Source organism: Lissotriton vulgaris, chromosome 4_1, assembly GCF_964263255.1.
Source record: "Lissotriton vulgaris chromosome 4_1, aLisVul1.2, whole genome shotgun sequence".
NCBI classification, from domain to species: Eukaryota; Metazoa; Chordata; class Amphibia; order Caudata; family Salamandridae; genus Lissotriton; species Lissotriton vulgaris.
Window position 1 is genome coordinate 1135226427 of NC_141691.1, and position 1153433 is coordinate 1136379859.

Sequence of the window (1153433 nt, forward strand, 5' to 3'; positions counted from 1 at the left end):
GAATGATGGATGCAGGATGGATGGGTGGGTGGATGGATGGGTGGATGCATGAATGAATGATGGATGCAGGATGGATGGATGGATGGATGAATGGATGCAGGATGGATGATGGATGGGTGGATGGATGGATGGATGCATGAATGCATGATGGGTGCAGGATAGATGCAGGATGGATGGGTGGATGGGTGCATGAATGAATGATGGATGCAGGATGGATGGGTGGATGGATGGATGGGTGGATGCATGAATGATGGGTGGATGCATGAATGAATGATGGATGGAGGATGGATGCAGGATGGATGGCTGGATGGATGGGTGGATGCATGAATGAATGATGGATGCAGGATGGATGGGTGGGTGGATGGATGGGTGGATGCATGAATGAATGATGGATGCAGGATGGATGGATGGATGGATGCAGGATGGATGATGGATGGGTGGATGGATGGGTGGATGGATGGATGGATGCATGAATGCATGATGGGTGCAGGATGAATGCAGGATGGATGGGTGGATGGGTGCATGAATGAATGATGGATGCAGGATGGATGGGTGGATGGATGGATGGGTGGATGGATGGGTGGATGGATGGATGGGTGGATGCATGAATGAATGATGGATGCAGGATGGATGGGTGGATGGATGAATAAATGAAGGATGCAGGATGGATGCAGGATGGATGGGTGGATGGATGGGTGGATGCATGAATGAATGATGGATGTAGAATTGGTGGATGGATGGGTGGATGGATGGATGGGTGGATGCATGAATGAATGATGGATGCAGGATGGATGGGTGGGTGGATGCATGAATGAATGATGGATGCAGGATGGATGGGTGGATGGATGGATGGGTGGATGCATGAATGAATGATGTATGGATGCAGGATGGGTGGGTGGATGGATGGGTGGATGCATGAATGATGTATGGATGGATGCAAGGTGGTTCGGGCTCGCTCGCTCGCTGCGGTGCAATATGCAAATTAGTTTACGCCACACCACTTTCAAATGTCACCAGCCGCCCCTGCTGTTCCAGCTTGCACAATCATTTTTTCAGGAACTTCTTTCACTGCACGCACTTATCCTATCTCTCTTCTCCTCGCTTCATCCATGCCCTGGTCCGCCGCGGCTTCCTGCTGATTGAGCGGAGGGTGGGACCCAGCCATTTTTCCCTGACTTCCGCTGCACCGCCCCCCTTCTGGTGGTCTTTCATGCTGTTGTAGCTCCTGAGCCATATAAATCATACATGCAGAAGCGGACGCGCACGCGTGCCACTAGCGTGCCATAGGAAAGCCTGTTTGCGCCTGTCCATGCCTGAACGGGCCCAGGGGTCGGAACCCCTGCCGGTTTGAACCACGGCCAACTGATTAAATATAGGTGGAAGAAATGATAAAACTGGTACTGCCAATTTCGAAGGCATGTAAACATAAGGTAGATGTTGATAAAGGCATGTTATCATGCAAGAACTGCCATAAGAATCTGAGACTGCTCGAAGTTGATATACAGCAGGGGGAAAAGCTGTCTTTTATTCTGATGAACTGTCAGTCTCTAGCTAAACATATATTTGAGATCGCTGAAGTACTGAAGGATAAAAGGCCTGATGCTATGTTTCTTACTGAAACATGGCTTAATGACAGTTCAACCCCTGCCATACTAGACGCACTTCCGAGGGCTATGGGACAGCAAGACAGGACCAACTAGGTCAAAGAGGGAGAGGAATAGAAATACTTTACAAAATGTTGTATAAATGAAGCTAACCTTGAACAGTGCGAGGGGCTCTCCTTTTCTCTCTCAGTAACTGACAATTGCATTATAGCTGGCTTTCTGATCTATCGCCCACCTGGCCCAACAACTCAGTTCACAGTGAGCCTGGGGGAAAGAGTGATACACACAGCAAAACACCACAACAAAGTCCTTGTATGAGGTGACCTTAATATACACTTTGATGAAACTGAAAATCCTGAGGCACAAACCGTGTGCAAAGACCTCAGGATGTTTAACTTAGCACAAAAGGTTAGTACGCAAACACATCAAGCTGGCACATCTTAGACCCAATCTTTAACAATATAACAGATCTCGAAGTTGGCCTACCCTTGCCAGTCCCATGGTCTGACCACCATATAATCCCTTTCCTCATTCCGACTCAGAGTCCCACGGCTGAGAAATCCTAAAAAGATAGTCACCCGTAGGAAATGGGTCCATTTTAACACTATGTTCACACAGGCGCTAAAAAAATGTACCTGATATGGATAAGGATATACATGTAGCTAATGAACAAATGGGAGCATGGATAACAGAAGTTCTAAACGAAGCAGCACCATGGACCACAACTAATACCAAGAGGGCAAAGGCGTCGGCTCCTTGGTTTAATGAGACATTAAGGAAAGCGAAACAAAAGTGCAAACAGCTAGAACATAGATGGCGTAAAAGGTACAGCACCAAAACCAAGGAGGACTATAAAATAGAACTCAAATTATACCACACATTAATTAAAGAAGTTCAGAGTGCGTTTGTTGGAAAGTGGGTTATTGGTAGGGGCAAATGTAGGTCTGCCACTGGCAATAAGGCCACTAACACATGATAGGACTCAGCATAGGTCTTAGAAAAGTATTCCTTTGCTCAACCCTTGGTAACGTGGCTGCGAGCAGACAGGCTTAACTTCAAAGACAGGTATGTAAATCATTTAAAAACACCATTTCAGTAAATAATGAAGACACCACACAACATAAAAATCCAACACCAATTTATAAAAATAGGTAATATTTGTATCTTTTAAATGACACCAAAACGAAAATAATCCACTGTAGGGAACCAGAGATATGAATTTTTAAAGATTAGTCACTTTCTATTGCTTAGAAACCAACAGTGCCCCTTTAAGTCATTTCGTTTTCTCTGTCAGGGACACACCTTTATAAATTGTTCTGAAGAATTCTCACCACTGTAGTGGGCCGCCTTCTTCAGCAAGCGGGGTCCAGTTAGAACACCTTCCTGGCGTTCTGCTTGCAGGTCCCAAAGTATCAAACACACAATCCAAAGTTCTGGAATCTCCAAGAGGGTCCTGGAAAGTGTGAAACTTCAATTCCGCAATCCACTTGAACAAAACCCTTACAAATCCACTGGTACTCCAGGCTTTGAATTCTTTGTGGGGCTGTTCAGGTGAGCTCTGTTAACCTGTAGCTTGCAGGGAGTTTCCACTCTTGAGTCTTTTGGCAGCAAGGTAATCCACAGGACTGTAGTTTCAGAGGGTGCAGTCTTCATAGGTCATGCCTTAGAGTTCCTTGCACACAGCAAAATCTTCAGCAGGGCACTTCTTGCTTCATTCAGTTTCAAGCAGCAGATCTGGAGGGCTCTGCCCCTCTCAGATACTTATTCAAAATTCTCTGAGTCAAGCACCAGGTCACTGCTGATCAATGAGAGCAGGGCAACTCCTCCTAGTTTTGACCACATCCGGTGCAGTGTGGCATTAGTTTTCCCAGAGTGCATCATCCTTCCAAATCCATAATGGCTGATTTTCCAGCAAGGAGGTAAGAGCTGGCTAAACACACCCCCTGGGATATCTAATTTCCATGGACCATCCCAGTAACATCTGCAAATACCTTTCTTAAGCCTAGTCCTGACTCTAGGTCACTACTGTCAAAGTGGACTAAAACCCAGGCCTCCCCTCTTGCCTTTGAAGAGCATAGTTTACGGCGCCACCTCCTGGCCTGGCATTCTTATAGAACATATCACTGCTCTCCCAGCAGCCTGGCTAATCCACTTAACTCTGACCAATCCGGGCAGACCACTGAAGGGCTGAATTTGGACTTACAAACAAGAAAGCCTCATAACTTCTTGTATGTACACTTTAGGAGAAATTCAACAATATAATATCGTTGGATTTAATACGACCATTCTGGGAAGTCTTTGAATGGTCCGGCTAGTCCTCTCCTATCAATATTTATTAATCAATCACTTACTACCATGTTAACGTATGGGCCATGGGGTTTGCAATGGGGAAAATGACTTGAGCCACTTTTCTAGCACCAGGGCTTATGAAACCATATTTTATAAGTATTTCCCTAATTTCAACCGGACCCCCACCCCCTGTGCAACTAGGGGAGACTTCAGGGGTTCTGAATCTGCAGCAATATTTCAGATCACCCTTACCCAATTCTTCCAGCATCAAAGTCGAATTTGAGCACCTCTTTAAGACAATGTGGGGAGTGAAAAGTAAAATTTCACTTTACCCAGGCTTCTAAAAACTCATTTTATAAGGGCGCTCCTTATAGATAACTGACCCCCCACCCCTGGGATACCTAGGGGTGACCCTGGGGGTCCCTAATATGCAAAAACATGGTAGGTTTTTAATTTTTAAGGGCCCTACCCCCAAAGTCGAGTTTGGGCACAATTTAAGGTTAAAAAACTGTCCTGGCCACCAGTGCAGCTTTTAAATTGACCTCAGGCTTCAGCACTGCACGCATGCTGGTGCAGAGAATCTGCTGGCCCCTAAACTGCCATGCCCCAGGATACTGGAGACTTCTAGGTAGTTTCAATCCCCTGCCCTATTACATACTAGGGGCTTAGCTGGTAGGTCATGCCAACTACAGGGGTACCCCACCATACTAAAGTGTACCCTAGTGTAGGTTGGGTGTCTTAACTGTGTTCTAATGTGTTCCTTTTGGCTTGGCACTGGCCCTGGGCCTGGTTAAACAGAGCCCAGGGTCAGTCAGAGTCCGTTACCACCAGTTCCAGTCAGCAAAAAGTTGGGGGGTGCCCAGGGCACAGGATGACTTTGCAACATAGTTCTATTCAGGGAAGATACAAAAGGCTAAAAACTTGTCTAAAGAAATGTTTATCATTTTAAAATCCCTACAGTCAGCTGAAAATCTAACCAAATCTCCTATTTCCACAGAGGAGTCCTGCAATAAAATCACTCAGTAATAGAGAACCTGTGCCCTATCTCCCTGATAAAATTTTTTGCAAAAATAGCAGAAAAAGCTGTTGACCAATAATTTTGACAGAAATAACCTAATGCACCACTCACAATCAGGTTTTCGTGCTGCACATTCAATAGAAACAGCCCTCCTCTTGGCTACAGAAACCCTAAGACAGCACACAGATGAAGGCCACACAGCTGCTCTGATATTTCTGGACCTCAGTGCAGCTTTTGACACCGTATCCCATTGCCTCCTCCTCCAAAGATTAGAGACAAGTGGAGTTAGGGGCATGGCCCTGCGCTGGATGATGTCCTTCCTGTTGTCGTGAGGTTTCCAGGTCACACAAGACGCCCATATGTTTAAGAACTTTCCCCTGTACCAGGGAGTTCCCAGGTCTCAATCTTAAGCCCCACGTTCTTTAACTTATACATGGGACTGCTTGCCACTATTGTGGAAGGTCACATGGTGTTCATCGTGTCCTATGCTGACGACACTCAGCTTATCATCTTAGCGCAGACTGATTTTCCTGATGCATGGAGGAGGTAACAACATGGATTTTTAGCCATTGTCTGCAATTGAATGGAAGCAAAATGGAGGTGATCATAGTGGGAAAAGATCCATCTATCTGGTTGTCAGCATGGTGGCCTGAGACACACGGCCAACTTCCAACTCCTAAAACGGAAGTTACAAATCTTGGAGTCTGGCTCAACTCCAACCTGACATTTGAGAGTCAGATCCGGAAAGTCACAGGTAAATGTGTTCGGCACTAATGGTTCTGAGGAAGGTCCTCGACCTATTACCTGTCAACGCCAGGAAATCTATAGTACATGCCGTGGTCACCTCTCAGATTGACTACAGAAATGTCCTATATTTAGACGCATCTAAAAAAGAATAATGAAACTGCAATCAATACAAAACGCAGCAGACCTCCTAGTGCTAATTCTACCAAATAGAGCATCCATTTCAAAACCCCTAGCCAGACTGCACTGGCTACCAGTCCAAAAGAGAATACTGTTCAAGACAATGTGCCATTGCCACTGTATTCTGGCAAATAAAGGAGCATGATACCTTCAAACAATGATAGCAGCCTACACACCCAGCAGAAACCTGAGATCCGAAGGCAAAGCATTAGTAGAGATTCCTAGAATCAGAAAGGCTAGGATGGGCGTTCTTTCCTTTAGATTCCTGGCAGCTAAACACTTGAATACACTGCCAGTTGAAATAAGAACAGAGCCCAGTGAAACGACCTTCCGGAGAAAGTTGAAGTCATGGCTATTTCCCACCAGTTAGTCAGTATTTCTCCCATGAACTCCTGTTACAGGCCTAGGGGTGGAGTGTCGATCCTGCCTGACTCTCAACCCCTACTGTCAGCTACTTTTCGGCTACTAGCGCGGGGACACACTGGCGGTGTAACCATGCGCTCTATAAATGTATAAATAAATAAATAAATAAAGTGAGATCTTCCTTGTGTATGCTTACATTTTGAAAGGTTTAATCCCTTCTTTTAATCTTAAACTTTGACAAAAAGGCTATATGTAAAGATCAAATAAAATTGGGGAAAGAAGACAGTCATGTCTTGTCCCCCTCTCTATTCTTACGGGAGATGACAAACTATCATTCACCAAGATCCTTGCTGTTAGCGCGTTGTAGATCTTTTTTAACATTGTATCTATCATGTTTTTACTTAGACCAAAATGTTCTAGTGTAGTCCTAAAATACCTTTAATTAAAATGGTCAAATGTTTTTGCTGCATCCACTGTGACAATCGTGAGGGGAGCCTCCAGCGTTGTAGCTAGGTTTATTGAGCCTATCGAGATATGGTTGATCTCTCTCCTATTCCTCCCTGGTAGCAAACTGTTTTGATCTTGATGTATCAGTTGCCCTACCATCTTATTCAGACGGGCCACAAGGTTACTAGTGAAGATCCTATAGTCACATTTGAATAAGGAGATTGGGCAGAATGATTGACAATATACTGGATTCTTCATTGGCTTCAGGATTAGGGAAATTAATGTCTCATTCCATGATAAGGAAATTGACCCAACTCTTATCAGTATAGAGTTAAATAGCTTAACCTAAACAGGGATGATCTCCTCCCGTAATACAGAGTATAATTCACTGGGAATCCCATCTGAGCCTGCAGCTTTCCCTTTTTTTTGCTTTTTCAATATGTCCAAAATCTCACTGCCGCTAATTTCTTGTCCTAGATATTGTGATTGAATATCTGTAAGTTTGGGGAACTGTTTTCCTAGGACCCAGTCTTGTATTTCTTCCTCTGTAACCTCTAGATCTTCTGAGTATAGCTCCTGAAAGAAGTTGGAAAATGCGGCTCTGCTTTTGTTGCTCTCTTCCAACATCAACCCTGTCTTCCCATTTATGATCTTCCCTATGTAGTTTTAGGTCCTTTCCAGCCTTGATTTCCGGGCCAGAAGCTTCCCACAACATTCCCCTTGTAAAATATCTCTAGCTCTAGTAACCTCCCATTGTTGTGCCACTTTCTCATCCATTTTGGTTCCAAACTGCAAATCATCCAGCTTATCTGACCAGTCCTTTCTTTCTACTTTCTGTCTAACATTGTCTTTTAATAAACTGTCCGTTTTAACTATCTCCTCCTCTAGACTGGTAAGATTTGTTTTCTCTTCTCTTGCCCAATTCACTGTCAAGTTTTTAATAATTCCCCTTAACCAGGCCTTGTATGCATCCCATACCGAGGGCAGGAGGTCTGACCCCAAATTCCAAGAAAAAATTCCTGTTTTTACAGCGTATCTGTGCCATTATCTCTGTCTGCAATATTATCCTTTTTTTAACTGTCCACCTCCCAACACTACAAGAATCCCTCCTCTTTATTTTTAGAAGTAATGCTGCATGATCTGACAGACGTATGGGCAGAAGGTCTATCCCCACGACCTTCTCCACTTCTTTCCTATCCATGAACAGGTAATCTATTCTAGAATTCTAGAAAAGTGCCCATTCTTCTTACTATGGTAGGTAAAATCTCTGCAGTTCCACTTCACTCTAAGAAAAACATCACTGGCGTTGAAATGCTCCACCATATCCAATATGTACACCCTCATCTTGGGGGAGGTGATCTGGGTGCTCACTGAGGATCTATCAAGGTCATTATTCAATAAAACATTGAAATCCCCGCCTAAAATAATAGGGGCTTGAAAGTCTGCCAGGTTACAGAAGAGATGGGTCAGAGGGGTTACATCATCTGTGTTTGGGCCATAATAGCTTACTAATGTATGTACTGTAGGATAACTTTTAATTTCAGTGATTATCCAGCACCCTCATCTGCTCTGTACCTAAGTAACTCTATCGCTGCTTCTGCTTTTAATAGTATAGCTATCGCTTTGGTACAGTGCCTTTGATCTGTGGAGACCCAATTTCCAATCCATTGTTTGTTATGAGAAGAACTCTTTACATTCTTGTCTAAGGAGATTTGTCTCCTGAAGCATAATTATTCGGGCATTTTTTTTTATTGTTCTATTACTTTCTGCCTTTTTTTAACCTGTAACCCATTCACGTTCCAACATAAAATTGCCAATTCTTTCTTATTCATATTCTTACATATTCCTCTTTTCCGCACCTCATTATTTTGACCTTCTTAATTGGTGATTTCTGTCTAGTTTTCAGTCCCTTACTTGAGGACAAGGTATTTTTTCCCCATGCTCTCAACCACTAGTGCACCCTCCCGTGGAAACTCTCCCTTTTGATTTATTAGGCATCACTGCTGCCTACTGAGCTCATGTCGAGGAGTGCCTATACCGCCTTTCCGCCTCCGTTTGTCAGCTGTTACTCGAAGATCCTTGTTTTGCCTCTGTAATAAATGTATCCACATCTTCTGGATCTGAAAAGTGATGCATCTTGTTCTGCCACATCACCTTTAGAAACGCTGTGAATCTTATTTGTATAGATGGTCCCAGTTTTTTTAGCTTTAGCTCATCCATTCTGTTTCCGAGCTCTCACTGTCTATCAGCCATTTCTTTGGATATATCCGATTTAATTCTGTATTTGGCTCCCAGTATTGCAGAGATTTTTCTTTGAGAGCTAACCCCAGAACGTTTTCTTTCACTGAGTACGATAAAAAGTTTACCAGGATCATTCGTGGTTTTTTCCGACCGGGAGGTAATTTAAAGGGGTCTCTGTGTATTGGTTGTCGTTGGATTTCTGTATCTAGGTTTAACAGAGAGACCTCCTGCAGAAGGGAATTTTTCAGCATACTTATCACAAACGTTTTAATGTCAGAACCTTCCAGCCCCTCAGCCACACCCAGGATTCTAGTATTATTCCTCCTGGAATTATTTTCCAGCCTTTCAAGTCTTTCCGTTAGTACCCTTTCTCTCTGTTTCAGCCGTACCACCTCTTGAGTATTCGTTTGAGCTTTAGCCTATATATCCTGTACTCCACGCTCCAACTCCTGCGTTCGCAGGGTAAGACCTTCTATTTTCCCTTACAAGTTCAAATATGTTTCCTGAATTTCTTTTTGATTTGCCTCATAGGTGTTAAAACGTTCTTTGATTTCTTGGGTTAGATGGCTCAGCATCTCCTGCACCACATCCCTATTGTTTGAGTTACTGGTGCCCATGCTCGCACCCTCAAAACTTGGCGATCCATCGACCTCTGTATGCAGGACCGAAAATCTATTTTGTGTTGTAACCGCTGGGTGGACTAGGGAAGTACCAGGGTCTCCAAGGTCCGCAGTTTTCACTTCAGTCCCTACGTTTGCTTCACTCTCTGTACATCTCTGCTCAGGGTGAGCCTTTTACCTTTAATACTTTCCTCACTACTTCTCACGTCGGTCCTGACCTTGAAGTATGATCTGAGTGAAGGGGACATTTTCTGGGCTTTTAGACCCAAACTACTTTGTTTCCCCTTTAACAATATTAAATTTGCCAATTTTTATTATGGTCTTTTTTTTAGGTGGATCTCTAACAGCACCGGTATTTCCCCTAGTTTCTTTCTGTTTAGCCTGCAATTTCACTTGTGCCTGGGGGGGATTTTTTATCCCCAAAACCTCCAAACTCTTCTAGCACCCAGGGAGACCAGTTATGGGATCTTAACATGTAACGCTTATCAGGTCGGGTCTGTATTCTTCCTATATTTTTAGCTCTAAGTTGCTTGCACCCCTCTCGACTATCCTACTGTGAACCTAACTGCTGGCTGTTAGGTTCCATCTGAGCACTGTAACCACCATCCTCTTCATGGCTCAGCTCTTTAACAAACCAAACCTACTGCTCAACAATGGCCATTATTCTTGGTTCCTCCAGCTCATCCAGTCTTGCCATATCTTTCTCTGGGCGCAAGCTGCTTGTGCTGACTCTGCCCCCTCAATTCACGTCTCCACCTCGCAGCGGCAGTACTTGCTGGGCAGCACAGAGCTCATGCAGTGCCCCCACTGCCGCGACCCAGGGTGGTGTTCCTGGAGGCACCATTCACTAGGCAAGGGCTAGACTCATCCACATTGGGCAAAAAGAAAAACAGGAACCGTGGAGGAAAACGGGGAGTATATTTGCGTGTTTGACGGCACTCCCCTGCTGAGCTCCCGACCGGCGTATTCAGCCGGCCGCCATGTTTCCTCTTCTCTGGCATATTCAATCTTACTTGCGGGATTTAGAGAACACACACATCAGAACGTGAGCATTAAAGGTTAGATTGGGGCAAGTACCAGCTTGTTCCATCAACATGCGATGGAGAAAGCTATGTGTCCCTTTTCACTAAGGGGACTACTGATGTTTTTGTATTTACTTATAATTTGTCCCATTTTTGTAGCTAGAAGAATGTTGTTGCTACCGACCTTTAGATTGAACCAGCTTCGCATACAAAGGGTCTCCTTCAATTAATTTTAGGAAGTGATAATATATCTGTGTGTTATGCAGTAGGGAAATGTTTGGCCGTTGTTCAGGATCAGTTAATTATTCATTCATAAGTGCGTATTTTTTGTATAAAACATGTTTCGGTCTCTTTTGTTCAAGGGTATATGGTTTAGAGAGGCCTGTTGAATTATAATGTCCTAATACCATGTCATTATTTTTGTAACATAAGAAAGTGTTCTTTGTACTTGGTGATTCCTTGATTTAATGCTTTTGATTACTTGTCCAAGAGATAAAAAATATTGCGCCCATGAAATTATTGCATTAGTTTGCACCGAACTGGACTGTATTCTACACAGAGATAATGTTAACCCTGTATGGAAATATTATTGAGGAAATGTTCCCATTCTAGGGGGTTAAGGTCTGTCCTTTTATTGTGGAAAAAGTTGCTATTTTAAGGTTTTTTGACATAGAAGGGTCAGGGTTAAAACCAGATCTTGTTGAATTTAAATGCCTGTATGTGGGTGGGTAAAAGTATATTAGTACCCCAAAAATTATCTCAGTTGTAAAAGTTTACGTTCTTTAAATATGAATTGAGTTATGTGTGTATATGAACTGTTTGTATGGCTTTTTAGGCATGCCATCAAACTGTTAATAAACTGAAACCAATTCGAAATACACTTTTGGGTGTTAAACATGTCCACTAAGGCCTCAGGGTCTTGCGCATTACCGAGTCATTACACTAGCACAAATTCCAGCAACAGTCGGGCAAAAAGTGGGAGAGAGCCTCCTAAAAACATATCTCCTCCCATACATAATGTATGTATATGTATGGTATTTCTATAAAGTTAACCTAGCCAAAAAGCAGCAGAATGTTGTACATGGTCAAAGCCAGGCATAAGGCCAACGGGTAATATGAGAGGAAGCTGGGTTGTGGATAGTTAATACATTGTGATGCAGTGTTCTTCAAAAAGGTGAGTAAACTGTGCTAAATTTAAGCAGGTTTGGAACAATGAACAAGCATTTACAATGCAACGGTTTCGCCTTTGTAAAAGTTAGAGCTATTGTCATTGTAAATGACAATTTTTTTTATTTATGTGTTGGTTTTGAAAACAGATAAATAAATGGCATTGTCATTTACAATGCCAATAGCTTAATCTTTCGCAAATGTGAGACCTATTGCATTTGCACCCACACGCACACACACACACACACAGAGCCACCCACACAGAGCCACCCACACACACACAGAGCCACCCACACAGGAGTGAGGGCGGAGGGATGGAGGGAGAGAGCAGCGTGAATCTCTCCGAATCTAATGAAAGCCCTTCCTAAGCCTGATGTATTGCACCTGGCAGTCACTTGGTCTGCTCTAGCTATTGAATAATTGAAAGGGTCTGATCGGGGGGAGGGGGGACCTTCCCGAGGAAGTGTCTCTACACATGTACATTTCCAGGCGGACCTGCTCGGCTCCCCCTCTCTGGAGCAGCTTTAAGTGTTCCACTCTTGGTTGTGTGTCTTTCCTTCCCTTGTTTATTCGTTTCCTGTCCCTTGCGCTCTTTCTATGGCGGGCGTTTTTGCGGCGGTGGGAGGCGCTGTCTCTTCTGGTGACCAGAGAGAGCAGACACGAGGGGCACAGATTGAGCGAGGAAAGAGGAGGGGTGAGAGGAAAAGAGACGGCAGGAGGGGAGAGAGAGTGAGAGAACGAGAGAAACCGAAACTGTAAGAGGGAAGAAAGAAAGCTGAGAGGGAAAGATGTGGAGAAAGCACAAGAGAGAGGGAGAGAGAGAGAGAGAGAGAGGGAAAGGGGACGGAGTAAAGGGGTAGCGGCGGGTCATGGAATGAGCCGAGAGGGCAAGAGGTACATTTGGAAGAGGAAAGCAAAAGAAAGATAGGGCGAGTACAATGTATCAATGGAGGATGTGAGAGGATGGGAGGGAGAAAGGAAAGGAGGGGGCATCCGAAATGGAGAGGAGTGTGTGAGGACAACGGTGAGCGGGCAGGAGGGACGGCGAATGGAGGAGGTTGAGCTGTGTAGGGTGCGAGGAGAAGAAAGAGAGGGAAAGGCAGAGCGGGGAACCAACAAGGAAATATAGGGGAAACGCGAGAGGGGACGGCTGGGGCAGAGGGGTGAGTGAGGGCAGAAGAGAGGGAAGGTAGGGGGACATTTAAAAAAGTGTGAACGGGACTGATGAATTGGGAGGAGCTGGGGAGGGAGTCTTATGGGTGAAAAAGACGCGAGGGACAGATAGGAAAGAGGACGAGAGAAGAGAGCCAACGACGGGCAGAGGATGGGGATGGAGTGAAGACAGGCAGGAAAGGATCACCAGGGAAAGAAGAGAGGACCTCGTGACCCGTGATCATTTCCTTATTTCCCCGCACCAGAATTACCATGACCTGCCTGGGATCCTGGTTATTAGGGGACAGGAAAGTAACAGCAATTCGGAGTTTTGGAGAAACAACATACGGAAATCGGATTTACTGTGCCGATTTTACGCTTTTGCCCAGGTGCTGCATTGAGACTCTGCGCGCGAGCAGGAGGTGAAACACCGTGGAACTCCAGTGTTGCCTCACACTTCTAATTTCACTGGGGTAAGTAACGGCTGTTAACAGCCTCAACAGAATTACCGGGCCGCTCACAATTTGAATCCACCACAAACTGAGACCACACAGGTAAGTATTTTATAAAAATAGAAATAACTTTTATCTGGTTGCAGCAATGTAAATAAGCAGTTGCACGATAATCACTTCAGTATAGCAATGATGAACTTAATCTTAATTGGTGTTTCTAAATTTCAGGAAGTTCTTGAAGCAAATGTCTCTAGTCTCTTTAATCAGCACACGATATGCCAATATTATGTGATTGAAAACGCTCTTCAAAATGAGCCAAGAACCATGCCAATGTTTTATGCTAGAAACGCTCCCAAAATGAGCCAAGAATCATGCCAATGTTTTATACCGCTAACGGGACCCGGCCCCTAGCGTCAGGGACCCTTCGCGCCTCTAGCGCGTCTCACCGCAATGCTGTTGGGAGGGGGGATTCCCTTCCAGGCGCACCCCGCGGCGAGCGCTCACTAGCGCTCCAGCCCGGCCGGTCCCAGGACGCTCCTCCGCCCGCTCTCGGTTCTCCAGGGAGCAGCGGGGGGCAGAGACGGCAGGCCGGGGGCTGGAGCACTCTTTCAGGTCCCTCGGCGAGGTCAGGTCAGTCTTCCCCGGGCCCGGCGGTGATCGCGGTGGATTCTCGGCTCCTCCAGTCGAGCGGGCCAATCCAGACACGGCAGAACGGGCGAGCCTCCAAAGCACCCGGGAGTCAGCCTATGGCAGTGCGGCTCCCGGGTCAAGCCTGCGATGACGCTCCTCGCCCTAGCCAATCACCACACGGCAACAGTGGTGATGCTGCGCCGCACGGGCCAATCCCGTCGCGGCGTTTGGTGAGGGGGCTTGGCTCTCCCGTCCAATCGGAGAGCAGCGGGCTCGTTTTCGGTCGCGTTGGTATCAGCAAGGTACGGGGCCCTTCGTCGGGGGTTTACTGATCCCGGGTCGCGGTGGTGAAGCTGCACACAGGTTATTTTAGTGCGCTCTGCTCGGGGAAGGCTCACAAACCTTCAGTCTGCACCAAACACGTGTCGATGAACACGGCGACCTCACAGCACGGCACAGCAGCCGGTAGGCGGGGATCTGCTGTGGGAGGGGAGAGGGAGGCGGGGAGAGCGGATCGGGATCAGCTGCGGCTCGGGAGGCGGGGGAGAGGAACGGACGGCGGGAAACATGCACAGGACAGCGAGGAGGGGGGAGGGGGGACGGCGGGAGGAGGGACACGGAAGAAGGCAGGACAGCAGCAAGCACGGCCCGGCCGGAACAGATTCGGGGGCGTTCCCGGCGTCGCGTGACGTCGCCAAAAGCCAAAGAATCTCGGGAACGCCCCCGAGTCTCCTCCGGCCATGACGGACGCCTCTCTGTTCCAATGGCTAGCCTCCATTTATGGAGCTAGCCAATGGGACAGGGGGGCGTATTCCAGAGTCCTTACTGTAATCAAGAGATTTCTCTGGAGGCGGAGCCTAAAGGCTCCGTTCCCCAGCGAAACCTAAAAAGGACTTCTGTCTTGTTTTTTTTCTTCTAACTTAACAATTCTTAGCCTCCTGGGTGTTGGTCAGGGCCGGACTGGGAACCAAAACCGGCCCTGGCAAAGTGCTCGGCCGGCCCCCAGTGGCCCAAAACCGGCCCCCAACCCTGGCGGCCCACCGGGGAAATGCCCTGTGCCCGCTATGGCCAGTCCGGCCCTGGTGATGGTCTCCTGGCTGCGAGAGTTCTGAGAATCACCACACATGGTCAGCTTGTATGCACGATAAACAGGGATGCTGCCTGTAATGTCTTTGTAAATGGTACAGCTGGTTTAGAAGATGGGACGGACCAGCAAAGAAAGTCATTGGATTTCCATCAGGATGGGGATGAACTGATATTTCATGAGGCCTTAGGTGAGATGTGCTGAATTTGTAGGATAGCCTTAAGGGGTACCAGCGTGGAGTCTGGGAGGCCATGAAGCAGGGCACCATTTCCACCATCAAATTGCAAGAGTACGAGGGCCTGAACAGCAGAACATACTATTATTTCAGAACAATTCAGTGTGTGGTTCAATTATTATTTAATGGCAATAATCACAGTACTTTTTTATAACAAATACTGTGATTATCCCCATTCGCAAAGGCCAAAGTTTGGAAGTGGTGATTCTGAATTTTAAACAGAAATTAGTTCTTGATTGTTTTAAACTTATTTGGCTGTGTTTTAATTATTGTTCTTACTGTTCACCGTATCCAAGTATGTACTGTACTGAAACAAATGCAAATACAAATTGACACAGGTCCCTTCTGTGATGGCTCTTCGCGTACTTTGGCGCTAAAAATTTCTGGATTATCCACCTGTAAAAATGGCACAGAGCTGCTGACTTTAGACCCTTGATGATGACGCATTAATCTACTGGCACTATTCAAAAGCTGATTACTAGGGTGTTGGAATGTCAAGGCCAAGAAGTACTATTTTGCCAGCTTTCCCGGACGTGTGGTAGTTGTGATTATTTGTTTTAGTCCATCCGCTTCTCCTTGTTTGCTGTTACTCAAAAGTCGCATGTTATGGGTTACCAAGAGAAATTTCCCCTGAATGTTTTCCTCGTAAATTGTTATAACTATTTCTGCTGTGCAGGCAAATCTAAAAAAAAGAGGGAGATACCCTAATATTGAAATAGGGACAGGGTGAGTTCAATCCAAAATTCAAGGAGTGTCCCAAATGAGAGGCACAAATTTACCAAGGCTATATCACAGAACTCATCGATAGTAACCCATTGACAATAGATAATATTATAAGGTACGTCAACACAACAAAGTTCTTTGATATAGACTTGGTAAATCTGTGCCTCTCAATTGGGACACTCCTTGAATTTTGGATGTAACTATTTCTGCACCAAACGCCTACCAACGTTCACCATGAATACCGCGTTTTGAAAAATTGGAGTTCGTGACTTATTGATCCAATATAGCTCCACCAGTTGCGGGATATTTCGCGTTTAAATACAGATTTTAAAAGAAAGTTTCTAATTTACATATGACTAATATTAAACGTGGCACTATGTTCAACCTGCGGGCATATGGAGCTTGAGTTCCCTTGAAGCAGCTCTGCTTGACCACATACCAGTGGCGTAGCCCGTGTGTCATGGGCCTAATGCAAGGAAGGAAGTGGGGCCCTGGCTCCTGTTTGAACTGTGAAATAAACAAACTAATAATCATGATTCAGAGGGCCCCTCTGCCTCTGGGTCCCGGTGCTACTGCGCCCGCTGCACTAAGGGAAGCTGCGCCCCAGCCTTACTTCACCTGCACCCAGTCACGTAATGGCCGCTGTCACTCGCGACAAGGAGTTAACGTGGCACGCAGCAGCTCCCACCTCCTCCCCGCGGCCGACAAGACTCTGCCACCCTCCTCACATCAGAGCGGCGCCCGGCCCAGCCACGGCACGGGGCATCCCGTGGGCGGCGCTGACGCAGCGACAGACGGCGTGCGCGAGTCACCGGGCAGGAGAGGAGGGTGCGGCTCGTGCGTGCGGAGAGGGGCGGGGAGCCCCGGGCAGCAGTAGGTGACCATGCAGGACCGCGGGGAGACGGAGGAGGCGCGGGAGCCTGGCAATGACAAGGATGGGCAGCCGTTCCAGGGGGTTCCCGCGGCGACTGACGGGCCGCCCTGGCTCCCGGGCTCCGGCTGGCGCTGGCGTAGGCCTCTGTGCACCCTGGCCACCTTCATATGCGCCAACGCGGTCTTCTGGTGAGTGCAGCAATGTGCATGTTGTGGACCGAGACCTGCAATGTTTACATAGATTCTGACAGCCATGCGGCACATATGTCAATATGCATACATTAGATCAGCAAAATACGTAGTCTGACATCTTCTATACATGCCTATATATTTCCCACTTCTATACAAAGCTACTCGGGCGTTGCTTCCATTGGTTCAGCAGGTGCAGTGGCACCGGGCACAGAAGCCCGAAAGGGCTCAATGAACCCTGGCTGTAGCTGTATTTCACAGTTCAAATAGTGGCCAGGGGGCTGATTTCCTTCCTTGACCTAGGACCTATGACACACTGGAAACGTCACAGGACATACACCTACCCGACATGCACCTAGCTATACTGAAACATTTTTGCTCACATGCCTTTGTATAAACATTTACAGAGTGACTTGCATAACTGCATCCCTACAGCAACACATACGTGCATGTATACAAATGCTCGCATTTACTTGCATATATACACTTGCACACGTATACCCACTCAATCTCAAGCTTCTTAACATAGACACAAATAAATGCACAGCCATGCATTCACCAGACTTCATGAATAAAGCATACACGCGCAGAAAAACATACCCAACTTGGAGACAGCCACTCCGAATAAAAGTATGGATATATACATGTGTGTGTATGCACTTTTATCTAGTACATACTTTGTATGGCTGATGGACGTGCGTGAAACATTGTACATGATTACATATTTAATTATCATACTCATTAAGCACTTATTCTAATTACTATGCTGATGCGCATCGTCTTTTGCCGTTTTGTGTGACCACTCCTTTCGCTGAAATATATGCACATATGTTGTCTATGTTCTAGCCTCAAATGAGGTAACGTGGGTGACTGAAACATAGAATAATGACTTGAGTTCCAAAAATAATTTTGTTGGGGGCGCAGCGTCAAGGCTAATGCTTATTCACGACTGTCTGCCGTCATTGTAGAAACAACAAAGCTGTTTTCATTGGCATGCATTCAAAACACGATGCACGCCAGTTGTGTGGAACTGACAGTTCGCAGAGGGTCGGCTTTGTGTGCAAGCTTTGGACATTACCAGTATCTCCACCGTCCTCAGGAACGCCACCTACACCTGTTCTCGAAAATAAAAAAAACACATTTATTACAACATTTAGATAATTTTCTCCACTGCATTGATAAATGTTCTAGTTAATCCAAAAGATTATCAGAGTTTTATTTAATTCTGTGTAATCACATTCACAGCCTTGTTATAAAGTCCGTGATTACTAGTCGGCTGGAGTTTTGGGATTTAAAAAAAAATATATTTTTATTGAACAGTTAAACAAAGTAAACTGCAGTGATATTAGACATTGCAGCTCAGTAAAGAAACACAGCAGCAGCCACCAACAAAGAGCGAAAGACAGCCACATTGCGACATTGAAACATTACAGCAGTGCTCCACAGGTCTGTGGTAAAAGCAACAGCATCGTTATTACTAGACATCATCAGTCCCATCTAGAGGTTCACAGATGCCTCCCCTATACTCATTCCACTGACCCCATATTTTAGTCCATTTATTTGGGCATTCTTCACTCATATACCACCTCCTTCACTGCCAGCATGCACCAATCCATGTCGTTCTTCTAGTCCCCCAAACTCGAACTCAATTCAGATTTTCATATGTGAGCTTATGTGAGCTATATTCTGCTTGGTCACCATCATTCCCGAGGTGACCCAGAGACGGTCCATACGATTGAGGTCTGTTTCAGTCCACACATTGAGAAGGCATTATTTGGCAGACAGTGCCAGATCACTTCCCACCACTTTTTTGAGGCAGGTCCTCTCCCAATATTGTTGAAGCACGGGGCGACTCCACAGCATATGGGAAAAAAGAGACATCCTGACCACACCCACTAGGGCACCCAGCATGATCCGATTTGCCTGTTTTAATCAGAGTAGTACATGCATAATAGCTGTGATGGAGTATTTTCAGCTGCACCAGTCGAAATCTGGATCGTATGGCCACTTCTCTAGGGGAGGCCAGGGCTTCAGGCCACTCCTGATCTTCCAGATCTCGGTCCCAACTGGTCCCCTGCCTGGTCAGAGGAGTTATTAATTAATTTGCGGTAGGTGAGCAAGATTGCCTGTCTTGAAATGTACTCATCTAGCAGCCCATCCTCAAGTGGAGAGGACTCTGGGAGGTCCGTCCCCCTGGGAATTGCCTTCCAAAGGGCGTTTCTAACCTGTAAATATTGGAAGATCTTGGCTGGCGCCAACTAGTACTCCCCCTGCAGCTCTGGGAATGAAAGCACGTCTCCCTGCTTCCACAGATCACCCACTTTGACAGATCTATCAAATTCTATTTGTTAAATCCTCTGTGTGTGGTCAGGATGCCTAACTTCGCCATTTCCCACAAGGGGGCGGCCTGTATGATTTTGTCCTTCCACTCCGTGTTGTGAACTGCGGTATGCCAAAGACCCACTTTATTAGCCATAGGGCTATGTGTAGGTGCAGCCTCATGACCCTCATAAATGGCTCTAAGATAGCCACCTTGCCTCATGTCATCGATGTCCATCCTATATGTCAGTTCCTCCTCTGGGAGATGGACCCAGTGGTTTACAGCCATGAGCTGTGCTGCAGAGTAGTACTTTTTGTGTTAGGAAGGGCTAGATCACCCTCAAACCAACTCCAAGTCAGGTTATGGAGGGCAATACGTGGGGGACCCGCATCCCAGAGAAGGCTGTGCACCTAACTATCAATGGTCTGGAAAATTGTCGCAGGAACTGGATATGGCGTGTTATGGAGCACGTACAAGAATCGGGGCAGGGTCGTCATCTTGAAGAGGGCCACCCTCCTCAAAAGAGACAAAGGGAAGACACTCTAATGTCAGACATCCACTCTCAGCCTATATAAGGGCTGTTCCAGATTACCGGTGTAGAAAAACCCAGGATCACATGTGATGAAAATCCCCAAGTATCTGAAATCACCCGAAACCACTTGGGCCTCACAAGCAGTTGGCAACACCGGAGTTTTACTGCTAAGTACTTATATTAGTGATTTGTTCCTATTGATAGTATGGCCCGAGTACCTCCAGTACACTGTAAATACTTGCATGATTCTTTAAAGGAAGTCGGTGGGGTGAGCAACATACAGCAGAATATCATCCGTGTGAAAGGAGATTCTATCTTCCCACTCCGCGGTGCATCTCAGTCCTTTGGCTCCAGCACCAAGGCAAAGATCAAGGGGAAAAGATGACAGCCCTGCCTCGTGCCCTGTTGCAGTGAAAACAAAGCAGACGTGCCCCCATTCACCGCCACCTGGGCAAGTGGATCAGAATACAGGAGCAGAATCCAGGACAGGACACAAGGGCCAAATCCTAACTTTTCCAACACCGCATGAATAAAGGGCCACTCTTTTGTGTCGAAAGCCATACATGCATCAAGGGATAGTATGATTGCACCCTCCTGGATCCGGTCTGCTAAGCCCAAGACACTATGCAAGTGACGTAGGTTAAGCTCGGTGCTCCTTTTTGGCATAAGACCGAACTGATCTGGATGGAGCAGCAGGCTAATCACTTGAATCAAACATGTGGTCAAAAGTTTAGTAAGTATTTTAAGTTCTGTGTTCAATAACAAAATGGGCCTGTATGAGGCACATTTCTCAGACAGCTTGCCGTTCTTGTGGTTAATCACTACTATAGTAGCCACTCTGATCTCTCGGCAGCAAACCCGCCTCTTGGCTTTCAAGGAACATGTGCAGGAGGCGGGGCACCAATTCTGGGGCTGCAAGTATTTATAACTCTATGAGGAGTCCATTGGGCCCCACTGCTTTAACGGAATTGAGAGTGACGATGGCGTCTGCCACCTCCTTCTCCATCAAATCTCTGTCCATCGTTTCCCTATCTGATTGCGACAGTCCCAGCATTTGGATATCTGCTAGGGTCTCTCGAGATTCCTCATGAGTGGCCGTGTCAGCCAAAGCATAGATGCAGGTATAGTAGTCCTCAAACGCTGAGACCACTCTTGACTGTCTCGCACACGCCCCAGGAATCATTCAAGATTTCAAGAACCTATCAGGACCACGTCTTCCTCCTGTCCAACCAAGCAAGGAGTTTCTTGGCCTGATCACCCACTTCATATAGGCAATGTTGATTAGCACTGAAGGAGGAGGAGCCTCTGTTGCCACCTCTCTATATTCCCTCTGTTTTAAGGGCCAGGTTGTGGTTAAGGTCTCCTCGGTCCCCGCGAGAAGCTGGGACTCCATCTCACTTTTGATTCTCTCTAGACTAGCTCTCTTCTCCTTATTATATCCCGCAATCAAGGCTATACCCTGACCTCTTATCAATGTTTTGTAAGACTCCCACAGCGTCTGGGCCGAAGTCACAGAGCCCTCATTTTCTTTACAGTAAGTCTCTGTGGTTTCAAGAAGAGTTTTGCAGATACGATAAACTTTAAGGTACCATGGATTTAGCACCACCCGACGACTGCTGCCACCATCTGTCAGTCCATAGGTTGCACAGACTGGGGAGTGATCAGGGATACCCCTGGCCAGGTGTGAGATTTGTTTAAAACAAAGCTGTTGATGGGCTGAGGTTAATATGTAGTCAATGCTTGAAAGATTCCCATGGGCTCCAGACTGGAATGTTGTGCTGTGGAATTAAGGGCTCGCCACCTATCAATTAGCCCATGTGTCCCATGAATTCCACTAAACACCTACGTTGCGATGTCGACTGGCGAGAAGGAAAGTGGCCCGCCTCCTCATTGTGAACCACTTTAAAATGTCCTTCCAAGAGACACCTAACATAAGGGAGTGTGTGCAAAAGCATGCCAAATTCTGATAGGGCATCATCATGTAGTCGGGGGGAATGTAAAGGGAAACAATGTTAATCGTGGTGCCTTCCCATTGTCCCATCACTTTTGTAAATCTCCTGTGGGGATCAGGCCATGTCTTCTATATGGTAAGCGTGAGTGTTTTACGCATGAGGATGCCCACACCTCTTGATCCCCTTGTATATCTCACATGAGCGACCATCTTGTAACCTCCTCTGTGTAATGCGTGGTGAGCAGTCAAAATATCGGAAATTAAATATCGACCTACACTAATATTGTGGTGACAATATCGAAGGGACAGAAAATCGATGTTAAGAATATCGATAGAGAGAATATCGACCCTAAGGTAAGTAATATCGATTTTTTTATAACGATGTAAGTAATATCGAAGTTAGTAATAACGATATTAAATATATCGATGTTACTAATATCGATGTTACCTATATCAATATATATAATATTGTTATGTATTTTATGTATTTAATATGTATGTGTTATATGTGTTTTGTTAAGTGTTCTACTTGTTTTAAAATATATGTATACAATTTTTATATGTTAATAATGTTTTTTAAAGTTATTTTTGTTTTTTAGTACCGTAGCGAGTTGTGGGTTTATAGGGTAATAGGGTGGGAAGTAATTTAATTGTAATTAAGTAATAATATATTTTAATTAATTGGTATTGTTAATTATATTATTGTTAATTATGTATTAATTGGTAATTAATTTTTATTAATTCTAAATTAATTTTTATTCATTGATTAATTGATAATCATGTTAAGTATATATTATTTTATTATTGGAGTGTGTTGGGCTTTTATAGGGGACTAGTGTTGGAAGTAATTGAAAGCTAATTAAGTAATTATTAAATGTATTGTTGGGTATTGATAATTAATTTATTGGACATTAATTATTAATTGGTAATTATTGTAAATTATAATTTTCTGCTAATGAAAATTAACTAATTGCCGTTTTATCATTAATTGGTTTATTAAATATTATTACATATTATTTATTGATACATTTAATTAATATATCAATACATACTTATTAATTGGTAATTAATGTTTAATAGTTATTTTTGGTATAAAAATCATTTAATTGTTCAATATTTGTTAATTGGTAATTAAGTTGTAATAATTAATATGTTTCTTGGTTTTAAAAATATGTTATGGTTCAATATTTATTATTTGGTAATTCATATTTATTAATTAAAATGTATTGGTATTTATTATTAATGTATTGTTAAATAATTATTTGTTGGTAATTATGTTTTTAATAATTATGTATTGGTATTTGTAAATAGTTTAGAGGTATATAAGAATTAATTTATTAATTATTTTAAAAAAAAGTATATATAAGTATGTTATTTTTAACTTGTATGCTATCCAACTTTTTCCCTACTGTTGCACTCTCTGGAGTTGGAATAGTAATTTTTACCCCTACGTTATCCAACCCTTTCCCTACTGTTATACTCACTGGAGTGGGAATAGTAATTTTTATCCCTACGCTATCTAACGCTTTCCTTACTGTTTCACTCTCTGGAGTGGGAATAGTAATTTTTACCCCTGCTCTATCCAACGCTTTACCTACTGTTCCACTCTCTGGAGTGGGAATAGTAATTTTTACCCCTGCACTATCCAACGCTTTATCTACTGTTCCACTCTCTGGAGTTGGAATAGTAATTTTTACCCCTACGCTATCCAACGCTTTCCCTACTGCTCCACTCTCTGGAGTTGTAATAGTAATTTTTACCCCTACGCTATCCAACGCTTTCCCTACTGTTCCACTCTCTGGAGTTGGAATTGTAATTTTACCCCCTACACTAGACAACACTTGCCCTACTGTTACACTCTCTGGAGTGGGAATAGTAATGTTTACCCCTACGCTATCCAACACTTTCCCTACTGTTGCACTCTCTGGAGGGGGAATAGTAATTTATACCCCTATGCTATCCCACACTTTCCCTACTGTTGCACTCTCTGGAGTGGGAATAGTAATTTATACCCCTACGCTATCCAACGCTTTCGCTACTGTTGCACTTCCTGGAGTGGGAATAGTAATTTTTACCCCTACGCTATCCAACACTTTCTCTACTGTTGCACTCTCTGGAGTGGGAATAGTAATTTCAAGCCCTACGCTATCCAGCAATTTCCTTACTGTTGTTTTTTTGGGAGTTGGAATAGTAGTTTTATTCCCTGCGCTATATAATATTTGTTGTATTATTTTAGTTAATGTAGTATATAATTAATTTAAAAAATATTAAAAGTAAATTTAATTTTATTAATTTGTTATACATAAAACTGTAATTTTTATTTATATGATTGTTTTATGTGTATAGATGTATTTGTAATTTATAATATTTTTAAATAATTTATAAGTTATTCAAATAATTATTAAAACTGATTATTAAGTAAGTATATATATATATATTATATTATATGTACATGTTTAATTAATGTTTTATTACATTATATATATCACTTGTTAATTTTAAACATCATAAAATATTTTTAACTAGGTTTATTTTATGTATAAGTATTATTTAGTTTATTTTACATATTTTTTAACAAAAAAACCCAATATTTTTACTAACGATATTTTTGATGTCAATATTTTTTTTCCGATATTTTTGTACTTACCAAGTTGTAAATAGGATATCAATATTCTTGACATCGATATTCTTGCTCCGATATTTTTGTAGGTCGATTTTATGACCTTCGATATTTTGTCAGTGATCCGTAATGCATGGAAAGCACTACGACCGTGCCCGATCCGGGGTATTTTCCGACCGATCTGGTCTCCTGCAGTCCGACCAAGCGAGTACGATGCGGCCGTATGCTGTTAGACTCGGTTCAGTTCGGTCGGACTCCCATAGAAGTCAATGGGAGCAGGTAATATGACGCGTACATGGGCTCCCATTGACTGAACAGGTACGTCGCGGACAAGTGCGCCCCCTACAGTGGGTACGCATCAGTGCCATCCGCACTGTACATGCCTGTGTTCGGGAGACTGGTATGAGTCGTAAGGCTGTGGGTAACAGGAATTCCGATGGGACCCCCAAAGCCTAACTCCGGGAGCTATTGCAAGCCGGACGCTCTGACTCGATCTTGGTGTCCAAATTGAGCATCGTACTAGCTCGGTCGTGAAACGTCTCCATTGCGTGCCACGGTTTGCTTGTGACCGAGTGGTTCAGAGCGGTTCGGATCCAGAATTGATTTGGATGGAGATTTAGCCCATGTTCCCATTGTTCTTAGACGTCCGGACCTGTGTACAACTCGGATGGAAATTCAGCCTCCGAATCGGATCTGCTAATGCCGAACCCGATTCGGTGCCCTACCGACCGAGATCGGAATCGGCCTCCAAGTGTCTTTCCTGGAGGAGGACTACATCAGGGGCATGTCTCCTAAGTTATTGTAGCACTACACCCCATTTAATATTTCTTCTCCCAGGCAGCTGACATTCCAGAAAAGGGCGCAGACAGCAGCAAAGTTCAATCTCCGTTCCACCGATAAGAACCCCGCTCAAAAAAGAAGACCCAAAAAGTCCAGCCCAGTTCCCTATTCCCTAGGGGAAGCCCGTGCCCTGGATGAATCTGTCTGTGGCCATTACAGAAAGCAACAATGGCACAAACAGAAAAGCATCCAGTCTAGTTTGCCACTGCAAAAAAGAAGGGATGTCACCAAAGTCAATACGAAACAACATAACAAAAAATGCATCATAGCTAAAGCCTCAGAGCTTTTGGAATCTTGATCTGCCTTATCACGACTGGCCCAGTGTTCCCGCACCTTGCCCATTTTTTCTAGCCGTAAATCCGGCCAGTAAAAATCGATTGAGGATTCGGCTGCAAGAGCAGTCGACCTTTACCAGTAGCCCCGCTATGGTAAAGGAGGAGCATGAAGTGCACTTTTTCTCCCTTCCCTCGCCTGTATTCCCAACTCAAAGCACTCCACCCCTGCCCTCAGAGTAGCCACTTCTCCTGCTCAATGCAAGTGATAAATCAAAGCATTAAACCCCCTTGGTATAGGGTAATCTTGGGGGTTCTGGTGACATTATAAACCACACCACACCACAGAAAACCAGGTGGTTTGTGATATAAAAAAGACCACAACATGGCATTGAAGTACCATATTATGTTACCCTTTATGTATTTTTAGGTCTCGCCTATGCCGCTGCGTAGGAGGACCTTTTCGTCGTCGCTCTTGTCATTTTCAAGCACACACTCGTGCTTGTGGCGGCATCCACCTTGGGAGAGCGAGCAGGGGCGTGGCACAAGCCCAAGTGCAATGCTTGAAATTGAGCAGACTGCCCACTGCCCACGCAGGCACTCACCCCGGGTACCGGGCTGTGCCACGCTCCCTCACTCTTGTTCTGTATCTCCTCTGCCATTATCTATCTGTAGCTCTCTGTCTCCCCCTCTGGCTATCCTCCGCCAATGGATCTGTCTCTAGATATCTGTCCCTCTTTCTCTGTCTGACCCATTCTCTCTCTGCTGTTCCATCCATTTCTGTGTGCTTCTTTCCTTATAGATCTATCTCTTGCTCGTGAGCTATTTCTTTTTCTGTCCTTTTTTCTGTGTACCTCTATCTACTTCTGTCTCCTCTCTACATATCTGTGTCATGCCTCTGTCTATCTATCTGTTTGGCTTTGGCTTCCTCTATTTGACTCTCCCTCTCTCTCCATCCCTGTCCCTTCATCTATATAGCTCTGACTATAATCTGTTTGTCTCCAGGTGTCTGTGCCTCTGTCGATCGCACTACCTATCGTTCCTGTCTGTCTCGTTCTGTTTCGCCTGTCTCATTGCCACATATGCCTCTGTAGCTGTATTTAACTCACATCTATCGGACCAAAACATTTCAAAGTTTATCTTGCAACATCGTTCTTTGTTTTTGTATTTTGAAGCAATATAATAAACTTTAAAAAATATATATGGATACTTCCTTATTTGCCATTTTAATGTTGAAACAATTATGAAATTCAAACCTTTGTAAACATTCAAACTTTGATAGAAATGTAATTCTTCATTTCACAAAATTTGCAGAACAATACACAAACATGACGCACTGTCAGGGTCAGATCCATCCCTTTGCCAATATTCTTCATTCTTATCTCACTGCATTTCCCTGTCCAACATTTTAAAAGGAAAAAATCGTAAATATTTTCAGATTTTTTTTTGTTTCGTTTTTGGTTTTCTTTAGTTTAAAGTTTTACACTCACGTCCCTCACAAGAAAATCACAGTCCTCGTGCCCATTTTAAAGTCCATAAAGAAGGAAAATCGTTTAGGCCAGAGAAACCACAGATTAATCACTTTCCTGCAGGCGAGGCTTTACTCATCACTTTCATAATCTATTTTGGTTTCAAGAGATAATCTTTTAGATTTTGGGATTAACAATGATTGCATCCCGTGCATATGCACAACCCATGTTCTCATGTAAAACGCTCCGCATCTCTGGTGGGGTTGGATTGCTTTATACAGAACTGTAGGAATAACATCTGTAAACAAGCATTGGCATAGCCAATAGGTCTCGCCTTTGGGACCTTATAAGTGTTTAGCCATGCAACAGTTGATATTGTTGGACCAAGGATATTGTGCTGCACAACTAAATACTTATAAGGTCCCAAAAGCGAGACCTATTGGCTATGCCAATGCTTGTTTTATATGCCCTATTTATTTTGGGGGAAGTAACAAGCAGGCATATGCATCAAGCAAAGAAATAGAGAATCCTTATTTGGGATTATTAAGGAATCGCAAATAAGGACTCATATTAGCTATTACCTATGCATGATGCAGAATGCAAAAAAATAAAGAATCGCTAAAAATCGCTAAATACATTAGCGATTCCATGATAAAGAATCGCAAATGTGTAAAACCTGTATTCTCGCAATTTGAGATCTCGCAATTTGCGATCTCGCAATTTGCGATCTCGCTATTTGCGAGATCACAAATTGCGAGATCGCAAATTGCGAGATCGGAAAAACTAGAGTCACATTGGGAGCAGGCTGATGACCTCACAACCAGGAAGTCAATCAGCCCATGCTGCTTCCTGTGCACAGAGGAACTGAGAGGCAGAAGCAGAGTACTGGGGTAGAGAGCAGAAAATACAAATTGTTGTTTGCTGACAGGTGAAGACAGTCAAATGTCCCAAACACCAACAGAAGAGGGTGCAGTGGCCAGGAAGAGAAAGTTAAAGTTCAGTGAGAGAGAACTAGAGAACCTTGACAAACAGCCATGATAAGCTTTTTGGGAAGCTCTCACTGAAAGTACCTGAAGCAGAAAAAAGAAGGATATGGAACATGATCAAGAACAAAGTAAATGCTGTGGGGGTGACACACCGCAGCATAGTTGATTTAAAGAAAAGATGGTACGACCTGCGTAGCCGTGCCAAGGAGCGGATAGCGCAAAGGCTGAAGGAGGCTAAGGGGACCGGAGGAGGAACCTCAACAGTCCCAGACAACACAGCCCTGGAGGATCTGGTTGAGGGCACTATCCAGCCTGAAGCAGTGGTGGGAGTAACGCAGCTGGATACATCTGGGGCGGCCAGTAGCACACAAGGTGAGATGCATGAAAATCAACATATCAATGTACATACTAATTGTGCCCAATCTGTAATTAACCACCAAAATCACAGTAAAAAAGTCCAGTCCACATTTCACATAGGGACCCAAATGCAGTATGGGACCTGTAGACTGCAGAACTAAATTGCTAGTCATAATACAACATTGTAAGCCTAAATGCTACAAAAATGCAGCACAGTCGGTGATGAGAGAGAGTGAGAGCTTAAATGTAAAGTAATTTAATGTTGCACAACATTAGCAACAACACAAAATAATTTTGCACTGTTTCACATCACAGATGCAGCAGAAGTAGACACTGATGACAGTGAATGTGGAGACAGCACACAGGTCATTGAAGAGGCTGCCGTGTCGAAATCTGTGACACCACCACCCAAACCCAAGGCACTGACAAAACGCAGGGCGACAGTCACACCACTGCAGCCAATGGAGACAGATCAGGAACATGAAACTGCTCCTGAGACAAGCCGTCCAAGTGTGAGCTCCACAGCTACACCTTAGGCACATGTCCGGATGAGTAGAAGACGCAGCCCAAAGACCCTTATCGGGGCACAGGAGGTAGGAACTCCCAATGTGTGGGGTGGCGTGGAGTCACAGATGCGGGTGCAGCGCCTGCAAGCGAGGCTATGGGAGCCATTAATCTGCAGATGACAAAAATGAATAAGAACATATCAGTCATGGCCGAGAGTGTGAGGGAACGGACTACAGCAGTTGTGGAAGCAAACAGACAGTCAAACAACACACTGCAGGAGGTGGCTCGTGTGATGCAGGAGGGACACAGCACACAGAGGAGGAGACATCACCAGTTTTTGATGTGCATGGCTGGCTATACCAGGTCTAACAACAAGATATGCAACAGCATTGCACTGCTGTCACGTAGATCGGTGGAAATGCAAATAGATATGGGCCATTGTTGTGGGGATGTGTCCTAAGCACTTGGCCAAATTTCCACTGCCGTTGAACTGATGCAGTCTAGTACTGGTGAGCACAGCAATGTTACAGGGGAAGAGGGTAGTTTGGCATCCAGCCTTAGCAGCATCTCTGCGCAAGTCAGCACTGGCAGGAGGTGCAGTACCCGTAGACCAACATCTCCCGCTGCATCCAGTAGTGATGATGCAGATGCAGGTGAAAGACGTTTGGGTGTGAGAGGGAGAAAACGATAAACAAAATTAGATTACTGGAATTTTCTATGGTGACGTAACCATGTCCAAGACATTTTGTGTGACTGAGTATCAAGTCCTTTGTGTGTCTCATTTGTCCTTTAGTGCATGCAGTTAATGTGCTAATGGCCACCAGCTATGTTTAAATAAACACCCCTACTGCTTCACGTGCTAATAAATACATTTCATTTCCTGAAATTAAGTGTTGTGTCTCATCATTACATATCTCAGAAATAATGCTGGGTGATGTCTGTACGTTTCCTTTGCCCCTCCTCTGAACTGGCTAAATGGGCCCGTTGTGGGTGTGCTGGGGGCTGGTTGTCCTCAGTGTCAGATTCCTCTATGGGGATACCTCTCCTTGTTGCTATATTATGCAACATTGCACATGCAGCCACTAAACTACAGCATGTTTCCGGCTGGTACAGCATTGCTCCTCGAGTTTTATGCAGGATGCAGAAGTGACTTTTGAGCAATCTGAATGTCCGTTCAATGACATTCCGTGTCCTGATGTGGGCTGCGTTGTACCTCTGTTGTGGTGGGCTGGCTGGGTTCAAGTATGGAGTCATGATGAAATCCCTCACGGCGTATGCACTGTCACCTACAGGGTATTAAGCAAAGTGTTAGTGTAAGGTATGTATTGCCATTTCATACTTCAGTGATGAGTATATGTATTTAATTTACCTATCAGGTGTCCTTCGCCAAAATCGCCCCTGAGCAGACGTGTGTGAATGCCACTATGTCGAAAGATGTATGAATCATGGGTGCTCCCAGGGTATTGCCCTACAATGTCGGTTATGATGTTTTTCGCATTGCACACTGCTTGAACATTTATGGAGGGATACGATTTCCGGTTACTGAAGATATACTCATTTTCTGCTGGGGGACATTTGGATACGTGGGTGCAATCTATGCATCCAATCACGTGTGGAAACTGGGCAACTTGGTAGAAGTAGAGTTTAGTTTGGGTCAATTCCTGTTGGGTTGTGGGGAAGGTGATGTGGTTGTGGATCATAGCCATCATGGCGGCCAGGAAGGATTTGAAGAACCGCGAAAGTGAGCTTTGTGATACCCCTCCAGCTTCTGCCACTACACCCTGTAAACTGCCTGACGCAAGCAGGTGCAGGCAACATAGCACCTGGACATGAGTTGGGATGGCATGGGTCCTTAGGGTCTGGCGTTGCATTAGTGGTTCCAATTCATCTATTAAGTAGTGAATCATTGCAGCATTCAGCCTGTTCTTATCGTTTATTTGCTCAGCAGTTTGTCCGAACAAAGTGATGCGCAGGCGGAAGATTCGCTCGTTGATTCTCCTTCTGGCCTGGCCTGCTGCAAGGATCCTCCTCGCAAACACGTAGAGTGCTGCCATTGTAAAAGGCCACTATGGGCTCATGGGTCAGTTTAAATAGCCTTTTGATGATTTGCAGTAGGATTTTTTTTTTAACACCTGATTGTGATTCCCCTTGATCTGCACTTGCTAAATAGCAATTTTCGATTAAATCGCTGTTTGCGATTTTTCATGCATAGTATCGCGATTTTTTTTGCAATTCCTTATTTGCTATCGCATTTTTGATTTCTCGCTAATATGGAATCGCAATATCTCTTTTCGCTATTTTACCGATTCGGTATTTTGCGAGATTGTAATTTTTGGTTGATGCATTGGAAAATGCTAAAAAGCGCTCACAAATAGCTAATCGCTATTTTTGCAAGCACTTTTTGGTTTGATGCTTCTGGCTGTTAAAATGGTGCTTTTTTAAAATAGGGAAATTTCATGATTTCATGTTGTGAGCAAGGCTCTTTGCTGAAAGGTGACATGGCTGCTCCAGGTGCTTGTGTCTTTGAGATTTTTTTTTTTTTTTTTGAAAACCTTTATTTTCTTGAACACAGTACACAGCGTCAGCCTACAACCACTGCGGGCCGGCCGCTATGACAACATACAACCATTCCGGGGAACCTTGCGCAGCAACAAATAAAAGGTAAAAACACTACGATGGATTTGCAAGGAGTCACAGGAAAAGGATAAAGAGGGTTTCATTTTATGTTTTTGACGAATCATCCTAAAGTCAGACAGGGTAGCTGAGTGGGCGAGCCACATGAAGGAGATCTACAAGTTATAAATCGCTAACAAAGGATTGGCGTGAATCTTTTACAATAAGGACACACAAGCACAGGAATAGATGTCGCCCCAATTGGCGCCCGCCCAATCAATATATCACTTCAGGAGTTACAATCTAGGTTGTCTGCAGTGTGAAAGGATATGGAAGGGTTCATTATATAGCAACAATAAAGGATCCAATGACACATAAGAAGGACACTCGTTACATGGGAAAAGTCATGACAGGATATGCGCCCTCAAACGATAATGGAAAAAGGAAGGAAAAGCAAGTTCTGTAAGCATTCAATGAATATGCGGTAAATCAAAATCTTAACAATGGAATCAATAAACCATGTGATACAGACTTAGACGCAAACCACAAAGAACGTCCCGTGAGGAACCAAACCCAACCTCCCGTCTGACCCGAGATATATAGAAAGAGAGAGAAAATAAGAATGAAGATAAGAAGAAGGCCATAGAAACAAAAAGAGAGAGTAAAGACCCAAACCCCCCACCCTGCACGTCGAAGAGGCTACGGCCCACCCCCCCCTACTAACGTGCCTGTCGCCCCAAGAGTACCCACATAAGGAATTAGAGAGTAAGAAAAGACTAATCTAATCTAAGACTCTCATAGAGAAAGAAAAAGGGAAGGGAAAGTGGGGAGGAGCCCACCAAATACCAAGTCTCCCGAACTCCGCCAGCCGAAGGACATCTCCCTCCCCATACACAGTATCAAGGATAGATTCATGATTACCGGAGGGGGGCCAAATCAAATGTCCCCAAAACTCCCCAACCAACATTGCACTATTTCACCCCATACATGAATAATCACAGTAAGCTTGAATCACAAATCGAGATGGGAAGGGATATTACTGTAGCACGTGCAGAGGAAGCGCCAAAGTCCGAGACTCCACCAGACAGTCCAACACAGTGCAGAATATAGAGACTCCTAGCCCTGGCCCGATCGCAAATGCCCGCCCAGCCATGGGTCCCGGCCAGAGCCCACCGCAGATAAAACAAAGGAGCAAGATGGCCGCCCTCGGCAGAATCGAGTTATCGAAGGGCAAAATGGATTCCGCCAAGCACATTCAGTCTCACTGTCCCAAGAGAGTGGCAAATTCAGGGCAGCCAGGCATTCCAGAGTGAGATACAAAAGTAACGGAGCCTGCGGGTAACAAATCTGCAGGAAAGACAGTCGCTGCACTGACGGCTCTGTGAACAATAGTTGCACTGCCCCGGTTGAAATCTTGGTATCCAGCAAGGAGGGAAACAGTGTAGCGTCACCAAAAGAAACATCTCCCATGTGTTCGGGCGGTAACATCGTAGCACAGTTGGAGCCGAATGAAAGCAGATCAGTACTGCGTGGGGAAGAAGTCGGTGGTATAAGCGCCATTGATAGTAACACATCGTCAAGCCTCCTGCCCAGCAAATAGGAACTTTCACACCACGCAGCCCTCAGGTCGGCGAGCGCTAACATAACAGAGCCGCAGGTCGGCTCAGGCGAAGGTTCCACTTCATCCACAGCGTAATGTGCGGCTCGCGCCCCGGCACACCGAGCAAAAGCCCCCCCGACTGCACATTTGTGGGTCATAGCAGAGCCTTCCCGCGCTACAACAGCGCCATCCATTTCCATCCCTCTGCTGGGAAAGCACGGGATTAAGTCGGCAAGGTCCGCAAAACGAAACAGGGTGTCAGGTCACCGATACAGTGCAGGGCAGCCGGTAACGGAGGCACAGCAGGATGAGACACCCTCGATCGACCCAGAGCGAGGACGGGTCCGAGGCAGGCACCGTCAGCTGACCACAGCCCAATGCAGGGAGTGCGCGGCGTTCCTCACCTAAGCATCCTCCACAGCAGATCGGCGGGGTAAATTCCAGGCAGCCAAAGGAAAGCCCTGTGAGAGGGGCCGATGGTTAAAGGCATTTGCGTGTTGCAAGGCAGGTCGTCAGCATTGCCCCGTCCCGACCGAGTCACGGAGCTCCAGCAGGCGCCATCTTAGCGGGTCAGCCCGGGTCTCAGCTCAATGTCCAGGAGCGGCCGCCGAAGCAGCTCGGCGATATCTCCAGTTGGGGGGCTGGCAGGGTCCTCGGAGAAACGGCAACAGCCTCCGTTTACTTTCGCCGTTCTCCCGCAGCCACTCAGTGACAGGATGGATGGCAAAATTTACCTGCGGGAGACAAAGGCTCGCGGAGCCGGGAGACTACACGTCTGTCTCCTCCGCCATCTTGGCTCCTCCCCCTCTTTGAGATTTTATATATAAATATCACCTACTGGTGGTCGTCAGTAGGTAGTTATGGCTCAGACCCAGTTTCCAAAAGAAAAGTATTTTTTGTTTTGCTAATAACTTTGGCGCTGTTTGACGAATCTTCACAAACTTTTCAAAACTAGTGTGCCAGTCACTTCAGCTGCTGTCTGGAACATTTTGGGGTGATTCGTTAAGCAGGACAGAGAAAAGGGGGTGTCCAAAATTACATAGGGATTTTACACATGACTATACCCTGAACTGCTGAACGGAATTACACCAAATTTGTCAAAAAGCTAGATCTTGGTCCAGAAAGAGGGCGTCCTGGGACTTGGACTCATCAGAGTCTCAAGAAAAAAGGCAAAAAATCCACAAGGGGGCAGGGTAGGAATACCCTGACCCTGTAGGCCTGGTGGTGTGGTCCCACCCCACTCCACCGGGGCAAATTTTTAATTTTTTTTTAAATGGGAGCACATTTGCTGAGGATCCGCAGAAAATTATAAAATATTTTAAAAAGCAGTCTCCCATGGTAGTTTTTCTTTATGGCCCCCCTCGTGAGCCAGGTCCCAGGTAGAGGGGGGGCACAATAGTAGGTATCTTTGGGGGAGGGGGGTGTGTGGGGCCTTCTTCCCAGGCTAGTTTCAGCCCTCGGGTCCCTGCCCACAGGGGCCCTGCCAATTGTAAAAAAGAGGAATGGGGGGCCACAAAGCCCCCCTCCCGAGCTGATTTCAGCCCCAGGGGACCCCATTCGCCGGGCCCGGTCTGGAATCAAAAAGGCGGAGGGGGCATGCAGCCCCCTTCCCCAGGCCAATTTAAATCCTGGGGAGCCCATCCTGTACATAGAGTGTGAGGGGGGAAGCGCGGCTCCCTTCCTGAGCCATTAATAGACCTGAGGACTACATCCTCCAGGGCCGGCTCATATGCTATGTCCCGGTGTGCCTACCCTAGGGACATAGCAGTTTCCCTGCTCACACTGTCGCAGGCAGGTAAAACAGTGTTTGCTTTACCTTGGCCAGAGCAATTTTAAAACTCCTGCCAAGTGGGAGCAAACATCAAGTCCACTCCTAGCGGAGGGGAGCATGGAAAATGTTTCGGCCCTCTGGGAGCAGACTTTTCATTTGTTTCCCTGTCCACACTGAAGCGGGTAGGGAAACAGTTGAAGAGATTGCTCCTGCCCGCAGGGTGCAATATTTTTAGCTGTGCCCAGCGTGTGGGAGCAATGCATGGCCCCACCCTTTGTTGGCCAGGCCCCGGGGAATGGGATCCCTAGGGCTGATATAGGCCTGGGAGGGGGGCTGCATGCCCCTTCTCCCTTTTTGTAGTATGACTGGTTCTCCGGAGAGGGGGTCCCTGGGACCTAAATCGGTCTCAGGAGTAGTACTCCTGAAATATGACTAATAAGGCTTGGCGAAGAGCACCACTTGGCCCCACTCCCCTAAAAAATAAACATAAGGTACTGGAGAATGGAATCCCCAGGGCATAATGGACTTGGGGAGGGGCACCATGTGCCCCCCCTTAAAAAAACATAACACCCTTCCTGTGGCCAACCCTGGCGGGGGTTAGGCTTTAGGTATGATAATTAAATCATTCTTTATGTTAAAAATCTCTAGAAATCTACTGAAGAAAACAAAGGTTAAAGTAATGTTATAGTTAGGTGAATATGTCAGTGACAAGATTAGCGCTTCGAAAAAATCCACAAAAATTCACCAGTTCTGGCAGAGCTAACTATAACTCTCTTGAAACATACAACACAGAGTATGAACAATGATCTACTAAGAGCAGCAGAACCCCCAGGATATTGAGGCATGGATTAGCAAATTTTGCAGCAGCACTGAGGAAATTTTGCGGAACAAATTTGGGAATTTTGTTGCATTTCTGAGGCACTTCATTTCACTATTCTGCATACAATAATTTCCCCCTGAAATGTTGTAGCTCAAATTCCTTCCTATTTAAAAAGTACAATCTACTGTTCACCTTTGAACTTTACAATGGAGATCATTTGAAAATGGTTTCAATCCTCTGCCACAAGATGTCCTTGTCCATAACGTGTTTCTGATACCTCCCCGAAATTTAGCCAAATATAATCACTTGTTGCGTACTCCCTTTTTGTTTCTCATTTTTTTGTCCAGATGTTGAAATTGCCCTCCCTTCCCCATTCGTTCATCTTTTCTTTCAGTTCCCTTTTTTTACATACATTTTTGTAAAAAAAATGGCACTTGAAACTTTCCATAGAACCTTAACTCATTGTTAGTTTTGGGTATTTCCTGTACTTTTGCAAGTATACTGTAGCACTCTCTTTCTGGTACAATAATCTGCATACAACAAAAAGAAACTTTAGGGGCCCAGGAAAACTCACTGTAGACCGAGATCATCACACAAGAAATGACTGCTGAAGCCCATCAATCACAAATGCTTTCACAAAATACTAATACCGTCATACAAATAAAAAAATATTTTAATGCTGTGTTACTCAGAGGCTTAATCACAATTTAGTACAAATTCTTACACACATCCATATACTTAATTAGCCTCTCATTCACATCTCACTTCTACTTCCCAAGACTGATGGGAGACACAGGAGATACAGTTAATAGAGTATGGTAGAGTGGGAGCTAATGGTAACTTACTACCTAACTTGTGAATCTTTGGTCTTTTTAGGTTATCTGTTGTAGTCAGTAATGCTCCTCCATCAACCTTAACTTTCATTTAATTTAACATTTTCAGGTCATTTTCAGAGATATGTTTGCAAAGTGACATTCAAATAATGTTTATGGCCGGACAGGATTGGTGATACATTTGTTGTCTAACCTGAGAACAAGATGAAGCAGAACCTGCTGCTATTTCACCAGTCTCCAACTTTTGTCACGGTACGAAGCACATTTTTGCTGTGCAGAGAGTTAGCAATAAAGGAGCCCAGGAATACACAGGCGCTTTTTGACTGCCCCTGTGATTCACCGTATCTGGCACTAGTCATGGAACAGATTTCCTTGCATGAGATTTCTTACTTTTAAGCTGCGCACAACCAGAGGTTGAAAGAGAGCGAAAGATAAATAGTAAAATAGCCAGCTAAGAATAGGAACACAACTCACTTTCCATTCCAGGCCACAAGATGTTATCTTTTCCACTAAGTTGGGGATTGAGAGTCAAAAACATCTGTAAATTCTCCTCATTTCGTGCACTTTTGTAAAAAAGCACAGCCTTTTTACTAAACTGCCGATTTTGTGTAAACATTGCGATATCCTGGAGGGTCTGAACAGTGTACACTACATAGAAAGCTTGTCCAAAAAACGACTATCTACTCAAAATACCTATGGTCTGAAAGTGCTAAAGATTATACTACCTGCAACCTTCATACTGTGGTAAAAAGTTTACAGATAAACAATCTTCTGAAGCAAAACAAGCACATGTACATAGGTTGGTACCTGGTGTACACAGTCTTCTTTTTACATTTTTTTTTATTTTATTTTTATTTTACAACAATTATCGTACACAGCCATTGCCTACAACCCGGAGGCCGGCAGCGTTAGGTTCCCCTCCAGGAGCACCCACTTTCTCTAGTTACACAGCCTTGTAGCCGACAGCCCGTAGGCCCGGCGGCGAGTCGGTTACGTACATTCCAATAGTTAATAACATATATTGTTAGGCTGAGTGCATCAACACCTTCACGTTGGTTGGGCTGTTGGACTCCAACAATACTTCTAGGGCGCTGCCTCAGAAGATATCCATACAGCTGTATACTCCCTGTATTATGTGAATCAACTTGAGTAAACAAACTCCCAACTCCCCCCCACCCTTTCTCCTATGCACACTACCGTTTCTGTTCCTAGGGCCTCGAGACTGTGTATGCTTGCCAGGTTGTTAGCTCTCATTCTTGCCTAAGTACCATTAGCTGAACCAGTAGCCATTCCAAGTGTGACTGACTCTGTGTCTCAGAACCCCGCTGTCCTGTCCAGAGAGGTCCCCGGAGGGGTATGTCATGTGTCTATATAGTGTCTTCTCGTGTCCCCCCCAACCTTTCCCATCTGCGCCCTGGTACTAGCTCCTATACCACTTGTCAATCTATTATGTTCCTCTGCTTATTCCTCCTCTGTGGGTTCATGAATGTCTGGCATTGCGTCTACTTCACCCTCCATTCCAGTAGCGCCACTCCCGCCATCACCGGTTCAAAGGTGCGTTTGGTATAGACCCCAGAAGTTCTTCGGGCGACTCTTGGGGGGCAGCAATTCGCTGTAGTGTTCTGACTGCGTACAGCAGTATAGCATATCATGCACCTATCGCTTTGCTGTCGGCAGTGGGCCTTTCATCCAGCATAGAGCCACCACCCGTCGTGCAATTAGCAATCCCATGTCTGCAAGTCGTCGTATCGCCTTTGGTAGTCCACGTGAATGACCTAGTAGCGCCAGCGCCGGATCGGGGGTCAGTTCAATCTCCAGTATTTCGCTCAGTTTCGAGAATATGTTGACCCAGAATCTCTGTACGCCCCGGCACAGCCACGCGAGGTGTATGAAGTCCGCTGTTGGCTCGTGACAGCGATCACACTCAGCTGACTGTCGCAGACCGTATCGTAGTAGTCTCTCCGGAGTATAGTATACTCTGCAAATATTTAAAGTGTATCAACCTATGGTTCCCATTTAATGACAATTTCTAAGGGCTCCATTAGGATATCGGGCGGATTGCCACCGCCACCCAGGCGGAGGCAATCCGCCCGACAACCACTCTCGTTTTCCCCTCCGCCTGATTAGGAAGGCGGAGGGGACAATGGCGGATGGAAAGACCGCCCGCCGCTTTACCGCCGCGGTCGCCTTGCGACCGCGGCGGTAATAGATTAATATGGTGGCGGTGTCCAAAGGACACCGCCAGCCATATTACGATGGCAACATGTGTGGGCCTTTCCACGGCGGCAATGCCGCCACGAAAAGGCATGCGGTGATTGCTGCGGGGGCCCCCTGCAGGGCCCCCAGGTTGGCGCCACTGTCTGGGGGGCACATGGGGGATACCTATGGTACCCCCTACATTTGCATATGCAAAGCGGCAGGCACCGCGCGGTGCCTGCCGCATTGCATATGCAAATGCAAAAAAGCATTTTTAACATTGTGGCGGGCGGTGCAGAGTGCACCGCCCGCCACAATGCTAAAACTACAGGATGGGCCCGCCACTGTGGCGGGCACATCCTAATTCCCCCCACGGGACCCCCGCCCTTATGGCGGGCGGTCCCGTTCTACGATAGGGTGGCGGGCGGACAATGTCGGCCCGTCATCCTAATGGGGCCCTTAGTGTTTGTGCAGCAGTAACGCCACATACCATCATCTATTGTTATCTGCAAGTTCCTCTGCCAGGCTATTCTGGCAGCAGAGAGTTGCTGCTGTCTGTGCGATATAGCTAACTTGTACAATATCGTGATCAATTTCCGTGGGGAGGTCGTTTTAATCACGTGTGTGAGTTCTCTAATCTCAGGTGGCTCCGCCATTTCCGGACCAAGTAGCTCCAGTAGTGCACTGCGCACTCTATGGAATTGGAATCGGGTAAGTAGCGGGGTGGCGTCTGTTGTCACCTTGTCCCAGGATTTCACTTTGCCCTCCTCAAACAGGTCACCAGCGTGGGCGATGCCCACCTTGTGTAATGCCTGTGTGACGCCCCGTTCTGCAAGCGGCGACAGCCATATCATCCATTCAAGAGGCATGTTAGGGGAGTATAATAAATCATAATCCTGGGCGCCTAAGAGGTGGTGCCATGCATGGTTTGTTGTGGTGAAGGAGTCCAGGATGCCCGTCCTGCGATCCACAGGTCCGAAGACTATAGCTGGGAGCGGGAGAGGATCGGCAAAGAGGCGTTCCATACGTATATGTGGGATCATTGCATCACCATGTATCCACGTATGCAGGTGGGCAGCCTGGGCCACTCTGTAGTACAACTCCAGATCAGGTGCACCCAATCCACCCAGCTTGTAAGGAAGCGTAAGGGTGGCCCATTTCACTCTGGGTTGTTTGCTTCCCCATGCCAGTCTGAGTAGGAGTTGTGTTAGGGTTTTGAAGAAGGTTTTGGATAGGACCATCGGAATGGCACTAAACAAGACTAAGAACCTAGGCAGCACCACCATTTTCATGATTGCTATGCGCCCCATGAGGGATAAAGGCAATTTACACCATTTCTCCACCTCGTCCTCAAGCCTGCTGCAAGCCACTCCGTAGTTCTCCCTTAGGAGGATTTCAGGCTCTGTATGAAGCTGAATCTCCAAATACCGCACCGACTCTTGTGTCCATTGTAGCGGGTATTCCATGTCGAACTGACATGTCGCTGGAGTCAGAGGAAAGGCAACCGACTTCGCCCAATTGATTTTCAGGCCTGACAGCGCCCCAAAGCGCACCACCTCTCTGAGTACCGATGTTAGATTAACCTCTGGGTTACGCACATAGAGCAGATTGTCATCCGCATATGTTGATATTATGGTCTTATACGTGGGGAAGCTGATGCCCTCAGCGCAGTGGTATTCACTTAACGCACACGCCAGGGGTTCTGCTACGAGCGCATAAAGCAGAGGTGAGAGCGGGCAGCCCTGTCTCGTTCCTCTACAGATCGGGAAGGGGTCAGATACTAAATTGCTCAGCCTGAGACGAGCCGTCGGCTGGTGATATAAGGCGCCAATCATTTGTAGAAATGGTTCACCCAGTCCAAATCTCTGCAATACTCGTACCATGAAAGGCCACTGCACTGCGTCGGAGGCCTTCTCCATGTCGAGAAATACCGCTATCGCTTTCATGTCTTGTCTCACATGTTGTATTGTGCCCAGTACCGTTCGGATGTTATAAGTGAGATTTCTGCTGGGAATGAAGCCCGCCTGTTTCGGGGCTACCAGCTGTGGCACAAGTAACGCAAGGCGGGTTGCCAACACCTTCGCGTACAGTTTCGCATCAACATTAAGAAGCGATAAAGGCCTGTATGAACCACATTCATTGCGGGACTTGCCAGGTTTAGGTATGGTAGCAATCAGCGCCTCCCACATGGTTTGGGGCATACTTCCCTTGACACAGACGTCCTCAAAAAGTGCGGACAAGTGCAGGACCAATTTATCCTGGAACGCTTTATAGAATCCCACTGTGAGCCCATCTGTTCCGGGAGCACTACCTGAGCGCATACTCGAAAGCGCTTCTATGATTTCATCTTTGTGAATGGGTTTCATTAAGAATTCGCGGTCTGCGTTCGTGAGCATAGGTAATTTTATATGCTCCACATAGTCTGTCTGCGGTCTGCGTTCGTGAGCATAGGTAATTTTATATGCTCCACATAGTCTGCTATTTCATCTGCACAGCCTTCAGGACCCGCAGAATACAGAGCCGAGTAATACCTCTTGAACTCTTGCGCAATCTCATCCTCAGCCGTGACCTTTTCGCCCGTGACCGTTTGTATCTCGGGAATATGCGCTTGCTCTCTAGGTCCCTTCAGTATCCTAGCTAGTAGTGAACTCGATCGTTCTCCCTCACCATAAGTTCGAGCTGTCTCATATTTCCCCATGTGCTGTACTTCCCTGCCTGCCTCTTTGTTGTATTCTGCCACCAGTCTCTTAATGTTCTCCTCTATTGCAGTGGTAGGACTAGCCCGTTGGCTCCTTTCGAGTTCAGCTAGCTGTTTTTCTAAGTGCTGCAATCTCTGTCGAATAGCTTTGAGGACGCTTGAGTGTTTAGACAGAGCCACACCTCTAATAAAGACCTTAAACGCCTCCCAGCTCTGTTTGGAAACTGTCAACCGAGCCTAAGTTGGCCTCGAAGAAGACATCGATCTCCTCCGCGAGTTCCCCCCGAAAGCTTTCGTCCAGCAGAGAGTATGGAGGAAAGCGCCATGTAAATGGCGGGATTTTTTAAATTGGTGTCTTTAGCACCAGTAGTAACGTCGAGTGGTCTGAGAGGGTACGCAGGAGTACTGAGCAAGCCTTGATACATCTCAAAAATCGAGGTAGACGCAAGCCAGTAGTCTATTCAGGTGTGTATATTGTGGTATGTGTGTACCCTCCCTGTTCTGCATATCTATGTCTCCATAGTTAAGAGCTCTGTCTGTAGTCCTAGTGCCGCCGCTGACGACTTGCGTGGTGGGCCCGCTGATCTATCTAACGCCGGATTCAGCACTAGATTAAGGTCACCTCCCCAGATCATCTGTGTTGTTGGGTACGTGCGGGCAATGTGAGCTAGGTTGCTATAAAAGGACGGTGAGTCAAAATTGGGGCGGTAAACATTAATAACAATCAGATCATGTCCCCTCCCGGTGCATCTGGATATCACCAAGCGGCAATCAGGATCTGCTAGGAGCAGCGATAGCATTAGTTTCAATCTGGGGTTAACCCACGTGAGGACCCCTCTGGAGTGTGTCGTAAACCCAGCTGCTGTGGTGTTACCCAATAGGTTCCTGCTGCGGAACATACTGCTCGTAAGTGGCAGATGTGTTTCCTGCAAGAGTGCCAAATCTACCTTTTGGCGCTGTAAGTAGCTGAAGACCTTCCTAAGTTTACGGTGGCCATTTAATCCCCGAACATTCCATGTGAGGGCCCTGAGTACCTCAGTCTCTGGCGTAATTATTCCTTGGTTAGAGCTAGTTAGATCTTAAGGCAAGTCCCGTTTCAAGTCCCCCGCGAACAGTATGTGCATGCAGTGCCCTAGAACCATCTCCCCCGCTTCTGTGTAGGAAAACATAAATACAATTGAACAGCCCCTTCCCCCACCCATAGCAGACCTTCCCCAACCTGGCCTTGCAGCGCCCCATCCCTCCCCTCCCACCCCTTCCCAGAACTTCCAACGTGGACAGTGTGAACTGCGGTGTGCGTTGCGTTGAGATGTCATCAGTTATGTCATCAGTGATGTCATTTGAGATGTCATCAGTGATGTCATCAGTGATGTCACTGACCATGTCATGAATGATGTAATATGTGACATCATCAGCAGTGGATTGCGGGCGCGCAAGTTATAGTGAGTCCAACTAACTATAACGTTGGAATTTCAATGGTTTTGTATGAGTAAAATGTTCAGCTAACTATAACTGGTGTGAAACCTATGTTTTTTTCAGTGAATTTCAAAGGTTTTTTAAATGCTAATTCCTAACTATAACAAGTGTTAAACCTATGGGTTTTTCAGTGAATTTCAAAGGTTTTTTAAAAGCTAATTCCTTACTGTAACAAGTTTGTAACCTACGGTTTTTAAAGTGAATTATTAAGTTTTTTTAATAGCTATTTTTTATAGCTATTAATTATTATAATTTTTATACAATTATTTAACTAATGTCTAAAATTAATTCCTAAAATTAATTTTTCAATATATTTTTCCTGTGTTTTTTAAAAATAATTTTATCCCGGAGCGCTCAGGGTAAGCACACCGGTAAACGCACCCGTAAACGTAGCAAGAGCGCTATTCCCGCGTGCGAAAAAATATATCATTATGTATTTAAAGTAAATAATAATGCAAGACATTCAGTGGCATATTCATAAAAGTACTAATTTTCATTTTAAATATCCATATTTCACCTTTAAACGCATTTAATAAAATCTAGCAAAACGTCATTCTGATGCGCCGCGTAAGCGCCCCCGAAGCGCCTACGTACGTGCCGCGTAAGCGCCCGCGTAAGCGCCCCGGGGCGCATAGCGTAAGCGCGCGTCAAGCCATGTGACCTTAAAACAACAATTTTGATTGGTTAATAACAGGTTTTTTTTCACAAGTAAGGAAACACCCCACCCATTTACCTCACAACCTCTTTGCTTTTGCTGAGACAACACCTCTTGTCTGTTCCTGCAAAAACAAAACTTATACCATCATGTCTGATTCCCAGAACCCTTCCCAGGACCAGTCCTCAGATTCTTCGAATGGATTCCTGCCTGAAGTCCCCCACAGAGAAAAGTGAAGGACCACTTCATTTGGAAGTTTTTCTCTTTTCCAGAGTTGGAGAAAAAATGCAATGCAGCAAAAGTCACGTGTAAAATTTGTGACACTGTACTTTCACGTGGAGAATATAGTTTTGGAAATGCAACATTAATCAGGCATGTTGAGAGGAGGCACCCGATTAATTATGCACGGGAGAGCACCAGAGCACTATCTCGCAATCTACCACAAGAAGGCTCCTCCACTTCCACCGGAGCTTCCACATCATCAGTGAGAGGAAGACCAGAACTGATGATTCCAAATATTCAACCTGTTTTTGGTGACATTACAATTCGTTGTAAGCAGTGTGACCAACTGCTCTGTTATGGGGAGCAGAGCATTCAAATAATTGTGAGAACCAGGGAAGAACACCGCTGCGCCCCTCGGCCCTAATTTTTCCCCTTTTTTTTGCTCCTGTTGAGCAGTTTGGCATTCCCTAGTTTTGTTTTTGTTCTCAAAAAAATACAAAATTTTTTTTAAAGCGTTCGGAAAAACTAAAAAAAAAAAAAACCTAAAGAAGAAGAAAAAAACTGTTAATTTTAGAACTACCTCCAATTCTCCAAAAATAGCTATATTCTTTACATATTCTCAAGGAGTTAGTGAAGTGGAGTACTGTGAGAGAGGAAAGGAAAATGAGTGAGGGAGCGAAGGAAGGGAAGAGAGGGGAAGAGAAGTGAAGCAGGGGGACTGAAAGAAGGTGAGTGTGGGAGGTGAGTGAGGGGAAGGGGAGTGAACATGGGGAATGAGGATAAGTGAGGAAAGCGGAGTAAGGGAACGGGGGTGAGGAAGGGTAAGAGAAGAACAGTGAGGTTGAAGAAAGAGTGGTGATAGAGGGTGGATAAAGGCAAGTGAGCGTGAGACAAGGGGAGTGAGGGAGTGAGGAGACAGAGGGAGTGAAGGAAAGAGTGAGAGAAGGGGACTGAGTGGGGAAGCATAGAAAGGTAAGTGAGGGAGTCTGGGAGAGTTAAAGGGAGTAAGCATGAGGGAAGGGGACTGAGAGAGTGAGGGACAGAGGTAGTGAGGCTAAGAGAGAGGGAGTGAGGGAAGGACAATGAGGATGTGACAGGACAGTGGCAGTGGGAGAAGGAGTGAGTGAAGCGGAGTAAGGTGAGTGAAGGAAGGGGAGTGAGTGAGGGAGTGAAGGAAGAGAAGAGAGGGGAAGAGAAGTGAAGCAGGGGGACTGAAAGAAGGTGAGTGTGGGAGGGAGTGAGGGAAAGGGGAGTAAACATGGGGAAGGAGAATAAATGAGGGAAGTGGACTAAGGGAATGGGGTGAGGGAAGAGTAGTGAGGTTAAGGAAAAGAGTAATGAGAAACTAAATTTTGTTTGTCAAACTTACCTTATAAGTAATGTAAACTTAATTACATATTTTTACTAAATTTAATATGTGTGGAAGATGAAAAAGATATTACTTATAATTTTTATAATATATATATTTAAAAATACAAGAGACAAGGCAGGAGATTAAAAGTCAAAAAAGGGTACTAAGAGATAAAGTAGGAGTGAAGGACACAGAAAGGGAAACAAGGGAATGGTGAATGACAGAGAGAGGGAAAAATAAATAGAGGGTGAGCAAATTACTAAGAGGATAATGAGGTGGATAGAATCAGTGACAGAGAGGAAGAGAGGGAGAGAGAAATGAACTGAAGGTGAATAAGATAGTAAAGGGATGTGAGTTAGTAAAACTAAATGAGGAAAGGGGAGTAAGGAAAGGGGAGTGAGTGAGAGAGAAGGGGGTGTGAGTGAGGGTGCATTCACGACAATGAGGGATGGAAGGTGAGTGAGAGTGAGTGAAGGGGTGTGAGAGAGTGAGGGGACAATGGGAGTGAAGGTAACAGAGAGGGAGTGAGGGAAGAGGAGTGAAGAAGTGAGAGGACAGAGGGAGTGAGAGAAGGAGTGAGTAAAGTGGAGTATTTTCTAATATATGCAAAAGGCAAAAATGGAACTGGTCCAACCAATTTTGTCCACAGATTGAGAAAGCAAGGAAACATGTGAATAAATCTGTTTCTGCTTTCCTCAGAGACTATGGTATGGGTTCCATATACCACAACAACTTGCGTTACAACATGCAAGATATCTACAGTGGAGACGGTGTACATTTCGCAGATGAGTGGAAGAGAGTCTTTCTCTTGAATTTTAGACTCTGCATCGGTACCTACTTGTAGGTACTTAAATCACCCACATAACACAACAGCTCTTTTTAGAGCTACACTACCTCTAAGCGATCCAAATTCTTATTTTACACTATTTTCTTTCACTGTTTTCCCCTGTGGTACGCTCTGGGTACGCGTACCTGGAAGCATACATGGAAACGCACCCAGCGCTTACCCCGCAAAATTTAAAAAAAAAACAAAAAAAGTTTTTTTGCATCACAGGGTCCTTCTAGGCCCCCCTCAGAAAACCTAGGAGGTCAGGGGGTGTCTACCCTGCCCCCTTATAATCATTTCCCCCTTTTTTTCACCTCTTGTGTCTCGATTCTACAGAGACACAAGATGGCGGACTCTCCAGACTGTTTGGAATGTTGACAGACACCCGAGAGCCAATCAGCTTTCTGCTTACGCTCTTCCGTGTCGCTCCCCGGTACGCGTACCTATAAGCGCTCGAAGCGCGCATATAGATATATATGTGTTTTTGAAGTTAATTTTCGTAAAAACCACTGGAGCAAGTTTCACCAAATATAGAAAAGGCACTTCTGCGTACCAGTCCCTACAATTTTGCCAAGTTTGGTGTAATTCCGTTCAGCCGTTCGGGCTGTAGCCGTGTCTAATCGTCCTATGGAAATTAACATGGGGAAAACACGTTTTGGGACCCCCCTTTTTTCTTGGCTCCCGCATGACGAATCCCCCCAAAACTTCCAGGGAAGGAGCGGAGTCGAGCTGGCCTAAATTTTGGAAAATTACACGCAAATTCCTCAACCGGCGCCAAAGTTATTCCCAATAGAATGTTGCAGATTTTCTATGGTAGCTAGGTCCTAACTATAACTACTTACTGGCGACCACCAGGAGGTAATTACCTACTGGCGGTCGCCAGTAGGTAGTTAAAGTTAGGACCTAGTTTCCATAGGAAATCCACAACATTCTATTTGGAATAACTTTGGCGCTGGTTGACGAATCTTCGCGAAATTCTCCAAGAAAATGGCCTGCTCTGCTCCTCTCCTTCCCCGAAAGTTTGTGGGTGATTCGTCAAGTGGGGGCTGAGAAAAAAAGGGATCCCAAAACGTGTTTTCCCCATGCAATTTTTCATAGGACCTTTAGCCAGGGCTTCAGCCTAAAAAATGTAAAAATGTAAATTGATACTTGTATAGCGTAAGGGTCTCAAGGCGCTTGTACGAATACCGCTGTGGAACCCATCCTGGCTTTCCCTGTGAGGCGTCCACTCCTGGACACCCCCATGGTGGAGGCCAGGCATCCTTAGCGTTATGGGGTCGTTGTGGAGATTAAGCAAGCTATTGCCCAGAGTTGCAGAGTGGGACTCCATGATAGGAATAGGCACCGAGGCGAGAATTATCAGGTCCGTGGAATTTTGAGCCCAAGACCCGCCGAGGCGTGGAATTGAACCCTGTCATGAGTGATGTCACTGAACATGTCATGAGTGATGTAATATGTGACGTTATCAGCAGTGCATTGCGGGCACGCGAGTTATAGTTAGCTGAACTAACTATAACGGGGGAATTTCAATCGTTTTGTATGAGTGAAATGTCCAGCTAACTATAACATGTGTGATTGCTATGGTTTTTTCAGTGAAAAAAAAAAAATATATATATATATATATATTTATATTTTTTTTTTTTTCCGCAAACAAGGCCAACCCATTGGTAGCCCAAATGAAGAGCACACTCGGAAAGTTATTAAAACTTAATGCTTTATTGTGCAGACCCCCCTGATAGACGCGTTTCGCCTTTCGGCTTCCTCAATGTCAGTTTCACTTTACCTCATGGAAGTATTTGAAACCGGCAATACATCACATGTTTTTGCTAGGCATAGAAGACGGACTTACGCAGCATTGGATGTACAATTCATGGTGGCCATCTTAGAAGGTGCTATTTACATAGTGATATTACAAAAAAAGTGTGCTTAAGTGACATTTGCAGAGTATTAAAAAACATGATTACAATTTTCAGGGGTTAAGAAAATTCATGTATACATATTTTTAGATATTTATCCAATTTCATGAATATTTAGCGATTGTAGAATCAAAATTCCTATGCTAAAAAGTAGAGTTATTTGCTTTTGTATGTATACAATAAATATCTGTTTAGTTCTTGTGTACATATCAGTGGATGCTTTCCAATAATTAATCGTTCAGCATTCTATAAATACAAAAGTAATATATTACAAAGAAAATATTTTTTTCTTTTTTTAAGTACACAGAACGATCGTCATAGCCCCTTTGTCTTCAAAATTGAACCCTGAATGGGCAATCAAAATGTCAGGTCTGTGAGAGTGGTGTCTCTGACTGGGATATTCCATATTTCAGTTTGTGGTGGCATTACTTATGTGCTCCTCTTCTCTTCTAATCTAAGTGCACCCACATCTCCTCATCATTGTTGAGCCCTATCGGTGCTCTTGTTTGGAGGTCGATAATATATCTCAACTCCAAAATCCGAAGCTTTCGCACCCTGTCCCCACCTCTCTCATGTCTTTCTACCTGATCTATACAGTAAAATTTGAGGAGGTCTCGATTGCTTTGGTGACATTTTTCAAAATGTCTGGCAGCAGCATATGTTGCATCTTTGTTCACAATAGCACTCATATGCTCAAGAGAAAAAAACAATTATATATATATATATGTAAAGAAAGGGTTGCCCCATGTTGAGCCGCATTTGCAGTGGATCTTTCAAATTTCAGGGAGAGTACAGCTGCGCCCGCGTCTCAGCCATTCCTGACGCGTTTCGAGTGAAAACAGTGTGGGTCAACATGGGGCAACCCTTTCTTTACACACACATATATATATATATATATATATATATATATATATATATATATTTCTGCCACTCCACTTCGCAAGCAGGACGCAGGCGCTCTCTTCTCCCGAAGAGACACATGGAGCACAGACCCAAGTAAGTGGAAAAATTGTCGGTTTATTGAGCTGTTACTCAGTCGGCCATTACGCGTTTCGGTACTGACGTACCTTGATCACATGACACAGTAAATGGTCACCTGGTTTCTTATATACCAACATTTGCATTTTTTTCTCTTTTGTTAGTGATGCAATTTAAAGTGACAGTGCTCTAATAATGACAAATCTGTACATTGGTTGTTATAACAATCTTGGGCTCCATGTTGCATTTTAGCACGCATTTCATGTCGGTATAAATACCATAAGATACATTTACATAGTAATATATACATGTTCAATTCATATTTACATGTGTTCCTGTGCAAATTTTGCAATAAAGTGCATTTGATCACGGTATAAATACCCTAGAGCAGATTTCTAAAGAGTGTTATAAATATATAAATAAATAAATATATATACATTTGTTTAAAAAACTCATTTTCTTTACAGCTCTATCACATTTTATACAGAGCGTGCAAATTCGCATGTGCAAAATAATGCTTCTTCAGATTTTCATATTACATATGTGTAGTATCTTTGAAATTGATTTGTCGGAGCCACTTATATACTCAGGACAGATTATAATGTGGTTTAAAAGGTCCTATTCAGAAGCCTCTGATAAGGATGGTTTTATATAAAAAAAAAGAAAAAGTGTTGTTGTGTAAACCCTGATGACAGAAAAAAGAAAACTCCCTAAAAAGTGTTGCAACATACAATTCATAATTTTTTATGTCTATGAATTGTTTTATTAAAAAAACAGTTACTAATAAAAGCTTTTTATTTTCTATTTCTTGTTTGGCTATGTTTGTCTTGATACACTAAATTTCATTTGGGTTTACCAGGGGAGTTGTTTATGGGTATATGTTTTTATTCTGTTTGTTTTAATATACTCCGTTTTAACAGTATCATTACTACCTACTTCTTGACTGTTCTTATAGGCTTGTGTACAGATCTTCAGTTATATTAAGCCCATACGGTTGTTTAGAATCTAGCTTTAATATATAGCTAGTTTCCAATCTTCTTAATTTTTCATCCCGATCTCCCCCTCTCTTGCTTGGGGGTATTGTGTCAATGAGGTAGTATTTAAGTAATTTAACATCTCCCTGGTGTTTTTCATTAAAATGACGGGCAACTGGGTAACTCGGGTCTTTGTTTTTAATTGCACGTATATGTTGCAGTATTCTTTTATGTCCCTGCAGTTTTGTGCTTCCCACATATCTTAAATTGCAGGGACACTCGAGGATATAGACCACATATTCCGTTTTACACGTTAGCATATGTTTGATTTGTTGGTCACTTTTCCCAAATGCTAGTGTAAAACTCTTTTTGTTCACACCATTTAAGCAAGCTTTACACGTTTGACATTTATAGAAACCTTGTCTCTGGTTAAACCAGTTCTTTTTGGGGATTTCTATTGGATTGTTCACTACTAATCTGTCTCTCATATTTGGTGCTCTTCTATGAGTGACTGTTGGTTTGTTTGGTAAATATGGACCTAGTATTGGGTCATTCTTTACCAATGGCCAATTTTTTCGAATAATTCGACCAATTTCTTTATTTTGTTTGTTGTAGCTTACAATCATTCTGAAATCGTCATCTTGTGGTATCTCTGTTTTTGATACTTTCGTGTTTGTCTTAGCTAAGGCTGTTTCTAAAAGGGAACTTCTGTCTACCTCGTTGCTTTTTGTTATTGCCTTTTCAATGCATGTTTTTGAATACCCTCGTTCTAAAAATCTGTTCTTGCTTGATTCTTGTGCTTTAGATAGTTCTTCTGGTGTGCTACATATGCGTTTAATTCGTAACATTTCACCGTATGGAATGCTTTCTATAAGATGTTTCGGGTGATGGCTGGTTGCATGTAAAATGGAGTTTACAGCTGTTGGCTTTCTGTGTATTCTTGTCTCCAGATTGCCATTCTCTATGTAGACCTCAGCATCTAGGAATGTTACTTTTGTAGGGCTAATATCTGCAGTAAAGTTCAAGTTGGTGTCATTTTGGTTAAGCTTATCAATGAATGTTTCAGCCTCTAATTTAGTGCCTCGCCATATAATAAACAAATCATCGATATATCTCCACCAACATTTTACATGGTCACTCAGTATGTTAATGAAGTTACGATGGAGAATCAATTCCTCCCACCACCCCATATGGAGACAGGCGTAGCTAGGGGAGAAACTAGCTCCCATAGCTACGCCTCTTATCTGTTGGTACAGGCTATGCTGGAAGAGAAAGATGTTGTTGTATAAACAAAATTCCATCATATCTAATAACATTTTGCTGTGTTCAGCATAAACAATGTCCCTTTGATTTAGATAGAATTCTGTAGCCCGCAAGCCATCTCTGTGACTGATGCTCGTATATAACGAGGTGATGTCCATTGTTATCAGCAGGAAATCTGATTGCCACTTTATATCTTTTATTTTGGCCAAAAAATCTCCTGTGTCTCTCAGATATGAGGGTAAATGTTGGACATGTTCTTGTAGAAAGTGGTCGATATATTGCGACATGTGTTCTGTTAGGCTGTTTATTGCAGAAATGATCGGCCTGCCAGGTGGATTCAGATTGTTCTTATGAAGCTTTGGTATGAAATATAGCACCGGTGTTGTTGGGGTGTTATTTTTCAAAAATAGAAATTCCTCTTTATTTATCAAACCTTTGCTTTTCCACGCAAGTAGCTTGGCATACAGTTTTTCATTTGTCAGTTTCAGAATACTTTGGTCACATCTGCGGTAACAGTCCTGATCCATCAGTTGCTTCTGGGCTTCTAGTAAATAGTCTGTTTTTTTCCAGATAACTAGATTGCCTCCTTTATCAGCATTTCTTATCACCACTTGTCTATTTTTAGATAGTTTGCTCATTAGTTGTTTATATCTTTTTTCCATCTTTCTTTTCTTCCTGTTTTTTGGTTTGTTTATAGCCATGTTAAGGTCTTTCAGTTCTTTCGTGATTTGTTCATGATAGATGTCTATCCCATCTCTTGGCATTATTGGGACAAACTTTGATCGAGGTTTGAAATTGGTAGTACAAGTTCTATTTATTTCTGTTACATTTTCTGACTCAGTATGTGATTCACCGTCTTGTGTTTGTGTCATTTCCATTTCCGCCAATTCCTCAATGAAATGTCTTTCTTGAGTATTAAACATTTGATCTCTTTCATTTTGTTCATTTGTCAAAGGTGTTTCGGGTATTGGTATTTCTTTTCCGCTTTTTATTAGGTGGTGTTTTCGCAGTTTTAATTTCCTGATCCCTTTGTAAATATCCATTCGCGTTTTTGCGTAGTCAAAGGTACTTTCAGGGGCAAAGGACAGACCCAAAGACAGGAGTTGTAATTCAGCCGTGTTCAAAGTTATGTCCGATAGGTTCGTGACTGTGATGTTATTCATTGCTGTTGACGCTGTCGTTGCATTGGGGGATTCTATTTTCGATTCCACCTGCGCGTTTGATATCTCCTTGTCGGTTCTCCTTTTCCTTGCCCGTCTCCTTTCTCTTTGTTTGCGGCTTTGGCTTTTGATTTTCCCGGCGGTTTTGATGTTTGGCGCTTTGGCCGAAGGATTTGTTTTTGTTCCTCGACTAAAAAATCAAGCTCTTCCACCATTGTTATGTTAGTTGGTACTCGTCCGGATCTTATGTCGTCAGAGTCACTTTCGATTGCTGAGCTTAAGCTAGAGGTTGATGATCCTCCCTGAATGTCTTGTCGGGAGTCTTTATTCGCCCCTCTTATGCCACTGAACTTTGAGATTTTCATGTTTTCATACTTTTTGGCAAAAGTGAAAATTCTGCCACACTCATAATCGTTTTTATCTCGGTGATACTTGTACGTTTTACGCTCTCTTATTTTTTCTTCCTCTTTTTGAAGCCTGTTAGTCATTTCTTGTCTTAGTTTAGTTGCTTCGTCTGTTTGTCCCATATTTTTTATTTCTTCATTCAATTCATCTATTTTTTCTTGTAGTTTTGCGCGGTCCAGTTCCGCGTACTTTACCAAAATGATCATCAACTTTCTCGATGACTCCAGATTGGCTTCCGCCCATTCTCTGAGCATATTTGGGTCGGGGGTCTCATAACTAGGTGCCAGGAGGATACGCAGACCCCTTGGTACTCGTTTTACATCCAAATATCTTTGTAATGACCTTCCCTCCCACCATTTACTTTGCTCCTGTTTGCACATTTTCTCCAGTGCCCGAAATGTATCCTTTAGTGTGTCACTTTTAGCGTTTGATGTCCCAGGTGCATTCTGGGATTTGGTGTTCAATCGCGGCGTTACAGCTTCATCAAACATTTCCACCGCTTTAGCCTCTCGATCTTTTAACGTGTCTGACGACATTGTAACAGCTCTTGTAATTTACCGATAGTTTGGCGTTTGATCACTACCGTTTCTGAGTGTTCGCTGTGTCCAAACACTACGGTCGCGTGACAAAGCTCACTTTCCTCGTCACCCAACTTGTTGATGCCGTGCTTTGTTTGTTCTTACCTTCAGCTTTTCGCCGGCACGTCTCGCGTCCTCCGACCCGGGACTTCCGCTACTCCGCTTACTCCGTAAGAAACTTGCTGCACGTGTAGCACCATTGGGGGGCCCTCCGTAGATTTATAATCCTCCAGGATAACTTGTGGTTTTTTCTGTCCGTTGCCAGATGCCTCCTCTGTACTCGGAAAAAGCCCTTTCTGTCTCAGGCGAGGGGTCTGTGTAATACCGGTAAAGGAAGGACAACGGTCATCAATATTTCTGCCACTCCACTTCGCAAGCAGGACGCAGGCGCTCTCTTCTCCCGAAGAGACACATGGAGCACAGACCCAAGTAAGTGGAAAAATTGTCGGTTTATTGAGCTGTTACTCAGTCGGCCATTACGCGTTTCGGTACTGACGTACCTTGATCACATGACACAGTAAATGGTCACCTGGTTTCTTATATACCAACATTTGCATTTTTTTCTCTTTTGTTAGTGACCAAGCCGTAATGGCGAAACGCGTTGTGGAACTTTGTTCATCTGCCGAATAAACCTTTTGTACACTGCAGCTCTGGGTGTCCCGTTTTTCATCAAGAATCTTGGTGTGTTGTGGAGCGAATTGAACAGCCAGCTGGTGGCTGCAACGGGACCGCCCACGCCAGCTCTTCTCCCTAACCAGCGGTGGTGGGGTGAATATATATATATATATATATATATATATATATATATATATATATATATATATATATATATATCCTACTGGCAGTAGCCAGTAGGTAGATATAGTTAGGATATAGTTTCCATAGGAAATCCCCAACATTCTATTGGGAATAACTTTGGCGCTGGTTGATGAATCTTCGCAAATTTCTCAAAGAAGATGGCCCGCTCCGCTCCTCTCCTTCCCTGAAAGTTTTGGGGATTAGTCAAGTGGGGGTTGAGAAAAAAGGGGGGTCCCAAAACGTGTTTTCCCCATGTTAATTTCCATAGGACCTTTAGACACGGCTACAGCTTGAACCGCTGATCGGAATTACACCAAACTTGTCAAAATGGTAGTGTCTGGTACGCAGATCATGCTTTTGGTTAAATAGTGTAAATCCCTCCAGTAGTTCCTGAGAAAATTAAAAGAGAAAAAAATTATATATCTGTAAGCGCGCACCGTGCGGGCACCCCGCGATTTTTCAGAAAACAAATTGGGTGGGGGGGCCTTGGGGGGCTTCTCTCTTTTATTTTTATCTTTTTATTTTATTATCGAGGGTGCCCACTCCTCGTTTTGCCCCCCGAGATCACCGCCGCGGCCCGAGCCGCCTCAAGATGGCCGCCGCCTGGTTGTGGGCGGGAGGACGTGGTTTCCGCTTCCCCCTGCCTGGGGGGAGCCTTCGATGTCCGGTCTCACGTGCCGAGGGGGAGACCGGGTTGTGAACACGAGAGAAGGAAGGTAGGTAGGTGAGCCCCCTTCTACCAAGGCTCACCTCCCTCTCACCACTGCTGCTCACCTGGGGGCTCACATGCCCTCTGTGCTGCGGCACTCAGGGGAGCACCTGCTGCCGCCTGACCCAGATCCTGGTCCCGAGCTCTGGCAGCTTCACAGCGACAGGACAGGTGGACAGGGCCGGGAGGCGGTGTGGGCTGGGCCGGGCAGAGAGGCAGGGCACTGGGACGGGCTCAGAGGCTTCCCCAAGCGACCCGGAAGCTGCACACAGCCTCCCTCCCTCCCTCTTGTTTATTTACGATTTGTATATTTTCCTGACGTGCCAACAAATCTGGTGTCTGAGCGCTTTGAAAGCCAGGCAGTAAAGGTATCATAAAATACAGCCTGTCGCATGCCTTGGTTGCTGACAATAATAGCTGGGGCAAAAGTAAGCCGCGCCCTCCCTGTGAATGAAAGGAAAGAAAGGGACCGTGCGTGTTCACAACGAAGAAAGAAACAGCCAGGTGCCTGCAAACACAGCTCTCCGCAACCAAAGAGAAACAAATGCACCGGCAGATGTCAGATGGATCAACAGATATCCCGCATCCAACTGTACAAGACTTAGAAAGCACAACAGGGGCGTTTAGGCAAATACAAGAGAAACCTAAAGAGGCGTAAAGAGGTCCATGGCAACAGAGGCACACACAATCCTCCTCGTACCTAGAAGGAAACAAGTACCGGATTCTTGAGCAACAAGCAGCCACCACATAACACATTGAAACTGATCACCAGCGGCACATGCAAAGGATAGCACCCACGTATTATATATTCATATGCACACAGAGAGAGAAATGACTTCACGTAACTGGAGACAAAATAATCAATTTGTAGGGGTACATTTAACTTCCAAGGCTATAAATAAACAAAGGACATTCCTTGTTGGATAATGAGACATGCTGCACAAAAATATAACAAGCACTGGCAAAGATAATCGGTCTCGCCTATGAGAGCTATTAGCTTTGGCAATATGTTTTGTAGCTATGCTGTAAAGCAGCTTAGATGCTTTGCAGTGTGTCCAAAACACATTTTAGAGGAGTTATGAGATTGCCAGGACAAATACTTTTTTTTAAAGTGCATCAGCACTGGATGCATCATAGTCCTTTTTCTAATAATTATTTTTAGCCACGCTGCACCACATTATTATATTTAGAAAAAGTCATTTTAAGATGTCGACCATGTGTCCACACAATGCATACACACTTATATGCATCATGAAATGTTTTGTTTTCAAAGCATAATATAAGTTGTTCCAAAATAGTGGACGATTCATGCACATGCACAATGATGCAAAGTGGTCCTCTTGGAATGATTTTTTTCTGTTATACTCTATTAATTTACCGTTCCGAGATAGTAAATGGCTAATTTTGGACCGCAAATCAAGAAGTAAAGTATTCACGTGGATTTAGACCAAACACAGGGCAGCCTGATAGTAGTGTGCAGCTACTTGCAATAATAATTAAAAAAAAAAAAAATATATATATATATATATATATATATATTCACTGAAAAAAACATAGGTTTTAGGCCTTATATAGTTAGGAATTAGCATTTGAAAAATCTTTGAAATTCACTGAAAAAACCATAGGTTTTAGGCCTTATATAGTTAGGAATTAGCATTTAAAAAACCTTGAAAATTCACTGACAAAACCATAGGTTTCAGGCCTTATCTAGTTAGGAATTAACATATAAAAAACCATTGAAATTGCTCCTATATAGTTGGACTAACTATATTTGGCGCACTTGCAAACCACTGCTGATGATGTCACATATTACATCATTCATGACATGGTCAGTGACATCACTGATGACATCACTGATGACATCTCAAATGACATCACTGATGACATCACTGATGACATCTCATTTGACATCACTGATGACATCACTGATTACATCATTCATGTGATAATACGATGCACCGGGCCCCCATTCTTACTAGAGTGTGTACAGCGGCTGCAAACGTGGGACTGTTAAAATCTTGGACCAATTCCATCATGGTCCCCATTTTTAAACAAGCATTTGCAATGCAATAGGTCTCGCATTAGGAAAGTTTGAGCTATTGGTATTGTAAATGACAATTTTTTTATTTTTGTGTTGGTTTATTTGTTTTTAGAGTTCAAGGTACATTTTCGTACATCACAAAGATTCTTCCACACAAAAAATACTTTTGATCCAACTGGGTCAGAAAAGAGTTTAGCAATGCCCATCGCTAGCGAGGGCCGCCGGCTGCGGTACAGGGTCTATGCGGCAACCGTACACATGGTGGCACCTGGGAAGGTGGCGTCTGGAAACAGCCCCGGCCTTTTAGACATCCTTCGCCCTTACTGGGGCCAGCTACGGCAGGGATCTCGGGTGTCCCTTCAGTACAATCTGGGTAGGGACCGTCCCGCCAGAGGGGGCCACCTCGGAACAACTATTATACCAATAGGACAATCCTATTAAACGTGGTGGGCAAGGGGAGTACTGGAGCAGCGCGTGCCCCACAGAGAGACAGACGCTGGGGCCTGTGAGAAAAACCCCCAGCTCAACAAATGACAGCCGGGGTGAGGGTCTGTGGACAAAGACCCGCTCCCTAGAGGGCGGCCTGTGAGGACCATCCCTGTAAAGTGACAGCTAGGGTGGGCAGCGGGGGCTCTGGCACGGCTCTGGCCGCTGTTCCTGGTGCGCCAGCAACTGTGACCAGGCTGTGGAAATAAATACACGTCTGCCTTATGCGCGGCTGGCATTCCTGGACGTGCACCGCCTCTCAGCTCCCCACACTCAGTCAGTCAGGCACGCAAGAAAACCCAGCCCCGTGCACAACCTGATGCCCAACATCCAATAGAGCAAACAATATATTGAGCATTTTATAACAGCGCATGCAGTGCTGTGTTTAAATAGCCGGCATGACAGGCTGAGTCTTGCTTTCCGGGATTCGTGATGTGCTGATTACCCAGGAGTCTGCTGCACGCTCTTCAAAGCACATGGTTCGACGCGTGCACCCCAGACAAAATGAACAGATGACTTCCATGTCACAAACAGACTTCGCTACAGGGGCACTAACACCTCAAGCTATCACAACTGGCCTGGGAGCCGTGTCCTGAAGTTTACACTGTGATCTCCGGCGGAAGCGCTCAACCCAATGAGCTACCTTGACTGCTGTTAACATTGTTATATGATCGTAGTTGTTACATCAGATGGGCAGCGTGAGCGCTCAAATGCACCCGCTGACAGCCCTTAGTGTGTATGAGATGCCTCCGACCCCACCCCATCTGCATTCAAAAACCGACACCTCTGCAGTCCAGCAGCACCTCACCCGCGCCAGCTGTTCTGCAGAATGACGAAGAAATTAACTTCTTAGCGGTCAGTACAGCTTGGGAAAACTGAGCCCCAGTCTCTAGAACACCGAAACCTCTAAAATGCTCCCCACGTCTCTGGATCAGGACAGTTTGAAAGAAAACTTCAAATACCAGGAAATTAAGCAAATTCCACCTTGTAACGAGACGGAAATGCGGAGCAGTAGCCCTCTCCCGAAGGACGGTGACGGTTACCTTGCAGGGGTCTGGTCTCAGGCCGTAGCTCGGGAGCACGTCTGCCTCTGTCTCTCCCTCTGCACGCAGGTCTCGCCTCACACTCGGATCTCGCTTATTTACCGATCTCCCAAATATGTCAAAATGCTGCAAGAAAAAGCAGCACTGAAAGTGATCGCTTACGCGATATCTATTGTAATGAAGCTGAACAGGCAGGGACAAAAGCATAGTCATAAGAATCGATTTAAAAAATAAATAAATAAAACACTCACTAAAGTCTATGCTTTTGATTCTGTGACTGTCCGCTAACCAAAAACAAGCTGCACCAGGCATAGAGAGCGAGTATGACGCCCTCCAGGTAAGAAACGAGAGTGCCGCCGCGCTGCCGCCGCGACCCGGAAGCTCTTGGCCGGCCGGCCAATCCGCTCGCGGCCGACCGGAAGTCCCGCCTCCTGAGGTCCGCGAGCTGCCGGCGCATGGAGAGCCCTGCCGTCCGGTGTAGCCCGGGTCCCCAGGAGGGGGCCGGGGAGAAGGAGGAGTGTGGCGCCTGTTGTGGGGCTCCTCTGACCTGAGGGAGCCCCGATTTAGATGAGGAGACGCGCCGTGAGGAGCCCCGCCGGAAGAGCGCAGTTGGTGAGTGGGGCCCAGGGCTGATGTAAAGTGCGTGCGTGCCTGTGTGTATGCCTGAGGGGGTGGGGGGGTGGTGGGGGGGGAGTGTGTGCGCGCGTGTGTGCGCGAGGGAACGTGTGTGCGCGCATGCGTGACTGTGTGATTGAGAGAGAATGCGAGGTAGGGGATAGTGTGCCTGTATGTGTGCCTGTATGGGTGCCGTATGCCTGCGTGTGCATGCGCGCGCCTGTGTGTGTGTGTGTGCGTGCGTGCATGCAGAGGGGTGGGGGCTGCCTGTGTCTGTGTGTGAGAAAGGGCTTTGCGCATGCGCAGCTACCAGACGCTCGCTCCCGAGGTGAAATCTGACCTCGTCAAAGCGCGCGTCTGGTAGCTGTCCACATTCCTAAATACGGGCCACAAAAGGTCTGAAGCAGACACTCTCAATGCTCACGCATTGAGAGTTAGGTCTGCTCGACCTAAAAAGGGGACCGTCAAGACGTGAAATGCTACCGCCCCATCTCATTGCTGGACTCTCTCGGTAAGGTCATTGGCAGAGTAATACTTGAGCGACTCCAGCAATGGGCGGAGGAGGGAGGCATTATTTTCGATCTCCAGTTCGGCTTCGAGAGGGGTTTGGAACGGTAGAGCAGGCCCTTAATCTTAACCTCATATAGGGCAAATACTCCCAGGCAAAGAAGGATATGGTGTACATGGTCTATGTAGACCTGTCCGCCGCTTTTGATTGCGTCTCACACGCAAAACTCTGGACTTAAGACAAAAGGGAGTGGATCCCCCTCTCCTAGATTTTCTGAGAGAGCTTTATTCTAAAGCATCGGCGCGGGTGCGCTTTGGCGTAAATGGAGAGCTGACAGCGTCTTTCGGGGTAGAGCGTGGAGTCAGGCAGGGGTGTGTCCTGGCCCCCTTTCTCTTCTCACTGTATACTAACGGCTTGGAGCTAGAGATGCTGAAGGGGGGACAGGATCCCCCACGGGTAAAACAGCGCCTGATTCCCGCTCTGCTTTACGCAGATCATGCTGTCATTCTGGCGCGCACTCCGCGAGAATTACAGAAATCCCTTAATAGATATAAGGACTTTATGGGTGGATTGGACCTTCACGTGAACGTTAAAAAAACGTTTGTTATGATAGCAGGTAGAGGCAAAAAACGAGTAAAGGACATCTATCTCGACAACCAAAAACTGGAGGTAACCGCCCAGTATCCATATTTAGGAATCATGATCGACGATAGATTGACTTGGAGGCCAGCAGTAGAGGCAAGGTGCCACCTGTTCAAAAGATCTATAAAGGCCCTGATGAGCTTCTCCCAGAGACTGGGGAGGAGGGCTCCAGTGGAGCTATTAAAAATGTATAGTGCCAAGTGTCAGGCTATTGCCTTGTATGGAGCGGGCGTTTGGGGACATGCAGATTTTAGCGCTCTTCAGGTAGCAGAAAACACCTTCCTAAGATTCCTTTTAGCTACTCCGAGATGCACCTCAATCTATGCATCCCATTTAGAACTCGGAATCCCCTACCTAGAGGATCTGCTAAAGATCCAACCACTGATGCTATGGCGGCGCATTTGGACCTCGGACAAAAATGAGCTGACACAGGCAATCGTGGTAGATACAATGGCTCTTGATCAATCCGCTAAAGTAAAGTGGCTCCGCTATATCAGAAACTTCCTTAATGACCTTGGTATCGCGAAATATTATTTCCAACCTGAAGCTATCATTGACCTTCCTAAGGGAGTTTTAAAACAACTGGCCCTCAGGCATCTAGAGTCCCTGAGATTGACCTCTGAGTCATCAAAATCCTCGGTCCTTCACGCGAATCTGATTCAGGCTACACATTCCATATAGCCGTATCTTACATTGCAGATTAGTACACATGAGAGAATGCTTATGACAAGATTCAGATTGGATCTTTTTCATAGATTAGTAGCATTCCCTGAGAGTAACAGATGGGACCTAATCCCCCCTCCCTGTCCCTGTGATGAGGAATCTAAACAGTCCAACATACATACAATATTGTTCTGTAAATTCCATCATACACACAGGAAAATTTGGCTACTACTGCTACTAAGGCGTTGGGGATTGAGACAGTGTCGTCCTGCAATGCTACGTCTCCAAATGCTAGAATCTGAATCTGTTTGTTATTTGGTCCTCAATTTCCTAAAATGTGTCATGAAGCACAGGAAAAATCTGTAAAAAGTATCCTGGACCTAGCCCAGTTGATGAAATGAAATAATTCGACACTCTGTTTTAAAATTTATTAATTTGTTTCTGTATGAATTTTATTATATATATATTTTTTCTTGTTTTTTCTTCAATATGTTTATTCGTTTATATATGTAAGTGTATTTTTAAATGTTGCTTTTATGGTTTTCCTTTGTGCAAAGCCGAATAAAGAAATTTATATTATTATTACGATGCACCTCTTCACACTCTAATATAACCTTTGAAACACAGTTACTGGATGATGTCATCAGTGATGTCATCAGTGATGTCAAATGAGATGTCATCAGTGATGTCATTTGAGATGTCATCAGTGATGTCATCAATGATGTCACTGACCATGTCATGAATGTTGTAATATGTGACATCATCAGCAGTGGATTGCGAGTGCGCCAAATATAGTTAGTCCAACTAACTATATAGGAGCAATTTCAATGTTTTTTTATATCTTAATTCCTAACTATATAAGGCCTGAAACCTATGGTTTTTTCAGTGAATATATATATATATATATATATATATATATATATATATATATATATATATATATATATATATATATATATATATATATATATATATATATATATATATATATATATTCCGAACGGTCCACTCCAATTGCGGCTAGACAGACGACCAGCACACCATGCCTTCGGTATCAGCAAAAAAGTTTATTCACGCCCCTACCCCCACAACAGACGCGTTTCGCCCGGAGGCTTCGTCAGTGTAAAAAAAAAAAAATATATATATATATACATATATATATATATCCCAGCTCGTAAGTCCCTTACTCAGTAAAGAACGGACCGCACTCAGTTGTATTTTCAGAAATTGAAATCAACGATTTTATTTCGTCAGCTTGCAAAACAGGACACGTTTCTGCATCTCGCCTTTGTCAACTGTTTACTAGTTTGTCATTTTCACACACATTTAAATAAAGTTGCACTGTGATGTCACGTCCTCTCAGATAATTAACATAGAAAAAGTACAACAATTCATTCTTGTTGCAACAGCGGCCATCTTATAACGTATTTCACATTGATTAGTTTCATACACTTTTTACAGTGAGCACCTTTAAACAGAAAGTTATTAAGCCCTGGATGGGCATTGATTTGCCAAGCATTTTGCTGTAATCATTTGCACATATATACATGTAATTCATCCAAGTTGATATTCTATACAATCCATTGTTTAAACCTGAATATAACTGAACAGAAGTATATACTAGTTCTATGGCTTCAGATAACAGTTCATTGAGGGAAAACATCATATGAAATCTCCTAATGATTAATTAAGATAAGTCCCTTTGAGATAAAACCATTGTGATGTCAGATTACTGACCAAGATGGCTGGCTAATTCTTCTTCAGTATTCAGCCCACGTGGAGACTTAGTTTGGAGATCTAAAATAAACCTAGACTCCAGTCTCCGCAACTGCATCTCTCTGCCCCCTCCCTGATCTTTTAGGGGGCCTTGTCCAAGCATAAAAATTTCAAAAGATTACGATCACTATCGTGTACTATATATATATATATATCCCCCACCAAAGTGATCCTTCAACTCCGTGCGCTCGACTGTGGGTGCTCTGCATAGGGGCCGGATCCTGGCCCAATTCACAATATTTCCACAAAAGATGCGGCACTCAGGGTTTGAGTTTTAACAATTAAGGTTTATTTACTTCTCCAGCTCGGACCAACCCGTCTCAGCCTTACACAGGATTTGTTCAGGGTAAGTGAGCTTTCCTCTATGTCTACTATTTATCCCAGTTAGCAATTGAGGTGCATTATGGGATTAGTAGTTGTTACATTGTACATTTAATTCTCTCCATGTTTAACATGCAATGTTTAAACGCATTAATTTGTATTAGTTATTTCATAATCTTATGCATCAGTCTACTTGCGTGTCATTCTTACGCACCTAAAGCAGTATCTTGCTATTGTCCTTTATATATACAATTCCGTGGGTTAGTACCCATCGGTCTTTTACGGATGCACTCTTAGTGTATTTTATGTGTATTTGGGTATAGTACCCCATTATTCCATAGTTTCATCAGTGTATCATGTTTAGCCAAGTTTTACAGTCATTAATCTAGATGTATGTGAAGCTCTTCATCAAAGTTCATCCCACGTGGCATTTTTGTCTTAAGTCTGATTATGAATTTCGATTCAATTTGTCTCAATTTGCGCAGTCTGTTACCTCCTCGTTCATCCAATTTGACCATATATATCCCATAATAGGACATCGCTCTCCAATCACTTTTTTGGCACATTGACATATGTTTAGCTGTGGCATATGACATATCCTTGTTTTTCACAGCCCTGATGTGTTCCAATATACGTTTTTTCAAGGCACAGATTGTGCTCCCAACGTAACATGACCCACATTTGCATTGTATGATGTAAACAACATATGTGGAGGAGCAAGTGATTTTTCCTCCAATGATTAATTTTTTCCCATCAGGTTCTTCAAAGTTGATTTTATTTTGGCCAATCTTGCATGCCTTACGGACATTGCATTTTATGAATCCATTTTGCTGGTCAGTGAGCCAGTTGCTTTTGTTTTCTGGTGTTATTGACTTGAAGTGGCTTTTGACAAGATGATCCTTTAGTGACGATGGTTTTTTGTAACGTATCAATGTTGCTTCGCCTACTATTTTTCCTATGTCGGGATCCCCGATATTAGATGCCAGTATTTTTTTATCTTACTTTTTATAATGCCACTCTCTTTGCTAAATGTTGTCACAAATCGTGGTGGCCCATGTGAATCTTCTTTTTGTGTTTGCGTTGTTAGTATCATGGATCTAGTTTTGAGTTCCACTCTTTTTTTTGCTTTTTTCCAATATTATTTCACTGCATTCCCGGGACCTTAGTCTTTCCGTTGTTTCCATGATTTTGGTTTCTGCATCTCTTTCATTCGAACAATTTCTTTTCATGCGAATGAATTTGCCATATGGTATACTTGCAAGTAACGGCTGAGGATGGAAGCTGGTCCCATGTAATATACTGTTTGTGGATGTCTTTTTCCTGAAAAGCGTGGTTTGTATTTGATTATTTTCGACATATACTTTCAAGTCCAGGAAATCAATTTCTTGTTTGCTAGTAGTGTATGTGAACTGTAGTCCAACCTCATTGTCACACAGTATAGAATAGTACATGTTGAAATCAGTTTCAGTGCCATTCCAAATTAAAAACAGATCGTCGATATAACGGACCCATAGTATTATCCTGTCTAGCTCCATTTGGTTCATGAGGTTCCATGCAATGGTTTTTTCCCACCATCCCATTGTGATATTAGCATAGTTCGGTGAGAACCAAATCCCCATAGCCGTTCCGCATTCTTGCTTGTATAATTGGTTGTTAAATAGGAATACGTTGGTGGTGAGACATAACCTGATCATGTTCATGAGCATTTCTGTATGTTTTCATTCCCCAATGTTGCGCTGTTTCAAAAAGTAGTGACATGCCTTTAAGCCTATTTCATGTTTTATTGATGTATACAGTGAAACTGCATCGATTGTCACCAGTAGGTAGTCCTCACTCCACGTGATGTCCTTGAGGATTCGTAAAAAATCTCCAGTGTCTTTAATATAAGAGCTCATGCTCTTTGCAATGGGTGCCAGGAACAGATCTACATACTGAGAGATGTTTTCGTATAGGCTTTGGCATGATGACACAATTGATCTGCCAGGTGGACCAATGAGAGTCTTATGTATTTTTGGCAGGAAGTAAATTGTGGGGATTACTGGGTATTAATTCACTAGAAATTTCTTCTCATCTTCATCCAGTAATCCTTCCCTTTGCCAATCATGTAATAATCCTTTTAATTGCAGCGTCATTTGATTTATTGAGGTTGTTTGTAGTTTACTGTAATTCACTAGGTTCTCCAGTTGTCGTTTGGCTTCTTTCACATAGTTCTGTGTGTCCATCAGGACAATATTGCCCCCCTTGTCTACCGGTTTTATAGTTAGATTGATATCGTCATTCAATGTTTTTATGGCATGTCTTTCTCCCTTTGTCAGATTCTCTCTGTTGTTTCCTTTTCTTGTGTTTGAGAGTTTCTCTATCTCCTCCACTATGGCTTCTGAGAACATATCAATTCTGTTGCCTGGTGACAAGGTGGGGCAAAATCTAGATTTTTTCTTCAGGCCACTTTTATCCCTTCGGTCAGTTCTGATATTCAGATCCTCCAACAGCTGGGTTCCCGAGATTTCAGTGGTCTCTTGGTCATACAGTAGTCCGAATATATTCTGGAGATCAGGTATTTCTTCAATCTGCCAGTTTGGTCTATTGTCTGGTGGCTCTCCGCCTTCTGTTTCCAACATTTGTTTTGGTTGTCGTGCATGAACTTTTGCTAATTTAAGCTTCCGTATATATTTATACAAGTCACTTCTGGCTTCAGTTGGGTTGAAATGTTTTTCAGGGCAGAAGGAGAGTCCTTTATTTAATAGCCATCTTTCTTCTTCTGTTAAAACATGTTTTGATAAATTGATTATCAAGTTTTGTACTTTCGATTTCTGAGGGGGTACGACTTTTTTTCTTTTGGCTCTTATGGTTTTCCTTGTACTCCGACAGTGTTGCTTGATCCTCTTCCTGGGGTCTGAAATGATCCTCTTCCGCGGCCCCTCCTCTGGACAGGGTTTTGTCCAGGTTCCAGAGCCGCACTTCGTCTAAAAAAATCAAGACCTGTGTTGCTGGCTCCACTGTCTGATCCTTCAGTCTCACTTCTCTCTGATCCACTTGTGCTTATCGGTGTACCTAATGCAGTTTGTGGTGGAAAGTTCTTTTTAAGATGGTCAAACCGTCTGGCAAATGTCAAGATCCTGCCTACTGCGTAATCTCTTTCATCCCTTTTGAATTTTCGCTCCTTTCGTTCTTCTATTTCAGTCTCGTATTTCTCAAGTCTGTCATCCATCTCTTTTCTCATTTTTGATGCCTCATCTTTATTGATTTGTTGTCTCATGATTTCTTCTATTTCATTGATTTTGGTCGTAATATCAGCTATATCGATTTTTGCATGTTTTTATTAGGATGCGCATCATGTTTAGTGAGCATTCTGTATTGTTTTCCACCCAGTCCTCAATTAATTCTTTCTTCGTTTCTGGGTGAGTTGGCATTGTAAAAATCCTAAGCCCTCTCGGTATTCTTTTCACTTCGATGTATTTTTGTAATGCAATAACTTCCCAACTTTTGTTTATTTCTTTTTTGTATAATTTCTCAGCTTGATTAAACATTTGTTTTCCAACATTTACCTGTGATGTATTCGCACTATTTGTGCTGGGCAGTTATTTTCCCCTGCTTGTAGCACTTTTGAATATGGTCTTGTGCCTCGGTAGAACCGAGGCACAAGAAACCAGGGGAACCAGGGAAACAAACGCGCAAAACAAGATAAGGGGGCAGTGTAGAAACAGCCTGCGAAAATAAAAAAAACGAAGTGCAGGCTCCCGCGCTTCGTTATTAATTAGCCCCCGGGTGGGCCAAGTCCAGATGGCCTGTAAAAAAATATTTGTGGGGGGCCAGGGGGACCTTGCAGCCCCAGGATATGCCATCCCCTGGGGCTTTCTTTAAATATTTACAGGTGGGCACACAGCCCAGCCCCACAGCCCCGGGGACCGCCACCGGGCCTTCTTTCTTTAATGTATTGTGGGCATCAAAGGCCCCCCAAGCCCCGGGGACCGCCACCCCTGGGGCTTTCATTAATTATTGTGCAGGGGCACACAGCCCCCCGCTGCCCCGGGGACCGCCACCACCCGGGGCTTCTTTAAAAAAAATATATATATATATACCTGTGTGGGGGGGCTTGAGCCCCCCCACACAGCCCAGTGACCGCCACCTCTCCGGGGCACTCATTTGTAAATTTGTGGGGGCCGTTAAGGACACCCGAGCCCCGTGGATCACCACTTCCCCGGGCCTGTGTACACATTGGGAGGGGGGTCACGCGGCCCCCTTCCTGGAGCCTGTGATGGCCTTTGGGGACCGCCACCCACCCAGGCCCTGCTCCTGCAGTGTCCTGGGATGCCCACCCCTGGGACACTGCTGTTTGCTATGACAGGGCGGGAACTCTGTCATAGAAAACACTGGTTTGGATTTTGGAAGAAAGAGCAGGAAACCTGCTCTCGCTTCCAAAATCCAAACCAGATTGCTTTTCCACACAGGGAGCTGCATGTCAGCAGCTCCCCATGTGGAAAAGCAATGCCGGCTCCCGCAGGATGCGGGGAGCCGACAGGGACCGTGGGGGAATTGGGTCTCCCCCCACGGTCCCCAACGAGTGGCCAGACCCAGGGGCCAGAAGTGGCCCGGGATGGCCCCCATCCCCCTCAAATAAATAATAATTAAAGGCGGGCCCTGGGGGATGGGGTCCCCAGGGCCAATAGAGGCCTTATGAGGGGTACCATGCAGCCCCCCTTCCTTTACAAAAACAGTGTTTGGCCATGCCCCGGGGGATGGGGTCCCCGGCGCCGGAAATGGCCACGGGAGGGGGGCCCACGCGGCCCCCTTCCCATTCATTTTTTTTTTTTAAAGGGATCAGACCCTGGGGTATGGGGTCCCCAGGGCCCAAAAAAAGGGGAAGAAGGGGGGCCACACAGCCCCCCGTCTAACAAAAAAAAGAGCAATCGCTCCTGAGGCTCTGCCCCCTCCCAGAAACACTCTGCAAAAGCGCCCTGTGGCGCGTTTTCAATTGGTGAATTAATTCCCCTTCAATACTGGGGGTCCCTGGGAGCCAACTAGCCCACCAAGTACCTCCAGTAAGCACCACAGGGCTGAGTTGCAGAGAGATGGTCCCGGCCACGCCCCTTTTTACACCTCTCTGCAACGGAGCTCTGTGGCGCTTACAGGAGGTACCTGGTGGGCTAGTTGGACCCCAGGGACCCTTGGGATTCAAGGGGACTTAATCCCCAAATTAAAACGCGCCACTGGGTGCGTGTGCACAGTGGTGAAGGGAGGGGCCAGGGCCTGAGGTGAAGTGGCGCGTTTTTAGAGGTAGTTTTAATTCTCCTGCCCTATTATGTACTAGGTCCTTACAGAGGAGATCATGCTAATCACTGGGGTACCCCAACGCATAGTGTTCCCTAGTGTATGTAAGAGTTTTCACTGTATTCTAAGTGTCTTTTAGCATAGCACCGGCTCTAGGCCTGAGTAGTCAGAGTCCGTTACCTGTCTGAAAAAGTTGTGGGTACAGGATGATTTTGCAACAAGGCTTTTTCTGCTCCTCTGTTGGTTCTTTCTACACAAGTCTTGCGTCTTCCTGCACTTTTCTTCGTCTTTGTGGACTTCTGGTGCCTCTTTCTGCATTTCTTTTGTTTCTTTCTGTGTGTTTTTTCTTCTTTCTTCACATGTCCAACCTATGTAAGCATAGTTAGAAATTAGCATTTAAAAAACCTTTGAAATTCACTGAAAAAAACCATAGGTTTCAGGCACATTATAGTTAGAAATTACCATTTAAAAATCCTGAGAAATTCACTGAAAAAACCTTAGGTTTCAGGGGCGTTATAGTTAGTTGGACATTTCACTTGTACAAAACCATAGAAATTCCCCCTTTATAGTTAGTTCAGCTAACTATAACTCGCGCGCCCGCAATGCACTGCTGATGACCTCACATATTACATCACTCATGACATGGTCAGTGACATCCCTCATGACATCACTGATGACATCTCAAATGACTTCACTGATGACATCATCCTTGTGATAGAGTGGCAAACCTCTTCTCACCCTAATATAACCCTTGATACACACACTCAAAATTACAAATTAACATTTTCAAAACAATGGACATACCAATACCAGTTACAACACACCTATTCAGTAATTCCAAGATCTACACACACATCCACTCATTCACCAACAGTCATATACAGTCACTCATACATGTACTCACTCATCATATCTACTCATACACCCATACATCCTGTTACACACCGCCACTCATCCATAGAGTTACTTACGCACATAGTCACACATGCAAACAAAGTATCAAACATTCATTTACTTGCATATACAGTTATACACACACCACCACAGTTACTTCTACAGAAACGTACACATAATTACTATCTTAAACCATCACTTGTAAAACACATACTTATTTATATAGCAATTCGTCCAAACTCTCACTCTCATATATACTCACTTATATACACAAATACTGACATATACTAGTTTAAAACATATGTAATTACTCATAAAGACACTATTGAGACAGTCATTCACTCACCAACATACCCATACACACACTCATCACCCTATACAGTCCTGCACACATACTGTCTTCAACACATACAAACCGAGACTCATTCATTCATGTCTGTATGCACTAAGTAATACCCCCAGCGAACCACACAAACACTCAAGCACTCATACTGATACTCAAAAAACCAACTAATAACCCATAAAGAAACTTATGTATTCACTAAGATACACTTAGTCAGTTATACAATCAATTTTACAAAAAAGAACATTTAGACACTATATACCCATTTATTCTTCCATCGACCTTGAGATATACATATATAAAAAATATTTAATTTTCAGAAAAACACACATTCACTGGATGATGTCATCAGCGATGTCATTTGAGATGTCATTAGTGATGTCATGAGTGATGGCACTGACCATGTCATGAGTGATGTAATATGTGACGTCATCAGCAGTGCATTGCGGGCGCACGAGTTATAGCAACAGTGTCGAAATAGAGAGAGACACTGGCGGAAGGACTACACTCCCGAAACCAAATTCCTATACAAGGAGTCTGTAGCAAAATACAAACATCTTATCTTGGATGCAAAAAAAAAGTACTATTGCAACAAAATAGAAACCGCACAAAACTCCAATAAATGCCTATATGAGACCACTAAACAATTAGCAGGCCTCTCTGTGGATCTCACACCTCCCCCGTCCCAAACTCTCTGTGACGCTCTATCAAAGTTCTTCTTCAGTAAAGTTGACGACATTTACAGGGTCTTCGCCAATAACGTAACCCTCTCCCACAGGCCATCAATTCAATTTGAAGGACCAATTCTCTCGCAGTTCAGCGAGGTTACGTGTCCGCAGGTGCTAAAAACTATATCCACCATTAAATCCGGCTCGGCCCTTGACCCTTGTCCCCTGAAGGTCTTGAGACCAATCATGGATGCAGTTCTACCGACAATAACCAATATCTGCAATTCCATGTTTAGCACTGGTATCTATCTAGAGACACTAAAGAAAACCCTAATAAAGCCGCTGCTCAAAAAACCTACCCTTGATAAAGAAGAACTCAGAAGTTACCGCCCCATCGCCAGTCTCCCACTATTAGCAAAAATAGTGGAAAAAATCATGAATGCCCAACTCTCTTCCTTTATCGAGGACAACAAATGCCTTGATGAATCACAGTTTGGCTTCCGTCGCTTCCACGGAACTGAGACGGCCTTGGTCAAAGCGGCGGACGACATCAGATCCATCCGGGATGCGGGAGGCACTGCCGTCCTGATATTACTGGATCTATCGGCGGCCTTTGACACGGTCGACCATACCACCTTGGTCGACCGTGTCGAGAGCATAGGCATTCAAGGCAATGCTAAAAATCTTCTTGCCTCCTTCCTGGCTAATAGGACCCAGGTCGTCACTGTGGGACCTTTTGAATCCTCTCCCCTGTCACTACCATGTGGAGTCCCCCAAGGCTCATCCCTTAGTCCGACACTATTTAACATTTATGTGTCGGACCTTGCCAATGTCATCAGGGCACACGGGATGAGCCTCACTTCATACGCTGATGACACTCAACTGGTCCTTGCCGTCAAAAATGACGGGCTTCAGAAAGCCAACTTGTTCAACCAGGGCATGTCGGCAATCGGGAACTGGATGTCACACAATTGTCTGAAGCTAAACTCCGACAAATCGGAGGTTGTAATTTTTGGCAATCTCTCCCCGGAGTGGTTCCCCCTTTGGTGGCCGTCACCCATGGGCCAGCCCCCAGACCCAGTTGACAAGGTGAGGAACCTGGGAGTCATGTTCGACAACCCCGTCTGAACTTCTTACCACATGCCAACCAGATATCCTCCTCAGCCTTTCATAAACTAAGGCTCATCAAAAAAACTCTGCCCTTTCTACCGGAAAACACCGCGAAAACGTTGGTAAGCTCCCTGGTGCCCGCCACCCTAGACTATTGTAACGCTCTGTTTCTAGGGGCCCAGGAATCTTTATGTCCAGCCGCTGGCTGATGTCGCCATGCGTGGGAACCTCTCCATCGTGTCCTACGCAGACGACACGCAGCTTGCGGTTGCGATTAGTGGGGCTTCCGATCTCGAGGCAGCCAAGTTCCGTGAGGGACTCATATCTGTGGCCCACTGGATGAATGATAATTTCCTACAATTGAATGCTAAAAAAACCGAGGTGCTCATTGTGGGGAAACAAATTCATCTGTGGGGTGACAGCTGGTGGCCACGCGAGCTCGGTCCTACCCCTACCCCTGTCACTGAAGTCAAAAACCTCGGGGTATGGTTTGACTCCCAACTGAGCTTTTCCACTCACACTAAAAAGACCGCGGCATCTTGCTTTGGAATCTTGCGTCAGCTTCGGTCCACCTTCAAATACTTTGACGCTCCTACACGTCAACTCAATGTGCAAGCTTTGATTCTGTCTAAATTAGACTATGCCAGCTCTCTTTTTCTTGGAGTCAATCAGGCTGAGCTCTCCCGTCTCCAACGCGTCCAGAACGCTGCCGCCAGGGCTCTGGTTGGTTTGCCTAAATTTTGTTCAGCTAGGAGAACCATTTTTAATCTCCATTGGCTCCCGGTGGCACAGAGAATAAAGTTTAAATCTTTGATTTTGACATTCAAAATCCTTAAGCTTTCCTCTCCTCAGATTCTGCAGCAACTCATTTCTCCTTATGTTCCAGCTCGTTCTCTGCGGTCTTCTGTTCTCCACCTTGCCACTGTTCCCCGTTTCAAGAGATCCAGGATTGGCGGCCGCTCCTTCCGAGTCCTTGACGCCAAACTGTGGAATTCCTTGCCCGTCCACATCCGTGCCATCGATGAGCTCCTGGCTTTTAGGAAGGCGGTTAAAACTTTTCTTTTCCCCTTAGCCCCTTAGTTCTTGTTGCCGTCGTGTTGTGTTTCCCACCTCCTGTCCGGTTTTGTTCTGCACTAGCGCCAGGACGCCCCTTTGCTGGGGCAGCTGTGCGCTCAATAAATCAGGATAACATAACATAACATAACAGGAGAGAGTGTTAACGAAAATGCAGTCTATACAGAATGCGGCCGCCTGGCTCCTAGGGCGAATTCCAACCGGTTTCACCCACCTTAAGACAGCTTCATTGGCTTCCGGTGAGGAAGAGGATTAAGTTCAAATCCCTGTGCTTGGTATACAAGGCTTTACACAATGCCGGACCAGTGTTCTTCACTCAGAACCTAACCCCCTACTGCCCGCCTAGAACACTGCGCTCCTCCAGCTCCTTGGAACTGGTGATCCCCCAAACTTAATCTGTCAACTGGGGTGACAGAAGATTCCTTGTGGCCGCTCCAAAACTATGGAACACATTGCCTCATTCGATCAAGACCAGCACGTCCCTTTGGTCTTTCCGCAAAAACTTTAAAACCTGGCTTTTTAATCAATGAACTCCCAGTCCCCTTGTTGGTTAAACATTGCAGTTACTTAGCGCCGAGATGCCCACGGGCCTTCGTTTCGCGCTTTACAAATGTTTCTATAAATAAATAAATAAATAAAATAGTTAGCTGAACTAACTATACCAGGGGAATTTCTATGGTTTCGTATGAGTGAAATATATATATATATATATATATATGAGGAAATGAGAGATCATAACAAGACAACAGGTGGCTGCTGGCTGCCTGCCTTCCCATCTCAAGACATCCTGCTCTAGCATTCTCTTCATGAGGCATTATTTTGTTTACAGAATCACAGACTTTTCTTGCTGATAAAAATATTTGATTTCACTTTTTGTTTATTAGTACTTTAACACTACCTTTTTATGTTTGTGATTTTTATAGTGTAAACGTAGCTACAAAGTAAGGGAATGATGTACAGGAGGAGTCCAGGAGAGCAGCTGGAAGTCAACATGGATTTGAAGGACATATGATATAGTGAGGAAAGGAGAGGGTTGCAATACGCATAATACCTTGTGTACCCCAGAATTAGCTGAATATAGAGTTGCTTTAGTGATGTAAAGAATATGGACCATGTCTTGGAGATACCCTGGTTAAGGTTTGTTTGCGACTGATGTCAAAAATTGGGTTTGAGCAGAGTGTGGGACTTGCCCGAGCTACTGTGCAAGGCGGACAAGCAGGTCTTAGAATCAACCAACAGGTCACTAGTGTGGCTAGAAATAACAACCAGGGGCACTATGGGCCATCTTACCGAGCAGTTCCTGGCATTTAAACCTACTCCTGTAAATGGAAAATATAACACCATCGCTGGCCAAGAGCTTGTTTATTAGATTCAGAACAGGCTGTTTGCTCCTTCGATTGTTCAGTAAAAACTGGAATAATAATCCCTCACTTGATTCATGTCCAGCTTGTGGCATGAATTCTGTGACTCTTGAACATATTATGTTTGTCTCTCCTGAATACAGTGATGTATACAGAAAATAGTTGCTCTTAATCTGCTTGTCCTTCGAGGTACCACATTTTGACACTGACATATCTGGCCCTGTTGTTTTTTCAGTGAGCCGGTTTTTGTTCAATATCTGGATAAAGCAGGAGAAGCTACTGAAATTATCATACATTTTAGTATTTTAGTGCACGGGTTGTCCTGTGGAAACCATCTTTAATATATATGTATTGGGTATAAATTGCGCTTTATATAGTTAATACTGGTTGGACAGCCGATTGTAAAGTACAACTTTGTATTTGATAAAATATAATTAATTTTATATATTTCTGACACTTGGGATTCATTCATTTTAATTACTAGTCTAGACATGCAGAGATAGGACTATTAATTTGAGGGACTATATTAATATTCCAACAGAAACAGCTGTAATGAAATTATACTCCAAGTGGTCTGCTGGGATTAAGTTTTATAATTACATTTTAATGTTTTACTACATTATATTTATACATTAACGATATTGCATGAAGCAAAATTTGTTGTATGTACTACATAGATGTTCTGTACCTTTATTAGTTATGTAGCTGATTAACAGATCTTTGATGATTACCCTGTGTTTTTATACATCGCTAGATTAGCGCACATTCTTGAACTTTGAGTGTCTTTAAGTAATAGGGGTTGCTACACGACACTGATATGTGCTGTAGAAATTGACGAATTGAAAATAAACTGTGTAAATCTCACTAAGTGTGGGGCTGCTGGATAGAATACTATGGATTGGACCTGATAGTTAGGATTGAGGAATTTGTAGCCAGTACAGAACCCTGTACACCTCATAAGAACTCAAAGGTTATCGAGAAAGCCGTCAACAAACAGCTGACCCGCTACCTCGAGGAGAACAACATCCTGGACCCGTCCCAGTCCGGATTGAGCAGCAACCACAACACCGAAACCTCCCTCATCGCTGCCCCGACGCCATCAGGGCCCTGCTGGACAGGGGCAAAACCGCGGCCCTCATCCTTCTAGACCTTTCAGCCACCTTCGACACAATATGCCACCGCACCCTACGCAAACGCCTCCACAATGCAGGGATCTGAGACAAGGCTCTGGAATGGACCACCTCCTTCCTCTCTGGCAGAACCCAGAGCGTCCGCCTCCCCCCTTTCCGGTCCGAGGCCTCCAATATCATCTGCGGCGTACCCTAAGGATCATCCCTCAGCTCAACATTGTTCAACATCTACATGGCCACGCTCGCCTGTGTCCCCAGACCGCATGACCTCAATATCATCTCCTACGCCGATGATACACAGCGGATCCTCTCCCTCACCAAGGACCCATCACCGCCAAAACCAACCTCCACGAAGGAATGAAAGCCATTGCCGAATGGATGAAGAACAGCCGTCTGAAGCTGAACTCGGACAAGGCAGAGGTCCTCATCCTCGGCTCAACCCCCTCAGCCTGGGACGACTCCTGGTGGCCAACTGCCCTGGAAGCAACTCCAACACCCACCGACCACGCACACAACCTGGGATTCATCCTCGACCCAACACTCTCCATGACCAAGCAAGTCAACACCGTCTCATCCTCCTGCTTCAACACCCTCTGCATGCTTCGGAAGATGCTTAGTTGGATCCCAACCGTCACAGGAACACCGGTAACCCAGGCCCTTGTCAGCAGCAGGCTGGACTATGGAAACGCCTTCTACGCGGGAGCCCCGGGCAAACTGCTGAAACAACTGCAAGGCATACAGAACGCCTCTGCCCGCCTGATCCTCGACATCCCTCGACACATCCACATCACACTTCACCTGAGAGACCTGCACTGGCTGCCCGTCAACAAGGGGATCACCTTCAAACTCCTCATCCACGCACACAAGGCACTCCACGACACCAACCAGCATACCTCAACAGACGACTCTCCTTCTACACCCCTAACCGCCAGCTCCACTCCGTCGACCACACCCTCGCTACCATCCCCGCATCCGAAGAGCTACCGCCGGCGGCAGATCATTCTCCTACCTCGCTGCCAAGACCTGGAACTCCCTCTCCATCCTCCTACGGCAGACCCAAGACCTACTTACCTTCAGGAGACTACTCAAGACCTGGCTTTTCGAGCAGTAGCAGCACCCCCCCTAGCGTACAAATTTGATTGATTGATAAGTCACATCAATTATATGGCCAACTATCCCATTTTTTAGGTATAATGGTATTTCATGGCCTGATTTCGTAATATATCAAAACTGTTTTCTAACCTCCATATAATATGAGAAATGTGGAGGACAAGATATCAAAACTGAAACATTGAAAGGTAAGTATAGATTTTCTATACCTAACTCTACCTCTGCTAAAAGGTCTTACCCTTCTCTATTTTGATCTTCAATATTTTGTCCATGATATTCTTATGACCATATTTCTGTGTTTGACGTTCAGTAGTACAGTCACAAAATTTGACCTTAGCATTAGAAGTGGCAAGCCTGCCTGGTTGATGGCCTTGGGTCCAGCGACCATGTTGAAGGTGGAGTGCATCTCCTATAAAGCCATAGGAGGAAGTTGTTCTTTGTCAGCTTTCCAACTTCCTTTTTTTAGGATTGTGTCTTTTCTCTTAGTTGTCGGCATTTGCAGTGGTTCCTGCCGGCGTCTCAAGGCTGGGTGGGTGGGGTTGCCTTACAGAAAGCTATTTGCATTGGAATCCTGTAAATAAAACAAAGAAAAAGACAGTGAAACCACATCTGTTGGGTAATGAACTGCATTCGCAAGTTCACAATACTTATCCTGTTTTCCTGAATTCCTTTATTGCTTGGAGTCTTCTATTTTGAGGGATATCGCCAGAACATTGAGGGAGCTAAAGTTTGTGGTATATAGCTTTGTAGCATATAAACTAACATAACATAAGCTCACCCTAATTTGTGATGAGTCCAGCAGGAATAAGGGATTCCCAGGTTCTTGGTCTATGCTGCGAGCGCTTAGAGACCTCTTGGTGATTTGGCACTCTATAAATATAAACTAACATAACATAACGTAGTTTGGACATTTTAGTCATGTTTCTGAGGGCATTCCTCTCATCTAAAAAGGACGCTAGTATACAAGAAACTAGAATACAAAGTCATGTTTAAATCAATGTTTGATCCTAAATTGTCCTTCGAGGCTCAAATTCGAAAAGTAGTGGGCAAATGCTTTGGAATCCTTAAAATCCTGAGGAAAACTTTCGACCTCCTACCACCAAATGCAAGGAAAACCATAGTGCATGCCTTGGTAACATCACAATTGGACTATGGAAATGTACTGTATTTGAGAGCTCCCAAAAGGGGGCTAACCAAATTACAGGTGGTGCAAAATGCGGCTGAACAGCTTATATTGAATCTCCCTAGAAGAGCATCCACAAGGAAAGCTCTGGCTGCCGGTGGAAGAAATGATCATTTTTAAGCCTATATGCTATTGCCATAAAATACTTGCAAAAAAAGGACCCCGTTACCTGCACCCTCTAATCTCTCAGTATATCCCAGGTCGCAATCTGCGATCAAAAGGAAGATCACTAGTGAAAGTTCCGAGAGTTCAGAGCGCGAAAAAGGGGGCGCGGTCCTTCAGCTATCTTGCAGCAAAATACTGGAATGGGCTCCCAGAATCCATAATAATGGAATCATGCGAAGGTCAATTTAGGAGGAAGCTACAAACTTGGCTATTCTCCTCTGCGTACTAAAGTATAGGAGAATCGCAAGAATGCATTAGTTGGTAAATTCTATCTGAAGTGCCTAAAGTTGGTCCCATTTAGCAAGTCTGCTTAGCGCTGGGATAAGCAAGTTAGCGTAACCATGCGCTTTAGAAATGCTAAAATAAATAAATAAATGATGTAATGTTATGTTTCAGTTGTCACCACGTGTCATATTTATGCTTATGATTGGGACTCACTAGTTACTTTCCAGGGAATTTACTTCAAGCCTTTCTGGAACCAGCTGGGGAGGTAGGCATGCAAGTGTTATTTATATACACTAAGAAGGAATAGTGCAGGGCTGTTCCCTCTGCTTGTTATTTATACCCACAAATGCACATGATCAATTCCAGAAGTCTCATCTCCTGCATTAAGAGTTTACACATATTCTTCATCACCTACAACACTCCTTAGACGTGAGAGGGGAAACATCAGGTAGATATTTGTAGTTAACTAGGCAGTGGTGGCTGGTGACATTTGAAAGTGTTGAGGCATAACATCGCGGGATGAGTACCCTGTGGCAGGCGACCGTAGCAAGCGAGGCCGACCGTCATAAGGGGAGTTGAGGTGTCTCTCCCTGGAAATGTTTTAGAAAAAAAGAGTGGTCAAGTGGCGCATTTTCAAGCAAATTTGAGAAAACAAGAATGTCAATGAAGCAAATGTGAAAGTGTAGTTGTGACCTTAATAAAGAGATTTCATATGATAATTTCGTAAGTAGCTGCTTATTCAGAATAAACAGAGAACTTCACTTTACAACCCTCAAACACAAAACGCACTGATTCACCTGTAAGCACTATATTTTCATTTTCATTTACTTTTGCCTTCTCAATATTTTGGCAACTGTGTACCTCCTTCACACACTTTTGCACAATATCACAATTGCAAGTGGAATAAGTGACTGTTGCTCTTTTTGTTCAGCAGACAGGCCAAGGATTGGTTGACCAAGTATTCTGAACACCATTTTGACCCACTAACAGGCACGGTGAGAAATTTGCGCTGCCTTCAGCCTTTTTTGTAAAGCTCTCAATGTTGGCCTGGTAAAAAATGCCTAAAGGCGACTCCGTTCAAAGTATGCTCTGTACAAGAAAATTATACTAACCAAAAATATACAGAAATATAACATTCTGGAAATAGTGAGCACGCTTAAGGAATGCAAGATTAAATAAAACATGTGAACTATAAAGAGTAACTATCACTGACATGGCGTACCGTAATGTTTTATACATTCATTGTTCAGAAATCGATCAGTGTTATTTGCCACTAGTGGATGGGTGGACGGTGGATTAATGCATGCAGGTATGTATGTATAGATTGAAAACTGGTGATGTTAATGAATGGGTGGGTGAGTGGATGAATGTGTTTGGGAGGATGGATGTGTTGTGTAGTTCCTATATCCCTATAGGCTCTACGCATTGTAATAATATACACTATAGATTTGACATAGGACTGAGGTCAGTATGTCTCTATCGAGTACATTAAACCTAATTACTTGTGTGTGCCAGCTAACTCAGAGGTCACTAGAAACGTTCTCGAATGAACAAGAAGTACTTAGTCTCTGACAATCGCATAAACATGACAACTTTGTTTCCCTTAGAGTCGGAACAATATCTTCAGACTGGTGGAAACAATAGATAGCCATTTCACTCAGTCAATTGTACATGCTTCGTTTCTACAGAGTTGCACAGAAATAGAGAGATGGGCTTTTCAATAAAAAGGGTTTATTGAACAGTCTTATTTCTCATGTAAGAACTGCTACAATCGTAACAGAATGCAAAGTATAAAATGTACAGCGTTAGCAGTGAGATAAAATAATACTGTAATAGCATGTTGTGTAGCTATGAAATATATTAGTTTAAATACATACATAAATAACACAGGTTAAAATACTCATCTGGTGCTTCTAAATAATCCTACCCCAGTGTACATAACCTAAGTCTAGTATGAGGGAAGAAGTAGGTGCTGTCTTAGTCTGGTTTAGTTATGCCAAGAGTTGCCAAAAGTTTCTCTAGGTTCTAATAATCTCCTAGGAATGAGAGAGATTGGTATCTCTTTCCCAGGACTCGATTCTCTCTAACACCCCACAAGGGGAGTGAGAAACGCTGGAGCTGGATTGTTGGCAAGGAGGAATACAGCGTCTTGTCAGTGCGTCAGTTGGGGAGATGACTTCCTTCGGGACATGCTGTGGCGAGCTGCATCGTGCAACTAGGTAGTCGAACCGCACCCTGCCTTGCCATAGCACGTGAAAACATATTTATACCTTGAAGGTGTTTTGGAATGCCAGTATTGGCGTGAAAGTTGGGCAAATGAACGTCATGAATGAACCCCCACGGAATAGATATTCATGCATAATAAATGAGTTCTTAGAGAAATCAATATCCAGGCAAGGGGAAGTCCCTAAAGCTTAACAGTCTGGTTTTCCAAGAATTCATTTTGACGTAGATGAACGGATGTAAGTAGCCATGCCTGTATTTGGTTAGCATGAGCTATGCCTAAATAAGCACTGGATTTCTATGCCTATATAAGGGCAATGTAAATTGTACCTATGTAAGGGCATGAATCGGGAAATGCATACGGAATCTAAATCAATACACAACAGATGGATGAATGGGAAAATGTGCTGATGGGCCAATGAAATGAATGTGTGGGTTATGTATGGATGGGTGAATTGATGAGGTTGTGGGGCGAATAGACTGATGCAAGAAGGAAGGAGTGGATGGATGGATGAATTGGATAGAAAAACAGATGGTGTTGAGGAATGATGAATAACTTGGTGAATGGAAAGACATATTGATTGATGAGTGAATGGATGGTCAAACGAATAGTTTTGGTGACAAGATTAATGGACAGAATGATAGAAGAGGTGGATTCATGGACAGATCCCTAATGGAAGGGTGGATAGATTCTTGATGGAAGGTTGAGTGGATGCATATATGTATGATAGGATGGGTGCATAAAGCCCTTCTTAAGAACACTGCACAGTGCGAACAGTCGTGGACAGAGATTGTGAAAACTTTTGACATGTATCTAGCTATAATCGTCTTAAAACTGATTGTTTGTTAAAACAATTATATACGCATATTGCACTTTGCGATACTAAGAGCTACTGCCTATTGATAATCAAGACTTCTCTACCAAAGTGCTATATCTATTGCATGGAACGCTGAGTTCTGCAACTGACAATTTCTGGCCACAGAAATGCAATGTTTTTTAATCTGCTTAATACCCCCTTACTATATATGTGTGCTGACATGTATTGAGGGAGCTGGGATGAGACATAATATTTGCCCTTGATATTACTAACAGGCGGTGCATTATACTGGTGCACAGTGGTATGAATAGGAAACACATATTTGAGACGTTTCTAGGATGTTATGGCCATCTGAGTCTCGATGTAGAGGCTAGAGGAATGTTGTGCATAGTTAGGTAGCATCTGTCTCTTACTGGCACCTGTGATGTGTGCAGATACATTGCTTTAAACCCTGTACTGAGTACGCCTCTGGAGCCAACCTGCACTGAAACTTAATTTACAAGCTCGGGAACTCAACTCACCCTGTCTCATGGATGCTCATTTTATAACAATTCAGTTGGCAGTTACTATTTTATGTCTATATCAGTGCTGGTTTTCCTTTGAAAGAGCCTTCAATCCTAGAAATTGGTCTGCTCTGAAGGATATGGCATTTAAAACACAGCTTTATGGTGCCTACATCTTGACACACTGAACCGTGCTTATTGAAGCTCACAGTAGAATAAAATGGTTGGTGCTTTCTTTGGGCAGTTACAAAGAAAGCGTTTGACTCTAAGCCCCGCTCCTATATCCTCTGCCTCTAAGCAACACAAGCAACCAACCAACACAAAGATCACATGTCACTGGTTCCTGGAAACAATCCTTACTGTATCCAGTTGTGCTTTGCCGCCCTCATTTGTCAGCATTGCAGCAGCTTCTGGAATTCTTGTACAATTTTATTACCATTATTAGGCAGTTTCGCTCAAGTAAACACTTTGCATTCCCGCAATCAAATGTTATTTTCAGAAACACATGCTGAACATCAGGATCAGCCTCAGACTGTATGGAACACAAAATAAGCTCCAGCACGGGCACCAGGAGGGTCCAGCATTGTGGAGGGCCTTGTAGGCGTGGGTCAGCAGCTTGCACTAGCATCTCTTCCAGATGGGAAGCCAGTGGAGGTTTCTGAAGTGGGGGGTGTTATGTTATGTTATTTTAATTTATAAAGCGCACATATACCCGGAGGTGTCTTGGCGTTATGGACAGCGGGGGTCTGCACTAACAACTAGTTCTGGAGCAGCCAGGTTTTCAGGCCCTTTCTGAAGGAGATGAGGGTGGAGGCGCTTCTGAGCTTGAACAGAAGAGAGTTCCAGAGCTTAGTGGTGTAGAAGTGGAAGCTGCGACCGCCCCATTGTAAGGTGCAGATTTTTGGCACCCGCAGAAGTTTGTGCCGGAGGAGCAAAGATGTCTGGTAGGTTCGTACCAGGTTAGCAGATTCTGCAGAAAGACCAGACCTTTTTGGCTCAGAGCTTTGTAGGCTAGAGAGAGTGCCTCAAATTAAATCGGTTGTTCCACTGGAAGCCAATGCAACCTTCGAATTTCAGCGGTGACCGAGTTGTTCCTAGGGATGTTAGATAGTAGCCGTGCCGCTGAATTCTGTACACTTTGAAGTTTTTTCAAGCATTGCTTCTGTACGTTTCCTAGTAGTCCGTTACAGTAGTCAAGTTTTGACTGGATTAAGGATGTCACTACTGTTTTTCTCGTTTCTACCGGAAGGTGATCCTGGTCCGTTTGGGGAGGTCGAGTAGGAGTCTTGCTGAGGTGTAAAGTCTCTAGCCATTTGAGGAGATGGGAGGTTGTTCCGGTGTAGAGAGCATTTCCGTAGTCTAGTCGGCTGGTGACGAGGGCTTGAATCACTGTTATCCTGGCATTGACGGGGCACCATCTGAAAGTCTTACGAAGCATCCTGAGGGAGTGGAAGCAGGAGGAGGCTACTGTGCTGACCTAGCACTTCATGAAGAGATCAATGTCCAGGAAGATGCCGAAGTTGCGAGTGTGGCTGGTAGTGGTAGGTGAGGGTAGGTGAGAGTACAATAGGCCAAGTGCAGTGTGCCACCAAGTCTCATGGGGAGGTGTTCTACCCAAAGATGAGCACTTCCATCTTGTCCGTCTTCAGCTTCAGGCAGTTGGATCTCATCCAGTCGGCGACGTTGGTCATGGTGTGCTGAAAGTTTATTCTGGTGGTAGGGGTGTCTTCTGTGTGAGAGAGGATTAGTTGGGTGTCACCTGCGTATGAGATGATGTGAGTCTGTGGGTGCAGACAATGTCTGCCAGTGGAGTCATGGAGGCTTTGAAAAGGGTGTGGATGAGGGAGTATCCTTGGGGGACTCCGCAGATGATGCACTTGGGTTCAGAGGCGAAAGGCGGTAGGTGGATTTTCTGTGTTCCTCCTCTGTGAAAGGAGGATCAGGGCTGCAGTCTCGCCATGGTTGAGGATGGATCTGATGTCGTCGGTTGCAGCTATTAAGATGGTCTCCGTGCTGTGGTTGGGGCAGAAGCCGGACTGGGTGGCGTCAAGAAGGTTGTGTCTTTCCAGGTGGTCTGTGAGCTGGCTGTGGATGGCTTTCTTCAGGACCTTGTCCAGGTGGTAATTCTTGAGCTCTTTGCGGTCGGCGGAGGGTTTCTTCAGGAGGGGTTTCACCTCCTCATGTTTCCAGGCGTCAGGAAAGGTGAGTGGCATGATGGATGAGTTAAGGAGGTTGGTGAGGGAGCTGCTGATTTTCTTCTGTCCCAGGTTGAAGGTGTTTTGGGGCAGGCGTCTGTCGGTGCTCCAAAATGGATGGAGGCCATGATTACTGTGGTGATTTGCGTATTGAGCAGGTGGGCGAGGTCAGTTGGCTGCTGGTCAAAGTTGCCATCAGGGAGTCGCAGAGTCTTGAGAAGGGCAAATTGTGTTCTTAGTGGCTGACGGGTAGGAGACTTTTCTGATGATGCTGAAGAGTTCTTTTGTGTGATTGGCGCTGGCTTCGATGCAGGTGGCTAGGGCGTCCTTTTTGGGTTCCTTCAGGTGGTGGTGGTATTTTGCTGAGGGCGAATTTGAAGGCGGTGAGGTCTGAGAGGTTCCAACTTTCTCTCCAGTCACTTATACTCACGTTTGGAGGTGCAGTAATTGGGGGTGAACTAACTGGTACTCTTGGAGGGTTTCCTGGAGCTGTTTGTTTTTATGGGTGCGATGGTGTCAGCGTAGCTGGAGATCTAATCAGAGTAGTTGTCGACGACTTTCTCCAGGTTGCTGGTGGTGAGGGGTCTGGTGGTGTTGATGGTGGTAGTCCATTGGGTCTCAGTGATTTTTCTCCATTTGGGGAGGACACATGTTTGGGAGTGGGTCATGGTGAACCTGCGATGGAGAATGGTATGATGCTGTGGTCTGTCCAGGTGAGTTCGTAGGCGAGCTGAATTTGATTCTGTCGCTGGTCGTAAATTGGATCCAAGGTGTGTCCTGCGCAGTTTGTGGGGCTGGTGACCAGTTGCGTGAGTCCGATGTTGCTTATGCTTTCCAAGAGGTTGGCAGAGTTGGTGTCATTGGGTCGTCGAGGTAGAAGTGAGGCCGCCAAGGAAGATGTAGTGCTTGGAGTCGATTGCCAAGGGGGCGATGAGTTTGGCGATGGCGTTGCAGAAGCTCGGGCGGGGGCCTGGGGGTGTGTAGACAAGGGTTCCTCTGATGGTAGTGTTCATGTCAATTCGAATTTGAAACTTGATGTGTTCCATGATAGATGCAATGTCGTCCTTGGTTGTGGTGCATTAGAGGGTCTTCCCGTGAATGATGACGAAGCCTCCTTCGTATTTGTTGGCCCGGTCTCTGTGTATCATCTTGTATGTGTTGCGGTTGGGTTGTCGAGTTCTTAGGATGGTGTGAGCCAGGTCTTGGTGACTGAACATTACGTTGGGACTGTAGGTGGTGATAGTGTCACAGATTTCGGTGACGTGCGTGCAGAGGGAACAGGCATAGAGAAGCATGCCCTGGAGGTGTTCCGTAGGGTTGGAGGTTGGATGTGGAAGTGCAACAGGGTTTTCGGTGCTGCAGGTGCATCAGCAGCTGTGGCAGGCAAAGTCTCCTTCCGTGCATCTTGGGGAGGCAGTACAGCAGTTGTTGTCGCGGGCTCCAAGATCCAGGTATGGGAGCTCAGGGGTGGTGTAGCAGTGGATGCCTTGAGAGCCAGGGTTCCTGGCGCTAGACGTGGTCCAGGCACAGACTGGCTTGCCTTTGGTGCACCTTCAGCGAGTCAGCAGCGTGACTGCACAGTGGCCTCCATAAGTACTCCTGGGAGGTGGAAGCTAATGGCTGGGGGGCGCAAGTGTGAGAAACCAGTGGGGCAAGGGGGCAGGACAACGACGGCTGCAGAAATGTAAAAAAAACAAATAACAGTGAGGCAAACAATGGAGCAACAGTAGCACAGCAGTACAAGGCAAAACAACAACAACGGCGGCAGATATCCTAAAACAAATAACAGTGGCACAACAAAAGTGGCAAACAGTAGCATAGCAATCCAAGGCACAAAAGATAGAAAATAAGGAGTAGAAAATAAGGGCTAAAGCAGGTGATGCTGGGGAAAAATGGCGATGGGAATCGCACTTCCGATGGCTTTGAGGGGCTGGAGCTGAGGAAAAGTCCTCAGTCAAGGCTCTTAAGCAGTGGACCACGGGGGCGCACAAGACCGGGGTCAAAGGGCTACTCTACTGTAATAATTGTGTGCATGCTTGCCCGCCCCCGGTTAAAAACCTGGCCATGTTTTTATTGCTGAAAAAAGTATTGAGACTCTGTTGGCTGTCTGCGGGCCACAAAGGGGACCCTCCTAAGAGGGCGGCTGCCTTTGTGCCACATGAGAGCACACAAGACAGCCCAGTGTTGAGGGCACCCCTTAGTGGTCTCCGCACCCGCGTCATATCCGGGCAGGAGTGGGCGGGGGAGAGATATAAGTACCTCTCCTGCCCACCTAGCGTCCTCTTTCCCACTACCCTTGACACCATTTAGATGTGCCCTACGATCCTTCGGAACTGAGAAGCGGTGAGTGCTTTGACCCTGGGCCCCCCCCACCCCATTAGGTCCTCTGGTGGCAGAGTCACCTCCTAGGACCGGCCACTGCTGAGGGTTGCCGCTAGGTGAGGGGGGCTGGTCAGCTCCATGGAGTCAGGGCACCGGGGCGCTCACCCCTTCCCGTTGGGGTGGCTAGGGGTGGGTCTCAGCTGTGGGTTGGACTCACCACGCAATTACCAAGCTGTGAGCGATGGGGGTTTGCGGGTCCGCAAGGTTTCCTCAGCGGGTACTGGTGGGGGTGGCGCACCATGCGGCCGGGGTCTGTCCCTGGGCCGCTTGTGTGCCTCAGCGACCGTAAGTGCCGTGGCACACTAGGGCTTACTGGTGCTACCATATGGGCACGATACGTATCCATGGCTGAGGCTATGGGGGGGCGCAGGCGGTGCTCCTGCCGGTCCCTGCCGCTTTAGGTCCCCGGGCCTCCGGTTTTGCGCTGGGGGGAGGGTCCGCTGTGGGGACTCGCCGCTACCCCCCTTTTCATGCGCTTAACAAGTCCTGAGCGTGCAGGTGATAGTCCGCTCGGCAGATTCCATCGCCACCACCATGAAACTGCTCGGTATGGGACCAATTAGACCCAGAAACACATGCAGGCAGGCGTTTTGACTCGCAACTTTCGGCACTTTTGAAGCACTTGGTTCGTCGCAGGGTAGGCACAACCATCATCAGATACCCGCTGCCACAGCCTAACGGCACTGGCCCCTCGCTATTCGTAGCAGCTTTGTTTGTTCTGATTTGTATAGAGGGGGGGCCTGACTGTCGTGAGGTTGCCATGGGTACCAGAGCGGGGCATACGCAGACGTCCCTCGCCCTTCACCTGGCCTGCCAGTGGGTTCTGGCTCATGTCCCAGCCCATGTCTGCTCTAGCGGGAGTAAGGAGTGCAGCCTGTAAAGGGGTGAGTTACCATGTGCTACGCAAAGTGTAAATAACTGCGACACATACACACACTATGGAGAGTTGGTCGGACCGGAAGTTCCGAGCGACCTCCGACCATTTATTTATACCCTTCTGGCCACGCCTGGCCAGAAGGTGAAACATTTTGCATACGTAGTTCCGGCCGAGGCCGGAGCTACCAAAACACTAGAGCGCTACATTCCTTCCCAAGTTAGTCCTTGAAACAAATTAGCTTAGCATACAAAGTCTGCGAGTCTTTGACTGGGCCTAGGGTTAGGCCTGAGACTGTACTGCCTTCTTCCTCTTACCGGAGTGTTCTCGGGGCAGGTTCTCGAGGACCGCGTCTGTGATTCAGGGATCAAGGTGGGGTAAGTGGATACCGGACTGCCCAGCGTAGATCCCGGCGGCTCACTGATGGTGTCCTGCCTCTCCGGTGTATCGATCTGACGTTCTGTGTTGGCAGGTGTTGATGGAATTCGCTTAAACCACGATACGTTTCTTGTCACCTCTTCACCTTCGCGTCGGGCTGTCACTGCCGTGCCTCTGCTTGCTCTGACGGTCCATGGTTCAACCTCATACGGTGTTCTGAACTTTCCCCCATTTCTTCGGGCCCGAATGAGCACACGATCCCCGGGGACCAGTGCTCGGTCTTGGGCGCCTCTTTTCTTGCTTGATTTGTCATTGGTCCTTTTCCGCCGGGCTTGGGCGCTCTCCGGATGATATGGCTCGGGCCTCCAGCCTTCTGCCATGGGCAGCAAATCATGTCGGGGTCCTGAGAACATGAGAGACCAAGGAGATCTCTGTGTAGTGCTGTGGGGAGTGCTTCTGTACTCCCGTAGGAAGCTTTGAAGAGCGTCTTCAGGGTTGGTTCCTTCTACTGCGGATATCCTCAGTACCTTGTTTATAGTTCTCATGAATCTTTCTACTTCGCCGTTGGCTTGAGGCCATTGTGGCGTTATGCGGCGATGGTGAATTCCTAGTCTTTGCATGAACTCCTTGAACTCACACCCTGAAAGGGAGGCCCGTTGTCTGTTTTCAGTTGTTGAGGAATCCCAAACATGGCAAATGCTTTGCTCATGATCGGTTGTACGTTCGTGAAACTTGTAGACTGGGCTACCTCTTCTATTGGATACTTCGTGTAGCTGTCAACTAGTACAACTGTGATTCTCCCATCCGGAAAAATGCCAAAGTCCAGACTAACCCATGACCACGGTGCTGGCGCGTGTTCCTCTGTGATGATCGGTGCAGGTGCTTCAGTTCTCCCTGTTAGCTGGCACGCTCGACAGTTTTGCACTATTGCGTCAACAGTGTTCTCCAGGTTCGGGAACCAAACTTTCTCCTGCATTCGGGCCTTCATTCTCCTGGTGCCTTGGTGGCCTTCATGGGCTAACACTGTGGCTTGTTCCTGCAGAGTTATTGGGATTATTACTCTTGAGCCTCTCAGTATGAGACCATTTTCCGCAATGCTGATCTCGTTGTGTATCTTCCAGAACTGGTTTAACCGTATGCGGTCATCTTCACTCCATCCGTGTACATCTCGCAGGAAGCCTTCCCATGATCCAGTGTGTACAGCATTCTCCCCTCTCTTCAAGACTACATCGTTGGCATATTGTTCTATGATTTTGTCTGCTGACATGGCTTGGGGGCATGCTCCTTGTGACACCATGTTCACGAACTCTTTGGTTTGTCTTTCAGGCTCTTCCTCAGGTGCCTCTTCCTTGGCTGGGTGTCGCGACAAGAAGTCTGCCGGGTTTTTAGCTCCTGGTCTGTACACAAGGTCCATTTGGTACTGTTGAATTTGGATTGCCCACCTCTCAATTCGCGGTGGCGGGTGTGGTGCTGTGCCTTTGAACAGTGGAATGAGTGGTTGGTGATCAGTCACCATTCTAAATGGGTGTCCAGTTATGTAGAGGTGAAAGTGGTTACACGCCCATTTTACAGCTAGAGCTTCCCTTTCAATCTGAGAGTATCTCGCTTCAGTGGCGGTGAGAGCTTTGCTCGCGAACGCTAATGGCGCCCATACCCCTGGTTCTGTTTCCTGAGTGAGGAGGGCTCCTAATCCGACTGGGCTGGCATCTACCAGTATCTCGGTGGGCTTGGACATGTTGAAATAGGTCATGGTTGTTCCATCTAGTAGTGCATTTTTGATCTTCTTGAACGCTTCTTCCTCGGTTTCCGTCCACTTCCACGGACTCTCTTTTTTGGTTAGGTTTCGTAGAGGTTGGGCAATGGTGGCCATGTTCGGTATGAATCTTGTACAGTATTGTGCCATGCCCATGAAGCTTCTCACTTCTGAGGCTGTGGTCGGCGCTGGGGCATGCTTTATGGCTTGTGACTTCCTGGGATCGACTTGAACTCCACCGAATTTAAACACGTAGCCAAAGAATTCTATTGATTTTTGAAAGAACTTGCATTTATCCTTGTGCAATGTTACTCCATGTTCGGCTAATCTCTTGAGTGTGGACCTCAAACGCTGGTGATGATCCTCACTGGTCTTGGAGTGTATCAGGATGTCATCGCTTACGTTTAATACTCCTTGTAGGCCAGATAGTATTTCCCGGATGGTATTTTGAAATATTTCCGCCGCTGAGGAAATTCCGAAGTTTAGTCTCTTATACCTTCTAAGGCCGAGGTGGGTTGAGAATGTCGTTATGTACCTGCTTTCTTCAGCTAGTCGGAGCTGGTGGTATCCAGCGTTTAGGTCTAACTTGGAGAACCACTGGGCGCCATTCAGGTCTGTGAGTATGTCATCTACAGTAGGTGTTATATGTCTTTCTCTCTTTATTGCCTTGTTGGGCATCCGCATGTTGATGCAAATCCTGATTTTCCCTTTTTTTCGGGGTTTCTCCGCTATCACCATGGGCGACACCCATGGCGTCGTTCCAGTGACTTTCTCTATTACTCCTTGTTTCTCAAGTTGTGTCAGTTCTTGTTCAACTGCGGCTCGTAGGTGAAACGGAACCCGCCGGTGTTTCAGAGCTATTGGCTGGATGGCTTTGTCAATATGTAGCTTGACAGGTTGTCGTTTGATTGTGCCTAGGCCTTTGAATAGTGATGGATACAGTTGTAGTATATCTTCTGTTTGGAGTGTATTGACGGCGTTGGCGAATGCGACCAGGTTAAGGTCTTCTGCCGTGTGACTCCCTACTAGAAGGTCTGCTTCCTTATCGATCACGTGATATGTCGTTGTTACTTCACGGTCTTCCGCCTTAACTTGTACTTGCATTTTTCCTCGTAGAGGGAGCGGAGTTTGGCTGCCATATGTCATTATCTTAATTTTAGATGGTGTTAACTGTGGTCCAGGGTTGAGGCTATTGTAGTGCTGTATACCCATCACATTCACTGTTGCACCGGTATCTATGACCCCGGTGACTTCCGACCCGTCAATTTGGATTTGGCACTTCGGTTGTGGTCTTCGCCTTCTCTTCAGGTCTTTCGTGAAGGACACGAAGTAGCACTCGCCTTCGTCATCTGTAGAGGAGTCATCCAGCCGTGTGTGGCGGTGTTGTCTGGACGTCCTGGGTCTTGGTTGCTGAGTTTCTTCCAGACTAAGCTGTCTGACTGCCCCTGTTGTGGTTCGTCTTCCTGCTGTGTTTCTTCCGCGGAATCCTCCTCTGCATACGCTGGCAAAATGGTTCGGTATTCCGCAATTAGAACATGTCTTTCCTCTCGCAGGACAGCCATCTTGGCTATGTTCGTCACGTCCGCAGTAGCTGCAGAGTGTTCGTCTCGGTGTTCTGGTCAGCCATCTTCCTCGTCCACCCCTCTTGAGGTGCGGACGGCATCCACCCTTTCTGTTTTTACGATGGCACCTGCTGCTGCTTGAGGGGTCATGGTGGCCTCCATTGCTGTAGACCGAACGTCAGATAGTTCGTGTGACCGTGCGAGCATGAGTATTTCTTCTAGTGTGATGTTGGGTTGGCGCAGTATCAGTGTTCTTAGAGTCTTATTCCGGCATCTTTGAATGATCTGCGCCGTGACTTCTTTTGTGTGATCATCTTCGGTACATGTGCTCACAAGTTCTCTTAGTAGGGCATGGAAGGCATCCATCGTCTCACCTTCTCTTTGTCTAGATTGTCTAAATTTGAACCGATCATAGTGTGGGTTAAGCTGGGGGTCAAAGTGCGCATTGAGTGCTCGCACTGCGGCATCATAGTCATTAGCATTGCCGTTGTCTGGAAGGTGAGAGAAGAGTTTGTAGATCTCAGTACCCCCGAAGTGCAGTAGCATAGAACGTTTGACTGTGTTATCGGTTTCACGTGTAGCTACGAAGTAGTTGTTCAGGTTTCCTATCCAAACTGCCCATCTCGGTGCCGCTGTGGATGGGTCGATCAGCTCACTGAATGGTGGGAGTGCTTGAATCTGTGAGTGAGCTGATGGGTGTGTTGGCTGGACTGGGGGTACTGCTTGCTGTTGTGCTTCTGGTTGTTGTACTACCTGCTGTGGCGCTGCTTGCTGTGGTGCTGGCTGTTGTGGTGCTGCTTGCTGGTTCTGATTGCCTCCTACATTGCCCGGTGGGTTTGACATTGTGCTTGCGTAAATGCACCACTTCCTGTGCGTCTGGGCTGTTGGTGAACTTCTGTGTGTTTGTTGCACTTGTTCCCAATTTGTTGCACAGTATTTGGTGTTATGGTGTCTTTATTTTCTTTCTTTTTTTTTTCTTTCTTGAATGTGACAATGCTTGTTTTTTTCTTTTTCACTGCTTGTGTCCCCCACTTCTCTGGCGGCCTGCCGCGTCTTCAGCGTTTGATGCACACTGTTCCCGGCCGGCGCAGGGTCGATTTGGCGTGTAGCACTGCTTTGTGCAGCTCTCGCGCTCACACGCGTCTGTCCTCGACGCTCTTGCCGGGCCTTCCACTCCTGCGCATGCACGCTCGACGCGCCTGGGCCTCTTCGCACGCACGTGTGCCGACGGTGCTTCTGGCCTTCTCTCACTCGCGTCTCGCCTCGCCGGTGCCCCTATGCAGCTCAGGGCTCACGCTGCTCACCGGTGTGGTTGGAGACGTCGCCGGACCTCTGGATCCTGCCTGGCTTTCCCGTCGGGCGATTTTCTCGGCGCTGGTCTCTCTTGTTTTTTCGTGTAGCGCTCCGCTACGCCTGGTGCTTCTTTGGACGGCGTCTTGACTGCGATGGCGTCGTTGGCTGTATCCCCCGCTCGTCGCCAGTGTAAAGGGGTGAGTTACCATGTGCTACGCAAAGTGTAAATAACTGCGACACATACACACACTATGGAGAGTAGGTCGGACCGAAAGTCCCGAGCGACCTCCGACCATTTATTTATACCCTTCTGGCCACGCCTGGCCAGAAGGTGATACATTTTGCATACGTAGTTCCGGCCGAGGCCGGAGCTACCAAAACACTAGAGCGCTACACAGCCTATCTCGAGTACTGTTAATTATCTTATGCAACTAACGACCATTGACAAAGCCTCAGATTACTGACTTGTATTGCGAGTGCTGCTTATTTGTCCTGACTTGCTGTAGGCATGTTACTTTTTATATCATATATCTGGATGCAATGAAGGAAACAGACATATATAAGTCGGGCGGCTCACTAGTCTAAACACAGATTCTTAGCGTACGTGTGTTAAGCCACGCCCTTATTTACATTGGCCAAGCCCTCTTTTCTCATCCCACTTAAAGCCCAGGGCGGCACATCATACATACTTTGACATTGCACGCTTTTGGCTGCTGAGTTTGCAGAGCGGATACTGTTAACTGTGGCCTCGAGCGGGCCTGCTCCGGGGTTGCACGTCTCGTCGAGCTGCGAGTGCAGGTTCGAGCCTGACGAGGGCTCAGCAGCCTGTGATACAAAAAATGAAGATGTGCATGAGTAATTAACAGAACTGGTGCTCATGTAAGGCGCATCAATATCTTCGGCCTATTTTGCGCTATACACCGCCAATAAAGTAAAATACATAAAATAATTATATAGTTTAGTTACATGCAGTTTTGCCGCCCACCTCGCATCAGAAATGCTGCACCTTGGCTTGGGGAAAATTAGTGGGAGCTGGGTCTCATCGAACTCCTATCGGAGCGGCTAGGCTTGTACTGCTGTGGCAGTGGGTGTGTCTGCAATGATAATTTCTGGGTTCTGGACAGACAGGGCGATCTTTTGCCTCGGCGTAGCACACCAATACCTCTGGGGCGAGATAAGTTACACAATGCTCTAGAAGGTATGGCATGGGCTGACCTCCAAATGTAAGGAAGGAGGGTTCTCTGACTATTTGGCTAACAAGTATTCTCTTATATATCGAGGCGGTTGTGAGTTTGGGAAACAGCATCAGTTGTTCCACTCCTGCAGTAGTGGGGAATGGAGAGAGAGCATGGCACAGCGAAATCCTGTTGCTCTGAACCCGGGGAATGCACAGAGGATGCATTGCCATGGTCTGAGTGGCATCCCCTTCTCACATGAGTCACTTTGCAGTGTGCAGGGGAAAGCTGTTTTTTGTCAGTGGCGCAAGTTCTGTCACAAGGCAGGGGGTAATCTATTGGAAGGGTAAAACTCTAGGAAAACCTCAAAGTAATTAATGAATGTAAAGGTACAGAATTCAACAATTGTCACCTATCCCATAGATGGATTAACATTGTGATGTACAATGATGACTTTTACATTGGGTCCTCCACAGACTATCATATTTTATATACAATTGGGAACTGAATACTGCAGAGGGACACGTACGTTTTTCACCCTGCCACCAAAGTCTGTGACACACACTTTACATAGTTGAAGCAGTCATTGAATTTACAGCCTCTCATGCTTAAATCCACAATGTAGAAAGTCACTCCTGGACTTTCAAAAAGTGCTGCAATGGACTACTAACGGTAAACTACAGCATCAAGTTTACCTGTGCTAAATTTGACCGTGTGGTTTCCGGTGCTCGGCACGTCACTTAAATGTCGACGCCGGCGATGGTGACAGTTCGCCACAACTTGGCGCTCTCTATTTTAGAGATGACCACAACAACAGACAATTATTAATTCCATATACATTAAAATTACTATTGCCTGCTGCCCATGCCATTCTTATAACAATGGGGGCCTGGAATAGTCTGAATTGTCACATGTGCACTATTGTTTTGGTTAGCAGTTGTGATGTTACTAGGATTGGCAGCAGGGCAGGAGCAATGTTTGGTGCAAACTGGAGTGGCCTCCTGCCATGAGGAGGGCCAACTTGTGCTGTGGGGGTGATTTTTCAGACATAGGACAAGGCATGCATCCTTGGTGCCATTCGACTAAAGGGACAATGCAGGAAGAGTAGGGTTTCTATTTATTGCATTGAGCGGAGACTTCGCTGCTTGGCCAACAAGGTCCTTGGGCCACCTGGAGGCCACCTGGAGTGATGCATGCTGCCCTCGTCTTATTGGATGAATGCTGCTACTTATGACAGATGAAAAAATGGGTTGGCTATGGCCGGACTCAGCGAGTATGGGTTCATCTTTCTCACTTCTGGGTTGAGACATGTGGTCAGGACATGTGAATTGGTGTTTGGACATTTATTTTAATTGCACATAACATCATTGTCTGAGTTATCAAGAGTGTCGTTAGTTTAAGTACTCTGTGTCTTACACCTGTACTTCCTCCTCAACCTGCCAGTGCAGATAATTCTGATTCAGTAGGTTGTAGCGCAGCTCGCTTGGACATTCCCTGCTTTAGGAATACCTAAGCATTAGTTCCCTGTTTTTGAATGCAGACGTGGGGCTATTGGCTAGTGCCTGCCCCCGTTTTGTGTGCTTATGATAAATGTGTCTCTCTGGGGCTCCTCCAGTTTCGCCTACCCTCCCACTCTTACCATGGAGCGCAAAGGCACTCACACACACAATATCATTTACCCCCCTGACCTTTAAAAAAAATCGGCCAAACGGTTCAAACACAACATCATCAAATCACATCCTGAAACCCTCTTCGCAGATCCCTACTTCTCACCACGCAACGGACACTCTAGCACTGACATCATTTTTCATACTAAACGGAGAGCACAATGGAGGAAAGTATTCCTAGCCACTTTTTCTATCTCCTCCACCAGGAAATCGGCACACGGTTTAGCTATTTATATTGCTCCTTCCCAACTCTTCCAAGCTACAGCAACAATCACTATCTATAACAACCGTACCATCCTCTTACAAGCCTCTGACTGTAGTTTAAACCTCCTAGACAATATCTTCCCTATCATCAAAGAACTAGTGGATAAACCGCAAATAGCACCACTTCCCACCTACTATCTCACCAAGACTAGTATGGATGACACAGCCATAACCCTCCCTCCTCCCCCCAACTCTCGTCCACCACAGGCTTCTGATTCCTTTGACCTGTCGGCTGCCACGCCCCCAATTTCCTCGACGTCCACATCCAACTATACAACCAGCAGTACCACACCTATTCAGCGCACGCTCCCCCTACCCATCATGACGGAGGACGAGACCTCTCTTGCACACCACACTCCTACAGATATTACTCTAGGTCGGACCATAGCTCCCCACCCTCACTCATCACCTATCCGCCCCATTTCTGAACCCTCTCATTCACCTGCTTCCGTGACCCCAGTTACCTGGACGTCCACCCCCACCCCCACCTACACTACTAACCTCTCCTCATCGATACATCTCAAGCTCCCCCTACACATCATGTTCTGAGACCACCCTTGCACCTCACACCTCTATGGTTACCTCTCTCTCTCCGTGCAAGGCACGCCACAGTCCATCTCCTGAATTCACAGACACCAGCTCACCCTCTGAACAACATAAGCATCCTTCCACACCTCCCACCTCTGCCCACTGGCCTGACAAATCCTCTACCGAACCAGCCTCATCCATATCCCTACCACACACGCACACAGCTACACAGTTGATCGCAAGCTCCCCGGCACTACCACTCTCACCCACCCTGATGACACCCCAGTCACATACACTCATCGCTTCTCCCTCCACCAAAATAACCCCTGAAGACACCAGACTGGATGAGATCATCTCCACACTTCATCTAATCAAAGAAGACCTCCACGCCTTTAAAATCATGCTTTCGAATCATCCTTGTCTCCCAAGATCCAACATTCTTAACAAGTCCCTCTCACACACCCAGAGCACCAAACACATGGCCCCTAGATGGTTATCAATACCCTCCCGCAACCTACCCTCTCGCCCATTGCGTACTAACAATCATCTCTCCAAGACCGATCGTCTCTCTCTTCTGCTCTCCTACAAACCGCCCGCTACTACCACCGACCCTCTCACACATAAGTTCATCCATTCTATACTAGCAAACCCCCACAGGCCCTCAACTCACAACAACAGAGGAGTCATCGTCAATAATCTTTGTAATGTCCCACTCACCCTGGAACACACCTCATCCCTTGCCACCCCCGTCTTAAATGCTCACTACTGAATTGTAGATCGGCATCGAAACACGCAACTGACATAGCGGACCTCATTACCTCGGCTAACCTTGCCCTCATCATTCTCACTGAAACATGGCTTACAGAGTCTTCCTCACCCCTCATCGACATCCTAGTTCCCCCTATCTATGACATTATCAGACTAGACAGGGAAGGGGGCAAGAGTGGAGGGGGTATGGCATGTATACACCGGAGCAACATCTCCATAAACAGAGCTATACCCTTGTTACTCCCTTCCTGTGAATACTTCAGCCTCGACCTCAATAGTAATGGTAAACCTATCTGCTCGCTCCACATCATATACCACCCACCTGGAGATAACCTACTATTCACCGAACACCTCATGAACCTGATCACATCACTCACTGGTCGACAAAATACACAAATTTTCCTTGGGGACTTTAACCTTCACTGGAACGACCCTAGTGACACAGTGGTCAACAGCCTTAAAAACTTCCTCAACGCCTTAGACCTCATCCAACTATGCAATAGTCCTACACACAACAAAGGCGCAACATTGGACTTAATAATCTCTAAGATTGATTCCATCCATCTTGAATCGATTCTACCTTGCGACTGGTCTGATCATCACATCATCACCTTCTTCATCAATGAATCAATTAAGTTGACCTCTGCCCAAGCTACTAAACCTAAGGTCTGGGAAAGGGATTGGAGAAAGCTCAACACAAGCACTTTACCCGACTCTAGCAAGGATCTACTTCTACCCCCTGCTGGAACTTCTAACTTAACCGACCTCACCAACCACTACCTAAACTCCATGACCACGATAATTAACGAATTTGCGCCTCTGCAACTAAAGAGAGTCTCCACGAAAGACTCTAAACCGTGGTTCAACGGTCTCCTTAACGAGGACAGACGTTCCCTCAGAACTGCCGAAATCAACTGGAGATCAGTTCCAACCGCCAAGCACCTCCTGACTCTAAAAAAGAAAGAGAAATGCTTATTTTCGTAAAGTCAAACGCACAAAAGCAGACTTCTTTACCCAACAACTTGACCAGACAAGAAATCATCCCAAATTTGTTTTGATTTAATCAAATCACAATCGAAGGACCAACCTCACCGACCTCTTGATCTAACTCTCCCACAACCATCTTGTGATGACTTTTCTAGCCACTTTAACCTAAAGACAGAGAACATCAAGAAAGATCTCCTCAAGGACCTGATTTCTCATTCTTACCCCCTCAGCAACCCCCCCCTAACCCCAAACGCTTCTCAACAAATCCTATCCAAGTTTACAGTGAAAAATGATGCAACATGGTCATATTTTCACTCCTACTCGGAAGAAGCTATAGGCACATTTCTCAGTATCTTGAAACCATCTAATCACCTCACTGACCCTCTCCCCGCAAATGTGGTTAAAGATTTTACACCGATGGTACTACCTTTACGGACCAAGATCATCAACAGCTCTCTTCAACAAGGCTGCATCCCTGACTCAGTAAAGACTGGACAAGTGTCTCCCATCCTTAAGAAAGCCACAGCTGACCCCATGGACCTCAACAACTACCGCCCTATTTCCAATATTTCCACCCTGTCCAAACTTCTGGAAAAATGTGTTCACCACCAACTTACAAAACATATCGACCATTTCAACCTCCTAAACAAACACCAATCCGGCTTCCGTGCAAATCACAGCAATGAATCAGCTATGACACACATCATTGATGATGCGCTTCAACTCCTTGATCACAATGAAGCATGTCTCCTCATTCTATTAGACCTCTCATCAGCGTTCGACACGGTCAAACACAAACACTTAATTGATCTGTTGAAACACAGAATGGGTCTTTCAGGTCCAGTGCTCGATTGGTTATCCTCCTTTTTACAAAACCGGACTCAAAAATTCAAGATCAACAACACACTGTCCAAATCAGTTCCGGTCACGCTAGGAGTCCCTCAAGGCTCCTCATTATCCCCTACACTCTTCAACCTATTCATGGAACCTCTTACTGATCTGCTACTAACATCCAATGTGCAATTCCACATGCATGCAGACAATACCCAACTCTACCTCAAGATCAATGCCTTGGACGACATTACTTTGCTCAACAATACTCTTAAGATCACCCAATCCTGGCTGGCTGTGAATCACCTCAAATTGAATGCCTCAAAAACTGAATTCTGCCTCATTGCTCCCCCCGCCAAAGTCCCCACTATGCACAATCTTATAAAACACCTCACAGCACTAGATGTTCAACCAACCATTGTTGACTCGGCGAAATCACTAGGTATAACCCTGGATTGTAACCTCAATATTCAGAAGCATATTAGTAATGCAACAAAAGGAGAAAACTTTCGGATCATAACACTAAGGAAGCTTAAGCCCTTCCTACCCCCAACTGACTCCAAGTTAGCGGTGCAGGCCTTAGTTCTACCGAGGCTTGACTATGACAGTGTCTCGTTATGCGGTCTTCCCAAAACCTCCACAGCTCCTCTTAGAGCCTCCACCAACGCCGCAGCGAGACTCATCACTGGCTCGAAAAAAAGGGCCCACATCTCCCCAGATCTGAAATCTATAAATTGGCTGCCATTTGAAGCCAGAATTCAACTGAAAATAGCTTGCATGACGCACAAGGCCCTACATCATAGTGCTCCAAGCTATCTCACACAAAAACTCACAATTTCTGGAGGATCAATATCAACAAGAAGTGCGGAAAACTTCCTTCTGAACCCACAAAAATTCATGAAGAAAAAAACGTATAATTGTTCCTTCTCAGGAATGGCACCCAGGATATGGAATGCCCTGCCACCAGAAATTAGACGAAACCCTTCCATCCCTTCCTTCAAACTGGAAGTAAAAGGCATTCTTATGGCAAAATTTACATAAACATTACTTAACTTGTCAGGGGAGAACCCTCATTCCTTTAACTGTGACCCTCCGTGTAATCTCTGGACGCCGTGGGGATACTCTGCTTGCTTTGCCCCTTACCTGCAACTTCTCGCCGCTCCCGCTCCGCGGGAGCCGCTTCGTGGGAGGACTGCCCACCAACGCTGTCTGCTGCCTGTTTGCCCGTGTTTATTTACCATCTGTGGTGCAGAGAGGCTGCAGGGGAGTAGCGCGGCAGGGACTCACTCTCCCAGGAGTCCCTGCGCGACCAAGCAACATCCGGTCAGCGCCCCCTGCGTGCCCCGCCCACAACCGGCAAACGGGTGAAAAGGAACTTGGTGCACCAGACCTGTGTCACCCTCCGTGTAATCTCTGGATGCCGTGGGGATACTCTGCTTGCTTTGCCCCTTACCTGCAACTTCTCGCCGCTCCCGCTCCGCGGGAGCCGCTTCGAGGAAGGACTGCCCAACCAACGCTGTCTGCTGCCTGTTTGCCTGTGTTTGTTGACCATCTGTGGTGCAGAGAGGCTGCAGGGGAGTAGCGCGGCAGGGACTCACTCTCCCAGGAGTCCCTGCGCGACCAAGCAACATCCGGTCAGCGCCCCCTGCGTGCCCCGCCCACAACCGGCAAACGGGTGAAAAGGAACTTGGTGCACCAGACCTGTGTGACCCTCCGTGTAATCTCTGGACGCCGTGGGGATACTCTGCTTGCTTTGCCCCTTACCTGCAACTTCTCGCCGCTCCCGCTCCGCGGGAGCCGCTTCGTGGGAGGACTGCCCACCAACGCTGTCTGCTGCCTGTTTGCCCGTGTTTGTTGATCATCTGTGGTGCAGAGAGGCTTCAGGGGAGTAGCGCGGCAGGGACTCACTCTCCCAGGAGTCCCTGCGCGACCAAGCAACATCCGGTCAGCGCCCCCTGCGTGCCCCGCCCACAACCGGCAAACGGGTGAAAAGGAACTTGGTGCACCAGACCTGTGTGACCCTCCGTGTAATCTCTGGATGCCGTGGGGATACTCTGCTTGCTTTGCCCCTTACCTGCAACTTCTCGCCGCTCCCGCTCCGCGGGAGCCGCTTCGTGGGAGGACTGCCCACCAACGCTGTCTGCTACCTGTTTGCCCGTGTTTGTTGACCATCTGTGGTGCAGAGAGGCTGCAGGGGAGTAGCGCGGCAGGGACTCACTCTCCCAGGAGTCCCTGCGCGACCAAGCAACATCCGGTCAGCGCCCCCTGCGTGCCCCGCCCACAACCGCCCTCTCATCTACATTAACAGGCGAGGGCCCGTCTTGCGGGACGCCGGGCGAAGCCCGGGCAAAGGGCGGGCCGTCTGTGGCCCGTCCGGGGCCAGCAGGGGCCGGGACGGGCCACCCCCCTAAAGAACTACACCAGGTAAAACACAGACCTCTCTTGATATAGAAACTGAGCAATCTGCTGCCATTCATTCATGTCTACTTATACACCTATGTCTACCCGATCCGGAAGATGTACGAGGCGAGGGGGAAATTCCACAATAGGCACTATGGACCAGTTCATAACCCGTGCTGTTTCTGTCGTGGAGAAGGAAATTATCTTAGCTGAGCGAAGACTATCGCGGGAATATCTCGCACACAAGCGCTCCTCTTTGGGAGCACTGGTACGGGCAACATCTCCTACTAACACTAACCCAGTAGAACCTTTACTTATCACAACACCAGGCAATACGCAGCCCTGTATAGCCAAATCAGGGGAAGGTAATGGAAACCTTGACATTCTCCCTGACCCGGAGATAGCAAACAGGAGCCCAAGTAGTGCTGTTGTAGTACCGATTCACCCAGTTACACCAGCAGCAGATCCACCTACCCTGCCCATGATAACGATCCATGAAGCACTGACACGACAAGATTTACTGGCCTCTCCGGTAAAAGCAAGTTGTGCAGCATTAAAAAGGAAGTAAAAGGCATTCTTATGGCAAAATTTACATAAACATTACTTAACTTGTCAGGGGAGAACCCTCATTCCTTTAACTGTGACCCTCCGTGTAATCTCTGGACGCCGTGGGGATACTCTGCTTGCTTTGCCCCTTACCTGCAACTTCTCGCCGCTCCCGCTCCGCGGGAGCCGCTTCGTGGGAGGACTGCCCACCAACGCTGTCTGCTGCCTGTTTGCCCGTGTTTATTTACCATCTGTGGTGCAGAGAGGCTGCAGGGGAGTAGCGCGGCAGGGACTCACTCTCCCAGGAGTCCCTGCGCGACCAAGCAACATCCGGTCAGCGCCCCCTGCGTGCCCCGCCCACAACCGGCAAACGGGTGAAAAGGAACTTGGTGCACCAGACCTGTGTCACCCTCCGTGTAATCTCTGGACGCCGTGGGGATACTCTGCTTGCTTTGCCCCTTACCTGCAACTTCTCGCCGCTCCCGCTCCGCGGGAGCCGCTTCGTGGAAGGACTGCCCAACCAACGCTGTCTGCTGCCTGTTTGCCTGTGTTTGTTGACCATCTGTGGTGCAGAGAGGCTGCAGGGGAGTAGCGCGGCAGGGACTCACTCTCCCAGGAGTCCCTGCGCGACCAAGCAACATCCGGTCAGCGCCCCCTGCGTGCCCCGCCCACAACCGGCAAACGGGTGAAAAGGAACTTGGTGCACCAGACCTGTGTGACCCTCCGTGTAATCTCTGGACGCCGTGGGGATACTCTGCTTGCTTTGCCCCTTACCTGCAACTTCTCGCCGCTCCCGCTCCGCGGGAGCCGCTTCGTGGGAGGACTGCCCACCAACGCTGTCTGCTGCCTGTTTGCCCGTGTTTGTTGATCATCTGTGGTGCAGAGAGGCTTCAGGGGAGTAGCGCGGCAGGGACTCACTCTCCCAGGAGTCCCTGCGCGACCAAGCAACATCCGGTCAGCGCCCCCTGCGTGCCCCGCCCACAACCGGCAAACGGGTGAAAAGGAACTTGGTGCACCAGACCTGTGTGACCCTCCGTGTAATCTCTGGATGCCGTGGGGATACTCTGCTTGCTTTGCCCCTTACCTGCAACTTCTTGCCGCTCCCGCTCCGCGGGAGCCGCTTCGTGGGAGGACTGCCCACCAACGCTGTCTGCTACCTGTTTGCCCGTGTTTGTTGACCATCTGTGGTGCAGAGAGGCTGCAGGGGAGTAGCGCGGCAGGGACTCACTCTCCCAGGAGTCCCTGCGCGACCAAGCAACATCCGGTCAGCGCCCCCTGCGTGCCCCGCCCACAACCGCCCTCTCATCTACATTAACAGGCGAGGGCCCGTCTTGCGGGACGCAAGCGGGACGCCGGGCGAAGCCCGGGCAAAGGGCGGGCCGTCCGTGGCCCGTCCGGGGCCAGCAGGGGCCGGGACGGGCCACCCCCCTAAAGAACTACACCAGGTAAAACACAGACCTCTCTTGATATAGAAACTGAGCAATCTGCTGCCATTCATTCATGTCTACTTATACACCTATGTCTACCCGATCCGGAAGATGTACGAGGCGAGGGGGAAATTCCACAATAGGCACTATGGACCAGTTCATAACCCGTGCTGTTTCTGTCGTGGAGAAGGAAATTATCTTAGCTGAGCGAAGACTATCGCGGGAATATCTCGCACACAAGCGCTCCTCTTTGGGAGCACTGGTACGGGCAACATCTCCTACTAACACTAACCCAGTAGAACCTTTACTTATCACAACACCAGGCAATACGCAGCCCTGTATAGCCAAATCAGGGGAAGGTAATGGAAACCTTGACATTCTCCCTGACCCGGAGATAGCAAACAGGAGCCCAAGTAGTGCTGTTGTAGTACCGATTCACCCAGTTACACCAGCAGCAGATCCACCTACCCTGCCCATGATAACGATCCATGAAGCACTGACACGACAAGATTTACTGGCCTCTCCGGTAAAAGCAAGTTGTGCAGCATTAAAAAGGAAAAGATTAGTCACCCTGCGCAAGGGCTACAGATCAAAGGCCTTCAAAAGAATACGAAGAAACCATACGAATGGGGGTGTCCTTTGCAAATTTACAGGGTTTGAGACCAAGAAAGTAGGTGCAGGAGTAGGTGACCGACAAGAGGTGGATCCTGCAAATGTCTCAACCAGTCCCCAACCTGATATTGCACAGGATAATTGCCCAAAGGACCCATCCGTAGACAAACCCTTGATGAAACAGATCCAACATTTAATGTCAACCTTGATTTTACCTGTGATCGAAAGATTGAAAGGGCTCTCGGATCGTTTGGACAAATTTGAACAAGCTTCACTCGACAATTTTTTTGCATTAAAATCGTTAGTTAAATTACACTCAAAAATCGGAGCTGATATACCAAGGGGAGAACCAAGCCCGACAACTCCCAAACCACCCGAACTAACCCGACCACCAAGAAAAGATAAGACGTTGGCCCAGAAAAAGGATACTGCTGTACAGGGGGGATTGCAATCAGCCCCTTCTGGGGCTTCGTTAAATAACGTAGGAATACAAACTGCTGTGCCTCCAAAACCAGCGCCACGTAAAGGAAAACAGGATGTACCAACAACCAAGACAGTGTCTATCACCACTGAAACGTTAGGGCCACTGAGAACTGAAGAAGGGATAGGAACCTCCATTTGCACTGCAAATTGTGCTACTAACGCTAAAGATCCAGTACCCGATTGTAATCTAGGCAAATCAGTGCCAAAACAAGTTCCAAATGCTGACCTTCCACCCGGATGCCAACCGTACGTGGTAGTTCTCACAGGGGTCCCTCCCCTGAAACCTGATAGGAGGGAGTCCTATGATGAACTCAAAAACAAGACCTTATACTGGTTAAGAGAAAATAGGCCTCTCCCATATACTATTAACTGCCAGGTTATACACGATCGAAGAGTTAATTGGTTGGGCACCAGACCAAAGGACATAAGGGGGGACTGCATCTTGGTGAACTTTGAAGACCCTTTGGTAGCCCACCTTGTGTATGGACAAAACCAACGAAGAGGATTCTCAGGAATTGGAACTTGTGACCTTAGCTACTTTTATCCAAAGCAATCAATATCAAGTAATAGAGGTCCACCCTGTGTGGGTACGATGAGTAGTAGGTACTCGTTCTTTGATCCCCCAACACCAGGGGGCGGAATGCCATTACAGAACATTGGTGTGGATACAAACTGGTCATGGTGGGGCCGCTGACAAGAAGGAGAGTTCGAAGTCGGGGAAAATCCCTCTCCTCTGCTTAGTGAAGCTCCACGGGGCAGATGTGTAAGATTGTGTATAATGTCTCCTGTAACTGAATCAGCCAAAAACCAACGGGTTGGTTTACCGTCTGCTAGTATTGCTGGAGAACGCTTAAAGAGGGCACCTGTAGATGTTCTTACTGTCTTGGATAAAAATGTGTCATTACCAGCATGCACAGAAGCCCAAGAGCTAGTGTCTAGTAATGGGCTCTTGGTTGGACCAAAGAGGGGGGAAACACCAAATGTACATATGATCACGAATGACTCCCCTAGTAGCTCAGCACAATGCAAAACGATGCGAGAGATAAAAATGTTGTCATGGAACATTGCAGGGGTAACAAGAAATCTTTGTGATAGGGTTTGGAGTTCTTTCATGGAAGAGCATGATATCATACTCTTACAAGAAACTTGGGCAATTAATATGATTCATAGACCTGGGTACAAAGCTTTTCATTGTGGGGCAATCGCGTCTACAAGAGGTAGACCGTCTGGGGGTTTAATAATTTGGATAAGAATAACCCTAAATGTTGTTGTCTTACCTCTTTACCTCTGTTCCAATGATCTGCTTGGGGTAAAAGTGACTACGAAGGAAATGGGGGACGTATACATTATAAATATCTACAACAGGCCCAATCCTCACAACAAGGAATCCATGGTTGTAGAACAGTTAAGTTCGTATCTGGGTACATTAGAACTAAATCCCCAAGTTATTATAGGCGGGGATCTCAACTGTCAATTCGAACCTGTATTGGGGCTTGAAAACTTACTAGAAAACGAAGACAGGGCCCATAACATCACCACTCTAGATAGTGTGAAACCAGTCAAAAGTTCAGTGGCAGCCATACAGATTTTTGAACTAACTGTGTCTAATGACTTAAGGGCCTGTAATGGTCGTCTTGATTCCGACAAACCTGCAAATTATACATACAGCAAGGGGATTTCTAAATCACTCATTGATTTTATGCTGGTTACTACTAACCTGTGGCACTTATTGTTGGATTTTAGAGTTGTGAATAGGCCTGAAAGTGACCACTTCCCTCTACAACTGGGGTTACCTTCTAATTTATTTTTGACATCGCTTGTGGAAACAGAGTCTATAAGGGAGGTGGGAAAGGTCGAGGTCTCTAATAACAGAAGAGCCATAAAGTGGCCACACATTCTAGCAAAAAAAGACATACTTGCTGGTATTTATAATACCTTTTCAGACACGATCCCTTTATATAATAATTTGTGCCTGGGTTCCCGGGAAGTTCTTAACATGCACTACCACTTGGTAGAATTATGAATCCCCCTCCTGAGCAAAACATGTAGTAACGATAAAAGCAATATAAGCAGGCAACTCGAACTAGAAACACCATGGTATAACAAACAGTGTCGCCTAGCGAGAAACAACTTAATCAAAGCTGTTAAGTCCAAGGATCAGAGGATGGTAAGAGAGTGTAGACAAGAATACAAAACACTTCTCAACTGGGCAAAAAAAGAATGGGACAATTCGGTCTGGGAAGATCTCCTAAACGCAGCTAGGAAGCATGACCAAAGTACTTTCTGGAGTCTGATATCAAAAAATAACAAAACAGGTCACTCCAACAGGGACTTTTACCTTGATGAGAAAATATGGTATGACCATTTCCTTAAGTTGTATGATTCGGTAGATGTGTGCCTAGGCCCAAACGATCCAGGAATTGATTTGTCCTCGTGTACTAGCTTACCCCAATTCAGTGAAGAGCAGACAATACGTGCAATAAATGCAATTAAGGCGGGTAAGGCACTAGGACCTGATAAACTGCCTGGGGACTTATTTACCCACAATACTGAAGTATGGTGCCCATATATAAATTTCTTGTGTAACTCGATATTGGCAGGGACTCCAATCCCTGAGACGTGGAAGGGGGCGGAAATAGTTACCATTTACAAAAAAGGGGATCGCTACAACCCAGCCAATTACAGACCGATTAGTTTAATCGATATTTTACAGAAAATCTTTGCCAGGCACATTTTAAATCGACTTTTAGACTGGATGGAGGAATCTAAAATCCTCTCTAAATATCAAGCGGGGTTTAGAGTTAAGACAAGTACTGTGGACCAGGTGTACAGGTTTATGTGCATCTGTTGGAAATATGTACAAATAAAGAAGGGTAGCCTTTATGTAGCATTTATGGATCTACGTGCAGCGTTTGATCTTGTTCCACGCTCCCTTCTTTGGGATACTTTGAGGAAAATGGGTGTTCCGGGTGAATTGCTAACAAACCTTATAAAGCTACATACAGACAATTTTGCCAAAGTAAGGTGGGGAAGAAATGGTGAACTTACCAAGGCCATACCAGTAAAAAGGGGGGTACGGCAAGGGTGCGTGCTGGCCCCTACCCTTTTTTCTTTATTTGTGAATGATATCCCTCCCTACCTGGCACAATGTAACCACGGTTCCCCGAAATTGGGCAATGAGGCAATTACAGCATTGTTATTTGCCGATGACACCATCCTAATATCCCAAACCCCGAAAGGATTACAAAACTTAGTAAATCAATTCTATAGTTATTGTGAAGTAAAGGGGCTAGAACTCAATTCAACAAAAACTAAGTACATGGCCATTAATCCTCCAAAAACCTTTAAGAAGAATTTAGCCCTAAAAAACATCAAATTAGCATACGTGGAGTCTTTTGACTACCTGGGCATTAGGCTAGATAGTAAAATGTCCTGGAAAAACCAATTGGAAAAAAGCAGGCTGACATTTAAACATAGTTCACTTCCTATCCTAAAGATTCATGGAGGGAGTGCTTCCAAAGCCATAACTCCGGCGATGGAAGTATTCAAAGCCAAAGCTCAATCCGCAGCCCTATATGGGGCAGAGATATGGGGGCCACACTCAAATAAGACCTTTGACATCGATGAGAACGCGTTCTTTAGGTGCTTATTGAGATTAACCTTAAGAACGCCCTTAATGCCTGTTTACCTGGACATTAATGTAAAACGTACAGACTTATTATGTTGCTTAAGGCCACTCCTTTATTGGGTAAGATTATGGTCTACCCCGGAACTCGTTGATTATAGACGTGGATTACTAGAAATCATGGAACTGGATATATTTAATTCAATCAAATGGCTGAGACATATATCCACTTGGTTCACAAAAATAGGTCTTTCACACTTTTGGAATAACCCACTTGTACTGTCAACTAATTGTAAAGAACATGCAAAAGCTGCTTTTTGGTCCTATGTCAACAATGCATACTTACATGAATGTGGTACTGGCTCCCTAACTCTGAAGTTTCTGCAATTTAAGGACATACCCATGTTTGAGCAGTTTATGGATAAAATTGAGCCACTTTTGCCAAAACTGTATACTTACAATATAGGTATGGTGTTTTACAAATAAATGTAAATACCTGCAGATGGGGACAAAGCACGGGAAACGAGTTGTATAATTGTAAATTGTGTGAACTCAAACATAAAGAAGATGAGGCCCATATTCTCTTCTTTTGTCCGGTGTACAAACACCCACGTATGAAATGGATCAAACCACTTTGTAAAAATGTGGGCATAAGATCTTACAAAGAGGCAGAGAGGATACTTAAATCTACAACCTCTCAGTTGGTAGCTTTTGGAGTCAGTAGGTATCTCCTCAGTGTCTGCTTGATTAGGAAGAAACTTGGGGTTAAAACATAGGGCTCGATACCCCATAGCCCTGATCTCCATAAGGAATTTCTTAAATTTACAATTAAGTAAAAATATGCTTTTAATTTCTGGCATTTTAATTATTTATACAATGTAGATAGGCTTTTAAATTCGGTTCTGTAACTGACTATTAAATTGTAGCAAATTGTATTTTGTATGCAAATACTTATAATGAATTAGTAATGTATTTCTACACAAATTGTATATATCCCTTGATGACGCTGTTTTTGGTGCACCATAGATGTAGTCATTGTACTTTTTGGTAATTATGCTTTCTTCTACTTTTTTGTAAGTGAATTTATTTTAAAAAATTTTTTATGGCTTTATGACAAATATGTCGAAATAAAAGCTTTACAACAACTTTAACTTAACTACCAATCAAATGCTTAATTTTTATATGTACAGCTTTATTCCACTCATTGTGACTTTTGAGCATCAATGTGCTACCCTGATCCTTCATTATTGAACGGTTTGGTCTTGCACACTATCTGACCTGCCCCTTATCTATGTTTGTCATTGTGGCCAATCATTATTATCTTGCTTTATCCATAATATCCACAATGTCTGATCTATCCTATGTTCATGTATTCAGCATCTTGACTCTACTCTTACGGTCCTGCTTATGTCTATTGTTTTTGGTATGTCTATAACCTTTTGTTGTAATGCGCTCTACTTTACTCATAATGTTCGTCCTGTGCTTCGTGCCTTATCGTTTTGCTTATTCTTTTTTGATTTGTTATACCAATACATATTTATTGTATAGCGCTCTGATACCCGTAAGGGTCTTGTTCGCGCTATATAAAACTTTCAAAATAAATAAATAAATAAATCCTCCTGGTACATCATACCTCCCTGGTTTATGCTCAGCAGTTCTTGGAGAGGCAGCTATTGTTACTTTGCCGATCGGTGATGGTTCTTTTATTTACTTAATATAAATATTAAACACACGGGTCCGCGCCTACGAGCGTACAAAGGATATGGATCACAGTGGTCTGCAGGACTGGATCGCAGTATTGGGTTTGTGTCCGGGGTCATAGGTTCGACCCCTACGCTATCCAACGCTTTCCCTATTGTTGCACTCTCTGGAGCGGGAATAGTAATTTTTACCACTACGCTATCCAACGCTTTCCCTACTGTTGCACTCACTGGAGTGGGAATAGTAATTTTTACCCCTACGCTATCCAACGCTTTCCCTACTGTTGAACTCACTGGAGTAGGAATAGTAATTTTTACCCCTACGCTATCCAACGTTTTCCTACTGTTGCACTCTCTGGAGTGAGATTAGTAATGTTTACCCCTACGCTATCCAACGCTTTCCCTACTGTTGCACTCACTGGAGTGGAAATAGTCATTTTTACCCCTACGCTATCCAGCGCTTTCCCTACTGTTGCACTCACTGGAGTGGGAATAGTAATTTTTACCCCTACGCTATCCAACGCTTTCCCTACTGTTGCACTCTCTGGAGTGGAAATAGTGATTTTTACCCCTACTCTATCCAACGTTTTCCCTACTGTTGCAATCACTGGAGTGGTAATAGTAAATTTTACCCTCCCGCTATCCTACCGTAAAAATATTGTATTTTTTTATTAATAATATGTTAATATATATGTTTTGAAAAATAAAATTGTCTTTTTTTTGTATAACTTAAATTAATTAATAATGTTAAGGTTATTTAAGTATTTTTAAGTATATTTTAGTTAATTATTTTTATATTTCATTAATTTTAAATTATTTTTAAGACATTTAAAAAAAATCGATATTTTGACTATATTTCTTTTTAACTATATTTTTGAGTCGATATTTTTGTACCTACCTGTTTGTAGATAAGAATTCAATATTTTTGTATATTCGATATTTTATGTTCGATATTTGTGTAATTCTATATTAGTGTAATCGATATTATGTCAGTGATTCATTCTGGGCAGCCTTGGGAGTTTTTCGCCAACGCCTTTGTGCCAGCTATGGGCTTGGCAGCGAAGCTTCAGGCACAACATTCTTTTTCAACTTGACCACTGACAGACTAGTAGAGGCTGGCGGTAACTGGTTATCCACTGATACCACTACGGCTAACATGACTGATTTTTGTTGGCTGCTGTTGAATGTAATGGATACCCAATTTTGCAATAAATGGTAGCTCACCTGTGGAATCATTTGGTTTGTCATTTAAAGTCAGCTTCTAGCAAGTTTGAAGGCCAGAGATTCAATGGGCCTTTTCATATGTCCTTTTGCCTTCTAAATAAGTAAACCTTCATTAGCAGGGCCCACTGCTGTAATCAGCACTTGAATTAGAGGTAGGTTTAGTGAGAACAAAAACACTACTTGGACCTACAAAATACAGCCCAACCTCTAGCCTTGCTGTAGGGGAAGGCTATGGGTGGATTATATTCATGGCGGCAATGACAGAAGAGGCTGAACTATGCAGCTCCCACTTCATGGGGTGGGCTCAGCTTGGCATGCTACCCTGCATTGGTTACTGACTTTTGGTTTGCAGGAAGCTGTGCCTGGCATCGTAGTACACGCAGGCCATATGGGGTAGGTTGCACAGACATGGGGTTGCTCAGGGGAATGGGTTCTCCCCCAGTCAGGAGCCGAAAGCAACGCGGGGAGACATAGCCCATAGGTTGACACAGAACCTACTTTCTGTTAGCTTGGCTAGCCTCCCCTCCCCATCCAAATGGCGGAGGGGCATACAGTTTCTCATTTGTTGTCTATGCCGAGGAAAGATCTGGTGGGACACCCTTTCCAGACTCCTACTTGTAATTTTCCATGATGGGCCGGCAACTATGTTATGTCATCTAGATCTATTAGTTTGGGGCAGCTACATCGCACCAAACTTTCTGTTAGGCGCAATTTGATTTCATCAACCGAGGCCATTTTTGACTCCTGGGTGTGGAGATCCCCTGAATATTCACCCCTTGGCTAGATGTAGGGATTGCACAGTGGGTACGGGATTCACCTAGGAGTGCTGGCCACCAGCCGTGCCCCAGGAAACTCTTGCAGTACTCTAGTAACCAGTAATTGATAGTGGTACCATTAACACGTTCTGGGAACAGCGCTTTTCAGGATTAACATCTGACGGTGGAAAGTGTTTGTATGTGGTGTGAGAGGATACCTCGGGGGTTTGCAGCTACCACTAATTGATTTATGCATGGTGCAGGCCATGAGGTATGTCACAAGTAACTGATAGATCTTCAGTAGAGCGTTGGTATGTGTCATGCAGTATTTGGTACCAACCAGTAAAAGGAAAGACCACAGGGGCCCCTAAAGTGGTCCGCACATTCAGACGGCAGCTAAGTTTTTGACCTGTCTTGGTAGGCCCAATCTCTTTAGCCACCCTAATACAATTTGCAAGGGGGACGTGAAATGGATTAAGGATAATTTCCTGAGGAGGGCAGCGTTAAAGCGGGAGAGTGAGGAGCTGACTAAACCCAGAGCCAGAGCAAACTTCCTCCTCTTGACTACACCCTCGATTGAACCTTATCTAACAATTGTAAGCCGTCCATACCATCGACACCTTCTTGTTAGATTTAGGTTCAACATCATACAGTATTCACTGGGAGTCTTCCCTGTATGGGGGGTGCCAGATGAGTCAATTCCTTGTAGCTGCGATAACTTCTCAGAGCAGTCCCTTATACATTTTGTAATGTTTTGTGAGCACTTTAAGAAGAGTAGAAAATTATACTTGGTCCCTATCTTAAGGGAAGCAGGCTTTATGCAGGTGCACCCAGCGTTACTTCATTTACAGTTACTAGGGAGTAACAAGATAATCTTCGGGGTTGCTAGCTTTCTGGTCGCAGCTATGCGCACAAAAACCAGGAAGCTATCCCCGAAGGACTTGGAAGGGCGCCCTCATTACACTGCAGACTTAGCTAATATTTTTTAAATTAACTATTCTTCCTATGACTTCACTGCGAATGTATTGCTTTTTGTATTAACATCTAAACTATTGACCGGACCTACATATCACTTTGATTGATTTTTTAACTGTTTTAAACATATGAAATATACGATATGTAAAATAATTTTTTAACAATTGTTTTTATAAATTGCATTGTATTGTTGCTTTTATGATTTTAACTAATCGAATAAAGCTGGCTTTTGACTTTGACTTTGACCTGTCATATGAACGGTGTAAGAAGGTGGCTACCTGACTATGGTTACCCCAGATTTTTTGCCTTGTGTTTAGCTGGTTTTGGACTTAGTTAGCCTGGTTCCCTGCTAATCAGGGCCCCAGGCTATCTGCTCTCTCTGTAAAATGGATTCCATGTACCCTAGGTGCACAACTAGAATGGCTTGGATGACCTTATCAGCCCCTGTACAGAGCACTAAAGGTGCCCAGGGCATAGGTGCATCCAAGGCCTACCAGGGGCAGCAGAATATCTTTTGCCAGCCCTGACTGGCTATCTAAAATTGACACAACTGGATGATCACTCAGCTGGGGCAAGGTGGTGTAATCACCCCTTGCTTAGATATAGTATACCTATATGTAAACCTATATCTGGACACATATAAACCTGTGAGCCACTCCTATGGAAGGCCTTATCAATCCTGAAGGTAGAGTGCGTGGTTTAATGTGAGATGGAGCTCTAGCATGAGCTGAGCCTGTCTGCAGCTGTCGGGAACAACTCCCTAAACTGTTCCGGGATAATGCCATACCATATACTATTAAGTGCATTATAATCCTCGCGGTTATATAGCAACTTTGGTTTGGCTTTATCAAAACATGTCGTGTAAGGTGTTATACGATTTGGAATACTATCCCCTCGACAGTTCTGTCGACGGGGATAGCATTCCACCCCTCTAGAGGGAGAAGACATGTTACTTTACTGAAACGCGGTTGATTTTTAAAAGAGCCTCAGATCCACAAAATGGATGCTTCTGCCACAGACACAAGTCTGACCTCCTGCTGCTGACCGAAACTCAGCAGAGGAGGCCTGGACAAAGGCTTTCCTGTCGCAGGGAGGTGTTACACCACCCCAGACAGGAGATAGTGGATTGTAGCAGGGAGGTTTGAAAGAAACCAGACACTGCCTGGGGAGCACAGGGCTTCGCCTTGCATAATCCGGCAAAACCGGTTCTGGGGCAGACCAGCCCCAGTCCCAGCACGGCTTGGATCAAAGGGAAAGGGGTGTATTCACCCCCTTCCTGGGTCCCACCCATAGGAGGAGACCTAGCAGGTAATCCAGCCCCCTAGATTGGTATAAGAATGGGAGCAGTGCCAACACACTCAGATTATCCTGATGAAACATTTAAAACGAAACTCTGGACCCTTCGACATCCTACTCAACGTAGAAGACTGAAGAATCTCCCTTGTGGTCAAGGAGTGACCGCCCTGTGCAAACAGGCACCATCCAGCACCTCGACGTCTGCTTTGTTGCAGTTCCCGCCGGAACTCGAGTGACAGAGATCGACGAGATCAAGCTTGCCTGCCTTCTTACAGCCCGATTCACAGTCCCTGCAGAGCTGGGACCCGTGGAGGCGACCGGAAGCGTGGGGCACGCCATCTTGAAAAGACCACGAGACGCTGACTGTGCAGCCCACAAGTGACCCTCGAAGCTGTACACCGGGGTTTTAGAAGCCCCAACCCTGAGCCACGTTTGCACCGAAGCTCACCCCTCTACACTCGACGAGTGCTGCGTGGGGCCCTTCTGCTTTCTTTGGCTCAACGCGTTGGCCCGGTCACTTGCCAGCTGGCTTGTGGCCCCTGTGCCGGCGAAAACCTAAATACGACTTGTGATTCTGGTTGCTTTAGACTTGCACCCGCTCCTCTGAAAAGGAGCCCCCGCTCTGACCCTCCTGGTCCGAGTGAGAAGCAATCTTCCAACCCCGCGTGGATTGCTCTTGCCAAGTGTTGTTTGCTCCGATCTTGAAGCCGACAGCGCCGACGGTGAGAGCCTGCAAGGGACAGCTCGTGACCCGCTCCAGGACATCGCAGATGCCCCAGAGCCCACGTGGCAGCGGAGAGAAGCTCCTCGACAACCACCTGATTGCGCCCGACATTGCCTGGTTCCGTCCTGGTTCCACCCTGGTCACTGCTGAGTGACCCAGACTCTGTCCCCTCTGCTTTCAGGTACTTTACTACTCTGATCCACCCTTGGATCACACCGGACACTTCTCCTTCACATCGCCTGCAGCATCTTCAGCTTCAAGCACCAACAACCTGCGTGAAGAAGCCCGACGCCACTTCGACCCTATGCACCCGCTTCTTGTGGGTGAGGTAACTCAGCAACGCCGGTTTTCCCACACTGGTACACACCTCTAGGGTCTGTGTCTAAAGTTTTGTCCTTCTAGGTTCAGCTGAAGTATCCTTAAACTCTATTTGTGTAACTTTTACGCACCATTGACTTTGCATTGGTGCATGCGTGTGCTTTAAGCGCTGCACCCGAATCCCGCTGGCTTTTCCCGACTTCAGAATTGCTTGTCCCGACTGCTCCCAGCGATTCCCTAGGCCCTAGGCCTAACCACTGTTCGAGTGGTATCTCTTATCACCATCGATGCTAGTGTTATTTTCCTCCTGTGCTGGCTCCTCTTCATTCCCATTGTTCATGACGAGCTCAGCTCGTCATGAGTGTATGGAGGTGTACATCATGACGAACTGAGCTCGTCATGAGCGTCCAAGGAGTTAAACCACTTTCTTAATATATGGTTTGAGTGGCCACCCGCCCTCATCCATAATTGTGCAACTTTCATATGTTATACTGTGCTTTTGATTTAACGCTTGTGCCCCTTTGCTCATAAAGAGTACTGGGGATTATTTTAGAAATAAACACATATATTTTTATAATATATACTTGTGTGGTGTCTTTTCATTTGATATTACAGGATTGTGATTGGTAAAACCGCTCGCTTAACACGACCTCTTGAGTTTAGCCTTTAAGGCTGCTTAGTCTATACTACCATTAAGATAGCTTGTCTATAAGGTTGACTTACAACCAAACACCATAAGGGATTGTTTGTACTGATACAAGGTGGTTCCAGAATTGGAAACATCATATATCAGGCCAACTTCTCACAAACGGTCCCCTATTAGCCTACAGGAAGTAAAGGTCAAGGTCCTATCTAGGGGGGCAGGCGCAGTAGGAGCAATGCAGTGCTTAGCAATAGGCTCGGCCAGAAGCAGTACGTCCAGTTGGGGCTGGTGTATTGACTCATAGGCAGGCCGCCAAGCAAGGTGGACCAGGTACCTAGGTCACACACATTAGGCAGAGGTGTCCAGTGGAATCACATAATTGGGGACTGCACTAGGACATGAAACTGCACCGGTTGGATTTCAACTTAATGTTTCTGCACCACTGATATTGTTAACTGCAACAGGCATTTCCCTAAGGCCTCTTGTTTAGACGCACCAGTAGCTGGGCAGGCGCATGCCTTGGGGAGGATGGTCACAAAGGTATATAGCCTGTTGCGGCCAAGTTAAAAAGACATTTTCACACTCTTCTCTAACGACAGCCCCTTTGGGGAAACAGTAGGTGATGCTTGCCATTAGGGCAGAGGACAGGAGGTTCAAATAGCTTTCCAGGGTCCCCATGGCTTAGCCAAATGATGAATGCACATAAGGATGGAGGGTGATTACAATGGCCTTGCTGTCGGCATCATTGAATAACTACAAGGTGCTACAGATAGGGAGCATATCAGCTACCCAGCGGATGTGTATCACAAGAGGATCTGATAAACATGATTGTAAGGCCTTATCGTGTCTTGTCGTAACAGCTGAGAGCACTACACAGGGGGTGAAGAATAGGCCAAAGTACCTTGTCAATTTATGCTTCCTTTTATTCGCCCGGGATGGTGCTTGCAATGTCATTCAAATTTGGCAGCCAGAAACGGAAAAGACAAAGAAATACCTGTGATTGTGCGTGGGTCACTCAGAAGCGAAGTAAGATAAGATTCAGCATAATCCTGGTACACCTTCGGGAAAAACTCAGGGTTATGGGATACACATGAATAGGCACTATTCAGTTAGCTGGGGCGTGAGTTTGTCAGTCCTCAAAGGGTGCTGTTACCTCAATAGGCTGAAATAGAGGGGTTGGATCACAAATACGGACCACTACCAGAGCAGAGTTTGCATTCATAGTTAGAAGGGTGGAGGTACACTGACTGCTCATAGGTTTTACTCCAGATCACACACAAGACCGGGGTCAAAGGGCTACCCTACTGTAATAATTGTGTGCATGCTCATCCGACCCTCGCTTAAAAACCGGGCCATGTTTTAATTGCTGAACAAAATATCGAGACTCTGAGACGGTCCTTGAAAAACTGGGACTGTCAAATGGGACATCTGACAACCCTACCTAGACCTCTAAAATAGTCCCTACTACTCACTGGTTGCCCCTCTAGGTTTAATGAAAATGACATTTGCCAGCATGCACTCAGGTCGTGCATATCTGCTATCCTCTTTGGAGTACTGCAAATGTCTGAAAAACAAACTTCCAACCTGTCATATTAAAACAAAAGCATGCGGGGCACCTTCTCCAAACCAAAGGCGATAGTAAAGTCTTTCCTCGATGTTTATGCTTTCGTCCAGTAGCTATAAACAGGCCCACATTTGCAAATGAGGGCAAATTTAAACCTGTAAAGACATGATGGTGTAAAGTTATCTTATGGTATAGTAGACCGCATGCATTTGTGCTTTTGCAGTAGTCAATGTTTGCAGTAATATGATCAGAGAAAACAACAGTAAACACAAACCCAGGCAGCAGCAGAACACAATGCAGGCCAACATACAGCCCCAAAAACGGCCCACACACTGACCTGTCGGACCAGCCCATCAGGCACTGCCAGATTGCCCTATAGCCTTAGGCCAGTCCGACTCTGCAGAAAAAAAAACGAGCAGGCCATTCTCCCCTAGAAAATTCACACACAAGCTCCCAGACATACGCCCCAATACAGAAACCGGAACTGCCATAATTATGCAGCACACACTGCAGAATGACACAGTTCGTGGTCCTGCTAATAGCAAAAAAAATAACGTCAGATGCAAACTGATTATACGACTGGTAACACATAAGCAGAGTTGTACTCAAAAACCTGCCGCTGGATTGATATCACCCACAGTGGAAAATCATTAGGTGAGGATTCATGCAAATACGATCAGCACAAATTATTCCATGTCAAATACAAAGATATTACACACTCCCCAGCAGTAAGCAACGCAAATCTATTGTGTCGCTTTGTCATTACCAACCCACCTACTTTAAAAAATGTTTTAGCTTTATTTATTAATTTTACAACTACTAAAGTACTGTACAGGTATAACCATGAATAGTACATAGTTTTCAATGATGGTCCATTTTCCATGTACAACAAATCCAATAGATATCTGCAACAGTGTTACTCCTGTTTTACCTAGGAGCAGGTCCTTAAACATTTGTATACAACATTGACTACGAAGAAATAGAAAGCTGTGTCATCTGGCCCAGTGAGTTGTGAGGATATAGCATGCCTTGTTTGAGAGCCTGCAGTGGTTTGTAGCTCAAGCAAATATGAACGAAGCGGTTGCCAGATATCGCGTGGCCTGGAAGCTGGAGGTTGCAATTGAGCATATAGAATACTGTTCATATTGCCGTGTGTCATGCTATACAACCAGGCTTTTAGAGTTGGTGGATATTTGCTACCCCAGTGTATAGCTTTTTGCAGGTAGTAGAGCAATGGGAACAAAGCACTGTGCCGATTTCAGTGTCATGCACTTACCCCACGAGGGCCTGTAATGGTGTGGGCGTGAGTTCCAATTGCAAGCAGAAGAGCAAGGAATAAGAGACACCAACCTTAAAATGTGCTTAATAGCACAAAATCGTAGGAGGCCAAGGATTTACATGACTCCCAAAATACACAAGGATCCGATTGATCCGCCTTTTAGACCAACAGTATCGGCTTGCAATTCCATCTTTGAGCCTTTGGGGAAATATCTAGACTATTTTTTGCAACAATTTGTCCAAAGCTGGTGTACATATGTGAAAGATACCACAGACTTCCTCACCAAACTACGTACGATTGAATATCTGGTTCAACAAGATTGGTTATTATGCACAATCGACGTGACAGCTTTGTACACTTCTATAGCGCATGCACAAGGAATGGAAGCCGTAGAATGGGCACTACTGAAGATGGACTCAACACAAGAACACAACATTTTTTTGTTGCAGCTTCTGTTTTTCTGTTTGCATATCAGTTATTTTCAGTGGAAGGAAGATTTTTTTGGTCAACTTACAGGTACCTCTAAGGGTTTTCTGGGGCACCTGCCTATGCTAACATTTACATGGCGAAGTTTGAGAATGATTATATTCTTACACACAAGGAATGGACAAAAGGTATAGCACAATATTGTCGATACATCGACGATATTTTCTTGATTTGGACTCGTCCTAAAGAAATGTTAATACAACTTATTGAGGAACTCAATAACAGAGACCCTAGAATCAAGTTTACCTTTTCTATCAGCCAAGATAAAATCATCTATTTGGACGTCCTGATTAAGAAGGAGAAAAACAAATTGAGTACTGAAATTTTCACCAAACCAACTGACCGCAACAGCACGTTGATGCATTCAAGCTTTCATCCTAGGAGTCTTGTGGAAAATCTTCCGTTCTCACAGTTCACCAGGATAAAAAGAATATGTTCGGATCCTGAAGTTGCAGAACAAAAAATCAGAGAATTCAAGGAGAGATTTGTCAATAGGGGTTATCCAGAAACAATATTACAGAAAAATATGGCTAGAATTCATATGAAGGAGAGGGATGAACTTTTTGTGAAAAAAGCAACGAGATGCTCTAACACCCTGACGTTTGTCTCAAAATTCTCCAACAAATCTATTCAAGTTAAGAAAATCATAAAGAAAAGATGGGAGTTGTTGGTCAACGAACCTAAGTTTAACGGTATCTTCCAAGAACCACCAACATTTGCATACACGAGGGCTAGAAATCTCCAAGAACTCATACAGACAGGATCCAGTAAGGTTAAAAATGTAGAGTAGAAAGGTACTCAAAAATGTTACAACTGCGTACACTGCAATAACATTATTACTGGCAAAATTCTCACACATCCCATCACAGGAGCTAAGATTAAATTACGCCACACTTCAGACTGTAACACAACCAACATATTATACAGTTTAAAATGCCCATGTGGAAAAGCCTAAATAGGTAAAACGGAGAGAAAATTCAAATTAAGACTAACGGAACATAAAAGTACCATAAGACACAAAAACTCAGCATCAGGGGTAGCCACACATTGGGCAGAAGAGAATCACACAATAGCTCAACTACGGGCTCAAATAGTGGAAGTGGTAACTAAATCAGATGGAATTGATAATACCCAAAAACTGTTGCAGCGAGAGGTGTTCTGGATAGAGTTTTTACAAACTATGCAGCCAAAAGGTCTTAATGATAAGATTGATATGAGTTGTTTTCTGTGAACGATGGGAGTTCAGTGATAATCGCAGAGTGATCAAGCAGCAATAGTAGCATTAACTGTATGGTATAATGTTTGCAACATCACCATTTAAAAGTATGCATAATCATGGTATTGATCGTATAGAGCTCAGTAACAACGGTAACATTGACTGTATGTCAGAATGTTTGTAACATTATCATGTATTAGCAAGCGACAACATTTTATTATGTTAACGTGTAGAATATTGTTTCACCGTTAATATTTGATTCGTTTAAAAAAACATCTCATGAATTGAGTGTTTCATAAGGGATATTATGGAAGATGTTTGACTATTGACATTGTGAACTTTAAGTGTAAACCTGTAGTTTCCTGGTTACAGAGTCACCAGTAATGACATTTTTGGATGTAGAAATGTCTGTACGTTATTGGTTTCGATTTGAGAATATTTACATTGTGTATTATTTTACATGATAATTGTATACTGACAACATTTAGCACATGAAATGTTAACTGTATGGTAGAATAGAGTACGCATTTAAGATTAGGTAGCCCCTAGGATGACATTACGGGAAATTTCTTTTTATGACAATACATTTCCGCCGAAACTAAAAACAAAGTATAGATAGAACTATAAATAAAACGCATTATAAAGTTCATTAGGGTGATTACAACAGGTGCCTTGTACATGTTTAATACACATGTTTCAATCACGCCATAGAACATATAGAAAGGGTTCACACTAGTGACATTGTGATAAACTACATATCCCAGGATCCCTGGAGTCACATGACATCAATTAACTTAGTCCGCGTCAAATACGTTTGGCGCGAACAGCTATCAACAGGAGAGTCTTCCCGTCGATGTCGGACGGTATGGATGAGGTTGAAAACTAGCGATAGTCTAAAAGTAAGTGCGAACAGCCATGAGAACGGTAGATAGTTTATTTAATACCGCGCATTGCAAGTTTAGTAACATTAGTATCCGTCTATTTGCTCAGAGCGTTTAAGAGGACCAGAACCTGATTACACGCCTTTTCATTTGCGTTGATGCGGAGCGTTAATAACAAGCCGAGACGTATACTCCACACTAAGTGACAGCTTACAAGTAAGTGTGTACTGTAATGAGGGTGATAGATAGTTCACCAATACCACTAATTGCAGTATCCAGCAATAATAGTATTACGTTTATTTGCTTAGAACGCAAAGAGGTGCAGCATCTGATGAAAAGCCTTTCCACTCGGGCTGCTGCGGGGCTTTAACTACGAGCTGAGTTCCACACACTAGAGTAAGTTTAAAACTCCAGTGATATTTTTTTCTTTCGACAAACGATATAGGCACAATATTTATGTAGATAATACATTTAGTTGCAGGGAAGGTAGACAGCTGTGCTTGAAGATCCTTCGAGGCAACAGTCATAGGAAGAATTTTTCCTTTGTATTATCGAAGTAAGCTCTACCACCAGATAACAGATATTTGTGTAAACCAATAGGTGGAATAGGCATTCTCCTCACTCGACTGAGAATAAAAAGCATTTATATTTAATATGTTACGGTGGCAATATAAATCGAGGAGATGGATACACGCTGTGGATGAAAAGTTGCGCAATAGGGCATATGTCTTTGAATTCACGTAACACTAGTATGAGTATAGAGACACTCCTTAGTTGTTCAACATTTTCTGGACAGGCACTGGCAGTACAACGTGTTTTCACTCAAAGCGATGTTGTTTATTAAGTTGGCTACTTATGATGGTATACCTTCATTTGCGCCCTTTATGATATAATCCAGTCAACAGGTGATTAGACAGACAATGTCTAGAGAGAAGAATTCAAATCCATATAAAATATGAATAGCACAAATGGATTTTTGATAATTGCATTGTTAGACCCCGCACATTCTAAAAATTTATGAAATGTATATTCTAATGTTTTGACATGTGTAGAGTAATTTGAAATTTCTTAATTTACAGAACACAGCCCCTGAGGAAGGAACCTCTGTTCCGAAATGCATTGGGCCAGAAACTAATCATGGTTCAGGAGCAAAACTATCATTATAGAAAAATTCAATGAGTGAATCTGTATAAGCATAAATAATATGGACAATCACTGCAAACAATGAAAACAGCATTTGTATGTTGAATAATTAAGAAATTGTATGTGCAAAAGTCATATGATTATGTTTTGAAAAAAAGTAAATAACAGTACAAAACAAACTGATGTTGTGGTATAACTAAAATGAGTATGATTTGAAATTGAAATTGATTTACGTTTGAAATTGTGAACAGTCAGTTCATTAGGAACAGTGCACACTAGAGCAGGTTAATCCTGTTCCGGGTCTTATGTGAGTTCCAATTGTGTCATACGAGACAACTTCCCAGATATTGCCCTCTAATACTTGGCGCTCTTATCACAAGTCTACGTCATATGTGCAAAGTCCGCCAATGGGGAGCTGCACTTGGGGCATGTGTGTGGGCGAGACAAGTCCAGCCGGAGTAGCTTAACAGAGGTAATATATATATGCGCGCCACAACATTTTTAAATGTAACACTTTATGCTTATGATTGAATGATACCCCACTCGTCTGTTCACAACAGTATTGCCATTGAAAGTCGGAAATTGGGTGACCCAGGTCCCGTTCCCATGCAGCTCCGACCCCTCCATCTCTATTGGGCAATAGGGCCATGGGCGATTTACACATTTTAGACATCAGGTGTTCCCCACCTGTATCTTTGATGAGTAGCGTTAGATGTGGGAATTCGGGTGGTTCAAGGGGTTAACCAGAGGTTACCTGACAATGGTATAGCAGGGGAATAGAGAAGGTGGTTCCCAGTTGCCCGGACAAAACCTTTCCAGGCCCAGCTAGTCATGGAGATTGTCTAAATGCCGTGTGGGTCATGCGGCAGCCCTGTTGGTCGTATTGCTGCTCCAGGGTGGGGTGTATGAGATCCGCTTCTGGCTTGATATAGGGAATCCCAGCATCAGAGTGTTACCAGTGGCTTTTAAAACTGCACTGAGCCCCCAGATAATATATGTGAAAGTTCGGGACCCCAAACCCACTGCGTTCGTATGGTAATGTTAATGTGTTCCATCTGATCTGAGGTTGCTTACCACCCCACACAAGCCTCAATAAGTGTGTACGCAGTGTTGTAAAAAACTGTCAGTCAACGGAATAGGAATATTTTGGAATAAGTATAAAAATTGGGGCAGTACAACCATTTTAATTATCGCAATTCGACCTGCCATGGTCAGAGGTAATTTCAACCAGCATTCGATTTTAGCACTCAGTTTGTCGATTGCCGGTCCTTACTTAAGCAGTAGTATATGATCCTGTGGTCTGTGTACATGTATACCCAAATATTTAACTGAATACTCGCACCACGTTAATGGTTATTCAGTATTTCTGTCCCTCCTGAATGCTTATTCAGCTTTATGTGTTGAGTGTTGCTGTTGAAGTTGTTCTGGCTTTACTGTCTAGCTTCCTGTGTTGTGAATACACTTTCTTTGCCTTTCTCTATGACTACTTATATCGCTACAGCTTTTTGCTCAACTATTTTTGCTGTATCTAGTCCTGTTTGTGACCATTCATGCATACAGCAGCTTTCCGCCACAGTTTCAATAGGAGAGAGTGGATTTCTCGAGGGTGCAAACCTTCTCTCTATGCATGTTTGCTTCTGTTCTGTTTTCTTGGCAGTGTTTCCCTTCTCTTCTTCCTTGCAGAGTTCCTCAGTGGCCAGCTACCTGTCTGTTAGACCCATCAGCCCTAGGGTGGTCTTCCTCAAAACTTTTTGCCTTCCTCCTCCACTTTTTGCTGATCTTGTTTTTGTTGGTATTAGGACTCTGTGCACTTTAGGACTGCTAACCATAGCTAAAGTGCATGTGCTGGGGCGTGGCCAAGATGGCGGCGTGAGCGGATAGAAAGCTCCGTAGCTCCCGCCGACGGCCGCATTAGCACCGGCTTTTAGGCCGTTTTAGCCAACATCGGCGACAGCAGCAGTCCGGATTTGGTCTGGGGGGGTCTGCCGAGCCCACGGAGCGGTAGCGACGGCTGTGGCGGAACAAGTAGGGCTTGGGTACGAGTGGTGCCTGACTCCTGGCCCGGGGCTGAGATTGGAAGCGGAGAAGAGGCGGCGGAACACGCATCGGAAAGCGGTGCCTGGCTGGTGACTGGTGCGGGAGTGCCTGGCGGCCCGGCACCGGGGGAGCGGGCCTGGTGTGTTGCGGCATCGAGGACTTGGCCGCTGGGACCCTGACGGCCGGGCGCCTTAATATTACCGCCGCCATATTGAGGTAGCCGCGGATTGCGGCCTGTGACACCGGAGCGGTGTGGAGCCGCGAGCACCTTGCACGTCGTGAGGCAGGCAGCGACTGGCATCGGGACGCCCGGGGGGGCCCCCGGCTCCCGGATTGGGGGAGAGGCGGCACACAGGTGATGGCGTGGCGGAGCCCCTGTTTGGTGCAGACCCACGGCGCATAGACCCAGGAGACGAGGGCTGGCACAGAACAATGTGAGCCCGGAGGCCTGGGGCGCAGGCGAACGATGGACTGCAGGCGGCGCAGCACCGGCGATTTGAGGTGAGGGCCCAGGGATGAGATTTGGAGGACGGGAGTGACGGCTGCTTCCCCCAGGGGGTGTGTGCCTTGGCCCCCCAGGACTGTGCTCTCTGGCCTCACCGAACTTGGCGTGATGCACGGGAGCGGAGCAACGGGCCAGCCGACGGTGGAGGAGAACCGGTGAACCTGGACGGAGGCGTCTGTAGCCGAAGGGCTCGAGGTCTGACATATTCCCCTGACGGGAAGGCCCTTGAGACTGTGCTCTTTGTGTGAACGGGGGCCCGGAGGCGCAGAGTGATGGACCTGAAGCACAGCGCCAGGGAGGGGTGGTGTTGAGGCGCTACTGCGGAGGCCCTGAGATCGGTTGTGCAGCTCTGGCCCTCTGATTGTGATACGACCCCTGTGGGCAGGAGGACAGAAGCAGTGAAGCGGTGTGGCCTGAGACCCAGTTGACGGACACTACAGGAGGCACACTGGACGTGTCGGGGGGGGGGCGGGGGGGATTGAGATTGGTGGCCGGCCCCACGCTAGCGGACTGCCACGTGCTGGCTCGGGGAGCGGGCTGTGGGACGGAGAGCCTGACCTGGCACGGAGCGGGGAATAGCGGGATCACACTGCCCAACGTGGCGTGCTGGTCCTCCGTGGCCCGACACGCGGCATGTGGAGCTGGGTCATCAGAGGAGCGTCATCGCCGGGTGAAGGGGCCGGTCGCCTGGACCCTCTGCGGCCGGTGAGAGACTCAGGAAGGGAGACCCCGGCCCTCATTGCACATACCATGTCCGGCTCGAGGGTTCGTAAGGACAAGACGGTGAAGGATCTGTTCATCAAGGCCCAGGCATCCCAATCGCCTAAAGACATGGCCGCGACTGCCGCCCGCCGGGCCACGGTCCCTACGGATGGCTCCGAACCCATCTACAGAGCCTTCTTGGAGTCCCTATTCGCCACACTACGAGACGACATTCACACTTTCAAAAGGGAATTCTCAGAAGGGCTCAAGGAGGTCCGCAGGGATGTTGACAGTGTCGGGGAGCGAGTAGCGGAGCTCGAGACTAAGAATGATGGGCATGCTACCGAAATGGAGGCCCTACAGCAGGAAATACTGCGGCTCCACGACCAGCAGGTGGACCTGCAGATGCACATGGAAGACTTAGAAAACCGTTCTCGCCACCATACCGTACGAATCAGAGGGGTCACCTTGACATAAGATACCAAGGATCTGTTTGGATTTACCAGATCACTATTCAATCACATTTTTGGTCGCCCGCTGGAGTCGGAACTCCGACTGGACAGAGCCCATCGGGTGGGTCCCCTACGTGCAAGTTCGGCCTAACCATCGGATATCCTGGTGTGTGTGCAAGATTACCGCACAAAGGAGGATATTCTTCAGAGAGCCAGACAGCTGCACCCACTGTCCTTCAGGAACCAATCACCGGTCCTATTCCAAGACCTGTCAGCACTTAGACTACAGAAACGAAGGACATTCAAGCCTATCACAGCGTACCTCCAAGAGCACAATATTCCCTACAGCTCGGGCCAACCGTTTCGCATAGTGTTCAAGCTTGACAACAAACTCTACCAACTCCGCTCGCTGAATGAAGAATGTCACTTGTTAGGGATAGACCTACCAGCGGAGGATTAGGATCCGGCAGGACGCTCTGGGAGTGCTGAAGCTTCGCGATCCCAATGGCGCCAGCAGGGCAGGCGACGACGTGTTAAAAAACCTCCTCCGACCGACATCAAGGATGGCCAGCGAGCCGTAGTGGAAGCAGTCGCCTCGGAACTGACCTCACCTCATCCCAGCTGACTTTCTTGATTTCCTCCTCTGGGGCTGTTGGTTGTTCGGTTTACTTTCCGGGTCGTCGGCGGGAGGGGGAAGTGTTCAGATTTGATTGTATTACCCCGTGATAATTCATTCCTGATTACCTCTGAAGGTGATGGACAATGGACTTTTGAACTTTGAGTTTTTGGTTGGGGGAGGAGGGGAGGTTTGGGGGAGTTTCCAGTGCTCCACGTTCGATTTCGGCCCACGACCAGCATGACCACACGCACCTGAGTGCCTTCAACCCACTTTGCACATGCCTACACCATTACAAGTGCCTACAAGACTTTTAGCCCTCCTTTAACTCGGTTACCTGCCAGTCATGCCTCCAGCCACACTTAAGATTCTAACCCTCAATGTGAGGGGACTCAACAACCCAGTAAAGCGACGGGCGATTTTGTCCTGTTTAGAAAGCACACACGCCGACATATGCCTACTCCAGGAGACACACTTGCTGGCGCGAGATTGTCATAGGCTGCGCTCCCGTAAATTCCCCACCCAGTTCTTCTCCTCAGGCACTACCAAGACGGCGGGGTTGGCGATTCTGGTGGCACAGCGGTTTAGGGGGGAGGTACTACATAAAATTGCAGAACTTAAGGGGAGTCTTCTGATATACCGTTTTGCTTTAGGTGGCCTCACATTTACCATCGGTTCCCTCTACGCCCGTATGAAGGTCAGGAAAAGTTCTTACAGTCGGCCCTGACAGAGGCTACTGCCACACCAGACAGTCATATTATCCTTGGGGGCGATTTAAACCTAGTATTATTAGTGATAATCACCTGGACAGATCCAGTCAGTGCTCCCACCAGGAAGGCGCAGTGTCTACAGACGGACTTGAGCGTTTGCGTGATTTAGATTTGCATGACTTCTGGCGTAGGTTCCATCCCCAAGACAGAGAATATTCCTACTATTCTAATGCCCACAAAACCTATGCTAGTCTAGACCATTTGCTAGTTTCAGGCCCGGTATGTACACTTACGACCACAACTGAGATAGGGGTTGCAACGCTTTCGGATCATGCTCCAGTCCTCGCCACTCTTACCCTCCCACATGCATCTCGACCCCCCTGAGTTTGGCGACTTAGAGACACGCTATTACATAGGGCGGACGTCGTGAAACACATTCAGGGCACCATCGGGGATTATCTTTCTCATAATGCAAACCCAGACACTGCTACACAGTGGGCCGCCCTGAAGGCGGTAGTTTGAGGGGAATTTATTGCCCTCTCAACAGCGGACAATAAGGAGCGGCAGCGCAAACGCGACAAACTTACACAACGAGTTTGTTAGTTGGAACACATGCACCAAATGACAGGGGCACCGAGAGTGTGGAGACAGCTTAAGACCATGAGACACCAACTGACGGCACTTGATCAGGACCGCGCAGAGTTTGCGGCCCTGAGACTAAGACATGCTTATTACACTGGGGGGGATAGGTGTGGCCGCTTATTAGCCAACAGGCTACGAGAGGCGCGTCAACAACAGAGGTTTAAAGAGATTGTCCGGCCCAATGGGACTCATGTCTCAGAAGATGCTGATATAGCGGAGGCCTTCCGCACCTTTTATGCCACTCTTTATACAGGCAATCACTTGGATGGCTCCCATTGCGCCTCCTTTTTGGACTCAGTTACGCTACCCTCTCTGACTGAATCCAAGGCAGAACACCTAGAGGGAGCCGTTCAAACAGAGGAGGTCATCACCGCCATTTCCGGCCTTAAACCGGGGAAAGCACCTGTATCGGATGGCTTCTCCGCAATTTTCTATAAGAAGTTCTGCACAGTACTCACCCCGGTCCTTACCCGACTGTTTAATACATTTGCGGAACGGGGAGCGATTCCGTCTGACCTCCTAGGGGACTCTATCGCAGTCATCCCAAAACCCGGGAAAGACAAGACTAAATGTGGGGCCTACCGCCTGATATCTCTCTTGAACGTTGACTTTAAACTATACACCGGGATCCTGGCGGCCCGACTGGCCCCCCACTTACCCGGACTTATAGATCAGGATCAGGCAGGTTTTATCCCCGAACGCCAGACAATAGATAACACTAAACGCATCCTTCACCTGATAGAGAAAGCCACCCGAATGCCCGGGGAATATATGATGCTGGCGATAGATGCCAAAAAGGCCCTCGACCGTGTTCGCTGGCCTTACCTAGAGCAGGTCCTGGAGAGAGTGGGGATTAGGGAAAAATTCTGCACCTTTAGATTTAACTGTTACAGGTTCCCTACGGCTGTGGTCAGGGTGAATGGCTACCATTGGTACCCCCCAACATTCGCATGCACAAGGTGGCAGGCACCGTGCGGCACAACATGCAAATATTGCATTGTTGCGGGTGCTGCTTACAGCACCGCCCGTCACAATGTAATATATACAGGATGCCACCGCCACCGTGGTGGTGGCATCCTAATTGGCGGTGCAGGACCGCCGCACCACTGGTGGCCGGTCCCAGCACCGCTAGGGTGGCAGGCGGACTGGAGTCTTTCCGCCATCCTAATACACTACTAAGTCTCAAAATATGCGATGTGCAAAAAAGAATTATTTTTTGTACAGCGTATGTGATCCTGGCCTTATGTATTTTAAGGCACTCTCATGACCTCACTAGCCCTTGAAACAGTCAACCTTTGGATGGGAGGTGTAAAAAAAAGTAAAGCTTTTTTTGTACAACACACATCTAAAACTTGCCTATTTCAAAACTCTCTCCAATCTTCTAACGAGGTAATTAAAGCATAGGAGCACTGCTGCACATTATCATGTGATGAGTGAGTAGCTGGTGACACTCAAGACTCGGGACAGTCCCCACTCCCCTGGCCCTTGCCTGCATTAACACTACCCCCACCCACTGACTTTGACTGAAAGCCTACAAACTGCACATTTAAGTTACATTAATCATACATAGGAGGCGTGGCGGGACCTTATCTGTTTGAAGAAATTGTGTGATCTTGGGCGAGTATTATACTACACCAAGAATAATTTTTTCTTCATTATCACATTTGAGGTGGCCTTTAAATTAGATTTTTAATGCAGAAAAAGCGACATTGCAATATATTTAAAAAAAATAAAAAAGGTTTTGTACATCGGGTGTGTATCTAAAACCTCTTGTTTTTTGTTCAGTAGGCAGCAGTGTCGCTCCGTCTGCAATAAAAATCTACACTACAAAGATTTGGGTACACATGACCGTGTCTTTAAATATGTCTTTATAAAACAAGATAATTTTTTGTTCAATTCACATCCTGAACTCGGTATTTCAAGGCGCTGTCATGTGCTAATAATGCCCTCACTAAAAACATATGAGAGCTCTTTTAAATACTTAAGCTCAGAACGTGCGCTGTGCAAAAGTGGATATTTTTTGTATAGATCACACAAACAGGGGGCATCAATTAGTGCTCAATTTAAGTGCCAGGGCCCTCGTCCGGAGGCCATTGCCTCTGCCCATGACATTTCTTATACAACTACTGACCGGCACACTGCTACAAGTGAGACAATTCAGACTGTTTGAGGCCCGGAAAACTATAGGAAAGTCTTGAGCGGCAGGTATTAGTTGTTTTTAAAGTGTATTGAATGATAAGCTACCGTTATTGTGCTCATCTCTAAATTACGTAAACAGCACCACCATGTGGCAGCTGTCATAAGTACCAGTATTGACATTTTCAATGTGTTTACCCACACAATTCACCATCACTTCCTTATCCAGTTCATTCATTATTCTATGCAATTCAATGTTATTCATATCCAATTTCATTGATGCACATATTCATTTCGCGAACCATGTTATTTACATCACTGTTAATTATATCCGTTTCCAGATGTGTCATATTTAAACCATTCTGTAATGTTAATTTATTTTTTTAAGTAGTTTTATATGTTACCTCTGTACAAAACAGTACACTTGCCTGCAGTAAATGTCTGTACCTTAACACATAGGGCAGCATATCGTTTGATACAATAAAAGTCCAGCAGTATTCCTCTTTTGCCAGAACATTTTTTTCGCACATCAGGATGGCACCTTCAAAGCACAGTGGCATTAATCACAGCCAAAATGGGGCCAAGATGGCGCTTTAGGTACTATTGCATTTGGAGCTCTAGTCCAGGAATTGGTGCGTATACACATTCCCATCATGCCCCTATCCCACCCCCATTTCTCATCTCTAACCACCGTTTTTGATGCCGTTGATATCATTAGTTAACAAGTATACTTGCAATGAGCCGCAGATGTTCTTGGGCCAGAAACTCTGGATAATAGTGTAATAGTAGAGTTCTAGTTGGCCATTGTAGTATATCATATCATGCAACTAGGTCCTCACTGTAGGTATGCGAGGCCTAGCGTTCACTCATGCCAAACACCTCTGCCAACTTTAGTGCATCAATGTGAACCATAACAAAGTAAATAAGTATAGCCTCCAGAACATAAAATACGTTGCCCCAGTACCTAGCGGTTCGTGGGCATGTTGAGGTCAGGTGCAGGAAGCCCACTTCTAGTGCGTTACTTCCTACACACCATGAGTGGAGGCGTAATTTGTGTGTAAGCAGCTTGAGGAGAGTATGGTGTGTCTGGTGTAAATATACCTCTAGGAGATAGCTCCCCAATTTAGCAAGAACAGTATAACTACTCTTTATCTGTAATTACATGTCTCAGGGCTGCATCCCACAGCACCTTGGTACTAGGCCTTAATGCTCAGGCCTCAGCTTGTATGGATGAATAGAGCTTGTTTACCAGTTGTCTAGCCAACTGTGCATTTAAGAACATTGTTAATGTCTTGGCTTCAGCAGCTCCTCATGAATCATAGGGCAGTTCTCCCTGCACAATGCCCGAAGGCAAAAGTATGCAAATGTGTCCATCTGAGAAAAATCTGCTGTGTTTGCTTGTGTTGGGCTAACCAAAAATTGGCTGGTAGGGAATAGCTCATTCAGCAAGTTGATCCCCCATTTAGTCAACCTCTGCTGGTCTACTTTATCTTTTGTCAGCAGTATTAAAGAGAAGTATTGCAAGGAATGTTAAGGGGAATAGAGTATTGGGCAACCCAGCCATTTATGGATCTCCTCTCATGCCAATTGTGAACATGCCACAGATTCTCTCTGCTTGGCAACGGTGTGGGACCTGCCCAGGAGGATCCCAAATGAATTGGGGTGTGCTATGTCATGTTCATTTGATATGTGTCAATAAGTCAGAAACAATTTCCCTTTGGGTTGTTTAGAGGCATTCAATCATAATACATCCATACGCATACACACCTAAATCACGAACGAGTGTCACAGAAACCCAAAGCTAAAATATAAAAAATCTTTTATTCAAACGATTCTTATTCAAATATAAAAACTTTTAAAAATTCCATTTAAACAAATAATTAATTATCACATAAATCAATAACAATAAGAATACACACAGCACCATGTCATCAGGTAATTTCAAAGTCAACACATCAGAGTGTACTGCTGTTGTCAATGCGTTTCGGTGGAGTAAGCTCGTCCGACCACCTTCTTCAGGAACAATAAATCGATATCTCCCAACACTTCATCTATTAAAAATATTATATAAAATCAAGTTTCAGAATTCATAATTATAATACATATTAAAAACAGCAAAATCTGATCTTTATTAATCTTACATTGTATGTTCACAATACAACTTATTTGTATACACACAAAGGATGTATATATTAGGCTTTGGTTCACAATCAACCCCTGGTGATTGACAGAACACACTCAAAACCATATAACCATTTAAAATGCAAATAATTCGACTAATAGCATCCAAATAATGTTGCACATCGATAATCGAATACCCACCAAACTTGGTGTTGAAATGGTGATAAACAATATAGGGGGCAAAAATGGAAACTGCCTCCTCCTGGACACTGTATCTTCTCTCACACGTGTATTCCACAATTGTTGATTAAAAAACAGGAGAGAGAAAACTCTTAACCTACGGTGGGTAATAAAGGAAGGAAAAAAAACAAAATATATAGATACGTTAAGCTGCACGCCGCCGCTTTGACTGGCACCCGCTCGGACTGAGTGCGGATTCTAATTGGCGTAATCGGAGCATTGAAAACGAGCAGAAGGAACCCGCACCGCCACGAAGGGTCGGCAAAACCGGCATCTGTCCCGAGGAGCACGGGCTCAAATAGAGGAGCGCGACACACAGTGACGGACAGAAGAAGGTAGGAGATATCCAACACCTTCTTTATCTACGGGCACGAGCGAAGTAGGAGGCACATCAGATCCAAAAAGAACTTTTACGATATTAAATGTTTAGCGACACAGCGCGCCGGGAGGTGGCGAGTGGTATCTTTAAAGGGCGCCCTGGAACACAAACACAGGACGCAACTCAGGCACCAGACACAGCTCAGACCAATGTGAAAAAGAAATATCAGCAGCTTGAAAGACTCTACGAGCGCGAAACAAGGAAGTGGTGGGAGGCCACTTCCCTACAACATTATGTGGAAGTAAAAAGGGTCCCTCGCGGTCTTCGTATATATACGATTCCTGCATATGAAAACCCGGACCCGGATCTACTAACTGAGTGGGCGGAATACACAGCACACTCATCTGAGGGGATGCTGAGGCTTCTAATCAAATTTGCCTGGAAAGATAGAGAAAAGGCATTGAAAGACATCGGAGCTTTGGAGCTGGAGATCCTCGAGCTGGTAGATCAAGGGCAATTGGACAATGAGAAGGAATCCATGAAGAAACAGCTTATTGTTTATGAGAAGAGAATACATCAGAGAAAACAACAAAAATTCGAACGCGATGCTCGTGATTATGAGCAAGGAAGAGTACTAACTTTTGCGCGGAAGTACGACGCACCACGCCGTGACCTGAGGGCTAAGAAACAGAAGCTGCAGGTGCCTGCAGAGACCTCGGAATCGGAGGTAACAAGCACAGAGCAGCTAGAAGACGAAAATGCAGGCAGTGAACGCCCGACGGGAACAAGATGCCAACCTTCTTTTCACGAGGAGTTCGACTTATTATAACCATACAACAAGAGCAGACAAGGTCTGGAAAATGGTGTGTAGCTATACTAGCCAGGGTGCAATACCAGGATACGTAGAATAAAACATGATGGTGAAAATCACTGACTATATGAATCCCATCAGACCACCTTTGTGGTGGAGTTTGCGTCATGTGGGATGTTTACTGATCATTCCAAGACGCAACCGACCTTATAGTGCCGATGCAGAAATGGATGTCAGGAGGATAGTCGTGATAATCATCATAGGGTGATATTTGACTAAAGTGCAGTGCCTAGAAAAAAGTAGTGAAAGATAAAATCGACTACATAGGCGTTGTAAAATATTCAAAACGCACTCAATGTGTCAGAGATTAAAAACACGCCGGGTAACAAGATTACCCTATGGCGCTGTGAAGAACGGTCGACATGTTTCAGCTCTAGGGGCTTTCCCCCAGCTTTCTTCAGGACCATAAAGGAAGGCTACTACAACCCAGAGTGAGATGTTAAATCAAAACCTAACTATGTACTAAAGAATAGGTACATATCTACCAGGAACCATCACAGTCGAATGTCCACTGGAAGAAAAGGAGATCGTCTTCTTCCTAGAAAATGGAGTTTGATTTACATCAACATCATGTATCAAGTACGCATCCAAATACATACACACAAGCCGCACAGGCAAAACACACTTGCAAGAATAATTGACATTCTGCATATTTAGAAAAAAGCTTAATAGCTCAAACAACATGAGGCATTTCCGCATGATGCTACTCACCCAGCTTTATGTGGGTGAAGACCTCACCTCACCCGGCAACCGCTCGGGAGTGTGAGACCCCGCTCTATAGTGTAGATAAAAGGAAACAATGAGTAACAACCCTATAGTTTCCAAGCCAATCGCTCTACACAGAAACCCAACATACGTGTGAAAGTGACCCCACTGTTAAAACCCCACAGAACTTACTTCGATGTGCGATTTCATATGCAATGGACCCAACTAATGCAATACCCCTAATACCGTCGGGCACAAGAACATACTCATGTTCAACTAAGTGGGTGTTTACAGTGGGTTATAGCGCATATATACCTATAAGGCACAATATGTGATTATGTGTGACTTAGAACTAGTAATTGAAGATTGCCATATAGTGCGAGATAACTGTTCCTATTCTCTATTATCTCGCACTATGAAGGCTTGATAGTTGAGGAACTCGGTGTTGTCTAGTCATGACGGCCTGTTAAGCCTAAGAATCTTCAGGTCATTACCAGGGGCTTTGAAGTTTAAGGTCGTTGGGCAAATGTTATATTCTGGATCATGGCAATCTTCAATTACTAGTTCTAAGTCACACATAATCACATATTGTGCCTTATAGGTATATATGCGCTATAACCCACTGTAAACACCCACTTAGTTGAACATGAGTATGTTCTTGTGCCCGACGGTATTAGGGGTATTGCATTAGTTGGGTCCATTGCATATGAAATCGCACATCGAAGTAAGTTCTGTGGGGTTTTAACAGTGGGGTCACTTTCACACGTATGTTGGGTTTCTGTGTAGAGCGATTGGCTTGGAAACTATAGGGTTGTTACTCATTGTTTCCTTTTATCTACACTATAGAGCGGGGTCTCACACTCCCGAGCGGTTGCCGGGTGAGGTGAGGTCTTCACCCACATAAAGCTGGGTGAGTAGCATCATGCGGAAATGCCTCATGTTGTTTGAGCTATTAAGCTTTTTTCTAAATATGCAGAATGTCAATTATTCTTGCAAGTGTGTTTTGCCTGTGCGGCTTGTGTGTATGTATTTGGATGCGTACTTGATACATGATGTTGATGTAAATCAAACTCCATTTTCTAGGAAGAAGACGATCTCCTTTTCTTCCAGTGGACATTCGACTGTGATGGTTCCTGGTAGATATGTACCTATTCTTTAGTACATAGTTAGGTTTTGATTTAACATCTCACTCTGGGTTGTAGTAGCCTTCCTTTATGGTCCTGAAGAAAGCTGGGGGAAAGCCCCTAGAGCTGAAACATGTCGACCGTTCTTCACAGCGCCATAGGGTAATCTTGTTACCCGGCGTGTTTTTAATCTCTGACACATTGAGTGCGTTTTGAATATTTTACAACGCCTATGTAGTCGATTTTATCTTTCACTACTTTTTTCTAGGCACTGCACTTTAGTCAAATATCACCCTATGATGATTATCACGACTATCCTCCTGACATCCATTTCTGCATCGGCACTATAAGGTCGGTTGCGTCTTGGAATGATCAGTAAACATCCCACATGACGCAAACTCCACCACAAAGGTGGTCTGATGGGATTCATATAGTCAGTGATTTTCACCATCATGTTTTATTCTACGTATCCTGGTATTGCACCCTGGCTAGTATAGCTACACACCATTTTCCAGACCTTGTCTGCTCTTGTTGTATGGTTATGTATTGTAGTAAGGGGTATGAGCAGAAAGGTCATTAAATATCCCCTTGACCCTCCACACACCTGTTTTGTTTTTTTGTTCGACTTATTATGCCAAAGCTGGCTGAGGGATTGGAAGAAGCGCCCACCAGAACAGTCAACAAATACAAGCGGAGGCGCGTCATGAGGAGAGGAGGGAGGAAACACAGGGAGAGGCAACAGACAACTGAGAATTCGACAGGCCAGGAACAAGAGGAATTGATGGAAAATCTAACATAATCAACCTCTCCACAAGAGTCCTGACTGCAAGTGAAGAAAGCGTGCTAAAGTTGGGACTAACATTCTGTCCAACAAGTTGCTACGAATACACACAAACACGCATTGATGTATTTTTATTTATTCGAAAGCTCAAGCTCTGGAAATTTTTCAAGCAAAAAGCCCACAGAGAGAACACACAGAGGCAAACTATAGAGGGACAAGTTGACCTGCAGGATCCTTTTGACATCAACATCAGGGATCTGGAAAACATGGCCGTACTTGAGGAGCTACTAGAGGAAAGTGGATCACACGCAGTGCCACCAGTGGATGTAGTCAGCAGAGGCGGCTCCATTGGAATTGCCCAGATTGGAGATCAAAGTAACTTTAAACCATCCTCACGTTTCCTCCCCCAGACACCAATGGACGCTGTTGACATCTTCTCAGAAAAAGTCAATAAAGAACTGCAAAAATTATCTAAAGAAGAAGAAATCAATAAGCATAAAACAAAATGGAACCTATCATCGAACCAAAGGGATGCTATCTGCAGCCTTGAGAAAAACGACTCGATCGTGATAAAGCCTTCAGATAAAGGCGGAAATATTGTGATCCAGAGTCGTCAGAACTATTGCAAAGAAGCCCTACACCAGCTTCAAGACCGCAAAAACTATTTACCCACAAAAGAACAGGAATATCAACGCAGCATACGTAAATACTATACCCTGATCAATCACTGGTATGGCAAGGGAATCCTGGCCAGAGAAGAGTACCTATACTTGCAGAATAAACAACCTAGGCTACCCAGCTTTTATCATCTGCCCAAAATACATAAAGACCCCACTAGACCACCAGGGAGACCCATCGTATTGTCGATTGTAGGACTGACAGAAAATATGTCAAAGTTTGTCGACTCGATCCTTGCCCCATGGGTAACCCAATTAAGTTCGTATACCAAGGACACCAAAGATTTCCTGAGGCAAATACAAGATGTGGAGTGGGAGGACGATCTGATAATGATAACTTTAGACATTTCCAGCCTCTAAACGAGCATCAGGCACAACGATGGGACGAGAGCGGTGAAAACTTTCCTGGACTTAAGATCTGCTAGATACCTGGAACATAGCAGAATGATTATGGACTTTATATCCTTCTGTCTAAACAACAATATTTTTATTTTCCAGGATCAAAGGTACAGGCAGATCAGGGAGGCTGCTATGGGCACCTGCTTCACCCCCAGCTACGCAAATCTATTCGTGGGCTGGTGGGAGAAGCAGGTGGCCTGGGCGGACGACAAGGCCGAATGGGTGGACAGGGTGATTTGTTGGAGGAGATACATCGATGATCTCTTCCATATTTGGAAGGGATCAGAATCCTCAGTGGAAGAATACATAGCAGCCCTAAATTAGAATAATTTGAACTTAAATTTCACCTACAGCATGAGCAAGAGTGAGGTAAATTTTCTGGATCTGAGGGTCTTCGTGGAATCAGGCGCAATTCAAACTGCGCTTTACAGAAAGGAGACAGCGGGGAACTCCGTCCTTCACGGATGTAGTAGTCACCCCGGAAGCCTTGTGAAGAGCATCCCCTACGGGGAACTGTTAAGAATAAAACGTAACAGTTCTCTAGATAAAGACTTTGAGGAGGCAGCCGAAAAGAGCATAAAACGCTTCAAATCATGCGGCTACTCCCAAACGGTGCTTCAGCAAGCAAAATGGAAAGTGTCAATCACTGATAGACAGACACTTCTAATTGAGAGGCAGAGCAGGGAAAAGAAGGGTGGCAATGGCATGATAAGACTAATCACTAACTATTCAGTGGCAGCGAATAGGGTGAGAGCCATAATGCTTAAGAACTGGGGTATCCTCAAATCAGATGTGGTCATTGGAAAAGATCTATCGGATCATCCAATGATAACTTTCAGGAAAACCAAGTCACTGAAAGACAAGCTGGTACAAAGTCATCTGTCCAAAGAAAAATGTAAAGGAGAACTACGGGCCATGCATGGGTCATACCCATGTGGGAAATGCAAGGCCTGCAGTACAAGTCAGAGGGTGCTATCCTATCAGGTACCCCACAAGGAAGCTAAGATAAGAATCCCTAAATTCATAACTTGCTCCACCACGTTTGTGGTATACTGCCTGAAGTGTTCTTGTGGACATTGTTACGTGGGAAGCACCACTAAAGCAGTGAAGCTAAGGCTATTAGAACACCAACGGGCCATCGCTAATAAGGACGAGAACTATCTGATGGCCCGCCATTTCGCTACACGCCATAATAGCGATAGAACTCTCCTTAGCTTCTTTAGCCTAGACTGCATCCCACAAGATCCAAGAGGGGGTGACTACAAACGGAAACTAAGACGTTTGTAGTCAAGGTATATCATTGAACTCCAAACAAAGTCAGCGGGAGGTCTAAATGCAGGGGAAGAATTAATATCACATCTGTATTCACTGATATACGAAATTAACTATGAGCTGTGTCTATGCCAGAGTATTTTTTAAAAAGGAATTAAAGAAACCGATGTAGCAAAGTGTCAAGGGATTGTATGATAAAGGCTATACAGTACATTCCTATCTAGAATGGATAGTGAGTGCAAAACGAACTAAGAATATCCAAAGAGTAATGAAGAGAAAAATCCTTTTGAAAACAAGCCCATCCAGGGCTGCATGGTTACTGTATATTCTAACATAATCAACTTTCCCTTTAACACATCATGTAATGTAGTAACAATTCAGGTTGAAACCGTAAATGTGGGACTGTGTAAATCTAGCAATGCACATGACATCGAATTAATTGTCTTATCATGATTGCCCATCCAGGGCTTTAAAATGAGGTTGTATAATTTTACCTGTATATAGCATCAATAGACATGAATTCAATTTGTCCGGCATGTAACTCGTACGGATATACCTGAATGAATTTAATTATGATTTGGTTTTGGTTTTGCCATTACAAGATGGCGCTTATGATTTGGACAGCAGTCCGCTTTCTATGTTTATTATAATGCCTTTATTAATCTCCGCCTCGCCGCCGCCAGATGACACTGACAAAGGCAAGTGCTGAAACGCATCTGTTTTATTAATTTTCTTTGTGCAATAAACCTAACTAGGTTTAACCTACTGGGAGTGCTGGTGTGTCGACTTTGTTTGGCAGTGGAGCATTAAATATATATATATATATATATATATATATATATATATATATATATATATATATATATATATATATATATATATATATATATATATATATATATATATATATATCAACGAGCAAATGTCCCAAGATGAGAGGAGCATCCGTAGCTGGTGCCGGCGGCAAGGTTCAGGACACCCTCGCTGTAATTACTTTCAGCAATAACTTCTCAAAAGAGAAAAACGCCGCACACTACTTCGTTAGTTGAATTATTGGTTTATTTTCTGTAGGTTCCCCACCTACGCGTTTCGGACATGAATCTGTCCCTGATCACGGTAACAAACAATAGTCCATCATTACTGTTTACATTAAATACCTGTAGACACCACATGGCTGTTAGGATGCATTGTGGGCTCAGTAGTTTATGGATCAGTGTGATTCCAAACAATGCGCTGTGAGTTCCCGGATCGCGGCATTTACGCGACACAATTAGAGCTCTTAAGTGATTTTGGGGAGTGATTGCCAATGCGCAGAATATTTGTCCCAGGGACTAATATAATCATGTGGCTGGTTTCGCTCACGATGGATTGCGCAAATTATCACTGCTGAGGGAATAACGGACTGAGTGTCCATGTTATCCATAAACTACTGAGCTCACAATGCATCCTAACAGCCATGTGGTGTCTACAGGTATTTAATGTAAACAGTAATGATGGACTATTGTTTGTTACCGTGATCAGGGACAGATTCATGTCCGAAACGCGTAGGTGGGGAACCTACAGAAAAGAAACCAATAATTCAACTAACGAAGTAGTGTGCGGCGTTTTTCTCTTTTGAGAAGTTATTGCTGAAAATATATATATATATATATATATATAGTAATAATATAATGTGCCCTCAACATGCCGGTATACTGCCCAATGTTACCTTTAAAGTAGTAATTCAAGTGCAGTGCAGGTATATATGTCCCTGCTTTGGATTAAACTGCGGGGCAAACTCCTGTAGAGTACATTCTCCTAATGGTTCACCTTCTTTTTTGTATAGAGACAATCACCTTTTTATAAAAAACTCAGTGTAAGCCAATGCTTCAGACCGTAATCTTATGGCCATCATTACTAACAACCATATTATTCCATATGTGAGCCCTTCCAGTATGTATTATAAACTTGTATTGATAAATGAAACTAGGACAGCTGTCGTTCCCTCATATGCACCGTTACTCTGAAAGGAATATATAAAAGGTGTAACAACCCTCTTATTTCCCAGGAACTCTGCCTACACCCCATGCATGCACTTACTTAAAACGCATCAGAGGGAGTTCCATCGTGCTAAAAGGTGTGACAACATTCTTATTTTCCTTGAATTCTACCTACACCCTGTGCATGCTCTTGCTTAAAACGCATCCAAGGGAGTTCCATCAGGCTAATCCCGGGGATGGCAAGAATCAAAATGGAAATCAATAAAGCCAAACAACCCGTTGCTGTTGGCACACCGTATACTGGCCCCATCGTAACCTAGAATCCAAATGCCAAAACGCCCCTTATATTTGCTGGTATCCTTATCCAATTAAAAAACCTTTGCAACCATCGACCTCATTGATGCATACTGTTATAGCAGTCCTACCGGGGATAGCACCCACCCGAGATTTTAAAGTACAGGTATTGACTATGGCTGCGGTTCATGGCCGCAAGCACTCCCCACCAACTGCAGGCCGGAATGGTCCCTGATACACACTCCATATGCGTGCATCAATCAATAGAAGGGCTTGACTACATAATCAAATAAAGCCTATTCATGTTTCAAAACTCACCGGGACTTAACAGCCCCTAGACGCCCTCCGGTTACCGTAGGTTGCACGTAAACGACCGGTCAGGATAAGACCCTCTATAAATACGTCCATCCCATCAGGATTTAAAAAATGGAAAAGGGACTAGTTGCAGGACGTTTGATATGTGTGCCATGTAGATGGGGTGGCCAGATGCAGTTGTCTGCTAAGTCTGCCTGAGCGCAATGGTAATTAAAGTTAAAGTCTGGCGCTACCAGCCCACCCTATTCGCAAGATAAGGTCAGGGTCTCTAACCAAACCTGAGTTCAGGCCAGAGTGCTCATGTGTGATTTTAATGTTTGAAAAAAAACGTTGATTTAATAGTATATTGAAGGAAGTTGTACTACAAAGGAAGGGAAAATCACATTTTCAAGGCAGTGCACTATGGGGGAATTATGGATGTATTCCAATTATTTGCAATACAAAACAATGCTTCAAATAAGGTGGACTCTCAGGTGAACGGGGTGATGCTTTGTTTTGGGTTAGATAGGTATAGTGTGATATCATCAGCAGGAGTCAATCTCTACTTTTATATACTGGTTACTCATGCCATGATTAACAAGCATTTGCAATGCAATTTGTCTCGCATTATTAAAGTTTGAGCTATTGGCATTGCTAAATAATGCAACACGAATAGCTCAAACTTTTATAATGCGAGACCTATTGCATTGCAAATGCTTGATTTAAATTTAGTTTTGTGATACTGTTTGGTTAGTCTTATCGGACTCTCAAGTGTCTCAAGAATAGAGCTATCCCAGACAGACCACTGCACGCATGACCAGGGTCCCTGAAAAATGCTCTGGCAACAACCAGCACAACTGGCTGCACATGCAATAGCATCATCAGGATGAATGCATAGATCTATCATTGAGTGGATGGATGGATGGATCGGTGAGTGGACGGATGGATCTGTGAGTGGATGGATGTACCAGTGAGTGGATGGATGCATGGATGGATGGATGGATGGATGGATCAGTGAGTGGATGGATGGATGGATCCGTGAGTGGTTGGATGGATCCTTGAGTGGATGGATAGATCCGTGAGTGGATGGTTGGATCTGTGAGTGGATGGATGGATCAGTGAGTGGATGGATGGATCCGTGAGTGGATTGATGGATCCGTGAGTGGATGGATGGATCCGTGAGTGAATGGATAGATCAGTGAGTGGATGGATAAGTGAGTGGATGGATGCATGGATGGATAGATGAATCAGTGAGGGGATGGATGGATGGATCCGTGACTGGAAGGGTCTGTGAACAGATGGATGGATGGATGAATGGATCAGTGAGTGGATGGATGCTGGATCTGTGAGTGTATGGATAGATCAGTAAGTGAATGGATGGATGGATCCGTGAGTGGATGGATGGATCCGTGAATGGATGGATGGATCCATAACTGGATGGATGGATGGATTTGTAAGTGGATGGATCCGTGAGTGAATGGAGGGATCCATGAGTGGATGTATGGATCCGTGAGTGGATGGATGTATGGACGGATGGATGGATGGATCGATGGATCAGAGAATGGATGGATAGTCTCTGAGTGGATGGATGGATTAGGGAGGGGATGGATGGGTCAGTGAGTGGATGGATGCATGGATGAATAGATGGATGGATGAATGGATGAATGGATCTGTCAGTGAGTGGATGGATGATGAATGGATGGATCAGTGAGTGGATGGAAGCATGTACGAATGGATGGATGGATGGATGGATGGACGGTCATATGGATGGGTGGGTGGAGGAATGGATGGATTGAAGGCTCAGTGAGTGGATGGATAGATGGGTGGTAGGAAGAATGGATGCATGGATGAGTGAGTGGATACACTGATGGATGTATAGATGAATGGTAGTCACAGAGACAACTCAGAGCACAAAGTACGCAATCAGTGCTTGCTTCTATGCTAGCCTCATGCATACCTGCGATTATGCAGGATCTGGGTTCTGCAATTATACTATTTGCAGGGCTCAGCCGCCCTGGCTCTCCCTGCTCCCTCTCTCCCCCTTTGTGCAGCAGGAGCAGCTGTGCAAATAAATAAGCCTTGAATGAAAGCACTTTATGTTGCCCCCGCCGCCGCGAGTCTGCTGAAGTGGCTGAAATCGGCCTCTGTACAATGGGAGCCGCTCTGCAAGAGTAAGACAAGAAGTTAGGCAATATCGCGATGTAGATTTAAGAGGCATCAGGGAATCAAGGCTAGGCAGACATTGTTTTGGCATGTCGAGATTTAATTGCGATGGCTGCGAAGTTCCGGACTATTTTTATGTTAATTTCACTACTTGACAATAGAATGAGTTTCAACCTCTCGATGACAATGACAAAATAGCAAAACTAAGAAGTCATGGATTCCCGAGTCCTACTGGCTATGAAAAGAGAGAGTTTTCCCAACTGAACCCAGAAAGGACCGGGAAATATCACAATCAAAAAAGAATTCCTTTCTGTGTGTTTTAATTTAGGAACTAGCGTATATTTAGCACAACATCATTAGTTTAGACCAATTTCAATCTCATAACCCCATACAATATATTTAAATCAAAACATAAAATTGTATGTCTCTAAGTCGTTTTTTTATTAAAAAGATTTTCATGTAGTGAATATAAGCAATTCATTAAAAACAAAATCATACATGTTTTTCAAAACAACATATTAAACACATTTCCTAAAATACACAATAAATCAATACATGTTTATCAATACAGCATTGGAAAACAACCAAAATTATACATTTAAAAATCTGTTTGTCGACGCGTTTCGGTGCTTCGTTTTTTTAGAACACCTTCCTCAGGACAGGTTTAAAAACTTCTTCTTTCTAAAATAAATGCATACAATTAATTCACTTGTATTATATGGGGAGGTTATTTTTACTAATGAACTATTCGAATAAAAGGTCTAGAACTTATCTTACATTCGTAATAATTTGTGTTATAGGTACCAGATATATCCCGGGGGTTATAATGAATGTAGAACCTCCACTTCGACTCTGTATTTCATCAGATGATCTATATAAGATAACATTGTTTTAGATTTAAACACACAAATACTAAATTTGATGTCAGGTGGATATGGACATTTTTTTCTCTGTTGTCACTTACTTATTAATTGCATTGGGGCACTGCGCTCCGTAGTCGGGACTGCGTTTCAACAGACTTTTGGAATTTGTTTGTTCTGTATTTAATTTGCCCGTTGGAGTTCCTTTCTTTTGCTCCTCCTGGGGTAGCTCACTGATCCTTCCTCTTTACTATTTGAGGGGACATTCAGAGTCTAAATATACAAAGTATTGTGTCAGGAGAGCTGTTTGGTGATACATACTGATTACTTCTTATTGACACTTTTGAGTCTGGAGTCTTCTTAACATTTATATCCTCCCCACCAAGTCGTTAAGCTGGGGGACCAGATTCCCTGCTCAATCCCTTATACTCTTTTTTATCAATAGCTAGTGGGTCTTGTATTGTGGCTTAGTTACACAGTTTTTATATTATCGCCCATTCAGCAACCCCTGATTGAGTTTATTTAAATTATTCAGGCTTCCACTTATGGTGTAAAGTGCCCAGGGAGATTTGAACCAGATTCGGGGTGATGAAAGATTTTTTTTTTAACGAGTTAACCTTCCTCGTAGGGTCCCTGACAGAGTTTGCCTTACCTCTAGTCAAAAGCGTAGCGGTCCGCCTGCCCGGTCTCCCTGGTTGCCCGTGTCAGATAAATTGCTTGACCGAGCCTTCTCAATTTTTATACCTAGTAGGCTTGTAATTCTTTAGCAATACCAAACAGCTGAGTCCCCGTACGCGGTAATCGCTGGTTTTAGCCGCCATTACTGTAGTTTCTATGTGTAGTTTTCGGATCTACAATAGAAAACGGACTCCCAACCTCAACATCGCGCACACGCGGACCTTCAGGGATTACTATTCCCTTGTCTATGTCGTATTAAGGCAATTTATAGATACATATTCAAACAGACGAATAAAACCGATTTAGTAATTTGTCTGAACAATGCTAAATGTAATTTCATAAGATTGTTCTCGGTGGCCACTCGAACCGGAAAAAAGCTGTCCACCATTTTAGTAGTTTTTTAGTTGAACTGTAGTTCAGAAGTTTTTGAACTAACGGGAAATAGAGATGGAAGAAGGACTCCCGTATCCATGCTCATACATGCAATTTATTTAGTTTATGCAGGATATTAACCTTTTATGATATGGATTTTAGGACTACCTCCAGCTAGTCCAAGTTATTAACAAGGTGTTGCATTTCTGTTACTTTGTATACAACCTATACCTTGAATGTGCGGTCTCTTTATGCAAACAGGGTGTTTTATTTCTATTACTTAATATACAGCCTATGTATAAAATGTTCGATATCTTTATATAAAATGGAGAATGTTTATTCAAAATTAACAAATCATTTTCCCCAGTCCAGACATTCAACATAGAGTCAGAACAACACAATTTAATCTTCTTATAATAACATAGTTCTAAATGAAACAATTCCATTTCAACTTATGGATACCATATTATTGACAAATTGACATACTGCCTAGCATTTTTTTTGGAATTATCAATTTCCTGTATTCATCATATCACATAATCATCATTTTATGCATGGATTTCAATTTATTCACAAATGTGTAATAGATCTCTGAATAAATGCTTGTATCAACCTATATCACACATCACTCTATTATACATATAAATTTTTTGTATAAGTAGACAATATTACATTTTATTTGCCACTACCAGGGCTTACATATTTCTATATTCTATATTCTTCGTCTATACATAAGAATGGTAACATCGCTATTTTATGAAACAATTATCCATTCCTACATATTATCCCCCAGTCCTACCCCAATCAAGAGTTTGCTCCTCAGGTTACAGTGTTTCAAGAAGAATTATGCCATGTGCAGCATGCCTTCGGATAATATGGTCGCCACTGTTTCATCCTCGGATTTCTCTACAAAATTTGAGTATTGTCCCTTGCACCACAGCAGTCCAAAATCAGGGAGAGTAAAATATTCCCTACTCATCCAATTCCCATGCTAAGGAAAGTGGGCTTCTTGCTATCCTGGGGCCCCTGTGCTATTCCAACTGCTGCACTATAGTTCGCTAAGCCAAAGCAATTCCCACAAAAATATAGAGAACAGCTCAGCAAAAATAGAACATGGGTCTCGAATGGACTGATTTGCTGAGCGCTATCTTCGTGGAGGTAACAAAACAACCGGTTTGAGTTTTTATATTGTATTGTACTATAATGTATCTTTGTACAGCAGGTGCAACTCCTATATAGGGTGCTAAGCAGCTTACCCACACTGATAGCAAGCTACACAATGTATGGCATGGGGTTACTGTCTGTCCCAAGCCCCCTATCCACTTCCCTGGATAATTACCCATACCCTCAACAGTAAAATGGCAGCAAATGTTTTCATTCAGGAACTAGCTAAAACCACTAAAGCTCCCCCCCCCCAACTCATTGGTCTTACACCTCCTTGTCTTTTAACATCCTTACCTACTAGGCCCTTCATCAACACCACCAATCTGGTGCCAGTTGCCCTCGTCTCCCAACGCAGTGCCACTGCTAACCACACATTTAATACCCCTCACTCCCCACCCAAACCCAAACCCAGCAACCAGAGCCCGAGTGCACGTGACCGTCGTGAAGGCGATAATGAGTACCTCCACTACACTCCGTGGCAGAGTACGTGCACCCACCTCGCGCGCTCGTTCTTTCTACTACAAACGTATGAATTCAAACATGAAAGTGCCACATTGATTAAGGCCATCAAATATAAATACAATTCATAAATACATATATACCGTCCACTCTGAGAAGATTTGTTGGCTTAAGTTACTGCTGAACGATCATGCACGTGCAACATCATGTTCCATTCAAGGAGACTTGCATTGAATAACGCTGACTCTGTACCTCTTGAAAGGTTCAACTGTGTCAGAAACATAATTTTTGTTGCCCTGTCGACAACCCCCCACCCTCTTGAACGACTCTGCATAGTCTGGGCGTAGCTTTGGGATTGGATATCTTGAGGAAACCTCGTATCTGTTCTGGTGAATTCTGAAGGCGCTGAAATACAGAACAGTGCTCCTCACTACAAATGGCGGCTCAGACGATGGGTCCGTGTATTCGGAGCAGTACACAGCAAAGGAGCCAAGCACTGGGAAACAAGTGCCACAAAACCACCCCATATAATATTAATATGTTTTATTTTACAAAGCGTTTGCTGTCAGTTTTGCAGGGCTCTATCATTGTAGGAAACCTACAACGTCAGGATAAACTTGCCAGTAATAGTGCGCTTTACAAATATATCATTGCGTAACATAGCATAGCATAACTGTAGAGGTCATGTTGCTATCATTTCCCATCTCCATGGGCCTAATTGTATCTGCCATTGAATGAGAATTGTTGTCTATCCTGAATAAATTCTGTGCGGTCTCTGAAGCAGGAGCCTTAACCCACTCGGCTATCTTACCCGCCTGCACGCAGCCGTCCTCGCTTTGGCTGAACAGTTACTTCATCTATGGAGACGCCAGTGCCCAGCTACATGTCCGCAGCGGGTCCCTCTGAAGCGGCAGGCTGAAGGGGAGTGAGAAGGCAGCCGCATCCTCATCCTCTCCCCAGCCAGCGCCTGATAAACATCAGAAGTGAGTCTTTTTCCTCTGAATGCGAACACACAGTGTGACATGGGTTTCCTGAAAGACTCGCAGCTCTCGGCGTGTCCGTCCATCCTGTTTGGCGCTGGATAGCTTCCAGCAAGAAGGCGACAAATATCTCTTCCTCGGAAGGGTGGGCCTCTGCGGTGCCCTTCCTGGCCCGATGGTTCAAGAGGAGAGCCCACTGACCCCGGACACAAGCCAGGTACCACCCAATGACTAGGATGGGCTGAACCTTTGCAACGAACAAAAAACACAGACCGGTTATCTTCGGTTAACCTAGTACACAGTACACGTGTCACTGACTGATACAACCCAACAGCCACCAGTGAACCGAAACATGATGCGAGTACGAGTACTAACAGCTGATTCAGGTACAATACAACACAGATAATGATCACTGACCCAGGATACTGATCAAGTACCGCACAAGGCCTCAGGACATTACAGCAAGACTGCGAGCTTAGCGCCGGTAGTACAAATTAAAACAAGCGGCACTGGAAAAAACACTTGCGAGTGGGGCGCGCGCGCTGCGAGGCATATGGTTTTAATTATCGCGCCCGTGTCGGCACGATAATTGAAGACATATGGGCTTTGGTGCTCGTATCAGACACCAATAGGCCATGGGCCGAGCAATGCGCCCGCCTTTGGCCTATTGCGTGCTCTGTTAATAAAAACACACGTGCACAAAGCCCAATAGCGGAACCCTAAAGGAAAAGCACACGCACAAGCATGTGCCATTCCAGGGTCCGTTTCTAAACCCCCTACAAAACGGCTCGCCTGCGTGAGCACTGCTGCGCAGTGCATCACGAGGGGCGAGCCCTAAAAATCAATGGTTGGAATGTTTTCTGAAAATTCAGTGCTTTCAACCTTTTATATTGCTGATATCTTTCAGATGAAAAAGTCTGCCCTTATGGGTAATTCGGCTTTCAAACCGGCTTCTCTACCTTCCTGCCTAGGGGTAAATATCCAGGGAGTTCCAATAACCATTTTTATCTCTGGATCCCTGCGACTGCCCAGAAAAAGATCATCTAGAGCTCTCACTTAGTTGATTGAGCATTAGGGGTAGAAAGTAAGGAAGAGAAAGAGCTGAAGTCTCTTAAATTCCCAGGAGCAAGAAGTCATGACAAGGACGCATCATGGCCTAGAGTAGTGCTTTCCCATCCCTCAAGCCTGGGATCTGGCTGGGGAGCGCCATCTCAATATTAGTAGTCCTGGGGCAAACAAGCTGGAGGCCATCAGGTAAAATTGTCAAGTGGCAGCCTCAATCAAACAGTATTTAATGTAGAGACAGTACTTCAAATGTGTAAACTTGTAGGGCAAATATTGGTTCGCTCAGTCTACATCGCTTATACCCTCCTCTGGGACAGGCGACCCATGCGATTAAATAGACAGCCTTTGAGTTTTTGATGTTTTTCAGCACGAGAAGAGTAGTGCTTTGAGGAGTCAGGAATAAGTAGGGCCTGTTGTGATGCATGATCTTAAGGCGCCCCAGGTACAGCATTGCATTGTGTATTCCAGCTTGGCACAGTTTCACTTGATGTCAAATACTTACACCTGGCCATTTGGACTGTTGGCGTGAAATTCAGAAAGTTGGAGAGAGTGGAGTCTTCGTGAACCAGTGTCTGCTGTTCTCAGGCCAAGCACAGGGCTGCATTCTGAACACTAAAGTTGAGAATTCTAGAGATAATCGTGCCCCAGGTGAGAGTCTAGGACCCAGGTATCGGCGAGCCATTTTCACAGCGAACTATGTTAAAAGCTCTCCAAAGAGGGATTTGAGATGCCATATTGCCTGTGTTTGTTGCCACAGGCATACCTATTATTCACAGGTTGTGCATAATGTTGTGGATCCAAGTGCTCGTTCTTCACTTTTGTGGCATTTAGCACTTTACTGACGTTTACTATTTTTTCATTATAGCGTGCTCTATTGCCCTCGAGACTGGAAATTCGATTTTCAGCTGTAATAATCCGTTTTTCTTGCATGATGAGTGCAGTGGTTAGCTTGTCCACTCGGGGTAAAGCATTTTAATCTTGTTATCTATTGAAGTATGGCTTTACTGGATATGCACGAGGTCTGACATCATGTCATAGTCACCCTTTTCCACGGTGGCTACCTGAGAGGATAATGCTTGTTCCTATGAGTGAGCTATGCCTGTCTTCTTGGCTTGAAAGTTAACATTAGTTTGCATGGCGTCACCCTTCCTTATCACGCATACAGGGGTGTAGGCATTTGAGCCCTGCCTGGACCCCCCGTTCCCACTACGATGAAGATGTAGGATCGTTGGCGAGGCTGTGGCTGCTGCTCGAGCCCAGCTATGAGTAAAGGCTGCACGCCCTAGAGTATATATGCCACAGATATCACCATTCTCAATGCGGTCCACTCCTCTCCAGCTCACCCCCATGTTGTAAGGGCGAGGGACTGGACATCCATCATAATGTTACACAATGAAGGCATTGGGGTCCATGTCCACTTTTGCTGCAGGCCCTGGAGGTCCAACGGGCTCCCCCTGAGGTAAGTCCCAGTAGTCCCTCATACTCTTTCACACTCACTCCTAACTCCTAATCATTTATTCTTCCTTCCTCACTCCTGACTTCTTATTTGTCATCATTTCATATATAAATGAGGACCTTAATGCCCTTCTTCTGGTTTTAACTTTTTATCCTTACCTCTCCCTCCTTTACCCTCACTCCTCATCATCAGCCATTCTCCATTCCCCATAAATAAGTCATCTCTCACCTCTTGTCCCTTCACATCTTTCACTCTGCATCACTCAACCTATTTTTTAATGTTTCATCCCTCACCCCTTATCCCGCAGTTGTCCCTCCTTATCCCTTATTCCATCTATTTCCCACTCTTCCCTCACTCTTCATCACTTATTTGTCACACTTGTATCCTCACCTCTCCTTATTTTTCTTTCCTCATCCCTCACTGTTCACACCTTCCCCTATATGTGTACCCCATTGTCTGTTATGGGACATGCTTATCCCTTACATCTCATGCCTCAGTTCTCTTTCCTCATTCCATACTCTCTTACCCTCTCTACTCTTTCTTCGCTTCTCATACTTTTTTTAATCAACAATCATTCCTCGTAATTGTCCACCAGTCCTCAATGCACAGCCCTTATATCTTACTCCTTATCCTTTATTTCTCATTTGTTAACTCTCATCCCTCACATTTAGTTACTCCTTCCTCCAGTCTCACTCCTCAACCCTCACTTCTCATCTTTTATCACATCCCTTTCTCGCCTTCTCCTTCTCCCTCACTCTTCATCCCTTATTCCTCTTTTCTAATTCCTCAGTAATTCACTAACTTCCCTCACTCTTTATCCCTCATTCTACACTCTTGCCCCTGATTTCATACTCTGTAGCCCTCAACTATCACTGCTCACTTCTCCTCTCTTGAAACAGTGGCACAGACGCTGTACAAATTATTTTTTGCTAAAATGTTCGCCACCCTGACCATTTTAGGAGATCTTTATCCTTTCCTCCTCATGACACAATTCTCAGTATTACCCCATATTTCTCACTTCTCATGCCTCACTTTTCCCTCATTCTTCATCCTTTACTGAAGCCTCGCCAATCACCCTTCAGTCCTTAGCCTTCTCACTTTACCTCTCACTCTTTACTTCTCATCTCTCACTCCTCATCCATCATTACTCTCTCATCATCCTTCAAACGTGCAGTACCTAAACACTTTTGTGACATCCTCATTGCTCACTCCTCATCCTTCAGCCATTACCCCTCATACTTTAACCCTCATTTCTTAAACCTTACCTGTCATGCATCACACCTTACTCCTCAGGCCTCATCTGTCACTCCTATTCCTCCTAACTCATCTACCATGTCTCACCTACATCAGTAGTCACTCCTTATCCCTTGCACCGCATCCCTCACACTCCCTTCATTCTTCCACACCTCTTACCGCAACCCCCTATTATTCATTTCAATTGATGTCATGTTCACATTAACACTTGACATATTAATTTAAACATGGGTCATGTACATTTCAACATACGTTATTATTATTTCAGTACATGCCATTTTATTTTGATGTGCAATATATTAATTTCAGAGCATGTCCTATTCATTTTAACAAGTGTCATTCTAATTTTAGCATTCGTCTTATGTATTTTAACGAATGTTGAATTAATTTCAATGGGGCGCATATTACTTTCCACGCATGTCATACTCATCTTAGCATCTGTCATATTCCTTTCAATGGATTTACATTCATATTAAAATTCCTTATAATAATTTTAACAAAAGTCACACCCAGCTCAACACATAATAATCATTCCAATGTGTTTCAAACAATTTCCATTGCAAGCCGTATTCATTTTGATAAAGATCATGTTAATTTCAAGGTTACTCATATTCATTCTAAATTAAGATTAAATTCATTTCAATGAAGCTCATATTCATATTAGCACATCTCATATTCATATTAACATGTGTCATATTCCTTTCAATCAATGTTATATTTGTTTCAAAGGATGTCATAATCGTATCAACACTTGTCATATTCATTTTACTATGCGTCATATCAATTTAAACTGTTGCCATATCAATTTCAGTATGTATCATATTAATTAATGTGTGCCAAATTTATTTTGACGAACTTCAGTGTCAAGGTTGGTCACATTCATTTTAACCTATGCCAAATGAATTTCAATTGGGCCTACATTAATTTTGACACAAGTCATAGGCATTTTAAATCACCTCATAATCATTTCTGTGTACCTCAAATTAATTACAATCTGGAAACTGTTCATCTCAGCACAATTCATAGTCATTGCAACATGTGAAACGTTCATTTTAAGGTATGTGTTATTATTTACAGTGTACAATATATTGTTTTCAAGATATAATCTATTCACTGCAGTAACTGATATTCATTTTAATCTGTCATATTAATTTCCATGTATGTCATATTTCTCTTGGCATATGTCGGTCATTTCAAGAAATGTCCAATACTTTTTGATGTATATTATATTCATTTCAGTGCTTGCTATATTGTTTACAGTGAGGGTCATATTCATTTCAGTATGAATGATATACATTTTAAGATACCTCATATTCAATTCAGGCTATGTGTTATTCATATTATTCTCTAAGTAGCCTATTCACTCTGCCATTTTTCATATTGGTTCTGGTACAAGTCCGATTTATTCTTCCAGGTATCATATTTATTTTGAAACATATTACATTCATTCTTATATGTGTCATATTCATTTTGCACCCCGCTTTGAATTTCAGGAGCTATCCTATATGGCAATCTGTAATTTTGACATTAACTGCTTCCCATAAAGCACACTATCCCCCCTACAGGCTTAGACACGGGCTTGAAATCAGCATTCTTTTGTGAACATTTTGATTCCGCCTACCACACCATTTCTAAGCGCTGTGTAAATCTTTCCTGCCTCATCAGGGTCTGGTGTTGTTTTCCCCTTGAGACTGTGCAGACACATAGGCTGCTGAAGTGTTAAAGCTATGGCACTCCAACCATGAACCATTGACATTTAATCACACTCCTTTCCTGTGCTTCGTACACAGAAAGGACCTGCAGCGGCCGCAGAGGTGGAGGCAGGAAGAGCGGATGCCATTGCCATGTGTGTAAAATAACACATGCAATCTAAAAGCCTTTGAGTGTCAGCTGTTACAAGCGCAGCTTTGTGTGTAAAAGTATTACATTTCTCATCATGTGATGGGCACTCCCGGGTATGTACAGTGATGGAATTACACTGTCAGATTTTACCATCTGAATTGTACATTTTGATAGCCTGTTAAGTGGTGCAGAGTGTGCATTTTGTCCTTGTTTCACTCGATTGGAAGGGTCTCATACATTTCATTTTTAGGCAGACATCTTTTATGTCCTGTTAAACGACTTTCCTTGCATTGGTATATTATTACCATTGTTATTTACAACATTATAAATGCTATTATATTAACAACTGCAGTGTGGCAGAAGAAGAATGAGTTAATTTTAGTGCAACAAATAGATGCACGTTTTTTTCCCTTTGCAGTACTTTTACAAATGAGACCCCCCAGCTTCAACATTCCCTGTGTTTATGATTAATTAAAGGAAAATCTAGTTTTGACGGCAATGTAAGGATGTATGAAATAATAATGAACATATTAATGTGATGTATTTTAAACATGGAGAAGGTTCTTCCCTAAGGTTGAAAGTTCACTTTTCAGTTTCATATTGCCGTATTTCGGTACTGGTACTTATAAGATGAAACCTTTGCCTAGACAGGTTAACATATGTGGAATTGAAAAAATAATAAACTTATGCTATCACAAAATGTGCTGCATTATGCAGTATCATTTTTGTTTACCCTGCCACATATTTTACGTACCTCATTATCATATGAAATATCTTTATTGATGTCATTGCTATACGTTCACAATTATCTTGTTAACGTTCTTGCTTTCTCAAATTTGCTTGAAAATTCACCATTTGCCCACTCTTTTTTCAAACTTTCTCAAGGGGAGAACCACCCTGAACGTCCCTTATGGCAGTCGGGCTTGCTCACTAGGCTTTGTCGCCACAGATCACTCATTCTGAATTTCCGCACCGCACCACTTTCAAATTTCACCAGCCGCCACTGCCCAATTGGCATATTTAAATTACTTCTAAGTCGCTAGTAAAGTGGCACTACCTGTGCCAAGGGTATGTAAATTAAATGCTACTAGTGGGCTTGCAGCATTGATTGTGCCACCCACTTAAGTAAACCTTTAAACATGTTTAAGGCCTGCCATTGCAGCATGTGTGTGCAGTTTAAAACTGCCAAATCGATCAGTCAAAATAAACCTTTTTCCAAGCCCACACCTTCCTTATTAGGTCTCGACCTACAGCATTGCTTTAGCAATACTTCTTTGCTTTAGCAATGCTTGTTTGTCGAGATTCAAGGAAGGCGTCCGAAAAGTCTCCCCAAGCTGCGGATTAGACCCATTTCATGTGAGCCAGGCACGTGCATATCACCAGCCACATCGCACATTGCACTCCATACACCATTTGTCTGCAACTTCAAAGCAAGCCGCTCCCCCGCCCCCCCATCAAACTTCATAGCAAGCCGCTCTCCCGCCCCCTCCCCATCAGACTTCAAAGGAAGCCGCTCCCCCGCCACTTTTGTCGCAGAGCGATTGTTTCTTGTATCGACTGTTACTAGAAGCTGGCTTCAGTAACAGCTGTGTCCCCTGGCCGGATGTGTCCGCACAGACCAGCTGCTACTCCCCTCTGTCTGGTGTCTCTCAGCTGAGTAACAGTCTCTTATCACAAAGGACGTAGCTCACACAGAGAGTCTGCTTTAAACATCCCATTCCGTAATACACACTGCTACAAACGCCAGATCGTTTTCTGTTTTGCCATGACATGCTGCCAAGGGACAGTCATTGCGATGGTTGTCTCCTGCTATGAAATGGGGGCCGGACTGGAAAGAAACAGACTTCTGTGGCGAATAGAAAGGACCAGCAGAATGCGGCAGCAGTATGGAAGTCTGTGCACTTTCAAGCATGCAACGCAGATATTCGGTCCTTTAGACCTGCGTATTGCACCAGCCAAAACCTTGCTGTCACATTTCGGTCTTCACATAATTTTTGGGGAGCAACTCGCGGGTTTAAAAAAAAATATATTTATTTTCGGCCAGGCCGCGCGGCCAATGCTTATTTTTAAAAGGGCACCCATGCCTCACTTTCAGTTTAATGGCGCAGGTGCCGTGAATTATTTGAGGTGTCATGCGCAGCCCCTCTCTGGCACGCTCAATGCTGCGGTTCGCTGTATTTACATTGATAATGTCTTTTTTAAGGGGCACCCATGCCGCACTTTCGGTTTAACGGCGCGGGTTCCGTAATTGCTTTGAGGTGTCATGCGCAGCCCTTCTTTGGCACTGGCAATGCTGCTGCTGTTCGCCATATTTACATTACAATTATTTTTTTAAAGGGCACCCATGCCGCGCTTACAGTTTAAGGACGTGGGTGCCGCAATTGCATAGAGGTGTCATGCGCAGCCCTTCACTGGCACGGTTCGCCGTATTTACATTAACAATGTTTTCTTTTTTTAAGCCGCACCAATGCCGCATTTTCAGTTTAATGGATCAGGTGTTGTGATTGCATAGCGGTGTCATGTGCAGCCCTTCATTGGCCTGGGCAATGCCACTGTTCACCGTATTCACATGAACAATTTTTTGTGCCTCCAACCTAACCTGAGGAATTGCACTTTATTTCACGAGCGTTTATTGTGCTTACCTTCCCGCTGTCCGTTCTTCGAGGTAAGGCTCCCCTGACATTGCATTCTTTTACTATTTAACTATTATTTATCTCTCGCATGCAGCGGCGGGCATAAGCGCCCGCGTGCGCACCAGTCCCAGGCTTGTTTTTAAAGGGCACCCATGCCGCACTTTCATTTTAATGGCGCGGGTGCCGTGATTGCTTTGAGGTGTCCTGCGCAGCCCTTCTCTCGCACACGCAATGCTACAGTTCGTCTTATTTAAATTGACAATGTATTTTTTAAAGCGCACCCGTGCCGCCCTTCCTTAGGGCCCCTGCATCTCCACTCTGCCTTTTTTTATAGCCCCCCCCCTCTGAAATTTGGCTCTAGTTGCGCCTCTGTACCCCACTGCACAGCATCCATGCCCCCCTCCTTCGGTGAGTGCCAGTTGTGCTGCTCAGAGAATGGGATTCATGAAAGCTGCAGGGGACGCCTGCACTCCTTGTGGTACTCTGTTTGTGTCAATCTAGAAGAGGATGCTCTTTGTGGGTGGTGTGCGTGGCTTGCTTCTTGTTGCGTGGATACAGGATGACGCCTGTTAACGTTTCTGAGTCTTGTTTTCCGGCATTGGTGGGTGCATTTGTTTTACTTATGCACCTGTTTCGCAGCGCTACAAACCCCATTTAGGATTGCTTTCTGGTGTAAACCCTTGTTCCCCACGCCTAGAAGTCTCTGTACTGCGAGCCCAATCATGCACTCATAATTACACACCACATAATTACAGAGCACTCAATGAAAAATACACCAAATACCACTCAGTGTCACATAATTACACGCCACATAATTACACAGCACTCAATGCAACATACACTCCAAATACCACTCAAAGCCACATAATTACACTACGCTCAATGCAACATACACTCCAAATACCACTCAGTGCCCTATAATTACACACCACATAATTATACTGCGCTCAATGCAACATACACTCCAAATACCACTCAGTGCCACATAATTACATGCCACACTATTAAACTCTACTGCATACAACATACACTCCAAATCCCACTCAGTGCCACATAAGTACACAGCACTCAATGCAACATACACTACAAATACCACTCAGTGCCACATAATTACATGCTACATAATTACACTACGCTCAATGCAACATACACTCTGAATACCACTCAGTGCCATATAATTACACACCACATAATTACACTGCGCTCAATGCAACATGCACTCCAAATACCACTCAGTGCCACATAATTACATGCCACACAATTACACTTTACTGAATACAACATGCACTCCAAATCCCACTCAGTGCCACATAAGTACACGCCACATAATTACACTGCACTCAATGCAACATACACTCCAAATACCACTCAGTGCCACATAATTACACGCCACATAAATACACTACGCTCAATTCAACATACACTCCAAATACCACTCAGTGCCATATAATTACACACCACATATTTACACTGCGCTCAATGCAACATGCACTCCAAATACCACTCAGTGCCACATAATTACACGCCACATAATTACACTCTGCCGAATACAACATACACTCCAAATCCCACTCGGTGCCACATAATTACACAGCACTCAATGCAACATACACTCCAAATACCACTCAGTGCCACATAATTACACTACACATAATTACACAACACTCAATGCAACATACACTCCAAGTCCCACTCATTACCACATAATTACACGCCACATAATTACACAGCACTCAACGCAACATACACTCCAAATACCACTCAGTGCCACATAATTACACGCCACATAATTACACAGCACTCAATGCAACATACACTCCAAATCCCACTCAGTGCCAGATAAGCACATGCCACATAATTACACTGCACTCAATGCAACATACATTCCAAATCCCACTCAGTGCCACATAATTACACAGCACATAATTACACAGCACTCAATGCAACATACACTCCAAATACCACTCACTGCCTTCTCAGGTTCGACAGTTTCCATCCACGTCAACTAAGAGAAAATTTACCATACGGGCAGTTCCTACGTCTACGCCGCAATTGTAGCGACGTGGCAAAATACAAATCCCAAGACCTGAGTGAAAAACTTAAACAGAGGCGATATCCGGACAGAGTCGTAAGAAGTGCAATGAAAAGGGCACGGAATAACAACGTGAAGCTCTTCTGGAAGATAGAACTCCGAGAGAAAACACAGCCAACAGAACAGTCTGTGTTACAACATATAGTTCAATCTCGAATCAGGTCTCCAAGTTGGTGAATAAACACTGGCGCATTCTGACGAGTGGCACTCTTGAGTTAGAAAAACCTCTTTTTGCCCACAGGAGAGGAAACAATCTTAAAGACATTCTTGTGTATACTAGACCCCCACCAAAATGTGATTCAACAAACAAGACTACAAGGGCTACATGGACACCACCCATGTGGAAACTGCAATAGTTGCCACCTAACAGAGAAGAGTCTGACCCTCACTTTTCAGAATGGCACCAAATAGGAACAACAAGCGTTTACTAACTGCAACAGCAGGAACGTGGTCTACCTCATCACGTGCCCATGCAATAAGGAGTACGTGGGCATGACCACACGAGCTGTAAAGACTAGGATAAACGAGCATAAAAGCAATGTAAGATGCAAAAAATCAACTACAAAGATGGCAGCACATTTTCTGGAGGCACAGCATTGTGTAAATGAGCTACACTGGACTGTGATTGAACAGCTGCCATCTGATGTTGGTTTATTTGAGAAGGAGCAGAGGTGGGTGTTTCGTCTGGGCACGGACACCACCGGATTAAATGACTCCATCCCTTGGAGCCAACTGCGATGATTTACTCTATCTGTTAACTATAACATGTTTCCTTGTAGCAGAATATTGGTTCAAACCTCAGATAACCCAGGTCTCAGGCACTGACAAAAAACCTTATGTAACCCGAATTTTCAGTACTGAATCACCCAGTATTTGTGTCAGTTGTATCCTTCTTAAACAATATTTTGCATTGTAAGGATGGTCAATCTGCCATCTATATAGTACCCCACTTTCCCCGAAAAATGCCCGTGATCCGATCCAACTCTCGAAGGTCTTCTTCGGCGCATGCGCGGGTAACTAGTGGGACTCCCCGCGCATGCTCATTGTGGATTGGGATCGCCAAGCAAAGACGCTACCTCTCCACGCATGCGCGGCTCAATCCGACACTCCCCCCACACGCGCGCGGGACCGGACTTGATTCCGAAGGACTAGGTCCTTCTTTGGGCATATTCCGCTTTCAATTGGGCACCAATTAAGGCTATTACGAGCATTATATAAAGTACTGGGTTAATACGACTCGACATACCGTCGGAGCCGCGTTGAGGGGAAGACAGCCTACCGGGCTTTGCAGTAACCGTGAGTTGGTCCAAGGAGTATAGAGGCATCTATTACTCTCTTGAAAAACAGCATCTTAGATTCTAAAACCTAGCTGTTTTTTGACATTCTATAAGTTGCTACATTGAGCAGGAAGAAAAGAACCCCCAATACTACGCTTTGGCTCATGAGGCCATTTAGGCTTTGTCCATAAGTAAGCACTGTATATATGCAAATTATGTGTTTCCTTCCATTATTCCATCCTAGGGAATCTCATGGCGATTATATTCAATCTATGTGTGTCTTTGTCTATGTGTATGTCTATTTCTTTTTCTTTTACAGGGTTCTTGGACCTCATTTTGGGTTCTTCATCACCCTCCTATGTATTAGCATAGGTTTCTCTAATGTCATACTGTGATGTTATGTTTCATGATGTTATTTTCATTCACAGGTTCTGTACTAATAACGCCAATTGGGCGCAACAGACTTCATTTAAAACACGATTAGGTACATTTCACCTTATCTGTTTTTGTAGAGCACACTTTGACATCTACATTTTCATGTGAGTAAGGTGAGGATAATCGTGCATATCCTCGTCCTGAAGAAGGAGTCTTGATACTCCGAAACATGTCGACGCACTTTCGAGGATGACATACCGTAACTAGTAACAAACAACCTCCACCTGCACTTTTTTAACGATACCAGCCGAGCGCTTAATAAAAATGTTTTTATAATTTTTTCTCCTACGAGCCAGGTATCTTTTAACCATCACTTTCTATCACCTCACCACTCACACTTATTTCCTTCACACACATCAACACATAGTCCGCCTTCAGTGCTCCTGCGTAGTCGTGAGTCGTAGCGCGCCGCATCCCGTAGAGGGGTGCGAAGACCCCGATGATGAAGCATGACACCAAGGGGCCTGTTGGTGTGTGAGGGGTATTTAAAACAACACTGTGTGCTCCCCACCATTGTTGGGATCACTACCACTACCAGAGTGGATTCCTTTTTGTTTAAATAACATAATTACACAGCACATAATTACACAGCACTCAATGCAACATACACTCCAAATACCACTCACTGCCACATAATTACACGCCACATAATTACACTGCACTCAATGGAACATACACTCCAAATACCACTCAGTGTCACGTAATTACACGCCACATAATTACACAGCACTCAATGCAACCTATACTCCAAATACCACTCAGTGCCACATAGTTATATGCAACATAATTACACTGCACTCAATGCAACATACACTCCAAATACCACTCAGTCCCACATAATTACACACCACATAATTACACTCTACTGAATGCAACACACACTCCACACAATACCACTCTATCTATCTATCGCCCTCACTCTATCTATCTATCTATCGGCCTCACTCTATATATCGGCCTCACTCTATCTAACGGCCTCACTCTATCTATCTATCGGCCTCACTCTATCTATCTATCAGCCTCACTCTATCTATCGGCCTCACTCTATCTATCCATTGGCCTCACTCTATCTATCTGTCGGCCTCACTCTATCTATTTATCGGCCTCACTCTATCTATCTTTCGGCCTCACTCTATCTATCGGCCTCACTCTATCTATCTATCGCCCTCACTCTATCTATCTACCGCCCTCACTCTATCTATCTATCGCCCTCACTCTATCAATGTATCGCCTTCACTCTACCTATCTATGTATCGCCCTCACTATATCTATCTATGTATCGCCCTCACTCTATCTATCTATGTATCTCCCTCACTCTATCTATCTATGTATCGCCCTCAGTCTATCGCCCTCCCTCTAGCTATCTATCGCACTCACTCTATCTATCTATCGCATCACCACAGCATCACTCAGCACCACCACAGCATCACTCAGGGGCACCACAACATCACTCAGGGGCACCACAACATCACTATGCGCAACCACAGCATCACTGAACGCGACAGCATCACTCGTCGCCACCACAACATCACTCAGCGCCACCACAGTATCAATCTGTGCAATCATTCAACAACAACTGGTTCAAATATGTTCTCTCAAGGTTTCAAGCTTCATTACAAAGGTCACAAAAAGATGTTAATATTTCACTTCTGTTCTTGGATTTTCTTCATAATAAAATACAATGAACATAATCTTCACAAAAGTTATTTACATAAATGTAAGCTATTGCCATTATAAATTACAATAACTTTTTTTAAGTATAAATTATTTAAAAAATACAAGCCATTGTTATTTGTAATATCAATACATCTAAGTCATGTAAATGCAACACATATTGCGTTACAAATGCTATAGGTGTCATATTTGCGAAAGTTAAAACTATTGGCATTGTAAATGACAAAGCTATTAATTTAGCTATTTTCAAAACCAACACATAACTAAAAAAATTGTCATTTACAATACCAATAGATCAAACTTTCCTAATGCGAGACCTATTGCATTGCAAATGCTTGTTAATACATATAAGTCATCCGTAGGTGCCACAGAGCGCACAAATACACTAAAGCCAGGTTGGCATGGCAACGAGATCTACTAATTACAATAGACGATTCAATATGGACCTACTGCTGCACTAATACGAAGCACATATCATTATATGGCAGACACAGACTCATACACTTCAAATTCGTGAATAGAGTGTACTACACTCCATAGAGATTGCACAGGTACAGTTTGAGGGAGGATTCTACCTGCGATAGGTGCCGGGCCCCTGTAGCGGATTTTATGCACCTTGCATGGCACTGTCCGGGAATATTTAATTATTGGGAGGCTATATTCTTGGAATTGGGGAACAATGTAGATATGGAGCTTACTCTCGACCCCGTGATAGCGCTCCTGGGATACTCGAAGCAGCTGCTGAATGCAATACGTAGAATAGTAGACATGGGTTTACTCAAGGCAAGGCGCAGGGTTGCAATGTGTTGGATGAGATGCCCTGTCCCCACAGTGTCCCAGTGGTCACATGATATGCTTTATTGGCGTACACAATCGGAAAATCTCAGCGAATTACTCCCACCTCGTAGTAGGCCTGAGAACATCTGGGGGCTCTACACAGCATATCTGCTTAACAGGCATGTAGAGCCAGATGACGAATCTACGGCGGACCCTGAGGTAAATGTCAGAGCCTTAGCCCTATAATTGGCCGCAGAGGTGCTCTCCCCATGGTGAACTTGGAAAGTGCTTACAATTACGGATGATGTTTTTGGCTTGGATGAATGTGCAGACGGGACTAGAGCAGATTGTGTGGAGGGATACTACATATGTTGATACGTTCAGTTATGCTATAAGTAGGGTAAAAATTCCCACCTGTAGTACACTAAGAAGTTGTTTATATTTCAAGTAGTCTGTGTGACAATGATACAATGCTTGCATGGTCTTTAGCATGATTCGGATTAGAGACGCTGCCTGCCCTTTGGGATGTTGGCCTTATAGCTGTATAAAATGCTCTGTAATACATGCCGCTGACCCCTGGGTTGTAGGCGTGAAGCTGTGTATAACTGCAGAATTTTCTTTCAATAAACAACCAAAACCTTAAAGAAAAAAAGTCACCCGTAGGTGAGGCCCTAGGCAACCAAGAAGGCAGGGTGCAGTGCTTTTACAAAATTGGACATGCACTTTTAAGTTTTACGTGTCCCGGTAGTGAAAAATACTACAAGACCTACCTCTCCCACAGAATTACATTGGAGTTACCTGCTTACATTTAATAAGCTCCAAATGGGAGCAGGTAAATAATACATTTTTGGTGTCTTTGGAATTATAATTAAAAATCCTATCTTATGGTGAAGTCGAATTTTAAATTACAGTTATGAAAATGCCACTTTTAAAAAGTTGGCATTTTCCTGCGTCAGGCCTTTAATGTCTGTACCTTGGTCATATGATTGGGTGTAACTGGTAGTTAAGCTTTCTGTATTTCTCTTAGACAGCCACACACAATAGTTCAAGTTCAAGTTCAGGCATTTATATAGCGCGCTACTCACCCAGAGGGTCTCAAGGCGCTAGAGGGAGGGTTCATTACTTGTCGAATAGCCAGGTTTTCAGTTCTTTTCTGAAGGAGATGTGGTTCTGAGTAAGGCGGAGGTGGGTGGGGAGTGAGTTCCATGTCTTGGAAGCCAGGAAGGAGAACGATCTGCCGCCCATGGTGGATTTTCGGATGCGCGGGACTGCGGCGAGGGCTTGATTGGATGATCTTAGTTGGCGGGTGGGTTTGTAGAAGGACAATCGAGTGTTGAGGCATTCGGGTCCTAGATTATGAAGGGCCTTGTGTGCGTGGGTGAGAAGGCGGAGAGCTTAGGTGTGCTTGGATGGGCCAACACTGTCAGAATGCGAGTGAGGAGCTGGGCACAGCCCCACTTACACTTGAATGGCTGTGTCTAGCCTTCACACAAATTGCTGCATATTCCCTATAGTAATCTGGGGCCTGGGATGCCTGTAGACATCAAAGGGAAACTTATAGAAGCTTTTCCTCCACTTCAAAGCCACAACTGGGTATAATAACTAGATCTTGAACACCAACTCTCACTACACTTATTTTTATTTTTCAAAAACCTTTATTGACAAAGTTGCATAGACAAATTACATTCTTGTACTGAATCAAAGCACCCTGCAGAAGAGGACAATTGAAGATCGCAAAGGAGACCAATAGCTCAAAACATCATAAAACGACAGCATTGTGAGTGTTATACAGGCACATTTGAACAATAAACAGTCATTGGTGTGAGGCGCACAAGTCTCGGGGGAGGGGCTAGCCCTGCTGGGAAAGAGAAGAGACAAGGAAGGGAGGACAGTTACTATCCTACACCGGTGGCTGCTGCGGGCGGGGTGCCGCCGGGTAGCGCGGGAGAGGAAGCCAGGCGCTGGGGAGAGCGAGCAAGGAGGTATGACACAAGGGGCCCCCATATGTCGAGTACGCAAGATCTAGCTGGCATAAGGTCCCAGAATTCAGACAATATGGTCTGGCAGTGCAATGTATCCTCGAGCCATTGAGCGAATTTAGGTGCAGGTTTGCGACCCCAGCACATGTAAACCCTGCGCCGTGCAAGGATTAGCAGCATGGCGATTAGGGGGCGGAAGGCGTCCGGGCAGAATTTAACAAAGCAGAGAAGGCAGAGCGGGGGCCAGGCTGGACCGACGAGGAGGTGATCTCTGACACAGCAGAGCAGACCTCGCGCCAGTAATCGGCAAGCTTGGGGCACAACAAGGCAAGATGAGCGAAATCCCCCACAACTCTCAGTACACTTTTGGACCTGTGGACAGTCTCCCATGAAAAAGGACTGCTGTAATGCTGAAGGACTTATTTATATATTTATTTTATATAGCCAGACTCGAAGGTATCGGAGCGCTTTACTGCATTATCAATCATAAAATACATTAATATAATAATATGCACAATGGTTTCTTACGCATCGTGTAATATCTTTGCAACAAGCACAGAGTCGCTTGTGAGGTATGTTAGCACAGTTGAATGTGCAATGTCTCAAGACGTTTTGGGTGGTGTTGTTGTAGAAAGCATCATGTCTCTTGACAGGATTTGGTCAGGGATGTGGGGTATGATATTGTTGTAAGTACTGAGTTGCTTGTAAGAGATGTTAAAACAGTTGTGTGGACAGTGACTCAGGTCGCTCTGTATGATCACGTCGTAGCTAGCACCCTGTCTCCTGCCGGGGTTTGATCCGGGATGTGGGGGATCATTGAGGTAGTCCTGGGGAGAGTGAGACAGAGGTCTTAATCTCAAAGTGACAGTGTGCTGATGTAGGCAGGCTTCGGTGTTAGGTTGTAGCTAACCCTTCGGGAGAGGTCTGTTGAGGAGGAGGTCTTTGAGCTGTCTTTTGATTTTTAAGTAGGAGGAGTTAGTCCTGATGTGTACTGGGATGAAGTTCCAGATTTTGGGTGCACTACCTGCGAAGGATCGAGATCCGGTTTTTTGTTTGCGAGTTTTAGGAGGCATAAGGAGTAGAGTGTTGGTGCTCCTTAGGTTTCTTGTCTGACCTGCCTTCTGGAGTTTGGAGGCCAGGTAGGCAGGTTTCCTGTATGCAGCGCTTTATCTGTGAGGCATGCAGTTCTGAGGTTGGTGCGCATTTCGACTGGGAGCCATTTAAGTTCTCTGAGTGCCGGCGAGATGTGTTCATATTTCTTTACCCCTGTGACCATTCTGGCTGCAGCGTTGAAGGTTCATCTGAGGGGAGCTAGGTTTGATTTTGTTGGCCCTGTGAGGTTGCACTTCCGTAGTCCAGTCTTGACAGCACCAGGGATTGCGTGGCTTGTTTGAGGTCGTTCTGCAGGATGAAGGGTTTTATTTTATTGAGTAGTTTGAGGTTGAGGAAGGCACTCTTTGCTGTGTTCTTGATGTGTTTGCTCATGTCTAATTTAGGGTCCAGAGTGATTCCCAGCGATTTTACTGAATCGGCTAGGGTGGGGTTATAGTTGTGAGCATCAATGGCTTTAAGCCATTCTGTGAATTGGAAGTTCTTCTCCTTGTTGGATATGAGGAGGATTTCCACCTTGTCTTGGTTTAGTTTCAGGTGTTTGTGTGATAACCAGTGTTGAACTTCTCTAAGAGTGTTGTTCAGTCTCTGAATGTCTTTAATGGAGAAGGTTTCCAGATAGATCTGGGTATCCTCTGCATAGAGGTGGAAGGAAACTTTTTTTTTTTAGTATGGTGGTAAGGGGTTCCATATAGATGCTGATGAGTTGTGGCAAGAGTACTGATCCTTGGGGGACACCTCTGCCAATGGGTAGTTGGTCCGATGAGAAGTTTTTGATTTTTATTCTTTGGGTGTGGTTCTGTAGGAAGGAGGTGAACCACTGTAAGACCACCTCTTCCGCTCCAACCCTTTCTTGAAGTGCCTTAATGAGTAGTTTGTGTTTGACTGTGTCGAAGGCTGCTTATAGGTCTAGGAGTACGAGTAGGCAACATTGGCCTGTGTTGAGAGATTTGTACATGTCGTCAATAACATTTAGGATTGCTGTCTCTATGCTGTAGCCTTTTCTGAAACCCGATTGGTGAGGGTCATGAAGGTTGATGTTGTCCAGGTGTTGAGTGAGTTGGAGGAGAACACATCTTTCCAGGATTTTTCCTAGGAGAGGGAGGTTGGAGACGGGTCTGAAGTTGTTCAGATCGCTTGAGTCGGAACCTGGTTTTTTGAGTAGAGGTGTGACTTGGCCGATTTTGAGGCAGTCAGGCATAACTCCAGTGCTTAGGGAACTGTTTGTAATCTTGGTCCAGAGTGGGGCTAGGGAGAGTTTTAGCTTTTTAGCCAGTTGGGTAGGTATGGGATCCAGGGCGTGTGCTGAAGGTTTAGAGCTGAAGATCATTATATTTATTTATTTATTTATTTATTGAGTTTTATATAGCGCTGGCTAGACCCGGAGGTATCAGAGCGCTTTACATGAAGACAGCATTAAATCAGTTTCAGTTACATTTGTTGCTAGTGCATTAATAACATTGAACTGATGATGACCTTTGCTTCCGAGATGGGATTGAAGGATTTCCATAGGTTTAGGGGGTGCTTGGGTGAGGTATCTTCTGACCCAGTGGGCGGTTTATTGTCTGGGAAACTGCACTGCGTGTCCAGAGAGAGTTCTATCTTGGTGACTTTGTCATTGAAGAAATTGGCAAAGTTATCGCACAGGTCTTTGGAGGCCACAACTGTTGACGATGGGGGAGAGGTTGTTGTTGCTTAGGAGATCATTTAAGGTTTTGCTTAGCGAGTTGCTCTCCTCATTCCAGTGTAGATTGAGGTCTCCTAGAATTATGTTGTTGGATTCGCGGAGTGAGCATTGAGTTATCAGGTCAGAGAGGTGTTCTCGGAATGAGGCGGTGTTTCCTTGTGGACGGTAGAGGAGATGGCAGAGTAAGGTTTTGTTGTCCCTTGTCTTAATGGTGACAGTAAGGCATTCGGAAGAGTTATATTTGAGGGCATCAGTTTCCGTCACGGAGATGTAGTTCTTGTGTATGATTGTGATACCTCCTCCACGCTGGATTTTTCTGTCGTTGTGGATGATTGTCAAGCCCGGGAGCACAAGCATGAACGCGGTGTCTATGTCGTGGGTGAGGATGGTCTCTGCCAATTCTGTTCCATGTTTGGTGGCCAATCTACAGTTAATGAGCTTGCAGTTCGTATTGGATACCTCATTTTTGTTATTTTTTGTTGAGAGGGCCCTGGGGAGGTTAGCGAGGAAGGCAGGGGGTCTTGAGGGTCTGAGGAGGGGGTGTCTCTTCCAATTCCAGTGATGATCTGTATCTTGGAGCTAGGGTTTGTTGCCTAATGAGATGAAATAGTTCTATTTGCCTGTACTTTGCATTACCAAGGGCATTGCAGAAGAAGGAAGTTTTTTTGTTCTTTATGTGTTTTTTATATTTTACGTGTGCTGATTTTAGTCTAACTCGTAGAGCTGTGGATGGGTTGTTTCTCCAGAGTCTTTCTTCCGCTCTTAGTTCTCTTCTTTCTGCATTTATGGCTGTGTTGAAGCACGATCTGGATGGTATGGCCCTTACTCTTTTCAGTTTCAGGGGGGCTATTTGGTCCATAATGGAAGTCATAGTGGTGTTGTAGTGAGAGGTGAGATCTGTAGTTGAGAGCTCACCAGTGTGGATTGGGAGGATGGAGTTTACCCTTTCCTTCAGGTCAGCGAGCGGAATATGACTTGGGTTTCTTGCCCAGCGGGAAGGCTCTTTTATATGGGGCTGATGTTGGATTGTTTGGTTGATGTGGAATAGAATGATGTGGTGATCAGACCAGTAAACAGGCAAGGTGTGGTTGATGGAGACTGTGTCAGCTTGAACGATGATGGCATCTAGGATTGAACCTTGGTTGTGAGTTTTCTCTGTACAATGCTGGGAGAGGTTGTTGTTGCTTAGGAGATCATTTAAGGTTTTGCTTAGCGAGTTGCTCTCCTCATTCCAGTGTACATTGAGGTCTCCTAGAATTATGTTGTTGGATTCGCGGAGTGAGCATTGAGTTATCAGGTCAGAGAGGTGTTCTCGGAATGAGGCGGTGTTTCCTTGTGGACGGTAGAGGAGATGGCAGAGTAAGGTTTTGTTGTACCTTGTCTTAATGGTGACAGTAAGGCATTCAAAAGAGTTATATTTGAGGGCATCAGTTTCCGTCACGGAGATGTAGTTCTTGTGTATGATTGTGGTACCTCCTCCACGCTGGATTTTTCTGTTGTTGTGGATGATTGTCAAGCCCGGGAGCACAAGCATGAACGTGATGTCTATGTCGTGGGTGAGAATGGTCTCTGCCAATTTTGTTCCATGTTTGGTGGCCGATCTACAGTTAATGAGCATGCAGTTCCTATTGGATACCACATTTTTGTTATTTTTTTGTTGAGAGGGCCCTGGGGTGGTTAGCGAGGAAGGCAGGGGCTATTGAGGGTCTGGGGAGGGGGTGTCTCTTCCAATTCCAGTGATGACCTGGATCTTGGAGCTAGGGTCGATAGTGGTAGAAGCATCATACGAGGTGGCAAGATCTATCGCTTCACTTCCGGACATTGCAGCTCTTGTTCTTTTTGGTCTCTGTGTCTGATTCGGGAGAGGGGTTGTGGTCCAGCTGTGCCGTTGGGTCTTACGAGGCCTTGTGTGATTGGTGTTGGTGGATGAGGGTGGCGGAAGTGGGTGTTGGTTTTGCTAACAGGGAGTGGAGAGGTTCAGTAGAGTTTCTGTGAGGCCCCGTAATACCGTTTCCAGCTGGCTTTCCAGCAAGGCGACACACAGCTGGACTACTGCGCTGCTGGACTACTGTCTTGCTGTGCTGACCTGCTGCCTGCTGCCCTCTTGTCTGGGTGAGAAGGACCAGACCTGTATCCCTTTAACCCAAAACCCCAGAGTGACACCAAGGGTAAGTTTGATGGCTCCCTGATTTGAGCTGCAGGGACAGAAGGCTCCCACAACTTTGCTCCTGCACATGGACTCTGTCATCTGTGAATCTACCTTGCCAAGTAGTGCCAACCCACTTCTGGACCTTTGGAAGTGGGCCTAAGGTGCTCTGCCAGCGTTTTTGGATCCAGTGGAACCAACATGTCTCCTCTGTTGCACGGCCCACCTCCAAGCAAACTGGATGCATTGCTGCTACTGCATGGATCGAACCTGCCGCAAAGACCCGTTGTGCATACGCAGCCTGTCGCTGCATTGGAACCGCCACTGCATGGCGCATCCTTTGTGCAGGCCCTCATACCCCTCATCAACGGCTGCTTCGACAGCGACGCTGGACTCTGCATCGCAGCCTCACAGCTCCTCAGAACTGACACATTGCCCCGACTGTTCGACCTCTCGACTTCGGTCTTTGCATTGCAAGCTTTCATTGACAGGATCTTCAACAAAGATATAGCAGGACCTTGCACAGCAGCCACGCCATATCTCAGAACCAACGCATCGCCTTAATTGGATGACACTTCTTCGACACGGATCTTCGCAACTCTGTGCAAGCCAGGATTTAACATACTCTGTTCAGCTGGCTTAACTGAGTGTATTTAGCCAGCACTCACTGTATTTTTGCTGATCTTTCATATTCAAGTTAATACATATATACGTGTATCGGACAGTATTTGCACGTGTATGTGTGTATGTGAGACCAGAGAGAAAAATAATTATTGAATTCTGGTTGACGCCCTAGAGAATACTGACTTGTCTATTTATAGTGCCATGAGGTTCCAGAATATGACTAAAAGTACTTTTACTATGCAACTCAATTATATTACACACAGTAAGAAATGTGTCACTCAAAGTGTCACATACTTGGCTGTAGTCACTTGCAAGTCAAAAGAAGTCAAGTAAAATTTTATTTTGGTTATCAAGGTAACCATAAAAGTGCATCACAGAGAAAAAACACAGTATTAAAACATCTCAAGACAAGGCTGTGCATGAAGACACAATCATCATAAACAACAATGCACCAGTACAATACAGGATAAAAAAAATTCTGGAGTCACCAGCATAACACACAGGTGTTATATTGGCCCATCGTTTAAATACCCTTAACTCCAATATGATAAAATCAAGTCAAGTGTATGTGCCAAATTATAAAAAAGAATGTAGTTACAAAGTGACAATTACTACAGTATATAAAAATTAGGCATTAGTAAAATATGTAGTGCAGATTGGGATAATATTTTAGGCGTTATATAGACCACACAGAAGGAGAATCCACATCAATTAAAACAACATTAATTTCCTTCTGTTAACAGTGCATTTTAGAAAGGACCATATATTATCACAATTAGATGGGGAATCCAGCAGCTACAAAATATTCCAGGGCCATTTCCAGGCCTTTGATGATGCCCTATTGCCTAATATTCGCGATTAAAAACTGTTTACTAAAATCAAGATAACATTTACAGAAAATGGTAAAATGTAACAAAGTCTGGGGTTAGGATTCATCGCATGGACACGGCAAAAGCTTAGAGGGGTCAAAGTGCGCCATGGGAAAGCCCAAGTGCCATCTTCCAAAGCCCATTCTAAAGCGGGTGAGTAACCGTCTATCCCACGAACTGTCAATCCACTTCCAGGGTGGGTGTACTGCATAATGACGCATATTCCCTAACAGATGTTTTGGTAAGCTCATGGGCCTTCCCAAGATGATATTTATTTTACTTAAAGGATGTTTTTACCCTGACCATATCATGTTTAATCAAGGTCTCCGGCTCGTGGTATAAATGCGGCTCACCCAAGTCTGTCAGGGCAGTCTTAATATAGTTAAACCAGGGGATGTTCAGGCCACTTTCACAGGACAAACAATCTTTGATAATTTCCCTGTTGAAAGAGGAGTGTGGATTAATATATATCGAGCATCAAAGAAGAAGGGGGGTGAATTTAATAGAATCTTCTGCATAATTCACCCCAAGCTCCTGGTGCAAGATAAAGGTAGAACACACAGGTGGAATACCCAGTAGACTCCTCAACACTCTGTTTTGTTCACCCTGTAAGGAATTTAATATATCCCCAGATACCTGACCCATACATAAAAATAGGGAGATACTTTCTTCTTTAAATCTCCAACAATGGGCCCACTGTTTTTTTACCAATATAGCTGGCAAAATTAAACACATATCCAGCCGAGTTAGCAAATTTCTGACAGACTTTAACATTACAAGAACCGCAGTTGCCTTTCACATCAAAGATGACACCCAGGTAGGAAAACTCCTGAGTGAGAGTCACTGGATGGGATGACCTTGTAGTGAGATACCCCACATCTTGGCTTGCATGGGATTACATGCGATTATAAAAGGTTTTTTTGAGTGGTGGCCATACTAAGAGAGCCCATAAAGGTGACAAATTCTTGAACCAAGGCTGATAGTGGTTCTCAAGAGTAAAACTGCCTCGTCCGCATATTGTAGACCTTGCACCTTTTTTACTAGGGGCATCAGAAGCTTTAGCAGACAGAGTGGTCCCTAGGCTGTTAATACACAGAAGGTATAGCAATGGGGCTAGGACGCCCCCTGCCGTACCCTTCTCCCTATTGAAAAACTATCTATCCTCTCTCCTAAGGGGCCAAACCTAACTGATGCGGAGAGGTCATTATGCAGGGCTCTCGGAAACCAATTCACTCTCGACCTTCATGTCGATCAAGATCTCCCAGAGTTTGGACCTCTCCACACTGCTCAAGGCGCAGGAGAGGTCCATAAAGGCCTGGCAGATGGAGCCCTGCTTTGCCATGTTGTATTTGCTGATCATCATAGGCGTAAATTAAGGCATTGCTCCATCGTGCCAAGGCCCTCAAGGAACCCACACTGCGCCTCTGACAGATTGCCGGTCTCCCTAACCTAAAAGGTGTTCCAGCACTACTCTACCCACCAGCTTAACCGCGGAGTCCAATAAGGATATTGGCCAGTAGCTCTCTGGGTATTGTGAGTTGCCCTTTTTGAATATTGGGACAATAACAGCTGTATGCCATGAATGAGATAGGCATTCAAACAGTTACCCAACAGCGGGGCCCACAGATCCGGCAAAGATTTGTACAAATCCTTGGGAACCCTGTCAAGACCTGGAGCCTTCTTTAGTGGACTTTTGTTGATTGGTTCTCGCACCTTATCTAGGTTGAATTTCAGAGCAAGGGGAACATGCCACTTTCTCCTCATGAGATGAAGCAGCGCTTGTGGACCTATAAACATCTTTAAAGTGGTTGACTCAAGCTTCTTGGCTGATGAAAGTAATTACAGAATTGGAATTTTTATCGACAGGTTCCATATTTTGGTGCAGTGGCCGAGAAGGCTCTTGTGTCTTTCGACCTAAAAGCCATGACCAGCTTGCCCCAGGATTCGTTTTGGAGATCCTTGCATATTTTCCTTTGGGCAGCCTTTTCATTCATTTTACATTGGTGCACTTTATAGGTGTCCCTAGGTGTTTCCTTCAGGGCCTCATGAAGTCGCATTGAGGCCTTTCTACAAAATTGGTCAAACCTCTTACACGCGTCTTGCCCTGGTCTCAGGGCTGGCTTTAGGGCTGTGCGACTGGTGCGGCTGCACTGGGCGCTGACCTGTGGAGGGGGGCGCTGTAACCTCAGGGGGGTGCTGTGTTTAGCAATATCTTATGATATGAGGGATGAGGAGCACTTTTGTCTGGTGGCAGTGAGAGAGTCCGAGAAGGTGGTCAGGGGATGTGGGGGCACCAAAAGCAATTGTCGGACCGGGCACCAACAGCTCTAAAGCCGGCCATGCCTTGGCTGCTGGGTTGACCACTGAACCCAGCTCAACAAATTGGGTGGACACAATCTGGTGACTCTGAGTCATGTTAATATGATCAAATACCACTGGAAAGTGGTTAGTGCAATACTTTTCTAAAAGGATGCTCATGTCGACATTTCTGCATGCAAGGCATAATACTTGGGTCTTGACTGATAGGGACTGGGAAGCCATGAACTTGGGGCTTCCCTCCTCCTAAAAATACATAGACCAAGACTTAGGGAATTATGGTCACTGTAAGAACGTTCGTTAATGGCAACCCTGGATACCCTGACACACAAGTTATGACTATCAAAAATATAATCTATAAGTGAGGAGCACTCCCCCCTCTCCAAGGTAACTTTAGCCATGTAGAGTGGATCACAAAGCTTAGTAACATTTAGACGATCGAACATTTTAATAATTTGGCAGAGAACCTGGCCATCCTTCTCCGAATGCTAAGGCAGTCAAGAATGGTTTGCTCATATCCTAGCTGAGTTGGCCCTGATTTAACATTGAAATCCATACCTAGAATAATTTGAAATCCTTTGTGCAAAAAGCAAACTGTGAATGGAGACCTATAATAAAATCAGACAACATATTAAGATTAGCAGTATGGTCTGTATCAAAATACCCATTCTAAAAATTAATTAACACAATACTCAAACCAATGCACCATGTAGATAAGGCTTAACATAAAAGATTAACAGAGGAGATTGGGGTATCACTACAATCCAGGATAACTTTGAACCAGGTCATTATGCACACCCTGCCCCTGCCTGAAGAAGAAGAAGGGACAGCAGGGACTGAGTTAACATAACCACCAGTGGCCCAAGTTTGCTGGAAAAAGATGATATCATACTTGGGCATGTACTGCCCATTCTTCACAGCCTGATTTTCTGGCAAAGCCAGCAATATTCCATGAAAGAATATTCACATCATGGACTGGGTCCACAAGGGTAGTTGGGTTTATCTGATTAGGTGACCTGAATATCTTTTTGCACCTGGGGTTAATCATGACTGAGCAGGACTGCAGGGTATACGATGCACTAAGATGGACAAGTGAACAGCCCAGACCACAGCTAATCTCCCAATGGGGTAGGATTTATCTTGTTGCAGAATCTAAGTCTGCAGAAACGTCACCCAGAGGGTAGAAATGGTTATGAATAGGAATAACGAAAGGAGATATTTGGGGTGGTGTTGGACGGAGGATTTTATCCAGATCTCTGTTAAAAAAAACAAGGCGCAGGATCTTGATCTTACCGCTTTTGAGGTGGCCTAGTTGAGAGTCCCACATTAGGTCCCTACCCATCAAGGGGTCCCTAAAGGTAACAATAACGCAATCCTCCCGGAATTCCTTGTGCATTTTCTCAATCCATCCCACCCTCCTGGCCATGACGACCTCCGGAAATAGGCAACCATGGAGCCTGGAATCCCCCTTGATCCAGGGTACAATTGTGTTAATAAGTTCCAAAGTTGACTCACTCGCTTCGGCTTCAGGGCACAACATTGGGACATTTGCCATGATGATAATGTAAGGACATGTGGCCGGAGGAAGGCCACATCTAGAGGTACACCCGGAAGTTAACCCCATGGGTTTAGCGGGATCTATATGGTTTCCTACTTAGCGGTGGCCCCCAACTAGTGTGTTGGGCGGTTCAGATTACCTCGAACTTGGGGGAAATGAAATAGCTGGGCCGGGTACCGAGGCCTCACTGGGCAAATTGGAGAACATTCGTCCCCTCCCCTCATCCTGGAGCTGGTGCTGCTGAGCAGAGCTAGGATGCCTCTGCCCGGAGATGTTGTCCCCCCTCAAGCCACACCATAGTCCGGTCTAGTGTCCATATTTTCTAATTTGGCCTCAATGCACCCAGGCGATCATACAGCCCTGACAACTTAGATTGAGATCTACAATGTCCTTGCCAGTTTGCTTTCTCAAAGCCCCAGTGACCTCTTTACAATTGAAATTATCATTCTGTTTGGGAGACACCAAAGATACAGGGCTGGTTGAATTGGCAACATTTTTGAGTATAGACCCTCTTTTTCGTTTTGGCAGCTATGCACAGTTGAGGTTGTGAATATTGTTGCTCAAAATGTGAATTCCTGTACAGAGAACATGTGGCAGAGCAGATAAGAGCCTGAAGTTTATCCTCTGGCCACTTTCAGTCTCTTCTTTATAGCTTCTGTGAGTAAAGGCCAGCAATTGTGTTGCTGGCACTCACAAAACTTTTGTGGTAGTTATTGCTAAAGGAATAAGGCACCAAGTGATGATTGGCTTAAGGCGCTGCAGGATGGAGGAAGGAAGACGGCGGAGACTGGGTTGGAAGGAAGCGACGAGTAAAACATGCTGAGCAGGGGAGAGTGAAAGCAAAGATGCAATGACCAGGGTAAACAGACTTTTTTTGTTGTCTGCAATCTCAAATAAGATACAGGGCAAGATGCAGTCACTCAAGAAAAATGTGAGTGACGATAACAGACCAATGGGAGAAGAGTGCTGGCTGAAAGCTCCTATGTGTAAGTATATTGCATATATTATTTTTACTAAAACAAAAAAAAGTCTTGGCTAACACCAGACCTAAAACGAACATTTACTACTATGGCCCACCTGATGTCTCAAAACTCTACTAGTCCCCCCCATTATATATTATTATGGTGGATGCCAAGCTGTTGCATTTCAAGGTCGCCATAAGAGAAACATTTCGGACAGCACTAGAAAGTTTAAGAATGAGACTGTTTAGGATACAAACAAGCACCCTGCCTAACGGCCCTACTACTGCTCTCAAGAGGGCATTTCTCACTACATAAAAAAATCCATAGAACAAAACACTTCTTAAAAGAGATGAGCCTGGTAGATTCTAGAGGTGCAAGGGTGCAGCTATCCATTGGGCGATGGTTGCGGTGCTACCAAGACTTAAGGGGCTCACTGCCACGGGTGTAGGAGACTCTAAATTTCTGGGGGGTGGGGACAAGGACAGCCTTGGGGAATTTCATAGACCCTATAAAAAGTGTCTGTTGTATGAGAGCCTCAAGCTTCAATACATGTATACAGTTGCTTAGTTCTGAAGTGAAATAGCAAGAAAGGAGGGGCATGTCATCACAATCTGTAATTATGACTACTGTTAATTACAATCTGTAAACTAATTAGAAAATATGTGCAAAAACATGAACCTTGCATCTTCATTCACCATCCAACAAGGGTGGGAGAGAAAAAAGGAAGAATTAACAAAAGTTTTTTAGCGCCATTCATAAAACTCAAAATGCAACTGGATTGATCAGAAATTAATCCTATTGATGCATGTAGTTATAATAAAATCTTGAACTTTTGTTTGGCAAACCAAATATTTTCACGCGCCTTTCAGTGTGGAGAACAAATTATTTTGCTATTATATGTATGTCAATTTATTCCATCATCTCTTAATAAATGTTGCAAATGACACGATTCAGTCTTTCCTTGGACATGGTTGACCCTAACCATGTGTTCGAGGCATATGAGCTGCAGATTACGCACTGTGCATGGATGGCCACCTAATGTTGGGCCCGGATGTTTGCAGTTTGTTTTGTTGTAGAAAAGTCACGAGATAGGTGCCTCCTCCTTTGGATGATACTGCGCATGGGCATCGGCTCCATCCCCAGATTGTTTTTTTCCGCCACCAGGCTCGGATGGGTTTCCAGCGCTCCGTGTTGGAACCGATTTCCTTCGGTGCGCAATCCTCACCGGCTTCTAGAATCTAGTTTTCAAACGCTTTTCCAGTCGACACTACTTCTCCAAATCGAGAACTTCGTTTCTGGTCGTCGCCGATGGCCTTCGGGCCTAACTAGGCCTCAACTCCAGCTCATGGAAAGGACGCCATTTAAAAAGTGTCCTCAATGTGGGTCGAAGTTTCCCCAAACCGACCTTCATGAGGTGTGTAACCTCTGCCTCTCCCCGGAGCATGAGGCTAAAGACGGTTCCGCGGTGCCTCTTTCCGCTCCAAAAAGACGATCTGGAACCGAAGAGCCAGGAGAACAATGGCTCGATCTTCAGCTCCAATTCCAGACGACATCTTCGAGGAGGGCTTCGAGGTCCCAGAACAACATGGCGTCGAGAGCAACTCCGAGGCAGAAGATTCCGATGTCGAAGAAGTTACTCAAGCTCAACGGGTCGTAAGTAAGACCGTCGACCCCAACCCTTCCTCGACACACCCAAAAAAGAGTCTGGTCACACCCTCGCCCTCGGGTGCACACCAAAACACTGCTTCTACTGCCCCACCTTCGGGCCCGGCTATCGAAGCCTCAGGCGACTCTGGCTCGAGTTGACCTCCCCAAGGTGCCGACGCACACCCATTGGCACCAAAAAAGACAACATCAGCTTCCACGTCGACATCTAAACAATCGACACAGAAGCCTGCCTCCGCTACCTCGGCACCAAAACCCAGGTCGGAACCAAGCAAACATGCTTCGGATTCGAAAAAACTACCAGATCCGAAAAGACCATCGGATCCAAAAACCATACCGGAACCGAAAAAATCCTCGGAACCGAAAAAAGCTTCGGAGCCGAAAAAGACTCCTGCTTCCCCAATAAAAGACATTGTCAAGAAACCAAAACAAACCGCTTTGGAGCCGAAACCTTCACCTGCACCAAAAGATCGACCTCCTGCAGAGGATTTCCCTTCTCCAGGCCCTGCTCAAAAGACTCTAGCTAAAGATCCAATTACTGGACAGTTAATTGTGGCTTCAAAAAAGCGACCACTGGACACACCAGCTCCAGCTCCGCATTCAAAGAAGAAGGACATGGCTACCTCTCCCTTAAGACTGCCTTCCCCTTCTCTTTCACCTGTACCATCACCACATCCTCCCATACCACAGCATTCCCCAGCATCCTCTATCATACCACACAATGACAACAGGGATGAAAGCGCTGATGATATGGGGGGGTCATATACCTGATCCAGCCACGCTTACAGGATCACCTGACCCGTGGGATGATTATACCACCCCAGATGTTCCAAATGTCCCTCAGGATGACTTATACCCCTCAAAGCCTTCCCCACCAGAAGACACTATAAGGTTTAATGAATTAATTCACAGGGCTTCACAATATCATGGGGTACACATACACACAGACCCTGTAGAGGAAGACTTCCTCATGGATACCTTTGATATTGTACAAAGGTCCTCGTTCATTTTACCAATGCTTAAAGGAGTTATTAAGCATGCTCCTGAAGTCTTCAAAGACCCAGTCAGAACTCTGGTCATTAATCCTTGTATAGAGAAAAAATATAAAGCTGCCCCCTCAGACCCAGCATATATTAAAGGTCCAGTACCACTAGTCTCACTTGTAGTTTCCAATGCACGCAAGAGAGCAAACTCATAAACATCGGGTGATGCTCCACTGCCAGATAAGGAGTCTAAGCTACTTGACGCATCAGGGAAAAGAACAGCGTCTCAAGCAGCAAACATGTGGCGTATCGCGAATACACAGGCATTATTAGCCAGATACAACAGGACACATTATGATGAGTTAGAGTCATTAATGAGACAACTCCCTAAAAGGTACAAGGATAGAGCAAACAAGCTTATCCAAGAGGGGAAAAACATCACAAACACCTCTATTCGGTGTGCACTCGATGCAATAGATGCTACCTCTAGGGCAGTTAACACCAGCGTTTTACTACGCAGACACGGCTGACTACGTATATCAGGATTCAAACTTGAGGTACAAAGTGCCATTCTTAATCAACCCTTTGATGAGCAACACCTATTTGGACCTAACGTGGATGTATCACTTGAAAAAATGAAAAAATATACAGACACAGCTAAATCTATGGGAGCCCTGCAGTCGCAGGCTCCCAGACGTTCATTTTGTCGCTCATCCTATAGAGGTGCCACCAGGGGATACTCGTCAGACACAGCTTCTACCTCATACAAAGCCCCTACACAGTCCACTTCCAACAAAGGCTACCAAAGGGGTGGTTACAGGGGTAACAATAACAAAGGCAGAGGTAAAAATAACAACTCCCGCTCTGCCTCTACCCCTGCCCAATGACTCCCTTCCCCTTCCCCCGTCCCATTCCACTCCTGTCGGGGGAAGACTTCAACAATACCTGCCAGCCTGGAAAAACATCACATCAGACAGGTGGGTGCTTCAAATAATTCAATCAGGTTACTGTCTGGAACTAACATCTACCCCCCCCAAACATACCACCCAAGCAGCGTCCAATGTCACAAGAACATTTAACATTGCTCAGACAGGAGGTAATATCACTCCTGCAGAAAAATGAAATAGAAATAGTTCCAGAGCATCAGAAAAACAAAGTATACTCCCTATATTTCCTAATACCAAAGAAGTACGGATCTCTAGGACCCATCCTAGACCTCAGACCTCTAAACATTTACATACAGTCGGATCATTTCCATATGGTCACACTCCAACAGGTCCTTCCACTTCTGGTTCTAAACGACTTCCTCATCACTCTATATCTCAAGGATGCCTACTTCCATATTCCCATCCACACAGCGCACAGAAAATATCTCAGATTTGTGCTAGATGGGCAGGACTACCAGTTCAAACTGCTCCCATTCGGAGTTACAACAGCACCAAGGGAGTTTACCAAATGCCTAGCAGTAGTAGCAGCACACTTAAGAAGACAACATATTCATGTCTTCCCATATCTAGACGACTGGCTCATAAAAGCCAGCTCATACAGCCAGTATGTGCAACACACTCACGCTACTATTCAACTGCTTCACGATTTGGGATTCACAGAAAATCACACCAAATTACATCTACAACCCTCGCACATGCAACAGAATCTCGGTGCTACAATAAACACCCAACCAACTCTAGCTTATCCCTCTCCAGCCAGGATAACAAGTGTACAAACTCTCCTAACAAAATTCAAACCGCAACACTCGCTACCAGCTCGAGTGTTCATGCAGCTCATAGGAATGATGGCATCTTGCATATCTGTAGTACCTCACGCAAGACTGCAAATGCGTCCACTTCAAGAGTGCCTAGCACGCCAATGGAACCAGGCTCAAGGTCAATTAACAGACCTAGTGTTGGTAGACGGTCGGACTTATTGTTCTCTGCAATGGTGGAACACCAAAAACCTTTCCAGAGGACGACCGTTTCTAGAGCCAGTTCCTCAAATAGTCATGACAGCGGACGCATCGCTCTCCGGCTTGGGAGCTCATCTACTGCATCACACCATGCAAGGCAGGTGGACGCCGCAACAAAAGCTACTCCACATCAACCACCTAGAGCTACTAGCTGTGTTTCTAGCCCTAAAAGCGTTTCAAACTCAAGTGTCAGGCAAAGCTGTCTTAGTCCGCACAGACAATATGACAGCTATGTACTACATAAACAAACAAAGGGGGACACACTCTCTGCAGCTCTCTCAGTTAGCACAGCAGATATGGAGATGGGCTATACCACTAAAGATCTTCCTCTTAGCCCAACACGTCCCAGGAATACAAAATACTATGGCAGATCTGCTAAGTCGACAAACACAGTAGATCCACAAGTGGGAACTTCATCCACAAGTTCTTCATTCGTTCTTTCAAATGTGGTGACTACCTCAAATAGACCTCTTTGCCACCCACAAAAACGCAAAATGCCCAAACTCTGCCGCCAGATACCCACACCCATTGTCCAAAGGCAATGCGATATGGATGAATTGGTCAGAATTATTTGCGTACGCTTTTCATCCTCTCCCACTACTTCCGTTAGTGGTACGCAAACTACAGCAACATTCCCTAACGCTCATCATAGTCGCTCCAACTTGGGCCAGACAGCCGTGGTACACCACGCTGTTGCAAATGTCTGTATTACCACACCAAAAACTAAACCTATCTCCATGCCTATTAACATAGAACCATGGAGAGATTAGACACCCGGACCCAGCTCAGCTCAACATAGCGATCTGGCTCCTGAGGTCATAGAGTTTGGCTACCTCAACCTTCCCCCAGAATGTATGAACATTATCAAAGAAGCTAGACGCCCTACTACTAGAGCATGTTATGCTGCTAAGTGGAAAGGGTTTCTCATATACTGCCAAAACAACCAAATTAATCCTTTAGAGGTGTCTATTCAACACATCATAGGATACCTATTACACCTTCAAAAGTGTAACTTAGCCTATAGATCTATTAGGCTACACCTCACTACCATTGCAGCATACTTACAAAATAGATAACATCTATCTCTTTTCAGAGTACCAGCTATTAAAGCTTTCATGGAAGGACTCAAAAGAATAATTCCTCCCAGAACGCCACCAGCACTAGTGTGGAACTTAAACGTGGTTCTCACAGGGTTAATGGGATCTCCCTTTGAACAACCATTATGTAAATGTGAATTGCAATTCCTAATCTGGAAAGTAACTTTCCTAGTAGCAATTACTTCTCTCAGAAGGGTTAGTGAACTACAAGCATTTACTATTCAAGAACACTTTCTGCAAATGCATCATAACAAAGTGGTTCTTCGTACTAATCCTAAATTCCTTCCTGAAGTCATTTCACCATTCCATCTAAATCAATCTGTAGAGCTGCCCGTATTTTTCTCGCAGCCTCAGACAGTCGCAGAAAGAGCTCTACAAACCTTAGATGTCCAAAGAGCATTACTGTACTATATCGAAAGGACACAAGCTTTTCGCAAAACAAAACAACTTTTTGTGCCTTTCTCACCGCCACATAAAGGCAATACGATATCAAAATCAGGGACCGCCAGGTGGATTGTTAAATGCATACAAATATGTTATCACAAAGCCAAATGTACATTAACAATTCCTCCAAAAGCCCAGTCTACAAGGAAAATAGGGGCTTCAATGGCATTCTTAGGGAACATTCCCATAGATGATATATGCAAAGCAGCTACATGGTCTACACCGTACACATTCACAAAACATTATTGTGTGAATGTGCAAACTAAACAACAAGCCACTGTGGGCCAGGCTGTACTAAAAAATCTGTTTCAAACAACTGCAACCGATACTGGTGGTTGCCGCTAGGTGTGGGTACTGCTACATAATCTATGCACAGAGTGTAATGTGCAGCTCATATGCCTCGAACGGAAAATGCTACTTACCAGTATGCATCTGTTCTTGGCATGTAGAGCTGCAGAGTTACACACGCCCACCCTCCTCCCCGGCTACCTTTATCTGTTCCAGTATTATCTTAATTAGATACAAATCACATGGACATCACTACCTCTTGTACAGCTCCATCACTTCCCTAATGGCGAAAAACAATCTGGGGATGGAGCCGATGCCCATGCGCAGTATCATCCATAGGAGGAGTGAATGAATGAATGAATGAGGGGTTTCTTGTAACGCGCATACTTAGCCCCGTGGGCGTCAAGGCGCCTAAATCAAATACAGAAGCTTACATCCTACCTGGTCCTATTTTATCATAAGTAGGCCTTCTTAAAGAAATAGGTTTTTAGAGCCTTTTTGAAAGACTCGATGGAGGGGAGGGTTTTTATTTCTGTGGGGATGGAGTTCCACAGCTGCGGAGCGACTGCGGAAAAGGCTCTGGCTCCCCATCTTACAAGTTTAACACGGGGGACAACTAGTTGACAAAGTCCCGCAGAGCGAAGGCTTCTTGTGGGGACGTAACGCGAAAGAAGGGAACCAATGGCACTAGCAGGACCATCCATCAATGCTCTGTGGGTAAGACAGAGGGTTTTGAAGGCGATTCTGTGCTGTACCGGAAGCCAATGAAGCTCCTTCCTGGCTGAGGTGGCAGAGGAGACTTTAGGAAGATCAAGTACAAAACGCGCAGCAGAGTTCTGAAGAATCTGCAGACGGTGGATCAGCCCTTTGTTGGCTTCCATATACAGGGAGTTGCAGTAATCCAGTCTCGAGCCTACCAGGGCGACTGCAACCTGTTTACGCGCCTGGGGGGAGAGGTACCCACGGATTTTATTGAGTACCCGGATCACACCACAGCAAGTGGCCACGGTCCTGTTGACTTGCAGGGACATAGAGAGGGAGGTGTCAAAAACCACTCCAAGATTTCTGGCAGATAGGGAGGGAGTGGGGCAGGTGCCAAGGGAAGTGGGCCACCACTCGCTCGACCACAGATTTTGGTTCTTCCCAAAGATCAACACCTCGGTTTTTTCACCATTTAGTTTCAGGGAGTTTATAGTCATCCAGTCTGCCACACACTGCATGCATACCCTGAAACTAGCGGCAGATGTACTAACCGAGGTGTGAGCAAGAGAGACCATAATCTGTGTATCATCTGCATAGGATACCACCTCCATCCCCTGAGATTTAATAAGTCTTGCAAGGGGGGCCACATAGATGTTGAAGAGGGTCGGGCTTAAAGCCGACCCTTGTGGCACCCCACATTGCAAAGACTTGGCGGGGGAGAGGTGGTTCCCAAGCATCACTCTCTGTTCCCTTTCGGACAAAAAGGAGTTAAGGAGGCTCAGGGCTGGTCCAGTGACACCCGCTTCCCTCAGCCGAGATGACAGAATGGCGGGGGAGAGGGTGTCGAACGCGGCCGTGAGGTCCAACCTAGTCACCTATCTCCTGACTTCCAAAGACTTTTCTACAACAAAACAAACTGCAAACATCCGGGCCCAACACTAGGTGGCCATCTATGCTCAGTTTGTAACTCTGCAGCTCTACATGCCAAGAACAGATGCATACTGGTAAGTAGCATTTTCCTTTCAGTTGGTGGAGACCATTGATGTTTCTCTCAGCTTGGGTCTGACTTGGCTCGCCCTGTTAATTTGTCGGCTCGCCCACCTCAATATTAACCAACTAAGCTTTACTCTCAGAATAAGGATTACCCATAGATCAGGGAGGACCAAAATATGTGACAGCATTGACAAAATTATGCAGCAGTAAAAATCACATTGTACTGCATAACGTGACACTTTTTGTGATGGCACTATTTCATTATATTGACATTTTTACAAATCCTAACAATATATGGGCAGAGGTTTCACCTCATTAGTACCTGTTTAACGCCCATAGGTTGCATATATGTTGTATGTGGTGATCAGAGTTTTACACCTACCATGTAGTTTTGCTGCTCCTATTCATGAATTTGAGGTGAAAAGGAGGAGGAGATAGGTTGCTCTAGACTTATTCTAATGTATGGATGGCTAGAAGTGTTTGAGTGCCTCCTAGTGGCCTATGTTTGGACTAGTTTGATGTGAAATGGAGGGTACCAACATTCACAGGTGCAAACCAAATGCTTCAAGTACTTAAAAGGCCCATACTTTCACCCAATTGTCAAAGCAAGTTCTGTAGAAAGAGAAAGAGACATGCTCTTTCAGTGCAACAGGGCCCACATCATAGTGCTAGCTTATTAGGGGAAAGTGGTATCTGCTTTAAAAGCTGATAGACATGTTGGAAGGCAAACGTTTACTAGTTAGTACAATGGCATTTTTAAAAGTAAAAAAAGTTGTGTTATCAAGGAGGTAATTTAAATATTGTTAAACATATGGGTAAATCAGTTTTAACATCAAGATGCATAACAACTCTTTCAAAACCGGGGGTGTTGCCAAGCAGCCAAAAATGGTGCACACACTTGCCTAGAACTCTCATTAGCCTTGTCCTATATCTGTCAAAGTGGCCCGAATTGCCAGCCATCCCACTTCTATCCTCTATGGGGAATGTCCAGAAATTTGCCAGCATGGACTCTCTGGTGGCAGCAGGTTTTCCATCCCTCGACATCCTGCCCGCCACCTCCCTCTGCATTGAGCCGGGTTGGCAGTCCTGACACTGCCTACCAGAGTCTGTTTGGCCCTGGCACACTTTTGTGGTGTCACACATCTGAGGGAGGGACTTGGAGACCTGTCAGTGATCTCTGTCTCCGCAGAAACACTACCCATCGGATAACAATTTCAGAGAGAGCAGAGTTGTCTGGCTAGCCAGGACCGCTGTGCTGGCCCCGGTCGCTTCCGACATTAGCAATTGGATCATTGAGGAAAACCCATGCCCTTGCAGCAGCTGCTGAGGTGCCAACGCCTGTGTGTTCTCCATTAACCCCTGGCCAAAACTGGCAGCCATCACAGGATGATCAAACTAAGGGAGAGTAACGGTTTTGCACCAGGCCTGGGACACTGCAACCTTAATCCAGCTGAAGAGATGCCTGGCAGCCCAGACGCCAGGCCCAAACTGGCCTGCTCTGGGTGAGAACCTCTGCTGGCCGTAGGTGATCAGGGGTCCTACAGAGATGAAACCCACTGCCACTGGAGAGCCTTTACTCTGACAGGGATCAGATTAGAGAAGCAGAGAGGGATGCTGCCTTATGGACAATGCCTTTGCCTTTTCCTTGGGTGATTAACAAGGCCCCTTGATGGGGTAGAGGTCCTCTTGGGTAGTATATAGGCCACAAGCGTAGGGCAGGAGGACTTTTACCACCTTTGTAAACTGAACTAGAACACTGCCAGCTCCCCAAAGAGCTTGGCTGAGGATCACAATGGAGCTGAAGACATGGATTTAGGCTGGTCGCGTCCGCCCCTGAACTTAGCCACTAGTAGGAATAGTCAGGGCCCTTAGGGCCTGACCGGAGCATTGAGTCCTTTCAGATGCCTGGCGCCACAGATCTAGTTGAATACTTTTATTCCCCCATCCACAATTTACATATGCGCATAGATAAAATATACCGCAGCAACTCCCTACTACCCCAGATAACTGGTGCTGAATATTTGGGTAGGACATACTGCGACCACAATACTTTACCTATACGGGTAACACGGGACGCCGGCAACCTTTGATTCCCACTTCCAAACTTCAATCTGCTGCTTTGGAGGACACCGCTTAGAGAGGCACAATTAACAATCACATAGACCAATATATTAGGGAAAGTGAGGGCTCGGCAGAGACACCCACAATTAAATGAGACTCTTTCAAAGCAGTCATATGTAAAACATCCATTCAATTGACTTACGGTATCAGATCAACTATAGGGACCAAACAACCAGCAACAGAGGCTAAATTGCAGCTATTGGGGCAACTGAAATGGCAGCTGGTGACATTTAAAAGTGGTGATAGGTAAACGTCGGGCATGACTTTTATATAGCAAGCGATGTGAACAAGTTCAATGGACAAACCTAGGGTCCAGGGTGAGTCCCTCTCCTGAGAAAGGAATTAAAAAAAGATTGGCAAATGGTGCATTTCAAAGAAAATGAATGTAGCGATAAAGCAAGTCTTATAAAGCAGTGGTAACGTATAGACTTGAAATATTAAACACATTAAAAACTGCCCTTATCTTCTTGCATCAATATGTTCAACAGTTACTGTAATGTTTACATTGTACAGCATGACAACGTTAGCCCTTTAAAATGTATGCATGCCCAGTGTCTTGCAGTGCATGAAGCATTAACTTTGGGAAAAATATGCTCTAACCAGACTTCGAGAAGCACCCACAGATGCTGGCTGTAACCAGTCATATAGAAATATGTGTAGACAGGTCTTTAAGTGGGATGAAAAAGTGGGGGCTCTCTATAAAGGAACATGTCAAATACATTTCTGTGATTCCCATAGTGTGCCACTTGACTGGTATTTTGGTTTCTCTCTGAGATATAATTGTGTCCAGATAAATGACACAACAACTGATATTACTGCCATTATATCTATACACTTGGTGGCAAAAAATCAATCAATTATATCTATACACTTGGTGGCAAAAAATCAATCGACGCGCGTTTCGGCGTATACAACGCCTTCTTCAGGAGCCACACATACACCTGTAAATAACAATAAATAACATTCAATATCAGTATACACAGTTTACATAATTAAAATACAACATCTAGATCTCTTCTCATTTTTAACAGATTTTATCACAACACTAATCCGCTGAGATGCCACCATTGGGAGTCGGTGTTCCACAGGGCTCTGTGTTGAGCCCGACTCTCTTTAACATCTTTATGACCCCGTTGGCGGCACTGGTGGAGTCTTTTGGGGCCCAGATCGTTTCTTACGCTGATGACACCCAGCTCCTCTTCACGTGTGGGAAAGGTGAGGATTTCGATGGAGAGAGGATTCGGGAATGTCTCGGGCTGTCTTCAACTGGTTTCAGCAGAATAGCCTTAAATGTAACTCTGACAAGTCGGAGGTGCTGTTCTTTGGCTGTACCTCAGACCCTGACTGGCAGGCATGGTGGCCGATTGACATGTTCCCCCCAGCACAGGCATCCCAGCTGGCAAAAAATCTGGGAGTCAAGATCGACAATGGTCTGACACTGAGATCCCAGATCTTCGGTCTTATGGGCACATGTTTCGGCATCCTTAAGATGCTCCGGAAGTTTCTTCCTCTGCTCACAGAAGAGCACAGGAGGATCACGATACAAGCCTTGATTGGCTCCAGATTGGACTACGCCAACGTCCTTTATCTGGGCCTTCCGGACTATCTTGTACAACGGCTGCAGGTCGTGCAGAATTCTGCTGCACGCGCAATTTTTGGCCTACGCAGGCGAGCCAGAGTGTCCGGCCTTCTGCAGTCGCTCCACTGGCTGCCTATCCGGAAGCGGATAGTTTTCAAGGCGCTGACCCTGGCTCACAAAGCGCTTTTTGGCTCGGGAGCAAAATATCTTCAGCGTAGGCTTGCTTTTTACCGACCGGCCAGATCTCTGCGATCTGAATCTCTGTCTCTCGCGGTGGTTCCCCGAGTGAAGAGGGCACGTATTGGGGGGCGCTCCTTTAGTCTGAGGGCACCACAGCTCTGGAACACTCTGCCTCTGGCCTTACGGAGTACTGCTAATCTTCTGCTGTTCAGGAAGGGCCTTAAAACTTGGCTTTTTACCCTTTAGTTTATGTCACTCTGCTTTTTAGGATTGTTTTTAGTTGTTATGTTTTTCTGTCTTATGAGCTGCCAATATAAAGCGCCGGGACACTCCAGTGGAGTAGCCGTGCGCTATAGAAATCAAATGTAACATAACATAACATAACATAAATACATTAACATTTCATCAGATTCCCTTAATACTAAATCATGTTTCCATTTGGAATGATATTTATCATCTGAGTACTCATATTATTCATGGAGATGCTTGTATAGATTTACCAAGCTCTCTAGTGGTAGTGCCTTGCACGGATAACCTCAGTATTCGAACACTCACTTGCATTATAATAGTGACTCCTAAAATGAATCGCTATTCTCTATAAAAGTGTGCACCACCTACAGAACACCCATGGAGCTATAGAGGATCACATATTCATTAAAGGGAACAGCAGATCGTCCTCCTATTGGATATATGAACATGCATGAAGGGACCGATATTATTAGTCGTCATCAGGACAGTGCAGTATAAATAAACACTTACATAATTTATTTCTTCTCTAAATGTTTCCTTTTCTTTTTAAAAAAAAAAATATTTTATTGATCAAAAGCAGAGGTAGTATTTATCAAAGTAATCACAGTTACAATCTTGACACAGAGCACGTTCATTACAGCAGTAAATTACAATCATAGTTACAGGATGACATTAGGCCTGGTCATTTTCATGTCTGCTGAGGGGGAAGTACACAATTCGCCTCTATAAGCATTCCATCTTCCCCATTTCTTATCCCAAACTCCAGGGCACCCTCTGACCTTATAAATGGTTTTCTCGGACAGCATGCACACATCCATAGCGGCCACCCATCTAATCAGGAGCGGTTTAGAAGGTGAGCCCCATTGCATGGCTATCTCCCGCTTCAATAAGAGGAAGCCCAGAGCCCCCATTGCATGGCTATCTCACGCTTCAATAAGAGGAAGCCCAGAGCCGTCCATTGTTGCTCTATTGCAGTTAGGTCTGTGGGGTCCCACACATTGAGAAGTGCACATTTGGGGACCAGGGGAACAGGTTTCCCTATTGCATCAGTCATTTTTTGAATGGCGCGTTTCCAGAGGTCCTGGACCGCCGGTCATTCCCACAGAATGTGGTAGAAGGTACCAGTTAGACCACAGTTGCGGAGACAGAGATCAGATGAGCGTCTGCCTATTTTGGCCAGAAGAGGACCAGACATGTATGTTCTGTGTGATATCTTTAGCTGTATTAATCGGAATCTATGATTGATAGCTGATTCGCGCGGGGACATCAATGCTGATTGCCACTCAACCTCATCCAAGACTCCGATGTCGATCTGCCATTTATCTTGCAGAAGGTGGAAAGTGTTTGGCATGTTGTTGCATAATTTGCGGTAAGTGCTGGATATCGCTTTGGCTTGAAGGGGTTCTGACAGGAGTCTGTCTTTGAGGGGCGAGGATTGTGGGAGTGAGGAGAGGTCCGGGACGTTGGTGAGTATAGCGTGTTTAATTTGGAGGTATCAGAAAGTCTCAGAGTGTGCCAGGTCATATGTGCTTTGTAGTTCTTCAAATGTCAGCAATTTGCCCTTGCGCAGCATGTCGCCAATAGTAGATATGCCAATTGTGTCCCATTTATCGAAGCCTCGATAATGACATAGGGTGCCTAGCTTGTATGAGGTCCAAAGTGGGGTGGACAGCGTGAGGCTGTTGGTCCATCCGAGTCGCTTATTCGCACGGTGCCAAATTGATAATGTATGGGACATCGGGCCTATATATCGGGTTCGGGAATGCTTGCCGTATAGAGCCTCGAGGTAACCACTGCGGCCCGTCTGGTATCTCTCTAAATGAAAAGTAGGGTTTCTGGGCGAACCGTAGATCCATAAATTGGTGGCAACCAATTGAGTGGCCCAATAGTAGAGGTCGGACAATGGGGAGGGCGATACCTCCATCGTACCACCCCTGCGTGAGTGAGATGAGAGCAATGTGTGGAGAACCGCCATCCCATAGGAGGAGGCGGAGGTCTCCTTCGAGTGAGTTGAAATAGGAGTCAGCTACGGGAAATGGGCAATTTTTTAGGGCATACAAGAATCGAGGGAGTGCTAGCATTTTAAAAAGGGCTGCCCTGCCCGGGAGAGAGAGGGGGAGTGTTCTCCAATGCGAGATGTCGTTATGGAGTCTCTGGAGTGGGCCTTTTAGGTTGCGGTCATAAAATATTTGGGGTCCGGGGTGACAAAGATTCCCAGATATTGAAATCCGTCTCGAGCGATTTCAATCGAATAGCCTCGTGGGAGGGATGGGGGTGAGCCATGTAAAACATAGAGTACCGATTTAGACCAATTAATAGAAAAGCCCGAGTATTTGCCAAAGTTGGTGATAACATGTAGCAGACTATTGAGGGAGGACCAGGGGGAGGAGACATATACAAGGATGTCGTCTGCGTACAACGAGATCTTGTCGATCGTGTCAGCATTCCATTGAAGGCCTCGGATAGAATTGTCGGTTCTAATCCAATGGGCCAGGGGTTCAAGGGTAAGTGCAAACAACAGAGGGGACAGAGGGCACCCTTGTCTTGTGCCTCTGTGTAAGGGAAAGCGTCTGGACGTGTGTCCATTGACGTAGACCTGACCCCAGAGATCGGTGTATAGTAGTCGAACCCATTGTATGAATTTGGGACCAAATCCATAGCGGAGTAGCACCTCAAATAGGTATGACCATTCGATAGAGTCGAAGGCAAGTGTTGCGTCTAGGGAGAGGATAACTGCGTCCTCCTGAAGGTGTGGGATCCTGCTCATGACATTGTGTACTGGACGGAGGTTAAGCGCAGTATTGCGGCCTGGTAGGAAGCCCGACTGATCTTCGTGTATCAAGGCGGGGAGGACTGTCATGAGCCTGGTGGCGAGGATCTTAGCGAGGACTTTTACTTCGGCGTTGATAAGAGAGATTGGTCGGTAGGAGCTGCAGTCAGCAGCCGGTTTATTGGGTTTGCGAATGACAACTATTGCTGCCAACCGTTGGTCTAGCGGTAGGCATCCAATATTGCGGCTCTCTTCAAACATTGCTTTGAGGTGTGGGAGGATCTCCACCGCCATGCCCTTCAGGAACTCAATTGGGACACCACTAGGGCCCATAGCTTTGCCCGATTGGATGGCAAACAAGGCATTCCCAACTTCCTCCGCTGTGAAGTCTGCTTCCAACTCCTGCACGTCAGGCTCGGAAAGAGTGGGAAGTCTCATTTCGGCTAGGAGTAACTTTGATTCTTCGGCATTGTAGTGAGCTCTGGCTGTATAAACCCCTTCTAGGTGAGTGGCAAAGGCCTCCGCTATATCGCCCGGATCCGTGACAGTAGACTGATCCGGCAGGGTCAGCTCTGGGATCCAACGAGATCCCTGTTCACGCTTTTCGAGCCATGCGAGCATTTTACCAGCTCTGTCCCCCAGTTCGTAAATGCGATGGCGGGTTTTCAAGAGCTTGGCTTGCGCTTTTTCAAGAGCCAATGCTTTATATTCTAGTTGTTTCGCGCGGAGGCAGGCCGCTGTCTCGTCCGTGGGGCTTGTGTTGTGGAGAGATTCTAGGTTGATAAGGTCTGTTTCTACTTGTATCAGGTGTTCATTTTGTTTGCGGATGTAGCCAGATTTGAGGGCTAGAGCCTTACCTTTGATCACTGCCTTGTATGCTTCCCATAATGTTATGGCCGAAGTGACGGAGCCCACATTTTTGGCGAAATAGTATTCGGTATGCTCTAGCAGGCAATCTTTTATGTCAGGGATTTTTAAGAGCCAGGGCGTAATGATTATGGGGCCACGTGTCTTTTGACGGTGGTGTGTGAACTTTACAGTGAGTGGGGAGTGGTCGGAGATCCCTCTGGGGAGCCCTTCTGGGTGTCGAAAAAACTCCATATCAGTAGTGGGAGAGAATAAATAGTCTATACGAGAGCTGCTGTTATGGGCATTGGAGTAGTGTGTAAAGTATGAGGTAGTCCGGTGGGACAGGCGCATAGGTCTTCGAGCCCCATTGTTTGTGGGAAGTCAGATAGGTCCAAGCACGACTTGTGTGAGGGACGTTAGGGGTGCCGATCTTGGGCATCATTCATCATCATATTGAAATCGCCTCCAATAAGCAAGGTCCCTATGGTAGATCGAGCATTAGGCGCTGTAGGGTTTGTAGCGCGGCTGTGCCAAGAGCTGGTGGAATGTAGACTGAAATGATATTTAGTGGTTTGCCTTCCCAGTTGGCTTCCAACACAGCGAAGGGACCTAGGGGGTCGGCCAATGTTTTTGTGCACGTCAGGGCCACATTCCTCCGAACCAGGATACCGGTCCCTATAGACCAAATGTTGCCTTTTCTAAGCACCTAATGCGTCGGATGACCTGTTAGCGGTGGTATATTCACAAAGATCTGTTCCTTAGATAAAGTAAAAACAAGATATCAGTTGATATCAGTTGATGCCAAACTGTAGACTGTTATCTAGAATTAGCACCTAATCGAAAAGTCCCAGTGTAACTGGTCTATCTAAATCTGAACAATAGCTCAGATCCTAAAAAATGGGCAACTAAAGTTACACGCTGTAGAAACTAATACCTTCAAATTGATACGGTGGAGAGGGTCCAATGACGTTTCCACTCCCGATATTCTGAGGGGGGTAACCACACCTATCTATCGGTCTATGATAAAGACCTACGAGAAAGCAAACTATGTATAAACAGTCGAGTGATACAAAAACCATCTCAACTTCAAAATTATATGTTTATTTGCACACAAAAAAATCTTTAGTTTCAATAACTTGAATGGTACCTGATAACACAAAGTCCTCCAGTCGGGAGAATATAGTATATTAAAAACGGGAACAAGATACCGCGTTCTTCCTAATGAAAGACAACCATATAAATTTGAAATAACACTTCTAAGTGCTTCGTTAGTCAAAGGAATTATATATAAAAAGGCCATGTCCTCACATTACCTTTTATATTAAAAAAGCCAGCCGAAGCCGTAAGGTCCACGTTATCGACAGGCTAAAAATGTGAAAATGCATCCGATGTATGAGTCTAAAATATAAAGGAAAAAGAACAAGAAAAACGAATGTTACGAAGCTAGCAATAGTTTCTTGTTCACGTTTTTTTTTACCTTTACAACGCATTCCACTACAATGCATACTACCTTTACAATGCATGCCATTACAACGCATAACATTACATTGCATGTAAGGTAAGGTAAGTGTTGGATAGTGTAGGGGTTAAAATTACTATTCTAACTCCAGGGGGTGCAACAGTAGGGCAAGTGTTGGATAGTGTAGGTGTAAAAATTACTATTCTAACTCCAGGGGGTGCAACAGTAGGGTAAGTGTTGGATAGTGTAAGGGTACTATGTGTTGTAATGCTATGCGTTTTGTAATGGTATGCGTTGTAATGACTGCGTTGTAATGGCATGCGTTGTAGTGGTGTGCGTTGTAGTGTCATGCGTTGTAATAGTCGCGTTGTAAATGCATGCGTTGTAATGGATGTTGCGTTGTAAAAGTTTTGTTGTAATGGTAGTGCGGTGTAAAAGTTGCGTTGTGAAGGTTGTTTCCCCCCCTATGACATCCTTAACAGAAATAATCTTATCCGTCTATTCAACTGTGTTCCAGCGCTGTCTGGGGTCACCTCCTCAGACCTTACATCGGTCAAGTTCTCCTCAATACCAGGGAAAGGGGGCTCAGAGGCCACCACTACAGCAGGGTCCCAAGAATCCATCAAGAATGCAATTCTCAGGGAAGCCAGCCTATTTGAAAACTCGGGCATCGAAATGTGGGTTCCTTCTCAACAAAAATATCCCCATGTTCTCCTCCTGCAGGCCCCAGTGAAGCAGCTTATTAGCGTACTGAAGGGGTCTCGGGGTGCAACCCATGCCTGGCTTCCAGAAGCGTCGAAAGTGGATAATCTCATAAACATCGCATGCCATAATAATCAACGCCTGATAAGTTGCAAACTCAATTGCCCTGTCTCCCATGCCAATGACAGCCGCCATGGGTATCCTGCCCCAGAGCCTCCAACTAACTCTGCCCAGCAGCGCCCTTCCTAATAAGGAAGCCAACCGGTCTGACTCTAAACTAACTATCACGTCCTGGAACGTGGCCGGGCTAAAGTCAACTTTTGCCTCAAAATCAGCCGTTGAATTCCTGAACAAAAGTGACATCATCTGCTTCAGGAGACCTGGTTTCTAACTCCATCGCCTCTGCTCGGCTATTACGAAGTCTTTCAATCAGCCGCCCAGGCCAACTCACACGGAAGACCCTCTGGGTGCCTTTCTATTTTCATCAAGCACAGGTGTAAGATAACGGCCACACCTATTCTTCGGAACTTGACGACAGGGCAGACTGTACTAATCACCGGCCTCTCATCCTCAGGCAGGGCCTTCTCCATGCTCCTAATTAACTGTTACCATAATACAGCGAAAGCCACAAAATCAACTGCAACACATCTATTGATAAAACACCTGGAAGATCTTTTACTGGAATTTGCGTCCACGGAGGTACTGTTATTAGGGGACTTCAACATCAAAGACCTCGCAACCAACGCCCTTCCAGCAATGAAAACCAAAGAGCAAGAAGCGATGACCAACTTTTTAATAATTCACAACCTCCGCTCTGCTCAGCAAATTACCCTGGAACAGTACCCGGGTGCTCATTTATTGCCAACGTTTAGGAACATCTCGACTATTGATTACATCTTTCTATCACCACTCTTGGGAAATAAACTGGTCAGGATGGAAATTCCCTATCACTCGGAGAGCGACCACAAACCCCTAACGGTAACAATGCACTTGCAAACCCCAGTCGCCGCAGAAACAACAGAAGTGGGGCACTCAATGCAGGTCGAACTCCACACCTTGGCTAGAAGAATCAAATGGGACTCATTGGGTTCTGTCAAGGTTGGAACTTGGCTTAAGGGCGAAACTCCTAACTTCAGGCACAATGCTCCCACAGACTTACATCACTGGTGGGACAACGCCATCATTAAACTACAAGATCTCCTAACAGGCCCTGTGGCTCACCATAGATCACTCGGGCTATGCCCGAAGCAAACCTATGACCCAGCACTAGCCACTCAAAGAAAGACCCTTAGGAGGTCTGTCCGTCGGCACAAATTGTTCGGAACTGTAAACACTGCCAATAATGTGGCCGCACTGTGAAAGGCCTTCAAGAAATCCTCATGGGAGGCTAAGACGCTAAAAGAACAGAATGAGTGGCTAAAAATATTAGCCCTGCTAAGGGGCAATAATCAGTCCAAGTTTTGGAGTTACATGAATAAGCTCTGTTCCACGAACAAGATGAGAGGAAACGTGGTTCGTGAAGAAGATTGGGCCCTGCACGTGACCCAACTATATCGTAGTGATTCCTCGAACCCTGTGGTGATCGAACTAAGAGACCGTGCTGATTCCACCCAAATAGAAATTCATGAGCTGACCACTGTAGCCGAGGTCTCCAAGTATCTGCGAGCCATGAAAACGACAGTGCTCCGGGGCCCAACGGCCTTCCTGCCGGGGTATTCAAATGCGCCCTGGAAGAGTGGGCGGAACTTTTGACTCCCCTATATAACAACGTGTTTATGACATGTCAGCTACCAGACTCATGGTTAGGATCGACTCTCTGCCCCATATTTAAGAAAGGAGACTCCACGCTACCGACCAACGATCGACTTATCGCCTTATTAGATCTTGAGGCAAAGGCATATGCCCGGTGTCTTCTTAGGTCGCTTGAAAAATGGGTAGCAGAAAATAACATCATACCCTACTACCAAACAGGGTTTCGGGCATCGGCCTTCACAATAGACAACATCACAACTCTAGCCATTCCGAGTCAACAAGCAGCACCAAAAAACATCTTCCACTTTACTGCTGCTTCATAGACAGCGCGGCCTTCGATAAAGTGCCTCGGAATATCTTATGGAGGAAGCTGAATAAGTGGGGGATTCCACAGAGCCTTCTAGGAGCACTCATTTCTCAGCATAAGAACACGTGGGTGCGAATTAAAACCGGCCCAAAGACAGTTTCTTCAAAAATCGCTGTTGAAGACGGGCTAAAGCAAGGCTGCGTTCTTGCCCCTCTCTTGTTCAATCTTTACACAGCTGACCTTGGAACATTCCTGGAGAATAGCAATCTTCTTCCGCCAAAACTGGGCCCTGCTAAAAGGACTCTGCACATATTACAATACGCTGATGACATTGTAATAATGGACCAAGCTAAATCGGGTCTTCAACGAGCTTTAAGCATGCTCCGTATATACAATACCGCCAACGCCCTAAAAATCAACCAGGAAAAGACCAAGGTATTGATATTTGGCGGATGTAAGAACAGGAAAAGTTTAAAGTGGAACATTGGGCCTGCCAGGATCAATACAACTTTAAAATATAATTACCTGGGAGTCTGGTTCAACGAGACGTCTAGACCAGCAGCTCATCTAGCCGCATTGAAAAAGAGAGCAGGAGCAATAACATACTCCTGACCTGACTGAACCTGTCCCTGAGCAGCCCCTCCGCAGAACCCATTCTGAAGATGACCAAAGCCACTCTACTCCCTGCCTTAACCTACGGGCATCAGGCCTTCCCCGGCGCATGCTCCGTTAGTTTTGATCTCGCCCAAATTTCCATCTTTAAAAAAATATTCCATCTCCCAAGTTTCATCCAGCGGGCAAGACTACGTTTAGAGCTGGGCCTACAAAGACAATCAATCTATTGCGAGGCAGACACCCTGAAATATTTTATAAGGACACTAAAAGCTGGAGATAACACCTTAAAATCCAAGCTAAAAGAAACTCTTTCTAGTCCTGGTAACCCTTGGAACACTCAGATTGTAAAGGTCATAAGAGTGCTAGAGATTGACAACTTATCACTTCTTTCAGACACTATTCCATACTCAGTCTGGAAAAAAGTTATCAATAAGCAGGTCAAACTAATCTCCCATCGTATGGACCTCCAGGCCGTAAAAACATCTACCATTTTGCTCCCCTTGAATTTCTCGTATCTTCCCGGGAAACCGCAATCTTCTCTCCAGGAAAATTTAAATGCAGCGACATGGAAGAACATAATGTTCATGCGACTTCTAGGCCTGCGTTCGACGGCCTTTAACAGATGGGCCCCAACAAGTGAGGGAGGGGCCTGTAGGCTGTGCAACTACCACTCCGAATAATGGCTGCATCTCCTGTGCTGTTGCCCCGCCCTGGCTGCCCCTAGAAGGTCTCTTCTAAAACCTTTATATTTAAAATGGGGCATTAGGACATGCTGGGAGGCTTCGGCCCTGTGTTTTACGTCCACAGACACAGAAGTGCATGCAAGGTCTGGAAAATTTGTGAGACTCTTGTACAATCTTTATTCTCCTTTTTGACTCCCGTGCTACCCCCCCCCCCCCCCCCCCCCCCCAGAAACTCATTACAGACTTTTTCTGTCCCTTGGTTTAGTACCCTTTGTCTTAATCTATGGTTTACTTTAGGTCTAGCACAGTAATATGATTACATTGGCAACTATAAGACTATTTCTTTTATAAGTGCAATGGACATTAAGCCTGGACAGTTGTTTTCTTAGCTTTGTCTTTTCAATACGATAAATGTGCTACGCTGTTTTTTATAGCAATGGTTTTAAGTAACTGTGCTAAATTAATAAAACCTTCAAACTTCAAACTTCATACTTCAGTCTTCCCCGAATGCACTTCCTCTCATCTATGTCATCACCACCCCCAAACATGCGCGGCCCTCACTCAAATTTTTGCACTTTAATTTCTCGTACTTACTCTTATGATTGTATCTCTAATTAAATCGATCTATTTAATATTTTTTAAGTGAATGTGTAGGAATTTAAGAGGGGCGCAGCCCCTGAGCCCTAATGGAGAAATGGCCCCATGGCAAATGATCCTTGAAACCCACAATAATAGCTTGCGCTACACACAGCTGACCTTGAGCCATGCTGAAATCTCCCACTAATTACAAAGCCACAACTACAAAACGTTCTCGACTGCATGCCACGTAGAAGGAATGATGTCACTTAGGAGGATGGCTAGCTGCCCCATCCTCACTCAGCTGAGAATTAATAACTCTTTCCACAACTATTATGGATACCTCTACCCTAGCCCCCCCAATCCACCACCAGATGCCATAGAGGAGTACCTAGGTGCTATCTGGTTAAGGATTCAAGCAAGCCGGGCCGAAGACGGCTGTAATGCCAGAAACCGGTCCCCGGAAGCTTGTTTCCTTTCCAGTAAAAGAATTGGCTTGGTAGTTTGGTCTGCCCTGTTCCCATGATGCACTGGGCCAGGGACAGACTAATTTGCATGTAGCCAGGTTCTGAGCTGGGATGGTGCAGTGAGCTAAAAAACGGTGATGGATTAAGCCCTGATCTGCTGACTGGATAGTAGTATTCTGTTTAATTCAGATACTCTGTCCATCACCACCCCCTTTTCTGAATCGTTTTGCCCACCACAAGCGTGGAAGGGTATGCTCAGATGTGAGTCCCTTGCTCGCTGCACCATCAGGATTCAAGCAAGCCGGGCCGAAGACGGCTGTAATGCCAGAAACCGGTCCCCGGAAGCTTGTTTCCTTTCCAGTAAAAGAATTGGCTTGGTAGTTTGGTCTGCCCTGTTCCCATGATGCACTGGGCCAGGGACAGACTAATTTGCATGTAGCCAGGTTCTGAGCTGGGATGGTGCAGTGAGCTAAAAAACGGTGATGGATTAAGCCCTGATCTGCTGACTGGGTAGTAGTATTCTGTTTATCGATGGAAACCCGGTGGCAGAGGAGCAGGGAGGCCGTAATTTTAAACCCAGAAAGAAAAAATCTCCAAACAAGTCACCCCTAGAGCAACTAATTGAAGAGGGTACTGAACGGAGTAATAAATTGCTTCCTCTCTGATTCTAATTGATAAAAGGAATCAGAGAAATGCCGCAATAGTGAATATTCTACTATATCAAGTATCGGTGGCTCCTCTGCACCAATTGAAAAAGGAATAAGCAAGTAATTGAAGGTCCTGCTCCAATTTTTTAACGGAAGCTTATCGGAACAAAGCATTATTATCACAGAGCGTCTTGGCAACATCGATATCTTTGATCTAAAGGTACACAAAATTTTGGTGTAACCCTAGTCAAAAAACGTCCTGAAGAAGGTGAAAACTATTGTAACAATCACCGAAACGCCGCGTCGACCTTTGTCTTTTTGACTTTTTGATTATGTATATTATGGTATTTGCAAATTGTAAAAGCACTGTTTTTATTGTTTTTAACGTTTTTAATTTTAGAGTGTAACCCTGTATGGGAGGTACCCAATAAATTTGTCTATATATTTTTACAAGACATTTTAGTTTTATTCGTTTCTTCCTGTGCCATTGAAGATCATGAAGCTTAGAATCATTGCATAGATACCCCTGTCTCCTTTAAGAGTTTACCTCGAACCTTTATGTACTATACTGTAACAAACACTCAATCTAAGGGTCAAATCATGTTGACCATTTAACACACAGGGTTTTGTCAGACTTTTTTAGTATTCTGTTTAATTCAGATACTCTGTCCATCACCACCCCCTTTTTCTGAATCCTACTAAACCCCAGCGTCTCCAGCCGACAGCAACCTCGAAAACCCCGGAGGACCTGCCTGCCTTGCTCATCTAAAGACTGGGACTCCCACGAGCAGTGGTTCTGCTCAAACAAGCAGCACCCCTGGTGCCTGCCAGGAACTGCGAATCCAGCACACTCTGCACCTGCCGAGCCCGGCCTGTGCCTGAGTGAACACAGACCACGAGGACGTCCCTCCGGCGATTGTGACCTGAAATTCAGTGCCCAAGGACCCTCCTTGACGCTCCTTGCGACACCTGCAGCCTCACAACAAGGGACCCCCCCAACCGCGACCAGCTGAGGGTAATATTTCCAGACGCCAAAAGACACCCCTGAACCCGGTGCCCCACAGCCCCCTGTGCCCAACTCCTGGGTGCCTACCTATCCTCCAAGATCCCAACTTACTTCTTGAAGTGGTGGTCACACCTGAAGAATCTCCGTCCCCGAGCCTGCAGCCTTTGTTCAACTTCCAGCTTTCCCATTGAATAACATTGGGCGTCCGAAGGCCCAAAAGCCCCCTGCAACCAGCCGCCCGAGTGCCACTGGGAGTGCAGCATCCATCCTACACTACTTCCCCACTTGCCCTGTGTAAGTGACCAGGAGCTCAGCTCCCACAGCCGCGTGGCCTGCCTGCTAGCAGCCACCAACCGAAGGCCCCCTATCCTCCGTAGGATAACATTGGGCCTACTCACTCTGCACCCGGCTGCCCCTGTGCCACTGAGGGTGTAACAAATGTACTTACCTGACCCTGGGGGGCCCCTGAGTCTACCCCTAGAACCTTACCTCTGCCAGCCGAGTACTTACCCAAAGACCGATAACTTGATTTTCTCCATAGGGTAACATTGGCTGGTTTCACTTGGAAATTCTTCTAAGTGTCGAATTTTGCAACTTTGAAATATTCCTTAAAAATCGTCAGAACATCAAAAACAAAATTACTCACCTTCTATCAGGAGAGATCACAATGCTGTATCTTTGAGCCCAGCACTGAACCTGAAAAGTAATTATAACCGTGATTTACTGTTAACCCAATTTTCTCCCATAGGAATACATTGCCTGGTTTTTGCCAGAAATTCTTCTGTCGATTTTCAAAACTTACAAATATTCCTTAAAAATCGCCTGTGTAACAAAAACGATTTCTTCCAACTGTTTACAGGAAACACACCAGGGCTGAATCCAGGATCCAGCCCTGAGTAAGAAAAACATTTGTAAAGTGATTTTATTGCATTTACTTAAAACTTCCCATTGAGCTCAATGTTATTTTGTGTTTAACTTGTGTTGCATATTGCAACAACTGTATCTATTGCATTTAAAATTCAACTGCTATTTGAAAGTATTCAATTGCAACATCTCATTCTGAGAAAGTATTTATACCTACTGTGGTTCTAAAGTGAAGTAACTATATATTTTTATATACAAAACAATTGGCCTAGAGTTCAGTTCTTGAGTATGTGAGGCCATTTGCTGACTGAATGTGTACAACAAATGCTGTACACTGTCCTCTGATACTGCCTTACTGCTCGACCAAGCTACCACTTTAGAGAGTAAGGTTATATCTAACTTTAGCCTCTGTCAAACCTCTGGGGACTGTGGACTCTGTGCACACTGTACCTTACTTTGGTCCTGTATATGCAGAGCCACTTTCTTACAGCCATCAGATGAGACCAAGTGGGCACGGCTGGGCAGAAGCCCAGAAGATTTACTGGGGCTTTTCGGCGCACAAGTATAAGTACATCATAAGAAGAATGTCCTCCCTGTCCTTATAGCAGCTATACAGCAGAGCTGGAGTGGAAGTCGCCTGGGCCGCCATGCTCACCAAAGATATTCCTTGAGAATATAGCTGTGACTACTACTGGAAATTCCAACTTACAGAATCACAAACTGGGAACAGTAGGGGCCAATAACCTGTGGGAACCTGTACGATAATGGCCAACTAATGTCATGCAAGGATATAATGGCCACATATGGGTCCCTTCCTGCTTCTTCCTAGCATACAGGAATTTCATGAGCATGATACACACTCTTGGGGCATCAAAAGCAATTGCTGAACCCTGCAGTAGATCCACACTGACTGCACTGCTTACTTTGGGGACTGAGTAGAAAGCCATTACTCTTCTATATAGGGTCCTGCATGAGGAACTTGATGGGGATAAGGGATAAGTGGTCCCGGATGTAGGACAAGACATCACTAACAAAGAATGCACATCTTCATTAGACTACCACATGCAAGTCTCTAGAAATCTGAGGCTTTGTATTCAACAATTCAATTTTTTACACAGAGCTTATCTCACCCCGAAGAGACTAGACCTAATTCTCCACTATCCCACTTTGGCATGCCCCTGATGTGGCACTAACAATTCAGGCTTTCCCCACATGGTCTGGGCAGTGGTAACACCTCATCACGAAGAAACCACAGGCTGCACCAATTTACTTCACTCTACGAGCCAATTCCCCCACCCCCAAGGGAAGGACCGGAAACCGGTAACCGGACTTGGCTTTCATCCTGGCCTTAAGGTCCATAGCCACCAACTGGAAATCACCAAGGGTATCTAGCATCCTACAATGGACCGGCTTAGTGAAGTACTGGACACAGCTAGAAATAGGAGCCTGGGAAAGCACAAACACACACAAAGTTGGGAGGATTACCTCACTTGCTTCCGACGCAGTCGGGGGCATCAGCCCCGGGGTGACCCTATCTGCATCTTGCAGTGCTATAATAGGGGAGGTCCTGGAATGGGCCAGGGCTCCATTGCCTTCCCTTCTGGAACTTAATTCCTGGGCATTCCAATAGATCCGAACCTCACAACAGGAAAAAGGTCTTGTCTCATCGTTATAGTCATATCCACAAGGGGCTGAAGCAACACTCTGTGCAATCGATCCCTATTGCGCCCCTGCCCCTCCCCGTCTTCCACCCAACCTTGCACATTTATCTCAAATATTTTTACCACCCTCCTAGCTTGAGGATGTTGCAACTCCTATCTGTTTGTCTGAGTTTCAATGCTTACTGTTTACCTTTTTAAGTCTTCCACTTTATATGGAACAATTTGTGACAAAAAACAATTTATGTTCCCGCTTTTTTTCTTACTCGGTAATCTTATCTGGTGCAATTTTCCCCCTTTCTGGCGCTTCGATTCTGGTTCATTGGGTATAGCCCCTTTCCTCCAATTTATTATACATATGAACCCATCTACTTCTGCTAATTTTCATTTTTTAGTTGAAAGTTGGAAGAATTTGTTGGAAATGGCCCTTTTTGCAGGGTTATCCCCAAACGTTTTGCTTCTTCCTCCTATGTTTTCCTGACCTGTTTTTGTTGATTTTAGGACTGTGGGCACTTTACCACTGCTGATCAGTGCTAAAGTGCATATGCTCTCTGTGTAAATTGTGTTATGGATTGGTGTTTCCATGATTGTCATCTTTGATTTAATGGTACGCCCCTAGTAATGTGTACTGAGTGTGCCAGGGCCTGTAAATCAAATGCTACTAGTGGGCCTGCAGCACTAATTGTGTCACCCACATGAGTAGCCCTGAAAAGGTATTTCAGACCTGCGACTGCAATGTCTGTGCACAGTTTGTACCTTCCATGTTTACCTGGCAGGTGCACCCACTTGCCAGGCCCTAACCTTCCCTTTTCTTACATATAAGTCACCCCTAGGGTAGGCCCAAGGTACCCCTGTGAGCAGGGTGCTGTGTATGTTAAAGGTAGGCCATGTACTGGTGTTTGTGACATGTCTTGGTTGTGAATTACAGTGTATTTTGGTTTTCACCACTGTAAGGCTATCTGTCCCATAGGAAAAAATGGGAGTTTTACATATAACATGTTATAAACATTACTTCCCATTGGGACAAGATAGAGAAATTGAGTTCAGTATGCCTGAACTCCGAATGTAAAAATGCATCTTTTAGTAAGGATGATTTTTATGTTCTGGGTTTGAAAATACCACTTTGTTTCTTTCTTAGCCATCCTGTGTGCCTCCGCTGGGTTTGTGGATTGACTGTCTAGCTTTGGAGGGACCGGGGCTGGGGATGTACAGTGGCTCCAGAGTCAGGACTGGGCTGAATAGAACTGGGCTGCATTTAGAGTAGTGGAAGGAGATTTCCTTGCACCTGAATGGGCCTGGTCTTGCTTGAGCAAAGCTGTCTCGACCTCCTGCGGTGAAGCTGGGCCAGAGAGGACCAAACTGGTTTGGACTAAGCCCAGACACTCGCTGCCTGAGAGAACAAAGGGATAGTATGTATAAATATTGGGGCCCAGACCCCAGAATTGTAGAACTCGATGCAATCAAGAAACCTGCCAAGAAGAAGAGCTGGAAGAGCTGCCAGGAGGAGTACTGCCCCTTTGCTGTGTTGTTGCTTTGTTGGGTTGGCCTGCAGTTGCTGCTTCTGTTTTGGGCAGTCCAAGGACTGGACTGAACTTTCTTTACTTGTGCTGAGTATCTCCAAGGGCTTGAAGTGGCTCGTGCCTCCTGTTCTGAAGTCTCAGGGACTGTAAAGACTTCACTAACCTCTGGGTGCAGCTTCTGGAACCGTTGTTTCAGTTACCACAGAGAAGGGAAATGCAACCGACTCTGTAGTTGCCTCTGTGACCTGACGACACCACAGAAGGCACCGTCTGCATCTTGCACCGCAAACCTGGTCTCACCGATGACAATGACAGCCGCCGCTGCCACCGAACCGCTGCTTGCACCGTGACCTGTGGGCTCTGCACTCCGCACCATCTCGCTTCACTACGCCGTCCTGGTCTCACCAACGCCGTCGCTGCTGCTGACTTCGACACCCGTGACCACATCATGGCTGACGGAACTGCTCGTAAGTTTCACGACGCACCGCCTCGTCCCACACAGCCGTCTGGACCGACTGAAGCCAGCTCCCACTAATCGGCTCTGGTGCTTGCATCACAACCTGCCAGACCTGCATCGAGCCCTGCCTCGCCTGCACCGTAAGCCTTGGTCTCACCAATGCCATCTGGACAATTGTCACTGAGCCACTGCCTGCAGAGCATCGAGAGGGCACCGCACCCTGCACCGCTTCCATTTTTCAATTCAACCACATCGGTTGCCACGACCGGCTCGCACCAACGGGCCATCCATAATGAGAAAGGTACTGTTACCGAGTCTGTCCACGCTTTCGCTGACCCATACAGATGCGGTCGTCTGGAACTGTTAGACTCTGTTGTTTTCAGCATCGAGGTAGCCCTGGATGGAGCTACTGACTCTTATGAACTGTGTGTTAAAGGCATATGTGCTGCAGAGTGTACACTTAGCATTAGATAGCCACCTGGTGTTGGGCTTGGATGATTGCAGGTTGTTGTCTTCTTGGAAGAAGTCTTTGTAGTCACGAGATAGGTGACTCCTCCCTTGGACAATACTGCGCATGGTCATCGACTCCATCCTCAGATTGTTTTTTTCCGCCACTGGGTTCGGATGAAACTTTTCCGCTCCGGCTAGAAAAACTTTTCCAGCAACTTCGAAGCGTAAAAACTTATACAAACAATATCGACATCGACAAAGACAGTCAGGCCTTTAGGGAATGGATCAACACACTTAGTAAAAGCCAGGAGCCCATCCCTCCCCATTTGAAGACCAGAAGAAAACAGAGACCCACCACCCCGTGGTTCTCTCCCACCCTTAAAGAGGAACAAAGGAAGGTTAGGGCGCTCGAACGGAAATGGCGACTTAACTATGCAGACCTTGACCAAGACATGTATAAAATCGCACGTCACAAATACCATGGTTCGATTAAAACAGCCAAAAGGGAATACTATACGGAAGCCATTAATAAAAGCAATAACAAACAAAAAGAAATCATTGTAAACACATTTACCAACCCTAAAACCATGCAGAAAGACATCCCCCCTCACAGACCCTCTGCAATTCTATCGCAGACTTCTTTGAGGGTAAAATCTTAACAGTAACCAAAGACTTCCCGCTACCAAATAACAATGAGGAGAGCAAAGCAATCAACTCCAGCTTAAAAACTCATACCCTTACCACTTTTCAACCTGTAAGCCAAGAAGAAACTCAGATAGAAATCCTCAAAATCAAATCAGGATCCCCCTTTGACCCCTGCCCCCCGCTGGTGCTCCATTCACTAATAGAGATTGCCAACCCACTCATTAATAGCATCATAAATTCCTCACTCAACCATGGTCTGGTTCCCGAAGAATGGAAACTCGCAGCAGTCAAACCCTTGCAAAAAAAACACTACTGGACCCTACTACCCTTACAAACCTTCGTCCCATTCCTCTACTTCCAGCTTTCTGCAAACTTACTGAGAAAGCTGTTAACAAACAACTCACTGCCTTCTTGGAAGCCAACAACATCTGGCATCCCAACCAAGCAGGTTTCAGATCCCAACATTCTACAGAATCAGCTCTAATCTTCTCGTCTGAAACCCTCCATGCAGCACTAGATCAGGGAAAGAAAGCAGTCCTGGTTCTGCTAGACCTGTCCGCGGCGTTTGACACGGTGTCCCATACCATTCTGTTGGACTGTCTAGCCGCAGCAGGAATTGTCGGAACCGCACTGAGTTGGATAAAAAGTTTCCTTGCAAATAGGAGACAAGTGGTGGTTTTAGGACAGTACAGGTCGGAAGAAAAGTTAGTAGGCTCCGGAGTCCCTCAAGGCTCTTGCCTGAGCCCCACACTTTTCAATATATATATGGCCCCACTAATCACCCTCATCTCATCTTTTGGTATAGATACCATTGCATACGCAGATGACACGCAGCTCATTCTGATGCTGGAGAATGACACCTGTGAAGCCGAAACTAAGCTCCAAAACTGCCTCACCGCCACGTTCAGATGGATGAACCTAAATCATCTCAAGTGCAATACTGAGAAAACTGAAATTCTACCTGTCAGAAAAGGAAATACCTTCAACCCCTCATCGTGGTGGCCTGAGGATGCGATTGCCCCCCCAAGTACTGCCTCCTCAGTCCGTAACCTAGGGATCAAATTTGACCCCTCCCTAAGTTTCAAACAGCAAGCCACAGCCGTAGCAGGGACCTGCTTCGGTATTATTAAAGGGCTCAGGAAATTCTTCGACCTAATTCCCATCTCCGCAAGAAAAACGGTCGCAGTAGCCCTCATCACCTCCCGCATCGACTACTGTAACAGTCTATATGCAGGGACCAACAGAGAAGTCTGCCACAAATTACAAATGGTACAGCATGCCGCAGCCAGACTAGTGTTGGGATGGAAAAAGAGAACCTCAGCTACAGCAGCAATGAACATCCTACACTGGCTGCCCATCTACAAAAGGGTGCTCTTTAAAATTCTACTGATCACTTTCAGGGCTTTCAATGGAAAGGGACCCAACTATATACTGAAAATGTTCAAACACTACTGCCCCACACGATGCCTCAGGTCCCAAGGGGCCAATCTTCTCATCATTCCCAAATTCAGACTCAAGACTAAAGGAGGAAAATCCCTGGCGGTACTAGGCTCCAGGGCCTGGAACCTTCTTCCCTCTCATCTCCGTCAAATCCCTATAGAAACTATTTTCAGAAAGGCCCTCAAAACTTGGATCTTCACTCTCTCCTAACAGCAATGTAAAAACCTAATCTAGATACCCCCCCCTTCCCTTCCAAATCCACTAGGGTTCTTAAAATCTCTTTCTACAGCGCAAAGATGCTCCTTGGAGTGCAACCTGCGCTTTATAAAAACCCCATCTCATCACATCACATCGAATAGACTACTTTCGACACCATCAGCTACATTCGGGTGCGTCGACGTGGGCCGTTCGGCCTATCGGTGCCGTACGGCCTACGCCTCATGGACAGAACTCCATTCAAGAGATGCCCGGTATGTCGAGCAAAATTCCCTCCTAGCGACCACCACAAGGTCTGCAACCTCTGTCTATCGCCAGACCACGACGAGTCGACCTGCACAGCTTGTGCATCCTTCCGATCGAAGAAGACCATTCTGGATCGGAGGGCCCATCGACACGAGATGAGGAGATCAGCCCCAGCACCGGAGGCCATCTTCGAGGAGGAGATCGTCGATGAAGACATCTCCGAAGGCGATGATCCACTAGAAGACATCTCCGAGGACGAGGCTCCACTCGTCACCGAGAAAGTCTTGTCTGATCTCCAGATCATATCAGAGGCAGAAGACACAGATGACTCGATTCCATCTCGTCAACCCGTGAGTACTCTTGCCCCTGCACAACAGACACAGCCCAAGCCAAAGGCAACGGTCGGCACTCCGCCCATGGGGTCCAGTCTAGACCGAAATATCCCCTCAAACACCCCTCCTTCGTGCTCAGCTCCGAGGAAAACAACTACACCTTCCGGTGCCTCGGCACCGACCAAGCCACACGTGCCAATTCCACCTCTTCCATCGGCTCCGAAGCACACACATCATTCGACACCGAAGGATTCTTCGACACCGAAGCCAAAACGCCCTTCGGTGCCCAAAGACAAAGATCCTTCGGCACCGAAACCTAAAGATGCACCGGTGCCGAAGCCAAAAACTGTACCGGATCCGCAAAAAGCTCCGGGTCCAAAACCTTCCGGTTCCAAAAATAAAGATGAAAAGCCAGCGTCCGACACCTCAAAGCCAACGAGACCTGCTTCCATTCCAGAAACTACAACCTCGGTACTAAAGACTCCAATGCCTGATTCAGAGACACTTAAACCCTCTAACAAGCCTGCCAAGCCAAAACCACCTTCGGCACCGAAAAATTTGCCACGGGACTCTGTAACGCCTCCTACAGCAAAAAACACAAAACAACCCCTATCGGCACCGAAAAAATCAACGCAGAAGAAGGTTGTAAAGGGAGAAGAACTGTTTAGACCAGATCCTAAACAAAAGAAGGTCCATATCAACCCAAACACTGGACATGTCGAAGCTATTCCTTACAAAAAGAGACCAGCAGACACACCACTTCTACCTGTGGTTCCTGCCAAAAGGAAGGATTGTGCAACTTCGCCAATACACCCTTCCTCTCCTTTACCTTCTTCCTCCCCTATCCCTCCTTACTTTTCACCAAGAGTTTCTCCTGTTCAATCTCCTGCATCATCACACCACACTGATGATGAGTATGATATAGGTGGTGGGAATGACACACCAGACCCACACACATACCCTGTAGATGAAGGTATCAACCCAGATACATATCCTACAGATGAAGATATATATGAGTACCCAGCAAATAATGTGCCTGACATTCGTGATCCTCAGTCCTACCCAACGAAACCTTCCCCTCCAGAAGATAGCATTGGGTTTAATCACCTTTTAAATAGAGCTGCCCTTTACCACGGGGTTAAAATGCACTCTGATGCCATTGAGGAGGATTTTTTATTAGACACATTTGAGCAGTCACAAAGGTCTACACAAATACTACCCATGATCAAAGGAGTCAATAAACATGCTCCGGAAATATTTAAAGACCCTGTGCGTTGTAGAGTGTTAAATCCAAGAATAGAAAAGAAATATAGACCAGCACCATCTGATCCAGTCTATATTAAGGGACATCTGCCACTAGACTCACTAGTAGTGTCCAATGCACGGAAGAGAGCTAATTCCCAGACTTCTGGTGACACGCCCCCTCCTGACAAAGAATCCAAGGTTATTGATGCGTCAGGTAAACGGATTGCTGCGCAGGCTACAAATATATGGTGCATAGCAAATACACAAGCCCTGCTCTCACGCTATGACAGGGCTCACTACGATCAATTAGAAAAACTATTAGAGCACCTCCCAGATCAATACAAAGATCAGGCAACAGAGCTCATACAAGAAGGCAAATTAATATCCATGGCCTCTATTAAATGTGCACTAGATGTAGCTGACACAGCATCCAGAGCAGCCAATACTAGTGTTATACTCAGACGACATACGTGGTTACGCATTGCAGGGTTTAAGACGGAGGTGCAGACTACCATCTTGAACCAGCCCTTCAATCAAAACCAATTGTTTGGGCCGGAAGTAGACACTACACTAGAAAAAATGAAAAAAGACACAGACACAGCTAAGTCTATGGGAGCATTACAATCCACACAGACTAGAAGTTCTTTTCGCCGCTCCTTTTATAGAGGAGGCTCCAAGCAAACCGGTGCAGATACAACATCATCTTTCAAAATGCACACACAGACCACCTCTAACAAAGGCTACTTTAGAGGAGGATACAGATGCAATAATAATAAGGGAAGAGGTAGAGGTAATAACAACAACCGCTCCTCTTCTACTCCCAAACAGTGACGTCCCTTTGCTTCCCCTACAGCATTTTACTCCTGTGGGGGGCAGATTATCACAGTTCCTACCTGTCTGGAATTCCATCACAACAGACAGGTGGGAGAGACAGATTATCCAGCATAGCTACTGCCTAGAACTCACAGCAACCCCCCCAAATATACGACCCAGGCAGCGTCCAATGTCTACAGACCATTTGACTCTGCTTCAACAGGAAGTTCTAGCACTTCTACAAAAGGATGCTATTCAATTAGTTCCTTTAGAAGAACAGGGAACCGGAGTTTACTCCCTGTACTTTCTAATCCCCAAGAAGGATGGGACACCACGGCCAATTCTCGACCTCAGGCCTCTCAACCATTACATACAATCGGATCATTTTAACATGATCACTCTGCAACAAGTACTCCCACTACTACAACAAGGCGACTTACTTTCAACACTAGACCTAAAGGACGCCTACTTTCACATTCCTATACATCCTGCTCACAGGAAGTATTTAAGGTTTGTCATACAAGGACAGCACTATCAGTTCAAAGTCCTTCCATTCGGGGTCACAACAGCACCACGAGTGTTCACAAAGTGCTTAGCAGTAGTAGCAGCACATCTCAGAAGACAACAGATACATGTCTTCCCTTACCTCGACGATTGGCTCATAAAAGCCAAATCATTCCACCAATGTGTACAACACACTCAGCAGATAAATCAACTGTTGCACGACTTAGGGTTTACGATCAACTACACAAAGTCGCACCTAGAGCCTTTGCACGTGCATCAGTATCTAGGAGCTACCATAGACACATCTACAGCTCTAGCGTATCCCAGTCCAGCCAGGATACAGAGCATTCAGGCCTTAGTCTTCATTTTTCAACACCAGCAGTCTCTCCAAGCCAGAGTGTTCATGAGCCTAATAGGCATGATGGCATCTTGCATCTTCATAGTTCCACGTGCAAGACTGCAAATGCGCCCATTACAAGAATGTCTAGCACAACAGTGGAATCAGGCTCAAGGTCAGCTCACAGACCTGGTGTTGGTAGACAGCCGTACATATGGCTCTCTGCAATGGTGGAACACCAAAAACTTGGCAAGAGGACGGCCATTCCTAGAGCCTGTTCCACAGATAGTGCTCACAACAGACGCATCCCTCACGCATCCCTCACAGGATGGGGAGCCCATCTCTTACACTATACCACACAAGGCCAATGGAACAACCAACAAAGAATGTTCCATATCAACCATCTAGAGCTGCTAGCAATTTTCCTAGCACTCAAGACGTACAAAACAAAGCTGTCTTAATCCGGACGGACAATATGACTGCCATGTACTATATACAAAAACAGGGGGGGACACACTCCCTACAACAGTCCCAGCTCGCGCTGAACATTTGGAGATGGGCCATTCCTCAAAACATACACCTGACAGTAGAACCCCTTTCAGGAATTCACAATCAGATAGCAGATCTGTTGAGTCAACAGTCACAACAGATTCACGAATGGGAAATACATCCACAAGTTCTTCAACCATTCTTCCAAATGTGGGGGCATCCACAGATAGATCTGTTTGCCACCCACGAAAATGCAAAATGCCCAACCTTCGCCGCCAGGTTTCCACACCCACGGTCGGAAGGGAATGCGATATGGGTGAACTGGTCAGGCAGATTTGCATACGCTTTTCCGCCTCTCCCACTTATTCCACTAGTAGTGCGCAAACTCAGATAACAGTCTCTCAAACTAATACTAGTAGCTCCCACATGGGCACGTCAACCGTGGTTCACCACACTACTAGATCTCTCACTGGTTACACATCAAAAGTTACAGCTCACACCCTCCCAGAACCATGGAGAAATAAGACACCCAGAACCAAGCCAACTAAATTTGGCGATCTGGCTCCTGAAGTCTTAGAGTTTGGTTACTTAAACCTGCCACCAGACTGTATGAATATAATTAAAGAAGCCAGAAAACCCACTACCAGAGCGTGTTATGCCGCTAAGTGGAAAAGATTTGCAATATATTGAAACAATAATCACACTGATCCACTGGATGCTTCCATCCAAAATATCATTTGTTACCTTTTACATCTTCAAAGGTCCAATTTGGCTTATTCTTCCATACGCCTGCATCTGGCAGAAATTGCAGCCTATTTACAGAATAGGCAACATCTATCTCTCTTCAGAGTACCTGCAATCAAAGCATTCATGGAAGGATTAAAACTAATAATCCCACCTAGGTTACCACATGCTCCGGTATGGAACCTGAACATTGTCCTTACAAGACTCATGGGACCCCCTTTCGAGCCTTTAACCAAGTGTGAATTGCAATTCCTAACATGGAAAACTGCTTTCCTTGTTGCCATCACCTCTCTCAGGAGAGTTAGTGAAATACAAGCATTCACAATACAAGAACAATTTTTTCAAATACATCCTAATAAAGTGGTTCCTAGGCCAAATCCAAAATTTCTGCCAAAGGTTATCACTCCTTTTCACCTTAACCAATCGGTAGAGCTACCTGTGTTTTTCCAAAACCCAGACTCTGTTGCAGAAAGGGCTTTACACACCTTAGATGTTAGAAGAGCTCTGTTATAGTACACAGATAGGACTAAATCCTTTAGAAAGACAAAACAATTATTTGTATCTTTCTCTCCCCACACAAAGGCAACCCCATCTCTAAAGGGGGGATCGCCAGGTGGATTGTAAAGTGTATACAAATATGCTATCAAAAAGCTAAACGTACACTGACAGTTCCTCCTAGAGCGCACTCCACTCGCAAACTAGGAGCCTCTATGGCTTTCTTAGGAAATATACCACTAGAGGACATATGCAAGGCTGGCAACATGGTCTACACTACACACCTTCACTAAACACTATTGTGTTGATGCGCAGGCCAAGCAGCAAGCCGTAGTGGGCCAAGCTGTCCTTAGAACACTGTTTCAAAATAGTGCAACGGATACAAGCGACCACCGCTAGGGGAGACACTGCTGCACAATCCATGCTAAGTGTACACTCTGCAGCTCATATGCCTCGAACGGAAAATGCTACTTACCAGTATGCATCTGTTCTTGGCATGTAGAGCTGCAGAGTCGTACACGCCCTCCCACCTTCCCCGGGACTTGTATCGGTTCCAGTTATCATCTTACTTAGATGCACACGCATGGACATCCTTTCTCTTTACTTCTATAACTCCATCATTTCCCATCATGGCGAAAAACAATCTGAGGATGGAGTCGATGACCATGAGCAATATTGTCCAAAGGAGGAGTCACCTATCTTGTGACTACAAAGACTTCTTCCAAGAAGACAACAACCTGCAATCATCGGAGCCCAACACCAGATGGCGAACTAATGCTACATGTACAACTCTGCAGCTCTACATGCCAAGAACAGATGCATACTGGTAAGTAGCATTTTCCTTTTGAAGTATTTCTGCAATTATAAGGATTTCTTGCAAAGTATATATTGTTAAGTGCTGTATGTTGGATTCTTATCGTTTTGGTCTTGTTTTGGATACATAAAAATATTGGATATTTTTCTAAACTGATGTGTTGTCCTGTTGTAGTGTTTTCACTGTATTACTGTTGGTTATGTGAAAATACTTTACACACTGCCTCTGAGATATGCCTGACTGCTCGTGCCAAGCTACCAAGGGGGTGAGCCGGGGTTATTTTAGGAGTGTAACTCCCTTACCCTGACTAGGAAGAAGGGTCCCAACTTGGACAAAGGTACTCACCTCTGCCAACTAGAGACCCATGTTTCTAATATACATAGTTTTAATGGTTTCAGGAAACATCCTTTACCTGGCAGTCTTTACAATGACCAGCCTTTACAACAAAGTCAGTACCCTGCGTGCGACATTACCACGCGTTACTTTACCATGCAAGTTAATACAGCGACTTGCTGTAGGGGGTGCGTTGTTGGACTGGTGTTAGATTTTTAAGACCAATACCTTCCGTACTGTTGCTTAGACTGGGGTTGAAATAGTAATTTATACTATATCACAGTCCAGCACCCCTCTAAAGCAAGTCGTTGTAATGACTTATGTGCTAAAAATCTGCATGGTAATGTCGCAGGTGGGATAGTGACTGCGTTGTAAATGCGTGCTGGGAAAATGCCTGCGATGTTCCGTCATACAACCGTGGTTTTAGTTGGAAAGTTTAAATTGTACAATAAATTGATTTTAACTGTTGTTTTGTTTTACATAGTCATCCATTTGCTCTCTTGATATTTAATTCTAATGTGTAAAAAATAAACAGTACTCTCTTGATATTTAATTGTCTAAAAAAGCAATTACATTGTAACTAATAGTGTCCGAATGATAATCTCAAATCTCGACATAAAGATTTGAGCCCATTGATGTACCAGAAAGTTGGAGGTAAACTTTTTGCTGCGCATGAAAGGAAAGAGGACATGGGGCAGAATTACTGCATGGCTTCAAGTGAAAAACTCTGCTCCGTTCAATTATAAATTTGTAGGATCACACCAAAATATGACATATTCGTAGATTAAAAATGTCATAACAAACAAAACAATCTTACAGTCATCATACACACTAACCCACACATTCATCACAGTACCCCATACCTCAAATAGTAACTAACAACCATATACTTAGGTGCCTCCAACAACTTCCTTCACACACCCCCAGGCAGTACCATGAAGTAAGTACATGTCTTGGGTCACTCCAAGATGCCGGAACTACTATACCTGCACACATAGTGGCAGGTAAAACAGCAGCATGATGACCTACAGCAAAGGGAAACAACGAAGGGATTGGCGGATCCGAACGTGCCTATACCCATTAAACATGTCTAGAAATAAAATTAGGACAACATATTACCTGGACATGTACACCGCCATCAAACTCAGAGACTCAACAAGGAATAACAGCAAGGAAATAACAACAAGGAATAAATTGCAGCCCAACATTGAAATTCAAACTGCCACCCCTTATTAAAATACTGCCTGTGCTACCTTTGTGTCTACTGTGGGATTCAAAGCCACATTGGACAGTCTGCATTCCTTGTTTCCACATTTTCAAAATCGTGGAATTTCCTAATGTGTGCCCTACTTTGTCTTATCAGTTTAGTATGTCATATTTCCTTAAAAACCCTGTGCTGTCAATGGCTTCTAATCAAAATGTAATGTTATTAGGGAATTTTGGAACCACATGGGGGCATTAGATTGCACACGTTGTGCCTGTCCCTGTCAGGGCAGGAAACATGCATCAGGGATAGACATTGTGGTATGCAGGCCTGTGCAACCGAGAATTAAGCTGGATATAAAAGTTGCCTATCAGAGGACTTTGATGTAGTCGTAGTATTGAAGTCAAAGCCTTTTAATATGTAGATTAACTCTATCTCATAGTAGTACATACAGTTGTACTGGCAAATCATGTGAATACAGCAAGCAAAAGTAAATTTTCCATGAACAGTCAATCGAAACACCACCCTGTACTTTCTCAGGAACACACACACTGATTGAGGGAGCACGTTAACATAGTAATACAGGACTTTTCACAGATGTGCGCCTTCTGTAATGCTTTCTTAAGTAAAGGCCAAAAATGTAGTGATAGATGTTTGCCCTTCATCTAACATTTTATAATCAATTAGCATTCAACATAACATAATGAGTAACTCCCTGTAAATACTACCCATGTCATGGAGTCATTCAGACCACTCCAATCGAAAGAGTAGCCACAGGGAGATCGTTTGTAGCTGACGTGTAAAACTGATTTTAGACATTAAGCATTTAGCACAAGCCATTACATTTGTGTGAGGTTAGTATGGGCAATGAGCAAACTTCTCATTTTTACATGTTCACGTTTCAAGTTGACAACTTTTTAGACAATGACTTTTAGCAGATTTTGCTTGTGTGCTGCATGCAATAGTGTACCCAGAAAGTGTTTTGCTTACAAATACAACTGGTAGAATCAACAATGACAGACAAATCTGAACTCAGGAACATTGTGAATGGGTACAGTTTTTATTATATATACTGCCCCAAGCCTTTGTTCGGAAGAAGAGCATTTCCATGTATTATCGTGATCGCCCTGTGCTTGAGTTCTAGCTCAACTGAATCTCATCACTATTCTGAGAGGTACAGTGGCCTGCTCTGCATCAGACTGGCTTCCAGATGAAATACTCACACAGGTAAATGGGGAGTTATACCACCCCAAGGTACCTTGTAGAACAACATTAACCCTATGCTCTCAATAATAGGGGGTGCTAGGTAGGAGTACAATCATATGTATTCATATAATTTGTGCAATAATTATAAAGGTTGAACTATTTATCTGTTTCTATATTCTTGTAATGCTCGTTACAATACTCTGTTTCCTTCTACTAATCATTTAGTGCACATATTTTACACATGAATCCGGTTGCTTCAATAAAAGCTTGAAATGCCAATTTGTGTATTTCTTGTGCTCCCTTTGAGCATGCCTGAGTTACCAACAAAAGGGTAGATCTGTTTCCATGGGTTGTATGGCACAACCATGCTTTCCTTTCCCTTGCGTTCCTTAACGTGGTGGAACAACTAATGCATCGGACCACATATTCCATTTGCAATGCAAGTTGTTACAGCTACTTACCTTAGGGGGCACTGGATTTTGGAATAGTATAATTTACTATTCCAACTCTAGTCCCTGCAACAGTAGCTTTACTGAAAGCATGTTATTGTAACGACTTGTGTTGTAAATGGAATGCGTGGTTCATTGTTCCACCCGCGTTGCAAAGGCAACGCGTTGTTCGGCGGTCGTGGTATTTGCTGTTTCCCATTTCCACAATTTCCTTGTGGGAAATAGGGTTGTCCTGCTCTGAGGTTGCAGACACCAGGGGTTTTACGGGTCTTACTGATTGTATGAGTGGACTCAGTCCCATAGTTTTGACACTTATGTTGCCTAAAATCTCAGTCTTTCTGAATTAGTAGGGATCGTACAACAACTTAGGAAAGAAGCAAACTCCAGACACACAATATCACCGAGAATGCCTTTAGGACTGTACTAATGGTGCACCTGATGCCTTCACCGCATTGATGAGGCCCTTACACCTGCGCCTGACACAGTGTGTAGCATTACACTGCTTTGCAGTATGCTCCATAAGTAGTATTGAGGCTTTTTGTGCTCCACGACGGGGAAAGGGAAAAACAAAAGCCAGTTGAGGATGATGAATGTTCCAAATATTTGATTTCATCATACTTAAGGATTACAAAACAAATGTGTTTCATTTTTCCTTTCCTCTCTGCTGAATGTGTACAGTTAATTTACAGGTATTTATATTTTGTTGAGTGTTAAATCAAATTACATCCTAAAGCCTTTCTTTTCACGTCTCTCTACCCTAGCAAGATTGTCACTTAATTCACTTTACTTTTCTTTGTCTGAGTACACAATTAGAGCTGTTTGTAAACAGCAAACCCCATGTTAAAAAAAAGTAAGAATTTCTCAGAAGACAGCAAGTATGACAAGATAAATACAGAATTTAAAGACCCCTTTATTTATTGCTTTGGCTTTTGGTACTAACCAAATATTGGCTTGAGACCCACCAAAGGGGGCCGCAACCCACAGTTTGGGAAACACGGCTTTATACCATCAATACCACAGTAAACCTGACCCCAAAAAATAATTTTCAAACTTTTATTGTGCATATATTATAACTCCCCCATCTTGTAGCCTGTCTCCCACCCCAACCAAGCCATGAAACGCACAAGCACATTACACTAACATTACCTATAACAAGTCCGGTATCTAGATGATTTCTGTACAGCTATATAGTGTGAACCCAGTGTGGATTTTGCTTTCCATGGGTTTGGGCTGTCTCAGACGACTGTGCAGCACAGGCTGACTTCCTTTGACATGGGGCACCTACTTGGAGGATTGGGAGGTGGTAAGTGGTGGCGGATGCTGCAGGTACTGTTGGCCCTTGGAGTGGGCTGTGGTTTGCACCGTCACTAAGTTATTTATGGAGTGTTAAATCTTTAGCTGAACACTGTGTCTGGCACAGTGACACACTCAGCTCATGGCTGTAGTACATTGGGCTGCCTCCTAAACTCACTACTGTTATGTGTGAAGGGGCATCACGGATCTGTTTTCCTGTATGTCAGCAAAAACAAATCATTTTGCAACTCCCTAATGTCACAGAGGATCTTGGACTTCGTGTATGTCTGATATAGTTCTGCTTTGTGTGCTTCTTTTTCACTAAGCCAATGGCCAATGTCCGACCAAAGTCTGAATAATGTCTCCCACGTGCACAATAAGTGCTGCTTCTTGGCCCACATCTCCATTTGCATTTGTCATCTGCTTTCGAGCACTCTGGCCCAGGCCTCGTGGTCTGCAGAGGCCTCAAAAAACTTTTAGTCAATTGCAGCCCGAGTCAGTCATCCCAGAGTCGTCCATGCAGCAGATGATATGTCAGCTGTACTGCTAGTGGAGGTGGCTGTGGTACCAGATGTAAACTCAGAAGAGGTGGTGGAGACAGTTGGCGCTAATACTGCAGTGGCAGGGGTTTCTGCAAATGTGGGAGTGAAAGCATAATTTGTGCATGCCTGCTCCCCCTCTTCAGGCTACGTATGGCTGTAGTACCTGTGAAGTGCTGCATCAGTGGTTTGTTTGATAGGTACATGTGACCGACGAATTTAGAGTATGTGCATTGTTATGTCAACATCACCACTGAACTAGTTCAAATTTGGTGAATTTCTTCTCGGGGTCCCCTCCCTCCCCAAGATTTACCATTACCATGGGCATTAGTAAGTCCGATAGGCATATTACCGGCTAAGAATCAAGGGTATTTGTAATAACACCCATGTCTGGAGTGTCCCCACATGCCTTGTAAGTCCAGTTTCTGTCACTGGTCCCATCACCAGTTTGGTGATGGGACCAGTGGTTTGGTGGTTAACACCACCAAACCATTTTGTGACTGCTTAGTGTGTTAATGTTGCCTTGTGTGATGTACCAAGTGTCCAAAATGTATGGACAGTTGGTACATCACACAAGGCAAAATTAACACCTGTCAAACATTTTGCAAACGGTGAAGCACTTTACTAAATGTTTGTACATAAGGCCTCAGCCCGTTAACAGCCGTTGATTATACTTGAAGGCATCATCACAGAAGGCTTTTAGTATAACCAGTGAGTGGGCAAATAACCCCTCACACTGATCTAGTGTGTAAAGAATTATCTCACCAACAGTCATTGTGGAACTGTAGAATGCACAGCTGGATTCAGCTCTCGATGACTGCCAGCGAGTACCACATTTCTTGAATAAAAACTCATAGAAGACAATTGACTTCCAGGAAAAAAAGGAAACATTAGCTGATCATCAGTACTCAAATTCAGAGGTGTCCAGTTCACACTAGTTACACCGCAGCTTCTTCCTCTGGCAAACGTGACCACCAAGTGGGCCTGGTTATGTATGGCTGACATCTGTGCACTTGGAGGTTTCACCTAGGATTGTGCAAAGGCACACCCGTTTCAAGCAGAGCTTCAGGTGTCAGGTTAATGGGCACTTCTGGTTGAGTGTGACTTTAATATCTTGTTTATTTGAGAAATGCCACTCAAGAGAGGTAAGGTTGGTGGCAAATCTGTTTGGTCATTGTATTAGGTGCTAGGATATTACTTTTGGCTGATTGTCTTTGCCTTACTACACATTTTAGTACCGTTCAGTCAGTTCTACTGCTTGCCCCGTGAAGAAATGTTATATTACAAGAATCATGTGGCCAGTCCACTAACACCTCTTGATGAAATGCTGCCCACTGTATTATATTAGACTTACATGTCGGGCAGCAATATACCTGTTTTACTTCCATTTTTTGGTACTGTGTTATTTTTAGAAGTAAAGTTTATAACCTTTAACCAAATTCACCGATTTACAATCCATTTGTGATTTTCTTTTGTCTCTCAGGTTCTTGGCGCTGAGTACCATGAGAGTGTACAATCTCCTCTCTGTCTTCATCATTGTACTCCTCGTGCTGCAGCTCACAGTGGACATGGTGGTGTCGACAATGAGACGTAAGACCAAGCTTTCTGCAGAATTTGTTGCTTATATTTTTGCTCTTGGTTGTCGCCATCTGTGTTATATTGACATCGCTGCCATGTTTCCCCGTTTGTAAGGTGCTGTCGTTAACATTCAAGGAGGTGATTTAGGTGGACTTCCTTTAAATGATGTAATTATCAAAATGGTACAGGTAAGGTAGCCACCATATTGCCCAATGCCATGTGTGATTGCAAGGTTCGCCTGAAAGACAGTACTTTTTGCCAAGACAGTTATGGATGACCCTGAAAAATGCTGCAGGCAAAAGAACACTAACCCTTTGGTCAAAATTTTAACTTTAGTTATCTCCAAAACTTATTATAAGTTACTTCTCCTGCATTCTATTTACAATTGACTGTTTCTTCAAATGCAGTTTGGGCTTCCAGTACGGTTATCCTTGATTAGGAGGGGGGACGTGATTCTTAGTAATCACAAATGTAATCATCAGATCAAGGGAGCAATCACATTATATCACATATGGCTTCTGTGCCTAAATTTTAGAATTTGCCATTCATTTTCCTCTGCCTGTTTTTTTAAAGCAGCATGGTTAGTATATTGAAAACATCAATGAACATTCTTTGTGATTTGAAATGTTCTTAAGTCGCACTGGCCTGTTTTTGTAAATAATATTAGAATCTGTAATTGGTGTTGAAGGAAAGAAAGTCTTCTACCTGTTGTAGGTAGTTTTAATTTATATATTATGGAATACATTATTAGTATGAATCTTTTAAATGTTTTCAAGGGCCTTACGTTCTACAAAACTTGATTTTTAGGTCTCGGCCTGATCCAGCGCATGTGCTGGTCTGCCCGAGACATTTAGTTAGGTGCTCTGAGAACTGCTTCTTTGCCGGCGATCAGCTTACTATCATGCACACAAGCGCGTTTGTGACGTGCACAGCTGCCATCGGGTGCTCTCACTTTCGCCGCACAAGCGCACGCTGTTCCTGAGCCCTTGATCGCGATCACTTACACTTTCGCTGCTGTGCGGCTGTGTGCCTTTTTTAACGGCCGCGCGGCCAATGCTTGTTTTTTCTTTTCCTCACCTCGTTTTATCAAACTACAGTTGGGAAGTTCACAGCAGTTTCTCACTCGATCTGTGATAAAATGAACCGTTTTTAGTGGTACTGTATTAGTACTGAGGTGGAGAGAAATAAGCTAAATGCAAGAACGTTACTGTTTATTCTCTGGAGGTGAAGAAGACGAATTCTAATAGTGTCCTGAGGTAAGCAGATGCTCCAGCGATCTATGTGTAACATGCGGGTCACGGACAGCGCTGAACCTTTGTAGGAGAAGAAATCGTTTCTTGGAGCTTTGAATACTTAATCTTGCTCAAGTCAGTGGTACTTACTTTATCGACTTCAGAAGCCTTGAAGGCAGAGTCATCTTTTTGAGGAGAGCGACCTATCTGCGGAACACAAATATAGCGCTTCATTGTTGTGGAGTTCTCGCTGAGATTTTTCATCAGCACACATTAGGCATGAGTGTGGCAGTGCCCTGCCCCTTCCTTTCGAGGCAAGGACTTGTCGACAAACTGCGACATGCAGCAGGCCTGCGCTTCGAAATCCAGCAGACGAGACCAGGAGCTACATTCAGCTCGCTGCAGTTCTGTATTCGTCGGATACTGATGCAGCGTCACCATTGGCCTTGTTGCAGTGCTGCCATGGGCGTAGCTGCATTGTTGCGGTGGTGGATGTCATCCCAGCAGCACACCGGAGCTCTTTGAAGTGGTAGCGGGATCCCGCTACAGCACTTCGCGGAGAGGAAACGGCCCCCAGAGGTCGACTATAGCAAAAGCATCAAGGATTTATAAAAATGAGGGTCGTACTCAACCAGCAACACCAAGTATTTCGAGTGCTGAGGTAATAACATTGCCAGACTTTGATTTTACAGCTCTGGGGGGTCACTGTACAAACCCTAATGAGGACATGTGGAGAAGGCTGGAGAATCTCTTATCAACTTTATCATCCCCTATTACTTACAGACTGACTCGGATTGAAGAACGACTTGTTAATGTCGAAGCTCAGGTCACATCAAACCTCTCGGCCATTGAGGGCCTTGCAGTCCATCTAAAATCCACATTGGAGACCTCTATAAATCATTTAGCGAACTCCTTTCCAGTCCCGGTTATAGTTGATTCCGTGCACTCTAATTGTCAGCCTCTGTCTGAATCTGCCACTAATCTACCTATAAGACCAACAGTATCAATTGAGAGGAACTTAACTTCTAAGAATAATTGTGAAGTTTCAGTAGGGAATCTGTCGAGTGAGTATGCCCAGATAATCATGAGCCCGCCTGTGGATGGCAGAACACATATGAGAACAGTGTCACCAAAGGCTACCAGTTGTGATACTTGACCTCCACTAAGGCAATCAACCCATCCTATAGACAACCAATGACTAGGAGATGGGGGTCACATTGCCGCATTTTCTGGGACTTCGACCTTCCATCTCCCTCCAGCAGCCACCCCTTTAGTGGTTGTTCTAGCAAATGTTCCACCAATACAGGCTAGGCAGACTGAAACCACTGAGCAATTAATGGTAAAAGTGTTGCATTGGCTTACAAACAGTCTAAAGGATGTTGGGATTTGGGAGGGGAATTTGGATAGATATATGATAATGGCGAGACGCACATCGTGGATTGGCCACTTGAGGAAAGAAGGAAACGGTGATTGTGTAATTGTTAATTTAAACAGCTTTTACATGCCTAGATTTTTATTGAAAATTCTGGGTGGGGTGGACGGGAGATATACGGAGAAGGTGTTTATTTTACCCTTAGGGTTTTTTTCTATAGACCTGGGCTGTATCCTCCAAGTGCTTGGAGCTTTTGTGGGGAGGGCAGGCATTCCCAAGTTTTTAAAAATTATGTACCTGGACTATTAGAGGTGCCTCTGACTAACAGATTTACCCCTTTATCTGGCTTAGATCGATGTGATTGACTGCCCTTGACCATCTCCGAAAGGAGTACTGCTAGAGGGAGCATTAGCAGCCCCCATAGCTGCACCCTCGTTGATGGTGTACTAACTCTGATTGATATTTCCAAAAATTGTTCATTTGTAGTGCCTACTCCTAAAGATGATGTTGGAAAATTAAAGGTGTTATCTCATTCACCCCCTGTAGCCCCTTATAATCAGAACTTGTCAACCTGTTAAAAATTAAGGGTCCTATCATGGAATATTGTGGGTCTGCATAATAAGATAGATGACCCGGATTGGGAATCTTTTATTAGTCAATTCGAGATCTGCATGTTTCAGGAAACCTGGGCTCGAGGGGATGCTTACAAGTCAGACTTTGCATCATTTAGTACTCCACCAACATTCGGGGGTAAAGGGAGACCTTCTGGTGGTCTTATGATATGGGTGAGAGTTCATTTAGGTTGTACTGCCGAAAAGATCGACACAGGTTCCAATGACATACTAGGTGCAGTGCCAGACTGGGAACTGAAAGCAGCCCTGGCAGGTTCCAATGACATACTAGGTGCAGGGCCAGACTGGGAACTGAAAGCAGCCCTGGCAAATTTTTCCAGACCAGCCCCCGTCCGGCGCGTAGCGAGCGAGTGCAGCGAGCGAACCCTACCACTTCTAGGGGGGTTTTTGGGAAATTTTGGAAAAAGACAGACCAAAATGGTGAATGTTACAGCACATTTTTCATTACATATTCAATTGTATCAACTTTCAAAGCACAGTAAATAGTAGATGATGACATTAAAGAGCACCAGTTCTAAATAGTGATGAGGCACCCTGACCCCTCTCCTCTAACCCCCAGGCGGATCCGCTGAGAGGTCTGAACACTCATGAAAAATAAATTAAGACATCTGCATAATACATTCATTGAAACAAAATATTATATAGAAACGCCGGGAGCATGAACAAGCACTGACCACGGCAATAGGTCTGGCTATATTTTACGTGGGGAAGAGAGATGGGAGGAGTTAGAGGGAAGGAAGGAATGGGGGAGAGAGAGAGGGAGGGGAGGAAGGGGGGAGAGTTAGAGGGAGACAGAGGAAGAGAAAGGGGAAAAAAGAGGAGAAAAAGAGGAAGAGAATGAGAGCTAAAGGAAGGAGAGGACTGAGAGAAGGAGAGGGATGGAAAGAGAGAGGGAGGGATGGAGAGAGAATGAGAGACAGAGGGAGAGAGAGGGAGAGAGAGAGGGATAGTGAAAGAGCGGAGAAGAGAGAGGGTGCAGAGACCGAGAGAGGGATAGGGAGAGATAGAGAGAGGGGGAGAGAGAGGGAGGGAGGGAGAGAGAGAGATGGGGAGAGAGAGAGGTGGAGAGAGAGAGAGGGGGAGAGAGAGAGAAGGAGGGAGTGAGAGAGAGAGAAGGAGCGAGTAAGAGAAAGAGAGAGAGAAAGGGATAGAGTGTGAGAGTGAGAGAGGAAGTCAGAGAGATATGGGGATATAGAGAGGGAGGTAGAGAGAGAGAGTAAGAGAGCAAGAGAACGATGGGTATAGAGAGAGAGACTGAGGGGGAGAGAGGGATAAATAAAGAGCGAGTGAGAGGGAGCGAGAGAGAGAGGATAGTGAAATAGAGAAAGGGAGAGGGATAGAGAGAGAGGGAGGGAGGGAGCAAGAGAGGGAGAGAGAGAGAGAAAGGGAGAGGGAGCTAGAGGGGGCAAGAGAAAGAAAGAGAGAGAGGGAGGGAGAAAGAGGGGGAGAGAGAAGTAGGGGGAGAGAGAGGAGGCGCAAGAGAGAAAGAGACAGAGAGAGAGTGGGGGAGCGAGAGAAGGATAGAAAAAGAGAGAGGGATAGAGACAGGGAGAGAGAGGGATACAGCTAGAGAGGAGGAGAGATGGAAGGAGAGAGAGGGAGAACAAGAGTGATTTCCATCATTTCACTACAGAACATACCACTAATTTACTTATAATTTTACCCTCACTACACTCTACACCAAAGCGCCATCGTTGTTCCACATAATGCAATATTGTTTCACTACAGAATAAGGGGAACTAGATAAAATAGATATTATTGTATAACAAAACGGGTATCAACGTACTGAATAACATGTCATTAGGGTACAGCAGTATATGCCCATTAATGTAGTACAGAGTGTCCCCTTGGCTGTACTTTTGAATGTAGCCATCTTTGTACCAAATATGACCATCTCTGTGTGTCTGTACTACAAAATATACAATGATTGTAGAACAGAATATGCAATAAGGGTATTATAGTATGTCATTGCTACCCTACCGATTGAGGTTATTGTACAACAGAATGAAGAATAAGGCTATTATTGCACTGTAGAATTGGCATTAATGTAATGACGTTTCGTACTATGGTATATGTTCATTATTTTACTACAGAATGGTACCATGATTGTACTACAGAATTAATGCAATCACTCTCCTACAGGACTGAGGCCACAACTGTCCTAGAGACTATGTCATCATTTCACTACAGAGAATGGCTATTATTGTCCTACAGAATAGGCATTAATGCATGGCAAAATATGCTATTATCCTACTGTAGTAAATGTGCATTATTGTACCACAGAATGTTCCCATGGCAGTATTGAAGAAGGTGACCATAGCTGTATAGAACATGAGTATTGGCTAATACTATCAATCAAATATTCTTTATCTATACTATCATCCCACTCAAATGTCCTTAAACAATCAGAGACGGCAGCACCAGACAGATACACAAAAATAACCACACATGCAGAAAGGCAAACAAGAGGCAATCAGACATTTAATTACACAAGGAAACTCTGTCAGACAAGTATTTAGACACTGACACAGAGGCAGACACAGTCATGGTGCCACTTTAGCACACAATGTAGCTAGGCACAAAGATCCAGATGGATGCAATCACACAGAGACAGACATTGTACACATACACGTCACAGCCAGAAAAACAGTGATACAGCTATATCCCAAGAAATATATTAATATGTAAGTAAGTAAAATGTTAGCTACCCAAGAGAACAACTCTCCTCATGGCTATTAAGTAGTTTGGAAACTACTGCAATTGTCTTTTTTGTATAGCTCTTTTTATATTAATGACGTAGTATTTATTTATTTATTTCTAAAGTTTTATGTAGCGCGAACTTGATCCAAAATGTATTTTTATTTTTGTATAGTAATTTTGAAATTAATGATGCTGTAAAATGTTTCTGTTAGATTTGTATTTTTGCGAGTATATTTTTAATTGGTGATGTAAACGATCATAAATTGATCTAATAAATTACTTTCTATTAATATGTATAAACACAATGGCACAGTGGAATACAAGTCAAACACATGCTGTCAATCATACGTACATACAGCAGGGAAACAAAGTGACACACAGCAAAGACACAGTGTCACACAATACATACACAATGACATAAAACACGCACACAGTGACACTGCAGCATACAGCACATATACAGTGAAACACAGATCAAAAGCACAATGACACATAGCACAGAAAACAGTCACACAGCACACAGTACAGGCTTATAGTGATACAAAGCCCATAAGTCATGACATGTGCAGCACGGACAATGATAGACACCACACAGTACAGGGATGCAGCAGAGACCACATCACAGCAAAACACACATCTGTGGCATGCACACCCCCGTTGCTGCCAAATACACCACTGTCACAACATCTAACATACCCAGACTTAACATAGTCAGACACATACACAGACTCAAATATCAGGCACAAGTCACAGTCACAGTCACAATGACGACTAACACAACTGCATTTGCTATATCAAGCTACACATGTACCACAGCCACAACTTTACCACTACAGCCAAGCCAAGAAAGGACCATGAGCCAAACTCATAAGAGACTGTGGAGGTGGCGGTAAGGAATGTCCCCAAAGTTACCTTGAAACTGTAGAACTGGTACCAGAGAAGAACATCTCTCCACCAACCTAGTTTGCTACTCACCATGGAAGTTATCCACGTCACGAGAACACATGTCTTCAGCCCTGGCTTGTTCCTGCCTGTGAAAATGATTCCTGTTCTGGGAACATCACTCCACAGCCATGACCTGGTCCTGTCTGTGGAAATGATTCATCCCGGTTCTGCGCTGCGCAGTGGAGTCAGAGAGAGTGAGTCTCTTGAGACGAGACTGACCGCACCAGAGCCTCCAGTTTGTGAGTGAGAGGCTGGGGGGCCGCCCAAGCCCCAAATAATGTTTGCTCCATTTTGTTTTTTTGCCCTTCCATCAGATTAGGCCCCAATCTGATGGTATGTGCCAACAAATTCATTGGGCCTGTATTACTTTAGTTGGCCACCCCAGGCAGCCCACCGAAAGGCCTAGCAATCACAGTAGGCCGCGATTAAAGTAGGAGATCGAACGAAGCAGCCAGCCTGCATTACCTTTGTTCTCCTACTTTAATCGCAGCCCGGACGCCAGCACCATGCACATGAAATCAAAAATTTTAATCATGATGATGATTATTTGTCAGGGTCTCTGACGGTGACATTCATCATGGATTCATCATGATTATAATTTTTGATTTATTGCCTGCAGCCACAGCCCGCAACGGACCTGTGAGCACGCAACTCAGGCAACCTCGATCCGCACTGCCTACGCCCTGCTCACAACACCAATCAAATCCACCACTGTGCGCGATACCCGCCCAGTGCCACCTCTGCCCACCATGAATGATCATTCATTGCCGACGACTGAAGTGGATGGAAAAACTCACCTGCTGCTGGTGGCAGACGGGGGGGGGGGCTAGAAATATATTTATTTATTTATTTATAAAGTTTTATATAGCTCAAACTTGATCCTGAAGGATATCAGAGCGCTTTACAATTTGAGGCAAACGTAACAAATCAGAACATTAGTCTAACATGGGGAATTAGATAGATAAATAGAGTGAGGGCTATAGATAGAGTGAGGGCGATTTAATTATGGCCGCACGGTCAGGCCTGCGCATGGTGCCTCTGCCTCTCTGTCTCTGTCGTCTGGGATGCAGGCAGTCACGCGCACTTTTAATTGCGTGAGGCCCAATGCGCATGCGGCATGACAATTGGTCACCCATCAGCCCCACCCTAAGGGTGTACTGAAGAGTGGAGCGCAAACACGCGGAGGAGGAGACAATGCATCTGCGCGCAGGCACCTCCTCCTGATTATTAAATCCACCTAGCAGCAGGCTGCCTGCATGGTCTGCACCGGATCAATGCAGTTGTGCTTTTTTCCCTTCAGGCTGCACTGCGGAGTGGAGACACGGATGGAGAGGAGTAGTAGTCTCAGTCTGTCAGACTCAGACAGACAGTCATACTACTGTGACTCTCTCTGAAGCATAGATGCCAAGGTTTGAGATTGCTTATGTGTGACATTTTCAAAGTTTCAGTGTAGCTATGAGTGATATTCAATGACCAATGTGCAGGCAATGTGTGACACTTAAAAATGGCACGTTCTCGCAAGTAAAATCAAGCAATGAAGTCCATTGAGACAGATAAACATCAGAAGTTACATCCACATGAGCACCGAGAAACTGTAAGAGCATCTTGAAACTGCTACATAGCACCTGAAATGGAAGGCATTAATCGCTTTTTCTTGTTTTTCATTTATTTTATAGTGCTCCTCGTACTAGTGTAGGGTGTCAGAGCACTTTACATCATGCACACATTATAGATAGACAATCATATGTGTGTAAATCAGTCTAAATGAAATGTTACATAAAACAGTAAGGATTACAAGTTGTAGAATCACATTTCATCCATACTAGTAAGCAATATATTTTAAGAATGTTTGGTCTGGAGAAGCACAAACACATGATTTAAAAGGTACCACTGTGGTTTGTTTTACTTAAAACAATATATTTCTATCCAAACTAAACATTTTAGCAACATTAGGATAATGAAAGTCTGAGGGAAAACATATCGCTGGGTTCTAACCTTTAAAACACACTTTTTGAATACAGACCGTTTAGTGTCGTTCACAAGTAATTGTGCTATATTAGGATTGTAATTTAGGATTGTAACTTATGAAGTGTGACAAAATCGGTAACCCACTGACCTACTCACATAAAATGCACTTTAGTGATCTACATGTACACGTTCTTTGCCACAGGAATATTAACCTTTTGTTCTGCTTCAGGATGGGTGAAAACTGCTACTACACAAAACGCCGATCTTGTTCCAGCAGCAGCATTATTCTAAAAATACGCTGTTATTTCCTTAACTATGGAGACTAGAAACAGCGAGCTGTTAGGCAGACTCAGTCAGGGCTGTAAAATAAATTATATTTTCAAGTCCAGTGCTAAAAACATAACAGAGCTCGGCCCTCCGCGGCACGAGCCTGACGTGAGCAGCAGCCAATAGCAAAGCTTTTAAAGGGTTAGTCAGGCTGTACATTTGAATGTTATTTACAAGTTGTACAAGTACCTGATTGAGTCACGGCCATGACGAGCATGAAGAGTCTCCGGCTGTCTCTTTGAAATGAAAATTGTATGTACAGGGCCAGCAGTCTCTCTGAGATGAAGACTGTGCGAAAGCTCTGACTTCGGTCTGGGCGCTGCCTGCAGCATAACGAGGCTTGCACCAATTAACGGGCGGCACAGGCAGCAATGTGAGCAGTGGACGCCTCACGCAGGCACGCACGCCCGCTTCACGAGTGATGACTTCCTGTATCCAGACTCTCCACTATCAAATAAAATGTATATTGTTGCAGCGACGTGAAAACATGTCAAGTGCGCTATAAATGCAATTACAATTCAGCCGCCGATGAGTGTGGTCCACGTTATTTCACTGACTGAAAATCGGCCCCAGCCACAAAACCGGCCCCCTGGCAAAAAAACAGCCCCCACCCCCTCCAGCTTACCGGGGGATTGCCCGCTGCCCGCAATTATCAGTCCGGCCCTGACTAGGTATCATATTGAAATTTCCATCTCCGATCTCGGTAGTCCTGCTAAATGTTTACTCTAGACCAACACCCCAGGGCAAAGAATCTACCACGCTGGAGGAATTAACATCATTATTAGGCACTATAGCTGTCAACCACATGGTGATCCTAGGTGGAGACTTTAACTGCCAGTTTGAACCTCTAGAGGGCATGCTCCGGGATAGTCTAGATGATGAGGACAACTTTAAGGCAATCCCGGAGACAAGGTACCCTCCAGTTAAAAAATGGTCCCCGCTGGTGATTCAGTTGAATTCCCTTGTCCTGAAATATTCACTAAGAGCGTGTAATGGGAGAACCCCTTCAGATACATCCAATGGTTTTACGTTTCACAGAAAAGATCGTGGTTCCCTATTGGATTATATTATAATCGACTCCAAATAACGGGGAAGATTGATTGATTTTAAAATCGCGCCACGACTGGATAGCGACCACCACGCGCTTGTACTTGAACTAAAACCGTTCAGCCCAGGGAGTTTGTCCACTGCGGACAACCTTATAGATCCCAGGTTGACAACCTCCAATTCCAGGCGGCGAATATGATGGACTGACTTCAGTCAATCAGAAGATACATTGAGCACCTTATATGAAGCTATATTGCCAGTGCTTTTGACGGCCTCCACCACAATAACTCACAATGGAGATGGCATAGACTTACATACGGTTGAGATGAATCACGCTAGATTAGGTGAAGTTGCATTGAACTTCTTTTATCCAAAAAAAAACAATCGGCCCAGTAGGACTCCCCCCCCACCCTTAGTATAACGATCTTTGCCGTAAGGCTAAAAGATCATTAGTAGCCTCTATCAAAGCCAATGATCACCTACAAATAGGATCTGCAAGGAAGGCATATAATGTGGCTATCTTAGAAGCTAAAAAAGGATGGGAAATGGAAAAATTGAATACATTGAGAATTGCCCTGGGAGATAGGGACATGAGGACTTTTTGAGTTGTGGTCAATACCGGCAGCTCCATCCCCAATACACTGGTAGTCCCGAACCTGGACGAAGAGGTCTGGCGGGATCACTTCGAATCTCTCTATACCGAGGCAGAGATGACGAATGGTGTCTCGCCTGATGGAAGTTTTGCGGGGTCTGATGCTCCCCTCTCCCAAGGGAAACTTATTTTCCCTGAGGAAGATAGCTTCAGTAAAGGTATAAGTTTAAATGAAGTAAAGGGAGCTCTAGCAAAAATAAACCCAGGTAAAGCTCCAGGCCTGGATAAGATTCCCAGGGATCTCTTTTGAAGTGAACCATCTGTCTGGGCTCCCTATTTTTGGGTGTTATTCAATGCAATTTTCCAGGGTATGAAGATTCCCGCCAGCTGGGTTGGCGCGGAAATAATTCCGATTTTTAAAAAAGGTTCACCGCTCCTACCAACTAATTATAGACCAATTAGCGTGATAGACATGTCACACAAAAATGTTGCACGTATTTTGCTACTCAGGCTACAAACCTGGATGGAAGAAAAGGGGATACTTTCCCACCTGCAGGCAGGGTTCAGGGAGAAGATGTCCACCCTGGACCAAGTACTTAGGCTACAAATGTTGTACTGGAAGACCGTGAGCCTGGAGGGGGGTAGTCTCTACTTAGTGTTTGTAGATCTGAGGTCAGCCTTTGACTTGGTCCCGAGGGAAAAATTATGGTTAGTATTGTGCGAGATGGGGGTTCCGGCATACTTAATCAATTTGATTAAACGGCTCCATGAGAACAACTTCGCGCAGATCAGGTATGGCAGGGATGGGAAGTTAAATGCACCCATCGCAATCAAGCGTGGCGTGCACCAGGTTTGTGTGCTGGCCCCCACTCTATTCAGCCTATACATCAATGGTTTGATAGATTCCTTGTTAGCAGAGAAAGACCTTGATGCCCCTAAGCTAGCGTCCAGTTTAATCCCGGCAATGATGTTTGCTGACAATACTTTATTAGTTTCCAAATCTCCTATGGGGATACAAAAGGTTCTTAATAAATTTGAAGTTTTCTGTAGAAATAGAGGTTTAGAAATTAATCTACAGAAAACCAAATGTATGGCATTGTCCAAAAAGTACACGGTCGAACCCTTCATTATAATGGTAAACTTCTTGAAAGAGTATCCTCTTTTATTTACCTCGGCATCACCATCACTGAATCCATGGATTGGGGGGGCTCACATTATTAATTCATCCTTAAAACTGGCACAATTGTCAGGTGGCATCATGAGAGTCTTCTGTAAGTCCAGTCAGAAACCGGTCAGCCCAGCAATTGAAATATACAGGGCTCAAGCACGGGGAGGTGCGCTTTATGGTACCGAATTATGGAGCCACTCCAAACTTGAGAATTTATCGCAGGTCGAGAGTCATTTTCTTAGACAGTTGTTTAGATTCCCACGGAGCATTCCACTAATTCTGCTCCGATTAGATCTGGGGATAACAGCGTTTGCAGACGAACTAAATTTTAAACCTTTAATGTATTGACGTCGCCTGTGGACTACCCCTGATCTTCTATCATGTAGGGAGGAACTGCTAGAAGTATTGAACCTGCGGGGGGCTGTTAAATTGCCGTGGTTGGCTCACATCAAATTAATGCTAACCAGTATGGGGTTGAGAGATTGTTGGGATGCTCCTGAGTCTGCATGTCTATCAATCACAAGAAAAGAACTGAAGGCAAATTTTGCGGAGTATAGGTTGGCTCAGCTTCATAGCTGCCTCCATACAGGCAAATTAACCTTAGTTTTTCTAGAAATTAAAGATATATCATGTTTCAAGCAGGCTCTAGATGTTATCAAACCTGTAGTTGCCAGAAAGCTTTACCTACAGTTCAGGCATGGGGCCCTCCCTCTACGTTGTTTTACATCTAAATGGAAGGGTTTGCAAGTAGTAAATTGCCCGGCATGCGACTGCCCCGAGGACTCTGCTCTCCACGTCTTTTTTAGCTGGCCTGGTTATGATAAAGCGAGGAGACGTTGGTTGAAGCAGATTTGTAGGAACCTTGGCAGCAGGCGGTGCTTTGAGGCATTCAGGATACTGAAGTATTACACCAGTATACCGATTGTCTATTCAGTTGCAGGCTTCCTATTTTCTATGTAGTGTACTCGCAGGATCTTTATGAAATTAACTCAAGATGCTACAGTACCCCGTTGAGGGGGTATAACATTATGTGTATTTAAAACAGCTGGGAATATTATCACCCGGCGGCTGGCCCTGATTGCTAGGAAATGGTACATTGTTAGTTGAGGTTATTAAAACCCACTAAAAACCTTTGTATAGGAGTGATTTGTAGATCTGGGGTACCCAGCGCAAGTACAAATAATTTTTTATTGGATAAATGGGTTGGACATTTTGATTATGATCTTATTTTTATCTATTTATTTATTTACTTATTTATACCATGCACCTTGAAGTGTCCTTTGTCTCCCGTTCAGAATTAATTATTGAGACTTTTATATTGTGTTTCTTTTAAACATTTGTAACTGTTTCTTTTTTGAAGCATTTTTTTTAAACTATATTGAATGTACTGAGTTGTACTTTTTAGGTCACACTCACTGAATCAAGTTGTTTTGAACTTGAACTTGGAATAGTGCAAAATACACTGTAAACAAAAAAATAAGACAATGGGAGAGGGAAAATTAACATAAAATAAAGTATATATATGCTTCCCCTGGTGGCCTTCCTTTGTCGAATTAGGAGGAAACATATATTGCATCTTGTTCTGTTATTTGACAGACTTTATTTTGTGTTAATTTTCCCCTCTGCCATTGTCTTTTTTGTTTACACTGTATTTTGCACTATTCAACTATGTATGTTTTGTATAACTTCCTGAGCACTAGTTAAATGTTGAATATATGCTTTGTGTTTTTGAATTATTTTTTAATATAAATGTCTTTCCTTATAGTTAGTGTGGGTATCTTATTTTATTGGGTTTTATTTTTTGGCATATGTATGGGTTGTGCTTTGATAATCTTTCTTTGTTAATTATCTATCTGAACCATGGTTCCGTTAATACTGTTGATTAAACCCAGGTTCTAGAGAATTGGGCTGCCCCTGTCTGTTGTACTTATCGTATCGAAGGTTGTATGACGTTACAACGCGGGCTTTTACCCCACATGCCATTACAACGCGGGGATTACAACGAAAGTCGTTACAACGACTTTCGCTGGAGAGCGCTGGATAGTGGAATAGTTTAATTTTCTATTCCAACTCCAGCCCACGTTGACAGTAGGGAAGGTGTTGGATAGAAAATTAAACTATTCCCTTTCCAACAGCGCCTTCCTGCTGATCCAGCGCTCCTAATGAAAAACTGTCTCACAAACACTACTCATCTCCACAATACTCACCATTAATTATGAATCACTACCTAGGTTCATAAACTAATGAGACAATTTTTGAGCAACTGAATCATGTGACCTAATTAATCAGATCTATTCACAAACTATTTACAAAATGATATACAACTGCAGTTTATCATTTCTACCATGTTTTTTTAATCATATGACATTTAATTAAGTCACTAAGGCGAATGGATCAACTAATGATAACTAGACCATCAATAAACAAGACCAGCTTGTAATTTCAAAAATCTAATTTTATTAGCTTTATTTATTCAAGAAAGAGCATTTTTATTCAAAAATTATTATTTTATTAGCAACTTGAAAGCATCATTCAAAGGAAAAGCTTATTAGACTAACATTTTAAAAGGCGAATCAAACAGCATGAATTAAAGCAAAATATAAATTTCGATTCCCTAAATTCTATCTCCCTGTCTAAAAACTCTCTTCACCTAAAGAAAATTCATTAAAGACTGCTGTCCTTACGTGCGCCAAAGAGTCCAACAGCACGTCACGCCCTTCAGGAATCAGAAAACGAGGAGAGATTCCCTCCTTTCCGTGAGCCAGGTTTTATACCTTTCTAACTAGCTAAAGTAACTAAATTCTGCATTTTTCTCCATAAATCCAAACTTTTCATTGGCTGAGCCGTGTCAGCCCACCAACATGTTGTAATCATCTCCAAACCAAAAACAAGCTTTTCTTTAGCCCTATTGTCCTTTCGTGTCATTTCGCTTCCTCGAAAATGTTACCAAGTTCGGGCTACAGTTCATGACTTCCTTGCCTTGGCAATCCTGCCGCTTCCTGTCCTTGGACAAACTGCATGAGCACATTATGCACAACTTATTTAACAGTATTTTCTGACAAATTGTCAACGTGGTAAAACTTCCCACTTCTAGTGTGTGCAAGGCTCCTCTCTGGACAGGTTTCAAAAATGCCATATTTTGTAGGCCTGAAGGCCTCTCACGAAAACTAGTATTTAAACAAACACAAAACAGTAATTAATTAGAGAATTGAGACCCATTCTGTTACCCACCCCCTTTGCTAAAAATTACCCCATTAATTTATGTTACCTAGCTGAGCACAAAAAGCAGCATTTATATTAACCTTCTTCATTTAGGCCATAAGGATTCTCCACAAGCTTTTGCCACAGAAAAGACATAACATAAGCACACAAAATAGCACATGCCATTAATTAAACAGCCGCATTTAATACTGACAAAGACAATAGACAAGGTTAGTTTATTATTTTTCCACACACTTGCGATTGCAACAAAAAGCATAAAATTAGTCCCACGTGTTTTTCTGTGTATATGCATTTTAAAACTAATGTTGATTAATATATTCAACACATGCTATTAGTACTATTACATTTGTTATGGAAGTTTAACTTTGTGAGCATGAACAAAAACGTATTCAACAGCTCGCTCCATCACTGCGAAAGTCGTTGTAACGACTTTCGTTGTAATCTCTGCATTGTTATTGCATTGCGGGGTAATCCCCGCGTTGTCATGGCTGTTCCCCGTATCGAACAGCTGCAAGGGATCCAAACACTGATTCAACTGTCTTTAGCTGTGTCGCCCTCCTGCAATATCATTTTACAAGTTTGTATGCTCTTTGCTATGACAAGCAGCAGTTAGACCCATTATTGCATCATGTTTTCCCTTTGAGCTACAATTGTTTACAGTTATTAAAATACTGGTGGATTTGTCATTAACTATTTTACTTTTCAATATTACAGGTTTGCCTGTATGGCGAAGTGTCAGTTTCAGGTAGGAAGGAATATTTATTAGAATACTTTTATGCTTATTGGTTTGCAAAGTGTTTGAGTGCGGAAAGGGTATCCACATGTGTTCTGCCAGTGAATGTTGTTGGTTTCTTGAATTATTTTGGGACGGTTCAGTAGGAAAGTTAATCAGTTCTCGAGTAACCTTCATCTGAATTTGATAAAGTTGCATTAGAGGTTGGTTCCTCTGTGATGGTAACCAGTATACCTTCCTTGAAATAGACTTAGGTGCCCATCTGTATATTCTGGAGATGATTCTCTCTCTTAGGAAGTCAGGATTTTCTTTATTCTCTCCGTGTTTTTTTCTCTGCTCCAACTAACTTTGAGTTACTGAAATCCAACGCATTACTGATTACTGCTTGGCGAAGACTGACTACTTGCCTTTTGTAGGTAAATTGATGTAGGAAGTACAGCAGTGTTATGTGGTAGTTACCTGGTGTTCATATTATCATTTAAGAATAGCTCTCAACTCATAAATGTGCAAAACACATCTCTTAGTTTTAAACTCTCTGCAGTGAGGTATATATTTCTGATATTGAGATATTTTCCCCTTAGTTCGCATATAACTGGTAATTGTTGCTTCTTATCAACATTACTCCAGCCTTTACGTCATTTAAGTACAATCAGTCTACAAACATCTGCTCCTGAATAATTTAAAAAACATGTTCTTATCACAACTACTAATAACTTTATATGAATCTGGGTCTCAGTGGCATGGGTATGAAAAACTATCATGTGATCATTTAACAAATTAAGAAGGTGGAATGAGTAAATATTAAAGTATCTGACACATTGTTAGCCCTTGTGGGGATCAAAAAGTAAGAGAAATCTGCCAGTAGCAAAGGCATATTATGTAAATAAAAAAAATAACAAAAAAGTAATGGGAGGAATGCTTGAATTAATCTCGACTGCTGTTAATCTCTCGAGCGGCATCCCAGGCCATTGTGAATCTGCACAGCATGCCACCTCAGTTTACTCCCAGCCATATGTGAATCTATCTTGACCCTGTTCCAATGGTAACAGTCCATCCTGAAATGCCAGGCCAGGTCCTTCCTAAACCGGAAATCAAGCAACCCAGAACTGGTGTCGCCCTACTAAGGACTCACCTGCTAGGAACAGATTGGTTCCAGTAGCACACTTTGCATGGGGCACACTTCCCAAAACACCTGTCCCACTTAGGCAACACATTAAGCATACAAAAAAGTGATGCATGGAATCCTTGTATTAATCTCAGCCGTTGGTAATCACTCAGGTCAGCATCCCAGTCTATCTTTATTCTTCACACCATACTACCCAGCCATATGCAAATCATTCTTGACCGTGCTCCAATGGGAAATTCAAGCCTGAACTGCCAGGCCAGGTCCCTCCTGAACTGGAAAACAAGCAACCCAGGGCCAGTTGCTTCCTAGTTACGGCTCATAAGCCATGATAGTTCGGTTCCAGTGACACAGTGTGCATGGGACCCACGTCTGGGCATACCCGTTCTACTTAGGGAGAGGCACTAAAGTATACAAAAAAGTGATAGATGAAATTGTGATTATTATTATTTAAACATGGGATGGTATTATCTGGAAAGTCGGAAGTAGTGCTGTCATTATTAACAAAAGCTGGTCTTGAGACTCTGAGCGCTCTGAAAATGGACAGCTACTGGGAGATAATCTGTAGCTCTCGCTTAAGCATGCATGGATTGGTAAGAAAAACAGTCAGCACGATCCAGGTGGGCCATGACCACTGTATTTGGGGTCAAGTTAAAGTTGCAAGCTATGGTGCGTATAGAGCATAGATCCTGCTATGTACACTAGTCTTTCCTGACCTTTTCCAGAACTGCTCTCCATCCCTTGTGTCTGTGACCTAGAGAATTTGTCATGTACTGTCCCGTAGGAGATATTCTTCTCTCTATACCACTACCAGAATTATAAGCTTGGGTGTGTTACCTGTTATCAATGATGCAGTCCCATTCTTTGCTACTCTCTGAGTTTTAGGCAATTCTTCTGGGCCTCTGTGGCTTACATCTCTCTTAAAAACTATCTCTAGAAGTAAGAAGGGAGGAATTCCAGGCTCCAATCGCTCAATTATTATAGGTCACCTGAGCCATTGCAGACAGGAAGCTGGGACAGGAAGCTGGGACAACGTATGGATCTTAGAGACTTGTAGGTGATAGTGCGCTCTACAAATAACAATTACAAATCCAAATACAAATCTTTGCATAATTCACATACTCCATATGATGGTTCCTAGAGTCAGTGCTTAGTAGAAATAGATCTAACCACCAACCTTTAGTCAAGCGAGATTCTTCTGCTCACTCGATGACCACTGCGCGTGGTGCCCCTTCCCCTGCGGCCAGTGTCACACCAGTGCTACTGAACCTCTGGCTTTTTCATCACTAAAAATGCTTTCTTTAGGCTTATGTCTATTACAAAATATATACTTAAGCACAGAAAATGTATACCCATGTGTTTATTGGATTTAGAAGTAATATTCAGTGACTCATTGGTAAACTGTCTGGAATTTTTTGATGCAGTGATTTGTTGATAACATGGCCGGAAGGAGTTATGGTTCAGTTCTGATTCTTTTTCTTGGGTGACTGACAGACAGCAGTGCGCTTTTAATACATGTAAAGCAGTACATTTGCGTTTCCGTCACTGTTTACGCGCTGCCATTAGTTCGATTTATTGATTAACGTACAAAAAGACTTTCACATTCAGTATATAAAAATTCTGAATCGGTATTGTCTTATCCTAGTTTCAACTATGCAAAATCTATTGACTTTGTCAGTTTTTTACATGTAGTACAACAGTTGAGCTTCTGTGCAACAAGGTTTAAGTGAAAAAAAGCACAATGATGCAGTCAATGTTGGTCACATCATAGTGATTTTTTCACTTTAAGCCACATGTATTGTTTGTATTTTGTATTTATATAGCGCCTTCTACCCAGAGGTCTCGTAACACTGTATTCATACCGCTGTGGAACCCTTCCTGGCTTTCCTCCTGGGCACCCCCAAGGTGAAGCCAGGCATCCAAGCGCTGCTGGGGCCGTTGTGGAGATTAAGTAAGCTATTGCCCTGAGTCACAGAGTGGGACCCATGATTATACTAGGCACCGAGAAGAGAATTATCAGGTCCGGGGAGATTGAGTCCAAGAGCCGCCGAGGCGGGAATTGAACCCTGGTCCCGGGCCAGACCTCTGCCTCAGGGTCTGCCGCTCCAACCATTGAGCCACGCTTCTCCACATAAAAAAACATTGAATAAGCCAATAGATTTTGCATAGGCACAACCTGTTGGCTTTGCCAATGTTTGTTATGTATTTCATTCCGTAAAGTTACTTTGACTTTGTGCCGATGTGCGCGTCAGCTCATGTTACACTAAAACTAGAGCCTGTCCAGGGTGTGCAAACAAATTGGCCAAGTAATAGTGAGGAATACAGTGGCGGGCAGCCCCTCTTCTTGCAGAGCGAAGAGACCGCTGCGAACGAACACATATTGTTATACTATAAGATTATTATCTAAAAATACTTTATAAATAGCATGCTTTTTGCTATTCATATAAATGTATGATGTAAAAATACCCTATACACAATAAGTACTCGTGGCAAAGGCCAATGGCTGCTTCAGCTCAGGAGCCTTGCAAGCTGCACACCATAGCAAGAAGCTAGGTGGCCAAACCTTGCTTGGTGGAACATTGAGTAAATGAAATGGCTTTGTCCATGTTTCTGATGTGCAAACTTGTTGTGGTCGAACTAAAGACAGGTAGATGTACATGTAGATGTGCATGGCTGCCAGGGTCAATATGGAATGCCAGCGCAACTTTGCAGCTGTAGCCATTGGCAAAGGAGAGAAAAAACAGTCAGCAGTCTCTCTTGATTCAATGTAATGTTTCACTGCCATAGCCTCTTATAAAGCAGTAACATTTTATGGTGAATTCCGTATAAACCTCTGGGAGCCAGAGAGTGGAAGGAGGGCAGGGGACGGTGGCTTAAGAACAACAGAGATCTGGAGGAGGACTGGGAAGGGGATTAAAAACAACGTCAAGGATTTGAGTCTCAGCGGGAGTCTCAACATTGTGTAATTCTGGGCAAATCACGTAGTATCTCTGTGCCTAAAAATGAATGTGTGTCCATGTGTAATGCAACTGGCTCGTTATGCAGTGATGGCCGCTATTTAGAGGGGGTGGCGAGGCAGGGGTAGGGGGGTTGTAAATGAAAATAAAAAAACACCTTCAAGCCGGCCACTCGGCTGGCCTCTGGCTCTCAGTTCGCTCGCCGCTGCCTCTCGCTCCTTGGAAGCTGGAAACAGGAAGCACCAGGCTCCTTACTCCCCTAGCCAATCACAACGCTGCAATGCAGTACTTTGATTGGTCCGAGCCCAGTGGTTCGGTGCTCAGAATGGAAATGGGGGCCTGGGCATGTTCTGCACCCAGGCTGTAATGCAGCCGAGGCGCAGGACATGCAAAGTGCGCATGACTGTTTGGCAGGCCGAGACGGCAGTCCAAACAATTATGCACACTTTAGAGTGGAGCAACCACTCTTTCTGACCCCTGCTCTGGCATTACAACCCAGCCCTGGGAAACAGAAAATTTAAATAATAATAACGTGGGTTATTATCATTTTAGTTTTTCTTTCTTCTGCTCTTGGAGTAGTGGGGCGACACTTCTCCGCCTTAGTGTAGGAGCTGCCACTGTCGTCATTTAAAGCACTACGATACCTTTGGAGTTGGTGGACAAAAGTAAAAACAAATGTACACTGGCCACCAGCTGGAAACAGCACTTGGTCCAAGCTCCAGGGTACAGCAGAGGAAAGAGGAAGTGAATCCTGATGACTTGACCCTGATGCTGCTGACCAGTGAGAAGCCAGAATATGAGAGTGACCACGAAGTCTATGAATGTTAATGTAATTGGCGAGCTGTAAGCCTCTTTTACGATTTTTTTGGGGGATTAATTCCCAGAGATTTCGCTAGCACACCACAGGTGCTGTGCAGGCGAAACCTAAAAAGGGTTCCTTGTATGCCAGTGCAAATAGAGCCCTTTAGCACCATTATGCCACTGGAGGGCCTCGGAACTCCTGCTCGATACTCATTGGTTTTTTTACTGACTTTCATCCACAACTGTAGTGCACCTGTGTTCATTACCTTTAAAACATGGAACCTGAGCTGCAAAGTTGTCAGGTTGCTTATGTGTTACATTTCTGTGTGCTTATGTTCGACATTTCTATTACAGATGTGGGATGATTTTGAGTGACACTTTATCGCAAGCGAAATAACTACCAGTTATGTCCGTGTAAATAATATTTTCTGCAAGGTAATGCAAAGCTCTCCACCGAGCACAGGTTAGTCTGCCACAGAACGTCTGCTCAAATTATTGACCCGTGACTTGAAGTATTAATTTCCACGATGCATTTTCTCAGTGATGGCTGAATAATTGCACCAGATTCTGCAGCCATTATTTTAATAGGAGGCCTTATGTTTGACAGTGTCTGACCCCAGTAGTGCTTAAATGCGCAGGGATGGGTTTGAAGGCCTTTGTAAATGAAACTGTATTTCGCTGTTCATCGCTCATTCTGTCCCACTCATGTCAATGTCACTCCCTCCATTTCCGCTCTCCTTCTCTTTCCTCCCTCCCTGATTTTGCTACAATCCATTTGCACGCTCATTCCTCTGCCCCTTTCTCTCTTTTTCTAAAAACCGTTCTCTTCCTCCTTCCTTCCCCTATATTTTACCTTTCGTCATTTCTATTTCCGCGTTGCTTCTCTCCGTCCTTCTAGATCACCCTCCCAACCCCTCCACTCCCCTCCCCATCCCATCTTTCTATCTCTCCTCCACATTTTTATTCAATCTTGCTCTCGGTGGTAGCGTGCGTTAAAAATAAAATGCAATTGATCCACTTCTATGACATTTTATGCAGTGATCAGTCAATCTCACCTGCTGTACACACTAAGTACTCCAGCTGATTTTTATGTATTAACCTTGCATGGCTGGATGATCACGTGGTCCGCCGAGGGACAGTGTACAGGGTTGGCGCACATCATAGAAGAGGCCTTGAGTAAAACTCTATAAACAGCACCATATGTTTTTTACACTTGGCTGTTCTGGGTGACAGTGAGACAATAAATAAAACTCTGGGAAGCGAGCAGCAGCCAGGTCAAGCCCATTGCTCTGATTGCTTTTGGTATGTGGCCTCATTGAGCACCGCCTACTCGGTCCCAGGAGCTATTATGCGCGACTACCGCTTTTTGAAGGGGCGATGCAAGCACTAAAATGCGTTAGTATAACCCTTGATGCGTGGTATTTGGCAGGGTTGAGTAACTTCAGTTCACACCTAAAATGTGAGCACTAGGTATTTTCCAAATAATGGGGCAGCAGTCAGTTCCTGTCGGCCCTATCCTCCACGGTGTTCAGGATTGCACCAGCAAGTCAGATTTGTGTCAATGCATTTTCCGAACATCCCGAAGACGTGTCCTTGAACATTTTTCAGATGTTACGATCTATGAATTAAAGAACTGTTTAAGTATAATTTTGAAACCTGTGGCAGTGCTTTGATGAGAAACTGACCCATTCATTTCTCATTATAAAATCCACAAATTATGTGGGAGCTGCTTGCCCTTTTTGTGCTTTGCCAGCACATGTTACATTTGCTGTAGTGTACTGTTCTTCGTCACGCAGTTGCCCACTCACTCACTGTTCAAATCTACCCATTTCAGAAATCACATTTGTTATGTACGGTTCTTAGAAATTGTGGGGACGGTTTTAGGTGCTCTTTAGAAAACGCAAAAGATTTCCAAATATCAGTACTGTTTGTTAGATCTGTGCATATTTAGAGTACGTTTTTGTTCAGTGCTAAGAAAGGACACACCACAGGCCCTAAGTACATAGGGGCATATTATCAAGCCTGTGCGCTAAAATTATCGCCGCTTTATCGGCCGAAAACGGCCGATAAAGCGGCGATAATGGGGTTGATAATATGCTCTGTGGAATTCCAATCGAAGCCCATGTTAGATGTCTTCACATCTAACATGTGCTTCGATTGGAATTCCATAGAGCATATTATCAAGCCCATTATCGCCGCTTTATCGGCCGTTTTCGGCCGATAAAGCGGCGATAATTTTAGCGCACAGGCTTGATAATATGCCCCTTAATGATCTGAGACCTGAGAGTGTGTGTGTGACAGCATGTGTGTGAGAGTATGTATGTGTGAGTGGAAGTCAGTGGGTGACAGGCGGTTTGATTGAGAAAGAGTGAGTGATTTTGAGTAAGTCAGAGGGAGAATGAATGGTTGACAGTAAGAGTGACGGCACGAGTGAGAATGAGTGAGAATCAATGAGTAAATATAAGTGTGAGAGAGTGAGAGTGTAGGAAGGTGAGTGAGTAGGAATGAGTGACCATGAGTGACTATAACTGAGTGAGAATATGTGAGATTCAGAGAATAAGTGAACAAGAGTGATTGCAAGTATGAGTGAGCAAAAATGAATGAGTCAGATGGATTGAGAATAAGTAAGACTAAGTGAGAAAAAGCGAGTAAGAGTGTGTGCAAGTGAGTGAGTGGGATTGTAAGAGTGAATGAAAGAAAGAGTGCATGTGAGTGAGTGCAAATAAGTGAGAGCAAGCTAGTGAGTGTAAGAGTAAGGATAAGAGAATGAGTGAGAAAGAATAGAAGTGAGTGAGAATTAATGAGTCTGATAAGTGTGTGAGTGAGCGAGAATGAGTGTGCATGAGTGAGAATGTGATGTTATGCTTGGAAGACTGCTGTTGGGCCTGGCATAGTGATGATTATCACTTGGCTTATAGAGGCATCCATGGCAAAATTATGGCACTGGCACATTGGAAGTAACCCAGACTTATGGGAGGGGGCACCCATTACAAAATTCTAGCCCTGACATAGTAGAGGTAATTTCTGAAACACAGATCACCCATGATACATGGATGGCATCACTGTCAAAATTCCGACCTTTGCATATTTTATGTAATTTTGGTGAAGTGGGCAACCATTGCATATGAGGGGCACATATGACAAAATGCTGACCCTAACGCATTTGAAATAATTTGTATGGACTGGCTTGACAGCACAGCTGTCACCAGACAATTACATGAAAATCACCAGGAGAGGGGCTTAGCTTTGCTCACATTTTGGGAGCTAGGAGTACAGGATTTGCCTGGGCAGCACTTATATGCTTGCTCCTTATAAAGTGCTTTTTGTTATATTTGATGACTTACAGGAAGCATCTCTTCAAAGTCTAGGTTCACTGTGCATGTATTGAACTTTTGGCCCCCACTGTGTCTTTGTTTCTCGTAGCAAAAGCACACCATATTCAACTCAATAAACAGTGTAGGCTATCATATGAAGCAGAAGGAGCTGTGGGAGTAGTAGTCTTCACAGGGCATGGAGCTGTCCGGCTGCGCCTGTGCAGTACTATGTATTCGGTGGCGGATATAGAGGGTTTAATTCAGGCTGTGTTGTTCTTAGATGTGGGAAAAAGGACACAACAGAATCACCTTCCTCCCTCAGTCTCATCAGACCGGAGCTAGTCACAACCACCAGGGCCCAGCGTTGATGTCAAAAAGTACTTTCCATGGGGCAAGAATGTTTTGGGGAGTTTTATATAGAGTGACTCAGAGTGTTTTATATGAACACCAGTTACATTACCCAAGGTCAGTTTAATATTTGTTTTCAGGCACAGTGAGATTTAGGGACTGATTTAGATCTTGGCAAGACTCTTGTCATCCCTCCACGGCAGATTATCCAAGTACTCCACCAAGCTGATGGTATCGTTGAGGCGGCGGACTCCTCTACTGGCTAACAGTACTCCGTCGCCTTCAGGTCAGCAGGCTTGTGCTTAGCCTACTTAGATGGCCCGATTGTGCTGGCATTGTCCTAGTAGCAGTTTGTTGACTAAGTGAGTCCCTGGTTGAGTGGAGACTAGTAAGTGCTACTGATTAATGTGTAAATACGCTTATATGTTGTGTTTGCTTCTAAAATATATGTAGGTAACATGTTACCGCTATCGTAATCAGGCCCTAAGCGATTTACCCAGAATCACAGGATTTTTAACCGACACCAGGACTCGGACCTGGCTCCTCAGTTCCAAGTCAGCAGCTCTGGCTGTAACACAGCATCCTCTCCTAACTGCAAGTAAGGGCATTGGAATGGGTGAAGTAAATGGGAGGGATCTCAGATATGATGATCAAAAACAAAGAGTGGGCTGATCCCATAATGCAGAAACCCCATTGTTTCCCCAAAATGGCAGTCATATTGGAGGGAGGAGTGGTTCTCTCACTTCAAACATGCACTTTGTCAAATATAAATAGTCTGAGCGTTGGTATACTATTATTCAGAACCCTTCCAATAGCATGACTATATACAGTCTCCTCGGTCTGGCAAAAATCGCCTCTTGCCCTGTATGCGAGAGCCAGTGTTGCTGAACCCGGCTCACCCACCCCCCCATAAGAAAATGTCAAAGCTGGCAAAGCGATGTTGGTTGCCACAAAGGGATTGACAGGGAGAATATTTGCCAAGGAATGTTGTGTAATCAGTCACTGAGAACATCAACACAGAAAATCAATCTGGTATCTCTCAAAAAAATGATTTTTAAAACTAAGGCCCAGATTTATCAATCTTTTATGCGGCATAATGCAGCAGGACACCTTGCTGTGCTGTGTGAAAGGGTGAGAGCAGGAATGCGCCTTATTTACTAATATATGGTGTATTTCTGCTCTCTGCCTGCACTGGTGCAGTCTGCTGCCTATCACCAGCGCAGGCACCCTTACACCATGGTGCAGCTCCCTGCTCCCTGAATGCGGCACATTAAAAAAGAGTAAACCACGAGGAAGCCCAGGGAAGGCGTAGCATTTTGACATTTTCCCCGGTTTATCAGTCTTGGTAAATGTGGGAATGCCCCAAAATCCAAGAGTGGGCGTATGGGAACACCCACATTCCACCCAGGGAATGGCTGCCCAGGGCAGAGAAACCCCAGGCAGGGACTTGCGCTGCCTTGTATTGCTCTGGATTTACGAAGCAACTCATGGCTGCGCTGGGTGGCCTTGCGTTGCTTGGTAAATCTGACTTAAGTACTGCGTTGCCCTTGTGGCACCATGCGGGACGCAAGGGCAACACACACAATACTATGATAAGTCCTGCTCTGGGTCTCCAAACGTTACCTGGCTACTGTGAGAACAGAGACTGAATGCTGCTCACACTACAGTGTGCCTGAGACCACGACCTGCTATGAACCTGCTGTGCTCGGCGGTGTAAGTTGCATCAAGGGAATGAGGCAATTATCTCTGTCAAATCAGTGCTGTCACATTCACAAATAGGCTGGCACACTCTGTCAGGGGTGCATGGCATTCTGACTACTGTTTGTTTTGAAATGTGTAAAGGAGTTCTTTTAGCTGTCCCTGTACTTCAGAGGGTACACGCTGAGCCTTCTTGACACAGCAAGCGAAGTGTGTAGAGATCTCTCAATCTCTTTTTACTGGGAACCTGCTTTTGGAACCATGTGTCTCTTTCCTGAATGAGTGAACACGCTGATTGATGAAAGTCTGCCGACTATGGAAAAGTCACTGTCAAATGTCCACCGCATTCTGCAATAAAAACAACTTTAAACGGTAGACAACTCTCTTGATATGTTAACTAGCTTCATTGATCCAGGAGTATCATTTGCAAAAACAATATTTCTATAAGTAGTTCTAACACAACAGGTGAATATCGCTAACATTGCTTCCAGGGAGCTAGTAATATGTATGGAAGTGAAGCAGAAAGGTACAATATTGACCTTCCATTCAATTAGTGCGCATGTTCAATTCTCTGAAACAACAATGCTAGCTTAATTTTTTTTTAATTGTCATGTTATTTATTTTTTTGCTTGTTTCATTTTTATGTCAGGCTTGGTAGAGCAGCTGTCTGCCTAATGTATTTGTACCAACTCGTACATAGAGTGGGTTTTGGCTCCACCGGGAAGAGCATTACCCTCTCATCCTTATTACGCACTGCTACTCATGAGGAATTATTTTACATCTCGAAAGTACTCCAACTGGTTACAAATCAAATTCTATACTGAACTCAAAGTATTTCGTTTTTAGGTCGAGCAGACCTAACCCTCAATGCGTGAGCATTGAGGTGTCTGCTTCAGACCTATTGTGGCCCGTTAGTGAGAATGCTGAAAAACGGTACACCAATCTGTTACGAGCTCGCAGTTTTCACCGCGGGAGCGCGCGTCAGATCCGCGCATGCGCTGAGTCCCCGCGCATGCGCAGAGTAACTCACAGCCCTTGCACGCAGGCAGGCAGCCCCCACCCCTCTGCATGCATGCACACACAGGCGAGCGCATACACACGCAGGCACACAGACACTCGCTCACACACACCCCCCTCCCCCACAGTCACACGCACGCACACAAAGCCCGCATGCCCGCACTCGCATATGCTTTCCCCCGCCTCCCCCCTCCGCCCTTGCACGCAGGCAGGCAGCCCCCACCCCTCTGCATGCATGCACACACAGGCGAGCGCATACACACGCAGGCACACAGACACTCGCTCACACACACATACACACACCCCCCTCCCCCACAGTCACACGCACGCACACAAAGCCCGCCCGCACTCGCGCGCGCACATGCTTTCCCCCGCCTCCCCCTCCCCCGCTCAGCAACCCACTCACCGGCTTCCTTCGTGCGGCGGCTCTCCTCAGCTGCAGGGCCCGGCAGCAGGACTCTTCTTCCCTCCTTCGGCACCGGGGCGCAGGGTAGGCTCCTGCCTGCTCCGGTGCTCCAAACACGGCGGCTCCATCCAATCGCGGCTCTTCCGTGGGAGGCGGGGTAGGCTCCCGCCCTCCTACTTCCTGTTTCCTGTTGTCGCGCCGGCCTGCCTGACTTCCTGGTCGCAGGCCGGCAGAGTGACGGAAGGCGGTGACTTGCGGTATTTATTTACCGTACTGGATGCAGGGTTGTCTGAGAAATGTTGCCTCAAAGCACGTCTTGTTTAATCTATAGGAGTGCATATATAGTAAAATGACGGCCACAGTGGACATGTATGGGGTTTGATTTTAAGCGAAGTACGTGAAGGGGAATTTACGTTGACCATGTCAATGCCTTAGTGCTAAAATTAATTGCGGCGGGAATGTTCAAATGTGCTTTATTTTTTCCTGCCTGTAATGTTTTACATCTCAGCTATGCAAACAGATAATCTTTCCATCTTTTCTCTATACTTCTCCCTTCTAGTCTTTTCTCTCCGATGTTTACCTATGCCCTCTTCACCATCCTTTGTCTACCGTGTCTCCTCACTCCTTTTTGCTGCATTTTGTGATGTTACTTGCTGGTTTGCTGCTGTTCTCCTGTTACGTGCATTTCTTGAGACGCTGTTTTTCCCTTGTTAAATGTGTTTCTCCAGACTAGGGTTTCTCGGTTTGCTTATTTAGTGCTCTGACATCCCCTTGGGTAGAGTAGCACTATAAAAATGTTTAAAAAACGTAGAAATCTAGCCACAATGTGTAGTTGGAGCGAGATGTAGTCTTTACATGGTAGTTTATGGAACCAGCAGGTGTGTTTGTGTGAACAGCATGGCTAGAGTGACAGTGAGTGCAGAGTGACAGTGAGTGCAGAGTGACAGTGAGTGCAGAGTGACAGTGAGTGCAGAGTGACAGTGAGTGCAGAGTGACAGTGAGTGCAGAGTGCGTGCAGAAACAGTGAGTGCAGAGTGACAGTGAGTGCAGAGTGAGTGCAGTGACAGTGAGTGCAGAGTGACAGTGAGTGCAGAGTGACAGTGAGTGCAGAGTGACAGTGAGTGCAGAGTGACAGTGAGTGCAGAGTGACAGTGAGTGCAGAGTGACAGTGCGTGCAGAGTGCGTGCAGAGTGACAGTAAGTGCAGAGTGCGTGCAGAGTGACAGTGAGTGCACAGTGAGTGCAGAGTGACAGTGAGTGCAGAGTGAGTGCAGTGACAGTGAGTGCAGAGTGACAGTGAGTGCAGAGTGACAGTGAGTGCAGAGTGACAGTGAGTGCAGAGTGACAGTGCGTGCAGAGTGACAGTGAGTGCAGAGTGCGTGCAGAGTGACAGTAAGTGCAGAGTGACAGTGAGTGCAGAGTGCGTGCAGAGTGACAGTGCGTGCAGAGTGACAGTGCGTGCAGAGTGACAGTGCGTGCAGAGTGACAGTGCGTGCAGAGTGACAGTGAGTGCAGAGTGACAGTGAGTGCAGAGTGCGTGCAGAAACAGTGAGTGCAGAGTCAGAGTGAGTGCAGAGTGACAGTGAGTACAGAGTGAATTCAGTGACAGTGCGTGCAGAGTGACAGTGCGTGCAGAGTGACAGTAAGTGCAGAGTGACAGTGAGTGCAGAGTGACAGTGAGTGCAGAGTGACAGTGAGTGCAGAGTGACAGTGAGTGCAGAGTGCGTGCAGAGTGACAGTGCGTGCAGAGTGACAGTGCGTGCAGAGTGACAGTGAGTGCAGAGTGACAGTGAGTGCAGAGTGACAGTGAGTGCAGAGTGCGTGCAGAGTGACAGTGAGTGCAGAGTGCGTGCAGAGTGACAGTGAGTGCAGAGTGCGTGCATAGTGACAGTGAGTGCAGAGTGCGTGCATAGTGACAGTGAGTGCAGAGTGAGTGCAGAGTGACAGTGAGTGCAGAATGACAGTGAGTGCAGAGTGACAGTGAGTGCAGAGTGCGTGCAGAGTGACAGTGAGTGCAGGGTGAGTGCAGAGTGAGTGCAGAGTGACAGTGAGTGCAGAGTGACAGTGAGTGCAGAGTGACAGTGAGTGCAGAATGACAGTGAGTGCAGAGTGACAGTGAGTGCAGAGTGCGTGCAGAGTGACAGTGAGTGCAGGGTGAGTGCAGAGTGAGTGCAGAGTGACAGTGAGTGCAGAGTGACAGTGAGTGCAGAGTGACAGTGAGTGCAGAGTGACAGTGAGTGCAGAGTGACAGTGAGTGCAGAGTGCGTGCAGAAACAGTGAGTGCAGAGTGCATGCAGAGTGACACTGAGTGCAGGGTGAGTGCAGAGTGAGTGCAGTGACAGTGAGTGCAGTGACAGTGAGTGCAGAGTGACAGTGCGTGCAGAATGACAGTGAGTGCAGAGTGACAGTGCGTGCAGAGTGCGTGCAGAGTGACAGTGCGTGCAGAGTGACAGTGAGTGCAGAGTGCGTGCAGAGTGACAGTGCGTGCAGAGTGACAGTGCGTGCAGAAACAGTGAGTGCAGAGTGCGTGCAGAGTCAGAGTGCAGAGTGACAGTGAGTATAGAGTGAGTGCAGTGACAGTGAGTGCAGAGTGACAGTGAGTGCAGAGTGACAGTGAGTGCAGAGTGACAGTGAGTGCAGAGTGACAGTGAGTGCAGAGTGACAGTGAGTGCAGAGTGACAGTGCGTGCAGAGTGACAGTGCGTGCAGAGTGACAGTGAGTGCAGAGTGACAGTGAGTGCAGAGTGACAGTGAGTGCAGAGTGACAGTGAGTGCAGAGTGACAGTGAGTGCAGAGTGACAGTGCGTGCAGAGTGACAGTGCGTGCAGAGTGACAGTGAGTGCAGAGTGACAGTGTGTGCAGAGTGAGTGCAGAGTGACAGTGAGTGCAGAGTGACAGTGAGTGCAGAGTGACAGTGAGTGCAGAGTGACAGTGCGTGCAGAGTGACAGTGCGTGCAGAGTGCGTGCAGAGTGCGTGCAGAGTGACAGTGCGTGCAGAGTGCAGTGCGTGCAGAGTGAAAGTGCGTGCAGAGTGACAGTGAGTGCAGAGTGACAGTGAGTGCAGAGTGACAGTGAGTGCAGAGTGACAGTGAGTGCAGAGTGACAGTGAGTGCAGAGTGACAGTGAGTACAGTCACTCAGCACCACCACATTATCACTCAGAACCACCACAGCACAAATATGTTCTCTCAATGTTTCAAGCTTTATTACAAATGTCACAAAAAGATGTTCATATTTCACTTCTGTTCTTGGATTTCGTTACAATAAAATACACTGAACATAATCTTCACAAAAGTTATTTACAAAAGTTTAAGCTATTGCCATTATAAATTACAATCACTTTTATTAAGTATTAAAAAAAATTAAAAGCCATTGTTATTTGTAATATCAATACATCTAAGTCACGTAAATACAAATGTTGCATTACAAATGCTATAGGTGTCACATTTGCGAAAGTTATAACTATTGGCATTGTAAATGACAAAGCTATTAATTTAGCTATTTTCAAAACCAACACATAAATGAACATTTGGTGAATTTCCATTAAAATATTTGACTTTTTTACTAAGATATTATTATACTTTTTTTATGCAAAGAAAATTTAGATACTGCATAAATAACTTTAATAAAAGATATTTTATATGTAGCTTTTTATGTAAAAACATAACTATAGCATAAAGCAAAAAACAATTGCCATTTACAATGCTAATAGCTCAAACTTAAATAATGCGAGACCTATTGCATTGCAAATGCTTGTTTTCACTGCAATACGCTGTTTTCAATGTTTTACTCATGGTTCAAATGCAAGCCAGGTCTTTTGGCTTTGCCAGTCCTTTTAAACATATGAGGTCACCTATAGCACAATTGTTAAGAATCGCGCTATATCCTGGGAGGGTCTTTTTTCATTTGGCTTGGCGCACCATGAAAGGATTATGACATTTTTGCAAATTTCCGTGAATATCCTCCTTTAAAATGCACAGTTTGACTAGTGATTTAAAAATGCTCTCGTCTGTAGAATCTTCCCAAATTCCACTAGTGGTTGAGCTCACTGAGTTCACTCAGTTGCCGCAATTTGGGCCAATCATTACGTTCCACCACTTTCAAATATAACCATCCACCACTTGACATGGAGTTATGTAACAATGGGGCAACCCAAGAAGCCACTGGGCCCGGGTAGATAATGGTACAGTAAGATAATGTCCCAGTGGAGAGCAATTAAGACAGATAGATACGTGCAAGAGTTAATCTATTGTATCTAAACAAAGTCAAGCACCACCAAGTTAATCCGTTTATCTACAGTACAAAACGATTCTTTAGTGGATATTTTTTAGAACAGGTGCAAAGAAGGGTGAGGTGGTAAGTGCATGGGAGGGATTGTGAGAAAGGACAGTATTGCGCATATATATATACGTCAGTAAATTGATAGTGAACAATCCAGACAGTTTCCAGCCAAATACAATAAATGTCAAATCATAACATAATTACAGATATATATTCTCTGTCATATATGTCTAACAATATAGTAAAGAAATGTCGACGTTTATTGTTTCTTTTTAACTAAACTTGAGGTTGGTATACAATTTGTGACACATTGTATCACCTTCTTCAGCCACAGGTTACTGATCAACCTGGGCCTTTCATTTTGTTTACCACGAACATAAATGAAGACATCGGAGCACGTTCTTTCTGTGGATTCAATGCTTTAATGTATTTCTACTCAGTAGCCATAGGAGTAGCGGTCCTGGTGCCTTGTCTCCTCTCTCTTTCGCAGGAGCCTACGCAGCCTGCTTTTATATCCACAGCCAGCAGCAATATTGCTGTTTTTCTGGTAATTCATATCTTATTGATCTTTTGATGAATTTCTCTATCTTCACTCACCACCCGAATAACCTCATTCTATTGTCCCCAGGTGCCCACTCTCCTACCTTCACCGTGGTCCTGATGAAGACCACGCCCACAATGCGCAAAATTGGCTGATCCGTTTAGGGGTCTAAACGTCGACATTTCTTTTCTATATTGTCAGACATATTTGACAGAGAATATATGTCTGTAACTATGTTATGATTTGACATTTATTGCATTTGGCAGGAAACTGTCTGGATAGTTCATTATCAATTTACTGATGTATATATATGCGCAATACTATCCTTTCTCACAATCCCTCGGATTGCACTTACCACCTCACCCTTCTGTGCATATGTTGTTCTAAAATTCCCCACTTAGGAATTGTTTTGTACTTAATATAAACGGATTAACTTCAATGTTGTGATGACATAAAATCACATTCATTTGGTTGTTAAACTATATGGTGGTGCTTGACTTTGTTTAGATACAATAGATTAACTCTTGCACGTATCTATCTGTCTTAATTGCTCTCCACTGGGACATTATTTTACTGTACCACCACTTGACGTTGGTCACCTGTACAACTCTCCAACCTGACGTTCTTTTCTAGCCTTTCAGTAGATGGGCTGACAGTTTTTGAATTGTGTTACTCTGTTATGACGACGTTGTGGTGCCGAAACTCACTTGAGTCTTTTGGGAATAAGCACATTTATTGGTAGACGTCTCACTGCTTTTCCAACTACATTACTTTATAAAATACTGTAGCTTAAATAAACTAGTATGCAGTTCCTAAGGGAGGGGATGCGAGGGTCAAGGGAAGCGAACGCCAGGTGGAAGAAGGACCACAGGAGGGGAAGGGGAGAGCTCTAAAAGGAGCAAGGGCCCTCACACACCACGAGGGGTGTCATGTTTTATCATAGGGCAGCTCCTCGTTGGGCTGCAAACTGTAGCATCAGTGTTCAGCCATTAAAGTACCCACGGACACTCATAGCTATTTTTATCACACCATTGACACCATTCTACTCACTACACATCTGTCTCACTGCTTCTTCACATAGGGCCTATCGATTTACCAACATAGAAGATCTCCGGCAAAGAGCCCCCCTGCGGGACCCGTTGGGCATTGCAGCGCCGGCACAACGAGGAGCTGCCCTATGATGAAGCATGACACCCCTCGGTGTGTGTGAGGACCCTTGCTCCTTTTGGAGCGCTCCCCTCCCGTGGTCCTTCTCCCACCTTGCGTTCCGCTGCCCTTGATCCTGGGATCACCTCCCTTAGGAACTGCATACTAGTTTATTTAAGCTATACGTATTATGGCATGTATGCTGGACCTAGATTGTAAAAGCCCTTGTCCCTTTGTTTGTACATATTTACAAAATACTGCTCAGAGTGGCTGCAAAGAAATTAGCAGTTGACACCATCCCTCTGCATAGAAATACCATCAGAGGTGTGACATTTATTTACCTGATTGTCTTCTTGTCTCCTTATAAGAATTTCTCATTTGCGTTATAGGTTTGGACAATTCACACTAATTGTTAAAAATCTATCTTCTGCCTTGACCGTTTTTATATTGTAGAATATTATGTGATAGTTGCATTGATTACTTCTTTGACCCAAGACAGACAGATTTTGTCCCTAATGATAGCGCATGAACAAACACTTAGATTTTCACTACTGTCCTAAACTAAATATTGTAGCAAATCTTCATTTATCCTTTTGAGAGTCAGCATGTAGTGTTCCTTTTCTTTATTTTTTTTATTTTTTATAAAATCGTTTTAATATATTTTTTGTCTCTTGGTCCGTCAGGTAGCAGGTAGCCCTCTCTAAAGAACAACAAGAGCACCCTAAGGCATGTTAGATCCATCAGAGTACAGGTGTTCTTGCAAGTAGTCCATTCCTTCAGCCAAGTGACCCTCTCCTAGAAGCAGCCAAAGCTGATACAGATGGAGGAAGTCGAGACCATCAGTAATTTTCAAGTGACAGCTAGTTGTGTCCACTTCAAAATAGTGACTTAACATAATCTCAAGTCACCTCATCTGGACTGCATGTCACCGGTTACAGCTTTAACTTTGTTGTGTCTTGGCCAGCACCAAGTACATATAGAATTATAGGTAGGTAATTAGTAATATTTTTTACCAAAGGGTTCTGAGTAATATGAAATAAGCAATGAGCGCAAAGTTTGAGTTGTCTATAATACCACTCAAAACCCTGAGATGAAAAATATCTTCTTTATTCACAGTAAACCATCTACAATTTGGTATTTTGAAGATAGAAATAAATGTGCTGAAGGTGGCAGGCTTCCACGCCAGGTCTGAGCACTGTTGTGTCACAGCAATGGAAAACAAGATGTGTTTACCTCTAATGTGTTGTGATTGCAGGGAATAGCAGTATTTTGAAAAACCTGTTTACAATAGTGGATCGGCATGGGATCCTTAAGTACCATATTAAATTACAGGTGGATAACCATAAATTACAGAGATGTTTGCCACCTAGGGGATCTGATTGACATCAGGAAGATAAAAGTGAAGCTCCAGTTGTCTATGGCTTCACTCCGAAGCTAGAAGTGAAAAACGGGAAACAGCCATTACAACGCAACTAAAACAACGCACTACTATTACAACAAAACTTTTACAACGCAGGATCCATTACAACGCATGCCATTACAACGCAGCTGCTATTACAACACGTGCCATTACAATGTAAGTATGGGTAAGTATTTAATTAAATTTTAACCCCTACACCATCCAACACTTACCCTACTATTACGCCCCCCTGGAGTTAGAATAGTAATTTTAACCCCTACACTATCCAACACTTACACTACTATTACATTCCCATTAATTAAAATAATACTTACTCATACTTACGTTGTAATGGCATGCGTTGTAATAGCAGCTGCATTGTAATGGCATGCGTTATAATGGCATGCGTTGTAATGGATCCTGCGTTGTAATGGATCCTGCGTTGTAAAAGTTTTGTTGTAATGGTATGCGTTGTGAATGTATGCGTTGTAACGTCATACATCCGTGAAAAACATCTGCTTTATTCAATGTCACCCTGTGGTATGTTGATGGAATTGGTATGATTTCACAGTTTGGAACCTTAGGATGGAATGTGAACATAGGATGAAGGAAGATTCTAAGAGTGTCAGTTGGCCCAGGTTTTTCTCCTGAGTAGAAGCTTATCTATGTAGAGACAATAAAGCTTCTTTATCTGAACCTTAACGTGTTGTGCTATATATATAAAGAGAAGACTCCATATTATCTGGAAAAGAAGCTCAGAGCCCTGTGGTACACGTGCCTGCGAACCAGTGAAGGAAGCACACAGATTAGTATGAAGGTTTGAACCAAGAGTGACCACTGTGGAATAACATGCACTGACGGTACCATGCTTGGTTGTGTGACTGAAAAGATAGTGAAACATTGGCACCCTTGCTCCGAGATCCAGTGCAGGAGGGGTGCACGAGGCTGAAAGCAAAGCATTCAGCACGAGGTGAATTAACTGCACAGCCTTCAGCGTGAGACATACCAAGCGTGAGGTTTATCAAGCGCAATGAACCCAGTATGTAACATGCAGAGCGAGTGTGGTTTCGAGAGCAATGTGGACTAACCTATTGGAATACAGTGAAAGGCTCAGACCATGTTTGGGGATGGTATTTAGAGCGTGGCAGACTAAACATGCTCAAGGGATGAACAACAACGCTGGCATGCGACCACTGCGTGTAATTTGACGGCCATATTGAGTGAGCTTAGCGGATCGGATTCATTGATTCACACACCCTGGTAAATATTTTAACTGACATACAATGTGGGAGTGGATTATCGATGATTCAGACATATTGTACAGCCAGGCAGAGATAATTATAAATGTGCAGATCAACAATGATGATTTAAATATTGTCCCTCACAGGAAAGACAGCCAATGGTTGAAGTGGGCTGACCATTTGCCCCATGCTCTATGCTTTAGTGATCGCAAGAGCAATATGAATGATACAATAACAGACCAATGGATGAAGAGGGCTGGGGGAAAGCCCTTATAACTAAGGGTATATCACGTATGATTTAGCAAAATCAAAATGTCTTTGTCTACACCAGATCTAAAAAATTATGATTTCTGTAAAGCATTCAAATAGTTGTTGTCCCTGTTTTAGAGTGCTAATCCTCTGCTGAGCAAGGAACAATCTTGTGTTCTAGAGGTGTGGGAGTGAATATCGAAGCAGGAATATTGAGTGGTCATAATATAGTGCCGAGAATGTCAAAAGCCAATATATTGACAGGTAAATATGTATAGCTCTTATATACCTAACCTACATATATATACTTTTACAATATATAAATATTCAATGAACAAAAAACAAAGATTGAGTATACGTTATAGTTAGGAAAACTTTAATAATAATTTATATCCAAAATCAACTTCAACTAGGCAAACATTAGAAATTCTAAAATAATAGTTTTAACTTAAAGTTAGAATGTGTACCCCACCCAAAATCGTGCTATGACTCATTCACCTCTGTACAGTGTTGTGAACTTGCTAGACAGTCTACATGAACTATAAGTCATCCCTCTACCATGCACAGTCTTCACATAAATAATGTTATTTCAAATGTCATGAGTGTTCTTATGAATGCTATGATTAACCATGCTACAAGAGATATAATACGAAAGGGTATAAGCTGTACATGGGAAAGGCACAAGTTATAGTTCATGTAGACTTGCTATGTGATTGGGTGTAAATCTATTCAGTAGTTTTTAAGAAATTAAGCCTCAAAAACGTTGTTTATTTCGCTCTGCAGAGTATCTGCAGATTCAGCAGATATCGAAAAGAGATCTTTATGTCTACCACCACATCAACAACAATGTGGCAGCAGACATCTAGGACTTGGGACTCAATCCAGAGTCCTACTAAAAAGGTACAAATTTAAATAAGGCGCAGGGAAGGGCTATTCCAACCCCCTAGTTCTGGTGAGGGTTCTCAATGGGCCCCCCCCCCCCGGAACAAAAACAATGTATTTCTAACTCGTGCCCTAAGGTAACTCTAACATGCATCCTCACCATGCACTGCTAATTACCCCTTATATTAAATTGCTCATGACATGATCTATGACATCATCAAATCTGGTGGAGGACCGGGTAGGTCCCAGGTTTATCAGCTACTGCTGAACTGATGCTAATAATTATAGCGTTTGCCTCCGCCAATTTTCGAAGGAGCCAGGTATTCGCCCTAATTGGGTTGGTCTACATACAAAAGGTAACTCATTGTTAGGTTTCTTTTGATCGCAGATGATACTAATAGTGGACCATCCATTGTGTAGATAGTATGTATAGATTGGTCCTGAAGAAATGCCACGTGATCTCACAGACACACTAGGCAAGAAACATGTCGCCCTTCAACTCGTAGCGACTACTGGACATTATCCCAGTGGTGGCCCGCACTTTTTGTTTTTAACTGGGACCAGTGAGCTCTTTGGTTAAATTTAATTTGGAGCACCACTGTACTCCCCCTTTTAACCACCTCACACTATTGTTGCACATTATTTCACCCACATCTACACCACAAGGCCCTTTACTCACATTCACCCAACGGCTTGGGATAAAAAGAGCTCAGAAAAAGAGCCCCTCATAGGAGGCCCGTCAGGCATTGCAGAGCCGGCCTGACGAGGTGCATGCCCTATGATGAAGCATGACACCTAGCCGGGTGTGTGAGGGATCTATTTCCCAAATTTGGAGACACCCTTTCTCCACCATAGAGTCAGGGTAACAGACCTACCTAGCCTCCTCGCGTTCCTCTGTTCTTCACCTTAGGAAATGCATACTTTGTTAGCTTACTTGACAATCTGGGGGCATGTATGCGGTCCTTTAAGCACGCTCTGTCCCTCCTTTTGTTGAAATATCATTGATACCATGACTGCAACAACTGAAATAATTGACTACAAGCCTTGACGTAATTAATGACTGCCTTAATCTGGAAGGGGAGTCACGTATACCATGGCTCAATTATGTTAAACATTTTGTGACCAAACTGGGTTGCCCTGATTACTTCTTTAACCCGTCTAGTATTGCGATTGTCCGAGGAAAGTATTAAAGACCACCTGCATGGAATTCCTGGGGAATAATAGATTATCCCAAGAAATAGGTAAATCGCCTGTTGGAGAAAAACAACTGTTATATGTCAACAAAGGGAGAGGTAGGGAGAATCGAGGACACTCTCTTAATCCCCGGTTACATGTATTTCAACAAAAGAAGAGAGGTCTGGTCAGTCACAGGACTGCCACGGATATGGAGCAAATGATAGAAGGGTTTAACACAATCACTCTAATTGAGTAGGAAGGCCCTCACACACCGACCTGGTCAGTGTCATGCTTCATCATCGGGCCCCACCGAAGAGACCGAGTGCCTCTTCGGTGTGCTACGACGCCAGAAAGACTGCGGAGCTGGTCGTGTGGGGAGGACGTGATGTGAAAGAATAATAATTAAAAGTGCCTAAGAGGGTATCAAAAAAACTTTTAATGAGTGATCCCTAAGACACGGATAAGTGGTATAATGTGTCTGAATTTACGTGCCAAGGTTGTTAGGATTTGGTTAAATTCAGCTAAATACCACGCGGTTAAATTAATCAGTCAACATGTTTCTGCCGTACTAGTGGTATAGATTCACCAAGGCATTCTTCAGGACTATACCCCGGCGGTATGGACACTCTAATAGTCCACCCTAACCTGGGGACGTGAAAGTGAAAAAAGAAAGGTGAAAAAAGTGCTTAAAAATTAGAAGAGCAAAATGCTCATTCTAAAAAAAAACCAAATTCAAGGGTGTCCCAGCACTTTAAAATAGGGCGCTACTAGCACCATGGGTCTCGGGAGGAGGATTGGAGCGCGCCTGGCACATCGCCCTCAGCGCTCTCAACCCGCTTCTTAACCTGCAAGAATCCTCAAAACCGGACCTTTCTTTTTTCACTTTCACGTCCCCAGGTTAGGGTGGACTATTAGAGTGTCCATACCGCCGGGGTATAGTCCTGAAGAATGCCTTGGTGAATCTATACCACTAGTACGGCAGAAACATGTTGACTGATTAATTTAACCGCATGGTATTTAGCTGAATTTAACCAAATCCTAACAACCTTGGCACGTAAATTCAGACACATATACCACTTATCCGTGTCTTAGGGATCACTCATTAAAAGTTTTTTTGATACCCTCTTAGGCACTTTTAATTATTATTCTTTCACATCACGTCCTCCCCACACGACCAGCTCCGCAGTCTTTCTGGCGTCGTAGCACACCGAAGAGGCACTCGGTCTCTTCCGTGGGGCCCGATGATGAAGCATGACACTGACCAGGTCGGTGTGTGAGGGCCTTCCTACTCAATTAGAGTGATTGTGTTAAACCCTCCTATCATTTGCTCCATATCCGTGGCAGTCCTGTGACTGACCAGACCTCTCTTCTTTTGTTGAAAAACAACTGTTACTATCACAACCTTGGATTCAACCCTATCTTGCAAGTGTGAAGGGGAGTTACGATAAGATGTTGTTAACTTGTTTCCGTTTTGGCAGTTTTTATAGATTAATTGCGTTTCCTAATATGAATGACTAGTCCCGGCTTTTAGACCCATGTCCTTGTGACGACATTTCCTCTCAGTCCACTATACATGTTTTGTTCTTCTGCAAATGTTATGACACAGAAGCACAAGTCAAGTCAAGTCAAAAGATTTGTATAGCGCGCTACATACCCAGAGGGTCTCAAGGCGCTTGTAGAACGGTGGGGAGTTACTTGTCGAATATCCACGTTTTGAGTTGCTTTCTGAATGCTAGGTGGTTCTGAGTAAGGTGAAGGTGAGTGGGAAGTGAGTTCCAGGTTTTAGCCGCTAGGTAGGAGAAGGATCTACCTCCCATGGTGGTTTTGTTGATGCGAGGTACATTAGCAAGGGCTTGGTTGGAGGATCGTAGCTGGCGGTAGGGGTTTTAGAAGGATAGTCGTGTGTTGAGGCATTCGGGTCCGATTTTGTAGAGTGCTTTGTGTGCGTGGGTTAAGAGCCGGAAAGTGATCCTCTTATTGACGGGGAGCCAGTGGAGGTTTTTCAGGTGATCAGAGATGTGTTCTTTACGCGGGATGTCTAGTATGAGCCTGGCTGAGGCGTTCTGGATGCGTTGTAGTTTTTTCTGGAGTTTTGCGGTGGTGCCGGCGTAGAGGGTGTTTCCGTAGTCCAGTCGGCTCGTGACCAGAGCGTGGGTGACTGTTTTTCTAGTTTCGGTAGGGATCCAGCGAAATGTTTTTTTGAGTATGCGAAGAATGTTGAAGCAAGATGAAGAAACGGCGTTGACTTGTCTGTTCATCGAGAGTGAGGAATCCAGGATGATGCCCAGATTCCGTGCGTGGTCCGTCGGGATGGGTGCTTTTCCAAGGGCCTCTGGCCACCAAGAGTCGTCCCAGGCGGAGGGGGAGGTGCCTAAGATGAGGACTTCTGTTTTGTCTGAGTTCAGTTTCAGACGGCTGTGCTTCATCCATTCGGCTACTTCTTTCATTCCTTCGTGTAGGTTGGTTTTGGCCGTGTTAGGGTCTCTGGTGAGTGATAGGATCAGTTGAGTGTCGTCGGCGTAGGAGATGATGTTGAGGTTGTGTTGGCGTGCGATGGCCGCGAGGGGGCTCATGTAAACGTTGAAGAGGGTGGGACTGAGTGAGGACCCTTGAGGTACGCCGCAGATGACTTCAGTGGCCTCTGACTTGAATGGTGGGAGGCGGACTCTCTGGGTTCTTCCGGAGAGGAACGAGGTGATCCATTCCAGTGCTTTTCCTTGGATTCCAATGTTTTTGAGGCGCTGTAGAAGGGTGCTATGGCAGACTGTGTCGAAGGCTGCGGAGAGGTCGAGGAGGATGAGGGCGACTGTGTCTCCATTGTCCAGTAGAGTTTGAATGTCGTCTGTTGCTGCGATGAGGGCGGTTTCGGTGCTGTGCTTGGCTCGGAAGCTGGACTGTGAGGAGTCGAGGGATTTGTTGGTTTCGAGGAATGCGGCGAGCTGGTTGTTGACAGCTTTCTCGATGACTTTGGCCGGGAATGGGAGGAGTGAGATAGGGCGATAGTTTTTGAGTTCGGTGGGGTCAGCTGTGGGTTTCTTCAGGAGGGCGCTGAGTTCGGCATGTTTCCAGCTTTCCGGGAAGGTTGCGGAGTTGAGGGAGCAGTTGATGACGTCTCGGAGGTGCGGTGCAATAATGGAGTCTGCTTTGTTAAAGATGTAGTGAGGGCAGGGGTCTGTGGGGGATCCTGAGTGGATAGAGTTCATCAGACGGATGGTGTCTTCAGTGGAGATTGGCTTCCAGTCATTGAGGATGTTCAGGGGGGGTGGGGGTCTGCAGGGGATTGGGAGGCTTGGTCTTCTGGTTGGATGTCGAAGCTGTTGTGGATGTCTGCAATTTTGTTGTGGAAGAATGAGGCTAGGGAGTTGCAGAGGGCTTGAGAGGGGGTGATGTCGTTGGAGTTGGCTGAGGGGTTGGTAAATTCCTTGACGATGTTGAATAGTTCCTTGCTGTTGTAGGCGTTGTTATCTAGACGGTCCTTGAAGGCTGCTTTTTTGGCATTTCGGATTAGTTGGTGGTGAATGCGGGTGGCGTTTTTGAAGGCGTCCTTGGTGCTGGTGTTTGGGTCTTTTTTCCAGGCCTTCTCGAGGGAGCGACAGAGTTTCTTGGATTTCTTAAGATCATCGTTGAACGAGGAGGCCTTCTTGCTGCCTAGTTTGGTTTGTCGTTTTTTCAGTGGTGCTAGGATGTCGGCGCTGTTGGATAACCATTGGGTGATGAAGATGAAGATGGATTCTGCCAATACTAAAGAGGTTGGAACTAAGACAATGTTGGCCTGCTTTTCTCAGATTACAACTTTTGGATGAAGAAATGTTTATTGAATGTCTAGCAAAATACTTGAAAGGTGTGATTAGAACTCAAAAATCCATTTTATCACCTTAGTTTCAATTGTTATCTGAATTTGTATATCTCCTGTGTACGTACAGCTTTTTGAGAGAATTTATTAAGATGTATTAAAATTAATAACTTACGAATGCGTTATATAATTGATATTCTGAATCTTGTAAACTAATGGACATCCAACACATGATCTTATTCTTTTATGTACTATGCTTTCATGATTTAAGTGTTTAAATCAAATAAAGCTTGTTTTGACCTTGACTTTGACTACAAGACTATGCATGGCGGGGGCATGAGTAATAGTTACCTTAGGGCATGAGTTATAGTTACTTGAGATCATTTTAACTGGTGGATTTCAGTGGTTTTATTAGTGTAAAATGGTATGTTTTAACTGGCATTTTCACCTAACTATAGCATCCCTTTAACCTTTATTTTTTCTCAGTCAATTTATCTGTCTATCGATATGCACACGCACACACATGCACACACACAAACACACACAAATATATGATTTAGTGTTGGTCGCCACTAGGTAGTTATAGTTAGGTCTGCTATTCCAATAACGGAGGGCCTTTTGCTAATAAGCCGTTTGACCAATCTTCACAGACGCTTCCCCACTAAAAAGTTAATCCTCCTCAGCTCCTTCCTGGAAAGCTTTGGGGTGATCCGTCAGCTGAGAGCGTGAAAAAAGGGGTTCTCAAAACGAAAAATCCCCTGCATTTTCCATAAACTTATTTAGACAAGGCTACAGCAAAACTGCTTGATTAAATTGCACCAAATCCGTCAGGAAGCTAGATTTTTAGATATTAAGGGTATATTTTGGCTCTTGGGCAGGCTTGAGTCCTGCAGGTTTATCTCAAGAGTGATTTGTGGAGAGGCCCGTTTTCCCCTGAGGCTTCATGCTCTTGCAGGATTGAGAGGCTCCCGCGAGTCCCTCGAACACTCGAAAGGTGTAGACAAGTTCTCAATAAACTCTATTAATAGGAATGCATATTGTGGTCCTTGTTTTTGAGAGGAAGTGTTTAAGAGATAAGTACTGTGATGATTAAAATGTTAATTCTTTTTTTAAAATGTTACTATCACGCAAGACTCTTGCAGAATCATGAAATGTAGAAAGGAGTAGGTGATCTTTGAATACCCTGTAGTATAAACACTTGTTACTGTAGGAAGGTGTCAGTGGAGAGGCCAGTCTCCCTAAAGGTGACCGTCCTGAACTCTCAGAAGCGGTCGCTCCTCTCCACGCTACTCCCTAACTACACGCCAGACGGGTATCGTTACTTGTAGACCACCGCAGATAAGAAGCATAATATATATATTTATCTATTTATCTATATTTATTTATAATTCACCCTCGTGCGCTTTAATCTAATTTGCATAGCGCTAGTGTCCCATAACGTGCTGCAACGCTCCTTTACTGCTTCTGCCTGCATTAATTGAACTATGCCTGATATTCATTGTGCCTGATTGTATCTTTATCTTTACCGCGTTCCTTCTCACTCTCTGTGCCCCCAACCCGGATCGCTGTTGGCTTACTGCCATTTTGCGCAGATTGTTGTTGTTGTCCTGCCTTCCCTCCCCGGCTCTCCACCCCGCCTCCCGCCTCCCTGCTGCTCCTCCCTCCCACAGATCGTCAGGCTCCACTCTCCCGATAGCTCTCTGTGACCGTCCTGAACTCTCAGAAGCGGTCGCTCCTCTCCACGCTGCTCCCTAACTACACGCCAGACGGGTATCGTTACTTGTAGACCACCGCAGCTAAGAAGCATAATATATATATTAAGCTATTTATCTATATTTATTTATAATTCACCCTCGTGCGCTTTAATCTAATTTGCATAGCGCTAGTGTCCCATAACGCGCTGCAACGTTCCTCTACTGCTGCTGCCTGCATTAATTGAACTGTGCCTGATATTCATTGTGCCTGATTGTATCTTTATCTTTACCGCGTTCTTTCTCACTCTCTGTGCCCCCAACCCGGATCGCTGTTGACTTACTGCCATTTTGCGCAGATTGTTGTTGTTGTCCTGCCTTCCCTCCCCGACTCTCCACCCCGCCTCCCGCCTCCCTGCTGCTCCTCCCTCGCCCCTCCCCACTCCACTGTCCACATATGACAGATGCCTTTACGTGCAGCGTTCACGCGCAGCGGTCGCGCCCCATGCGCGCCGAAGGTGCGCCAAAGGTAAGCCCGTCTACGCCCGTCCGCGCCTGGACCGCGCCCAGCGCCATACCCCCTGGCCCCCGCAAACCGCACTCCGGCCGCATTAAGTATGACGCAGCCACCCTCCTAGCCCTTAACCCCGGACGCACACCCCAATGCTACGAAGCTGCCCCGGGACGTACTCACGGGCCCTTCACCTGCCACTCCTGCAAATATACCAGCGTCAAGACCCTTACCACATCCACTAACCCCAAACACAGCTCCGACTCTAACCACCTGAAGTGTATCCTGCTGAATACCCGCTCGGTCCACAGACACGCCACCGAACTCTGGGATCTACTTGACGCCATATCCCCAGACGTCGCCTTCCTCACTGAAACATGGATGAATGCATCATCAACACCCGACATCGCCATAGCCATCCCGAACAATTACAAGATCATCCAAAAAGACCGCTCCATTCAAACTGGAGGAGGCATCGCCATCGTCCATAAGAACACCATCAAAATCACGACCAGCTCTGACGATAACCTTACCACCACCGAACACCTCCACTTCCAGATCCACACGGACCCCAGAACCACACTCAGAGGCACCCTCCTCTACAGGCCTCCAGGAACACGTAAACAATTCACCGAGGACATCATTGACTTCATCAGTCCTCATGCCCTCGCCTCCGAGAACTACATTCTACTAGGAGACCTCAACTTCCACCTAGAAAAGAAAAACGACAGCAACACCACCACCCTTCTGGACAACCTGGCCAATCTCGGACTCAAACAACTTGTTGACACCCCCACCCATGTAGCCGGGAATACGCTAGACCCAATCTTCACTTCCAGCAAACACATCTCCTTCGATCGCACCACAGCTCTCCACTGGACGGACCACAGTTGTGTTCACTTCAGCTACAAAACTACCTCGACCCACAACCCTCCACAACCTATTCCCCGAAGAAAATGGAATAAAATCACCACCGACCAACTCCTCACATCGCTCAATCAAAAACCACCGCCCTCTCATCGGAACCAAACCAAGCTGCCATCAAATTCAAACAATGGATCACTCACAGCGCTGACGAATTAGCACCCTTGAAAAACAATCACACCAAACAAGACAGCAAAAAGCCCCCCTGGTTCAATGATGACCTTAAGAAATCCAAGAAACTATGCCGTACTCTCGAGAAAACATGGAGAAAAAACCCAACCGCCGACAACATGACCACCTTCAAGACAGCCACCCGCAAACACCACCAGCTGATTCGATCCACCAAGAAATCAGCACTCAAGAATCGACTCGACAACAATGCCCATAACAGCAAGGAACTATTCAACATCGTCAAAGAATTTACCAACCCCACCGCAGCCTCAAACGACATCACTCCCTCCCAAGACCTCTGCGATTCGTTATCCTCCTTCTTCTACACAAAATTGCCTACATACATAACAGCTTCGAAAACAGTTCCAACGAACAATCCTCCCCACCCCCCTCAGAACCTAAACCGCCCTCTAACAATCTCAGCGCCTGGAACCCAATCACCACCGAAGACACCATCCGCCTAATGAATTCCTTCCACTCTGGCTCGCCAACCGACCCATGTCCCCACCACATCTTCAACAAAGCAGACTCCATCATCGCACCCCATCTCCGTGATGTTATCAACTGCTCCTTCAACTCTGCTACCTTCCCAAAAAGCTGGAAACATGCCGAAGTCAGCGCCCTCCTGAAGAAACCCACAGCAGACCCCTCTGAACTCAAAAACTACCGCCCAATATCCCTCCTCCCTTTCCCGGCAAAAGTCATCGAGAAAGCCGTCAATAGCCAACTCGCCGCCTTCCTCGAATCCAACAACTCCCTCGATCCCTCACAGAACGGCTTTCGAGCCAAACACAGCCCCGAACCGCCCTCATCGCAGCCACAGACGATATCCGAACACTACTGGACAACGAAGAAACAGTGGCTCTCATTCTACTCGACCTCTCCGCCGCCTTCGACACAGTCTGTCATAGCACCCTCATACAACGCCTCAACAACATCGGAATACAAGGAAAAGCACTGGACTGGATCATCTTGTTCCTCGCCGGAAGAACCCAGAGAGTAAGACTTCCGCCATTCAAATCAGAGGCTACCGAAGTCATCTGCGGTGTACCACAAGGATCATCACTCAGTCCCACCCTCTTCAACGTTTACATGAGTCCACTCGCATCCATCGCGCGTCATCACAACCTTAACATCATCTCCTACGCTGACGACACCCAGCTGATCCTTTCCCTCACCAAAGACCCTAGCACCGCCAAAACCAACCTTCACGAAGGCATGAAAGAAGTAGCCGAATAGATGAAAAACAGCCGCCTAAAACTTAACTCAGACATAACGGAGGTGCTCATCCTAGGATCATTCCCCTCTGCCTGGGACGACTCATGGTGGCCTTCAGCTCTGGGCACAGCACCCATACCCACAGATCACGCACGCAACCTGGGCTTCATCCTAGATTCCTCACTCTCGATGACCAGACAAGTCAACGCCATCTCATCCTCCTGCTTCAACGTACTTCGTATGCTCAAAAAAATCTTCCGTTGGATCCCCTCCGAGACAAGAAAGACTATCACCCACGCACTAGTCACGAGTCGACTGGACTACGGAAACACCCTCTACGCCGGAATTACAGCCAAATTACAGAAAAAACTCCAACGCATCCAAAACGCATCAGCGAGACTCATCTTGGACATCCCTCGCCAAAATCACATTACCGGCCACCTGAAAGACCTCCACTGGCTCCCCGTCAACAAGAGAATAACATTACGTCTCCTCACCCACGCACACAAGGCCCTCTACAAACTAGGGCCCGAATGCCTCAACTCTCGACTATCCTTCTACACACCCACCCGCCAACTAAGATCCTCCAATCAAGGCCTCGCCGCAGTTCTGCGTATCCAAAGATCCACCATGGGAGGTAGATCCTTCTCCTACTTGGCGGCCAAGACCTGGAACTCACTCCCCACCCACCTCCGCCTTACACAGAACCACATCTCCTTCAGAAAAGAACTTAAAACCTGGCTATTCGATAAATAATGAACCCATCCCCAAACGCCTTGAGACCCTCTGGGTGAGTAGTGCGCTATATAAATTCTTGAACTTGAACTTAAATACACACTACTATGTGCACCCGTCATCTGAGAGAGGCGTCTGACAGGAGAGGCAAGTCCTTCCATAATCACTACTACGCACACCAGTCATCTGAGAGAGAGGTCTGAAAGGACAGGCCTCCCAATCTCCACACACTACTATGAACACGCATATCTGAGACAGTGGTCTGAAAGAAAAGGCTAGTCTATCCACGTACTCTACTATTTATACCTGCCATTCAAGACAGCGGTCTCAGTGGAGAAGCCTGTCTTTCCCAACATACCCTACTACACAAACTTGTCATTTGAGAGAGAGGTCTGAAATGAGGGGCCAGTCCCTCCCCACACCCGACTACGCACACCAGTCATCTAAGAGAAAAGTCAATTCAAGTTAAGAAAATCTTTATTCAGTTAGTGGAAAACCATAAAAGAATGCATACAAATTGCAATTCAGACTACATAGTAAAATCACATGAATAAAATAATTTCAATTAAACACATTCCCAAACAGTTTGTGGTCATATATTACATTTGGCACCAGCAGATGAAATCATAAAAGCAGAAGACATATTAAAATCACATCCAAACCCTTCGCAGACAATGCTAACATTAGAGGACTAAATGCATTAATATACAATAAAAAACCACATCAAAAAAATAAAACAAATAGAATATATATAAAAACAGTTCTAAAATAGTTAGTCCATCTAAACTTATTTCGACATTTGGAACTGTGCAAACGGATCACTCGGGCCAAATCACAATTCACTTCCCAACCAATCTGCGCTAACAGCTGCAATAAATCTATACACTGTGTAGCGGACCACATCAGTTTGTAGCAACTGGAGGTATTCCAGCACCGCCTTGCACTCTCTGATGTTAAGGTTCGTCAGTAAAGGTCTTAGAATGTTCTTCCTTGAGTCCTTATATAAATCACACAAAAATAACAAATGTAGCTGGGACTGAGGGATTACTGAAATACACTGGCAAAGTAGCAGATCCCTACTATGGTAAACATCTGATGGATACAATGTCAGAAAATTAACCATACCAAAGCTGAATCTTGTCAAATATATTGTCCGATGTCTTGGCACCGTATATCGGTATGGTTCCTTTTTAATGGTCGTAATCAGTGAATGATACACTTTGACGGACTTTTTCTTCTTCTTAACTTTTTTTCGTCTCCTAGCTAAAATACCCAGTAATTCCTGATTTACTGAAGCGTTAGTTGACTGGTTAATACTCTACGGGCTATCATACAGATCAAGACCTTCCAATCGCCAGCAAATCTTCTTTCACACTGGCAGGCCCCCAGACCAAGTAGTGGCGATGATCCGCACTGGGTTGTGCCCTACAAGCAAAAGATTGCCAGAAAACAACTGTTGGACTAAGCTAGTTCGTAATCGGCATTCCAAGATGGTTGCCGATTCCGAAATCCGAGTTGCGGTCTAGTATATTAGACCACAGCTGCCGGGTGATTAGGTACTGCGCGAGCACAAAGGTATAAGAAATAAATGCGCACTGCACCAGAAGATTTGACGGGAAGCAGCCTTCATCGTGTCCTCATAGTTTTAGTCAGAGAATAATAAGATGGTTGCCGATTCCGAAATCCGAGTTGCGGTCTAGTATATTAGACCACAGCTGCCGGGTGATTAGGTACTGCGCGAGCACAAAGGTATAAGAAATAAATGCGCACTGCACCAGAAGATTTGACGGTAAGCAGCCTTCATCGTGTCCTCATAGTTTTAGTCAGAGAATAATAAGATTAAGTACGCTGGAGTGTAAGAAATACAATTCGGCAATTACGAGGCATCGTACAGAGCTTACCTGAGAGGAGCGTCTTTTGAGTAAATCGGCACTTCCATTCCACCTGAGACTCGCAAGGGTTCTGGAACGGCGAAGTCTCGAATTACGGTTCTGACGACCTGAGAGAAATTACAGAAGTGAAGAAAAGAGCTAAGTGACATCGCAAATTAAAGAATATAGAAAATACAGTAAAGGTAATCTAAATAAGAGCAATAGATGTTGTGAATAGCTTACCAACCATTGTAGTGCGATAAACGTTTTCTGTTCCTGCAAATAAAGAAAAGATAAATCAGTAACCTGAAGAAAAGGAAAAGTTAGGGAATGTATTGATAGAACAAGAGAACAAGATACTTAAAAGGAAAATTAACGAGACAAGACATAAGCACATATACAAGAAGTAAGTGACATAAGAATAGATAAATATATAAGTTTAAGTTTAGATAAGAAACTAATAGAGATTTTTGTGATTTAGAAATAGAAGTATAGTTAACAAGAATGTACAAAGAATCACTCGAAAACAGAAAAGATAGAATTAGCAAGAGCACACCTAATAGAGAAGTAAGTAAACATATTTAGATTAGAAATAAGGAAATAGATAAGCAGGCATTAAGATAAATAGGATAAACTTGGGATTTCAGGTACAACAATTAACAGGTGTGAACAGTAGCTGAGAATACAACATGAAGAGTAGAAGAGAGGCACTGATCTTGGAAGATACAGGTAGGTAAAAGTAGTTTAAGAAAAGAGTAGAATAGGGTAGAATAGATTAGTAGCTAATTGTGTTTACGTTTGCAGGTTCCAATAGAAGAATAGAAGTCTGCAGGTCGGGCTAGAAAATAGAGGAACCAGTCTAGGACCAGTCTCTTCTTTGTTTGTTATTTTATCCATTCCCCCTTCTCCCGTGGGAATAGTCTGGAGACTCAGCTGTAGTTCATCTCGGAGTAGTCTGTAGAGGGATTCGGGATCTAGCATCTCTGTTCCCGTGCAAGTGTATGGTAAGAAATGTTATAGTCTTTAGACAAGATTGTACAGAGTCTGACACACACATACCAGCCATTTGATATTTTGGACTTTTGTTAAGTTTAGACAGTCGTCTATTATCATTTGACTGAGTATGGCTTCGGACCTAGCCCAAACCGAGAGCCACAACAGGTTGGTGCTATCCTTGTGAGGTCTCCCAAGTACTGAATTCCTAGTTCCTCGTGGGATATTAGGGTCAGGACACTTCTTGGTAGTGACAGTAATCTACAGAAGAAGTTGTTTTCAGTGACCTGCACCGGGATTGCTATACCCCCATGCACCTGCACCATTGGAAGCAGTCGATATAGATCAAGCATTATAAATTTTAATTATAGCCTCAATAGGCGAGCACCTCAATTTGGAAGCAAACTTGAACTGAGAAGCAATAGCCTGTTCAAGTTGCAAGGACCTCACACTCAGCAAATGTTTCCATGTGCTTATATTGTCAAAAGGACCTCCAGGTAAGTAAAGGTAGGTACATGTTGCAATTTGGTGACACCAATATGTAAGAGAGCAATCTTACTCAAATGGCGACCACAGACCATGGAGAACAACTTTGTTTTATTAGTTTATAATCTAGGTCAGATATAAATGTAACAAATCTGTCTAACAGTCTCTGGAGTCCCAACCCTGTCCTGCAAATAAGTGTCAAGACCATTTATGTAGAGACTAAAAATAAAGTGAGCCTAACACACCCTTCCATAATGCCCTCCTGATCTTTATTGGTGGTGTACATTCCCCGTTGGGGCCAAATATAACACAGCCTTCCACGTCTTCATGGAGTTGAGAGAGTGCATGGACAATTTTGGGGTCAGCTCCCTTTTTTTACCAACAATCTCCATAACCTGCTTTAAATGACCTTATTGAAGGCTGCGCTGCAGGCCATAAATGCCAGGTAGACACCCCCCTTTAACAGACACATATTTACTTATAAGTAGATGAATATTCATGCACTGGTCTATTGTCCCCAGTCCTTGTCTTAAACCTTATTGTACAGTAGTAAGGATACCTTCCTCAGTGGCCCAGTTCTCCAGGCACAAAAAACAACAATATAGAAACTCATATATAATATATTTAATGGAGGAAAATTAACAAGAGATCAGGCTTGATATACAGTGATGAGTGATGTGACACCGTGTGGAGATGGCGCTCAGTCTTTACGGATGTGTCCAAACCAAGTATATTCAGGTATGGTGCACCATGGGAGGGGGAACCACCCAAACCCCTTCAATACGATCCAAAGGGATCGGTTTTATTCAACAAGTTGCCCGAGCACACACAGAGGACAGTATAATAGCCTATTGCAATCATATCATGGCACACAAATCCAAAACCATTTATATTTTCCGTCTTTATTTTCTTCTGTTTAGTCGTCCAGCCAACACGTGTTTCGTCATCTGGGCCAATAACCCACAACTTCCTCAGGGCTGTATTGCTATGTGAAAAAGCCCTGAACCTCTGTACCGGTTGTACTTCCGTAACGGCCAGTAGAGTAGTAGAAATAAGAATCCAAGTTACACGAAAATTTCGGATGCTGCCAGACAATTTTGTCACCACATATCAATTGACCTCATATGCGGTAAATCTCCAAACAGTAATCTAGCACCGTGTGTCCGTAAATACTCACGATCTGACATTTACGCCGATCCGCATTTTGTGGTCAGTAATAAGAATGGGAAGGGCACGGAGTACAGCCCAAACAATATAACCCTTTTAAACGGATGCCTGTCCACGTCCCGTCATCTTGAAATCTCCCGCTGTGTAGTACTGCAGCGCAGTACTACACGGCGGGAGATATGATTGCAACAGGCTGTTATACTGTCCTGTGTGTGTTCTCAGGCAACGTGTTGATTTAGGCTCGATATACCCATGCTAATCATAGAAGTCATTAAAATGATTGCGGCGGCGACACCGCCACATGTAACCTCAGACAATGGATCGAAAACTGAACCAACATCCTCGCCCCACTCAAGACACCTTCCAACAGCCACACCAGCAAGAAAGACACCTGGTTCACCGAAGACCTCCAGGCCTCCAAACGAACATGCCGAAAACTGGAGAAGAACTGGCTCTGCGAGCGAACACCAGACAGCTACGCAGCCCACAAGAATGCCGCCTGCAGACACCATCAACTCATCAGAACCGCCAAGAGGGCCTCATTCAAAGACCGCCTAGATAACAACGCACAGAACAGCAAAGAGCTCTTCAACATTGTGAAGGAACTCTCCAACCCCAGCTCTAACACCAACGACATCTCGCTCTCGCAAGATCTGTGCGACTCACTGTCCACCTTCTTCCACCGCAAGATCACCGACATCCACAACAGCTTCAACGCCATGACCGCCCGACAACTACCGCCCCCACGACCACCACCTGCACCACCCACCTGCTCTCCTGGACCAGCATCAACAACGAGGACACCAGCGCGATCATGAACACCATCCACTCCGGATCTCCATTAGACCACCCCAACTCCGGAAAGTAATCTACATCTCCTTCGAGACAGCAACCTTCCCTGAGAGCTGGAAGCACGCCGAGATCAACGCCTTACTCAAGAAACCCAAGGCGGAGCCCAAGGACCTCAAGAACTTCCGGCCCATCTCCCTGCTACCATACCCGGCGAAGGTCACCGAGAAAATCATCAATAAACAACTGACCCGTTACCTCGAGGAAAATGGCATCCTGGCCCATCCCAGTCCGGGTTCCGCAGCAACCACAGCACCGAAACCGCCCTCATTTCCGCCACCGATGACATCAGGACCCTGCTTGACAATAGAGAAACAGCGGCCCTCATTCTCCTGGACCTGTCAGGTGCCTTCGACACTGTCTGCCACCGCACACTATGAACACGCCTACACAACGCCGGGGTTCAAGAGAAGGCCCTGGACTGGACCACATCCTTCCTCTCCGGCAGTACTCAGAGCTTCGGCCTCCCTCCCTTACGATCCAATGCCACCTATATCATCTGCAACGTACCACAGGGCTCCTCCCTCAGCCCGACGCTGTTCAATATCTACATGGCACCCCTCGGCGCGGCACCCGACAAAACTACCTTAGCATCATCTCCTACACCGACGACACCCAGCTGATCCTCTACCTCACCAAAGACCCTCACACTGCCAAAGCCAACCTCCACAAAGGAATGAAGACCGCCACCGAATGGATGAGGAACAGCCGACTGAAGCTAAACTCGGACAAGATGGAGGTCCTCATCCTCAGTTCCTCCCCTTCAGCCTGGGACGACTCCAGGTGGCCGACAACACTAGGAACAGCCCCGACACCCACCGACCACGCACACAACCTAGGGGTCATCCTCGACTCCACCCTCTCCATGACCAAGCAGATCAACTCCGTCTCCTCATCCTGCTTCAACACCCTCCGAATGCTCCGCAGGATCTTCAAGTGGATCCCCACCGAAACGAGGACAGTCACCCAGGCCCTCGTTACTAGCAGGCTGGACTACGGAAACGCCCTCTACGCAGGATCGTTGGCCAAACTCCTAAGACGACTGCAACGCATTCAGCATGCCTCGGCACGTCTGATCCTCGCCATCCCCGCTGCAGCCACATTGCACCCCGCCTATGAGACCTGCACGGGCCCCCATCAACAAGAGGATAACCTTCGGGCTCCTCATCCATGCACACAAAGCTCTCCACAATACCGGCCCAGCATACTTCAACAGACGACTCAGCTTCTGCACCCCCACTCGCCAGCTCCACTGGCCTCTCCCTCGCCACAGTCCCCCGCATCCGAAGAACGACCGTCGGTGGCAGATCTTTCTCCCACCTCGCCGCCAAGATCTGGAGCACCCTCCTGACCAACCTACGGCAGACCCAAGACCTACTGGTCTTCAGAAGACTCCTCAAGACCTGGCACTTCGATCAGTAGCAGTCCCCCCCCCCCCCCCCCCCCCCCCCAGCACCTTGAGACCCGCACGGGTATGTAGTGTGCTTTACAAATGTATTGATTGATTGATATGATGTGTCTGTGAAACGTTTTTCCATAGCAGCCAGATAATTGGACCATTAAGACACATGTTTGTTTATGTCTGGTCTTTCCAAAGATGTAACATTGGTCTTTTGAACATTTTGTAAGGATCATTTTAGCTTGAAGTCTGGTGTGTTGCCTGTACACTGCAAACTGAAGAGACAGTCTGATGTGCTTAGCTTATCGTGTCCTTTAGACTGCTGACTGAGTGTAAGAATGGGTTTCCTTGTGAATCATGCTCATGTCCAACATTTAGGAAATAAGAATATCGAGTTCCAAACTCAATTTTTTCATCCTTGTAGATATCAGTTGATCAAAACTTTTATATGCGTCTATTTTAATTTGACGTTAATGCGTCTGATTTAAACTGCGATTGAAAAGGTTAAAGGTTCTTAAAGAGAAGCGATTTCGCTGATACCGTCCTAAATTACGGCTTAAAAAGTTCATTCTAAGACCAAACATCTGTTTGCAGATTTACTATTCTATCATGCAACGCAGCAAGGCAGCTTACTGCACTACGTTGCATGAAAAGAGAGAACCGAAATGAGCCATATCTTATAAGATATGGTGCACTTCTGCTCGCCCCCAGCGCTGCTGCACAGTGGGCTGCCTAGTGCCAACGCATGCATCCTTACACCATAGTGCAAGGGTGCCTGCGTTGCAGGAAGGATTGTTTTGTGCAGTAAGGTATGCCTTCCTGCATAAGAACGTCCTTAGAGGCATATTCCTCTCTTTATGTGCAGAATGCAGCACACATAGCGCAAGGAAGTAATAAGGAGAAATAAAGATATTTGCTTTATTAAGCCTCTGTCAGGTAGTTGCACCATTTTATTGCAAACCCAGGCTTACAAGTCTGTGAATCTGGGTTTGCATCAAAATACATGGGTAGATGCATGGGAAAGCCTATGCTCCATCCATGCAGTGCCTACCTAGCACACTGTAACGCTAGGAAGCGCTATATGCGGTGTTGCGTTATTTTGTATTTTCTAAACTGCGCAAAGCCACGTAAATAGACGTTTCATGGCTAAGTAAATGCCAACACGGATTTTGCGCCGTAACACAACCCAGATGCAACATCTTAGTAAATCTGGGCCACAACATATCGTTTATGGGATGATTTAAAGAATGATTTAAGGAGCCCAAAAAGTTATGTAGAATGTAATATTTTGAATGATTGGCCATTATATTTAGTATCAGTGATCAAGATGTCCCCCGTTCATTTTATTTGGCATTCTTGTCCTATGCATCTTGAGTATCAGTTGGTCGTGGAGTAAACATTGAATGGATGTGCTTGTAGGCAAATTGAAAATTCCTAATACTTTATTGCCATTTTAAATTTCGGTATTATACATTTGCAAATGGTGTCCAGGAGACTGTTGGAACAAAGAATGACAAAAAAAAGTGTGTGTAATGCCTAGGCAGACAGAGTATTGATGACAGAGCAAACGTTGGTGAACCTCACATAGGCTAATCCAAATAACAAAAGCACCCAAGTTCGTTTTTTTCAGCTCTTCAACTTCCAAACCATACTCATTTTTTCTTGCCTGCTCTTGCTTTTCTTGCTCAAAGTTTTAGCTGTGATCTGCGGCCTATAATTCTTAGTGGCTTCCCTAGCTCAGAGGCCTAGTTCTGGTCTGCGGCCTGGTTCCCAGAGGCCTGCTGGTTTTGCGTTGCCTGCAAAATATATGTCCCCACTGTTAAAACTAAGCGACGTGACCCGCCTTTGGTTACTTCCAGGAAGAATCTCTGCTCTGACCCTGAATACCCCCTGCCTTCCTCTGCCTTAAAATACCAGCTCAGTAACTCGGTGCTATGTGGAAGCTTTTCGAGTGTGTGTGGACGGGGAGCCAGGAAAAGGAACTATTTCACGGGTTACTTGGCAAGTGTTCAGAACGACACAGCCTTGTTCCTAGAAATCCCCTGGGGGTGGACCAGATTTCCAGCAGGATACTTTTTCATGGTGTTTATTCTCCAGGAGCACTATTTTACTCAATCAATATTTGTTTTTGTTTGCTGAATTAGTGGACATCGGTTACATACATTTCTTACCTTTAAGTGCTGTGTTCATTTGAGTTTGTGTAATTACCTTGAACTAAGCCAAGACTTCTTAGACAGTCACATTTCTAGTTATATTTGCTACAGCTGCTACAGAACAGAAACGCCTAAAACAGTTTGAATTGGAAATATAACAAGCAATGGTAAAGCCAGTAGGTTTTGCCTCTGCTAAATCTATTGGTTTTGTCTATTCGTTTTTATAAATAATGCTCATACTGCTATGCAATATATGTAAAAACAGCACAGAGGGAGGAGAGGGTTACGCAACATTAGGGCAACGACTTAAAGCTACAGAAAAGGTGCTGTGACACGACTAGTGTGCACCGCGTCATAGCATTTACTTTCTTTTAAAGCATGGTGCACAGCAGCTCCTGCTGCTGCGCAATATGCATAGAAACGGCACAGGGGTTGTTAAGCAGCATGAAGGCGGGGGAACAAAACCGACGGGTGGTGTAAAAACAGACAAGTTAAGTTTATTATGCATAGTTAATTAAAACCAGTGCAAAGCGTATTACAAACAGTAAACATAAGATAAAAAGTAAAAAAATAGACATTAAAAAATCATTAAGATTTGTGCATTATTATCGTTGTTAAAAAGCATACACAGAAAAACCCAGTCTGATTAGCAAGGAGCAATTGTCTTTAAGGCGGGGCAGCGTATTCCTGTGAATCCTGTGGGCCGCCTACATGTTGTCTGTGTCAATGTTTGGAAATTTTTTTGTTTTGACAAAATTTGCTCGATTATTGCAAGGAACTTAACGTATCTGCAATTCAGTTTCGTGTTCGAAGGGTTCAGGCAGGCGAGAACCGCTTGCCTTCTTGTGCGAGTTCCTAGCTGCTTAAGCTGGGCCTTTAAGAGCTGTTGACGGGCTGGCCGAAGCTCTTCGCAAAGGCAGGTCAGATGAAGTATATCGCCCTTGTCTGTTTTGCAAAACGGACAAACTTCGTGGCCATTTCTCCTGAGCCATGGTGGAAGATACTCTCCGCTGGGCAGAACCCCTAGTCTATGTTTCAAGAACTTCAGTTTTATTGTCTTAGGATAACCCTGGCTGAAGTAGGGTTGTGGTGTCAGCGTTTCAGAAGAGTTTAATGACATCCAGGCATGGTTTCTTTTGGCGAATGTGGCCTTGTCCTCTAGTAAGGATAGTGTTTTAACAGTTTTCCAGACTAGTTTTTTAAATGAGTTGTGCCCGAGTTGCATGTCCCAAATCACAGTTAGATTAGTGGCCACCAGAGCAGTCTTCAGGTAGGATTTGCCTGAGATGTATCCCTATTTTGGATGTCTTGCCATAGCAGCGAGTTTAGAGTGTTGGTGGGGGCCGAGCGGAGTTTGTGGCAGCAGTTGATGTACGCTCCCTGTCTGGCAAGGGCTTGCTTTTGCAATCCAAATTCCAGCCTAAGTTGGGCCGGCGATGTGTAGGACGGAAGGGAAAACATTGTTCTGTAGGCTTTTGTCTGGATTGTGTCCAGGTTCTTGGAGTCTCTCCCACGCAGCGCCTCGTTGCCATAGCAGATAGAGGGGAGTAGCTTGGCCTGGATAACTCTCAGATAGGGGGTTAGAATTGGCCCCATCAGTTGATTGGCTATGTTTTTTAGTGTGACGGCGATGCACGCCCCTCTCCTTTTTGCTTCCTGCTTTTGTTGTGCAAAGGTGCCATCTCTGTTGAAGAGAACTCCCAGGTATTTATAAACAAGTGCCGACTCTATTTTTTGACCGCCTAATGCCCATGTCTTCTGAGACTTCTGAGACTTCTTCTTGGTGTTGATCGACATGGTGCGTGTCTTGCTCAGATTTATTTTAAGCTTGTTTTCCGTGGCATAGCTGTGCATTTGAATCAGAAGCTGCTGGAGGCCGATGTAGGTGTGGCTAAGTAGCACAACGTCGTCCGCATACAGCAGGTTGCTCAAAGTTTCCCCCCCCCAGCCTCGGGGAGTCGGAGTTGCATATGTTGAGTGTGTCTGATAAGTCTGCCATAAACAGATTGAATAATATTGGGGCAAGCACGCACCCTTGCTTCAGGCCTTTGGTGGTACGAACTTTAGATGACAGGTGTGTGCCGCCTCCTAGCTTCACCTGCACCCAAGTATCAGAGTGTAGAAGCTTCAAAATGCTTAGAATCGGCTGCGGTATTCCCCATTGTGTCAGTTTCCCCCAAAGTCTGCCTCTCTCGATGTTATCAAACGCTGCACTGAAATCGATGTAGCACATGTGCAGCGGCAGTTTTTTTGTTTTTGCTGCATCGATCATTAGAGAGATGGCCAGAATATTGGCAGCTGTTCCAGTATTTTTCCGGAAACCGGTCTGGTTCAATGGTATTATCTGATTTGTATCCGCCCATTGCGCAATTTCCTCTAAGAGAGTTCCCGCAAAGTATTTTGCCTCGTTATCGAGGAGGGCTACTAGTCGGTAGTTATTAGGGTCCGTTTTGTCGCCTTTTTTGAATATGGGGACAATCGTCGACCCTCTCCAAGATTCTGGGATTTTGTTTAAGAGTCTTACTTACGCAAATAGCGGTTGCATATTGGTAGCCCATTCTGTGATTTTTTCCTTAAATAGGGCTGGCGGAATACCGTTTGGACCCGGAGCGCCTTCCTTCCTGCCCTTGCGAATCAGTTTTTTTATGATTGCTGTTTGCTGGTCGGCTGTTGTATCCAAGATGTTTTTGGGTGGGCTTTGCTCTCTCATGATCAGAGCCTTCAGCACGAACGTTGTGGAGTTAGGCTCTGTGGTGTTCGTTATTTGCGCGCGTGCGTGTTCCGGCTGGTCATTAAAGTGGCTAGAGAGGTAAGTGATCCATGACTCTTCCAGAATATGCAAGCCTAGTTCTTTATGCTGTGGTCGTAGGATCCTGTTTGCTGATTGCCAGAAGCGTGCGCTGTTGCTACTTTTGCTGTCGTGTAGTAATTTTGCCCATGTCTCATTTTCAGCATCTTTCTTTATGTTCCATTTTATGCTTTTGAGCTCAGTTCTTTGTTTCTTCAACACTGTCCGAAGCTGAGCATTCGTAAGGTCGAATTTACTAATCTTTTATGCTGCCTTAATTCCATTCTTGGTCCTTTTTTTGAGTTGGTTTACTGCTCACATTGTGCAAGTTAGTTTTTGCTGGGGTCTTGGTTGCCAGTTCTTTTAGCAAAGATCCTGTGTATTGCTCCCAGTGTGGGATATTCCCAGCCGAAATTGGTTTGTGTATAATATATCGTTGAAGGGCAGTATCGGCCAGAGTTGTTAGGTTAGATGGTGTGCATTTGATCCTTTTTCGATTGATGGTGTAGATCGCCCCTAGCATTTTGTCTGGCCTATTTGTAATAGGCAGCTTTATTGTCAGGTGGCATTCCTGGGGACGATGGTCACTTTCTCCCTTGTCCCCCATTCTAAATTCCAAGATGTGGGGGAAGAGTGCCAGACTGGCAAATGTATAGTCCAAGATGGAGCTGGCTGTATGTGAGTAGAATGTTTCTACTGGAGGAGGATCTGTCATGAATCTGCCATTTAATGCCCGGAGATTTAAATATTCTAAGTCTTTGAGAAAGGGATTATGTTGGTGCTTTCTCCTGTTTTGCGGGGAGTTTTGTGGTGGTATGGTGTAAGTGTTATTCAGAGCCAGAACCTCTTCCTCTGCTGATGAACCAAGGAGATTTTGGTTGAAGTCCCCTGACAGGAGAAAGAGTTGCTTTTCCATCTGGGAGATATACTCCGTGAGTTGATTGGAAATTGTGTTGGAGTCTTTACCTCTGTGTTTAGGGTGGACGTATGCATTGACAAGGCATATCTCTTCTGTGTTACCGAGCTTCAGTTTTATTTTTACTGTTAAGGTTGAGGATGTGGACGAGTTCATGAGAACTGCCGACGATATTGTTGTGTTGGATATGTATGTAGCCAGGCCTCCTGACTGGTGGCCAAATCTATTGGTTCTAACTGCTGCTGTTGAAAAGCCAGTGAAGCCTGTGGATTGTTGTGTGGATGTGAGCCAGGTTTCCTGCAGCATTACTATATCAAATAGAGAGATGTACTTTTGGAAGTCTGGGTCATCCATTTTTGAAGTTAGGCCGTTTACATTCCAAGAACAGATGCCTATGGATGGTGCACTGCCCTTTATTCCATCTCTCATTTGTTGATGGCATCAGGCCTCTTCGGGGCGTATGAAGATCGTTCGAGAGAGAGTTTCTCTTGTTAGTGCTCGGTTTTGATGTAGCGCCCCCCCTGTGCTCGCTTCTGTCCATCCCCGAGGGCTACGTGTATTTTTAATTGGCGGACTTCCTCTCAGGGGCTTAGTCATGATAGGAGTGCGGATCTGATGGTGCTTTTGAGCTGGGCTTCTCCCGCTTGATGTGAGTGCTAGTTCAGAGCCCATTAAAGCCCTCGGCCTATCTTCCGGACGCTGCCAGTGTATGTTCTCTCTTTTCTTGGGCGAGCTTCCCAAGGCGCCTTTAAGGACGCTAAGAGTATTTGCCTGTCTTGCCTCCAGATTTGAGCTTGTCCTCTTCTGAAAGGGTGACGGGTAGGCTGGTTTTAGTATGGGTTCTAGCTTGGTGCCCCAGGTCTTAAATTGCTCTGCTTCCGCTGCGATGGACTCCGCAACATTATTGCAAGACCAGGTGGTCTTGGTCCCCTCCGGGCTATTTGGATTGGCGGCGGGCAAGAATTCAACCGAGATTAAGTCCTTGGTGCTTATCCCCTCCAGGCTGGGAATATGTCCCATTAGTTTCAGAATGTTGCCACGGTTGAGCGTGTCATGCTGCCCTTGTGACTTATATTCTGGAAAAAAGACCAACATCTCTGTTGTTTGTTTGGTGCTTCCTCCCTCCTTGTATTGTGAATGATGTACTTGAGCTAATGATGCGTGGCCTGTGTGAGTTTCGCGAGGTACAGAGGTTGAACCTTCCCCTGGCATGTCGGCAGTGATTGTTGATGCTTTAAGTGAAGTCATTTGCTTTGTTATTATTCGTGTTTCAGATGGACGTTTTGCTTGGGAAAGCTCAGTTTGATTAGAAGCGGAGTGATTGATGAAGTCCGATGTATCTGTGGCATGGGCTCCGTGAATTTGGCTTAGCGATGGTCCAAGTTTTCCTTTCCTATCCCCCACCTCAACATTTAGCCTGTGAGGGTGGTTGTTAACATTTGTTGTTGACGAGTCTTGATTGGTAGTTAGTTTTGATGTTCCCCTTTCCATTTGGTGAGGAGACTCATTGCTTTGCAGTGTTGAGACTCCCGCTTGTTCCTCAGAGACCCTTGCTGTCTTGTTCTTGGCACAGTTTGGTGGTGTGAGGTGGTTGATCTTTACTGCCGCCTCTCTTCCTCCGGCTATTTGTTCCGACTGGTCTCTTACCCGTGGTCCTTGGGACCCTTGCCCTTCTTGTTTCGGCTGACTACTGTTTGTTTGGTGCTGCTGCTGATTTGTGCCTAGGGGCGAGTGGTATTCGCTATCTGTTGGGTTGGCATTGTTTGCGTTATCCCAAGATCTCTCCTTTGTGTCATAGAAGATGGGAAGATATTTAGACGTGGATGTTTCAGTTTTTTGCTTGCGCCCTTTTCTTTTTTGTTGACGACGCTGTTTGGCGTTGAGTTTTTGCGAGGGCTCCTGTCCCGTTAGGGTTGTCTCTTCGTTTGCGGGTGCGGAGTGGGTGGTTGGCTCTGCTGCGATTCTGGATGCTTCACTCCTGATGTCTCCTGCTTCAGGGTTAGTGGTGCCCATTTCTTTAATTGCGTTTCCTCTGTGTAGAGACTTTATATCTCCTATTAGGTCAGTTAGCATTGAGGGCAGTGAGGCTACTTTGTCTAATGCCTGGCTGCAATTGCAGCTCAGGTAGGTGTTTGATTGTGCTCTCAGAATCAGGTTGTTTAGGTTGCCTAGCTTATCGTCGATGCCAGCTGTAAAGACTGCCAGTGTATTGAGAAGATTGAGTTGAAGCTCCATTTTCTCTGTTTGGTATTGCAGGGTATCTACTGCTAGTTGGATTGTATTTAGCAGTGAATTCCACGTTCCGATGTTTTGTTCCTTTCTCCGCTCATTCTCTTTAGAGTCATTGCCAGGCATGTTTGGGTTTTAGCTGCCAAAGGTAGGTCAGGGGCATGAGTCCCTTTGGGATCAGGTGTATAAGTGGCTAGCCTATCTTCCCATTCTTGTGTGTTGAGATGGGACGCTAGTGCTCTTGCTTCGGCTTTGCTAATGGAGTCGTGAGAACTTACAGCCTCCCCACCAGAGGCTCTTTTTGCTGCATTTTGGGTTTCCTGATCTGTGGTTGATAGAGCGCGCTCAGCCGTTAGATAAGACTTGATGGCTGTACTATGGGTAAGGCTCTTCAATTGCAAGTCCAGCTCCGAACATGGTGCAGTTTCTTTTGCTAGAACCGATGCTGATGTCTGTAGGCCTGCCCCAGGAGCCCTTTCAGTGGGACAGCTGTCTAGTTTGTCAGCGGGTATTTGGGCTAAAATGAGTTTCTCATTCAGGTTGACTTTGAGGTCATCTAGTGGGGATGGTAAAATGTTTTCCTGACTGCAAAGGACCAAACCAGCTGGATATACGTACGGAGTCTTCTGGTTGTAGGCAGCGGAGTTAGATGACTTCCTCCTTTCGCTTAAGGTCCCCAGAGCAGTGCTAGCACTCCCGTGCCCCGCGGTGCTGCCCTGCGCAGGATCCGACGAAGGGCCACCTTGTGTCAACGGGCCTTCGGGTGCAAGCAGTGGTGGCGAAGGGCATGCTGATCCCAAGACAGCCAGAAGCAGTGGTGTTTGCAGACCGGACAGGTGCCTTTTGCTCGAGAATATTGCTGCACCCGCATCCTTTAGGAATTCAAACTTTGTGAATATTTTGGGTTGATAAAGTTTTTTGGCGGTTTGAGATGTGCTTGCTGCAGTCTCTGGTATCAAGGCCGTTGCGGATCCTTGCTCTGTTGTATTATAGCTCAGTTCCAGTGCCTGATCTGATGCGGAGAGATTCAGCACTGTGCTGGTAGTCGAGTTTGCGCTCATTTTCCTTTTCTTTTTCTTATGCCCCTTCCCATTTCCCTGTTTTTCGTTCGTTTTTGCTGTAGGCTTTGGTTTGACTACCAGAGACCCCCTGGCCTTGCCTGACCTCATGTCGTTAGTGGCGATGATGGTTGACTCGCTAGTTTTCTGTCCGTGGGTAGGCTGGATGTGAGCTGGCTGCGTTTAGGGTTGAGCGGAGCGGAGCGCGCAAAGGGGCCGCAGGTCAGTCAGACCTAGTCAGACTGCCTGTCAGACCCCCTGGGCTCTTACTTAGCGGCCGCCTCTACCGGCAGCCGCGCTCACGCTTGTAGGTTCGCCCTATTGACTTGGGCAATTTTAGTCCCAATGTTTACTCCTTGTGTCCTCTGCACATAGGCCTTCCCAGCCGAGCCAACCACAGCAGCCTGGGCTTCGCTGTCACGCCTGACCAAGCCCTCGCACAGGCAGGTTGCCAATACGACTCTATGCACCCCAAGGATTCCCCCGGAGCTCGCGACAGTACTGCTCTCTGATACCAGGCGGAAAGGACAGTGCCTGTTGCTGTCGCTGCTGTTGCTTTAACTAGGCTTTGCGCTTTGCGCTTCTGCTTTTTCACTGCTTCCTTCTGCGGGGGGGGGGTGGACTGCTGGACTTATGTCTAGCCCAGTGCCCAATGCCGTTGATACGGTACCTGGTAAGTGCCGGGCTCCTCTTACTCCACTTGCAGCGTCTCCCTCATTTCGCTGTCTCAGGTCGTGCCTCCCACTGCACCACCTCCTTGTCGTGGCTCGGAAGCTGTTCCCGATGCTGCCGGTCTCTCCCGCTCTCATGCACTCTCGCACTCCGCCGGCCACCCACGGGTGCAAAAGCAGTCCGATGCAGGGCGGAGGGGGGAGGGGTCACGCTACCCGATTTTGCCTTTGCGGCGTGCCGTGGAGCGATTCTTGAAGCTCACGTTGGTGTGCCCCTTACAGCTTCGGGGCACATCTCGCGGATATTAGGGAACCAGCAGCGGAGGAATGTGTAATCAGCTGGGGCTGGGGCAGTCCGGGCGGTTCGTAGAGGAGCGATTTCTTCAGCGTCCCCGCTCCCACCCCTGCTCTGCTTCTGCTACCACTGAGGCTCGTCAGGTTCGTGCAAAAAGCAGGACTGGAATCTCTCACTAGCAGGTTCTCGCCACAGATACAGACAAGGGTTGGGGTGAAAATAGATGATGGTGGATTTAAAACGGCTTGCGTTGTGAAATGGACAGTGGTGAGGGGGTGAGGCGGCAAACGGACAGCAGAGGGGCTGAATGAAAGGCGGGGGAGTTGTGCTGGGTAGCCCGTACAGTGCCATGCACTCCTATTGAGTGCTTGGACAAAAGTTTTTTAAAAAGTACCTTCAGGAGAGTACGGCCAAAGGAATAACACTGGGTGAAATCAGGAAGCTGTGCTAGGCCCAGGCTAAACAAAATGGACAGAAGCCCGGAACACACTACAGAAGGAGGTGAGCAGACAGTAAGAAGCAGGAGGAGTGACCAGTGAGAAGCAAAGAAGTAAGAGTGAAATGGAAGCCAACCAGTGGTAAGTATTGGCAAATAAAAGGGTGACTCTTAGCCCTTTTTTAAGCTTTAAAAAAATTAACAATAGCTTTTGTTGACATTGCCTGCGCACTATTGGTGAAATCTAAAAATGCAGGTACTGGCTCTTCCAGAGCACTTGTTTCTACTGAGAGGTGAATGTAACTGCTCATTAAAAATATTGCACTCATGCTGAGACCCTCTGGAACTCTGCCTGTTCATATTGAAGAAGTGCTGCTGCCTAGTACCTGACTGAACCTGTCCATTTAAAGATGAGTAAAAGAATTCTTGTTTTGCTAAGTGTGGGGTCTTTATTCTGTAACTTTGAGGTGTCCAAATACATTATATCCGTTTGTAATGAAACAGTAGACAGTAAACACATAAATATATTGCCGTTTAATAACTAACTGCCAGTGCCTAGGCCAGTGATGGTCGGCATGGCTCGCGGGTGGCGGGGTGGTCACGGGGGATAAAGAAAAAAAAAAAACTTACCTTGAGGCCAGTCCAGCGTTGCTGCTTCTGCTCTCCTGCGTCCGACTACAGAAACAGGAAGCAAGTAGCCAGGCTCCCTCCCCTAAGCTAATCACAACGCTGCAGTGCAGCATTATGATTGGTCTGAGTGCCGTGACACAGCGCTCTGCCAGGGGCTGGAGGGGTGGGCATGTTCTCCATGCAGGCCTTAATGCAGCCTGCATGGAGAACAGGGAAATGGCCACAACTGTTGTGGGTGGCCTGAGACGGCCGATAACAGTCATTGCCCACTCCTCCCCTGCTCCCAGAGCAGCACCGCCCACCCCACACAGCAGCCGGCGACGCAGACAGACGCGAACGATAAAATGATAATAACAGTTATTATGATTTTATGTTTCTAAAGTTAGCACTGCTGTGAAGCAGTAGGGCGACGCTCTTCCATCATAGCGGAGGAGCTGCTACTAAGCTAGGTGCTAGTCACAAGATGGGGCTACTAATACAATTTTTTAAAAGTATTTTATTGATTTGCAACACACACAGATCCCCAACATATGAGGCACATTTTCAGTGGGGGCACATTGCTTAGTACAGTGCATGAATAGTCACTTTCCTCAGTTGTGCTAGTATTCTCATCCTAATCAGTACTACAGTAAATTTCCCAACTTCCTCTCTTTCTGTCAGTATCGACATCAGTACATGCATTCAGTAACATCCCACAACATATTGGTTTCCGAGCTTGGTGCCCCGCATATGCTTGTCCCTCCCTCGCCATGGTCATCTGCGTAAAGCGATATGTAATGCACTTCCCCGCGCATCTCCAACCCAGCATAAATGCCTCCCTGATCTAGCTTGCATCGCCAGTGGTTCAATCGCCGGTGCAAACAGGAGCGGAGACAGCGAACAACTCTGGCGCGTCCCTCATCCCACTGAGCAGGGTGGTGACACCGTCCCCCCCGTTCTTACCCGGGCCGTCGCTGATTTATATAGTATTTGAGTCCATCTCACGAACGCCTCCCCCAAACCCAGCTTACTCATAACCTGGAAGAGATACGGCCATTCCGGGCTATCGAATGCCTTCTTTATGTCCACTGAAAGAATCAAGGCAGTCGACGTCAGATCTTGGCAGCCCTCCAAAATTCGCAATAGCCATCTCACATTAATAGACGTGTTACGCCTAGGTATAAAACCCGATTGATCCCGATGTACCAACTGCGACATTTATGGGAGTAGACGGGATGCTAGGATCCTGCTCAGGATTTTGTAGTCTGTTGTCAACATTGAGAGTGGGCGATATGCCTTCATATCTGTAGCTTCCCTTCCAGGTTTAAAGAGGGGGATGATAATAGCCTCACTAGTAGTCTCAGGCAGCCTCCCTGCTTTATGCGCCTCCTGATAAACCACTTGTAGGCGCGGTGCTAGACATTCCGCGTATCTGGAATAGAATTCTATGGGAAGGCCATCCACCCCAGACGTCTTGTTATGGGCCATATGCTTTTTTTTGAAAATTCTTTATTGTCAGGAGATTAGAAGAGATATTCATATCGGCATTTTGTAGTTGCAGCGACATAACAGCATTATGATCCCCCGGTGGGGAAAGGATTTAACACAGATTGTATCAACATTTATCATTTCCATGTAAGGCCCAGTAGTTAAGAAGTGAATAAACAGACATATGTATCACAAGGCCCAATTTCACCCCTTCTTCTTAACGCCCATCCCGCCCATACTTTTTCGATTCAGTAGGCTGACTTCCCCCATACATGGTATTAGCGGGGACATAGAAGAATAAAGAAAACAAGTCTAAAAAACCCAACAACGGTCATCATTTTACCAATACTTGTGTACGTTCATATATACTATCCCACAGGCTTACACATTCAGCATTCCGTCTGCTGTAGCGGTGCATGCCCTCCGCCTCCCGGCCCCTCCCCTGTTTATGCTAGCACATCCATAGCCACTAGTCCTCATCTTCCTCCGATTCTGAGTCCTCACCCTCCGGCAATGCCTCACATGGGTCACCCCTATATGCGTTCCATGGCATCCACACCCGATTCCATTTGCGGGGGCAGGCTCTCAGTACATATACTGCTCTCTCCTTTACCATGAGAAGGTCCATGTTTCTTATCCACCCTGCCACCGTCGGCAATTCTGGAGCGCCCCACCTCTGTGCAATGTCTCGTTTGGCCACTGTCACTGCTAGGGTGACCCACAGTTGTCCATACCTGTTTAAGTCCGTAGGGTCCCAAATGTTCAACAGGCATTTACGAGGTTCCGGTAGGACAGAAACATTGATGGCCTGAGAGACCGTGCGCATAATCTGACGCCATAGTTCCCTGATTTGTGGACATTCCCATAACGTGTGTAGGAGAGTCCCTTCCTCCCCGCATCCCCTGAGGCAGTATGGGTGTGGCGCTCTCTGTATTTTGTGGAGCAATGTGCGAGTGTAGTAGGTGCGGTGTAGCACCTTGAGCTGCACCAAGCGGAATCTGGCTGATATGCCCACTTCCCTCGGCGAGGCCAATGCCTCATTCCACTCCGTTTCATCCATGTCGCCCAGTTCGTCCACCCATTTCTCTTTAAGTTTGTGTGTGGGATCTGGCATGTTGTTAATCAATTTTTTGTACGTGAGTGAGGTCGCTTTTTGCTCCATGAATTCGGTGAGCAGCCTATCCTCAAGTGGCGATTATTCTGGGAGTGTGGTGTCTGGTGGGATCGCTTGCAGTAGTGCATGCCGGATTTGTACATAGCGGTACGTTTCAGTGGGCCCCAGGCCGTATTGTTGCTGGAGGTGCTGGAAGGGAATAACCGTGCCCTTGTCCTAGAGGTCCCCCACTACCGAGATCCCTATGTCGTCCCACCTCGCAAATCCCTTACAGGTCCGTAGGTTACCCAGTGTTTTAGTGTCCCATAGCGGTGTTAGCCTGGTGATTTTACCCTTCCACCCTAGGCGTGATTGTGCTGTATGCCAGATTGTCGCTGTGTGGAATGTTGGGCCTAGCAGGGTCTTTACCTGCGGGTAGTTGTACAGCACCGAGAGCATGCCATCAGTCCCCAGTTGCGACCAGTCCGATGGGCCATATGCTTAATCGCGCTCCTGATCTCTTCCACCGTAATCTCATTTCCCAGCTTGTCTCCCTGCTCCTTACTCAAGATCTGCAGGGCCGCCTCCTCCAGAAACTCCCCTATGCCATCGGCATCCTGAGTCAGTTGTTACTGTAGAGCCCAGTATAATATTCTAGAAACAAGCTGTTGATCCCTGATTGCGTGCTCACCATCTCCCCTGTGGGTGCTATCAGGCCCAATATCGGTGCTCCCCTGGCAATCGTGTTAGCCAACCACACCAGCAGAGCACTCAATTTGTCCCCCTCTGCAGGCATCCTTGCTCTGTAACACTTATAATCAAAGGAGCGCAGTCTGTTCACCACCTTGCTAATGCAAATACCCCTGACCACATCTTTAAACACCTCCCACTCAATTGCCGCGGACGTCGCCGTCCCCTGGTTCTTCTCAAAGTATTGGTCAATGCTCTCCCCCAGCTCCTCACTAAAGACTGGGTCTTCCAGCACCTCCGGTCAGAGCCGCCAGGTCGGTTTGACCGCCCTCTCTCTGCCCCATCTTATTCGCACTAGTAACGGGTTGTGGTCCGAGATCATTCTCGCTAAATACTCGCTACCTATCACCTTGGAGTGAACATCAGAGGTGCATAATATTGTGTCTAATCGCACATGCAAGTCGTGGAGGCCAGAGTAATAAGAATAATCCCTCTCCTCCAAGTGCTGGGCACGCCACGTGTCGACCAGCCCCCGATTAGTTTGCCATGCGCTCCTCGCCATGGAGATCCTATGTGCTGGGGCACCGGGAGAGCGGGGGATGGGACCTGTCTCTTTCCACATCTGCTATTAAGTTAAAATCTCCCCCCATTATTGTCGCGTTAGTTAAGTATGGCGGCAGGCTCCCCGATAAACTCTCAAAAAAGCAGGGTTGGTCCACATTGGGAGCTACACACTTCATAGAGTTACATCCACCCCATTTAGCCGTCCCAACACCGCTACAAACCTTCCCTCTGGGTCAATCAATTGCTGCGTTGGCTGAAAAGGGACACCTGCTCTAACCCACACTAAGGCGCCCCTGGCAAAGTTGTGTAAAATAGTTGCCCCTCCATCTCTTCCTCAATGCTACTCCCTCAGACCGGTTAATATGTGTTTCTTGAAGGATCGCCACATGCACCCCTGGTCGTACCAGGTAAGCATGCACCTTGTGACACCTTTGCATTGTATGAAGTCCCCTTACATTCCAGGTAATACATTTCAAATCATGTAACGTCCCCATTTGTCAAACAGACCCTCCCCTGCGCACATCCCTCTTCTAAGAGCACACCGGTGGCACTAACTTCACCTGACCTCCCCCCAAACCGTCCCCAACTCCCTCCCCCCAGAACTGGCGCTACAACATTAGAACCCATCCAAACTATTGCTCAGATGCTCCCACGATGCCCTTAGGGAGCTACACCTACACAAACTTATGGGAGGTAAGCCCTAAGCTTCAGAGAGTCGGACACCTAGTAAGCCTCCAACCTGCGCTCAACCCACTTAATTTTTAACTAGCCCCTTCCGGGCCGCATATCAGCAAGACCTCCTTCACATGTTTTCCACAGCCCCGTGTACTCCCAGGCCCTCAATAATCAAATCCTAGCTAACCAGGTCCATAGCTAGCCCCCTCCTTATATCCATCCCCTCACTTATTGCACTACCCATGTCCAGCCTGAGTCTACATCACTCATCCACAATCTCGTCCACCGTCCCGGCCGTCACATGAGGCAATTTCAAGCTTCCGGCATCCGACTGTTCATTGTCCTCTTCCAAGGAAACCCTTCTGATTCCGTCCTCGCCGGAGACGTGCCCCCTTCCACTTGAGAAGTAGCCGTGACGGCCTGTAAAGCGGCCGCTCGCTCATTCTCCGTCTGTGTCTCTGTTGGCTTCGGGGCCGCTGGTTGACGTCGCCGGTTGCGCCTCAGTCTGCGCCGTCTTGGCCCCTCTGCGCCTCCAATATCCCCTTTATACATCTCCAGCCAGTCCCAGGCCTCCTCAGGGCTGTCATGAAAAGACATCTTGTCATCCACAGTTATCTTCAAACGCACCGGAAACATCAGAGAGTATTGAATACCCTCATCCCGAAGTGCCCTCTTGACAGCCACAGAACGGAACGATATTCTGCGGCGTTGGACCTCAAGCATATAATCCGGGAACAATGCCACCTTACTGTTGTCCACTGTGTACGGCCCCGCCATCCTGGCCTTGTTCAGCAGGAGATCCCTATATTTGTAATGAAGCAGCCTGGCCATCACCGGCCTTGGCGGTCTCCCAGGGGCCAATGGCCTGGCTGGTACTCTGTGGGCTCTCTCTAAAGTAAAGAAAGATGACAAACCTTCAGGCGTGACGGTCCCTTTTAGCCACTCCTCCAGATAGTCCACCATGTTGGAGCCTTCCACCCCTACAAGTAGCCCCACCACACAGATGTTGTTTCTTCGATTCCTCCCTTTGGCATCCTCTGCTCACCGCTCCAGGTTCTGCAGCCTATTTCGAAAGTCAGTCATCTGCGCTGCTATCGACATTTGAGCCAGTTCCAGGACCTCTATGGCTGTCTCCGTTTGTTTTACCCTATCGGCCAATTTGGCGTGGTCCGCTCGGAGCAGTCCTAAGCCCTGCGCCACGTGCGCAATGTCCAGCTGCAGGGCCTCCCTGGTCTCGGTTATGGCTTTCAGTATTTGATCGACCTGTTGATGGAGCATCCCCTCTGGGCGTTGTTGGAAACCCTCTCGCGCCTCCATAGTGGCCGTGTCCTCTTCCTGCTCTGCTGGTGCTCCCGCCTGCTTCCCTCTTGGCTTCCCCATGTTCCCTCGGGTCTCGAGATCCGCAAAGCCGCCGGGTGTTCTTCTGTAAATCGCAGCCTTTCAGCAGGTTCCCACTGTACTGCCATGCCTCGGGTGATTTAGCCACTCTCGCTTCACCGCTCTGCACCCTCTGTCAGAATCACGCACCTCGAGAGGGTCGTCCTCCAAGCACAGCCAGGCCCCGCTACTCCACAGTCTCAGCCCTCCAAGTGGACTTCTCTCCAGCTGAGTACCGAAGGCTCTCTTTCAACAATGGGACCCACTCCAAGCCAGGGGTCAACAGCTGCGACGTCTCTTTCGTCATCGCCTTCCACGGACCCCCCATGCATAATCACTTATCTGTGCCAGCTGCTTGAATGTTCCACCTGCCACTTCCGCCAGCCCTGCTTCTTCTCCAGTATCCCTGCCCTGCCCACCTCTTGCCGAGGTCACCCACGGGTGGCTCTGCACGTTTCTTCTGCCAGCCGATTGTTTGCTCTTCACCCTGCCAGGCCTCGCCAACTGGTCAAGTGCCCTCTCTTCCTCGGTCCTCCAGGTTCAGTTGCTCCGGCTGTTGGCTCCCCAAGAGGGGGGGACACCAATAGTCTCATCTGGCTGCTCTTGGTTCTCAGGTCCCTCCCGCCACGAGGGCACCCCCCGCCATGGACATGTCATCCTCAGAAGATCATCTGCCCCACAATTAGTCTTCAAATGCAGGCAGTCTGCCTATTTCACAATTTCTACTGCGAGGCTGGTGCCACACAGACAGCTCTCTTCCAGGACTGTCGCACTGCCCCAGCTCTCCTCAGCTTCTTTCATCCACCGCCATTGTGAGTGCATGCGGCCCCAGTGCCCCAGGTCCCGTCCAGTCCCGCTGGGCTCTGCCACCTATTTCTACAACAGCAGCCCTTTGTGTCCGGCAGTCCCCTGGCCGCTCTGTTGCACAGCGAGCAGGTCACTCCCGCAAGCGGCTCTGGCTATCATTCCAACGCCTGCTTTTCCCTCCTCCTCAGGGGCGGCCTCAGTTCAGCCAGGCAGTTGGGGCGTCCTCAGCGTCTCCAGTGCTGCGATCTGACCGCCGGCAGGACCAATCCGCCCCCCACAGCCCCATTGCGTTCTTCTAAGCCTTCATGAGGCTGCCGATTCCGCTATCGGGGGGGGCTCCCGCCGCTATGTGTACCTTGTTCCTAGCCGTGTTGTAGCTCAACCTGCCTCCACAGACCTCCAGCAGGTGTCCCGGTCTCTTCAGCAGCAATGCTGTCCCCAGGTCCCGCTCGCGGCTTCAGCCCTCCTCCGCTACGAAGTCCTATCGGGTCGATCAGGCCGTCATTTTGTGTCCCCACGGCTGCCGGAGTCGTCAGTGTGCTAGGCACTTAACGGGCTGATAGCCCCCGTCTCCCTCATTAACGCTCGCCCGAAACTTTGAGGGTGGCGTCCTTCTTCACCGGCTGGATCGCAGAGTGCTCACACTGCCATTTTGGGTCTGGGACTCGGCTCCCTCTTCATCCTGCAGTATCCCCGACCGCGTCGCCTCCAGATTCGCCTTCCTGGCTGCTGGCGCCTCAAGGCCCTTTCCTCCTTCGCCCCATTGGTTCGGGGGCTTCTTACGATGTCCCTAAGCAGGATAAAAGACGGGGTCGGCACGGAGCTCTGTGCTCACACGTCCGTTCCCATCCGCCTCGTCATGGGGCTACTAATACCATATATACTCGTCCTCATTTTGCGACCCTCAAAATTATTACATGGATTGTGCTGGCGACTTGTGACTTAATTTTGCACCAACAAAAAAACTGAAAAGTAATTTTCATTTTGTGCAAATGTCATTCTTAAACTGGTGGTCAGAAACAAAAGCAGTGAGATATTGTTCAGACCACGGTGTAAAATCTTCTCCACCCCTTGTGCAGTGCATGTGACCTGGCCCAATGGTCGTGCAACAAAAGGTGACGTTTGTGATTGGAGCTGTAAATAGACTCACAACCCATTGGTTTAAATTGATCAGGTAAATAATCATTCAAGAGCTGTATTGTGCAAATCATTGCACCTTCTTTGTTCTTCCTCTGCATTTAAAGAATAACATGTCATTAATACTGTACAGAGGCCGATACTCTCTCTCTTTATGTTGTAGGTGAATAAAGGCTGACAGCGTCTGACCAATTTGTGTAACTTCAGCCAAAGGTCCACAATGCTGTCTCACTTAAATGTTTTGTGGTCACAGCAAAGCTTGGTATGACTTCATAATTTAAGAGATGGCTCACTTCACGTCAAACTGGTTTACAATATTATAGATGGTACACAGTCAAAATATTGAATCTTTAATTTCGACCTACACTTATATCAAGTTGCTAATATTGAAGGGACAGAATATCGATGTCCAGAATATCGTTGGACAGAATATCGACCCTAAGGTAAGTAATATCGAAATTACTTATATCGATTGCATATATATCGATGTAAGTAATATCGAAATTACTTATATCGATAGCATATATATCGATGTAAGTAATTTCGATTTACTAATATGTGTTATAAATTTTAGTTAAGTATTTAAAATAATTGTTATAATATGTGTTTAATTTTTTTATATAAATAAATATATATAAAAGCAAATTATATGTTTTACTACCAGAGCGGGTTGTGGGTTTTTAGGGGAATAGGGTGGGAAGTAATTTAATTGTAATTAATTAAATATTTATTAATGTATAATTTATTTTGTAATTAAATATTAATTGGCAATGAATTATTTTAATTGAATAATTAATTATTTAATTGATAATTAATGTATATTTATAAGTAAATTATATGTTTTACTACCAGAGCGGGTTGTGGGTTTTTAGGGGAATAGGGTGGGAAGTAATTTAATTGTAATTAATGAAATATTTTTTAATTTATCATTTATTTTGTAATTAAATGTTAATTGGTAATGAATTATTTTAATTCTAACTCTAAAGCACTAACTCTAAAGCACTCTAAAGCTTCCCACTACGATACTCTAATAAAAGAATCCTCCAATTCAGCCAGGGAATCTTTCCTAATCGTAAAAGAGCTACTGAAAGTACCAACCACTCCTTCCTCCAACACCCCCCCCTGTGGACCGAAGCAATGAATTAGCCACCTATTTCAATGACAAAGTTGCCCGCATCTTAGCATCCCTTCCCCCTCCCTGTCCCTCTAGCCACATGGACAATAACTCACCCCCCAGCCAGACTGGAAGCAGCAGCCAGACTGGAAGCAGCATACGCCCCCAACTTGCGACATTTAGGCCAGTAACCTGCAACGAGGTAGAAGTAACCATGGCCAAAATGAAAAGCGGATCACCTCTGGACCCTGCACCCATTAGATTCCTTAAAACCGTAGCCCCCGTCATCGTTCCCACGCTCACGGAGCTCATTAACAGCTCACTTCCCCAGGGATTTGTTCCCGCTAGCTGGAAGAGCGCGGTGGTGAAAGCACTCCTTAAAAAACCCCAGCTCGACCCAGCAGATATGGCAAACTACCGGCCAATCTCACTCCTCCCTGGCATTAGCAAGGTAGCCGAGAAATTGGTCAACGGACAATTGTCTCAGTTTCTCGAGGCAAATAACATCTTACGGCAATCCCAAACTGGGTTTCGCCCGGGTCACGGCACAGATACCGCCCTTCTTGCCGTCATCGAGGAGGCAAGGCGCATTTTGGATTCAGGAGGGTCAGTGGCAGTGATCCTCCTGGATCTTAGCGCAGCCTTCGACACAGTCAACCATCGTGTCCTTCTCCATCGGCTGGCGGCAGCAGGGCTCACCGGGACGGCACTCAGTTGGATAGAGTCCTTCCTTGCCGGGCGCACGTTCCAGGTATGGGACGGCAATCACCACTCGTCAACCCTCCCCCTCACAAGCGGGGTCCCTCAGGGATCGTCCCTGAGCCCTACGCTTTTTAATGCATATATGGCCCCCCTTGAAGACGTGGTGACACCATTCGGTATAAAAATAGTAAGCTACGCCGATGACACACAACTGGTCGTCTCCCTATCCCAACTAGACGACCACCCAGACAACCTGGCAAACTGCCTTACGGAAATCCACGGTTGGATGTGTGAATCATCACTAAAATTAAATGGGTCAAAGACCGAAGTGATGCTCTTGGGAAAGCAATGGGTGACCATCCCCCCAGCGGTCTGGCCAGATGTGTTCGGGGAAATTCCCACCCCGAAACACGAAATTAAGACCCTTGGAGTCTGGCTAGAACCCGAGCTCTCAATGAAGACGCAAGCGTCCAAAACTGTAGGAACCTGTTTTGGGCTTATGCGCACTACCCGCAGGATTCTTCCCTTACTCCCACCCGTGTCCAGGAAACTACTAGTCCAAGGGCTCATACTGTCACGGTTGGACTACAGTAACATGGTCTACCTGGGAGCCCCTGAGGCCACCCTGGCGAGACTGCAACGAACACAGAATGCAGCAGCCCGTCTACTCATGAACCTTCCCTCCAGAGTGTCAGCAAAACCTGCCATCAAGGCCCTGCACTGGCTCCCTGTGCGCCAAAGGGTGGAATTCAAAGCCATGTGCACGGCATACAAACTGATCAATGGATCTGGCCCTGCGATCCTCAGCGGCCTGGTTACTCCTTACAAAGCACCCAGATCCCTACGGTCTGAGAATGAGCACCTAGCCAACATCCCCAAATTCAAAAAGACACGCACTGGAGGCCGACGCTTCTCTGTAAAAGCGTCTACTGGAAGTAACTCCCTCCCACGTACCCTTAGACTGGAACCCAGTTATTTGATTTTCAGAAAAAAACTGAAAACACTTCTATTCCCTAAATAATGTCCTTCCCCTCTTCCCTCCCTCTCATCTGGATAACAAATCTTTATAGCACGGGGATGCCCTTGGGTCACCAGGCGCTTTACAAGTTGTTAAATAATAATAAATAATAATAATTGAATAATTAATTATTTAATTGATAATTAATGTATATTTATAAGTAAATTATATGTTTTACTACTGGAGCGGGTTGTGGGTTTATAGGGGAATAGGGTGGGAAGTAATTTAATTGTGATTAATTAAATATTTGTTAAGCACATTTAATTTTGTAATTAAATATTAATTGGTAATTAATATTTTTAATTGATAAATTAATTCTTTAATTGGTAATTAATTTAATTTTTAATTAAATGTTATGTGTTACTACTGGAGCGGGTTGTGGGTTTATAGGGGAATAGGGTGGGAACTGATTTAATTACAAATGTATTATATTTGTATGTATATATTAATTTTTAATAAAAGAATTATTGGCAATTAATTATTTTAATTGATAAAGTAATTATTTAATTGATAATTAATTTTCAATTAAATGTTATGTGTTAGTACTGGAGCGGGTTGTGTGTTTATAGGGGAATAGGGTGGGGTGGGAATAGTAATTTTTACCCTTACGCTATCCAACACTTTCCCTACAGTTGCACCCTCTGGAGTGGGAATAGTAATTTTTACCCCTACGCTATCCAACACTTTCCCTACTGTTGCACCCTCTGGAGTGAGAATAGTAATTTTTACCCACCCGCTATCCAACGCTTTCCCTACTGTTGCACCCTCTGGAGTGGGAATAGTAATTTTTACCCCTACGCTATCCTACACTTTCCCTACTGTTGCACCCTCTGGAGTTGGAATAGTAATTTTTACCCCTATGCTATCCAACACTTTCCCTACTGTTGCACCCTCTGGAGTGAGAATAGTAATTTTTACCCACCCGCTATCCAACGCTTTCCCTACTGTTGCACCCTCTGGAGTGGGAATAGTAATTTTTACCCCTACGCTATCCTACATTTTCCCTACTGTTGCACCCTCTGGAGTTGGAATAGTAATTTTTACCCCTATGCTATCCAACACTTTTCCTACTGTTGCACCCTCTGGAGTGAGAATAGTAATTTTTACCCACTTGCTATCCAACGCTTTCCCTACTGTTGCACCCTCTGGAGTGGGAATAGTAATTTTTACCCCTACGCTATCCAACACTTTCCCTACTATTGCACCCTCTGGAGTGAGAATAGTAATTTTTACCCACCAGCTATCCTACGCTTTCCCTTCTGTTGCACCCTCTGGAGTGGGAATAGTAATTTATACCCCTACGCTATCCAACACTTTCCCTACTCTTGCACCCTCTGGAGTGAGAATAGTAATTTTTACCCACCCGCTATCCAACGCTTTCCCTACTGTTGCATCCTCTGGAGTGGGAATAGTAATTTTTACCCCTACGCTATCCAACACTTTCCCTACTGTTGCACCCTCTGGAGTTGGAATAGTAATTTTTACCCCTGCACTATCCAACACTTTCCCTACTGTTGCACCCTCTGGAGTGGAAATACTAATTTTTAACCACCCGCTATCCAACACTTTCCCTACTGTTGCACCCTCTGGAGTGGGAATAGTAATTTTTACCCCTACGCTATCCAACACTTTCCCTACTGTTGCGCCCTCTGGAGTGAGAATAGTAATTTTTACCCACCTGTAATCCTACGCTTTCCCTACTGTTGCACCCTCTGGAGTGGGAATAGTAATTTTTACCCCTACGCTATCCAACACTTTCACTACTGTTGCACCCTCTGGAGTTGGAATAGTAATTTTTACCCCTATGCTATCCAACACTTTCCCTACTGTTGCACCCTCTGGAGTGAGAATAGTAATTTTTAACCACTTGCTATCCAACGCTTTCCCTACTGTTGCACCCTCTGGAGTGGGAATAGTAGTCAAAGTCAAAGTCAAAAAGTAACTTTATTTCGATTGAGTTTACAATCATAAAAAGTACGTTTAAAAACAAATATTTACAATAGTATAAAAAATTTCCATTTGTTCTTTAATTACTAAAAGAAGCAAAGCACTATTACTCGGAACTTTGAGAGATCATTCAAATTCAACTAAACACTGGCACTCTATACACAGATATATTATCATGGTAGTCATTTGCCCGGAAATGGGTCTTAACGGGCAGTGGCCAGTATTTGGGAATGAATTTTCAAACAGGCTTTGAGGTAGCAGGCTACAGTTTTGGCAACATACGGAGTGTCTAAGTATTGAAGTGCCAAAAGAGCCGGTCTGCATCTTCTCAATCCTAACTGCCGGAGAAGAGGGACCAGCCAACGTTTACGCGGGGTCTCGTAAAAGCTGCAGAAGAAGGTTACATGCAGGGATGACTGGCGAGTGTGACCATCGCATGAACAGTTAGCTAGTTCACGTGACCAAACAGAGGGCACAGGCAGTGAGACAAGACGGTAAAATACATCAAACCGAAATCTGGTTAAAACAAATCTCTCATTATTGGACAGAAAAAAAGACAAATAAGGTTGAATGCCATAGGAGGATTGAATCATCAGTAAATGTACATTTGACTTTTTGCCCAGTTCTGAACACAAACGTAAGTCGCTTAAATGGGCGACACATAGTTTTTTCAAAGTTTTTCTTGGAATAGCCAGTAGTGATACAGGGTCAGTGAAATATGCAGGGCAATTCAAATCATTCAAAAATTTAAAGACATATAACAGCCAGGGGATCTTTTTCCAGTAGGTCAGTGTAAGACAGTCAGATATTAGTGACCTAGTAAGATGACATTGCTCCTGGGTCCATATGCGATGCCAGAGGAGAATCGGCTGGTATCTAATGATGTCAGTTAGATACTCCCAGCCGAGCTCCATGTGGATGCCGTAAGTAGGAGCACTTCGGGGAAGGGCTAATATGTATTTCAGAAAATCATTTTCGATAGTTTGAAGCTCATCTGCGGGCGTATAGCCCCATACACCAGCCCCGTAAGTGGCCACGCTCATGCATTTGGCTTGGTAGATCTTCAAAATTACAGCAGGGGCGGGCTTGCCCAGTTTCCTTGAAAATGAAGTCAACACCGATGTTGTGCGTTGAAACTGCAATTTCTTGCTGGAGATGGCAGGTTTCCAGGACAGCTGTTTATCAATAAGAATCCCTAGATATGGGTAGGTATTAGCAGTTTCTAACCTGGTCTTCCCAATAAAAGGAGATTTACATTTTTGGGCTTTCTTGCCAATATTCATAACAAAAGTCTTGGACTTATTAACTTTAAGTCCAAGAGAAAGCATGAATTGGCAGTATTTATCTAGTTGAATCTGGAGTTGGTTGGGTGTCCTTGCTAAAATGACAGAATCGTCTGCATATAGTAGTGCAGGAATTGGGCGGGTGTTTATGCAGGGGAGATCTTTGCTGTCAACTAGCATCGCTTGCTCCAGTCCATTAGTGTAGATGTTAAATAGGAATGGAGCAAGGACGCATCCCTGCCTAACGCCTTTTACGATGTCAAAAGATTCAGAGAGCTCCCCTTTGATGCCATATCTCACGCAAGCTTTTGCATCCGAGTATAACTCTCGGAGGAAATTCAGCAGTGCATGATCTATGCCCAGATTACTCAAGATCGCCCACAGCTTGGAATGAATTACGCAGTCAAATCCGGAACTCAAGTCCACATAGACTAGGTAAAGATTACCGCCTTTGGCCCAGGCGTATTTACCCATAAGCAAAGTCAGGTTTAAGGCCTGTTCCACAGTGCCCAGTCCCTCCTGGAAACCAAACTGTAAGTCGGTTAAGATCTTATTCTCTGAGGCCCAGTCCCGTAGTCGCTCCAGAATTAGTCTACCAGCGACCTTGCCCAGAGAATCCAAGAGGGAGATGGGCCTGTAGCAGGCTGGATTGTCACGTTTTCCCTTTTTAAATATGGGTAGAAGCACAGAAGTGGACCAAGAATCAATAAGGCCGATCTGTGTCACTGCGGACATGACCGGCGTAACAATTGGGGACCATAGGTCTATATTGCTCACAAAGATGTCTAAGGGGACCCCATCAGGACCGGGCGCTTTACCGGTCTTTGAGGAGGTCAGCGCAGCGGTCACCTCCACTAGATCGAAGTGGAGGTCAATAGGATAGATATTGTTACTGGTGACAGCTGCCACCTCTAGTCTAGGGGCCTCAGATGTCAAGGATGGGTCCCCGAAGATCTGAGAGTAGTGTGCTACCCATTTTTCAGCGGGTACTGCAACATCAAGATGCCGTACAGCAGTCGCATCAGCTAAAAAAGGGGCCTTAACTGTTCTCCAAAACAGGGTACAGTCCTTACTTAGTGTGCTCTGGTGTAGTTGGGCCCAGAGTTTATTTTTTATTTCCCGTTTACGGGATTTTTGTGCCATCTTATATTTTTTCCTTAGGGAGGCAATTAGGGGCAGGTCCCTGACTTGATTGTGTAGAGCGTTTTTTAGTGCACGCTGGGCTTTACGGCAGTGAGAATCAAACCACCCTCTGGAGTCCTTATCATTATCGTGAGTCTTATGTTGGCGAGTAAGCTCTTGTCTGATAGCTTCTAAGATTTTAACAAAGCTAGAGAGGATCAACTGAGGGGATGATGACTTCTCCAAACAGTGGAAGATTGAGGGAAGGGTTTTTTGGATAATCTTGCTGGTGACCTCTGAGGGATTGATCTTCGACCATTTAACAGTATAGCCATTAATTTTACTCATCTCCAGGGAATGCTGCGTTAAAAGACTTGTTTTCGAACAGGCTGAGGATGGGGAATTTAGTACTATGGTAATGCTGTTGGAGTAGTGGTCACTTGAGGGATCGGTACCAGTTATAAAATGTTTCAAGCAGTTGTTTAGAGATTGGGAGCATAAAATAAAATCAATAATTGTGGAAAAACCTCTACCGTGAAAAGTCGTCTTAAACTCAACAGCAGGGCTCACTAGAACGTTCGCGAATTCAAGTTCTAAAGCAAAAATACAGTTGTTTAAAGCGTCGCCAACACTACTATGGGCGAAGTGGGCTAGGAGGACATTGTGCTCGTCTTGGAGCCCACAAATACCTTTGTTATAGTTGTTGCACAAATAAACATTGAAATCGCCACCCCACACAACATGGCATTGTAGGTCCTGATTCTTGGCTTTCTGGTCCTGTAAATATAAAGTAATTTCCGACAAAGATTTTACACAGTCGCCAGGCGTGGAGTTATTATACATATTGATGAAGTAATAACAAGAATTATTGTCTGGAACTAATTTGAGGATTTGAAAGATTGGAGAAACTAACGGGACTTCCGTGGTCGTAAATGGAATTAAGTTGGAAGTGTAAATAGCTAAGCCACCCTTGGGTCTTCCATGAGCAGACGATATGGCCGGAAGGTGGAATGTTTTGAAGCCCTGGATGTGAATAGGGTCAATTGCCCAGGATTCCTGAAGGCAGATTAACTTATAATTATTGGTCACTTCTAGCCAGGACTGGAGGTGGATTTTGGATCTAAGGCCAGCTACGTTCCAGTATATGACTGGAAGATCCTGAGTTGATGACAAAATGGGGTTTGATAACTGTGGTTCATCAGAGGAATGTGGGGGTTGGGACAAGGACTGAGTGGTTGGGACTGAAAGGGAGAAGGTACGTCTTGGATCACTGAGTTGAGGAATGATAAGTTGTTGGCACAGAGGTGAGTCAACTGGGGTAGCTGACAAGGTGTGACACGGATCCTGGTGAAAAGAAGGGGACGACTGTTGAGTCAAGGATGGCTGGGAAGGACAAGACTCGGGATGAATACCAGACAGGGATGGCAAAATAAAGCCAGCCGTCCGAGTGCTCTTACAGAAGTGTTTGGGGTTGGGCGGAACATTGTTGAGGCCATTGTCTGGGATGGGTAGAGTTGGTGGTCAGTCTACCAAATCCAAACAATCATATCTATTGGATAATGGTGGGCCTCTCCAGTTGTTAAAGTGGCCTGGTGGTGGATTGCTAAAACCATACCCTGACCACTGGTCTCGATCTCTAATCCCACCCCAGTTCCCTACCCTTGTCCAGGACCACGGAGGACCAGCATTACGTCGTGTGGTCGGGGGATAAAAATGCGACAGATTGTGAGTGGCTATCCCTTCAGTAGAGGTATGATCACCCCAGGAGCAGATGTGCTTGACTGTGTTGGGATCTGCAAAGTTTACTATAACGCAGTTGCCCTGAATGTTTTTCGGTTCATTACCTAGCCAGGGCACCCTGCGCACAGTAGTAACTCTGTTGTCCATAAAGATTGGAAGAGGTCTGTTGCTAGACAACCAGTATATTACTTTATTTTTTTTAGTGACCAAACCGGTTCATCTTGGTTTGGGGAGAGTTCCGGAACACCTGTCAGTATTACTACATATGGAGAAGCCTCGGGTGGAAAATGAATAGGGGGGCTCCTTCTCTTGCGGTTTTTCGGAATGGTGTTAAATCCAGTAGAGTTTTTGGGATGGGTGGGGGCAGGAGTGGGGACAGCGGGGGTAGGAAGGGAAGAAAGAGGATTTAATTGGGTAGATGATGTTGGATTGAGGTTGGTTGCAGAATGGGACGGTAAGGGATTAGAGGATTTGGGAAGTGATTGAGGCTTATTTGTAGATGCTGAAGAATGTTTTTGAATAGGCTTCTCTGGGGCTTTTTGTTTGTTGGTGTTGGGATTCAGCGCAGAGGTTACAGGCTTTGATGTTTTTGTGTTAGAAGTGGTGGGCCTACCTTGCGCCAAGTTTGAGTCCTTCTTGTTTCCCTTACTTTGGTTTAGTCCTAGAGAGAGTTGAGTTAATTGGGACTGAACCAAGTGTAGAGCCTTTTCTATTGGTTCTAAATAGGATTTAAATAGGTCTCCAATTCTGGTAAGCAGTAAGCTATTGTTGCTACATGTATTAGTTGTGAGGTTACTGTTTTCCATATCTCCTCCACTTTCATAGCTACTAGAGCTAGTACAGCTGACATTCAGGTTAACAGAAGTGGGATCCACTATTTGTACACTTGAAAGTGAGGGAGAATGGTGGGGGGATGTGGGGTTAAGGATTTGCGGGGGAAGATCAGAGACAGAAGGAGTTTCAAGGATAGTTGTAGACGAAGGAATGGTGGAATGGTGGGACTTAGTAGTTGCCTTTTCTTCAGTTTTTTGGGAATTGCTCCTTCTCGGATACCCCTGGTTATTGAGGAAGAGGGGGTATTGGCTGATTGGGTAACAAAAATAACTGGAGATTTTTCAAGAGAAAGATGGGATTCGGAAAGATCTAGGGATGCAGAAAGGTCCACTGTACGAGGGACGGTGTGCATTTCTGCAAGTACTGTCACTGGAGGGGGTAATTCAACTGGACGTTGTTTTTTTTTTGCAGTTGCCAGTAAGCCCATTGAAGAGCGTCTGGCAATCATCAGGTCCTGTGAAACCCTCTGTTCCAGTAGGATGATACCCTGCTCAATGGCATCGTTAGCTTTGGTTATAAATTGGTCTATTGGTCCAATGACCTCAGCAGCAGATTGAGCCTGCTTCTTAACGGTGTTCCTGGTGGTTCTCGGAGACATTGTACCATAAGAATCGTAACAGTGGTAAGGTACAATGAGACAACTAAGGCCAATAGCAAAACTGGCGGGACCTGAATAGATGTAATATCAGTAACAAAATATCGATGCAAAATGAAATAGGGTGGCCCAGTCCAGTCCTGCCCGGTCTTGAACGGGCTTCGCCTCGCGCTTCTCCCCGCGCGCGTCCCGCGTTGCGTGAGGGACTGTTCAATTTAAGGGGAGGATCGTGCAGGGGGGCGTTGCCGCCGGGGGAAGAGGCACCAGCTGGAAGATGAAAAGGCTTCTGGTCCTCGCAGTCCCCCGGTACAGGCAGCCAATAGTTAGGTGGTCAAGCGCTCGCTGGGAGCAAGTAGACAATCCGCCGACTGCGGAAAAGCTCCCACCAGCGGCGCGACCTCCCAAGTAGCTGATCGTAGCAGAGCAAGATTAAGATGAAAAGCACCCTCCGTTTGGCAGCAGAAATTCTTTCCTCGTGAAAACGAGAGTCAGAGCTATGTGAGCGGCACCAGCCAAGCGGGTGTCGCGAAAAGTAAATAGGCAGCAGGTGGGGGGCGTTGCCGCCGGGGGAAGAGGCACCAGCTGGAAGATGAAAAGGCTTCTGGTCCTCGCAGTCCCCCGGTACAGGCAGCCAATAGTTAGGTGGTCAAGCGCTCGCTGGGAGCAAGTAGACAATCCGCCGACTGCGGAAAAGCTCCCACCAGCGGGGCGACCTCCCAAGTAGCTGATCGTAGCAGAGCAAGATTAAGATGAAAAGCACCCTCCGTTTGGCAGCAGAAGTCCTTTCCTCGTGAAAACGAGAGTCAGAGCTATGTGAGCGGCACCCGCGAAGCGGGTGTCGCGAAAAGTAAATAGGCAGCAGGTGGGGGGCGTTGCCGCCGGGGGAAGAGGCACCAGCTGGAAGATGAAAAGGCTTCTGGTCCTCGCAGTCCCCCGGTACAGGCAGCCAATAGTTAGGTGGTCAAGCGCTCGCTGGGAGCAAGTAGACAATCCGCCGACTGCGGAAAAGCTCCCACCAGCGGCGCGACCTCCCAAGTAGCTGATCGTAGCAGAGCAAGATTAAGATGAAAAGCACCCTCCGTTTGGCAGCAGAAATCCTTTCCTTGTGAAAACGAGAGTCAGAGCTATGTGAGCGGCACCCGCGAAGCGGGTGTCGCGAAAAGTAAATAGGCAGCAGGTGGGGGGCGTTGCCGCCGGGGGAAGAGGCACCAGCTGGAAGATGAAAAGGCTTCTGGTCCTCGCAGTCCCCCGGTACAGGCAGCCAATAGTTAGGTGGTCAAGCGCTCGCTGGGAGCAAGTAGACAATCCGCTGACTGCGGAAAAGCTCCCACCACCGGCGCGACCTCCCAAGTAGCTGATCGTAGCAGAGCAAGATTAAGATGAAAAGCACCCTCCGTTTGGCAGCAGAAATCCTTTCCTCGTGAAAACGAGAGTCAGAGCTATGTGAGCGGCCGTCAGAGCTATGTGAGGGAATAGTAATTTTTACCCACCCCCTATCCAACGCTTTCCCTACTGTTGCACTCACTGGAGTGGTAATAGTAATTTTGACCCTTACACTATTTAACGTTTTCACTACTATTTAATTTTCTTAATTGGGAATAGAAATGTTACAATCTACTCTATCCATTGTTTTTATTACTGTAGTTATTTTTATACTTTAAATAGTAGTTTTATTTATTTAAGTATTTTATATATTTTGTAGTAATTTAGATAATGTTGTATTTAATTAACTTTAAAAATATAGAATTATTTCATTATTATGTTTTAAATATATATTTTTGTATATATTATATTAATTTATGTATGTAAATCCATTAGTAATTAATATTATTTTTTTTTAAATTATAAATAATGGAAATATTAACAAAAAATATTGTTAAGTAAGTATATATTATATATGTTTTGTTAATTTGTACTTATTTTTTTATTAAATATGTATTATTTATTTATTTTTTACATTATTAAATATGTTTAAATATGTTTAATTAATTTATAAGTATTATTTACATTATTTCACATGTTTTTTTAAACAGAAAAAAAACCGATATATTTAACAACGATATTTTTAACATCGATATTATTTTTTCGATATGTTGGTACTTACTATGTTGTAGATAGGGCATCGATATTCTTGCCATCGATATAATTGCGTCGATATATGTGTAGGTCGAAATTCTGTCTGTCGAAATTCTGTCATAGATCCATTATAGATAATGGCAGTATCACTGAGGTTGTGCTGTGAGATGGGTCAGGTAGGTAGGAAGGAAGGAGCTAAAACAAACACTTAGGCCCTCATTACAAGTGGCACGGAATAGTTATCATTATTTTCCTCCAGCGGAATTACTGTTAATGGGGATCTTGGTAATTCTCGGAGGGAAGAAATAATGGGGATTACAAGTTTTCAGGGAATTTCATGGGGGGAATCAGATTTACCTCAAGTGTTTTCCCCATTATTTGGACTTTGCTTGCTTGCGGCAGCTGGCAGGTGACATTTTTCAGAGGAACACTAGGGAGCTGTGGTAGTCACACAAATCGTACATTTCAGATTGACCCGTAGTTCATATTACCAGCCCCATCAGAATCATCAGGCCATTTGTAGTGAAGGCCTGAGTGATGTTTGTGACAGAAACTCTGGTACCTGATGGACTCATTGATGTAGTATTGACATTGATTTTCTGTATTTTCTTTTAGGAAGCCTCATTATATATTTTTTTCATTTCTCGCATTAACCGTTTGCAAAAAGTACAATAAAGCTTTTTTGGGATAACTGATTCACAGCTTACAATCTCACATACTTTATTAAAAGATAAAACCAGGGTTTTGTGGAGCCTTGACACGGACCAAGATGGCCACGTTGTGAAGCTGCTTCAAGGATGCTGTTGAGGGTAGTGATTCGTATACCCCATTGTAAAGAGGGGGTCGTGAAACACAATGTGCTGTTAGAGGAGCAACTGAAGCACAGTGGGCTGCGCCGGGGACCACAGTGAGGTCTAGTCTTCTAATACAGGAGATGGATGTTCAGCTTGAAGACTGTAGCACCCTCAGATCTCTTGTCGCCAAAAGCAAAGGCAGAACAAGCAGGGGAGAGTGAATGGTTATGAACCCAGCTAGAACGATCAGGAAATGGAAAAGTATAGAAGGTGAGGCCCTCGAGAGCCTACTGAGATCCTCAATGACGCCCCCCCCCCCAGGAACTGTTGAGGAAGCGGCAACGATCTATACAAACTGGCTAGACTCTGCATGCATGCAATTAGCACCCCCAAAAACCTACCACTCTACGCGCTCAAACCCATCGGCCCCCTGGTTTTCTGAACAAATCAGGGATCACAAAGTTATATGTAAAAAACTGGAAAGAAATTGGCGGAAAATTATAGGGAGGCTGATAAAAAGCTACTCAATGCAGAGTTGGGAGTCTACAAAGAGATGATCAGAACGGCCAAACGGGCCTTCTTTACCAATCGCATCAAGGAAGCTAGTAATTCCTCTAAAGAACTATTCCGTACAGTGTCATCCCTAGCAGCCCCCAAACCAGTGGAGGTCCCTCCGAGTCGGGAAATATGTGAGGAGACCTGGCCAAATTCTTTCAGGGTAAGGTCGAGAAGATTTTCTATTCTCTGGCTCACTTAGTTAAGGTCAATCCCCCAGAGACTAATCCAGAGATTTCAGAGACCGACAGGCATACGGAAAGGTTACTTAACTTCTCCCAAATTACCGAGAAGGAGGTCAGGAACCGGCTACAGAGGATTAAATCAGGCTCCCCTCGTGACCCCTGCCCAGCCACCATTGCAAAAGCAGCCCCATCTATCATAGCATTGGGACTCACCCCACTCTTTAATAACATGCTGGAAAGTGGTGAGTTCCCCATACGATGGAAACAAGCATCCATTCTACCCCTTCTAAAAAACCTAATCTAGATGTGGCCGATTTGAACAACTATCGGCCCATTGCCAGGTTACCTTTACCAGCCAAGATTATAGAGGGTATAATGAACACTCAGCTGAGCGCTTTTCTAGGGACAGGACAACGCCTGGATCCATCTCAGCATGGATTCCGGGCAGGGCACAGTGCAGAATCGGCCTGATAAAATCAGCCGAAGATATAAGATCAGTGATGGATGCAGGAGGCAGAGCCGCCCTGATCATGTTAGACCTGTCCGCGGCCTTTGATACGGTCCACCACAGGTTGTTAATGGACCGGCTGGGGGCCTGTGGGATTCAAGGAAAAGCCCTCAAGATCTTGCGAAACCTTTCTCTCCAGTAGGACCCAGGTGGTGGCCCTGGGAGACTTTGAATCGGACCCTTTTGTACTCCCCTGTGGAGTCCCTCAGGGCTCATCCCTGAGTCCGACTCTTTTTAATGTGTATTTCTCCACCCTGGCCCCAGTTATTAGATCTTTCGGCTTTAACTTAACATCGTACGCAGACGACACGCAGATTGTAGTGTCGCTGCTACCGGGTGGAGTGGAAGACAGAGCCGACAGGTTTAAGGACTGCATGCGCGAGGTCAGTAACTGGATGGCAGAAAACTGTCTTAAGCTAAACTCGGCAAAGACTGAAGTCTTGCTGTTCGGGGCCAAATATAACTTTTGGTCCCCAAGATGGTGGCCTGAGGAAATGGGGATACCCCCCTCTCCAGTTACGAAGGTTAAAAACCTGGGGTTACTGATGGACGATACACTCTCCTTTAGACCGCAAGTAAACGCCCTGTCCTCATCAACCCACTATGTCTTAAAAACATTACGAAAAGTTCTGCCTTTTCTCCCTGATAAGCATAGAAAGACAGTGGTAACGGGATTAGTGATGTCCCAGCTAGACTACTGTAACAGCCTGCTGCTGAATGTCCAACAGGGGCTGCTAAACAAACTTCAAATCCTACAGAATGCAGCTGCCCGCCTGATCACGGGCATACCTAAATTTACTTCGGTAGCACAGGACCTGGTAAAGCTACACTGGCTACCAGTACGCAAAAGAATAGCTTTTAAGACACTCTGTGTAGTTTTCAAAGCATTTAAAGGGCTGGGCCCCCACTGCATGACCCCGCTCTTCCAGTGGTATGAACCTACAAGATCACTAAGGTCGGCCGATCAAGGACTGATTGTAGTCCCTAGAGTCAGGAAGGCTCGCTGGGGGGGGGGGAAGGAGTTTCTCCCTAGCAGCAGCTAAAGCCTGGAACGCTCTGCCATTGGCCCTCAGGCAGACTTCAGACCTGCTGCCCTTTAAGAGGGCCCTGAAAACATGGCTTTTCACAAAATAATCTTCCTGTCATGCACACCAGTGCTCACGCAGCGCCAGGACACCGTTTGGTAACAGTGCGCTTTACAAATGTGAAAATAAAAAAATAAATAATGGTGATTGCCGAACCCACTGAGACATTGAAGAGCACAACTTAACAAGGGGTCCAGAGATGAAACCTGAAGAGACTATGAAGACAGGCCCATTGGGACATCATTTGGGGTTAGTGGGGAACGTAGATGACTTTAAAGCTTGACTTCCTGCAGGCTTATCGCCTGCCATTCAGTGATCGGCTCACAAAGGCCCCTGGGTTCAAAATGGTTCTTTCGGTAATCTTGTCTTTGCTGTTTTGTGAATTCTCCACTCTGGTGGTCTAATTGGTGCCTCATGATACAATGGAGGCTTCCGCAGCACTGTTAGAAACGCAGGTTTACATGTTTTCTATGCTTTGTTACGAATATTCGCAGAAATGGGTGTAAGACTTGGGCCTTTATAGTACACACATGTGATAACACTGCCAGAGGGATCCTCGAAGTGGGGGATGGTCATAGGCCCTTTGGGCAACCATAACTCTCCTAGAGAGCACAGAGGCATAAATAGGGCCATCAGTATGTAATACATAAGTTACTCAAAATACGATCACTGAATATAAAAAGAGTAAACGCCTCAAGCACATGCGCCATGATATGCCGCTATATAGGAGAGAAAATATGATGTAGCAGCTGTCCAAGAAATGCATGATCACAGCAGGTGAGACTCAGACACAAACAGTACCCGGGAGCATTCTACCCCCTCAATCCTCTCTAGGCATAATGGCTTGGCCTTCTTTCTCTCATAAGCACTTTATTAAAGTAATGTTATGAAAGACAAGGAAGGCAGATAATGCATAGTCAAGAGATTGTTGGAAGGGAAAAAGGTGAAAAGGCAGTTACTTATAGCTCTAAATTGGGGCAAGACACTGGTTAATGTAACCTGTTAGATACATTAATAGGGATCGCAGAGGGAATCATTATAACCATAGGTGACTTAAATGCAGTGTGTGGGACCTTAGAAAGTATAGAATCAATGTTGGGACCCAACACTCAGGGGTATTTTCAAAGAAACTGAAGAGCAAATGTGGAGCTCTAGGTCTCTGTGACATTTCGTGAGAACACCATGATACACATAAATATACGTTCTTCTAAATGAATATCACATTATGCCTCTATTACGATTGACATCGACTGAGGAGGGAGAGCGAGAGACCGATGAGGGGTGGATAATAGATCTTTCATCCATCACTATTGACGGACAGAGTGTTACGATGGGAACTACATGAGCACATTAAGCACGTTTGTGAAAATAATGATACTCAAAGCATCTCACTAGCGGGCCTTTTGGGATGCCTTCAAAGCGCACCTTTAAGGAAACTGCACCAGTAAAATGGCCAATCTGAGACTAGTTGGGAGTCTGCAGAGAGATACATTTTAAGAGAATCTAAAATTAGCAGAAATATATTTCATGGCATCCTGACTTTCCCTTTTATAGACAGTCGTAAACACACTAAGGCTCAGTGGGGACCAGAGGAATGCCAGGGGGTACTAATCCCTCAACAGAACACTTATTATCACACAGAGTACAACCAGCTATATGTGAGGAAGAGGGAAATAGAGGTAGGAATTGTGTAATGTCAGAAGAAGAAAGATGAGGAGAAGAAATGTCCTTCTGGACAAGAACCCTCAATCACCGTTAGGTGACATGCTTCATCATATGGGTTTTCTTTAGTTGTTGATTCTAGTGTTGGGTTTCCAATTAGAGGTTATGTTTTGTGGTCGGTTTTGTCTGTTGCGGGGCAATATGTCAGTTTTCCCTTTGTTTTTATACATTTTTGCTGCCACTTGGCTTATCAGGTTTTTCTCCCTGATGCTTGATACATGCTTGATTAGTAGTACACAGGGACCATTCAGGAGCTATGCTGTACAGTTGCATGAAACATAACCTTATGCATCTGTGTTGATGCATGAATATACAGAAGGGTGGCAAAGCCAATGGCAGATTGTTCATTTTGCGCATCAAAGCCCTTCGGCTCGGTCGAATGGGCCTATATGCAAAGAATCCTCACAATAATGGATTTTGGCCTGTACTTCTTGTCCGGTCTTAAACTACTTTGTGCCAACCACATACTTAGGATGTGAATGAACAGCAGGGCTGGACTGGCCATAGAGGGCATTGGGTGTTTGTCTGGGAGGCCCGAAGTGTGGGGGCCAGTTTTACAGCGATGGGGGGCGGTTTTGTTACTGGGGGTTGCATTTGCAGTGATGCTGCAATATCGGCCCCCAGTAACAAAGGCAGCAGTGCTGAGGGCCGGATTTGTTAAGCATAGCACGCTCTCCCCCACAAACACCCATGACGGGCCGGTCCAACAAAATATCCAGGGCTGCATTGGGTTCCAAGTCCAGCCCTAGTTTACAGTGATATGCCAGAACCACTTATCCTTGAAAGGGGTACAAGAAAGGACTGTCCTCCCTCCCCATTTCATTTTTTCATTTAATGTTAGAATCATGGGTGGGATGGATGTAACAAGACGTCCTGAGTAGGTGTTTAAATGGAATTCACAATGTGATGAACTATTGTCTTATTATGCAAATGGCATTCTCCCGTACTTCGTGGATCCAGTTGCTTTGGTTAATAGGACCGTGCATAGATTTAACATTTTCATTACTTAGCAATTGGCATAAATGAGTTCTGTACCTCTTGTTGGCCTGGGAACTGATGTTAGGCTATTCATCCCCATTTAGAGTACAGCAGTAGGCTGTGAGGTATCTGGGAGATTACGTTATAAGAGTTCAGGAGAGGTTTCACAAGGGTAACATACACTAGTAGTACAATTTCAGAGTGATGTCCACCACTGGAGATCAATATCATATTCAATATTGGATAGGGTGGTAATATATAAAATAATAGTTATCCTGAAATATTTGTACCTGCTCCAGAACTCTCCCTATATGCTCCTATGTACTTATTTCAAGAAAGTGAAGACAATACGTTATGCTCCCCGGGGAGTGCGGCCTAATTCACTGAGGCCTTGTTGGTGTCCTGTGGGAGAGAGATGCTGTGTCCTGGACCCCGAGCTTCCAGGGACCCACATAGGAAGGAGAGTGAGGTGAGACCCAAGCGGGGCACTAACACCCATAGTAGTGGTGAGGTGTGGAGGTAAGACCCTGTGACTGTGTGCAGAGGCCCCGGGCCCAGATTAAGTAAATTAAGAGGCACCGACTCCGGGCCTCGAGATTTATAGTGCTATCTGACATTGTCTTTTTTTTTGTAAACAAGTTTTTTATTGGCAATCGTAACAAAAATAAACATAATTTCGTATATTACTCCAGGTCATGTCAGTGACAGTATTCATCACATCCAGTGGTACTCATGCCTTTTATAAAATTAAGCGAAAAAGTCCCCTAGTCCCATCCCCCTTCAGTCCCTCCCACCCCATCGGTGCGCCTACTACCAACATAAAGAAATTCAGTATCATCAGGTACCCTCCATCTATCAGTGATTCTCGTCGTGCCAAGTAGCTTTAGGGGGACATCTTCCCTAAATCTCACCTTTCCCGTGCACCACTATCGGTTCTCCCATTGGCAGTAGTCTACCCACCGTGCTATCTGACATTGTCACGCCTACATCAGACTGTGTGCTTTGGGGAGGTGGGGGGGGGGGATTGTTGGCAGTGCTCTGGTTGCTCATACTGAAGCAAGCTGGGTGAAATAGATCGGGGGACTGCTACCCTGCCTGTGTGGATGGCACAAAATAAAGCATAACTCTTCCCCACTCGTCTCCCCAGCTCTCATTGTGCTTGAAGGAGACTGGTGGAGCACTAGGGGACCTACCATGTGAGGGGGATCTTATATATACAACATCTATACTCCCTATATTGATAACCCTGAATGCAACCTACAACATCTGCAACACAAGACAAAAGAAATAAAGAGCGACTTGAAGGAAAGAGGGTAGGGACACACGAGCCCCAGGGACATTTCATTAGCCGCACTCATCTGCTACAATGATGGGGAAACCCCAAACTTCCACAATGCAAAATCAAAACAAAATCGATAAATGTGCTAAAACCACTGCAAAGACTCCCGAGAGAGCTGCCTTGTCAGAGGACACTACAGAAACACGAATTACTCAGGAGCATATTTTCCTAGCCATTTGGGATCTACCCACAAATATGGGGATACAGACTAGTGGGGATGGCGAGGAGGTTGGACTACTCCACCAAGATGTAAGAAAAACAGCAGACAGAGTCACAGATACTGAAAAACAAATATCCACTGCATAAGATGCAACACAGACTCTGTCCGCGGATGTGAACAACTTAAGAGCGAGAGTGGCCCATTTAGAATGCAGAGTGGTAAATGCGGAGGGCAGATTTCGAAGGATAAGTGTTTGTCTGCATCACGGAGGGAGTGGAAGGATCAAACCCTGAGGCCTTCCAAACTACATGGCTCAAATCATGGATACCTGTGGAGACCCTGTCACCTTTCTTTGCTGTAGAGAGGGCCCTCAGGTCCCTCACGGCAAAGCTGTCACCCAGGACTGCCCAAGGCCGATGATTCCCGGTTTATAAATCATGCAGGTAGAGAAACTATTCTGCATCACCCGTCTACATGTCACCCTGCAGCTAGACTCTACAGAAATCAGTATCTACCTGGACTACACCATTCAAGTGCAGCAGCAGAGGAGATCCTACCTAGTAGTCAAACAAAAGCTGAAAGCAATGCATCTGACTTAGATGTTTATGTTCCCTGCAAACTTAAACCTATTGTACAATGGAAAAACGCATATCTTTGAAACAACTCAATCAGTTTGTGACTGGCTGGAGCTGTGGAACTCAAGATAATGCGGTGGACCCATGGACCCCCCCTTAACTGGAACCAAGGGGACACAAGGGGGAGACTCTGCACCCATTGGGCTGGAAATGATCAAGGAGATTACGATGGAGACTGTGCCACCGGAAAAGAGACCGCTGGGAGCCGTCTCTTTGACACCACAACTCCAATGAGAAGGCCACTGGCAGCGAGTGCTGCTCCAATGCTAAAGTAGATGCCTAAGAAGATCCCCAAGTTCATCAGGCCACGTAACTAACTGATATCTGTACATCCTTATACTAAAGATACCTGTTTGGGGGGTGTTGGGGTGCCATGAACTTGAGGGAACACTGGGACATGCAACGACTGAACATTATTCACACTTAGAATCAGCTGGGTTGGCTGTGCAGAGAGATATACATACCCATGCTCAATGCTCAAAGTTTTGCAAAGGCTACACCCCTTCTAGACTATATGCACAAGAGTTGGAAATGGGCGATGGATACTTCGGGCCGATTCACAGAACTAATCTTAGATATAATCCAAAACGTACTACTTTTGGTATTCACAGAAGGCATTTAGTAGTAGTATCGTTAGGACTCCTAACTTTACTACTACTAAACTGAGACAAAATCTTAACTTTAAAACTACTACTAAATGCCTTTTGTGGGGCCCGATTCACAGAACTAACTTAAGACAAAATCCTAAACTTACTACCATTTTGGTATTCATAGAAGGCACTTACTCATTTTGGTATTCTCAGAAGGCACTTACTCATTTCGGTATTCACAGGAGTCATTTAGGAGTCTCAAAGTTAGGAGTCCTAACTTTACTAATCCTAAACTGAGAAAAATCCTAACTTTAAAACTTTCAGTATTCACAGAAGGCATTTAGGAGGCTTTTAGGAGTCCTCTCAGTTCTCAGTTTAGGTGTGGTAAAGTTAGGACTCCTAACTTTAGGACTTCTAAATGCCTTCTGTGAATACCGAAATGAGTAAGTGCCTTCGGTGAATACCAAAAGGAGTAAGTGCCTTCTGTGAATACCAAAAAGTTAGTAAGTTTAGGATTTTGTCTTAAGTTCGTTCTGTGAATCGGGCCCGACAATACCAAAAGTCGTAAAGTTAGGAGTTTGTCTCAGTTTAGTAGTAGTAAAGTAAGGAGTCCTAACTTTACTACTCTAAACGCCTTCTGTATATACCAAAAGTAGTAAGTAGTAGTAAGTATAGGATTAGTTCTGTGAATCGGCCCCTTCATGTTTAGAAGTGTAGGGAGGAGGGGAGTTGAGACACTGTTTAGTTTAGTTAGTTTGAGTTTTTGTTCACACTTCACACCAAGGCACAAAGCTCCAACAATCCCCACTTTTAGAACACTACAATCCACTATGACAGAATCCCAAGACTCATTCTGAATACTTTTGTGGAATGTCAGTTGGTTGAACAGCAAAATTAAGAGGGGCACAGTCTTTCAAAACCTCAAAAGACACTCACCACCCATTGTACTACTACAGGAGAATCACCTAATGGGAAATAGATGCCCCATTCTATGCTAAGAATGCTATACAGTGGCCACACCAATGCCTCCATAGAGACAGCTATTCTCCTACACAAACAATTCCCGCTGTAAATCACAAAAACACCTGGACAGATATACAGTAATAAAAGGAAGCATGAACTACAGCCAATGAACCCTTTTCTTTGTGTCCGCCCCCATCCCCTCAGTAGAGTACACACTGCAATCACTCACACCTGTACTGTTACAAACCCCGGCAGGATGTACAGAGGAAGGTAGGGACTACAATGCCGTTATGAACCCAACCGTCAACACAAACAGGAGAACAGGACTCAGTCTCACATAACCTCATCGTAGGCACCTGGGCCAGTTTCATAGTCCTTACAGACGTATGCCGCATGTTTCACCTTGGCATTAACCCCTTCGCTGCGGGGATAATTCCCCCACGGTGCGGGGGATGAGCACGGCGCTGCGGTGCTCGTGACGAGCTGGGCTCGTCACAACCCCGCCCACTGAATAATTCTCCCGCACAGGCAGGGAACTAATCACGAGTGGGCGGCACGCAGCCGGTATGACGAGCCCAGCTCGTCATGAGCACAGCTCCACTCTGACATGATGAGCTGGGCTCATTATGAGCGTCGAAGAGGTTAGAGAATATACTTTCTAATTACATCCACACAGCTCCTCCTTCAGAATGGAATATTTCTTCATACCCTCTGTACATACCACGACGGTAAGACAGGCACAAATCCTGCCCTGCGCACTGAATGAACATGCCTCTATAATGAGAACATTAATATTTCTTAATGTTCGGTGATCTGGACTCCGGTACCTGAGTACCTGACGGTTTCAGGGCGCCTCCTTTGCTGATTTTATCAGACAACAGATCACTGAGTATGTAGAACTTTGGGCTCCGTGAACTCTCAGATAATGATTTGGGAATTACTGAGGCAGTGTTATGGGGACCGCCAATGTCTTATCAAACAGCAATAAAACAATGGAAATATTGTGAACTTGCAAACATTGAGGAAGTGATACGCCACGCTGAAGGGGGAGGTGATGGGTCCTGGAATTCATGTGTCTAGCACAGGATAGAAATGATGCAGCTGTCACTCTGTTAAAAAACTGTGGATTCTGCATCCCTCTGTCACACAGCAGTGCAATATAATATACGAGATGGGGGACTGTTTTGGCCTTTCGAACACAGACATCTTTCTGTATAGTTCCTAGTATATCTATGTTGATGGACAATATGATAACAGACGCTGTACTGATAGCTCGAGAATTAGCATTTTGCTATTCATGACTTCATGCGGAGCAACCCCTAACTGCAGCCGAAAGTGACCATCCAATAGTGAGAATGTCCAATATAGGCAGGCTGGGTTTGGAAGAAACACTGACTAAAGAGGGACTCCGGATTGCCGTTTATTCCCTCCCCACCGAGAATACTACTGGCCTAATGGGCACCAACTTGAACTGTTCAAGAAATACGAATCACACCTGATACCACTGCTGTTGGCAATGTACGCTGAGGCTCTCACTTCTGGGGAGTTATTGCACGACTTTACGCCATTCTCTCTCTCTGCTTCTGAAACATGGGAAACCAGCTCACCACTGTACATCATACTGACCCATCTCACTAGTTTACCCAGAAAAAGTATTTGCAAATAGATTTCTGAAGGTAATCAGAATGGTGGTACACCCAAATCAAAATGGGCTTATGCCAGAGTGCAGCACCCAACACTGCTTAAGGCAGCTTCACCCAGCACTTGCACTGTCTGCCTAGACGAGGGACCGCAGGGCCTAGGTGTCCATAGACTTTGAGAACGTTTTCAACTCTGTACAATGGGACTTTATGTTTCAAATGTTAGAATGCATGAACTTTGGCCCTCCCTTTAGACCAAATATAGCAATACTTGACCGCAAACTGTGGGCGAAAGTTAAGGTGAATGGAGAATTGTCTTCCTGGTTTGTCATCAAACAAGGAACAATATAGGAATGCTTCCTCTTCTCCATTCTCTGTCCATAGACTTTGAGAACGTTTTCAACTCTGTACAATGGGACTTTATTTCTTTATTTATTTATTACAGAGTTTTGTATAGCGCGAACAAGACCCGTGGGTATCAGAGCGCTTCACAGTATGAGGTCGGTTATAGATCACATAGTTAGTAACACTTTTAAAATAGTCCATAACTGAGGTAGATACTTGTGTGAAATACTGAGGTAGAACCTTATATGCCATTGGGGGTTGGGAGTATATACAAATTTAAATAGCATGGGCGTCTACATTAAGAGTTAGATTAGTGATTAGGATATATAGCATATGGGTCACTTGTTGAATAACTATGAGGTAGGTAGTTATAATACATATCTGAGGTAGATTAGGTAAATATGCGTATACATAATAGCAGGATGTACTAGGAGGATACAACCTATGCGTATAGGTATTAGCAATAAGTGATAGTAAGGATACAACTAGGTCTCGGGAGAGACTCCTGACCCGAGTCAGTGTTCTGCATTATCTTTGGTCAAGTCAGCATCTTTCCCTTATAGTCACGTTGATGCTGTGAATTAGGATAAACAATAGTTCCAGTTAGTGGTCATCAGCCTCCACTATGTAAGTTATTTACTCATCAAGATGCTTTTCACTTCCTTCTTAAATGTTCCTGTATTCCGAATGTTCCTAATGTTTGGAGGTAATGAGTTCCAGATTCTGGGGGCTGCGCCCGAGAATGCTCGATCGTACGTTTTTTTCTTCCGGAAAGAGGCTGGTCGCAGCAGCAGCTCCTTGGCACTCCTGGCTGGTCTCTTTCCCCCTGATATCTCAATTTTCCCTGCTAGGTAACTGGGAGTGTTGTAGTGGAGCGCTTTATGGGTGATACATGCTATTTTTAATTGAATTCTTGCTTCATATGGTAGCCAGTTTAATGCTTTCAGGTGAGGCGAAATATGATCAAATTTCCTCGATCCAGTGATAAGTCTTGCCGCTGCGTTGAGACATGCTTTTAGCTGTGCTGTGGACAATTTTGGTAGACCGGCCAAGGTGGAGCACCCATATTCAATTCTTGAAACAGCTAATGATTGGACTGCCAGTTTAAGATCCGCCTCTGATATGTATGGTTTCAGTTTCCTCAAGTAGTTCAGGTGGAAACGCGCATTTCTAGCCATTGACTTAATTTGCATGTGGAGGTTCTCATCTAAAGTGATTCCTAGCGATTTCGCTGAGTTGGCTAGGGTTGGGGTGCAGTTTAGCGCAGTCACCAGCTTGGTCCATTCCTTCATTTCTGTGTGGTTTCTTGGTGGTGCGATTAATAGGAACTCAGTTTTGGTCGCATTTAGCTTCAGATGATTGGTTGTTAGCCATTCCAATGTCATTTTTAATGTCTCGTTCATTCGTTCAATGTCTTCCAAGGACACGATCTTTATGTATATTTGCGTGTCATCCGCTTACATGTTATAGGATATCTGTGAATTACGGAGGATTTCTGTAAGAGGTTCAACATACAAGTTAAATAGATCTGGGGATAAAGTCGATCCTTGAGTGACTCCGATAGAGTTAGGGCATGGTGGTGAGAGTGCTTGGTTGACCAGGAATCTTTGTGTTCGGTTATGCAGGAATGATTCAAACCATTTCAACACAATTCCAGATATTCCCATCCTCTCTTGCAGCCTGGTCAGTAATGCTTCATGATTTACAGTGTCAAACGCGGAAGATAAGTCCAGGAGAATCAGTAGGCATGCTTGGTTTTGATCTAGGGCATGTAGGGCGTCGTCAACAATATGGAGGATCGCTGTTTCTGTACTATGACCTGCTCTGAAATCTGATTGGTAATTGTCCAGCAGGGAAAAGTTGGTAATGTGTTGACTCAGTTGGCCTTGCACGCATTTCTCAATTAGTTTGACGAGTAGAGGGATGTTGGTCACTGGACGGAAATTATTCGGATCTGTTGCATCCGCAGTCGGTTTTTTGATTATGGGTACGACTTGTCCTGTTTTCAGGCAATCCGGGAGGATCCCTTGTGTTAGAGATGCATTTATAATTTTGGTCCACATTGGTACCACAACATGTCTGATTTCTTTTACGCATTTCGCCGCTAGCGGGTCTTGATAGTGGTTGTTAGGTTTGATATCTGAGAGCGTTTTGGCGACGGTATTCTGGTCATATAACTCGAAGGTGTCCCAATGTGCCTTATTTTTGGCCTTCTTACAGTTTGTTTTCAGGCTGGTATCTTTTGTCGATATTGGTTGAGTAGGTAGGTTATTTGCAGCGCTCTTGAGCTCTCTCTCTAGAGTTTTGGCCTTCTCCATGAAAAATGATGAGAATTCTTCGCAGTCAAGTAGTATATTTGTGTTCTCTTGGGCAGATTTTGCTAGTTTATTTGTTTGTTGCTTTAAGATTTCGAATAGTTTCTTCGGTCTGTTTTTGGCATTATCAAGTTCTGATCTTATAAATTCTTTTTTGGAGTTGATGACCTTTTTGTTATATTGGTTCCTGATATTCCTGAGGGCTTTCAACTCCGGAGACGATGGGTGTTGTCTCCATTTTCTTTCGGCCATTCTCAGTTTTCGCCTTTCTTCGTTTAGCAGTCCATTAAACCATGGATTTTTTATCTTCTCTGTGGTTCTTTTCAATTTTAGTGGCATGGTGTTATTGATAATTTTCTCTATTGACGTAGTGTAGTGGTCTGTCAGATCATTTACCTTCTGCAAGTTGCTTGGTGGCTGTAGGTCTCTCTCACAGCATTCTACTAGTAGCTCAATATTCTTCTCTTTAGTCTCTCGAATCCACCTTTGGTGCCTGGTGGGTTGAGATGTCTTGCTTTTTTTAAAAGTGGGAATCACGAATGTTATGGCATGATGGTCAGGCCAGTCACACGGGTCTATTGAGAGGATTGATGTGCCTTCGTTTCTAGATATAATCCAGTCTAACGTTGCACCTTTCGCATGTGTAGGTTGCGTGCATACTTGTGTGAGGTTTAGTTCCGGGAGGAAGCACTTGAGCGCGTTGACCAGTTTGTTATTGCAGTCATCCCAGTGTAGATTGAGATCGCCAAGGAAAATGTTATTGATGTCAGAATTAGAGTTGGCCGTTATGATCTCCATTAACTGATCAAAGAACCTGGCGTTTTCTCCTGGTGGGTGGTAAAGCTCGTGTAAGTTGCATCTTTGGTTGTCTGTTGATCTTATATTAAGATCTAGGTATTCACACGATTCTATAGGGTCGGAATGCAATTGGTTGATCTCAATATCCGATCGGTGGATGCAGGCCAGACCTCCTCCTATCTTTTTCGGTCTGTCCAGCCTTATAATGTTGTACCGAGGTGGTACTAAGAGATCCATGTATGGAGATGAAGATTCCGAGAGCCATGTTTCTGTAAGAATAGCTATATCAATTTCCTTGTTGATGATGAGATCTGCTATGTCTGATGCATGTTTGGTTGCAGAACGGACGTTGAGTAGAAGGCATTTTATAGGTTTCCCTGAGATTCTGGAGTTCGGGTCATTCACTTCGGCAGTTAGCTTAATTTGTTGTAGATTATTAAGGTCGGCTTTTCTTTCTGTCCGTCTGATTGATCTATTGGGATCAATCAGTACTGTATTGATTCTCTCCCCTTGTGGCTTGGGTCTGTTGTCCTCCGATTTGATTGCCATCTCTGTGGATAGTATTGTAATTATCAGAGGTGCCTTCTTGTGTGGCCTGGTTTTGTTGACATCTTGTGCCCTCAAGAGCTTCCTTTAAGGACGGAAATATCTTGTCGAATTTGTTTAGCTCGCTGTCGGCTGCTTGAACCAGCACTATTCCGGTTTTATATATGGTGATGCATAGTTCCGCTTTGCATCTTTTTGACGGTGCGATCATCATTTTTGTTACATGTGGGATATTTTTTACAGCCTTAGTGTTAAGCAGTCTTGTAAAGGCATTGCGCCATTTAGCTGTTTTATTCGTGAAGAATATCAGGTCATTCATAACAGTGCCTCTATCTATGCTAAGGTAGGGGTCAGATATCAGCGTGTCTGGGTTGCTTCTCAGGAAGTTATGTTTGAATTTTTTTGCTGCATTTTTGGATAGGTTAGTTGGATATTTTATGGTCTGGGCATTCCGGCCATTAGACTCCATATAACTTCCGTCCATGTTGGTTCCTCTTCGTTGGTCTTGTGTAGGCTCTTCTCTAAAGACTACGTGAATTCCTTTCCAGTTGGTGTTATAGTTCTCTTACCTAAGTTACTAGGAGCAGAACTTGTTGTTGCGTTTCCTATTAAGACACTAGTATTATATAAGTAGACCAATATTGGTGTACTAGTAATAGGTAGTCATGGTGATTGTGATATTCCATAATATATTCCAGTTGTATATTATTTCCATTAGTTTGCTCAATATACCTTGGAGTATGCTCTTAGCATATTGTGTTAAACAATAGGCTACATTCCAAGATGTCTGACGTACTTGGGTGTTCTTTCGAGTCCTACACCCTATCTTTCTTTCTCCTCCAGTCTTAGTCCCTTTTTCCTTTCTCTCTCTTTAAGGGTTGGTGGGTTAAGTTGGGTCAGGGATGACTCCTTCCTTCCTGCCTCAGGAGAAATTCGCTAGTCCTCCTTCTCTGTCTTAGCTTTCCCTGCCTCAAGAGAGATTTGTTGGTCCTCCTTCACTGTCTTTGCTTTCCTTTTACATCGACATTCGTCTTACGCGGCCGCCATTTTAAGGTCAGGCGCGCCGGTTGTGGGATTTCTTTTTACTTCATTAAAGGACTGCTGCATGTTACGCGCACTGAGTACGATCCCTCCAGACCTATTACTCCGCGATCGTCGGACGCCTGTCACGTTGTGTGCCTTCCCCCGACTCAGCTCCTGTCCCCCGTCTCTGCTCGAAGCCACCTCAGGGCTCTGTGATCCCCTCACGGCTCGGATGGTCGTCGCCGCACTCCCGAGGTCTGCTCTCTCACGCGACCTGCGTGTTGCTGCGAGGTTTCGTCCCGCAGCACCTCTGCGTCCTCAGCAATCCTCGTCTCCTCATCACCTCGTCTCCTCCGATAATCGCCATCTGGATGTCCAGCGAGGGGCCGCAAGCTGCACAGTGGTCGCTCTCCTCTCCTGTAAGTCCTAGGAGAGTTATTCTTCTTCCTTTTTGTCACGACTTTGTTTAGTCGATGGCCGGTCGGTGTGGGGGGGGGGGGGGGGGGGTTATTCAGGGATTTAAACTCATAAGTTATCCCGAACCCCGGCAGCTCCAGTTAGTGGGCGGCCATCTTGACTTGCGCTTACTTTATTTACTTTATGTTTCAAATGCTAGAATGCATGAACTTCGGCCCTCCCTTTAGACCATATATAGCAATACTTTACCGCAAACTGTGGGCGAAGGTTAAGGTGAATGGAGAATTGTCTTACTCGTTTGCCATCAAACAAGGAACAATATAGGAATGCTCCCTCTTGTCCATTCTCTTTGCACTGGTCTTGGAACCATTGGCTAAATGGGTTGGGCAGGATGCCCAGTTAAGTGACTTCAGATGGCCTGGGAGAACTATGGACAGAATAGGGTCTAGACAAATGATGGCATAGTCAACATTAGTGACCCCGAAACCTCTCTGCCCATCTGATGCAAATGCTACATATATATGAGGACAAATCAGGTTTTACAGTATATTGGTCAAATTCTACCTACATTCCTTTAACTGGATTACAAGATTACATTTATATGGCCACCAATAACTTATGGGCAGATGAGCACTTTAATATCTTTGTATGCACATGACCCTCACCTGACAGAGAGCATGGGCAATATATGCCAACCCTCTAATCTTTTTTTTTAAACACATTTTTTTTGGCATTTTTAATTTAAGGCATATATATACACACTTTTCTCAGTTATTCACTTTACATTGCTTAATCATTATTATATAGGCATTTCCATACACATTTCATGCCTTCTCATCCTGCTAGACCTATCCTCAGCCTTTGATAGGTCAAACACGAGAATCTGATAGATCTTCTGAAACATAGAATGGGGCTATCAGGGTCAGTACTAAACTGGTTTGCCTCTTTCCTCCATTACCAAACGCAAAAATTCAAGGTCAAAAACACTCTTTCCGAACCTGTACCTGTAAAGTTGGGAGTCCCGCAAGGGTCATCACTATCTCCGACATTGTTTAACCTGTTCATGGAACCACTCACCGAAATACTACATGAGTCTAACGTGCAATGTCATATGTACACTGACGATACACAACTTTATCTTAAGATCAACACCCTAGAAGACATTAAAACGCTTAACACAACGCTCAGGAACACCCAGACCCGGCTGGCAGAGAACCACCTCAAATTGATCGCTCTTAAAACAGAATTTCTCCCTCTAGCCCCACCCGCCAAAGTCCCCATAATGCAAGATTGAATCAAACATCTTACGGCACTCAACATTCAACCAACCATTTCGTTCTCAATTCAACCAACCATTTAGTTCTCAGCAAAATCATTGGGAACAACTCTCGACAGCAACCTCACTATGCAGAATCACATCAGCAACGCGTACAGGGAGCAAACTTCCAGATAAACAGTCTGAGGAAGATGAAACCCTTCCTGCCAACAAATGACTTCAATCTGGCAGGACAAGCTTTAGTTATCCCTCGTGTGGAGTGCGGAAGTGTCTCTCTGTGTGGCCTTCCAAAAGCCACAACAGCTCCCCTCAGAGCTTCAATAAATGCAGCAGCAAGACTCATCACTGGTTCGAAAAGAAGTTCCCACATTTCCCCAGACTTAAAATTCTTGAATTGGCTACCGCTTGAAGCCAGAATTCATCTAAAAATAGTGTGCATGACGCATAAGGCAATACATCACAATGCACCCAGCTACCTCGCACAGAAACTGACGATCTCTGGTGGGACTAGATCTTCAAGAAGTGCGGAAAACCTTCTACTGAAACCTCAAAGATTCAAAAAGAAGAAAACTCATAAACAAACCTTGTCTGGGATGGCGCCCAGGATATGGAATACACTTCCCCCAGTAACCAGACTGAAGGCTTCTACCGCATCCTTCAAAAAGGAAGTTAAAGCGATTCTCATGGCAAAATACACCTGATCATAGTCTAAAGAAATTCTGAGATCATTTGTACCCTTACTAGTAATCCTTACTATTACAAGAGTCCAACTTGACATCCTAGTCACTTTATCTGCCCTCGACCTGATTCAACGGGTATGTCCTGTTTTGGACCCTAATGCTCTCCTTTTTAAAAAAAAAATGTTATTCAGCAAGATCAAAATACATATGTCAGTATAAACAGAGCAATCAGTTCATATATATTAAATCACAGTAATAGTTATTGCCCATAAGAGACATCATACAATTTAAAAAAAGGTAACACCAAAAAAAGATCAAATCAAAAGAGCAATATCATATCATGGTAAAAATATGCAATTCATAGTTCTATCAAACAAGGAGCATGAGGACCTCTTTTATTTTCATACCAATTAGTAATAGGAGCCCAGATCTGGGCGCCGAGAGTTCTAGATTTTCTTCCTTTAGTTTTATAAATCGCTAGCTCCTGTTTGTAAATCCCCAAAAGCCGGCTTAACCACATTTGGAAGGTAGGTACCTCAGATTCTTTCCAACGAGCAGCCAGTATAATTCGAAGCACTGCCATGCCTATAAAAACAGACATTGATTCTTCATTATTGTACCCCAGAGATTCGTCATGACCTAAAATATATACAGTCAATGAGGCTCTTAATCTGTGCCCAAAAATTTCCGCCCAATATTCGAAGATTATCTTCTTTATTAAGTCTAATTTTGGGCATTCAGCAAACATATGCGTTAGATTCGCTAGAGGCTGATCACATCTTGGGCATTGATCGTTAGGCCGTAGGCCCCAAGTATATAATTTTGAAGGTGTAAAATAGAGATCATAAATTGTTCTGTAAAACTGGGCCTTGAGGTTAGACGCTAAAAATAATTTGGAGGACATGATCAGAGAAGTGTCAATATCTACGTTTGGGTTATCTAATTTTGTTGCCCATCTTCTCTCAACACGCTCCAGATCATCACTAAGATTTTTAATCAGCATCTCATATAAAGTCCCTATCCTAGTGGCCCGTCTATCAATGATTTCAAAAAAGGGGATAGTTTCTAATTTGATTTTTGATGAGCAGTGTCGAATACTGGTATACACTTGGATATATTTTAGGTAATCGGTAGAGGGGATCGCAAATTTTTGCTGTAAACCCTCAAATGTGGCAGTTAGTCCCTGGCCAACAAGACCACTCAGGGTAACAATCCCTGATTTCTCCCATTTTCGAGAGGTGCTATCGTTAAGATATACTGGTAGGATCGAGCTATTCCAGCGAGGGGTGTATTTGGTAAATTTTGGTATTGCTAGGTATTTAGAAGCATATTTCCAGGTCTTCCATGCACCAATAATAACCTTAAATTTGATTTTTTTAAAGTAAGGCAGTTCTACCTGCCTTAATAGCAACCCTCTGGCTCATCCTCTAATATCAGTTCATAAATGGAAGGTATATATTGTTCTATTATGGGACCAATATTAGGGGGGTCATTAGGATCGCGGACGGACTTGAGTCCGTCCGCGACCCCAGAGCATGAGGGAACGTCCGCATGGGCTGCGGCGTTCCCTCTGTGCAGATTAGGATGTGACCGCCAGGGTGGCGGTCACATCCTCTATTTTTAACATTGCTGCGGGTGGAGCTTCAAGCTGCACCCGCAGCAATGTTAAAAATGCATGCACAGCATTTGCGTGCACAAAGCGGCAGGCACCGCGCGGTGCCTGCTGCATTGTGCACGCAAATGCAGGGGGGTACCATAGGTACCCCCCATGTGCACCCCCCACCCCCCACTACACCTAGGGGGCCCGCAAGGGGCCCCTGCAGTGCAGTTACACATGCTTTTCCACGGCGGAAAAGCCGCCGCGGAAAAGCATGTTTCCATGCACATCCTAATCTGGCTGAAGGTGTCTAAGAGACACCTTCACCATTTTAGTGCTTTTCCGCCGCGGTTGTAAGCCAGCCGCGGCGGAAAAGCTGCGGACCTACACCATGACCCACCAGCCATCCTAATGTGGCGGTGGGTCCTGGTGGGTCCGCAGAGGATTTTCCGCATCCTCCGGGCCGGCGGTGGCTTCCGCCGGCCCGGAGGATGCGGAAAATCCTCCATCCTAATGACCCCCTATGTTTGGTGTTAAATAAGTGGGCCATTTGCTGAAGGAGAGTTGCCCATAAATATAATGCCAAATTTGGAATGGCTAACCCTCCTCTATGTTGTGGTAATGTCAGAAGTGGCAACGCTCTCCTGATCTTCCCATAGTTCCATATAAATTTACACATGGAGGAATCTAAAGCTTTAATATTATTGTCCTCAACCATTAGCGGGATCGCTCGAAATAAATATAGAATTTTTGGGAATATATTCATTTTAAGATAATTCCCCTTACCTATTATTGACAAATGCAGGTTATTTACTCTAATGAGATCCTTTTTAATGCTCTTAACCAGGGGATCATAATTAAGTTGGTTGATTTCTTTAACCTCGGGTGATATACACACCCCTAGGTATGTAGCCTGTTTCACTCTATAAGGGCTCTCAAATAAGGTATTTCCTGTACATATCACCATAGTTTTATCCCTATTCATTGAATACCCTGAATAAGAGCCAAAAATCTGGGTGGTTTGCTCTATCTCCTGAATTGCCTCAGCGGGGTTAGATGTTAATACCGCCACGTCATTGGCATAGGCTAGAATTTTAGTGTTAAATTTACCCACTTTCTCTGGTTCTATTAGAGTGGTGGTAAGTAGTTTTAATATCAAAGGGTTAATGTAGAGGGCGAACAATATTGGGGAGCACGGGCACCCCTGTCTCGTGCCCCGTTGGATATTAATGAACTCTGATTCGATACCGCCTATGGTGAGTTTGGCCTTAGGGTCTATATAGAGTGCTTTGATAGATTTAATAAGACCCTCTCCAAAGTTATTTAATTAAAAAAAAAACACAGGAACTGCCAAGACACTCGATCAAAGGCCTTCTCGGCATCGAGCAGGATCATCGACATCGTGCCCCTCGTGGCTCCCATGTTGTCGAAAAGGGAAATGGCTCTCCGGGTATGATCGGTCGTACCCTTACCGGGAATAAAGCCATGTTGCCACGGGGAGACCAGATGTTCAATGACCCTGCTGAGCCGGTTAGCGAGAATCTTGGCATAAAGTTTTTAATCAGAGTTTATAAGCGATATAGAGCGGTATGAAGATGGAAGCTCAGGAGGCTTTTCTTTTTTGGGCAAAATGGCTATATTTGTGCTTTTCCATGATTCAGGTGGTATGCCATGATATTGAACTCCAAGAAACAGATCCAATAAATAGGGCAGTATCTGCTTCCCAAGTATTTTATAAAGGTCCAACGGGATTTTATCTGGGCCGGCAGCTTTCCCATTACCTAGCTCTAAAAGTGCCAGTTCAACTTCGGTAATTGAGATTTCCTTATCAAGGTCTTCCTTAACTAAATCATCAATCATCCTAGTTAACTCCAAATGTAATAGCCAGTCAGTTAGAAAAATTTTCATGTCTGCTACCAGCTGTTGATCTTTATTTAAATAAAGTTTTTGATAATAACGTTGGAAGGCCCCTGCAATATCCGCAGATGAGGTATATTTCTGCCCCTCAGACTCAATAGTTTGTATAGTATTATGAGATTGTTTCTGTCGTGTTCGAAGAGCAGTTGTTTCCCAACATTTTCCCCACTCTCATAGATGTTTCTTTGATTTACCTGGAAAGTCTCAGCTGCTTTTTAGGTCGAGTTTACTCGAACCTTTTGCTGTCCATCCAAAAGCTGACTTTTTACGCGGAGGATTCTCAACAGTTCACGTGAAATCACGTGACCACAAGCTCCTTCGTGCACGAGCTTGCATTTCCCCACAGGCTTCCCCCTGCCAGCAGCATTTGCCACATCAAAGGCTTCAGCTGCCCTGCCCCCCGCCGTCACTTATTCACGCCGTGCCTCGCATTTCCCCACAGGCTTCCCCCTGCCAGCAGCATTTGCCACATCAAAGGCTTCAGCTGCCCCGCCCCCCGTCGTCACTTATTCACAGCTGCAGGCCGTGCCTTGTTTAAGCAGGGAGGTAGTGCTTTTTTTTTTCCGGCCGTCAATGCTTGTTTAGTGTGGGTAATAAGCTGCATTGACAACACTATCTATCCCGAATGCACCAGTGCACGCAGTGGCAAAGAAGCTATTTTCTCCCAGAAGCTGTTCCTCACAGAGAGAGCGCTTGTGCGGATTCTACGAGTGAGATTTTCTTGCGCTGCAAGCAAGCGATGGGTGCGTTGTAGAGCGGGCGCTCTGATCACACTAAAAGGGAGCAACGTCAATCATGCTTATTTATTCTGCTATATAGCAGCTCCTTGTGGCTCTGTGTCCCTGACTGCAGTGAACTTCGTATTTCTAGAAACCCATCAAAAATTGCAAAATAAGGATGACGTTCTAGAAAACAGAGGAATTACAAGCGAAGCCAAGTCTTTTTTCACCTCCCAGCTTGACAAAGGTAGCAGAGCAAACATCCCTAACGCCTCAAGATGCTTGGAAGCTATTATGCTTTCACCAATGGCGTTCATTTCGCGGCCACTTTTAATTTCATTTTGCGGCCGCTTTTAATTTTTTAATAATAGATCTTCACACCTGCCTGCTCTGGAGTCCTTTGGAGTTGATGATTACCTAGCTATTTTTAAACTGGCGCCTCAGGTTGGCTCTGAAGGCAGCATTCTCCATTGTGTGCCCACGCCGCGGAGTCCTCGTACTGCTGCGTGGCTGGCACGGTGGCACGGCCTCCCTTCTGGTGTGCACCCTGCACAGTCTCGAGGTCCTCTCGCCACTGGATGGGCAACACTCTGATCCTGAACCTACAGATGGCCCCACCCTGGACCCCTGACCTGCTGTGGGAGGGGCTCTCCCTGCCCTGGCACACTGCATGCAGGGTGCTCACCACACACGGGCATCCTGAAACTAGGGCCTGCTGCTGAGCCGCACCCTGCTTCCGGGAGAGACTTTGTTATTTAGGGCACTCTAACATTTTATAAGAAGCAAGCTCGGGCACAAGTTATCAGAGGAATCCAACGAGCGAGCCTCTCTCGCGGCCGGAGAAGCCCCGGGCCTGATTCAGCAAAGCATTCTGGACAGGGGCCTCCAGGGTTTATTAATAAGAGCAGCTTATGTTCGATGAAAATCAGCACGAGCTAATGATATCACGTGCTCTGTAATAGTGACCACCTCAGACAAGATTACATCTGCGGGCAGCTCGTTCAAGATTACCAGCAGTGACCCCCTCAGCAAGTGGCCTGATTTGTAGTTTTTCAGTAGACCTTTTCCATGTAGTATGGCGTCTGCTTCTTTAAAGCAGTTGAACAAACGTCTGTAGTGAAGCCATCATTCATAGTCCATCTCATTAAGGTCACTAAGGGTTACTGCTGTGTGACCAAAGGGAGTGAGAGGATGATTTTTTTTTTAAACATTTTGTTTATCGGTCCCATCTTTTCTAGCATACGTTGGACATATTGCAGGTTTGTACGTTGTAGATGATGTAGTGTAGTGTACAGGGTACGTTTCCTAAACAATGGTTGCAGATTGATTAGAATGGAAAGATTATAGAAAAGGGTCAGAGAGTGATTTCTAAAGATTTCTTTTGCTTAAAATATTTGCCTTGGTGTTTTGCCTATACGGCACAAATTCCGATTTGATAGCAGCAGCCTACGCCTAGGGTTGGGGTAAATGTTTGAACTGGTGCTCAGACTGACTCCCACAAGTGAGTTTGTTTGTCAAAAACTTAGATTTACTTTTTGTTCTAGTGTTGGCCTTGAAATCCAACAGTAACTGCTGTAAAGGGTGACCTGTTCTTCAACGGCACATTAAGATTTCATCCCAACGTCAAAAAAGTTCCTTTTGGTTTATTCCAAATTGTCCGTGAGTAGCCTGAAATACCCGTAGGATGTGACGAGCCATGCAACAGTGATAACAGCCTTGCAAACACTAAGCCACAGCCCCCTTTAAAAAAACATATTTCATGTGAGGAAATAAGCTGTTGTGTGAGATTATTTTAAACATAAGGCAAGTAAAATCTCACTGACTACTGTTTTTGCTCTGAAAAGTCGTTTTTGAGCTCTGACCCTAATATTGGTGTACTGGCCTTTGCACTATTGTACTAGTGCTGATATATTCTTGAGATTGCACCGTGGAAATGTGCTACACTTTCGCCTTGCTTAATCAAACTCTCCCTGATGAAAGCAATTCAAGGTTCAGCGGAATGGCTCATTCAAGATGCCTGCCATTTTGACCACATAGCACCAGTCTTCCTCTCTCTACACTTGTTCTGCATTGACTCGAGCATCTTTTGAAAAAGCCTGAATAAAGTACATACAAAGTAGTCCACCATAATGCAATGCACCCAAGTACCTTACTGACAAGCTTGTGTCTTGTTTATTAAAGCGTTTCATTTTGTAATGATCGTTTAAGATGGCTGTAGGTTATATAATAATGTTTTGACCACTTCTACTTGCCATTGTGCTTTCAATCTACTATTTCTTATTTCCAGTTTAAAAACGATTTGCTTTATTTAAAATAAATAAAGACATATTAACACATTTATTTCCGGTTTAAAAACGATTTGCTTTATTTAAAATAAATAAATATAAACACACTTGATAAAACACAGGTCCCCACAAGGCAATTTTTCAAAAAGTTGGCACAGATGTCCCTGGAGCCATTTTTTATCATTTAAAAGACATTGCCTTGTGGGGACTTGGGATCAGGTCCCCACAGTGAAATCAAGTCCCCCACAGCGTGAGTGTGTTATCACACCCAAGTCCCCCCAAGGATAGTAACACAAACCCAACCACACACACAACCCCACACAAACACACAACCACACACACAAACACACACAACCACATACAACCACACAACCACACACAACCACACCCCCACACAACCACAACCACACACACAACCACACACACACAACCACACAAACACATACAACCACACATACAACCACACACAACCACAACCACACACACTCCACACAATACCACTCAGTGCCACATATTTATATGCTACATAATTACAATGCAACATACACTCCAAACAATACCACTCAGTGCCACATAATCACACACCACACAATTACACTCTACTGAATACAACATACACTCCTCATAATACCACTCAGTGCCACATAATTATATGCTACAAAATTACACTGCGCTCAACACAAAATACACTCCAAATACCACTCAGTGCCACATAATTACACGCTACATAATTAGACTGCACTCAATGCAACATACACTCCAAATGCCACTCAGTGCCACATAATTATATGCTACATATTTATACTGCGCTCAACGCAACATACACTCCAAATACAACTGAGTGCCACATAATTACATGCCGCATAATTACACTGCGCTCAACGCTGCATACACTCCAAATACCACTCAGTGCCACATAATTACACGCCACATAATTACACTGCACTCCATGCAACATACACTCCAAATACCACTCAGTACCACATAGTTACACGCCACATAATTACACTGCACTCAATTCAACATACACTCCAAATACCACTCAGTGCCACATAATTACACGCCACATAATTAAACTATCTATCTCCCTCACTCCATCGCCCTCACTCTATCTATCGCCTCTCACTCTGTCTATCTATCACCCTCACTCTATCTATCGCCCTCACTCTATCTATCGCCCTCACTCTATCTATCTCCCTCTATCTACCTATCGCCCTCACTCTATCTATCGCCATAATTCTATCTATCTATCGATCGCCCTCACTCTATCTGTCTATCTAACTATCGCCCTCACTCTATCTATTGATCGCCCTCCCTCTATCTATTGATCGCTCTCCCTCTATCTATCACCCTCCCTTTATCGATCGCCCTCCCTTTATCAATCGCCCTCACTCTATCTATCGCCCTCACTCAATCGATCACCCTCACTCAATCGATCGCCCTCACTCTATCTATCGGCCCCACTCTATCTATCGCACTCACTCTATCTATCGCACTCACTCTATCTATCGCACTCTATCTATCTAGCGCATCACCACAGCATCACTCAGCACCACGACAGCATCACTCAGGGGCACCACAACATCACTATGCGCTACCACAGCATCACTGAATGCCACAGCATCACCCGTCGCCACCACAACATCACTCAGCGCCACCACAGCATCAATCTGTGCAACCATTCAACAACAACTGGTTCAAATATGTTCTCTCAATGTTTCAACCTTTATTACAAATGTCACAAAAAGATGTTAATATTTCACTTATGTTCTTGGATTTTCGTCACTATAAAATACACTGAACATAATAGTCACAAAAGTTATTTACAAAAGTTTAAGCTATTACCATTATAAATTACAATAACTTTTATTTAAGTATTCATTATTAAACAAAAATTAAAAGCCATTGTTATTTGTAATATCAATACATCTAAGTCACGTAAATAGAACACATTGCATTACAAATGCTATAGGTGTCACATTTGCAAAACTTATAACTATTGGCATTGTAAATGACAAAGCTATTAATTTAGCTATTTTCAAAACCAACACCTAAATAAAAAATATGTCATTTACAATACCAATAGCTCAAACTTTCCTAATGCGAGACCTATTGCATTGCAAATGCTTGTTGTGTTAGGGCACTGTTAATCTCTGTCCTAATTCTCCCCTGTGCACTTGATGTTATGTATACGTGTTTTACCTGCATTTATTTGTTTCTTTAATTTATCTGCATCTAATGTAAAGCGCTCTGATATCCGCAAGGATCTTGTCCGCACTCTATAAAACCCTCAAATAAATAAATAATGAATAAATGATAACCCATCGTAGAACCATTTCTAATTTCTGCGGGTCTATCTTTACTCTTCCTAGATCTTGTTCACCAGTCAATGATTCGTTGTAACCACCTTTTCCCTGGAATTGGAAAATCGTCACTGGTATTGGGATGGTGCCATGTATTATCCATTCAATAACAGGCTTCTTAGAAACTGTCAATGGTAATCTTTCTAGTTTTTCAATGCTCAGCACCGTATAGTCTGCTCCTTTTTGTGCCAAAGAGATTTGTTTATCTGTAAGGTTAAATACAGCAAACAATGACGTGGTGTTGATTAGACGCCATGGCACGTAGCCTGAACAGAGATTTTGTAACGTCCAGCCTAGCTGCATTATAGAACGTAATTGGGACTGGCTATGTTGTAACATTAGCAAGTCCTGCTCTATTATGTCAATGGCAGATGATACAATGCTGTCCAAAGAATAGATTCTGGAGGACAGAGTCGTTAACCCATTGTTTACTACAGAGAGTGCTTCCTCTAAATTAATAAATCAATTTCTCGTATCTTTTCTGCAGTTTCCATTTGCGTGATTTTCCAAGCTTCATTGTAAGCAGCGTATATACCGGCGTATATGAAACGTTTTTGACGTGGTTGCGAGGCCCCATTAAGAAATCTCGCAAATCATTGCTTTATTTAAGTAAAGATAAGTGTTGTTTGATTTCTGGAAGTGTGGATTTCTGATGCCATTCAAGGCATAGTTTTCCTACACTGTAAGTAGTTACTATCCCTGGATGTTGTCTCTGGGAGTATCTTGGATCTAGCCTATTCACTGTGAACCCTTGTGTTTTGTTCAGGAATCTATCTTGACAGTTATTTGTGTCTGTGGGCCAGATTAACCATTTTTTCCAATCAGGATTAGTTCTGTTTTGTTTTAAAATATAGGGTACGTCTACCTCCTAATGTGTAGTATCATTACTGTCAGATCTGGGCTTAGGTACAGAAGGTTTATTTAAATCTTTTATCTTAGCCAGGCCAAGACAAGAAGTTTGTTGAACAGTGTCATTTAAAAACATTATTTGTTCTGGTATAATGCAGGCTCTGAATAAGGCTTCAAAACCTTGCACCTGCCCGTCTTTTATGCCCCAGACAGATTTTGTCTCAATGTTGTCTTTCCAAAAGTCAAAACCTAATGTAGAAAGCTGTGCATAAAAGTTTGCAGAATAAATTTGTTTAGTAGTGGTCAACATTGTTTTCATTCCTGTTTTATTCATATTTTTTAAATAAAACGTTTCTGGACTCGTTATATTATACCCTGAGAAGTACGAAAAGTTGTCATTAAATGATTTTGAGCTACCCTTTGGTGGCGTTGGACAATGTTCCCATTGATTATAAGTAAAAACATTGCTAGGGCTTGCAGATTTATGCAAATAATGGTGACCATAACGATTAAAACAATACATTTGTTCATAATCTGATAAACCTTCTAGGTGTTCATGATTTGTAATTTAGCTGACAATTTTAAATATGTCATCATGTTATTAACAGTTTCAAAGTCCCAATCATCAGAAAATGTGCTGGGTGAGACAAAGTCACTTAAAGAAACCTTAAACTGGTGTGGAATATTCAACAGCTCCACCGGGCCATAAATGTCATAATCAGTTCTGTCCCATGCTATACCACCAGGTATAGGAACTGCTGTGATGTTCACTGATGACAGGTCTCTTCGTTCACGATGAGATGATTTGTAAGGTTGTAGGAGTAAGTTGATGTTCTTACTTGCTGTGTCCATTGTACTATATTTTCCATCTATCATTTTTCCCAAACTTAACACAAGTGTGAGCCAAAGCAGGAGGAAAAGTACACCTAACACAATCCGAAATTCAACCCATGGTGAAACCAAATATGTTTTCCCAAGTTGATGAAAGAGTTCTGTTATTTTTTCTTTGAAAGTTTTATTTGCTGGCTTTGTTTCAGGGTCACTGGGATCCTCAGAAAATGTATCAAAGTTAATGAAGTAGCCAGAGGCAGTTCTGTCAGTTGTTGGAATTGCATCCAGATTTTTCTGATTCACTGGAGTTACTTCTTCCTTTGTCATGTTTGTATAGTCAGATGCTACATCATTGTAGACCGGTGTTTCTTGACAAACTGTTATTTGGGTATCCAGAGGCACAAGTTCCATGGCTTTGTTGCATAGTCCTTCTTTTCTTACTGTAGGTTTATCAAACGTGATAAGTCTTTCAGTTTGAACCTCTTGGATTGTAGCAAGATTTGGTCGTCTGCTACATCTTGGGAGTCCACTGGGCCTACGACTTATTATTGGCCACATGATGTGGTTTGACCAGGTCGATGGACACAACTCTGTTCTCACTTTTACCAGCAAGGGGCGGTAGTAACACTGATCTTGTACCGAGGGTTGCTAAGACAGGTACTGCTTTTCTGTAAGAAGGCCCAAATTCCTTCTTTACGGCAATATTTCCCTGACTAGATCCCCAATCTTTGGAATCCAGACAGGTCTTGCTGGGACAGGTGATTTTTCTTCAGAGGTTGTTGGTTTTTGTGTTGTGTTACTCAGACTTCTTCTTGTTTCATTTAAGTCCTGTAAAACAGCCAAACTATCTTTGACATCAAAAGGTTTTTGTTCCACCACTGAAGTTTGACAATCAAGGTCTTCGATTAACATTCTAGTACCAAACATTAGTTCGTATGGAGTGATTCCACCCAGAGAATTTCTTGGCAGATTTTCAAGACTACGTTGGACACTTATTAGATGTTTGACCCACCCATCACCCGAACCTAATACCCTAACTGTTATAGATTGCTTTATGTCACTGTGTTTTCTTTCCAATACCGCATTACCCTCAGGATGGAAGGGACTAGAATACCGCAATGCAACGCCCAAGCTAACCATGGCCTCCTTGTAAGCTCGGGAGCTAAACGCAGGACCCTGGTCAGAATGTAGCGTGCCGATTGTGTATGTGCCAATAAAGACTTGCAAATCTTTTATAATAGTTCTGGCGTCAGCCGAGCGCTGGGGCCATATCCAAATAAATCTTGTGCAGGAATCCACTGCGACCATGATATATTTATAGTTACCATCCCTTTGTAAGGGACCACAGTGGTCCAGGTAAACACATGCTAGTGGTTTATCTGAAATCAGAAGGGGCGTCTGTGCAGGTCGTTTTACTGTTTAAACTTTCATTTTCTGGCAGAATTCACATTCTTGAACATAGTTTCTAGTTTGTTTCCTCATGCGTGGCCACTACTATCTTTGTTTTAAAAATGATACTGTGGCAGAAATTCCTGCATGTGCAGATGCGAGTCCTTTGTGTGCTGCTAAGATCAGTCCTGACCTATGTTCCATGTTTGGAATTGCCCTATCCCCCACTCCAGGGATTCGAGCAAAAGGAATATTATTTGCATCAGTTATCTATGAGTACTTTGCTGGAAACCCTTTCGGGAGTGTTTTACCACTGTCTTTTACTGAAGTTGTCACTGCCTGCATTATTTCGCTGTCTGTTTTCCTTTTTGAACGAGTTATTGCAGCTACGGTAGCCGTTTGCACAGCTGCCTTTGCGGCTTCAACAGCCAATGAATTCCCTGCAACGTGAACGCCATCACGCTGATGACTCTGTGTATGAATCACGTGAGTCTTTTGTAGTTCTTTCTGTAAAAGAACTATTTGTTCCCAAAGCATTTTGTACTTAATTATGGCACCTTTTGTGTCTTTGAAATCATTTTGAACCCAGTTTGGCAGGTTTTCGTTGTAAGACTGGACGCAGTAATATGAATCGCACACTATGAGTGTGGGGAATTCATGATCTGTATTTTCATGCGCCATTTTGAAAGCCTGTAGTTCAGCTCGCTGAGCTGCACAGTCTCCGAGTGATTGAGTTTTAGTGACCATTGGTCGGAATTTACCTTTGTGCCAGCGACCTTTAACAATCGCACACGCAGCACTCTAGGCTTGTTTGCCCCCAATTGCGGCCTTGCTGATCCGTCGGTATAGTTATACATCCGTAATGTTCTAGAGGCAGAATTTCGGTCGGCAGAGGACATTCGTGTTCGTATTGTAGGAATTCTTGTGTATTCAAGTAGGGAATCAAACACGTATTCCTCGTCTGTAGCAGCAAGAGAGTTAACCCATTGTATCCATCTCGGATGTAAAGTCTTAGCATTGGGAATGCTTGCTTTCATCACTGCCTTTAAGGCAGGTACAGGTGTAACGATCATGTGCGTTTTCCCTGCGCGAGAGCTCTCTCCTTTGCTACTGCAGTTTGAACCACTGTCAGAATTTTTTCTGTTGAAGTGAATTTTATTTCAGCTTGTGTGTACAAGTGTGATTTGTATGCTATTGGTACCTTTTCCCCTTCATTAAAGGTCAGGTACGTGTATCCGCATCTCCCTGGGATGATTTGGATCACACGATTACGCGCATTGTCGCGTGTTTCTAACTGTGTTTTTGCTAACAGGTCTGTTTGCACTGAACGCAAAATTTCTGTGTGAGTTTGAGTCTAATTTGTTGGTTTGAAATCATGTTCTATTAATTCGTAGAGAGGTTTAACCCTTTCTGCGTAATTTAGAACATAAGTTCTTCCAAAATTCAGGAAACCTAGAATTGACTGTAAGTTTTTCAGCGTTTTTGGAGGTTAGAGCAGCGCACATTTCTCTAGGAAGTTTGCGGCCAGGCTTTTGCCTTCACTTGATAACTCTTAGCCTAAGAATAGGACATTGAGGTGGGCAATTCGTGATTTCTTAAAATTGAATTAATACCCTTCAGACGCGAACCCAAGTATTATGGTGTTCACTCTTTTCAAGTTTACGTCCAAATCATCGTCTGTAAAATAGATGTCATCGACATAATATAATGCCTCATCATCATACGTTTGTAATAGCTCTGTTACTCTGGCTGAAAATAACCCTGGACTATTCTTGTATCCCTGGGGGAGAAGGCAAAATTGTCGCTGTGTCCCCATTATTGAGAAAGTGGTCAAATGCCTGCTTTCAGGTGCAATGTTTTGACAGAAAAACCCATTTGAAATATCTAATGTGGTTTTATATTTTTTCCGCACAATGGTATTCATCAATGCTGCGCTGTGTGCATTTTGGACTGCAAATGTTATGCAACAAGAGTTTAAGTGTCTGTAGTTCAAAACTAGACGATATGAATTGTCTGGTTTGGAGACAGGAAACAAAGGATTGTTCATTGATGAGGTGCATGTTTCAATCACCCCTTGGTATTCAAGTTGATTTCAAATCTCCTGACCTGTTTTTTAGCTTCTTGCTTAACTGGATACCTTTGTGCAGTAGGTTGATTTTTTAACTGGATTTTATGCCATCCTACATGATTTTTATATAATGCTGGAGCCTGCGCTACTGCCCATTTTTTGGCGTATGTGTATCTTTTATGAATTGGAATGTGATTTGAGAAGGCTGGCATAATTATCTCTTCGCCATGTGGGCACTCCCTGAAAAATTCAGGTGGCCAGTCTTGTTCAGCTAGAAGAATGTCATAACCCTTTGATAGCTTTTCCCAAAAGAGTGCTTTTATTTTTCTAGGTATGTCCCCCTCCATCCGGAGTGTTATCTCATATAACTTGTGGGGTACCCTAACCATGGTGTCGGCAGTTACAACTTGGATGGATTCATTCAAGTCCACTGTCTCCAGATGATCCTTCAGGATCTTGCGAGCTATTTTCACTTCTGCTGCACTGTCTAGCATTGTCTGGGCCCACTCCCCGTTCTTGAGTTGTGTCCTCAGGATCTTCGGCATTTCTGATTTTTATGCTCGCTACCTTCTTCTTGGTGAATTAAGTTTTCTTATTTTTTGGAACGTGCTGTTCGTCTTTGGACTTTACACGTTCTTCTTTTTATTCTGATCATCCTCTTCTTTCTGATTTCTACTTGGAAGTCTGAAAGGTACGAGAGGTACGTGTATCAGTATCTTGATATCTATCAGGTTTTCTCAAATTATCCCTAGTCCTGAGGTTATACCTCTTTTCAGAGGGCTCCCGCTCGAGAGACCTACCTCCCTGTTGGGGAGATCTTCCTCTGGATTGAGAACGCTTCTCTTTCGGAAGTGTCTGTTTAGCATTTTCCCACTTCTTTTTAGGAGTGGTGAGATTATTTTAAATAAAAAAAAATTCAGGATTTTCTGTTAGTTGGGGTTTTAATGGTTTCCCACCCAAACTATCTCTACCTAGTTGTATGATTTTTCAATAATTCTGGCAAGCTCATACGGTTGCTCAGTAATATCTGTTTCTTTTAGTTTTTGGCGGATTGCCACAGATGCTGCTTCACCTTTAATGTTGGCTAATAATATAGCTTAGACCTGTTTGAAATCTTTCAGTAATTTCATACCAAGATTTAGGGCAGGTTCTGGTCCGTATTAATTTTGAATCTTTCTTAGGACGTCTGGTATTCCCGCCATAGACGGAACACCATGTGTTTTTGTGTAGATTGAAGCAAAGACTGTACCCCAAGTGTCACAGTCCTCCACATGTGGTGCGATCCCCATTGGTAAACAGATTGTCAGAATTCTGTGTTTCTCATGAGGTATACTATCAGGAAATACTACCTCTATCTGAGTAATTTTTTGGGCTAACCAAATCGGAATTTGTTCCCTTTTTGCGGGCAATTTACCAATGACTGATTGAATAGTCTGTGGTGTGATTTTGTTTGTGTTCCCCTGGTGAGGGGTGTGCTGTGGAATCCTTACAGTAGGTTGGACTGTTAAGGTCCGCATGACATATTGAACCAATTGTCTATGTATTTTAATTAACTGTTTTAGCTGTACTAACAGTTCTGGACCTGTCATGGTTTCAATGTCAGGATGTGGTGTATAGCTGGCTAGTACCGGCCATGTTGCTCCTGGTCTACCTAGAGGACCGAGGCTGGTTATGTGATTTTCATGTTGTAGGGCGCCTTTAAACCAGAGCTGATGCTCTTGGTAAGTTAATGGAATTTCAAGGTCCTCGTAAGGAACGTATTCCGCTGGAGGTTCCTCTACTTTGAAGTAGTGGAACTCATGTGTTCCTGCATCTGCTGGAGGAAAATGAATCCATGAATAGAATACTTCTTTCTGCCGATATTCATGTGCCTCTATAACAAAGATTACTTTCCCACCTCTCGATGATACCCCATTATTTATGAGTTTGTAAGTTATAGTTTTTCTTACATTTACCGGGATGATTATAACATCCAGGTCATTCTGTATGAGATTTCTGTCATCTAAAACTGTTGAGCTGCAGCTCTAGCTAATTCGTCGTCACTATTCGACATTTTTTTGCAGAACAAGTTTCAAGGAAACAAAGATTAGGTGCACAATATTTTGGAACACTGTATCCTTCAACGTTGAACAAACCAAAAACTAATTCATAGGATTTTTTGTCCTACTCAGTTTTGGCGGATATTTATCCTTTTACCCACTCCAGACGTCTATTGGAGTTTTTACGGGAAAAAGGGGTCTGTGTGAAAAGCACGACTGAGTTACTCTAGTATCTAGCGTTAAATTATCGCCTTACCAAACTTTGGGTGCCATGTAGTGTAGTTCCTATATTCCCAATAGGCTCTGCGCATTGTAATAACATATACTATAGTTTAGACGTAGGACTGAGGTCGACTAGGTCTCTATTGCATATATTAGACTTAATTGTGAGTGCCAGCTAGCTCAGAGGTCACTAGAAACTTTCTCGAATTCACAAGAAGGGATTGGTTTCTGACAACTGCATAAACATTGACAACTTTGTTTCCCAAGAATAAGAAATCAATCTCTAGAGTCGCGGAAACAATAGATGGCTATTTTACTCAGCCAATCGTGCATGCTTCGTTTCACCAGAGGTGCTGAGAAAATAGAGAGACGGGCATTTTCAATAAAAAGTATTTATTGAACAGTCTTCTTTCTCAGACATAAGAAATGTACTGCCACAATCGTAATACTGGTTATAAAGTATAATGCGTACAGTATAAATAGTATTATAAAATAATACTGTAAAAGCATGGTATGGTTTCTAAGACATATAAAATAACATAAGATACATACATTAATAAATAATGACTAAAAGTACTCAACTGGTGCTTCTAAAATATGCCTACCCCGGTGTACCTAACCTAGGTCTAGTACGAGGGAAGAAGAAAGTGAGGTGTAGCTTAAGTTTAGTATTCTTTTGCCAAGAATCTTTTCCAAGAATTCTCTATGGGTCTAATCAGCTCCGTACCTTGGTTTTAGAATGAAGGAGGTCTTGTATCTCTCTCTCACGACTCGATTACCCAGCAACCCGCAAGGGTAACCTGAAAACACTGGAGCTGGATTTCTCGGCAGGAGAAAAAACAGCGTCTCTCAGTGCGTCAGGTGGAGGGTCGGCTTCCTTTGGTACTTGCTGCTGCAGAGCGCGTCGGGCAAGTAGATAGTCGAACTGCTCCAAACCACTGTGTGTTTGTCTGGGCAAATGTAGGCATATTTATACCTTGAAGGTGCCGAGTTTGACGTAAGGTTGGACATAATAACGTCATCAAAGACTCAGTTCTTTGAAAACTCCATGGTTTCCTAGATAAATTAGTATTCAGGCAAGAGGAAGTCCCTAGCTGCTGAAGGCGGGTTTTTCCAAGAAATCGTTGTGGATACTCAGAACTTAGTGGAAGCAGCCATGCCGTATTTGGGCTGCAAAGGCTCAGTCTAAATAAGGGTATGATTTCTATGCCTATATAAGGATCGGGTGATTTATACCTATATATGGGCATGAATCAGGAAAATTACACTAGGGTCCCAGATTCGTACATAACAAGCCTAAGTCCCATTTCCTCTCCACCCTCTTGGAAAAGTTCCGCCAGGGGTTCAATCACTAGGGCAAGGGTCTTCAAAGTGTGGGCGCGACCCCCAGGGGGGCCGTGGAGTGATTTAATGGGGGTCGCGCATTCCCGACCACACTTCTGCCCATGGATAACAAGGGATTCAGCCCCCCTCCTCCCCCGTAGTGTGTCCCAGCTCGAGCTGCTGTGGGCTCCGCTGGGCTGTGTCTGCAGTCTTATCTCCAGCACAGCCTGGCACGCCAGAGTTTTTCACAGGTCGTTAAAGACCATTTATATATTTACATATGTGCTGTAAAAGTGTAAGCACTGTCCGCTGAGCTATCTTTTGACTAGTGGTTATTCTGAAATGCGGCTTTAGAGCCCCACATTCCCAAAGTTCCTTAATGGAAAACCTGAACTGCATATCGGCAACAAAAAAAATAAAAACACAACCAAGTTGAAGATCTTTTTTCCTCTCGAAGATGCATGATTAGAATGCAAGACATTACACCACTTAATATATAATATTTACATTATAATTACCAGGCAGAGACTAAGGGTTTATGCCACAATGGATGAGTTTTTGCCGTATGTACGTCTTACCTCCTCTCTCTCCCCTTCAGCCTCGCCCCTGCGCTGCCCCTCCAAGGCTCTCTCTAATCTCCATACACTCCCCCTTCCTCCTGCCCCAGCTCTTTCTCTGCTCTCTGAAAAATACTTCTCTCTTGCTCCTTTCCCTGCTCTCCCTTCTCTCTCGAACTCCCTCCGTCGTTCTCTCATCTCCTTGTCCCCCCTTTTTCTCTTCCATTTATCTCCATCTGCGTGCCACCTCTCGCCTTTTCCTTGCACCCCCTTCCACCCTCCTGCCTCAAAGAGAGGGGGCGAGGATTGGGAGCTGGGGTGGGGGGATTACCAGCAATGAATAATCGGCCCCCTTTCCTCGGCTAATTACCCCCTGCCTGTCTTCTTCTCACAGGGGCTGCCTCCCTCCAGCCCCCTACCCTCACTTCCCACTCCCTGAGAAGCTCATTCAGGCAGCATTAACATGATAATAAAGTAGGGGGTCCTTCAATTCCCCATCAACTGCCTCTGATGACCTCCCTAACCCCCTCAGCCCCACTGTAAGCCACAGGTTGGCTCAGCGGGAGTGAAACCTGTAAGAATACTTTGGGACAACGTGTGACCCGATTACATAAAGAATGTTGCACGCTCTTCTACAGTACAGTGTGAATGCTGCAACAGGCTCGTAAGTCTGCAGCTCTGTCACTAGTGGGTGTTTCACTCCGCGTAAAAACACTCCTTTTGTAGGCCTCGGAATGATGATAAGCCGAGCTGGAGATGAGCAGGTCTCTGCTTAGACTGCATTCGTGAGCACCAGGGCACTAGGAATAGGTAGCGCTTTTTGCGCATTGAATAGCTAGCGCTTTTAGTGCATTGAATAGCAGGTGTTTTGTTATGCATTACACCCCCCCCCCCCCCGCCCCCCTGCCCACCCCCGTTCAGAGCTCTTTAACACAGAGAGATAGGGAAATTCCACACTTGCGGAATACCACTTCACAGATTATCCTTAGGGAGGTGTTTCACAAGGGAGAGATGCATTCTAGCGCCTAGAGCTGTGGGCTGTGGTACTAAGGAACCAATTTCGAGACTTGCCTTGGGCTGGCCAACATCCAGTGATTATGGGCAAATCACTTATCAGGTATAGGTTAAAACAAGCATTGGCATAGTCAATAGGTCTCGCTTTTGGGACCTTATAAGTATTTAGTTATGTAGCACAATATCCTTGGTGCAATAACATCAACTTTTGCATGGCTAAAAACTTATAAGGTCCCAAAGGCGAGACCTATTGGCTATGCAAATGCTCGTTTTTCTAGTTCCAGTACCCCCTGGCCCCAACTCTGCCTATTCCTTACATTTGAATTTTACATTTACTGCAGTAGCGTGAGAATGCATTACATGAAAAGAAATATAAAGTAGGGATGCCAGAAGAAAAATACCAGCCATTTGATGGTTAAAGAGCCTGCAAAGGCCTCCTCTTGACGCTAAATAGGATTGTAAATAAAATCATATGCATTCATTCGTAATGTGACTTTTCTGTCTTTATTCCCTTTAATTATCAGTCATGGATCATTGAACACAATTAAAAGTGCTTTCTATTTATATTTGTTGTTCCAAGTACGCGCAGATGAGTGCTGAAATATACAGCTTTAGGTAACTGCCTATTTTTGTACCGTCTGGGACATCAAAATAATGAGCAGGCAACCCTAACCATAGGACTGGAAATGTGTTGCAGGATCAGCATAATATTTATTTCCTCCACCCGCAACCCCTGAATAATGTCATAATAGCAATAGTTTAACTTATATCTTAAACCCTACGCCGCCGTCAATAATATGCTGAGTTACTTCAAGTGTCTGGGAATGCACCCTATATTCAGAGAACTCACTTCTCATTCTCGCACTTCACTTTCACGCTCACCCTGCACTCACAGCGATCACAATGCACTCACACTGATCACACTGATCACCATGCACTCATATCATTCACCCTCTCACCCTGCACTCACAGTGATCACTCTGCACTCTAAATGCACTTGCGTTTTTCACCCTGTACCTCAGCCTTACTGATCTGCACTCACCCTGCACTCATGTGACACCTCATTCACCTGCCCTCTCACTGCTCAATTTGCAACTCGCTCAAACAAGCCCATCACTAACCATGCATTCATTCGTCCCACTCTGCACTTATATCCGCACCCAAATTCATATGTTCCCCTCACTCACCATGCAGTCACTCCTCTTTCCCTACTCTCACACTGTTGCATCGCTCACCGCGCACTCACATGGTCACTCTTGTTATTCACAGAGCGCAGAGGGTTAATGTGCCTGCTACAAAGAACATATACTATGCAGATCACAGAACTGAGTGTGAGTAAACTATGAGTAGCACTATAAAAAAAAAGTTTGTCCGAAAGGTGCTACAGAGAGATGAGGTGCATTGTTGGTGAGTGGTAGTGAGGGAATTTATGGAGAAGGAGGAAACGGGGGATGGGGCACCAAAAAAGACTTGCGCTGTGTGTGATCAGTGCTAGGGCCAGCCCTGCCTGGGAGTGTAGGCCCCCGCGAAGTTGTGGTCTAGTGGCTTCCCTGCTTCTGCCTATTACTATTATTATTTACATTTGTAGTGTGCTACTGTTACCAAAAGGTGTCCTGGGGCTAATAGCCATCTTCTGCCTGAAGGCAAATGAGAAACATACAGAAGGGGAAGGAGAACCAGCCAAATGTGGTGACCTACAGAGCATAGAGCCGGATTTTTATATCTTCCTAAAGGATAACGGATTCTTGGTGGAGCGAAGCAAAGGAGGGTGCACGTTCCATATCTGTGTAGCCTGCACCAAAACAGCAAGACAGACAATTTGTGCCTTCCTGAATTAAGGAACAATAAGCAGAGTGGCACCGGCCAAGAGGAGCATACAGGTCTAACCCTTGTGCTCAGTGAGGAGAGATGATAGGATGAGAAAGGACAGCAAGGGAGTGAGAGAATTTGATTGAAGAGGTCAGGGATGAGGAGAAATGTGAAGTGCCGAAGGGAAGTGCAGACACGCAAGAAGTGAGTGTGATGGAAAGTTGAGGGCACAGAAGAGGGATACTGTCAGACTTTGAGAGAAGATAGCTGAGAGATGATCTAAAAAGTAATTTGATGCAACATGGGTCAGGGACAGCAGCGATAGGGGAAGAGAGGGAGTACTGGTGTGGGTGCTGAGCAGTGATTAATTTGTAATAAAACATGTGCCAGGGACCTCACCAGTAGGCCACTGCAACTTTAACCACCCACCCATTGCCTTGCCTGTGCGGCCAATGACAATACCTATGCAACTTAGCCATAACACTGTGCAAGTGTGACTATTTTAAGCCCCCACAGCTATAAGAATGGCATGGGTGTCAGGAGTTTATCATTTTTAATGTATATTGAATTAATAAACAGCTGTTCTGCTAATCTCTAAATTACACAGACAGAGCCACAATGTGGCAGACGGTCATAGTGCCAATGTGCACAAGTAGGTGCCAGTGCGGAGCACCGGAAACCACCTGCTCAAATTAAGCACTGGTGCTGAGGTAACAAGGGAGAGGGACATTGGCTCAAGAATGTGTGAAAGAACAAAGGAGAGATGTGAAAGACAAATGGGGGGACTGGAGAGGTGTAAGATACAAATAAACAACAATTTGAATGGAGAGACTTGAGGTGAATGAGAAGTGCAGATGGGCACGGGAAGTGAACGGGCCAGAGGGACCATGAGATAAATGCGAGAAACTGTTAGAGATGAGGGCAGTGAAAAGACAGAATGGCAAGAGGTGATTAAGGGTGAAATGAGAAGTTGAATGGGGAGAGTTCAGAAGTTGTAAAAAGGGGTGAAAGAAAATGGCCTGCAAAGTGAGAGAAGGATCCGGGATTGGGAGAGGAGAGGAGAGAGGGATGGAAGGGAGGCATGAGAGGAAAGCGGCATGAGTAAATTGCTTAACTTTGCACAAGACAGCCAGGGTTTTAAGGGACCCCTTCTTCGCTCGGCCAGGGCAAGGTGAGCTTCTTATGTGGCAGCACTTATTCCTGCAGATTGGAAGGCCCATCACAAAGGTTGACTAGACATCTTTCTGATGTTAATTGCTGTATTTTGGTTATAAACTGGTACTGATGGGGTGAAATCTTTCCTCAGTTTTACAGAGTGCAGAAAATGTCAAAATAACGAAGTAATTCTATCATAAAATAACGCGGCATCACATAACATTATTAAAATTTTCTTCCCACACAATTTAGTCAAGCCTGTCGTATAATTTGGTCCTCACCTGCCTCAGAATTCCAAGAGCCCTGCCTACAGGTTTAGAAATGTTTGTCAGGAGGGGGGTCCTTACAACTGAAAATGTTGACAGGGGGGTCTCGGCACCCAAAAGTTTGAAGACCTCTGCACTAGGGCAAACAATAAAGGCGAGAGGGGCACCCTTGTCCGGTTCCTCGCAGTAAAGAGTATTGGGAGGACACAGTCTTTCCCGTCTGAACCCTCGCGTCGGGGATGAATAAAGAAGTTGTACCCATTTCACCCAACCTTCTCCTAAGCTCAGCCATATCACTACCTCAAAAAAGTAGTCCCAGCCGACCGTATCAAAGGCTTTCTCTAGGTCTCAACCCACTTATCTTCTGCGTGAAATGAGACATCCTTCCAATCTCTGCAGGCTGCCATAGTGAAATTCTTATAGAAGGGGGCCAACCGTAAATTGCATTTAGCAAAGGTGTTCTGGGACCATACAATGGCTGTCTCAGAATCTCAGATGAAAAAAATATAATATTGTGTTACTCACATCACCTAGATTAATGACCGACTTTTTGTGTATTGAGCAGATCCCTGTAAAGTCGACTCATGCAGCAATTCAATTAAAACCTTCTTTACTGGCAACTCCGCTCATCACATCACCAATGATGTCAACAAGCCCTCATTCCCCCATCAACTGTCCCTCCCTGGAACCCCACACAAACGCTCCTAATTTAAGAACACTTCTACGTTCTAAGAACACTTCTACGTTCTTAATAAGAATACTACAACACAACAATCCCACAAGGGCTGTAGAAGTTCAGGCCCTCGAATGACATAATATGTTCCATCTCCTCTATGGGCCCCATAAACACGTTAACACCCCATCAGCAAGGGAAACGCCATTAGGAACTGGAAACTGACTGAACCACACGGTGGTTTTAAAAGGCTTCTGAATCTGGGACATTATTGGAATCTCAAAACTGGGAGGGCAAATGAATACACACATTTGAATATCTAAAAGACGTATGAAATGCACAAGTAACAATTTTACTATCACTACAAATTCGACCTACCCTCAAGCAATCCAGAGAAAGCCTGCAATCCCTCCAGGATCATAACCCCATAGAGGCACACATCAGGCACACATCAAATAGGCCCTCTAGGGGAGGAAAGGGATCTCAAAAATATACCGAACACTAGAAAATAGCATCCTAGACCCCATGAAAATACTGAGAGTGTTCTGCAAATTTGACATGGGAGCCTTTGGGGAGGAGTACTGGGTAGAAGTGAAAATGGCCTCCAGAGTGCTAATGGTCTCTATGAGACTGAGACTGATTCAACTCAGATATCTCCTCCAGGTGTACTACAGCCCTTCGTGATTAAATAAAATGCCCCACGACCTAGACCCACACTTCCTAAGGTGTAACGGACATAGGAACTTTTATCCACACTGTCTGCGAATGCCAAGTGATACAAAGGTACTGGTGTAGAGTATGCAATGACCTGTCCTCAGTAATGGGGAGGCGGGTGATACTGGAGCCCAAAATGAAACTTCTGGGTCTGATAGAAAAAGGTAGTCATACAGACCCTGTCTCTTCTTCTGTCCTGCCCAGGGTTAGTATTATAAGCTCAACTGGGAAGAGGTTGCCACAGGGTATCTGTGCCGGCTATATTGAGTTGGATGGCTCGAACCAGGGGAGCCCATTGTTGACAAATCCTGGAAGGAATCAATCCTTGTTTAGACAAGTGGGAGCTCCACCTGAGTCAGTTATCGCCTGGGACCCAAACCCTCCAATCATCAATCTACCACTGGCTTCCTGGCCCTATGTTGTGATTTTATCATGAGTTCCAGAATTGAAAATGGGACTGAGGGAGTGACAGGAAGATCTAGCTAACAAATAGATGCACTGGCTCACAAGAAATAGGAATTTTCTCCCTCCCAAATCCAAGCCTTTTAACCTGCAGGGTGAGCTAGATAGGGCAGGGCCCCATTGATCAGCCCTATTAGAGGCAGTAAAAACCACTGATAGCAATCGGATCCGAAACGTGAGAATTGCATATAAATATATCACCAACTCTGCTAAAAAAAAGAATGGGAACTAGCTAAATGAGAATCTTTACTATGCGCTACCAAGTAGATCGCCCCTCGCAAGACACCTGGCATCAATAAAATAGCAGGGAATCTCTACTTCTCAGCATATTGAATACAGCTTTATATCTTGAGTACTCTGTACCTATCAGACTGTATATTAGCCTCCCAAACGGGACTCTAAAGGGGCATTGCTGCACATCCAAATGGATTTAAAGTCTGCTGACACTCACAGATATCTCGATCCGTGGCTAGAGCTGTTCTATTTTGAAGGCACCAAAACACAGCTGTCCATACCACCAGAACTAGGAGGACCCTTGCCTCAATCATCTTCCTATCATATCATGGTGGGAACAGAACACAGGTGGGTCTTGTTTCAATCCTCATCTGTCTTGCATCTCGTGTGTTACCTCTCTCTTTTGGCCAGCAACATTCCAGTAGGTCCACCGCTTATGCCCCTGACTCCTTCATGGTGACCACAATGTTAGCACATTTCACAGCTTCTCTGTAAGGACCCCTGACAGGAACAGGTCGGTGAAGGGTACAGATCCTGTAGCATTTACATGCAGGCTCCCCTCCTGAATAGCAGTGCTAGGTGCATAGACGTACACGCCCATGTTGGTAAAGGGGTCACAAGTTGTTGATTGTGTGATGGGTAACCTTTTCCTTTTTTTGTTCAGTGCCAGTTCTACGCCGTCTTCATAAGTAATCCTCAATTTGCCCTCTCAAAGTGTTCCTTGAAATATTTTTGGATTCACTTTTAGCTGAATCTGTGTTTCTCTGTTCGGAGAGGTTACCACCGGAGGATTGAACATATAGAACTGCTTTACCTAGCTTTTTGTGTTCCCGAAGGTTCCATGTTCAGCAGTCTGACGATAACGTTCACTTTGTCACAGCCCAGTAAAATCACGTGAAGTCATGTGACGAAACACAACATTTGAGGCCTTCGGAGTTCGGAGTTGGATGCTGGCTGCCTCGTGCAGCCACACGGAGAAGACACCTGTTGTTACATGTCACAATCAGGCGTTAGTCTCTGGTTATTACCCTTTCCGGTTTCGACTGCCTGGGCTGTTCGTGTCTACACATGGTTTGCGCCCGCTTTTTCCTCGAAATGAGAACAGGTGGGTTGCTGTATCATATGACTTGTCTGTAAACAAATTGCAGCAAGAACAGCTGAGAAATTAACTTGGTGAAGGTACTAAAATACACAACACGACGCTGCTTTCCTGTTTTCTCCAGTGCCAGGAAATATAAGGACCTTGTTCACGTGCAACTAATGTTTTATTTTTCACAATGTTTCTCGTAAATTCGTTCCAACCGAGAGGACAACGGAACTATTTGATCAAATGTAAAATACTGTCACCGACAGCACAAAATGCATTTGAGTGGAAAAAAGTAAATGATGGAATTAGTGAATTGGTCTCAGGGACTGTTTATCGCCCAAAGCCTCATTAAAATCCATTTTATTTTCTGCTCAAAGTGCCACTGACCGCAATCTAGGACCAACCATGTGCATCCACGAGCCAGCTGTTCGGGCTTGACTGTTCCATACTGCAGCATGTCTGGAATGGCATATGCTTGCTACCTAGCTCTCGCGAGACAGAGACAAAAATGGTAGCCTAGAATGAGGCCCTGAGACACATGGAACTATGGCGGTATGCACTTAGACTTTCAGGCTGTGGACACCTACAAACCTTTTTTTACTTTTTTTGTAGACACGTTATTTGATTTTGAGCAGGTTACAGTAATACTGTCATTTTCATAACATTTTATTTATATATAATGTTTGCAGTCACGAACACCACCACATGAATTAACCGAGTCTTCATTTTTTGTCATTGTTTACATCGTGGACACTATTGGGTAACATACATACTACAACATTCTCTGTGTTTCTGTTGCCCATTCTTTAAGTGCATCCAACCTTGCCTCTTTTGTTATAGACTATGAGAAATCACTACACTTTTAATGTATTTCAAAGAGAGAAATAGCAAAAACTTCAACATAACAAGAGGTGCCAATGGGAGTTACTCAGGTTATCCTGGAATCTCCATACATATGTGGTGGGCAGTGGCAATTCTGTTAGTGGTGTACCTTACTTCGGATCAGACTCAGTTCCAGCAATTTTCTTTTGGATGAACCAAGGATACGTTCAGGTGGGCCAAGGTGGGCTTTTGGAGGTCCCTGTTACCACGCTTAAGCCTTGACATTATCCCATTAGCTAGATTGACTATTTACTCCTTGCGATTTGCCCAACCCTTATTTCGTTGCACACTGTGAACTTTAAATATATATGAAGGGTTTTTAGTGACTCAGGAGGAAAAAGGCACTCTGCTATATCTACGGTTGTGTAAAATGGTTGTAAGTGTACGGTGCCACCAGGGAAGGGGATAATTCCCTAAAACCCCTAAGTGTGTGTAAGGAAACCCTACACAAAGTCAATAGCAAGTAAGTCCCGGGCACACGCGAACAAGGTGTAAATCAAATGATAATTATAAAAAGTTCCAAAAAATTCTCAAAGTTCAATCTTCAGTATATTCTTGTTATTATTTATTCAAAGCTACACATGAAAACCAGCCGACACGTGTTTCGTCGCCAATGGGAGTTATCCCGCGACTTCCTCAGGGCTGGGAAAGATACAAACAATACTATCAATTTAGGAAGACAGTAACAGTTTATACGTTCAGGTAAGTTAAGTGCCTTAAGATAAGTGACTTTCACCTTAAAGTGGAAACCCTAAAATGCCAATTTAATCCAAAAAACCACACATAGCTCAAATGATGACTATCTGTTACAGGAAGGAAAACACACAAAAAAGAGAGAATAAAAAACATGCACAGTTTGTGACTACCTTGTGTCTTAAAAAACACTGTGATTTTGTGAACTCATTCCTGAATAACCATCTGTGACTCTCACACATTAAGGATATGTAACGGGAAAGTTGCGCCTCAAATTCTATTTATAAAAGCCTCCCAAAGGGCAAGATCATAAGAGCCCTAAAATATAAAGAAAAATTAAACATACACCATGAAAAAATCATATATAATTCTTAGGCCAACTCTAATTGGGCGTAAATACCTTAGAGAAAGTGGTGATAGTCTGGTATAAACTGTGAGGGTGAAAAAATATATAATATATGTATCAGTAACTGTAAGTTGGGAGACAGAAGCTAGGTGTATTTAAAAAAATAGAGGAGCTCTTATTAACTTATTTGCCCACCTCTGCCAGATCCTAGGATGTTTCTGAGGACAACCTCTTGCTTGAAAGACATCAGCCTCAAACCCTGTGCAGAAGTCCACCCCCCTTTTCCATGCTCCCTCTAGTGGTGGTGCATATACCTTCCATTTCTGTGTAATGTCGCGCTTCTAAAGTGTGAAGCCTAGAAAAAATAGGTGGTGTTTATATCTATTGCTGCCTATACCAACTTTGCTATGCAGAATCATCAATCCCGGGGTAATGGGACATCCCACACCAATACTGCTGCTAAGCAGGATACCACCCCTCTCCAAAACCGGGTTAGCCTACTACATTCCCAAACTGTACGGAGAAATGTGCCCTCTGTGGCTCCACATCTCAGACACATAGAATCTATGATTCCCGAGCTCCATAAGCGGCTTCTTGTGAAGTACATCCTGTGAAGGTATTTGAATTTAATTAGTCCAAATCTGGAGGAAATTGCCACACTACATGGAGACTCAAGGGCTTCCGCCAAGTCCTCATTTTCAGAATCCCCTACATCTGCCTGCTATGCCCTCCGGAGGGTGGCTAATGTAGTAGAGCTATTGGTAACCAGTATTTGGTAGATCTGGAAGGTTCTGTGGTGTTCTAAGTCACCTATTAGGAGTTTTCCCTCTAACGGGTTGAAATCAGGAAAATTTGTGAGGGATCGAAGGGACGGTAAAACCGCATGACGTAATTGTAAGTATTTATAACATTGACTCCTATGCAACCCATATTCAGACTGGAGATCCTTAAAGGATTTAAGAGTAGTGCCCTGTATGATTTCCCCCAGCGTAAAGATCCCTATGTGGTCCCATTCCCTAAAACCCTTCAGCCCTGCCACCTGCGGAAGAAAGTCACCCCTTCAGAGTGGTGTCTCCTTTGCCAAGCGTTTCCACCATCCCATTTTCCGACGGGTTTGTTGCAATACCTGTACCACTATTCGAGTGTGGGGGAAGGGTGTCAATATTAGAAGTACTATATAATATGTCAGGTAGGGACATCTCACCCATCAACCATTGCTCCACCGCATAGACAGGATCGCTGTGTGAGCTGTACCATCAGTCATTAAGTACTTGTAGTTGGGATGCAGCATACTAAGATTGAACGTCTGCAGCTCGATGCCACCGCAGTACGTTGACTGAAAGCATACTCTAAGGGACAATCAGGAAGCGCCTCCCCACAGGAACTGGCCTAGAAGTGCATTCATCTTTTTGAACCATGCCAGAGGGATAGGTCTAGGATAATTTTATATCTTACACAGAAGACGTGGAAGGGTGACAATCTTAAAAATCATCGATCTGCCATAAAGGGATAGCGGTAGCTGTGACCAAGAACTGACCTCCGACTTAACCTGCTCGAGCAGTGGGGCCAAATGATGATTCCATGATATATTCGGATCAGGCACCAAAACACCCCAGATATTTGATCCCTTCTATAGCCATAGAAAGACCTGATTGCCAGGTCATATCCACTCGCAATTTCCTGAGAGGCAGAAATGTAAACTTGCCTATGTTCCTATATAGCCCTGCGGTCTCACCAAAGATTTATGTGATGCGCAGAATGCAGGGTCCTGTGGTCGCAGGGTCTGTCATGAAAAACAAGACGTCTTCAGCGCATAAAGCTAATATATCTGACAGACTGGAAGACCATTCCAAGCGAATGACCTGAGCATCTACTCTAACCCATGCAGCTAATGGCTCTATCGCCAGCATGAGTAACGGGACAGTGGGCAGCCCTGTCTGTTTCCACGTCCTATGGGAATGGGGCAGAAGCTAAGACCATCAATTTGGTGTGTATCAGCTGAATATATGATAGAAATCTAGCCCCTATATTGAGGTGACGAAGAAGGGTGAACAAGTAGGTCCAGCTTTTGGAATCAAAAGCTTTGTTGTTGTCTGCTAACAATAGCGCCACGGTTTGACCCAGTCGATCTGCAAGAGCCAAGGCATAATAGACACAGCATATGTTAGCAATGCAGCATAAACCCAGCCTGATCTGGATGCACTAGGTCTGGCATATGTGCCAATCGCGCCACAAACCCAGTCTGATGTGGATGTACTAGGTCTGGCATATGTGCCACTAGGTGATTTGCCAGGGCCTTCACAAGAAGTTTGACTTCAATATTTCTAAGCGAGATCGGGTAATAGGAGTAATGAGCCTCCGGCAGATGCCCTGGCTTGGGAAACACGACAATTTCTGCATACCACCAGACCGAGGGCATACGACCCTCCTTAAGTGCGGTCTGGATCGCCATCTTGAAGGAGGATGGTGCAGATCCATATGGAGGCGCAATGCCACTGGGGAGTGCTCTGACAGTCCTCTAGGTAATATGTCTGTATCTGCTACCCTGTGTATGGAACCAGTAGGCACCATCAGGTAATCGAGTCGAGAAAATAAGACCCGTGCTGTGGAGTAATATGTGTACCCAGCTTCCTCAGGGTGATAAGCCCTTCAGATGTCCACCCCACTGCCTCCACCAATGACCCCAAGCAAGATAGGCGTGTGCCCATACTGCACCCCTCCGCCTGCCATTTATCTTTCCCCAGGTGGATTACGTCATTTGAGTCGCCACCTATGACCGCCATGCCAGCTGGTAAGTCCCCCCAGAGGCCAATAATGGGATTATGAGGGGTTGGCTAAGAGGCAGAGGGGCATACACACAGCCCACTAATAGCAGTTCCCCATGTACCATCCCTGCCACAAAAACATACCTGCCGTTTGTATCAACCCATGTCGTTCGGTGTTGGAAAGGAACCCTGTGATGAATGAGTATGGTGGTACCCTGTGAACCCTTAACTAACCCAGAGTGGAATACTTGAGTGAACCCAAACCGAGTCAGACATCAAACCCAGGATCCCAAAAGGTGTGTCTCCTGCAACAGGAGGACATCAGCCTGCATTCATTTGGCCTGTCTGAGTACCGCCCCACTTTAACCTTGTCTAACATTCCTCGTATATTCCATGTTATTACACGGAATCGTCCGGTAGATACATTGGGGTCTGTATCAGCCATCTGGACTCAGGGTATACCTAGCCAAGATGAACATTGGCGGAGTCATAAGCGACTGTGTGTATTGTATTGTATTGTAATTGCATTTATATAGCGCTTACTACCCCTGACGAGGCGTTAAAGCGCTTTTTCGGGCAGTAGCATGGTACTCCGGGACCCATAGAGGATTAGTGTTGAATTAGTATAGTGAAACATGCAAGTACATTTTAAGTGGTGGATAGGTTAGTAAGTTAATTGGATTTGGAATGATAGCAGAAGGATAGAGGAGGACAAAGATTTATATTTATATAGCGCTTGTTGACGTACGCTATTCAGGAAGCCTACAAAGGATTAGTGGTGAATTAATATGGCGAAATATTAAGTAATTTCAGTGGTGGATATTAGTCAGTTACTTGGAGTGAGAAGGATAGCGGAGGGATAAATGGGGAAGAAAGATTTGTATTCATATAGCACTTGTTACCTCTGATGGGTGTTGAAGCGCTTTTCTGGCGAGTAGCATGCCACTCCGGAACCCATAACGGTTTACTGTTGAAAATTAGTATATTAAAAAAAAATGAAGTAATTAGAGTAGTAGATATGTTTTTCAGTTATTTTGGTTGTATTTTAGTATAGTTTAATATGGAATTTGAGAAGTGAACATGTTAGTCTGTTAATTTCGATTGAAAAGGATAGGCGAGGGATAAAAGAGTGAATTAATTTTTTTTAGGTCTTAGCAGTAGGAGGAGGCTTTTGGATGAGTAAAAAGGAGTTTTGGAGGGGAGGACTCCGGGGGAAGAGTTTAGAAAGGTTTGTTTTAGGGGATTGGTATAGTAAAAGAGGCGTCAGATGATGCAAGGAGGGGTAGAGTAGGAGAGAGCCTAGAAAGGGTTATTTTGGCAATCATAGTAGTGGTATGGGGTTTGGGATAAATGAGAGAGTGGATGTAGGGGATATATTGATAGATGTATAGGATGAGAGATAGGGTAGTGCATTGGAAGGAGTAGTAGAAGAAGTTTGAGAAGAGTCAGAAGGTTGGGCTAGAAGATATATTGAGCGAAGTATAGGCTGAGAAATAGGGTAGTGCATTGGAAATGCTAAATTAGAAGAAAGTGATAAATATATAGATCCATAATTACATTGAAAGTATATAGATACATAAAGGAGGTAAGCATATGTAGATTAAAGATATTGATAGAGGCACAGGATGAGTAATAGAGTAGTGCATTGGATATGCTTTTTCAGGAGAAAAGTAACAGACACACAGATCCAAGTACATGGAAGGTACATAGATGTACAATGGAAGTATGTACATGTAGACCAAAGATGATTTTTATTTATTTATTATTATTTTTTTTTTCTCTCAACAGCATAATTATTTTACATGTTTATACAAAGTAATACACAAAGATAGGTACATATCTATAGTGAAAAAAATGCTTGTATACAGAGGGATATGCTGTACATTTCTGTTTACGTATGGTGCTTATGTGGGGAAGAGCCAAATCTTGAATAGTTTTCTGAAGATAAGGTGTTTGTCGGTGGACCGTATGTTGGGGGGTAAAGAGTTCCATAGTTTGGCTGCTTGAACAGAGAAGGATGTGCCACCCATGGTTTTTTTCTTGTATGGTGGGATTTTGAGGCAAGATGCTCCTTTCAGAGCGGAGAATCCTTTGTTGAATGTGTTTGATGATTTTATTCCTGATGAAGAGTGGTCCCATTCCATGTATTGCTATTTGGGTGATACAAAGCAGCTTGAACGTGGATCTTCTGGCAACCCGTAACCAATGCAGGGCTTTCAAGGCAGGGGAGATGTTGTCTCGCGGTTTGATATGCAAGAGTAGTCTGGCAGCTGAGTTTTGAATCCGTTGTAGTCTTTTCATGGTCGTTAAAGGTGATCCGTGGTAGTGGCTATTGGCGTAATCGAGTTTAGACAGAACAAGGGGGATGGTAGCTTGGACCTTGTGTGGAAATCCCAAATGAGGGAAAATTCATTGCAGCGTTTTTATAGTAGCAAAGCTTGATCTTGCTAGTTTATCCACTTGGGCATTCAGTGACAGCTTGGAGTCCATGGTCATTCCGAGGTTTCTTACTTCCTTCGATACTTTAGGCAGTGATCCCAGTTCATCAGGCCATGCGGCAAGCGGGTTGTAATGTTTCCAATCGCCACACATGAGTATTTCAGTTTTTGAAGCATTCGATTAAAGATGGCTCAAGGTCATCCACTGATCCACGACTGAGACAGCTGAAACTTGGTGATTTTCCTATGTCTTTGGGGTATTCCAGTTGAAGGAGTATTTGCATGTCATCTGCATAGTTATAGCACATAAGATGAAATGTATTGATCAGTACTGGTAATGACTTCATGTAGATGTTAAAAAGCATGGGCGAGATGATAGTGGAGTACGGTTTGGACGAGAAAGGGGGGTATGGTTGACATTAGTTCTGTTTCGAAGGTAGGACGTGATCCAGTGTAGAGCAGTTCCCTCTATGCCGGTTTCATAGAGTCTCTGTTTCAGAGTGTCATGGTCAACCGTGTCAAAGGCAGCTGAGAGGTCAATGAGGAGTAGCGCAGCAACCCCGTTGCGGTCGTCTGTATTCTTTAGGTCATCCCAGATGGCAAGGAGGGCAGATTCAGTGCCTCTTACCTGACGGAATCCTGTTTGGAAGTCTGAAAGTTTGTCATTCTCTTCAATGAATTGTGACATCTGGGCGAACGCTGCTCTTTCTAACAGTTTGCCCAGGAACGGTCCATTTGTAATGGGTTTGTAGTTGTCAGGGTTCAGCGGGTCCAAGTTTGTTTTCTTCAGTAAAGGGCATATGTATGACTTTTTGAGTTCTTCTGGAAATATTCCAGTAGTTAAGGAATCATTGATGATTCTTCTTACTGGAGTGGCAGCGGAGGTTGTTAAAAGAATTGTCTTGAAAGTTTGTGCCGGACAGGGGTCAGAAGGGCTGCCGGCAGGCCTGCTTGCTTTGACCAGATCCATAAATTCATCGTGTGAGTTGTGTTGGAAGGAACGGAGAGGCTTGATTAGAGCATTCTTGGATTGTTGTTTTGTACAAGGGTTAGTGCTGTTGCTTTTTTTCAGTTTTAAGTATGATTCCAATGAGTCTGCTTTGTCCGTGTAATGATTTTCCACTTTGTCTGTGAAATCTTGAGTTACAGGATGAAACTAAAAGTATCCATGGTGGGATAAGACCAACCTCAACCCCAACAGGGGGCAGGAGCTGCCTCACTCCCATGGATTACCATATACCCGGCAGCAAGTGTTTGCCTGTGGAGGACTGTTATCCAAAGCAATTCACATATGCAGCCTCAACTGTGTGCCGTTCCCCAATCTTAGAGAAAAGTATTGGGGTGGCCTTGTAGGAGCAGCAGCGGCGACACATCTCCTGGCCAAGCCAAGATCCAGTCTCTGTCACATGGGGTACTTTCATTGTTCCTTATCCCGGTGCTTGGATCTCCACGACAAGCGTGAACTGTGCTGGTGTTTCCCCTTGGGCTTGGCCTGCCGCGAGTGGAGATCATTTAACAATGATTCCGAGTCGAAGTGTGGTGGAATATGAGGCTTCGCATTAACTGTCTCATTTGCCCATGCAAATATTTGTTCTGGGGTGTCAAAGAAGAGTGTTTGAGAGTTATACACCACACCCATGCGGCAAGTGAAAAGAAGCATGTATTGGATCTTATGGTCTTTGAGACATTTTTAGCTTCGTTGAAGGACTGACATTGTTGCTTTACCATTTTGGTATAGTCCGGAAAAATCATGATGTGGTGGGACGAATAGAGCCGTTTGTCTTGGGTCTGGGCGAATTTCAGGATAACGTCTCTATTGTGAAAATTAAGCGTTTTGGCGATGACAGGTCGTGGTTGGGCTCCTGGAGAAGGCTTCTTGATCCCAGCCCTATGAGCGCGCTCTACGATGAATATAGAAGAGAGGGAGTCTGAAGGCATAAGTGTGGTGATTCACTGGGCTAGGAACCATCCCATATTCTGTCCTTCACAGCCCTCCGGAAAGCCCAGAAACCTTAAGTTGTTTAATCGGGCCCCCCCTTCCACATCTTCGACGCGGGCCCCTAATTCTTTAGTCACGGACATAAGTGTGGTGACTTGATGCTGTAGAAAGACGACTTTATTTTCAACAATAGATACCCTTGTTTCAGCTTCCGTGATGCTTTCTACAGCCATCTCCAGGTGGTCCTGGAGTAGCAATGTCACTTCCAAGCCCACTGCCCCATTCTTGGCATCTAGCATGTCTCTTCACTGATTAATAGCCGCCTTGTCTGGTATGGCCCAGGGGTCTTCCCGGGGTCCGCCACCCCAGCCCCAGTGAACTTGTCCATGGTACTCTGTCTGGCCTCCGAACCAACTGGTTTATCCTTGGTAATGACGTGAATCTCTCAACGTTGCAGTTGTCAAATGTTCACTTCCTAGTGTATTTGGGGCAGGGGACCCACCAGATCCCTCCATCTATGGCACCAGAAGGGTGGTCCAAGCAGTCAGGACAAGCAGGGGGCCCAACAACATGAGAGCCACAGCAGCCGTTCCACGCTGGTCTTACTGGGTGTGTGAGTAAGAGTTCATTCATGCAGGCTGACTTCGAGTCGCTGATTGCACTGGGAACTGCCGCTGTATTTCAAGGATCCCCTTGCATCACTCTCCTGTATCCAAAGAGTCGATTCCCGGCTGTGTCTATGCAGTCTTAAACCACGGACAGGTCAGTGCCCAAACAGCTCTGGCACATACACCTCAAGCCCGGAGCCTTGGACAGTCCACTGCCATCCCGCTCTTGCACTAAAACTTCCCACATGTGGTAATCGCACTCACCGGGCCTCAGCGGTCAGATCTCATCCATGACAAACAGTTCAGTTTCTGCCACCTCTTCACCGCCAGTTACGGGCTTCCCTGCCAGCTCACCTGTTGAGCTTCTCAAGCATGTTTGCACCATACTAGCTCCTGCCGAGCTTCTCATTTGGTTTGCGCTACCCCCGTGGAGCTCCCTGCACTCCCCAGCCCATTAGGCGTTAATGAGCGGCAAATTGTTGGTGGAGTCGGGCAGGATAATGGAGGATATAAACTGGGCAGTTGGAGTTTGCCTAGAGCGCGTTTGCCAAGTTGGACTGCTAAGCCACACCCCCTCCAGTGGCCATTTGAAATTTTTACATTAGTATGCTGACATGGTCAATAGCCATGCCAGAATGCTAAAATAAAAACAAGAAAATAGTGCTTGAGAAAGATTTAAAGTGAAATGAGCAGCCAAAATATTCACCTAACTGGGCCTCATGGGGAAAAAAAGAAGTGTTAAACACAAAACGTGGGAAGCACAGGAGCGTGATGGGGCCTGGACCATTAAAAAACAAATAATAATATTAAAATATATTTAAAAAAATAAAGCCATTGTGTGTGAATTTCCATTTTAGAGTGTTTATGTTTGTGAAATGCTTTCGGCTGATAATGATGATGAACAGCCCTTTTAGTCAGTTGCCACAGCTTGCTTAGTAACAGTAGGCAATGGCTAGAAGAGACTGTCCAAAAGTCACTTTCTATATATTTATGTATGTGTATGTTGTGTATGTTTGGTGAATGACGACATGAGTTCTTGTGAGACAGCTAAAGCTGTATGTGAGACCTAAAATATGTATTTCGTTTACAGCAATGGTTCTTAACCTGGCCTGCTCTGACACTTTAAGGGCCACTGCGTCTACTCAAAGACTCTGAGACTGTTGAGAAAATCAAATTATATTAGCATCTTATGTTATGTTATGTTAAGTGCAGTGAGCTGTCCAGGCACTTAACCCGTTCTGTGCTAGTGATGGAACCACTCAGTCACGAGCCACGGTGCGCTGTGCTCATGACGGAGTAATTCCGTCACGCCACGGCCGCCCCGCCCACACGGCAATGATTCCCCGCCTGTGCGGACGAATTAGTGAGTGGGCGGAGCCGTGACGGAACCACTCCGTCATAAGCACAGCGCGCCCGTGGCTCGTGATGGAGGGGTTCCATCACATGCATGGCGGTGCCGCGCGACCCCCCCCCAATTACCGCTGCGTCCAAGGGGTTAAACATGCTGCGTATACACTGGCCTGTAGTGTTAGTCAATGTACCAGGTCTTCAGCTTCTTTAGGAATTCAAAAAGCGATGCGGAGGCTCTGATGTGTTGAGGGAGGTCATTCCAGATTTTGGGTGCGATATAGGAAAATGAGCGGCCTCCCGTTCTGCTTTTGTGGATGCTGGGTGTGTGCGTGAGTGAGAGTGAGGTTGAATGTATGTGTCTGGTCGGCTGGTGAAAGTGTATGCGGTTGTTCAAGTATGCTAATTCGATGTTGTGCAAAGGTTTGTATGCTTAAATGAGGAGTTTCAATTGGCTCTGCTTGTGTACAAGGAACCAGTGGAGTTATCTGAAGCATAGAGAGAGGTGGGTTCTAGGAGAGAGGCTTTGGATGAGTCTTACTGCGGCATTCTGCCTGGTCTTGAGTTTGTGTAGGAACTGTTTGTAAATCCTGGCATAAGAGTGCATTGCCATAGTCTGGTCTGCTTGTGATCAGTACTTGAGTGAGGTTACGTCAGGTGTTCTGGGGCACCCATTTGAAGATCCTGCATAGCATCCTCAGGATGTGTAAGGAGGAGGAGCTAACTCTGTTTACTTGCACTGTCATGTTGAGTTTATCATTCAGGATGATGCCCAGGTTTTCGGCTTGGTCAATGGGTTTTGGGTTATGCCGTAGGTCTGATGGCTGCCAGGTAGGGTCCCAGGTTGAGTTCTTGTTTCTGAAGTCCAGCAGTTCCGTCTTGTCGGAGTTGAGCTTCAGGCAGTTGGTTCTCATCCAATCTTCTACCTTGATCAAGCAGTTGGTGAAGTTGGATCTGGTGATTGTTGTCATGTCGGTCAAGGATAGGATGAGTTAGGTGGCGTCGGTGTAGGATATGATAGTTATGTCTTTGGATCTGATAATGGTAGTGAGCAACGCTATGTAGATGTTGAACCGGGTGGGACAAAGGGATGAGCCCTGAGGGATCCATAGATCCGGTTCTTGAATTCCGATATGTAGGCTGGTATTCTGCCACTCTGTGTTCTTCCTGTGAGGAAAGAGCCTATCCAGTTGAGGGCCAGATCTTATATGCCGATGTGTGAAGTCTTTTAATGAGTGTGTGGTAAGAGATTGTGACAAAGGCTGTGGAGAGGATTAGAAGGATGAGGGATGCAGTCTCTCCTTGATCCAGTTTGGGTCGTATGTCACCTGTGGCAGCTATGACTGCAGTTTCGGTGCTTTGGTTAGTTGTGAATCCATACTTGGGGTGGGCCAGAAGGTAGTACTTTTTAAGGTAGCTGGTAAGTTGTTTGTTGATGTCTTTCTCCGTCACTTTGGCTGGGTAGGTGATCAGTGAGATGAGACAGCAGTTGCTCAGCTTGTTTGGGTCAGCCAGTGTTTTTTTGAGGTGGGCTTTGACTGCAGCATGTTTCCATTCTTCCTGGATACTGGCAAATCTGATGGAGGTGTTGATGGCGTGGGTGCTGGTGTTGCTGAGTTAAGATCCTCCCCTGTTGTAGATGTTGTGGGTAAAAGGATCTGTTGGGGCACCAGAGTGTTTGTCTGTATGATCGCTGCTGGCTTCTCTGGTAAGGTTTTTCTATTTAGCGAAGTGTTTGTCTTGGTTGGTGGTGGGAAGTTTGGAAATGAGATCTTTGTGGCCTGGTTGTTTAAAGTGACTGTAGATGTTTGCTATTTTGCTGTGGAGGAAGTTTGATAAGTAGTTGCAGAGTTCCTGTGAGGGGGTGATGCTGTTGACTGCAGCTTCGTGGGTCATGAATTTTTTGACAATGGAGAACATTTCCTGACAGTTGTGGTGCTTTCTGTGATGTGTTCCACTAGTGCTCTTTTTTTGGTGTTTTATAGTTGCTGGTGGTAACATCTCAGTGCGGCTGTGAATGTGATTCTTGCGGGGTATTGTTGGTTCTTCATTTAATTTCCAGCTGCTTGTAGTGACGTTTGGATTCTCTGAGGTCGTCTGTGTACCAGCTGGCTTGTTTGTATCCTTGTTGAGGTTGTTGGTGATGTTTGATTGGTCCATGTTGAGGGCATTGAACCTGTCAGCTTCTGAAATTTCTCTCTAGCTGCAGCTTAAGAAAAGCGTACATTAAAAACTAAATATAAACTTGAACATTTTAAAACACCCTGTAAATGTAAAGGAATTTGAAACTGGAGGCGAAAAACTAAGCTGGTATACGTGACTTGATGCGTGAAAGCAGCCAAGTACAGCAAATAGAACAGTGTGAGTGATTGGTGGTATCAATTAAAGCAATGGTATATGCCAACAAAAAGAAACATGCACTAGGAAAAAGAAGGAGCAAGGGGTATGCCATAATATAGCATCCTGCGTTGTCTTTTAAAAATCAATCAAAATTTTGAATAGCTCCATTATTCCCATTAAAATTTACATTTTTGTATTTTTTGTGGATTAAATAAACTATTTCATAATTTGTGTATTGATATATACTTGTTTATTATTATTTGTGTGCATTGTTTTGTCGGTCCATTTGTGGAAATTGGTTAGACTGCAGACTCTGGCTTACAATAGTGAGTTAGTGGGTGTCCATGCTTTGGTCTTTGAGCAAGTATCTATCTAAATGCTTTATATCACGGTGATGTTTTTTCTGGAAACATATGTTGATTAAAAGTCACTGTCTATTTAATTTTCCTGCAAAAACTACAGCAAAAAGAAAAAAGCAAATCATGTATATGGCGTCGCTTGAATATTTTGCTCATTTTTGACACTGTGCAGAAAAATATCCGCCAAAGAAACTGTTTCCAGGGAGCACAATGCCCTGGAGTAAGCCTGCCCTTGGACAGTGAGAGTAAACATCCGGGGTGTGATGACGTCTAGGGGTGTGCTGCTCAGCGGAGCATCTGATTTGTTACAATTTCGAGGGCTTGTGAGCTGACATAATCTCAGCGATCAGAACATATCTCCAGAATAACATGTTTATAAGGCTCTTTCATCTAGGATCTTCTCTTGGGACGTGTGTACTCGTCGACAATGAAGTCACGTGTTTGAAACGCGAGTAATAGTGTACCGAGGCATAATTATAGAGTTTTAAGGCGCACAGAAGGATCAGTGAAAGGAAACTCCCCGCGCCGGTTTACCACCGGAAGTAAATTCTACCTGAAGAATAGTAAAATAGTTGCCGTATTCGAGTATTTCAAAACTTCTTTCCAGAGGAAGCAGTTGTGATGGTCCCGTGCTTGTTCGTTTTCATCGGTCTCATGACTTGTTAATGCCCTGGATTTACGCGCGCTGACTGCCAGGAGGCAGGAGAAGGGCAGAGAGCAGGCAGCGCCCAGTGCTGAATCACCGGGGCTGACATGGCAGCTGCTGCAGCACGATTCCCACTGACATTTGGCTTCACAAACCCTGTGACGTTAGTAGCTAAGGTGCGCCTGTGTTCCTAAAGGTTTCCCCGCATTAGAAGGACACAGCGTTTGCGATCCTTTTTCAAGTCTGAAAAAGTTTAAAGAAACAAGGGGTAACCCTGTGTCCCTCAGAACCTGGGTAGTTAGTGGTTTATGAAGAGATGGTTCTGTTGGCTAAAACAAAAAGATTTAACCATGCTAATAATGCAATCCAAGACTAAGGTACTCCCCAAAAGCACAGCTCTAGACGTAGATACTTAACAAATAAGTCATGAAGTCAAGGGATTGTGCTATGTATTTATAGTAGAATTACTTCATTCAGTGTTCACATACATAGCATTGATAGACTGTCGCAATCAATATTAAAGTGCAGTTCAGTGACATCTGTGAAGAAAGTGCTCAATGAGTGATGAATATATACAGTGCGAACAATATCCCATATACAGATATATACACAAGTGTTTTTCTGATGGCAAGACAAAGATTTGAAGCCAAATATTCCTATTTTTCTTAATGGAATCCTGGTGGTACTGACCTATGAATAGCATCGACGTTTCGACCCTGATGAGCCCCAATGGGTGGTCATGGCGGGTCTTTCTCAAGACAAAGACGTAATGTGGCTGGACAGTAGAAGCTTCCATTATTCCTTGGAAGACGGATGGGACTTTGAACCACCGCCTGCTCCGCTAATCGGATTGACAAAAATCGCAGATACTCTGGCCGTTGTGCCCTGCAGTTTAAGGCTGAGGTTTGCCCGGCCACCATTATACTGTCCAGCCACATTACGTCTTTGTGGCCAGCTTCAAGGGGAGATGTTAGACGGACCTTTTTGCTGTCCCAACTGTGGCTTCAAATCCTGCCCTTCTCCTCCTCCTACTTCCCCCAAACCCACTATGAAAATTTTCCATCTTAACGTCCGGTCTCTAGTCAAACATTATATGGAGATCCATGATCTCATTGCGGACGAATCCCCTGATATATTTTTTATAACTGAAACCTGGCTGACTAATGCCACGGTGGCTTAGCCGGGCCTCGCTCTCCCCCCAGGGTTCTTCATTCTTAATAGGGTATCTAGAGGCGGGGGTATAGCTGTAATTTCTAAAACTTGTTACCACTGTTCACTGGTAAGGTAGGATGTGGCAGGGTGCGAATGCGCTCGTTTTGCCATCTCGTTTAATGCCCACTCCTCTTTCTCAGGTCTTTTAGTATATCGCCCCCCCGGACCTATATTGGAGTTTAAGTCAGCCATCATTGAGGCTGTAAGCTCAATGGCATTGACAGCTAAGAATTTCAGCCTCAATGGAGATCTTAATTTCCACTTTGATTGTCCAAATAACCCTTAAGTTGGCAGTTTGCTTGCAGACTTTACTGCTTGTTAACTTAGCCAGTTGGTGGTGGGCCACACCCACTCTGCAGGGCATTTACTTGACCCAGTTTTCTCAAACATCTCCTCTCTTCTGGTCAAGTCACCCAGCCCAGTGTGTTGGACCGACCACTTCTTAGTTACTATCCTTTTTGTGCTCTCCGAGCCTACATTTAGAACTCATCCCAAGGCTACTTTTAGGCGCTGCTGGCACAAACTTAAAATAGAGGATCTGCTCTCTATCCTGGCTTCTTCTTCCCCTCTCCTAGGCACAGACCCTGAGCAAGAGTACAAATCATTCTGTGACTGGATATCACAGGCCTTGGACAGTCTGATCACTGCCAAATGGTCCATAGGTCGCTGCCCCAATTCTAACCCCTGGTATGACGATTCATTGGCAGCCCTGAAAACCTCCAGAAGCCCCACACAGTCACAGGTACTCCTGGCAGGTCAGAACTCCCAGCAAAGAAGTTCAGGGGAGCTGGGGTCAAGTCTTTGAGTTCCTTAGACTTCAAAACAGGAGGCAAGCTCTACACAAGCCCTTGAGGACTTTCCTCAAGCAGGGGACACAGCATACAGCAAAGTCCTTCTCCTTTCTTTGGCAGAAACAGCAACTGCAGGCCAACCCCAGACACACAGCAAGGGCAGTACTTCTCCTCAGTTTCTCCAGCTGTTCTCCTCAACAAAGGTTCTTCTTGATTCCAGAAGTAGTCTAAAGTTCAGGGGTTTTATGTCTAATACTTATACCCCAAATGTATTTGTTCTCTTTATGTAGGCGGCTCTGGGCCCAGTTCAAACCAGTTCTGGGGTGCACTTTGCAAGTGCACAAAACCTCCATTGTCAGTGTGAGCCCTGGCTCCAGACATACCACAGGGTGGCAGAGCTATCATTGTGGAAGGCAGACACAGCCCTTTTCAGGTGCAGGTGCTACTCATCCCACCACTCCAAATGCAGTTCAGGCCTATTCAGCCCAGCCCTGACTCCTCAGACTCTCTTGAGCCACTGCATTTCCCCAGACACTGACACTCCAAACCCAGAGAGTCAATCCACAAACAGGCAGAGGTAGACAGGATGGTTTAACAAGAAAATAGCCACTTTCTAAAACTGCTATTTTCCAAACACACAATTTGAAAACCATCTTTACTAAAATGTGTGTCATTAACGCCTGAGTTCAGGGATACCAAACTTAATTTTTCCACCTCATCCATATGGGAAGACATGCTTGTAAAATGTTACAAAGCATTTCCCGTTCTGTCCTATGAAGCAAGATAGCCTTTCAGTAGTGAAAAACTAAATTGGCAGTATTTCACTATCAGGACATGTTACACACACCAGTACATGTCCTACCTTTCACATACACTGCCCCCTGCCCCGGGGGGTACATTAGGCCTACAATAGGGGTGCCCTATATTTAAGAAAAGGGAAGGTTAGGTCCTGGCAAGTAGGTGCACCTGCCAAGTCGACATGGCAGTTAACAAACTGTGCACAGGCACCGCAGTGGCAGGCCTGAGACATCTTTCCAGGACTACTGATATGGCTGGCACAATCAGTGCTCCAGGCCCACTTGTAGCATTTGATTTACCAGCCCTGGTGCACTCAGTGCACTTTACTAGGGACCTACTAGTAAATCAATTATGCCAATCATCGATAACCAATCACAATAACAATGTACACAGAGAGCATATGCACTTTAGCACTGATTAGCAGTGGTAAAGTGCCCAGAGTCCTAAAGCCAACAACAGTAGGTCAGGAAAAAATAGGAGGAAGAAGGAAAAAGTTTGGTGATAACCCTGCAAAAAGGCCCATTTCCAACACCTGGTCTAAACTATGTGCTCCCCGTACGTTGTACAGGGGTTAGACTACATAGACCTACCCTACGGGACTAAGTCTTTCTCACCCAGCACCCAGTTCCTTAGAGCGTGGTGGTTCAAGCTTACTCAAACAAGGTACATGCACATGTGTTACATACTACACTTCTAGACAGAGATTGTAGGCACATTGATGCATTTGAGAAAAGAGTATTTTCCTCTACCAGTTTGGCACTGATGTCCTTGAACACAATCTGCCTTCTTTGATGTTACACGCATGACTTGTGGAATATTACCAGTGAGATCTTACCAATCATCCCAGACAAATTAAGGAGCGCTTTCACTCAGAGAATCCAAAATGGACAGAATTCTGCTAGATATGTTTTTAGGGCCAGCCTGAACACAATATAATTTTGTTGGTTGTTCAGTGGACAGCGTTGTCGGCATTAGGCATCAAGATTTGATGTGCACCACAGGTTTTTCTAAATGCTTAATGGATGTGCGGTTTTACATTTTCAGTCTTATTGGGGAAAAAAGTTGGCTTTACGTTGGAGTGCTTTAAAGACAGCATTGCTGTGGCCTGTTTTTTGGGCTTGCTTTTTTGCCCCATCAATTACATCTTCTGCTTCCACCTTGGGTTAGGGCTTACTAACTAGACGTCTGGAGAAAAACTCATTTTGTCAATATTTTCATTCTGGGAATGAGGTTTTTCTATGGTGTATGAATGAACATTCTGCTTTTTTGTATAAATAGCTGACTGACTAACAGTGACTAAGACTTAGGGATCAATAAGTCCTGATGAATGCCGTCGACCCTGAGTGGCATATGATGATTAGCCAACACATGTTGACTGGAATTTGAGAGATGGGAGGATGATCAAGCCTAGTGACCATCTATTAAGACATTTATTAATCCTGTCTGTAGAAAACTTGAAAAAGAATCAGAATTTATGGTGTTTTCCCAAGGCAGTTTTAATCATATATCTATAAAATCTTTGATCCCACTACAAATCATTCAAACCCAAAAAGTATTTTGCTCCACCCCTGTTAAGAGCAACACTGGGAGTGTTGAAGCAGTCCGATGATGAAGCATGCCACAAATAGTGGGTGAGGGCACTCTGGCAGAGTATGCCCAGACGTGGGTCCCTTGCTCAATTTAAATCAAACAGAATGATTCCCTTGGGTCGTGTACAGGAGAAGCTTGGAATTAGCTATAACCACAATCTAATATAAACACACTAACTAAAGAAATTAATCAAAAATGAAGTTACATAACAATTTATTGAAACAATAAAAAGACAATTTACAATTACACTGGAAAAAATGTTAAAAAACAATTAAAATACTATATAATTTTGTGACCAGCACAAAAATGAAGGACAGACAAAACTCAATTGTAAAACATACAAATTAGAAATTACAAAGCGTACATTCACAATTAAAATTTCAACGTCCCCTGGTTTTATAACCTTACAATCTTATATACACCGGGGGGAAAAAAGATGAATTGTACAGAAAATTGCGTCGACGCGTTTCGGTGGTTTGCGTATTATTATGTGCCACCTTTATCAAGACTATTGATTTGTTGTCTGTCGTGTTACTGGATCCTTATGGTTGTCCTGTTTGGTCAGGTGGGATTCCTTATTATGTAGGAGATAAAAATTCTTTCAGGATGTGAGGAGATATTCTTATTGGGCGGTAACTATCTGGAGGTTACTAATGATTCTCCTATCCGATAAGGATTAGAAAACTTTTCAAAGTCTGTAAATCTTCAGATACTTCTATGTCACTACTCTTTAGTTGTTCTTGACTTGTAGCGGGGATGAATATCAAGATCAATGGCGGTTGGCTTCAATGACCAGAACGGGTCTCTCTATAATGGTCAAAAAGAGATCTCGCAGTAGAAGGAATAATAGAGGCGCGGTGAGCAGCCTTTACTTTTGTGAGCGTTGGGGTAGTTTCTTAAAAAATGGTATTATCGTATCCCCTGCTACAGCAAAAGCGTCTGTTCGTATCGGGTCTTCGTTTCAATTTTCTTTCATTTTGAAAACGAAGACCCAATACGAACAGACGCTTTTGCTGTAGCAGGGGATACGATAATACCATTTTTTAAGAAACTACCCCAACGCTCACAAAAGTAAAGGCAGCTCACCGCGCCTCTATTATTCCTTCTACTGCGAGATCTCTTTTTGACCATTATAGAGAGACCCGTTCTGGTCATTGAAGCCAACCGCCATTGATCTTGATATTCATCCCCGCTACAAGTCAAGAACAACTAAAGAGTAGTGACATAGAAGTGTCTGAAGATTTACAGACTTTGAAAAGTTTTCTAATCCTTATCGGATAGGAGAATCATTAGTAACCTCCAGATAGTTACCGCCCAATAAGAATATCTCCTCACATCCTGAAAGAATTTTTATCTCCTACATAATAAGGAATCCCACCTGACCAAACAGGACAACCATAAGGATCTAGTAACACGACAGACAACAAATCAATAGTCTTGATAAAGGTGGCACATAATAATACGCAAACCACCGAAACGCGTCGACGCAATTTTCTGTACAATTCATCTTTTTTCCCCCCCGGTGTATATAAGATTGTAAGGTTATAAAACCAGGGGACGTTGAAATTTTAATTGTGAATGTACGCTTTGTAATTTCTAATTTGTATGTTTTACAATTGAGTTTTGTCTTTCCTTCATTTTTGTGCTGGTCACAAAATTATATAGTATTTTAATTGTTTTTTAACATTTTTTCCAGTGTAATTGTAAATTGTCTTTTTATTGTTTCAATAAATTGTTATGTAACTTCATTTTTGATTAATTTCTTTAGTTAGTGTGTTTATATTAGATTGTGGTTATAGCTAATTCCAAGCTTCTCCTGTACACGACCCAAGGGAATCATTCTGTTTGATTTAGGTTTAACACCCCAATTCCCTTGTTTACTTCAAGGGGTTCCTCTCTCTTTTCATAATACCCTTGCTCAATTTGCCATTGGATTCAAGCTAGCCCGGCTGATGAAGACTGTGTTACCCTGACACCGGTCCCAGGATGCTTGTTTCCGGTTCAGGGAAGACCTGGATTGGCGGTTCGGGCTGGACTGTTCCCATGAGGCACAGGGTCAAGACTGATAAGCATATAGCTGGGTCTGAACTGAGGTGGGAAAGTGAGCTCAAGAATGATGATGGATTCAACCCAGATCTGTGACTGGTGGTGAGTGTCTGAAAAGTTTCAGTGCTCCATCCATCATCACCTTGTGTTTTCTTAGTTTGCCTTAAGTTGGCAGGGTATGCCCAGTCGTGGGTCCCTTGTACACTTTGTCACTGGATTCAAGCTAGCCTGGCTGATGAAGACTGTGTTACCCTGACACCGGTCCCAGGATGCTTGTTTCCGGTTCAGGGAAGACCTGGATTGGTGGTTCATGCTGGACTGTTCCCATGAGGCACAGGGTCAAGACTGATAAGCATATAGCTGGGTCTGAACTGAGGTGGGAAAGTGAGCTCAAGAATGATGATGGATCCAACCCAGATCTGTGACTGGGGGTGAGTGTCTGAAAAGTTTCAGCGCTCCGTCCATCATCTCCTTGGGTTTGCTCTGAGGGCACTCCTATCCCATAAGGAATACCGTAGAAATTGTTTTGTAGCCTTTTTGGTTTTGATTTCACTTTCATCAACCTTTAGGTGCGTGACCATCGATTCCATCAGCAATCCTGGAAATTCAGAGTACATCCTCTAGGTCTTACCTGTTGCCAAAAGCCACCCAAACAACCCATTTAGGAGCTAGCATAACCCATTCGTCGTGGCTGAATAGGGTGTGGTGACAGTACAGACCATGGGCACCACCATGAACCCAAGTCCTCTTCCTCCTCCTTCCCCACTGCTCCTGCAACCGAGCCACATAGATTTCCCCTCCTATGGTCACATGTGGGTGATAGGGGACAGAATTGTTTTGTTTTAGGTGGCATGATAAAACATCAGTTTGTGCTGCAGATAATTTAGTTCGGTTATTCCCTTCCCTTTTTATCCTCCCTCCGAATTTTACACCTGTTTCTGTTCAGACTTTGACAGATCATGCCTACATTCTGGCAAAGGAAGTTCAGACTCTGTTGGCCAAAGAGCCCATAGATAAGACCCCAGAGAAAGGCAGAGGGTGTTACTCTTGCTATTTTGTGGTGCCCAAAGAGGACAGAGTACTCTGGTCAATTTTAGACCTTTGACTTCTGAACACCTTCCTTCAGAAGAACAAGTCCAAGCTGTTGATCTGGACTGAGGTTATTTTTGCCCTGGATCCAGTCCTTGGAGTTGCAAGACACATACCGAGTAATAAAGTGGTGGCCTCCCGAAATTATGCGATGAGATTGCTTTGCATTTTCTGGATAAATTGGGGAAGATCGTCGGCTCCTTTGTGGAGAACAATACTGCCGCCCAGATTTATGATTTACAGGAGATGGAAGGGGCTTTAGGTCAGTTGTGTACCCTGGATAGCTTTCAGGTTTTTACTGACCCTACTTTTAACATTGTGGTGCAAAGCATATCTTCAGGATCCCCACTTGACCCTCTGCCTCAGAAAGTGTGGAAGACCTATGGCCAAACAACTTTTCCCTGGCTTCGACAGATATGCAATCAGTCCCTGAAAGAAGGCACCGTCCCGGAGGGATGGAAGCAGGCGGTGGTAACACCCCTGATTCAGAAGCCCACCTTGGACCCGACAAACCTGCTTAATTTTCGACCAATCTCCCTGCTTCCCTTTCCAATTAAAATATTGGAAAAGGCTGTAAGCAGACCTTTATCCGGCTTTTTGGAGGAACATCATCTGTTGGATAAGGATCAGTTCAGATTTCGGCCCGGGCATGGGACGGAGTCAGCTCTGTCCACCATAGTGGACAATTTACGAATGCGGGCCGACAACGGGAAAGGCACAGTTTTAGTGCTTCTCGATATGTCAGCCGCGTTCGACACAGTGAGCCATTCAATCCTTTTGGAGAGACTGGAGAGAATAGGAGTGAAGGGACGGGCCTTGGAATGGTTACAGTCCTACTTGACAGGGAGACAACAGACAGTAACCTTGGCACCATTTACATCTCGCAAATCACCTATTGCCTATGGGGTTCCGCAGGGCTCTGCCATCAGCCCTATTCTTTTTTATATTTATCTGCAGCCGCTTTTTCCCATCATGAAATCACTTGGGGTTGAGTTGGTCAACTACGCGGAAGACACGCAGCTGGCATTCTCCTTGGAAGGAAAACAGGCAGTCTCTATGGATCTTTTCCAAGAGTGCATGCGTCAGATCGCACATTGGCTGCGGAGGAACTCTCTGCAGTTCAATGGAGGGAGAGACTGAGGTGCTATACTGTTCTTTCATCCCTTCTTTCAAACCGGTGATTGAATGAATGCAAAGTCCCACCTGCAGCCCACACAGAAGATTATGTTCGTAGGGGCTATCCTGAATGTGATGGCATGCAAATATTTTTCACCTTCGCAAATGAGTCAATTATGCAACTGAAGCTGATGTTTTGGACTAACTCCTGGGTTCTGGTACAGACAGTTCTGAAGCTTCTTGGCCTCATGCATCCAGCTGGACTGACGGCCCAGTAGAACCTTCACCTGCAGTGAGCTTATCACTGGGGTTGCCTTTCGCACAAGATCCACATTGCTTAGGAGGACCTTCAGTGGTGGCAGTCAGACTCCAACTGTCACCTAAGGCAGGCCATCCTTCCGCACCTAGATCAGTAGTGATGGATGCAGTGTCTCTGGGTTGGGGCTGTCATTTGAAAGAGGTGAACATCAATGGCTTTGGTCCCCGGTGGAAGAGAAGCACAACATCATCCTGTTGTAGCTTTGCACCAGTCAGGTGGCTGAAGGCATTTCTTCCGTTCACCAAAGGGAAGCCAGTTCATGCCCATGGAAGTCATGTGGTACTGCAACAGATAGGGCAGTGTGAGTTCTCAAGCACTGTTCCAGGAGGTGTTACAGCTCTGGAAGTTGGAGCCCTCTGTTTGATGGGTTCTCAGAATGCTAGGGTGGAAAAAGCTCAACAAACATTATGTGGCGGACTATGAATCGCATGTTCTCCCAGAGATGGTAAATGGTGCCCTCACACGTGGCTAGATCTTTTCTCTAATGCTGTGAATGCACAATTTCATGACTATCACATGTTGGAGTTTCTGCCAAGACCTTACTGGGCACTTTGGTCTCCTGTATGCCTTCCCACCTTTACATCTCCTATCCCAAATTCTGGGGAACGTCAGAATACACCCCTCAGGTGATTCAGATAGCCCAAGGTTTGGCCAGGAGTTTGTGTTTCTCTGACCTCAGTTGGAGCATTTTCCCTCCAATACTCCTACTTCTTTTGGAGGACTTCCTGTCCCAGCTACAAGGCAGGTGCCTTCCTGAATCCCCATAACCTACATCTCCATGCTTGGGCGTTGAGTGGCACATACTGAAAAGGTTTGATCTGCCCATGGATATAATCAATGATATTCTGAAAGCATGGTATCTATCCATCAAATCTGTTTACTCTGTTTGCTAGGTGAAGGTTGTGGTCTGTTACCTACAGAAACCATTAATTTGACCCTGTCAAGGCCAAACTGTCTGATGTTTTAATTTTTAAGTGAACAGGGTGAGCCAACGTTGCCATGGAAGAAATGGAAACCTATTTTTGACTCCTATTTACTAGCTAAAGTTGGTGAAAAGTTTTCGGCAGTGAGGAAGCAGGCAGTATTATTGAACAATTTGGGTATTGAAGGTAGAAACATTTACGACAGTTTGGATCCTATACCTGTTGGGAGAGGAGCAGGTGAACCCAGTGATGTTTATGAAATGAGCGTTATGCTTCTAAAGAATCACTTTGATGCACGCATTAATGTTGTAATGGAGAGGCATACATTTTTAATGCGTGTACAGGGAAAAGCTGAACGTGTTGAAAATTATATAGCTGTGCTTAAGTCCCTTGCACAAACTTGTGATTTTGAACAACTAACTGATTCTCTCATCCGTGATCAGCTTGTGCGTTGCACGAATGATCAAACATTCAAAAGAAATTACTATCAAAAAACCCCAGTTTGAAAGAAGCTATACTCATTGTTGAAAGCGAAGAACATACCTCCACTTGGGTGAAAGAAATAAGGAAGGTCCCCAACCAAACTGATCTTGTTTCGTGCATTAATGATGAGAATAAGGATATTTTTCAACCTGAAATAAATGTTGCTGCCGTTAGTAAAGTTCCTTCAAAACAAGAATTTTGTTTTGTGAAAAGTGATAAACAAAAACAAAGTTTGAACTTTAACAGAGACAGTAGATTCAGGTGTAACAGATGTGGAAGTGAAAGACATGGTCCGAATTATCCTAATTGTTTTGCAAGAACTACCGTCTGTAGAAATTGTGGAAAAAGGGGGCATTACGCAAGGATGTGCAAAAACGCAAAAGTCAATTTTATAGATGAAGAAGAAACGTCTACTCAGAATGCAATTCATTGTATCACTGACTTGTCCTCAGTTAACGATGTTAAGGCAGAAGATTCTGATGTGGTGACCATGCCAACTTGTAACATTTATGTTGCAAATAAGGTTGTACCGGTTTTGGCCGATTCTGGTTCTTTATTCACTTTAATTAGCGACGAATTTTCGTTTTCGACATTTGCGATGGACAAAATTGAAATTTTGCCTCCTTATATCAATCCTGTTGGCTATGGACGTAAAAAGATCGATTTATTGGGCTACTCTATTCAAACCATTGTCTTTAAAGATAGAGAAACAGTGGGGAAAGTTTATGTTGCAAAGAGAGGGGATAATCTTCTGGGTTGGCGGCACCAAAGGGACCTTGGCATCACTTTAAATCCGAATGCTCCTGAACAGGTTATGTTAGTTTCTCAAGGTAGTGATGCGCTTGATATTTTTGAGAAGTTTCCAATGGTTTTCAGTGGAAAGCTTGGTCTTTTAAAACATTTTAAACATAAAATACTTCTGAAAAACAATGCAAAGGCTGTGGGGCATAAAGTAAGGCATGTTCCTAACCTCATGTTGAAACCACTTCAGGAGGAGATTGAGAGATTGTTAAAACTAGAGGTGATAGAAGAAATAGAATCTTCAGAATGGCTCACACCGATTGTTTTGGTGCCCAAGGACAAAGGAAGCAAAATTAGGATGTGTGTAGACCTCAGGAGTTTAAAACAATTTTATATGGGTGGATAGGCAACCGCTAGCCAATATCAATGAAATTCTGACAAAAGTGGGTGGTGCTAATGTGTTTCGTGTCATGGACTTATCTGTCGCATATCATCAGATAATGCTTCATGAGGATTGTAGGCACCTTACATCATTTGTTACCCCGATAGGTGCTTACAGATTCATCAGAATGCCCTTTGGTTTAGCAAGTGCTGCTTCTTGTTTCCAGAGGGTTATGAAAAATGTATTATCAGGTATTGATTCCGTCCTTTTTTTCAGGATGACATTTTAGTGCATGGTAAAGATGGGAGCGAGCATGATGAGATTTTATTCAAAGTGTTATCAACGTTAGATGAATGTGGTTTAACCCTGAGTCGTGAGAAGTGCAAGTTCAGACTCAACTCTGTGTCATATCTTGGTCATTCAATTTCCGGGGAGGGTATTACCCCCAAAGTTGATTTGGTCGAGGCAATTTTACAGGCCCCAACTCCATGTAATAAAGACCAAGTAAAATCTTTTAATGGATTGGCTGAATACTATTCAAAATTTATTTGTAATTTTGCGAGTGTTATGCAACCTATTAGACTTCTTTTAAAAAAGGGTGTCATCTTTAAATGGGACTGTGAGTGTGCCAAGGCATTTGGTTTTGTAAAATCAGAAATTGCGAAGATGCCAACTTTAGGACATTTCGATGTTAGTAAGAAGACAATTTTGACTACGGATGCAAGCTTGAGGGGATTGGGTGCCGTCCTTTCCCAAATTATTGATGGTAGTGAATGAGTAATAGGTTTTGCTTCTAGGGCACTTAAGGGGGCTGAAGAGCGTTACTCAGTGATAGAGAGAGAGGCTCTTGCTTGTTATTGGGCCATTAATCACTTTAGGTTTTACTTATGGTGTTTAACTTTTATTGTAAGGTCTGATCATAAGCCTCTTGTACATTTGTTTGCGTGTCGGAATGTTGAGTGCCTAACTCCCAGGATCAAGAAGTGGGTTGAGGGACTAATGGAATACAATTTTTGTGTAGAATACTTACCAGGCCTTAGGAATGTTCCTGCTGATTTTCTTTCAAGGTTACCGTTGGAAAAGATCTTAGTACATGATTCAGATTTAGTGCAGCATAGTGTCTCGTGGGTGAAAGAATCAGCGATAAATGAAGAAGAGTGGAAGAATTGTTTTTCAAATGATTTAGCTAGAGTGGAAGTCATGGATTTTACCATAAATGGTTGCCCAGTGTTAAAAGATGTTAGTGATGTGGCTAAAGGTTATTGGAATGTTAGGGACGAATTGCACATTACACAAGGTGAGTTGTTTCGTGGTGATAGATTGGTTCCTCCTTTGATGAAGAGAGAGAAGATAATAAATTTGGCACATGAGGGACATCTTGGACGCAGCCTTACCAAAGCTAGAGTTAGAGAGTCAAATTGGTGGCTGGAATTAGACCGTGAAGTGGAGACTATTGTCAAAGATTGCAACCTTTGTGCAGGAAATGATAAGTCAAGGAAAGTGAGAGTCACCCCACTTTCACCTGTTGCAATTCCAGAACGTCCTTGGTCGAAATTAGCAGTGGACATTGTTGGTCCTTTTGATAATTTAACGCCTTCTGAGAGATTTGTTGTAGTTTTAGTGGACCATACGTCCAAATGGTTATCTGCGTGCTGTATGAGTTCTGTTCTGAGCAAAAATGTTATTCAGTTTTTGAAAGATGCTTTTACATGTGAAGGGGTTTCTGACATCCTAGTGTCTGACAACGGGGTACAATTTACATCGCAGGAGATTACCAATTTTTTGAAAGATGTGTCTATTACCCATCACAAAACTGCACTTTATGCTCCCCAGGCCAATGGCCTTGTTGAGAGCATGAATAGGTTAATTAGAGCTTGTGCTCAGAATGCTTTTGAATCAAAGGTTGCCCTCAAACCCATTCTTAGAGAAAAACTTTGGGCGCACAGGAACACTCCTAACAGTGTGACGGGCATCTCACCTTTTAAAAGTTTGAAGGGGAGGATGGCTGGTTCAAAGTTGAATCCTTTATGGTTGAGTGTGAAAGACAGAGGTTGTGTTGTAAATAATGGAAGAGTAAAAAATTACCAAAATAATTACAAAAGGAGATTTGATTTTAAAAAAGGTGCGAAAAAAGTATTTTGGAAGGTGGGTGATTCTGTTTTTGTAAAGAAAGCAGTGTGGTCACCAAAAGGTGAATCAAAATATTTTGGACCAAAAAGAATTGTTGAAGTTATGAGAAATGTTGTTGGGCTTGAAGAGGGTGATGTATGGAGCATGTCTCGTTTATCGCATTGTGCGAGGGAGGATGGTAGGAGGGTTTGTTCTGACACTTTTGTTTAAAAAAAATTGTTTTTATAGCTTGATGCAGAACATCTCTTCACGCAGCACTAGAATTAGAAGACCTCCTTTGTATTTACAAGATTATTGTGTTAAATGATTATTTGTTCCATTATCATACACATGGTCATGTTTTCTTGCTTATATTTTTTTGTTGTTTTTTGTTGCATTGCCTTTTAGTTTAGTTTAGTTACTTTTGTTTTTGTTTTTATCTGTTTTATTATAATCAGGGAGATGTGTTGTAATTTCTCCTTTAAATGCAGAATTGTTCTAAAGAATGTTGGGTTGGGGTTTGGGAATGTTTGTGTTGAAGCCAGGCAGTTGTATACTGGACTGGCTGCTGGAAGACTTGCCTCCTTGGTGGGATTATAATAACGCATGTTCCTGCTCAACCAATCTGGTTATTGACTTTGCATTAGAATTGTTGAGAGGGAGACTGGTCACAACCAAACTTCAACCATTTTAGTTAGTAGGTTGTCTTTGCGTCTTGAAAATGGTCATTCGATGAAAGGTTCACCTGCTATTGTTCTGTTGTTGTCGCCTCGGGTGGTGATGGATCGTTAACGAATGCTGATTGTGGGGTTGTGTAGACCCAAATTAAATAGCTCTAGGATTGATAGTTCAAGTGAGTCAGAGTGAATGATCTGAAAAGGATTTTCGAGTTGATAATGAATTTGAAACTGAGAAATAAAAAAATTATGCTGAAAAGGAAGAACGGATGGGCTCGTTTGTCAAAAAAACCAATTCAATGGTGGTTCAGCGGATTGAACTCCTTCCATAAGAAGGAGAGATAATGTACCTTTAGCTCTTATCAGGGTCATGCCAAAAATACATGCTGTATGTCAGCCCTTGCTGGTCTTTCCATCCTTCTCTCTTCCCTCTCCAGTGTGTGCAAGCTGCCTGGTGCATGCAGGGTTGGAAGGTTTCGGGCAGAGGGATATAGGCTCGCAGAAAATCAGCTAAATCTATGATAACTGCAGGCCCCACTACTCTTGCTAGTTTGCGCAGCAAGATCATGTACGTGAGAGGGTTCTCCTCCATTTATTTCAGTTACTAACTACTTTATTTCTGTTTAGGCCGAGAGTCGTTTGTACCAAATTGATCACGAACCCTAAGATGGCCATGAATTGATTAGATGTTAGATCGGATTTCTCCCTGTTGAAAGCGAAACCAAGATTCTCCAAAAAGTGCACTTAGTTTCATGTAGCTTAACAGCTGATCCAAAGATTGTTCCCTGTGAAGAAGGTCGTCTAGATAAATCTACCTGATTGAAGATTAGTTTAACTGAGTACAAAGAGTAGTAAAAGGGCAACGTGGGCATAGCTCTTTCTGTTGGTAATAATTGTATATGACTATTCCCTGAACATTACAACTGTATTCCCATTTTTTGGGAGGGGTGCGGGGGCAATTCTCAAAGCCAGGTAAGTGTATATAAAAGATTACTAAAGGAAATCGACTCTAAGTGTTATTCCAGAATAAGACCCACTTTCTGTAAAATGCGACTAACGTGCAAATTGCCGAGAGACGAGTTCATCCTTTCATTGTCAAACTGTATAATCAGATGTGACATCCCATATAAGGCCTGCCAGCAGCATGCTCGCGCTGACAGGCGAATCCATTGCTGCCTCGCCGCGGCACCTGCTTCCTCGGCCCCCGTCTCGTGCCGCTGTCAGGTGGACACTTGGCCCATTGCTATTTATGTTCAGAGGTTGCTTTGGCTCGTGGCGGTGCTTGAAATGGCGGGCGTGTCCAGCGCTTCACAGACTTCCCGTTACCCTCATCGAAAGGTCTTCTCTGCACCGTTAAACTCACACGGAGGAGATGTGCTCGCTGTTTGGCAGCAGCCGGCGCAGTTCCTGCCTGCAGCATGCCTGTCTGTGCAGGAAGCCTGCTCTGATTTGGTGACAGTGTGAGGTAGGAACATGGGCGTCTCCTACTCACATGACAGCGGAAGAATGCTTGGCAGTCTGTCAGTCGCCAACCTCAACTGCACTTATCAGGCGCCTGAGTAGGATGTGACCTTTTTTATTTATATTTATAGAAGCAGCCAATCAGAGTATCTCAGTGCGGGATCCATTCAAGCCCAGAAGCCTCTGTGGAGTTTTGTAAACACAGACAGGGGTGCCGGCGGCCGTGCACTGCACACACAGGCGGCGTGCAGATCTGGGCACATAACACGCACTTTTTCAGTTGCGGCTGTAATTTCTGGATTATTTTGCGCACCGGTGTGTTTCACTCGCACTAAAGGCTGACATGCCTGACAGTGAAGATTTCGGGCGAGGAGAAAGGTAGGGCATGTTTGTTATTGCGTGTTAGTGTTGCTAGCATTAAGAGTAGTTGAAGAAAAAGCAAAGAGTCTTAAGCAGAAAGTTGAGCTCCATCACTTTATAGACTGCGGAACTAGGAGATCGGGTTTGTAATCCCGGCTACAACTTTATCAGAAGGTTTGTTCTGGGCCTCCTGAGTGTACCTCGTTTAACTCATCAGACAAATGTGGCAATTTCTAAGTATTTCAGTTTGTAATGTACGCTAGGTAGAACGCACTTTTATGTAGAAATCACTCTTATTTGTATACATTTCTTTATTACCGATTGAACTGAGTGGGTGTTATGAAGTTTGTGACTAAAGCAAGCTCACACTCCACACTCATTAACTTTGGTTACAATCGATTTCCGCTTTAGGCTAAAACCTCGCAGCATGTCAGCACACTGTGTGCTTCCCTGGGTAAACCCGCATTCCTCCTGCCACTCCAGTCTGTGTTCCTCGTGTCCACATGAGTAATGACTAAGGGATTTGGGCAAGTTTAACATCATGATGAGTGCGAGCCTAGTGGGGTCTGAGTGCCCATGGATGCCGGGCAAGCGTGACACTGCTCCAGTGTGCGATATCGACACCAGCGTATTGATAGAAAGGGTTTCTGTGATAGCGGTGTGCGCCTTCTATTTGTTTATTTTGCATTGTAAATTCAACATTTCGCAAATGACCACAATTTACTACCGGAGACGCCACTCAGAATCTGTTTTTGCGAATGTCTTGTGTTGATTTCCATTTTTTCAAGTTTTTTGTGTAAAGTGCTGTAGGAGGGTGCTAGTGTAAAATGCCAGAAGCAGCGCTCCGAGCCCGGTCTGGAGACATGCAGCGCTTTAATAAGCACTATAAATATGTTTGCGTAACATTTACATTTAAGAGAGAACTCTGTTTATTACTCATGCTATGCATGCACCGATGGCTGTTTGGAAGTGATTCAGCACTTTCCTACACTAGGCCTAGTGACAAGCAAGATTTCGCATTCCATCGAGCTTGCCCACCATTCAGTAGACTCTCTCTCTCTCTCTAGCCTCCCACACGTGGAATCAGTAATCAGATGAATCTATGCGAAGGTGAATTCTCTGCTCCAGAATCTCAGGCAACTCCCTCTGTTCCAAAGGGACTTACATAAAAAAAGATATATTCCAACCTATCCCTTTTTGCTACATTATTATTTATTCTCATGCACCCACCCCTTCTATTTCTTTTCATTGTTGCCCTACTAAACGTTAGTGGGCACTTACCATCTCTGACGATTTTACTGTTGTGGTTCTGATATCACACATATTTGTACACCCAGCATGTTGTCAATCAACATTGACTGATGTGTTAATGAAAAGATTTTAACACAAAAAGAAAGATGTAACTAGATTTGATATCTGTTTATATTGGCAACACAAATATATGTAATAGTCAACTCTAAAAAATGTCAGAAATCTAAATTTAGTCGAAATTATTAAATCATTTCAGATTATATTTATTTATTTATTTATAGCATTTGTAGAGCGCTTCTGCAACCCTACGGGCATCCTGGCGCTGTGTACATATTGCTGAAAATACTGTGCATCAGAGGAGGGGGATAGTATAAAGTTCTGGTGAGATTAAACTTTGGGGAAGAGCCATGTTTTCACCTTTTTACGGAAAGCCATCAGTTTGTCTGTTTTCCTGATGTCGATAGGCAATTTGTTCCACAGATGGGCTGCGGCTATGCTGAAAGCTCTGCCACCATAAGTGGCTTTCCTGATCCTGGGTATGCTTATCAGGTTGGAAGATGAGGAACGGAGGGACCGTGTGGGTATATACCATTTGAATTTCTTTTGAAGTTGTCGGGGGCCCATTCCGTGTACTGCCCTAAAGACAATGCAGAGGGATTTAAAACAGATCCTTTGATGTACAGGTAGCCAGTGAAGATCGGCTAGAGCGAGGGTGGTAGAGGATCTTCGCTCTCGGGAGAGTGCCAGCTTCGCTGCTGCCGCCTGGATGCTTTGCAGTCTGGAGATCAAATAGGCCGGGGATTCCAGAAGCAGAGCATTACAGCAGTGGCGTCACTAGGGGTGGTGTCACCCGGTGCGGGTAACTCATGGTGTCACCCCCTCACAACTTACCGGATGGACCAACTCACCCTCTGCCTGCACCATGTCCCCTCTGCCTGCACCATCTCTCCTTCTGCCTGCACCATCTCCCCTCCGCCTGCATCCCGGGGCCCTGCGAAACACAGCCGATATTACAGAAAGCGATTTCTTTTAACTACAGTATTACTTGGAATTTGTCATCTGTTTTTGTCTGTGGGAATTTCAATCTTGGGAGCTTTCTGGGCAATTTCAGTCCATTGCCTGCCTGAATTCAGTGACTAGCAATACCGAACCCTCTCATTTCAAGTAACCTCTTCCCTTCCCAGAAAACTGTTTTTATACCCGAGAAGTGTTTCCCTTTGACTTATATATGCCCAATCAGTTTAGCACTTCGATCTCTGCACTGCGATGATTTTTTTTTGTGCTTGCTTGTGGTGTTTTTCACGTGATGGTTGGAAAGTGAATTGCTTTCATTTACATCATTAAGCTTCTGCCGGCCGCAGACTGAGCTGTGTTACATACACAGCGTAACTGATTGATTGATGGTGTCACCCCATGTCAGGGGTGTCACCCGGTGCGGTCCGCACCCCCCGCACCCCCCTAGTGACGCCACTGCATTACAGTAATCCAGGCGGCTGAGAATGGTGCTCCTAACTATGGTGGTTCTGACCTGCGCTGGTAAGAGGGGTAGCAGCTTTCGCAGTCCTCTCATTAAAGCAAAGCAGCTACTCATCTGCTTGTTGACATTGGTCTCTAAGCTCAGGCAGTCGTTAAAGCTGACTCCGAGATTCTTCACTGATTTCACTGGGGTTAAAGACTCCCCCGAGTCCAAGGGCCAGAAATCGGTGGGTAGACTTCTGGTAATTCTGCCAACTGCGCAGTGCATTATTTCCGTTTTATCACTATTAAATTGTAGTGAGTTCTGGTTTAGCCAGAGTGTAATTTCTGCCATGCAGGTATGGAAAGCCGTGAGTGAGTTGGCCTGGGCACCATCAAGGGAAATCATCAGCTGCGTGTCGTCCGCATAGTTGATCACGCTAATACCGTGGGCCTTGATAATGCCCAACAGGGGTTGCATATATATATTAAAAAGTATCGGACTGATTGCGGACCCTTGTGGGACGCCATGTGGGACTTTAACAAATTCCGACTGATATGGGGGGATGGCTACTGCCTGCCATCTGTCTTTTAAATAGGAGTGAAACCAATCGAGCGCCACTCCGCCGAGTCCAATGTTTTTTAGTCTTGTCAGCAGGATGTTGTGGCTCACCGTATCGAATGCGGCGGACAGGTCCAGCAGAATTAGGATTGCTGATTCCCCCCTGTCCTCCCTCATTCGCAGGTCATCCAGAACTGTCAGCAGAGCTGACTCGGTTCCGTGAGCTGGTCTGAAACCGAATTGCTCCTCTTCCAGGATGTTGTTGGTTTCTAGGAAGAGGGCAAGGGATCTGCTGACCCACCGCTCTATGATCTTTATAGGGTATGGCAGGAGCGATATAGGGCGGTAGTTTTTTTTGCAGTTCGGGTCTAGATTAGGTTTCTTTAATAGGGGGGTAACAACCGCCAATTTCCATTCTTTTGGTACTGTGCCAGAAATGAGGGATTGATTGCAAAGCTGTTGCAATACTGGGAAAAGGTCATCCCTGAACTCCTTTACTATTTTGTGAGGCAATGGGTCCAGAGGGGACCCTGAGGTTGTATTAAGAGCAGTTTTTGTGAAGTCTTGTTCTGTAAGGACTTTAAAATTTTCTAAGGTAGCCTTTGGGTTGGGTCGTCCTGCGTTGTCTTCGCTCTTCTCCCTATTCTCGGGGTTACTATTATCCTGCTCAGAGGAGATGGAAGCACCCTTCATTCACTCAATGATTTTAGTGATTTTTTCCTGAAAGAAGGAAGCTAAGTCATCGCATAATTCTTGTGAGGGCTTAATTTGACTGTTCGCACAATCCGGATTGGATAACTCTCTGATTATCCTGAAAGTGTCACGGGACTTATTAGAGCTGTGGAGTAGTAAGTCGGCGAAATAGTTTGTTTTGGCTGCGATGATATCTTTTTTATATCTTACAATGGTTTGTCTCCATATCAGTTTCTCCGGCTCCGAGTAATTTTTTCTCCACATCCTTTCGGCGTTTTTACAGGCTCTTTTCAGTGCCTTCAGGTTATCCGTGTACCAGGGCGCGGAGGGTCTTCCTCTTTTCCTGATTACTTTCAGGGGTACAGTATCGTCGAGCTTTTTGGTTACTTCTTTACACAACGTGAGATAGTTAGTGGTGATGTCGTTCTCTGGGTTGAACGAATTCCCAATGTGATGGAGATTGAACTTTCCTTTCTCTTTCCTTTTTAGCAGGCCTTTCCAATCGCGTCCAATAAAGGATCTGCTCTGTGTATTAGTAGGTCCTGTATTAGTCAAGGTGTGAATGTTAAAAAGTAGGAGGTGATGGTCTGACCAATCTACTGGGAGCGTTGTTCTCATTGTAATAAGATCCTCTGCTGCAAATATTAGATCCAGTGTATTTCCCTGTTTATGTGTTGGGGTAGTTATCCACTGTTTCAGCCCTAAGTTTTCCCAAGAGTGGGTGATATTGTGGAAGGCCGTGTGTAGTTGGTCATTATCCCAAAGATTGAAATCTCCTAGTACCAGTAGTTTGCTGTGTGAGATTGATATGTTGTTGATGACGGCAATCAATTCCTGCTGTTGTGTTGCGTTGATATGTCCCGGAGTCCTATAGCAGATTAGGCTCGTGAGGCAGTGGCCTGAGTCATGTCTGATCGATATCCCAAGTATTTCAGCACATGAAACCGTGTTGACATCTAAGGTAGCAATATTTAGCTCCTCTTTAAAGATGATCCCACGTTGATACTGTCGAAATGGTTACAAGGAACATGTGATGGCTTTTACATAAAATTATGATTTTATGCTTTGGTAAATTTCTCTCTTTCAGATTAGGGGCCAGATGTAGGAGAGAAAATACCGGTCGGTAACGGCCGAGTTCGGCCGTTACCGACCGGTATTTAGGATTTGGCATGTAGGGGACATCATTTTGCAGAATCGGTAAATTTACTGATTCAGTAAATTTACCGATTCTGTAAAATACTGAATCGGTAATTTTACCGATTCGGTAAATCCACATGTAGGTGACACTCCTAAGAATGTCACAGGCCCTTAAGAATCCGTAGTTTACCACCCAATCCAAATGGGTGGTAAAATACCGAATTCAGGTGTGCATGCACATCTGTGCATGCACACCTGTGCAATGTGACACACAGGCATGCCCTTAGGGCATGTCTGTGTGCCACATGGCACAAAAGTCCAGAATTGGGGTGCTAGAGGGTGTCAAAGTGACACCCCCTGCACCATTGCAGGATTCGGTATTTACCGATTCGGGAAAATTCCGAATCGGTATTGCCCATTGATTCCTATGGGCTTCATGGCCCATAGGAATCAATGGGCAATACCGATTCGGTATTTACCGAATCGGTAAATACCGAACCCTACCGATTCGGTAATTCTTAAATTCGAATTACCTACATCTCCCCCCTTCATATTTACCGACTCTTAAACACTGAATCGGTAAAATTCGGTATTTAAGAGTCGGTAAACATGAATTACCTACATCTGGCCCTAAGTGTGGACACATTTGTTTTAGAGAACCTAGGGCTAGATGTAGTTAATTGTAAATGACCGATTTGAAAATACCGAATTTTACCGATTCTGTATTTTCGATTCGATAATTGCCATGTAGATAAAAAATCGGTAAAAATTACCGAACCGTTAAGATTCGGTAATTACCGAATCGGTATTTACCAATTCGGTAATTGCCATTCATTCCTATGGGCCTGGAGGCCCATAGGAATGAATGGCAATTACCGAATCGGTAAATACTGATTCGGTAAAATAGGGAAAGAGTCAAGGGTGGCAGGGTGTCACTTTGACACTCTGTTGCACCCCTGATTAGTGCTTGTGTGCACATGTGGCACACATACATGCCCTAAGGGGATGTATGTCTGCCACATGGCAAAGTTGAAAATGCATTGATGTGCATTTGCAAAGGTATTCCTTATTTACCACCAATTAATAGTTGGTGGTAAATAAGGAATCCTTAAAGCACATGAGCACTGTTTAAAGTGCTTCCTACATGTCATTTACCGATTCAGTAAATACCGAATTGGTAAATGATGATTCGGTAAATACCGAATCGGTAAATACCGATTCGGTATTTACCGAATCTGTAAATTGACCCCCTACATCACAAAAGCCTATTACCGGTCGGTAACGGCCGATTTCGGCCGTTACCGACCGGTAATACCCTTCCTACATCTGGCCCCTTATTCCTTAAAATAGTGAACTTGTTTCTTCTGCTACTTAGGCATAGTCACAAACAATATATTTAATTGTGTTTGCGGGGACAATTTGATAGCGATATTATTATTAGCAACTTACAGCCAGATGCATCAACAGATGGAATTGCGATTCCTAAATAGCGATTTTTAAGGAATCGTTTTTAGGAATCACAAAAGCCAATGCATGTAGGAATCGCTAAAAAAATAGCGATTCCTACTCATTTCATAATTGCGACTCGCAAATTGCGAGTCGCAATTAAGGAATACCTCCCCATTCATTCCTATGGGCCTAGAGGCCCATAGGAATGAATGGGAAGACATTCTCAATTTGCGATTCTCAATTAGAGAATCGCAAATTGAGAATGCAATTTCAAGGGTGCCAGGGTGTCAAAAGGACACCCTGTTGCACCCCTGAAATTGATCTGTGCACATATGTTGTGCACACACATGCCCTAAGGGCATGTGTGTGCGCAACATGAAACTTTGAAAAATGCACAAAAGTGTATTTTTCAAAGTTTTTGCAAATTACCATGAAGTGTAACTTCATAGTAATTTGCTACTCATATTAGCGAAATCGCTAATTTTTTGACTTTGATGCATTGCATTTAAGGAATCTCAATTTGGGATTCCTTAAATGCAATCGCAATTTAAGGAATCTCAATTTGGAGATTCCTTAAATTGCGATTTTTGCATTTGGGATGATGCATCCCAAATGCTTAAAATACCGGTCGCAAAGGGGCAGATTCTGAGAATCTGCCCGTTTGCGACCGGTTTTTAGGTTGATGCATCTGACTGGTTATTTGTTAAATCTGCCTTACCCAGTCTCGATATTGGGTAGTAGTCACTTTCCAGTACACTGGTGGCGCATTGGTAACCAAACAGAGGCTGATATTGTTGTTCCATGTCACCAGAAGACCACTTTTCCAATTCACAGTTTTTATACCACTAACAAAGCTTTCAGGGAAATGTAGTCTTCATTAACACATAAAGTACCTGGATTACTCGAATAAGACTACAAAATTATGTAGAAGATAAATTCAACTTTGGAAACACACCACTACCAGGGATTAATATGATCACCATACCAAGCTGTGATGAGCTAAGAGGGGCTAATCTTGGCATATACTCCAGTTTCTTCATGGAACCTATGAGAGTTCTCTTTGTTGACTACTGGGTCCTGGTCCACCAGTATGCTGATGATTTGCAATTTTACCTAACAGTATTGTTAGAGATCACATCCTCCTCTAAAGTTACACCTTTGTCTCGTCCATTGACTGGCTCACAGTTACCAGAAACTCAATGCTGTCGTACAACCTCCCTCACCCACACATTTGTGAATATCTCAGTGCCATATACCTCAATGGACTGACCTCACAGTCACCCTGTGCAAGAAACTGCTCGGCGTTTACATCCACAGTCACTTAGTCGTCCTGCAAAAACAAGTTAACACTACTTCCTGTCCACTAAAACCCTTTTCTTTCTTTAGCACAGTCCTGCAAAAACAACAAGGTGGTGGATGGAATGCTTGAATTAGGCTCAGCCACTGGCAATCACTCCGGGCCACATTCCAGTCAATTGTTTCTCGACAACCATGCCTTTCTAGAGAGAGGCTCGCTTTATGCAAATCACTACAGAGCTGTAATCATCTCTGAATTAGCTGGAGAGCGACACCTTGTGGCAGGCTGTCACAAGCGCCAGTGTTGACAATTAAGTACCGGTGCTGAGCACTGGAAAACACCGGCTCAAATTAAGCACTGGCAACGACCCTGCTCTTCGTGGAAAGAGTTCAGTCCAAATTGCCACGTGAGGCCCTCTCCCGTACGGACCACAAGTAACCCCAGACCAGTTTCACCTTATTTGGGGTTCATTGTTAGGGTATAGAGTTCGACACAGTCGGCCATAACATCTTGTTGAACCGTGTCGAGCAGGCTGGCCTGAGAGAACCCGCCCTCAGATGGATATAATCTTTCCTGCCCGACTGGACTCAATCAGTCAGGCTCGGAACTTTCACTGCTCCCAAACTTACTTACACCTGTGGGGTTCCTCAGGGCTCTTCTCTATCTCTGCTACTGTTTAATTTATATCTTGGACCCTTGATTCATTCTTTAAAAAACAGGAAGATCACCATTTTTAATTACACAGATGATCTTCCGCTTATAATCCCACTAGGTTCCCCGGACTCTGTGGCGGAGTTCCAGGCGACCTTGTCTCACATCCAGCGTTGGATGGACTTGAACCACCTGAAACTCAACCCAGGCAAGACGGAATTAGTGCTGCCTGGGAAGAGCGAGATCAGCTGGGGCCCGCAATACACGCCGGCGGACCTGGGGTCTCCCCCCACTCCCTCCCCCTCGGTTAAAAGCCTAGGGGTTATTCTTAATGCCAATCTCTCGCTCAAAGGGCAGGTAGGAGCAGTGATCTCTTGCAGTTTTTTTTTCAACTATGGAAAATCAAGAAAATTGCCCACCTGCTGACACAGTTAGCCCTCATACAGGTGGTGATAGCCCTGGTACTTTCACGGCTCGATTTCTCAAACGCAATTTACCTCGGCCTGCCAGCGGGCCTATTAAAACGATTATAGATTGTTCAGAACCAGGCAGCAAGACTCATTTTTAAAGAGCCTAAATGGCAGTCAGCTAGATCGGGACTATCGAAACTCCACTGGTTACCGATGGCCCGACGGGCAGCCTTTAAGACGGGATGCCTAGCCTTTAAGGCCCTGCACGGCAACAGCCCTAGATTTATCAAAAGTATGATCACTAAACACAAATCCCCACGTAATCTTCGTTCAGCCCACCTCCATCTGGTAACAATCCCCTCATTCAAACGGAAACGGCAAAGAGGATGCTATTTCTCTTACCTGGCCCCCAGTTTCTGGAACTCTCTTCCCCTGACACTCAGGAGCTGTGATAATCTCCTGGTCTTCAGGAAGACCCTGAAGACTTGGCTGTTTGAGTAAGCCTATGCATAGGAACTTTTGGCATCTTCCCTCAGACTTAGCGCCATGAAACCTACTGGTGTCCGTGCACTCTATAAGTTGTTATTAACATAACATATTAATATAACATAACATAGAGTCCTATGGCACGGTGAGCACAGAATCCACCTCTAAACATACCTGGCACACATAGGGCATCAGCAACAACAACAAGGTGAAGAATAGAATGATTGAAATAATCTCAGCCACTAGCAATCTCTCAGGGTCGCATTCTAGTCCATTATTTTTCACCCACTATGCCATTCTAGACAAAGGCCTTTCTTATGTATTTCAGTATAAACCTTGCTCCTTATAGGAACAGTCTGTACCAAACTGGTTGATTAGGCTTATTCTTCCAGGTGTATGTTGCAAATAAGCAGTAGGCTGGTTCCTGCTTCTACCTGCCAACTCTCACTTTCAGTAAACTGTTGTGGCTGTTTCTCTTCACACATGGATGGTCAGCAATACCCTGCGGTGGTACCCAAGAAAGGTATCCTTCATACTATTGCACTACTCATGACATTTTAACACAACTTGGATCTCACCCCCCAACCCTAAAAATATTTAATTTGCTTCCATTCTTTAAGTTCTGCTACAAGACTGTGATAGCAGAATATCTGCTGGCTAACAGAGACAATTGCTATATATGGCAGTCGCCTAAATGCCAGGATCCAGGCCTTCCCAGATGGGAACTACACCATTTCAAAAAAGGGAAGTCTCATAATCAAGCCTTCTTAAGCTATGCCCCAGGACTGGAACAATATTCCCACCAAAGCAGATCTCTCTTGAAACCTGCTGCAAGTCCCCAACAAATCTCAAGCCTCAATTGTTAAGAGCCACCTCAAAGAATGGATTTAGATAATTTGAGCAACTTGGACAGAATGCATTCACCAGTCTGGGCAAAATACCTCACGTGTGTGAGTACGGTGCTTTGAGCAGCCCGTGTTTATTGCATCAAGAAGACTGAGTGGAATGCATTGAATTGGCCATCAGAATGCATTTGGTGGTCCCAGTGGAAGGCCTCTGCCATCAAGAGGATTGAGAAGGGTGTATCAAGCAGCCCTGGTATGATATGCCAAGCAGCCTAGGCAAGATGCATTGCGGACCCTGAAGCGGCCCAACCTGGATCACCGTTACTTGGCCTGCCCTTGAGCTGTATGCCTAAGTGGCTAAGTGCCTAAGTGGCCAGGAGTTGTTAGCCTCAGACATTTGGAAGGAGAGGCTGAAGCAAAGAAAGTGTAAAAACTCAACACAGCTTTAGACTTAGGATTATCTTAAGTGATGCTCATAAGACAAATGTGATCACATGCAGTGAAGCAGCCCTAAACCTGTAGGTGGCAGTGGCAGTGGCAGTTGTACTGGGTTCAAGAGATTATTCAGAGGACATAGCCCTTGGTAAAGTGCTCTGCATAGACAACTTGACATTCTAGCTTGGCAACTCGATCATGTTCTTCTGTTTTTGAAACAAGGGTCCTCTTAAACCAGTCTCTGTTTAGAAATGGGACTGAAGGTTCCGTTCACTCTATTTGATCAACAAACATGCCTATATTTTTAAGTGTAGGAAGGCAGAGCACGTTTGTTGGACTTGGCCCTCTCTGCTGGGTCACCCCCAGACCTTTTGAATTCACTCCTCCTGTTCTGCTGCATGTTAAAATTTACCTACAAATATTTGGCATATTTAATCTACTTATAAGCCCCTGGTAAAGTGGTTACCATATACCAAGGGCCTGTAAATTAAATGCTTCTAGTGGCTCTGCGGGGTAGTTTAGGGAAAACAACGGTACCCTGTTAAGCGAACCTGGGTATATAGTATATGTAAGAAAGACAATGGTTCGGGGGTGGCCTAATTAGGTCCAAGGACAAGCAGGGAGTTATTTTGTCTAGAAACTAAATCAATAAGGAGCAGAGTAAGTAGGGCAGCATGTGTATTTTTAATTACATTTAGCAAAATCAAATTACAAAAATACGTTCAGGTGCTCACATAAGTGACAAAGGTGTGTAACGTGACTGAGTGAAAGTGAAAATATACGAAATATCACTTGGACTACAAAAAGAAATCCACTAAAAAATATATACAATGAGGGGATTTTCATTGGGGGGTGACGACCACATTTCGATCTTTATTGAGTCAAGATCATCATCAGGACAGGGTGAGCAGTCTGAAATATTTTAGAAAAGCAGGTAAATGCATAGGAGGAGTGTCCGTAGTACTCACAGTTGGTTTCAAGGGGTGTTGATTGCTTCACTCGAAGATGGAGAGGATTTTGTAGTTACATTTTAATTCATGCGTTCCAGGTGATCGTGTGAGCTAGGTTTGGGTCAGAGTTGAAAGGGGTAATTGGGGTTGGAAACGGGGTCAGTCGTCTAAATCGGGTCCATTTGAATCATGGATATGCGCCTCGGTCGTGATTTAATCCTCGAATTCCGTGGCAACTATGGCCTTCCTGGTCCTTGCTGTGAACTCTCCGAACGCTGTCACTGCGTGGACCTGCAGCACTTATTATGCCACCCACTTAAGTAGCCCCTTAAACATGTTCCAGGCCTGCCGTTGCAGTCTGTGTGCACTGTTAAAGTGCCAGTTGGACGTGGCAAAATAAACCTGTTGCCTAGCCTAAAACACTCTTTGTAATGCATATATGTCACTCCTAGGTAGGCTCTAGACAGATCATAGGGCAAGGTGCATTGTATTTAAAAAGCTGGATGTGTGCAATTAAGTTTTACATGCCCTGGTAGGGAAAAACTCACAAACTTATTTTCCACTACTGTGAGGCCTACCTCTCCCATGGGGTAAAATTGGATTATCTTATTACATTTAATAAGCCATAACTTTTTAGGGGGAGCAGGTAGAAATATCCTACTTAGTGTCTAAGTAATTGTAATTTAAAATACTTTATAATGGTAATGTTAGATTTTAATTCACATTTTTGGAATTGCCGGTTTTAGAAAGTTGGCATGTTCTTGTCCTAACGATTTGTTTCCTGCAGCCTGTTTCCTGGGTTACATGGCTAGGTGTAGTTGGCCTTTATGTATTCCTCCCAGACAGTCACACAATAGAGAGATGGAAGCAGCACAACCCCCATCTGCACTTCAAAATCACTGCCTTAGCTCACACACAAAGGATTTCACATGAACCTTTTGTGACTCCAGACATCCTGGGGCAAGGGCAGGGAGGCAGAGAATAGCAGAGCCCTTGTGTGGGGGAGGCAGATGGTAACTTCAGAGATTTCTTCCGCTTCAAACTTCCCATCAGGTATAAAATTAAGAGCCTCAGAACTACTCTTGAGTACACTCCTGGACCTGTGGATACTACAGAAGTACTGCCCTGCTGCCAGAGGACTGTCCTGCTGCTTGTGGCCTGTCTTGCACTCTGAGAAGGAAGACTGGACTCAATACCTTCCTCCCAGGTAGAGAGACTCCTGTTCTGAGCTACAGAAACATAACAAGCTCTAGAGGCCTCCCTGCACCTGCCCAACTGACCTGCTACAACTGGACATGCTTGGACCTGCAGCTGAACGTGCCTGAGCCCTGCTGGCCTCTGCTAGAGTGAGTCCCTGTTCTCCAAGATGAACCTTCCCAGGTCCTGGGCCCCTTTGTTGGCATGAGAGTGTAGTTCTCAGAAGAAAAAGGGTGAACTCCTGACCTTCTGTGCTCTTCATGACTGCAAACATGCCTGTTCGCTCCGAGATCTTGCACCCCGCAACCTCCACCAACAGAAAGCTCCGGTGGACCCCATTCTTTGTGCTACAGCGACTGCCAGTGACTGTGTGAGATCTGCACTTCGTGCTACAGCAAAGGCAGCCTGTGATGACCATCAACGGGAAGTTCGAGCAACAACCATCTGTGGCACCCTACAGTATCTTCGTAATATGACTATGACCATCCATGATGCCCAGCCCGCTCTTGGCGCTCCAGTGGCGACCATCCATGACGCTTTTCACATTGGGCATTGAGAGTTTAACCTTTTCACCTGGTCCCTATAGACCGAGGAAGGGTTGCAAGTTGAGGCCAACTGCTTTTCCATGGTCGGCCTGAACTTGTAACCTTCCCCTGTTCTAGCACAACCAGATGGCCATGGATGTTAAACATACCCTAAGTCTTTAAAATTGCATATCTCCTGTGCAACTGATAGGATTTGTTTTTTTTGGTGTCAAATAGTTTATTATATGTTATTATATTTTTCTAACTTGGTGTTGGATTTTTCTTGTGTTGAGTTTTCACTTTATTACTGTTTAAGTACTGCATAAATACTTTACACATGACCTCTAAGTTAAGCCTTACTGCTTCTGTGCCAAGTCACCACAGGGTTAAGCACAGGTTAATTTAGTGACTTTTTGTGGTTTACCTTGACAAGCATTGTGGCTAGTTTGAAAAGGGCTCACACACCCCTCAACCAACAATTTAATTTCTCACGTCGATCTACTCAAACATATTTTAAGCTGCTATTGCATTAAATGTGTGGAAGATGGATCACAACTCTCTACTCTCAGTAATAGTAAAAAAGATTAAATGTTGATAATTGGTAACATCTATTCTCTCTGCCCATTTCACTGCTCATAGCTCTATTGAAAGTATGTATTAGGGATTGATAATTTGTCAAGGATGTATTCTGCATACATTATCCTCCATTAGACAAACATATTTAGACTCCAGCCTGTCGACAAAAGTGAAGCTTACATTCTTAAACTTAAGGCTGTTTATATTCCATTCTTGCAGTTTGTTAGTGCCTGGCACCACAGTTCTTTTTATGTTTAACAAAGAAATGTGATGTAAAAATATGGAACCAAAAATTTTGTAATAATAATTCATATAGAAATTTGAAATAATCAGTATGTTGAAGTGAGACAAATCACTGTTTTTACCCTGTTTTTATTAATAAACATAGAACTTAAGAAACGAAAAAAGGGGTATGGGAAAATGGAGCAAAAGGGAAGGAAGGGAGGGAAAGAGTACCAAATTCATTAGAAAATTACTACCAATTAAATTCCAAATGCTTCATACCATAATTCAAAGGAATGCAATTTAATAATAATACAAACAAATGCATTTCATAAGAGATAACATAATAAATAACAGTTTGCTGCTTACTATCTGAAGAAGGTTTACGAACGTTTGAATTATTAAACAAAAGACTAGAATAATTAGATAGAAAGGAAGCCAAGCGTAATCAAAACCTATCTCTTTTAACAGCTGAGTCAACCAACATTGTGCTAACTCTTTCTAGTCTATTATTGTGACATTCCACACTACACCATGATTTGAAAGAAACATCAAGTTAGTAGTGATAATTAACATGGCCGAAGCTAACTGTACATTTGAAGACATTTCTTTCATATACGAATTTAACCAAAATGCATGTGTGCTTCCCAAAACTACACAAGTGACAGGGCAGCATATTATAGAACAGTAAATCTCATTCATTGTCTCGTACACTTAAATCCAGAAAGATTGATCATGTGGGCAAAGAAAAAAGAAATAAGTGATATATCCTGTATCATAGGTCCAACAGTTCTCATGACTGAAAATGTTAATTTTACCTAAAGTAACTAGTGTAAAATATCATCTGCTATAGAAAAAAAGCTTGTGTGGTACAAACCGATCAGCTAGGTAGAGTAAATGATGAACCATAGTGGATTCCATAAAGTAAGTGACCACATTTCCTTTAAATACGACTTCCATCGAACCTTGACTGCTGACTTCAGTCTCTCAAAATAATGAGATCTTAGATGTATAAAAATAAGGGCCTTTTCCCCAAAGTTCTTTCTGATAAAACACAAGAAGAATTTTGAAACTCTGTCATTAATCTTTATTAACTGTTTAATATGTATTGAGAGTTTGTCATAGTGACTTTTTAAATCTCATGGAGATCATACAGCTATTTTAATTCTTTGAAAGGAACCAATGATTTGTCACAATCTAGTTGATAAACTCAACAAAATTCCCTCTACCTCCATCTTTTCCAATAAATTACTGTACTCCCAAGTGTTAAAAAAGTATTGTAACATTTAGAGGCTGATTACGATGTCAGGCGGAAAGTCTCATCCCTACAGTCGGAATCTCCTCAACCTTGTTGGAAATCTTACAACAGACTCAGTTGATTTACAATCCGCCCGACCGATTACGATGTTCGCGGTTGGAATGTAAACTCGGCGGTCATTCCGAATCGGTACCAACTGTCTCTCGGAGAATTCTTGTTGATCAGAACCGCATCATACACCTCCATGAACAGCGTTTTTGACCTTGTGATTACGATGCCAGTTTCCAACAGCCTTTCTGAGTCGACCTGTCAGACACGGAAAGGCTGTCAGAAAATGACTTTGAGGGCCCCTAGCAGGGCCCCTTCCTCTTGAGGCCTCTGATTGGGGGCCAAGGGGGTACCAAAGGGACTCCCCCTGTAAAACCCTGCACTGTGTGGCAGGCACCGTGGGGAGCTCGTGACAGGGTGCAGGGTTTTACACACACCCCATTTACCCATATTAGCCTGTGTTGTCGGGTGGAACACAAGCTCCTATAGGAAACAATGGGAATCCGACCAAACAGTAATCGGTAGCATCAGAGGCGGAATTGCCGACTGCATGTTGCCCCGTCCCAATTCCGAGATAGTGCACACGAAATCGTATTGGGCCCCAAAGTGTAGTTCAAAAACCGTTGTCTCTTTGACAGAATATCAGCTCTAAAAGTTTAATCAAACACAGGAATACCTTAGTATTGGAGACACAAACTTCTACATCTTTGTGACATATGAACAGTATCCCTAAGAGAAAATATGAGATGGTAAGCCAATCTATATCTTTACATATTGTCTTAGGGCCTTATTATGAGTTTGGTGGTGCTGGAGCGGGACAGCCTCGCTCTTGCATGGCCAAATCCATGTAAGAACCACCTGCACAATGCAGAGTTTTCTCCTCGTCTGGCGGTCAGTTCTTTTGCATTCCTAGGGCGGCAACGAGAACGTCGAAGGCAGTACCTGCATGGCTCTGCTTCAGCCGGAAAGCAGAATGATATGATGCTAAATTTGGAAAATTAACAACACTACTTGTCTGTGGTCTCTTGCACTTTTCTAAAGATGTACTTGTTCTTTTCCAAATGCATAAGAATCTGGATAAATACTGTCAATCTTCCTAGAGAATAGTGTAGAGATCAAGACCGGTAACTAAAAGTAATCAGAGGCAAAATCATCATCTTAATAGTATCTAATTTACCCCACCAGTATACCAACAGAGAGAACAACATTTCAGTCAGTGTCTTAACCCTAGATACAATTTCCATCATATACAGTTTTAATGTGGCTTGAATGGAATTGTCTCAAAAAGGACTCCTAAATATTTAATTTTATTCCTGTTCAGCTCTAACCCACAATCTAGAAATAATTCCTTCTGGTGAATTTTTTTTAAAGGTAACACAGAAACTGTAGAAAATCTATGTAATTCCTTGATAAAAACAAGTAATTTAGGTCTGTTTTGGATATGTAAAATGACATGTCAGTATAAGGTAATAATGTAGCCACCCTTTCTGCATATTGAAAATCTAAATTAAAGACAGAATGTCTCATTCTTTCGAAAAATGTCAATCAGGCTAAAATAATTAACCAGGGAAAAAGTGGTCCTCTTTGCTTTTAGCCACTAGTAAGTGAAAAATACAGTGACTGGATTCCATTTACAAAAACAGATGTCCTAGGGGAACTATATAATAATGTAATGAATTTAACCATTTCCAGACCAAACCTACGCTTCTATCAAAGGTCCTCTCAGCATCTAAGGCTATAGTTGCTATTAAAAGATTATTATTGGAGGTCACAGCAATAATATTTAAGACAGTCCCAAAATTGTCAAATATATACTGAGCTTTGACAGACCCCGACTACTCCCTACCCAATTCTAATATGAAACATTCTAGATGGATGGCCGATATTTTTGTGAAAATCTTGCGATGCAAATTATTATGCAAAATAATGAGAGTTCTTCTTTTTTTAGGATTAAGCGCAACATGGTCTCTAAAAATGACACCAGTTTTATCAACGGATACAAAATAGTTCGAGAGTGGTAGTGATTTAGAAGAATGTAAGAAAACTGTTAGTAAAATTCCCCTGAAAATGCATCAGGATCAGCTGTTTTTCTCCTATGTAGTTTTTTAAAAGTTTAAAAAAATTCTTCTCTAACTCACTATCCATCTCATTTGACTGCAAGTTTACTGTCATCTCTAGGATAAGACTTAAAATAACAGTCTAATAAACAATGTAATGAAAAAGCCACAGAAAAGGATTCCAGATTATAAAGTTGTTAATAGAAATTGGCAACACTGTTATCTATATAAGTATCTTTAGAAAGTACTCTTTTATCTGGGTCATTAATGTTTTCAACATTAGAAATTTATTTTCCAAGTTTGAGATATTTTGCCAGTAATTTACCCAATCTATTCCTCTCCCCATGAGTTCTCACGTTTACTTTGAGAGGCAACCCACGCTCACTTTTAGTGGGTCTCCTGTTTAAATTCAGTTTTAAATTGATAAGACAATCCATGCAATGCTTATTATTAGAATGTTGATGCTCTAATTTTTTTTTAATATTCAGTGTAACTTGAGATTCGTTTTCCTCATTCTCTTTTTTAGAGGAATAATAATTAGCAATAAATCCCCTCACTACTTCTTTCAAAGAATCCCAAATTGTGGTGACTGAAATATCTTGTACTGGATTAAGATCAAATTACTCATTAGCAAACTTCTCAAACTGTCTTTGAAGAAATAATGTTTAAAGATACATCCTTTCTGCTTTACATTATCCGGTACAATATCAAAAACAGTGACTAATAGGAGTGATTGGTAATGAAAGTGGCCTAAATCTCAACATTTAGTAAGCTTTGAAGGACACCATAACTCCATTTATTTTAAATAAAATCACTTCTTGATTGAGAGTTGTAAATCGTAGAATAAAAAGTAAACTTTTTTAACTTGAGAATTATACATTCTCCATGAGCCAATCAGTGCCTTTTATGAGAGAATACTCTTCTGACTCGCATTTGGAACATGTTACACTTTCAAAGATCTGTCACAATAGGGTCCATAATTGGTGGCAGTCACCTCCAACAATAAGTTGATCATGAGAGCAGTTCACAAGTTTAAAAGGAAACAAATGTTAACATTATTTGGGCAGTACACATTCACTATAGCCATGGGTCCTCCATCCTGCCTCAAATCCAACAAAAAATAACCTCCCTTCAGTATCTGCCTCTATTTTACCAGTTGCCAAATTTAGGGATTTATGGCATAGATCCACTGCTGATGAATTAAATGCAACCCTTACTCAAGGCATATGTTACTTATGTATGTCATCACTTGATAAGCAGGACTTTTGTTAAACTGCAATTTGATAGTATCATTTAGCTAAATGATTAAATATCCTTCGCTATTTTATTGGATTAGGTAGATCATTGGCGTGCCAAGTGATTACTCATAACCTATGCATAAGTGAGATAAAACCTTAACCTGAAAACCTACAGTATGTCATATAAAGAAATCAAAAACAATAAAGTTGAAAATTGGAACATCATAGGAGCACGTAGAGATGGGACAACAAAATGAAAAAAAAAACAACAAAAACAATAGTTAGATGGAAATTAGGGAATTATAAACAATTCACAGTAAATATAAATTAAAGCACGGTAAGAGCCCATAGGACCATTAACCATAAAAGCAATGTCCAACAAGTAGAATATAAAAAAAAGCTCTTCTTCGGTGATATGATTTCAAGAAAAAAAACATTGGAATAAGCACAGACTCATTACAGTAGAAGAAAACACTCATAAGTTAGGAAATCAAACAGATTTCTAATATACTGGGCCTTTATTTCAAATAAATGAATGTTGATAAAAGATAACATTACAATGCTAAAGATATAACTATAAACAAAGAAGAATGTAGAAAAATGCAACCATAAAGAAAAAATATATGAAGAATAAAATGACAAATCCAACAGTCAAACGTTCAAGCAAAAATATCAAGACAACAGGAAAATAATAGGCATCCTGAAAAATATAGAAACGCACAGAGTATAATTAAAGGATTAGAAGATATAAACCCGCAATGGTCTACAATATATCACATGATAATAAAAGCAGAATCAAACTACGTCGAATTCACAAGGTACATACTGAACACGACATCTGTGAGTCACCATTTCTACCATTATCCATAACTTTCCCTTTGTGGAGCTGAATACATTCTTTGAATTTTACAAGATCTTCAGATGTGCATGATGTGTCCTTATAAGTCATTCTAAACAGACCTGGATGAAGCAATCCATATCTGGTATTTATGGATAGTAGTGCTGGGCGTAGTGCGAGATATTATTTCACCCTGAACGCATGTTCGTTCGGAACATATGAAATGCTAATATACATAATAAGCACAAAAATAAAATGGCACAATGGTGCGAAATGAATTATTTAATGCATGTTTATTTATTTATTTTTAGAGTTTTCTATAGCGACAACCAGACCCAGGTTAGGATATTAAAGCGCTTTACATAGAAACAGAGTGCGAATAGAACATTTAGCAAAGCATAGCATACAGAGTATCAACATATTATTAACAAAGTTTGGCATGTTGCAGCAGTGATGGTTGATCTGAGCAATAAGAACTTGTTCGAGATCGCGTAAGTCATAGAGTCGAAGGTATCATTAATGGGAGAGTAGAGGCTAGTCAGAGGTTGTAGAACTGGTACGGTGCCTGTGCGGATTTAAGGGAGCAATTTGCTAATCAGGAATGATTTTGCTTCCCTTTTGAATAGAGGTGTATAGGAGATTTTTCATGTATGATATCTATTAAAATTAATTAAAAAAGAAATATCATGTGAAAAGAAAACTTTGTTTCCTGATCATGGCATTTGTTTCTGTTGTTTTGCTGCAAAAAGAACCATCCTTAAGTCAGTATGCTGAGGTAAAAGAATAATGATTCCTCTTGATCTAGAGCTTTCATTATGCAAACCTTTTTCCGTCCTGTTCAATATCCTCTTTGTGTGCGAAGGTCATGGGGGTAAACCCTGGCAACAGTTTAGGGCTATTATTTTTCAAAAAGGCAATTATGTCTTTGAATCTCAAATCCTTCAGGAATACCATGCAATGGAAGATTATTCCATCTAGCTTGTGTTCCAAAACCTCTGTCTGACGCTTCAGTTGTTCAGTCTCTTTATCCATCCTCCTAACTATCTCCCCAACATTCTAAACTTTATAAATCCTTTGCTCCAAATTAATACTCTTTTTTTCCAGAGAGAACCATTTTTCCTTGATTCTTTGTTTGTTGGTATAGTGTGCACTATAAACGGTTTCAGAGTTTTCATTTCTTTTGGTAAGACCTCGAAAGGTAAGAGAAGAGAAACTTAGACAGTAATGTAGAATACTTTTTTGGTTGACTTTTTATTAGGGGTAGACAAGTTGATCTTTCGAGACGCGGCACCTGAAAACTGTTAGCTACAGGGCATAGGGCCCCATGCTTTGTGTGCAACTCACTTAAAAGATTTAGCTGCAGTGCCTTCCATATCTACAGCACCAGAAATCTCTGTGTTTGTTGCATTAAAGCAGGGGACTTGAAACTAAAGAATTCATTTTTATCCTCAAACTTTTATTCTTCTACATCTTCCCATATAAATGTCACTTAGCCTTTAGAAAATTAAAACTACTGCGCATGCATAGCTATGTAAAGCCTAGCAGTATTGGACAAAAAAGAACCAATTTTTCTGCGTAAAAAAGTCATTATTTTTGGGAAATTTTCTTAAAACAACAACAAGTTCCTTTAATGGAGAACACCAGGACAGCTTCCTTTAATAGCAATAGCAGAAGATTGACGAAATTGAAGCATTGCTGTAGAGCTCAACATTTTATCTTTATTTGCTTCATGCAGTTTCTTCCTCTGAGGTAACAAGCATCTCCTGAATATGGTGGGCGCGGTCTGGCGGCACTATGGAAGCATGATGTGCCTCCATAGCGCGAACACTCATCCAGACTTAAAAAACAATATATTTGACATATTCTTGCCACCTCCTCAGTCATTTACCATTGACACCAGCACCTTAACGCTTTGTTTATCTTCCATAACAGCATCGTTCCTTGGAAACTGGCGAATCACAAATTAGAAAAAACACTAGACAGTCACCAGCATAAGACTTCAAACTCTGCCTCCTGGCAGTGCAGTGCTGACACACTCATGATTCAGTGCTAAATTTGCCTATGTCCTCTTCTGTACTTACAGAGAGAGAGAGAGAGAGAGAGAGAGAGACAGAGACAGAGAGACAGACTCATCTTTAACATACCAGGCATTAGCACAGTAAAGTCAGTAATATTCTTACCGTTCCATTAGGAGAAATGTATGCAGCATGTGACAGATGAACTACTCAAGCTGATAAACAGCATTGTAATTAACATTTTTAGCGTTACCGTATTGTTCTGGGCAACACATTAAACCAGCTTATTTTTAATATGTATCTTAAAGAAGGCGTGTGTTTGGGAAAATCTAGGAAGATTGAAACCAACTGTTTTTTATTGTTTTATTTTGTAATTAGTGTGCACGTTGTTCGTACCTGTTCAAAGAAAATCAAGGGCAATGGATGGCACCTAACAACTGTTCTTTTAAGTTATATTTTATATAATAAATATTTTATAAACAATATTCTTTCAGTATTACTATATTGTATGGTCAATAATATATTTCAGCTGTGTTTTTTCGTCTACAACCAAGTTTCAGGATCTCACCTCACTTTTGCTCAGTTACATACCTGTAAATGGCACGAAACTGCAATAAATCTGCTCAAAACCGATAAAGCAGAAACTAGATTGGAGGTTATACTTAACCCCTTCACTGCAGCGGCTATTCCGCCGCAGTGCTAAGGGGGCAGGGCGGCCGCGCGGCGGCCGCATGCTGGTGACGGAACCGCTCCGTCACCAGCCTCAGTTCAGCTGTGCTCATGACGGAGCGGTTCCGTCTTGGCCCGCCCCGCTCAATAGAACGTTCAGCGCAGGCGCGGAATCCGCGCCCGCAGGCGTTCCGAGCGGGCCATGACGGAACCGCTCCGTCATCAGCACAGCACACCCGCAGCTGATGATGGAGCGATTCCGTCATCAGTGTCCAAGGGGTTAAAAAATGACACTTGTCCTTTGAACCAAAACGACACTGTCATAATGTGAACTTAATCAAATCTGTCACAAAATGAAGCTAATTTATAGTGCTGCTACATGCATCTTGTTTTTCATTGCTGGTTTTGGCTAGCCTAGAATAACCCCACTGCTAGAATATACTGTTCTGTCATAGTAATGTTTTATTTTAGTATGCTCAGCATATTCTTCTCTGAACAAAGTGAGATACTGCCAGGAAAAAGGCAACTGCAATATCAACTCTTTTGCCCTGCAAGCCTCTTTTGATGTTGTAGTTATCTGCTGTTTCCTATATAGTCCCCAAGCAGACACCTATGATCTAATAACTCACCTGCATTGCCATGATCTTATATCACAGAAAATAGACTGTCTAAGTCTTATGCAGTAGCAGTCTTGCCTTCTCTAGTCACTGTGCTATATTGTTTCCTTTTAAAGTTTGACTAAACCTCTAATATTTATCCTGCACTTTTTTCAGTCATTATCTTACATGCCTACTAGAAATTACAGCGATGTGTTCCATGTGACAGCTGTTTGACTCTGACCATTCACCATTCTCTTGTAGGGAGCACCAATGTTCTGTTCCTGCAGAGTCCTGCAGTGATTGGAGATGACGATAAAAATAAAAAACAATCATTGATAAACCCAGTAATTATCGCTTTTTAATGTAAGTGCAACACTCCAGTTTATGGCCGAAAAGCATTCCAAGATGGTCGAGTATGCGTGTTCATGAGTATGGATGCATTCTTGGACATCTTGGAATGGTTTTGGTGAAAGTATAGAAATAAATGATTTTAAGATGGGTGCCACATATGAGCTCACATTCTCACGCGTGGCAGCTATTTCATGATTCATTTCATATACGCTTTATTCTTAATTTACCTTTTCAAGATGGTGGACATTTCAGATCAGTAAATTTAAAAAAATTACGTATGTATGGGACACTTTACAAATGGGGACAAGCAAGTGACCTGTTAGGAGTGAGCAGCTGATAGGCCCTCACAAAAATAATAAACAAAGAAAAAGTAAACAAATAATTAAAAAGTTGGGGGGTAGTTTACGTTGCTGTAGTAAATGGCCAAAAGTGAATGGCCCAGTAACAGGGTGCAGCTGCTAGGTTCTCAAAATCAACAAACTAATGAATACATCAAAAATAAAGTAGGGCAGAAAAGAGAGCAAAGAAAGCGGAAGATACATAAAAAAAACAATCCTTTCATATCAGCTGTGGATGGATACAAGTCATCCAGTCAGAAATGATGCACAGAAGGAATGCTCTAGAGGCAGAACAAACAGTGAGGAAAGCCAGTGAATAGAGTATGGAACTCAAACAAGACAAATGCATTCCAATTCCAGTAAGGGGAACGAGGCTGACCCAAAGCCCACTCTTTGTATTTAGTGTTGCAGTCAAATGTCTTCATCAACATGTGGAAATGTACCTTTTTTAGGGGTACACTGGTGCAGGGGTCACCCTTTTGTCCACGGGTCCAGAGACCAACAAAATAAAGATCAGCACTGGAGTTGGAATAAATAACAAGTTTATTAATCACTCATGAGTGGGACCATGTCCACACAGCACTCTTAAGTGCTGCAAGGAGGTAGTACACTTAAATCACAGAACACAGGTCTTTTATACAGGTTTTCTGCACTGTAAGCATGTGAACAGAAATAGGAAGAACACGTTTTGGAAATAGTTATCAGCAAACAAGGGCAGATGAATAACCACTTGGTCAGCAAAGTGGGAGGGGGAGCAGAAATGCTTATGGCAGCAGTAAATGATTGACAGTTAACATGTATGACCAGGTGCACTGGCAGCTACAAGCACGTACATTGCTTTGGCTGAGCCAGGAAGTCAACAAAAATAGATAACACAAGCAGAGTGAAAAGAACAAAGAATTATGAAGGAAACTTAAATGGACACCCTAGCCAAAATGGCTGTTCCTTATGCTAAATAAAATATTACATCTTTTCCACAAACAAACATCTAAAACTCTGTAGCTGTGACATACCGAATTATTATCTGATGATCTGACGCATTTTGCATGCTCTGTAAACACTATCATCACACAACTATATTTGTATTGGAATCCAGATCATCATGCAGCCACTGTACTATTTTGATCTAATTTATATAGTTAACTGCTCGTCCCTGACACAGTTAAAGCCAGGAAGAATTTACCCAAAAATGGAAACAGAACAAATAGTTCACTTGAATGATCAGGCTCCATGGTCTTACAAGTGCCTCATTATCTCCATGTTACGTCTGCCCCCGAAGTTACAATTTCTTAGGGTAATGTAACTTAATTCCTGTTTCCCAAGCTCCTTCCTCAATTCTTATCTGTACTTCACCCAATGATGATGTGGGCTGGGTGAAATGCTCAGGAGTGGAGTGTTTCTGTGGATCTTGTGAGTCCTAATGAGGTCTTTATCTCTTGCTATTGGCCCTTTAGAGATGACAGGGATCTCCTAATGGGACTCCATCATGCCCTTTGTTGCTTCTTTATTTCCACCCTACCTCCTACCATAGATCCTCCATCTGCCAAGAGTTCTCATTGGGTTCTTAAAATACTTCTTGCTTTTTGTAAGAAAGATGCTTCCGTTCCTATGCATTGGGTTGGACTGTCCCTCCATTTCCGAACCTATATTTCTGCTATTCTTTAGCTAGGAACAAATGAAAGAGTTACTTTCTGCCACAAGCAAAACAATATCTTCAAATTCTTTACTTGCAATGCTTGATGGCAGATTTAACTATTGTGGCTCGGGCAACATGTGCATCAGTGAATACTGAAACCAGCAACTGTGTATCTGTTTTACCAGGGCCCACTTTCATCTGCAACTTTAGTGGTTTCAGACAGTGAGGTACAAAGTGCAATAACAGATAAATGATCAGACATATTCGGAAAAAAAGGCAATAATATACTGTTCTCAGTGGTGTTATGTGCTTAGCGCTGCATGCCTGTAGTAGGATCCCTCTCTCAACATGAACCTATCTTGCAGCTTTTGATGGCACACGAAACACCATCGTTTAAAGACGGACAGTGTTACAATGATCTTTCTTTTCCAGGCTCAGTTGAGCCTTTTTGCCTCAACGGCAGAATCTCTTCTGTGCTTCCTACAAGTAAAGGATTTTGTTCAAAGAGCTGCACCACTTTATTGAGCCGCATTATGAGTGGGCTATTCTGAAGGCCCCATTCTCGAATTTCTCACAGATTTTTGAGTACCCTAACAAATTTCAAATGGTAAAGAGGCACTTAATGCTTTGTTTCATTATGTTAATACCTTGCTGGGCCAGACTGGGAACCGAAACCGGCACTGGCACCTCCAGGGTGGTTGAGGTGGTGTGGCCGAACTCTTTGCAAGGGTTGGTTTTGGACGATTTTGTTATAGAGGGACGATATTACAGGCCCTGGTAACAAAAACTGCCTCCCTGGGACCCAAAACCAGCCCCTACCCTGGCGGCCCACTGGGGAAACGCCCGGTGCCCGCCATGGCCAGTCTGGCACTGATACCTTGGGATGAGTACTCCGCATAAAGTAACAAAGCATTGTGTGCCTCATTTCCACTTGCAATGTGTCAGACAGTAGCAAGAAGGAACAAAGATGACTGTTGCCAATGGTTAACATTTAACTCTTAAAATTGAGAAAAGTGAGAGAACTTGAATTGGCAAAAATAAAATAACTGGATGAGTCTGGGATTTTACACTGTGGTTCATTTAGTAGGCAAAACGTATTTGGTAGAATGTGGCCTTTAATGTGAAGCACTCAAACTGGACAACTAATAATGCTTTTCTGTGAATCAATGAAACGTCTTACTCTGAAAGGACTGCAAAATATTTAAGGGCTTGTAAAAAGTTGTTTAGTAACACTGTAATTCTCAACAACACATAAATTGCTACATTTTCAGAGTAATATGTATATACCCTTATGGGCACTGCACAAAGTACTTTTAGGTCAAGCTTCCCAGACAGTGCCAGTTTACCAGTATCGTACAGAACTCGGGTGGTGGAGTGAGCTAAAGAATGATGATAGATTAAACCAAGATCAGTTGACTGGGAGTGAGTGTTGGATTTGCGCAAACGCTCTGTGCATCATCCCCTTTGGTATCGCTTTGTTCGCCCTAAGTTGGAAGGGTATGCCCAGACGTGGGTCCCTTGCTCGCTTTGCCACTGGATTCAAGCTAGCCTGACTGATGGCAGCTGATTAGCCAGAAACCGGTCCCAGGATGCTTGTTTCTGGTCCAGGGAAGACATGGCTTGGCAGTTCGGGCTGGACTGTTCCCATGAGGCACAGAGTCAGACTGATTTGCATATGGCCATGTCTGAACTGGGGTGGTGGAGTGAGCTAAAGAATGATGATGGATTGAACCCAGATCAGTTGACTGGGAGTGAGTGTTTGATTTGCTCAAACGCTCCGTCCATCATCCCCCTTTGATATCGCTTTGTTCGCCTTAAGTTGGCAGGGTATGCCCAGACGTGGGTCCCTTTCTCACTTTGCCGCTGGATTCAAGCTAGCCTGGCTGATGACGGCTGATTAGCCAGAAACCGGTCCCAGGATGCTTGTTTCCGGTCCAGGGAAGACATGGCTTGGCAGTTCGGGCTGGACTGTTCCCATGAAGCACAGGGTCAGACTGGATTGCATATGGCCATGTCTGAACTGGGGTGGTGGAGTGAGCTAAAGAATGATGATGGATTAAACCCTGATCAGTTGACTGGGAGTGAGTGTTTGATTTGCTCAAATGCTCTGCCCATCATCCCCTTTGGTATAGTATCATACAGAGGGCATCAAGCCTGCCCCTTGCTTGCCATTGGTTGATTTTATTGTCATTGTCAATTGCTTGCTTCTTATTTAATGGCTTGCCTCGTACATCTTGTGTTCGACCCTGCCTGAAGCGTTGCCTTCTTATTGTGCAATTCCACTGCTCAGATTTAGAGAACTACATTTTTCTTTTTGCTTAAGCACTCCACAAGAGTGCATGTGTTATCCAGCTGTCACTCGTGTGTTTCTTCCACCCATATAGTATTGTTCTCTCTTGTCTGTCGGCTTTGCTCCCCACCTGCAGTCTCCCATCCATGTGCTGGGCTCCCACCAACCCGTGCTCTGTGTTGTTCTTTTTTTACCATGTGCTCCTGTGGTGTTCTCTCCTCTATGTGCTTCTCCCCCCCCCCCCCCCCCCCCACCGGTTTTCCTGTGCTGCTTGCCCCTTCCTTTTCCTACCTGCTCCTCCATTATATTCTGCCCCAGCACCAGCAGTTTAAAAAAATTATTTGTGCTTTTGCAAAGAAAAATCTTACTTTTTTATTTGCAGTTCCAAGGGGCGTCGGTCATCTTGAATTAGTAAATACAAAGTAAAACAAATGGCACCCATGCAATTCTAATGGTACGCTCATGCATTCTGATGCGTGTGCGCATCAGTGAAATGACGGAACCACCAAAATGCCTTTTTTTAATTTGACAATGCTGCACAGCCCTGCAAAAAGCAATTTGCATAACTTTGATAACACTTGTTACTGCATAGAATACTAACCACTTTGATGACTGAGTTGGTGCCATAGTTGTAATCTCCATGACCTGACATGGTGACTACTGAAAAGTGATGTTTCTAGGTGCTTTGATGGTTAATCTATTAAGGAGAACAGGATGCTTTAAATTCCTGTATTTGAACAGTTACAAAGTGTGGTTGCCTGCATTGTGTGATTAAATGACACAATTCAGTCGAATTTTAAGTAGACTGGAATTAGCCAATGGTTGGCGCATGTGCAGTGTTTGAAGCTGAGTGTTGCTGTAATTGAAGTGTTGAAAGTGAATGTTAGCTACATCTAAAATATAGTACAGAAACAACAGTGCAGGAAATTCTCATTATCTAGGTACGACATAGTATGATAGTCAACCCACATGTTTTTTTCTAATCATCTCCACTCTTACCGACAGTCATATCCCCTCAAAGTTCCACCATAGTTTCAACCTATCCTCTCACGAAAATGTAACTTGCGTAACACAATTCCATCATCTCCTTTGTTCTGCACAACAAAAACAACAGATGAAGGACACTTTTAGCAGCAAGATAAATCAGTTACTAAATAAACCCAGAGTAAAGACAACACAAACTAAAGCAATTCACCCAGTGGACTGTGTTGCACTCACCACTTCTATAATAGAGAAATTAAATAATACAAAGCTCCACTATATGTGCAAACCAAAGCCCAACACCAACAATTTACCACATTAGAATTGTTCGTGTTGCACACAATTGTTTTTGTCACTGCCAGCGCAACAGAATATGAAATTGACACTTTGACGTTCTGATCTTCAACACCATATGATCTGCTTTCATTTCTTTTCTCCTCCTCTCAACATCCTAAATACATCCCATATTGATCCCTACATTCTCAATCAATCTGTCTATCTCTTTTTTTCACCCAAAAAAGTTACCTTGAATATATTCAGTTTCTGCTTACTACAAATCACAATTAAACGTCCCATGTATTTCTCCGTTATCATTGCTGCTAAAACATGAATAAAGGTACTTTGCAACAAACTTGCAATTTCAATTTGATGACTTATGTTGATATCTCCTTAAACACATTTTCTTTCCTAATGCTCCTGAACATTCTTCACTCGGCCAATAAAACCCCTTTCCTGTTCCCCACTTCTCATCCACTGTTCTGTCATATCCAACCACCCGTGAACACTATATTAATTTCATATTTTATGCTTGTGATCATGCTCAATGTTCACTGCACTTGTCCATTCTAATAACAATAGGCATCTAAATTGCTTCTATTATTTACTTATTTATACCTTCTACTTGCCCTTACTTGTGGGTGAAAGGGTGCTGCTCTGTTGTAAGTTCTTTTCATGCATTCTCAAGAATACCTAAATCTTCTTCGACGAGAATTGCGCAGCATTATCAGTTATGACTTCCACTGGCAACCCCTCTTTGCCAGAAAGTTTACTCAACCCCTTCAGTAATCATGCCCATAAAAGTTATTTCGACTCATTTGGTTAGATAATCAACTATTATAAATACATAGTATCTCCAACAGGTCAATTCAAACTTAGGCCCAAAATACTATAGAAAACCCTTTTACCAAACTACACTTTTTGCACTTTGTTTACCTCTATCTACAAAGTGGCCCACTTCAGTACCAAAGATGGTGGATTAAACTTTACTTTTATTTCTGTTTCCATTTAGTGTTTTACGAATTGTCATATTGCTATTACTTATTTTTTTCTGCAAACATGTGCACACCATCATTTGATGACAGTACTGTCTGTTGTGAGACATACTTTTGTATCTTACAGTGGCTTAGAGCCCACCAATTGCTTACCATTGAGTGGCTTCATTGTAACTCTCATTTGCTTGCCTCTTATTCACTACCGATGTGCCTTTCGTTTCTCGTCTTGTGTTTGTCCCGCCCCTGGGACATGGACAAATTACTATGTCCTTCCATTGCTTGCTTTTTTTCAGGTGCGAATTTGTTTGTTTTGTTTAAGCACTCTACGAGAGTGCATGTGTTTTTCTACTCTATCACTTGTGTGTTTCTCCCCACCACTCCGCCACACAGTCAGTTTTTCTCTCTGTCGTCCATGTGCTTCTCCCCCACTATCCCTGAGTTGCCATTTCGCCATGTGCTTTCTCCTCACCAGCTCGACCTTCTCCACTTCGCACTCTTTTACTCATGTGACTCCCTGATCTGTGCCCCTGTGTTACTTTCCCCCACCTGCGCCCCTGTGTTACGTTTCTCCACCTGCGCCCCTGTGTTGCTTAGTGCTCCAACTTGGATAGGTAACTAAAAAGAAAAAAAAAGCACCTGTGTCATTTTGTGGGCACGCACATGCATGATGCGCGCACCTACCAAATGACTCTGTTACCCACGTCTAAAGCTTTTTTTTCTTTTAATTCTTTAGCCATGTGGCAATGTGGCCCAGAATTGGGGATGCTGTTTCGCATGGCTATAACCATTGGCCAAACCAGTAGGTCTCAAAACAAGGCTGATTGGTTTAGCCAATACTTGTTACTTTTTATTACTTTTAAATGTTTAATGCTTATGTTTGGAAGAGATAACTAAATTAGTAGTAGGTTTACCAAGGCAAGATCAATTTGGCTTTGCAGGGTTTGTTTCAAAATGTATGTAACATTTTCTTTCAATTACTTTTAGTCTTTCTTCCATTTTTCTTTACCACTCTGTCCCATCCAGGTAGCTGCTTAGGCATATGGTATGCCTGAAATGTACTTAAAAACTGTAAAATGGAAAATTTAAGATACACAGAACTGACAACCTCGGGCCATAGCCAGCAAAGTTACGCAGACCTTGGTGGTTCATTTAGCAGGGCTATCAAGCAGATTACCTCACTGGGTCAGGCAGCAGAAAGGTTATACCAGTCTTGCAAGCTCTTACAGCATTAGTCATAATGTCATAAAAAGCTTGGATGGTAAAATGTTATGAAATAACTTCCATAGCAGTCATAACTTCGATGGAAGTCAGTGCCCAGAGGTAGCAAGAAGTCATCAGCAATACGTTTGAATCATATTTTCCAAAATCAGTATTTTTTGTACAAACATTAGCTAATCATTTTCTGGATATGAACACATTTTGCTATAATATTTAAAAAACATTTTTTGATAAGTACACTGAATTTGATAAGCAATTGCTTTTAGTCATTTTCACGAACATTAAATTTCCATTTTAATCAATAACGTTTAGTTCCATTATGCCAGCTCAAGTACTATGCCAGTGGTGAGTACCAGCCTGAATACACAAATACTAAGGGCGTGTCACAGCAGAAGCACTCACACTCTCTTTTATACACACACACACACATGAAGACACATAAAAAAACGTACCCCGTGCCCCTTCCACTATGTCTTCCAGAACTGTAACCCGGCTAGCTAACACAGCAATCTCCCGCACTGTCCCTGGCTACTCTTCTGGTAAGATTACATGGTTATTAACCGTTTTTCTGGCCTATTGATATGTCACACTGTGTGTGACTACTTGACTTCGTCATTAAAAGCTTGCTTTCCCTGGCCTGCAGGCATCCGTACCAGGAAAGGCCACCACAGCAACCTTCCCTGGTGGTGCCCCTTACTACCTTCACAAAGTGTTGGGAATTGGTGCAGCCAACTACCACGTGGGCTCAGTGTATTGACAGACTCGGTGCCAGTCCTTGATTATGATAAAACATCCAAGTATTGATCAACTCAGAATGAACTTCATGCAATAACCCAATGGATTGTCCGATAACCTGAAAAAACTAGGAGAAACAAGTGGTCACTAATGCTGTAATGTAAAGTATTTATGGAGTGTCTACTGCCAAGATTGTTATATATTCTTTATGAATATCCCGATTTGGCTTAAACAAAAGCTATTTTCTAAATTACTGTCAGCTATACAGAGACTAACATGGGCTGGGAAACAGGCGAGAGTGGGATGGATAACTTTAACTAAATCATACCATCAAAGGGGCTGTGGAGCACCGGACCTTCAATCATATTTTTACTGTGCACAGGCACAGCGTGCCCAATACTGGTTACAGCCGCATGCACACATCCCACATATAGCAGTGGAACATGAAAGCATGCTACCGTCTCAGCTGATTGCTTACATGTCAGACCCAAAGAAATACACCCCGGGAGACGCAATACACCCTGTGAACTGCATATCGTGAGCCTGGTACACGCTAGCACATTGAGCACAAAAACTTTCAATATATGCAAGTTCATAAAGCTTTATTCGATTTGTGCAATCATAAAAGCAATGCGCAAAAACGACAGATACATCAAAATTCCACTTTAAAAACATGTATCAAGTATAAAATTTATGCACATACCCTTGAGTAAAATACAAGCAATAAAACCATTAAAACAACAGGTTAAAAAGATAAAACATTAAGATATGTGCACATACCACATCGTAAAAAGTTATTATTTATAATATCAAAGACACTGTGCAATTAAGCGAGCCCTCAAGATCCATGCCCAACCTAGAAATGTCGCCATAGCTAATGCAATGGGTAGTGAGGTGTCAGTACGCAGAATGCGTTCAGCCTCCGCCGCCACCCTTGTGCCCAGGAGTCTACAGATTGGTGTCAACCAGGCCCGACGCGGGGCAGTGTAGGCATCACAAACAAAGAGAATATGTACCGTAGACTCAATAATGGCACTGCACCCTGGACACCTAATTAGCGGTTAAGATGACCATTTCATCGTAAAAGATCTTACTGGGAGTGTCCCCACCCTGTACTGAAAGTACAACTTACGATCCTTGGGTTTGGTAATTGCATCCCAGTATGATTCCAACCTCGGGGCGACTTTATGATCCATAAACCGGCTGGCAAGGGAAGTAGACACTTGTTGCCTTGTAATTTGTTCGCGAAACAAATCCCAATACTTAGTCTTCAGCACAGCTTTTGATGGGAAGATGGAATTTACAGGATCAGTCCACAATGCAATCAACCCTAGCTCTCCTAAAAGGTTTCAGACTGCCCCTAGCCATTTGATGTGATGCAATGTGTCAGCCTTAATAATATCTAAGAAACCCTGTGCATAGCCTGCAAGTTCAGGAGTAGACCATAGTCTCCTCCAATACAGGAGAGTGCGCAACTTAGCTACAGCTGCAATGGGTTTCCTACCCAGGTCCAATAACAGCGGACACATAGGGGTACTCTGGGGAAGTCCGGTGATATTTCTTAAGAACCTATTTTCAGAGATAGTAAGAGCTACAAGGTTCTCACAGCCCCACACTTCCGAACCATATAATGCTGACCTAACAGCTTTCAAATTATACATTTCAAGGGCTAGGCTAATAGGCTTGAAATGGGAGCGATTATACTCCTGACAAAGAGCCCCCGAAATCTATCTAAGTTTAAGTGAGGCTAAGTCAATTTGCCAATCCCACTTAATGCTACCAATGAAGTTTACTCCTAGATACGTTAACTCGTTAACTACTTCTAAAGGTCCATCCTTCATGTTAAAACCCCTCATATTTTCCTTCCGTGCATTAAACGCCATTAACTTTGTCTTAAACACGTTGACCTCCAAGCCCCTCTCGCAACAAAAATCTTCAAAGATTTTTAGGGCCTTTTTTAGTCCACTAGGGGTCTTGGAGAGAATCAACGTGTCATCGGCAAACATCAGGATGGGTACTTTTTCTCCTGCTAATGTTGGGGCATCAGTTGGTGTTCTACTCATGCAATCAGCTATTCCGTTAATGTATAATGTGAATAGCGTAGGGGCCGTCACACATCCCTGTCTAACGCCACGTTCCACCGGGAATGATTCCGTGACTTCCCCGTGCCCCCCCCATCTAATTTGGGCCTTGTTATCTTCATGAAGCCTACAAATCAAAGTTAGAAGGTCCAGCGGAAGCCCAAGCTGTTTCAGGACAAGCCATAATTTCCAACGGGGGACTAAACCAAATGCTGCCCTGAGATCTACAAAGGCGGCATAAAGGCTACCTTTGCCTAAAGTTACTTGCTTCCAGTAAATTAAAATAGATCGGAAAACCTGGCCGATGGTGCTTGTGGCTGCTCTGAATCCAGCTTGTAATGGAGATAAAACTCCAAACTCCTCAATCCACCCCTGAAGTCTATTTAGCACCATCCTACCAAATAATTTCTGGGAGCAGTCGATTAGGCTAATTGGCCTATAGTTCCCCGGGCAGTCTTTGTCCCCTATTTTTATAGACCGGGATGATTTCTGCATTTTTCCATGATGTAGTAATCGAGGCCTCTTGTGCAATTGCATTGGAAAGCAAAAAAATATATCTGCTCCAATTAGGTTTGTCATGTAACAAAGTTTCGCCCAGGATACCATCGGGCCCAGGAGCTTTCCCCGGTAAAATCGAGTCCAATGCTACCTCAACTTCCCTCATGGTGAAGGTTTTACCCAAATACATCAAATTTGTAAATTTGACTTCCCCCACTAAAGGGGTCGAAGCATATTGGGGCTTGAAGTGATTGACCCAGGCTGTTACTGAAACATGATTCTGGGGCGCTCAGCTTGATATTTGATATTTGTGGGGTATTTGTAGAGCGCGACGTTTGCTCCGGAGGGAGCATCTTGGCGCTGGTGAACTTAGATGAGCCGGTCCAGGAGGAATTAGATGGAAGCCCTAAAGTAGTCATCCGGGAGATTAAAAATCCATGTTTTCAAGAGCTTTCTAAAGGGTTTTTCCTGGGTTTGTTGTCTGAGGGCTTTGGGCAGTTTGTTCCAAGCTTTAGTTGCGAGGAAGCTGAGGGTCTTCGCACCCTTCGTTTTCAGGTTATATTTCGGAAGAATGATAAGATTGTCGTCGGTTGAACGAAGGTGACGGCTGGGCACGTAGTGGAGAAAACGTCTTGTGAGGTATTTAGGGCCTGTCTTATTGTAGGCACGAAATGCCATAATCAGGATTTTAAAAATAATCCTTTTGTGGAGGGGGAGCCAATGAAGCGAACGGAGCGCTGCAGAGATAGAGGACCTGCGGGGCAGACCTAGGACTAGACGGGCGGCTGTGTGAAGTACGCTCTGCAGTTTAAGGATGGTGCTCTTTTTGACTCCTGCGAGCAAGCCGTTGCAGTAATCCAATCGCGAGATTGTGAGTGCGACTGTCACCGTCTTTCTGGCATCGATGGGGAGAAAGTCAAAGAACTTTCTCAAGGATCTGATCGTTCCAAAGCATTTGCCAGCGATGGTTCTGGCATGCTGATCGAAGGAGAGTTCGGAGTCAAAGATTACACCAAGATTCCTAGCTGACGACACTGTCTGGGGGGGGGGGGGGGCAGCAGAATTATCTGGCCACCAAAGTGCTGGACAGAAGGTAATATTGGTGCCAATCGGGAGGATCTCCGTTTTACTTGAATTACATTTCAAGTGGTTATTGTCCATCCATAAAAATACTTCGGTCAAACAGAGTTTCAGGTTGAGTTCAGCTTTGGTAGATAGTTTGTCCAGGGGTACAATGAGTTGTGTATCATCGGCATACGAGGTGACAGGTATGCCGAATGATTCTATCAGATTAAGGAGAGGAATGAGATAGATGTTGAAAAGGAGAGGGCTTAGGATAGATCCTTGCGGGACACCTGAGGAGACAAGTTTGTCTTTAGAGTGGAATGGGCCCAGAGTAATGGTTTGGGAACGGTCGGACAGGAAAGGCGTAATCCAGGAAAGGGCGGAGTCGGAGATACCAATGTCCCTGAGTCTACTGATGAGGATGGTGTGGGAGACGGTGTCAAACGCCGCAGTTAGGTCGAGAAGGATTAGGATGGAGTTTTTTCTCTGGTCTTGTAGAGTTTTTATGGTATCAGAGAGTTCAATGAGGGCAGTTTCTGTCGAATGCTTAGGGCGGAAACCAGATTGTTGAGGGTGAAGAAGGTTGTAATCATCAAGATAGCGTTTCAGCTCGCAATGGACTAGATGTTCCGTGATTTTTCCCAGAGCCGGGAGCAACGAAATAGGGCGGAGATTGGTAAGATCCGTCGGGGGTTTATTTGCCTTCTTCATAAGGGGCTTGACAATACCTTTTTTCCAACGGCTGGGTTCTGTACCTGAACTAAGCGAGGAATTGATTAAGTAGTTAATGGTAGGGTTAACCTCATCGATTAATTGGTGAAGAATCTTGGGGGGACAAGGGTCGGAAGGAGCGCCAGATTTGCAGGCCAGGATGGCTTTTTTCGACTGCTCAAGAGTGACAGAGGAAAAGCAACTGAGCGTGCAGTCTAGGGGGGCCAGTGAGGGGGGCGCTGGGGAAGTAACGGGGGAAGGAAAATTACTTTGGATCGAGGCAATTTTTTCCTCGAAGTAATCAGAAATTTGATCGCAAAATTTCTGGGAAGGGGGGATTTCAGGCTCGAGTGCTTTTGGTTGCGTGAATGATTTAACAATCGTGAACAGGACCTTCTGTTTTTGGCCTGCATTTTTTATAGCATTGACGTAGTAGTTTTTTTTAGCCAGTTTGATTTTTGAAAGGTAGTTTTTCCTTGTCGCGATATAGGAGGTGCGATTAGTGACCTCATATGTCTTCCGCCATTTTCTTTCTGCCTTTTTACATAGCAGATGCGCGTTTGCAAGATCTGGTGTGAACCAGGGGGCATTGGTTTTGGTTTTGCCTCGGGAGGTGCGGGGACGTGCGGGCGGGATTCTGGATTTGATTTCTTGAGTAATCCAATTGTGAAAAAGATCGGCGTCGGTATCGACGTTGCCGGAAAGGATGGGGGCTTGAGTTTGCATTGTAGGGTTAAGAGTGATGTTATCCTGAACCTTTTTCCAATTAATGTGATTGTCGAGGTTTGAAACAGCTTTATTTCGCCTGGATAGGTTTTTGCTCGGAATGTGAAATGGGATCAGGGAGTGGTCAGACCAGATCTGAGGTAAGGGGGATAGTGTGATCAGGAGGGGGGAATTTGTGCAGACTCCATCGAGGGTATGACCAAGGGAGTGGGTGGGTGAAGAGACGAGTTGCCTAAAGTTGAACATCTCGAGGGTTTGTGTGAAGTTAATGGTATGAGTGTCTGTTTTCGATTCTAAATGAAGGTTAAAATCGCCGAGGAGGGTGAAGAATGGATATCTAAGTGAGAGTTGGCCTAAAGAATCGTACAGTGAGTCGAGGAACTCAGATGCGTTACCAGGTGGGCGGTAAATAAGTCCGCCTGAGAATGAAGTGTGCTCGCTCAATTTAATGGAGAAGCCTAATCCTTCAGTCTTTTTTAGAGGCTCAAGGCTAAAAGTGTGACAAGGGAAGGAGTCTTTAAGGATGATTGCCACACCTCCGCCTCGGCCCTTGGCTCTATCTGCCCTGAAAAGGGAGTAGCCCGGGGGAAGAGCAACAGCAATATCAGGGTTACTATCTGTTGTTAGCCATGTCTCAGTTATCATGAGACAGTCGAAGTCGGACTCCAAGATAAGATCGTGTATATCTTGGTTGTGCTTGCACATGGAGCGTGCGTTGATCAGGCCACCTTTAAAGAAAGGCAGAGGGGCCAGAGGTGTATTGGCCGAAGGGGCAGCAGAGTGGAGTTCAGTGGACCAGTGGCATAGTTTGCAACTGACTGGGCCTGAAATTACGGTTAGGTCGAGTGTACATGGACAGTGCTTGGTGACTTGTAGCTGGCGGAGGTCGTTGGGCTGGTAGGAAATGCGGGGGGTAAATTGGGCAGAGTATCCTGCGCCTGTCGCGGTCTTGTCGCGGACGGGCGCAGACGGGCTTGCCTTAGGCGCTCCCGCTGCGCTCGTCCGCTGCGCTTCCGGTGGCAACACATGATGTGGCTGAAGAAGGGGGTGTGGCCTGCAGTGTGGGCGTGGCCAAGGTCTCGCCGGAATGGCGTCTATGTGGTCGTTGCAGCCGGCGCTTAGGAGCGTTCTCGGCTGTTTAGAGGAGGGCTTAGGTAAGCTTTTGTTTCTACAAGAGTACACAGAAATAAACAATTTTTAAAAATATCAGCTCTAAAAGCTCCCGGCGTGTGCCTGCGGAGTCCGTTCAGTTCTAAGGCGGCGCTCGGTTTGGCGCTTTTTTATCTGGTTCCAGGCAGAGGGGGCGTGGCCTGCAGTTTGGGCGTGGCCCAAGGTCTCGCCGGAATGGCGTCTATGTGGTCGTTGCAGCCGGCGCTTAGGAGCGTTCTCGGCTGTTTAGAGGAGGGCTTAGGTAAGCTTTTGTTTCTACAAGAGTACACAGAAATAAACAATTTTTAAAAATATCAGCTCTAAAAGCTCCCGGCGTGTGCCTGCGGAGTCCGTTCAGTTCTGGCTTGGCTCCCAATGGGCCATTTATAGATATTCCAAATCAGTTTAGGGTCTTTTGAAACGCATGCATCCCTCAAATCCTGCCATCTTTTGACTTCCCAGGCTTTCTTGGCCTTTAGTTGAGTAACCTTATAGAGTGTTCGCATTTCCCGAACCTTAGATGGAACGCCCCCCTTAATAGCTTTCCCTAGGGCCTCACGTGCCGTCCGGCATTCATCATTATACCATTGACCCTCTATCTGGGCAAGCGGTTTGGGCTTCTTTCCCTCCTTTTCAAAGTATGTGCGTAAAAGATTTAAAAAAGCGGTAGGGTACTCACTATTCTGTCATGGACTCCTATCTGTAATATACAGCCCTCAAGCTCTCTAGTAGCGAGTTCCAGACTTTGCGCTATATTATCTAGCAGAGTTGGGGATTCTTTTACCTGTAACCACTTAAGTCTCCTTAAGTCATTGGTGGGGACAACCTCCCCAATGTGATTACTATCCGTTAAATGCTCGTCTGACGTAAGGCAAGTCAAGAACATAGAACAACAAAGCGGGTTGTGATCACTTTCCAAACTATCAGTGATCCTCATGTCCTCCACCAAAGACCAGAGACTCTGACTTACCAAGACGTAATCAATTCTACTCGCAAAGTACCCGTTATTGAATGTTGATGCTCCTACCCTGTCTGATTTACTGTGCCCATTCAGAGCCCTATGGCCTTGTTCCATACAGATGCTGTTTAGCTGGATGGCCACATCGGACCACTTCCTAATAGGCAACAACTCGAGCGATGGAACACACCAATTCCTGTCTTCTACCTCAATCCAAATGGCATCCTCTACGGTAAGGGGTTCAAATGTTGTATTAAAATCACCCATAATTATTACCTTAGAGGAGTCAGGTAATGTATCCAGAAGCTCTTCAGAGCCGCTAAAATTCCTGATCTCTTTCTCCTTGTACCTCTGACATAGATGGTAAATAACACAATAGATAGATGAGCATTGGTGGTTAGTTTAATCGCTTGGATGTCCTTATTCTGGGTTGAAAGAACTTGGATGTTCACTTTAAGCTCTTGTCAAACCCAGATTGTCAACCCCCCCCCCCCGAGTCCCTACCCTTCCCTTCCCTTTCAGCTGCTACGGAATATATGCTCCGGCACTGCCCATAGCTCACCATCCATGAATCACAGTTACACAAGAAAAAAAAAACATGCTAACTTTACTGAGTGAAATGGGCTTCACTGATATGAGCAAGGTCTTCCAGCACATTAGATTTATCCCGCAGGATGAGCCGTCCCTCAGCGTGCACCGCAGGCCACTAAAGATTTTTGCCTATTTGCAGTTGCGCTTGGCAGTCAGGGAACTATACTCATTGTTCCCGGATGAACCACCACAGCTCAATGCACTACAAATCCTACTAAAAGCACCCACGTGACAGGGCCTGGTAACACGCCTGTATAATGCATCACAGGGAGAACAGTATCAGAACAAATCGATCCAGAGGTAGGAGGAGGCAATAGGTCACCCTATAGACATGGGAGATTGGGATTATAGTTGCACACAAATGCAACTGCTGACATCAAATTGCAATCTGCAAATTATTCATTTTAACTTTCTGCATCAACTATATTATACTCCGGCAAAATTATACAAATACGAAGTTACACTGGATGATAAAGGCCACAGATGCGGCGCTCCTCGTGCAGACTTCCTGCATAGGGCATGGTCATTCCCCACCGCTTTAAGCATACTGGCAGGAAGTTACTAGTGCTCTTACGGCTATGTTGTCTGAACTGATACCAAATGCACCGCTAATCTGTCTGTTGGGAACCCACAAGCTTCGGCTGGCTAGGAGAAGAAAGCTTTTGGCTGTGGCGTTACTGCTGACCAAGCGCCATTGCGATGGGGTAGCAAGCGCCCACCGCGCTTTAAAGAATGGGTCACTGATATGACATACTGTAAAGAGAAATTGGAGACATACGCAGAAGAAATGCTGGAGGCCTCCAGACCTAAGGACTTCTGGGAACCTTTTGTCCAATATCTTAGATCCATTCTGGAAGATGTTGAAGTGCCCCAAAATGCACCAAATAGTAACAGTTCTGTGAGATTCTCCAGAACAGCCCTGAAAAGTCCTGTGGCATGTTGGAAGTGACGACACCGGTCAGCTGTGGATAATATACCGTATGGCAAATGTGATAAGTAATGGTATTGTTGGTGGATAAATAAGACACACTGTAGACCTGTATGTACTATGCATGTACATGACTGTAAGACCTTTGAGATAAGCAGATGTGTGCATAACATGAGGCTGTGCTGTGCACCTTTGTTTTTGTATTCTCTCTGCTGACCAGGAAAAAAAACATAACACAATAAAAAAAGTATTTGTGGAGTGTCAGAGTAGATTTATTAATTAGAAGTCTAATGTATATTTGCGTGTGTTTGAACTAGCGAAAACAGGGCCGCAAAACTTAGGGCCTGATTTACAGTTCGCCGCACAAATTTGACTTATATCCTGTTTGCCATATTACAAGTACTATTGTATATAATGCTTTGTACTACGTCGGATGAGGTATCTGTCACTTTTGTTTTGGGGTACCTTGTTTGCCGAACTCTAAATCAGGCTTCAAATCTGATAGGCCTTTCTCATTTTGCATTGACGTCTGAAGACAACATTGCTCTTAAAAGTGCAATGGAAGTTTTCTTACATGCATATTATTCTCTCTCCTTTGTTTATTTTCCATAAAATGGTCAGAATGGGTGCAGCTTCTGTACCATATCTAACTTTTGCTTCAAAGGAGGCCATTCCAGAAATGCTCCCCTAGGGTTGCAAATTATCAAGGCTGTTACTATTCGCAAAGAAAGGTCGCAGGCGGTGCTGAAGGTTACCTGAATGAAGAACATGTGTCAAATTATCTAGTCTGCAGATGAATCTGTGTTTCATTCAAAAAAATGTATGCCAGTGAATCAAATACCAAAACTAAAAAAGCACCATCTACGTAATTACACTCACATTTTGAAATCAAATTAATCGTGGGAGAGCTTTATTTCCATGCAGTTCCTTCAGCGTCTCCTAGCCTCCTCCTCTCTGCCCTGAGAATTTTGTGTTGCGTTTTTAAGGTCGAGCCTGGGCAGCGCATGCACTGCTCTACAAGCCATGCTGTATTGGAGTATGGAATAGAAGGCCCGCCCATTCTCCGCCCATATTTGTCATTGGCTTGGGTCATTGTCCTTCGTAAATGCTGGCTTCTGATTTGTTAATAGGCTTGTTAGTCCCTCCTTAGTACCGTCTTGTCTTCATTTGCAACCTCCCATGAGGACTGCCCCTTTTACCATGGTTGTTACATGGTATATCTTTTTAAGTCTGTAAGCACTATTTTCTTTAATGAGTTTCTCCTACTGCATGACATGCTTTGCTGCAACATACTTCACAGCATGCATGCTTTCACTTTCCGAGCAGCCTGGGACAATGTCAACCTCTCTTTTGAATACATCCCACATTTACAAGAGTTTGAGCTATTGCATTGTAAATGACAATGCCTTTCATTAATGTGTTAGTTAGCAAAACAGATAAATAAAAGTGTAGGAAAGTAGGATCTGCTTCTTATGGTTTCCCCAAGCTTTTTGCACCCACAGTTTTGACTAGTCTGGCTGGGATCCTGCCATTCAGGACCCCAGCCTATCTGCTTTCTCCCTAAAATTGATATGTATGTACTTTGGTACAACTCCAGATTGGGTACTGGGTATCCTTATCAGTTCCTAGTGTATGGTACACATGTACCCAGGGTATAGGTACCCCAGAGGCCTCCCCTGGGCTGCAGCATGCATTATCGATTTACAAAAGGGGGTGGTGATGAACAGAGTGTCTGAATTGAGCAGACCACTCTTACCCAGTCCAAAGATCAGGGCTTGATCCATCACCGTTATTTATCTCACTGCCCCATTCCAGCTCAGAACCTGGCTATATGCAAATCAGTCTGTCCCTGGCCCAGTGCATCATGGGAACAGGGCAGACTAAACTACCAAGCCAATTCTTTACCAGAAAGGAGACAAGCTACCGGGGACCGGTTTCTGGCATTTCAGCCTCTTCGGCCCGGCTTGCTTGAATCCTGATGGAGCAGTGAGAAAGGGACTCATGTCTGAGTATACCCTGCCACACCTATAGTGGCCAAAATCGATTTACAAAAGGGGGTGGTGATGAACAGAGTGTCTGAATTGAGCAGACCACTCTTACCCAGTCCAAAGATCAGGGCTTGATCCATCACCGTTATTTATCTCACTGCCCCATCCCAGCTCAGAACCTGGCTATATGCAAATCAGTCTGTCCCTGGCCCAGTGCATCATGGGAACAGGGCAGACTAAACCACCAAGCCAATTCTTTACCAGAAAGGAGACAAGCTACCGGGGACCGGTTTCTGGTATTTCAGCCTCTTCGGCCCGGCTTGCTTGAATCCTGATGGAGCAGTGAGAAAGGGACTCATGTCTGAGTATACCCTGCCACACCTATAGTGGCCAAAATCGATTTACAAAAGGGGGTGGTGATGAACAGAGTGTCTGAATTGAGCAGACCACTCTTATTGCACCATCAGGATTCAAGCAAACCGGGCCGAAGACGGCTGTAATGCCAGAAACCGGTCCCCGGGAGCTTGTTTCCTTCCCAGTGTAAGAATTGGCTTTTGTAGTTTGGTTTGCCCTGTTCCCATCATGCACTGGGACAGGAACAGACTAATTTGCATACAGCCAGGTTCTGAAACTGGGATGGTGCAGTGAGCTAAAAAACGGTGTTGGATCTAGCCCTGATCTCTTGACTGGGTGAGAGCTTTCTGCTTAATTCAGAGACTCTGTCCCTCACCACCCCTTGTTGTAATTATTTTTGTCCACCCTAAGCGTGGAAGGGTATTCTCAGATGTGAGACCCTTGCTCATTGCACCATCAGGATTCAAGCAAACCGGGCCGAAGACGGCTGTAATGCCAGAAACCGGTCCCCGGGAGCTTGTTTCCTTCCCAGTGTAAGAATTGGCTTTTGTAGTTTGGTTTGCCCTGTTCCCATCATGCACTGGGACAGGAACAGACTAATTTGCATACAGCCAGGTTCTGAAACTGGGATGGTGCAGTGAGCTAAAAAACGGTGTTGGATCTAGCCCTGATCTCTTGACTGGGTGAGAGCTTTCTGCTTAATTCAGAGACTCTGTCCCTCACCACCCCTTGTTGTAATTATTTTTGTCCACCCTAAGCGTGGAAGGGTATTCTCAGATGTGAGACCCTTGCTCATTGCACCATCAGGATTCAAGCAAACCGGGCCGAAGACGGCTGTAATGCCAGAAACCGGTCCCCGGGAGCTTGTTTCCTTCCCAGTGTAAGAATTGGCTTTTGTAGTTTAGTTTGCCCTGTTCCCATCATGCACTGGGACAGGAACAGACTAATTTGCATACAGCCAGGTTCTGAAACTGGGATGGTGCAGTGAGCTAAAAAACGGTGTTGGATCTAGCCCTGATCTCTTGACTGGGTGAGAGCTTTCTGCTTAATTCAGAGACTCTGTCCCTCACCACCCCTTGTTGTAATTATTTTTGTCCACCCTAAGCGTGGAAGGGTATTCTCAGATGTGAGACCCTTGCTCATTGCACCATCAGGATTCAAGCAAACCGGGCCGAAGACGGCTGTAATGCCAGAAACCGGTCCCCGGGAGCTTGTTTCCTTCCCAGTGTAAGAATTGGCTTTTGTAGTTTGGTTTGCCCTGTTCCCATCATGCACTGGGACAGGAACAGACTAATTTGCATACAGCCAGGTTCTGAAACTGGGATGGTGCAGTGAGCTAAAAAACGGTGTTGGATCTAGCCCTGATCTCTTGACTGGGTGAGAGCTTTCTGCTTAATTCAGAGACTCTGTCCCTCACCACCCCTTGTTGTAATTATTTTTGTCCACCCTAAGCGTGGAAGGGTATTCTCAGATGTGAGACCCTTGCTCATTGCACCATCAGGATTCAAGCAAACCGGGCCGAAGACGGCTGTAATGCCAGAAACCGGTCCCCGGGAGCTTGTTTCCTTCCCAGTGTAAGAATTGGCTTTTGTAGTTTGGTTTGCCCTGTTCCCATCATGCACTGGGACAGGAACAGACTAATTTGCATACAGCCAGGTTCTGAAACTGGGATGGTGCAGTGAGCTAAAAAACGGTGTTGGATCTAGCCCTGATCTCTTGACTGGGTGAGAGCTTTCTGCTTAATTCAGAGACTCTGTCCTTCACCACCCCTTGTTGTAATTATTTTTGTCCACCCTAAGCGTGGAAGGGTATTCTCAGATGTGAGACCCTTGCTCATTGCACCATCAGGATTCAAGCAAACCGGGCCGAAGACGGCTGTAATGCCAGAAACCGGTCCCCGGGAGCTTGTTTCCTTCCCAGTGTAAGAATTGGCTTTTGTAGTTTGGTTTGCCCTGTTCCCATCATGCACTGGGACAGGAACAGACTAATTTGCATACAGCCAGGTTCTGAAACTGGGATGGTGCAGTGAGCTAAAAAACGGTGTTGGATCTAGCCCTGATCTCTTGACTGGGTGAGAGCTTTCTGCTTAATTCAGAGACTCTGTCCCTCACCACCCCTTGTTGTAATTATTTTTGTCCACCCTAAGCGTGGAAGGGTATTCTCAGATGTGAGACCCTTGCTCATTGCACCATCAGGATTCAAGCAAACCGGGCCGAAGACGGCTGTAATGCCAGAAACCGGTCCCTGGGAGCTTGTTTCCTTCCCAGTGTAAGAATTGGCTTTTGTAGTTTGGTTTGCCCTGTTCCCATCATGCACTGGGACAGGAACAGACTAATTTGCATACAGCCAGGTTCTGAAACTGGGATGGTGCAGTGAGCTAAAAAACGGTGTTGGATCTAGCCCTGATCTCTTGACTGGGTGAGAGCTTTCTGCTTAATTCAGAGACTCTGTCCCTCACCACCCCTTGTTGTAATTATTTTTGTCCACCCTAAGCGTGGAAGGGTATTCTCAGATGTGAGACCCTTGCTCATTGCACCATCAGGATTCAAGCAAACCGGGCCGAAGACGGCTGTAATGCCAGAAACCGGTCCCCGGGAGCTTGTTTCCTTCCCAGTGTAAGAATTGGCTTTTGTAGTTTGGTTTGCCCTGTTCCCATCATGCACTGGGACAGGAACAGACTAATTTGCATACAGCCAGGTTCTGAAACTGGGATGGTGCAGTGAGCTAAAAAACGGTGTTGGATCTAGCCCTGATCTCTTGACTGGGTGAGAGCTTTCTGCTTAATTCAGAGACTCTGTCCCTCACCACCCCTTGTTGTAATTATTTTTGTCCACCCTAAGCGTGGAAGGGTATTCTCAGATGTGAGACCCTTGCTCATTGCACCATCAGGATTCAAGCAAACCGGGCCGAAGACGGCTGTAATGCCAGAAACCGGTCCCCGGGAGCTTGTTTCCTTCCCAGTGTAAGAATTGGCTTTTGTAGTTTGGTTTGCCCTGTTCCCATCATGCACTGGGACAGGAACAGACTAATTTGCATACAGCCAGGTTCTGAAACTGGGATGGTGCAGTGAGCTAAAAAACGGTGTTGGATCTAGCCCTGATCTCTTGACTGGGTGAGAGCTTTCTGCTTAATTCAGAGACTCTGTCCCTCACCACCCCTTGTTGTAATTATTTTTGTCCACCCTAAGCGTGGAAGGGTATTCTCAGATGTGAGACCCTTGCTCATTGCACCATCAGGATTCAAGCAAACCGGGCCGAAGACGGCTGTAATGCCAGAAACCGGTCCCCGGGAGCTTGTTTCCTTCCCAGTGTAAGAATTGGCTTTTGTAGTTTGGTTTGCCCTGTTCCCATCATGTGTAGAAAAAGGTAGGGCTAGGACCTTTCTCAAGATTTGCCCGGCGCTAACCGCCCTTGTACCATTCAAATTTACCAAGCAATGAGGCAGGCGCCGGAGACCAGAAGGCAGGAAACAGAAGTTTATTCCGACGGAGCAGAACACATCAGATCAGACAACAAGGTATCGTCTCGAGGTGCTCTAACAGCCTCTCAGAGGCCTGGCCTCTTATACACCGGTTTATGGCATGTGACCTTCCTTTATTACAATCACAACTTTGTAAGGCAAGGAAAAGGCATCCCCGTAATCCTCGTGTTAATCCCACCCCCATATACCTTCACAATAGAGGTCCTCAACCTGCTGATAAGAGGAGGGGGTCATCACGCAGCTGTGTGTTCCGTCGAGTCTTAGGATGTGTGCGCCTGATCATATCACAGGGGGTGGGGAGGCCTGGATCAATAGAGGGTCCTTTGAAGGAGAGCGACCTCATACAATAAGGGGCAGTAAATGATATCTCCCGGCTTAGGCTGTGTCCTCGGACCTGTGTGGACAGTCGGACACGGGGTGAGGGGCCATCAATGGAGTGGTATTCATGCCGCGTGGATAATCCAGCGCAGAGGGGAGGTTTATCAACAGAGGGGCATTCATGGGAGGAGAGGAGGTGTCGGTCAGGCGCTGGCGTGACTCCCAAGGACAGGGTCATGCAGAAGGGTCATGCTCATAAGGAGGAGGGAGGGGGAGCCAGGGTGCGCGGAGGATGCCTGCTGGGTCAGAGGGGTGCACTGGCGATCGATCGTGGACAGGGAGACCATGATATCTAAAATGGCTGCCGTGCATGTGGTGCATAGGTGACAAGCTGGCGCAGATAATGTTCAGATCGCAAACTAAAATTCCACAGTCCTCCCTTTTAACATGTCTCGCCAACTTGTCAGTTTGGATTTATCCCCATAAGGCCACGTATTTCTACTTCATAGAGGGGGCTCATGTGCTCATTTCGGAAGTCCAAAGTCTTTGGGCACATACAGTTAGAAGCAAGGCCGAGCAAAGGTGGCAGACATTGGATACCTAAGCAACACCCACATAATATTACAATAGGTATCAGTACGAAGGAAAACAACTTCCAACCCCAATTTTTCAAAGTGTCCCAAAACCAGCTCCCAAGCGACCATCCTTCCTGCTCTTGGTGGACCTCTGAGGACAGTCTGTGGAGGTGTTCAATGGCTTTGTAGACTGAAGGCGAGTTGTCAGGCACGTAGGTGCAGCAGCTGGATCCGATGATGCGGCATGCTCCTCCTCGGTCGGCTAGGACCACGTCTAAGACAAGACGATTTTGGAGGGTCACGAGGCGGACCGCCTGAAGCTCCGCAGTATTGTTGGCGAGGATGCCAGCCGTGATATTGATCGTTGTTTCTACTGCCTGGGTCAGGTGTCGGATAGCACGGCTGTTAGCCATTGGGCCCCACAGAGGAACAAGTCCCTTTGCTGCATCCAGGAACTGTGCTCCAGTGGAGTCGGCTTGCCCAAGGTCGTCTGCACGCCTCTGCCGGTGGTGGTTGGCAGGGGCTACATATGTGGGTGGAAGAACGAAGGCAATATAACAGGTGCCCTTCCATCCTTTCGGGAGCCAGGTGTAAGCCTTGGTGCCACACACAAAGTACATATTCGGAGAAGCAACAAAAGAAGGGGGTTCAGCTGAGTCCAATGTTCTGGTGACTCGGCAGGCGCTGTAACCCACCAGCTGCGTTCCTTGGCCTTCTAGGCACACAAGGCCGGTGACATTGATCACGGACAGAGCCACAGTCAGGGTGGCGGTAGTTTGTTTCTGCAGATGAGAGAAGGTGGTTCTGGCTGGATTGTGGAGCACCTGTACTTCGACTCGTTCTTTGGCTGGAATGTCTTTGATGAAGGTGGTGCCTGCGAGTGCTGGACACAGGGCAGCTGGAGTCTTTCCTGTTTTGTTCAGCCAGAACCCAGAGTAGAAGAGTGACACTGTCCGGCTGGAGGTGGCGTTGTCCCTGTGGCTCTCTTGCATGAGGATCAACCAGGCGAGGCAAGAGCCGTGAACTGAGAAGGGTGAAGGGATGAAGGGGATGGAGTGTCCAGTGGCATGTGGGAGCAACCCACAGATCCAACAGTTCGTAGCATTTGCAGCAAGGTTATGTTGGTGCAACAGTTGCACAAAGGAATTGTTCCAGAATTCCCTGCGCCTTTCTCGGAGCTGAGGCGACAGAGAGATTAGGTGATGCTCTTTCAGGGGTGTTGGCTGTGCAGTAGGTAGCAATGTCTCATGAGCCGGTGTGCTCTCTTCCAGAATCCAGAGGGAGGTCATGAGAAGGAGGCAGAAGAGGAAGACAATGAAGAGTGCAATTGTCTTCGATTTGTGCAGGTTGTCAGTCTTTGGATTCCTATACTGGGTATTTCCCGTTGCTTCCATCATCTTCTTATCTGGCGCTTCCATCATCTTCTTATTTGGCGCTTCCATCACCTTCAAGGGGCTCGGTAGTGGGCAGAACCACAGACTTTGTTTAGCTTCTCTCCCGGCAACCCTTGATTGTGTGTAGGTCACCGTTCTGAGATTTTAACTTAGTCCGTGGCCTACTTAGCCGAGACTCCCTCCTTTCGACGCAGGAAATACCCTTCTCTGGATGGCACAGTAGGATCAGAGAATTTTGCAAGTTCGAGTGCCCCAGTATCTGGATAACAGTCCAATATCGGTCGGTCTTTGGTCAGGAGCTCTTCTTGGGTGCTGACGTTTTCTGTCGTGGCCAGGTTTGCAGGGACCTTCCGACAATGATGCGCGTGCAGCCAGTGCTTCTTCCCCTCCACTCGGAGTGCTGTTCGGGTGGTGATCAGCACTTGCCAGGGGCCCGTCCACCGAGGTTCCAGACTCTTGGTTCGCTGGAAATTTCGTATCAATACAAAATTTCCCGGTTGGATGTCGTGACCGGGGCCCCTGGAAGCATCGGGGATGGCCTGCTGCACCTGTTGATGAATGACAGACAACGTTTTAGTCAACTTGCACAAATAATCAGATAGTAGGACGTCTGGGACGTCATGAATGGAGGCCGGTTTGGGAGCAGTCCAGAGGTTCATAGGCCGCCCAAACACGACCTCATAGGGGGTCAAATGGTGCTTGGTGGGAGTGGAGCGCATTGATAACAAAGCCAATGGGAGGGCATCCGGCCAGTTAAGTCCAGTGGTGGCCACTATTTTTGCCAGTTTCAGCTTGAGTGTGGCATTGTGGCGTTCCACTAGACCAGCGGATTGGGGGTGGAAGACCGCATGGAATCGTTGCTTCACCCCCAACCCTTTCAGGATTAGCTGGATAACCTCAGCTATGAAGTGGGGGCCATTGTCACTCCATAAAATTCGGCAAAGGCCATAGCGAGGGAAGAATTCCTTCAGTAGTACTTTGGCAGTAGTCATGGCAGTGTTGTCACGGGTTGGATAGGCTTCTACCCATTTGCTGAAGGCACATACGATGACTAGTACATACTTCAGGCTTTGGCATCTCTCTAGTTGGATGTAATCCATCTGAAGGACCTCAAAGGGGTGATTGGGGGTCCCAAACCCTCCCCGGGGCACTACAGTTCCTTTCCCGGGGTTGTGTTGCAGACAGATGAGGCACTGCTGAACTAGGCGTCTGGCTGAGTCAGGGATTTTGTCATTGTGCCAGACTTTGGAAATGAGTTCGATCATGGGTGCAGATCCTATGTGTGCGGGGGAGTGAGCCATTGTCAGTATGGGGATCAGGTATGAGTCGGGCAGCAACCATTTGCTTGCATCCTTCGTTCGCCAACAGCCCTCCTCATCCTTCAAACCCATCCTTGCCCACTTAGTCAGCTCGTGAGGGGTGCTGGCCGATTGTATGTCTCTAATCATTATCCTTGTGTCACTCCATGTTTCTGCTTGTGACCTGGTCATGTACATGCGCGTCACCGTCCTATTCTCAGCTGTGGTTCGTGCAGTGACGTCGGCCAATGCATTCCCTTGCCCAACTAAGTCTGTCACCCTTTTGTGTGCTTGACATTTGATCACCGCTAGTCGTTTGGGGAGGAGAACTGCTTCAATCAGAGCGGAAACTAGATCTCCGTGGAGGATCGGGGTGCCGTGGGATGTCAGGAATCCCCTCTCCCTCCACAGGAGCCCAAAATGGTGGACCACTCCGAAGGCATACTGGCTGTCCGTATATACGTTCGTGGTGGTCCCTGCGGCTATGATGCATGCTCGGGTGAGGGCTATCAGTTCTGCTGCCTGGGCAGATCGTTGTGTGATGCAGGCTGTCTCAACTACTGTTCGGGCTGTCGTTACTGCATAGGCAGCTGAAGTGGTGCCATCTGGGAGTTTGATGCAAGAGCCGTCTACCCATAGCTCTCCATCGGGGTCGGGAAAAGCAGTGTCTCGGAGGTCAACCCTACTCCTAGTTTGTTCGTCCGTGAGGGTCACACAGTCGTGTATGGGAGGCACGTCGGGGTCATTTTCAGGCAGAGGCAGTAATGTGGCAGGATTCAAAGTCGTGCATCTCTTCAGTGTGATGTGGGGTGCAAGTAGAGTCAACTCGTACCCTGTCAGTCGTGCGCTAGTCAGGTGCTGGGTCTTTGTCTGATTCAAGAGGGTGTCGACTGCATGGGGTACTAGCACTGTGAGGGAGTTGGCGTACAGTTATGTGAATAGGATCAATCATCATTCGCCCCACATCAGAGTCATTTTTGGCCCACAGGTACGGGGGTAGGGTGTCAAGCAGGGACAGGTCAGCGTCAGTTACGGAGCACATGTGTCGTGGGGGAGGGGATCTGGGCATGTCTGGGTTGTCGTACAGGATGACTCGTATTCCATCTGGGGAACACCTAATGGTAGCTCGAAAATGTTTCAGTAAGTCAATACCCATAATGGCGTCAGGGGAGTTGGAGGAGAGTAGAAATGTCGCGTCAGTAGTGTTGTTTTCTAGGTCAAAGGTAATAGGTACGGACAGGGGGTTAGTGGAGGGCGTCCCATCGAAACCTATCGACGTTATGTGTGAGCCAGACAAGGGTGCCCTTGGAATCAGTCGTTTTGATAACACACTACGTGTCGCCCCAGTGTCTACCAAGAATGGAGACTCTGTACCCAAGACCTTAGCGGTGACATAAGGACCTTGCTGGTCAACACAGAGCTCGACTGGATCCCTCCCTTGCCCCTGGCAGTCCTATGCAAAGTCGGGGGCATGTTCACCTTCAGATAGCTGATATTGGTTCTGTCGGGGACGGTCAAATGTGTTCGGTCTTCCTGATCTGTCATTATTGGTGTCGTTGGGGCTCCCTCGTCCCTGTACTCTATTCCTCGGACCACCCGCCACATCCCTGGAATCCCTATTCCTATTCATTTCTAGCAGAACTGGACACTGGAATTTCCAATGGCCGAGCCCTTTGCAGAAGGCGCATTGGTCATTGCTAACGTCTCTACGTCCAGTGTGGGGTGCTGGGGTGTGATCTTTAGGAGGTAGATCTCTGGGGGTGGTTGATTGGTAGTTCCCCCTTTGGTGTTCCCGTCCAAGCGCTATACCTTGTATCTGGGCTATCATTACCCTTTCCTTTAAATCTTTCTTCTTTTTCTCGGACGCCCTATCATTCTCATTCTTTTGGTGCTCGTAATACTGAGCCATCTGAAGGATAGCTGCGGGTTTGGAGGCCCCCCAACTACTCTCGCTCGTCTGCAGTTTTTGGGAGACTTCTTGTGTTAGTCCCTTTACATAATTTTGCACAAACAGGTGCTGTCCGGTTGCGGTGGTCATGTCTTGGCCACTGTAGTCGGAGAACACTGTCTCAAATCGGGAGAAGTATTCTGACACATCTTCCTGGGGTTTCTGTCGACAGGCTGTGACTATCGACCAGTCTACTTTTCTTTCCGGGACCAGGGTTTTCAACTTCTGGACCAGTTTGTCTGGGAGTTCCAGTATGTCCTTCACTGGTTTACTCCCCGGCTCTCGCTGTCTATCTAGTTTACCGAGTTGGTCCCAGGTATGTCCAAACAGATCTGTGTGGTCAACCTTCCGGATTTGCTTCCACACATCAGCTGGCAGGCATAACCCAAAGAACAAGTCAATATCTGCTAAAGTCATTATTGTCGAACCCAAGGCTGTGCCTAATTCGGTATAAAATGCCGTTGGGTTCTTTCTTAAGTCGGGCAGGGTTTGTTTGAAGGTTAGGATATCTTGTCGGTCCCATGGTTGGTAAACCCAATTGTACACAACCCTTCCCTTTGCATGTTCATTATTAATATCATCGCTCGTCCCCTGGCCCCGTGGCGGGATCCAGTAAGGAGCCGCTTCTCTGATAGGCATCATAGTATTGACTACTTCTGCCGAGGTTGTTTCAGGGACCGTAACCTTGGCTTCTGGCTTCTGTTCCGCGAGGTGGCGGAAGACCTCAAGCATTTGCATGAAGAGCTCCGTCGCCTCACGTTCAGTCCCATCTCCAACATCAACCTTCCTATACAGTGTTGTTAGTTTAGCGGGACCCTTACTCTGATACCTATCTTCATACGCGTTCAGGGTGTGGTAGCTGAATCGCAAAATGAAATGCCGTCTGTGGCTGTCGGCGTGTGAATTATATACGCTCATTGTGTATTCTTCGCTCTCCCTTCGGTCTACCAATGTCTTTGCTATTTCGTTGATCCCATCCCGCTCATCTTTGCTTAACCTACTTAACCTGGCTGATGATTGTTTGCTAGCCTCGGGGTCGTCTGACGAAGTTGTTAATGTGGCTGGTGCGGAGGCCGTGAGGGCCGGTGCACTAGCACTAGGGTCACTTTCACTCACACTCGGGGCTTGCAGGTTTTGTTGGCTGGGAGCGTATGGAGGGGGCATGTAGATGATTGGGGGACCTAGCAGTAACTCATTGTTTGCCCGTTGTTTGGAGGGCAGTTCAGGGTAGAGCGCAGAGGGGGTCCTAACAGGACATTGGCCTGTTGACCCTGATTCTTGGTTTCGTGTAGCTTCTTTTCTTTCTTTTATTTCTTCTTCTAGTTGTTTTGCGGCTAGGTGGGCTGCCTTTCGTAGTTCTTTCCCTACTTTTGCTTCTTCTCTTTTCTTTCGTTGTTCCGTTTCTTTGCGCCACATGCCGATACTGTCGAGCATAGTGGGCGTGGTCTTATTCTTCTGGAGCGCTATTTCTAATGTTTTTATTTTATTTTCGTTAAAGGAACCTATCAGTGGCCACTGACTTTCAGGGTTCTTTTTCGTATATTTATGCCATAGTCTAGTGTAAGCTATAGCGACTAGTCCATACTTAGTGAACATGTCCTTATTAGGGGTGCCCTCCAGTGGAGCTGGATGGTTCATCTCTAATAAGCGGTCCGGGCTAAACAGGCTACCAACCAGTGGGGAGAAGATAGGCATGACGGTTTACACCGGGGACAAAAGTCTGCACTACCTATCTTATCACGGCGGGCAAAGACTAGACAGAATATTTCTATTCTCCGTTGTTTGCCGGCGATGAATACCTCAAACGAACCAATACCGAATAATCGGCCAATCAAACAATTCAGTGGGGAGAATAAGTGGGCACGAAAAGTTATCGCTACCCACTCTTTCTCTACCTGCAAAGAGAGACCTTGTTCTTCTCTGTTTGCAGACAAAGAATCTCCAGACAATAATCCACGAACGACAGTTCGGGAAACAGTGGGGGAGGAAGATAGGTACGACGGATTACAACAGGGGCAAAGGTCTGCGTTACCTATCCTTCAATGTTTGCAAAGAGAGAGCCTGTTTGTTTTTCCCCGTTTGCAGACAGCGAATCTCCAGAGGTTTCAACAAATCGTAATACTAGTATTATCCAAACAAAAACAATTTTCCTCAATTCGTCGTGTTTACACGACCTTACCCGGACCGCATGGACGGTTTCCTGTCCTCTGGATCCAGCGCCCGATCGTCCTCTCTCCTTCGTGATGTTCGCGGCACTCCTGATGGTTCCCAGTCAGGACCGTAGATCACTCGAGAGAGGTCTGTTCAGAACTAGTGAAGGTCGGATGATCGGCTGTCAGACGAGGGTCTATCGGACATGAGCTCTTCCCGATCGTTGCAGTCGTTCACTCTGTCATCGGGACCTCTCCCACTGGATCCACGTGTCGCTGATGGGCCCCACGCTTTGGGACGCCAAATTGTAGAAAAAGGTAGGGCTAGGACCTTTCTCAAGATTTGCCCGGCGCTAACCGCCCTTGTACCATTCAAATTTACCAAGCAATGAGGCAGGCGCCGGAGACCAGAAGGCAGGAAACAGAAGTTTATTCCGACGGAGCAGAACACATCAGATCAGACAACAAGGTATCGTCTCGAGGTGCTCTAACAGCCTCTCAGAGGCCTGGCCTCTTATACACCGGTTTATGGCATGTGACCTTCCTTTATTACAATCACAACTTTGTAAGGCAAGGAAAAGGCATCCCCGTAATCCTCGTGTTAATCCCACCCCCATATACCTTCACAATAGAGGTCCTCAACCTGCTGATAAGAGGAGGGGGTCATCACGCAGCTGTGTGTTCCGTCGAGTCTTAGGATGTGTGCGCCTGATCATATCACAGGGGGTGGGGAGGCCTGGATCAATAGAGGGTCCTTTGAAGGAGAGCGACCTCATACAATAAGGGGCAGTAAATGATATCTCCCGGCTTAGGCAGTGGCCTCGGACCTGTGTGGACAGTCGGACACGGGGTGAGGGGCCATCAATGGAGTGGTATTCATGCCGCGTGGATAATCCAGCGCAGAGGGGAGGTTTATCAACAGAGGGGCATTCATGGGAGGAGAGGAGGTGTCGGTCAGGCGCTGGCGTGACTCCCAAGGACAGGGTCATGCAGAAGGGTCATGCTCATAAGGAGGAGGGAGGGGGAGCCAGGGTGCGCGGAGGATGCCTGCTGGGTCAGAGGGGTGCACTGGCGATCGATCGTGGACAGGGAGACCATGATATCTAAAATGGCTGCCGTGCATGTGGTGCATAGGTGACAAGCTGGCGCAGATAATGTTCAGATCGCAAACTAAAATTCCACACATGCACTGGGACAGGAACAGACTAATTTGCATACAGCCAGGTTCTGAAACTGGGATGGTGCAGTGAGCTAAAAAACGGTGTTGGATCTAGCCCTGATCTCTTGACTGGGTGAGAGCTTTCTGCTTAATTCAGAGACTCTGTCCCTCACCACCCCTTGTTGTAATTATGCAGCATGCATTATGACACCCATGAAAGGCCACGCAAGAAGGAACCTCAGGTCTGCTACTGCAGCCTGTGTAAGCTGGTGCTTGCACCACTTACGAGAGATAAAGGTTCACTATATCTATATATATCACTACACTTAAAACCTTATGTCACCTCTATAGCAGGCCTTATCAATCGTGAAGGCAGGGTGCTGGGATTTACCTGAGAGGGTGCTCCTGCATGAGCAGGGCCCCTCTGCAGCCTTCGGAGACCATTTTCCCGGGCTGTGTGTGATACCACCAGACATATAGGTAGAGATGCATTATAACCTTGTGGTAAATGCTATCTCGAAAACGACTGAAATGAAGTATGTCGTGTTTGGTGTCAAACACCTTGGAATCATACCACCACACCAGTATCTGGTGTGGTAGGTATGATTTCTCCCCTCAGAACCGAAGTTCAGGGGGTACCTAAGTCTACCAGTACCAACTTTCTCAAGTCTTACAGCACAAAATGGATGCTGCCAGCCACAGACACAAGACTGCCCTTCTGCTGCTGAGCCAAGCTTGGGCAGGGGAGGGCAGCACAATAGGCATCCTGTCACAGGGAGGTGTGACCACCTCCCAGACAGGATTTAGTGTATTGGGGCTAGGTGTGTGCACTGTCACAGTCCCAAAAAGTCTGTCTCTGGGACACATTTGGTGTCCCTGTGCATATTCCAGCTCAAACCAGTTCTGGGAGCCATTTGCTCCTGCCCTGGCTTGAAACTAGACAAAGGACATGTATCCTCCCCCCTGCCCTGTCCCCGTCCAGAGGAGGGTCCCTAGAATCTGTCCAACCCTCTCCCATGGGCATAAAATGGGTTACCTGGCTGCAGGACATTAGATTTTATGTTGACAAGATTCTGCAAGAAGATACTACTACACTTCAACCGTCTGGACACGCTGGATTTCGCTGGACCTCCCTTGGGCTCGACTTTGTCTTCCCTGACTGCTTAGTGTCACTGATATCTAAAGACAAATCTACCTACCCATTCTGGGACATGTGCCCGGCCGACTGTACTGCTCAGGCATGGCGCTCGATGGCGAGACGCACTGGTATGCAACTAGTATACTCCCCAGCTTTGCCATTAGCACATCACCCCAAACTCTCGGTAAGGGGGAGGATCCCGGGTTACGGTTCTTACTTTTACCGAGCGAGGGACGAACTATAGGAGACAGAATAAAGGAAAGCACGTCACGGAGGTTAGCCACATCCACCTCTCGTGTTTTCCCACAGTGAGGCAAGAGGGCAGAGAAAGGCAGAACTGACCCCGGAACCAGTGGTTCACAACCACTGAAAAGAGACCTTGCCCAGGAAGGAGGAGGAGACAGGAGCCAAGCGGAGAGAAGGGCGGAACGAGGAGACGAAGACGGGAGCGGAGCTGAGGTGGAGGAAACCGAAGACCACTGGAGCGAAAAGTGGTGGTATCCACCGGAGGAGGCTGGAGAGCGGCCGCAACTCAGGAGAGTTGCGGCGGAGTTGGTGAGTGACGGGGTGCCTGGGAAGGTGGGGTGGATACTAGGGAGGAGGGAGGTAGGAAGACGACGGCCGCGGGCCGGTGGAAGGGATCCCGCTAGTCTAAAAGGTACGAGTCTTCCTTTTTCCTGGCACGTATTTCACTATACGTCCTTGGCCTTTGGTTCTTTTCCTTTTATTTTCATTCCCCCTGACGCTGTAAATAGACCACCACCCAGAGATTCCATGATCGTATACGTGGTGATACCTTGGTCACGCTGTAAAACAGACCGCCATCCACAGATTCCCTGACAGTATGCTGGTGAACACGTGGGTCTATGAATCACTAGCAGACACACAATACCACTGTCTATGGTGGAGGTGACGGGTAGCATTATTCCTGCCTAGCTAACAACCCTATCACTGACGTCCTCCATTTCTCTCATTCTCCTTCTATGAGCCTCCAGGAGGAATCAACCCTGATGGACGACCTGAAGCTAACACCGCTTAGCACCAGCTCTGAGGAGGAAGAAGAGGATCAGACCCTCTACAGTCCCCATCCTAGGAAGGAGGAAGTGAAACCGGAAGAGGAGAGAGAAACCATTCCTGTAGTAAAACGCAAGAGTGTACCTCCTGAAAAAAACCTCTATTGTTTAGAAAATATATTCAGCCTCCGCGTCTGTATATCCGACCTGCCCTCCTACAGGTGGTGTCAGAAGTGAGATCCGGCGGAGACATGGAGGCTGCACTAGCCAAGATGGCTGAAAACCAGGAACACCTGGGAAAGGTGATGGAATAATTATTTACAGTGGTGGAAGAGGATCAAGGCAAGATACAGCAGGTACTGGCAGGGCAAAGTCAGTCGCACGGGGCAGCCATGGACAAAATTACTGAGGTCCTGGGTCATCAGAGGGGACCCACCACTCTTCCATCCATGGTTCTCCAATGATATGTAAGCGTAGAAGACCTGTATTTTTTCTTTAATAACTTTGAACGTATAGCTACGGCGGCAGCCTGGCCCGCAGACAAGTGGGGTCAATATCTGGGGCCCCTCCTTTCAGGTGACCTCCAAGCGGCATACCAAGCTGCCATGGTACAAGGAGTAGTGCCCTATGCTGATATCAAACAATGTATTATGGAGCAGTTAGGAGTGGATGACGAGTCCTATAGGATAAAGTTGCGACAAATAAAAGAAGGACCACACAATACCCCTAGGGCTATGTATTTTAGGGTGAAAGACATGACCGACCGTTGGCTGAAACCTGCCACTACTGATCAGGATGGTAGAATGGCCAAGATATATTTGGAACAATATCTGTCCTCTCTACACTCTCCTATACAGAGGTGGGTATGACAGCAGGCCCACCTCACCTTTGAAACAGCAGTGGAAATAGCCAGCAACTGCAGTCATGCCCAAATAATACAGAAAGAGAGAGACGACCTCACCTGCAAATCAGGAGGGTCTGGAACCCATAGACCACCCCGTCCTCCTGTTGTCAAGAAACTTGAGCCCGTTACCATCATCCCCGGGACCCCGGCATTCCGACCTCCCGTTCCAGGGCCTCAGTGTTTCAATTGTGGTGGAATGGGACACATCGCAGGTTCTGCCCCCAAAAGAAAGAACCCATGGAGATAGGGATGGCTCGCAATTACTATTGTTCCCACTCTGAGAAGAGACTACCCCCGTACCACTGCAGAGCGATTGTGAATGGACAATCAGCCATGGCCTTGGCTGATACAGGTTGTCGCCAGAGTGTTGTCCGACCCCAGGATCTGGAACCTTGGATAGGACCTATAGATGGGACCGTGTCTATTCGATGTGTCCACGGAGATACTAAGCAATACCCTACTGCCAATGTACCTATACAACACCAGAACGACCCTGGAACTTCTCTAAAGGTGGGACTTATCCCCAATTTGCCAGAGCAAGTAATCCTTGGGAATGATTATCCGAACGTACACCAAATATTAAAAAATACCCCGGCAAAAGACGAAGAATGGTGGGCCACGGCTCCTTTTTCTAAAGAAGAAGATCTGGAGTGGCCAACCTCAAAAGTCCGGAAAAGTAGAAGTCAAAGAAGAGCAGAAAAAGGGAAATCAGTCTTGCAGTAAGAAAATCCATGGGAAACTGACAGAGGTTTTCATGCCACACAAAGAGAGGATCCTGTTTTACAGGAGGCATGGAACACAGCCTTAGAGAACGAAAATCCCCAAAATGTAGGTCCCTATTCTTTTGTTTAAAAAGGGTTGTTATACCAAAAGGGAGGCCCCACACAAAATCCCCAGTTGTTGATCCCCGGACCCTTTTGTGAAAAGGTGTTCTTTTTGGCCCATAGCCACCTATTGGGGGGACATTTTGGAACCGATAAAACTGAGAAGCAGATTACAGAACGCTTTTATTGGCCTGGTATTTACCAACGGGTGAAAAGGTATTGCAGAGAATGCCCCGTATGTCAGAAGAATAGTAGCTATCGACCTCCACCTGTTCCCCTTCGTCCTTTATCCATCATAGACTAGCCCTTCTGTAGAGTAGGAATGGATATTATAGGCCCTCTATTACCGCCCCGAAGTGGGTGTCGCTATGTGCTTGTCCTTGTTGATTATGCCACACGGTTTCCGGAGGCTATAGCCTTACGTCGCCCAGATGCTACCAATATTGCTAAGGCCATGATAAGTGTGTTTTCCCGAGTGGGGTTCCCAAAAGAGATCTTAACCGATCAAGGGACACCGTTTGTGTCCAAAGTCATGAAACAAGTGTGTGCTCAGTTGGGGATCAACTAAATAAAGACCGCAGCATACAATCCCCAGACAGATGGACTGGTCGAGCGGTACAATGCCACCCTCAAAACCACTCTTAAAAAACTTTTTGACTTGGAAACAAGAAAATAGGAGGATGTGTTACCCTTGGCCTTGTTCGCTGTGTGGTGTAAAGTGCAGAAAGCACAGGTAATTCCCCATTTGAGCTCCTATATGGGCGTCAGCCAAGGACATTGCTGGAAATGGCACAAGAGAAATGGGAATCGGAACTAGACAATACTAAGCCCCTGGTGAACTATGTGTCTAATTTAAAAACACATATAGGTCAGATTCGTACTATTGTCCGTAACAACCTAGAAGAAGCCCAAGGGGACCAAAAGGGGCAATATGATAAAAAAGCTAAAGCGAGATCCTTCAAGCTAGGAGACCCAGTACTGCTAATGATGGCTTCCTCCGACCATAAACTACTGGGACAACGGCAGCGACCATACATGGTGATGGAAAGAGTAACGCCTGTGACTTATTTTTTTTTTCCTTTACAAACAAATGACATTACAATACATCCCCCACAACACAAAAAACATATGACACTACTATAAATTTAAAAAATAATAATAATAATTAAAAATAAATAATTTGAATACATCAATGTCCATGTAGACATATTAATACCTAACCAAAATGGAACACAATAAAAAAGAAAAATACATCCTCACAATCATTCTAATCAGAAACAACCCAGTCTAGTTGGAAGAATGCAGCATCACCTAATCATCGTGTCGTCCCCTCCCGTCCTCCAGTATCCATCCACTCAGTTCTCAATGTTCATCCCGCTACTCAGCGTCACCCACTCTGTTCAAGAGAAACAGCTGTAATGGTTACCAAATGTCTCTTGGTCACGAGCTCGTTGGCAATTCCTCCGCATACGTTTGCAAATTTTCTTTACAATACGCCAGGTCCTTCAGCCAATATTCTACTTTCGGCCAATACCTTCCACCCCATGTTACCGCCACTCTTAGTGCAGCCGTCAAGAGTGCCTATCTTACTAATCTCCCATTCACTCCCTTTATGTGCGGCACACAGCAAAGCAGGCAGACCAGCGGAGTACACCGGAGTTCCATAGCCACCATAGTCTTTAAATTACTCACCACCACTTCCGAAAATTCATACACCTTTCTGCATCCCACGCTAAATGCAAAATGCCCGCATTCCCCTGTCCGCACCGCACACAGGCGTCAGAATCACGTAGGCCAAAGGTATGCAATTGAGCAGGGGTGTAATACACCTGGTGTATATATTTAAAGTGTATGATGCGCAAGTTCCCATTCATACTAAGTGTCCCTGTCAATTTGCACACATACTTCCAGTCTTTCGCCAAGATCGGGTCCGATCGACAGGCATTCCATCGCTTCCAACTTCTGTCCGGTCCATGTACACTTTCCTCCTTAATCAGCCTATATAATCTGGATACCAATTTTTTGTTAGTAGGTGTGTTGAGAGCAAACTGCAGAGATAACAGCGCGGGGGTTCCAGAGTGTAAGTAGGGTAGGGCACCTTGGCTGCATGCCGAAGTCTGTGCATTGCAAACCTGAACAATAATGACTGATTGCTAATGTAATGAAGAGTCCGGTGTGACAAATGACCCCTCTGGATATATGTCTTGCATCTGTTGAAAGCCCGCCTCCCAAAGTAGACGCATCAACGGCACCTCGTGAGTTACCGACATCGCAGCGTGGTGTTCTATGTGCATGGCTGGCGCGTATATCAGCAGCTTTTGCTCCAATCGCCCGATCGCCTGCCAAGCAGCTATGGTTGCGTCCACTGCATTTATTTCGGTTCTCTGGGTCCCGTGCGCCCGATGAGTAATCATGCTATGCAGCAGAACCGGAGAAGCAACCCATTCCTCCACCGCAACATGTGGCGTATACGCATGTGGCCTCATCCAGTAATATACGTATTGGGCCTGTGCACTTAGATAATAAGCCTACAAGTCCGGCGCCCGACAGCCTCTCTGGTCATAACCACTTGTAAGCACCGACCATTTCACACAAGCGTTTTTGCCCCCCAAACCAGCAGTAGTAGAGCCCGTTGAACGTTCTGAAAGAATGCTATTGTTAGTACCACCGGGATATTAATAAACAGGTACAAAAACCATGGCAAGACCACCATTTTAATTAAGGCAATGCGATGTGCCAGCGACATTGGTAGCGAAACCCACACATCTACTTGCTGTTCCAGCCTTGCGTATGCTGTCCCATAATTTTCCCATATTACTATGTTTGGATCCCTGTGAATCCACACTCCCAAGATATTTAACCCGGTTTGTGGACCATACCAGCGGGAAGTCCATATCAGGCTGCACAGTAGACTCCGTAGCGGAATGATGATAGATTTGTGCCAGTTGACAGAGTGGCCCGATTGGCTGCCAAATCGAATATACTCCCGGAGCAGTTGCGCCAGATAACGAGATGGATCAAGAACAAAAAGCACCATGTGGTCCGCGTAACATGAAATAGCTACTGGACGATAGTTAAAGTTTAGCGCTGTCTCTCTGTGACTCTGCCGAATGACACATGCCAATGGCTCCAATATGATCGCAAAGAGCAGTGTAGACAGCGGACAACCCTGGTGCGTACCTCTCTCTATGTTAAAGGGTTCTGAAGTCAACCCACCCAAGCGCACTCTGGCAGTCGGATCAGTATAAAGCACCGCTATCCATTGTAAATATAAGGGTGGAAATCCCATCCGCCGCAGAACAAAGTGCATATACTTCCACTCCACTGAATAAAACGCTTTTGCAGCATCCAGCAGTACAGCCGCAGCTGACATGCTCGGTTCAAGTATGTGGAACATGGAAAAAACAGTCCGGAGGTTATGCGACGTGGACCTCTCAGGAATAAAGCCTGACTGATCAGGTAATACCAGGCAAGACATCAGAGGTTGCAACCTAGTCGCTAAGATTATGGCCAATATTGTCGCATCTACATTGATCAGAGACAGAGGACGATAGGAGTCACACCTATCAGGCGGCTTATCCTTTTTGAGCAGTTATTATCAACGCTTGTCGTATAGTCGGTGGTAGTTTCCCAGTCTCATGTGCCTCAGCGTACATCTCTAATAAGTAGGGGATGAGTAGGTCTGCGTACATCTTATAAAATTCCACCGTAAGGCCGTCCAGCCCCGGTGCCTTGCCATTAGAGAGCGCAAAATCGCTATCCTAACATCTTGCTCATCTATGTGCACACACATTTCCTGTGTGTATCCGACAGCCAGGTGCACGCCACATCTTCCAAATAGTTCTCCATCTCGGCCTCCGTCGCTCTCCCCTTGGAGGTGTAGAGATCCGCGTAAAAGCTCCTAAACTGTTCTGTTATGGCAAGTAAGTGATAATGTTCCCCCCATGTGTATCTGTTATCATGTCAATATGCGAATTCTCCATTCGCTAGTGTGCACCCCGGCCGTCCTCCCTCGCCATAGCGACGAGCCGTGTGTCTAGGTACTTTATTTCCGTTTCAGCTAGTTTATCATAGTCTTTAACCAACTCATGGATGCGGGCCAAGGTCTCCGCCGCAGGAGTCTCAACATACCTTCGCTCCAGTTCTCGCAGGGCGTCCTCAGTGTTTTGTAGCTGCGTCCTTATGTCCCTAAATATGCTTGCCGCCGTGCCTATGCATACCCCCTGATTGTGACCTTAAATGTTCCCAAAACGTTGAGGCCTCATCCACCGTGCCCTTGTTTATTTCAAAATATTGTCCAATAGCTGCCCTCACTGTGTTCTTATATATTGGATCAAGTAGAGCCTCAGATCGTAGTCGCCATGTGAAGGGGCAGTGCTGAGCTGTTGGGATTTCCAAGTCTAGCTGCACGGGATTATGATCCGATAATGTGCGTGGTAGGTTCGCACCTCCCGCACCCAGTCCATGGCCTCCCCTCCCACCAGCCAGTAATCTAACCGCGATCAGTTGTTATATAAGGCTGCTGCATGCGTCCCTTCCTTAGCCAGGGGATTCCTTACTCTCCACACATCGCACAACCCAAATTCCTCCATGGCACACAGGACACTTCTAGCCACTTTGTGTGTTCGATGAGACATTGGGTTAGACTTATCCAGATCAGGATTCAAGTAGGTATTCAAATCTCCCCCCGCCCCCCCCACAGGACAGTGGCCTCCGGCCAAGCTCTCAGTGCACCATACATTCGAGAAAGGCACACTGGGTCATCCATAATGGGTTCATAGACATTGATAATAGGAACCAATGATCCGCCAGCACCATTGCACATCTGCCCTCATCATCCACATACATACGTGCTGGCTGAAATGCTACACCTCTTTTAACCAATATAATTGTATCTCTTGCATACGACGAGAATGAAGCTGCCAACCTGAAGCCTGCCCATCTCCCCCCAATGCCCCGCTCAGTGTGCTTAGTCGAGTGTGTTTCCTGTAACAGGGCTATGTGTATTGTGTGCCGATTCAGTTAAGCTGAAGACGGCTGTAATGCCAGAAACCGGTCCTGGGAAGCTTGATTCCGGTCCAGGGAAGACATGGCTTGGTAGTTCTGGCTGGATTGTTCCCATGAGGCACAGGGTCAGACTAATTTGCAAATGGCTATGTCTGAACTGGGGTGGCGGAGTGAGCTAAAGAACGGTGATGGATTAAACCCAGATCAGTTGACTGGGGGTGAGTGTTTGTATTGTCAACGCTCCGTCCATCACCACCTTTGTTTTTTCTTTGTTCGCCCTAAGTTAGCAGGGTATGCTCAGACGTGAGTCCCTTGCTCACTTTGCCACCGAAGTCAAGCGAGCCCGGCTGAAGACGGCTGTAATGCCAGAAACCGGTCCTGGGAAGCTTGATTCCGGTCCAGGGAAGACATGGCTTGGTAGTTCGGGCTGGACTGTTCCCAAGAGGCACGGGGTCAGACTGATTTGCATATGGCCATGTCTGAACTGGGGTGGTGGAGTGAGCTAAAGAACAGTGATGGATTAAACCCAGATCAGTTGACTGGGGGTGAGTGTTTTATTGTCAACGCTCCGTCCATCACCACCTTTGGTTTTTCTTTGTTCGCCCTAAGTTGGCAGGGTATGCTCAGACGTGAGTCCCTTGCTCACTTTGCCACCGGAGTCAAGCAAGCCCGGCTGAAGACGACTGTAATGCCAGAAACCGGTCCTGGGAAGCTTGATTCCGGTCCAGGGAAGACATGGCATGGTAGTTCGTGCTGGACTGTTCCCATGAGGCACAGGGTCAGACTGATTTGCATATGGCCATGTCTGAACTGGGGTGGCGGAGTGAGCTAAAGAACGGTGATGGATTAAACCCAGATCAGTTGACTGGGGGTGAGTGTTTGTATTGTCAACGCTTCGTCCATCCCCACCTTTGTTTTTTCTTTGTTCGCCCTAAGTTGGCAGGGTATGCTCAGACGTGAGTCCCTTGCTCACTTTGCCACCGAAGTCAAGCGAGCCCGGCTGAAGACGGCTGTAATGCCAGAAACCAGTCCTGGGAAGCCTGATTCCGGTCCAGGGAAGACATGGCTTGGTAGTTCGGGCTGGACTGTTCCCATGAGGCACAGGGTCAGACTGATTTGCATATGGCCATGTCTGAACTGGGGTGGTGGAGTGAGCTAAAGAACGGTGATGGATTATACCCAGATCAGTTGACTGGGGGTGAGTGTTTCATTGTCAATGCTCCGTCCATCACCACCTTTGTTTTTTCTTTGTTCGCCCTAAGTTGGCAGGGTATGCTCAGACGTGAGTCCCTTGCTCACTTTGCCACCGGAGTCAAGCAAGCCCGGCTGAAGACGGCTGTAATGCCAGAAACCGGTCCTGGGAAGCTTGATTCCGGTCCAGGGAAGACATGGCTTGGTAGTTCTAAGCGTGGGCGGAAAATCCGTTCCGCTCGCGGATTTTGCGGATTTTCGGGAAATCCGCAATCCGCGAGATTTGCGGATTTCCCGCAAAATCCGCAAATTCGCACGCAGCGGATTTTTTTGGCGGCGCGCGGCGTTGGTGATACAATTTTTGCGGCGCGCGGCGTTTATCATCGTTTGCCGAGTTGTTTTTTTCGATAGTTTGCGAGTGCTGCGCCATTTTGGATCTTGCTGTGTGATCCCGCGGGAATTGGCGAGCGCGATTACGTCATCGCGGCTTGCCAGCGAGAGTTTGTCAACGCGAGTACGGCGAGATCACGTCTCGCGGTACTTCGCAAATTGCGAGATTTGAGATGCGGCGCGCGAAAATATAAATTTGCAATTCTGCACAAGAAATCCACCAGCAAGCAGCATAAACCTTCTAGAAATGATGATTTTTATGTGAATAACTCCTTAGTTTGACATTTGCCTGCACTTTTTTAGCGAGGAGTCCATTTTGGGGAGGGGGGCAGGGGGGTGGGAGGAAGGAAGTGCCCCATAGTCTTCAACTTCCTGTTCCTGTTCAGCAGGCTCCTCCCAGTGCTTTGTCCATCTCCTGGTCACTTTTCATTCGGATGTGGACCTGGAAGGATTACCTTTTGTGGATGCTGCTGGATCTTTGGATTTGAGGCCTTTTTGACTTTCTTTGGATCACTGTTGGATTAGAAATTTTACAAGTAAGTTTGTTTGGGGCATTACAGTTGCTGCAACTAAAATTTTGGGATTTTCGATTTTTTTGCTGTTTTGGGGCCTTTTCCCAGGGGTACTCAGTGGTGGGTGGACTGATTCTTTCTGTGGGTTGTCTTGAATTTAAACATCATGGAGGCCATAGATGAATTGGGATTGTGCTGATTTTTCTGTGTTTTTCGATTTTTTTTTTTTGTAAAATTTTGTGTTTTTCGATTTTTGACCTGTTGTTGGGGCCTTGACCAGGGGTAGTGAGTGGTGCATGGGGCCTAGTCTTTCTGTGGGCTGTCTTGAATTTAAACATCATGGATGGAATGGGATTGTGCTGATTTTGCAGTGTTTTTCGATTTTTGGGGGTGTTCATGGGGAGGGACATGCCATGTGGCTGGTGGCCATTTTGAGTGCAGCTACAGGCACTGGCCATGTGCTGGCAGGCAAGTGGCCATTTTAAATGCAGGCTTTGTTGTTAGGCCTCCAACCATTTTGCCTACTTTTCAACCTTTATTTATGCCAGGGGTAGTGAGTCTTGCATGGGCCTAGTATTTCTGTGGGTTGTCTTGAATTTAAACATCATGGAGGCCATAGATGAATTGGGATTGTGCTGATTTTTCTGTGTTTTTCGATTTTTTTTTTTTGTAAAATTTTGTGTTTTTCGATTTTTGACCTGTTGTTGGGGCCTTGACCAGGGGTAGTGAGTGGTGCATGGGGCCTAGTCTTTCTGTGGGCTGTCTTGAATTTAAACATCATGGATGGAATGGGATTGTGCTGATTTTGCAGTGTTTTTCGATTTTTGGGGGTGTTCATGGGGAGGGACATGCCATGTGGCTGGTGGCCATTTTGAGTGCAGCTACAGGCACTTGCCATGTGCTGGCAGGCAAGTGGCCATTTTGAATGCAGGCTTTGTTGTTAGGCCTCCAACCATTTTGCCTACTTTTCAACCTTTATTTATGCCAGGGGTAGTGAGTCTTGCATGGGCCTAGTATTTCTGTGGGTTGTCTTGAATTTAAACATCATGGAGGCCATAGATGAATTGGGATTGTGCTGATTTTTCTGTGTTTTTCGATTTTTTTTTTTGTACAATTTTGTGTTTTTCGATTTTTGACCTGTTGTTGGGGCCTTGACCAGGGGTAGTGAGTGGTGCATGGGGCCTAGTCTTTCTGTGGGCTGTCTTGAATTTAAACATCATGGATGGAATGGGATTGTGCTGATTTTGCAGTGTTTTTCGATTTTTGGGGGTGTTCATGGGGAGGGACATGCCATGTGGCTGGTGGCCATTTTGAGTGCAGCTACAGGCACTGGCCATGTGCTGGCAGGCAAGTGGCCATTTTGAATGCAGGCTTTGTTGTTAGGCCTCCAACCATTTTGCCTACTTTTCAACCTTTATTTATGCCAGGGGTAGTGAGTCTTGCATGGGCCTAGTATTTCTGTGGGTTGTCTTGAATTTAAACATCATGGAGGCCATAGATGAATTGGGATTGTGCTGATTTTTCTGTGTTTTTCGATTTTTTTTTGTGTAAAATTTTGTGTTTTTCGATTTTTGACCTGTTGTTGGGGCCTTGACCAGGGGTAGTGAGTGGTGCATGGGGCCTAGTCTTTCTGTGGGCTGTCTTGAATTTAAACATCATGGATGGAATGGGATTGTGCTGATTTTGCAGTGTTTTTCGATTTTTGGGGGTGTTCATGGGGAGGGACATGCCATGTGGCTGGTGGCCATTTTGAGTGCAGCTACAGGCACTGGCCATGTGCTGGCAGGCAAGTGGCCATTTTGAATGCAGGCTTTGTTGTTAGGCCTCCAACCATTTTGCCTACTTTTCAACCTTTATTTATGCCAGGGGTAGTGAGTCTTGCATGGGCCTAGTATTTCTGTGGGTTGTCTTGAATTTAAACATCATGGAGGCCATAGATGAATTGGGATTGTGCTGATTTTTCTGTGTTTTTCGATTTTTTTTTGTGTAAAATTTTGTGTTTTTCGATTTTTGACCTGTTGTTGGGGCCTTGACCAGGGGTAGTGAGTGGTGCATGGGGCCTAGTCTTTCTGTGGGCTGTCTTGAATTTAAACATCATGGATGGAATGGGATTGTGCTGATTTTGCAGTGTTTTTCGATTTTTGGGGGTGTTCATGGGGAGGGACATGCCATGTGGCTGGTGGCCATTTTGAGTGCAGCTACAGGCACTGGCCATGTGCTGGCAGGCAAGTGGCCATTTTGAATGCAGGCTTTGTTGTTAGGCCTCCAACCATTTTGCCTACTTTTCAACCTTTATTTATGCCAGGGGTAGTGAGTCTTGCATGGGCCTAGTATTTCTGTGGGTTGTCTTGAATTTAAACATCATGGAGGCCATAGATGAATTGGGATTGTGCTGATTTTTCTGTGTTTTTCGAATTTTTTTTTTTGTACAATTTTGTGTTTTTCGATTTTTGACCTGTTGTTGGGGCCTTTTCACCAGGGGTATTTGAGTCTAGCATGGGCCTAGTCTTTCTGTGGGCTGTCTTGAATTTAAACATCATGGAGGCCATGGATGGAATAGGATTGTGCTGATTTAGCAGTGTTTTTCGATTTTTGGGGGTGTTCATGGGGAGGGACATGCCATGAGGCTGGTGGCCATTTTGAGTGCAGCTACAGGCACTGGCCATGTGCTTGGCAGGCAAGTGGCCATTTTGAATGCAGGCTTTGTTGTTAGGCCTCCAACCATTTTGCCTACTTTTCAACCTTTATTTATGCCCAGGGGTAGTGAGTCTTGCATGGGCCTAGTCTTTCTGTGGGTTGTCTTGAATTTAAACATTATGGAGGGCATGGATGGATTGGGATTGTGCTGATTTTGCAGTGTTTTTCGATTTTTTTGTGCTCTATAACTGAACTGATGTTCCTCTGTCTTCCATTTTTTTTAGGTGCACAAGACTCAAGAGAACCACCAGTGCCAGGAAGAAGTCCTGCAGCGGTGTGTGTGTGCAGCATAACGTCACGCGACGTCACGTCTGGCCTCAGACAACTCTACAATTCGTGCAACTGCGGCCTGCTGTCTGACCTGCTCTGAAGAAGATGGCCCCGCCCCCAAAGAAAGTTCTCCGTAGCTCCTCTAGCAAGAAAGTTGCTAGTAAGGAGCAGAAGAAGCAAGTTACCAAGGAGGCTGGTGTGTCACCCGCCACTTTTTTTGGGAGCAAAAGAAAAAGTACGCCTGCAGCAGCAGGATCTGCTGGGGACCAACCTGAGAGCAGCACCCCTGCTCCATTGGGTTCAGTGCCTCCACCACCACGCCAACTTAAGTCAAAGCCCTTGAGTGCTTCAGAGGCAGTCAGTGTACTTCTCCAATCACCATCGACCAGTGATGTTGGCTCATCGCAAGAAAGTAGCAGCAATGTCCCTGAATCAACACAGGTTGTTGTAACTCATCTGACAAGTGTTGAACAACCACAGCCGCAACAACAACACCATGTGCAAGTACACGCCCAAGTACATGTGGAAGGAGAGGCAGCAAAAGGAGATGCGCAAGCAAAGGTGCATGGACGTTCACAAGTGCCCACAATAGTTGTTCCTCCCGAAGTAGGGGCACATTTGGAAATCGACAATGAAGCTGAGGTATCATTGGAAGCCACTCCTCCTGATGATCATTCATTGTCTTCCACATCCCTAGCAAGGAAAAGATCAAGGGGGGTGTCTACATCTTCTTCAAGCCCACCTCGTTCTGGTGCAAGTGATCTGTCTTGGGAACCACGACAACTGCGGTCTGACAGTGAGGCAGAGGCACACCATGATCTGCCACCGGTACCTAAGCGTAAAAGGAAGGTCGTCCAAAAACTCAAACCTATGGAGTGTGATGAGGCTCAACAAGAAGTGACAGATACTGCTGGTGATGAAGCCTCTCACGATGACGACGAGGCAGTCATCACAAAGGTCACTGCAGCCCCACCGGGCATGCAGCAAAGAGACATTTTGACCCTATCCCGAGAAGCTGCTGAGCGTGATGATGATGTCGGCGAGGAGGCAATGGAAATGGAATCATTAGATTTGGAGTTAAGTAGTACACCAAAACCTACCGCTTCCATATTTCTTCCTCGCAAGAAGGTACCCACCTCGTCCTCGACCTCAATTCGTGGTGGTGAAAGTGCAAAACGTACTGAAGTTCGGCAATCCACATCCTCCACTTCATCTGTCATTAGCAGCAGGACCACCACCACCAGTATCGACGCCTCCTCCGGCGGCGGCCCCCGAAGACATTTCAAGTCTCCAGTTTGGGACTTCTTTAGTGTTTGCCCAAAAAAGGCAAACGTAGCCATTTGTAGCCTTTGTAAGCTTCGATATAGTCGTGGTAAGCTTGGTTCTAACTATGGTACCGGAGGCCAGAGAGGTCATCTTGAGAGAAGGCACCCTCTCGAATGGTTTCCGCACCTAGAGGCGGTCAAGAAAGCCGGAATTGCACGTAATGAAAACGTTGATTTGTCATCTGCTGATGACGAGGAGGTAGAAGAAGACGATCCAAACACTTCACTTACACCCAGTTCCCATGTCAGCAGCACACCCCATGGGAGCCACACTAAGAGTGTGGGAGAGAGTGAGACATCAATGCGGAAAAGTTCATCAGCGAGCGTAACTGGGTCGAAGAGATCATCATCCCGTAAATCATTGGTCCAGGGCAACATTAAAAAGATGTTGTTTACAGAAGCGCAATATGAACGCAACCACCCAATGACCCGTCTGTATAACACTAAGCTGGCTAAAATGCTAGCTCTGGACCTTCTCCCTTTTTCTTTTGTCGAAGGGGTTGGTTTTCTAGAATTAGTGGCAGTGCTCTGCCCTAAATGGAAGGTTCCTAGCCGGTTCTATTTTGCCCGAGTTGCGGTTCCAGCACTACATGAAGATGTTCTGAAGGCGATTGGGGCAGCTTTGCAGAAGAGTGCTGTTCACACTATACATCTGACAACAGACATGTGGACCAGTGGCGCAGGCGCTGATTACATGTGCATCACTGCACACTGGGTCTCTTTTTCAGGGGCTAAAGCAAAGCTAAACTCAGGTGTTGACACTAACACTGTTTTTAAAGGTGCTCGGAAACATGCAACACTAGCCATGTTTGGTTTGGAGAAACGTCACACAGCAGAAAACATTTTGGATGTCTTTAACACAAAGGTCCTTAACTGTCTGTCCCCACTAAAACGCAAGGTTGGTTATGTTTCCACGGACAATGGCTCCAATATAGTTAAGGCCATGAGGGACGGTTACTATTTCAGAGTGCCGTGTTTGGCGCACTGTATAAACCTGGTTGTCCAAAAATTCTTGGGTAATAAAGACAGTGCAGCGTGCAGTGTATTGGAGAACTGCCGAAAAATTTGCAAGCATTTCAGGCATTCTTTTAAGGCCCGCAAGCAGCTGAGGAGCATGCTATATCAATGTCAAATGCCAGTGAAAGCACTCATCCAGGAGGTGGTAACACGTTGGAACTCAACCTTCTACATGCTTGAGCGTCTGTATGAGCAGTATACGCAACTCGATCAATATTTCTTGAAAGAGGGTATAGAGGAGCTGAGGATGGGTGGGCCGCAATGGAACATAGTTGAAAGCCTAACACGCATGCTTCGTCCTTTTGAGGTCTTCACGCGTGCAGTCAGCAAGGAGGACTCTAATTTGGGAAAAGCTATCCCATTGTTGTACATGCTGGAGGACCAACTGAAGGAGGTGTGTTCTGTGTTTCGAAAAGATGACAAAAAGAAAGGCTCTTCTTTGCTTCTGGCTGAGCAATTATTAGAGCTCCTACAAGGTGATGAACGTCTTCAAAAGATCCACTCAGAACAGCATTACATTTGTGCTACTATTCTGGATCCACGCTACAAAAAGGCGCTGGCAGGCAGAGCATTCTTTGCTTTTGCTGATGAAGATGTTACAAAGTACAAACGTTGGCTAGCCTTGTCAGCCAAGAAGTTTGAAACAGAACGGCTGGAAATTGAAGGAAATGGCAGTACATCAGCAGGCCATCCCCAGTCAAAACAATCCACTTCTGCACCTGTGGCTGTGGCACAAGTGACCTCTCAGCCGTTAAAGACACCGGCAACCGCATCATCTGCACGAAAGACAGCAGAAACATTGGAGGCTGAAGAGGATTGGCTAGCTCTGCGTGGGTTTGGTTCTCAAAAGGCCAGAGGCACAGCAAGAGCTACGCAAAGTGGAGGAACCTTGGAGGAGGACCTTGAGTCGATGGTGAAGGACTATCTGAATGACTCCACAGAGGTCTATGTTAATTCTGACCCATTGGCGTATTGGCATGGGAAAAAAGAATTGTGGCCACAGCTCACCAACCTGGCTTTAAACTACTTGTCTTGCCCACTCGCAAGTGTGTCTTCTGAACGGGTTTTCAGTGCGGCTGGTGGGATTGTAACTCCCAAACGGAGCCGCCTCTCGCCCAAAAATGTGGAGAGGTTAACAATGATCAAGATGAATCAGCACCTCATACCACCAGATATAAGAGTACGAGAGAGCGTGCCGGATGAAGAGGAGGTGGCCAGCACCATAGATGAGGGAATTTCTACTCTGTCAGGTGGCACTGACCTCACCCGGGCTGAATTCGCAGAGTATGATGACGAAGCCTTATTCTTATTCCTGGACCGTGATTCCGACTTCGAGCCCTGAAAATGAGACAACGAATCAATAACTTTCTTTTTCATCCTTATTCACTTTTATTCCTGTGTGTCTGTCTTTCTTTGTTGTGCACAGTTAATATAATTCAAACTTTAATCAGATTATCACAAAGACAAGCCCATCAGCAGAACTGTCTTCACTTGTTTGCTAATTTATTTGAAGGTGCCGCAGTCTGCATTCCTCAGGTTCACAAGTTCAGAAGAACATGCTCCTCTATCCTCCTCCTCCAGACTCCTATTTCCATCAAAGCAGAGGGCTGGTTTACGCCCAATGAAGAAAGACTCAGCACTTGTGGGGGTGTTGTTCTACCTCTTTGCAGGTGAGTTGACGGGTCTGGGGCCATTGCTGGGAAGCACTAAAAGTGGTTTGTGCCAAATCCGAGGCGGAAATTTTTTTGTGTTTTTGATGACTTGCTTGCCTTTGAGGTGCTCTTAGGGGGGGTTCCGTCTGTTTGTGGGTGAGTTTCATGGTCTGAGAGCATTGCTGGGACACTCTAATCTTGATTGCATTTGCTTTTCAGGAAATCCGTCGTGCCAACCCCGACTTATGGCCTAGCTACGCAGCGCGTTTGGACCGAAGGCCCAGAAATATTGCAAGTATGAGATTTTGCTTTTGGCCTGTTTGGGGGTGTTATGCTTCTTGGCGGGTGGGTTGCCGGGTCTTGGGGCATTCCTGGGAAGGTCTAATACCGGGTAGAAGTGGTTGGGACAAAATCCAGGCCGATTTTTTTTTGGGCTATTTCAGACATTTTGCTCTATGTAGCGTTTTCGGGGGCCTGTTTGGGGGGCTTGCTGGTGTTTGCGGGTGAGTTTCGTGGTCTGGGAGCACTGCTGGGACACTCTAATCTTGATTGCATTTGCTTTTCAGGAAATCCGTCGTGCCAACCCCGACTTATGGCCTAGCTACGCAGCGCGTTTGGACCGAAGGCCCAGAAATATTGCAAGTATGAGATTTTGCTTTTGGCCTGTTTGGGGGTGTTATGCTTCTTGGCGGGTGGGTTGCCGGGTCTTGGGGCATTCCTGGGAAGGTCTAATACCGGGTAGAAGTGGTTGGGACAAAATCCAGGCCGATTTTTTTTTGGGCTATTTCAGACATTTTGCTCTATGTAGCGTTTTCGGGGGCCTGTTTGGGGGGCTTGCTGGTGTTTGCGGGTGAGTTTCGTGGTCTGGGAGCACTGCTGGGACACTCTAATCTTGATTGCATTTGCTTTTCAGGAAATCCGTCGTGCCAACCCCGACTTATGGCCTAGCTACGCAGCGCGTTTGGACCGAAGGCCCAGAAATATTGCAAGTATGAGATTTTGCTTTTGGCCTGTTTGGGGGTGTTATGCTTCTTGGCGGGTGGGTTGCCGGGTCTTGGGGCATTCCTGGGAAGGTCTAATACCGGGTAGAAGTGGTTGGGACAAAATCCAGGCCGATTTTTTTTTGGGCTATTTCAGACATTTTGCTCTATGTAGCGTTTTCGGGGGCCTGTTTGGGGGGCTTGCTGGTGTTTGCGGGTGAGTTTCGTGGTCTGGGAGCACTGCTGGGACACTCTAATCTTGATTGCATTTGCTTTTCAGGAAATCCGTCGTGCCAACCCCGACTTATGGCCTAGCTACGCAGCGCGTTTGGACCGAAGGCCCAGAAATATTGCAAGTATGAGATTTTGCTTTTGGCCTGTTTGGGGGTGTTATGCTTCTTGGCGGGTGGGTTGCCGGGTCTTGGGGCATTCCTGGGAAGGTCTAATACCGGGTAGAAGTGGTTGGGACAAAATCCAGGCCGATTTTTTTTTGGGCTATTTCAGACATTTTGCTCTATGTAGCGTTTTCGGGGGCCTGTTTGGGGGGCTTGCTGGTGTTTGCGGGTGAGTTTCGTGGTCTGGGAGCACTGCTGGGACACTCTAATCTTGATTGCATTTGCTTTTCAGGAAATCCGTCGTGCCAACCCCGACTTATGGCCTAGCTACGCAGCGCGTTTGGACCGAAGGCCCAGAAATATTGCAAGTATGAGATTTTGCTTTTGGCCTGTTTGGGGGTGTTATGCTTCTTGGCGGGTGGGTTGCCGGGTCTTGGGGCATTCCTGGGAAGGTCTAATACCGGGTAGAAGTGGTTGGGACAAAATCCAGGCCGATTTTTTTTTTGGGCTATTTCAGACATTTTGCTCTATGTAGCGTTTTCGGGGGCCTGTTTGGGGGGCTTGCTGGTGTTTGCGGGTGAGTTTCGTGGTCTGGGAGCACTGCTGGCTATATATACTTTACTTTGCAAGAGGTTTGAAGCAAATCCATGGTGGCTGAGGGGACTTAGGGCCTAGCTGCAGAGCGCGCGCGGAGTGATTTGGGAAATTTGTGAAAAAGTGACTAAGTCCCCATTTTTGTACTTTTGCTCTTTGGCTGTTTGGGGGTCTTCTACTCGTTTTCTCCTGGGTTGACGGCTCTGGGGCCATTGCTGGGAAGCTCTAATACCGGATAAAAGTGTTTTGGACCAAATCCCAGGCGGAATTTTTTTTGTGTTTTTGATGACTTGCTTGCCTTTGAGGTGCTCTTAGGGGGGGTTCCGTCTGTTTGCGGGTGAGTTTCGTGGTCTGGGAGCACTGCTGGGACACTCTAATCTTGATTGCATTTGCTTTTCAGGAAATCCGTCGTGCCAACCCCGACTTATGGCCTAGCTACGCAGCGCGTTTGGACCGAAGGCCCAGAAATATTGCAAGTATGAGATTTTTCTTTTGGCCTGTTTGGGGGTGTTATGCTTCTTGGCGGGTGGGTTGCCGGGTCTTGGGGCATTCCTGGGAAGGTCTAATACCGGGTAGAAGTGGTTGGGACAAAATCCGCGCGGAAAAGCCTTTAGTTTTGGCACTTTTTGTAACTTAGGGTTCGTTAGGGTTAGCCCTAGCACCAGGATTGCATGTGTATCGGGGTGTTCTAGATTTTTCAAACTGAGTTCTGGGGTCTTAGAGCACTCGTGAGAATGTGTAATTTTGGTTGCAAGTCATTTGAAGAAAATCCATGGTGGGAAAGGGGGGATTTGGCATAGTTAAAGAAAGCCTTTGCCACTATTCTTAACTTAGGGTTCGTTAGGGTTAGCAGTATTTCTATTGCATGTGTTTGAGTGGGGGGGATTTCGAGTCTTGGAGCGATGCTGGCTATGGCTACTTTTGCTTGGTTGCTTGCAAGTGGTTTGAATACAATCCACGGGGGGTAATGGGTAATTAGGGTACTTCGGCCTACTTTTACTTTCAAAGTAAGTTTTGTCTCCAGTTTTCTGCTAGGCCTCGTTTTTTGGGTGGGAGCACTGCTAGGAAGATCTATTTTTGTTCTAAAACACAGTTTACAGTACACCTAGCTTGAGGGGCAAGATCCGCTACATTAATTTGCCCATACTTACTTATCCTTCAAAAGGTGACTCAGAGTACGCACTTTCAAAAACATTGTACTGTCTGTCTACTAGGAAAAACAAATTGTGACTTTTTGCACTCCACAGCCTACATACCTTATATTTATTTATCAGTGGTGTTGTAATATTATATCACTTCCTGTTTTTCGTTGAATAATTACAGGCCGGGTTTCAGTCTCTGCAATGGGGAAAAAAGGATGGAGTCAGGCTTCACAGTAGCGAGCCACAATTCAGCATCAGGCAGGCAGTGGACAGGGTGTCTTCTGGTGACCAACATCGGTGGACGAAGCGTCGGCTGCAATGGAGGAGTGCCGCTAATAGGAGGATTTTTTTTCTGCGGGCAACTTACTTACCACTTCCAACAGGACCACTACAACCACACATAGATACAGTATCCCTTGCCTTTTTCTCTGACTGTGACTGCATTTCTTTGCTCTCTCTCGGCTTCTACATTGATCCCTTAACACATCACTTAGTCCACTCCACTATCTGCACCACACATAGTCATTTGTAAGTGCTCCTACGTAATTCGCAAGTCGCAGCACGCCCCAGGCCGTAGAGGACTGGGATGGCCCCAATGATGAAGCATGTCACCAAGGGGCAACCCTGGTGAGTGAGGGGACACCTAGAAAAAAAGCAATTTCTCCTTTTCTATCTACTATACCTTCTGTCAGGTTACGCAGCCCCTAAGCGCCTACCGTACTATGAAACTACATTTCCCATGAGTAGGCGGGAGACTTGCAGACTATTTAGTGAGACTATATGAGAGTACCCTTGTATGTTAGGACATCACTTCACTGATGCCTGTCTTGTCTTCTCTTACAGGTATCCTTTCCCTGCTGACCCTACCTTTACCCATCCCACATTTTTTATTTTAGTTTGTTATTTTTCTCCCTCGCCTAATGCCTCGAACACCCTGTGTTTACACTTCTGGGTGTTGGTGACATTTGGAGGTGGAACCATATTTGCATCGACTGGATCACGGGGAGTAAACGTGACACCTTCCAGACCAACCCCATTGAGTGTTGTTGTGAATGGATTTATAGTGACCAGCAAGGCTCTCGGGTATCTGGCTACAGAGACCTTATGTTGAATATAGTTATCAATAATTCCACACAGGCCCTGTACTGTCGCATTCTTTCTTTCCACAGTTGTCGATGATATATTCTTACTCTGCTTGACAAAGAACCATTGCTAATGTGAAAGAACTTCAACCGAATTAGTAGTTATACTTTACCATTTGTTAGGCTACAATGTGGCACTGCTCTACTGTACTTCTGTCACCTGCTATATTCTCAGTTGTACCGTTGAATTGCTCAGGAGGACAAACCAGATTTCATTTTCTTTTTTTTCATAGGCATGCAACTGCCACTGTGGCACACCACTACTACCACCGCTATGAGGAAATTTTATCCGACCAAGATTGCCAACGTTATTCGGTGTTTCCCGTGGAGCCAGCCCTGGGCCTAGCCCTACTTTCAAACACAAATTACAGGTAAGATAAGCGTTTGGTGGTTTGGGGGTATAATGGAGTATTAGTACGAGAGACGAGAGCCTGAAGGTAGTACTACTAAAGTCCTAGGACTCTTGGATTCACTTCACTTAGTCTGTGAGAGGCACTTAGTGTTGAAAACATTTGGGCATTTACACTTAAAGGAAGAAAATGGAACTAAACTTTCAGGAAAACAGTCAACGTTAAACCCCCACCCACCAGGCAAGCAGTAAAAAACAGGTATGCTCAGATAAAGTTTGAAAAAGTATATTTATATCCCTAACAAAATAATCTCCCGCAAGACCCTCCCTAACCCCAACGATTGTCCTTCAAAAGTCCCCAAAAACCCAACTCCCAATTCCCACCCCCCAAAAGTCTCTAAAAAAGGGGCAAGGGACACTAGGGGTGGATGCTGTTCACTTTTTGGGCCAGGGCATCATGCTCCTCGCGGAGCAAGGCGAGCTCCTGCTGAAGGCGGGACACCATCAGGGTGGTGCGGCGCAGGCGTGCCTTCACTGCCTTGCAGGTGCAAGGCCTGTGAGAAGCAGCTGTTGGCCTTGCTGCTCGGCGGTGGCGTTTGCCTTTGGCAGCCCGGCTCAGTCTCGGTGGACCACTGTGCTGGGTCACGGTGGCAGCCGGTGAGGCCACGGAGGACGACGTTGTCGTTGTTGTCGACCGCACACTTTCCACGTCCTCCAGGGCCACCAGCCGCCGATATTCCGCAACAGTGGCCTCGATTCTCCGTTGCCGGGCCGCTCTAGCCAGCTCCTTCCTCCTTGTTCGTTTGGAAGGAGAACCTATATGAAGAAAGAAAGACATAGTCTGTAACCAATGCTCTTTAAGATTAACTCAATCATTCAGCAGAAATGTGTGCTGCAGTACAACTAGCAACTTGCAAGCGCATTACATAACTATTGAGGCCAGTATCTATCTAACCTCACACTTCTTCATCCTTGCTCTAACATTAGTGGGAGTTTAAGGAACAAATTCTATGAGCACTGTGGACTTCCATTGGAGTCGACTATGAAAGTACACCAGTCTTATTCTTCTTCTTGTCTCTTGTTTTGGAAAATTGGTACGTTATTTTCTGCAAGCCGGCATAATGCCAGCGCGGTAAACTTGCACCCGAGAAAAAGAGACGCACGCCATGAGGAGTGACCTAGACTTGCGTTGCCGTTGCGTTACTGTACCCGTCCAGTACATGCAGGTGGTGAATCTCTTACTTTTCTATTACGGGTGGCACTGAGAATACTCTGTTACAACTCAAGGGCTACTGCTTAATTAATTTAACTTTCACCCTACAGTGGAAATGAGTACTAGAAATGGAAAATTGAAGAAGATAAATAATCTGATTATCTATCACTTCACATGGGATGTTTTTGCTTATATATGGGATGACTTTAGGTGCTTTGCTTTTTATTGAGTGACAGGCAGTGATACATCCACACATGAATGACTGAGTACTACTAAACTTATTAAGAGAGGTAGGGAGTGGCCACCATAATAACCGGATCTATGCAGTGCTTGCAATACAAACTACTGCTACTATTTATGGTAGTATTTGGACAAAATTAAAAGTTCTTTTCCTTGCCTTTCCTACACTGGAACGGACGTGCGGGTGCAGTGTTAGTGTTACATGCTCTTCAAAGTTACACTTACTTCATCCACTGACCGTCTACTCTCTCTAGATCATGGGTACTCACAAACTTTCTCTCAGGGGCTACATTTACAGTGTAGTTTGGGGCCGAGGGCCGCACTGGTGGGGGCGGAGTCAGAGGGGGCGGGGCTAAAGCAAAACGATAACTTGTGACCATGAGGTTGCACACAGGTCCCTGCAGCAGATGCCCTCATCCACTGAGCCACCAGACCCAGCATTTACATACATCTCTCTCCCTCCTGCTGTCCCTCCTGCCCTCCCTCCATCTCTCTCTCCCTCCTGCCCTCCCTCTCCCTCTGTCATCTCACTGTGTGTGTGTCTATCTGTGTCAGCCTTCAGCCCGGGTTGAGACCGCTTCCTCAACGCGCACACACAGACAACAACACCAAAGTACTTAACAGGTCTTTAAAAGACCATTAACATATTATTGAGGCTTTGTTTGTTTTAGCGCCCCTGCTTCTCCACCCTGACAATCACTGCTTGCCCGGCCCCACAGAGCAGAGGCTTAGTTCTATTTCACCTCTTTGTGGCCTTGCATCTCCACTCTGCTCTGTGGGGGCCGGGGGAGCAGTGATTGTCAGAGTGGAGATGCAGGGGCGCTAACAGGTGAAATACAAAAAAGCCTCTGCTCTGTGGGGGCCGGGGGAGCAGTGATTGTCTGCAAGGTCAGCGCACCGCCAACGAAGGCTTGCCGGGCCACCACCGGCCCGCGGGCCGTACTAGGAGTACCCCTGCTCTAGATACACATATGCTATCTAAGAGTCAGATAGTAGCATGATCCAGGTATATGGACACATACAGTTTCTGTGTCACCCACCCAGGCTGTTGTCCTTCCACCCATCATTGCTTCATCATTCACCCAGCCATGCATCTCATATTCTTGCCTTCCCAGCTAGTCTTCAATCTCAATAAGTAAGGAATATATAAGAGCTTACCTCTGGCCGCCACCACCACCGTCTCAACTCTCACAGCTGCCGCCGCCGCCTCCTCCCCTGAAGCATCGCCCGATTCGCCCTCCGCCTCGGTGTCGAGCACCACCACCTCCACACTGGCCCCGCCACCAGATGTTCCACCTACAAAGTACATTTAAGAATGTTAGAATAAAGCAGTCACTAGTATTTGGTCTAGGAATGAAGACATGTGAAAACAATGTAATTTGTGACTGTCGTTAAAGTTAAAAAAAAAATGTCCCTTTTTCCAGGGAAGGTTGTCTTGCTGCACTTTTTGGCACAACTGATGAAGGCTGTTTTTTTAACACGCACCATTTTTCTCCACACAGACAGAAGATGGACTTCTAACAACAAGATCAAGTTGAAACCAGGTGAGAGCTCGGCTCGACCACAAGAAATGTCTTCAATTAATCGTCAGCACTAACCACTTTTCCATTATCAGTTAAACGTTTAGTTTTATTATGACTTCATTTTAATAAATGTGTTTACTTTTAATAAAGCTTTTAAACTTAAATACAATCTGTGTTTTTTGGTCCAGACTAGAGTGACTGAGCGAAAGGTTTTGCAATTTTTGCAAGCATGAGTCCAGATAGAACACTTCAAAAGACATTATGGACAATCCCAGAGGACTGCACTAAGTTGATAGAGCTATTGCTGACTAGAATCATGGGAGTTTCGCCAACCGTGCAATCTTAGTTAGCTACACAGACAGACTAATAAGAATAATCTAGTAATACCACAGGGAGTCATAGTAGAGGCAGGATAAGAATTTAGATACAGTCTACAAGAAGAGCAAAGACAATTTTGAAAAAAGTCAAATGAGGAACGCTAGGAAAAATAGGTACTAGTCTAAAATGAAAACTTACTGGGGCCAGCAGAGGAGCCCTCGCCTGCCCGATCCTGGCCCTGTTGATGAACAGCATCCGCCGCCTGCTGCTCCTGTGTCCTCCTCTCGCCCCTGGGGGGAGCTGACGTACAACATGAAAGAAAGAACAGAAAACATGGATGATTGTTGCTTGTCAATGTCAACCAAATCAAACATTTCAAAAGAACAATAACAAAATATTTCTGCGAAATTATATTGATTATGGTTACTTTTCATTTATATGCGGACCTGTGACTTCGAAAGTCACGTAACTCACTAAACAAAGTACTGAAACGTTCACCTAGGACTGGCAGGCAGCAGTCCGCAGGCAAGACGCAAAGTGACAGACAAACTCCATTGTGATTTCAGTCAGATCAGTGACAACACTAACAGTTGCCTGCTACATTACCAGTCATTTAAATATTCAAACTATCAATCCACCGCCACTATTTTTCTTATTGTCAGGGTTACAAAGGAAGGGGCAGATTTAAGCCCTTGCGGCTCTTTTGCGCCGTTCTTGCGTGACTTTTGTGACGCAGCAGCTAAACAAAAAAGGGCGCCATGGTGCGGCGTATAATATTATAACAACGTGACGCATTTGGGAGATGCATCCCGTTATAAAGCCCTGCGCCATCAGGGGGCGTTCCGGCGCAAGGGAGGGCATTCCTGCGCTGGAACACATCCTAATAGTGGCTGAGGGAAATCTACAAAATATCAATCAGTCACCTTTAGGACAATGATGCGTCACACAAACCCTGCACCTGCTTGAAGCAGACGTACGGCTTGACCCAGCATTGGGGAGATAGGGTACCCCAGAGCATTGATGGAGCTGCGCCATCGTTGCGACGCAACTCCAGCAGTAAAGCTTCGGTGACGTTTTGGGCCCATGGGGCGCCGCCGCCGCATTGCAAATACGGCGCACCATGTTTGGTGGTGGTAGCGGGCCGCACAATTAATGGCGCATCCCTGCTACTTTGCAGGGATGCGACGGTAATTGCAATTCTGCCCCTTAGGGGCATACTTACTTACGCGTTCTGGCGCATCTCCAGAGATGCGCCAGATCAAATGCGTCACGCAAAACTACCCTTGCGACACGGCAGATGTGCCTCATTTACAATGCGGCGCGCCCTGGCGCAAGGGTAGGCACTTGCGTGACGCATCTCGTCACGTAAGAGCGGCGCATCGCTGGAGTCACGTCGCCAACGCAATGCAACTCCAGTAATGCTCAGGGCCACCCAATACTTTACATGCTGTGTCAGTCCTTTCGCCTGCTTCGAGCAGACATAAGGAATTGAATTGACGTAGCAGCGGCGCAGAAGTGCCTGCGTTAAATCTTGTAGATTTCACGCAGGCAATTTTGCGAGGCGCACAGCCGCTGGACCGCCCACCCTGCGTACTAGGAACGCACCCATTGTGGTGCAGGCCCATGGCTTTATAACGTGACGCATCTCCCTAGATGCGTCATGCTGTAAATGACTTGCAGGGATGCGGCACGTTTACGCCGCTGTTGCGTCACGCAAGGCAACGTAAACGTGGCGCAAGGGGCTTGTAAATGTAATCTGCCCCCTAGTGTCTAGCATTACGCAGTTCTGTTAAGTACACTCATACATAATAGTTACTCAGGCCAATGAGACCACGAAATAGAAAACAAATAAGCATAGTAGCAACCCCACTGAGAAGGAGAGCAGTGCACCTGAAATGCACAGAAGATTTTGAAATATAATTTAACTACAATGTAATCGTCATCAGCGGCATTATTGGCTTGCTCCATGTAAAAAACAAATATTTGCAATACAACAACACAGAGCAGGAGAAAACATCATAGTAGTGAGTGATTAAATGCCAATGGCTACTACTACTCACCAAGGCCGGGGATCTCCAAGCCGAGCTGGTCCAGCAGGTCGCGCTCGCGGTCCAGGAGGTCCGTCCAGCGATGGGTGACCTGGCTGTAGGTGCGCTGGACCCCGTAGAGGTGGGATATGGCCCAGCACACCTTCTCCCACCGCTTCCGGCGCTCCCGCATGTTATAGCCGCCGGCCGCGATCCTGCCGCCTCCCGCGATGGTCCTGGGCAGGCGGCGCTGGACAAAGTACACCAGCGCGCCCACTTCCTCCGGGCTGAATATCTCCCGGCGCGTCACCTGCTCCCCCCTCGATCTCACGCCTGCTGTCCTGCCACTGGGTCCAGCACTACTCCCCGCCGCCGCTGCGGCCCTCAAGTGCCTGGGCAGCTTCACGGCGCCTGGCTTGACCATGGTCTGGGCAGGTAAGGTAGGAAGAAGTAGAAAATTAAGAAAGAATAGGATAGGGAAGAAGAAAAGAAAAGAGTTTACAAAAGTAGTTTAAAAGTAAAGAAAAATAGCAGAAAAGACAAAAATATACAGCTAGGAAAAGAGAGGGATAGATAAGAAGCAAAATCGTAAAAAAAAAACTGAAAACAAGCAAAGGATGGGAAAGATATCAAGAGGATTAAACACCATGCCCAGACACAGGAAATGAATGAAAAACAAGATGGCCGGCGCCCGTTTCCGAGCGCGAAAGTCAGTTCGCGCGAGATTTTCCTCGCGATCTCGTGCGAACCTCTAGATTTCCCGCGCGATCTCGTGCGAACCTCTACTCGCAATGCGCTTACTGCGCGAGATTATACATAGCGGGCGGAAACGGAAATACGTCACGCAAACAAAATGGCCGCGCCCGTACTCGACCTTGGGGTAAATTCGCGTGTTGCGCTGCAAGCGGCTCGCGAATACTGCAAAAAAACTCGCGAAACAACAAGCCGCAAAAAAATAAAATGCTCATTCGCACGAATTGGCGGCTTCCGCGGTCGGTTTCGCACGACGCCGCGCCCCGCGAATAGCGCGAAAAAAACCGCAAAACGATTTCAGCAAAAGCAAAAGCAATGAGCAGGTGCAAAAGGTCAACCTCATGATTTGTAACGATTCTTTGTATTGCTTCCTGAGGGGGCCCTCCAGAATTCGGTTGCCTGCTTGCAACTATTGTGTGACCCTGCTCTGACCTTAACTGTATGCCACAAAGGTCCTGATTTACAGCTAAAGGAGCAGACAAGCAGGTGCCAGGCTGGAACTTTAAATTCTTTCAGTGACACATTAATTAGCCCCTAATTCATTATTGTCAGTTGGGGCAGGGCAGGTGTTGTAACTAATTTTGCAACAATGAAAGCACTTAGCAAGTGCAAAAGATCACTAATCAGGGCGCACTAAGGAAGCAGGTGCCAGCTAAAAAAATATTCTGTGACACATTAATCAGCCCCAAATTAATTCAGGTCACTTGAGGCAGGGAAGGTGTGCTTTGCTTTGCCGAAAATAATGTACACTGGACAACCAGAGGGTGTGGTGATGAAACAGAGGGTGGCATGGGTGGGCCAGAGGGTGGCATGAGTAGTCAGAGAGTGGCAGTGGTGACAGAGAGTGGCAGTGATGAAGAAGAGTGTCCCAAACAGGCTGGACATGTAGAAACAACAAGTTCGCAAAACTTGCGACCCGACAGGTAAGTTCGCAAATTGCGAAATTGTAAAAACCCTCGCGAACTGGCAGAAACACGGGCGAACACAAAAAAAAAAAAAAATCCGCAAATTCGCGGGAATTCGCGGATTTTGCGGATTGCGAATCCGCAAATCCGCAAAATTCGCGAACGCGAGATCCGCAAAATTCGCCCATGCTTAGGTAGTTCGTGCTGGACTGTTCCCATGAGGCACAGGGTCAGACTGATTTGCATATGGCCATGTCTGAACTGGGGTGGCGGAGTGAGCTAAAGAACGGTGATGGATTAAACCCCGATCAGTTGACTGGGGGTGAGTGTTTGTATTGTCAACGCTTCGTCCATCCCCACCTTTGGATTTTCTTTGTTCGCCCTAAGTTGGCATGGAATGCTCAGACGTGAGTCCCTTGCTCACTTTGCCACCTGAGTCAAGCGAGCCCGGCTCAAGACGGCTGTAATGCCAGAAACCGGTCCTTGGAAGCTTGATTCCGGTCCAGGGAAGACATGGCTTAGTAGTTCGGCTGGACTGTTCCCATGAGGCACCGGGTCAGACTGATTGCATATGGCCATGTCTGAACTGGGGTGGCGGAGTGAGCTAAAGAACGGTGATGGATTAAACCCAGATCGGTTGACTGGGGGTGAGTGTTTGTATTGTCAACGCTCCGTCCATCACCACCTTTGGTTTTTCTTTGTTCGCCCTAAGTCGGCAGGGTATGCTCAGACGTGAGTCCCTTGCTCACTTTGCCACCGGAGTCAAGCAAGCCCGGCTGAAGACGGCTGTAATGCCAGAAACCGGTCCTGGGAAGCTTGATTCCGTTCCAGGGAAGACATGGCTTGTTAGTTCGGGCTGGACTGTTCCCATGAGGCACAGGGTCAGACTGTTTTGCATATGGCCATGTCTGAACTGGGGTGGAGGAGTGAGCTAAAGAACGGTGATGGATTAAACCCATATCAGTTGACTGGGGGTGAGTGTTTGTATTGTCAACGCTCCGTCCATCACCACCTTTGGTTTTTCTTTGATTCAGGAAAGCTAGCACTTGTCTAACTTTTTTTAGGTGAGTTGAGGCCTCTCACATTCCAGGTCAACATTCCGAGTCTATCACCCATCACACCTCAGAGCAACACTTAGCAAGCACAGTGTTGACACAAACGGCCATGGGGGGGTGCCAACTACCTCATATCCAGTTAAACCAGCATAATGCACATCCCTTGTTCCAACCAACTCCAACACATCAGGTACATGACAGAAAAAGAAAAAATACAATACACACCCCACCTTACCCACACTCCACCCTCCGCTAACTCCAACTTCCCAATTAGGTTGAGACCATGGCCTGCTCCCCACCCTCACATCACCCCCATCAACCTTATAACCCAACATATGAGGAATACACACTTTGGGGAGAGGGTCGGCAATGAATACGCACACTGAGGTGTGGTCGCCAGATTTGGACAATGTGATCCACCTATGCACGTGAACAAGAAATGTAACCAGTGCCGGACACACTGATCAATAATAAGTGACTGTAACCATATAACACTGTTAACACATGTTTAGGAGATCTATTTCCGCCCACTACCCGCTTAGCAGATATCTTCAGATCAACATTTAAATATAAAGACTACCAACATTTAGAGAAGCAAAGGCCCCTACTTATCCATCAGATTAAATACAATATTGCCAAAATCAGTCAGTTTCCTCCAAGCCTACACCTTGGGCACCTTCCGTTCCATCGCACTGCGGTCTCAACTTGCAAATGTGTTTCGTGAACCTCAGGGCCGACTTTGAGTCCATAAAGAAGCGTGCCTGCCCCTCATGCGATATTTTCAGCTTAGCTGGGTAGAGCATGGCCTAAGGCATAGATGCAGCCTGCAACAACTTCTTCACTGGTACAAACTCCCTCCTAGCTGCCAGCACCCCTGGGGTGTAGTCCGGTAAAAAGGATAACGTGTCACCCTTATAAGTAACAGAGTCCTTAGTCCTAGCCTCCTGCAGGATAGCGTCTCTGTCAACATAGTTCAGAAGGCGCACAATTATCGGGCGAGGCGGCGCACCCGGCTGAGGCCTGGGACCCAACGAACGGTGCGCCCTTTCTACTATCATCAATGGGGATAGCACCGAGACAAACAGATCACAAAGCATCCCGTCTTTGAATGTCTCCATCTTGGAAATAGCAGTGGACTCCGGCACAGGCCAATGATGCGGAGGTTGTTGCGTCTAGAGCGCGCTTCCAAATCCTCATTCTTCGCACATATAATTTCCAAAACCTCCTCCATCTGCAATACTTGGGTCAGCTTGCGAATCCTGCGTGTCGGATAATCTATTTTCCAGAACCTCCAACATGTGCTCGTGTTTATCCACCTTCTTCTTTACGACATCCAGACCAGTCGCCAGCGCGTCTATTTTACTATTTTACTATGCCAGCTCGCAACTCCAGCAAGATGGTTCTGGTGTCGTCTTCCATGTCTTCCGCCATCCCAGAGGCACCCTGCGATACGGTCTGATCTCCCGCCAGGCACCACCACGAATGAATCCTGGGGCATCCAGCTAGGGCTGCACCATCCAGCCAACACCAAGCCCAGAACGCGCCCTCACCCCACTTACTGATTCATCTCTCCGCCACCAGCAGCCCCAGGCTCTTTGACGCGCCCGTCCGCCAAATCCTGGCCAGCTACGCACCGTTGTCCTCAGCCGCCCCGGTCCTTCAAAGCACTCTCATTCCCTGTCACCGATGGCCCAGTTCCGTGTGCCACCAGACTGTGACAGCACCCGCACTCCGCAACCTCCCAGCTTCTGCGGCAATAGTTGTACCGGTGCACTGGAACCCTCGTCACTCAGGTCCGTGCTCCGCACCTAGCGCCAGCTTACTTTTACAGCGGAGCTACACAGCGCCTCCAGGTCAGGCTGGCGCGCCACACCGCCGCGGCCCCAGGCTCTCCGATCTACCCCGCCTTCAATCACCACCGCGACAGCCCGGGTACGGTGCAATCCTCCGATGCCCAGACTCGTCGCCGCATGTTACTTATTCCCCGCGGCCGGTCCTCCGCTCCAACCTCGATGTTTCAGGGGCTCAGCATCAGCAGATATCTGCTGCAGCAAAGTCTCTCGACAGACAGTCTTCAGACAGGCACCATTTTCTTCCCGGGGCGTGAATACAAACTCTGCTCCTTAGGGAAGTTTAGCATCGGTCATAGGGACAGAATCTTCCCCACTGTTGCGCTTCAATCCGTGTTACCCATTAGTTATAATGGGGTTACCCAGTGACCCTCAGAACCTGGGTATTGCGTGGTATGCAAAAAGTGGTTCTGTCGGATTGTATACAATTTCTTTTGATTCAACAATTACTTATGGCATAGGTTTACTCATATGCATGTTTTCATGAAAAAACATTGAAAGGAAAACGCAAAAAGCACACACCAAACAATATTTTTCTGGTTCACAAAGTTGTAATTATTCAATCACTTTGCAGAACACTTGTTTTCTTTTAGTATTTTAAAAGCCGGTTGTCCATATACAATGAGAACGTGAAATAAATAAGTGCAGCAGTGAATAATTGTGAACTGTGACTTGTGGTGACTATTATGGTGATACAGTTTCGTGACAGATGCAATTTAGATACACTGGTCCAACAATAACTTCAATTCACTCAAACAGTATTGCAAATCATATTTTTTCTGTTGAGACGTAGTGAGGACCAATTGGTGGATTAGCGTCGACGTTTCGACCCAGCGGTATGGTGCCAGTTTATTTGCAACCGTATCGGGTCTTCATCAGGACAAGAAGCGGGACAACCTGAAAGAAGGAGGTGTCTTATTCTTAACCTCTATACGATGATTGTTCTTCTATTGGATCTTGGTATCTCTGGAAATGAATTCATCACCGTCCGGTGACGAATTCGGGTTTGAAGTGCTGCAGCCGCGATCACTTGAGGAGTATGACAGCAAACGTCTGTATCTCTCTCCCGCTCTCGAGTCAATCCGTGTTACAGCCCCATGTCGTTCTGGCGGTGCACAGGCGATTTTGTAGGATGGTAATTGCCAGATTGGAAATCTGGCTAGTGGAGCTCCCACAAGAGGCAGCCATTCCGCCTCGCGCCAAAGCCACCCCCCCACGCCTGTGACTTATCGCATGGAAACAGACCCAGCACGGGGCATCTCGCAGATCTTCCACATTAATCTGTTGAAGAGATGGGAGGGTCCCTTACCGGCGGTTGTTGCCAAAGCGGAAGTCCTGGTTCCTTTATTTGTTCAGGGTATGGATCTGGCCCTTCCTCCTGAACTGCGGCAGGAGCTCTCAGACGTGCTTTTTCCCCTCCAAGGCGACTTCTCCCTGTCTCCAGGTAGAACAACCTTGTTGGAACATGCCATCAAGACCCCCCCCCTGGCAAAAGAGTACGTCTCAGGCCATATAGGGTGCCCGAGGCTCGTCGAATCACTATTAGAGAGGAAATCCAAAAGATGTTTCAAATGAACATCATTGAACCGTTCATAAGCGAATGGAATTCACCTATTGTTCTGGTGCCGAAGCCGGATGGCTTGGTACGCTTTTGTATTGATTTCAGGGAAGTGAATAAAATATCCGAATTCAACACATATCCCCTTCCAAGAGTAGACAAGATGGTCAAAAGGATAGGACGAGCAAAGTACATCAGCACCCTTGACCTCTGTAAAGGGTATTGGCAGATACCCTTACGAGAACAAGATAAAGAAAAAACAGCATTTTCCACTCCCGATGGTCTATATCAATTCAAAGTGTTACCCTTCAGGTTGCATGGGGCTCCGGCTACTTTTCAAAGAGCTATGAATCTAATCTTATGACCTCACGAGACATACGCCGGAGTATACATTGACAACATTGTCATTTATAGTAACACTTGGGAACAACATATGTACCATTTGTCTCAATGGCTTTAGGCTTTAGGATCCCATGGACTCAAGATCAATCCCACCAAGAGCCATCTTGCGGCTCAAATAGTACGGTACCTAGGCTACCTATTGGGCAAGGGAGTCATTAGACCCCCGGATACCAAACTGTCTGCCATCTCCCAAATTCCGTTACCCCAAACAAAAGGAAAGATCTTCGTGCCTTTTTGGGGTTACTCGGTTATAACCGATGCTTCATTCCCAACTTTTCAAAGTAGCTGCTCCCCAAACTAACCTTTTACAGAAAACCGTGAACACTGAGTCTAGATTGAGAAACCCTTCTCCTGATGTTTTACAGGCCTTTGAGACCCTAAAGAAATCCCTCACTTCTGATACTGTACTGGGCAGTCCCGATTACTCTCTTCTATTCATTTTACAAACCGATGCATCCGAACAGGGACTAGGAGCTATATTATCGTTGGTATCTAAGGAAGGTGATGAGAAACCTATACAGTACATTAGTAGGAAACTGTTTCCTAGGGAACAGAATTATGCCGTTATAGAAAAAGAGGCTCTCGCGATTAAATGGGCAATAGAAACCCTGCGATAATACCTCGAGGGGAGAGGATTCACCTTATATACTGACCATGCCCCCTTGGAGTAGCTTTCACTGAATAAGTGTAACAATGAAAGGGTGATGAGATGATTTCTAGCCTTACAACCCTATAGATTTCAGACTAAACATCGCAAGGAAATGTGGACTTCCTGTCAAGATATCCCCAAAAACCGACCCTTAGAAGTAAGGCAGCAAGGGAAAGGGGATGTAAGGGGGAGGATCCCGGGTTACGGTTCTTACATCTTGTTAGGAAAAGACTGCCACCGACCAAGGGACGAACTACAGGAGACAAAGTAAAGGAAAGCACTTCAGGGAGATCAGCCACATCCACCTCTCGTGTTTTCCCACAGCGAGGCGAGAAGGCGGAGAAAGGCGGAGCTGACCCCGGAACCAGTGGTTCACAACCACTGAAAAGAGACTTTGCCCAGGAAGGAGGGTCGGTGACCGGAGAAGGAGACAGGAGTCAAGCGGAGAAAAGAGCAGAATGAGGAGACAAAGACAGGAGCGGAGCTGAGGTGGAGGAAACCGAAGACCGCTGGAGTGAAAAGTGGTGGTGTCCACCGAAGGAGGCTGGAGAGCGGCCACAACTCAGGAGAGTTGCGGCGGAGCCGGTGAGTGACGGGGTTCCAGGGAAGGCGGGGTGGATACTAGGGAGGAGGGAGGTGGGTAGAGGACGGCCGCAGGGCGGGTGAAAGGGATTCTTCTAGTCTAACGGGCACAAGTCTTCCATTTTCCTGGCACATATTTCACTATACGTACTTGCCGTCTTGTTCTTTTCTTTTCATTTTCTTTCCCCCTCACGCTGTAAATAGACTGCCACCCAGAGATTCCCTGATTGTATACGTGGTGATACCTTGGTCACGCTGTAAAACAGACCACCATCCACAGATTCCCTGACAGTGTGCTGGTGAACATGTGGGTCCATGCATCACTAGAGAACACACAATACCACTATCTATGGTGAAGGTGACGGGTAGCGTTATTCCTGCCTAGCTAACAACCCTATCACTGACGTCCTCCATTTCTCTCATTCTCCTTCTATGAGCCTCCAGGAGGAATCAACCCTGATGGACGACCTGAAGCTAACACCGCTTAGCACCAGCTCTGAGGAGGAAGAAGAGGATCAGACCCTCTACAGTCCCCATCCTAGGAAGGAGGAAGTGAAACCGGAAGAGGAGAGAGAAACCATTCCTGTAGTAAAACGCAAGAGTGTACCTCCTGAAAAAAAACCTCTATTGTTTAGAAAATATATTCAGCCTCCGCGTCTGTATATCCGACCTGCCCTCCTACAGGTGGTGTCAGAAGTGAGATCCGGGGGAGACATGGAGGCTGCACTAGCCAAGATGGCTGAAAACCAGGAACACCTGGGAAAGGTGATGGAATAATTATTTACAGTGGTGGAAGAGGATCAAGGCAAGATACAGCAGGTACTGGCAGGGCAAAGTCAGTCGCACGGGGCAGCCATGGACAAAATTACTGAGGTCCTGGGTCATCAGAGGGGACCCACTACTCTTCCATCCATGGTTCTCCAATGATATGTAAGCGTAGAAGACCTGTATTTTTTCTTTAATAACTTTGAACGTATAGCTACGGCGGCAGCCTGGCCCGCAGACAAGTGGGGTCAATATCTGGGGCCCCTCCTTTCAGGTGACCTCCAAGCGGCATACCAAGCTGCCATGGTACAAGGAGTAGTGCCCTATGCTGATATCAAACAATGTATTATGGAGCAGTTAGGAGTGGATGACGAGTCCTATAGGATAAAGTTGCGACAAATAAAAGAAGGACCACACAATACCCCTAGGGCTATGTATTTTAGGGTGAAAGACATGACCGACCGTTGGCTGAAACCTGCCACTACTGATCAGGATGGTAGAATGGCCAAGATATATTTGGAACAATATCTGTCCTCTCTACACTCTCCTATACAGAGGTGGGTATGACAGCAGGCCCACCTCACCTTTGAAACAGCAGTGGAAATAGCCAGCACCTGCAGTCATGCCCAAATAATACAGAAAGAGAGAGACAACCTCACCTGGAAATCAGGAGGGTCTGGAACCCATAGACCACCCCGTCCTCCTGTTGTCAAGAAACTTGAGCCCGTTACCATCATCCCCGGGACCCCGGCATTCCGACCTCCCGTTCCAGGGCCTCAGTGTTTCAATTGTGGGGGAATGGGACACATCTCAGGTTCTGCCCCCAAAAGAAAGAACCCATGGAGATAGGGATGGCTCGCAATTACTATTGTTCCCACTCTGAGAAGAGACTACCCCCGTACCACTGCAGAGCGATTGTGAATGGGCAATCAGCCATGGCCTTGGCTGATACAGGTTGTCGCCAGAGTGTTGTCCGACCCCAGGATCTGGAACCTTGGATAGGACCTATAGATGGGACCGTGTCTATTCGATGTGTCCACGGAGATACTAAGCAATACCCTACTGCCAATGTACCTATACAACACCAGAACGACCCTGGAACTTCTCTAAAGGTGGGACTTATCCCCAATTTGCCAGAGCAAGTAATCCTTGGGAATGACTATCCGAACGTACACCAAATATTAAAAAATACCCCGGCAAAAGACGAAGAATGGTGGGCCACGGCTCCTTTTTCTAAAGAAGAAGATCTGGAGTGGCCAACCTCAAAAGTCCGGAAAAGTAGAAGTCAAAGAAGAGCAGAAAAAGGGAAATCCCCCACAGTGTTGCCAGTCTTGCAGTAAGAAAATCCATGGGAAACTGACAGAGGTTTTCATGCCACACAAAGAGAGGATCCTGTTTTACAGGAGGCATGGAACACAGCCTTAGAGAACGAAGATCCCCAAAATGTAGGTCCCTATTCTTTTGTTAAAAAAGGGTTGTTATACCAAAAGGGAGGCCCCACACAAAATCCCCAGTTGTTGATCCCCGGACCCTTTTGTGAAAAGGTGTTCTTTTTGGCCCATAGCCACCTATTGGGGGGACATTTTGGAACCGATAAAACTGAGAAGCAGATTACAGAACGCTTTTATTGGCCTGGTATTTACCAACGGGTGAAAAGGTATTGCAGAGAATGCCCCATATGTCAGAAGAATAGTAGCTATCGACCTCCACCTGTTCCCCTTCGTCCTTTATCCATCATAGACTAGCCCTTCTGTAGAGTAGGAATGGATATTATAGGCCCTCTATTACCGCCCCGAAGTGGGTGTCGCTATGTGCTTGTCCTTGTTGATTATGCCACACGGTTTCCGGAGGCTATAGCCTTACGTCGCCCAGATGTTACCAATATTGCTAAGGCCATGATTTTTTTTTTTTTTTTTTTTTTTTTTTTTGAAGACGTTTATTAATGTTCAAAGGTACAGTACACATAGCAAAGCCTACAACCCTGCGGGCCGGCTGCAAATGAACGGTAAATCGTGGGTGTGTGGGCCATCACAAAAAGGGCATGTCATTGCGTCCCTTGTGTCCCCGGTGTGCTAGGACATGGAGAAGATAATCACAATTTCTTAGGTCAAGAAAGGGAAAGTCCATAAATGACGCCTCATTTTTCATTTTTCCTAGAACTGAGCCATAAAATTGGCAAACTAAACAAAACAGTTCGTATCGGTGCGTCCCAATGTTCCTATCGCGGCTTCCCCACTCGAAGTCTGTCCCACAGGCACGGTGTTAGTAGGTGCCACCTCTGTACGGTGTGTTGTTTGCCGATGCTGTTACAGTGCAACTGGAGGTCAGAGGTGTGCGCGCGCAAGTGTGCCTGAACTTGGAGTGGGATAGCCCCTGCGGGCCATGATGTGCCATCGGTCGCCGGCCTTGTTAGTGGAGCATGTGGCATTCAGGTGGAGGAGCCTCGCTGCCGGTGTGGCTATCAGCGTCCACGCCTGCAGTCGCCATCCGTAGTGCCGTCAGCGGCTCCTGCCCACTTCAACACGAGGGGGCAGAGAGGCCACCGTCCGTGAGCAGGGGTCCGATACTACAAACATGTAAACATATATGTGATAGTGGGTGGGGGGGGGGTGGAGTGTGCTTGCGGGGGCGATGTCAGCAGTTTTATGCTTGGGGCGCGCTGCTGGGCAATGGCCGCTGACGGGCGCCTGCGTGGGCGTTGGGTCGTATCCGAGGTTTACGCGCTGGCTGTTTCTTGTCTGCGTCAGGGGGGGGGGGTAGGGTGGGGGGGGGGTGGCGCCGCTTGCGATGATTCCTGCGATACAGCATTAGCCCCTGTGACCCACCTCCGGCTTCACCTAGTCTACGTGAGCCCTCTGACAGTGCCCTCCCCCTTCAGGGACCCCAGGATGCCATCCCAGAGCTGAGCTATCGGGAACTGCCGCAGGCCCGCTATTTCTTCCCGGCGGAGCGCCGTGCCTTCCGCCCCGGCCCAGTTGGTAAAGGATGCGAACCAGTGTTTTGGGGTGGGTGGTTCCCGTCGCTTCCAGTGTCGCGTAATCAGCCGTTTGGCCGTAACGAGGCCCAGATCCCAGAACCGTGCCTGCGTTTTGTTTAGCTTGGTTCTTTTATAGAGGCCGAGGATGCACGCCTCCCACGTGTCCGGCAGGCCCGGGCCCGTGCTGTGATTCAGGAGTGAGGTCACCTCCCCCCAGTACGCGGTCAGGGTTGGGCAGTGCCAAAGCATGTGCAGGATGTCTGCGCCTAACAGGTCACATCTGGGACAAGCAGCAGTGTCGACTGCGAAGTATCTGTTTATTCTGTCTGGCGTTAGGTATGCCTGGTGCAAGATGTATAGTTGGATGACACGGAAGCGGGAATTGCGGGGGATGTTCACGGGGCTAGCCAGTACTAGGTTCCACTCCTTGTCCGTCCAGTCCCTCCCACGGTGCGCCGCCCATTTAGCCCTAATCTGCTGCGTGGGTTTCTGCGTGTGGATAAGAAGCGCCTGCGCCAACCAATGCGTGATGTGCGAGCCTCTGCCCATTACATGTAGATATTGGACCAGGTGGTGCATTGGCGGTTCATCCTGGATGTCACCCCAGGAGTCAGTGTATGCCCGCAGTACCGATGCATGGAGTAGGAACTGCCCGGCCGGGAGTCCCGTGGTGTCAGATAACTCCGCAAATGAGAGCAGGACTCCGTCGGAATACAGGTCACCCATGGTCTCTACACCAGCCGTGACCCAGTGGTCCAGTTTGCGCTGCGTAACCATCCCGCTCCTCCTGGGGGTGCCCAGCAGGGGGAGGGCAGGAGCATATGGCCTGGTATTGTGCGTCAGCTTCAGGCTGCGGAGAAAGCATTTGCGGGCCACGGCCACATGCATGGGCAGGGGACGGGGTCCCTTGGTCAATGGGTGAAACAGGGCGCAGGTCTGGGGATGTGTCCACTGGTAGTCCGCAGTGGCCGTATCGTCCAGATGTGCATCGCTGAGCCAGTACGTCACCCATTGGAGCTGCGCGGCCAGGTAATACAGCTCCATGTTGGGGACAGCCAGTCCGCCCTCCGCGGTCGGGGAGTACAGTTTAGCCAGCGCCACTCGAGGTCGCCCCGTGTTCCAGATCAAGCCACGGAGCATTGATTCCAGATCGCGGAATATCCGCGTGGGGACATACGTGGGGATATTCGCGAAGTAGTATAGCAGCCTAGGGAGCGCTATCATTTTAGTAAGAGCGATGCGGCTGGGCACGTTCAGCGGAAGGGTTTTCCAGAAGGACATCTGGGCTCGCAGAGAAGAAATGGCGCGCACCAGGTTGCCCTCTAGTAAATCCTGTGGGTCTCTGTAGATGTGCAGTCCTAGGTATTTAAACGTGGTCGGGTACCAAGCGAGCCTGGCCCCTCCAAGATGCACATCGCATTCCTCCTGATCACGGTTAAACGAGTATGCCCCGGACTTGGCCCAGTTGACCCTGAGGCCCGAGACCTCTGCGAAGTTCTGGAAGACGTCCGATAGCTCGGCTGGCACCGCGGTGAGGTCCCGCACATAAAGCAGCAGGTCGTCTGCGTAGAGTGAGACTATGTGCGTTCCGTCAGCCAATGGGATCCCCCATTCCGCTCCTCTGTCCCGTAGCAGAGCTGCTAGTGGTTCGATGGCTAAGGAGAAGAGGAGGGGGGACAGGGGGCAGCCTTGCCTGGTGCCTCTGCGCACCTCGATCTTCTCCGACAGCAGCCTTCCCGTCCGCACTCGGACACTGGGTCTCTGGTAGAGCAGACCGACCATGTCGGCAAATGCATCTCCCACCTCAAATCTGTCCAGCACGGCTCCCAGGTATGGCCACTCTACCGAATCGAAGGCCTTCTCCAGGTCCAGGACCAGGCACCCCGATCTAGGCCAATGCGTCAGAGCCGCTTCCTGAATCCGGAAGAGGCGGCGTAGATTACGAGACGTGCTCCGCGCCGGCATGAAGCCATTTTGATCGGCGTGTATCAGAGTAGGTGCCTCCAGGGCCAGGCGGCGGGCCAGGAGTGAGGTGAAAATTTTATAATCGGTATTTAGCATGGCCAACGGTCTGTAGGACCCCATGAGTGCGCCATCCCTGCCTGGCTTCAGCAGCGAGACCAAGTTTGCCTCGTTAAGCGAGTCTGGGAGTGTTGATTCTTCCATTGCTGTGTTGTACAACTTGAGCAACTCCGGAACCAGCGTGTCTGAACACGCCTTAAAAAATTCGGCGGGCAGTCCATCCGGGCCAGGTGATTTGCCGTTGGACAGTGCGAAGATGGCCTCGCGTATTTCATCCGCGGAGAATGGCGCTCCCAGGGCGTCCTGTTGTGAGCCTATAAGGGAGGGCAGCGGGATGTCCGACAGGTATTCTGCTATGTAGGCCGCAGTTACTCTCAGTTGCGACTTGTATAGGGCCCGGTAGTGTCCCACAAACGCTTGGTGTATCCTATTTTGGGTGTACACTAGGTCTCCCTCAGCTGTGCGGATGACGGAGACCGGCTCCGTGCGTTCCTCCTGCCTGACTAACCAGGCCAATAGCCTGCCGGGCTTGTCACCGTGCTGGTGTACCCGCGCCGAATGGGCCGCAAAGTTGACGTGCCGCAGCCGTTCCAGTAGCGTTTCGTGCTCCGCCCGGGCCGCCTGCAGCCGGTCACCTGCACCCTCCACCGCCGCCTGCTCCCCGCCGAGTAGGTCCGCCTCCACCCTGCGCAAGTCCTCCTCCAACTTCCACCGTATGCTCCCCTGAGTGCTCAGGCAATGTCCCCGTACCACCACCTTGAATGCGTCCCACTCTACTCTCGGGGAGGATGCTGTATCTGAGTTATCTTCGAAGTATTGCGCTACGCTGGCCTGTAGGGAATCTCTAAAGGGGGCGTCTAGCAGTAATGCAGGTTGCAGTCGCCACGTGGGGATTGGCGGGCGCGGGCGTTCCCAGGCCATGTGCAGTGTATGGGGGTTGTGGTCGGAGTGTGTCCTACCCAGGTATTGTGAGTCAGTGATATGGGGCAACATGTCCGCTGACACCATGTATCTGTCGAGGCGGACATGTAATGCATGTGCTCCTGAGAAGTACGAGTACACCCTAGTGTTCGGATTGTGCGCACGCCATGCATCTTTCAGACCCCACTGGGTCGCCCACTGTGTGAGTGCCCTCGTGGCCCCCTGGGGTGTCGCCTCTGGCCTCGGCGGGACCGAACGGTCCAGCACTGGGTCTAGTACCGCGTTATAGTCGCCCCCCAGGATCCATGGGACGCCGTGCCAGGGCGCTAATTTCCCTGAGATATGCACCAGGAAGGTGCCCTGATCCGTGTTTGGGGCGTAAATGGACGCCAGGACCACTGGTTGCCCGTCTATGCGACCCTTCACCAGGACATACCTCCCCTCCGCGTCTATGTGTACGTCCGACATCACGAAGGGGGTTCCCGGTTTTACCCATAGCAGCGCCCCGCGGGCGTACGAGGAGTATTCAGTGGCATACAGTTGTCCCCTCCATCTCCGCCTCAGCGCTGTCACCTCCGCCCCACTCAGGTGTGTTTCCTGCAATAGCGCGACCTGCACGTTCTGCCTCTTCAAGTAGGAGTAGATTTGGTACCTGCGCGCGGGTGTGTGCATACCTCTAATGTTCCACGTGCATATTTTTATGGCAGACATTGCAGCAATATACATTCCCCCCTGACCCTCCCAATAGCAGCGGCATCACCAAAGGCCCCAGCAGTGGCTCCCCCAGCTCTTCCGTTCCCACCCCCCACATTACACTCAGCAAAGTTTGGGTAAACATAAGGACAGGGAAAAAAAACAGTAAAGAACAACAACCAACAGCGGGCTAACCCCACTAAAATACCAAAAGGGCAGTGGCGGAACGGGCCACCGTCCATACTCTCAAGAGAGAGGAACAGTCTCGCTTTGTTCAAGGGGCAGTGTGTGCTAAGCACAAGTTCGGCAGGATGTATGTATAGTCAGTTTTAGGGGAAGCAGGCCGCTTCCCTGAGCCATACAATGCAGGACAATAGTGGCCGCCCACTGCGGTCCAATGCTCCAAATCGCCCATCCTGTATGCGACCAGGCGCAGATGCGCGCTAAAGGACCACCCCTTCAACGCCCTCCCAGCCTACCACTAGTGCCATAAGGGCATTACTCACTGTTCCAGGTGTCCACAGTTCGATCAGCTGGCAGGGGGGGGGGGGGGGGGGGGGCGGCCCCAGCAGTGGCGGGCGCCGATTGCGCACCATCGTCCAGGCGACCACTGCCAACCCCTCCCTCGTCATGGCAAGGCCAATGCAGACATCCCCCGTAGGGTCAGTGGATCAGGTCTGAGGTTTGCGGCGTGACGATGGGCAGTTCCATCGAGATCTGTGAGTTCGGGATCCCGTATATGGCCTCGTCGTCGTCGCTGGGTACCGGCTGTCGGCCGTCCTCCTGGGCCGTCTCATGGGAGGATGAGTTACTTATTTGGGAGACCTTCTGCAGTGCATCGCGCTGTTCTCGGAGCATCTGGTCCAGTGTGGGGGAGAGTCCCGCCCCCTCCTCCGCGCGTTGGGACTGTTGGGTCCTGTGCCTGCGGCGTCGTCGTGGTGCTCGTGGCCTGGTCCTCGTCTCGCCTCCGTGAGAGTGTTTCGGTGCCGTGTCCGTGCCTCCGTCCAGCCACTCGTCGGCCTCCTCGGGTGTGTTGAAGAAGTAAGTGCTAGCTCCCGCCACCACTCTCAGCTTGGCAGGGAATAGTAGGGAGTACTTGAGGCCCGCGGTGCGCAGTCTCCTCTTCACTGCCATGAAGTCGTGCCTCTGGCGCTGCACCTGGATGGTGTAGTCGGGGAAGAACATGATCGACGCGTTATCAATGCGCACCTCGCCCAGTCGCCGTGCCTCACGCAGCACCGTGTCTCTGTCCCTATAGTTCAGTATCCTGAAGAGCAGCGGCCTCGGGTTGGTGCCGGTGGTGTAGGGTCTCGTTGGCACCCGATGTGCGCGCTCCACGACGAAGTGCGGTGACAGCGAGCCTTCGGGCAAAAGTGTCCGTAGCCATTCTTCCACATGTTCAGCCGGGCGGTTCCCTTCCCATTTCTCCGGAACCCCCACAAGTCTAATGTTGTTGCGTCTCGCCCTCCCTTCCGCGTCCTCAGCCCTGTCCTCCAGGAACTCCACTCTGTTCAGGAGGTCCTGTACGTGTCTGTCAGTCTGGGTGACCTTGGGCTCGATCTCCTTCACTGCGCCTTCCAGGGTCTTGGTTCGGTCGGACAATTTCCTATGGTCATCACGCAGGAGGGTCAGGTCCACTGCGACCCCATCAATTTTGGACTCCAGGGAGGTTCTAGTTTGCTGGAGTGACTGCTCCATCCGTTCCACCGCTGCCAGCACGCTGTCAAGCCTCGCAGCCAGTTGCTCGGCGGCCATTTTGTGTGCCCGCTTGTCCGTCTTCCCCTTCGGCAGGGCCCCTCCGGTCCCGGTGCGGGTCCGCACTCCCCCGGACATGTGCGGGTGGCGCCTGTCCTGCGGGGTCGGCCCCTGGCGCTGCTCCAGTGACGGTGTCCCCTGAGGCGCTACGTCCCTGGGTTGGGGCCCCGCGAGCGCTGGCAGGTCCCTTTGGTTAGGCCGTCATTGTTGTCCCCTAGGGGGGGGGGTCCTCCAGCGGGCGGCCTTGCGCGGGGCCTCGGCGCAGGCGGGGGTGCCCTGTCCCCTCCTTCGCCCGTGCTCGTCCCCGGCGGTCCGCGGCCGCGCCGACTGCTCCCCGGATTGCTAGCGGGTCGTGGCCCAGTCACTCCGCCCCAGTTGTAGTGGGGGCCGGGGGGGCCGGCACTGTGCGTGAGTCCGAGGGGTCCAGGCGTCGCGAACGGGTCCGACCACCGGTTCCGGCCTGGGTCACAGCCTCTCGTGTGCCTCGCCGACCCTCAGGCAGTGAGTGTCCCCGTGGGGGGGCCCCGCAGGCGGGCCCGGCGTGAGGCACACCGTCGCGTGTCTCCACCTCAGGGGGGGGCGGTCAGCCTGTCTCCGGCAGTGGTGTGGCGTCCAGGCGAGGGGAGGGACGGTCTGCTGTGCTGCGGGTCTTGGGGCCGCAATGCCCGGGCCGTCGCTCCGCGTGGGCTCCTCTATGCTGGCGGGCGCAGGAGGGACTCACCGGGTGGCTCCGATGGCTGCACTGCGTCTCGTAGAGGGGCCCCCGCTGGTCGGGGCCGCCACGTCACCGGCGCCTCTCCGGGGGAGATCTCCACGCCTCGCCTGCCCCAGATGTGCCCCAGGTGTGTCCTCCGGAGGTCCAAGGAGCAGGGCAGCAGTCGCGCGACGGCCGCGATGTGGGGGCTGGGGGCCCACTTCCCGCTTGGTCCGGGCCCCCCGCTGGAGTCCTGCTGCAGGTCAAGGTGATCGCCGGGCCACCGGAGGTTGCTCTCAGCGCGGCAGCAGCCGGCCAGGGGGCCACGGACAGTGTGGCGTGGCCTACCAGTTGGGGCCTGTGAGCTGGGCCCAAGCCTCGGACTCCCGCAGTTGCCCCGCCGGCCAGGTGTCAGCGGATCCCGCAGGGGGTCCGCAGGATAGGTCGGGGTCAGCCTCGTCGGAGCCCCGAAATGAAAGTCGGCCAGATTGCCGAGGAGAGCTCCGGGAGGGTCCGCCAGCAGTTTCGGGCGGCTAGGATTTAATTTGGCGGAGAAACGGCTCAGGGAAGGGGAGCTTGGCACGGAGCTCTACCCTAACGCGTCCTCCGCCATTGCGTGCTTAGCCACGCCCCCCTTGCTAAGGCCATGATAAGTGTGTTTTCCCGAGTGGGGTTCCCAAAAGAGATCTTAACCGATCAAGGGACACCGTTTGTGTCCAAAGTCATGAAACAAGTGTGTGCCCAGTTGGGGATCAACTAAATAAAGACCGCAGCATACAATTCCCAGACAGATGGACTGGTCGAGCGGTACAATGCCACCCTCAAAACCACTCTTAAAAAACTCTTTGACTTGGAAACAAGAAAATAGGAGGATGTGTTACCCTTGGCCTTGTTCGCTGTGTGGTGTAAAGTGCAGAAAGCACAGGTAATTCCCCATTTGAGCTCCTATATGGGCGTCAGCCAAGGACATAATGGCACAAGAGAAATGGGATTCGGAACTAGACAATACTAAGCCCCTGGTGAACTATGTGTCTAATTTAAAAACACATATAGGTCAGATTCGTACTATTGTCCGTAACAACCTAGAAGAAGCCCAAGGGGACCAAAAGGGGCAATATGATAAAAAAGCTAAAGAGAGATCCTTCAAGCTAGGAGACCCAGTACTGCTAATGATGGCTTCCTCCGACCATAAACTACTGGGACAACGGCAGCGACCATACATGGTGATGGAAAGAGTAACGCCTGTGACTTATTTTTTTTTTCCTTTACAAACAAATGACATTACAATACATCCCCCACAACACAAAAAACATATGACACTACTATAAATTTAAAAAATAATAATAATAATTAAAAATAAATAATTTGAATACATCAATGTCCATGTAGACATATTAATACCTAACCAAAATGGAACACAATAAAAAAGAAAAATACATCCTCACAATCATTCTAATCAGAAACCACCCAGTCTAGTTGGAAGAATGCAGCATCACCTAATCATCGTGTCGTCCCCTCCCGTCCTCCAGTATCCATCCACTCAGTTCTCAATGTTCATCCCGCTACTCAGCGTCACCCACTCTGTTCAAGAGAAACAGCTGTAATGGTTACCAAATGTCTCTTGGTCACGAGCTCGTTGGCAATTCCTCCGCATACGTTTGCAAATTTTCTTTACAATACGCCAGGTCCTTCAGCCAATATTCTACTTTCGGCCAATACCTTCCACCCCATGTTACCGCCACTCTTCGTGCAGCCGTCAACAGTGCCAATCTTACAAATCTCCCATTCACTCCCTTTATGTGCGGCACACAGCAAAGCAGGCAGACCAGCGGAGTACACTGAGTTCCATAGCCACCATAGTCTTTAAATTACTCACCACCACTTCCGAAAATTCATACACCTTTCTGCATCCCACGCTAAATGCAAAATGTCCGCATTCCCCTGTCCGCACCGCACACAGGCGTCAGAATCACGTAGGCCAAAGGTATGCAATTGAGCAGGGGTGTAATACACCTGGTGTATATATTTAAAGTGTATGATGCGCAAGTTCCCATTCATACTAAGTGTCCCTGTCAATTTGCACACATACTTCCAGTCTTTCGCCAAGATCGGGTCCGATCGACAGGCATTCCATCGCTTCCAACTTCTGTCCGGTCCATGTACACTTTCCTCCTTAATCAGCCTATATAATCTGGATACCAATTTTTTTTGTTAGTAGGTGTGTTGAGAGCAAACTGCAGAGATAACAGCGCGGGGGTTCTAGAGTGTAAGTAGGGTAGGGCACCTTGGCTGCATGCCGAAGTCTGTGCATTGCAAACCTGAACAATAATGACTGATTGCTAATGTAATGAAGAGTCCGGTGTGACAAATGACCCCTCTGGATATATGTCTTGCATCTGTTGAAAGCCCGCCTCCCAAAGTAGACGCATCAACGGCACCTCGTGAGTTACCGACATCGCAGCGTGGTGTTCTATGTGCATGGCTGGCGTGTATATCAGCAGCTTTTGCTCCAATCGCCCGATCGCCTGCCAAGCAGCTATGGTTGCGTCCACTGCATTTATTTCGGTTCTCTGGGTCCCATGCGCCCGATGAGTAATCATGCTATGCAGCAGAACCGGAGAAGCAACCCATTCCTCCACCGCAACATGTGGCGTATACGCATGTGGCCTCATCCAGTAATATACGTATTGGGCCTGTGCACTTAGATAATAAGCCTACAAGTCCGGCGCCCGACAGCCTCTCTGGTCATAACCACTTGTAAGCACCGACCATTTCACACAAGCGTTTTTGCCCCCCAAACCAGCAGTAGTAGAGCCCGTTGAACGTTCTGAAAGAATCCTATTGTTAGTACCACCGGGATATTAATAAACAGGTACAAAAACCATGGCAAGACCACCATTTTAATTAAGGCAATGCGATGTGCCAGCGACATTGGTAGCGAAACCCACACATCTACTTGCTGTTCCAGCCTTGCGTATGCTGTCCCATAATTTTCCCATATTACTATGTTTGGATCCCTGTGAATCCACACTCCCAAGATATTTAACCCGGTTTGTGGACCATACCAGCGGGAAGTCCATATCAGGCTGCACAGTAGACTCCGTAGCGGAATGATGATAGATTTGTGCCAGTTGACAGAGTGGCCCGATTGGCTGCCAAATCGAATATACTCCCGGAGCAGTTGCGCCAGATAACGAGATGGATCAAGAACAAAAAGCACCATGTGGTCCGCGTAACATGAAATAGCTACTGGACGATAGTTAAAGTTTAGCGCTGTCTCTCTGTGACTCTGCCGAATGACACATGCCAATGGCTCCAATATGATCGCAAAGAGCAGTGGAGACAGCGGACAACCCTGGTGCGTACCTCTCTCTATGTTAAAGGGTTCTGAAGTCAACCCACCCAAGCGCACTCTGGCAGTCGGATCAGTATAAAGCATCGCTATCCATTGTAAATATAAGGGTGGAAATCCCATCCGCCGCAGAACAAAGTGCATATACTTCCACTCCACTGAATAAAACGCTTTTGCAGCATCCAGCAGTACAGCCGCAGCTGACATGCTCGGTTCAAGTATGTGGAACATGGAAAAAACAGTCCGGAGGTTATGCGACGTGGACCTCTCAGGAATAAAGCCTGACTGATCAGGTAATACCAGGCACGACATCAGAGGTTGCAACCTAGTCGCTAAGATTATGGCCAATATTGTCGCATCTACATTGATCAGAGACAGAGGACGATAGGAGTCACACCTATCAGGCGGCTTATCCTTTTTGAGCAGTTATTATCAACGCTTGTCGTATAGTCGGTGGTAGTTTCCCAGTCTCATGTGCCTCAGCGTACATCTCTAATAAGTAGGGGATGAGTAGGTCTGCGTACATCTTATAAAATTCCACCGTAAGGCCGTCCAGCCCCGGTGCCTTGCCATTAGAGAGCGCAAAATCGCTATCCTAACATCTTGCTCATCTATATGCACACACATTTCCTGTGTGTATCCGACAGCCAGGTGCACGCCACATCTTCCAAATAGTTCTCCATCTCGGCCTCCGTCGCTCTCCCCTTGGAGGTGTAGAGATCCGCGTAAAAGCTCCTAAACTGTTCTGTTATGGCAAGTAAGTGATAATGTTCCCCCCATGTGTATCTGTTATCATGTCAATATGCGAATTCTCCATGCGCTCTTTAATCTTATTCGCTAGTGTGCACCCCGGCCGTCCTCCCTCGCCATAGCGACGAGCCGTGTGTCTAGGTACTTTATTTCCGTTTCAGCTAGTTTATCATAGTCTTTAACCAACTCATGGATGCGGGCCAAGGTCTCCGCCGCAGGAGTCTCAACATACCTTCGCTCCAGTTCTCGCAGGGCGTCCTCAGTGTTTTGTAGCTGCGTCCTTATGTCCCTAAATATGCCTGCCGCCGTGCCTATGCATACCCCCTGATTGTGACCTTAAATGTTCCCAAAACGTTGAGGCCTCATCCACCGTGCCCTTGTTTATTTCAAAATATTGTCCAATAGCTGCCCTCACTGTGTTCTTATATATTGGATCAAGTAGAGCCTCAGATCGTAGTCGCCATGTGAAGGGGCAGTGCTGAGCTGTTGGGATTTCCAAGTCTAGCTGCACGGGATTATGATCCAATAATGTGCGTGGTAGGTTTGCCACCTCCCGCACCCAGTCCATGGCCTCCTCTCCCACCAGCCAGTAATCTAACCGCGACCAGTTGTTATATGAGGCTGCTGCATGCGTCCCTTCCTTAGCCAGGGGATTCCTTACTCTCCACACATCGCACAACCCAAATTCCTCCATGGCACACAGGACACTTCTAGCCACTTTGTGTGTTCGATGAGACTTTGGGTTAGACTTATCCAGATCAGGATTCAAGTAGGTATTCAAATCTCCCCCCCGCCCCCCCACAGGACAGTGGCCTCCGGCCAAGCTCTCAGTGCACCATACATTCGAGAAAGGCACACTGGGTCATCCATAATGGGTTCATAGACATTGATAATAGGAACCAATGATCCCCCAGCACCATTGCACATCTGCCCTCATCATCCACATACATACGTGCTGGCTGAAATGCTACACCTCTTTTAACCAATATAATTGTATCTCATGCATACGACGAGAATGAAGCTGCCAACCTGAAGCCTGCCCATCTCCCCCCAATGCCCCGCTCAGTGTGCTTAGTCGAGTGTGTTTCCTGTAACAGGGCTATGTGTATTGTGTGCCGATTCAGTTAAGCTGAAGACGGCTGTAATGCCAGAAACCGGTCCTGGGAAGCTTGATTCCGGTCCAGGGAAGACATGGCTTGGTAGTTCTGGCTGGATTGTTCCCATGAGGCACAGGGTCAGACTGATTTGCATATGGCTATGTCTGAACTGGGGTGGCGGAGTGAGCTAAAGAACGGTGATGGATTAAACCCAGATCAGTTGACTGGGGGTGAGCGTTTGTATTGTCAACGCTCCGTCCATCACCACCTTTGTTTTTTCTTTGTTCGCCCTAAGTTGGCAGGGTATGCTCAGACGTGAGTCCCTTGCTCACTTTGCCACCGAAGTCAAGCGAGCCCGGCTGAAGACGGCTGTAATGCCAGAAACCGGTCCTGGGAAGCTTGATTCCGGTCCAGGGAAGACATGGCTTGGTAGTTCGGGCTGGACTGTTCCCATGAGGCACAGGGTCAGACTGATTTGCATATGGCCATGTCGGAACTGGGGTGGTGGAGTGAGCTAAAGAACGGTGATGGATTAAACCCAGATCAGTTGACTGGGGGTGAGTGTTTTATTGTCAACGCTCCGTCCATCACCACCTTTGGTTTTTCTTTGTTCGCCCTAAGTTGGCAGGGTATGCTCAGACGTGAGTCCCTTGCTCACTTTGCCACCGGAGTCAAGCAAGCCCGGCTGAAGACGACTGTAATGCCAGAAACCGGTCCTGGGAAGCTTGATTCCGGTCCAGGGAAGACATGGCTTGGTAGTTCGTGCTGGACTGTTCCCATGAGGCACAGGGTCAGACTGATTTGCATATGGCCATGTCTGAACTGGGGTGGCGGAGTGAGCTAAAGAACGGTGATGGATTAAACCCAGATCAGTTGACTGGGGGTGAGTGTTTGTATTGTCAACGCTTCGTCCATCCCCACCTTTGTTTTTTCTTTGTTCGCCCTAAGTTGGCAGGGTATGCTCAGACGTGAGTCCCTTGCTCACTTTGCCACCGAAGTCAAGCGAGCCCGGCTGAAGACGGCTGTAATGCCAGAAACCAGTCCTGGGAAGCCTGATTCCGGTCCAGGGAAGACATGGCTTGGTAGTTCGGGCTGGACTGTTCCCATGAGGCACAGGGTCAGACTGATTTGCATATGGCCATGTCTGAACTGGGGTGGTGGAGTGAGCTAAAGAACGGTGATGGATTATACCCAGATCAGTTGACTGGGGGGGAGTGTTTTATTGTCAATGCTCCGTCCATCACCACCTTTGGTTTTTCTTTGTTCGCCCTAAGTTGGCAGGGTATGCTCAGACGTGAGTCCCTTGCTCACTTTGCCACCGGAGTCAAGCAAGCCCGGCTGAAGAAGGCTGTAATGCCAGAAACCGGTCCTGGGAAGCTTGATTCCGGTCCAGGGAAGACATGGCTTGGTAGTTTGTGCTGGACTGTTCCCATGAGGCACAGGGTCAGACTGATTTGCATATGGCCATGTCTGAACTGGGGTGGCGGAGTGAGCTAAAGAACGGTGATGGATTAAACCCAGATCAGTTGACTGGGGGTGAGTGTTTGTATTGTCAACGCTTCGTCCATCCCCACCTTTGGATTTTCTTTGTTCGCCCTAAGTTGGCAGGGAATGCTCAGACGTGAGTCCCTTGCTCACTTTGCCACCGGAGTCAAGCGAGCCCGGCTCAAGACGGCTGTAATGCCAGAAACCGGTCCTTGGAAGCTTGATTCCGGTCCAGGGAAGACATGGCTTAGTAGTTCGGGCTGGACTGTTCCCATGAGGCACCGGGTCAGACTGATTGCATATGGCCATGTCTGAACTGGGGTGGCGGAGTGAGCTAAAGAACGGTGATGGATTAAACCCAGATCGGTTGACTGGGGGTGAGTGTTTGTATTGTCAACGCTCCGTCCATCACCACCTTTGGTTTTTCTTTGTTCGCCCTAAGTCGGCAGGGTATGCTCAGACGTGAGTCCCTTGCTCACTTTGCCACCGGAGTCAAGCAAGCCCGGCTGAAGACGGCTGTAATGCCAGAAACCGGTCCTGGGAAGCTTGATTCCGTTCCAGGGAAGACATGGCTTGTTAGTTCGGGCTGGACTGTTCCCATGAGGCACAGGGTCAGACTGTTTTGCATATGGCCATGTCTGAACTGGGGTGGAGGAGTGAGCTAAAGAACAGTGATGGATTAAACCCATATCAGTTGACTGGGGGTGAGTGTTTGTATTGTCAACGCTCCGTCCATCACCACCTTTGGTTTTTCTTTGATTCAGGTAAGCTAGCACTTGTCTAACTTTTTTTAGGTGAGTTGAGGCCTCTCACATTCCAGGTCAACATTCCGAGTCTATCACCCATCACACCTCAGAGCAACACTTAGCAAGCACAGTGTTGACACAAACGGCCATGGGGAGGTGCCAACTACCTCATATCCAGTTAAACCAGCATAATGCACATCCCTTGTTCCAACCAACTCCAACACATCAGGTACATGACAGAAAAAGAAAAAATACAATACACACCCCACCTTACCCACACTCCACCCTCCGCTAACTCCAACTTCCCAATTAGGTCGAGACCATGGCCTGCTCCCCACCCTCACATCACCCCCATCAACCTTATAACCCAACATATGAGGAATACCCACTTTGGGGAGAGGGTCGGCAATGAATACGCACACTGAGGTGTGGTCGCCAGATTTGGACAATGTGATCCACCTATGCACGTGAACAAGAAATGTAACCAGTGCCGGACACACTGATCAATAATAAGTGACTGTAACCATATAACACTGTTAACACATGTTTAGGAGATCTATTTCCGCCCACTACCCGCTTAGCAGATATCTTCAGATCAACATTTAAATATAAAGACTACCAACATTTAGAGAAGCAAAGGCCCCTACTTATCCATCAGATTAAATACAATATTGCCAAAATCAGTCCGTTTCCTCCAAGCCTACACCTTGGGCACCTTCCGTTCCATCGCACTGCGGTTTCAACTTGCAAATGTGTTTCGTGAACTTCAGGGCCGACTTTGAGTCCATAAAGAAGCGTGCCTGCCCCTCATGCGATATTTTCAGCTTAGCTGGGTAGAGCATGGCCTAAGGCACAGATGCAGCCTGCAACAACTTCTTCACTGGTACAAACTCCCTCCTAGCTGCCAGCACCCCTGGGGTGTAGTCCGGGAAAAAGGATAACGTGTCACCCTTATAAGTAACAGAGTCCCTAGTCCTAGCCTCCTGCAGGATAGCGTCTCTGTCAACATAGTTCAGAAGGCGCACAATTATCGGGCGAGGCGGCGCACCCGGCTGAGGCCTGGGACCCAACGAACGGTGCACCCTTTCCACTATCATCAATGGGGATAGCACCGAACCAAACAGATCACAAAGCATCCCGTCTTTGAATGTCTCCATCTTGGAAATAGCAGTGGACTCCGGCACAGGCCAATGATGCGGAGGTTGTTGCGCCTAGAGCGCGCTTCCAAATCCTCATTCTTCGCACATATAATTTCCAAAACCTCCTCTAACTGCAATACTTGGGTCAGCTTGCGAATCCTGCGTGTCGGATAATCTATTTTCCAGAACCTCCAACATGTGCTCGTGTTTATCCACCTTCTTCTTTACGACCTCCAGACCAGTCGCCAGCGCGTCTATTTTACTATTTTACTATGCCAGCTCGCAACTCCAGCAAGATGGTTCTGGTGTCGTCTTCCATGTCTTCCGCCATCCCAGAGGCACCCTGCGATACGGTCTGATCTCCCGCCAGGCACCACCACGAATGAATCCTGGGGCATCCAGCTAGGGCTGCACCACCCAGCCAACACCAAGCCCAGAACGCGCCCTCACCCCACTTACTGATTCATCTCTCCGCCACCAGCAGCACCAGGCTCTTTGACGCGCCCGTCCGCCAAATCCCGGCCAGCTACGCACCGTTGTCCTCAGCCGCCCCGGTCCTTCAAAGCACTCTCATTCCCTGTCACCGATGGCCCAGTTCCGTGTGCCACCAGACTGTGACAGCACCCGCACTCCGCAACCTCCCAGCTTCTGCGGCGATAGTTGTACCGGTGCACTGGCACCCTCGTCACTCAGGTCCGTGCTCCGCACCTAGCGCCAGCTTACTTTTACAGCGGAGCTACACAGCGCCTCCAGGTCAGGCTGGCGCGCCACACCGCCGCGGCCCCAGGCTCTCCGATCTACCCCGCCTTCAATCACCACCGCGACAGCCCGGGTACGGTGCAATCCTCCGATGCCCAGACTCGTCGCCGCATGTTACTTATTCCCCGCGGCCGGTCCTCCGCTCCAACCTCGATGTTTCAGGGGCTCAGCATCAGCAGATATCTGCTGCAGCAAAGTCTCTCGACAGACAGTCTTCAGACAGGCACCATTTTCTTCCCGGGGCGTGAATACAAACTCTGCTCCTTAGGGCAGTTTAGCATCGGTCATAGGGACAGAATCTTCCCCATTGTTGCGCTTCAATCCGTGTTACCCATTAGTTATAATGGGGTTACCCAGTGACCCTCAGAACCTGGGTATTGCGTGGTATGCAAAAAGTGGTTCTGTCGGATTGTATACAATTTCTTTTGATTCAACAATTACTTATGGCATAGGTTTACTCATATGCATGTTTTCATGAAAAAACATTGAAAGGAAAACGCAAAAAGCACACACCAAACGATATTTTTCTGGTTCACAAAGTTGTAATTATTCAATCACTTTGCAGAACACTTGTTTTCTTTTAGTATTTTAAAAGCCGGTTGTCCATATACAATGAGAACGTGAAATAAATAAGTGCAGCAGTGAATAATTGTGATCTGTGACTTGTGGTGACTATTATGGTGATACAGTTTCGTGACAGATGCAATTTAGATACACTGGTCCAACAATAACTTCAATTCACTCAAACAGTATTGCAAATCATATTTTTTCTGTTGAGACGTAGTGAGGACCAATTGGTGGATTAGCGTTGACGTTTCGACCCAGCGGTATGGTGCCAGTTTATTTGCAACCGTATCGGGTCTTCATCAGGACAAGAAGCGGGACAACCTGAAAGAAGGAGGTGTCTTATTCTTAACCTCTATACGATGATTGTTCTTCTATTGGATCTTGGTATCTCTGGAAATGAATTTATCACCGTCCGGTGACGAATTTGGGTTTGAAGTGCTGCAGCCACGATCACTTGAGGAGTATGACAGCAAACGTCTGTATCTCTCTCCCGCTCTCGAGTCAATCCGTGTTACAGCCCCATGTCGTTCTGGCGGTGCACAGGCGATTTTGTAGGATGGTAATTGCCAGATTGGAAATCTGGCTAGTGGAGCTCCCACAAGAGGCAGCCATTCCGCCTCGCGCCAAAGCCACCCCCCCAACGCCTGTGACTTATCGCATGGAAACAGACCCAGCACGGGGCATCTCGCAGATCTTCCACATTAATCTGTTGAAGAGATGGGAGGGTCCCTTACCGGCGGTTGTTGCCAAAGCGGAAGTCCTGGTTCCTTTATTTGTTCAGGGTATGGATCTGGCCCTTCCTCCTGAACTGCGGCAGGAGCTCTCAGACGTGCTTTTTCCCCTCCAAGGTGACTTCTCCCTGTCTCCAGGTAGAACAACCTTGTTGGAACATGCCATCAAGACCCCCCCCCCCTGGCAAAAGAGTACGTCTCAGGCCATATAGGGTGCCCGAGGCTCGTCGAATCACTATTAGAGAGGAAATCCAAAAGATGTTTCAAGTGAACATCATTGAACCGTTCATAAGCGAATGGAATTCACCTATTGTTCTGGTGCCGAAGCCGGATGGCTTGGTACGCTTTTGTATTGATTTCAGGGAAGTGAATAAAATATCCGAATTCAACACATATCCCCTTCCAAGAGTAGACAAGATGGTCAAAAGGATAGGACGAGCAAAGTACATCAGCACCCTTGACCTCTGTAAAGGGTATTGGCAGATACCCTTACGAGAACAAGATAAAGAAAAAACAGCATTTTCCACTCCCGATGGTCTATATCAATTCAAAGTGTTACCCTTCAGGTTGCATGGGGCTCCGGCTACTTTTCAAAGAGCTATGAATCTAATCTTATGACCTCACGAGACATACGCCGGAGTATACATTGACAACATTGTCATTTATAGTAACACTTGGGAACAACATATGTCCCATTTGTCTCAATGGCTTTAGGCTTTAGGATCCCATGGACTCAAGATCAATCCCACCAAGAGCCATCTTGCGGCTCAAATAGTACGGTACCTAGGCTACCTATTGGGCAAGGGAGTCATTAGACCCCCGGATACCAAACTGTCTGACATCTCCCAAATTCCGTTACCCCAAACAAAAGGAAAGATCTTCGTGCCTTTTTGGGGTTACTCGGTTATAACCGATGCTTCATTCCCAACTTTTCAAAGTAGCTGCTCCCCAAACTAACCTTTTACAGAAAACCGTGAACACTGAGTCTAGATTGAGAAACCCTTCTCCTGATGTTTTACAGGCCTTTGAGACCCTAAAGAAATCCCTCACTTCTGATACTGTACTGGGCAGTCCCGATTACTCTCTTCTATTCATTTTACAAACCGATGCATCGGAACAGGGACTAGGAGCTATATTATCGTTGGTATCTAAGGAAGGTGATGAGAAACCTATACAGTACATTAGTAGGAAACTGTTTCCTAGGGAACAGAATTATGCCGTTATAGAAAAAGAGGCTCTCGCGATTAAATGGGCAATAGAAACCCTGCGATATTACCTCGAGGGGAGAGAATTCACCTTATATACTGACCATGCCCCCTTGGAGTAGCTTTCACTGAATAAGTGTAACAATGAAAGGGTGATGAGATGATTTCTAGCCTTACAACCCTATAGATTTCAGACTAAACATCGCAAGGAAATGTGGACTTCCTGTCAAGATATCCCCAAAAACCGACCCTTAGAAGTAAGGCAGCAAGGGAAAGGGGATGTAAGGGGGAGGATCCCGGGTTACGGTTCTTACATCTTGTTAGGAAAAGACTGCCACCGACCAAGGGACGAACTACAGGAGACAAAGTAAAGGAAAGCACGTCAGGGAGATCAGCCACATCCACCTCTCGTGTTTTCCCAGAGCGAGGCGAGAAGGCGGAGAAAGGCGGAGCTGACCCCGGAACCAGTGGTTCACAACCACTGAAAAGAGACTTTGCCCAGGAAGGAGGGTCGTTGACCGGAGAAGGAGACAGGAGTCAAGCGGAGAAAAGAGCAGAATGAGGAGACAAAGACAGGAGAGGAGCTGAGGTGGAGGAAACCGAAGACCGCTGGAGTGAAAAGTGGTGGTGTCCACCGAAGGAGGCTGGAGAGCGGTCACAACTCAGGAGAGTTGCGGCGGAGCCGGTGAGTGACGGGGTTCCAGGGAAGGCGGGGTGGATACTAGGGAGGAGGGAGGTGGGTAGAGGACGGCCGCAGGGCGGGTGAAAGGGATCCTTCTAGTCTAACGGGCACGAGTCTTCCATTTTCCTGGCACATATTTCACTATACGTACTTGCCGTCTTGTTCTTTTCTTTTCATTTTCTTTCCCCCTCACGCTGTAAATAGACTGCCACCCAGAGATTCCCTGATTGTATACGTGGTGATACCTTGGTCATGCTGTAAAACAGACCACCATCCACAGATTCCCTGACAGTGTGCTGGTGAACATGTGGGTCCATGCATCACTAGAGAACACACAATACCACTATCTATGGTGAAGGTGACGGGTAGCGGTATTCCTGCCTAGCTAACAACCCTATCACTGACGGCCTCCATTTCTCTCATTCTCCCTCTATGAGCCTACGGGAGGAATCAACCACGACGGACGACCCAAAGCAAACACCGCTTAGCACCAGCTCTGAGGACGAAGAAGAGGATCAGGCCCTTAACAGTCCCCATCCTAGGACAGAGGAAGCGAAACCGAAAGAGGAGAGAGAAACCATCCCTGTAGTAAAACCCAAGAGTGTACTTCCTGACAATAAAACTCTATCGTTTGGAAAGTATATTCAGCCTCCGCGTCAGTATATCCGACCTGCCCTCCCACAGTGACTCAGGAAAAAAGGACGCTGGACGCACTGGCGGACTTGGGGTTGAGCACAATGGGAGATGTATACCTGGAAGACACCTTCATCCTAATGGTGGAGTTACAAGAACGACGTCCATGTGACTTAATGTCAGTCTTTGCCTATTACGGATTATGTGGGGCACTTAGGGTTTTTAACTCTAGTCATCCTATTGAACCGGTTACCCTATGGCCCCTACAAGAAGTACTGTCTGGCCCATCTCGGGGCAAGTTGGATACGCGACTTTATAACACTTTACAATTGGACATGGCGCCAACCTCCAGCCCTGCACCCTGAGAACAGACGCTTGGGAAAACTATTAGCGAAGAGGACTGGGAGTTCTGTTGCTGCACAACTAGGCGACTAACAGCTAACTGTAATCACCGCATAATACACTTCAAGTTTCTCCAACAGCTATATTACACGCTGTTACAATTACACAAATATGGTCCGAGAGAGACACCTAGCTGTACAAGATGCAGGGCACTGGAGACTGACTTCAGCACCTTGCTTGGGATTGCTCCAAAGTTCATGAGTTTTGGGCGATGGTTACACAAGTATTGTCAACCATGTGCTGGTGCAGGTAGATTGCTTGCCTCTGTGCTCCTTGCTAGGAATGGTGAAACCCTTACGGTCCCAAAATAGGAAGCTGGTTTTACTTGCTGTATTGTTAGCTAAGAGAAAAGTGGCCCAAACCTGGGATAGTACACGCTCACCGAAACTGGAGCACTAGATTAAGGACTTAATGTTCTGCAGAGACCAACTGTGATGTTATGCTGAAGAACTTCCCGCACCATCCAGGCCCAAAGATATTTGGGAGCCTCTACCCGCATATCTTTTATCTAACAACTCTGAAGCGGCAGGAGATTTGGACTCGCCAGTGAATGTAAATATGGTGCTATAAGCTGCTATGGGTCACCGACCGGGGTGATGTATGTTTGTCTCTTGGACGTTACTATGTCTATTGTCACCGGGGGTGGGGGGGGGGGTAAGTTGTGGCTTCCATGAATGAGTTGTATATATTTTTCTTGAAAATGCAAAAATAAAATAAGAAAAAGACAACAACAAAAAAACTCCGGTACAGAGGTATCCACGGGTGGGGTGGCTCTCCAAACTCTTATGTTCCAAGGGTTGTCTTCGTAATCTGCTGGGAAGGGTCCTTAATCTCTTTCCCGACTTTCCCATTTAATCGTACGGAGCACACGGTTGTGTTCTCACTCTGCATCCGTCCTCCGTGGGGTCCCGACTCACTCACCTTGGGTGGTTCCTTGTGGTCCCAGCGATTCTACACCTTCTAGACTAGGTCTAGTCCTGAGTCGTGGTTCTTATTCCATTTATATAGTATATGGTTTAGTCTTCCCCAGGAGCCCACTCTTTATTGTGCTACTTACGTTTGATTCTTTGCAACTGTATTATTTGATTTTTGTTATATCCTGAGGTAGAGGATACTTGAGAGAGTTATATATAATAAATACACATTTGTATAACTACTGTGTGGTTTCCCTTTCATTTAACCAATACTATACAGTTGCATTCTGGTAAAACAAGGTGCTTAACTTTCCTTCAAGACTCAGCCTGAAGGCTGCTCTCCATAGCAACCACTAGGATAGCTTTCTATAAAGGTTATCTTTGACCTAATCACCATAAGGGCTGTTTGGACTGGTACAAGGTGCCCACTTTAATTAGTGGACAGCATATACCAGGCCAACTTCGAACAAAAAGGCATTGTCATTTACAATGCCAATAGCTTAAACAGTCGCAAAGGCGAGACCTATTCCATTGCATATGCTTGTTTGTATAAGTTATCGATGCCTTAAGATATGTTCTCTTCTGATGAATGATGCAACGGCAAATGTTGTTGTAAAGAAGCTTTCATCAAAATGTTGTACCTCATTATTATTACTGCCATAAATGGAAATGTATATGAGGAAAACATTTTTTATTTCTAATTTGTCCTCAGCTCTGAAGTGACTGCCACCCGCAGAAAGTTGTTTTTCGCATCCCACGCTGTCGGTCCTCCACTCACAGCTTCAAGTTTCAATTCAAAAGTATTTTAAGAAAGTCGCGGTGGCGATAAGGTGCCTGAGACGGCTGGTTCATTTACAAAGAGGCGTTGGTTTTTAGCTTCACACATACACATATCAAGCTTGTGAAGAGGCTGAGCAAGTTAAGCACTCCCGGTTCAGACCAGAATCCTAACTTTCTCACTAACTCTCAATTACAGTGCACTGTTGCTCATACAAACAAACACACACACAAACACATGTACATTTCAAAGGGATTTTTTTGTATTTACTTACCTTCAGCTGCCTGCGGTGTTCCGCGTCATCTGCTGATGCTAGGTAAACTCATAGGGCAGGAATACAGCTTGTTTCCTCCTTGAGAACTGAAGCAGAAAACTGAAAGCTGGAGTCTACGCAATGATGCATAGGCTCCAGTGGTAAATTCACTGTGTTTTGACCTCACCTTCTCACATCTTTTCATAAGGTGGGATGAAGTCAATGAGGCTCTTGACCTCGCCGCCCCCACTCCCCGATGGTGAAATGGGCGAGGGTGGGGTGACAGCTTGTTTTGGTAGATAGCCCTGATCACTGCGGGGATTCAGGAAAAAGCCCCCAGAGCTACCTTCACCAGTGATGCTACAGCCCTTCACTGATGGGGAGCCCTGAGGCATGGCACAACCTTGGGGCCACGGCTCGGACTTCACCAGCTCAGGTCAGTATCCCTGATGCTTAGTGCAACTGCCTGAGTGAGCCTGCACCAGCCATCAGACACATTTACTGCTTCAGGCTGCAACAAAGGTGGACATTTTTTTGTTATACCACTAGTGAATAATAGGTCATTATACATGACTAGTGGTATACTAAACAAGCATTTGCAATTCAATAGGTCTTGCATTCATGCGAGTTTGAGCTATTGCCATTGTAAATGACAATACCTTTCATTTACGTTTTGGGTTTTAAAACATAAATAAAAGGCATTGTCATCTACAATCCTAATAGCTTAAACTCTCGCAAATGTGAGACCTATTGCTTTGCAATAAAGGGCCTTCTCGATCGCTTGTTAGATTGTAAATATCAGAGAAAGAGACCGACCTGTGACGTCTTCAAAGTTGTGATAAATAGTGCAGTGAAGAAGATGTTTAAGTGTTGTAAATTACACAGACACAAAGTGTGAAGTGAGAGTTACATATGAGCTGAGCTATAAACACTAACAAAGCGCTCCAACATCTTTCGCACTGTGATTAGGCTGTCGTGGCTGAGGAGGAAGAGCGGGAGGTGGGGGCTATTTCCTGCCCTCTCCTTGATTTGAGTGTTCAGTGTGGCATTGCTTAGTGTTATTGCTATCTTTGGCCTAATAAACACTCTAGCTGTAGTGGGGCCTTGGCTTCACCTCCTGGTGCAGGGGGGGCTGTTCTTCAGGGCAAGCATACCGGGAGGGAGGGATGGTCTCAGATGCAGCTCTGGCCTCGTACAGTGCCCCTGCCATTATTAGTGAACGAGAGGCGCTGAGATATTGGTGGTGGTGGTATTGGTGGTGGTGGTGGTACTGGTAGTGGTTTTGGTGGTGGTGGTGGTACTGGTGGTAATAGTAATGTTGGTACTGGTGGTGGTTGTATTGGTGGTGGTGGTATTGGTATTGGTGGTGGTACTTGTGGTATTGGTGGGGGTAAAACACCTTCACAATGCAACTTTCATTCCGCATACCTTCACTCCGCATACCATTACAACGAAAGTACCATTACTCCGCAAAATATTACAACGCATGCCATTACATCTTATATGCTTTTACCACGCTTGCTTTTACAACAAAATTCGTTGTAAAAGCATGAATGGTAAAAGCATATGTTTTTAATATTTAAGTGTAAGGTAAGAATATGGTTTTAGTTTGGGGGTGTTGGGGTATATATTTTTTAGGGGTTCAGGAGTATTTTAAGGGTGTGTTTGGGGGTTTTGGAGTATATGTTTTATGGGTTCAGGAGTATTTTAAGGGTTTTGGGGTACAGGGGTATTTTTAGGGTTCAGGGATAGGTTTGGGTTTTGGGGTACAGGGGTTTTTTAAGGGTTCAGGGCTAGGTTTGGGTTTTGGGGTACAGGGGTATTTTTAGGGTTCAGGGATAGGTTTGGGTTTTGGGGTACAGGGGTATTTTTAGGGTTCAGGGATAGGTTTGGGTTTTGGGGTACAGGTTTTTTGAGGGTTCAGGGGTAGGTTTGGTTTTTGGGGTACAGGGGTATTTTTAGGGTTCAGGGATAGGTTTGGGTTTTGGGGTACAGGGGTATTTTTTTAAGGTTCAGGGATAGGTTTGGGTTTTGGGGTACAGGGGTATTTTTAGGATTCAGGGCTAGGTTTGGGTTTTGGGGTCCAGGGGTATTTTTAGGGTTCAGGGTTAGGTTTGGGTTTTGGGGTGCAGGGGTATTTTTAGGGTTAATGAATAGGTTTGGGTTTTGGGGTACAGGGGTATTTTTAGGGTTCAGGGATAGGTTTGGGTTTTGGGGTACAGGGGTATTTTTAGGGTTCAGTGATAGGTTTGGGTTTTGGGGTACAGGGGGGTTTTAAGGGTTCAGGGCTAGATTTGAGTTTTGGGTTACAGGGGTATTTTTAGGGTTCAGGGATAGGTTTGCGTTTTGGGGTACAGGGGTATTTTTAGGGTTGAGGGCTAGGTTTTGGTTTTGGGGTACAGGGGTATTTCTAGGGTCAGGAAGGGTTAGTGTTGAAGGTTTGTTGGAGTATTTTAAGGAGTAAGGGTGGGTTAGGATTTTGGGGTGCTGGGGTATTTAAAGGGATAAGAGTGGAATTAGTTTTTAGGGTGAAAAGAGTGATTTAAAAAAAAAAAAAATATATATATATATATATATATATATATATTCAACAAAAAGGTGCCCCCAGGTGAGGACGCACTTGACACATCAGGCGGAGGCTGCAGATTCAAAAACAGCGTCCTTTATTTTCATTTCTGCAATCCGATTTCACTTCGCTTTTTACAATGCAGCCCAACGCGTTTCGGAGCTCCTGCTCCTTGATATCGGGCACTGGGTAATGTCAGCTGGGTGGGGGAGAGGAGCCAACCCGGTCTCTCCGCTTTTTCAAACGATGACAACCACTGATTGGGACACACCCTCCGGTGGGCTCAGTCAGCGTCGACAGGTTTCTGGGACCTGTAGTTCACTCCTACACGCTGCTTGCATTTTTAAATCCTTAAGTGGAGTTCCCCTCCAGACTGTACATTCTTTAATGCTCCCTTTTAAACCTCTCTAATGAGGAGCACCCTTCGGATTTCATTCTTTTCCACTCCCATTCAAAGTGACAGTGGGCTGCGCGCACAGACTGCCTGGTAGCGCATTGCAGGCTGACATCAGCTTCATTTGAGAACTCTGGAAAAGAATGAAATCCGAAGGGTGCTCCTCATTAGAGAGGTTTAAAAGGGAGCATTAAAGAATGTACAGTCTGGAGGGGAACTCCACTTAAGGATTTATAAATGCAAGCAGCATGTAGGAGTGAACTACAGGTCCCAGAAACCTGCTGACGCTGACTGAGCCCACCGGAGGGCGTGTCCCAATCAGTGGTTGTCATCGTTTGAAAAAGCGGAGAGACCGGGTTGGCTCCTCTCCCCCACCCAGCTGACATTACCCAGTGCCCGAGATCAAGGAGCAGGAGCTCCGAAACGCGTAGGGCTGCATTGTAAAAAGCGCTGTGAAATCGGATTGCAGAAATGAAAATAAAGGACGCTGTTTTTGAATCTGCAGCCTCCGCCTGATGTGTCAAGTGCGTCCTCACCTGGGGGCACCTTTTTGTTGGATAATATTTCGGCCCGCCCTGGCCGAGAGGATCGCACTCCCATTCAAAGTGACAGTGGGCTGCGTGCACAGACTGCCTGGTAGCGCATTGCAGGCTGACATCAGCTTCATTTGAGAACTCTGGAAAAGAATGAAATCCGAAGGGTGCTCCTCATTAGAGAGGTTTAAAAGGGAGCATTAAAGAATGTACAGTCTGGAGGGGAACTCCACTTAAGGATTTAAAAATGCAAGCAGCATGTAGGAGTGAACTACAGGTCCCAGAAACCTGTCGACGCTGATTGAGCCCACAGGAGGGCGTGTCCCAATCAGTGGTTGTCATCGTTTGAAAAAGCGGAGAGACCGGGTTGGCTCCTCTCCCCCACCCAGCTGACATTACCCAGTGCCCGAGATCAAGGAGCAGGAGCTCCGAAACGCGTAGGGCTGCATTGTAAAAAGCGCTGTGAAATCGGATTGCAGAAATGAAAATAAAGGACGCTGTTTTTGAATCTGCAGCCTCCGCCTGATGTGTCAAGTGCATCCTCACCTGGGGGCACCTTTTTGTTGGATATATATATATATATATACATATTTAAAAAAATATTTCTTAAAAAATAAATTAAAAAAATATATATATATATTTATAAACATATGCATTATTAAGGATATATATATATATATGTATATATATATATATGGTAAGTGCATTTACGTAGTTTATAACTTCACCACACATGCCTTTGTGTTGTAAAGGCATGCGTGGTAAAGTTATAGTCAGGGTAAAAGAATGCAGAGTAATGGTACTGAGGAGTAATGGCTCATGCGTTGCAATAAATGCGGAATCGGTGTATGCAGGAATAAAGTTTGCGGAATAACGTCATATATTCATTGGTGGGTGGTACTAGTGCTCGTGGTATTGAAACTGGTATTGACTGTGGTACTGGTACTGGTGGTATTGGTGGTACTAGAACTGGTGGTATTGGTGGTGGTACTGGTGATACTGGTGCTGGTAGTATTGGTAATGGTGGTGGTGGTACAGGTGGTGGTGGTACGGGTGGTGGTGGTACGGGTGGTGGTACGGGTGGTGGTAGTACTGATGGTGGAGGTGGTACTGGTGGTGGTAATGGTACAGGTGGTGGTGGTACTGGTACTGGTGGTGGTACTTGTGGTGGTGGTGGTACTGGTCCTGGTGGTGGTGGTACTGATACTGGTGGTGGTACTGGTGGTGGTGGTACAGCTGGTACTGGTGGTGGTGGTGGTACTGTTGGTGGTGGTGGTACTGGTGTTACTGGTGGTACTAGTGGTGATGCTAGTGGTGGTGGTGGTACTGGTGGTGGTGTTACTGGTGGTACTAGTGGTGGTGGTACTGGTGGTGGTGGTACTGGTGGTGGCGGTGGTACTGGTGGTGGTGGTGGTGGTGGTGGTACTGGTACTAGTGGTGGTGGTACTGGTGGTGGTGGTACTGGTAGTGGTGGTGGTACTGGTGGGGGTGGTACTGGTGGTGGTATTGGTGGCACTGGTACTGGTGGTGGTGCTACTAGTGGTGTGGTACTGGTGGTGGTTCTACTGGTGGTACTGATAGTGGTAGTGGTACTGGGGTGGTGGGGGTACTGGTTGTGTTACTAGTGCTGGTGGTGGTAGTGGTACTTGTGGTGGTACTTGTGGTGGTGGTACTGGTGGTGGTAGTACTGGTGGTACCGGTACTGGTGGTGGAACTGCTGATAGTACTAGTTGTGGTGGTGGTACTGGTAGTGTTGGTGGTACTGGTGATCGTACTGGTGGTACTGGTGCTGGCTGTGGTGGTAGTGATAGTGGTACTGGTAGTACTGGTGGTACCGGTGGTGTGGTACTTGTGGTGGTACTGGTACTGGTGGTGGTGGTGTTAGTACTGGTGGTACTGGTGGTGGTGGTAGTGGTGGTGGTGGTACTGGTGGTGTTAGTACTGGTGGTGGTAGTGGTACTGGTGGTGGGTACTGGTGGTGGTGGTACTGTTGGTGGTATTGGTGGTGGTGATGGTACTGGTGGTGGTATTGGTGCTGGTTGTGGTGGTGGTACTGGTGGTGGTATTGGTGGTGGTGGTATGGGTGGTGGTACTGGTGGTATTGGTGTTGGTACTGGTACTGGTGGTATTGGTGGTGGTCTCGTCTGAACAAAGGTACACGGACGCTATTAAAGTGAAAGAGCAGAATGGGGCGCTTTTACAAATAAAAGCATTTGTTTCTCAAGTCGACAAACAAATGCTTTTTTTATAAAAGCGTCCCATTCCCTGCTTACACTTTAATAGCAGCTGTGCACCTTTGTTTAGACAAGCCCAGTCTAAAGAAAGTGGCGTGCCACCATTAAAGATAAAGCGCAGAATGGGGCGCTTGTTAAAAAAAATAATGTAGTCCATGAATAACTAGATAAAGGTGTAATGAAACTGTAGTTGGCCGGTGCTCCTGGCTTTCAAACGGAAGTGATGTATCTGGAGCACCGGCCAACAAGGAGCCAGTAAACAAAAGCAAAGGAGGTATGAACCAATAGCAGGCAGCAGCTGAAATTACACTCTGTAGAGTATTTACAGGAGGTCTTGCAGCCAGCACATGCACGCTGATGCTCGACCTAAAAAAGGGCAGAAACTAGGGCAAGCTACCACTTAAAATTACAGGTTATATTCTCTTAACCCCCTCTAAAGTGAATGGTCAAGAGGAAGAATTTGAGCTGCCTTTTCTCTCGTTTTGTCATTGTATGTTCAATTCCCAGTCATCCTGACCAACTCCTCCCCCACCCCGCCTTGACTTTGTACTAGATTTCTGATTTGTATGATATTCAGGGTCGAGAACATTGTGTCTGACCTTACAGGCCTTAAAATTCCTAATTTACCACACTTTCCTTAAAAAAAAAACTCTTGATACTAACCAAGCACTGTTTTGTTCTGCAAATGAGGGCCTATTTTTGGTCCCAATCTGACCCTGGTATCAGGACCTGAATATATAGATGGAAGAGGCTGGTATTGCAGTGCATAAGCCCTTTGATGCAATGTTCTAACATACTTTGAGTGCACCGCTTCCAGATGAGTATAATTTCTGAACAGCAATACGGTTGCACCAGAAATCTTTTCTAATGGAACCCAGAGCATTCCAAACTCTTTTCTCATTAAACCAACATGCAGCTATCGAAAAGCCATACTTCTGTGCTTTACTGTTTACTGTTAAATGTTATAGAGTCAGGTGACCTGACCTGACCTCGTTAGAGCCGGTCGCTCCACCCGCCGCGTGGCTCCCCCAGAGTGCACCGGTGTCCCCGCTGCTGTCTCCTGTCCGCCGCTGCCCCCAGGGCTCAGGTGTCCCTGATTATGCTTTTCTATGATTCTTCCCGTTTTTTTGTGCCTCGCTGCCGCCTGTTGTGCTGTGTTTTTTCACTGCCGTGTTTTTTCTTTTACTACTATTGTGCCCACTATTGTGCTCACTGTGTGATCGTCGTGCCCTGTATTTTCCAGTCTTGTGCCTCTCTGCCGCCTGTTTTCCCACTGTTCTCCCCGCTCCCTGCCGCTGCTCCCCCGTGGCCCCGCCACCCTTCTTCGTTCTGTATCATCGCCTCCTCCTTGCCGCCACCCCGCTCCCGCCTCCCAGCTGCTCCTCCCTCCCTCTACGCCATATATGGCGGAGCCCATGGGTACGCGCAGCGGGCGCGTCGATTGTGCGCAGAATGCGCACCAAAGGCAAGCCCGTCTGCACCCGTCCGCGACCGGACCGCTCCCAGCGCCAAGACCCCTGGCCCTCGCCGACGCCAGACCACACGTCGAACCTACGACGCTGCCACCCTCCACGCACTCAACGACGGCCAGTACCCCGCCTGCTACCAAGCCACCCCGAAACGCACCCACGGACCCTTCGCCTGCCAAGCCTGCCGTTTCACCTGCCTCCGGACCTGCACCACACCCGCCAAGCCGATCACAAGCAGCAACCCCCTCAAGTGCATCCTGCTCAACACCCGCTCCTTCCACAGACACGCCGTGAAACTCTGGAACCTGCTCGACACAACATCACCGGACGTCGCCTTCCTCACGGAAACCTGGATGAACGCCTCATCAGCGCCCGACATCACCATCGCGGACGGATACAAGATCACCCGGAGGGACCGCGTCAACCAGACCGGAGGAGGCATCGCCATCGTACACAAGAACACCATCCGCATCACGACCAACTACGACGACACCCTCACCGCCGCCGAACACCTCCACTTCCAGATACACACCGACCTCAAGACGACCCTCATCTACACACCCCCGAGACCGCGCGCACAATTCAGCAAAAACATCGCAGACTTCATCAGCCCGCACGCCCTCGCCTCCTCGGACTACATCATCCTAGGGGACCTCAACTTCCACCTGGAGAACAACTACGACAGCAACACCACTACCCTGCTGGACAACCTCGCCAACCTTGGACTCAAGAAACTGGTGAACACCCCCACCCACTACGCCGGCCACACGCTTGACCCAGTCTTCTCCTCCAGCAACTACATCGCCTTCAGCCACTCCACCGGACTTCACTGGACTGACCACAGCTGCGTCCACTTCAGCTTCAGAAGGACCACGACCCACCACCACCCGCAACAGGCTCCTCGCAGGAGCTGGAACAAGATCACCACCGACCAGCTCACTACCTCCCTCAGCCAGAACCCGCCCGCCAGCACAACGAACTCCAACGAAGCAGCCAGCAACCTCACACAGTGGATCACCAACTGCGCAGACGGCCTCGCACCACTGAAGACCCCTCACAGCAGACCCGGCAGCAAGAAAGCCTCCTGGTTCACTGACGAACTTACGAACTCCAAGAAGAACTTCTGCACCCTCGAGAAAGCCTGCTGCATCAACCAGACCACAGACAACATGACAGCCCTGAAGCACGCCACCCGCAAACACCACCAGCTGATCCGCACCACCACGAAGACAGCATTCAGAGAACTACTGTACAACAACGCCCACAACAGCAAGGAACTCTTCGGCATCGCCAATGAGCTCTCCAACCCCAGTGCCGGGAACAACGACATCACTCCCTCGCAAGACCTCTGCGACTCACTCGCCTCGTTCTTCCACCACCAGATCGCCGAGATACACAACAGTTTCAGCGCACCAACCACGCACCCAGCCACCGAACCAACGCCCCCCACCACCACCCTCTGCGCCTGGACTCCAGTCAGCACCGAAGACACCACCCGCACGATGAACACCATCCACTCCAGATCCCCAACCGACCCCTGCCCCCACCACGTCTTCAACAAGGCCGACTCCATCATCGCACCCCAACTCCGGGACATCATCAACGCCTCCTTCCTCCTTCAACACCGCCACCTTCCCGGAGGAAGCACGCCGAGATCAGCGCCCTCCTGAAGAAACCCACAGCGGATCCCACCGACCTCAAGAACTTCCGCCCCATCACGCTCCTCCCTTTTCCTGCCAAAGTCATCGAGAAGACCGTCAATAGACAGCTAGCCGCCTTCCTCAAGGCAAATTGATCCCTCGACCACTCGCAGTCTAGCACCGAGACCACCCTCATCGCAGCCACTGACGACATCAGATCCCTGCTCGACAACGGGGAAACAGCGGCCTTCATCCTCCTGGACCTCTCCGCAGCGTTCAACATGGTCTGCCACCGCACCCTAGTGCAGCGCCTCAGCAACATCGGAATCCAAGAGAAGGCACTGGAGTGGATCATCTCGTTCCTCGCCGGAGGAACCCAGAGAGTCCGCCTCCCCCCGTTCGGATCCAAGGCCACAGAAGTCATCTGCGGCGTACCACAGGGATCATCACTCAGCCCCACCGTCTTCAACGTCTGCATGAGCCCCCTCGCAGCCATCGCACGCCAACACAAACTCAACATCATCTCCTACGCCGACGACACCCAGCTGATCCTCTCCCTCACCAACGACCCAGCCACCGCCAGAACCAGCCTACACGAAGGGATGAGAGACGTCGCCGAGTGGATGAAGAACAGCCGCCTGAAACTGAACTCAGACAAGACGGAAGTCCTCATCCTGGGATCATCTCCCTCCACCTGGGACGACTCCTGGTGGCCTCCGGCCCTGGGCACCGCACCCAAGCCAACGGACCATGCACGCAACCTGGGCTTCATCCTGGACTCCACCCTCACGATGACCAAACAAGTCAACGCCGTCTCATCATCGTGCTTCAACACCCTGTGCATGCTCCAAAATATCTTCCGATGGATCCCTACCGAAACCAGGAAGACGGTCACCCAGGCACTCGTCACCAGCCGACTGGACTACGGCAACTCCCTCTACGCCGGAACCACAGCCAAACTCATCCTGGACATCCCCCGACACAACCACATCTCCGGCCACCTGAGAGACCTGCACTGGCTCCCCGTCAGCAAGAGGATCAGGTTCAGACTCCTCACCCACGCACACAAGGCCCTCCACGACCAAGGCCCCAAGTACCTCAACAACCGCCTGACTTTCTACACGCCCACCCGCCAGCTGCGGTCGACCAGCCACGCCCTCGCCGCCGTCGCACGCATCCGCAGAGCCACCGCCGGAGGAAGATCCTTCTCGTACCTGGCAGCCAAGACATGGAACTCCCTCCCCATCCACCTTCGGCGAACCCAGGACCATCTCTCCTTCAGGAAGCTACTCAAGACCTGGCTTTTCGAGCAGTAGCGGACCCCTTCCCCCAGCGCCTTGAGACCCTACCGGGTGAGTAGCGCGCTATACAAATGTCATGATTGATTGATTGAGTCAAATGATTAAGTTGTTGCTCTGTAATGCTCATAATTGAAGGATTAAGGGGCTATCGACCACCACAAGGAAAAGGTTACACTGGAGGTCACCATTAATTAAATGTCGCATTATGGCAAACCGCATTTAAATCTGGACTTCTTGATATGAAGTTAATGTTAGGTTTTGAAAATCACCAAAGTCACTCACCTGTAGCAGGTTAGTTTGAAGAAAGAGTCAGTAACATGGAAATCTCAGCAATTACGTCTACTTATTCTTTAAAAAAATAACTTAGATGTTCAGAAGTGTGGCTGCTAAACATTTGGGATAACTAAGCTAAAGAACATCAATAATATCTGCCACCCACGAAGAGGTCACATTCGGTAAGGTTGTGCATTTAGCAACAAAATGTTGCAATTTTACTACATAATTGGTCAGAGAAGTTGCCTCTTTTGTGTTCGAAGTGAATGTGCCTCGTTTTAGTAGAATTTCATTTTAATCTTGTACAGTCAAAATGTTTACTGCGTTTTAATGAACTAAAAAGTCTCTGTGCCTTCAAGGGTTAGACTTTCATTTGCCACGAAACAGACAACAGATGACTAAGAACCATTGTTAGAACTCTACAGATTCATCGTGTAACGTGCAAACAGGTTATGTAGCTGTTGGCCCATAGTAACCAAAGACTTTAAGTATCTGTGGGAGATCTTTTTCTGTGCTCTTAAAACGCGGTGTACCATTTGAAAGGGCTCGTGTACACTTTTTTGTTTATTGTGTTCTTTAGGAACGAGAATGTGATGAGCAGCCGGGGGTGATTGAAAGCTTGTTTACGGTATGCTAGCTTCCTCGGAGTCCCACACACTGCCCTAAACACTCGAAGCAGGTATTGGGAAATCGGCGAGGGATTATGGACCGCGCCTCGCCGCCTCGTCTTTGTTTTCGTGACCGCGCAGCTGCCGCATTCTGTGCATCCCGTTCTGCTTTGTCACGCCAGTTGCTGGCCGGTGTTTACGAGCTCCTCACGTCGCCGAATTTTAGAACCTCCCCGTGACACATTTTGAAATCTGTAAGGGGAAACTGGGTGACCTTTTCCAAGTGGGAGGGGAGAAGGGGCGGTGGCTGCTTGCGACGGGCGACTTGAGTGCAAGGAGTGACTCGCAGGCTCCTTCGAGAACACTGGGGGCCTGGCTGGCTTGGGGCCTGGTATGGCTGTGATGGGGCTGAGCATCTGTGTGTCTGTGCGGCTGCCAGGTGACGGGTGATCATCTCCGTTTCACATTTGCGGATGTTAGCCAAGAAAGGCATGCGCGTGCACTATATCACGGTTTATCACCCCACAAACAGGCGGCTTTGACGAAGACCCCAAACGATTCCTGTTGCAGCCCACGTGTAAAAATAAAGGGCAACATCGTCATATGTGGCAATGAAGTGCACTACACATCAATGTTTGTTCAGGGTTGGTCAGTGCTTTAAGTGGGATGAAAAAACTAAGGCCCCCCATTAGGATGGCGAACGGACTGCCCGCCATCCTCGCGAAAAACGTGACGGCCCGCGATCTGAGCGGGGGATCCCGCTATGCCCATTATGATGCGCCCGCATGCGCCCGCCAGTGGATTCATAACATTGCGGCGGGCGGTGTTCACACCAGTACCCGCTGCAATATTATGAATGTGAAAGACTAATACAGGTTTACAAAAACACAGATACATAAAAGTTACAATTATTTAAGGTTATCAACTGTCAACACAATAGTCATTAGGCAAAATGATTTCTTTTGATCCTATCAGACTTTGTACAGTTAGATCTATAGCATGGTATCGTTCCATTTCACGTTGTATAGCACTATATAAATCTTTTTATATTGTGGACAGCACAATTAATTCTTGATGTAGTTAAAAGTATTGAGAAAGTATATCACTAAAGATTTACTTTCTCAGCCATTGGGGTCAGTGTTCCATGATTTGTACTACTACGTCTGTACCCCAACAGGGACACAGGAGTTAGATCACAGTTTGAAATACCTTGTTGGAGTGTACTTTGTCCTCCCAACAGAACCAATATTGTTTGCCTTTCCGTGGCGGCGAAAGACATCTGATTTAGCCCATCATAATATGGCTGGCGGTGTCTGATAGACAGTGCCACCATATGAACCCGTTGCGACCGGGGTGGAAAAGCGGCGGACGGTGTTTCCGTCCGCCGCGGCGGTCCCCCGCCATAGTAATATGGTGCGACGGAAATGGGTGGCGGGCGGAGAAGGATGTCGGGCGGATCGCCACCGCCCGCATGGCGGCGGTGATCTGCACAACATCCTAATGGGCCCCTAAGGGTTCTCTCAAAGGGGCGTGACTGATGTAATTAAGGGCGTGGCTTAAAAACACAGAAGCAAAAAATCTGTGCTTAACATTTATTTTGTTTTATTTAATGAAGTTTTATATAGCGCAGACTTTACCCAAAGGTGTCAGAGCGCTTTCCAATAGTACCAATTATGCCCTTCCTTCCTGGTACGTCCGAAACAAGCCTAGGCACTATGGTGTTAGCTAAAGATTGTGCCTTAAACACGGCAAGTTTGGTAGCATCAATGGCAGCTTAACCGAAACAAGTAACTCCCGGGTCTGAGTTTGAAATGTAAATCAAGGAAAGCATGACTTATTAAACGCTTTAGAAATGTCAGCCCAAAAGTCTCGAGTTGTTTAAATTGTTAACTATTGACTTAAGATATTTTATCCATGGCAGTAACCACATGCTTCTTGTATTGGTATGCCAATGAGGCTCTTTTGCATTTAATTTGGCGAACGTATATCTTTTTAACTCCAGCCTTCAAACGAACGACATATTCTGGAGATGCTGCTAACTGCAGTTAAACGTCTTAATTGTGCCGTAGATACCTAGGACCGAAATGGACAATTTTGTAACACATCTTGTAAGGGCTATTGCTCAGTGACATCTATAATCAAGCTAATAGGCGTTTGCACTAACAAGAGGCATGTACACTAGGCCTTAGCTGGTGTCTTCTCTTGGAGCCCCATTATAAGTATAAAATGCCCTGGAAGGTATAAGGAGACACTTTTTATCTGCAGACCATGCATTGATGCGCCGTATCTGCACCAGTTTTTAATGAATAACGTCAGCCCCTGAATGAACTTGAGCTAAGTAGGATGAAAACTTGAGAGGTCCCCCTAAAGGGTGCGGCCGATGCCATAAGGGCGTGGTTTAACGACAAGCACATCGATAAGTGTTGAATAATACTTGAAAGGTATCCTCAAAATTTAGTAAGTAATTGCAATAAGTTCCAGGCGTCCACCCTGAGGCGCAAAACCACATTCCCTGGTACCAAACGAGCACCTATTAGGAGCAGAAAGCGACACTCACAAGAGGGACTGCCCCAACATTTTTCCTGCACATACGTACAGACCTGCTGCAATTAATGCACTGAGTGGCACTAGGCGCAAAACATAGAACCACAATACTGTGATTGCAGTATTCCAAAGTAGAATAGTTGCCGTGTGCACCCCAAACACTTAATGAACTCACTGAATATAACCCGTAAGCTTCACGCCTAACTCTGCAGCAAGCGCACTAGCCTGTAATAGATCGTAGTGATTCCGAAGCAAGTTACCTAAAGGTCACACACTGGTCGCTGCAGTGGATGCGGTAACCCACTGATATAGCTTACGCCTGTGACTCAATTAGATGTCGAGCAGGAGATAAAACTACCACCATCCTATCCTTTGCGTGACCTCCCATACCTTTAACCTTGATTGCATCACCCTCAAAGGATGTAGGCGCTGTAAACTTAATATATCAAAACTAGGGCGAAAGAGACAACATTTATAAAATAGCGCAGTATATCACAACCTAGTCAATTGACGAGGGTGACAGCATGCACAGAACTTACTTGAATTGTGTCGTGGACTCCCGTTCTCCCCAGCTTAGCCCCGACAAAGAGTGCAGAGAGCCCTAAGGACAGCCTCCTACAGGGCCAGGCCCCTGGTGCGGCCTTGCTCCCATGCAGAATTCAAGTGAAGGCCGCCCTTTGAGCATTGCGTGTAACCAAATGCCGCAGACTCGTCTTCCCTAACGGAATGCCACAGGATCTCTGCCATACACTTGTGCGGCTTCGCAAACAAATTGGACCACCTGAAGACACCTACAGGTGATAGACTTTTTTTTTAATGTGTTTATTGAATATAACAGCAGCAGCCATGACAATAAACACATAATCAGGTTACATTTGAATCATAAAATTCAGGCAATCAAATAAACTGCAAAACAGCGTGTAGTTTTGATCATGAAAACTTAGGCAATGCAACAATTCTCAAGACAGCAGTTACAGCAACGATTCTCGTCTAGCTAAACATGTCTTTCTATGCGCCGCAACACTACACCTCTCCATCTTCGTCATCTGAACTATCAACATCTTCCTCTGGCAGCAATTCCCATAAGTCCCCTCTGAAAGTGTTCCAAGGTGCCCAGATCTTGTTCCATTTACACGGATTTCCCCTGGCCGCATATACTGTGCGTTCCGATACCATGATCATGTCCATATTCCTACACCACAACGCTAACGTAGGGGGGTCTGCCATGCCCCATCTCTGCGCTATGTCTCTCTTTGCAACCATGAGGCCGAGTGTACCCCAGGTTTGACCATGGCGAGTGAGATCCGTGGGGCCTTATATATTCAGAAGACATTTTCGTGGTTCAGGCAAGAGGGAAACCTCCAGTGTCTGTCAAATAGTGCGCAGGACCTGTCGCCAGTATTCTATTATACTTGGACAGTCCCACAGGGTATGGAAAAGTGTGCCTTTCTCCCCACACCACCTGAGGCAGAAGGGATGCACCGCGCGTTTTATCTTGTGTAAGGTGGTTCTGGTGTAGTATATGCGATGTATTATTTTGAGTTGCACCAGCCGGAACTTGGCCGATATGCCCACCTCCCTAGGGCTGCCAGGGCCTCCAACCAATCCGTATCGTCCATATCCCTCACTTCTGCCACCCACTTGTCCCGGAGTCCAAGTGTAGGGTCGGGCATATTGTTAAGGAGCTTCCGATACGTGAGGGACGTTGCGCGTTGATGCATGAAGTCTGTGAGTAGACGGTCCTCCAATGGCGAGGCCTCTGGGATGTCAGTGTCGGCTGGGAGTGCCGTTAGCAAAGCATGTCTAATTTGTACATATCTGTATATTGTTGTTGGAGTTGTGCAAAGGGAATCACCGTCCCTTTATCCCACATGTCACCCACCGTGGAGATCCCGATATTGTCCCATTGCGTAAAGCCCTTGCTATTCCTTAAATGTCCCAATGCCTTGGTGTCCCAGAGCAGGGTGAGTTTGGTGATAGTACCTTTCCAACCCAATTTCGCCTGTGCGGCATACCACAACGCGACTGTCTGTTTTGTGGGTCCTATTAGTTTTGCGGCCAGACTTCTATTATATAGCACCGCCATCATGTTGTTCGTACCTAATTGCAACCTGTCTGCTCTGTATGCCGGATCGCCTTGGGGTGCATGAATCCAGTTATTGATGGTTTTGAGTTGCGTCGCCCAATAGTATAACTGTAGGTTCGGCAATGCAATCCCACCATCATATCAGCTCCTATTTAATTTGATTTGGGCTATTCGCGCCGGCAGGTTGCCCCACTGAAGGGTCGAGACCTGCGCTGCGACTGGTTTAAAGTATTGTGGCGGTATCGGGTATTGTGTGTTATCAAGAGCATAAAGGAACCTCGGCAAGGCCATCATTTTATACAGCGCTGCTCGCCCCAGCAGCGTTAGGGGCAAGGACGCCCAGTGTTTGACATCGCGCTTCAGTCGCTCTAGAGGGGGTGCCAGGTTTTTACTAAAGAAGTCTGCCATATCTCTAGTGAAGTGTATACCTAAATACTTAAAGGAGCCTCTAGCTAGTACGATCGGGCAGTCGGCGGGGAGTGATGGATGTGGACCTTTTAGAATGTATAGAACCGATTTGGACCAGTTTATCGTGTAACCGGATGTTTTCCCGTGTGAATTGCAATCTCAAAGAGCTCAGGTATACTATGGTCAGGGTCCGTAAGGTATAGCAACATGTCGTCAGCGTAGAGTGAGATGTGATGTACTTCCCACCCCGCCGTCCAGCTAATGCCTTTTAGCAACGGGGTCGCCCTAATTAAGGTCGCCAAGGTTCCAGCGCCAACGCAAACAACAACGGCGACAGCGGACAACCCTGGCGTGTCCCCCTTGCCAGTTGTATAGTATGTGATATGTGGCCATTGGCTGTTACCTGAGCCACTGGAATAGTGTATAGGAGTCGTATCCAGGCCTGGAATTTAGGGCCAAAGCCCATATTGCTGAGGACTGCGAAGAGGTATTGCCATTCAACCAAGTCGAAAGCCATTTTTGCGTCCAGTGACATTATCACTGTTGGTTCTGAAAGTGTCGGAGCTGGTGCCAGTACTCCATAAGCCCGCCTGAGGTTAAGAGCAGTGTTTCGGTGTGTGTGGCATGAAGCCTGATTGGTCCGGGTGGATCAGCTGAGGGAGGTGGGGCATTAGTCTATTTGCTAGTACTTTTGCCAAGATTTTGGCTTCCGCATTTAGGAGTGATATCGGGTGGTAAGAGGTGTATTCTGTTGGGGGTTTACCTGGCTTAGGAATTGCCACGATTGTCGCTGTGCGTTGATCCAGCGGGAGTATAGCTGTCACTAGGCTGTCGTTATACATTGCCAGCAGCGGAGCGCTTAGCGTATCGGACATGAGCTTGTACCTTTCTATGGGGATCCTGTTGGGGCCCAGCTCTTTTCCAGATTGCACCGCTCCTATGGCCGACTGTAGATCGTTGGTCGTGAGGTCTGCCTCCAGTCCCACTACCGCCCAGGGTGGGAGGGTACAGGTTTCTATGTTGCTAAGCGAGTTGCGCGCTTTGGATTCTAGTACTTCCCGATCTGAAGTGTAAACTTCTTTGAAGTGGTCAGCCAGTGTGTGTACTATTTCCTCAGGATGTGTCTGTAGTATGCCTGCCTTCGAGTGTAACTGTTGTATCCCTCTGGGTCCTTTCCCCTTATTATCCAACCATGCCAACATTTTCCCTGCCTTATCCCCTATGTCATAAACTTTGTGTGTCGTCGCGGTGATGTAGTATATGGCTCGGTGCTTCAAGTGGTCCCTGTAGGGCTGTTGTTGCAGCTGTAAGGCATGTGCCGAGTTTGAGGAGGGATCTGCCATGTGGACTATGCTTGCTGTGTGTAAGGTGAACTCCAATTCAGCCAGTTCTTTTTGTTGTGACCGTTTATGCCCTGTGATAGAGGCTATAGCCTGTCCCCGGAGGACTGTCTTGTAAGCCTCCCAAATTCTACAGAGGTAGTATTTTCATCAAAAAATTGTTTAGTAGTGTATTTGAGTTCTTTCCGTATGCTGGGGATTTTCAGATAATTAGGGTAAATGGGGTATATTCTCCTGCGAGTTTTCTCCATGCAAGAGAGTCAACAACACAGGCGAGTGATCTGAGATGCCCCTGGGTTTGATTTCCACATCCTCGACATTCTGTAACCTCGATCCCACCATTAGAAAATAGTCTATTCTTGACAGACTATTGTGTACCGTGGAGTGGTATGTGTATTGGGTTCCTGCTGGGTGCGTATGTCGCCAGACGTCTATCAGCCCCATCGCCTCTAGAAAGCCCTGGAATCGGGAGGGACCCGATGTTTGTGGCTGCGCCGTGTTTACAGTTGTGTTAAAGTCACCTCCTATAATGAGGTCTCCTTCCGGTAGGGTTAAGAGAAATGTCCTAATGCAGGCATTGCCACTGATTGCAGAGCCGGAGGCACGTATACTGATACTATGTTTAGAAGTTTGCCCTCCCATTGGCCTTGAATTGCTGCGAAGCGCCCTTGGTCATCTATCTTGGTCTGCAGCAGTATAAACAATGAGGTATTTTTGATCAGGATACCTGTTCCTCTCGAACCTGAAGTAAACTCAGCGTGTACCGCCATCTTGTACCCTCGTCTATCTAGCGCTTGGCAAGCCTTCCCTGTGAGATGTGTCTCTTGCAGAAGGACTACTGTTGGGCTATGCCTCTTTAAGGCCTGTAATAACAGACCCCTCTTAATTTTATCGCCCAAACCTCTCACATTCCATGTTAGTATCCTCAGGGGTGGCACTGGGGTCTCTTGTGTCGTGTCTTAATGGACGTCACCCTGTGTACTGCGCATCAGGAAGGGCCTACCGGATTCTGTGGAGTCGCTTTTGTGTAATGACATCAATGCATCTGTGGTGTAGTCGCGGGCCCGCAATGTGTTTCCCTTTTGTCTTAATTGTGATGCAACCGTCATCTCTTCGTGCTCTCAGTATGTGCCTGTTGTCAATTCCTGCCATAATAGTTAAACATAGAAAAACCAAAACTAAACAAAGCTTGAGAGTACACACTTAGTTCCTCTCTCCTTGTTCCTTGGCAAAAATAAAGAAGCAACTGCAGGATTCCCCCCAGCAAACAGCACACTGGCAGAAGGGGCAGGCAAGTCCTTGGATCAGCAGGCTTCTTGTCCTTGGTGTAGGTTTCCTTGTCAGAAGTGATCTAAATTCCTGGGTTCAAGGGTCCTTCTCTTATACCCCTTTTCTGATTTTATCCCTTTGTCCATGCAGGGGGATTTCCCCCCAACCTGGGTTTGTTGTGTGTGTTGCCAGGCCGAGGCACCTGGCCTATTCACTGTGCAGGGCAGGGTCTTCAGCCGCCCAGCAGGAGGTGGAGCCAGTATTGTCACTGGCAGGGGCATGGCCATCAGTCGCCCGGCAGGAGGTGGAGCCAGTATTGTGTCAGGCAGGGTAGGCTATCAGGAACTACTCTTCCCCCACTCTAACCGCAAATGCCTCACACTGTCTCACCCCACACTGACTCATTCAGACCTCTGGAGCCACCCAGCTCCTGTCACACACACAAAAAACCAGCAGAGACCGGTAGACAGTTAGACAACTAGTCACTTTCTAAAAGTGCTAGTTTCAAACTCAGAATCTAAAAACCATCCATCCTAAAGGATGTGTTATTAAATTCTGAGTTCAGGGATACTAAACTCGACTTTCCATCATGCTCTCTGAGTCTGTTAGGATTATACAGTGTAATAATTCCAGCAGCCCAGTCTGGCCTAAGGAGAGCAGGTAGCCTTACAATAGTGAAAAACGAAAATGGCTGTAATTCACTATTAGGACATGCCACACACATCAGGGCTTGTCCTACCTTATGCTTACAATGCGCCCTGCCCTTGGGCCTACCATAGGGGTGACTAACATGAAGTTAAGGGAATGTTTTAGGGACTCGCATGTAGGTGTACTTGGGCAGTCAGCATGGCAGTACCAGACTGCACACAGGTTCTGCAATGGCAGACCTTAGAAATATTTTTCTAAGCCGCTTCTGTGGGTGGCACAACCAGTGCTGCAAGCCCACCAGCAGCATTTGTATTTACAAGCCCTGGCACTCCTGGTGCACTAGACTAGGGACTGACAGTACACCAAATAAGCCAAACATGGAATCCAAATAATGTATCAATTTAACATAGGGATCACTTGCACTGTGGCACTGATCAGCAGTGGCACAGTGCCCAAAGCAATATTGCCAAAGCAATATTCCAGCAAAACATCGTAAACAGAGGAGGCAATAGACAAAAAATGGAGGAGAGACTCATGCCAGGTCTAGCAGTCATCCTCCTGTTGATGCCAGTGATTCTTGTTGGTGCGCCACTGCTCTCCTACTTGCCGCCAACCTTCCAACCAATTGTATGCCGCTTCTGGCGTGTCGAAGAACCATGTTTTACCGTCGGCTATTACTCGGAGCCGGGCTGGGAATAGCATGGAGTAGGGCAGTTCACGCGCCCTTATCTCCTTTTTGACCTCCATGAAACTTCTCCTGCGACGGGCCACCTCTGCTGTGTAGTCTGGAAAGAAGGTAAGCATGGAGTTATGTACACAGATCGGCTGGGATGTTCTTGCCGCTTGTAGGATTGTGTCCCTATCTCTAAAGTTGAACAATCTGTCCAGTACCGGTCTTGGGGGCGCCCCCGTCTTTGGTTTGCCACCCGGGACTCTATGAACCCTTTCAACTGAGAAGAAATGGGATAGACCCTTAGGTTGCAGTTTGGTTTTGATCAAGTGCTCTACGTACAGGTGCAAAGCCTGGGTCCCTTCTGTTTCAGGAAGTACAAGAATTCGTACATTGTTCCGTCGTGGTCATCCAGCTTCTCCTTCAGGTGTTTATTTTCTGTCTCGATCCGCGCGACTGCTCTCTGTAATTCTGACGTGTCCTCCACCAGTGACTTCGTAACTATTTCTACTTCCTTGATCCGTTCAGTCATCTTGTGGAAGTCTGCCCGCAGTAGAGAAACGTCCGTTGAGATCGTCCCCACCGTTGTCTGAACTGCCGATAATGCTTTCTGCTTTCATGATGTCTTCCAATGTGACCTTTTTTTGCACCATCGCCTTCAGGTGTTTTCCCCGTGGATGGACGTCCCTCCGTTAATTGCGAGCTACATTTCTCATACGCATATTTGTCCAACTTAGCCTGTGTTGATTGGTTCCTCGGGCCTTTGCCCGCCATGGTGCCTCTTCCAAGAGTTCTGCTGAGGCAAGGCCGGCGTGGGGGGGAGATAAACAACCAGGCCGAATCCTTATGTGTAATGGTATGGAGCGGTGATCACAGTATTGGTCTCCCTGTAGCATCCGGTGGGTGGTCGTGCTCACTTGAGGGTGCGTTATGCCCCAGTGTCTCGCTCCAAGCGCCGGCCTGGACACACAATGTAGCGGCGATGGTGATTTTGTGTGCAATAATGGAGATTAATCTGCCTGCGATGCAGTATCCGCTGGGTCTCCCTGCTCCTTAGTACATACGGGGCGTAAGGCAGGAGGAGGGAGGCCCTAGATCTCACCTCCACCACATCCACCGTTAGCCGGCCGGCCTGTCTCTGTGGGAGCTACTGGACCCTCTGATGGGTGGTTCCCCTGCCTGCGATGTTCTCACTGTGTCTTTGCCCCCTGTATGGGCAAGTATGTTTCTTCCTTCCGCTGTTGTGTGGAGCTGCCGGTGTTCGTAGCCCGCGCGCCGCTGCCCCTTACTCTCCCAACCTGAATCCTCCTGTCTGTGTGCAGCCATGGTTGCGTTCGCCGTGCGGGGGGGCCGGCAAGTACTAAAGTCACCGCTGTGTCCCCCACTGGTGCCACTTCGCTGCAGGGGGGTAAGGGGGTCAAAGTAGTAGAGAGGCGCTGGGCATATCTTCGCAGCAACCGGAGGTCGCAACTTACGTAGTGCCCAATGTCACTGTTTGCGGTTTCGGGACTGTCGAGTCTCACTGCGACATCCGGGAGCACCGAGAGCACTGCTACTGTGTGCGTTCCGCTGCTGAAGGTACTTTTAGCTGCCGCCTCCCGTCCCGGTCGAGACAGGGGGTCCTTCCGGTTTCGTGATGTCCAGCTTTCTCCCACTTCCGCCCGGCTCCGGAAATGCGGCAGGTCGCGGCTTGCGGCCGTTGTATAGACCCTCAGAGTCCGCCACCCGCCACCTCCGGATCACAGCTTCGGAGCGCCTCCCGACTCCACCGGTCTGGCCAGCTCCGTTCTGGACCTCAGCTATCACCCCGGTGGCCTCGTTGCAGAACGGATTAATGAGCGGATTGATAGTAAAGGGCGCCTCACCCACGGAGCTCAGCAACTACGCCGCCATCACTATCGGCTGCTAGCCATGTCCCCCAGGTGATAGACGTTTAATTCACACTGCCAAGATGTGCTCGGCCCTTGCGCGAAAGTTCACATCAGAATGGCACGGACCGCCCGAAGTCCGGGGTCCCGAGGCCCCCCTTCTCTCACGGCGGCCTCGGAATTCTGAGCAATCAAGCTTTCTTAGCAGTCAAGCTTTCTGAGCAATCAAGCTAGCGAGCAAATGCGATAACTTCCAGGCGCCCACCATGTTGCATGAACCGAATTCCACAAAACTAAAACAAGCGCTCTGCCCACCAGGCCACGCCCCCTCCACACTCTGGCGCGGCCTTGTTCCCACGCGGAATTAAATTGAAGGCTCCCCTTAAGCAATGCGCTCCACCAAATGCCTTCGAATTGCCTGCAAAACGAAATACCACAGGAGCTCAGCTAAACACTTGCACGGCGAATTAAACAACCCATATATGTACAGGTAAGTGACTTTCATTTCACTGCAAAATCTTGCCCATCAACTGCATGGAGCGGCCACCAGTACTTTAAATCACCACCACACCGAGCCCCTCAACATTTAATCAGGCATCGCGTTCTCCCGAAATTCATTAACAATAATATAGTAATAAAGAAATTAGCGGCGGCGTGCATTATGCGGCAAAGCTAAAATTGCGTAACTACCCTTGCCTACCACCTACACGCCTCCTACTGACGACCCTCACCGTACAACGAGAAACAAGGTGCCTCACCTGCATATGGCAGCGGGACGCCTCGCATCACGAGCCGTATCTCTCTGTCACGGCGCGGCCCCCACTCCGGCCCCTGAAACCTTGACTGCACTACAATCGACCCTCTTGTCTTAATAATTGTAAGAAGAATTGCTATTTTACCGAAACAACTACGCCTAGGCCCCCTCAAAATCTCCTGTGCCACACTCAGCACACCACCACCTGGAACTCTCTCCTCATCGACGACGCGCCTCTGCAGTTTGCCGGAGGTCTGAGGGGACAAAGAGGCAGACTATTCCAGGGCACAGCCTTAAATAACTCTCCCTGCACGCCCTTATGACGTCACGTCCCTCCTCACGATACACCACCTTCTTACCCAACCCGGGCTCAGTCATGTGGCGCCACTAAGAGCGCCCTTCCCCTAGGCATGGGGAAAGCCTGTTCAGGAGAATTACACACTAACAAGTAACAAATACAATCAGGCTAATTAAAAAGGTAATAATAAAATAAGAGGTGCAAGAAATAGGTCAATACAGGCATAGGAGACATATTTACAGCACTGCGTTCAAATGAATACCAAGTAGTCTTGAGGAACATGAGAGAGAGTTGAATTAAGCCTGGAAGTGTCTTAAGAAGGGAAGATATTTAAGATCTGTTTTGAAGGCAGCAGTCCCAAGCCTCTTGGAACGTCTGAGACAAGGCTGGCTGCAGGTAATAGTATTTTTTCTTTTAAATTAATGTTTGGTGCATGTGTGTATGTATAAATATTTGGTAAAGAGTGTTGTGAATGGATGTGTTTGTGTGGGTGTGAATGAATAGCCGTGAGTGTTGTGTATGTGTGCGTGTGTGTGTACCGCTTTCCACCCTTCCTCCAAAACGTAGCGGCCGCCACTGGTTTATACGCACCCTCAATTGCATACTTTGGCTTGTCACATGCTGGAACTTAGGCAGAGGAAGGTTTCAAACGAGTGTGGCTTGAAACAGTCTCATCTGGGATATTCTCATGACTCAGCCAAAGCTTCTACCTCCCTCTTCATGGGTTGGATTATCAGTTGCTTGTGTTTCATGGCCCTGCTTTACTTGCAACCTTAGGTGTGGGCCTGGTCATCAGTGTGTTAACACATTCTGTCTGTGGTTATGGGATATCCTCTCCTGGGTCCTCTTTCAGGTTGATTTATTGGGCCTGCTTCAAGTCCTTGGGCATGCTTCAAGCTGTTGGTGCTCTTAATCAACACCACATGGTTTCCTGTGATTTAGATGACCCTGCCAGGCTATGTTTTACCTGCTTCTTCCTCATCTTCTCAGGTCAGGTAGCAAATGCACTCATGCACTTTTGGGATGCAGAGTAAGGTGAAAAAATATTTGCACTTCTTATTCACCCTTATTCAGGAGCAGGTTTTAAGGCAGCTTCTAATCTTAGCTGCCAGCTCTATATTTAATTCAACTCCATGGAATGCACAACACCACACCAGCCCTGGGCACTTTTAACTGTCTCAGAGGCCTTCCCTAAATTGCATGAGCAGACTTTAGAAGCACAGATGTTCATTACTAATAATGAAAAACCAATGCAGTTTGTTAGGAATGAAGTCTCTAATTGGCAGAGATATGCACCCTCTCCAAGTAGGGACCACAATCCTAGTCAGGGTAAGTCACAACACAACCTAAATTATCCTGTGCTCACTGTCTGGTAGCTTGGCACAGAGCAGGCAGGCATAACTAAGAAGGCAATGTGTAAAGTATTTGTGCAATAACTCATATAGTAACATAGTGAAAACACCACAAAAGACTCCACAACAGTTTAGAAAAATAAAGTATGACTTTCTAAATAAAATAAGACCAAAAAGCCAATCTGTAGAATATGAGCTATTGAATTTTCAATAAATAAATGCAGTAAGGTGCTTGCAAGCAAGTAGCACTAAAAAGGTTACTTTAGGACTCGTTGGACAGGGCCAAAGTGAAAGTTTGGGCCAACCGTGATGGTGCACCTCATTTTTAAGTTTTCTCCCTCTTCTTTCTTCTGTTTGGAACCCTGACCACCTTTGTGAACGAGATACCTTTTTAGACACTCTGGTGCTAGACTAGAGGTCCGCCTCCTCAGAAAGCTTTCTAGGGTGAGTCAAGGTACTGTCAACTAGGTGCTGGAGCACCTCTGTAAAGCAAATACTGAGCTTGTGCTCTCTCGATCAAATGGTAAAACCCGAAATAATAATGTACTTTGCTGCGCCCCACCCAGCCATTCAGTGCCTTACTGGAGTAATCAACAAAATCTACTTAGAACTAGTTGGGGAGCTTCTGGCTGTCCCTTTAACTTTGGCAACACTTCTCAAGAGTCAGCCAAATTTGGCATTTAAAATGGATTTCATGGGAGTGTACTGGTTTGGTCCTTGGGTATACGAACCTTCCTGCCTCCATTAGCTTCTGTATGAATGCTGCCACTTTTACTGCTGGAATCGGACTGCATGATCTTGCTTTTAAGCTCCTTTACACTCAATTCATCAGCCAACAAAAGTTTCTTCTTAGCTAAGGCTCTTTCAGATTCAGCCTTCTTCTCCTCAGTTTTCATCTTTAATTTTTGCCAACTGCAGCTTTAATTCTCTCTCCTCTTATCCAGTTTCTCTGGAGATTGGCCATGGGAAGAGACACTGCTTTCTGCTCTGCCAAAGAGAATCAAGACAGGGGTGTCAACCTCAGCCACTGCATGTGGTTCCTCAGAAGAGCCCTTCCCAGACTTTCCAAATCCATAATTCTCCTTGGAGTGGACATCTTCCCAGGCCCTAAGTGCCATTTGAAACTCCCCTTTAAAAGTGGCTTCTCTGGCAGGTACTCCCATTCCTTGCAGAGGATTTTCAACGGGTCAACTGTATAATCCTCCAGCTTGGCCAGCTCAAATTCCATGGCTCCACTTGCAGAACCAACCAGAGAAATGATGTATAGGATCAATGAAAGATGCAAATCAGGGAAAAATTAAGAAAAATCGAAATGGTCTTTGATGTGAATTGTAGTGTACACTGTTAAACGGGGACCCGGAGGGTCGGCCGAGTACAGGGGGAGAGGCCTCCGGTGAGGACCGTCTCCGGCGATCGTACAGACAAGTACCTTCCCCCCCACAAATGGACACCACACAAGGATGCGATCTGCACACTTTATATAGGATTCTTGAGGCAAGGTTATCAACGATACAGTGGGGGCAGGACACAAGGATCCTCCCAATTCTAGTCTCTGTAGGGTAAGGGGTAGCGGGACAGTCTTGGTACCGGTCCGGTACAAGGGCGGCCAGAAGGAGCTCACAATCCTCTAGCTCGGAGGTCTGAAAGGTCGGGCCGCGGCAACGCCAGCAGGCTAGGATGAAAAGTCTCGACAAGGAAGGCCGCGGCAGCGCCAGCAGGCTGGGATGATGGTTCTCGGTAAGGAGGGCCGCGGCAGCACCAGCAGGCTACAATGATGACTTCTTTGCAGAGGGGCCGCGGCAGCGCCAGCAGGTCCAGACGAAGATGCACATTGCAGAGGGCCGCGGCAGCGCCAGCAGGCTAGGATGAGGGTTCACGTTGCAGAGGGGCCGCGGCAGCGCCAGCAGGCAGGAGCGATGGTTCACAAGGATGGGCCGCGGCAGCGCCAGCAGGTCCAGACGAAGATGCACGTTGCAGAGGGCCGCGGCAGCGCCAGCAGGCTTCGGAGGTGGTTCACAAGGCAAGGCTGCGGCAGCGCCAGCAGTCCGTCAGGGATGAGTTCTTCAAGGTGTCTCTCGACTCCAGGATACAACTGCCTTCCTGCTCTGGAGCTGCCCCAGTTTTAGGTCTGGTCTTCTTTGATGTCCAGACCCTCGCGCTTGGAGGTCGGGAGGTCCGGGATGAGGGAGTCCAGACACCCAGCAGGGGGGTGGAGCCAGCGCCCGGGGAGACCGGGGGCGATCGGCACCTGGCGGGGGAGAGCCATTGACACTCCTCCCTCCTATTGACCTGCCAAGTGGTCTCTTCACCTCCTGGGTGGATGGTGGTGCCTCGATGTCGGGGCCTGGCCAGGCCCAGGGTTGGGGTCGAGCTGAGGCCACGCAGCCTCGTGGTGTAGTGTCCAAGATGGCGGCTGGGCCGGGGCAAGGGTGCTGACGGGGGCCCGGGACAGCCGATGCTGGGATGTTCGGAAGCAGGCGTCCCGTTGGGGACGGGTTGCGGGTGGCTTCGGTGGGTTGCCAGGGTGGTTCTTCGGGGGACACCGGGAGAGCCGGTGTTTGGGCCTTATCATGCGGGGAGGGAGCGGCCCTTTCACGAGGCCTGTCCAACATACACCAAATTACTTTTGGGTACTTCACAAACATAAGTCCTAGCCTCACCGCTCATCACCAATCTTAGAAATTGGGTCTCTAACTGGCAGAGGTATGCACCCTGTTCAAGTAGGTACCACAGTCGTAGTCAGTGTAAGTCATAACACAACCTAAATTATCCTGTGCTCACCCTCTGGTAGCTTGGCACAGAGCAGGCAGGCTTAACTTAGAAGGCAATGTGTAAAGTATTTGTGCAATACCTAATGCAGCAACAGAGTGAAAATATTATAAAAAGGCTCCACAACAGGTTAGAAAAATAAAGTATGACTTTATTAATAAAATGAAACCAAATCGACTAAAATCCAATGTGTAGAGGTTGAGATATTGTATTTTGAAGAAATAAATGCAGAAAAGCGCTTAGAAGCAAGTAGCGCTAAAAAGGTTTCTTTAGTTCGAGCTGGTTGTGAAAAGTCAAATTTCAGGCCGACCATGATAGAGCGCCGATAGGCTACAGGTCCCACGCAACCCGCCAAACAGCTACATGAGCTACGCAGGCCCTAATGATCAAGGTACCTTTCCTGGTCGCAAAGCAGCGAGATGCGTCAATCTTCTCCACGCAGTGAAGACAATGCATCAGTTCCAGAGACAGGTGCCGGAGTTTAGCGCTGCACTAGTTTCTGCCATGCAGTCATGGAGACGTGTTGATCTCACCAAGCTGCGGCAGTTCGATGTGCCAATCTCTGGAAGCAAAGCTCTGGTTCTGAAGCAATATTCTGATTTTACTTAATGCACAAAGTATAACTTTCACCCGGCCCAGACGTGTATTGGAGACAGACTCAAAGCCATACAGAGCAGTAAGAGCGGAGAAATGCAAGCCCACTTTTAAAAAGTGCATTTCTAAAATAGTAATGTTAAATCCGACTTTACCAGTAAAGAGGATTTATCATTACCATTCCAAAAATATGAAAAATTATGTAGGAACTCCTTTCTAATCAGGAATTAAAGCTAACAAGTATTTTAAGGAATTCCCGATGTTAGCCTATGAGAGGAGTAGGACTCAAAGTAATGAAAAACAAATTTAGCTGTTTGTCACTACCAGGACATGTAAAACATAAAAGTACATGTCCTACCTTTTAGTTACAGAGCACCTTACCTTTCCGGCTTCCTAGGGCCTACCTTAGAGGTGACTTAAATGTAATAAAAGGTGAGTGTAAGGCGTGGCAAATAATTTTAAATGGCAAGTCAAAGTGGCAGGAAGCTGCACACACAGGCCCTGCAGTGGCAGGCCCGATACATGGTTAAAGGGCTACTTAGGTGGGTGGCACAAGCAGTGCTGCGGACCACTAGTAGTATTTCATTTACAGGCCCTGGGCACATATAGGGCACTTTACTAGGGACTTATGTGTAAACTAAATATTACAATTGGGTATAAGCCAATGTTACCATGTTTTAGGGAGAGAGCACATGCGCTTTAGCATTGGTTAGCAGTGGTAAAGTGCACAGCGTCCTAAAGCCAGCAAAAACGAGTACAGAAAAAGGAGGGAGGCAGGCAAAACTTTGGGGGAAAACCACTCTAAGGCTGTCAGGTCGAACACCCTTGTTCTAAAAAGACCTTTGGCACCGAACATAAGGCATAAATCTATGACAGTGATATTAAGAACCACATAGTTAAGTGGTCATGTTAGTCCACAAAGACTCCGACATGAAGTAAGAGGCAGTAGGGGGTGTTATGAAACCCTAGAAAAATGGTCTCACTCATTGCCTTCCCCACCACCCAAATGTGTTACCTCTTACCTTGACACTACAAGTTATTTGGTAACCTGAGGACAAAATTCTCTGCATTCCAATGGAGTGAGGTGAGGGTCTGTCAGCAGTGATGCCAGTACCTGTCCAATCTAATGTTAATGGCAGTGCTAGGTGCCATTCCAAAGTAGCAGGCCAAACCAAAATTGTGGGGACTGATTCCAAATAAGGGTCTCTACCAGGGAAATAATCAAAATCGGACCGAGATAGAGTAAAGGTGTTGTATTTGTAGGTAAAAGGTTCAAGATGAATAATATCCTCTCAGATTCAGGTTCAGTGATCACAGAAATTGTGATGCAATGACTAAGAGAATCAAACTAAAAACAAGTCATTTACCAACTTCTGTTTGCCAACTTATGAGTCTGGTTAAATTCATATTTAGACTTTAACTGTATGATTGATCGTTAACAGTCTCCTTTGCAGCAAAAAAAACAGAATATAAAATGTTGAGTTGTGGCATACAATATGCTTGAGTCCCCATGCCTCAGACGACACTGCCTATGAAATGTTCTAATTGACGTTAAATGTGTGTGAGTGATATGGCAACATTTAATAAATTACTAATCGTAAAGAATTGTTTCATAAAAGTTGAATACATAACTGAAAATGTCTGATTATGTGCTTTTCTCTTAAGTCTTTCATTTACTAATAAATGTGTCCTAGGCCATTTACGCGAAGGCTGGTTTCCATTAAATGGTAAAAACAGACAAAAGTACCTTTTTGACACTCACTCTAGTCCCCCATTGTATAACACAATATTTTCACTGTGATTCTTGTTATGAAGCAAACACATGAATCCATATATATGACAAATAAACCTAATTCATCAATAAAATTAACTATACATATCATGAAATAAGTTAAAAACAGATATCATAAGTTTCACTAGTCTGTTACAACTTACAATTGTAAAATGTAACTGTCTAGCGAGTCTTATGATATATGGATTAGTGTATTTGCTTCATAACAAGAATCACAGTGAACATATTTTGTATGAGAAAATCATTTTAATAAAGAAGGCATTTTTACCTATAACTATGTTCAGTGTTTAGATAACAGAAGGACTAGGAGTAAGGATATTTTGAGCCTGAATGAGATTCTATAAAATTATCTTATAGAAAGGAGAACTAGAGTGAGGGACAAAAAAAGGGACATTTTCTGTTTTTACCATATATTGACCCTGTTCCTTTGGTAGGAAGGGCATTTCCCAGTTTGTGGTTTCCATTGAAGACAATTATGCCTGCTGCCCTGGTTGCAGGAAACGATGCTGATGCTCATCTCGGGGTTGACTGTGCATGAGCATGTTTGATAGGCCATTCTCTGACAGGTTTTGAGTTTGAGTTTAAAACATGTATAAAGCGCACGTTCACCTGGAGGTTTCATAATGCTGTGGTGTACTGAACCTCAGAGAACAGGAGGGTTGGGAGGGGCAGAGAATAGGGTGGTTATAGTGGGAAGGCTTGTAAAAAAAGAAAGGTTTTTAGCGCCTTTCGGAAGTGAGAGTATTGAGTAGAAGATCTGAGGTGGGCGGGAAGAGAGTTCCAGAAGGTAGGGGCAAGTGTGGGGAATTTCGAGCCCCCCCACTTTTTGCGCCTGAAGCGGGGAACTGTCAACAGATGTTGGGAGGATGAGCGCAGTTGCCTGGCGGGGGTGTGGGCTTTAATTTCCGAGGAGATGAAGGCAGGGGCTGCTCCGACCCGGGCCTGAAAAGTGATACATCCCATCTTGAACTGGGATCATTCTCGAATAGGGAGCCAGTGCAAGGACTTGAGGAGCGGGGTAGCATGATGGAATTTGGCCAGGTTATATACTAGGCTGGTTTTGGAACAGCTGTAATCGCTGCATACTGTAAGCGGGCATGCCACAGTATAGGGCGTTGCCATAGTCTAGGCGAGAAATAACCATTGCCAGGACGATGAGTTTTAGGGTAGAGAAAGAAAAGAAACGAGAAACCCTACGGATGGTACAGAGTGAAAGAAAAGAAGAGGACACCGCTAAACTAACCTGGGAGTGCAGAGTGAGTTGGTCGTTCAGCTTGATCCCGAGCGTTTTCACAGAGGAAGATGGGGAGGGGGGGCGGACCTAGGGAAGGGGGCCAAAAAAGAGGGGTCCAGGGACTTTAGCAACCACCTGTCAAAACCAGCTCAGTTTTATCTGGGTTTAACTTCAGGTGGTTGTAGTTCATCCAGTCCCGGATGAAGATCATAATAGATTGGAATTTGGCCATGGACTCGGGGGATGGGGACAAAGAGAAAATAAGCTGGAGGTCATCTGCATAGATATAGACGGAGACCTCCATTTGCTGAAGGGCAAAGATGAGGGGGGCAATGTCGGATTACATAGAAGAGGGGAAAGGGAGGAGCCCTGAGGAACCCCGCATTGTACTTTCCGGAGGTCCGCCGAGAAGTCACCCAGGCGCACTGCCTGGGTGCCGTCCCTAAGGAAGGAGGACAGCCAGACCAGGGCCGAGCCTCCAACCCCCGCCGCCCTGACACGGGAGAGTAAGATGGAATGATCAACCGTGTCAAAGGCGGCGGAGAGGTCGAGGAGGACCAGGGCCTGGGGAGGTTGGTGTCCATGCCCTCTCTGAGGTTGTTGAGGACCGATAACTCCACGGACTCCGTGGAGTGTGCGGGGCGGAAACCAGCCTGACGGGGGGCTAACACCCCGTTCTCCTCCACGAAGGTAGTGAGTGCTCTGGTCACATGTTGCTCCAATACCTTCCCCAGAAAGGGCAATAATGAGATGGGGCGATAGTTGACAAGAGCGGAGGGGTCAGCGCCAGGTTTTTTGAGGATGGGGACAATGATGGCTGATTTTAGAGATTGAGTAATAATGCCCTGAGACAGTAAGCTGTTGAGAAAAGTAAGAAGGGGTTGCACGCAGACCGAGTAGATGTGCCTGAGGATGTGGGACAGGGGTCTAGGGGGGAGCCTGATTTGACCATGGGAAGGAGGGAGAGAAAAGCCTCTTCTGTCAGAAGGGGGAATGAGTCAAGGCGTGCCTCGACTGAAGGACACCGGGGGTCAATAAAAGAAGGGGGGGAGGTTTTGTCACAATGCTCTGATAAACATGGTCAAAGAAGCCAATGTGGCCAAGTGTTCAGCAATATGTTTAATTCAATTGTTGTTCGGGTACCCTTAAGCACTTTATTGGTAAGTTACAATCTATTGATAAAGCCCCTGTGATAAAGTCAAAACTACACAGTATTTTGACCCTTGCGCACACCGGACAACCTTATAATCAAACCCTAAGACTCGTGGTTTATAAACAAGAGGATCAGAACAACCATTAAAATATACACCTTTAGGTGCAATGGTAGCCATTGATTCCCACATACAAGAACCGCCCTAAACACTCTAGCAATCCCAATTTGAGAAAATAAATAGATGGAAAGTAAAGGGACTATTGTACACGGGGCATCTAGCATAGAATCCAGATTATTCTTTGACAGTTATCTAAATGTACTTTTCGTAAACCTCAAGAATGCCTTGTCCGAATTGGAGCAAATACTAACACTCCCACGTGTATCCTTTTCTCTAAGCCCACTAATTTGTAAAGGGCACTCACTGTCCTTCATTCATAGTTTTATAAATGTATTAGCTTGCCTCATACTTCCATTGTGTATAGGCTTGAAAAGGAAAGTGAGGTTGCTAAACAACCTAACCAAGGTGCACTTTTTGAGTCAAACCAGTAGCCTGCAGTTGACTGCTTTGATCCTGGTTGACTTTTTGTTCCAAATCTGCTGAGTGTGCAGAGCTGTAAAATGGTAGCTTCCGTCGACAGTCATCCACCCAAGCTTTCGAAACACTGGCGTACATAGCAGTTAAGGACTCTGGATTTCGCCAGGAAAAAAAAATTCACTTTCTATTGATAGAGCTCGCAACGGTGTGAGCTGTATTCTGTGCAGGATGTCTGAACATAAAAGGTTAATTGTGGTTGCAGGAGTACGGAAGAGCAAAGAAACAGTAACAACAAACAGAACCTCTTCAAGCTATCTGCATTATGAAACATAAACAAGCATTGGAAATGCAATAGGTCTCGCATCATTAGAGTTAGTGCTTTTAGAATTGTTTATGGTTTTTTTGTTGTAAATCTTTAGCATTTTTGTTTCCTGTAGCCAATGCTAAAGAATTACAAATAAAAAAAGCCATAAACATTTCTAAAAGCTCTAACTCAAATGCTCCGAGACCTATTGCACTGTGTGACGGTGAGGGGTTGAGGGTGAGTGAGGGTGAGGGTGAGGGTGGGTGAGGGTGAGTGAGGGTGAGGGGTTGAGGGTGAGTGAGGGTGAGTGAGGGTGAGGGGTTGAGGGTGAGTGAGAGTGAGGGTGAGTGAGGGTGAGTGAGGGTGAGGGTGAGTGAGAGTGAGGGGTTGAGGTTGAGGGTGAGGGGTTGAGGGTGAGTGAGGGTGAGGGTGAGTGAGGGGTTGAGGGTGAGGGTGAGTTAGGGTGAGGGGTTGAGGGTGAGTGAGGGTGAGGGTGAGGGGTTGAGGGTGAGTGAGGATGAGTGAGAGTGAGGGTGAGTGAGGGGTTGAGGGTGAGAGGGTGAGGGTGAGTGAGGGTGAGGGTGAGGGTGAGTGAGGGTGAGGGTGAGTGAGGGTGAGGGTGAGTGAGGGTGAGGGTGAGTGAGGGTGAGGGTGGGTGAGGGTGAGTGAGGGTGAGGGTGAGGGGTTGAGGGTGGTGAGGGTGAGGGTGAGTGAGGGTGAGGTGTTGAGGGTGGAGGCTAAAGGGCGAAAGAAGTGTGCGAGAAAGAGAGGGGAGGAAGGGGGCCGTCTGAGGCGAGGTGGCGTCGGTGCGGTGAGAGGCGGATGTGGGGCGACACAACAACAAAGAAGCAGCGAAAACAAAGCAACATATGGCTGGGGAGTTGCAAAGACCGTAACACGGCGGGCAGGGGAGGGGGTGGAGAGGGGAGAGGTGCGACACGGCAGGCAGGGGAGGAGAGTAGGAGGAGGAGGGGGGAGGAGAGTCACTCAGGATTACGGTTTCCATACTTTTTTATGCACTTCAACTTTTCAAGACAAGTGAAAAATAAATGTATCTTAAAATCGACCAGCCATTAAGCACTACATTTAGAATGCCCTTTGAACTGAATAAACAAAATAAGAGTCCTGAAACTGTAAACACTGCTAAATGTTTCTTTAGCGCAGCATACAATACACGTAGAAGTGCATGACCATAGTTACATGTATGGTTTGCAAAAAGGTCAGCCCTGTCCATCGCGGTCTACTAGTTCCTCGACAAAGAGGCTGGCGGGATGCACTGGCACAAAGGTAGACCTCGAAATCACGGCAAATTAAGAAACACAATCGCCCCCAAGCCTGAGACTGTGTCCAGCGAAGGCATGAGCCAAACACAGCGCCTTGAACCCAGAGCACAGCGCACTGGCGGGAACTGGCTGGAATGCCCAAGAACTGCAATCACTTACAGAGCTACGAGCAAATGTCAGGAGCTCGATTTTATAAAATAGTCTATCGCACCTTTTTTGCAGAGTGTCAGTTTCACAAAATATAATACGAATCTATTAAAAAGAAATCAAGCACAATGTAGTTTATATATTAAAAGTATCAGCAGCATGTATTGTGCAATGAAATTAGGTGATATTTTGCATCTAAGTGCATATACACAGTCGTGCTCATATCAGCCAAACAAAATAAGAGTGCTGAAACTGCAAACCCTGCTAAATGTTTCTTTAGCGCAGCATACAACACACGTTAGGGGAGGGCGTAGAAATACATGACCATTTTTATATTTATGCATCTGGGCAGAAGTAAGTGCGTTAGAATATCAAACAAGAAATGTAATGAGCAAGTAATGGGTTGTGAGGGAAGGGAGGATTCGGGAGAGAACAGCGTGTTAGCGGAAGGAGAGATGTAAACAAGGGAGGAAGGGTGATGACGAGACGCATGGGGAGCAGCAGCCTTTGAATAATTAGGGGAGGAGAAATGCCGGCCTGAGGCCGAGCGCAAAGCAACAGATGGCATTTCTCCTCACTGCATGGCCGGCCGGCACATCAAAGGCTGCTGCTCCCCATGACACTGAAGTCATTGTGACCCTTTCTCTAGAACACAATTGGGCGAGAAAAAACGAGAAGAGGACAAGGCAAAAGAAAAGGAGAAGGAACAATCAAAGAAACAGGGACTACGGAGCCAGAGCAAAACATAGTCATCAACATTTCCAAATATAAGTTATCCAAATTCGAAATCCAACTACTAAATAAAGGGCCTACCTTTGTAAGTACATACCGAACAAACGAATTGGAAACGGAGATAGCCTTCTTTAAATTCATGAGGATACTACGTTTAAAATATTTTTTCACTATTCTTAATCCCATCGAATCGCCAGATAATGTAGCCGAACAATTCAAACCGAAAAGCACCTTCATGGCACCAGTTTCCCACAAAAGCTTGGATTTATTTGAAACATTGGTGAAGGTAGACATGGCAAAAATCCAGTACAAAAGTAAATTGAAAAATCGAACACGTGCGGAACAAAGTGCTCTACGCAACCTAAGTAACAACAAGGACATTATCATTCAAAAGGCGGACAAAGGGGGAGGTCTTGTGATTATGGACACTGAATTCTATATCAAAAAAGGAGACGAACACGTGCAAGATATTGATATCTACCAAAGACTCTCTCAAGATCCAACAAATGAAATATGCCAAAGTTTGGATTTGATTCTTGATAAAACTGAGGAATTAGGTTGGATCACACTGACAACTAAAAAGTACCTCAGACAAATCTACCCAAGGAGACCGAGAATTTATTTCTTACCTAAGGTGCACAAACAACTACTAAATCCACCTATCAGGCCTATTGTATCTGGCTGCTCGTCAATTTTTGAAAATTTGGGCATTTTTATCGATGCACATATGCAAACATTCATGTACAATTGGCCTACATATTTGGAGGACACATCGCACTTTCTAAGAAGTTTGACCTCAATCAATCTGGAAGGACATGAGAATCTAACGCTTTGCACAATTGATGTTGTTTCATTGTATACATCAATTCCTCACAAAATGGGCCTGGAGGCCATGGAATGGGCATTGTTGAGGTTGGATAAACCCACGGAGACTAAATATTTGATTATGCAATTACTGGAGTTTTGCCTAAATAACAGCTATTTCAGTTGGCAAAACGAATACTATACCCAGTTAAGTGGAACAGCCATGGGTTTCCCAGGAGCCTGTATTTACGCAAATATATTCATGGCTAAACTTGAATTGGAATACATACTGGAGGACAGAACTTGGAGTGAAGGCATCTTATACTACAAAAGGTATATAGATGATATTTTCCTAATTTGGAAGAAACCAACTAAAGATCTACAAAGGAACTTGGACAGCTTGAATCTAGTGAACCCAAGAGTCAAGTTTACCAGCCACATAAGTAACACGACAATTCCATTTCTGGATGTTTTAGTGGGGATAAAGGATAATGTCATCATCACAGAACTATATAAAAAACCCACTGACAAGAATACATCGCTGCAATATGGGAGTTTCCACCCGATGACTTTAAGGGATAATCTTCCAATATCTCAATTCATGAGAATAAAAAGAATCTCATCTGATCAAGCAGAGTGTACAAAAAACTTTGAATACCAAAAACAATGCTACCTAGATAGAGGATATCCCGAAAAACTTATCACCAAGCAAATGGAAAGAGTGAAGGTTATACCAAGAGGAGAGTTACTGCGGAAAAAGACCAAAGTTGAAAATAAGCGAATGGTATTCACGTCTAAATACTCGACTGCCTCAAGAGACATTAAAAGAACCATAAATAAAAGATGGGACATCCTACAGATGGAAAGTGATTTTGGAATATTATACGCACAAAAGCCCCTATTTGCCTACAAAAGATCACAAAATCTAAAAGAACTCCTGAATAAATCAGAAAAAATGGAATCTTGTGTTGAAACTTTTAAAGGCACAACAAAATGCTTCAACTGCAAGAACTGCAACAATGCAATCATTGGAAGTACTTTGCAACACCCACGAACAGGAGAGAAGATTACATTGAGGCACTCGGCCAACTGTAATGCAGAACATGTTGTGTACTCAATTAAATGCCCCTGCGGGCTATTATATGTTGGCAAAACGGATAGAAAATTAAAAATCCGTTTAACAGAGCATAAGAGTTGAATCCGAAACAAAAACATGACATCACCGCTCGCAAAACACTGGGCTGAAAAGAATCACACCATAGCTCAACTACGTTTTCAAATAATAGAACAAGTTCCACAACGATTGGGACAAGACAATGCAAAAATCCTACTGAGAAGAGAAATTTTTTGGATTCGAAAACTAAAGACTGTGGCCCCGGATGGGCTCAATGATAAACTGGACATGATATGTTTTCTTTGATTTCCAAATTATATATGGTTATGAGAAATGCAAGTCTCATAAGTACAATACTAACATAGAGCCGATTGAAGCGGTCTATAACATCATGCCACCGTACATATTAGCATTATTAGATAAATTTTCAAAGGAGAAACTAAGACAGTGTTATACCTAACACCAATAGCTAAATTCTCAAAGGAGAAACTAACGCAGTGTTATACTAAAACAATAGTTATAATAACACACATTATGAAAACATTTTTCTAATATTTTTCTCTGATACTGTAAATATCACCATGTGAAAAGATCATAGGAGCTCTCATAAGCATTTCATTTTCTTGATATGTAACCAGTATTCCAAATGTATTCAAGATGATGACAGTGATGAGATGTAATCTCGTTTTGATCTATTATTTATTTCTAATTCCGTCTTCTTTAATTTCCCTCTATCTTTCTTAATTTCATTCAATCACTGTTTCTCTGTTCCTGTATAAACAGCTTTCTGCATTTATTCATGCAGCTATAGTTTTCCGTTCAGCACGTTTTATAAGTGGCTATTTGCATCAATAGGGAACAATGCGCTATGTATAACCTTCTAAATAGCCCACATAATAGCTAGAAGCGATCCCATTTAGCCATGGCCGCCAATATTATCACCCGAAGTCCTTTCTCAGTGTTGAGTGATCCAACTCGACACGGTAAAAGGACTATATACGCTACTGTGTTACTAACATCAACACAGAAAGAACGCCAGCACAAAGCCTGTCACTTCGCCGCCCGGTAAGCCTTTTAAAACCAACCCGCGTGAAGCGGGAGCAACTATTTCATTTTTTGTAGACCAACAGTCCACCATAACAATCGTTTTTCTAATTTTTTTAGCGTGGCAAGAAAAAGACACGAGCGAGTTGTTGACTCTACACTCGCCCTTCGGTAAGCCCCTTTAAAATTATCCCGCGCAATGCAAAAGTAAGCATATTTCTTTGTCTATTAAGCAGTTTGTTAAAACGAATATTACCTCACTTCTTTCAGAAAAAGAAGATGAAGAAGTAAGCGAGTCACTAAACACATATTCATATACTCGCAGGTAAATCGCCATTCCATATTATATAATTTTTTATAAACAAACTGTGTGTCAATGAGTTAATGACACTTTTTTCATTTCACTTAAACCCAAATAGAACCCACAAGTTTGGCTACGTGCATAAGATTAAACAGGTGAGCCATATGCTTTGGATCTAAACAGACTAAATAGGCTCTGGAAGTATCGTATTCTGATATAAATGTTTTCGGTTATTTGCAGATAAACTGCCTTTAATCCTGAAAACTCAGGTAATCATAGCGAATATTACCACAAAATAGCATTAAATATCATACTAAATAATGAAACTTATTTGCCATTATTTTCCATTTTTTCTATTTTTCTAACTTTATAGATTTTTATTTAACAACACGTATGCACCAAAATCAACCAATTACCAGGGTAAGGTGATTTGATATACCAATTAAAATCCTAAACAGCAGATTATTTTTAAGATACTAAAACTAATTGAGCTTCCTACTCTTTTGTTTCCTTTTTCTTTTCCTTTTTCTTTAGACCCCTGACGAAGGGGTGTAGACCCCGAAATGCATTGGGTTACACGTGTAATTGTGTTGTACAGAACTGTTATTTTATAAGTGTACATGAAGTCTTGATTTTTGATTTCTAATGAAATGTTCATAAAATGACAAAAATGAATTTTATTGACTAAACTTGTGTTGACTTAAGAACATGGATGACATTGATTAATGGTTTCAATTTGTAAAACAAATAACCGTTGTGCGCACTAGAGTCCTGGAGATCTAGCGATCCCAGGCCATATTCACAGATTATTAAAGGTTCAGCAGGCACCAATCTGGTGCTGCACACATATCGGATTAATGATTAAAAATTGAAGAATTCGAGTGCATTACCCTCGCCCTCATACACCTTCCTCTAGAACAGCATTCAGCCTGCTATACATGATAGACTGTTATTTTATTTATTTATGACATTTATAGAGAACGATTGTCACCAATACTGGTATCCTGGTGCTGGCGGACAAGGAACGTGACATGTCATGTTAAGGATACAAATTCATTTATTCAAGTGTTTTGGCATCATGTGTACCCCCACAAAGGGAAAGATTACGGCTGGATTGAATGGCGCGGGAGTCGGGGACAGACACACCAGTCACAGTTCACCCAGAGGACAGGCTCAGCTCTCTGTGGGCCGTAAGCTGTGCAAGGAGTTTCTGGAGGGTGATGGCAGCGGATAAGAAAAGAAACAAGGCAGTGTGGACTAGATGCACCAGAGGCACAGGTCGAAGGGTAGAGTCATCACAAGGCGGTGCTGAACAGAGGGTGGTTGGCGTAGGGAAGTGCAGTGGAGGAAGCTGTTGCCACTGACGGGCTCGGACTTCTCAGGGTCATGAGTCAGATTGCAGACGGGCTGGAGGGGGGAGGAGAGTAGGGGAGGCACGGCCGCTATGAGTCAGATTGCAGACGGGCTGGAGGGGGGAGGAGAGTAGGGGAGGCACGGCCTAGCGGCCGTGCAATCAGGAAATGAGGGGGCGGAGCTGGGGGAGGCTGTAAGAGAGAGAGTAGGCAAGGCAGGCGGCTGGGGGCATGTGCACGCGCTTTTAAGCTCAATGCGCATGCGCATTGAGCTTAAATTTCTCGTGCACTGCAAGGAATCGCCACGATTCCTTGCAAGTTGGGTAAAGAGTGGATAAGCCCCCATAGTCTTGCAAGCTCGATGCGCATGCGCATGGACAGGCGAGACCTAAAAAGCCGGTCCAGTTTCCTGTTAGAGTGGATTTCACAGAGGAGGTCAAACGACTTAGGTCACCGGGAAGACAACATACATGTAACACAGCAAACTGAAATGCCAGGTAGAAACTTTTCCCATGGGGTGTGAAATTTACTTGTGGTAATTCGTAATCCTATTTTGTGCTAAAATTTGATGTTGCCCTAGGTGACGTCTACTTTCTCTAATTAGCCGTGCGCATGTTTTAACAAGCCTAGCTACTGAAATGTCTACGGATTCTACAGTTCTGTTTTGCCACCTTCGTTGAGCAGGGGCGGCTGGTGACATTTGAAAGTGGTGGGGGTGTAAACTAATTTGCATATTGCACCGCAGCGAGCGAGCGAGCCCGAACCACCTTGCATCCATCCATACATCATTCATGCATCCATACATCATTCATTCATGCATCCACTCATCCATCCATCTACCCATCCATCCATCCATCATCCATCCATCATTCATGTATTTTTATGACCATATAACTTGCACACAGCTTGTCAGTGTTCAATACCAGTCTCGAACCTTGTACTCCAGCACCAATGATACATGATTAATATTAATTGTTTTTAAAACATGTATTTATTCAACACCAATTTCACACCTTAGTCGGAACATCATTTTTATTTGTTTTTTAAAATATCTATTTATTTAACACAAAAGTAAGTCATGTATACATTTTTATGGCTCGATAAGAGGCTCAAACCTGGTTTCCCAACACCAAAGTCGGCCGCGCCGCTAACCGTCAGACCACATCCTCTCCCTTTTGGTGTGGCCCTGCAGTTTTGATGGTACATATTCACACCAAAGTCATGTATACATTTTTACAACTTCACACCAAAATCGGAACATACATATTGAGCCCAAAGTCATGTATACATTTCTACAACTGAACTACACACCAAAATGGGAATCCCCGCTTTCTCCCATGCGAGCTCATTTTGTACTGCGTTGATAGTCACTAAAGAGGGCAGCGTCTGATGCTGCTTGGGAGGCAGAAGCGAACCCCCCTCCCCCTCCCCCTCCCCCCCCCACACACACACGCACACTCTCAATACATCCTGCTATGCACATGCTGCCCCATAAGCAGATGTGGTACCCAGGCACACCCGAAGCAACCAAGTACCTCATTGTCAATGACTTAACAGACACAGGCATGAACCACTTGCCCCCAACCAGTAGCAGAAAAAAGGCTTGCCCTCCAGCTTACAATTCAGCACTGCAGCAATTGTTAACTTATGGACATCCAGTGAGCAGTCAGCAGACAGTGGTCACGCTTGAAATGGAAAGTGCACATGGAATAGGCCCACACAAGAGGCAGGAGCACCATAGTGCACATTCATTATTTATGTGGCGGTGATGGGGTTCGGCGGGGCCGTATCCTAGCACTCTGAATTCGGATCATACCTGAGTTGAGTGTGAACGCCGGGTCTCCCTGGCCGAGCGGTTCCTTCGGGACTTGTCGTATTCCTGGGTCCGGTCAGGTCAGAGGTCAAGTCTTCAATCAAACCCCATACAAACAGAGGCCGCAGTACGAGGGAGGGAGAGAGAGCTCTGCCCCCCCCCAGACAGGGGGTTATGTACCCGGGCTATTTATTGACCAGCCAATCCTGGCGCTGTATGCAGCACCAGGATTGGCTGGGGGGCACCATAACGCCTCGCCCAGTCGCCCTGTGTAACCCCGGGGGCTGCGGCACGCCCCCTGGTCCTCTCTCTAAGGGGGAATTCACAGGAAAACGATCTGCGCATGCGCGGGCATGCTTGTGCCCAAAAATACACTTGCGCAGCTGCAGCAAAAGGTGTTTAACAATAAGGAGAACCCACCAAGGGACGAAAGTGTAAAACGAGAAAGAAATCTGCACAAGAACCTGGTCAGCATGCCAGTATGCCCAAGGAAAGGACAGACAACGGTGGAAGTAAAGAAACCATTCATAATGGATTTTTTGCATGAAAAACTGACATAGACAGAAAATGTGGTACTAGAAAGATGTCTACCTTTCTCTCCAAACGTCATTTTGAAATAAAACAACAGATTGATTCATTCCAACAGTTTGCGAGTTAAATTTAGCAGTCCCTGAAAAGAATGCCACGGATAGAGAGAAGACTATATTTCAGGAACAGATTTAACCATTAGGAAATATGTGACGCTGGAGTATTTGATGCAGCTGGAATCGAAACATCAAGGAGCAGAAAACAGAGTGAAACCGGCGATTGAGTTAACTAAAGGCTAAAATTAGCCTATTGCGGCTAGAAACGAACAATGCTATAACTGCTTTGTAGAGATCGATATTAAAGGACATCAACAGATTGAGAATAAAAACCATGAAGGTAGTTTGGAATCTTTTGAAAACTAAGTTGGCTGTGGTGCGTTACGAGCCCTGGCAAAGCCTAGGCCAAGCTTGGGCAAAGTGCAAACCCATACACAGCCGGTCAGACTGGAGGAAACTTGGCTGGGGCACCACTCTTGTCTAGACACCGTCGATGCTGGCCCTCTTTTACTCGAATCTTTTCCTGGGCTCCTCAGTTGGAAAAAATAGAAAGATTAGAGGGCTTAGACTCAGATCATGCATGCCAAGTGGGCGAGCCAACACCTCCCTAACTCACTCTCTAACTCTCTTTACCCCTCCCCCCTATGTTTATTTGTTTCTTCTTGATTCATTTTATGTTTTTTACATATCATAACCAGGTTAATAATTCTACTTGGATGGTTTCACAAGTTCTTGGATAGCTGTTCTGACCATGGTAAGTACAAAAGGGAATCTTCCGCAGGGGGTGAAAATTAAGTGGCCATAGGAGTACAGACACCCACTTGTCAAAGCTGACTAGCATACTGGAAGAGGTGGAATCACAGCATGAGGATGTTTCTCTGGAAGCCCAAAATATAAATGTTAGTTCCTAAAGAAATAATCAGGGCTCTGTTATTCTGCTATTTCCTGCAGACCAGTATTAGAGATGGTGCTATTCCAAAGATAAATCTAAGAAGACATCTCTTAGTTCATAAAGCACACACAAACAAACCAAAATATTTTTAATGCAACCGTGCATGATAACATGCTTTGGAATTGTAAGCAGTTGCCCTTGACACTAACAGTAATTCTGTGACTCCTAAAGGTCTATCTCAGATTGAGGACCCACAGCTGTCCATCAGCACCCCATGCCCAAATTATTATCAACCCTACCCACTGCTGGCAGAGAGTTGTGCCTAATTACATGAAGAGGAAGCATTTCCAAGAGACAAAGAAACTGAATCCGAGCAGCTGAAATAACTCCCAATGAGACGTGCTGAGTACACCTCAGTTACTCATGCCTCCCCTTAATTACTGTATTAACTCGAATTTTTTCTCCACACCCTTGAGTGTACCAAATACTGTGACTAATATTATTGTATTATTCATTTGATGAATTTAGAAACGGTAATTGATGGATTCTGATAGGGTGGCTGTATTTTAGGCGACATTAGAATCTATAAACTGACTGTGCAACAGTTGTATAATGGTAACATTACTAAATCATCAAAACATTAATAGCAATAAACGTTGACAACTAGCAAAGCTCTACCTGAGATAACTACCGGAGATAGTTGTTGCCAGTTGATTAAAGTAATGAATTGCCTCAATGAGACCTACCCAGCCGTGAAGGTTCAATCTGCAGATAACTAAGGCCAGGGGAGTGTAAGGAACTAAGCTGTAGCACTAGGTAGGGTCGTCATCATAAGATCACATGTTGCTAAAGGTGACTTAGTGAATTGAAATAAGCACGTTTTTAAAATGTCAATGATCCACCTCTGAGAGAAGATATATTCCTCTGCATAATGATTCACTGTTAGTTTATATGGCAGGCGTACAAAAACTAGCCTGAGGAGCTCATTCTGATAATCGTGAATCAATGATCAACAAAGTCATACATTAGATTGGGAAATGAGGCATTGTTAATCATACATAATGATATCGTTGGAGCCAAAAGACATAGCAAAAAGTGATTTAAATCCAATTTTATCAGATTAGAAATTATTAATAAAAATCGTGTTGATGGTTTGCTTTCTATTGCTTTGTATTAATGGTAGGACTCAACCTCCCAAATCTGAAACTAAGATGCACCCTAATTAGCAAAGATGAACAAGTTAGTAATCCTGCGTTGCCCTAGGTCCCCCATATGAGCCCTCAGGCGATTATGCTGGACTTTCACTAAGACACACACATCAACTTTTCTTAGTGGAGGGCAAATCTTGGCTTGAGATTCGAGAGAATTCAGAATCCATAGCTGAAAATAATACATCTTTTTTTTTGCTTTTGAACAGTAATGATTCTGCACTATCTCAGAGGTTAAATGTCAGCCTCTAGTTGCATATGCATATAAAAATCACATGTTAAATATTGCTCTGTTGGGGGAGGAGCTTCGCGAGCATCCGAGATGGCCGCGTGAGCACAGGGCTCCCGAGACCCTTGCCGCCCTTCGCACATATCCTGGAAGATATCCTGATTCTGAATACGGGTTATTTGAGATGAACTTCGGCTGACACTTTTGCTTTTTAAAAAATTTAATTTGGACTTCGGGACCCGCAGCTACGTTGATCTGAACTTTTGAGGCCCACCCCATGGCGAAGCCGGGGGCTTGACTAGCTAGGACGCCGGGAACTAGTTGAACAACAACGGCTGAGGGGCTCCTCCTAGCAGCCTTGAACCAACTTTCAGTTTCGTTTTTGGGCCCTGGCACTATCAGATCGCACAACGGTTCCGGTCTTCCCGAAGTCCAGCCTGGCTCTGCCTCTTCATCGTGTGCCTGCAGTCGTGAGTGCTTTTGTATTGAGCTAATTTGTTACCTATGCCACTTGAGCCCACTTTTGAAGACTCTGGTGATCTGCTCGCGAACGGCCATTTTCACCAGGTCTCGTGGGCCCCTTCGGGGCACACTTTCCAAGATGGCTAACAGGGCCGACAACGAGAAGCGGAAAACCAAGACGCCTCTACGCGGGGGACCGATCCAAACCAACGTCATGGACCGCTATACCTATCCTAAGGGGTCCCCCGGTGGTACCAGCCGTACTCTGGAAGATGCCAAGGAAGACCCGGCTGCGTCGACTGAATTGACTCTCCAGGATGTCATGGGCGCCATTGCCAGCATGAAGGCTTCCATTGGCCAGCAATATGAAGCTCTCGCTCTTAAAATCGACACGGTAGCCATTGATATTACCCTGATCAGAGCTGACTTGTCTAAGACCAATGAACGGGTCAAGTCGCTGGATTTAAAGACCTCTAGCCTCACGACCGATGTGTCAGACCTACAGACTGAAATCGGTAATCTCCGATCCTCCAACGACCTCATGGCTCACCGACTGGAGGACTTTGAAAACAGGGCCCGACGTAACAACATACGCATCATTGGTGTCCCTGAAACCCCCGAAAATCCCGCAACGGATCTCCTGGTGGAAGACCTCGTCCTAAATCATCTTGCCCCTACAGGTCTGAGCAAATTCTTCGCAGTGGAGCGTGACCATCGAGTGCCGGGTGGGAAACCAAAGCCGGGTGCCCCTCCGAGGCCTATCATTGCCAGGCTTTTTCATTTCAGAGACAGAGACGCTATCCTGCAGGCCTCGAGGGTGAGCGGCCCTGTAAAGTTCGAAAGCACAACAGTGAGCTTCTACCCGGACTTCACCCAGCTTGTTCAAAGGCAAAGGATGGGATTTCAGGGAGTGAAGCGAAGATTGCGAGACGTGGGCCTGAAATATGCGATGCTATTTCCAACTAGGCTTCGAGTCGAATACGAGGACCAGACGTTTTTCTTTGACCGTCCTGAAAGTGTTAGTGACTGGCTGGATGCTCTATCTACGCAGAACGATCGAACTGAGCACCCTGGTGGAGCCGAGGGTGATGTGCCGGAGTAGGAGTGTGACACTGTGGTTCCCGACTTCTGAACATTTGACTTATCATGCAGCTGGGTTCGATGACTCTAATACTATTGTGTTTCACTGATGTATGCCCGAGGGTGGCGGGGGGGAATGAGACTCTTTCCTCCTCCGGGTTTCTTTTTGGAGACTAGTTTAATGTCAGGGCGACAGGCACACTGCAAGTTGGGGTGGCTTTTGAGTCTAACGCAGGGGTGCAGGGTTGGGGTGTTGTAACAGGTCCAAGTTGGGGGGTGGAGGGGGGAGTTTGTGTGTTTGTTATTTTCTCTCAAGGCAACGTATTGTTTTCTTCTTTGATCCGGTCATTGTGTTCTTTGTGGGGTGGATTCTGCATTCCTTGCCGGGACGGTGGTAGTGGATTGAGGCTAATGTCTTGGAATGTCAATGGGTTGGGTGATAGGATAAAACGGGGAGTGGTGCTACAGTTCTTGCGACACCTTTCCCTCGATGTCTTTCTCCTGCAGGAAACACATTTGATTGGGAACACGTGTCAAGCCATGAACAGGCGAGGGTATCGTCTTGCTGCACACTCGGGATTAACTTCTGGTTCTTGGGGCGTGGGCCTCCTTGTCCGGTCCTCTTCCTTTGGAAATAGATGATGTAATCCTTGACGATAGGGGGCGCTACGCCACTCTCACTGGCAGATGGGAGGAAAGGACTGTTTCACTCATTACCGTATATGTCCCGCCAGGTCTACAGACCTCCACTTTTGCTGATATTGGGCGTGTAGTGCTGGGGCTTCCTGATGGTATCCTGGTGATGGGTGGAGACTTCAACTCGGTTGTCTCAGGCAGCGTAGATCACCACCCCCCCAGAGATCTTACCAAGTCTCAATCATGGCTGAGTGGGTTTTTGGAGACTTTTGGTCTGGTAGACTGTTGGAGGTTGATGCATCCTGAGCAAATACCATATACTTTCCATTCTGGGGCCCACAGCAGTCTTTCCAGACTTGACTACGTTCTGATGCCGGTGGCGCAATCCTCCTCTATTAGAGAAATTAGACACCTTGCCCGGGGTATATCAGACCATTCCCCTTTGTGGCTCTGCATGGATACTAAAGTGTGTAGCGAAGGACGGGTCGCTCCCATAAACCCTTGGTATCTTCGTAATCGTAAGATCCGCTCTGATTTGATAAAGTCCCTTGATCACTATTTTCTTGAAAATGTGGGGTCTGTGTCCTCATCTGTGTCATTGTGGGAGGCTTTCAAGACGGTTATTTGTGGACGGGCTCTGTCGCTAATCGCTGGTGCTAAGAAAACTAAATACGAAGAAACTGTTCGTCTTGAGACAGAAATAGCTGGGCTAGAGAGTGACATCGAGGTTGGCGTGACTCGTGCTAAACTACACTCCCTCTGCCTGAAGCAGCTAGATTACAGAGCCCTGGTGACTGATGCTGACAAAGTAATGAATAGAGAGCAACAGGGCAGATTGTATGATGTTGGTGACAAGGCTGGTAAATTGATCGCGTGGCTTGATAAGAAAGAAAGGGCGAGTCGTGTTGTTCCCGTGATTGAGAAACTTGATGGAGTGTGTGTGACGGACCAGGCTGAGATTGTTGAGTGTTTTGTGGAACATTTTCTAACGGTGTACTCTCAGTTCTCTGATAGGGCAGAGGAACACTCTCATCTGTTGTTGCGCGACATTGCATTGCCGCGCCTATCGGAGGTTGACAGAGACCTAATGGATGCACCACTTTTGGTGGATGAGGTTGCTACCGCTATTCGTTCCGTTCGCTCCGGCAAGGCGATGGGTCCCAATGGTCTTCCAATTGAACTATACAAACTGCGTCCTGACAAAATGGCGCCGTATCTTCTGGATATGTTACTGGAGTCGCAAGACCTTGGCTCCCTTCCTTGTGATCAGCATCTCGCTACGATCGTGGTTATCCACAAGGAGGGGAAGCCGCGGGATCGCTGTGCTTCCTATAGGCCCATTTCGCTTTTAAATGCCGAACCCAAAATTTTAGCCAAATTATTAGCCAACCGACTGATCAAGGTAATTAGTGACCTGATCCACCCGGATCAGTCTGGTTTCATCCCGCATCGCAACACTGCACTTAACCTGCAGGGTTTACATGGCGTCATCGCTAGGGCGGCGTCTCTTCATGAGCCGGCCATTTTGGCTTCCTTAGACGCCACGATGGCCTTCGACACAATAGAATGGCCGTATCTCTGGGCCGCTCTCGCGAAATTTGGTCTTGGTTCCGGGTTCATCGGGTGGGTGAAACTTTTATATGAGAAGCCGCTGGCTCAGGTAGTCGTTAATGGCCGAGTATCAGACTCCTTTACCCTCGGGAGGGGTACACGGCAGGGCTGCCCGTTGTCACCCCTACTTTTTGCCCTCGCTCTGGAACCACTGGCTGACTGGCTGCGATGGGAGCCTTCAATAAAGGGTATCCAGTGGACCCCGGATTTTGAGGATCGAGTATCACTTTACGCAGACGATATTTTGTTGTACCTCACGTCCCCCCGAAAATCGCTGAACGTGTTTTTGACGTGCTTACTTCATTTGGAAAGAACTCAGGTCTCGTTATCAATTGGACTAAATCCTGTGTTTATGTGCTTTCGGGTGGTCTCCCTCCTTTGCCTCGTAGATTTCCTATCCAGGTCTCGCAGACGGGATTCAAATATCTGGGGATCTTCATATCTTTAGACCCCGCTGTTCGAGACGAGCGCAATCTGCTCCCCCCTCTCCAGAGGCTGAAACTGGATGTTATGCGCTGGCGTAGGTTGCCACTGTCACCGCTCGGGCGCGCAGCATTTTTCAAAATGATGTCCCTGCCACGATTTTTGTACGCGCTCCAGAATACGTTCGATATTATTCCGGCGATCTATTTTCGAGAGGTGGAGAGCTTACAGAGGTGGCTAATCTGGGACGGACGTGCGCGTATCGCCCTTGCTAAGCTAACGCTCCCCTGGTACGACGGAGGTATAGCGCTTCCGGATATCAGGCGTTATTATTGGGCCTCTCAGCTGAGTGCGATCAACCACGCAACGTACGCACCTGGTCCTAACCCGGCATTCGAGATGGACAAGTATCTGTTACCGGGCGGGAACTACAATAGGGCGCTCTATTCTAAGGTAGTAGGGAGGAAATTATCTGGACCTACCAAGATTGCTGTACGAGTCTGGCATGATGCGAATGTGGCTTTGGGATGGAGAGACCGACTGACCCGTTCAACCCCGTTATATGCGTCTGAAAAATTGGGATGTCTTTGGAAAACGAAAGGTTTTGAGAAATGGGACATGATTGGTATTAGCAGGGTGGGCGACCTTTGGGCCAAGAGTAAAATTAAGACCTTTGAGGCATTAAAGATAGAATACGAGTTGAGTGACAGGGAGTTTTTCAGGTATGCACAGATTCACCATGCTTTGACCTCGGTTTCCACTGTTGGCGCCAACATCCCTGAGTCCTCCCCGCTCGAAGATCGTGTGCTTGATGGTCATGTGCCCGATAGCACGATTTCATTAATATACAAGAAGCTGATCAACAATCGGGCGGATCTACTGGTACGTCTCAGGGAGGTTTGGACTGGTGATGGTTTGGAGCTGGATGATGAGGACTTGCAATCCGCATTATCTTCGCCTAAGGAGGTGGCTATTCCTGCCCGTCTCCGCCTTGTCCAGTTTAAAATTCTCCATTGTGTGTATGTTACCGGTCCGCGCTTGGTTCGTATGGGTTATTCCCCCGACGGGTTATGTAAGCGTGGCTGTGGAATGGTTGGAACCTTCCTTCATATAATTTGGGAGTGTCCGGAGCTGGTTGCATTCTGGAATCGTGTGCATGCAGTGATGGAGAGGGTCACGGGAGTTTTACTGCTGCCTGTTGAATGTGTGGGAACCGAAGGATTATAATATTGCTCAGACCCGGTGGGCGACCCTTGGGAACATGATTGCCAAGAGAGACATCGCACAGTTGTGGGGTTCCCAGCGGCCGCCCACGGTTTCAGTATGGAAGGAAAACATGGATTGGTGTATGTTTAGAGAGAAGACTGTATATGTGGCTAGGGGTAGACCTAGGAAATGGAATAAAATCTGGAGCCAGTGGAACGCCTACCGTGAAAATATATGTACGCCCCCTCTAGTTGAGATCCTATATGTCCCCCTCTCTCCCTGATTTGACATTCCATGTATCTTTCACTTTATGTTGACATTAACTCACTTCCCCGCTGACCCCCCTACTCTCTGTATTAGTTATATGCTGAATAACACTGTACTCAGAAGTCCTTCCTTTGTGAACACATGTCCGTGTATACTGTACTATTGCCTTGTGTATTGTTCTTTCTTTTTCTCAATAAAAATTTTTAAAAAAATATATATATATTACTCTGTTAGAAGCATACATCCTAGTTATGGAATAAACATAGGTGGGAAGCCAGTCCGCCTTTGCCATGTCACCTGGGGTACACCATTCACTACCTGCTTAAACATGTCTTGTGCTCCAGCTGTTAGCTGTGCGTGTGTGCCCTGCCGTCCCAGTAGGGATTTTACATCGGTTTCTCCAGCCTGTGGACCACAGTGGTTTGGGCGACTGAAGGCTCTCAGGTCTATGTCATGTCTGTAGGCCTGTTGCTGTTTTCAAGTTGTGTGCAGCTTGTCCTTAATGATATTTCCAAATTGTTTGTGAAGCAGGCCCTTTTTTGGATGGTTGTGCATGACTATCACCCCAGATTTTAACACCAACTTTGAACCAATGAAGAGATTTTTCGAGCTAATTGAGAAAGACGACCTACCAGCTGTTAAGAGGCACCAGTAAGTTGCACGTCAGTTAGCCTTAATGAATAAAAGACGTGTTGAGTGCGTCCAGTGGGAAGACACAGTTTGACCATTCACATAGTTTTTTCTTAAACTGGTTCCTCCTTAACTCTTGAGGGAGTCCCTAGTCGTCAATCAGCCAAACCCGCCCTCAGATCTTTACATTGCTCCCTATTCAGGAAAGGGTTCATTTTAAAGCTCTCTGCACCGTCCAAAGGACACCCTGTAGCACCCCTGAAATGCAAATGTACACAGGTGTTGCGCACACACATGTCCAAAGGACATGTGTGTCAGTAACATACAACTTAGAAAATTGCACTAAAGTGCATTTTTCTAAGTTTTCGCTACTTACCAAGAAGTTACACTTCGTGGTAAATAGCGGCCCCATATTGCGAATTCGCAATTTTTAAAAGGTTCATGAATAGCATTTAAGGAATCTCTAATTGAGATTCTTTAAATGCGATTCTTCACGATTTTTGCATTTGGGATGATGAATCCCAAATGCAAAAATAGCGCCCGCAAAGGGCCGGATTCTCAGAATCTGGCCCTTTGCGAGCCGATTTTACTTTGATGAATCTGGCCGTTAGTCTTTGTCGATTTTTCTTTAGCCTGTATTTTTCCTCACATGGGGCCAGTCCAAAATGCACATTTCTCTGAGATAAATATCGACATTTCAAGACATTCTTCTTCACTTACACTTGATAGTGATCCTGAAGAACTTTTTGTTAATGATTTCAAAGACGATCAACTTTGTTTGGTGTTAACTTGCCTCAGCCGGTGCTGTCGCTTGGCCTTGTGGGTGTGCTGAACACCACTTCTGGAACGTTCAGGCGTCCATGTTGTCTGTTCGCTGTGATGCATTTACTTTTTCCTTCGCCTTGCAGAGTGTTAGAAAATGGTTCTCATTCCCACAGCCGTTGCATATCTGTCCAATTGCGAGACATTTATCTTGGTTTAGAAACAAAAACCCACACCTGAAACACAAATTCCTTTTCCATGCAGACATCACTCTATATGCTTCGGCCTTGTGATTTGGCTCACTTTTCATGTTCATGACTGACTCACTCTGGGCACCACCGGCCTCCTTGTTAACAGCTTGCCAATCAGCAAGCTCTTCAGCTCTGGCAGCCAAGAAAACTTGCTCCAGACCAAGATTTACTTTTAGCATGCCTCGTTGCATGAATCTGACAGTCATCCGTTAAATCACTCTGAGGCATATAGCTTTCTCATCATTAAATGAATTGAACTTACAGTGTTTGATGAGTGTATCGAGTCTGCTCTTTCTAAACCTGGTTGCATCCGCCTTTAGCGTTATCCCTCTGTATGATGTATAGCTTTAGGTTGCGTAGTAGCACAGTACCCATTTTTACGGCCTGTCCTGCAGATTCTTGGCCTATGATTTGTAGACTGCTGAGTAAAGCTTTTGCTTATGCCAAATGTCGATTCTGCACTTTGGCGAAGGCGCACACGCAAAAGCACGAGCAGTTTGCGGGATCACAGCATACTCTCAGGGAGAGAACTGTCAAACTTCAGGTGCGTTATCCCCTATCCCATCGTAGTTGTAGCAGCCTGGGTGCTTGCAAATGACTGTGCTACACAAAGAGCGTAGTATAACACATCTTTATTCTTCTGCGTGTAACCGCAAACTCAACTTTCTAAACCTGCATTCACTTCACAGTGCTTGAACGATTATGTCCTAGTTCTACCGAGTGCATCAGTAGCTACAAGGTTTTTGTTATTGCTAACTCACACAATACTACATATACTACACATTGTAATGAACAGTGTGGCAGCCTTGTGTTGTAGTTATCCACTTTTGTTAGTTGAACTGGTATTTCAAACACTGTGGCCGACCTTTTTAATTTTATTGAATATAAACACATTTTGATCATTATAATTGCATTTTGCAAACAAATCCAACCTCACCCTGTGAAGTAAGGCACATACATATTTTAAAATGCGTGAGGGCGTGTGGAATTCTGCTGACAGGGTTTAATTAACTGACGAGTGAGTGAACTGAGGTAATGGAAATTCGAAGAACATTTTCCATAAATTACCCCACCTAGATTTCCAATAAAACCCTAGAGGTTTATTATTGCAGAGATCCTGTGCTGTTTCAACAGTGAAAATAACTAGCAATTAAAAATGTGATATGTAAGTGCAGTCCTCTTGTTCATTTAGCAGAGCATCGTATGGTTGTAAAGCAGGTTTGCGCACCTTAAGTATGGAAAATTCTCAAAGAAATATGGAAAATGGGGCAAAAAGAAAAGTCATATTTGCCCTATGTTAATGCATGCATGAAGATTACCTATAAGCATCTGTCAAATTTGATTAGGTGTGGCACACACTGTGTTTTAGTGGCATACACCAACTCACAATGGCAGCCACTTTCAAGGCAGACACTAAAGGTTTGGAGCCTTTTTCACAAAATATGCAAAGATTACAAGCAGTGCTTTGGTTGGAAAGCAGTTTCTTTTAAAGACTTTGCGTATGTTAAGGATACTTCTGAATAAAACTGTAATAGTAGTGCCCCATGCTTTAATATTGGATTATAACGTGTTATCAAGGGTTTACATGTATTCACTAAATAAAAAACAACATGGAGGACAAAATATACCAACAGGAGTCCGGTGTCACCGTTGAAATCCTCAGAAACAAAGGTAACATTAGTGTAAAAATAATATTGGAAACCCTTGGCCTCAAGTATCACTGCTCTATATAACACAGAGGCCCACATCAGGGCCCAACAAGCAGAGAGCAAGTGTTGAAGCAAACTATGAGTTAACCTCCAGCAAGGATTAACGCTTGTGCAATGAGTCCTGGTCCTGGTCTCCAGATCACCCTTCCACCACAAAGATAAAAAAAATCTCCAGTTATTGACAAAGATCAGTCTTTCCAGAAAGGTTGAATGAATTCCACCTTTATAAAAAAAAACATAGCATTTGTCTCAGATTGTTACCTTGAGTCCCGCGGGGAAACCCACATAAACCTTCAGACCCTGAACTATCATCACTCTTTTCGCACCCAACTACTTCCTTTTCTGTGTCCAGATGGAGGTCTGCGAAACATAGCCTGTGATTCTTGCCCTATAACACAGCTTTCTTTGAACTATAGCATGCAATGCCTTCTTCTGCCATTCTAATGAGATAGAGTGGTGTGAGACCATTACTGGTCCACCAGTGCCTTCCACCACATAATTGCTACACAGCACAGTTTTCATGGACAATCTTTGTTCCAATTATACTTGCCTTAGTAGTCACTATGTGAGCACAGATTTCAGGTGCAGTGTCAGTGGCGTCACTAGGGTTGGTGTCACCCGGTGCGGGTAACTCATGGTGTCACCCCCTCACAACTTACCGCATGGACCGAGTCCGCTCCGAGTCCGCCAGTGGACACTGATGGCAAATAACGGGATCATACAGAATTATTAGTAACGTTTGTAAATTTACCCCCAGATTCATCAAGAACACATTTTGCTCTTCCTTAATAGCGAAAAATACCGATTCGCTATTAAGGAATAGCAAAATGCTATTTATCAAGAAATCACTTAAAAAATAGTGATTTCTAATAATTCCTTAATTGCGACACGCAAATTGCTAGTCGCAATTAAGGAATATCTCCCCATTTATTCCTATGGGCCTAGAGGCTCATAGGAATGAATGGGAAGACCATCTCAATTTGCTAATTGCAATTAGCGATTCGCAAATTGAGATTGCGATTTCAAGGGTGCAGGGGTGTCCAAAGGACACCCTGTTGCACTCCTGAAATTGATGTGTGCACATATGTTGCGCACACACATGCCCTTAGGGCATGTGTATGCGCAACATGAAACTTTGAAAAATGCACTTTAGTGCATTTTTCAACGTTTTTGCTATTTACCACGTAGTTAGACTTCGCGGTAAATAGCGGCTCCAGATTGCGAATTCGCAATTTAAAAATGGTTCATGAATTGCATTTAAGGTATCTCAAATTGACATTCCTTAAATGCAATTAATCGCAAATTAGCGATTTCTAGAATTGCGATTTTTGCATTTGGGATGATGAATCCCAAATGCAAAAATAGCGCTCGCAAAGGGCCAGATTCTCAGAATCTGGCCCTTTGCGAGCCGATTTCGGCTTCATGAATCTGGCTGTTAGTTCCTATATTTACAAAGGCCTTAGAAGAAAAGTTTTATTCAACAAGGTCGGAGGTAAAAGATTGTAAGAAGTTAAGAACTATCGGCCACATGCATCATCCTGGCCTTTTGCGAATTCCAAAATGCGAAAAATAGGGAATCGCAATTTGGAATTCGCAAAATGGGATGCATGTATATTTTCGCAAAATAAAAATCGCAATTTTTACCGAATCGCAAATATTATGCAAATTCCAAAGTGTGAATTCGCAATTCCCATTGATTCCTATGGGCCAAAAGGCCCATATGGATCAATGGGAAGGCTTTAACAAATTGCGATTTTCTTTTTGAAAATCGCAATTTGTTAATGCATTCCAAGGGTGCAGAGGGGGGTCCAAAGGACCCCCCCCCCCGCACCCCAGAAATGTAATTTGAAGTGCATGTTTCACACACACATGTCCTAAGGACATGTGTGTCTAAAACATGAAAGTTAAAAAAATGAATTTTTGAGCATTTTCAAAACTTTTCGCAAATTACCACGAGGTTCAACCTCGTGGTAATTTGCACCTCCTAATTGCTAATTCGCAATTAGAAAAACAATCATGCATTGCTTTTAAGGAATCGCAAATTTGCGATTCCTTAAAAGCAATAGCATTTTTGGAAATCGCTAAAAATAGCGAATTTCACAAAAATGCATGATGCATCCCAAAAACTTATTTAGGAAGTGCAAACGGCCGAATTTATCGATTCGCACCATTTGCACTTCCTAAATAGGTTGATGCATGTGGGGGATTGAATTACATAGAAAATATGTTACTGTCCATTTTATTTTTATTTTTATATTAAACTTTAAACTTTACTGTTACAGGAGAGAAGGTTGTAACCGTTCTGCATTGGGTTTGCACAATCAGCAACTGCCAGAATAGTATGCCACAGTACAAATTACAATGTCACATTAAATCTACCATTTTCTTTCTGCATAATTTAGTCAACCCTCCACATATTGTGGCCCACCTCTGCTGCATAAATCCAGTGGCCCTAGCTACGAGTGGCATTAGGATACTAAATGGCCCCAGCCGAGGTGAAGGGTAGTCAAGGTACTGAGGAGTTGCTTGGTAATGATTTACAGCCGCATAGTGAGGTTTTGATAGGAGGTTCCCCTTCCCTGTGCTAACGACTGCTAGAGGTGTTTGGGGGGTTGGGGGAGTTCTCCCCTCAAGAACATTTTGAAATAAGAAAGACCAAAATGGTGCACAACACATTTTCCATTACATATTTAGCTGTATTAACTTTCAAAGCATAGTAAATCGTAAATGATGACCTGACATAAGCATGCCAGAAAGCATGGAAATGTCACACATAAGCACCCATGCCATAAACCGTGGAAATGCTACATATAAGCACCAAGGCCATTAACCGTGGAAATGTCCTCAGGTCAGAAAGCATGGAAATGTCACACATGAGTACTTAGTCTCAGACCAGGAAGCATGGAAATGTCACACAAAGGCACCCTGTCCAGAAACCATGGAAACGTCACACAAAGGCACACAGGCCTAGAAAGCATGACAATGTCAAACGAGGGCACCCAGGCCAGTGGCGCTGGAACAATTTTCAGAGTGTTGTCCTAAAAATTACCACTCTTCCGTTCACCTCTCTCACGGTCTTACTTCTTTCTTACTACACCTCTCTTCTCTACCTCTTTTTTCTGTCCCTCTCTCATCTTTCTATGCCCCTTTTCCAGTATCAATCCACTCTCCCTTCCTCACCTACAACCATCTCTCTACAGCTCCTTCTCTTTATGAACTTTTATATCTCACCTCTTACTCTCTACCTCTTTACCTCAACCACTCTCTAGCTTTGTTTCACTTTCAGATCTCTTTCACTACCTCACCTCTGTCTTTTTGCTTCACCTCTTTTCTCTCAACATCTCCTCTTTCTGCCCTTCAGCACTCTAATTCTACCTTTCTTTCTACCTCTCTACACCTGACTTATCATTCTACGGCTCACTTCACATTTTACCTCTTTCTTTTCCTCACCCTGATTTCTCTAGCTTGCACCCATTTATAGTTCTCGTACTGTAACTTCTCACATTATAACTGCCACTGCTTTCACTACTTCTCTCTGCCTCGAGTGCTCTCTTACTAATCTCTTTCTACTTTAGCTCTCTGTCTAACTCACCTCGCGTGCACCCTATTACCACTCCCTAAAGTTTCTTCGCTATATTTCTGATTGTCTCTTCGTCTAACAGGCATCTCTAGAGGAGGGCTAGATAGGACAAACTGTGCAATAAAGGTGACCAAACTGCAGAGGTGTCTCCAAGTCCAAAGCACACGATTCTGCATGCACCTGAAACGTCTGACAATCCCACAGTCTCTGGTTCCTCTCTTCTCTTTGTGGGCACTTGAAAGGCGCAGCATGAATGCTCTATTTTCTAACTGGTAACCCCATAACGCCGATTTTACCTCCAACAGACCAGAAACCCAAAAGAGAAATGGCACAGCCAGTGTACCCAGAGAAGCAGGGCCCCAACCGAGGGAATGACCAAAATAACATATCACAAGTCAGCAGAAACACAAATCCACAGCCAAAAGCACAGGGACATACAAGCTGCCAGGATGGACAATAAGGCAGCAGGATGAAGACCGGCCAGCAAAGCAGGCATATTTCAGCCAAAGCAGTTCACTTCATAGTATATGTATGAAGTGAACTGTGAAGTGAACCACCTGCAAGTAACGAGTTCAAGGAAAGGCCTGTTCCCAGTCTTGAGCAATGAATCATGCAGACCGGGCGTGTGCAACTGCAAGTACATGCACGCCCGGGTCAGGACTAGCCTAGGAGGCTGAAAGGGCGTGCCGGACAGGGCATTCTATATAACCATTACCGCAGTCCCTAGGCCTATCGTGACTGCCCAAAGAAGAAAGCTTTAGGTGCACTAGACACCGAGAGGGCCGTGTTTCGTTTGTGCGACCGCTGCGCATCACAGAGACCAGGCTGTGAAAATCCATGGAACACACAGATGACCATTGATGTTTTTTCTTTTGCATTAGTGCCACTGCACTGCCACATTTCTAACTTAATTCATTATATTTAATTTATAAATGATATTTCTCTCTCACTGACTGCCTGCAGCGCAGATTTAAATGATGAATTCCCCGGGTCCCTGTAGAGTAAAGTATTACCATAACTATTCTTTATTATAACCAATAAACCATAGGTTTGGTTTGTGGTAGTATACTTTGAGTTCTGGATGGCCCCCAACAAAACAATACACTCTCGGACAAAAGTCTATAAGCACAGAAAAGAGATCGCACTAATTTCTATATGCGACCCCTCAGGGTTGGTCGTCAAAACAGTGAGAGAAATATTTTACCTACGCCACATTGGTTAATAAAACTTAAGTGACCATCTCTAGATACAGAAAGGTGATGACTTAAAATTCTAAGACAGATATATATAGTCCTCACTGAGCTTTCCACCTTCACACAATCGACAGTAATGTGAGTGGAGTGGTGTGGCTCACTGGTTAGAGTGGAGTGGTGTGGCTCACTGGTTAGAGGTGGCAGACCCGAGAGCAGAGGACGGCCCGGGACCAGGGTTCAATTCCCGACGCGGCAGGGTCGTGGACCAGGGTCAGCGGACTCCATAATTCTCATCTCGGTGCCTTCTCTAACCAGGGATCACACTCGGCAACTCTGGGCATTAGCTTGTCTCATCGCCACAACGGCCCCCCACATACGCCGGGGATGCCTGGTTTCACTTTGGAGATACCCAGTAGGGATCATCTCACAGGGAAAGCCAGGACGGGTTCCCCAGAGGTCTACTGTGCAGAGATACTCCTTCAGGAGTCGATTCTAGCGCATTACAAACCCACAATAAATACAAAAATAAATGTGAATTAAACACTACTAATATGGTGGCCCCAGGGATCACACTCGGCAACTCTGGGCATTAGCTTGCCTCATCGCCACAATGGCCCCCCACATACGCCGGGGATGCCTGGTTTCACTTTGGAGATACCCAGTAGGGATCATCTCACAGGGAAAGCCAGGACGGGTTCCCCAGCGGTCTACTGTGCAGAGATACTCCTTCAGGAGTCGATTCTAGCGCATTACAAACCCACAATAAATACAAAAATAAATGTGAATTAAACACTACTAATATGGTGGCCAAAAATCTAAAATATGTTGCCCTGGTAATAACTTGCCTTTCACATTAGGCAAACACACAGCCACGTTTTGATTCAGATAAGCGCTCTCACCTGAGCATGCTCACATAATTATTACACGTGGGGTCTCATACAAGCTACAAAATGTAATTCTATTTTGTAGCTTTTATGAGACCCCACGTAAACGCTGGCTAGTTCCTCTTCTCCGACAAATTGGCTTGAGAAGATGCAGACCTGCTCTCCTGGCACTACTGTTTTTAGACACACAATTTGCTGCTAAGTGTATAGCCTGTTTCTTAAAAGCATGTCTGAAAATTCGTTTACAACTGACTGACCTTGCTTTGTAACTTTTATATGCAATTTACATCCAATTGATAAACCGTGTTACACTGCATAGGTGACAATCTTCTTAAAGACTAAACTTACTGTCTTGATGTAACTCCAGTTAATATTGCACATATGATAACTTTTTTAAAAGAAAAATTACAATCTCGATGTAACTGTTTTTTACTATGCACTTTTTATGATTGTATAACTCAATCGAAATAAAGTTTCTTAACTATGACTATGACTATTACATGGGGGAGTTAAAAAAGCCACCCTCCATGTTCCCAATGACATCTGGTAGGGGACGACCAGGGTAGGTGGTTAAGGAGGCACACTTCTGAGAAGTAGTATGTAATGTTACCCACCCTCCACAATTTCACCGCTGCGCCGGGACTCGGGATACCTGAGTTGCCTTGTGCGTTATGCAAGCCTTTCACAATCACCACAACTTCTGCAACAAACAGAAGTGACGTTGGGCTTTAAGTATTAGCTAATGAACTTGGCTGGCTGGAATGTCATTAATTTCATTTAACCCCTTCGATGCGGGTGACAAAGCCAGCTCGTTATGGGCGTTACCTGCGCTGCGCGCATGACAAGCTGGCTTTGTCACGTAACCCGCAATTTTCAAATTTCAGCGCACAGCGGGAAAACCCGCTAGCGCGCATGCGGTTAAATGAAGCTCACTCACACGTGTGGAAAGTAACCGTCAGACCGGACCTACCTGGGCCCTCAAGGACGGTGACAATTAATTCTTCTTTATTCTAGCACGCACAGCAGTTGGCACTCCCCTGCGCTGCCGTCTCGTCTCCTGCCTGGTGCGTGACCGCCGCGCTGCGTCAGAGCAGAGGAGCACAGCGCGCGGGGGCTGTCCCATGGCCGTCATGGGTAGCGGCAAAGATTGACGGCCCTGGGACCCAAACTGGGTACACCGCGCATCCGCATCGCACCACCAGCATCATCACATGCATCGGTGCGTGCGTGGCAACGTGCTGCAGTGCACACACACTGACTGCAGTAGGAGGTAGCAGTATTTTAATTTGTACGCACTAAGCAGCAGGTGTGCTGCGCAACTGCGCACCATGGTGGCGTGCGCTAGTTGCGGCTTCCAGAGCGAGCCGGAGCCAGGCCAGCGCGTTACTAACAGATTGGTGTCACCCCAGATGGGGTGACACCCGGTGCGGTCCGCACCACCGATGTGACGCCACTTTGCAGTGTTGAATCAGAAGAAGCGATGAGTGCATCCCCATAAAACTGAAGGAATTCTGTCCATTCATCTAATTTTAAGATGCTCTTGGAAGAGAGTGGTATTAAAATACAAAACATAATACTTAAATTCATATTTGCTGTGTTACTGTGCAAGTTATGTTGAACTGGAACAACATTTAAAATGTGCATAATATAATATTTCCTATTCTATTAGTACACTATTTCCTACTACTATTACTATACTATTTACAACTATATTAACTATACTTAATGGTACTAGGCCTTAAAATGCCTAAAGCAGGCATCGTTTTACAAGTGGCAAAACCAAATGTGCTAAGACATGCAAAATGTTTAAAAGCTGACCTTACCCTGTCATGTCTTTAATGAAAGCTTCACATAACACTGTAGAATGTTTCTGATTAATAGTAACGTTTAACTCATTTCACACAAAAAATAATGCATGAATACTACTGTTGACCCTTTTAAAATACTTTCCTCATTTTATAATGAAAGGATGTGGTGCTGAATAATATTTCATTGCAGCTGATGTTTCTATTTCACATAACCTATTGTTTAGCTAACACACAAATCATTTTATTGAAAGGTTAGAAATGTAGGTATGCTGTATTCAGGCCTCATGAGTGCAAAGACTTAAGGCAACTAAAGATATATATTAAACAGCACAACATTTGTAAAATAAAATTGAGCGAACCACAGTTTTTCCCCCCAAAAAAACAAAATATAGTTTATTGTTACAAATAAGTACACGTCAGATGAAATACTCACTCATACTTACTTCATTCATGTCCACATGCACACAACACATCTACAAATTTAAAATCACAATTTCAAAAAGACAAACAATGATGCTGAATGATAACTAATACATTTTACAGGAGCTAATCAATCTTACTTATATATTTTGGAACATTTGAAAATATTTTGAATACTAAAACATTGGGAGAGACAGTGACTAACAACCCAAAGGTTTTACAGTAGGAGGCTGAAAGGGCGTGCCGGACAGGGCTTCTATTTAACCATTACCGCAGTCCCTAGGCCTATCGTGACTGCCCAAGGAAGAAAGCTTTAGGTGCACTAGACCCCGAGAGGGCCGTGTTTTCGTTTGTGTGCCCGCTGCGCACCACAGAGACCAGGCTGTGAAAATCCATGGGGCACACAGATGACCATTGATGTTTTTTCTTTTGCATTAGTGCCACTGCACTGCCACATTTCTAACTTAGTTCATTCATTATATTTAATTTATAAATGATATTTCTCTCTCACCGACTTCCTGCAGCGCAGATTCAAATGATGAATTCCCCGGGTCCCTGTAGAGTAAAGTATTACCATAACCATTCTTTATTATAACCAATAAACCATAGGTTTGGTTTGTAGTAGTATACTTTGAGTTCTGGATGGCCCCCAACAAAACAATACACTCTCGGACAGAAGTCTATAAGCACAAAAAAGAGATCGCACTAATTTCTATATGCGACCGCTCAGGGTTGGTCTTCAAAACAGTGAGAGAAATATTTTACCTACGCCACATTGGTTAATAAAACTTAAGTGACCATCTCTAGATACAGAAAGGTGATGACTTAAAATTCTAAGACAGATATATATAGTCCTCACTGAGCTTTCCACCTTCACACAATCAACAGTAATGTGAGTGCAATGTGAATTAAACACTACTAATATGGTGGCCAAAAATGTAAAATATGTTGCCCTGGTAATAACTTGCCTTTCATCATCCCCGGAAAGGAGAATACATTACTGACCACTTCAAGATGGTGCACAAAAAATGTGTTAAAAATATTTACTCTTGAAGGTATTTTACACTATTACAAGAACTAAGAAACATGAAGTATTGTGATCACAATGTGAATTTAACTCAATTCAGATGTGGCCCAAAAACTTGAACAAATTGTGGTGGGTGAGTAAGATTCTTCTCTCCAAAATCCTATAAGTGTGAGCGCACTACTGACCATTTAAAGATGGCACACAAACCATTTGGGAGACTCTGTCATGTCATGAGTCACATTAGGCAGACACACAGCCATGTTTTGATTCAGATCAGCGCTCTCACCTGAGCGTGCTCACATAACTATTACATGGGGGAGTTAAAAAAGCCACCCTCCATGTTCCCAATGACATCTGACAGGGGACGACCAGGGTAGGTGGTGGTTAAGAAGGCACACTTCTGAGAAGTAGTATGTTCGAGGCATGTGGGCCGCTAAATTCATATCTTGTGCATAGATCGCCACCTAGTGTTAAGTCCGGATGATTGCACCTTGTTGTCCTGGAAGAGTCTTTGAAGTATCACAAGATAGGTGGCTCCTCCCCTGGACTACAGTGCGCATGGGCATCCTCTCCATCCTTAGATTGTTTTTTTCCGCCATTGGGTTTGGATGTGTTCCGTGACTCTCGTTCGGAACCTATAGGAAAAACTTGTTTTCTTCAGGCCAAAAGGTCTCTTTAAGCGTCGGTATTGTACTTCGTTCGGTTCTGAGTTAACTTATCCGGTTTCCTGGATACTTGAGCACGTGTGCTCCCAGCTTTTAGGCCCGATCGAAGATTGACATCGACGATGGAATTCCAGGCCCTGTTTAAACGTTGCCCAGTCTGTAACGCGAAGTACCCTCACTCAGACGTGCACCCTGTGTGCAACAGATGTCTGTCTCCAGACCACGACGAGGAGAGTTGCTTGGCCTGTTAGAAATTCAGGTCGGAAGAGGAGCTCGCTCTTCGACGTGAGGCGAGACTACCGGCGCGGAGAGCGTCGGATGTGGAGGATATCTTGGAGGCTGGGGACGACGAGGGCGTCCAAGAGGAGGAACTGGAGCACTTCTCCGACCTCCGGCCTCCTGTCAAGAATCTTACTACGGAGAAGAGGTAGACGATGAGAACGTCGAAGACGATGAAGCCTTTGAGGTAAGAGACGATGGTATGGCCATTGGAGCCGCAGAGGGCGGCTCCAGCGATGAGCAAGACCTGACCGAACCTTCGGGGGTCGAAAGTGACACTGCCTTGTCAATGGCTCAGGTCGAAGCATCGCCGGAAGGCCTTAGCCAAGATCTTTATACTCATTCTTCAGCCCCGCAACCTGGCCCGGCTAAGAATAATTCAGAGCCTTCGGTGGGTACGCCTTCGAAAACGAAAACGAAACTGACTAAAGACAAATCGAAACCGAAACTGAAACTGGTCAAACCAGTATTCGTTTCGCAAAGCCTTGTTCCATCAGATCCTAAGAAGGCTTGAAGTGTCATTGCCCCTTCGGGGTCACAAAAGGGTGCCAACCCGAAGATCGGTACATCCAAGAAGGTGCCAAAGGCCCAAATAGATGGAGCGATGTCATCTAAGGCTGCCCTCGGGGGCGTGGACACTGAAGACGGACTTGAGTCGCAGCCGCCCCTCAGTCTGGAAGCATACAAGTTGATGCTGGTGAAGGTTCTCGAAAACAAGCACAAAATGGCCGCGTTGGATCGTGACACATCAAGCCGCGGCCATTTTGGGAATCCCAGCGCGACACCTGGCTCGAAGTTGGCGAAGGCCGTGAAAAAAGTCAAACAGCCATCGGGGCCTCCACCTATAGTTTTTGGACTGCCTCCGACTGCAAGACCTAAAACGTCTAAGCCGGCACAGGGCTCCGACCCTGGTGCAATGATGTCAAAACTTAAGGGAACGACCGCCACTCCTGAAGGCGTCGGTTCCACTCCACCTTCTTCTGAAAGCTCAAAGAAGTTGTACATTGACTCTGCAACCAGAAGACTCACCCTTTTCAAACGGAAGATCTTGCCGGAAAAGCCAATGGAATCCTATCAAATTCCACTCAAAAGGAAAAGAGACTCTGCTTCCTCGCCAGTTCTTTTCGAGTCCGTAAGGCCTTATGGACAAGCCTTTACTCATTCCCCCACACGCACTGAGGATGGTGGGGGTGATGACCAGAATGACGAGCAATTCAACTATCCTGATGAATCTAATCAGGATGACTCGCAGGATGTGCTCGACGATCAAGGCATGGCGGACACCCAGTCTTACCAAGTAAAGACAGCCCGCACAGAGGATACTGCAGCATTCAACGCTCTACTTGAAAGGGCAGCGTTGAACCATGATGTGGTCATGCATGCAGACCCAGTTGAGGAGGACTTTCTGTTTGATACCTTCTCTACGTCGGACAGATCAGTGAAGACGCTACCGATGCTGAAGGGTGTCCTTAAGCACACCAATGACATTTTCAAGGACACAACTAGAGCAAGGGTGGTGAACTCGCGTATTGAAAGGAAATACAGGCCTGCTCCTGTGGACTCTACGTATATCAGGGGTCAATTGCCATTGGACTCTTTGGTGGTCTCCAATGCCCGGAAGAGGGCGGACTCACAAACTAGTGGTAATGCTCCTCCCCCAGACAAAGAATCCAAAGTATTAGAAGCCTCTGGGAAGCGGGTTGCTGCGCAGGTGGCGAATATTTGGAGAATAGCCAATACACAAGCTCTACTGGCTAGATACGATAGGGCTCACTATGATACCCTAGAGCAATTGTTGCAACACTGGCCTGATGCATATAGAGAGGGTATTGCAAACAAAACAGGTGATGGACAGAATGTGGATAAATGTCACACATTCACCCCAGTCCAAAGATCCGGGCCCAAATCCATTGTTTTTTTGCACTCCACACCACCCTGGGTTAGACAATGGCGATATGCAAATCACCTCTGACCCTGTGCCCTAAGTGCGCTGGGGATGCCCAGACGTGGGTCCCAGGCACTCCACACCACTTGGAGTCAAGCTAGCCGGGCTGATGAGAGGTGTTACCTCGAAACCGGTCCGGTCCTCGGATGCTTGATTCCGTTCTGGGAAGGACATGGCTTTTGTAGTTCGGACTGGACTGTTCCCATGGGGCAACAGGGTCAGAGCTGATTTGCATATCGCCATTGTCTAACCCAGGGTGGTGTGGAGTGCAAAAAAACGATGGATTTGGGCCCAGATCTTTTGACTGGGGGAGTGTGTGACATTGATCCACATTCAGTCCATCACTTGTTGTTTTTGCAATTGCCGCCCTAAGTGCGCTGGGGATGCCCAGACGTGGGTCCCAGGCCCTCCACACCACTTGGAGTCAAGCTAGCCGGGCTGATGAGAGGTGTTACCTCGAAACCGGTCCGGTCCTCGGATGCTTGATTCCGTTCTGGGAAGGACATGGCTTTTGTAGTTTGGACTGGACTGTTCCCATGGGGCAACAGGGTCAGAGCTGATTTGCATATCGCCATTGTCTAACCCAGGGTGGTGTGGAGTGCAAAAAAACGATGGATTTGGGCCCAGATCTTTTGACTGGGGGAGTGTGTGACATTGATCCACATTCAGTCCATCACTTGTTGTTTTTGCAATTGCCCCCCTAAGTGCGCTGGGGATGCCCAGACGTGGGTCCCAGGCACTCCACACCACTTGGAGTCAAGCTAGCCGGGCTGATGAGAGGTGTTACCTCGAAACCGGTCCGGTCCTCGGATGCTTGATTCCGTTCTGGGAAGGACATGGCTTTTGTAGTTCGGACTGGACTGTTCCCATGGGGCAACAGGGTCAGAGCTGATTTGCATATCGCCATTGTCTAACCCAGGGTGGTGTGGAGTGCAAAAAAACGATGGATTTGGGCCCAGATCTTTTGACTGGGGGAGTGTGTGACATTGATCCACATTCAGTCCATCACTTGTTGTTTTTGCAATTGCCGCCCTAAGTGCGCTGGGGATGCCCAGACGTGGGTCCCAGGCACTCCACACCACTTGGAGTCAAGCTAGCCGGGCTGATGAGAGGTGTTACCTCGAAACCGGTCCGGTCCTCGGATGCTTGATTCCGTTCTGGGAAGGACATGGCTTTTGTAGTTCGGACTGGACTGTTCCCATGGGGCAACAGGGTCAGAGCTGATTTGCATATCGCCATTGTCTAACCCAGGGTGGTGTGGAGTGCAAAAAAACGATGGATTTGGGCCCAGATCTTTTGACTGGGGGAGTGTGTGACATTGATCCACATTCAGTCCATCACTTGTTGTTTTTGCAATTGCCGCCCTAAGTGCGCTGGGGATGCCCAGACGTGGGTCCCAGGCACTCCACACCACTTGGAGTCAAGCTAGCCGGGCTGATGAGAGGTGTTACCTCGAAACCGGTCCGGTCCTCGGATGCTTGATTCCGTTCTGGGAAGGACATGGCTTTTGTAGTTCGGACTGGACTGTTCCCATGGGGCAACAGGGTCAGAGCTGATTTGCATATCGCCATTGTCTAACCCAGGGTGGTGTGGAGTGCAAAAAAACAATGGATTTGGGCCCAGATCTTTTGACTGGGGGAGTGTGTGACATTGATCCACATTCAGTCCATCACTTGTTGTTTTTGCAATTGCCGCCCTAAGTGCGCTGGGGATGCCCAGACGTGGGTCCCAGGCACTCCACACCACTTGGAGTCAAGCTAGCCGGGCTGATGAGAGGTGTTACCTCGAAACCGGTCCGGTCCTCGGATGCTTGATTCCGTTCTGGGAAGGACATGGCTTTTGTAGTTCAGACTGGACTGTTCCCATGGGGCAACAGGGTCAGAGCTGATTTGCATATCGCCATTGTCTAACCCAGGGTGGTGTGGAGTGCAAAAAAACGATGGATTTGGGCCCAGATCTTTTGACTGGGGGAGTGTGTGACATTGATCCACATTCAGTCCATCACTTTTTGTTTTTGCAATTGCCGCCCTAAGTGCGCTGGGGATGCCCAGACGTGGGTCCCAGGCACTCCACACCACTTGGAGTCAAGCTAGCCGGGCTGATGAGAGGTGTTACCTCGAAACCGGTCCGGTCCTCGGATGCTTGATTCCGTTCTGGGAAGGACATGGCTTTTGTAGTTCGGACTGGACTGTTCCCATGGGGCAACAGGGTCAGAGCTGATTTGCATATCGCCATTGTCTAACCCAGGGTGGTGTGGAGTGCAAAAAAACGATGGATTTGGGCACAGATCTTTTGACTGGGGGAGTGTGTGACATTGATCCACATTCAGTCCATCACTTGTTGTTTTTGCAATTGCCGCCCTAAGTGCGCTGGGGATGCCCAGACGTGGGTCCCAGGCACTCCACACCACTTGGAGTCAAGCTAGCCGGGCTGATGAGAGGTGTTACCTCGAAACCGGTCCGGTCCTCGGATGCTTGATTCCGTTCTGGGAAGGACATGGCTTTTGTAGTTCGGACTGGACTGTTCCCATGGGGCAACAGGGTCAGAGCTGATTTGCATATCGCCATTGTCTAACCCAGGGTGGTGTGGAGTGCAAAAAAACGATGGATTTGGGCCCAGATCTTTTGACTGGGGGAGTGTGTGACATTGATCCACATTCAGCCCATCACTTGTTGTTTTTGCATATAGAGAGGGGGCAGAAAAGGTTATTCAGGAAGGGAAACTGATATCAAACGCTTCTATCAAGTGTGCCCTAGATTCAGCAGACACTGCAGCCAGGGCCATTAACACTAGTGTAATGCTACGGAGGCAGGCATGGTTACGAATTTCAGGGTTTAAGCCAGAAATACAAACTAGTTTGCTCAATCACCCCGTTAACCCAGATTTCTTGTTTGGGCCTGACGTTGACACAATTCTTGAAAAGATCAAGAAGCACACCGAGACGGCTAAGTCTATGGGGGCCTTGCAGTCTCAACATTTCAGAGGGGTTTCTTTTCGTCGCTCAGGTAGTAGAGGGCCGTCAAGGGGGCAAACATCTCAGCAAAGACAATACAATAAAGGTGGTGCACAGACCACTTTTAACAAAAACAATAGAGGTGGATACTGTGGTAACAGCGCCAAAGGCAGAGGACATTGAAATAATAACACCAGGTCCTCAGCAAATACCAAACAGTGACGTCTTGTCAGTGCCCCCGGACCATGTAACACCGGTCTGGGGACGACTCCAGCAGTTCCTGCCAGTCTGGGAAGGCATTACCACAGACAGGTGGGTGAGGCAACTTATCCAGTACGGGTATTGTTTAGAACTGACATCCACTCCACCCAACATACCACCAAGACCACATCCTATGTCCGCAGAGCACTTAACCTTGTTACAGCAAGAAGTGGCCAGCATGCTGCAAAAAGGGGCCATAGAACTGGTGCCTCTAGAGGAGCATGGAACAGGGGTGTACTCTCTCTACTTCTTAGTCCCAAAGAAGGATGGGTCTCTCAGACCCATTCTGGATCTGAGACCCTTAAACCTATACATCTTTTCAGAACATTTCCACATGCTGACTCTGCAGCAGGTCGTGCCGTTGCTCTGTCAGGGGGATTTCCTGGCAACTCTGGATCTGAAGGATGCATATTTCCATATACCCATACATCAGGCACACAGGAAATACCTCAGGTTCACTATTCAGAACACACATTACCAATTCAAGGTACTACCCTTTGGAGTGACCACTGCTCCCAGAGTGTTCACCAAGTGCTTGGCGACAGTGGCGGCACACCTTCGGAGACAACACATTCATGTCTACCCTTACCTGGATGACTGGCTTGTGCAAGCGAAGTCGGCCCAGCAGTGCGCCAGCCACGTGTCCCGTACAATTCATCTTCTGCACAGTTTGGGATTCTCTCTAAACTATCCCAAGTCGCATCTTCAACCCACTCAAGTACAGCAATACTTGTGAGCAACATTGGACACTGTGACAGCTACAGCCCAGCCAAACTCAGTGCAAATCGACAGCATGCAACTGCTGATTCGCAAATTCAGACCACAACACTCACTACAGGCGCGAGTGTTTCTGCAGTTGATAGGCATGATGGCCTCCTGCATCTTCATAGTCCCGCACGCGAGACTGCACATGCATTCGCTCCAAGAGTGTTTAGCACGACAGTGGAATCAGGCTCAGGGTCAATTGAAAGACCTAGTGTTGGTGACCGGTCGTGCGTACAACTCTCTGCATTGGTGGAATCCACGCAACCTTTGCAAGGGACGACCGTTCCAAGAGCCTGTACCACAAATAGTGCTCACGACGGACGCATCCCTCCTGGGGTGGGGGGCGCATCTCCTTCATTATACTGTGCAGGGACTATGGTCGGATCAACAGAAGAAGATGCACATCAATCTGCTGGAATTGATGGCAATCTTCATGGCAATGAAGGCTTTCAAGATACATCTGTGCAACAAGGTCGTGTTGATCCGGACGGACAACATGACGGCCATGTATTACAGTAATCAATCAACGGGTAGGGAAGAGGAAAAAATGTGTCCGTTTATTTCCCCATGTTGAGTATAAAATTAATCAAAAAGAGAAAAAGGACACTTGTAACAGTTCTAAACCATTGGTTAGAAAAGTAAATGAAACACCCTCAAAAACTCAATGTTATTCGGAAAGCGGTATATATGTTTCTTCCGCCCCACATTGATGTTATGGCAGTTATCATTGGATGTTCCAATACGTGCTCAGTGCCAGCCTCATCCAGAGGCACCTCTGGAATAGAATGCAGTGTCCAGAGATTGAGGGTTACCCCCACACAGAGTGTAAACAAACAAGAATTCTTGAAAAAAGGTTAAAAAGAGAAAGTCACCCTTATGCTTTAATGTAAGGTGAGATTCTGCTATCATAAAATATACTGATACTTCAAAAAGATCGAGTTACTGGATCTATTAGTATTATAATAAGCTTGTCGACATGTTTCAGCTCCTTTTGGCCCTACCGGGTCTGTGGAGCTTTCGTCAGGACTAACATACATAAAACTTGCTACTCACACGATTTGTGTAGTATATTTAAGTGTTCGCTTTTTGGCACTTGGTTATGAAAAACTGCTCTCCGTCATCTGTAATAAAAAGAGAGACATACAACAGTATACAAAATTCATATGACTGTCTAGTTGATTTCTTGGGGGGGAAGGAAGGGGGGAAAAAGGAGGAGAGTTAGTATCTTCCTTTTAATGTCAGCGTATTTTTTATCGCTGAAGTGCTGGTTTGAAGGGAATTTGTTCGACAGTGGATTAAGATTAGCGAGCTAATTATGATCAAAAGAGTTACACCATTGTATTGGAATCAAATAGTGACATGGCAGTGTTAAAGGTCAAGTCTCACTCATCGCGCGTCTGACAATGCATTAATCGGCTGGTATGTTATATGCCGTTTTTCATGGGGGTTTGTTGCTTGGTGTTTTCTGGTGTGCTATACAAAGATGTTATAGCATGTAAAAAGATACTTGGTGACTTCGAATGTCTCAAACAATTATTATGGTGGTCCGGATTTTGTTTTAAACACTTTATCGCAATACCTTTAGTTTTAAAAGCTATTGTCCATAACTTAATTCTATTCTAGTTAATCTACTTAGTGGATAACTAGTGCCGTTGTACTTCTGTAAATGGGTACTTGTTCCCCAATTAGCGCGAGCCTCCGTATCATTGGTATACCCCCACCTTTGACAGAGGTTTTCAGAGTGAAGGTATTGCCAATTGATTTCACTCAGGGTTAACGATACTATCATGTTAAGTCCTACCTGTTTGCGAAGAGCCAGATTCTCCATCAGGGGGATGCCGCTTCTTTAAGCGCAGAGCTGGAGAAAAGTAAGTGAGTCATTACAATCGCCACTTTTGCGTCTTACCGGTTTGCCTGGAATTGAAAAGCAGCCGCCATTACCAGCGTGGTGTATGATTCTGTCGCTTGTGCTGACTCTGCCCCCGGACGTCAGGTCTGCGGGTTGAGCTCAAATTTAAAGGGCCATGTGCGGTAATGGGACGGAGGTTTTTTTTGAAGATAACTTTATGTATCGCTATTTCAGCTCTGGTGGACAGTTGACATTCAGAACTACGAACAAGCTGGTTACATTATTGAATAGATTGGGCAAAGCTTACTGTTCTGTATTTTGCAAATATGTAGAGTCAGATGTTAGAAGGTGGAGATTTTATACTCATTTCCGACGGGTTATTCTAGGGGACTTTTCTTGATTCCTTTTGGCATGTATTACTCAGCAAATGTTGTTATTTTGCGAATTGGTGCCATGGTACATTGTCATTAAGACCCTGTTGGTAGGTTTGAAGATGGTTCACCCCCCTCTGTTCCTTTTTGTAGAGTATTTTCTCTGAATTATGTGATTTGTCTGTTAACATTTCTATCACAGTCCAATGAAGATCGTCACAGGAGTGGTTCATTTCTACGAAGTGCAAACATAATTTTGAGGTGTTCTTTTTCAATCTAATGTTGCTTCTATGTTCCCCAATTCTTGTTTTTACTTTTCGGCAGGTCATCCCTATGTATTTCTTCTTACATGGACAGCTTACCAGGTAGATGACGTGGGTTGAATTGCAATTTGTATGCCGTCCTTGCGTCCATAGTAGGGTCTCTGATAGTTGTAACGTTTTTGATGCTGTGGTTGATTTGCATGCTACACATGTGCCACAAGGATAATGTCCTGTAATAGGTGTCATCGAAGCATCTCTTTTTATGGCTGGTGGTTTCTTCTTTGTAGGCCGTGTGTGTTCTAATACGTCCTTCAGATTTTTTGTTCTTTTAATGGCAAATCTTGGTTTGGGCCAATCAAATCTCCCAGTGTTAAGTATGTTCCAATTCTTATTTACCAATTTTTGCACTTCATAGGTGGATGGACAAAAAGTTGTTACACAAGTAGTTAAATCTGGTACTTGTTCTTTTGGATGAATTTGCAGGAGACAGTCTCTAGGCTGGTTATTCGCTCTTTTTCTACATTTAGAAATGGTTTTCTGGGTGTAGTCTCTGTTTTTTAGTTTCTCACTAAGTTCTTGGGCCTGTATTTTATAGTCTTCATCTTTACTACAATTTCTTTTGAGCCGTAGAAATTGGCTGTATGGGAGATTGTCTCTCAGTGGCTTTGGGTGATAGCTCTTATAAGATAATAGACTATTTTTAGCCGTTGGCTTAGTGTAAGTTCTGGTTTGCAGGGTATTGTTTTCTGGGTAACATTCCATTAGAGGACATATGTAGAGCAGCCACATGGAATAACATACATACATTCACCAAACACTACTGTGTTTATGTACATTCCAAGCAGCAAGCTGCTGTAGGACAGGCTATTCTAAAGTCCCTCTTTCAGGCTGCTGCAGCTGGCTCAGGCAACCACCGCTAAGGGAGAAACTGCTATTCATTCTATGCACAAGATATGAATTTAGCGGCCCACATGCCTCAAACGGAATAAGCTACTTACCAGTATGCATCTGTTCTTGGCATGTAGGGTCGCTAACATTCATATCGCCCCCCCATCCTCCCCGGTGCCTGTCGCAGTTGTAGTAGTCAGAATTATCTGTAAGCATGGTCATCAAGTATTGTATTGGACTCCATCCCTGCCACAATGGCGAAAAACAATCTAAGGAAGGAGAGGATGCCCATGCGCACTGTAGTCCAGGGGAGGAGCCACCTATCTCGTGATACTTCAAAGACTCTTCCAGGACAACAAGGTGCAATCATCCGGACCCAACACTAGGCGGCGATCTATGCACAAGATATGAATGTTAGTGGCCCTACATGCCGAGAACAGATGCATACTGGTAAGTAGCATATTCCGTAATGCTACCCACCCTCCACAATTTCACCGCTGCGTCGGGACTCGGGATACCTGAGTTGCCTTGTGCGTTATGCAAGCCTTTCACAATCACCACAATTTCTGCAACAAACAGAAGTGACGTCGGGTTGTAAGTATTAGCTAATGAACTTGGCTGGCTGGAATGTCATTAATTTCATTTGAATGAAGCTCACTAACACGTTTGGAAAGTAACCGTCAGACCGTACCTACCTAGGCCCTCAAGGACGGTGACAATTAATTCTTCTTTATTCTAGCACGCACAGCAGTCGGCACTCCCCTGCGCTGCCGTCTCGTCTCCACCCTGGCGCGTAACCGCCGCGACGCGTCAGAGCAGAGGAGCACAGCACGCGGGGGCTGTCCCAGGGCCGTCATTGGTAGTGGCAAAGATTGACGGCCCTGGGACCCAAACTGGGTACACCGCGCATCCACATCGCACTACCAGCATCATTACATGCATCGGTGCGTGCGTGGCGACGTGCTGCAGTGCACACACACTGACTGCAGTAGTAGGTAGCAGTATTCTATTAGTACACTATTTCCTACTTCTATTACTATACTATTTACTACTATATTAACTATACTTAATGGTACTAGGCCTTAAAATGCCTAAAGAAAGCATCGTTTCACAAGTGGCAAAACCAAATGTGCTAAGACGTGCAAAATGTTTAAAAGCTGACCTTACCCTGTCATGTCTTTAATAAAAGCTTCACATAACACTGTAGAATGTTTCTGATTAATAGTAACGTTTAACTCATTTCACACAAAAAATAATGCATGAATACTACTGTTGACCCTTTTAAAATACTTTCCTCATTTTATAATGAAAGGATGTGGTGCTGAATAATATTTCATTGCAGCTGATGTTTCTATTTCACATAACCTATTGTTTAGCTAACATACAATTCATTTTATTAAAAGGTTAGAAATGTAGTTATGCTGTATTCAGGCCTCATGAGTGCAAAGACTTAAGGCAACTAAACATATATATTAAACAGCACAACATTTGTAAAATAAACTTGAATGAACCACATTTTCCCCCCCCAAAAAAACAAAATATATTTATTGTTACAAATAAGTGGACATCAGATGAAATACTCACTCACACTTACTTCATTCATGTCCACATGCACACAACACATCTACAAATTTAAAATCACAATGTCAAAAAGATAAACAATGATGCTGAATAATAACTAATACATTTTACAGGAGCTAATCAATCCTACTTATATATTTTGGAACATTTGAAAATATTTTGAATACTTAAACATTGGGAGAGACAGTGACTAACAACCCAAAGGTTTTACAGTAGGAGAGCAAAAAAAACAGTGTGGCACAGTCTCAGATGGTATTCAGGACTCATACATAGATACAATGTTAATAATGTTAATAATGTTAATAATGTTTCACATTTCATGATAACTTTATGCAGTCTATTGTACCTTTCATGCGAATGGAAGAGGAGAGTCTCTTCTCAGAAGATTACTAAAAGCGGATTGGACAAGGGGAGAAGATACAACTTGAACTGCAACTTTACTTTTTAACTGTTTATAGTAGTGTGAGTTCCTAGAGAAGGTTAACCACTTACTCCATTCCACTCTAGGGCTGAATACTAACTTATTTTTGTCTTACGTTTTTTGAGACTCTACAAGTTTGTGAACCGCTCCTTTTGGGAAGTTCTCATATTGAGTGATTGAATTTGAGCTTCATGCTCTGTCTCACTCTTACCTCTCGAACTTGTACTCTTTATGGGGTTTAGCTAACACCATTTTTGCTCCATTCTTAGAATAGAGATTCTTTCCTATACGGTACGCACTTGATGCATATTGTGAACTTATGATCTAACCATATTTTTATTATTTTTGTTATTTGACTGATGCATTACCTAACTGAATAAAAAGAAAACTTACTAAACTCAATGAAAATAAAACCCTTAAACACTAATTCAAACTTTTCTCTATTGCCTGAACTTAGAAAAAATTGTGATTACGATTTTTGTGATGCTTAGCTCTGATCTTCTCATACACGACGGCAAAGGTCTGTTGCAGAGAAGTAAGGACAATTACCGAGCGGAGATCAATCCTGTTTGAGCAAGATAGAGATGTTAAACCATTTCATTTAAATTGATTCCCACTCCAGCACTCTCTGCATCATATGACACAAAGAAGAACAGGTCCTTTATCACTGATTTAGATGTGCTTGTGAATTTCTCTAATGTTTGGACCATGAAGCCAGTTTTTATCAAGCTTCTGTTTTACATTCTGAAACATGCCAGAAAAGTCCTCTGGTTTTTGTTCCAGAGTTCGATTCAAAGTTTTCAGTTTTGTGGCTGCATAGAGCACAATAAAAGAGTACAGCATTTTCTGGTTACTTACCATCTCCCTCTGTAGGCTTAACAGTGGCTCCTTTGCTTCTGTTCTTTGAGTAGCCTTACGTTGATTTGGTGGGGAATTTCTCTGTATATTTCTTTTGATCAGCTTTAGCGGCTTACTTTAATTGGGCATGGCAGTCCAAAACCACTTAGATCAAGTTCAAACCTCAATATTTTGTGCTTCTCAGGAGTGGTGGACAGCTGAAGGGAGCATCTAGGACCCCTCCAGAGACCTCATATAGGGCTGTGACTCCATCAATGAGCTGAAATGCACGTTCATGCTCAAGCCATGGAAGACGCATGCTGGTCTTCAGCCTCTGTGGGTCAGGGTAACATTTCTAGCAGTTCTTTTTCTTCTGATCATCTCTAGATGCTGAATAAAGACACTTGCAAAGCACCTGTTAAGCTGTTGAACATAGCATGCTTATCTCCCTCATTTGCTGCTGTATCTTGGTGGAGTTGATGTTACCTGACAGCATCTGTCTCTAATCTCAGGATCCAGGCCCTGTTAAGGCATCACCACCAGTGAGCCAAGACAGTCAGTACATATTCAGCATAATTTGGGGTCGGCTGCGGTAAACAGAGGGAGGGAATATTAAAGAACACAAGGGTTCCTTAGAATGTGGTGTCTGTAGCTCCCCTTAGTGTACTGGCTGATTCAACCTACAACTAGCATCGTCCTGTGTTAAGTGAGCATGGGTTATACAACAAGTGTATTCAGCTGCCCTTGACAAGAGCAGTAGTTCTGCCTAGCTGGAGGCATCCCTTTGGCCAACCAGACACTGCTGTTTCCACAGGGATTCACAAGTTTTTTTAACTTTACCAACCTGGGACCACAGCATCCACAGGAACTTCATCCCCGAACCAGAAGTGCGCCAGGAGGCACGTTAGCAGAGTGGTGGAGAAAGGGGGCGTGGCGTCCTAAGTCCTCTCAGCAATCGCGCTCTCTGGGACTTACTGGACATAATAGGAGTGCTTGTTGGCCTCCAAGGTGGCTAGAGGTAAAGTGAATAAATGAATTAATGGTTTATTGTTTCAATTAATTAAAATTGTTACCAAAGAAACTGTGCGTAATATCTCTGCCCACGCACTTTCTTCAATTATGTATAAAACATAATCATTTCTTTTAACAAAACTAATAATCATGAATAAAATGTAATCATTTCATTTAGCAAGTCTAATAATCATGGGTAAAACGTAATTATTTCATTTAACAAGTCTTCTAATCACGACACAAGACAGTAAGAGACAAGTAGAATTAAATCTGAAAACACTAGTTTGAAGCTGCATTCCGCCTCTAGTCCTTGGCTGAGTCGTTGCTTATAAGTTCTTTGAACTGATGTACAAATTTTGCTAGTCTGGCCAATTCCATTGGAGTCTCCAAATTGAAAAGAAGTGTCATTGTATCTCTGCAAGTATGTGTGCCGTATTTTAAAAACAGCGGTTTCAATAAAGTGCGACATGCATGATTCAATCGTTGGCATGTGCAAACCAAGTGAGCCATGGATTGTTCGTACTGATGACACTTTCTGCAGGAGGTAACCCCCTTAAATGTTTTCCAGCGGGTATTAATATCTTTTATTGGTATTACCATGAGTCTCACTGATAAAATTTGCTTTAAAATTGTCTTGTTAAAGGCAGAGTCAAGGTATGGATTTCTTAATTTATCTTGGAAGGAACTAGCTAATAACCTTATGTTACTACTGGAGGACTCTATTACCTTCATGTCATCTTCCTTGGATAATAGTCTAATTTGTTTTTGTAAATAGATTTTAAAATTCCAGGTAGATGGATAAAGTCCTGCCAATTAGTCAGGTCAAGGTGCAATTCAGTGCAAGCAGTGAGGAGTCCGTTGGCCCATGAATTGCTGCCTTTCGCAAAGATTTCCTTCAAGATTGATTTCATTGTTTTCTGTGGTGCTGCACAGGCCCCTTGATAGTATCAAACAATCGATGCCCAATGTTCGTAGCATTGTTTGTTTAGCCCGAATTCACGTTGTAACAAGGAGTTCCGGTCACAGGCGGATATATGAAAAATCTGCTGGAAGGCTCGACAGTTGGCCCGTTCCATGGTGTTGATTAATACCACAGGAAATACTACCTTGCCATATGTGATTGAAGGAAGTAACTTAGCTCTTATGACCTTTCTGATGGGCTCAGTTGTTGGGCTACTTAGTTTGGAGTTCAGTTTGCATAGGGCATACGTCACTGCCTTAGCTTTTGATTCAATGGATGCAGTGTGTGCAGTGGACTTCCTATTGCTCATGATCCAAACCCCCAGGTAATTATATTTAGTTGTTGTTGCTATTTTCAATTTGCCCATTCTCTTAAGTTTATTAGCATACTTCCCAAAAATGACTACCTTCGTTTTTCCTGCGTTTGCTGTTAAATCATTTTCATTGTTATAGATGCTTAGTGCATCCAATGTTCTTTGCATACCCATCTTAGTATGGTCTATCAGCACCACGTCATCTGCGTACAGCATTAGGAACATTCTGGACGACCCAATTTTGGGGCAGTAACAAATTGGCTTTAGTTATTATTTTACCAAGGTCTGCAGTCTAGAGATTAAAAAGCAGGGGCGCCAATACGCAGCCTTGTTTCAGCCCTCGGTCTGTGTAGATTTTTTTGTTGCTGAGTTCATGGATAATTTCACCTGTAACCAAGTTCCGGTGTAGAGGGCAATAATTGCTTTCAGCAGCAGTCGGGATCCCCCAGTTTTGTAGTTTCCACCACAGCAAGTTCCTGTTAACACAATCGAATGCCGCAGAATAATCCACATAGCATGCGAAAAGTGTGAGCTGGTTTTTCTGGATGGACTGTTCTACAGATATGCGAGGGCTATAATGTTATCCAGAGTTGATGCTCCTGCCCTGAAGCCGGATTGGTAAGCTGGTAAGATTTCATTGTCATTGGCCCAATTTTGCAAATCTTGCAAAAGAAGGCTTGCATATCCCTTTGCCTCAATTTCCAAAAGGGCTATCAGCCTATAATTGGTTGGATCTCCTTTATCACGACGATCGTTGAGTTGTCCATGCAGAACTGATAGATCGGGGTAAATATAGTTCCTCAAAAGTCACAGTCTTCTTTAAAGAGGTGTCCAGGAAGGCTCTAGGTCCCGGGTCCCTGTCCCTTCTGATGTTTTTAAGTATTGATGCCACGCGATTTCCTATGTCAGAAGATTCATAGATAGAGGTAAAGTGATGTGAGGGGTTTTTACAAAATGAATGGGGGGTCACCCTGCAAAAAAAAAAAAAAGAATCAGCCACTTAACATGTTCACGATCTGTAGTAGATTTTATCAATAAATCTGTCACACGTTTTCCTTGTCGGCTTTCCCTGGAGGTGGGGAAATAGGGCTGCCAGAATATGCTCCGAAAACTGCTTTCCTGGACCACAACCAAAGCATTCCATCTGGATTGTTGAAAGCTTTCTCTGCAGACCCGTTGCTTAAATAAGCCAGCAGAGCTCACAGCCACATTGCAAATTGGGCAACTTCCAAATAAGGTTGTTTAACCTTGTACTGTAGTTAGAGAATGGTACCTCTACCCAAGATGGAAAGGAAAATGGTAACACGTAAATGCCATTTTTACAAGAAACGCTGACGCCTGCAGTTTATATTCGTAATAATGTTTGTGTGTTTATTGACAATTTGTACTGTGATAAGTGTGCCCTAAAGGATGCTCGTGCACCCTAACTTTCCAGGGTGTGGAATCTCTATTATGGAGCTAACACGCTTCATAGGTCACGCGGGAGACCTTCAATACCCACTGGTTTTAAAGTACGAGCATCAGGAGAAAAAAACAGTCACTGTCATATTCTAAGCGCAGGGAGAAGCTGCGGCGCTTTTGGGTGGAGTAGAAAACTGCAGTGAAAAAGGGAAAAAGGAGAGTAACAGCGTAGTATTCCTCTTCCACAGCAGTATGTGGGGGCTGTAGAGGGTCACAGTGGCGGCTGGTGACTTTTGAAAATGGCGAGGCGTAAAAGTGCAGTAATGCAAGTGCAGCAAGCAAGTCTGTCATAAACGCGGTTGCCACCCCCTTTTAGAAATTGTGAAAAAAGAGTGGGCAAATGGTGCATTTTCAAACATATTTGAGAAAGCAAGAAGGTTAATAGAACAATTGTGAAAATGTAGTTGTGACATAATTTAAAAGATTGTATACGACAATGACATAGGTAGCTGCTTATTTAGAATTATCTTATAGATTATTCAGTCTATCTGCACCATGGCCAGTCCGATTAGAATGGGCTAAATGAACTGACTGGAGCAACACCTGAGCTGGGTCTTCTGGATGGCCTTTGTATTGTTATGGCAATGTAAATAGTGGGCTTTGAATTAAAAACAGCATGTCTTTTGTAAAATTGTTTACTGATGTGACACTATAGAAGGCTTTTTTGTGAATTTTAGAGCTGTCAAGCCCTGTTTAGACCAGCGCATAACCTGCATCAGATATAGCTCAGCCTGGTAATGCTCAGCGCACTGACACCATTTTTTAGAGGGAATTGTTTTTTATACTTGTCAATTTATTGTAAATCCATTTAAAACGTACGATTGGGATTTGTGAAGATCAAGCGTGTATATTCACTTGTATAACACATTTGGTTATCACCCCCGGTGATTGAATGAACCCTGGTGAAAAGGTTCTGGAAAAACAATAGAATGATGACTCATGTTTTATGTAAGGGACGTTTTAGAATGTGAGAAATTGTGTTACTCAAGGTGTAGTGGCAGATAGTAGTGTAAGGTACACACAACTTTTTTCTGTAATTGAGTGTGCGTGTTCATAAAGCCGGCATGTTATCCCCCTACCCCTTTACAGTGGGAATTTTTGCAGCACTTTACATCTCCGGTTGAAGTGGAGATATCAAAAAAAGAGACACAAAAGTGCCAGTGGGGAGGCAGGAGACTGCACCCACAATAAACGAGTTTACAGGCAGCATAAAAGGGAGGTTGAGACAGGCAGATGAGATGCTGCGCCGTCGGAGAAAATGGAGTGCAACGCACTGCAGAGAAGACACACAAAGTGCACAGACCCCTCACGTAAAGTGCAGATTAAACATCTAGAAACCACACGTCACATGCTGCACCAAAATAAATCGCACCACAGTTTGATTCCCAAATCTGACTCGTTGATTAGGCACACTAAAATATTGAAATCCCGTTTACTGCCTCATACAGCACACAGTGCAGAACCTGGACTGATTTGCAAACCACCAACACAGCCCCCACACGTTGTGCATGACAAAAGCCAACACTGTATACATATACGTCCACACCAATAGTCAGACCCCCCAGGATATAGCGGCATGGAATAGCAAATTTAGCGGCACAAAAATGGAAATTTAGCGGCACAAATATGGAAATTTAGCGGCAATTTTGCGGCATTTTATGTGGCCATTTTTCCTACAACAAACACAGATATCTTAGTTTTTTTAGTTATTTAACAACATGAAGCTATGTACATTTGGTTTCTTTACAATGTAGACACTTTGGGGCAGATTTACAAGCCCCTTGCGCTGCTTTTTTGCGCTTGGTGCCACTGTACCTGCTGCACTAATGATGGCTATACCTATCGCCCCTTTTATTAGTAAGCACGTTAAATAGTACAGTGTATTTTGAGCACAACCTGATATCCCACCGGATGCCCGTTCCATCCATCTACCCACCCACTCTTCATCCATCCATCCTTCCCCTCATCATCCATCCATCGTTCCCCTCATCATCCATCCATCCTTTCACCCACCCCCTCATCATCCATCCATTCCCTCATCATCGATCCATCCATCCACCCTTCCCCTCATCATCCATCCTTTCACCCACCCCCTCATCAAACATCCATCCATCCATCCCCTCATCATCCATCCATCCATCCTTCCCCTCATCATCCATCCTTCCCCTCATCATCCATCCATCCTTTCAACCACCCATCCATCCATCCATCCTTCCCCTCTATCCATCCCCTCATCCATCCATCCTTCCTCTCATCCATCCTTCCCTTCATCCATCCATCCTTCCCCTCATCCATCCATCCTTTCATCCATCATCCATCCTTCCCCTCATCCATCTTTCCCCTCATCCATCATCCAGCTACCCTTCCACCCATACATCCAGCTATTTAAATTTTCTCTCCATCCTTCCCCTCTCATCAATCCATCCATCCTCTCTCATTATCCATTTATTCAATCTTTCATTCATCCATTCAACCCATATCCTGGAGTACAGAAAGGTGCCATTGCTTGTTTGCCTTCTATGGCCTGTAGTCCTTTTTTTAAATCGGAAAATTGATACTCTGCTAATTCTTTAATCTATAGAACAAAACCATGATTTCATAGTATGCTCATAGAGAGCCCAGCGTTTTTGCACTAAACTTCAGCTTTAAGGAGAAGCTTGCTACGATCCAATGCTAAAAATCGTACATGGATGGAGCACTTAGTGCAACATCTTTAAAGCAAGGTCAGACATTTTGCTAATACAATTCACATTAGAGTAGAAGTGCAAGCACATAGACAGTTCCGAGTGTGCATGCTGCAGATAATCTCTCAGCAATGCAAGATTTGAGTTAAAAAAAATATATATTAACAGATTTAAGGTAGCGTGTCTTTTGTTTTCAATTTAAATTGTTCTCCGTTTCTTTCCCAAATTGACTTGCTGACTGTGTTTAAATTTGCCAGGCCAGTAAATGAGCCTTCTCACAGGCCTTAGACTAGAAGTTCCTATTCCTGTCACTGCAAACCCTTTCACATTACACTCGAAGGAGAACTGCTCTGTCCGATTCCTGCTCCATCCTCTGTGACAACAACCCATCCCCCCTCCCCTCCTGTTGATGTGCAAGGTGAGGGCTCCCATTGTCATTCTTGTGGGCCAGGAAGAGGTGCGAACGAGCGCAGTCCCGGGCAGCTCTGAATGACAAAGAGCCTAGACCTTCACACTGCCAGCTGCAGCCGAGCTGCTTTAACCCTCTGACCCCAGTGTCTGTAGATCATCTACAGGTGTGGGGCAACCGGTGCATGTCTTTGGATAAAGCAGACCCCCCAGGATATAGCGAAAAATGCAGCGATTTCTACAAAAATGCCGATTTCGCGGGCATTTTTGTTTAAAAAAGTGCCGATTTCGCGGCAAATCGCGAAATCGCGATATCCTGGCGGGTCTGAATAGTAAACACAAGCAGTGTGCTACAAATCACCCCCTGCGTCTCACACTAGACTACAAAGTTTAAACACACAGACTCATGCCTCTAACAGTTCGCGCTGTCAAAGGTCAATTGCAGACAATGAGCTGGCTGTTTTATTTATGTGCCTCAGGGTCGGGTCGCTAATTCCCTGTGAAAAGGTAAGAGCCCTTCATCCCGGGCGGGGCACCTGGAGTGCGGCGTTCAGGCCTTTTCTATCACGGGGATATTGTATTGTAATTGTATTTATATAGCCCTTACTACCCCATACGAGGCGTCGAGGCGCTTTTTCGGCGAGTAGCACACTACTCCGGGAGGACCGGGACCCATAGAGGATTAGTATTGAATTAGTATAGTGAAACATGCAAGTACATTTTAAGTGTTGGATAGGTTAGTCAGTTACTTGGATTTGGAATGATAGTAGAAGGAAAGAGGAGGAAAAAGGTTTGTATTTATATAGCGCTTGTTTACGCACACTATTCAGGTAGCCCACATAGGATTAGTGGTGAATTAATATGGTGAAATATGAAGTAATTTCAGTGGTGGATATTTAGTCAGATTATTTAGAGTGAGAAGGATAGCGGAGGGATAAAAGAGAAGAAAGGTTTGCATTCACATAGCACTTTGTTACCCCTGATGGTTGTAGAAGCGCTTTTCTGGCGAGTAGCACGCCACTCTGGAACCCATAAAGGATTAGTGTTGAAAATTGGTATAGTAAAATATGAAGTAATGTTAGTAGTGGATATGTTATTCAGTTATTTGGGTAGAGAAGGGAGGTGGCAGGATAGAAGAAGGAAAGAGGTTTGTATTTATATAGCGCTGCTACCCCTGATGGGGTTTTGAAGCGCAGGTAGCACGTTACTCTGGAGCCCATCAGGATTAGTGTTGAATTAGTATGGCGAAACATGAGAGTAATTTTAGTGGTGGATATGTTAGTCAGTTATTTGGATTGAGAAGGGTTGAGAGGGATAGAAAAGGAAAAAGGTGTGCATTTATACAGCACTTGTAACCCTGATGAGGTGTTGAGACTCTTTATTGGCGAGTAGCACGCTACTCTAGAAACCAATAAAGGATTAGTGGTGAATTAGCATAGTTGAATATGGAATTTGAGAAGTGAACATGTTAGTCTGTTAATCTTGATTGAAAAGGATAGTGGAGGGATAAAAGAGTGAAGGTTTTTTATTTTAGGTCTTAGCAGTAGGAGGAGGCTTTTGGATGAGTAAAAAGGAGTTTTGGAGGGGCGGAGTCAGAGGGAAGAGTTTAGAAAGGTTTGTTTTAGGAGAGCGGTATAGTAAAAAGAGGTGTCAGATGATGCAAGGAGGGGTACAGTAGGAGAGAGTCTAGAAAGGGTTATTTTGGCGATCATAGTATTGGTATAGGGTTTGGGATAAATGAGAGAGTGGATGTAGAGGATATATTGATAGATGTATAGGATGAGAGATAGGGTAGTGCATTGGAAAGAGTAGTAGAAAGAAGTTTGAGATGAGTCAGAAGGTTGGGCTAGAAGATATATTGAGCGAAGTATAGGCTGAGAAATAGGGTAGTGCATTGGAAATGCTAAATTAGAAGAAAGTGATAAATATATAGATCCATAAGTACATTGATGGTATATAGATACGTAAAGGAGGTAAGTATATGTAGATTAAAGATATTGATAGTAGTGGTATGGGGTTTGGGATACATGAGAGTGTGGATGTAGGGGATATATTGATAGATGTATAGGATGAGAGATAGGGTAGTGCATTGGAAAGAGTAGTAGAAAGAAGTTTGAGACGAGTCAGAAGGTTGGGTTAGAAGATATATTGAGCGAAGTATAGGCTGAGAAATAGGGTAATGCATTGGAAATGCAAAATTAGAAGAACGTGATAAACATATAGATCCATAAGTACATTGAAAGTATATAGATACATAAAGGAGGTAAGCATATGTAGATTAAAGATATTGATAGGAGGCACAGGATGAGAAATAGGGTAGTGCATTGGATATGCTTTTTCAGGAGAAAAGTAACAGACACACAGATCCAGGTACATGGAAGGTACATAGATGCACAATGGAAGTATGTACATGTAGACCAAAGATGATTTTTATTTATTTATTATTATATATTTTTTTCTCTCAACAACATAATTAAACTGCTAGCAAACTTTGGCATCTTTGTGTGGGTGGATTGGAAGGGACTGACGACATCTGCAGGTGCAGAGGAGGCGAGGGGTCTGTTAGGAAATACCATGAAACATCAAACAGATATGAATCATTCTCTGATTCCCAGAAGCACCGAACGTCCAAGGTAAACTTACAAAGTCTGCATTACTTACCTATGAAATGTGAGCAGATGAGAAGGGCTAGCAAGAAGCATCACCAGTCTCGGCCGGCATGACGGGCGGGTGGGGGGAGAGAGGGTGGAAATGAGGTCATCCTGGGGGGATGGGGAGAGGCGGTAGGGGATTGTTTAATTAAAAAAAAATGTAAATTAAAACTTAACTTACCGTCCTGCGCCGCTGCCACTTCATCTTCTGGATGCGTCCATTGTCCGACTCCCGCCGTCCCTGAATTGAGTTCCTGCATCATCATCAGCGAGGAGGCAGTCTCCCTATGGCAGCGTTCTGATTGGTGAGGTGCAGCGGAGCGCGCCCCACCCGGGCCAATTTCTCTATGTAGACTACATCATGCAGCAGCCTACATAGAGGGAAAGTGGGCGGACCACCCCTGCCCTCGAGCAGGACCGCCCACCCCCAACCAGGCACTTCTGCTTTATCGCTGTGCAAGAAGGTAGAAACATAAAATGGTAGTTATTACCATTTATGTTAACACGTTGAGAAAGCAGTGAGGCAACGGCCCCACGCCCCAATGGGGGAGCCGCCACTGGAGGGTCACATGTTCCATAGCGAAGGTATACAGGCAGCAGCGGCATCTCTGATATATATATTTTTTACAGCCATGCACTAATTAGCATTGTTAGGTGTCTAAGGTCATGCATGACACACAGCTTCCTGCAAATAAAAAGGTAAAAAAAACAGCCTGCTCATTCCTGCAGTTTTAGTCATTGACTGAATGAGCTGAGCCCTGAAATGTCTTGCTATGTAAATCACCCAAAGAATCACGAAAACTATGATAAAGTCTCTTCAAAGTTCAAAAAAGCACCTTTCTTTAACATGTAGAATGGGGCGTTTTGGTGGGATGGGCAGAATGCCCTTACCCCCAGGATCTTCAGGTGGTTGGTAGGGTCCAAGCACGAGGGGCAGCCCTGATCGGTTGCTGGGCGCATGGGCTGGGTTAGCAAGTAGTTGTAGGGTCATGTAGCTAATAGCCGGATGCCATTTTACTTTATGGTGACTCGCCATATTTCATTTAGCGCTGTTTTAAGATGGCATTGGAAACTAGTGTTCAGTTCTGCCAGACACTACCGATCCTTCAGGAAGCGTGCAAGGCAGAACATTTGGCGATTGAAGCTTTGGTCAGCGTAAAGCTTGTAGCGCGGCCATGGCAGAGATCTGCAGGGGGCATACCGGCTGTCGTTATGGCCTGCATTTACTCCTTAAAAAAACGTAAAGAGAGGAGGACTGGATATTAGGAGGGCTGCAATGGGCCGGCAGCCTCAGGCTGATATGCCGCACCACAGGAGAGGGTGGGGAATGCCAAAAGTGGACCCCAGCACGTTTGATGCCTCTGGGGCCGTTGTGGGAAGCTTGTGCAGGGAGTGGCCCTTATTTACATCCTCCAGGAGCCAATTCATAATGGACTAGTTCTGTATTACACCAACGCATCTCAAGAACAAGAGAGGATGGAGTCTAGCTAGCTCAGCCACTGGCCTTCGTCCCATGTCAAGTGTGGTATTGGTGTATGTATTGTGCGTGTGTGTCTCGTGTGTGTGGCGCGTGTATGTGTGGGCGCGTGTATGGCGTGCGAGTGTAGAGCGTGTATGGCGTGCGAGTGTGGAGTGCGTGGTAGGTTGTTTGTAGAATGCAGCGGGGGAGTCAGTTGCTGGAGGGGAAGGCGGAGGAGGCTCCTGTGTTCATGTCGCTGTTATACTTGCTACTCAATTAAATAAAGAAGAAGATCAACAACCAACCCTGCCTACGCGTCCTGCTTACAATACATGGCGACGAGCGGGATCTTCAGCAACAGCGACATCGAGCAAGGAATTTTTTTTTTTTTTCAGATTCTCCCAATTTTACTTTATTTACGAAATGATGCTCAACTAACTTTGAACGGCAACTAATACTGTGAACGGCGATCTTCTCGGCGAATTGGTACGTCAATATATTTTTTTTACCTCCAAAATCACTATTCTTCGTGGTGCATTTTTCAAGCTGACTTTTTACCAACATCGGCGCGCGCTTGTTCTTAAGCGTGAAATCCAAGAGTGTCGTCATTACGCCCAGCGTTACCACGTGACCCCACCATATCGTCACTACGCTGAGTATCTTCACGCGAGAGCACAGCGGCGATTTTGTTGTTTACTGTATCCTAGCAACGCGTTAACGAAGCAACGCGTCAATTTCACAACGCGTTAAGGAAATAACGCGTCTACAAAGGATTTTCGACTAGTACCAATTGCCTGATGCTGATTTCAACGCCAGATACCATTTTAATACAAATAATTGTGAATTACCAAGTTTAATTTTATTTTAACCTTGATGAACCGTTTGAGCAACATTATAAAGAAGATAAGTATTACCATACCACTTTGAACTCTGGTGAACTGTTTGTGCAAGCATTTGCAACTATTTGGTCAACATAATTATAAGGAAGTTAGGTATTACCATACCATTTTGAACTCTGGTGAACTTTTTGTGCAAGTATTTACAAAGAATTTTTTTTTTATTATTTTTTTTTTTAATTATTTTTTTTAAACAATTTTCTTTCTTTTCTTCTGTATAGTGTAACTTGTACTTTTATCGAAATGTCTTCAATTCATCCACCGCCATTCTTTTTAGCAGAATCTGGTGAACCTCCTATTGCATGGGACTTATGGTTAGATATGTTTGAAGCTTATGTGGAAGTTTTAGCTGAAGAAGAATCTTCACAAGAAAGAAAAGTGTCGTTACTTAAACATAGATTAGGTGCTGTAGGATTAAGGGAGTTTAAAAATCTTCCTAAAATTGAGAATGCTGGTGACATGGGTGTTTACCAATGTGCTGTTAAACAAATGCAAGAAAGATTTGGGAGAAAAATTAATGTAGTGATGGAAAGGTTTAAGTTTTACTCAAGGGCTCAAAAAAGTGATGAATCTATTGATCAATATGTATCAGCCTTAAGAGGTTTAGCTGTCACATGTGAATTTGAAAGCATGACGTATGACCAAGTTTTGCGTGATCAGATTCTTATGAAGACCAAATCGAAGAAGATCCAAGAGAAACTATGGTCATCCGGAAGCACTTCTTTGAAAAATGCTATTGAAGTAGCTAGGGGTGTAGAAATTTCCGACCAATGCATTCGTGAGGTCAGGAATGAAAAGAATGATTCTGATTCTAATTCCATTAATGTTGTAAGTAAGAGTGACAAGTCCAAATTCAAAAGTGATAATAAGATGACAAATTATTCATCTTATCCCAGTAAGAAAGGCAATGAAAGGAGTTTCGAAAGAAATAATGACCCGAAAAAATTTGCATGTTTTAGATGTGGGTCTTCTACTCATTTAGCTAATTATAAGTGGTGTCCTGCCCTTGATAAAATTTGTACTAACTGTAAAAAAAAAGGACATTTTACCAGAGTATGTCGAAATTTTAAAGCGAAAGTTAATTACTTGCAAGATGACGAGCAGGATGACATTAATTGTGTCCAGGGTGAAAATAAGGATGATGTCTTCCATGTAGTGGGTGACATATGCAGTATTCACGATGAAGTAGCTAGAGGGGCGAGTAGGGTTAAAAAGTTACCATCATGTCTTGTTAATATCGATGGATTAGAAGTAAAGGTCATGGTTGACTTTTGTGCCTGGTATACCATTATGGGTATGGATTCGTTCAAATCTCTGTGGCCCAGCAGGCCATTATTAGGTCCTGATATACATCCTGGGAGTTACACCGGACACAGAATACCCTTAGAAGGTTTTATAATTGCCCAAATAAGTTTTGGGTGCAACTCTTGTCAGGGAAAAATTTATGTGGCCAATAAAGGTGCGACTATCTTGGGGTGGCCACACATTTATGATTTAGGTATGAAAATTGACCCTAGACGGGAATGTCCAGTCTATTCCATTCAAGATGAGTGTGTTCAAGATGAGTGTATTGAAAAGGATACTTACTCAAATCTTCCAAAGAAATTTCCTGATGTATTCTCAAGTGGAATTGGTAAAATGGTTGGATTCAAGCACAGAATAATATTAAGGGAAGGTGCATGCCCCATTCGGCAAAAAACTTAGAAATGTCCCAATTAGTTATAGAGAAAAATTGGGTGAAATACTTAAAAAACTATGTAGTGATGGTATTGTTGAACCAGTTGAAAGTTCTGATTGGGTTTCGCCAGTGGTCATTTCGCTTAAATCCAATGGCGATTTGCGCTTGTGTGTAGACCTAAGATGTTTAAACGAGGCTATCTGGGTGGATACATTTCCTCTTCCAAATTTGCAAGAATTGACATCATCTGTGGGTGGTTCTTCTTGGTTTTCCAAGATAGACTTAACTAGTGCATACCATCAAATTGTGTTAGAGGATGATTCTAAACACTGTACTGCTTTTATCACCACAGAAGGAATGTTTAGGTATAAACGTATGCCTTTTGGACTCGCCAGTGCATCTGCAGTGTTCCAAAGGGAAATGTGCAGGGTCTTACAGGGCATTGAAAATGCTAAAGTGTTCCAAGATGACATTTTAATATATGGGAAGAGCAAAGAGTGTCATGATAAAAGCTTGTTTGCAGTTCTGGAAGCATTAAGGAAAAGTGGTCTAACTCTTAAAAATGAGAAATGTGTATTTGGGAAATCTGAGGTAGAATACTTAGGTCATGTCATATCTAAGGATGGTATTCGACCCAAAATTAGTCATGTGGATGCTATTTTAGCTGTTCCAGAACCTACAAGCAAAGAACAATTGATGTCATTTCTTGGTCTGACAGAATTTTATTCACGTTTTATTGAGAACTATGCTTCAAAAGTTGAACCTCTAAGATCTTTACTAAAGAGAGGTGTAACATTTTCCTGGGGTGATCAACAGAGTACTTGTTTTGAGAAAGTGAAGAAGGAAATAGTTACTACGCCGTGTTTGAAACCCTTTTTACCAACGGCTGAATGTGTTCTATCTGTGGATGCGTCTGGGTATGGTATTGGTGCTGTGTTTTCCCAACGGGTCAAGTCTGAAAAGTGGGTAGTAGCATATGCTTCACGTACTTTGACTAAAGCGGAACGGAATTATTCCGTTATAGAAAAAGAATTGTTGGCTGCTTCATGGGCAGCTGAAAGATTTTCGAATGTATATATGGGGAAGGAAGTTTAAAATTTGTACTGACCACAAACCATTAGTGAACATTTTAAGACCTGAGGGGGGGAAGAACTTAACGCCAAGATTAGCTCGTTTAGCTTCAAAGCTGCAAATGTTTAGTTTTGACATTGAATACATTCCCGGTAAAGACAACGTTGTTGCTGATGGTCTATCTAGATTATCCAATGCAGATTTGTTTGATGCAAAGACCAACACTGATTGTGAAGTGGCGTTTACCGCTAAGGACGTATTCCTTATAGACGCCCAGAATGTTGTTAGCAATATTTCTGAAGCATCTTGGGTGAGTGAGATGGAGAAGGATGTGGTCCTAAAAGAAATTAAACGGTTCATAGTTGAAGGATGGCCTAGAGAGTCTTATTTACGTGGTGAATCTATTGCCTTTTCTAAGATTAAGGATGAGTTATGTATTGTCAATGATATCATCCTAAGAGGTGACAGGATTGTGCCTCCAGTTGGCTTAAGGAAGGACATTGCTGAGAGAAGTCATGTTGGACATGGTGGTATGTCCAGTTCTAAGAGAAGAGTTAAGGAATGGTTCTGGAGGCCAGGTGTGGACTCCATGGTGGACAAACTAGTAAGGGATTGTAAAATCTGTAACAGTAGTGATAAAGTGGTTAAGCCGTTGAGTGTGCCATTGACCATGGTAGAGCTACCTGAATATCCGTGGCAGAAAGTAGCTATCGACTTTATGGGGCCATTTTCAGCTTTGTCTTCTGTAGATTGCTATGCCATAGTATTGGTGGATTATTATTCAAAATGGCCCGAGGTAAGAATGGTGAACGGAATGACCACGGATGTTGTTATTGAGTTTTTAGAGGATGTATTTTCGAGAGAGGGTGTACCTGAAATATTAGTTTCGGATAATGGTCCCCAATCTGTTTCACAAAAAATGGAAGAGTTTTTATTGGTAATGGGCATTAAGCACATTAAGTCATCATTATACCACCCAGAGGGAAATGGCCAAGTTGAGCGCTTCAACAGGGTGGTCAAGGAAGTGATTGAATTAGCACTAAGTGCAGGATTACCTTGGAGGAAGGCTTTGCAAGAGAGGTTGACTGCCTATCGTGTAACTCCCCACTCAGCCACTGGGAAGACACCTTTCGAAATTTTGAGAGGCAGGAAGCCATTTACGGCATTGGTTCCCTGGTGGTTAAGGAAAAGAAATAATAGAATGCAATGTAACTCTAAGGACATTGATGAAGAAGTCAGATCTGAAGTCAAAAGGTATCAAGATCGCAATCAGCAGTATCACGGTAATAGATGTAACTGGCCACTAGTTAAGATAGGTCAGATGGTTAGGGTGAAGAACCCTAGGAAGGTACTGAAAGGTGAAAGTGTATGGTCCAAACCTCTAAAGGTAGTTAAGGTTTTTGGTAGTGCTGTTGAATTGGAAGATGGCAAAAGGTGGAATTTTCGCCAATTGAGCTTTTGTAATGAGAGGAGGGGTGTGGTTGGTGTACATTCTGATGGTGGGTCTTGTAGTGGTTACTTGTTAGGTGATGATTTTGGTTTGGTTAAGGATTTGGGGTTGAGGTCGACCGGTAATGCAGGTACGTGTGAGCCTAGAGATGTTGATGATGTTGGTCCATCTGGTGTTAGAGATTTTATAGATGTTGATGGTGTTGGATCATCTCATTCAAATGTTGATATTGGTGGTGAATGTCTTCGCCGTGGTGATAGAGTAAGGAAGATGCCAGCTAGGTTTTGGGATTTTAAGTTAGGGTGATTCTTCCGATGGTTCTTTAGTTTTTGAGGAGGAGGGTGTGTGGTATTGGTGTATGTATTGTGCGTGTGTGTCTCGTGTGTGTGGCGCGTGTATGTGTGGGCGCGTGTATGGCGTGCGAGTGTAGAGCGTGTATGGCGTGCAAGTGTGGAGTGCGTGGAAGGTTGTTTGTAGAATGCAGCGGGGGAGTCAGTTGCTGGAGGGGAAGGCGGAGGAGGCTCCTGTGTTCATGTCGCTGTTATACTTGCTACTCAATTAAATAAAGAAGAAGATCAACAACCAACCCTGCCTACGCGTCCTGCTTACAATATCAAGCATTAATGGTATCGTTGGGGTGCTAACTGCAAGACGTGCTATAGTTTGCAGGAACTTATTCTCTGAACTTATAAGAGTGGATATGTTGGCAAAACCCAACAACTCAGAGCTATACAATGCAGAGGTGACAACTTTAACATCATTAATTTGCAGAGTAGCAGTAATAGGTTTACAATAAGAAGAAGCCTGCTCCTTGATTATGGCACCCGCAATCGGCCTGTGTTTAAGGGAGAAAGAATCCACCGGGGGCTTCCAGGCGAAGGATGAGGATAGTGTGGCACCCAAGTAAGTGAAAACATTCACCCTTTCTAGAGTTTCTCCTCCCAGCTCGAGACTACCTTTAAAGGACTTTCTTTTGTTAAACATCATAAGCTTAGTTTTAAGCAGAGTATGATGCTAGTATTTTCCCTCATTTCCATTGGGGCTTGGTCCCATGAACATGAGGGAATGTTTTTCCTCTTACGCTCACACCATATTACAGATGCAGGCGCAGGGACAAAAAGGCCATCAGGAAGCACACTGGCTGCACTACATATAAAATGGCACATATTCATTGCACCTCAAGGGCACCCAGTGTATAGGGGTGCCAGGGACCCCCAGTCACCCTCTGGAGGCGGGTGCAGGGGCACACCTCACTCGCCTTTCATGCAGTCCATTCCTACCTTGAAAAAGAGGACGAGTCAGCTGGCAGTAAAAGATTGATTGATTAAGTTTAGTTTTGTAAAAGCAGGGAGCCTGCTCTAGGACGGCTTTGTGCTGTCTTTAATGAAGAAAGGGAACTGATATGGAAATTTACAATGGAAAAGTGAAAAGTCAGGTTTTTAAAGATTTCTTGAAGGCGAGGAGAAAGACAGGTGCAGTTTCAAACCACAGCTCTGTTTTTCACTGATATATTCTTCCCAACACTGGTGCAAACTTTCGGCATGGGAGAGTACATTTTATCCGTAATCGATCACAGTGCCCCCCGATTGTTAATATGGCCCAGCATGCAACATTTAGGATCAGTAGCATTTTCTGTTGTGATGTGTCATTTGTGAGGTGGATGAAAATAAACTTTGAAAGAAAAAGTAGAATGGCTGTGGGATACACAGTATCATCTGCAAAAAGTGATTTATTCACGTAGGTTGGCCTGGCACTTATCAGCTTCCAGAATAAGCATCGTGGTCTTTTCCTGACAAGAAGGCATGTGGGCTCCTAAGGCCACGTGTATGCCATTTAGAGTATTCAATGCCATCCTTAATAAAAGATGCCAGGTCTATGTTTTTACAAAGAGGTTGCACAGGGACTCGACAGGATTTCTCGCTCGTCACACAACATAAACCACTTATGCACCTTGAAAAGATTGGTAAATGATGACGGACTACATGAAGTGATAATATGTGCACGCTTTACTGATATCCAAAAGACCTTTGACTGGGTATCAAGCACAGAGAACTACAAAAAAAAATACGTATTTGCCAGGCTGGTTGCATTGTGAAAATAAAGAACACAAAGATACAATTATTCACACAAGAACAAGAGATTGAAAAGGGGATGGTAATTAAGTCCTACTTTGTTCACATATGTACATGACTGATTTTGAATCTGCGACTCCGACATTATTACTTTAAGGTACGATTACCTACCTGCCCTATACATTTGATCCTCCCATCTCAAGCAGAAAAAGGATTGCAACAGAGCCTTATAAAAACAACATATGGACATGTCATGACTTTCCACAAAAATACACTTGTGTCATGTTGGATGCCTTCTAGCAATGAGGAAACCTGGCTTGTCCTGGCATGGAGTGTCTGGTTGACTTTTCACTGTTGTTTTAAAACCCAGATGTAGTCTGGACTTTGGAAGTTCCTGGCCTCCTGTCTGAGGAAGATAATACCCTATTTACAGTCCAGGATAGATGCAGATGGTTGCTTTATCGTCATTGTCTTTAAGCTGAAGTCCTGTTGCCCAAAGCTACACAGCCTGATTACACAACCATCAGAGCCAACTTTTTGGGCTTTACCAATCTGGTAAAACATTGTTGTGATGTCACGATTGGAACTTTACCATTAATGAAGCTCCTCACTTCCAACTGGTGAATAGTGATCCGCTAAGTACTCCCCAACAGATAATCCTGACCTAGTTGCATATTTTCCCTCACAGAGTTCACACATGCTCATACTCACCGAAGCCACACTTGTGTCATGGACATCCCTAGGTATATTGGGAGTATAAGCATTGAGCATTTTTGCACCGTCTTAACAGGAGGTATTAGTGTCGTAGGAATTAAGTATCTGCTATGAAGAGAAAGAAGGGGGATAGGGATATTAGAGAATGTGGTGGTTAGAATTTAACAGAGGGAGGGGCAGTGTAAAGGCGAGGAGGCTTTCATCTTTCTTTGTTAGCTCAATTATAGTGCAGTGATATCTGTGCAAGAGGCGTAAAGGAGGCAATAGATGTCATGTATAAGGTAAGCCCAATGGGCGAGAAGGTAGAAAAATTGCTGAACAAGCTGGGAGGAGAAGGATGAGGGGAGGGCAAACCTGGAAATGGGAAGGTCCGATGCCAGGCGGTGTTGTGAGGCAATGTCATATTAGGTTGCAGTTAAGAAAGATCGTTCAGCTTTGTTTTTGCGTCCCAGTCATGCACAGCGTCGGATTGGTAACGCGGGCACTCGGGCAATGCCCGAGGGGCCGGTGTCCGAGTTCCTGCTGTAAGCTGCTTTTTTAGCAGTCTGGGGCCGATTTGGGCGGTGTCTCTATTGGTGGAAAATCACCAGCGGCCCAGTGGGTGTCTGAGTGGCCTTTCTTGAGGCAGATGGGCGCTCATTACCCCCGTTTTAGCAACAGGAAGAGGCGTCACACTCCCTTTGTCTCGCTGGGCCGGCCCATTAATGTGTGCACATATTGAGGGGGAAGGGGGGGGGGGGGGGGGGGGGGGGAAGGGGGCCTGAGTAGAAGTGGCCTCACTTGTTTTCAGGTGTGTTTCTCCAGTGTAAAATAATGCGTGCATTTTTTTTACCCCCTTCTTTTTAATGCAATTACACCGAAGCAGGGTTTTGAGGAAAGGCATTATGCAAATGGGGCCGATTTTTTTGTGTGCCCGGGCCGATTTTCAATCCCAATCCGACCCAGGTCATGCATACATTACCTAAAGTTCATAAGACACTCATTAATTCCACCTAGTCACCTCATTGCTCCACTATGCCATCACAGTTTGTGGCTTTTTCCTTAGTCCACAAACAGGTTCCAGGTCCTATATCAGAGATCCTCCTAACTATTTGTTTGCGAAAGTTCGAAATTAGCCTGTGCATAGTTCTGCTATCTTTCGTATTTTAAATATTTACATTTTGAACAAGCCTTCTTGCCTGGATTAATAGCATTCAAGAAGTATAATTAGCATTCCTATTGGCCATGAGTTCATCACATTTGGTATTATTGATTATTATTGATAACAATTGCAGTTGTTGCACTTCTCCTGAACAACTTGCCTAGTTAGTACTGTTGTTATTTTAATGTGTGCTTGTAGACATTGGCATGGGGATACAGTTTTGTGTGATATATATTGTGCATGTCTAATTGTATTCAAGCACAGTGAAAATATATATAAGCTGTAGTATTGCTCCATCCGATTCTGAACACATCTGCGCTTTCAGCTCTTACCACTCTTAAAAATATCCTCGGAACTATGATCTGAGCTCCAATTTAAATTATCAGTTACAGATTACCTTTTGACTTTGGCCTGGTTCTGTGCATGTTGCATTGGATGGCATACCCATGCGTTCAGTAATGTAGTGCAGTGCTGACGCAGATTGCATGTCATGCAGTCCAGTTACTGTTGTTATTTTCTTCACTTATACTTAGCAGGGTATGCATTATTCTGCCTCTCAGTCATACCTTCTCTCTGTTATGAGTCGTTTCTAATTTAGGGCCTCCGTCCCTGCAGGCCGCTGCCAAGTGAAGACTTTTTAAATATGTATTTATACTCGTGACACAATTTCCAACTAGCTGTGCCAAAAGGTTGTTGTAGCAGTACAGTATCAACATCCGAGATTGTATGCATAATTTTAGGGAGCTGTATATATAATTGTAGGGAGGCAAAGCCCTGCTAATAGGCATCTTTGCGATACGCCAGCCTCCACTCAGGGTTGTCCTTCCAGCAGCGCACCTCAATAAAGGTGTTTGCACCTATGACAGCCTGGATTGCATTGACCCTCGTGACTCAATTGGCTGCTACTGACTGTATGACATTCAAGACCTGGTGCACCAGTCGCAAGGTTCTTAACTGCTGTGCCCCGACCTTCACTTCTCCATAGGAAGCCCCTGCCATATCCCTGTTCCCTTTCAACGCTACCGGCTGCAAACCCTCTATTGTGTGCAGCTGTTCGTTATTTCAAGCATGGGTGCAGCTGTATATAGAGTCTCATGCATACATACATAGACATTACCATTTGTATTTTAAAATATATAGAAACAGCCATGAAGCGGGGACAGGGCTTTTAGATTTCAATGGTGTTCTGTGTAATTAATAATAAAAAAATAAAATGAAAGCAGAGGTGTATATATACTAATAACACAGCAAGTGTCGACCCTTTCAAATCAAAGCTATAAAATTGTTAGTTATGGCACTTCCAATCAATACGTATATACAACTTGTAAGACTAACCAACATTTTATAATCAAACTGTGGCCAAGTCCACAGATTTAACAGCTGCATAGCAAAACAGAAGACATTTGGGGCTGTGTATTTGTACTCAGAAATGTCTGGTGTTAGCCTACTAGAAGTATCCCTGTTTTGGCTCCATTCAGTTTCAAGCTGCTTTTGTTCATCCCTATGTCTACCTCGTACAATACTTTTTTAAGTGTGGCAAAGTAATGTCTAAGATTTATCTCACTGTGTCAGCAGCAAAGGAATGAAACTGCAGATCTTTGAATCAAAGAATTTTAAGAAATACCTTTAACATAAATGGTGTGGTAGGGGACTCTTAAGGAAACCCATACTTTAGTTTATGAATAGTAATAAGGTCCTTAATACACACGCGATGTTAGGCCAATTAGGAATTATGTGTGCTAAGTGATGCAGTCAGAATCTGTGTTATTGGCATGCAAAAAATAAGAGTCTCAGAGAAATAGTGGCTCATACAGATGGTATGTGTCAACCTACAGGACATGCAGCATTCCAATAAAGTATGAGTATATAAGAAAATATTGTTGTTACACCATACTTTTTATTTCATTGTGCATTAAATATATATTTATGTTTGTTACATTTATATTAAGGTTTCATCATATCAAGACACCAAACAATTGAGGTTAGCCGCAACTCCTTCCAGTCACCACCTTTTGGTCACATAGCTGCCTTAAGTCACCTAACTACATAACACCAGCACGCCATGTCTGGCATGCTGTTGGGAAACAATACTATTGGTATAAAGTGACTGCTAATCACAGCAAAGATTCTCCTCCTCTTGCATCAAAGCCTAAACATGGCGCTTTAGAGGCACTTCTTCCAAAATGTTCAAGACGCTCCATCTTCTAGGACAAGATAGTTCCCTTAAGTCTTTTGTTGGGAATCAGAAGATTGGGTACACATACTATTCCCTGACTGTGGCAGTTTTTATGATATCATTTTAGGAGTCTCTAAAATGAGCTTGTTCCCCACCTTCCCTTGCCAAACCCCTCTCCCAAAGTCGTGCTACCCGCATCACACAGCTTTTATTATGCTCTTTCAGCTTCCAAATCACAAACAAAAGAAACCACTGGCCTATTCAAGACTATCAGCATTGCAGATTCATCAAAAGATCAAACGCTCGATCATGTGCAAAGCGGGAGTAACCATTTTTTAAGAGTGTTTAATGACTCCAACTTCTCACTTCAGTTAAAGTTTATAAAGTTACCAGGGTATTGTTGTATATGGAGAAAACATTGTGACAAACAATCACATTACACCTGCTCTCAAAGCCCAACAGTACTTACAAGTTGAGATAAGAATCTTCTTTTAAAGCAGTGTTATTTTCCCACTGGGCAGTCCACAGGACAGGATAAGTCTTCTTACAATTGAAAGTCAAATTGAACAGTCTAAGGAGAAACCTCAGATCAATAATGGCATATATACCAACCCTCCCGATTCAGGCAGGAGACTACCAATTTCAAGTCTAGTCTCCCGCCTCCCAATTCCTGAATGCAAAGACCAGACTCCTCTGCGAGCTTCAGATGGTAAGGGCTGTTCTTGTGTGACTCGGATTATGCAGTAACCTACTTCTGCAAGCAAGTGCACAACATTTTTGTCACGCTTTCTCCGCCTGTCATAATGTTTTCTCTATGCTCCTGACAGGTATTGAAAAAACGTATATTTGAATTTCCGATATACGACCCTGCAGCAGCACGCTTACAAGTCCCATACATGCCAATAGACGCGATGCAGGCCGCAATAGAAGTCAATAGGAGAAATGCATACTCCCGATATTTTTTTTTAATTTCCCTCTTTCCTCTTCCAAAATGTTGGCATGTATGTAATGCCCACCTCTGATTTGTGGGAGATCCTTCCCTGCACAGAATTAAAAGCTTTGGAACATGCTCCCAAAGAGAGTAGGGAACATCAATAATCATCAGCAGAAAATACCTGTCTGTTCTCCAAACTGCGACTCAATTGACATCAGGCTACTTGTCATACCAGTTTGTACAAGTAGCCCACATAATTATCTCTTACAATGGTTCACTTATCACCCCCTGCACAATGCTGATGCATCCTCCTGGGATGATTTTGGTGCACTCCTTCAAGGATCATACATGACACAAAAACATACCATTCATGGCTTACCTAGAATAAACACCTTTCCCACAGTGCATACAAAACAGAATAGCTACTTAATCAGCCAATCAGGAAGTGCTTTGAGGCCATGCAAGGAATATGAAAGGGCTGTATGCTACAATGTAAGACATAGTTTGGGGTTCCATCTACTAGCCTTTTGCAATACACTGATGAGCTGTTTGGGCGTGGAGAAACCCTGGTAAAGACTAAAAAGTGAAATTTATCAACTCAACCTCACCAAGACCAGCCAGCTCTCCAGACTAACTATTTCTGGTGAAATATTTTCTTTTTCTGTTCATTTTGTAAAGATTTTGACATTGGGACCACCCTTTCCTTTCTTATTTCAAATGCTGGCTAGCCTGACCACAGGTAAAATCAAATGTTCAGTTATGTTATTAATAATTAAGAAAACAAACCCACTACAAATATAGGGAGCACTATCCAAATAATTTTTTGGGCATTGCAATAATATCCATATAGCCAAAGTTCCCTCATATCAAAGTCCATCCAGATGCGTTAATACATTCTTGAATTAGTCCCTAAACACATGAAAAAGATGTAGAGGTATGTCTTCAATAAACCTTATTCTTCATAAATAGAACATCCAAACTAGTCAACGTGTTTTGCCCTCCTACAAAGACTTCATCAGGGCGTAGCAGAATCTGATGTCAGATGCTTCTCCTCCTCCTTTCCTTTCAAGACATCCTTGAGAAGACAATACATTTTTTTATTATACCCAGTCGGAGCCTAGTTAAAACGGATCAATGTTGGTTATTGCGTACCAAAGACAAATACAGTTTTAAGTCCTCCTAGGAAGCAAGTGACACGTAACAGATAACAGTAGATTTCTTAAATTCAGTGAGGGCCTTTTTTCAGACCTAGCACTTTAAAAAGTGTCCCTTAACAGTACTCTTATGAAAGGACAACAATGTGTGCAGGTTTTAAAAGCATAATCAAGTACTAGAAAATTCCAAAAAATAGTTTTTGTAAAGGCGGTTTCAGGTTTAATCCAAATTAATTGCCATATCAAAATTGGCTTCAGCAAAAGTAAGTCCTCCAGGTGTGTTAACTCAACCTTTTTTTGAATAATAAAAGATGAAACAGAGGCAGGGATACATAACACATGCCTAAGAAAGGCATTCTCCTTGACCTGAAGAAGACCGCAACACATGTAGCCCCACATTCCCTTACCATAAAGAGCAGCTGACAATGCTTTAGCCTTGTAGATGTTAAACATTTATTTAAAGGGCTGCTACCGAGTTTACGGGAGACCCTAAAAATACCCTCAAACTCAACTAATTTTATATTTAGCATTTTCGATGTATTGAGACAATGAGCTATAATTGGTAAAAAGGATACCCAAATAATTAAATGAAGTAACCCTTGCAATTGAGAAGTCCTTAATAAAGAAGGTCCTACATTTTTGAGTATTTTTATCCCACGTAACATTGTAAATGCCTTAGCATTATTAATCTTTAGTTTTCTTTTCAGCATAAAATCAGCAAATGGCGCCCATCACTCTCTGAAAACTGACAGGTGTCCTTGACTTAAGGACTGCATCATTGGCAAACAATAGTACCATATCTGGACGACCGGTCACTATCGGTTAATCGGCCTGCAGAGACCTCAAGGAATCGTACACCCAATTAATGTAAATGGAGAATAAAAATGGGGCAGACATACCCTGTCTGATTCCCCTCTTGATTATAAATGATGGAGAACATTCCCCATTAGTACCAAAATGGATCTTAGCAGACATGTTCCTATACAGCCGAGACAGAAAAAAACTGAATTTTCTTCGGGCCCCTAATGAAAGTTGTGTATGCCAAAGGGTTGAATGGTACACCAAATCAAAGGCGCTACTGAGGTCAGCAAAACATAGGCAAAGGGAACCTGACTTGGTCTTTGTATACTTCCCACTGAGCATATCCAAGTTAACACTCTGCTCCACTGTACCTAGCCCTTTCCTGAATTCATATTGGGACTCTGAATGGATTGAATTATCTGTGGCCCACTGCTCTAATCTCTGGAGAAGAACCCTGCCCATCATTTTTGCAGAAAATTCCGATAGGTTAATGGGGCGATAATACTTTAGCTCAGAACTATCTCTCTTTTTAATTATAGGCACTATAATGGACTTAGTCCAACTAGGAGTAATCGTACCCTCAGCAGCAGCGTTAAATAGTCGAGTCAAGATGGGGTCCCAGAGTTCCCCGTTGCCTTGAAGGCATCAACTGGTCCAACATTGGGGCCAGGTGCTTTACCCCTAGCGCTGTGTGCTAATGCATTAGGGGAATATGCCATGCAATTACAACACATGCAATTACAACACGGTTTTTACAACAAACGCGTTGTGAGAAAGCATACCATTACTCCACAAGTCAGAACAACGATTTGCTCTGGGGGGGTAACGCTGGATGTTGGAATAGTATAATTTACTATTCCAACTCCAGTTGCTGCAACAGTAGGGAAGGTGTTAGATTTTAAATCCAACACCTTCAGACCCCTCCACAAGTCGTTGTTCTGACTTGCGGAGTAATGGTATGCATTGTTACAGCGCTGTTGTTGTAATGACCGCGTTGTAATTGCTTGCAGTGTTCCGGATTAGTAGTAAACAATGCTTACCGCATTAAGGACCACGTCCAAAATAACTTGTAGTGGCCTGTTACTCATTTGATTAACACTCTTACTATCACAGAATTTTATAATGCATCAGGAAGCCTATACGTGTTTTTGTAGCCTTGAGAATGACTATATTTGCCATGCTGTTTCCCTTTTTACTAGGGGTGCTGTAACAGAAGGGAAAACCCTTTCTTCGTATGACCAGCTGGTGTATAAATATGATTAGTTGTGCCAGTATATATTTGTGTTTTATTTTATATATATTGGACAGCATTGTGTCTTTGATATTGTAAATATTCTGGTTATTAGCATGTCTTTTTAATTTTGGATTTTATCTATGATATTAGAAATCTTGACCATTTATGCTTTTATGCTTATCGAAACATAAAATCGAATAAATCTGACTTTGAACTTGAACTTGATTAACACTCTCACAAACATCCCCCTTGAGGGAACCAAAGAAGTCAGAAAAGTGATCAACCCATGCAAGAAGGTGAACATGTGAAGTGAATTCAGATGCAGTATCTTTTTTTTAAAAACGGGACATTGCCAGCGTTCCAGAACAAACTGGCAATGGCATTATTAATCTCTCAGCTGCCACGGCCAAGTTAGTCCACGAATCTTCCCTGAGCACCTTTTTCCTAAATACTAGGACCAAATTATAAACGTTCCTTAGTTGTTTAATAGCAGGCTGGCCCCTAGGTGAGCTACGCATGGCAGTCCGTAACTGGATGCATGAATGGTCGAACCAGCTGTGTCTTTGAGGGCCTTGATCTAGGGAATCGCGGCAATAGAGCAATGAGGGATCTGGAAAGTATTAAAGACTGGACTTCTTTTCTCTTGTTGGAGCCGTAGGGAATGAGCAGTTGTTTACAGTACTACCTGCGGAAAAAGTGTTTTATATATTTATATATATATATATCAAAGCAATTTTTTCGCGAAGCGAAAGTTTGAAGAAGGCACTCTCACTTGTCTTGGTTTAGGTGATAGGCGGTTTTATTTAAACAGTTGTTGCCATGCCCTATGCATTTCGGTTAGGTGACTCTGACCTTGTTCACGGGAATAGGTTGTACAGAGTAAAGTTCTTCTTTTATTTCGGTTCTCCTTGCACATGGCTACTTCCTGTTTGAACAGTTCAAGTGCATTGTGGGTGTTGTACTGCTTAATATTCATTATACATGATATTCCTGAATTAGTGAGAAAAGTGTTCTTGTCTCTGTTACCATTCTTATTTATTTTTATTCATAGTTTAAAGGATGGTTTTGCATTAATGTCCTTCTTTGTTGGTTTGTTAGATGTTATTTTCATTTTAGCTCTCTGGTGAGCATTCGTTGTGTTGTTATTTCTCTTTGTGATCCCAGTATCACTGATTTGTCTCCTTTTCACAGCTACTCTTTACATTTATACTCTCTGGTGAGTTCATTCACTTTCTTCTCAGATTTACAAATGTACATAAAGTTCCTCGTCTTAGTTCAGAGCCCTCGGATCCAGATGTCTGAACGCCAGTATGTGTTTAGATTCTTTCTGACGTAGTATATGTTCTCGGTTGCCTCCTCTTTCCAGTGGTGGTACCTGTTCAATAGCCCAGTACTTGAGACTTTCCCACTGACTCCCATGTACTTTCTCCATATGTTTAGATATTGCGTTCGAGCGATCTTTGTTTTTTGTGGCACGAATGTGCTCCAAAATCCTCTTCTTATCCTCAAAGATAGTGCCGCCTATTTAGCATAATTTGCATGGGCACTCAACCATGTACTCAACATAATTGCTTTTACACATCAGATGTTGCTTTATTTGCCATTTTGTGCCCTTCTGACTATCCAATTCCTTTTTATGTACTGCAATTTTGCACGCTATGCAGTGTTTACATGTCCAAAAGCCCCCTCTCTGTAGCCATGTAGTTGTGAACAACCTTTACAACGCAACTTTTACAACGCACTACCATTACAACAAAACTTTTACAACGCAAGTGTATTTACAACGCATGTTTTTACAACATCTTTGAAGTGGCTATGTGTGATTTTGTCAGCGATGTTGTTGGCTCTCCGGTACGTCACGCTTGGATGATCTTCCATGATCTTCACTAGGTTGGGTCAAGTTGTAATATGCCCCAATGCTTTTTGATGATCCTGTTGAGGTCTTTGTTTTCCACACTGTTCGTTGGTATTAGTCTTATCGGATGGGGTGTTGATGATATTTCCCTGTTTCCTTGATTTTGTTTAGGATATCCCCTTGTCGTTGTTTCTCAACCCTTTGTAGACTTGTTTCCATACATTTTCTGGGGTAACTTCGTTTCATGACTCTGTTGCTTGTTTGTTTGCTGTGCATGTTGAATTCAGCCTCTGATGATCAACTCCTCCTTAGTCTTAGGAATTCCCCGTAGGGGATACTCCATTTTAATCTTTGCTGGTGGAAACTGTCTCCATGTAAGATTGTATTTGTTGAGGTCTTTTTCCGATGCAATGTTGTTTGGAGAGTATTCTTTTCCACATAAATGGTGGTATCAAGGAAAGTTACTTTCTTTGAGCTAATTTCATAGGTGAATTGCAATTTTGTGGTGTTATTGTTCAATTTTTCAAAATATTTACAGAATTCTTTCTCAGTACCATCCCAAATGATTAGGAGGTTGTCAATAAAACGAAGCCATAAAATAGTTTTGTTGAGAAATTCATCTTTTTCTGCAGTCCAAGCGATTTGCTGTTCGAACCAGCCCATTGTTAAGTTGGCATAGTTTGGGGAAAACGAAAAGCCTATGGCACATCCCTTTAACTGCTTGAAAATGTGTTTGTTGAACGTGAAGATATTGTTAGCCAAGCACAGATGAATCATTTCCATAACATCACATTGTGTTGACAATATTGGATGTTCCGTTTGCCCAGAAAGTAGGTGCAAGCTTGGAGTCCAATCTGATGTTCTATATTAGTATACAAGGCCACCACGTCCATTGTTATTAATTTGAAGGAAGATTGCCATGTCACTCCTTCCAATTTTTGTAGGAGGTCCGAGGTATCGCGCAGGTAGGAGCTGAGGTCTTTTACTAAGGGCGCGAGGAATTAATCGATGTCATTCGAGATAGGTTCTAAAATAGAGCCTTTTGCTGAGACTATGGGTCTCCCCGGTGGGTTACCTCTGCTTTTGTGTACTTTTGGCAGGTGGTAAAAGGTAGTCATGGTTGGGTGATCGCTCTTGAGGTACTTGTGTTCATCTGTGTTTATCAGGCCTTGGTCCAGCCACATCTGTTGATGTTCTGTGATTGTAGTTGCAATCGCAATAGTGGGGTCCTTTGTTAGTAGTTGATAGCATTCTGGATCTCTAAGCTGCCTATTGGCTTCTGCCATATAGTCTCTTTTTTCCAGGACAATTATGTTTCTGCCCTTGTCAGCATGCTTTATTTCAATGGTATGATCCTTTTGAAGATTGTTCAATGCTTCCCTTTCGTTTCAAGATAAATTGTGATTGCAATTTCGATATTTTATTTTATACAAGTCTTCTACTACAGCATCATGAAATAGATCTATTTTATTCCCCCGTGGTAGTTTTGGATAAAATCTTGATCTTGGTTTGAGGCCACTTTGCCCTGCGCCGATTGGAGGCTTTAGATCTTGTAGTTCCCTTAATTCCTCCACTTCTTGCGATGCTGTTTCTGTCCCCATTGTTAGCAGGGTTTGTAGTCCTTCATTATCCTCTGCCAGGAGAGTATTAGTTACAGTTGTTCTGGTTATTTCCTGATTTGTTTTCAATTTTTCTGAGTGGATTTTTGGCAACTTTATCTTCTGGGTATATTTATATAGATCTATCCTTGTTTGAGCAATGTTCAAGTGTGCTGTCGGACAGAAGTTCAGGCCATTTTTTTTGGAACATTCTCCTCAGTTGTGGTTAAGATCTTATCAGATAAGTTGATCACATTCAATTCTTGTGGGGTGGAATCCCCTATTACTTTGGTTGTCTCAACCGTTCCTTTGTCCATGTGTCCATTTTTGATGTTTCCCCTGCCCCTCTGGCCTCTACTTGTCTTCCTTGATTTCCTCTTCCTTGTCCCCTGCCAGTTCCCCCTCGTTGGATGTTTTTTGGTGCTGTTGTTCCAATGCCATCCTCATTTCTGTTAAAAAAACATTTTTTTTTTCTTCTCTCATGTCTGAGTTTGTCGCGGGGTTGTTTTCTGTGTCGCTTGCTTCTGTGCTGGTTAAGGAGTAAAAACTAGAGAATTCTCTGCTTGTGATTTCTAAGCGAGCCTTGTTCTTGCATATTTCATATTGCCTGCCAAAGGTAAAAATACCACCTTCCTCAAAGTCTATTTTGTCCCTTTGAAATTTCTGCTGTTTACGCTGTTTGACTCTGTCCCCATGTTTCTTTAGATTTTTCAAAATATAATTTTTCAGTTTAGTTTGATCTTCCGACAGAGTCATTGTTTTCTATTTCTTCTGCTTTAGTTTTCAATTCCATCCTTATATCCTTTTGGGCCTTTTCTATGTGTATATGATTTATTAATGTAAAGTCTTTACTACTAGGACAAGCACTCTAAGGAAATGCAGTGAACTGCGAGCTTTGCTTGCATTAATTACATGTGTTCCTGTATAAACACGTGTACATATGCAAATATTCATACATTTTGAACAATTTGAGTCTACTCATAATGCTTCCAGAATGCTCCGTGATTATATGCAGGTGCATGCAGAAGTCTAAAAGAAATATTGATGATTGTAAGCTTTCAAAATATAATATGCGCAAAAACATTGTAACCTGAAAAATAACGCTTTTCTAAACAATTGTGCAATTTAATAAAAAAAAATTAGATTCATGCCAGTTTTTCAAGATTACTAATGAAGAATCAATATTAAACCATAATGGGTAACAAGTAATAAATGAGGGCCTGATTGTTAAAGAAAGACACAAAAATGCACCAGCAGGTATATGTATTTAATTTGTTGTCGATTTAAACATTTCGGGAATTGACAAGAATTTTCACAATTAGGTCTGAAAATCGTATTTCTAGCAAAGACTTGTGAGTACCATTTTCACATAAGCAAATATACAAGTGAATCTTTGCTTATATGAAAATCTGCTGAACGTTTGCAAATTTACTTTAACTCTCTCTTCACATGGCATAAAAGGCAAACATGCATTATGAACTATTAGAGAACTTTTTAAATTCCAGCTCCCAACCATGCCTTTTATTTTATCTCTTTTCATGTTCAGATGGGATGCAATCACTGCAACGTCGGATTGCAGGCCATGGCTTGGTCAGTGCATCGTGGATTCATGGACAAACTACCGGACATTTCTCCAGGAAATGTCTCACTTTAAGCAGCAAAACCCAGGCAAGGTAAGCAAAATTCACTACTAAACACATTCATTCATTCTGCTCTGCATGCTACAGGCTCCCTGTTTTCCCACCAAATAACTTCACTTTAAGCCAGAAATCTGTATAATTGTTGGGAGACATATTCAGTTCTGAAAATGGAAATATTTTACTCTGGGATGCAAAAAATTGGGTGTAGCAGAAAGAGGGCAGAGTCATAAAGGGCAGTGATATTATGGGAAATACCATGATGGGCAGAGCCAATGACAGTTAGCTCATGTATTATAGTTAACACATGTGGCTAATAGGAAAATATGATAGTAAAGCTCTTCTGGTCTACTCAATTGGCCACAAACAGACTGCATTTTGAGAAAGCTGAAGGAGTTAACCAGTACTTTAAGAGTGCTGAAAAAGGTGGGTCTCTAAAGAGTTTATGGCCTAATAAGAGAAACTAAGAGTCGCTTATAAGAGGTATGGCCTAAGTTACTACGGGAATGTTGTTATACATTTGGCCTGTAATCAACTAGGCCCCCCATGTAATCCTCCTCCTCCTCCTTTTTCTTCTGGCCGTATTCCTGATCATCATCATCCTGGTCCTTATACCCCTCTTCCTCCCCTCCTTCTCTTGGTCTCCATCTTCCAAGTTGCTGTTCTCCTACTGGTCCTGTCTCCCCTCTCTTTCCCCTACTTCAGGTGCCTCTTCTCCTCTGATCGGCTTTTTTCATGGTGTTTCTCCTGGTCCGGTCATGGCCCTCCATGTTTTGTTCTCCCTAGTCCTAGACCTACTGATTTTGGTCCTTATGGCCCTGGAGCAGTTACTTATTGTTCTGCAACTGGCCTTTTAGTATTTGTGGTGTTGGTGCTCCTGAATATTCTGATCCTGGTTCATGTCCTCTTGATCCTCCTGATCTCTGTTCTGCTTGCTGTTGTGGCTCTTGGTTCAAGTCCTCCTCATCCTGATGCTCCTGTTCTCATTCCTTCTGTCATGATCCCGCCCCTGAGCATGTTCACAGGCTTAAAGCATTCTACCTCTCTTGCTTTTTCTTTTCCTCGTAGTCCTAATCCTTGTGCTGATGCTATTCTGGGTGCTGTTACCATGGACTTTGTCCTTCTGAGTCTGGTCCTCCGAGTCCTTTTCCTTATGGTTATGGCTTACCTGGCACTGGTTCCAGTTGTCCTGATCCCTTGGTCATATCCTCCTCCTTCTGGTTCTTTTGGTCTGCCTGTATGTGGCCCTCCTGGCCATCACCCTCTTGCTCCTCCTGTTCCTGGTCCTGCTTGATGCTTTGGTCCTCTTCTCTCCCACCTGGTAATTCTCCTCAGCCTCTTGATCCTTGTCATAATTCTGATCTTGCCCGCTGGTCCTGGATCAGGTTTCTTCTTTTCCCAACCCTAGAGGTTAAAGTCCTTCTGCTATTCATTGTTCAGGCCTACTTGGTCATGGTCCTTCTGGAACTGGTGCGTGTCTAGGTCTGGGCCATGTTTCTGGTCCTCTTGATAATGGCCCTCATATACATCTGTGTGCCCTGGTCCTCTTAGTATGGGTCACTATTTCTATTCTTATTGACCTTTGTTCTCCCTTCTGGTCGTAGTCCAGTGCTCCTAATCCTGGCCATTTTGGTCAATCTGGTTTTGGTCTTCATTTACTAACTTTCTGTACTTCCAAATTGATCCTCCTAATCCCTTAGATTGGACAGATCACGATTATCATCTTCCAGTTCCCGATTATAGGAGGGCACCCTGTCTGAAAGAGGGTTGGTAGAAGAATAGTTAGGCCTTGGAATCAAGTCCCTCTCTCCAGAACTCGTTTTGTCAGGCTCTAGATGTAGTTACCCCCCTTAAACAGCCTCGATTACACCCCTTACCCCTTGGTACTCTGAGGATCTGAAACTGAACAAAACGGTCTGTAGAACACTGGAGAGAAGATGGCGTGTCACTAAATCTGTCCCTGACAAAAAAAGCATAGAAGCTTGCCTTAGGGAACTATCATAGAAAGATTGGAGATGCACAAAGATCCTATACTATTAGTAGGATTGCTAAAGCTGGTAATTCTGTCAAAGAATGTTTTAGAGTACTAAATGAATTTACAAAGCCTCATGCCTTTACTTCTATCATTCCTGTCTTTCAGCTTCTGTGCTATGCTCTTGCATATCACTTTGAGGGGAAAATCTTGAAAATCTATCAGAACTTTTCCAATTTCACATCTCTCTTGGTTGCCCCTCACCATCATAACCCCACTACAAATCCTCTCCTTTAATCGGGATTTTGAACCTATCACTCAAGAGCAAGTATCTTACATGATTAGTAAAGTAAAATCAGGTTTCCCCTCTGATCTCTCCCCCGTTTGTTATGGTGACTTTGTCCACTTTACTTCTGCCTTTTGTTACTTCATTGTTCAACCTCTATCTGAATTCTGCTACTATGGCATTGGAATTGCAAGTGGCACAAGTTACTTCTACTTTGAAAAAAAACAATGCAGACGCAAACAAGAGTGCCAATTATGAGCATATATCGCTCCCTCCATATCTAAGCAAGATCTTGGAGGCCCTTGTGAACAAACAACTCTCCTCTTCCCTGGAAGACCATTTCCTATTGAACCCTACGCAATCTGGCCTTAGAGCATTTCACAGCATGGAAATGGCATTGATGGGTGTACTGGACTCCATCAAACTTTCTCTTGATGCTAGCCTTCCTGCGATGTTAGTGTTACTTGATCTGTCAGATGCATTTGATACCATCTCCCATTCCATCTTGGTCCTCAGAATCTGTGAGACTGGTATCCGTGGGAACGCTTTGTGTTGGCTCAAGGACTTTCTGGACAACAGGATCCAGACGGTATCCCGTGACTCAATTAAATCTTGCACTATGCCACTGGACAAGGGGGTCAGTCAAGGCTCCTCCTTGATCCCAACGCTTTTCAACATCTATGGGGCATCCCTTGCCCAAATCGTCAAATATTTTGACTTCGAAGTCATCTCATATTTGGATGACACACAATTGATCATTCCTTTGCGACACAATCCAGAAAATGCCAAAGTTAGGTTTGCTGAATGTATAAGTAGAGTTGCCTCCTGGATGACTTCAAATTGTCTACAGCTTAATGGAGACAAGATCAAGATTCCACTGTTTGGCAAAGCCCAGGCCCACTCGTCTGATGACTGGTGACCTTCTGAGCTAGACTCTCCTCCTCACCCCAAGAAGGCAGTAAAGAAATCTCAGTATTCTGGTTGGCAAGAATCTCTCTATGAGAGTACAGATGATGTCTACATGTGGCGCATGCTTTGGTATTATGCGCATGCTCAAAAAAGTGTTTCAGTGGCTCCCATTAAGCTCTAGGAGAATACTTATTCAAGCACTCATTGTGAGTCACCTTGAATATGGGAATGATCAATTTGTAGCTGCTTCTCTCTAAACTGCACTTGGTTCAGATTACTGCTGCATCTCTGGCCTACAAACTCCCTTCTGGTTCTCCTTCGGAGTTCATTCTGAAACATCTTCACTGGCTTCCTGAGAAAAAATGCTCCCTGTTTAATCTTCTTTGCCTCATTCAAAAATCTTTGTCTAGCAAAGGCCGACGTTATCTTCAAGAGAAACCTCTATCTTACCTGCCCAGTAGGAACCTGAGATCTAAGGATCAACTATTGCTATGTCCCTGCTGTAGTCACATCTTCCTATCTTGCTCCTCATCACTGGAACAAGCTTCCTTTGCACATTTGTTCCAGCTGAAAAAACTTTTGAAGACCAGGCTATTTTGAATTACTCTCCTGCCTAGAACTGATCAGAGTGCCAAGATACTCCTTTGGCAGTGATGTGGCTGCGCTACATTAAATCCCACTAACATAACATTGTTCTGGACCTAGTCCTCTTTATATTACTGGTTCATGTCATCCTTGTTCTCTTGGTCCCAGTCTGCCTGTCTCCTTTGGTCTTGATCCTCCTAATTGTGATCCTACCTTTGGCACCTGGTCCTGGTCATGTTTTTTTGGACCCCGTCCTGCTCCTATTTCTCGTCCTATTCCTCTTAGTCCTAATCCTCCTAATGTTCCAAATTATGGTGCTGGTTCACATGGCATGGGTCCCTTTGGTCCTTATGACCCTGGGCTATCTGGTCCTGGTTCACCTTATTTTCATTGCCCTTCTTCAGGTCTCCTGGTCTCTTTTCCCTGGTCACTTTTTTGTCTTCCTGGTTTTAGTCCTCCATACCCTGATTCTTCTTATCTACTGGTCCTGATTTTGCTAGCCCCAGTCCAGGTTGTCTCGTAATTCTTTTGTCTTAATCCTAGACCTCCAACCCCCTGTTCATGCTTTTTCTTTTGGCTCTGTTCCACTTGGCCCCAGTCCTTCTCATTCCCCCAGCGATTCAGGCTGTGTTGGTAAACTTTATCCTCTTCCTACACTCCTCCAGGTCAGCCAGGTACCCCCTCCAAGCCTGTCACTCAGTTTTTTGGGAGTTTTTTTGCTTCCATATACAGACCTCTCAAGTTTCTCAGGTCAATCCAATCCGTGTTCTTGCTTTGATTCTTGGACTTGTGGTCGTATGTGTCCCATTATAAAATCAGGAGTACACCTCCCAGGATGCTAAACAAAACCTTGGACTGGATGAGCTATTCAAACATGGACCTGCAAAATGTAAGAGGTCAGTGGCTAGAAGCTTCCAGATTTTTATATTAGTGGCACCAGCAGTGCTCTTTAACTTAAGAGCTCCAAAAGGACCTGGCCAGAACACAACTCAAACAATAGTAGTTCAACGTCCATAAAAATAAATATGCATCTTTCCTGCAGGCTCGGCAAAATGCACAGTGAACCTGTGCTGGCTTCTCTTCCGTGTCCCGATGTCTGCACACTGTACTGGGCCCCTATCAGGACGAATCTCTTTTCCAGCAATTGACATACCTTAAATATGTTTGTGGTCTATTAAGCAGCCTTTAATATCTAGATGGAGGGTTTTGGCACATCTCTTAATAATACTGTGTTTTTGCATGTAAAAAGCATTTTTATAGCCAGTAGGTCTGACTACTTGTTGTTACTTTTTAATAATTGTTGAATTTCAATTTTTATTTACAGTTGTCCATTTCATTTTTGTGTTGAGTGTCTTTGTTTCCTGAGTTTCTACTCCAAATCAGCTTATTGAATGACTGACTGACTGAGGCCATTGTTATGAGTGGCACTGTAAATGGGTGGGGTTAGAACTGGGGGTCTCTAGTTGGCAGAGGTAGGTACCTCTGTCCAAATAGGGACCCTTGCTTCCAGTCAGGGTAAGGAGGAAACACTCTCTAGATAAACTCTGCTCACCCCCCTTGGTAGCTTGGCACAAGCAGTCAGGCTTATCCAAAAGCAATGTGTAAAGTATTTGTACCAACACTCACAGTAACACAGTGAAAAACCCATAAACTGACTCCACAACAGTTTAGAAAAATAACGGTATTTAATCTAAACTACAAAAGACCAAAACGACAAAAATCTAATATACACAGTTCAAGAATATGGTTGTGAAAGAGTTCTTAAGGTTGCAATAAAATAATCCACAGTTGTGTGAAAAGTTCACAGTTGCGTCACGTTTTGCCCACAGTGCCTTTTAAAAGCAACAAAGTTCCAAAGCAGAAGCTGGTGGGGTGGAAAACAAGTGATGCGTTGCTCCTGAGACCCTGGGGAGGCGCGCGACAACCCCGCTGCAGTAGCGGGCGTGTTGCGACGAATCCGATCTGTATGGAGAGGAAGGCGGACTTGTATGGATTCCGGTGCGTAGGTTCAGTAGGAAGTTTTCTCACGCAAAGGCACGATACGATGATCTTTGGAGTTACGATGATCTCTGGGGCGACGATGCACGGAACAGCGGTGATCTCTCTCTCGTAGCTCCTCAATGCGATGGCTTCTGCGATGACACTCGCAGCGACGTGATGCGGTCCGCAAGCAAACGGTGCGGCGATCTCACCCAGCGACGACAGGCTCTGCGACGACACTCGCAGCGATGGTAGTCTTCCCGCACAGGTCTGGTGCGTCCCGCAAACGAAGGATGCGACGGCTCTGGCAGCGGCAACAGGCGCTGCAACGATCTCAACCTTCGTAGCGGCGGGAATTTCCTTGCACTGTCGGGGATGCGCTCTGCAAGCGAGCGATGCAACAAAACTTGCAGAAAGTCTTTAAAAGCTTGGTTTCCAGCTTCCCAACACAGGTACAACTTCCAGAGGCACCACAACTGGCCCAAGCACTCTAGGAAGAACAGAACTCTCTCAGCAGAGTTCAGGGAAGCTGGGGGTGAAGTCCTTTTGATCCTGGGACTTCTTAACACGAAGCCAGCTCTTCTTAGGCCCTTGGAGATTCCTTCAAGCAAGGGGGCACAGCACAAAGACTCTGGGAGCCACCCAGCCCCTGTCACTCACAAACCAGACAGTCAATTCACAAACAGGCCAAGGCACACAGAAAGGTCAGACAAGAGAACAACAACTTTCTAAAACTGCTGTTCTCAAATACAGGATTTAAAAAAAACCTTTCCTAAAAGATGTGTTATTAAATTCTGAGTTCAGGGATGCCAGACTTTTATGTCCTATGGGAAGATATGATGGTAGCCACTGTAGCCAGCATCCCCCATGATAGCCTATGGGGCAAGATAACCTCACAATAGTGAAAAACGAAAATGGCTGTAATTCACTACCAGAGCATGTCACCTGCACAAGTACATACTCTACCTTTCACATACACTGCACCCTGCCCAAGGGGGTACCTTGGGCCTTTCATAGGGGTGACCAATGGGTACAGAAAGGTAAGGGTTAGGCCTGGCCAGTGGGGACCCTGACCAGGAGGACATGGCAGTTCACAGACTGCACACCAGCACTGCGGTGGCAGGCCTGAGACACCATTTTAGCGCTACTCATGTGGGTGGCACAATCAGTGCTGCAGGCCCACTAGTAGCATCTGTTATCACCAACCCTGGCACACTCAGTGCACTTTACTAGGGACTTCTTGGTGACACAAATATGCCAATCATGGATAACCAATCATATTAATAAATTACACAGGGAACACTTACACTTTGACACTGAACAGCAGTGGCAAAGTGCACAAAGCATTTAAACCAGCAAAAACGAAATCCAGCACAGCATCAAAAATACAGGACGTAGAGGCAAAAATATAAGGGGAAACCACGCCAAAGATGCCAGGTCTAACATGTGTCCCCTCTAGGTGAAATTGGGGAGAACTACCCACCCTCTTGGGAGTTCTCTTCACTAAGGCGGAAAAACCTGGACAGACCATCAGCATTGGAGTGTTCTGTGCCAGGGCGGTGTTCCACCGTGAAGTCCATTCCCTGTAGGGAGATGGACCACCTCAACAGTTTTGGGTTCTCACCCCTCATCTGCATCAACCATCTGAGGGGCCTGTGGTCTGTCTGAACACGGACGTGAGTCCCAAACAGGTAGGGCATCAGCTTCTTCAAAGCCCAGACCACAGCAAAAGCTTCCCTTTCAATTGCACTCCACCTCTGTTCCCTGGGGAGTAGCCTCCGGTTAATGAAAGCTACAGGTTGGTCCCAGCCCTCGCCCGTCATCTGTGAGAGTACTGCTCCCACACCATGCTCTGAAGCGTCTGTCTGCACTATGAACTCACTGGAGAAGTCACGTGCCTTGAGCACCGGTGCTGTTCACATGGCAGTCTTCAGGGCATCAAAAGCAGTTTGGCAGGCTTCGGTCCAATTCACTATTCTGGGCTGATTTCTAGAAGTCAGCTCTGTCAAAGGGGCAACAAAGCTGTCATATCCCTTGACAAATAGTCTGTAATTCCCAGTGAGTCCTAAGAAGGCCCTCACCTCTGTCTGGGTCTTGGGGGGTTCCCAAGCCCGAATGGTATCAATCTTTGCCTGTAGGGGCGTCACCTGGTCGCTCCCTACCTGGTTTCCCAAGTACACCACAGATCCCTGCCCTATCTGGTACTTGCTTGATAGTGAGGCCTGCCCTTTGCAGAGCCTTCAACACTTTACAGAGGTGTTGCAAGTGTTCCTCCCACTTGGAGCTGAACACAGCAATGTCATCCAGGAATGCAGCGCTGAATTGCTCCAGCCCGGTCAGTATCTGGTTGACCAGGCTCTGGAAGGTGGCAGGGGCATTCTTCAACCCAAAGGGCATGACTTGGAACTGGAAGTGCCCCTCTGGCGTTGAGAATGCAGACCTCTCTTTGGCCCCATCAGTTAAGGCAAACTGCCAGTACCTAGAAGTTAAATAAAACATACTGAGGTACCGGGCAGCTCCCAACCGATCCACAAGCTCATCAGCTCTGGGGATGGAGTGTGCGTCAGTCTTGGTGACCGCATTGAGCCCACAGTAGTCCACACAGACCCGGAGTTCCGGAGTGGCACCGGGCACAGCGGCTTTTGGGACTAAGACAACTGGGCTAGCCCAGGGGCTGCTGGAGGGCTCAATTACCCATAGCGCCAACATCTTGGAAACCTCTTCCTTGATGCTGGCCCTGACCTTGTCAGCTACCCTGTAAAATTTCTGTTTCACAGGCAGACTATCTCCAGTGTCCACATCATGGACGCACCAATTGGTGACACCTGGGGTCAGGGAGAACAGGGAGGAAAACTGACCCAACACCTGGCGACAGTCCCTCTGCTGCTCTGGGGTCAGAGTGGGTGAGAGGACCACACCATCCACTGACCCGTCTTGCTCCTTAGCTGCCAGAAGGTCAGGGAGAGCACCCCTATCCCCTTCCCCTCCAGCATCTGTAGCCATGAGCATTGTCACTTCAGACCTCTCAAAGTGGGGTTTGAGGCGGTTCACATGCAAGACTCTCAGGGGTTGCCTGGGAGACCTCAAGTTAACCAGGTAGATTACTTCTCTCTTGCGCTCCACCACCTCATATGGCCCAGTCCACATGTCTTGGAGCGCACAAGGCTCCACTGGCGCCATCACCCACACTTTCTGCCCAGGTTGAAATTCGACCACAGTGGTAATCTGGTCGTACCATCTTTTAATTTCTTCCTGGCTAGCTTCCAGGTTCTCCTGAGCGAGCTTCCTGAAGCTTTGTGTCTGGTTGCGGATGGCCAGCACATAGCTGAACACATCCTGGGGGGTTTTCCCACAGGATTTCTCCCACCCCTCCTTCACCAGTGTGAGAGGTCCTCTAACAGGGTGGCCATACAGGAGTTCAAAGGGACTGAACCTTAAGGACTTCTGAGGCACCTTCCTGTAGGCAAACAGCAGGCATGGTAAAAAGACTTCCCACTTCCGTCTCATGGGCTCTGCTAGGCCCATAATCATACCTTTGAGGGTGCGGTTGAACCTTTCACCCAACCCATTTCCTTGAGGTTGTAAGGAGTGGTGAACTTATAAGTTACCCCACACTCCTCTCACAGAGACTTCATGTACCTAGAGATGAAGTTGGTACCCAGTTCGGAAACCACCTCTATGGGGAACCCAATACAAGAAAAGGGTTGGAGGGGTGCCTTGCACTTCATTCCAGTCTTGCCACTGGCCTGACATGTTTGGCAAGATCTGCAAAAGGCACCAACATGCTTCTTCATCTGGGGCTAGTAGAAGTGGGTGACAAGCCTGTGATGGGTCTTGTCTTGCCCCAGATGTCCTGCGAGAGGCACGCCATGAGCCAGACTCATTAGGAAGTTCCTGAAGTGCGCGGGTACCACCAGCACACGGGCTTCACCAGGCTCAGCAAACTTAGACTCACTATATAACAACTCATCTTCCCAGCAGATGTAGTGATCTCTGGACCACCTGCTTCCTGGTCTGTAGCCTGTTGCCGCACACCAATGAGAGAAGGGCACTCTTTCTGTTCCTTACAGAATTCCTCCCTGGAGGGCCCACCTTCTTGATGACAATGGGTCAGCTCAGGCAGGTCGCCCAGTTCGGCCACCTGTTCCTATGTAGGTTCCAGGGCATCCCCCTCAGGTTCTGCTTCTTCCTGGGCCGTGGGAACGGCTGGGGATGGTTTCCCGCACCCCCTGCCTTTTCCTCTCTTGGCAGGTCTCTTGGCCACTGTTTCAGGCTCCAGTTCTGCTGAGTCACCCCTTCTGGCTGCCATAGCACGCGTGGTCACACAGATCCACGCAGGCAAACCCAACATCTCCAAATGAGTTCTGTGTTCTACATCCTTCCATGGAGAACTCTCCAGGTCATTATCTAGCAGACAGTCTACAGGCAAGGCATCACTGACAACAACTTCCAAGAGACCAGAGACCCCTCCCCATTCAAAGGGAACACGCGCCAATTTGCAGAGGCGCACTGAGCTGTCAGCTGCCACTACTGGGCGGAGTACATCAGGAATGACCTGCTCTTCAGACACCCACTGACACCTCACGGATGTCACTCTGGCTCCTGTGTCTCTCAGAGCCTCTATCTCTCTCCCATTGATGGTCACCTTCTGCCCGTATTTCTTAGTGTTAGGGGGCAGTAAGGTTTCCTGGACCATCTCTTGGTCTCCTAAAGAGACAAGGGTCATAACTGCTAGTCCCTCCTCCCCTCTGGAAATCAGATTTCCGCACAAAGCTACACTTGCTAACCCTGGGGCTGGAGCACCAGTAGGTGCTGGATTTTTCTTGGGACATTTAGGAGCAAAGTGGCCCACCTCATTGCAGTGATAGCAGGTAGGGGAACCCCTGTTGTCCCTGATGTCTCTATTATCTCTATTGTCCCGCCTGCCCCTAGAGTGCCATGGCTGTCTAGGTCTGGGGGATTGGGATTCCTTTCTCTGTGAACTATTTTGGGGCCCTTGAGAGAACTCCTTTTGGTTACCCTTGTCCCCCCACTCTTCTGCTGGGGACTCTGCCCACCTTTGGCTGTGGTACCCACAATTCCTCTGTGGACCCTGGCACTGGTCCAGCGGTCCACCTCCTTAGCAAGCTCAATGAGGCCTGTCAGCTTGCTGTCTAAAAGATGCTGGTGCAGCTCTGGAACACAAAGACTACTCAAGTGCTCCCAAGTAATTAAATGCAACAACCCCTTATAATTAGGGCTCCCGGTTTCATGGTATTTATTTTTTTGACATTTCCGTCTGTATTTATCCATATTTATTTTTTGGTCGTTTTATCTGTATTTATCCACATTTATTTTTGTTGCAAGCAAAAGAAGACGCTACAGCCAGTATTTTTCCACATTTATTTAAATAGGCACTCAGTTGTAATAGTTTTAAATATATGTATATATACATCAAATTACGTAAACACAATATTCATCTGAAAAGTTTTCCAAAATTATTTAAAGACAACATAGGCCTAAACAGACCTTGTGTAACTTGCATGAGGAAACCTTTATTGCAGGGCTGTACTACCTAGGTACCTTTAAATCCTGATCTTCTCTTGTCACATTTGATGTGCAGTTACCTCAATCCTCTGAGGCAGTTTGCTTACCGGTCAAAACAGTTGTCCAGCAGACATAGCTGGTGGTCAGTGTTTTAACTGTGGTAAACTGAATCGAATCTTCATGCTACAAACCCAAAGTGAATAAGCATCACTGAGTTCGATACTCCTAACTGCAATTCCCCGTGCTACTAAACTGCATGCTTGTGATAATAACTCCAAGAAGACACTAATTAAATGCAGGAAGGGGTCTCTCTGTGTGCACCCACCTTTATAATAAAAGGATCCTGCAAAAGGACATGCCCCTTTCAGTTGGAAAGGGACAATTAAGGATTTCAGTTGCTGTAAAAGTGGCAACCCATGCTTAGTATATCTGAAAGCATATTTACAAGGCTCAGATCTGCCACATGGTCATGCACTCCTGACAAGTTCTCCGCTTCTGTCTCTTGTAATGCTGGCTCAGGCTGATGGCTACGATTTTAGAAGACAGACATCAGAGGCAGAGGACATGGGTGGACAGCACAGGAATGCCTTGTTAATTTCACGGTTCCAAGAATTAGACTGGCAACCCTCTCTTGCCTTAGATCATGCAAAGAAATTACAATTCAAATTGGGGTGGGGGGTTAACAGCAGTAGTTTTACCTGGAGTCATTCTGTGAAACATTTCAGTGCAGTGACTGCACATGGACAAGTTGCTGGAATCTAGAGTCAGAACTGAGCAGAAGGAGTCACTGCTGTCTCTATGTGGAGACCCATGAAAAACGGTAGGCAGATAATGCACTCTAGGGAGGCTCAAGGAGACTGCATTGCTCGGAGAAGGGATGGCCAAGTCTTGGGTGAATGGAGTCTCCGATCTTATCTGTCCTATGAAGGCGCGCATAGACCCCCACCCCCCACCCTGTGTCTCTGCTGTCGGCCCGGGCTGAGAAGCTTCCCGGGCAACCACAGCCGCATCGGGTACTTCACAGGTATTTAAAAGACCATCACTTCACTTGTTAGCGAGGCTTTGTAGTTGTTATCACCCCTTCGCCGGAGGAATTAGCCACCCCCCTCCCGAAATTTGTATTGTGCCTCTTCCCAGAAGTGAGAGCATGCCGGATGGGGATGACCCTAGGCTCCTCCAGGGGTCCTGAGGAATGACCTGTGAAGGGAGAGTGCCAAATGCTGCGCTAAGAGGACGCGCCTTTCAGGTGCAGAGAGCAGCCTGCAATCTATGCATCAGAAAAGGCAACCCTGAGCTAAAGCACTTTGTCAGTATTTTTCCGTTTATATTTATAAATACAGACAAAGGACAAAAAGTTTTCCGTCTGCATTTATAAGGAAAAATCAGTTTAAACGGAAAACCGTGAGCCTTATTTATAATCAGTTACTTTGCTGCCCTTCATCCAACCTTCCAGTGCACATGAGTACAAATTCACACACTCCATCCAAGTCTCAGACTCTCTCTTCTTAGAGTTCCTAAACTGCAGTCTGTACTGCTCTGGAGTAAGTACATACCTGAGACATAAGGCCTCCTTCATATTGGGGTAGATCATGGCACCTGCTAATTCTAAGGGCTCAAGAGCACTCCTCCCAGAAGTCAAAAATGTTTCCACATGCCTGCCCGCCAATGCTGTTCAGGCACACCATTCATTCTCAATGCAATCTCATAAGAAGTAAACCAGGCATAAATATCCTCACGAAAACACACTACTTAGGGGAGGGTCTGAGGGCTGTTTTATGACTCTATACTGGATACATGCCCCAATCATACAACTACAACAACAAAAGGTATCCAGGAGTCCCGTCTCAGTGTTTTACTCGAAGCTTACCACTATGTGACTTAGACTGTGTGAGTTCAAGTGTTAACCAACATTCAGTATGCAACCTTGGGCAGGAAATATTCCCATCAGTTGCCGCTCTGTACCACCATTATTTCATCATTTGGGTCCTCCATACCCTGGAGTATGTACACAGAACTGGTCACACTGTGAGTGGTGTGAGGGCTGTGTGAGTAAGAGGACCGATGTCATATGTGTTTGTTGGGTGGTGTCTTGAGAATGATGTCGGCAAGGTTTACACTTGGGGGAAGCAGTGCAGTGAGGAATAAGTGAAGGTGAGTAAAATTAGGTGGACCCGAGTAGAAAAAATGATTTATTGGTTTCTCTCGGACCCCTAAGACTAAAAACAGGTGCAAAAGGTAGATTTGACAATATATCTACATGCAAGTGGTCAACATGTTTCTGCATTTACCAGGAGTGTTCCCTATGCATTCTTCAGGACCATGATATTGCTACTGCTTGCTTTCATAAGTGAAGGATAAAATTTAAAATGGAAAATTTCACCTGACAGGCAGGTGTAGAATCTCCGCCACAGTCCAATGCTTGTGGGGAAGGCGCCTCACCTCACCTTGCAGGAGCTCAGGTAAAATAGGAGCACTGCTCTCTCCGTCAGTGTCTCCAAACGTCCCTCTGGGCTCTTCTGGGGAGGCCCCAGAAGAGCCCAGAGGGACGTTTGGAGACACTGACGGAGAGAGCAGTGCTCCTATTTTACCGCTCCTATTTTACCGCTCCTGCCAGGTGAGGTGAGGCGCCTTCCCCACAAGCATTGGACTGTGGCGGAGATTCTACACCTGCCTGTCAGGTGAAATTTTCCATTTTAAATTTTATCCTTCACTTATGAAAGCAAGCAGTAGCAATATCATGGTCCTGAAGAATGCATAGGGAACACTCCTGGTAAATGCAGAAACATGTTGACCACTTGCATGTAGATATATTGTCAAATCTACCTTTTGCACCTGTTTTTAGTCTTAGGGGTCCGAGAGAAACCAATAAATCATTTTTTCTACTCGGGTCCACCTAATTTTACTCACCTTCACTTATTCCTCACTGCACTGCTTCCCCCAAGTGTAAACCTTGCCGACATCATTCTCAAGACACCACCCAACAAACACATATGACATCGGTCCTCTTACTCACACAGCCCTCACACCACTCACAGTGTGACCAGTTCTGTGTACATACTCCAGGGTATGGAGGACCCAAATGATGAAATAATGGTGGTACAGAGCGGCAACTGATGGGAATATTTCCTGCCCAAGGTTGCATACTGAATGTTGGTTAACACTTGAACTCACACAGTCTAAGTCACATAGTGGTAAGCTTCGAGTAAAACACTGAGACGGGACTCCTGGATACCTTTTGTTGTTGTATAAATATCCTCACTCCTTTGGTAACTCTGTACCAGATCATTGGGAATATATACCTTACCCCCCTGCACTGGCTGTGCGCTGCCACCATTTGAACTGAAATCCACCTCCTTAGCTTTAAGATCCAGTTCTCTTATGCTCAACTCATGAGCCAAAAGCAATTTCTTCTCCTCCAGGGCACAGGCATTTTTGCTCTCCTCCGTCGCCCTCTCTACTTCCAATTGCTCCATTTTCATCTTCATGACTTTCAAGTTATATTTTCTCACTCTTTGATTCTCTTGTAACTCTTCTTGGGTGAACTCCTTACTGGAATGGTTGCTACCAGGCCTTGAGCCTGTTCTGCTGACAGGCAGATCTGTGATTTGGAAACCATTGCCTGTACTTGCATCATTTCCCTCTTGTGCCTCCCAATGGGCCTTCAAGATTCTCTGCAACTCCTCCTTCCGGTGGCCGCTCTTGAAGGGGCACTCAAAGTTATGTTATGTTATGGTAATAATTTCTTATATAGCGCACGTTCACCGGGTGGTTTCTTGGCGCTAGCTATAGCCTGTACCTGAACCTGGGGCGGCTTACACACGGGCCTGTGAGAACAGCCAAGTTCTTAACATTTTCCTAAAACTCAGGAGGTTGTTACAGGATCGAATTTCTAAAGGAAGGGAATTCCAGAGTCTAGGAGCTAGAGTTGCAAAACTGCAACCGCCCTGCCGTTGTAGCTTAAATGACGGAGCGACCAAAAGTTGAAGACTGGCAGAACCGAGGGTGCGGGAGGGGGTGTACCTAGGTAAAAGGCATTTAATGAATTTGGGGCTGCGACCGTGCAGGGACTTGAAAATAATGCAGGCCGTCTTGAATACTGTGCGTTGAGAGATGGGAAGCCAATGAAGTTTTCTCAGCAGGGTTCTGGCAGATTGCCATCTTGGTTGCTGATAGATTAATCTAGCTGCATGGTTCTGAACTAGCTGGAGGCGCTTGCTGAGAAAAAGCGGTAAGCCCAGGTAGATAGAATTGGCGTAGTCCATGTGAGATAGCACCAAGGCTATCACCACCTGAATCAAAGCCAAATGGGTGAGCATGCGACTGATCTTCCTAATCCTGCGCAGCTGAAAAAAGCAGGTGGATACCACTGTGCCAATATGGGTTTTCAAGGATAGATCCTTATTAATAGTCACCCCTAGGCAGAGGGAGTAGGGGGGAACCGAGTTCTGTGGGCCAATAGTGTGGGCCCCAGAAGGTTTGACTGCTCCCATTCAGGATAATCTCGGTCTTCCCAGGGTTCAGCTTCAGGTGGTTTTGATCCATCCACTGACGAATGTGGAGCATGGTGCCCTGGAATTGCTGGATAGACTCAGGGGAATTATCGATCATAAAGATCAGCTGAAGATCATCAGCATAATTGAAGGTGATAGTTTTATTAGCCTTCAGAGACTTAATCAAGGGTAGCAGATACAAATTAAATAGCAAAGGGGAAAGTGAGGATCCCTGAGGGACTCCACAGGACGTGAGCAATTTAGAGGCAGTGAAGGGGGCCAAGTGTACCGCTTGAGTGCGGCCGCTGAGGAAGGACGCAATCCAGCTACGGGCTGGGCCACCGATGCCAGCCTGTTCGACACGGTCCATTAAGATATTATGATCGGCCGTGTTGAGCGCAGCAGAGAGGTCCAAGAGGACCAGGGCCTGGGGGATTCCCTGATCAGCATTACCTCGCATGGTGTCCAGTACAGCTAAGATTACAGTCTCAGTGGAATGGGCGGGTGGAACCCTGCTTGATGAGGGTCCAGGTAATCTGTTTGCTCAATGAAATTAGACAGACAGGTGGCTACATGAGCTTCGAGAACCTTGGCCAGATACGGAAGCAGAGAGATGGGCCTATAGTTGGTAAGATTCTGGGGGTCCACTCCAGGTTTTTTTGAGGGTGACCACAACTGCAACCTTAAAGGCTTTAGGGACCCTACCCTGAGACAAGGACTCATTTAGAAAGGTCAAGATGGGAACAGGTGAGGTGCCGGGTTTTTAGGAACCCGGTGGTGCCAGGGGATCACACCCAAAGACCTCTGAGTTCTCCCTGTTCCGGACCACAGAAACCAAGAGTCTTCTAGGTGAAGTCAGAGACCAAGTTTTATTGGCTGCAACCAAGTAACATGTGTCCTAGAAGTACGACAGCACGGGCCGTAAGTTCTCAGGAGACTGTTCGTTTTTACAGAACCAGCCTTCTCCTTTTATATACGATATTACACTTCAGGCAAGAATTCTTGAGTTTATGATATGGTCATAGACATATTTACACAATAAAGCAAAGAGCGAAGTCATGACGGCAACCCATATTTTAGATGTTCAGTTTGTGATAGATGACCCAGCCCAGCCCGGAATTACAATCAGATATCGATGAAACCCCAATAGAACAGGGCACCTCCTTGTCATAAAACTGGCCATAAACAAGGAACATGGACAGGTGTATGTGTGCAGGAAACATGGTCTGTAGGTGGTGAATGGTTTATGGCATGTTGTGCTTTGATGATATCTTACTCGGCTACTGGGCAAGGAGCTGCTCAAACAGGTTTGGCTGGAGGCGATAGAGTCAGTTCGGCCAGGTCATGGGGAGTCAGCTAAGGTGCACGTGTCCTTTCAGATCAAGCTCGACCTTAATCAATTGACTTATATGAGGGCAAGGCATAAGATGGATGCCGTTCACAAAATGGAGTCCGAGGGTTTGGAACGGAAACCACGATTTAAGGGTGTTAGCATCGCCCGATCATGACGCAAATGTACAGGGATAATGTCCTAATCATTACCGGTCTGCCAATACCAAATTCGTCATGGTACGATGATATTTTGCGACACGAGTGTTGGACCTCGGTACCATATTACAGCAAGGTCCGGAATTTCAGAACCACAGACCCTCCTTTTGCCCTCATATTAGGCAATAACTCATGCTAATCTGAGTCTAAATCTGTATTAATGAATTCATGGAGATGCTGCTGTAGCATCATTCTGTTGCTCAATTCGTCCCTTGACACAGGCTTCCTTACACATGAAGTAGCGCAGAGTAGCGCAGAGGCCACATATTGCAGGAGCGCACTGTACAAACAGGCAGAACATAAACTAAGATTATCCCAATGAAGATCAGAGTTTTCCATCCCCAGGCAGATATCAGTTCCCAGAACCACCCGAGCAAGGACCAATCCCCTTTTTCCAAGTGAAGGGAATCAGAGATTTTGTGTAGTTTGGAGATGGCGTGGTACACCATCGGAGCATTATCAGGGATAAAAATGCAGCAACTGGATTGGATCACTCTACATACACCACCACGGTCTGCGAGTATGACATCTAGAGCAACCCGATTTTGAAGGGTCATAAGTCGGTCCGATTGAAGCTCGGCAGTCAGGTTACTAAGGGCACCGGCCGTCTCAGTCACGGCGGATTCAACTACCCTTGTTAACTGGCGAATGTTCCTGCTGTTCACCATAGGCCCCCAGAACGGCAGAAAACCCTTTGCGAAGTCCCCAAACTCTTGACTCGCAGTGTCGTCTTGACTCACAACACCCCTAACTGTCCTTGTCCGATGGTAATCTGCCCCGGCCGTGTAGGTGGGTGGCAGCAGAAACGAGATAAAACATGTGCCCGAGAAGTCAGGGGGCAACCATGTGTATGCTTTGTCATGGCAGATGAAGTATGTACCCTTAGCCGCTAAGAATGGAGGGGAAGTTCGGGATGCGAACACGTACGTTTCTGTGCATACGCTCTTCCCCAACTGTGCTTTGGGATCCCTAGCAATACCTTGCAGACATAGGTGACCTCGGTGGGGTACTACCCAAACTGGGGAGGATTTCTTCGATTTCTGGCTCTCACTTAAGGAAATCCCATATTTGGTGATGATCCACCTACTGTACGGGGCAAACTCATCTTTGGGAATCGTTCGATATGTGTCGATATCCCTGCTCATATTCCTTACTCCTGCCACTAGTGCCTTGTTGCTGGAACTGCTCCCTGTGGGACGCGGGGAATATGGTTCTATGGCAAACGGGAACATTGTCTGAAAAGCCCACAGAGAACCATAGTAACTGAATGGCAGGACGAAGTAAGGGATACCCTTATCGGTCGTGTGTGGCATAAGTCCACATATCCAACAGTTCGATGTGTTCATTATAGACTGGTGCTGGTGTAGGAGCTGGATGAATGAGTTATTTACAAATTCTAGTCTTCTGGCGGACTCGTGTTCAGGCAGAGGGTGGAAGGAGTGTGTGGGAACAGTAGGAGGAGGTGTGGGCTGAGTGTTATTTACAGGGGTAACTTGGAACGTGGATAGAGTAAAGCTAATCAAGAACATCGTTATGCTGCACAACAGTAGAATACATATTATCAAGAATCTCTTTTTGGCCATCACGGTGCATATTCGCTTTTTAAAGTTCGTGGGTCTAGCAGGTCTCTCTACCCTCGGGAGCTCCATCCTCTAGTTGCTGCCCGCGGTGGGAGTTTGATTCTGCCAAGAAGTGCGCTCTGTCCAGTCCTGGGTAATTCCCTCAGACCGACCAGAACCGTTGACCTAGGCGTCCCCAGCTGCACTCCTCAGACTTCAACCGCGGCCCTAGCAGCAGAACCGGATGGCGGTTCGAAAATCAAAAATGAGCAAGTCCCCTGGGCGAGAGAGCTGTAAAATCAAAAATAGTTCTTAGGGGAAAGAGAGTCACATAAGTTCACTTTTTATTAGTCCCTTTTTCTCGACCTCAGATTATATTGTTGCTTCCCAGGTACAGTGTGGTCTTTAAACAATGTTTCAGGTTCTGTAGTGTCCAACTGCATTGACGGTGGCACAAATCCTTGCAAAATACGATCACTCTCCTTTTCTGTACCAGTTCCTTTCAGTCGTGCATCGCTGAAGAGTGTAAAGTGAGGTACAGTTTCAGTCTCAGAGTCAGCTATTCCGTCCTGGACCCATCGGTCATATGGAAGAGGCAGAGGGACCCGCTTACAATGGGTCCGGTGGATCCAGTTCTTCTTTCCTTCCACCCGAACGGCTGATCTTGTGGAAAGAAGGACGAGGTACGGTCTGGTCCACCTGGGCTGCTCGTTGTTCGTGCGTTGAAAATTCCGCACCAAAACCCAGGTGCCGGGTTCAATGGAGTGACCTGGATCGTCAGAGGCTGGCGGAGAGGAACTGTGAACCTGTTGATATAAAACATGCAATTTAGTTGTCAGTTCGTGCAAGTAGTCAAGCAGTACAGGGTGCTCTATCTCACTGACCCTCCTGGGCCTCGGTACCCCCCATATATTTGCTGGGCGCCCGAACACAATTTCGTGTGGGCTAAGTCCCAGTCTAGAATGGACAATCATTCTGGTAGATAGGAGTGCTAAAGGCAAGGCGTCAGGCCACTTAAGACCTGTGCTGGCTTGGATCTTGGCTAGTTTGAGCTTTAGGGTGCCGTTATAGCACTCTACTAGACCTGCTGATTGGGGGTGGTTTGCAGCGTGAAATTTCTGGTGGATGCCTAGACATTCGCACACTCTCTTCATCACCCGTCCCACGAATTCACTTCCATTATCACTCCAGACCATTCTAGGCATCCCAAACCTAGGGAAGAATTCCTTGACAAGGGCTTTGGCAGTTGACAAGGCAGTGTTGTCCTTGAGGGGGTACGCTTCCACCCACCTGGAGAAAGCGCAAACAACAACAAGTGGTATTTCAGATTATTGCACCTCTCCGTGTGGATGAAGTCGAGCTGCAATACCTCGAACGGGTATGTTGGAGGCGCAAAATGACCAGCAGGGGTTGGGGTTCCCCTACCGGGATTGTACTTCAAACACACCATACAGTTCCTGACCAAATTCTCTGCGCATTTCGGGATACCACTATTCTGCCATACTGGGGCCAACAGTTTACAGATTCCTTTCGCACTGATGTGTGCCATTCCATGGGCCATTGTCACCACTGCGAGTACATATGCGTCGGGTAACAGCCATCGTTGGTGCTCTGACAATTCGACCCAACAACCATTCGCATCCAATCTTCCCTTGCTTTTTCTCCATTCATTCACCTCTTCTCCGGTGGCATCAGCTTGTATGGACTTCACACTTTCAATAGTGTCCTCACACATACCCACATCAGAGATCCATCTAGCAGGACCTACAACATACATCCGACTCATTGTGTTCCTTGCAGTCTCTTTCGCAACCTCGTCGGCAAATGCATTCCCACGACCAACATCATCTTGAATCTTTCTATGTGCATTGCACTTTACAATCGCAACTTGTAGGGGCAAGGTCAGTGATTCGAGAAGCTCGTTAACTAATTGACCATGTTGGATTTTTGCACCATGTGACGTCAGGAACCCACGTTCACGCCACAACCGTCCGAAACTATGGGCTACGCCAAAGGCTTATTGGCTATCAGTATACGCATTCACTCGCTTTACTTTTGACAACACACATGCTCTTGTAAGTGCTATAAGCTCTGCTGCTTGCGCGGAATTCTGGGGGATGCGTGCGGTCTCTACAATAGTGTGCAATGTTGTTACAGCATATGCTGCAGTCGTATCACCATTTGGCAACTTGAAGCATGAACCATCAACTCATAAATTATCATTACATTCAGGAAGGGGTGTGTCCTGCAAGTCTACTCTCCCTTTTGTCTCTTCTTCTGTCCTAAAGCAGCAATCGTGTTTTTCAACCTCATCTGTCTCTGCCGGAATAGGTAATAACGTGGCGGGGTTAAGTGTATCACACCTCTTTATGTGTATGTGGCTGGCTAACAGTTTCAGCTCATAGCTGGACAGTCGAGCACTAGTTAAATGCTGTGTCTTCGTTCTGTTTAGTAAAATGTCTACTGCATGTTGGACCATAACGATCAGAGTATTATTCATGACTAACCCAGCAGACTGTCGAATACAGACAGCTGCTGCAGCAGTGGCCCTCAAGCAACTTGGTAATGCCTTAGCTACAGGATCTAGAGTCGCTGAGAAATACGCGCATGGGCGCTGTTTATCTCCAAAGTATTGTGTCAAGATTGATAATGCGCAACCTTCCTTCTCATGGACATATAATGTAAAAGGCTTACTGTAGTCGGGGTTGCCCAACACAGGAGCCCAACACAATGCTTCGCGCAACTCATGGAAACTTGTCTGACAATCTTCAGACCAAGGCATAGGATTGGGTGTGTCTTTGCAGAGTAGTGCCAGCAAAGGTTTGGCCAATAGGGAGAAATTCGGTATCCATTGTCTACAGTACGATGTAATACCCAAGAAAGCCCGAACTTCTCTCTGCGTCCTTGGGGCACTCTATCTTGCGATTACCTGTATTCTTTCTGGGGTCAGTCTCCTTCCCTCCTTCGATAAGATGTGACCTAGGTAGGTCACTTCTTGTTGGCAAAATTGTAATTTTGGAAGGGAGACTTTATGCTTCATGTCACATGAATGACGCAACAACGACAGTGTGGCTTGCTTGCAAATTTCTTCAGTATCTGCAGCGATCAGTAGATCGTCTACATACTGAATCAGAGTCGCACCATCAGATAGAACAATCGTATCGAGTTGTGTTTTCAGAGCCTGACTGAATATGGATGGACTCTCACAGTAGCCCTGAGGAGCGCGTTTGAAGCGGAAGCTTCTTCCTCCTAAATTGAAGCCAAAAATGTCTCTGCTCTCCTCGACGATCGGGATGCTGAAGAAGGCGTTCTTCAGGTCAATCACCGAAAACAAAGTGGCTGAAGCTGGAACCATTGTCAATAGGGCAGTAATGTCGGGGACGACTGGAAACTGCGGTACGACGATCTTATTTACTTCTCTAAGATCAATCACGAATCTGTATACGGGAGGCTGTGAAGGATCAGTACGCTTTAAGACAGGCAAGATAGGACTGTTACAAATGTTGCCTGTTGTTTCCTCAATGACATCTTTCTCAATCAAATCGTAAATGATCGCTAACAACGCCTTTTCACATTCGCTAGAGATCTTGTATTGGGGAATACGTGGCAACCTAACATTGGCTTTCAAAGTTATGACATACGGTGCTATCTCTAAACAACCTACATCATTAGAACCAGTAGCCCAAAGTATACCGGTAGGGATGACAATTCAGTCGGAATATCTTCCTTTGACAAATACATCGGGGTAATCACTTTCTTACCAAGGGTAAGTTGTACTCCCGAAGGAAAACAGTACAAAGTCGCATATAATCTCTTTAACAAATCCAAACCTAACAAATTTTCGCCACAACCTGTTGTAAGGCTGAGGGGTGCTTCTAATTCGCATGGGCCAACAGAAAGGGCCATAAGACTAGAGATCGGGTTTCTAACAGGGGCGCCAGAGAAACCTACTGAAATATTCATTTCGCCAGACAAAGGTGCGCCAGGAAGTTTTGAGTGCATAATAGAACTTTTCGTAGCACCAGTATTCAGCCGAAATGGTTCTGACACTCCTGATGTAATCACCTCGACATAAGGTCCATTCTGATCTACTGGAACTGAAACAACTCCCTCTCTTTGTCCATGGCTGTCCTAGCAATTATTACCCTCATTCTCGTTTTCTGCGTAATAGTCATCAGCATAGTACTGAGCTGATCTAGAAGACGCATTATTTTGTTGATCAAAGCTATTCATGGAATTCTGAGGCGGGAAGGAAGTGTTATTCTGGGGGAAATTTCCACGACCCCTACCCCTAGGAGTCTGTTGAACACCTCTACCTCGTGCACCCAAAGCTCCAGAAACACCATTCAGACGTTGTGCCAGAGCTGGACAATTATTCTTGAAATGACCCTCTTCTTTGCAATAGGCACACTGATTCGGGCCGTATGGTAAACGCTGATGGGAAAACTTGTTTCCTTGCGCGTTTCTCGAATACTGCTGTGGTCGTTGATAATTGAGCTGACTAGGTGTGCGAGGCGGATAGGCTTGCTGTAGAAGAGCTTTGGTCTTTAAATCTTTAGTCTTTTTGTCTGCCTTATCTAGCTCGTCCTTGCACCTATTTTCGTAGTACTGGGCTGTGGCTAAAATCTGTGCTGACGTGGAAACAGCCCAAGCACTCTCTGAATCTTTCAATTTATTACACAGTTCGGGAAGCAAATTATGCACGAATTTGTCTACAAACAATCTTTGACCACCTTCGGTAGCCATATCCTGACCACTATGATCGACGAAAGTCTCTTCAAATCTCGTGAAAAAGTCAGACACATTCTCATCTTTCTTTTGCTTGCACGCAGACAACTTATCCCAATTGACACGCAATTCAGGCATTAAGGTCTTCATGTACGTGATAATTCTACCAGGAAGTTCAGCTATTAAAGGCTCAGGTTTAGAACCACCAATTTGTCTAGCATCCGTAGCAGCAATATTAGTCCAAGAGTCACCTAGTTCTTGATCATGATCTGTATGGCGGATCTTACTCAATAAAGGCTGTGGAACGACGTTCCCAAACAGCATGTCTATATCTGCTAAATTCATTATACATGAGCTGGCAGTCTGTGATAACTCCTTATAATACCCTGCGGGATTTTTACGTGGATCGGGTAATGTCTGCTTGAGTGCTAACACTTCAGATCTTTTCCAGGGGACATGCACCCATACACGCTGGAAATGCGGTGGAACAGGTGGATGCGCATTCGCATCACCTTCCCTCCAAACTGGAGGAACCTCTCTCATGGGGTACTGTCATGCCTTTTTCCTACCTGACAAATCATCCTCATACAGTGATCTAGACACATTTCCCTTACTCCTATAGGATAATAACAGATCTATTGCTTTTTCAACGTCGGCACCTACAATCATGCCTTCATAGAATTTGAAACGCATACGAAATAATTCCTGCATTTTGCGTTTGGGATCATTTGTCTCCAAATCTTCGCAAAGATATACACACATCTCTTCGAATACGTATCTCTGAGTGGGTGCATCCCATTGTCGGAAGACTTCAATAACAGACTGAACATCATATCTAACAGTGTCAGTAACCCATTTGCGTGCTAACTCGTTCAGCACTTCTCTTTCCTCATAATCAGGCAGTTGACTACGCAACTGTCTACGTCCTGTTTTGGGGGTCGTTTTAGGCGACCCAAAGAAAGGTGAGAACAGACCAGTGACAGTACTTGCCACTCTCTGTCGAACGGAAGGAGAAGCTTGCGGAGAGGCAGATGCGCCAGAAAAGACAGGCTGAAAGAGGAAGTCGAAGCAACAGCAGAGGAAGTCGAGGCAGTGGCAGAAGTAGTATCAGGATAAATAGTTGGAGCAGTAGGCAAAGTTGTAGAAGAAGTAGACAGAGTATGTAGCAAAGGCGGCGGCCCTTGAGAAGGCTGCGCCGGAGAAGTAGGAACCAGCTGAAGAGGAGCTGGTGCTTGTGCAAGAGCTGCTTTTCGTGCGCCAGGGCGCGGTATAACGAAACGCTTCGGGGGTCCAACGATACTCGATGTATATGGGGGTGGTGAGTTCAATAAATGGGACATTAATAGATCTTTCTCGGATGTTCCCTTTGAATCTTGTCCTTCATGGGGCAACATCGGGTAACATTTATCTACTGCTAGTTTCTTGCTTCTGAGCATTTGTTCATTTTCCTGCTCTTCCTCATTATCCCTGTATGCGATGGCGGCTTGCACCATCGACATACCTCTTTTATTCTTCTTAGCTAATTTTATTTCTTTCTGTTTGGCTTCTTTGCGCCATAAGCGAAAAGAGTCAAATATCGCCGGCCGGGCTTTCTTCTTAAACAGTTTGACCTCAAGGTTATCTAAAACTTCTGAGTCAAAACTACCATATTGGGGCCATTTTAAAACACCATCCTTGCGGGTGTATTTTATCCATACCTCATTATACGTGATAGGGCCTACTCCGTGCTTTATATATAACTCATATGTTGGAGTTCCAATCGGAGGAACCGGACACAAATCCTCTAATCGGGAGTCCTTACTACAACCAAGACAAAACAAGTTTCCAAGTCTGCTAAGACCAGGCATCTTTGCTCACTAGTCTAGCTTCAAACTTCAAGGGATTATCTAACTAAGATTTTTTCGTGAATACACGAATCCCTCGGTTTTGGCGCTTGCAAGTTCCAAACAAAGTGTACCTCAAGGATACCAAAGACTAAGGACCAAACTAAGGACTAGGAGACGCTCCACTTATACTTAACTGAAGTATTGAAGATCGGTGACGTCACTAGAAGACTCGTCTATCGTTTCGCTCTACCAAGGATCACTGGGTCCAAAACAGGGCGATAGTCAGGGCAGCAGTCCTTTGTAGCCGTCGGGACGCGGGGACCCTCGCAGCAAAGACCTTCGGAACCACGTCGACATACAGGGGTCGCTGAAGTGGCTGGCCGTCCTCTGGAATTTTCACACGAAGCTCCTCACGAACATCTGGCTTGGACCGTCACCGCTTGATACCGCCCCGAGTTGGGCGCCAACTGAGGGGCCGGGTTTTTAGGAACCCGGTGGTGCCAGGGGATCACACCCGAAGACCTCTGAGTTCTCCCTGTTCCGGACCACAGAAACCAAGAGTCTTCTAGGTGAAGTCAGAGACCAAGTTTTATTGGCTGCAACCAAGTAACATGTGTCCTAGAAGTACGACCGCACGGGCCGTAAGTTCTCAGGAGACCGTTCGTTTTTACAGAACCAGCCTTCTCCTTTTATATACGATATTACACTTCAGGTAAGAATTCTTGAGTTTATGATATGGTCATAGACATATTTACAGAATAAAGCAAAGAGCGAAGTCATGACGGCCAACCCATATTTTAGATGTCCAGTTTGTGATAGATGACCCAGCCCAGCCCGGAATTACAATCAGATATCGATGAAACCCCAATAGAACAGGGCACCTCCTTGTCATAAAACTGGCCATAAACAAGGAACATGGACAGGTGTATGTGTGCAGGAAACATGGTCTGTAGGTGGTGAATGGTTTATGGCATGTTGTGCTTTGATGATATCTTACTCGGCTACTGGGCAAGGAGCTGCTCAAACAGGTTTGGCTGGAGGCGGTAGAGTCAGTTCGGCCAGGTCATGGGGAAGTCAGCTAAGGTGCACGTGTCCTTTCAGATCAAGCTCGACCTCAATCAATTGACTTATATGAGGGCAAGGCATAAGATGGATGCCGTTCACAAAATGGAGTCCGAGGGTTTGGAACGGAAACCACGATTTAAGGGTGTTAGCATCGCCCGATCATGACGCAAATGTACAGGGATAATGTCCTAATCATTACCGGTCTGCCGATACCAAATTCGTCATGGTACGATGATATTTTGCGACACCAGTGTTGGACCTCGGTACCATATTACAGCAAGGTCCGGAATTTCAGAACCACACAGGAAAGACCGAAAAGACGTCCTTTAGAATATACGGGGGACAGCAGTCCTTAGGCGAGCCAGATTTTACCCTAGCTAGAAGAGCCTGTAGGGACTGAGCATCTATGATTGGAAAGTGGTGTAGGGTGTGCGGGTTAGATGTCGAGGCCAGGGAGTCCTCCTTGGGACAGGAGCTGGAAATACTGGCCTTAATACTAGCAATTTTGTCCAAGAAATAGTTATTCAGGGAGTTACATAGGTCTTGAGTCACAACGGGCTTAGGTAGAATTCTTTCTACATTGGATAACTCATTCACTATTGTGAAGATATCCTTCGATTTATTATTAGAGTTTGTGATTCGAGCTGAAAAATCGGAGGATTTGGCTGAAATAATGGCTTTTTTGTAGTCTTTACGGGCAGCTAGATAGATGAGTTTCCCTTCCGGATAGTATGTGAGTCTCCATTTCCTCTCTTTTTGACGTAGATCTAGTTTTTGAGCTCTAAGGTCAGGGGAGAACCATTTCTGGGCTTCGGAACGACGAGCGAATTTGAGTTGTTTGAGGGGAGCATGTTTGTTGCTGGCTGCTAACAGCCAGTCTGAGATGTTAGTTTCAGCAAGATCCACATCAGGATTAGATGCGGGGACAGAACTCATAAGGCTGTCCAGGAAATCTTGTTTATTAATGGTGCTCCATTTCCTGATCAAACCCCCCATGGTTACTGGGGTCTTAGTGCTCATGGGAAGCGAGACTACGAATTTTATTAAATGGTGGTCAGACCAGATACATGGAAGTATTATGGGTGTAGAGACCTCAAGATTAGTTTTCCATACCTGGTCAAGAATATGACCTTTGATATGTGTAGCCGAGGAGATATGGTGGATGAAATTAAGATTTGAGAGCAATTCCGCCAGCTCAGTGGACTGAGGTCCACCGAGTGCATCATTATGCTAGTAGTTAAGATCGCCTATTAATAATATTTTTGCATATTCTGTAGCCAGCCTGGCCAGCTGCTCGCTCAATGAAAGAGGGAATGATGGCATGTGTTGTGGGGGTCTGTATATCAGGACACAGATCAATGGCCCTGCGCAGGAGTCAAGCTTGACAATCATGTTGTCTGCTGCAGGAAGATTTAGGGATGACATGGAGGTAAATGTATGACCCTTGTGGATAATAGCCGCTACCCACTTTCCTTATCGGCCGGTTGACATGTAGGATATAATAATGTTGGGGAGGGCTGCCAATATATCGGGAGTAGAATCAGGGTTCAACCATGTCTCTGTAATAAAGAGAATGTCTGGCTTGTCTGACAGCAAGAGTAGGAAAATGTCTAACTGGTGCTTGACAAGGGAGCGGGTGTTAAGATAGAGTATCCGAAGTACAATATTTTTGGTGGCAATAGGGAGTGATGCCTGCCCCTGGTGGCAGATAGTATGCGAGAGTTCCTAAGGAGTGTTTCGTATTTGAAGGATACCTGTATGGTTAAGGCGTGCATAAGTGGCTGGGCAGATCATAAGGTCCGCCCGATAAAGGGCTCTTAGTTCCGCAGAGGAATAAGTAAGAATTTGTGCAGGGGGTCTGGCCCCTGGGCCCGTACTGGCACGGACAGGCACAAGCGGGCTTGCCTTTGGCGCGCCGCCGGCGCGTCCGCTGTGGCCCCGCATTGCCTGTTGCATTTGTGGCCGTTCCCCGCCTGAGCCTCCTCCCCCGTGCAGCGTGATTAGATGCAGCCTGGGGTGTGTTAGGAGAGCGCGAGGGAGCCGATTTCGTAGGCAGGTAAAGTATGGATTGAGTCGTCATCACCCAAAAGCATACAGGCCACTAGCAATTTCCTAACCAGAATAGTTTTTAAAAGAGTTGCATTTCAATTTCACAAGAACACATTTTAAAAGCAAACAAATCGCATAGCAGCCATGAACAGGTAGCGGTAATCAGAGCTTAAGTGCCCGCTCCCGCGTTGCCTGTGGCTTTTCTAGCCGTTCCCTGCCTGAGCCTCCTCCCCCGTGCGGCGTGATTGCATGCAGCCTGAGGTTTGTTAGGATTGCCTAGGCTGTGTAACTTTGTAGGAATACAAATCCTCAATGCAAAACTCCAATTCTTCCTCCTCCACACTGAATGCTTTCCCATTCACAGACATGATGCTTAGAAGAGTTACTCAAAAATAGAACCAACCAAAAAAACAGAAGCATGCAGTGGCGTAGTGGTCTGCACTCACTAGTGATGTACACCAATCACTGTGGGTCTAGTACAAATACAAGTTCAAGACCCACTGCTGACCAACAATGTTAGAACTGGGGGTCTCTAGTTGGCAGAGGTAGGTACCACTGTCCAAATAGGGACCCTTGCTTCTAGTCAGGGTAAGGAGGAAACACTCTCTAGATAACCTCTGCTCACCCCCCTTGGTAGCTTGGCACAAGCAGTCAGGCTTATCCAAAAGCAATGTGTAAAGTATTTGTCCCAACACTCACAGTAATATAGTGTAAACACCACAAACTGACTCCACAACAGTTTAGAAAAATAAAGGTATTTAATCTAAACTACACAAGACCAAAACGACAAAAATCCAACATACACAGTTCAAGAAAATGGTTGCGAAAGAGTTCTTAAGGTTGCGATAAAATAATCCAAAGTTGCATGAAAAGTTCACAGTTGCGTCACGTTTTGTCCACAGTACCTTTTAAAAGCGACAAAGTTCCAAAGCAGAAGCTAGTGCGGTGGAAAACAAGCGATGCGTTGCTCCTGAGGCCCTGGGGAGGCAATGCGACAACCCAGCTGCAGCAGCGGGCGTGTTGCGACGATTCCGGTCTGTATGGGGAAGAAGGCAGACTTGTATGGATTCCGGTGCGTAGGTTCCGTAGGAAGTTTTCTCTCGCAAAGGTACGATGCGATGATCTTTGGAGTTGCGACGATCTCCGGAGCGACGATGCGCTGACCAGCGGTGATCTCTCTCTCGCAGCTCCTCGATGCGATCGCTTCTGCGATGACACTCGCAGCAACTTGATGCGGTCCGCAAGCAAGCGGTGCGGCGATCTCACCCAGCGACGACAGGCTCTGCGACGACACTCGCAGCGATAGTAGTCTTCCCGCACCGGTCTGGTGCGTCCCGCAAACGAAGGGTGCGACGGCTCTGGCAGCCGCAACAGGCGCTGCGATGATCTCGACCTTCATAGCGGCGGGAATTTCTTCGCACTGTCGGGGATGCGTTTCGCAAGCGAGCAATGCAACAAAACTTGCAGCAAGTCTTTAAAAGCTTGGTTTCCAGCTTCCCAACACAGGTACAACTTCCAGAGGCACCACGACTGGCCCAAGCACTCTAGGAAGGACAGGACTCTCTCAGTGGAGTTCAGGGAAGCTGAGGGTGAAGTCCTTTTGTTCCTGGGACTTCTTAACAGGGAGCCTGCTCTTCTCAGGCCCTTGGAGATTCCTTCAAGCAAGGGGACACAGCACAATGCAAAGTCCTTCCCCTCTCCTTTGCAGCAAAGCAAGAGCAGGTCAGTCCAGCAGAGCAACAGCAGGACAGTCTTCCTTCTTCAGTTTCAGCTTTCTCCTTGGCAGAGGTTCCTTCTTGATTCCAGGATAATCTAATTTTCTTTAGTCAGGGGACCTGTACTTATACCCCTAAAAGCCTTTGATCCCTTTGTGCAGGAGGGCTTTGAGCCCGATCTGAACGAGTTCTGGGTGTTCCTTGAGCACTTTGTTTTCCTGGTCTCTACTTTCTTATCAGAGAGAGGGGCAGGGTCATCAGCCGCCCAACAGGAGGTGGAGCCAGCATTGTGAAAGGCAGGCACAGTCCTATTGAGGCCCAGGTGCTTCCCCTTCCCACTACTCTAGATGCAGATGGAGCTATTCAGCCCAGGGATGGCCCACTCAGACTCTGGGAGCCACCCAGCCCCTGTCACTAACAAACCAGATAGTCAATTCACAAACAGGCCAAGGCACACAGAAAGGTCAGTCAAGAGAACAGCAACTTTCTAAAAGTGTTGTTCTCAAACACAGGATTTAAAAACAACCTTTCCTAAAATATGTGTTATTAAATTCTGAGTTCAGGGATACCAGACTTGTATGTCCTATCTTGCTCCTATGGTAAGGTATGCTGGTAGCCACTGTAGCCAGCATCCCCCATGATAGCCTATGGGGCAAGATAGCCTTACAATAGTGAAAAACGAAAATGGCTGTAATTCACTACCAGAGCTTGTAACATGGTACATCCGTCACCTGCACAAGTACATGCTCTACCTTTCACATACACTGCACACTGCCCTTCCATAGGGATGACCAATGGGTACAGAAAGGGAAGGGTTAGCCCTTCCCAGTGGGGACACTGACCAGGAGGACATGGCAGTTCACAGACTGCACACAGGCACTGCGGTGGTAGGCCTGAGACACCATTTTAGGGCTACTCATGTGGGTGGCACAATCAGTGCTGCAGGCCCACTAGTAGCATCTGTTATCACCAGCCCTCGCACACTCAGTGCACTTTACTAGGGGCTTCTTGGTGACACAAATATGCCAATCATGGATAACCAATCATATTAACAATTTACACAGGGAGCACTTGCACTTTGACACTGAACAGCAGTGGCAAAATGCCCAAAGCATTTAAACCAGCAAAAACGAAATCCAGCACATCATCAAAAATACAGGGGATAGAGGCAAAAAGATAGGAGGAAACCATGCCAAAAATACCAGGTCTAACAGGTGGGATTTTTCTCACTCTCAAAATTACCAATACTGGGGGCACTGGTAATGCCACGGATGGTAAAAATCGAGCTTTTTACAAATTGGATCCTGACAGTCCACTGTGGAAAAACCAGGTGAGTCTGCAATTTCAGGTTTGATTCCCACAGTAATGCCTTATTTTGGGCTGGTGTTTCTGAAGATCTGCTGCTTGTGGCTCCATCAGAATTAAGAGGCCGCTCATAATAAGGGCCCATGAAGTTTGTTTCTTAATACACCAACGTTTTTGAGTTAGCTATTTAAGGTTTGCTATTGGAAATAAATACATGTTTACGGCATGTATAGCTGTAGATACATATCTGTGCATACTCCTGCCATCTTGTGTTGGGCTTGGACATGAGAAAGTTATTTTTCTTCAAAGAAGTCTTTCGAGTCATGCGATATAGTGACTCCACCCATGATTGCTGATGCACTTGGGCATTGGCTCCATTTTTGGATCGTTTTTTCTCTGCCAACAAGTTCAGGCGTGTTCTTTCACGCTCCGGTTTGACACCATGTGGTGTTTCCGTTGGGCCTGTTCGGGTCCCTCTACTCCGTTGGTTGTAAAAACGTGTATCTAATGTGGGTTCCTAGCATTGAGTCGTCTGCTTCATTTTCCGCAGTCAACTGCTTCAACACCGTTCAGGACGTGGCACTTTTGGTCGTCGTTCCACTCCTCGGACCCAGAGAATGCACCCGAAATGAAAAAGACTCCATTCCGCTAATGCCCGAAGTGTTGAGCTAAGTACCTGAGGACAGACCTACATCAGGTATACAACTTTTGTGTGTCCCCAGCCCACCATTAGGGCTCTTGCTTGGTGTGCCTTGCCTTCCAAAATAAGAAGACTCTTTGGTACCATCAGAATCATCCCCTTACATCCGCATCAATGGCACACTGACATCGGAGGCCTCTCCGGACCTGTTCGGGGAACAGGAGATCAATGCTGAACATCAGACAGAGGCTTCTAGTGCAGAAATCCAGTTATCAGAGCTGGAAGAGGACTCAACCTCCAACATCAACAATCCTCCACCTGCTCAGCAACCTTCTACCAAAACAACTGCAGTGTGTACCAGTGCCTCCCATTCCTCAACACCACTTGGAAGCTAAGCATCACCCTCAAGAGGGTTGAGCATCAAGCTCACAAGCCAGCCATGATGCCTCTGGCCTGCCACTGCTACACAGCCATGGTTGGCACCATGATTCCAAGTCCGAGCCAATGGAAGTACACCATTTGGCATTGAAGCACGGCTCCAAGACATGCCTCAAAATCAAGCTCAGTGGCAGCAACCCAGTGGACTTCCTTGGCGCCGTGAAGGCCTACATCCAGAGCAGCTCCTGTGTCACATCTGAGGATCAGGAGCAGCCTATCCTCCAGAGGCTCCAAAAGGAGCTTGATGCCAGGCAGCAACAGGTTCATAATTATTCTTGAACTGGGTGAATTGTGGTTAAGCCTGTTCTCCAGACAACAGGCTCTCCTGCCAAAGAGGTTTGAGGTCACTCCCGACACATGGAACGGCCTTCCCTGGCACATCAGAGCCTCCTCATCACTTCTTGAGTTCCATAAGAAGCTGAAGACCTGGCTCATTGTACAGCCACCTTGGGAACACACACCTACTCACCAGTCCAATCACCTGAGTACCCTCTTGTGTGATTAGTGCGCTAAAGAAATCAATATAACATAACATAACCCTTGGACCCGGCACCTAAAATGCCTCGACTCATGAAAAGAGCACATCCCCGGCACCTCCTGTGCCACCTTCACCTCACAATTCACCTCCTCCATCCTAGCCCTCTTCACCACATCATCCACCTCCAACTTCCCCGCTGCCACCAGTGCAACCCTGAGCGTTCCCCTGTTTCAGTGTTTGGGAGAGACACTATTAGGTCTCCCTATGACCCTTCTAATGTACCCTATGAGCCTCAATGCCATGATGAACCATGGGCTCATTATGCTGTGTCCCCTGTCCCCCCCCACCCCCCCCCCCCCCCCCCGGTTGACACAGATTGAGACCTATCTGCCTAAGCCTTCTCCTCCGGATGATACTACATTATATCATGAGGTGCTGCAGATGGTAGCTGATTACCACAACGCTTAGGTGTACAAACAACCTGAGAAGGATGAATTCCACATGGATACTCTATCTTCCACACAGAATTCCATTTAAACATCCTGATGCTTAAAAGATGTTATTTTATTAATTGATCTGTTTATTAAAGATTTTGTTGTTGTGAACATAAATAGAAAACAGTACATCATCGTAGAAAACACCATACAAAGCTAGTAGGTAAGTAACAAGTCCAAAGCACAAATTAGCTGTACCTTGGCATAGGTGCATCCTCCGAATTTGCATATCTGAGAGTGGCACATGGCATTTCCCATTTATTATATACCCCTGTGCTTAAAATATGCTCTTACTGGCCACTTACATCTTTAGGGACCCAGTTAAGGCAGGTGTCATCATGCCTAGGGTGGACAAGAAATGTAAAGCTTTTTTCTGTGATCCTTCTTACATCGGGGACAACTGCCACCTGATTCTTAAGTGGTTTACACTGCACGGAAAAGTGTGAACTCACAAGGTATGGAGGATGCCCCTCCACCAGACTGGAAGGGCGAGATTTTGATCGATATCTTATCACTATTGATCTAAAACCCCGATCTGGTCGACTGAATCTTTATTGCCTGTCATTGAGGGAAGAAAGTGCATCTCTTACCAAGTTAGTTCACCCAATAAAGGACTCCGCTTCAAAGGATCACAAACAACTTCTAGCTTTCAAGGATTTATTATAAAGTCAAGATAAGTTGCAGGTACAAGCATCTCAAGATGAGATTCACAAGATACACGGGCCCAACTACATACATGTGCTCTCTGAAAGCCCTCAGACGAGCAACGGAAACTACCAGCACCAATTCTAAAAATAATAGGGCTATTAGCATAGACACATACTGAGATCTCTCAGTCATTTACAGCCGGAGGGAAAAGACAGGTTAGGCTGTCCCTACCCTGATCTAGATGGTATCCCTACTTAATCAGGTCCCTACCTAACAAAAGGTGTCAGCAGTGAATGACCCCCCGAGGGAAGTCACCCACTCTCAGTCTCTTGGTGGAAACCTATAGTTCTCCAATCATGACCCCTCTCTGCCTACCCATCCGCTCTCTTAAGGGTCCTCAGGCTTCTGCTCTAACTCCACCCAGGGGTGCTGTCCCTAATACAAAAATACAACAACATTTAGGACGCCCCTCGTGAGACGCCCCTCACGTGGTGTAGCTTCTGGCTTTTTCCATGATGAAGCCTTGTGGTTAGAGTCGACCTTGCTTCTCAGACTCGTCTCCGGCCCGCTGATACCCCTCAAACATTCCGGAACCCTCCTCCATGTCTAGTCCGTCTCTTGAACAACCTTCTATTCATATTTCGTATAATTGAATACCCCCTTTTCTCTTACAGACAGACATTTGCAGCCAAATCCCAATTCTCATAGTTTTCCAACCGCGTTGCAACATTCCCCGGCCCAGACTAATATGTGTAAATCAACGTTAAACTTTTCAGGCCTACAACATTTCTCATAATGATTATAACTTTCGACTTTTCTTTAATTATGGCATGTTAGTACTCTTATTCTGCTATTCAGTAAACACATCTATAAATCATGGTCTATTTGTTATTACTAAAACATTAGTGCAATCCATGTTGTGAAATTGAACCACCTTCCCCCTCCCTTCTAGCTCTGGCCCTGAGGCCTACCACGTTCAGCGTTTCCGTATGCCATCTTATATTTTAGCAGCTACACAACATGGATTCAGGAATAATCACGTTTAATTAAATCATTTGTTTCACATATTTCTGTATTAGTTCCACTTCTACTTAAATCTCTACATTAACTACACATTTCAGAATATAACTGTAGGTACTATCAGCACTCATCGCATTTCTCTTCATGACTTGTGCTTACTACGTGTAAGTGTGACGCACTTCTACATTTTGGTCAGTTTGCGCTCTCTCAGTTCCCCCCTTTGATGACCTCTCGGGGTCATCATTAACATTCAAACTGCAGTGATTGCTAGCATAACTCGTTTCTGTGTTTCCAGAGCCCTCAGACTCCGGTACTGACTATCTTGTATGGCAGCCAATCTCTGCAGCTGTTTTCTCCGAGCCCTCTCTGACCTTCTTGATCTGTACCATTTGAATACCCTCACCAATCCCCACAACACGATCCCACAGATCAATATTATGATGATAGGTTTTAGTATTTTCCACACAAAGCTTTTGCCCAAGGTGGTGAGCCAACCTCCAGCTTCACTTATTCCATGGCCCACCTTTTCCCAGACATTTTCTCTGCTCAGGTCTTCGATCTCTTTGTGAATATCAGTTATGTTCCTAATAACTTTCTCAAGGGGCTTCGAATTGTCTGGAATGTAAGTACAACATTCCTGGACCTTCAAAGCCTTACAGACTCCGCCCTCTTTTGCTAATAGGACGTCTAAGGCAAGACGGTTCTGAAGAACCATAGCCCTTATCGATTGCATCTCTCCTTCTACCAGCATTAAGGACTGAGCAGTGCTGGCAGACAACCTGTCTACGACTGTTGCCAGTCGTCTAATTTTAACATCATTAAGGATTAATCCCAAAAGAGGGAACACAGCTCCAAAGACATCTCCAACCATTTCTACACCTCCTACATCTCTCCTTCCCCTCGATGATGTCTTGCCCTCGATGATCTCTAAGTCTTGGGCATGATATATTTTAGGGAAGATAATTGCCAAGTAACATGATCCATACCAGTTGTCAGGTAGTCTTACGTAGGCATTTCTCCCACATACAAAATATACATTTGGAATCGCTTGCATTCCCTTCAGGAAGTCCTTAGTATAGTACTCTAAATTGAAAGCATGTTCACAGCTAACTTCTCCCACGTATACATTTTCATAATACGTTTTGGCTCTATGAAGACATAACTTTCCTCTCTGCGTTCTATCTAAAGCTATTGGACCACTACTACCCTTTCTCTTGTGTGCCTTCTCTTCCTCGGTCCAATCTGTTTTCCATTGTCCTGATTTTTTCAAAATCTTTTGTCTCCTATTTCGATCATCCACCTGCCCTATGAACTTTTTCTCGACTTCTGACACCTTGCATGTCAGGTTATTTCTGCGGGCATGTGAAGTATCTAAGGTAATCCAAGGAATGAAAAACTTTGCCAACCTGTCTTCACTCTTCCAGTAGTCCCATTTATTCATTTGTTTATAATTAGGGACTTCTGGTAACACTGCATCGTAATTGGAGAAATAGTATTCAAAACTATCTCTCCCATAAAATATACTAAGCAATAAGCTACATGTAATGCCATACGTCAGCGGGAGGTGATGATATCGAATGCCTTCATCTACAGACGCCGGCAACTGCATGCAGACGTAACAGTCCTTAACCTCCATGGCATCCACGTATTCATACAGAAGTTTAGCATAAGCATTAGACCTAAAGTCTCCTTGGGACTCATCTACGTGTAACCTGCGGGCTTCTGCAGCTAATAACGCTTTTTCTTGAGTGTTTTCCCCTTTCTCACCAGCAACGGTGGGTGTAAGCGCCTCTACAGATTTCACATCAGTTACCTTTGCCTCTTCCTCACGTCCCTTTACATAAGAGACTGTTACTACTAAAGCTATTAATATTATCACTCCTACTATTAGGGTACCTATTATACATTTCGCTCTGCGGTTCTGGGTGCCGGCCTCCATTTCGTCAGACTGTATGGCTCTTTCTTATCTTGGCACAAAGTTCTTTTCCTTTCGTTCCTTTACAGTCTCTCTTACTCCTTTTGTCCTTAGAACCACACAACTGGAAGCTGACAACCTTCTTCGCAAAAGTTCTTTACAGTCCAATACAGACAACCCTAGCCCTTCTCCAGTAACTCAAGGGAAGGTCCCTAAGATTCTCTGCTTCCTGGGCGCTAGGTAATCTTCTTTTCTTCTCGCTTATTTACAAAGTCCTTTAAGCATCTACTATCAGGCGGTCGCCTGCAGCTTCGACAGCAAAGTTCAATATTTCCATACGAAGATTGTGCTCTTCTTGGGCTGATATCTTTGTACCAAAATCGGGGAATTGCAATTCTGTGAGAAACATGTGCTTTAACTTGCTGAGGCGGGGAGGTCGGGGAACCATAAATGTCAGTGACCCTTCTTGTTCGACACCGGGTACTAACAGTCGTATTTCCACTGTTATGATGGGCTCAGAACTGGACACCACCACCGCTCGGATCCTCCCTGTCACTGGTTTCGAAGCCATCTGTCGCCAGATATGTCCACTCAGGGGTGGAGTATCTTCTGCTAGGTACACGCACTCTTCTTGATCTCCTCAAGACCGGTGCTTCAGCGCCCTGAGCACCTTCTTCCGGGTCTGAATCTTCTGATATCGGAGGAAGGGTTCTCTCTGGAGTTGACCTCAGACTAGAGCTTCTTCTCTGCGGCCAATCCGCTTCTCCACGTACCCTTCTACTCCTTCTCCTTCTTGTCTGTTCACGCTCTCTGTCAGACCTGTCAGTGTCTGACTCGTACTCCCAGCTACTTTCTCCTTCAGTAGCGTCGTCTGTTTCGCTGCTGTACTGACCGTCCTCAGCTTGGTCAGACTCGTTCCTTTCTTCCGCTGGCACCTCTACAGCTTGGCTAGCCCCCTCTATGGCTTCTCGGTCCGCTGCTGGACGTCTATCCGAGAGAGGAGCTGTGTTTTCCAGAGGTGCTGGAACCCTCCGCGTGTGCGACGCGTGGATCCAGTTGGGCAGGCCTCCCACCTTCACTGCCGTGTTTGTGATCAGGATGATCTGGAAGGGCCCACGCCAACGAACATCCAAACAGCTTCTTCTCACGTGTTTTTTCACCAGGACCCAGTCCCCAGGAAGCAAGTCATGACACGGGTCCTGGCACGATGGTACCTCGGCAGCCTGCACCTGAAGGGACACAGAATGAATGGCGTCAGACAGCCCCTTACAATAGTCCAGGATCATATCATCTGTGATGCTAATCAGTGCAGCAGTTGGGACAGAAGGTAACCTCATTGCTCTTCCCATCAATACCTCATGAGGAGACAAACCAGTTCTCCTATCCGGGGTACTACGGAGGCTCATAAGGACCAATGGCAACGCATCAGGCCAACTCAAGGATGTTGATGAACACACCTTTGCAATTCTGGCCTTGATGGTGCCATTTATTTGCTCCACAATTCCTGAAGCCTCTGGTCGATAACTGCAATGTAGTTTCTGATCTATGCTCAAAGCTGCACAAATCATTTTCACAAGCGAGCTGTTGAAATGCGTTCCCCTATCTGATTCCAAAGAGGCCGGCACCCCGAAGCGCGGGATAAGCTCCCTAAGCAGTAACTTGGCTACTGTGTGGGTGTCGCACCTACGTGTAGGATATGCCTCAACCCATCTGGAGAAAACGCAAACAACCACCAGGATATAACGGAGGCGGCTGCACCTTGGCATTTCAATGAAATCTATCTGCATTCGATTGAATGGACCTCCTGACCTCCCAATGTGGCTCAGTGCAACTGGTGTCTTTTTCCCTACATTCAACTGCTGACACGTCACACAACGCTGGCACACTGCTTCGGCTGCTACTCTGAACTTAGGGTTGTACCAGGTCTGTCTAAACACTCTCAGCATAGCATCTCTTCCTAAGTGGACGGGACCATGTATGTGTCTGGCCATTGGGCTCACCATCTCATTGGGCAACACTGCTCTGCCATCTGCTGAAACCCAGAAATGGGCCTCACCCATCACACATCCTGCCTTTTGCCATGTTTCTTTTTCACAATCAGGAGCATTTTCTTGCATTTCCCTTAGTTCGTCCCATGTATCGACAGTTTCTAATATCATGGCTAATTCAGTCCTTACATTTATTCCACCCACTTCCACCTCTGTGAAAGAGTACCCTGTTTCTGCGCAATACCGCGCGACTTCGTCGGCATATCTATTGCCTTGTGACACGAAGTCCATATTTCTGGTATGTGCGGTGCACTTCACAACTGCGATACCTGCTGGACATTGCAATGCCTCTAACAACAGGCGCACAAATTCTCCATTGCGAATGGGAGAGCCTGAAGAGGTCATGAAACCTCTTTGAGACCACAACTGCCCGTAATCATGAACTACCCCGTAACCATATTGACTGTCAGTGTATATGGTGACTCGGATTTGGTTGCTTGCCAGGCAGGCACGTGTCAGAGCAATAATCTCGGCTACCTGAGCGGAGTGTACTCCTTCCAGGCATCCAGCTTCCACTACTCCAGTAATTGTGCAAACAGCGTAAGCTGCTCTCAACTGCCCAACTTCGTCTCTTACACATGAGCCATCGACAAAGAAAATTTCATCTGGGTCAGTCAGTGGCTCATCTACGATGTCGGGTCTTGGTTTGGTGCATAGTTCAGTCACATCGAGGCAGTCATGGTCTGTACAATCATCATCATCCTCAATATCGTTTGGAAGTGGCATCAAGGTAGCAGGATTTAAAACAGAGCATCTCCTGAGGGTCACGTTCTCTGCAGCAAGAATGACTTGCTCATAGCGCGTGAGCCTGCTGTTCGTCAGATGCTGTGTTTTGGTCCTGGTCATCAACAATTCAACAGAGTGGGGCACATGCACCTCTAACGGGTGCCCCATGACTATATTTTCACACCTCTCAATGCTGACACCTGTTGCGGCAACGGATTTGAGACATCCGGGCAACGCTGCGGCTACTGGGTCTAAAGTAGCCGAGAAATAAGCGACTGGTCTACGGGCATTCCCATGGATTTGGACTAACACAGACAGCGCGCAACCCTCTCTCTCACAACAGTAGAGCAAGAATGGTTTATCGTAATCCGGCATTCCCAGAGCCGGAGCACGACACAAGTCCTCTCTCAGCTGCAGGAACGCCATCAAACAGTCTTTGTCCCATGGTACCGGATCACTCACCTCCTTGTGCGTCAGTTTTTGCAAGGGCTTTGCTTTCAGTGAAAAGTTTGCAATCCACTGTCGGCAATATCCCACCATTCCTAGGAACATCCTGACTTCTCTCTGTGTTTTAGGCGCATTCATCTTCATGATGGCCTCTATCCTATCTGGTGACACTTTTCGTTTCCCTTTCTCAATTCTGTGTCCCAAGTACTGCACCTCTGTCAAGCAGTACTGCAATTTTCCCGGGGACACCTTATGCCCATTCTCAGCTAGGTGATTTAACAAAGCAATAGAGTCTTCCCTGCAAGCTTCCTCTGTTTCTGACGCCACAAGGAGGTCGTCTATGTACTGGACCAGAACTGACCTCTGGGGCAGCACTAGACTTTCAAGATTTTTCTTTAGAAGCTGGTTGAAGATCGATGGGCTCTCGGTATACCCCTGAGGAATACGACACCATGTTAGGACGCGACCTTCCAGCTTAAATGCGAAAAGAAAATGGCTTTCCTCGTCCAGAGGGATCGAGAAAAAAGCCTGACAAAGATCAATTACCGTGAACCATTCTGCTTGGAACGGTATCTGAAACAGTATCACTGATGGATTCGGTACCACTGGACAACACGAAACGACTATGTTATTAATCTTTCTGAGGTCCTGCACTATCCGGAATTTCCCATTCGGTTTCTGCAAACCCATAATCGGGGAGTTACATGGACTACCCACGATTTCCTTCAGTATTCCCTGCTTAATCATGGATTCGATCACGGGTTTGATGCCTGCAATCGTTTCTGGAGTCAATTTATATTGAGGTGTTCTTGGAAACTCAGCATGCGGTTTCACTACAATTTTCACTGGGTCCACCCCTTTCACCAACCCAATCTCTTCCCCCGTGAAATCCCACACTTCTGGAGCAACTGTCTCTCTCAGATCCCAGGGGAGCTCATCTACTGTCAGAGTGGGATACAATTCCACACATATTCTGGAATTTGCGACTTTAAAATCAGCATCATCGTCATTAGTCAATACCTCCACGCCCTGTGGTGTGCAGTATATGGTGCAATTTAACTTGCACAAAAGGTCTCTTCCTAGCAGACATACAGGACTAGAATCGCAAACCACAAACTGATGCTCATCACTGTACTTCCCTATTTTCACCTGCACGGGTTCAGTCAGAGGACTGGTCATTCTCCTGTTAGCGACCCCCACCACTTGTATGGTCTCTCCAGACATGGGCAGGCCTGGCACTGCGGCTGACCTGATCGTGGATCGAGTGGCTCCTGTGTCCACTAAAAATGTCGTGGGGAACCCTGCCACTTCGGCCTCAACATAGGGTCCCCTCTGATCTACCTCCAGAGCTGCCCCGAGGGTGCAGTCATCCCTTTCTACCCTCTGTCCAGTTAGTGGGTCCACATAATAGCATTCTTCTCCCCCGACAAACAGTGGCATCTGTCTATAGGTCTTACCCATAGTCCCTACTCTGGGTGGCTGCGGGAACTGAGCTCGGGGAGGTGGGCCCCCCCCTTTGAGCACCTTTCCCTGGTATTGCGTTACCCCTCTTGCAGGCGCACTCTGGGTCACTTCCTCTTCTACCTCTTGGTCTCCTATCTCAACATTATAGGGACACTCGCGTTTCCAATGCCCCACCTCGTTACACTGGTGGCACCTAGTTGTTTTCTTTAAGGCAGCTATATCTATCCTGGGTCTAAAGGTGGAGTTCTCCTCATTGCCCTTGTTCTGACTGTACTGTTTCTTTCCTCCAGTACCGGTTCCTGGTTGCTGTTGCTGCTGTCCCCCCTTCCCAGCTGCCTGCATCTGTACCACCATCAGTTTCTCCTTTAGTTTCTTAGCCTTGGAGTCTATCTCATCACAGCAGTACCTGGCATACCTCAGTATTTCGTCTAGGGGTTTGTTTTGCCAACAAATCAAGTGTTGCTGTATCATTAAACTAATATCCGGTCTCAGGCCCAAGACGAACTTGGACACAAATTGCCCTATGTCCTTTGGATCCATTACATCCAGACCGCTATACTGTTTAAACGCCTTCAGCAATCTCTCATAGTATTTGTGAACTGTCTCTTTGGGTTCCTGTCTTGTTCGGTCAATTTTTACCCAATCTATGTCCTGCATTGGCACTTTATCTTTCAGCCAAGTCATTACTCTCTCGAACTTTGCCATCACACTCTCGGACGGCCCATTAGTCTTAGCATCTCTCTCGGGCTCTATGGTGGGCCACTCAGCGCTAACCTTGCATGCGGTCCACAAATCTCCTGGCACTACTATGTCAAACAGCGTGTTCAAATCTATCCATAGGACCTTTGAGATTTTTACGAATCTCTCAACTTGCTTATACCACTCCACTGGGTTTTCCCGCAGTTTGGGGAAAGAGGTGGTAAAAGCAGCTAAATCCCCCCTACTCCAAGGGACGTGGACATAGGTCCCATTTGCGACTTCCCTCAAAGGGTATGTCTCTACTCCCTGCTGTCCTCCTGGTGTCATCCTAAGTGTGCTTCTCCTGACGGTCCCTCTCTTGGACCACCTCTCTTCCCACTTATCTAGGGCCCTCCATGTCCTTATTCCAGTGATCAGCTCCCTTATGTGTGTTTTCAATCCGATGGTTCTCCTCTCATCTAGATCTCGGTCTGTGTAATGTAGTCTGTGGTTGCCCTGTAATGCTTTGGTTCTTGACAGGTCCACCATATATTTGCCTGCTAGTTCTACCAATTTCTCATGGATCGTCCTCGCCTTTCGAGTTACGTCCTTTGCCATGAACAGAATTTCATCCTGCTCATACATGTCCATTCTTTCTAAGGGCAGGGTACCGTCTACCATGTCATCCAGATCCGACTTTAAGCTGGAGACATCGAGTCTTTTGGCTTTTATTTCTGCTCGCAATACCTCCTTCGAGGGAGGTTCACAGGTTTCTCTCCCATCCCAACTCCGGGCCCTACGTTTGGGTTCGGGAGAGTTGGGGAGTGCTCTCTCTTGTTCCCATCTCTCCAGGTCCCATGCTCGGCCATCCGATCTTGGAAGGTGATGGAACACGGGCCTGTTACCCCCTATCTTACTTTGTCCATTCTCTCCTCTCTTTTCACAGTAGGACTCTCTGCTATTCTCCCTTCGGTCTCCATTCTCTCTTGGCCTCGTATCACTCAGTATCTGATACGATCCTTCCTGGTTTCCCATATTCCCTGGGCTGCGCTCATGTCCGTTATCACAGGGACTATGGTGCGGCCTTTCGCAACTCCCACTCTGTTCTCTATTGTCTGGCACGCAGTGGATACACTTAAAGCTGTCTCTGTACTCCCGAGCCCTCCTGTCTTCTTCACTATGTATTGGGCGAGACACCCCCCCGTTCTCTGGGCCCCCGTTTTCCAGGTCTGATCTACCTTCACTCCGGGCCCAATGGGTGCCTCTCCTACTGTCCTTCTCCCTCCCGTCCCACTCCGGACTGCTCTCTTCAGCCCCGCAGTGAGTCCGGGCTCTGCTGTCCTGCCTTTCCCTTTCGGCTTCCGCAGTTATGATGTTCTTGTGAGCCTCTACTGCCTCATTCCACTTCTTCATGTACTCGTTTAACTCCTGAAAGGATTTCCGTCCTGATCCCCTCATATCCTCTGGCCATCTATGGCCCCCCGGATCTCCTGTTGTGTGTACTGGGGTGCTCCACTCTCTTGGTATCGGCAACTGGCTTGGGGAGTTGATCGTATCATTCCTCCTTGCCATCTCTGCTCTTTCTCTGTCCCTCCGTACCCGTTCTTCCCCTCTAGCTCTCTCTGGGTCATATATCGATACTATAGGACCTATGGTAACAGGTACCTGTAGTGCATCGGGTAATGCGTAGGATGTGGCACACTCCGTCTCTGGCGGCCTTTGTACCACAAACCTCCCAACTACCTGTTGCACCTGGCTAGCCTGGGACAGTTCTTTCTTTGCAGCGGGATCCCAATCGGGACTGGGAAGCGGCCCATGCTCTCCTGCATTGCCCCCCCCCTTTCTCACTATTCTCAACATCTCCCCCTGCTCTGTTATACGGAGGTGGCCTGTCTGTCAATAATCTGTTTATCAGGCTGTCCTCTGTCTCGCTCTCGTCATCCTCTTCTAGGGGGCTTTTGTTCCCGGGCATCTCTAACACTGGATATAATGTATTTACTTCCAGGTTATGCACCCTCCATCTTTTAGCATCCGCATCCCACTTGGCATCCTGTACTGCCCTTACCGAACGTTTCACTCTTTCTTGCCGTCTGTTCATGTTCTTTTCATGCGCTGCCCTAATCCATGCATTAAGGGCTTCAAACTGGGTTGGTCTAGGCAAGGGTCTCGTTGAGGTCATAATTGCTTTTAATCTGTGTAGCACCTCTAATCTGAACGTCCCGTACTTCGGGAACGTAAGTTCCTCATTTCCGTCTGTCATCTTACTCCACTCTGTGATCCATAGAATCGTATGCAGCCCAACATTTGTCCCCATATAACGGGCTGGTGTACCCTCCGGCGGGGCTTCTTCCCCTTCATACGATCCCCGCCTCTCTCTTTTAAACAGCGCTCTTAACCATTTAAAACACTTCATAATTATGCGTAAAATTTCCAGCTTGAATACTCTGTTTACTTCCTGATGACAATCCACCAATCCTAGCGCGGCTTTGCTAGCTGGCCTATCGCAGCGCGGTCTTTCACCGGCCGGCCAATCCCAGCGCGGCACTTTCTGACGTCACTAGTCTCCGCTTCGCAGCAGCACCCCTCCTTTCTCAGCTCTCCTCGCGGTCATGCATGCGTCCCATTCATACCCTGAAAAATGACTACTTCCGACCAAGCGGTCACTTCCCTCGACTGTACGTCCACAGTCTATCTGTAATTGTCAACACAACTGACGAGATGTCTATCGTCTCTCTGATAGGTTCTTTACACACACAGTAACTTCCGACCAGCGTCCGTTACTCACGCACTCACTCTTACGTTCCCCCTCTCTCGGTCCTTCGGGTGATCAGTGGTACCTCGTGACCCCCCTTCACACTAGTTGACAATTACTCTGGGTGTCCGGCACACCCGAACCACTTAAGCTCTCCTTGAACTTAAGATTTCCACCGGTTGTGCGCGCTCACAACCTGTTCCACAGTCACTCTACAAGCATTCAACTCCGCCAGACATTTACAACATAGATACAATACAAAACACCGCAATCTTAACACGCATGACCCTTTATACTCACTCTCGACCGATACTGCTGCTTTTCTGTCTCACGTCATCCGGTCCTTCTTCGGCGGGCGGTTCTTCCGATCATCGATCTCTAGGGGCCTTGGGGTAATCTAACCTGGCCTAGATCACCTTCCTCAAGAAGGCAACCATCCTCTGCTACCAACTGGAAGGGCGAGATTTTGATCGATATCTTATCACTATTGATCTAAAACCCCGATCTGGTCGACTGAATCTTTATTGCCTGTCATTGAGGGAAGAAAGTGCATCTCTTACCAAGTTAGTTCACCCAATAAAGGACTCCGCTTCAAAGGATCACAAACAACTTCTAGCTTTCAAGGATTTATTATAAAGTCAAGATAAGTTGCAGGTACAAGCATCTCAAGATGAGATTCACAAGATACACGGGCCCAACTACATACATGTGCTCTCTGAAAGCCCTCAGACGAGCAACGGAAACTACCAGCACCAATTCTAAAAATAATAGGGCTATTAGCATAGACACATACTGAGATCTCTCAGTCATTTACAGCCGGAGGGAAAAGACAGGTTAGGCTGTCCCTACCCTGATCTAGATGGTATCCCTACTTAATCAGGTCCCTACCTAACAAAAGGTGTCAGCAGTGAATGACCCCCCGAGGGAAGTCACCCACTCTCAGTCTCTTGGTGGAAACCTATAGTTCTCCAATCATGACCCCTCTCTGCCTACCCATCCGCTCTCTTAAGGGTCCTCAGGCTTCTGCTCTAACTCCACCCAGGGGTGCTGTCCCTAATACAAAAATACAACAACATTTAGGACGCCCCTCGTGAGACGCCCCTCACGTGGTGTAGCTTCTGGCTTTTTCCATGATGAAGCCTTGTGGTTAGAGTCGACCTTGCTTCTCAGACTCGTCTCCGGCCCGCTGATACCCCTCAAACATTCCGGAACCCTCCTCCATGTCTAGTCCGTCTCTTGAACAACCTTCTATTCATATTTCGTATAATTGAATACCCCCTTTTCTCTTACAGACAGACATTTGCAGCCAAATCCCAATTCTCATAGTTTTCCAACCGCGTTGCAACATTCCCCGGCCCAGACTAATATGTGTAAATCAACGTTAAACTTTTCAGGCCTACAACATTTCTCATAATGATTATAACTTTCGACTTTTCTTTAATTATGGCATGTTAGTACTCTTATTCTGCTATTCAGTAAACACATCTATAAATCATGGTCTATTTGTTATTACTAAAACATTAGTGCAATCCATGTTGTGAAATTGAACCACCTTCCCCCTCCCTTCTAGCTCTGGCCCTGAGGCCTACCACGTTCAGCGTTTCCGTATGCCATCTTATATTTTAGCAGCTACACAACATGGATTCAGGAATAATCACGTTTAATTAAATCATTTGTTTCACATATTTCTGTATTAGTTCCACTTCTACTTAAATCTCTACATTAACTACACATTTCAGAATATAACTGTAGGTACTATCAGCACTCATGGCATTTCTCTTCATGACTTGTGCTTACTACGTGTAAGTGTGACGCACTTCTACATTTTGGTCAGTTTGCGCTCTCTCAAGACCGATAGAGGGAGGAAATTGAAGCAGCAGGGTAGCGGCTCAAATTGTGGTGCATTGGCATTTGTAAATTCAGTTGGGTTAATCTTTTAGTAAGACCATGCCCACTGGGACAAGATGGAGGAGTTGTTGCAGCACCAACTGTACCAATGCAGGCGCCTGGCTGCATGGTTCTGTTTTTAGACTTAAGAGGTTCAGCATTATCTGGTCAACTTGCCCTTCCACGGTCAGCATCTGTTCATTCCACAAGTTGACCATGTGATAGAAAAAATAAAGAAGGATACTGGGATGGCTAAAGCCACGGGTACCTTGCAGACCCACTCGGGTTAGGGCTCCTTTTGGCCCACTCAATTTCGTGGCAGAGCTAAAGCCTACGTTCAAGAGGCATCCACATCCTTCCTCGGGCAGCAACACCAGCAATCGCCCTCTCGGGGTAACTATATAGGAGGATATAACGGAAACAATGTTAGGGGTAGAGGGAAAGGTGCAGCCCCCACAGGGTTATTACCAGCCAAGCAGTGACACAATTACTCTTCCACCCGACCATCAAACACCTTTAGGCGGAAGGTTGCAGAGGCGACCACCTCAGACCAGTGAGTTCTAGATTGCATAGCAGAGGGTTCTTGTTTATAACTCATCCAAACTCCACCAAAAATCGCCCCCCACAAACACAAACTGACCCCAGAAATTCTGTGTCTGCTCCAAGAGGAGATGCGTATGCTGCTTAACAAGGGGCATGAAGTCAATACTCCAAGAGGAGATGCGAACACTGCTCAACAAAGGGGCATGGAACCAATGCCCCCAAGTACTGGGGCAAAGGGGTATACTCCCTATACTTTCTCATTTCAAAGAAAGACGGGCCCCTCATGCCCACCCTGGACCTCAGGCCCCTTAACAAATTCGTTCTTTCAGAGCATTTGCACATGGTAACACTCCAGGATGTCATCCCTTTCCTACAGTACGTTGACTTCATGACCACCCTCGACCTCAATGATGCCTACTTTCACATCCCCATTTAACCTACACATCAATGGTTCCTCTGGGTCATTATAAATGGTCAGCATTGCCAGTTCAAGGTGCTGCCCTTTGGAAAGGCCACAGGTCCCAGGGTGTTCTCAAAATGTCATGCCGTCATAGCTGTTCCCCTCAGAAGGAGTGGCATCCACTTGTTCCCGTACATCGGCGATTGTCTGATCAGGAGTGCACTGAAACAGCAGTGCCTAGCACACACCTATGCCCCATACATCTTGAACACAGTCTAGGTTTTACCATCAATGCAGTCAAGTTCAACCTCCAGCCCCTTCAGGTACAACTCGTAATCGGTTGGTGCTCAACTCTCGTGTTGGGAAAGCATTCCTGCAGTCCAGCAAGATTCCAAGCATTCCAAAAGCTGCTCCCTTTTTCTTAGCCAAATTGCCAGGTAGCGGTCTGACAGGCCATGTGTCTTCTTGGTATGATGACCTCTTGCATTGCTATTGTCCCACATGCAAGGTTACACATGCGCCTTTCGCAGGAGTGCCTAGCGGACCAGTGGTCATACGTGGAGGGTCAATGGGAGGATGTAGTGTTGATCTGGGGCTGTTCTCACCGTTCTCTGCAGTGGTGGAATACCAGCAGCCTCTTGAAGGAACGGCCTTTCCTGGAATCAGTTTTGCAACTGCCCATTACAGTGGACAACTTGCTCATTGGTTGGGGAGCGCATCTAAAGAAGTTGGCTGTACAAGGGCAATGAACGTCATATCAACGGAACTTCCACATCAACCACCTGGAGTTGTTAGCAATCCTGCTAGCTCTCAGTCAGCATGGACCACACAACTGCTATGTTCTACCTGCAGAAACAAGGTGACACACACTCCTTGCAGTTGTCCTTTCTAGCCCAGAGCATTTGGCTTTGGGTGATACATCGCCAGATCCATCTATTCATAGAATACAGTCCAGGAGTGCGTAACAACTTTATTGGGTGATTCACCACTTAGACCTGTTTGCTACAGTAGAAAACGCAAACTGCCCACGCTTTGCATCCAGTTTCCCACAGTCCTATGCATTAACTTGTCAGGGATATTTGCCCATGCTTTTGTGCCTCTCCCAAGTCTTCCATTTGTGGTCTGCAGGCTTCAGCAGACATCCCTCACTTTCATTCTGGTAGCCACAACCTGAGCCAGACAGCCCTGGTTTCCATGCTCTTTGAGATGCCTCTAGTGCCCCATGAGAAGCTTCCCAACAGGCTGATCTTCTAACATAGAGTCAGGGTATGCTCAGACATCGTAACCCCAAACAGCTCAAACTTGTGATCTAGCACCTGAAGTTCTAAAGCGTGGGTACTTTGATCTTCCCTCGGAATGTATGGCTGTCCTAAAAAAGGCACATAGACCTACAACCATGGCCTGTTAATTGCCAAAATGGAAGAGGTTTGCACACTGCTGTCTGGCTAGACAGATTTACCCTTTTAAAGCAACAGACCTGGAAATTGGCTGCTATCTGCTCCACCTTCTGAAATCAGACCTTGCATATAACTCTAGTAGACTCCATTTGGCGGCTATTGACGCTTACCTAGAAAATCAACAACACACTTTCCTTTTCAGGGTGTCTGTCAGCAAGGCTTTTAGGAAGGGACTCAAATGGGTTATCCCACCAAGGATCTCACTGGTACATGTGTAAAACCTCAACATTGCCCTAACCTGACTTATAGGAGCTCTGTTTGAGCCGTTACATGAATGTTCATTACAGTTCCTGTCTTGGAAGGTAGCCTTCCTAGTAGCTATCACTTCTCTCAGACGTGTCAGTGAGATGTAAGCTCTTACCTTAGAAGAACAATTTTTCCAAGTCCACTCAGACAGGGTAGTCTTTAGGACAAATCCCAAATTTCTTCCCAAGGTGGTTTTCAGTTTCCACCTTAATCAGACTATAGAACTACCATTGTTCTTCTCATACCCAGTTGCATGGCGGAATGCGCTCTTAATATTCTGCATATCAAAAAATCACCTATGTAATACACTTATAGCACTAAGCCTTTTAGAAAGACACTACAACTCTTTGTTTGTTTCTCAAAGCCACACAAAGGCAGTGCTCTCCAAATCCAGTATTGCATGTTGGTTAGTTAAATGTATTCAGATTTGCTACTCCAGAGCTAAAAGACCTTTGCTTGCCTCTCCCAGACCCAACTAAACCCATAAAAAAGGAGCTTCTATGGCTTTCTCAGGCAATATTCCTATAGCTAACAACTGTAAAGCAGCTACTTAGTCCACCTCCACACTTTCACTAAACATTACTGTGTGAATGTTTTGGCCCCCCACCAAGCCATAGTTGGCCAGACTGTCATACGTACACTTTTTGTTATGCTACGTTACTGGGCTTTTTATATTGCACACTTACACCAGATTGGTTTCTTGGCGCTGGTTAACAGAAGTAAACACATTGCTCATAGCAATTAATCATAGGCTTGTCTGAAGAGCTGAATCTTCAAGAGTTGCCTGAATCTCATATAGCTGAGGGTGGACCTGATCTCAAGGTGGAGGCAGTTCCAGATGCGTGGAGCAAGTACAGAAAATCTGGAGTCCCCCAGTCTCTTCTTTTGCAATGTGGGGATTTTAAGGAGATTCATGTTGGTGGATCTTAAGTTACAGTTGGGGTATATTTTTGGGTTTTGAATTATATTAAAGCTTGGCTTCTGCTGTAGAGGGGTTTAAAAATAATACAGCCAGTCTTGAAGATTGTTTGTTGTTCTACTGATAGCCAATGTACCTTTCTCCTCAAGGAGGTAATGTGGCAGTTTCTATGCTGTTGAAAGATAAGCCTGGCTATGGGAGTGTTCGGATAAGGCCTTTTGGAAGACCAATGTAGAGAGAGTTTGCATAGTCTATCCTTGAGATGACTAAGGCGATAATGGCCTGAACCAGGCCTTCGAGGGTGAGAAATTTGCCTTTCTTCTTGATTTTGCTCAGCTGTAAAAAAAAGGAGGATGTTACGGCCCCTATTGGGGTTTCATATACAGATTCTTGTTGATGAGTACTCCAAAGCTCTTTACAGAATTCCTGGGCTGTGGGGAAGGGAGTAGGGGGGGAACTCATCATGGGGGGCTAGAAATAGGAATTCCACAGATTGTGCTTATTTTAGGTTATGACAATGTCTGTCTTATTAGAATTTAGTTTAAGTTGGTTGCTTTTTATCCAGTCTTGGATGAACAACATAGTGTTTTGGCAGGCTTCCTTAGATTCGATAGAATTATCAATAGTAATGAGTAACTACATATTGTCTGCATAGTTATAGATTCTGACATTCATTACATTTAAGGAATGCTTAAGGGGACCAATATACAGGTTTAAGAGATGGGGGACAGGGAAGATCCCATGTACTCCACAAGTTAGCTGGACCTTAGGTGAATTAATAGATGGACTGATTGCGAGTGGTCATTCAAAAAAGATGGATACATGTTAAAATATTGATGTTAAGAATATCGATGAAAAAAATATTGATGTAAAAATATTGATAACAAAAATATCGACTCCCTATACATAAACAGGTAAGTACAATAATATTGACACAAAAATATTGATGTAAAAAATATAGAAGCAAAAAATATCGACTTAAAAAAATTACATAACTTGAATAAAATTAATTAAATAATATTAATATTATTCCCTAAATACATTAAATGTAATATATATTTTAACAAATTATAACAAATAAACCTAATTTAATAAATATAAACACAATAAATGTGTACATTTACATATATTTACCTAAATATATTTTAATAACTATTATCTTAATTTAATTTATTAACTTTTTTAAATGATATAAAAATAAAATATACACATATATAAATAATTTAAAATCAAATAAAATATTCTATATTCAATTAACACATTAAACTATTAAAAAAGAATAAAACATACATTTAATGGCGAGAGTGCCGATCAATGGCCGATTATCGCAGCCAATTGACATTACTAGAGGCACGCGCCAGGGATGCCCCCTATCTCCCCTCTTATTTGCTATTGCCGTTGAACCTCTTGCCTGTGGCCTACGTCAACTACACCGAGAGGGGGCGATACAATGCTTGCAGCGGCAAATTGATGTGTCACTTTACGCGGATGACATCACGCTTTATGTCAAACACCCTGAGGTGCACCATAACCCCCTACTCCGAGAATTCGTTGTGTTCGGCGGGATGTCGGGTGTCCACATTAATTGGTCCAAATCGCAATTTTTTCCCTTGACGGCGGCGGTTACCGATTTTCCCCTTGACTATCCGTTAGAGTGGTGTCGGACCGAATTCCGATATCTGGGGATACAAATGTCCCGAGATAAGAGCGAAACTCTATGGTCCAATTACGGAGTAGCGATCACTAAATTAGCTAATACAGTCGATCGTTGGATAACCCTGCCGCTATCCATGGCTGGTAGGGCATCCCTTATAAAAATGGTGATTCTCCCCCGCTTCCTATATCTCTTCCTCAATATCCCCTATTATCCTGGGTCTTTCTTCTTCAAAACCTTGAGGTCAGAGCTCTGTCGGTTGTTCTGGGGAGGTAAGAACCCACGGTTGAAGTGGTCCACGCTCACGCTTCCATACGATGCGGGGGGCTTTGACGTCCCTGACTTCGAAGCTTATTACCAGTGCGCACAGGCACAAATTGCATATCACTGGTTGGCCCCTACCCCTTTTATGCCTCACATTGTGGTGGAAGATTGGATTGTACATCCACTTCCGCTCAGCGGGCTACTTCATTGCCCGGAATCGGCCATACCTACTTCAAACACCTCGGTATCGTGTACGCTTGATGCATGGCGTCGTATTACCAAGAACCTGTCCTGCCGCCTGCCGTATTCACCCAGGCTGCCGCTGACTTATCATCCTGATCTTGCCCTGTTACAGGAGCAGGGTTTCCGCAACCTCTGTGCGAAGGTACGAATTGCTTGCTGGTGCGACCTATTCTCGAACGGCCAATTCAAATCTGCGGAGCTGTTTTTTGCATCTCATAGCCGCACTCTGCTTGAAGTTTCTATTATATACGCCTGCGCACGGGGATGAGGGACATCTTGCCTGATTTCCCTGAAGAACCCGAAGTCCTGCTCCCACTTCATTTCCTACTCTGCTCGCAGGATGGGACACATCTGGTCTCTGGCCTATACCGTCAGCTCAGGGCGGCGGCCCCCATGCCTGTTACTGGTGCCCGGGAACGCTGCAGTGCCGAGCTGGCTGCTGACCTCACTGATGAGCAATGGCAATATTGTTGTACCCTCACGTCGCGTATCTCCGCAAGCAGCAGACTAAAAATCATACATTACAAATTCCTGCAGCGGATATATTATACGCCTGTGCGGAAACACAGATTTGACCTAGCGGACGATGATCGATGTGGGCGCTGCCGCGCCAAACATGCAGATTTCCTGCACCTAGCGTGGGGATATCCTCAGGTACTGCATTACTGGCAGCAGGTGACGGACGCCCTTACGGCTATGATAAAGGACGCTGTGCCTATGGACCCCCTGCTGACAATCCTTGGGCATACTCCGCATATTCCTAAATCTAGTCGAAAATTTGTCGATACTGCACTGCTCCTGGCCAAGAGACGGGTGGCATGCCGATGGGGCCGGGGTAGAGCGCCTAAATTTAAGGATTGGCTGGCGGACTTAACCTACTGTCAAGAGCAACATGCTACCTTCGCTGAGCTGCTGCCGGTCATGAGTCGGACGAAAGACATCTGGGGCCCTTTAGTGGCCTACTTCCTTGAACAGACAGATGATGATGATACCCCCGCAGGGGGCCATACTGGTACTTAGCGACGCTGCGTAGCCTCCAAGCATGACCACAATACTCTTACATACATATGCGTAACCCCTCTGTACTGATGGGGAGAATCTCCTTATTCCACGGCCATGGGCTCCCTCCCTGCTCGGTGCACCCCGCATGCTACCTACGCCCACAGACCTCCCCATTGGTGGCACCTGTCCCTTTTCAAACACAAAATATCACTATCAAAATGCTCTACCTGGGTCCCTCCATGCTACCTCTGACACATGCTAGCCCCTTACATAATCACTGACACTTCACGACACCACACATGTTATCTTCTATAGCATTGATTCTATATCGCCAGTTACTCTCGCTCTGGTCCTGTTCACGATGAGTGTGACCTTGTTTTTTTCTATTGCCCTATCGGCTCGAGCCTTTATATCCGAGCGTGTCTTTAATGCCTCTGAGTTTGTTGATTGTTGGGAAGTTTCTTCAACTTAAAAAATAATCACTGAAAACACTGTTCTGCTGCAGTATATCCTCAGGTGCCTAGCAATACCGGTCATGCTGCCGCTGTCGACTGCTCTTATGTTACGCTGCCGGGCCTCCGGGATGCCGGCCACAAGGCTGTGTTCTATTCGCTTGTTACGCTGCCAGCCTCCGGGTTGTAGTCATCAGAAGCTGTGTATTACCTGTCTTCCTATGCAATAAAGCAGTTTTGAACACCAAAAAAAAACAACAACAAAAAAACATACATTTATTAACAAAATAAACACAATAGTAGTGAAAATGTTGGATAGCAAGGGGGTAAAAATTATTTTCCCAATCCAGTAAGTGCAACAGTAGGGAAAGCGCTGGATAGCGAAGGGGTAAAAATTACTATTCCCACTCCAGTGAGTGCAACAGTAGGGAAAGTGTTGGATAGCGGAGCAGTGAAAATGACTATTTCTACTTCAGTAAGTGCAACAGTAGGGAAAGCACTGGATAGCGTAGGGATAAAAATTACTATTCCACCTCCAGTGAGTGCAACAGTAGGGAAAGCGCAGGATAGTAGAGGGGTGAAAATTACGGGGCCTGGAGCAAGGGTAGGACGATTGTTAGTTGACTGCCTACACCTCAACCGGAGCAACGACGTAATCTGGTTATCCTCATCAGCCTTAGACTATGTAACTAGGGGTCTACAGTACTTCCCAGTACAAGTCTACCAGGGCACTCCTGCCCTATCTGGTAATTTATGTCACAGAATCTCAATACCAGACGGTAGTGCCCTTTTCAGACTTAGCTTTCTTGGTCCTGATGAAGTGCCATTTGACACGTTGGGGGCGGACTGGGCATGAAACATGTTGACCATCCACATTTTGATAGCCCTTTAGGAACATTATTCCCTCATAGGGGCACACACTCAGTTTTTAACCAGGCTAGAGCTACCTAATACATTTAAATGTGATTTAAGTAGGACTGCTCCAGACCTCTTTTACTTAGCTCACCCCCGTGCACTACCCAAAACCCCACACCCGCACACACCTAACGGCTTCTTCAAAAGATCCCAGATAAAGAGCCCTGATTCTGGGAGCCCGTCAGGCATTGCAGCCTGATGAGGGGCAAATGCCCAATGATGAAGCATGACACCTCTCGGGGTGTGTGAGGGCATCATGAAGAAAGACCTGTCTTACCCCCACGTCCAGACAGGAACGGCACACTCCCTTTAGGCTTCAACTTCCTCCGGAGCCTGTGTGCAGGACCTCTAAACACTGCTCCCTGTCCCTCCTTTATTAAATATAAATATAAAAATTACTATTTCCACTCCAGTGAGTGCAACAGTAGGAAAAGCGTTGGATAGTGTAGGGGTAAAAATTACTATTCCCACTCCAATGAGTGCAACAGTAGGGAAAGCGCTGGGTGGCGGAGAGGTAAAAATTACTATTCCCACTCCAAAGAGTACAACAGTAGGGAAAGCGCTGGATAGCGGAGGAGTAAAAATTCTTAATCCCACTCCAGTGAGTGCAACAGTGGGGAAAGCGCTGGATAGCGTAGGGGTAAACATTATTATTCCCATTCCAGTGAGTTCAACAGTAGGGAAAGTGCTGGATCCCACAACAATAAAAAAACAAAAACATCAACATTTTTATTAACTTTAATTTCCAATATTAACATATTTAAGATATAAATTAAAATATATTGTTAACAAAGATAAAAAAGTATTATTTACACATTAATTATCACTACAATATCCACAACACACACCTAAAATTAATTACATAATTACAATTATAATTACTAATTAATTAATGGAAATTAATTTAAAAAGATTTAATAATTAATCAATAAAAATTTATTACTTACCACCCTTCACACCATTTACACATATAAACACCACAACACACACCTACAATTAATTAACAATTAACATAATTAATTATTAATTGAAATGAATTAACAACTAATTATCAAACAATTATTAATTAATCAATTAGCACATGAATTATTCAATACATTTTATATAATTAAATTACTTCCCACCCTATTCCTCTTTAAACCCACAACCCGCTACAGAACTAAAAACACAAAATTCAATAAAAAAATATATATATTAACTACTATAAATAACTATTTAAATCTATATAATTAACTTACTTCCCACCCTATTCCCCTATAAACCCACAACCCTTAAAAATACCAAAACACATAACATTATTAATAATTCGATATTTTTGTAAACAATATTGAAGACGTCGATATTTTTGAAATCGTTATTACTTACCTGTCAGTCGATATTCTTCTCAACGATATTTTTGCTGACAATATTCCTTATCTGCAATTTTTTTGCGGTGATATTTATGTCCCTCGATACTTCTATGTCGATATTCCTGCTCTGCACCAAAAAAAGATATAACTCTTGCAAGTGCTGTGCCCTGTAGGTCTGCAGCCCCAACACGGCCAAACAAAAGCTCATTGTTGACCGTTTCAAAGGTCTCAAACAGGTCAAGGAGGACCAGCCCTTGTGTGGTGCCCCTATCGGCTTCTTCATGCATGCCATCCACAACTGAGAGGATGACTGTTTCAGTGGAACAGACTGGCCGAAATCCAAGAAAGTTAGATTCCACCAAAAAAGAGCAGATGTATCTGGCAATATGTGCTTCGGATACCTTCGCTAAGTATGGCAGTAGTGAATGTGGGCTTATTTTTTCAAGGTGAGTTGGTCCTCACTGACTTTCTTTTGTAGAGGGACCACTGTAGCCTCCTTAAAAGTGACAGGAATGGTGCCTTGACCAAGAGACTGATTGAGGAGGAAGATGGCTAAGTCAGGGAAATGTGAAAAAACAGTTTTTGAGACCATTGGAGGGCAGATATCATTAGGGGATTCCGACCTGACTTTTGACAGCAGGCCTGTAAGGCAATCCTTGCAGAGAGTGGGAAATTCAGATAATGTGCTCTGTTTTTTTTGTTTTTGGTGGGTGTCCCCTTGGAGGGGGAGCTGACAGGTATACTATCTTTTATTGTCTTAATCTTCTTTGATGAAGAAGGAGTTAAGGGTATCAAATAGATTCTGAATGGGTAGGATAGGGGAGGTCACACTGCCAGGACTGGACAGTTCAAACCTATGTGAAAGATTTCCTTTCACTTATTGATAAAATTTTCGATTTTGTAAGAGAAGGTGGATTTGGCTTGCCTGGTTAATTTTTTACATTCTTTGAGATGTAGTGAGTATACTTCCTTACTGTTGGTTATGTAGTTATTCTGCCATTTACGTTCTGTGCGGCGGAGTTTGGATTTGGCTATTTTTAGTTCTTCAGAGAAGCATTTAAATGTTTACTTATAAAGGCTAGGTCATTGGTCAAACGGAATGCGCACTGCTGATTGAGGAACATAACTAAGTTGGCATTCATAACAGAGAACTGGGCTGATAAAGCCTCAGGACCTGATCTAGTTAAAGCAATACCCCCAGGTTTTCTCTGTTATTCTCAAGATAGACCCATCAGGAGCGGTGGAGGGCTGGCGGTCATTTTTCATAATTCATTAGAACCTTGTTTCCTCACAGCCTCTAACACTGCCTGTGAATCTTTGTCACTCAGTGTACGCACCTCTAGCCATGACACTTTCAAGGGAATCCTCCTTTATCGCCCCCCTGGCCCCAGAGGCTGTTAGAGGATGGGCTCTGCTCTAATTCATTTACAGTAATGGGGGATTTCAAATTTTATCTTGAGGATAACAAAGACCCTGATATGGCAAAGCTGTGCCAAGTGATATGTGGGGGTGATCTCAAGCAGCATGTTGAAGGCCCTACCCACGTAGCAGGACACACTCTTGATGGGATCTATTCCAATCATCCCAATTTGACTTGCACAGTGGTGCTGCCGCTCTCGTGGACAATTCACTCCACAATTTTATTTGAATTGGCACAGACGACATATCCCTTAGGCAAAGAAGAGCCCAAGGAAAAGATAGCCATTAGGGTCTGGAAAGATATTAATAGTATAGAGCTAGAAAACCTACTCAAAGCAACTGCCTGCAACCTGCCCGAGGGAATCGATGAGGCAACTGCTGCCTATACAGAATGGGTAGAGGAAGCTTGCAATAATCTTGCCCCAGTAAAATGGTAGAATCCTAAACGGGTCCATCCATCAGCCCCTTTGTACTCTGAAGAATTAAAAACACAGAAACAGGCCTGTAACGGCTAAGGCGACTCTGGAGGTGCGGCTACCGCAGGACTGGCGCAGGACTGGCGCAGAGACCCAACACCGAACAACATGACTGCCCTCAAGCTCGCCACCCGAAAACACCACCAACTCATCCACACAACCAAGAAAACTGCATTCAAGGAACGACTCGACAACAACGCACACAACAGCAAGGAACTCTTCAACATCGTTAAAGAGCTCTCCAACCCCAACGCCGGAAACAACGACATCACCCCTTCGCAAGACCTCTGCAACTCCCTCGCCTCCTACTTCCACAACAAGATCGCGGACATACACAACAGCTTCAGCACTCAACATACGCACACCACGACCGAACCATCGCCCCCCACCACCACCCTCCGCGCCTGGACCCAGATCAGCACCGAAGACACCGTCCGCACGATGAACTCCATCCACTCCGGATCTCCGACCGACCCCTGCCCTCACCACGTCTTCAACAAGGCCGATGCTGTCATCGCACACCACCTGCGGGACATCATCAACACCTCCTTCGACACCGCTACCTTCCCGGAGAGCTGTAAGCACGCCGAACTCAGCGCTCTACTAAAGAAGCCATCAGCCGACCCCACGACCTCAAGAACTACCGCCCCATCTCGCTGCTCCCGTTCCCTGCAAAAGTCATCGAGAAGACCGTCAACAAGCAGCTGGCCGCCTTCCTCGAGACAAACGGATCCCTCGACCTCTCGCAGTCTGGCTTCCGGGCCAACCACAGCACCGAGACCGCCCTGATCGCAGCCACCAATGACATCCGAGCCCTGCTCGACAACGGAGAAACAGCGGCCCTCATCCTCCTGGATCTCTCTGTGGCCTTCAACACTGTCTGCCACCGCACACTAGTGAAGCGACTCAGCAACGTCGGAATCCAGGAGAAGGCACTGGAGTGGATCATCTCCTTCCTCGCCGGAAGGACACAGAGAGTTCGCCTCCCCCCGTTCAGATCTGAAGCCACCGAAGTCATCTGCGGCGTTCCTCAAGGCTCCTCGCTCAGACCAACCCTCTTCAACGTCTACATGAGCCCCCTCGCAGACATCGCACGCCAGCACAACCTCAACATCATCTCCTACGCAGACGACACCCAGCTGATCCTCTCCCTCACCAACGACCCCGCCACCGCCAGAGCCAACCTCCACGAAGGGATGAAAGAGGTAGCCGAATGGATGCAGAACAGTCGCCTGAAACTGAACTCGGACAAGACGGAAGTCCTCATCCTGGGATCCTCACCCTCCGCCTGGGACGACTCCTGGTGGCCCCCCGCCCTAGGCAGCGCACCCAAACCAACAGACCACGCACGCAACCTAGGCTTCATCCTGGACTCCTCCCTCTCCATGACCAGACAAGTCAACGCCGTCTCCTCGTCGTGCTTCAACATCCTGCGCATGCTACGTAAGATCTTCCGGTGGATCCCCACCGAGACCAGGAAGACGGTCACCCAGGCTCTCGTCACCAGCCGTCTGGACTACGGCAACTCCCTCTACGCAGGAACCACCGCCAAACTCCAGAAGAGACTTCAGCGGATCTAGAACGCCTCTGCACGACTCATCCTGGATATCCCCCGTCGCAGCCACATCTCCGAACACCTGAGAGACCTGCACTGGCACCCGGTCAACAAGAGAATCACCTTCCGTCTCCTCACCCACGCTCACAAAGCCCTACACAACCAAGGACCAGGATACCTCAACAGCCGCCTCAACTTCTACTCTCCCAAATGCCAGCTTCGATCGACCGGCCACGTCCTCGCTGCCGTCCCCCGAATCCGAAGAGCCACCACAGGGGGACGGTCCTTCTCCTACCTCGCCGCCAAGACATGGAACTCCCTCCCGACCCACCTCCGCCTGACCCAGGACCACCTCGCCTTCAGGAAGCAGCTCAAGACCGAGCTGTAGCGGATACCCCTCCCCTAGCGCCTTGAGACCCTCCGGGTGAGTAGTGCACTATATAAATGCTTTGATTGATTGATTGATTGATAAAGAGGCCTATAAAGTAAGTCTCACGTCTTACAAGAGACTACTCCTGGATACCAAAAAGAGATTCATTTCTAAGCAGATAAACTTGGCAAAATCCTCTTCCAAGGAACTTTTTAAAACTCTTGTTAAACTTACAGCCCCCGAAACGCCTACAATTCAGAGTAGCCCTGAACTGTGTGAAAATCTTGCTTCCGCTTTTCAGTTAAAGATAGAAGCCATCTTTTCATCTTTTGCTCTCACACAGGCTACTGATAATAAAGCCTCCGCCATGGTGGTACCCATTGTGTCAAATGTAGCAACAACACTAGACAGCTTTTCTCCTTTAGAGACACAAGACTCGATTAACTCTTAATGTTGAATCAATCAGACTCTCCTTTGGATCCATGCCCGGCTGATGTGATCAAGCCAATCCCAGATACCATTGCGGCAGCTCGTACTCTCTTTTTTTATCTATATCCTTAAGTTGGGCCATTTCCCCAAAAAATGGAACATGGCAAATATTCTGCCTTTGCTCAAAAAACAAAACCTCGACCCCAAATACCCAAACAACTACAGACCTATTTCCCACTTCCCTTACCTGCAAAAATGATAGAGAAAGTCCTGAATGTGGAACTCAGCTGGTTTCTGCAGACCAATAACATTCTGGTTCCAACGCAATTTGGATTCAAATCTGAGCATAACACAGAGTTGGCTCTGATCAAGTCCACAGAAGAGTTTAGAGAGGCCTTGGACCAAGGAGGCACCGCGATCTTGATCATGCTGGATCTCTCAGCAGCTTTCGATATGGTCCATCATAAGGTTCTGATGGCCCGGTTATCAGTAAATGGGGTTCAACTCATGGTATGGAACCTCCTTAAATCATTTCTAACTGACAGATTGCAATCAGTAGACCTGGATAAGACCAGGTCTAAGCCTTTCTCCCTGCCATATGGGGTGCCTCAGGGGTCTTTCCTGAGCCCTACATTTTTTAATGTATACGTGTCGCCGCTGGGAGCCCTGATAAGGGTTTTCGGGTTCCAACTGACAACTTATGTGGATGACACGCAAATAGTACTCTCTCTTCAGTGTGGCCAGGAATCTGAAACTGGAAGGAAATGCCATGACTGCATGAAAGCCATCTCGGGTTGGATGGCGTCCAATTGCCAGAAGTTATAATTTTCGGTAACAACATGAATAACTGGACACCGGGCTGTTGGCCAAAAGAACTGGGAACACTTCCTGAACCAGCTGAGAAGGTGATAAACCTGGGGGTGATTGTGGACAAAAAAATGCACTTTTGGAGATCAGATTAGTGGGGTTGTCTCCTCATGTTTCTTCTCCTCAGAATTCTGAGGAAAATAAAATGTCATTCTGGTGACAGCTTGAGGACTGTGGTTACAGCACTTATTTTAGCATGCCTGAACTATTGTAATAGTCTCTACCAGAATATCCAAAAGAGACTTATGAACAAACTCCAAGTAGTGCAGAATGCAGCTGCCAGCCTATTGACGGGTTTGTTTCAGTCAAGAGGGAACTAAGACAGCTTCCCTGACTCCCAGTGAAACACCAGGCTCTATTTTAAGCCCTTTGTACAGTCTGCAAGGCATTAAATGGAAATGGTCCAGACTACTTGAAACAACAATTTCAACGGTATGTCCCCAGAAGAATCTTACGCTCTCTGGCAGCAAAATAAGTGATTGTTCCCTTAGTTAAAAAAGCTTCCTGGGGTGGCAGGAGCTTCATTACCTCCACCGCTAAGGCTTGGAACAGCCTACCATTTCACCTTAAAAAATCAACTGAGCTCCTCTCCTTCAGATGAGAGCTGAAAACCTGGTTATTCACATTATAGCTGTCTCACTACACGGGAACCTATTAGGCAGGGCTCAGCGCCAGGACACCTTAAGGTAACAGTCGCGCTTTAGAAATTTTAATAACGTAACATAACATGTGGCATGCCAATTACGCCTAGCCAGTTTGGATCTTCAGAGAGGAGCATGTGATTGAATCTTAGGGTCACCATTTGGGACATTAAATACATTTTTAAAGTTTTAAACCTTATTGCACATGATCCCCTTGTTGGCCATTGACCTTTACTTTTGGATGGCAAAGCAGTCTTTGGGGCAACTATACTTCCATAGTTCGCCACATTGCTCCTGTAATAACGGTGTGAGCACTAGAAAGGCCCTCACTTTAGTCTCAGTAGGAGGCACTTCCCACTCCAATAGAGCCTGAATCTTGTCATCCAACAGGTGAATCTTCCTGTTAATCACCTCATGCCCACCGTAGATTACAGAGGACGCACTCACCTGACACTTGGCCACCTTGATGGTCAGTTTTGCCTCCTGTATCCTAGCCAACACCTGCTCCAGGTGGCCCTGCCATGAATTGCTAAACACCACAATATCATCCAGGTTGGCCACACAGAACTCTTCCAGCTCTGCGAGAACATGGTTCACCAGGCAGTGAAAAGTGGCTGGAGCATTCTTTCATCTAAAAAGCATCACTTTGCACTAATAAAGCCCGTCTGGAGTTGAAAATGCTGTCTTCTTAGCATTTGGTGCCAAAGGAATCTGCCAATATTCACTGGTCAGATCCAAGGTGCTCAAGTACTTTGCAGCATCTGACTGATCCACAAGCTCATCCACTCTTGGGATTGGATGGGAATTGGCTTTGGTTTGTATTCGGTAGTCCACACAGAACCACAAGTCAGGAGATCTTTGCTTTGATACTAGAACCACAGGACAAGACCATGGACTGAGAGATCTCCAACATTTTGACAACTTCCGCCTTGATATATATCCCTGAACCCTGTCAGCTATTGTGTACATCCTACCTTTCACTAGCAGACTGTTGCCTGTATATATGTCATGCACATAGACAAGTACCTAAACTAGTGTCAGTAAGAACTGGTTGTCAGATCATTCCAGCACCTCTATAAATTCCCTCTGTAGATCAGGCATTAACTCAGGGGCTAGCTGAACCCCTTTCACAGTACAATCCTTCATGTCACTACACAGCAAGTCAGGAATAGGCTTACTGTTTTCCTTTTCTTCCTCTGCCATCGCCACGATATCACTGTAATCTCTCCGGAGGTAAGCCTTCAACCTGTTTACATGGAACACCCTCCTAGGTTCCCTTATGACACCTGTATCCACATAGTAGTTAATCTAAAAAATCTACTGGGTATGTCCCACATCATGTGTCCTCCTAAGATTTGGGACAAATAGGCTTTTGCACCAACACCTCCTGACCTTCCTGATACGTAGTCAGTGTAGCTTTCAGGCCGTACCATTCCTTCATTAGTGCTTGGCTGCCTTGAAGGTTTTCCTTTGCTTGACTTATGTATTGCCCCATTAGGTTCCTGAGGCCAATTACTTCATCAAATACACTCTTCTGAAGAGAATTTCAGGTTCCTTCCGACCCTTATCTGACTAAGGTGCTTGGGCCCCACACCAGGTGCCCACACAGCAGCTCCAAGGGACTGAACCCTACCCACTTCTGCAGAATCTTTTGGTAGGCAAACAAGTGACATGGCAGGATAAGATCCACTTTCTCCTGAGGTTGTATGACATACTCCCCATCATGCTCTTCAGTATTTTATTAATCTGCTCCTTCAAACTTTGGTTTGTGGGTGGTGTGCTGTGGAGAAGTGGTATGTCACAACAGCTTGCATCCACATCTCTCTCATGTAAGAGGAAAAGAAGTTGGTTACCGATCGGAAATTACCGTCCTTGAAAGTCTTACTTTAGAAAAGATCCCCAGGAGAGCCCTTGCTACTGCCCATTTAGTCATGCTCCTCATAGATACAGCATGATCCACCACAACCCAGATATACTTGTTGCCTGACGGTGGGGGTGGAGGGAGGTCAAATGAATCAATTATGTTCCCAAGCTCAAATGGCCCACCTACACCGGTAGAGGTACTAATGGTGCCTTAGCTCTCCCTCCTGTCTTATCACTTATATAGCAAGTGGGACATGTTGTACAGAACTGCTCTATGTCTCTACACATCCTTGGCTAATGAAACAGAGGGTTCAAACTATTCCGGGGTTTGTAATACCTAAGTATCCTGCCAAGGGCATGTAATGGGCATGTGACTATAGGAGGATCTCTAATGGAACCAATAGTCTCTTGTGTGTTCCTGGCTCAGGACTTATTGGCTCATTATAAAGTAGGCCCTCCCCCAGCCAGCATTGTGTTCCCCAACTATTCCTTTACTGGCCTGTTCCTGGGCCTCCTCTCAAGCCCCGCAAACATAGGGCACTCCTCCTGTGCATTGCGGGAATCTACCCTGCTTCTCTGGAAGTAACCAAGACTCTAGCAACTGGTGGGCTTCAGGAGCACCATCTTCCCCTCCCTCTAGAGCAGAAGCAATGAAGCACAGCCATTGCCTTCCTGGAGTCTGACCTTTCCTCAAACTACGTTGTTCTTGTCCCTGCAAAAGAGGAATTATGCCAGTTCCACTCTGTGACTGATGGGCAGCCTGTGCTCTGGTCACACAGCTGACAGTGAGACCTACGGGTGATAAGTGCGCTTTACAAATACACGTGTAATGTTATGATTGTAATGGGTTTGTTTCAGATTATGTCCTATCTGTTTCTAACACACCTTGGAGGTCCCCACTTCTGCCCCACAATCTAACTGGATAGTAAATGCGATACAAGAAAGCTTCGGTGCTAGGAGGCAATCTTTGTTGAAGGCCTAGCTTCACCCACTTTTATTTGATATTAACAAAAGATGTAAGGCTGGTCAGCTATACTTCAAATTTTATCAATGACCCTAAACTGGCCTTCTTACCTGCTAGCGTAGATGCACCAGCACTACATGGTTGTTTACTTTATGTCTATTGTCCAAGATAGTTTTACTAGAAAGGATGAAAAACTCTCATCACAAAAAGTTGTCAGCTTTTGAACCTTATAGTGAATGATAGAACTAAACAGCAATTCCAATTAATGTAATATTGTGATGGTAGGAATGCCATATATCCATGGAATCATTTTACAAAGTGGTATTAGAGGTAGTAGTTGGCAGTAGCAGTCCCCCTCTCCACTCTCCAGCTGGCAGATGTCCTACTCCTGAACAAACTCTGGTGACTCTGTCCCTATATGGGAGCCCCACCCATCTCTGATAATTCTTTCCAAATCCCATCTCACTAAGGACTTTAAACATGCACTCTCAATCAACAGATTCAAATGGCTTTTAAAAGGCAAGCTCCATTAGGGCACAGTCTTCCTGGAGGCCCTGACATGGCTGAGGTGTCATAAGTATGTTGCAGCTCAGGATGAAGCTGCATGGGTCTTCAAGAACCATATACTCAGCCCTAGGTAACACTTTATTGGCTATAAATCTTGGAGAAAATTATATTATCTACACTTAGCATAGATAATGGCTGGTACGAACTGGGCTTCAACTGATTTTTATCAGGTTTGGGTACCATTACAATATTAGCCTCTCATATGTTATACAGTAATATATCTCTCGGCTTTGCCTCCAAGTGTACTTAAGTCTAGTAATAAGTTTGAATCAATGTCGGTGTATGCTTGATAAAACTCTGAGGGGAATCTGTCCCCTCAGGGGCCTTTCCTGAAGACAGAGTGCAAATAGAAACAATTACCTCCTCTCTAGTGATTTCCAGCTCTAGTACGTATCTTCCCCTAACAGCTGTGGGAACCTAATTTTTTCCAGTAGTTCCAGTAATGCCTTGATCTGCGATGCTTCCGGCAGGCCCAGGCTTTCATAGAGGTGGACCCGAATTACCAACAAGGTATCATTAATGCTAGTGTCTGTTTCACTGCTGTGGTCCCATCCGGCCTGTTCAAGGTCAGTATTGAGGGAGGGGATTCTTCCTGGCTAGGAGTCTTCCTGACATGTCCTCTTCCAGGTGTAACATTTGCCTATAATCCCTACGGATATGTTTACCAGTGTATTCCAAGAGTCTTCAATATCTCGGCTGAGTTCTAGTCTGGCTCGAGCCTGGCCAACATCAGTAGCTTTGCATGCCAGGAGCAGTGCCGACCTAGCCTCCTGATGCGTTAGGGTGTGTTGTAGGTGCTGCTTCATACCTTATATTTTCAACATGCATTCTCCCCTAATCACTGCCTTCCTTTCAAGTGCACGGGCATCTGCATGTTCTAAATCGGTCACTAGATATCCCTCTCTGCTGTTTTTGATTTCCGACCAGACTACAGTAACTGTGAGAGCCTCTGGATTAAGCCACCAGTTCTGTGTTCCTCCTTGTTGGGAATCACCATCATAGCTGAGCACCAACAGCTAATGGTCTGAGAGGAACCTTTTTAAGGACTGAAATTGAGGTAGTAGGTACCTTTCATTACTTGGAAGTCAGAACTCTTGTTTAAAAAACAATGGTACTGGACTTCACAGATAAAGGAAACCAATGTAATTATTGCCAGTGTTTTCATATTCTTTTTGGGTACTACTTTATATCTGGAGGTGACACATTACTCAAACGTCTGGTAGCTTACCAGGCAAACACAGGGACTGAAGTCATCTAAACTGCTTAGCTGTGGGACTCACGAATGTTGCTTTTTTAATGAAGCTTCAATACAGTCACCTCAGTTAGATATTGGACCTTCTTATGAGGGTTTTTATATGATCCACTAAGGTATTTGAATTTTCAGATTGGTTTCATGTGATCCACTTTGACAATGAAATGTTCTTGTGGGGATGAACATGCTTACTATAACAGAATGGATTGCTTTAATGTGTAAATTGTACAGGTTTTATTGCCATTTATTTCTGACATAAATCTACTTTGATTCCCATAATTATTATTCTTGTAGTCTGATAGATTTGTTTGTAATCCCCAAACTACTGACTAATAAATTAGTAAATGTATTAATTATTCCCAGGCACATTTGTCATTCTATCAATTCTGGAGTCTGGCCCTAGTAAGAGCATTAAACATTGGACATTTTCTAGATATCTGATGAGGTATTCAGAATTACTAACCAGATGAAGGACCCAGAATTGCTAACTGTAATTAGGGAGCAAACAGAAGACTTATTTGCAGGTCATTTTCAATCAAATCATATTTATAATGTTGGGGATGCTAACACAGCTTTTTAAAGAGGCCTGCACAGAACCAAAGGAGCCTGCCGGACCATGCTGTTATCCATATAGCCTTCCACTGACTATAAATCCTCATGCAAGTTTGTGGGGCTTTGGCATCTTCTTAAGACTCTCCAATTTTAGCTGCCAGCAACCTTCTATCGCCATCCTCAACTTAGCATAACACTATCACTGCTTCATTCAGATTTCATAATGTGGCTGTCTATCACTCCTTCACATGGTAAACCAACTTGACCTCATCTTAATTTATTTTCCACTTACAAATCCACCTCTCCATCAAACACTCTTCTTCTGATCATTAAATAAGTTCGATGGCTATCAACATTTCATCCCTTTCATTTATCACAAAAGGGTTCTCACAATATCTGCACAAAGTACACAGCAATCTGACGTACCCCTAGCCAACACATCCCTGGACACCCTAACCAGTGTTTCCTCCATAGCTGTCAACTTCCAGTAATCCTTGCATCCCATTTCACCCAGGATTTTTAGCCATGGATCACGCCATGCATCCAAGTACTTAAATCTCAAATGTGCCCCTACTGTGTAAGTGGAGAGCATCATGCCCACATCAATTCTCAACACCTACAAAGTGGCCCTTAGAACTCTTATCTCTGTTGTGACTCAGCCAGTTGAATTTCACATTGGACTCTGCTGACATCCAAATGTAAATCCACATCCCTGTGGAAAATAGACAAAAGAAAATATCCTCTTGAATTAATTTCCATTTGAGGAAAGGGAGTTTCCTTACTATGAAAAGAGTTGGAAATGAGATTCTGGTAATGGGAGGAACAGCACCTTAATCATTACTATTCGACTGGCCACAGTCCTTTGAACCCGTCATACTATGTCATCACAAGTATGGTGCCTGAGGATATACTTTGACTCCCTCTCTTGTTTTCTCAAAAAGTTAATGCAATGATTAAAATTGTCAATCCAGAACTTTTTCTTGTCTGACACATTCTCCAACTTCTCGTAAGCAACTCGGGGTGTAGTTGGAAAGAGCTGCTTCATGACTCGTCTTGACTAGTGTAACATCACCTGCACCTACTTTCCTCAGAAACTAATTCTGAAAGTCCAAAAATGGCTGAACCAGGCAACAAAAAGCTGCAAAAAACTCTGAAGGCACAGCCACGTCAGACCTACTCCTAAAAATTACTCTTCACGGTATTCAGAGTTGCATACAGCAAGGATCTGAAGACCTTTCTGCCATAATGGCTCTTCAAATTTTTCTTCGACTAGTATGATTTAAGTCCTGCACATACTAGGTGTACTCAAGCTCCATTCTGCTACATCACGTCCTCGATCTTTCCAGTTGCATGGTTTACTAATATGAAATGCTGGACCAAATAATAAAATAAGCTACGCACACCATTATTACATTGAAATGAGCACTGAAAGCTCTCTTTGTTGAACCAGAGAGTGCTAGTCACTTGATCACCTTGACATTCATTTATCCCCAAATTACTAATTTAATCTCTCTACCCCTGGCCGCTTAGCCTAATAGTGTATTTATATCTTATTTGAAAATATATATTTTTCTATATTTTTTCTGTAGGTATACTTTTTATATCTGTGTTTGTATTATCCAATAAGGTATACAATTTGTAGTATCCAACCCATTTATCTTCCGCTTACAGTTAGTCTAAAACTCTATGAATGTATCTGATACAAAGACCCTTCTCTTTCTCATATGCCTCTTCTGAGGTGTTGTTAGCACTGGCCTCCTATTTGAGCCATAATTACATTTAAAGACCTGATAGTAGAACACAAAGTAATAAATGACAGTCTTTACTCTCTATACGCCCTCGCTAGTCCTTCTTTCTGCAAGTCTTAAGCTTCTAGACATTGCGTGATCAAGGACAGTCAAATATGGAGACAGAGCATTCTCCCTGTCAGTAGCCACACGGGTGTGCTCTTTCATCCTCCCTTCAAGCGGAAAAATAAATCTCTTACACTCTAAGAAGGAAACAAAGACATCACTTTTTAATATATGTTACTTGAAGTTGTCTTGCGTTTTTCTCTCCCTGTTAACTTCGCAGTTTTAGCCTGGAAATAAGTATTTCATTAGCACCAAGAGACTGTTTGTGAACATGCACTAATAAAGGAATTTAGTATAGCAAAACATTGTGATCACAAACTTCTCTAACCAACCTTACGTTCAGGTTTTTATGTAGAGCACTTCACAGATCTCAATAAATGATGTGTGCTTCATAACCACCCATCATCATGTCGTGATATAGTGATGTTTTTGTCTTTTTAGTTGGAGCTTACCAGGCAGTACATTTTGTATGTTTGCAAAAGACCTTTTGTGTGCTTACCAAGAAGTTTTCCAGGCTTACATCCCGTTCATTGCTTACCATTGGTTGGCTTTATTGCCACTTTCATTTGCTTTCTTTTTATTCTGTGGAATTCCTTGCATGAGCTTGTCCATCTTGTTTTTGGCCCTCCCCTAGAGCATAGCCGATTTGCTATTGATTTGATTATCTGGCTTCTATCCTTCCACTGCTCACTTTAAGGGAACTACTTTTTTCTTTTTGCTTAATCAGCTCATGAGAATGCATGAATTTTCCAGCCCTTTCCTTCGTGTGCTTCTCCATGCCAAATAACCACGTCAGCTCGTGTTGCTGTCTCCCACATATTGCAAGCTGTTTCATGTGCTTCTCTGATGCCAAACACCCTGTCTCCACTGCACGCCGTGTTGCTTTCTTGCTTGTAAATGTAAATGTAAATGGAGGTGTACTTATATAGCACAACCTGTCACCCAAAGGGCATCCTGGCGCTTGCTTAGGGAACCCGTCCTGGCATTCCCCTGTGAGAGGCCCCGGCATGGTGTCCACAGGGTGAAAGCCAGGCATCCCGCCGCGAGGGGCCGTTGTGGAGATTAAGCAAGCTATTGCCCAGAGTTGCAGAGTGAGACCCCGTGAGTCGAGTAGGCACCGGAGCGAGAATTGTCGAGGCCGTGGAATTTTTGAGCCCGAGACCCGCTGAGGCGGGGAATCGAACCCTGGTCCACGGTCGATCCCAGCATCCGGGTCTGCCGCCTCTAACCACTGAGCCACACTTCTTGACCCGCTTCCTGTGTTACACTCCCTTATGTTCTGCCTTTTCCATTCCCTGTCCCCTTCCTGTAGCTTTGTAGCCTCCTACTTCATTGCCCACCACATCCAACATGTGGACCAGACAGCACATTGCTTCCATCCTGAGCTTTACAAGCTACTCTTCTTGTAATATTAGCTAGGTAAAGTTAGAAAGACTTCCTTTCTTCTTTTGAAGTCGGTGAGTGGCTATAGCCCTCCAGAATGCCCAACACTGATTTTCCACATTATGTGCACTCATGCCCCGTGGCTGGGCAGAGGACGTCATATACGTTTGATTGTTCACACCAGATGTTTCTCTGACTTTCAGGCCCACTTGTTTTCTCTATTCTGTCTTACCCTTGCATTCTTCCACTTTTTCATATTTTTTGCATATTTTTACCTTATTATCCTACAGACAAAAAGATGCTCAGTCACCCTTGCTTGAGTCTCTGTGTGGTCATTCATTTTGAACATTTCTACTATGTCTTCTTCAATGTCACTTTGTCAGTAACTTGCAGTGTTGTGTTTACGACTGACATCCTTAGACTGTGACTGACTTTCTTCGATAATTCCCTACCCCAGAATAGTGACAGAGTATTTCTGCCAGCAATTGCACGCTCTTGTTTCCTAATGCAGTAAAACCATTTATGGGGAGTAAAAAAGGTTTCCTTCCCTGTGGTGTACTTCTGAGCTGCTGGTCATAACGCAGGTCACAGGACCGACCAGAAATAGCGCAGTGATTCTGTGGAGCTAAAAGCCGTGCAAAGTTGACTTAGTAGTTTCAAGAAGGACAAGGTCAACACAGGATTTATGAGAGACCCCCAAACACAAGAGCACCTCATGATTTGCAAAATCCTTTGTTTCCAGTTGTTGAGTTTTGGGCATGCTGTGAATATGATCATAACGACAGATAGTGTCTAGCCTCCTCTTCATTTCAAATGCCTTCTCTAACTCTCATTCCTCTACCTCTGGGGTAACCTGCCTCACTGTACTGTCCCTCGCGGCACTACCTGGCATGCCATCTTTCTCCTTTAATTTCAGCCCACTTGTGTTAAGGGTCTCTGTGGGAGGGAAGCTGGTTTCAGGATCTTTTGGTTAGAGTAGCGTGCGATATTTATAATCTGATATAACAGTCAGCCGCACCCTATTTTGTGCCTAAGCAAATGCTCTTTTACTGCAGAAGTACATTAGTCTGTTGTGTTCACCGTGCCTTGGTACTACTGCAGCCACAAGTCTATTGTTCCCGCTTAGGCATTGTTTGCTATTTCTTTTCATCAAACAAATAAGCCCGTGGGGGATCCTTGAATAGATTCTGAAAGTCAATACATGAAATTTACTCTTGTCTGCTTTTTCCTTTCAGTTCTGCCTCCTCATCTGCAGCTTCTGTGCTTTTTTCACCATCTTGGGAAGCTACATTCCTGGAGTTGTACTCTCCTACCTTATATGTGAGTATCAACTGCACCGAATCTCTCTGAAATAGATCCAAATGGTTTACATGTTAATTCCAGTGATGTAATGAAACAAGATGGACCCCCCCACAGAATGTGGTAAGGGGCCCCTGAGACTCATATATCTCAAAGATAGTCATAGCCTTGGATTCAAATGGGGTCCCCTGAAAAGGGCCGGTGTTACTCTCTTGGATGTGTATTTAGGTAATGTATGCAGGCATGGACGTTTATGTGTATGTATTGATCTATTTAAGGTATTTATAGAGTGCAGACCTAGCTGGAGAACAAAAGAGTGCTGAATTGAGGACATAAGCTCTGATTTGTGATCCATAATCGGGGACAGGAGGTAGGTTATACCTAGGTTGCTAAGATGTTGGGTACAGTGTTTTCTGAAAATATGGACCTTGAGTTCCTTGCAGGAGCATAGGAGCTGTTCTGATGTTGATTGGGAAGCTATTTGAGCTCTGCCTGCATAGATGAAATAGAGTAGCAAGTTCTTGGCCATTTGTGTTGACACAACTCTTTCTGTGTCATTTTAGTAAACCACTTGCTGATTAAACATTCAACAGTTACTTCAAAGCAACCTACCTGTTTCTAAACCAGATAATTATTAAAAAGCATGAAAGATCAACCACCCCGCTAAATGGTGAGAGTGGTCAGAAGATCCATAGGTTTAATCGCTCACAGTGTAAAGGCAACAATTAGTCAGGGAACTACTTGGCTAGCAGTTCCAAAACCATTCTTTTATTTATGGCTGAAAACATGGCTGCCGAACAAAAACCCAAACAAAGGGCTATTGGGGAAGCCCTGTTTAGCACATGCTTCTTCTCTCAATTTGACGAGCCATGTTTTCTTGGAGGAGAGGGACATTGAAGCTTGGCTCGACACAAACAATTCATATATTTTACTGTACATTGTGGTTTTAAAATAAAATTCTGCTTATAATGAAATGATTCAACTTTCAATTTTCATTGATGCATAAGAGCTGACTATGTATTTTAGCAAGGCTAAAAGGCCAAGACACCTCTTTAGAGTTAGCTATGTAATCTTCAAGTGAGGAATCAGTACAGCGACGATTCTTTCTGTTCAAACCCATGAACCTATCTATATTCACAAAAAGCAAAACACTGGGATTGCTTTTCGGTCTTATTATGTTCTGTTTAGAATGCACTTTTATGCAAAGGGTGTAAAAATTGGGTTTTTGGAATATGTACTGCTTATCCTAAAGCCATTTGAAAATAGGTTCCGTGAATGTTCAACAGCACAAACTTTTCTCTGACTGCAGCCATGCAGTCAAGTAATTGCCATGGTGTGACACTGTCAAGAAAAGTTGTTTTGAAATACACTTCGAGATTCTAAGGGCCCGATTCATAGAACTAACTTAAGACAAAATCCTAAACGTACTACTTTTGGTATTCACAGAAGGCATTATTTAGTAGTAGTAAAGTTAGGATTTTGTCTTAAGTTTGACTTAAGACAGACTTAAGACAGACTTAAGACAGACCTGAGTTAGGATTTTGTCTTAAGTTTGTCTTAAGTCTGTCTTAAGTCTGTCTTAAGTCTGTCCTAAAGTCTGTCTTAAGTATGTCCTAAATTCTGTCTTAAGTCTGTCTTAAGTTTGTCTTAAGTTTGTCTTAAGTCTGTCTTAAGTCAAAGTTAAGACAAAATCCTAACTTTATTACTACTAAATGCCTTCTGTGAATACCAAAAGTAGTAAGTTTAGGATTTTGTCTTAAGTTAGTTCTGTAAATCGGCCCCCTAAGGTCGGTACTAGGGAGAGATGAAAAATCCCAATAACATGCTGCATGTTTTAAAAATGTTACCCGTTATCATAAATGAGTGTATAGGTAAGTCTGAGGACCAATTTGTTATGATGAGTTTACATATTGTGCTGCTTTAGTTTGCTTGTTAAATCAGTATACCTTCTGATGTGTTACTGTGAATCGTTTTTTACCAGTACACCATTTTTTCAGTCCCTGTGAAAACAAACACAAAAGGAGGTGAGGTAAACTCCAGACTTAATTGTTTCTTAGTTTTTTTCACTTCCCCCTTTATTTTTCACTCCCCCCTACCTATTTAGAGTGCGTTTTTTTTAATGTATTTATCCATGGTATCAAATAAAAGGCCCATGGAAGGTCTTTTTTAAATAGTTAATTAATAGTTTAAACCACATAAGCTGCACACACAATTTATTGTTACACCTGGCATCCGGTATGCAGTATCAACACTACAATCAAATGAAATAAATCTTTTACTTTCAGTATAAAATTACTTACACTGGAGTACGTAGTGCAGTTACTGTAGGTCAACCTAAAGCAGGAAAAATCACTGTGAATTCTATGCACATGTATCAGGTACAGTCCTTACTGCATAAAGTACTTTCTGTGGAGGGACAATGGGAGTACCAGTTGACGAGAAAGGAATACTACAAACTGATCTTACCTGTTGAGTGAGCAGGAATATCAAATGTGTCACATGTGTTAATTATAAATATGAAAAACAGTAGCTTAGCCGGGACTCATTTGTCAAAAATATAAACTATGAACAAATAATGAAAATATGTTTAAAAAAACAGTAGCCTAGCCCTTTCGTATGAATTTAATAAACAATATTGATAGACACAAATAATCATGAAAAGAGATAGCAGAATGATGCAAAAAGTGCTTGTGTCCCCAGTAATCTCACAGAAAAGGAAAACTTAAACTTGCAACACTATATCTGTAAAGAATCAAACAAACTTCTATGGTTTTCACAATAAAGTTGGATGAAACAGGATTTAACAGTTTCCAGTTAGGAACAGAAAATGGTAAGCAAGTCTGATTGATTAGTTGTAGACAACGTTTGACCTCTGGAGTAATTTAACACGGTCTCACCAGGTTAAGGGCACCTTAGGACACCCGTGCAAACAATGAATTAAAAACCAGGTTACAAAGAGTGAGTGAACTGAGGGCTAGAGCTAGGTGCTGATGCAATGAATCAATTATTACCTTTCGGTGAAGCAAGAATGAAACAGATGAGCACTCGCAAGGAAGTTTCAATATTCTCATTGTTAAATCTGCAGCACCCGTCACTCAGCTGTAGCTCGTTCTTTGCTCCAGCTATCCCCCAGAGGTCTCAAAGGCAAATTCCATTATAGCCTTAGAGCCCGACCTAGCGGGCTCTACCGTCCATTAAAAGGCCCCTCCAGCGATTTAACAAGGGAGCGGTTCTTTAATGGCAGGTAGAGCCCGCTAGGAGGCCTCTAAGGCTATTAGAACATTCGGCCCCTAGAGGGCAGAATGTTCTAATTACCAAAAAACACTTTCATGAAGGAGGATGCAGAGTTAAGAGCGGGATGAAGTGTTCGCAGTTACCCCTGAAGAAGGGCTGGATAAGCCCGAAATGCATTGGGTTGGAATAAAGAATATTGCTTAAGAAGTATCATGCGTTTTTGCCTTGTTTTTGAAAGAGGTATGGATGGGCACATCTTCAGCACCTGAAGCTTTTGAAAAGGCATGACACCTTGCATATGGAATAAAATAGAAAGAGTGTCAAAAGGTTTGGAATAAATTCAGATGAAATGGAGTAAAATGGATGACTGAATTATATTGGACCATCATTGTATATCGATGATTTCACTGTGCGACCGGGATTGGGGCGCAATGACGCTCCACACAGCACGGGTTTGACTAGTATGCCATTGGGCGAGGCATTAGCCCAGTTAGCAAGGGTACTTGGATTATTATTGAACATGCATTTCGTCACCTTCATGCCAGCTTGCTATCGCCATCAGGGGACTTCATCCCCCATAGTTCCAAACGCCTGGAGGCGCTGTGTGCTTACACGCCAGGAGACGCTAAAAAGGGGGCTTGGACTCCCGCAGAGTGGGAGCCCGTGTTTGTTAATCCTATCCGCCAGCTTGCTACTACCATCAGGGGACTTTATCCCCAATAGTTCCAAGCGCCGGGAGGCGCCAATGTGTGCTTACGCGCCAGGAGGCGGTCAAAAGGGGGCTTGGACTCCCGCAGCACGGGACGCGCGTGGGCGTGCCCGGGCCAAGGGCTGGCCCAGCTGCGCCCGTCAGCGGCAGGAGGAGGCAGGACTGGGCCCCCCTCTTTGCTGTGAGATTTGACTGCGATCCATGTCCATCCACCCCTTGTGCATGTGAGGACTCTTCTACAAAGGTACTGTAACCTGTAAATTGTGTTTGTCCCCCTGTATGGTGACTTGTTCATCACCAAGAGTTTATTTGGGGTTTTTCAAATTGGAGTACATTTTAACATTTTACCATACTATCTGGTCATGGGGAAAAAGAACCATCCGAGCTCCACGTTAGCCAACTCACCTTCTAAATAACGGCAATCCATTATGTACTTTATAACTTTGGCAATGGGAGCCATTGAACAGCAAATTCTAAGCGTGGAGGAAACAATAACCATATGTACTGAGAGTGGGGCTGTTTCAATAAGTAAATGTATCCCACGATCCTCGGATTTGGAATTAATCCCGGGATTACAACCCACTAGCCTAGATGCTGTGAAAAAAGATGAGTGGGGTCAAACTTTGGCCAAAGATGCTCTGGTCACCTTAAGCTCTAGTCCTCCATCTAAGTGCTCCAAACCAATAAATCCATTTTTGGCAAAGACTAATACCACTTTGTGTGACAGGAAAGTGAATCCATCAAAGAAGGTGACTGTCTTGAAAACGGGACAATGTTCAAAATCTCAGAGAGATTTAAATAAGGCACTGTCCGTTGCACCATTAGATTCTTTGGCTTGTTCTTCATTAGTGGCATGCGTACATGAACTTTTAGATCTTATTAAAACCTCTGTATGCAGCCTTATTGATCGCCTAAAAGCTGTTGAATGTGCCGTATTATCTTGTGCTGAAATATTGGGTTCAGTAAGTATATGTACTGGGACTGGGAGGCAAGAACCTACTGTTAACATTGCTGGCATACCTCCTACAATCCAAGTACAGCAAACCGAGAAGGAGTGCAGAGAGGCGACCCAGCAACTATCTCAGCCACATTATGATGTGTCAACTCCTGTGACATGAGAGGGGTTCCTAATATCCCCAAATCTAATATTTATGCGGGTGTAGAACTCCCAAATATTCTCCTTTTGCCAGGGATAGATTAGATATGCCACCTGATTTTACTCCTTATGTGGTAATTTTGGCTAACGTTACACTAACAGAGTCACCTCAACATGAAACATGGGATTCACTGAGAAATAAATCTCTCAACTGGCTAAATTCTAAAGTGGGGTTGGGGGAACACTTTTTGCAGACTATAAGATGGCCAGATGGGTGGGCTGGGTCGGTAGTGATCCCAAAGTGTTTATGGGTGATTGTATAGTCCTCTCATTTAAATCACCAGGACTAGTTAATGATATACTGGGCAGGTTCAAGTCTTTGCGTTTAAATGAAGAGCAAATCATGGTTCTTCCGCTTGGTTTTTTCTACAAACCCTCTATACAATGTTTTAGTCAGCCGAATGTATTGACTTCACTCTGCCCCCCCAATACAGGGCACACTGCAACATTCACCCCAAATTGCTGGGGCAAACTATGCAAATACCCCTCTATTTTCTATTACCACCTCTAATAGATTTGACACTCTTTCTAACCTTGGTGGGGTTAGACTGTCTAAAGGATAATTCACTGAAGACCCCCTCAACTCAAAATTTGAGACCTAACACCGACCTCTGATAAAAACTCGCAGTTAGATTCGAGTTCTGAAGGTCTAATGACCCTGGCACCATCTGTGCTAGACAAAGAGCTACCCATTGACTCTAAGCCCCCAGACTCTACTAGTATCACAGTAATTTCCTGGAATTTAGCAGGGTTGCACAGCAAGCTCAATTTCCCAGAGTGGCTAAACGTTATAAACAATTTTACTATTGTCTGTTTACAAGAAACCTGGCTTGCCAATCCCTGTCATCTCAAAGGCTTCAAAACGTATAACTTGCCGGCTATTCCTTCTAGCCACTGTAGAAATAGGGGGGTCTTTGTACCTATGTATCGAATAAACAATCATCCTCTTCTGTAAAGCGTAGGATCGCTAGTTCTTTTTATCAAATTGTCAGCATTGATGTTTCTGCACCGCTTATGGTGTTTTTAGTTAATTTTTATAATAATACTTGTGGTTCTGATTATTGGCCGTATTGTGCACTCTTGAAAATGACCTGGACACCATTCTCCTGCAGGGGACTGGAGAGAAAAGTACTCCATAGAAGCTTCTACTGGCCCACAGAAGCCCGGAGCACTCCATTGTATTTAATGGAGTACTCCACATTCAATGTTCTAATCATTTATAATGGAAAACCTCCCTTAATTAATATTGACCAAATAAATATATGTGGAGTCTATATTCACCTCCAAGGGGAATATCTGAGCTCTATAAACAGATCACATGGGTTTATTGTATCCCAAATGAGTGGTACTTATTCAATCGACTTCAAAAGGATGAAAGACTGAGTGGACATGTTGTGATTCGAAATAGTGACCATGAAGTCGAGCTGATCTTTTTAGTGGATGGATTATATTAGTATAATCGAGCAATCCAAGGCATCTCGGAAGGGAAATTGGTTTAAGGCATACAGAGCCGCAGACTCAAAGTACAAACAGTAACTCCAATTTGATTGTCCACAATGTATATCAATAGCACACTAAATTATATCCACTGTCTTTTGAATGAGCTCACTGGTGTTGTCGTGAGCAGTGTCCCCAAGTCCTCCCTTCTATTCTAACTTGTGATGTTTATTCTCCATTCCATAATGAAGGCAATATATTCAGATGTGGCCCACGATAGTCATCACACAACAAATTCCTGTTCTGGCCTTAAAAGTCAATGTGAGCAGCATTACGTACTAAGTTTGTGCAAGTCACAGGAAGGCTTGACTGCATAGAATAGTCTTACCTGACCTAGGGCAGTGGCAAGTTCAGGGATGACCAAGGCACATCTTCTCGATCTGCAGCCACTTGATGATGAAGGTCTGCGGCGTGTTTCATTCTCATCTGAATGACGCTTCATCTCCGGATGACCAGCGACAGTGTCGGACATCTCCTCCACATTATCCTCAGCATTCGGTAGGTGTTATCACTGGCAGTGGTTTCTAGGTCATGTCATTCTTGGTTAATCCTTCAGAATGGATCACCTTAGCAAAATGGTCTCGGTCAACTGGCTGACTTACTCCACCTCAAGAGCAACAGCCCTCATCTTCACAGTAGTCCACACTTGGCACACAGCGCTTGTCAACTTTTAAAGGCAACGGCAACAACCCTAAAGTTTATGGTGGCCCCCACCTGGCACAGGGGGGTCACCAACTTTCTATGAGAGTGGCGGATACCCAGCACTGTCAGACCGGATGTCTCACACTTCACTCACTGGAATCCACATGACAGGATCCATGCTGTGCCTCACTCCCTTCAGGCGCTTTCCTCCTCCTCCTCACAAAGTATGCTGGTCTTGGCTGACTGGTGATCCAGGTTAAGGGCAAGTGGTCTTCACTTCCTGAATGATGGCCTCTCACCCAGCAAGGAGAATGGCAGACCTTAATCCCTAGTCCTGGTTGCAGCAATGTACTTTCTTTCACACTCATGCTCCCACCTTTATAGTCTATATCCAGACATAGATATGATTTTGTGTCTGGTCCTTTGACATTTATGCTGTGGGTGTCAACTCCCTTGACCGGCAGTACACATGCTACTGAAGAGTAAAATACAAAAATCTGATGGTGGGCCCCACTCAATGTCTGCTCGTTTCCAAAAAGTTGCAATGACCTCTCGAGACTGGATAGAGTATTTTGAAGATTTATTCAGGTAGGTTTAAGAGAAACAGAAGAGCCCAGACCAGAAAGTAGCATCCACATTGAAGACCAGCAACAACTGACGTAGCACATTTTGAGAGAACCATTCTCCAAAACACAGAAGTACATTTTATGGAAACAAGGTAAGTAGCGTTGGCTCTTAAAGTAACAAGTAGAGAATAAACAAGTTAAATATCATCATGTTAGAACTACACCATGTTACCTACCGCACTTTTTAGTCTACAACTTTTATCATTGCTTCATCTGACAATAGTCCTTTGTAGGTCTGGAAGGGGGTTTGTAACTGTGCTCATTCTTTACGGCTAAACTGCACCTCACTAAATTGTGACAGGTATTTCCCCCCAGTGTATGTTATTTAGACTTTTTTGAGTCTTTGCTCCAGTACTGCCTCAGTTGCTATGCGTACATGCCAACAGACCCAATTCTGTCAGGAGACTCGCGATTATTTAAGCCACAAATTGATTTATTTTACCTGTGCCCCCCAAAATTCCCTCTGCCTCAGTATGTCATTGGGGAAAAGTACACTCCGCCGCTTTCTTTTACAATCTCCCTCTTTCCAGTTGTAAAATGTGCGAATGTCTGATTATGCTAAATGGCCACAAAATATAAGGTCCTCAGTCTTCACTTGCACCTCCTCCCAGCTACCCTACCTGCTGCGAGCCAGCAGCCAGAATTAGGTTACTTGAGACAGGACAGTTTTTATGAATACTGCAAAATGTACGCCTCACTTTCAGTGATTCACAAAGGGGTGGCTTTTCCAAATTACTCCTGAACCATGAGGGACTCCTCTTGTGAAAATCATGAAAGGGGTCTCGAAAAGCAGGAGCTACCTAAAGTTTTTCCTGACAAAATGCCTCCCCGGAATCCTTTTCTGCCAGAACAGCCTTGAGACATAGAGTGCTCCAGACAAAACCTTCAGAACCACTACAACCTCTGTGCCCCCCAATAGTGTTGTTGTGAACGTCTCGCTTTCACAGCTTAAGCGGAGGGTGGTGTTGACGCCTATAATAATTTACGAGCTTGTTCTCTGTGCAGAAAACCGCTCATAAAAAAGGAAAGGAAACCCATAACAGAGGGCAGGGGTGGAACCCCAATAACAGTAAAGGAGGCCTAAAAGGAGAAACGATGAGAGAAAGAGAATGAAAGAGTGTGCAGGGGCATAGCTTCAGTGGTGCAGCAGGGGCACTAGGACCCAAAGGCTTTAGCAGCGCACGGACTCCTATTTTGTTCTGTATTTTAGCAATCAAATAGTACCTGTGTAGCCCATTTACTTACTTACTTGGGGCCGCATTCCAGTCCATCATTATTTTAAACCATGCCACCTAAGGGGCTCATTAGGATTGCAGTTAATCCGCATCCTCCGGGCCGGCGGAAGCCACCGCCGGCCCAGAGGATGCGGATTAACCGCTGCAGACTGAAAAAAGACCCCCCGCCAGATTACGCCAGGGTGGCGGTCACATCCTAATTAGCACAGAGGGACCGTAGCTGCCCCTGCGGACGGTCCCTCCTCCTCTGGGGTGGCGAACGGACGCAGGTCCGTCCGCCATCCTAATAGGCCCCTAAATTTGGACCCAGCTATATGCAAACCAGTCTTGATCCTCCTTCAATAGGAACAGTCTAGTCCGAACTAAGGTTAGGTTCAAACTGAGGTGGCATTGTGTGCAAAATAACGATGGACTGGTTCGGGAAGAAATAATCAGCAGTCCTTTGCAAAAAAGTACCTTGAGAAATTTCTAAATGTAGCCTTGTGTCCATCCCCTTTGCTTCAGTGTCTTAGAATTTACCCTCCGGCAAATCAAAATGCATGCATTACACTTCCACTGTCTGTAGAAGTTATCCTCACCCTCCATCTTGTAACAGGCAAAACAATAGGCATCAAAAATGGAGCCCACTGGCCTCAGTACTCAGAGTATCACAACACATAGAGTCCTACACTGTACTTGTGCTACACATTTACCCAGGTACACACACACGCACACACTTGACATGCACACAGAATGTTAACAAAAGGTTTTGGGTTTCGAAAAAAAGTTGAACATTACTTAAGGGAGAGTCAATGGACTGTGTATTCAATGACAGAGAAAATAGGGCTAGTCATACTACAAATTCACAAAACATGGCACGCGGCCAACACCAAGGGCAGATTTGGTGTACCCCTCCTGATCACAAGAGAGGTCCTGCACCCAGCATTGTCCGGTGTAGGCCTAGAACTTTGGGAGTACATTACATTAGTGTGACGCCCAGGCTAAAATACAAGTCAGGATACCAGTTTCACATACATTTGGGCACTCAGCGTAAGGGTACCCACTCGTTCACAAGCTTAGGATATTCCTGTCCCTTTTGTCTCTAGTTGGAGAATTCAAAACCAACTTGGAAATAATTGCCTACTAAGATAAGTGCCTCATGGTTGTTCTTCCGGACCAATCCAGATTTATGCTGCATAGAGGGACGCGTCTAAACCTGAGATGACTATACGGAATCTTACATGTGACTGAGTCTTCCTTTGCCGAACCAGCAGCACTTTTGTCACTGGACAAAAAAGGCATTTGATAGCATAGAATGGAGCTATTTATTTGCTGTGCTGGCACGTCTGGGATTTGGGCCTAGATTTATCAGCCTTGTCAGGCTTCTATTTGCGTACCCGCTGGCATGGTTCCGTGTCAATAACTCGGTGTCCTGGTTCTTTGCCCTCCAGAAGGTTACAAGGCAGGGCTACCCTTTGTCCCCATTGCTCTTTGCGTTGATGCGCGAATCTCTTTCGTCATAGGTGCGTCTGGACCCCTTGATATGGGGCATCCCAGTAGGCAGGGAGTGGGACGAAAGAATCTCAATTTATGAGGATAATGTCCTGCTGTATGTCACAGGACCACTGTTTTCAATTGACAGGATTCTACAGATTTTTCACACATTTGGGGATTACTCAGGCCTGGGTATTGGATCAACTAGGGAAAGTCCCTCTTGTTCCTGTTGGTGGGGGAGTAGGCCCCGGGTTGTCATCAAGATGTAGGGATAGGGATCCAGTAGAATTACATGGTTTCAGATATCTGAGATTCTATGTGACTAGGGAGGCACAGGTTTTTTACACTGGGAACCTTCAAGTGCAGCTGGAGCGATTCCGCAGGGGCGCCTAACACTGGTGAATGCTCCCGCTCTCACGGATGGGTCGAGCGGCCATATTTAAAATGATGACTCTCCCGCGCCGCCAGTATATTCTCTACAATCCCATCAGAACTGAGACACCTGTTACGGAGCAGTGGCACTTCCCTTATAGGTTTGTACAAACTGCAAAGAGGAGTCTATGAGGGGGGACTGGCAGTGGCAGATAGTAAAAATTATAATTGGACTGCCACTTGGTGTCAGTGAATGATTGGGTATTTGGGGATCGGTATGAACCTGCTTAATGGGTAGATAGGATAGCCACGGGTGACAGAGGCAAACCCCACTCCTGTATTGAAAGATAGAGCAAAACCTGACTGTCCACACGCGGTTGGTGGTTAGGGCATGGAGGGAAGCCACCAAAACTTAGGCTGGGAGGGTAAGCTGATGGGGCCGACACCACTTTGGGACAGTGATCTCCTTTTAGGGGTGGTGAGACTGCAGGGCTTCACAAAATGGGAGCTATTTGGCATGGAGCGGTTGGGTGATGTGTGGCAGGGGCAGCCAGTTGCATCCTTTTAAGTTCTCCAGCAGGAATACGACTTGTGGGATGCAGAATGGTACCAATACTTGCAAATTCCACATGTGCTGCGGGCCACCTAGGGGAGGGGGAACAGTTGGTCGAGGTAGCCCCACTTGAGGACCACCTTTTAACAGACCCCTGATGGACAATGCAATTTCAATCATCAATAGAAAATTGGTGAATAACTCTCGAGACCCACAGGTGACACTGAAGGTGTCGTGGGAAAGGGACATGGGCTCGTTGGAGGATGATGACTGGGCAGAGGCCGTACAGGGTCCTAGAGAGGTCACTATAAGATCTTGCTTTCGGTTAGTCCACTTGAAGATCCTACATAGGATATATTACTCTAGGCCACTGCTACATTGTAAAGGGTAGGCTGACACCTCTCTGTCAACGGGGATGTGCACAGGAGGGGAACTTTTTTAACTAGCTGTGGGATTGTCCATTGATCCAGAGCTACTGGTCAGAAATAGTACAAATAATGGCGGAGATGGTTGGACTGAAGGTCCCTCTAGAAGCTAAATTACACCTACTTCTTATCTTGGGGTGGGGGTCTGGCCACAATAGCAAAATATATGGCTGACCCTGGCTTCGGCGCTGGCTAAACGCAGCATTGCACACAGGTGAGGAGGGGGGGCTGTATCTCCCTCGAGTGTGACTGATTGGGAGGCTGATATTGACTGGTGTTGGCGAGCAGAGCACACAGTCTATCTCATTTGGGGTTTGCCGTGCAAGTGGGAAAGAGTTTGGAGGAGTGGCAGGAGTATAGGGGCTTATGGACTGTGAGGAGGTCTTTGACATACTGGAATGCAAGTTATTAAAGAATAATGTGGGTTTAAGTGGATATTGTACTGGCGTCCTAGATTAAGATGAACTGTGTTGATTGATGATATGGTAGTTGCTGTTACAATACTGCACTGCTGACTGAGCACTTGTTACTAAAAAGACTTTAAAAAAAAGATAAAATCTGTTAATGTATGACTCACTAAAACTTTCACTTTGAGATCCTTCACCTACTGGGAATAATATTGTACTTTTAGCACTTAGAGGTGGCCTAGCACGTAGTTTGTGCTTTGTAAATGCTTTTCTTACTTCATTTTCAACTCTTTTTGTTTCAGTATTGTGTGCCTTTTTCTGTCCGTTGCTGAAGTGCCATGAATGTGGGCAGAAAGTATACAGCAAAGTACAGCCAGTTCTGCAGAAACTGGACTTTGGTATCTGGAACTATCTCAGCCAGTGGAGAAAAGACAGAGCAGGTGAGTGGTGGTTCTTTCTTCCTACAAAATCCAAAGTCCTGCTCTGCCAGGCCCAAATGTAACTGCAGTTAGTCTTTTCAAAAGCTTTTTTCTCATGCCCCCTTTCCCTGGTGAGTTAATGTGTCACACAATGGCTTACCAATAACTACAACAGAAGTACCCCGAAGAACTTAGAGCCCTTGACCATATTGTTATTAAGAGACCAAATCAAACGGTTAGCCAGTGACGTGACTGTTATTGTTGGGGGAGATTTTAATACCACTTTTGAACCCTCAGTTTTATTGAGGGACATTGCAAGCATGGAAGACGAGCTTTGGGGCATTCCCCAACTCTTAGGTCAATTTGTACGGTCTTCCATAAAAAGTAGCCTTACAATTGATAGATTTATGTCTAAGCTGCCAGTTGAGAGCTTGTAATGAACAAACTCAATTTGATTGGATTAGAGGCTCGACTTTCACAGGGAACACTCATCAGAGCAACATTGACTATAGTATTGTGGACCTGCCTTCTTGGTCTACTCTCATTGACTTGGGAATCCTTCCCCCCAACTTGAAAGTGACCACTTTCTTCTGCTTCTTACCCTCTGGTGCAATTCTGAACAGATGACCAAACCTTTGCACCAGGTCAGTGGCAGTTTATCTGTTACCAACAATCTGAGGAATGTCAAATAGGAGTCCCTTATAACTAACAAGGTTTCTCTTGCCCGGATTTATTCCTACCGGACTACAATCTTGCCTGACTTTACTGATCCAGACGCCTCCCATGAGTCTATTATGGCCTTACACCTTAAGTGTTTCCTAAAGCTAAAAAACTCTTGCTTTACTAAACCTTTTTCTCGAAAAGACCCTACCTCCTGCTGTTATCCATTCTTGGTATAATAAGTCCTGCAGGAAGGCCACACAAACACTAATATTAGCTAATAGAAAAGTCAATCAGTCTTTAATCCAGTCTGCTAGAACGGAGTACAAAGTTGTCCAAGGCAGGCAAAAATAGCCTGGGATACCTGTATCTGGGATGATATCTTGACTGCAGTTTACACCGGAAATCAGACAGCATTTTGGCATTTGATTAGTCATGGCTCAGAAAATTCTTGAATGAGGCCGGAGAATCATATTCTCCTCCAAGACTGGGTCAATCATTTTGAGGCCTTCAACAGTGAGGGAACTGCTGAACCCTAACTTGTTCCCTCTACTTCCTTTAAAGTTCCAGGCAGTGACACTACCTCTACAGTTCTTCCATGTATGTCCAAAAACACCAGTGGTTTTGACCCCTTTTTTCACTCTGGCTGAAACCTTCCGAGCAATTTGCTCACAGAAACCAGGTCAAGCCCCTGGCTCTGACAAAATACCCAGGGCCATTTTAGCTCTGAACCTGCTGTTTGGGCCCCACATCTAAATCATATAACTAATGCTATCATGGCTGTCACTCATATACCAGTTTCCTGGAAAGGAGCAGAGATAATACCTGTTGATAAAAAAGGCTGCAAATCAGAGCCAGGTAACTACCACCCAATAAGTCTTCCTGACTCCACTCAAAAAATCTTTAGCAGGCAAATCCTTGACTGTATTCATTACTGGATGAAAGAAAATAACATCCTCTCCCATATTCAGGCTGGATTCCTTACCAAGATAAGTACGGCGGACCAGGTCTTTAGATTTCTGCTCTTGAAGTGGAAGACAGTGGACCTTAGCAGGGGAAGCCTCTATGTGGCTTTCATCGATCTGAAGTCCGCGTTCGGCATGGCCCCAAGAGAAAAACTTAGGTCCACCTTGAGAGAGATGGGCCTTCCACTTTCTTTAGTGGATATCATAATTTACCTACATACAGATAATTTTGCGCAGGGATGGGCCCCAAATTATGAAACAACTGAGACGTTTAGTGTGTCTTAAGGTGCTAGGCAAGGTTGTGTACTTGCTCCAGTCTTATTTCTCCTTTTTATTAACAGGTGCATGGATTTTCTTCTTAATTGTGCTACTGATTCACCTACCCGGGGGCATCAAAACCCTAGCTTTATTAATTGCTGATGACATCTTGTTGGTGTCCAAAACCTCAAAAGGGTCAGAAACCCTACTAAACAGATTTAAGCGGTTCTGTTCTGAGCAAGTGTTAACCATAAAGGCTTCTAAAACCAAGTTTATGGCAATTCATCATCACAGTCATTTTAGAGTGGTCATAAGGATGATCAAGTTGTCCTTGAGAGAGTCTAGGAATTCGATTACCTGGGCATCCACTTGTCCAATAGTAATTCTTAGGCAAGCCAGATCTCGAAAAGTGTGCTTTTGCTAACCCACAGGGCAGCAGCTTCATTGAAATTTGCAAGTAAATGTAAATGTATTTATATAGCGCAAATCACTGACAAGGTCGGTATCTAAGCGCTTGCTTAGGGAACCCGTCCTGGTATTCCCCTGTGAGATAACCCCAGGAGGGTATCCACAAGGTGAAAGCCAGGCAGAGTGGGAACCCGTGAGTCGAGAAGGCACCGGAGCGAGAATTATCAAGTCCGTGGAATTTTTTAGCCCAAGACCCGCAGGGAATTGAACCCTGGTCCAGGGCCGATCTCAGCTTCCGGGTCTGACGCCTCTAACCCCTGAGCCACACTTCTATACACCCTTTAGCTCCCCATTCCGAAATATGGAGAGCCCAAGCAGTGGCTTCACAACTTATGACTCTAAAATATGGGGCTTCTGCAATGCTGACTCCTTAGGAGTTGCCGAAGATACATTTTTGAGAGTAGCCTTAAAACTACCTCAAAGTACTCCTTTGATTTTAAAGGATGACTTGAACATGTCTCCCATTACTTCCAAGGTCAAACTGAAACTTTTTTTCATTGGATAAGGATCTGGAGTACCCCAGGGCTACTTCTCTACAGGAATGGCTTGAGAGACATCTTGGAGAAACAAACATTACGACCATCACTTCCATGGTTCAAGCATGTGCAAGCCTGTTTATATACTCTGGGTTTGTTTGACTTCTGGACCAATCCGGCTTCTATTTCTTCCAGCTCTTCCCAAACCGTTACGTCTAAATTCTGGGAAAGTGAAGACAGAGCCCTGGGACATTCTTGAAATATGTGTCCCCTCAAAGACAGATTTCTGGAGATGAAGCCAGAGCCAGGTTTTGAGTCGGCTATGGACTCAATTAAACCACCCTATACTAAGGCTCTTTACATGCGATTTAGACTTGGTGTCTTACCGCTTGCCAGTTTTACTGCCAAGTGGACAAGCCTGGCTAATGGGAGCAAAATCCGTGAAACCTGTTATAGTGCAGAGCAATCTGATGAATATCTTATATTTTTCTGTTCAGCATTTATCTGTCAGTGAAAGCTCTGGATATTCCCTTTATGCAGAAATCTAGGAGTTCGACAGTGGAAAATTGCACTGAGAATTTGTAGATTTGATACTTCACCCCATATAGTATGGGGAGCCTTGATTGAATAACTCTGAATGGAGTGTGGTTGTTTGATCAAATCTTTTTATTATCATCTAATTTATTATTTGATTATCTTTTAGGATTTTAGCTTGCATTTGGTTGTTTTAATATGTTGTCTAATTTGGTCCTTTTAATATATATATTTTTATAGCAGAATTATTTCATTTTATGATCCATCTTTTTATTGATGACAATTGAATGCACTTTAAGAACTTTCTGGTAAGATGTGGAAGCAACCCGCAATCAAGGACCTCGCTTCCTGTTAAACGCCCTATCATTTCATGTCCCCAATAGACCATTACGGTCTGCCAATGCCTTGTTGATGTCCGTGCCTAGAACCAGAACGGCTTCCTGGGGTGACAGACATTTCTTGGTGTCTACCACAAAATTATGGAACTCATGGACTTGGAGGTGCGATCTTCGCAATCCTTGATGATTTTTCGCAGAAAAATCAAAACATGGCTATTTAACCAATAACTCCTCAGCTGCTCGCCTCAGAGAGTCCTAGTTTACTGTTACTAGTGCAGAGACGCCCTCGGGCATTTGTGCGCTCTATAAGTTTCATAAAATAAATAAATAAATACCACTTCTTACCATTTCATATTGCTGTACTGTTACATATTTCTGAACACATTTTTAAACATGTACTATTGTATAGTGAATGTTGATTGATCCTTTTAAGGTATGTGACTGAAATAAATTGATTAAAGAAAGAAAGACTTACCCTGTCTTTGTCAAAAAAAAGCCAACATTGTTCTTTGATTGCTCATTAAAAGGATGGATTGAGAGCTCGCCTAGGGTTCACTGTCACACATGCTTAAATAAGATAACAAGGTTGGTTGTCTGTAAGAATATTTTGAACAGAATTATTAGGTGACATAAAAAGTATGGCGTAAATATCATTTCCAAAGCTATTAGCCCACTGGTTATAGATTTCTTGAAGTATTTTTTGACATCGATGTTGAAGGCACATTATTTATGTCAGATGATGTTTTGGACAAGATACTAAAATACCATACCACCAAAAACATTATGATCCCTTCTCAGGAACCCTGCAACACCCTGGTGGAATTCTTCCATGACAAGATATCCACCATCTACAAAAACTTCAAACCCCAACCCACCGCCAATGACATCCTCAGCCTCCTCTCTCCCACAGATGAAAAACCCTACCACCTGCTCACCACCTGGGACCAGCTCACTGGACAAAACACCACAGTCATTATGAACTCTGTCCACTCAGGAGCACACACAGACACTTGTCCCTGCCACATCTTCAACCTCAGAAGCAAGATGATCAGCAACAATCTCACCACCATCTTCACCACATCCGTCACCACGGCCACCTTCCCAGAAGAATGGAATCACACAAACCCCTTCTCAAGAAACTATCCTCTAACCCCAGCGAACTCAATAACTACAGTCCGATCTTACTGCTTCCTTTTCGTGCCCAAAACATTGAAAAGGTCCTCAATCACCAACTCACGGAACATCTGGAGAACAGTAATCTTCTGGACGCCCTTGAATCCGGATTCCGCACCAACCACAGCACCGAAACCACCCTGATCGTTGCCACAGATGACATAAGAACCCTCCTAGACCAGGGAGAAAAGCTAGCCCTGATCATCCTCCACCTCTCAGCAACATTCGACACAGTGTCCTACCGCACCCTTATCAAGAGGCTTTACTACATTGGAATCCAAGGAGACGCCCTCAAATGGATCACCTCCTTCCTCTCCCGAAGAACCCAGGGAATTTGCCTACCACTTTTCACCTTGGAACCCAAGCGTTCTCTAAGAATCGCCCCTCAGCACTACACTGTTCAACACCTACATGACCCCCTATGGCCAACATCGTCAGTTCTCATGTGCTAAACATCATATTCTATGCTGATGACACTCAGCTCATCATCTCTCCATCAGAAGACCACTCTACCTCGTTGACCAACTTTCGGAGGTACACGACGAATGTTGCTGACTGGAGTAAATACAACTGCTTAAAACTGAACATTAAAACACAACACAGACAGCACAGAAGTGCTGATCTTCTGGAACAGAAACTCCCTGTGGAACGCTCTCGTGGCCTTCCAAACTAGGACCCTCACCCACTCCGACAGACCATGCCCACAACTTTGGCATCATACTGGACAGCAAGCTCACCATGAAAAGCCAGATCAACTCAGTCTCCTTCCCCTGCTTCCTCACTCTTCGCATACTCTGTAAGATCTTCAAAGGGCTCCCCATCATCACCAAATGAACCGCCACTCAAGCCTTAGTCACTAGGCTGCTGGAGTACGGCAACACACTCTACATAGGAACCTCCTCGCACCTCCTGAAGAGACTGCAGACCATACAGAATACAGCAACCAAACTCATCCTTCACCTCTCAAAGCGGATCCACATTACCTCCACCGAAGCAACAGCGGAGGACGCTCTTTTTCCTACCTCGCTGCGAAGTCCTGGATCGACCTTTCCCTTGACCTCCGGATTTCATTCCCTCTGCTAGATTTCAGGCAAGGTCTTAACACCTGGCTGTTCAACTGCACCCTCACTAGCATTAGGGTTATCAGTGCTGGATTCCCTCACAGGTGATCCGCAAATCTGCGGCGCTTTATAAGTACTGTTTGATTGATTATTAGATACCACCAGAGTTCCCACCCACCTCCCTGACATTGCTTCGATCCCGGGTAATGCCATGTTGGAGAAGTAGTTTATTGATAGGGGCATATAAAACTGGCATTATTGTTGACTTTCTTCAGAAGTTCTCAGCCACTCTTGTTAAAAAGATATAATGCCGGTCACGTAAGATATCAAACTTGCAGTGTTCCTCAGACTTTGATCAGGATGCAAATATCCAACCCATCTCCTATTTCAATATATTTACGACCTGATTCATGGAAGGTAAACTTACACTTATGTGTAAGTTAACGATTGTTGGCTATTCACAAAGGGATTTGCTAGTAGTATTTTAAGAGTGCGGAGCCGCATAAAATTACCTATCTTTTTATGTGTGGAGCTTCAACACTAATAAACATGGTATTTGGAGAAACTATTGAGTTTTAAATATCAGGAGACAGAAATATTGGGAAAAAAATGTAATACAAAAGTATCTTGATGCAGAAATATCGTTGTCAAGAACATTGTTTTTTCAGGTAAGTAGTAACATTGTTATGCTATGTTATACAGAACTTCTAAAGCTTGCGTTCACCGGGTCCGATTCACAGAACTAACTTAAGACAAAATCCTAAACTTACTACCATTTTGGTATTCACAGAAGGCACTTACTTATTTTGGTGTTCACAGAAGGCACTTACTCCTTTTGGTATTCACCGAAGGCACTTACTCATTTTGGTATTCACAGAAGGCACTTATTCATCAATGAGTAAGTGCCTTCTGTGAGTACCATTATGAGTAAGTTACTCAAAATAAGTAAGTTACCTAAAATGAGTAAGTTACTCATTTTGGTATTCACAGAAGGTACTTACTCACTAATGAGTAAGTACCCTCTGTGAATACCAAAATGAGTAAGTTACTCAAAATTAGTAAGTTACTCAAATTGAGTAAGCTAATCATTTTGGTATTCACAGAAGGCACTTATTCATTAATGAGTAAGTGCCTTATGTGAATACCAAAACGAGTAAGTGCCTTCTGTGAATACCAAAATGAGTAAATGCCTTCTGTGAATACCAAAATGGAAGTAAGTTTAGGATTTTGTCTTAAGTTAGTTCTGTAAATCTGGCCCATCAAACGGTTTCATGGCACTGAGAGCCGTAGCAGCAGAAGGACAATACAGATTAATCATAGGCTTGTCTGAAAAGCCATGTTTTTATCAGGGTTCTAAAATGTTTGTAAGAGGTAGCTGCTCTTATGTTGTTCAGAAATGAATCCCACTATAGGTGTGGCAGGGTATACTCAGACATGAGTCCCTTTCTCACTGCTCCATCAGGATTCAAGCAAGCCGGGCCGAAGAAGGCTGAAATGCCAGAAACCGGTCCCCGGTAGCTTGTCTCCTTTCTGGTGAAGAATTGGCTTGGTAGTTTAGTCTGCCCTGTTCCCATGATGCACTGGGCCAGGGACAGACTGAGTTGCATATAGCCAGGTTCTGAGCTGGGATGGGGCAGTGAGATAAATAACGGTGATGGATCAAGCCCTGATCTTTGGACTGGGTAAGAGTGGTCTGTTTAACTCAGACACTCTGTTCATCACCACCCCCTTTTGTAAATCGTTTTTGGCCACTATAGGTGTGGCAGGGTATACTCAGACATGAGTCCCTTTCTCACTGCTCCATCAGGATTCAAGCAAGCCGGGCCGAAGAAGGCTGAAATGCCAGAAACCGGTCCCCGGTAGCTTGTCTCCTTTCTGGTGAAGAATTGGCTTGGTAGTTTAGTCTGCCCTGTTCCCATGATGCACTAGGCCAGGGACAGACTGATTTGCATATAGCCAGGTTCTGAGCTGGGATGGGGCAGTGAGATAAATAACGGTGATGGATCAAGCCCTGATCTTTGGACTGGGTAAGAGTGGTCTGTTTAACTCAGACACTCTGTTCATCACCACCCCCTTTTGTAAATCATACACCAGGACCCAGCACAGCAAACATGGTTCTTCCCAGTCTTTTCCTCTTTAATTTGGGAGCTTATGAAGGTTGTGGTGTGCTGATCTGAGATTGCATCCTGGGGATGGAATTCCGTATCACAGAAGACACAAAAGTGGTGCTTTTACTATGGCGGAATTTAAAACTCCTACAACCATTTCTAAACAGGGTTCTCTGAGCAACTAGGAGCCAAAGCAGTTCCTTTAACAAAGGTTTAGTGTGGCAGTATCTAGGTAGCTGATGGATCAATCTGGCAGTTTGGTCATGGACAAGCTGCAGTCTTTGACTGAGGCCCTTAGGAAGACCTAAGTAAAGAGCATTGGTGTAATCAATACGGAGCTTCAAAAATGTGAATACTAATCAAATAATGGCTTTGACAGAGAAGGATTTTCTGATTTATTTTATTTTGCGGAGCTGAAAGAAGCATGAAGTAGTCACTGCTACAGCCTGAGGCTTCATTGAAAGATCTTCAATAACAAGTATGCTGAGGTTCTTAAACCTGAGGCCAAAAGAAAGGACTCCAGCGCGGCCCGTGCAGGTAAGAGCGGTGGGGCCTGGTTGGAGGGGGATTCGTCAGACTACCAAGAGGGAAAATTGTATAAATAATTAATTTTCCCTCGTGGCAGTCTGTCGAACCCCCCCCCCACCCACCCAACCTGGCTTTACCACTCTCACCTGCACGGGCAGCGGCTGATCAAAACCTCAGTCTTATCCGTGTTCAATTTTAGTTGATGGCAATTCATCCAGTTCTGGATCAAGATCATAGTGTTTTGAAAGAATTCTGTAGAATTAGGAGCACCTTCGAGTTTGAACAGGAGCTGCAAGTCATCAGCATAGTTATATATTTTTGTTTTAGCCTTTGCAGAGAGTTTACCAAAGGACGCAAAGATTGAATAGAAGTGGGGATAAGGAGGAGCCTTGAAGTACTCTGCAGCTAAGATTAACTTTGGATGAGCAAAACGGGAAAAGACGTACTGATTGCGATTGGTCTGACAGGAAGGACTTTATCTAATCCAGAGTGCAAACCTGCAGGCTCGTGGCCTAGACACAGTTGAGGGAGATGTAATGATCCACTGTTTCGAAGGCTGCTGATAGATCCAGATGGACCAATGCCTGGGCCTAACATTTGTCGCCTCCACTCACATACCATCAACTACGAAAAGTATGACAGATCCTGTAGAGTGAATGGAACAGAAGTCCGCCTGATGGGGATTCAGAAAGGAGGAGCCTTTAAGAGGTAGCAAAGATTTTGGACAATGTGGGACTCCCAAATCTTAGCCAGGCAAGGGAGAAGAGAGATTGGGCAATATTTCTTTAGAATGGAGGTTTTTATTTTAATAAGGGGGAGGACTGCTGCTTCTTTAAAAGTAAGGGGAACCAAGCCCTGACTCAAGGATAAGTTGAGCATAGCAATCTCTAGACCAGGACAATCTGAAAAGATGGCCTTTTGAATTGAAGATAGGTAGGTGTCTTTAGGAGAGCCGGATTAAACCTTTGTCAACACCTTTGACAGAGCATCTCTAGTGATTGATGGAAATACTTTAAGGTGGGATAGTTTCCTATCTTCCAAGAGAGTTGGGCTAAAAGGGGAACTAGGGAGTAACTTTCTTTAATTGTCCACATTTTTTCAATGAAAAAATGGTTCAGTTCATTGCACACATCTTGTGTAGGGACCACCCGAGTATTTAAGCGGTCCGCGTTGGATAGATCTGACACTATTTCACATACTGTAAAAAAAAGAGGTGTGCTGTTAGAAACAGAAGAGGGGGTGGTAAAGTTCTAAACTGGGGGAGAGTACTCCTATAAGGAGCAAGGGCCCTCACACACCCCGAGGGATGTCATGCTTCATGTCAGGAATGTCAGCAGCACCAAGCACAATACGCCACTAACCTTCAGTACTGCCAGCGGGAACGATGCCGTGAAGAGTAGTTTCCCAACTCCCCTAAATACTATCCTCACCACAGTGAAAATACACACTACGGGAAGAAAAGCATCCAAGGGAAAAGGGAATGGGATAAAATAATAAAGATGCCCTGTTTCGGCACAGAGTTGGTAACAGCATCTTGACACCCTCGGGGACCCCTGTAGGTGATAGAAAGTAAGAATAGTATAAGTAGCACCACATGCATTCACTCTCAGTATGTTACAGGTCTTAATACATGCACTTACAGTAATTTGGCCATGATGATTTCTCCAGCTCGAAAATAGGAGTACCCATGTAACAGGATGCAATCGTCACTATCTGCAATACACCTTCGAATTCTTCAGGCAGGGTATGCACTCAAGATGTCAATGTAATACTGTAACTTCATCAGAAACAAAGTAAGTAAGAAGGCAAGATGCGCGAGAGGAGAGCGCCTTTATGCGCAGTCTCCGACTCTCAAGCATGATACATCATACCTGCAATGAGTGAATGTGGTCTTGGATTCCCAAGTGATGACGGAGGAGTATAGAGTTTAGAGGAGTCACACTTAGAGAGGAGAGCGCCTTTATGCGCAGTCTCCGACTCTCTAAGCAGGAAACTAGTGATAGCGTCAGAATTCACCCCAGTCTTTTCTCAGGCTCCATGTAGACGTAAACAAAAAGGAATTAGCAACAAAAAGCCTCTTGCTGTTAGATGCAGAGAACTGAGACAAGCGCTTCACACGCTAAACTATAACTGTTACTGACCGCCAACGCGCTAGACTTAATAATGCAGGTAAGCGCTTCTCCGTGCTAAAGTATAAATGCCCATAAGCGCTTCCTGCTCTTGTCTTTAAATGCCGATACGCAGTTTGCGTGCTGTGCTTTAAATGTCGGTAAGCGCTCCGCGCACTTGTCAATGAATGCTGGTACGCGCTTCACGCGCTGGTCTCAAATGCCAGTAAGCGCTCCACGCGCTTGTCATTATGCCGGTAAGCTGAAAGGAAAGTACTACTCACAGTTACGGATGCTTTCCTTCACGAGCGACTTCTCTCTTCAGCTCCGGGTTGCAACGCAATGATCTCCTGACCCGGAAGAGGCGTAGGGAACCCGGAAAGGAATTCCAGGTCGTGCACTTCTAGCGCTCGAGAATGCTGCGGAAATAAATCAAGGAAGCAGCTCCTCTTCGGAATGTTCCATAAAGTGCAATCACGGGGAAATGCAGGACGGGACTTTGAAAAGGCTCCACAGGCAGTTTGTCAAGCCCCGATGTTTGTGGAGGCGGGCCTTAAGTAAGACCTAGTCTTCCCTGTGGATCCTACTTCCTGTACCCTGGCCTCTATGCCTCTTGGGACTTGCAGTTCCCTGAAATGGCCTCTGTTTTACATACGTGGCAATTGCAACGGGGGAAAGTGCTGTGTACCTGTTGCATTTGTGTGCGCCTTTCCTACTGTGGGTACATATAATCGCTACACTTCATCAAAGGGTAGCTCCTCGTTGGGCTGGCGCTGCAATGCCCAACAGGCCCCGCAGAGGTGCTCTTTTCCGGAGATCTTTTGCCTGTGATCTAGGTGTGTATGGAATGTAAGGTGTATATACAAAGGTGAGTAGAGTGTGGGAAATATGTAAAATAAAAATAACTATGGGAACCAGTGGAACCAACTTTATTTAGCGAGTTCCATGTCATTATTAAAAACCTAGGCCGGACGCCGATGGAGCTGAGAGCCTAGACCGGAGCTCCCACCGGTGATCCTCAATCCAGTGTCTTCCTGCCCAATATAGGGGGGCCCCCAACACATGCAATACCTCCCACCAACCCTCGAAAGGCTGGCGAGCCAAATGACGTAGGAGAGGAAACTGATGAAAGCCAATCTCTGGGGAAAACTAAGTTAGCGGCGGGACCGTGAGGTTAGGCAAAATGGCGGCCACGGTCTGACTGCCCCAGGAAGAAACAAGGAGTCCCTAGGTACAAGAGGGCACTGCAGACTACTGCCATGAGCACACAGAATGGTGAAGAGCTTGTAGTGTAGTTCCTATATTCCCAATAGGCTCTGCGCATTGGAATAATATATCATGTAGTTTAGACGTAAGACTGAGGTCTACTAGGTCTCTACCGGCTATATTAGACTTAATTGTGAGTGCCACTAGCTCAGAGGTCACTAGAAACGTTCTCGAATAAACAAGAAGGGATTCGTTTCTGACAATCGCATAAAACATGACCACTTTGTTTCCCAAGAATAAGAAATCAAATCTCTAGAGTCGCGGAAACAATAGATAACTATTTCACTCAGTCAATCGTGCATGCTTATTTTCACCAGAGGTGCAATAGAAATAGAGAGATGGGCGTTTTCAATAAAAAGGTATTTATTGAACAGTCTTCTTTCTCAAGCATTGAAAATGAACTGCTACAATAGTAAAGTTTACTATAAAGTACAATGCATATAATGCGAACAGTATTATAAAGTAGTACTGTAAAAGCATGATATGGTTTCTAAGCCATAAAGTGCATAAAATGTATAATATACATAAAAATACATACAGTGATAAAAGGATGACTAAAATACTCAACTGGTGCTTCTAGAATACGCCTCCCCCGGTGTACCTAACCTAAGTCTGGTAAGAGGGAGGGAGTATAAGAGGAGGAGTTTAAGTCTAGGAGTTCTCTACCAGGAATATGATTCCAATATTTCTCTAGGAGGTCTAATCAGCTCCGTACCTTTGTTCTAGAATGAAGGAAGTCTTGTATCTCGTTCTCGGACTCGATTTCCCAGATACCCATAAGGGTAGCCTGGAAACACTGGAGCTGGATTTCTCGGCAGGAGAAATGACAGAGTCTCGCAGTGCGTCTGTTGGAGGGTCGGCTTCCTTTGGCACTTGATGCTGCAGGACGTTGGGCAAGTAGATAGTCGATCTGCTCCAAACCACCGTGTGTTTGTTTAGGCAAATGAAGGCATATTTATACTTTGAAGGTGCTGAGTTTGACGCATGTTTGGACTTAATAACGCCACTCAAAGGCTCATTTCTTGGAAAACGCCATGAGTTCTAGGAGAACTTAATATTTAAGTAGGGGAAGTCCCGGGCTGCTGAAGGCGGGTTTTTCCAAGAAAACGTTGTTAATTCTTGGAGCTTAGTGGAAGTATCCATGCCGTATTTGGGCTGTATGGTTTAGGCCAAATATGGTAATGATTTCTATGCCTATATAAGGGAATGATAAAGTATACCTATGTAAGGGCCTGAATCGGGAAATTTATACTAGGGTCCGAGATTCATTTACAACAAGCTGCTACCATCCGTGACTAGACAGTAAGGAGCCACTAGGGAGGAAGGTACGACTGAAGATAGCAAGGGGTCAGCTGCGGAGATCCTGTGATGACCCATGCTCTAAAACAGCGGAAGCTCTGCAGCAAGGGGCTGAGCCTGGATACGAGAGGGCAGTGATTGACAGTTTACAGATAAGAACCCCTGGGCTGCCCTTCGATTGAAGGACCCCCTCTCCCCATTGAGATTGGGAGCAGAGATGCGGAAATAGTTTGCGGGACTGGGCAGGGAGACGACTGCAGCTGGTGGAGCCTTGGACAGACCAGGTCACCACAGAGGAAGGTACAAGGGAGGACGGAGGGCAATCGGGTGCAGAGCCATCATCGCTCCTCCTATGATTACCATAGAGGGCCCAGAGAGCATAAAGGACTAGCAGTTTGCTAGCCGGGCAAGATGGTGGCCAAGGCCTAAATTGGAATAAGCTGAAGAAGCCAGAAGATCCCAAAGAAAACGGCATTGTGGCACTACCTACCAGGGGTGGAGAAGACCTAGAGAGCTTACTGCCCAGCACCTGCCAGGAACACAGAGAAAAAAGCGCAAGGGCTGCCACGGGCGGCTGAAGGAGACAGGAGGGGCCCAGAGAGCTGCAGTGGAGGACTTGGTAGCCCGGGGACCCGCGATTATGCGGAGAGCCCTAATTACATGGTACTCTGCCTTCTAAACAGAGGGGCCCATAGAGAGTGAGTGGCACCAAAACGCCCATGCAGTCCACTGGGACCGCGGGATCCACAACGGAGGAGAGGCGAACCTACGCCCAACGAAGGGGAAAAACCACTGCTGAAAAAGAATAATAACTAGTGGGCAGAGATCCTTGCCTGGACTCAAGGAACAGCTCAGTGGGACAAGCGCTTAGTAGGGCACCAAAGCACTACAAGAAGGAGTTACGAGACGGGGAAGCGGTCCAGTAATATACAGACAGTGGGTACAGAAGCTGAGGAACATCTAGGGCGCAGGATAGCTGCAATCAGGTGGCTGAGAGGAAGAGCGGCCCCACATATCGGCTTAAGAAGGCAAGCAGAGACCCATAGCGAGAGGGGCGTAGATAGTCCCATAAATCAAGTGGCCAGAGACGAGGATGAAGGAAGACTCCTGCTGCGGCCACACAGAGGGCGCTGAAGGTGGTTGAACCCCAGAGCGAGGACTAGATAAAGATAGTAGGGATGGGAGGAAACCCCCTACTAGTAGACATCCACCACCATGGGCAAAGTGTCCAAACGACGGGATGTTGAACTGCAGGAGCAGTCTGGAGAAGAGGCTGGGGACTCTAGATTACAGGAAGGGACCCAGAGCAAGAGAAAAGAAGCCCACGAAGACCCATCACTTTATGATATCCTACAGACTATAGAAAAATCCAGATTGGCAGTCGAATCTAAGATTGATACACTCCGGGAGGACCTAGAACTGCTGAGGGCTGATCACAGGAGGCTCTCAGACCGAGTCACGACAACAGTAGGAGACATTAAAGCGCTGAAGCCCCAAGTTGGCACAGCTACCCACAAACTTACAGACATTGAAAAAATCGTACATATGCTAGAGCTGAGGACGCAGAAAATAGGGCACGCGCAATAATATTCGAGTCATAGGCCTGCCGGAAAAAGTAGAAGGGAACAATATGGTTGCTTACCTAGAAAGTTGGATCCATACCGAAGTAGCAGAGGAAGGTTTGTCCCCATACTTTGCCTTAGAGTGGGCGTACAGAGTCCCTGCAAGGGCTCCCTTGCCTGGAAGGCCACCAAGACCCATGGTGGGGTGGCTGCTTTTCTACAAGAATAGAAATCAGGTATTGGGCCAAGTGCAGATCAAAGGACACCTCAATATTGACAACAGTTAGGATTTTCCCCGACTTCTCTCATGAAGTACAAAGACCGAGAGCATCCAACATCACAGCTAAACAAAAACTGAGACAAATGGGGATCGCTTTTTCTATGATGTTCCAGGCCAAACTGAGGATAATCCCTAAAGGAGGAACCAGATTCTTCGGCATGCCGCAGGAAGTATGGGAATGGATCGAGGAGCAAGGACCATCGGAAAGTAGAGGCGAGGAATCGGAAGGACTGGAGCGAGACCTGACGAGACCCCTAGGTAAAGGTGAGAAACCCAAGAGCCTATCAACAGCTGAAGAAACTCGAAGTGATAGGGATAAAGCGGTGGCAGCTGTCAGGCTCTGCTTTCTGGCCTCTTCGGGGCTGTGTTGCTCCTCTATGAATGGCCTCAGAGTCTGAATTAGATAACACAGACTGCTAAGGGAGTCCAACCGGGGAGGGAAAGGAAGGGGACAGCAGGGAGGGAGATCTGTAACGACAAAGAACAACGCGTTTCGAAGACCCTCCCGAGCGTGCAATTCTTACCCTCCCACTTCTCTGTATCCCTTTAGTTCAAAGAAGATTGTACAATAAACCACACTCGTACCTGTAAAGGAAAATACAAATGACTGTTTCTTTCTAGGAGACACGAAGCGAGGTGGTACCAGACACTCTACCCAGCTGTAAAACGACAAACAGAGAAACAACTTATGAAAGCCCTAACCTCTGAGGACTACGCTATATAAAGGGATGGCTGCCACACCTACCTAAAACATGTAATATCTGTACTTAATGCGTGAGAGAATTTCCTCTGAAAATAGTACCCCTCTTGTGTCTCCTATGTAGGAAAAAATCAAAAACAATGTTGTGGAAGGAAATGCAGTGAATACACCAACAGAAACGGCAAAGGGTTCTCAGCTCCGTTTCCCTTTAAATGCGTGTCTTTGCTTTTGGGTGTTCAATAACACACCCAGGTTTGAGTGGCACCAAATAATAATTATTCAAACTGTTTCACTGTGGTTTGTGCCTCTAGTCTCTGGATAGGTTTCAGGTCTAATTGCACTTGAAACAAACACTATTGCCCCCAACAGCAGAGAGGAAATCAGTACTTCAACAAGACACCATGTTCCCTACATGATTCGTAGGGTTTCACCACGGTGTGCAGCCAGCAAAGTATATCGCCCTTGTTTTCCCCCTCAGCCGAGAGGAAATCGATATAACAACAGGACTCCACGCTAACGGCGTGGCTCACACTGTTCCAACACAGTGTGCAGCAAGAAACAGGAATGTCGTGGGTAAGATCCGCTTTCTTACCGCTATGTCTTGCAAACAAACCATCCTCCAGGCAGTGAAAGGAATTATCGGCAACGCCAAAGTCTCCCGGGCTCCTTTTGATTACGCGATGCGCACGCACCGTGCGTTTATTACGCGCCTGCCCCACAGCCTGACGGGAAATGTAGTCTTCAGTCCTTCCGATGCGCTGGAAGCGCGGATTTTGGTTCGCCGTTTGGTCTGACAGGCTGATCTTGACAGCAGCTGTAGCTTTGTTGAGCACTCACGGGACAAGAGTTACTTCCTCTTTATCTGGAGAGGATCCGATAGATTCGGACTCTGACTCTAGCCAGAGCACATGGGGGAAGCCATTCAGACCCTTCCTGAAATTACTCCCAGAGCGGCAGACAACATGATCTGAGGGACACAAGACATGCAAGTAGCAAGCAGGGAGCTTGAGTGGGTGGGGGTGGGGGGGGGGGGGGGTAGGTAAGCTGCTCCGAACACTGGCTCATATGAGCTGAAGAGAGGGGGCCGGACTTGATGCCAATAGGCACTATGCACTGGGGGGGAGGACCCGGGAGGGGTGAGAGGAAGGGCTCTTCTCCAAGTGAGTGCTAGCTTAGTTGCTACCCGGACTTTGGACACTAGTTTTGTTGGCACACTTGTGCGCAGTTTGGATGAGTGAGAGATTCTCACTTATCCTGGGGTAGGGGTGTTGGGGTGATTACTTAGTTGTAAGATGAGGGGCACTGCTGTCTGCCAAGAACTGCTGTAGTGCAGATCGCACCACGCAGAATAGGCCACTGGAAGCAGAACAAGGAGGGGGACCCCAGATTGAGGAGGAGGAGATAAATTGCATTGCCAAAGCAGATGACATATAACCTCCTGTCCTGGAATGTCCGGGGCATGGACTCGATGCACAAGCATTATAAAATCTTCTCCCATTTAAATAGGCGGGGAATCCACATAGTTATGCTGCAGGAGACTCACACTTTGGCATCGGAAGGGGCAGCAATACACAGGCGGTGGAGGGGACAGGCATATTACACCTTATTTTCAGGGTTTGCAAGAGGAGTGTTGATTTGGGTGCGGACGGGGGTCTCATTCCACCACACAAAACACAAAGTAGATCCGTACGGTCGGTATGTTATAGTAATAGGGAGGTTAGATGGGCAAAACATAACATTAGTAAACATATACGGACCAAATGCAGACCAGGGGGCTTTTCTAGAGCAGATGTCTGGGATTCTGGCACCCTGCATGACTGGCTTGATCAATATGGGGGGGGGTACTTCAATTGTATAGCAGACCCTGACCTTGATCGATCCCACCCGCCCCTTTAGGACTCCCCAGTCCATAGAACGGCCAGGGTATTTAGGGACTGGCAAGCTCAATGGAGACTAGTGGATGCATGGAGACGCACCCACCAGACAGAGAAGGAGTACTACCACCTCTCACACATTCACAATCTTCATGTGAGGCTGGATACCTTCCTGTGTTCGCCTGACATGCCTACACGATTCCAGGGCAAGGAATACCTCACATATACGGTATCCGACCACAACCCGATATTAACTAGACAGTACTGGGGGGCTCAACAACAGCCTATTCCTACCTGGCGTCTAAAGCCAGAGGCCCTAGAAGTATTTTCACAGGAAATCAGAGATCGCATTACAACATATTTTGCGAATAATGCTTACTCCACCGATTCCAGGGTGACGGAGTGGGAGGCTTTCAAGGCAACAATCAGGGGCTGCTGTATGGTGGCGTCCATTGGTGTACGGCGAACACTGCTTACAGATGTTGAAAGGGCAGACAGAGCGCTCAGAGAGGTTGAACTTAAGTGCCCGAACCCCCAGAATTAAGCCAAGAGCTATTAGAGGCAAAGGAAGAGGTAGCTGCCCAGGAGGAACGATTAAGATGTTTTGATTACAAAGAGTATACAGATAGGGACACGAGCGGAGAGGGATAAGGCGAGCAGATTGCTGGCTTGGCTTGCCATTCCCACTTGTAAGGGAAACACCATAATTGAAATAGCAAATCCGGAAGGATGCCTGTTATACAGGCAATACGCTATAAATAATAGATTTCATAGCTACTATGAGCAGCTGTACAAGAGCTCCTGGCCTAGAGGTGAAGGGGAGATAGAGGAGTACTTATCAGAGCTGCCCCTCCATGATTTATTCCGAGGAGTCGCAGACCAACTAGGAGCAGAAATATTGGTACACGAGATCAGAGTGGCCATTAAGGAATTGGCAAGAGGGAAGACCCCGGGCACAGATGGGCTTCCTAAGGAGTACTACGCAGCACATGCAGAGGAAATGGTTTCTAGGCTTGTAGAGATGTATACAGATGCTAGGGGAGAAGGTCGGCTGCTGAACACCACTTGGGAAGCGGTGATAATCCATCTGCTTAAGCCTGATAAGTCCCCCCTGGAATGTACGGCGTACAGGCCCCTGTCAATGCTGAACCTCAACTTCAAAATCTTGAGTAAGCTATTAGCGACGAGGCTTCTCCCACACATGTTGGCCCTGGTACACCAAGACCAGGCGGGTTTCATCCCAACCAGAAATACGACCCTGAACATATGCCAGTTGTTTTCTATCTTGGAACTGGGGGCGGTGGAGGAGCGGGAGGGTGCAATATTTGCAATAGACAATGAGAAGGCTTTTGATAGCCTGGAATGGGACTTTCTCTATGCCTCCCTAGCTAAATTGTGTCAGGGTTTGTCCGGGACTATATGGGGAACACAGTAAGGGACTTGGGAAAGGACTGGGAACTGGGTAGAAAACGTACACAGAAAGAGGAGTACCACGCTACCCAGGATCATACAGGGAGTCAGAGGAGAAAAAGGGATCCAAAAGGGGAAGCCTGTACAAGTGAACAAGATGGGTAAGACTCAGGACGGAAGGGCACTCACAAGGCAATTTAGCATTCAGAATAACTACACCCAGGACGAATGTGCAAGACATCTATATGAAATAAGATTAATAATAAAAGGGGGGTGTGGGGTAAAGCACTCAGGAGCTCCACACGGTAAGACTGAAGCCCAGTAAGTTTCTTACCCACATTTGCTGGTACAGATACTGACGGCAAATACCCACATGTAGGATATGCATGCAAAGGCAGGGTCTGTGGAGCTTATACCTATGGTAATGTTATAAATGTAACTCAAAGACAATACTATACACAAGCACAATAGACAAGGAGCTAGCAAGGAGGAGTGCTTAACAGGAAAGGAAGGAAATCCGAGGGCACACTTAGCAGAAAGCAGGTAACAAACATACAAGGTAACAGAAGCAAGAAAGCAGAATAGAAAGACAGCAAACTAGGAACTGGAACCAAGGAATTGGGAAGAAAGGCAGGGACTGGAAAGGGATATACAGAAGGGAAGGCTACAAGGGTATACTAGAATAGTGCAGGTTAAGGAATCAAGAAAACAAAGTAGCATAGAAGGCAGTGCTAGCACAGGAACAAGAATTGAGCTAAAGCTCAGGAGTCTAGGTAGCACTGCAGGCAGTGCTAGTACAGGAATAGAGAATTACTAAGGCTTTAGGAGTCAAGGTAACACTGCATGCAGTGCTAGTTCAGGAACAGGGAATTAGCTACAGCTCAGGAAACAAGGAGTCCAGGAACAGGAACAAAGAATAACTATAGCTCAGGAACTCAGGAAACAAAAGCACTGCAGGCACTGCTAATTCAGGTACAAGGAATAGCTATAGCTCAGGAACTCAGGAAACAAGGTAGCACTTCAAGCAGTACCGGTTTAAGGAAACAGGACATAGCTACAGCTCATGAAACAAGGAATCAAGAGAGCAAGCAGTGCAAACCAGGAACAAGAAAGTAGCTGAAGCCCAGGAACACAGAATAACTATAGCTCAGGTACTCAGGAAACAAGAGCACTGCAGGCAGTGCTAATTTAGGTACAAGGAATAGCTATAGCTCAGGAACTCAGGAAACAAGGTAAACTTGCAGTGCTAATTCAGGAGAAGGGAAACTGCTGCCGTTCAGGAACAAGGAATACTAAGGCTCAGGGGTCAAGGTAGCACTGCAGGCAGTGCTAATTCAGGAACAAGGAAAACAGCATCAGGTCAGGAACAAGGGATAACTAAAGCTCAGGAAACACTGGAAACAAGGGTTGGTCTCACCAGTATACAGCTACAATGACCAACCTTGGTTGGAGCGTCGCTGGGACTTAAAAGAGCTCACAGTAATCATATGCATCAGGTATGAGCAGGCTAGCAGCAGCCAGCCACAGGTGAGCTGAATTCCTCCACCCATCCTTGGCCTGCAGTGGTGGAGACAAAGCAGTGAGCAGGGAATTCTGGGTAAGGGAGTTTCAGGCAGGAGTAGGCTGGCTTCAAGTATAGGCAGGCTGGCTTTCACAAAACCCAGAATGGTTTGGGAATGCATGTCAGTTCCCAATAAGTACCCAAATGGCTGGAAGGCAGGATATGCATGCAGGGGAGGGTCTGGAAGCTTATTAGAAGACTAGAAAGTCCCACCATGTGACCCCCTGGTGGTGGGTACGAAAGCACAGGGAGCGAATCGTGACAAAATGGGGGTCGTATAGGGCTTTCTGCGAAGGGTGCAACTGCTATATACTGACCCAGTGGCAAGGGTACTGACGGGACGTATGATATTTTATTTATTTATTTATTTAATTTCTTTTATAGCGCCGGAATCAATCCCGTAAGGGTATCTCCGCGCTTTGCCAGCTATAGGGTTATCAGGTAGTGCATCCTAAGAAGTTAAGTGGAGAGAAACGCTTCTTGAAAGAGGAGGGTTTTTAGTGTCTTTCTGAAAGATAGGTGATTGATGGTTGTTCTTACATCAGTGGGAAGTTTGTTCCACAGGGCAGGTCCAACTGAGGAGAAGGCCCGGTCTCCTTGTCTGGACTTCTTTGTGGCCGGGGGTTTTAGAAGGGCTTGGTTGCTTGAGCGGAGAGACCTACTGGGCTGATACAGCTCCAGGGATTGAGATAGATATTTAGGACTTGCTCCATAAAGGCATTTGTGAACTGTGCAGCAGATTTTAAAGTTGATGCGCTGCCGTATAGGGAGCCAATGCAGTTCTTTCAGCAAGGGCTTGGAGGGAGTCCTGGCTGGTGCACCCATGACCAATCTTGCTGCCGTGTTCTGGACCACCTGCAAACGACCTACTGCATCAGCATTTGCTAATGTCAGCAGGCCGTTACAGTAGTCCAGGCGACTGGTTACCAAGGCCTGTACAAGTGTCTTTCTATAGGTGGCAGGAAGATATGGGAAGACACGTCTGAGTAGGCCAATGGTGTGGAAACACATCCCTGCGATGTAGTTGGTGTGTTCCTTCAGGGTCAGCTTTTGGTCCAACTTCACCCCAAGGTTCTTTACATGAGGTTTAGATGTAGGTACTGGGCCGAGATCTATTGGCCACCAGTCAGGGGACCAAAGGATGTTTGCCTTGCCAAAGAGCATGACCTCTGTTTTTGTCACATTGCATTGGAGGCAGTTCACCGCCATCCAATGTGACACCGCTCTCATACCCTCAGCAAAGTTCTCCTTGACTTTAGGGCCAAGGGAGCTGAAGGGGTAGAGGAGCTGGGTGTCGTCGGCGTAGGAAACCGGTATGAACCCATATTTCCGTACAATCTCAGCAAGGGGGGCCACATATACATTGAACAATGTAGGGCTAAGGCATGATCCTTGTGGCACCCCCTTCGTGAGCCCCCTAGAGATGGAACGGAAGGGGCCCAGGCTGATGGATTGCGATCTCCCGGAGAGGAAACTCTCCAACCATGATAGTGCTAGGCCTCCAATTCCAACTCCCTGCAAACGGCTGAGAAGAATGTTATGGGACACGGTATCGAAGGCTGCAGACAGGTCCAACAGCACTAGAATCATGGAGCCGCCTCGATCTTGTGACATTTTGATCTGATCTGTCACAGAAAGAAGGGCTGATTCAGTGCTGTGGTTGGGCCTGAACCCAGATTGAGATTGGTCCAGGCCCCCTGTCGCCTCGATAAAGCTGGAGAGGGTGGTATTGACGTGTTTCTCTGCCAGTTTGCTGATGAAAGGAAGGAGAGAAATCGGGCGGAGGTTGGAGAGTTCTGACCAGGGCAAGGTGGAATTTTTACGTATGGGGTTCACTACCGCTTCCTTCCAGGCTAGTGGAAGTTGACCCTCAGCAAAGGAGAGATTTAGCAGTTTCTGAATAGGAGGTCCTAATATCTCAATTAAAGGGGAGATAAGTTTGGCGGGTATTAGGTCAGTAGGTGAGCCAGTCTTTATTTGGTTAGTGAGTGTGATCAGGTCCTTGATGGTTATTTCTGGAATTTCTTGAAGACTTTTTCCAGAAGTCACTATTGGGGAGAGTTCAGGGGCCTCAGTTTCCAAGGGATCTGAAACTGTAGTGATTTTTTTGTATATCCCTTCTATTTTGTCCTCAAAGAACTGTGATATTTCATCACATAGGACTTGGGTGAAGGTGTCTGGACTCTCACACACTTCAGGATTAGTGAAGGTCTGAATGATTTTAAATAGCTCTCTTGTAGAGTTGCCCGCCTCTGTGATTTGGGTGGTAAGGCTTAATTTCCTTGCTTTTTTTATATTTTTGTAGTAGGAGGTCATAGCTTCCAAGTATCGGCTCTTATCTTCCCCATTGCCTGTCCGTCTCCAGAGTTTCTCCAATTTTCTGCATCCCTGCTTTTCTGTTTTAAGGGCCTCAGTATACCATGCTTCCCTTTTAGCCATGGTAGTTTTTTTGATATTTTTCTGAGGGGCAAGAGTGTCAATAGCTGTCATCAGTGTGGAGTTAAACTTGAGGAGAGCAGTATCGATGTTATCAGAATTGGAGAATATCGGCTGTTCCCATGTTTGTATAAGCTTATCAGAAGTAATTTTATGCCATGGTCTACGTTTAGTGGACTGAGTAGCCGGGCGATTCATGGGATTGGACAGGTGAGGTATGGAGAAATCTACCATTTTATGGTCGGACCAGTAAATGTGCTTAGGGGGATAGCAGTGGACGTTGGGATGGGTAGTGAGGATCAGGTCCAGAGTGTGACCACCTGAATGAGTAGGTCCACTGTTTCTCGGATGTAGACCTAGAAGAGCAAGGTCCGCCAGAAATACATTAGCATCCGTATGATCATCAGTATCAATGTGGAAATTAAAATCTCCAAGTAAGAGAAAGTCCCCATTAGCTTTCATGTGGGGGGCTAGCAATTCAGTAAGGGCAAGGGAGAACCCGGCATTGGGTCCAGGCGGGCGATAAACTAATGCTCCTTTCCAATGTACCTTGGGACTGATTTTTAAATGAAAGATTAGTACTTCCATGGTAGGTAGCATTACTTGTTCTAAGACGCTGATATTCAGAGTGTCTCTATATATGATAGCAATCCCGCCTCCTACCTTCACGGGGCGGTCTAGACGAAGAATTTTGTATCCCATGGGTATCCCCAGGGTGATAGTGGGGATAGTATGGGGTTTCAGCCATGTTTCAGTTAAGAAACAGATCTCTGGCTGAATGCTATAGATGGTGTCCCATAGTTGTATATGGTGTTTAGGGAGTGATCTGACATTTAGCAGAAAGCTTTTCCAGCCTCCATGGGAATCTGTGCTATCTATGGGCCGTCCGACAATGATGTGGGAGTCTGTAGCTTGAAAACCGCATTTCATGCAGGAAAAGGGACCCTCGGGACAGTTTAGTGTTCTGTTGGTACACTTATATTTCCCCTGGGGTTGCAGTGCTCTAAGAGCATATGGTGCATACCTGATATGAGGGGTAGACATAGGACAATCCATGTAAGCAGAGGCAGAGTGGGTGGCCCCTGGCCCCGTCCTGTCGCGGACGGGCGCAGACGGGCCACTCTTTGGCTACTCTTCGGCGTTGTCTTCGGCTCTCCTGCGCGCGATCGCTGCGCGCTCAGGAGGGGGCGAGGGCTAAATAGCCCCGTCAGCCCTGGCCGCTAGAGCGCTAACCGCTCAGCAAGACCGGAAGTGGTGTCCTCCCTCCCCGTGTCACAGTCACGGGGAAGCGAGCGCTTCAAGATCTAATGCCACAGGTGAAATCAGCGTGTGTGTGCGAGTGTGTGCAGTTTAAAATTTCTAATGATACAGATGTCAGCTTTTAAAAACAATTCCACAATGTTCCGTTTTAAAATAGCATTTTGGTCGCAACACGCACAAAGTGCAAGCACAAGGCAAGTTTATACGAGCTGATAGCCCCAGGCGAGCCGGCGGGTCTGGGAAACACTGCCACTGTCCCCCTGCCGCAGCGCGATGAAGAAATGCTCCGCCTAAATAGCCCCGTCAGCCCTGGCCGCTAGAGCGCTAACCGCTCAGCAAGACCGGAAGTGGTGTCCTCCCTCCCCGTGTCACAGTCACGGGGAAGCGAGCGCTTCAAGATCTAATGCCACAGGTGAAATCAGCGTGTGTGTGCGAGTGTGTGCAGTTTAAAATTTCTAATGATACAGATGTCAGCTTTTAAAAACAATTCCACAATGTTCCGTTTTAAAATAGCATTTTGGTCGCAACACGCACAAAGTGCAAGCACAAGGCAAGTTTATACGAGCTGATAGCCCCAGGCGAGCCGGCGGGTCTGGGAAACACTGCCACTGTCCCCCTGCCGCAGCGCGATGAAGAAATGCTCTGCCTAAATAGCCCCGTCAGCCCTGGCCGCTAGAGCGCTAACCGCTCAGCAAGACCGGAAGTGGTGTCCTCCCTCCCCGTGTCACAGTCACGGGGAAGCGAGCGCTTCAAGATCTAATGCCACAGGTGAAATCAGCGTGTGTGTGCGAGTGTGTGCAGTTTAAAATTTCTAATGATACAGATGTCAGCTTTTAAAAACAATTCCACAATGTTCCGTTTTAAAATAGCATTTTGGTCGCAACACGCACAAAGTGCAAGCACAAGGCAAGTTTATACGAGCTGATAGCCCCAGGCGAGCCGGCGGGTCTGGGAAACACTGCCACTGTCCCCCTGCCGCAGCGCGATGAAGAAATGCTCCGCCTAAATAGCCCCGTCAGCCCTGGCCGCTAGAGCGCTAACCGCTCAGCAAGACCGGAAGTGGTGTCCTCCCTCCCCGTGTCACAGTCACGGGGAAGCGAGCGCTTCAAGATCTAATGCCACAGGTGAAATCAGCGTGTGTGTGCGAGTGTGTGCAGTTTAAAATTTCTAATGATACAGATGTCAGCTTTTAAAAACAATTCCACAATGTTCCGTTTTAAAATAGCATTTTGGTCGCAACACGCACAAAGTGCAAGCACAAGGCAAGTTTATACGAGCTGATAGCCCCAGGCGAGCCGGCGGGTCTGGGAAACACTGCCACTGTCCCCCTGACCAGTACTGGGTGGAGAGGGGCACACAATAAGGGTGTCCCCTCTCCCCAATGTTGTTTACGCTGGCAGTGGAGCCACTAGCATGCAGGGCTCATTCCGGAGAAGCATACAGAGGCCTCCAATCTCGAGGGCAAAGGCACCACATAGCATTGTATGTGGATGATCTCCTACTTTTCCTTAGGAATATGGGAGAGGTGTTGTGAGGGGCGAAGAGAATGATGGTGAAGTTTGGGATATTATCGGGTCTACGAGTTAACAGGCAGAAGTCTTGGCTATTCCCAACGGAGGCAGGCACTCTACCATCGAAGGACCTGGGAGAGCTTCATTGGGAGCCTAGATGATTCCGGTACCTAGGGGTGAGTCTCTTTCACCAGGAAGGAAATGTAGATGGGGCACAGCGGGCTTTCAAGGATAGCATGGCGTTCTGGGGGAAGGGGGCTCCCCCTCTCTCTGGCGGGCTGGATTTCCCTCCTAAAAATGGTGGCTCTCTCTAGGTTGCTATAGTTTTTCACCACGGTACCAATGTGGATACCGGGGGCCTGCTTCAGAGAATTGGACTCCTGCATCTCTGCATTTATATGGGGAACGGGCAGAAGGAGGGTAGCCCTCACCACGCTAAAGAGGACACAATCAGAGGGGGGACTTGCCGTGCCATACATGGAGGTGTATTACCAGTTGCAAAGATTAACACAGTGGGTGGCGGGAAGTGGGACACTGGACAGGGCCCCCCCCTTTTCCCCAGAGAAAATGATATTGTTTTGCACCCTGTTGGGGACTGTGAAGGCTCGGCAGGTTCAAAGCAATGAGCATAAAGTGATACGGCGATGCTGGGCAGGTGTTCACAAAAAACTAGGACACGCTGCCCATACTCACCGAACTACCATTAGCTCTCCTGGGTGCGCTCCTACATGGAGGACATTGGAGGGGATTAGAAGACTGGGAACAAGCAGGGGCGACAAAGGTGGGGGACCTATACGGAGACAGGGAGCTACTCCCCTTTGCAGAGTTTAGTACAGATTGAGACATCCCGCTGAGACACTTTCTACTCTACGGTGCAGTTAAGGGGCAATGAGGCGACATTGGGGCACGGGTACAGCGGAACCACCACGGCACGCCACCTTTAAGTAAATAGGTTTGGCAGGGGGACTATGAAAGCGGTCACATGCCTATATAGGGCCATGGGGCGGGAATCTGTACAGCCACTGGAGAGGTTGAAGAATCAGTGGATGGCAGATATCGACAAGCCACGGGAGGATAAAGACTGGGAGAATGTCCTATCATGCACGACTAGGGTATCCAGAAACGCAGGCTTCAGCCTACTTTGCTTTTGCACATTGCACCCAGCGTACATAATGCCAGAATGTATTAACCGGTTCTTCCATAGGGACAATACAGAATGCCTGAGATGCAAAGAGAGAGGGGCGACCAACATTCGCATGGTATGGCAATGCCGGGCCCTGACACACTTCTGGCAAGAAGTAATGAGGGAGACGGCTAAGATAACAGAACGAATAGTCCCGTGCATAACAGAACATTTCCTACTCAACCTATTTCCCCATACGGCTAAGACTAAGGTCACTGATAAGTTCCAAGACCTCGCTTTCATTTTTGCAAAACAGGAGATTACTAGCAGATGGAAGGCACCGGAGGGCCCCAGCATACACAGATGGAAGAGAGAATTAGAGAAATGGGCAGTTAGTGAGGGCAGAATCTTGCTCAGAATTGCAAGAAGGGGAGTGGGAGAGCTAGAAACGGCATGGGCATGGGAGGTTCTGTTGGAGGAGTGGAGGGACAAGGACGCCGGGTCTGAAGCCAAAACTACTGAAGGATCCCCATGACAGGGAAGCCCCCAGAGGCAGAGCCAGGAAGAAAAGGGAGAGCAAGCTCCAGGAGATGAGGACCAGTAGGACCCCATGCACTGAGGACGGTTTGACCTACTTCAGGGCGGCCAATGGATAGGGATGCACACAATGAGAACTGAGTGAAGTGATTACAGGCAGACATCCAGTATTTTTAGGAGACAGCAGTGCGGGGGGAGGGGAGTAGGGGGTAGATGATAACTTTAAGGGTGGGGAGGTGGGGTAGGCGGGATAAGAAGGCATGATAGACTTGCAATGGAACTGCAGCAACGTAGACAATTGTAGCATAACAGGCAAGTGTATGTACAAACATTCTAACGGGGGGATAGAGCTACTCTATGATTGGAATACTCACCATAGAGACACTGTGCCATGAGAAAAGTATGTAAAAGGCAATACAGTTTGTTTAAAAACAAATGATTAAAAACCTACAATACTTTTAAGAAGAGAGTCTCATCAAGCGCTTAAGAAGAAAAAGCCTTCCTTAGGCACATCTCAGGATCCAGCATGATTATCACATAAATCCTCATACTTTGAAGTTTGTAGTATTCTGGTTATTATGTTTTACATGCTTTCCACTCCTCCACTTGTAGAATACTCTTGAGTTGATGTCACTTAGAATGTTGGTGTATGAAGCAGACAGTTGGAGAAGGGCTGAGGGCCTTGCTGGCTGCTCCTGGTGGGACTGAATACTACTGTACTACTTATCTGTAAACAATAAATCATCCTGAAACTTTACAATCAGCCTGGACTTTATTACTACAATTTATTGGCGACGATTTGAACCAAAGAACCTGCGTCTGTTACCTCTGAGGACATTTTGAGTTCCTACTCTCAACCTCAAGCTACTTTTGAAACTACAGCTGCTCCAACTCTTCTTCTGGCACACATCAGCCCCACCAGTGACCTCCCACTGGTCGTCCTCAACGCTCTTGTGCGAGTTCCAGTTTCTTCTGTGTGGGTAAGCCTGCCAACGTCTGCATTTTGTGTGGTCATTCAGCCACCAACACGCCTACATATTTTCAGGTGAAGGAGTGTCTCCTGCACCTTAAGTCTTTGCCAGCCGTTCCTATAGAGTGTGAAAAAGACTATCCTTTCAACGCAGGCAGCACCTCAAGTGTCTTATAATCTAGTTTGTGTTCCTCCACAGTGTCCCTGCATGCAAGGAACATGGATTTTCAAGTCTCTGTCTGTGCTAAAGTGCCAGCTCCTTTTACTGTTCAAGTCTCTACATTGATCAAGCTTCTGCCAGTTACTGCTGTGTCTGCAGAGGTACAGCCTGTACTCGTGTGATTTCTTTAGCCGAGGTAATTTGAGATTGCGTAAATTCTTGTTTCAGCTTGTTGGACTTGACCCTTCTGGCAGGTTCCCCCCTAAAATTTTTGCTTTTTCAATGTGAATTGGTGGTAGTGATGTTTGGTTTCTGCGCACTTTCACTGTGTCCCAGTTGAAAGTGCGTGCACACTCTGAGTGCGTGGTGAGGAAATAGAAATTTTATGTAGTCAGTGTGTCCCCCACTCGCACCCTATCCATGCCCCTGTGCCCTATGTATGTTCATGTAATTCCCTTCCCGTGCCTGTAATAATAATGCCCCTGCATTTCCGTCTAAGGTTAACATGTCTGCTAATTGGCCTTCCATGAATGAGACGTTAATTCTGCACTGAGGCCTATGTTGCCAATGCATTTACATGGCACACGTTTAAAAGTCGAGAAGCACACGTTTTTGTGGCCCAGTCGAGCCAGGCCCTGAATTCAGGCTCCGAGCCTCTTCTGTCTCTGAAAGCTGCAGTTTAGGTATGCATCCCTGACCTCTCCCTTACTCCCTGCTCAGCCGAGAGGTGCCCGGCCTGGCCTGCCTGCCAAGACGGTATTTTGCCTACAGTTATCTGCTCAGCCTCCGCAAAAACACATTCCAGTCTAGTGAAAGAGGTAAACATTTTCCGGCTGCAGAGCATAGGGCCTAGCCTTTCTGTCTCCATGCAAGTGATTTACTGAACCCGTTGCCATAGTAGGCCCATGGCCCCGCGCAATGCACAAAGAAATATACACGCACACTAGCATTTAGTGATGAACAGCCTTTACTCGAGAGACCTTTACTTCAGATAATACATCCTCCAAACACAAGATATCAGATGTGCCAAAGGTGCAGGTCGTTCTGACATCCCAGACTTCAGACTCCTCTACTAGTGCTAAAGTCAGCCCCCCGAGCTTTCCCCAGTTACACGTCAATTCCACGTCATGACCAGTTGCGCGCACATGTAGGTTAAAGGTTTCTGCTGATCCTGCAGACCTCCTCTATGCATCCACCCACCTATGACACACCTATGACTCATCAGGTGCACACCCTCGTGTACGCCTCCGTACACGCCTTCTTTTACGCCCATATGTTCTTATCTCTCTCTTTTCACATTGCTCCGCCTGGAGTGTTCCGCCTACTGTATTCATTACAATTGTATGGTTTTACTATATATAATGTGTGATGTTAATAAAAGATGTGATATCCCTTCCTGAACCTTAGTGGTGATGGAACCCGATTCTCCCCCTTGCTCGAGCCATTGAAATAAAGCCCTTTTAACTCGGACACCACGGACTCTGCCTCTCATTTTATGAGCTATCCTTATTCTTTATTAATGTATAGAAATTATGTCCGGGTAATTTTATTTACCACAGTGGAGTAAGGTTGGCCTGCCCTCCCATAGGAATGCATGGGTAATGTCTGTGTCCCTGGTAGTTCCTGATGTGTGAAGTGTGCAGACTCGAGTTTGGTATGTGCGGACTTGTGTGATTGAATGCTGCGCAATGATATGTGCAGCGTGAATGTGTCTTGTGTGGAAGTGCCGCTTCTAGACATGGGTGTGCATGTGCAGTGAGTGTGCTGGCACGTGATTGGCTGGAGCTGGCTGGTGAGCCTGGCTCCAGGAGTCTGGATGGGTCTGCCCGATGGTGAGTGTGGAGATTAGCATACTGATGGCTGGGGAGGAGTGCACCTGGGACCTGAAAAGGGCTGGGCTTTCCCCACACAATGCTGGCTCCGCCCCCTGTAGTGCGTCTAATGTCCCTAGCCCTGCCAGTGAATAGTGAGGGGCTGAGCACATCAAGAGTGCTCACAAACCAGCTGCGACTGGTTTTTCCCCTTACCCTGAGCAAAGACAAAGGAATACTGTGTATAAAAAGGGGCTGTGTCCCCTTACAAACTGTTCTTTCTGTTCCTGATCTTGACTGAGGGGGGCTGCTGCTACTGGGAGCCAGGAGTAAGCGCCACTAGGACCACCTTCCTGCTGGAGGGACCAGTGAGCTGGCCCCTGGGCCCAGCCTTGCCCCCCCACCTTGCTACACTTCTTGAGGGACCTTTTGCTGGACTTTTAGGTTCCGCTCAAGCACCTGGGAGCGCTGGATTTTCCTCAAAGCGCCTGGGAGTGCTTTACATTCACCTCGAGGACCTGGGATTGCTTTTGTTTGGCACTAGCGCTTGGAAGCGCTGTGATTTGCCCCTAGCGCCTTGGGAGCGCTCTCTGTGCCAAGCCGGTGCCCACCCGGCATCTCCCCCACTAGTTTGCGGCATCGTGAGAGCCCACCTCGCATCTGTGCTGCTGGATGACATATTGAAAGTCACCGGAGCCCATTTTGTTTAATTATTTAGATCCCGAGGATCTCTACCCCTCACTTTGCCCCATATTGGCGCCTTGAGGAAACCTTCACCGCTGCCGGCCCGGGGGACACTCGGGCATAGGATTGTGCCCGCCTCCATCCCGCGCTGGGATTGGTCCCCCAGCCTTGAGGATTGCCGTCGCGACATCCCTGGGCCACGCAGGGATTGGTCTAGCCTCATGGGCTTCCCCGCGCGCACCCAGGAAGCAGGAGAGCCAGGGAGAGCAGTGGCAGAAGCGCGGCCGCCGGCGAGGTCCCAGAGGAGGGGAGCCCCGCCCGCGACACCAGAGGAGACGTCTAGCAAAGATCCCGAGGAAGAGAAGCCCCGCGCCAAGTCCCGGTGAGTGCAGCGACCCGGGCGGGGCCCTCGCAGTCTGAGGGTAGAGCGGCCCCCGCAGACAGCGGGCTGCTCCCCTATCTCAAGGCGGCATTTGGTGATTGGAACCCCAAGGCTCCTGGGAGCAATTGCAAGTTCAGAGTCCCCAGTGGGGACTCCACCGAAAAGGCCGCATTGCTGTCGAGCCCGGAGAGGCTCAGGGGCAGTCATTAGCCTAGAGACCCTGAGAGGCTCCAAAGGCAGCATATTCGTTCCTTCAGAGCCACGGAGGCTCTAGGGGGCATTTCCTTTGTTTAGAGCCCAGAGGGGCTCAGGGGACCGTCAGTTGGCTCAGAGCCTGGAAGGCTCCAGCGTTGGCCCCGTCATTGTCTTCACAGCTGCCCAGCACTTAGTGGGGAGCTGCTCCGTTTAGGCCCCTGACATTGGGACACAGGGCGTCCTAGCCCTAGAGAGGCCAGTTGGCCTAGGGACTGCCACAGGTGGTGGCTTATGTGAGTTATGCACAATTGTGTTTTTCTGCACCTTTGAATGTGTTTTGATGCGTCATGTGCCTTGTTCTTACACCTCTGAATGTATGTTTATGCATCATGTGTTTACATCATGTGTAATATGTTCATGCTTATAATCCTACATGTATGGTCATACTTAGGTGATTGTTTTCTCCTAGTGCAGGTGTTGCTAGTGAGGTCCTGGTTCCCTGCGTGACATTCTCCTAAGGTGGTTAGGGTTGCGTAGGTGGTACTTACCTCTTACCAGTAGTTACTGGTTGTGTGTTACATTTTCTAATTGTGCTACAGTGATTTTATATTCTATGTTCTAAGTGCTAAGTTCTAAAAGTGTCTATCCCTGACAGTGGTCCAGGTGGCCCTGTCTTTACATATCCCTTGTAAATTCTGCCCGTGCCTGTTGGCACATTGTAAAGTGTGTGTTTTTATCTAACGTGTTTTGGTATAATACAAAGGCTATTTTTATATAACCTTGTGTGGAGTTTCCTTTGTGGTGGGCCTTGGGTGTTGTTACTGGGTGCGCGCGCAAACACTTAACCTACATAACCTCCAAGTTTAGCCTTGCTGCTCGTGTCACGTTACCTAGAGGGTGAGCAGGGGTTATCTTGGCGTGTAACTCCCTTGCCCTGACTTAGAGTGGTGGTCTCTGACTGACTTTAGCGCAAGCCTTGGCCAGCCAGAGATCCCATTTCTAACACAGCTACACTGTTTGGATATAACGACCCCTCAATCATCTTTATTCTCTAAGGGGTGAGTCACTTTGTACCTAGGCGCAGTGTCTAGCCTCTCTGTTTGTGAACGGTCTCTACACTTCTTGTTACCAGTGTTCACCATCTTACTAAGGCGATTTGGATTTCTTTTAAAGCAGAGTGAGCACAAGGGAGGACGGTTCCTCTCACTCCTTTTCCCAAGAGGAGACCATCGGCGTGAGTAATACAACGTTTTTATTTTATTTTACGCGTTTGTGATCTTCCCTACACTAAAGCCGGTAAAAACTGCCACCCTGCTCTTCAAAACTTTGAAGTCAGCGCGCGCTCTTCACCTCTTCGCTTCTACCACCTGTGGAGCCATTCATGACGTTTTCCCTGCTTGGCAGACACCAGTGCTGCTGTTAGACGCTTTGCAGCAAGAGCATGTCTGAAGCCACCTGGCATTCACGTCTAGGAGCGTGCAGCCATCTTGTAGCTGGCGCCGTTTTTTCTTTATGCTGTCTGCTTATCACCTGTTCGTCTCTGGTTCAATAAAGTTTGGCCAGTTTAGGGACAATGAGGAACAGAGCGCGTCTTTGCACTGTAAGGGGTTATGACATCAACGTGTTTTCAACACGATGCGCACAATCTCTTCACATAAAGTTTTGTTGAATGATGTATTTTCACACGATCATTCTCACATACAGTTGCGGCTCCTCTATAGGGGCGTTTGAGCGCCGGCCCCCTGCTTTCTCGCCGTGAGAGAAGGCAGAAACATAAATGGTAATAACTACCATTTATGTTTCTGCCTTCTCGCTCGGCGAAAAAGGAGAAGTTCCTGGTTGGGGGTGGGCGGTGTTGCTCGAGGGCAGGGGGGAGTGGCTTGCCCACTGTTGTTCATACTGACTGTTCGGGCAGCCTGAGGCCGCCCAAACTGACAGTATGAGCAACAGTGGGCAAGCCACTCCCCCCTGCCCTCGAGCAACACCGCTCGCTCTCCCTGCTCTCTGTGCTTGCTTAGAAATGACCAGGGTGGGGCAGCGGCCTCAACAATCACAACGCTGCCATTGCAGCGTTGTGATTGGTAGAGGGGAGGGAGGCTGCCTTCCTGATGACTGCAGGAATTCAAAGAGCAGGACGGCCTGAGTCGGGAGTCTCGTGCCGGTAAGTTTTACTATGTTTCTTTTCTTTCCCATTAAACCCCTCCCCCCGCGCCCCCATCCCCATCCCCTCCGCGGCACGACGACCCCTTTGACCCTCCCCACCGCCCGTAATGCCGGTCGCGACTGGAAGCAGACTGACGCTGCCCTTTAGCTTGCAAGGGGTTTCGGTAAAAGCCAGCTCAGGTCCCCAGGCCCGCCTCCTCCTCCTCCTCCTCGAAGCAGCCCACATGCTCACACTTCTAGAGAGCTGCTGTCCTTGGTTTCGTTTCCTCAGCAGCGCCCCACCACTTTGACTGCCCCACCAGCCGTGACTGCTCACATATACAGGTCTTTCGTTATGAGGACATTTTTCTATGTGTCCTACTCAAACAACACCGGACTGTTTGAACAGCTCTACATCGGGTGCATGCATCAGCTGCCTTATCGGAGCACCTGTGAGTTTTAATTTTGAGGTGGCATTATAGGTGTCATTTCTTTCGTGAATGTAGCCTATTTCTTGCTGTCATGAATTTCATTTTCAATTGCTACGCTGCCATCTAGTGTCTAGTTGGAAAAAGTGAATGTAATTTATTTCAACTGCTTGTTTGTTATATACATCGATTTCAATGTTGGCAAATCTGTATCTATAAAGTCCATTTTCTATACGTCACTGTTTACTATTATTATACCAATTTTTAAGGTCTCATTATTTACAGTTTACAGTGATTTTCTATTTACAGTTTACACTGTTTTATTCTATTGTACAATGCACAATGTCTTTTGACCTCCTTCAGGGTTTGTTGGGTCTCTCCCATTCTTACGTGCATATATTCTGACCTCCAGCGTACTTTCACACAGTGCACAATATTATTATTATTATTTTTTACTCTACATAGGGTATTCCTTGTTGTATGACTTTATTTGATATAAAATATCATAAAAGTGTGAACAACCCAATTTCATTGCTTTAAAACATTCCAATTTTAAACTAAGAGCAGTTACATATGGCCATACAACCAATGCAGGCAATCAATGTTAAAAAGATTACAAAGTAGAATAAAAATATAAATAGTTCATGAAAACAATAAAAAATAGAACAATATCATACACAAAAGAGTAACAGTGCTCGAAGGGGGGGCTCGTTTGTATTACTAGATGTTGATGTTGCTGGCCCTCAACAGCTTGATTCTAGTTAGCCAAGCACAAACCAAATATTTAGCTACCCCACAGATTACACTCAGGGAGAATGTGTCAGTTTTTAAAATACGCAGCGCCTCCCTGTGGTTCTTAGCCCCCAGGTTTGTGCAAACGGGTTTCAGACTCTTTTTTTCTCACGTGTCTATACACGGGGCAGGCAAAAAGAAAGTGGGAAATAGATTCAGTGGGGGCTGCACAACCAGGGCACACAGTATCTTTCACAATGTCTAATTTCCACCCTACTATAAATTTATTAAGTGGGAGTGTTCCATGCCTCAGCTTCAAAAATAGTGTCCTTTCTCTCGGAGTTTGGATAAAATCAGGAAAGGGTTCAAATTTAGGAGTAGGCTTGTAATCTAAGAACTGCTCTGTCAAAGTAGCTTTTTTGGGGTTGCGTGTGGCCTCTGCATGCACCCACTCCCAGTAAGCTTTCTTTGCGAAATGTTTTGGCGGCAGGGTCTGGCTTTCCCATGCCTCTGCCAGTCTGATGTCCCCAACAAACTGTTTAAGTTTACAGATCCATTTGATCTTATTGCCTGTGTCCAGTTGGATAAGCTCGCTAAGGGTTGTGGCATAGTTTAACAATTCTGGGGTCCTTCTCAGGCGCACCTAGAATAGTAAGGGACGAAGCCTGGCAATTTTGTTAATTGGGTGTTTCCCATAGTCCTGGCGGAGCGGAACTAATGGGGTAGATGGAGGAAGTGAGACCAGACCTCTGTAGAATGCGTTTTCAGATCTCACTAAATCCGTGGTGTTCTTGAATCACCATAGTTCCGCCCCGTAGAGGGCAGATGGTAATGCTTTGCCCTCATACACCTTAAGGACCCAGGCTACTGGTCTGCTATAGGAAAGTCGCTGATGTCTTGAAATAGCCCCCGACACCCGTTTGTGATTGAGCAACATTTTGGTCAAGTGGGAATTCCACTTCATCGAATTATTAATCTGTATGCCCAAATAGTCGAATAATTCGACTAATTCAAGTGGGGTGCCCTTCAGCTTAATAGTGTTCCTGAACCGTTTGGATGGTGAGAGTGCCATTAGCTTAGGTTTAGATGTGTTGATGCTTAAGCCCCGTGCGTCGCAAAACTGACTAAATCGGTCTAAACGTGTTTGGAGACCCATCGGACTTTTTGAAACCAGTAAGGTGTCGTCGGTGAAAAGCAGAGTGGGGGATTTTTCGCCCGCCAGGTTTGGGGCATCGACTGTGGCCTCCCTCAAATGGTCTACCACCCCATTAACAAACAGAGAGAACAGAGTCGGGGCCAAAACACTACCCTGGCGTAACCCCCTGGCCACCGCTACCCTTTCTGTCAGCTGGCCCTGTCGGCCCCACCTAATTCTGGCGTAGTTTCCCTCATGGAGACATTTGATGAAGTCCAGAATTGGAGGGGAAGTACCTAGATCGTATAGTACCTGCCACAGCTTGACACGGGGGACCAGGTCAAAGGCAGTCTTTAGATCGATGAATGCCAAATAAAGACTGCCTTTTCCAATGACAACAGATTTCCAATAGATCATATAAAATCTAAAGACCTGGTCCATCGTGCCAACCCTCAGTCTGAACCCGGCCTGGAAATGTGATAAAACATTTTCGTCGTCCATCCAGGACCTCATCCTCATAAGGAGCACCCTGCCAACCACTTTCTGTACTATATCGATTAAACTAATCGGTCTGTAGTTGGCAGGGTCCTCCCTATTCCCCTTTTTATAGATGGTCACTACTTTGGCGCCCTTCCAGGAATCTGGGACAGCATGTCCTCTAGCAATGAAGTTCACTGCGTGGAGGATGAAATGGGCCCAGGGCTTTGGGTCATGCAGTAATAGATCACCAGGGAGGCCGTCGGGCCCCGCCGCCTTGCCTGGCGCAATGTTTACTATGGCCGCTGTCACCTCGTTGATCCCAAAAGTTTCCACTGGTATAGGGGTTTCAACGGTAGGTAGTAAGGTCCCCGGCCCTTGAGATTTATTCAGATCATCACCAGAGTACAAATTAAAAAGTGGTCATGCCACTGTCGGTCTGTTATGTGGTTGGATAGCGGGTCGATTCCCCTCCTTGAGCTTTTATTGATTATCTCCCAGAACACAGTTGAATCCTTCAACTGTGCGGCAGATGTAAGCTCCTGCCAGTGGGCTTCTTCCTAGGAGCGCTTAGCTTGATCCATTGTGCTTGCATATTCCCTCCTCGCTGTTCTTATCATTATGGGGTTTTTTGTCCGGAGTGCTGTGAATAATTCCTGTCTTTTTTGTCTGCACATAGCGGAGTACCACAAATTGGATGGTGGTAATAAACATGCTTTCTGTTCCCCGTTATCTTTAATGCTGATAAACTCTCCCAGCCTTCCAATTGTATCTTGGTATAACCTGGGGAACTGGGAGCCTTGTGTGTCCTCACAGGTGGTATTTAATAATTCAAATTCCGTGATCTTCTGTTCTATGAGATCCCTTGTGCAGGAGAGCATCTCCTCCTGCTTGTGCCACTTAAGGCGTCGATTGCAATTGAACGGTACTACCTCCCTTGTTAGCAACTTTGGAGTATTAACTGTCACAATGGATATTGTATCCTCCCCTCGGCTAATTTGCATGGCAAGGGGTTGTGGTCACTGTCAATACTGGGCATAACCTCCATATCAATAAGGTCACCCCAGAGACGTACGTCCAGCAAAATATAATCGATCCGAGAGGGAGAGCTGATCCTGTTATATGTATTCGCTCCACAGGGATCAGAGCGAGTCCTGCCATTGACTGCTCTTAAATTATGCTCTAGAGTCAGGGCATTCATTTGTATGGCCCTTTGGGTCCACTTTTTTATTGGTGCTAAATTCAAAGCAGGAATAGCCCATTTATTATCCTCATCTCCAGTGCCCAGAATGTCATCTCCACTCAATGGTCGAATGTGCAGTGGAAATCACCTGCTACAATGATACCAGAGATGGGAGGGATGGAAGACAGTTCTAGCTCTAGAGCTGAAAGAGTGGCTGACGATTGGGCCCCTGGGGACCCTCTAGCACATACGCACCCTACATTGATGATCCGGCCTTCAATGGGGAACTGCAGGATGTACTGGTTCACGATTTGGGGACACTGACGCTTTGGTGTGGGGATTTCAACTGCATATTGGACCCGACCCTAGATAGATCCCCGCCCAGGGAGGGCACGAAGCCCCGTATGACTGTGAAGCTTGGGGAGGTTATGAAAAATGTAGGGGTGACGGATGTCTGGCGCCAGCGGCACCCAACACAAAAGATATACACCTGCTTCTCCCCCACACACAATACTTACAGCCGGCTGGATAGGATACTAGTGGCGAATGCAGGCCTCACTATGGGGGTGGAGGTTGCTCACCAAGTGCGTTTTTTGTCGGACCACTCGCCGGTGGCGTGTACGGTTAAATGGGGGCCCTCGACGGCTCGTCCTCGGGCCTGGAGGCTTCCGGTAGATATACTTCAAGACCAAATAGGGAAGGCGCATGTGTAATCGGCCATTGGTGACTACGTGGAGCTCAACTGGGGGCAGGGGGGCTTATCAGCGGCTACTAAGTGGGAGGCCCTGAAGGCGGTAGTAAGGGGAGCCTGTATGGGGCTCACTTACGGAGTGAGGAAGCAACTCCTCCGGGATCTCCAGAATGAGGATGCCGCCCTGCTACAGGCCCAGCTTGTGATGGACCCCTGTGCCCAGCAGCAGCGGGAGGAATTGGAGACCCACGCTAGGATACATGATGTGTTAGACAGGCTAGATAAATACACATTGGGCCAATACAGGTAGCGCCTTAACAGGGGGGGCGATAAATCAGGGTGGCTCCTGGCATGGATATTGAAGAGAGAGCAGACTCCGGAGCGCATAGTGGCCTTGCGGGACAAGACTGGACAAGTGGTGTATTCGGAGAGGGCGGTCCTTGGGGTCCTTCAGTCCCATTTGCAGGAATTTTACACGGCGGACCCTGCTGTTTCGGAAAACACATATCTCCCTTACTTGCGGGACATACCAGTACTGACCCTTTCAGATTCTGATTGGGAGGAGCTGGAAGCGGCGCTAACATTGGCAGAGGTCCGAGGGGCGTTGGCCCGTCTGCCACGCACAAAAGCGCCGTTGGAGTGACAGCTTCCCGTCAGAGTTTTACCAGGAATACGGAGAAGTCTTGGCTCCGCTCCTTCTCCAAGTCTTCCATGAGGCGTTTGATAGCGGAGTGCTCCCACAGAGTATGGCCCAAGGGGAAATATGCATGCTCCTGAAGCCGGAGGGGGACAAACTTGACCCTTCGGCATATAGGCCAATATCCATGATTATTGCAGACGTTAAAATACTGACCAAGCTTTCGGCCTTACGCCTGGTGCCCCATATGGCGCACTTAGTTCATCAGGACCAATGTGGCTTTATCCCCGGGCAGAAGACGGCCATGCATTTACGACGTTTAAATCATATCCAGCATGAGGTGAGCGACAGGGACGAGCAGGCGGTCTTGGTCTCCATAGACCTGGCCAAGGCCTTCAACACAGTGGATTGGAGCTACCTGCAGGAGGTCCTTAGGAAGATGGGCCTTGGGCCCACCTTCCGACGTTGGATCAACATCCTATATAATTCCCCGAGAGCCAGGGTGCGTCTGGGAGCTGCGAGGTTGGAGGAGTGGCGGTTGGAACGGGGCACGAGACAAGGGTGCCCCCTTTCGCCGCTGCTTTTCGCCCTCGCAATCGAGCCTTTTGCCGTCTTGTTGCGATGTGAGATGAGGCAGTGGGGAATTCAAGTGGACGACACATGCAACATATTGTCGCTGTATGCGGATGATGCCTTATTCTATCTGGCGGCTCCGAGAGAGGCACTCCCGAGATTTCTGCTGCATCTGGACTGTTTTGGCGTGGCGTCGGGGTTGCGGATCAACAGGAGTAAGTCCCTAATTTTCCCATTATCGGGATTTGTGGAGGTCCCCAGGACGAACTACCGGATCTAGGGCTCCCCTGGGAGCATACCAGTTTCCGCTATCTGGGTATTCAGGTGGCCTCTTCCATAGAACAGTCCCTCGCCCGTAATATAGATCGGGTCATTGCGTCTCTCTGGGCCTCGGTGTCCTTCTGGAACACGCTCCCGCTGTCCCTAATGGGGTGACTGGCCATATCCAAAATGGTGATGCTGCCAAGGACATTGTATGTCCTTCAGAACACAATGTGCCCGCTCCCGCCAAAGATCTTTCGAACCCTCAACACCCTGAACGCCTCTCTGCTCTGGGCGGGTAGGAGGAGCAGAGTAGCCCTCCGTACCCTAGTACGCTCCTACGAGGAAGGCGACCTGGAGGCCCCACGCTTTGATCTTTATTATTATGCAGCACAGTTGCTCCCGGCGGCCAGATGGTTTGCGGACGCGGATGTATGGGAGACGCGGTTGCTGGCAGGAAGGGCGACAGTGCAGGAACTACAGAGGGCGCTGATGCGTGGGGCAGGAGCTGACACAGGACTGCCTTATGTGGTCAAACACACGGCGGGCGTTTGGCAACGCGTCATAGAACGGGTGCAACGGTCAGCCCCGTTCCACAGAGATCTGCCACTCTGGTGCCTGGCCCCTATTGTGGAGTTGGAATATCAGATGTCCTTTCGGGAGAGGAGACTGGGGGGCTGCGAGGTTCTGGCTAATTTGTATCCCTCGGAGAGCTTTGGGACCTATGAGCAGGCAGTGGAGTCCTCTGGACTAGGCAGCGGACAATACATACATTACTATAGTACGTTCAATTTGGCCACAGTGTCCGGAGATTCCACCGATGTCCCATAGTTTGCATATTATATTGTCCTACGGAAGAGGACGTAGACTGATAACTTTGCTATATGCAGCTATGAAGCGGGACTCTGCGCCGCCAGTGCCGCCGGCATGGGCGGCTTGGGAGGTAGATCTGGGAGCGGATCTGGCACAGAGTCAGAGGGCGTGGATGGGGGCCCTCACTCGGAGGGTCTCTTGTAATGCGAGATTTAAACTTATCCACTTCAACTTTCTGCATCGCGCCTACCTTACTCCGGAGTCGATCAGTCGTTTCTCGGAAAGCGATAGAGACAATTACCCTAGATGCGGCGCAGGGGGGGCAGGATTCTTGCACCTGGCTTGGGAATGTCCATTGGTGGGAAATTCTGGTCCGAGGTGGTAGCCCGAGTGGGGACCACCATGGGACTCCGAATAGAGCTCACGCTCATACATTGTCTGTTGGCATTGGTTCCGAAGCCAAGGAAGCAGAAACTTTCCTATAAGCTGTTACAATTGATGCTAGTCCTGGCCAGGCGCAGGGTTCAAAATACTAAAGTACCTCTAGTCAGACGTATAGATATATATATTTTTTTTTCCTAGTGATTACTTCACAACATATTTCACAAAGGGTGCAATATATATGGAAAAGACATTTAGTTTATTTAGGTGTCTAGTGTGGGTTGTATGTTTTATTTCTACAGTACACAACACTTTGATTTATCTTGTTATTATCTCTGCACATTCATATTTTACCCTCTTGGGTGTATAGTTTGGGTTTTCACCTTTTAACTGTACTGCAGTGGTCCATTTAAGACTGGACGTGTCTCTTTTCTGTTTTCTTTTTCTTTCATTACACTGTAGCCCAGTACTTATCTGTTTTATTTAAAATTCAAATGTTTATAGTAGTATGGAGAAGAAGGAGTTTTATATTGTATTTCTCTTCTTCTCTGTCACCTACTTTTCTCCTGATGTGGATTTCTCTCTCGCATACTTACCTGGCCAGTTGGTGTGCAGAGAGTACTCATTGATGGTTTCTTTTTCTTCTCTTTATTTCTTTCTCTCATTTATTAGAAAGGAGGATGGGAAACAGGTTATGTTTATCTGTTTCTTTAAGATGTTTAGTTGCTTTCTTTGTCTCTACTGTTGCTTTGTTTCTCTCTAGTACTCTCCTCTCTATTTCTTTCTACTAGCTTCTACATCAAATATATTTGCCTCTCTTTTGTTTACCTTTGGAAGAAAAGAGGATATGTAGTATCTTGGTTATTATGTTTTACATGTCTTCCACTGCTGCACCAGTGGAACAATCTTGAGATGATGTCACTTAGAATGTTGGTGTATGAATCACACAATTGGAGAAGGGCTGAGCGCCTTGCTGGCTGCTCCTGGTGGGGCTGAATACTATTGTACTTCTGATCTTCCAACTAACTTCAATAAATCCTCCTGAACATCTTCTACCTGCATGAAGTGACCACTACAAAGTTGAAGAAAGAACAATATACGCCAAGCTCCCTGGAAGACACAGCTTTACATTTGACCTTTGTCTTTGAATTCCCAGCAAATGTGACGAGATAAGAACAAGATTTAAAATCCTGTTTACAGAAAGCGAGTTTGTAGAAGACTACAGTAAACAAAGTTTAAGCAATGGGAGGGACAAACTAAACCTGGACAGCCTAAAGCAAATAAAGCCAGCAAATGGAAAGCCAGAAAATGCGGGTTACAAACCACAAAGCCAATGGCAATCAACGGGTGAAATGTATTCCTGGGTCAACTTTCTTGAATGTCTCCAAAATGTCTTTAGCAAACCAGACAACTACTCTGTCCAGTAGACTGCAGCCTCAAAAGTAATACCTCACATCCTGTCACCCATCCCACCACCCTTTGTATCATCCCTTCCTCTCCTCTCCAAACCTATGCCCTATGCGCTTCACAAGCAGACAGGGGCGTTGTACTGCACGTCTCTCTGAGAACCGTATCAAAGGGGCTTGGAATTCCTCTGTTCAGAGCGTGTCTACCGAGACCCAGGCTGACAAGAAATGTGGCAGTTTGCTTGGGTCTATGGAGGCGCAAGACAGTCAAGTGGTATTCCAACATGTTGCCTGAGTTTCTTAAGGCACGGTCGGAACATTGGAGAGGTGCTCTCTTCCCTGAGACAGCATAACAGTGGGAAAGCGTTTGTTTTTCCTCTGCCCTTATCCCATAGCATTGAATAACAGGATTTAAAATCCAGTACTCACACTACTGACTCTCAGTGAAAGTTATAAATAGCATGCCCGGTTACAGGCAGAATAACAACTAAGGCTGGGCTTCCCAGTTCGTATCTGTTTCTTTAAAATATATTGCAGTGAATGGAGTACAAGAGTAGTGTACTGCATGGCAATATACACCTGCACAAGAATGATAACAAACAAAATTGAAAACAGTGCATCTACAAAATTATATAAATCAGCCTCCTGTAGCAGCATTCACTGATGACAACAGTGCATACAAAGAATGAGTCACTCACATAATAACTGCAATTACTTGCAAAGTATTTTAATTTAAATACTTCAGTCATTTCAACGAGTAAGTCTTGATTGCCCAGCCTTACTACCTTTGGCGAGTCAAGTGTGCAAAGGGAGTAACTTGATTATCCAGTCTTCTTGACCCTAGTAAAATTAACCTTGAAGATAAAAATAATTTAAAGTCTGCACTGTACGCACTTTATAGAGAAGAAAGATTGGCAAGGGAAATAATTAAACCTACAATCCAGGCTTATGTGAACAAAGATCTGTATATACAACCAATCCCTCTGTACCTCACGCTTCCAATGACAAAGTGGGAGAGATCTTTGCTTTTTCGCCTCAGGGCAGGGACTGTGAGATTTTTATTATGTTTTCCATTAGGTTATACCTTTTTAAAATCTGGAAATAATTTGTGCTCATGCGATGATACGAGCCCGCAAACTGATTTACATTTCTTTTTCTTTTGTAAAATTTATCAAAAATATTTTAAATGGTTTTTAGCACCTTATTTTAAAAAGCACAGACCACTTTCTTTGGAGGAATCAAATTTGATGTTGTTGACTCTAAATAATCAAGAGTTGATATTCCGCACTAGCACTTTTCTAAGAGTTATTACCCATGTTCGTAAAACAATGGAGAACCCTTAGTAAATCTGAGAATTACATTCATAATTGTTTTTTATATTGCTGTTTTTAACTACTGTAAATATGTTATTTGATCTGGGATTGTCTGTATTGCTTTTATGAATTTGCAAAAATTCGAATAAAGATTTTTGAATTGAAAATCGATTATCCAGTCGGAGTCTAATAGTACCTACTTTATATAACACTAAGGCAGCAGTATACAGATCACTGGTGATATTTACACACATTATCAAAATCAAATGAGGGAGGCAGAGCTGGTCGTTGGATTCATGCTCCACAGAAATAGTTACATAAACAAAGTGAATCCAACAGGGGAGAGGGACAAGAGTGATCAAAAGTGATTGAAGCACTCAGAGTTTTGAAAAATACCCCTCACACACCAAAAGGCCCCTTGGTGTCATGCTTCATCATCGGGGTCTTCGCACCCCTCTACCGGGATGCGGCGTGCTGCGACCTACGACTACGCGGGAGCACTTGCAGTGTTGACTATGTGTGGTGTCCAGTGTGTGGGGTATATTAAGAGTGAGTGGGGGGTGTGTAGTGAGAAAAATTATTAAAAAGTACCTGGCACTAGAGTATGAAAGAAAAATTTATTCTGGACTCTGGCTGGTACTGTTAAAAGAAGTGCAGATTGAGGTCTAAGTTGTATAATGAACAAGACCTCTGGTGTGCGTTGTTGTCGACATGTTTCGGAGACAAGCTCCTTCCTCAGGACGGGGGCACAACCTCCCCTCCCTACTCACGTCTTGTTAAAAAAATGTGTATTTACAGAAAAGTGAAATTTTAAATTTAATATTAGGCTAAGTGTGCCTACAGCGGTCTGCTACAAGCACAATGACCTGTAGAAAGACAAAAATCACAACTAATGGTTACCCATGTAGCGGGTAGTTCAAACAGGTGCAGTCACCAGGAACCATACCATATGCTTATTTTATAAGCTTGTTAAAAACGGACTCACAACACATACAACATATAACACATAAAGTACTAGGGTGTACTGTAAGAAGTATTCCTACTTGTGAAGCTTTCTTGTAGGCTTCATGAGCATAGTCAGGACGCCGGGGTGTTGCTTCAATGGCTATCTGTGGTGGATAATAATGTAGCTGTAATCTTTCAGTCTATCACACTTACGTTTGTGGACGATTATCATAGGTCGTATGTTCTGTATCATACTCACAAGCACAGGACTCGTTGGTCACCGTCTTACCCCGCACGCTGCTCCGCTGATGTGGAGTTAGGATGTGGTTCTGAGTATTTATACCTTTTCATCCTGATTGGTGCAGGTAAGGGTGTGTTAATTAGGGGTGTTACCTGCCACTGATTGTATGTCCATGTATGGAGCATCCGCTTCCTGACCATACAGGGCTCACGTGTATGTTTCGGCCTGCGTCGGCCTGGGGTTAGTGTCTGCATCAGAGATCCAGTATAGACGGCGCATGTGCAATCGTGTTACTGCATGTGTACATGCCTGAAGGTAGTGAGTGTTTCACGCGCATGCGTGGAGTCCATGTTTCACTCCTTGTTTTTAATCAGAACTGTTGGTCCTTTATGATGATAATTGACTCCAGGGTACATCATCATTAAGTCCGTTCAGATGGGTCCCCAATCTGAACACCCAACGTTGTTCCTTCTGGAAGAGGCCGGTCTCTGAGGGTAGTTGTTCTATGACCGTCCATTTCAAATCATTGACACAGTGTTGTTGGGTCAGAAAATGCGTTGCCATTTTGGTAGTGCTTTTTTTGCACCTCACATTGCTTTTATGTTCATTTATACGTGTTTTTATGGCTCTCGTGGTCATCCCCACATACTCCAGGTTGCATGGGCATTTGATCATGTAAATGACGTTTTTCGAGTTGCAATTTGAGAATCTCCTTTGTTCCCATGTTGTGCCATTCCGAAAATTAAGTCTCGTACTTTTTTCAGTCAAGTGGCAGCTGCTGCAATTGCCGCAAGGGAAATGGCCCTGGATGCCAATCGTTGGTTGAAGGGCTGTTGTGGTTGGTTTTGGTCTTGTGTGTACCAATATGTCCCTAAGGTTACGTCCCCTACGATGTGCAAACATGGGTTTCTCAAAGGTCAATTCGCCACAAGTTAGTATTCGCCAATGTTTGTTTACAATCTTAGATACATCATTTGACAAGGTGTTGAATGTTGTCACACAGATTGGTCGTTTATTCTCTGTGGGTTCCTTTGTTCTCTCCTCGAGTAAAGCCTCTCTGTTATTGTTTTTTGCCCTTTTCATCGCTTTGTTGATGATTTTTTCGGGGTATTCTCGTTGTTTGAGTTTCTTTTTCAGATCGTCTGCTTGTTGTCTGAATTCGGAAATCTCTGTGCAGTTGCGCCTAAGGCGTAAAAACTGTCCATATGGCAGATTTTCTCGGAGATGTCTCGGGTGAAAGCTGTCGAATCTCAACAGGCAATTCCGGGAAGTAGGTTTGAAGTGAGTGGTGGTCTTCAGCACTCCTGAAGACCACCACTCACTTCAAACCTACTTCCCGGAATTGCCTGTTGAGATTCGACAGCTTTCACCCGAGACATCTCCGAGAAAATCTGCCATATGGACAGTTTTTACGCCTTAGGCGCAACTGCACAGAGATTTCCGAATTCAGACAACAAGCAGACGATCTGAAAAAGAAACTCAAACAACGAGAATACCCCGAAAAAATCATCAACAAAGCGATGAAAAGGGCAAAAAACAATAACAGAGAGGCTTTACTCGAGGAGAGAACAAAGGAACCCACAGAGAATAAACGACCAATCTGTGTGACAACATTCAACACCTTGTCAAATGATGTATCTAAGATTGTAAACAAACATTGGCGAATACTAACTTGTGGCGAATTGACCTTTGAGAAACCCATGTTTGCACATCGTAGGGGACGTAACCTTAGAGACATATTGGTACACACAAGACCAAAACCAACCACAACAGCCCTTCAACCAACGATTGGCATCCAGGGCCATTTCCCTTGCGGCAATTGCAGCAGCTGCCACTTGACTGAAAAAAGTACGAGACTTAATTTTCGGAATGGCACAAAATGGGAACAAAGGAGATTCTCAAATTGCAACTCGAAAAACGTCATTTACATGATCAAATGCCCATGCAACCTGGAGTATGTGGGGATGACCACGAGAGCCATAAAAACACGTATAAATGAACATAAAAGCAATGTGAGGTGCAAAAAAAGCACTACCAAAATGGCAACGCATTTTCTGACCCAACAACACTGTGTCAATGATTTGAAATGGACGGTCATAGAACAACTACCCTCAGAGACCGGCCTCTTCCAGAAGGAACAACGTTGGGTGTTCAGATTGGGGACCCATCTGAACGGACTTAATGATGATGTACCCTGGAGTCAATTATCATCATAAAGGACCAACAGTTCTGATTAAAAACAAGGAGTGAAACATGGGCTCCACGCATGCGCGTGAAACACTCACTACCTTCAGGCATGTACACATGCAGTAACACGATTGCACATGCGCCGTCTATACTGGATCTCTGATGCAGACACTAACCCCAGGCCGACGCAGGCCGAAACATACACGTGAGCCCTGTATGGTCAGGAAGCGGATGCTCCATACATGGACATACAATCAGTGGCAGGTAACACCCCTAATTAACACACCCTTACCTGCACCAATCAGGATGAAAAGGTATAAATACTCAGAACCACATCCTAACTCCACATCAGCGGAGCAGCGTGCGGGGTAAGACGGTGACCAACGAGTCCTGTGCTTGTGAGTATGATACAGAACATACGACCTATGATAATCGTCCACAAACGTAAGTGTGATAGACTGAAAGATTACAGCTACATTATTATCCACCACAGATAGCCATTGAAGCAACACCCCGGCGTCCTGACTATGCTCATGAAGCCTACAAGAAAGCTTCACAAGTAGGAATACTTCTTACAGTACACCCTAGTACTTTATGTGTTATATGTTGTATGTGTTGTGAGTCCGTTTTTAACAAGCTTATAAAATAAGCATATGGTATGGTTCCTGGTGACTGCACCTGTTTGAACTACCCGCTACATGGGTAACCATTAGTTGTGATTTTTGTCTTTCTACAGGTCATTGTGCTTGTAGCAGACCGCTGTAGGCACACTTAGCCAAATATTAAATTTAAAATTTCACTTTTCTGTAAATACACATTTTTTTAACAAGACGTGAGTAGGGAGGGGAGGTTGTGCCCCCGTCCTGAGGAAGGAGCTTGTCTCCGAAACATGTCGACAACAACGCACACCAGAGGTCTTGTTCATTATACAACTTAGACCTCAATCTGCACTTCTTTTAACAGTACCAGCCAGAGTCCAGAATAAATTTTTCTTTCATACTCTAGTGCCAGGTACTTTTTAATAATTTTTCTCACTACACACCCCCCACTCACTCTTAATATACCCCACACACTGGACACCACACATAGTCAACACTGCAAGTGCTCCCGCGTAGTCGTAGGTCGCAGCACGCCGCATCCCGGTAGAGGGGTGCGAAGACCCCGATGATGAAGCATGACACCAAGGGGCCTTTTGGTGTGTGAGGGGTATTTTTCAAAACTCTGAGTGCTTCAATCACTTTTGATCACTCTTGATATTTACACACAGCCTTTACTCCTCACTTGAGTCACACTCACAAATGATTGACATGGAAAAGGCTGCCTAAAGCCAAAGCTGGTTCTAACTTCTGGAAGTTCATGAAAAAATAGATAACAAATGCACAAGATACCGCCGTGATGTAGAACACCACCATGGTCAATCCAAACCTATACCAGAGCTTCATGTCCACCGTTTTGGTGAAAACCTGTTCCTATGTTGCTGTGGTTCTGACTCTACATTTACTGTATGTGTTATAAACAAGAATAAAACGTCTTTGTAATTGCATGTTTTTAAGTTTATATAGTGGTTATTTTCCATGAGCATATATGCATTTGACAGAGAAAATCAACATAGCTGGTTCATAATTTTTGTTTGGGGGGCTGCAAAACAATTGTGTGACCTTTACTCATTTATAAATGTGCATCTGTGGTTAATGACGCTATGAATGGTTCTGCTGAAGTAACAAAGCATGGGACTGAAGTGAAATATGTAAAATATGTAATAAGCTGAAAAGACATTTACGGGAGGCTAAAGAATAGTCCCTTCTCAGTCAGCAGCATCTTTGACTGACTGGGGTTGGGTTGTGTGGTACTATCGTGATGTAAAAACAAAATACATGTCTCTAACGCCACAACCTCTGCATCAGTAAAGTACATTTTAAATATATTTTACTACTGATCCAAACAACTTTCCCAGCCTAAAGCTACGAAGCCTTTTATGATATAAAAAACAAGATCATTTTCTCTAGCCTCCTACAGCCAATGTGCATTATTTTACTTGGTTTAAACTTTGGGGACCCGATTCACAAAAGTAATCTGAGACAAAATCCAAACTTTACGACTTTCAGTATTCACAAAATGCATTTAGGAGTAGTAAAGTTAGGATTGCTAACTTTACTACTCCTAAACTGAGGCAAAATTCTAACTTTACGATTTTCGGTATTCACAAAAGGCATTTAGGAGTGGTAAAGTTAGGAATTCTAACTTTACTACTCCTGAATGCCATTTGTGAATACCGAAAGTTGTAAAGTAAGTATTTGCTCTCAGATTACTTTTGTGAATCGGGCCCTGGATGCCTACACAAACATGCAAATGCGCGTGCACACGCACACACCCACATGCACACATATGGAGAAGTGTGGCTCACTGGGTAGAGTAGGCAGACCTGGAAGCAGAGATCAGCCTGGGATCAGGGTTCAATTCCCGGCTCGGCAGGGTCTTGAGTCCTAAAAATGTCCATGGACTTGACAATTCTCGCTCCGGTGCCTACTCAATTCACAGGTTCACACTCTGCGACTCTGGGCAATAGCTTGCTTAATCTCCACAATGGCCCCTCGCGGCGGGATGCCTGGCTTTCACCTTGCGGATACCCTGCCGGGGTTATCTCACAGAGGAATACCAGGACGGGTTCCCTAAGCAAGCGCTTAGAAACCGCTTGGTGATTTGCGCTATATAAATTCCTGTACATTTACATATATATATATATACACACAGACACACACACACAGAATCTTCTCTTGCAATGTAAATAGTTCATTAATTGATCTATATAGTTTGTAAAAGGTGGATCTGCATGAGGTAGACAGATCTTTGTGCCGCATGGACTAAATGAAATAGTGTAACGGGGTGCAGGTGATGTTTGTACCTGCATTTTGCACCCATCAAGCATTACGATATTACAGAAGGGGCCACTGACACTAGTGTAGCCCTATCTATAATAAAGATCTCTGCAGCACGAAATGTGAGTTTGCGCACCCCCAATGCATTCCTCCATTTGCATGGGAGAGGCCCCAGGCAAACAAGTGTATGCTTTCGCCTCTTTGCTCACACTATATTACAGACATGAATGCAAGACAAAATAAACTATGTGGTGGCACAATGAGTATGCTCCTCGTATGAGGTGGGTCACAGTCCCGCGAAGAAGCCCTTTTGGCCGGAGGCACAGGCTTCCTGTGAGCTCCCCAAAAGATATCCTCCGGCAGGCAGGTACTGTTACAGTTGCACACTGCACCCGCCTGTGAGGAAGATCTCTCCCCTTTTCTAAAAATGAGGCATACCTGCTTTAAGTGAAAAACAGAATGGGGTTTCAAACAGCTCCATCTTTCACTGATGTGCTGTTCCCAGGACATGCTCAAATGTCAGGATAGCACATGTTTTTCTGTGTTTTGCTAGAGCAGGATGCCTGAGATGCAAATTGGGACAGTGCCCTTCCTATCTAATTCAGTACCCCATGCTGATGTCCACCCATCAAGATTTGGTGAACCAATGAAGAGGGCTCAAGCTTCAGGTATTTAAAAGTTCTTTGCACAAGCCCTGTGCACAAGTGCAATGGTTTTGGGTAGAGTCTTCTTTCAGTATCTCTAAGAACAGAATCAATTTCTACAGTAGTTGGCTATACTGTAGTAAATGTGGGATCTTAGTTGTGCTAGTGAGGCGCATTGCCACCGATTTGTACCGTTTGCTGGTTATTTAACAAAAGACAACAACACAAAACAAGCCCATTTTTCCCAGAAGCTATGCCGCAAGGGTATTTTTCCTGCTTTCCCTTATTCAAGCAGAGGGTAATGTAGTTTTTCACGGGGAGGATTATATCAATACGTGCAAGTACAGCGGGCCATCAGTACGCAGACAGTGATTTGGATAGCTTCGTGACATATTGTTATTCAATCTTTGAGTTTTTCAGGTGGGTGGATTATTTTTTTCATGCTGAATCAGTGATGCCAGGCTTCTCTCAAGTGAGATGGAAAATCCGATGATCGAAAGAACAAACCATCGACACTGCAAATTTGGTGAACTGGAGTAAGTAGAGGGAGTAGACTTGCTTTTATTCTTCTGCCCTATAAGTTACTTCCTTGTGTGTTCAGTGAGGGTGATATCGGTTTGCTGTTATTTGGGACTATGAGCTTTGCTAGGATTTAATTTGGCTTCATAAAAGAAGGCTACTTCATGAAAAAGTGACTTTGTCTTCACACCTTCAGTATTCTCGCGCAAGTCCGGCTCATCTCCAACAGACTTATTGTCCAAGCCTAAGGCCACAGACCCTACTGTCACCTTTTCATTTTTTACTTTATAGGATCATCCATTAAAACATATCCATTGACTGCTGAGAACCTCTGCATATTATTTTCTCCAACTCATGGGGTTGACTTCTTACCATGTGTTATAAATGATAGTCTCGTAGACTTCAAGGCTATTTACGATAGACTCATGGGTGATGCTTAGAGAAACCTACACGATTACAGGCATCAAAATTTGATATAAAGTACCCCCTTCTGTAGATTATAAGAATGTTGATATTCACAGAGGAGTTCCTTGATCATACAAAAGAGTTTCCTTATAAGGTCACAGAACTCCAAGATAGCTTGCAATATCCCATTAATGAACGGCAGAGGTTATTTTATTTCTATAATGCATGGTAACGCCATCACCCTTCTTATAAACTGTTTACATTCTTTGTGTCTTGCTCTTTCACATTCATTGTAGACACAAAGAAGAAAAGCAGAAACTGTGCTGCGGAATTAAGGACACCAAAAAGCAGTTAATAACTTTTGCCATAAGATCTTAGGATCAGTTTAACGTAACCCACCAAGACGCAGTGTTGGAACATGCAGTGATTCTCTCTTCCTTGGAATAATCTATAACCTGGATAAACGCGTAAACATGTTGCCGTAGATATCTCCTTTCTGATTAGCACATTTCAGTTTGGAAAAACATATCAGAAGAACGAAAAGGCAGTTTCTGTTTCCTTGTTCAACCTACATTTGTAATTATGCTCCGTGACCTGCCTTTCAATTTGCCTCCAGGTAGTAGACATTGTTACGTTAGAATTTAACTGTTACAACTTGTTATAGGTAAACTGCTATGTCAATTCTATATTACAGGCGATAAGGAAATCGGAGTTGAGCTTTTATGCAGGGATTACAGGCTTCCATGTTTCATATATCTATTAAAGAGTCATCTCTGTATCAGAATAACGAAAAATTGCATGTAAGAACAAATGGGGGGAGTATAATGCATGGCAGTGCCATTGAATTGTGGTGCTTCTACACAGACTGGAAGGTTAATGTGCTTTTCTTGTTCTCTTTTGTAGAGAAGGCCAGCGCGAAGAATTGTGAAGATGACAGCGAGCTAGACAGCGCCACCTTGTATCCTGAGGTACCTATCTTTCTTTGTTCTTTCAGTTAGCACCTGCTTAGCTTCTTATGTTCAGGATGTATGCTAGACATTTGCTTGACAGGAAAAGGGTTGTCCCATAAGTAAGATGATGCAGAACTCAATCCAGGCTCCTGAAAAGGAACTTGAGGTCTCTACCAGTTAACAAAGGTTACCAAGCAGAAATTGACTTCGGCAAGGAGAGTGCAATGATTCAAATAGATGCTCTGCACTGCACCAATACAACAATGTAACACAGCATGGCTCCTTTGGTCCAGTAGGTACAGACCCACTAGCTAGGGCAATGACAATGGAACATGTGTCAGTGATGGCGGCCGAAGTAGCTGGGTCAAAATAAACAGAACAAATAAACTTACTATATCTAATAAAGCTAATCTTATCTAATTATTCTATACATAGGTGTGGTCAGACTATCCAGCTAAACCCATCGACAGAGATCTAGGGCCCGATGTAGGTAGGGCTTTACCGATCGGTATCGGCCGAAAATACCGATTTTTGGCCCTTACCGATCGGTAAACAGCCATCGAGATGTAGGGAACCAAAAACAGAACGAATCGGATAGAAAACCGATTCGGAATGAGTACCGAATGGGAAAGAATCCGATACGTACATACCGAAAATCGGATATGTAACGAATCGGAAAAACACCGATTCGGATGCAAAGACCGAATCGGTCCAATTACCGAATCGTTAGTGACACCGAATCGGAAAATCACCGATTCGGTCCAATTACCGATTCGTTAGAGACACCGAATCGGAAAATCACCGAATCGGTCCAATTACCGATTCGTTAGTGACACCGATTCGGAAAATCACCGAATCGGTCCAATTACCGATTCGTAAGTGACACCGATTCGGAAATTCACCGATTCGGTCCAATTACCGATTCGGTACAAATACCGAATCGGACATGATCCGAATCGGAAAACATGCCGATTCGTATGATTCTCCGATCGGGAAATTCCCCGATTCCGACAGTTGGGGAGATGTAGGGAGGCACAGAAACACCGAAATCGGCTCAAAATCGGTAGAATTCACTCGGTATTTACCATGGATTGCAATCAGGTGGTAACCAACTCCAACCCATATAAACAGTCCCAAAATGCATTGCAACTTGCAGGATGGCAGCTTTCTATGTCATTGCGAGGCGGCTACGGCTACAGCAGGAAGGACAGAGGGAACGGCTAAGAAATGAACAGGTCTACAGACAGAGGGTAACCCTGTTCATGCTCACTGAGGCTGAGATCCTACAGAGATACAGGCTGGACTCTGACACCATACTCGAGCTCATCAGGGACCTTAAGCCATTCTTGGACCACCACACCCCAAGGGCACACGCCATCCCAGCGCACGTCCAGGTGCTATGCAGCCTACACCTGCTTGCGTCTGGCAGCTATCAAAGTGGAGTAGCAGCAGCAGGAGGGGTGAGCCAGAGCAGCCTGTCAAGGTTCTTCCACATATTCCTTGACGCCATGATAGACAGGATGGACCAATACATCTCTTTCCCTGCAACCCACATGGAACTGCTACAAACTAAAGCTGACTTCTACCAGATGGCACAATTTTCCCAAATCATCGGTTGCATAGATGGCACACACATTCCGATTTGCCCACCAGCGGACACCGAATACATATACCGCAATCGGAAATCTACACACACCATCAACGTGCAGGTGATCTGCAATGCCAAGTGCACCATCACAGACCTGGTAGCAAAATTTCCAGGGAGTACCCATGACTCCTATATATTCCAACAGAGCGGCATATATGCACGGCTGATGGCTGGCGAATTCGGAGAAGGATACCTCCTAGGTGAGACACATCATCAGACCCCCATAACACATAGTAGGTAGGTGGAATACATGTATGCATGTGTCTAATGTGACCCCTTTCTCTTCCAGGCGACAGTGCATATGCCCTCCGCTCATTCATACTCACCCCCTACCTCAACCCCTCCACACCCAGCCAAAGGAGGTATAACCGGGCCCACATACGCACAAGGAATGTTGTCGAACGGACCTTTGGCATCTTGAAAAGTAGATTCAGATGCCTGCACAAGAGTGGAGGTGCAAGGCAGTATACCCCCATCACCTGCTGCAAGATCATAGCTGTATGTGCAATGTTACACAACCTTGCGGTCAAGAAGGGCACTGAGGTGGAGTTGTCTGACTACGAGGACTATGACGACGACGAAGCTGTGCCACTGACACAGCCAGCTGGGGTGTGTACGCCAAGTGATGGCAGATACAGACGTGAGGAGATCACTGAGAACTATTTCTGACTGAGTACAGATGCAAAGACTGCTAAATGTTGCTTGCAAAAAATCAAATTTTAATAGTGATGCACCACAGTTACAGCACTGATGTGCATCAAAAAATGGAGTTTGTAAAATCAAATAAAGTCCAGGGTACTGGTTTGCTCATCCCCCCTTGTCAGGCTATTTTTTGGCCCGCTTGCCAGACCCACTGGGGTGTCCCTCGGCCCCCTCCGAATGCCCAGCAGCATCAGCGGATCGCCTGGTGCTCCTCCGTGGTTCAGATGCAGCGCTGGCCGGGCTGCTGCGGCTGCTGCTGTCTCCAGCATCACCCAGGTCCAGGGCAGGATTGGAGGCGGCGTTTGATATTAACATGGCCTCCATGGCCGTGGTGATCCTGGCCATCCCCCTGGTGAGCTCAGCCGTATGCTGACTGAGCACAGACTCTTGGTTGGAGCTGCGATGGCACAGTTGTGCGGTCGCCGCTGCAAGGCGGGCCATGGCCCGGTTCAGCACCCGGGCATCCCTCCTGCGTGCAACCTCATGCTCCTCCTGTCTGGCAGATGAGTGGGTGATGGCAGTGGTCAGCCTGCCTAACCCTGCTGCCACCTCCTTGTTGCTGTCCACAACAGCCTGGAAACCCTTCACCAACTCCCCCATCTGCATGTTGTGCTGCAGGAGCTGGCGTTGGCAGGCCATGGTGGATCTGGCCTGTTGGCGCTGGATTTTAACCATCTGGCCCTCCAGGCCCAGGAACACACTGCCCTCCCGTGCTGGTGCAGCAGTGGTGGTGGTGGTGGCACGGCGTCGGGCACTGCTGCCTCCGGCCTGCTGAGTGGGCTGGGGTGCCACTGGTGGGGGTGTGGTGCTGGCCGGTCCCGGAGCCCCTGCTCCCAGGACAGGTTGGACGGGTGGCAAGGCCACGGTTGTGGCAGGAGCTGGTGTCGGCGGAATGGTCTGCCTTGTAGGGGAGTTTTGTGGAGAGAATTGCAAGGGGGGTGTGCTGGACAGTACTGGTGAGTGCACTGCTTGGAAGTCAATGACCAGGACTCCCTCCATTCCTAGCCCTGGGGTGTCTCCTTCCTCATCCTCCTCCTCCTCCTCCTCCTCCTGGCCAGCCTGGCTGGTGCTCGGCCCTGCGACTGCAGTGTTGGACGTTGCTGCTCCCTCTGCTGTCACAGTTGTGCCGCCTGATGGTGCCCCTAGGTACAAAGAAGCATTTGTAAACTGAGTGCCGATGTATTACAGTCAGTACAATTATGGCATTCCACATGTCCTTGCATCTCCTTACACCGTGTCACACTGTTTCCTGTCTTGTGATTCTGCACTGACATATTTGGCTAACTTCTGCTGACTACATGTACCATGATGCTTGTCTCTTGTATGTTGGTGACAGTACAGTGCTGGTGTTTGCCTATGCATTGTGTCTAATGGGGAGGTGTCTGGTAGGGTGTGTCATGATGCGCATGCTTCTTACCTGTAGCTGTGGCTCTGGCAGAGCTGTCCAGGGTCCCGATTCCTACGATGCTCTCCCTCTCGATGGTGCTGGAGACAATCTCCTCCAGCTCGGTGAGGGGTGGCGCCGGGTTGTTGCCTCCTCCAGTGAGTCCAGCCTGCCTTTGAATGTCAGCCAGCTTCCTCTTCGTGAGGCTGCGGAGGTCGTAAAACCTTTTCTTCAGTTCCTCAATGGACCTGGGGGTGACACCAGCAGCGTTGACCTTCTGGGCGATGTCGGCCCACATTCTCCTCTTGGTGCTGTCTGGCACGTTGAGGGACAGCTTGCCAAACAGCTGGCGGTGCACCCTCACCACCTCCTCAACCAGCACCTGAAGTTCGGTGGTGGTGAACTTGGGCTTCCTCTTTTGGGAGGACTTCTGGCTTCCTGCCTGATCTGCCATTTTCTCCTGTTCAGTTTGCAACCTCCTTCTCCAACTGCTGCTAACTGTGTGTGTTGGGCTCAGGCAGGCTTTCCAGATATTTCCAGAAACTTCTTAATTAGCTGCACCTGCCAGGGTTGCCACTCCTTGTTTGGGTGGGGGAGGGGGAGCCACCTCATTGGCTGAATCGCCTATTGCCGATTCGGCTTTTACCGATTCGGTAATATCCGAATCGGTAAAATCCGATTCGGTATTATCCGATTCGGTAAAAGCCGAATCGGTTCTTTCAATGCATTCCTATGGGCTTTTTCGCCATGGGTCTATGATTGCCGATTCGGATTTTACCGATTCGGCTTTTACCGAATCGGTATTCGCCGAATCGGGAATATCCGATTCGGTGGTAGCCGATTCGGTGATTTCCGATTCGTTGTTGGCCGATTCGGTACTTTCCGATTCGGACCGAGCAGAATCGGAACGTACCGAATCTCATTACCGATGCCGACCGAATCGGTATTCATTCGGTTTTTTTCCCCTACATCTCGTTTTCCGATTTCAGAATACCGATTCGGCCCGCCTCGGTATTTTGAAATCGGAAAATCGCGTTTACCTACATCGTGCCCTTAGTGTATGAATGCATCTATGTGCTGGTATTTAGTTTCAGAAACGTATCCAAGGAGCAACAGAGGGCTGAAAAGGAGGGAGAATCCTCCGGTATCATTCAAGATTGCTTACAATCGTCAGCATACTACAACAAAGCTTCGCTGGGAGAGGGGGCTGGAACATCACCATGGAGTTAGGTCTCCTCCACGACCTGATCCCGGATTTTCCCTGACTGAATCATGGTGATTGCGTCATCCTGCTGAGAGGAACTACACCTACACATCTCGGGTGCATGCTACCCGGTGCAGGATAAACTTTTATCTCCTCAGAGTTCGGGCACCTGGTGGATGCAACAGTAGTCTCCACTGGAGTCTCTGACCATGATGTCATATGCCTCCATCTCGATCTAGATGTCATTTGCCCACCCCCGAATTGGCATCTCAATCTCTGGTACTACTAGTCCCCCACTGACAAAGAGAAATTGCGCTCTCATCTCCGCGCTTGCCTTATTTCACATGAGGGGTACATAACATCACCAAGTACCCTGTGGTTGGGCGGGGGAGGGAGGAGCGATGGTTCAGGGGGATCTTTTGCACGCTACTTTCTAAAGAAAGCTTAAAGTCTAAAGTAGACAGCTGCAATTGGAGTCAACCCTGGTATTTATCATGACCCAATACTCTCAGTCCCCTACACGGCCACGCTGCAGGCTCTGCAACAGGCCAAAAAAGACCACCATGTTCTATACACCTCCTGAGCCGAAACTGCAGTGTTTCTCCTTAGGCCTCACCACTATGAGAGCGGGGAAAAGGCTTGGCTTTGCAATTATGCTAGCAGGATGCATCTCGCTCATCCTGACCATTTGTCGGTAAGATGCACAACTCCTTACCCACCCTCTCGATGTCTTGGAGTCAAACATCGTTAGTACCCCTACCAAGATTGAGGCCTTCCTTTCCACAACACTGTCCCCTGCCTTATGACCGACAAGAGCCAGGCCTTAGAAGTGGACATCACCACCGAAGAAATCTTAGATGCAATTATTGAATTGCCCCACAGCAAGGTCCTGGGGCTAGATGGTTACCCATTGGAATACTATAAAATCAATACAAAAGTGCTGGCTCCTCTGCTATGTAAGATTTACTCAGAGGAGGCCACGCCTTATCCCCTTTTCTTGGAGGCTAAACGAGCAGCTATCACTCTTATCCCCAAACCAGGCATGGACCTGCTGGCCTGCTCCAGCTAACGTCCAATCTCTCTGTTGAATGTGGACATAGGGACTAGGAAGGGTTTGTCCCCCACTGCACCTCACCGTCTCACCTTTGGCTCCTTTCTTACATTCTCTGGTTGGGTCAGTCGAATGAGGACAAGAAACTAGCTCTGTCACTTGACGATGAGAAGGACTTCGAAAGGGTTGAGCATGGCGACCTTTTCCGGGTACTGCATCACTGTGGACTAGGCCTGATGTTTCTTTCTCGAACCCGGAGCCTGTACGATTGCCCCTCAGCCGTTGTCACCTGCAATGGTCACACCTCTGCCGCCTTTGACATGTGTCGGGGTACAAGATAGTATTTTCCTTTGTCCCCCCACTTTTTCGGCCTGGCCCTAGAACCACTGGCTATAGCTTTCCATATCCCCCTTGACTCACAGCACCCCCCTCCCTAACAGGGAACACAAATGAACTTTGTACGCTAACAACATCCTGGTCAGATTCACTCGCCCTGCCACATCTTTGCAGGCCCTTATCGCTCTGATTTCACACTTCTCTTCTCTTTTAGGGTACAAGATCAACTGGAGTAGGATTGACGCCCTGCCTCTCATATTACAAATGCTTCCAACAGTTTTGGCCGCTCTACCCTTCAAGTGGTCCCCCTCCTCCATCCGCTACCTTGGCATAGAGGTTAACCCCGATCTCCGACACATGGTGGAGTGCAACCACAAGCCTCTACAAGCGTACATCGAGGTTGATATGGCTCTCTGGTCGTAACTGGGCCTCTGTCTCTGACAGATTATATAAGTCCTAAAAATTAATGTGGTACCTCGACTGAACCTCATGTTTCATATGCTTTCCCTTCACATCCTGGCTCGCCTGATGGATGCTCTGGAGAAAACCCTGAAAATCTTTCTATGATAAGGCTGGAAACCATGGATGAAATTTGACAAACTATATGCTGCCACTGATCACAGTGGCTTTTGCATGCCCAACCTCTAGTGTTACTGGCTGGCGTCTCAGCTGGCCCCTCTTCGATCCTGTCCGAAACAAGAAGAACGGTGACACAAGCCCTCGCCAGCAGCAGGCTGGACTATGGCAACACACTCTACGCCTGAATCCCAGTCAAACACCTACAACGACTACAGCCCATCCAAAATGCCTCCGCCCGACTGATCATCAACGTCCCCCGCCTCAGCCACATCACCCCCACCTGAGAAACCTACACTGGCTCCCCGTCGACAAGAGGATCACCTTCAAACTCCTCACCCACGCACACAAAGCACTCCACAGCGCCGGACCAGCCTACCTGAACAGCAGACTCCGCTTCCACACCCCGCGCCGCCAGCTCCGCTCCGCCAGCCTCGCCCTTGCCGCCGTCCCCCGCATCCAACGAACAACCTCAGGTGGCAGATCCTTCTCCTACCTCGCCGCCAAGGCCTGGAACACTCTTCCTATACACCTACGGCAGACCGAAGACCTACTCGCCTTCAGAAGACTCCTCAAGACCGGGCTATACGAACAGTAGCGGAGCTTCCACCCCCCACCCCCCCCTCAGCGCCTTGAGATCCTCACGGGTAAATAGCGCGATCTACAGATAGATTGATTGATTGACTGATTCGATAGGTCCTTCCCGTTATCCTAGACACACCCAACAGGGTCTGCTTCGAATCCGCCCTTTTGGGCCGTCACCAAGGGCTGAAAAAGTTCCATTCAGGGGCCATCTGCAGACCTCTTGCATCCCACCCTGTCCTGGCGGCCACAATCCAGGCCTAGCTAAAAGGCACACCAGCTACTGGAGATTTGCCCTACCATCTATGCTGAAGCCCCCCTATGGTGTAACAGAGGGCTGAAAAGGAGGGAGAATCCTCCGGTATCATTCAAGATTGCTTACAATCATCAGCATACTACAACAAAGCTTCGCTGGGAGAGGGGGCTGGAACATCACCATGGAGTTAGGTCTCCTCCACGACCTGATCCCGGATTTTCCCTGACTGAATCATGGTGATTGCGTCATCCTGCTGAGAGGAACTACACCTACACATCTCGGGTGCATGCTACCCGTTGCAGGATAAACTTCTATCTCCTCAGAGTTCGGGCACCTGGTGGATGCAACAGTAGTCTCCACTGGAGTCTCTGACCATGATGTCATATGCCTCCATCTTGATCTAGATGTCATTTGCCCACCCCCGAATTGGCATCTCAATCTCTGGTACTACTAGTCCCCCACTGACAAAGAGAAATTGCGCTCTCATCTCCGCGCTTGCCTTATTTCACATGAGGGGTACATAACATCACCAAGTACCCTGTGGGTGGGCGGGGGGAGGGAGGAGCGATGGTTCAGGGGGATCTTTTGCACGCTACTTTCTAAAGAAAGCTTAAAGTCTAAAGTAGACAGCTGCAATTGGAGTCAACCCTGGTATTTATCATGACCCAATACTCTCAGTCCCCCTACACGGCCACGCTGCAGGCTCTGCAACAGGCCAAAAAAGACCACCATGTTCTATACACCTCCTGAGCCGAAACTGCAGTGTTTCTCCTTAGGCCTCACCACTATGAGAGCGGGGAAAAGGCTTGGCTTTGCAATTATGCTAGCAGGATGCATCTCGCTCATCCTGACCATTTGTCGGTAAGATGCACAACTCCTTACCCACCCTCTCGATGTCTTGGAGTCCAACATCGTTAGTACCCCTACCAAGATTGAGGCCTTCCTTTCCACAACACTGTCCCCTGCCTTATGACCGACAAGAGCCAGGCCTTAGAAGTGGACATCACCACCGAAGAAATCTTAGATGCAATTATTGAATTGCCCCACAGCAAGGTCCTGGGGCTAGATGGTTACCCATTGGAATACTATAAAATCAATACAGAAGTGCTGGCTCCTCTGCTATGTAAGATTTACTCAGAGGAGGCCACGCCTTATCCCCTTTTCTTGGAGGCTAGAAAGGCACACCAGCTACTGGAGATTTGCCCTACCATCTATGCTGAAGCCCCCCTATGGTGCAATGCCTCCCTTCAGATTGGGGGATCTGAACCCCATGGCTAGAGTTTGCATCCAAGGGGCTGCACTAACTCTCTGGTCTGGTTGCGAATGGAGACTATAAGTCTTTTGCAAAAGCCTGAGAACAATATGGTCTCCTAAAGGGCATTTCTGGAATTGTCAACACCTTCAGCGCTACCTTTGCCAGGTCCTGGGCCCCCTTCCTTTAGACCTGTCCTCTTTATCCTTGATGGATTACTTATGGAAATGGGGCACCTTCAAGGGGAATTTATCAGGCTATACCAAATTCTTGTGAATCACCTTTACTCCACAACACTCTCCCGCTCCCTTCAGGAGTGGTGGTTGGCATGACTGCAACTTCAGTAATCAGACAATGGCCAGGGTGACCTACTGGCACACTGCAATCAATACCTCAGGGCAGCTTACCCTAAATTCAGCTACTTTCAGGTTTTGCACCATTGGCATTGGTCACTGCACAGCCTCCAGAGTTCTTCTCTTCTCCTGTCAGCCATATGTTGGAGATGTGATTCTGTGGCAGGTTACATTTTGCACCTCATTTGGGAATGCCCTGCTCTGGTGCCCTATTGGTCCTTTGTCACCAACATCATCAGGCAGACGGTGCCGCTCGTCAGGGAACTGAAAGTTCAGTTTGTCCTGCTACATGACTTTGGCCAATGCCTGCCAATCATGAACCAGCAATCTAGGTGGCCGGCAGCTACCCTGGCCACCGCCAAGATCTGTATCCTGCTGCATGTGGAGAACCCCCACCTGCCCTGTCCTGGAGGACTGGCTTTGTGAGGTGGAGGTCTGGCTTTGTGAGTTGTTCCAGGTGGCCACTTATGAGCGGATTATTGTCCGACCATCCAACCATTATTATTGATTCCCAAACATTTGGATACCCTTTCGTCAAGGTCACTGACCACACTTCCCCTCCCTGTTTAGCCGCTCCTAACAACCCCTCCTCCTTTAGGTTTGCTGTGATTTGTTTACTGTTGGACTCATAAAGCCACCATATACTTTCCCCACATTATTGTCTTGCCCGATCCTCCCCCCATCCTTTACATTTGCCACTTTTTCCTGTTTGCTGTCACCCTCCTCCCCTTGTTTTCCCTATATCCTTCCTCTGGGTAGCAAGGTGGGTTCACCTGAACTATCCTCTATGCTATGGCTGGCTCTCCGCCCCTCCCCACCCCCACACATGCGATTGAGCTTAGCTCCACTGCAATTGCTTCTGTTGCCATTTACCTTCTCCGGGTCCGCCTCCTTCCATTTGCGGCTACACTCCAGAAGAGGAGATATCAGTCCCCTCTTCTGGAGTGTAGCCTTGCCAGCGTTTGACCCCTAACCCCCGTCTCCCCCTTTGTGGTCTTCTTCCCCATCCCTCCCCCATTCCCCTCGACCCCCGCATCTCCCTCCTCCCACAACAGACCACTCCTATCTCCTGGTATTTCTTTTATCTGACCGGTCCTCCCGAGGTTTTACAGAATCTTGTCCCTTCCCCTGCTGTGAGGAGGAACCCTACCGGCCAGAACTCACCCACCATCTGCCCTACGATCCTGTTTCCTTCATATTGTTCTGCTAAGTATTATGGTGTCTTTGTTTTAGTTATATCTCATTTCCTGTCACAGAGGTTCCCTGTGCTTATTTATTTATTTATTTATAAAGTTTTATATAGCGCGAACTTGATACCATGTATCATTCCTGTTACCCTCAATGAAGAGTATTTAAATAAACAAAATTAATACAAATGGTTGTTCACAATATGAGGTGTGATATGCTGGTCATATTGCGTGGGATGGTAGTGCCTTTTGATGACATTAGCATGCCCCCAAAGATCTACAGAACTGCTCAGTGAATATGCATTCAATTCTGTTGTGAGAATACAAGGGAAACATGCTTAAAAAATAAATACATATTAAAACTCTTCAAAAACATAAAAACTGTTGAAAATACTTAACTCTGCCCATGTTAGAGCATGCTTAGATGCATAGCTAAACAACCTTTTGTCATTAGCATTGAATGTGTGTTGAATACCATGCTGCCACTTTTGAGCAGTTCTTACTTTCTACTGATGTCAGATCATCTTACTACTGCCTTTTCAAGGGTTGATACTGACCAGAAATAGGAATTCTATTGTCTTCTGTAAGCCTGCCCCCACATGCTCTGCTGTGAGCTCTTGTAAGCTGTAAACATGTGTAGGCTGGCCCAGCCTGAGACTCAACTGAGCTGACTGAGACAGATGCAACTATGAACCATTTGGGCCTGTCTCAGTCAGCTGCTCGCTTTCCTCCCAGTCAATTAGCCTGTTGAGTGTAGGACTGCTGATGTGAGCACTGTGAAGCAACATCGCAAATTTCTAAAAATTCGAGGCATTTTCTTAGTATACTTATTTTGATTATTAAATCACGGAACTATACCAAGTAATGAGGATGCTACATGCTTCCCTGCGTAGAAGTGGTAAGCGATGTTGGTGAGAGGCAGCTGTCACAAGCTGCAGATTTATAATTAAGTATAGTGTGTGGCACTGAGTTACTTCTTTACAAGGAATGGCTAGATAAACCGCAGACGAAGGAAAGTGACAAGAGTAACTAAGTTAGAGAGCCCCAGAGAGAAGAGGTGAGTATGAGTCCTCTTAGGATTAGAGGGCATGCCTGAATGGTCTCTGGAGAAGGGAGGTTATTATGAGGAAAAGGAGAGTGGAAAAGAGACAATACAAAGAGATGGAAAAGGAGTGAAAGCATGGAAAATATTGAGACCGAAGGATGGAAGCCATAATGAGATATCACCTCCTCCAACATCCTCCTATCCCCCACACTCAAAACAGAGGAAAGTGGAGGTCTTAGGATAAAGTGGTGGAAAGAAGGAAAGAATATTGAAAGACCAAGGTGGAAAAGAAAGAGATAAGCAGAGAGAGAAGCAGAGAGAGAGAGAGAGAGTGATATGTACGAGGAGAGGAGACATAATCGGGAGTAAGAATGAGATATAAAAAGAAGGAAAATGTTTGAGAGAGACCCCCTTTTCAAAGCCTGGGAATGTGGAGGAGGGAAACAGGAGAGTGAAAGAGGCAAGAGAGAGAGAGCATTAGAAGAGGAGGGGGCTGAGGAATGGAGAAAGAAGCACCAAGGGAAAGAGAGAAATACATTATAAAAGGAGAAGGATAGTAGAGAGAGAGAGAGAGAGAGTCAGGTGAAAATAAAAAGGGAAGTGAGAGGACCCCATCGCAATGAGCAGAGTAGATGGGTGACTGGGCTGGAGAAAGAGCAGGGGTGAGAATGGGAAGAAGAGCAAGGAAGAGACAAGGGGAAGATAACCATGGAAGAGTAGCCTGTGTGGAAGAGGAGCATATGCAAAAGACTGGAGAAGTGATGTAGAGGAATAGAACGTAATACGGAGAGAAGAAGATCAGTGGGCAGTAAAATAAAAATATGGCATCTGGCCAGAAGGGGCATGGTTCTTTTCTCTGATCCATTTAACACAATATGTAATGTGAATTCCTGGAATGTTATCCTTGTGTCAAAGGATCGCGGATGCAATTTATGGTACCTTCACCATTATGATAATGAGTGTTCTATAAGGTGACAACACCTACCTTTTTTTTTGGTTATTGAATGTTGGCCAGTATGTGCATAGTAGCAGAGTAATCTCACGGGAGCATAATGTGTGAGTTGCTCACTTCAAAACTCAGTGAGAAAATCAATATAAGGCTATAATGTGTGTTAAAGCAGGATCAGTTGTCTGTTAGACTTACACCCAGATCATCAATTTGCAAATAAGCAATGTAAACTAAACAACGTTTGCAGGGTACATGCTATCTTCATGCACAAAGCATACTGTATGGACAATTCTTTACCTCGTCTGCTTGGCCCTGTCGCATTGGTCTCGGCTGGTTCTTGTCTCCACACTGGTGTTTGTGTGCAACATAGTGCCGATATCTGCAACCCCTCGCTAAGCAGTAATTAGTCGCGCTGCACAAAATAAACAGTCCACACAAGATTTTGTTGGAGAAAGTTTGCTGCAGGTTTATTACAAACAAGGAGTATTGCAACTTAGCGGGTTAACTTACGGGCGATCAAAGGACTAACCTAAGCTGCCTTGTCCACCTGATGAGCCAAACTGCACCATTGCCAATCCAATCAGTGCTACCATTTATGTGGGGGTTATCCCCTTTACATATCATGGACCACAAGTCCATACCTTTTACTCATGCCTTTTTTGGGACGAAGCGTAACCAGGCAAGCCCCTGGTTGCTCAGGCTTACAACCACCCAAAGGACTAGCGGGGCGCTGTTTTGGCATAATGCACCCATATTGTGGTCCTGAAAGGGTACCCTTTGTACCAATCAGCCTCCGGATCACCCTGTAACTCAGCCAAAGCCCTGGATGTGGCCACAGTCGTATCCAGGGTCCCCCACCTCACCATGGCAGGCTCCATAACCTTCTGCAACTTGCTGGTACCAGTCCTTCCTGCTGGAAAATTCCCATCTAACTCTGACAGGTTACCAGTCTTTCTAGCTGGACAATTCCTATCCACATCTGAAAGGTTAACAGTCTGCAGTTGTTCCCCGTCCCTATTGGGGGAACCTTGCAGCATATGCACTCCAGAGGTCATGCCTTATTTACCAAGCCTGCTTATTTGCTTTTAGAATAAAGTTGAATCAAGCCCTCCTGTTTAGTGGGCTTGTGCATGTCTTATTTACTCCATAGTAGGCAAGTTTGATGGCCTCCACTAAAATGTGAACTACTGTTCTCTGATGTAACCACAGTTTTATTTACCCATCGTAGGCATGTTTAATGGCCTGCCGAAATTGAAACACTGCTCTCTACCTTTCCCACAGTTAAGGGTAATATCCCTATGGTGCACTGTGCCAATTAGGGCCTACTTGTTAGGTGTTGCCAGGTCGTGCATTATCCATCACTGCCCAGTCACTGATTTCAGAATACGCTGGAAAACATATTGTAGTTTGCCTCCCAAGCCAACAATGTATTTGTTAACAAGCTGTTGTTTGTGGCCAACACCATAGCCTTATCTCTGCCAGCTGGCCTCCTCTTGTATAGGAGCCCCACGCCAGCCAGAATTCTTATCCAAACGGAAGTGCAAAACTAATGCTCTTCGTTACCCTGAAATGCCTGATTTAATCAATTTGAGCACTGCTGGCAATATGTGCCTACATGTAGGGTTGCCTAAGCCCTTGTTTACCCCCGTGTTTGAATATTCCCAAAATAGGGGTTCAAACTGATAACCGTGTACAGCACCAGTTGTGGAAATTGACCTGCTCCTTCCAAATTTAAATGCACACTTTGTTCTAGTAACTGTCAGCATAAGTGCACTATACCCTTCTTTCTCACCCTCATTGCAGTCGCAGCACACACTTTTTTGGAATGGCAAAAATACGCAACCCCTTACTAATAACCCACTCTATTTGTGGGTTTCCTGGCACTGTACCCTTCTGCCTGTGTATGGCCAAAGTAACACTGATAGCATTGCGCTTACCTACCGCATTCTGCTTCATCACATGACCATATTGCATGCCAGCCCCTCACCTTTTGATTGCACTTTTTGGCTGCTGTGATGCCATGCTGATGTCCCCTCCCAGTGCAAGTCGTGCACTTCCCAACTTCTTCTAATGTGTACCATGGGGCAGAAAAGTGGGTGGGGATCAATAAGTACCGGTACCTGCCTTTCCTTGAATAATGGACATGCCAAATGTTCCTAATACATTGTAGCCTTTTTGTGCTTTAACACCTTGTTTTCCCCAATTTTTGGGAAGACAGCACACTTGTTAGCTGACAGCTTCCACAAACAGCCTAGCTACTTTGGCTATCAGGGCGTGGAGTTTTTTGGTTAATTGAAGCAACCTGTAACATGCCCTCAGACCTGAGTGCAGTTACTTTGCCAAACTTGACTAGACATTTGTACAGACCTTTTTGGTTGCTAAACATTGGCGAACACATTAATGGTGTTGAATCTGGTTTGAGGGAATGTTTGTATTGTGCACACTATTGCAGTCATCGCACCCTTTTTGGAGTGACAACTTACGCAGCCCCCCCCCCCCAAGCTTGCTCAACTGCAGTCCGATCACAGCTACACACTACCTGCTAACCATCTGAGACTCTTGGTGCTTAATCCAGCTAAAGACCAAGTTCTCTTTGTTATCCCCGGAATTGATTGCCCTCCACATAATCAAAGCCGAGTTCAGATTACCTTCTAGTTACCTTGTAATTCATGTTGGAACATTTTTACCCCTCATAGCCAGAGTCTTGTGTTTTATTAATCCTATGATAATGTCGAAATCTAAGATACCCAGTGTCATGTTTTGCCACAGCCCATCTTTTGTGGGTCCACTGGGACCCCTCTGCCTCACTGCAAGTAATCTCACTACTTAATACAGCTCCCTTAATGCACTTGCCAGTCACTCAAAGACATCTGGCAACAACATGACGCACTGCAGCTTGGTGAAGCGACTTTTGAGACAAACGTACCCCAGTCAGTGTTTACAGAATTTATCCTTTATAGAGGCTCCAGTTCGTATGGAGTGTGTGTCAATATCCTGGCGAAGCATTCCCAATAGCCTGTCCATGATGGTGACTATCCTACTATGATGTGAAAAGGTTCAACTAGCCGATGAGCTTAGAAATATGTGACATTAAGCAAGGTGTCCTCATGTACTTGCCATCTATCCCTCCTTTCTTACAGGACCTTTGCCTGTTCAATGGTCTCTGTTGTTTGCCCACAGACTTCCCAGGCTGCGTAACTGCTAGCAATGTGAGCAGTTGATGACATTAAAGAGGGAATCTCCTGGTTGCAACTTGAAATTTCTATGTGGATCCTACTGGAACCCCTCTGCCTTGCCTAATATGCGTAACCTAGGTACATAGTCCAGCTCCCTTGACGCACTTGCCTGTGACTCAGTACAAACTAGCAGCAACTAGACGCACTGCTGCTGGCAAAGTCTTGCTTCCATTGATATCAGTGTGTGAACCTGCCCTGACAGAATTACCCGCAATACCGTTATTTATTGATGCTTGTCCCCGCTAATATTCATGACGGCACAGCGTCTGATGGGTGATCTCCTTAAAAAATGGATGCCCTTATACCCTGCTTGACTAAATTCTGTGATCCTAGGCAATAGCCTGAATCTTTACTTGTACCTTCATTTGACATAAGGGCACCTTGTAATACATGTGATCAGATATCCACTGTATAAAAACTCTCTCTTGTGTTTGAATATTAAGCTACTAAGTTGTTCATCCTAGTGATAACATGGGGTAAATTAAACCCACTGCTAGGGGCAAACTGATGTAGTGCTGTGGACCTACTGTCAAATAATCTACCCATCAGGGTTTCCTAAGCACCAGTTTCACACACTTCTTAGTACCCCCTAGGATTTAACAACATTGACACACCATCTGATGGTTTGGCTCCACTTTTACTATCCAACTCTGCAGTCCTTTTGCCTGTACGAGAAAAGGCATTATAAACTTCGGCACTCTTTCACTGCACACTGCGTTTTAACTCACATATTGGAGCAATAAGAAATTTCGACCTTAAAGGATGAATCCATGTAGCTTCTTAAGGTAACAGGCTGAGGCATCAGATTACCTGTATGCATTGTGAGATTGTTGACCCTTGTTTTGCAACTAAATTGTACAACTCAATGTACTGAAAGTGAGTTCATTTACTACCAGTGCTGTGGTTCAGAATGGTGTAGTGCTGCTGACCTACTAACACCTGAATTGCCCATACTCTATCGAGGCTTTCATAAGGACGAGATTCACACACTGATGTACCCTTAGTTTTAACCAACTTGCCACACAATGGTTTATTCAGACCCCATTTAACTATCTTGAGAGCTCCACAGTCCATGTGCATGTATGAGGCAGGGCTAACTTAGTGACACACTTAATAGCGCTCAACAGTGTGGTGTAAGTGCAATTAAAATGGTGGTCTAACCCCGTCCTTCCCACATCCTGGCCACGTTTCACAACCCAGACAGTTCCAATCCTTCAATACGTAACTGGAAAAACAAGCTCCCCAATGCTTGAACAAGAACATTGCTGCATCCACCAAACCTGCACCTGCGAATCAGACTAGCTAACTTCCCCACTTAGAATGCCTCCACACTAGCTGCAGGTAGGGTTCCGCATGACGGCGTGGAGCGAATATTTGCGCATAACTCCCTTGATAAATGAGAATGCCTTAAAAAGGTTAGTTTCCTTGGGACATAGAATGCTTTGTAGTATCACCAGTACTGTAAAATAAACAGCCCGTGCCCAAAAAAGCCAACACCTGCGCCCACTGGAAAAACTGCTCGAAGCACATGTCACCAACAGTGCCAAGCAGGAGAGGCCGAGGTTTGAAACTAGCATATCAGCTCCAAAGGGAAAGGCATGAAAACAACCACCTCATGACACCGGTCACTCGCACAAATGTAAGGACCTGACCTTGAACACAACTCCACCTCCCTGAAACTTGTGCACCCTGTAAAAAACGTAGGCTGTGGTTTGCCAGACACTGGAGGAACCTGCCCTGTAAACAACAGGGTCCTTCCCAACCCCCTTTGCTGGCGCCATGCAGCGGTACACATTCCTGCTACTCCTACAACTGTCACTGCTCCGCTGATGCCACACAACAAGATTCTCCTCAGGAACCACCGGCAACAATAGGCACTTGTGGGAAAAACTTTTTAAGGCAGGGCCCACCTTGGGCATTGCTGCAAAAATACTGTCGACGAAACATCTCACAAGTTTCATAACCACTACAATTTTAATGTACACATAGTTTACGTCAACACATCGGCAGTACACCTGGCACGTACCCGCTGAACACACACAATGCACCCCCTAGTGAGAGCCCGTGCTCCCCCAGGGAATAATATTAAATATTGCTGTGCCTATTAGCCTCCAAATTAATGGCAGAGGTGTGTTTAAGTAATGACTCTAAAAAGAGAGAGTTCTCCCAAGCAAACCCAGAAAGGACCGGGAAAATCACAATCAAACAAAGAAATTCCTTTCTGTGTGTTCCAATTCATATGCTCACATTACTTTCCAAAAACCATTTACTTAGACCAATTTCAAACTATATAAAGCCCTAGACAAACATTATAATCACAACATAAAAATGTATGTCTCTTAGTACTTTTTATTAAAAGAAGTTCAGAAATAGATGCATATTTGTTAACAATCCATTAAAATCAATCACACATATTCCTCATAATTACAACATTATGTTCAATTTTGGTGAATTTCACAGTAAATCAGTACATATTTCACAATACATCATTTCAATAAAACTATTTTTATATACACATAAAAAGATCCGTATGTCGACGCGTTGCGGTGCTTCGTTTTTATAGAACACCTTCCTCAAGACGAAATGGTTTAAAAACATCAAATCTTCTTTTTATTGTTAATTTCAATCTTTGGGGTACCAGATAAGTATCCCTGGGGTCCCAGTAAATGATGAACCTCCACTTCAACTCTGTATTTCATCAGAGAATTTATTGCATGGTGGGCCGCGCTTAGTTTAGAGCTTCATTTATCTTTCAATTCTTAAATTTTATTAGTTCTTGGCCTTGCTTGCACGAGGGTATTTTTTCTCCTCTATTGGGTTTCAAGGTCACTTCCTCTTTATACTTTGAGGGAATAGTCAGCGCCTTTTGTAAAAATAGCAGCGGTCCGCCTTCCCGATCTCCCTGGTATCTCACTTGGGATATATATATATATTTTTTTCAAACTTTATTGTGCAAAACAACTTCATTACAGATATGGGCCTACAACCACAGGGGCCGGCCACTAGTGCATGTAGATCAATTACGTAGCGTCAAAAAGCAGAGACTGATCCCTAGAGGTCCAGCAGAAGTACAGGATACATGTTCGGCAACTCAGGAGGTATACAGGATACAAATATTTAATTTTTTTTAGAAAGGAACAAAGAGAAAAACAAAAGAACAAAACTCAAGGCGAGAAACATTGTAGAAGATGTCGAGCTCCGGTGGGGGAGACCTACCATACCGGATAGAGAATCAGGAGGACTATAGAGATGACCGGTGGGGGGAGGCAGTGGGGAAGTCAGGACAATCAGCAAAAGAATACAGTAGTTAAGGAACCTCAGAGGTCAGGGGAACAGGGAAATGTCCGGGATGTCTTTGAAGGGGGGCGTACAGATGTTCCCTCGGTATGCGTTCCACTGGCCCCAAATTTTACTCCACGCCCTAGGCTTGCCCCTAGCCAAATATACCGTCTTCTCTCTAAACATGCACCAATCCATGTTCTCCTTCCATACTGACACGGTGGGAGGCCGTTGGGAACCCCAAAGCTGCACAATATCCCTTTTGGCAATCATGTTCCCAAGTGCCGCCCATCGGGCCTGGGCAACATTGTAGTCATTCGGCTCCCACACATTCAACAAACATCTTCGAGCCTCAGGCAACAGAACGACCCCAGTGACACACTCCATTACAGCATGCACGTGGTGCCAATACGCCGCAACATCACGGCACTCCCAAAGGATATGAAGGAAGGTGCCACTCATTCCACAACTGCGCCTACACAACCCATTCGAAGAAAAACCCATAGCAACCAAAGGAGGACCCGTCACATACACGCTGTGAAGAATTTTGAGCTGGACGAGACGGAGACGGGCCGGAATGGCGACCTCTTTCGGGGAGGATAGTGCGGACTGCCAGTCCTCGCCTTCCAATTCCAACCCGTCTCCAGTCCAGGCCTCCCTAAGACGCTCAAGGAGATCCGCCCGATTGTTGATTAATTTCTTATAAATCAAGGAGATCGTACTATCGGGCAGATGACCATCGAGTATACAGTCCTCAAACGGGGAAGATTCAGGGACCGTGGTACCGGCCGTGAAGGCCGACAGCAAAGCGTGACGCACCTGTGCATATCAGAAGAACTCCCGCTCATTTAACTCATACTCACTCTGAAGCACCGCGAAGGATTTGACCGCACCTTTCACCCAAAGATCACCCAATCTACTAATGCGAATCGTGTCCCAGTTCTCAAAACCTTTCGTCGTCCAGAGGCATCCCAATCGTTCCGAAGCAAACAAAGGGGTCGCTCGCGTCAGTCGATTATTCCACCCCATAGCCACATTGGCATCCTTCTACACACGCACTGCAATCTTAGTGGGTCCCGTTAGGTTCCTCCCCGCCGTCCGAGAGTAGAGTGCTCTGTTGAAGTCGCCACCAGGCAACAGGTATTTATCCATCGCAAATGCCGAATTCGGGCCGGGTGCATACGTAGCATGGTTGATGGCGGACAACTGGAAGGCCCAATAATACCTCCTGATGTCCGGGAGCGCGATGCCCCCGTCATACCAGGGGAGAGTTAGTTTTGAGAGAGCGATGCGTGCGCGACCGTCCCAAACAAGTCTCCTCTGTAAACCTTCCACCTCCCGAAAGTAGGTCGCCGGAATAATATCAAAGGAGTTCTGAAGTGCGTAGAGGAATCGGGGCAGGGACATCATTTTAAACAGCGCCGCTCGACCAAGTGGTGACAACGGCAATCTACGCCAACGAGCCACGTCAAGCTTCAAGCGACGGAGAGGCGGAAGGAGATTATGCTTGTAGCGGACACCCGAGTCCAACGATACGTAGACCCCCAAGTACTTGAAGCCAGAGTGTGAAATTTGAATGGGGAACCTAGTCGGCAAGGGAGGAAGGCCACCAGAAATGACATAGACACACGATTTAGACCAATTAATAATCAAACCGGAGTTTTTGCCAAAAGAAGTGAGGACGTCAAAGAGGACGTTGAAGGATTTGCGAGGGGAAGTGAGATACAAGAGAATATCGTCGGCATACAACGAAACCCGGTCTTCAAAATCGGGGGTCCACTGAATGCCCTTTATCGACGGTTCCCATCGGAGCCAGGCCGCGAGCGGTTCTAGGGCAAGACAAAGAGCAGGGGGGATAGCGGACACCCCTGCCTAGTACCCCTCCCAAGAGCGAAGGATTGGGAGTCCCTACCATTGACAACAACCTGAGCCAGCGGATCCGTATATAAAAGCCTCACCCAACTGATAAATCCTGCACCGAAACCGAACTTCTCGAGAGTGGCCCAGAGGTATGGCCACTCTATCGTGTCAAAGGCCATCTGGCATCCAATGAAGCCAAGATGGCCGGTTCGGACAGAAGCTCCGCCCTAGCGAGAACGCCATGAAGGCGCCGCAAATTAAGAGCAGTGTTCCGGTGCGGAATGAAACCAGACTGATCCGGATGGATCAGGTCACAAATAACAGTGAGGAGGCGGTTAGCAAGGACCTTAGCGAGAATCTTTGGCTCAGCATTCAATAGGGAGATAGGCCTGTATGAGGCACAACGGTCACGAGTTTTGCCCTCCTTGGGAATTACCATAATAGTAGCCAGACGCTGGTCACTAGGGAGGGAGCCAAGATCACGCGACTCCGTAAACATATCACGAAGATATGGTGCGACCTTGTCCGGGCGTAATTTGTATAATTCAATGGGCAGGCCATTCGGCCCCATGGCTTTGCCAGAACGGAGGGAACGGATGGCAGTCGCAATCTCGTCGACCAACAACGATGACTCCATACACTCCCAAACCTCTTCAGACAGGCAGGGCAGCGCGATGTCTCTCAACAATAAGCGAGAGTCATCCTCATCTCTGTCGGACACCGGGGAGTAGACCACAAGAAAATAGTCAGCAAAACATTCCACAATCTCGCCAGGGTCAGTCACATCCACACCGTCAGAATTTTGAATCACAGGGACGACACGATTCGCTCTCTCCTTCTTATCGAGCCAGGCAATCAGTTTACCCGCCTTATCCCCAACATACAATCTACCTTGCTGTTCCCTGTACATCGTTTTGGCAGCATCTGTCACAAGGGATTTATAATCAAACTGCTTCAAGCTAAGGGCGTGGAGTTTGTCTCGGGTGACACCTGAGTCTAGGTCAGCCTCCAAATCCAGTATTTCAGCCTCCAGACTCTCGACCTCCCCATTCCTAGCTTTCTTAGTCTCAGCTATTAAAGATAGGGCGTGTCCGCGAATAACAGCCTTGAAGGCTTCCCACAGGGACACTGAGGACGAGACAGACCCCTCATTCTCCAGGAAGTAGTTGTCAAGCGACTTCATGAGGCTAGTGCGGGTCTTGGGGTTACGCAAATGCCAGGGATTGATAGGGGCGACCCGCCCCGCAGCGTGCAGACCTGTATCAAAAAGAAGCCACACAGGAGAATGATCCGAAATACCCCGGGCCAAGTGGCTAACTTCCCCTACATAGGAGGACTGGACAGCGGGCATAAGGAAGTAATCTAGCCTGGAGAGACTCCCATGAGCACCGGAGTGATCGGTGTAGTGACGTAGCGTCGGATGCATTAACCTCCAGCAATCCACCAGACCAAAGGTGTCCAGGAACCCACCAAGCCATGATTGGGAAGCGGGAAGGTCCCTGGGGGGGTGACGGTCCAAATCACCGAAAAGTACAGAATTGAAGTCCCCACCCATATGGAGAAGGCCATCAGGGAGCCCCAGCCTCATCCGACCAACATCCGAGAAAGTAGAGGTCTGGAGGCCTGGGGGAACATACACTGTGACCAAAGAGAGAGTCTTGTCCTCCCACCTACCGGTGAGGGCGGCGTAACCCCCCTGATCTCCCTCCTTGGCCCCTCCATACAGACCGTGATCAACATCTCCCTTACGGAGGGACAGGTCCCTGCGGAATGGAAAAAGACGGTGGTGAACCCAATAAGAAAAAAAGCGGCATCCCCATGGTCAGACCTCTCAAACCTACGCCCTATCTCCCTCTTGCCATACATCGGCAAGATAGCAGAGAAGCACGTGAACACCTATCTATCCAAACATCTTGAAGCAACGGAGGGCCTGGACTACTCACAGTCTGGGTTCAGGCCCAACCACAGCACCGAATCAGCCCTCCAAACAGTGACCAATAACATCAGAATGGCACTGGATGGGGGAAGCTCTACGATTCTGGTGCTGTTGGATCTTTCCGCTGCTTTTGATACGGTGTCACACAAGGTGCTTCTCGGCCGTCTAAGGGATGTAGGCCTGGGGGGCGTAGCTCTGTCCTGGATGGAGAGTTTCCTGTCCGGCCGCTCCCAAGAAGTCAGGCTGGGCTCCCATAAATCCACCTCTAGGGAGCTCAACAAGGGAGTGCCACAGGGCTCATGCCTGAGCCCCACACTATTTAATGTGTACGTGGCCCCCTTGGCCGACTTAGTAAGATCCTTTGGGTTCACCCCGGTGTCGTATGCCGACGACACCCAACTCCTGTTTCCCTTTAAAACCTTGACGCCTGCATTAAAAAAATCATTTGCAGATGGAATGAGGGCAGTATCAGAGTGGATGTCATCAAATTTTCTACAGTGCAATGTAGGGAAAACAGAAGTCATGTTGTTTGGGCAAGCAGCAGCACTTTGGTCCCCTGAGTGGTGGCCCCCGGAACTGGGACCCGCTCCCAGTCCTAAGCATACTGTTAAAAACTTGGGGGTGCTACTAGATCAGGCACTCACACTAAAAGATCACGTCAACCAAGTGGCTGGTACATGCTTTCAGGCCATTGGACTGCTAAGGAGGGTCTTCCCTTATTTGCCAGACTGCCACAGAAAAACACTTGTCCAGGCGCTAGTCATTAGCAGAGTGGACTACTGTAATGGTCTTCTCTTAGAAGCAAACGAAGAACAACTCAACAAGTTACAGGTAGTCCAAAACACTGCGGCAAGGATTGTCCTGAATGTTCCACCCAGGACTCCCTCCCGCCCCCTGCTGACTAAACTCCACTGGCTCCCAGTGCGAAAACGAGTACAATTTAAGACCCTATGCACCATTCACAAGTGTCTAACAGGCACCGGCCCCAAATACCTGACTAAAATCTTTCAACCTTATGTTCCTGGACGCTCTTTACGATCCAGCAACCTGCAGTTGCTGCAGGTTCCTAGAATAAAAAAAGCCAGGCAAGGAGGCCGTGCTCTAGCCCACGCAGGGCCAGAGCTCTGGAATTCACTTCCTCTTACACTGAGATCACATACCAACCATCTGGCCTTCCGAAAGACTCTCAAAACTCACCTGTTCACAAGCAACTAATCTCCTTTTGGAAATAGTTCAATCCCTCATTGATCATGGTCACTATGAGTTATATTCTACCATTGGCAAAAAGCGCGGAGATACCCCTTCGGGAGTTTATTCAGGCGCTATATAAGAATATAAAATAAAATAAATAAATAAACGCCCCCTGTCATCAAGAGTGACATTATCAATCTCAAGAGGGAGGGAAGACCGGACCAGAATACCAACCCCTCTAGAACCAGTGGTGAACCCGGAGTGTGCAACCAATCGGTAACCCCACCTATTCATAGCGTGACACACATTGCCGACTAAATGCGTCTCCTGCAGGAGTACCACATTAGGGGACAAACGACGTAAATATTGCAGTACAACACCCCGTTTTATATGATCTCCCAAACCATTGACGGTCCAAGATATGAGCTTCAACCCACTACCCCCATTCCCAAACATGTTGCATGAGGCTCCCCACAAAGAGCAGGACACCAGAAGCAGAGAAAGAACCAATACGCCGCCTTGAGAAAGGAAAACACAAACACAAACACCCCCTCCCACCCCCCAACTAAAACTTGTTACAACTCCCCCCTCCCTGCACCCCTGCAGTAGACTAAAGAGCCACCCCAAAATGCAGTGTGCCTGTCGCCCTAACAATCCCATTCTACAAAAAGACCCCGGAGGAGGAAAGAGGCCCGTCCCCACCCGCCACCCAAAAGTGGACTATCATAGGGCAACATATACAATAGAAATAGCACCCAGCTGAGCAACGTCCAAGGTTCGGAGATCAGGGACCGAAAAGTCACTTTTGTGCAGGCTCACCACCCTCGGCACCGCCAGGGTGCTCCGTCCGATCGCCTCGGCCCGGCAGGGAATCCAACCAGTCACTCACACTGTCCGGTCGATCGAAAAAGAAGGTCCGTTCCTCATATTCCACTCGAAGCCTGGTAGGGAAAAGCATAGCGTACTTCAAGCCCAGGTCCCGGAGACGTCGCTTAACCCCCTGAAAACCCATCCTTTGTCTTTGAACAAGTTGAGTGAAGTCCGGGAAAAATTAACCGAGGAGTTTTCAAATTTCACCGGGCCATGCACTCTCGATGCCTGCAAGATCGCATCACGGTCTCTGAAATGAAAAAGTTTTGCAATGATAGGCCTCGGAGGGGCGCCTGGCTTGGGCTTACCGCCCGGGACACGGTGTGCACGCTCCACAGCGAAGAATTTACTCAGTCCAGAAGGGGCAAGATGGGTGAGGATTAGATCTTCGACCAGGAGGTCCACCGAGTGAGTCTCGGCATTCTCTGGAACACCTATGACGCGAATGTTGTTGCGTCTTGCCCTGTTCTCGAAATCCTCCAGCCGATGGACATTAGGTCATTAGCCGATTTCAAATTCCCAAGTTCGGTTTGGAGTTCCGATACATCGGCCGTGAGGCTGGAAGTCTTCAAATCCAATGACTTGACTTTTTCGTTTGTTTTAGACAGGTCGGCCCTGATCACAGTGACATCAATGGCGACCGTGTCGATTTTAATAGCCTGAGCCTCATACTGCTGGCCGATGGTTTCCCTCATGCCGGTGATGGCGTCCATAATGTCCTGCAGGGACAACTCAACAGGAACAGAAGGGTCGTCTCTGACGTCCTCCGGGGTACGGCTGGAAAGCCCGGGGGATCCTTTGGCTTGAGTGTACCGGTCCATAACATTTGTCTGGACCGGTCCCCCACGAAGAGACGTCTTGGTCTTCCGCTTCTCGGCGTCACCCCTGCCCGCCATACTGGAAAATGCTCCCCGGAGGGGCCCACGCGACCTGGTGAAAATGGCCGCCGGCAGTCCGGGCGCCAACAAACCACAAGGGCTAGCTCGTATGGCCAAGAAAAAGTCACAGTTTGACCCAAAAGAGATAAAATGAGGAGGCAGTGCTGACACTTAAGTGGAGGCTGGATTGGTCCCCAGCCGGGCGAAACGGTCTCTCAATCAGACCCTGCGAGGATCCGGAAACGAAACCAAAAGTGAAGATACGGCCACCAAGGGGGCCCCACTGCCGTTGTTGTTCACCTCCGTCCCGGATCCGCAAGTCGCCAAGTCCCCGGCACAGCCTCCAGGTGGGCCTCGAAAGTTCAAAGTGCCGTAATTTCGGTTACCCAAGTCCGATTTCAATTCTGAAAAGAGTTATGGACTCAGTCGAGGTTCATCTTCGAAGATCCGTCCAAGAAATCAGGATATCCTCAGGATAAATTGCGAGGAGTGGCGAGGGTCCGGGGAGCCCTGTGCTCACGCGACCGTCTTAGATGCGCGCTAAGCTCCTCCTTCCAATATGTACTGATTTACTGTGAAACTCACCAAAATTGAACATAATGTTGTTATTATGAAGAATATGTGTGATTGATTTTAATGGATTGTTAACAAATATGCATCTATTTCTGAACTTCTTTTAATAAAAAGTACTAAGATACATACATTTTTATGTTGTGATTATAATGTTTGCATAGGGCTTTATATAGTTTGAAATTGGTCTAAACAAATGGTTTTTGAGTGTGTTTAAGTAATGCCCTAGATTTCCCCCAATTATACTTTAGAGGGAGTCGCACACTTGACCTGGTTGAGGCTCTGATAAACATAATGGTGCGTGCACTTTAAACAATTGTGCGCCAGGAATCAGTTTTCTGTTCGTGCTACAAACACCGTTGTTACATTGCAATATAAATTAATTAATAGGCTTTGTAACGCTGTGTGATGACACTTGTCTCTTCCCATCTGCATGCTTTACCCCAAACAGATACTCATGACCATGAATCAATTGACTCGGTGGCTGCTTGAGTCACCACCTGCCCATGACCTGATGACCCCTGTCCTGCCCCCGAACACAATTCATGGTTTTTAAAACTGCCCCAATGTGCATGCGCCCGGCCGTTCCGCTAGCTCATTTCCTAACTAAGGGCCCAACGTAGTTAAATCTCATTTACAGACTCTAGAATACCGAATTTTACCGATTCGGCATTCTAGATTCGCTAAATGAGATGTAGGAAATAATTCGGTAATTTGTACCGAATCGGTATGATACCGAATCGGTATTACCGATTAGGTAATTGCCATTGATTCCTATGGGCCTTGAGGCCCATAGTAATCAATGTCAATTACTGAATCGGTAAATACAGATTCGGTAAAATTACCGAATTGTCAAGAGGGACAGGGTGTCACTTTGACACCCTGTTGCACCCCTGATTCTGGCTTGTGTGTATTGTGACACACATACATGCCCTTAGAGCATATATGTGTGCCACATGGCACAGGTGTACATGCACAGATGTGCATGTACTCTGGAATTCGTAATTTACCACAAAATATTATTTCCTGTTAAATAACAAATTCTTAAGGGCCTGTGGCACCTACATCTAGATTTACCGATTCGGTAAATTTACCGATTCTGTAAAATATAAGGCCCCTACATATCAAAAACCAAATACCGGTCGGTAATGGCCGAAATCGGCCATTACCGACCGCTAATTGGTGTTCTACGTCGGGCCCCAAGTTCGAGCCTGAGCAGACAGCAAGCCGCGGCCATCCTCAATGTTGATCTCTCGTTCTACCCATGCCACACAAACATTGGGCCTGCCTCCTTGACTGACTCCTCCGGAGTCTTCTCTGCCTTCCAATTGACGCTGTGCACATAGAGCGTGCCGTGAGCCACCCTGCATGGCGTGAGAAAGCGTGGTGCCATCTTGGGGTTGGCAATCGCCCACCTGAATTGCTGGAGCGCCAATATACCAACCACGTTTTTTATTTCACATGTGCGTCGTCTTTACTAGAGTTATTTGGAGCATGAAGGCTGACAAGGACGTCATGTTCAAGGGGATTGAGCATGCTGCTGCTTCTTGTTTTCCTGCAGCACTAGAGGTTATCACATGATCCCGGTGTTCAGTCTCATTATCCAACTGTGGACAGATGATGCTGTTGTGTTCACCGGCGGTGAGTGGAAGTTGTTTTTTTTTTTCAAAGTGACTACCATCCGGTGACAGGATCTTTTTGTCTTCTTCATGTTCCACACCTGGACATAAGGAAACTGTAACATTGAGAAATGTATTTTTCGAAATGGGCAAAACATAATTGGAAGTCTTATCAGAGCACCGGTGACTTTAAAAAAAGAACAGTGACTCGTTCTTTTTGCTCAAGTGTGGCGTGAAAATGTTCAAAATTGTTTGTATGATTTCTCAGTATTCTCTGCCCAGTGTTATGCTGCCATCTAGTGCCTAGTTGAAATTTGACGTTTAGGTAGTAGACATGAACCATCAATCCACGTTCTTTTTACTTATATCAAGCACGATCCGGCTGAGAGGTTGCTCACCGGTGCAGTTTCTGATTCATTTTTTTTCTATAGAAATGTTTTTGCCTTGCTACTACAAGGTTTAGTATCCATGCTTGAGGGATTTAAGCTTACAATATATATGTGCTAGCTTCCACAGTTTAGGTTTTGTTTCCCAAATGAAGTCCTTGTCTAGTTTTCGTTAGTGGGTAGCTGTATTACATTCTTCCTTCTGTGAGGGATGGGCATGGGTTTGGGAATAAGTCCCTTTCGCATTAAGCGTTACACACGGCCCCTACGCAGGGGTGGGTATTATGAGCTCTTTTCTCATTAAGCGTTACACACAGCCTCTACACAGGGGTGGGTTCTTGGGTATGGTTCCCATTTACAATTGTTAGATTTGTTCTATTTGGTAACCATAAACAGGTCATGTTTATTGGGTCTCCAACAATTAACATAACATTTAACCCTTACACTGGGTTGGTTTTGGTTCATGGGTACGATTTCCATTGTTAGTTTTTTGATTGGTAACCCTTACCCGGGGTATGTGTTTGGGGTTTCCTCCAATTAACATAAACCATTACCCATCCTCCTTTCGAAATATAAACAAAGAGAAGAATGAACAGAAAAAGAGACAAATTAAAAAAAAAGGGAGAAACCACCAATGACTACCACCTGCACACCTATTGGTCAGACAGGTATGCGAGGAGGCAAGTCAGAGAAGGAGGAAAGAAGGAGACAGAGAAGAAGAGAAATACAATAGATTACTCACACTTCTCCATCATGTAATGAAGACTGAGTAATAAAAAGAGACCAGCACTGGGCTATAGTGTTGACAACAAAACAAAGCGTAACATTAAGAGTAAAAACAAAGGCCCAGTGTAACGTAAATCATGCACTGTGGTAATGGGTCTGCAACCTAAACCATACACCCATTAAGGGTAACAAATCGCTTGTGCAGGGGTAACCTCGAGTGGAGGTAAGACATAGTGCACTGTGACAACCCGAAAAAACACCAACACTGGAAAACGTAAAAGTGCACTAAGTAATGATGACATAAGACAATGTGGACGCACCTCAAGTGAAGGTAACAAGTTGTACACAGTACCAATGGGACTAAACCCTTGCGTCACACCTCTAGAGAGGTAACAACAACATGCGTTGTTGCAACGGGACAGGAACCCGTGCGACATGCCTCGTGTAAAGATATTGTACACAGCAACAATGGGACTAGGACCCATGCTATACACCTAATGTGTAGTTGAAAACAATGTGCACTGTAACAATGGGGAAAAAAACCCAAAGAACGCTCCTCGAGAAGAGGTAAAATTGTTGTGCACTGTGACAATAGGACTATAACCTATGCAAAACACCTCATGTGAGGTAAGAGTAAACTTAGCATAAATAAATGTTGTGCACTGCACTGAGTGGACTGTAACCCAGACTCTGCACCCTGTGTGGGGCAATGTTTGCAAAAAATGTGTAGTAAATGAGCTCTGTAGACGAGAAAGGCATACCACAAATTAATGCATAGCTAATTGTGAAGCATTGCGACTGGTAAGTCATTGAAGGCACAAAGAAATACGTGAATAGGTGTCAAACAAAGACTGGAGCTGCAGACCCATGACCTATTTCATAAAGGTGAAATTAACAAGAGGAAACACCTAGACAAGTGCGTAAACAAATATGCATAAACAAATGTGCTAGAAAACTTTCAACATGTGCTGCAGCAAACAAACACTAATGCATTGCTTACTTATAAGAAACATATTAAATAGAGTCACAATATGACATCCCCAGTGAGCGGGATCCCACCCAAATGGTGGAAGTTTGGACTAAGACGGGATAAAACGGGATAAAAACAACACATCACAGTTGTATACTGTGTGAACATTAGGTTGGTTACGTGTGGCACAACAGTAGGAAAAGAGAATCTTGTGAGAGGTGTTCCTGTCACCGCGATCTTGAGAGATAGGCGATCTAAAATGTAGATAGCACTTCAAAGTACAGGGGTGTTCATAGTTAAATTGAGAAAGTACCGTGCACCATGGCCACTCACCACAGGAGCAAACAAAACACGCATTTGCAATGCAATAGGTCTCGCATTAGGAAAGTGTGAGCTTTAGGTATTGTAAATGAATTTTTTTTTAATATATGTTGGCTTTGAAAATATATAAATTAATAGCATTGTTATTCACAAAGCCAATAGCTTACACTTTCCTAATGCGAGTCCTATTGGCTTTGGCAATGCTTGTTGGTAGCAAGCAAGGACAGTGATGTGGTTGGGCTGAGTGATGTGGTGGTGTCCCCGAGTGATGTGGTGATGTCCCCGAGTGATGTGGTGGTGTCCCAGAGTTATATGGTGGTGTCCCCGAGTGATGTGGGGGTGTCCCTGAGTAATGTGGGTGTGTCCCCGAGTGATGTGGTGGTGTCCCCGAGTGATGTGGTGGTTTCCTCGAGTGATGTGGTGGTTTCCCAGAGTGATGTGGTGGTGTCCCCGTGGTGTCCCCGTGGTGTCCCCGAGTGAAGTATTCTCTTAATAGACCTGTAAATAAAACCCTTGTTATGTATATAACATTGATTAACAAAGCATGGTATGTGTTATGAAGAGAGACGAGTAGGCACAGATCAATACTGCAATGATTTTCTTAGCCAAGAATGGAAGTATGTCTGCGAGATGAAGAGAGGGTGGTAAATTGGATGAGGAAGATGAATGAATATGAGACAGGAACAGTAAGCGCATGAGAGGCGAGGGAGAGAGGAAAGAGGAGGAGGGGGCCAAGATCCAAGCTCAGCGAGGGAGGAGGTTGGAGATAGGCCAAAATTAATAAGGGCAAAAGCAGCGAGCAACAGAAGTGAGCCTGTATGGAAGAGAAGAGCCAGGGCAACCAATATGAAACAACAAGGTTGAAAGCGAGATAGAGAGGAAGAAACAGAGGTAAGGAGAGAGAGAGCTGGATGAAGAACAGACCATGAAAACAAATAAATAAAGGTTCACGAGCGCTGCAGTCAAGTGAGCAGTCAGACAAACTACACTTTGCTCCTGGCAATATAAGCTCTGTCGTGAAACGAGTCTCTGGGTGTTTATAATGGCCGCGAGAGGGCGCTCTGGTGTTCCGACTCGAAGCTGTGAGTTTCGTGCAGTGTACGTCAGTTGGTCAAACTTGTTCAGAGCGCAGACATCAATTTGCAAATCACTATCCAGGCGGATTTTAGTTGCACGTCAGATGTGCTGTATCTGGATGCATTAATGAAGCATCAGGCTTTAAAGTACCGGTAGGGTGCCACATTCTGCACACAGCAGTCACCAGACTGCCTGGGATGTGTTTGTGACGAGCCATCAAGCAAATCTTGCCATGCAGATGGACCAGAATCTAAGGCATATGGGAGCGGACCAGTAGATTTGAAAGTGCGAGCGTAGAATGGTATTGATACGCCCACTTTCCTGTCATACTAAAGTACAGGGAAATTAGTAATGCAAACCTAATTTAAATATTTGAAGAGAACCGTTTGACAGTGCTTTAGCATTGCGGTTTCTAATCTTTTGGTTTCTGTGAATCCCCACCGTATTACTTTTGTAAGTAAGGTGCCCCTAACCTTGCATACAAAAAAATAAAAAACATGATCCAGCCTAGCCGTTCTGTGGTAAGGGCAGGCAAATAAAGCAACTTCTCGACCTGTTCGGTACACAGCAAGCGCCTTACAGGTTAGTTCCAAGCAACCTGAAAATACTTCCAGTGGCATGCCTGGGAGACCTTAACTCCCATAAGAGGATCAAGCGATTCACAGCCACCGCTTAATCTTTGTGGCCTAACCAAGCATTAATCTCCAGAAATTCAGTACATTTTATTTTGTCAGCCCTAGGGCAAAATATTTGGCCTGAGAAATGTAGGCACTCTTGTAGGTAATATGGGTGGATCAGAATGGGGTTGGAGGATTCAAACCTGCAGCTGTATTCAATACTTGTGTGATCTGCAGTTACCGCGGGTAGTGCGGCTAAATCCGAGGAGCAAAGAAAAATAAAGCTGAGCTCAGTCAAGGCACTGCATTTCCCCATACAAAGCACGATGCGCCCATCACCCAAAACATTCATTAACTAAGAAAATATCAGTCACCGAAAAAGCAGTATTATAGGAGGGGTGTCTTGTAAATACTCAAGCCATTTCATATCTTTGCCTAGAAAAGGGTCTAACTGATCGCTACCATGGCTTGGTAAAGGTTTCAGGGAAGTGAATCCACTTTGGTAAATAACCTAAGTTAGTGGTATTTTTCCTGCTGTACATATACCGAAAATATTAACCTTATTAGATAAACAGTCCAGCAACTAACACCGCAAGACCCAGCAAAGTGAGAAATTTGGCAAGTTCACACAGGTGCAATGGATTTTATTTTACCGATGCAGTGGTACAAGCTGATTGAATCCATCGGGAATGGAGGGTTTACAGAGCACTTCGAGACCAGTAGTCCAAATCCGAGGTGGGTGGATACAGAAACCATATGCCTGCCTCGGCAAAGATTACATCTGGGGGTGTGGACGAAAGCCTTTTTAAAACAGTAAGGCCGATATTTAACCAGTGCAAATCTAAATGGGCGCCGCATTGAAATACCCAACATAGGCTGAAGTGCAGCCACAAAATGCAATAAAAAAACAAGTCTTCCCGGCTCAATGCTGTTTGGGAGGTGGGAGGGGAAGTAGGAGAGGGGGTGTGATAGGGATGAAAGCGCTAGCAGCCGCATGCTGGCAAAGGTGACCTGCAGAGCGCGTGAATGGGAAGAGCGGCCGTGGGAGGTGGGAGGGAAGTAGGAGAGTGCTGGTGGTGTGCGAGCGGCATCCTTTCAAGTCTGATGGGGGGCGGGGGAGCAGCGAGCTGAGAGGGAAACCAGAATATTTAAATAACAAGCGAGAGCAGAAAAGAGTGAGACATAGAGACAAGAGGAAAGAAGAAGAAAGGAGGACATTGAAAAGGAAACAAATCTGGAGGAAATGGCTGGAAAAGAAGATGATAAGAGGGAGGAGCGAAAATTAAGGAAAAGCAGGTGGGGGAGAAAAGCGTATGAGAGAAAAGAGATAGAGAACAAGGGAAACAAAAGGGAAGCAACAGTTTGTCAAAGAAAAAAGTGGAAAAGTGAGGTGTTAAAAGCAAAAGAAGATGATAAGAGGGAGGAGCGAAAATTAAGGAAAAGCGGGTGGGGGAGAAAAGCGTATGAGAGAAAAGAGATAGAGACCAAGGGAAACAAAAGGGAAGCAACGGAGTTTGTCAAAGAAAAAAGTGGAAAGGTGAGGTGTTAAAAGCCTGTTAATGAGGGGTAAGAGAAGGATGTAAGCGTGAGTGTTACATCGCATTTTTTTTTACATATAATTTAAGCTTGGACACTGTTGTAGAAGCAGCCGAGGGCAAGAGACTGCCCGCTGGTAAAAAAAAAGCCTGTTAATGAGGGGAAAGAGAAGGATGTAAGCGCGAGCCTTTGAAGTCTGATGCGAGGCAAATGGTGGGTTGTGACGTGGCTGGTGTGGCGGGGGGCCGGGGGAGCGGGAGACATTCCTTTGAAGTCTGATGCTGAGGCTCCGGAGCAAATGGCAAGCGCGCGCACGTCGCACATGCACTGTCCAGAATCCGCATTCAAAAGCCCTCTTGGTAAGCTTTCCTGGAGCAGCTCTCTATATCTCTCGCATAGCGATTGCTTACGCAATACGCTAGGCGAGACCTAAAAGCCAGTGTCCTCTGGTCTCCATGCATTGTAGCTTCGGTCATCAACGATTGCAGTATGACGCTCAGTCCAGCAAAGCATAAGAAACGCTTGACATGTACTTCCATTAAAGTGGAAACAATCACTGCACTCATGAAGAAAGGATAACGGAGATAGACTCACAATATGGGCCAACCCCAAGATGGCGGCACATTGCAAACGTATTGGGGGATGGCTATCGGCACGTCTGAGCATGCAGCGTCTGGAGGTAGCGTCGGGAGAATGCATGGAGACGGAAAGCGCAGGTAAGACTGGGCGCGAGGTGGAAACAGCGCTCGCCTTCAATTTGAAAGTGCTCAAGAGCGGTTGACCTGGAAAAATTAAAGCGCACTCATGGAAGAGCAAAAAAACAACGAAGTGGCTCACCCCTCAAGTACACTATCTCCTCGGCTGATTCCGACCGCATTGCGCACTGCTCACAGAGGCAGCTCGGCCGCTACACAGTCACTCCTTCTTTCATGTCCCTCAGGCTGTCCGTGTTCAGACTCACCCCGAAGAGCACACAAACGTGTGAGAAACGACTTTCCTAGAGCCCAAGGCCTTATACTGGGCAGAGGATGAGAGTGGAGGGCCTGGAGTGACTGAGGTCACAGTGAAAGGGGAGAAGAGGTAGCATGGTGATGCAGAGATCAAAGGGCAACCGTATTGACACAGAACTTAATTAAAAAAAAGCCTGCGCAAGGAAGTGCTATACAAAACATAACTAGTTCCCCATTTCTTTACCTCCTGATCAATTTCACAGTGTAACGTTTACTGCTAGTCCCATCAAAATAGGACTATTCGCTCTAAAGCGCTGTGGCAGACGAAGGGCAGAGGTCGCAATACACTCAGAGGCTGCAATACAAAATTCTTACCATACAATGCACAGGCATAATATGTGAGCAGTGACCTTTGCTGAGTAATGTGAACACACAAGGGGGGTAGTAGGGTACACACAAAAAAAAGGAACCACAACGGAACGTAGACATGGGGAAATTCAATCATTGGAAAAAGTTGCCCTCACTCACATACCGAAGTATGTGACATTCTACCATCATTGGGCCTGCTTGCAATACGCCCTGGTGTAGCCACACCCCGGGCGGAGCATTAGGGAAGGGGAAAACAATAATAATCAAAGTCACTCGACAAGACAAACCATAAATTTCAGACAACATGTAACATATAAAGTGATTTGATGTGTACCAATCACCAAGTGTCAAAAATAATAGTGCGACTAAAGTGCAGTTAATAAGAAATGTTAAAACTGATTAAGGGTGCCAACTGAAATAAGTGTTTTATTGGACATTACCTGGTACCCCTATCAGGATTAAAAACTCGAATTAGGATGGGAAGTGTCTTGGTCGAGGCCCAAGGATCTCACAAGACTTCCCTCCTGATACTGCTTATGTCGACATGTTTCAACCGTAACAAATGTGCCAAAGCTGGTCACCTCAGTATTCTTCAGGACAGTCGCCTTTTATTTCTGTCCGAGCCCTACCGCAATTCAGTATACTGGGCCCCTTGGAACTGAGCCGGTCTTTACAAATACGTGCCCTCTCCTGTTACATGTAGAGGCTTATCCCGAAATACGGGAAAAACACTTACTGTAGATAAAAGAGAAAATAAAGTAATGTAATGCGTTCTATTTTCCCATCTTGAGGTTTGCCATCTCTATTGTGCAAACCATTTGTGTCTCTCTTCTATCATGCTGTTTTATGGTTAGGTTTGTAATGAATCCTCCCAATTCATTCATCATCCTTTTACTGAAGTGGGATCTCTTTACCCCACCCTTCCCAGCACGCGAGCACATTACTGTCCGACCTCGTGCTTCCCGATCGGATGGCTCATCAAACTTCGTTTACACTCTTCACATTACCCCGCGAAGGTCCATCACTCGCACCACTCTTCCCCGTTTTACAAATGAATTACCCATCATGCAACTTATCCATCAATACCATTTGTTTTACTTACCGAGTTCATTGAATTCGTGAACTCGAATTGGTGCCCTGCGGGAGGTTCCCCCTTCGAACACAACCTGTATATACAGGGGAAGATGTAGGGAGGAAAGTACAAAGGAACGGTTTTAGAGTTGTGTTTGGCGTTTTAGCTGACTTCCTGGTTCTAGCTTCCGTGATGTTTAATCATGCCAAAAACACCCTTCCTTCCTCTCTCCCCCCTCTCTCTCACTCCTCCTCCCACAATGCTCCTTACTGTTCCTTGGGTGGCGTCCTGCTCCCTTGCCTGCTTTCCGTGACACCGCGTAGTCAGTGTTTATGGTAAGGTTGCGGCTTTAAATATCTTATGAGGGCGTTTTCCCGCTAGCTCTCTCTCGTGTCCATGTGAATGACGTGGAACTGCGTCCTGCCGTCATCCACGGTATCTAGGATACCACGCTCAGAGGGCGTTACCTGGGTGGATGTTATTCCGCCCCTTCTGCTGTTACATCGGGCGCTTGCTTCCTCTGTTAACATATGTCTAGGACCGCATAGTACATTGGAACTCGTAGTTCATTTCGTTACTACCTGATGTCACCCTATTAGCAAATGTGACAATCGTGTCTTGTTAGAAATGGGGGCATAATTTAGTTACGACCTTACCACATTTCTAAGGATGGGTTATAGAAAGTGTCTTGAATCATGGATATTCTTGTCCCGCCTCTACCTCAAGGTACTATACGTAGGACCCCTGCTGGTAGTGGTGGCATCTAATGGGTTCGCCTTTTCTGTTATACACATTCGTCCCCACTATCAACCATCCCATATTACTTCAATACCTCGTATTCTGAGCCCTCATCTAACCAGTGGCATACCCCGGTTATCTATCTTGCTAGAGAACCCCAGGGTATATCGTCATTCAGCCCGGTTATATGGCTTTTCAGTCGATACACCCATCTTTGTTCAAACTGTAACAAGGTTCTTTGTTCATCCATTTGACTCCTAGTAACTGGGACTTTCTCTATGATGGTCCATGTTAAATCCTCAACACTTTGTCCCTGCTCTAGGAAATGTGCAGTGAGTTTTGTGTTAGGGATTTTGCTGAGTAATCCTTGCGATACCAAAGGGGATGATGGACGGAGCGTTTGGGCAAATCAAACACTCACCCCCAGTCAACTGATCTGGGTTTAATTCATCATCATTCTTTAGCTCACTTCATCACCCCAGTTCAGACATGACCATATGCAAATCAGTCTGACCCTGTGCCTCATGGGAACAGTCCAGCTCGAACTGCCAAGCCAGGTCTTCCATGGACCGGAAACAAGCATCCTGGGACCGATTTCGGATTCATAATCCTCATCAGCCAGGCTATCTTGAATCCAGTGGTAGAATGAGCAAGGGACCCACGTCTGGGCATACACTGCCAACTTAGGGCAAACAAAGCGATACCAAAGGGGATGATGGACGGAGCGTTTGAGCAAATCAAACACTCACCCCCAGTCAACTGATCTGGGTTTAATCCATCACCATTCTTTAGTTCACTCCACCACCCCAGTTCAGACATGGCCATATGCAAATCAGTCTGACCCTGTGCCTCATGGGAACAGTCCAGCCCGAACTGCCAAGTCATGTTTTCCCTGGACCAGAAACAAGCATCCTGGGACCGGTTTCGGATTCATAATCCTCATCAGACAGACTATCTTGAATCCAGTGGTAGAGTGAGCAAGGGACTCACGTCTGGGCATACCCTGCCAACTTAGGGCGAACAAAGCGATACCAAAGGGGATGATGGACGGAGCGTTTGTGCAAATCAAACACTCACCCCCAGTCAACTGATCTGGGTTTAATCCATCACCATTCTTTAGCTCAGTAATCCCTGAGCAGGGTAGCCAACCCATTTTCTGCTATCTGCTCCGCACGTCTCTGCCTGTGTCGGAGGGTCACCAACTGGAACAAAGCGTCCACTGTCCCAGCAAACACGCAAACAGGAGGCGCACATAAGCACTTCCGTCTCCGCAGACTCTGCATCCCCAGCACAATCCGAACAAACAGGAGGCACGGCCAAAACCAACAGAAAGGGAGAAGCTCTAGGCCAATACCGTGCCTGAACACTGACCACTTCAACAATCCCGTCGCAGAGCATGCTTCACTTGATCAAGTGGTCACTAGCAGCTGGACAAACCGGCTCATTTGTAGGGCTTGCTGCAACTCCAACCACCCGCCTTTGTCGAAACTAGCCAACGTGCCATTTAGTCACAAGTAGTAGCACATGCACTGACAGGGATGCAGGCCCCCTACCCTGCAGCTCAAAACCGACCAATCCCGCAGACCACCTCGCCCTACAATCCGGATCCGATATGACCCCAGGCAGACTAAGGACAGCCACCTGCCCCCTACCCAGCTCACACCATTTACAAAGCCCCTATGCGGGACAGTTGGTCCAATGTTTTACCCGCTCTCTCCCCACCACGCGTGATTTGAGAAACTGGCCTACCGCCCCACGGACGGGCGAAGGCCCTGATAACCGAAATTCTCAAGCACCAGGGCTCCCGGCTGGGGCAACTCCAACAGAGCAATATGCGGGGTAATCGGTGCTTGGCCCTCTCCCACAAACCGACTCAATGCAGTTCCTCCGTACTCAGGCACCTCATGGGGGTTGTGGGTCCTAGTACTGCCCTCACTATAAAACCGATGCCGGATACGAGCCCGACCCTCACCAGCCACAGCGGCAACGCTGGCTATCACCCTACTGTCACCAACTAGACAAGCCCGGCACGGCAGCTCTTTATCTCTGCCCCTCTGCCTTGTCAAACCTGAGGCAGCTTCATGCCCAGAAACCCGGTGGGAATCTGCGCACCAGATGGGCTGCGCGCCACCGACCCCCAGCTCAATTGTCCACTCTGTACACCAGACTGGAGGCCAAGCAAACGGCTCCAAATATGAGGACTGTGGCCAGTGGCAACAGCTGCCCCCCAAATCTCACCGCAAGCCAAACAACAATGAGCCAGAATGCTAGACATGACGTGCCAGACAACATGTATAATGGGGGGCCAAAGAGGGTGGCCAGTGGGTGGCGGCAGTATTATTACCTGTCCCTAGCCCACCACGCACCAGAAATGATGCAGCATAGGGGCCGGACCCTGAAGTGGGACTAGGAGGCCGCCCTCTTAAGGGGCCCAATGTGTGTCGCTGCGGGCAGCCGCATTCTTTCTCCCCAGGCTGGCCTCCCGCGTCTCTGAAGGAAGCAGTGGCATCCTCAATGGGTGCCATCCTAAATTGGGATATACCGTTAGATGATGTTATTCCAACAAGAAATTAGTCTGCCTTTTGAATAGGCTATTTTGATATCCTGAACATTTATTGTTTTATGCAAATGTTTTGGGTTCCTTAATCAACTTGGCCGAACCTTTTTATTTGATGTCACATCCTGCTTTTTTGTTATAAAAGGAATGTTTATCGTTTGTTTAGTTGATTCACATTTGCTTCTGCTTCAGTGTTTGCTCACTGGACTTCGTGGATCTCCATTATTTTCTGTTCCTGTATTTTCCCCTCTTGCTCTTTGCCTGTTGATTATCCTGTTGGGAAGGAGTTATTGTCTGGTGTCCATTGTTTCCCTCCCTGCTGAATTATTTTCTGGAGACCTCCTGTTTAATTCTGACAATGGACATTCCGCCTAAGGATAAAAGCCCTTTTTTCCACACTTGGAAGACACTCTATGTGTCACCTAGAAGACCGGCTCTTGACACTTACAGATCATGAGTAAGACTTTTGACCATACTCATACATGGCTAATTTTACAGTATAAAGCGTTTTTAGACAACTGTCTGTCATATTTTAAGCTTTCATGTATATTATCGTACTCCTTCCGCCATTTTTCATTTATAATTCTAGAGGCGCAATTGTGCCTAGATAGTTAATCTTGACATCAAGCCACAGAAAATGTCATGTTCCACCCTTGCTAACTTCGGGGGCGATAAACATATTTTAAAATTCAACCTTACAGCATGTTCAATTTGGGGCATATTTGTCAAAAGGTAAAAGTTAAATTTAAGTGAGTTCATTGGGGTCGAAGATAAGGTCAAGAAAGTGTTGTACCCTGTACATAGAGACATTGGTAGCCATGTTGTATTTTTGGTTTCCATGCCAAGGTAGCATCAATGTCTTTCCAGCCAGCTCTGGTCAAGTACCAGCCCTTATTCCAGCCCCACCAGGAGCAGCCTGCCTGCTGCTCAGCCCATCTCCAACTGTCACCAATCATCCCCTCAGGCACCCAGGCATTCCATTCATCACAACAAAATAGAAGGAGGCCCCCCAACGGGTAGGGATGTAGGCAGGTTAGCGGGGGAGAAATACCGAGGTGATCAGAACAAGAAATCCCTGCCTTTAAAATTTAGGTAAAGTCCTACACAGGGATCCTAAAATATCAATGGAGCCAGGAGCCTACCATTCAGAGCCAGATATCAGAACAATCCATCATAGATTTTTTTATACAAATTTATTATTCAGTTTTGTGATTTAAAGATTTCATGTGTTATCACAAAATACAAATAAAAATAAGCTCATTATTCAAATATCGATTAAAACATACATGGTTCAATGCCACATATACTGTCCCACACAACCCGAGTAACTCTCATATTCACACTTCCACATACTCTATCAACAATCATACAACCATTCTTTCACACATCTGACATGAATAATCCCACTAATACATAGCTGCCATCACATGAATTGATAGAGATGTAATAGAATTCATTAAACAAAGGGGTGCTAGGCAAAAAACAAAAGTAAGGATTGATGATGGATTAAACAATCCTGTTGCCCACAGGAACCATGTCGACGCGCGTTTCGGTGTACCGACCCAACTGGGTCCCACCTTTGTCAGGGCGACGATGAACCGCGGGGAGGGGGACTGAGTATCTGAAAATACAAAATATACATATAGATATACTAATACATCAACATTCACTTTATTGACAAACATTTGTTCTGTTTTATTACATAGTGTATAGTTGTTTTGATTCCCATAAGGCTCTTGGTCGGACAATGGCTCCAAAAAATGAAACAAAAATAGAACACTTTTTACTAGGGAGAGAAGCTCCTCACGGGTCTGGAAAAACAGTTCTTCAAGGGGAGTGTAGACCATTCCCACATCCACATTCTTCTTATCAAACCTCATTCATCATAAACAGAAAATGCACTCAATTACCCAGGCCTATGGAGGTTGTATAGATATACAATTGAAAAAGGCAGGGCATGCCTTCAATCTCCTTTGGGAGGGAGAACATCATAGGGGGTCCCACACGTAACAATAAACACGGTGTTCCGGGTATCCCACTTCTCTCCACCTAAATAGGTATGTATCAACAGTCTAATAGGTAAAGATAAGGGTTCCAGATTGCTCAGAATGGGATCTGAATAAGTGTCAAAGTCCACGGTCTAATCCCATACGGAGCAATTCAATCAGAAAGATCAAGGGATGCTATCTATACTATAGCCAGAAGAGGTACAATTCCTGACATCCAGGATACAGTTCAACGGTAACCATTTAAATCTAGTGGACCAGTGCAGCATAATGTTTTCACACTTACCTTTATCTAGTCATGATCGGCTCAGAAATTAGCATGGCTGTCCTTTCCAAGTTTGGATTTAGAAGGCACTCTCTAACGGGCGTCTTCTTCAAGGGGTATAAGGAGACAGTATCCCTAGGTTTTGGAGATTCTCCCAGTCTTTTTGCTAGTCACACTCAGTTCTAGGGGGGAAGAAGAAGGGGATACCATGCATAAGAATCGAATGACAGGCCTCCACCGGTAATGGTACTGAATGATAAAATCAAAGAGGTCATCTATTAGAGATTGACTTAAAAACACGCAATAGCATGTTCACTGGTACATGAAGGTGGCCGCCCTATGTGTATATATATATTCTCGTGGGTTCCTATGATATCCTAACGCGCATCCAACCCCCCCGGTGGTCCCATTTTTCGAATTACGACTCCAGCCTACCTATGTTTCTCCTTGGCCGAGTGCTTTAGAGGGGTTTCTAGGGTGAGACACCAAAGTTGATAGGCCCGTAGAATTCACAGAGGGGCCTGGATTCACAAATAGTAAAGATGGTCTATGATAGAGAAATATGCATATCAAATATAAGATATATAAAGAATCCAGTACATTCTCTCTCCTATGTGCACATTCACATGGTTATTGCAAAGGGTCGTGGGCACGGGGAATATAGGAGTTTCGGCAGGTGAAGGGCCCTTTAGTGCGCTTCAGGGTGGCCCGTTAGCAGGGGTGGTCTCGTCCGGTGTTGAGTGCGTGGAGGGTGCTGGAGTCATAGTGCAGTCTGGCGTTGCAGGGGGGCGCGGGGTCCAGGGGTTCTGGCACCAGGCGCGGACGGGCGCAGACGGGCTTGCCTGTATTATCCCAAAGGGTAGCGATCCAATAAGTCTCTAGGCCGATATGTCTCTATTCATATGCGCAAGGAGTCCACAGGCGGAACTGGTTCCATACTGAGTAATGATCTATAGAAAAGAACGTGCGTATAATCACTGGTTTATCAGAATAGTGGTCCCCCGCAGCGTGTGGACGGCATACTAACCGCCTGTGAACCCCTTGCGCATATGAATAGAGACATATCGGCCTAGAGACTTATTGGATCGCTACCCTTTGGGATAATATAGGTATGCAAGTCCTATATTCCCCGTGCCCATGGCCCTTTGCAATAACCATGCGAATGTGCACATAGGAGAGAGAATGTACTGGATTCTGTCTATATCTTATATTCGATATGCATATTTCTCTATCATAGACCGTCTTTACTATTTGTGAATCCAGGCCCCTCTGTGAATTCTACGGGCCTATCAACTTTGGTGTCTCACCCTAGAAACCCCTCTAAAGCACTCGGCCAAGGAGAAACATAGGTAGGCTGGAGTCGTAATTCGAAAAATGGGACCACCGAGGGGGTTGGATGCGCGTTAGGATATCATAGGAACCCACGAGAATATATATATACACATAGGGTGCCCACCTTCATATACCAGTGAACATGCTATTGCGTGTTTTTAAGTCAATCTCTAATAGATGACCTCTTTGATTTTATCATTCAGTACCATTACCGGTGGAGGCCTGTCATTCGATTCTTATGCATGGTATCCCCTTCTTCTTCCCCCCTAGAACTGAGTGTGACTAGCGAAAAGACTGGGAGAATCTCCAAAACCTATGGATACTGTCTCCTTATACCCCATGAAGAAGACGCCCGATAGAGAGTGCCTTCTAAATCCAAACTTGGAAAGGACAGCCATGCTATTCTCTGAGCCTATCATGACTAGATAAAGGTAAGTGTGAAAACTTTATGCTGCACTGGTCCACTAGATTTAACTGGTTATCGTTGAACTCTATCCTGGATGTCAGGAATTGTACCTCTTCTGTCTATAGTATAGATAGCATCCCTTGATCTTTCTGATCGAATTGCCCCGTATGGGATTAGACCGTGGACTTTGACACTTATTCAGATCCCATTCTGAGCAATGTGGAACCTTTATCTTTACCAATTAGACTGTTGAGACATACCTATTTAGGTGGAGAGAAGTAGGATACCCGGAACACCGTGTTTATTGTTACGTTTGGGACCCTCTATGATGTTTTCCCTCCCAAAGGAGGTTGAAGGCATCCCCTTCCTTTTTCGATTGTATATCTATACAGCCTCCAGAGGCCTGGGTAATTGAGTGCATTTTCTGTTTATGATGAATGAGGTTTGATAAGAAGAATGTGGATGTGGGAATGGTCTATACTCCCCTTAAAGAACTGTTTTTCCAGACCCGTGAGGAGCTTCTCTCCCTAGTAAAAAGTGTTCTATTTTTGTTTCATTTTTTGGAGCCATTGTCCGACCCAGAGCCTTATGGGAATCTAAACAACTGTACACTATGTAATAAAACCGAACAAATGTTTGTCAATAAAGTGAATGTTGATGTATTAGTACATCTATATGTATATTTAGTATTTTCAGATACTCAGTCCCCCTCCCCGCGGTTCATCGCCGCCCTGACGAAGGTGTGGCCCGGTTGGGTCGGTACACCGAAACGCGCGTCGGCGTGGTTCCTGTGGGCAAAAGGATTGTTTAATCCATCATCAATCCTTACTTTTGTTTTTTACCTAGCACCCCTTTGTTTAGTGAATTGTATTACATCTCTATCAATTCATGTGATGGCGGCTATGTATTAGTGGGATTATTCATGTCTGATGTGTGAAAGAATGGTTGTATAATTGTTGATAGATTATGTGGAAGTGTGAATATGAGAGTTACTCGGATTGCGTGGGACAGTATATGTGGCATTGAACCATGTATGTTTAATCGATATTTGAATGATGAACTTATATTTATTTGTATTTTGTAATATCAACACATGAAATCTTTAAATCACTAAAATGAATAATAAATTTGTATAAAAAATCTATGATAGATTGTTCTGATATCTGGCTCTGAATGGTAGGCTCCTGGCTCCATTGATATATTAGGATCCCTGTGTAGGACCTTACCTAAGTTTTAAAGGCAGGGGTTTCTTGTTCTGATCGCCTCGGTATTTCATTCATCACAGTCACACCAACATTCCGTTACCATCTCTCACTCTGGCTGAGCAGCTAGAAGGGCCTAGGCTGATTACATGTAAATGTAATACTGAGGATATAACAGAAAGAGTCTTAACTTGTGAATGTCATCTCATTTTTGTTTTTGTGTTGTAGCGCCTCTTGACAACACCGCCATCTCTAAATCTCTTTAAATTCAGTTTTTCAAGAAAGAATCATATAAATGCACACTGCATATTATGAAGCACGTTCATATCCGGGATATGCTCCAAACTGGTTGAGGGCTTGCTTGGAAGAAGCCACACAAAACCCCAAATGTTTGAAGGCACCAGTCATGCCAAGGATTAGCATATCTTTCTGGCCTAACTTTAGATATATCCATGAACACTCCAGTGATTTAGTCAGCAGGGGGAGGGCATCGTAGGTGTTATGTAGCAATGATCTAGTGGGAGATGTCGCTTCCTCTGCAGTCCTTCCAAAATATTTCATAAGACAAAAGGGCATAGAGCATTGTGACATCACTCTCATGCAAACTTAGCTTGAAAAATAAAGGGCTTTGGGGTGTTCTGTAGTGGATAATTTTCCACTTACAATGTCTCACAGAGTTATCATTTGGATACCTCAACACGTGCATTAGGTTCACCTTTAAAATAATCAACAATTGTCATTTTTATTTATTTTTGCCAGTTTCTGCTGTTAAGGATTTAGTTTTTTTCAGAAATTAAGCTTTTCAATCAGTTGCCATTTTTTTTATTGTAAGCTTAGTCCATGATGGTGTAAGTCTGAACAATAGGGCCTCTTCACAAACGGAACTCTGTAGTAAGTTGATATTTTTTAATTGTTAAAAGTTATATTCAATTAAAATTATTTACTTAAATTAAATTGATTAATGTTTACTTTGTATTAAGTATAGACTAAACTTAAAAAATGTTTTTTAACTAACTTATCTAAACAAATAAGTTTTATTAGCATTTACTTCATAATCACTACATATAAAAAAAATGATAGGTTGGGATATTTTAAATGTTTTAAGCAATCTATATATATATAAAAACGAAAGTATGTCTGTCTGTCTGTCTGTTTGTCCTTTATGCATTACTACACCATTCATCCGATCACCATGAAACTTTGGGAAGTTGTTGAGTACACTCCCGCAAAGGTTTCTGTCAAAAACATTTTTAAAAATCGGCCCCCCAGGGCCCTCATAATCTTTCGAATACTGAAATAGACAGCGAATTTGCGAGCATCGTCGACAGTTATGACCCCTAAACGGAAATTGATTGGTCAATCTACATCAGAAGCACGAAAGAAAAAGGCATTACGAGCTTCAGAAACAGACGAGCAATGGGAAGCAAGATTAGAAGCTGTTCGAATACAAACTTCTCAAGCCCGTAATTCTCAAACGAACGAGCAACGAGAATCAAGATTGGAAGACGATCGAGTACGCACTGCTCAAGCCTGTTCTTCTCAAACGAACGAGCAACCAGAATCAAGATTGGAAGCCAATCGGGGACACACTGCTCAAGCCACACTTAGAAATGTTTTCAAAAATAAAATGAATAAGTTTCAATAACAATGACACAATGTAAATTTAATGTTATAACGAGTTTCCTTGAATTTCCTTTTTTCTGAGATCGTAGCAACGCGCGACGGGTAAGCTAGTGTTAAATATAAATGAATTTAGTTTATTTATGTTTTTAATAACCAAACTGTTTATTTGATTAGTTGATGTGATGTAACTTTTTTTACATTCTAGGGTTTTGATAATTATTTTGAGCTAATTTACATATTTATTTTAACTTGAAAAATGTGTAATTATTTATATAATTAGTTTTTCCTATTCTTTATCAGAGGAAGAGCTCCACCCCGGTATTGGTGACCTCCACTTACATGTGTAAAGTTACTAGTAGTAACTTTACGCTTGTAAAGCCTTTCAAGCAGAATTCACACCTTGTTTTTATCAGAGGGGGTCATGCAAGCCTCCATCTAGTAGTAAATATACACTCTGAAATGGTGAATAGCAAAAAGTGTAAAGTTACTACTATTTACACATGAGTAAATCTGCACATGTAAATTAACATTTGTTACTAGGCCCTACAGGCTAGTCATGTGATCAGTTTAATGTAAAGTATTTCTATTTAAGTATCAGTATTCCATCATACTGCATACAGTATTGAGGGTTAACTTTTGAATATCATGACACTACCGGGTATGGACTGCATCGACAGCTGCTGCTCCAGCTGGCCACAAACCTTCTTTTCAAGGCTGGCAAGTTCTCTGTCTCTAGCACTGGAGGCTTTCTCTTACATGCCCACCTGGGCTGTGCCAGCTGACTCTGCCCACTGAAACCCTCTGCAGCACAGGTACAATGTAACCTGTGAAGAAGGATAAAACTGTGTTCTGCAAACACTTAAATATCTTTCTCTCCTGTCTGTGCTAACTCCTGACTATGCTTTTGCCTTTCCATTTTGTATGTTTTTCTTTTGCATATGTTTACTAACATTCATAATCTAACCACTGGCTTCCACTTTTATGTGAATAGTACTGCAAATGCAGTTTCTTTTGCTATCACATTCACACCAGATTACCTGTACTGTGGATATATTCAAATCGTTCATCAAACTGCCACAATTATTGCTCTTTGCCACACTTAGATTAATTTCTCCTTCACAAGGCTAAGTGCTATTAGACAAAAGTAAAATCTTGTAACAACATGTGACAATGCGGCTAACCTTGCTTAAAGCAGACCATGCAGGAAGCACGTCAAGAGGTTAGACATTTTATTTTTTGTTCCATAGGCACAAACTAAAACAGCTTTTCTGCTTGAATTATAATTCTTATTAACCAATGAATTCCTTTTAATAATCTCTGATGTTACATCTGCATATGAGGGACCAGTCCTCCTAGGGCTCTTTTGCTCTGTGCTGCTAGATCCCTGCTCTTTCATATTACTGTTCTACTGGGCTTCCTTCCTTTTCTACCTTGATGGCTAATAGTTCAACAAAATTATAGTTTGATCCCTCAGTTAAGTTCCTTAATTGTTTTTTGGTGCGAAAAGAATCTGCCATGACCCAACCCCTTAATACATTTGGTCTGGATTCAGTACCTCAAGGAACTTTCTTTATCTGGCATTCTACCTGTGGCTGCTCCGCTGCTGTGAGCCTTTGGATTCAGCCCCCCCCCCCAAAGAATTCCTAATGTAGATACCAACACCTCCTGCCCTAGTTAGGTCCTTGAGAGTAAAATCAAACTATGACCCTTATGCACAAAGAGAAAACTCCCTGCACATCATTACTCTTGTTTTTTGTTTTCAAAAATTAACTCCTGCTTTAAGATTTTGCTTCTTTAAAAAAACAAACCTTTGCTGGGCAGGCACAACCACCATTTTGCCTACTTGCCAAAGTTAAATACTGTCACTTGAGCCACTAAAGATATATAAATCAAAGCCTTCCTGGTGCAGATCTCCTATTTGATGTGCGATCCTCCGCTGGGGCAGTGGGGGCCATAACCTCCTCTTAGCTACGAGGGTCTAAATGATGCAGTTCTTCATTTGTATCTCCAACCCCACCACATTATCCTCCCTCACTTCCTCATAACCCTCTTTCCTCCTTGCACCCGTTGCTGCATTTCACTTTTGTTCTGTACTGGGTTCAGTAGCGGCTGGCAGAGAATGAGGGTGGAGGGCAGGGGGAACAAAAAAAGAAAAGAAAAGAAAAAAACACCTTGTCTGCTGGCCGCATCTCTCTTTCGCTTCTTCAGAACCAGGAATCACCCAGGCTCCCGATAGCTAATCAAAATGCTGCATAACAGTGTTCTGATTGCCTCCTCTAAGCCAATCACAATGCTGCAATGCCACGTTGTGATTGGCAGGGACTGGGGGCCCAGGCATGTTTCCCGCCAGGCTATGTAATGCATCCTGGTGGGAACATGCAAAGTGTGTATTGCTTTGGCTGTTCCAACCTTACAATAACTATTTTCTTGATGTCCTTCCTTATTTATTCGCAAAAATCCCTGACTTGGCCAGTGTATCTCAAACATTTGCTACTGTTTCTGACTTTATTTTCAAATTGCTTGCATAGTGTTTTTCACAATCTGATTTACTGCTGGGCATTCCACAAAGACTGTTTTCTGCTCACTTAACTTCCTCATATAAAGGGACAGCATCACTAGTCTGATTCTAGTTGAGCTTTTGACCTTCACTTATTAGCATGCTATGTTTCTTATGCCTCCTACTCTGTAAACAGGAATGTCCCTTCTCTCTCCATTCATAGTAGCTCTCCTCAAGGGTCCTCTCTTGGCCCACTGATTTTGTCTGTTAATGTTCTCCCTTCTTCCTCTGCCAGCCACTGGCCCTACAGTACCATAGCTTGGCAGTGCTTTGCAGGCTTCCCTTATGTTCACTGCTTTGACTCGATGTCGGTATAATCTAGGCTGTATGTAGTGCAGTCTTGCATGATATCAGTAAAAGTCTGTACTTCACGACATTGGGTGGAATAAAGAAGACCATCATGATCCTTCTCAGAGAGAAGAAGCAACAGCAAACAAAGGAAGCATGACTTTTTAGTGTAATCGAGTGTCACTGACTTTCCATGTTTGGTGAGTGTGAGCAATGACTTTTCTTACAAAATAAATTGTTTGTAATGTTTTTTCCTGCTCAGGTCAGTTGTTCAAATCTTTTAAGAGAGCTGTCCGTGACCGATACAGAAGTCTCAGAAATATCGTTGACAGACAATGGAACCTTCAACTTGTCGGGAAGCTACACTCCACAGACTGATACCTCTGATGGTATGTGTAATTGCTCTATTAAACCACAGAGCTTACATAAAGCTGTGTTTTTTAGTGTCAAGAGGGGCCACAGTTTAATGCTTCTATCCTGTTGTTTTGAAGTTATCTTATGAGACCCTGTATATGTATTTGTGTGGTTACCAGTACTCAAGCTGGATGATCTTGAAGTAGCAGCTCTGTGGTCCTCTGTTTCAGGATTATTGTAGGTACTGTCTCCTATTAATTGGGTTATGTGCATTCTTCCCTAAAATAGCCATGTTCTGTCATGTAGTGCCACGCAAAGTATTCTGTCCAAAGTGCATTGTTAGGTAGGCTTTAAGCCTGATTAAAATAAGATTGTTTAATTTTACACAAGTTAGTGTTTTTTGAGATTCAACATTTCACCTAGTATTTTAGAAAATAAATTTGAAAATAGGAAGGGATATGTGAGGTATATGGGAACTGCCTTACGCCACAGCATAGCACAAGGTTTCTATAGCTGCACTGCCAGCTTTGTAATGAAATAATACATGGACCCGGCATAGGCTTTCCTGTACAAGATAAGTGCATTTCAGTTTAAGATGCTATAGAGGTCCTTTAGAACATGCTTCTACAACGAATAGCTCATGAGCTACTTGTAGCTCTCCAACTACCAATAAGTAACTCTACGGTGTACAGGCCAACCTACTAAATCAGAGGTTTTTGTTTGGTTCAATTAACATATGTAGGTCAAAATTGAAAAGTGTGTATATGAGACAAAAATGTGTTTATTTTCAGAACTCATATGCTGACAAAAGGTTGAATACTAATATTTGAGTAATTAATCTTGTGGCATTGGGGGAGGCTTATTAGTCATGTTATCTTGGCGCCAGGCGCATTGCATTTGGCTGTTATGCAGTACCCAGGTAGCGGCATTCCAGCCTTTTTGACATTACAACTGGTAACCCTCCATGACTCACTGAGGTGATCACTGCCGGCAGTTTTGCATGGAGTGGCCACCAATGTAATCTTGTCTGATGCAGTCACTATTGTACCTTTAATATTATTAGTAGCTTGGGATGATTTTTATTGAGAATAAGTAGCTCTTATTTCAGAAAAGGTTGAAGACCCCTGCTTTAGACCCATGCACTGGTGCTAAACGAGCGCAGGTGCAATCTGCGCCCATTTTAGCACTAGTACCTTATAGGACCTTAGCACAGGTCAGGTAGCACCAGTTTCTTCCTAATCACACATCCACATGCAAACCAAGGTGGTCTATTTTAAAGCGTACACAAAGCAGATACCACCTCAAATGCCAGCACTAATACTACCACTATCCATTCCACCAATACAAAAAGATGCAAATGTTCATATTTGGCCAAGTAAGCCAAGTATTAGTCTTTGAGGATCAATGACTGTGATAGGGTTTGCATTTTTGCAGGTTGCTCACAAATAAAGAAGTGCAATGATACAAGATCTATCAGATCTCATCTTTTACTCTGAAAGCCACATAACTTGAATGATGGTTAGAGATACAAGCATTTAAACTGCATACAAAATTAAACAGCGAGAATGGATCCTTGGCCTTAGTTTGGAATACACAAGTTCCTGGGGACACCTATGCATAAATATACCTACTCAGATTTACCAAATATCTGAATTATGTAAATTGACTGTACCAACACATATAAATAGGATTATCTGTTCAAATGAGTAAATTTAGTTTAGTTTTGGGGTAAACTGTGTTTCACTTTCAGAATTTGTTTCTGTCCTAAGCACGCAGCTTCAAATCATTGTCAAACGCATTCAACTGAGCTTGGCGACTAGAGAAACAATGCTAAGGGTACACTTACTGATGGAATTTTAAGGCTATGACCAAGGACTTGAAAAGTTAGATTTTTCCCTGGGCCCATGCTTACTTTCACCTCTGTGGTCCCTCTCTCGTTAACACGTTGGCCCTCATAAGTGCTGCCAGGTCTAGGGGAAAGAGATGTGGCCAAGGCTTAGGGTAAAGACTGGAGCAGGTCACAAATTGTTCACTACGGTTGCCCTTAGAACCAGGAAAAATTAAGTACAGGAAATGTAGGACTTGTGGCAGACTGTGATATCGTAGTCAACTCAGTCAACAATGCTTCAACGTGGATCAATACATCTCATTCTCGCTTTAGCATTTCACAGGAGATAGCAACACTGTATGGAAAATCCTTGAAAATGCACATCTGTCTGGATGCACATCATGTGCTTCTTGGCCTTCTGTTTTCTGGCAGAGCATCATATAGCTTTTGCAATCAGAGTCAACTACTGCATGGAAATTGTTAGTTTATTTGACAACATAGCTTGGGATTGGAGTTTATATAGATTGCTGCTACAGGTTTCTATCCTGGACGCATCACCTGAAGTACACCATTGTTATGAACCCAAAACTTCCAAAGGGCTTTGTCAGTTGACCTCTCCTGAACTCGTAGGTACAGGGAAATCCTTCTGACAAGCATGTCCTGGGATCTCTAGATCCCAAGTGGTTGAGGACCACTGTGCAGTTCACTGAAATGCTGAGATCCTACTTTTTTGGGCATTTACCCTCATGAGGTAGTAAGGGGCGGGCAGTCAAGGCTTGCTCTTGGAGCATGATGGCGGTTTAGAAAATCAGATGTAGGTAACTTATTCAGTCGTTGGAAATAAAGTTGAATGTCAAGTCAATTTTATGTCTTTATAAAAAAGAAAAGGATTATATTGGCATAAGTTTCAATTGTAGAGTAGAGCACTCTGGCCTCTTATTAACATGTTTTCTGCTTAGCACAGTAAGCTCATTTATCAGAAATGTTCCCTTTCTCTCGAGAAGAAGAAAACAGCTTGCTGGGAAGGAAATACTCTCTGGTTTCACTTTATTTCAAGTGCTTCATTAGGTGTTGAGCAAAAGGCAGATTCAGAGCATTGTTATACAGCACACTGTTACTTGATGATGTGGCATGGAAAATAAACAGCATACTTTGAAGAAGCACAAGATCAACTGATAAAAGAGAACCATGCAGTGTAGTGACAACACACACTTACAAAAGAAATGTAAACTTGGCCTAAAACAATAAAGTAGGATAGTCCTAAGTAAAAAATAGACCCAGGCAGTATTCCCACATGATGAGTTAGATATCACAAATCCATTACCCATAACATTTCAAACCCTTCCTAGATCGCTCTCCTTCTCCAATAAATGATGCAATTACGTTTGCACAATAAATCATATCCTAGAAGGGATGCAGGACTGGAATCACATACCACAAATTGATGTTTATCTGCAAAGGGTCCTATTTTACCAGGAACTCCTTTGTCACAGGGTTTGTCATTTGTTGATTATAACTCCTACAACTTAGGATTCTTTTTCCAGAGCGGTGTAGGTTTGCAACTTCCACTGTTCTAACAGGTAGCACCTGTGTCGATCAAAAATGACACAGGGTGGCCATTTATCTCACTTTCTACAAATGGGCCACTCTGGTCCAACTCTTAGACTGTGCCAAGTACACAATCTCCACCCCCCCCCCTCAGGCACCATTATTGTGACAGGTCAGAGCCATATCCCTAAAGTAAATCAAACATGGGAAACTACTGGCATGGATTTGGATTTTTGAAAGCATTTGGTTGAAATTTGGAACTTGATTTTCATTAAAACTAGGGGCATTCACATTTTCCTGAGACATCAGGGCTTGAGAGATTTGCATTACTGTGGCTTGAGGCTCGTTAGGACCCTGCATCCTCGGGCTACTGATATTCTGCGGCGGTACATGCTTACCAATCTGAGTCTGTACAAATCCTGAGCTTTGAACCTGATTATCATTAATTTCCCTATTTGGGTTGAAGCGGCACTCCCGCTTCCAGTGCCCCACCCTGTTACAATAATGACAAGGATTAGATGTCTTCAACTTTGCAACATCAATCCCGGTACTCGGGTCAACTGGGACTACCTTGAAAACACTATTTCCACCCTGCATCATAGATCTGCCTTGCTGATACACACCACCTTGCACACCACCACCATTTCCTGTATAGGATTGATTCTGACTTCCCCTCTATGCTGCCTTCACCGGGCCAGCATGAACTTTTCCCTCAATCTCTTCTATTTCATGTCCAGTTCATCACTGCAGTAATTAGCATACCTCAAGATCTCATCAATTGACTCACGTTGCCAACAAGTTAACTGCTGCTTGATCATCAAGCTAGTATTAGGCTTCAGTCCAGTCACAAACTGAGACACAAAACTCCCCATATGCTTGCTTTCAGGATTTTCCATCCCTCTATGCTGCTTGAACACCTACAATAACCTCTCATAAAAAACATATACAGTTTATTTAGGCTCTTGAGTTGTCCTGTCAATCTTAACCCAATCAATTTCCTTTACTTGCACCTTTCCTTTCAAGAATGTAATCACCTTTTTATATTTTTTCATCCCCATTGGAGACGGAGCTTGAGATATTGGGTTCTTTGAGGCTTCTTCTCTGGCTATTGTAGAGCCACTTTGCATTCTGCTCATAAACCACTCTGTACAACAGCGTCCAAGAGAATATTTAAATCCACTCATAGTATCTAAGAAATGCTTACAAATCAATCAACCTAGTTTCTATTTCTAGGCTCAATCTAAATACATCCACTGTAGTCTCCCTCACTGAAGACAGGGCCTCCCTGTTTAACTTAAAGCTTTCACACCCTTTAGGGGACCGGTTGAAAAATCTGATCACATCATATAACTCTTGTGAATTTCCTCCATTTTGGGTGCCATAGGTACTAGATGTCACCCCCACTCTGGGACTATTACTTGAAATACACTGGAGTGAATTCCAAATGGTTAAGATAACAAGGACCCCCTGACTAAGTAAGGTACTTCTAGGACAGGGTAAAACACGATGTAAGTATCTTCCTAGACAGATATAATTGATAAACATCTGAATATAACTTGTCATTCTTGCTTAGAAGAAATGTAATGTCAAGCAAGGAGAATATATAAAAGATCTATATTTATTTAAAAAATGAAAGAATAAATGAAGTTGCAATAAAAAACACTTTATCAACTGACACCCGAACGCTGTCCGGAGACCAGGCAGATCGATTTCCAACCACATCCGAGCCTTCAAATTTCTTTCTCCGTGACATGTTCCAGTAGAATTAAATCATTGTGCTGTAGATCTTCATCAAAAGGATCTACATATTATAAAGAAACGGACAATATAAATCCCTTTTAATCATAAGTATTGAAAAAAATTCCCTAAAGTTCAGAAGTACCAGCCTCATCATATACAATTTGCTGGTCCATATTAATACAGGAACTTGTGTCTCGATTCCCAGAAGGAGGTGCTGTTATAGCGCCAAAACGCGCATCGGAGCTTATTTCAACTTCGCCACATTTTTGTCTATTGGATTAGACAAAGGAATCTTTTTGTTTTTAATTGTGATATATTGATTGTATCGTATTTTGACTGTATATTTTGCATTTACAATTAACTGTTGAATTTATTGTGTTTTTTATTGCAATTTCATTTATTCTTTCATTTTTTAAATAAATATAGATCTTTTATATATTCTCCTTGCTTGACATTACATTTCTTCTGCTCAAGAATGACAATTTACATTTAGACGTTTAGCAATTATAACTGTCTAGGAAGATACTTACATCGTGAATTCCAAATGGACCTGCAAGAATTTTGTGGTATTGAGGCAGGTTCCCCTATGGTAGCGAGACCTGTCCTATTCAAAGCTGATGGTGCAGGGGCAATGTCAGGTCATATTACTTTAGTTGGGACTAAAGGAGCTGTTCCCCTCCCCATCCAGAGACAACAGGAACAGTGGTTGACACATTTGCTCCAGTATGAACCGTCAAGACATCTATTGTGGCCTCAGACAACTCAGGTTAATGTAATGGTACTGTAGGACCAATAGCAACAGGAACAGTTAATGCGTTTAGGGCATTTGAAACAGAAGAGTCCACAGGAGCATGAATCCTCACACTTTCCCCCGTATGGTCCTGTTTATATTTAGTGGGGCCGTGGCTCTCTCCTTCTGCAGAGCACTACCCATTTTATAAGGTGGTGAACACATTGACATTAACACATTCAAAAAGTAATCACTAGAATCACTATCACTACCCTCACCTGAGCCCTCTGTATTTTTTGTATGTTTTTAAATCTTTTTCTTTTTTCTTTTCTGGTATTCCTCACTCGTCAGTGCAGGGTATTGAGTAATTCCCTCAATTAGTATAGAAGTTCAATGAAATAGAAAGAGTGTTCAGCATAAAGCTTCACGCTTTAGGGAAAGCCCATCAAGAGAAAGATCAGTTCCCTCTCCGAGTTGGTATGCCTAACTAACTATGAAAACACCAATGAAAATAATAGTAGCTTCAAAAACATCCTTACCTCTCCTAACACTACCTGGAACCAACCAAGATGTTGACTGTGAAGAACATCAGCACCCTCCCTTCAGTTTCCAATCTCATCGAAATTGTGACTGGAGCATTCAACCTTAAATAACCCACCATCCTGGTCCATGATAATCAGAAAGCCTCCTTTTACCATTATTTCTTCGAATCTGATGCCAGTTTTCTCCTCATTGGCCTGGCTATCAGCCACCTAATACAAACAATGAGCCTTTCTCTAGTAACGGGAAGCATGATGACACACCTGCAAAAGGAAGGAAGCAGCCTACTTGCAAGGTTAAAACATGTACTCCAATTGAGGTCTGTAGACAAGCTAAGTTAACTCAAAGAAGAATACATTTGGTTACACTTTTATTCATACACGTACATGTAAAATTGGAAACAAATTTTAAACATTGATACACAGATATGGTTATATTAATCGATTAATCAATCCAGATATGCTTATGCATGGATTCCTATTAACTATAATGATTTAATTCTATTAATTGATTTAAGTACATCACATGTGTTAAAGAAATTGAGTCACACATTGTATATGAATGTTGTACATGAATTCACAAGTGTATCATTATTAAGCATAAAGGGTGGAGCCTAAATTATACTGTACCTCGATTTACTGATCAATGATGCGGACAAGCAGAGTTAAAGGCAAATATATCTAAGATGGTATTGAGGAGAACCAATGCTGATGATGGCACTGAGCTAAAGCAGTGGCTAAGATGGCATTGAGCTAAAGTACTTGTTAGGAAGTTATGGTGGTGAGATGCACTCCGTTTTATCCATTCTTAATCCTTGTTTTAACTGATTCCACTTTGCTAGCGTGCAAACTTGTTTTGCACTTCGTCTCGTGCGCTGCCATCAAAACAAATCCAAGGGGGGAACTTTTTTACATGTACCACCAAGTCGCACAGCCATACACTCTGTATGAATCCAATGAATGAATTCCAACCATATTTAATCTTCTTTTTTAGCCAATATTTCATCTCCGTTTAATCCTTCCTCCTGTTTAAACCATAGATTCAATTCATTTTATCCATGCATTTTTTAATTTTCGAAGCTGTTTGAATAAACTTCAGGGCACAGGTAGATTCCACACTTCATGATATTTATTCATAAAAAAACCCAATGCATTTCGGGATAAAATAATCCCTTCGTTAGGGGCATCTAAAAAATAATATAAACAAAATAACTATTAATCTTAAACCCAACTTCATTCATATTGTGCATTACATCAATACATGTACATCTCATGTTGTCCCAAGGTCTTCGAATTAAACACCAAGATATGCCATAATTATTGGCTCTCCATTCTAATATACCTGTAATATACTGAAGAAGTCACCATTTCAGCAATCATTGTCTGCAGTCATGTTGAAAGATAATTTTTTGTAACACATCCCTAATACATGAAATCATGCTCTCTTATTTTTTGCCCAACGACTTTAACAACGTTCGCTCTTACCATGACGTGCGCATTTTCATCAAAACGAACCCCTTTCAAGCCATGGTTCTCGTCAGCGGATTCGTTCTTTAATTACAGCATAACCATTTTCCGAGCCGGCCTACGCAACCCATCCACTACCTAGGCTCCGTTCTGGACACAAGCGTGGGAAAAGCGTTTCCTTCGGAGGAGAGATTTTCTTCCATGAACCTGAAATATGGGATTCTGCTAGAGTCTTGGCCTCCAACAACACAACAAGTAGCGTCTCTACTGGGTTCCATGGCGTCCTGCATCTTTCTCATCCCAAACGCCAGGCTGAGAATGCGTCCTCTACAAGAGGCTCTGGAGGATCAGTGGGACCAGGCAACAGGACGTTGGGAGGACCGGATCCATCTTTCCCAGACGACAAAAGAGTCCATCAGATGGTGGACTCGGAGACACAATGTGATGGTGGGAGTGCCGTTTCACCAGCCCATTCCGTCCCAATCTATAGTGACGGATGCCTCCCTGCAAGGCTGGGGAGCACACATGGGTCCGCTTCAGATTCAGGGCCAGTGGTCTGCGCAGGAGTAGACATACCACATCAACATGCTGGAACTCAGAGCGGTATTCCTGGCTCTCAAAGCTTTCCTGCCAGCGATTACATCCAACTCAGTCCTGGTTCAGACGGACAATACGACAACCATGTTCTATCTGAACAAGCAAGGAGGCACAAAATCTCGCCCACTGTCTCGAGAGGCTCAGGCAATATGGCATTGGCTTCTCGCTCGAGGTCTCGCAGTAGTGGCGGTGCATCTTCCGGGCGAGTTGAACGTCAAAGAAGACGCACTCAGCAGGCACTTCGAAGATCAGCCAGACTGGGTGCTAAGCGACGAAGTAGTGGAAGAGCTTTTTCGTTGCTGGGGACGTCCATCCATAGACTTGTTTGCAGACGACGAAAACACCAAGTGCCACGCCTTCGCGTCCAGGTTCCACAGGCCAGGGACGCAGGGGAACGCTCTTCTGTTGGATTGGGCAGGGATGTTCGCATACACGTTTCCTCCCCTGGCTCTGATTCCGAGAGTGGTTTCCAAGCTCCTCAGGACGAACATGGAAATGATCCTGATTGCTCCAGACTGGCCTCGGCAGTAGTGGTATCCGGACCTTCTACATCTGTCTGTGTGTCCACACAAACGACTCCCTTGCAGACCGGACCTGTTGAGCAAAATGAACGGGAGGATAATGCATCCCAACCTCCCATCATTGAACCTAACAGCATGGCTCCTGAGGTCCTGCAATACGGACATTTGAACCTGCCTCCAGAATGCATGAACATTTTAAAGGAGGCTAAGAGACCGTCCACAAGAGCATCTTATGCCTTCAAGTGGAAAAGGTTTTACTTGTGGTGTAGGGATCATCATTTGGACCCGATTAAGGGGCAGGAGGACGTCATCTTACCATACCTCCTTTCCCTCGCAACAGCTGGTTTAAAGTACGCTTCCATTAGAGTGCATTTGTCAGCTATTGTGGCTTACAGGAAGTCACCGGACCAGGTTCCAGTGGTCAAGGATTTCCTCCAGGGATTGAAGAAAGTTTATCCCCCTGTGCGAAATCCTTCTCCTCCGTGGGAATTAAACCTAGTTCTATCAAGGTTAATGTCTCCACCTTTCGTGCCCATCCACAAGGGTTCCTTACAACATCTCTCTTGGAAGGCAGCTTTTTTGGTGGCAATTACCTCTGCGCGCAGAGTCAGTGAGATACAAGCGCTCTGTGCAAAGGAACCTTATACTGTATTCCACCATAACAGAGTAGTCCTAAGGGCTCACCCATCCTTCTTGCCTAAGGTCATCTCTGATTTTCATATAAATCAGTCTATTTCCCTCCCTTCCTTTTTTCCAAATCCTACGACCCCGGCCAAGCGGTCACTTCACTCCTTAGATCTTAAAAGAGTGCTTAAGTTTTATTTGGAAAAGACTAAAGGGATTAGGAAAACGGACCAACTGTTTGTGAACTATGGTGCAATGAGAACTGGCTTTCCAGCAGCAAAGAGGTCCATTTCCAGGTGGATTGTCTCTTGCATTAAGTTGGCCTATCAACTAGCAGGAAAACCTTTGTTGATGTCTCCAAAAGCGCATTCCACTAGAGGGAAGGCGGCTACAGTGGCTTTTTTGCATGACGTTCCCATGTTGGAAATATGCAAGGCTGCAACCTGGAAATCAGTGCATACCTTTACAAGGCATTACTGCCTCGAATCTGATTCCAGGACCGATACTCAAGTAGGGCAAGCCTCCTTGAGGAATCTGTTTGGGTAGTCTGTTTGTCTACTCAAGCTTATTGATGAGATTTCTATCTTATCTTTCCTTTGCCCGCAGGGATGAGGAGAGGCTCGCTATTCTATTCTAATGCTTATGACTATTGATGAGGATCCCCTGGAAGAGAAGGATTAGTTACTTACCTGTAATCCTAGTTCTCTTCCAGGGGTATCCTCAGCAAAGTCATAAGCAACCCTCCCGCCTCCCCGGGCAAAGGATACTCTTTAATAAGGAGATATTGTTAACCTATGTGTTATTGGGTTTGTTTTCAGTCTCCGAAAAGAACAACTGACCTAACTGTCACCCCTGGGGCATGATGGGATACTGGGGGTCATGAGTGCCTTAAAGGCACGGTGTCAGTTTATTGCTATTCAGCTACAGGTTAGCTTTTCAGTCTTTTTTAGACTGTGTGTTTGCAATGCAGCCTGGGAGCTTCCTATGCTTCCAGTGAGTTATAAGAATTTCTACTGCTTCTTGAGCATTAAAACAATTTCTAAACAATCTTTGGTGTTGTTTCTCATGTTTCTAATGCTTATTATACATGTATGGTGGAAATTCTTCACAGCATTTTCAGCTCTAATGTGATTTGGCTGCTATTGCTTGTTTTTATATATATATTATTTATATATATATATATGTATATATATATGTGGGGCACATATAATATAGTGTTTCCGGGGTCCCGCGCATGGGCGGGAATATTCGAATGCTTATGACTTTGATGAGGATACCCCTGGAAGAGAACTAGGATTACAGGTAAGTAACTAATCCTTTCTTGTCACATGTGCTCCGCTTTCAGAGACATAGATCAAAAGATAGTTTGTCTTCCTACCCGCCAGAAAGGGCGAATAGGCCCTAAAAATAGCTTGTACTGAATAAATCTGGCTCGCCAAAGCGAGCGGGCGAGTGGATTTTTCAAGCACTGTTTACAATTCCTTTTTTCTTCTTCTCACATTCCTGGCTGACATACCTTCATTTCATTTGAAGTTTCGTGCCACTTATTTGCAGTAATAATGTGGTTTTTTTTAGCACCAAGATAGTCTGAGAAGAAGCCAGAGTGCATTGCTTGCAATAAGAATTGATACTGTTTCATAGGTTATAGATGAGTTGGTGTACTGTAATGCAATACAGGTACCCATTGCTGAAAGCGGAAAGTCAGTTTAGATCGCGATCCAGCGTAAGTGGTATAAATAGGTCAAATTTAGCTTCTATTACTAATACTAATAATTTTCTAATACTCATTTATCTCTCTAACTGCATTAGGCCCTCTACAGTCAAATGGATTTGAGGGTTACCCTCACCACAGAGGCAAATGGTCCTCTGATAGATCTTTGTCTGCCGATAGGAGGGGTGGGAATTAGGATGTCGAACACACAACGTTAGCCACCCGATTAGGACGATTAATTGGTGACTAACTCACACATTTGAAATAAAATTTGAATACACTATCCTCAGGGCCATAATGTAAAAATAAAGTATCGGAATGGGGAGTCCCAATCTTTTAAAGAAATTAAGTCTAACCAGTATAATAAAAACTAGATACACTGCTACTGCAACACAAAATAAAAGCAGATTAAAGGAGTATTTCAATACAGTATCAAATGAAGAAAATCGAGACACATTAATGATCTCAGGCAATTTGGATAGTTCGTTATTGTGTTAAAATTCCAAAATGTATATTTAAGCTTATAGTACTAGAACACACTTTTAGTCAGGAGTTCAAAACCAAAGAGGATTGTTAAAATAAACATCAGATATGATATTTCAGACTTCTACCACCATTAAAGACACAAGGATGGTAAAGTCCTTTTTAAGAAATATCCAAAGATTTAAAGCAAAGGAGTAAAGGAATCAATCAGGGCAAGTCCATGAGAATTGTCTAGAAGAAAATATAAAGCAATAATCAATTAGTTCGACAAAGGAGGATTCCGGGTCGACTGCATGAATGCAGCAGCATTAGCAAAAAGGCAGTTTAAGATAGGGAAAATTAGGTGTTGCGATAAAAGGCTAAAATTCAAAGCAAAATGAGTAACGCTCCACAGAAAAAACTAGAGCGTCCTGCATTGAGAGGAAAAAATATATGTTGGTGTTGCCTGACCAAAGGAAAAAATAGTCTGGCGTTGCCTCCCCTTTGGGGTTTCTTCTTTTATAGTCCTTATGACACTTTAATGATGTGGTGTCACTCCACTAATCAGTCCATCGTATAATTTGTTTGTGTGTAGCCACAGCATACATTTAGTTACGCCTGTATTCTTTCCCAAGCATTTCATGTGAACGACTTGGCTTTCCAGGACTTAAAGGTTAGTCAACAATAGGAAATTTACAATGTGACAAACTATGGCATTGATTGAGAGTTGATTTTCCCACTGAGCGATTCCACAGTGAACTTCGAAAGAATGTCCTTTGCATGAGTGTGGAGAGTATGGTCCATTGCTGGAGATTCCGGCCCGACTACGGACGTAAAGTAAGGAGTCATAAGTGATTTCTGTGAATACCAAAAATTGTAAGTGCCTTCTGTGAATACCAGAAGTAGTAAGTTTAGGATTTTGTGTCAGATTAGTTCTGTGAATCGGCCCCATCGTTATCTGGATGATTTTAGCACAGGTTTTGTAGGAGGAGAGTCTTGTGACAAAAAGTTTTGGTCTGCTTCATGTAAGACCAGTAGATTGGGAGTCGGTAGGAACACAGGAAGACTTGTGAGAAGACGGATCCTATATTCTTGCAGCAATATGACCAATGCCTTTATGCCTTGTTTAAGACCATAACTGTAATAAATGACTGCATTGACTGTAGTAACCTCAGTTAAAAATTGGTGCTTTTTAACATGTACTTTTTATATGAGTCCCTATTAATTTCATTATTTGAGATGTAAGCAAGTGAGTTGGCACTATGAATGATCCCTGAGCAGAGGCCAGACTTCTAAGGGTTATCTTGCCACAGTGATGCTGTGATGCCATTCGGATCTGACCTGATGATGAAAAACAACTTTTGAGAGTTTGGTTTTGGGTTCTGCTGAGTTATCCAGTCTTGAATTTGAATGAAGTAGTGATTGATGTGGGCTACTGACTTGTGCTGGCCTGTATGGAGATATATTTAGGTGTCATTCGTGCATTGGAAGAAAGAAAAAATAAGATAGTGATTTGAGGAATACCTGAATTAAAATAAGCTACCAGTAATAACACTGGGATACATTCCTGCCCTCCAGTTTTACTCGCTCTGCCTATAGAAGTAGGGGCCACCAACCAAATTCAAATCAGTCTTGTTGCTGCTTCAATAAGGACAATCCAGTCAGAACTTCCAAGCTGCATCTCTTCTGAACATGACCAATACAACCTCAATTCAGTTTCAGTCTAGTGAGGTGTGGCTTAAGTCCTATGGCACAGGGAACAGAGGGACCTGCATCTGGACATACTTAACTCATTTAAGGCTTTCAACATTAGAAAACAAGCATTTGCAATGCAATTGGTCTCACATTAGAGAAAGTTACAGCTATTTGTGTTGCAAAGACACTGCCTGAAGGCAGCGCATTCACCATAATGTGGCGCATTTTCCTGGATTGTGTTTGGCGCACCTTTTGAAAGGTGCACCCAGAACAAACCAGAAAAGTGTGCCGCATTCATAATTGGGCACCTGGTGCCCTAACCATCTCATGCAGGTGGCAAACCTGTGTGGCAGCTTAAACGTTTAAATCATGGCATCTGTACAGAGCCGCTGTTAGACCTAGCCCATTTGATAGGTTTATCCAAAAATACGCCTTTTGCCTCTTATTTTCTGACCCTGTTTGTGTTGGCTATAGGATTCTGGGCACTTTACCACTGCTGACTAGTGCTAAAGTGTATATGCTCTCTGTTTAAAATGTGACAATGATTTGTTATCCATGATTGGCATATTTGATTTACTGGTAAGTCCCTAGTAACATGCACTGTGTGTGCCAGCGTCTGTAAATCAAATGCTACTAGTGGGCTTGCAGCACTGGTTGTGCCACCCACATGAGTAGCCCTGTAAATGTATCTCAGACCCTCCTCTGTAGTGTCTGCGCGCGCAGTTGTAAACTGCCATGTTGTCCTGGCAAGTGCACCCACTTGTCAGACCTAAATGTTCCCTTTCCTTACATGTGAGGCCCCCCTAAGGTAGACCCAAGGTGCCCTCAGGGGCAGGGTGCAGTGTATGTGAAAGGTAGGACATGCACTAGTGTGTGTGTGTGTGACATGTCCTGATATTGAAATACTGTGTATTTAATTTTTTAATGTTGAAAGGCTATCTGTCCGATAGGCTTATCATTTGGGTTGCACTGTACCATGTGTACCTGTGTAACTTGCAAAAGGGACAAGACAGGAAATGGAGTTTAGACTCTCTGAACTCAAGAATTTATTAACACACCTTTTGGTGAAGGTGGTTTTTAAATCCTGTGTTTGAAAATGCACTTTTAGAAAGTGGGTAATTTCTTACTTCAATGCAATTAACAAGTAATTAAACCTGAATACAGTGTGCACTGTCCACTATTATATAATGCAAAAACGAAACACATTTCATCAATGTCATAATGCTGGATGACTATATCTGAAATTATTACTTACTTCTTGTTGTAATCCATTAACAATCATGAATGTACATACAATTATGTACCATATTGTTGATACAATCTTTTTTAGTGCTTCGATTCCTAACAGAAATACAGTAAAACAATCCTAATTTTCAGGCCCAATGCATTTCGGGACTTCAGTCCCTTCTGCGGGAGAAATTCAGCAAAATAACAAAATGTCAAACAATGTACAAGTTTTGATCTTCAGCTCGAATCATAACATGAACTATTCATTTATGTGTGTGTGTTCCCAGCATTATTCAGTGCTACTGTTTGTAAGTAGCTGTTCACCACATCTGTTGCTCTCTTTCTCATAAAATCCTGCCAAGCCTAAAATGTGATACAGACCCCTTTTACCACTCTTTCACCATATCATTCAATGTGTTCATACTACCATTAATCATGCGTGTTGTGATTGTTGTTCTCCATCAATGGGTGCTGGTTACTGCCATGCTTGTTCAACTTATCACCGTGCTCACAAGGGTTTATCCACCCCTATCAGAAAATGCCACTGTTCCCTGTGGTGAGTATTATCAACAATTGGCCCTAATCCATGTTCCCACCCCTCCACCTACTTTGTAATTACTATACAAACTCATGGTTAACATATATAATTGTCTTGTGGTCAATTGTAATAATAAAACCTGAAATTAACCATAAAGCTTGAAATCACTAGGGGCCAAATGTAGGTGAGGGACATTTACCGATTCTAAAATACCGAATTTTACTGATTCGGTATTTTAGAATTGGTAAATGCTATGTAGGGAAAAATTCTGTAGGTATTACCGGATGGTTAAAATTTGGTATTTACCGAATGGGTATTTACCGATTCGGTATTCCCCATTCATTCCTATTGGCCTGGAGGCCCATAGGAATGAATGGGAATTACCGAATCGGTAAATACTGACTTGGTAAAGGGGGGAAAACATTGAAGGGTGGCAGGGTGTCACTTTGACACCCTGTTGGACCCCTCAATTGTGTATGGGTGGACATGTGGCAGACATACATGCCCTAAGGGCATGTATGTCTGCCACATGGCACTGAAATAATTTGCATGTAATTGCTTTTTTGGGGGTTTTCGTTATTTACCACCAACTTGTAGTTGGTGTTAAATGTGTTAAATAACGAATCCTAACATGGGAAAAGCACTCATTTAAGTGCTCCCTACATTAGGAATTCAGTAATTTACCGAATCGGTATTTAAGAATTCGGTAATTTACCGATTCCTTAAATTACTGATTCGGTAAATTACCGAATCCTTAGATTAGGCCCCTACAGGAGAAAAGCCTAATACCGGTCGGTAACGGCTGAAATTCTGTAATATACTCCACTTTGGCAGGGAACATGGCTCCAGGAGGTCAGCAGATTGGAGGGATTCCGTCCATGGGACCACATTGGCTTCTCACAACTTGGAGACGTGTGGACGAGCGACCACATCCACACTTTCCAAGATTTGCAAATCCGCTATTCCCTACATCCCTCACAATTCTATAAATATTTGCAACTAGGTCATGCTCTCCAAATGCACATACCACAAGGTGATTTGATCCCAGAATATAGTCCCCCGGAAGCGCAACCTATGACAGTTAAAGGGGGGTGGCTCTTGTATTTATCGCTCCCTCACTAACAACACTCTAAACACATTAGACCAGTTAAGGAATCAATTTGAACAGTGGATAGGACCACTTGAAGAAGAACACTGGAGAGACGCGCTGATGGCCCCCAAAACAATCACTACCTCAGCAAGGCTCCGCCATGTTCAGCTATACTATTTACACGCTGCCTACCTAATCACCAAGCGCCTCTACAGCGCAGGCATGAAACCTAATGCATGGTATGAGCCTGTCCAGTTATAGCAAGATATTGGGATTCCATAGAAACAGAGCTCACAGAAATCCTGGGCTGAGAGGTCCCACATAACCCCTTGCATATGGTCCTGGGAATTATGGATGGGTTAGATGGCTCTCGGGCAGATCAACAATTCCTTACTATTGACATAATGGTGGCCAAACAAGACATTGCTGCTAACTGGATAAATCGGACGTCGCCAGGCTTGGCAAAGTGGCATAGGGGGTAGATTGGTGTGCAGCTCAAGAGAAACCGATGTTTGAGGCCAGAGGGTGTCTGGCTAAACACCGTAAGGTTTTGGGTAAATGGCTGGGCCAATACAATGAATGTGCCATATACTAAGGCTGTGTACACCATGTGGGGCTCTACATGATCATATGTAACAAATTCACCCTCCCCCAGAGATGTGAGAGAGATGTCCTACTACTGCTGTAATATGCTGTATTTGAGTATTACTGTATTTTTTTTAAAAAAAACAATAAAATTGATTATAAAAAAAAAACTGATACATGGTTTGAAGGAACAAAAAAATGTGTACACTGCATTCATTGCAACAACGTGATCACAGGGTCAAACTTAACTCATCCAAATGCAGGGGAAGTGACAAAACTGTCACACGCATTGGACTGTGTATTTCAATAATGTCATTGATAGCAGTAAATGTCCCTGCAGCAAGGTCTATGTAGTCAAACCAGAGAGGAAAATAAAAACGGGAATCATGGAACGTAAAAGTGCAATATGGACACAAAATAACAAGACTTTAAGTTTGGCTGTACATTGGCAGGAAGCACGACATACCATCTCACAATTACATTTTCAAGTAATTGAGGTCATTAAAAACCTACCAGGCCGAGATACCACCTGAGCATTATTACAACGTGAAATATATTGAATTAAACGCTTGAATGCATTATCATCCAAAGGACTCAATGATAAGATTGACATGATTTGCTTTTTATAACATACCTTCAGTAATAACACAGCCATAATATCTTGTATTTAACTGCTCGTGTGCTCATGACGAGCTAAGCTCGTCATGAACAATGGGTTTCAAGGGAGTGCAGCATCCGGGATGAATTGCTGCAGCACTAATGGTGTTAACATGAACTCAATAACCAACTTACAGAGCTATTAATTTTTGTCTAGATATAACTCTCCAATCCTCTCAGCAAAAGTTGCAATGACAAGACACATTAGATATTTTATGTGAGTGATGTGAAAGATTAAAGTATTGGTGGAACACATAACGGGTTAATGTATTTACCCTTGTACACTGAATTTCACTCAATCACTGTAATTTAGTTTTCAAAGGGAGCATGAGGATGGGTGACAAAGGGTACATACCATAGGAACTGCATTACTTTAGTTGAGGCTTTTTTGTTAGTTTTAGGTTTGCATCGGCCTAACCACATCACAGTACAGTGATATTTATTATGGAACTTATTGGGGTAGATTCCAGCTATGTTCGGGAAATGCTCAGTGGTATTGAAGCAAGTGCCATGTGACGAGTGGGTAGAGAATGAATATTTTCTGAGTTAATCAAGTACTATGTTATGCAACTAAATGCAGTGCATTTAGTTGCATAACGTAGCACTTGATTAACTCAGAAAATGTTCATTCTCTACCCACTCGTCATATGGCACTTGATTAACTCAGAAAATGTAGCATGGTTCTGGCCTTTTTTTGCACGCAGTATTGGGTTTCACGTGTTAATACCAGATACGATCTGGGATGATAAACACATTTTAAAATTGCGGCCACCATGTACACAGTGAGGAATTCAGGTCAACAGTCCGTCTATGTTGTTGATCGCAGATTACTCAGGCTTTGGTAATAAACTGGGATCGAGTAGGCGAGAACTAACGCGTGCATGGAGGTGTTCGAGCAGCGTGACGGGAGACGGTATGTAGAGCTGAATATAGATGGTGTATGGACGTTTGTAGCTTTCAAGAAAGTCGGGTTAGGTACATTTCTACTCACAAATAGTAGCACTGAATAATGTTGGGAACACACACACATAAATGAATAGTTCATGTTATGATTCGAGCTGAAGATCAACCCTTGTACATTGTTTGACATTTTTCTTTTGCAGAATTCCCCCTGAAGAAGGGACTGAAGTCCCAAAATGCATTGGGCCTGAAAATTAAGATTGTTTTACTATGTTTTCTTTTGTTAGTATTCTAAGCTTGAAAAAAGATTGTATTAACAATATGGTATTGGATTGTATATACGTTCATGATCGTTAATGGATCACAACAAGAAGTATAAAGAAAAGATTTCAGAGAATGCATACAGGCATCCCACATGATGACATTGATGAAATGTGTTTAGTTTTTACATTATATAATAGTGGACAATGCACACTGTATTCAGGTTTACTTACTTGTTAATTGTATTGGTATTTCGAGCATGTATGTTTGACAGCATACGTTTTAGTATAGCACCCTAGGATACAAATCACATAAATTGCTGATAAGGAGAGCACTTCACACTCATACCTACTTGCATTTTCTTATTTCACCTTTCTGTGTGCCTCTGGCTGTTTGTGTATTCATCATCTGGTGTGTGAGTGACAGGAGTTGAGATGTGCATTCACTTTAGACAGTCACTGGGGGGGTTGAGGTGTGCCCTGCCTTGCCTGGGTGACTCATCGCAGGGCTGAATAGATTTGGTCTGCATTTAGAGGGGTGGGAGGAGTTGTACCTACACCTGAATAGGCTGTGTCTCATTTTGCACAATGCTGTCTCTGCCCCCTGTGGTCATGCTGCACCAGTGAAGGAAGAACTGGTTTGGACTGGTTTCAGAGACCCTTGCCACAAAGAGAACAAAGACATTTTGAGGTATGAGTATTACACCTAAACCCCCAGGTCTTTAGATTACTTCAAGGAAAAAGAGGACCATGCCAAGAAGAAGAGCCGGAGTGCTTAAGCAGAAGTAATGCCCCTTTGCTGTGTGCTGTGTGATTATTATTATTATTTATTGTGTTTTATCATTATACTGGCATTTTAAATAATGGGTTTTCTGAATACAAAATGTTTTATGTCACATTTTTTTATTTACTCATAGGTTTTACACTTTTTAAACTAGTCCGATTTTGGAGAGGATTGTGCTAGAGCAAGGTACCGGAGAGGAAAGAATAGGCGCAATTACATATAAGATTAGTGGCCTTCACGCAATAAACGGAACAGGAAACAGCCTCTAACATGAAACTTGTTTACAAACGAAAGTAAATAAAGGCATGCTGATCAAACCACATACTCGGTTTCCACTTCAATCAGACTTGTGGGCTGCGTGTTGTTTAGCTATTGAAGGTTCAGTTCAGGAACACTTTAGGATTGAGCACAGTTTATACCCATGCTTATAGTTTTTGACTGTGTCTGTCAGACCTTGTTTGGCCCACCACAGGGCAAGCAGCGGCAGCTGGGCCACAATCATTGGGCCACGGAGGTCAATTCTCCAAAGTACCAAAATGCCAGTGGTAGCAGAATTGATATTGCGTGCCGTTTGACATTTAGTTTGGCTCACATAAATGCATATGCATACTAACACATTCACACACTCTTGCACACATAAATACACTCTCACTCGCAAGCATGCATACAACATACATTTTACATTATTTTTTACTTACCTTTCCTTCAAGATAGGTTCGTATTCCAGCTAATGCACTCCATTTTTGATTACACTAATACTGACTAATATTATTCACTATTTGTGTGATAAAACAATTGACAGAAACCGGGCAAGTGGAGGTCCAACCAGCGCAAATTAGGAAGAGCTGTCCTTGTGTTCTACGCACTGATGTTTCCACCTCTGAAGGTAAAGGGTCGCAAAAGCAGTGCCAGGGGTAGCGAGAGGTAAGCCAGGGGTCGCAAAAGTGACCCTTGGCAACCCCTAAATGATGTCTATGCATTGGGCTTGGGGTTATTTACCTCTTATGTCCCAGATTCTATCCTACTACAGCTCTTCATACTGGGCCAAGTTCAATACCTTCTAGGCTTGGCATTCAGTGGTAGCGTTGGTGAGCACACACACAGGCTTCTTAGGGAGGTAGTTTGGAGGTGCTTGAGCTCAACAATCACAACGACTCAATAACGGGCTGTCCAGCCAGGTGCTTGTATTTACAAGAAAGAAAAGAAGTAGTTCAATGTGCAACATAAAGTAAGACTACCCAGTTCCTATCAACAGAAAACAATTTAGTGTCTCTGAGCATGATTCAGGCAGTGCTGTGCTGCTTCCTGATTCTCTCCCAGTGTAGGCTGTCCCCCAGGTACTGGGTTGTCCCCCATTTATAGGGTGTGCATCAGTAGTCTGAATTAAGCTCATGTGCAGTTTTTAACCACCTTGAAATACGAGTGTGCTCAGTCTCAGTTCAACAATTCTTTCCATATATATTAGAATCCCCCAGTGGGTCGGACTTGCTGCCTGGCCTTCAGATGTGCCCTCTTAATCCCAATGTGCCCTCTTAATCCCAACACAAGAAGGTACACTGGCTGGAAGTTCTTCTCTGCTCCTGCCCTGGGGGCCACACACAGGAGTGTGCCCGCCCAGATCCTGAGGCAGAAGTAACCAAGACATGAATTTGCGCAGTGCGAATTGCTAAAAAATTAGCGTCTGTGACTTCATGTCTTGGTGATGGGTCCACATCGGTGCTAGCGTTTCCGAGCTGGTGCCCCGATTGGGCCAAGCAGTACTGTGGCAGGTGCAGCTTCTTCTGCCTGGTCACGACTGAGGTAATTTCAGTCCTGCCATCATGGACTTATCACACTGGGCAGTTTCAGCCACACACAGGTCGGTATCTTCTGGATAACTGTGGCCACACAGAGGTGGGTCTGCACATTTAACAGTGGTGGCCATACACAAGCCTATCATGATTCATGTTACATGGCAGTTACAACCATGCAAAGCTCTATTGTAACTCAAGCAAGCGCAGCCATGTACAAGCCAATTGTCAGCTCGTTATTGTAGCCTTGCACTGGCAGATTTAGACACAGCACAGGCCTGATGAGGCCTCAGCAAATGTGGTCAGAAAGTGACAGTTCCGGGCACAAACTGGCATAGAAAAACAATGCTCTGCAGGGTTGTCAGGCTCCTTCCATCTCTAAGGAGGCTCGCTAGCTTCTAGGTGCTTCAGGACAGGTAAACAGCGCCTTCAACAAGAGACCCAGACATCTGGTGATGTTCCATACCTCTCAGAGACTGGTTATCATGCAGGTACAAGCTGTGGTTGCACAGGCAGTTTCTGAGTACTCTGTGGAGCACTCACTTCCTTGGCCATAGATGACTTGGATCAGCAATTGGAGCTGTGGCATCCCACTTTTATGCATGAAAAACAGGAGATATGTATTCACTGTTAGACCCGGCATCATTGGCGTGGTTTTCCCCAGTATTTTTGCCTCTGCCTCCTGAGATTTTGCTGTGTGCTGAGTTTCGTTTTTGCTAGGGTAGATGCTTTGGGCACATTACCACTGCTGATCAGGGCCAAAGTGCAAGAACTCCCTCTGTAAAGTCTGACTATGGATTGGTGTTTCCATGATTGACTTAATTGACTAACTACAAAGTCCCTAGTAGAGTGCACTCTGTGTGCCCAGGGCCTTTAAGTAAATGCTGCTAGTGGGCCTACAGCAATGATTGTGCCACCCACACAAGCAGCCTTTATAAGGATTCTCTGACCTGCCACTGCAATGTCTGTGTGCAGTCTCTACGGCCACGTTGACCTGGCAAGTGCACCCACTAGCCAGGCCCTAACCTTCCCGTTTCTTACATGTGAGTTACCCCTAAGGTAGGCGCATGGTAGCCCTGTGGGCAGGGTGTAGTGCATGTGAAAGGTAGTACATGTCCTGTTCTGTGTAACATGTCCTGATAGTGAACCACATTGATTTCTGTTTTTCACTATTGAAAGGCTATCTGGATAGGATGGGAATTTACTTATAATATCTTATAAGTATAACTTTCCATTGGGACAAGATAGAGAAATAGGGCCCGATTCACAGAATGAACTTAAGACTCAATCCTAAACTTACTACTGTTTTGGTATTCACAGATTGCACTTACTACTTTTGATATTCACAGAAAGAACTTACTACTTTTGGCATTCACAGAATGCACTTACTACTGTGCTGTGTGCTGTCTGGGGTTGGCCTGCAGTGGATGTTTCTGCCAAGGAAAGGACAAGGCATTTGCCGTGTGCTGTGTCCCGTGCCTGAGGAAGATCTCCAAGGGCTTGAAGTAGAGCTTGCCTCCTGTTCTGAAGTCTCAGGGACACAAAGACTTCACCACCAGCTCTCCCGAACTTCATTGCTGGGAGGTCTGACTTGCCAAGAGGTGTATGCTGCTGAGTTGGGCCTCTGGAGGTTGTTCCTGCTGTTGGGAGCTGGAAAAGACATACAGCTACGAGAAGCACAACACATCTGCACCTTGCGTTGCAGGAAGAATTTCCACTCACCGTCATCGTGCCGCTGTAGAAACAGACGCAGCTCCTGGCTGCAGCTGGAGAAATCACTGCATGCCACATTGTGTGCACCGATATAAGAAGTCTGAGATCACTGCACCGATTGCGACGCAGGCCCTGCTATGCGGCTGCAAGAAACAACATATTGTGGGACCGCATATGGAGAGACCAACGCAGCACCGTTACCGCAGGATCGGGAACGCCACATTCTGATCCACACGCATCGCACCAGGGTGCCAAATCTACAAGGACACCGGAGCCAAAGAAAAAAAAAACCAACACATCACCTCCCTGTAAAGTAAGGAACCAACGCATCACCTCCCCTGTCTGGCCAGGTAGGAGCCGACCCATAGCCTCCCCTGGAGTAAGGAACCGATGCATAACCTTCCCTGCACGTAAGGAACTGATGCATCATCTTCCTGTTTTTGTTTAGGATTTTGATGCATCCAAGGTACTTTGCATTGAAAGTGTCACATCTGTAGTTGCTTTGGACAGAACTGTTTTTACCTTCTAAGAAGTACATTTGATTACTGTATTGTGGATTTTTGTCATTTTGGTCTTGTTTAGTTTAGATAAAGGTTACTTATTTTTCTAAACTAGTGTGGTGTCCACTTGTTTTCACTGTATTACTGTATGTGCGCACAAATGGTTTACACACTGCCTCTGTGATAAGCCTGTCAGTTTGTGCCAAGGTACCAAGGGGGTGAGCAGGGGTTATTTTAGAAAGGTATCCCCCTTACCCCGACTAGGAAGAAAGGCCCCTACTTGGACAAAGGTGCAGCCCATTGCCAACTAGAGACCCCCATTTCTAACAACTGTCTGATACTGTGGACCCAAATTTAGGTGGTTCTTCTCACAAGTGTCTTTTCTAGGCTATTCTTCGGGCACAGCCTTTGTGTAGAGTGATGCTCCTCACAACAGGGTAGTCTTCGTTTTGGAGCATGCACTTTAGAGGCACAAAGAGGTGTGAGGTTTCTGCACCTGTCTGTCCTCAGCCAAACTGAAAATTTAATCAGGGGAAGCTGATAAAGCAGGCTTAAGCTAAGATTGCCTCAACTTGTAGAACAGAGTCAGAGTCTGCAGTACCAGCCCTCACCCATGCCACCTTTCAAATGGATGTGTTCAGGAATACTAATACAAAGTTCCTGTCTAAGCAAAAAGCCTACTTGAAAATCTGAAGGAATCCTGTCTCCACTGCCTTTATCCTCCAGTGTCTAGGTTCGTCCGACCAGCTTCAGGAATGTATAGGGGTAAGCAAAAGGTTTTAAGGTGTCAGAGGATTGGGCGCACTGCTATGGGTATAAGCGCATGTGTATACAACAGATAATGTCATTAGGTGGTGCAACTGGGTGAATGGAAAACCTGTGAAACCATTCATTAGTCTATCCAGCAAGCTGGTGAGACCCTAAACATAAAACAGCAACCCTATGCACACACACATGTAAAGTACAAGTGACAATATATCGTAGGATTCACGCGAAGTCACAACAAGGTAAAGTAGCAGAAAGACGAAGAAGTCTTGTATATGTAGAGGTCTTCAATTCTTTATTTTCATCATAGTGAAACAGCAGCCAACCGACACGTGTTTCATCGCTCACGCGATTCTTCAGGGCTGGGAATAACAACAAACTCCTCTTAACACATATCACTACTAAGAATATGTATCTGACCATAAACCGTACTTGAAAGCTGACAAGTTCAACTTCCTGGTGAGACTCCTTGTGAGAAAATTAAAACACTGTGACCGTTCAAAATATCATAGATCGCTGAGTGGCAGTGACTCTTTGTGAGCATGCATCTATTGAAGGTGACACACGTGAACCCTCATGTTCAGAAGGTTGTGCCAGAATCACATGAATTATATAAAGGAAATGTCGCCATTGGACTGTTTGTGATTTAGAATCAAGAGAAGAATTCAGTGCAATTCTAGTATCAGAAAAAGGTGTCACCTGAAACTCGTGATATGCTAAAATTAAAAACATACCTCCAATGCTACTGAAAAAAACTGAGGTGGTCTGAGGATACAGAAATTGAAGATATGGAGAAAGGAAGAAAGACAAGGGGAACGAAAGAAAAAGGGGAACAAAAAGAGAAAGTAATATGAGATATTTCAAAGAGTATATCCTTGTGTCAACTCTTGGTGGAATGAGTATAAAGGTAATTGCTCACCGCTCTGCCGGTGATACTTCCGACCCGGTGGGGCCCTTGACCAACGTATTTGAAGTCCACAAAATATATATATGTATATGTGGTAGGTCACTGGATGATAAGTTGAGGAGCATATCAAAACTACGTGAACCCTGATTTTAGGTTCTGCTAAGTTCATGTAAAGATAGAAGTAGTGGCAATGTACTACGAAAAATATGAAAGCACGCTTCTAGTTTTATGATTAAATATTACAGCAATTTAAAAAAAAATAGAAGTGCACAATGGCAGTAAGGTACATCTGAAATAGTGTCACTGCGGAGGCCTTATATGTCGAGACGAAATGCATTTTTGAGGGATAGGAGTAATACAATTCTGTAATAGGCTATGTAGGTATAACCAGATAAACTTATAATATTTTGCCTTTAAAGCCTGTGAGATACCTGGGATATAAGGTGCATAGGTCAATCTCTAACAATCATCATGCCCTTAAGAAATGATTTGAGTTAAAACCTCGTCCTATGATCACAAATCCTCCCATTGATAAAGTACGTGTTAGGAAAAAACCTGTCACTATTGTTCCTATTATTGCCCAATGAATACAAGGTAAAAGCTTACCCTCCAATAATTGGACGTAAAATAGGGAATAATGTATCGGAGACTGGGATGTCGCAGGCAGTCGAATTCGATCTATACACTGCAAAATGATGCTTTTGATTACTCTAAAGTCGGAACTTATTTAAAAGCAAATTTTAAAAGAAATGCTGTACTTAGCGCGTAATGTGCGGAAAGGACTCACCCGAGTTCGTGGGTCAGGTATTCAGGCAATGGCACTCTCCCGAAATGGCCAATGAGGCGTCAAAACTAAGAGGAAAAAGGAGCACACCCGGAGTGCGTGTATCAGTATACAAAGTCCCAAATATATACGTTCTTTAACGCGCATATTGCTCGTGTACATATTAAGAAGGCGAAGTGGCCAGTATTAGAAATGGAGAAAAAACTTACGGTTTTACCGCAAAGTGCGCAGCAAATCCAAACATCCCGGGTCAGTGTTCCTGGTCTCGGACACCTGACCTGACAAGTGATGATGTTTAAATAGCATATCCGGTATAGAGTAAAGAAAAACACTAGAGAGTTAACTCTGACGGGCTCGGATGGTGACAGGATACGACACGTAAAGTGATTATGAAATGTAAACACCAGAAAATTAACTTTGTTTAGTGCAGCGGCCATATGAAGAACATAATGATTATATTGTCCAAAGTTTTAAAACTCCAGATATTTCTTATTTATATCAGATGTTGATGATTAAAAAGAGAAGGTTAGCAATGTAGTTCCATAGTAAGTACTACAGATGTATGGAACTCCCTTTTCGTGATCTGTATAGACGTGTGCCAAAGTGTGAGGCATCGCTAAATCAAGCGAGCGATAACACTGTTTTGCATCATACTCACATACTAGGGCGGCGCAGTGAAATTTAGGGTGGAGAACATCCATTCCCACGGTGTTACATGACACGAATGCAAGTGCCCGTGAGGAAGGTGATCTTAGGTATAAACGTGTTTTTCAGTGACCATATATACTTTATACACAGAAATGACATTACCCAAAAACCTTTCATGTTTAGTTAACAATATGACATACAATAAAACAATATATTGCTGCACAGATGGTGAAGTGTTGATATTAGATATTCTGATTAAAATTACTGTAAGTTGATTATTCATAAGCTACCACTCTGTACATTTGGTTGTGCATTATCTCATGAGTAACTAGTAACTATTAAAGTGACTTAATGGAAAACTATGAAAATACGACCTGTACATGAGGGTTCTGGGTAAATACAGATACATTACTTCTAGAAACCATATTCGCAAATCAGTTGGGTTGGAGATATTCAACTGGATAACATCTTCAGACTTAAGTCATGGTACAAATACATTATAATAGCTTGTGATAAGTCAGAAAACCTTTTACTCATGTCAGTGTAATAACATACTCTGACGGGGATATCACATTTGACATGGTCAGTTAGTCATAATTCAGACCCCGTCCCACAGCATGCAAGCGCATGATCCATGTTGCTTCAGCACTTCTTAGTCGTAGTTCTCTATTTCCTCCTCTGACATTCATGGAGATCACATCAATACCAAAGAATCGAACCTTAAGATCTGTTTCATCTTTTTGGCATTTTGCGACATGTAGAGCTACAGGATATCTAGGCTCTTGTTTAATGATCGCCCGCATATGTTCACTCATTCTATCTTTTAATGGCCTAATAGTACTGCCTACGTATTGTTGCCCGCAGTTGCATACTATGATGTAAACCACATATCTTGTCGTGCAATTGATGTTCATTCTAATCTTATATTGTTCTCCTGTAGGGCTACTAAATGTTCTGGTTCCGTGTTTGGCCCATCTACACATAGTGCATAAGCCACATTTGTAAAAGCCAATGCTATGTTGTGTCATCCATGTAGATAAAGTAGCGCCGTGAGGTACCGTGGGACTCTGTCTATTTCTTAATGTGTTACCTTTTCTGAATGTAATTTGCGGTCTTTCAGTAATGTTTTCTAGAATACTTTTTTCTGTTTTTAGGATCCCCCAATGTCTGGTAAGGCTCCTCCGTAGAGCCTGGTGTAGGGAATTGTAGTCTGTGACCATTCTGACAGTATGATCAGTGGTTTGTTTAGGTATGTTTCTGGTAAGTGTGGTGGATGTCCTTACTGTAGCAATTCTTTTTTCTGCCTTCCTGATAGTGTCCTTTGTGTAACCTCTCTTCAAGAATCTATCTTTCATGCCCTGTAGACAACGTTTAAATTCACTGTTTTCGCTACAGTTGCGTCTAGCTCTTAGAAACTCCCCCTAAGGTATGGAATTAATCTGGTGGGGTGGATGAGAACTGGAAGCATGAAGCACTGCATTGCAGGCAGTAGTTTTCCGAAAGTGTTTACTGTGTAGTGTGTCCTATTTTACATGGAATTCCACATCCAGGAATTCTATGTTGGTCTTGCTGTGTTTCATGGTGAAATTGATTTCCCATGGGTTATGGTTCAAGTGTGCAAAGAATCTCGCTAGATGTTCCTCAGTACATGACCATAGTAGTATACAATCGTCTATGTAACGACCCCAAAAAATAATGGAGTCGATGTAGTCAGAGCCTTTCTGTCCCCAGATCATGTCTGCCTCAAGCGTGCCCATGAACAGATTTGCAAAAGATGGGGAAAATTTTGACCCCATCGCTGCACCTCTTTTTTGGCGGTACCAGGTGTTATAAAAAATGAAGACGTTGTTCCTCAGGACCAGTTCAATCATGGATGAAAGCATAGTCGTATGCTGCCAAAGTGAGGCCGGTCGATTGTGTAGGATCTTATTGATTGCTTCTATGCCTAGGTCCATGATGATGCTAGTATAAAGGGCCACCACATCCATGGTGACCAAGATAGTACCTGGTTGCCATTGGATATCTGCCAGAGTGCTAAGTATATGTTTGGTGTCCTGGATAAATGAAGGAAGATTTTGTACCTGGGGTGCAAGAAAGAGATCCATATATTCCGCGATTCTCTCAGTTGGTCCACCAATGCCCGACACTATAGGTCTGCCCGGAGGAAAGGCTAAGTTTTTATGAACCTTAGGGAGAGTGTAGAGCCAAGGAAAGGTAGGTCTAAAAACTTTCATGTACAGATACTCATCATCATTTAGGAGACCTAATTGTTTCCACTGTAATAGTTTACCATTGATTTCTATTGTCAGAGGTCCCATAGGGTTATAGCTTAGTTGTTCACATCAACGAGCTAGAGGGCCAGGTTTCCGACTGGCTCGTGTCAGCTAGCGACATCTTTGCCCCTTTAATCAAGTTCCCTCGGTCCCGACACAGTAATTCTCATAAATGGTTTACTCCCCAACTTAAAGCCATACAGCTGGAACTCCGCCAATCAGAACGTAAGTGGAGAAGAGATTACTGCCCGTCAAGCAGAGATACCTATGTGGCAGTCCGTAATAAGTATAAATCTGCCATCTCTGCAGCCAAAAAAGCCTATGCCTCAGAGAGAATCTTATTAGCCCCTTGCAAGTCGAAGGAGATTTTTAGAGTCCTGGATGAATTCACCTCTGATCCCAGGACGCTCCCGACCCAGGTCCCTACACAAGAATCCTGTAATGCACTCAGCACTTTTTTTATACAGAAGATTGTTTTGATTAAGGACACTATTCCGGTCACCTCACCTGGCGTTGATTCTGTTACTCCCCCTCATAATGCTTTTTCCATTACTCAGTTCCCTCCCTTAGATCCCACATCCCTAGCCACTCTGGCCGCCCGCATTAAGTCTGGTTCTCCTGACGACCGCTGTCCGCCTTTTATACTTCGGGACATCTGCCACTCTTTACCTGACTGCATCCTTCGCTTGCTTAATTCTTCTCTCCTCTCCGGGACGGTACCCAGCTCCTTCAAGGAGGCTGTTCTGGTGCCTCTGTTGAAGAAGCCTGGAGCCGATCCTACCGTCCCGGCGAACTATCGTCCTATCTCTCTCTTACCCTTCTTCTCTAAAATCTTGGAAGCCCATGTCACTGCCTGTCTCTCTAGGTTCATCGAGAGTTCTAACTTTCTCGAAGCTAACCAGGCCGGTTTTCGACCTGGTCACTCTACGGAGACTGTGATCCTGGCCGTCCTGGATACCTTGAGAGACGGAGCTGACAAGGGTACCCCCCAGGCCTTGGTACTATTAGACCTGTCGGCCGCCTTCGACACGGTGGACCATAACATCCTTCTCCACCGTGTCGAACAGGCCGGCATCCAGGGCCTGGCGCTGGCATGGGTCAAATCCTTCCTTACTGGGAGATCTCAGACCCTCAGCCTAGGCACATTTAGGGCTCCTAGGGAGCACCTGCCTTGCGGGGTCCCCCAGGGCTCCTCTTTATCCCCCCTTCTCTTTAATCTCTATCTTCGTCCTCTTCTCTTTTCTCTGAGGCAGTGGGACGTCACCGTCTTTAATTACGCGGACGACCTGCAACTCATCTTTTCTTTAAACTCTCCCTCTGCTATTCCCAATTTCCAGGCAGTCATGTCCCATATCCTTCAGTGGATGTGTCAGAACCAGCTTAAACTGAACCCAGGAAAGACGGAGCTCCTCCTCCCTGGTAGGAGCGCTGCCCACTGGGGTCCACATTACTGGCCGGCAGAGCTTGGCCCTCCTCCTATCCCGGTGGCCTCGGTGAAAAGCCTCGGGGTCACCATTGACGCTGGGCTATCTCTCGGGCCCCAGGTGGGGACGGTGGTCTCCTCCTGCATGTTCCAACTGCGCAGGATTAGGAAGGTGGCTTACCTCCTCACCTCCGATGCTCTGTTGCAAGTCATCATGGCCCTCGTCCTCTCCCGCCTGGATTTTTCGAATTCCATCTATCATGGTTTGCCTAAATGTTCCATCTATAGGCTGCAAATCATTCAAAACCAGGCGGCGAGATTGGCCTTTGGGATACCGAAATGGCAGTCTGCCAAACCCCTTCTCATCAAATTGCACTGGCTTCCTGTCAGCCTAAGGGCAGCCTTCAAGCTTGGCTGCCTTATTTTCAAGTCTCTTTCTGGTTCCTGCCCCGCTTTTCTGAAATCCCTCATCCGGCCCTACTGTCCTTCACGCAACCTCAGATCATCACACTTACACCTCCTGGTTGTCCCCTCCATTAAACTCTGTAGATCTGGTGGTCGGAGATTCGCCTACCTTGGCCCCAAATTTTGGAACTCCCTTCCTCCCCCAGTCAGGATTTCTCACACTCTCATCCAATTCCGTAAATCACTAAAAACCTGGCTTTTTCCACAATCTAGCTAAAGTCCCTCTGTTCCTTTCAGCATCCTATCAGCGCCAGGAAACTCACGGTGACAGTGCGCTTTATAAGCACCCCCTTAAAAGAAAAAGAAAAAAAAAAAAAAAAAAAAGAACAAGTAGTGTCTGCCAATTGTCCCAGGATTTCTTGTTGGTAATCAACCCTGTCCATGACCACCACGTTTCCGCCTTTGTCGGCCTCTCTAATAATGATAGCGTCATTATTGTTCAGTGTCTTCAAAGCCTGGCGTTCACCCTGGGTTAGATTATCTTTATACTTAAAAGTCTTGTGTTTGTGTTTGAAATTTAGTTTGTCTAGATCTTCTTGTACCCGTGTGTGAAATCTGTCAACGGCGTTCCCGCCCTGTAATGTTGGGATCCATTTTGATTTCGATTTTAACCCACTAGATATACTTAGATCTGTATCTATGTCAAGTTCTTCTAGGAGTCTTTCCATGTCATATGGAGTGTCCTCGGTATCAGTAATAGACAATAGGAGATGAGTAGTATGTAAATCTTTTATTGACAAGAATTCAGTATTTGGAAAAGCAGGAATGTTCAAAGTATTAGTAGAGGTATTATCTTTCTCAAAAAAATGTTTTCTTAGTTTCAAGTTTCTTATGAATCTAAACAGGTCTATTTTCAATTTACATAAATCTCCTGTATCATAGGGATTGAAGTTTAGACCTTTGCCAAGTAGAGAGATCATATCTGATGTCAACTCATGTGAGGAAAGATTATTAACCTGTACTTCTTTGGATTGCTGTGTGTCTAATTCCTGGTCGCACCGGAACGGAGTTTCCTCCTGTAATCATCCGTGCTTTCTCCTCCTGCCCCTGCGGGTTTTGGTGGGTTGACCCTGTTGCCTCTTCTTATGCGCTGTACCTCGCGTAAAAAAGCAGAGCTACTGGTACTTGGAACATCTACACTTTCGGGATCAATGCCACTTACCCCTGTCGTGTTTAGAGAGGTACTGCTGGAGGATACAGAGCTGGGACCGGTGCCAGGAGTATTGTTCTTGTTTTTGGCTCCTGTGTTGGGGATGAAAGAGTCGTATTTCCTGGCATATGTAAATATCCTGCCTTGTTGATAGTCTTGTTCATCTCTCCTTATTTGTCTAGCCTTCCTTGTTTTGATGTCTGCCTGTTGTTTAAGAAGAATATCATCCAGGATAGTATAGTTTTTAATGGTAACTTCTGGTTGATTCAGATCTTTGATTTCCTGTTCTACAGTGGCTATTTCTGCCTGAAGTTTGTTCACTTTTCGATCAGAGCTTTCTATTAGTAAGCCCATAAGAGTCATAGAGTTATGTGTGAGTGATTCTTCCCACTTGTCCATTAGATCAGGGTCTAGTTCATCATAAGTCGGGAAGATCTGACCCCTCAGACCCCTTGGTATACGTTTAAGACAGAGATACTGCTTAAGCGTGGTACCGTCCCACCACTTAGAGTTCTCCTGTTTTTTTAGTCTCTCCAGCTTGATGAACTTATCCTTAAGTCCCTCTTTCTTGGGGGGAAGATTAGTAGCAGAGGCTGTCGAGGTTGACATACCCTTTGCTAGTTTTTCGAATAGTTCCTCCGCTGCCTTACCTCGGTCCATGATGTAGGAGGCAATTTGTTCAGACAGTACCTGAACAAGGATTAGATTAGGACTGCGCTAGGCGGCTACTCTGTACTGACTAGAAGAATATAGGGGTAAGCAAAAGGTTTTAAGGTGTCAGAGGATTGGGCGCACTGCTATGGGTATAAGCGCATGTGTGTACAACAGATAATGTCATTAGGTGGTGCAACTGGGTGAATGGAAAACCTGTGAATCCATTCATTAGTCTATCCAGCAAGCTGGTGAGACCCTAAACATAAAACAGCAACCCTATGCACACACATGTAAAGTACAAGTGACAATATATCGTAGGATTCACGCGAAGTCACAACAAGGTAAAGTAGCAGAAAGACGAAGAAGTCTTGTATATGTAGAGGTCTTCAATTCTTTATTTTCATCATAGTGAAACAGCAGCCAGCCGACACGTGTTTCATCGCTCACGGGATTCTTCAGGGCTGGGAATAACAACAAATTCCTCTTAACACATATCGCTACTAAGAATATGTATCTGACCATAAACCGTACTTGAAAGCTGGCAAGTTCAACTTCCTGGTGAGACTCCTTGTGAGAAAATTAAAACACCGTGACCGTTCAAAATATCATAGATCGCTGAGTGGCAGTGACTCTTTGTGAGCATGCATCTATTGAAGGTGACACATGTGAACCCTCATGTTCAGAAGGTTGTGCCAGAATCACGTGCATTATATAAAGGAAATGTCTCCATTGGACTGTTTGTGATTTAGAAGCAAGAGAAGAATTCAGTGCAATTCTAGTATCAGAAAAAGGTGTCACCTGAAACTCGTGATATGCTAAAATTAAAAACATACCTCTAATGCTACTGAAAAATACTGAGGTGGTCTGAGGATACAGAAATTGAAGATATGGAGAAAGGAAGAAAGACAAGGGGAACCAAAGAAAAAGGGGAACAAAAAGAGAAAGTAATATGAGATATTTCAAAGAGTATATCCTTGTGTCAACTCTTGGTGGAATGAGTATAAAGGTAATTGCTCACCGCGCTGCCGGTGATACTTCCGACCCGGTGGGGCCCTTGACCAACGTATTTGAAGTCCACAAAATATATATATGTATATGTGGTAGGTCGCTGGAAGATAAGTTGAGGAGCATATCAAAACTGCGTGAACCCTGATTTTTGGTTCTGCTAAGTTCATGTAAAGATAGAAGTAGTGGCAATGTACTACGAAAAATATGAAAGCACGCTTCTAGTTTTATGATTAAATATTACAGCAATTTAAAAAAAAATAGAAGTGCACAATGGCAGTAAGGTACATCTGAAATAGTGTCACTGCGGAGGCCTTATATGTCGAGACGAAATGCATTTTTGAGGGATAGGAGTAATACAATTCTGTAATAGGCTATGTAGGTATAACCAGATAAACTTATAATATTTTGCCTTTAAAGCTTGTGAGATCCCTGGGATATAAGGTGCATAGGTCAATCTCTAACAATCATCATGCCCTTAAGAAATGATTCGAGTTAAAACCTCGTCCTATGATCACAAATCCTCCCATTGATAAAGTACGTGTTAGGAAAAAACCCGTCACTATTGTTTCTATTATTGCCCAATGAATACAAGGTAAAAGCTTACCCTCCAATAAAGTGACGTAAAAGAGGGAATAATGTATCAGAGACTGGGATGTCGCAGGCAGTCGAATTCGATCTATACACTGAGAAATGATGCTTTTGGTTACTCTAAAGCCGGAACTTATTTAAAAGCAAATTTTAAAAGAAATGCTGTACTTAGCGCGTAATGCGCGGAAAGGACTCACCCGAGTTCGTGGGTCAGGTATTCAGGCAATGGCACTCTCCCGAAATGCTTAAATAACAACAAAGCCTGTAGGTCAAGTGGTGCTGAGATACGAAAATTAACACTGGTGTAATTGCACAAAAGTACTGTAGTGAAAAAGGCTATCAACCATTGCTGATTAAGTCCTATCAGCCCACCTGATGGCGGAGCCTCATCATGTAGGACTTCCGAACTTAGGTCAATGTGCGATCGCCCAGTTGTATTTTAGCGACGCATCACTGAACCAAAAGTACGGTCACCGCAATTGATCGTACAGAAGGTGAGGTTGATATGTGCAGTGCGAAAATCAAATAAAGTGAAGTGTATTAAAATGGCTATCAAAGCAAACAAAGACCTTTAATAGTGTTTGCCTGGACGTCAGATTAAAAAATAGTGAAATGACAGTGTGAAAAAGTCACTATCTAACTTGCTTGGTAGAAATCCAACAGAGATCTATATAGGGCCAACATGTTTCTGCCTTACTGTGAAAAGTCACTGGCATTCGTCAGGGCCAAGCTCTTATCTGCTACTGCAAAGGCACTATCGTATGTGCTATAATAATGAAAACTAAAAAATGAAAATAAGAGTGATCATTCAAGACCATCCTACCACATCTTCTTAGTATTGCTCAGTTGATGCAATAGGTCTTTCCTGTATAAGAACGAGAAAAGGGGAGAGAACCATATAGACATTGCATATGTATAATCCTCAAAATTACATCTTCAGCAAATACGCTATAGAAGGTGCTATAACTGTGCAAAACCAGTGATAATTCAAAATAAACTCAGACTGGACCATCACTACTTCGTGATAGTCACATACAAAGTGCAAAGTGTTATGTCACCATAAGTTAATCAATATACAAAAGTTTAACACTTACCCATCAGTGTGTGGGAAGTAAACCTCACCTCACCCGGCAACTGCTCGGACGAATAAGGCACCGCTCTAAACATATAAAGACATTCTCTATAATAGATGCATGTCTAAAGGATAAGACCTCAGTGTACTGTTTAAAAACCCACTTATTTTCCTGTCTGTCTAAAACATGTACCCCACTGGTGTATCTGATGGCTGCACTGAACGACTGAGGCATCAAGCCCCCATTCAATAAATTTAAGCAGGCGCTCCACAGTTGAGCAATGGCACCTACTAATGCCTATGGAAACAGCTGGGTGATGTTGCTGTTTCAAGCTAGTGGGGAAGTGCCCCTCCATTCTGATCTATTCCTTAGATAAACGGGCCGAACTACAAATTATTTAGCCCCTTAAGTCTAAATACCCTGGTCCAAACTTACCTGTCCGTCGGTACCTCGCGGCAGAATCTCGAGCCGAAGGGGAGGCACCGACGGGCAGGTCGGGCGTCTATTTATAACGCCAATGAGTGTCTAATTGTTCCCAGCTGTTCATTCGGCTGTCACGCTGCACGCGCGCAGTGCAGAACCACTACACTCCGCGCATGCGCATAACCTGGCGGTCGTCTGGCGCACATGCGCGTGAGTGAGTAGGTCTGTTTAAGCATGCTGCGCATGCTCATTGGTCCTGTACTTGCTCTCCTGTCAGGGCCAAGAGGCGAGACACTATAAACGATTCTCGCGCCTGCGCGTGGACTCTGTATTCAGCACTGTTTACCGCGTCTATGCGGAGACAGAGAAAACACGATTGTTATTTACAAAAAGCGCCGCGGCGCGACTGTCAGTGAAATTAGGACAAGTACCATTATTTAATATTATCTATGCACGGCAATGGTGGCTAATAAAAGCCACACGTGGATTACCTACATAGGTAGCGTAAATATGCGCTGCATGGCCTCAATCAGCAGTATCTGGGTGTGCACTGGGGGATAAAAGGAGTCAAGAAGTCAAGCTTCCCTAAGCCCTTTAGACACTATCTTGTAATGTTTACTTATGGTTGGAAATGTGGACAATGATCAATGTTGATTATATGATCAAAGTGCCTACTGTTTAAGTAAGTAAAGAGATAAGTGAAAATTGTGTGCTAGTAGACCCCAGATTAAGAACCTGAGAAGTAATATGTAAGGCGCCTGGTTGTTGTAGTGAGCACCACGAATATGTGGAAATCTCAATCTCAACCGGTTAACACACCTTATTGTGACAACAAAGAGCACCCAATGACAAATGTTACACTCAGATAGATAACCATGGAATGTTGTCATTCAGTCCATTGACATCGGATTTCAATCTGTAAATCCATTGTTGCTCCTTAACAAAAAGAAAGTGAGAGACATCAGTAATGTGTGACGGGATGTATGGCTGTTCCAGCACTACCCAAAACAAGTCCTCAGCTTTATGATTCGCTTCGAGGAAGTGGTTAGTGAGGCCTGTAGATTGCTTCCTACATCGGATTGTGCTTTTATGTTCGCTGATGCGAGATCCGCATCAGCGAACATAAAAGCACAATCCGATGTAGGAAGCAATCTACAGGCCTCACTAACCACTTCCTCGAAGCGAATCATAAAGCTGAGGACTTGTTTTGGGTAGTGCTGGAACAGCCATACATCCCGTCACACATTACTGATGTCTCTCACTTTCTTTTTGTTAAGGAGCAACAATGGATTTACAGATTGAAATCCGATGTCAATGGACTGAATGACAACATTCCATGGTTATCTATCTGAGTGTAACATTTGTCATTGGGTGCTCTTTGTTGTCACAATAAGGTGTGTTAACCGGTTGAGATTGAGATTTCCACATATTCGTGGTGCTCACTACAACAACCAGGCGCCTTACATATTACTTCTCAGGTTCTTAATCTGGGGTCTACTAGCACACAATTTTCACTTATCTCTTTACTTACTTAAACAGTAGGCACTTTGATCATATAATCAACATTGATCATTGTCCACATTTCCAACCATAAGTAAACATTACAAGATAGTGTCTAAAAGGCTTAGGGAAGCTTGACTTCTTGGCTCCTTTTATCCCCCAGTGCACACCCAGATACTGCTGATTGAGGCCATGCAGCGCATATTTACGCTACCTATGTAGGTAATCCACGTGTGGCTTTTATTAGCCACCATTGCCGTGCATAGATAATATTAAATAATGGTACTTGTCCTAATTTCACTGACAGTCGCGCCGCGGCGCTTTTTGTAAATAACAATCGTGTTTTCTCTGTCTCCGCATAGACGCGGTAAACAGTGCTGAATACAGAGTCCACGCGCAGGCGCGAGAATCGTTTATAGTGTCTCGCCTCTTGGCCCTGACAGGAGAGCAAGTACAGGACCAATGAGCATGCGCAGCATGCTTAAACAGACCTACTCACTCACGCGCATGTGCGCCAGACGACCGCCAGGTTATGCGCATGCGCGGAGTGTAGTGGTTCTGCACTGCGCGCGTGCAGCGTGACAGCCGAATGAACAGCTGGGAACAATTAGACACTCATTGGCGTTATAAATAGACGCCCGACCTGCCCGTCGGTGCCTCCCCTTCGGCTCGAGATTCTGCCGCGAGGTACCGACGGACAGGTAAGTTTGGACCAGGGTATTTAGACTTAAGGGGCTAAATAATTTGTAGTTTGGCCCGTTTATCTAAGGAATAGATCAGAATGGAGGGGCACTTCCCCACTAGCTTGAAACAGCAACATCACCCAGCTGTTTCCATAGGCATTAGTAGGTGCCATTGCTCAACTGTGGAGCGCCTGCTTAAATTTATTGAATGGGGGCTTGATGCCTCAGTCGTTCAGTGCAGCCATCAGATACACCAGTGGGGTACATGTTTTAGACAGACAGGAAAATAAGTGGGTTTTTAAACAGTACACTGAGGTCTTATCCTTTAGACATGCATCTATTATAGAGATTGTCTTTATATGTTTAGAGCGGTGCCTTATTCGTCCGAGCAGTTGCCGGGTGAGGTGAGGTTTACTTCCCACACACTGATGGGTAAGTGTTAAACTTTTGTATATTGATTAACTTATGGTGACATAACACTTTGCACTTTGTATGTGACTATCACGAAGTAGTGATGGTCCAGTCTGAGTTTATTTTGAATTATCACTGGTTTTGCACAGTTATAGCACCTTCTATAGCGTATTTGCTGAAGATGTAATTTTGAGGATTATACATATGCAATGTCTATATGGTTCTCTCCCCTTTTCTCGTTCTTATACAGGAAAGATCTATTGCATCAACTGAGCAATACTAAGAAGATGTGGTAGGATGGTCTTGAATGATCACTCTTATTTTCATTTTTTAGTTTTCATTATTATAGCACATACGATAGTGCCTTTGCAGTAGCACATAAGAGCTTGGCCCTGATGAATGCCAGTGACTTTTCACAGTAAGGCAGAAACATGTTGGCCCTATATAGATCTCTGTTGGATTTCTACCAAGCAAGTTAGATAGTGATTTTTTCACACTGTCATTTCACTATTTTTTAATCTGACGTCCAGGCAAACACTATTAAAGGTCTTTGTTTGCTTTGATAGCCATTTTAATACACTTCACTTTATTTGATTTTCGCACTGCACATATCAGCCTCACCTTCTGTACGATCAATTGCGGTGACCGTACTTTTGGTTCAGTGATGCGTCGCTAAAATACAACTGGGCGATCGCACATTGACCTAAGTTCGGAAGTCCTACATGATGAGGCTCCGCCATCAGGTGGGCTGATAGGACTTAATCAGCAATGGTTGATAGCCTTTTTCACTACAGTGCTTTTGTGCAATTACACCAGTGTTAATTTTCGTATCTCAGCACCACTTGACCTACAGGCTTTGTTGTTATTTAAGTAGTTACACAGAGGGTATTAGCCTGTTGGGTCTTTAAACACCTCCCTCAGACCCTCTCTTACGAGTTGTTAGGATACTCTCCCGAAATGGCCAATGAGGCGCCAAAACTAAGAGGAAAAAGGAGCACACCCGGAGTGCGTGTATCAGTATACAAAGTCCCAAATATATACGTTCTTTAACGCCCATATTGCTCGTGTACATATTAAGAAGGCGAAGCGGCCAGTATTAGAAACGGAGAAAAAACTTACGGTTATACCGCGAAGTGCGCAGCAAATCCAAACATCCCGGTTCAGTGTTCCTAGTCTCGGACACCTGACCCGGAGGTGATGATGTTTAAATAGCATATCCGGTATAGAGTAAAGAAAAACGCTAGAGCGTTAACTCTGACGGGCTCGGATGGTGAGAGGATACGACACGTAAAGTGATTATGAAATGTAAACACCAGAAAATTAACTTTGTTTAGTGCAGCGGCCATATGAAGAACATAATGATTATATTGTCCAAAGTTTTAAAACTCCAGATATTTCTTATTTATATCGGATGTTGATGATTAAAAAGAGAAGGTTAGCAATGTAGTTCCATAGTAAGTACTACAGATGTATGGAACTCCCTTTTCGCGATCTGTATAGACGTGTGCCAAAGTGTGCGGCATCGCTAAATCAAGCGAGCGATAACACTGTTTTGCATCATACTCACATACGAGGGCGGCGCAGTGAAATTTAGGGTGGAGAACATCCATTCCCATGGTGTTACATGACACGAATGCAAGTGCCCGTGAGGAAGGTGATTTTAGGTATAAACATGTTTTTCAGTGACCATATATACTTTATATACAGAAATGACATTACCCAAAAACCTTTCATGTTTAGTTAACCATATGACATACAATAAAACAATATATTGCTGCACAGATGGTGAAGTGTTGATATTAGATATCCTGATTAAAATAACTGTAAGTTGATTATTCATAAGCTACCACTCTGTACATTTGGTTGTGCATTATCTCATGAGTAACTAGTAACTATTAAAGTGACTTAATGGAAAACTATGAAAATACGACCTGTACATGAGGGTTCTGGGTAAATACAGATACATTACTTCTAGAAACCATATTTGCAAATCAGTTGGGTTGGAGATATTCCACTGGATAACAACTTCAGACTTAAGTCATGGTACAAATACATTATAATAGCTTGTGATAAGTCAGAAAACCTTTTACTCATGTCAGTGTAATAACATACTCTGACGGGGATATCACATTTGACATGGTCAGTCTCCCAGAAAGAACTGTAGTTCTGAGTCATAATTCAGACCCCGGCCCACAGCATGCAAGCGCATGATCCATGTTGCTTCAGCCCTTCTTAGTCGTAGTTCTCCATTTCCTCCTCTGACATTCATGGAGATCGCATCAATACCAAAGAATCGAACCTTAAGATCTGTTTCATCTTTTTGGCATTTTGCGACATGTAGAGCTACAGGATATCTAGGGTCTTGTTTAATGATAGCCCGCATATGTTCACTCATTCTATCTTTTAATGGCCTAATAGTACTGCCTACGTATTGTTGCCCGCAGTTGCATACTATGATGTAACCCACATATCTTGTCGTGCAATTGAAGTTCATTCTAATCTTATATTGTTCTCCTGTAGGGCTACTAAATGTTCTGCTTCAGGAATGTAATCAATGCACTTCAACTGTCTTGTTAAATATCCCTCACCTCCTTCATATGCATAGGATCCCACAGACCTCCATTACCCTGGCTCACTCACACACAAGATGCATGTGCGATACATACTATAGACATACACACACATAACACCTCCATGGGATATTAACGCTAAGGACTGGGTAAGCACATAGAAACAGAATATCACATGTGTGGTCCAGTAGGCCTCCGTCCCAGTGATATAGTTAAAAAGGTCTGGTCACTACATGGATTCTCAAATTATCCTATGCTGCCACCAATGCTTTATGCGCTATACCTGTGACAGGGTCAGTAGTCCACTGTCGGTCAATAAGGACTCGCTAAGTTTGAGTCTTCAGATCACAGAACAAGTTCAGGACCTAATCATGTTAGGGACAGGCCCAGGCTTCTGCAAGTAGTTAGATTAGCATGATGCCATGATCGAAAATTGAAATTTCCGAGGAGTCACGCACCGGCCCAAGAAGGCAGAGTAAAACCTCAGCTCCTAGACACCCGTCCCCCAGCCCTACCATCCTGACCCCAATCCTGACTTCGGAGCATGCAGATCGGTAACGGAAGAGCTGCGGTGCTCCTAACTGCAACTCCGGCCCCGCTGTGACACCAGGGGCCAGAGATACGAAGCGTTGATTGTGCGGCCTATTCTGGAGCCGAAGCTGGGGGCTCGAGTGAGGACTGTGGCCGGGCCTGAGGTAATCAACATCGGGGCCGGAACCGGAAGTCGCTGGGCCGGCCCAGGATTTGCTGCGGGAGCTCGGTGGGGCCGCAACGAACTGCTGCGGAGGAGGGGACGAGTGGGGGCACATGACAGAGGCACCCCAGTCCCCCCGCTAGTGATTCCCCAGGCGGCGGCAGTGAGGAGTAGCCCTGGAGGGCACCGGTGAGGCAACAGGCTATCCAGTGGCAGTGGGGAGGTACTGGGGGCCGGGGGGCACGTGGAGTGTAGTGACTTGTTTGGTTGCGCCCCCCCTTCTATATCCCGAGGTATTGTGAGGCGTGCCCTGTGGGGCGGGTTCCTGCTACACTGCAGGTTGCGCTGGACGGTGGCTGCCGGTTGGCCCAGTGGCAAGGTTGGTGGCTCTGGAGGGGCCCGTGATCACTGGTGGGCCACTCAGTGACTGTCCTAGGGCCCGGAGGAGTGCCAAAACAGTGCAGCCCTCTGAGGGCGCCGCCGCCAAGGAGATATTGTTGCGGCCCATGGCTGGTCCTGGATTTATTGAACTCAGGCCGCTTCTTGGGCGCCGGGACGGCGCTCCACAGTACTGCCTGCAGGTCTACCGTGCCTTTGAACTGGCTCGCCCGGGCATGTCGAGGCACATATGGAGAGGGGTGTACCGCTGATGGGGTCGGTCTGGCCTGGAACCTTCATCATACCCGCAGGAGGAAGGAGTGTTGACGCACCCGAGTTACAGCGTCTCTGATGGCGACCAAACCGGAGGTTGACAGGCACCAACAGTGAACCTCTAAAGGGGCAAGGAAGATCCAGACTAACAAATTGGACCGTTGCCTAGGGGCTCCCCTATGGACTCAAGACAGGCTCAGTCGGCAGGGGGAGATTATTTGGGCTCTACAGCCGAGCCAACGCTCTTGGACGTCATGGCGGCCACAGAGGGAATCAAGTTGTCGCTGGAGCAAAAAATGGAACTGCTTGACAACAAGTTAGACACAGTCGCAATGGAGGTCAACCTCATCCGGGCAGACCAGAGCAAACGAAAAAGTCAAGTCGCTGGATATCAAAACTGCCGGTTTGACTGATGATGTGGCGTTGCTCCAACAAGAAGTGTGAGACCTCAAAGCTTCTCGTGACCTGACTGAATGAAAGCTGGATGCTTTCGAGAGGAGAGCTTGGCGCAACAATATCCGCATTCTTGGGGTAACCAAGAAATCCGAAGGCCCTGCCCCGGATCTATTTGTGGAGGACCTCATCCTTAACCACCTGAAGCCTAAGGGACTGGGAAATCTTTTCACCGTTGAGCGCGCGCACAGGGTGCCGGGAGGGCGTCCCAAGCCGGGAGCACCCCCGCGCCCGATGATAGCGAGGGTGCTGAATTTTAGGGACAGAGATGTGATCCTGTAAACCTTTCCAGAAACAACGCTGGAACTTCCTTGCGGTGAAGAAAAAACTTAGGGACAAAGGGGTTAAATATGCTTTGATGTTTCCGGCACGACTGAGGGTGGAGGTCGAGGGGAGAGCCTGTTTTTTTGATAATCCGGAGGTGGCATCGGATTGGATTGACAGCCGCATCCCGGGAGGCCCGGAGGGGAGACATCGACTTGGAGAAATTGCATCACAGGAGCAGGAATGAAGGAGGCTGCATGATTCACAGGACTATAGTGCTCTGTCAGGTAGTGGGGCCTGGTCCACAGCTAATTTCCTTGATTGAACTTGTAGACTATGTGACATTTCTGGTTTGAGGCGGCCTCGGGGAGACTGTCCGTCCTTGGGCTGGGGGGGGGAGACGGGACTTTGGCTCCCTCATCATTACTACTTTTAGTTAACTAGTTGTATAGAGTGTGGGGCGACAGGCACACTGCTGGTTGGGAATGAGCGTAAGCCATGAGCAGGGGTGCAGGGAGGGGGGAGGGACGTGGGATTCGTGCTTATCCCTGTTTTCTGGGGCGCACTGTTTGTGAGATTGTTGGTTGTTTAAGTTACATTTGCAACATCAGGTGACAGCACATGACGTTTCTACACCAGTTCCATGATGAACAATAGAAAGGGATCGGGATAAGAGTGCTGAGCTGGAATGTGAATGGATTGGGTGACAAAATAAAGAAGGGAATGGTTAACCAGTTTATTAGATGTAATTCGCCGGACGTGGTACTTTTACAGGAGACACATCTGATTGGAGAAGTGTGGCTCAATGATTAGAGCGGCAGACCCTGATGCAGAGGTCTAGCCCGGGACCGGGGTTCAAATTCCCCGCCTAGGCGGGTCTTGGGCTCAAAAATTCCACAGATCTGATCATTCTCGCCTCGGTGCCTATTCCAATCATGGAGTCCCACTCTGCAACTCTTGGCAATAGCTTGCTTAAACTCCACAACGGCCCCCACAACGCTAAGGGTGCACTTGGGGGTGCCCAGGAGTGGACGCCTCACAGGGAAAGCCAGGATGGGTTCCACAGCGGTATTCGTACAAGCGCCTTGAGACCCTTGCGGGTGAATAGTGCGCTATACAAGTATCAATTTTACATTTACATTGGGAATAGGTGCCTGGCCCTCCATAAAGGTGGTTACAAGCTGGTGTGAATGCAGGTTTTACTACAGGGTCAAGGGGGGTTGGCATACTGGTAAAAACCTCATTCCCCCTGACTATTTAGGCTACCTGGTCCAATCAAAGGGGTAGGTATATCAGGATATCTGGGCAGTGGAAAGGGAGGACGGCCACTTTTGTCTCCATTTGCGTACCGCCTAGCCTACAGTCGGAGACATACCCCTGCCCCTGGGCATCCTGATGTTGGTGGTGACTTTAACGCAGTGATGGATGGTGAACTGGACCGGAACCCTGCTCGAATGTTGAGACCGGCTCCGAGGTGGCTCCCAGAGTTTCTGGATACAATGGGGCTAGTAGACGGCTGGAGAGTGCGTAACCCAGGTACTATACAGTATACACACGTGCCGTGTGCACACCATAGCTTGTCTAGGATAGATTAAACTCTGGTCCCCGCCGCTCAGGCACACGCCCTTCAGGAAGTGCGGCATCTCGGGAGGGGCATCTCAGATCACTCCCCGGTATGGCTCCTAATGGAATCTGACCAGGTAAACGCAGGCAGAATAGTTCCCATCAGTCCATGGCACCTGAGAGAGCCCACCACGAAGAAAAGTATAGTTCAGGCCACGGATAGCTACTTTCGGGAGAACCAGGGCACAATAGACTTGGCGCAGGCTTATGGGAGGCATATAAGACTGTTATCCGGAGGGAGGCGGTATCCCTGATTGCAGGGAAAAAGAGGGCACGGCAGGTGGAGTTGAAAAAAGCTGAAGAGGAGGTGATAAAGCTGGAAAGGGAGGTATCTCGCACGATGACTCCTGAGGGCCTTGACCGTTTGAAATTGGGCCAGGATGAGTTTGGCAGTATTGCCAGAGACAGTGCGAGGGCACAGAACAGAGAGACTCAGAGTAGGGTATATAAACATGGTGATAAGGCTGGTGAGCTGATTGCATGGTTGGAGAAGGGAATGGGCGTTGAGGCTTGTACCAGAATTACAAGGGGAGGACTCCAGTACTATTATAGACCCACAAGCAATTGCCGACGCGTTTGCAGATTATTTTTTATTTTTTAAAATTTTTGAAAACCTTTATTTGTGTAGATGGTTGCAAACAAATACCGGCCTACAACCCAGAGGCCGGCCACAGAACAAACTGGAAAGCACCAATATCAATAAAAAGTACGGAGTGGTTACGCAATACTACACAATGCTGCGAGTCCATAATGCTAACTGAGCGTAACCCCCCGGCACAGGATCACAGAAGGTTAATTTTATCTTAAAGAATAAAGGATCGGTTGTATAATAAGCGTCCTGGTGCACATGGTGGGGAACAGAACCAACAACATTATAATAGGGAATCCATAGATCTGTCATCAGAATAGTCAAAAGCTTTCAAGCCATAGATGCCCTTGCAAGTCTTCTTCGGTCAGTGTCCACCCGCAACCTCATGTGCCCAAAGACAAACAGAACATCACTCTCATGATAATCAAATTATCAGTGAGACGGATAAAGTTGCAATCATTATACAGCCCAACCCGGAGAGTAAAAGAAAACGAAAATACTAGAAAAAAGGAAAAGGGGATTCCACGTTACTGTACCCGCCCCACGGCGATAATGGCGATCAACAATCCAGACAGCAAACATTCTTAGGGGCGGGCGGCTAAGTCAGGATAAGCAGAACCTGAAAGTACCATATTATATAGGAATACCCAATCCTCCCCCCCAGGCACTCACCCCGCGGGAATCACGCACAGTCATGGAGACCCAAGAAAAGGACACAAAATAGCCATAGAAACAAATAACTATCTAATAGACCCCAATCCACCCGCCCCACCCTGCACCCCTGCAGAAGGCTATGGCCTACCCCTCCCAGCAGCGTGCCTGTCGCCCTAAACATGAACCCGAAATATAGAATGAGATAATATAGGGAAAGGGAAAGAAAACAGATAAAAAGGGAAAAAGGAAAGCCAAGGGGGGAGGATACCATGTAACAAGGCACACGGCCCCCACCCCCGCCCATACAAACAATTAGTGCAGCCCAAAACGAAACTGGCATGTTTTCAAGTAGCCATACATATTAAGGATTCGACAAATTATCTCAATTTGGAGCAGTCCATAACTCCGTGCACCGAACAGCAGTCCTCCCGATTAAGAACCAGGCTCACCCCAGTCTTTCTTAGCTATCGCCACGATGTATGTTGAAGTAGCGGGCATAAAACAAAGCGGAGAGAAAAGGCAGCGGAGCAGCCGCTGAACGGCCAATGGAAGCAACCCATGGGATCTCCTCCGCCGACGGCAATGCAAAAGCTGTTTACGGCAGCCATGTACATCAGTGTCAATGATCACCAGCAAATCTTCCCGCATGCGAACCAAGACATCGCAACCCCCACCAAAATGCGGGAAACAAACAGCAACCACCTCGGGCCCATCCGCATCTCTGAGGGACGGCCCGGGAGCAATGGCGGTCACCACATTGTCTTGCACACAAGAATCCCGGGCCAAGGTCACTTGCCAAATCTTCAGCGCTCGTAGGACGTCGCCAATCATGGGTTCACGCTCCCCAGTGCAGGCCCCAGCACAGTACAGAGGTACAGCATCGACATCCCGGGGCGTTCCACAGCATACGGCATCAGCCGCCATTTTGCGAGTACAGCGCCGTCTTTTCGGAACCAACTCCTGGGGCGGGCTCACAAGCAGGGCCCCTGCGGGATCCCCCTCAAGCATACAAACAGCAACCTCGATGCAGAAATGAGGGCCACCAAAAGAGGGGGACCCGCCGGCGCCACCGCTCCGCTGGAGCCACTCTCTGCCACCGAGCGATGAAGTACGGAATGGCCAGGCAAGGCAACAAGGGGGGGGAGCCACCAACACGGCGTCCCCCACACACAACTTGCCGTACCTCACCTCTGGATCACCGGACGGTAGTCCCAGGCGCGTTCAGTTGCCTCCGGCTTTCTCGCACAACGGCCTGTTCCGGCCGGCCTCCATCCTCCACCCGAGGCCGCCACCGACACCGTCTCGCCGGCTACTCGCTGAAGGCAAGGCCCCGGTCTCCACCCACTGGGAGGACGCCGCTGCGGACCCACTGAACGCCGGAGCCACCACGACGGGTGGTAAGTATCAGCAGTCCTTCATCTATAAAATGTTATCGTTTTTGGGCAGGATGGGCGGCAGGATAGATGAGTTTGGGCAGGGAGGCCGGCGGAGCCGAGCTACCGTGCGGCCATCACGATGTCGAGCTTGGCTCCTCCCCCCGTTTGCAGATTATTATCGTGGGGTGTATATACTTCTGTGGGTATATACACAGAAGCGGATAACAGGGAGATGATTAGCGATATCCAAATGCCCACTTTATCGGAGGAAAATCTAGATTACCTGGAATCCCCGCTCACGGATGACGAGGTGGCGCAGGTCATCAGAGGAGTTCACTCCGGGAAAGCCACGGGGGCCAATGGTATCCCCATAGAGCTTTATAAACTAAGGTCTAGTAGAATCGTGCCATTTCTGCGCTCTATGTTTGAGGAAAACAAGGGAGAGGGTCAACTTCCATATGATCAGCGAGTGGCTAATATAGTGGTCAACCATAAGGATGGCAAGCCCAAGGCAAGCTTCTCGTCATATAGGCCCATCTTGTTTCTAAACGTGAAACCGAAGGTCCTGGCGAAACTGCTGGCAACGAGATTGACTAAAGTCATCCCCGCCCTGATCCATCTGGATCAGTCGGGCTTTATGCCACATTTCAATACAGCGTTAAATCTGTGGAGGCTACATGGGGTGCTGGATAGGGCCCGATGATTCAGGAGCCAGCGGCAATTGTTTCGTTGGACGCAACTATGGTGTTCAATAGAGTCAGTACCTGACAAACTGGGTTTCGGCCTGGAATTTATGGGCTGGGTACGCCTTCTCTACTCTGCTCCGATGGCCCGGGTGGTGGTGAACAATCGTAGGTCCCCTGACTTCCATCTGAGCAGGGGCACCAGGCAGGGCTGTCCCCTATCTCCCCTAGCTGCTTTTCGCCCTGGCCTTGGAGCTGTTGGCAGCTTGGGTCCGCCAGGACCTTTCCATACGTGGAATGAGATGGACATTGGGAAGACAAAATCTCACTTTATGCGGTTGATGTTCTGCAATTCCTCACCAACCCGAGGGGGTCCCTGAGCTGCTTCTTGGATGTGTTTGGCAATTTTCGGGAGGTACTCAGAATTCACGGTAAATTGGTCTAAATCTGTGCTACATGTTCTGAGGGGCGGCCGGCTGGTCATCCCAGACAATTGTCTGATACAAATTGCTCCTGACGGGTGTAAATACATGGGCATTTACATTGCGTTAGACGCGAAGCTCCGTTACAATAACAACCTGGGCTCCTCTCTGTCGAGATTCAAAAGTGACGTGGCGCGCTTGAAGGCTCTCCCAATCTCCTTGTTAGGTAGAGCAGTGCTTTTTAAGATGATGGTGTTGCCCCGGTTTTTGTACGCTCTAGATTTGGTTCCGCGTCCTACTTTAAGGAAATAGAGGCTCTACAGAGACAGCTACTATGGGATGGTAAACCCCGCATTGCCTTAGCTAAACTTACCCTTCCCTGGTATGATTGGGGTATAGGGTTGCGGGACTTAAGGAAATATTATTGGGCTTCACAGCTGGCGGCAGTCAATCACGGGATATACGGGCCCCCAGGTGATCCGGGTTATGGCATGGACTGATGGCAGATACCCAGGGGAGATTATACCAGGGCGCTGTATGCCGGGCCCCGCATATATTTACTCACAGGACCAACGGCACACGCCAGCCATGTGTGGCACGCGGCTAACAGACACCTCAAGTGGGAAGGGAAGTTCAGATTGGCTACCCCGCTTTGGATTTCGGAGAAGTTGGGAAGTCTATGGAAGTCTAGAGGGTTTGATAAGTGGGACCTCATTGGTATCACACACATTAAAGACATTTGGGGGGGGGAGAACAATACATACATTTGATGCTCTTAAGCTGCAGTACCACCTAAACGACAGTGAGTACTTCCGCTACCTTCAGGTCCGACACGCGCTACACACACACATCCCCAGAGGCACGACACTCTCAGACGCTTCCCCCCTTGAAGACAGAGTGCTAGATGGCCATCTTCCTGAGAGGACCATCTCTCTAATACAGGGGTCTCCAAACCGGCCCTGGAGGGCCGGATCCATGCCAGATTTTTAAAATAACTACATGTATCTCAATGGAGATATCCCAAAAATCTGGCATGGATCCGGCCCTCCAGGACCGGTTTGGAGACCCCTGCTCTAATATATAAGAAGTTGATAAACATCATGGATGACCTGTTGGTTACATTCAGACGGCACTGGACCGAGAACAGCCTGGAGCTAGATGATGAGGACTGGCGGGATGCTGTTTCTTCCCCATGGGTGGTGGCAATTCAAATGAGGCTAAGGCTGGGGCAGCTTAAGATACTACACAGGTCGTATGTCACCGGCCCTGCTTGGTCTGGATGGGTCGCTCAGATGGCAGAGAATGTAAGAGGGGTTGCGGGGAACTGGGGACTTTTATGCATATACTGTGGCACTGTCAAAGTGTACACAGTAGGGGGGGAGGTTCACCGCACGCTATGAGCGGTCCTGCGGATAGATTTACAGCAAGAGGCCCGTAGATGCCTCCTAAATGTCTGGGAGTCCACGGACCTAAATACGTATAAAACCAATGGACGACGTTGGCATTTATGATCGCTAAGCAGAACATCGCACAGTTGTGGGGAGCCAGCCAGCCGCCCCAGGATGGAGGAATGGAAGGAGGATTTGGATTGGTGTATGTTCAGGGAGAGATCGGTCTACTCTGCCAGGGGTTGCCGGTGGGAATGGGGGAGGGTTTGGGAGGCTTGGAATCATTATAGAGGCGATATTTGTGAGCCACCGACTTGTCAGGAAGAAGCGGAAACGCACGAGTCCCCTTGATCCACTAAATATCATCATTGTATTTGTTTTATATTGTATGGAATGTCACGGAAGAACATTGTAGACTCATAAATATGCCACTTGATGTGTGTAATTTGTTGATTGTATTGTTTAATAAAAATAAATGTAAAAAAAAAAGAAAATTGAAATTTCAGGATACCAAATAGATGCAGTCCAGTACACAGGGTAGGGAAACACGCATGTGCACCATGCAGGGGACATTTGTGCCCCAACAGTGTTAGATTCAGACTGAGTATTTATAGAATGAAGTAAAGATGTGGAAAATCAACCTCGGAAGACAGACAGATATGATAAAACTTAAAAACAATTCAGTATGAAGGCTTTCTTTGAAATAAGATAATCCATCAGTAAATATGCTTTTAATGATTTGACTTGCGAAAGGGCAAGGATAACGTAAAGTGCTCAAGACGCATGTTGGAAATCAACTACATTTAGGAACAAAACGAAGAGTGAACTGTGAACATAATTAAAAAAGATGTGTTTATGCATTGAATAAAGAGCATCATTTCTGAAACTAATAATTGTGATCTTAAGTTATATTACCTTAATATGATCAGCTCCATTCAGGTTGTCCAAATAATATGCTTCTTTATATCATACAAGTGGGTAGAACCTCAGGCATCAGCTTCCTAGCAGCTTCATTATCTTAGCTTTTCATAGAAGTAGGTTAACTTCAATGTTTCTACTTTACTGACCCTTATTTTATATGCTGTACTAATTATCAATGTTCTGTTCTATTTAACAGATTTAGATAGGACCAGTGATCAGGAAGATGCTTTTATTCGAGATCTTGCTGAATTTCCCAATCTGGAGTTGGGCAATGGCTCAGGAACGGATGACTCAAGCATTGGCCTTCCATCCCAGCACAGAAGGAGAAAGGAGCTGCACCCAGACAGGTCAAGCAGAGAGAGCAACTTGGCTGCTGGCCTATTGCTCCCACTGACCGATGAGCAAGCATTCAGTCTAGTCAGTAGCATTGCTGAGGGTGTCATTGCATCTGCTGTTTCAGCTGCTGCCACTGACCAGATGCAGGTGGCTCTGGAGGCATGTGTGCAACCTGCCAGCAGTCAAAGTGAATACTCAGATACAGAAGAAGCAGATGATTTTGAACTTCTTGATCAGTCCGAGCTGGAGGAACTTGAGAAGGAACAGGAGACATCACTGAAGCAGCAATCAGAGGAGCAGAGGAAAAAGGCAAAACTGAGCTTCTTCTCAAACTTATTAGGAGGCCAGTAGCCTAGGAAACTGCATCTGTAAAATCAGCCATTAAGCCAAACATACACTAGCAGCAGAATAAAAATGAAAATGTCATAAAAGGCCTTTTGACCAAGATTGAACTAACTGGATACATATCAGCTGATGTTCATAGGTTGTTCGTCTTCTAGTTTCTCCCTTGACATAGTAGCATGGTAATTGGTTGTATTTTCTGTCTTGTTGCCAGTAAATGTCTGAGAATTTTAGATTGATGCCTTAAACTAACCATTTTCCTCCAGTTCCTCATGGTGTCCAAGTATGCACAATTCTAAAGAATAACCGTGTTCAGAGTACAGTTAAAAGGCAAAGTATGAATTCCTGCTAAACTGAAGTGACAGCAGGTGACATTAGTCTTGTCTTGCTGTTAAAATCAAAATGTGTGATAATGGGACACTCTAATACTTTCTAAGTGACACTCTGACCCAGTCCCCCTCAGGGTTTCACAAAGTGTCACCTACTGCCACAGTTACCCTCGTTTAGGCAATTAGGTGGAAGAAATGTTCAGATTTTTAGAGTATTTTGCAAATCTAGAGGAGAAACCACAGGCAAACACTTTCTCCATTACATTATTTTTATGGTGGTGGAAACACCTTCAGTAGATCCACCTCCAGATTTAGCAGTTTGTCTAGAAATTGGAGTAATTGGACGATTTCCTGTTGTTACCCAGTTCTAGATCAGGATTGCAGTAACACGTTTTTAATGCTGTGTACATTCTTTTCATTGGATCAAGGCTCTTCCTCTTTTTATAAGGATAAATATGTTTCGACCCTCTCATCAATGTGGCATATGGTGTGTGGTTTGGGTGCCCTCCTATGAAATTCAACTTCAAATCTAGCAAGACTCTGGTGTTTGAGCAGTTCCACCCTCTGTTTCCAGCTAAAAATGTGCTAAGTTTCCAGTACCCAATTCCCTTTTATTCTGACAGTTCTATAAAGGCTGAAAGTGCTCACCAGAAACATACTCCATGAAAAAATATTCATAAGATTGTGAAATAGTGAGTAAAATATCGATTTCTGTTGAATTATACAGGCCAATTAGTGTGAGAGTGAGAGAGGATAAACTGATCAGTGTGTTTACCACTTGGATTAATAGGTGAAAAATGTGTTTTCTGCTGTAGTGATGGTCCTCAGGTGGAGATGACTCCTGAAAATTGTTGTGGGTTATTGTGGCATCACAGTAAAGGAGACAAGCGGGCTTACAGGCTGATATATCATACACAGGCACATACACTTTAAATTGTATTTAATTCATGTGTGGTTAATAAAAACCATTACAAGTTAAAAAAGATCATTGCTTTATAATTTAATATCATCATGCTGCAAGTCTATTTCCAGTTACTTAAAAAAATAAAAGTTTAAGACTCAGGTTTAACTATAAGATAACTTTGTTTAAATTGTCTTAGCAACCTTGAAAGTTATTTTATAATTGACACTTAAATTGGTTACATGTAAACTAAAAATGTTATTATCACCTTTTAGACATTCAATCACACTGGTCCGACTGTCCAGTTGGTTTAATGGTTGTCTCAGCAGACTTCTAGATGAGAAGTCTGCTGAGACAACCATTCATTCAATAATGCTGGACATATGTACCAATATCGATAATGGTTTCTACAGCGAAATTACAAAATGTGCTTAATCCATGTTGGAATAAAGTCCAATGTTGGGAGCCCACCCAGGATGTAAACCATGAATTTATGTTTTTAAAAATTTCGAACCACATGCTTATAAATAAAGTTGCCTTTTGGTAGACTGTTGGCAAGAGTCAAGTCAAAGAATTCTTTTTGGGCCAAAATATGCCATAAAATCACATAAGGGATACATTCAAAAGTACTAAAAAAGAACCAAACAATGCACAGTGTTTAAAATTAGACCAATAATCTAGTTATCTGTGCCATCCCAAACCTTTAAGTAAAAGAGCTATAGTGGACAATAAAATGAATGTTGCACAACAGTGCAAAGGCTAGGCTTTAAATGGACGTATAAAGTGCAGATTATACTGTACATAAATATGGATAGACAGCTAAAATAGTGCAATAAAATCTCATAAGGCAACCCATTAGTTAAAGCATGTATATTTCATCATGAGACAGGGACACCAGGGACTCACTTATACCTTTGACAATATTTTCCTTTGTCTTAACACACCTGTTAGGAAACTAGCGACTACAAGACAGATCAGGGGCGAAGACAACATATGCAAAAATATCATGGCTGGTTTCACTTGTACAAATTTGCAAATGTTTTAAAATGGAAAAATATATTTTGGCAAGAGTCATTCAGGCGTGTGAAAACTTTCAAAGGAGGCGTTTATCTTGCAGACAGAAAAGTAAGAACATGTTCTGTGGTAGGGGATTTCTGTGTATAGTCATAATCATGTGAATAGTCCCGCCCATGTGCGTGGACTCCGGAGCACTTCATTAGATATATTCTCTTAAATTGTCCTCTTCTGCAGTCCTGCATAGACACTTAAGAGATAATAAAAAAGACAATAATGCCGCCCTAAAAACAACTAGGCTACGCTGGCCATTACTTCATCCTGAAGTGAAAAAGATAACCAGGTAACAGTTAAATGTAACTATTTTACTGAGCTTCACACATAGAGAAACTCCCCTTCCCTAAATTATGAAGGCCATTGTAAAGGACAGTGCTGTGTTAATTTCAAAGCTGGAATATCAGTGTTGCAGTCAATCTAGGGGTCCTGTCTGTTGAAGTTTTCCATCTGTCTATGTCCCCTAGTGTTTACTGCTCATTGGCATATTTTCTCTCTGCCGACTGTATGCCACTGCTTGTAAAAATACACCCATCCTGAAATTTCGAGTGCTTGAGTTACAATGGTAAATTTTGTTGTCCTTGAGTGTTTCTATGTCTCTTCTCCAATTTTCCAGGGAGGCATAGAAATAAAATTACTTCGAGAAAACATGGACAGACGGAGATCTTTAATGGTCAAAATACTAGGCACTAGTTCTGAAATCAGTTGTATAGCACTGTATTGAGGTTCATGCAATCAACCTACAAAATTATTGCATCTTCTACATCGTACATCACTACATCTTGTGCTTTAAATGGGCTGATACTGTGCGGTATGGAGTACCAGCACTTTTTTATTTTGAGAGGGAGAGTACCACCACTTCTTAAGAGAGACATAACACTTTTAATTGGAGAGTACTGGCACTTTTCAGAAACAAGCAGGCACTTCTATTTTTCCATTTTAAGCACTGACTACATTGTCAAAGTAACTGTATGCCTACTATTCTTGACTCTGCATCTACTTACCTAGACTTACCGTTTGATGTAGTGGTTAGGTTAATTTAGTGGATGCAATATGTTTTTCTATGTGATATATTCCATGAGATATTGTAGTGGCATGCTTGATGGGCACACTCATGTGGCATTTTGATCTAGCTCGTCTCATAATGGTACCTTCATAGACTTGGTGAGGGAAGGAGGGGCATTTAGAATAAAACGCCAGGAACACTTCGTTCTGTAGCTGAAGAAAGCATCCAGTGTTCTAGAAAAGGTGTGGCATGGTAAAAACTAAATAGTAAAACGTTGTGCACTTTAATGTTTTGTTTCTCAGCGGAGCGTAAAAAACATTTGAAAGAAACAATGTGCTGTTCATTTTTTTCTGCTGGTTAAAAAAGAGTGACGTCTGTAGGGATAAACACTGGCTTAATCTTGTAGAGACAGCTTGTAAATAATCGTGATTCTGGTTTTGCACTACGAAGATAGCGAGAGTTTAATAGAGATATACTGTGTATTGATTTCTTTATTCTATTCTGGATAATTCCAAAAGATGCAATCTTCAGCAAAAAAAAAGAAAGCACTTTGATATTTCACTGATTCAACTGTGTTCTAGTCGCATTTGCTGGTAGAGGCAATAAAAGCAAGGACTCAGTTTAAAAGCAATGAAAGTGTCAGTGTCTTTTTTGAGTTCAATTACTTTTTCTAAAGCTGTGATGGATGTTTTGTAAGAGTGAACTTTTTAAAAATGAAGGCGCGGACACTGGGGCTATTTTACTCACCCCTAACAAGCTATAGGTAATAATTGTAGATAAAATTATTTGATGTGAGGTAAAATCCAACAGCAGCATCTTTTTCCATTAGGGGGTGGCATAGGTGTTGTGTGACATCAAACTTGGTCTTGTTCCCATCATAATCTATACAAGTAAACTCATAAAGGTTGGGCAAATCTTATAATGTACATTAAAAGAGGCTGCACTATGGATGTAGGGGAGCATTTTACTGTTAACTATGTACAAAATCTCAAGCTTGGGGAAGCGTAGCAATTTCCTTCCTATGTGTGACCTTTCTACACATTTTGCAAAGTGACAGTATCTTCAGAGTTCTATACAGGGCCGGAATAGGAACCCAAAGCAGCACTGGCAAATTTTTTCAGACACCCCCAAAAGGAGGATTTGGGGGTGTCCTCCCGCCAAGAAAATTCTGGGCAATAATGGTGCATTCTAAAATACATTTTACATTATATATTCAATTGTATTAGCTTTTAAGGCTCAGTAAATGATGACCGTAGACTGCACCATGATTCAATCAATCAATCAGGGAATTGTAAGCGTGCTACTCACCCGTGAGGGTCTTAAGGCACTGGGGAGGTGTGGGGGGGGGGGGTGTCAGCAGTTCTATTTCAGCCAAAGAGCAAGGTCTTGAGGGTCTTCCATAAGATGGTCAAGGAGGGGGCGCGTTATATGTCGTTCTGGAGCTTGTTCCAGGTCTTGGCCTTGATATAGGAGGAGGATCTCCCCCCTGCTTTGGCTCTGTGGATGTGTGGGGTTTCACTTTCCCAGCATGCAAAGGATGAACTGACCTGAGAGGCCCACCAGAGGGCATTTCCGGGAGCATGCAGGAAGGAAGGAAGATTGCTTCACTCAAACTGCAGTTTGCACTCAGAGCCTATGAAGAAGGAACAGCCCGCTCCGAAACGTGTCAGGCAACATAATTACATTGGGGAAGAAATGCCGATTTTGAATAAAGTATCCTGGTGATTTATCCACTGTGAGAGTGTCTCTGCAACGGCAACCTTGGGATAATTAATACACGGCAGTCCAGCTGTGAGAGACTGCACCGCCAGGAGAATGAAATCTGGGGCAGCTGGTTCTCAGCATCGGAGCTGAGGCGGCGCAGTGGATGCGCGATTGAAATCAGCCGTTCTTCCCTGGGGCCCACTGGAGGTTTCAAGGAAAAGAAATTAACGGTGGCAAATCACAGACCCCACCCAAGGGGATGTATTGATGTGAAATAGACTCACTTTCCCAGCATGCAAAGGATGAACTCACTTGAGAGGCCCACAAGAGGGCAATTACTGGGAGCATGCAGGAAGGAAGGAAAGTTGCTTCACTCGAACTGCGGTTTGCACTCAAAGCCTATGAGGGAGGAGCAGCCCACTCCAAAATGCGTCATGCAACGTAATTACGTAATTACATTGGGGAAGGACTGCCGATTTTGAATAAAGTATCCTGGTGATTCATCCACTGTGAGTGTGTCTCTGCAGCAGGGCAACCTTGGGATATATATATATATATATATATATATATATATATATATATATATATATATATATATATATATATATATATATATTAAAGTTCAAATTGCAAATAAATTTGCGATCAAGACACCGCCGGGTGTCGAAACGCGTAGCGGTATCATGGAATAAATGGTGATTGTCTAATCTTACTCCGAGTGCGCAAATTTATTTGCAATTGGAACTTTAATCAATTTTGACCGGCTTGGGTTTCTGCCGGCATTGCGCTACCTGACGACGGGATGGATCTCGGAAGAACCCACTACTTGCTTGAAATATATATATATCACCCGGTGGTCACATACAGAAGAACAACAAACTTGAAAGATCAATTGATCCATAGTCATTTCATAAACCGTAAGAAAACATCTTGGCTTAAAACGGTTGGGTTCAACAAATGCTATAACTGCAAGGTCTGCGAGATAGCCAAACCCATGAAACAAATCAAAATGGCTAATGGAAAAACCTGGAAGATAAAAGAATTGATCACTTGCAAAAGCCAATATACAGTTTATCTGATTGAATGTCCTTGCAAGCTACGCTATATAGGAAGCACAATCTGCGAGCTGAAAAAGCGTATCTTGGAACATTCAAGAGCCACGACCAACAAGGACAGAGGAAATGCAGTGGCCAAACACATGGAGACAGATCATGATGGAAATTGGCGACTTCTAAAATTTCTGGGATTGGAAACATTGGCCCTATCAGAAAGGGGAGGACATCGGGAAAAACTGTTGCGCCAAAAGGAATCACGCCACATCTTGAACTTTCGAACAATGACCCCTTACGGACTGAATCAGTCTGAAGAACTTTATGTACATATTTAACAACATATAGAAAGCTTCTCTTGATGTACTCCATAATAACTTCTTTTCCCTCCATAAAACCACGGCACAACAGATAAACAAGCCAAGATCTGGGCCAATATCTAAGCATATTAACTCATAAGGACTTTTTTCTAATTATTACAATTTACCCTCAGTAATGTCAGCCCACTAGAGGGCTTTGAATAGGTCTGATGGAATAAGACTCGGATAAATGAACCCTGCTTATTATTGAGAATTTCAGGTTTATAAGTTTTTTACAAATATTTAATTTAAAATGCTGGAAACAATAACCCCTTTTTTTTAGGGTAGAAATAGCATGAGCAAAACTATAATGAGGCATACCAATAGGGTACGGTAAACTATTATATAGAATGATAATAGAAATGTGGTAACACATGACTGAGTCAGCCCACTAGAGGGCATTCAATATGTCTGTAGTAACAAGACTTAAGAAAGTAACCCGGCCTTTATTCCAAATGCTTGATAATTACAAAAGTGAAATAATCATTATTGTTTTTTCTGGCACACAAAGAAACCCTTGGAGACAACACCCTTTGAAAATTATATCATTTTGAAAACTGTTTATTAGCAGGAAGAGGGTGTACAAATTTTATTTCTTTTGTATCAATGTGAAATTACATTATGCAATTTAGGAACTACAAGTCCCAGAAGGCCATTGTGAGAGAAAAACATATGGTTGTAATCATGTGACCGAGGTGGGAGGGACTCCCTTTTTAAATTACTTTCAGCAAGCAGTGTTTGTAACAACCGTGATCAAGTGAGTGGGGAGCTCACGAAACGCGTTGGTTTTTCGCTGTGAAATATGCTGTAGAGGATCGGATAATAAATCTACTTGCTTCTTAAAAACGGATTGACTGGAGTTGCGGCTTCTTTTGGTTTTGAACCGGGTGGCACTCGGGGCAAACACAGTTCTGATATATATATATATATATATATATATATCAACACGTTTCACCCGCGTCCTCCTACTACCAGTTTCGGAAAGAACGACACAGGAGCCGTGGCCTCAATCAATGGTGCAGTTTATTGCTGATACACCGTCCGACGCGTTTCGGAGTAAGCCTACTCCTTCATCACGGGCAAACTTTGTGTATCGCAGTGTTGATAATAAAGTAAAAAAACATGTCATGTGATAAAAAACATAAACAAAATACTTTGCCTTTGTACAATTTTCAAATAGTGTTTGTACTGTTATTTCAATGACTGTAAATTGCATTAAGTATACTCGGCTATTTACCCATTTCCAAAATTGTAAATTAGGTGCACCATTCGTCAAAATTTAAATTTAAATGCATGATTTCACGTTCGTCCACGGCCTCGCGTGCAAGTTAAACCACGAGTCTATGACACTGCTAAACATGAATGCTGGTAAAGCAAATCAGTTCAAAACCATGTAACGCATATTAGTTCAGTACATGGAGTAATATAACCAAATGTCAAAATATAACATAAACATAATACATGCACATCCTCTGGTGCGGGTAGAATCGAACCCATGCCCTCCAAATCGGGAAGAAATATAATAGGCAGTCGCTTAAACCCCCAGGCTACGTGGGTAACCGCATGCCCGAGGCTAATTTTTAAGTGCTATCAGAACACTGCAAATAAAGCTGGTAAAGCCAAGCTAAAATTGTACAAAGGCAAAGTATTTTGTTTATGTTTTTTATCACATGACATGTTTTTTTACTTTATTATCAACACTGTGATACACAAAGTTTGCCCGTGATGAAGGAGTAGGCTTACTCCGAAACGCGTCGGACGGTGTATCAGCAATAAACTGCACCATTGATTGAGGCCACGGCTCCTGTGTCGTTCTTTCCGAAACTGGTAGTAGGAGGACGCGGGTGAAACGTGTTGATTTGAAGGGGGTGGCTACCCCTGCCGTGAGCCCGCCGAGACCGAGGCAAGGGTTCAGCCACAATTTTGTGTCTATATATATATATATATATATATATATATATATATATATATATATATATATATAATCCAGCAATACCAATCCTCGTACGCTCTCAGGAATCAAAACAGGCAACACGCAATCTTGATGTTCTGAATTATTTTACACAACTCGTTTCGCGTTGTGTAAAATAAATGATCATTTGTAAAAGTGCACGTCAAATCAATCACTGATAAAGTTTCACAAACAATAATAGACATAAACATAGGACAATGTTACTACACACAATCCTGGGAATGGCAGACATGTTGAAACGGTAAAAGTGTAAAAATTAACCATTATTGCAAATAAGCGACTGGGCGTTGTTATAACTGTTGATCAAAACGCTAGACATAAATAAATAACATATAAATGTCCTTGACTAGGTTGCTGCACCTGAGCCTTATGACAGCAGATATCTATAAATCGAAAATCTGAGCATTGTAACGTCAATACATTACGTGTAGACACAAGCTAAATGCTACGATTCACAGTCTAAATCCTAAACGGATATTACAAAATTACATTGTCATGCTGCAAATTACATGACCCAAGTGTCATCTTCTTTGCCCTGTGAATGATGCAACCTAAGGATTATGTTGGGCTAATACATCTCATGTATGGCGTATTGTCTGCCCGCTAATAGTCCACTGCTGTGTTTGGTAACCTGGCCACCTCATGAAAACAGACAATGTTTTGCAAGTGCATGCCGTATTGTGTCTACGTATCAGAAACTAATATGGCCCGTCCTATAATAGGTATACTAGTTGTGTAACTAGCCCCTTAAGTTGGCAAGTGCCCGAAATATAGACATACCTATAAACAGTGAATATAAGTGATTGTGAAACTTGACAGTGACTCCAACATAACAATTGGAATAAAAAACTTATGGGATGTGACTAAAGTGCATTCTTATAGGATGAAAAGGGTAGGTTGCCCGTGCTGGAGAGTGGGCCCCTTCCTTTTCTCCTGAAAAACAAACAAAGAAGAGAAAAAATTACTACAGTGCAAGAGAAATTACTATCATTTACCATAATGTTTTACATTTAAATTGCAATACATCTACTAGGGAGGGGGAAGGAGAGAGGGAAGGAATGTAGGTTGGCATACTATATGTATACCTTCAACGTGGTATACAGTCAAAATATCGAGTTAAAAATATCGAATTGCAGTAATATCGAATTAAAAATATAGACTGGACACAATATCGAATGGACAGAATATAGACAACAAAAATATCGAATAGAATAGCAGTAATATTGAATTCAAAATACAGAATGGACAAAATATTGAATGGACAATATAGACAACAAATATATCGAATTTGAGGTAAGTTAATATCGATTTTTTAATAATATCACATTTTTTTAAAGTGTTTTTTATGTTAGTATATGTGTGAAAAGTGTATATTTATTTTATTATTTATTTTAAGTAATTAATTTTATGGTATTTAATTTTTGCGTAATATAATTCTGTAGCGGGTTGTGGGTTTATAGGGGAATAGGGTGGGAAGTAATTTAATTATAATAATTAAATATTTTAATTTATTGGTATTTATCTTGAATTAATTGTTAATTAATTTTTAATTGGTAATTAATTAAAATATAATTGGTAATTAATTTTTATTAATTGATTAATTGATAATTATGTTAAATGTATTAATTTATATTCTGTAGCGGGTTGTGGGTTTATAGGGGAATAGGGTGGGAAGTAATTTAATTCTAATTAATTAAATATTTTAATTTATTTATTGGAATTTATCTTGAATTAATTGTTAATTAACTTTTAATTGGTAATTAATGAAAATATAATTGGTAATTAATTTTTATTAATTGATTAATTGATAATTATGTTCATTTTAATAATTTATTTTCTGTAGCGGGTTGTGGGTTTATAGGGGAATAGGGTGGGAAGTAATTTAATTGTAATTAATTACATTTTTTAATGTATTTATTGGTATTTATTTTGAATTATTTTAGAATTATTTTTTAATTGTTAATTAATTAATTGTTAATTGGTAAATAACTTGTATTAATAGGTAATTATTTTTAATAATTAATTTGTATTTGTATTTTTAGTTGATTAGTTATTATATTATAATAAATTGTTAATTACTTCTAATTAATTTGTAATTGGTATTAATATTTAATTTATTTTTATTCATATATGAAGTATTTCCTTTCCCTACTGTTGCACTCACTGGAGTGGGAAGTAATTTTTACCCCTACGCTATTCAACGCTTTCCCTACTGTTGCACTCACTGGAGTGGGAATAGTATTTTTTACCCCTACACTATCCAACGCTTTTCCTACTGTTGCACTCACTGGCGTGTGGATACTAATTTTTACTCCTACGCTATCCAACGCTTTCCCTACTGTTGCACTCTCTGGAGTGGGAATAGTAATTTTTACCCCTACGCTACCCAACGCTTTCCCTACTGTTGCACTCACTGGAGTGGGAAAAGTAATTTTTACCTCTACGCTATCCAACGCTTTCCCTACTGTTGCACTCTCTGGAGTGGGAATAGTAATTTTTACCCCTACGCTATCCAACGCTTTCCCTACTGTTGCACTCTCTGGAGTGGGAATAGTAATTTTTCCCCTATGCTATCCAACGCTTTCCCTACTGTTGCACTCACTGGAGTGGGAATAGTAATTTTTACCCTCCCACTATCCAACGCTTTCCCTACTGTTGCACTCTCCGGAGTGGGAATAGTCATTTTTAACCCTACGCTATCCAACACTTTCCCTACTGTTGCACTCTCTGGAATGGGAATAGTCATTTTTACCCCTACGCTATCCAACGCTTTCCCTACTCTTGCACTCTCCGGAGTGGGAATAGTAATTTTTACCCCTACGCTATCCAATGCTTTCCCTATTGTTGCACTCACTGGAGTGGGAATAGTAATTTTTACCCTCCCGCTATCCAACGCTTTCCCTACTGTTGCACTCACTAGAGTGGGATTAGTAATGTTTACCCCTACGCTATCCAACGCTTTCTCTACTGTTGCACTCACTGGGGTAGTAATACCAAATTGACTCTTTTCGCTATCCTACAGTAAATCATTGTATATTTTTTATTAATATTAGGTTCATATATATATATATATATATATATATATATATATATATATATGTATTAAGAAATCAATTTGTATGTTTTTTTAAACTTACATTAATTATTTATTATTTTTAAGGTTATTTAAGTATTTTAAGTATGTTTAAGTTAATTATATTGATTATTTTATTAATTTTTAATTACTTTTAAGCATTTAAAAAAATTTGATATTTTGACTAACTATATTTTTTACAACAATATTTTTGATCCGATTTTTTTGTACTTACCTGTTTGGAGATAGGCATTCGATATTTTTGCATTCTATATTTTTTCCTCAATATTATGGTAGTTCTATATTTTTGTCATCGATATTATTTCAGTGATCCCTTCAAAGTGTATGATTATACTAGAGGTATCTATTTACAGTGATATACACAGGAGAAACATTATGCAGAAGAGAATCCAAAGCTATGAACCTTCCCTCAAATGGATGGAAAGTTCTTCATCCATGTTGAGCTCCCCTGGGCTTTTAGTCTGAAAGTTAATAATATACCGGGATTCGCGTTGTCTCAGGGTGAGTTCTCTATCTCCACATCTGGGGCTTTTTTGGATTTGTTCAATAAGCAGAAAACTTAAGTCTGTAGCATTGGAAAAGTATTTATCTACAAAGTGGCATGCCACTGGGTATTTGGGGTCCTGATTGGTTATAGCCCTCGATGTTCAAGTACCCTTTTCTTTGCACTACAGGTCGTGCTTCCAATGTACCATAACTTACATGGACATTCGATGGCATAAATGACAAAGCCGGTACTACATGTTAAAAATTGAGTGATTTTCTTAGTTACACCGCTGTTTGTCAGATCGTTTCTGTATTTGCTATTTCTACACGCCTTACAGTGGCTACAAGGATAAAATCCTTTGAGACCATGTCCGGTGTTGGATGGATAATGTGTGACATTGTTTCTGCCTACAAGATCACAAATATTTCTGCTGCGTCTGTACGTGATGTTAGGTCTGTCAGGTATGATGTTGCCCACAACATTGTAATTTTTAAGAATGTCCCAGTGTTTGACAAGCAAATGTTTGACTTTCTGTGATTCTGTATTGTGTGTGAGAATCACCCGTGTTGTGTCATTGTCATCATCTGGTGTATGTTGTATTTTGTCTTTAACAGTATCTGATCTTCAATGGTTTCAGCTCGTTATTTGGCCTTCTTCAAAACCCAATCAGGATAGCCTCTTGATTGAAACCTACCAATGATGCTGCCTCTCTCCTCATTGTACGCCTCAGTGTTGTTACTGTTCCTTTTGGCCCTCAGCAGCTCACCAAAGGGTATACTCCATTTGAGTGCCTCCGGATGATTGCTGAGGGCATGCAGGACACTATTCCCTGCTGTGGCCTTACGAAAGAGGGAGGTACAAACCTTACCTTGTTGGATCTCCAAACCTACATCAAGGTAGTCTATTCTGTCCCCACAGATGTTACCTGACAGCAAGATGTTATACTTGTTAGAGTTCAATTTCTCAACGAATTTTTCGGCCTCCCCCTTGGTACCTCTCCAGACGATAAACAGATCTTCTATGTAGCGTAGCCACATGACAATTTTTTGGAGGTCCTCCTTAAGGGTGGTGCTGCCAAAAATCTCTTGCTCCCAGTCGCCCATACACAGATTTGCAAAACTGGGAGCCAAACAAGAACCCATGGCAGTACCATTGACCTGCCTGTAGAGAGCGCCATTGAATGCAAACATTTTTTTTTTTGACAGAAATCAGTCATTTCAATGATCATTTTACTGTGCTCACGAAATTTAAGGGGCCTACATTGCAAGTAATATTCACACGCCTCCAGTCCCTGCTCATGATCTATAATAGTATAGAGTGAATGTACATCAAGTACAATGAACATGAATCCAGGGTCCCAAATCAAATTTTCGATTTTGCACAAAAAGTCCTTAGTATCTCTAAGTTAGCTGGGCAGTTGTACCACGAAGTCCCTTAGAAAGTGATCTACATATTTAGAAATGTGTTCACTGACACTGCCTATAGACGATACGATAGGACTCCCTGCTGGTTGGGTATTATTTTTATGCAGTTTGGCGATCAGATAGAGTATGGGGAGTATCGGATGATCTTTTTTCAAATCGCAGAATTCTTCCCAGGCCAAAAGCCCCTTATGTCTCAAGTGATCAACTTTTCCCAAATATCTGTGATACTGTGGTTGTAAGTATACTGTGTGATGGTATGTAGAATTTACTATTGTTCAGTTGCCGTGAGGCCTTCGCTATATAGTCCTCTCTATTAAGGATGACAATATTGCCTCCTTTGTCGGCTGGACGGATCACGATATTGGTGTCCTCTTGGAGGGATTTTAAGGCCTGTCATTGATTGTATGTCAGGTTGTTGGTAGTGTACCTGGTATGTCTGTTCTTGTGTCTCAAATCTCCTAGTGCCTTGATGGTGCAGTCATGGAAGGTGTCTATATTATAATGGGGTAGTAGTGGCATAAAGGTAGATTTAACCCTGAAATCAGTCTTGGAAGCGGCTCCCAATTCCAGTCCTATCCCTTCCAGCACCTGTGTTGCACCTAACCCTGTGGCTGTCAGATCACTTTCAGTGTCAAGATCTGCTATTGCAATCAGATTGTCCACATCACCAATTCCAAAGGTAATATCATTGATGGTGCTGTTATGTTCTCTGAGATGGTTGTGTCCTAATCTTTTCAGCGTATGCCATTTTTTGAGTTTCAACTTCCTCACAAATTTGAACAGGTCTATCCGAGTGTCAGTGTAATTAAAACTGGTTGTCAGACAAAAGGCGAGGCCTAAACAGAGTGTTCTTTTTTCTATTTCACTTAAAGGTCTGTTAGACAGATTCACCACAGTTCGATTTACCGTGTCCATATCCATTAATAGGCCTTGTTGGAGCATGTTCTGCAGTTTCCCATTGCGCCCCTTCCTTTGCCTGTATTGCCAGCGATGTTTGAGTCTTTTCTTGTGGTTTCGTCGTATGCTTGTCCTCTGCCGCGACCCAGACCTCTGCCTCTCACTCTCATCGGTGTGTTGTTCCTCGTTTTTTGTCGATCCTTCTGCATCACCCTGAATACGTCTAAAAAACTGACCTGTCTTGGGATACATTCTTCACCAGACACGTTTCCTTCTGAGACATCAGAATCTGTGTCGCTGATGGTAGCAACTTCAGTCATCATGTTGGTAGAATTCACTACTGAGGTTGTAGATGTTTGGGCTTTATAAAGATGATCATATTTCCTGCTAAATGCCAATATTCTACCACTCTCGTAGTCTGCGTAATCGCGATTAATTTTTCTTTGTTTTCTGGCTTTGATCTCATCCTCATACTTGGTGAGGCATTCTTTCATTGCGTTCTTTCAGTGCATCCAGTACTTTCTTTAGTGCTATGCTGTCCATGTATGAACCAGTGCAAAAAAACAATGGATTTAGGCCCAGATCTTTGTACTGGGGTGAATGTTAGACATTGTTCTGCATTCTGTCCATCAACTGTGTTTTTTGCAATTTTCACCCCGAGTGGGCTGGGTATGCTCAGACGTGAGTCCCAGGCTCTCCTCATCACTGGAGTCAAGCTATCCAGGCTGAAGACGGCTGATAGCCAGAAACCGGTCCTTGGATGCTTGATTCCAGTCTAGGAAAGACATGGCTTGGTAGTTTGGGCTGGACTGTTCCCATGAGGCACAGGGTCAAGGCTGATTTGCATATAGCCATTGCCTGACCTAGGGTGGTGTGGAGTGCAAAAAAACGATGGATTTAGGCCCAGATCTTTGTACTGGGGTGAATGTAAGACATTGTTCTGCATTCTGTCCATCAACTGTGTGTTTTGCAATGTCCATGTATGCACCAGCAACAACGTACATTTAAGGAGGGTCAAATGGGATTTTAGAGACCACACTCTGATACGGCCCAAACAGTACTATAAAACAAAGAGTGTCAGAGGGTCTGGAATAACAAGAACAAGAACGCTGATGTATGCACCAACACGGGCAACCTACCCTTTTCATCCGATAAGAATGCACTTTGGTCACATCCCGTAAGCTTTTTATTCCAATTGTTATGTTGGAGTCACTGTTAAGTTTCACGATCACTTATATTCACTGTTTATAGGTACGTCTATATTTCGGGCACTTGCCAACTTAAGGGGCTAGTTACAAAACTAGTATATCTATTATAGGACGGCCATATTAGTTTCTGATATGTAGACACCATACGGCATGCACTTGCAAAACATTGTCTTTTTTCATGAGGTGGCCAGGTTACCAAACACAGCGGTGGACTATTAGTGGGCAGACAATACCCCATACATAAGATGTATTAGCCCAACATAATCCTTAGGTTGCATCATTCACGGGGCAATGAAGATGACACTTGGGCCATGTAATTTGCAGCATGACAATGTAATTTTGTAACATCCATTAAGGATTTAGACTGTGAATCGTAGCATTTAGCTTGTGTCTACACGTTATATATTGACGTTAGAATGCTCAGATTTTCGATTTATAGATATCTGCTGTCATTAGGCTCAGGTGCAGCAACCTAGTCATGGACATTTATATGTTATTTATTTTGATCATCAGTTATAACATCGACCAGTCGCTTATTTGCAATAATGTTTGTGTGTAGTAACATTGTCCTATGTTTATGTCTATTATTGTTCGTGAAACTTTCAGTGATTGATTTGACGTGCACTTTTACACGTGATCAACGCTAGCGCCGAAACGCGTTGTGTAAAATAAATCAGAACATCAAGATTGCGGGTTGCCTGTTTCGATTCCTTAGAGTGAACGTGGATTGATATAGTTGGATTACATTATCTGTCAAGCTTCACCGGTATGGACGCCACTCTTCCTAGGGTCCCAGCGCCCAGCATCAGTGATGTCATTTGAGATGTCATCAGTGATGTCATGAGTGATGTCACTGACCATGTCATGAGTGATGTAATATGTGACGTCATCAGCAGTGGATTGCGGGCGTACGAGTTATAGTTAGCTGCTCTAACTATAATGTGGGAATTTCAATGGTTTTGTATGAGTGAAATGTCCATGTATGGTTTTTACAGTGAATTTCCAAGGTTTTTTAAATGCTAATTCCAAACTGTAACGTGGCTGAAACCTATGGTTTTTTCAGTGAATTTGCAAGTTTTTTTAAATGCTAATTCCTAACTATAATGTGGCTGAAACCTGTTTTTTTCAGTAAATTTTAAAGGTTTTGTAAATGATAATTTTTCAATGCATTAATTATTATATTTATTTCTTTTTATACTAATTTCATACATTTTTATAATAATTATTTTTAGTTATTTTATTTTTTAAGTTACATTACATATTTTTAATGTAAAATAACAAAAAACAAAATTCAAAAATATTTTTTTTATTAATGTACTTTATTTCCTTTTTGCATTTTTTTGGTAATCGTACGGTACACGTTCGGTGATCGCACCATCCTTTGTACGGGTAATCGTACTCAAAGCGTACCCGCGCATACGTTACGAATATGTTTTGACGTTGCACGTGACGTCATGTACGTTTGTAAGGTGCCCCGGACGCGTACTATGCGAAAGTTTCTAATTGTTTAAAAAGATATATTTATGTACTTAATGTAAATATTAAGGGAAGACATTATCCGGGATAGTTATGAAAATAGAATTTATTGAGTTTTAATAAGCGTATATTGATTCAAAAAGCAATTATGCAAAGCGCGGTGTTCGTCATCCATACGCGCAGCATAAGCGCACCCTACGCTTACCCCATGTGACTTCAAAACAAGACATTTGATTGGTTCATAACACTCTATTCCAACTGTTGAAAGACCCCACCCATTTCAATCATTCTTCTTTGACTTTTTCAGGAGAACAGTCTCTTCTCTGGAGCTCTTGTCATTTCGCAAAACAACTTTAATATGGCTGCACTTCTGGAATCCTCTTCAGAAAATTCATCAGAGGAGGGATTTGCAGCTGAGGAGCCACAGGAAAAAAGAAAAGAGGCAGTAGTCTGGAAGTTTTTCACCTTTCCAGGACAGAAAAAGGTGAATGCACCAAAGGTCACCTGCAAAATCTGTGACACTACACTCTCCAGAGATGATCCAAGTAAAAAGTATTCATTTGGGACAGCAACCATGGTGCGACATGTAAAGAAACCTCCATCCTCGCAATTATGCGAGAGCTTGCTCTGAAAGGCTGCGGGACAATCCTCCACCTGCTGTTCCCACCACTTCAAGAGCACCATCCTCAGAGGCAAACAGTCCACATCCAGGTATCCGACCGGATTTTGCTGACTTAGTCATCCATTGCAAATTTTGCAATGAGATTTTAAGCTATGGGGAGCAGTCAATTGACTTAATTATCCGGCGCAAAGAGGAGCACCGTTCACTACGCTAATTTATTTTAGTTTATTTGTTCCTGTTAAACACTTTTTTGTTTGCAGTTTCTTTTTTTCCATTAACAAAAAAAATTAAAATTAAAAAAATGTTGAAAAAATCCCCCAAAAAATCAAAACAACAAAAAAAAACAGTTCTTTTCAGAACTACCTTCACTGGTCAAAAAAGGAGCTATATTTCTATGATAGTGTGCAAAACTTTGAATGAATGTGTAGTGCATAAATTAATTAATGAATACATTAGTAGTGTATGGTGAATGTGAAAGTGCAGAACTATAAGGAAGTGCTACAGCATAAATATATAAGGTGTTTACTTATAGTATAAATTAGTACTTCCAAAGCACTTGAAAGTAACATATGTACATAAATATGTTACAAGTCTATGCTTCCTTTTGCACTGCTGGTGACACTGCCTGGAAGAATTTGAAAGTGTTAGGGGAAGATTTATAACCTCTTTATGCCTCTTTTACAGCACCGGTGCATCATGTGTGTGGTATTTACAATGTGACGCATCTGAGAGGTGCATCACATTGTAAATCCCTGTACCAGAACGTGGCATTCCTGCGCAGGAACGGGTGGGGGGGGGGGGGGGTTCCGGCACAGGAACACCTCCTAAAAGTGGCTGAGTGAAATGTACAAGATTCCACTTTGTCACTTTTGGGCTCATGCTGTGTCAAAACCCTGCACCTTCTTGAAGCAGACGTAAAGATTGACACAGCATTCTGAGCATAGGGCCCCCAGAGCATTGCTGGGGATGCGTTACATTTGCAACACAACTCAAGCAATGCGCTGCCTCTACAGCACAGATGCATTACATATCTGTGCTGTTTTTGCCCCATGCTACTCCACATTGTAAATACGGCGTAGCCATGGTGGTAGTGTCATGGTGCTCAATAACTGGCATATCCCTGGGGATGTGCCAGTTATTGTTAGCTGCCCGTTAGTGTTTTAATGCAGCCAATGGATTACTACACACTGATGGATGACTCACTACAAAATTAAAATAGCAGTGACAAAGTGTTTGGTGGAAGTGTAAGGATACAAACTGGGGAATTCAAGATACAAAATACAAGTTTGCAGGTGCATAGAACTCTGTATACATAGTCTATAGGGGTTTGAAGCAGTCCCTGGCCTAAGGCCTACCTTGCTGCATGAGTATTTAGATACTGAGTAGATGACTACAGTTCTGCAAGGAAAGTGACTAACTGCATTTATAACAGCTTCAGTTTTAGCACAGTACATAGATAAGCACATACTGCTGAATGGCTCACTACAATACTGAAACAGCAGTGCCAGAGTGTTTTTGGTGGAAGTATAAGGATAAAGACTGGTGAATTGAAGGTATAAAACACAAGTTTGCAGGTACATAGAAGACTGCATGCATAGTGTATAGGGGTTTGAAGCAGTCCATGCCCTAAGGCCTATTTTAATGCATGAGTACTTAGGTACTGAGTGGATGATTACAGATCTGCAAGGAAAGTGACTAACTGAATTTGTAACAGCTTCAGTTTTAGCACAGTGCATAGATAAGCACATACTGCTGAATGGCTCACTACAATACTGAAACAGCAGTATCGAAGTGTTTGGTGGAAGTATAAGGATACAGATTATGGAATTGAAGGTATAAAATACAAGTTTCCAGGTAGATACAAGACTTCATGTATAGTACATAGGGATTTCAAGCAGTCCATGCCCTGAGACCTACTTTGCATACTTTAAATCAATAGAATATTGTAAAGAGTGTTTAAGTGAATCTATAAGTGCTTGACGTTTAGTACAGTGAATGCATTAGTACATAGTGCTCAATGCTTTATTATTATTAAACATTTATTCTTCTGACATCTCATATTTTAACAGAACTTCTAAAAGAAATTCATCTTCTATTTCTTCATCATCATATTGCTGATTAATAATTTCAGAATTTATGTCTTCCAAAAATTCGACCTCATCCAGTGCTTCTACAAAATCAGCATCAAAGCTTTCATCTACGAAATCACAGCTGATATCTGCAGTACTGATGTCTAGTACTCAAATCTCGCTGTCTGTTAGAAGTTGGTTTACTTCTTCAATGAAACTGTTGGTGATTTCCACTGTCTCTTCAGTATTATTCTGCTTTCTTTCCATAACTAATCTGTTATGTTGTAGGTCCTTGCACAAAAATATAAACACTTCACTTTATCAGTCTTCTTAATACATAATACAAAACTAGCTTTACCAAATATTTTGGCCTCAAAAAAATATTATATAAATACCATTGTCTAATAACATTCTAACAGTAGAGTTTTAGTACTTTATATGGTTATATGAATATAATTACTTATAAAGATATCCTGTTCTTAAGTTTTCGTAAAATTTGAAACCAGTCACTCCTTATGACTATAGAAAAAGACTCAGGCTGTTATAGTAAAATGCAGTACTATAAAATGTAGAATATGTCTATTCACTTTACCCGTTCCAAACTAGTAAATGTATTTCAGTAAAATGCAAGGAATACTGTTGGTTGTCCAGAATAACACTGTGTATCTGTGTGTATTTAGGTACCATTATCACACTCGTTTTTGAGTACTTTATGTTTTTTCACACACATCAATACTTAAAGACCTATCAGTACTCACCTTTTAACATAATTAGAAAGTAGTCATTGCTTATATAAGTCAAAAATACTCAAAGCAACAGGTATAGAACACCACTTCAACACAAACTATTGTGTATGATGCAGACATATTTTCAAAGAGAAGAAAAGCTACACACAGTAACTTATCCTGTCCTTCTAAACATAAAACAATATTTGAAAACACTCTGTGACATATTTTATATTGAACGATTTGGTCTCTTTTAATTCTGAAACTCCCTGGTCTCCTCTACCCAAGCATGTCTTTCTATTCAATGACATACAAGGGCGTTGCAGAAAGCTATTCTGAAGCCATGTTCCATGTTATACATCTCTGTAATAAAACTCTGTGGCACTTTTTAAATATATTTTCAAAGATAGTAAATGCCCAGGAACACTCAGTATGTATATTAACTTTCTGATATATGTTTAAAAGATACAAACCATCTTTGCACAGATATGTACTCTGTCCATCTCTTGTTTCTCCATGTCTGTAGAAGCACAGCACATTCCCTATTTTTTTCCCTAGGAAGACAAGAAAAAATACAGTTACAATATATATTTTACAACACAGAATAATTTCAAAAACATTTCATTTGCCTTTATTGCTGTTCTCAGAATATATTGAACTAGCAGCCCGCCCCGACGTTGTCCGGGGCAGAAGGGGCTGGGGGCCGCACCGCTGCAGGAGACATGCAGCAGAGCGGCCATCAGCAGGAGCAGCAGAGTGTACATACCAGCTCCCGCGCCGCCGCTCCTCCCCGCATGTTGGGTGTGTGTCCCTTGCTCCTTCCTGCCCTCCCACCAGCATCGCCGCTCCTCCCCGCACTGGGCACTCCAATGTTGTGTGTCGGTCCCGCGCCCCCGCTCCTCCCCGCATATCGTGTTTTGTTCCCTTGCTCCTTCCTGCGCTCTGGTTCAGACAGTGAACGTCGCGTTGACGTGACGTCACGCCCACACGCCATTGCGCCTCTCGCAAGCGTTGTGACGACACCGAACGCCGCGCGGAATCACTGTATCCATACGCCCATATGGACTACTTTTCCCCTAACGTCCCCCTAATGTATATGGTGTGGTTTTCTATAGCCTATGTCCATCTCCTGGACCTCCCCTTTCCAACGCTGTATTGGGTGTTGTGATTGGTGGTGTACTTTTCGAGTTTACCTGGCTCAAAGTACACAATTCTCTCTTTATAATAGTAGTATAGATTTCACTAGAAACAGTGAGTTCAATTGTACCCATCATATAACAGCGGGCAAAAAAAAGACAATCAATAAGATTATCTTAAAACAAAACATTCAACATTCTCAATAACAATCTAAGAAATAGAAATAAAACATATGTTAAATGTTTTTTGTAAGAGCAATTTTTTCCGTAAATATGAGACATGTCAAACAATCATAAAGTAACAAAACATTATTATTAATTTTCATACACTATAAATAATATTATTTACAAATACATGCTAACAAAATATACAACAAAAAGTCCTTAATTGTTTTAGATACTTTTCCTCATGGCCAAATAGTATGTGTCAAATCCTTAGTTTGGAAGTTGTTCAATAGTAATACTGAGCGTCCGCCTCCCAGCCTTCTGATCAGAAACCACAAACATAATTTGCCGCGTCCCCCAGGGTTCATCCCTCAGCTCGACGCTATTCAACATCTACATGGCCACCCTCACACAAGTGGCCCTCCATCACAACCTCAACATCATCTCCTACGCCGATGACACCCAGCTCATCCTCTCCCTCACCAAGGAGCCACATACCACCAAAACTAACATCCAGAAGGGAATGAGGGCCGTCACCGACTGCATAAGGAACAGCTCTCTAAACCTGAACTCGAACAAGATGGAGGTACTCATCTTCGGACCCACCCCCTCAGCCTGGGACGACTCCTGGTGGCCAACTAACTGGGAACAGTACCAACACCCACTGACCATGCACACAACCTTGGATTCATCCTTAACTCCTCCCTCTCTATTTCTAAGCAAATCAACACTGTCTCCTCCTCCTGCTACAACACCCTCTGCATGATCCGCAGGATCTACAAGTGGAGCCCGACCAAAAGAAGAGGAATAGTGACACAGGCCCTTGTTAGCAGTAGATTGGACTTTGGCAACAAACTCTATGCAGGAATCTCAGCCAAACACCTACAACGACTACAACGATTCCAAAACACCTCTGCCCAACTGATCATCAATATCCCCTACCACAGGCACATCACCTCCCACTTGAGAGATGTACACTGGCTCAACGTCGACAAGAGGATCACCTTGAAGCTCCTCACCCACGCTGACAAAGCACTCCACAACACAGGACCAGCCTACCTTAATAGCAGTAATCCTGAAAGACAAAATTTTGTTCCTAAAACTTTGGCTTTAAGAATATTAGGTAAGAATTTGGTAATTCTTTAGGCAAACGTTGTTTAAAAACAAATTGACTATCATTACAATGTATACCAACCTTTAGCACATTTTAAATAAGCAGTATAATGTCCAGATGTTGTAGAAGGACCATCATGAAAATTAATTCCTACAGCTACAAAAGTTCCTCCTGAAATTGATACTTGAGTAGCTAAAACATTTTTAATTAAAGCTTCCAATTTTCTTCCATCAGCTGTACAACGTTGCATCATTAAAATTACACACATTGGGCCAGATGTAGGTAAGTAACATTTACCGAATCTTAATTACCGAAAATTACCGAATTTTACCGATTCGGTAATTGAGATTCGGTAAATGTGAGGGGTTGGTATGTAGGGAATCCAGATGTTCCCTTTTACCGAATCGGTAAAATTCGGTATTTACCGATTCGGTAAATACCGAATCGGTAAAGCCTATTGATTCCTATGGGCTTCAAAGCCCATAGAAATCAATAGGCTTTACCGATTCGGTATTTACCGAATCGGTAAATACCGAATTTCACAAGGGTGCAGGGGGTGTCACTTTGACACCCCCTGGCACCCCCTAAACAGGATTGGGTGCCATGTGGCAGGCATACAAGCCCTAGGGGCAGGTCTGCCTGTCATATGGCACAGGTGTGCATGCACACATGTGCATGCACACCAGAATCGGTTTTTTACCATCAAATAGTATTTGATGGTAAAATACCGATTCTGTAATGCTTGTGGGACTCAGAAGAGTCCCACCTACATATCAATTTTACCGAATCGGAAAAAATACCGATTCGGTATTTTACAGAATCGGTAAATTTACCGATCGTTAAATTTACCGATTCTGTAAAATACAGGGCCCTACATCTCAAATTGCATTTACCGGTCGGTAACGGCCGAATTCGTCCGTTACCGACCGGTAAATGCCTACCTACATCTGGCCCATTATTCCATATCTTTGTATAAATAATGTTGATGACATTTGTGATTTATATTGCCTACACTCCATGTTTTGACTTGCTCCTCTAAGTAGGTTCAGTCTGGTAAACTCAAGTAAATGAATCTTTCACTGTCTATGTTAGCGCTACTTGTAAACAAACAATTTTCACAGTCATGTTGCCATTTATGAGAAAGGCCAAAAAGATTTTCAATATCTATACCTTCATCTTCCAATACACCAAGCATATACATAAGAAATTCCTGACAATCTTGCTGAATATTCTGCGAAAATTGAGTACAACAAGAACATATGTCCAATAGATTTCATATTTCAGAAACTCTTTGTATTTTACTTTTATGACTACTACATTTCTCATAAACATAATACAATAACATACAAAATCTTTTTTCCAGATTCTCAACAATTTGCTGTTGATAACGTTCAAGAAAAAAAACAACATTAACAACTACATTAGCATAGTTGTTGACACCAGAACTATTTTCAAACTTATACCCAACAATCTCTTCAACAGAGTCCTTTTTCTTTTTGCTTCCAATCACAACTTCATCTTGTTTTTTTTCTTTCTCTACAGCTTCCCTACAGATACTCCTGCCATCTAGTGTTGTGTCGGATTATCATAAGAAGTAATGTTGAGACACACTCCCTGTCCCTCACGACTTGCACAATCTTTTTAGAGGTGGGCCAGACTTCCTTTAACATTCCTACTTAATCTTCTGTTTGAAATCGAGCTACTATTTGGCTAAGGTGCTGAAACATAAATGTAATTCTTTCATTACTTTGAAGGTCAACAACCAATACCGCTCATCCACACGTTATTGTTCAATGGTAGTCAAAGAAGTAGAGGTAATTCCACTATCACTAAGGTAGACGTCTGACAGTAGAATCTATAATATAGTTACACAACTATTGCATGGTCATAATCCAAAAGGTGTGTTTAGAGAGAACGAAAAGAACAATCATACACATTTTATGCTGGACAGCATTGCTCCTACATGCCCTTTCACTTCTTTCTTCCATACATTCAAAAACGTTTTTTGGTTTTAGATGCATAGTCTTTCAGGTCTGTATATCTGTAATGTAAAACAAGCGTACTTTCACTTGTTTTCTTTTATCACTGACATATATAAACTCATCAGTCAATCGTATGGCAAGCCTTTACAGTCCTGAAGGCTGAGTGCTGGGTTTTGTGTGACAGAGTGCCCATGCATGAGCATGCTAAGTTTTCTTTGACTGCATGGAAACATGTCGTCTAAGCTGTCAAACACTTTGGAACGCTACCCTCTCACCAGTCCTAGAGGCGGAGCTTGAATTCAACCGTTCCACAGAAAATAGACTTCTAAGGAAGCACTTGCTTGCTTCGTTAGATGTGGTAGCCGTTTCTCAGGCTCCCAATGTGGAATACGACTCCCAGTCTCTGCAATGATGAACTGGAAAACCAAACACCCACTTCCCTGACAAGGCAGTGGGTAGTTTGCACGTCTGCTGCCTTTGTTATTTTTCACCTTATTCATCATCCGCACAATCCACACATCATCCACACATACATACACCTACCAGCTACCTTTCTTGACTGCGGTTGCCGAGTAATTTTCTAATTCTAATGACAGGCCCTGGAAAGCGGCCGGTATTGTTATTTTTCAACCCTACCACCCACAGTCGGGAGTGTGTACTTTGTGCACATGCTTGCTTCCCTAGATGTGGTAGCTGTTTCTCAGGCTCCCACTGCAGAATCCGACTCCAAGTCTGTGTAATGGACTGGAAAACCAAACACCCACTTCCCTGACAAGGCAGTAGGTAGTTTGCGCGTCTGCTGCCTTTGGTGTTTTGCACCTTATTCAGCATCCACTCACTGAAACACACCTACCTGCTGCCTTTGTTGGCTGCAGTTGCCGAATAATTTTGGATATTCTAATGACAGGCCCCGGAAAGGGGCCGGTATTGTTATTTTTCAACCCTACCACCCAGTGTCGGGGCGTGTACTTTGTGCACTTGCTTGATTCCTTAGATGTGGTAGCTTTTCTCAGGCTCCCACTGCGGAATCCGACTCTTAGTCTGAATAATGGCATGGAAAACAAAACACCCACTTCCCTGACAAGGCAGTGGGTAGTTTGCACGTCTGCTGCCTTTGGATTTTTCATCTTATTCAGCATTCACTCACTGAAACAAACCTACCGGTTGCCTTTGTTGGCTGCTGTTGCCGAGTAATTTTCAAATTCTAATGACAGGTCCCATGAAAGGGGCCGATATTGTTATTTTTCAACCCTACCACCCAGTGTCGGGAGTGTGTACTTTGTGCACTTGCTTGCTTTCTTAGGTGTGGTGCCGTTTCTCAAGCTCCCACTGTGGAATCCGACTCTTAGTTTATATAATGGCATGAAAAACCAAACACCCACTTCCCTGACAAGGCAGTGGGTAGTTAGCGCGTCTGCTGCCTTTGTGATTTTTCATCTTATTCAGCATCCTCTCACTGAAACACACCTACTGGCTGCCTTTGTTGGCTGCGGTTGCTGAGTAATTTTCTAATTCTAATGACAGGCCCCGGAAACTGTCCGGTATTGTTATTTTTCAACCCTACCACCCAGTGTCGGAAGTGTGTACTTTGTGCACTTGCTTGCTTCCTTAGATGTGGTAGCCGTTTCTCAGGCTCCCTCTACAGAATCCTACTCCCAGTATCAGTAATGAACTGGAAAACCAAACACCCACTTCCCTGACAAGGCAGTGGGTAGTTAGCGTGTCTGCAGCCTTTGTGATTTTTCATTTTATTCAGCATCCTCTCACTGAAACACACCTACCGGCTGCCTTTGTTGGCTGCGGTTGCCGAGTAATTTTCAAATTCTAATGACAGGCCCCGGAAAGGAGCCGATATTGTTATTTTTCAACCCTACCACCCAGAGTCGTGATTGTGTACTTTGTGCACTTGCTTGCTTCCTTAGGTGTGATACCCGTTTCTCAAGCTCCCACTGCGGAATCCGACTCTTAGTCTGTATAATTGCATGAAAAACCAAACACCCACTTCCCTGACAAGGCAGTGGGTAGTTAGCACGTCTGCTGCCTTTGTGATTTTTCATCTTATTCAGCATCCTCTCACTGAAACACACCTACCGGCTGTCTTTGTTGGCTGCGGTTGCTGAGTAATTTTCAAATTCTAATGACAGGCCCCGGAAAGTCCGGTATTGTTATTTTTCAACCCTACCACCCAGTGTCGGAAGTGTGTACTTTGTGCACTTGCTTGCTTCCTTAGATGTGGTAGCCGTTTCTCAGGCTCCCACTGTGGAATCCTACTCCCAGTCTCAGTAATGAACTGGAAAACCAAACACCCACTTCCCTAGTACTGCATTTTATTATAATAGCCTGAGTCTTTTTCTATAGTCATAAGGAGTACTTGCTGCCTTTCTTGGCTGGGGTTATAAATTATTATTTTTCAATTTCATATTCTAATTAAAAGTGCAGGCCCTTTATAGAGCCTTTTTTGTTACTACTATTCCGGTTGAAGGCAATGGGTAATTTGCCTACCTGCTGCCTTTTTTGGCTGTGGTTATCAATTATTCTTCTATTTCAAATTCTAATTCAAAGTGCAGGCCCTTTATAGACCCTTTTTGGTAACTACCACCACGGCTGAAGGCAGTGGGTAATTTGCGCACTTGCTGCCTTTCTTGGCTGTGGTTATCAATTATTCTTCTATTTCATATTCAAATTCAAACTGCAGGCCCTTTATAGAGCCTTTTTTGTACCTACTACCCCAGCTGAAGGCAGTGGGTAATTCGTGCACTTGCTGCCTTTCTTATCTTTCACCTTATTCAGCATCCAAACAATACACACACATACACACACCTACCTGCTGCCTTTCTTGGCTGTGGTTATCAATTCTTCTTCTATTTCAAATTCTAATTCAAAGTGCAGGCCCTTTATAGAGCCTTTTTTGTAACTACTACCCCAGCTGAAGGCAGTGGGTAATTTGCGCACTTGCTGCCTTTCTTATTTTTCACCTTATTCAGCATCCACACAATACACACACATATACACACCTACCTGCTGCCTTTCTTGGCTGTGGTTATCAATTATTCTTCTATTTCAAATTCTAATTCAAAGTGCAGGCCCTTTAAAGAGCCTTATTGGTAACTACTACCCCGGCTGAAGGCAGTGGGTAATTTGTGCATCTGCTGCCTTTCTTGGCTGTGGTTATCAATTATTCTTCTATTTCATATTCTAATTCAAAGCGCAGGCCTTTATAGAGCCTTTTGTGTAACTACTACCCCAGCTGAAGGCAGTGAGTAATTTGTTTACCTGCTGCCTTTCTTGGCTGTGGTTATTAATTATTCTTCTATTTCTTATTCTAATTTAAAGTGCAGGCCCTTTATAGACCCTTTTTTGTAACTAATACCCCGGCTGAAGGCAGTGGGTAAATTGCGCACTTGGTGCCTTTCTTATTTTTCACCTTATTCAGCATCCTAACAATACACACACATACACACGCCTACCTGCTGCCGTTCTTGCCTGTGGTTATCAGTTATTCTTCTATTTCAAAGTCTAATTCAAAGTGCAGGCCCTTTAAAGAGCTTTATTGATAAGTACTCCCCCGGCTGAAGGCAGTGGGTAATTTGCGCACTTACTGCTTTTCTTGGCTGTGGTTATCAATTATTCTTCTACTTCATATTCTAATTCAAAGCGCAGGCCCTTTATAAAGCCTTTTTTGTAACTACTACCCCAGCTGAAGGCAGTGAGTAATTTGCCTACCTGCTGCCTTTCTTGGCTGTGGTTATCAATTATTCTTCTATTTCATATTCCAATTCAAAGTGCAGGCCCTTTATAGAGCCTTTTTTGTAACTTCCACCCCGGCTGAAGGTATTGAGTAATTTGAACACTTGCTGCCTTTCCTGGCTGTGGTTATCAATTATTCTTCTATTTGTTATTCTAATTCAAAGTGCAGGCCCTTTATAGAGCCATTTTGGTAACTACTACCCTGTAAAGGCAGTGGGTAATTCGCGCGTCTGCTGCCTTCGTTGGATGTGGTAGACTGTATTTCTTGGTACAAGTTGCTCAAATCTTCTTTCAAATCGGCCGGTGTAGTAGGATTTGGATAGAAAGCTTTCAACTTCACTGGTTCATTTAAATGGTAGTCACAGAAAGTAGCATCGAAAGTTGATAGTGAAGACATCAGAACGTTTCGTCATCTTCAGGGGCACGTGCGATCCTCCCAAGGTTATCTAAAGTATGTACTTCCTATGTACTTTGTATGTACTTTGTCTGTATGCTATCAACGACGAGTGTCGAGCTGACGACGACGGGTTACTTCTACTCCTCAACGCCGATCGACCGATACGTCCCATGTTTGACACATCTCTGTAATGGACTGGAAAGCCAAACATCATACAGGAAACCGAATTTTATTCAGCTTATTCATCATCCACACAATCTAATACACCTACCTGCTGCCTTTGTTGTCTGCGATTACCAACTGTTTCTTTATTTCTAAAGCTAATGACAGGCCCTGGAAAGGGGCCAGTATTATTTTTCATCCCTCCCGCCCACATTCAGGAGTGTGTACTTTGTGCCCTTGCTTGCTTCCTTAGATGTGGTAGCCGTTTCTCAGGCTCCAACTGCGGAATCCGACTCTCACTCTGTGTAATGAACAGGAAATCCAAACACCCCCTTCCTTGGCAAGGCAGTGGGTAGTTTGCCTGTCTGCTGCCTTTGTTATTTTTCACCTTCTTCAGCATCCACTTTCGGGCTGTGTTTGCCAATTATTCTTCGTCTTCAAATTGTAATTCAAAGTGCAGTCCCTTTAAAGAGGCTTTTTGGTAACTACTACCTCGGCTGAAGTCAGTGAGTAATTTGCCTACCTGCTGCATTTGTTGGCTGTGGTTATCAAATATTCTTCTATTTCATATTCTAATTAAATGTGCAGGCCCTTTATAGACCCTTTTTTGTAACTACCACCACGGCTGAAGGCAGTGGGTAATTTGCGCACTTGCTGCCTTTCTTATTTTTCACCTTATTCAGCATCCACACAATCCACACACATACACACACCTACCTGCTACCTTTCTTGGCTGTGGTTAACAATTATTCTTCTTTTTCCAATTCTAATTCAAAGTGCAGGCCCTTTAAAGAGCCTTATTGATAACTACTACCCCGGCTGAAGGCAGTGGGTAATTTGCGCACTTGCTGCTTTTCTTGGCTGTTGTTATCAATTATTCTTCTATTTCATTTTCTAATTCAAAGTGCAGGCCCTTTATAGAGCCTTTTGTGTAACTGCTACCCCGGCTGAAGGCAGTGGGTAACTCGGGCACTTGCTGCCCTTCTTATTTTTCACCTTATTTAGCATCCACACAATCCACATACATACACACACCTACCTGCTGCCTTTCTTGGCTGTAGTTATCAATTATTCTTCTATTTCAAATACTAATTCAAAGTGCATGCCCTTTAAAGAGCCTTATTGGTAACTACTACCCCGGCTGAAGGCAGTGGGTAATTTGCGCACCTGCTGCCTTTCTTGGCTGTGGTTATCAATTATTCTTCTATTTCATATTCTAATTCAAAGCGCAGGCTCTTTATAGAGCCTTTTTTGTAACTACTACCCAGCTGAGGGCACTGAGTAATTTGTCTACCTGCTGCCTTTCTTGGCTGTGGTTTTCAATTATTCTTCTATTTCTTATTCTAATTCAAAGTGCTGGCCCTTTATAGACCCTTTTTTGTAACTACCATTCCGGATGAAGGCAGTGGGTAATTTGCGCACCTGCTGCCTTTCTTGGCTATGTTTATCAATTATTCTTCTATTTCATATTCTAATTCAAAGCGCAGTCCCTTTATAGACCCTTTTTTGTAACTACTACCCCAGCTGAAGGCAGTGAGTAATGTGTCTACCTGCTGCCTTTCTTGGCTGTGGTTATCAATTATTCTTCTATTTCTTATTCTAATTCAAAGTGCGGGCCCTTCCTAGACCCTTTTTTGTAACTACCATTCCAGCTGAAGGCAGTGGGTAATTTTCGCACTTGGTGCCTTTCTTCTTTTTCACCTTATTCAGCATCCACACAATACACACATATACACACACATACCTGCTGCCTTTCTTGGCTGTGGTTATCAATTATTCTTCTATTTCAAATTCTAATACAAAGTGCAGGCCCTTTAAAGAGCCTTGTTGATAACTACTACCCCGGCTGAAGGCATTGGGTAATTTGCGCACCTCCTGGGTTTCTTGGCCGTGGTTATCAATTATTCTTCTATTTCATATTCTAATTCAAAGCGCAGGCCCTCTATAAAGCCTTTTTTGTAACTACTACCCCAGATGAAGGCAGTGTGTAATTTGACTACCTGCTGCCTTTCTTGGCTGTGGTTATCAATTATTCTTCTATTTCATATTCTAATTCAATGTGCAGGCCCTTCATAGAGCCTTTTTTGGAATTGCTACCCCGGCTGAAGGCAGTGGGTAATTTGACTACCCGCTGCCTTTCAAGGCTGGGGTTATCAATTATTCTTCTATTTCATTTTCTAATTCAAAGGGCAGGCCCTTTATAGAGCATTTTTGGTAACTACTACCCCGTTAAGGCAGTTTGTAATTTGCGCAAATGATGCCTTTCTGGCTGTGGTTATCAATCCTTCTTCTATTTGTTATTCTAATTCAAAGTGCAGGGCCTTTATAGAGCCTTTTTGGTAACTACTACCCCGTCAATGCAGTGGGTAATTTGCACGTCTGCTGCCTTCGTTGGATGTGGTAGACTGTATTTATTGGTACAAGTTGCTCAAATCTTCTTTCAAATCTTCTTTTTCCGCCAGTGTAGTAGGATTTGGAAAGAAAGCTTTCAACTTCACTGGTTCGTTTAAATGGTAGTCACAGAAAGTAGCATCGAAAGTTGATAATGAAGACATCTGAACGTTTCGTCATCTTCAGGGGGATGTGCGATCGTCCCAAGGTTATCTAAAGTATGTACTTCCTATGTACTTTGTATGTATTTTGTCTGTATGCCTTCAACGCAGAGTGTTGAGCTGAGGACGGCAGGGTACTTCTACTCCTCAACGCCGATCGACCGATATGTCCCATGTTTGAAACATCAGTGTAATGGACTGGAAAGCCAAACATCATTCAGGAAACTGAATTTTATTCACCTTATTCATCATCCACTCAATCTAATACACCTCCCTGCTGCCTTTGTTTTCTGCGATTGCCTATCATTTTTCTATGTCTAATGACAGGCCCTGGAAAGGGGCCGGTATTATTTTTCATCCCTCCCGCCCACATTCAGGAGTGTGTACATTGTGCACTTGCTTGCTTCCTTAGATGTGGTAGCCGTTTCTCAGGCTCCCACTGCGGAATCCGACTCCCACTCTGTGTAATGAACAGGAAATCCAAACACCCCCTTCCCTGGCAAGACAGTGGGTAGTTTGCGTGTCTGCTGCCTTTGTTATTTTTCACCTTCTTCAGCATCCACTATCGGGCTGTATTTGCCAATTATTCTTCGTCTTCTAATTGTAATTCAAAGTGCAGGCCCTTTAAAGAGGCTTATTGGTAACTACTACCTCGGCTGAAGGCAGTGAGTAATTTGCCTACCTGCTGCATTTGTTGGCTGTGCTTATCAATTATTCTTCTATCTCATATTCTAATTAAAAGTGCAGCCCCTTTATAGACCCTTTTTTGTAACTACCACCACGGCTGAAGGCAGTGGGTACTTTGCACACTTGCTGCCTTTCTTGGCTGTGGTTATCAATTATTCTTCTATTTTATATTCTAATTCAAAGTGAAGGCCCTTTATAGAACCTTTTTTTGTAATTACTACCCCGGCTGAAGGCAGTGGGTAATTTGCGCACTTTGTCTTTTTTATTTTTCACCTTATTCAGCATCCACACAATCCACACACATACACACACCTACCTGCTGCCTTTCTTGGCTGTGGTTTTCAATTATTCTTCTATTTCATATTCTAATTCAAAGTGCAGGCCCTTTATAGAGCTTTTTTTGTAACTACCACCCCGGCTGAAGGCAGTGGATAGTTTCCGCGTCTGCTGGCTTTGTTATTTTTCACCTTCTTCAGCATCCACTTTCGGGCTGTGTTTCGCAATTCTTCTTCTTCTTCTAATTGTAATTCAAAGTGTAGACTCTTTATAGAGCCTTTTTGGTAACTACTACCCCGTCAAGGCAGTGGGTAATTTGCGCACCTGCTGCCTTTCAGGCTACAGTTATCAATTATTCTTCTATTTGTTATTCTAATTCAAAGTGCAGGCCCTTTATAGAACCTTTTTGGTAACTATTACCCAGTCAAGACAGTGGGTAATTTGCGCACCTGCTGCCTTTCAGGCTATGTTTGCCAATTCTTCTTCTACTAATTGAAATTCATAGTACAGGCCCTTTATAGAGCCTTTTTGGTAACTACTACCCCGTCAAGGCAGTGGGTAATTTGCACACCTGCTGCCTTTCGGACTGTGTTTGCCAATTCTTCTTCTTTTTCTAATTGTAATTCAAAGTGCAGGCCCTTTATAGAGCCTTTTTGGTAAAAAACTACCCCGTCAAGGCAGTGGGTAATTTGCACACCTGCTGCCTTTCGGGTTGTGTTTCCCAATTCTTCTTCTTCTTCTAATTGTAATTCGAAGTGCAGGCCCTTTATAGAGCCTTTTTGGTAACTACTACCCCGACAAGGCAGTTGGTAATTTGCACATCTGCTGCATTCGTTGGATGTGGTAGACTGTATTTCTTGGTACAAGTTGCTCAAATCTTCTTTCAAATATTTTTTTTCCGCCGGTGTAGTAGGATTTGGAAAGAAAGCTTTCAACTTTACTGGTTCATTTAAATAGTAGTCACAGACAGTAGCATCGAATGTTGATAGTGGAGACATCTGAACATTTCGTCGTCTTCAGGGGGATGTGCAATCGTCCCAAGGTTATCTAAAGTATGTACATCCTATGTACTTTGTATGTACTTTGTAAGTATGCCTTCAACACCGACTGTCGAGCTGACGGCGGCGGGGGACTTCTACTCCTCAACACCGATCAACCTCTACGTCCCATGATTGACACATCTGTGTAATGGGCTGGAAAGCCAACCATCATACAGGAAACCAAATTTTATTCACCTTATACATCATCCACACAATCAAACACACCTACCTGCTGCCTTTGTTGGCTGCGATTGCCAATCATTTTTCTATTTCTAATGACAGGCCCTGGAAAGGGGCCGGTATTATTTTTCATCCCTCCCGTCCACATTTGGGAGTGTGTACTTGGTGCACTTGCTTGCTTCCTTAGATGTGGTAACTGTTTCTCAAGCTCCCACTGCGGAATCCGACTCCCACTCTGTGTGATGGACAGGAAATCCAAACACCTACTTCCCTGGCAAAGCAATGGGTAGTTTGCGCGTCTGCTGCCTTTGTTATGTTTCACCTTCTTCAGCATCCACTTTCGGGCTGTGTTTGCCAATCCTTCTTCTTCTTCTTCTAATTGTAATTCAAAGTGCAGACCCTTTAAAGAGGCTTATTGGTAACTACTACCCCGGCTGAAGGCATTGGGTACGTTGCCTACCCTCTGCGTTTGTTCGCTGTAGTTATCAATTATTCTTCTATTTCATATTCTAATTCAAAGTGCATATATCAAACAACATTATCAATACGCTCAGTTTAAACCAACAGTTTACACACTCTCCAGAGGTGATCCAAGTAAGAATTATTCATTTGGGACAGCAAGCATGGTGCAACATGTAAAAAACCTCCATCCTTGCAATTATGCGAGAGCTTGCTCTGATAGGCTGCAGGACAATCTTCCACCTGCTGTTCCCAGCACTTCAAGAGCACCACCCACAGAGGCAAGCAGTCCATATCAACTCAGGCTCCCACTGCAGAATCCGACTCCAACTCTGTGTAATGGGCACCACCCACAGAGGCAAGTAGTCCACATCAACTCAGGCTCCCACTGTGGAATCCGACTCCCACTCTGTGTAATGGGCAGGAAATCCAAACACCCACTTCCCTGGCAAGGCAGTCGATAGTTTGCGCGTCTGCTGCCTTTGTTATTTTTCAACTTATTCATCATCCACACAATCCACACATCGTCTACACATACACACACCTACCTTCTGCCTTTCTTGGCTAGGGTTATCAATTATTCTTCTATTTCATATTCTAATTCAAAGTGCAGACCCCTTTTACAGCCTTTTTTGAAACTACTACCCCGGCTGTAGGCAGTGGGTAATTTGCCTACCTGCTGCCTTTCTTGGCTGTGGTTATCAATTATTCTTCTATTTTATATTCTAATTCAAAGCGCAGGCCCTTTATAGAGCCTTTTTTTGTAACTAGTACCCCAGCTGAAAGCAGTGAGTAATTTGCCTACCTGCTGCCTTTCTTGGCTGTGGTTATCAATTATACTACTATTTCATATTCTAATTCAAAGTGCAGGCCCTTTATAGAGCTTTTTTTGTAACTACCACCCCGGCTGAAGGTAGTGAGTGATTTGCGCACTTGCTGCCTTTCTTGTCTGTGGTAATCAATTATTCCTCTATTTCATATTCTAATTCAAAGTCCGGGTCCTTTATAGGGCTTTTTTTGTAACTACTACCCCGGCTGAATGCTGTGAGTAATCTGCCTACCTGCGCCTTTCTTGGCTGGGGTTATCAATTATTCTTCTGTTTCATATTCTAATTCAAAGTGCATGCCCTTTACAGAGCCTTTTTGGTAACTACTACCCCGTCAAGGCAGTGGGTAATATGCCCACCTGCTGCCTTTCGGGCTGTGGTTATCAATTATTGTTCAATTTGTTATTCTAATTCAAAGTGCAGGACCTTGATAGAGCCTTTTTGGTAACTACTACCCCGTCAAGGCAGTGGGTAATGTGCAAGTCTGCTGCCTTCGTTGGATGCGGTAGACTGTATTTCTTGGTACAAGGTGCTCAAATCTTCTTTCTAATATTCTTTTTCCGCCGGTGTAGTAGGATTTGGAAAGAAAGCTTTTAACTTTACTGGTTCATTTAAATGGTAGTCACAGAAAGTATCATCGAAAGTTGATAGTGAAAACATCTTAACGTTTCGTCATCTTCACGGGGACGTGCGATCGTCCCAAGGTTATCTAAAGTATGTACTTCCTATGTGCTTTGTATGTACTTTGTCTGTAGGCCTTCAACGCCGAGTGTCGAGCTGACGACGACGGGTTACTTCTACTCCTCAACGCCGATCGACCGATACGTCCCATGTTTGACACATCTGTCTAATGGACTGGAAAGCCAAACATCATACAGGAAACAGAATTTTATTCACCTTATTCATCATCCACACAATCTAATACACCTACCTGCTGCCTTTGTTGTCTGCGATTGCCAATCATTTTTTATTTCTAATGACAGGCCCTGGAAAGGGGCCAGAATTATTTTTCATCCCTCCCGCCCACATTCAGGAGTGTGTACTTTGTGCACTTGCTTGCTTCCTCAGATGTGGTAGCTGTTTCTCAGGCTCCCACTGTGGAATCCAACTCCCACTCTGTGTAATGAACAGGAAAGGCAAACACCCCCTTCCCTGGCAAGGCAGTGGGTAGTTTGTGTGTCAGCTGCCTTTGTTATTTTTCATCTTCTTCGGCGTCCACTTTCGGGCTGTGTTTGCTAATTATTCTTCGTCTTCTAATTGTAATTCAAAGTGCAGGCCCTTTAAAGAGGCTTATTGGTAACTACTACCTCGGCTTAAGGCAGTGAGTAATTTGCCTACCCGCTGTATTTGTTGGTTGTGGTTATCAATTATTCTTCTATTTCATATTCTAATTCAAATTGCAGGCCCTTTTTAGAGCCTTTTTTGTAACTACTACCCTGGCTGAAGGTAGTGGGTAATTTCCGCACTTGCTGCCTTTCTTATTTTTCACCTTATTCAGCAACCACACAATCCACACACATACACACACCTACCTGCTACCTTTCTTGGCTGTGGTTATCAATTATTCTTCCATTTCCAATTCTAATTCAAAGTGCAGGCCCTTTAAAGAGCCTTATTGATAACTTCTACCCCGGCTGAAGGCAGTGGGTAATTTGCGCACTTGCCGCTTTTCTTTGCTGTGTTTATCAATTATTCTTCTATTTCATTTTCTAATTCAAAGTGCAGGCCCTTTATAGAGCCTTTTGTGTAACTACTACACCAGCTGAAGGCAGTGGGTAATTCGGGCACTTGCTGCCCTTCTTATTTTTCACCTTATTTAGCATCCACACAATCCACATCCATACACACACCTACCTGCTGCCTTTCCTGGCTGTAGTTATCAATTATTCTTCTATTTCAAATTCTAATTCAAAGTGCATGCCCTTTAAAGAGCCTTATTGGTAACTACTACCCCGGCTGAAGGCAGTTGGTAATTTGCGCACCTGCTGCCTTTCTTGGCTGTGGTTATCAATTATTCTTCTATTTCATATTCTAATTCAAAGCGCAGGCCCTCTATAGAGCCTTTTTTGTAACTACTACCCCAGATGAAGGCAGTGTGTAATTTGCCTACCTGCTGCCTTTCCTGGCTGTGGTTATCAATTATTCTTCGATTTCATATTCTAATTCAATGTGCAGGCCCTTTATAGAGCCTTTTTGTAACTGCTACCCCGGCTGAAGGCAGTGGGTATTTTGCCTACCTGCTGCCTTTGAAGGCTAGGGTTATCAATTATTCTTCTATTTCATTTTCTAATTCAAAGTGCAGGCTCTTTATAGAGCCTTTTGGTAACTACTACCCCGTTAAGGCAGTGGGTAATTTGTGCACCTGATGCCTTTCTGGTTGTGGTTATCAATTCTTCTTCTATTTGTTATTCTAATTCAAAGTGCAGGGCCTTTGTAGAGCCTTTTTGGTAACTACTACCCCGTCAATGCAGTGGGTAATTTGCACGTCTGCTGCCTTCGTTGGATGTGGTAGACTGTATTTATTGGTACAAGTTGCTCAAATCTTCTTTCAAATCTTCTTTTTCCGCCGGTGTAGTAGGATTTGGAAAGAAAGCTTTCAACTTGACTGGTTCGTTTAAATGGTAGTCACAGAAAGTAGCATCGAAAGTTGATAATGAAGACATCTTAACGTTTCGTCATCTTCAGGGGGACGCGCGATCGTCCCAAGGTTATCTAAAGTATGTACTTCCTATGTGCTTTGTATGTATTTTGTCTGTATGCCTTCAATGCTGAGTGTCGAGCTGAGGATAGCGGGGTACTTCTACTCCTCAACGCTGGTCGACCGATACGTCCCATGTTTGACACATCTGTGTAATGGACTGGAAAGCCAAACATCATTCAGGAAACTGAAATTTATTCACCTTATTCATCATCCACACAATCTAATACACCTACCTGCTGCCTTTGTTGTCTGCGATTGCCTATCATTTTTCTATGTCTAATGAAAGGCCCTGGAAAGGGGCCGGTATTTTTTTTCAACCCTCCCGCCCACATTCAGGAGTGTGTACTTTGTGCACTTGCTTGCTTCCTTAGATGTGGTAGCCGTTTCTCAGGCGCCCACTGCGGAATCTGACTCCCACTCTGTGTAATGAACAGGAAATCCAAACACCCCCTTCCCTGGCAAGACAGTGGGTAGTTTGCGTGTCTGCTGCCTTTGTTATTTTTCACCTTCTTCAGCATCCACTTTCGGGCTGTGTTTGCCAATTATTCTTCGTCTTCTAATTGTAATTCAAAGTGCAGGCCTTTTAAAGAGGCTTATTGGTAACTACTACCTCGGCTGAAGGCAGTGAGTAATTTGCCTACCTGCTGCCTTTCTTGGCTGTGGTTATCAATTATTCTTCTATTTCATATTCTAATTCAAATTGCAGGCCCTTTATATAGCCTTTTTTGTAACTACTACCCTGGCTGAAGGTAGTGGGTAGTTTGCGCGTCTGCTGGCTTTGTTATTTTTCACCTTCTTCAGCATCCACTTTCGGGCTGTGTTTCCCAATTTTTCTTCTTCTTCTAATTGTAATTCAAAGTGCAGACTCTTTATAGAGCCTTTTTGGTAACTACTACCCCGTCAAGGCAGTCGGTACTTTGCGCACCTGCTGCCTTTCAGGCTATAGTTATCAATTATTCTTCTGTTTGTTATTCTAATTCAAAGTGCAGGCCCTTTATAGAACCTTTTTGGTAACTACTACCCAGTCAAGGCAGTGGGTAATTTGCGCACATGCTGCCTTTCGGGCTATGTTTGCCAATTCTTCTTCTTCTAATTGAAATTCATAGTACAGGCCCTTTATAGAGCCTTTTTGGTAACTACTACCCCGTCAAGGCAGTGGGTAATTTGCGCACCTGCTGCCTGTCGGACTGTGTTTGCCAATTCTTCTTCTTCTTCTAATTGTAATTCAAAGTGCAGGCCCTTTATAGAGCCTTTTTGGTAACTACTACCCCGTCAAGGCAGTTGGTAATTTGCGCATTTGCTCCATTCATTGGATGTGGTAGACTGTATTTCTTGGTACAAGTTGCTCAAATCTTCTTTCAAATATTCTTTTTCCTCCGGTGTGGTAGGATTTGGAAAGTAAGCTTTCAACTTTACTGGTTCATTTAAATAGTAGTCACATTTAGTAGCATCGAAAGTTGATAGTGGAGACATCTGAACATTTTGTCGTCTTCAGGGGGATGTACAATCGTCCCAAGGTTATCTAAAGTTTGTACATCCTATGTACTTAGTATGTACTTTGTAAGTATGCCTTCAACACCGACTATCGAGCTGACGACGGCGGGGGACTTCTACTCCTCAACACCGATCGACCGCTATGTCCCATGTTTGACACATCTTTGTAATGGGCTGGAAAGCCAACCATCATACAGGAAACCAAATTCTATTCACCTTATTCATCATCCACACAATCAAACACACCTACCTGCTGCCTTTGTTGGCTGCGATTGCCAATCATTTTTCTATTTCTAATGACAGGCCCTGGAAAGGGGCCGGTATTATTTTTCGTCCCTCCCTCCCACATTCGGGAGTGTGTACTTTGTGCACTTGCTTGCTTCCTTAGATGTGGTAACTGTTTCTCAAGCTCCCACTGCGGAATCCGATCCCACTCTGTGTGATGGGCAGGAAATCCAAACACCCACTTCCCTGGCAAGGCAGTGGGTGGTTTGCGCGTCGGCTGCCTTTGTTATTTTTCACCTTCTTCAGCATCCACTTTCGGGCTGTGTTTGCCAATTCTTCTTCTTCTAATTGTATTTCAAAGTGCAGGCCCTTTAAAGAGGCTTATTGGTAACTACTACCCTGGCTGAAGGCAGTGGGTAAGTTGCCTACCGGCTGCATTTGTTCGCTGTAGTTATCAATTATTCTTCTATTTCATATTCTAATTCAAAGTGCATATATCAAACATTATTATCAATACGCTCAGTTTAAACCAACAGTTTACACACTCTCCAGAGGGGATCCAAGTAAGAAGTATTCATTTGGGACAGCAAGCATGGTGCAACATGTAAAAAACCTCCATCCTTGCAATTATGCGAGAGCTTGCTCTGATAGGCTACGGGACAATCTTCCACCTGCTGTTCCCAGCACTTCAAGAGCACCACCCACAGAGGTAAGCAGTACATATCAACTCAGGCTCCCAATGCGGAATCCGACTCCAACTCTGTGTAATGGGCACCACCCACAGAGGCAAGTAGTCCACATCAACTCAGGCTCCCACTGTGGAATCCGACTCCCACTCTGTGTAATGGGCAGGAAATCCAAACACCCACTTCCCTGGCAAGGCAGTGGATAGTTTGCACGTCTGCTGCCTTTGTTATTTTTCACCTTATTCATCATCCACACAATCCACACATCGTCCACACATACCCACACCTACCTGCTGCCTTTCTTGGCTGGGGTTATCAATTATTCTTCTATTTCATATTCTAATTCAAAGAGCAGACCCTTTATACAGCCTTTTTTGTAACTACTACCCCGGCTGTAGGCAGTGGGTAATTTGCCTACCTGCTGCCTTTCTTGGCTGTGGTTATCAATTATTCTTCTATTTTATATTCTAATTCAAAGCGCAGGCCCTTTATAGAGCCTTTTTTGTAACTACTACCCCAGCTGAAAGCAGTGAGTAATTTGCCTACCTGCTGCCTTTCTTGGCTGTGGTTATCAATGTATTTATTTTATTTATTTTAAGAAATTTATAAAGCGCAGCTGTCACCTTACAGACATCCTGGCACTAAGGCTACACAGGTGGTGGCACTAAGAAGTGGCAGAGAGAGGTGTCTAGCAGGTTGAGCCTTCGAGAACGGCCAGGTTTTGACACGTTTTCTAAAGGGGAGAAGTTCCTCCATTTGACGGATCTCCAAGGGCAGACTGTTCCAGAGTTTGACAGCAGCAACAACGAAAGATCTGCCCCCAGCCCTAGCCTTCTTAAATCTGGGTACTCTCACCAAACAAGCAGTTGCTGAGCGAAGTGCTCTGGTTGGGGTGTACCAAGCAAATTTAGCTTGCAGAGATCTAGGCCTGAGTCCATGCAAGGCTTTGAAGACAAGGCAGAGGGATTTAAAGGATATTCGCTGCCTAAGCGGGAGCCAATGGAGTTCAGCTACTACTATTTCATATTCTAATTCAAAGTTCAGGCCCTTTTTAGACTCTTTTTGGTAACTACCACCACGGCTGAAGGCAGTGGGTAATTTGCGCACTTGCTGCCTTTCTTGGCTGTGGTTATCAATTATTCTTCTATTTCATATTCTAATTCAAATTGCAGGCCCTTTATAGAGCCTTTTTTGTAACTACTACCCTGGCTGAAGGTAGTGGGTAATTTCCGCACTGAAGGACCAGGTTTTAGAACCTAGCGGCGCCAGGGAAAACGCCTGATGCCTTCGAGTTCCCCTGCCTTGGCAAACAGAGACACGGGACGCTACTTGATGACGTCAAAGACCAAAGTTTATTGGCTGCAACCAGGAACAGAGATCTACGAAGCACATCACGGGTGGTTCGCTAGAGACTGCACAAATTCAATGAGCGAAGCATGGTCTTTTATGCCAAAAATCACATTCCAAAGGTGGCATCAGTTACATACAAATTGACCAATCACATGGTGACATTTTAAACGTATCGTATGACGACAACCCTCTTTCTGTTGTCCAGCCCACCAGAAATGACCAAGCACATTCCAATTTCTTGTTCGATCAGGCCGGACAAACCCATCATAAAACCTCAACCCAAATCAGTAATCATGTCGTAAAGGAAGGAGCAGAAACAGATTGGAAGCAAGATAGAAAGGTGGGTGCAGTGTACTGTAAACTTTGGCACGTCCTGCTCTTTGATCTTTATCTGACCAGCTGCTTAACAAGGAACTGGCTCAGCGAGGTCAGCCTCGGGCAAGGGAGTCAGTTCGGCCAGGTCATTCAGAAGTCAGCTAAGGTGTACGTGTCTCAAGGACTCGCTTGGCCGTAGTCATCGGCCTATGTGAGGGCAACCACACAAAATGGCTGCCGTACACAAAATGGAACCCGAGGATTCAAACGAAATGCCTAAATACATAGTGTTCTCATTGATCGATTAATGTGAAAACTCTCATACATACCGCACTCCTGATTTGCGGTCCGCTGACACCAAAATCGTCTATTTCCAACTACCTTTATTGATCGGGTTCGGAACCACTGAACCTCAGACCCTCAAACCACGGAACTACAGACCCTCCTTTTGCCCTTACAGAGGCAACAAACCCAAACCCATGTTAATCTGAATCTGGATCTATGTTCATCAAATCATCGATATGTTGCTGTAGCATCATCCTAGTACTTAGTACCTCTCTCTGGACAGGTCTCCTTGCACACGAAGTAGCACAAATGCCACATATAGCAGGAGCACACTGTACACAGAAACAGAACAGGAAAAGGATAGCTAAAACCATCCCAATGACCATCAGAATCTTCCATCCCCAAGTGGATATCATTCCCCAGAACCATCCCATCAACAACCAATCTCCTTTATCTATATGGACAGAATCGGAGATCTTATGTAGCTTGGAAATGGCCTGGAAGACTGACGGAGCGTTGTCTGGAATGAAAATGCAGCAGCTCGATTGAATCAATTTACATACTCCACCTCTGTCTGCTAGTATGACATCAAGAGCAACTCTATTCTGAAGTGTCATAAGTCTATCTGACTGGAGCTCAGCAGTCAAGTTACTAAGGGCACCGGCAGTTTCGAATATGGTGGACTCAACCACTCTCGTCAACTGGCGAATATTCCTGCTGTTTGCCATCGGTCCCTAGAACGGCAGAAAAACCTTAAAGAAATCTCCCAATTCTTGCCCTGCAGTGTCTTCCTGGCTGAAGACACCTCTAGCAACTCTCGTCTTATGGTAATCTGCCGCAGCTGTAAAAGTGGGAGGCAACAGGAAGGAAACAAAACATGTGTCCGAGAAGTCAGGGGGCAACCATGTATATGCTTTGTCGCAGCAAACAAAATAAGTACCCATAGCAGCTAGAAATGCTGGGGAAGTCTGAGACGTAAATACATAGGTGTCAGTACAAACGCTCTTCCCTAGCTGAGCTCTCGGATTCTTGCCATTACCCTGCAGACAATAGTGACCCTGATGGAGCACTATCCAAATTGGTGGAGAACTTTTCGCTCGCTAGTTAACATTCAGACTAACTCCATATCCAGTAACATCCCAACCACTATATGGTTGCTTCTCATCTTTCGGAATAGTCTCAACTGCATTAGCCCCTTTAACCATGTCGACTATGCCTCTAGCTACAGCACTATTCTTCGGGTTGTCCTTCGGTGAACGTTGGGAATAGACACTATGGGCATAAATAAACATCGTTCTGTAAGCCCAAATAGAACCATTGAGGCTAAAAGGCAAAACTAAGTACGGAATACCTTTATCGGTCGTATAGGGCATTAGACCACAAATCCAACAATTCGTTGTATTCATCACTAACTGGTGTTGGTGCAAAAGTTGAATAAAGGAATTATTGGCAAATTCCAGTCGTCTAACTACCTCATGTTCAGGCAAAGGGTGAAAAGAATGAGAAGAAATAGTAGGTGGAGGTGTAGGTTGCACAGTGGGAATAAACGCCACTTTAAAAGAGAATGTCACATAACCAATTATAAATATCATTCAACTCAATAACAAAAATAAGCACAGTATTAAAAATGTTTTCCGTGTGATCAATTCATATATCTTATTCTTGAAATTCATTGTCCTTACATCCTAACTAAATATGCTACTCGCGATGGTAGGGTGTTCTATGCTGAGGAATGCCTCTGTCAACCCAGGGCAACTCCCTTAGGCCAACTAGAACCTTCGACCTAGTGTCTCAGGCTTGCACTCCAAAGACTTCAGCAACCGCGACCCTACAGCTGAACCCGGATGGCGGTTCAAAAAACAAAAATAAGTAGATCCTCGGTGGAGAGTTAACCTGCAAACAGAAAAATCATAAAAACTTCATTCATTTTATTAGTCCCACGACTCTTGGTCGCAAATTATAACAATCTTTTCCAGGCAATGATTGTTCTTTGAATAAAAGCTCAGGCTTAGTAGTGTTCAATCGATTCAAAGGAGGCACAGCTTCTTGCAAGAGATCGTCACTTTCTTTCTCAGAGTTTGTACCAATCAAACGGGCATCGCTGAATGGAAAAAATCGTGGCACAGTTTCTGTTTCAGAGTCTGGGAGTCCTTCCTGGACCCACCGGTCGTACGGTAAAGGTAATGGAGCCCGTTTGCAGTGTACGCCGTGGATCCAGTGTTTCTTGCCTTGCACTCTAACTGCAGAACGTGTAGACAGGAGAACTAGATGTGGTCCTGTCCAACGGGGCTGATCATTCTTGTTCCGCTGGAAGTTCTTAATGAAGATCCAATGGCCGGGTTCAATGGCGTGGCCTGGATCTTCAGAAGCTTGTGGCAAACTCTCATAGACCTGTTGGTGTAAAACACACAGTTTAGCCGTCAGTTCGTGCAAGTAATCAAGCAACACAGGATACTCAAGATCACTAAACTTTGTTGGTCTTGGTACGCCCCAAATTTTCGCCGGGCGGCCAAACACAACCTCATACGGACTCAAACCCATTCGCGAATGCACAGTCATTCTTGTGGACAGGAGCGCTAAAGGCAAAGCATCTGGCCATTGCAAACCAGTGCTCGTTTGGATTTTAGCTAACTTTAACTTCAAAGTACCATTATAGCACACGACTAAACCAGCTGATTGGGGGTGATTTGCAGCGTGGAACTTCTGCCGGATTCCTAATCCCTCGCATACTCTCTTCATTACTTGACCCACAAATTCACTCCCATTATCACTCCAGATAATTCTCGGCAATCCGAATCTCGGGAAAAATTATTTGATTAGGGCTTTCGCTGTGGACAAGGCAGTATTGTCCTTCAAAGGATAAGCTTCCACCCAGAGAAGGAGCAAACAACCACCAAAACATATTTCAGGTTGTTGCACCTCTCCATGTGGATGAAATCTAGCTGCAAAGCCTCAAACGGGTACGTAGGAGGAGCAAAATGACCAGCTGGTGTTGGAGTTCCCTTACCAGGATTGTACATCAAACACACCATACAATTCGTAACCAAATTCTCTGCACATTTGGGAATTCCCACAGTCTGCCAAACCGGAGCCAACAACTTACAAATCCCTTTCACGCTGATATGTGCCATCCCATGAGCCATTGTAACAACTGGAAGCACATATGCGTCAGGCAACAACCATCTTTGATGCTCGGACAAATCAGTCCAACAACCATTCGAATCCAATCTACCCTTACTTTCTCTCCATTCATTAAACTCTTTCTCTGTAGCTTCAGCTTGTATGGATTTCACACTCTCAATCGTATCTTCGCACATACTTTTCTCTGGAACCCATCTCGCCGGACCTGCAACATACATTCGGCTCATCACATTTCTCGCAGTTTCTTTCGCAACTTCATCCGCAAACGCATTTCCGCGACCAACATCAGCCGTAACTTTCTTATGGGCACTGCATTTCACAATCGCTACTTGCAACGGCAGAGTAAGTGATTCAAAGAGTTCATTCACCAACTGCCCATGTTGAATCTTCGTTCCATGCGAAGTCAAAAACCCACGTTCACGCCACAAATGTCCAAAGCTATGAGCCACACCAAACGCATACTGGCTGTCAGTATACATATTCACTCATTTTCCTTTCGCCAACACACATGCTCTTGTTAATGCAATCAACTCTGCTACTTGCGCTGAATTATGTAGGATACGGGCAGCTTCAACAATCGTATGCAAAGTCGTAACAGCATATGCCGCAGTCGTATCACCATTCGGCAACTTAAAGCACGAACCATCAACCCACAAAGTACCATCACACTCTGAAAGAGGAGTATCCCTAAGGTCTAGTCTCCCTTCCGTTTCTTCCTCAGTTCTCAGAAAACAATCATGCTGTTCTGTGTCATTATCTGTCTCAGCTGAAATTGGCAACAACGTGGCTGGATTCAACGTGTTGCATCTCTTAATGTGCACATGACTCGCTAACAAGGTCAACTCGTAACCCGACAACCGAGCACTAGTTAAGTGCTGTGTCTTTGTACGGTTCAACAAGGTATCCACTGCATGTGGAACCATTACGATCAACATGTTATCCATCACCAAACCAGAAGACTGTCGAATCGAAACAGCCGCTGCCGCTGTAGCTCTCAAGCAACTCGGCAAAGCTCTAGCTACCGGATCTAAAGTTGATGAAAAATACGCACATGGACGTTGCTTATCGCCGAACTGTTGAGTCAACACTGACAATGCACATTCCTCTCTCTCGTGGACATACAATGTGAAAGGCTTACTGTAGTCGGGAGTACCCAACACAGGAGCCGAACACAACGCATTGCGTAATTCGGAAAAGCTCTTCTGACATTCGTCAGTCCAAGGAATAGGATTTTGAGTATCCTTAACAGTAAGAGCTATCAAAGGCTTCGCTAACAAAGAAAAATTAGGGATCCACTGTCTACAATATGACGTAATACCCAAAAACGCATGTACTTCTCTCTGTGTTGTAGGAACACTCATTTTCGCAATAGCTTGAATTCTCTCTGGGGTCAGTTTCCTTCTGTCCTTCGATAAGAGGTGACCTAAGTAGGTTACTTCTTGTCGACAATATTGCAACTTGGAGAGAGAAACTTTGTGATGAAAATCAGACAAGTGGCGTAACAACGACAAAGTGGCTTCTTTACAAATCTCTTCATTGTCACCAGCAACCAACAAGTCGTCAACATTTTGAATAAGGGCAGCACCATCAGGTAGAACCAACAGATAAAGTTGTGTTTTCAAAGCTTGGCTATAGATCGATGGACTCTCACAGTAGCCTTGAGGAGCTCGCTTAAAGCGAAAACTTTGTCCTCCTAAAGAGAATCCAAAAATATCTCTACTCTCCATGGCAATCGGGATGCTGAAGAAAGCATTCTTCAAATCAATCACCGAAAACCATGTGGCCGTAGCCGGAATCAGAGTCAGCAAAGCTGTAATATCAGGCACAACGGGAAATTGTGGAACAACAATCTTCTTCACTTCGCGAAGATCGATCACAAACCTTATTACAGGAGGCTGTGAAGAATCTGTTCTCTTCAGAACAGGCAAAACGGGACTATTACACACATTACCTCTCGTTTCCTCAATCACACCCTTTTCGATCAGATCATAAATGATCGCCAAAAGTGCTCGCTCATCATCACTCGAGATACGGTACTGTGGAATGCGCGGTAACTTAGCATTCGCCTTCAGTGTTACAACATATGGAGGAATCTCCAAAAGACCGACATCATTTGGACCAACAGCCCACAATGAATCCGGTAAAGAAGACAATTCAGGTGGAAGTCTGTCTTTCGATATGTACATCGGAGAGATCACTCTCTCACCCAAAGTAAGATGTACTCCTGACGGAGAACAATACAACGTTGCATACAATCTTTTCAACAAATCTAATCCCAACAAGTTCTCACCACAACCTGTAGTCAAAATGAGGGGTGCTTCAAATTTACAAGGTCCAACAGAAAGAGACAACGGAGCAGAAATCGGATTCGTAACCGGGGCGCCAGAAAAACCTACAGAAACATTCTCAAAGCCAGACAAAGGTGCGCCAGGGAGTTTAGAGTGTAGTATAGAACTCTTCGTAGCACCAGTATCTAACAGAAAAGGCTCTGACACACCTGATGCAATCACTTCAACATAAGGTCCACTCTGATCTACCGGAACTGGAACAACTCCCTCTCTTTGTCCATGGCTGTCCTAGCAATTGTTACCATCCACTTCTTCTCCTTCGACGTAGTAATCATCCGTATAGTATTGAGCTGTCCTACCAGACGAACCCTGTTGCTGATCAAAACTATTCATTGAAGTCTGTGGGGGCAAAGAACGCCCATTCTGTCCGCGACCTCTACCTCTAGGCGCTTGTTGAACACCTCGACCTCTCACACCAGAAGAACCATTTGTGCGCTGTAACAAAACCGGACAACTATTCTTGAAATGGCCCTCTTCTTTACAATACGCACACTGATTAGGCCCATACGGAAAAAGCTGTTGAGAAGACTCGTTTCTTTGCGAGTTTCTCGAATATTGCTGATTCTGCTGATAAACGCGTTGATCATTAGTACGGGGTGGATAAGCTTGTTGTAGAAGAACTTTAGTCTTCAATTCCTTAGTCTTCTTATCCGCTTTCTCTAACTCATCTTTGTGCCTATTTTCATAGTACTGGGCCGTAGCTAAAATCTGCGCTGACGTGGAAACAGCCCAAGCACTCTCAGAGTCTTTCAGTTTAGGGCACAACTAGGGAAGTAAATTATGTACAAATTTGTCGACAAACAATCTCTGGCCACCTTCAGAAGCCATATCCTGACCACTATGATCTACAAAGGTCTCTTCAAACCATGTGAAAAAGTCAGACACCGTATCATCTTTCTTCTGCTTACAAGCAGACAACTTGTCCCAATCAACACGCACTTCAGGCATCATAGTCTTCATGTAACTAATTATCCTACCAGGGAGTTGAGTAATGATATCTTCAGGCTTAGCACCTCCTACTTGTCTATCATTCGCAGCACGAAGGTTAACCCATGTATCACCCAACTCTTGGTTATGATCCGTATGTCGAATCGTACTCCAAATAGGCTGTGGAACAACATTTCCAAACAACATATCTATGTCTGCTAAATTCATGATGCTCGAACCCACAGTCTGAGTGAGCTCTTTATAATATCCCGCCGGATTTTTGCACGGATCAGGTAAAGACTGCTTAATCGCCAAAACTTCAACACGCTTCCAAGGAACATGTACCCATACACGCTGGAAGTGTCCAGGGACAGGTGGATTAACAGTTGCATCAGGAGGTCTCCAAACTGGAGGAACCTCAAGCATCGGATATTGACGCGCTGCTCTCCTAACTGACGAATCAGGCTAAAACAATCGCTCAGAAGGAGTGTCACCACGAGACAACAAAATAGTTGCAACTGCTCTCCCAACATCATGAGGACCCACAACGGTCCCTTTTGCAAATTCGGAACGTATACGGTACAATTCATTAGGAGCTTTACTTACTTCTTCAACCCATTGGTCATGGAGGAACACACACATCATCTCAAAAACGTACCGTTGCTTTGGTGCTTCCCATTGAAGGAAGACATCCATAACACCCTCAAGATCATACTGAGAAGCGTACGTAATCCATTTACGGGCAAGATGATCCAAAACTGTACGCTCATCTGTATCAGGCAACTGACTACGTGATTGTCTACTCTCACTAATAGGAGACATACCCAATGATCCCAACAAAGGAGAAAAGAAACCAGAAACGGCTGCAGTCATTCTCTGTCTAGCAGAAGGAGAAGGTGTAAGAATAAGAGGAGACAGAACAATAGTAGAAGAATCCAAAGTCGGAACAGAAGGAGTATTATAGGTAGGCGTAGGAGTAGCAGACGAACCATTACTGGTGGCGGTGGTGCCGTAGCATTCTGTGCATAAGGGGGTGGCGAACTCAATAGATGCGACATTAAAGGATCTTTCGCAAGATCTTTCTTTTCTTCCTGTTCTTTACACGGCAAAACTGGGTAGCACTTATCTACCGCTAACTTCCTAACCCTAAGCATCTGTTCGCTCTCTTGCTCTTCCTCATTATCCCTAAACGCTATAGCAGCTTGCACCATTGACAAACCTCGTTCTCGTTTATTCTTCTTCGCTATTTTAATTTCTTTCTGTTTGGCTTCTTTGCGCCAGATGCGGAAAGAGTCAAACATTGCCGGCCGGGCTTTCTTCTTAAACAGTTTAACTTCGAGATTATCTAAAATCTCAGTTTCAAAGCTACCATAACGGGGCCACTGTAGGACACCGTCGTTCTTCCTATATTTTACCCAGATGTCATTATAACTAATAGGGCCCACACCATGCTTCACATAGAGATCTTATGTAGGAGTTTCAATCGGAGGAACCGGACACGAATCCTCTAACCGGGAATCCTTAGAACAACCACACCCAAATATCTTTCCAAGTCTGCTAAGACCAGGCATCTTCGCTCACTAGTCTAGCTTCAAACTTCACACCCCTGGCGCCAGGATTGGTCGAGAGGGGCTGAGCCTGTGACTCACAGCCCCTCTCGGCCAATCCTGGCGCCAGGGGCACAGGTACCTTCTCGCCCGCAGCACGCCCATTAGGGTACCTAATGGGCATGCGCAACGAACCAAAAACACAAGTGTGCATGAGTGGGCACGGGTAAAAATTCACCCTCCGTCCCCACTCATGCGCACTTGTGTTGCTGCCTGCCTGGTGCCTGTACAATCATGTCAATCAATCAACATGACGCCAGACCGCCCACCCTTCAAACTCTGAAGGGGCAGGGCGGTCTGACGTCATGTTGGTTCATTGACATTTCATTTTCATTTTGGAATTTTGTAAAGCGCTTGGTAACGCACACCGGCGTGTCCCCGCGCTGAAGAGAACCTGGAAGAGAGTCAGAGGATTATAACAATGCTAGGCGGAAGAGATAGGTTTTGAGGGTTTTGCGAAATTTAGTCTCAGAAGGTTCGAGACGCATTTCAGTGGGGAGCAAATTCCAATTCTTGGCTGCAAGGAGCCTGAAAGATCTACCTCCCATCCGAGATTTACGGATTTTGGGGACAACAGCCAGACCCATCCCAGAGGATCTGAGCAGCCGCTCAGGTCTGTAGGGAGTAATAAGGCTGTTCAGCGGGCCGGGTGCTTTGCCTCCAAAGATGCGATGGCACATGCAGAGAGCCTTGAAGGTAATCCTTTCCCGGATAGGAAGCCAGTGAAGGGACCTCAAGGCAGCTTTAGAGGGTGCTCTCCTGGGGAGTCTCAGTACCAGCCGGGCTGTGGCGTTTTGTAGAACTTGGAGACGGTTGAGACTTTTGGCCGTAATACCCAGATATAATAGGTTGGCATAGTCAAGTCTCGATGTGACCAAAGCATGCACAAGAGTTTGTCTGGCACCAATCGGTAATAGGTCAAGGACCTTGCGAAGGCTCTTCAGTATCCCGAAGCACATTCCAACCACCCGGTTAACCTGGGGAGCAAAGGATAGATTAGAGTCGAATAGAACCCCAAGATTTTTCGCCTGGTGGCTCGGCGTGGGGGTAGAGCCCAGAGAGTCAGGCCACCACGCTGAGGACCACACAGACGGGCCTCCCCCTACCACGAGCATTGACATGATTGTCAGTCTTAACTCAAAAAAGCAGAGGGAGCTGCGGGCGGCAGGGGGGCTACGCCCCCACGCCCCTATGGAGGAACCGCGCCTGGTTACTACCCCTCCCTTCTGAGAATGATGCAGTTGACAATCATGACTGCATTTTCTAGACGGAAAGAGTTGACAAATATGACTGCATTTTCCTGACGGAAGAAGAGACGAAAGGATGGGTAGACCTGACTGATGTTCCTTTATCTGACACCCAAGGAGAACTATATGTGATGGCTACTGTTTTAAATCACCAGATGGCACTACCACTGCAGCTTATGCTACTACTAATTTGTGGACGGTGGTAGGGATGTCACGGGTCCCCTATCAGTCGGTTCAAGCCGTTGAGCTTGCTGCCCTTATCCAAGCTTGAGAATTGAGCGAAGGGCTGGTTGCAAATATCTATACTGACAGCCAGTACGCCTTTAAGGCTACACATAACTTTGGGTGACTGTGGGAAGAGAGAGGATTCCTTACCTCTCATGGTACCAAGATCCAACATGGACATCTTATATTACGGCTTTTGTCTGCCTTAACGCTCCCCAAGAAATTGGCAATTATTAAGTGTAGCGCTCATTGAAAGGTTACTGATGATGTAGGTAGAAGGAATGCATTCGCAGATCAGGTAGCCAAGGAGGAGGCCCGAAGTAAAATGTAAAGAATGTTTGTTGCAGATCCAGCTAGGTCCAGCTAGGTGGGTTCCTGAGGTTGCTATGTTTGAAAATATAGTTGAAAGTGTAAAGGAGATACAAAGCGAACCCACGATAGAGGATTTCACGAAATGGCAGGAGAGTACTGCACAGTTAAATGAGGAAGGATGTTGAATTGATAAATCTGGAGAACAGAAATGAATGTTGCAGGATGCATATGTACTTCCTGTAGTTACTATGGCCCATGGTCCAGCCCATATAAGTGTGAAAGGCATTTGTAAATTGTTAGCCCATGTCTGGCATAATGATACCATCTCTAAGACAGCTGCGCATTTGGTGAAACATTGCATGATCTGTATGAAACAGAATCCAGGAAATGGTACCCCTACACCACCTGGTAATTTTGCATCACCCACTTTCCCGTTTGAAGTCCTCCAAATGGATTTCATTGAGCTAGAAAGATGTAATAAACATAAGTATGTTTTAGTGGTTATGTGTGCATTCAGCAAATTATTATTGTTATTATTTAACATTTCTAGAGCGCGTAGTTACCCTGAGGCATCTCAGTGCTAGCGGAAAAGGAGCATAAATAGGGGGAGGGTCTACAGACTAATGTTTTGAAATAGCCATGTTTTCAGGTGTTTCCGGAAGGTGAGAAGATGAGTCTCCAAGTATAGCTTGAGGGGTAGAGCTTTCCATAACCTGGCTATGCTATAAGCGAAGAAGCTGCCCCCGCTACAAGTTTTCTGAATTTTTGGCACCACGACCAGGCTCATATTGGCAGAGCGGAGTGATCTCCTGGGTTGGTAAAATGTGATAAGAGAATGAAAAATAGTGGGACCTTTTCCCATTAACGTTTTGTGGGCTATGCAAAGGGCCTTCCAGATTCGATAGCAAGTAGAGGTCATTCAGGCATGGTTTTGTAGATTGCGTACTTGACACTCCAAGCTGCATCCTATCCGCACAATTCTGGGCCACTTGGTGTTTCCTAATGGTGGCTTTGGGCTCTCCTAGGTATAAGGAGTTACCGTAGTCCAGGCGTGATAAAACCAGGGCCTGGACCACTGTTCTCCTTGCCCCCCTCGGAAGAAGGGGGAGAATTTTTCTCAGCATTCTTATAATGCTATAACACATACCTGCCACTTCCACCGCTTGCGGTTCAAATTTAAGTGATTTGTCAAGCCACACTCCCAAACTTTTAATCTTAGATTTTGGGGTGGGCGCATGTTCTAGGAATGCAAGCCATTGTAGTTTAAAGTCAGTGTTGGGTAGATTGCCCAGATACATGATTTCTGATTTATCACCATTGAGCCTAAGGCATGAATTTTGCATCCATAAAGTCACCTTCTCCAAACATGATTCTAGGTCGGAGGGGGCATTATGCAGATGTTTTAACAAAATCACTAGCTGGGTGTCATCAGCATAGGTGATGATTTTTATCCCGGAAGGGAGGACAATGTCCGCTAATGGCCTCATATAAATGTTAAATAAGGTAGGACTCAGGGAAGACCCCTGAGGCACTCCATACTTAAGAGATCGACCACTTGAAGTGGCTTCTCCTGCAAAGACTTGAAAGGTTCTGCCAGTGAGATACAATTGGATCTATGCTATGGTGTCCCCTGATACTCCTACTTCCCCAGGCGGTTCAGAAGGATGTCAAAATTGACAGTGTCAAACGCTGCGATTAGGTCGAGGAGGATAATGGCCGCTGCACCTCCCTGATCCATGATCTTCTTGGCTTCCACCACCACCGAAATCAGAGCTGGCTCCGTACCCAACTGGGGTCGGAACCCGGTCTGAGAATCGTGACATGTTGACATGTTTTTCAAGAATCTTGCAGACCATGGGGACTAGAGATATGGGTCTGTGGTTACTCAGAACGTCTGGATTTAAGGTGGGTTTCTTTAGAAGCCCTCTTACCGTCACGTGTTTCCAGGGGGGTAGGACCTGGCCGTTAGAAATGGAGAGGTTTAGCACTTCCATTATTGGTGATAACACCACCTCTTTGACCTTGTCCATCTGATGGGGGGTTGCCGGGTCACACAGTGAGCCTGATTTTATCTGGTAGAGGATTTATGTGAGCATTGCCAGATCTAAGAGAGGGAAATTCAGAAGGTGTGCCTCTTATTGTTTGGGACTCTATTGATCTCCTCTGTGTCAGTAAGAGGCGTTGCAGCGTAGATATCAGGAGGCAATGGGGAGGTGGGTAAAGTGTTGTATATCGTTAGGATTTTTTCTTGAAAATAATCAGCGATTTTGTTGCACCAATCAGAAGAGATGGTGTTTTCTGGCATTGAGAGTTCGAGCAGGGTCTTTGCTATACGGAAAATTTCCCTGGGGGAGTTGGCAGCTGAGGTCATTTTTCCCTCATAGTAAAGTGCCTGGACTTTTTTAATTTTGGCTTGGTAGATTTGTATAGCCTTTCCATAATCCATTTTGCTACTCTCGCTGTAGTCCTTTCTCCATCTCCTTAACTGGCGTTTGCATGTCTGTTTGAGAAATCTGAGCTGGGGCGAGTACCATGGAGTTATCCTTTCTCTCTCCCTATGGGACATTTCTTTAACTGGGATCACTATATCCAATGCTGATTCCATTCAGTTATGTGCATTTTCTGCAGCTTCTATAACGTTGGAATCTAAAATGGGTTTAGTACTCTCTAATATATATTGGTCCACGCCTCAGTAGACAGGTTAGCCCAAGATCGGTCCTTCCTTATATTTGTTTCTAAGTGGGAGCGTAGTGTAGGACCTTTTAGGATAATGGGGAACAAAGAATGGTCTGACCAAGGCAAGGGAATTAAGGGCCCCACTTACAGCATATTGTTATTAGAGAACCCTGGGTCGAGTGTATGTCCTTTGGTGTGCGCAGGGCCTACCACTAGTTGCTTCATTTGGATGGCGGCTAAGTCTTGGGACAATTCCACTGCTTCAGCGTTATTTTGATCATCGAAGTGTATATTGAAATCTCCCAGTAGTGTAGTATTACAGCTTGAGCTAACTAGTGTTGCAACCACTTCTGGCAGGGAATGTGTAAATTGCCTCACCTTTCCTGGTGGGCGATATATGAGTACTCCTGTGAAGGAACATGTTGTTGTAAATGCAATTGAAAAATGTAGGCTTCTGCAGATGGCTAAAGGGTTGGGCTCAACCCTACACGCATACGACTCTTTAAATATTATCGCTATCCCTCCGCCTTTCTTCTTCTCGCGGTCGATCCGCTGAATAATGTATCCTGGTGGGAGCGTTTGGATCACCTCTTGGGTGGACTCCCTCTGAAGCCAGGTTTCTGTTAAAAACAGAACATCTGGTCAGAGAGGAAGGTGTTAGGTTTGACCGTATGTTTTGGTAGTGACCTACAATTAAGTACAAACATTTTATACATTTTGAGGTCAGTAGCCATGTTTTGCTTAGTGTTATACCCCAGGTGGAGCCTAAATGTGCAGTGTGGACATGACCTGTGGCAGATGTCTGGGTTCATTGACCCGTGGCATTTAGCCTTTCCACAGTCTCTTAGCCCTGTCAATTGGGCAGATGGATAGACCAGGGGTTCTGTGGCTGATGCAGCATAGGCCCTGGCCCCTGGCCACAGTCGGGCGCGGACGGGCGCAGACGAGCAAATGGATTGAGGCTTATCCCACTAAGGATAATACGGCCACTACAACTGCAAAGTACTTATTAAAGAATACTTTTCTCGATTTGGTTTGCCTCAAATTATCTGGAGTGTTAACGGGTCTCATTTTAATGGTAAAGTGATTAAATTGATTTGTGAAGGTTTACATAGTAATCAGAAATTTCATGCTGCTAATCATCCACAGTCAGCAGGTTTGGTTGAGAAGTACAATAGTACTCTCAAATTGAAATTGGCAAAAATCCAAGAGATGACAGGGTTAAAATGGACAGATGCTCTACCATTGACCCTTATGTCAACAAGAACTATTCTAGAACAGGCTTGTCACCTTACGAGGTCGTGTTCGGACGCCCGGCAAATATCTGAGGTGTCCCAAGTCCTCGTAAATGCTCTGATGTTGAATTTCCTGTATTGCTTGATTATCGTAGGACAATTTAAAGAAAGTTTGCGTTCTAGTCACCAACAGGTACGGGAATTCCTACCTCCTATTCCAGAGAGGCTTTGGCACGACATTCAGCCTGGTGATTACATCCTGGTGAGAAATTTCCAGAGGAAGAAAAGTCTGGGGCCCCGCTGGAAGGGCCCTGAAAAGGGTCTATTGGTGACAAGGAAGGCTGTGAAGGTTGCTGTCCGAAAAAACTGGGTGCATCCCACCCACTGCCGGAGGATTCCCTTACCGCTGCCATACAACCAGTGGGTCAAGGAGGAAATCGGTAACATTGAATGTGAGCAAGTGCCCAGGTTTGTCCCCTTTAGTGATGCCAAGTTGACCTGGACACAGACAGATAAGGAGAACAATGATGTTTTGAACGAGGATGTTCCATCAGAAATACGAGCTTCCCAGGAGCCTTTGTTCGTTGATCATACAGTGCCTGGAGCTGCCAGGTACAATTTGCACCCTCGGCTGAGGACCACTGAGTCTAAGGAGAAAACTGATTAGGCATGGACTGTACAAGATAGGTAGTACTGAGTGACAGTACCAACGAATAATTGAAACAAATACAAATTCTGTTTTTGTCTTGTCCTTGGTGTTTGAGAATTAGTCAAGAACAGAAAAAGTATACTTTGCAGGTATACCACCTTTATCAACGTGGAATAGATTAGGAGAAGAGCTTAGGACAGAGCAAGCTACACTACCAGTGCTCAAGAGCGCCAATTTATTGGTGGACAATAGGGGCCTGTGCCAGTGAGGCTCTAATGGACACTGGGCATTTTATATTTTCATGTATTTCCCTTCTTTTGAATTCACTATGCATCCTTTTGGCTGAAAGGTTGCTGAGGAGGAGCAGCCAATGGTTACTACACAATGTAATGTGATGTGGTCGACTAAAAGTAAAATATTATGTGCTGATCTTTAGATTCTGATGATAATAATACTGTTTGGGGTGTCATGCATTTTGGAAGATGCTCAAAGCTTGTCTTTACGCAGTAAGGGTAAGGTCATTTACTCAAGACAAAATAAAAGAACTGCCCTGAGTAATGTATTCTTTGAAACACAAAAGAGGTTCTTTTGTGAGGGGACCGCTTGTTACCCCACGCAATCTGTCACCAGCATGTGGACTGCATATCCATTGTCACTTGTTAATTGCACATATACTCAGCCCCCTCAATTTACAGAATTGAAAGGAGCGTCTGGTTTTGGTTATCCGGGGCCATGTCTATACTATAGAAAGCCACTGTGAGTGGGTTATCTGGGTTGTGATATCAATACATACTGTGATCATTTTTACATGGAAAAACAGAATATAACCTTAGTGGGTTGGCACTACAAGGAGTTGACAGTCCCTCAAGAGACCCTCGTTGGGAACAGTACAAATACTTCATTGTATATAAATTGTTTGGGGATAGTACTGTACAAACATATGGTTCCCTTAGTAAATAAAGAGGATCCAAGTACTTAGGGAATGAACTCTAGGTATGCTGCAGTGGATTAAGAGGGGTCGATTTATGCACACCCAGGGTTTTTCTGCTTGTCTAATGGGACTTATTCCAATGTCTAAAATGGCACTGAAGATGTAGCTCTTGGAATGGTATTGCCTTTGGGTGTGCCCTGTAAATGGATCTATGATGTTACAACGCGTTATTTTACTACGCATGCTGTAACATCGCAACTTTTACAACGCAGGTTCCATTACATCGGATGCCATTACAACGCAGGACATTACATAGCAGATGCTATTACAACGCATACCATTACATCGTAAGTATAGGTAAGTATAACTTTTTTAAAAAAATGTAATTAAGTTAATATAATTAATTTTATTTTACTAATATAATTAATTTAATTTTAAAAATGTAATTAATATAATTTATTTAAATAAGTTTAATTTAATTTTAAATAGGAATTAATGTAATTTAATTAATTTAATATAATTTAATTAATTTAATTTAATAAACTTTTAAATAATAATTATTTAAATTTAATTAATTTAATTTAATTAATATAATTGAATTAATCTTAAAATTGTAATTAATATGATTTAATAAATTGAATTAAATATAATTTATTTAATTAATTTAATTTAATTAAAGTCGTACTTTAAAAAATAAACCCTAAAAATACCCCTGTACCCCAAAACCCAAACCCAGCCCTAAAACCTAAAAATACCCCTGTACCCCAAAACCCAAACCCAGCCCTAAAACCTAAAAATACCCCTGTACCCCAAAACCTAAACCCAGCCCTAAACCCTAAAAATACCCCTGTACCCCAAAACCCAAACCCAGCCCTAAAACCTAAAAATACCCCTGTACCCCAAAACCCAAACCCAGCCCTAAACCCTAAAAATACCCCTGTACCCCAAAACCCAAACCCAGCCCTAAAACCTAAAAATACCCCTGTACCCCAAAACCCAAACCCAGCCCTAAAACCTAAAAATACCCCTGTACCCCAAAACCCAAACCCAGCCCTATAACCTAAAAATACCCCTGTACCCCAAAACCCAAACCCAGCCCTAAAACCTAAAAATACCCCTGTACCCCAAAACCCAAACCCAGCCCTAAAACCTAAAAATACCCCTGTACCCCAAAACCCAAACCCAGCCCTAAAACCTAAAAATACCCCTGTACCCCAAAACCCAAACCCAGCCTTAAAACCTAAAAATACCCCTGTACCCCAAAACCCAAACCCAGCCCTAAAACCTAAAAATACCCCTGTACCCCAAAACCCAAACACAGCCCTAAAACCTAAAAATACCCAAACACCCCAAAACATATACCTCAGTACCCCAAAACATATACTCCTATACTCATACTTATTTTAAAAATTACTTAAATTCATATATTTAATTTATAATATTAAAAAACATAAATAAATATATTTATTTAAAATTAATATTAATTAAATTAATTAAATAATATTAAATAAAATAAAAAAAATATATATACTTACCAATATTTACGATGTAATGGTATGCGTTGTAATAGCATCTGCTATGTAATATCCTGCGTTGTAATAGCATCCGATGTAATGGAACCAGCGTTGTAAAAGCTGCGTTGTAACAGCATTACGACGTAAAAGTTGCGTTGTAACAGTAACATACCCTGTAAATATGCCAAGCTTAACATAAAATGGGATAAATGGACACTAACAAAAGAATTCTGTGAGGGTGTGACCGATATAGAAGTCAATAATTATAGCAATGGTATCACCTTTGGATACATTTGTTATTTTATTTTCACATTGGGCGGTACTTCCATGGCCAGGGGTGAGAAGGCTAGAAATATTTGGATGCAAGCTGCAAATTCTATCTAATACTAAAGTGGCAGCTGTGCGTGACATCACCACTCCGTTGGAAAGTATGCAGATATATACGGAACTGACTAGATATGCAATAGATTTTATTCTAGCCAAGAGTGGTGGTGTATGCACGGTAGTTGGCGATAAGTGTGTGGTTGGGATCAAGAATATGGAAAAGAATATTACCAAACACATTTTAGACATTCTTGAAAATGTCAAAGAAGTGGAGAATGGGAATTGGAGTTGGTCCCTTTTTGTGGTATTGATGTTCTACTGTATACTTATTCAGTGTCTCCACTTTTGTTGTTCCTATTGTACTACTGGTTTCAACCCTAAAAAGAAAAGTTTAATTCATGACACAAATGCCGCTATAATGCATCAGAAAGATGTTAATGATTTGATGAATATTTTATTTTTTTTGTCCTCATTAGCCACTTCATCGTTCCAGGAACTCTCCAACCGCCAAGACACATTCGTCTCTGTACAGGTAGGAAACCAGAAAATAGTTTTGCAACCCCCAGAGAGGCAGACCCGATGTCTCAGCGAGGGGAAACCTTGCACGATCTATCTCCATTCAAGCCAATTGCCGGCTGTTAGTCGAATAGCTTTGTGGCATGGGGAGCCTCCCGTTGGACATGGAGTATTGGGCTTAATCATCGGACCTGGGGAAAAAAAAATATTTAAAAAAATAAACCCCGGGTTCTCTGACTGCTTTATCTCCACTCAATTAAATAGTTCCAAAATCTCACGGTACGGGGACTACAGGTTCTTGCCAAATCAACTTTCAATGTTGCATAAAGTGATGTCAACCACTCTGCATGAGTCGGCGAATTTATGTTAACCCCGTTTTTACATATTTGTCTTCTTGCTAACAGAATGGCGTAGTATAGAAATTCCCTCTCTAGTCCCTTGATGTTGTCACTTAGCCCAAAAATAACTAAAGACCATGAGAATGGGATCGAAATTTTAAGAATTGATTCAAGAGATATCTTGACTTCTTGCCAGTATATAGTGATATTCGGGCACTCCCAAAACATGTGTAAATCTGAGGCTGCTGGAAGAAGGCATTTACAACAGCACTTCCCTGGTTGGAACTTAGAAAGTTTTTTAGGGGAGTAGTACCCGCGATGTAGTGTAAATAATTGGTTGCGCCTCAACCACGTAGGTTTTATTATTTTATACAAAAGGCTAAAGGATTTCATCCATAGTTCTTCTGCCTGGGGTTCTCCATCTCCTCCCCACAATTTTACCGGAAGGTTAAATTCGCCCTCCCCTTCTTCCATAATGTTCCAATAATAAAAAGCAACCTCTTTACCTCCATAGGCTTTCTCGACTAAGTTTTTCTCTAAGGAGCTGTACCCTCCAATTTTGACCTTTTTCTTTGTCAGATCTCTAAGCCAACTATACAGTTGTATATAGATGAACCAGGATAATGGTGAACTTATCCTGTCTGAGAATACCTCCCATTCTAATAAGGATCCTCCTGCCACCAACTCTCCCCACCGTTCTATTCCTGCCTCCAATAACACAGTTTTAACCGTCTCGATGTATTGCGGAGAGAACCCTGGAAAATCCCAGATCGGTGCAAAATTGGAACGATATGCCATCCCAACCTTAGATTTGAGTCCATTCTTTTAGGAACCAATATAGAGTTTTTAGCCTCACTTTTTAAAAAAATCTCTGATGTCCAAACTTAAACAAGAATTGTCCTGGGGGTCTTTAATAGCATCCTGGAGTGGGACAGATGAAACGCCCAGGCGTAATATTCCAGGTCTGGCAATGCGAGTCCTCCCTTCTCTCTCCTCCTTCTTAACTTCTTCCATGCCAGCCTAGTTGATTTAAAACTCCAAATAAATGAATTAAAGTTTTGTTGACATTTAAACAGTTGCGCAGTATTGAATGTTAATGGAATAGTATTAAAAATAAATGTGTATTTGGGGAGAATGGTCATTTTCACTAGGCTCGTTCTCCCATAGAAGGTGAGCGGGAGAAAGGGCCATGCTTTCATCGATGCCTTGGATTCGCGGAAAATCCAATCTAGATTAGTCTGGGCCAAGATGTTTATATCATTTGTGATTCTAATCCCCAGATAGCGGATTGAAGGTGTCACCGGGAGCTGAAGGTTTGTGATGTTCCAAGCCATTATATCTGTTTTTCCGGCATTTATTTCATAGCCTGAAAATTTTCCAAATTCTTCGGCCCTTTTTATGACCGTAGGGAATGTCTTGCCCTGGATCAGTTGTATAAATGAGAATGTTGTCAGCATATAGCCCGACTTTCTTCTCCCAACCAGAGAAAGAAAAATGCAGAATATTGATGTCCTCTCTTATGATCTGAACAAATGGTTCAACATAAATGTTAAATAGAAGAGGGGAGAGAGGACACCCCTGTCTTGTCCCTCTACTGATTTCAAAAGATTTTGTACGTGTGCGTTAATCAAAAGGCTGGCTCTCGGGTTTTTATAGAGTAAACCTATCGCTCTACAAAATTTGGGGCCAAATTGGAATTTTTCCATAACTGCAGTTAAATAGGACCAATTGACCCTATCAAATGCTTTTGTTGCATCGAGTGTCATGATTGCAAGAGGCAAGGCAAAGGTTGAGGCGATGTCTATCGCTCCGACCAGATCATAAGTTAAGTCAGCCAGTTGTCGACCTCTGATAAATCCCTTTTGGTCATGATGGATAATTGTTCCAATCTCGCTTCCCAAACGTGCAGCTAAAATTGTTGAAAAGATCTTATAATCATTATTGAGAAGCGAGATTGGACGATATGATCCACAGTCTACTGGATCCTTTCCTGATTTTAAGATTAAGGCAATATTTGCCTCACCCCAGGAACTAGGTGGTGTCTCACCCCTGATTAAGATGTTATTAAAAAGATTTGTTAAGATCGGGGTAACAGTTGGATTTAGTACTCAATACAATTCGCCAGAAATGCCATCCGGTCCTGCAGCCTTTCCCTGTTTTAGTTGTTTAATGGCTCTTTCCACTTCTGCCTCTGTTATCTCTTTATCTAGGTGTTCACTCTGTTGCCTGGTCAGCTTTGGAAGGTTCACCTTTTCCAACCACTCAGTTCTTTCCTCAATGTTGACTTTGATCTCATCTGTGTATATCTTCTGAAAGAAAACACGAAAGGCTTCTCCTATTTCCAGATCTGTCTTTCTGTTGTTCTTTTCACCTTCTAACCTCACTTCTCTTATATGGTTTCTGGCTTGGTATGCTTTTATTTTCCAAGCTAGCAGCTTCCCCGCCACCTCACCATATTCAAAGTGGGAAAGCTTACTGGCTTGCCATCTTTTGTTCACTCTCTCCTGCAATATCGTGTCTGATTTATTTTTTAACTCACATCTTTTTTCCGATTTTACCGGGGGCCCTTGGTCTACAGATTCTAAGTGAGCCAGATTTTGCTCTATTTTTGATATCTGCTCTCTATATTTCTTTTTTCTGAAGAAGGAACGATTTGTAATACAACCCCTTATATACGCTTTCCATGTCTCCCACACACTGACCAAGGAGGCAGAATCTAAATTCCACTCCAAAAAAGAAGCGGATTCGGATATAAGATGTGCTCTTTCCTCTTCTTCCAGAAGGATGGTACGATCAAACGACTATGAAGCATAAGTGAAATTCTGATCGAACGTTATAGAAAAAAGAATAGCTGAATGATCTGAAATATGCTGAGGGAGATATATTAAGTTCTTTATAGTGTCTTTGAGAGTGAAACTGAATAAGGCATAGTCTATATGCGATTTATGTTTATATTTGTAATTATGAAAAGAAACACCCAGAGTATATCCAGCTCTTTGTCTCCACAGGTCTTCCAACCCCAAGTTAGACATACAAGACAAAAGAGTATCTCTCATTTTATTGTGTATTACAGCTCTAGAGCTGGGGGATTTATCCAATTTTGGATCCAGGACCAGATTAAAATCACCCATCCGTATTATAGGATTTTGAGTCGTGATCAGATGATTCTGTAATGTATTAAGGTGAGAAGGACCATCCTGGTTGGGGCCATAGTACCCCACCAGAGTATATCGCCTCCCATCGAGCTGAACGTTGGCTATCAGTCATCTACCACTCGGATCTGTCCTCCGATCCGCAATCTGAGCCGTATCTCCCTTTTTAAAGATGATAGCTATTTTGCGAATATTGGCATTGTGATCTGTGCTAAGGAATTTGTCCACCCATTTTAGTTTTTTCAACAAATCTGTAATCTCTTGTTTCTTTAGATGTGTCTCCTGGATTGTTATAACCTGCGCAGGTGAATCTCTAAGGTACGGCATGATTTTAAGTCTTCTTCCTCGTACACGCAAGCCATTTACATTCCAGGACAGAAACTTAATATCCCTCATTTATCCTTAACATCTGAATTCCCCGCTTTTTCCTGTGTGGGCCTTATGCCGTTTTCTACTATTTTCTGTCTACTGTGTGTTATTTTATCCAACCGCTTTATAGGACAATCCCTAGAATCATCAAAGTTTAAAAAGCTGAAATTTTGCTCGTGAGGACTTTTTAGTGCTTTCTCCCACCCTCCTTCCCCCCTCCCCCCCCTGGAAACCCCCCCTTACTTACTCTGGCCAGGTGACTTGCCAGATTGTCGTCGCCGACATACCTCCCCCTGTAGCCCCATCTATCTCATATGAATTATATTGGTTGATTGTGTGATAGAAATCGAATTTATGTAGGTGGCGTATTTTTTGTACTAAAGAGAAAGAAAGTATGGACCAAATAACGTATATCAGGGAGAGAACTAAGAAAGGACTGAAAAAAAGAAGAGCTGATAGTTGGAGCAGTTATATATTCTTATTTGTATTCTATATTATATGTTTTGTTCTCTTCTCTTTTCAGGCTATTTTCAGGCTGTTTATTGTTTCTACTCCTTGACTCTTTGACCCTAAGTTCTCCCTTTTATTTATTTATTTCTATATATACTTTTTTTCCATTTTACATATCTCTATCCCTTGTGTTTTTTTTCCAGTGTAGCTGTATTTTCTTTTTCTCTCTTCTTCCCTTTTCTTCCCCCACTCCCCCAGTGTAGCTGTGTTTTAATCTAGCCAATCCACTTAAGTAACTGACAATACCGTCGTAAAATAAGGAAGAGGGCAAAAAAAAAAATAACAAACAGAAGTGTAGCCTCCAGAGTTAACTCATAGATGACATCATGTGTCAAGGGGCTGTTTGAGAAAATTCACTAATTGAAACTAAAAGTTAATCCGCTTCGAGAGGAGTTTTGATGTTGTACATTTTATTATTAAACATTATCTTCAACAAAGTGGGAAATCGCATCTGCACTGTGGCTCCAAGAGCCCTGAACTTCTCCATTCGTTGTCCAAGCTCCCATTGTCTTTCCAGAGTAGTTTTTGACAGGTCTGACCTTACTTCGAAAGAAAAGTCGGGGGCCTTCAGTGTCTTAGCTTTTAATGCCAGGTTGAGGATCTTCTCCTTTATTGCGTATGTTAAAAAGTTTACGAGAATCTTTCTGGGCTTGGTCCTCCCTGGATTGAGTCGGAAGGGGTCGCGATGTATCCTCTGTATATCCAGTTCTAATTCTGTTGTTGACTCCTCTAGGTTGAGAGCGTCCTTAAGCAGGGTAACAACGTACTTCTTGATTTCACTCCCTTCTTTCCCTTCTGGAATTTTTAGAATCCTGAGGTTGTTCCTCCTAGAGTAATTTTCTAGGGAATCGACTCTCTCTTTTACTACTTCTCCTTCTCTCCGCAGAGCCTGAATTTTTATTTCTGCGTGATCTAGTTTTACTTTAAGATCCCCTACGGTGTTCTCTAGACTCCCCGTCCTCTCAAAGAGCCCATCCACTTTAGTCTCTAGGTTTTCGCACATAGCCCGAATCTCAGATTGGTTTTGCCTTGATTCAGCAAAGCTCTTTTTTGACTCTGCAAAGCCACATTTAATTTCATTTCTCATATTGATAAGTATATTCTGGAGAGTGTCTTCACTGTTCCCCCCAGAGCATAGTTCTATCACCTTTATTGCACTTGCAGCCTCTGAACCTACTGAGTCAGCAGATATCTGGTCTGTTGGTGCCTCTGTAATTGCACTCATCTCTAATGTTTCATCCGTCATCGTCATATTTTCCTGCTCCATTTCTTCTACTGCTGCAAGCTTCGTATTGCTAGATATAACTGGCGTACTGGGTACAACAGGAACTGCGGTCGGAGTGATTATGTTTTGTACAGCACCCAAACCCTGAGGTTCTTGATTAATATTTAGAACCTGAGGGAGGATCTTGAAATAGGACTTTAGAGAGGGCGTAATCAGTGTGGCTTTTGTGGTTGTATTTTTGGGTTTGCTTTTTTTCTGAGATAACTTTAGGAGTGGCTCTTTTGTAGTGGAAATATTAGTGGATCCCTCTTCTACTGATTTAGTGACCCGTGGTGTCAAATTGATCCCTTCTCCTCTCAATGTTTTATTACACAGTGTTGATAATGAGTCCGACTCGGACTCCGTCTCCGTCTCAAGCTCTGTCTCTGCCCCCCCCCCCCCCCCCGGCTCGTATTCTGACTCTGAATCCACAGTTTTACTTTGATCTGCCAAGATTCTCCCCTGCTTTTTACCTTTTCCCCTTCGCTTCCCCAGATTGCCGCTGGAAGTCTCGTTCTTCCCTTGGGGCCCCCTCTTACCCTGCACCTTACTTCTCCTCTGAGTCAATACTGCGCTGGAGAGAGTGTGTAGTTTGCTCTTAATACTCTCCAACTTCGGGGCAGAAACAGGGCAAAACTCTTTTCAGTCGTTTGCACAAAGCTTACTGCCGTATCTGTCGCTGAGCTCCTACCACTGTCTGTTTCTGTCTCTGCACTCTTATCCTTTAAGGTAGTTACATTTAACGCTGGTATTTGTGCTTGTGTTTGTGTTTTTTCTCGCCCCCTGAGCGTCTAAAGATGCAGTCTCCCACGAAGCCCCCTTACTGCACCGTTTCACCGTATTGCTTCCTTCTCTGGCGAAAGAGCCATGTGCAGCCGCCCTCCGGCTTCTCCGCAGCTCCACGGCTGCTTCGTTCCAGCGGAAGGGTGCAGGGGGTGGGGCCCGCCCCTGACACATCGGCTGCCTCGATCGCGGTAGCCGGGAAGCCGTTTGGGGAGAGAGACGCCGATTCAAATCCGACCGCCGTATATGATTAGCCGCTCGCTTCAGGCCGCTTCACCGTCACGCCGCCTCAGCAACTCATGCCCGCCACTCGCAACCGACCAGGAGCAGCTCTAGCAGATCTGGGGCATCAGGTCGGGAGTTTCTGTTGGGACGTGCGTGCCGCTCTAACTAGCGGCCTCCATGTTTTCCTCACTCAAGGCCTGCAATTCCAATGATTCGATGAATATTGACAAAGGAATATTTGAGAATTCATCCCTCCTTGCTGTTTCACTTTCTGATGTTGACAGTATGGAGTGTTCATAATTGTATTCCAATTTGCTATTTTGTCATTATTTGCACTTCTGTTCCTTTTTACTATAGTCGAAAATGTTTTAGCTCGTGATAAAAGGAGGATTTGTTAGAATAGACCCATGAATGCTTATGCCGTGCCTTTATAAGTCAGCATGCGTAACACCATTTTCTACTCAGACGCCATTTCAAATGATAATTGAAACGAATCCCTTGCCGTTTCCCAGAAAAAGCCTCTGTTAAGTTTCGTTTCTGAAATGTTGAAGCTTTGCCTCAGTAATGAATAGACTGTTCGTATTAACGCATACCTTTCTCACTAGATAGAGGCCCTCTCCCACTTGTCTGGTGGAAGGCGCAGGCGAAACTACCTTGGATTGTGTTAGGTCGTGTGAGATACGAGAACCAAAACATATTTTTTGTGTTTCTCTGTACAGCTGCATGTGCTTGGTAAATTCCACTGTGGGCCTGTCTTTACCTGGCTACGAAATGTATGGAATGTATCTCTATGATTGTTGATTTCAGTCCTCTCTGTACCACTCTTCGAGTCTGTGCATACGGGTCTCCACTCTGAGTGTATCTGAATAAAGCAATTATTGGTATATTCTCCACTGTTCGTCTGACTCTTCCTTTGGTATGGAAGGCTAATAGGTGGTCTGCGGTGACCCGTGTGGCCCTAGGCAGGCCACTTCCTTTCGAAAGCGGAACCACACTTTCAAACTGGGGAGAAAATAGCAGAGGCATTCGCCACCTATTTATAGGAAATATATTACTCTACAAAGGAAAGGTCGGAGGAGGAATGTAGGGAGTTCCTGAGGGATATCCGTTTACCTTGGCTAGCAGAAGCTGCCAGGGAAATGCTGGGGGGCGAACTTATGATAGATGAACTTAATAGTGCAACCCGTGCACTGCAATCCAGAAAGACAGCAGGCCCAACGGCCTTCCGGTGGAGCTGTTCAAATACACACCGAGTAAAACAACAGAACACCTGCTGGCCATGTTCACGGAAGCGTGGGAGAGGGAAGCTCTCCCCCATGACCAAAGGACGGAATTGATAGTAGTCATCCCCAAAAAAGGGAAACCACCAACAGACTGCGGCTCCTACAGGCCTATCTCCTTACTGAACTATGAGGTAAAAGTGCTAGCCAAGACCCTCTCCATGCATCTTCGTAAGGTGATAGCTACCCTAATACACCCAGGTCAGTCTGAATTTATGCCACATAGGGGCACCAAACTTAACGTAAGGCGTTTGTTTGGGGTCCTTCGTGTGACGGGGAGGCATCAGACCCGGTGGCGCTACCATCATTGGATGCCAGAATGTTGTTTGACAGTGTAGAGTAGGACTATCTGTTTGCAGTTCTGGGGCACCTAGGGTTCGGTCACAAATTCATCAGCTGGGTAAAATTACACTATCACAGGCCGTTGGCAAGAGTATGAGTTAATGACACAGTGTCCAGGGAGGTCCTCCTAGAGGAGGGAACGAGGCAGGGTTGCCTCCTTTCACCGTTACTATTTGCCCTAGCACTGGAGCCACTGGTGGCATGGAACTGGCAAGACCCCCTGACTTGGGGCCTTTCACTGGGGGGAAGGAGAGGAATGCATCTCCCTCTACGTAGACAATATTTTAATATATGTACTCAAGCTATGGCAATCAGTGGACAGAATACTCCAAATATTTAGAATTTTCAGAGATTACTCGGGTTACCAAATCAATTGGGACAAATCCCTCTTATTCCCAATAACAGGAGGCATCTCTAACCTGATCTCATGATGCAATGTTCCAATAGAGATTAGGAATTTCCTGTATTTGGGTATTATGGTGACTAGGGATCCACATGAATTCCACCAACTGAACCTAATACCCCAGCTGGATAGATTCATAAAAGACGTGAAACCCTGGCAATCTTTACCCCTTACACTGATGGGCTGTGCAGCCCTATATCAAATGATGACACTACACCTCGACTCCCATTTACCCTGCAAAACACGCCCTATGCAATACCCAAAACCTTTTTTCAGAGGGTGGAGGCCGAGGTACGCTCCCTGCTCTGGGGTGGAGGCGCCCACATATAGCACTTCGTATAATTCAGAGGGGAGTCTATGATGGCGGCATAGCGCTTCCTGACATCAAAAGTTATTATTGGACATCACAACTGGTTACTGTCAATGTCTGGATATTTGGTGACCGGCATGGAGGGTGGATAGGGTGATGATGGGGTAAGAAGGGTGCCTTTCACTACTGCACAATACAAAGGGGCAAAGAGAGCTGCTGCCCACACTCATACAGTAATATCAATATGGCGCACAGTTAATAAATACCTGGGTTGAGAAGGAAGATTGACACAAATGACCCCCCTCTGGGACAATGCGGGACTTCCACAGGTGAACAAACTGACAAACTTTAGTAAGTGGAAGCTACTGGGCCTGGAGAGACTCAGGGACGTGTGGAGAGATTGTGCCTATATTAAGTATGAAACACTACAGCAAGAATACAAAGTAGGAAAGGATAAGTAGTTGAGATACTTACAGCTTGGCCTTGCCCTCCGGGCTCACATTTTCGAAGGTGAAACACTGGCTGAAGCCTCTCCCCTAGAAGATCGGTTACTTACAGACACTAACATCCAAAGCAATATCACTAATATACAAAAAAATAATAAACAACTCTCCTGATATTATGGGTCCACTAAAGACTGCTTGGGAGGGTGACCTGGTAAACCTAGACGAGGATGAATGGGTGGAGGCACTACAAAATCCAAGGGAGGTAGCAATACGATCCAGGTTTAGATTGATACTACACCGGACGTACTATACCAAAACATTACTACATTGAATCGGACACTCTGGGACAAATCAATGCCAATGGGGGTGTGGCCAGGAAGGGTCCTTCTACCACCTTCGATGGGAGTGTCCATCCATCCAGAAGTATTGGCAGGTGATAGGAAGGGTTATAGCCAGCATAGTAGGTCAGCCGGTCCCAATCGTGCCCAAATGGCTCCTAATACATATCACAGGAGAAGAAACATGGCCTTGGTACAAGAAAATTGGGATATCCCTTGTGGCGGTAGTGGCAAAACAAAACGTGGCAAAATGCTGCGGGCGGCAGCTTCACCAAAAATAGCAGATTGGAAGTCTGATATGGATTGGTGTAGTTTAGCTGAGAGAACTGTATACGCAAACAGGAGATGCACAAAAAAGTGGGAACAAGTCTGGAGTAGATGGTAAACATATAGAGGGCTATAAATGAACAGGGTGTCCCTAACACACCATCATCCACTCACAGGCACTTGGGTGTGGAGTAGTGCGTACACATTGTGATACCACAACAGCCTAGCGACTAGTCATTTTACAGGATTGGGGAAGGATGGGTGGTTTGAATGGGGACAAACAAATGCTGATTATACTTATCTTTTACGCTGATTTGTTGACAAAATGAAAGGCCAGAATGTCCGAGCCACAACACTCCACAAATGTATGATGTGTTGAGCATGTTTCAGTAAAAAGAGTTTTAAAAAATGCTGGTATTCAACATGAGGCATGATACAATTGACATTTTAAATAGTTTTTTGCACACACCAGAAAAACGATGACCCCAGAACTTATGAACTCTCTCCAAATGGTCAGTAATGATCATTTTTTTGAATGTTTAATCTTTAACTGTAAATGACTATCGAATGTGAATCATAACTTTTCAGACTAAAATAAGAGTGTTTAGAGTCTTTTTTTTCATCAAAATCAGGCAAAATACAAGCTTCTCAGTTGGAGAAAAAGTCTATAAAAATGGCATTTTTGCTCACTCGGAGGTCGTAAAAATTGTTTATTCAATGTGAGGTACGATACAATTGATATGTTGAATCTTTTGACTGAAAATGACTATGGGATGAGAATCATAACTTTTAGAATTAAAATAACTGTTTGGAGACAAATTCATGCTTGAAATTGGAAAATATAAGCTTCTGAGTAGGAGGAAAACTATAAAAATTTTAATTTTTTTCACTGGGAGGCCTTAAGCAGTGGTTATTCAACATGAGGCTCGATACTATTGACATTTTAAATAATTTTTTGTACAGTCCAAAAAATCTATTTTCTAATGAAAAACAATGCCACCAGACCTTAGGAACTTTCTCCAAATGGTCAGTAATAGTGATTTTTTTGACTGTTTATGTTCAAAATATGTTTATTGTGCTGCACACAAAGCTGAAAGACAGTGTCATGCATTATCCACTGGTTCGGCGTCAACATTCGGCTTACCCAGTATCGATACAGCTTTTCTTATTCCAAATACAACAGAAACCATGAGGGGTAACCCGAACAGAGCATGCGTATACCGGGGATCTTGGCCAAGTACAGAAGTGTGGTCAATAGAGGCCCAGTAAGACCACCCGGGGATGAGAAAAAAGGGGGACCCGCAAGATCAATGCACCACAAGTGCTGAGCCGGCCCCATCCTTCGGAAGCTACATGCTCCGGACCCTCTGAACTAAAAAGTCTTCAACCTATTCCCCCCAACCCCCGCCTCCCCCCCATTACCCACCCTCCACCCCAGTTCCAGGTCCAAACAATACGCCTAACAGTTGCTATTGATTATTCTGATGGTTCTGTGACTAGATCCTCCGGCAGCTGAAGGAGACGCAGGAATCTAGGACAAGTCACTTCACGGAATTCTGTAGCCAGGAGAGTTAAAAAGGGATGCCACAAGTCTGGGTATTTATCTCCCTCCCCCCGAGATACCAAGGACAGCTTTTCCATCCCCAGAACGTTCCATAGACGGTGCAGCCAGCCCTGAAAAGTGGGGATGTGAGTAGAACGCCAGAAAGTAAGAATGTTTTGCAGTGCAGATCCAAGGGCTATGGCTATCAGTCTGCCCTGATGGGCGCGCAATGGATAGGTAAGAGGGTTAGGGGAGCCTAGCAGCACATATGCGGGGAATCTCGGAAGTGTGGTGTTTAGGTGTAGATCAACCTCGTCCAGCACCTTGGTCCACTAGTCCTGCACGTGTGGACAGTCCCAGAGCAAATGAACCAGTGTGCCCCTCCCTCCGCATCCTCTCCAGCACAGCGCTTCCCGTTTGCGATCAATCTCGTGGAGTTTTTCTGGGGTGTAGTACCAGTAGGAGGTGATTTTCATAAGGGTGTCGGTTAGACCCATGTGATGCGCAGAATGCCTGGCTCCATAACAAATTCCCTCCCGTTCTTTGTTTCCCAACTCGCGGCCCAGTTCCCTCTCCCATCTCGCTCTCCCCGGGTTGTGAATGTGAGTGTATCACACAAGGAGCATACGATAGAGATCAGAGATGAGTTTACGGTCCGACTTCCTTGAGAGTAGCCAATATTCATACGCGTTAAGTTTGCGATCAGCCCCCTTCCTTGTGGTCGTATGTAGGGCCCAGTGACGCACCTGGAGATAACGAAGGCATTCCTCCTCTGGCATGCCATATTCCCGTCTAAAGGCATCAAAGGGAAGGACCCCATCTGCTGCGTACATATGTGCGAGCACCTTACATCCCACCGGAGCCCACCTCGCAAACGCTATTGTGTCCATACCCGGGCTGAAGTCAGGGTTATTGAGCAAGGCGTCAGTGGGGAGGGGAAGGACGTCAAGTCATGTGCCACATTTACCCGATCCCATACTTCCAGAGGGGTCCTTGTTATAAACGAGGCATAGAGGTTGGGTGGGCGATGCCTCCGGTGCATGAAAGGAACCTCTTGCAGTGTGCGGCCTGCCACTGCCTGAACCTGGAAAAGCCAGTGTTTTTCCGACTCCCATTTGCTCCACTCCACCAGTGTTCGTAACTGTGCGGCCTGGTAGTACAGCAACAGGTCAGGGAGGCCCAAGCCCCCGCTCTCAGGGGGCAGCATAGCCAGGCGAAGCTTCATGCGGGGGCGGCGTCCGTTCCAGATGAATTGCGCTAGTTCAGATTGGGTCTGGCGGATCCACCCCTCCGGGGGCCGCAAGGGAATAGCCCTGATCACATAGAGGATCTGGAGTAAGATGGTCATTTTTATCGCCGCTACCCTGCCCAACCAGGACAGCGGATGGTGCCCCCACCTACCCAATTCGGACCTGATGGTCTGTCGCAGCCTCGCGTAGTTGAGACCAACTGTAGCCTGCAGGGTGGACGCTAGTTGGATGCCCAGATACGGGGCGGCTGCCGACGCCCACGGAAACGGGAAGACCCCCTGCAAATGCGCCCTCGTGGACTCAGTCAGGGAAAGGTCGAGCGCCACCGATTTGTCGAGGTTTATCTTGAAGCCTGCTACGTTTGCGAAGTCCTCCATGATGGACATACAGGCCGGGAGCGAGACCCGGGGGGAGGACAAGGAAAGCAGGACATCATTCGCGTATAAGCTGATGGTGTGCTCAAAGGCGCCCATTCTGATCCCACTAATCTCTGGAGCGAGGCGTATTGCCTGGGCCAAGGGTTCCATATACAACGTGAACAACAGGGGTGACAGTGGACACCCCTGTCTCGTGCCTCGCTCAATGGGGAAGCGGGGTGAGGAGCAGCCATTGACGCGGACCGTCGCCGAGGGCCGTGAATAACAGTTCAGAACCCAAGTGTTGAATCGGTCCCCCAGCCATGCTTTCACTAAGACCTGTTCTAGATATGACCAATGGACATGATCAAATGCTTTTTCTGCGTCGATGGCGAGCAGCATATATTCCCCCTCCGTGCGGGTGGCTTTTTCGATAAGGTGGAGTGCCCTCTTCGTATTGTCCACCATTTGCGGTTCCGAGATGAACCCAGCCTGATCCGGCTCTATCAGTCTCGGCATCAGAGGGGCCAGGCGTGCGGCCAAAATACCCGTATACAGCTTCAAATCAACGTTAAGCAGCGAGATGGGCCGATAGGCTGCACAACTCGACGGGTCTTTGCCCGGTTTGGGAATTACTGATATGGTGGCGTCCAGCAGATCTTCCGTGATCATACCCGGTTCCGAAAAGGAATTAAAAAGGGTGGTCAAGAGCGGTGCTACCTGAGTGCAAAAGGTCTTATAGAAAATGGCCGTGAAGCCGTCTGGCCCTGGGGCCTTACCCAGCTTAAGCCTGGAGATGGCCGAGATGGCTTCCTCGGGTCGGATCGAATTGTCCAGAGCCGCCACCTGATCCGATGTGAGGACCGGTAGCTGAATGGATTCCAGGAACGAGACGCCTGTGGCATGATCCAGTGTCTCTCCCGAATAGAGGGACGCGTAGAACTCGCCGAATGCAGCTGCGATCTCCCGGTCTCTAGTAGCGAGATGTCCCATGGATGTCTGAACGCCCTTTACTAAGTTATGTTGCCTCTTTTCTCGAAGCGCGCGCCCCAGTAGACGTCCGCACCTGTCCCCCCCAGTGTAGTACATGTGACGCGTTTGCAAAGCCGCAAATTCCGCCCTATCCTGGTCCAAGGCGCCTAACTGTTTCCGCGCCAGAGTCAGTTGTCGCCATATCCTAGGCGAGCAGGTCCGCTGGTGCATTCCCTCCAATTCCCTGACCCTCTGCGTCAACTTCTCCCTCTTCTCTGCTCTTGCCTTGTTGTCGGCCGAGGATAACGCAATAAATTCCCCCCTAAGCACAGCCTTCAAGGCCGCCCAGTGAGTCGTCGGGGAGGTGTCAGAAGTAGTGTTGTGCTGTAGGTACTCCTCTATTGCGTGTGTAACAGTCTCTGGTGTTCCCTTGCGCTGCAGCAGTGTGTCCCTGAGTCGCCAGCATCTAGAGGGGCGTTGCGCCGGAGGGAAAAGGAAGGTCACCGAAATGGGGGCATGATCAGAAAGGGTAGCAACCCCTATGTCCGTAGCGGACGTGAAGGCCTGAAGGGAAGCAGACCCCAGAAAATTGTCCAGTCTGGCATATGTGCGGTGTGCATTGGAAAAATAAGAGTAGGATCTGGAGGTGGGGTGGAAGCTGCGCCAGAGGTCTACCAAACCTAGTTCTCCCAGTCTCCTGTGTCCCCCCTCCGACAGGGCCCCGGCCTGGGTGGAGCGCTGCGCCGACCTATCTAGTGTGGGATCCAGCACCAAGTTAAGGTCCCCCCCTAACAAGATATGCCTATCTTCGGACGTGGCCACTATCCTGAGCGCATTCTGGAGGAATCTCTCCTGACCTTTGTTGGGGGCATAGACCGAGCATACTGTAAAGTCCCTACCTCCCAATGAGAAACGGTATGACAGTAGCCTTCTCTTTATTTCTGCACTTTTACCCAAGACTGCTCCACGGAACTTCTGAGCCACCAGGATCGCTAACCCTGCTTTATTAGTCGGGCCAGAGGAAAAAAACTGCTGTGGAAAGCTGCATGCTTTCATCCTGGAGCAGTCTTTCGACAGCAGGTGCGTCTCCTGTATGAGGCATATGTCGGCCTGTGCGTGTTCCAGACAGGATAACACTGCCCGCCTCTTGATGGGGTTATTAAGCCCCCGTACATTCAGGGAAAGGATGCGCACCTCAGTGTGGGCCATAGGTCTGACTCCTTCCCCCCTGCTCCGTGTTCCAGATGCCCAACCCGGGGACTACATCCACATCTCTACGGTGAACCCCTCCCGCATTGAGTTCTGGGCTGGGCCTGATCTGCGCCTGGCAATGAGGTCTGGTGTCAATGTGTCGTGACGAACCCCTTAGGACCTGGAACCCCACCCAACCCTTCCCACAGAACAAGACAGAAGAAAAATGCAAACTCCGGCATGTACCTCCCCCCCAGCTCCCACCACCCCACATCCCCCCCCGTTCCTCCCCTGCCAAAACCCCAAAACCAATAACCATAAAAGGGAAAATTCAAGAGGTCCACCAATGTCATTCATCTCTTGCAGATGACCGGTCAAACTGCGTCTCGGGGAAAAAGGGTCCGACCCCTCACCCGTCCCCCCCCGCCGACCCTCACAAGGGCAATAATGACCCCTAGCATTGTTAACAGGAGAAGGTTCAGCCTCCCGGCTGTTGTGATAACTCCGTAGAGACGGCCTCCACCGGAGCCCGCTGGCCGCTCTCAATCTCCATCTTCGCTGGTCTTTTCACACGCCTCCGGTTCCGCTGCTGGCGCCATTGCGACGATGGCTCCCCTTTTCCGGGCTGTGAGGTCGGCTGGTCCTCCCCTTCTGGTGGGGCATCGATACCTAGCAGTTGGCAAGCCTCCTTAAGGGAGCGGAGTTGGTGAAGCTTATTGTCAAGCTTAAAGATGATCCGGAAAGGATGCCCCCAGCTGTACGGTATAGCCTGTTGCTGGAGATAGGAAGTCACAGGCTTGAAGCAGCGGCGCTTCTGGAGGGTGAGCGCCGAAAGGTCCTGGTACAGCGTCGGAGAGTGTCCTCGAAAGGAGATGGGTTGCTTCTGTCTCGCTTTCTGGAGTATGTCTTCCTTAGTGCGAAAATCTTGCACGCAGACTAGGATGTCCGCGGGATAAGATGATCCAGTACGCTGCGGTCCGACCCTATGCGCCCTATCAATCGTAAGGGCGGCATCCTCTGGCCGCTCCAAGATATGGTTGAAGAGCACCCTGGTGAATTTAAAGAGGTCTTTGTCCGCTTCTGAGGGCGCCACACCTCGAATGCGCACGTTGTGTCTTCTGGAGCGATTCTCGAGATCCTCCAAGTGTGTTTGTAAGTCTACCTGCTGGTCGTGGAGGCGGATAATTTCCTGTTGAAGGGTCTCCGTCTCAACGTCCCAGGCATCTTGTTTCGCCTCCACGTCTGCCACCCGCTCCCCCACACCATCCAGATCTCACCGTACCGCACGTATCTCCTCTGCGAATTCCTTCTTGAGAGTATGTATGTCCTCTCGGAGAGTCGAGAATAGAGACTCGAGGAAGGCCTTCGTGATAGGTTCTGCCCCCTCCTCTCCTCGCTTCATGTTGGAGGCCGGCACTTCTTTCACTGTAGAGGGCGATTGAGTCTTTGTGAACAGGTCCTTCACAGTCCGGTCCTTGCGAACTTTTGAGCTTTGCGCCATGGCGACCGTTCGACTGGCGAAGGCGGGCCCGCGCCCGAGCTAGGCCCCTAATCGAGCCGCCAAGTGTAGAGGTGTCTTGTTATCTGCCGGCCCACGTGCCAAGGGCTTCCTTCCCTGCTCCACAAAACGGCGCCCCAGGCTTTCCCCACGCCAGGAAACCACTCCAGTGGATACTGCCACGCAGCTCGGGACCGGCCAGGTATGCCTGCCTACACTGGGGGTCCCTTATGTTTCCCAGACGGCGCTTTCCTCCTGCCTCCTCTCGCAGTCGCCGGGCCCCACCTCTCGAACCAGAGCACGGTACTTTGCTAGGTTCGAAGGAGGCGTCTCACGCCGATGTCCGACGTTGCCAGCTCCTCAGGCAAACCCCTCAGTCCAGTGCCTCGAGTGCCCGTGTCTGCGCGCAAATAGTTGGCTGTGCGGGAGCCCCCCGGCCCGGTAGCGTCCACCCGAAGGCTCGAAGCCCACCACTGTGCAGTCTACCGTGCGCCCCCAGGCGCCGTGTATCACGCCCCTTCCACCCGGTCGCGGAAGGATGTGTGCCCCCGCACAGTGCAGTCGCGCTACTCTATAGGGGCCCCCCGTTTACATGCGACAGTCCGGGGGCTACAGAGGGGGCCTCCCGACCCAGCAGGGCCTCTGTGCGAGCGCCGGTGCTCCGTAATCTGTAGCAGGCCCAGGCCCAGCGCGCTCCTCCCCCTCCACGCGTCTGGGGTATGGCGCGAACACCCGCTCAGGGCCGCTGTCTCGTATCACCGGCGGGCCCGCAGAAGCGCCGGGGCAGCAGAGCCCCCGGCGCCTCGCACCTATGAGAGTGCGGGCCGGGCCCGCCCGCGGCTTACCGCTACGGCCCGGGATGGGCCCAGTCCCCGGCCTCCAATGCGACCGCTCCGCCGCTGCTCGCCTGCTCCTCCTCTCACGCTGGCCGCGGCTCTTCAGGCACGCCGCGCGCCGGTCTATAACTCCCGGTTCCAGGCGCCTCCAGGGGTCGGACTTCCTCCAATGGGGTCTCCCCAAGACAGGGAGACCAACAGGCGAGTGGGGCACGCTGAAGAGGGACCCCGCAACCCCATGGGCCCGCGCTTTCAAGGGCCGACGGCGGGAGCTCCGGGAGACACGTCCACCTACGCCGCCATCTTGGCCACGCCCCCTTTTTGACTGTTTAATCTTTTGACTATCAATGATGCATGAATTTGAATCATCACTTTTGGAACTAAAATAATTGTGTTTAGAGTCATTTTCATGTTCAAAATCAGGCAAAATAGAAGCTTTTGAGTAAGAGGAAATGTCAATAAAAAAATAAAAAATGTTGCTCACTGTGAGACGTAAAAAATAATTTATTTAACATGAGGGGTGACACAATTGACATTTTGAATAATTTTTGGTACAGTCCAAAAAATCTATTTTTTTATGAAAAGCGGTGACCCGCAACCATATGAACTTTCTCCTAGTGGTCAATAATAGTAATTTTTTGGATTGTTTAATCTTTTGACTGTAAACGACTATCGGGTGTGAATCATAACTTTTATTACTAAAATAACTGTGTTTAGAGTCATTTTCATGCTCGAAATCAGACAAACTATTAGCTACAGAGTCGGAGGAAAAGTCTTTAAAAATGACAAACTTAGTCACTGGGAGGCCTTAAAAGTGATTCTTCAACATGAGGCACAATACAATTGACACTTTAAATCATTTTTTGTACAGCCCAAAAATCCATTTTCTGATGAAAATCAATGTCGCAGGACCTTAGGAACTTTTCCCAGATGGTCAGTAAAGGTGATGTTTTGAATGTTTAATCTTTTATCTGTAAATGACTATCGGATGTGAATTATAACTTTTCAAATTTTCATGCTCGAAATAAGACCAAATACAAGCTTCTCAGTAGGAGGAAAAGTCTATAAAAATTACTATTTTTGTTGAAAGTGAGGCGTAAAAAAATGTTTTTTCAACATGAGGCATGATACAATTGACATTTTGAATCACTATTTATACAATCCAAAAAATCAATTATCTGATGAAAAACGGTGACCCTCTGACCTTAGGTGCTTTCTCCATATGGTCAGTAATGGTGATTTTTTGAATTCTAAATCTTTTGACTGTAACTGACTGTGGGATGTGAATCATCACTTTTGGAACTAAAATAACTGTATTTGGAGTCATGTTCATGCTCAAAATCAGACAAAATACAAGCATGTGTGTAAAAGGAAGTCTATAAATATGTCAATTTTGGTCAATGGAAGGCTTTAAAAAGAGGTTATTTAGCATGAGATATGATAAAGTTGACATATTGAATCATTTTTTTACAGTGTAAAAAAACAATTCTCTGATGAAAAACGTTGACCCTGGACCTTAGAAACTTTCCCCAAATGGTCATTAATGTTGATTTTTTTGAATGTTTAATCTTTTTAGTGCAAACGACTGTGGGATTTGAATGATCACTTTTGGAACTAATATAACTGTGTTTATAGTCATTTGCATGCTTGAAATGAGGCAAAAGAATAGCTGCTGACTAACAGTAAAAGTATTAAAATGGCAATTTTGATCACTGGTGCACCTTAAAAATTGGTTATTCTTTATGAGGCGCGATAAAATTGACATTTTAATGATGTTTTGTACAGACCAAAAAATCAATTTTCTCATCAAAAATATTGATCCCGAACCTTAGAAACTATCTCCAAATGGTCAGTAATGGTGATTTTTTTTAAATGTTTAACATTTTGATTGTAAATGACTATTGGATGTGAATCATAACTTTTAGAAATAACATAACTGTGTTTAGCATCATTTTCATGCTCGAAATCAGGCAAAATAGAAGCTTTTGAGTAGGAGGAAAAGTATATAAAAATCAAAACAAAATTTCACTGTGAGACCTAAAAAAGTGTTTATTCATCATGATGTGTAATACAATTGAAATTTTTAATCACTTTTTGTACAGTCCCAAAAATCTATTTTGTGATGAAAAATGGTGATCCCAGACATTGTAAACTTTCTCCACATGGTCAGTAATGGGTTTTTTGAATGTTTAATCTGTTAACAGTAAATCACTATTGGTTGTGAATCATCACTTTTGGAACTAAAATAATTGTGCTTAGAGTAATTTTCGTGCTCGAAATCAGTCAAAATAGAAGTTTCTGAGAAGGAGAAAAACTCTATAAAAAGGAACTTTTGGTCACTGTGAGACTTTAAAAAGTGGTTATACAACACGAAGCACGATACAATTGACATTTTAAATAATGTTTGGGACAGACCAAAAAAACTGTTTTTTGACGAAAATCGATGACCCTGGACCTTAGGAACTTTCTCCAAATGGTCAGTAATGGTGATTTTTTGAATGTTTAATCTTTTAACTGTAAATGACTATCGGATGTGAATCATAACTTTTCAAACTAAAATAAGTGTGTTTAGAGTCAATTTTGTGCTCAAAATCAGGCAACATATAATCTTCTCAATTGGAGGAAAAGTCTATAAACATGGCAATTTGTGTTCACGTTGAGGCCTAAAAAATGTTTATTCAACATGAGAAGTGATATAATTGATATTTTGAATCCCTTTTTGTAAAGTCCAAGAAATCAATTTTCTGATGAAAAACGATGACCTAGGACCTTAGGAACTTTCTCCAAATGGTCATTCATGATGATTTTTTTAAAGTTTAATCTTTTGACTGTAAATGACTGTGGGATGTGAATCATCACTTTTGGAACTAAAATACTTGTGTTTATAGTCATTTTCATGCTTGAAATCAGGCAAAATACAAGCTTTTGAGTTGGTCGAAATCAGGTTAATTAGAAGTTATTGACTAGGAAGAAGAGTTTGTAAAAAGGGCAATTTTGGTCATTGGGAGGCTTAGAAAGTGATTATTCAACATTAAGCGCGATACAATTGACATTTTAAATAATTTTTTGTACAGTCAATGAAATCAATTTTGTGATGTGGAATGTGAATCATCACTTTTGGAAGAAAAATATATATCTTTATAGTCATTTTCCTGCTTGAAATCAGGCAAAATCCAATCTTCGGATAAGGAGGAAAAGTCTTCGAAAATGGCAATTTAGGTCAATGGGAACACTTAAAAAGTGGTTATTCAACACGAGATGCGATACAATTGACCTTTGAAATAATGTTTTGTACAGTGCAAAAAATCAATCTTTTGATGAAAAATGATGACCCTAGGAACTTTTTCCAAATGGTCAGTAATGAAGATTATTTAATTTTTTTAACTCTTTTTATTGATAATCAAGACAATACAAAAAAAAAATTAAAACATCAGGTGATCACATATAATCTAATACACACAGGTCATTCCGGCCAATTACAGTAACACAAGCAATAATGTACCATGCTAGGATCAAGGGGATTCTTGCACTTCCAATCCCATACTCGGTAGCGGTGGTTCACAAATCCCTCCCCGGTGAGTATTCCATGCTCCCCACACCTACTCCCACTTCCTCGGACATCCCCTGGCTATGAACACCAACTTTTCCCTAAGCATGCACTAGTCAAGGACTTCCGCCCACTGAGCAATTCGGGGTGGTTGGCTAGCTCCCCACAGCCGGGCGATATTCCGCTTAGCCACGATGTAGGACAGAGTGATATGGTATACATTCAGGTCAGTAGGTTCCCAAACATTCAACAGACACCGCCGGGCTTCCGGTAATATGTCCGCTCCCAAAACATCTCTCAACACCTCATGAATCTTAATACAATAGGTTTGTATCACTACACAATGCCATAGGATATGGATCAGGGTGCCATATTCTCCACAATCTCTCCTACACTCCCCACTCCCTCCCTGTCCCATTCATACCAGCCGGGGCCCTGTGATATATGATCTATGAAGTATCTTCAATTGCACAAGTCGGAGCCTCATCTGAATAGCACCCACCTTGGGAGAAGAAACCGCCTCCACCCAGTCCTCGTCATCCAGTTCCAACACGTCCATACACCACTGGGCTCTGACGCGCCCCAGTGGGCTCTCCATGTTGTTGACCAGCTTCTTGTCTATCAAGGAGACAGTCTTCTCGGGAATATGCCCTTCAAGCACTCAGTCTTCGAGGGGAGACGACTCGGGGAGTAATGAAGATTTTTTGAATGTTTAACCTTTTGATTGTAAATGACTATCAGATGTGAATCACAACTTTTAGAACTTAAATAAGAGTGTTTAGAGTCATTTTTATGCTTGGAATCATGCAAAATACAAGCATCTGAGTAAGAGGAAAAGTCTGTAAATATGGTAATATTGGCGAATTGAAGGATTTAAAAAAGTGGTTTTTCAACATGAGACACAATACAGTTGACATTTTGAATAATTGTTGGTATATATAACACAATCCATTTTCTGATGAAAAACAATGACTCCTGACCCAAGGAACTCTCTCCAAATGGTCAGTAAGGGTGATTTTTTGAATGTTTAACCTTTTGATTTGATTGTAAATGACTATCGGATAAGAATCATAATCATTTAGAACTAAAATAAGTGTGTTTAGAGATATTTTCATGGTTTTTTAGAAATCACTGTGAAGTCTAAAAAAGTGTTTATTCATCACAAGGTGTTATACAATTCATATTTTAAATCACTTCTGGGACAGTCCAAAAAATCTATTTTCTGATGAAAAATGATGACCCGGGACATTATGAACTTTCTCCAAATGGTCAGTAATGGTGATTTTTTTAATGTCTAATCTTTTGATTGTAAATAACTGTTGGATGTTAGTCATCACTTGTGGATCTAAAATAAGTGTGTTTATAGTCATTTTCATAGCTCGAAATTAGTAACCAAATCAAGCTCCTTAGTCAGAGGAAAAGTTTATAATAGGGGCAATTTTAGTCACTCTAAGGCCTCTTAAAGTGGGTATTCAACTTGAGGCATGATACAATTGGCATTTTGTATAAGTTGCTCTACAGTCCCAAAAATCAATGTTGTGATAAAAAACGATGACCTGAGACCTCAGGAACTTTCTCCAAATGGTCAGTAATAGTGATTTTATGAACATACAATCTTTTGACTGATATGAATCATCACTTTTGGAACTAAAATAATTTGCTCGAAATCAGGCAAGTTAGTAGCTTCTGGGTAGGAGGAAAAGTTTTTTAAAATGGTCATTTTGGTCACTGGAAGGCCTAAAATAGTGATTATTCAACTTTAGGCCCAAATACAATTGACAATTTAAATCATTTTTTGAACAGTCCAAAAATTCAGTATTCTGATGAAAAATGATGAGCACGGACCTCAGGAACTTTCTCCAAATGGTCAGTTATGGTGAATTTTTTAATGTTTAATCTTTTTCTCTGTAAATAACTGTTGAATGTGAATCTTCACTTTTGGAACTGAAATAATTGTCTCTAGAGTCATTTTCATGCTCGAAATCAGGCAAAATACAAGCTACTGAGCAGGAGGAAAAGTAATAAAAAAAGGCAAATTTGTTCACTGGGAGGCCTTAAAAAGTGTGGTTATTCAACATGAGGCAGAATACAATTGACATTTTAAATAATTTTTTGTTCAGTCCAAAAAATCCATTTTCTGATGAAAAACGATGACCCCGGAACTTATGAACTTTCTCCAAATGGTCAGTAATGGTGTTTTTTTGTAATGTTTAATCTTTTGCCTGTAAATGACTGTGGGATGTGAATAATCACCTTTGGAACTAAAATAGTTGTGTTTAGAGTCATTTTTATGCTCGAAATCATGCCAAATAGTTGCTTTTGAGTAGGAGGAAAAGTCAATAAAAATGACAATTCTGATCACGGGTAGGACTTAAAAATGGGTTATTCATCATGAGGTGTGATAATTTTGACATTTTAAATCATTTTATTTACAGTACCAAATATTCAATGTTCTGATGTTAATGATGACCCTAGACCTTAGGAACTTTCTCTAAATGGTCAGTAATAGTGATTTTTTAATATTTAGGGGCTTATTAATGAGCCCTTGCGTAACTTTTTGTGACGCATCAGCAGCGCAAAAAAAATGCGCCATGTTGCATCATATTTACAAAGTGACTCATCTAGGTAGATGTGTCACTTTGTAAACCCCTGCACCAGGTATAATGTATGCAGGGTGGGCGTTCTGACACAAGTAAGCCTCGTAGAAGTGACGCAATAAAATATATGAGATTTCACTGCATCACTTCTGACGCAAATGCGTCAATATCTTAATCCTGCCTCACAGGAGGCGTAAGACTGGCGCAGGCACATTTGAAATGGGACTTGCCCATGTCAAATGACCCATTACTGAAGTTGCGTCACTGTTCTGAAACACTCCAACAATGCGTCATTTTTGTGCCTACAGATACGTCAGAAATACTGACGTATCTGTAACTCCTTGCGACATGATGCGTCATACTGCAAATATGATGCATCATTAGTGTCGCAAGGAGGGCGCAATAAAAAGTGACGCATCGCTGTTTTCACACAGCGATGCTTCGCTTTTCATAATTAAGGCCCTTAATCTTTTGACTGTAAATGACTGTCTGATTTGTATCATGACTTTTGGAAGTAAAATAATTGTGGTTTGAGTAATTTTCATGCACAAAGTCGGGCAAAATAGAAGTTTCTTAGTAGGAGGAAAAATCAATAAAAATTAAAAATGTTGTTTGCTGTGAGGTGTAAAAAAATATTTGTTCAACATGAGGCGTGATACAATTGACATTTTGAATCATTTTTTGTACAGTCCATGTTGAAAAACGATGGCCCCGGACCTTATGAACTTTCTCCAAATGGTCAGTAATGGTGATTTTTTGAATGTTTAATCTTTTGCCTGTAATGACTGTGGGATTTGAATCACCTTTGTTTTAGATTTCTTTTTTTGAGTTTCAAGACATAGAATTCAACAACAAATGCACATGCTCTATAGTCATTGGAATGCAATCTGGCCATGGATGTAATGCAGTTGGCGAGAGATATGGTAACAACATTAAAAGCAAGAAATCCCTCCCCCTCCTCCCTATGGGTGTCGAACGTATCTCTATTAGCTGGGAATGGCAGGTGTATATGAGTACATTAAGTAGCAGAGGTATTTGGGCCCCCTGTTTAGGAGGGTCCGCGAGTCGTAAAAGCCTCAGGTATTTGGATCAGGTAAGCTCTGTGAACTCTGATGTCAGCAGGGCGAGGAAAGACTTCCACAGGTCATGGAAAGAGGCCCCAGGTTGAGTCAATGAGAGAGATATCATCTCCATCCCCAATATGTTCCACAGTCGGTGGAGCCACGCCAGGCGGGTTGGGACAGTCTTAGTATGCCAGTGGGCCAATATGTTTTGTACTGCTGCCTCCAGGGCTAACGCCATCTGTTTGCCCCTGCAAAATTTAGGGGGGAACGTAATAGCGCTGGGTAGGCCCAAGAAAACATGTTGGAGGGAGAATTTTTACCTGCACAGCTATCCAAGGACACACCTGTCACCTGCACAACATGACCCCTGTGTGGGCCCTGCTGTTTAGAAGTTACAGGCCTCAGTTACATTGCCCTGAGCACTGCCATTTTCTCTTAGCTTAAGCAGAAGCAGAAAGCAGGTCTGACCCAAGCTTCACCCAGCTGCTCTTGTCTGCAAAGCTCAGCACCCCTGCCAGGCCCCACCTCATTGTATATTTCGCACACACTGTAGAAGTCAAGTTCCTCTATAAATCTTGCAACATGCCCCACGTCCCCCACCTAAGCCATGAATAGGATAAGGGAAGTTCCCACCACAGCTATGTCAAGCAAGATATCCGATAAACTGAGGATAACTGTGGCAAAGTATTATCGCAGATTGCCTGATTGACACATGAATAGAACCCTTAAAAGCAATAATAACACATTTCTGATTAATGACAAACTTCCAGTCAGAATGGCAGGAACTCAGTCTAGGCTAGCATACGTGCCACACAATTACGAGAAGGTAGTCACATCTACACTAATGATGGGAAAGTCACCAGGCAGGGGCGTGAGAGGCGATAGAAGGATATGTGGTTCGAGGTGACGTAATATAACGTGACCATAGGCCCCTCACCCCTGAACAAGTATAAAAGGGTGGTCCACCAGATTATCGTTGAACTACTCCCGTCAGCACATGGGTGACGGACAAGAGTTTTTCCCAGGGGTTACTCGAGATAGCCCTTGTTTCATGTACTTAGGTTTCATGTACTTAGATTCTACTCTATTGTATATTCTGCTGTAATGAAATGCTTTTTCCTTGTTGCATTTAAAGTTGTATTCCATTATTTGAAATGTTATGTTTTCTCTGACTTTGTTTTATCCACACTGCATTTAAAGTCTTTGAACTAATACTTTCAGGACATCTTACAGGTAGTGGTGAGTGTGCCCAATAATATGTGCTTAACCTCTTCTATACAATATGCCTCATGCCTCACCAGTGTTCTTAAAGTATAGTTTCTCTCTCTCATAGCTGCTGTAATCTGTACTTTGTAATTTCAAACTGGTCCATGTGACTTTCAAGAGAATGCTGGGTACAGGACCAAGTACTATGTGGATTTTATGCTATCACTGATTATTTCTAGAAGCTGTGTCTTCAAATAAATTGTACAACTCCAAGCTTCAGTCTCCAAAAGCTCATATGTATGTTTTTTCCTGTTTTAGAGCAAGAGGTCCAGGACAGCCCCGGTGCAATTTAAGCCGCCCTATTCCCCTTAGTTCTCACTCACGGTCTCGCCAGCGCGGCTTCTGAAAGCTGTGCGCTGAGTCCTCCTGGCCCCTCCTGCCTCCTGCCCTTAATAAATCATCCCCTCCAACAAGTGGTGACCTCGACGTGATAATAAGGAGTTAAACTGACAGGATGCAGCTGGTTCCTAAGGAGGAAGTACTAAACTGCTAAACGACTCTGCAGCCGTCCTGCTGGACCATTGTGAGGGGAGAGCGCAACGCTGAGGGTAAGCATACATAATATTGTGTCTGCCCGCCGCTGCGCTATCTCTCTCTTGGGTTCGGCCGAATGGTGTGCTTGTTGTGATGCAGCAGTGCATCTGCCGATGGTCCAGGCTTCCTGTCTGTTAACCTTGTTATTTGATTCTACGCAGAGGAGGGATTGTGTGCTAAGTGGAGACTGAGCCTGACAGTTGGGTCATTATTGAGATATATGTGTTTCACTTTGCTTTATAAATAGTCGCATGTTATTGCTAAGCCGCGTGTAAATACTAAGAAGGATTGTAGCAGTCGAACTGTCAAGGCTTATTCTATATTTACTCTTAAGCGCGGTGCCTCTCTAGAGGGAGGGGACCTTTAATACATCTTTTAGGCTTTTTTAAGTGACCCTCTGAAGTTTCAGGGAAGGAGGACCGCACGTGGCAGCAGCTTATTGTGGAGCCTCTCCACAGGGGGAGGGCCTTTGATACATCTGCAACAGGGTGTCAAGGAAGGAAAGGGTTGCGTCTAGCATCTTTTTCAGTATATTCGTGCAAGTGATCCTCTGTTTGATAGGAGTGACAGAGACGAGGTAATCTCTCATGTCAGTAGTCCATGAGAAAGAAGGAGTTTCAGCAGGTCCGATTAGCTACCGTGACCTTTGATCTTTCCTTAATTTAGCGGTGATATCCCCTGCTGTATGTCAAGGGAAGAGTTCTGTGCGGGACTAGAAGTTTATATGCTTATATTGGCATTATATTTTTGCCAAGATAAACGTGGTTTTATTAATAATTGTTGGTTCACCTCTCATGTATAAGGAAAACACTCTAGCACACTCTAGTGGCCATAGAGCGTGATTTATGAAAAATAATTGTTAAAGTGTTTACATTTTACTTTCCTCTTTTTAGATACCTGTTTAGGCACAGACCTGCATGTTAGTGCCTAGTGTTTAATGTTGAATATATTTTTTTAGGTTCATAGAACAAACTTGTGTGATTCTTACTGTTTTCATGGTCCCTTTTGTTAGGAGTCACTGGCTGGCACAGAGGCTGACTATAGCGAGACTACACTATACTATTGATATATAAGCGCATTGTGATTGTTCATCTTTCCTTGACTGATTATAAACTGATTATAAACTGTGAACATCGAATTTCTGTGTAACACTGTGTTGTCTGGCCTCATACCAATATTACCACTTAAGGGTAAAAGGCCCGCTAAGTAGAAACTGCTGTGCACAACTGTGATGTCTGGCCCGTACCATTATCACTTAGGGGGGGGGCCCGCTAAGTAGAAATTGCTGCTAAATATATTTTGTGACCATTATTTGAAGACTGTTCTTTTAGCGAGATTCAATAACTAGGGAGATTGTAAATGCATTTCTGTGTTTCCCATGTATGTTGATCTGCCACTGGCTAGCTGAAGAAAGTCTATAAGCTACAGCATTTCGAGTTGTCACACAGATATATATTGTATTCCTTTTTTCTTGCTGCTGCTCCCCTGTGTGCATCTGGCATTCAGGATTTCCCCTTCCCTCTACAAGCACTGCAGGCTCACGAGGGAAGTCTCAGGGAAGTGCTCTGCGTTATTTTTAAAATATAGATCGTTTAGAATAAATAAGAAATGTTTTTATTTTTTTAACTGCATTGAATAGGAGACATGAGTATAAGAGGTATCCAGTCATCATAGAAGCATTGTGCTTGTGGTAAACTGCCCGACCCCGAAAACAACGGACAGGAGGTCAGCCTGTTTTTAATACATATACATACATATAACAAAAGAAAGTACAGATGAGCTATAGTGGACAACAAGTTGAGGTAGTCCTACACATATTGAACAATAAAATTGTATCACTGCAGAACGTGAGCGCACAAACTCATAGAGAATTTAACAGAAAGGAAATTTCCTTAATATCTAAAGCGTGGGACTTGTTGGGAATACCACTCACACAGGGTACTGAGATAAGGGCATCCACATTGCATCTAGTGAAACTGTGCCTCCCAGTGCCAACGTATACATCCCCCACTGATGACACACAACTTACACTTCAGTCAGTGGGTAGTGTAGTAAATAGCGAAAGCCCTGATACTGCTCACCAGTGTTCACTCACACCGCCTCCTCCAAGCACCAGCTGCTCGGAGGGGCAGGGAGAGTCACAGGATACCCTCACTCCACTAGGCTGTGAGCATAACGCCCACGGGTTGCATAACAAGCTGCAGCAGCAGCTATCACCAAGACTCACAGAACTATTACAAAGACACCCTTCTACGACGCATTATCCAGAAATGTGGGCATATTTACAAAGACGCATGTTGAAAGGAGATTAGTTTCGCCACATTCACTGCCACAGATAGCCTACCTCAAAGACAACTCGACTCTAGGAGATGAGCAGACAGCCGACACAAGATCCAAGACTACAGATTACGGTACACATAGTGAACGGCTGTGTTGTTGCCCTTTCTGAGGATACAGCAACATCCCCTGAGTCTGTCTCACCCCTGACATGTACAGTCATTTTGACACTAATCTCAGCCCTAGGAATTGACATAACATACTTGCAGCAGGTAAGACTGACAATAATACCCGGTGGCGTTGCACACTTACGCCAGCCTACACACCACACAGAAGGATAATGTCTAAACCCACAGCACATCCACCAGCCTATGACGCAGATGACATTAATTTAGGACGGGGTATAAAGACTGACATAGAACTCTTATCAGATGTCCAGGCAGCCGTAGGCCATGACGATGCCTTAGCCCCAGACATCTCAGATAATTCACGAGATAGTACATCAGAGAGTACATTAGGCCAGCTATTCCTAAGTTCGCAAAGTCCAATACTGCAGGATGCAGCTTCAGTAATGCCAGGTCAAATTGACACGCTATTGATAATAAAAATGAGACGTGTCCAACTCTGCAGCCCCCAGCAGGAAGAAAACAAAGAGAGCCATGAAGCCTCTGGTGGTTCACAGCATAGCTCCTACATGACACTCCCCAGACTTGACAGCCCAGTACCCACTTCCCTCACTGAGGATCACGATACCCCAAGAACAAGAACAAGACATTATGGCCCATTCCAATTCCCGAGCCACCAGCATTGCAATACACAGAGTCAGTATAATGAGTGGCAGCCCCTTAACACAGGTCCTAAAAGAGAGGAAGAACACCTGCTACAATTCGATGAAGTAAAGAAAGACAGCGAACAGTATCCCCCTGAGGTAGTAACTGAGGGAGACATTAGCAGGAATAGGACAGAAAGTGACCTATGCCAAAGAACAGGTAAAGAAGTAGGGGACGTGTCACACACACAGTACTCAAGAAGCCCCACAGAAAATACAGCAGCACACCAGCAACTGTCATTATACCTAGCCAGTATAGGGGATAGAATGACTGAACAGATGGGAGCAAAGAAAAAAAAGGCACCAAATGAAGTAGCTAGTAGTGTGAAGGAGGTAGAGCCACACAGTGGTGGAGTCCAATCTATCATGTCACAGCAAGGGCCATGGATAGACTTACATCAGGAAGCACAAAGTGTAGCCCCACCACAGATCAACATAGCAGCTTCTCTCACAGCCAACTACTTAAGTGTGCCCCAAGCTCCGTCTACAGTCATTAATTGTAACACTCAGGTGACACGACCACCTATGCCTCAGACATCACCTCCAGTGGTTACACCACGTAGGCTAGAGAGACCACAGCTAGAGCGAGACAATTTGGATCTGCCAAAAATGTGCGAACAGGCAGAAGAGAGGAGAAGGCAGAGAAGAAGAGAGATAGAACGAATTGCAGTACTAGGTGACTATGGGCGACTGGATGACGTCCAACAGGAATACGATGCATCAGGTACAGCAGGTCTGCACACCGCCAGATTTGGAATACTGCACCATATGACCCTTGACAGGCCAAGACCGCCACTGATTAATGGTCTGACGCCAAAAGAGATAGTGATACTTGGAGAAGGGAGTGACCTGTATGTCAATCCATTCTCAGATAAATTGGCAGACTGGACAGAAACAAATGCATCTCAAATGAAGGTTTGGCCCCGAGAGGGTTCCTTTGAGCCAGATGAAATGGCCACTGCTGAAGAATGTATATTGCAGGGAAAAGGAAATGACGATTGGAACTATACCTACATGCACGAAGGCCTAAGGGTCTGGAAGAAATACGCACGCAGGTATTGTCACACAAGACCCACAGGGGTAACACACCAGCTGCCCCTGCTGTCAAAGGAGGTCAATGACCCCCCTACCTCAGTAACTTGGTCCCTAACGGACAAAGAAAATTTGAAGAGAGAACTCCCACCCCTCATGGAGGGTGCGGGAAAGTGGATAGAAGCCTTTGAAAATGACACTTCAAGTGTGTCATTGGCTATTTGGGATATGAAAAGACTACTCACATCCCTGATTGGAAAGGATGCAGAGGATATGTTTTCACGCATCAACACAAGGCTTTGCACCACTAATTCAGAATTAGATGGTGATCCTTTCAATAAAATAAGATCAGCGCTATGGAACGAACTGCGCCAGAAGTTTCCAGATGTCTCAGACATCGGATCTCTAATGTCACAAATAAGGCAATTAGCTATTGAGAACACAACTGCTGAATTAGAACAGCAGAAATTAAAGAAAAGGAAGACTCTTGATGCAGTTAAGCTAGATACACCAGTGAGTCAAGTGACTACTGTCACCAATGTTTCACAAAGTGCCTTAAATATACCAGGAGGTAACACACAGGTAACACAACATCAGATACAACATTTACCTCAGCAACACATGCCTGTGTACAAAATGGTGCCCCTGACACAAGCCCCTGTATCACAAGGAGCTTCAGTTCTGCCCCCCATTGATTTGGTTTCACAGGGCACCATCCAGCAGCACAAGGCTGGAGGCAATTCAAGTCAGGATAAGCCCACACACAACTCTAGTGTGTCCCTTGTTGTCATGTCTCACAAAGATTAGAGTGGACCCAGTTGTGAATGTCATGATTAACAACAACACGTATAGTTTTTTGATTGACACAGGTGCCATATTCTCCTGTATCAAGGGGAGGGCACTGCCCACTTCCAACTAGAGCGCAAACACACTAGATTTCTCTGAAAAGATATTAAGGGTCCCTTTCACAGAACGGGTACGAATAGAAATAGGAGATAAAGTTATTGAGGAGCGTCTACTTCATGCACCACAGTCCACGTGATCTGATGGCCAAATTAAATATGAAAGATAAGAATATGTTTCAATGAAAAAGGCACAATGCCCTTTTCGGTTTCCAAGTGCACGCAGACTGTCAGTTCTATGTTTGCATTTTTGTTCAGAAATAGATAGTTATGTTATGTGAATGGTCAAATATAATTCACACTGTATATTTCGCTAAATATTGCAAAATAGAGCAACTAAATAAAATTATTTATTCTTACGTCCCAAAATTCAGCAGCAGCTGACACAGGCACAAGAAAGATAAAATGATGGAATGGAATGCACACTAGTTGCATCGCATTTCTTTTCAGATATAGACACGAGATCATGTGCTGCTAGGCCTATTGAGCATTTCATCCTTCTAAGGTGGATTCAAGAAATACCTTGAGTTGGGAACAATGGGATCTGCTGTTTATCATCAATAAACAATTCTGAGTGAACAGGTGCATTACAAATAAGCCATCTTTATTTCTATAATACGATACGTATATTTTACATATTGCAAATAGAGATAGCACATGTTTTCAGATATTAAAAAGAACTGAAAAGCCAACGGGGTTGTTTTTTATTTTCGGATCGCGTTCACAAGTAGCTTTCCTGGCCAAGTGCATATTCTGGGCGTAGAGCCAAACAGGAAAAAGGCTTCCTGTAGTCGACAGTTAAACAATAAGATTGATGAGAAAGGGAAAAGTATTGTGTAATAATACGTTGGTCTATGGAAATGAGCAAGAGAAATGAGTGGCCCAAGATCACACAGTTAGGTGAAATAAATAGTAAGGAATATGTTAAGATGGATGAGAGGAGATAAGGAATAGGTTTTCAGATATGCACAGCTGTACAGTAGTTACTTCACACAGCCCCAGTGCTGGGAAAGTAAAAATGAATACAGATATAAAGTAGATTTCTATGTTAAGAGGACGTATGCAGGGAGAAAGCAATGCTCAGTATTAAAATATTGTCAGACTGAAATGTGCGGATTTTAGAGGTGGTCGTATATCTGAATTATGAATATGAAAGCAGTAGCCAGAAGGCCCGGATATGCACCATCTCTATCCCCAGTACAAACTGACTGTGCCGCCCATTCTGCTTGCCCAAAATACACCCTCAACAGTGCAAGAAGATACATCATGCCCATACACTATTGGTAATACACAGCACTATGATTTCATTGCGCAGCTGCACCTTAGAGAGACACAGAGAAGTGCCCCACCTGAAGAAAAAAGTTGAGGAAAGAGAGGGGAGTACAACAGGATATTTCATATTTTATTTCAGTCAGTTGCACCTTCCTACACAGGCCTCTCGTGATATCATGTCCACAACTTTGCAGATAGAGTGGTTCATCCCCAGTGCACATGAACAGATACAACACTTTCTATCCTTTTTAGGGTCCTTTTTAGAGCTCCACATTAACTATGTAGACATGATTGACAGATGCCTAATAATAAGACACATCATGTTAGTGGTGTGCCCCTTTTTCACTGTGGATTTAAGTTGGACCATGTGTCCATTATGACGCAAAGGCCGCAGCTAACTTCCTGCTTCATGAGGTCATATGTCACTGAGGATTACTGGAAGCCGTTGCAGTGACCCGCAGTGACAGTGACAGTCATTTTTCAGACATCATTCTTTTGAACAACTGCGACAATGTTAGGCCTGTTCAAAGCCAAGATCAGTAAGATAAGTGCCACAATTGGGAAGGAAGGGCTATATTGCCTTCTCGTTGCTCTGTCTACACTTAGAAAAACTCTCAGCTCTGATCATCACATCACATCTCATCGGCTTGTCACTGACAGATCAATGAATATGGTTGTTCTCTCCACCAGACTTAAATTAAGATACTGGGCCCTCTTCTGATATTATAAACGATGAATAGTTGTTCATTTATGTGCACTAATGCGTGCTCCAAAGTTCCTTTCCATCCAGATATCGAAGAAAAGAACAAGGGTCCTATCTCTGATGAACTTCCGCCTATCTGCTTTGGGACACACATCTTTGTAAACGGAGCAGTCCGGAAGTGGAGAGACCTTAAATTCAACGAACACTTGCAAATGAACTTTTTGAGGTTCCACTCGTCACCATCCAAGATCTGAACATTGAAGACATCATGTACCCACAGACTTTACAAGAATGTGAAGATCGTATGATGGCCTACAGACTGAGACGCAGCAACAGAACAACCCTCCATGTCAAGCTTTCAATTAATAAGATATGTACAAGTTATAATTATTTTCTTTGTTGTGTTTATAGCTTCAGTAAAAGCATTCCACTGGTTAGCAGTGCGATCAGAGAGAGAGAGAGAAGTTACTAGCAATATTAGATTTGTAACGACCATAAAGATTCCCATGCACAAGACACTTCCTGCTAAAAAGCAAACTGGGATAAGCACCAGTAGTAACTATGACACCTCTGTGCCTATCTTGACACCTTCTGTACCCCATGCTGACCCTACAGGAAGGGACTTGACACTCGATATCATCTTGATCCCTACTGTGCCAGGTACCCCAAGACGATCCCGACAAAATACAAGAAGTCTTAGACATAGAATGAGTAGCGAGATAGTGCCAGTTAGATATACATCGCATACCCGACTTATGGCAGACTGGGTTAGAAATGTCCAAGACACAGTTGTTTACACCTTCGACCAGCACTCTATGCCTGATTTTTCCTCCCAGCGCCCTGGTGTGTCAGTACAGAATGATGGTACCCATAACGCATTGTTAGATAACATGTGGTACGGAGACATGAGGGAGGTGGGAAGAAAAGCCACAAATGAGTCATGCTTTGTATGTTCTCACATTCCACACGCTGTAGCCACAGATGAATTGATCTTTCCTAAAGAAGTCCCACCACCCACAGCCAAATGTCTTTTACACTTGTTTCTTTGCCGCATACATGGTCAGATACAGCTCCACTCAGCCAAAGTGGATGATGCATTTGTAAATACAACAGAGTGGGATGACAAGTATGAGAACATTTAGGGACATCACCAATACATTGGAAATAGAAAGGAGAATGGAGGTTTACCGTGATATGAAAGTACCTGCCGACATAATACAGGATTGGGAACATCACTATAAGAAAATAGGGTACTTCACCTTCCCAACACCCCCATCCAAATGCCACTCACCTGAACATCACCGATGTAACAACACCCATGACACATGCCCTTGTCAGTGGAGACATATCCTGCACCTGAAGGCCAACATTTATTTCGACAATAAGTGGAATGGTCCACATGACATAATATGTAAGGCAGCCTCCTTAGGTAGCACAGCTATAGGACAAGAGCACAAACATAATTTAAATGTGGAGACAGAAAGGGAGTGTGATGAGATATGGGGTAGGGAAAATAGAAGATACACGTCCAGTGAGGGTACACCATACACACAGGAAAAAGAATACAAGCTAAAGTCTCCTCTCCTTTGCTTCCTAGGTAATGGAACGGTACCTGTGGGCAGGAATGCCAATTACAAGAGCACTAGTCTTAATGCGAACCTGAAGTACGGCACGTCCATCCTCAATGGTATCTATTGGCTGCAGTTGCCTCCCCAATGGCAAGGACTTTGTTCTATCTTGACGATGCATGAATGGCATCTCGTCGTCCCAGCAGCGGACATTTCCCGCATCCACACACACCCAATGGCAGGTGATGTCACCCTGCCCCACCACCGAAAAAGAGGAGTCAATAAGTACTCCTCAGATGACACATTCCATGAGGTTCCGGAAGATTTCAATGATGCTGAACTTTTCTTTGGGGGAGTTATCCCCATGTTCCAGACAAAAGCCAATGCTCAATGGCTCCAAGTAACGAGATATGAACTGATGCAGCTTGTTAACAACACCTGTGATGGGTTCAACGCCGTGGAAGAAGAACTACGACCTTTGAGACTAATGGTTCTGGAACAACGCTATGTTCTAGACTAGTTAATTGCGATGAATAGTGGTGGATGCGACAGAATGGGAAAATAGTCCTGCTGTGTCTTCATTTTGGCCGATGATGCTGATAACGGAACACTTACAAAGGCCATTGAGGACTTGGACAATTTGGGGAGACAGATGCCTGAGGATGGAAGTGCAGAAGCAGATGTTTTAAGTAATTGGTCCAACTTGGACTGGATGCCTTCATGGCTATCTGCAGTACTAAAATTTATAATGCCTATATTGTGTGTGCTTGTGGTTGTGTAATTTTGAACACAGATTATGTTGCATTATGTTGGAAGATTAAGGTCTAAAATAGTTGAGATGAACTACACAGGTACATGCATGGGACAAGGGGAAGATGTAGAGATAGCAGTGCTGAACATAGAGCGTACCATCCCTGACCCACACTTAGCGCAGGTCCCCTCTGAAAGTCAGTACCTCCCTATGAGACCATGTGTAAGAGATTAAAGGGACCAGAAGAGGATTTAGGAACAAATTCTTCATAAAGTTACGAACTTGAGGGGGGAATGTTGGAGGGAGAATTTTTACCTGCACAGCTATCCAAGGACACACCTGCCACCTGCACAACATGACCCCTGTGTGGGCCCTGCTGTTTAGAAGTTACAGGCCTCAGTTACGTTGCCCTGAGCACTGCCATTTTCTCTTAGCTTAAGCAGAAGCAGAAAGCAGGTCTGACCCAAGCTTCACCCAGCTGCTCTTGTCTGCAAAGCTCAGCACCCCTGCCAGGCCCCACCTCATTGTATATTTCGCACACACTGTAGAAGTCAAGTTCCTCTATAAATCTTGCAACATGCCCCACGTCCCCCACCTAAGCCATGAATAGGATAAGGGAAGTTCCCACCACAGCTATGTCAAGCAAGATATCCGATAAACTGAGGATAACTGTGGCAAAGTATTATCGCAGATTGCCTGATTGACACATGAATAGAACCCTTCAAAGCAATAATAACACATTTCTGATTAATGACAAACTTCCAGTCAGAATGGCAGGAACTCAGTCTAGGCTAGCATACGTGCCACACAATTACGAGAAGGTAGTCACATCTACACTAATGATGGGAAAGTCACCAGGCAGGGGCGTGAGAGGCGATAGAAGGATATGTGGTTCGAGGTGACGTAATATAACGTGACCATAGGCCCCTCACCCCTGAACAAGTATAAAAGGGTGGTCCACCAGATTATCGTTGAACTACTCCCGTCAGCACATGGGTGACGGACAAGAGTTTTTCCCAGGGGTTACTCGAGATAGCCCTTGTTTCATGTACTTAGGTTTCATGTACTTAGATTCTACTCTATTGTATATTCTGCTGTAATGAAATGCTTTTTCCTTGCTGCATTTAAAGTTGTATTCCATTATTTGAAATGTTATGTTTTCTCTGACTTTGTTTTATCCACACTGCATTTAAAGTCTTTGAACTAATACTTTCAGGACATCTTACAGGTAGTGGTGAGTGTGCCCAATAATATGTGCTTAACCTCTTCTATACAATATGCCTCATGCCTCACCAGTGTTCTTAAAGTATAGTTTCTCTCTCTCATAGCTGCTGTAATCTGTACTTTGTAATTTCAAACTGGTCCATGTGACTTTCAAGAGAATGCTGGGTACAGGACCAAGTACTATGTGGATTTTATGCTATCACTGATTATTTCTAGAAGCTGTGTCTTCAAATAAATTGTACAACTCCAAGCTTCAGTCTCCAAAAGCTCATATGTATGTTTTTTCCTGTTTTAGAGCAAGAGGTCCAGGACAGCCCCGGTGCAATTTAAGCCGCCCTATTCCCCTTAGTTCTCACTCACGGTCTCGCCAGCGCGGCTTCTGAAAGCTGTGCGCTGAGTCCTCCTGGCCCCTCCTGCCTCCTGCCCTTAATAAATCATCCCCTCCAACAAACATATGCCAGGAAGCGGGGAATTTGGGTATCGAAGTGAGCGTCCACATCATCCAAGATCTGCTGCCAATATGTCCCTAGGGAGGGGCCGGTGGGCCGCAGGCTCTCCAACATTGTGGACTGCGAGAGGGGTTGCCCCTATGGAGGCAAACAGGGGTCAGGTACCAATTAGTGGCCACCCTTGTAGCTGTCTCGGTGGAGCTCATATTGCGAGCCATGTGTTGGGCCCTATAAAAGATATCATGCCATTCCTTTTGTGTCATGGTCCTACCTAACTCCCCCCCCCCCCCCCCCCCCCCCCCATCGTAGCTGGCCCTGGGTCTTCCCACCATCTGGAGTGAGTTTGAAAAATGTATATAAATCTGATGTTAGGTGAGCATCGCTGTGGCGTGTGAGCAACCATTTCTCAAACGCGGTGAGGGGTCTTGCTGCGCCCTCCCGTACATCCCTACCCAGCACCCAGTGTCAGACCTGAAGATAACAATACCACTCCGCTTCTGGTATGCCCTGTTCTCTGCAAAGATCAATAAAAGACAGAGGTCCCGAGAGATCAAAGAGGTGACCAACAGAACGGCAAGCCTCTTTAGTCCAGTGGGAGAACTCCCACTGGACTAAAGAGGTCTGTGTGTGCGAGTGAGAAAGGGAACCCCCCCAGAGAGGACCTATCCATAAATAACCAATGCTTCTTGTATTCTGGGCTGGACCACTCCACCAACGCTCTCATTTGGGCCGCTTGCCAGTAAGCCTGGAGATCAGGGACCCCTAAACCCCCCTCGGCAGGATCCCTGTATGTGAGCTCTCGTCAGAGCCGAGCACGCTGGTCTCTCCAGATGAAGCGTTCTATGTCCCTTTGTAGTGAATTTATGGTTCCTTTCAGGGGTACCAGTGGAGTGAGTGGAACAGATAAAGGAGCTGGGGAAGGGTCACCATTTTTACCGCTGCAATGCGGCCCAGCCAGGATAGCGAGTGCGGTCTCCATTTCCAGAGAGTGAATCTCGGACCTGCCACAGGACTGCAGCGTAAATCAACTCGTTTGTGGCCTGTATTGTGGCCGAGACTTGCAAACCTAAGTAAGGGATCGAGGCAGGAGCCCACTGGACTGGATGGGACCCCTGTAGGAGCCCTAATGTTTCAGGCTCCAAAGAGAGATCTAAGGCTTGTGTGCGTTAATTTTAAAGCCAGATGCCAGTACGAACCTGTCCAGTTCAGCCAGAAATGTGGGCAGAGACTCCTGGGGATGTTTTAGCGTGGCCACCACGTCGTCAGCGTATGGGCAGAGTTTGTGCTCCATTGCCCCAAAGCACGCCCATTGATGCTAGGATCATCCCGGACCCTTTGGGCCATAGGCTCCATATACAAGGCGAACAGAAGCGGAGACAGGGGACAGCCCTGCCTTGCCCCCCTGCATATAGGAAAGGCCGACGAGCCGACCCCGTTCACCCATACCATGGCTGTAGGATTCGCGTAGCTGCCAAAAACCCAGTTAATGAAACGGCTAGGGAAACCAAAGTAAAGCAAAGTCGCCTTTAGGTACGGCCAGTGGACCCTGTCGAACGCCTTTTCGGCGTCGACCGAGAAGATCATACGCTCTGCCGGGAAGCGCTCAGATCTGTCCACCAGGTCCAGGAGCCGCTTGGTGTTGTCAAAGCTTTCACGTCAGGGAACAAACCCGGACTGATCTGGATTGGTTAGGCCATGGAGGTGACGGTAAAGTCTCTACGCCAAAATTCCAGTAAAGATCTTTAAATCTACATTAAGCAGGGATATAGGGTGAAAGGAGCCACAGAGGTTCCTGTCCTTACCTGGCGTAGGTAGTACCGAAATAAACCCCTCCAGCATAGATGAGGGAAGGGGAACGTCAGGGGCGGCTCTAATCGAGTTGTGAACCTGCACCAGCAGTGGGGCTAGGACAATGCAAACTTTCTTATAGAGAACTGAGGAGAATCTGACTGGACCCAGGGATTTATGGGGTTTTAAGCGAGAGATGGCAGAAATAACCTCATCCAACCTAATAGGAGCTTCCAACTCCTCCGCCTGGTTTTGAAAAAGTTTAGCTGAGGGGAGTCCCTGCAGGTATTGTGCCGGGCTATCTACAGGTAGCGCTTGTGCGGCATATAGGGATTCGTAGAATTGCCGAAACGTGTCCTCAATCTTGTGGTCTGAGCCCCTGTTGGTCCAGATTCCTAGTAATACGGGATGCCTGCCTTTGCGCCCTCAGCCTATTAGTAAGGAGCCTCCTGCATCTATCCCCCACATAGAATGCATGCTTGAGGCGGAGGGCAGAGTATTCAGCCCGATCTAAATCCAGCCCCGCTAATTGTGCCCTGGCAGCCTTTATTTGCTTCCAGACCCTGGGTGCCCCAGTCCGCTGGTGAATGCGCTCCAGCTCAACCACTTCCCCAGACAGTTGCGCTCTTTTCTCCCTCCTATCCTTATTGTCGGCTTCCGCAATGCCCAGGAATTCCCTCCTGACTACCCCTTTTAGGGCCTTCCAAAGAGTCATGGTAGGGATGTTGGGGGAGTTGTTAAGGTCTAGATAATTGGTGATGCAGTTATGGATTTGTTGTACTACCGAGGGACGCTGTAACATCGCTTCGCGGAGGCGCCAGAACCTACGGGAAGGTTGGCGGTGAAACAGCGACAGGGAGATCCGTACCGCTGAGGGATCAGATAAGGAGCAGGGAAGGATCTCCACCTCCCTCGTCTGCTGAACAAGGGGTTCAGAGGCGAGCAGGTAGTTGATCCTAGCATAGATCTTATGGGGGTGTGATAGAAGGTATGTACCCGGGACCCCGGGTGTCACAGCCGCCAGATGTTAGTGAGCCCAGCTACTTCAGCTAGCAGTTGCCTCCCATCCTCAGAAAGGTCCCCCGTTTGCCCCCACCGCTGTCCCGATTGGTCCACTGCACCATCAAAGGCCAAGTTAATGTCTCCCCCAGCAGTAAGGCCCTGTCTGGAAGGACAGTCAGCTCATGCACCACTTCGCGGATGAACCCCTCTTGGCCCTCATTGGGAACATATACTGTGGCTACTGTAAGGGTATGCGTGCCCAAGGTGAAAGTATGTGCCAGAAGTCTGCCTTTGATCTCGACCCACTTGCTGCCCACCTGACCTGGAAATCTAGCAGAGACCAGTATCACCACTCCCGCTGTTTTGGTGGTGTGAGATGAAAAGAGCTGATACGGGAAGGCCCTGGACCTCAATCTATGCGTGTCAGTTGGCAGAAGGTGCGTTTCTTGGAGTAGGCAGAGGTGGGCCCCTGAGTGCTCAAGGAATGACAAGACAACCCGCCTTTTGGTAGGATTATTAAGCCTCTTAACATTAAGGGACAGGATCTTAATGTCGGTTGTCATAGGAGGGGACCCCAAAAGGTGCTAAGAACAGTGATTCCAAAGCCTGTAACTCGAACACAAAGCCACAAGGTGTAACTACTAACAGCTCTCCACATCAGGAGGAAGGAAGAGAGAACCCAGAACCCCTAACAAAGAACATACAAATGAAAACATCACCAAGCAAAGTCTACAGAAGTCCTGGGTGGTGCGCCCCATGGAGAGTCATGAGATGTATTGCAGGAGTACTCGCCGCCCCCACCCCGCACAGGGCCCCGCCGATTAAATCAATACGGATCCCACACGAAATACTGCTATCATTACCATAGCTAATCTATGTCAGTCTGTGGCCATTGAATAGCTCGACAAAGAGTTCGGCACCGCCGTGCGCTCTTTAGCCTTTGCCTGAACGAAGGTGCAGCAGAGATTTCCAAATGAGTTGCCACCTTGTAGTGCTGTCTCCGCGGCCATTAGAGGCGTCCTTCTCCGGAGTGTCCCAGTCTCCATCCGGTAGATAAAGAAGCGCTGAGGCCTTTTGAAGAAACCGTATCTGCCTAAGCCTACCCTCCCACTTGAAGATGAGCCAGAAAGGGTGGCCCTAGGGATAAGAGATGTCGGTGGAGCGCAGGAACGCAGTGACAGGCTGAAACTCTCTAAGCTTCTGCAAAGTTAAGGCTGCCAGGTCTTGTTAGAAGAGAGGCTGGCATAAGGCAGAAATCGATGGGGTGCTTGGCCTGCGCCTCCCGCAAACTGCGTTCTTTGAGTTGAAAATCATGTACACATGTCAGAATGTCAGGAGGAGGTGCAGTCGCCGATTTTTTAGGACCCACAAGGTGCTTCCGGTCCAACTTGATCCGTTGCTCCGGAGAGTCTCTCAAGATATGATGAAACATTTCCACAATGAAGGCTTCGATGTCTGACCCCCATGCCCCCTGAGGCACCGCCCGGATCCGGATATTGTTTCAGCGGGAGTGATTCTCCAGGTCCTCTGCGTGGGCCTGAACATCCAATTGCTGGTACTGGAGCCGCAGAACTTCCTGCTGGAGCTGTGCTACTTCTTCGTCTCTCGCCGCTGTCTGCTCCTCCAGGTCATCTACCCTCCCACCCACTGAGCCAATGTCCCTGCGAATCTCCCAGATCTCAGCAGTCAGATCTTTTTTCATGGTATGGAACTCCTTCGTCAGGGTGGCAAAGAGAGATTCAAGGACGCTACAGGTGACCGCCCCTTCTTGATCAGTCTACCCATGTCTCTTCTAGGAGCCCTCCTGTGGCAGCAGTGCTTCAATCCCTCCAGCTCCAGGTTTAAGGAGAACTGCCTTAACAGAGTGGTCCTTCCTGGATTTATTGGTGGCTATCTTAAGCGGTAGATTCCTCTTCCCTGTCAATGTGCAAGCAATACTATGGTGAAGCAGAGGGGGTAAAGCAATCGGGATCAGGTGTGCCCTCCTACAGGCCGACGATGCTGCCAGTCAAGTCCCAAAGGGCTGTAAGGGTGGCATGCTTTGGAGGTCTCCACACACGGCTTCCTGGCATAGCCTGTCCCCAGGGCCACTCCACAGCATCACCTCGTCCCTCTTCCCCCAACCGCACACTGAGGCCGCTATGCGGGCTTCCCTAGAAACCTCTTCTGGCCCCTGATCCGTAGTCCGGCCAGCATGCCGTGAGGCTCAGTAGCTCTGCTTCTCGGCTACTACAGCTGCTCCACCAGTACTCACCTCCAATGGGGGCCACACGCTTTCCCCTGTGGTGTTGCGCAGAGAGGCGGCCTGCAGAGTGATCAACAAAGGCCCCCCACCAAGTGGGGGAAGGAGGCCCCCGAAGGGTCAGGCACGTGGTCAGGACTCTGCAGCCCCCAGACTATCGCAGTGCATGTGCGCGTGCCCAGGCCCAAGTCCACCTGGCTCCAACACCCCCAAAAGTCGGAGGGTAGGTAGTTAAGAAATGCAGCAATCCAGTGAGTTCCAAGACCCCTAGCTGCTCGGGCAGGCTCGCCTTCTCCTCCTCCTACCACACAGGCTCACCCACAGGCCCCGGGCAGAGGGCTTCGCCGCCTCGCCGCCTCCGCCGTCTGCTGTCAGCTCCCTCTTGGAGACACTCTTGCGTCCTCTGCAGTCAGCGGGGTCCCCCGTCTCTCTGGTGGCCCACAAGTGTCGCACAGGTCTGCCCGGTAAAGGGGGAGCACAGCCAGGCCTCATCTTCAGCACGGCCGTTCACACGCTTCTCCCACCTCAGCTGACAGGTAGGCCGCAGGCCGATCGGCTCCGATCCCGGGTTTCAGGCTCAGAGCCGCTGTAGCTGGCATGGGCAGGGTTCAAGGCACTATGTGGGGAACAGTTTTAGGCTGCTTTTTGGCCAGGGCCCAGGCCAGAGGTGGGAGAGACGGGTAGGCACATCCTACACAGTTGCCATCTTGGCCATGCCCCGAATCATCACCTTTGGAACTAAAATAATTGTGCTTAGAGTCATGTTTATGATCGAATTCAGGCCAAAAAGATGCTTCTGAAAAGTCAATAAAAATGACAATTTTGTCCACGGGTAGGCTTTAAAAACAGGTTATTCATCATGAGGTGTGATCATTTTGACATTTTAAATCATTTTATTTACAGTACAAAAAACAATTTTCTGATGATAGTGGTGACCCTGGACCTTAGGAATTTTCTCCAAATGGTCAGTAATGGTGATTTTATTGAATATTTAATCTTTTGACTGTAAATGACTATCTGATTTGTATCATCACTTTTGGAACTAAAATAATTGTGGTATGAGTCATTTTCATGCTCGAAATTAGACAAAATAGAAGTTTCTTAGTAGGAGGAAAAGTCAATAAAAATTACAATTTGTGTTTGCTGTGAGGCATAAAAAATATGTATTCAACTTGAGGCGTGATACAATTAACATGTTGAACCATTTTTTGTACAGTCCAAAAATTTCGGATGAAAAATGATGACCCCGGTCCTACAGAACTTTATCCAAATGGGTTAGTAATAGTGATTTTTTTTAATGTTTATTCTTTTGACTGTAAATTACTGTGGCATGTGAATCATCACTTTTGGAACGAAAATAATTTGCTCAAAATCAGGCAAACTAGTAGCTTCCGAGTAGGAGGACAATTCTTTAAAAATTGTAATTTTGGTCACTGGGAGGTCTTAAAAAGTGATTATTTAACCTGAGACACAATACAATTGACATTTTAAATCATTTTTTGAACATTCCAAAAAAAAAACAATTCTGATGAAAAACAATGACCCCGGACCTTAGGAACTTTATCTAAATGGTCAGTAATGGTGATGTTGGGATGTTTAATCTTTTAACTGTAAACGATTATTGGACGTGAATCATAACTTTTCAAACTAAAATACGTGTGTTTCGAGTGATTTTCAGTTCAAAATCAGGCAAAACAGAAGCATCTGAGTATGAGGAAAAGTCAATAAAAATAAAAAATGTTGTTCTCTGTGAGGCGTAAAAAAGTGTTTATTCACCATGAGGTGTGATACAATTGACATTTTGAATCATTTTTTGTTTGATGTTTAATCTTTTGACTGTAAATGACTATCAGATGTGAATCGTAACTTTTAGATCTAAAATAACTGTGTTTAGAGTTAATTTCATGCTTGAAATCAGGTAATAAAAAAGCCTCTGAGTAGGAGGAAAAGTCTATAAATGTTTCAATTTTGGTCAATGAGATTATTTAAAGAGATTATTCAACATGAGACGCAATAAAGTTGATATTTTGAATAATTTTTTTACAGTGATGACCATGGGCCTTAGGAACTTTCTCCAAATGGTCACTAATTGTGATTTTTTTAATGTTTGATATTTTGACTGTAAAGGACATTTGGATGTGAGTCATCAATTTTGGAACTAAAATATTTGTGTTTATAGTCATATTGATGCTTGAAATCATGCAATATACAAGCTTCTGTTTAGGAATGAAAGACTATAGACATGGCAATTTTGGTAACTGGGAGGCCTTAAAAAGTGGTTATTCAACATAAGGCACGATACAATTGGCATTTCCCCCAAAAAATTGTACAGTCCAAAACTTCAATTTTCTGATGAATAATGTTGACCCCGGACCTTAGGGACTTCCTGCAAATGGTTAGTAATGGTATTTTTTGAATGTTTAATCTTTTGATTGTAAATGACTATCAGATGTGAATCATACATTTTAGAACTAAATTTTGTGTGTTTAGAGTCATTTTTATGCTTGAAATCAGATAAAAAAAGCCTATGAGTAGGAGGAAAAGTCTATAAATATGTCAAATTTGGTCAATGGGAGATCATTTAACATGAGAAGTGAAACAGTTGATATTTTGAATAATTGTTTTACAGTCCGAAAAATCCATTTACAGATGAAAAATCATGACTCAGGTCCTTCAGAACTTTATCCAAATGTTCAATATTAGTGATTTTTGAATGTTTAATCTTTTGACTGTGGGATGTGAATCATCAATTTTGGAACAAAAATAATGTGCTCGAAATCTGGCAAATTAGCAGCTTCCTTGTAGGAGGAAAGGACAGTACAAATTGTAATTTTGGTCCCTGGGAGGTCTTAAAAAGTGATTATTCAACTTGAGGCATGGTAAAATTGACATTTTGAATAATTTTTCGTACATTCCAAAAACTCTATTTCTGATAAAAAATGATGACCATGGTCCTTAGGAACTTTCTCCAATTGGTCAGTATTAATGATTTTTTGAATGTTTAATATTTTGACTGTAAATGACTATATGATGTGAAATCATAACTTTTCATACTAAAATAAGTGACCTTAGAGTCATTTTCATGCTCGAAATCAGGTAATAAAAAATCCTGAGTAGGAGGAAAAGTCTATAAATATTTAAATTTTGGTCAATGGGATGCTTTAAAATGAGATAATTCAACACGAGACACGATAAAGGTGATATTTTGAATTATTTTTTTACAGTCCAAAAAATCAATTTTCTGAAGAAAAACGATGACCACGGGGCCACGGAACTTTCTCCAAATGGTTACTAATGGTGATTTTTTGAATGCTTAATCTTTTGACTGTAAATGACAGTGGGATATGAATCATCACTTTGGAAATAAAATAATTGTGTTTATAGTCATTGTTATGCTCAAAATCAGGCAAAATAGAAGCTTCTGAGTAGCAGGAAAAGTAAAGAAATGTTTTTAAAAAAATCACTGTGAGGAGTGAAAAAGTATTTATGCAACATGAGGCGTGAAACAATTGACATTTTGAATACTTTTTTGTACAGTACAAAAAATCCATTTTCTAAGGGAAAACAATGACCCCTGTCTTTAGGAACTGTCTCCTGATGGTCAGTAATAATGATTTTTTGAATGTTTAATCTTTTGACTGTAAATGACTATTGGATGTGAATCATACCTTTAGAAAAAAAATAACTGTGTTTAAAGTCATTTTCATGCTTGAAACCAGGTTAAAAAAGCCTCTGAGTAGGAGGAAAAGTCTATAAATATGTCAAGGGAGGCTTTAAAAAGAGATTATTCAACATGAGACAAGATACACTTGATCTTTTGAATAATTTTTTTACAGTCAATAAAAATCAATTTTCTGTTGAAAAACGTTGACCCCGGACCTTAAGAACTTTCTTCAAATGGTCAGTAATGGTGATTTTTTTGAATGTTTAATCTTTGGATTGTAAATGACTATCAGATGTAAATCATAACTTTTCAAACTAAAATAAGTGTGTATACAGTCATTTTCATGCTCAAAATGAGGCAAAATAAAAGCTACTGAGTAGGAGTAAATGGCAATTTTGATCACTGGGAGGCCTTAAAAATTGGTTATTCTTTATGAGGCACGATACAGTTGACATTTTAAATGATTTTTTGTACAGTCCAAAAAATCTATTTTCTGATTAAAAATATTGATCCCAAACCTTAGGAACTTTCTCCAAATGGTCAGTAATGGTGATGTTTTGAATGTTTAACCTTTTGATTGTAAATGACCATTGAATGTGAATCATAACTTTAAGAACTAACATTATTGTATTTAGCTCTAAATCAGAAAAAATAAAAGCATCTGAATAGGAGGAAAAGTCAGTAAAATGGGGTTATTGGTCAATGGGAAGCGTTAAAATGTGGTTATCCAACATGAGACGCGATACAGTTGAAATTTTTAATAGTTTTTTGTACAGCCCTAAGAATCAATTTTCCGATGAAAAAGGATGACACCGGACCTTAAAGCTTTCTCCATATGGTCAGTAATGGTGATTTTATGAATGTTTAATCTTTTGACCATAAATGAATGTCGGATTTATTCATCACTTTTGGAACTAAAATGAGTGTGTTTAGAGTCGACCTTATGTTTCTTCACCAGAGGAAGTGAATAAAAAATAACATTTGGAGGCATTTAGGGGTCTATTAGAATGCCGGGTGGATCGCCACCGCCATTCTAGTCCGCCCGCCTAACATTTCTCCCCCCACTATATTTCGATGGCAGTGGGGACCCAGGCGGACGGAAAGACCGTCTGCCAATTTTCCGCTGGTAGGCAATTCGCCCAATTGCCTACCGGGCGGAAAAGGCCCATCATGTAGTGGCGGTGCCTGCATTTTATGATGATGGCGGTCCAACGCCTTTTCATGGCGGAGACTCTGCCATAGAAAGGCATGCAGTGTTTTCTTTGGGACCCGTTGCGGGCCCCCAGGGAGGTGGGGGCTGCACTTGGGGGTACCCATGGTACCCCCAACATTGGCATACAAAGGTGGTAAGCACCAAGGGGTGCCTGTCACGGAATGCATGCCAATGCACAACATACATATATTGCATTGTGGCGGGTGCTGCTTACAGCACCACCCACCGCAATGTAATGTATGCAGGATGCCACCGCCGCCGTGGCACTGGCGGCTGGTCCCAGCACCGCTAGGGTTGCAGGCGGACTCCAGTCCATCCTAATAGACCCCATAGTGTTCAAGAAAAAATGCCCGATTTTGTTGAAAGAGATAGCAGCCACCCTCACGACATGCTTCAGAAAGGTAAAAAATGGTCAGTTTTCAAATGTTGCAATTTTCAACTACATCTCACATTTGTATGTGGATCATCACTTAAGGAGACCAACTGAGTTTTATCTGAAATTTGCTGATCAATTAAAAATAATTCTGATGACTTTGTTCATCCACATATTTCAGGGACATCCTGACCATCCTGGTCAGAAGCTAAGATTGTGGTCTTCTTGAAAAAAAAAATCTGCTTGATTTAGGTTCATATAGACCAATTACTCTAATAAATGGGGACTCAAATCAAATCAAATCAAAAATCACTTTATTCGGTTTTTCAAAGAAGACCATAAAAGTTCATAGAGATACATTTTTATACATTGATTCAATTTAAAAAAAAGACTGTTAAAAATCATGAATTTAAAATACATTTTATAAAATCATAAAAAAAAGGCTAGACTCTTACTGCCAACCCTTATAGTCTCTTCATACATTTGATTTTCAGAGATTAGACCTATGGCGTATGCAAAATTTCAGAAAACGTACAGTTGCTTTTGCTATCAATTCATTTTCCAGATATTGTAACGCCAGGTAAGCTGGGCGACATTGGCGTAGGCCCCAATATTTAAATATGGGCAATAGCCATTGTCTGCGGGGTGCCTCAAAGAATTTACAAAATAAGACTGTATGTATCGTCGACTGCTTTGATTGGGAGTCACAGGGGCACAATGACAGTTTAGATGACCAATCATTTTGTGTGGGAAAACAGACCATTAAGTGGAACATGTTGAACCTGAAGCGTGTCAGAAGTAGTTTTTCAAATTGGGTCATATTGTACATCAAATAAGGTTCGACAGATGATACTGTTTGGACTAATAGACTTTGTTGTACAGAAGATTTATGGATTTCTTTTAGCAGACGTGTTTGGTGCAGATGTGATAGACATGCTTTCCTCAGTTCTAGTTTGGAAATACTGTTTAGAGATGATGGATCTGTAAAATAATGACTGTGTCCCATGTCTGTAAAAAAGGCTTTTACATAGGCTGTCCATTTCAACCGCCCATAGTGCTCAAGTGTCTGAATGTCTTGGATAATGAGTCTGGTTAGATGGCATTGTTCAGTGACCCAAATTCTGCGCCAGAGCATTATAGGTTGGGTTCTTATAATGTCCTCTAGATGGTCTATGCCCAGCTCTTCGTGACAGGCGTATGTAGAAGAATTTTTCGGCAGCCCCAATAGGGATCTTAAGAAGGCGTTTTCTATTTTTTGTAATTCAGTCACGTTTGCGTAGCCCCATATCCCTGCCCCATAGATAGCGGTACTGACACATTTTGCCTTGTAGATTTTTAAGGTTTCTAGAGGTGGCTTATGACCCAGTTTTTGAACAAATGATCTCAAGGCCGCTGTTGTTTTTAAAAATGATAATTTTCTAGCCGAAATTGCCGCTTTCCACTTAAATTTGTCGTCGATGACGATTCCCAGGTATTGGTAAGTGGATGTTCTTTCCAGAGCTTCTCCTTTCACAAATAGTCTTTTAGGTTTCATGTTTTTCCTCCCCGCATGCATAGTAAAAGTTTTTTTAACATTTAAAAACAAGTTCAGACTTAACATGAATTCACAGTATCTATCCAGTTCTCGCTGCAGTTCCACAGATGTTCTAGCCAAAATGACCGCGTCGTCGGCATATAGCAACGCGGGTATATGCCGACGACCGACCGAGGGGAGGTCTCTACTTCCCTCAAGCAATGCTGTCTCAAGGCCATTTGTGTAGAGGGTGAATAGAAAGGGGGCCAGTACGCATCCCTGTCTGACCCCCTTTTCCACACAGAAGCTGTCTGACAGTTGGCCCTTTGTCCCGAATCGCACTCTGCCTGTTGTTCCAGTATAGAGTTCTCGTAGGAAGTCTACAATAGGTGGATCTACTCCCATATTCAACAGGATCATCCACAGCCTTGAATGTATAACACAATCGAAGGCTGCGGATAGGTCCACGTACACCATGTGAAAGACACTCCCCTTGGCCTCTAAGTACTTTCCTGCCAATAGGGTCAGGTTTAGCGCTTGATCCACAGTGCCTAGACCTTCGCGGAAGCCGTATTGTATATCTGATATAACATTATTAGTAACAGCCCACTCCTGGAGTCTCTCGAGAATGATCCGGCCAGCGACCTTCCCGAGAGAGTCCAGGAGGGAGATAGGCCTATAGCAAGTTGGTGAGTTTCGGTCTCCCTTTTTAAAAATCGGGACGAGTACAGAGGTCTTCCATGATTTTATCAGGCCTTCTTCTAGGGATGCGTTTAAAACATTTGTCAAGAGCGGGGACCAGAGTTCTTCCTCTTATTTATAAATATCAACGGGAACCCCATCAGGCCCCGGGGCTTTGCCTAATTTTGTGGATCTTAATGCTTTCTGTACCTCCTCATGCGTAAACTGCAGGTTTAACGGATAGATAACTTGCTTCAGCAAGTCCATTGTTTCCGTATTATCTGATGGACTTAAACCAAAAACATTTGAGTAATGTTTTACCCATTCAGTGTTGGTGATCGCAACGTCGATAGAGGGTATATCCTCCTTGCCTATGAGGTATGGTGACCTTACTATTTTCCAGAACTCAACACTATCTTTGAGTTCTGTACTTTTTTTTAGACGCTCCCAGAGCTCAGTTTTTATCTCGTGTTTTCTGTTTTTAATTGCTAAGGCATATTCTCTCCTTAGAGCGGTAATTTTCACCCTGTCTCTATGCTTACTGGCCAATGCTTTTTTTAGTTTTATGTGTGCTTTAGTACAAGCTGAATTGAACCAGCCTTTCTTATCGCAGTTAATCTGTTTACAAGATCTGGTTAAAGCCTTTTTTATCTTTTCTGTAATAGTGTTGAAACTAGCTATTGTCTTGGAACTTTCTGCCTCATAGTCTAGACAAAGTGATATCTCATTTTTACATGCTGTAACAACTCCTGAGGTGATCGCTTTTTTATCAACATTTCCCCATTTTAGGGTGTAGCCATTAAGAGACCCCATCTCTAAGTTTTGTTGATGCAGTAGAGAAAATGTATCAAAATCTTTTTGTTTTTTTTGTTCTCTTAAGCTGATTGCAATCGGGAAGTGGTCACTTAAAGGGTTTTTGACTACTTCAAATAATTCTATATTTGGACCTTTATGTGCTGAGATCATAACGTAGTCTATCAGACTCGTCAGTCCCCTGCCATTAAAGGTTGGGGTAAAAGGTACTTGGGAGGTTTTTAGTTCGTTTGCAAAGCCCAGTTCTAGTTCAGTTACAGCCTCATTCATTCTTTCACCTTCATGTGAGTGAGTAAAGTGAGTGATCATATTGCCATCATCTTCTACTATCCCACATTTATCTGTATTATTATTGTCACATAAGTGGATGTTAAAGTCACCACCCCAGAGTATGGTGCATGTTTTATTAATGAATTTCTCTTTTAGATTTTGTAAAGTACCAGAAATTTCTTGAAGAAGGTTAGTTAGATCATCTAGTTTTTTGTTATTGTAGAAGTTTACAATAATGTATAACGTATGTTTAGTTGTCTTTAGAATGACTATTTGGTAATTCTCATGTAGTTTAACTGGAACTATCTCTTCATGGTGTAAAGTGTTGGCTATATAGATAGTTAAACCACCACTGTTTCTTCCAGATGAAGATTTTTTTGCTGAAGAAAGGAAAGTCTTGTATCCCATTATATGTAGTGGGTCGATAGCCCAAGTTTCCTGAAGACAGATAATACTGCTCGCAGTCACTTGGTTTAAAAAGTTAGGGTTTGTTACTTTAGCCAGCAAGCCTGCTATGTTCCAGAAAATTATATGTATTAAGGAAATACTTTTGTTATTACTGTGCGAAGTTTTCTTAATTAATGAGTTTCCCTGAGGTTGGTGACTAATTTTTGTTTGTGCTAAGTTAGTTTCGTCATTTGGTCCTACTTGATTTTGGGTAGTTAAGGTATTCTCTGGTATTATGTTATGAATGTCTAATCCATGAGTATTAAGGGGGCTATCTAACATCTGGCCTTCTGGGTTTAATGTATGGTTCTCTAGTCCTACAAGGTAGGTATTTTCTTGTCAATCATTGAAGTCAAGAGTAGAAAGTGCAGTTGGAATACTATAAAGATTGCCAGGTGCTGCGGCAACATGTTGCCAACGAGGGTCCCTATACTCTTTGTTTGGCATTGTAGACAAGTAAGGGTGAGATGTGAAATGAGAATGGACCTGTGGTTGATGTCTTTGCATATGGATGTTCGGATATGTAAATTTGGGATACTGCTGTAAAAAGGGGGAGTTGTTTGCAAACATTGGATGATGTTCGAAGAAAGGTGTGGCTAGGTTAGATTCCATTGTTGGTACGTCAGTGATCAGATGCCTATAGAAGTACCCCAGCGGGAGTAAGGTAGTATTAAATTCCCAAACGGAAGGTGGAGGGGCTCTGGCCAGAGTTTTCTCGGCCCATTGTGGATTCTTGAAACTTATAGATACACAATCACCTTCGAATTTTTTCTTTAAAGGGCCTATCCATCCTACTCTCTGTACATTGTTTATTTCTCCTGTGCATTCTATCGGATAGTTACAGTTTGCTATCAACCAATGCAGGATCTTATTTTTCAAAGATGAGTGAGTTTCCTCTTGATCATTCCTAAGCCTAGGCACATTAACCAAAATCAATACATAAGCACCACATTCGGGAGGAAGATTAATTCTTGAAGGGATCTGCCTTGAATTATATGGTGGATCGTGTGTTAACCGGGGTTTTTGAGAGTTTGTGGTAGTAGAGGTTGAATGATTGTGTCTCTTTTTTTGTTCCTGAGATGATGTTGTCGTCTTTCCTGGAGTAATGTTTACCGCCTGAGTGCTAGTGGTTGTGCTTAAAGTTGGGCCACTTCCTGTGGTAGAGTTGTTTGTAGGCTTATCTTTGCTTACTAGAATAGATGAGTTTGGTTGCGGTTTTGTTGTTCTAGTTGCAGATGATGTAACTTTTTCTGTCTGTTTTATAGTAGTAGTTTTACTGGTATTTGGTTTTCCAGCTGTATTAGTAGGTACAATGTCTTTAATGAGAGTCTTTTTGTTAACAGCGATGAGTTCCTCAAGTTTCTTTTCAATTCTAGTCAGTCTAGATTCGATTGGTGAGATGTAAATTGCCAGGAGATTGCCGACACTTTCTATTAGTTGGTCATCTTTTATTTGCTTTACTGATGCGTCAAGGTTATTTATATACTCCTGGACCTTTTCCTGCATGGCTTCAGTTGAGGGGTCTAGTTGTTTAGTTATTCCATTGGTTATGGGGTACTTGATTGTGGTTTTTCTAGATGGAACTTTAGATTTTTTACGTAATTTACCCACAGAAGGGATACTTATTGTTGGTTGTTGAGTCTGTTTACGAATAGCGCCCTCTTCAGTGGGTCTTATTAATATGGGACTATTCGGTTCTGTGTTTTCCGGAGTAAGATTTATGTTTAGATCTGGTGTCTTTTCAAGATCATTACTCGTGTCAGAATCGCACTCAATCAGTGGGTCTGTGGCCGATAAATTGATTTCATTAGGAATGGTATGAATATCAGGCCGTATTTCTTGCAAGCAGCCTAGTTGTTGTTCGTGTTGTTTAACAGGAGTTTTTGCCAACATAATTTCGCCAAGGGAGGAACGTTTAGTTGTTAATAGTTCATATGAGGCCCTACGCTTGGCAGCTTCTAAGTCTTGTGAGACTCTTCTTTCAAGGAGAGAGATGCTTAAATCAATAGCGTCGTGAGTTCTCGTGATAAAGTTGTCAATGGGGCCAATGATGGATGTACTATTTGCAGCAGCAGTTTTGCTTCTACTTCCCCTGGTAGACATTGCGGTATAATTGTGGCCGGGGTGCAATAGCAAGCAGTGATAGGAAAGAACAGAGGTCTCTCAGTCAATCTGATGCGGGGGAACTCAATATCGTGCAAGCTGTTTAGGCTTTGTATCCTAAGGAGCAAGGGAGGTTTTTAGACACATACAGGTAATAATAAAAGTGTACCTGGAGTGACGTTGGGCAACGATGATAAGGGGGTGTACCCAACCCGACCTCCTCGTCCTCTGAGGGCCTCAGAGGGCCCGCCCTTTGCCCGGGCTTCGCCCGGCGTCCCGCGAGACGGGGATGATGCTTGATTTATGCGCCTCCAGGCGCCGAAATATCGCGGTATGTCCCGCTAAGCCTGCTGGGTGTTGTGGTCCTGTGCCTGTGCCACGCCCACACTCCACTCGTCAGCCGGACTCCCGAGATGGCTGAAGGGGTCCCACGGCGGGAGGCGGGCGGGCTGGGTCTGAGGCAGTATCCCAAGCGATGTCCCAGGGCAAGAGCAGGCAGCGCCTGTACAACAGTGAAGGTCTCTGGTTTTTTTTACGAAGGATTCACCCCCTCGACCGGGATGATGCTTGATTTATGCGCCTCCAGGCGCCGAAATATCGCGGTATGTCCCGCTAAGCCTGCTGGGTGTTGTGGTCCTGTGCCTGTGCCACGCCCACACTCCACTCGTCAGCCGGACTCCCGAGATGGCTGAAGGGGTCCCACGGCGGGAGGCGGGCGGGCTGGGTCTGAGGCAGTATCCCAAGCGATGTCCCAGGGCAAGAGCAGGCAGCGCCTGTACAACAGTGAAGGTCTCTGGTTTTTTTTACGAAGGATTCACCCCCTCGACCGGGATGATGCTTGATTTATGCGCCTCCAGGCGCCGAAATATCGCGGTATGTCCCGCTAAGCCTGCTGGGTGTTGTGGTCCTGTGCCTGTGCCACGCCCACACTCCACTCGTCAGCCGGACTCCCGAGATGGCTGAAGGGGTCCCACGGCGGGAGGCGGGCGGGCTGGGTCTGAGGCAGTATCCCAAGCGATGTCCCAGGGCAAGAGCAGGCAGCGCCTGTACAACAGTGAAGGTCTCTGGTTTTTTTTACGAAGGATTCACCCCCTCGACCGGGATGATGCTTGATTTATGCGCCTCCAGGCGCCGAAATATCGCAGTATGTCCCGCTAAGCCTGCTGGGTGTTGTGGTCCTGTGCCTGTGCCACGCCCACACTCCACTCGTCAGCCGGACTCCCGAGATGGCTGAAGGGGTCCCACGGCGGGAGGCGGGCGGGCTGGGTCTGAGGCAGTATCCCAAGCGATGTCCCAGGGCAAGAGCAGGCAGTGCCTGTACAACAGTGAAGGTCTCTGTTTTTTTTTACGAAGGATTCACCCCCTCGACCGGGATGATGCTTGATTTATGCGCCTCCAGGCGCCGAAATATCGCGGTATGTCCCGCTAAGCCTGCTGGGTGTTGTGGTCCTGTGCCTGTGCCACGCCCACACTCCACTCGTCAGCCGGACTCCCGAGATGGCTGAAGGGGTCCCACGGCGGGAGGCGGGCGGGCTGGGTCTGAGGCAGTATCCCAAGCGATGTCCCAGGGCAAGAGCAGGCAGCGCCTGTACAACAGTGAAGGTCTCTGGTTTTTTTTACGAAGGATTCACCCCCTCGACCGGGATGATGCTTGATTTATGCGCCTCCAGGCGCCGAAATATCGCGGTATGTCCCGCTAAGCCTGCTGGGTGTTGTGGTCCTGTGCCTGTGCCACGCCCACACTCCACTCGTCAGCCGGACTCCCGAGATGGCTGAAGGGGTCCCACGGCGGGAGGCGGGCGGGCTGGGTCTGTGGCAGTATCCCAAGCGATGTCCCAGGGCAAGAGCAGGCAGCGCCTGTACAACAGTGAAGGTCTCTGGTTTTTTTTACGAAGGATTCACCCCCTCGACCGGGATGATGCTTGATTTATGCGCCTCCAGGCGCCGAAATATCGCGGTATGTCCCGCTAAGCCTGCTGGGTGTTGTGGTCCTGTGCCTGTGCCACGCCCACACTCCACTCGTCAGCTGGACTCCCGAGATGGCTGAAGGGGTCTGGGTCTGAGGCAGTATCCCAAGCGATGTCCCAGGGCAAGAGCAGGCAGCGCCTGTACAACAGTGAAGGTCTCTGGTTTTTTTTACGAAGGATTCACCTGTGGGGACTCAAAAATCTACTCGAAACTCCTGGCGGCCAGATTGGCACCAATAATAAATAAAATAGTATCCAAACACCAACATGGATTTATACCAGGAAGGTCAACAAATGACCATGTTCAACGGGTGATCTCACTGTTTGACTATACAGAGTCCACAGGAGACCCTATGGCGCTTATACTCCTTGACGCAGAGAAAGCGTTTGATAGGGTCTCCTAGAGATTTTTATGGACGGCAATGTCTTATAGTGGAATCAACGACAAATTTATTGTGGCCACACAAGGCCTATATAATAAACCAAGTGCTAGAGTATTAGTTAATGGGCTCCTGTCAGAAAACTTTGCAATCACGAGAGGAACCAGGCAGGGATGCCCCTGCTCACCCCTCTTATTTGCAATTTATATCGATCCATTTATCCGGTGGCTGGACAATTGTATAAATATTTCACCAATTCAAATACGTAGTCACAATACCAAAACCTTGGCATACGCCGACGATATCGCACTTGTCACTACAGACCCCAATATAGCCATGCCGATGATTGAAGAGGAAGCACACTTATTCGGATTAGTATCTGTACATAAACTGAATGTTAATAAAACCCAGATTGTTCTAAATAACAAGATTGTGATGGGGGATGCAAGAGTAACTGAGGAGGCCGTATATCTAGGGGTAACAATAACTGCCAAAATTCAAAACATTGTTGATATTAACCTAAAACCATTGTTCTCTAGAACCAAGAAGGAGATGGTCCGACTGGATAATTTACATCTAACTATAGGGGGCCGCTGTAACTTGATTAAGATGCTTTTTTTCCCCCGATTTTTATATTTCTTTAGGACCATCTGCCTTGAATTTTCCCCCAAAATCTTTAGGAGTATCGATTCTATGCTTTCAAATTTTATTTGGGGATATAAAAAACCTAGACGGGCTCTTAAACGATTGGTATTACCGAAGGAAAAGGGAGGTTTATCCCTACCAAATTTTAAGTTGTATTACTGGGCCACTGTCTTAAAATACTGCGCCAATTTGATCTCGATAGATAGTATCAATCAGGAGATCCCGACCCCTCAGGAACTCCTATTAGGAGAAGATTGTGCTGGTTGCTTCTGGCGACATACTAACGACAACTATTTTAAGAAAATCAAGTTTAAGACTATCTTAGGGGCTTCTAAAGCATGGAGCAGTATTCGTAAAATGTTGGGGCTTGGGCGATTCTCATTTTACACACCAACGAATAGTAATAATGATCTGCCTCTAATATTTCATGACATTTGCATAAACAGATGGATATCGGCAGGGATGGTGCAATTGGGTTGCTTCTATAAACAAGGATGTCTTAAGATATTTGAGGATCTGCATGAGGAATATAATATTAGCCATAGGGATTTCCTTAAGTTCTTGCAGGTTAGAGATTTCCTAACGAAGATGGGCGGGAGAACTTCCGGAACAATCAATTGATTGATAATTTATGTAAAAAACAACTCCCAGGATTGGGGAAATCTATGAAACATTGAACTTAATGGCTCCAGATGATATGGACAAACATTGCGTAATGTGGCAGGAACAACTAGGAGTACATTCCAATATCCCTCACATAGCATATGAGTTTGCACTACATTCACTAATGTCAATAAAGCTACAGGCGCAACTTTATAAAACTTTCTTCTTCCTATATTACACCCCTAAGAAAATTGCTAAATGGGGAACAGGGAAGGGAACAACATGTCCTCGTTGTGCACTATACGGGGCCGATATTATACATATATTTGCCACATGTAATACGTTGACTAAGCTGATTAATGACATCTCTGAATTTATTTCAGAGGTTTGTCAAACAAGAATTGAAATCTCAATGGAGGAAATCTTGTTGGGGGTAGCAAATCGTGAATTGCAGAAAAACATTCAGGGCTTCATATTCGTGGCCATGGCTATACTTCGACTTACTATTGCCTCAGCATGGTTAGATCCTGATCCACCGGCATTTCAACAATGGAGAGCTAGATTATTAGCCACTTGTAGCCTGGAAGTTGCAATTTATAAAAACAAAGGGGCTAAGAAAAGATTAATGGGCATGCGGATCTGGTCACCAATGTTATCGTGGATCCAGAGACATACATGATTGTATTTTGTGTATATAGTATTATCTTCATCTTTATTTTGTCTGTACACTGATGGCAAAGTATATCATCCGGGATTAATTTCTGCTGTATGTATATAATATGCTCTTTATTTTTCTTTTTGACGTGTCCTTGGTCAGGGAAAGGGGGGGTGGGGAGGGAGGGAATGTAATTTTTTTATGTAAAAAAATTGTCAATAAAAAGATTTTTTTTTAAAAAGGAAAGGCATGCAGTGTTTTCTTTGGGGCCCGTTGCGGGTCCCCAGGGAGGTGGGGGCTGCACTTGGGGGTACCCATGGAACCCCCAACATTGGCATGCAAAGGTGGTAAGCACCAAGGGGTGCCTGTCACAGAATGCATGCCAATGCACAACATACATATATTGCATTGTGGCGGGTGCTGCTTACAGCACCACCCACCACAATGTAATGTATGCAGGATGCCACCGCCGCCGTGGCACTGGCGGCTGGTCCCAGCACCGCTAGGGTTGCAGGCGGACTCCAGTCCATCCTAATAGACCCCATAGTGTTCAAGAAAAAATGCCCGATTTTGTTGAAAGAGATAGCAGCCACCCTCACGACATGCTTCAGAAAGGTAAAAAATGGTCAGTTTTCAAATGTTGCAACTTTCAACTACATCTCACATTTGTATGTGGATCATCACTTAAGGAGATCAAATGTGTAAAGATGAGTCCAAGAAATATTATAATTGTAGTCTTTATTGAAGAGTAAGTACAGGAACCTCCAGCTCATCCACAGCCTGCTTCACAGCTCAGTTTAGTTTCATCTCTCAAGAGATAACATTCTAAGCTGCTAGGCAACCATTAACATTCTACATTAGTCATCTCTACACACCTTCCCCCTTATATATCCCACAACAAAAACTTGAAGGAAACTATTATACAGAACAGAAAAATGAGTGAAAATCAATTTAACTACAAGGAGAAAAACACTTAGATACATTTCCCAAACTCCAAGTTGTCCCATCACACAGAATCACCACATTCTTCTTCACTTCCTTCCCCTGAACAGGTTTAGAGAACTTGCTATCACCCTTGACAATAAAACCTCCACGTCTCACTACAACCCAATCACCAGATTTTATGTTAGGAAATTTGACACCTCTTAAGTGATCATAATGTTTGGCAGCAATGATTTGTTTGTTAAGCACTTGATCTCCAACCTCATCACGATTCACCCATACACATTCCCTGTCTTTCAACCACCCTGGTACTTCTTTCAAACCTGGTTCCCTTCCTTTAAGAGAAATGAAAGGTGTCACTCCAGTCATGGAATGTGGTGTTACCCTATAAGACCACATCAGCTTCTTCAATTCTTCAGACCAGGACAAACCATTGCACAAAGAAAGTTGTATATTGTCCAAGATCAGGCGATTAATCCTCTCAACTAAGCCATTGGCTTGTGGCCTAAATAAAGCAACTCTCTCATGTTTAATCCCTTTCCCACACAGGAACTCCACCATTTTCCTAGAAATTAATTGCGGACCATTGTCTGACACCAAGACCTTTGGAATCCCCTCATTCAAGAAGACTTTCTCAAGAAACTTAATTACTTTTTCAGTTGTAATACTCTCAGATGTCTCAACCACAAACCACTTGGAGTGATAATCCACCAAAACCATTAAGAATTTGCAATTCGTTCCCAACTTGGAAATAGGACCAATGAAATCTAAAGCCAACCTTTCCCAAGGACGCTCAGGAAACTTCACAGAAGAAATAGGAGGTTGACGTAAAACTTTGGTCTTGTCACTAGCAGCACAAGCATAACAATCTTTGACAACTGCTTCAACCTCATTATCTAAACTAGGCCACCAGAATGACTGACGTACACGTCGCTTAGTCATATTTCTCCCCAAATGACCTTCGTGTGCCATGATGAGAATTTTAGATCTAAGATTCTTCGGTGGTACCAATTTGTCTCTCCTCCACAGTTTCCCTTCTCTTACACTTAACTCTTCTGCAACATTAATGTAACCTTTAAACCGTAAATCATTGCACAATTGCGCATCCCATCCATTAGAAATAGAAAACATAACTCTTTCCAATACTTCATCTTCCAACATTGCAGCATCCCATTGCTCCAACCCAAAAGCTTGTTCTTCAGTATATCTCACTTCCTCAACATCAGCTTCAGACTCAATATCACTCACAACAACAGGTATTCTCGACAAGCAATCCGCTACTATATTCTTCAATCCCTTCATGTATTCCACTTCAAAATTGTACTCTAAAACTGATAAAATCCACCTTGATATCCTCGGAGTAACACTCCCTTCTAAACGTTTGCCCCCCTTAAACAAATGAACTAAAGGTTTGTGATCAGTACGAAGTCTAAATGGTAAACCCCATACAAAGTATTTGAAATGTTTAATCCCCCAACAACATCCCAAGGCCTCTTTTTCTATCACTGAATATGACCTCTCAGCACCCTGTAGTCTTCTAGATGCAAACCCAATAATTCTTTCCTCTCCATTACATACTTGCGTTAAAACTGCACCAATACCTATAGCGCTCGCATCAGTGGTGATAAAAGTTTTTGCTCTAACATCAGTGTCCAAGGCTGGGTGCAGACAATATTCCATCTTTAACATCCTGAAATGCTTTTCCACAAGCATCACTCCATACAAATTCAACACCACTTTTCATTAATATCCGCAATGGTTCCACAATATTAGTAAAATTTCTCACAAACTTGGAGCAATACTCCGCTAAACCGAGAAAACTCCTCAACTGATCTTTAGTAGAAGGAACAGGAGCATCTCTAATGGCAGAGACAATACTTTTCTTTGGTCTGATTCCTTCCTTGGAAATTTCGTGGCCAAGGTAATTAACTACATCCTTCCTTAACTGACATTTCTCCTTCTGAATAGTCAACCCATGTTCTCTCATTCTACACAAGACACTTTCCATCACTTGATCATGATGATCAAAATCTTTGCCGAGAATTAACACATCATCTTGGAAGCAAAGTACATCATTTATACCATGAAGAACTTTTCCCATGACCCTTTGGAACACAGCTGAGGCCGAAGCTAGTCCAAATGGCATCCTACGGTAACGAAAAGCACCCAGCGGTGTTACAAATGATGTCAAATGTCTAGATTCTTCATTGAGATCAATCTGGTGATATGCTGACGACATATCAATGACGCTAAAAACACACCCCCCGCCCATTGCCGTCAACATCTCTGAAATGTTTGGTAGAGGTTGGCGATCAACCCAAATGTTTTTGTTTAGATCGCGAAGATCAATACATAAACAAATCTTCTTTCCCCCATCCTTGGGCGCGACGACAATGGGCGCAAGCCACTCAGAAGCCTCAATAGGCTCAATTATCCCCAAATTCAGTAACCTATCAAGTTCAACTTGTAAAGGACCTTTCATGAGATGGGGAACAGATCTAACTTTGTGAACTACGGGAGTAGCATTACTTTTGAGAATAATGTTATGAGAAAAATTTCTCAACTTTCCCAATTCATCACAAAAGACATCAGAGTACTTTCCCATAATTAAGGAATCATAACCCTCACTATTTACTAAGCATATAGACTGAACTGGAACAGTGGCATTAGGATTTAAAACTATACCTAAATCTCTCTGGTGACGCCATCCCAATAAATTTGAACCTTGTTCAGTTAGGTACACTCTACCATAGAGTTTCTTGTTATCAAATTCAATTACCATCCATTTTAAACCCAAAATGTCAATGTTCTTTCCCCCATAGCCTACAGCTCTGATATCTGATGGATCCCAGTTATTTATATTAGCAGATACTCCCCATGACTTAATGTACATTTCCTTTGACATCAAGGTATATAAACTTCCAGAATCAATTAACATGTTTACCCCCACAGTATCAAACTTGATAACATAATGAGGTTTATCTAGCTTGTCAGTGCTCTCCCTAGGAATACCTGACAAATCAATATTGTTAATTTCAACCTCAACACCAACATTAAGTTGAAAACCCTTGACATTATCAATAGAGGGGATAAATTCACAAACATCTTCACAAGAATCATCAATTTGATGAACAGAAGGAATTTTAGTTCTACAAACCTTAGCAAGATGGCCTCTCATACCACATGTCCTACATATTGCGTTCCTGGCCATACACTTCACACTGGAAGCAATATGACCGGGTGCACCACAACGGTAACATTTGATAGGTCGCACATTAATACATTAACGATTCACCCATACACATTCCCTGTCTTTCAACCACCCTGGTACTTCTTTCAAATCTGGTTCCCTTCCTTTAAGAGAAATGAAAGGTGACACTCCAGTCATGGAATGTGGTGTTACCCTATAAGACCACATCAGCTTCTTCAATTCTTCAGACCATCATCATGGCACACGAAGGTATAAAGCATTAGAGAAGTGCACGAAGAACCATTCTCAGCGCTGTCACTCCATAAGGTAGCGTTTCACAAGCATTATTAACATTTTCATGGCAGAAGGCTTGTAAATATAGGCAGTAATTCACACGAACTTCCAGATGTTATTTTAAAAAATCTCCAATAAATTAAAATAGTCAATCTGAATGCAAATTAGTTCGAAGTTGAGTTCAGAATTCAATCAGTTGAGTGCAGAATTTAATCAATTACTCACAAATCGGTGGATGATGTATTTAAATTGTTCCAAAATCCAAGGGTGGAGGTACCCAGCATCTGCCCCTTGCGCAGAAAGGTTTCCCTCGTTGCCAATGTAAAGATGAGTCCAAGAAATATTATAATTGTAGTCTTTATTGAAGAGTAAGTACAGGAACCTCCAGCTCATCCACAGCCTGCTTCACAGCTCAGTTTCATCTCTCAAGAGATAACATTCTAAGCTGCTAGGCAACCATTAACATTCTACATTAGTCATCTCTACAAAATGAGCATATTAAAAGTGTTTTTTCATGCTTCCTGGGGACCTAAATGCAAGATTTGAGGAATGGTTTATAATGAATATGAAGGGCAAATTTACTCACTCTGTGGTCTTAAAAATTGTTTCTTCACCTCTGGAAGTGAATTAAAAAACATTTGAGGGCATTTAATATCAAGAACAAAATGCCAGTTTTTTGATAAAGGAGATAACACCCTCCCTTACGACATGCTTCAGAAAGTAAAAAAATTATCAGTTTTCAAATGTTGTATCTTTCTACCATATCTCAAATATGAATTTGGATCATCACTTTTACAAATACATTGAGCATGTTTAAAGTAATGTTCGTGCTTCCATAGGCCCTAAACGCAAGATTTGTGGATTGTGTAAAAGTGAACGAAAATAGCCAATGTACTCACTGTGAGGCCTTAAAAGGTGTTTTTTCACCTTGGGAAGTGACTTGAATAACATTTGGAGGTCTTTAATATTCAAGGGAAAACGCCAGATTCTTGATGAAAGAGATAATACCACACTTACGACATCCTTCAGAAATTTAAAATGTGGTCCATTTTAAAATGTTGTATCATTAAAATACATCACACATTTGTATGTGAATAATCACTTACAGAGATAAAATGAGCATGTTTAAAGTGATTTTCATGTTTCCAGGGGCCCTAAACCAAAATTGGGGGAATGGGTGAAAGTGAATGAAAATGGCAAATGTATTCACTCTAAGGTCTTAAAAAGTGTTTCTTCACCCCAGAAAGGGAATTTCATAACATTTTGAGGCATTTAGCATTCAAGTAAAATCGCATGATTTTTGATGAAAGACATAACATCCCCCCTTAAGACATGCTTCAGAAAGATAAAAAATGGTCAGTTTTTAAATGGTGCATCTTTCAACTACATCTCACATGAGTATGAGGATAATCACTTATAGAGCAAAAAAGGTGCATGTTAATCGTGATTTTCATGCTTCCATGGGTCCTACACGCAGGACATGTGGAATGGGTGAAAGTGAATATAAAGTGCCAATTCACTCACTCGGTGGTCTTAAAAAGTGTTTCTTCACCTCAGGAAGTGAATTAAATAACATTTGGAGGCCTTTAATTTTCAAGCAATAACGCCTGATTTTTGATGAAAGAGATAACACCCACCCTTATGATATGCTTTGTAAAGGTAAAAAAATTATCTGTTTTTAAATTTTGCAAGTTTAAACTAATTCTCACATTTGTATGCGGATCCTCACTTTTAGAGATAAAATGAGCATGTTTAAAGTGATTTTCATGCCTCCAGGGGCCCTAAACTCAAGATTTGTGGGTTCCCTCAGCTCATTTACGGCCACATGCATCAACCTATTTAGGAAGTGCAAACGGTGCGAATCGGTAAATTAGGCCGTTTGCGATTCCTAAATAGGTTTTTGGGATGCATGAAACAGTTTTGAGAAAATCGTTATTTTTAGCGAATTCCTAAAATGCGATTGCTTTTAAGGAATCGCAAATTTGCGATCCCTTATAAGCAATGCATGATTGCTTTTAAAATTGCGAATTCGCAATTAGGGGGTGCAAATTACCACAAGGGTGAACCTCGTGGTAATTTGCGAAAAATAATTAAAATGCTCAAATTAGCATTTTCAACACTGTCATGTTACAGACACACATGTCCTTAGGACATGTGTGTGTAAAACATGCACTTTAAATACATTTCAGGGGTGCAGGGGGGACCCCCCCTGCACCCATGGAATGCATTAACATTTTGAGAATCGCTAATTGCAATTCGCAAAATGTCAATGCCTTCCCATTAATTCCTATGGGCCTTTTGGCCCATAGGAATCAATGGGAATTGCGAAATCACAAATTAGAATTCGCATAATATTTGCGATTCGGTAAAAATTGCGATTTTTACCGAATCGCAAATATTATGCGAATAAATTGTTGCATCCCATTTTGCGATTCCTTATTTGCGATTCCCTAATTTTCGCAAATAAGGAATCGCAAAACCGGACTTTGATGCATGTGGCCGCATGTGAATTTAAATAAAATTTGGAGGCCTTTAATGTTCAAGTGAAAACGCCCTATTTTTGATGAAAAAGATAACACCCCACTTCACGGCATGCTTCAGAAAGGAAAAAAATGGTTTGTTTTCAAATGTTGCATGTTTCAACTAAATATCAAATTTGTATAGGGATTATCATTTTAAGAGATAAAATGGGCATCTTTACAGTGATTTTCATGCTTCCAGGGGCTCTAATCGCAAGATTTGTGGAATGGGTACAAGTGATTGAAAATGGCCAATTTATTCACTCTGAGGCTTTATAAAGTATTTCTTTACCCCAGGAAGTGAACTAAATAACATTTGGAGGCCATTATTGTTCAGGCAAAAAGACCAGATTTTTGATGAAAGAGGCAATACCCCCCTTTGCAAATGCTTTTGAAAGGAAAAAAATGATCAGTTTTCAAATGTTGCATCTTGCAACTGAATCTCATATTTGTATGTGGATCATCACTTTTAGAGATAAAATGAGCATGTTTAAAGTGATTTTCATGCTTCCAGGGGCCCTAAACACAAGAGTCGTGTAATGGGTAAAAGTGAATAAAAATGGCCAATTTACTCACTCTCAGGTGTTATAATGTGTTTCTTCATCTGGGAAGTGAAATAAATAACATTTGGAGGCCTTTAATGTTCAAGCAAAATGCCTGATTTTTGGTGATAGAGATAACACCCCCCTTACGACTTGCTTCGGAAATGTAAAAATAGTCCATTTTCAAATGTTGCATCTTTCAACTAAATCTCACATTTAAATGTGGATCATCAATTTTAGAGATGAAATGAGCATGTTTAAAGTGATTTTCATGCTTCCAGGGGCCCTAAACACAAGATTTGTGTAATGGGTAAAAGTGAATCAAAATGGCCAATTTACTCACTATGAGGTATTCTAATGTGTTTCTTCATCCGGGAAGTGAATTAAATAACTTTTGGAGGCCTTTAATGTTCAAGCAGAAATGCCTGATTTTTGGTGATAGAGATTACACCCCCCCTTACGACTTGCTTCGGAAATGTAAAAATAGTCCATTTTCAAATGTTGCATCTTTCAACTAAATCTCACATTTGTATGTGGATTTTAACTTTTAGATAAAAAATGAACATGTTTAAAGTGATTTTCATACTTCCAGGGACCCTAAATTCAAGATTTGTGGAATGAGAAAAAGTGAATGAAATTGGCCAATTAACTCACTCTGAGGCATTACAAAGTGTTTCTTCACCACGGGAAGTGAATTAAAAAGCATTTGGTGGCCATTAATGTTCAAGCGAAAATGCCCGATTTTTTGATGACAGAGATAACACCCCCCTTACGACATGTTTCAGAAAGGTAAAAATAGTCCGTTTTCAAATGTTGCATATTGGAATTAAGGGGGTCATTATAATGACGGCGGAGTTTGTCCGCCCGTCATCCTAGCGGGGATTGGGACCGCCCGCCATAAGGGCGAGGGTCCCGGGTGGGTATTAGGATGTGCCCGCCGCAGTGGCGGGCACATCCTGCATGTTAAGCATTGTGGCGGGCGGTGCTCTCAGCACCGCCCGCCACAATGCTTAAAAAGCACTTTTGCATTTGCATAATCAAAGCGGCTGGCACCGCGCGGTGCCTGCCGCTTTGATTATGCAAATGCAGGGGGGGTACCACAGGTACCCCCGTGTGCACCCCCCTACTCTCCTTCACTCGAGCCCCCAGAGTAAAGTCTGCATGCCTTTACCGCCACCATATTATTCCTTTTCCTCCCCGGCCGCAAGGCGACCGGGGTGGAAAAGCGGCAGACGATCTTTTTGTCCGCTGAGGTCTCCCCGCCATACTAATATGGCGGGGGGGTATAAAGAGTGGATGTCTGGCGGGGGCAATCCGCCTGACATCATAATGGGCCCCTTAATCTCACATTTGTATGAGGATCATCACTTTTAGAGATAATATGAGCATTTTGAAAGTGATGTTTATGCTCCCAGGGGCCCTAAAAGCAAGATTTGTGGAATGGGTAAAAGTGAATGAAAAAACCCAATTACTCAGTCTGAGGCATTATAAAATGTTTCTTCACCAACGGGAAGTGAATTAAGTAATATTTGGAGGCCTTTAATGTTCGAGGGAAAACACCCGATTTTTGATGATAGAGATAACAGCCCCCCTTACGACATGCTGCAGAAAGGTAAAAAATTGTCCATTTTCAAATGTTTTATCTTTCAACTAAATCTCACACTTGTGTGTGGATCATCACTTTTAGAGATAAATTAAGTATGTTTAAAGTGATTTTCATGCTTCCATGACCCTAAGTGGAAGATTTGTGGGATGAGTAAAAGTGAATGAAAATGGCCAATGTACTCACTCTGAGGCATTATCAAGTGTTTCTTCACCCTGGAAGTGAATTAAATAACATTTGGAGGCCTTTATTATTCTAGCAAAAATTCCAGATTTTTGGTGATGGAGATAACACCACCCCCTTACGACTTGTTTTGATAATGAAATTATGATCCATTTTCAAATATTGCATCTTGCAACTAAATCTCATATTTGTATGTGGATCATCACATTTAGAGATAATATGAGCATGTTTAAAGTGATTGTTATACTTCCAAGGGTCCTAAATGCAAGATTTGTGGAATGGGTAAAAGTGAATAAAAAAAGCCAATTAACTCAGTCTAAGGCATTATAAAGTGTTCTTCGCCCCAGAAAGTGAATTAAGTAACATTTGGAGGCCTTTAATGTTCATGCAAAAACACCTGATTTTTGATGATAGAGATAACAACCCCCCCCCCCCCCCCCCCTTCCGACGTGCTTCAGAAAGTTAAAAAACCTGGGGCCTTATTTATGAAGGCCTTGCGCCGTCGGTGCGTCACTTTTAACATGGGAAAAAGTGACGCACCGGTGGCGCAAGGCCTTCATAAATAAGGCCCCTGGTCTATTTTCAAATGTTGCATCTTGCAACTAAATCTCACATTTGTATGTGGATCATCACTTTTAGAGATAAAATTAGCATGTTTAAAGTGATTTTCTGCTTCCAAGGGCCCTAAATGCAAGATTTGTGAAATGGGTAAAAGTGAATGAAAATCGCCATTTTTCTCACTCTGAGGCATTATAAAGTGTTTTGTCACCCCGGTAAGTGAATTAAATAACATTTGGAGGCCTTTAAAGTTCAAGCAAAAAAGCCTGATTTCTGATGGAAGAGATAACACCCCACCTAAGACTTGCAAAAAGAAAAAAATGGTTACTGCTGATGCTGAAAAGGATAGGAAAAAAGTCAATTGTAATGTTGTATAAACGCATATGCATTTCCAAGTATGCATGTAGATATTTCATGTTGGGGCAGCCATTTTTGCTTTATTTAATTTACCATATTAAGATAGCAGATGCACATTGTAGAACTGTAAATAAATAAAAAAAATGGAGGAAAGCACATTTGCAGAAAGAAGTGGTATTGTAGCAAATCTTAACTGCCGAATCCTCCTGTATAGTCAGAAGAAATTAAGTAATGGAAAAATGCAGGGATCAACCATGGAGCAGGAGGGTGAGGTAGCAGTAAAATGCAACTGTCAAGGAGCGGTGGTGAGCTAGCAGGCGCAGTAGCAATGAAGGGGGTTAAAAAACACCAAACAAGCAGGGAGGAAGGGGTGGGAGCAACAACAAACTGGGCAGTGGGAGAGCACCACAGAGAACATAGGAGGCAAAGGTATGAAGGGGAAAGCTGCACAGGGAAGAGAGCAACAAAATTCATGCAAAAGAAAAAAGTATTGTTTCCTAAATATAAGCAGTAGAAGGATCGAAATCATCCAGTCTAAAGGATGGTAAAGAACCTATACATCAGGAGTCATATGTCTCTGATCATAGCTGGCAAGTCACACTGTTTGTGAGCCTTGCTGCACTGCCCATAATATATGGCAGTGTGTAATCTTTATCTAGAATGGTACAATCCCTTGTTCCTCTTCCCCATCCCCCCTCCTTACCACCATTGTCACGTTCCATTCCTAGTTTAGAATGTGGATGTGGAGCGCATATTATAACATTGGTGAAAGGCAAAGAGAAGGCAGCTAGCGTTGTGTTGGAGAACTCTGTCAGAAGCCTGGAGTTCTCCCCCTTTTATGTTCACAACTTCTGCCTGTACTTTAGAACCTGCTGGTTTCATTCACACACCTAGTTCTTGGACCCACTATCTGTCACAAAGATATGCCCTTACCTTTCATTGTTGCTGGTTTTGTGACATCATTGTCCCAGTTATTGTGCCGTGCAGTGTACTGTGCTTCTTCCAACCCAGAGCCCTGCTCTCAGTCTCTATGACTGTCTCTTTCATTGGGAAATTATCCTTGTGGTTCCAGTTCCTGGAGGAGTGCCTCAACTAGTGACGGAAAGGTAGAGTCAGGCTTATCGGAGCCACTGACGTACGCTTCCTGATGCAGAGTGCAACCTTGGGTCCGCCTACGTGGGGAGGAACTGAATCAGGTTGAGAAGGTGGAGATGGGTATAAATACGCCATCTGCAAAAGTGGCTTTCTCTTGTGAGGGGTGGTAAAGGCCCACCTTCGCTGGGAGGAACCGTCAATCTCAATCCCTCCACGAGAGTTCAATTAAGATCCCATTTCCTCGGCTGGAATGTTACTCATGCACATAACCTTCAAAGACAGGACCACTGTGGGTAAAGTGGACATCCCTAAATATGGGTCCAATCTCCTTGGTTGGAAGTATCAGAAAGACTTAGGTAGGGATCAATTTGGATTCCAATGCTATTGTACAAGTCTATTTAGTCAACAGGATGGTCACGGGCATGGAAATATGAGACAAATTTCCAGAAGTCTTTGCAAGTAAGCTAGGGTTACTCTAAACTTTTTTCACAAGATTAAACTTATAACTGATGCCAAGCCAGTCACACATAAATCACGTCCTATTCCTTTACTCATGAGAGACCCCCTCAATAAAGAATAAGACCAATTTGGGAATTCAGGGGTGATTGACAATTTTATATTTGCTTAATGGTTGGCTCCCATTGTCATTGCCTCTAAAGAACAGGGTAGGTGTATTTGTTTATGCATTGATCTAAGAGATCTCAATGTGAACATTTGGATAGCCAGGCAACCTCTACCAAAAATCAATAAAATATTGGGCATCATACAAGGATCAAGCTAATTCAGTATGATAGACCTTTAAATGGCCTCTCACTAGGTAGCTCTTCACCCAGATTCTAAGGCATTAACATCTTTTATTACTCCTTTTGGCACGTACTGATTCTGTAGGATGCCATTTGGCCTAGCATCTGTTGCTGCAGTGTTTCAGCAAGTAATGCAGCAAATACTGCAAGGGATCCCTAAGGTCATCTGTTTTCAAGATGACACCATCATGTATGTCAATTCTAAAGACGAACTCAATGAAATCTTGGAAGACGTTCTTGGTAAACTAAGTAAATTCTAGATATACGATATTGATGGAAAAATGTAAAATAGATGTTAAATCAGTTGAATACCTGTGACACAACATCTCTGAAGAAGGTATTAAGCCTAAGTGCAGCTTGATAAACTCTATCAAACTGGCATCTATACCATCTTGCAAGGAGGCGCTCAAATCTTTCCTTGGCTTAGTGGAGTATGTGTCCAAATATATCCCTAAATTCTCATAGTAGGTCCACTCCTTAGGAACCTTACTCAAAAAAGAAGTTCCTTTTGGGTGGAGTACCTAATGCCAATCAGATGTATTTAAAAAAATATATTTTATTTGTCAAATGGCACATATACAGCAGGGCTCTGTACCCCAGAGGAGTCTGCACAATAAATGCATTTTATACTGACTTTGACATTTTCATATTGAAACACAAGAAAATGAAGAGCAATACCAATAAAATCTAACTCCCCCCACCCCAAACCCCTCCGCCCCGACCGCACTGATAACCCACACCAGACAGAACCATTTTGATAGTACAGTAGGGCTATCCACCGGAGTTACCAACCACACCACACTCCCTGGATCCCCCCAATGGAAACAGAATCTCTATAGATGTGGGTCCCCTAATGCCAATCAGATTTTGACCCAAGTAAAAGAAGCAGTCCCTCATATAGGCATGTTTACATAAAAGTAAAAGTCATCTTGATAACAGATGCTAGCATGAGAGGTTTGGGTGTATCACTGTCACAAATTATTGAATGAAAGGAAAGGATCATAGCCTTTGCATCTAGGACTCTCAAGGACACAGAACACAACTACTCTACAGTAGAGGAGGAAGCAGTGGCTTGTTTCTGGGATAATAATCACTTTAAGTTCTATCTCTGGGGCCTACCATTCAGTGTAAGATCAGACCATAAAACGCTCATCCTCATGTTCTCTTCTAATTGCATTGAGAACATCACTCCTCATATTGCTAAATGGATACGAGTGTTACAGAGCTACAACTTCAATAGTGCATACATTCCAGGTATTAAAAACCAGGTATCTGACTGTCTGTCCCGACTACGTATAGCATGTGAAGTTTCCCTGATAAAGCCCTCAGATGAGGCAATATTATCTATAGAAAATCAAGCCATCAATAAAAAAGAGTGGGAACAATGTGAGAAAGATGATACTGTCTCAGCTGCTGCAAGACACAAAATAATCATGGTTGGGTCAACAAAATGTAAGGAATTACCTGATAACTTACAACCCTATTGGAGCGTAAGAAACAAAGGAATAGCGAGACATGAATGGAACAAGGGACAGTGGGTGTGTGAAGTTGGCCTGGCATATGTTGTCCACTATTCTACTGGGCACCTTGCATCAGTCCAAACAACTCTTATTGATGATTGGTTTAAGACAAACTTTACTGAAAGCAATCCCAGTGATAGCTATGGAGAGCAGCCTTCAGGCTAAGTCTTGAAGGAGTGTAGGCAACTTGGTTTACCAGATTATAACCTCTTGAATGTCTAAATGAAAAGAGAACCACACAAGGTATATATATATATAACATATATCTATTTATTTCTAAACACTCTCTAGTAATCCCTTTATGAGATTGCAGAGAAAAGTGCACACTTTAAACAATATAGAACTTCAGTAAATAGCACAATATACACTGGGCCCCAGGGGGGTGACAAACCATATATTAAGAAAGTGGTATAAGGACCACAATTTGACTAGACACAAGGCCTAGAGCCTGTAGATTCGCTGGGACCACAAAGAACCACCCAAAGTAGTGACACAGGAGACCCACGGGGGACGCGTGCAGTGTGAGAACACAGCCGTGAATCGCCTTTATCTAATATGGGGAAAGTTGCGGTTGGAAATTTAAGGATTAAGGACACTTAGGAGAGGACTTTGAGCAAACCCCTTTAGACTTAAGGGGTTTAGGGCCAACACCCATGGGAGCACCGGAGTACTCGAGTTACCTCACCCAGGGAAGCCGGGCTCATATGTGTCTTTTGGTGTCGGGAATCGTCGATGGTTTCAATGGCGATCTGCTGCAAAGTGCTGCTGCCGTATTGAAGAAATGTGTCCGGTGTGATCCAAGCCTGGATCAAAGATGTGAGGAACCTGAAAGCAGAGGGGACAGAGTCGAGTCACTTGCCAGTGGCCAGGGCACAATAGACGAATGCCCACCGATGTCAGGTGATTCAGGTGTGAAGAGGTGAATTTTGACCCAGCAGCTACAAAGAACAGGAGGTGTTGACGATGACCAGGAGCTAGATTTGAGCTGTACCACAAAGGATGTTGAGTGCTGCAGTATCGGTGACTGGATTAGACCCAACAAGCCTTGGCAACAGCAACCCATGCAGGAAGAGAAAAGATGCTTCGGTGCAAAGCAGCAAGATCTAGGGGACTCACCAAGTGGTGGAAAGTCAGGGCACGTCCAGAGCAATCAGGGAAGCCCAAGGAAAGTCAAAGTTGCCTTCTCAGGGATCCACCAGTTGATGGACCAGGGACTGCAAAGTGAAAACACTTGAGTGAAAACACTAAGGGCCGGCTCATGAAACACTTGTGGAGTGTAGGCTAGTAATCTTCAGTGGAAAAGGTGCTCGGGGTCTGGGCTACAAGTAACCCAATGCACAGCCTCAAGGAACATCGAGAAGCTGATGCACTTTCAAATGTGCACAGTGTCCAGGGGTTCCGGTTTCACGGTACCCACGAGGGCTGCAGGACTCAGCTTTGCTGGGGACTGAGGTCGGCCTCAGGGAAGTCTGGAAATCCACCTCCTATGTTGCAAATACTTTGGAGTCCAGCAGGAGCTTCAGAGATGCAAACTGGTCAGATGCATCTTTGGTGCCTGCCACACAGGAGAGTAACTCCTTTACTCCAAGAGAGATTCTACAGTCATCCAGCGTCGTGCAGATCGTCGAAGTTCCAGGATTCAGTATCAGAGTTTTGTCCAGGTGTAATCTAAAGTCCTGTTGCCAGGGGTTCCTATCTTATACCCAAGGAAGGGGTTGGACAAACTCTGGGGACCCACCTATCAGACGGTCTGGAAAGAGGGGTGGCTACACCCATTTCCTTTGTCCAGTTTTGTGCCAGAGCAGGGGCTGATAGCTCCTGCAACCAGTTTGAACTGGGCTATGCACAGGGGCACCAAATGTGCCCCCAGTGATGACTTCAAAGCACTCTCAGAGTGCACCCAACCAGCCCCAATACACTAAAGCCTGTCTGGGAGCTGGAGTTTCATCCAGAAACAGGAGGCCAGGCTCATGTCTGTGGCATCCATTTTGTGATGCCAGCGCTCTTTTATACTGGTACCTGGTGTACCAGTGTGGACATGTCTCTCCCTTTAGAAGGGTGGAATCATACCCCCACCGCCAGGACTGGTAGGGGGTATGATTCCAAAGTGTTTGACACCAAACACAACATGTTTCCTTGCAGCATTGCAAAGTTAGCATTTACTGCGAGGTTATAATGTACTTAAGAGTATATGGTCTGGCTGCATCATAGAACAGCCCCAGAGAATAGATGTCGGAGGCTACAGAGGGACCCTGCTCATGCATGGTCACCCTCTCACACAAAAACCAGCACCCTGCCTTCAGGATTGATAAGGCCTACCATTGGGGTGACTGATAGGTTTATATGTGTAGTGATATAAGGTAGATATAGGGGACCTATATCTAAGTAAGGGGTGCATACACCACCTTACACAGGCTGCAGTAGCAGTCCTGTGGTGTCATTTTGGAAGGCTTCCCAGGGGTGGCATAATACATGCTGCAGCCCCTGGTAGGCCTCTGGGGTACCTATGCCCTGGGTACATGGTGTATCATATACTAGGGACTTATAAGGGTATCCCAGTAACCAAACTGGAGTGTACCTAAAGTACTTGGAATCATTTTAGAGAGGAAGCAGCTATGCTGGGGAACTGGATAGCAGGGCCCCACCCTGACTAAAGTCGAAAAACAGTGAAACACCAGCAAACAGTGGGGGTAAACATAAGAAGCAGGTCCTACTCTCCTACAGTGGTGGTAGTAAAAAGTCCATAGACATCAAATTCCAAGTCCTTATCATTCGCTAAACCTAAAAAAATAAAATGTGTAAAACGTAACACTGTAATTCTGGAGGATGGCCATACTTGGAGTATGGACAACATAGCTTGCTGTCCCCAGGCTCTCGTTCCTCCAGAAGAAATGGTCAACAAAAAAAGATGATGTGGCCACCCAAGCCACGAGACATAAGACAGCCAGAGTTCGACATCCACCAGCTTGGCAATCTGATTATAAAATGAGGTAATTTTATTTCTGGTTAATTATCTATATAACACTGCGCATATTTTATTCCTATGATTTAACTCTCGCTTGTTAATTCCTTCCCTCCCTAGGGGGATGTGTTGTAATTGTTATCAAAAGTGTATTCTTACTCAAGTGAATATTGACATCACACTGTACATGTTAGTCCTAACAACGTCTTGCATATGTTTTCTTTCCTTTTAAAGGGAGATGTGCTGTAATCTTTATCTTGAATGTTACATTCCCATGTTCCTCTTTCCCTCCCTCCCCTTCTTACTGCCATTGTCATATTCCATTCCTAGTTTAGAATGTTGATGTGGAGCTCACATTAGAACATTAGTGAAGGGTGAAGAGAAGGCAGCTAGCAATGTTTTGGAGAACTCTGTCAGAATAAAGACTCAAACGAATTTCCTCTCTGTGTAGATTTCATCTAACAAAGTAGTATCCTGAATGAGGCAAACCAAACAAATGGGAAAAGGTATGTTATAGTGAAGGTACTTCTGCACAGGTAGGTGGCCTGTGATGCTGGTAAACATGAAGCAAAAGGCAATCAAGGTTTCTGAACTTTCTGGTTGAAAGTGCAAGGCTGCAAGAGGATGCCTGCCTGATGGAGATAGGAGTGGAAGGAAGCCTCCAGCAAAATGACTTTTTAATAGCACGTACAACTCCCTTAATATCTCTAGAACACAGTGCATATTTTTTTCAGTGTAATCGATGACTGCATACATCACTGTATCACTAAGACTTTTATTCACTGTATAAGTATTTGAGAGGATCTGTGAGACGGTGCATCAGTCTATCAATACTTCTGTAATGAAATGCGTTACTGCCTTAGTACATCTATGAGTGGGTACATCAGTGTCACAATGGGTCTGTGATTGGTTGCGTGAGTCTCTCACTCAATCTGTGAGTAAGTGCATGAGTTCCTTTGTTCATTTGTAAGTAAGCATATGAGTGTCTGACGGGATCTGTGAGTGGCTATATGAGTGTCTAAGCATGTATCTGAATGAGTGTGCGCATGGGTGTCTAAGTAGATCTGTGAGTGAGTGCATTAGTCTCTCAGTACATCAATGACTGGCAGCGTGATTGTCTGAGTGGTTCGGTCAGTGGGTCTCTGAGTGGGACTGCGAGTGGGTGTGTGAGTCTTTGAGTGTATTAGTGACTGAGTACAAAAGTCACTGAGTGGGTCTATGAGAGGGTGTGTGAGTGAATATATGGGTGTGTGAGTGTCTGAGTAGGTCTGTGAGAGGGTTTGAGTTTCTGAGTGACTCTGTGAGTGGGTGTAGGAGTGTCTCAATGGGTCTGTGAGTGAGAACATAAGTCCCTGAGAGGGTGAGTGAATGGGTGCCTGTATGAGCGGGTCTCTGGCTGGGAGGGCAGGTATCTGGGTGGGTCTCTGAGTGGATGCATGAGCCTTGCATGGGTGAATGAGTGGGTGCGTATATATCCAACTGAGTTTGTGAGTAGGTATGTGACTTTCTGAGTGTATGAGTGAATGACTGAGTCCAAAAGTCTCTGGGAGGGTCTGTGACTGAGTGTGAGTGGGACTGTATGGGTGTGTGTGTGGCTGTATGAGTGTCCTAGTGGATCTGTAAGTGGGTATATGAGTGTCTCAGTGGGTCTGTGAGAATATACATGAGTGTGTGAGTGGGTCTGTAAGTGGGTGTGTGAGTCTCTGAGTCCCTAGATAGTTTTGCCAGTTTCTGCCAGAAAAGGGGGTTGGAGATTAACATCTCAAAAACAAAGTATATGATCCGTAATCCGCCAAAGATCACCCGCTCCAATCCCTCTCCAAATGGCACTGCTCTGGATAGGGTTACTGTGTTCGAGTATTTGGGCATTACCCTGAGCGATAAAATGGAGTGGGGCCCTCAGATAGCCAAGGCCAAACTTAGGCTGGTGCAGTTGACAGGGGGTATTCTAAAAGTGCACTGCGAATCGACAGCTAAATTGGTTGCTCCTGTCCTGGGAGCCATTTTGTATGGGGCAGAACTGTGGGGTCACTGTCGAACTGAAGATATCCTTAAGGTGGAAAATTGTTTTTTAAGATCTCTGCTGTCCCTTCCAACTAGCACTCCCCTTATCCCCCTAAGAATGGACCTAAATGAGGTAATTGGTCTTCGCCCTTTAGCATACTGCTTAGACTATGGGCAACCCCTGAATTGAGGTACTTCAGAGAAGAAGTCAAGGAACTTATGAGACTCCCTGGGATAGATAAAATCCAATGGTTTGCCCATATAAGAAAGGAGAGTAAGGGGTTGGGTCTCCCGGATCTCTGGAGGAAGCCTGAGGTAGCGTGTATGAAGGTGTCCCGTGCTGACTTGGTGAGACTCCATCGTAACCAACAACTGGAGGATGTTGTCACCAACTCTGCGCTGGGATCCCTAACCTTGGACTTTTTGAGTCATAAAGATGAGTATAAACTTGAGCCTTTCTTGGTTGAGATTGTCCCTACCCAAGCAAGAAAACTCTACGTCCAATTCATGAATGACACACTACCCCTTAGTGCCTTTTCGCATAAATGATCTGATAATAAATCACTAGAATGTCCAGCATGTGGGGCAAAGGAGGAATCTGCGCCCCATGTCTTCTTTTTCTGTCCATCTCATAAGAACCTAAGAAAGCGATGGCTTACTCAATTATGTAGAAATTTGGGGCTTACGCACTTTTACCAGGAACTCAGGATTTTAAAATGTGATACTTCCCAACCAATTGTATTCTCTGTTTCCTGCTACTTACATGCCATGTGGCGAAGGCGCTGGTCATTTATTAAGAACTAGTCTTGTGGTCAATGTTTTGCCTAGTCCTGTTGGTATCTTCGTTCTGATCTTATCTTATTTTTAACTTGTACATATCCTTTTATTCTTTTTTAACATCTTTTATCTTTTTAGCCTTTGAGAAATGTAATCTGTGTCTTTTTTGCAATTACTCATATTTGTCATGATGATTTTTTAATGAGTGTATTATGTATTTCGCATTTTTTATGGTCTTTGACCGAAATAAAGATTATTTGACTGACTGGCATAGATAAGGACATTCTGCTGAATGGCTCAGTACACTACTGAATCAGCAATGACAGAGTGTTTGCTGGAAGTGTAAAGATGCAGACTGGGAAATTGAAGGTATAAAAGACAAGTTTGCAGGTGCATAGAAGACTGCATGCATAGTCTATGGAGGTTTGAAGCAGTCTATGGCCTAAAGCCCATTATAATGCATGAGTACTTAGGTACTGAGTGGATGATTATAGTTCTGATTATAGTCAGGCCTGACTGAATTTATAACTGCTTTAGTTTTACCACAGTACATAGATAAGGACATACTGCTGAATGGCTCACTACAATACTAAAAAAGTAGTGGGAGAGTGTTTGGTGAAAGTGTAACGATACAGACTGGGGAATTGAAGGTATAAAAGAGAAGTTTGCAGGTGCATAGAAGATTGCAAGCATAGTCTACAGGGGCTTAAAACAGTCCATGGCCTAAGACCTACTTTGCACCACGATTACTTGGGTTCTGACTGGATAATTACAGTTCTGCAAGGAGAGTGGCTGACTAAATGTATAAGAGCTTCATTTTTAGCACAGTGCATAGATAAGGACATTCTGCTGAATGGCTCAGTACAATACTGAATCAGCAATGACAAAGTGTTTCCTGGAAGTATAAAAATACAGATTGGGTAATTGAAGGTATAAAATAATTGTTTGCAGGTGCATAGAAGACTGCATACATAGTCTATAGGGGTTTAAAACAGTCCATGGTCTAAGGCCTACTTTGCTCCATGATTACTTGGGTACTGACTGGATGATTACAGTTCTGCAAGGAGAGTGCCTGACTAAATTTATAAGAGCTTCATTTGTAGCACAGTGCATAGATAAGGACATTCTGCTGAATAGCTCAGTACAATACTGAATCAGCAATGACAGAGTGCTTGCTAAAAGTGTAAAGATACAGACTGGGAAATTGCTTGGGTACTGACTGAATGATTACAGTTCTGCAAAGACTGTGTTGAGCTGAATGTATAACTACTTCACTTTAAGCATAGTGTATAGATAAGCACATACTGCTATATGGCTCACTACAATACTAAAACAACAGTGACAGAGTGTTTGAAGGAAGTGTAGAGGATACAGACTGGGCAAAGAAATTAAAGAGTGTATAAGTGAATCTGTAAGTGCTTCACTTTTAGTTCAGTGAATGTTTTACAACATAGTACTAAAACCAATATAATTATATAACAATAAATGTATTCTTTTAACAGCTCATAATTTAATAGAGCTTCGAAAATAATTTCATCACGTATTTCATTGATGTCAATTTCCTGGTTATCAATTTCGGAATTTATATGATCAAAATACTCAATATCATCTAATGCTTCCACAAAATCAGCATCCAAACTTTCTTCTAGGAAATCACAACTGCAGCAGTAAATTCTTGTTCTTCATTCTTGCTGCCCGTGAAAGGTATGTTTAGCTCTTAGTAATTTTTACCACTATGCTATCCAATGCTTTCCCTACTGTTGCACTCACTGGAGTGAAATTGATAAATCGACCCTGCAAGATGATATCCAGAGGGTCCATCGAGACCCTTTTAACAGACGACCAGGAAAGAAAATGCCACGGAAAATATTGGTGAACTTTAAATCCTACTCCTTAAAAGAAGTAATTCTTTCACAGGGTTTGAAAAAGGGGGAATATAATAAGGCAAATTAGTCTTTTGGTATTAGGTCAGACATCTCACGTACCACCCAGGAGAGACAATGGGAATTGGGAAAGCAGATTCAGGAGTTAAAAAGCTTTGGGGCTACCGCTAAACTCCAATTCCCAGCCTTCCTGAAGGTTATGCGGAAGAATAAGGGGCTAGATGTAGGTAGAAAAGATTTACCGATTTTAAATTACCGAATTTTACCGATTCGGTAATTTAAAATCGGTAAATCTATGGGTCCGACACGTAGGTATTCCAGATGTGCTGGAATACCGAATCGGATGAATTCTGTATTTACCGATTTGGTAAATACCGAATCGGTAATGCCCATTCATTCCTATGTAGTATAAGCAAAACAAGATGCCAATACTGCTCAATTAATCATTCTATTTGTAATGAGCAACGACATTAAACTATTGCCATACATAGAGGACACACAAATGTCAGAGTTAATCCATTTTAATTTTTGATTTTTTATATGTTGTAGAATTTTTTTAAAATTATAACAGGGTTGTCAATGTTCATATAAGCGAAGGGAGGGAATGGGATTGTTTAAAAGAATTATGAAGACCTTCTCTAAGTGCAGTGAAGAGCTGCAGAGGATCAAAAGTGCAGTGAATCAGTGATGTCTGAATATAAAGGGTCAATCACACAAAACAACTTCACAGTCATCCAACAAACATACCGTGACACAATTAAAAAAATTCAAAAAAATCAGACTCCTTTCATACTGTGTCAAACAAACCAGTGAAAAAGGTTTTGGAAAGAAAGGCAAGGAAAAAAAGAAAGAAAGAGGTTTTATGAATACCCTCACCAAAAATCCAAAATATTATTAATGGTTTTAAGGGGTGGGGTATTAATGCAATTATTTCAACAGTTTTTTGAAAAACACGTTTCAATTAAAGTAACAGGCCATCAGTATATCTTTATATTCTACAAAAGATCACCAATATTATTTTCATTCGATTGGCCTGAACAACAAAAGCAAGGGTCGACGCGTTTCGAAGCCCCTTAGACATGGGGGTTCTCCTCAGGACCTTAAGGGACTGAATCCTGTGAAAACATAAGAATAACACTCCTTACTAGTAAAACTCCTAGGGTCAACCTTCAACTTCAAAAGAACCAGCACTTGGCTTAGTGAAGTTACCTTAACCCCTTTACTGCTAAGGCAATATTTTGGCCCTCATATCATTTCCATTGAAATCAATGAAAAGTGCATGACGAGTTACCCTTGTCATTAGCATCCAAGAGGTTAATATCTTCGGTGTGTTATGGCAGTTAGGTAACCTTCTGGTTCCAAAATGACGCACATTGTGGATGCCGTTATCATAAAATGCTGCTGCACCAATGTACTGCTGTTAAAACCAAAACAAGACTGGATTGGAATCTCCAAATCAAAAAATTAGCACTACTGCGTTGGGATAATCAAAAGCGGGCGTTTACCTTACATCTGCCTTCAGAAAATGTCCTTCTCTCGATAAACGCAAAACTTTGCTTGCCGGTTTTACAATTTACACGGCTAATGTCAATCTCCGTGTTCCGTGTTCCTTATACAGGTTCCGGGTGAAATTGTCAAACCGGCAAGCAAAGTTTTGCGTTTATCGAGAGAAGGACAATGTGCGTCATTTTGGAACTAGAAGGTTACCTAACGCTATATGAACATTGACAACCCTGTTATAATTTAAAAAAAATTCTACAACATATAAAAAATCAAAAATTAAAATGGATTAACTCTGACATTTGTGTGTCCTCTATGTATGGCAATAGTTTAATGTCGTTGCTCATTAGAAATAGAATGATTAATTGAGCAGTATTGGCATCTTGTTTTGTTTATACTTCTAGTGGCGCAGCCTTACTGCGCTTGAGCCAAACCCTTCCCTTTGTTTCCTAGCCATTTATTCCTATGGGCTTTGAAGCCCATAGGAATGAATGGGCATTACCGATTCGGTATTTACCGAATCGGTAAATACCGAATTTCACAAGGGTGCAGGGGGGTGTCACTTTGACACCCTCTGGCACCCCCAAAACAGGCTCGGGTGCCATGTGGTAGGCATACATGCCCTAAGGGCAGGTCTGCCTGTCACATGGCATAGGTGTGCATGCACACATGTGCATGCACATCGGAATCGGTATTTTACCATCAAATTGGATTTGATGGTAAAATACCGATTCGTTAAGGCTCCTGGGACTCTGAAGAGTCCCACCTACATATGGGTGGCTCAGAATCGGTAAATTAACCGATTTTTCATTTTACCGAATCGGTAAAATTACCGTATCGGTAATTTTACCGATTCGGTAAAATAATGCCCCCTACATACCATCCACCTATTTACCGATCGGTAACGGCCGAAAATACCGATTTTCGGCCGTTACCGACCGACCTACATCGGGCCCAAGATGTTCTATTTCAAAGATCCAGAAGAAGTCAGCTCCTGGATTACGCAGATTAAAAGCTCATCAAACTAAGACACTAAATCTAATTAATATGTAATTTCCCTGTATGACCTGGGGAGACGAGAGGCCAAAGGAGAGAGGTGGCTAGTACGCCTCTAGAGAAGAGGGAGGGTTCCCCAGGGAGGAAAGGGGGGAGGTTTTAAGGGTATGCACCAAAACATAAATTACATTAAAAAAAAATCACTGGGTTGGGGTGCATTATAGGGAAAAAAAGTCCTCATTTTCAGAAGTGTGCTCAGAAATATGAGATGTTATGGCCAAAGTACCTTTGCACAGGAGCGGTCTCTGTTTTCTGTAATCGATGAGTAGCTCTCAACGGTTAAGGATTTTATCCTGGAACGTGAATGGGCTTACATTCTCGGCTAGAAGAAGAAAAATTTTAGAATATCTGCACCTCACTAGTCACAATGTTACTTTTATTCAAGAGTCGCACCTCCTAAAAGAAGAGCGGGCAACAATATTTAAAATCATAATTGGATTGAACATTGCTACTCCTCAACACAAACGGCCCCGGTAAAGGGTGTAGCTATTATTTTCGGGAAGAGTAACTGGGTAACCATAGGCAAAGTGGTAGCGGACCCCCACGGTAGATGGGTAGGGGTTAGGGCAAAGATTAGAGCCACTTGGGTAACTTTTGCTAGCTATTATGGCCCGAATTTAGATGATCCGTCCCATCTTCAGTCCTTGTTTCTCCAACTTGCTGATGTAAACGATCAAATCATCATAGGAGGGGATTTTAATTTAGTATTAAATCCTACTAAAGACTCTACGTCTAAAAGAGCTGTAGGGGCAACCCCAAAAACCCGTAAATCACTCAAACAACTAATGTTAGAAGTGGGTCTCATAGATGTATGGAGTGAAAAAATGCAAGGGTTAGGACTGTCAGGGGGAAAGTATACTCACCATAATAAGAAATACGGCCACCATTCAAGAATTGATTTTTTCTTGGTGGACCGTATTACCTGCAGGGATACGAATAATATTACCCATTTACCAGGACATATATCTGACCATGCTGCAATTTCTTTAGAAATTACGATATCACAGCATGCTACCCCTCGCAGATAGACTTTGAACCGGGTTATACTATTTGAACCCACAGTTATTGATATTCTAAAAACTGCTACAGCAGAGTTTTTTGTATTCAACAAAAGCTCAGCATCTCTTGCCATGGTTTGGGACTCCTATAAGGCCTTTTTAAGGAGTTTACTAATCTCCCAATTAGTTATATACAATACAAAATCAAGAGAGGAGATTTGGAAATTAGAAGCTAAAATTGCCCGGAAATCTTTAATAGTAGAACAAGTACCAACTGACCTGGCTAATTTGCAACAATTATCCTTGGCTAAAAATGAGCTGAAAGATTTCTTAGAGGCGATAAATAAGAAAAAATGGGAGGCAAGTAGACTTGCCCACCATGACTACGGTGAAGGGTGCAGAAAATTTCTGGCGTAGAAAACCAAATCGGACTTGGTCAGAAACAGTGTGAGGAGCCTTAAATGTCCAAATACTACGAGCATCTTAGAAAAAGACATCGATATTGAAGAAGCTTTTGTAAATTTCTTCTCAGATCTATACTGTGAAGATTTAAGCCCTCCGCAAGAGATGTTGGATTTTTTTTTACAAGGGGTCAAAAGTCTAACTGTATCTGTTTTACAAAAGGAAAAACTGAACGACCAGATCACAACAGAAGAAGTGGCACAAATAATTAAAACATTAAAAAAGGGGAAAGCTGCAGGTCCGGATTGCATCCCTAATGAAATTTATATTGCTTTGAAAGATGAACTGACACCATTTCTTTGTTAACTTTTTAACTTCCTGTTTCAAGAAGCGCAGGAAATACCACTATTGTGGAACGAGGCAACCATCACCTTAATTTTGAAGCCAAATAAAAACCCACAAAACTGCGAATCCTATAGACCCATCTCACTTTTAAATAGCGATCACAAAATTTACACCCAAATCCTCACAAAAAGACTTGACAAAGTAGCAGGCTCATTGGTACATCCTGATCAAAAGGGCTTAGTAAAAGGAAGGCAACTGAAAGAACTAACACAAGACCTAATAGGCGCGATAGATTTGCCAAACATTTTTCATACTCCATTGGCAGTTTTAACATTCGACGCTGCCAAGGCCTTCGATAGGGTCAGCTGGCCCTTTTTAATCGAAGTAATTAACCGCTTTGGATTGGGAGATTGCTTTGTAGTGGCAGTTAAAGCTCTTTATAAAGTTCCCTCAGCAAGGATACTTGTTAATGGAAACCTAACAAAGCAATTCCGGGTTTTCCAAGGGACCAGACAAGGCTGCCCCCTTTCGCCTCTCCTTTTTAATCTCTACATAGAGCCCCTGGCCTGCAAATTAAGATCATGTCAAGCTATTCCACCTTTTATCTGTATGGGTTGGGAGAAAAAGATAGGGATCTATGCAGATGATTTAATGATCCTGACAGGAGACTTGGAACAAGCGCTTCCAGAAATTTGGGCACAGTTAATACATTTCCGGAAGGTATCAGGCTACTCTATAAACAGGCAGAAAACAGAGCTGATGCTGTGGAACTCTCCATATAAGAGCACACTTTTAAAAACACAAATAAGATATTTTGGGGTTCAAATAACAAAAGACAACAGCAAATGCATGCATGGGAGAAATTTCCTCTGTCAATTATAGGCAGATCTAACCTATTAAAAATGTCGATCTTACCAAAGTTTACTTTCCTTTTCAACACTATCCCTTTAGAATTTCACAGAAATTGGTTTAAGAAAGCACAAGGGATTTTCTCCTAATTTATGTGGGGAAGAAAGACCCCTAGAATTTCACAAAGAAAGCTTAGGAGATAGAAATCTAATGGTGGCATAGCCACCCCGGATCTCTATCTCTACTACTGTGCTTTCCATCTCAAAAGCTTTCGCCAACTCCTTAACAACTCCCAGTCATATTCCCCTCTCTTTGTAGCCTTAACTAAGCCTTTTAATCTTCAAGCCGATTCATTCCTTTTAAAATTTGGCCCTCCAAAATTCTATATAAAGGTGAGGCTGAAGACTCTCACTGCTGCCCTAAAAGTTTGGGTTCAAAGAATGTTGTTATTGGATATACCATACTACAATCAGGAATCACCTATATGGGATTCCCTGGGTACCCCAGCATGTATGCAAGATATCTTGACTCTACCACTACGCAGAGACGGGATAACTAAATGGGGAGAGTTGATAGTGGAAAAAGACTTAATTCCATGGCAGTGTTTTTCTGCCATAACAGAAAACACTGTCTCAAGGTTTAAGTACGTGCAAATCCTTGGTTGGTTAAGATCAATTAGAAAGGAATTAAAAGGAGATGGGGAGGTCATAAAACTAATCGCTACAAGATCAACGCAAAAGGAAGTGGCGGCATGGTATTGGTATTGGCATGGTATTGGATTTTGATTGAGACTGGAGACAACAAAGCAATCCCATATACAGAAAGCTGGAAGAAGGACATACCGGACGGAGACCTCGTCACTCTCGGGCAAGTATCCATGTCTACTCTTTGGTCATGTGTGAAAGCTGCCCCCTTGAAAAGAAATCATCTGTTTACTGTTCATAAGGCTTATTGGACACCTCTGAAACTTTAAAAAATGGGAAACGGATTGGCAAGGAAGTGCCCGAAGTGTGGTGACATCAATGCAAACGAGGTACATATGTTTTGGAAATGTCCTTCGATCAAGTTCTTCTGGGATCATGTGAGTAGCATCATTTCTGAAATTTTGGGTGGTATGGTGGGGTTAACCACATCAATGGTGATTTTTGGGGTTTGTGTAAATGAGACGGAAAATCAAGTCTTTTCAAGGGACCAGAGGGTACTACTTTTTGTCTTAATTCTCTTGGCACGACGAGAGCTCTGTATTAAATGGGTTGCTCCTATCCCACCTTCCAAATCAGAATGGATAAGCTCAGTCCAACGTATCTCTACGCTTGATAGAGCAAATAAAAGGGGTAAAAAAAACTAGATATTGGGACCTATGGGATAGTTGGTTTATATCTTTCTCCTCTAGCTAGGCGGGCTTTTTATACTGCTTTATTATGCCTTATTTTGTTCTCGGCTGTTTTTTTATCCTTTTATTGTGTGCTCTTAGTGCCAGGATATTTTGTTTTTCCCTGGTCCAATGATTACAAATTGCTCGTATGGCCAAAAGGACGGAAAACTAGCTAAGGCTAGGTGGGAGAGGCCTACATAGTGGAGGAGAGTTGTTTTTTTCGAATATAAACTGAGTTTGTAGATAATATACCTGGGGGTTATCTCAACCCCCCTTCTTTGAGAAGTGACCGGTGTCTTCTTCTTTTCACTCCACTTCGAATAGTGGCTTGCAGTTTTTTTTTGTTTTTGTTTTTTAATAAACCTGCTATATCTCTCCAAACTTTTGAGCTCTTTTGTTAAATGAGGACAAAAAAAAATAGTACTAAAACCAATATAATTATATAACAATAAATGTATTCTTTTAACATCTCATAATTTAATAGAGCTTCTAAAATAATTTCATCACGTATTTCATTGATGTCAATTTCCTGGTTATCAATTTCGGAATTTATATGATCAAAATACTCAATATCATCTAATGCTTCCACAAAATTAGCATCCAAACTTTCGTCTAGGGAATCACAACTGATATCTGCAGCAGTAATTTCTTGTTCTTCATTCTCGCTGCCCGTGAAAGGTATGTTTAGCTCTTAGTAATGTTTACCCCTACGCTATCCAATGCCTTCCCTCCTGTTGCACTCACTGGAGTGGGAATAGTAATTTTTAATCTCCTGCTATCCAACGCTTTCACTACTGTTGCACTCACTGAAGTGGGAATAGTAATTTTTACCCCTACGCTATCCAATGCTTTCCCTACTGTTGCACTCTCTGGAGTGGGAATAGTAATTTTTACCTCTACTCTATCCAATGCTTTCCCTACTGTTGCAGTCTCTGGAGTGAGAATAGTAATTTTTACCCCTAAGCTATCCAATGTTTTCTCTACTGTTGCACTCAGTGGAGTGGTAATAGTAAATTTAACCCTCTTGCTATCCTACGTTGAAAATATTGTATATGTTTTGTTAATAATATGCATATATATGTATTAAAATTATTATTATTTCTTTTTAAGTTACATTAATTATGTATTAACTTTACGTTTATTTAAGTATTTTAAGTATGTTTAAATTAATTATATTTATTATTATATTAATTTTAAATTACTTTTAAGACATTTAAAAAATTCGATATTTTGACTGTCTATATTTTTTACAACGATATTTTGGAGTCGATATTTTTGTACTGTTTGAAGATAGGAATTCAATATTCTAGCATGCTATATTTCCTCCATGATATTTTGGCAGGTCGATATTTTGCTCCTCGATATTCTGTCAGTGATCCAATAAAACATATGTTAAATGTTTTTTTCTAAGAGCAATTTCTTACGTAACTATGAGATATCTCAAACAATCTTAAAATTACAAAACACTATCATTAATTTTCATACACTGAAAATAAAGTTACTTACAAATATATGCTGACAAAATATACAACAAATAGTCCTTAATGGTTTTACATACTTTTCCTCATGGCCAAATAGTATATGTCAAATTCTTAGTTTGGAAGTTCTTCAACAGTAATCCTCAGCATCCGCCTCCCACCTTGCTGATCCAAAACAACCAACATCATTTGCGGCGTCCCCAGGGCTCATCCCTCAACCCGACGCTATTCTACATCTACATCGCCACCCTCACACAAGTGGCCCGCCATCACAACCTCAACATTATGTGCTAAGACGACGACACCCAACTCATCTTCTCCCTCACCAAGGAGCCACATACCACCAAAAGCCTTTGCCAACTGCATAAGGATCAGCTCTCTAAATCTCAACTCAGACAAACAACTACAACTACTTCAACAAATCCAAAACACCTCCGCCCGACTGATCATCAATGTACCCTGCCGCAGCCACATCACCCACCACCTGAATGACCTACACTGGCTGCATGTCGACAAGAGGATCACCTTCAAGCTGCTCTCCCTCACTCACAAAGTACTCTACAACCCCAGACCAACCTACCTTAACAGCAGTAATCCTGAAAGGCCAAATGTTGTTCCTAAAATTTTGGCTTTAAAAATATTAGGTAAGAATTTGGTAACTCTTTAGGCAAACGTTGTTTAACAACCAATTGACTATCATTACAATGTATCCAACCTTTCAGACATTTTAAATAAACAGTGTAATGTCCAGATGTTGTAGAAGGACCATCATGAAAAATAATTGCTACAGCTACAAAAGTTTTTCCTGATATTGATAGTTGAGTAGCTACAACATTTTTAATTAAAGTTTCCAATTTTCTTCCATCAGCTCTACAACTTTGCAGCATTAAAATTGCATACTGTCCATATCTTTGTATAAATATTATTGATGACATTTCTGATTTACATTGGCTACACTCCATGTTTTGAGTTGCTCCTCTAACCAGATTGTTAAAAGACACTGATTCACAGTCTGGTAAAGTCAAATATATAAATCTTTCAGTGTCTATGTTAGTGCTACATGTAAACAAACAATTTTCACAGTCATGTTGCCATTTATAAGAAAGGCAAAAAGGTTATCAATAGCTATACCTTCATCTTCCAATACAACAAGCATATACATTAGAAATTCCTGACAATCTTGCTGAATATTCTGCGTAAATTGAGTAGAACCAGAACATATGTCCAAAACATTTCGAATATCAGAAACACTTTGTATTTTACTTTTATAACTCCTATGTTTCTCAGAAACAGAATACAACAACGAACAGAATCTTTCTTTCCGATTTTCAACAATTTGCTGTTGCAAACTTTCAAGAAAAAAAACAACATTAACAACTACATTAGCAAAGCAGGTGACACCAGAACTATTTTCAAACTGATAACCAACAATCTCTTCAACACTGTCCTTTCTCTTTTTGCTTGCAGTCACAACTTCATTTTGTTTTTTTCTTCCTCTACAGCTTCACTACAGATGTTCTCAAATCTTCTCTTTCTACCTACCACACGCTTTTCAAATATTGGATATTGACCAAAATTGGGTGCATATTCTCTTCTTAACCTATTATACTCTTTCACACAATTTGCAGCTGCACTAATCTTTGTCTCATCAAAATCAATCAAGTACAATCCAGATAAAGTTCTCACTCGAGACAAAGCAACATATGCCATACCTTCTTTAAACACGGTACTTCCAATATTCACTAAAGCACTAAACTTAAACCTTGAGATTTATGAATGGTCACCGCATGCGCCAAAGAAATAGGAAACTGTTTTCTGCGAACATACAAATCTTTTACAAGCAAAAACCGAGCTGAACAACGACTAAATTGTTGTACTTCTTCAATTTATTCAAATTTGATTTTCAAAAATTCAATACCATCTCTATTTACATATTTAACGAAATCAACAATTTTACCCATTGCTCCATTTACTAAACCTTTTTCCACATTCAAATTATGTCGTAAAATTACCCTACAGTTTGCACATGCATATAAATTCTTTTCTAAACCAGCAGTTTTACTTATTGATTTCTCTAAAGAATCCAATTTCCTCTTCAACTTTTTGGTCAAAATAATAGTGATTCCTTCATGTTCTATTTTATCAATAGCTTCCAATTTTATAATTTCTTCATTTTCCAACTTTAAAATTTCTTCATTGAATGTAGAACATTCACGCAGTGTTGGCATTAAGCAGATTACAGATTTGTTTTCTGCAATTCTCATATATATTTTCTCAGCAACAATATTTTCATTTGGAAACAAATTGGAAAGTAATCGTCTCTGTAAAGCTTGTTTGCCATGTTCAGTCACTTTTCCAATTCTTATATCTTGAAGAATACTTCCATAATCAGCATCATTTGCCTGTTGCATATTTGTAATACGTTCCTTATATTCAAAAAATGACCAAATGTTAACATTTCCAATGCTCCCCAAAGACTTTCTGGTATCTTCATGCGCCAGTGTTTTAAACACTGGTTGACCTTTTACTTACTCCAGAAGTTGTAGTATATCTCCAAAAACTATGACGTGTTTTCCTCCAACTAATACGTCATACTCTGTTTTAAGAATTCGCTGCATTCTTAAATGCACAAAGGCAAGCATTACGTTTGATACCATGCTTACCTCATCAATAATGAGAAGTTTCATTTTCTTCAACACTCTTGAAACTTCACAACAAGTTTCTCCAGATAGCTTGTGGTATTCCAATTTGTTTTCATGCTCTACTGGTAGCATTAATAAACGATGTAAAGTAATTCCTTTAATATTGTGTGCTGCCAACCCAGTTGGAGCAGTGACAACACAAGACAAATGCAACTCAGTTGTTTTCTGTAGATAAGTTGTAATTACTTTAATTAAAAAACGTTTTCCTGTTCCAGCTTGTCCACTCACGTACATTCGGATAGGTTGAAATGATGAGCAAGAGCACTCTTTCTTTTCATGAAGTAATCCATGGTCAGTCTGTTCTCTCACTTGCTCATATATTTGTTTCTGCTCAACATTTAGTTGTTCTTCCAAGTTTCCTAAGTTTTTTACATCTTCTTGAGGTTGATACATTGCTGTTTCCACCTCTTCCATAGCAGTTGCTGCTTCATTTTGAACAATTGGTTCTTCTAGTGGATCCTGTCTCTACGGAGCAGAAGTTTGACTGTCTTTAGAACTGTTTCTAGCAATCTCAGCTGCAATTGTAGCTTCTTGCTCAATTTCGTCGTTCAACATTTTCACATAATTAGCAGAAACAGGACATTCTACAGTATCTTTACTTGCGTTAAAATCTCCAAGTAATTCCAATTCTGAAAGCCACGGCTTAAAAAGTTGCAAAAGAGCTAAATAGTAAAATTCCCTTTCGTCAGGAGTTTCGAAACTCAGTTTACGGTGATTATTCAAATGTCCTTTTCTTTGTTTTACCAAACATCCTTCAGAACCAATCACAGCATATGTACCATTATTGATGTTTTCTGTAATATTCTGTTTAAAAATATAGTTTTGCAGCACTTCATAGAGACAAATGTTCTCAAGATGATGACTTCTATTTGGATAATATGTATCCAACATATTTGTTTTCACAATGTCTGTACTTTCTGGCTCTTTTTCAGCTAAATATTCAATTTCTTGTACAGATTTAAGTACTGGATTTCGTGTTGCAGCAAGACCTAGACTCACCCAAATGATTCTTCTAGATTTAAAGTATAGACTTGCAGATGATAAGCGATCCGAGCATTCATATGCTCCAATTTCTCGATGAGATAACATCTTCAAACTGTAACTATATAATTTCTTACTTAGACTCTTCTCGTGGGAAATCTCTTCCCACATTTCCTTCGATTCCGTATTTTCTGATTTTGTTATGTAGGATGTTACATATCGAGCAACAGCAATGGAATTGTCCCCAACGTATTGAATATCCATGTTAGCATTCCACATGGACAAAATGACTGGGTTGTAGTCATTTATGTATTTTGACTCTTCATTTCCCCCACATTCTCATATATTTGTTCCCCCACATTTCACCCACTTGTGGGACACCCCCGCGCCGCACGGCCACCAGCTGCTGCGTGTGCCACCCCGCTTTGCCCTCTGCCTCGCTGCCTGCCTCGTTGCCGGCTGACGCCGCTGCCGCCTGTTTTGTTTTTCTTTTTCAATCATTTGTGCTTGTTTTTCTGTGCTCTGTGGCCGGCTGACGCCGCTGCCGTCTGTTCTGTCTCTCTCTTGTATAGCATTTGTGCTTGTTTACTGTGCCTCGTGGCCGGCTGACGCCGCTGCCGTCTGTTTTGTTTTGTTTTATTTAACTTGATACTTTTGTGCCTGCCCCCCACTGTGTTTGCTGTTTGTACCTACTGCCCGTTTACTTTTCACGTTCTCCTTCCTGTCTGCCCGCCTACCGCGCCGCCCTCCGCCTTCCCTCCCCGCTCCCCGCTTCCCGCCACCACCGCTGACCACGCCCCCTTTCCCTCTGCTCCCGCCTCCCAGCTGCCCCGCCCACCCGCGCACTTCGCCTTAAATGGCGACCGTGCGAACGCGCAGCGGTCACGCGCAGCGGGCGCGCCGTTTGTGCGCCGAAGGCGCGCCAAAGGTAAGCCCGTCTGCGCCCGTCCGCGACCGGATCGCGACCAGCGCCAGGACCCCTGGCCCACGAAGACCCCGACCTACCCGCCTGACGTACTCAGCCGCCACCCTCATCGCTCTCAACACCGGCCGACTCCCAGAATGCCACCAAGCCACACCACGACACACCCACGGACCCTTCAGCTGCCACGCCTGCAAGTTCTCCTGCATCCGGACCAGCCCCGCGCCAGCACCCGCCAAGTCGAACTCCAGCAGCACCCACCTCAAGTGCATCCTGCTCAACACCCGCTCCGTCCACAGACACGCCGTCGAACTCTGGAACCTCCTAGACTCCACAGCCCCTGACGTTGCCTTCCTCACGGAGACCTGGATGAACGCCTCTTCAGCTCCCGACATCGCCATCGCTATCCCGGAGGGCTACAAGATCGTCCGGAGGGACCGAAACGCCAACCAGATGGGAGGAGGCATCGCCATCATCCACAGGAACACCATCCGTCTCACGACCAGCACCGACAACACCCTGACCAGCGCCGAACACCTGCATTTCCAGATCCACACCAACCCGAACACCACCCTCAGAGGCACCCTGATCTACCGACCCCCTGGACCACGCACGCAATTCAGCGAGGACATCGCCGACTTCGTCAGCCCGCATGCCCTCCCCTCCGCTGACTACATCCTCCTGGGGGACCTGAACTTCCACCTGGAGAACAACAACGACCACAACACCAGCACCCTGCTCGACAACCTCGCCAACCTGGGACTCAAGCAACTGGTGTCCACCCCCACCCACCTCGCCGGACACACACTCGACGCCGTCTTCTCGTCCAGCACAGACATCAACTTCTGCCACGCCACAGAGCTTCAATGGACGGACCACAGCTGCGTCCACTTCACCTTCAAGAGAACGACGACCCACCAACACCAGCAACAGACTGCCCGCAGAAGCTGGAACAAGATCACAGCAGACCAGCTCGCCACCTCCCTGAGCCAACACCCTCCTGCCAGCTCAACGAACCCCAGCCAGGCCGCCGATAACATCACGATGTGGATCAGCAACTGCGCGGACGAGCTCGCCCCGCTGAGGACCCCGCCCAGCAGACCCGGCAGCAAGAAGGCCCCATGGTTCACCGACGAACTCAAGAGCTCCAAGAAGAACTGCCGAGCCCTCGAGAAAGTCTGGAAAAGGGACCCGACACCGGACAACAGGACCTCCTACAAACTGGCCACCCGGAAACACCACCAGCTGATCCGCGCCGCCAAGAGAACAGCATTCAAGGACCGGTTGGACAACAACGCACACAACAGCAAGGAACTCTTCAACATCGTGAAAGAGCTTTCCAACCCCAGCGCAGGAAACAACGACATCACCCCATCGCAAGACCTCTGCAACTCCCTCGCCGCATACTTCCACAACAAGATCACGGACATACACAGCAGTTTCAACAACCAACCAACGCACACCACGACCGACCAGCCACCCCCCCCCACCACCACCCTCCACGCCTGGACCCCGATCAGCACAGAAGACACCATCCGCACGATGAACTCCATCCACTCCGGATCACCAACCGACCCCTGCCCTCACCACGTCTTCAACAAGGCCGACGCTGTCATCGCACCCCACCTGCGAGACATCATCAACTCATCATTCGACACCGCCATCTTCCCCGAAAGCTGGAAACACGCCGAACTCAGCGCCCTACTCAAGAAACCAACAGCGGACCCCACCGACCTCAAGAACTACCGCCCCATCTCGCTTCTTCCGTTTCCAGCCAAAGTCATCGAGAAGACCGTCAACAAGCAGATGGCCGCCTTCCTCGAGACGAACGGATCCCTCGACCCCTCACAGTCCGGCTTCCGAGCCAAACACAGCACCGAGACCGCCCTCATCGCCGCCACCGATGACATCCGAGCCCTGATGGACAATGGAGAAACAGCGGCCCTCATCCTCCTAGACCTCTCAGCGGCATTCGACACGGTCTGCCACCGCACCCTAGTGCAGCGCCTCAGCAACATCGGAATCCAGGACAAGGCGCTGGAATGGATCATCTCCTTCCTCGACGGAAGAACACAGCGAGTCCGCCTACCACCGTACAAGTCAGAGGCCTCCGAAGTCATCTGCGGCGTCCCCCAAGGATCATCACTGAGCCCCACCCTCTTCAACGTCTACATGAGCCCCCTCGCGGCCATCGTACGCAAACACCACCTCAGCATCATCTCCTACGCCGACGACACCCAGCTGATCCTCTCCCTGACCAACAACCCCGCCGCCGCCAGAGCCAACCTGCACGAAGGGATGAAAGAGGTAGCCGAGTGGATGACGACCAGCCGCCTGAAACTGAACTCGGACAAGACGGAGGTCCTCATCCTGGGCTCTTCACCCTCCGCCTGGGACGACTCCTGGTGGCCTCCCACCCTGGGCACCGCACCCAAACCGACAGACCATGCACGAAACCTGGGCTTCATCCTGGACTCCTCCCTCTCCATGACCAGGCAAGTCAACAGCGTCTCCTCGGCGTGCTTCAACATCCTACGCATGCTACGGAAGATCTTCTGGTGGATCCCCACAGAGACCAGGAAGACCGTCACCCAGGCCCTCGTCACCAGCCGACTAGACTACGGCAACGCCCTCTACGCCGGGACCACCGCCAAGCTCCAGAAGAGACTCCAGCGGATCCAAAACGCCTCAGCCAGACTCATCCTCGACATCCCACGATCCAGCCACATCTCCGGGCATCTGAGAGACCTTCACTGGCTCCCCATCAACAAGAGAATCACCTTCCGCCTCCTCACCCACGCACACAAAGCGCTACACGACCAAGGCCCGAGCTACCTCAACAGCCGAGTCAACTTCTACGCTCCCAAACGCCACCTCCGATCAGCCAACCACGCCCTCGCCGCCGTCCCCCGCATCCGAAGAGCGACTACAGGAGGAAGGTCCTTCTCCTACCTGGCCGCCAAGACCTGGAACTCCCTCCCGTCCGACCTACGCCTGACCCAAGACCACCTCTCCTTCAGGAAGAAGCTGAAGACCTGGCTGTTCGAGCAGTAGCGGCACCCCCCCTCCCCAGCGCCTTGAGACCCTACGGGTATGTAGCGCGCTTTATAAGTGTCACTGATTGATTGATTGATTGATTGATTTCTTTTTAAGTTGTAGGTATTTTTTAGAGACTTTATTGTGATAGTATGTAGCAAAGATGACATAAAACTGTTCACTCTTCCTTTTGATATTACAGGACGTGGAAATCCGAAACGACATTTGGTGTAGAAATTGTCCTTAGATTTGTACTTTCGACGACAGTATTTCCCACAATGATGGCTTTGGAATTGTAAGACTTGTTGTCTTAAGTCCTTTTCTTCTGTACGTTTGGGTATAATCACATGTAGCATATTCTTCAATAAAAGACAAGACAGTATCATCGGAGTCTGTTCCAAATTTGGGAGCATTTTTGATCCATATCAGCATATGTATGTGAGGAGCACCTCTCGCTTGATACTCCTTTCTCCAAAAGAAATCCAGAACCTCTCCAAGAGGAGGATTTTTTTTATTGGTGATAAAAGACATCATAGCTTCAAATCTATGATTGAAATACCTGCATACATTAACTGGATCCAAAGAGCACAATTCTCCAGGTGTCTTGTATTCAATATTTACTATATTTGGATGTGCCTCTCGAAGAAATTAAAGTAAATCATCCCAAGCATATTCAGCACAGCTTAGAGTAAGGAACCATGTAGTAGTTCCAAAGTTCCTTAGCATACATTTAAGTTCTCCACGACGATGGTACCAGTACTCATTGGTACCACGCTGACATGCAATGAGAATAATTAGCTGAGATTCCAAAACATTATCTTTCTGCTGTACTTTATCCATAAATTCCTTTGCCGAAACATTTTGCAGATGTACAGCTTTTTCAATATATGGTTCACTGCATAAGAAAGTCCAGACAAGTCACTCTCAAACAAAAGATGAAAAGATTAAACAAATACGGAATACATTGTCAAAATCTTGGATCTTCTGCATACAATCTTGATGTCCGGTATTCAGATGCAGGAATCTGCACAGGTCGGTCATCATATCGTCCTCCTTTTCCTGTTGGAAACAACTGAGGGAAACAACGAGCTACCAAGCTTTCTTCCCATACACTAATGGGACTTCCCTGTGCTTCTTTCATTTGGAATAACTCTGTAGTATTCTCCATCACTTCTTTGGAATGAAGTGGATGAACAATATAATGTTCGTAGATTTCTTCAGTTCTGGACACATCCACTTTTTTAATTTGTCCAGATGACAAGTCACTATCTTCTTCTACAGTTATTTCTTCTTCTCCCACATACACATTTTTATAGTATTGATTATTTTTTACCAGATACAACGTTGCCTTTTTCACTTTCCTAACATCCACTAATTCTTGCCAGATTTTCTTACTCTTAGTAGGAACGCCATTAACAAGAATAACTAAAGGTTCATCTTCTACATTTTTTACACCAATTATTTCAATATTTCTCTTTAAATCTAGAGGCAAATATAAACTCTTACATTTAATCCTCTCTGTAAATCTGAAGGAGGCAATTTCCCTGACTTAGGCTCCATACGAACAATGAAATGGATGCACATATTGAATAAGAATAGACTCATAGGTATTTAAATCCATCAGTTCAGAAGGAATATCTACCAACTCAAGATTATTATGCACAGCTCTAGCAGGCATTTTGTTCTCGTCTAATTTGTTATAACAATATTTACAAATAAGCTGATCAGAACTCAAATCAAAACAATTCTCTACCAACAAATAAATTACAAATTCCTTCCACTCATTATTATTTTTCTTTTCACTTTTTAAATACAGATCAACAGTCCTGGTCTGATTTTTATAATGAGTTCATCGACAACAAATACAAGAATAATTTGGCCTTTCACCTGAAATCACCTTAAACTTTGTAATTTCTTGCTCAAAATGTTCTGTACTACAATGTTGTACATTCTCTTCCACATTTCCTTCTATTAATGTATCAATTTATGCACTGTGTTCCTCTGGACCAAAGTATCTAACCTGAATTTCTTCACAAGCATTCATTACATCTGATACAGATCCACGCAAAAGAGCACTGGTAAACTTTTTTAACATTAGTGCTGGACTTTTTTGCATAATACAATTTTCTGACTAATTTCCTCATTTGAATGTGATGTACTGCTAACATCCTGAAATGGTGAAAAACACTTCAACATACTTTTTTAGAAAGATAAGCCAGATAATGACCTTTCAAACCAGTATTTTTTTCTCTCACTTTGCAAGGGTCTAGTCCTTGCAACATCTTAATCTTTTGTTTAACACTTTTCTTGGTATAGTTACGTAAGAAATTGCGTAAAAAATAAAATAGATTCCTGCCGTACACTACAAATAATCCTGCAATTCCAAGGGTACACTGGAGCTTTAGGACGTCTCCCTAAAACTTTATCAGCTAACACCTCTTCTGTATTTCTAGGAACAATTTTCTCTTTCTCAATAGGACAACCATTTCTAACCTCATAAGCACGACCACTGGTGTCAACTGCATCAACAAATCATTACTCTGAAAATAACTCTCTTCATTACAAAAAGGCTCAGAACTTGAACTATGTTTATATTCACCCAAAAAAACCTCTGGAAAATGACTTCTGTTAATTACTCTTCTCCACTTACTTTTGGCCTTCATTAAATGGATTGGCTTATCTAGTGATCGAATTCTATTAATTACTAAAATAAACAACTTTTTTTTCAATTCTAAAGCTTTCTCTACTATGTTTTCTATACATTTATTCTTCTTATAAAATGCAGTTTTTCTTTTACATTTCTTCACTTCCTTTATCAAATTCGACACAACTCTATTATAAAACATTCTTTTTCTAATTTCCTGAAATTGATTCTTCCTCCTTTTACTATACAGTGTTTTGGTACAAGATGATTTCCTATCATTTTCTCTTTTCTCTTGTTTTTCTTTTTAGTTGCAGATACACCATTTGTATTTTCGACATTGTCCACACTACTCGTAGTATTTGATAAGTTCTTCAAAAAAGTCTTCGTTCTCTTACCAGGACTTTTTTCTTTTTGTTCACACATTGTTGTTGAGGTAAATCTTGTGGATGACTTCTCTTTAAATAATAAGCTTTATTATGCTGTTTCCGCTTTTCACTTTTTGAAGGCATGATGAATTTCTGTTAGTGTTGATAAATAGAATCTGTTATTAAAAAATGTATAACATTATAAAAATAAATATATGAAATATACTATTCTATTTCTAAGTAAATACAATGTAAAATGACTAAGTATAAAAAACAACTGTGTAACTGATAACAGAAGTGTATACACACTGCATAAATCTTTCAAGAACTACATCTGGAAGAAGAATACCTTAATGAATTTATCAGTAGTTCAACTTTTCAGCAGTGAATGGATTAGTATATGCTACTAAATGCATCGCTAGAACAGTACAAGGGGAAACAGATACTGTAACAGCGGAACTGAAGGTATAAAAGAAAAGTTTGCAGGTGCATAGAAGACTGCATGCATAGTGTATAGGGGTTTGAAGAAGTCCATAGCCTAAGGCCTGCTTCAATGCATCGGTACGTGTATAGTGACTAAATAATTTCAGTTCTGTAAGAAGATTGCCTGACTGAATTTATAAGTGCTTCAGTGTTAGTGTAGTGAATGGATTACCACAGACTGCTAAATTGGTCACTACAGTACTACAAGAACAGTCACAGAGTGTTTGGTGAAAGTATAAGCATACAGAGTGGAGAATTGAAGATATAAAGCACAAGTGTAAAAGTTAATAGAAGAATACATGTATACTGGATAGGAGTTTGAAACAGTCCATGACCTAAGGCCTACTGCACTGCATCAGTACTTGAGTACTGACTAAATGATGACAGTTCTGTAAGGAGAGTACCTAACTAAATTTATAAGTGCTTGAGTTTTAGTGCACTGAAAAAATGATCACAGACTGCTAAATGGGTCACTATAATAGTGCAAGTACAGTCACAGAGTGTTTGATGGAAGTATAAAGATACCGAATGGGGAATTGAAGATGTGAAACACAGGAGTACACATGGATACAGAAATGCATATATACTGAATAAGGGATTCAAGCAGTTCATCTTCTAGGGCCTACTTCACTGCATCAATATTTGAGTACTGACTAAATAATTACACTTCTGTAAGGAGAGTGCCTGACTAAATTTATAAGTGATTCGGTGTATGAGGATAGATGAGGAGTATGAGGAAAGAGGGAAGAATATGAAGAGAGAGGGGTGAGAATGAGGAAATAGAGGGGAGTTTAAAGAAACACAGGTCTGTATAAGGAGAGAGGGATCTGTTTGAGGAAAGAGGGTGGAGTATCACAAGAGAGGGGGAGTATGATGAGAGGACCGAGTATGAGGAGAGGGGGACAAATGAGGAAAGAGGAGGAATATGAGGAGAGACAAGGGAGTATAAACACAGAGAGGGGGAGTATGAGGACGGGGGGAATATAAGGAGAAGGGGGAGTATGAGGAGACAGAGAGGACTAACAGGAGAGAGGGTAGAGTATGACAACAAGGGGGAGTTTAAGGAGAGAGAGGGGAGAATAAAGAGAAAGAGGAGGAATATGAGAAGAGAAAAGGGAGTATGAGGACAGAGAGGGCAAGATTTTACGCTGACCAGGAGTTCTAGGCAAGAGCTCCGGGATTTGGGATCGCCAAGCCTGGCATAAATCCCTGTATATCCCCCTCTGCAGCACAAGACCGTCGACCCAGGACACGGGAACGACAAGAACGGAACGAAAAGAAAAGAAAAGACAGTACCTCCATAGGAAACGAAGCAGCCTCGCATCATCCGACTCCTGGACTGAGAGGAGTGGTGGACTCAGAAGACCCCGGGCAGAGACGGCATTGGTTGACACATGGGGGCTATTGGCGGAGCAGGCAGAGAGCGGAAGACTCTCAGGGCGATACGAGCAAGGTCCGATCCGAGAGAAAGCTGGGGCGGCTTCACCGGGACTAAGGACAGGGACCAAAGACCGTGCACAGCAGTGAAGAGGTGCAGGGCGATCTAAGGTACAAGCACCCGCGCTGCTGCAGCACAGCTCCCCACCTCCCACCCTCGCCCCCGCCCCCCGCCACGCTGAAGAGAGAGCCCCTAGGGCGGGGAACAGAAAAAGTGAGAATAAGTCTGCAGTCCGCCCCGCCTGACCTTAAAATGGCGGCCAATGCGGACAAATAACAAGTAATCAAGAGGATTTGGCACAAGTATCCGCACACTCGTGTGAAAAGCGGAACGCTGCAAGTTTAGGTGCAACAAATAGAAAAGCGGAACCCTGCAAGTGTATGTGCAACAAATAAGGTCACAGCAATCTAATTAATTAAAGGAGAGCCAGGGAAGCGGGACCAATCGACAAGGGAAGCAAGCTGGACTAGAGAAAGTAGTGGAAAGAGAGAAAGCCTTCCCTGCCTGCAGAAAAACGATCATAACGGCAGCCATCTTACAATGATTAGCTTTTACACCCAACATAGAGCAGAACAAAGGTCAGCCGGCTAATCATTAAGCACTATGAAACTACAACTACTAGAGATAAATGAAGAATAATTATGGGAAAGAGAAGCTATATCCAGTAATGCTCAGCAAAACCATAACTACACACTTCTAGATCTGGGAATATAACCAGCAACAAACAACATCAGCAGTGGTGCTACCTGGAATAAAATGGAGAAAGGATCACCATAATACATGCAGAACGGAGCTAAAATGAGCGAAAGATACCTAGAGACTGCTGGCTTGAGTGCCCAGAGTATAAAATACCCCCATAATTTAACCAAAAATGCAGCTAAGAAGTTTAAACACGACTCCCTGAGGAAAAACCCGGACATACTAATCGCAGACCTATACTTTAATGTAACTAATGGTACGAAAATGAATGACCTCATATTCTACACATATAGAACAGCTAAATGGCACAATGCCTTCACTAGGATGCTTACCATAAAAACTACGAAAAACATCCCACATGGCATAAAAATGTCAACCTCACCTTCAGAAAGATGCAGAGCCGAACTTAGCATCACGTTATATAAATCTGGAATGGTGCTGATACAAGCAGCAAATCGAGATCTAGAGAGATTTGCCAAGACTTTCCAATCGGTAAAAGACTCAATGGAAGACCCGAGTAACCAACTTCTCCTGACCCCACCAGTAGACCCTCTAGATATTCACGATGTCACCATCAGAGGCGCCAATAGAACCAGGAACCATCATGCTCAAAGCCCTAACCAAGTAGATATAACTGGACGAGTAATGTCAGTACCGGAGAACACGACTGAAGGAACTGAGAGGTCTACCTATCAGACAAACAAAGAACAATATCAGCGCCAAAGAGAAGAGTCGTCCCTACTCCCGAACTACGAGGCCCCTCACGTAGATCATACACTGGCATCGAGGGTAGTACCACATAACAACCAGGAATTGGATGAGACAGAAGACATCAGCCTTCCTATATCCTATACCCTCTCCAGCACAATACCAACGTTGTACACGCCTCCACCAACAAACGAACTCCCAACAACACAGGACTTATCTAATTCCACCAACCTTCCTATACCCATCGCTAGTACAACACCAGCGACATGCAGACCTTCACCCACAAACATACTCCTGGCAACTCAGAACATATCCAGCACCAACGTCACATCTAATAGATTTGGAACCGACAATCAAAAAGAGGAGAGAAAGAAAATGGCAGCGCAACTAAGAACTGATCCAAAAAGGAGAAAAGTAGAGCGGATGTACAGATCTGCCGTCCCTAAGAAATCTCATCAGAACAAGAAGGACATTAATAAGCTTTAGAAACTAGTGAGCAAGCTAGCACAAGCCACTATTAATACCGTACAGGCGATAGAAAAAATTGAAGAGATGACGGTGAACATTCACTCTAAAGTCACGGATATCCAAAACCTTGTACATTCTTCACATAGAAAGAGTAACGAGGCGGACATGCGTTTAAAACAGAGAGACAACCGACCGGACAGGACTAAATCACTATCAAAAGAGGAAACTCTGGCCTTAATCCGAACGAATGTCTGACATAATATCGACAGACAGAATATCGAAATGCAAAAATATCGGAGCAAAAATATCGACATCAAAAATATCGCAATCCTATCTTCATAAAGGTAAGTACAAAAATATCGAAAAAATAATATCGTAGTACAAAAATATCGGAATCAAAAATATCGTTTTTTTAAATGTATTAATAATAATGTAAAAATAATTTTAAAATACATATAATTTTACAAATATTAAATAAAAATATTAAAACAAAATTAAAACTAATACATATACATTTAAAATAAATAAAACACTTAATAATTTAATGTAAATTTTATTTTTTAATGTTATTTATTTGATTTAATGTAATATTTTTTTGTTTTTACCCTGTACGTCTGTACCCCAAAAACCCAAAACTGACCCTGAACCCTAAAAATATCCCTGTACCCCAAAAACCCAAAACTGACCCTGAACCCTAAAAATACCCCTTTACCCAAAAACTGAAAACTGACCCTTATCCCTAAAAATACCCCTTTACCCAAAAACTGAAAACTGACCCTGAACCCTAAAAATACCCCTTTACCCAAAAACTGAAAACTGGCCCTGAACCCTAAAAATACCCCTTTACCCAAAAACTAAAAACTGACCCTGAACCCTAAAAATACCCCTTACCCATGAACTGAAAACTGACCCTGAACCCTAAAAATACCCCTTTACCCAAAAACTGAAAACTGACCCAGAACCCTAAAAATACCCCTTTACCCCAAAACTGAAAACGGACCCTGAACCCTAAAAATACTCCTTTACCCAAAATTAATTAATATTATTTAATTACCAATTAATTATTAATTAACAATAACAATAAAGTAAACATATTAGCACATTAGCTGTAATTAATTTAATTTAATAATTAATATTATTTTTCCAAATTAATTAATTAAGAATAACCAAAAATTATATATAAAAAAATTACTATAATTAATGTAATTAAATAATTCATATTAATTATTTACCAACTAATTAATAATTATAAATATGTACAAAAGTATATTAATTAATTAACTAATTAATATAAATTAATTATTAATTAAAATATGTACAAACATATATCAATTAATTAATTATTATTAAATTACTTCCCACCCTATTCCCCTATAAACCATAACCCGCTACAGAACATATTTATCAATTAATCAATTAATTAAAATTAATTAAAAAATATTTCTCAATTAATTAATTAATAATTCCTACTAATTAATAATTAATTTAACATAATTAAATTACTTCCCACCCTATTCCCCTATAAACCCACAACCCGCTACAGTAGTAAAAGACAATATTTAATTAAATTACATTAAAAATAAATAATAAAACATAATAAATACAATATAATATACACTAAATTTATTTAAAAATTGATATTAGTAACATCGAAGTTATTTATTTCGATATTATTGACATCGATATTTAAAACTTCGATATTACTGATATCATACTAATATCGATATTAAGACTGTCGATATTACTTACCTTCGATATTTTGTCCCATCGATATTTAAACTTCGATATTTTTGTATATCGATATTTAAAAATCGATATTTTGTCTGTGTACCAATCCGAACATATGATCTATCGGACCGCAAGGAAGAGGAGAGAATCAAAACAATACCACTAGGCTCTAACAGAACATCGAGAAAAAACGATAGAACATCCAACTCCCACAACTTACAGCACATACAGCTAACACCAAACTAAGCCAAAAATGCGAACCCTAGTAAAAAAGAAAAACATCTGACCTGTCTACTACTCAACTGTCGATCGGCAACCAAACATGCATCGGACATAGCGGACCTTATCCTCAACAAGGACATTGACCTGGCAATCCTTACAGAAACATGGCTTACGGAATCTTCATCCCCAACCATGGATCTTTTAGCACCACCGCAATTCAACATTTTGAGACTTGATAGACACAAAAAGCTAGGGGTAGGGATAGCCTGTATTTATCGATCTGACATAGAGGTTAAACAAATTCAGGCCGACCCGCTAGAATCCTGTGAGTATCTTGGTCTTAACATAAGATCAACTAACATTCAACGATGCAACTTGCATACATTTTACCACCCACCAGGAGATAACGCAAAGTTTATAGTAGAGTTAATGGAGATCATAACAGCCAACTCTAACAACGATGCCAATAACATATTTCTAGGCGACTTCAACCTTCACTGGGAGAACTGCAATGACAAACTGGTCAACACGCTTAAAGGTTTCCTCACTGAACTAAACCTCACTCAAGCGTGCACACTACCCACACACTCTAAAGGAGCGACGTTAGACTGGATTGTATCAAGAAACAAAGATGCAACAATCCACTCCATAACACCATGTGAATGGTCTGATCATCACGCCATAACATTCATGATACCCACAACGGGAAAAGGTAGGACCAGGCAACCTTTCAAGGCCAAAAAATGGACTCGAGACACAAAAGAAGCAAATATGGAACTATTGGTCGAAAGCTGCGAAAGAGACTTAAAGCCACCCAACAACCTGGAAAAAGTCAACGAGCTGATGGATCACTACATAGCAGCTGTCGAAAATATCGTCAATAACACCATGCCATTAAAATTGAAAAGAATCTCAGAGAAGACTAATAACCCGTGGTTTAACGAAGCACTAAACGAAGATAGACACAAACTGAGAATGGCCGAAAGAAAATGGAGGCAACACCCATCATCTCCTGAACTGGAATCCCTCAGAAAAATTAGGAACCAATATAATAAAAAGATCATCAACTCAAAAAAAGAATTTATAAGAGCTGAACTGGATAACGCCAAAAACAGACCACGTAAACTCTTTGAAATCCTAAAGGAGCAATCAAACAAACTAGCCAAATCAGTGCAAGAAAATTCAAAAACACCTCTAAGCTGTGATGAATTTTCCACATTTTTCACGAAAAAGGCCAAAGCACTCGAAGTAGAGCTTAGAAACGCTGCGTTGAACCTTCCCAACGAACCTCGGTTTACGAACGATGCCGACTCTACAACGGATTGCACTATGGCTAAAAACAAGGCAAATTGGGAATCATTCGAACTGTACGACCAACACATGATTGCCAAGACGCTCTCTGAAATCAAACCTAACAACCACTACCAAGATCCCCTGCCTGCAAAATGCGTAAAAGAAATCAATCACATCTTGATTCCAATATGGACCGAAATAATAAATGCTTCACTTTCACAAGGGATCCTTCCCGACTTGCTAAAAACTGGTCAAGTCGTGCCCATAATCAAAAAACCCACAGCGGATGCATCAGATCCAAATAACTTTCGCCCAGTGACCAACATCCCTCTACAGGCCAAGCTGACTGAGAAATGTGTGCAGAACCAACTGAGCCAACACATCACCAAGTTCTCCTTGCTAGATGAATGCCAATCAGGATTCAGAGCAGGGCACAGCACGGAAACAGCGATCCTACATATTATTGATGACGCACTACAGGCCCTTGACCAAAATCAAGCATGCTTACTGATTCTCCTTGACCTGTCATCGGCATTTGATACGGTAAATCATGAAGCATTACTGACCAGGCTACGGGACAGGATGGGATTGTAGGGAACTGTGCTGAAATGGTTTGACTCCTTTTTACAGAACAGAACGCAGCGCTTCCTGGTTAACCAATCAATCTCACTTCCGTGCCCTATCTCAGTTGGAGTCCCTCAAGGATAGACACTATCCCCAGATCTGTTTAACCTATACGTCGAACCACTCACAGAAATTCTCCAAAAATCTCAAATATCCTATCACATGTATGCTGACGACACGCAAATATACTTAAAGATCGCATCCCTAAAAGAATTGGAACTAATGAATGAGACACTAAAAATGGCACTTCAATGGTTAACCACAAACCACCTGAAGCTGAATGCACATAAAACAGAGTTCCTACTAATTTCACCACCAAGGAGCCATACAGAAATAAAGGAATGGACGAAAGTCGTGACTGCGCTAAACTGCACCCCAACCTGTGTCAACTCAGCTAAATCTCTAGGAATCACCTTAGACGAGAATCTAGACATGAAAGCGCACATCAACTCAATGGCGAAAAGTGCCCGCTTTCACTTGAACTACTTAAGAAAATTGAAACCATTTATCTCAGAGACAGACCTCAAATTGGCAATCCAATCCTTAGTTATCACGAGGATTGAATATGGCTGCACCACCTTGGCTGGATTACCAAAAATGTCCACAGCACCACTGAAAGCCTGCCTTAACGCTGCGGCAAGACTTATCATCGGAACCAGGAAATATGATCATATATCCCCGCACATGAAAGTACTAAACTGGCTACCTTATGAAGCAAGAATCCAAATGAAGATAGCATGTATCACACACAAAGCACTACACGACAGCACCCCAAGATATCTAGCCAAGAAAATTCAGTTGTCCGGTGGCAACCAACCAGCTAGGAGTGCTGAGGAGTTGCTGCTACGGCCAGCCTTCTTCCGAAAGAAAAAAACCTATGACAGAGCGTTCTCAGGAGCTGCCCCCAGAATATGGAACTCACTCCCTCCAAACATCAGGAAGATCCAGAATCTGGTAACATTCAAGCGGGAAGTGAAGAGCCTGCTGATTAATAGATACATTACTTAGTGAAGAGCACTGTTCATGGTTCTGATATACTACTGCCTTAGTACAGATCATGTACGCCATGAGAAAGGGAAGCATAGTCAATACTATAAGGAACACGTATCCTATGATATGAGAACAACCTAAAGGCCACTAGTAATGGTTATTTTGACTGAACATGAGAACAGCATCTCTCATGAACCTATACCGAGCTACCTCATATTTGTTATATATACATGTTTTTGTTATTAATTTAGTCATAGCATATTATTTACGCTGACGACACATGTGTTACGAATATATATATCATCTACCTCACAGCGGTTGTTCTTTAACTGTTTATATATATGTTAACCCTTTTCCTCTCTTATGTTAAGCGCTCTGATACCCACGGGTCTTGTTCGCGCTATACAAAACTTTATAATAAATAAATAAATAATAAATAAATAAGTATGATGACAGTGGGGAATATGAGGAGAAGGCGGGAGTATGAGGAGAGAGGGAGGAGTAATAAGAGAGAGGAGGGAATATGAGGACAGGGGGAGTATAAGGACAGGAGGGAGTATGAGGAGAGAGAGGTGAGAATGAGGAAAGAGGGGAATATCAGGAGAGAGTGGTGAGTATAAGGAAAAAGAGGGAGAGTGTGAGGAGAGAGGGGGGAGTATGAAGAGAGAAAGGAGCAGTGTGAGGAGAGAGGGGAAGTATAAGGAGAGAAGGGTGTGTATGAAGAGAGAGGAGGAAGTATGAGAAGAGAGAGGGAAGACAATGGAAAAAGGGGCAAGTATAATTTCTTAATGTACACAGACACAGTGTGATTCTAGACCAAAAATATGAGACCATGCATTTTACCAAAACACATTTAGTACTCTAAAACGGTTAAGTGACTGTACACATTCCATGTATATAACTACTACATTTCAGTGGACAACCCTGACTCATTTTGCAAATACATTTGCAATTTGCTACATTATTTTTGCCAACATTACATCGAAAAAGTTACACAATAGAACAACAAAGAGGCGCAAGGGGCTTGGAAATCTGCCCAAGAGTGTATGCAGCAGTGTATGCATTCTGACTGGGGAATTCTTCAGAGGGAGGTATGAGGAGAGAGGGAAGAGTATGAAGAGAGAGAAGAGGAGTGTGAGGAGAGAGGGGAAGTATAAAAAGAGAGGGGTGTGTATGCAGAGAGAGGGGGAAGTATGAGAAGAGAGGAGGAAGAAAATGGAAAAAGGGGCGAGTATAATACCTTAATGTACACAAACGCACAGGGTGATTCTAGAAAAAAAATATGAGACCATGCATTTTTCCAAAACACATTTACTTACTCTAAAACGGTTAAATGACTGCACACATTCCATGTATATAACTACTACATTTCAGTGGACAACCCTGACTCATTTTGCAAATACATATGCAATTTGCTGCATTATTTTTGCCAACATTACATCAAAAAAGTGACACAATAGAACAACAAAAAGGCGCAAGGGGCTTGTAAATCTGCCCAAGAGTGTATACAGCAATGTATGTATACTGACTAGGGAATTGTTAAGAGGGAGGAATGAGGCGGGAGGGAGGAGTAAGAGGAGAGAGGAGGGAGTAGAAAAAGAAGGGGGAGTATTAGGAGACAGGGGAGACAATGAGGAAAGAGGAGACATATGAGGAGAAACAGGGGAGTATGAACACAGAGAGGAGAGTATGAGGACAGAGGGGAATATGAGGACAAAAGGGATTATGAGGAGAGAGGGGGAAGTAAGAGGAGAGAGGGGAGAGTATGACGACAGGGGGAGTATAAGGGGAGACAGGGGAGAAGGAAGAGAGAGGAGGAATATAAGGAGAGAGGACGGAGTATGAGCACAGAGAGGGGGACTATGAGGACAGTGGGGAATATGAGGAGAAGGGGGAATATGAGGAGAAAGGGGGAAGTAACAGGACAGAGGGGGGAATATGAGGACATGGGGGAGTATGAGGACAAGGAGCACTATGAGGAAAGAGAAGCGAGAATAAGGGAAGAAGGGGAATATCAGGAGAGAGGCAACAGTATAAGAAGAGAGAGGGAGACTGTGAGGAGAGAGGGGGAGAATATGGAAAAAGGGGCGACTACAATTCCTTAATGTACCCAGACACTCAGTGTGATTCTAGACAAAAAATATGAGACCATGCATTTTACCAAAACACATTTACTACTCTAAAACGGTTAGGTGATTGCACACATTCCATGTATATAACTACTACATTTCAGTGGACAACCCTGACTCATTTCGCAAATACATATGCAATTTGGTACATTATTTTTGCCAACATTGCATCAAAAAAGTGACACAATAGAACAACAAAGAGGCACAAGGGGCTTGCAAATCTGCCCAAAAGTGTATGCAGCAATGTATGTATACTGACTGGGGAATTGTTAAGAGGGAGGTATGAGTAGAGAGGGGGGAGTAAGAGGAGAGAGGAGGGAGTATAAAAAGAAGGGGGAGTATTAGGAGACAGGGGAGACAATGAGGAAAGAGGAGGAATATGAGGAGAAACAGGGGAGTATGAACACAGAGAGGAGGAGTATGAGGACAGAGGGGACTATGAGGACAAAAGATATTATGAGGAGAGAGGAGGAAGTAAGAGGGGAGAGTATGAAGACAGGGAGAGTATAAGGAGAGAGAGGGGAGAATGAAGAGAGAGGTGGAATATAAGGTGAGAGGACAGAGTGTGAGCACAGGGAGGGGGACTATGAGGACAGTGGGGAATAGGAGGAGAAGGGGGAATATGAGGAGAAAGGGAGGAGTAACAGGACAGAGGCGGGAATATGAGGACGGGGGAGTATGAGGACAAGGAGCACTATGAGGAGAGAGAAGTGAGAATAAGGAAAGAGGGGGAATATCAGGAGAGAGGGGACAGTGTAAGGAGAGATAGGGAGACTCTGAGGAGAGAGGGGGAGAATATGGTAAAAGGGCGAGTATAATAACTTAATGTAACCAGACGCTCAGTGTGATTCTAGACAAAAAATATGAGACAATGCATTTTACCAAAACACATTTTTTTCTACTCTACAACGGTTACGTGACTGCACACATTCCATGTATATAACTACTACATTTCAGTGGACAACCCTGACTCCTTTTGCAAATACATATGCAATTTGCTGCATTATTTTTGCCAATATTACATCAAAAAAGTGACACAATAGAACAACAAAAAGGCGCAAGGGGCTTGTAAATCTGCCCAAGAGTGTATACAGCAATGTATGTATACTAACTGGGGAATTGTTAAGAGGGAGGTATGAGGAGAAAGGGAAGAGTAAGAGGAGAGAGGAGGGAGTATAAAAAGAAGAGGGAGTATAAGGAGACAGGGGAGACAATGAGGAAAGAGGAGGAATTTGAAGAGAAACAGGGGAGTATGAACAAGAGAGGAGGAGTATGAGGACAGGGGGAATATGAGGACGAAAGGGATTATGAGGAGAGGGGGAAGTAAGAGGAGAGAGGGGAGAGTATGAAGACGGAGGAGTATAAGGGGATAGAAGGGAGAATGAAAAGAGAGGAGGAATATAAGGAGAGAGGACGGAGTATGAGCACAGAGAGGGGGACTATGAGGACAGTGGGGAATATGAGGAGAAGGGGGAATATGAGGAGAAAGGGAGGAGTAACAGGACAGAGGGGGAAATATGAGGACACAGGGGAGTATGAGGACAAGGAGCAGTATGAGAAGAGAGAAGTGAGAATAAGGAAAGAGTGGGAATATCAGGAGAGAGGGGAGACTATAAGGAGAGAGGTAGATTGTGAGGAGAGAGGGGGGAGAATATGGAAAAAGGGCCGAGTATAATTCCTTAATGTACACAGGCGCACAATGTGATTCTACACAAAAAATATGAGACCATGCATTTTACCAAAACACATTTACTACTCTAAAACTGTTAAGTGACTGCACACATTCCATATATATAAATACTATATTTCAGTGGACAACCCTGACTAATTTTGTAAGTACATATGCAATTTACTGCATTATTTTTGCCAACATTACATCAAAAAAGTGACACAATAGAACAACAAAGAGGCGCAATGGGCTTGTAAATCTACCCAAGAGAGTATGCAGCAATGTTTGTATACTGAATGGGTAATTGTTAAGAGGGAGGTATGAGGAGAGAGGGAGGAGTAGGAGGAGAGAGGGGGAGTATAAAAAGAAGGGGAGTATTAGGAGACAGGGGAGACAATGAGGAATATGAGGAGAAACAGGGGAGTATGAACACAGACAGGAGGAGTATGAGGACAGGGGGAAATATGGGGACAAAAGTGATTATGAGGAGAGAGAGGGAAGTAAGAGGAGAGAGGACAGTATGAAGACAGAGGGAGTATAAGGGAAGAGAGGGGAGAATGAAGAGAGAGGAAGAATATAAGGAGAGAGAACGGAGTATGAGCACAGAGAGGGGAACTATGAGGACAGTGGGGAATATAAGGAGAAGATGGAATATGAGGAGAAAGGGAAGAGTAACAGGACAGAGGGGGGAATATGAGGACAGGGGGAGTGAGAGGACAAGGAGCACTATGAGGAGAGAGAAGTGAGAATAAGGAACAAGCATTTGCAATGCAATAGGTCTCGCATTAGGAAAATTTGAGCTATTAGTATTGTAAATGACACATTTTTTATTTATGGGTTGGTTTTGAAAATAGCAAAATTAATAGCTTTGTCATTTACAATGCCAATAGTTTTAACTTTCACGCAAACGTGACACCTATAGCATTTTTAACGCAATATGTGTTGTATTTACATGACTTAGATGTATTAATATTACAAATAACAATGGCTTTTATTTTTTTTAATAACTAATACTTAAATAAAAGTTATTGTAATTTATAATGGCAATAGCTTAAACTTTAGTAAATACCTTTTGGGAAGATTATGTTCAGTGTATTTTATTGTGATGAAAATCCAAGAACAGAAGTGAAATATTAACATCTTTTTGTGACATTTGTACTAAAGCTTGAAACATTGAGAGAACATATTAGAACCAGTTGTTGTTGAATGGTTGCACAGAGTGATGCTTTGGCGTTCAGTGGTGCCGAGTGATGCTGTGGCCTTCAGTATTGCTGAGTGATGCTGTGGCCTTCAGTGGTGCTGAGTGATGCTGTGGCATTCAGTGGTGCTGAGTGATGCTGGGTGTTCAGTGGTGCTGAGTGATGCTGTGGCCTTCAGTGGTGCTGAGTGATGCTGTGGCATTCAGTGGTGCTGAGTGATGTTGTGGCGTTGAGTGGTGCTGTGGTGTTGAGTGGTGCTGAGTGATGCTGTGGCGTTGAGTGATGCTGTGGCATTGAGTGATGCTGTGGCATTGAGTGATGCTGTGGCGTTAAGTAATGCTGTGACGTTGAGTGATGCTGTGACATTGAGTGATGCTGTGCGCTGAGTGGTGCTGGGGTGTTGAGTGGTGCTGTGGCATTGAGTGGTGCTGTGGCATTGAGTGATGCTGTGGCATTGAGTGGTGCTGTGGCATTGTGGGGTGCTGTGGCATTCAGTGGTGCTAAGTGAGTCTGTGGCGCTGAGTGATGCTGTGGCATTGAGTGATGCTGTTGTGTTGAGTGGTGCTGTGGTATTAAGTGGTGCTGTGGCATTGAGTGGTGCTGTGGCATTGAGTGGTGCTGTGGCGCTTAGTGGTGCTGTGCTGTTGAGTGGTACTGAGTGATGTTGCGGTGTTGAGTGATGCTGTGGCATTGAGTGATGCTGTGGCGTTGAGTAATGCTGTGGTGTTCAGTAATGCTGTGGCATTGAGGGATGCAGTGCGCTGAGTGGTGCTGTGTTGTTGAGTGGTGTTGTGGCATTGAGTGGTGCTGTGGCATTGAGGGGTGCTGTCGCATTCAGTGGTGCTGAGTGATTCTGTGGCACTGAGTGATTGTGGCATTGAGTGATGCTGTGGCGCTGAATGGTGCTGTGGTGTTGAGTGGTGCTGTGGCTTTTAGTGGTGCTGAGTGATGCTGTGTCGTTGAGTGATGCTGTGGTGTTGAGTGATGCTGTGGCGTTGAGTGATGCTGTGACGTTGAGCGATGCTGTGGCATTGAGTAATGCTGTGGCGTTGAGCGGTGCTGTGGCATGAGTGATGCTGTGGCGTTGAGTGGTGATGAGTGATGCTGTGGCATTGAGTGATGCTGTGTCTTTGAGTAATGCTGTGGCATTGAGTGATGCTGTAGCGTTGAGTGATGCTGTGGCACTGAGTTGTGCTGTGGTGTTGAGTGGTGCTGTGGCGTTGAGTGGTGCTGTGGTGTTGAGTGATGCTGTGGCATTGAGTGATGCTGTGGCGTTGCGTGATGCTGTGGCGTTGAGGGATGCTGTGGCGTTGAAAGATGCTGTGGCGTTGAGGGATGCTGTGGTGTTGAGGGATGCTGTGGCGTTGAGTGGTGCTGTGGCGTTGAGTGGTGCAATGCAGTAGGTCTCGCAATTATGCGGGTTTGAGCTATTGCATTGTAAATGACAATACTTTTTATTTATGTTTTTGTTTGTAAAACATAAATAAAAGGCATTGTCATTTACAATGGCAATAGCTTAAACTTGCGTAAATGTGAGACCTATTGCATTGTAAAGGCTTGTTTGAAGAAGGTTTTGCCTTGTGTGGCCGTATTGTAGGAGTGCTAATAGCTGTGGGGACTATGGGCAGTCACAGGAAACACGAGGGGAGGAGAACCTGGCAGGGAAGGGTGGTTTAAATTTACAGATGCAACAGTGCGGCAATGTGCTCTTGGATGCCGCTCAAACACAAACAATTTTTTTTAAAAGCTGGCTCCACTAAACAAGCAATGCGTGCAAATAAATAAATAATTAAAAGTGGGCAGAAGTGAAAGGGGAGAAGAACCTGGCAGGGAATGGGGAGGTTTGAATTTACAGATACAGCAGTGCGGAGAGAGGATCTTGGGTGGCGTCTGAACACATAAAAAAAACAAGATATGTTCATGTGGGAAACAGATCTGGAGGAATTCTATTGGAGAAAATATCCAGTGGTTTAATTGCACAGGAGCGGACTGTGGACACCTATAGATTAATTAGATCATCTTCCCATTTTTATATTTTCATGTGACGCTGCAACATAAATGTAAAGAATAATGTTTTGTATGTCTTAGAATGCTTAACAATGTGTTGAAAGTAGTCACTGCTTGCTCCCCCTCAAAGCATGCCACAAATGTTATTTTGCTGGAAAATGTCAACTTTCCTGAATTGCAATAGTCATGTGACAATATAAAACAAGAGTCTCCGAACCAAATTAAAAACGAGTCTTGAAAGCATGCCTGTGCCTCTGCTATTTGGAGTGCTTAAGATCAGTAGTGGGAAATTGTGGAAAGTTATCATGTTGGCTGTAAATATGCTTTTAGTCTTTGGAAATGGGCCGCAGGAGCTTGAGGCGGAAATAACATTGTTTACATCACGTCCCTCTAGAGAGGCCGTTCGATGAGAAGCTAATGAGAGTCGGTAGGCTGCATTTAATTGAAATCTAGATACGTGTCTGACAGGAAGGGAAATTAGATTTCTCTTATTTAAAGGGGCGTTCAGATGCCAGCACCGGAGGGGAAAGCACTGGGTGCGGAATATAGGAGCGAGTTAAAGAGACACACGGCAATGAGAAATGATTTGGCCTTTAGACAGCAGTCACAGAAAGTGCGTATCTATCTGGTTTTCCTAGTTAGATGGGTCGGAGGGTCAGTTAGTGTCAATCATTTCTTCAGGACACAACATAATTTAGTTAGAGAGGCGTTGCGCTTCAAGAGCCTGGTGGAGGGGCAGGGTACCCAGCGAGTGGGAGGGAGGGAAGGAGCATATGGAGATGGGGTGTGAGTGAGGGGGAGCAGAAGCCTTTGATGTGCGAGGCCAAGCGCGCGCTGGAGAAGCGTCATGCTTCAAGAGTTAACATGTGAACCCAAGAGTTAACCCAAGTGAGCAGCACATCACTGATCTAAATCTGTCAACCTTTAAAAAACGCCTGTCTGAGGCCTGTCAGAAGTGTAAGAAACTGAAGGCATGTACGAGAGTAAACACGCAATGTAGATAACTCCGAGGCCGATTGTTTAAACATCAGATGTCATATAAATACCAACAGATTGACATGGAAAGAGGAGTTGAAAAGATCGGCCGTCAATAGTGGCCGTATTGTGATTGGCTGCAAATATACATGTATAGGAATGTGGCTCGAGCTGCAGACTTTGGGCGTAGGAAACAGTGTTCGAGCCCCGCCGGCTCTATATTAAAAATGCAGTGTAATAATTACATTTAAAGGCATCCAAGATCCGGTAAACAAACATTCTGGAGCAAAATAAAACAAGGGTTGGGGCAATGCACAGAGCAGGCGCCCTCAAACCGCCCTGATCAAAGACATTCAAATGCTGCTCGAAAGCCAAAGCGGGACTGGGAAGTGCAGGGATGCATGGAAAAAAGCCTTAGAACTGCCTTTGGGGGTATCCCCTGGTTAATATATGGATGGTGATTTAAAAAAAAAAATTACATGGGCCTACCCCCATACTGCAAATAGTGGGTTCTGTTAGTTGCTAGAGTTATTTCTTCTCCCTTCAGATCAAATTATTTTCTTGATCGGGGATTACTGCAGATTTTGGGTCGCCTTCAGAAACTCAGTGAATAAGAGGAGAAATACTGACTGATCAGGTCATATATTGGGTGTATTACAATTCTGAAAGGTGAGCGATGTAGAAATGTTCAGCTTGTTTAAAATGCAAGTAGTTGGAACAATGAAACCTAACTTGACTTACAGGATAAACATTTTTTGTATAACCCATTTGGGAAGTTTAGATTGTTCACTAGGCAGGTAGTGATGGTTATAGCCACTTTGTAAAGCACAACAGACATTTTGCTCAAGTTGCTCTGAGTAGAGAGGACACATGTTGTAATTAATCAGTTTATTTAAAGACACATCATTGTATATTTGTGGAACGAACAAGAACAATTTTGTGATTATTGTTTGTATATATTTTTTCACAGCCCTGAGGACGTCCCATCACGGGACGAAACACGTCGGCGGTTGGCTGTTGAAATTGTATTGTGAACTTTGAAAAACTCTCTAAAAAGAATAAAAGAAATCAATGAAAAAGTGAGAAGACGTCTCTATGGAGAAGAATTATTGTGAAATTTTCAGTTATATTTTTTGTGCATGTATGATCAGTACGCTCCTTCCTAGTTTGTGAATTTAACGTGTTTGTGGGGAGGTTGATGTTTTGGCGGATTGCCTGTTTAGTGTGACCAACCAAATAACCTCATTATCGCCAGATTCTTGTTAGGAGAATCTCTCTACTTTAGTGTTTGCAGCAAAACCAAAGAATGGCATATTTTCCCTCTCAATTTACACATATATACATGTTAATAACAAATTGAATTGCTTCACACATTAATTCAAAACCAAACACACATTTCTATTGGTTGAACAGTTCAACCCTTTCCAAATGACATACCTTTGCACCCTACCCCCAACAGATAATGCAACAGTCAACTGTACACAGAGGTTGAAAGTTCAGCACACGATAAAACACTGCTCCTCAACAAGTTTAGACTCTAAGTACAAATAAAGAGAAAAGCTCTTATTAGAACCAACCAACATCTAAACACATAAGCTTGATAGATATCTGTAAAATACATTTTTAATTGATTTGTTCTTGCTTAGGTATGCTCACGGGATGACTTACAAACTTCGCACCGTACGTCGTACGGACGTGCATGGTACCCGTACGCTAAATCTACTGTAAAAAAAAAATAGCCTCTATCACTAATTTTTATGATCCCCGGGGACCCCATCCCCCTTGGCTCAAATACAACGTTGGGGACCGTGGGGGGAGCCCCAATGCCCCCACGGTCCCAGCCGGCTCTCCGTGTCCTTCTGGAGCCGGCATTGCTTTTCGTCAGAGAGAGCAGCTTACATGCTGCTCTCCCTATCGAAAAGCATTCTGCTTTCCTACTTGAAAGAGAGAGCAGGTTATCCTGCTATCTCTTTCAAATAGGAAAGCAGTTTGCTATGGTAGGGTGGGAGCCACGAGGCTCCCGCCCTACCATAGCAAACAGCAGTGTCCCAGGAGTAGGCACCCTGGGACACTGCAGGAGCCGGCACTGGGGGTGTGGCAGTCCCCAGACCATCAAAGGCTCCAGGAAGGGGGCAGCGCGGCCCCCCTCCCAATTTTGAAAAGCCTTGGGGGTGGTGGTCCCTGGGGCTGGGGAGTCTGTAACAGACCCCCCTATTTTGAATATTAGAGCCCCGGGAAGGTGGCTGTACCCAGTGCGTGTTGGGGGGCTTGAGCCCCCCCCCCCCCCCCACACAGGTTTTTTAAAAAAATGTTTTTTTAAAAAGAAGCCCCGGGGGTGGCGGTCACCGGGGCTGTGGGATGGCGTGAGCCCCCTGCATACATATAGTTAAAGCTCCCCATGGGCTGGGGGGCCCCTCTGTGCCCCCCATTATAAATAAAAACATTACCTCCGGGATTTGGCCACCCCGGGGGCTTATTAACAATAAAGCGGACTTCGTTTTTTTTCTTCTTTTTCACGGGGTACGCGTACCATACGCGTATCGCGCTATTTAAAAAAAAAATGCCTTAGGGTCCTTGTGGGACCCCCTGAGCAGGCCTAGGGGATATGGGTGTTTCTACCCTGCCCCCTTCACATGATTATTGTGGTTCTTTCACTGCTTTCTTGTGCCTCGGTTCTTCCAATCAGCATGCAGCTCGTGCTTGGGAAGGTACGCGTATAATCCTTGGACAGTACGCGTACCGTACTTCGTCTATAGATATATCTATGATTTTACTTTTGATTTTCTCAGGAACTACTCAATGGATTTACACCATTTAACAAAAAGCGTAATCTGTGAACCGAACTCTACCTTTATTCCACATTTGGTGTAATTCCATTCAGCAGTTCGGGCTGTAGCCTCACTTGAAGGTCCCTGTGGAAAATTGCATGGGGAAAACACGTTATTGGACCCCCCTTTTTTCTCGGCCCCCGCTCCATAAATCACCCTGAAACTTTCAGGGAATGAGCGGAGCGGAGCAGGCCATTTTCTTGGAGAATTTTGCGTGTATTCGTCGACAGGCACTAAAGTTATTCCAACTAGAATGTTGCGGATTTCCTATGGAAACTAGGTCCTAACTATAACTATCTACTGGCGACCGCCAGTAGGTAGTTATATATAGGTATATATATATATATATATTACCTACTGGCGGTCGCCAGTAGGTATATATAGTTAGGACCTAGTTACCATAGGAAATTCCGAACATTCTATTGGGAATAACTTTGGCGCCGATTGAGGGATCTGCCTGTAATTTTCCTTACATTTGCCTCGCTGCGCTGCGCTCCTTCCCTGAAAGTTTCGGGGGGATTCGTCACGCGGGCGCAGAGAAAAAAGGGGGTCCCAAAACGTGTTTTCCCCATGTTAATTTCCATAGGGACATTCTGACAAGGCTACAGCTCGAACGGCTGAATGGAATTACACCAGATTTGGCAAAATGGTAGGGACTGGTATGCAGCAGTGCCTTTTGTATGTTTGGTGTAAATCCCTCCAGTAGTTCTTGAGAAAATTTAATTTGAAATTTTTCAAATGGCATTTTCTATGGGACCTTTAGACACGGCTACAGCCCGAACGGCTGAAGGAATTACACCAAACTTGGCAAAATGGTAGGGACAGGTATGCAGTAGTGCCTTTTCTACATTTGGTGAAAATCCCTCCAGTAGTTCTTGGGAAAATTGATTCGAGCAAATTATATATCTATATATGCTTAACATTCTATTGGGAATAACTTTGGCGCTGATTGAGGAATCTGTGTGTAATTTTCCAGAATGTTTGCCAGCTCCGCTCTGCTCCTTCCCTGAAAGTTTCGGGGGGATTCGTCAAGCAGGGGCCGAAAGGGGGGTCCCAAAAAGTGTTTTCACCATGTTAATTTCCATAGGGACCTTTAGACACGGCTACAGCTCGAACGGCTGAATGGAATTACACCAAACTTGGCAAAATGGTAGGGCCTGGTATGCAGATGTGCCTTTGCTATGTTTGGTGAAAATCCCTCCAGTAGTTCTTGAGAAAATTGAATTTGAAATGTTTCAAATGGCATTTTTTATGGGACCTTTATACACGGCTACAGCCCGAACGGCTGAACGGAATTACACCAAACTTGGCAAAATGGTAGGGACAGGTATGCAGTAGTGCCTTTTCTATATTTGGTGAAAATACCTCTAGTAGTTGTTGAGAAAATTTAATTTGAGCAAATTATATATCTATATGCACTCACCGTACCCGCACCGTACGCGTACGGTACGCGTAACGTACGCGTACCGTACGGGTACGTGCGCGTACCCTTACGTGCGCGAGCGAGTTTCTGATTGGCTGGCAGTCGACTGTCAACATTCCAAACTGTCCAAACCCGGAAGTGTTGGCCGCCATCTTGTTTTTCAGGAGAACTGAGGCACAAGAGAGCCCAAAACAAGAGTGGAAAACACGAAAAGGGGGCAGGGTAGAGACCCCCAACCCTCTAGCCCTTCTCAAGGGGTCCCAAAAGGATCCTCAAGGGCAAAAAAAAAAAATTGCGAGGTACGTACCACAAGTACCGTGCGCGTACCCCGCGATTTTAAAAAAAATAAAACATTTTCTGCACTTGGTGGTCCTTCATGGACCCCCTGAGAAGGGCTAGGGGGTCAGGGGGTCTCAACCCTGCCCCCTTTTTGCATTTTCCACTCTTGTTTTGTGCTCTCTTGTACCTCACTTCTCCTGAGAAACAAGATGGCTGCTCGGGTGGTCCCAGAAGGATAATAACATATATAAACATTATCCGCTAATAGAATTAGCATTTACAAAACCGTTGAAATTTATTGAAAAAAAATATAGGTTTCACACCTGATATAGTTAGGAATTAGCATTTGAAAAACCTTGCAAATTCACTGAAAAAACCATAGGTTTCAAGCCTTATATAGTTAGGAATTAGCATTTAAAAAACCTTGCAAATTCAGTTAAAAAACCATAGGTTTCAGGCCTTATATAGTTAGGAATTAGCATTTAAAAAACCATTGAAGTTGCTCCTATATAGTTAGTTGTACAAACTATATTTCGCGCACCCGCAATCCACTGCTGATGATATGGTCAGTGACATCACTGATGACATCACTGATGACATCTCAAATGACATCACTGATGACATCTCATTTGACATCACTGATGACATCTCATTTGACATCACTGATCACATCACTGATGATATCATTCATGTGATAATACGATGCACCTCCTCACACTCTAATATAACCTTTGATACACCCAGTGTTAAATACAGACTACCATTCTTGAAACCATTGACACACCAATACCAGTTACTACATACACACTCACTGATTCCTAGGTCTACACACACATTCACTCATTCACCCAAAGAATCACTCATACATACAGTCACTCATCAATACAACACTATCATATGCACTCATACACGTATACAGACACTCACACACTGCCACTCATCCATGGAGTTACTCACACACCTAGTCAGTCATGCAAAGAATCCATCACACTTCCATTTCCCCAACACACAACACCTTACTTATTCAAACATATACTTACACATACTTACTCTCTTATACAATCACTGATACAAGTACACAATGATCCATACAGCCACTCACACATTCACTGGCTCTCATGTATAGTCATTTATATATGCCAACTCTCACATGCACTGTGTTTTACATATGTACTTACTTGGACATGTAGCACTGAGATATCCATTCACTCAGCAACACACCCATGCACACAGTCAACCACCCATATAGCTGTTTCCACATGCACTCTTGAACTCATACACCTAGTGAATCAACTGCTCACACATCTATGCACAGAGTCACACACCTCCCAGCCACCCACACACACACTCAGTCTCCCATTCAAATACTTGGGCAACCAATCGATAACCCATATAGCCACTCATATAGCTACTGATCAACACATGCTGCAGCTTACACAACAACAGACATACTGATGCACACATTCAGACAGTTTAGTCACTAACCCATGCATTTAGTATGACACATTTAATCATTCACTCATACAGTCAGTCACGCACCTACTAAATCCTTAATCCAGACAATTATACATCCACTCATTCTTCAATATGTAAAACATATTTAAACTTTACAGAAACACACAGTCACTGGATGATGTCATCAGTGATGTCAAATGAGATGTCATCGGTGATGTCATTTGAGATGTCATCAGTGATGTCACTGACCGTGTCATGAATGATGTAATATGTGACATCATCAGCAGTGGATTGCGGGTGCGCGAAATATAGTTAGTACAACTAACTATATAGGAGCAATTTCAATGGTTTTTTAAATGCTAATTCCTAACTATACAAGGCCTGAAACCTATGGTTTTTTAAGTGAATATATATATATATATATATATACATATTCCAATTGAAAGCTGCCCGCTTATCGAGGAAACCACACACAATGTTTTCTCTGCCTTCTTTATTTGATTGATAGCAACAAGCCCGGTAATCAACCTCCCAGCATAATTCTTGCCACTGCTGCCACACGCGTTCCGGGACAACTTCCCTTGTTCACTGGCTGGGCTCGGGTGGGAGAAGAACAGCATGTTCATTTGTCTCAGGTGTTTTTAAAGTTCATCAGACTGCCCCCTCTGGGGCGTGTCCTTGCTGTGCTTGCGGGTACTGGTGCCCGAGCGGGCATTATGATGATTGATTACCGGGCTTGTTGCTGTCAATCAAATAAAGAAGGCAGAGAAGACGTTCCGTGTGGTTTCCTCAATAAGCGGGCAGCTTTCAATTGGAATGTTTTGTGGCCGCTCTGGCCACGAGGAAACCCCCCTGCAGACTGTGCAGGTTCGTGTGCCATGGATTCAGAAGCACACAAAGGAACAACATGCCGGTTTGGCTGACACAAGAAAAGCAGCAAGCAGGTAGTGCACTTTCCAGCAACCCGAGAGATTTTATTAATGGAGTGAAACTGACAGCATCTACTAAAGCTTTCACATTTACCTGAACTGCAAGTACCAGCAAGCACAGCAAGGACACGCCCCCGAGGGGGCAGTCTGATGAACTTTAAAAACACATGAGACAAATGAACACGCTGTTCTTCTCCCTCCCGAGCCCAGCCAGTGAACAAAGGAAGTTGCCCGGAACGCGTGTGGCAGGACTGGCAGCAGTGGCAAGAATTATGCTGGAAGGTTGATTACCAGGCTTGTTGCTGTCAATCAAATAAAAAAGGCAGACAAAACGTTGCGTGTGGTTTCCTCAATAAGCAAGCAGCTTTCAATTGGAATATACATATATATATATATTAGTGAGCAAGGACTTTACGTCCGAAACGCGTCTGAAGGCTTACAACACTTCACTTTTGGAATGAATAAAAGCAGTATAAATTGAAGACTGACTCCGGCGCATTTCTGTTGTCTGCGTACTGGTTTGTGCTACCAAGAGCACTGAGGACTAGTTGGATTTATATATATATATATATATATATATTCACTGAAAAAAACATAGCTTTCACACCAGTTATAGTTAGCTGGAAATTTTACTGACATAAAACCATTGAAATTCCCACGTAATAGTTAGTTGGACTCACTATAACTTGCGCGCCTGCAATGCACTGCTGATGACGTCACATATTACATCACTCATGACATGGTCAGTGACATCACTCATGACATCACTGATGACACCATCCAGGGAATGTGTGTCTGTGAGAAGTTGGCCTGATATGTAGTGTTTCCAATTCTGGAACCACTGGGTATCAGTCCAAACAAACCCCAAAGATGTCTGGTTGTAAGTCAACCTTGTTAGACAAGCTATCCTAGTGGTAGCATGGACTAAGCAGCCTTAAAGGCTTAACTTAAGAGGTCGTGTTAAGCGAGCTGTTTTACCACATACAATCCTGTAATCAAATGAAAGGACACCACACAAGTATATATTGTAAAAATATATGTATTTATTTCTAAATTACTCCCCAGTACTCTTTATGAGGAAAGGGGCACAAGCGTTAAATCAAAAGCACAGTGAAACATATAAAGTTGCACAATTATGGATGAGGGCGGGTGGCCACTCAGACCATATACTAAAAAAGTGGTATAAGTAACACTTCTCGAACAATGGTTAGGCCTAGGGCCTAGAGATTCGCTGGGAGCAGTCAGGACTAGCAATGCTGAAGTCGGGAGTAGCCCACAGGAGACGGGTGCAGCACGGAAAGTGCGGCGCGCACCAATGCAATGTCAATGGTGCGTAAAAGTTAGTTAAAGTGAATTAAAAGATACTTCCGCTGAACCTAGAAACACAAAACTTTAGACACAGACCCTAGAGGTGTGTACCAGTGTGGGAACACCGGCGTTGCAATGTTACCTCACCCACAGGCCGTGGGTGCACAGGGTCGAAGTGGCGTCGGGTTCTGACACGCAGGTTCTTGGTGCTTGAAGCTGTTGCAGCTGCAGGCGATGTGAAGCAGAAGTGTCCGGTGCGATCCAAGGGTGGATCGAAGTAGAAAAGTACCTGAAAGCAGAGGGGACAGAGTCTGGGTCACTCAGCAGTGACCAGGGTGGAACCAGGACGGAACCAGGCAATGTCGGGCGCAGTCAGGTGGTTGTCGATAGGCTTCTCTCCGCTGTCACGTGGGCTCTGGGGCATCTGCGACGTCCAGGAGCGGGTCACGATCTGTCCCACGTAGGCTCTCGCCGTCAGCACCGTCGGCTTCAAGATTGCAGCAAACAGCACTTGGCAAAAGCAATCCACGCGGAACCGGGAGATTGCTTATCACTCGAACCAGGAGGGTCAGAGTGGGGGCTCCTTTTCACAGGAGCTGGTGCAGATCTGGAGCAACCAGAAAAGCGAGTCGTATTTCAAGTTTCGTTGGCACAGGGGCCACAAGCCAGCTGGCAAGTGACCGGGCCAACGCGTCGAGCCCACACAAGCAGAAGGGCCCCACGCAGCACTCGTCGAGTGTGGAGGGGTGAGCTTTGGTGCAAGTGGAGCTCGGGGCTGGGGCTTCTCAAACCCCGGTGCACAGCTTCGAGGATCACTCGTGGGCTGCACGGTCAGCGTCTCGTGGCCTTTTCAAGATGGCATGCCCCACGCTTCCGGTCGCCTCCACTGGTCTCAGCTCTGCAGGGACTGTGGATCGGGCAGGTAGAAGGCAGGCAAGCTTGATCTCGTCGATCTCTGTCGCTCGAGTTCCGGCAGGAACTGCAACAAAGCAAGGGTCGAGGGCTGGATGGTACCTGTTTGCACAGGGTGGTCACTCCTTGACCACAAGGGAGATTCTTCAGTCTTCTAACGTCGTGTAGAAAGTCGAAGGGTCCAGAATTCGTTTCTTATGTTTCTTCAGGATGATCTGAGTTGCATTGGCACTGCTCCCCCTCTTATTCGAATCTAGGGGGTTGGACATCCTGCTAGGTCCCCTCCTATGGGTGGGACCCAGGAAGGGGGTGGTTACACCCCTCTCCTTTGATCCTGGCCGCGCTGGGACAGGGGCTGGGAGGCCCCAGAACCGGTTTGGCCGGATTATGCAAGGGGCAGCCTTGTGCTCCCCAGGCAGTGTCTGGTTTCTTTGAAACCTCCCTACTCCAATCCACTATCTCCTGTCTGGGGTGGTTTGACACCGCCCTGTGACAGGAAACTCTTTGTCCAGGCCTCCTCTGCCGAGTTTCGGTCAGCAGCAGGAGGCCAGACCCGTGTCTGTGGCAGGGGCATCCATTTTGTGGATCTGAGGCTCATTTTAAATCAACCGCGTTTCAGTAAAGTAACATGTCTTCTCCCTCTAGAAGGGTGGAATGCTACCCCCGTCGCCAGAACTGGCGAGGGGGTAGTATTCCAATTCGTATGACACCTTACACGACATGTTTTGATAAAGCCAAACCAAAGTTGCTATATAACCGCGAGGATTATAAGGCGCTTAAGAGTATATGGTATGGCATTATCCCGGATCAGCTTAGGGAGTTGTTCCCGACAGCTGCAGACAGGCTCAGCTCATGCCAGAGCTCCATCTCACATAAAACCACGCACTCTGCCTCCAGGATTGATGAGGCCTTCCATAGGAGTGGCTTACAGGCTATATATGTGTCCAGATATAGGTTTAGATATAGGTATACTATATCTAAGCAAGGGGTGATTACACCCACTTGCCCCAGCTGAGTGATCAGCCAGTTGTGTCAATTTAAGAACCAGCCAGGGGTGGCAAAAGCTATGCTTCAGCCCCTGGTAGGCCTTGGTGGCACCTATGCCCTGAGCACCTATAGTGCCTGGTACAGGGGCTGACAAGGAGTCCATTTCCAATTGTGGTATGTACCTATAGCACATGTATTACAAATTTAGAGAGAGAACAGCAGGCTGGGGGTCTGATTAGCAGGCCCACAGCCTCAGTAAGTCGAAAACCAGTGAAGCAAAAAGCAAAAATTGGGGTGACCATAGGATAGCAGACCCTACTCTCCTACACAACCCCCCCCCCAAACGCAGGGACATTAAACTTAACCTTGACCAGATAAGTCTTCATGTTCTAAGTGGAAGTACCTGGAGAGACCATCTGCATTACCATGGTCAGTCCCTGGGCGGTGCTCCACTGTAAAGTCCATCCCCTGTAGGGAAATGGACCACCTGAGCAGTTTGGGATTTTCACCCTTCATCTGATTTAGCCACAAGAGGGGCTTATGGTCTGTCTGAATTAGGAAGTGAGTACCAAACAAGTATGGCCTCAACTTCTTCAGGGCCCAAACCACAGCAAAGGCCTCCCTCTCAATAGCTGACCAACGTTTCTCCCTGGGGGTCAGCCTTCTGCTAATAAAAGCAATGGGCTGGTCTTGACCATCTTGATTAAGTTGTGAAAGCACAGCTCCCACCCCCAACTCAGAAGCATCTGTCTGTACAATGAACTGTTTGGAGTAGTCAGGACTCTTCAGGATAGGTGCAGAGCACAAGGCCTTCTTCAGGTCATCAAATGCCTTTTGACAGCTAACTGTCCACTGAACCTTTTTGGGCATCTTCTTGGATGTCAAGTCATTCAATGGTGTCACAATGGACCCATAGTTCTTTACAAATTTTCTGTAATACCCAGTCAGGCCCAAGAAGGCTCTGACTTGTGTCTGGGTAGTTGGAGGAGCCCAGTCCTGTATGGTCTGAATCTTGCTCTCCAGTGGTTGAACTTGACCCCCACCTACTAGGTGGCCCAAGTACACAACCTTGCTCTGCCCTATCTGGCACTTAGTAGCCTTGATAGTCAGGCCTGCCTTTTGCAGGGCCTCCAGAACCTTCTTCAGGTGGATCAGGTGATCCTCCCAGGTGGAGCTAAAGACAGCAATATCATCTAGATATGCTGCACAAAAGTCATCCAACCCAGCAAGGACTTGATTCACCAACCTTTGGAAGGTGGCAGGTGCATTCTTCAAACCAAAGGGCATTACCACAAATTGATAATGTCCACTAGGGGTAGAGAATGCTGTTTTGGCTTTTGACTCTTCAGCTAGTCTGATTTGCCAGTAGCCAGCTGTCAAATCAAATGTGCTCAGAAACTTGGCAGAAGCCAATTTATCAATCAGCTCATCTGCTCTTGGAATGGGATGAGCATCTGTCCTAGTGACAGCATTGAGACCTCTGTAGTCCACACAAAACCTCATTTCTCTCTTCCCATCTTTGGTATGAGGTTTTGGCACAAGGACCACTGGGCTAGCCCATGGGCTCTCTGATGGCTCAATCACTCCAAGCTCCAACATCTTTTGCACCTCAGCCTTTATACAATCCCTGACATGGTCAGGTTGCCTGTAGATCTTATTCTTCACAGGCAGATTGTCACCAGTGTCCACCTCATGGGTGCACCAGTTAGTCTGACTGGGTGTGAGTGAAAACAAATGTCTGTGGGCCTGCAACACCTGTCTGAAGTCCACCTGTTGCTGCTCAGTGAGGCTGCCTGCCAAGGCTACTCCATCAACTGAACCATCATCAGGGTTCTGGGAAAGCAGGTCTGGGAGAGGGTCACTCTCTTCCTCCTGTTCCCCATCTGTGGCCATGAGGAGACTCATGTCCTCCCTGTCAACAAATGCTTTCAAACGGTTTACATGGAGCACCCTGTGGGGGCTCCTAGGGGTACCAAAGTCAACCAAGTAGGTGACTTCTCCCTTCTTTTCAATGATAGGGTAGGGTCCAGTCCATTGGTCCTGGAGAGCTGCTGGCCCCACTGGGTCCAACACCCACACCTTCTGCCCTGGCTGGTACTCAACCAGAACAGCCTTTTGGTCATGCCAAGCTTTCTGTAATTCTTGACTTGCCTCAAGGTTTTTGGATGCTCTCTCCATGTATTCAGCCATCCTGGAGCGGAGACCAAGTACATAGTCCACAATGTCTAGTTTAGGCTTTTTGAGAGGTAACTCCCATCCTTCCTTCACCAAACTCAATGGACCCCTTACAGGGTGGCCAAACAAAAGTTCAAAAGGGCTGTAGCCAACCCCCTTCTGTGGGACCTCTCTGTAAGCAAAGAGCAAGCAGGGTAAAAGGATGTCCCATTTCCGCCTAAGCTTCTCTGGTAAACCTTTTATCATTCCCTTTAGGGTCTTGTTGAACCTTTCAACAAGCCCATTGCATTGTGGATGGTAGGGTGTGGTAAACTTATAGTTTACTCCACACTCTTTCCACATTGCTTTTAAGTATCCAGACATAAAGTTGGTACCTCTGTCTGAAAGAACCTCCTTTGGAAAGCCCACTCTTGAGAAAACTGCAATGAGGACTTTTGCCACCACAGGAGCTGTGGTGGTCCTCAGGGGAATTGCCTCTGGATACCTGGTGGCATGATCCACTACCACCAGTATAAATCTGTGCCCAGATGCTGTTGGAGGATCCATGGGACCCACAATGTCTATTCCAACTCTTTCAAAGGGTACCCCCACCACAGGTAGTGGTATCAGGGGGGCCTTTGTTGTGCCACATGACTTACCACTGGCTTGGCAAGTGACACAGGAGCGACAAAACTCCTTGACATTTTCTGACATGTGAGGCCAGTGAAAGTGAGGAACAAGCCTGTCCCAAGTCTTATTCTGGCCTAAGTGTCCTGCAAGGGGAATATCATGGGCCAAGGTAAGAAGGAAGCCCCTAAACTTCAAAGGTATAACCAACCTCCTGGTTGTGCCAGGCTTGGGGTCTCTAGCCTCTGAATAAAGGAGCCCTTCATCCCAATACACTTTATGGGTACCTTGAGCATTCCCTGCAGCCTCAGCAGCAGCTTGCTGTCTGAGGGGTTCAAGTGAAGGGCAATCTAATTGGGCCTGCCCCAGGTCTGCCCTTGAGGGTCCCCCTGTCCCCAGAAACTCAACCTGATCAGGTTCAAGCTCCTCTGAGACAGTCTCCTCTTGGACTGCAGAATCAGTTTCCTGTGAAACTTGATCCTCAACCTGGGGCAAGTGGGAAGGCATAGCCTTAACCCTCTTGCTCCTTCTCTTGGGTTGTGGTTGGTCTATTGTTTCAAGATCCACCACTGGTTCAGGAAGGCACTTCTTAGCCTGAGACCTTGTCACTGCAAGGACATGAGCTGAAATCCCTAGCATTTCTGCATGAGTCCTGTACTCCACTTCTGACCAAACTGAGCTTTCAAGATCATTGCCTAACAGACAGTCTACTGGGAGGTCTGCACTCACAACAACTTTCTTTAGGCCATCTACCCCTCCCCAGGAGAAGTTCACAACAGCCACACTATGGGAAGTAGTGGAGTTGCTTGCATTGGTCACTAGGTAACTTTCACCTAGTACAATCTGTCCAGGGTCCACAAAGTCAGGTGTCACCATTGTGACACTGGCACAAGTGTCCCTGTAGGCCTGAGCCAGTTTCTCATTGATTAAGGGAGTCTGCCTATATTTGCCCAGGTTACTGGGGCTTACTGCAGTGGGCAAAGATAAGTCCACATCATATAGGAGAACTGCCTGTGTGGGGATTCTGACTAGGCCAGATTCCACCTCAGTACCCAGGGTCAACCCTACTAAACCCTTTGGCTGTGTACCACCACTGTTAACTGTACTAGGGGGTGCAGGTGCTTTAGGAGCTGCAGTGGTGGGGACTGGATTTTTCTTAGTGCATTCACTGCCCCAGTGTGAAACTGATTTGCAGGTATTACACCAAGGTTTCTTTGGGCCATCATTCTTCTTTTTCTTGTTTCCATTTTGGGAACCCCCCTCCTTATTGCTAGTTTGGGGGCCTGAAGACTTCTGGTCCTTTTCTTTATCTTTCTGATTCCCACCCTTCTGGTCTGTTTTCTTCTGGTCACCTTGGTTCTGGTTTTTCTGCTTAATCCTTGTTCTGACCCATTTGTCTGCCTTCTTTCCCAATTCTTGGGGAGAGGTCAAATCAGAGTCAACAAGGTATTGATGCAACAGCTGGTTCTGACAGTTATTAAGGATCTGTTCTCTCATCATAAGATTGTACAATCCTGTATAGTCTGAAACTTTACTTCCCTGCAGCCAACCCTCCAGAGCCTTAGTGGCACAATCTACAAAATCAGTCCAGTCCTGAGTCTGTGCTTTTTGGGTGTCTCTGAACAACAACCTGTATTGCTCAGTGGTTAGGCCAAACCCTTCAATAAGAGCACTCTTCAGAACAGAGTAGTTTTTGGCATCCTCAGGTCTAACAGTGAGGAGCCTGTCCCTCCCTTTCTCAGAAAAGGAGTACCATAAAATTGCTGCCCACTGATCCTCAGGGACCTGCTGTACCATGCAGGCCCTCTCAAGAGCAGTCATCCATTTGTGGATATCATCCCCTTCCTTGTAGGGGGGCACAATTTTTGTCAGGTTTCTATTGTCATAGGCCCTGTCTTTTTCTTTAGGAACTTTGCTGCCACCAGTGGCATCTAAGCCACACAATTTTCTTTCTCTTGCTAAAGCAAGTTTAGCTTGAGCCAAGGCTACCTCTTCCCTTTCTATTTGGAGTTGGACAGCCCTCATCCTGGCCCTATGCTCTTTTCTCTGGGAGGGAGTCATCCCTCTTTGAGATTCTCTTGAGGCACTAGAAAGATGAGAGTCCCTTGACTGAGATCTCACCCTCCTGTTGCCTGGGAGAATTTGGTTATGAGATCTGGAGTGGTGCTGGCCCTCTCCATTCTCATGTAGGTCCAAGTTGGCCTGGTTAAGCCTGGCAACCTGTACCTGGTTTCCCCCCTGATCCTGATCTTCAGGCTCTTCTAAATCAGAGTCTTCCTCTTCCTCCTCCTCCTCTACTTCATCTTCAGGAAGATCCTCATTCTCAGGGGAGTGTATCCCTTCACCTGTTTCTAAGGGAGCCTGACTCACCTTATCTAAGTCATCCTTTTCTAGGAGAGCTACTAGGGAAGGAATGGTAGGGCCTCTGCCCTTTTTTAGCCACCTGGCTGTGCACAAGGCACTCAGGTCTTTGTGGCTAAGGTTGTCATATCTGGATGTTGTCCCTATAGGATCAACTATTACAGGAGCAGAGCCTGATGCTCTACCTGTATCAGACATGACTGCTAGTGAGGTGTAAGTGATGCACTTACCTACACTAAGTGGTTTCCTACTGTACCTTGCTAGTGAGTTGTAGTCAGGGTGTGCTAATCCCTTTAATCTACAACTACTAAGTTCAGTAGAACTTAATATGCTAAGCTTTTGATTTATATGTACCTAGAGGTACTTGATGTGATCTTTCAATTTGATAAAGATTGCAATGGTAAAACAAACAGCAAGCTCAAATCCGCACCGCTGCACACCAATGTGAGAAGTTGGCCTGATATGTAGTGTTTCCAATTCTGGAACCACTGGGTATCAGTCCAAACAAACCCCAAAGATGTCTGGTTGTAAGTCAACCTTGTTAGACAAGCTATCCTAGTGGTAGCATGGACTAAGCAGCCTTAAAGGCTTAACTTAAGAGGTCGTGTTAAGCGAGCTGTTTTACCACATACAATCCTGTAATCAAATGAAAGGACACCACACAAGTATATATTGTAAAAATATATGTATTTTTTTCTAAATTACTCCCCAGTACTCTTTATGAGGAAAGGGGCACAAGCGTTAAATCAAAAGCACAGTGAAACATATAAAGTTGCACAATTATGGATGAGGGCGGGTGGCCACTCAGACCATATACTAAAAAAGTGGTATAAGTAACACTTCTCGAACAATGGTTAGGCCTAGGGCCTAGAGATTCGCTGGGAGCAGTCAGGACTAGCAATGCTGAAGTCGGAAGTAGCCCACAGGAGACGGGTGCAGCACGGAAAGTGCGGCGCGCACCAATGCAATGTCAATGGTGCGTAAAAGTTAGTTAAAGTGAATTAAAAGATACTTCCGCTGAACCTAGAAACACAAAACTTTAGACACAGACCCTAGAGGTGTGTACCAGTGTGGGAACACCGGCGTTGCAATGTTACCTCACCCACAGGCCGTGGGTGCACAGGGTCGAAGTGGCGTCGGGTTCTGACACGCAGGTTCTTGGTGCTTGAAGCTGTTGCAGCTGCAGGCGATGTGAAGCAGAAGTGTCCGGTGCGATCCAAGGGTGGATCGAAGTAGAAAAGTACCTGAAAGCAGAGGGGACAGAGTCTGGGTCACTCAGCAGTGACCAGGGTGGAACCAGGACGGAACCAGGCAATGTCGGGCGCAGTCAGGTGGTTGTCGATAGGCTTCTCTCCGCTGTCACGTGGGCTCTGGGGCATCTGCGACGTCCAGGAGCAGGTCACGATCTGTCCCACGTAGGCTCTCGCCGTCAGCACCGTCGGCTTCAAGATTGCAGCAAACAGCACTTGGCAAAAGCAATCCACGCGGAACCGGGAGATTGCTTATCACTCGAACCAGGAGGGTCAGAGTGGGGGCTCCTTTTCACAGGAGCTGGTGCAGATCTGGAGCAACCAGAAAAGCGAGTCGTATTTCAAGTTTCGTCGGCACAGGGGCCACAAGCCAGCTGGCAAGTGACCGGGCCAACGCGTCAAGCCCACACAAGCAGAAGGGCCCCACGCAGCACTCGTCGAGTGTGGAGGGGTGAGCTTTGGTGCAAGTGGAGCTCGGGGCTGGGGCTTCTCAAACCCCGGTGCACAGCTTCGAGGATCACTCGTGGGCTGCACGGTCAGCGTCTCGTGGCCTTTTCAAGATGGCGTGCCCCACGCTTCCGGTCGCCTCCACTGGTCTCAGCTCTGCAGGGACTGTGGATCGGGCAGGTAGAAGGCAGGCAAGCTTGATCTCGTCGATCTCTGTCGCTCGAGTTCCGGCGGGAACTGCAACAAAGCAAGGGTCGAGGGCTGGATGGTACCTGTTTGCACAGGGTGGTCACTCCTTGACCACAAGGGAGATTCTTCAGTCTTCTAACGTCGTGTAGAAAGTCGAAGGGTCCAGAATTCGTTTCTTATGTTTCTTCAGGATGATCTGAGTTGCATTGGCACTGCTCCCCCTCTTATTCGAATCTAGGGGGTTGGACATCCTGCTAGGTCCCCTCCTATGGGTGGGACCCAGGAAGGGGGTGGTTACACCCCTCTCCTTTGATCCTGGCCGCGCTGGGACAGGGGCTGGGAGGCCCCAGAACCGGTTTGGCCGGATTATGCAAGGGGCAGCCTTGTGCTCCCCAGGCAGTGTCTGGTTTCTTTGAAACCTCCCTACTCCAATCCACTATCTCCTGTCTGGGGTGGTTTGACACCGCCCTGTGACAGGAAACTCTTTGTCCAGGCCTCCTCTGCCGAGTTTCGGTCAGCAGCAGGAGGCCAGACCCGTGTCTGTGGCAGGGGCATCCATTTTGTGGATCTGAGGCTCATTTTAAATCAACCGCGTTTCAGTAAAGTAACATGTCTTCTCCCTCTAGAAGGGTGGAATGCTACCCCCGTCGCTAGAAATGGCGAGGGGGTAGTATTCCAATTCGTATGACACCTTACACGACATGTTTTGATAAAGCCAAACCAAAGTTGCTATATAACCGCGAGGATTATAAGGCGCTTAAGAGTATATGGTATGGCATTATCCCGGATCAGCTTAGGGAGTTGTTCCCGACAGCTGCAGACAGGCTCAGCTCATGCCAGAGCTCCATCTCACATAAAACCACGCACTCTGCCTCCAGGATTGATGAGGCCTTCCATAGGAGTGGCTTACAGGCTATATATGTGTCCAGATATAGGTTTAGATATAGGTATACTATATCTAAGCAAGGGGTGATTACACCCACTTGCCCCAGCTGAGTGATCAGCCAGTTGTGTCAATTTAAGAACCAGCCAGGGGTGGCAAAAGCTATGCTTCAGCCCCTGGTAGGCCTTGGTGGCACCTATGCCCTGAGCACCTATAGTGCCTGGTACAGGGGCTGACAAGGAGTCCATTTCCAATTGTGGTATGTACCTATAGCACATGTATTACAAATTTAGAGAGAGAACAGCAGGCTGGGGGTCTGATTAGCAGGCCCACAGCCTCAGTAAGTCGAAAACCAGTGAAGCAAAAAGCAAAAATTGGGGTGACCATAGGATAGCAGACCCTACTCTCCTACAGTGTCTTTCTGAAAAATCAATATGTTTTATATTTTAGTTTCTATTTTTGAATATGTGTTTCAAGGGTTACATTACACTGAAAGGAGGTCTGTCACTCGGTCACAAGGATGGTGTCACTGTTTTTTTTTATTCTTTTTTGTTGTTTTATATTTTTTAGTATCAGTATGAGTGTCTGTATGGTTTGGTGGGGGTATTACTTAGCACATAGATGCATCAATGACTGACTCACTGTTTGTATGTGTTTTGAAGACAGCATATGTGCAGGACTGTATGGGTGGATGAGTGTGTATATGTGTGTGTTAGTGAGTGAATGACTGTCTCACTAGTGTCTTAATGAGTAACTACATATGTTTTAATCTAGTATATGTGAGTATTGATGTATATAAGTGAGTATATGTGAGAGTGAGAGATTGTAAGAGTTCCTGTTTAAATAAGTATGTGTTTCTATAAGTGATTGTTTAAGAGAGTAAGTATGTGTAAGTTTCCTTAGAAGTAAGGTGGTAGTGTGTGTATAGCTGTATATGCAAATAAATGGATGATCAATAGTTTATTTGCATGTGTGATTATGTGTGTGAGTAACTTTTGGATGACTGTCGGTGTGTAACAGGGTGTATAGGTGTTTCACTACATATGATGAGTGAATATATGTATGAGTGACTATATAGAACTGTTGGTGAATGAGTGGATGTGTATATAGATGGCGGTATTACTGAATTGGTTGTTGAAACTGGTATGGTATCTCTATTTTTTTGAAAATTTTAGTTTCTATTTTTGAATATGTGTTTCAAGGGTTACATTACACTGAATGGAGGTCTGTCACTCTGTCACAAGGATAGTGTCATCAGTGATGTCATGAGTGATGCCACTGACCATGTCATGAGTGATGTAATATGAGACGTCATCAGCAGTGCATTGCAGGCGCGCAAGTTATAGTGAGTCCAACTAACTATAACGTGGGAATTTCAATGGTTTTATGTCAGTAAAATTTCCAGCTAACTATAACTGGTGTGAAACCTATGTTTTTTTCAGTGAATTTAATAGGTTTTTTAAATGCTAATTCCTAACTATAACTAGTGTGAAACCTATGGTTTTTTCAGTGAATTTCAAAGGTTTTTTAAATGCTAATTCCTAACTATAACGTGTGTGAAACCTATGGTTTTTTCAGTGAATTTCAAAGGTTTTTTAAATGATAATTCCTAACTATAACGTGTGTGAAACCTATGGTTTTTTCAGTGAATTTCATAGGTTTTTTATTAGCAAATTGTTGGGCTACATCTGGCTGATATTTGGGCTACATTTGTTTTTTTTTGTCTCTGGTGGCCATCTTTGGGCTACATTGGGCTACATTTGGGCTCTAACATATATATAGCCCAATGTAGCCCAATATATATTTTTTCAAAGTTAATTTTTGTAAAAACCACTGGAGCATATATCTTGAGACACAGCAAAGGCACATCGGGGTACCAGTCCCTACAATTTTGCCAAGTTTGGTGGAAATCCATTCAGCCGTTCGGGCTAAAAGTGAGTTCGACCGCCCTATGGAAATTAACATGGGGAAAACACGTTTTGGGACCCCCCTTTTATCTCGGCCCCCGCTTGACGAACCCCCCCCACATTTTCAGGGAAGGAGCGGAGCGGGCCACGAACTTTGAGAAATTCGTGAAGATTCGTCCACCGGCGCCAAAGTTATTCCCAATAGAATGTTGCAGATTTCCTATGGAAAGTAGATCCTAACTATAACTACCTACTGGCGACCCCCAGTAGGTGATATATGTATATATATATATACAGACACACATATGTATGTATGTATGTATGTTCAGGCTGTCCTGGGAAATTCCATTTTGATGATGGGGCTCTTAAGACAGGAATTGCTGTAACAAGCACACTGATTACTAGAGCAAACATGTCAACAGATAACAGGGCCTATTCACAAACTTAAATTTACATGTATAGGTTTACTCAGGTCTCAATTTACTCACACCTAGGGGTAATGTCTGTCCTTTTTTGCTATTCACCATTTCCAAGAGTAAAGTTACTACTAGGTCCACACTTAAGTTTCTCTATAGACTCAGTTCTGGGGTGTGGAGTCTGCTACAATGCAATTACGACCATAAAGTTACTGCTATCAACTTTACAACTATATTTTATGTTCACATGAGACATCTGCAACTAGGAGTGAATACTGTGCATAGAAAAGATTGGAGAGGCAGAGTTTTACATACATACATTTTTGAATAGCATTTTTTAGTAAGTGAGTAATACCATTGTAGTACTACAAAGTGTTGTTTGTCAGTAGGCCCTAACGTTTCCCATAGTCATCAAGAGCAAGAACCAAAGGCTCCTTCCGTTTTTCAGGAATGTGTCAGACACACCATGAAAAAAGTATTAATTCATGTACTTATTCATGTGTGTGCGGCCAAAGAAGACAAATATACCGATAAAAAGGCATGTCAGCCATTGAATCAGGTAAATGAAGGAGACTCTTTCTAAACATTTTTGATTTTTCTAGACTGGAGCACAAGAAACCTCTTGCTTGCTTATTTGTGTGTTTGCTTGTTTGTGGTTCCCTGAAATCGTGACCTCCTTCTGCAGTAATGACAAAGACAAACAACTAAAGATGACTAGCATGCAAATTATTCTGACCTACAGTCAAGGATGGGATGACAACAAGCTGCGCCATCCTGGTTACTGCACCCATGGCAAGAAGAAAGACGTGAAAAACATGGGCTTGTGCAAATTCCACTTACACTCACAAATATCTGGGTTTATAAGCGCAAAAGATTCTCAAAAATCGCCCTGGCACAGGTACATTTATTTACTCCGGTGTACTATTACCCCACAATGATGTAATAATGAGCATGAGCAAAGTATACTCCAAGGGTGGGCACTGGACGTCTTAAGGTGGGGATACAATAGGACAGTGTTTGCCAAACTCTGGGTCGTGACCCATTGGTGTGCTGCAATGTGATTTTTGATGGTTCACTGAAACTCCAAGCAATAAATAAAGATGCCTTTAAATTCTGTATTTTTCTTGTCATATTTGCAGCACTTCAGAGACAGAAGGCAAGTGTCAGGCTTTTTCTTCTGACAAATGGCTGCCTTTTAAGGTGGGGATTGATGCTTGCAAGCTCCATTCACTTTGAAGCCAGAGAAAGAAAAATAAAGTGAATTATGTAACAATCTTGCCGGAGGACGGGATTTGTGAAAGGAAAGGCTGATTTTTTGCAACATACAATGAAATGAAATGATCTGTAAATGAAATGAATGCATTCAGCAAAAGCAAAACTGAAGCACATTTTTTGTAATTCATTAACTGTGATGGAGTGGAGAAGTGTGGCTCACTGGTTAGAGCAGGCAGACCCTGAAGCAGAGGTCAGACCCAGGACCAGGGTTCAATTCCCAACGCGGCAGGGTCTTGAGCTCAAATGTCCATGGACTCGATAATTCTCGCTTCGGTGCCTGACCTAATCATGGGTTTACACTCTGCAACTCTGGGCATTAAGCTTGCTTAATCTCCACAACGGCCCCCCTGCGGCGGGATGCCTGGCTTTCACCTTGGGGATGCCCTGTAGGGGCTATCTCACAGGGAAAAGCCAGGATGGGTTCCCAAGGCAAGCGCGGAGATACCCCTTCGGGGGTCGATTCTGGCGCTATATAAGAAACATAATAATAAGAAACAAAGATTTGAATAGGAGCAAAACAAATCAAGACACTTTACATGGTAATGCACGAATGATAAATATTCACTGAAAGTCTGAAACCCGATTTGGTCACTTCAGCATATTTGTGCAGTATATTTTTATCAGTAAAACTGTATGTCTCTGCATATTTAGTCACCGTTTCAATAGAAAATGTGCTGTCTGTAAATGACAGTGAGATTGCACACTATGCTTTACGTACAATAAAAAAATCACCTGTCTCATGTCCATTAAATCTAGGTGGCTCGCAAACGTTTTCATCCTAATAATTGAGTCGTGGTTCTAAAAAGTTTAGGTAGCACTGTCATAGGAACTTGTAGAACACTCACACATTCCATAGCTAGGAAGTATTCACAAACTTTTAGATATCTACACTGGTGCAAGGCTCCTCAGTTGCAAGCTCAGCTTTCTAATTGTTTCTGTGGCCCTGACTCTTAGTGGGGACACTGCAAAATGAGATATGCAACTTTTCAATGCAGGTATTATCAGCATATGTAAAATAATCAAGCACTTGGTCGCTGTCATTAACAAAAACCTGAATTAAGAGAAGTATATATATTTCTTTATGCATAAATGTTTACATTTAGCAAAAATCTGCCTGCCATTTTGATAAAAAATATTATTTAAGGTCATTGGCCGGACAGATCTAAGAAGATATGATGGAATGCTTATATTGTGGTGATCGAGATTGTGAACAAACAAGCTGTTTTGTGATGAAGAGACAGCAAAAACAATGACAGAAAAAACAATACCTAGACAAGTACACTTAGGGGCTCGTTATGATGTTGGGTGGAAAGTCTCCGCCCGACACCGACTCAGAATCGGGATCAACCGACTTTCGGTCAGCGGTTCCGACCACTGGATTATGATGCAACTGAACATTGTTCAGTCGGATTTACATTGTTTCCTATGGAAGCTTGTGTAATGCCTGAGAATCGCCTACAACACAGGCTCCTATGGGGAAATGGGTGTGTGTGGAAAACCCTACACCCTGTGGCCTCATTGCGGTATTAGAACTGTGTTTAGTCTTCTGCATTGCCTGTTTTCCTGTAAATTGTTTTTTCTTTCTGTATTCCCTGTTTTTTAGCCCCCTTCGTCCTCCCTCCCCGCTCCCCGCTTCCCGCCACCGCCGCTAACCCTGCCCCTTTTTTCCTTCTGTACCCTCCCCGCTCCCGCCTCCCAGCTGCTCCGCCCCCCCCGTGCACTTGGCCATATATGGCGACCGTGCGACGCAGGTGAGTGTGTCCTAGTTCTAGGACACCCCGCGCCGCACGGCCACCAGCTGCTGCGTGTGCCTCCCCGCCTGACTGCCTCGCTGCCCCGGCTGCCGCCGCGTGACCACGCCCCCTGCCTTTGAGCGGCGTGGTCCGTGGCCGCCTGACCTGCCCCTGTTGTCATTGCGGTATTAGAACTGTGTTTAGTCTTCTGCATTGCCTGTTTTCCTGTAAATTGTTTTTTCTTTCTGTATTGCCTGTTTTTTAGCCCCCTTCATCCTCCCTCCCCGCTCCCCGCCACCGCCGCTAACCCCGCCCCTTTTTTCCTTCTGTACCCTACCCGCTTCCGCCTCCCAGCTGCTCCGCCCCCCCGCGCACTTCGCCATATATGGCGACCGTGCGAACGCGCAGCGGTCACGCGCAGCGGGCGCGCCGATCGTGCGCCGAAGGCGCGCCAAAGGTAAGCCCGTCTACACCCGTCCGCGACCGGACCGCGCCCAGTGCCAGGACCCCTGGCCCTCGAGGACCCCCGCCCACCCACCTGACGTACTCCGCCACCACCCTCGCACTCAACACCGGCCGAATCCCAGGATGCTACTGAGCCACCCCACGACGCTCCCACGGACCCTTCAGCTGCCTCGCCTGCAAGTTCACCTGCGTCCGGACCTGCCCGGCACCAGCACCTGCCAAACCGAACACCAGCAGCAACCACCTCAAGTGCATCCTGCTCAACACCCGCTCCGTCCACAGACACGCCATCGAACTCTGGAACCTCCTCGACACCACAGCCCCTGACGTTGCCTTCCTCACGGAGACCTGGATGAATGCCTCTTCAGCTCCCGACATCGCCATCGCCATCCCAGAGGGCTACAAGATCACCCGGAGGGACCGCACCACCAACCAGATGGGAGGAGGCATTGCCATCATCCACAGGAACACCATCCGCATCACGACCAGCACCGACGACACCCTTACCACCGCCGAACACCTGCACTTCCAGATCCACACCGACCCGAAGACCACCCTCAGAGGCACCCTGATCTACCGACCCCCGGGACCACGCACACAATTCAGCGAGGACATCGCCGACTTCGTCAGCCCGCATGCCCTCCCCTCCGCTGACTACATCCTCCTGGGGGACCTCAACTTCCACCTGGAGAACAACAACGACCGCAACACCACCACCCTGCTCGACAACCTCGCCAACCTTGGACTCAAGCAACTGGTGAGCACCCCCACCCACCTCGCCGGACACACACTCGACGCCGTCTTCTCATCCAGCAAAGACATCGCCTTCAGCCACGCCACAGAACTCCACTGGACGGACCACAGCTGTGTCCACTTCACCTTCGATAGAACGACGATCCACCACCACCAGCAACAGGTTGCCCGTAGAAGCTGGAACAAGATCACAGCCGACCAGCTCGCCGCCTCCCTGAGCCAGCACCCTCCTGCCAGCTCAGCGAACCCCAGCCAGGCCGCCGACAACCTCGCGAAGTGGATCAGCAACTGCGCGGACGAACTCGCCCCTCTGAGGACCCCGCCCAGCAGACCCGGCAGCAAGAAAGCCCCATGGTTCACCGACGAACTCAAGAGCTCCAAGAAGAACTGCCGAGCCCTCGAGAAAGCCTGGAGAAGGGAACCAACACCGGACAACATGACCACCCTCAAGCTCGCCACCCGGAAGCACCACCAACTGATCCGCACCGCCAAGAAAACTGCATTCAAGGACCGGCTGGACAACAACGCACACAACTGCAAGGAACTCTTCAACATCGTGAAAGAGCTCTCCAACCCCAACGCAGGAAGCAACGACATCACCCCTTTGCAAGACCACTGCAACTCCCTCGCCTCCTACTTCCACAACAAGATCGCGGACATACACAACAGCTTCAGCATTCAACCGACGCACGCCACGACCGCAGCAACGCCGCCCACCACCACCCTCCGCGCCTGGACTCCGGTCAGCACCGAAGACACCGTCCGCATGATGAACTCCGTCCACTCCGGTTCTCCGACCGACCCCTGCCCTCACCACGTCTTCAACAAGGCGGACGCTGTCATCGCACCCCACCTATGGGACATTATCAACACCTCCTTCGACACCGCCACCTTCCCTGAGAGCTGGAAGCACGCCGAACTCAGCGCTCTACTCAAGAAACCCACAGCGGACCCCACCGAACTCAAGAATTACCGCCCCATCTCGCTCCTCCCGTTTCCAGCCAAAGTCATCGAGAAGACCGTCAACAAACAGCTGGCCGCCTTCCTCGAGACGAATGGATCCCTCGACCCCTCACAGTCTGGTTTCCGAGCCAACCATAGCACCGAGACCGCCCTCATCGCCGCCACCGACGACATCCGAGCCCTGATAGACAACGGAGATACAGCGGCCCTCATCCTCCTAGACCTCTCCGCGGCATTCAACACTGTCTGCCACCGCACCCTAGGGCAGCGCCTCAGCAACGTCGGAATCCAGGAGAAGGCACTGGAATGGATCATCTCCTTCCTCGACGGAAGAACACAGAGAGTCCGCCTACCACCGTTCAAGTCAGAGGCCACCGAAGTCATCTGCGGCGTCCCTCAAGGATCCTCGCTGAGCCCCACCCTCTTCAACGTCTACATGAGCCCCCTCGCGGCCATCGCACGCCAACACAACCTCAACATAATCTCCTACGCCGACGACACCCAGCTGATCCTCTCCCTGACCAACGACCCCGCCGCCGCCAGAGCCAATCTGCACGAAGGGATGAAAGATGTAGCCGAGTGGATGACGACCAGCCGCCTGAAACTGAACTCAGACAAGACGGAGGTCCTCATCCTGGGCTCCTCGCCCTCCGCCTGGGACGACTCCTGGTGGCCCCCCGCCCTGGGCACCGCACCCAAACCGACGGACCACGCACGCAACCTGGGCTTCATCCTGGACTCCTCCCTCTCCATGACCAGGCAAGTCAACGCCGTCTCCTCGTCGTGCTTCAACATCCTACGCATGCTACAGAAGATCTTCTGGTGGATCCCCACCGAGACCAGGAAGACCGTCACCCAGGCCCTCGTCACCAGCCGACTGGACTACGGCAACGCCCTCTACGCCGGTACCACAGCCAAGCTCCAGAAGAGACTCCAGCGGATCCAGAACGCCTCAGCCAGACTCATCCTCGACATCCCACGAACCAGCCACATCTCCGGACATCTGAGAGACCTGCACTGGCTCCCCGTCAACAAAAGAATCACCTTCCGTCTCCTCACCCACGCACACAAAGCCCTACACGATCAAGGCCCGAGCTACCTCAACAACCGAATCAACTTCTACGCTCCCAAACGCCACCTCCGATCAGCCAACCACGCCCTCGCCGCAGTCCCCCGCATCCGAAGAGCGACAACAGGAGGAAGGTCCTTCTCCTACCTGGCCGCCAAGACCTGGAACTCCCTCCCGACCGACCTGCGCCTGACCCAAGACCACCTCTCCTTCAGGAAGAAGCTCAAGACCTGGCTGTTCGAGCAGTAACGCCCCCCCCCCCCCAAGCGCCTTGAGACCCTACGGGTAAGTAGTGCGCTCTATAAATGTCTTTGATTGATTGATTGATTGATTGGCTGGCAGCCCAAGGTGGCTGCCACACAGTGCAGAGTTTTACAGGGAGGTCCCTTAGGTACCCCCTCAGCTATTAACTGTAGGCTGTGGCCACTCAAGCACTGCTTAGGGCCCCCAAAGTCACTTTCCAACAGCCTTTGCATATCGGACAGGCAGATGCGGAAAGGCTGTTGGAAATCAACATCGTAATCCTGAGGGCGAAAACACAGTCCATAGGGGTGTACGATGCAGTTCCGAATGACACGACTACCCCGATGGCGGTCGGAACCGATTCGGAATGACCATGCGGTTTACGTTCCGACCACGAACATTGTAATCGGGAGGTCAGAATATAAACTGACCAAGTCGATTGGAAGGGCTCTGATGTGGTCAAGGAGATTCTGACTGTTAAGAGGAGGCTTTCCACCCGACATCGTACTCTGCCCCCATGGTGTAGTAACACAGTGACACCTTTTACAGTTTTGATACAGTGTACACAATAATTAGTCTTTTCTCCCAGTCTTATGAGATGGCACAAAAGGGTAATTTGTATCTCATTGAGTGTGGGGTAGAATAGAATTTTAGGAGGAAGTAAGTTGAAATGGTGAAGGCCGTAAAGGTATACGCTCCACAAGTGTGTGTGTGTAGCGGGTCAGTAAAGTGACAGGTTAGTAGATGAGGTACTGTGGATTACATTGTATTTATGATGAAAGGGAGTGGTGAGTGTGTGCTTGGGTAGGTTGAATGAGATTTTTTGGGCAAACTTGAGAAGCTTGTTCAGTGGCAAGGAGAAATATTGTAGGAGGCTCAAGAGCAGGTTTTTTTGACTGTGATCTAATTTACTAAGCTCTATTGATTTACTCAATGCCTTGACCGGATGAAATTAGAGATATGGACTATTTTTCTTTTAATTAGTACTTGCTTGTGGGCTGCAGTAGCAGTGGTATATGATTCCATATTCATAGCAATGTTGAAGAGAGCACTGAGATTTCTGGCCACCGAGGAGAAAGTCAAGATGTCTCAATAAATGTCCCAATAAATAGTTGTGAGGGGGCTGGATGCAGAGGAGGAGGGGAAAGTAAAAGGCTTCCATTTTGGAAGAGTACATCATGAAAGCCTGGAAGACTAGCCAAAGTTGCATAGCAGCAAGGCAATTCAGAGATGCATGATTGGATGTAGGGTAAGTAGGTAGTAGAAGAGACCAGAGTTTCTGTGCCGTCATTTAAAGGTGATAGGCGAAGCCAAAGGTGTAGATATTGTCTTCAACTGAGGTGAATTTTAAGGGGAATATGAGTGAGCCTAGGACTATACCTTGAGGGAATATAAGTAATAGAAGGGTGGGCGGTAATCAATTGGTGTGCTAGGCCACTGAAAACGAGCCATCTGATAAATAAGAGGAGAGTCATAGAAGATTTTTTCCCCTGCCCTGATACCATTTCATGGAGGGAGAAAAGCAATGCAGGATAGAAGGTTGTTAGAAGCGAGATAGTAGTTTGGTCGAAAACTAAGCACTCCAATACCTTTGGATTAAAAAATATTTGTGAAACTGGGCGGTAAGTAGATGGAGAGAGCCAGTCATATCTTAGTAATAGCAGTTTGACAGCACATTTGAAGTATTCTAGGTAAATTCAAGTTGAGGGGGTAGTAAGTTAATAGGGAGGTTAGGCATATTGGTGCCATGGAAGAAGATTAGAGAAGGAGCGAGACACACAGGCGTGGGTTTAAAGTGTCTGTGAGCTTAAAGGGTCTGATGGCATGAATGAGGGTTAGGGAAACTGAATAGGGATGAGCGCCATAGATGAAGTAGGAAAGAAGTCAGAGAAAGCAGCAGAGTGGAGCTTATAGTGGTGAGAGTGAAAGAAGTGGGAGGGACGGTAAGCAAAGCAGCCCTTAATCCTACTGATCTTGAAGAAGCCCTTTGCTGAGAGTGAACGTGGTGGAGAGGTGAGGTTGCTGAATGTGCGCATCAGACATTGAGGCTGTGGAATATGGCATTTTGAACGTAAGGGGCCTTTGCAGTGTAATTGTAAGAGGTTCGAAAAAATAGGTCAAAGGCTTGTGTTTCCACAGTATTCTACAGACACAATGCGAAGAAAGCACAACACTGTCTCTGACTGTTTCCACTGTGATGTACTGATGTTAAATGATTGGCATATGTCGTGTGGTGGTGGAAAGGGGCAGAATACTGACCATGTCAGCTGTAAGTTGGGGCGGGGGGCAGAGGAGGCTATGCATGCAAGAATAAAGTGAGCAATCCTTCAATCCAACTCATGGAAAGAAAGGTACATTCTTAGGGCCCTACGTCTAATCTTTCAGATTGCAGAAGCATGGCATCCTTAGACATAATTGCCAGTCCTTAGGTTCAAAGAACTAAGGCATCCTTAGGGGTCAGCACATAATCTTCAGGGTTCAAGAACTAGGGCACACTAAGTGAAGCACAACTTTTCTGCAATATTGCAGGTTGCAGAGCCGAAGCCTCCTAACATCATCTCTGTAATCTTCTAGTAGAAGATGGCAAACCCCTCAAAACCGTCATATCAGATGTGAAGTATGTCTTCTAAGACATTAGCTCTCTAGCATTGTTATATTTGCAATGTTTATCTAATGTCAAGGATTGCTTTTATATATCAAAGTTTTTAGCTGGGGGTTTTATTCTGAAATGTGTCAAGTTTGTAGATATTTTAGGATGATTTTTATGATGAATTTTATGTTTTATGTACTTTATGATTTACTGTGCTTAAATTGAATAAAGTCTTTTTTTTTACTTTGACCATAGCTCTGCAGCTATTGATATGTCTCTAATAAGAAATGAGAAGTTTATGTCATTGGAGATGGTAAGTATATCTACAGGTTCCTCTACCTTGGTATCTAAATGAAAACTTCAGATCCTTCATTTAAATCCTACTATAGACATTTTGTCCTTCTCCTGTGTGCCAAAGTTGACTCAGTCATTCAAATATGTGTTTTGTACAGTGGGATGATCAGGTTTTACTTCCACTGTTCACTGAGACAATCTGATCATGAAGACTCCCTGCACTCTCCTTACCCCACCACATAGATCTCTTGACCACACATTTAGCTCTAATATTGGTACAAATTCAGCATTCAATGCATGCTACTCACCTATCCTTCACTGGCGTGGTCCCCCACACATGGGCAGTGAGTCCCATCTGAAATCTATGGCCCAAATGTGAGTCAAGATTTTCAAACTGAAGAAACTGGGTACACATCAAATACATGCTTACTACTTTAACCACTTAGCAGCACAACCTCACCTCTTGACAAAGACAAGACCTACTACATTCAGGTGCTAATCTTTACCATCTACATTTGCTTATGCCAGCTCACAAAGACACTGAAATGCACACTGTTCCCTTCCATGTGTCCATTATACTATTGCTACTTATTACAAATTATTGTGCTATCTAATTGCACCAGGTCTATATGGTTCTAGAGTTGGTGTATGGTTAGTAACGTCTCTGTGGGCAGATTAGTTCAATAAAGCTGCCCACTTATCCCTGTTAACACACCATGCCACTGTGGGTGTACATAAGAAATGCGGGGAGGGTTCCCTTTACCAATAAAGTGTGGGGAGTAAGTCAACCTGAAGCCTTCCCACCAGGTTTGAATGAAAATGAGAGTGTTTATGCATACAGCTAGTCCTATACAGCAACAATTTAATTTTTGTCCTGTTTACAGTTACTAAGATTGAGTGTATGCACTTTTTAAGGCAGTATATAAATACTTATGCATGAAATATTTTTCAGCAGACCATAAAATAATATGCCAGTCAGCTCCGCTTGTGACTGTCCTAGTAGGAGTCCCACCCTTATTGGAATATAGTAAAGAGACAACAAGGGACCTAATTCATAAGGTAACACACTGGTTGGGGAAAACTCAACTACATGGTCGTACTTTTGCCCCTCACATTATCATGGCCAGTAGAGTGGGCTGGGAAAAACATAAGAAAAGATAGGAATCGGGATTGAATTGTGGTTAATGTAACTCAACCTGCCCATGCAAGAGCAATGTTACAAGGCCAGATGAGAGCCACCGCATCCACGGGTATACAGATATTCCCACTCTACCTTTTCCATCTAGAAGGGCCATTACAACCCCGGTTTGAGGGCAATAGATACACTCAGGTCCAAGGGAGAGTACCACAAATCAATGACGTCAGGCATGCCAGGACCACACTAATTCCACTTTCAAATAGATTTGCTCCACTAAGGGACCTGCACAGTGTAGATTGACAGCCAATTCTTTCAGTGACTACAGTTTGTACAAGTCATTCAGTAAGAGTACAACCGATTGGCCCGTCAGAATCACTATGTGACAAAGTGACAGATCCCTAGGCATGCATACTTATGAGATGAAATGTTGCTTGTTTGAAGGCAAAAAAAGAGGATGAACAGTGGTCTATGGTAATAAGGTGGCCCACGTCATTGCACTCCAAGAGACCTGGGATACCTCTGATTCTTTTGTAATGGATGGTTTTCCCCCTTTTTTCAAAGCTGCCTCACCCTCAATTGCTGGCAGAGAGAAGGGCGGTTTACTCACCCTAATTTCTCTTAAACTATCCTGTACCATCAAAGGTCTTCCCAGCTCATCGCCACACATTCTAGCAGTAGAACTGACCTTTTTAAGTGGGGCAACTCTGTTGATTGTACATTTTTATAATTCGTTTCGTAGAGATTTTGATAGTGAACATTTGACTGGTCTCGATGTATTCTTAGAGGAACTTTCACAGGGGAGACACACTCCCTACGATCTAGTTATAATGGGGGATTTTAATATTCATCGATGTAAATTAAATTGTGTGATAGAGAGGGAGCCTGATGAAGACTTACCACCAACGACCCATTTTGAACACTCAATGCAAGGCACCCGGATGGATAGTTTATTAGCAAACAATAATCTGTACTGTCTAGAGCCTGGGGAAGAAACAGAGGTGACACCATCTTTCTTTGGTAGAGGTTGAAGTTCCACTATGAACTATGTTGTAATCTCAGCCGCCATATAAAAACATATTCGGGAGGTCAGGGTGGCTCAAACCAGTTTTAGTTACCGCAATCCTATTATTGTGGAAACTAAAGGCTACTTGATTTTTAGGGGTTGGGAGCCAAAAGCTTTGACTAATGGGGTTTTTCGGCCTACGGCCCAGGATACGGCCCAGGACCGAAAGATTACATGGGAGAAAATTGTCCCGGAACTTTTTTACATGAGCTATATACTGAGGGTAAAGAGGAAATCGAGTGTTGTCTAAACACACACAGTGAGCCAACAGAAGTATTAGAGGCTTATGATAGACTAAGTAAGCTAATTGGTAATAAGCTAATAAGTAAAAAGTCCAAGGCAGCAACAAATGAGGCAAAGTGGTTTGAAGCAGTCTGTTCCAAAACTCATAAAGCCCTCATGGTTGCCCTAAAAAGCATACCCAAAGACCCCGAATTGATTAAATCCTGTAGAAAAGCCTATGGTTTAGCTTTAAAATTAAGGAAGGCTTCGCTAAGGGATCAGGCGTGGGACGACCTAACACAGGCGTGCTCACAAGCTGATAGTGCAAAATTCTGGAAAGTGGTAAACAGCTCATTTTCTAAAGACAACCAAACAACAAAAGTAGAGTGTGTAATTCCAGATGATAGGTTGGTTGGCCACTTTGAACAAATCTACTCAGAGGTTGTTGCAGAACATATAGGTCCCTCCTGCGTACCGAGGCCATTACCCCTCGACTTGACTGTGGATATAAAAGAGGTTCAGAAAGCTACTGAGGGTATGTCCGCCAGGAAAACCCCAGTCCTGATGGGATACCGGTGGACCTTTATAAGTCAGATGCGGGTGTATGGGCGGAAATTTGAACTGGAGTGTTTAATGCAGCCGTAAGGGTTGGTAAATTTCATTCATGATCCACAGCTGTGGTAGTGCCAATTTTTAAAAAAGGAGCCAGGGAAAGACCCGGGATGTTATCGCCCAATTTCTTTATTGGACTGCAAAGATCATGGGAAAGGTTATTTGAGACCGCCTAGCGACCTGGCTGGAAGAAAGGGATGTGCTGTCTGAACTACAATTTGGTTTTCGTAAAGGGAGAGGCCCAGTAGAGCAATGCATGAACCTATTCATGATTACCAGTAAATATACCCTAGCCAAAAAAGGACGTATGTCATTGGCTTTTATGGACTTAACGTCTGCCTTTGACAGAGTGAACAGGTCTAAGTTATGTCACCTATTAATAGATACAGGGATGGACATGAATTTAGTAAGTTTCTTGCATTGGTCCCATCTTAATCTAACTGCCTCAGTGAGATATAATGAAGTTGGCTCTCTATCTAATGCTTGGGAGGTACAAAGAGGAGTACGACAGGGTTGCATCCTTGCCCCGGTTTTATTTACTCTGTATATCAATAATCTGGGGGCAGTACTGTCTAACTCTTGCCTAGACATTCCTATGATAGGTTCTAAATCTATTCCAGCACTTTTATATGCGGATAACGCAATTTTAATTGCCAGGACTCCAAACACTTTTATCGATTTTATGGGAGCCCTGGATCTTGCAGTTAATTTTAAAAAATCACGCATTATGTCAATGGGTTACCCCAAAAGGGGGATTAAATCTCATCACTGTAAAGGTGGAGTAATAACCAATGTGCCCACGTATCCATACTTGGGCGTATTATTTGACGACAGGGGCACCTGGGTAGCACAGCGCGCTCTTAAGAAAAATATTTTGGCAAGAGCGACTGGAGCTGCACTGGATTTCGCACGAAGATTAGGCAGCAAACCCATACAACCACTGCTAAAAATATATCATGAGAAACGTGTCGCAATGACAGCATATGGTAGTGTGGTGTGGGGTTTTAAGGATTGCAGCGAACTCCAGGGGGTAGAAAATATCCATTTACGAAAAACTCTTGGCTGCTCCCCCCTAGCATTTATTTTATTACATTTATTTATTACATTTATAAAGCGCCTGACTCGCCCCAAATGGGGTATCTCCGCGCTAAGGACCAGTATTACAACAACACAGGGGAGAGAAAGGTTAAAACAGCTGAGTCTTAAGTTTTTTCCGAAAGGACAGATAGTTAATTTCCTGCCGAAGATCTAATGGCAGTTGATTCCACAATTTGGGGGGCAAATAGGAGAAGGATTTACCTCCCAATCTAGTCTGTTTAATAAGGAGAATAGTGAGCAGGCTTTTGCCTTCAGATCAAAGTGATTGCATCGGGGAATATCTAACTAGTTTTCCTGTCAGATATGTTGGGCCCATAGAATTAAGTCCTTTAAACACCAAGCAGCACACTTTGAAATGAATTCTCTTGCGGACAGGAAGCCAATGTAGGCTATACAAGAGAGGGAGGGAAGGAGCACGATAGGGAGCACTGGTCACCAGGCGGGCCGCGGTATTCTGCTCCACCTGCAAGCTCTGTAGGTCTGAGTCCTTAGCGGATATCAGCAAAGCATTGCTAAAATCCGACTCAGGACCAGAGCGTGAATTAGCATTTTGCGTGTTCTCATCGGCAGAAAGTGAAAGATCTTCCGGAGCAAACTCAACGCATAGAAACAAGATCTTTTGACTGCGGCAATGTGATCCTCTAGGTTGAGGTTTCTGTTGACCAGAACTCCTCGATTTTTGACCACAGTCTTTGGGGTGGGAGCAGCACCCAGTTCTTTGGGCCACCATCCAGGAGACCATCTCGAGATGGCATCTTTGAACAGCATGATCTCCGTTTTCCCTGTGTTTAATTGCAGAAAGTTTCTCTTCATCCAATGGGTGATGGTTTTCATACCTTCGGAGAACACTTTCTGAACATCAGGGGTATATTTGCTATAAGTAAAGATCAGCTGAGTATCATCTGCGTAGGAGATTGGGAGAAACCCAATCTTCCTAAGCAGAGCAGCCAATGGGGCAATGTAGACATTAAACAGAGATGGACTAAGACAGGAGCCCTGTGGCACACCTTTCATTACATGACTAAGTTTAGATTGGAAGGGGCCTAGATTAACTTTTTGGGTCCTGTAGATGAGAAAGTCCTGTATCCACTTCAGGGCTGGACCTTGGACTCCTATACGAAAGAGTCTGTCTACGAGGATTTGGTGAGATATAGTGTCGAACGCGGCGGACAGATCAAGCAGTATCAAGATCACTGCCTGACCTGCGTCCGCCAGCATTCGTATATCATCAGTTACCTTCACCAAGGCCAGTTCGGTACTATACTTTGGTCGGAAACCGGATTGGGAATAGTCCAAACAGTTGGAGGATTCCAAAAGGCCGACAGATGACTATTCACGTGTCTCTCCAAAAGTTTACTGTATAGAGGTAGCAAAGAGATGGGGCGGTAGTTGTTAATAGCATCAGAGGCCAACTTCGTGTTTTTACGGATTGGCATGATTTGGGCAGCTTTCCAAGCTTTAGGCAGTTTACCCTATGTGATGGAGTGGTTTAGATCAGAGCAGTTAGGTTCAGCTAATTCTTCTGCAAATTTCTTGGCGAACTTTGCAGGAATTAAGTCAGTGGGAGAACCTGACTTAACGGAATTTAGTAGTTGTATAGTGTCTTGGACTGTAAGCAGGGGAAATTCTTTAAGAGCACCCTGTTCCTCCGGCTCGGATGGTTGGTTAATATCAACATCATCTTTATGCGTGGTAAATGAGACTATTTTGCTATAAATGTCTTCTATTTTGGTCACAGAGGAATTGGGTAGGTTCTTCTTCCGTATCAAGGGTTTTTGGGTTGACAATGGTGTTAAGGATCTGAAAAAGCATTTTGGGAGAGTTACCTGATTGTTCCAACTGCATGATAATTTGATTTTTGTGCGCTTTTTTAATGTTTTTGTGATAGGTGAGCAGAGCCGTTTTGTAGTGTTCTTTGCTTAGCCCATCTTTAGTGCGCCGCCATTTACGTTCGAGTTTTTTGCAGTTGCTCTTCTCTTCCTTTAGCTCTGATGTATACCAAGTGGCCTGAGTACGGCTTGTCCTCGTGTTTGACACTTTCTCTGGGATTATAACATCAAGTGTTGTTTTTATAGTATGATGGAAGGACTCAAAATGATCCTCCACTGTTGCTGGAGTGGGAACCTGCCTATTTTTAGTGAGCACTTCCTTGAATGTATCTGGGGATAATTTCTGCCAGTGTCTAAAAGCCTTTTTAGACGGAAGTGTCTTCACTATCTCTTTCCTTACACTAAGAAGGTCAAAGGAGATCATAGAGTAGTCAGACCAAATTAATGGATCGGTTGAGATATAAACAAGGTCTGTTGAATTTGAAAGAGCCTGGTCCAATATATGACCTGCTTTGTGGGTAGGGGCATCATTCCTTGTTGTAAGATTGAGTGATGTCATTTCTCTTGAAAAGGCAGTCGCTTCTGGATCTTCTTGATTATCTTGGTGTACATTAAAATCTCCCAAGAGAATAAACGTATCTGAGGATATAATGTGTGGTGCAAGTATGTCCAGCAGGTTAGAGATGGAGTTAGCAATAGAGCCTGGGGGGGCGATATACAAGTGGTCCCTTCCAGCTCAGCTGTGGATGAAAATCCAGTCTAAATACTAGAATTTCGATATTGTCTGAACTGAATTTGTCTAGAGCAGTAGCCTTTATAGGATCTTTATAGGTTATGGCAACTCCACCGCCTACTTTGTGAGACCGATCAAGTTTTAAAATATGATAGCCTGCTGGTATCGCAACCTCAATATCAGGGGCAGAGGTAGGTCTTATCCAAGCATCCCAGCTTTTATTATCCATGAGGAACTAAGCCAGGGCTACTTGACAATTAGTATTGCTGTAGCACCCCTTATAAGGTGGCTAAACATTTGGTCGAAAGATAAACCAAACCTAAACCAGACCATCTTAGATGATTGTAGGAGTTTGGATGGAGCCATGGAAATCCTTTGGTAAATTATATTTCACAGCAGCTTTCAACCAGAGCTATTTGAGAATCCTAGGAAGCTGCAACCTGAAACTGTGAAAAACTTTTTTTTTTAATGCAAAATGTACTTTTATGGCCAATATGTGGCCGAATAAAGTTTTAATTGATTGAATATGCCAGTGTTATAGCTTTTAAAAATTGTTTTTATTGTAAAAATAAATATCACTGAGATATACAGCCATATGCCTACAACCCTGGGGCTGGCAGCTTATAAAACCAGAGCACTATACACAGCATTATCGCCCACATCCCGGAGGCAGGGCAACGTCACATATGATAATGTTGGCACTCGTTACTACTTGGGGCGTGTGTAGGAGAGTAGGGTCTGCAATCCTATGATCACCCCAGATTTTTGCTTTTTGCTTCACTGGTTTACGACTTCTCTGGCTGTGGGCCTGCTAATCAGACCCACAGCCTTGCTGTTCTCTCACTAAATTGACACGTGTACCTTAGGTGCATTTACCAATTGGTACTGGGCCACCTTATCAGACCCTGTAACTCAGGGCATAGGTGTACCCAGGGCCTACCAGGGGCTGCAGCATGTATTATGCCACCCCTGGCTGGCCATCTAAATCTGACACAACTGGCTGCACGACAGCTGGGGCAAGGTGGCGTAATCACCCCTTGCTTTAGATATAGTATACCTATATCTAACCCTAAAATGGACACATAGATTCCTATCAGTCACTCCTATGGCAGGCCCTGACAATCCTGAAGGCAGAGTGCTTGGAATCATGTGAGATGGTGCTCTGGCATGAGCTGATCCCGTTTGCAGCTTGCAGAACCAAGTCCTAATAGCTGTTCCATGATAACGCATACCATATACTCTTAAGTGCATTATAATCCTCGCGGTTATATGCCAACTCTGGTATCGCTTTATCAAAACATGTCGAGTAAGGTGTCATACGAATTGGAATACTAACCCCTCGCCAATTCTGGCTACGGGGTTAGCATTCCACCCTTCTAGAGGGACACAACATGTATGTAACTGTGAGCCCTGGTTAAAGTTAACTCGAGCCTCAGCATCACAAAATGGATGCTGCCACCACAGACACAAGTCTGACCTCCTGCTGCTGGGAGTCCTTCCAGCGAGGGAGGCTTGGACAAAGGGTTTCCTGTCAGGGGCGGTGTTAGCACCATCCCAGACAGGGTTTTGTGTATCCTGGGTAGGCAGGGCTTTAGAGGAAGGTGACTGCAAGTGGCACCCCGGTGCTCACTATGCATCTGCCGGCTAGAACCAGTTCCAGGGGCACACCAGCCCCTGAGCTGGGGAAAGTCCGGCATGGGAGAGGGGTGTAACCACCCCCCTTCCTGGTCCCACCCATGGGCAGGACCTAGTCGTGTGCCAGCCCCTTTTCCTAGTATAAAGATAGGAGCGGCCCCCTTCCAAATTAGATCATCTTTGAATCCTGAAACTACTTTCTACGAAAGGAACTCACCACTTCTTCTCAAGATTTCTCCCTTGTGACTAAGGAGTAGTCACCCTGCACCCGCAGGTCCAATCTAAGACCACTGCGGTTTGCTGCACGTCCTTCCTCAGGAATCCGACCGACCAGCACAACGAGACCCAGCTTCCCTGGCACCTCTGACCTCTACCTACACCATCAGCCCAGCTGAGATCCGTGGGTTTGACGAGACCTCGAGGGACCGGCCATCTTCAGAACTGCATGACTCTTATCCAGCACGACCGCCGAGGGATCCTTGAGTGAGTGCTTTGGGGTTTGAGAAGCCCTAACCCTGAGCAGCTCCAGCACCAAAGTCCTGCCCCCCAGCATCCACGAGATCTGCGTGGGGCCCTTCTGCTCTTTGCTGCTCACCGCATTGTCCGGCTACTTGCCTGCTAGCTTGTAGCCCTCTTGAGGACGCACCATGACGACAACACCGCTGGTCTGGTTGCTCCAGACTGGCCCTTGCTCCCCTCCAACAGAGGAGCACCCCGGACCCTCCTGGTCCACTCCAGACGCCATTTTGAGTCCACCGCGTGGGCTTGCATTTGCCAAGACTTGTTGCCCCAATCCTGGGTCCAGCGACGTCGACAGCAGATACCATCGTGGGACAGCTCGCACCTCCATCCTGGTTGCCGACAACGCCTCCTGGTCCGTGAGACTGCAGAGCCCAGCGTCGCCCACTCACCTGGTCGAGGTGACTCCATCCGGTGCCATCCTGGTGCCCATCTAATCACTGGCTAGTGATTCAGAACTTGGTCCCCTCTGCTTACAGCTGTCTTCCATCTTCGATCCAGGCTTGGATCACTCCGAATCTCTTCACTGGTCGCCTGCCAGCAACTTCTTCTTTCAGGCTCCATAGACTGCAACGAGGATTCCCGACGTCTTTCCAGACCTATGCATCCGCAGCCCCTGGGCTAGGTAAACTCAGCATTTCGGTGCTCCAGCATAGCTTTGCTATCCGAGGGTCCAGATCCTTTTTCGTTTCAGCTCTACCTAGTCGGATTCGTCTGATAACACAAACTTTAATAAATCTAGCATCCATAGACTTTGTCCCGCATCCCGCGTGAGAGTGCACACTCTGCACCCGATCTCCCTAGGCCTCCTGCTAGTAATCTGAAGGTTCAGTAGTCAAGTCCTAGCGATCCCAAAGCCTATTAGAGTAGTATTTACCTGCTAGTAAATTCGCATTCCACTTTTAGAGTATATGGTTTTTCGTGCCCCTCGGGCATTTGTGTAAATTGTGCGACTTTGCGTATTTTCCTAAGAGCTTTGTATTGTGCTTAGCGCCCTGTCCTCATAAAGAGTCCAGGGCTGTTGTGTTCTAAATAAATATACTTTTATTTTCATAACAACTTGTGTGGTGTCCTTTCACTTGGTGTTCAAGGGGTATATGTGATGGTATAACAGCTGGCTTAACACGCCCTCTAGAGTTTAGCCTAAAGACTGCTCTTGTCCATGCTACTAGGATAGCTGGTCTAACGGTTGACTTACAACCAATCATCAATAAGGGTCGTTTGGAATGATACACAGTGATCACTAGAATAGTGAGCACCACATATCAGGCCAACTTCTCACAGCGTGCCTGCTGCTGATCAGTGAATATTGCTTTTTCACAAAAAAAATATATATAACCAACAAAGAGATGTCCGCACCACTTGCCACTGTTGGGACCCTTACTGTATATGTTGACGGGTAACCATGGAACCGCTATCCGGTTGCGAATCTATACCTGGTCCTTTCCCCCGAATGTCACTAATGCCAGTATGTTTCCCATCCTTACCCTCCGTACCCTGTATAACTTGGGGCTCAACTGTTATCCTTACAAGTTGTGTGTACGCCGTTTCATGTAAGTGCTTTGTCGTGGGGGTGTCAGTGCCTGATGCAGGTTCTGTCGTTGCCTCTTCCGCTGAACTCTCATTTTTACTGTTCAGGTATGTTGTGTATAACCCCCAGAAGTTCTTCGATCTGCTCCGCGGAGGAAGCAGCTTGCAAAAGTTCTCTGATTGCGTACAACAATAAAGAAAATCATGCGACCACTGTATCATTGTAGGCAAGGGGCCCCTCATCCAACACATTGCCACCCTACGCTTTGCCATTAATAGGCCCATGGCCAGTAGTCTGCGGGCTGCTTTCGGTAATTGTTTAGAGTATCCTAGCAGCGCCACAGCAGGATTAGGGGCAATCTTGAATCCAGCTATGATGCTCAGTTCCCGGAATACCCTAACCCAATACTGGGAGACGCCCGGGTAGCCCCATGCCAAGTGAATGAAATCCGCCACTGGGGAGTAACATCTTTCACAGGTCACCTCTTCCCTTAGCCTGTATCTCTGCAGTCCCTCCGGTGTGTAATAAACTCTATTAATATAGTTGAAATGTATAAGTCTGTGCCTGCCATGTAACGATATACGTTTTGTGTTAGTGCAGCAATAAGACCACATGGCATCGTCTATAGGTATGTCCAGATCGCGCTGCCAGGCCAGCCTGGCCTTTGTGTACTGATTTGCTCTATGGAACATTGCTAACCTGTATAAGTTAGAGACAAGCTTAGGGGGAGATTTAGTTTTATTAAGATACGTCAGTACTTTAACTTCGGGGGGTTCGCTTAGGTCTTCCCCAGTTGTTGTTGTAGAGCCCTGCATACCATATGGAACTGAAAGCGTTGAAGCAAGGTCAGTGTTTCTGTGGGGACAGTGGCTTCCTCCCAAATTTTTGCGACTCCATCTGTGAACAAGTCTCCTGCTTTGCGTATACCCAGCGCTCGCATCGCTCGTACAACCTCTCTGTCTCTGCAGGGGGCCAACCAGATCGTCCAGTCTATTGTCATGTATGGAGAGTATAGTAGTGCCCCCGCTTGTTGCTGTAAGAGTCTGTGCCATGCATGTCTTGTAGAGTTGAGCGAGTCCAAAATGCCTGTCCTGCGATGAACTGGCTCCAGAATAACTGCTGGAAGTGGAAGAGGGTCAGCAAAAAGCTTTTCAAGCAGAAGATATGGTATATTATACACCTCGTGCACCCAGCCATGTGCCTGTGTTCCCTGCGCTGCTCTGTAATATAACTCCAGATCAGGCACACCCAGTCCTCCTAGGTGATATGGCAGGGTGAACACTCACCATTGTACCCGTGCCTGCTTGCCTGCCCAAACCAATCTTATCAGTGATTTATTGATTCTAGCAAAGAAGGAGCGTGGAAGCACTATCGGTATGTTTACGAACAAGAATAGGAACCTGGGCAATACCACCATCTTCATGATAGAGACCCTGCCAATGAATTATAACGGCAGTCCTATCCAGATTTTGACATCGTCCTCTAATTTTGCGACAGCGGTACCATAATTCTCACGGAACACAATGCCCGAGTCTGAGTGCAATCTAATGCCGAGGTACCTGACCGAGTCGTCAGACCATTGCAGTGGGTACTCCATCTCGAAATGCATATTAGCCGGGGTGAGCGGAAAGGCTATGGGTTTTGGCCTATTGACCCTTAACCCAGAGTAAGCTCCAAAGTGCACAACCTCTCTGAGGACCGGGGAGAAATTATTTTCTGGGTCCCCCACGTATAACAGTGTGTCATCTGCGTACATGGATACCACAATCTCATAGGTGGGGAACCTGATCCCTCTATGTCCATGGTATTCCCTGAGCGTGCATGCCAAGGGTTCTGCGACTAGGACGTACAATGTTGGTGACAGGGGGCATCCCTGCCGAGTCCCCCTGGAAATAGAAATGGTCTCAGTAACTAGGTTCCCTAGCCGTACACGTGCTGAGGGGGTGTTATACAACACCCCTATCATTTGGAGGAATGCGGACCAAGTCCCATTCTGGTCAGCACTGCTGCATGAAGGGCCACTCCACCGAATCGAAAGCTTTCTCCATATCAAGGAACACCGCTATGGCTCTCATGTATTGTTGGATATGTTGGATTGTTCCGAATACCGTACGGAGATTGTAGGTGAGGTTCCTATCTGGTATGAACCTCACCTGTTCCGGGGCAACCAGTTCTGGGGTCAACAGAGCTAAGCAGTTAGCCAAAAGCTTTGTGAACCATTTGGTGTCCACGTTTAGCAAGGAGAGAGACTGGTAAGAGCTGCACTCGTATGGGGATTTGCATGGTTTGGGGATAGCCACTAAAATCGCTTCCCTCATAGATTGCGGCAACATACCCGTTATGCACAGGTCGTCAAATAACGCTGAGATTTGGGAAAGCAATAGATCTATAAAGGCTTTGTAAACGCCCACTGTGAGGCTGTCCGTCCCCGGGGTGCTGGCTGCCCTCATTTCTGCTAGTGCCTCAACAATCTCGTCTTTTTCAATGGGGTGCATTAAAAACTCTCTGTGTGTGTCCGACAGGAAGGGAAGCTTAATGTGTTCTATATGTTCAGTGTTTTGCAGCGTTTAGCCTTCAACATGTGAGCCAGTATTGATCCCGGCTTGTTGCCCTCACCATATGGCGTACTTACCCAGGTGTTTAACCTCAATGTCCGCTGCCTCCTGATATTCTGCTAATAAGTCCCGGATCGCTCCTGTGATGTCCTCATCATCCCCGGCCTTCTCTCTAGCTTCCTTGGCAGCTAATTCTTGTTCCATGGTCGAAAACCTCTGTCTAATGGAGTGCAGTACCCCCGAATGCTTAGCCATGGCCACCCCTCGGATGTACACTTTGAAAGCTTACCACACTGTCTGGAAACTGTCCACTGACCCAATGTTCGTAGCAAAATATGTATCTATCACCTCTGCTATCTCCTCCTTGAAGAGAGGGGCAAGTAGTGAGAAAGGGGGAACCGCCATGTGAATGGTGGAATTGTTTTCTTAGGCGTGTACCGGACAAGTAAAAAGGGGCGAGTGGTCTGACAAAGTACGCGGCAAGAACTGGCAGGAACGAATCTGAGACATTAGGGGCATTGACGCTAGCCAGTAATCTATTTATGTATGTAGATTGTGATATGCAGAGTAGTGAGTGAAGCATACGTCTGTCGGGTGTTTCCCTCCATACAGCAGACAGGTTGTTACTGATCATAACTCTTTCTATAGCTCTTTCTGCCAGTGCCGGTCTTCTCACCGGGTCCCCTGACCTGTCTAATTCGGGATTGCGAAGTACATTAAAATCCCCGCCCCAGAGTATTTGTGTTGTTGCATAACCAATTATCGTGTTAGCTAAGGTGGCAAAGAACTCTGAGCAGTCATAGTTGGGGCAATAGACATTAACTAGGAGTAGTTCCAGCCCCCTCCCCTGGCACTTAGATAGCACAAACCATCCCTCCGTATCCGCTGCCATCTGTCGTATCGTGTAGTCCGATCTGGGGTTTACCCATGTCAGTACCCCTCTGGCATGGGTAGTGAATCCGGAGGCGTTTATATTGCCCAAAAGGCCCCTATAACGCAGCATTGGGCTATGTAGTGGGAGGTGAAGCAAGGCTACATCTATATTATTGAAGCAAGGCTACGTCTATATTACATCTATATTATGTCTAGTGACGTAGTTCAGCACCTTGCGGAGTTTGCAATGATCGTTTAGGCCTCTGACGTTCCACAACAGAGCTCTAAGGGAGTCTATAGCTCTTAGTGTGGTGGTTCCATTAGTCGCTGCCATCATATCTGTCATTTATCGCAGTGTTTCCCAATTCTTGTGGGTTTTGTATGATGTGTGCATCTTGTAACACTTTGGGCGACATTTCCAACAACAAAAACAACAACAACACCCTTGCCCATCCCCTCCCTCCCCCCTCCCACAGCAGACCACCCACAACACGGTCGCGCAGCATCCCCAAAAACATCCACCCGCTCCCCCACCCCCCCAAACGCTAGAAACTGTGGTGGCGGTTAGCGCTCGTGGGCAGAGGTCGCTCTGTGTGCAGCAATCAGTCAAACGTAGACACTCTCTCAACCCGGCTCCTGCACACCAGCCAGTAGAAGCACAGCCCCCACCATATTGTGCTTCTCAGCTATTCCAGCCATGGTGTACACACCACAGCCCAGCTCATTTCCCCATGCCAGTGCAACGCAACTATCAGTCCAGTCCCTGCACCTAGCGCTTTGGATTAGATTCAACGCTTTTATACAATCCGCATTGGTCAATGATCGCGTTGGCATAGATGCGGGAATGACTTTGGGATGCTGCAAGATCTATTTAGCACATACCGTCTCATCACAGCTCCTTACTCCCCCCCACCATCCCCATGTTACTTATCAAATTTGTATTAGGAGGTCAGTCTCAGTCCTGCTCCTCAAGCGATAATCCGGCCGCCTCTTCCAGGAGCTGCCGTTCCGGACTAGGTCGCTGTTCTTTGGACCAGTCTTTGAGTGCCTTCTGTAGAGCCTGTGGGTCAGTGAATATGTGGGAGCATCCTTGTTTATTCACATGTAGTTTAGCCGGATAGAGCATAGCGTAGTCCAGGCCTAGTTCACAGAGACTTTTTTTCATGAGCACAAATTGTCTGCGCGCTTTCTGCACGCGGGCGGTGAAATCCGGGTAAAACGAGATGGTCGAACCTTCATATGCCAGCACTTGCTTATCCCTCGCCGCCCGCAAGGCTGCATCTCTGTCCCAGTAATTTACCAGTTTGGATATGATCGGGCGCGGTGGCACCCCAGGCTGCGGCGGGGGTCCCAAGGAGCGATGTGCCCTCTCCGCTACAAACATGTTTGAAAAGACCTCGGCGCCTAGGAGGTTAACCAACAGCTTCTCCACAAAATGTTCCATGTTGCCTGTTTGCGTTGTCTCTGGCAGGCCTGTTATTCATAGATTGCAGCGTCTCGAGCGGGCTTCCAAATCCTCTACTTTATCTTGCAAAACACGGAAAGCCCTTCCAAGCTGTTTGTGGTCAGAGTCAAGTGCAGTTTGTGCCTCCTCGACCTCCGTGAGTCACCGTTCGGACATGTCTAACAGCTTCGCTTGTTTATCCAGTCTTTCCCCCATCCTGTCCATCCAGAATGAGAGAACGTCTATCTTCGTGCCCAAGGAGGTGATGCCGCCTTGCAGTCCGTTTTCCATAGACCGCAGCATGCTCCGGATGTCCGTCTCATCTTCTATGGGGACAGAAGTCCTACTGGTTTCCTCCATCGCTGTATCGTTAGAATTGAAGTGTTTTTGTTCAAAGGTTAGCTTGGGTTGTGTCATATCTGTCCTGCCCATTGTAGTCTCCCAGTGTGGTCACTTTGCTAGTTCAATCTTCAGCGCCCCTGCGGTTAGTGGCCAGTAGTGGCAAAACAGATGGTTACCTCTTCTGAAGCTGCCCTTGGCCGTTAAGCTTATTGTCTGGAAATATGTGCCATCATCAAGGTGGATTCCGCCTTATCAACCATGGGGTATTCCGCCTGGCCGTGTGTGTACCCCCGCTGACTTCCAACCGTCCCACCGCCGATATTCGTCTTTCCATGCAGTGTCACGAAAAGCTTTAGGTTCAGTCTCCTGCTTTGGCTCAGTTTTAGCGCCACAGATGAGCCCCTCATGCAGTCCACGCTGTGCAGCCCTGGCTATTTACTCTGTAACGCATTAATATCCTGCCCGCAGTGTGACCAGCAATAGATCCTCTGCAGTGACGTGCCTCCTGCCGGGTCTTGCCCAAACACACCCAACCAGCTACAGTACTGCTGCGTCCCCAGGGGCCTGATCACCTTGCCTCTGTATCTCCAATTGCTACATCACCCTGGATCTCACTGTTGGCTTCGGTGCTCCAAGCTAGGCGCCTGTCCGCAGTCTTTGATCTCCTCCCGCACTGCTGCTGTACCACAGTGCGCTCCCGGGACCGCACAAAATTGTGGCCCTACACAGCTGGTCAACGCTGCGCGTGCCCACCGCACAGATCGTCAGCCGCTATCCCTTGGGTGACTGCAGTGGGTGTCACCCCCACTCACTGCTGCTCACAGTGCCCATGGCAGGACCGATGCAACATGGCTCCAGCAGCACCAGCAACACCTCGGAGTCGCACGCCAGTGTGGCAGCTGGGTAACCCTGTGTCCCGCTGTGCAATTTGCTGGCGCAGCCCCAATAGGCACTACTCAGCACATCCAGTGTCTTTTCAGGTTCGCGCTGATTCCGACAGGGACCGGACCCCCCCGGACTCGGGAGACCGGGCAAAAGTTGGAGCTCCGCGTGGCACGTACACTGACCTGACCCCGACTCTGCCAGTGCTCCAGCTCAGAGCTTTGCAGCCCAGTGCTTCGCCCATGTATCAGTGTATGAACAAGGGGGGTTGACCCATATATGTCACTGGGACCTGGGTTGAATAGATACTGAGAGGAGAGGGTCCCAGCGAGTTGAGGAAATGATTTCATATAATTATCAATGGAATTACTCAACAACAAATGTTTTTATCCACACAGTTTAATTCACAGTGGGATAAAGTATATCTAATATACATCGTGTAAAAAACAATCAACTGTATTAAACGTCATACAGTGCCCCGAGGAGGGAAGAGGAACGTGGTAGTGAGGAGATCGTGCAGTGGTGGGATTAAGTGACAGTAAAATCAATCTTTAAAGCACTTATTCATGCTATCAACAAAGTAGCAACAACTTGCATGCCGCATAGTATTGTTATTCAAAGAAAGGCATACGACACAGAGTACAGTGTATATACAATTTTTGGCGTGAAGTTGCCACAGTAAAAACAAACAGTCGACGTTTCGACCCTCTAGTGGTTGCAGGATCGATTAACCTTGCTGTGGGGTCTTCATCAGGACCATAGGGGGAGGGTTGGGGCAAAGGACCAATAGTCCGCGTGCAGTGCGTCTCAGGTCTGGCCGGTTAATCGGGTGGGATCAGGTGGCGTGGCGCTGCATCGAATGCTAGCGTCAAGATGAAGGATCAGTAATTTCAAAAGTTGGTGACTTCAGGCGTATTCCGGAGTCGAGATGAGTTCGATCCGAGTGACTCGCAAAGCTCCGTGTGCGGCGCACGGAGCTTTGCGAGTCACTGGGATCGAACTCATCTCGACTCCGGAGTACGCCTGAAGTCACCAACTTTTGAAATTACTGATCCTTCATCTTGACGCTAGCATTCGATGCAGCGCCACGCCACCTGATCCCACCCGATTAACCGGCCAGACCTGAGACGCACTGCACGCGGACTATTGGTCCTTTGCCCCAACCCTCCCCCTATGGTCCTGATGAAGACCCCACAGCAAGGTTAATCGATCCTGCAACCACTAGAGGGTCGAAACGTCGACTGTTTGTTTTTACTGTGGCAACTTCACGCCAAAAATTGTATATACACTGTACTCTGTGTCGTATGCCTTTCTTTGAATAACAATACTATGCAGCATGCAAGTTGTTGCTACTTTGTTGATAGCATGAATAAGTGCTTTAAAGATTGATTTTACTGTCACTTAATCCCACCACTGCACGATCTCCTCACTACCACGTTCCTCTTCCCTCCTCGGGGCACTGTATGACGTTTAATACAGTTGATTGTTTTTTACACGATGTATATTAGATATACTTTATCCCACTGTGAATTAAACTGTGTGGATAAAAACATTTGTTGTTGAGTAATTCCATTGATAATTATATGAAATCATTTCCTCAACTCGCTGGGACCCTCTCCTCTCAGTATCGCCCATGTATCAGGCCCATATCTCTGGTTTCCATGGTGCTGTGGGAGTCAGGGTTAAATCGCTGGGCAGCGGCTACTTTCCGACGGCCAAATCTCGAACAGGCGGTCGTTTCTGTGGTGTAGGCCTGCGGTTCCCTAACTGTGCGCCGCGGCGCCCTGGTGCGCCGTGATGAGCAGCCAGGGGCGCCGCGCCGCCACGCAGGAAGTGGGACATATAATTGCAGGGCAACATGCGGGGGGGGGTTTAAAATAGTACTTTTTGTATTGGTTTTGCCCAGCACACTGCCGCCATACGCTTCCTGCGTACGTGCGCACGCACGTACGTGCTGTACTTAAGCTGGTGACCCCCCTGTGATGTGCCCTGCTTGGAGCTTCCGAGGAACATTGCTGGAGACCCCCGTGTTGTGCCCTGCCCTGCCCTGCCCTGCCTCGCCTCATAGGACCCTGTTCAAGTCGGTAAGTAAGCGGTTTTCTCGCTAATATCTTTCTTCCATATTCGCTTAGTGTTGTACTGGACAAATTAATCACTGTTTGGGAGTCCATGCTTGTTGCCTGCGTTCCTTCTTGGGCCTCCATCTGTTGTTTGCTGGCTTCTTGTTGTTTGACTTGCCACTGGAGGCATCGCTGGCGTCTTGCCCGTCGTTTTTGATTGTTTCTTTGTTTGTGTTTGCATTCGCTTTCTAGCACCGAAGTAAGGTCTGATGTGTATGTAGACACCAGTGCATTACCACTTGTGCTGGGTTGTGCCCTGTGGAGGGAACCATCCTTATTTGCTGCTTTTACTGAGTCATACTTTTTAGAAAAAGTAAACACGCACCCTTGCTCGTAATCCAACTTATCACGTTGAAGTTTAAAGACTTTGCACTTTTTTATGACTTCCTCCTCCCTCTGCAAGTGAATCAGCATATCATCCCGATATTTTTGAATCACAGCAGTGACTTCCATTTTACCAATTTCCTCATTTAATTAGTTGATTTTTACCTGGAGAACTGCAGGGTTACTTATAGCATATTTGACAAGGACCTGGACCAATTTTCGTGATGATTCCAAGTTACAGTTGCCCACACGACGAGCATGTGAGGGTCAGGATTCTCGTAGCTAGGTGCCAACATTATTCTCAGCCCTTTGGGCTGTGGTTCCCTCCTTCTCAGACCCTGGCAGGAAGTTCTTTAGTCTTTGTAAATTTGTCACATATGTTTATATTTTTGCTGTACATCCTGTGCTTGCTGTGTTTGAAATTGTTTTCTTTTTACCTGCGTTGTTTTGATTCTAAGGCCTGCTATTGTCGCCAGGAAGTTCTTTAGTCATTGTAAAATTTTTCCTTTTTATTCTTACTTTTGCTTGTACACTCTGTGCAGGCTATTTTTGTTTGTTGTATTCCTGCAACAGTTCTCTCGTGTAACGTAACTGGTTCTATTATACAGTGCTCTGACACCTACAGGTAAAGTCCTCGCTTTTTCCTGTTCATTGAAAAAGATATTTTATTATACAGAAGTTTTTAAACTATTGTTGTGTGGTCCAAAAAAGTCTTGTATTGTTTCTCACTTAACAAGTTTTTATTAAACAACTGTTATCTTCTTATTTTGTTTCTAATATCATTATAATACCTTCATTGCGTCCCAATTACTTTAAGGAAGACAACAGGAATACTCCCGAGGTCGGGCTTACATCCCGCCCACCGGTAAAAAAAAAAAAATGGTGGGGAGCCACGGCCAACTGCCGATTGGGTCAAGGGAGCCACGGGTCAAAAAAGTTTGGGAACCACTGGTGTAGGCTGAAGGATTATTGCAGGATAATTGGCCTGTGTTGCGGAGCCCGAGACTCAAGTGTCCATCTTGGTCTCGAGCAAGCTCTGCGCCCCACTAATTACACTTGTAACATATATGCAGCTTCTCAGTTTATTAAACATACTTAATAAGGGGAAGGAATATAACATCCCAAATAATTAAGGCCTCTAAATAGTAAGTATATTGATTTATAATACCAAAACTAAAAAAATATATAAGTTCCTAATAACATATTTAAGGATTAGTTTCACCAGGCAGATCATATAATGATAGAAACATGTATATTTCCTATGCAGTCTTCTCTCGAGGCCTCTGTGTCTTTTGGTTTTCAGCTGAGATGTAAACAAGCATGCAGAACCTATTCAGGTAAAATATGCTGTTGGTAACGACTGGGAACAAATTGACGCAAGCCACCAACTTTTGTCCCAGAAGTTTGTTCCTACGAATAAGCCATTTTAGCACGAATGAACTACAATGCATGCATTTTAAAACGCGGTTGTTACAACAACCGCATTGTAACAACGCATACCATTACTCTGTAATTCAGAACAACGACTTGCTCTATGGGGGGGGCTGGATGTTGGAATAGTATAATTTACTATTCAAACTCCAATCTGTACAACAGTAGGGAAGGTGTTGGATTTTAAATCCAACACCTTCTGAGCCCTCCGCAAGTCGTTGTTCCGACTTGCGGAGTAATGGAATGCGTTGTTACAACACGGTCGTTGTAACGACCATGAAGTAATTATTTGCGGTGTTCTGAATTAGTTGTAAATGATGTTTACTGTTTCTACAGGACCTCTGTCTTTGTGCATTCAGTTTGAGCTGAGCCACAACATATTACCTCCCAGATTATAAATGTCGTCTACATACATGAAGAAGGTAAATTCTAGTCCAAGCAGTGGCTCACTTGGTTGCAGTATGAATGGCTCAGGCAGAGGATGATCCCCAATATGGACAGTAGATGAAGAAGGATCTACAATACCAATTGCAGCTGAGAGGCCAAACAAAATCAGCGCTAACACCACTACCATCAGCAATCATCCAAAGCTGATCTATAACAGACACAACCACTGCTTCAGTACTGAGTATCAATCAATCAATCAATCAATCAATAGCAATTCTATCTACTCACCCGGAGGGTCTCAAGGCGCTGGGGAGGGGGGGTCCGCTACTGCTCGAACAGCCAGGTCTTGAGCTTCTTCCTGAAGGCGAGGTGGTCTTGGGTCAGGCGGAGGTGGGTCGGGAGGGAGTTCCAAGTCTTGGCGGCCAGGTAGGAGAAGGACCTTCCTCCTGTTGTGGCTCTTCGGGTGCAGGGGACGGCGGCGAGGGCGTGGCTGGTCGATCGAAGCTGGCGGGTGGGAGTGTAGAAGTTGAGGCGGCTGTTGAGGTATCTTGGGCCTTGGTTGTGTAGGGCTTTGTGAGCGTGGGTGAGGAGACGGAAGGTGATTCTCTTGTTGACCGGGAGCCAGTGCAGGTCTCTCAGGTGTCCGGAGATGTGGCTGTGTCGGGGGATGTCAAGGATGAGTCTTGCCGAGGCGTTCTGGATCCGCTGGAGTCTCTTCTGGAGCTTGGAGGTGGTTCCGGCGTAGAGGGCGTTGCAGTAGTCCAGTCGGCTGGTGACGAGGGCCTGGGTGACCGTCTTCCTGGTCTCGGTGGGGATCCACCGGAAGATCTTACGTAGCATGCTCAGGATATTGAAGCAAGACGAGGAGACGGCGTTGACTTGTCTGGTCATGGAGAGGGAGGAGTCCAGGATGAAGCCCAGGTTGCGTGCGTGGTCTGTCGGTTTGGGTGCGCTGCCCAGGGCGGGGGGCCACCAGGAGTCGTCCCAGGCGGAGGGCGAGGAGCCCAGGATGAGAACTTCCGTCTTGTCTGAGTTCAGTTTCAGGCGGCTGGTCATCATCCACTCGGCTACGTCTGTCATCCCTTCGTGTAGGTTGGCTCTGGCGGTGGTGGGGTCATTGGTGAGGGAAAGGATCAGCTGAGTGTCGTCGGCGTAGGAGATGATGTTGAGGTTGTGTTGGCGTGCGATGGCCGCAAGGGGGCTCATGTAGACATTGAAGAGGGTGGGGCTGAGCGAGGAACCCTGAGGGACGCCGCAGATGACTTTGGTGGCTTCTGATCTGAACGGGGGAAGGCGGACTCTCTGTGTCCTTCCGGCGAGGAAGGAGATGATCCACTCCAGTGCCTTATCCTGGATTCCGACGTTGCTGAGGCGCTGCACTAGGGTGCAGTGGCAGACTGTGTCGAATGCCGCAGAGAGGTCCAGGACGATGAGGGCCGCTGTTTCTCCGTTGTCGAGCAGGGCTCGGATGTCATCGGTGGCTGCGATGAGGGCGGTCTCGGTGCTGTGGTTGGCCCGGAAGCCAGACTGCGAGAGGTCAAGGGATCCATTCGTCTAGAGGAAGGTGGCCAGCTGCTTGTTGATGGTCTTCTCGATGACTTTGGCCGGAAACGGGAGGAGCGAGATGGGGCGATAGTTTTTGAGTTCTGTGGGGTCCGCTGATGGTTTCTTCAGTAGAGCGCTGAGTTCGGCGTGCTTCCAGCTCTCCGGGAAGGTAGCGGTGTCGAAGGAGGTGTTGATGATGTCCCGCAGATGGGGTGCGATGACAGCGTCGGCCTTGTTGAAGACGTGGTGAGGGCAGGGGTCGGTTGGAGATCCGGAGTGGATGGTGTTCATCGTGCGGATGGTGTCTTCGGTGCTGATCGGGGTCCAGGCTCGGAGGGTGATGGTGGGGGGCGTAGGTGCGGTCTTGGGGAGCGTTGAATGTGTGCTGAAGCTGTAGTGAATGTCAGCGATCTTGTCGTGGAAGTAGGAGACGAGGGAGTTGCAGAGGTCTTGAGATGGGGTGATGTCGTTGTTTCCGGCGTTGGGGTTGGAGAGCTCTTTTACGATGTTGAAGAGTTCCTTGCTGTTGTGTGCGTTGTTGTCTAGTCGTTCCTTGAATGCAGTTTTCTTGGTGGCGTGGATCAGTTGATGGTGTTTTTGGGTGGCGGGCTTGAGGGTGGTCATGTTGTCTGGTGTTGGGTCTCTGCGCCAGGCTCTCTCGAGGGCTCGGCAGTTCTTCTTGGAGCTCTTGAGTTCGTCGGTGAACCAAGGTGCTTTCTTACTGCCGGGTCTGCTAGGCGGGGTCCTCAGTGGGGCGAGGTCGTCTGCGCAGTTGCTGATCCACTTCGTGAGGTTGTCGGCGGCCTGGCTGGGGTTTGCTGAGCTGGTGGGGGTGGTGCTGGCTCAGGGATGCGGCGAGCTGGTCGGCTGTGATCTTGTTCCAGCTTCTGCGTGCAACTTGTTGCTGGTGGTGGTGGACCGTTGTTCTTCTGAAGCTGAAGTGGATGCAGCTGTGGTCCGTCCAGTGGAGGCCGGTGGCGTGGCTGAAGATGATGTCCTTGCTGGATGAGAAGACGGGGTCGAGTGTGTGACCGGCGTAGTGGGTGGGGGTGGTCACTAGCTGCTTGAGACCGAGGTTGGCGAGGTTGTCCAGCAGGGTGGTGGTGTTGCGGTCGTTGTTGTTCTCCAGGCGGAAGTTGAGGTCCCCGAGGAGGATGTAGTCAGCGGAGGGGAGGGCGTGCGGGCTGATGAAGTCGGCGATGTCTTCGCTGAATTGTGTGCGTGGTCCCATGGGTCTGTAGATGAGGGTGCCTCTGAGGGTGGTCTTGGGGTCGGTGTGGATCTGGAAGTGCAGGTGTTCGGCGGTTGTCAGGGTGTCATCGGTGTTGGTCGTGATGCGGATGGTGTTCCTGTGGATGATGGCGATGCCTCCTCCGGTCTGGTTGCCACGGTCCCTCCGGGTGATCTTGTATCCGTCCGGGATGGCGATGGCGATGTCGGGTGCTGAGGAGGCGTTCATCCAGGTTTCCATGAGGAAGGCAACGTCTGGGGATGTGGTGTCGAGGAGGTTCCAGAGTTCGACGGCGTGTCTGTGGACGGAGCGAGTGTTGAGCAGGATGCACTTCAGGTGGTTGCTGCTGGTGCTCGGCTTGGCGGGTGCGGTGCAGGTCCGGATGCAGGTGAACTTGCAGGAGTGGCAGCTGAAGGGTCCGTGGGTACGTCTCGGGGTGGCATCCTGGGATCCGGCCGGTGTTGAGTGCGTTGAGTTCAGTGGTGTTGTAGGTCCGGCGGGGGGGGCTGGTGTCTGCGGGGGCCAGGGGTTTGGGTGCTGGGCGCGGTCCAGGCGCGGACGGGCGCAGACGGGCTTACCTTTGGCGCGCCTTCGGCGCGCTTAGGCGCGCCCTCTGCACGTCAACGCTGCGCGTTTGCCACTCTGCCATAAGTGGAGAGTGGAGGGGGCGGAGCGAGGGAGGGGCAGCTGGGAGGCGGGAGTGGGGCAGCGAATGAGGGTCGGGGAAAGGAAGGGGGCAGGCTGCAGGGGGGCAGCGGCAGGGAGGGAGGGAAGAGAACGGCGGGAGGAGGGGTGGCGGGAAAGGAGAGGCAGGAAAAAACGGCGGAGCGGCGAGGGGGGAGGCCTGAGGGCAGTCCCTAGCAGGCAGCGGGCAAGAGGCAGGGGCAGGGATCAGTCAGGCAGCAGGGTGACCTGGCCCCCGGAGACCGTGCGATGGCAGGGTCAGGGGTCAGGCAGCCGGCAGCAGGGAGACCTGGCACGCGGGAGCGTGCGAGGCAGGGGCAGGAGGCCGGCAGCAGGGAGACCTGGCAGGCAGGCGTCAGGCAGCAGGGGGACCTGGCACACGGGGACCGTGCGGCAGGTGGAGCGACCAGGAGGTATTAGCTAGAACACATGCTTCAATGGTGCCCAAAAGTAAATTTCCTGTCACAAACCTCTTTTTTGCTGTGTTGCTGAGCTCTCCAGATGTTTAGAGTGATGCAGCAAAAGGGAAATTAGGCGAGAATTTGCTGGATCAAACAGGTTTAATGAAGGTTTTTTTAAAGTCAACTTAAGTTCTTCTGGGACATGCCCTGATTTCAAATGGTTCTTTATAAATTGCACTACAGGGGGTCACAGAAGTTCCTGTGAGTAGATTTCTACAGCAAAAGCAGTAGTCAGGGAAGAAGACATTTATCATAGGTTTTCTCAAAGAAATCTGCTCTAAATTATTCAATACACTGAGAATGAAAATTACATGGGAGATTTTTCAGCCATCACTTTTGTCTGTAAACTTTAAGGACTGAGAAATCTCCTACTCGTGAAAACATGTCTGATAGTCTTGTCCTTTAAAAAAAAAAAAAACTGGAAAGAGATTCTTCAAGGTCCACCTCCTTCCAAAGGCTGAGGAGTTGGGTAAAGATTCCAATATGTTGAATTATTCCCGTGTGCAATTTTCAGCCTAAGCAATTGAAATTATGAAGGGTTTCTTTTCAAATCAAACACGACAGTTATATTTACCTAGCTTTGGAACAAAAAAAGATTTTAGTTGCGTCATTGTCCTTTTCTTGTCATTGGATTGCAATTTGTACGCAGTATCTTTTTTTTCGTCTATTTTTAAAGTAGGCGAAAGCCATTTACATTTGACATGTGTTGGTTTAAAAACATGTTGTTTCCACAGAAGCAAGCGTTACAAACGGGACCAAAATATTCTTGCTAAAAGTAGTTAAACAAGAAATTGGGGTTTCCATTATTCCCCAAGACTATCCAATTCACAATATTTAGCTGAGCGAGAAGCAAGTCAGGAGCCAGGATTATTTTCCATACCTGCAAAGTGATTATGCGAGGCGGTGTAGGATTGAGAATTTTTCTACACAAACACCTAAGATCTCATACAGAATAAAACAGTAGCCTGAGCAAAGAAACGGGACTGTTAAAACATCTAACATCGCTATGTCCATCTCTGAATTAATTTTGTTATGTTAACAAATGCCATTCAAAGATGACCCCGGTGGCTGCTTGTGCATCTGTGCTAGCCATCTTTGGTGACATTTTGTTTTACTTTATGTAATAAATCCCACTGAAAGATGAATGAGATTTGTTAAAACAAAAAGCAGGGGCGGCTCTAGGCTCTAAGCTCATGGCGGCCCTGGGCAGCAAGTGTAGCTAGGGGGGTCCGGCCGGGGCGGAGCCCGAAGGCCAGTGAAGAAGGTGGGGGGGGGGGTTAGGGTGTTTGGAAGTGGAACAGAGCCAGAGGCCGCCAAATTCCTGCCAAGGGCCGCCACTCAAATATGTATCCATCCTCAGAGGATTATTATCCGGAGGGCAGAGCCAGCACAAGACGCGGAACCTGCTTCCTACGCGGCCTGGGACTAATTGTCCATACCATCTGAGGGAGTACATAGGTACAAATTTAAGGTTCATGATACATCCACCCAACCTAGAGGTGGAGAATTCTGAACCACAGTGGGTAAGACTATTAAGTTCAAAAACCCATCTACTACACAAATAGTGCAAGTATTTTAAACTTTCTATGGGTTTTTCTTGTCCTGACGAAGGCTCCATAGACCTACGGGCCAAGCGAGCTGAAACATGTTGACGTACTTAATTGAAGAGATATGCTAGGGACCCTTTACTCAGTCCTTAGAGCATACCCACAAGATCCTTTTATTATAGTTGTCCAACGACGTGAATAAAGATTAGTTTGTTGATTGGAGACTATTTTTACCATTTCTGACAACCTACCAGTGGGGTAATATCTGAAGATCTCTGGATACTGCCACGATACACCAGAGACTGCCTCGGGCGAGGCTGGCATGGTACAAGTTGTCAAACCCGATGACTATTGCCACAACGCTAGTGTGGGGCGGAGAATAAGATAAACCGCTACTCGAGAAACACGGCGTTTATGAGGGTTTTTCAACATATATCTCTTGGCAAAGTGGTTACAAGTGTCCTATCCATTTTTGATTAAAATTGATATGTTCTGGGGAACTGATAGGACAATTATTCCTCTTCCCTCCCTTTGATAAACACTCAGTCCAAACAATGCCTTATGGTGGTGGTTGTAAGTCAACCTTAAAAAGACAAGCTATCCTAGGGGTAGCATGGACTAAGCAGCCTTCAGGCTAAACTCAAGAGGGCATGTGAAGCCAGCTGTTTTACCATATGCAATCCTGTAATATCAAATGAAAGGACACCACACAAGTTATATATTATAAAAATATATGTATTTATTGTCAGAATAATCCCCTGTACTCTTTATGAGTATAGAAGCACAAGTGTTTAAACAAAAGCACAATATAACATATGAAAGTTGCATGTTTATGGATGAGGCCGGTGGCCACTCAAACCATATATCAAAAAAGTGGTATAAGTATCACTATTCGATCAGTGGTAAGGCCTAGGGCCTTAGGAATCGCTGGGGCTACTCGGGACTAGCAGTGATGAAGTCGGGAGAGGCCCGCGGGACTCAGGTGCAGCGCTAAAAGCACACGCATGCACCAATGCAAAGTCAATGGTGCGTAAAAGTTATTGAGTTACAGTTTTAGGAGCCTTCCGACTGGACTAGAAATACAAAACTTTAGACTTAGACACTAGAGGTGTAAACCACTACAGGAGCACCGGCGTTCATGAGTTACCTCACCCACAGGAAGCAGGTGCATAGGTGCCAAAGTGCGTCGGGTTTCGTCGTGTAGATCTATGGAGCCTGGAGATGAAGATGCTGCAGGCGGCCAGAAGAGAAGAGTACGGTCCGATCCAAGATGTAGAGTACCTGAAAGCAGAGGGGACAGAGTCTGGGTCACTAGCCAGTGACCAGGATGGAACCAGGAAGGAACCAGGCAATGTCGGGCGCAATCAGTTGGTTGTTGAGAAGCTTGTCTCCACTGCCACGTAGACTCTGGGGCATCGAGGATGTCCAGGAGTGGATCACTAGCTCTCCCACAAAGGTTCTCGCTGTCGGCGGTGTCGGCTTCCGGTTTGGAGTTAACAATCCTTGGCAAGTGCAACCCACGCAGGATTCGAAGATCGCTTCTTACCAGCAAGGTCAGAGAGGTTGCTCCTTTTCAGGGGAGCAAGGGCCAGTATGGAGCAACCAGACTGACAAAGCAATTCAAAGGTTCGTCAGTACTGGGGCCGCTAGCCAACAGGCAAGTGACCGGACCAACGCGTCAAGCAGGAAAAAGCAAAAGGGCCCCGCACAGCACTCGGTGAGTGTGGCGGAGAGAGCTTTGGTGCAAAAGCTGCTCAGGGCTGGGGCTTCTCAAACCCCAATGCACAGCATCGAGGAAGCCTTGGGAGCTGCACGGTCAGCACTTTGTAGTTTTTCAAAGATGGCCGGCCCTATGCTTCAGGTCGCCTCCACGGGTCTCAGATTCGCTGGGACTGTGGATCAAGCTGTTGCAAGGCAGGAAAGCTGAGTCTTGTTGATCTCTGTTGCTCAAGTTCCGACAGGAACTGCAACAAAGCAAATGGTGAGGCACTGAATGGTGCCTGTTTGCACAGGGTGGTCACTCCTTGACCACAAGGGAGATTCTTCAGTCTGCTACGTCGAGTAGGATGTCGAAGGGTCCAGAGTTTCATTTCATAAGTTTCAGTCAGGATAATCTGATGTGCATTGGCACAGCTCCTACCTTTATTCCAAATCAAGGGGCTGGATTACCTGCTAAGTCCCTCCTATGGGTGGGACCCAGGAAGGGGGTGGTTACACCCCTTTCCCTTTGTCCAGTTTCGCACCAGGACTGGGGCTGGAGTGCCCAGAACCGGTTTGACTGGATTTTGTATGGGACACCTTGTGTGCCCCAGGCAGTGTCTAGTTTCTTTCAACCCTCCCTGCTCCTACCCACTATCTCCTGTCTGGGGTGGTGTAGCACCTCCCTGTGACAGGAAACCCTTTTTCCAGGCCTCCCCAGCCAAGTTTCGGTCAGCAGCAGGAGGTCAGACTTGTGTCGGGGCAGCAGCATCCATTTTGTGATGCTGAGGCTCTGGTTAGGATTAACCACGTTTTAGCAAAGTAACATGTCTTCTCCCTCTAGAAGGGTGGAATGCTACCCCCGTCGCCAGGACTGGCGAGGGGGTAGTATTCCAAAGCCCATGACACCTTACACGACATGTTTTGATAAAGCCAAACCAAAGTTAGCAAGTAATCGCAAGGATTATAATGCACTTAAGAGTATATGGTATGGCAATATCCCGAAACAGCTAAGGGAGTTGGTCCCGACAGCTGCAGACAGGCTCAGCTCATGCTAGAGCACCATCTCACATAAAACCAAGCACTCTGCCTCCAGGATTGTTAAGACCTGCCATAGGAGTGACTGATAGGTATATACGTGTTCAGATATATGTTTAGATATAGGTATACTATATCTAAGCAAGGGGTGATTACACCACCTTTCCCCAGCTGAGTGATCAGCCAGTTGTGTCAATTTAAGTACCAGCCAGGGGTGGCAAAAGATATGCTGCAGCCCCTGGTAGGCCTTGGATGCACCTATGCCCTGGGCACCTAAAGTGCACTGTACAGGGGCTGATAAGGTGTCCAGTACCAAATTGGTTATGCACCTAGGGTGCATGGAGTTCATTTTACAGAGAGAGCAGATAGCCTGGTACCCTGATTAGCAGGATCCCAGGCCAACTAAGTCGAAAACCAGCTAAACACAAGGCAAAAAATCTGGGGTAACCATAGTCAGGTATCCACCTTCCTACATGCTGAATATACAAGGAACTTTGCAGTGCTTTTAAAACTGCTGCACTGCTACACAACTGGCCCCCCACTAACAAAAGTGGCCCCCCACTCTTCCAGCCTCCCGGGAAACAATAGATGCTCGGTCCGGCCATTCTGGCCTTGTGCACCATGATGCAGGCGACAACGATTTTCTGGGAACAAAAATACAGAACAAAAGTATGGCTAACAAAGGGATGTTCAAGGTTCTTCATTTTTTGGGGTAGTTAACAAGACCTTTGGAGGCTTAGTTTCTGATGCAAGTGTTCCAGGTGAAAATAACAAAAATACATTTCTCTAGTCAGATATTACAAATCCAAGCCAGTGGCTCCAACGGTTTGCGAGAACATCCTTGAAAATGAAAAAGGCTTGCACCTGTATAACAGCAGACAACTTTGGGTGTTCCCATGCACCCACCTATGGGTTTTGACACAAATTCCTATCTAAAAATAATTGTACTTTACTTTTCGCGCTCTACATAGAGGCATTTGCAGAATGAGTCCGACATTAGCCCAATGTCACTTGGATCAAGATAAGTGATGGAGAACATAAAATCTCCCTCTGCGCAGATGACGTGGTGGTCTTACACGTCCACTGCTAACTCTGCCTCCCCCCTTGGATGAAATCAATGCGTTCTGCAAAGTCTAAGGCTTCGCAGACAATATTTGCCTGCATCTGAGCAACAACAACTGTCCGCCCGCCTCCCATTTGCGTGGGCACATAGAGAATATCATATCTGGGACTGCAGATCTTCCCCACGATCGAGAAGACGATTCAGACAAACTACTCATCCCTCCTCGAAGGGACCCACCAGGAGCTCCCTAACTGGAACAAGCACAAAATGTAATGGCTGGGTAGGTTAGCAGCCATCAAAATTCCCCTCCTGTCCCGAATCCTATATGTGATGCAAACACTACAATTGATACCCCGCCTGCTTGTTAGCTTAGATGCAGCAACTTATGGAAAGTTTTGTTTGGGAGGGGAAGAGCCCGCATGGCGAAAAGCCTGACATATTTGAGCCAGGCAGTCGGTGGCCTTGGGGTTCCACACTTGGAGAAGTACTTCCAAGCAGCGCAATTGCGCTACGTGACAGATTGGTACAAACTGGAATCTGAGAACCATTGGTGCTTTATAGACCGAGCGATTGAAGGCATGCACATATGGAAAAGACATAGGCTGGTGGGGACTTATATTTCGCCAGTACTCCGGGCTACCATGGGGGCTTGAGACAAAGTTCAGGAGACCTGTGGCCTCTCTACCCTAGTGTCACCCCTGATGCCATTCATTGGCAATCTGGATTTCCCCCCTGCCTCTGAGGGGAATAGCTATCTTAAGTGGCAAGAGGCCAACTGCAAAAGAATAGGGGAGCTCTTTGATGAAAAAGGGATTATGGACTCCCCCAACTTGTTTTAGGCTTTGGAATTCCCAGGGAGGCCTGTTGCCAGTAACTAGCATTAAGGCATTGGGTGACCCAACCACACATGCAACCTCATGCAGGCGGACACCTTACTAAATTCTAACTCTGGTTCATAACCCGCACCTCGGACAAACACTTGTTATCGGACATATATGCATTACTGAACAAACCAAAGGGGAGCAGCAAATCCCTGGTGCAGCGCAGATGGGAAATAGAGATAGAATACGATTTTTCCCCCAAAGAATGGCAGGACATTATCCACAGAGCAAGGGCATCCTCCTGTAGCACGGCAGGAAAGGAGATGTTTTTTAAAATTGCGCATTACTGGTCTTATACCGCCGGCCAGAACGGCGCGATGGAAACTTGGTGGAAATGACCGGTGCTGGCGCAACTGTGGGCAACAGAGCACACTCACACATGTCCTTTGGCAGTGTCCGAAAATACAGGAGTACTGGGAAATAGTCTTGCCATTCGTCAAACGGAAATCCCAAGACTGCCTAGCTTCATCCTACTAGGCCTCCCTAACTAGCTTACTATACTCTTAAGTTCGACCGGGGGAAAGCAGTCACTTTAGCACTAGGGCTAGCCAAACAGGCATTGCTGGTGCGCTGGGGCACAGTAGAGATCCCAACCAAGATGGACTGGTTACACAAGATCTGGGAACTGGTGGGCATGGAAAAGCTCACAGCTGGACTACCATGATTCGACAAAATGTGGGGCTCCACCATCGCTTTCCTTTCCATGGAATTCCTGGAACTTACATACCCACGATACCTTCGAGTACTCCGGCTCACTACTTCAAACATACCACCCATAGATCAGTTCCAGGCAGCACAAGCACCTGCAGCAAGGGAATCCCCGATCCATCAGGACACAGAACACACCCAGACATCCTAACCCTCACCTTTTCTCTACTACTGTTCCTTATTCTTTTCTTCACTATAACACTTGCTAGATATGTTTCCCCACCGGCCAGTGGATGTGGGTGGTGGTTAATGTAAATGCATATATCCGTACAAAATCAATAAAAATCAGTTAAACCCTAAAAAAATTGTAGACAGGGATTTGCACCAAAATATCGTGCCTCTCTGAGGTTATTGTAACGTAGAGGAATGTTTTTCGTTTCTCCTCTTTTTTTCCTCTTTGAATGTGTGCTGCAGGGCAGCAACCTAACTTGCTGTGCTGTGTTATGTGAACTCATTGTAATCTGGCCCCCTAGTTTTAGGTTTTTCAGGGGGTAGCAAACATAAACAGTTAAGGCTTATTTTTGAGAGTGGTGTAGGATTGAGTGCAGATTCATTTAAAACTTAAATGACCCACAATGTAGATAATGGCCAAGCACTGTGTTGATTTTTTATAAAAGTGTAAGACTTGTATTCAACAATGGAAAATTCACTAGCATAGTAGCAATGTTTCACATAGCCCTGCATTAACTCAAATTGTGCATCTGAACCAGTGAAGGCTATCGGGCAGACGTTCACGCATCATGCTAGGCATGGGACAAACCAGAAACTTGTGAACTGTCATTTTTCAAGTCTTAGGAGATAATTTAGAGTTTCGAGGGGGAGAGGGACTACTAAAATTGTCTGGGAACCTACTCCACTAAACACAGGGTTCCCCCAACCCATACCTTATGGCGAAACAGCCTTTACCACGTAGCCAGAACCACACAATGCCTTTACAACGCAGTCAATACAATGTTTTTTGTCGTTACCACACATGTCTTTACCACTCAAGGTTTTTTTTCAATGACTTGCTTCAGAGAACGCATTGTTGGAATGGTGTTGGATTTTATGTCCAATACTTTCCCTACTGTTGCGCAGACTAGAGTTGGAATGGTAAATGTTACTATTCCAAAGTCCAGAGCTCCCCTAATGCAAGTCGTTATATTGACTTGCGTGGTAAGGAACGTGTGGTAATGATGTGTTTATTGTATTCTGTCATACAAACCCTCTTATGTAATTGGTTTCTAAAAGCGAGTCCGAGGTGATTCTGGTGTGGGAAACGTCCAATCACTGACCAATTTGGCATATGGATGTAAGACTGTTAATGTCAGAAGGTCTGCCCTATTTTGGTTGGACCTTTTAGGGCTACCCTATTTCAGGTAAACCTTCAAATGTCATTTCTGTTGACCAGATTTTCCATTTGGGCCTGAACACCTAAGAGCACTCATGTCCCTGAAACAGAGAGGGTCATTAAGACTCTGTGAGAGAAACTAATGGCCAACATGTGTGCTCCTGCTGAACTGGTGTAGTCAGGGATAAAGCAGACTCACCAAAGAAGATTCAGGCAATGATCCTTTCCCTGGGCCTTGGCCAATGCAGAAGGTAGTAGGCGACCTCTTATCCTTGGGAGACACACACCTCACCACAATCCCCATAGGCCCTCAGGCTGCTAGGCTGATTAACTCCTTCTCCAGCCAGGCAGGCTCTCGTCAGCAGGGTGCAGCCCGCCAACTCCTCTCACAGCCGGCAGGATACTTCTTATCGCAAGGGTGTCCCGCAACACCTCCTGCAGCATTTATAAGTCCATGTTTGTCTCTTGCTTGGTAAAAAGAGTAGCTTTAAGCAAGGTGATACTCCTGGAGCTCACAATTCTCCCCTACACTGTATGCAGCACCACCTTAGATTTTGGAGGGATCCTGGAGTAACACACTGGTCATGCTTCCCAGTATTTATCACAGAGTGCCCAGAGCAGGAGCAGCTCTTGCCACATCCCAAGTACCAGAGAAGTCCTTTCTTAGTTGGTCCCAGCTGGCAACCAGCTCAAGTGCAGATTCGATTTTGACCTAGACAGGAGTACACATTCATTTTGATTGCAGGGGCAGATCTGAGAACATTGTGGCAGGGTAACTACAAAGGGTGGACACTTCCAACGCCTAATAGGACACTTTAATCATCTACAGCAGGACACTGTGGGGGAGGACAATGTCAAACTGTCAGGCTCTCTGGTCAGCAAAGACCTATACGGCCTTGCACAAAGCCCTTCATCATTTTAGAGTGCTATATACACCGAGGGAAGCCCGAATAAATTGTCCCATGCACTCTGTCACATATGTACACAGGGCCCTAATTCAATCTGCATCATTTACTCCTAACTCATATAGATGAAAATAAAATCCTCCAGTTGCTAGACTGGCTGAACATTTTGAAGAGAGAAAGGTCAAAAGATTGTCTCTTTACTACAATTTACGTTGTCACCAGAGCTACAAGACCCCGGTAGAGCAGGCAATGGCTACTCATCTAAGAATGGCCACTTTAGGAACCCATCTCGACCTCAGAGCACTATTCTGGGTTCTTAATACATATAACTGGAAGGTTCCACAATACCCTTGCATGATTGTCTGGCTCACTGAGGAAAGTTACAAATGCACCAGCTGTACACAATGGAGAAATGAGACAGAGATGGGGAGCATGCTCTCCAGAGTAATTGAGAGGACTTTCGGTCACTACAACTACCCAAAATGCTGAACGAACAGTAAATCGAATGAGAGCTCACTGTGAGCAGCACACACAACTGGCTGTTTCTGGTATGCAGGTGAAATGCTGCAATGGCACACCTACACATGTAATCCACCAAATTGTCACTGAAATCCAGAGACCTTTTGTTAGAAATGGGGGTCTCTATTTGCCAATGATTTGCACCTTTGTCCAAATAGGGACCCTTGCTTCTAGTCAGGGAAAGGGGGATACACTCCTAAAATAATCCCTGCTCACACCTTGGTAGCTTGGCATGAGCAGACAGGCTTATCTCAGAGGCAGTGTGTAAAGCATTTGTGGACACATACAGTACTACAGTGAAAACACTACAAAGGGACACCACACCAGTTTAGAAAAATAAGTAATCTTTATCTAAACAATACCAAACAGCAACAATCCACAATACAATATCACAAAATAGGCACTTCAATGGTATAAATAGTTCAGTTCAATGCAAGTTGTAAATGCAACACTTTTCCAACAAAGTACCTTAGATGCGTCACGCAAAACAAACAAAAGGATCACAGGGAAGGCGAAGCTTCAGTTCCTTGCTTTGGGGGAAGCGGCACACCTGTTCCTTACTGCAGCGCAGGGGAGGCGATGCGTCAGTTCCTTACTAGAGAGGAGGGGTTGTGTCAGTTTCTTACTGCATTTCGGTTATGATGCGACAAGATGGCGCCCGATGCGATGCGATGATCCGGTGCGATACGGCAAAATGGCGGCTTGATGCGATGATCTTGTCCGATGCGTGAACCTTTGCAGCCGCATGGCAGGCGCTGCGACAATGTTCTCAGCGATGCGTAGGTACTCAGTGTAGATGCGACATGCTTCTTCCTCGTTGCTCGGTGATACGTTGGGTCTCGGTGCGGATGTGACACGCCTCTTCGTTGTTGCGTTGCGCTTCCAGCTCCCAGCGTCAAACAGTCTCTAGAGGTCCTAAACAGCAGCAGGCACCTGTCTGCAGGTTATAATTCCCAGTAAGGAAATTCAGAGGAGCTGGTGGTGAAGTCTTTGTGTCCCTGAGATTTCAGACAGGAGGCAAGCTCAATTTCAAGCCCTTGTAGATCTTCCTCCTGATGACAAAGCAAACAGCAAAGTCCTTTTATCCTTTCCTTGGCAACAAGTAACCACTGCAGGCCAACCCCAAATAGCAAACAGCACAGGGGTAGTAATCTTCCTTCAACTTCTCCAGTTCTTCTCCTTGCCAAAGGATCCTCTTGATTCCCAGAAGTGATCTAAAGTTCTGGGGTCTGGGTCTCCCTTTTTATACACACAAATCTGTTGTCTCTGAGGGCAGAGAGTGTCTGTGCCCAGCCAAAACTAGTTCTTTCCTTTCTGGTGCAGCTTCCTGACAGGAGGTGGTGACAGCATTGTTGAAAGCAGACCTGGCCCAGGCAGGTGAAAGGAAATCTCCCCCCTACTCTGAATTGAACCCAGGTCCCATTCAGCCCAGCCCTGACTCATCAGACTGCTGGAGCTGCAGCCCTCTCCCAGCTCCTGTCACTCACAAGCCAGCCATGCAATACACAAAACTAGCAGAGGCACACTGGATAGTTAGGCAAGAAAATACCTACTTTCCAAAAGTGGTATTTTCAAACACAGAATGTTAAAATCAACCGCACTAAAAGATGCACTTTAACATTCTGAGCTCAGGCCTACTAAACTTTATTTTACTATCTTGTTCCCTGGTTCAGTTATGTTTATAAAATGTTATAATCAAACTGCCCATTCGGGCCCATTGGGACAGATAGCCTTGCAATAGTGAAAAACCAAAGTGGCTGTTATTCACTATCAGGACATTCCAGACACATCAGGGCATGTCCTACCTTTCACATACAATGTGTCCTACCCACAGTGGTACATTTGGCCTACCTTAGGGGTGACTAACATGCAGAAAAGGGAAGGTTTAGGGACTGGCACGTGTGTGCCCTTACAAAAGGGGATGATTGACGGAGCGTTTGAGCAAATCAAACACTCACCCCCAGTCAACTGATCTGGGTTTAATCTATCACCATCCTTTAGCTCACTCAGCCACCCCAGTTCAGACATGGCCATATGCAAATCAGTCTGACCCTGTGCCACATGGGAACAGTCCAGCCCGAACTGCCAAGCCACGTGTGTGCCCTTGCCAAGTCGACATGGTAGTCCCACACTGTACACAGGCTCTACAATGGCAGGCCTGAGTCACATTTTACAAGATGCTTCTGTGGGTGGCTAAACCAGTGCTACAAGCCCACCAGCAGCATTTGATTTACAGGCCCTGGGCACACATGGTGCACTTTACTAGGGACTGACAAGTAAATCAAATAACCAATCATGGAATCACCAATTCATAACAACAATGTACAGTAGGGAACTCTTGCACATAGGCACTTAACAGCAGTGGCAAAGTGCCGAAAGCATCTAAACCAGATAAAACAGATGAGGCAAAAGCGAAAAGTCGAAGGGAGACTCACGCCAATGGTGCTAAGTCTAACACCTTCCCATTCCCTATCTGATGGCACGTCATGTCACTGAAAACATATCTGTGGCCCACTGCATCAAAGGCATAAATTAAACAGTGTATTTAACCCGCAGACGTCAGTGGAGGCTCAGAGTCAGTTGCTCACAGACCTGTCCACAGGCTTGTCCACTTCTAGGCAACTTGCCCACTTGCTCATGTGCACAGGGGGCCGATCTATTTACTGTTTGCTTATCTTGTTCATCAACTTACCAGCAGACTCCATTTCAATTTATAACAGAAATGTTTCTACCTCAGCTGTGTTGTGGCTGCTGCACCACTTAGCGAGCTTTCCAGGAGTTTACTCATCTTACTGAAGGCCCACATGCCTCTACTAGGATTCAAATCAGGGTTGCAGATGTGCACCCCTGGTAGGGGGAATCCCCATACTTCTGAGTTAATGGACCCCACACATTATTGTACTGGGCACCTTCTATTTGTCCCAACTCACAACTAAATCCTCATTACAAATATTGAGAGTGTGTTAGTTTCTTATCCTTGCAAGTTAGTTTCTTGTTCTTGGAAAGAGCATATCTACTGCATAGGATGACATGTAGAAGCAGATTTGCAAACAAATTGTCGGAGCTTGGTGTTACAACAAAATTAGCAATCCCATGCTCTGAAATTTTTAAAACGCAGGGATGTGCTGTATTCACAAGAATAAAGCGCACCCCTGTGTTTCCCCTAGCAAAAGCTGCCGAGCACCAGCGCAGGCATCTTGCCGCCATGTTGGAAGGATGCCTGCGCTGCAGGGGCGATTGTTTATGTGCAAATAAACAATCAATAATGGTGATTTGCTCTTTCTATTTGTTCTGCAGAATGCTGCACACAAAGAATAATAACGCCACTCTAAGACCAGGTATTCCGTGGCCTTCGTTTTTGGTGCTGTCCCAGTCTTGTAAATCTGGGGCAGCATCAAAAAGCAATCGGTGGTGGAGTAGAACACCCACTGCAAAACCCATTGCACGTCTCTTTGCCGCTAAGGGCTGTGGCGGAAAGGGGCATATTTACAAGGTGGTGTTAAGCAACATTAAGTGGTTTAATGCCACCCTCTAAATATGTGAAACGGCACTATGCAACCAGAGAGTGAAAAAAAGTGATGCATTGATGGCGATGTGCCCCATAGGTTCTACCACTCTACAGGCCTCCCCCATTTCTATCTATCTGTTGCGAGGAGCTCACTTCACACTTCCCGTGCTATGGTGAGAAATCCTGAACAAATTCCCATGTGGCACTGTAGCCCATCATGTTCTTATGCCAAACCCGCTCAGCGTGCAGATCCATTGATCGCTTCTATCTTTGACCCAGGATGGAGGTGGGGATGTTTACTAACTACTTCTCCCCTTGTGGTACACTTGTTACAGAATTAACATTTCATGAGTATCATGGGTGAGATACTTTGCAAATCACATTGATTCCCTAGAACAAATCAAGATGCAGTACATCTAAAGATGTCTCACTGCTGATGGCAATGCGGTATTTCATATAAGATGTTTCATATATACACAATTGTACGCAAATAAAGCGCCAGCTTAAGCATGGCTATCTCACCGTGTTTATGAACCTCAACTAATAATGATCATGCACAAACAAGTCATCTTAGGCAAAGAAGAGCAGACTTTATGCCCCAAAGAGTGGCGAGAAGGGAGAGGTAAGGCTGGGAATATTTATTTTCTTACCAGGAGGTTCCTGCTTCTTCATTGACAAATGTTTTGAGTCACCATTGAGAACCCATCGTCTGGAAAACGAACATCCTTAGCAGTGAGAACAGAAAGTAAACAGAAAGCATATCCTTTAGTGCCACAAGCACTTATTTGGACCTGCTGGTGAGGGCGACCTCATGTGCAGTGTGGGGACACAGAGCAGCTATTGAGACTGTAGTGTGGCCACCGAATGACCACTAGCCAGTGCCAGTTTTGAATTTTAATACCTCTGCTTTAAGCCTTAGTACTCCATAATCCCTGTTCTATTTTTTGTTGTCGTAGTTTCATTTTCTTCTTGATCTCTTACACACGATCACCGTTGAGTTGTTTCACAGGGTGAGCATTGGGAAGGGCCATGAGAAACAGTTAGAAGGTTCTGAGGTAATGTCTGCAAGTTTCTTGATCAGTGGGTTTTCTTTTTGACAAAATGCTTCATATAATTTTGTGTTGAGGTTCAGAATATTTCAAGCCAGTAACTCAATAGCTAGCTCTCTGTGGAGGTCTGTTGTTCTTGTGAAGCAGGCCATCATTCTCCTTATGGCCTTATTTTGGATTTTTTTGTAGAGATTTTTGGTACTACTGCTGACAGTTGCTTCACACCGGCAGAGCGACTGACATCGTGGGTCAGTTAATCATGGTGGTTATAGGGGCTTGCATTGACTTCTTTATGAGTGGGTGCAGTGAGTATCCAACAGGTGGCTATGGTCTTTTATTACCAAATGCAACATCATAAAACAAACCAACCTTCTCTAAGCCTCAAGGGGCTGGTTACTCTACTTTACATGAGAAACTGAATAACAGAAAGCTGTGTAATATCTGTTACTAAAACCAGTTGGGAATTACATCTACACCCGCACCATGTCTGCAATGGATTTAAATGATTAAAGCCAGATTACAGAAGCAAGTATTTTTTTAATAGTTTAATTAAAGCAAAATAGAGACAAAGCAATATATAGTATGATAAAAATACCCATTGCAGGGAAGAGAACGAACTGTATAAGGCATATAAACGGCATCAATCCACTCGCTGTCAGGCAAATGTACAGGATTAACTTAGAGGCACTTAGTTAATTATTTATGCCGCACACAAACAGTTATAATTGGAAATCAAGACACAAGAAAAATCCCTCACCAATTTAGAGAAATTGAGAAAATGAGAATAAGTAAAATGAAATCAAGATTGATGAAATCCAGTCAGTAGAATTGGAGTTATATGTTTGTAAAGTTTTAAGTGAAAAATAGAGCCTAAAATATCATTGCACCAACTGCAGGTATCTGGTCGTGCAAGACTGGGGCAAAGTCAAAAGTTAAGGCATACCGTGATAGGGTGTGGTTCGGCTACATGAGTTGGATTTGGCTCCGTTTTGACTTACTTTCAAACCTAGTAGAATTTTTTTTAAAGAAACTTTACTGAGAAGATAGCGCTCAGAGGGGCAAGTAAGCCAGTGGAGTTCGAAGAGGAGAAATAGTTGGGGAGCCGCTGGATTGAATCGCAGTGAAGATTCTTACATTCAGTAAAATAAGGTATCCCAATGTTATCCTATGGGAGAGGTAGGCCTTACAGTAGTGAAGAAGTAATTTAGTCATTTTTCACTACCAGGACATGTAAAACCTAAAAACACATGTCCTACTTTTTAAATACAATGCACCCTGCCCTCTGGGCTGTCTAGGCCCTACCTTAGGGGTGCCATATGTATTAAAAAAGCAGGTTTAGGACAGGCATAGGGGTGATTTTTCCAGGTTGAATGAGCAGTTTAAAATTGCTCTCAAGTGTACCAGGCTCGAACATAGAGAATTCATGCAGTTGAATACGATCAGAGGAAAATTAACCAACCAAACAGATAGAAGCTCACATGTATATTAAAACTGTCTCCACTTTGACTTCCACGATCATCAGGAGGAAGGAGTCGACAACAGTAGGTGATCAAGTTACGCACACACTTTGATGTAGTAAGTGGGTAGTGGTGGGATATTAGACCTGGACCATAAGTCCCATCCAATTTTTCACCCCTTATTTAACCTAACGGTTGTGTGACTATTTAACCTAATGGTTACTGTGTAACAATCTGCATTGAACTTTTAAGAAACAAAATGATTTTATACTTAAATTTCTGCTTTTAACTGCTTATCGTAATATTGTGCTTTTGCTACTTGTTTTAAATTGTTATGGTTTTAACTAACTAAACAATAAACATTACTTACTTAATGGTTACGTGTGACAATCTCATTATTCTCCCTTGTAGTGTGTGACTACGGTGATTCCTGAGCCTTTCCTCCATGGGGCTCAGTTGACCAAATAGTAGGGGAAGAGGATGTGAGCTGGTCTCACAGCATGTGTGAGACACGAGCGCTGTGTCACATCTACACTGCATGCAAGTGATGCATGCATTTGATACTTGCATGTTATGTGTGGGACCATTGTCCTAAATATTCAGTCAAGAAATTGGTTAGTATAACTACAAATGTTGATGTTTTTCAGGGACCAAGAGACCAGAGAACACAGGGTGGCAACAAAGGTCAGACCACTCAACAGTGGCATACGCATTGTTTGTATGGCAAAAGAGGATACCATGCCCCATCTTAACAAATACCATGGACTCTTCTAGGTCAAAAGGCAAAACCATTTTGACATTTTGAGTGGTGATGGGGAACTAGTTCCTTTTCTCCACACTACCTTTTTAACAACAGGTTGTGCCCCACCCAGTATAAAGGTCAGATTGGTGTTCCACATTAGTTTTTACTTTATTTCACAGGTCCATATATAGTTAGAAGTGCCTCCCGAACTTCAGGGTGTAGGCCTGCTCTTCATCAAACTGGGTTTTTGAAAAGTGAGGGGAGTCCTATGATGAAGCATGACACCTGGTGGTGTGTAAGGACATCCCAACACAATATCACGTAGGTCTAATAGTAAGCTGACGTTAACATGGGCATAACGCATGATATGCTGAATTAGAATCTCTAAAGTGTTTCACTCTGTGCCGTTTTTGTGAGTAACAGTTGATGGACCCTGGGCCCACTAACTTAGTAACACTTACTTGACAGTCTTTTTTTGCGACTTGAGAGGTGAGGAGAAACACATTTCAATCCAATATCCAAATACAGTGTAGCCAGTGTGGTCACACAACAAGTCAGTTTGAAACCAAGTCTCAAGTTAGTAAGTTTTATTTCATAGTCAAATTTAAGAAAAGATTAATATAAATCAGTCAAAGCACAAGAGTATAGACATATGCTGGTCAGACGGCGGCGCTGATACTGCTAGATCTCAGCGCCGCCTTTGACACGGTCTCTCACAGTATCCTTCTGCATCGACTCGAGGAGATTGGTGTCGGGGGCCAGGCGCTGCAGTGGTTCCGCTCCTTCCTCGGCAATCGTTCCTTCTGTGTTGCCATCCCTCCCTTCAAGTCCAAATTCCAGCCACTGGCCATGGGGGTTCCGCAGGGATCCTCGCTGAGTCCCACGTTGTTCAATCTGTACGTGAGACCGCTGGCTGAGGTCGCCAGGCAGTGGGGCCTAACCTTGGTCTCATATGCCGACGACACACAGCTAGCGGTTACTCTCAGCGGGGATGCGGAACAAGATGCCCCCAGGTTTCAGGATGGACTGAAGGCGGTGGCCAGCTGGTTGACGGGGAACTGTCTCCAGCTCAATGCCACTAAGACAGAGGTTATGATTGTCGGAAGGGGAGTGGAACTATGGGGTGACCAATGGTGGCCGCCAGAGTTGGGACCAACTCCGACTCCGGTGTCGGAGCTGAAAAACCTGGGAGTCTGGCTGGATGCTGGTCTTACCTTCGTAGGACACACCAAAAAAACAGCTGCCTGTTGTTTTGGCCTGTTGAGAGGCTTACGACCTGTCCTCAAATACTTTGACGCCCCAACCAGGCAGCTGGTAATCCAGGCCACTGTCATCTCTCGCCTGGATTACGCTAGCTCTCTCCTGGTCGGGGCCAATCAGGCTGAGCTTACCCGCTTGCAACGGGTACAAAATGCTGCGGCCAAAGCGATTGTCGGCCTGCCCAGATTTTGCTCGGTGTCAAGTGTCCTTCGCTTCTTGCACTGGCTTCCAGTGAGGAAGCGTATCCTCTTCAAGGTCCTTTGTTTGACCTTTAAGATTTTGAGAGGTATAGGCCCTGAAATTATGTCCAGCTTTCTTTCTTTCTATGTCCCTACGCGCACCCTCCGTTCCCAAGGCCAGGCCTTTGCTGTGGTTCCTAGATACAGGCTCTGCCGTGTGGGGGGACGTTCCTTCAGTGTCAAAGCTGCAACAACTTGGAACTCTCTCCCGGTTGAAATTCGCCTGCTGGAGGACCTCAAGGCTTTCCGGAAAGCCATAAAAACCTTTCTGTTTTAGTTAGCCCCCTCAAGTTTTCTGTTTAGTTCCTGTTATGTTATGTTCTACCTTGTCAATGCGCCAGGACGCTCCTTAGCTGGAGTAGCTGTGCGCACAACAAATAACAATAACATAACATAACATAACATATAATACAAATAGGATGAAGCCAAATCTTTGAAAGTGATTCACCCCATATTTGAAAAAAGAAAACCACTAGTTCAATGATGGCGACATAGGTAATGAGGAGTCAGAACTTCGTATCAGATAGCATCAATTTGTCATCAAAGATAAGCATGGACCCCCATCTGTCCCTACTCTACTCTGTTCTAATGTGACAACCCTAAGGTAAGGCAACATTTAAGTAAAGAGGAAATAAGAGAAAAGGTGTCAGCTGTCAGAGTGCTCTATAAAAGAAGCTCCAACATGGGTCAAGTAGTATAAAGCCACAGATGGCAAAATAAGTCTGTACCTCAGGGATCGCTAAGCCAGAATGACAGCTATCCCTCACTACATTGCATCATAACATCAGTTGCATCTAAGGTACTGTAGTGTAGTTCCTATTTTCCCAATAGGCTTTGCGCATTGGAATAACATAAACAGCAGTGTAGACGTAGGACTGAGGTCATATAGGTCTCTACTGACTATGTTAAACTTAATTTAGGTTTGCGCCAGCTAGCTCAGAGGTCACTGGAAACTTTCTTGAATGAATAGGGAGGGATGAACTTCCCTGGCTCAGACAAGAAGGGATTCAGTTTCCGACAACCGCATAAACATGACAACTTTGCTCCCTCAGAATAAGAGTGTATCTCTAGAGTTGTGTGAAAACAATAGACAGCTATTTCGCTCAGTCAACTGTGCATACTTAGTTTCACCAAAGTGCAGAGAAATAGAGAGATGGGCGTTTTCAATAAAAGGTGTTATTTATTGAGCACTCTTCTTTCTCATGCAAGAGAAATGAATTGCCACAATTGCAATACTTATAATAAAGTAAAGTGTATACAGTAAAAGTAGTATTAGGGAATAATACTGTAAAAGCATTGATATGGTTTCTTAGCCATATGATACTTTAAAATGGATAAAATATATACATACATAAATACATTGACTAAAGTACTCAACTGGTGCTTCTAACTAAGCCTACCCCGGTGTACCTGACATAAGCCTAATACTTGGGAAGGGAATAGTAAGTAGCAGTTTAAGTTAAGTTGTTTAAGATTTTTTTGCCAAGATTCTGCATCAAGAATTCTCTTAAGGGTTTAGTCAGCTCCGTACCTTGGTAATAGAATGTTGGAGGTCTGGTATCTCTTTCCTCAGGACTCGATCTCCCAGCAACCCGCAAGGGTAGGCTGGAAACACCGGAGCTGGATTTTCTCGGCTGGAGAAAAAGACAGCGTCTCTCTCAGTGCGTCAAATGGGAGGGGCGGCTTCCGTGGGCTCTCGCATCAGCTGGGCTCTCGGGCAAGTAGATGGCCGCTCTGCTCCAAACCACTGTGTGTTTGCTTAAGGCAACTGTTGGTATTTTATACCTGGAAGGTGCCGGGTTTGACGTAAGGTTGGACATAAGACGTCACTAAGAACTAACAGTTCTTTCTGGACTTCAGGAGTTCTTGTTCAAATCAAAACATAAGCAGGGGGGATTTTCCAGGCTGCTGGATGCTTGGTTTGTTTAAAGAACACGTTGTGCTTTCTAGGAGTCGATGGGAGTAGCCGTGCTGTGCTTTGGACTGCATGGGCTATTACTGAATATGGATCTGATTCTTATGCCTTTATCAGGATATTATTGATTATAACCTCACAAGGGAATAAATCGGGAATATCAAATTAGGGTCCTAGATATAAACACGACACCCACTCCACGGATTGATATCCATCATTACTAAAAAACAAACTGCAACTGTGCAGTTCTCTGCGTGATTGCTATCATCGATGTTTGGATCAGCAATACTCACAGAAGGCTGTACCTGTTTGGTGCTGCTTTCCTCTCGTACCTCACCGCCACCTATTCGTAGTGGTGAAGTCTCAACGAATGCCATCATCAGAATCGGTAGCCGCTGGGGACAACACGATGCATGAGTTGTTACAGGACCTGGCAAAGTATCGATATCCATTGGTACTGCTGATTGTAGTGTAAGACAGACGTCCAACACGCATTCTTCTCCGCATAGCAGACATCGAAGCACAGGTATGATGCAATCTTGCCAGATCGGTCTGAATGAAAGAAACCAGGTTGTACTCAGATCTCTTAGCCGGGCCAATCCGAGGACCTTAGTGATACGGTCTCGGTATCGTATTGCTAGGATTGTTTCTTCCATCGTTGCTAGAGTCTTGTCTGTGGATTGGCTTGCCATATCGGTGCAGAAGGAGCAAAAATAAAATTCCTGCCACGAGTCCCAAGATTAAGGGTAGGCCGCCAAAGACAGAATGGACAAAATTCGGGAAGATGCCCAGAACTGTTTCAAAGGGTGTTGACAGTCCCGAAGAAAATGTCTTAAATACATGTGCGATGCCACTGGTATCAGACATGTTTAAGATTTGGCTTAGTATTTCTACGAAATGCACGGGGCAATTTTTCGATAAAAGGGAATGTATCTCTGCCGATGTCCTTGCCACTTGCAGATCATACATTTCTTTTGATGACGTTAAAGGCACAGTTGTCTGTAAAAGAATAGACTTCATTCTGCTTAAAGTATCAATTCGAATAGAAGAGATATTCAATGAAGGCCATAGCGCAGACCCCATATCTTGATTACTGTGTGGATACAATACTTGCATATAGCAAACGGCCCTGGAAGTTACAGTTGTCAGATAGGCTTTTCCTGGCAGCATGCCACAACAGCTGTTGTCACTTATTAAAACGTAACTGCAGTTAGAAAGTGGTCTAAAAAATGCCTCTATCCGTTTTGCAGGTGTGCCATGCAGGTGACATGAAAGGTTATTTGAAGACCCTTCGCAGGCTCCTTGCAAATTAATACCTTGACACAGAAGCGTACCGCTTAGTGATTTTTTACAATTTTTACCACTAAGAAATACCTCCTTGTACCCTTCACTATAACATCTGTGTGTATAAGGTAAATCCCAGGTTGATTTGATGTATTCTTTACCCAACCTTTCATACTGGCCTGCAGGTATATACTCTTGGCAGTATTTAAACTGGAAAGTTGTTATTGTAATTGTAATCGTTCCGTGTATTATCCATTCAATGACAGGTCTCTCTGACATTGTCAATGGTAATCTCTCAAGTTTTTCAATGCTCAGAATCGTATAGTCTGCTCCTTTTTGTGCCAAACTGATTTGTTTATCAGTAAGGTTAAAGATACCGAATAATGACGTTGTGTTGATTAAACGCCATGGTACGTAGCCTGAACGCAGATTTTGCAACGTCCAACAAAGCTGTACAATAGAACGTAATTGAGACTGACTATGTTGTAACATTAGTAAGTCCTGCTCTATTATATCAAAAGCAGATGATACAATGCTGTCCAATGAATATATTCTGGAGGACAGAGTTGTTAACCCATTTTCCACAACAGAAAGTGTTTTTTCCAAATGTATACGATCATTTTCTCGTACTTTTTCTGCTGTCTCAATTTGCATTACTTTCCAAGCTTCGTTATACGCAGCGTAAATATACCGGCCGCTATGAAACGTTTTTGATGCTGTTTACGTGGTCCCAATATGAAATCACTTAAGTCAGCACCGTCTTTAAGTAAAGTCAAGTGTTGCTTAATTTCAGCCAGTGTGGATTTCTCTAGCCACTCAAGGCATAGTTTCCCTACACTGTATGTTGTAACTATCCCTGGATGTTGTCTCTGGGAGTATCTAGGGTTTGGTCTGGTCATTTTGAACCCCTGTGTTTTGTTCAGGAATCTATCGTGACAGTTATTCGTGTCTGTTGGCCAGATCAACCACTTTTTCCAATCAGGATGTGTTCTGTTTTGGTGTAAAATATGGGATACGTCTATCTCCACGTCTGTAGTGCTGTCACTATCAGTTATGGGTTTTGGAATAGACGGTGTATTTAAGTCTTTTATCTTAGCTAGGCCAAGACAAGTAGTTTGTTGAATTGTGTCATTCAAGAATATCATTTGTTCTGGGATCATGCATGCCCTAAATAATGCTTCTAAGCCTTGTACTTGCCAATCTTTGGAACCCCAGATCGTTTTTGTTTCAATGGTGTTTTTCCAAAATTCGAAACCAAATGTAGACATTTTGTCATAACATTTTTCAGAATAAATCAGTTTAGTATTTGTCAACATTGTTTTCATTCCTGTCCTAGTTAACATTTTAAAATAAAACGTTTCTGGATCACTGTTATTAAACCCTGAGAAGTACTGGAATTTCTCTTAAATGTTTTTGAACTGCCTTTTGGTGGAGTTGGACAGTGTTCCCACTGGTTATAAGATAAAACATTTCTAGGCTGAGCAGTTTTATGCAAATAGTGATGACCATAATGATTGTAACAGTATAACTCTTCATAATTCGATGAACCCTGTAAGTAATCATGTTCTGTGAATTTTGCTGACATTACTAAATCTGACATCATATTATTAATGTTTTCAAAGTCCCAATCATCTGAGAATGTACTTGGTGTCACAAAGTCACTTAATGAAACCTTGAACTGATGTGGATATTTCAAGAGCTCAACCGGGCCAAAAATGTCATAACCAGTTCTGTCCCATGCTACCCCACCGGGTATTGGATTGGCTGAGATGTTCACAGATGACAGTTCTCTTTTCTCAATGTGGGAGGATGTGTGAGGCTTTAGGACCAAGTTGATGTTCTGACTTGCTGTGTCCATTGTACTATATTTTCCATCAATGAATTTTCCCAAACAGAGAACCATGATGAGCCAAAGCAGGAGAGTAAGTACACCTAACACAATCCAAAATTCAATCCATGGTGAAATCAGATATGTTTCTTTTAGTTGGTAAAAAAGTTCAATTACTTTGTCTTTGAACGTTTTTGTTGGAGGCTTCTCTTCATGCTCGCTTGGATCTTCAGAGAAGTCGTCGAAATTGATGAAGTAGCCAGATGCAGTTCTGTCAATTGGTGGAATTTTTTCCGGATTTTCATTTGCTTTTGCATTTTTCATTCTTTCATTAGCATAGTCAGAGGCTACATCATTGTAGACTGGTGTTTCTTGATGGACTGTCGCAATTTGGGTTTCAAGAGGCACTAGTTCTATGGCATTATTGCATAGTCCTTTGTTGTTCACTGCAGGTTTATCAAATGTGATTAGTCTCTCAGTATGAGCCTCTTGGATTGTAGCAAATTTCGGTATTCTGCTATTTCTTGGGAGTCCACTGGGCCTACTACGTATTATTGGCCACATGATTATGGTTTTACCAGGTCGATGGATACAACTCTGTTCTCCTTTTTACCAGCAAGGGGCGGTAGTACAACTGATCTTGTTCCGTTGATAGCTAAGACAGGTACTGCTTTTCTGTAGGAATGCCAAAATTCCTTCTTTACTGCAATCTTTTCTCTGACCAGATCCCCAATCTTTGGAATCCAGAGAGGTCTTGCTGGGACAGGTGGTTTTTCTTCAGTGGTTGTCGGCTGTTGTTTCAACTTTATGTCACTCAGGTTTTTTCTTGTTTCATTTAAGTCCTGTAAAACAGCCAAACGATCTTTGATATCAAAGCATTTTTCTTCTACCACTGAAGTGTGACAATCAAGATCCTGAATCAGCATTCTAGTGCCGAACAATAGTTTGTATGGAGTGAGACCTTTTAGAGAGTTTCTTGGCAGATTATTAAGACTACGTTGGACACTTGTTAAATGTTTGACCCACCCATCACCCGAACCTAATACCCTCGCAGTTATAGATTGCTTTATGTCCCGTTTTTTTCTTTCCACAACCGCATTTCCCTCAGGATGGGAGGGAGAAGAGTACCGCAATGTGATGCCCATGCTGTTCATGGCCTCTTTGTAAGCTCGAGAGCTAAACGCAGGACCCTGATAAGAATGCAGCATGCCAATTGCGTATGTGCCGATAAAGACTCGCAAATCTTTTATAACAGTTCTGGCGTCAGCCGAGTGCTGGGGGACACATTTTTAAGTGAATTAAGTCTTTATTAATTATGGGACGCATTTCTCCGACTGGATTTCTGCGCTATAGATTGCCTGATGCTATCTAATAGTGGTATCTGGGGTACAGGCTGGTCCGGTTCACAACTGCGATCTCTGTTGCAGTTCTCACAATTTTTTGCAAATTTGTAGATATCTACGCTCATTCCCGGCCACCAGTACTCTGATTGTAGTTCCATCAGAGATTTCAGGATCTCTTGGTGCCTCAGACCCAACCCCATATGTGCTTCTTGTAGCAAGAAGATTTTACAGTTTGTGTTTGGAATTACTCTATCCCCCACTCCAGGGATTCGAGCAAACGGAACGGAGTTTGCATCAATTATTTATGTATTACTGAGTGGATAGTTGAGAGGTAATGCTGCATAATCGCCTTTTAATGAGGCTTTTACTGCCAGCATGGTTTCTCCATCTATTTGTTTTTCTGAACGCTTTTCAGTGGCTACGGAAGCCGGTTGAACCACTTCCGTTGTGGCTGTGTTAGCCAATGAATTCCCTGCAACGTGAATGCCATCACGTCGATGACTCAGTGTGTGTATCACGTGAGTCTTTCGTTGTTCTTTCTTTAAAAGAACTACTTGTTCCCAAAGTGTTTTATGGTTGATTGTGGCACCTGCGTCATCTTTGTAACCGTTTTTACTCCATGTCTGCATATCACTGTTGTATAACTTGACGCAGAAATACGAATCATACACTAATAATGTGGGGAATTCGCGATCGGCATTTTCAAGCGCCAGCTTTAAAGATCTTATTTCAGCTCACTGAGCTGAACAGTTCCTGAGTGATTCAGTTTTGGTAATCATTGGTTTGAATTTACCAGAGCGCCAGCGACCTTTAACAATCGCGCACACTGCATTGTAGGATTTCTTCTCTACATCGTAGTGTTGTGCAAATCTGTCCATATAGATTACGCAGGTGTATTGTTCTAGAGGCAGAATTTCAGCTGGCATAGGATATTCTCGTTCATATTCTAGATCATCTAGTTTTTTCAGTTTCGGGTCAAAATAGTATTTCATGTCTTCTGTAGCAAAATAATTTTCCCATTCTATCCATTTTGGATCTAAGGCCACTTTAATCAGATTACGTGGACTTGTTAATGCCTCAAGGGCTGATTCTGCTGAAAAAACAGCTATTCTTCTGCCTTGGGCTAGGGCTCTTTCTTTTGCTATAGCAGTTTTAACCGCTGTCAGAATTTTTTCTGTAGAACTGAACTTCATTTCAGCTTGAGTGTACAAATGAGATATGTAAGCTATAGGTACCGTTTCTCCCTCAATAGAGGTGAGGTATGTGAATCCGCATCTTCCTGGGATGACTCGGATTACAAGATTGCGTATGTTTTCGCGAGTTTGTAATTTTGTTTTAGCTAACATGTCTGTTTGCAATGATCTCAAAATCTCTGTGTGTTTCTGAGTCCAATTGATTTGTTTGAAATCTGGTCTTATCAATTCATAAAGAGGTTTAAACCTCTCGGCATAATTTAGAATATATGTTCTTCCGAAATTCAGGAAACCTAGTATTGATTGTAAATTCTTTATGGGTGTTTGGAGTACAGCACATTTCTCTAAGAAATTGTCTGCCAGGATTTTGCCTTCACTTGATAATTCATATCCTAAAAATAGGACAGTTAGATGGGCAATTCGTGATTTTTTAAAGTTGAATTTGTAACCCTCTGACGCGAACCCAAGTATTATGGTGTTCACCCTTTTTAAGTGAGTCTCCAGGTCATCATCTGTGAGATATGTGTCATCGACATATGATAATGCTTTATCATCATATATTTGTAGTAACTCTGTTACCCTTGCTGAGAATAATCCTGGGCTATTCTTGAACCCCCGTGGGAGTCGGCAAAATTGTTTTTGCGATCCCATTATTGAGAAAGCGGTCAAATACCTGCTTTCAGTTGCAATGTTTTGACAGAAGAATCCATTAGAGATATCTAATGTCGTTTTATATTTTTTGCGCACAATGTTATTCATTAGTGCTGCACTATGTGAGTTTTGTACTGCAAATGTTTTACAACAGGAGTTAAGGTGTCTGTAGTCCAAAACTAGACGATATGAATCGTCTGGCTTGGAGACAGGAAACAAAGGATTGTTCATTTGAGAGGTGCATGTTTCGATCACCCCCTTATATTCAAGTTGATCTAGGATCTCCCTGACTTGCTTTTTAGCTTCTTGTTTAACTGGGTACTGCCTTTGTGCAGTGGGCTGAATTTTTAACTGGATTTTGTGGTGAGGAGAATCCTCATCCCATCCTACATGATTTTTATATAAGGCAGGAGCTTGGGCGACTGCCCATTTTCTTGCCAATGTGTATTTTTTATGAATCGGAATATGATTTGAGAAGGCAGGCATAATCATTTCTTCGCCATGAGGGCCTTCCCTGACAAACTCTGGTGGCCAGTCTTTCTCAGCTAACAGGATGTCATAGCCTTTAGAAAGTTTTTCCCAAAAAAGACCTTTTATTTTCCTAGTTCTATCTCCCTCTATACATAATGTTATTTCATATAATTTATGGGGCACACTAACTCGTGTGTCTGCAGTTTCCACCTGAATGTACTCATTCGTGTCCACTGTCTCCAGAAGATTCATCAGGATCTTGCGAGCTATGGTCACTTCTGCTGCGCTGTCTAGCATTGTCTGTGCCCACTCTCCGTTTTTCAGTTGTGTCCTCAGAATTCTCGGCATGTTTAATTTTAATACTTGCTACCTTCTTTCTAGGAAATTGTAATTTTTTGCTTTGATGAGCAGGTTCCTTGTCTTTGGACTTGAGGTGCTCTTCTCTGTGTTCCGACCGTCCTCTTCTTTCCGATTTCTGTGAGGAAGATCGAGAAAGATTGAGTGAGAAGGATTGAGAGGGACGTGTATCAACATCTTGATATCTGTCTGTTTTTCTTATTTTATCCCTGTCTCTAAGGTTGTATCTTTTTTCAGAGGGCTCCCTTTGGGGAGACTTGTCTTCTAGGCCTGGTGTTCTCTCCCTACACTGAGGAGACCTTCCTCTGGACTGGAAATGTTTTTCCCTGGGAGTGGATTGTTTATTACCATCCCAACTCTTTTTTGGAGTTCTTAAATTATTTTTAATAACAATTTTTTCAGGATTTTCAGTTAGTTGGGGTTTTACCGGTTTCCCACCCAAACTATCTCTTCCTAGCACTTCATAGGATTTTTCTATGATTCTGGCGAGTTCAAATGGTTGGTCTGCTATATCTGTTTCCTTCAATTTTTGGAGGTTCTTTATATCATCCCTTGCCAATTGAACTAATTCTCTATATGCCTTTGTTAATACTTTCAGTTTAACTAGAAGTTCTTCGCTTGACATTGTTTCGTAGTCTGGGTGTGTTGCATAGTTGCATTGGACCGGCCCGTTGCTTCTGGTCTACCTAGTGGACCAAGCCTGGTGATGTGATTATTATGTTTTAGGGCGCCATTAAACCAGAGCAGGTGCTCTTGGTAATTTAGTGGGATTTCGATATCCTCGAAAGGAGTGTAATCTCCCGGGGGTTCCTCTATTTTGTAATAGTGGAAGTCTTTTGTCACAGAGTGTGCTGCTGGAAAATGTATCCATGAATAGAATACCTCTGTCTGCCGATATTCATGTGCTCCTACCACGAATATGACTGTACCACCTCGTGGTGTCAGTCCGTTTTCTATAAGTTTAAGAGTTATAGTTCTTCTTATATTGACCGGAATGATTATAACACTCGGGTCATTTTCTTGGAGGGTTGTGTCTTCCTCTAAGAGTCGAGCTGCTAAGGTTTCTCTTTCTTTTTGTTCGTCACTTTCTGGCATTTTACTGACTGAAAGTTTTCTCTTGCAGATCGAGTTTCAAGGAAACAAAGATTAGGTGCACAATATTTTGGAACACTGTATCCTTCAACGTTGATCAAACCAAAAACTAATGCATAGGAATCTCTTCCTACTAAGTTCCAGCGGATATTAACCTTTCACCCACTCCAGCCGTCTATTGGAGTTTTTACGGGAAAAGGGTTCTGTGTGAAAAAGCACGACTGAGTCACTCTAGTGTCTTGCGTTACATTATCGCCTTACCAAACGTTGGGCGCCATGTAGTGTAGTTCCTATTTTCCCAATAGGCTCTGCGCATTGGAATAACATAAACAGCAGTGTAGACGTAGGACTGAAGTCATCTAGGTCTCTACTGACTATGGTAAACTTAATTTAGGTTTGCACCAGCTAGCTCAGAGGTCACTGGAAACGTTCTTGAATGAATAGGGAGGGATGAACTTCCCTGGCTCAGACAATAAGGGATTCAGTTTCCGACAACCGCATAAACATAACAACTTTGCTCCCTCAGAATAAGAGTGTATCTCTAGAGTCGTGTGAACACAATGGACAGCTATTTCGCTCAGTCAACTGTGCATACTTAGTTTCACCAGAGTGCAGAGAAATAGAGAGACGGGCGTTTTCAATAAAAGGTGTTATTTATTGAGCAGTCTTCTTTCTCATGCAAGAGAAATGAATTGCCACAATTGCAATACTTATAATAAAGTAAAGTGCGTACAGTAAAAGTAGTATTAGGAAATAATACTGTAAAAGCATTGATATGGTTTCTTAGCCATATGATACTTTAAAATGGATAAAATATATACATACATAAATACATTGACTAACGTACTCAACTGGTGCTTCTAACTAAGCCTACCCCGGTGTACCTGACCTAAGCCTAATACTTGGGAAGGGATTAGTAAAAAGCAGTTTAAGTTAAGTTGTTTAAGATTGTTTTGCCAAGAATCTGCATCAAGAATTCTCTTAAGGGTTTAGTCAGCTCCGTACCTTGGTAATAGAATGTGGGAGGTCTGGTATCTCTTTCCTCAGGACTCGATCTCCCAGCAACCCGCAAGGGTAGGCTGGAAACACTGGAGCTGGATTTTCTCGGCTGGAGAAAAAAGACAGCGTCTCTCTCAGTGCGTCAAAGGGGAGGGGCGGCTTCCATGGGCTCTCGCATCAGCTGGGCTCTCGGGCAAGTAGATGGCCACTCTGCTCCAAACCACTGTGTGTTTGCTTAAGGCAACTGTTGGTATTTTATACCTGGAAGGTGCCGGGTTTGACTTAAGGTTGGACATAAGACGTCACTAAGAACTAACTGTTCTTTCTGGACTTCAGGAGTTCTTGTTCAAATCAAAACAAAAGCAGGGGAGATTTCCCAGGCAGCTGGAGGCTTGGTTTGTTTAAAGAACGCGTTGTGCTTTCTAGGAGTCGATGGGAGTAGCCGTGCTGTGCTTTGGACTGCATGGGCTATTACTGAATATGGATCTGATTCTTATGCCTTTATCAGGATCTTATTGATTATAACCTCACAAGGGCATAAATCGGGAATATCGAATTAGGGTCCTAGATATAAACATGACAGTACGTCCCACAAATCCGCCGGTACTTTTCCATTCCTCCTGCAGACATCAGCTTCTTCACGCCATCTTGCTATTCCCACTGTTGTTATTCCAGCCGTCCTTGGTCTCGTCTCCTTCTCCCATGAGAACTTGTCTCCCATCTTGTTATAGATCTCCTTGTACCAGTTGCTGCTTCACATGCCTCACCTGCTGCAAGAACACAAAATATTCTACTGCAAAGGAAAAAAAATATGAATTCAAATGTTAAACTGAAATGTGAGCTTGAATCCAACTGCATCTCAGACCCACAAGGTAGGCTAAGTTAACAAGTGCACTGGTTACATTTAAGTGCATTCTTTACAGACAAATAAATCAACATTCTCAACATGTACATTTTCAGGAAATGCAGTGATAACATGATTATTCAATTAGACCTTCTAAGCACATGAACTTTCCTCTAATAACACAGCACTATTTATCTTGTCTGCGGACAGGTTCACAAACATTTTCATGAAAAACTACAATCCTATCAGTTACATTTCTTTTTTTTAATTAACTTTTGTTTTAATGACATGAGGTCACATTAACAGCAGGGTTAGAGAAAGCAAAGCGTAATCAAAAGGCAAAAAAACCAAGGAACTAACAAACACATATGTCAAACTGTAGAGGTTAATACATATTGAAGAGACAAGGGCAAAATTAATTTCCGATAGCAGAGTAAAAAGCCGTTTCATACAAGTATAGCTTACAATTAACAGCCTGGCCTAATTTTTATACAAATACCTAAACAAATTCTCCCCAGATCTTTCCAAATTTATGTAATGCCCTTACACCCTGAGTTTTAGCTAAGGCATGTTTAATATTATATGTATCCTTAACTATGGCCCACCACTCTGCCGTCGATGGTGGATCTCGTTCAAACAATGCACGAGCGATAGTTAGCCTAGCACAAGCCACTATAACACTTATAAGTTCTCTCAGGCTATGGTCACATAATTGTGGCCCCAGTAAAATGTCTATAGCCGTAAATGAGATAGATCTTTTAACTTTCTGAGACATAATCCTTTCTATTCCACCCCAAAATAATGATAATAATGAGCATGTATAAAACATATGCTCTAAATCAGTTGCGTATATGTCACATTTCGGGCATCTAGTCCTGTCACTACTTGAATTGCTTGAGTTGATTGCTGCCCATTTTGAAATATGTGCAGGGGTGTAATAAAGAAAGCACATAGTTCTATACGATTGTAACCTTCAACTGGAGGAGAGTACTGATTTTCGAATAGTATGCAAGAAGTATTGAGTTAGCAGTAATAGTAGACCCCAATTTCTGGCTCCAACGTGTAGCTAATTTCCCACAGTCACCTTCCTTTTGAGAATTAAATCTTTTATATACAAAGCTAATCAGTGATCTATCTTTTGTTGAGTAAATACATTCCCACATACTAGAGTCAGTCGGTTCAGTAAGTTTAAGGTTACGTTGAAAGTAATCTCTGATTTGATAGTATTTTAAACGCATGATCTCAGTGACATTATACCGAAGTTGAAGTTTGACAAACGTTGAAAAACCTGTGTTATCATCTAGATCCCTTAAGTATTTGATCCCATAGTGTGCCCATTGTCTCCCTCCCCCTCATTAAAATTTTTTGGGAGAATTGGATTATCTCATAATGGTAGTTTAGGGTGGTCTATCGGTATTTGAAATTTACTGACAATAGCCTTCCAGATATATGCTATATCTCGTGCGGTCTTCAAATTTGACCCGCTTGAAGTAGTTTGGATCGTTGATTCGGTATAAGAACATTTTAGATTCTGTTCCCAACATAAATGTATAATAAAAAAAGGTTCTTTATCAGGATGTATCAGACTACGAATACGCCCTAAGAATGCTGACCAAAAATATGTTTTAAAATCAGGGAAGTCCAAGCCACCATTTACATAAGGTAGTTTAAGTACTTCTATTGCACGCCCTGTTGTTTTTTATACCCCCAAATAAAGCTACTTAATGTGTCATCTAAGCGCTTAAAAAAAATGTTGTTAATGCGCAGTGGGATAGATCGAAATAAATAAATAAACTTGGGGAGAATCTTCATTTTTTAATTTAATAAATTTTTCCAATTAAGCTAAGTGGAACCTTGTGCCATTTTTATCAGTTACGTTTCTAAACACACATATAAATTGCATTACATTGCAGGGATATCTTTACATATATCATACCCCCACTTCTATTATTAACATTAGTCACACAAAATATATGCAAGTGCAGTCTACAAGTGGCTATGATGCACTCCGAACATGCTCTTTGGAGTGGAGTCAATTTTACACTGCTCCACAGTTTAAAATTGCGCACAGGCTGTAATGGTAAGCCTGAGACAGGCTTTGAATGGCTACTTTAGTGGGTGGGAAAATAAGGGCTGCAGGTCCATTAATAGCATTTAATTTATAGACCCCGGGTACAAGTAGTATTATTTTACTAGGTATTTAAATGTGCCAATTGTGTGTAAGCTAATTTCACCATGTTTAAATGGGAGAGCACAAACACTTTAACCCTGGTTAGTGTGTGATGAAGTGCACCGAGCCTTAATACCAAAAAACAAATTCAGAAAACAGGAGGGGAGAAGACAAAAAGTTGGGGCAAGACTACAACAAGGGTGTCAGGTCTAAGAGTGATTTGATGGTAAATGGATTTAGGTGATTCTGTGGCTGCAGCATTCACCACATAATTATGATTTACTGCATTTGCCACAATTTGCAGATTTCACCAAAAAATGTGTTTTTTCAAATAGATGAAAATAATAATGGGAGAGAAAGTGCCACATATCTTACATTATCTTTACATTTTTTCAGCATAAATTAAATAAACTTGCAGCACAAGTTGGTCTTTCATGCGTGTAATCCTAGTTGCCATGACAATGCTAAAGCTCTGTAGAATGGTTTGAGGAATGCCATAATAATGATGAAATCCATATTTCACCGCCCACTGTGAAATATTTTCTATATTGCATGGTTTCCTATGAAGTATGGGTTTTACACTATTGCACTGTGTGTTTTAAAATCAGGATTATTATAGCCTCCTTCCATGTATTAGGGACCTTCCCTGTTAAACTATAGATTGAATTAAAAGTGTCCCCCGCTGGTTCTAACAGCTAATTCTTAAGATGTTTATATATTTCGCTCGGGAGTGCATCTGAACACGCAGCTTTTTTGTTCTTTGATTTCGTGATCTGAGTAGCTATCTCCTCCAACGTAAAAGGGGCATCTAAGATATTTTTACTTTCTTCTGAGAGTACTGGTAGTTGTTTACTTCTGAGGAATGTCTGTATCGAACTCAATTGGGGGGCCAGATCTTCTCTATACAGCTCTGAGAACATGGAAAGAAGGCAGGTCTGTATGTCGTCGATCTTATTAGAGGCTACCCCGCTATCGTTGATGTTAAGTTCCTTAATATAATTTCTGACTCGGTCAGACCTGGCTTTCCAGGCCAGTAGAGCACCCGCCTTCTCCCCATACTCAAAGTTCTGCATCCCTCTCGCAGCCCGCTGTGCCCTGCACTTAGCCTCCAATTTCCCTCTATATTCTGCTCTTGCCTCTTCAAGCTTGCCCGAGATCCGAATAAGTTGCTCTTGATCTCCGTTCCTAACTTCATCCCTTTCTCTCTCCAAGCCACTTATCTTCCCCTCGATGTTTTTTAATACCTCCGCTTCAGACTTGTTCTTATAACAAATAATTCCATGGAGTTTCCCCCTGAGCCAGGCCTTATAGGCATCCCTTACTACATCAGGTGATATGGAACCTGAGTTCAATACAAAGAACTCCAAAGAAGGGGCCTGCACCGCGGCAATCACGTCGGGGTCCAATAACTTCGCCCTGTTAAGCGTCCACCTAGATGTTTGCCGATGTGCCTCCTTTATCTGATATACCACTTGTAAAGGCGCATGGTCGGACAGGTGACTCGGGAGGACTAGGATCGCCCCTAGATTGACTATAGATCCTCTATCCATAAAGATATAGTCGATCCTGGAAGAATGAGAGTGCTTCTTGCTATGAAACGTAAAGCCCTTCTGGTCTCCATTTATCTCCCTCCATACATCAACTAAATCCATATCGTGCATCATATTGACTAATGCCCGACGCACCTTCACAGCTCCTATATAATGACTTAAATTGGATCTGTCCTTTAGAGGGTCCATCAACACATTAAAACCTCCTCCTATCACGTGTGGTGGAGGTTCCAACATCAACACAGATTGTAGTTTGTGGATATATGATGGATCATCCGTGTTTGGGCCATAAAAAGAAGCACAGACCATCTCGAAGTTTTCAAATGCCAAACAAACAGTCAACCACCTTCCAGAGGTGTCTGATTGTTCTTTTCCTATAGTGCAGGGAGTTCCTTGTTTAATTAGTATTGCAACCCCTCTGTTTTGTGCTGTCTGTCTTGATGCACTGAAAAACTTTACTAATTTAACCTTGGACAAGACTGTGGCGCTCTCTTCCCAACTCAAATGCGTCTCTTGTAGCAAACATACTTGTGCGGTTGACAGTTCTAGATGCTTAAGAATTAACCTTTGCCTTCGGAGGCACCTCAACCCATTGACATTCCATGAAACAAATCTAACCCCTTTATTCCGTAATGTCATATCAGCCATATTCCTCTCTTCCTACTGAATGACATTGTCTATGTTTCACACAAAAAATTACTAAGGCTATACAAAGGTTTAAATGAGGATAAAATGTTTTTCCTTTTTTCCCACTGCTCCCCCACCACGTGCCCCCCTGCCCACCCTGCCCCCCCCTCTACCCTGTGCCCCTCTGCCCCCGAGGAACCCTCCCAACTAATAGGCAAAAGCCTATTTAGCCTTCCTTCCCTCCCATGGAGCAACCGTAACAGTTTCAAATTCTACCGTACACTTTTTCCTGCTGATCCCACATCAAATTAAGTAAAAAGACCCATTACCTTTATTTTATTTCCCCTCCTGACCCCCTTTACTGACCCTTATCTTAGCAATACGGACATCTGCTTTTTCCCCTGACCTGATCAAGTGCATTTTATTATCCCACATCACTCTCTACTGCGCTGGGAATTTCAGCTGTGCCTTGGCTCCTAAGCTATTCAGCATCTCCAGCCTTTTACCCAACTCCCACTGTTTTGAAGCGGTGATATGCGATATGTCCGATCTTATATGGAAGGTAAAGGGATTAGAGCTGTTAAAATGTATGGAGCCCTCTTTTAATGCGGCGGAGAGAATCTGCTCTTTTATGGAGTAGGTCAAGAAATTCACCAGGATCTTCCTGGGCTTTTGTTTTGCGAGGTTTCTCCTAAAAGGGTCACGGTGGACCCTTTGTATGTCATGCATCAAGTCCACCCCCGGTGAATCCTTTAGTACTGTCCCCTTCAGTAGGGATATTACGAACCCCCTTATATCGCTCCCCTCCATGGCTTCGGGTACATTCAGTATTCTTAAATTGTTTCGGCGTGAATAGTTTTCCAACCGCTCGATGTCCTCTTTTAGCTCCATATTCTGAGCTGACAGCTTAATGACCTCGGCTTCAGTGGTATTTAACTCCTCCTTGAGTTTAACAGGGAAGGTCCCTAATACATGGAAGGAGGCTACAATAGTCCTGATTTTAAAACCTGGTAAGGACCCAAAAAAGCTGACTCCTACCGTCCAATCTCCCTGCTAAATGCAGATTATAAGATCTTTATGGGTATTTTAGCAGGGAGATTGGCTAAATTAACACTAAAGTTAATACACCCGGACCAGAAAGGGTTTGTTGCAGGGAGACACATCCAGGAACAAACGCAGCTCCTGATCGGCAACATAGACCTGGCCATTCAGAAGACAGAGCCCTTGGCCGTGGTCGCTGTCGACGCAGCCAAGGCTTTCGACAGAGTCTGCTGGGCATATTTATGGGAGGTTCTGAGAGCCATGGGGTTTGGTCCAGTTTTTATACAAACTCTGCAAAATTGCTACCAAGGTGCCACTGCTCGAATACTTCTAAATGGGGCCCTGACGGAGAGTATTAATATTCAGAGGGGAACTAGACAGGGGTGCCCGATGTCGCCCCTCCTGTTCAATCTATATGTGGAACCATTAGCCCAGATGCTTAGATTGGACGACTCAATAGTTCCATTTAGATCAGATCAATACAGCTCAAAAATAGCCCTATATGCTGACGATCTGATATTGTATACAGGGGACCCTGAGACAGCTATCCCGAGGGCGGAAGAGAGTATGTGTGAGTTCGGATTGCTCTCAGGATTTCTTGTCAACAAAACAAAGACAGAGCTAATGTGTTGGAATGTGGAGTGGTCAGGGAAAGTGAGTGTTGAGATGAGATACTTGGGGATTTATATCGTAAAAGATCTCGAAAAGATACCTGAGCTAAATCTAAAGAGGGTGGTGAGAGAAATGGATAGTCTTTTTAACAGATGGAGTAATCTTCCCCTGACTATATATGGAAAAACCAACCTGGTAAAGATGACAATATTACCCAAGTTGTCTTATCTTTTTTCTTCAATTCCATTAACATTTGCGAGTAACAGATTAATGAAAATACAGAGCAAAATCAGGAGTTTTATTAGGGGCAATGAAGGGGTCCGTTTGGCATGGAAAAAACTAAGGCGCAGACTAAAAAAAGGCGGGTTAGCCCTTCCGGATGTCAGGCTGTATGCGGCAGCTTTCCACTTTAAAAGCATCCGAATGCTGCTGGTAAAACCGGGGGATTCAGCCTGGGGGAGGCTATTGGGCGAAATGGTGCGGGTGGAAGGAGGCGGAGACGGTGCGGCGTTTTTGTACAAGTTTGGGTCACCGAGGTTTTTCAAGAGGGTACGGTTGAAGGTTTTGAGGGCAGCCCTGGAGCTATGGTATAGGCTCAGGCGCAGCTGGGGCATTGGGTACCATTCTGAAAATGCCCCAGTATGGGATGCACCAGGTACACCGGACTGTCTGAAGGACAGTTTGGCGTTGCCGATAAGAAGGGCAGGTATTGCAAACTGGTCTGAACTGCTGGATTCCGGGGGGATTCATCCATGGGAGTACCTAAAGGTAAAGATCGGGCCAGGACTCTCAAGATTTAAATACATGCAGTTAACATCATGGTATGAAGCAGAAAAGGGGGAGATTGGCGGGAACAGAGATATTGAAGACCTGTTGAGCGCTAACCGTCCACTCAATAAAGAAATATCTATATGGTATAACAGCTTGCTGGATGTTGAAGACCAAGCGGTACCCCCCTTCTCTGCAGTTTGGATAGATACCCCACTTGGGCCGCAAACAGACTCCCTATATGAACCATCTCTAAAGATCATGTACAGATACGTCAAGCCTGCTTGTTTAAAAAAAAACATTTCTTTGTTATTAATAGACTTTACTATACCCCCGCAAAAATTGCAAAGTTCGCCCCACACCCCGCCCCTAAATGCCCTAGGTGTGCGACACCTCTTGCAGATGACATACACATTTTCTATGAATGTCCAGCACTTGTAAAATTTTGGCCTGAGGTGGTAGATAACATACGAGACATTTTCAAAATCATTATAGAAATCAACATGTCTTTGGTGTTTTTCGGAGATGATGGACGCCTTAGCCAGACCCTCTCTCAGAAAGATTGGGGTTTATTATTGTATTTGATATTGCTGGTTAGAAGGGAGGTGTGCAAGAGGTGGAAGGACCCCCTACCCCCCCCCCCCCAAAGGGAAGACTGGCTCAAAGCTGCATTCACCATGTCACGGTTAGAGTATGATGGAGTGAAGGACAAGGCAACAAATATATGGCACCCTCTCATCGGCTGGGGTAAGACTCTAAGATTACTGTAAACATCCTTGGTCTTATGATTACACCAGGGCCTCTTACAAAAAGAAGAGGCAGGTCGGATGACCCAAGCGAGTGCGGTAAGCCGTGGGGGTGTCAGACTGAGAAGGCGGCTTCATAAGACCCGCATAGGCTTGAAAGGTGAGATGAGGACAAAAAAAACAACAACAAAAAACGATTGCACTGTGTGCTATAAAAGCATGTAAAACATTTGTATTGCATATATATATTTGTGTGTGTCTGTGAAAAGAAAACTATATGTGGTGTGTGAGCAAAGCAGGAGATTCTGCTGATATATATATATATATATATATATATATATATATATATATATATATATATATATATATATATATATATATATATATATATATATATATATATATATATATATATATATTTGTATGTATGTAGATATATATATATTTATTCAATTTTTATTTTTTTACCAATATTTTAGCTGCACTTGTTTAAAGTGATATATGTTCTCTATTTATGTAACAAACAGTTCAGAAAGAGAACACAACAAGTTTTGGCCTTGCACGGCCTTGGTCAAAGCTCTGCGAGGCCGAAACACGTTTGGTTCTCCTTTTCAACTGCACAAATAAAAGGATATATATCTCTTTTTTAATTACGATTCCTTGCATATTTCACATGCATTTGACAACATGTAATGGTACGAAACGAAAGAAAAACATCACCAGAAAGTAAACTACAGCCTGTGCATTAAGTACACCATGTATCACATTATTATTTTACATCCACTCCTTCGAGTACGCTGTCCATCTCAACCTCTGCAGATTAAGTTAACAACTACCTCGCAGACCTATATTAAACTCTATGCATGTTCTATTAATTACATCATGTCAGGGTGTTCCATTAGGAAAACTGTCACAGGGGCCCATATATCCTTGGTTCTCGAAGAAGCCGGTAACTCCCCAGCAAAAATGTCCCACTGTTCGATACAAAATACAACGTCCTTAAGCCAATATGCAACTGTAGTTACCGTTCCCACACCCCAATTCTGCAACCAGTCACTTAGACAACAACGTAGTGATAGCCATCAGTTTGCAGTTACATGGTTTGATTGATTTAAGAGGTCCATGCAAACACATCTGAGGAGTGCAACCCACCTCTTCCATTATCATTTGTGATAGGAACTTTGTAACATGGGCCCAAAATGCAAAGATAAGCCTACAGCTTCAGGCGAGGTGCATAAAATCCGCCGGGTCATCCCCTCACTCAATGGGAGACTGCCCGCATCCCGTATCTATGGAGCCGTACAGGCGTAGTGTACATTTGTTATATGAATTTAAAATGAATTATTCTAAGATTCCAATTTGCAGTGAGGTGCCCAGTAAGTGCAAAGCATGGCTCCCAGTCCTCCCAATCCAACTGCACCTCCAGCACTCCATTCTAACTATCTAGGGCTACAGATCTGGTCACTTAATTTTCCCTAAAGGATGCGTTATATAATTTAGGCATTAACCCCTTACACTCTCCAGTGGTCAGGAGCAACTGCAACACTTTCAGCACCAGTGATCCTTCCGGAAACTCGAGGTACAGCTGCATGGAGCCTAGTATACACGAAACCTAGCATCCCTCAGACTCTTCACAGAAGTATGCAATAGCTGTGCCTATGATGGTCCGAAACACTGGATCTAGTAATGTGGGCTGCAATCTTCATTGATACTTGGGTCTAACATACGTGGGAATTGCCAACTCTAGTAACACAGGAGCATGATCAGACAGTGTTCTGGCCAAAGGTGATACCCTCACTGTACAGGTGCACACCTCCGTGGCGATGAGCCAGTAATCCAACCCGGACCATGAACCTTGTACAGATGATACAAAAGTCCCCTCCCTACAGTCTGAGTTCCTGAATAGCCATACGTCTATAAGCCTTTCAGCCTCCATGATTTCCCTCGCAATCCTTGCTGCCTGCTTAACATGCCAGTCTGTAGTGGCTGATCTGTCCAATGACGGATTCAAATATATGTTTAGATCCTCACCCCAGACCACCATGGAAGTTGGTATGGAACCCAATTGCCGTCAGATCTCACTATAAAATGTCGGATCATCTACGTTAGGCCCATATGTGTTGCCGAACAACACCCTCGTACACCCTAAGTATCCCTGTACCATCAGAAATCATCCGTGTTCATCACTATCTGTGTGTGTGGGCGTGAATGAAATACCTTTCTTTACTAAAAACAATACACCCCTAGAGGCGGGCCAAGCCTATGAATGGATGGGCTCTTTTTTTGCTGATAGGAAATTCCAAGTCCACTGCCCCCCGTATAAATCCAAACCCAGGTTTCTTAGACCAGGGGTTCTGCAGGGCTCCATATTGAGCCCTACACTGTTTAATCTCTATATGGAGCCCCTTGCTAGGATGGTGGAATCTTATGGGGTGGCTATTGTCTTGTATGCGGATGATACCCAACTGATGATCACTCTATCTCATAACCCAGTTGTGGCAGCGGAGGACTTATCTCCTCCTGTCTTGTGGCACTGGCTGGCTGGATGAAGAATAACTGGCTTCGCTTCAATGGTAATAAGATGGAACTTTTGGTAATGGGTCCGGCTCCCTCCGTCTGGACTTCAGCCTGGTGGCCAGTTGATTTGGGCACTATGCCCATTCCATCAGATACGGTCAAAAATCTGGGTGTACTTCTATATTCTAACCTCTCCAACTCTCAACACATGGGGATTGTAGCCGGGGAATGCTATGGCACACTAAAGGTCCTCCGTAAGATCTAAGATCTTCTCCCCATCAAAGCAAGGAAAACCCTAGTGCATGCCTTAGTCACTCCTCATCTCGATTATGGGAACTCATTGCTCTGTGGCCTTAGTAAAAGGGGCCTGAACCAACTCCAATGTGTCCAGAATGCGGCGACTAGGTTGGTTTTGAAACTACCTAGGAAGTCATCTGGGAAGCGTGCTCTTCAAATCTTGCACTGTCTTCCCATGCAGGAACGCATTCGGTTTAAAACCTTGTGCATTACCCACCGCATCGCACATGGCCGTGGCCCTATCTACCTCCAGAGTATGATAACCATATATCGACCCAAATGGTTGTTGAGATCCATGGGCAGCATGCAGATGGTGGTCCCTCGTATCCGAAGAGCACGGATGGGAGGACGGTCCTTTAGGTTGCTAGCAAGCAAATATTGGAATGAACTTCCAATTGAACTTCGGATGGAACCTTCGAAATCGCGCTTTAGGCTGAAATTGAAGACACATCTTTTCCCCAAGGTCTAGTTGTATTCGTGCCTCTTGCTCTTTCCCTCCTGTTATGGGGGGCCTGCTCTGGAGTTCGGACGGAATGTATTCACAGTGCGGGGACGTCACTGTTTTCCTGTGTAACCATGCGCTTAATAAATGTTTTAATTATTATTATTATTATTATTATTATTAGAGTACGTGGAGTACAACGAGGCCGACCTGACCATCGCCCATCTCTTCACCACTTTTTGTTCTGTTTGTTTTGTGCGGTGCATTTCTTGCGGGAATGTCACTTGTATACCATTCCTGTCAAGATATGCTAGCACCTGCCGTATTTTCATGGTGTTATGAGACCACACACGTTCCACATTAACATTTTGATTAAGCACCCCTGTCCAGACATTTACGGAGTATGATTTTATCGATACTGTGGGGTGACCCCACCCCCGAAATGAGCAGCAATTGAATATCACTTGTACAGGACATGCACTGCATCTGCAACAGGCAATAAACATTGAAACCCCCCACCCACTTCAGCACGCCCAACTTGCTAAAGCCATCCCAACTTGCTAAAGTCATCCCATTCTTATGGAAACTTGTACATAAGTGAAGCAACTACAAACATTGTTCACAGGGGTATACCCGTCAGGGGTCGCTAGTGCTGGAAAGCCCCTCCGTTGATAGGGGAGGTAGCCTGATGTACCCAAATGAATAAGGTATGATCAATGTACATTACCTGCAGTAGAACCACATGCGTAGTGTCCGGGGCCATGTACCAAAGACTGCATATAGTTCACTCTGGGTGCATCCTCATCAATCTCCCCTTTGTAATGCCAGAGCCTGCAGCACTGCACCCCAGAGTGCCCATCTGAACCATTTGTCCATCAGCACATATTTTATGTGGTAACGTCGACCCACTGATCCCTGTCACACCATCCACCGGCTGCTGCATAGCCCCAAATGTCCAGGCCTCCTCTTAGTCCCTGTCCAACCCAACATCATTCAGACGTTCAGCCTGGTTTTCCCGTTCCTCTTCAGTGATTTGAAGTAGTTCATGACTGCTGTGAGAAGATGGCCTGGTATATGCTGTCCACTATTGAAAGTGGGCACCTTGTACCAGTTCAAACAAACCTTATGGTGATTAGGTCAAAGACAACCTATATTGAAAGCTATCCTAGTGGTAGCTATGGAGAGCAGCCTTCAGGCTAAGTCTTGAAGGAATGTTAAGCACTTTATTTTACTGGAATGCATCACTATAGTATTGGTTAAATGAAAGGGAAACCACACAGAAGTTATAGAAATATGTATTTATTATCTATAACCCTCTCTAGTATCCTCTACAAGAGGATAGAACACAAATCAAATAATCCAGTTGCAAAGAATCAAACGTAAGTAGCACAATACACAGTGGGCTCGGCTCCAGGGGGAGACCAAACCATATGCTAAATAAGTGGTATAAGAACCACGACTCGGGACTAGACTTAGTCTAGGAGGTGTAGAATCGCTGGGACCAAAAGGAACCACCCAAGGTGGGTGAACAGGGACCCCACGGAGGACGGGTTCAGAGGGAGAACACAGCCGCGTGCTCAGTGCAATTCAATCGGAAAGTCGCGGTTGGAAAATTAGAGATTAAGGACCCTTCCAGGCAGATTACAAAAACAACCCTTGGAATTTACGAGTTTGAAGAGCCACCCTACCCGTGGATACCTTTGTACCAGAGTTACCTATCCCAGAGAAGCTGGGTGCATAGACACAAAGTTACGTCGGAAACCCTCATTGTTTTCTGTGGATGTCGACAAAGTAATGCTGCTGCTAGAAGTGCGAAAAGCGTCCTGTGGAATCCAAACATGCATTATAGATCAGAAGAACCTGAAAGCAGAGGGGAGAGAGTCTTGGTCACTTTGGAGTGAGCAGGGGCTCGGTAGACGAATGCCCACCAATGTTTGGTGCTTCAGGTGTATTGACGGTGATCTTGACTCTTCAGCTGTGAGGACCCGGAGATGTCTAGGACAACCAGGAGCTGGAGGCAAGCTGTCCCATGATGGATGTCAAGTGCTGAGGGGTCAGTGTCCGGCTGGAGCACTAACAAGCCTTGGCGGCGGCAACAACGGAGATTGTCAAATTCGGTGTCGATCTGGCCCAGCAAGGATCCGGAGACTCACCACAGAAAGGGCAGTTACAGCAGGCCTTGAGCAACCAGGGGAGCCCAAATAAAGCAAAGTTGGCCCTTAAGTGGACCCACACGCTGAAGGCGTAGGAGTCGCGAGGGGACCTCAGGTGGTTTCACAGGATACCAGCTAGCAGGGCTGAGAGTGCGAGGATACCAGAGTCCTTCTCAGAAAAGATGCGCTGGGGTCAGGGCTACAAATGGCCCAATGCATGGAATTGTTGCATGACAACAAGCATGTGCAATTGTAAATGGACGCAGTGCACAGAAGTATGGGTATATGGTCCTCACGAGGGATATCCACCTCAAACTCAGTGAGAGGGCAGCTCAACCTCAGGAACCTTCAGAAACCCACCTCCTGTGTTACTGGAGCCTTCGGAGTATGCAGGACCTCAGGAGCAGCAAACCAGTCATATGTGTTACGGTGCCTGGAGATTATTTTCTTGTCTTGGAGGTCCACAAAGACCAGCACGGAGCCTGTATGAATCACTGTTAGAAATGGTATTTCTGGTAGGCTAGGGCAAGGGCTGAAGCCAGGCAAAAATATCCACTCTAGTCAGGATAAGGGAGATACACTTCTAAAATAACCCCTGCTCACCCCCTTTGTTAGCTTGGCACGAGCAGTCAGGCTTATCTTAGAGGCAGTGTGTAAAGCATTTGCACATAACCCACAGTAATACAGTGTACGCACTACCAAAGGACACCACACCAGTTTAGAAAAATATCCAATATTTTTATATAATTAAAACAAGACCAAAAACAAAAAAAATCCACAATACTATATGGGAAAAAACATCTGTAGTTATCAAAATAATTTTCAAACAAAGTTCCTTGATGTCAATAGCTCTGTCCGGGGCTACCACAGCGTCGTGAACAACAATTCCAACAGTTCTGGCTGGTCACAGGGTCGCGGGCCAGCTACGGCATCGGGAAGACCTGCAAACTGTACCTGTGAGAAATGCAGGGCGATGAGGCCCTCAAAGTCACTTGCGTTGAAGATCGAGCTGCTGTGGTGCGAAGTGCAGTGGTGCGGGGTGCGGTGCCTCCAGGTCGCGGTGAGAGCAGCAGCTCGGTGTCAGGGTTGGATGGCGCCGTCGGTGGGACCAGGGTCGCGGTGCGTGATGAAGGCAGTGCTCGTCACGTTGCTAGCAGGTCACAGTGCATGCAGCGTCGTCATCGATGCTGAAGCGTTGTAGTCGGCTGACAAGTGGGGGTCGATGGTGCTGGCGTCAGTGGCCCAAGGCTGCGGTGCGGGATGAGGGCGGTGTTTCGTGTGACTTAGTAGCGGTGCCCTCGAACCACGGTGCAAGCAGCGGCGTAGATTTTGGCGTGGAGTGGCGGCATCTGGGAGGCCAGGATGTCCTCATGAAGTAAGGTGGTGCAAAGTACAGGGCCCACAGGTCTCGGTGCGAGCAGTGGCTCAGTGGCGGCGTCAACAGACGTCGTTAGTGAGACCAAGGTTGGGGTGCGGCGGTGCTCTCTGCGGTTCCAAGGCTTCGGCATGAAGCGAGGCAGTGCGGATTGCTGTGTCCACTGGTCGCGGTGAAAACAGCAGCTCGGTGGCGCGGTCGACAGGCGGTGTTGGTGAGACCAAGGTTGCGGTGCGGCATTGCGGTTTTGCCCTCTGCAGTGCTTTCAGGACACGGAGTCGGCAGCGACGTCGTAGACATCGTCGAGTTGCTTTTTCTCTAATACAGCACAAAACACACAGTCCGCAGTGCTGCGGGCAGAAGAGCTTGAAGTCTTTGCTGTTCCTGAGACTTCGTGAACAGGGGGCAAGCTCTACTTCAAGCCCATGGAGAGACTCACAAAATAGGTTGCAGAAAGTCCAGTCCAGGACTTTTACTGCCCAAGACAAAAGCAGCCACTGCAAGTAAGCCCAGCAAAGCACACTGCAAAGTGGTAGTTCCCCCTCACAGCTTATCCAGCTCTTCTTCTTGGCAGACTTCTTGATCCAGATGAGTTCTAAAGTTCAGGGGTCTGGGCCCCAGTATTTGTACACAATAATCCTTTGATCTGGCAGGCAGAGGGTGTCTGTGCCTGGCCAAAACCAGTTTGGCCTTCTCTGGTGTGATTTCCTGGCAGGAGGGGGAGACGGCATTGTCAGAGGCAGACCAGGCCCTTTGAGGTGCAAAGAAATCTTCTCTCTGTCCCCCATCGCAGCCCAGGTCTATTCAGCCTTTTCCTGACCTACCTAGACTATCTGGAGCCCCCCTGGCTCCCCAGTCTTCTGTCATCCAAAAACCCAGACAGGCAATCCACATTCCAGCAGAGGCACACGGGATGACTTAGCAAGAAAATATCTACTTTCTAAAAGTGGTATTTTCTAACACAGAATGTAAAAATCACCTTCACTAAAAGATGCATCTTTAGATTCTGAGTATATAGGCATACTATACTTCATTTTCTACCTAATTCCTTGGGCCAGTTACGTTTGTAAGATGTTATAAACAAACTTCCTATTCTCTCTTATGGGGAACCGTAGCCTTGCAATAATGAAAAACAAAATTGTCTGTAATTCACTATCGGGACATGCCACGCACACCCGGGTATGTCCCACCTTTCACATACACTACACCCTGCCCACAGGGGTACCTTGGGCCTACCTTAGGGGTGTCTGACATGTAAGGAGAGGTAAGGGGCTGGCAAGTGTGTGCACTGGCCAAGTCGACATGGCAGTTACAAACTGCGCGCAGATTCGGCAAAGGCAGGTCCGAGGTACCTTTTCAGGGCTGCTCACGTGGGTGGCACAATCAGTGCTGCAGGCCCATGAGTAGCATTTGATTCAAAGGCCCTGGCACACTCAGTGCACTTTACTAGGGACTAACAAGTTAATCAAATATCCAATCGTGGAAACATCAATCCATAACACAATTGACACAGAGAGCGCCTGCACTTTACAAGTGATCAGCAGTGTGAAAATTGCGCAGAAACTTCATGCCAGCAAAAACAGAGTCAAAACCGGGAGGTCAGAAAGCAAAAACTCAGGGGATTCTTGTCCACATAAAATCTAATGTCCTGTAGCCAATCCACAGGAAAGTGTTGGACAGATTCTAGGGACCCTCCTAAGGGAGGGACAGGACAGAGGGGTGGCTACATCCATGTCCTTTGTCCAGTTTCACGCCAGAGCAGGAGAAAATGGCTCCCAGAACTGGTTTGAGCTAGACTATGCACAGGGACAACAAATGTGCCCTCTTGCAGACTTTCTGGCACAGAGACTGTCCACCCACCTAGCCCAATACACTAAATCCTGTCTGGGAGGTGGTCACACCTCCCTGTGACAGGATACCTATTGTCCGACCTTCCTCTGCGCAAGCTTGGCTCAGCAGCAGGAGGGCAGACTCATGTGTGTGTTTTTCAGCATCCATTTTGTGCTGTAAGGCTCGAGAAAGTTGGTACCGGTAGACTTAGGTACCCCAGAACCTTGGTTCTGAGGGAAGGAATCATACCTCCCACACCAGTAACTGGTGTGGGAGGTATGATTCCAAGGTGTTTGACACCAAACATGACATACTTCATTGCAGTCGTTTTCGAGATAGCATTTACAGCAAGGTTTGAATGCACCTCTAACTATATGTCTGGCAGTATCACGTACAGCCCGGGAGCATGGTCTCCAAAGACTGCAGAGGGGCCATGCTCATGCAGGAGCACCCTCTCACATAAAGCCCAGCACCCTGCCTTCAGGATTGTTAAGGCCTGCTATAGAGGTGACTTATAAAGTTTTAAGTATAGTGATAGGTATAGATATAGTGAACCTATATCTCTCGTAAGTGGTGCAAGCACCAGCTTACATAGGCTGCAGTAGCAGACCCGAGGTTCAATTTTGAATGGCCTCTCATGGGTGGCATAATACATACTTCAGCCCATGGAAGGCCTTTAGGGTACCTATGCCCTGGGTACATATGTACCATATACTAGGGAATGATAAGGGTATCCCATTATCCAATCTGGAGTTGTACAAAAGTACACACATATCATTTTAAGGGAGAAAGCAGATAGGGGTCCTGATTTGCAGGATCCCAGCCAGGCTAGTCAAATCAGTGGGTGCAAAAAGCAAAAAAAGGGGGGTTAACCATAAGGAGAAGAGCCTACTTACCTACAACTGCTTTTGGCGAAATGAAAATCGTATTCTTTCCCTCGACCTCTATATGCAGATGAGCTGGGTAAAGCATGGCATTTTGGATGTGTTCGGCCTATAACTTCTTTTTAACTGGGAGGAATTCACGCCGTGCCATTTGAACTGAGCCAGTGAAGTCCGGGTAGTACGTGATATCATTTCCCTTGTAATTGATGGTTTGTTTTTCCCCCACAAGGCGCAGAACCGCATCTTGATCCCGATAATTTTGCAATCTTGCAACAATCGGGCGTGGCAGAGCACCCGGAATGGGGTGCGCCGCCAACAACCTATGGGCTCTTTCCACTATCAGGACCTCAGACATGTTTTCTGGTCCAAATATCTCCTTGAGCATTGTCTCAGTATACAGCTCTAGTCTACCCATGTTTGTTGGCTCTGGCAAACTGGTAATCTGGAGGTTATTGCGCCGGGACCTTGCCTCTAAATCTTCTTTTTTTTGCCTGAATGAATCACCACCAGTTCAATCTCCATATTCAGGCATTTTGATGTGACAGTTTGTAGGCCATCCTCCGCGTTTGATATGCGCTGGTCTGCTTCACTCAGCATGGCTCTATGCTTGTCGAGCTTTGCAGCAAAATGATCCATTCACAGGTTGAGCGCATCTATTTTTCCATCTATGGATTGTAGACTGTTGTGCATCACCAGGAGTGTTGCCTCCAGTGCTGTGGCACTGTTTTCCGGAGGCTCTTGTTCTAAATATGACAGTGCGTGCTGCTCAGATCTGGAAGGTTTCCTCGTTTCAAGGAAAGGCGGGTCCGCATCGGCCCCCCCGCAGTTATGGCGGGCGCACTGGCCCCCACCCGCCCCGTGTCCCCTGGTGACCCGGAAGTGATTGAGTCACTTCCGGGTCACGAAGGGAACAAAGGCCAGGCCAGTTAGATCCAGCCCGGCCGATGAAGGGTTAAAAGGCTGTGGAGTGGGAGAGTCTGCCTCTTCGACTCCTGCTCGCCACGGCCAGCCCTTCCAGCCTCTAGGAGGCTGTAATTATTTTCTCTTGTTTTTCGCCTTTGCAGGTTGTCTGGAGTTTGTCTGAAACCGTGGAGAGTCTTTGAGGTTTGGAGTGGCTGGTGGCAGCGTTGGACGTGGACGACTTTCACGGGGATTCCTGGGCTCAAGGGGCAGCGGTGGTGTGCGCAGTTGGAGAGGCAGCAGAGGTGTGTGGGCAGCAGCGCGACCTGTTCACGATGCTGCGGCGGTGGCACGAAGAGGAGCAGCGCCGGGTTGAGTGGATGCGGCGTGTTGGAAGCTGCCTTTGTGCGGGGTAGGCGCTCAGCTTTTGCGGTGGGGCGGGTGGCGAGTTGGGCAGCATCGTCTTTTCGCCCCCAGATCGCTGCTGGGATGGCCCTCTTCCAGTGACATGTCTAGAGCAGATTGGGAATGGCAGGCCACGGAGTTAATGGGTCTTTCTGCCAGCGCGCGCGTCTCGAGCCCTCTGGTTGCAGGGCATTGATGCGCCGGCTCGTGGTGGGGGTGGGTCCCGGGTGGACGAGCCTCCCACACAGTGTGTTACGGCTCACGATTCCCACCAGAGCGATGCGGGGCAGGAGTGGGGACGAGCCACCTCCTTGAGGGCAGTCTAAGCAGAGGCTCAGTAAGCTGCTCGTGCATTCGACGTGCCCCAGCTGTGAGTGGTTGTACAAGCGTATGGTTCGGTTTGAAGTGAATGTGGTGCGTCACATGGGGGTTTTGGCATGGTGTGTCGTGTCACTGAGTGGCTGCAGGCGAAGTGGGGATGTTCCCCTCCCTTGATGCAAACGTGACGTCGAGGGACAGACGAGTCTTTCCGCTGTTGAGGAATGTCAACAGTCGGTTCTGGGGGGGCGCACCGAGGCATGAAAGTATACAGGAATGAGCGGGTTGCATGTGGGTTGTGCAGGCTAATCTTCTAGACGTGCATGGTTTACCGATGCTATTGGAACATGAACATTTATTTACCTGCAATTCAGTCGGGGGCATTTGTGTGGAATATGTGGGTTGCGTTTTTTCTTGCGTGGTTTACGAGTTGTGGTTGTGTATGTGCATTTCTTTGTAACCCAGCCACGGTGTCGCTGGGGCAAGGGTTTGATGGGTGTGTGTTGTTTACTCAAACAGTTCTCCTTCCTTGGCCCGGAATTTCAGCAGTGTGTCGGGGTGCGTCTGACTCGTGGAGTTCAGGAGTAAACGGCAAGTGGTACAATGGTAGATTGAAGCAGGGTGTTTGTGATTCGGGTCCAAGGGGTGGAGGATAGCGCTCACATGCACGGACGGTTCTGCCAACATTGTGTTTGTGTAGTGTATCCAATGCAGGGGTTGTTTGTGTGCAGGCTGTCAGGTCAATTGCTTGACCTGTCGGCCTCGTTGTGTTGGTTTTTGTGTGCACCTTTGGCAGTTGGCATCGGCTGGAGTCACTTGTGGAGGGCCCAAAAGTCCTACCTTTGATAACGTATACATGTGAAGGTACTGACTGTGATGTGATTGGCGCGCGGTGCCTGTGCAGCGGTGGTTGCAGGGAGCAATGCCGAGGTGGTGGGTTCGTGCCTCACCTGGAGCAGGATGTTTGGTATAAATGTAACCGGTGCTCTTATAAAAGGCAGCACGCATGGGGGGGGGCTGTTATTGTTCTTAGTTGCTGTATCAAGCGTTCAGGGCATCATAAGCTATTTACTTCAAACCAGGAATTCTACAGGGCTAAATTATGAAGTGGGAGGAAAAAACGTGGTTTTCCCTCAAAGGGGGCGTGTGTAATGTAGTAGGCATTACTTAATTGATTTGTCAGCATCACACTCGTTAGCAGTGGACACTGGTTGCTCCTCCTTAGTCCCAGTTTAACACTCAAATATAGCAATCAGCAACAGATAAGTGTCCACTCAAGCTTCATATCTGCACCCCCTGCTAATTGGCTCAATCTACGGACAGAATTGAGTTACAGTTGCAAGAGGTAGTGCTTTAGTTGTGCCAATTTTTTGCTAGTCTCTGGGACAGTAGTCTAACGCTTGGTCACCTTAGTTTACCTTAATATTGGTAACCCTGCGTATAGACTGTGTCCCTTTCGATCTTATATCCTATGCCTAAAGACTTTGATAGAAAAGCAGACATTGGAAGTGATGTTATGGGCTTTCAACATCATGTCTTATTCAACTACTCTGGATTCACAATGCTCCGAGTCCTTTAGCGTCAGGTCAACCAGTCCTAAAAAGAGCCGACGCACTATTACATTAATTGCAAGCGCTCTCATTTGGAAGCACAACGTCAATATTACTCATGTAAGGAAAATGGTACTGGACTTAGCTGGGGGAATCTTTCATAAGGGACTGAAAGAGCTCCAATTTATACTCTATACCTTCCTTAAGTAACCATGAAGGCGCTATTGATTCATTGTGGATATGGCATGTGCCCTCGGAGGAAATTGTAACAGTAACTATGTTTAAGTTTTTTCTGCAGCTAGAAGGGGGGGTGCCATGGCCTGTAAGCCAAATGCTGGTAGTGGGCTTGCACCACCAGTAGGTCCATCCGCAGGGGTGTACCTGTGAAATGGGTTTTCAACCTATTACTGTAGGGTCAGCTCACATAGTTAGTGAAATGCTAGGTCAGGCCTACTTGGCAATGGCCTCGGGGAGGGTCACTCGGGTACATTCTTAACACTGACGTCAAAACAGTACACCCCAGGCCCTGTTGTCATATCTTCAAGGATATCCCTGCGCGCAGTTGTGGAGGTACATTGGAATGCAGGGCCTGTGCCTAAAGCCCTAGACACCAAGTGGTGGTACACGTAAGCTTTTGGGGGGGTGTCATGTCACACAGATACGCTCATACACGTATGTGTGGACAGACTTCGGGAATTCCAATAGCATCGGCCTGGCAAGAAATGTGCTGGGCGGCAGCAAACATTTTTGTAACCATGAATGAGCTATTTCACTGCACTTCACACTGTGTACTGTCCTTAAGTAATCAAGGAGGGGCTATTGCATTCACTGTAGACTCCAGGTCTATTCTTTAATGAAGGTCATAGTACCAGGCACCCTCACTGTAACACTAATTTAAATGCTCCGCATGTGACACAAACTAATGCTATGCTAAACACTCGCAGTTGCAAGTTTGATGGGAATGCATCTGGTGCCAATCTTAGCTAAGGCTTAGCATGTGACAGCAATGTAATACGGGCATGTGTACTGGATTTTTTGTCAGGAAGCCAGAAACATTTGTGTTTGTTTTTTCATTTATGTATGACCCGATCCATGGCGGATACCTGGGAAGTGCTCCACACCGCAACAACTGCAAGAGGTGGATAGCCAAGAGGACCTGTACACCCGGAACGGGAGTGTCAAGCAAAGGCATCAAGTGTGATGGGCGGTCAATTCAACGGCTCAAGCGGTGCCAGCATGAGAAGGTGCTACCCATGCATTTTAGATGAAGTGTGAAATTGTCACCCATTTGTGTTGCCAGTTGTGGGAAATGGGCAGTGCACTGCATTACAGGTGTATACTGTCACAGCTTGACCAGGAGCACAAGTATTATGGAGGAGGCGTCACAACAACACCCTCGTTGTGAAACGGTTACTGATATGATGGCGCCTCTGCTCGCGGGCGCCTTCATAATTGACAGTGAGTGATGTTAGGAGGCTCCGTAGTAGAAAGGTAGGCTTGCACAAGGCTTAGCCTTACAATGGTATAGTGGCACCAACAACGATTAGCATTGACAGGGGAGGCGTGAATATCCGGTGCACCATGATGCTGATGACGGAGGCCAGGTAGTGGCTCCAAGAGGGGGTGACAAGTTCCTATGAGTAAGCCAGCCCCAGCTTTATGACCCTGCAACTTGAGCAGGATTGGGTGGTCAGGAACACTGAAGTAGGTTGGTTTTACACATCTAGGGCCAAGATACGCCCTGTCACAGCGACTCCAGGGATTCCAAAGATGGTGTCTGTCCTTCCAGAATAGGGAATGAAACCATCGGACAGATCTTTAGGCCCAGTTAGTGGTGTATAGTGAGGCGACCTGTTGGTGCACCAGGGTACACCCAGACATTCCAGAGCCTCCAAGGGGAGGAAGCGAGTCTGTGAGGCCATTGGGTCATTGGAAACATACCTAGTAGCAAACTGCTGAGGTTAGCTAGGGCTTGAAATTACAGACTATAGCACAGGAGTGGATATGGGGGGGGCCGTGCTTCTTAAGAAGATGTTGTCCATTTGTTCACACCAGGGGATGAAGCAGTCACAGGGGATCTTCTTGCCTAGTTAGGTGCATATAGGGACAGGGCATGACCTTTCAGTGAGATGGTAGGGCCTGATAGTTGGGCTAAAAAATATAATGGCTTGGCTAGGGGAATTTTGGGGCAGGGCATGACCTTTCAGTGTAGGAGGGCAGGGGGGGCAGATAGTCAGTCAACTATGCTGGCCTGTGGTGGTAAGGTCATGATTGGTGAGCAGTTAATTTAAGGTCCTTAGGGGGCGGCGCCATTCTCAAATGGGGTCGCCCAAAGAGAGGGACAAATGGTCTCTCCTAGAACTCCAGGGGCAGGTACAGCCTGTCGGCTACATGGGTGCGGGGGAGGGGAGAGTCACGCTTTTTCTAGACTGGTTGGCCACCTCGCACGTGCACAATGACACCAGTAAAAGGCACAGAGATGCAAGGGCCCCCTTTAATGGAGTTAATAGAGCGTACAGGGGTAACTGGGGGGCTAAAGTACCCCCACGGTAAACGGGCCCTCTGCACATGTGCACACCTACAGGAGGGCGTGGTTAATAGGGAGTAGGGGGGTAACCGGGGAGGGGGTGTACCTCCACGGTAACAGGGCCCTCTGTGCATGTGCACTCCTTCAAGAGGGCGTGGTTTACTGATAAGGATCTGACACCAGTCATTGACCTTGCCATAGGCCCAAATAGGTACGCAGAAAATAAATATTGTATGTGATTGATATGTTAGTCTCGGATAGGAAATACCTTGTACTAGAAGTATGTTAAGGTTAGCCATCTGATATCTGTATATATCAATTGTAACATTTTCTGCGTAATTGTGTAAATATTGTTTATTTCAATTTTTGATTTATTTTGTATGCTTTAATAAATACGGCCGGGGGGGTCGAAAGACCCCCCGCCTTCCAAAGAAATCCCTCTCATGTCCTGTTAATAATGTTGGTTAACGGAAGGGTGGGGGTCCTCCGGCAGTCCCTGGCCATAAAAGTGAGGCATGCCTGGTGTTTATCTGTCTTTCCCATGTTGCCCCTAAAACACTCTTTTCACAGCCTGATCACTCTCAGTCTTTGTTAACAATTTTCTAGGGCCAGGGCCGCCCATGGATCACAGGCCACTTACTTTCACCAAGTCCTAGCACTTTTGAATATTAAATGGTGCCGCCACACACACTCAATCCAAAGGCGCGGCCCACTGGGTGATTTCTGTGTAACTCCAGTGTTCGCCCCTCATTTTAATTCACCAACAGGGCCGGCTTACACCGCTAGGACAGGAGCTTTCCCTTTCCTCTTCCAACCAGCTCCACAAGTCACCACTTTTCGAGGCCACATAACTCAGGTAGGCCTCTATTGTCCCCACAGGCCAGGCATCCAAGAACCGCTGGCCGCATTGCAGCACCCGTCCTGGGGCCAGTGGGCACACAGGTAGTCGTTGCACCGCGGCTCACTGCCCAGGTGAGTCAGACAGCTTCTCTAGGGCACAAGTCCTAAAAAAAGAAGTGGGGGGACTAACCTAGTTAATCAGTATGCAAGTGGTATCGCAGTGGGTGTTATCGCAGCGTGTAACATCATGGCACGTGACATCACAGGAACTGGTATCACAAGAAGTGATATCAGAGCTTAAGTCCTCGCATATATGTTTAGCAGGTGTATCATGAGTACATTTGTGCACATTTCGAGTATACTTGCAAACCCTCCTAATTTAGGCAGAAGATTCACACTTTTGTACGCTATACATAAAGCAATATTACCTTTTGTCAGCGTTAAGCTTTCTATAGCCATAGTGCTTTAAAAGAAAAAGTGATATTTAAAATATTATAACGCCTTCTCAAGGGTAGTAGGCATATATATAAATGCTATTTATTTTGTGCAAATACTGGGAAAGATCAACACATCCGACTTTCTAACAGTGCATACAAATCTCCTAAACAGAGTCTGAACAAAGTGAAAAGCTGCCTCTCAAGTATGTGTGAAGGGCTAACAAGTTATGAGCCTTTGTTTCTCCCCTCTGCTGCATTTGTATCTAGGTGTGAGACTCCTGACTACTGCCAGCCAGGAAACTCCAAAAAAAGGAGGGCCTGATGACCCCTGAGATCTCGGCCTTTGTTAAGGGGGCAGCAGGAGTTAGAAATAAGAGAGCCCCTCCCGTCCCGGCCTGCACGTTGTTGTGATCGAAAGAAGACAATAACGTGCAGGCGCTGCTGAATGTGTCCCGGTGTTTGGAAATTACACCGGGACGAATTCAGCATCTTTTTCAGTGGCACCCAACTTCTTGGCAGGGTGGGCGGCCTCCACCCTGTGAAAGAAGTTGGGGGACGCCATCCACCCGCGTGGATCCCCCGACTCGAGCCCTGAGCTTCTACCTGGGCTGCACACGTTCTTCACTGCGGTCCGGAATCACAGCTCCAATTGGCAACCAGACACTCTCCTCATGGCACATTAGGCCGCACCAGTCAGCAGCGCAGTCTCGCACCGACTCTCCACCTCACCGCAGCAACCACTTCTCACCATGTGAGTCACGCACCAAGCAGCATCAGCATTTGCGCAGCCGGCAATGTTTAGTGGTCAGTGTCTCCGCGGCTTCCCCTCAGCTTTTTCAGCGGCCGCCATTTTACTGCAATGCTTTACTACTGTGCGACCACTGCAGTACTGAAAATCTGCTCCCAGCACCTTCCTGTACAGCGCCCAGCAGGGGAAATATAGACTTGGGAGGGAGGGGGGGTGGGGGAGCAGACCACAACCAGTTTTGTGTGAAAAAGGCCGCTTTATTGAAACAGGTGCACATTAACAATTATAAAACCTCTGCAAACGCCTTACAAAACTAAACCTCACTAAATAACACGTTTCCTTAACCCCCGATTCTCGCCCACCCCTAAACCATACATTACAACATTACACAATACCACAATGCAAATTCCTGCATAAACCTTTCAACTTAACAAATCCCCCAGACCATTATCCAAACTCCCCGGCTTGCCCCTTACCCAATGTTGTTCCCCCAACCCCAGGAAACACCTCAACAACTTAACCTTCCCAACTCACCCTGACGATGATCCAACCAAGCAAACGAACAACCACAATCCTGCCAATCTTGGCAAAACACCACTGATCCCCGCACCTGCACCTGTTCCAAGGGACAGTACAGAAAAGCCAAACCCCATGTATACCTGTTCCAACAAAAACCACCAAATTGACTTATGGAGAGTCGAATTGGAAAGAAAATACCAACAGAAAATTAAGAAGGGAGGGAGGCAGGGAAACAAGAAAACCACTAAGCCCCAGCTACCAGGTCACCGAATCTAAAATGGTGGCCGGGGGAGGAGTCAGGAGGAATTTATGATCGGGGAAATGTGCGCTACCAAATATTAGCCCAAAATAGAAAAACCCCGCCCAAAGGCCTGTCATACTCACCCCCCGCCCTTCCCAAACTGCCCGGGGGGGGGGCCTCCCTTCAGTCGGCAGCCCCCCCCAAGCCCCCTTTGGGAGGGAAGGGTGGGGGGTAGCAGACCACAACCAATTTTTTCTGTGAAAAAGGCCGCTTTATTGAAACAGGTGCACATTAACAATTATAAAGCCTCGGCAAACACCTTACAAAACGAAACCTCACTAAATAACACGTTTCCTTAACCCCCGATTCTCGCCCACCCCTAACACGTCAATGGCCCGCCCCCACCCATACATTACAACATTACACAATACCACAATGCAAATTTCTACATAAACATTTCAACTTAACAAATCCCCCAGACAATTATCCAAACTCCCTGGCTTGCCCCTTACCCAATGTTGTTCCCCCAACCCCAGGAAACACCCCAGCAACTTAACCTGCCCAACTCCCCCTGACGATGACCCAACCAAGCAAACGAACAACCACAATCCTGCCAATCCTGGCAAAACACCACTGATCCCCGCCACCCAGGAAGGGGGAGGGGAGAAATACTACCCTCCCTCTTTCTGCCCCTCAAACAGGCAAGGAAGAACTGAACTACCAATGCTGCATGGCCTAACCAGAAAGCTCTTGCACCTTCAGACAACAAGACAAAACTTCCCTAAGCTCCAAGAGGTATAAATCCATACCCATCCTGGATAAATGTACTCCATCACTCCTAAAAAAACTCTACCGCATCAAAACGAATATCTCTGTGAATCACTCTACCAAAACCGAGACCTTTGCAAAATCTGGAAACCTCCAAGTTCAACTTTTTGAGCGCCCTATCAATTGCCTTGGGTTTGAGAGCGCCTCTCCAGATCCTGCGTGGAACCAGCTCCGTCCATAACACATGGCAACCTGACCATTGCTCCTTCAAAAGTGTAAGATCTCTTTTCATGACCCTCAACAAAACCACACCTTTAACTCAACACAAATCATTTTCGCCTAAGTGGATTAACAAAACATCATGACTCTGGCCCCCCACCAACCAAGATTTAAGAGCAGGAACCAACTCCCTCCAAAGCATCCCTCACTTATCCTTCCACACAACTTTAAATAAACGCTCGTTAAAGCCTAATAAAGACCCAAAATAACTGCGACAAGCTTGAACATGAGCCCATTTTACAAATGAGTGCCCAACAATCCAGATGGTCATTTCCGCCGCACGGGGGCCAGCCACAGAACCTGAAACGAAAAAGCAGTATCAGACTTATGACAAAACAGATGACGCAAGCGCCTCCCCCTCATGTCTCACATATCGCTGAAAACAATTAGATGACCAACGCCCTAAGCGCATTATGTCCTGTCTAGACCAACCCAGATTAAGAACCTCGGTCGCAGCCCCAACCTGGAATGAGTGAATACCATATTCGACCCATCCAGACCAAAGCTCCGCAAGGCCTTACGCAGCACCATGCGAAGTTGATATTCTGTGGCCCGCGCTCCATCGGTGTGCTGAAAAACACTGGATTCAACACCCCCACCAGGCAACACCCACCATCGCCGCCCCCACTGTAACGGGCAAGTCTCAAAGGGGGAGGACGCCACCAACCAAATGTCTTTGCCCCTACCCCTCTGGTCCATTTTAGATCTGTTCAGCCAAATATGAACACCTCTGTCTGACAAATGCACCTCTTGCCACCTAAGGCCCTGAATTAGCTTAGAACCCAATAACTCAGAAACTCGGAACGCCCCAAAAAACATCCACACCATGAGTGTGGAAAAAAGGCATGCCTCAAAAGTATCCCTACACACTGACGGCAGAGCCTCTACAACCCTGGCCAAAGTCTGCCAGGATAAAGGAGACCTAACTGGACATTCCGCTCCCCGCTCCCTAGACCAACCTTCCAACATTCTCTTCCCCACCTCCCCTGCGGAAGGGGTGTAACCCCAAAGGAGTTTCCCCATAAATGCTATGCCTGCTAGCTTCCCAGCTATCGTAACTTTAGACAAACCTTTTTCCATTAAATCAAGAATGAACTGAATAACATCTTCCGACCTCTGCCACCCCAACTCCCTTCTGCAAGTACCTGATGCCAAAAACTCATTCCAAGCCAACGCATAAGCAGTCCGAGTGGATACTGCCAGAGAACCTACCACCAGTTGAATGACCCTACGTTGCCGACACACCACAGATGTTCCGGCATGGGTGTTGGTGTCCTGTCCGCGTCCTTGGCAAGCCCATGGAATCTCTCCCACTGCGAACGAGACAAAGCATCCGCAATGTCATTGTTCACTCCGGGGATGTGCAAAGCCCTAAAACTGATGTCAAATTTCAGGCAACCAAACACAAAGAATCTCATCAACTTCAAAATCTGTTCATCTCTGGCCGACTGTCTGTTAATGAAGTTCACCACGGCCATATTGTCAATTTGAAAGAGCACCTTCTTATGGGTCAAATCCTGTCCCCACAGCATTAAAGCTACCAACACTGGAAAGAGTTCCAAAAATGAAATGTTCCTCCCACCGTCCTTCCACTGATGCGGCAACTTCTCCGCACACCACTTGCCTTGCCAATAAAGGCCAAAACCCTCACTGCCCGCAGCGTCTGAGAAGATTTGAACATCCCAAACCCAATCCTCCTCCCTGGCCAAAGGAACACCATTAAGGGAGTGCAAAAAGACTGACCACATTGAAAGATCTTCCTTAACCCCGGCTGACAACCGTACATGGTGATGGGGCAAGTGCTGGCCGGACAATGCTCGACCCAAACGTCTACAGAAGGTTCTTCCCACCCTGACCACCTGGCACGCAAAGTTAAGATGGCCCAATAGAACTTGCACTTCCCTCACTGACACCTTTTGTTTCTGCAGCATGGTCTCCAAAAGTTCGAACATTTTCACCTTCTTTTCAACGGGCAAGCGGGCCTGCATTGCCACTGATTCAATCTCAATTCCTAAAAAAGACATGGTCGCGCAGGGACCCATTGTCTTTTCTGGTGCCAATGGTACTCCAATTTCCTCCATGAGCTCTTGAAATGTGTCCAGAGCTACCTGGCACTCAGTGGAGCTGGGGGAACTAACGAAAAAGAAGGCATCCAAATAGTGCGTTACCAACTCATGGCCACTGCGCTGAGTGAAAAACCATTGCAAGAAGGTACTGAATGATTCGAAAAGGGAACAGGACATTGAACAACCCATTGGCAGAGCTTTATCCATGTACCATTTCCCAGCAAACTGGATCCCCAGGAGATTCCAATCTTCTGGATGGACTGGAAGCAGTCTAAATGCAGATTTAATATCGCATTTTGCCATTTCTGCAGTTGCGCCCACAGTCACTACTAGTGACATGGCAACGTCAACCAAGGAATATGACACAGAGGCCGCCTCCTCATCAATAAAATGATTGATTGAAGACCCCTCCGGCCATGATAGGTGTTCAATTAACCTGTACTGACCTGCCTCCTTCTTGGGGACTACCCCAATTGGTGACACAATCAGTTCCTCCAAAGGCCAGTCATCAAATGGCCCAGCCACTCTACCTTCGCGTACCTCCTTGTCCAGTTTTCCTTGCACTATGTCTTTGTGTTCCTCAGCTGATTTCAAATTCTTTGACCAACGCCGCAGCCGCGGCCCGTTGTAACCAAGGCGAAACCCCTCTCTAAAACCATCCAGTAGCAACTTCTGAACTCTCACATCCCCATACCCCCGCAACGCCTTCGCTAGCTGCTCTAGGTTAACCGAAGTATGAGCCTTTGGGCCCAAACCCCTGTGGACCCTTTCCCCCTCTAGAAGCCTGGGGCTGCTGGGATGGTCCTGGAGCACTGGCCATCGGCCACAGCCACTGTTGACTGCCTGAGTTCCCTGCCCCCCAGCACTTGGCCAAAGGATGCCTCCTGCCACATTGAGAACATTCATGCCTGAATTTACAATATTCCCTGGTGCACAAGCCCTTGTTAAAATCCCAGCATGTCCCGACTCCAATCTGTGTTGTCGCTGTACTTCCCACCCCTCCCCGAGTGGGCTTCCCCTGAAAGGGCCGGTACACTAAGAGCAAACCACTGGCTGTAAAAATTGTCTTACCCCCCGCTGAAGCCCCCATTGTGTGCTGCCACAGATCAGTATCCAACTCCCCCTACTTTGCCTCTGGATCCCAAGCCATGCGAGCCCTAAACTCCTTATCGTACTGGGCCCATGCAAAACCACTATCTGTAATTCGGGCTTTCCTTATTACATCCATGTATTTGAATATGGCAACGCAGCGCTCCGGGAACTTCTCACAGTATACGCTACCATAAAGTTAAAACGCTGCCGGGGGGGGGGGAGCTTGCCAGCGCAGATGGAGGACACTTGAGCGAAGAGCTCCGCACCATCATCCAAAAAATCCGGCTAAAATCCTACAAATAAGGAAGCCTTCGAACCCACATTGACTGCGCAGGGCCGCCGGGAGTAGCTGGAACGGTCGAGGGCAAGTGCGGGCGAGATCCGACAGCCGGAGACCGTGTGACGAGGCTACTTCACGCCTGGCTCCGCAGGCCGCAAATCCTCAGGCTAGAGTGACGAGCCATCCGTCCTGCGTCGTCCTGCGTGCGGTGGGAGGCGTGGGACTCGGCCCGGAGCCGCCGCGGCTGGGCGGGACTATCGGAACCCCGGCTGCCTGAAACCCCGGAGTTTGTGGCGGTGAGACGCTGCGCTCCTCAAAGACAGTAGCCGCTGCGGGGGAGCCTTACTTGAGGCCTGCAAGGCCCGGGGAGGAGAGAGGAGCTAGCTGTTGGGTCAGAGAGCGGACCCCCCGGGGAGGGGAAACCTTGGCTGGGAGCTGCAAGAAGCGACCCATATAGACCGGCCCCGGGCCGAGGGCACGGACTCTGGAGTTACTGGATCTGGGGTGAGTACTCGGCAGAGGACAGATAGGCTCCGAGTGAAGATACCCTCGACGACCTTGAAATGCCCTGGTGTGCTGCTGGGGCCTAGGCGCTCTCTCCCTGGCGCGGTGCCGGGCCGGGTGGGTCCTGTCCCAGTCGGCAGGCTGCAAAAATGCCGTAGTTAGGGCGGCGGTCACTCCTGCTACTGGCTCACACTGGGGCCTAAGAAAGCTTTGGGAGGCTTTAACTGGCCCACTGCCCACTCCACAGGCACAGAAATATAGCGGTGGCTGTAATGTTGTGATGCAGTCTAGTGGTTGGGGTGGAGCTAGAGGGAGGAACAGGAACGGGAGGAGCTAGGGGGACGAGCTTAGGGCAGTTAGAGTAGGGACAGGGACCTGCATGGACGCATAATAAAATGCTACAATTATTAACGTAGTCCAGTGTCATCATTAGTGTAGCAAGATGCTACAGCTGGCGACGAAGGTGGGATCGAGCGCACTGTGCATCCGGCGCTGATCCCGTGAAGAGATTTGACCCTGTCCCTGATGGCACGAGAGTGTATGGTCGTTGTTGAGACCAATGTGCCTGAGAAAATCCCACGGTGAAAACGGAGCCGCCGGAAGTCTTCGCGCCGGAGTCTGTGTAGAGCTCAGCGCCTGGAGGCCACGTGGAACACGGTGCTGTCGGTGGTCGCACGCTGAAAGTGGCCCCATTAGATGTGTAAGGAAGTGAGGCTGCAGTAGCGACATCGGGAGCTCGCCCTGCACCTCTCCCGCCTGCCGTAGTCCGCCCTGCCGTGGCGGTGCCCTAAGAAGACAAGGAGACCAAAGGGGAGCCCACCCGCGTGGTCGAACAGGCCCGGTGGTCGAAGGTGAGCGGACGTATGCGAAAGTCAAAAGCGGAGCCCACCCGCTATAAACTGTACGCTGTGCCCCCTAAAGTGAGAATGACAACAGCGAGTGCCTAACAATAAAGCATGACTCGCGGAGCCCATCCGCGGCCTGCCTGCTGGTGAATGATTGAAAGAGGAGCGCCCGCAGCGTGTGAAGAGCTGCCGGGCGCCAAATAAGTAAAGCGGAGCCCACCCGCGATTGCCCCACGACTGACAAGCGCCCCAGCACAACCGGAAGGGGCATAGGCTGTCCAAGGCACTAGAGTAGTGTGCGACCCAGCACCCCTCCACCGCCGCGCTGTATGTGAATTGTGAGGCTGTGGCGGCGGAGGAACGGAAGATAAGATAGTTGTGAAGGCAGCCATAAGAGCGGATGGGCACAGAGAAGCCCGCAGCGCGAGTGGCGCCACCCAGAAATGATCGGGGAGACACCAGTACCAGCCCCCGCGCAGCATGTGAAGCGCGAGTGACTAACGAGAAAGGACTGCTGAGGTGGGGACAATGATATGAAGCCCAGTACAGTACTCGGGCAGTGACGAGCAAAGGTTACCGCGTAGCCCAGCCAGGGTTGCGATGATGAAGCGTGAAAGAGAATAAAGTTAATCAGGACACAAGAGGAGGTACACAGCTGGCAATTTCCCCACCCCACATTGTGGGAACTCAACACCGGGAGATAAGAGGAGGGCCAGCTGTTCAGGGCCTCCTGTGGCGTCTAGGTCACTGGCAGTCGTTTCAGCAAAGTGTGCAGCAGCAGCAAGCCGAGATACAGGTGACCGAACCCAAACAGATCGCATCAAACGACGCCGAGTTAAAGAAAACCCCGAGGTCTAGATCGCAGTAAAAAGAGCATCAGCGCCACCTAGTGGCCATCCTGCGGAATCGCGTAGTGGACAAAGGCAAGCACTAGGCCAGCAATTTAGGGAAAAGGGACGGCTGTGGCCTACGATCAGCTCAGGGAGAAAAGGCAGCTAAATAAATACGTGCCGTGTGAAAAAAAAATATACATATAAACCAAGGAGTAGGCAATAATGTATGTGGGCATAAAAAAGGAACGCCTCCCATGAGAGAAGTGAATGGCTAAACAATCCCAGTGGTTGCCTGCCAACACCACGGGCACAGAGACACTGATGCAAGCCTCCAGCAGTAAATGGCCACCACAGCAAACAAAGCATCAAGCCCATAAGATGGAAAAGGGATGCGAGGGACACAGTCAGGACTAATACTGAGTGCAACACACACGCTCCCAGTGGCAGTAGATCACTACAGCAGCAGCAAAGAGCCCACATGAAACTGACCAAACGCAAAAGAACACACATTAGCAAATGCAAGCATTGCACCGAAATAAGCACGAGCACATTTGAGAGTCACGCAAAGACAAAGAGGGAAAACAAACATGCATAGGCAACTGCAAGTCCTGAAGTAAACAAGCCCGAGCAGACACCAGTGTCAGACATAAACAAGCACAAGGAAACGCGAGGAGTGACTACATAGAGCGCATGTAAATACAAGTCACGAATACAGCAACACACGAAATACTAATTGGAATGCAACAAGCACGAACAAATACAAGTCTCACCGTAAGCTTCAGCGCTAGGTGGAGACAAGCAATTGAAATTAAAGAGGAATAATTACACACTAGATTACCGTGGGTCATAGAATAAGACGGAAAACGAGGTGAACCATAGCAGATCAACATCTTTCTCCCTCATGGCGGTGGGAAAAGCAACTCGACTGTCCAATCCCTGCATTGGCGTACCACCCCCAGTGACGCAGACTGACATTCAGAGTTTGGGTCTCAAATGGAACCGGTGGTTGGAATCACTGGATGACTTTCTTGACGCAATCGGTGAACGAAGAGACGGAAAATGTCTGTTATTACTCCTCCAGCTGGTGGGTCATGAAGGACGACGCTTAATCAAAACATTTTCTGAAAAGGACACAGAGACCTATGAAAGACTCCAAGAGAAGCTACGTGCCCATTTCCATGCACAGGCAGACGTGGATCATGATCGCATTGACTTCAACACAGCGCGGCAGGAACCAGGAGAATCATTGCCAAACTTCATCACCCGGTTGAAAAGTCTGGTACAATACTGCCATTTCAACACGTTTACAAATGAGGAAGCAGTTCGGCTCCGGATAATCGAAGGCTGCTCAAGTTCGAGCACGAAGCGCAAGATCCTTCGAGGACATTGGTCGCTAAAGGAAATTATCAGGAAGGCCGAGGTGGGAGAGCGGATCAAAGCAGGGGAAATATTAAATGAACTGCACCCGAGTGCAAGACGCAAGGACACTGATAAAGCTCAAGAAACAAACAAAAACAGAAACAGGGAGGGAGAAGGCAGAACAGAGTCAAGACATTGGGAGAGACAAAGTAACATGAAATACTCTGAGTCAACAACACAAAAGACCGAGATGATCCAAGATTGTGATAGCTTCACTGATACAACCTCAAGGAGTCATTCAACGTATGGTGCGAACGATTCTGAAGCAGATGAAGAGTCAAGTGGGACAGATCACACCAATGGACCAGATGACAGTCGGCCCAACAAAGGCACCAGAACGACAAACTATAGAAGACTGGACCAGTCATGCCAACACTGGAGATTGGTACACGACCACACCCGAGCACCGCACTGTTTGTCAAATTCGGGAGATGAGTCCGAGGAAGCATCAAGCAGGAGAACACATTACACCCGTAGCACAGATGTCAGTGCACAAAACAAGCGGGAAGAAGAAGCCAACCGCATAAGACGGACTGATTCACTTAGACACCGGAAAGGGGAAGACAAACGCATCCATGACATCCGAGATAACGAGGAAACTGAGAGGAGGTCATTTTCATCATGCGAGAGAGGCAGAGATGAAATACCATGGGATCAAACACAAGAAGCAAGCATGTGGTTATCAAACAACCTCTCCAGTGAAATGACACCAAAGACACTTCGAGAAAGGTACCCGGAGAGACATCCCAAAGATAACTCCGAATGGAAGAGCAGCTCGTCACGGCTTACCCATGTCAGAAATCTACCATTCAAGACCCTCTCAAAGGAACGTTCTCAAAGGAAATCGACAAAAGACTCCTCTGATTCAGAAAGCATGTCCGTCCGATCCTGGAAATTGACAAAAGACTCCTCTGATTCAGAACATTCTCAAAGGAAATCGACAAAAGACTCCTCTGAGTCAGAAAGCATGTCTGTCCGATCCTTCGAGTCGACCGAGTCATGGTCCCGACAATGGCCAAGGCATCAACCACCCGAACACACCATAGAACCAAAGGACATTCTTCCCATCAAGTGCAACCTATCTCACACCAATGTCTCTGAATACTCAATCACCCCACAAGACAACCTGTCATGTCAGTCGCAGGTATATCACGACATAAAGAATATACCGTCACCCCTGATGGGGTCAGCGAGGCTGACTCAAAGGATCTACCGAATGAAAACAGATACAAGGGACATTACACACCGGACTGGAAAGGACTATCTAGTCACCCTGCAAGGAAAACCTGACGTGTTGACAGAGACAGATCAGCATCAAATGAGAGGGAAACATGCACCTGATCAGATAGTCACAGGGTTCAGCAGTCCCAAACGCGAGTGGGAGTGGGTGAGACAACCAGAGGCAGCGAATGAGTCCCCAAACCAAACTGGAATGATCTTTTCAAATATTGCATCACTGTCTGGTATGCATGACGTGGAACAGGAGGTTAGTGCTGCCCTCGACTGGACAAGAGAAAAGGAAGTAAAAGTATGTGCCGGTGCTCGGAAGAGAACCAGAACAACATCCACTCAGGAAGGAGATCGAGCGTCAATTGAACAAGAGCCACAAAAGAAGACAGACTGCCGCCATCACGATGAGCCCTTCACGGTCACCTCACAGGGGGCCTTCGTGATCGCCTCAGAGACTGAAGATGAGTGGATCTCACAGAAGCTTATCGGAAACCGCCACGAATCTGGGAACAAGAAGATCACACGAAACATCTCGCAATTTCAAAGATGCACTCCTGTTGTCAAGGAGACTCTTATCAAGACAAGAGAAAGCCACACCATGGGAATGGATATGCGTATCCATAGCCTAAATGGGCGGTCTGCAGACCCGTGTGGCTGATTGAGGAACTATAAATATGTTGGACACTAAGTCTATTTTGCTAACAAAGGGGGAGATGTAATGTTGTGATGCAGTCTAGTGGTTGGGGTGGAGCTAGAGGGAGGAACAGGAACGGGAGGAGCTAGGGGGACGAGCTTAGGGCAGTTAGAGTAGGGACAGGGACCTGCATGGACGCATAATAAAATGCTACAATTATTAACGTAGTCCAGTGTCATCATTAGTGTAGCAAGATGCTACAGTGGCAGCACCACATAATTGGAGCGGATTACTGCAAAGGAGAGTTCTGGGGGTCCCCTGGTCCTGGTTGGTCTGGATTTGCACCGGTGGAGTTGGCGGGACACCCTGGGGAGAGTGCGGGCCGGCCACTTCCGGACTACGGAAAGCTAGAAAACTAAGCCCTTATTGGTGACAGCACGTCTGGCGGCCCCCTGCTGGCTCTCTCTGTCCACGTGGTGCAGAATCACTCCCTAACTTCGGATGTGGAAGCTCCACCGAACCAACGGACTCGTAATACCACCCTACATAGCGGCCTGACAGACCCTTCCCAGCTTGTGGACGGCGGGGAGCCGGCTGGCGGTCCGGCTGAGGTGACCGGGTGCGACTCGGGCGAAGATATCACATCGACGGGCGGAGCCCCCTGAAACGCATTGTGAGGAGTGGGACCCTTGCGACACTTCCCGGCAACATAGGCAAAGGGGACAAGATGCAAACCAAACTCCCATTTGAACAGCACCAAACGAAGGCCCCAGAGTCGCAGGAGACAATACAAAACAGGAGTCAGGACAACTCGATATACACGGATATCAAGGAGCTGCTGGTCACCATGGAGAAGGGCCTGCAAGACAGTATGGCGTCTATCGGAATAAAGCTCGACGCCCTTACCTACCGCATGGACAGGATGTCAGAGAGGGTGGACAAGCATGCGGACCGGCTGGATATGTCGGAAAGCCGCCTGACGGAAGTAGAAGAAGGCCAAATGGAGCTGGACAAAGACCATAAACAAATCGGCAAGATCCTACAGGTTATCCAGGATAGGTCGGAGGACTTGGAAGCCCGCTCTAGGTGCTCCAACACACGCATCACAGGAGTTTCGGAGACCACGCAGACAGGAAAGATGGAACTATTCGTAGAGAAACTCCTGACCACCTTACTAGGGTACAATGTCTTCTCGCCCATGTTCATTGTGGAGAGGGCGCACCGCACGCTGGGTCCTCGCCCGCGCCCGGGGGCCCCCCCGAGGCCGATTATCGCTAAACTCCTAAACTACAGGGACAGAGACACGGCGTTGCGGGTGGCGAGAGAGAAGGGTCAGCTGCACTTTGAGGGGGCGACCATCTCATTATACCCAGACTTTACGGCAAAGGTGCAGGAGGAACGGCGACACTTTGCCCCTTACAAACAGCAACTTTGGGATTTAGGCCTGGACTACGCAATGCTGTACCCGGCGAAGCTAAGGATCAACCGTCGGGGGCACTCTCACTTCTTCACTGACCCGAAAGACCTCCAAAAGGCCCTCAAGACGTGGACCAAGGAGCAAAGGAACAGCTCCAGAAGCCAGAAGGCAGACAGGAAGATAAAACACTTGGGCAAATACGCCGCTGCCCGCACGTATGGAGAGGGTGAAAGGCCGGGATCGGTGTTGGCAAATGTAATCAAAGGTAGGAGGGGCAAACGCTGGTTGCCGAGAAGAAATACATTGAAGGACGCACCATTACTGAAGAGGCGGAAATAGCTGACATATTCAGAGAATACTACTCGGAGCTGTACTCCTCGAAAAGCGGGGAGATGTCAGCAGAAATTTTGGACTATGTGGAGCACATAAAATTGCCGTTCCTCCCTGACTTGGACAGGGAATTCCTCATGTGCCCTATACAACAAGATAAGATCACTGAAGCCCTGGCCACCATGCGCTCGGGCAGCGCACCCGGAGTGGATGGCTTAACGGTAGAGTTTTACAAAACATTTCAGGAACAACTGCTCCCACACATTTCTACACTGTTGAGCGACATATGCACCCAGGGTAGTATGCCGTGTTCCACGAGGGAGGCTATGATAGTCACTATTCTTAAGCCTGATAAGCCACAGGATGAATGCGCGTAGTACCGACCGCTGTCCTTACTAAACGTAGATGCTAAGCTGTATGCTAAAGTACTGGCGAACAGACTAGCCCTGCTAGCCCCCGAATTGGTAGCCCCAGAGCAGGCGGGGTTTATCCCTAGCAGGAACCTGACGTACAATATAAGAACCGTATTAGGCACTATCCAGCATGTGAGGCAAGATGCGACGGCAGTGGCAATATTCCTGGATATGGAAAAGGCGATTGACTCCTTGGAGTGGCCGTTTCTACTCCAGGTGCTGAGACGGATGGGGCTCAGGGAGCCTTTCCAGCAAATGATTGGGGCACTTTACGAAGGGCCAAGGGCAAGAGTGTGTGTCGGTAACGCAGTCTCACAGCCGCTAACTATCAGTAGGGGGACACGACAGGGGTGCCCTCTATCCCCACTGCTATATGCCCTAGCTGCTGAGCCCCTGGCGTGTGCTCTGAGGGAGTACCACGGACATGAGGGTATACAATTTTCTACCTACAAAATATTAGTGTCAATGTACGCTGACGACACGCTGCTCTATGTGCGTGACCCTGCTGCGAACCTACCCTCACTGTTAAGGGAAGTGGTCCGCTTTGGAGCACTTTCCGGCCTTAAAGTAAACTGGACGAAATCCGTGGTGCTGCCCCTCACGCCAGTGACGGTGCGGATGGAAACGGAGTACCCTTTACAGTGGTCCGAGGACCCGATCAGGTACCTTGGGATCCAACTCCACACGGAGCCGGACTTGCTCATGAGTCAGAACTTTGTGAGAGCGGTCAGCAAACTGGAAGATGACATAGAGATCTGGAGCAAACTCCCTCTCTCCTTGCTGGGCCGCATATCCATTATGAAGATGATAGTCCTGCTGCGGTTCCTGTTCTTCTTTAATGCCCTCCCAATAGTCCTATCTAAAGCCTTTTTTTCAACGGCTGACGAGTCTAATGATCAGCTTGGTGTGGGCGGGTAGGCAACCTAGAGTCAAGTGGTCTACACTCACCCTGCCCTACAATATGGGAGGTCTTGCGGCCCCCGACCTTGAACTCTACTATAGATTAGCAGAGGCGTCACACCTGCACACATGGATACATGGAGACGAGATGATCTTGCATGTCCGCATGGAGCGACTCTTTGCGCTTCCACATACGCTACCGGCCACGATATGCAAGCCACTAGACCGAAGAACGGGAGTGCCTGATTCTATTACTGCCACCAACCATGCATGGCACTCGCTATTACATCGACAGGGAGGGGTATTTCTGTATTCACCAGACATGCCGCTGGAATGGATGCTCTGGCTCTCGCCTATGGGCGAAAAAGCAGTCACTAGAGATCTGGGGAAATTAGGGCTTCATAGAGCGAGCGACTTGTTTCAGGACGGCGTCGCCAAAACCTGGGATCAGGTGCAAGGGAGCAATGAGCAGATGCCTATGCTGCAACGCTTTCAATTTCGCAGAACGCGCAGTGCACTCCTGGAGCTGCTGGGCCCAGACATGGCGGAGCCTCCGGATGTCCCCGAACTGACACACGTTATCAAGGCTAAGGAGCCCCGGAAGCTACTCACAAATCTATATAAGGTGGCCAGGGCACACGGTAACCACGAGCCTATGAAAGTGAGACTTGCGTGGTAAACAGACTTGAACGCTACGCTAGATGACGCTACATGGCGGTATTGCTGTGAGAGCACGAAGCGGATATCGCTTAATGGCCGACACAGATTGATTCACTTTCGGTTCCTACAGAGGGTGTATTACACACCGGAGAGACTCCACAGATACGGCCTACGACACATGGCGGAGTGTGAACGATGTCACTACGCGAATGCGGACTTCATGCACATGGCGTGGCTCTGTCCGGGAGTCCAGTCCTACTGGTGTGACATCTTCTCGGAAATTAGCAAGATCCTGGAGGTGGACATTCCCCCAGAACCGGGACTTGCGCTCATAGGAAACTCCAAACGACTTCCCGTTGCGATTCGCAGACTGGCGGATATGGGAATGCTAATGGCAAAGAGAGTAGTGGCCCACTGCTGGATGAGAGGCCCACTCCCTACCAAAGTTAGATGGGCGCGAGATATGCTGTACTGCAGCACCCAGGTGGAACACTATAGCTAACTGCTGCCCTCTAGGAATCGCCCTAAGAACTTTTGGACGCTATACCGCACTTACTTAGACAGAGGGGTGCAGGGGGAATCTGATAATCCGGAGCAGCAAGTCACAGACGGGGCACTACGAATCCAGACGGTGACGCAGGGTAGCGAGGGACCTGGCTAGATGGATGGATAACCATGCAGGCTTTTGGATTACCCCTAGCTGACAGGGACATAGCAACCGAACCATGCACCCAGACTTGGAGGATCAGTTGGGTAGCAGAGTTAGTGCTAGCGCACAGACAGAGCGTCTTAGAGGGCAGGAAGGACGGAGCATCAGTGCGACACATAAACTATCAGCATACACTGAGAGGGCATGGGGGTGGGGTGGGAGGGGACAAGTTCAGTAGTTGAGTTGGAATTCAGTATACGCTAATTTTTGTTGATAACACTATGGGTGCTGATTAAGGCTGCAGCTTCAGGGAAGGGGTGGGCGGGACTGAACAGTTGGGGTTGATGAACAGAAGAAAGCACGCACAAAAACTGAGATCTAATTGCGCTTTTTGTAACGAATCTGATGTCTCCGCAAGCGCGCTAGAGAACTACGCCACAGGACCTCCGGGTTGTCGGCTGAAGGGCTGTGTACACAAGAGCTAACTAGTTAACTGATAAACACACATTGCGGCCGGCCCCTGAGGATGTAGGCCTAGGACTGTATACCAGAAGAGTGTGGAAATAAAATAAAATAATAAAAAAATAAAATAAAATAAAAAATTTTAAACTCTGCCGTCCAATTTTCAATTGTCAAAGGTACTTTTGGACGCTTGGCCAACTCGTATTCTTCCTCCTTAGAACCCGCTTTTGACCGCACTTCCCTATGCAATAGTTTCAAAATTTCAACATACTCCCCCTTCCAAATCCTTTCTTTTGTGGCCAACATCAAATGCGCTCCCAAAGGTTTTGTAACGGCCATGTAGGGCAACTTCTTAATCTTCAATTCTTTGCTATGTAACGGGTCTTTGCTTATGGCGACCTCGTCTGTGTTCATACCACTCTCTACCTTTGTACCCACGCCCCTTCTTACTCCCTCGTGCCCACTCCCTGATCTTTGACATAACGACCTTTATAAATCTTTCCTTCATTCACTCCCCCAACAACCTCCTCCCTGTCCCCACAGACACCCTTTTTGGTTTGGCCCTTGGTTCAAAAATCTCACCTGGCTTCAACAAGGGGGCCTGACCAGGCACCGACCGCCATGGTACGTGTTCTACGTTGTCCCCCAGTCGAGGAACCCTCACTGAGGGGCCGCGCTCTCTTCCGGTTCCAGACTCCGTTGCCCCCTTGGGCGGTATCACTGCCTGTGCAAAAAACTACGAGAAGCATGAAAAGGCCCCCCCCCAACCTCCACCTCGCGAAGCTCGCCCTCTTTGGGGCTGTCCTCATCGTAGACCAACACCAAAAGCTCCTCCACACGTGAAGGGCTAGCAACTGACAACATACCATGGGCCTTACCCGACCCTTCATGACCAGCCTGGGCCTGACCAGATCCTTTCCTAACACCAGGCGGGGGAGTCGACTGTACCCACCGATACTCCCCCAAACGTTCACCAAACTCAGAAATATTTTTTGCCGTCCACTCTGTCCAACGTGAAGAGGTTAAAGTTGGGGCCAGCGAGGTCGCACCGGACCTGCGTTTGCTGACAACGCTGGGATCCCCAGATGGTACGGAAGTGCCGCGCCAGGCTCTACCCTCCCTTCTCCTCGGCGCCACTGAGCTGCACACCGCCCTACCGAGTCTGCTGCTCCTGGAAACTCCCTAGCCTGTGGAGAAAAAATTCGGACTGATGTTCCGGGACCCTTAAAACTACCTGCCCCTAGATTCTCCTGCCCACTGGAAATCCCTGCACCTGACCTCACATTTCTAACCGGATCCATCTGGCTAAAACTCGTCACCTCCGCCCTGCGTGCATCTGCCGCCGGGGGAGGGATATTACCTACCTCCTCGTCACTGCTCCAGTCCAACATGACCTGTAGAACAGAGGATGCAGGGCCCAGACTTTGACCCCCTTGCACCTTAATACCGTCTCCCGAAAACTCTGGCGCCACTACTGCCTTACCTGTTACCTGTTACCCTATGCATCTGACCGTGAGAGTCCCTCACATCCCTTTTATTTTGCTGATGGACAAACCCACCCACAGCATTCCTAACCCCAGCATCCCTCAAACCTTCCAACCAGGATGGGAAGATGTCCAAACCCTCCCAAGATCTGACCTCTCCAACCTGTCTCCTGTCCACTACCTGCCCTGCCACCATCCTCATGGAACCATCCATGCCCCCAAAAACCTGGCCCCCGAAGACCAATTATGAGAGGGAGGTGGAAAGAGCCCTTAATCAGAAAATGTTTCCTGCTGTCGAGAGATGCCCCCCAGTGCCCACTCCCCTTCACCCACTGATCCACTATGTAATGAGATTACCTCCCCTCTAAGAGAAACCTGTGGAGAAAAAAGGAGGGGACTAAAAGGGGCAGCTTCTACCATTGCCCCAACCTGCTCCACAACCGGAACCTGCCTGTTCTCTCCCCCAGCACCGGGGGACATGTAGGAAGGCTGGGGATGAGCAAAAACTACCTCCCTTGCACCCCTCCCAACCTGCATCACAAGTCTCTCCTGTACATTACAGGAGGGGGAGGGGTTGACAATACCCAGCTGTCCCCGCCATGCGTGCCACTCAGAACCTGCACCGGGGCAGGAGAGCGAACCTCCCGTTCTCCCGCGCCGACACAGAGGCAGAGCGCTTCTTGGGGCCCCTCCGCCCCCGTGCCTTCCTCACTGCGCAGGGGCAGAAACTGCTGGAAGTGGAACCGCCGGAGCAGAAAGCGGCTCCGGCGGCACCACAAATGCTCCCTCCTGTACCATATTGCCCTGTACCATATTGCCCTCTACAACCTCCGGCCGCGGCGGGGGCCCAGCGTCCGACTCCCGCACCACGGGCGGACGCATTTTCAATCCCGGGGCCGCTATCCGCAAACGCAGGCAGCCCTGGTCACTCACCGCTTCGATGCGAGGCCGTTTAGGCGTCATGCAAGCGGTCTCTACCGCTGCGGCACCGGCCGAGGCTTGGCGCGGCGGCCGAGAAGGCCCTGCCGCGTCCCCCAGCACCAGGTCCAGGCGACCGGCCTCACTGAGAAGCCGGATGGCTTCAAGAACTCGGTAGTCCTCCGCCGCCATTATGCGAAAGAACACTAACTGCAGAAACACTAGAAACTAAACAAGAAAACCACTAAACCCCGGCCACCAGGTCACCGAATCTAAAATGGTGGCCGGGCGAGGAGTCAGGAGGAATTTATGATCAGGGAAATGTGCGCTATCAAAAAAAAGCCCAAAATAGAAAAAACCCGCCCAAAGGCTAGTCATAGCCCCCCCCCCCCCCCCCGCCCCTCCCAAACTGCCTGGGGGGGACCTCCCTTCAGTCGGCTTCCCCCCTCAAGCCACCCTTGACGCTCTTTTTCATGGAAATCCACTATTTGCAGGCATGGATGACATTCTAATCACAGGATAATGGATGGATAATTGCACTCGGCCGGCAGAGCAGCACTAGGATGAAGCCATCTTGCCACAGGCCCTCTAGCGCCCCCCGCCTCAGGATATATATCACCTTAAGCGAGTGCAACTGAATTATTGGTAAAACAATAGACACTGGATATATACATACATGTATACCTTTTTGACTGAAAAAACAGTTTGAATCGGAGTTCTGGTTCTGGTTCAAATGCCGAAAACCAGTGAAATTCACCACTTATGTTAACCAACGCCCACAGTACATGCAATAAATGCAATCCTGTTGCCCTTTTCTTTGTTTTTGTTCCATTGGCAAATTGTGGTTTTGCGCATGACAGGCCGCATTAGTTATGGTCTGTGTTGTGTGGGTTGGTGACTGGTGAGTTTCAGTGGTATTTTGCGGTAACCAGAACTATAACTCAGTTGCTACTGATATCTTTTTCAGAGAACGTGTGCCTGGAAAGAGGGGATAAATAATGCTAATCTGTGTGTTATGGTATTAGGTAGGGGTGTGCAAAGCAATTAAAGGGCATATTTCACCACATTTTTAAACTTCAATGTTTTGCAAACAGCAGAGCTGCCAAAGTATTTTTTTAAAACATGTGTCGCAGTAAGAACGTGTCTGCTGCTGCACATGCCAGGAGCATGCTGCACATGACCAGGAGCATGCTGCACTCCATCTACATCTTAAAATTCTGACATGTAGCGTTCCCTCCAACTTCCACCAAGCTGGTAGTACAGCAGGATAGCAAAGTATGGAGTTTGGCTGGCTGGTGGCTATTGTGTTACAATCTGGTGGACAGATGTGAGCACCTACAATTTCAGATGTATAAAATACTTTATTGATTTTTCACAACTGCCCATTCATCTTCGCAGAAGCATAGCAAGGATGCAGTGGGCACTGTGCTAGCAAGGGAAACTGCCTCTCTGGCTGCTGTTGAGCTCATAAAATACAGCAATTATCAGGGTTCACTGGGCCCCTCAGGGCACTGGATCTCAGTGCTGCTGCCTCTGCTGCACCAATGGAAGCTACAGTCCTGCATCTTCCTGGCCCACCCATCCATGTTTATGGCCCTTCCAGAGCACGAATCCTTGAGCAGGGCCTGGTTTAAATGTCAGACACATATCACAATATTTCACATCAATGTGCATAAAAGAGAATAAATACGCTGAATTAATGCCCACCACCTGTTCAATGGAAGTCTTTGTGACATGCTTGAAGAGTAAAGACTGTCGATCTGACCTGAAAGAAATGGTTAATTTCTTGTACGTCAATCAATGGTCCACCATGCCCAGTTGGGGGACGTGTTCATGCCAGGTTACCATTGTATCCTGATCATATTTCTATCTTTGTTTTCACTCTAGGCTGAGGAAAGAATGCACAACGCTGGGGAACAATCTATTCCATGTGTGGCTTTTTGATCAATGGACTGGTTAACAAAGGCGCCATGTTACTAAGCACTCCATGTTGAAGAAGGCCTTTGTGTTGAAGACTTGATTAATGGGATTCTGGTGTTTTATTCAAGTGAAAAGAGCAAGGCTCAGCCAAATACTATCAAGTACATAGCAATTCAATGATTCTTTTTTTCCTTTTTTCTCAACAGCGAGGGTTGGTTCAGAAAAAAAGCAAAAGTCTAGTGTTTTAATGGGGGAAACCGCTATTCCGGAGGGAGTTATTTCCAAATGCACATATATCAAACGATACTAGTAGCAGTAATTCGAAACAGTTTGGCATTGAGTCTACCTTAATATATAACAGAAGAATAATGGAGTACGGGGACAGTCTTGGTGTTGAATAATTTTAACACCATATGGAAGGCAAATGACATATTTAAAAAAGAAAACAAAGCATTTAAACCCAATTGTTTATTTTTAAATGAGGCAACTTGATGGGATAAAGATAAGTTGGAAGAAGACATGGTAATACCCAAATAGTCATTGGTGTGGCTGGTTTAAATGTGTCTACCTTCAACAAACACCTGTGGGAAGGCCTGCCAGGCGTCATGATTTTAATTTTAGTTACATTGACCGTGAGGCCATTTTCTCTAGAGTATAGGGAGATAAAGTCCAAAGATTGCTGGAGTCTAATGGGTGCCTTAGCCTTAGCCATTAATATGAGATCATCAGCATAGGCCATGATTGGTATTTTTATACTGTCAGGTGGGGTGGAATGCAATTGACCGTCTAGGGAGAATAGGTCAGCGGAGTATATATTAAAACGTGTAGACATAATGGCTTACAGCATGTAGCTTACAATGTACAGTAGTATAACATGGTTATAGCATGACTATACAGAGAATAAACCGTACTCTCTTTAATACAATGAAAGTGAAAACATTTACTTACATCCTTGTTGGTAAATCTTACAGTTTGAAATTATAACAAAATTGTGTTTTCTCATTTAGAACATTTCTGTTTGTGATGTATCTAACCCCAAAAGTGGGAGTTGCCATCTTTTCCTATGAACAACCAAAGAAATATGGTGACAATGCATCAGTACATCCTTCTTGAACGCATTTCCTACATCATGGTCATCTTACAAATGAGGATTTACCAATTTCCCTGTATCTTGTATTTCAATGGGGACAGTAAAAGGAGCTCACATAGATTTCCCACTTTAACTCATGTGGACACATAAAAAACATCACTTTGATCAGTCAACTAGGTGGGGTATGATCTGACCATAACGTGCCAGCTAAAAAGTCCTCAATGGGTGTCTGAAACTGCACTGCCGACTGAATATATTCCTTAACCTTTTTTTGGTCTGAACTACCTGAACAGTAGTCAAAGAATGATGACCCTTTCCCAGGAAACACATTGGACATCATTATCACTGACCAAGGTTTTTAACTTTTAGTTGTGACAGAAGTATACGTTGATGTAGGAAAGTTCTCCTCCTCTTACTGTATTATGTCTAAAAATTCATTTTATGCTAATCTCGTCCCAAATAGGAGTGTGTTGAACACTAGACCCAGTTCCAGGTAGGATTCACCTTGGTGAAAAAGTAGCGTACACCTTTTTGTAGTTTTCTATTTAAAGTGACTACTGGAGCCACAAAAAAAATTTGAAGGCATCCAAAAGCCCTGAAGAATGCCCCAGAACTTTGAGGCCTCCATTATTGGGCCGAAACATGTTGGCAGACGAGAGACGGGTTTGAGCCACTGTCCTCAATATACCCACTAATTATGTTTTTTAGATATACCCGATGTCCTCTTGAATGAAGGTAATAACCTAAGAACACTGAGGTATTTTAGCTAATCAGGACCTCGCCTCTGTCCTGTAGATTTTATTTAAGAACACTCTCCTTTCTTTAAAGTCTTTGAGGAGGTTGAATCTGTCCTGGTTGCACAGACCCACCAGGGTGGGGAGTGGATGCCGATTATGAAGCATGACACTGTTACGTGTGTGAGGTTTCCTCTTCTATAAAAGATGACTTTCCTCAGATGCGTGGCAGAAGTTCTGCGACAAAGAGCATGCTTTGTTGTAGGAGGAAGATGCTAATAGACGTGTTCTTCAGCGGTGGGGGCATTTAAAGAAAGTGGACTGAAAGATGCCCGGAAGGAGACAGCCCAGGGAAAGGAGAATTGCCCACAGAGGCAGATCCTGGAGCTATTCGGTTTGTCAAGATAGTAAAAGGGAAGATAATTGTTAATGTCCTACATAAATCTTTCTCTTCAGACACTTGGGAACAAGGTGTGGAAGGGGTTTTACTTGTAAATACGTAGTTTCAGGTAGTGTTCATGCACTGGTTACGTTTGTTTTGGAGGTTTTATTTTGCAAAGTAAAGGTGGGTTGCACAAACACTTTTCTGTTTGTTTTCAATGAGGATCATTTTCTGAACTGGGCAGTTAGTAGGTCACACGTGCTCTGTTGGGTAAAGCAAGTCCCCGTCTGCATGCTGTATGTAATAATCTCATTGCATCAAGTATAATGTTCACAGAACGTGCAGTTGCACTACTTTTTATTTGAGCTCAGCTAAAGTTATATTGATGATGTTGATGGGTTTCTTTGATTTCTTTGATTTCAGATAGCCCTGAGGAAAGGAGTTATCTCGAAATCCATTGGGCATTTTTTAACAGGCACCGTGATATGTGGAAAGGCAAACTGTCTAGTGCTACTGTGAAAAGCCTGGAAGGGCAATGTTGAAAATAATGTACAAAATGAATTGAAGACGTATGGAAACTTTAAGATTATAAATGGATAAAATGCTGATAAAAAGAAGATTAAATTGTGATAAACTGGTCAAAGATTATGGACACATTTGATTCATGTATGTATATGGCTGGGGACCTGACGAGGCTCTGTTTCGTTCATGTTTAGCAAACATGCACAGGCGGAGAGCGTATTAAGTTTGCATGCCCCCCCCCACACGCCGCTGAGCTTCTTTAAAAGTTGGAATACACTGGAGTGCATACTACCATTTTTGGTTTGCACAAGAGAAACCTGAGGACTATTTTGACTTGTACCATTAACCATGCCTTAGTATACACCGTTTTTTGAGTAAAGCATCAGAAAATAACCCTTCTTCAACTCTTTCGTTCCTTGTGCTTCTGACTATTTCACAGGCTTCTACAAAATCAAAGTAGCTAGATAATCCACTGAGTCTTTTATGTCATTTGTATTTAAGCGCATACTATGCCGATAAGTTGCTTTTCCTCACCGCATAACTTGCATTTCTTTTGCTGCATAATTTAGTCAGCCGACGTAATTATTGTTTTTTTCCAATCTTTTTTATTTGTTTTTAACACAGAACTCAAAAGCATAAGTTAACATTAAGAAATCTTGTATAAAATATAAAAAAGGAATAAAGTAAGAAACAAACTTATTTGTCAGTCCTACCACCTCCCCTTGACCCTTCCTTAATCAATCAGGGTGGTCTACCTGTGTCAGTCTGACTAGGCAGGTTACACACATTCATGGTTGCCTAACTTAAATAGTCAGTTTGTCTTTTTTTTTTTTTTTGTCCTCATTTGCCTTACCCACTGCTTAGGAAATGCCAACCACCTTGCGTGTCCCCGACCAAGAGAGGGAACCAAGAAAATGATACCCATCTCTGGAACTGGACTCCGAGATATTTTACTGGTGGCAGAGAAGTCCCAAGGAGAAGGGGAATTTAAATTCTTACGCTGACTCCATGTTATGTTATGTTATGTTATGGGAATTTGTATAGCGCGCGGCTGCCCCAGCCAAGGGGCGTCCCGGCGCTGTGAGCTGACCAGAATGCGGAATGAAGGTGCACAGAAAACAAATTATTGGAAAAGATGGGTTTTGATGGCCTTTCTAAAGGCTAAGAGATCATGCATCCCCCGTATGGTTACAGGCAAGCTGTTCCATAGCTTGGCAGCAAGGAGGCTAAAAGAACGTCCACCAACTCTGGCAAGTCTAGTGCGGGGAATGATCACTAGATGTTGTCCCTCTGAGCGGAGAGATCGGCTGGGTGTGTACTCAGACAAGAGGGGACTCAGCAGTGGGGGAGAGGCGGTTTTGAGGATCTTGAAGGCTAAACATAGAGCCTTAAACTGGATCCTTTTTCCCACCGGGAGCCAATGCAGTTTTCTTAAGGTTCCTGAAACTGAAGAGTGGCGAGGGAGGCCGACCAAAGCCCTGGCAGCCGCGTTCTGGACTCTCTGCAGTCTGGTGGTTTCGGCCAGGTTCGCTCCCAAAAGGAGAGAACTGGCATAGTCCAGTCTAGAAAGGATCGTCGCCTGGACGATGAGCTGGTGGGTGCGACAGTCAAAGAACTTCAGGATAGGCCTGATGTTGCGTAAAATGCCGAAGCATGTGGCAGCCACTTTCTTGGTGTGGATGGTGTATTTTAGATCCGAATCGACCCAGACACCTAGATTTTTGACACAGTCTTTTGGCTTGGGGGGTGGGCCCAGAATGTCAGGCCACCAGTTATCTCCCCAGGAAGCGGTGTTTTTTCCCAGGAGGAGAATCTCGGTTTTACCGGCGTTTAATTGGAGAAAGTTCGCCGTCATCCAGTTGGTGATGTCAATGAGTGTCTGTTTAAAGAGATGGGCTTCCAGACCACTGTTGTTATTCAAAGCCACCACCAACTGGGTATCATCTGCATATGATACCAAAGCCATTCCATTCCTTTTGGCCACCTCCGCTAACGGGCGGACATAGACATTGAACAGGGTAGGGCTAAGGGACGAGCCCTGCGGCACTCCCTGTCCAATGCTATGCTCCTTCGAGATGTAAGGGGGGGTGGAGACTTTGAAAGACCTGTTAGACAGGAAGTCTCTGAACCACCCCAGGGCTGCCCCTGTGACTCCAATTTCCTCCAGTCTCATCAAGAGGACCTCATGTGACACCGTATCGAAGGCAGCACTGAGGTCCAATAGGACCAGTGCTGCAGTACCACCGGCGTCAAGAATGGAACGGAGGTCTTCAGAAACACTGAGCAAGGCTGTCTCGGTGCTATGGCCAGCTCTAAACCCGTGTTGGGAGTCATCCAGGATGTTATTGGTGAGGAGGAAGTTGGACAAGATGTTATTGACGTGTGCCTCGGCCACTTTAGCAGGCCAAGGGAGCAGGGAGATCGGCCTAAAGTTCTCCGGAAGTGAGGGATCTAAAGTAGGTTTTTTTAGAATAGGGGACACCCATGCCTGCTTCCATTTGATAGGAACACTGGCAGTGGAGAGTGACCGATTGATGATGTCACGGACGTGGTCTGTGATGAGTACATGAGCGTCACAGAAAAGGTCAGGCTTCAAGGGATCTGCCGGAGACCCGGATTTAATTTTTCTACAGATTTTAGAGAAAGTCTCACGGTCAAGTGTAGGAAGGGAAGTGAGGGAAGGCCTAGTAGGATCAAAGGTAACCGGTGACTGTGGGCCTTTGGGGAAAGTGTCGTATATCTTCATGATTTTATCTGTGAAAAAATTAGCCATGTTGTTGCAGAGGTCGGGCGAGGTAGTGATGGCGTTGACAGATTTTTTTGCCGTGAGGTCTTTCAGAATTTTAAAAACCGATTTTGAGGTGTTAGAGCTATTGTTAATTTCACTGGCATAATATGCTGCTCTTATTCTGCAGACTTTACGGTGGTAAGTTTTTTGGAGCAGGACATATTCTTGTTTAAGGCTGGCATCATAGCTTTTTCTCCAGCGTCTCTCTGCCTTCTTACATTCCTTTTTCAAGGTAGCAAGTTCTGAGTTGTACCATGGAGGTATGTCTCAACCTGCAGGACCAAAACACCGTATCGGGGCCAGACCCGGTCCAAGGAGTATTGTTGGCATAATCATAGGACCCGGGGGAAAAAAAAAAAAACCCGGAACACTATCTCCACTGTGTCAACAGATCCCAAAAGGCCAGATTACGGTTATTGCAAGCTCTAGCCATGTCCACTTTTGATGTTTCATATAATGACGTGAGCCAATCCGAATATATTGGAGCAGATTTTTCCACCCACCGTATGCAGATCTGCCTCCTAGCCAACAGAATAGCATAAAACAGAAAAGATCTTGCTTCGCCAGAAATACTGTCCTCGATTCCAAAGATGATTAGTGGCAATGAAATTACTAATGACATCACAAACATAAGTTTCCTTTTAACAGCCATATTAGTTCTGAGTATGTCTACAGACTATTCCAATAGGGTGGAGGTGAGGTTGGAGAGTCGTTGTGGGTGTAAATCTGGCCATCCACCAGGTCAGAGTAAGTAGGGGAGGGTTTTCCTGGGGAGGGTGGGTGCAGGGGGGGAGGGGGAATAAAGTAAAAAATCCTCATAAGTCTGCCTACTATTTTGCGGAATGGTTATTTCTGACATCTGTCCAACACCAAAAATGGCAAAAATTAAGGTTCCCGCAAGAGCTATTGGGAAAGGTTGATACGAGGGGGGTAGCGGTGGTAATATGACAGCTCTCCACTATTTGTCCTGGAATGTCAATGGCTTACGAGGGAGAAGTAGGAGGGAGCGTATAATGCAGTACCTGAGGGACTCCCCGGCGCAAATTATTGCAATTCAAGAGTCACACCTTCTTAAATCAGAGGCAGTAGAGATACTTAAAAAACAGAAATGGGTCGATAAATTCAGCTCTACTGACCACAATGCTAACATTAGGGGGGTTATATTTATTTTTAAAAGAGCTGCGAAAGCCCAAATCTTGGAGTGTATAGAGGATCATACAGGGAGATGGCTGATATTGAGAGTTCAGTTGGTGGGTCAACGGTACACCTTAGTGGGCTATTATGGCCCAAATTCGGATGATCTGTCGCATTTAGATGCCGTCAGAAATCATTTGCTACTTTTTCAGGACCCGGTGATTTGGATGGGCGATTTTAATATTGTGCTGAATCCTAAATTAGACAAATCAGCAAATTCGCGGGCCTGTAGTTCACCAAAGTCTAGGCGAACTCTATTAGCTATAATGGTCCAGCTAGGCCTGGCGGACCCTTGGCGGGAAAGAGCAGGCAGTAAATTGGGGATTTCATATCGGAATAGTCGTTTCAAGCACTCATCCAGAATTGACTATGCTCTGTTTACTTATAATTTGAAAGACGCTTTAATAGCGATTGATTATCTTCCATCTCACCTGTCAGACCACTCAGCTCTTGTTTTTTCAATTAGATCCGACAGTAGGAGGCAACATCCTTCTTGGTCTTTTGACCGGACACTCCTACTTGAAGAAGGTGAAGTGAAATTCCTGGCCGCAGAGACAACTGCTTTCTTTGAAATTAATATGGAGTCCTCCTCTCCAGAGGTGGTTTGGGAGGCCTTTAAGGCCTTTTTGAGAGGCTGCATCACTAATAGGTCCTCATATCGGAGTAAAAAATACAAAGATATGGTAAATAGTTTGGAACAAGAAATGAAGGGCATAGAATCCAATTTAGGTCAGTCTCTAGGTTCTCCTGAGGAGCAGTTAAAATTGGCTGAGCTAAAGCACCAACTAGAAAATATACTACAAGAGAGGGTTAATAAAAGATGGAAGGCAAGTAAGATTTCCCATTTTGAGTTTGGAGAGGCCGCGGGTAGAGTACTGGCGTGGAAAATTAAATCGGACCAAGCTCAGAAATATATTAGAGAAATCAAGGTGGAAGGGGAGGCGGTACCAAGGACAGCTAGTCATGAGATAGGTAAAGCCTTTTATGAATTCTTTGAGACTATCTATAGGGAAGAACTGCCTGATGATCAGATGGCACGAAACACGTGGCTGAATGGAATAGTGCTCCCAACCTTATCAACAACACAGAGCAATAGTTTAGAGATTGCAATAACAGAGGTAGAGGTAAAGGAAGCAATAAGACAGGTAAAAAATGGGAAAGCATCTGGCGCAGACGGTCTCCCTGGGGAGATCTATAAAGTATTGGGGGAGAACATCGTCCAAGTAATGACAACCCTATTTAATGGTATCCTCAGGGAAGGAAAGCCACCACCAAAATCTTGGGGTGAGGCCACAATTGTTCTTATACCCAAACCTGGGAAGGACGTATCAGAGTGTGGGTCCTATAGACCAATATCTTTGCTGAATAGCGACTATAAGATTTTTGCCGCAATACTTTCAGCAAGAATGGGTAAGGTAATGGGCACTATTATTCATCACGACCAGAAAGGCTTTATTAAAGGGCGCCATCTTTCAGATCTTACACATGATTTGGTAGGGGCTATAGATATTGCCTCTGCTTTTTCCCTTCCACTGGCCACCTTAACCCTCGACGCAGCTAAGGCCTTCAATAGGGTCAATTGGCCCTACCTAAACGAAGTGTTAAAAAGGTTTAACTTTGGGGAGGGCTTTCGCAGAACTATTGCCTTACTCTATCGAGCCCCTTCGGCTAGGCTGCTGATTAATGAGATATTGACAGACCCCTTTAAGATCACTAGAGGTACGAGGCAAGGCTGTCCGCTTTCTCCCCTCCTTTTTAATTTGTACATTGAGCCGTTTGCCCAGGCTTTGCGAGCAGACGAAAATATACCATCATTCAAGTTTAAGGAGTGGGAGAGGCGGACGGCATTATATGCCGATGATATCTTAATCTTTACCTCGGATCCGGTGTTGTCCTTCCCTGCCGTGATTCAGAAGGCGGTAGAGTTCGGCAAGATCTCGGGCTATAATATCAACTCAAGTAAGACCGAGGTTATGGTCTGGAATATCCCGGACCCACGGTTAGGCATTAATATCACCACTTCTATGCGCTATCTCGGGATCCGAATCACCCAAGACATTGGGACCATTGCCCAAACTAATTTAGATCGAGTCTCCAGGGAATGTAAGGGCCTATTGAAATCTTGGACACACTTGCCACTTTCCATAATGGGGAGGGTCAACTTAATAAAAATGTCTATCCTTCCCAAGTTTATATTTATATTTGGTGCCATTCCTTTGGGGTTTGATGTGAAGATGTTGGACAGATGTCAGCGAGAGCTTAACTCCTTTATTTGGAATTATAAGTCAACTAGAATTGCGTGGGAGAAGTTGAGGAGGAGAAGGGAGAAGGGGGGCCTCGCCCTACCGGATTTAGTGTACTACGCTTGGGCCTTTCAGTTGTCCTACTCCAGGATGTTACTAAAAACACCATCGAGTCTTCTGGAGGTGGCAATGTATAAAGCCATGTTAACCGGAGCAAATCTACCAGCTGACGGATTTCTATTTAAATTTGGGAGTCAGAAAGACTTCAAGAAAATAAGACTGAAAATTATACAGTCTTGGGCTAGGGGCTGGCTAGCCATTAGAAGAAGATTGGGGCTGTCTTACTATTCTAATTTCGCTCCCATATGGGACTCCCCGGGTTTACCGGAGTGTCTTAGGGACAGCTTATCTTCCTCACTAGAGGAAGCTGGAATTACTAGATGGGGAGAGTTATTGGTGGATGGATCGATACTTCCTTGGGATGTATTGCATGAGCGTATAGGTCCAGCATTCTCTAGATTTAAATTCATCCAGCTGGAAAGCTGGGGGAGAGCCCAGCGGTGCAAAGATGTATTATTTGGGAAATCAAGCTCCCTGGAGCAGCTGCTACTAGAAAGACCTAGGGGTGGTAAGGAGGTGGCCTTCTGGTATTGGCAGCTTCTGGAGGAAACCGATGGGGATTTCACCCTTCCAGATGAATTGTGGGGAGAGACAATGGGCTTACAATGTGAGGAGATATGGTTAAGATCTTTTGCGCTCCTCTATAAAGTGGTGAAGCCATCATGGCTGAGGCGCAACCATTTGTTCACAGCACACCGGGCTTATATAACACCGCAGAGACTTTCCAAATTTCTCCCAGACAAGAAGTGTAATAAATGTAATTTACCAGGAGCTTCAGATATTCACATGTTCTTGGAATGTCCCAACATCGGTCAGTTCTGGGAGGAAGTGCTGTCTACCTTAAATTCCATTATGAACACATCATTAGTAATTTCATTGCCACTAATCATCTTTGGAATAGTCAGTTTGTCTTCAAGAATGTTAAATATTCTGGGGTATTTTAAGCCCGTAAGTACATACTTGTCTGGGGCCAGATACGTTTAAAGCAGGGCTCCAAGTCCTGCCAAACATGCCAGGTATACTCCTCAACTTGCTTTGCAGACTTTTTTTTATGCCCAAAATGTACCCTGCATACGGCTGGGTCGAAACTGGGGTGGCATGGTGAGAAAAAGAACAATGGATTTACCCCACATCTCTTGACTGGGGGTGAATGTTTGATTTGCTCTGCATTCTGTCAGTCATGTGTGTGTCTTTTGCTTTCTCGCCCTAAGTGCACCGGGTGTGCCAAGACGTGGGTACCGGGCTTACAGTGTCACTGATTCAAGCTAGCCTGGCTGATGAGGAATGATGCCCTGAAACTGGTCCCAGAATGCTTGTTTCCGGTCCAGGGAGGACCTGGCTAGGCAGTTCAGGCTGGACTGTTCCCATGAGGGATAGGGTCAAGACTTATTTGCATATGGCTGGGTCTAAACTGGGGTGGCATGATGAGCAAAAAAACGATGGATTTAACCCAGATCTCTTGACTGGGGTAAATGTTTGATCTGCTCTGCATTCCGTCCATCAGTTGTGTGTCTTTTGCTTTCTTGCCCTAGGTATGCCCAGACATGGGTCCCGCGCTCACTGTGTCACTGGATTCAAGCTAGCCTGGCTGATGAGGTATGATGCCCTGAAACCATACCCAGGATGCTTGTTTCTGGTCCAGGGAGGACCTGGTTTGGCAGTTTGGGCTGGACTGTTTCCATGAGGAACACGGTCAAGACTGATTCACATATGGCTGGGTCTAAGTGGAGTGTGGCATGGTGAGCAAAAGCACAATGGATTAACCTAGATCTCTTGACTGGGGTGAATGTTTGAATTGCTCTGCATTACGTCCATCATTTGTGTGTCTTTTGCAAAATATACTCTTGACTCATCAATGTTGGAATTTCCTGCATACCCCACTGAGCCAGGGTAGTCCAATTTGGAGCTAGAATTATGTGTGAGATCAGCCTGGAGTCTCAGACCCACAATATAAATATTGTCCATTAGGGCATCCAGTACCATGGTTTATGGTGTTATCAGTATTTCACAGCCATTGGCTTGCTGTGTTCCCTCTACATTATTTGTCCAGTAATCTGGAGGTTTTTATTTAAATAAGCTTTATTATTTATTAGTATGCAACCCT

The 1153433-nt window shown here is 45.2% G+C and overlaps 1 protein-coding gene across 1 annotated transcript; it reads left to right on the forward strand.

Moving 5' to 3' along the window:
• The first annotated feature begins 16765 nt into the window (after positions 1-16765).
• On the forward strand, positions 16766-840650 carry RETREG1 (reticulophagy regulator 1). The gene is made up of 9 exons (XM_086965384.1): positions 16766-17033; positions 218035-218141; positions 234049-234079; positions 600820-600946; positions 672959-673043; positions 685654-685791; positions 738361-738425; positions 787632-787758; positions 838469-840650. Exons 1-9 carry the CDS (start codon positions 16855-16857, stop codon positions 838957-838959), a joined length of 1350 nt encoding a protein of 449 aa, XP_086821510.1. The 5' UTR covers positions 16766-16854; the 3' UTR covers positions 838960-840650.
• Positions 840651-1153433: the final 312783 nt, after the last annotated feature.

Excerpts from the sequence above, each read along its gene's own strand:
- RETREG1 (XM_086965384.1), top strand. The coding sequence starts at position 16,855 with ATGCAGGACCGCGGGGAGACGGAGGAGGCGCGGGAGCCTGGCAATGAC. Across the intron at positions 738,426-787,631 it reads GCGCCACCTTGTATCCTGAG|GTCAGTTGTTCAAATCTTTT; the intron begins GTACCTATCTTT and ends TTTCCTGCTCAG. Across the intron at positions 787,759-838,468 it reads ACAGACTGATACCTCTGATG|ATTTAGATAGGACCAGTGAT; the intron begins GTATGTGTAATT and ends TCTATTTAACAG.